The 1,066,255-nt window shown below is 40.9% G+C and overlaps 10 protein-coding genes, 1 long non-coding RNA gene, 11 other non-coding genes and 2 pseudogenes across 43 annotated transcripts in view; 7 read left to right on the top strand and 17 right to left on the bottom strand.

Annotated features, from left to right (window-relative positions):
* DARS2 (aspartyl-tRNA synthetase 2, mitochondrial) overlaps nt 1-20,923 on the top strand; it is a 41,853-nt gene extending 20,930 nt beyond the window's left edge. The window contains exons 11-17 of one of the 2 annotated variants that reach the window (XM_007531802.3): nt 1,185-1,292; nt 1,867-1,929; nt 4,242-4,394; nt 7,007-7,225; nt 7,610-7,720; nt 11,004-11,079; nt 18,426-20,923. In XM_007531802.3, coding sequence (XP_007531864.1) covers nt 1,185-1,292; nt 1,867-1,929; nt 4,242-4,394; nt 7,007-7,225; nt 7,610-7,720; nt 11,004-11,079; nt 18,426-18,640 — 945 coding nt within the window. In that variant the 3' untranslated portion in view covers nt 18,641-20,923. Of the gene's footprint in view, nt 1-1,184; nt 1,293-1,866; nt 1,930-4,241; nt 4,395-5,533; nt 5,638-7,006; nt 7,226-7,609; nt 7,721-11,003; nt 11,080-18,425 lie in introns of those variants that run through there. The other variant, XM_060197920.1, reaches the window with a different exon arrangement.
* Nucleotides 20,924-24,318: 3,395 nt separating this feature from the next.
* On the bottom strand, nt 24,319-27,778 carry LOC107522973 (uncharacterized). 2 transcript variants are annotated; one of them, XR_009551591.1, is made up of 10 exons: nt 27,731-27,778; nt 27,289-27,338; nt 27,068-27,101; nt 26,826-26,867; nt 26,548-26,622; nt 26,258-26,296; nt 25,985-26,015; nt 25,754-25,807; nt 24,612-24,862; nt 24,319-24,439 (listed from the first exon to the last, which is right to left on the bottom strand). It is a non-coding gene; the product is annotated as an uncharacterized LOC107522973 (long non-coding RNA). The 2 variants fall into 2 exon arrangements; XR_001601694.2 differs by lacking the exon at nt 24,319-24,439 and having other exon boundaries at nt 24,473-24,858; nt 27,731-27,752.
* Nucleotides 24,504-24,578, bottom strand: LOC107522974 (small nucleolar RNA SNORD81). The gene has a single exon (XR_001601695.2). It is a non-coding gene; the product is annotated as a small nucleolar RNA SNORD81 (small nucleolar RNA).
* On the bottom strand, nt 24,717-24,792 carry LOC132540616 (small nucleolar RNA SNORD47). The gene has a single exon (XR_009551806.1). It is a non-coding gene; the product is annotated as a small nucleolar RNA SNORD47 (small nucleolar RNA).
* On the bottom strand, nt 25,635-25,715 carry LOC132540620 (small nucleolar RNA snR60/Z15/Z230/Z193/J17). The gene has a single exon (XR_009551811.1). It is a non-coding gene; the product is annotated as a small nucleolar RNA snR60/Z15/Z230/Z193/J17 (small nucleolar RNA).
* On the bottom strand, nt 25,869-25,945 carry LOC132540595 (small nucleolar RNA SNORD79). The gene has a single exon (XR_009551787.1). It is a non-coding gene; the product is annotated as a small nucleolar RNA SNORD79 (small nucleolar RNA).
* On the bottom strand, nt 26,082-26,145 carry LOC132540652 (small nucleolar RNA SNORD78). Its single transcript, XR_009551839.1, has one exon. It is a non-coding gene; the product is annotated as a small nucleolar RNA SNORD78 (small nucleolar RNA).
* Nucleotides 26,370-26,429, bottom strand: LOC132540619 (small nucleolar RNA SNORD44). Its single transcript, XR_009551810.1, has one exon. It is a non-coding gene; the product is annotated as a small nucleolar RNA SNORD44 (small nucleolar RNA).
* Nucleotides 26,703-26,766, bottom strand: LOC132540651 (small nucleolar RNA SNORD77). The gene has a single exon (XR_009551838.1). It is a non-coding gene; the product is annotated as a small nucleolar RNA SNORD77 (small nucleolar RNA).
* On the bottom strand, nt 26,942-27,020 carry LOC132540588 (small nucleolar RNA SNORD24). The gene has a single exon (XR_009551782.1). It is a non-coding gene; the product is annotated as a small nucleolar RNA SNORD24 (small nucleolar RNA).
* LOC132540654 (small nucleolar RNA SNORD75) lies at nt 27,173-27,235 on the bottom strand. The gene has a single exon (XR_009551841.1). It is a non-coding gene; the product is annotated as a small nucleolar RNA SNORD75 (small nucleolar RNA).
* LOC132540617 (small nucleolar RNA SNORD74) lies at nt 27,491-27,569 on the bottom strand. Its single transcript, XR_009551807.1, has one exon. It is a non-coding gene; the product is annotated as a small nucleolar RNA SNORD74 (small nucleolar RNA).
* A 317-nt stretch (nt 27,779-28,095) lies between the features above and the next one.
* Nucleotides 28,096-58,925, top strand: ZBTB37 (zinc finger and BTB domain containing 37). Of its 3 annotated transcripts, none has more exons than XM_060197925.1 (4): nt 28,096-28,221; nt 33,188-34,144; nt 35,581-35,677; nt 58,154-58,925. In XM_060197925.1, exons 2-4 carry the CDS (start codon nt 33,222-33,224, stop codon nt 58,640-58,642), a joined length of 1,509 nt encoding a protein of 502 aa, XP_060053908.1. In that variant the 5' UTR covers nt 28,096-28,221; nt 33,188-33,221; the 3' UTR covers nt 58,643-58,925. The 3 variants fall into 3 exon arrangements, with proteins under 3 accessions (XP_060053908.1, XP_060053907.1, XP_007531840.1); XM_060197924.1 differs by lacking the exon at nt 28,096-28,221 and adding an exon at nt 28,504-28,631 and having other exon boundaries at nt 33,185-34,144; XM_007531778.3 differs by lacking the exon at nt 28,096-28,221 and adding an exon at nt 28,511-28,631.
* A 5,560-nt stretch (nt 58,926-64,485) lies between these two features.
* Nucleotides 64,486-64,594, bottom strand: LOC132540513 (5S ribosomal RNA; annotated as a pseudogene).
* Nucleotides 64,595-77,550: 12,956 nt separating this feature from the next.
* SERPINC1 (serpin family C member 1) lies at nt 77,551-115,764 on the bottom strand. Of its 2 annotated transcripts, none has more exons than XM_060197918.1 (7): nt 115,608-115,764; nt 109,469-109,838; nt 93,946-94,161; nt 88,562-88,699; nt 86,579-86,969; nt 79,336-79,400; nt 77,551-78,108 (listed from the first exon to the last, which is right to left on the bottom strand). In XM_060197918.1, the coding sequence occupies exons 1-7, from the start codon at nt 115,646-115,648 to the stop codon at nt 77,932-77,934; spliced, it is 1,398 nt and encodes a 465-aa protein (XP_060053901.1). In that variant the 5' UTR covers nt 115,649-115,764; the 3' UTR covers nt 77,551-77,931. The 2 variants fall into 2 exon arrangements, with proteins under 2 accessions (XP_060053901.1, XP_060053902.1); XM_060197919.1 differs by having other exon boundaries at nt 109,469-109,835.
* A 28,830-nt stretch (nt 115,765-144,594) lies between these two features.
* RC3H1 (ring finger and CCCH-type domains 1) lies at nt 144,595-217,393 on the bottom strand. 5 transcript variants are annotated; one of them, XM_060197912.1, is made up of 20 exons: nt 217,252-217,393; nt 193,614-194,020; nt 190,552-190,672; nt 188,575-188,814; nt 187,920-188,095; nt 187,080-187,280; nt 185,346-185,478; nt 184,362-184,480; nt 179,442-179,554; nt 176,563-176,844; nt 175,054-175,268; nt 170,071-170,429; nt 169,534-169,704; nt 164,985-165,137; nt 161,058-161,271; nt 158,723-158,813; nt 158,481-158,613; nt 155,122-155,292; nt 153,814-153,929; nt 144,595-151,842 (listed from the first exon to the last, which is right to left on the bottom strand). In XM_060197912.1, the coding sequence occupies exons 2-20, from the start codon at nt 193,842-193,844 to the stop codon at nt 151,692-151,694; spliced, it is 3,390 nt and encodes a 1,129-aa protein (XP_060053895.1). In that variant the 5' UTR covers nt 193,845-194,020; nt 217,252-217,393; the 3' UTR covers nt 144,595-151,691. The 5 variants fall into 5 exon arrangements, with proteins under 5 accessions (XP_060053895.1, XP_060053898.1, XP_060053899.1 ...); XM_060197915.1 differs by having other exon boundaries at nt 155,122-155,265; XM_060197916.1 differs by having other exon boundaries at nt 169,534-169,665.
* A 60,952-nt stretch (nt 217,394-278,345) lies between these two features.
* LOC132540547 (U6 spliceosomal RNA) lies at nt 278,346-278,454 on the top strand. Its single transcript, XR_009551746.1, has one exon. It is a non-coding gene; the product is annotated as a U6 spliceosomal RNA (small nuclear RNA).
* A 59,681-nt stretch (nt 278,455-338,135) lies between these two features.
* On the top strand, nt 338,136-865,289 carry RABGAP1L (RAB GTPase activating protein 1 like). Of its 8 annotated transcripts, XM_060197904.1 has the most exons (26): nt 338,136-338,248; nt 411,667-411,837; nt 415,156-415,348; nt 416,959-417,169; nt 418,293-418,467; nt 429,466-429,623; nt 432,136-432,246; nt 440,895-440,961; nt 450,835-450,937; nt 458,265-458,431; nt 473,171-473,312; nt 499,636-499,729; nt 503,599-503,749; nt 645,969-646,082; nt 660,596-660,670; nt 679,018-679,143; nt 680,650-680,793; nt 718,476-718,517; nt 760,394-760,522; nt 833,239-833,331; nt 845,022-845,132; nt 851,898-852,002; nt 854,896-854,979; nt 857,419-857,490; nt 858,510-858,707; nt 860,222-865,289. In XM_060197904.1, exons 2-26 carry the CDS (start codon nt 411,700-411,702, stop codon nt 860,372-860,374), a joined length of 3,156 nt encoding a protein of 1,051 aa, XP_060053887.1. In that variant the 5' UTR covers nt 338,136-338,248; nt 411,667-411,699; the 3' UTR covers nt 860,375-865,289. The 8 variants fall into 8 exon arrangements, with proteins under 8 accessions (XP_060053887.1, XP_060053888.1, XP_060053889.1 ...); XM_060197905.1 differs by lacking the exons at nt 858,510-858,707; nt 860,222-865,289 and adding an exon at nt 858,131-858,503; XM_060197906.1 differs by lacking the exons at nt 845,022-845,132; nt 851,898-852,002; nt 854,896-854,979; ... (1 more) ...; nt 858,510-858,707; nt 860,222-865,289 and adding an exon at nt 833,506-833,821.
* On the top strand, nt 537,243-541,518 carry GPR52 (G protein-coupled receptor 52). Its single transcript, XM_007537074.3, has one exon. The coding sequence runs from the start codon at nt 539,368-539,370 to the stop codon at nt 540,451-540,453; it is 1,086 nt and encodes a 361-aa protein (XP_007537136.1). The 5' UTR covers nt 537,243-539,367; the 3' UTR covers nt 540,454-541,518.
* A 9,706-nt stretch (nt 865,290-874,995) lies between the features above and the next one.
* CACYBP (calcyclin binding protein) lies at nt 874,996-881,712 on the top strand. 2 transcript variants are annotated; one of them, XM_007537076.3, is made up of 6 exons: nt 874,996-875,130; nt 877,132-877,348; nt 878,573-878,669; nt 878,857-878,956; nt 880,250-880,347; nt 880,996-881,712. In XM_007537076.3, the coding sequence occupies exons 1-6, from the start codon at nt 875,113-875,115 to the stop codon at nt 881,150-881,152; spliced, it is 687 nt and encodes a 228-aa protein (XP_007537138.2). In that variant the 5' UTR covers nt 874,996-875,112; the 3' UTR covers nt 881,153-881,712. The 2 variants fall into 2 exon arrangements, with proteins under 2 accessions (XP_007537138.2, XP_060053886.1); XM_060197903.1 differs by lacking the exon at nt 874,996-875,130 and adding an exon at nt 875,426-875,447.
* A 7,319-nt stretch (nt 881,713-889,031) lies between these two features.
* MRPS14 (mitochondrial ribosomal protein S14) lies at nt 889,032-896,582 on the bottom strand. The gene is made up of 3 exons (XM_016194297.2): nt 896,452-896,582; nt 893,343-893,501; nt 889,032-889,463 (listed from the first exon to the last, which is right to left on the bottom strand). Exons 1-3 carry the CDS (start codon nt 896,491-896,493, stop codon nt 889,281-889,283), a joined length of 384 nt encoding a protein of 127 aa, XP_016049783.1. The 5' UTR covers nt 896,494-896,582; the 3' UTR covers nt 889,032-889,280.
* Nucleotides 896,583-966,284: 69,702 nt separating this feature from the next.
* Nucleotides 966,285-1,012,353, top strand: TNN (tenascin N). 4 transcript variants are annotated; one of them, XM_060197899.1, is made up of 21 exons: nt 966,285-966,488; nt 972,788-973,227; nt 974,674-974,883; nt 976,565-976,828; nt 978,412-978,597; nt 979,776-979,865; nt 981,100-981,363; nt 987,728-987,991; nt 988,906-989,169; nt 989,797-990,060; nt 991,961-992,224; nt 992,852-993,115; nt 997,913-998,176; nt 998,812-999,075; nt 1,002,083-1,002,213; nt 1,005,002-1,005,134; nt 1,005,988-1,006,136; nt 1,006,521-1,006,617; nt 1,007,476-1,007,643; nt 1,009,396-1,009,559; nt 1,011,877-1,012,353. In XM_060197899.1, the coding sequence occupies exons 2-21, from the start codon at nt 972,828-972,830 to the stop codon at nt 1,011,982-1,011,984; spliced, it is 4,212 nt and encodes a 1,403-aa protein (XP_060053882.1). In that variant the 5' UTR covers nt 966,285-966,488; nt 972,788-972,827; the 3' UTR covers nt 1,011,985-1,012,353. The 4 variants fall into 4 exon arrangements, with proteins under 4 accessions (XP_060053882.1, XP_060053881.1, XP_060053884.1 ...); XM_060197898.1 differs by having other exon boundaries at nt 966,286-966,488; nt 1,005,985-1,006,136; XM_060197901.1 differs by lacking the exon at nt 988,906-989,169 and having other exon boundaries at nt 966,286-966,488; nt 1,005,985-1,006,136.
* On the bottom strand, nt 970,373-971,208 carry LOC103115451 (large ribosomal subunit protein eL13-like; annotated as a pseudogene).
* Nucleotides 1,012,354-1,022,481: 10,128 nt separating the features above from the next.
* KIAA0040 (KIAA0040 ortholog) lies at nt 1,022,482-1,047,409 on the bottom strand. 2 transcript variants are annotated; one of them, XM_016189145.2, is made up of 2 exons: nt 1,047,068-1,047,409; nt 1,022,482-1,025,682 (listed from the first exon to the last, which is right to left on the bottom strand). In XM_016189145.2, exon 2 carries the CDS (start codon nt 1,025,608-1,025,610, stop codon nt 1,025,257-1,025,259), a length of 354 nt encoding a protein of 117 aa, XP_016044631.1. In that variant the 5' UTR covers nt 1,025,611-1,025,682; nt 1,047,068-1,047,409; the 3' UTR covers nt 1,022,482-1,025,256. The 2 variants fall into 2 exon arrangements, with proteins under 2 accessions (XP_016044631.1, XP_060053880.1); XM_060197897.1 differs by lacking the exon at nt 1,047,068-1,047,409 and adding an exon at nt 1,031,627-1,031,699.
* Nucleotides 1,047,410-1,066,255: the final 18,846 nt, after the last annotated feature.

Here is a 1,066,255-nt window from a genome sequence, read left to right as displayed (position 1 = left end):
CGACTAGGCTCGCCACCACCTGGGTCCATAACTGAATAATTCTTTACCCAAAAAAAAAAAAAGTACCACAAATGGTCACTAGCGAGTGAGTGGTACATTAGAATATAACACTACCATAGTGCCCCATCCACAGAGATCAATCTTCATCTGTAAAATCTTGTTTATAAAGTGTTTTATGAGGTGGATGGGGTAGATAGAATAATGGTCATGCAAAGAGACTCTCATGCCTGAGGCTCCAAAGTCCCAGGTTCAATCCCTCGCACAACCATAAACCAGAACTGAGCAGTGCTCTGATTAAAATTCAAATAAGGGGGCCAGCGGGTTAAGGGCACGTTGCGCAAGGACCAGCGTAAGGATCCGGGTTCGAGCCTCCAGCTCCCCACCTGTGGGGGAGTCGCTTTACAAGCGGTGAAGCGGGTCTGCAGGTGTCCATCTTTCTCTCCCCCTCTCTGTCTTCACCTCCTCTCTCCATTTCTCTCTGTCCTAGCCAACAGCAATGACATCAATAGCAATAATCACCACCACAACAATACAAACAACCAGGGTAACAAAAGGGAAAAAATGGCCTCCAGGAGCAGTGGATTCATGGTGCAGGCACCGAGCCCCAGCAATAACCCTGGAGGCAATAAATAAATAAATAAATATAAAATTCAAATAAATAAACTTTTTAAAAATAAGTGTTTTTTTAACATTTTTTTAAATTTATTCCCTTTTGTTACCCTTGTTTTATTGTTGTAGTTACTATTGTTGTTATTGATGTTGTCGTTGTTGGATAGGACAGAGAGAAATGAAGAGAAAAGAGGAAGACAGAGATTGGGAGAGAAAGATAGACATCTAGAGACCTGCTTCACCACTTCTGAAGAGACTCCCCTGCAGGTGGGAGGCTGGGGGCTCAAACCAAGGTCCTTACGCCCACCCTTGCACTTTCCGCCACCTGTGCTTAACCCACTGTGCTACAGCCCAATTCCCAAAATAAGTGTTTTTGAGGTGGGGCTAGATAGCATAATGGTTATACAGAGACTGTCATGCCTGAGTATCCAAAGGTCTAGGTTCAATCCCCCACATCACCATAAGCTAGTTGAGCATTCCTCTGGTTAAAAATTAAATAAATAAATAAATAATGATACATTAAAGTGTTATGATAAAAGTTATATCATGTTTACTTTTTTTCTTCTTTTATGCAGATTGTAGATATCAGTGATGTCTTTAGAAACACAAAGATTGAATTTCTTCAGGAAGCACTCAGTAAACCCCAGGGAAGTGTCAAAGCCATAAACATCCCCAAAGGCATCGTAAGTGAAGTACAATGCTGTTTTCTTTCCATCTTTCTTCTTCTTTTCTTTCTCCTGCTACTACTTCTGCCTCTTCCTTTTTTTTAAACCAAAGCACTCCTCAACTCTGATTTATGTTGGTGCAGAAGATTGAACCTGGGGCTTTAGACCCTCAGACCTGAGTCTCTTTGCATAAACATTATGCTATCTCTCCTACCAATACTGTGTTTTCTCTATAATGTGTACTGTATACTGTGTTTTTTCTATAATGTGTAGTTTCAACATGGCATGCCTGAGTCATAGAAAAAAAGGTCTCATCAAAAATACACACTTTCATATCTAACAGTGTGCTTTAAACTTTAATAGAAGGCCAAGGAGACAGCATAGTGCTTATGCAAAAACACTTCCCTGTCTGAGGCTCCAAGTTTTATTCCCTGGCACCACCATAAATCTGAGTTGAGCAGTGCTTTAGTTTCAAACAAAAAGCAAAATAAATAAGTAAAAACAATAAAACCTTATTAATACAAGTTCACATTTAAGAAGTAAACTGTTTTCCTTTTAATAAATTTATGAGTATATATTTTTTTCTCATCAGAAATACTTAAAAAGGAAAGACATTGAATCCATTAGAAAATTTGCAACTGACCATTTTAATCAGGTAAGGAGGTAACAAAATTTTTAGGATTTTGAAGGGACTCAGGGAGGGTCTTGAGATTATTTTACATAGGTTCTCTTCTACTAGAAACAAATGTTAGGGCCAGGTGGTGTCACACCTGGTTGAGCACACATGTTACAGTGCTCAAGGATTCAGGTTTGAGCCCCCAGTCGCCTCCTACAGAGGAAAAGCTTTGCAAGTGGAAAAGCAGGGCTGCAGGCATCTCTCTTTGTCTCTCCCTATTTCCCCCTTTCCTCTAGATTTCTGTTTTTCTCTATCCAATAAAGGTAGTAATAAACTATAAATAAAATAAATTATATAGGGACTCAGGCGGTAGCACAGCGGGTTAAAGTGCAGGTGGCACAAAGCACAAGGACCGGCTTAAGCATCCCAGTTCGAGCCCCTGGCTCCCCACCTGCAGGGGAGTCGCTTCACAGGTGGTGAAGCAGGTCTGCAGGTGTCTGTCTTTTTCTCCCCCTCTCTGTCTTCCCCTCCCCTCTCCATTTCTCTCTGTCCTATCCAACAATGATGACCTCACTAACAGCAATAATATCTACAACAATAAAACTACAAGGGCAACAAAAGAGAGTAAATAAATAAAAAAATTTTTTAAATTATATATATGTAAAAAGAAACAAGTGTTCTTTATATTATCAGAAAAATAAGGGTCTGAGTGGTGGCGCACCTGGTTGAGCACACTTGTTTCAATGCGCAGGGGCCCAAGTTCAAGTCCCCAGTCCCCATCTGCAGGATTAAAGTTTTATGAGTGGTAAAGCAGTACTACAAGTATCTTTCTTTTTTTTTAATTTATTTATTCCTTTTTGTTACCCTTGTTGTTTTATTGTTGTCATTATTGTTGTTGCTGTCGATGTCGTCGTTGTTAGATAGGACAGAGAGAAATGGAGAGAGGAGGGGAAGACAGAGGGGGAGAGAAAGATAGACACCTACAGACCTGCTTCACCACTTGTGAAGCAACTCCCCTGCAGGTGGGAAGCCGGGAGCTCGAACCAGGATTCTTATGCCAGTCCTTGTGCTTCATACCACATGCACTTAACCTGCTGCGCTACCGCCCAACTCCCGTATCTTCCTTTTTATTTATGTATTTATTCCCTTTAGTTCCCCTTGTTTGCTGGACTTACGTCACAGGAGAGGGACTAGGAACTCATGGTGGCGTGTTAATACAATTCTTTATTCATGCGGGAGTCCCAGAGTGGGTCATGAGTACAGCAGGTTAAGCCACGGAGCACCAAACTACAATGGCCGGTGTCTGCCTCCCCCTGCATGCCTGCCCGCCTCTAGGTTGGAATGCGGAAGAGAAGAGAGAGAAACCAGAAACTGGAAGAGAAGAGAGAAAAACCAGAAACAGAAGTGACTTTATAGGATAAAACCGGAAGTGGCAAGTCAGAAATGGCTAGAAAAAGGGGGTGAAGAAAGGAAAATGGCACGCTGGGAACTTCCTTAGCAGATGTTTCCATGGTTTTGACTGGTGGGATTAATGTTATCCTGCAGGCAGGGCGGGTCTCTAGGTAGAAAGAAAATAGATCAATGGGTGGGGATCTTTCAGGTAAAACAATGATTATGTAAATAGGCCATGCTATCAGCAATGCAGCATGGAGCAGGGGGGCTGCCCGACACTTGTTTTTTTATTGTTGTAGCTATTATTATTGTAGTTATTGATGTCATCCATTGTTGGTTAGAACAGAGAGAAATGGAGAGGAGGGGAAGACAGGGGGAGAGAAAGATAGACACCTGCAGACCTGCTTCACTGCCTGTGAAGCGACTCCCCTGCAGGTGTGGAGCTGGGGCCTCCAACTGGGATCCTTATGCTGGCTCTTGTGTTTTGCTTCATCTGCACGTAACCTGCTGCGCTACTACCCAGCTCCCTGCAGGTGTCTTTCTATCTCCCCCTACCCTCTCAATTTCTGGCTGTCTCTATCCAATAAATAAAGATTAAAAAATTAAGGAGCCAGGTGGTAGCACAGCGGGTTAAGAACACGTGGCGCCAAGAGCCAAGTACCCATGCAAGGATATCGGTGCTAGTGCCCAGCTCCCCACCTGCAGGGGAAACTCTTCACAAGCAGTGAAGCAGGTCTTCAGGTGTCTTTCTCTCCCTCTCTCTGTCTTCCCCTCCTCTCTCTATTTCTCTCTGTCCTATCCAACAGTGACGACATCAATAACAACAATCATAACCACAACAATAAAACAAGGGCAACGAAAGGGAATAAATAAATATTTAAAGTTTTTTTTTAATATTAAAAAAAAGAAAGAAGTCAACTACTCATTTTGTTAAGTGTAAGTCTTTTTCTTTTTCATAGGAAGTCTTACCTGTGTTCTTGAAAGCCAACAGAAATTGGAATTCTCCAGTTGCTAAAATCATAGTGGAGGAGCAGAGCCAGGGATTAAGCAGACTCATGGAGACCCAGGAGGAGGATGTGGTCTTGCTGACTGCAGGAGAGCACAACACAGCAGTAAGAAAAGCACCCCCTACCCAGTCCTGCTGACAAGGCCCCCTTCTGTGAGCATAACATACATTTGAAAGTGACTGTTAATTTCACTCCTGAGTAGAAAAATCACATCCCAACCCAGTAAGACAGTATGTCTGAGGCCAAGCAGGCTGCTCAGTTCCCCATACTTTTTTTTTTTAATATTTTATTTTATTTATTTATTCCCTTTTGTTGCCTTTGTTGTTTTATTGTTGTAGTTATTATTGTTGTTGTCGTTGTTGTTGGATAGGACAGAGAGAAACGGAGAGAGGAGGGGAAGACAGGGGGAGAGAAAGATAGACACCTGCAGACCTGCTTCACCGCCTGTGAAGCGACTCCCCTGCAGGTGGGGAGCCGGGGTTCAAACCAGGATCCTTGTGCCGGTCCTTGTGCTTTGCGCCACCTGCGCTTACCCTGCTGCGCTACAGCCCGACTCCCCCCCCATACTTTTTAGAATTGTATTATAGGGCGGGGAAAATAGCATAAAGGTTATGCAAACAGACTCTTGCCTGAGGCTCCAAGGTCCCAGGTTCAGTCACTCTCACCAGTATAACCCATCACTTCACCACTCATGAAACTTACCTGCTACAGGTATTTCTCTCTCACCTCTATTACCCCCTTCCTCTCAATTCCTAGCTATCTCTATCCAGTATAAAAATAAAGATTAAAAAATAAAGCTTGGACTATCAATTTTTTATTTTATTATTATTTTCTTTATTTTTCTTTCTTTATTTTTTTGACACCTGCAGACCTGCTTCACCGCCTGTGAAGTGACTCCTCTGTAGGTGGGGAGCCGGGGGCTCGAACCGGGATCCTTATGCTGGTCCTTGCGCTTTGTGCCTCGTGCGTTTTTTTTTTTTTTTAGGATCCAGAAAATGAAAGAGACTACAGGACTGAATTTTCCTCCAGTATGGTGGTTGGGCTAAGACCTGGGTCACACAAGTGACCAAGTAGCATGCTATCCAACTAAGCTATTTTGTAAGCCGTTGACTATCAATTTTCTTGTCAGCAAAACCATGAAAATGAAAACATTTTTTCATGTTTACTCACAAATATCAATAGCCCTAAGTGACTTTTCTACTTTGGCTCCAACACCTGGGTGCCCTCTGCTTTTTTTTTTACAGGAGAGAGAACCAGAACATCACTCTAGCACGTTCAGTGCTAGGGGTCAAATTCAGAACTTCATGCTGGAGAGTCTAATACTCTAGTCACCACACCACCTCCCAAGGTACAACCCTCTGCCACTCTTTAATTAGCCTCTAATCTATACTGATCATAACCAATATTTATTGAACATGGACCATGTGCCAGGCAATTTTCAAATGTTCCCCACATTCCTTAGGAGGAGTCAAGAAATAATCATAATAGCTGCAGTTTTTTTTTTCCTGTAATTTTTAAATATTTATTTTACTGAGACAGATACAGACCTCTAGAGCACTGCTGAGCTCTGGCTTAACGTGGTGCTGGGGATTGCATCTGGGACTGCAGAGCCTTAGGCATGAGTCTTTGGCATAACCATTGTGCTGTCTTTCTAATCCTGCAGTGTTTTTCTCTTCGTTCCTTCCTTCCTTCTTTCCTTTCTTCTTCCCTCCCTTTTTTTATTTTATTTTATATAGGTGAGAGAGAACTAGAGCACCACTCTGACATGTGGTGCCAGGGATCAAATTCAGGACCTTATGCTTAAAAGTCCAGTGCTCAACAAGGGCAACAAAAGGGAATAAAAAAAAAAAAAAAGTCCAGTGCTTTACCCACTGTACCACTTCCTGGGCCACAATAGCTGCGGTTCTTAACCTTTCATATACCTGTCTTCCCAACAAACTTGGAAAACTTGAAGAAGGCTTTTTTTTTTTCCGAAAGATAGAATTTGAGAGTGAATGGCAGCATTACTTCACCAACCATGAAATTTCCCCCTGGCAGATGGGGACAGGGACTTGAATTTGAACCCTTGAGCAGGAAATAGATACACTCTATGGGGTGCATCACCACTCAGCCCCTTGAATAAGGCTTTTTTATCCTCACTTACTATGAAAATGTGCAGAGAAATAAGTAGCCAAATGGCCTGTCAATACCTGTTTTCTTAGCTGCTCAGCCAGTCTGCTGAGTGACCGACCACTCAACCCATTTTATACTCAGATCTTTGCCTCCTAAGAGATTCTGGTTGTGTTTATGGGCCGATCCTTTCTCTGAGTAGCCTGCTTTAGAGTCAGTGGTCTGGAAGGCAGGGCAGTAGTGCAGCAGGTTAAGCGCATGTGGCGCATAGCTCAAGGACTGGCGTAGGGATCCCGGTTTGAGCCCCTGGTTCCCCACCTGCAAGGGGGTCGCTTCACAGGTGGTGAAGCAGGTCTGCAGGTGTCTTATCTTTCTCTCCCCCTCTCTACCCCCTGCCCCATTTCTCTCCTATCCAACAACAACAACAATAGACAACAAGGGCAACAAAAGGAGAAAAATGGCCTCCAGGAGCAGTGGATTCATAATATAGGCACTGAGCCCCAGCAATAACCCTGGAGGTGCAAAAAAAAAAAAAAAAAAGGATCTGTGGTCTGCCACCTGCTGTGACTTTCATAGAACTACCTCAGCTCTGTTTCTTCTGTTTGCAGTGCTCCTTGCTGGGAAAGTTACGACTGGAATGTGCTGACCTTCTAGAAGCCAGAGGAGTAGTAATCCGAGACCCAGCTTTATTCTCTTTTCTGTGGGTGGTAGATTTCCCACTCTTTCTTCCTAAGGAGGAAGAGCCTGGGAAGCTAGAGGCAGCCCACCACCCTTTTACTGCTCCTCACCCAAGAGACCTTCACCTCCTGTACACTGAGCCTGAAAAGGTACTTTCCCTCTACTTTCATGAGAAGGAAATGAGAAAAGTCAAGGCAGAGAGCTTCAGATTTCAGTTTGACTCAGGTCTGGAAACTGTAGAAGAGGAGCTGTGTGGTGGCATATTTGGTTAAGCAGACGTATCTCTATATTCGAGGATCCTGGTTCAAGCCTCTGCTCCCCACCTGCAGAGAGGACACTTCATGAGTAGTGAAGCAGGTCTGCAGGTGTCTTTCTCCCTGTCTGTCTCCCCTGCTCTCTCAACTTCTCTATGTCCTGTCAAGTACCAATGAAATAGAATAAAAGAAACAAACAAATTGTAGAAGAGCACTGGGTTTGGGCCAGCACTTAAAATCAGATACTTTCCTCTAATACAAAGGCTGTGAATCTTGTAGGTCCGCAGCCAACACTATGACTTGGTTTTAAATGGCAGTGAGATAGGAGGTGGCTCGATCAGAATCCACAACGCAGAGCTGCAGCGCTACATCCTAGCAACATTATTAAAGGTAAAGTCTTTTTTTTTTTTATTTTACATTCATAGTCACATTGGTTTTATTTATCTTTATATATTTATTTCTGACTTATGGTGGAGCTGGGTATTGAACTTGTGACCTCTGAGCCTCAGGCATGAAAATCTTTTGCATAGCCATTATGTTATCTTCATAGCCCAGGTAAAGTCTTTTAACATGATTTGTTTAGTTTCAATATTATTATTAGTTTACCAGAGCACTACTCAACAATGGTTTATGGTGGTGCTGGTGATTGAGCCTTGACCTGGGAAGTTTCAGTGCTGTGGTGTTGTCTCTGTCTGGATATTGGCCCAGAGCAGTGAGGCCCCAGTGACGACATTTTTATTTATTTATTTATTTATTTATTTATTTATTGGTTTGGAGGGATAGAAGCAGGGAAAGTGAGAGGGAAATGGGAGATGGAGAAGGAGAACACTGTCTCACCGCTCATGAAACTTCTCCTCACAGGTAGGGACTGGGTGCTTGAACCTGTGTCCTTGCTCACTTAATATATGCACTAAACCAGGTATACCACATCCTGGTCTCTAAAAATTTAAAGCCTGTGGGAGTCCCGCGGTAGTGTAGTGGGTTAAGCGCACATGGCGCGAAGCGCAAGGGCCAACGTAAGGATCCTGGTTCGAGCCCCCGTGTCCCCACCTGCAGGGGTCACTTCACAGGGGTGAAGCAGGTCTGCAGGTATCTATCTTTCTCTCTGTCTTCCCCTCTCTGTCTTCCTCTCTGTCTTCCTCTCTGTCTTCCCCTCTCTGTCTTCCCCTCCTTTCTCCATTTCTCTCTAACAGTGACAACATTGATAACAACAACAGTAATAACTACAACAATAAAAAAAGCAACAAGGGCAACAAAAGGGAAAATAAATAAATTTTAAAAAATATTAAAGCTTATATAGATATATGCCTAAGAACTTACAAGGTTTTTGTTGTTGTTGTTTGTTTTTTGTGATTTGATCTAATGAGAAAGGGGGGAGAGTGGGAAGAAAAACAGACATCACTCTGGTACATTTGCTGCTGGAAATTGAACTCAGGACCTCATGCTTAAAAATCTTAACACTTTATCCACTGTGTCATCTCCCATACTGTTTAGTTTGTTGATGATCATCTAGAATGCTGTGCCAGGAGGTGGCACAGTAGCATGATTATTGGGCTTTGAAGCATGGGGTCCTGAGTTTTGGCCCCAGCACCACATGTGCCAGAGAGCTACTCTCATGCTCTCTTACTCGTCAGTGAATAATTAAGATCTTAAAGCATGAAAGGCTAGAATAGATTTCATAAAGAGAAACCAAGAGCATCTGATCTGAAAGATCATTTTGTGGGGGTTGGGTGGTAGCACACCTATGGGTTGAGCATATATGTTATGTGCAAGAACCTTGTTCAAGTCCCCAGTCCCCACCTGCAGGGGGGGAAGCTTTACAAGTGATGAAGTAGTGCTGCAGGTGTCACTCTCTGTCTACCCTACCCTCTCAATTTCTGGCTGTCTCTATACAATAAATAAAGATTTAAAAAATTAAGGAACAAAACAAAAAAAAAACTTTTAAAAAATAAAAAAAAATCATGTAATTAATTTACAGATGTAAGCTTTTTCACTATTGTTTATTTGGGCTTTAGGGGTGGGATCCAGGCCCTTAAAACAGAGCATGCAGCCTACCACTAAGCTATATTCCTAGAACTTTGTTATTTTAAGGTAAATATAGAGAAGCAGAGAGTAAAAGGCCGGGTAGCAGTAGATAGCTTAATGGTTATGCAAAGAGACTCACATGTCTGAGGCTCCAGGGTCCCAGGTTTAATCCCCTGCACCATCTTAAGCCAAAGCTGAGCAGTGCTCTGGTAAAAAAAAAAAAAAAAAAGAAAGAAAGAAAGAAAGAGAGAGAGAGAGAGTAAAAGACCGAAGCTTCCTTCAATTCTGTTGGGGCTGAACTACTCAAACCCACGCACATGGCAAAACAGCACACTCTCCAAGTGAGCTATTTCAATGGCCACCACCCAGCTACCCTTTTATTTATTTATTTATTTATTTTTAGATGTATTTGCAGGGGAAATAGCCTGAGAGAGCCCGGCTCTCTGCTCATTGGGCTGTGTGTGCCCTGGGACATAGCATAATGGTTATACAAAAAGACTTCCATGCCTAAGACACCAGAAGTCCCATTTTTTCAATCTGCAATACCACAATAAACCAGAGCTGAGTAGTCCTATAGTAATTTTTTTTTTTTAACTTATGAGAGAAAGAGGGCCACAACACACTGCTTACCTATAGGTAAAAGTTATGCCAAGGATTGAATCTGGCGTCTGTGGACTCAGACATACAAGTTGTTGATCTAACAGGCTGAACTATATACCCTCACAGTGTGTGTTGTTTTGTTTTGAAGCAGAGCACTGCTTAACTCTGGCTTATGATGGGGCAGGTTATTGAATCTGGAACATTGCAAAAGAGCAGAGTCTTTCTGCACAGCCATTATGCTATCTTCCCTGCCCTGCAATGTATGTTGTTGTTTTTTTTAAAGAAACACCATGGGAGCTGGGCAGTAGCATAGCGGGTTAAGCGCACATGGGCACATGGCACAAAGCACACCGACCAGCTTAAGGATCCCGATTCAAGCTCCCGACTCCCCACCTGTAGGGAGTTGCTTCACGGGCAGTATAGCAAGTCTGCAGGTGTCTTTCTCTCCCCTCTCTGTCTTCCCATCCTCTCTCTGTTTCTCTCTGTCCTATCCAACAATAATGACACCAATAATAACAAAGATAAACAACAAGGGCAACAAAAGGGACAAAATAGCCTCCAGGAGCAGTGGATTTGTAGTGCAGCACCGAGCCCCAACAATAACCCTGAAAGCAAAAAAAAAGAAAGAAAGAAAAGTAAAGAAATACCAGTGTTTCATATATATATATATATATATATATATATATATATGTGTGTATATTATTGGATATCCCTTTTGTTGTCCTTGTTGTTTTTTTTATTGTTGTTGTTGATGTCATCATTGTTGGATAGGACAGAGAGAAATGGAGAGAGGAGGAGGGGTAGAGAAAGAGAGACACCTGTAGACCTGCTTCACCGCCTATGAGGTGACTCCCCTGCAGGTGGGGAGCCGGGGGTCCTTACACCGGTCTTTGCGCTTTGTGCCATGTGCTGTTCACCCACTGCACTACCCACCCACCCACCCCTGCAATATTTTATTAACTCAATTATTTCTTTTCAGCATCTAAGTTCCATATATGAAAGTGTGGCTTCAGTGTGTATTTTAATCAAACAATCTTCTGAATTTCAGGAAGATGTGAAATTGCTCTCCCATCTGCTCCAGGCTTTAGACTATGGGGCACCACCACATGGAGGAATCGCTTTAGGTAAGCAGACTGTCCACACATAACCTAATGGCTCAAATTTCTGCTCTTAGCTCACTGGGGGAGAGGAGGCAAGCCCAAGCATTCTATAAGAATCCAGGGAGTTGGGCGGTAGCGCAGTGGATTGAGTGCACATGGCACAAAGTGCAAGCACCGGCTGAAGAATGCCAGTTCGAGCCCCCGGCTCCCCACCTGCAGGGGAGTTGCTTCACAGGTGGTGAGGCGGGTCTGCAGGTGTCTATCTTTCTCTCCCTCTGTTAGGAAGCTTGTAAACATTACCAGTATATAAACATTACCAGATTATGAACATTATTTCTGAACATTTTCCCAAAATGAAGAGAACAGAACCTCTCAGCAAAAGCTTTCTATAAGGGCAAGGAAGGAACTGTGCTTGGCTATAGCTTGTTATAAAGAATCTTAGGGGAGTTGGGCAGTAGCGCAGCAGGTTAAGCGCAAGTGGCGGGAAGCACAAGGACAGGAGTAAGGATCCCAGTTTGAGCCCCTGGCTCCCCACCTGTAGGGGAGTCACTTCATAGGCAGTGAAGCAGGTCTGCAAGTGTCTGTCTTTCTTTCCCCCTCTGTCTTCCCCTCCTCTCCATTTCTCTCTGTCCTATCTAACAATGATGACATCAATAACAACAATAATAACTACAACAATAAAAAACAAGGGCAACAAAAGTGAAAATAAATAAATTTTTAAAAGAATATTTAAAAAAAGAATCTTATTTAATTTATAAGTTCTCCAGAATGTTTTTCCCCTTGGTACCAGGGATAGAACCCAGGGCCTCGGGTGTTAAAGAGCGAAATCAAACCACCATCCACTGCAAGGAAGCAAAAGATGTTTATTCACGAATTGTTTATTCACGAGATGGTGACTGGTGTTAGTCTACCAAGCTCGACCCTGAACAAAGCTCAAACCATACAATTTATAGGAATTCAGACTACACTCAGGGAGGGGGAACACATCACCTTACCAGCCTATATCCAATCATTTCAAACTTAGCAAAAGCCTGATCTATTCAGAGCAAAGCATGGGCTAGTTTTAGACATTACACCAGACCAATAGGTCCCGGCCAAAGTGGGGGTCACCACATTTTTTTGTTCTTTATTGGGACCACCGACCATCTGTTTGCAATCTATCAGGTCATCATTTGTCAGGCCATTTTTAACTGTCTGGTAACAGTATTCTGTTGCAGAGGTCATGATGAGTCCTGCTCGCTGCAGGGTCTGTCAAAATAATTGATGGTCTCTTAGGTTCTGTCGTGGGGAGAAGGGCAAGGAATTTTCCACCTCACTGGGCAGGAGGGCAAAAAGCAACTATATTTAAACTATTCTTAAAACTCAAACTCAAAAAGCAACTATACTTATAACTATTCTAGAGTTACTGCCTCTCACATTCCCCACTCGTCTTAGCTGGGAATCAAATCCTTGATTCATCTTCATCTTCTCTTTCTGTTGAAGCCTCAGCATACCCGGTTCTAAGAACCATTATCTTAAGAATCTTCTGTGTCAGTGGGCTCCACAACTGTCCTGTTTAAACGAGTGTGATGAATCTAGTGGCACTTTCCAGCAACCTTTGCAGCAGTTGGTGTACTCAGGATCACGATATAAGGTCTTTCCCAAAGACTCGTAGCACAACATTCTACTTTGTCCTGCAATATAGGCTGGAGATCTGTAAGAACTTGGTAACAGTTGTGGAATGGATCAGAGACAAGAGAATTACAGATCATGACAGCAGCAGTCTGCAAAAAGCCATTTCAAAGGGAGATAGTTTGTTTACAAATGGGAAATAGTGCACTCTCAGAAGGGCCTGAGCCAGGAGCGATACCCATCCCCTGCCAGTTTCAAGGGTTAATTTAGTTAAAATCTCCTTTAGGATCTAATTTACCTCTCTACCTGCCCAGAAATATGGGGCTCATTAGCACAATGAAATTTCCAATTTGTTCCCATTTCTCGGGCCACTAACTGAGGCACAAAAACAGTGAAAGTCTGTTTACCAGAACCAATGGTGAGAGGGAACTCTCCACCTGGGCACTGTTTTATCTAAAATTTTCTTGCTCACCATCTATGCACCCTCGGACTTTATTGGGTAAACCTCTACCCAACCTGAAAATGTGTCTATAAATATCAGCAAGTACTTATACCCAAAAGTCTCTGATTTTACTTCTATAAAATCTATTTAGTCTCTAGTCCTAATCTCTCGCCCATTTTATCTTTCTCCTTACTGTATCCAGGGTCCTTTGGAAGCAGGGAGTCTAGTGGAATCCATGCCAAGGCTGGCCCCGCTTGCTGTGTAGCTGCACAAGCTGCTTCATCTGCCCTTCAGTTTCTTTTCTGATGTCCGGAACAATGGGTCACGGCTGCTTCTTGCATTTTTGTCCATCCAGTAGCCACTGGGCCCAATATTTGACAAATAGGCAACGGGTCTGTGCCATGGCCCACGTTTTTTTTTTTGGGTCAGCACTCCCTGGCTTATGCCTTTAAGTTCATCCACAAGCAGTCTAAATGGCTCGTTGGTAAAACAGCCTTTTTTTCTAGTGTCTTTTTTCAGTAGCATCACTGGTCTTTCTCTACCCCTAGACCCATCTTTTTGACTTTCTTTTTTTTTTTTTTTTTTTTTTTTTTTTTTTTTAAGTCTAATGTCAAAACATTTGCCAACTTTTTTTAAAAAACCTTCTAAGCAATCTCTCAGCTTTTTTTAAAAAAAATCTTTCTGTCTTCTGTAACTTTCTTTTAACACCTGGGGCAGATTTGAGCAACAAAAGGCCAAATTTAGTGCCATTTTATTTACCTTAGAGAGATTTGTGGGCCATTTTACTGCCCCTTGGAGACCCCCTAAGAGAGTCTGGCAGTATGATTGAAGAGGTATCACTGCTGTACTTGTACATTTGTAACCAGTAAGACATACACAAAACCAGATTAAGAGCTTACCAAAATTGACAATCTAATGACCAGAATTGGCCTATACATCTCTATATAATTTTAGAAGGCCTTTTTAACAAACAGATATACCAGTACAGTATATAAAGTCAATACCCAATGTGTTGACATAATAAAATGATTACCATTTCTTTAGCATTATTTAAAACTGCTTAAACAATTTAAGCACAATATTAAAACATTTTTTGTTAAGATCTTTACTCATCATAAAGCTATCATGAGTAGGCATAGATATAAAACTCTTAATAGATTTTACCCCTTAGAGCTCTAATATGGCAACTTAAAAGGCTAAAATAAACCTCATAACTTAAATATTCAAAACAATAATTTTGTTAAATCAGGATTTGCCAAAACAAGTCTTCTATCAGACCAAAAACAACATTTTCCAAGAATAAATCTCTGACAGCATCTTAAAACAAACCAGATAATTTTTAAAAGCAGAAAGATAATAAAGAGGAAAACCAGAGCAAAAGCCTTAGGCTAGAAAATCATTAGTATAACCACTGTGTTATTTTTCACTCACCTAAGCCAGTTCTACTACTTTAGTTGAGAAGGTATTTTAAAACTCTTACATGTCAATAACCTTTTCTGCCATTTTTTACACAGGAGATAGAGACACATCTTCAGTGTGTGATACCTAACTTGAGAAGCTCTGTTTGAATTTTAAAGAGCATACATTTAAAAGTTATCTTTTTAACCTCTTGTAGCAATTCCCATAACCAGGATCTCTAAACCAAATTCAGTTTAACTAATTTTTTTAAACTTTAAATGAGCTCTAATTACTTAGAGAGTTAACACATACTAGTGACTCCTCAAAACATCTCCAGTGTCAGACAAATGTCAAATTTGCTGTGGACCAATATCAGTTAAATACATAGATAATTTGCATATCAATTTGGAGAAGAAGAATTGTCACATTAAATACTTAATACTTTAAATCTTTAGCTGCCTTAGCAAATTAATTTTTACCCTTATATTACCACATAAGAACTGTACTGAAAACTCTTTTTTTAAAGAACTTTGATAAGAATATAGCTTTAAAGTCACTTACACTTTTAACCTTAATATTAATGTTTTTCAGACCACAAAAACAAACCTAAAACACGCATATAAACATGTAAGACATATCATAGTCACCTTTTTATCATTTATATATCTGAGCTGATTGTTTAAGGGAAAAGAGCAGCTTTTAACCAGTACAGACACATCTTAGCAACATACATGGTCAAACACAAATTTAGATCTGCACTCACACAGTTTTTCAAGATGAAACATCTCACATTTATACACTAAGATTTTTTTTTTTTTTTAACTAACAGCTCCTAGGACGACCTTAACTAGCCCTAGAAAAAACAAGGAGGAATAAACAAATTCTTTCTGCTTCTCTCCACGAGAAGCCCAAGAGGACCAAGGACAGTTTCCAGACTTCTCTATTCAGCTCATCTTCACAAAACTCTTGCTGTGCCCATCTTAAGAGTTACCCTGACCAAGTTTCTTCCAAAATGGGTCACACACCCAAGAAGTCAGTCATTTGAAACACTCACTCACAAAACATAGCTTGTCAGGCAGTGCTGAAGATCAGGTTAGGTCCAGACCAAAACAACAAAAGTCCAGGAATTAGGTACTCCAAAGAGAAAAACTAAAATTACCAGGAGCCTGTTCTCCCAGCTGGGGAGTATCAGAAACCAAACCCTAATGGAAGAGGAGAGCAATGAGAATATCTAGTTCAACAATCATTAGGATAACAGACAACAGGGAAATTCAGCTGCCATGAGTAGGCAGAAAGCTTTAAATGTTGGGGGGCTCACAAGCCGGCCAGGCATGCCCCTGCAGCTGGGATTTGAACAGCAGGCAGGGAGGGAGCACTCACGGGCTGTGCCTAGGCAGAGCGGGGGTGTTGTCCCTGCACTAGAGCTGCTGCCTGGCCCATTCCTGCAAAGTGAAAGTGAGTGAACACAAAACACAGACTGACAAACAGACAAGACACACACAGACAGACAAGCGCACTTAATCAATCTGATATTAACAAATGTCTAGACAATATCTAACACCCTGGATTCCACATTGAGAGTGGGAGAGAACAGACACAAAGAGTGGCCACAAGAGACAGAACTAATATTCTGGGCAGTCGGACCCTATTCCAGATCCTTAGGGTGCGGACCCTGTTTCAGATCCAGTTATCACCCAACCCTGGGCTGTCGGACCCTGTTTCAGATCCTTAGGATGCGGACCCTGTTTCAGATCCAGTTATCACCCAACCCAAGCAGCCTGGAAGTCGTCACTTCCCAGTGCTGCGGTCTGGGATTTCAATGCGGCGTCCCGCAATCCACAGACCCCCAAGCCCTGCAGGGACACACAGACGGTACCGTACTCAAAAAGAAAAATCAGGCCTGACTTACCGGCGCCGGGCAAAGCTTCCAAGGCCTCCTGGGGTCCGGACCCGGGATGGGGTGTCCTCGGGAATCTCTTGTCCGAGGAGATCTCGCTGGGGCCTCCAAATGTTAAAGAGCGAAATCAAACCACCATCCACTGCAAGGAAGCAAAAGATGTTTATTCACGAATTGCAATCCGGGCCGAGATGGTGACTGGTGTTAGTCTACCAAGCTCGACCCTGAACAAAGCTCAAACCATACAATTTATAGGAATTCAGACTACACTCAGGGAGGGGGAACACATCACCTTACCAGCCTATATCCAATCATTTCAAACTTAGCAAAAGCCTGATCTATTCAGAGCAAAGCATGGGCTAGTTTTAGACATTACACCAGACCAATAGGTCCCGGCCAAAGTGGGGGTCACCACATTTTTTTGTTCTTTATTGGGACCACCGACCATCTGTTTGCAATCTATCAGGTCATCATTTGTCAGGCCATTTTTAACTGTCTGGTAACAGTATTCTGTTGCAGAGGTCATGATGAGTCCTGCTCGCTGCAGGGTCTGTCAAAATAATTGATGGTCTCTTAGGTTCTGTCGTGGGGAGAAGGGCAAGGAATTTTCCACCTCACTGGGCAGGAGGGCAAAAAGCAACTATATTTAAACTATTCTTAAAACTCAAACTCAAAAAGCAACTATACTTATAACTATTCTAGAGTTACTGCCTCTCACATCGGGGAGTCGGGCAGTAGCACAGTGGGTTAAGCGCTCATGGCGCAAAGAGCAAGGACCAGCATAAGGATCCCGGTTTGAGCCCCTGGCTCCCCACCTACAGGGGAGTTGCTTCACAAGTGGTGAAGTAGGTCTGCAGGTGTCTAGCTTTCTCTCCCCCTCTCTGTCTTCCCCTCCTCTCTCAATATCTCTCTGTCCTATCCAACAATGATATCAATAACAATAATAATAACTGCAACAATAAAACAAGGGCAACAAAAGGGAATAAATGAAAAAATTTAAAAAAGAACCCAGGGCCTCATACATGTGAGGAATGTGTCCTATCACTCAGCTATTCTCCTAGTCCCAAGACTTCTCAAAATATGTACATAAAAATGAAGTCACTAAGGCCTGGGAAATAGCACAAGAGTAGGCCTTAAGTTAGTGAAGTCTCAAATTCTGTCTCTAGCTTTAACACATGCCTCAGCTGATTAGTGCTCTGAATTCTCTCAGGAAAAAAAAAAAGTAGAGGGACTGTGGAGTCAACATAATGGTTAAGTAAAAGGCTTTCATGCCTGGAATATCAAAGATCACAGGTTCAATTCCTAGCAGCACCATAAACCACTGTTGAGCAGTGCTCTGGTAAAGATAAAAATAAAGTAGATGAGGTGGGGATAGATAGCATAATGGTTATGCAAAGAGACTCTCATGCCTGAGGCTCTGAAGTCCCAGGCTCAGTCCCCTGCACCACCATAAGCCAGAGCTGAGCAGTGCTCTGGTATTTCTGTGTCTTTCTCTCTCTGCATCTCTCTCAAAAATAAAATAAATAAAATACTTAAAAAAAAAAAATAAAGTAGATGGAAAAGGGGGGGATGAATCTGGCCTTTAATGTAACTGGAGGAATCTCTGGTGTTATTTTTTTTTTCCCTCTCCCTACCTGCCTATCTGAAAAAGTCAACCTAGAGCGGTAAAACCCCAAAAGTAACCAAAAATAGTGGGTGGTCGTGGGGGAAACTGGGTGGTGAAACACCTGCCTAAGTGCACATATTATAGTGCACAAAGACCCAGGTTCAAGCTCCTGGTCCCCACTTATAAGTTGAAAGCTTCATGAGCAGGAAAGCAGTGCTAAAGGTATCTCTCTTTCCCTCTTCCTCACTATCATCCCTCTTCCCTGACTTCTCTATCTCTATCCAATAAATAAATTAATTAAAATGTATCTTTTTTTTAAAGAAATGTGTCTCTGCAAAACAAAAACACTGATTTTATATTAAAAAAAAATTCTACAAAACCAGAATAACATTAGATTGCTGTCTTATTATTCACAGGTTTAGACCGACTGATATGCCTTGTCACAGGAGCTTCAAGCATCAGAGATGTCATAGCTTTCCCCAAGTCCTTCCGGGGCCATGACCTCATGAGCAATGCTCCAGATTCTGTCCCTCCTGAGGAACTGAAGCCTTATTATATCCAGGTCTCCTGGCCAACAGATTCAGAAGCAGCAAAGATCTCACTAAACCATCCACACAATCCAGAAAAATGAGCTTTTGAGTTGTTTGCCCAGGCTAAAATCCTACTCAGTTCTGTCACAGATCAGTCAGGCTATTAGGTGAAGAATCATTTTCAGTAGGCACCAATCCACAGTGAAAACACAGAAGATGGCCAATTGTAACTTATAACCTATATTACTAGGATTTTGTTTGTTTGGGACTTTACTTTTGCTAAGAGTGTTTCTTTAGCATAGTGGTTATACGGGAAACTTTCTTGTCTGAGGTTCTAAGGTCCCAGCTTCAATTATGTATATACCACCATAAGCCAGAGCTGAGTAGTGCTTAGTGGTCTTTCTTTGTGCACCTCTTGTCTTTCTCCATCTCTATCTCTCTCTGTGTGTGTCTTTCTCTTAAAATAAATGATTTTTTTTTCTTTTTTTTACCAGAGCACTGCTCAACTATGGCTTATGGTGCTGTGGGAGATTGAACCTGGGGCTTTAGAGCCTCAGGCATGAGAGTCTTTTTGCATAACCATTATGCTGTCTACCCTGCCTTTCCCATGATTTATTTTATTTTTTTTATAATATCATCATAGTTGGATAGGACAGAAAGAAATGGAGAGAGGAGGGGAAGACAGGGGGAGAGACACCTGCAGACCTGCTACACCACTATACCCCCACCCTGAAATATTTTCAAAAAATAATTTTAATGCCACTTAAATCAGTATGCCTAGTTCATTTTCTCTCTCCCTGGGGGCACAGACTGCTTCAGTTTCTCTGCTTCTCTTTGCGATAACCAGGGTATACTAGTTTTTGCTGCACCAAGCTTTAAACTTTTCACATTATCCTTGGTTTTTGTTTTGTTTTGATTTAATCTTGCCAGATTTGGCATTCTTCTGCTGGGCCAAGAGGACAGAGTTCTTGATCTTCATTTTTCGGGGCATGATGAGGAGGTGTGCAGTACAGTGGTCACTGGCACTTACAGTCAGAGATATATCCACAGGAAGCATCTAGAAACAAGAAGGGTGAGTCACAATGATAGCAAAGGAGTTACCCCCCCACACACACAGATGAACTATCTCATTGATCATCTTTCCCTTTTTTTAAACCGGAGCACTGCTCAGCTCTGGCTTATGGTGGTTGGGGGATTAAATCTGGAACTTTAGAGCCTCAGGTATGAGAGTCTCTTTGCATAACCATTATGCTGTCTACCCTGCCCTTCCCATTATTTTATTTTTTTTATAATATCATCATCACTGGATAGGAAAGAAAGAAATGGAGAGAGGAGGGGAAGACAGAGGGGGAGAGAAAGACACCTGCAGACCTGCTTCACTGCTTGTGAAGTAGCCCCCCCCCCCAACGGAAGTAGGGAGCCAGGGGCTCGAACCGGGATCCTTACAGGGGTTCTTGCGCTTTGCGCCACCAGCACTTAACCTGCTGCACCCGACTCCCAGCTTTCCTATCCTTTAACCCTCTGGGAGTATGGACCCATACATTGTAGGATGCAGAAGGTAGAAAGTCTAGCTTCTGTAATTGCTTCCCCGCTGAACATGGGCATTGACAGGTCAATCCATACTCTCAGCCTACCTCTCTCTTTCCATAGTGGGATGGGGCTCTGGGGAAGTGGGGCTCCAAGGCACATTGGTGGTGTTGTCTGTCCAGGGAAGTCTGGTCAGCATCATGCTAGCATCTGGAACCTGGTGGCTGAAAAGAGAGTTAACATACAAAGCCAAACAAATTGTTGACCAATCATGAATCTAAAGGCTGGAATAGTATAGATGAAGAGTTGGGGTGTCCTCCATTTTGCGATAGCTAGTAGACATATTTTAGTTATATTCCAAAGGGCCTGTAGCTATACTAGTTTTTTTTTTTTCCCCTGAGCCTGAAGTCTGATATGCAGGTGGATTCAAGTTATTGTCTGCGGAGATGATGTCATGGCTGGAAAAAGGACCAGAAAGCTGGATATGGGAAGAGAGTAGCTCCCTAATATGGGGAAGGGGTATAAATATTGTTGACTGTATACCCAATTGATTTGATGTGATCTGGGGCCCATATTCAGCTTATGTGACCTCTGCATCCCTGTAGATCTGAGCTCACATTCTGTGGTCATGAGTAGGAACATTCCAAGTTACCCCAATATCAGGACCCATCTTCCTCAGGTGTAGCATAGAGTATGTTGTCCAGCCTCCCTTCGGAGGATAGAACATTCTTCTACCATTGTTGATCCAAGTTGAGGGCAAGGTCCTATGTGGGGGCCCACAAAGGAGTCTATTTTGTTCTTCTTCCCATGATTTCTATACTAAACTCTTCATAAAGGATAGATGTTACTAATCAAAATGTGGAGTTACATGTGCCTCTTTGGATAGGTCAGTCCCTATTTGTTTTTTTGGGAGGTGACTTTTTTTTATTGGGGGAACTAATGGTTTACACTAAATATAGTTGTTAATACAATGGTAAAATTTCTCAATTTCCTGCAAAACATTCATTTACAGCCTAGGTCCTCCTCCACCATCATGCATCAGGACCTGAAAGACCATCCCCTCCCCAGGCTTTTACTTTGGTGCAGTACACCATCCGCAGTTTAAGTTCTACTTTGTTTCCCCTTTCTGTTTTTAGATCTCACCTATCCATGAGTGAGATCATCCCATATTCATCCTTCTCTTTCTGATGTATCTCAAATTAACATGATTCCTTCAAGTTCCATCCAGGTTGAGGTGAAGGAGGGGAATCCATCTTTCTTAAAGCTGAGTAGTATTTTATTGTATATATATACTGCAACTTTTTCAGCCACTCATCTGTTGTTGCACAATTAAGATGCTTCCAGCTTTTGGCTATTAAGAATTGTGTTGCTGGGTGGGGGAGATAGCATAATGGTTATGCAAACAGATTCTCATGCCTGAGGCTCAAAGTCCCAGATTCAGTCCCCCATAAGCCAGAGCTGAGCAGTGCTCTAGTATTTTTCTCTCTCCCTTTGTATCTCTCTCAAAAATAAATTTTTTTTTTAAATTGTGCTGCTATGAACATAGCACAACCTAACACAGATCTCTTTGGATGAGTGTGTTTGATTCCTTGGGATATATCTCTAAGAAAGGAATTGTAGGGTCATAAGGAAGGTCCATTTCTAGCCTTCTGAGTTTTCCAGACTGCTGTCCCACAGGGGTTGGACCAGTTTACATTTCCACCAGCAGTTCAGGGTGAAGGTTCCTTTACCCCAACAACCTCTCCAACACTTTGTTTTCAATGGTTTACAGTTAACAGTAAAATACAAGTTTGTACATATCTATTTCTTAGTTTTCCACATTTCCATTCAACCCCACTAGGTCCTCCTCTGCCATCATGTTCCAGGACCTGAACTCTTTAATAGTCCCTATTATTATTATTTTTTTAAGATTTTATATATGAGGAAGATAGGAGAGAGAGAACCAGACATCACTTTGGCACACATGCTGCTGGCGATCGAACTCGGGACCTCATGCTTGAGAGTCCAAAGCTTTACCACTGTTCCACCTCCCGGACCAGATAGTCCTTATTTTATTACGAGTTCCAAGTGAGACAGACAAACCAGAGCACCACTCTGAGAAATGCATCAGAGATTGAACCAGGAAAGTCAGGCATGTAGTATGTTCACTGTTACGCCAACTGAACTATTTTCCCAGCTGCTAATGGTAACAAGTCACATTAATGAACCTGAATGGTGACATTTCAGCTAAGCTTGTAATGTGAGAAGCATGTCATCCCTTCAGTCAAATACTCTTTTTTTTCCTTTTTTGGACTAGTGGTTTACAGTCAACCCTAGTTTGACTGTAAGCTTGTCATCCCTTTGAATACATTTTTTTTCCTTTATTGGACTAGTGGTGTAAAATGCAGTAGTTTGTATGTGTAATATTTCTCATGTTTCCATATAATCTAAACCTCCCCAAGGCATATTTTAATGTTTCTACATTCTAGTTTAAACTGATCTAATTGATCTTAAATCCACTTAACCTGATTATGACTTTCTTGTAAAGTCTTGACATAAAGCTAATAAAATGGGAACAAGACACTGATTTTTAATTTATTTGGCCTTTATTTTTGACTTGGCATTTAAAAAAAATATTTTATTAATGAGAAAAATAGGAGAATCAGACATCACTCTAGCACATGTGCTGCCAGGGATCGAACTCGGGACCTCCAAAGCTTTTTATCACTGCACCACCTCCTAGACCACTGCCTTGGCATTTCTTTGATAACTTAGCAACTAGGAACTGATTTTATATCCCAGTTGAATCAATTCTTGTTGGTATGTATGTTCCCTTCCCCCCGACCTCTGAGAATTGGTTTGCCCCTTGCTAGTTTCGTGCCCAGCTCTCTCCCCGCCCCCTATGCTAAGGACGGGCAGAGTCCCAGCAGCAGCAGAGGTGGAGAGAGGATGATGGAGAAAAGCACATGGTGTGGTGATTTGCTCAGCTGTGTCTCTGGTCGTCTGTTACCCGCCCGTGAAGCCAGCTCGGTCAAAACAAATTCTCATCCTATTTTTGGAGTTTCACTTTCTAGTATCTGATTTTTAAGAAATTTTTCCTTTGCTATCATTGTTATGGTTATTATTGATGTTACCAGATCAGACAGATTGAAAGAGGGGAAGACAGGGGGAAGACACCTACAGACCTGCCTCACTGCTTGTGAGCCCCCTACAGGTAGAGCCAGAGGGCTGGAACCGGGATCACTGTGCACTAACCTCTGCACTACTGCCAAAGATAGTTTCTCTAGTAGAAAAATGCCACTTTTATTTTTGGCATAAGGTTATCCCTGGCACCACCACAACCAGAGCTGGCCAGTACTCTGGAAAAGAAAGTCACTTTAGCACATATCTACCCACCCTAATTTTTATTCCAAACAGCTCTCGAAATCAGAACAGGGATACAAATGATACGCCCAGTTAAGCACACACAATACTGCGTTCCCACCGGCAGCAGAGGTACATGTCTGCTGGCGCCCTTATCTTCCTCTGCCCTATTTGTATGTAGGGTGGGGGGAATAGCCCCTGGAAGCCATAGTCTGTGCTAAGCCTTATCCATAGATGAAAAGGAAAAAAAGGGTGCTTCACTCAAGATACTGCTTATCATGTACTTTTTTTTTAAAAGATACTTTTATTCTTTTAAACTCTGGTACATGTGCTGCCAGGGATTGAATTTAGGACCTCATGCTTTAAAGTCCAAAGCTTTAGCCACCTTCCAGACCACACTATCATGTACTTTCTATAGGAATTCTTAGGAATGTGTTCCCTAATGGCTACTGTGGGTGCCCTGTTCTCCCCCTAGGGCTTCACTGATTTCATAAACCTGAAATTTCTTTCATTTAAGATTATCTTGTGGTCTGGGAGATGGTGCAGTGGGTAAAGCACTGGACTCTCAAGCATGCGGTCCTGAGTTCAATTCCCAGCAGCACATGTACCAGAGTGATGTCTGGTTCTTTGTGAATAAAATCTTTAAAAAAAAAACCCCAGTGTTGCGCAGATGGCTCAAAGTACAAGGACCAGCGTAAGGATGCTTGTTTGAGCCCCTGGCTCCCCACCTACAGGGGGTATCCCTTCACAAGTGGTAAAGCAGGTCTGCAGGTTGTCTGTCTCTCCCCTCTATTTCTGTCCTAATAATGCTGACAATAACTGCAACCATGAAACAAGGGCAAAAAGAGAAAATAAAGTTCATGAGCATGCCCTTACCCCTTATGATTTGAAATAAGTACACTAGGATAGGTATCAGTCAATATTAGCTTTTATTTTACATGAAACAAGAGCAACAGATGCAGTGAGTCAGCACCTTGCTGCTCACCATCACTAATAATCTTGCTTTTTCCCATGATCATCCATTCAGTTACCTGCCAAGAAAAAGGGGAGTAATTAAAATATTTTACACATTTCTCCTTAAACATTTGTTGCACACAGAATATCAGATCTTATTTTCTAACATCAAGTGATCAGTGAGAGAGTTCAAGTTTGAGATCATCATGTATTCTGTGATGAGAAAGCATCAATATTTGTTTTACCCACCTTTCCAGCTGGTAAATTGTGTCACTTGTTTCTATTCCCTGAAAACAAGGGTCATATGTTAGTCTTGGGGGGGAGAAACATGTTCATATACAATGATACTTAAGTAACCTCAGAGAAAAATGGAACGGTTTAGTATGTGATATCATTTTACTCATTTGGCAGAATCAGTGCATCACTGGTTACATTCTAATAAATTTACATAAATATGTATAGGTTAAGACTTACCTCCAAATTTCCAGAAAATGATCTGCCTGTCATGAAAATAGAAAATATTACTTGCTTGGGACAACACATTCCTGAAGTAAACCTAACCCTCTGAATAGTTGGGATTTGTTTTTAAATTTTTTTTAAGTTTTAAATACTTTCCCTTTTTGCCTTATTTTCCTTATATCTTATTGGATAGATAGCCAGAAGGGGTGACAGACAGACACTTGCAGCCAGCCCTGCCTCACCACTTGTGAAGCTTTCCTCTTGCAGGTGGGAAGCAGGGGATTGAACCTGGAACCTTGGGCATTTTAATGTGTGCTCCACTACCACCCCCCCACATTCAGGATCTTTTATCATTTTTAGCCAAGTTTTTTTTTTTTACCAGAGTACTGCTCAGCTCTAGCTTATGGTGGTGTGTGGGGAATTGAACTTGGGACTTTGGAGCCTCAGGCATGACAGTCTCTTTACATAACCATTATGCTATCTATCCCCACCCTTTTAATCATTTCTTTTAAAGTATTTTTAAAAGATTAATGAGAAAGATATGAAAAAGAACCAGACATCACTCTGGTACTCATGCTTGAGAATCCAATGCTTTTATCCACTGCTCCACATCCTGGAACACTTTATGAGTAATGCTCATAGTTTGCAGTGGTACTGGGGATTGAGCCTGGAACCTTAGAGCCTCAGGTACGGCTATTAGCTGCCCAACCCGTATGCCTTCTACCCCTCTCCAGTTACATTTTCTAGCAAATGTTAAGCTATGGCTATCAAAACTGCTCAACACTGACAATCACATTTCTCTTTGGTTAGAGCCAGATACATCAGATAGGAGCGAAAGACATGTGTGCTCACCACCATTTTGTCTGCTGAACTATGTTATCATCATTGTATCGGCTTTTAACCATGTGGCAGAAAAACCAAACTTGGAATACCTTTGCTTATTAATCTCCATTGTCCAGTGTCTTGTAGTCAGCATGTTTCCGCATCTAAAAAAGCATGCATATTTAATACAAGGTAGTAACAGATAGATTTTTTACAGTTTTGATGCACTGTTTCAGAGTTTTGTAATCATCACTCTTCTTCAGAGAGATTCCCATCTATTTAAAAATTCATCATTAACAGCATATTCCTTATTAAAGAGATAATACTAATTATATACATACCTTTCTTTATGCAAGTTTCCCATGTCTGCACCTAGGAACACAATTTTTTGTTAATGTTTTATATTAACTATTAAATCTTAGCAGTCTCATGATAGGGTTCTTCAGTGTTAACTTGTCTACATACTTATTTCAGGTCAGACATTTGGTCAACATCATTACAAAAACCCCATTTGGCATTGAATAAAGCAGTTACCAAACTAGTAAACTTATTAGTTTGGTAGTTAAACTCATTACATTCTTATTAGCAATTGGAGACTGATTGTTAGTCCTTACCTAACATGGATAATGCAGTGATACCGGATTCAAGACCACCTAGGAGGAGAATTATTTTACAATCACACACACAAAAAAATCCCTTTTCTATTCCTCATATTAACAGTTGCCCGATCAGGTAGAGCTAATCAAACCTCATGGTTCAGTCAGTATTCGTCTATCATCATACAGGCTTGTTACGGTAAATTACAAACTGTAACAGGACAAGTGTTTTAAACCACATAATATACATCAAATATCGACTATGCGTACTGTTTCTTTTACATTTAGAAACTTTAATTCTAGCTTACACAGTTGGCTGCTCTCCTCACATTTGGCATAGATCAGACATTCTCCCAAAGTCAGCTGATGTCAATCCTGTCAACCTAAAAAAAAACAAACCGGAGAGATCTTGGATTAGTACAAGTTGACTTTTCGTATGACCGCCTGTGCTTTAATGAATCCCAGATACATCAGACAAAGTACATCTCTTCACGACTTTCTGCTGAACTATGCAACCATCATAGTATCTGTTCCAGCCGTTTTTATGTTTAAAAATTAAATTTGAAATTAAACGTAGTGCCCTTACCTTTTTATTCATGGCTATTTCTGCTTGCGCACTAGGTAGGATCTGGAAATAAAAGCAGAAGTTCCTGTTACTTCAGGTTAAGCAGCCACTCCACTTACACCATTACCCACCACACGTGCCTCAGTTATGATAATGGTGGTATTAACTCTCATCATCTTATGGTCAAGAGTAGCAAATAAATTGTCATCAGTGGCACTTGCTACAGTTGAGTCAAGCAACAGAACCAAGAAAATGTCACTTACTCTGAGAGCTGCTCTCTCTCCTTTTGGCACTGAACTAGAAGGAAACATAAAATTTTCTGAAACAAGCCATACCACAGAGTAGGACAATTAAGTTTGAAATCCGTAAGCCTCAGCTAAGATTTTTTTCAGAAATCCCTTCTGCCCACTACTCTTAAACCATCATGGGCTTACACAAAGAACACTTTGTGCTTTGGAGCGGACCCCAGCTTTCCCCTGAATACTTGCCCAGCAGTGTCACAAGACGTCATTGTTTCCATGTCAGAATCCGTCTCTGGAAAAAAATAAAAAATAGGGGAGTCCTTAACTACTTCGCTGTAAACTAAGCTTAGGTATCTATTAACAAGCAGATGAGGCACTGCGCACCCGCACAGCACGTGCGCGCCGCACTGCCCGGCGCGCGGCCGGCCGCTCAGCGTGCAGCATGTTCCGCCATCAGAGCCGTTGGCGTTCATCAGCGTCTCAGCTGTCCCTACCAACAATGACTTCATCAGAGGCGGAGGCCGCGGCGCGTCTCGGCACTCAGAACACGCAATCTCCCGCCATCCTCCTCCCCAGATTCCCAAAGAAGTCTGCAGGCAGCCTTCTAAACATCTGCAAACCTAAGATCAACCTAGCACTGCAACACGCTTCCTCTTAACTAACGCAGTAAAGGCACAAACTCACCAGGCGATTGTAGCTCCCAACTTCGAAAGAACGAAATGGCGTCCTGGAGCCGGTATATAAGCATACGTTTATGTGACGTCAGGACGTACGTTACAAGCCAGCATCCACCTTAGCCCAGCCATCTCTGCGCCTTGAGTCTCCGCCCCGATTGCCCGCCCCTTTCGGTCCAGTCTTCAGTTCCAAGGGGTGACAAGTGCCTCTGCCCCACTCACCACAAGCGGTGACAAGTGCCTCTGCCCCTCTCAGTCCTTTTGGTCTAGCCCACTAGGACGATAGGCGGGACTTGCTGTCCACGTGACCACGTGCCCCGCCCACCCCTCGCCGAAGCGGAAGCAAAGCCCTGGGGAGGGGGCGCGGAGGGCGGAGAGCGCCGGGGGCGTCGAGGGGTGACGGATTTCCTTCCGGCACGTAGCCCTCTCCCGGGGAGGGGGCGGGTGTTTCACTTCCGGGACGGGGTTCCGGCCCATTCCGGCCCATTTCCACCCCTAGAGGTAGGTGCTGCTCCTCGACCTGGCTGTGGCCCCAGGGCGCCCGCCGCCTTTTCTGTCCCATGCAGCCGGCCGTGGCTGCTCCACCTTCCCAGCTCACCCCGGACTCTTGAGCCCGCCTCCTCCTTCGCGACTCACCCTCGGGACCCCGGGCGGGGCGCCCCCTCCCCGGGACACACCCCCTTCGGATCGTGCCTGGTCCGCCCGGGTCCACCCGGCGGACCCGCCCCTGGCGGCCCGGCCCACGTCCAGCTTTCCCCCTGCAGCTCCCCTGGGCCGGAGTGGAGCGAGGCTGTCCTCTCTCTGCACACTGACCGCAAAGATCCCCCAAAGCCGGCTTCCAACACCCCCAATGCAGGATGGCATCGGCGGAGGCTCTGGCGGGAAACCACCCCAAAACGCTCTGGAAAAAGGTCAGGTGAAGGCAGCTTCTGCACCCCAAGTGCCATGAATGCCCGACCGGCAGGGGGTGCCGGGGCTGTGCTCCCAGGGGTGTCACCTCCCTGCAAGTCACAGGCTGGTGTTCCAGCTATGTAGAAAATGGCTTTTGTCAAAATATTATATCTACTTGGGAAATGCTCTGTTTTCTACCATCTTCGGAGTACTTACATTTCAGAATTAAAAATGTCATCACCCTCAAGTCCCCCGTTTTGAATTTAAACTGAAGCAGATTGACCCAGACTTTACAAATTCTGAGATTCAGCTTCATCCACTTTATGAGTCTTGAATATATCGTGAGCTGGCCGTGGCATTTATCTTACCTTAGAGTTCGCTTTGAGTCCTAATGCTGTAGAGGGGCAATGGTAATTTTTAAAATATTTTATCGATTTTATTTTAGTGAATGAGACTAGAACTCTGTTCATCTCTGGTTTATAGTAGTCCTGGGAATTGAAGTTGGGACCTTACTCAGGCATGAAAAGCCCTTTACATAACTTCCATACTATCTCCCCAGCCCAGGAATAGTAGTTCTTCAAAGAATTAAGATAAGAGGCTGGGGAGATAGCATAATGACTATGCAAATAGACTTTAATGTCTGAGGTACCTGGTTCAGTCCCCAGCACCACTACAAACCAGAGCTGAGCAGAGTCTGGGGAAAAAAAAAAAAAAAGAATAAAGAGGTAGGCAGTCTGGGAAGTTGTGCATCTAAGCTGGTAGAGCAATGGACCCAAAAGCATGAAGTCCTGAGTTTTATTCTTGCCACCGTATATGTGATAGTGATACTCTGTCTCTATTATCTCTTTTTTTTTTTTTTAATGAAAGAGAGCAAATGAATGAAAGACTCCTGCAACACTGCTCTTGAAGCTTCCATCCTGCTGCTAGGCACCAGAGCACTTGAACCTGAGCCAGTGCACGCAGTAATGTATGCTCTTTAGCTGATGCAGTGCCACAGTGCACTATGCCCTGATAAATACTCTTCAGAAAAAGAATAGGGCGGGGGAGATGACATAATGCTTATGCAGAGAGACTCTCCTGCCTGAGGCTTTGAAATCCGAGGTTCAGTCTTCTACCACCACCACCACACACCAGAACTGAGCAATGCTCTGGTAAAAAAACGAAATGACAGGGAGTCAGGAGGTAGTACAACGGGGTAAGTGCAAGAACCAGCATAAGGATGTGGGTTCGAGCCCTTGGCTCCCCACCTGCAGGGGAGTCACTTCATAAGCAGTGAAGCAGGTCTGCAGGAGTCTTATCTTTCTCTCCCCCTCTCTGTCTTCCCCTCCTCTTTAGATTTCTCTCTGTCCTATCCAACAACGACAACATCAGTAACAATAACTACAACAATTAAAAAAACAAGGGCAACAAAAGTGAATAAATAAATATTAAAAATTAACAAAAAAAGAATCCAGAAAAAAAAACAAAATGACAGGGCAAGAGAGACAGTATGCTATACAAAAGACCCTCGTGCCTGAGGCTCCAAGGTCCCAGGCTCAGTCCCCAACACAACCTTAAACCAGAGCTGAACAGCGCACTAGTCTTTATGTCGCTTATTAAAATAAAATAAATAAAATATTTTAAATAATTTCATTTATGTGCACTACTAATTTATAAAGTAGTAAACAATTCAGGTGGTCCGAGAGGTGGCGCAATGTTGGTAAAGCATTGGGTTCTCAACCATGAGGTCCCGAGTTCAATCCCTGGCAGCACGTGTACTAGAGTGAAATCTGGTTCTTTTTCTCCCATCTTTCTCATTAATAAATAAAAAAATCTTAAATAATAAAACAATTCAGGAAGCATGTAATGATATGGTAACAGTTTCTATGGGTAGCAAGTTAGGTCACCCAAAAGGGCACCTGCCTTGTCATCCATGTGGCCTGACTTTGAGCTCTATACATCACATCAGAGGTGCTATGACAACAAAGCTTTGGTGGTATATCTGTATTTGTCTCTCTCTCTCTGTCTGAAAAAGTTAACGAGAGTGGTGAAGCCCCAGTGATAACAAAAGGAAACAAGAAAAACCTAAAGGAAATCTAAGTTAACTCACCTGGGTCTAATTGCGTTTTTATTTCTTCAAAGAAAAGGTGTCAGGACTGAGTGGTGGCTTCCCCTGTGAGCTCATATTTTACATTGAGCAAGGGCCTGGTTTCAGACCTTGCTTCACATGTGGTGGGACAGTGCTGTGGGTGTGTCTTCTCATCTTTATCAGTTTCTCTATATAAAAAGGAAAGCATAGGGCTGGGTAGATAGTATAATGGTTATACAAAAGGCTCTTGGTTAGACTCCAAGATCCCAGGTTCAATTCCACCACAAGCACCACCACAAGCCAGAGCTGAGCAGTGCTCTGGTATGTTTGTGTGTGTCTCATTAAAATAGAGAGAAAGGGTGGGGGGTATAGCTTAATGGTTATGCAAAGTGACTTTCATGCCTGAGGCTGTCAAGTCCCAGGTTCAGTCCCCTACATTGCTATAAGCCAGAGCTGAGCATTGCTCTAGTAAATAAATAAATGCAGAGGGTAGATAGCATAATGGTTATGCAAACAGACTCTCATGCCTGAGACTCCAAAGTTCCAGGTTCAATCCCCCGCACCACCATAAGCCAGAGCTGAACAGTGTTCTGGTAAAAAAAAATAATGATAATAAATAAAGAGAAAGAAGGGAGGGCCAGTGAGATAACTCACTTAATGTTTTGCTTTGTCATGCTTGTGGCCCATGTTTGTGCCTAGTCCCCTCCACATTGAAGGGGGTTCCAATAGTGTGGTCTCACCCCTACCCCTTTCTGCCTCTAAGATTTTATTTGTTAATGAGAAAAATAGCAGGAGAGAGAAAGAACCAGGCATCACTCTGGTACATGTGCTACCAGGGATTGAACTTGGGACTTCATGCTTGAGCGTTCAGGGCTCTATCCACTCTGCTGCTCTTCCCTCTCTAAAGAAAGAATGAGAAGACGGGAGATAGCATGATGGTTATGCAAACAGATTATCATGCCTGAGGCCCTAAAGCCTTAGGTTCAGTCCCACCATAAGCCAGAGCTGAGCAGTGCCCTGGTTAAAAAATAAGTGTATTAATTCCCCAATAAAGAAATTAAAAAATAAAATAAATAAGAAAGAAAAGGGTTAAAGTAGCCACCAGGAACAATGGAGCTGTACAAGCACTGAGCCCAGTAATAACCCTGGTGGCAAAAAAAGATAAGAAAAAAAAAGTTGGTGCGGGAAGTGGATAAAGCTCTGAGCTCGCAAGCATGAGATCATGAGTTCAGTCCCCCACAGCACATGTACCAGAGTATAATGTCTGGTTCTTTCTCCTATCTTTCTCATTAACAAATAAATAAAATCTTTTTTATTTTAAAGTTGTCTTTGGGGGTCAGGTGGTGGCATACTTGATTGAGTGCACATATTATCTACCCATGTGCAAGGACCTAGGTTCAAGCCCCTAGTCCCTACCTCTAGGGAGAAAGCTTCATGAAAGGTAAAGCCGTGCTTGCTTCAGGTGTCTATCTCCCATTCTCTCAGTTGCTCATGTCTCTAGCCAATAAAATAAAAATAAATTGAAAAAAATTAAGTTGTCTTAGGATTTTATTTTTAATGTGAAAATACATTATAATTAATATTTACCTAAAGAACTTTTAGACTGGAGAACATAATTGTTATGCAAAAGACTTCTAATGCCTGAGTCTCTGAGGTCCCAGGTTCAATCCCCAGCACCACCATAAACCAGAGCTGAGCAATGCTGTGGTATCTCTGTCTCTTTCTATCTCATTTTGTGAATATTGGTTCCTTTTTATTTGCCTGCCTAGAGTTTTGCTTGTCACAAAGTCTTTATTTTATTTATTTTGAATAGAGAAATTGAAAGGAGGAGATTTTGAGAGAGATAGACACCTGCAGTGCTATGTCACTGCTTGTGAAGCTTCCCCCTTACAGGTGGGAGCTGGGGTCTTGAACCCAGGTCCTTGCACAACTTGATAATGTGTACGTTCAACCAGGTGCACCACCGCCTGGTCCCTCTCTTATTTGTTAAAAAATGAATTAAAACAAGAAACTGTTACAGCTGCTATTTCTCCCTTTCCATTTTGCTGAACTACTGCTTGATGTTTTTTTTTGTTTGTTTGGATTGGTTTGGTTTTTGTTTTACTAAGGCACTGTTCATTTCTGGCTTATGGTTGTGCAGGGAGAATTGAACCTGGGACTTTGGAGCCTCAGGCTTGAGCATCTGTATAACCATTGTGCTATCTACCCCTACCCTGTTTGATGTTTTCCATAGCACTTTAGTAAGGAAAGTGTAAGCAGAATCTGAAGTTTTAGAAAACTACTCCTTTTTGCTTTTAACAATATCTTAAGATAAACTTAGAAAATCGTAGGAAAGCTAGAGTGCAAAGTCTGTTGGTACTACTTTTACGTGGCTCAGCATAAAGAAGATGTCTATCAGGGAGCTACTGAAGTTTTACCAAATAGCGATGTTAAGCAGGTTTGAGTTGAAAAGCAGGCAGGAAGTAAGATACTAATTATTGATGGGAAGATGTTTTCCTTTTTCAGCAGGGCTGAATGCCTGCCTCCAACCTTGGGCACCACCATGGAGAAAGGTGGCAACATACAACTGGAGATCCCGGACTTCAGCAACTCTGTCCTGAGCCACCTCAACCAGCTGCGAATGCAGGGCCGTCTCTGTGACATCGTGGTCAATGTGCAAGGCCAAGCTTTTCGGGCCCACAAAGTGGTGCTAGCCGCAAGTTCCCCCTACTTCCGGGACCACATGTCCTTGAACGAGATGAGCACCGTCTCCATCTCTGTCATCAAGAATCCCACTGTTTTTGAACAGCTCCTTTCCTTCTGTTATACTGGGAGGATCTGCCTGCAGCTGGCCGACATTATCAGCTACCTAACAGCTGCCAGCTTCCTGCAGATGCAGCATATCATAGACAAGTGCACACAGATCCTGGAGGGCATTCATTTTAAAATCAGCGTGGCTGAGGTGGAAGCAGAATTAAGTCAGACTCGGACAAAACACCCCGAGAGACCCCCAGAGTCTCACAGAGTCACACCAAATCCAAACCGATCCCTGAGCCCAAGACATAATACCCCCAAGGGCAGCCGACGGGGTCATATGAGTGCAGTGCTAGATATCCGGGAACTCAGTCCTCCTGAGGAGTCCACCAGCCCTCAGATCATTGAACAGAGTTCTGATGTGGAGAGCCGGGAACCCATTCTCCGGATCAACCGAGCAGGACAGTGGTATGTGGAGACAGGAGTTGCTGACCGAGGAGCCCGTAGTGATGATGAAGTCAGGGTTCTTGGAGCTGTGCACATCAAAACAGAAAACCTGGAGGAGTGGCTGGGACCTGAGAATCAGCCTTCTGGAGAGGATGGGAGTAGTGCAGAGGAGGTCACAGCCATGGTGATTGATACCACAGGCCATGGTTCTGTAGGACAGGACAGTTACACTCTAGGATCTTCAGGAGCCAAGGTAGCTCGGCCAACAAGCAGTGAAATTGACAGGTAAGCTTGGTTTTGTTTGCTCTGCTGTAGATCTCACTGAAACACTTGGTCCAAAGAGCATCTTCCTTATGAGATGTTCTTAGGCCAAATAAGATGACATTGGGGGAATGTGAAGGAAGGCATGCCAAAAGACTTGCATTCTTGATTTTTCAAAGCAGGAGACTCCTAGTCCTGAAGTGTTATGAGAACTATGGTAAAGTTAGACACTTCTGTGAATCAGAATAGCACCTGCAGCCTCAGTAGGATCAGTAATTTCCAGGACTTCCTCAGGAGTCCAGGAGGAGAGCTAAGCACCAGCTGGGACCCTGGCAGCTTTACCATGCCTTGGTATGTTATCACACAGGTAGGTGATCTCAGGGAGTTTCGCTTTCTGGGTAGCACTATTTGCTTTTCTTTTTCCCCACCTACCAAATTAGAGGAAGTACAGTGCCAGCAGTGACTGTTCTGTTTAGTTAGGATAATCATAGTAATTCCAAAGAAAACTCCTTGTATGTTTTTCTTTGCATTTTTTCACTTGTCATTTAATGTGTTCTTTTTTTTTTTTTTTTTTCTTTCATCAGTTTCTGCTGCTGCTATAAGCTTGAGGGCTTCTGTTTATTCCTCACCAGGGTTGCTATGCCTTGTGCTTCAATTTTCTTTCTAGTGCAGTATAGTTGTCAGGACTTTTTTTTTTTTTTTTTTTTGGTGGAACTGTGATTAGTTTTAAAGCAAGTAAAAGAAAAAACTACAAAAAAGAAATATTAGCATAACAGCTTGGGTAGTACTTATTTTTTCATTCCAACAATGAATTAAAATTTCATGAACAGTGAAGATGAAAGAGCCTGGGAACATACTCAGCCTAGAAAAGAGCTCAGGATCATACTGATCTCGAAAGACAGGTGTCGCCGAAATTTAGAGCCTGCATCCTGTATCCATTTCAGGTGGTCTTGATTTGAGAATTTTCCTTCTTGTATTCTAAATAGTTAAAATACTCTTGAGCACAGTATTTATTGTCATCCTATTAACACTGGCTTAGTGGTAATAGTTTTATCTCCAGAGATTAGACTAACAGTCTGAAATAAAACATTGTTATGGAGCCTAGTGGTAATAAAGACCCAGTTTCAATTTATTTTGCCCCAACAATTGTAAAAGAATGGAAGCTTGTGCTTTGCCGTAGCTTCACCAAGTCATAGGGTCTATCTTGTATGTCATTTTGTATTTCTAAATTTACTAGGAGAGAACTTAGCTTATTTCAGATCAGATATCATACTGACCTTGTGAAAGTATTTCTACTAAGAAATACTTTTGTATTTGAAATACAAAATTTGAAATACTTTTGTGATGTCTATTTGTCTCCCCTTCCTGAACAACAGGATAGGAAGGGGTGTTGTCATGATTTTTTAAGACTTTTGACTCTTACTCTTCTATCAGTCCCCACTTTGCTCCTCTTTCAACAGATTTAGCCCCTCCGGCAGTGTTCCTTTGACGGAGAGACACAGAGCCAGAAGTGAGTCTCCTGGGAGAATGGATGAGCCTAAGCAACCAAGCTCCCAGGTATGTAGTTTTTGCTTTATGACCCTGCACTATCTGCACAGAATGTAGTAAGTAGAAAGAACCAGGGGTGGCTGGGAAAACAGCAGAGCTGGTAGAGCACAGGACTTACTTGCATGTCCAAAGCTCGCAATTTAAACCCCTGCTACCACATGCACCTAAGTGGTGCCCTGACTCCTTCCTCTCCTTCTCTTTCACATAAGAAATTAATAAAGTAAATCTATTAATAGAATCTGTTAATAGAATATAATCTATTGGTAGAGTCTGAAAAAGTGAGTCATTGATAGAATGACCTTTTTTTTTTATTTTTTAAGATCTATTTATTAATGAAAGAGAGAACCAAAATAGTACTCTGCTACATTTGATGTCAGACACTGAATTCAGGACTTCATGTTCATAAATCCAATGCTGCAACTGCTGTGCCATCTTCTAACCCTCCTTCCTTCCTTCCTTTCTTTTTTTTGTCCTACATTCTTTGAATTTACTTTCTTGGCAATTTTCCTTAGTAAGTAATGTAGTTGTAGTTGGCATTTTTGGTTTTTTCTCATAGATCTGTAGCATTCATTGAAGGTTGATTTTTAAAAAAGATAGTGAGTTGACGAAACAGTACAATTTTATCTTTTTTTATTTTTATTTATTTATTCCCTTTTATTGCCCTTGTTTTATTATTGTAGTTATTGATGTCGTCGTCATTGTTGGATAGGACAGAGAGAAATAGAGAAAGGAGGGGAAGGCAGAGAAGGAGAAAGACAGACACCTGCAGACCTGCTTCACCCTCTATGTCGACCCCCCTGCAGGTGGGGAGCCGGGGGCTCGAACCGGGATCCTTACGTTGGTCCTTGCGCTTTGCGCCATGTGCGCTTAACCGGCTGTGCTACCGCTTGACTCCCCAATTTTATCTTTTTTTTAATGTTTTTTTTTTTTTTTTTTGCTAATTTTAATTTTTTTTGAGAGAGAGGGATACAGAGACACACACACACACAGAGAAACACCAGAGCACTACTCAGCTCTGGTTTACAGTGGTGCGGGGGATTGAACCTGGGATTTAGGAGTCTCAGGCATGACAGTCTGTTTGCATAACCATTATGCTGTCTCCACCGCCGCCCAATTTTATCTTTTATTACTACTTTTAGCTTCTAATTATGCTGATATTGTTTCATTTTTATCTAAACTATTCTATACTATGGTCATAGTGGTAAGAGATTGTTATAAACTATATTTATTTGTATATTGACATGCCCATTTTTCAGTACCAGGAAAATAACTATGATTGCTACAAGAGAATCATTATTATTTATTTATTTTTAGTTTTACATAAACATTATGCTATACCCCCACCCTTTTTTTTAGTTTTAATAAGGCATTAGAGAAAGTGTTATGGGCTGGGGAAGATAGCATAATGGTTATGCAAAGAGACTCTTAGGCCTGAGGCTCTAAAGTCCCAGGTTCAGTCTCCCACATTCAATCTCCCATATATATATATATGTATATATATATATATATATATATATAGAGAGAGAGAGAGAGAGAGAGAGAGAGGAAGGCTCCCCACCTACAGAGGAGTCACTTCACAAGTGGTGAAGCAGGTCTATGGTGTCTTTCTCTCCCCCTCTCTGTCTTCCCCTCCTCTTTCCATTTCTCTCTGTCCTATCCAACAACGACGACAACAATAATAACTACAACAATAAAACAACAAGGGCAACAAAAGAGAATAAATAAATATTAAAAAAAAAAGAAATGACAAGTCAGGTCTTTTAATTTAATGGAGGACACTAACAGGACGGGGCAGTAGGGTTCCCAGTTTAGTGCACATGTTACAATATACAAGGACTCAGATTCAAGCCTCCATTCAGCCCCCACTTACAGAGGAGAAGCTTCACAAGTGATGAAGCAGGGCTTCAGGTGTCTCTTTCTTCCTTTTTATACTCCATTTACTTCTTGATTTATCTCTGTGTCAATACTATAAGATAAAATAATAAAAGGACACAACCTTAAGAAAAACAGACTAGGGCAGGGGAAAAAGCATCATGGTTATGTAAAGAGTTTCATTCCTGAGGCTTCAAGGTCCAAGATTCAGTGCTCCATTATCAACATAAGTCAGGGTTGTGCAGTGTCCTGACTTTAAAACAAACAAACAAAAAACCAGATTAACAGGAGGCCAAAGCACTGCTTTGCCATACACATGACCCAGGTTCAATGGAGACCAGCCCCACATCACTGAAAGAAGTTTGGGTGCTGTGTTAACTCACTCTCCCTCTCTCTGAAAAAGTAAACCTTTTCAGGCCATAAAACCATATATACTGTGGTATGGGAGGTGGCGCAATGGATAAAGCATCGGGCTCTCAAGCACGAGGTCCTGAGTTCAATTCCCGGCAACACATGTACCATAGTGATGTATGGCCATTTCTCTTTCCTCCTATGTTTCTCATTAATAAATAAATAAAATATTAAAAAAAACATATATACTAACAGGGCGAGGGTAGATAGCATAATGGTTATGCAAACAGACTCTCATGCCTGAGGCTCCAAAGCCCCAGGTTTAATCCCCCGAATTACCATAAGCCAGAGCTAAGCAGTGCTCTGGTTAAAAAAAAAAAAAAAAAAAAAATATATATATATATATATATATATATATATATATATACACACACACACACACACACACTAACACTAACATGCTCAAAACACTTAAAACTGTACAGACTCCATCCAGGACAGTGCTTTAGAATTGAAGTACTTGGGGAGTCCAGTGGTAGCACACGTGACACAAAGCACAGGACCAGTGTAAGGATCCCGGTTCAAGGGGGAGTAGCTTCTGCAGGTGTGTATCTTTCTCTCCCCCTCTCTGTCTTTCCCTCCTGTCTCCATTTCTCTCTGTCCTATCCAGCAACGATGACATCAGCAACAATAATAACCACAACAGTAAAACAACAAGGGTGACAAAAGGGAAGTATTAAAAAATTTTTAAAAAAATTTGAAGTACTTAACATGGAGGTACTGGAATCAATATCCACTTAAGGAAAGTGGTTTTTTTTTTTGCCTCCGGGGTTATCACTGGGTTTCCGTGCTGCTCCACTGCTCCTGGAGGCCATCTTTTTTCTATTATTGGATAGGACAGAAGGAAATTGGGAGGAGGGAAACAGAGAGGGAGAGAGAAAGAAAGACAACTGCAGACCTGCTTCACTGCTTACGAGGCAACCCTCTGCAGGTGGGGAGCCAGGGGCCAGGATTCTTTTTTAATTTAATTTATTTATTTATAAAATAATAAATAGAAAATATTGACAAAAACCGTAGGATAAGAGAGGTAAAATTCCCACCACCAGAGGTCCATATCCCATCTCCTCCATTGGAAGCTTTCATGTTCTTTATCCCTCTGGGAGTATGGACCCAGGATCATTATGGGGTGCAGAAGGTGGAAGGTCTGGCTTCTGTAATTGCTTCTCTGTTGAACATGGACATTGGCATGTCAATCTATACACTCAGCCTTTTTCTATCTTTCCCTAGTAGGTCAAGGCTCTGGAGAGCTGGGATTCCAGGACACATTGATGAGGTCGTTTGCCTGGGGGAATCAGGTTGGCTTCATGGTAGTGTCTGCAACTTGCTGTTTGAAAAAGCATTAAGATATAAAGTAGAGGGAGTCGGGAAGTAGCGCAATGGGTTGAGCACACGAACCGGCTCGGACCAGGATCCTTACCGGGTCCTTGCCCTTCGCTTCGGCCTCCTGCAACAATACCTAGAAGGAAGAGCACAGTAGGTTGTGAAGTGAGAAATAGTTGGCTTCAACCCACATAAAGAAATTCAATTTGGGGAGTCATGTGGTAGTGCAGTGGGTTAAGCACACGTGGCACAAAGCGCAAGAACTGGCAGAAGGATTCCGGTTCAAGCCCCCGGCTCCCCACCTGCGGAGGAGTCACTTCACCAAGTGGTGAAGAAGGTTTGCAGGTGTCTATCTTTCTCTCCCCCTCTTTGTATTCCCATCCTCTTTCCATTTCTCTCTGTCCTATCCAACAACAAGGACATCAATAATAACAATAATAACTACAATAAAACAGCAAGGACAACAAAAGGGAATAAGTAAATTAAATATTTTTTAAAAGATAGTTATTGATATATATATATATATATATATATATATATATATCTCAGAACAAATGGCTTAATAATCTGGAACCTAAAAGGCAAGAATATAGCAGGTGAGATTTGAGGTCTTCATTTTGGAAAAAGTTAATAGGTCTATTTAAGCTATGTCCCAAGGAGCCCATGACTTTACTAATTTTTGCCTGAGCCTAATAGCTAACATGCAGATGGGCCAAAGGTATTATCTGGGGAAATAGTGTCAGGGTTGGAAGTAGGACTAGAAAGCTGGATCAGGGGAGAGAGTAGCTCCCAAATTTGGGAAAGTATATAAATACCATTAAACCCCATCGATTTGATCGGGGGCCTATATTCAATGCAGAAACCTGTAACCTCTGAATCCCTGTAGGTCTGAGCTCGCATTTTGTGGTCGTAGCTAGGAACGTTGTAGGCTGCACCCATTGTCAGACACAGCTTCCTCAAGTGGTAGAGGATTTTGGTCCAACCTCCCTTCCAAGAATGGGGCAGTCCCTACCATTATTGATCCACATTGAGGGCAAGGTCCTGTAGGGGTCCACAAAGGGGTCCATTATGTTGTTCCTGATAGAGATGACCAGTGTTAGTGGAAAGAGATCTGTTAGAGGTGTATGCCTGTCATGTCTGTGTGGGAATCCCAGGATTCCTTGACTAGGGGGCCGGGGATTCTTGTGCCAGACCTGTGCTTTACACTATGTACACTAAACCTGGTGCACTACTGCCCGGCCCCCAGGAATGTGTTCTTTTTTTTTAAGAAAATTGTATCTCTATTTATTGGCTAGAGATGGCCAGAAATCGAGAGGTATATAGAGAGGGAGAGACAGCAACACCTGCAGTCCTGCTTCTCCATTTGCAAAGCTTCCCCCCTGCAGGTGGGGACTAGGGGATTGGAACTGGGTCCTTGTGCACTGTGACCTGTACTCAACCAGTGTGTCTCCACCCGGCCCCTGGAAAGTGTTCTTCAGGAGAGTTCCTGGCACACCACATGGGAGTACTTCAATACTGGAGGAAGTGTCTGTGTATCTGAAAAATTTGCCCCAAAGCAGTGATAAGATGAATTTATTCGTTTAGTGCATGTGGTGCAAAGTGCAAGGATCGGTTAGGACCCCGGTTCGAGCCCCCAGCTCCCTACCTGAAGGGGAGTCGCTTCATAGGCAGTGAAGCAGATCTGCAGGCATCTCTCTGTCTCTCTTCCTCTATCTCCCCCTTCTCTCTCAATTTCTCTCTGTCTCTAGCCAATAACAAATAAATAAATAAAAAGATAAATTTATTCCACATATTGATGAAATAGGGATAACATTTTAGACTTCTACAAGGGTGCTTATCCAACAGAAACTGAAGGTATAGACTAAAGAAATAGGGGCTCCAGAGTTGACTCACTGGGTAAGGTGCCTTTATGGATATGTGCAGAACCTAGATTTGGGCTTCAGCACAATAGTGGAGCTGCTATGGCAACAAAGGAAGTTTTGATGCTGTGGTGTCTATCCCTCTCTATGTCCCTCTCTAGATGAATTTGAAAAAACTGAAAGTGAGAGTGGGAGTAGATAGCATAATGGTTATGCAGAGACTCTCATGCCTGAGGCTCCAAAGTCCCAGGTTCAATTCCTGCACCACCATAAGCCAGAGCTGATCAGGTTTGAAAGGCATAGATGAGCATGCTGCCCCTGGGCTGGTTCTCCCTATGGACCCCTTTTGAGCTCCCCCCTTCCTCCATTCTCCCCACTCCTGTGGGAGGCATCAATGCTGGAGTGTCTGTTTTTTTTTTTTTTGCTTCCCTCTGTCTCTAAAAGTTGTCTGTCTGCCTAGGGAGAGGGAGATAGCAAGATGATTATGTAAAAGATTTTCTAATCTGAGTTTAAATAAATAAGAGGGAATAAATCAATAAGAAAAGGAAAGCACCTATTTTACAGTAACTTTAAAGGGGCTGTTATCTGATTAACGACAGCAAAAAAAATTTTTTTACCACTTTATTGTTTAATTCTGGTTTATAGTGGTACCAGGGATTAAATCTGGGATTTTGGAGCCTCAGGCATAAAAGTTTCTTTGCGTAACCATTATACTATCATCCCTGCCCCTAGTTAATGATGCTTTTTTACAGCAAATGCAAAAAATAGTCTTTGATAGTTTATTTCAGAAATAACATTTTGGGGCCAGGCGCTGGTGCACCTGGTTGAGTGCACACATTGGGAGTCAGGTGGCAGTGGGTTAAGCACACGTGGTGCAAAGCTGCAAGGGAGTTGCTTCACAGGCAGTGAAGCAGGTCTGCAGGTATCTTTGTCTCCCCTTCTCTATCTTCCCCTCCTCTCTCCATTTCTCTCTGTCCTATCTAACAATGATGACATGAATAACAGCAACAATAACTACAACAACAAAAAAAGGGCAACAAAAGGGAAAAGAAATAAGTAAATAAATAAACAAATGGGAGTCGTAGTGCAGTGGGTTAAGTGCAAGCAGCACAAAGCGCAAGGACCAGTGTGAGGATCCCAGTTCGAGCCCCTTGCTCCCCACCTCCAGGGGGTCTCTTCACAGTCAGTGAAGCAGGTCTGCAGGTGTCTATCTTTCTCTCCCCCTCTCTGTCTTTCCCTCCTCTCTCCATTTCTCTCCTATCTAACAACGACGACATCAATAACTACAACAATAAAACAACATGGGCAACAAAAGGGAATAAATAAATGTTTTTTTGAAGTTAAATAAATAGGGAGTCGGGCTGTAGCACTGCGGGTTAAGCGCAGGTGGCGCAAAGCACAAGGACCGGCATAAGGATCCTGGTTCGAACCCTGGCTCCCCACCTGCAGGGGAGTCGCTTCATAGGAGGTGAAGCAGGTCTGCAGGTGTCTATCTTTCTCTCCTCCTCTCTGTCTTCCCCTCCTCTCTCCATTTCTCTCTGTCCTATCCAACAACAACAATAATAACTACAACAATAAAACAACAAGGGCAACAAAAGGGGTTAAATAAACACATTGCAGTGCATAAGGTCCCAGGTTCAAGCCCCTGGTCCCCACCTGTAGGGGGAAAGCTTCACAAGTAGGGCTGCAGATGTCTGTCTCCCCAACTCCACTATCTCTATCCAATAATAAATTTTTTTAAAATTTAATTTTTTAAAATTATTTATTATTTATTCCCTTTTATTGCTCTTGTTTTATTGTTGTAGTTATGAATGATGTCGTTGTTATTGGATAGGACAGAGAGAAATGGAGAGAGGAGGGGAAGACAGAGAGGCGGAGAGAAAGACACCTGCAGACCTGCTTCACCGCTTGTGAAGCGACTCCCCTGCAGGTGGGGAGCCGGGGGCTTGAACTGGGATCCTTAGGCTGGTTCTTGCACTTTGCGCCACCTGCAGTTAACCCGCTGCGCTACCTCCCGACTCCCAATAAAATATTTTTTTAAAAAAAGAAATAAGACATTTTGTCTGGGGAGGGTAGGAGAGATATCTTAACTTTCATACTTGAGGCCCTGAAGCCTCAGGTTAAATCCCCTGCTCCACCATAAACTAGAATTGGGCACTACTCTTATTAAAAAATTAATTAAAATTAAAAAAATTATTTGAGGAGATATTTTATAAACTAAGAGGTTGGAGTGACACCATTTACATCGCAGATTAGGCCAGGTGGTGACACACCTGGTTAAGCGCACATTACAGTGTACAAAGACACAGGTTCAAACCCCTGGTCCCCACCTGCAGGGGGAAAGCTTCAGGAGTGATGAAGCAGTGCTGCAAGTGTCTCAGTCTCTCTCCCTCTCTGTCTTCCCCTCCACTCTCAGTTTATCTCTGTCTCCAATAATAAATAAGTTATTCTATTTAATTTTAAGTTAATTTATTTACCTGTAAGAGCATCTACTTAAGAGTTCGTCCAAGAGATAGTTTACCTGATAGAGTGCATTTTACCATGTAGGGAGCCCCAGCTTTGACTTAACATCCATGGGAGAACCATGCATGATGCCAAGAGAGTCATGAATGGTGGAACAATGTGCTGTGGTATCATTCGTTCTCTCCCTACCTCTTTGTCTCTGAAATTAGAGAGTAAAAAGAAAGAAACAAAAAAAAAAACTTCATCAGAAACAGTGGAATTGTGCATGTGGGATGTCCTAGCAGGTCAAAAATAAAAAGTTCATCAATTTAAAACCACTGCAAATGGAGGTACATAAAATTAGGTAATGTGTATATTGTATTTCAAGGACACTTATAGTGTAAACAGTTTAAAAGTCACTTTGTAACATTGGAAACATCTATTTTCTCTTTTTTAAATTTTATTATTAACTTTATTTTTGAGAGAGATGCAGAGAGAGAGACAGAGAGAGAAACACCAGAGCACTGCTCAGCTCTGGCTTATGGGGGAGGGGGTTGAACCTGGGACTTAGGAGCCTCAGGCGTGAGTCTGTTTGCATAACCATTATGCTGTGTCCCCCGCCCTTGTTTCTCTTTTTTAAATTTTTTTAATCTTTATTTATTTATTTATTTACTTACTATTGGATAGAGTTGGAAATTGAGAAGGAAGGGGGGATAGAGAGGGAGACAGAGAGATACCTACAGCCCTGTTTCACCACTTGTGAAGCTTTCTTCCTGCATGTGGAGACTGGGGGCTTGAACTCAGGTCCTTATGCATTATAACATGCATGTTCAATCAACTGTGCCACCATTTAGCCCCTTAGTTTATCTCTTTCTCTCTCTGTTTTAAATTTTTTTTTTAATATTTATTCATTTTCCCTTTGATTTTGCCATTGTTTTATTGTAGTTATTATTGTTGTTATTGATGTCTTCATTGTTGAATAGGACAGAGAGAAATGGAGAGAGGAGGGGGAGATAGAGGGGAGAGAAAGACAGACACCTGCAGACTTGTTTCACCGCTTGTGAAGCGACTCCCCGGCAGGTGGGGAGCCGGGGGCTTGAACTGGGATCCTTTCGCTGGTACTTGTGCTTATCTTATCTTTCTGTCCCCCCTCTGTCTACCTCTCCTCTCTCCATTTCTCTCTGTCTTGTCCAACAAAGACAACAACAATAACTATAACAATAAAACAACAAGGGCAACAAAAGGGAATAAATAAATATTTTTTTTTTAAATTTATTACTGATTTAATAGTGCTCTACAAAATTTATGAGGTATTAGGGATATAAAACATACACACAGGGCAGCCGGGCAGTGGTGTAGCGGGTTAAGTACATATGGCGTGAAACACAAGGACCAGCAGAAAGTTCATAAGGGTTCAAACCTCTGGCTTCCCACTTCACAGGTGGTAAGGCAGGTCTGCAGGTGTCTATCTTTCTCTCCCCGTCTCTGTCTTCCCTTCCTCTCAGTTTCTCTCTGTCCTATCCAACAACAACAATAATAACGACAATAAACAACAAGGCCAACAAAAGGGAAAACACACACACACACACTTTTTGGCCCATTTTTATTCACATTTACTGCCCTATCTTAACTTCCTTTCTAAGCTACACCTAAACCTATTACTACTTCCAAGTGTCCTTCCTTTGTCCTCTTCCCTCTCAGATAAGAGAAACAGCACCAGACTTCCTCTGGCATTTTCCAGATTCTTTTTTAAAAATTTTATTATTATTATTATTTATTTTCCCTTTTGTTGCATTTATTTTACTGTTGTAGTTATTATTGTTGTTGTTAATATCCTTGTTGGTTAGGACAGAGAGAAATGGAGAGAGGAGGGGGAGAGAAAGAGAGACACCTGTAGATCTGCTTAACCACTTGTGAAGCCACCCCCCTGTAGGTGGGGAGCCAGGGCTCGAACCGGGATCTTTATGCCAGAACTTGCGTTTTGTGCCACCTGTGCTTAACCCACTGCTACTGCTGAACTCCCCAGATTCTTTTTGTTTGTTTGTTTATTTGTTTATGGTTACCAGAGCACTGCTCAACTCTGGTTCTGGTTTATGGTGCTGTGGGAGATTGAACCTGGGTCTTTGGAGCCTCTAGCATGAGAGTCTCATTTGCATAACTATTATGCTGTCTACCTCACCCTTTTTTTTTTCCAAATTCTCTTTCCTCTCAGTGATGGTATAAAAACAAAGACTTGAGGGGAGTCTGGCGATAGCACAGTGGGTTAAGCGCACATGGCGCAAAATGTAAGGACTGGCGGAAGGATCCCAGTTTGAGCCCCTGGCTCCCCACCTGCAGGGGGAGTCGCTTCACAGGTGGTGAAGAGGGTCTGCAGGTGTCTGTCTCTCCCCCTCCCTGTCTTACCCTCTTCTCTCCATTTTTCTCTGTCCTATCCAACAACATCAACAATAACTACTGTTGTTATTGGGCTGGCTTCACGGGAGGAGACAGACAACCCGGGACTCATGGCTGGGTTGTGCGCAGTATCTCTTTATTCATGCAGGAGGCAGCGCAATCTATACCAAGCTAAGCTAAACTAAAAACTACAATCTTGTCTTTATAAATATACTAGCCCAGAAGGGTGGAACAGGATGCCACGCAGAGAGGGTGGAGAGAAAAGTGACTGGTGAAAATCAGGGTATGACAAGGAGAGGGGGCGGAGCAGGCAAGAATTCTACCACTGAACCACCAATCCCCTGGAGGGAGGGTGGTGCTTGTTAACATCGGTTATGTAAATAGAATGAAGTGGTTATGTAAATAGAATAGTGTTAAGCAGGGGGGATTAAACTAATGAAACAGAAGGGGTTTTTAGAAGCATACCAACAAACTACAACAATAAAACAACAAGGGCAAACAAAAGGGAATAAATATTTTTTAAAAAAAAAAGATTTGGGTGGAGGATAGGTAGCATAATGGTTATGCAAACAGACTCTCATACCTGAAACTCCAGAGTCCCAGGTTCAATCCCTCGCATCACCATAAATCAGAGCTGGTAAAAAAAAATAATAAATAAAATAAAATAAAATAAAAACAAAGATTCTTCTCCACCTACAAGGGAAAAACTTTGTGAGTGGAGAAGCAGTGTTCCAGGTGTGTCTTTGTCTCTCCCTATCACCCCCTTCCCTCTTGATTTCTGGCTATCTCTACCCAATAAAAGTAAATAAATGAATAAATATATAAAAGTGGTCCGGGAGGTGGTGTAGTGGATAAAACAGCGGACTCTCAAGCATGAGATCTTGAGTTCAGTCCCTGGCAGCACATGTACCAGAGTGATGTCTGGCTCTTTCTCCTCCTGTGTTTCTCATTAATAAACAAAATCTTTAAAAATAAATAAATGAAAAGGATTCTGGGTCACAAACATTCCAGGTCCTGGTAAAACTGCAGTTCAGAGCTCTCAGGTCATCTTCCCCTAACATTTCCCCCTCTGGGAATATGGACCAAAAAAAATTTTTTTTTAAAGATTTTATTTTATTTATGAGAAAGGGAGAGAAAGAACCAGACATCACTCTGGCACATGTGCTGCTGAAGATCGAACTCACAACCTCATGCTTGAAAGTCCAAAGCTTTACCACGGTGCCACCTCCCAGACCACCCAAAATTCTTTTTTTTAATTTTTTTTTATATTTATTCCCTTTTGTTGCCCTTGTTGTTTTTATTGTTGTAGTTATTGTTGTCATCGTTGTTGGATAGGACAGAGAGAAATGGAGAAGGGGAGGAAGACAGTGAGGGGGAAAGATGCCTGCAGACCTGCTGCACTGATTGTGAAGTGACTCCCCTGCAGGTGGGGAGCCTGGGGCTTGAACCGTAATCCTTACACCGGACCTTGTGCTTTGTGCCACGTGTGCTTAACCCACTGTGCTACCGCCTGACTCCCTTTTTTTTTTCTTAAAAAAAAAAGTGGTTTTAATCAATTATGTCGTGGTACGGGAAGTGGCACAATGGATAAAGTGTTGGACTCTTTAAGCATGAGGTCCTGAGTTTAATCCCTGGCAGCACATGTACCAGAGTAATGTCTGGTTCTTTCTCTCTCTCTCCACCTATCCCTCTCATTAATAAACAAATAAAATATATTTAAAAAAGAAGTCATCTTAACTGACACCTAGTTTCTTTTGGTCCAGGAGGTGGTGCAGTGATAGAGTTTGCCTAGAGAGGTCAGACTAGAATCAGAGTAACAACTTAGTGGCTGAAAGGCAGTAAGTAAAAGGAAAACAAAATGTTTAATAAGCAGAAAACAAAGAGTAGGAATACAACAAATGAAAAAAGGGGCCCTAGAGTGAAAAGAAACTAGGAAGTCTATTTTAGGTATGTTCATAGTTGCCTGGACTTTAGTAATCTTTGCTTGAGCTTGATAGCAAACATTGAAGGCTACTAGAAGTATTGTCTGGAATGATGGTGTCAGATTAGGGAATAGAACCTGAAAGCTGAGTTAGGGCTGGTTTGAAAACTTGGAAAAATATATACATATACATATATACAATTAACTGTTTACCACATCAGTCTGACCCAGGGCCCATGTATATTCATATTTACCACAGAAACCTGTATAACCTCTGAGTCCTTGTCATTTTGAGTTCACAGTCTGTTGTTACAGCTGGGGACATTCTAGGCTACACTCATTTCAGGACCAGTCTTCCTTGAGTAGCTGAGTAAGATGACCCATCCTCCCTTTGGAGCGTGGGTCAGTACTTACCATTGCTAGTTTATAGTGCAGGTAAAGTCCTGAAGAGACCCACAAAAGGGCTAATGCCATTCCTGATGCAACTGACCACCAATGATAAAGAGAGGGATCCAAGGGGTCAGGCGTTAGTGCAGCAGGTTAAGTGCACATGGCACAAAGTGCAAGGACCAGTGTAAGGATCCGGGTTCAAGCCCCTGGTTTCCTACCTACAAGGGCATCGCTTCACAAGTGGTGAAGCAGGTTTGTCTATCTTTCTCTCCCCCCTCTGTCTTCCCCATCTCTCTTGATTTCTCTGTCCTATCCAATAATAACGACATCAGTAACATCAATAATAATAACCACAACAATGATATATATGTAACAAAAGGGGGGAAAAGCCTCCAGGAGCCGTGGATTGGTGGTGCTGACGCTAAGCCCCAACAATAACCCTGTAGGCAAAAAAAAGAGAGAGAGAGAGTGAGGGATCCATTAGAGGTCCAAGCCTATTGTATCTATGGGGGAATTCAAGGATTCCCTGGTTAGGACTCTAGATAATGAGGTGGCCTGGTATTGGCCAAAATGGCCATCATTGAATAAGCTAGTCTCTTGCCCCTTTCCAGTTTTTATAGTCTCTTCTTTGTCTGATAAACTTAGACTTTCAGTTGTTGAGGCCTTGAATATCATGTGTTATATCCAAGCCAGTATTAGGTTTTTTTTTTTTTTTTTTTTTGCCTCCAGGCTTATGGCTGGGGCCCGGTACCTGTGCTACAAATCCACTGCTCCTGGAGGCTGTTTTTCCCCTTTGTTGTTCTTGTTGTTTATCATCCTCATTGTTATATTATTATTGCTGTTGTTGTTGCTATCATTGTTGGATAGGACAGAGAGAAATTGAGAGAGGAGAAAACAGAGAAGGGGAGAGAAAGACACCTGCAGACCTGCTTCACCACCTGTGAAGTGACCCCCCCCCGCAGATGGGGCCTGGGAGCTCGAACCCAGTTCCCTGTGCCAGTCCTTGCACTTTGCGCCATGTGCACTTAACCCACTTGCTACCACCCGACCTCCCGTCGGCATTAGGTTTATGGAATCTAGCCTTGAATTAGGGAGAAAATAGGCCTAAGTGTTGTTGTTTTTTTAATTTATTTATTTTCCCTTTTGTTGCCCTTTTTTTATTATTGCTATAGTTATTGATGTCATCATTGTTAGGACAGAGAGAAATAGAGAGAGGAGGGGAAGACGGGGAGAGAAAGATAGACACCTGCAGATCTGCTTCACTGCCTGTGAAGCGACTCCACTGCTGGTGGGGGGCTGGGGGCTTGAATTGGGATCCTTACACCTGTCCTTGAGCTTTGCTCCATGTGTACTTAACCCGCTACGCTACCACCTGACTCCCAGACTTAGGTTTTTAGTGGGGTCTAAGTTAACCTCAAGTTGTTTTTTTTCTTTTTTTTTTTTAAATTTATTTCTTTATTGGGGAATTAATGTTTTACATTCAACAGTAAATACAATAGTTTGTACATGCATAACATTCCCCAGTTTCCCATTTAACAATACAACCCCCACTATGTCATTTATCATCCTTCATGGACCTATATTCTCCACACCCACCCACCCCAGAGTCTTTTACTTTGGTGCAATACGCCAATTCCATTTCAGGTTCTACTTGTATTTTCTTTTCTGATCTTGTTTTTCAACTTCTGCCTGAGAGTGAGATCATCCCATATTCATCCTTCTTTCTGACTTATTTCACTCAACATGATTTTTTCAAGGTCCATCCAAGATCGGCTGAAAACGGTGAAGTCACCATTTTTTACAGCTGAGTAGTATTCTGTTGTGTATATATATCACAACTTGCTCAGCCACTCATCTGTTGTTGGACACCTGGGTTGCTTCCAGGTTTTGGCTATTACAAATTGTGCTGCCAAGAACATATGTGTACACAGATCTTTTTGGATGGATGTGTTGGGTTCCTTAGGATATATCCCCAGGAGAGGAATTGCAGGGTCATAGGGTAGGTCCATTTCTAGCCTTCTGAGAGTTCTCCAGACTGTTCTCCACAGAGGTTGGACCAATTGACATTCCCACCAGCAGTGCAGGAGGGTTCCTTTGACCCCACACCCTCTCCAGCATTTGCTGCTGTTACCTTTTCTAATGTATGACATTCTCACAGGAGTGAAGTGATAATCTCATTGTTGTCTTGATTTGCATTTCTCTGACAATCAGAGACTTGGAGCATTTTTTCATGTGTTTCTTGGCCTTTTGGATCTCTTCTGTGGTGAATATTCTGTCCAAGTCCTCCCCCCATTTTTGGATGGGGTTATTTGTTGTCTTGTTGTTGAGTCTGGCAAGCTCTTTATATATGTTGGTTATTAAACTCTTATCTGATGTATGGCATGTAAAGATCTTCTCCCATTCTGTGAGGGGTCTCTTGGTTTGGGTAGTGGTTTCTTTTGCTGTGAAGAAGCTTTTTAATTTGATGTAGTCCCATAGGTTTATACTTGCCTTAGTTTTCTTTGTAATTGGATTTGTTTCATTGAAAATGTCTTTAAAATTTATGTGGAAAAGAGTTCTGCCAATATTTTCCTCTAAGTATTTGATAGTTTGTGGTCTAACATCCCCATGTTCTTGATCCACTTGGAATTTACTTTTGTATTTGGTGAAATACAGTGATTCAGTTTCATTCTTCTGCATGTTTCAACCCATTATTTCCAACACCATTTGTTGAAGAGACTCTGCTTTCCCCATGTAATAGTCTGGGCCCCTTTGTCAAAGATTAGATGTCCATAGTAACCTCAAGTTTTTTTGCAATTACTCATTTGATGATTCTGGTAGAGGTTGTCATAGGGACGATTGTCCATTTATATATATATATTCTGCCAGTATATCTCTTGGCAAGGGTGACAATAATGGTAATACCTTGTCAGAAGAGATTAAAAGAAAAAGTAAATCTTTTTTTTTTTTGCCTCCAGGGTTATCATTGGGGCTCGGTGCCTGCACTATGAATTCACTGCTTCTGGAGGCCATTTTTTCCAATTTGTTGCCCTTGTTGTTGTGGAAAAGTAAATCTTGTTTACTATCTCTTATATATGTAGTTGAATAGCAAGAATGAATGAGAGAAGTAAAGTAAGGGGAGGAGAGGGAGCTGTCTAGGCCTAAGTAATAAATACTTGATTAAAGAATTTTTATGATGGTGGTCTGGGAGGTGGTATAGTAGGTAAAGTATTGGATTCTCAGCCATGAGTGCTCTGGTTAAAAAAAAAAAAAAAAAGAAAGAAAGAAAGAAAAAGAAGAAGGATTTATGATGCCTTCTTTAGGTCATTCTACTGGATTGCCAAGCTTACTAGGTCTAAGTCTAATCACAGAGGACTATTAATCATGTTTATTTTGAAGTATAGGGTTGCCCCTAACTTATGGAGATGCGAACATATGTACTCGGCACCATAGGCCCTATCATATATCTAGAATCTATAACTTTGTTGGAAAACACACAAGCTAAAATGGAATTGGGAAGTCCCATGTGTTAGGAAAGATCTCACCAGGCAAAAGGAGTTGAGAAGTTAGTGTCTCAGGTTTAGAATTTCTGTGGAGACATTTCACAGTAAAAAGGCAGCAGCAGCATGGCTCCATAGTGGTACAGATAACATCAATTTAGTTGAGACTAACAGAGGTAGTATAATGGGATAAAGGATAATGAACAGAGATAATCAAGGCATACAAGCAAAATCCCAGAGGTTTTAGGATAAGGAGTAATATGAATTTTAAAGAAAGTGAGAAAGGTTCCTTGCAGTCTTATAAGTTGATAACAGTTAATTACTGTAACTAAGGAGCTTTTCTTTTTCTTTTCTTTTTTTGAAGATCATTTATTTATTTATGAAGAAGAATAGGAGGAGAGAGAGATAAAGGACTAGACATCACTTTGGTACATATGCTGCCAGGGATTGAACTCAAGACCTTAAACTTGAGAATGCAATGCTTTATCCACTGTGCCACCTCCCAGACCACAGGAGCTTATTTTTCTTTGAAAACCCAATGGTTAGAACATAATATAGCAAGTCATACTTTTCTTTCTCCTTCAAGTCTTTTTTAAAAATTTTTAATTAAAAAATTAATTTAAAGAATTGAGAGGGAGGGGCAAGATAGAAAGAGAGATACCTACAGCCTTGCTTTATTACTTGCAAAGCTTTCCCCCTGCAGGTGGGAACTGGGGGCTCAAACCAGGGTCCTTGCACATTATAACATGCACTCAACCAAGTGTGCCACTACCCAGCCCCTCTCTTTGAAGAATTGTACTTGGTGGGCACATTTCATTCAATAAATACTTATTATTTTTTTTTTTTTGCCTTCAGGGTTATTGCTGGGGTTCGGTGCCTGATTACGAATCCACTGCTCCAGGAGGCTATTTTTTCCTTTTGTTGCACTTGTTGTTATTATTGTTGTTGTTGGATAGGACAGCGATAAATCAAGAGAGGGAAAGAGAAAGACACCTGTAAACTTGCTTTACCACTTGTGAAGTGATCCCCCTGCAAGTAGGGAGCCCAGGCTTGAACCAGGATCCTTGCGCCAGTCCTTGCGTTTTGTGCCGTGTGCTTAACTCGCTGCTCTACTACCCGTCCCCCCTTTTTTAATATTTATTTTTTATTTATTATTATTATTATTATTTAATATTTATTTATTTCCTTTTGTTGCCCTTGTTGTTTTATTGTTGTAGTTATTATTAATGCCGTTGTTTGAAAGGACAGAGAGAAATGGAGAGAGGAGGGGAAGACGGGGAAAGATACACACCTGCAGACTTGCTTCACCGCTTATGAAGCGACTCCCCTGCAGGTGGGGAGCTGGGGTCTCAAACCAGGATCCTTCTGCTGGTCCTTGCGCTTTGCGCCACATGTGCTTAACCCACTGCGCTACCACCCAACTCCCCTTTAATATTTATTTTATTTATTTATTTTATTTTTATTTTTATTTTTTTTGCAACTCAGGACTTTACACCTGAGAGTCCAAGGTCTTATCCGAGAGCTACCTCTTGAGCCCAAAATCTCTCTCTCTCTCTCTCTCCCTCCTGCTAGTTTTGGCTGATGGTGGTGCTGGGGATTGAACTGAGAGCCTCAGGTGTGAGAGCTCTTTTTTTTTTTTATTTTATTTTTTTTTTACTTAAGAAAGGTTTAATTAACAAAACCATAGGGTAGGAGGGGTACAACTCCACACAATTCCCACCGCCCAATCTCCATATCCCACCCCCTCCCACGATAGCTTTCTCATTCTCTATCCCTCTGAGAGCATGGACCCAGGGTCGTTGAGGGTTGCAGAAGGTAGAAGGTCTGGCTTCTGTAATTGCTTCCCCGCTGAACATGGGCGTTGACTGGTCGGTCCATACTCCCAGTCTGCCTCTCTCTTTCCCTAGTAGGGTGGGTCTCTGGGGAAGCTGAGCTCCAGGACATATTGGTGGGGTCTTCAGGGAAGTCTGGTCGGCATCCTGATGACACCTGGAACCTGGTGACTGAAAAGAGAGTTTACATACAAAGCCAAACAAATTGTTGAGCAATCATGGACCCAAAGCTTGGAAAAGTGGAGAGGAAGTATTAGGGAGGTACTCACTGCAAACTCTAGTGTACTTCTGCTTTCTTACTTTGGTGCCATACTCCAAACTCAGTCAATTTCTGCTTTGCATTTCTACTTCTTCTTTTTTTTTTTTTTTACATGCATAACATTCCCCAGATTCCCATTTAACAATACAACCCCCACTATTTCATTCATCATTTTTCATGGACCTGTATTCTCCCCACCCACCCACCCACCCCAGAGTCTTTTACTTTGGTGTAATACTCCAATTCCATTTCAGGTTCGACTTGTGTTTTCTTTTCTAATCTTGTTTTTCAACTTCGGCCTGAGAGTGAGATCATCCCGTATTCATCCTTCTGTTCCTGACTTATTTCACTCAACATGATTTTTTCAAGGTCCATCCAAGATCGGCTGAAAACGGTGAAGTCACCATTTTTTACAGCTGAGTAGTATTCCATTGTGTATATATACCACAACTTGCTCATTTGTTGTTGGACACCTGGGTTGCTTCCAGGTTTTGGCTATTATAAATTGTGCTGCCAAGAACATATGTGTACACAGATCTTTTTGGATGGATGTGTTGGGTTCCTTAGGATATATCCCCAGGAGAGGAATTGCAGGGTCATAGGGTAGGTCCATTTCTAGCCTTCTGAGAGTTCTCCAGACTGTTCTCCACAGAGGTTGGACCAATTGACATTCCCACCAGCAGTGCAGGAGGGTTCCTTTGACCCCACACCCTCTCCAGCATTTGCTGCTTTTCTGATGTGTGACATTCTCACAGGAGTGAAGTGATATCTCATTGTTGTCTTGATTTGCATTTCTCTGACAATCAGAGACTTGGAGTATTTTTTCATGTGTTTCTCGGCCTTTTGGATCTCTTCTGTGGTGAATATTCTGTCCAAGTCCTCCCCCCATTTTTGGATGGGGTTATTTGTTGTCTTGTTGTTGAGTCTGGCAAGCTCTTTATATATGTTGGTTATTAAACTCTTATCTGATGTATGGCATGTAAAGATCTTCTCCCATTCTGTGAGGGGTCTCTTGATTTGGGTAGTGGTTTCTTTTGCTGTGAAGAAGCTTTTTAATTTGATGTAGTCCCATAGGTTTATACTTGCCTTAGTCTTCCTTGTAATTGGATTCGTTTCACTGAAAATGTCTTTAAAATGTATGCGGAAAAAAGTTCTGCCAATATTTTCCTCTAAGTATCTGATAGTTTCTGGTCTAACATCCAAGTCCTTGATCCACTTGGAATTTACTTTTGTATTTGGTGAAATACAGTGATTCAGTTTCATTCTTCTGCATGTTTCAACCCATTGTTTCCAACACCATTTGTTGAAGAGACTCTGCTTCCCCCATATAATAGTCTGGGCCCCTTTGTCAAAGATTAGATGTCCATACGTGTGGGGCCTCATTTCTGGGCTCTCAATTCTATTCCACTGGTCAGTGTGTCTGTTCATGTTCCAGTACCAAGCAGTTTTGATGACAATGGCCCTATAATACAATTTGAGATCTGGGAGTGTGATGCCTCCGGTTCTGTTCTTTTTTCTCAAGATTGTTTTGGCAATTCTAGGTCTTTTCTGGTTCCAGATAAACATTTGTAGCATTTGTTCTATTCTCCTAAAAAATGTGCTTGGGATCTTGATGGGGATAGCATTAAATTTGTAGATGGCTCTGGGTAATATATTCATTTTGATGATGTTAATTCTTCCAACCCATGAACATGGAATATCTTTCCATTTCTTTGTATCTTTTTCAATTTCTTTGAGTAATGACTCATAATTTTCAGTATACAAGTCTTTCACTTCTCTGGTTAGGTTTACTCCTAGATATTTTATTGTTTTTGTTACTATAGAAAAAGGAACTGATTTCTGGATTTCAATTTCTTCTAACTTAGTGTTTGCATAGAGGAATGCCACTGACTTTTGAATGTTAATTTTATAGCCTGACACCTTACTGTATTGCCTGATGATTTCCAAAAGCTTCTTGCTGGATTCCTTAGGTTTTTCCATGTATACTATCATGTCATCTGCAAATAAGGAGAGTTTGACTTCTTCTCTTCCAATCTGTAAGCCTTTAATTCCTTGCTCCTGCCTGATTGCTATGGCAAGAACTTCCAACACTATGTTGAATAGTAATGGTGATAGTGGGCAGCCCTGTCTAGTACCTGATCTGAGGGGAAATGCTTCCAGTTTTTCACCATTGAGTATGATGTTGGCTGTTATTTATTTATTTATTCCCATTTGTTGCCCTTGTTGTTTTATTGTTGTAGTTTTTATTGTTGTCATCGTTGTTGGATAAGACAGAGAGAAATGGAGAGAGGAGGGAGAAGACAGAGGGGGGAGGGGAACAGACACCTGCAGGCCTGCTTCACCGCTTGTAAAGTGACTCCTCTGCACGTAGGGAGCCAGGGCTCAAACTGTCATCCTTATGCCACCTGCGCTTAACCCGCTGCACTACAGCCTGACTCCCTCCGCTTTTTTTTTTTTTTTTTTTTTTTTTTTTTTTCACCAGAGCACTTCTTGGCTCTGGTTTATGGTTTTGCTGTAGTCTGGGACCACTAGTGCCTCAGGAATGGAAGTCTGTTATGTAAATCACTATGATATTTTTGCCAACCCTAGAAAATGGTTAAAAAGATTATAAGAAATTGCCAAGGGGACCAGGTGGTAGAGCAGCAGGTTAAGCACACATGGCACAAAGCACAAGGACCGGCTTAAGGATCCCTGTTTGATCCCCCGGCTCCCCACCTGCAGGGGGGTCACTTCACAGTTGGTAAAGCAGGTCTGCAAGTGTCTGTGTTTCTCTTCCCCCCCTCTTCCCTTCCTCTCTCCATTTTTCTCTGTCCTATCCAGTAACAATGACAGCAATAACAACAATAATAACAACAACAATCACGGTAAACAACAAAGGAAACAAAGGGGAAAAAATACCCTCCAGGAGCAGTGGATTTGTAGTGCAGGCACTGAGCCCCAGCAATAAGCCTGGAGGCAAAAAAAAAGAAAGAAAGAAAGAAAGAAAGAAAGAAATTGCCAAGCGAGTAAATTCACATACAGATACGCTTACTATTTTAGATAGTGCAAATTTTCAGCAGCATCACAGAAAGTCAGAATCAGCACTGCTTAAGCACCTACGTGATTGTTTGGACTATAATTCCTGGAGTATACAGAGTCAGTGAAATAGCTCACTGGGTAGGGTGCATACTAGATTCAGTCTTAGCACCATATAAAAGTGCCATGGTGGGGGGTAGGCAGTAGCACACTGGGTTAAGTACACAGTGTGAAGCACAAGGACCTGCACAAGGATCTCAGTTCGAACCCCTGACTCCCCCACCTGCGGGGGCGGGGGTCACTTCACAAGTAGTGAAGCAGGTCTACAGATGTCTAGCTTTCTCTCCCCCTCTCTGTCTCCCCCTCCTCTCTCAAGTTCTGTCTGTACTATTCAACAACAATAACAGTGGGAAAAATATGACCTCCAGGAGCAGTGGGTTCTTAGTGCAGGCACTGAGCCCCAGCCTTAACCCTGGAGACAAAAAAAAAAAAAAAAAAAAAGAATGCCATAGCACTGGAGGCAGCTCTAGTGTCTCTGTGTGAATGAATGAGAAATGGGCATGGTGAAATCACACATGCCCAGAATTGTGTTAAAAGAAAAAAGTTCGAAGAGTATTGTGACACATCAGCTCAGATTCTCCTACCTCAATAACACAGGACATCTATTAGAGCTTAAGAAAATGCAGTCAACTGGAAAATGCTGTTATTGACTTGCTTTTTTATAACAGCAGAATAGAATAGCCTTAGCTCAAGTCTTCTTCTTCTAGCGTTTGCCCTTCTTCCGTAGCCAGTCAACAGTGTCAGGTTGAGCCTGATGTAAAGTTTCGAGACCTCCTTTGAATCTGGAGAGGTGGCAGTCGTTGACTATGTGGGTCATAGTCTGTCTGTAGCCGCAGGGGCAGTTTGGGTCGTCTCTGGCTCCCCAGCGATGGAACATAGCGGCGCACCGGCCATGGCCTGTTTGATAGCGATTGAGGAGGGCCCAGTCATAACGTGCTAGGTCAAAGCCGGGTTGACGCTTGCAGGGGTCTGTGATGAGGTGTTTGTTCTTTACCTCAGCTGACTGCCAACTCTGTTTACAAGAGTCTGGAACAGAGAAGTTCAGTGCTCAAGTAAAACACAATAACAAGAAGCATTTAACACCTTCTTGGGGGTAGTAGTTAATTTCCTATTTGGCTTGCTGCTAGAAGTAAGCATGTTGCTTGCTTCCTAACAGAGGTAATAGTAGATTTAACTTCTTCTGATCTATCTGCTTACTAGCATGCATCCTTTCTTGTTGTGCCCTGTATAGGTAGAAGAATCAGCGATGATGGGAGTGAGTGGCTATGTGGAGTATCTCCGGGAACAGGAGGTATCTGAACGATGGTTCCGGTACAACCCCCGGCTCACCTGCATCTACTGCGCCAAATCCTTCAACCAGAAGGGGAGCCTAGACCGCCACATGCGCCTGCACATGGGGATCACTCCGTTTGTCTGCCGCATGTGTGGCAAGAAGTATACTCGGAAAGACCAGTTGGAGTATCACATTCGTAAGCACACAGGCAACAAACCCTTTCACTGTCACGTTTGTGGCAAAAGCTTCCCCTTCCAGGCCATCTTGAATCAGCACTTTCGCAAGAACCACCCTGGCTGTATTCCTTTGGAGGGGCCTCATAGCATATCCCCTGAAACAACTGTCACATCTCGAGGACAGGCTGAGGAAGAGTCTCCTTCACAGGAAGAGACAATTGCTCCAGGGGACACTGCCCAGGGGTCTGTGTCTACCACTGGGCCAGATTGAAACGTGGAGGGGGAGGGGGTACACCCTCTTCCCCTTTGGACGGTAAGCTGCCAGCATCAGGGCCATAGGCTAGTATTAAGATTCTCGAAATGCCACATCCTTCAACCGGAAGATGCTCCCCAGCTGTTGTCTGACTAAAGGGTCAGCAACATCCACAAAGCACTGAAGGCTCTGCCTCACCTCCTGCCACCCCTCCTCACTTTGGAAAATCATAGAGCAAATCAATTTTCTAATTCAGGGATCAACAGCCTTGGTTTGTTAACTTTATAAGAGAAATTTTTTTTCTAACAAAACAGTGATAGATGGTCATTTATCTACCAGTCATGTTTCAACACTGTACTTTGGTCTGTAATCCTGGTGGCTATAATTTCCAGGTTGAAGAAATGCTGCCGTGGCCATCTGATGCAGCCAGCTCCAGGAAGGAATCACCTTGATGAGGAGGAAGAGGAAAAAGAACTGCTCTTCCTTCCTTCCCTGACACAACAGGCAAGGAAAGAAAGAAAGGAAAAAAAAAAAGAAGAATCCCAGTGATTCTGATTTTTTTTTTTTGAAAGATTAACCCTTAACCTTGATCCTGAGCAGGCACCTGATACTTTGCCTGCCTTTTCCTGTAAGCAGAACATCCCTGCCCCCTGCCCCACCTTCACCTCCGCCCCCAGCAGTGTTCAAGTGAAATGTGCAGCAGAATGTCCAGTAGATGCTTCTGCAGCTGGAAGCGGGATGCTGTGTGGAGGAATGGGAGCAGGAAGGAAGTTTTTTGCTTTGCAATCTCTAGCAGCAGCACAGAGCCATTCTGCAGTCTCCTAATTGGTGTTAGTAAACCGTAGTTTTACTACGGTTTACTAACTATAGTTCTGGGCGTTAGGAAATGGCTCTAGTCCAGCTGAATTAATGTGTTAGGCTGACTACCAAAGTTTCATCCAGCCTCTTCGGCTCCTAGTTTCACACAACAGCAATATTATACATCAAAAAATGTCACTTTCCAGTGAATTGAGCCTGGATTGTATTTTTAAATCCCCAGGTCTCCATGTTTGATAACTTTTATATATGAAGTTTTAAACACATTTTTTCTGCAGTATTGTGGTTGAGGAAATTCAGCATTCTGATTCACAACCACAGTTCCATTTTCCTTCTATATAGATGTAATAGGTTATATTTTGAGTCAAGTAGAAGAACCTCATTAAATCTATGTTTGGTGTCTGCAAACCTAGTAATTATAAACTAATCAGCAAGTTGCTGATGCCTCTTAAGAGCTTCACTTTTTACTAGTACAACTACAGGGCATTTAACAGGAAAAATCGTGCACAATCATGTCGCAATAAATGATCAAGGAAACAGTCTTGATCAGATTTGGTTAGTCATTCCTAAGATTTTTAAAACTTCAAGGGACCTTTTTTGGTAACTGGGTATTTCTGAGATTCTTAATCCAGCAGTGAGAGTCAGACATCTAACCAAACATACAAAGCTTTCAGTGCCCTGCCTCTCATGTAGACAGTGGGGAAGGAATATGCAGGGGTGCAAACAAGCCAATGCTTCCAAGTTACAGTTCAAATAGAAAAGGGAGGAATTGTATGAGGTTGAGGAGAGGCCTGACCATGCCTGCACTGGTGAGCAGTTCTGAGAATGTCTGTAATCTGCTGCCTCCAGAATGCTGTGTGCTATGTGGGAAGGTGGGTGGAAAAGGAATGGCCCTTTTTTGTTTGTTTGTTTTTGTTTTCTCTGTGATGGTAAGAGCTTAGAATGCAAGGAGTAGCCTGTAAACTATCAGAGAATTACAGGAATTCGTACATCTGTTCTGCATTACTAGAGAAGGTGATTTTGTCTTCTGGAAAGCATGAAATATATCTCAGTAGGAATTCAATGATGTGGCCATCTGATAAGAACCTACCCTGGGAAGTGGCATTAATACTGTCTTTAATAGACAGAGGCATTCATCACTAGTTGGGCAACAGCAGAGTAAAAACCACTGCCTGGAACTGTTTTAGGGACCAGCTGTGCTCTGTGGCATAGAAATAGTAGAGTTGGAAATAGGCTAAAGTCTTTCAGGAGGTGTTTCAGCTGGCAATCTAGGTTCTCAGTGGACAGATTTTGCCATTATGGGCAGAGAGGTAAGAAAACAGGATGTGTTATTTTTATGTAGTTTTGAAGCCTACCGAAAAAAAAAAAACATGTCTGTCTTTCTTTTGAGTGGTAGTATGCTGGAAAGTTTTTTTTTTTTTTTTTTTTTTTTACTTAGATTCTTAGGAGTTTGTGTGAAAAATAGAGCTTTAAAAAAAAAAAAAACTGTTACCAAATTGTAAAGGTGAACTACAGTAATTTCTGTAAAGCTTTCATCCCTCTAGGGTTAGCAACCAATATTTCAAATGAAGCCAGTACTAGATATGCAGATGCTGTGAGTGGTGGGTCCCCCTCCCTTTCAGTTGCTTTTTACTGTGTCGATACTGTGAATAGAGTGCTTCCAGGTAGGCTGGGACCACATTAGCACAATTATTTCTGCTGATTCTCTCCTCTTAATTGGCTTAGTGTAAAGCCATGAGATTTATAAAAATTCATGTTCAGCTATCAGTTAAGGAGAAACTAAAGTTTCTGAAAGCAATTTCTCCATTTTAGGTAGAAGATGCTACTTTCTAATATCCAAGATTTTCTCTAGATTCACTGTGAAATTACCCTAGTTCTAATTGAGCATCACTGTAGAATCATAGGAATTATTGGTGTTCTATCCACATTAATGAAAGCTGTGTTGGTGTGTGCACAGAGGATACCTCTTCAGGATGTACTAAGTAGACTTTAGCTAATACTGAGAATTAATTACCAAATCTTAATTTCCACTTACCATTTTGTGAAGGGAACTTAACATTAGCAGTAAGAGCTAAATCATTGATTACTTCAATGCCAAGAAAGAGCAAACACTGGGCCTGTTTCTGTGCACTGAGTGGCACTCAGTAGCCAAGGAGTTAGTTATCCCTGGTTCTCAGCAGCAGAAGAAAATCTGCTTTCCATTCTAAGAAGTACCTTTTCCTCCTTTTTAACTCTGATAACCATTATGAAGTGTAGGTTTGGCATAAATAATAACATTGTACTTCTAGCAGATAGGCTCTTGCTAAAGATTTGCCCTCTCTTTACTCAAAACCATATTTACCTCTGAATTAAGTTGAGTTTTATGTAAGTTGCAAACTTACATCCAAGCCATGTCATTATGCCAGAGAATTAAATCCTATCTTGAGTATGTAAAAGCAAACTATTCCAAAAGGATAAGAGATTAAAAAAGGTGGTCTGGAAGGTGGCGCAGCGGTAAAGCTTTGGACCCTCAAGCATGAGGTCCCAAGTTCAATCCCCAGCTGCACATGTGCCAGCGTGATATCTGGCTCTCTCTCTCTTCCTATCTTCTTTCTCATAAGTAAATAAAATCTTTAAAAGAGAGAGAGATTGAAAAAGAAGGAAAAGGGTAGGGAAGATAGCATAATGGTTATGCAGAGACTCTCATGCCTGAGGCTCCCGGGGCTTAGGTTCAATCCCCCCCCCACCACAAACCAAAACTGAGCAGTGCTCTGGCAAAAAATAATAATTAAGTAAACAAATAAGAAAGAAAATAGCAGATAGAAACGTTTTGTATTATTCTGCTTTCCGGTACCTTTTAGTGTTTCCTGATTCCTCTACATCAATAAAGCAGGGTTTTCCAAAGATGGGATGACAGTAGAACTGAACCATTCCCCCACTGATTTTACAGTTGAAGTCTGGCCTAGGATGGAAGTGGTCTGTCTAGTGGCAGCATAGGTCTTTAATAACAGAAGTCTTTGGTCAATAAGTAACTTTTTTTAAAAGTTTAGATGTTACTTCTATTATTTGTGCTTTTTTTTCCTCCAGGGTTATTGCTAGGGTTCTGTGCCTACACTAGGAATCCACTGCTCTTGGAGGCCAGTTTTTTTCCCCCCTTTTGTTGCCCTTGTTTACTGCTGTTGTTGTTATTGCTGTCGTTGTTGGACACGACAGAGAGAAACAGAGAGAGATGGGGAAGACAGAGGGGGAGAGAAAGACACCTGCAGACCAACTTCACTGCCTGTGAAACAACCCCCCCCCCCCCCCGCAGGTAGGGAGCCGGGGGCTCCAACCAGGATCCTTAAGCTGGTCCTTGCGCTTCCTACCACTTGCACTTAACCCGTTGCACTACCGCCCAGCCCTCTTGTGTTTCTCTTCAACAGCTAAAAACTCCATTTAGTTTGACTAGAAGATCTGTATGAAATTAAAGCCATGGGTAATGGTTTAATCATAGTGAAAATGTATTTAAATCAGAAGGCATTGGAACCCTGAAAGTTTTCTCTCTCTCTCTCTTTTTTTTTTTCTTCTTTTTACCAGAGTACTGCTCAGCTCTAGTTTATGATAGTGCAGAGGATTGAACCTGGGACTTGGAAGCCTCAGGCCTGAGAATCTGTTTTTTTTATATATATATATATTTTATTTATTTACTATTGGAAAGAGACAGAAATTGAGAGGTGGGGAGAGATAGAGAGGGAGAGAAGACACCTGCAGCCATACTTCACTACTTGTGAAGCTTTCCCTCTGTAGGTGGGAAGCAGGGGCTTGAACCTGGGCCCTTGCACTCTGTAATGTGTGTGTGTTTAACCAAGTGTGTCACCACCTGGTCCCCCTCCCTGAGAGTCTATTTGCATAGCCATTATGCTCTCTATCCCTGCCCTCAAATGTCTTTATCTGTGTTTTCAAAGACCTGTTATGCCATATGAGAAAATGTGCAAATTGATGCACTATTTTGGATACTAGAATTTAGAAAGGGTCAAACAAGCAATGAAATCAGTTAAGTCCCTCCATTGTAAAGGATAGCAAAGTGTAATATATTCTGTGACTTCCAAATTCTGCCTTGCCTGGCAAGCTAAACCCAGGCCAAATTTCTTCTCCCTACCCCTAGCCCCCCAAGAGTACTGCTTAACTGTAGTTTATGGTGGTTTGGGGATTGAACCTGGGAGCTTCAGGCATGAGAGTCTCTTTGTATACCCATTATGCTATCTACCCCCACCCCAGGCCAAATTTCTAAAGCCACCTGTGTGTGTCTAGAAAGTGATACTGGAATTTGGCCATATCTTTTACTTCAGGAATGACTTTTTTACTCTTGTCACAGAGTTAAGTACTTGTGACATAGACCATAAGATCTGCCTAGCCCAAGGATATTTATTATCTAGTAAGCCAGCTCCTGAATTAGACTTGAAAAAATGTTGTCTCTTCTGCCATTTCACTTTTATAACAGTTTGATGGAGGTTTTAAATTCATATTCCCATCTATGCATCCATTTCTTCTGTTTGCATATTTTGTAGATCTATTTCATATAAACTTATTGGTATTCCTGCTTAATGATTTCCCTTGCTTTAATAACAGAGAGCCCTTAGGATTTGTCCTTGTCTTTAAGATACAGTCTAAAGCAATAGTTAAAAAATAAATAATATGATTATTTTAAAACAAATTCAAGCATCATCAAATGGGGTTAAATGAGTACAATGTTTACATAAAATATTGTAAACAATATTTTTGTAAGTAGGTTTTGCCATTGCTCTGAGTTAACCTTGAAATGGTTTGCATATAGTGGCAGAAGTGAATTTATTCTGTCTTTCTTTACTTTTTTTACCAGAGCACTGCTCAACTCTGGTTTATGGTAGTGCAGAGGATTGAACCTGGGGCTTTGGAGCTTCAGGCTTTATGAAAGTCTCTGAGCATAACCATTGTGCTGTCTACCCCCACCCGTAAATTTATTCTCACTAGTATTCACAATTTCTCTCTTTCTTTCTTTCTTTCTTTCTTTCTTTCTTTCTTTCTTTCTTTCTCTCTTTCTTTCTTTACACCTACAGCACCCAGTATTCCCAGGCGGTCTCCCATCCAAGTACTAACCAGGCCCAACCCTGCTTAGCTTACGATATCAGGTGTGTTCAGGGTGGTATGGCCATAGACTCACAATTTCTATTATAAACAACTGGTTTGAGGGCAGGGGTAGACAGAATAATCCTCTGCACCACCATACCAGAGTTGAGCAGTGCTGTGGTTAAAAAAAAAAAAAAAAAAAAAAAACTGGTTTGATTCTTTTCCAAAGTACTGTTTTTCTTTCTTTTTTACTAGAACACTGCTCAACTCTGGTTTATGGTGGTGAAGGAATTTAACCTGGGACTTCAGAGCCACAGGCATGAGAATCTCTTTGCATAACCATTATGCTACATACCCTACCCCAAAGTACTGTTTTTCTAAATGAGAAACTTCTACATTCTCTTCTTTATACTATATATCTTTGTTTTAATTTCTCCAAGTAAGCTCACTCTCTTCCATGTGAAGTGATAAAAAGCCAAATGTAGTCCTTTGTTTTCTTTTTTCAATGACTGCTTTAAAACAGTGAGATTTCTGGGATTTCAAATTCTTTTTAGACCTGCTTTCTGTTTTCTTCTTTAAAATCTTTATTTTGGTTATACATATGAGAGAAGGTTTCACATGAGACAGAGAGTGGTTGAGAGAGAAGTCAGCACCCCTCTAGTACATGGGGTGCTGGGCATCAAACCAGGAACCTCAGGCATGGATGTCCGACACTACCAGTTGAACCACTTCTCCAGGCACAACTCTATCTTATGTTTTCTGTCACTGTTACTCTAAATATTTTTTTGTTTCATGAATAGTTAGATGTTAGGATGATAAACAGAACCTACCTGTACCAACTTTGTTTTTTGGTGGTTTCTCAAGGCTTCACTTCTCCAGGATGATTTCTTTCAGATAATAGAATGAGACGGAGGGGGGTGGGGGGTGTGGGGTGGGGTCAGCACCAAAGTTTACTACTGTGCAATGGAATCCAGGCCTGAAGCTGAGTCATGCACATAGCAAAGCATTGCACTATCCAGGTGAGCTGTTTTGTCCACTTGGAAACAACACATGAACGTCACAGTTACACTGATTTATCTGAGCAAAGTGTTGATACAATACAATGAACCTGATTCCACTTTGTTGTGATCTCTGCCAACATAAAGTCTGTGTGTGGACTAGCCTCCAGTAGTCTCCACATTGAGTAGGCATTTTATTCTTAAAGTTCTAAGTCAGATATTAGTATGTTTTATATGTTACTCCCTTTTTTGTTTTTGTTGCTCACCAGAATACTGCTCAGCTCTGGCTTATGGTGGTGCTGGGGATTGAACCTAGGACTTTTGGTCCCTCAGACATAAAAGGTTTTCATGTCCATTATGCTATCTCCCCAGCTTTGCTATGCTCTGTGAATAATTGATAGTCCTGACTTGTAATGTTCCAGAATATTTGCCTACGATAGGTCTGCCCTGTCTTAATTTATACCCATAAAAAATGGTGAGTTATGAAGACTTTGGAAGATTACTTTTCTGACTATTTGGGGGTTATATTAATTTGGGATATAAGACTTGTGAAAGAAATTGAATTCAGGAAGCCCAGTGAGTCATTGACATCCAACTCTGGGGTCTTGATAATAGATGGAATTGAAAATGGGAGTTTGCAAATATTTTGACTTCGTTGATAGTTACTTTTTGCCTTCAAGTCTCATTTCCCTGTTTTCAATTATATTATTCTTAAGTGTTGCTTTTCCAGAGATAGTTGTTTTGCTTTGAGTCAATAGCTTTTTATGCTCAAAACAAGCCAAAGTTGGATCTTATGATTATGGTTGATCCTTGAATATCTTGGGGACTAAGGGTACTGACCCTGCCTTCCTCCAACCCCACTGGTAATTCATGTGCAATGTACAGCCACCTTTTCAACCAACTTGTATCTGAAGTTGGTTGAATTCATGAAGGCCCAGGGAACTCAAGATGGTGGGGGTGGACCCCACATGCTAGTGAACTTGTGCAATTCAAACCCATATTGTCCAAGGGTCAGCAGTACTTTGAAATACCTAACTTGGTTATACTCCAAAGATGTAATTATTGATAAGAAGAGGGCTGGAAATGTTTCTAATACTACATTTCCCCTATTTCCCATATGACAAATACCTCTCATCTTAATATAGTTAAGAAAGGCCTACTTTTCAGATAGTGATTTCTTTAAACCACACAGCTTAATTTGTAAAGGCAGAGCAGTTATTGGAATGTTCTTTTTTTTTTTTTCTAAAGCTTGCTTCATTCTACTCTTGATTAAGTCCTGTTGAGGAGACTAGACTTTACCATCTAATTAAGAAGACATCTATCTGTACAGCATCTTGTATGGCTAACAGCACAAGCTAATATACTGTGAATCTCAGAATTTGAGTTAATCCTTAATACCAAAGGTCAGAGCATCTCATTTGTTTTAGTGATAGATGAGTAGCTTCCAGGAGGACCTGTTCTATTTGGAACCATACAGTGTGCTTGGGATTTGTTTAGCAAATCTTTGACCTAGTTTAACTGTGGCGTCTGTACTTTCTAACCCCACTTGATTTGAGTCTAGATGTATGCTTTAAAAAAAAAAAAAATTATTATCTTTATTTATTGGATAGAGACAGCCAGAAATTGAGAGGAGGAAGGGAGACAGAGACACCTGTAGCACTGTTTCACCACTCGCAAAGCTTTCCCCCTGCAGGTGGGGACCAGGGGCTCGAACCCGGGTCCTTGTGCACTGTAACATGTGCGCTCAACCAGGTGTGCCACCACCTGGCCCCTGGATGTATGCTTTCTTAAAGCCTGCACTTTTCACTACAAAGAGAAAAAAAATGAAAAAGAAGAGCAGAAGCAACTGAACTAAGTACTTTAGTGACATCATGTCAATCCCTTAGAATAATTTCATGAGGTGGTAACAGAACTAAAAGTATTATGTTTCATTTTATTTTATTTTTGCCCCCAGGTTTGGTGCCTACACAATTCTACCAGTCCTAGTGGATTTTTTTCCCCTCCCCTTTCAACCACCCTTTTATTCTTAATTTTTGATAGAGAGTGAGATACACAGAGGGAGAGAGACAGGAGAGATTGTAGCACCACTCCACTGCTCATGAAGCTTCCTCCTTGCAGATGTTCCTGTTTGGTGACCCAGGGCTCAAACCAGATCCTTGTACATGGTAACGTGTGCTCTACGGGCAAGCCACTGTCCAGCCCCAATGGTGGACTTTTTTGAGAACTGTATGTCAAGCATGGTTGTGTATGCATGCTCACATTGATTTACTTCTCTAACCCTTCTAAAAATCTCTAACCCTTCTAATAAACTGAAACAGGTTAACCCAGGTATCTAACACTAGAGACAACACTCTTAGTAGACTGCACTGCCTTTTTTTTTTCTTTTAAATAAATAAAAACAATTTCTTTTTCTTACCAGAGTACTGCTCAGCCAGACTGTACTGCCTTTAGTAGGTGATAATACCACATTTTTAAAAAATTTATTTTCCTTTTTATTGCCTTTTTTTATTTATTTATTGCTGTTATTGATGTCATCATTCTTGGATAGAACAGAGAGAAATGGAGGGAGAAGGGGAAGACAGAGGGGGAGAGAAAGATAGACACCTGCAGACCTGCTTCACCGCCTGTGAAGCGATTCCCTTGCAAGTTGGGAGCCAGGGGCTCAAACCAAGATCCTTACGCTGGTCCTTGCGCTTCATGCCATGTGTGCTTAACCTGCTGCCGGACTCCCATAATACCACATTTTATAGTTGAGGAGAGTGGTCTGGGAGGTGGCACAGTGGATAAAACATGGGATTCTCAACCATGAGGTCCTGAGTTCAATCCCCAGCAGCACATGTACCAGAGTGATGTCTGGTTCTTTCTCTCTGCCTGTCTTTCTCGTGAATGAATAAATTCTTTTTTTTTTTTTTTTTTGTTCCTCCAGGGTTATTGCTGGGCTCGGTGCCTGCATGAATCCACCGCTCCTGGAGGCTATTTTTCCCCCTTTTTGTTGCCCTAGTTGTTGCAGCCTCCTTGCGGTTATTATTGCCATTGTTGACGTTGCTTTGTTGTTGGATAGGACAGAGCGAAATGGAGAGAGGAGGGGAAGACAGAGAGAGGGGGAGAGAAAGATAGACACCTGCAGATCTGCTTCACCGCCTGTGAAGCGACTCTCCTGCAGGTGGGGAGCCGGGGGCTCCAACCGGGATCCTTACGCGGGTCCCTGCGCTTTGCGCCACGTGCGCTTGACCCACTGTGCCACCGCCCGACCCCCGAATAAATAAATTCTTTAAAATATATATATGTTGTTGAGGAGACTAATGAGCCCACCATTAGTAATATGATTCCGCAACTCGATCATCTCTATCACAGAAACAGTTGGGGAGAACTGGTGTGTATAATAGTAACAGTATTGCTTATTGCTTAAACTTGCAGTTCAAGAGTTAAGTAGTCAGATGACTTCTTTGAAAGATAATCAATTAGCCTGTAAGCAGACATTGACTGGTAAATATTTTCTGGAAACATTGCCCACTGAGTCTGAAGTTAATCTTTTTAATTTTTTTATTATCTTTGTTTATTGGATAGAGACAGCCAGAAATCAAGAGAGAGACACCTGCAGCACTGCTTCACCACTTGTGGAACTTTCCCCCTGCAGGTGGGATGCAGTTAATCTTTTTTAGGTCTAGTTGTGAATGAGGTTCTTTTTTTTTTTTTAGTATTTTTAAAAAATATTTTCCCTTTTTTTTGCCCTTGTTTTATTGTTATAGTTATTATTGTTGATATTGATGCCATCGTTGTTGGATAGGACAGAGAGAAGTGGAGAGAGGAGGGGAAGACAGAAAGGGGTAGGGAAAGATAGACACCTGCTGACCTGCTTCACCAGCTGTGAAGCGACTCCCCTGTAGGTGGGGAGCCGGGGGTTCTAAACGGGAACCTTACGCGGCCCTTGTGCTGCGTATTGCCGGACTCTCGTGAATAAATTTCTACCAAGGCAGAAATGAGAACATCTGGTTATCTATTGCTATGGAACAAACAACCCTACACCTTTGTGACTTAAAACAGCTATCTTGGGGGCTGGGTGATAGTGAAGCGGGTTAAGCACACATGGCACGAAGCACAAGGATTGGTGCAAGGATCCTGGTTCAAGCCCCCAGCCCCCCACCTGTAGGGGAGTTGTTTCTGAAGTGGTGAAGCAGGTCTGCAGGTGTCTTTCTCTCCCCCTCTCTTGTCTTCCCCTCCTCTCTCAATTTCTGTCTTATCTAACAACAGCAATAACAAGGAGAAAAATGGCCTCCAGGAGCAGTGGATTTGTAGTGCAGGCAAAAAAAAAAAAAAAAACACCAAAAAAACCCAAACAAATAAAAAAGCTATCTTAGGGATCTCAAAATGTGAATCAGAAATTCAGGAAGAACTAGCTCATCTAGGTATTACTCTTGTTGCCTATGGTGACATGTGTGGCAAAGCAGACATGCTATTCAGCTGAGCTGTTTTGCCAGCTTTTCTCATTGCTCAGTTTTATATGTTGTTAGTCTTTGATTAAGTAGTTGCTATCCACTTCTCTAGTATAACAGGTTATGGAATTACGATTTGAGGTTAAATGTGACAAAATTGGGCTGTTTTAGATTGGTCAACTAGTTCACCTGGATAGTGTGCTGCTTTGCCATGTGCACAGCCCAGATTGGAGCCCAGCCCCCATCACATTAAAAAAAAAAAAAAAAAGCTTCAGTGCTAAGCGGTCTCTCATTCTCTCTCTGCCTCTTTGAAGAAAAAAATATTGCTTTGTTTAAATTCCTGCTGGCTTCTAATAACTAGACTATTAACTGCCTTTGAAAAGAAATACAGAGAATAAATTCTGCTCTAAAGATGGCCACACCCAAATCAGTGCACTTTTTAAGAGAAGAAAGGTTTGGGTTTCTCTGTCAATTCTGTGTGCTGTGAGTTCTGGAGAACTAGCTCTCTCTTACTGGCCACTTTGAGGTATCAAAAGTGATCTCAAGAGTAAGGGGGTGAGGAGGGGGGCACAGACGATGCTGGAAAGGGAAAAAGGAAACTAATATTTGGGTATTTTAGTTGGATACCAGAGGTGGATTGTCTAGGCATCGAGATTAGTTAGGTTTTATCATGTAAAGATTGGGGGGGGGGTGAATTTTAATATTTTCTTTTTGATCCACATTTCCATTCTAGTATACCTCGAAGTCTGCCCTTTGTGACAGACAAAGCCTTTGAAAATGTATTTCAAGGGAATGAAAATCCTCTGATATTATATGGGTATATCTCTTGTTCTGTATTTTACAGTTCTCTGGGTCCTCATTTAGATATTCTGTGGCTCTTTGAAATGGTCTGATGGCTACTTAAAATTAACTGCTTTGGTCTTGAATTACAAATAAGGAGAGGAGTGGTCCGGGAGGTGGCGCAGTGGAAAAAGCATTGGACTCTCAAGCATGAGGTCCTGAGTTCGGTCCCTGCCAGCACATGTACCAGAGTGATGCCTGGTTCTTTCTCTCTCCTCCTATGTTTCTCATTAATAAATAAATAAAATCTTTAAAAAAAAATGAGGGGAAAGAACAAAGAGGAAAGGGAACAATATTTACTTTCTCAACAACCCAGGACTGTACCATTTCAGGCCAGTCACAACTACCTGAGTGAGCAGAAATTTCTTAAGGCTTAGACTTTACCTTTAACTACATCTTAGAGCTAGATGGAGTGCACCCAGTAGAGCAGCCCTGACACCAAGTACAAGGACCCGGGTTCAAGCCCCCACGCCCCACCTGTAGATGGGGAAGCTTCATGAATGGTGCAGCAGTGCTGCAAGTGTTTGTCTTCCCCCTCAGTTTCTTTCTGTTTCTATCAAAAAAAGAAAAATTTAAAAAATTCCCCAGAAGAGGTGGACTCATCATGCAGGCACCAAGCCCCAATGATAACTCTGGTGGAAAACAACACTACTACATCTTAAAGGAGATATGTGTGACATACTGGGAAATGATCTACTGACTCAACTATAAAGTAGTAGAAACATAGCCGTGGTTCTTTAAGAACTGTTTCAAAAATAGAATTATAGCACAGCTTAAAATGTATTTCCTCTGGAGGCTAAAATAGGTCACTAAGAGCATATTTAAAAACCACCTCTGGAATGACTATCAGATGGAAGAAATATTTAAAGTATTGCTAATATTTTGACAAAGATAATTTTAGACCATGTAACTTGAATTTAAAAAAGCAAAATGAGCCATATTTCTTTTTGGAGAGCTGGCCCCCTAAAAACAACACTACTATGATTCAATTGCTCATGCATGTGCACTGAACAGAGAGTGGTATATAAAGATAATTCACACAAGTAACTTGTGAAAAGTTTGACTATTTTCTTAATATCTTCTCATAAAGGTATGTTTATAAATACATTTACTTGTCAGCTATGACTTTAGTAGCATAGAAGCATTTTGTTAGTTTTATCAAATTCTTGGCATAGCAGGCTAGAAGAGCTTTCTGTTGCTTTGTATTTTGGCTAAAAACATTATTTCTTGCACTTTTTATTTATAAAGATGTTATGACACATTGCACCCACTTCATGCAGCTGTTCTTTAGAGACAACAGATATAGGTGTGAAGTGAAAGTACATTTGAAAACCTGGTGATGGGAGGGACCTCAAAATAAACTTGGCTTTCATCTACCTGAGCAGTGGGTAGGTGGAGGGTGGGGATATAATGTACAAATTACATTGGAAGCAGCTGTTGGGATAGGCATATCTTAATATGTTGCAATATGGCTGTTGAGTGGCCAGCTGTGTATGTGATTTTTTTTTTTTGCATGTATGTATGTATGTGTGTGAGAGAAGGGTGTTTGGTGAAGGCAGATAATGGAGACTCTTCTACCTCCCATTAAAGGCAGAGCATATTTCAAGCTACCTTGTAGTACTTAAAGGAGGAATCGTATTCCTAGGCTTCTGGCCACTCTATCCTCTTTTCATACTCGCTTCAGCTCCTCTACCTCTGAGCACTTGGCTGGAGAAAGAGTATAACTTTGTGTTGCACGCAAAGGAAAGCCAGACCCAAGAGATAGAGGCTGCAGTGTCTAATTCTCCTTGTCTTGTTCAGATGTTAATGTTTGGTTTTGTTGCACAAATCAAATGGTGTCAGAAACAACTTAGTGATTTTATCCACAACTATTCACTAATTCGTTGTTGGCAAGAGTAGTTAGAGGAAGTGAAGTTTTTGTTTTTAAAAATGTAACCAGTACCTTTTAATGTGAATTTTTTTTTTTTTTTTGAATCTTGACTTTCTTTTCTTTCAGTTGCCCTCTGTAGTTCATTTTTGGAAGACTGGAATATTAACCATATTTTTCTCATAAGTCATCTGCCAATATCTTGATATGGAGGTATGCATGATGTGGATTTCTGTATAATGGATTTTACTTTTAGTCATTCTAAAGGGAGAGATTCCTATTTTAATGTTTATACTGTTAACAGTAGCCCTGAAGGCCTCACTTCAGTGTAGTCGATGTGAAGAAATTCAGTTTCAATAGTAAAATGCCACTTTGCAGACCACCTAACCTTAAAGCCTAGTTGTAGCCTAATTTGTTTGGGATCCTAGTCCTCTTGAGCCAGACAGGTTGCCTATCTTTCGAGCATTTGTTACCTCTGAGGAAGAACCATTGACTCTTAGGAGATGTTCTGGAATGCTTTTCACCTTTTCATCCTAGTACATGAGCTAGTTGTGTTGTCCACATAGATTCTTTAATTAGGAATGAAAGAGAGAGTGATGCATTTCCAGAGGTTGGTATCTGTGCTTTAGGATCAGCTGATAAGAGTTTCCTCTCCTAGTGACTGGGTGGAGCATTTGACAGATAATGTGAAAATGACATTATTACTCAGGTGACAGCTGATTTAGTAACCTCTGCCCCAGTGCACTGGGAACCCAGTAGGAAGACGAGGCAGTAAAAACAGTCTCTAAGCCATGCTTATATCCTACACTAAGGAGCTAATTTCTGTTTGGGAAAATTCTTCCCCCAGATTATCTTTGGTTTCTGCCCAGCCCTATCCCAGGCCTGTCCCTAGCTGTTTTGCTATACAACATATTGAAGGTACTGTCTTAATAAATCAATAATTCATTGTTGGTTTGGAAGCCTAATGCAATCAAAGTGACTTATTTAAAATAAGAACAGAAAATAATGAGAAATGCCTAGATAATTTCAACTGAAGCATGTTAAAACTGTAAATCTGGAAGAGAGCCCTTACCTTTTTCCCCTCTGGCATCAGTGCACACTTAGCTTTAATGCTCCCTATTCTGGAATCCACTGGTCCAGGCTCGTGGTTCTTCATCTTGGCTGTATGTAAAGTTAATTGGGAAACCTCCAAACTTCGCCTTCAATTGGTGTGCTGGGAATTTGGTCTTTAAAAGGTCCTCAGCTAGGTGTCTCTCCATCTTTCTCCCTCTCTATCTTCCCCTCTCAATTTCTCTCTACAGTATTGTCTGTACAATAATAAATAAATAGGTCCTCAGCTGATTCAAATGGCAACCAACAGAGTAAGAAATACTTAATAGTCTTTGGTTAGCCTCACTATAATTCTCACTTCGCCATTCGATGTCTTTATTTGAATCCCTCAAACAGGTCTGAGTTTAAAGCTTACAGGGAGCAAAAGGTTTCGGGTGGTAAAATGAGTCATCTGTCCTCAGAAAAACTCTGGAGAGAGATGTTGCCACCCTTACAAAGTATTCACAACTAAGCAAAACTAATTTTCAAAGTCCAGTCTCTGTGATCTGAGTGGAGAAATTTCTCAGTTTTTGCTTGCTAAAATGGACCACTTATACCTAGTAGAAGAGCCAGCCCCGAGATGCCTAGGGTAATTTCTACTTGTAAAATGAAAAGGAAGGCTCCTTCTTGAATTGTGATACATTCAATTATGTACTCAGCCTGTCTTTTATATGGGATTTCTGTGTAAAGTGACTTTTGCTTTTTCTTGTTTCTTTATGAATGCAGTGCACTAGCTAAAGCTTAAGTATTCTTGAACCTTACATGAAATGTGAAGTGAATAATTTTAGCATCTTTGTTCCAGGATGTCAAAGAACCCAGTGATATCTAAATGTGATTTAATATCTTTTCATTCTTCTCACCCCCAGCAGTAAAGATATAACCGACAGCAACTCACATCTGTTATGGGGGAGAAAACTGATTCCCCATAAAAAAGTGAAAACCGCTGTTCAAAGTAACCAGCAGCCCTGTGATTCCTGTGAAGGAGATTTGTGTTGAAGGGCAAGATCAAATGTAATAGAGTTTCTTCTCAGACAGTTCTGGGTGTTGTAGAAATTTTCACCCTTATGTTACCAACTACAAAGAATTGACCATTTAAATTTCAAATAGTGTGTAAGGAGGTGGGAAATGAGGACTGAATTAGCATTAGGCTATGGGATTTTATAAAAATAACATCAAAGTCTTTGTATTCTTGCTACAATGCTAGTTACAGGAAAGACATTCATTATCTGCCTTAGAAAATGTAGGAAGGCCCCTTAGTTCCAGGTGGAATAGAAAAACAATAGCTTTGGGGACTTGTGGCATCCAAAAAGGAACTACCAAGGGTTTTCATCCTGAAAAACTTTTGGAGTACTGTGAAATATTGTTGAACTTTATGAAAATCATACCACACTGGATTTAAATGTTTGGAGGGGAGACTAGGCTATGAGGATGGGGATATGAACTTGTACTGTATGTTAGGCAAGGAAGGAAGGAAAACTCCCTACCAGGAGTCCTGGCAGGACTCAGAAGTTTTTCTGTCCAACTGGGCTCACTAGCTGATACCTCTTAACCCATTAAGAAACTCCTTCTGAAACAGCTACCTGCTAATCTGTTTTAGTTAATCTGAATTAACTACCTACTAGTATGACCAGCTCACCCATCCCTCTGCCCATGACAAAAGAGAAACAGCCTCAGCTGTGGCAAAGGAAAAGTTATTTTGTCTCAGCCCATCACTTTCTCTCCTACTGTGTGGTCTGTATCCGCAGTGTTAGTTCAGTTTGTTTTGTTCTGTTCTGTTTTGTTTTGTTTCGTACTACTATGGCAGAATCTAGGCAGGTGCTTCTATTAGGAGCCAATGGCTTTACCTTTAAAAAATCTTCAAATCAAAGCTCCATGTCTGGCAAATCAGCATATGTGACTTCAGATAGAAGTATGTTGGAACAGCGCTTAGATTTCTTGATTCCTCATCATTTCAGGGCCAACCTACTGGTGCTCTGCCTCTGAGAGGAGAAAAGGCAGAGGCTCAAAAATGGAAAAGTCAACGTAGCAGAAACCTGGTCTCCTTCAGACTCATTTAGTCTGAAAGGAATCTGTCCAGCTGTTCTCTGTGGTGCTTACTGGTGCGTGCACCTGCTCCTGGCAATGTGCCTTCCCACTGGTCACTGTGAAAAGCAGATCACACTGGACTCTGAGGCCAGAACCCAGGACAAGTTCCCCCTTCTCATCTTGAGCCCATCTCTTCTTCATATAGCTGATAATGTAGCATTCAACTCCCACTTCTCTTTGGTAAACCCTTGGTTTGTCCCACCCCCAGAAATGATAAAGCATTTAAAGAAAGTCAGAAGATGAGATTCTGATGGTAGCTATCTGATACAGAGATTATAGGAAAATTCCACTTTCCCTCTGCTGATACTGATAGAAGACAACCATGCCTCCTTTTCCTGAGTTTTGTTTTGTTTTGTTTTGCTTTTACCAGAGAACTGTTCAGTTCTGGCTTAACGGTAGTGTGGAGGATTGAACCTGGGACCTTGGAGCCTCATACATGAGAGGCTTTTTGCTATCTCCCCTACCCCTCTTCCTGAGTTTTTAAAGGCTACCATAGTATTTGTAAGCCAAGACCTTACCTAACACTGTTTTCACCACTTGGTAAGGGTTCATATTAAAACAGACAATCAATTTCTAAAACATTTTTATCCCTGAAAGGGAGCAAGATAAGTTTTTAGCTATAAAAACCTACCAGTCTGTTTTTTCCCTTTGAAAAAACTAACGTGTAAGGTTTGTGACTTTCATCTGAAGTGATTAATCCTTTAATAAAGATGCCTCAGCAAAGTCCCCAAGTCAGGATGACGCTTCTGGGGGTGCTAAACTGGTCTGTGCATCTTATTTCCTTAGAGAATACACTTTTATTATGACTTTAATTATAAATACTTATATGTAGAATAGGATTTTCTCTCTCCCTCCCTCTATGAATCATCATTTAAGTGTAACCCACACCTCCCCTCATCCCCTTTTACTGAAGAAAAAAAAATGCACTTTAATTCCTAAGGAGAGTGGCTATTCCAGGCCCTGAAGCCAGATTATTTCAGGAGGAGAGTTGAAGAGGGACAGCCCTTGCCAGATCCTGTGAAATGAACCAAATTCTTCAGTGTAACACAAATAGTAACATTAGTTTTTGAGCTGCCCCCACCCCCTTCCAAAGGGAAAAAGAAACAACCAAATTGAAAACATTCAAAATGCCTACCCTGATCTTAGAAGTATCATTGGGGAAAATACCCCATCCAGTGATTTTTTTTTTTTCCTTTTTTTCTCAAATTGTCAGAAGCTGCTGGGTTGTTTGTGGGAGGCTGAGGTTTTTTTTTTTTTTTTTTTTTTTTCTTAAACTACAAAGTCGAGAACATAAAGCCTCTAAGATGTAGTCATGATTTATGTCACTTTGGAGTATCTAATTGCTTTCTCCCTTAATCTGACTGGTCATCTCTATCTCTCCTCCTGTGGATCCTGTCTTTCCCCAGATGAAAAACCAGTAGTTATGGTGGGGCTGCATGTCTCTTAGAGCCCAGAAGCCCTGTGGTGTCAGGAGCTGGGCGGTAGGGCAGGAAGATGGTCAGATTTTGGGGAGGGAGGTCAGAGAGAATGAAGATAAGGGTTTATATAAACATATTTAAAACTGTTAAGCAAAAGCTTTCTCGTTGAACAGCTTTAAGAACAATGTGAATGAAATCTTAGCAATTTGGTTAGATACCTGAAAAGTCTATTAATGTATACTTGAAATCCTGTTTGTATAAAAATACATTTTCCTCTTTATTTTAACACTGTGTAAAAGAACATTATGCATGTGAGTGGTTTGAGAATTAAATGGTTTAATACTCAAGTCAGAATCTGTCTTTTCTGTATATGGAGAACAACTCATTGGAAATTTTCTTTCTTTCTTTTTTTTTTTTTTTGGGGGGGTTGCTGAGGTTTCATGCTCCCCTGCCCTGTAAGGATGCCTGCCAGCTTTCAAGATGACACCGTGACTCCCTCTCTCTTGACTTGAGTATTCCCCAGTACAGAAGAACTGGAAGCCTCTTTTTACCAAATACTTGACAGCATCTCGTCTCTTCCCTCCCTCATCTTCATTTCAGCTGGCAAAGTCCATTCATAATTGTGAGGTGGAGCATTTTATCTATTTTTACTCCTATGTACAGACCAAAATAGGAAGTGGTGCAGAGTAAGAACACTTTAATTAACACAGGGGTTGGCCACTCTGCCCATGAAGATAATAGTATTCAGAGCAACTTCTCTTATAAGAACCAGGAAGGGCCGGTTGGCCTTGAAGGTCACTCTGTTAGGGTTCAGTGAGCGCCCAGCTATTCCGATGACCGTACTTGCTGCAGCTTCACTGCCTTCCTCATTCACCTGTGGGCCAGACAAGAAACAAGACTGCAATGTGGGCCACTGCAGCTCACTTTACGTTATCACAAGGGAATCTCCCTCAGGTACAGCAGTTCCTGAGAATGTTCTTTGTTTTCCAGTAGAAAGTGCTAACAAAGCAGCTCACTTAGTGCAACACTTTGCCATGCGGGAAGTTCAACCCCAGCCCCTACCACATTGATGAAAGTTTTTTTTGTTTTGCCTCCAGGGTTATCGCTGGGGCACCACAAATCCACTGCTTCTGGAGGCCACTTTTTTGCCCTTGTTTTTTCATCATTGTTGTGGTTATTATTGTTTTTTGTCACTGTTGTTAGGACAGAGAAATTGAGATAGAAGGGGAAGACAGAGAGGGGGAGAGAAAGATAGATACCTGCAGACCTGCTTCACTGCCTGTGAAGTGACCCTCCTGCAGGTGGGGAGCCAAGTTTTGAAACAGGATCCCTATGCTGGTCCTTGCATCTTGAGCCATGTGCACTTAACCTGCTGTGCTACCATCCGACCCCCTGAAGAAAGTTTTAGTACTGTGCTTTCTTCCCCTCTTTCTATCTGAAAAAGCCAGCCTGGAGTTCATTACGTCTGGAGACTAGTCAAACGCCAAAGATGACCAAATAAACAAAGTTCACCCTACTTTTGTGGAGTAACCTACTCCCTGGGGGACCAGGGCATTTTAGCAGTCCTCATGCAGCAGAGGGGTACAGATCTGAGGGCTGAGGGACACTGGAAACCTGCCTTTTCCTACAACTGTCCTGCTGTTCATACATCTACCACCTACCTAAACTATACCTTCAGAATCATTGGAGCAAGAGCTCCCAAGTTACAAATCAAATTATATATCAAAATACTGGATAATAAAGCAACATGAGGGAGTCGGGCGGTAGCGCAGCAGGTTAAGTGCATGTGGCACAAAGTGCGAGGACCGGCAAGGACCCGGGTTCGAGCCCCCGCCTCCCCGCCTGCAGGGGAGTCGCTTCACAGGCGGTGAAGCAGGTCTGCAGGTGTCTTTCTCTCCCCCTCTCTGTCTTCCCCTCCTCTCTCCATTTCTCTCTGTCCTATCCAACAACAATGACATCGCCACCAACAACAATAATAACTACAACAATAAAACAACAAGGGCAACAAAAGGGAATAAATAAATATTTTAAAAAATAATAATAAAGCAACATGAGAATGAAAAGGAAGCACCAAGATAAATCCAAAGGGAGGTTTCCTTACCTCAAGAAATGCCTTATGGAACGCGTCTGAGACATACAGGTCACTTCGGCCTCCTGCAACAATACCTAGAAGGAAGAGTACAGGAGGTTGTGAAGTGAGAAATAGTTAGCTTCAACCCACATAAAGAAGTTCAATTAGAGGACAGGTGTAGATAGCATGATGGTTATGCAAAGGGACTCATGCCTGAGGCTCCAAAGTCCCAGGTTCAATCCACTGCATCACCATAATAAGCCAGAGCTGAACAGTGCTCTGGTAAAAAAAAAAAAAAAAAAAAAAAAAAAGTTCTATTTTAATTAAGAAGGCCTTTGGGCCCTTGAAAAATAGAAATTGGGAGTCAGGCGGTAGCGCAGGTGGTGCAAAGCGCAAGGATTGGTGTAAAGATCCCAGTTTGAGCCCCTGACTCCCCACCTGCCAAGAGAGTCACTTCACAGGTGGTGAAGCAGGTCTGTCCTCTCCAACAACGATGACATCAGTACAACAAGACATTAAGAAAAGAAAAAGAAAAAGAAAGGGGATTCAGGTGGTAGCAAAGTGGGTTAAGCGCACATGGCACAAAGCTCAAGGACCAGCATAAGGATCCTGGTTCAAGCCCCCGGCTCCCCACCTGTAGGGGAGCCGGTTCACAAGCAGTGACGCAGGTCTGCAGGTGTCTGTCTTTCTCTCCCCCTCTGTCTTCCCCTCCTTTCTCCATTTTTCTCTGTCCTATCTAACAACGACAACATCAACAACAATAATAACTACAACAATAGAAAACAAAACAAGGGCAACAAAAAGGGAAAAATAAATACAAATATTTTTTTAAAAAGGGCAACAAAAGGGAATAAATAAATAAAATTTTAAAGTACTATTAAAAAAAAAGAAAAATAGAAATCATTTCTCTCTCACCCCACTTGATACCCAAAGTAAATACATGTAAAAAATAGTAAAGGCAGCTTGGTGAAGTAGCTCACTTGGATAGTGTGTTGCTTTGCCATGTACATGACCCAGGTTCGAGCTCTGCCCTCACTGAAGGAAGCTGTGGTTTCTTTCACTGTGCCTCTCTCTAAAATTAAAATAAATAAATAGGGGGTTGAACGGCAGTGCAGCGGGTTAAGCGCACATGGCGCAAAGCGCAAGGACTTCCATAACAATCCCGGGTTTGAGCCCTGCTCCCCACCTGCAAGGGAATCGCTTCACAGGTGGTGAAGCAGATCTGCAGGTGTCTGTCTTTCTCTTTCCCTCTCTGTCTTCCCCTCCTCTCTCCATTTCTCTCTGTCCTATCAATGACATCAATAACAACAACAATAATAACTACAACAACAATAAAAACAAGGGCAACAAAAGGGGAAAATAAATATAAAAATTTTAATAAATATTTAAATATATATGAAAGAAAAATTTACTCCATGGAATAGGAATATTCTTTCCATTTTGGCAACATGTTTTCTGACCTACTTTAAAGAGGACCCATTAAAAAATAATAATAAAATAAAGAGGACCCATTAGAAGTAACTCCAGGGAGTCGGTAGCACAGCGGGTTAAGCGCATGTGGCACAAAGCGCAAGGACCGGAATAAGGATCCCGGTTCCAACCCCTGGCTCCCCACCTGCTGGGGAATCGCTTCACAGGCGGTGAAGCAGGTCTATAGATGTCTGTCTTTCTCTCCCCCTCTCTGTCTTCCCCTCCTCTCTCCATTTCTTTCTGTCCTATCCAACAATGATGACAACAATAATAGTAACAACAAAAATAACTACAATAATAAAAAACAACAAGGGCAACAAAAGGGAGTAAATAAATATATAAAAAAGAAGTAACTCCAGTGATGCAGTGGATAAAGTCTTGGACTCTCAAGCATGAAGTACCTAGTTCAACCCCCAACATTCCCTGTGCCAGAGTGATATTCTGCTGTATTCTCTCTCTCCCTCTCTCTGTTCTCCCTCCCTCCCTCTCTAAGAAATCTTAAAAAAAATAATTCAATTATTTAACCTCATAAATGTTGTTCAAAGAGAAATTGTTTTGGTCATTTCTGGGACTTCACTGCTCCAGGGTGACTTTTTATTTTATTTATTTATTTTTATTAAATAAAAGACATCAGAGACGGGGAGAGAAAGACACCTGCAGACCTGCTTCATCGCCTGTGAAGCGACTTTGCTGCAGGTGGGGAGCCAGGGGCTCCAACCCAGATCCTTACTCTAGTCCTTGTGCTTTGTGCCATCTGCGCTTAACCCACTGCGCTACTGCGCAATTCCCCATTTATTTATTTTCTTAAAGACTATTTATTAACCAGAAAGATAGGATGAGAGAGAGAGGAAGAACCAGACATCACTCAGGTACATGTGCTGTCGTGGATTGAACTCGAGACCTCATGCTTGAGGATTTAATGCTTTATCCACTGTGCAACCTACCTTACCACCCAGGGTGACTTTTTTAGATAAGAGACAAGGGCGAGGAAAAGACACCACAGCACTGAAGCTCCCCCCAATGGGGTAGGAACTGGGCTCAAACTTGGGTTCCACAAATGGCAAAGTAGGCACCCTGCCAAGTAACCTATCTCATTGGCTCCCCCCAAAAAAAACATATATATATTTTTTATTTTAGAGATAGAAGGAGAGAGAGTGACTCCAGAGGTGGTGCAATGGATAAAGCACTGAACTCTCAAGCATGAGATCCCGAGTTCAACCCCCGGCAGCACATGTACCGGTGTGATGTCTGCTTCTTTCCCTCTCTCCTCCTATCATTCTCATTAATAAATAAATGACATGTAAAAAAAGAAGAGGGGGTCAGGTGGTGGCGCACCTGGTTAAGCACACACATTACAGTTTGCAAGGACCTGGATTCAAGCCCCTAGTCCCCACCTGTAGGGGGAAAGCTTCATGAGTGGTGAAGCAGGGCTGCAGGTGTCTCTCTGTCTCTCTCCCTCTCTACCACCCTCTTCCCTCTTGATTTCTGGCTGTCTCTGTCCAATAAATAAAGACAATATAAAAATAATTTTAAAAAATGAGAGAGAGGGAGTTGAGCAGTAGCGTAGAGGGTTAAGCGCACATGGTGTGAAGCGCAAGGACCAGTGGAAGGATCTCTGTTCGAGCCCCCGGCTCCCAACCTGCAGGGGAGTGGCTTCACAGGGGGTGAAGCAGGTCTGCAGGTGTCTATCTTTCTCTCCCCCTCTCTGTCTTCCCCACCTCTCTCCATATCTCTCTGTCCTATCTAACAACAACAACAACATCAATTACAACAGCAGTAACTACAACAACAATAAAAAAGGGCAACAAAAGGGAAAATAAATAAAGTTTAAAATAAATAAAATAAATAAATAAGTTGAGTAAGAAGATCTGAAAGGGAAACTAAAAGTAGGACCTGACTAAATTGTAAGTAGGGCACCAAAGTAAAAACCCTGTGGTGAGGGGTAGCCATGCAGCTTCCTGGGCCAGTGGGGGGTGGGAGTGGGTGGGAGGGATGGGTCACAGTCTTTTGGTGGTGGGAATGGTGTTTATGTACACTCCTAGTAAAGTGTAGTCATATAAATCACTAGTTAATTAATATGAGGAGGAAAATTAATTGTATGTCTTGAAGTTTTTAAAACACAGACTGAAAAAAAATAAAAATAAAAAATAAAACACAGACTGACTCTTTTTAATATATAGGCTGTGTATTTGATATGTGGACTCTCTCAAAAGCCTAGACCAAGTAGATCAGAAGCAACCAATAGCACAGCTATATACAAGATACTGGGTACTGTACAGCAAACCCTAACAAAAGGACTTTTCAAAGTTAACCCAATTACCAAATAATGTGATGATAACATTAACTATCGATTGTCTTTTGAACCCTAAGACAGCAGGAACCTCACATCTCCACTATAGAGCCTCTACTCTCCCCAGTCCTGGAACCTTTGAATAGGGCCCACTTTTCCGTATGCCTTTCCCAATCCATATCGAATAATATTGCATCTGCCGATCGCAACCCAATCAACACGATTGCCACCTCAACATGCTTCAGCTCAGACTGTGTCCAGAGACTTCACGTGTGGAATGACAACCCTTCAGCTTCATTACTCGGTGAGACCGTTCCTTTCATAGTATTCTCTAATTCCATCCCAGGTGGTTCACTTTCTAACAAAGTCCCAAAACCTAGATATACACCAGTTTCTGTGAGAGAGAGCATATGTTCACATAAACTACTGCAAAATATATACCTGAAAGCAGAACTGGAGTTTGCAGTGAGTACCCCCCTAACACTTCCTCTCCACTATTCCAAGCTTGGGATCCGTGATTGCTCAACAATTTGTTTGGCTTTGTATGTTAAATCTCTTTTCAGTCACCAGGTTCCAGATGCCATCAGGATCCCGGCCAGGCTTCCCTGTACTGAAGACCCCACCAATGTGTCCTGGAGCTCAGCTTCCCCAGAGACACACCCTACTAGGGAAAGAGAGAGGCAGACTGGGAGTATGGACCGACCAGTCAACGCCCATGTTCAGCGGGGAAGCAATTACAGAAGCCAGACCTTCTACCTTCTGCAACCCTCAACGACCCTGGGTCCATGCTCCCAGAGGGCTAGAGAATGGGAAAGCTATCAGGGGAGGGGGTGGGATATGGAGATTGGGTGGTGGGAATTGTGTGGAGTTGTACCCCTCCTACCCTATGGTTTTGTTAATTTATCCTTTTTTTTTTTTTTTTTTTTTTTCCTCCTCCAGGGTTATTGCTGGGCTCGGTGCCTGCACCATGAATCCACCGCTCCTGGAGGCCATTTTTTCCCCCTTTTGTTGCCCTTGTTGTAGCTTCGTTGTGGTTATTATTATTGCCCTTGTTGACGCAATTCGTTGTTGGATAGGACAGAGAGAAATGGAGAGAGGAGGGGAAGACAGAGAAGGGGAGAGAAAGACAGACACCTGCAGACCTGCTTCACCGCCCGTGAAGCGACTCCCCTGCAGGTGGGGAGCCGGGTGTTTGAACCGGGATCCTTACGCTGGTCCCTGCGCTTTGCTCCACATGCGCTTAACCCACTGCGCCACCGCCCGACCCCCTAATTTATCCTTTCTTAAATAAAAAAAAAAGTTAAAAAAAAAAAAAAAGAAACCACAGCACTGGAGCTTCCTTCAGTGTGTGTAGGGGCTAGCTCAAAACTGTGTTGCACACATGACAAAATAGTACACTATCCATATGAGCTATTTTGCTGATATATATGACAGAAATTGAGAAGGAAAAGGGTGAGAGGGAGAGAAAGAGAGATACCCGGAGAACTACTTTACCACTCATGAAGGTAGGGACTTCATCACTTTGCAGGTAGGGCCTGGGGGCTTGATGCTGGCAGACTATAATGTGTGCACTTAACTAGGTGTACTACCATTGGGCCCCTCTTTAATATATTTTTTTAATTTTTTATTTAAGAAAGGATTAATGAACAAAAACATAAGGTAGGAGGGGTACAACTCCACACAATTCCCACCACCCAATCTCCATAACCCACCCCCTCCCATGATAGCTTTCCCATTCTCTAGCCCTCTGGGAGCATGGACCCAGGGTCGTTGAGGGTTGCAGAAGGTAGAAGGTCTGGCTTCTGTAATTGCTTCCCCGCTGAACATGGGCGTTGACTGGTCGGTCCATACTCCCAGTCTGCCTCTCTCTTTCCCTAGTAAGGTGTGTCTCTGGGGAAGCTGAGCTCCAGGACACATTGGTGGGGTCTTCAATCCAGGGAAGCCTGGCCAGCATCCTGGTGGCATCTGGAACCTGGTGATTGAAAAGAGAGTTAACATACGAAGCCAAACAATTTGTTGAGCAATCACGGATCCCAAGCTTGGAATAGTGGAGAGGAAGTGTTAGGGAGGTACTCACTGCAAACTCTAGTGTACTTCTGCTTTCAGGTATGTATTTTGCAGTAGTTTATGGATACGTGTGCACATAAGCTCTCTCTCACAGAAACTGGTGTATATCTAGGTTATGGGACTTTGTTAGAAAGTGAACTACCTGAGATGAAATTAGAGTGTACTATAAAAGGAAAGGTCTCACCCGAGTAATAAAGCTGAAGGGTTGTCATTCCACACATGAAGTCTCTGGACACAGTCTGAGGTGAAGCATGTTGAGGTGGCAATCGTTGCGTTGGTTAGGTTGTGATTGGTGGATGCAATATTATTTGGTTTGGATTGGGAGATGCATACAGGAAAGTGGGCCCTATCCAAGGGTTCCAGGACTGGGGGAAGTAGGGGCTCTATAGAGGAGATGTGAGGTTCCTGCTGTCTTAGGGTTCAAAAAGACAATCGATAGTTAATGTTATCATCACATTATTTGTTAATTGGGTTAACTTTGAAAAGTCCTTTTGTTATGGTTTGCTGTACAGTATCCAGTATCTTGTATATAGCTTTGCTACCTCTTTAATATTTTTAAGGGTGCTAGGGTTGTGGGAATATAGCATAATGGTTATGCAGAAGGCTTTCAATACCTGAGGCTCCAAGGTCTCAGGTTCAATCCCTGTAAGCCCGAGATGAGAAATGAATGCTCTACATAAATAAATAAATAGGTAACTATTTTTTTTAAAGATGCTGATTTGGAGGGGTCAAACTAACTGAACACCAGTACTAAAATATCACAATAGGGGAATTGGTCTTGGAATAAGGAAAGGCCAATTGTGCTCACTTTATGGCGCAAATGTCCCCATCTTGTAATCACATCTGCCTTTCAGTTCTGACACTGACACCTTTTCTTCTCCTTCAATATTTTCTTTATTTTAATGGACCATTATGCTACCTTCCCAGCCCCCAATGCCTTTTCAGTTTCTTCTTCATCTTGCCCCATTTCTCCATCAATGACAGACTCAAAGGGTGCCAGTGCCAGCTGGGTCTGTAGAACTACCCAAACAAACTTCCTCTTGTACAGAAGGGGAAGCTGAGTCCTCTGCTGACATTAGCAACAGAACTGAGATAAAACTAGTTGCCCAGATTCCTTCCCCCTCCCCAGGGTTATTGCTGGGGCTAGAATCCACTGCTCCTGGTGGCCATTCCCCTCCCCCACTTTTTTTCTTCCCATTTTATTCAATAGGACAGAGAGAAATTGAGAGAGGAGGGGGAGATAGAGAGGGAGAGAGAAAGACACCTGCAGACATGCTTCACTGCATTCCCCCCTGCAGGTGGGGAGCTAGGGGCTCGAACCCAGGTCCTTGCGCATACTACTATGTATGCCACCAGCTGGCCCCTCTCTTTCCAACTCTTCCTCCAATTCTTCCCAATTCTGGCCTCACCATCCTGGAGCTAGAAAGAAGTCCTTTTCACACAAACCTGGGAGCCTGGAATTTTCAGGGTTAAACAGGTCCACGAGGCCCATATCTTGCAGCCTCTCCTTCACGCTGAAGCTGTCTTCAATGCGGAAGCGGGGCATGTGCACAGCCAGCAGCACCTCATCCAGCTCATCCAACCACTCCTGCAGCACTTCTGGGGTAAGTTCCTGCTCCACTTTGGCTAGACTTTTCTCCAGCTTGGGCAGGATGAGCACCATGGTGATGTCATCCCCCTTGAAAGGAAGCTCCAGCACCTGAGTGCCCTCTGCCACCCGCCGGTAGCGGAATTTGCCTTCCTGGTACATCATGGGAGCTGAACATGACTCCCCACCAGCCTTGTGGAACTGCTCTGCCCTTGTGTTCTCAGGGCTGAACTTGGACTTCCAAAGGCCCTGCAAGAAAACCTCAAGTGAGAGAACCACACAGGAAAGAAACCCAAAAACATTCAGAGAAATGGAACATGGATAATAGCTATGCTGTTTTATTACGTGAAAATATAAGTATTAGGAAAAAAGACTCAGAGGTGTAAGTGGAGGCATCACTTGGTGTGATGGTACAGGGACTTTGGAGGAAGTAACTTTCACACAGATACTGTGCTCCTCAAATCTTGTAATAGTGTAAAACAATATTCTATCTTTAAAAAGAGTGGGGGGTAGATAGCAGCAATGGTTATGCAAAGAGACTCTCATGCCTGAGGTCCCAGGTTCAATCCCCCTGCACCACCATAAACCAGAGCCAAGCAGCACTCTGGTGTTTCTCCCTATGATTTTCTCTCTCTGCATCTCTCTCAAAAATAAAAATTAAAATTAAATAAAAAGAGTGAAGATGGGCTGGGGGACAGCATTATGGTTATGCAAAACAACTTTCATGCCTGAGGCCCCAAAGATCCCAGGTTCAATCCCCAGCACCATAAACCAGAGCTGAACAGTGCTCTGATCTTTCTGTCTGTATCTCTTTCATTAAAATAATATATAAAGAAATAAATATCCTGGGAGTCAGGCGGTAGCACAGCAGTTTTAGTGCATGTGGCAGGAAGCGCAAGGACCAGTGGAAGGATCCCGGTTTGAGGCCCCAGCTCCCCACCTGCAGGGGAGTCACTTCACAAGCAGCGAAGCAGGTCTGCAGGTGTCTATCTTTCTCTCCCGCTCTCTATCTTCTCCTCCTCTCTCCATTTCTCTCTGTCCTAGCCAACAACGATGACATCAACAATAATAATTACAACAAAAATGAAAAACAGCAAGGGCAACAAAAGGGAATAAATAATAATTTTTTAAATTTTCTTTTTTTAATATTTATTTATTCCCTTTTGTTGCCCTTGTTGTTTTATTGTTGTAGTCATTATTGTTGTTGTTATTGATGTCATCATTTTTGGATGACAGAAAGAAATGGAGAGAGGAGGGGAAGACAGAGAGGGGGAGAGAAAGACAGACACCTGCAGATCTGCTTCACCGCCTGTGAAGCGACTCCCCTGCAGGAGGCTCGAACCAGGATCCTTATAAATAATTATTTAAATTAAAAAAAAAAAAGAAATAAAAATCCTTTGCTACCTGGCAATTGAATCTAGGACTTCAGTATCTCAGGCACAAAAGTCTTTTTGCATAGACATTATCTCCCCCGTCCACCAGGGCCTTTCTTTCTTTTTTTTTTTTCTAAGCAGAGCACTGCTCAGCTCTGGTTTATGGTGGTTCAGGGGAACTGAACCTGGGACTTCAGAGCCTCAGGCATAAGAATCTCTTTGCATAGCCATTATGTGATCTACCCCGCCCTCTTTCTTTCTTTCTTCTTCTTCCATCTTTTTCTTCCTTCCTCCCTCCCGCCATTCCTCTTTTTCTTTCTCTCTTTCTTTCTTTTTCCACTGGGGTGGGGGCTTCACTACTCTAGGGTGACTTCTTCAGATAGAGAAATAGGGAGAGGGAAAGATACCACTGCACCTAAACTTTCTCCACTAGCTTCAGGTTCAAATCTCCAGGGCCTTTTTGAGTACCTTGAAGTAAATGGTATTAACCAGCACCAGGACAGTGAGCTCATCAATGGCTTCTGGGGGAACGACATCTTTGATGCGCCCTTCTGTCTTATTGGACACCCAGTTGTTGATGAATGTTCGGGACTCCTCTGCATTTTCCTGCAGAGAACAAGAGACACATCTACCCACCTGTGCTCTTTAAGTAGCTCCCTCCCCACCCTTGAGTCCCTTCCATATAGTTAATAGAAGAAAGAGAGAAAATAGAAAAAAATATATATATTACCCCCCAAAATAAAAAAAAACCCTCAACTGGTGGAACATAGGACTTGTATACATGCCTGAGGCTCCCAGTTCAATAACCGAAATACATGTGCCACAGTGGTACTCTCTCTTCCTTAAAAGAATATGAAATAAACTGTTTTAAAAGACTAAAAAAATCAGAAAGAAGCGCAGGTGGCAAAAGCGCAAGGACTGGAGCAAGGATCCCGGTTTGAGCCCCCGGCTCCCCACCTGCAGAGGAGTCGCTTCACGGGCGGTGAAGCCTGTGTCTTTCTCTCCCCCTCTCTGTCTTCCACTCCTCTCTTCATGTCTCTCTGTCCTAACAACGATGACATAAATAACAACAACAATAATAACAACAGCAATAAAAAAACAAGGGCAACAAAAGGGAAAATAAATAAATAAATATTTTTTAAAAATCAGAAAAGAGAATATTTAGGAATAAAGAAGATAGTGGTCCAGGAGGTGGCGCAGTGGATCAGCTTTGGAGTCTCAATTATAAGGTCCCGAGTTCAATCTCCAGCAGCACATGTACCAGAGTGATGTCTGATTCTTTCTCCTATCATTTCTCATGAATAAATAAAATCTTTTAAAAAAAAGAAGAAAAAGAAATAGAAAGAAAAAGAAGATAAAATACTTCTCTAGAGGCCCAGAAGATGGCGTAGCGGCTACAGTGTTGAACTTAAAAACATGAGGCCTCATGTTTGATTCCTAGTATCACATGTGCTGGAGTGATGCTCTGGTTCTCTCTCTCTCACTCTCCTTCTCATTTGTGTTCATATATAAATAAATCTTAAAAATAAGAAATTTCTCTGAGTGATAGAGGAGGGAGCAAGAACAATGCCCACATGGCCCTAAGCATTTGAGAAGTGCTGCTTGAATGGGACAATACACATCCTTGCTGCCCAGTTCACAGCTCCCTTAGCAAGCTCCGGTGTTTCATGAATCTTCCAAGAAGGAGGATATAACATGGACCATATACCAACTTTATTTGACCATAGAGCTTCTTATTTATTTATTTATTTATTTGGACCCAAGTTCTCAAGCATACATGATTTCACTGCTTCAGGTCCATTTTTCTTTCAGAGAGAGGGAAGAAACACCATAATGGTGAAGGTGATGTCACACCGGCTGTCTGACAAGGTCTGAGCATGGTGGGGGGCGAGAGGCCCCGGACTGAACTAAAACCACTCCACCTTTTTGTTCCATTACTCATATTGTTAGCATTGGGTATTATTGGCTATTTCATAAGATTTATTGGTTATTTCCAAATGACACCTGAGGGAAAAGATTGTTCCTAAGGGGAATGCTGTTTAACAAAAACAAATCAAACCCTTAAAGACCCCCAGACTAAAGAGGTCCAAAACATAACAATTGGTCAATTATCAGATAAGCTGACTGTGAAGGAATTGCTTGCTCCCACTTTTATCACCCCAGTACGTATACCCCAGGCAGAAAAGGGTAGGGGAAAATATACAGAGCGGTGGGTTCTTCCCAGAGCCTTGGGTAACTTATTGAATAAGGGGAGATATTAATTTGCTCCATAGAAACAATAGATACTCCAGGAAGCTTGCTTAGGGATAATCAATCACATTTAAAACTAGAACAAAAAATAGTCTTAAGAGCTTAGTGAGTGCCAGGTGACAGCATCAAAGCCATTTATATGGAAACAAGAAAGTTTCATTTACAAAATAAAAAAGGGGGAGATGCCATAGGCGCTGCCATGTGAGCTGCTTGACATGGTACCAGCTTTGCAGGAAGTTCAGCACGGCTGGACTCTCCAGGCCAAACTGAAACCATCTTGCCTTTTGCCATGTATAGGGCTTAGGATTAAGCTCTGTGAGGTCTTAATAATATTTAACTATGGCCAGGCTCAGAGCCTGACCAATGACAAAAATAATGACAAAACCTGCACTGCACTCTGTATAATTGATCATACTGGAACAAGCAATATCAGTAATGCAGAATTTTTCAAGAGGCTCCAATAGGGAAAAATGTTTCCCCCTTTATCTATACCACTTCCCTTAGTATTCCCCCTAAAATATAAAGAAAGATTTGTGGTTCCTGCAGTGGAGGGGCCACCTTACATAACATAATTAATAAATGGAAAGTTATGGTACCTGCCTAGATACATTGGACCTTTTAATCTACCACCAACCACTATGCTCCCACTTTCTTATGCAGGAATAGTACACAAGAACCTAGGTCACATAGTGAGCATACACAGAAGATGGATTCCAGCTAGAGAGCTTAACTTTATGGAGAGGCTGGCCAGGTCAGCACCACCTTGGTGCCTTCTCAGTAAGGAACAAAACAAAACTCCTTGATCAAACAATGGAACAGATTTTATGAAAAATGGGCTGCTCAATTTGTTTAAGGCCCCTAGAAACATAACAAGCTTGAACTTTCTATGAACCACTGGCTTCTAATGCATAGGGGCAAGAGGATGGCATAAACATACAGGTAGAATATTAATCTTAATCATTAGGACATCTGCCTAGCACACAGGTACAGGGATAACAAAAGACATAGAAACTGTGATGTGATCTCTAGGGAGGAAAGTGCCCCTGGAATGTGAATGTTCCACAAAGCAGGAGGTGTTCCCTACCTGTGCTGTTCTTACTTAGTGATTTTTATATTAATAATCAAAGCCTTGGTGATTTATGTATTAGTGACCAAAACCTTGGTGATTCTTGTTTTAGTAATTTATACCTTGGTGATTTTTGTCTTAATGATCTAAGCCTTATGAGACTATAAAAACAAAGTTCTGCTTAAGTATGACAGAGATGCCTGCTTGAGCTTGGTTCAGCATCAACTCACTAGTCTCTCATGCATTCTTTGCCGATGCCCCTCCTCCTCCAGGTTACCCTAATAACCTGCTGGGGCTGGCCCCTGGACCATAATATGTCATATGTGGAACCCTATCTGTTGAGATATTTCCCCAGTTCTGACCACGGCAACATTTTTTTAGTGACTGCATTTTTTTTTTCTTTTACTGGAGACAGAGAGAATGTGAAAAAAGACCACAACACTGAAGGCTAGGCAGTGGCATAGCTGGCTAAGCACACATAGTACCATGCACAAGGACCCAGGTTCAAGCCTCCACTCCCCAAATGCAATGGGGACACTTCATAAGCAGTGAAGCAGGTCTGCAAGTGTCTGTCTTTCTCCCTCTCTATCACTCTTACCCCTCTCAATTTATCTCTGTCCTATTGAATAAAAGAAAGAGAGAGAGAAAGAAAAAAAGTGACCACTGGGAGCAGTGAATGGGTAATGCAGGCATTGAGCCCCAGTGATAAATCTGGAGGCAAAAAAAAAAAAAAAAAAGAAGAAGAAGAAGAAAAGGAAAGGAAAGGAAAGGAAAAAGAAAAAGAAAAAGGCCACAGCACTGAAGCTTCCTTCAGTGTGTATAGGCCAGACTCAAACCTGGGTCACACGTGTGGCAAAACAGCACACTACTCCAAAGAGCTATTTCACTGGTCTTGACCATGATAACTTAAAAATTGAGTTAGAGGGGGTCCGGCAGTAGTGAGCGGGTTAAGCGCACGTGGCTCAAAGCGCAAGGACCAGCATAAGGATTCTGGTTAGAGCCCCTGGCTCCCCACCTGCGGGGGAGTCGCTTCACAAGCGGTGAAGCAGGTCTGCAGGTGTCTATCTTTCTCTCCCCCTCTCTGACTTCCCCTCCTCTCTCCATTTCTCTCTGTCCTATCCAACAATGACTACATCAATAACAACAATAATAGTAACTACAACAATAAAACAAGGGCAACAAAAGGGAATAAATAAATAAATAAACTGAGCCAGAGGGCACAGAAGTGGCCCATCCAATAGGGCACACACTTTACCATGTGTGAAGGCCTGGGTCCTAGCCCTCTGACACCAGCACTGGGGAAGCTTCACAAGCTGTGAAGCAGTGCTCTGATATCTCACCTCCTTTCTGTGTTTTTCTCCCTCTCTGCCTTTCACACTCTACCTGGAAAAAAAAAATTGTGAGGGTGGGGGTAGATAGCATAATGATTATGCAAAGACTCTGAGCAGTGCTCAGGTAAATTTAAAAAAATAAAATAAAGAAAGAAATGGTGAGAGCAGTGGAACTGTGCAGACATGAAGTCCTGATGTCTAGAAAGAAAAATCAGTTTAAAGTTTCTTTCTTTTTTTTAAAGATTTTGTTTATTTATTAATGAGAAATACAGGAGGAGAGAAAGAGAAAAAAAAAAAAACCAGACATTATTCTGGTACATGAGCTGCCAGGGATTGAACTTGAAACCTCATGCTTGAGAATCCAAAGTTTCATCCACTGTGCCAACTCCCAGGCCACTAAATTTTTTCTTTTTTCTTACCAGAGTACTGATAAACTCTGGTTATGGTAGTGCAAGAGATTGAACCTGGGACTTCGAAGCCTCAGGCATGACAGTCTCTTTGCATAAACATGCTGTCTACCTCCACCCAAATTAAATTTTTTTTACAGTTTGGGCATCTTTTTTTTTAACTTTTTAAAATTGATTAATTAATGGCTAGAGACAGAGAAAAATTAGAGGGGAAGATTAAGAGGGACAGAGACAGAGAGATACCTGCAGCCCTGCTTCATCACTCCTGAAGCTTTCCCCCTGCAGGTAGGCACTATGGGCTTGAACCCGGATCCTTGTGCACTGCAGTGTGTGTGCTTAACCAGGTGCACCACCACCTGGCCCCCTAGTTTTGACATCTCCAGAATACCTCTTGGTATTTATTTATTTATTATTTTTTAAAGATTTTGTTTATTTATTAATGAGAAAGATAGGAGGAGAGAGAGAGAGAGAGAAAGAACCAGACATCACTCTGGTACATGTGCTGCCAGGGATTGAAATCAGGACCTCATGCTTCAGAGTCCGATGCTTTATCCACTGCGCCACCTCCCGGACCACTCTTGGTATTTATTTTAACTTGGTAGATGAAAAATGTTTTACTTATACAAATTTTATGCAGCAGCCACTACCATCTAAACCATGGGCACCATTGGTTTCTTGGTTTGGACCTGACATACTCTACTCCACCTCCTTTAAACCATTAATCATTTGAATCCTGCTTCTCTGTCTCCCCAATCTCTGAATAGAGAAGAACTTGGGTCACAAACATATGCCACTTACCTTGAAGTCCAGGGGCTGGAGCTTGGCTCCATAAACGACTTCACTAATGTCCTGGTAGGTTTCATTGAAAGTAAGGGATTTGTCTCCAAAGAGGCGGTTAGCTGACACCAACTCAGAAGATTTATTGGCTTTTCGATAGAGTCGGCAGTTCAGTTTGGCAAAGAAGAAGTGAATCTGATCAGATGTTTTCTCAGAGATGGTATCAAACTTAAAAACCTACAGCCACCATATTAAAAAAAAGATAAAAAACACATGGTCATATGAATTGATACTAAAAAGGAATTTGACAAGATCTAATATCCATTTATGATACAGATCCTTCAGAAATTGAGACTAGAAGAGCAATACTTTAGCATAATAAAGACTACATATGGGGGCCAGGTGGCAGCACAGCGGGTTAAGAGCACATGGTGCAAAGTGCAAGGATTGGTTTAAGGAACCCGGTTCGAGTTCCTGGCTCCCCACCTGCAGGGGGGTCGCTTCGCAATCAGTGAAGCAGGCCTGCAGGTGTCTTTCTCGCCCCTTTGTCTTCCCTCTCAAGATTTCTATCTGTTCTAACAATGATAGTAATAACAAGGGCAACAAAATGGAAAAAATGGTCTCCAGGAGTAGTGGATTTGTCGTGCAGGCACCAAACCCCAACAATAACCCTGGAGGCAAACAAACAAACAAAAAACCAAAAAAAAAAAAAAAACGCTATATATAATGAGCCTACATTAATATCATCCTCAAGGGGGGAAAAACTGAAAACTTTTCCCCTAAAATCTAGAACTAGGGGAGTCGGTGATAGCGCAGTGGGTTAAGCACACGTGGCTCAAAGCGCAAAGACCAGAGTAAGGATCCTGGTTGGAGCCACTGTCTACCCACCTGCAGGGGAGTCGCTTCACAAGCAGTGAAGCAGGTCTGCAGGTGTCTATCTTTCTCTCCTCCTCTCTGTCTTCCCCTCCTCTATCCATTTCTCTTTGTTCTATCCAACAACAACAACATCAATAAAAACAACAATAATAACTACAACAATAAAACAAGGGCAATAAAAGGGAAATAAATATTTTTTAAAATCTGGAACTAGACAAAGATATCCACTATCACCATTATTATACAACGTAGTCCTGGAGCTCCTCACCACTGCAATCAGGCAAGAAAGAGGTAACAAAGGTGTACAATACTGAGGGGCAGCATATTAGACCAGAAACTATAAAATATATAGAAGACAGGGGGTCGGGTGGTAGCGCAGTGGGTTAAGCATGTAGCACAAAGCACAAGGACTGGCATAAGGATCCTGGTTCCAGGCCCCAACGCCCAACCTGCAGAGGGGTCGATTCACAAGCGGTGAAGCATGTCTGCAGGTGTCTATCTTTCTCTCTCCCTCTTCCTCTCTCCCTCCTTTCTCGACTTCTCTCTGTCCTATACAACAACAACAGCTATAACAACAATAACAGTAAATACTACAAGGGCAACAAAATAGGGGATTAAAAGGCCTCTAGGAGCAGTAGATTTGTAGTGTAGGCACTGAACCCCAGCAATAACCGTGGAGGCCCCCCCAGAAACATATATATATATATATGTATATGTGTATATATATATATATATATAATACATATATAAAGTTTCTGCACAGCAAATGAAACCAATACCCAAACAAAGAATGGGAGAAGATCTTTGCATGCCATACATCAGACAAGAGTTTAATAACCAAATATATAAAGAGCTTGCCAAACTCAACAACAAGACAACAAATAACCCCATCCAAAAATGGGGGGAGGATATGGACAGAATATTCACCACAGAAGAGATCCAAAAGGCTGAGAAACACATGAAAAAAAAATGCTCCAAGTCTTTGATTGTCAGAGAATTGCAAATAAAGACAACAATGAGATACCACTTGATGGTGACTTCACTTTTTTCAGCCCATTTTGGATGGAGCTTGAAGAAATCATGTTAAGTGAAATAAGTCAGAAATAGAAGGATGAAAATGGGATGATCTCACTCTCAGGCAGAAGTTGAAAACCAAGATCAGAAGAGAAAACACCCAGCCCCCTTAATCTTTATTTATTGGGTAGAGACAGCCAGCAATCAAGAGGGCAGTGGAGATAGAGAGGGAGAGAGAAAGAGAGACACCTCTAGCATTGCTTCACCATTCTCAAAGCTTTCCCCCTGCAGGTGGGGACTGGGGACTCAAACCCAGGTTCTTGAGCATTGTAACATATGCACTCAACCAGGTGCGTCACTGCCGGCCCTCTGAAACACATAAGCTTTAAAATAAAAAACAAACAAACAAGAACACTAAAAAACATAAGCAAACGCACTGTTTTAGGTCTTTGAAAGAACTCTGATGGTGGGCTGAGGAGATTACATAATGGTTAGGCAAAGAGCATTTCAAGGTCACAGTTTCAGTTCCATCATCAGAGCTGAGTAGTGCTCTGAGGAAGAACAAACAAGAAAAACACTATTGTGATTACGACTGAGATGGTGGCAGTACACAGTTTTGGCGGTGGGTGCAGTATAGAACTATACACTCTAAATTGGTAATCTTGTAACCTACTATTAATAACAATTTACAAATTAAAAAGAAGAGAAGAGGAGAGGAGAGGAGAGGAGAGGAGAGGAGAGAAGAGAAGAGAAGAGAAGAGAAGAGAAGAGAAGAGAAAAGAAAAGAAAAGAAAAGAAAAGAAAAGAAAAGAAAAGAAAAGAAAAGAAAAGAAAAAAGAAAAGAAAAGAAAAGAAAAGGAAAGAAAAAACAGGGAATCAGGTGGTGGCACAGCGGGTTAAGTGCTGGTGGCGCAATGCGCAAGGACCGGCGGAAGGATTCCGGTTGTCCGACACCCCACCTGCAGGGGAGTCACTGCACAATCAGTGAAGCAGGTCTACAGATGTCTTTTTCTCTCCCTCTCTGTCTTCCCCCCTCTCTCCATTTCTCTCTGTCCTATCCAACAACGATGACATCAATAACAACAACAATAATAACTACAGCAACCATAAAAACAACAAGGGCAACCAAAGGAAATAAATAAATAAATATTAAAAAAAAAAACAGGGTGGGGGGTATAGCGTAATGGTTATGCAAAGAAACTTTCATGCCTGAGGCTCTCAAGTCCCAGGTTCAATCCCCCACATTGCAATAAGCCAGAGCTGAGCAGCGCTCTGGTAAAAAAACCAAACCAAACAAACAAAAAAAAACCCCAAAGAACTCTGGGAAGGAGGACAGGGGAAAAGGTGGAGGCAGAGAGTGCTTTCAGATCCTGGTACACGATGATGAACTTAATGTGCCAACAACTGTATTGTAAACTATTAACCTCTCAATAAATAAATAAATAAAACCAGGCAGTGGTACACCTGGTTAAGTGCTCACATTACAATGCACAAGGACCCAAGTTGAAGCCCCTGGTCCCCCCACCTGCAGGGGGAAAGCTTCATGAGTGGTGAAGCAGGGTTCAGGTGTCTGTCTCCCTCTCTATCTCCTTCGCCCTTCTCAATTTCTCTCAGTCTCTATCCAATAATAAATAAATAAATAAAAATTTTAAGGTTTTATATATTTATTAATGAGAAAGATAGGAGAAGAGAGAAAGAACCAGACATCACTCTGGCACAAGTGCTGCTGGGGATCAAACTCAGGACCTCATGCTTGAGAGTCCAAAGCCTTATCACTGCGCCACCTCCCGGACCACATACATAAATAATTTTTTTATTTTATTTTTTTTATTTAAGAAAGGATTAATTACCAAAACCATAGGGTAGGAGGGGTACAACTCCACACAATTCCCACCACCCAATCTCCATACCCCACCCCCTCCCCCGATAGCTTTCCCATTCTCTATCCCTCTGGGAGCATGGACCCAGGGTCATTGAGGGTTGCAGAAGGTAGAAGGTCTGGCTTCTGTAATTGCTTCCTCGCTGAACATGGGCGTTGACTGGTCGGTCCATACTCCCAGTCTGCCTCTCTCTTTCCCTAGTAGGATGGGTCTCTGGGGAAGCTGAGCTCCAGGACACATTGGTGGTGTCTTCAATCCAGGGAAGTCTGGCCGGCATCCTGATGACACCTGGAACCTGGTGACTAAAAAGAGAGTTAACATACAAAGCCAAACAAATTGTTGAGCAATCATGGACCCAAAGCTTGGAAAAGTGGAGAGGAAGTATTAGGGAGGTACTCACTGCAAACTCTAGTATACTTCTGCTTTCTTACTTTGGTGCCATACTCCAAACTCAGTCAATTTCTGCTTTGCGTTTCTACTTCTTTTTTTTTTTTTACATGCATAACATTCCCCAGATTCCCATTTAGCAATACAACCCCCACTATTTCATTCATCATTTTTCATGGACCTGCATTCTCCCCACCCACCCACCCACCCCAGAGTCTTTTACTTTGGTGTAATACTCCAATTCCATTTCAGGTTCGACTTGTGTTTTCTTTTCTAATCTTGTTTTTCAACTTGGGCCTGAGAGTGAGATCATCCCATATTCATCCTTCTGTTTCTGACTTATTTCACTCAACATGATTTTTTCAAGGTTCATCCAAGATCGGCTGAAAACGGTGAAGTCACCATTTTTTACAGCTGAGTAGTATTCCATTGTGTATATATACCACAGCTTGCTCAGCCACTCATCTGTTGTTGGACACCTGGGTTGCTTCCAGGTTTTGGCTATTACAAATTGTGCTGCCAAGAACATATGTGTACACAGATCTTTTTGGATGGATGTGTTGGGTTCCTTAGGATATATCCCCAGGAGGGGAATTGCAGGGTCATAGGGTAGGTCCATTTCTAGCCTTCTGAGAGTTCTCCAGACTGTTCTCCACAGAGGTTGGACCAATTGACATTCCCACCAGCAGTGCAGGAGGGTTCCTTTGACCCCACACCCTCTCCAGCATTTGCTGCTGTTACCTTTTCTGATGTGTGACATTCTCACAGGAGTGAAGTGATATCTCATTGTTGTCTTGATTTGCATTTCTCTGACAATCAGAGACTTGGAGCATTTTTTCATGTGTTTCTCAGCCTTTTGGATCTCTTCTGTGGTGAATATTCTGTCCAATTCCTCCCCCCATTTTTGGATGGGGTTATTTGTTGTCTTGTTGTTGAGTCTGGTAAGCTCTTTATATATGTTGGTTATTAAACTCTTATCTGATGTATGGCATGTAAAGATCTTCTCCCATTCTGTGAGGGGTCTCTTGATTTGGGTAGTGGTTTCTTTTGCTGTGAAGAAGCTTTTTAATTTGATGTAGTCCCATAGGTTTATACTTGCCTTAGTCTTCCTTGTAATTGGATTCGTTTCATTGAAAATGTCTTTAAAATTTATGCGGAAAAAAGTTCTTCCAATATTTTCCTCTAAGTATCTGATAGTTTCTGGTCTAACATCCAAGTCCTTGATCCACTTGGAACTTACTTTTGCATTTGGTGAAATACAGTGATTCAGCTTCATTCTTCTGCATGTTTCAACCCATTGTTTCCAACACCATTTGTTGAAGAGACTCTGCTTTCCCCATGTAATAGTCTGGGCCCCTTTGTCAAAGATTAGATGTCCATACGTGTGGGGCCTCATTTCTGGGCTCTCAATTCTATTCCACTGGTCAGTGTGTCTGTTCATGTTCCAGTACCAAGCAGTTTTGATGACAATGGCCCTATAATATAGTTTGAGATCTGGCAGTGTGATGCCTCCGGTTCTGTTCTTTTTTCTCAAGATTGTTTTGGCAATTCTAGGTCTTTTCTGGTTCCAGATAAACATTTGTAGCATTTGTTCTATTCTCCTAAAAAATGTGCTTGGGATCTTGATGGGGATAGCATTAAATTTGTAGATGGCTCTGGGTAATATATTCATTTTGATGATGTTAATTCTTCCAACCCATGAGCATGGAATATCTTTCCATTTCTTTGTGTCTTTTTCAATTTCTTTGAGTAGTGACTCATAATTTTCAGTATACAAGTCTTTCACTTCTTTGGTTAGGTTTATTCCTAGATATTTTATTGTTTTTGTTGCTATAGAAAAAGGAACTGATTTCTGGATTTCAATTTCTTCTAACTTAGTGTTTGCATAGAGGAATGCCACTGACTTTTGAATGTTAATTTTATAACCTGACACATTACTGTATTGCCTGATGATTTCCAAAAGCTTCTTGCTAGATTCCTTAGGTTTTTCCATGTATACTATCATGTCATCTGCAAATAAGGAGAGTTTGACTTCTTCTCTTCCAATCTGTATCCCTTTAATTCTTTGTTCCTGCCTGATTGCTATGGCAAGAACTTCCAACACTATGTTGAATAGTAATGGTGATAGTGGGCAGCCCTGTCTAGTACCTGATCTGAGGGGAAATGCTTCCAGTTTTTCACCATTGAGTATGATGTTGGCTGTAGGTTTGCTATATATAGACTCCACTATCTTCAGGAATTTTCCATCTATTCCTATTTTTTGTAGTGTTTTGATCATAAAGGGATGTTGTATTTTGTCAAAGGCTTTCTCTGCATCTATTGATATGACCATGTGGTTTTTGGTCTTGCTTTTGTTGATGTGGTGGATCACATTGATTGATTTACGTATATTAAACCAACCTTGCATGCCTGGGATAAACCCCACTTGGTCATGATGGACAATCTTTTTGATATACTGCTGTATCCGGTTGGCTAGAATTTTGTTTAATATTTTCGCATCTATGTTCATCAGAGATATTGGTCTGTAGTTTTCTTTTTTGGTTGTGTCCCTGTCTGCTTTTGGTATCAGGGTGATGTTGGCTTCATAGAAGCTGGCAGGGAGTATTCCAGTGTCTTCAATCTTCTGGAAGACTTTTAAAAGTAGAGGTATTAGTTCTTCTTTGAAAGTTTTGTAGAATTCATTTGTAAAACCATCTGGTCCAGGACTTTTATTTTTGGGAAGATTTTTGATAACTGTTTCAATTTCATTAGCTGTGATGGGCCTGTTCATGTTATCCACTTCCTCTTTACTTAGTTTTGGAAGTTGGTAGGTATCTAGGAAATCATTCATTTCTTCCAGGTTCTCTAACTTGGTGGCATATAGTTGTTCATAGAAGCCTCGCATGATATGTTAAATTTCTGCAGTGTCTGTTGTGATATCTCCTCTTTCATTTACTATCCGATTTATTTGGGTCTTCTCCCTTTTTTGTTTTGTGAGTCTGGCTAAAGGTTTGTCGATTTTGTTTACTCTTTCGAAGAACCAACATTTACTTTCATTGATCTTTTGTATGGTTTTCCTATTCTCAATGTTATTTATTTCTGCCCTAACTTTAGTAATTTCTGTCCTTCTGGTTGCTTTAGGGTTCCTTTGTTGTTCTTCTTCTAGGTCTTTAAGATGTGCAATCAGGCTGTTTATTTGTGCCTTTTCTTGTTTCCTAATGTGTGCTTGTATAGCTATGAACTTCCCTCTTAGGACTGCTTTAGCTGTGTCCCAAATATTTTGATAGCTTGTGTCTTCATTTTCATTGAACTCTCGAAACATTTTGATTTCTTCCTTGATTTCCTCTTTGACCCAGAAGTTGTTAAGAAGTGTACTGTTGAGCTTCCACATTTTGGCACTGTTACTAATCTTTTGTTGATTGTTAAGTGTTAGTTTAATTCCACTGTGGTCTGAGAAGATGCTTGGGATGATTTCAGTGCTCTTGAATAGGCTGATGCTGTCTTTGTGGCCTAACATATGGTCTATCCTTGAGAATGATCCATGTGGATTTGAGTAAAATGTGTATTCCAGTTTCTTGGGATGAATGACTCTGAAAATGTCCAATAGTTCTAGTTTATCTATCTCTTCATTTAGCTCCCTTATGTCTTTACTGATTTTCTGCCTGGATGATCTGTCAAGTTGAGATAGTGGGGTGTTGAAGTCCCCTACTATGATTGTGTTACTGTTAATATATTGCTGTAGCTCTTTCAGTAGAAGTTTGATGTATTTAGATGGCTTCTCATTGGGTGCATAGATATTAATAATTGTTAAGTCCTCTTGATTGACTGATCCTCTGAGCATTAAGTAGTGTCCATTCCTATCTTTTTTAATCTTATCTATTTTAAAGTCTATCATGTCAGATATGAGAATAGCTGTTCCTGCCCTTTTTTGTGGGCCATTGGCTTGAATGATAGGTTTCCATCCTTTCACTTTAAGTCTGTGTTTGTCTTGTTGCGTTAGGTGAGTTTCCTGTAGACAACATATTGTTGGGTTGTGTTTTCTGATCCATCTTCCTACTCTGTGTCTTTTAGTAGGTGAATTCAGGCCATTCACATTTATTGATATCAAAGATTGAAGATATTTTAACGCCATTCTTGTAGAGTTTTAGAGTGTTTTGATATATGTTCTATTTGTGGTGGTCTGGTTGTTTATAGGAAACCTTTCAGAACTTCTTTCAAGGCAGGCTTGGTGATGGTTGCTTCCTTCAACTGTTGCTTGTCTGAGAAGGTTTTGATGCTTCCATCTAGTCTGAATGACAATCTAGCAGGATATAGTATTCTTGGCTGAAAGCCTTTCTCATTGAGCACTCGATAGATATCTTGCCATTCTCTTCTGGCCTGTAGTGTTTGTATGGAGAAGTCTGCTGCTAATCTTATGGGTTTTCCTTTGTAGGTGACTCTTTGTTTTTCTCTTGCAGCCTTGAGGATCCTTTCTTTATCCTTATTCCTTTCCAATCTAAGTATGACATGTCTTGGTGTCTTTAGGTCTGGGTTAATTCTGTTTGGGACCCTCTGGGCTTCTTGAATCTTTATGTCTTTGGTGTTGTCTAGACTAGAGAAATTTTCAGCTATTATGGCCTGGAGAACGCTTTCTTCCTCCCCTTCTCTTTCTTCCTCTGGTAAGCCAATAATGCGTATATTGTTTCTTTTGAAGTCATCCCATAGGACTCTGTTGTTGTTTTCAGCATCTCTTAATCTCTTTTTGAGATCTCTTACTTCTTTTTTAGTTGTCTCTAATTCATCCTCAATCTTGCTCATTCTGTCTTCAGCCTCATTGATTCTATTCTCTCTGCCCTCTACTGCTTTCTGGAGTTCATCTACTTTGTTGCCCTGCTCTGATACTGTTTTAGCTTGTTCAGCTAGTTGCCTTCTTAGCTCAGCCATTTCAGCTTTCAGCTCTCTAATAACCATGCGATTATTAGAATTTTCTTCCATATTCTCATTTGTTGTTCCTGCAGTTCTGATTACAATTTTTTCAAATTCTTTACTCACTCCTGTTATTATTTCCTTAGCTAATGTTTGGATGTTGAACTCGTTGTTTTGTGCTTCGCCCTCTGGAGGACTTTTAGCTGGACTCTTGTCCTGGTTCGAGTCTCCATTATTTTTTCTTGTTGTTTTAACCATTTTATATAAGTTAACAGTTTTTTCAATCCCTGAGTTGGAGTTCAGTGGTGTAAAAGCCTTTTTTTTTTTCCCCTGTAGGCTATGGTAGCCTGAGGGCTTTTAAACTATCAATAGGCTTCTTGGCTTAATCAATGACTCCTGACCAAGAGATAAAGCAGGGTGTGGCAGAGATAATCCAGTGGTTATGCAAAGAGACTTTCACAGCCCTTCAGCTATGCCACCGAGGTATAGGTCTTCTCCTGAGTTTCCCGGTTAGATCTCTGTGCCCTGGTGTCCCTCCCTGTTGCTGCTCCAGATTCTGAGGGTAGTAGCAATGGAGACTCAGAGTTGTACTTGGTGAGTCTCTGGGGAGTCCTTTCCTCCCTTCAGCTGTCCCCTTGTTGGTGGAGCAGACTGGAGGTGGTGTCTCCACTGACAAACTGTCGAACTGTTAGCAGTCACTTAATCTCTCCTTAAGCCCCTCTCTCCTCTCTGTCACCAGCCACACGTGTTTGTACTCATGGGTGATTTACTGGGTTTCTGTGGTCATTCTAGTCCTGTCTTGTTTCGGTCCGGGTGGTCTCCTTTGGTATTCCTAGTTGATCCGGGAGAGGAGAGGAGAGGAGAGAAAGCGATCTGCTGCTCGTAGCTCCGCCTCCGGAAGTCGAATCACCCATAAATAATTTTTTAAAAGCTTTAAAAAATAAAATAAGTGGTCCAGGAGATGGTGCAGTGGATAAACTCTTGGTCTCTCAAGAACAAGTCCTGAGTTCAATCCCTGGCAACACATATACCAGAATGATTCTTTCTCTCTCCTGCTATCTTTCTCATTAATAAATAAAAAATAAGTGGTCCAGGAAGTGGTGCAGTGGATAAAGCATTGGACTCTCAAACATGAGGTCCTGAGTTTAATTCCTGGCAGCACATGTACCAGAGTGATGTATGGCTCTTTCTCTCTCTCTCTCCTCCTATCTTTTTCATAAATAAATAAAATTTTTTTAAAAAAATAATAAAATAAATAAAGTAAAGGAAAAATAAAAGTAAAAAAAAAAAGCCGGAGAAGCAAAAAAAAAAAAAAAAAGTAGCAGTGGGGCTAGTGATACAGCCTGGCTAAGCCAGCAGCAAGGACTTTATCAACCCTTGACCAGCAGTTGCCTCAGTTAGAAGCTCCTTTAAGGGGAGCCAGGTTGTAGTACAGCGGGTTAAGTGCAGGTGGTGCAAAGCGCAAGGACCTGCATAAGGATCCTGGTTGGAGCCCTGGCTCCCTACCTGCAGGGGAGTCGCTTCACAGGCGGTGAAGCAGGTCTGCAGGTGTCTGTCTTTCTCTCCCCCTCTCTGTCTTCCTCCATTTCTCTCTGTCCTATCCAACAAGGACGACAACAATGAAACAACAAGGGCAACAAAAGGGAAGAAAGAAAGAAAGGAAGGAAGGAAGGAAGGAAGGAAGGAAGGAAGGAAGGAAGGAAGGAAGAGAGAAAGAGGATCCTTCAAATAGTATCTGCCCTGGCTCCTATGCTCAGCTCATGTATTCCAAATAAACAAATGGATAGAAGAGAAAAAGGGGTGAGGGGAGTGATAATGAAATACAATGAAACCAAGCTACCAAATTTAATGTCTCTTAAGGGTTCTAAATCAACACATAAGTGTTTTCTTAATGAAATGGGAAAAATCGTTGGTTATTCTGGGCAGGGATGAGAAACCAGGATCATGTTCCTGCTGTAACAAACACTTCATGCTGTCTACTTGAACCAACCATTCCTGGGATCTCTGAAGTGTTGTGGCAGGATGAGAGAAGAAAAAATCAGTTCCATAAGGAAGGGATTAAACAAGGCCAGAATCACAAAGTCTCGTTCTTGAAAAGGACTTAAATGTCTTCTCTCTCTTTTAATATTTATTTACTTATTCTCTTTCATTGACCTCGTTGTTTTATTATTGTTGTAGTTATTGTTGTTGTTGTTGCTGTCACTGTTGGATAGGACAGAGAGAAATGGAGAGAGGAGGGGAAGACAGAGAGGGGGAGAGAAAGGTAGACACCTGCAGACCTGCTTCACCGCCCGTGAAGCGACTCCCCTGCAGGTGGGGAGCCTTGAACCAGGATCCGTAAGCCAGTCCTTGTGATTTGCGCCACATGCACTTTACCCGCTGTGCTTCTGCCCGACCCCCTCTCTCTTCTTAAAATTATCTTTGTTTTATTTATTGGATACAAACAGCCAGAAATTGACAAGAAGGGGGGTGGTAGAAAGGGACAGACACAAAGAGATACCTGCAGCACTGCTTCACCACTTGTGAAGCTTGTCCCCTGCAGGTGGGAACCAGGGTCTTGAACCTGGGTCCTTGTATACTGTAACATGTGCACTCAACCAGATGTGCTACCACCTGGCCCCCTTAAATGCCTTTTCTGCGTTCCTGGTTATAGAAGTCATAACACCCAATTTCCCACAACTACCATCTCCAAAGCAAAATAGGTGAGTTTTCTCCTCCCCTTTACCACTATTCTCAGGTAACAAAAGACCGTTGATTTTACCAGCTCTCTGCCTTTCATTTTCCTGGCTTTGCTCCCAGTGAGTACATTTTTGGGGAGATGAGGCCATTGACCAAAATTTTGGTGTTGTATTTCTCTTTTCTTCAAAGAGACACACCCCATGCTCACCTCGCTTTTCCAACACATGCTTTCTTGTGTTGGAAGATTTGGTAGAAGGGAGAATCCAAAGAATAGTTGTTGTTTGGAAACAGTCATGCATTTCAGTCCCTCTTATAAGAAGGGGAACATTTGGTGTAGGGATCCCAGTTCGAGTTCCCGTCTCCCTACCTGCAGGGGGGTCGCTTCATGAGCGGTGAAGCAGATCTGCAGGTGTTTATCTTTCTCTCTCCCTCTCTGTCTTCCCCTCCTCTCTCGATTTCTCTGTCCTACTCAACAACAATGACATCAATAACAACAATAATAAGCACAACGATAAAAAAAAAAAAGGACAACAAAAAAAAAAAAAAGAAGAAAAATGGGCACCAGGAGCAGTGGATTCATGGTGCAGTCTCTGAGCCCCAGCAATAACTCCGGAGGCAAAAAAAAAAAGGGGGGGGAACACTTAGGTCTTGGGGACAGGTAGGCAATATGGAAGTGTTTTCAGATCAGTTCTTATGTAAATGTAGTTTACTATGAAGGCAGATAAAGATAACATTAGGTCTCTGCAGAGTTTCTTTTGCAGAATGAAGTTTCAGATTAGTCCAGAGGACTGATTAGAGGAGATGAAATTCAGTGGCACCCAAACAGACATGATGGGCATAGACCTCAAATAAATCCCTCTCTCCATTGTTACCAGTTATCTCTATCAGGAACAACAAAATAGACCCCTTGGATCAACAACGGTAGAGAATGTTCCATCCTCTAAAGGGAGGATGAACAACATACTCTATGCTACACCTGAGGAATATGGGTCGATATTGGGGCAGCTTAGAATGTTCCTACTCATGACCACAGAATGTGAGCTCCGACCTACAGGGATGCAGGGGGTCACATAGGCTCCTAAGCTGAATATGAGCCCCAGACCAAATCAAATTGATGGGGTCTACAGGCAACAATATTTATACCCCTTTCTCATATTTGGGAGCTACTCTCTTTCCTGATCCAGCTTTCTGTCCTTTTCCAGCCATGACATCATCTCCCCAGACAATAATTTAGATCCACCTGCATATCAGATTTTAGGCTCAGGGAAAAAAAAAAAAAAAAAGAAAAGAAAAACTAGTATACTAGTATAGCCACAGGCCCTTTGGAATTTAACTAAAATATGCCTACTAGCTATCTACAAAATGGAGGACTACCCCAACTCTTCATCTGCACTGTTCCAGCCTTTAGGTTCATGATTGTTCAACAATTTGTTTGGCTTTGTATGTTAACTCTTTTCAGCCACCAGGTTCCAGATGCTAGCATGATGCCAACCATACTTCCCTGGACAGACAATCCCACCAATGTGTCCTGGAGCCCCACTTCTCCAGAACCCCATCCCACTAGGGAAAGAAAGAGACAGGTTGGAAGTATGGATCAACCTGTCGACGCCCATGTTCAGCAGGGAAGCAATTCAGAAGCCAGACCTTCCACCTTCTGCATCCCACAATGATCTTGGTTCCATACTCCCAGAGGGATAAAGAATAGGAAAGTTGGGCGGAGGGTAGATAGCATAGTGGTTATGCAAACAGACTCTCATGCCTGAGGCTCTGAAGTCCCAGGTTCAATCCCCCGCACCACCATAATCCAGAGCTGAACAGTGCTCTGGTTAAGAAAAAAAAAATAGGAAAGCTATCAGGGGAGGGGATGGGATATGGAGTTCTGGTGGTGGGAATTGTGTGGAGTTGTAACCCTCTTATTCTATGGTTTTGTCAATGTTTCCTTTTTATAAATAAAAAAAAAAATAGAAAGAAAGAAATTCAGTGGCAGTTGGGCCAGTAGAATAGAGGTAAACTCTTCTAAGCTCCACAGACTTCAGTGTCTACTTTTCAGATAACACTTGCACTATGTTGAGGGGCCTTAAGCCTCTGTTTTGAGTATCTTTTCAGTGTGTGATTCAACTTGAAAAAAAGCCATCCAGGGGGCCAGGTGGTGGTGCACCTTATTAATTGCATACATTACAATACACAAGTACCCAAGTTCAATGCCCTAGTCCCCACCTGCAAGGGTGAAAGCTTCTGAATTGTGAAGCAAGGTTGGAGGTATCTCTTTGACTCTTTCCCTCTCCCCTCCCAATTTCTCTCTAAATTACATAGCTAGGCAGTCATGTACCAAACCAAGGACATTATGATCTGGGGTTTTTTTCAGTCATGACTCAGGACAGCAGTATCAATGTCTGTATAATCTATTTCCCTTCCACAAAAAAGAGAGAAATTAAATCACTGACATGATCAAAACTCCCCAGAATCAGAAATGGCTCTCATATCTTTGAGACTTCTCTTAACTTTCTTAAACCCTAAATCTCAACATCTAATCTTATAATTTTTATCATTTTTTATTATTTATTTATTTTTGCCTCCAAGGTTATTGCTGGGGCTCAGTGTCTGCATCATGAATCCACTGCTCCTGGGGGCCATTTTTTTCCCACTTTTGTCACCCTTGTTGTTATAGCCTTGTTGTGGTTATTATTGTTGTTGTTGACCTAGTTCATTGTTGGATAGAACAGAGAGAAATGGAGAGAGGAGGGGAAGACAGAGAGGGGGAGAGAAAGACAGACACCTGCAGACCGGCTTCACTGCCTGTGAAGCGACTCCCCTGCAGGTGGGGAGCCGGGTGCTTGAACCCGGGTCCTTACACCAGTCCTTGTGCTTTGCGCCACTTGTGCTTAACCCATTGCATGACCGCCCGACCCCCGACCCCCCTTTTTTAATTACTGGACCACTGCTCAGCTCTGGTTTATGGTGGTACGGGGGATTAAACTAGGGATTTTGGAGCCTCAGGCATGAGTCTCTTTGCATAACCTTTATACTATCTAGAATTTTTTTTTTGCATCCAGGGTTATTTCTGGGGATCAGTGCCTGTACCATGAATCCACTGCTCCTGGAGGCCATTCCCTCCACCCCCCTTTTGTTGCCCTTGTTATTGTAGCCTTGTTGTGGTTATTATTGTTGATGTCCTTCATTGTTGGATAGGACAGAGAGAAATCGCGAGAGGAGGGGAAAACAGAGAGGGGAGAGAAAGACCCCTGCAGCCCTGCTTCACCGTCTTTGAAGCGACTTCCCTGCAGGTGAGGAGCTGGGGTCTCGAACTGGGATTCTTATGCTGGTCCTTGCCCTTTGTGCCACGTGCACTTAATCCGTTGCGCTACCGCCCGACCCCCTATACTATCTGGAATTTTTATCAGTAAAATTATATGTAATCCCTCCTCACTGGGCAGAAACTGGAAAATGATGCTCCCCTTGCCCCCATCAGTAGTACATCTGAACTAGAAGAGGTGTTAAGTAAACATAAATTATCAGTTGAATAAATAAACATATAAATAAAAGAATGACAAGATAAGCTGGAAGAGAGTCATTATGTGAGACATTAAGTCTCTATCCTCATTTTAAGCAGCTTCCCAAAAGAAATTCAGATTTACAAAACAGACATATTCAAGTAGTAAGTCTACATCTAGTGGTGTGTGTGTGTTTGAAAGGATTCATAACCAATGGAATTGTGACTCAAAGGGGATCATAACCCATAGTAAGTTTGTCATCAAGGAACTGATGCCATTTTAGGAATCTTTGAACCTATAGAACCCACCCCCCAAAAAAAAAATGGATTGTACCTCCATCAGCTGCTTAAGGGTGTTGTCACAGGCACCCAGCTTAGTCATAGCAAAAGCTGTCGAGATACTTAGCGGTGACAGGAAAATATTCTCATTGTCATTCTTGGAGTCTGCCAGGTGCTGATAGAAAACAGTGGCAAAGTGGGAGTTGGCTTTGGACAGTTCCCACACACGCCGGTTAGTGGCCTCCGGGATCTTCTGCACTGAGCCTTCATCTTCAGTTGCCTTCTTCTCTGGAGCCCGGTAACTGCACATGGGATTCACAGGAATGTCCCGAGGCTTGGCAGTACAGATGTCTTCCACAGGGTTCCAGTGGCAGGTCACACAGCCCCAGAGGCCCAGGAGCAGAAAGGAAAGGAGAAACATCCTGCTGTAGGAGGATAGAAAGCCAAGCTAAAATAAGCTAGGAAAGCCCCAAACTCCAGTCTCTGCCACAGACTAGCCCCAGAAAAGTGGAAAATTCCAGTCCACTCAATGTGGCCAGGACAACAAAGGCCTTTGAGAAAGTACAAGGGCACAGGACATATCTAGTCCTGGGTCACTGAAAAGGCGTTGTCCCATTAGCCTGTGCTGAAATTAGTTTTTTTTAAAGGAATATCTCCCCTCATTTTCTTTTTCTATTTGTTTATTTATTTATTTATGAGAAAGATAGGAGGAGAGAGAGAAAGAGAATCAGACATTACTCTGGTACATGTGCTACCAGGGACTGAACTCAGGACCTTATGCTTGAGAGTCCAGTGCTTTATCTACTGCACTGCTTCCTGGACCACACAACTCTGCTGATTTAGAATCAGTAATTGAAGTAACTGGTGGCCATTAGATGGTCATTAGGCCAGATCCCATGAGGAGGGAAAAGACATAAAACTCCCAGATGGTAAAATGGCTAATGACATGTTACAATAAATATTTAGTGGGAGTCGGGCTGTAGTGCAGCAGTTAAGCCCAGGTGGCGCAAAGCACAAGGACCAGCGTAAGGATCCCGGTTCGAGCCCCCAGCTCCCCACCTGCAGGGGAGTCGCTTCACAGGTGGTGAAGCAGGTCTGTAGGTGTCTGTCTTTCTCTCCCCCTCTCTGTGTCTGTCTTCCCCTCCTCTCTCGATTTCTCTCTGTCCTATCCAACAACGACAACAACAATAATAACTGCAACAATAAAAACAAGGGCAACAAAAAGGGAAAATGAATAAATAAATATTTAAAAAAATATTTCAGTGCCCTAACTGAAGGGCGGTAGTAGGAATTGTTTACAGAAACTGCTTAGAGACCTCCTGAGAAATCAATGAAATTTATACTGGATGTTAAAGGAGTAGAAGACTTTTTACGCATCAGATGAATTTCAGCTGAAACTAGAAGAGAAGAAAGACTGAATAGAGCAGAGGCTGAAGACTCCCAAGTCTGAAGTTTCAGTCCTGAGCACCAGACCCATTATATGTGTGTTTATTAACTGGAGCTTTGCTTAGCTCTGGCATATGGTGGTGCCAAGAATTAAACCTGGAACCTCTTGAGCCTCAGGCATGAAAAGTCTGTTACATAACCATTAAGCTATCTCCCCAGGCCCAGACTCACTGTTTAGGGAACACTTCACCAGGATGTTCTACAGATTCTCCAGTGAAATGTGATTGAACTGAATGAACTCTCACCCACACATCAGATTCACCATCTGTGTCCTCCACCCAACAAAGGGAATAAACATACACCCTTATCTCTACACCAGAAACCTAGAAGTCATCTGGATTTCTCTTCTTATCCTTCTCATTTAACCTAACTCTGGATTCAGTTGATTCTATTTCCTTAATCTCTCACATCCTCTGTTTGGGCCCTCACCATTTACTATTGCCTGCAATTTTAGTAGCTTCTGCTATAGGTTCACCAAAGGTAAATGAAAGTGATCTCACTTTGTAAAATTATAGAATCATGATATTGGCAGATTAGGACTTAAATATTAGGGGGCCAGGTTGTGGCACACCTGTTAGAGTGCATGTGTCACAATGCACAAGAATAGGGTTCAAGTCTCCCCACCTCCCACCCCCCATCTGCAGGGGGAAAGATCCATAAGCAGTGCAGTTTTGCTGCAACTGTCTAACTTAAAAAAATTATTTATAAAATAGAGATATTAAGGGGAGTCAGGCGGTAGTGCAGTGGGTTAAGCGCACATGGTGCAAAGCGCAAGGACGGGTAGAAGGATCCCGGTTAGAGCCCCCAGCTCCCCACCTGCAGGGGATTCGCTTCACAGGCGGTGAAGTAGGTCTGCAGGTGTCTCTCTTTCTCTCCCCCTCTCTGTCTTCCTCTCCTCTCTCCATTTCCCTCTGTCCTATCCAACAATGATGACATCAACAACAATAATAACTAAAACAATAAGGGCAACAAAAGGGAAAATAAATAAATAAAATAAATAAATAAATAAATAGAGATATTGACAAGACCATAGGATAAGGATAAGAGGGGTACAATTCCACACAATTCCCACCACCAGAACTCCCTATCCCATCCCCCCCAAAGCTTTCCTATTCTTTATTTCTCTGGGAGTATGGACCCAGAATCATTATGGGATGCAGAAGGTGGAAGGTCTGGCTTCTGTAATTGCTTCCCTGCTTAACATGGGTGTTGGCAGGTCAGTCCATATTCCCAGCCTTTTTTTTTTTTTTAACTTCCTTCAGGGGGACAGGCTGCAGTTCCGGGGAATCATATTTATATCTATGAAAGACAAGGTCAAGTGTTTCTTTTTCTTTTAATTTTTTTATGTTTATTTATTTATTCTTTTGTTGCCCTTGTTGTTTTTATTGTTGTAGTTATTATTGTTGTTGATGTTATTGATGTCATTGTTATTAGATAGGACAGAGAGAAATGGAGAGAGGATGGGAAGACAGAGAGGGGGAGAGAAAGATAGACACCTGCAGACCTGCTTCACTGCTTGTGAAGTGACTCCCCTGCAGGTGGGGAGCTGGGGGCTCAAACCGGGATCCTTACGCTGGTCCCTGCACTTTGCGCCACATGCGCTTAACCCACCGCACCACCATCTGACTCCCCTCTTTTTCTTTTTTTAAAATATTTATTTATTTATTCCCTTTTGTTGCCCTTGTTTTATTGTTGTAGTTATTATTGTTACTGATGTTGTCATTGGTGGATAGGACAGAGAGAAATGGAGAGAGGAGGGGAAGACAGAGGGGGAGAGAAAGATAGACACCTGCAGACTTGCTTCACTGCCTGTGAAGCCTCTTTTTCTTTTATAATCAACTAGGAAAGGTTATGGGAAATAATTTCACAGTAGACCATAGGTCTTGCAAGACTGATGCAAGACAGGCCAGATTCAATCCCAGCACCATTATATTTCAGATCATTAAGCTTCTGTCATTAAAGTAAATAGATGACAGACAGACAGACAAAACTATATCTAGAAAATTTCTATCCAAGGAGGTTGGGCGGTGGTGCAGCCAGTTAAGTGCACATAGAACAAATCACAAGGACCAAGATCCAAGTTGGAGCCCTGCTCCCTACCTGCAGGGGGAAAGCTTCAGGAGCGGTGAAGCAGGTCTGTAGGTGTCTCTCTGTCTCTCTCCATTTCCTCTCACCTCTCAATTTCTCTCTGTCCTATCCAATAAAATAAAACACATGGCTACCAGGAGTGAGCCGAGGTCCAGTGATAACCCTGAGGCAAAAAAAAAAAAAAAAAGAGAGAGAGTCTAATAAAAAAAATTCCTATCCAAATTTTCTTCTCTCTCTTTTTTTTCACCACCAAACGTCTTTTTTCCTGTCACCAAACATCTGTCCCATTCTCATCCCCACAGATAACCACTATAGCTCTCCCACAGTCTTGAAAATAGGTTGACATTTAAGAAAAAAAATTTTTTAACATTTATTTATTTCCTTTTTTTACCCTTGTTTTATTGTTGTAGTTATCATTGATGTTGTTGTTGTTGGATAGGACAGAGAGATATGGAGAGAGGAAGGGAAGACAGAGAGGGAGAGAGAAAGATAGATACCTGCAGACCTGCTTCATTGCTTGTGAAGGACTCCCCTGCAGGTGGGGAGCAGGGGGCTTGAACTGGGATCCTTACGCCGGTCCTTGCACTTTGTGCCACGTGTGCTTAACCCGTTGTGCTACTGCCCGACTCCCTGGTTGACATTTTTTTTTTCACATTTGTATATTTAGTTGTCTATATTCCCTGCGGGTGTCTATCTATCTTTCTTCTTCTCTATCTTCCTCTTCTCTCTTAGTTCTCACTGTCTCTACCTTAAAATTAAATTAAATTTAAAAAAGAACTAAAACACTAAACTAAGAGATTAACCCACTTATACATGATATTATGCAGATAAAACAGGTGGATGCCTATATTTAGGAAATATATATTAGCACTGAGTTTTCTCAAGTAGCTGCTGCCAGAAAAAGCCTAGTATTGAAGGAGGGGTGGACTGCAGAATAGAGACCAGCTCTACAGAACAGAGGTACGGAGTGGGAGAGAAGTGGAGGCATTGAAGAAGGTGGTGAAGAGGCAGAGAGAACTGTGTTGTCCATGGTTCATATATCTTGCCTTTTGTTTCCAACTTTGTTCCTTGATTACTTTTGGAAAAGTGAATGGGGACTGAAGGTATTCAGATAATACAAAGGAAAACTAAGGAGGTGGAGTTACAGTCTCACTTCAAGCCTCATCAACACCCCACGTTAAGAAAGGAATAAAGACCAGGGAGAAATCTCAGCTTCAGAGCACAAAATATGCATACCTGAGGCCCCAGACACCCTCCACTGTATATATCAGAGTTAAGTGGTGATCTTTTTTTTTTTTTTAAGATTTTATTTATTTACTAATGAGAAACATAGGAGGAGATAGAAAGAGCCAGACATCACTCTGGTATATGTGCTGCCAGGGACTGAACTCAGGACCTTATGCTTGAGAGTCCAGTGATTTATCTATCCACTGTGCCACCTCCCGGACCACAAGTGATTATCTTATTTCTCTCTTTCCCCCATTTTCTCTCTCTTTTTAAAACAAATTTTTTAATTGTCTTCATCTATTTTATTGGCTAGAAACAGCCAGAAATTGAGAGGGAAAGGGAGGTAGAGAGGGAAAGAAGCAGAGAGACACCTGCAGCACTGTTTCATCGCTCGTAAAGCTTTCCCCCTGCAGGTGGGGACCGGGGGCTCGAACCCGGGTCCTTGTGCACCTTAACATGTGCGCTCATCCAGGTACACCACTAACTCCCCCATTCTCCATCTTTAGTAAAAATATATAAATCTTTTAAAGTTATTTAAATAAAAAGAGAGAGTGTGTGAGTTAAAAGGAGGAAGGAGTGTGAAGGTGGGAGCAGGTCCACAATCTTCAATCAAGGGCTCCTGAGAACTGGGAGGGGGGCAGAATAGTGGAAGCAAAGGCAAAAAAAAGTGAGTCTGAGGTCTTCACAGTAGGTGTAAGAACACCTGGATTATCTCCTAGGAGCTGGAACTGGAGCAGCATCTTGACATAGTGTGGCACTGCAAATCTGCTTCTGGGGGCTATTTTTCCATTTTATTTGACAGGACAGAGAGAAATTGAGAGGGGAGGAGGAAGTAGAGAGGGAGAGAGAAAGATACACGCCTGTAGATTTGCTTCACCGCTTGTGAAGCATCCCCTCTGCAGGTGAGGAATGGGGCTTGAACCCAGATCTTTGTGTGGGTCCTTGTGTTTAGTACTATGTGCACTTAATCTGGTATGCTGCCGCTCACACCACTGCCTTTTTTACTTCTTTTTTAAAAAAACTTTTTAAATTATCTGTATTTATTGGATAGAAACAGCCAGAAATTGAGAGGGAAAGGGGTGATAGAGAGGGAGAGAGACAGAGAGACACCTGCAACACTGCTTCACCACTTGTGAAGCTTTCCCCTTGCAGGTAGGGACTGGGGGCTTGAACCCTGGTCCTTGTTCACTGTTATGTGTGCGCTCAACCAGGTGCGCCACCGCCCAGCGGCCCCCCCCCATTTTACTTCTAAAGAAGAAAGAACCCCAGGTGTGACTTAGGGAAAGGCCATGACTGGGAGAGAGGGAGGGCTTTTTGAATGACATCTTCCAAACAAGTGTTTGATGGAAACTGCCAGGAAGAGCGTCAGGTCATCTCCAGCATGGCAAGGTCATACTGGGGGTTCCTCCTGAGGAAAGACCGAACCCTCTTACCTTTCTGAGGCAGCCACAGTTCTTGTCCCTCTGGAAAGCATAGTCACAATTTCTGACAGGGCTGGAAGAGTGGAGACAGTGTAGTCTGGGGTGATCCCTCCAAAAACTGTCTCTTTCCTATAAATCTGACAGTGGTTTCAGGGGTGGGGGTGGGGGAGGAAATGAGAAAGGAGGGAGGGAGGATCAAGGTCGAAGGCCGATGACCAGTTTCCAGGGTTAAGCAAAGTGTACAGCCCAGTGTTGTTTGGTTAGTAGAGAAGTTTTAAAGTTCAGTGAGGTGCAGGGAGAGCAGCTCCCCCTCCCTTCTTATTCTGATTTCCCGGCTTCCTTTATTTTTATAGAAAAGGAAAAGGAGAATATGTCCAAACATGGTCAGAAAATATCCAACTGAGAAGAACTTTGTCTGCAGGAATTGCTTTTTTTCTTGGTTAAGAAAACCAGGAGTCAAAAGTAAGTGGACATAAGTAGTCAAGAGGAATGTCCAGTGGTCTGGGAGGTGACACAGTGGATAAAGCACAAGATTCTGAACCATGAGGTCTGGAGTTCAATCCCCCAGCAGCACATATACCAGAGTGATGTCTGGTTCTTTCTCTCTCTGCCTATCTTTCTCATGAATAAATAAATAACTTATTTAAAAAAAAAAGAGGAATATCCAGAAACTTCTAGCCCTCTACCTGCTGTGTACAGCACTCTATCTTTCATGATTTCATTAGGGAAAGAGTCCATAATAGCTAACACAGATGTGGAATAGAGGAATATTCTGGAACAGGCTGTCTTCAGGCTTTTAGAAGCCAACATGTCCACTGCTCAGATGAGGGTGATGGTTATCTGTATACTCTAAGCACATAGTTGAGGCTCTAGGACGTGTGACAAGATGTCTATGTTGTTGGAGATACTAATGACAATTCTAATGAAAAGGAGTCAGGTGGTAGCGCAGCGGGTTAAGCGCATGTGGCGCAAAGCGCAAAGACCAGAGTAAGGATCCCGGTTTGAGCCTCCTGCTCCCCACCTGCAGGGGAGTCACTTCACAGGCGGTGAAACAGGTCTGTAGGTGTCTGTCTTTCTCTCTCCCTCTCTCCATTTCTCTCTGTCCTATCTAGCAATGGCGACATCAATAATAGCAACAATAATAGCTACAACAATTTAAAAAAATTAAAAAAAAAAAGAAAATTCTATCAGAGACAAAAGTGGGTCAGATAAAAACCACACATGCATGAAAATGTCTCTCTCTCTTCCCCCCTCCTTTTTTTTGGTCATCATTAAGACTTCATGACTCCAGACTAACTTTTTCAGATAAAAAGACGGTGACACAAAGTGAAATTTGGAGTGTACATGATGTACCAAAGCAAAGGACGCTGGGGGGAGAGGGGCAATAGGAAGAAAACCTTAGGGGGCTATTACATAATGAAATTATATGCATATGTCAGTGATTGCATTGTAAAGCATTAACCCCTTCAATAAAAAAAAAAAAGAAAAAGAAAGGGGAGTCGGCGGTAGCACAGCAGGTTAAGCGCAGGTGGCGCAAAGCTCAAGGACCAGCTTAACAATCCTGGTTCAAGCCCTGGTTCGAGCCCCAGGCTCTCCACCTGCAAGGAAGTCGCTTCACAAGCGGTGAAGCAGGTCTGCAGGTGTCTATCTTTCTCTTACCTTCTCTGTCTTCCCCTTCTCTCTCCATTTCTCTCTGTCCTATCCAACAACAACTACATCAATAACAACAACAATAATAACCACAAGGGCAACAAAAGGGAATAAATAAATAAATATTAAAAAAAAAAAAAAGGAGTGGTCCAGGAGGTGCAGTGATAAAGCTTTGGACTCTCAAGCATGAGGTCCCTAGTTCGATCCCCGGTAGCACATGTTCAAGAGTGATGTCTGGTTCTTTTTCTCTCCTATCTTTCTCATAAATAAATAAAATCTTAAAAAAAAAGAAAGAAAGAAAAGAAAGGGAGGAAGGGAGAAGGAAGGAAAGACTAGAGACAGAGAGAAAGGCACTGTACTACCAAAGCTTCTCTCAGTGCAGGGGGAGCCAGGCCTGAGCCAGAATCATGCCCAGGACAAAGAAAGTATACTGTTGAAGTGAGCTATTTTACTTGTTTATTACCAGGGCACTGCTCAGCTCTGGCTTATGGTGGTTTTGGGAACTGAACTTGGTACCTTTGCTGTCTCAGAGATGAAAGTCAAATGAACTATTTTGCCAGTCCCTGGACTCTTTTTTTTCTTTGCCTCCAGGGTTATTGCTGGTGTTCAGTGCCTGCACTATGAATCTATTACTCCTGCAGCCATTTTTTTGATTTTTAAAAAAAATTTTAAAAACTAATATATTTATTTATTAAAAATTTTATTTATTTATTTTATTTATTTTCCCCTTTGTTGCCCTTGTTGTTTAACATTGTTGTGGTTATTGATGTCATTGTTGTTGGATAGGACAGAGAGAAATGGATAGAGGAAGGAAGACAGAGAGGGGGAGAGAAAGATAGACACCTGCGGCAGACCTGCTTCACTGATTGTGAGGCAACCCCCCTGCAGGTGGGGAGCTGGGGGCTCAAACCAGGAACCTTATGCTGGTCCTTGGTGCTGTGCGCCACATGCATCGATTTTTAAAAAAATATTTATTTATTTCCTTTGGTTGCCCTTATGGTTTTATTGTTTTAGTTGTAGTTGTTGTAGTTGTTATTGTTGTTATTGATGTCCTTGTTGTTGGATAGGACAGAGAGAAATGGAGAGAGGAGGGAAAGATAGAGAAGTGGAGAGAAAGACACCTGTAGACCTGCTTCACCACTTGTGAAGCGACTCCCCTGAAGATGGGGAGCCGGGGGCTCAAACTAGGATCCTTATGCTGGTCCTTGTGCTTTGCGTCATGTGTATTTAACCCACTGCACTATGGCCAAACTTCCCTGATTTTTTTTTTTCCGATAGGACAGAGAGACATTGAGAGAGGAGGGAAAGATAGAGAAGGGGAAAGAAATACAACTGCAGACCTTCTTCGCTGCTTGTGAAGCCACTCCCCTGCAAGTGGGGAGCTGGGGACTCAAACCGGGATCTTTACGTGTGTCCTTGAGCTTTGTACTATGCACGCTTAACTTGGTATGCCACCACCCAGCCCCTGAAATATTAAAAAAGCAATCTGGTGGTGCCTCCAGGAGTAGTGGGTTGATAGTGGAGGCACCAAGCCCCAGTGATAACCCTGGAGGGCTAGAAAAAAAAAAAAAAGCAATCTGGTGCTTGGGAAAATAATTCAACTGGTAGAGTATCAAATTTTCACACTTTAAGTTCTGGTTAATCTCCACCGTAAGTCAGAGTTGCACAGTGCTCTGGTAAAAAAAAGAAGAAAGGAAGGGAGAAAGAAAGAGAAATGAGGAAAGGGAAGGAATAGAATAGAATAGAATAGAATAGAATAGAATAGAATAGAATAGAATAGAATAGAATAGAATAGAATAGAATAGTATAGAATAGAGGAAGGAATTTACTGGGGAGGGAATCTACTTGCCATGTTTGAGGCCCAGGTTTGAGTTCTGCCATACTACATGGGAGTGTAATGGCCACAAGAGAAGCTACAATACTGTAATGTATCTTCCTCTGTATATGAACTAAAAAAAAAAAAAAAAATCAGCTTCAGTTAGGGAAATAGTTCAACTGATAGAGCATCAGTTTGATATGTTTGAAGTTCCCTGTTTGAACCTCAGCACTACATCTACCAGAGTGGTGCTCTGTTTTTATCTCTCTCTCCCTCTCTCTCTTTTTAAACAGAGCACTGTTCAGCTCTGGCTTATGGTGATGCGGGGGATTGAACCTGGGACTCTGGAGCCTCAGGCATGAGAGCCTATTTGCATAACCATTATGCTATCTACCCGCCACCCTTGTCTGCCTTTCTGTCTCATTGGAAATTCTCTCTCACAAGTAATAAATAGATCTTTTTAAAATAATGACAAATTCCATACACCCCCTAGGCAAGGGAGAGAGCACAGACTATAAAGCATCAGTTTGCTTGCTTGAGGTGCCAAATTCTGGCAGCACCAGAAACCAGAATTGAGCAGTGCTGTTTTCTCTCTCATAAAAAAAAAAAAAAGTCAAACCAGTGGGGGGTCTCAATTTTATTTTATTTTTTAACTAGAGCACTGTTCAGCTCAGGTTTATGGTGGTGCAGGGGACTGACTCTGCGACTTTGGAACCTCAGGCATGAGAGTATAACCATTATGCTATCTACTCTCACTCCAGTCTCAATTTCTGTATGTTTCCCTCAGGATTAAATTCAAGTTATATTTTATGGGCAGGAAGTTGTAGAAGTAACAATTAAAAAAATAAAAGAGCTATGGAGGCCGGGCGGTGATAATCTGGTTGAGCACTCACATTACAGTGCACAAGGACCTGGGTTCAAGCCCAAGGTCCTCACCTGCAGGGGGAAAACTGCATGGTGAAACAGTGCTGCAGGTATCTTTCTGTTGTTAAAATTCGGCGGCTCCAGCTGGCCGGGCTAGCTTCACGGGCGGGTAACAGAGATGACCAGAGACATACGGCTGGGCAGGGAAGCTGTATTTCTTTATTCAGGAACAACGATTCATAAACTAAACCAAACTAATCACCAAACAGAACTCTGCTGCCTCTTTCCCCCACGGCAGCACCAAGAACTCTCTCTAACTCTGTAACTCTGGAACCCTTTTGAGGTTCCTTGGGGCAGGGCCAAGCGGGCTGCGAAATTAGCAGGACTGATCCAATTTTCTTGGCTGGGGAGATCTAGAACAACCCAATGTAAAGCATACAACATCTTTCTATCTCTGTCTCTCCCTCCCCCTCTCTTTTTCAATTTTAAAATTATCTTTTATTTATTGGATAGACACAGTCAGAAATTGAGAGGAAGGGGGAGCTAGAGAGGGAGAGAGACAGAGAGATACCTGCAGCACTACTTCACCACTTATGAAGCTTTCCCTCTGCAGGGGGCTTGAACCTGGGTCTTTGTGCATTATAATATATGTGCTTAACGAGGTGAGCCACCACTCGGCCCCTTCTCTCTCTCCCTCTCTACCACTCCCTTTCTTCATGATTTCTGACTGTCTCTATTCAATAAATAAATAAATAAATAAGTAAATAAATATAATTTTAAAAGGAGCTATTTCATGAGAAAAAGAGGAAATAAATAAGTAAATAAATATAATTTTAAAAGGAGCTATTTCATGAGAAAAAGAGGCCTGAGCACCATCCTGGTATATGTAGTGCTGAGGATCAAACTTAGGACTTCCTGTAGGCAAGTTCTATACTGAGCAACCTCCCTAGTTGCTAGAACTGTTAAACCATGCTCAGGGCTTCATTTCAGAAGGCAAATGACAACAACTATTTCCATCTCTGGTACTGATCACTTTGTTAAGATATTTGTCAAGTTACTCTCTATGCTATAAATTTATATATATATATATATTTTTTCCCCCTTTTGTTGAGTAGTACCATGTAGGATTTCTTTTTTTGTATTATACCTGCACATTGTTCAGCTCTACTTTATAGTGCTGTGGGGTAACTAAACCTGGGACCTTGTTGTCTCATGCATGAAAGTCTTTTTTGCATAAGCATTAAGCTGCCTCCTACCATCTTCCTATCATCTATTTATCATCCATCTATTATCTATCTATCTATCTATCTATCTACCTATCTATCGAACCAGAACATCACTCTAGCACACACAATGCTGGTGGTTGAACTCAGGAACTCATGCTCGAGGGTCCAACACTTTATCTACTGTGCCACCTCCCAGGTCTTAACAATTTTTTCGGGCTGGAGAGGTATCATAATGGTTATGCAAAAGACTTTGATGCTTGAGGCTCTGAGGATCCGAGATCAATCCCCAGCACCATCATAAATCAGAGCTGAGTAGCGCTCTAGTCTGTTTCCTTCTTTCTTTCTGTATCTCTATCATTAAAAAATAAATATTAAAAAAGTGGTGGGGGGACAGGTGGAGGTACACTCGGTTAAACACCAATAGCACCATGTGCAAGGATCTGTACAAGAACTTGGGTTTGAGCCCCTGCTCCCCACCTGCAGGGAGGACACTTTACAAGCTTGGAAGCAGATCTTCAGGTGTCTTTTTTTTTTAATTTTTCTTAAAGTAATTTATTTATTTATTTATTTATTTATTTATTTATTTATTTATTTATTTATTTAAATTTTTGAGAGAGATGCAGAGAGAGAAAGGCAAAGAGAGAAACACCAGAGCACTGCGTAGCTCTGGCTTCCGGTGGTGCGGGGGATTAAACCTGGGACTTCGGAGCTTCAGGCATGAGTCTCTTTGCATAACCATTATGCTATCTACCCCCACCCCTCTATCTTTCTTTCTCCCTCTCTACCTCTCCCTGATCTCTTAGTTTCCTTCTGTGCTAAAGGACAAAAAAGAAAAAAAATGGAAAAGAGAAAAAAAAAACAAAGACCCCTGAGAGCAGTGGTAGTGCCAGCACCTAGCCCCAGCTATAACCATGGAGGCAACAAACAAAGGCGGTGGTTCTCTTTCCAAAAGGAGTCTAGGTCAACCTACTTTCTCACTCAAGAAAGACTGGCCTTGTTAAGTGCACATGGCACAAAGCGCAAGGACCGGCATAAGGATCCCGGTTTGAGCCCCCGGCTCCCCACCTGCAGGGGAGTCACTTCACAGGCGGTGAAGCAGGTCTGCAGGTGTCTGTCTTTCTCTCCCCCTCTGCCTTCCCCTCCTTTCTCCATTTCTCTCTGTCTTCTCCAACGACAACAATAATAACTACAACGATAAAAAACAAGGGCAACAAAAAGGGAAAATAAGTAAATATATAAAAAAATTAAAAATAAATAAATAAATGAAATCTTTAAAAAAGGAGATTCTCCTAAAAAAAAAAAAAAAAAAAAAAAAAGAAAGACTGGCCTTGTAATGAGTGCAGCCTAGAATGTTCCCAGCTGTGACCATGGATTGTGAGGTCAGACTGACAGGAATTCAGAGGTTATACAGGCTCTTGTGCTAAATATGAATATACATAGACCCTGGGTCAGATTGATGAGGATAAAATATTTATATTTTTTCTTCAAGTTTGGGAACTACTTACTTTCTGTCCTAATCCAGCTTTCTAGTTTTATTCTCAACTCTGATACCATCTTCCTAGACAATATTTTTAGTCCATCTTCATGTTAGCTATCAAGCTCAAGCAAAAATTATTAAAGTCATGGGTCCCTAAAAACATACCTAAAGTAGGGGGTCAAGCGGTAGTGCAGCAGGTTAAGTGCACGTGGTGCAGAGCGCAAGGACCAGTGTAGGGATCCTGGTTTGAGGCCCCGGTTCCCCACTTGCGGGGGAGTCGCTTCACAGGTGGTGAAGCAGGTCTGCAGGTGTCTATCTTTCTCTCCCCCTCTGTCTTCCCCTCCTCTCTCCATTTCTCTCTGTCTTATCCAACAACAAATGACATCAACAACAATAATAACCACAACAAGGCTACAACAACAAGGGCAACAAAAGGGGGAAAAAGTGGCCTTCAGGAGCAGTGGATTCAAGGTGCAGGCACTGAGCCCCAGCAATAACCCTGGAAGAAAAAAAAAAACAACCTAACATAGACTTCCTAACTTCTTTCCACCCTAAAATCCCTATTCTCATCTGTTCTATTATTACCTTTTGGTTTCTGTTTATTACACATTTTGTCCTGCTTTATATATTACTGCTGGGGACCGGACAGTAGTGCACCTGGTTAAGCTCACATAGTATTAAGTGCAAGGACCTACACAAAGACTGGGGTTCAAGCCCCAGCTCCCCACTTACAGGGGGAACGTTTCATAAGTGGCGAAGCAGGTATCTGTCTTTCTCTCTCTCCTCCCATATCAATTTCTCTCTGTAATGTTTATAAAATAGAAAAAAAAGGCTGTCAGGAGCAGTGGATTCATAGTGCTAGCACCAAGCCCCAGCAAATAACCCTGGAGGCAAAAAAAAAAAAAAAAAAAAAAAACCCTTACTGTCTTTCAGTCACCAAGTTGCAAATGCTACTATGATTCCATCCTGACTTCCCAGGGCAGATGACCTCAACAGTGTTTCCTGAAACTTCACCTCTCCAGAGACCTATTCCACTAGAGAAAGATGGAAATAACCTGGGGGTATGGATCCACCTGCCAGCGCCCATGTCCAGGGAAGAAGAAATTACAGAAGCTCCAACTCCCACCTTTTGCACCTAAAAAAGAATTTGGTCCATACTTTCAGAGGGGGAGAAATGTTAAGGGAAGATGACCTGAATGTTAGGGGAAGAGAACTCTGAACCCCAATTCTTTTTTTTTTCTTACCTTTCTCTCTCTCTCATTCTGTCTTCCCCTCCTCTCTCTGTCCTATCCAGCAACAATGACATCAATAACAACAACAACAATAATAACAACGATAAACAACAAGGGGAAAAATAGCTTCCAGGAGCAGTGGATTCATTGTGCAGGCACCGAGCACCAGCAACCCAGCAATAACCCTGTAGGCAAAAAAAGAAAGAAAGAAAGTAATCAAACTGGAGCCAATGAACCATTGAACTCTGGCTAACTGAAATGATCAAGAAGCTATTGGTGGGAGCAAGGTGGTGGCATAGCAGGTTAAGTGCACATGGCGGAAAGCACACAGACTGGCATCAGGATCCCGATTCGAGCCCCATCCGAGCCCCCACTCCCCACCTGCGGGGGTTTGCTTCACAGGTGGTAAAGCAGGTCTTGCAGGTGTCTTTCTCTCCCTCTCTCTGTCTTCCCCATCTCTCTCGATTTCTCTCTGTCCTATCTAACAACTACGACAGCAATAACAACGACAATAATACTAACAACAATAACAATAAAATGGGTGGGGAAAAAACAATAACAATAAACAACAAGGGCAACAAAAGGGAAAAAAAAGAAAATATTAAAAGAAGAAGAAGCTATTGGAAGGAAATAAAACAAATATGATCTACCACTTCCTGAATGAAAGAACAACTCATCCAGGAAATAAGAAGGTAGGCAATTTTCCTTGACTACCTCACTTGCACAACAGACTATCCCGCCTTTCCTTTGTGGCTATAAGCTCTGCCCATCCCCAGCAACACTATTCAAGGGAATTTGTTTGTTTGTTTTTTACTATATGAGAGAGATTCAGAGAGAAATACCAGAGTACTGCTCAGCTCTGGTTTATGATGGTGTTGGGGACTGAACATGTGATCTTGGAGTCGCAGGCATGAAAGTCTTCTGCAAAACCATTCTGTCACTCTAGCCCTCAAGGGTTTCCTGAATCTCTTCCTGCTAAAACCCCCAAGTAAGCAGTGTTTTCTGTTCAATCCCTTCAGGGTTTCAGGTTTTGTTTTTTTTAATATTTATTTTATTTATTTATTCCCTTTTGTTGCCCTTGTTGTTTTATTGTTGTAGTTATTATTGTTGTTGTTGGATAGGACAGAGAGAAATGGAGAGAAGAGGGGAAGATAGAGAGGGGGAGAGAAAGATAGACACCAGCAGACCTGCTTCACTGCTTATGAAGCAACTCCCCTGTAGGTGGGGAGCCGGGGCTCCAACCAGGATCCTTATGCCGGTCCTTGTGCTTTGCACCTCCTGCGCTTAACCCACCGCGCTACAGCCCGACTCCCAGGGTTTCAGTTTTTTTGGTTGTCAAAGTAATATCTGATAAAGTTTAAGAAGCCTGTCTTTGGGTGGGGGTAGATAGCATAATGGTTATACAAAAAGACTCTCATGCCTGAGGCTCCAGAGTCCCAGGTTAAACACCCCCTCCCCCATCCCAGCACCACCATAATCTGCCTTCTACAACCCCTTCTCTGGCCTTCTGTTGTTGGTATGCTTCTAAATTCTCTCTGAACCCCAATTCTATCTGGACCCTGAGAAAGAGGAGGAAAAAAATGAAGGACATTTGGGAGTAGTAATAGGTGACTTAGAAAGGAAGAGAACTGTTCCCCACCTGCAGGGAGTCACTTCACAAGTGGTGAAGCACCTCTGCAGGTGTCTATCTTTCTCTCCCCCTCTCTGTCTTCCCCATCTCTCTCCATTTCTCTCTGTCCTATCTAACAATGACGACATCAGTAACTACAACAATAATAACTATAACAATAAAACAACAAGGGCAACAAAAGAGAATAAATAAATAAATAAACAAATATTTTTTAAAAAGGAAGAGAAGGCAGTACCATAGGAAAAAAAAGGCATATATATAAATACAGATAGTTACAGAAATAATAGTCAACCCATATCTGTGACCCTGGGAGAACTACTGCAGTTTCCAGTGGATGGGATGGGGACACAGAACTCTGGTGGTAGGAATGGTATGGAATTATACGCCTGATATCTTATGGTTTTGTAAATCAGTAATAAATCACTAGTAAAAAAGTGGTGGTTCTGAACATCAGAAAGACATGTATATCTGTCTCCTTTCTAAAAAAAATATTTTCATCAAACAGCTATTAATTGTAACTATCTTCACTGATTCTTCTGCAAGAACTTTTTTTTTTCTTTTAACCAGAGCACTGCTCAGCTCTGGCTTATGGCAGTGTGGGGGATTGAACCTGGGACTTGAGAGCCTCAGGCATGTCAGTCTCTTTGCATAACCATTATGCTATACCCCCACCCATGCAAGAACTTTTTTTTTTTTTAAGATTTTATTTATTTATGAGGATAGGAGGAAAGAGAAAGAACCAGACATCACTCTGGCACATGTGCTGCCAGGGATCGAACTCAGGACCTCATGCTTGAGAGTCCAAAGCTTTATCACTGTGCCACCTCCTGGACCACTGAAGGTACACAGAAAAACTAAGTACCATCAAGAATGAGGAAGAAAGAAAGAAGGAGGGCAGATGGTAGATAGCATAATGGTTATGCAAAGAGATTCCCATGCCCAGGTTCAATCCCCCGTACCACCATAAGCCAGAGCTGAGCAGTGCTCTGGTAGAAAGAAAGAAAGATGTTATCAATATATATTTTTAAATTTTAAAAATATTTATTTATCTATTCCCTTTTGTTGTCCTTGTTGTTTTGTATTGTTGTTGTCATTGTTGGATAGGACAGAGAGGAATGGAGAGAGGAGGGGAAGACGGGGAGAAAGACACCTGCAGACCTGCTTCACCACCTGTGAAGTGACTCCCCTGCCGGTGGGGAGCCTGGGGCTCAAACTGGGATCCTTACGCCAGTCCTTGCACTTTGCGCCACCTGCGCTTAACCCGCTGCGCTACCACCCGACTTCCTATCAATATTTTTTATTATTATCTTTATTTATTTATTGGATAGAGACAGGAATTGAGAGGGAAGGGGGAGAGAGGAAGAGAGACAGAGAACCCCTTCAGCACTGCTTCACCACTCACAGAGTTTTCCTCCTGCAGGTGGGCTTGAACCTGGGTCCTTGTGCATTGTAACGTGTGTGCTCAACCAAGTGTGCCACCACCTGGCTCCAAGATGTTATCGATATTAAAGTTCTGATATGTTATCATCTCCTGGATATTTAATTTTTAAAAAAAATATCACCTGAATAGTCTTAGTATTTATCATTTTAAATATTTATTTATTCTCTTTTGTTGCCCTTGTTTTTATTGTTGTAATTATTGTTGTTGTTATTGATGTTGTTGTTGGATAGGACAGAGAGAAATGGAGAGAGGAGGGGAAGACAGAGAGGAGAGAGAAAGAGACCTGCAGACCTGCTTCACCACTTATGAAATGACTCCCCTGCAGGTGGGGAGCCAGGGGCTCAAACCGGGATCCTTACACTGGTCCTTAAGCTTTTTTTTAAAAAAAATTTTTTATACTTATTTTTCATTTTGTTGCCCTTGTTTTTCTTTTTTAATTTTTATATATTTATTTATTTTCCCTTTTGTTGCCCTTGTTTTTTATTGTTGCTGTAGTTATTATTGTTGTTATTGATGTAGTCATTGTTAGATAGGACAGAGAAAAATGGAGAGAGGAGGGGAAGGCAGAGAGGGGGAGAGAAAGACACCTACAGTCCTGCTTCACTGCCTGTGAAGCGACTCCCCTGCAGATGGGGAGCCAGGGGCTGAACCGGTATTGTTACGCCAGTCCTTGTGCTTGTGCGCTTAACCTGCTGCGCTATCCCCCAACTCCCAATTGCCCTTGTTTTTCACTGTTGTTGTAGTTATTATTGTTACTGATGTCATCATTGCTAGGACAGAGAGAAATGGAGAGAGGAGGGGAAGACAGAGAGGGGGAGAGAAAGACACCTGCAGACCTGCTTCACCGCTTGTGAAGCGACCCCCCTGTAGGTGGGGAGCCTGGTCCTTGCGCTTTGTGCCATGTGTGCTTAAGCTGCTCCTACTGCCCAACTCCTATCTCCTGGATAATTAAGGAGAAAAGTGGATGCAGAGTAGGGTTTGTCATCTGCTACCATTTGTATTATAATTCAAGGATGATGGGAGGAGGCTGGACACGGACTTCTCAATACACACCTTACTTAGCTGCCTGTCTTGGTCTTATAAGTATCAAAATAGCACTGTCCAACATGTTCTTAATTTTATGAGCAGCAAAAGAATGTGTATGGTGCTCCATAGCATCCAGGGAGAGGACAAGAGTCTGAGAAGATGGTGGCAGCACCAGAAGGATGAGAAATAGGCTAAGTCCCTGCTGGTGACAATGAAGAAAAGGACCAGCCATGACATCATCTCCCCAGACAATAACTTGGATACACCTGCATATCAAATTTCAGGCTCTGGCAAAAAAAAAAAAACAAAACACTAGTATAGCCACAGGCCCTTTTAAATATAACTAAAACATGCCTACTAGCTAAAAAATGGAGGACCCCCCCCCACCACTTCATCTGCACTATTCCAGCCTTTAGGTCCATGATTGGTCAACAATTTGTTTGGCTTTGTATGTTAACTCTCTTTTCAGTCACCAGGTTCCAGATGCTAGCAGGATGCAACCAGACTTCCCTGGACAGACAACCCCACCAATATGTCCTGGAGCTCCACTTCTCCAGAGCCCTTCCCCACTAGGGAAAGAGAGAGACGAACTGGGAGTATGGATCGACCTGTCAATGTCCATATTCAGAGGGGATTAAATTACAGAAGCCAGACCTTCCACCTTCTGCATCCTACAATGACGTTGGTTCCATACTCCCAGAGGGTTAAAGAATAGGAAAGCTATCAGGGGAGGGGATGGGATATGGAGTTCTAGTGGTGGGAATTGTGTGAATGCTGGGAAATTGTGCCTATGCAGTCACATCTGCCATGTTGTCCCCTCAGGTTACTGCTAGTTCCCGCGAGAGTTGGGACATTCTCAGAGTTCCTGTTCAGCCATGTTGTGCCCTCAGGGCATTGTCTATATCCCCGCGATATTTGGAGTGCTTTGGTTACTCCTCCCCCCTCCCATTCTCACAAGAGTTATTATCCTATCCTGGAGTGCTATGGTTACTCCTCCCCCTTCCCATTCTCGTGAAAGCTGCTCCTATAAAAGCCTTTCTTCTTCCGTACCTCGCTCTCTTGCCAGCGCCTCACTCTGGTGTTCAGATGCAGGAAAGGTTACTGTGTGAGGCGGCCATTTTCGCTACCTCCACGTGGCCCAACCTGCCTCTCTAGCACCCAACTCTGAGGTGCCAGCACAAATAAAGATTTGTGTTTCCTCTTCACTCCGGACCCCCTCTCTCTCTTCTCTGCGGCCCACACACAACATCTGGCGCCCGACGTGTCCCGCACTCATGCCCAGCCTGAGGTCCAGAAAAGCCACCCAGACACAGGTAAGTGGCATCCACCCGCCTCTGTGGCCCCACGTTTCCCTCCACCATGGGATTTTTTCCGTTTTATGAGGAGGTGTCCCAGACATTCTATCCTTCTCTCCTGGGACAGGCTTTCAATCTCAGAGATGCTTTAATTTTTGCTACACCGTGGGTTCTCATGGCTATATTTACTATTTTCAGGATATGTACAAGGCCTCCTGCCAAAAGGTTAAGTGACTTTGAGGCTGAGATACGGGAGTTAAAGGATATTTGCTTAAGACTTAAATGCCCTAAGCGATCTGCAGTCAGCCCCAAAACCGATGCCTCCCGAGACACGTGTTCAGTTTCTCCTGCGGCAGCTTCCACTTCCACAACCTCTCCCCCCACTACCCCTGGAGACACGTGTCTGGTTTCTTCTGCAGTGGCTTCTGCTTCCTTGACCCCTCCCCCAGCTGTCCCCACAGACACGTGTTTGGCCGCTTCTCTGACTCCTCCTCCCACTGCCCCCATAGACATGGGTTCGGTTTCTCTTGCTGCGGCTTCCACTTCTTTGACTCCTCCCCCTGCTAATACCTCATCATTAAGAGACCCTGTGGCTTCCTCTCCTTCGACTCCTCCCCCTGCTGACACCTCATCATTAAGAGACCTTGTGGCTGAGATACGAGAGTTAAAGGATATTTTTTCAGCATTTAGGGACCTTAAACCATTTGCAGTCCACCCCAAGAGCTCCATCCCCGTAGATAAGTGTTCAGTTTCCCCTGCCACTACAGCACCTTCCACCTCTGTAGATCTCTCCCTAGTGTCATCGAACCAAATCCACACCTTCCCAGTAAATGTGGCCCCAACTAGACAAAATCCTCAGGTGTGGCATCCATACTCCTCCAAAGATCTCAGGGAACTCAGACAAGCTGTGAAGGAGGACAGAATTCATTCTCCATGGACCAAGTCCATTTTAAGGAGTTTTTACCAGCACCTTAACACCCCCCAGGACTGGAAAGACCTGGTTTGTGCTGCACTCCCAGACCCCCTCTACCTACAGTGGACAGCATACTTCCGTGATGAATGCTCTAGACAATCTCAGGAAAATAGTAACAAACAGATAGCATGGAATTTTGATGCATTGTTTGGAGCAGGAGAGTTTGAATCTGGAACTCAGCAGGCAGAAGCCAAGTTTCCAACTGGTTATTTTGAACAGGTACGCATCTGCACAACACAAGCATGGGAAAGATTAACCCCAACCACAGTAGAGGCCTCAGTCCCTATTAACTCTCTTTGCCAAAACACTGATGAAACCTTAGCAAATTTCATCTCAAGGGTGAGGCAAACCTTAGAGAGAAAGGTTTATAATCCTGAAATCCTCTCTTTCCTCCTGCATTCTGTTGTCTGGGATGGCATGATACCACAATTCCGTCAGGCATGCCTTAGTCTTAAACACCTACACCCAGATAATTGGATTTTAGCGACACAGGAACTTACATCAGGCAATTATGGGGCACCCGCTACGACACAGGTTTATGCAGTTACCCCACATAATCAAAATGGGGCCTGCTTTCAGAGCGGTCACCAAGGGCATTGGCGTAACCAATGTCCAGATAAGCTGCGACCACGCCTCCAGTTAGAGCTACCACACCTCCAGTCAGGGAAATCCCACCTCCAGTCAGGGCAATCCCACCTCCAGTCAGGGCAACCCCGCCTTCAGTCAGGGAGCCAGAAGCCACGTATGGTCTGTCCAAGATGTCGTAAAGGGTTTCACTGGAAGAGATATTGTTGGTCAAATTTTCACAAAGATGGCACGCCCCTGAATGGTACAAATTCGGGGCCTGAGATTTTGTGGACCACTCCTGTTTTAGAACGAGGTCACCCTTCTATGACAGTAAGGATTGGCAATATTCCTTTTAAATGTTTGATTGACATTGGAGCAGAAAAGACGATTTTAAGGCAAGCAGAGGTTCCCCAATATTGGGAACTCCTCCCTGGTCCCAGTATACATGGAATAGGAGTGGTGACCCCATCATTTCTGACATGAGATTTGCTCGTGTGGGAAGACCCGGAAGGTTCTACTGGACACTTCCGCCCTTTGGTAGCTAATATTAGCACCAACCTACTGGGCAGGGATCTTCTGGAATGTCTTGATGTTAGGATATCCACAGATGCCTCTGCAGAGCGTAACACCCGCTCCTGCGAGACCAGATCTAATCAGCACCCCCAATACTAACTGCCACAGTTCGTAGCCAAACTTCCCGCTTAGGCTGGCTTTCTAACGAGCCTGTCTGGGTGGAACAGTGGCCTTTACCTAGGGATAAGCTAGAAATTTTAAAGGAGCTCGTCCAAGAGCAGTTGTCCTTGGGACACATTCGTCATTCTCGAAGCCCATGGAATACTCCTGTCTTTGTAATTAAAAAGCGCTCAGGAAAATGGCGTCTCCTCCAAGATCTTCGTGTGGTTAATAAAACCATGCAGGTCTGGGGCTCCCCCAAAGGGGTTTGCCTCTTGCTTCTGCAATTCCCACAGGAATTCCAATCATAGCTATTGATATACAAGATTGTTTTTTCTCTATTCCCTTGCATCCGCAAGATTGTAAACGTTTTGCCTTCTCTGTTCCTTCTATTAATAACGCCAGCCCTGCTGACAGATTTGAATGGGTGGTGCTGCCCCATGGCATGGCCAATAGTCCTACAATTTGTCAAGAGGCTGTTAAATCCATATATCCATAAGGGCCTTAATGTTTTTCATATATCCATAAGGGCCTTAATGTTTTTCATTACATGGATGACGTATTAATATGGGGGAAATCAGATACAGATCTCTATGCCTTACGTGATTTCTCATTCCTGCATTAAAGAAAAGCGGCCTTAATGTGGCTCCTGAGAAGATACAGCTAATTACTTCAATATCTTCTTTAGGTTCAGAGATTTCTCTAATGCAAATTCGTCGCTTAAAACCTAGTGTTACTTTTCCTTCTAACCTCACTCTTGCTTCTTTACAAAGTTTTCTTGGAAATTTAAATTGGCTTAGGCAGTATCTTTATCTGCCTACAAGCTGCCTCCAACCACTGTTTGACCTGTTAAAAGGAAACAAACAGCCCTCCTCAAAACATATCTTAACTCCTGAGGCCTCCTCGGCACTGGAAAGAGTTAACCAGGCCCTCCAGGACATGCACCTTGTTTGATTCTCCCCCTCCTCTCCGGTAAACCTTCTAATCTTCAACTCCACCCCCACAGTAGTAGGGGCATTGTGGAAAGACCATGGGATTCTTGAGTGGCTTCACACGCCAGTAGGCAGAGCTCCAAGACTCCTCACTGAGATAGACGCGTTAGCATTCATGGTTCACCAAGGGAGAAATAGGTCTGTGCAGGTCTTAGGGAAAGAACCGGATTTAATCATTAGGCCCTTTTCTCTCACAGATACAGAGTGGCTCATACGCCATCATTCCCACTTTGCCATAAGCTTCATGGGGTTTCCAGGACAAATAGATAACCATTTTCCTTCTAATAAATTGATAGCTTCTTTACATCTTTTGCCTCTACTAGCACCTAAACTTTTCTCTCGAGATCCCATTCCTTCTGCTCCTACAGTCTTCACTGATGGTGGAAAAAAGGGAGCTACTGCCCTCATATATTACCCGGACAAACAACCCCCTAAACCTCTCTTTACTGGGCTTCCTGAGAATTCCCCTCAGTACAAAGAACTTTATGCTGTTTTCCTTGCGTTAAAGTTGTACCAGAATCTTTCAACCTTTTTTCTGACAGTGTGTATACTGTTAACTTTCTTCCATGTCTTGCTCATTCTTATGTGAAAATTGATGACAACCCACTTTCCCCTCTCTTGATTCAAATCACCTCTATGCTCTCTTCTCGAACCCAACCACTATATATTCAGCACCTTCGTTCCCATAGCCCTCTTCCTGGTTCCCTGTCCGAAGGGAATGCTGCAGCTGACTGCCTTGCCTCCACAGGAGCTCTCCTAGTCTCTGTCTCTGATCCTGCTGATTTCCATTCTCTAACCCATGTTAATCTTAAAGGCCTTCGAGCTCGATTTCCTGATGTTCCTTTACCACAGTTAAAACATATCCTAGCTACATGCTCTTCCTGTGCAAGTCTCATAAAAACACCTGCTATTCAGACTCTTGGTGTTAACCCCCGAGGCTTAAAAGCTAATGCTATTTGGCAAATTGATGTCACCCACATACCAAACTTTGGCAAACAAAAATATGTGTTTGTCTCAATTGATACCTTTTCTAAATTTATGTGGACAATAGCTCAGACAGGAGAAAGCTCTAAAAAGCTTATAAGCCATATGCTCTCCTGTTTTGCTGTGATGGGCTTACATGTTCAACTGAAAACTGACAATGGACCTGTGTTTACCAGCAGACAATTTAAAGATTTTTGTTCCCTCTGGAACATTACTCATAACACAGGCATTCCCTATAATCCACAGGGACAAGACATTGTCGAGAGGGCCCATCAAACCCTTAAGGATCAATTAAATAAAGATAAAGGAGGAATGTACCCCCCAATATCCAGCTAGCAAAAGCCTTAACTAAGTTAAATATCTTTAATATTTACAATAACTCGGACTTACCTCCTATTATTCTTCACTGGCAAACACCATCTACTCTCCCATCTATTAAGGTCAAATGCAAAGACCCACTTGATAAAATTTGGAAAGGGCCTGACCCTCTATTGACCATGGGAAGAGGTTTTGCATGCATTTTCCCACATAATTACTCTAAATCTGTCTGGGTTCCTGCCTGCCATGTCCGACAATACCCTCATGATGGCACTGCTATCCCTGAAGAACAAGAAATACAAGAGGACTAGCCACAGGATACATCCCAGGATCCATAATATGACATGGCAGAACCTACAAAAGTTGGCTCACAGAGCCCTCTCTCCTACCCCTTCCCTGAATGTCTTATGTTATGACTGGCCGGTTGTGTTTTGTGAGTGTGTTGAATGACCAAAAATTTTTGTATGACCCATCTGCTCAGAGTACTCTAAATGTTAAAACCATTGTCACTAACATGCGTTAACTCTAAGCAACCTGAGTCTGTTTATAGTCCAAAGTCAATTATAGTAAACCTCTAACTTGTTACAAGTTTTATTTTTTTTCACAAGTAAGTGATTACAGCTATCAAGCCTTCATATAAGGAATCATCTGTTTATATGGTAAGGTATTAAACTGTAAGAAGTTCCTCCATATCCAACCTATGTGAATTAACAACTTCACATACTCTTGTACACTTAACTGGTGTATCTTGTCTTGCCACCATAGGCCTGCCTTTGTCAGCCAACAATTTAAAGATGTTTCCCTTTATAATATCACCCATGCCACAGACATCCTTTACTACCCCCAAAGACAAATGGTTGTTCCCCTGGACATCACATCCACTGACTGCTTCCCTTAGACTTAAGATATGATCCCACCTCTTCATACCAATGGATACATTCCCCCTTCCTTACCTGTCTACCCTTAGTTGTGGGACCCTAGTTTTTTTTACTTCTTCTGCTCACAATAGGTCCTATAATTCTTTTTTTTCAACATTTTAATTTATTTATTAATGAGAAAGAGAGGAGGAAAGAGAAAGAACCAGATATCTTTCTGGTACATGTGCTGCCAGGGATCGAACTTGGGACCTCACGCTTGAGAGTCTAACGCCTTATCCACTGCAACACCTCCCAGACCACGGTCCTATAATTCTTAACAAGCTCATGGCCTTTTTGTGGCAACAGATTGATGCCATAAAGATGCAACCTATACAAACTCACTATCATAGGCTGGACATGGCAGAATATTGAGTTGCTGTGGAGGATTTGCCCCCCTCCATCAGAACGTCCACTATGTAGAGGACTGGCTAGCCAATGACGGGTAAGAGGAAACTAGTGCTATCCAGTCAACCTAAGACAGGGCACCTGGTACTACTGGGCAAAAATGACCAGGTGTTCCAATGATGGGTAAGACGGAAGGCTGATCCCCAACCTAAGACAGGCACAGTCCACCCTGCCACAAAACAAAGTCCGCCAAACATCAAAACATGATATAAGACAGGGGGACATGTGGGGAGCCAATAGGTTGCTATTGGCATGGCCAGAGTTTATGTTAAAAGATAGTTCCTGGGAATTGGGTGGTGGCACAGTGGGTTTAGCACAGGTGGCGCTAAGTGCAAGAACTGGCTTGAGGATCCCAGTTTGAGCCCCTGGCTCCTCACCTGCAGGGGAATCACTTCACGGGCAGTGAAGCAGGTCTACAGGTGTCTTTCTCTCCCCCTGTCTTCCCCTCCTCTCTCCATTTTTCTCTGCTCTATCCAACAACCACAATATCAGCAATAACAACAATATAATTACAACAATAAAACAACTAGGGCAACAAAAGGCAAGATACCAAAAAAAAAAAAAAAAAAGGGATAAGATAGTTCCTGCTTCCCTACACCTTAGAGTCTTTGTTAAAAGATAAGTTCTTTTTCCCCATGAATATATAATAATAAATGAATAGGAAAGATACATCCCCCAATACTCAGTTGGCTAAGGCACTAAACCTCTTTTCCTATAAAGCATTCAAATCAGATGCCCTGCTAACCACTAGAAGCAGATTGTTTGTGTTTCTTCCACAGGAATCCCGGAAAAAACCATCTGGACCCCTTCACACCCTGACATCACCCACTAGATGGCACGACTACAGTGGCACACCCCCCCCCGAAACCCTAGATGTCACCTGACACGATCTGAAGAACCTGATTCAGAGACTCCAGGGACAGAACTTTTTAACTGTCTGTCTGCCTTTCCTGCTTCTGCTTTGCCTGTCACATTTTGGTGGTTCCAGCTCACAATCTACAGATAAGCAGAATTCCAGAGGCTGACCTTCCTCATGCAGCATTTCATCCCCTGCCATTTCTCCCCCTAGTCGCCTGCTTTGGACTTGCTGGTAAACCCTTTATCGGACTTGCTGGTATACCCTTTGGACACTTTAGACAATTTTACAGCAGCTTCCTTCCCTTCACGTTGCTGGTTTTTCATAGACTGACCCTGAGTAGTTCATAGACTTTACACACTGTTGCCCTGGGCATTAGATAAAAGGAAAGGGGGAGATGCTGGGAAATTGTGCCTATGTAGTCACATCTGCCATGTTGTCCCCTCAGGCTACTGCTAGTTCCTGCAAGAGTTGGGACATTCTCGGAGTGCCTGTTCAGCCATGTTGTGCCCTCAGGACATTGTCTATATCCCCGTGATATTTGGAGTGCTTTGGTTACTTCTCCCCCCTCCCATTCTCACGAGAGTTATTATCCTATCCTGAAGTGCTATGGTTACTCCTCCCCCTTCCCATTCTCGCAAAAGCTGCTCCTATAAAAGCCTTTCTTCTTCCATACCTCGTTCTCTTGCCAGCGCTTCACTCTGGTGTTCAGATGCAGGAAAGGTTACTGTGTGAGGCGGCCATTTTCGCCACCTCCACGTGGCCCAACCTGCTTCTCTAGCACCCAACTGAGGTGCCAGCGCAAATAAAGATTTGTGTTTCCTCTTCGCTCCAGACCCCCTCTCTCTTCTCCGCGGCCTGTGCACAACATGTGAAGTTGTACCCCTCTTATCCTATGGTTTTGTCAATGTTTCTTTTTTATAAATAAAAAATAAAATAAATAAATAAATACAAACAAAGAAGAAAAGGAGACAGAAGCCCCACTGATCTGTGAATCAGAGCTCCCTGCCTGGCAAGAAGATTTCTAATCATTATAAAATGTTCTGTTATCTATAATCTAACACTCTACTAATTCACTTAGATGTTAGCCTTAGTAAAAATTTTCTTATATAATGTGATACACACACACACACACAATTTTGGGGCCTCACATATGCTAAGCAGGCACTGTACAACTAAGCTTAATGACCTAATTAGGGTTATTTAAAAATACTGTGGTAGCCCACGTGATGGTGTTGTGGATAAAGCACCGGACTTGCAAGCATGAGGTCTTGAGTTCGATTCCTGGCATCGAACATTCCAGAGTGATACTTGAATTCTATCTCCCTCTTAATTAGTAAATTAAGAAATCTTTCAGAATGGATCAACAACAGTAGAGATGTTGTCCATCCTCTGAAGGAGGATGTTGTCCTGTCCAATGGGAGGATGGACAACATACTCTATCTTCCACCTGAGGAAGATGGGTCCTGATATTGGGGTAGCTTGGAACGCTCCTACTCATGATCACAGAATGTGAGCTCAGACCTATAAGGATGCAGAGGTCACATAGGCTCCTAAGCTGAATATGGGCCCTGGATCAGATCAAATCAATGGGGTTTACAGTCAACAATATTTATACACCTTTCCCACATTTGGGAGCTAGTCTCTTCCCTGATCCAGCTTTCTGGTCCTTTTTCCAGCCATGACATCATCTTCCCAGATGACAACTTGGATCCACCTGCATATCAGATGTCAGGCTCAGGAAAAAAAAAAAACAAACTAGTGTAGTCACGAGGCCTTTGGAATATAACTAAAACAGGCCTACTAACTACAAAATGGACCCCCCCAAATCTTCATCTGCACTAATCCAGCCTTTAGGTCCATGATTGATCAACAATTTGTTTGGCTTTATACACTCTTTTTTTCAGCCACCAGGTTCCAGATGCTACTGTGATGCCAACTGGACTTCCCTGGGCAAATGACCACACCAATATGTCCTGGAGCCCTGCTTCCCCAGAGCCCTGCTCCACCAGGGAACAAGAGAGGCAGGCTGGGAGTATGGACCGACCTGTCAACACCCATGTTCAGCAGGGAAGCAATTACAGAAGCCAGACCTTCAACTTTCTGTACCTCATAATGTCCCTGGGTCCATGCTCCCAGAAGGATAAAGAATAGGAAAGCTATCATCAAGGACTTGGACGTTAGACCACAAACTATCAAATACTTAGAGGAAAATATTGGCAGAACTCTTTTCCGCATAAATTTTAAAGACATTTTCAATGAAACAGATCCAATTACAAAGAAGACTAAGGCAAGTATAAACCTATGGGACTACATCAAATTAAAAAGCTTCTTCACAGCAAAAGAAACCACTACCCAAACCAAGAGACCCCTCACAGAATGGGAGAAGATCTTTACATGCCATACATCAGATAAGAGTTTAATAACCAACATATATAAAGAGCTTGCCAACAAGACAACAAATAACCCCATCCAAAAATGGGGGGAGGACTTGGACAGAATATTCACCACAGAAGAGATCCAAAAGGCCAAGAAACACATGAAAAAATGCTCCAAGTCTCTGATTGTCAGAGAAATGCAAATCAAGACAACAATGAGATATCACTTCACTCCTGTGAGAATGTCATACATCAGAAAAGGTAACAGCAGCAAATGCTGGAGAGGGTGTGGGGTCAAAGGAACCCTCCTGCACTGCTGGTGGGAATGTCAATTGGTCCAACCTCTGTGGAGAACAGTCTGGAGAACTCTCAGAAGGCTAGAAATGGACCTACCCTATGACCCTGCAATTCCTCTCCTGGGTATATATCCTAAGGAACCCAACACATCCATCCAAAAAGATCTGTGTACACATATGTTCTTGGCAGCACAATTTGTAATAGCCAAAACCTGGAAGCAACCCAGGTGTCCAACAACAGATGAGTGGCTGAGCAAGTTGTGGTATATATACACAATAGAATACTACTCAGCTGTAAAAAAATGGTGACTTCACCGTTTTCAGCCGATCTTGGATGGACCTTGAAAAAATCATGTTGAGTGAAATAAGTCAGAAACAGAAGGATGAATATGGGATGATCTCACTCAGGCAGAAGTTGAAAAACAAGATCAGAAAAGAAAACACAAGTAGAACCTGAAATGGAATTGGCGTATTGCACCAAAGTAAAAGACTCTGGGGTGGGTGGGTGGGAGAATACAGGTCCATGAAGGATGATAAATGACATAGTGGGGGTTGTATTGTTAAATGGGAAACTGGGGAATGTTATGCATGTACAAACTATTGTATTTATTGTTGAATGTAAAACATTAATTCCCCAATAAAGAAATAAAAAAAAAAGAATAGGAAAGCTATCAGGGGAGGGGATGAGTTACAGAGTTCTGGTGGTGGGAATTGTGTGGAGCTGTACCCCTCTTATCCTATGGTTTTTGTCAGTGTTTCCTTTTTATAAATAATAATTATTGGCCAGGAAATAGCTCAGCTGGTAGAGTTCAAGACATGCATTCTTCAGACTCCGGGTTTAACCAGAGCTTTCTCTGACTCCTCTCTCTCATATGAAAATTTTCTCATGTCTGATATGAAATAAATTTTTTATTTTTAAAATATTTATTCATGAAGAAAGAAAAAGAACCAGCTGACATCAGCCTGGTAGATGTACTGCCAGGGATTGAACTTGGGACCTCATGCTTGAGAATCTAATACTTTATCCAGTGTGCCACCTCTTGGACTACTGAAATAAACTTTCTTTTTTCTTTTCTGCCACCAGGGTTATTGCTGGGGCTCCATGCTTGCACTAGGAATCTACTGCAACTGGAGGCTATTTTTTTTCCCCCTTTTGCTGCTCTGGTTGTTTATTGTTGTTCTTATTGTTATTTTTCTTATTGTTGTTGGACAGGATAGAGAGAGATTGAGAGAAGAGGGGAAGACAGGAGGAGAGAAAGATAGACACCTGCAGACCTACTTCACTGCCTGTGAAGCTACCCCCCTGCATGTGGGGAGCCTTGGGAGCTGGGGCCTCGAACTGGGATCCTTATGCCGGTCCTTGCACTTTGCGGTATGTGTGCTTAACCTGCTGCACTACCGACAGACCCCCTGAAATAAACTTTTAAAGGAACCCAGGACTTGCTGTCTCTGTCTTTAGTTCCTGTATTTTATCAGAATGCAACTCTCTTATTTAGCAGACCACTGATAAGCTCTGGCTTAAAGTGGTGTGGGGGATTGGAGCCAGGATGCATTTCTATAAAACACATTCCAGGAGAGGCTTTTTATTGGTCTTTGGAACACTAGCTTCATCTCTGATTCTCATTATATGCAATTTCCCTTGTGTTTCATTGCTTAGATTCTGATCACTACAAAACCCTGTTCATTCATCTTCTTAGACTAGTTTGATGAAGGAAGGGAAAAAGAACGTGTATGCTGGGCAAACTGATTTGTGGTAGTCATTATTCTATAGAGTGCTTTAATAATAGTGTGCATTTAAATATATACATATATTCTAAATCTATTTCTGGAACTGGAGAAAGACTTGAGAATTTTTATAAGGAGATTGGGGAGGTAGCATAATGGTTATGCAAAAGACTTTCATGCCTGAGAATTTGAAGCCCCATGTTCAATCTCTAGCAGCACCATAAACCAGAGCTGAGCAGTGCTCTGGACTCTGTTTTTTTCTCTGTATTTTTCTTTCATTAAAATAAATAAGGAGCCAGGTGGTGGCAAACCTGGTTGAGTGCACAGACTACATTGTGCAAACACCTGGGTTTAAGCCCCCAGGCCCCACCTGCAGGGGGAAGCTTTACTTGCAGTAACGCAGTGCTGCAAATGTCTTTCTCCCCATATCCCTTCTCTCTCTCTCAAATTCTCACTGTCCTATCAAACAAGTAATAGATATTTTATATTTGTAAATTAATGAAACGATCAGTTTTTGAAGAGAATTCCTTTTTTTTTTTTTTTTTTAAGATTTTTAAATTTGAGAAAGAACCAGACATCACTCTGGCACATGTGTTGCCGGGGATCAAACTCGGGACCTCATGCTTGAGAGTCCAAAGCTTTATCACTGTACCACCTCCCAGACCACCCTCACTTCTTATTTTTTTTACCAGAGCACTGATCAGCTCTGGTTTACTGTGGTACAGGGGATTGAACCTGGGACTTTGAAGCCTCAGGCATGAGTCTGTTTGCATAACCATTATGCTACCTACCCCTGCCCCCCTTCTTTTTTAAAGTATTTTATTTTATTTTTGCCTCCAGGGTTATTATCAGGGCTCAGTGCCTGTGCGGCAAACGCTAGTAGTAGTAGTAGTAGTGCCTGTACCACGAATCCACTGCTCCTGGTGACCATTTTTTTCCCCTTTTGTTGCCCTTGTTGTTTCATCATTGTTGTGGTTATTATTATTGTTGTTGTTGCTGTCGTTGGATAGGACAGAGAGAAATCAAGAGAGGGGAGACAGAGAGGGGGAGAGAAAGACATCTGCAGACCTGCTTCACCACCTGTGAAGCAACTCCCCTGCAGGGGGCTCGAACCGGGATAAAGTATTTTCTTTTTGAGAGAGATGCAGAGAAAGACACAGAAACACCAGAGCACTGCACAGCTCTGGCTTATAGTGGTGCAGGGGATTGAACCTGGGACTTTGGAGCCTCAGGCATAAGAGTCTCTTTGCATAACTATTATGCTATCTACCTCCACCTGAGAATTCCCCACTTCTTTGTGGCATTATTTCTCTTTGTTCTGAGTGGAAACCTGGCTGAAAGAAACTTTTGTGTTAGATTTGGGGTTGAGAAAAAAAGGGGGGAAAGTAGCATCTAATAGCTCTGTTTTGTTGTTAATTCCACTTTCTCTACTTTTGTCTATAATATCAGCAATTACTCCCATGAACAGACAATCTCACTGGTACTTATAATTGCCACATATCCTGGGCTGTTGTATTCTTTTCTTTGGACCCAAAAGTTAAGTCCTTCACAGGGAACAAACAGAGCTGGACTATTGCTATGGTTATTGAGTAACTCAGAGCTTAACTTTTCCTTGGAAATTTGGCAAATGATTTAGTACAAAAATTACAGTTCTCTCCAAGTCTCCTATGTCTCTACTAGTTGCTTAGGACATTTTAACTCAGATAAAATAAAATTTACTGGAATAAATTCTGTACTATCACTTGGTCACTTTCTGATGAGAATTTTGAAACATTTTACTGGAATTGATTCAAATTTTCACAACTGTTAGAAAGTTTACTTTTGATTTCAGGGAAGTTTAATCAAAACAAATATTGATTAAACACGTCCACTGCGTATAGCTCTGGATCTCGAGTGTACCAAGCACTCAATAAATATTTGTGTTTGAAGAGAACCTAGGTTCAGTGTAGCCTCGCTGACTTATTAACAGGAAAATATTCTATACTCCTCCCAAATGTAAAGTTAACAAATATGTATCAGAAGGATTGGTATTCTCAGGAGACTTAGCAAGAGAGAAGAGCAGACAGTCAATATTTACTGCTTCTGTTTAAATTTTTTTTTAAATTTTTTGTCCTAGGGTTATTGCTGGGGCTTGGTGCCTGCACTATTATGGCCACTTTTTACTTTTTTTGGATACAACAGAAAAATTGAGAGGGGAGGGGAAGATAGAGAGGGAGAAAGACAGAACCCTGCAGACCTACTTCACCTTGTGTGAAGTGACCCCCACCCCCAGGTGGGGAGCCAGAGGCTAGAACTGGGATCCTTGGCACAGGTCCTTTTGAACTATGAGTGCTTAACCTGGTGCGCCACCACCTGGTCCCCAAAATCTAGTTTCTACATTATTTTTATAAATTGTACATGGTGAAAGAGAGAAGGAAGACAGAGCACAAGCAGAGATAGTGGAAGAAAAGTTTGCTGGAAAAGGTAGGAGGGAGGATGAGTTGGGAAATAAAAACAATGAATAGTGAGGCTTAGGCCAATGCCAGTGTTGACAGCACTGGCCAGTTCGTAAGTGGTTTCTTTCCCACCTCTGCTCTAGCGTATTTGACCAAGTTCTCCTCACATGACTGATGAAACTAGTAGGTGTTGGTTGATCATAGTTTGCTGGTTTCTCACAGAAACAAACTTCAGGAATCCTATTTTGTGTAGCTGCAGGAATTCAGCTAACTAGGAAATGTGCTGCAGGCCAAATCCTTCAGCTTCTCAGTCTGTGGTAAATGTCAAATCCCAGGTCTAGGAGTACACCTGGTTTTCTTGTTTGATATCAGGAAATCACAAGGCCTACTCAGAAGATGGGGAGGGAAACAAGATCAAATAACCCCACTGAGACGACTGTAGGTTCTCCTTAAAATGGAATTATTTTTAAGGACTTAGTAAAGGGAAGCTGCTGACTTTGATGTCACTCATTTGGATGCTAAGTGTCTGTGCCATCTGCTCTCGATGCTCAGTTAAAGTCACCAAAATTCTTCCCCTCTTAATTTCTGAAGTTCTACTCCTATCATTATTTCTTGTACTACAACAGATTCTGTCCCAAGGTCCTATTTCACTCCTGCTCTGGCTTAATCTAGTGTTTTTAAACTGCCAAGGCATAATTTTTGGGGACTGGATGGTGGCACACCGGGTTGAACACACATAATATGAAGCTCAAGGACCTCTGTTCGAGTCACTAGCTCCCCACCCACGGGGTTGGAGGGGGTCGCTTCACAAGCGGTGAAGCAGGTCTGCCTTGCCGTGTTTATCTTTCTCTGTGTGTCTCCCCTTTCTCTCTGTCCTAACCAATTTTAAAAAGAAAGAAAAAAATGGCCACCAGGAACAGTGGATTTGTAGTCTCCACTGAGTCCCAGCGATAACCCTGGAGGCAAAAAAAAAAAAAAAAAAGCATAAATTTCCAGTTGTCTAGGATGGCACACAGCTTTCCAGACATGGCCTCAGCCTACATTTCCCCTTGTGCATTTTAACATGTGCGCTCAAACAGGTGCACCACCACCTGGCCCCAGTAGTCAGCCTCTCTTTGTGAGAGCTCTGGTGGTTATGGTTTGGGGTGGGGGTGAGGGTATAGAATTTCAGTGATGGCTGTGGTGTGGAACTATACCCCTATAATCTTATATCCACTAATACATTTATTTTTATTATCTATTTATTGGATAGAGGTAGCCAGAAATTGAGAGGGCAGGGGAGATAAGAGATACCTGCAGCCCGGCTTCACCACCCATGAAGCTTTCCTCCTGCAGGTGTGGACCAGGGGCCTAAGCCAGGGTCCTTACACAATGTAACATGTGCTCTCAACCAGGTGGCACCACCACCTGGCCCCAACTATTAACATTTTTTTTTTAATGAAACACTCAAACAAAACAGAAAAAACATACTTAGCTATTTTAAAGGAAACTCCAGTTACAACAGTTATACTTCTAGAGAAACCATAGAAACTAGACACTGTTAGCCATAAAATCTTGCTGACCGTTGGGTCTCAACTGACTGTGAAATCACCTGAGTTGGAATGGAGGAATCTGAACAGTAGTGCAGTAGTGTAAAGGTGGACTGATTCCTGATAAAAAAAATAAAATATATAAAAGTGCCTACTATGTGTTTGCTGGAACATTATTAGCCCTAATTTTTCAATTAAAAAAAGCACAAACTTCATTAAAAAGGAGTAAGAAAATAACCCCAAGATTAGAGTACGATGGCACAGACTCATTTACAAAATAGACTACAAGTGTCTCCTCATTAATTTATCATTTAATATAAATGCTGACAGAAAGCAGATAAAGACCTTGTAGACACTTTCATATATTTACAAGCCAAAAGGTGAATCACCTCCTCCTATCTGTTAAAATAATCTTTTTATCTGCAACTCTTGGGGGCTTTAAACACTAATTAGGAGCAACATGAGGCTTAGTCAGTTTCCAAGGTAATAAAGGCAATTAGCATTTTAATAAACTGTGGCATTTTGATAGAAACAACATGCACACAAATATCGAGAAAAGATGGCGTGATCATTTCAAAAACCTGTAACAAGTGAAATATTTACTTAATAGATCCAGACTTCTGCTGCCCTAAATATCTTGAATTTCTTTATATTCCACCTCACTTGTTTTAAAAATTAGAAATATAAACAGATTAACAAAGAGAGGAAATTGGTACATTTCAAACAGCGTTCTTTTTTCTACTCCAAGAGAACTTTCAGAAGGTAACACCTTTAAATAAACTTCCACAGTTTGCCACATATGGAATTCATTATTCACAGCTTGTGAAATTCTAACCCATTACCTATTTGACTTCACTTTTTAAGTTGGCAACAATCGAAAAAAAAAACCAAGTTGTCACTACAAGTTAACATTCCTATTTCTAAGTAGGTGGGAAAAGGGATACAAGAAAGAACAGGGAGTTAAGGGAAAAAGAAGTAGAGAGACAAGATATAACCTTTCTTAACAGTGGTTCTGTCTATCAGATATAAATTCTCACTACCTAAAACTATATAATTGTTCTCCAGGAAGTTATTTATAGCCTGACTCAAATCTCATGGGCTCCTATACTAAACTATATTATTTTTGTCTTGTTAAATATACCTCTGCAGGGCACAATCACATACAATCAATACGATTGGTAAATTACACAAGCTCTATCCCAAGCAAATAGACATCAGTGTTAAAAAGTTAAAACAAAATAAAATCCACCCAAAAGGATGATAATGACTACAGAATGTCTCGGGGAGACTGGTATGAGCCTTAAAGATCAAATTGACCATAGTCAGAAGGGGAGCAAGGACAAAAGATGTCACACACAAAGAGGAATCTTACAAACTGGAAAGTGTTTTAAGTGGTTACAAGATCTTGTTTGCCATTTTTATTCTGACCAAAGTTCTGGTTTATGGTGGTGATGGGGATTGAATCTGTTCAGTATCTTAGTCCACTGTCCTGTTTTATTCCACAAGTTATAATACATCATCCTAAAGTAAGGCAATGAGACCTATGAATCAATGAGTAAAACAAACCTTTTTATCAGAAGGTGTAAAACTGAGTTTATCGATAAAAGGGGAAATGGATGACAATGAAAATCTAGACAACTATAACCTGAAAAAAGCTCAGGATAGTGTCTCAGATAAGCAGAGGTTGTACAAATGATAAGCGAAAACTCAAAATGACCAAGTCAGAATAGTTGGCATGATGGTCCAGTTATTACTGAGAATGACAGTCATATGCCCTAGTGAAGAGATTGCATTGGCAATTGTTAATTCTTTTAAAAATTAGGCACCCCCCCAAAAAAAAGTCAATGGATTATCCAACCAATATGTGAATTTGCAAGCTAGTTTTGACTCTTTCATATACCAGCTGGGATGGGCCACCTAACAGTTTCCAGTTACAAGATGACTCTGGTTGTACAACCTAGAATGGATGCCAAAGACTTGTAAATACCTAAGAGCAAAAAAAAAGAAGAAAAAAAAGTGTCATCTTATCTAGTATGTAGTACACATTGTAACTCTACAGGGTTTTATTTTTCTAAACACATATATTTGGACTCAATATTGGCTTGAGGTTTAAGCTTCTCTCTTAGCTAATCATGACATACACTTTCTAACATAAAAGGTTTAACTCTAGGGATATTTTCCTCAGGAGTACAGTTTAGGGGAAATTCAATGTTTGGCTGAAAATTCACAGGTTCTGAAAACATGAGTTTAAGTGGTTCCTTATCACAATGGGATTTCAAAGTGTTAACTACTTTGTTCAATGCAGTATTGAAAATCCACCTATTGGATTTAATAGTAAGTATTCGATATATTTACTATTAAAAGGTGTTACTTCTTCCTGGTGATGGCATTTTCTGATTATTAGTTATGTTATAATCTAGCATATGTGAAAAAAAAAAAAAACCGTAACAACCAAACCATAAGTCATTATCTGCCACAACTGTACCTTTCGGACAAAAACAGTCCTGTGTCATCCCCCCCAGCCCCCTTGGCTCAAAGAATTGATGAAGTAATACCAAACAAAACAAACAACAACAACAACAAAACCCTTTAAAAGTGAATAGCAATCTCCCAACAACTCCTAATTACTCAGTAAAAAATTTGAAACAGCTGAGTTGAAACAACAAATATAGGAACCATAGCTGTGCAAGGTGGAAGTATGAACCAACCAATAGGTACTGAGGTCAGTGGTAACAGCAGTGAACTGCTTGTTCAATCACTAATGCTAGCAGTAAAATTTGTCATAGTTAGTAGTTTTGCCTAATAGTTATCTAAAAGGACAGGCAGATTTTTCAAAAAGGAGATTGATTCCTTTGTAATTATATTTATCACCAACTGAAAAAAAATTTTTGTTGGACTCTTTTAGGGCAAAAACCTATGTAATTAACACTGCAGTTAATTTCCAGATGGGTTATTGATTTCTCCTCAAACATATGGGCCTTGTATTTTCAACAAAATAAATTCTTCCAGGTGATTTCTACAGATAGATTTAATATATAAAACCTTTACTCAATTCTTTTAAAATATGCAAAAAATGGAAAAAGACATTAGACCATCATCCATTAGCATTTGTATATAAGTAATACCAAAGACTGTTTAGTGAAAGGAATATTTTTCCCAAATGTGAATATAACCTAACATGAACTGATTATACTTAATTATGTCTCAGCAGTCACATGTTCATGAATTCTTTACTTGACCATAGTAGATTGTCCTTTAGGCACAAGTTAAAAATAAAAACACACAAAGGGGGGATGGGGATGCAGTGGGGGGGGGGGGGATTGGGAGATGACTACTTTCACAAAATACTATAAAAGATGACACTCACTGGTTTAAAGACAATAATGAATTTTCATTAATTTACATTTTATAAGGCCAGCTAACATTAATAGTTAACTTTAGATATATCTACCAACACAGTACATCAACTTACAAATACTAAAAGGCTTCACAATTAAAATGGTTCCTATTTCTCCCCAAACCAAAAAAGAGTAAAGCACAAGTCTTTGGCTCTCTGAGAGAAAAAAAAAAAAAAAACAAAAACAGCAGGTTACCACTCTTAAACTAGACCCTTTCTTTGCTTGCCTACCAGTAGGGCAAATACCACATTTGTGCATCACTGAGTAATAACACCATTAGAAAAGGCAACTTCACAGAAGTTATTGGCTAAGCGAATTCATTTGAATGCTCTGTTTTGAGGCAGCAAACTGTCACTGTTGCAGATTGGGGAGAGCAGTGGGTAAGTCAAGGGAAATTTGAGAGAGAGAAAAGGATCAGAAAATAAAACAACTTAGAGCTCCAACCCTCAAGACCTATGGAAAACCTGATAGAGTTACATATTTAAGCAGAAAATGAGAATCACGCCAATTTATGTTTTCTAGTCAAAAGAATAAGTACATGGGAAAGATCAGAGGAGGAGAAAATAGAAGAAGCAAATTGTCCACATTAATGCTATATCAAAGAAATTTCTACATTCTGAGTAGCTGAGGAGTTGTTGCTGGCATTAGATTCAGTCTTATAATCTGAACATCTCTAGAAACACATACTATTAATGTGTGTTGTTAATCAGCAATGTAACAAGAATGGATCTTTGGTCACTTCAGCCTTTGTAAATTGCCCAAGACAAGCCAGGGATTGGACTTATTTTGTGACAATATCTATAAGTAAGGCAAAAAACTGCATATATGTAGGAAATTTAATCTATATTAAAGAGATTATATTCTTGGTCCTTCTACTCTTTTTTAGAGGAACTTGAAAAAGACTAAGTCAAAATACCTTTACATTCCCAGCTACAATAAAGTCCTGGTTTTGTTAGCTAAACAAAAGTGAATATTGCAAATCCTTTCAGAATCTTTATGTTCATCTGAGATGTCAAAGGCTTGCTTCTGATTTCAGTGAAAAGCAAAAAGTCATTTTCAGAAGGAATTATTATTTTAATAAATATAAAGCAAAAACATTGTCTTATTTCCTATCTGGTTTCTTTAAAGTAATAAAATCAAGATGCAAAGGAAATCAATGCTTTTCATAAGTCTTGAAAAGAAAATAGTTATAAACAAACTTGACCAAACAGGTCATTTACTCTTATAGGTACATCATACCAAAGCCTATCTCAGAGAAAAGGAAAAGGGGAAAAATATCCTCAAATTTTGGAGGTTTTACTGAATTTTAAAGCCTGCTGGTGATCAGTCAGTAGGAAAGTTGTAAGGATTTCAATGAGTTAAGGCAGAACGACCGATTTAAAACAGGTAAGTTATAGGCACAACGGGACAAGGTACTATTTTTCTGCCTTTCTCCCACTAGGTTTTTTCTGTAGTGTGAGGCCTTAGAGAGGTACAGCTAGAATTAAGGCTTAGATCTTGGATTTAAGAGTTCTTTCCCCCACCCCCATGAAAATTCCTTAAAAATTGAAAGAAGCTGTTATATTAATTCAAAACAAAGACTTATTTCTGGTTTTCCTTGGATTAGGGAGAGTATAGAAATTAATCCGTTTCAGCCTAGTTCACAGAATCAAACTGGTGAAAGCAAGAATGAGTGTATTTGAAAGAAATAAGAACAAGAATAACAGAAACTGTATAAGGGGTTCAACAAATACTCAAAATGGAATTTTACCTTTATTTGGAACTTCAACAAAATCATTACCCACAAATTCTCTTCCAGTCAGTAACTCAGTCATTTTGAGGTACATACTGAACCAAGTGCTTCTTAAATTTAGGAACTATCTGACATGTCCAAAGAAGATATAACATCTGCCCAGAATTGCCTGCAGAAGAATGTTGCTTCTTATGGTTATAAAGAGAAATTAAAAATCTGGGGACTCTGTCAGACATCTAAGTTTCTTTCCTTCTCCCAAAAAAACAATAAACACTTAAAGAATAAATGTAAGCAGGTTAAAAAAAAGTGTATAAAAAAGGCAAATGTGGACATCAACTGAAAACATGTCTCCATCTTCATTCAGTGCTTCTACCTCCCAATCAGTCACCTGTTGCAACAGCTGCACTCATGCGAAAAAATCCTTAAAACATACCAATATATATACAGATATAGCCATGTATATCTGTATATATATAATATATATATATAAATTTTTATTTAAATAAAAAAAGAAAGCTCGAATCCCAAGCCAATATGTGTATATCAAATCCTTGACCAGCCAGGTCTGTAGGGCTTAATCAAATTCAATGTGAAATAGTATATAAACACGGTGCCTTGACTGGGCAAATTAAATAATTGCTACTCAAATGAGTGTTCTGTTTGGTCTCTCCTACTGGTAGGCAATGGCAGGACTGTATTACCCCCCTTCCCTCCCCCCATTTATTTCAGTCAACAGTATGATGAACACAGAGAGCTTAGACTGAGGTGGTTACGACCTCAGCAGGAGTTACGGGTTAAGAAAATAAGAAACAAGAAAAATACAAACTCTTGCTTTTACCCAACCAAAGCAATGCAGTAACTTATTACATAACCAGTGCTTTCTGTCTTAGTAGTATAATCCAGAAAGGGAACAATTTTTTTTTTTTTTTAAATCACGCTTATAGCAGGTTGGGGAGGGTGAATCGATTTATCAAATAATCCCCACTTAACATTTTTAAATCAAGATCACAGTTCAGAATAGACATGTGCCATCAGAATATGTGCAGCATAACTAAAATAAAATGTCTTCTTTATTCTTTAACACCTCCTTGAATGTTTTCAGTACTGTAAAGCCAAATCTATGAAAACGGACTTCTCAGTATTTACTATTTAACTTGCTAATTCTCAACAGCAATAACTTCTCTGTTCATAAACTATTCTTAAGATCCAAGTAATCTATCTCTTTGAAAACCATCAGATCTCTCTGAATGTCAGGGGCTCAATTATATACAAAATTTCTTCGGGGTTTCAAGAGTAAAATAAAAATATTCACTGAATACTGTAGCTCTGTCCATTTTATGTTCAAGTCAAATGCTGCAGTTTTAAAACATGGTTGATTGTTATAGTTTGTGAGCATTTCTGCACATGTTCAGACCGGAAAAGCACAGCTTTAAACTTCCAACCATCAGAACTATATGGACAATATACCAACCATGGATTTTCAGCACAAACAAGTCACAGTTTGGTCTTAAGATAATCACTTAAATCTAATAAATCTGATTGCATTAATCGAAATAGGACCTGTAATAAGGAATTATGTTCCTGAAAAGTTGGAAATAAAAACAAAAAAAAAATTTTTTTTAGTGTCATGAAAAATGTACCTATATATGAAACTAGTGATCAAGAAAGCAGGAGGAAAAGGGTAACAGCTAACAGATAACAGCTCTCAGAATATTGGTTTGCTGCACATTTTCTAATAATTAGTCTATTACTGTCTCTCAAGCACCACAGAATTTTCAGAAAGGTTGGTGCTTTCTGTCTGTTTTAATTTATAGGGCTGTGAAAGTTGGAAAGGCTTGAGGATAAGAAATTATACACTGGGTATGTAATAATACCAAAATACAAGAAAAACCTACTTCATTAAGATCATACAATTAATCAAACAGAGTGTATATATAATATCTTCTTTTTTTTAAAGCCCTGGATCCAAGGCGTCCAAAGTTATTAAAATAAAGTTCATTCACAGAACAAAAACAAATTTAATCTGAATTGCTTGCAGATACTGCTAATTTTCTTTTTCTTTGTCTTTTTTTAAATTAAAAAATGCATTAATGTGAACTATGTGCAGGTTTTGTTCTTAGTAGTGGTGCTATGCACATTGCCTCTGCTGCCTTTCCTGGATTTCTCTGACCACTCTCAGAGAAGTTAGGAGTAGCTGTCCTCCTATCCCTGCACTCCACAAAATCATGAGGAGCAGAAAGCATAGGCAGGACTCCTCAGAAGTTATGGTGCAGAACTGGGTGTGTTGCTTGGTCTCTGGCAGTCGTTGTTATCCCCTCCGCCCTCAGGGTCCTCAGACAGTGTGAGAGAGCTCGTCTTGTTGGAGAGGAGGCTGATGTTCTCTTGTGTCAAGGCTGACCCATTAGGTACATCACTGTTAACATTAAAGAGAAAGTTGGAATTTTTATGAGCGGATAAAATGATCACTTAGTAGCATGAATGGCTTCTACACATTATACACAGTTCTATATCCATGTGTGAGGACAGAGACTAACAATGCTAGCCAGCTAGTTGTTTTTGAATCATTTTATTTATTATTTTTTAAATACCAGACCACTGCTCAGCTCTGGGTTACAGTGGTGAGGGGGAATGAACTTGGGACTTCGTAGCCTCAAGCATGAGAGTCTCTTTGCATAATCATATGCTATCCACGGTGCCACCTCCCAGACCACTTTAATCATTATGCTATCTACTCCCTCCCCAGCTGCCTGTTTTGTAAATAAAATTTCATTGGAGCATACCCATTTGCACACACTTCAACTTTGGCTACTTTCATAGTAATCAGTTCTGATGGAAATACTAGGCTGCATAATTTTAGGCTCTTTAAACAAAAAGTGCTTGGGGGGTGGCAGTGGCAAGTAGCTTATTCAGTAGAGTACACGCATTACCACATGTAAGAACCCAGGCTTAAGCACTAGACATCACATGGGAGTGCCTTTAGGGGACTCTCTCATGTCATCATCATCACCATCATTATTACTGGCTCCAGGGTTATCGCTGATGAGAATCCACTGTTCCTGGAGGCCAATCCCCAATCCCCCCATTTTATTGAACAGGACAGAGAGAAGGGGGAGATAAAGATAAGATACCTGCAGCCCTGCTTCACTGCTTGTGAAGCCTCCCTGCTGCAGGTGGGAGTGGGGGCTCAAACCGGGACCCTTACACTTTGTACTATGTGCACTTAACTTGGTGCACTACTGCCTGGCCCCCTAGGGATTCTCTCCTTTTTCTTTCTTTCTTTCTTTTTTTTAATATTTATTTATTTATTTATTTATTCCCTTTTGTTGCCCTTATTGTTTTATTGTTGTGGTTATTATTATTGTTGTTGTCATTGTTGGATAGGACAGAGAGAATTGGAGAAAGGAGGGGAAGACAGAGAGGGGGAGAGAAAGATAGACACCTGCAGACCTGCTTCACCACCTGTGAAGTGACTCCCCTGCAGGTGGGGAGCCAGGGCTCAAACCGGGATCCTTACTCCAGTCCTTGCGCTTTACACCACCTGTGTTTAACCACTGCGGAACAGCCTGACTCCCTCCTTTTTCTTTCATCTTCTATTAAGAACAAATAAAAGAAAAAAATGGCTGGGGGGAGCAGTGGAATTGTCAGGCATGGAGTCCCAGTGATAATCTTGGAGGGAATAAAAAAGGGGGGGGGGGAGAAGAAACTGTTTTTGATTGTCAAAGAAGCTTTACTGCTCTGGGCCTTTTTTTTTTTGCAGACAAGAAAAGTAGATACACACACAAACACACACACGGGGGGGGGGGGGGAGGCAGAGACAGAAAACGATACCAAAGATACCTCTAATTCAGTGAAGACTGGGCTTGAACCTGGGTTGCATGCATGGAAATGCAGATGCACTATCCAAGGGAGTTATTTTGCCAACCCTAGTATAAGACTTTAGCTGGGGCCTCCAGGTCTTTTTCATTCAGAGAAAGAGAGAGACAGAGATATTATAGCACCAGAGCTTCTTCTGGTGATTATAGTATCTCCCATGTGGTGCCAGGGCTTTCAACATGGGCTGTGGCAAGGCACATACCCAACTCAGTGAGCTAAAAGTTTCTTTATGCTTCCTAAATTTATGAAAAATATTTTTTGTATTATCTTTTATTTATTTACTGATTAGAGACAGTCAGAAATCAAAGGAAGGGAGGGGTAGAGAGGGAGAGAGACATACACAGAGAGAGAGAGACACCTGCAGCACAGTGTCACCACTTGCAAAGCTTTCCCTCTGCATTGGGGACCAAAGGCTCGAACCTGGGTCCTTGTGTATTGTAACATGTGCACTCTCAACCAGGTGTGATACCATCCAGCTCCTGAAAACTAGTTTTTAAAGGTATCTCTTTACCTGAATGTCAATGTAAGGTCTTCAGCTGGAACTTTGTTTTGAGGTTCTGGCTGTCCATTTTCTGCTTGCTTACTTGTATTTAGTTTGCTTTTAATGTCCAGAGAACACTGATTCTCCTTTGAAATGAAAGAAAACAAATACAATTATCTTTCATTTTAATGAAAATAGTATTAATGAAAGAGAGACAAAAGGTAGACAATATAAACTTATCTAGGAATCCGATTTAGTTTGGTAAAATAAGCACAATAGGTAGTCTGAGAGAAATACACACATAAAAACTAAAGTACAGCTGACTTGTTCACTATCTAAGTTGGGCAAGAAAGAATGCTCAAGTTAATATGGAAAAATTACAAAGAAAAACTGTTTTGAAAAAAAGTAAAAATGTAAGTTATCTAAAAAATATATCATTAAAAGCTGGAAAATTAAATACCCCATTTATCTGTTTAAAAAGAAGGTCAGGGAGTCGGGCTGTAGCGCAGCGGGTTAAGCGCAGGTGGCGCAAAGCACAAGGACCGGCATAAGGATCCCGGTTCGAACCCCGGCTCCCCACCTGCACAGGCGGTGAAGCAGGTCTGCAGGTGTCTATCTTTCTCTCCTCCTCTCTGTCTTCCCCATCTCTCCTGATTTCTCTCTGTCCTATCCAACAACAATAAAATAAACAACAACAAAATGGAAAAAATGGCCATCAAGAGCAGTGGATTCGTAGCGCAGGTAATGAGCACCAGTGATAACCCTGGAGGCAAAAAAAAAAAAAAAAATGTCCATGTGGTGGTTCTCACTGGGATGAGGGTGGAGGAGGGCACAGAACCTTAAGAACCTTAGTGGTGGGCACAATTAGAGCTATCTCTCTCTCTAATCTTACAATCTTACAAACCATCAATAAATAACAAAAATCATTTAAAATTTTTTTTAAATTGAGTGTTCGTGCAGAGTCACACCATACACATATCCATGGGTACAATTCCACCAGAGTGTATTGACGTATAGACTGATTTTGTCTACATAATGTAAGCTCTATGAAAATTATGTTATTTTCCCTAATCAGTATGTTTACGAAAACTTTAAGTTATCATTTTATTAACTACTAAGTAGAAGTTTTTCATTATGTAAAATTCTCAAGATTCTCAACATATTCAAACCAAAAGGGAATGAGGAATAATAGATGTTATTAGGTTGGCAGCTCATCATGAGATTTATTGGAATGCCCTAGAGTGATGATTCTAGAACTCTAGAGCCATGATTTTGGAGACATGGCTTACACAGAAGCTTTTCTTTCACCATTCCCTCCTTTCCCACCCTAACACTCACCATATTCAGTTCTCGGGTTCTTTTCCCTATTTCCCTTTCCACCTGGTGCAGTTCCAAGCTCAGCTGCTCACTTGAGATCATTCCAGGCCACTTTGGAGGTGGTGGTGGGGGCTGTGGTTGGCCTGCCAAGGTGTTGGTCTCCCTCTGCAACACCAGCTTGTTACTAACAGCCTAGCACATAAAGTCAAGCACATACACAACTCAACATATTTCAAACCATGCACAGTATGACCTGGCCCTATTCAGGGCCACAGTCTTAGGCAGCTTATCAGGTAGGCCTTTGGAGTAAAAAACATGCAACTTAAGGCACTGTCTCTTTGAGTACCATTCTAAGTCCTATGCTCTACTTTTTTTTTCTTAAAGATTTATGGGCTGGGGAGATAGCATACTGGTTATGAAAAAGATTCTCTTGTACCCCTCCTACCTTATGCTTTTGTCCACTAATCCTTTCTTAAATAAAAAATTAAAAAAGAAAAAAAAAGAAAAAAAAAAAAAAGAAAAAGATTCTCATACCTGAGGCACTGAGATATCAGGCTCAATCCCCAGCACCACCATAAATCAGAGTTGGGCAGTGTTTTCTGGTGCCTACCTATTTCTGACTAAAAGTAAATAAAAATTAAGAAAAAAGTTTTATTCATTTGTACTGTGGAGACAGTATAATGGTTATGAAGAGGATTTTCATGCCTGTGGTATCAAAGATCCCAGGTTCAGTCCCAAGCAACACCACAAGCTAGAATACAGCAGTGCTCTGGTAAAAACAAAAGATAAACAGCAAAACATTTAGTTATTGTTTCATTTTAATGAGAGAGACCAGAGGGTTGCTCAGCTCTGTTTTATGGTGGTATTAAAGACTGAACCTGGAACTTTGGAGACTCAGGCATGAAAATCTTTTTGTTTAACCAAGATATTATCTCTCCTGCTTTATTTATTTATGCTAGCAGGATATTGCTGCCTATATGACTCTACCACTCCCAGTGGGGCCTTTCTCTCCCCCACCCCTTCCATTTTAGATGAAGTGAGAGAGAAGAGGGACACTGAAGCACAATTCCACTACTCATAAAGCTTCTCTACTGCAGGTATTCCCATGATGGGCTAGGGCCTGAACTCAGTAATACTTGTACATCGTTAACATGTGTGGTCTACTGTGTGACATTTGCTTGTCCCGAGACAGATTTTTTTTTAAGAAGGTGGTCTGGGAGGTGAGCAGTAGATAAAATATTAGATGCTCAGGCCATGAGGTTCTGAGTTCAATTCTCAGCATATGCCAGAGTGATATTCTGGTTTTCTCCTTGTCATTTTTATTAACAAATAAATATTTTTGGTGTATTACACCAAAGTAACTGTCTTGGGTGGAGGTAAAAGAACCAATGCTGTATGTACTGTAAACTACCAATCCCAACTAAAAAAAAAAATCAGGAAGAAAGCAGGTAAGGAGGGGGAAATGAAGTCATGGCTGGAGACAGAATTCAACATTGTGTTTGTATGCCTGATTTTCTTGGTTTGATCCCCACTGCTGCATGTACCACAGAGGTGCTCTGGTTTGCCCTCTACCCACATCTGAGCTCCTCTCTTGTTTCTTGCCCATATAAATAATTTTTCTAAAAAAAAAAGACAATTATTTTACTAAAATCAGTTGTTCACAAAAGCTGCATACCTTAAACTTCAATGGATCATTAGGGAATATTAGCTCCCATTGGGAATTTAGGTATCTATTGTTAGGTAACAGATAAACTAAATTATCTTAAGAATGGCCAGCAAGGGAGTCGGATGGTAGTACAGCGGGTTAAGCGCACATGGTGCAAAGCACAAGTAAGGATGCTGATTCAAGCCCTGGGATCCCCACCTGCAGGGGGATCACTTCATAGGCAGTGAAGTAGGTCTGCAGGTGTCTATCTTTCTCTCCCCCTTCTGTCTTCCCTTCCTCTCTCCACTTCTCTGTTCTATCTAACAAGGACAACATCAATAACAACTACAACAACCATAAAAATCAACAAGATCAACAAAAGGGAAAATAAATAAAATGGCCACCAAGACCAACTCCTAAGAAATAGAACTTAAGGTCAACAATATTTATATACCTTTCCCATATTGGGAGCTACTCTCTTCCCTGATCCAGCTTTCTGGTCCTTCTGCTAGCCATGACATCACCTCCCCAGAAAAAAATTAGGATTTACCTGCTTATCAGATTTTAGGCTCAGGCAAACCCCCCCCCCAAAAAAAACAAAACAAAACAAAAAAACAACCACCACTAGTATAGCCACAGGCCCTTTGGAATATATAACTAAAATATGCCTACTAGCTATCTACAAAATGGAGCGCCCCCCCCCCCCCAACTCTTCATTTGCACTATTCCTTCCAGCTTTGTATTGCTTTGTTTGGCTTTGTATACTAACTCTCTTTTCAGCCACCAGGCTCCAGATGCTAGCAGGATGCGACCAGACTTCCCTGGACAGACAATCCCACCAATGTGTCCTGGAGCTCCACTTCTCCAGAGCCCTTCCCCACTAGGGAAAGAGAAAGATAGGCTGGGAGTATGGATCAACCTGTCAATGCCCATGTTCAGCGGGGAAGCAAATACAGAAGCCAGACCTTCCACCTTTTGCATCCCACAATGACCTTGGTTCCATACTCCCAGAGGGTTAAAGAATAGGAAAGCTGGGAGTCGGGCTGTAGCGCAGCGGGTTAAGCGCAGGTGGCGCAAAGCACAAGGACCAGCATAAGGATCCCGGTTCGAACCCCGGCTCCCCACCTGCAGGGGAGTCGCTTCACAGGCGGTGAAGCAGGTCTGCAGGTGTCTATCTTTCTCTCCTCCTCTCTGTCTTCCCCTCCTCTCTCCATTTCTCTCTGTCCTATCCAACAACGACAACAACAGTAATAACTACAACAATAAAACAACAAGGGCAAAAAAAGGGAATAAATAAAATAAAATAATAAAAAAAAAGAATAGGAAAGAATAGGGGAGAGGATGGGATACAGAGATCTGGTGGTGGAAATTGTGTGAAGTTGTACCCCTCTTATCCTATGGTTTAGTCAATGTTTCCTTTTTATAAGTAAAAAAAGAAAAAGAAATAGAACTTAAGTGGCCCAGGAGATGACATAGCCATAGATCTTTAAACTTCCAAGCACGAGGTTGAAAGTTTAATTCCCCCACATGCAACAGTGTTGCTCTAACGTCTCCCTTTCCTTTTCTCCCTTTCCCATGAAATAAATAAAATTTTAAAATATTGTAAGCACTTACTTAAAAAGAAGAAAACAGAACTTCATAATTTTGGTGATAGTACCTAAAATTCCCACCCTTAAAAATCTTTTTTGAGAAGCCTTCAAAAATTGAAATGAAGGCATTATCTATAGTTTCGTACCTCTAGTCCACGTAGCTGAGTCTGTTGGCTAATTTGATGGTTTAATTGCTGTAATTCTAATCGCAGCTGTTCCCTCTCCATAGATGGGAGGGGCTTTCCATGACTGGCCACTTCTGACATAGATAATCTATCCCTTTGGTGGGAGAGAAAGCATGGAATAAATAGAAATACATATAAAATAAAGCTGACCAGGAAAACAAAGTTAACTTAAGTGTCTAAAGGTAAAAAAGAATGACTCTTACCTCTCACTGAAATGTCCCTGAGAAGGTATGTTCGGATGAGGTGAATATGAAGACCCTCCCCAGCCACTATGGGGTCCATACGGACTGTAATCTGTAAGAGAATTGTTTATTGCAGCATGAAGTGATTCCCAGAGTTCACACTTCCTTTAAAGAACCCATCATCTAAATGGAACAGGCATGGCACCATAAAGAATTATTTGAAAAGATGCCAACCAGAATTACAATAAGGTATTGAGAATTTGATGCTTTATCTAGTACGCCATCTCCCAGACCACACAATAGGGTATGGATGTCTGCTTTTCAAAACCTCACTATAACACCAGCCTTTGGTTTTTGTTATTTTTTATTAACAGGGCAGTATTCAGCTCTGGTTTATGATAATACTAAGGACTGAATCTGGGAACCTGAGCCTCAGGCATGAAAGTCTTTTTCAATAACCACTATGCTATCTCCCCAACCCTATAGTTTTGTTCTTAATTTAAACAAGTGTGTTATTAGAATTTTTACTTTAGAGGGATCTGAACCCATTGCACATGTACAATTTTACCACTCCAGGGCCAACTTTTTCATTTAGAGAGACACCAAAGCACCACAACAGCATCCTAAGGTGACAAAGCACCCCCACGTAGTGCTGGAGCTTGAACTTGAACAAATGCCTTGATAAGCAATCTCATTTATTTTATTAGCAACTCAATATTTACAAAATTACATGTCAACAGGGGTATAATTCCATAGCATTCCCACCTCCTAAGTTCAGAACCTCAAGTACCTCCACTGTAAACCACAGTAGTTATCCCAAGGTTGCAGACATGGGTTAACTGCTGGATAAGCTCTCTCTATAGTGCCTTTAGTCCCAAAATGTATTATTTAAATACTGATAAAAACAACGAATCCATTATAAAGGAAATCATCATACAGACAATTTTCATTTGCACCTTTAGGACTCCTTTTCTTTTTTATTATATAATTCCCCCCCTTTTGTTGCCCTTGTTTATCGTTGTTGTTATTGTTGTTGGGTAGGACAGAGAGAAATGGAGAGAGGGGAAGACAGAGAGGGGGAGAGAAAGACAGACACCTGCAGGCCTGCTTCACCACCTGTGAAGAGACCCCCTGCAGGTGGGGAGCCAGGGGTTTGAACCGGGATCCTTATGCAGGTCTTTGCAGTTTGCGCCACCTGCGCCTAACCCACACCACCGCTCAGCTCCCTTAAGTTATTATCTTACTTATTGGATAGAGACAGCCAGAAATTGAGAGGGAAGGGGGTGACAGAGAAGGGAGGAGAGAGAGACATGCCACACTGCTTCACTGCTCCCAAAACTTTCCCCTTACAGGTGGGGACCAGGTGCTTGAGCCCAGTCCTTGTACAATGTAACATGTGCTCCCAACCAGGTTTGCCACCACCTGGACCCTCCTTCTTTTTTTTTTTTTTTTTTTGTCTCCAGGGTTATCACTGGGTCTTGGTGCCTGCACCATGAATCCACTGTTCCTGGAGGCTATTTTTTCCCTTTTTGTTGCCCTTGTTGTTTACTGTTTTGTTACTGTCTTTGTTGTTGGATAGGAGAGAAATCAAGAGAGGAGGGGAAGACAGAGATGGGGAGAGAAAGACACCTGAAGACCTGCTTTACTGCCTGTAAGGCGACACCCTGCAGGTGGGGAGCCAGCGGCTGGGACAGGAATCCTTACGCCGGTCCATATGCTTTGTGCCATGTGTGCTTAACCCGCTGCGCTACCGCCTGGCCCCCTTTCTTTCTTTTTTAAAAGTTATATTTATTTACTCATTTATTTATTTATTTTATATTTTATTTATTTATTCCCTTTTGTTGCCCTTGTTGTTTTATTGTTGTAGTTATTATTGTTGTTGTCGTTGTTGGATAGGACAGAGAGAAATGGAGAGAGGGAGGGGAAGACAGAGAAGAGGAGAGAAAGACAGACACCTGCAGACCTGCTTCACTGCCTGTGAAGCGACTCCCCTGCAGGTGGGGAGCCGGGGTTCGAACCGGAATCCTTATGCTGGTCCTTGTGTTTTGCGCCACCTGCGCTTAGCCCGCTGCACTACAGCCCTTACTCATTTATTGAATATAGACAGAGAGAAACTGAGATGGAAGGGGGAGATAGAGAGGGTGAGAGAAAGAGATACCTGTAGCACTGTTTCACCACTCGTGAAATTTCCCCCTGCAGGTAGGGACCAGGCCCTTACGTATGGTAATGTGTGTACTTAACCAAGTGTACTCCTGATTGCTTTTCTGCAAGGAAGCACAGATAGCCTATGGGCAGTTGGAATGCTGCTAAGGTGTCATGAGTATGACCCATTAATCAGTCAGCCTGAGATTCTTACCTGAAATGTTAACAGATTTTGTGGATGCTCCCTGAGGTGCCATAGCTTGCATCGGGCCAGCACCCTGATAGATTGTTTTGGATGTTCGAGAAATGGCACCAAACCGAGATACTGTAGGCCGGTCTCCAAATGGGATAAGGTCATCATCACTAGTTTCTGCTGCTCTTCTCTGAAGATCCAATCTCTGGTCTCTCATTCCTTTACTCTCTAGATTCTGAAAAGAAATAAAATGAGAAACCTATCCCCTGATTTATTGATCTCTACCACAGATGTCTTCTAACTTGGTAGTAATGTTGCTATGAGGTCCTGAGATCCCCAACATGGCATATCTCATGAGTGATGCTAAGGTTCTCTGGCCCCCTTATTAGTAAATCTCACTCTATGAAGAAAGTAATTATCTGACTGGTAAGACTAAATCATGAGTTGTATTTAGTTGTTATATAAAACAGCTTCAATGAAAATAGAGTTAGAAATCTGGTTGCTAGACTTTTGCTACCCAAAGTACAGTCTAATGATGAGAAGTATCAGAATCACCTATAAACTCAATAGAAATACAGGATTCTGGGGGCTTGGTGGTAGCGGAGCAGGTTAAGTGTACGTGGTGCAAAAGTGCAAGGACTGGTGTAAGGATCCCAGTTTGAGCCCCCGGGCCCCCACCTGCAGGGGGATCGATTCACAGTTGGTGAAGCAGGTCTGCAGGTATCTTTTGCTCCTCTCTCAATTTCTCTCTTTCCTATCCAACAATAGCTATAACAACTACAATAAGGGCAACAACAAGGGCAACAGGATGGGAAAAATGGCCTCCAGGAGCAGTGGATTTGTAGTGCAGGCACCGAGCCTCAGCAATAACCCTGGAGGAAAGAAAGAAAAAAAAAAAAAAAAAAAAAAGGAAGAAAGAAAGAAAGAAATACAGGATCCTGGATCACACCAAGTCTTAATAAACTATAATTTTAACAAATTCTTAAGTAGCTGTCCAGAAGGTGTAGTTGATAAAGCATTGGACTTGCAAGCACGAGATCTGGAGTTTGCTTCCTGACACATACGTGTGTCAGAATAATGCTGTTTTTCTCTTACTCTTCCTTCTTTCTCTCTCTCCCCTTTACCAGAGCACTGCTCATACCTGGCTTATGGTGGTGCAAAGGATTGATCCTGGGACGTTGGAGTCTCAGGCATGAAGAGTCTCTCTGCATAACCATTATGCTATCTACCCCCGCCACAGCAATTCTCTTAATAATCTAAAATATTCTATGAAGTTTTAAAAAATATTTTATTCATTTATTTTAATGAGAGATATACCAGAGCACTGCTGAGCTCTGGCTTATGGTGGTGTGAGGGATTGGACCTAGGACTTTGGAGCCTCAGGCATGACAGTCTTTGTGCAACTACTATGCTATCTATCCCCACCTTTAAATTTTATTTTTTACCAGAGCACTGCTCAGCCCTGGCTTATGGTAGTGCAGGGGATTGAACCTGGAAACTCTGGGGGCTCAGACATGAGTCTCTTTGCATAACCATTAAGTTATCTATCCCTACCTTCTTTCTCATAAGTAAATAAATCTTTAAAAATAATGCATTCCTAGTTAATTTAACTTTGCATTACCATTTGAGAAGTGATGGAATCAATTTCTTTCACCAGCTTGGGAGATTTTTAAAAAAATGTTATTTATTTAATTTAAAAAATATTTTATTTATTTTCCCTTTTTGTTGCCCTTGTTTTTACCATTGCTATTGTTATTATTATTGCTGTTATTGATGTCATTGTTGCCGGATAGGACAGAGAGAAATGGAGAGAAGAGGGGAAGACAGACAAGGGGAAAAAAAAGATGGACACCTGCATAGCTGCCTCACTGCTTTCATATGAAGTGACCCCCCCATGGGGTGGGCGGGGGCTCAAACTGGGATCCCTGCGCCGGTCCTTGAGTTTTGCGCCACCTGTGTTTACCCCACTGCATTATAGCCCAACCCCCGTATTTATTTAATTTTAATAGAGGCACGGGGAGAGAGGAAACAGTACTGCTTAGCTCTGGCTTATAGTGGTGCTGGGGATTGAATTTGGGTCCCTGGAACCTTAGGCATGAGAAACTTTTGCATGACCATTCTACTATTCCCCAGTCCAAGATTTTCATTTTTATCTAGACAAACTTGGCAAACACTTTTCTTCTTCTTCTTCTTCTTTTTTTTTTTGTCAGATAAAGACAGAGAGAAATCAAGAGGGAAGGGGAGACAGAGAGGGAGAAATACCTGCAGCACTACTTCACACTGCTCATGAAGCGTTTCCTCTGTAAGTGGGGACTAGGGGCTTGAACTTGGGTTCTTATGCATGGCAACATGTGTACTCAACCAGGTGCACCACCACTTGGCCCCAACATTTTTATTCTTTGATTTGAGGATGTGAGTTATATTGCTAATTTAATATAATACCACTTTAATTTTTTTTTTTTTATTGCCACCAGGGATATCATTAGGGCTTGGTGCCTACATGATGAATCCACCACTCCTAGTGACAGTTTTTCCTTTTTCCCCTTTGTTGAGAGGGAAATTGAGAGGGCAGGGGGAGAAAGAGAGGGAGACAGCTATTGCAGCAATGCTTTACTTCTCCTGCAGGTGGGGACCAGGGACTAGAACACTGGTTCTTCTTTATAGTAACTTGCATACTACTTGCCATACAGTAATGTCATTTTGAAAGCAAAAATTCTTATCTAGTGCCATCTTGCCATCTCATTCTTATTCTAGAGAAGGTGTTTTCTAGGACATAAAATAATGTTTAACACAAAACAGTAATTTTCATTATCTCCTCCTTTATATCTCTAACCCCTCATTTTTGCTGGCATATGATTATAATATGAATTCATTTATTCATATTGGTTATCAGCATCTAAGTCTTCTTTTTTCTGTTACCAATTACTGGTCTTCCTTGATTAGTTTGACAAGTACATGTCTATGAAAAACTAAATAATCTAGGTGATTTGTGTTAGAATGAATAAAGCTAGCATATCACTTCTATTCATAACTTTCACGCACGTGTGTAAGTAAGGAGACATGCACACAAGAATGGTCATTGTAACAATGGACAGAGCAATAGAAGATCAAAAGTGCCTGTCAACAGAAAACCAGGTAACGTATATATATAGTCACTGCGTGACAAGTTATTTTATCAGTATCTGATAAAAGCAGCTAAAATGTATGAATATGAACTATAGGTGTAAATATGGATATATTTCATAAATTTTATCGACTGAAAACACAAACTGAAATACACAATACATTTAAAGTTTATAAAGATGCAAAACAAAACTATTTAGTAAAATTATAAAATCCATGAAAATGATGCTCTCCCTCAATTGAGTATAGAGGTTACCTTCAGAGAAGGGAGAATAACAAAACTAGGAAGGTATGTTCAGGAAGATCTAAACACTTTCATAATTTTTTTTAAATTTCTTTAAAAAATAATGGAGAGGGAGTTGGGTAGTAGCGCAATGGGTTAAGCACAGGTGGTGCAAAGCGTAAAGACCAGCTGAAGGATCCCAGTTCAAGCGCCCGGCTCCCCACCTTCAGGGGAGTCGCTTCATAGGTGGTGAAGCAGGTCTGCAGGTGTCTATTTTTCTCTCCCCGTCTTCCCCATCTCTCTCAATTTCTCTCTGTCTTATCCAACAATGGCGACATCAATAACAACAACAATAATAACTACAACAATAAAACAAGGGCAACAAAAGGGAATAAAAAAATAATGGAGCAATTAAGATAAAAGTTATGTATTTTAAGATTGGGTATTAGGTAAATTACACTTTCTTTTTTTCCCCATGGATAAAATGACAGAGTTCAGAATATGTTCTGAAACTCTGCAACAAAACTGAATTTGTGCTTACATAATAATGAGGGGTAATTTATTTGGATTTATATTAATTATGGCTTAGTTATCACACATACCATCATTTCCACACTCCCTGATGCCACAACATCTTTGGGTTTTGCATCTTTGGTTCCAATGTAGGAGCCGATGGTGTCACATGACCAGGGAGAGTACTGGCTATAATCATTGCCTTTGTATTTCCCAGCTACCTTCAAGTCTTCATCCAAAAACTACAGATGGAGAAAAGGAAAGAAACAAAACAGAAAATGGATATATGAATAACAAGACAGTGAAAGCAGGAATTTCTTTCTTAAACATCATGCTTAAGCTATAGAGTGATACACATTAATTTATAAATGTCATGATCAGATTTCTATAGGCTATGAAAATATAAAGTGAAAAATGATATTTAGTCTTTGTACATATCAACACTTTTCAAGGAATCAAAATTTCTCTCTTTCTGATTTACTAATGAGAGAAGTATTAGAGCATCACTCTGGCACATGTGATACCAAGGATTTAACTTGAGACTTCATACTTGAGAGTCCATTGTTTAATCCACTTTTTTTTCCTTTTCTTTCCTTTTGAGGCAATGAATTTACTTATTCACTGCTCTATCAGTAGAAGTCAAGACTAAAGAAAATGTATACTAGACCAATTTTACTATATTCCTCTCAATGTTTCTTTCAATAATATTGAAGGCAAACAAAGCATTAAAAGCTATCTAAAGTGTTAAGATTTTTTTTTTTTAACCTCTAGGGTTATTACTGGGGTGTGGTGCCTGCCTACACTACAAATCCACTGCTCCTGTGGCTATTTTTTCCATTTTACTGGATAGAACAGAGAGAAATTGAGATAGGAGGGGGAGAAAATAAGGGGGAGAGAAAGACAGACACCTGCAGACTCAAACTGGAATCCTTATGTGGGTCTTTGGGCTTCATACTATGTGTGCTTAACCTGCACTACCACCCAGCCCCCAAATGTGAATTTTTTTTTAAATGTTCTATTACATTGCACAATAATGTAGTAACTTTTTTTTTTTTTTTACTTCAGTTTGTGAATTTTTGGATAGATAAGTGGGAGGAGAAACCTTGACACTGAAGCTTCCTTCCTTCATTTGGCTGTGTTCAAACCTGAGTCTCACACATAGCAAAGCAGTACACTATTCAAATGAGCTATTTTACAAGCATACTCAAATCTCTTTATCTGTAATAATTCTTATCTTCGATAAATTCTGACCCATAGGGTAATTCAATATAGAGAACAAGAAAAGATGTCTAAACTTTTTCATCTCCAGTTAAAGTTCTAAAACTATGTAATTACAGAACAGGTATTCTAATATATTTTGAACTAAAATTGCAAGTCTCATCTTTGTAGTGCCTTACAGTTTTCCAAGTGCTTTTTAAAATTTTTATTTATTTATTTATTCATTCCCTTTTGTTGCCCTTGCTGTTTACTTGTTGTAGTTATTGTTGTTACTGATGTCATCCTTGGACAGGACAGAGAGAAATTGAGAGAGGAGGGGAGGATTGAGAGGGGAAGAGAAAGATAAGACACCTGCAGACCTGCTTCACTGCCTGTGAAGCAACTCCCCTGCAGCTGGGGAGTCAGGGCTCAAACCAGGATCCTTATGCCAGTCCTTCAGCTTTGTGCCACAAGCGCTTAACCCGCTGCGCTAACGCATGACTCCCTCCAAGTGCTTTTATGAAGGTCAAACAGTGGTGCTGCTGGTAGAGTGCACTCATTACCATGCACAAGTACCTAGGCTAAAGCCCCCAGCTCCCCTACCTGACGGGGAAAGCTTCACAAGTAGTGGAACAGTGTTGCAGGTGTCTTTCTCTCCCTCTATCAGAAAAGAAAAAAGAAGGAAAAAATAGCAACCAGAAACAGTGGACTCCTTGTGTAGGTGCTGAGTCTGAAACAACCCTGGTGTCTGTCAAACAAACAACACAAACACACACTGTCAAGTGCTTTTACGTCCACTACTATATTCTATACAAAACAAATTCTAATACTGCCTTCACTTTATCACAGCTGAATACACTGATCTGCTAGAAGCTGCTGGTACAGTATATGATTCTTTGACTCTATCGGTACAGGGACCCAGGTTTAAGCCTCCGGTTCCCACCTACAAGAGGGAAGCTTCATGAGCAGTGAAGCAGTGCTACAGGTGTCTCTCTATTACTCTTTTCCTATCTACACTCTCTCAATTTTTCTCTATTCTACCAAATTATCAACAATTCCTGCTTATTGTTTATGCTATCTTGTCTTCTTTGTCCCACCTCTATTTTAAAACTACTACTTTAAAAAATTTCTTTTACTTAAGACTTTGTGTATAACTGTTAGCTTCTTAAATTAATTATGACCTACTAGCAAGAGTGCTTTTCATATATGTGTAATGCTTCATATATATTTAAAAGGATGAGATAGGGGGCTGGGTAATGGCATGTTGGTTAAGCACACATAGTACTAAGCATAGGACCAGAGTAAAGATCGGGGTCAAGCTGCCAGCCCCCCACTTGCAATAGGGGACTATTCACAAGTGCTAAAGCAGGTCTGCAGCCCACCCCCCTTCATGTATATCCCCTCCTCTCTCAATTTTTCTCTGTCCTGTCAAATAAAAATGGAAAAAATGGTCATCAGAAGCAGTGGATTCGTAGTGCTGGCACTGAGGCCCAGTGTTAACCCTGGAGGCAAAATAAATAACATGAAATGGATGAGATAGATTTAAAAAGCTTGCACAAATATTGGAATAAGTCACAGATACCTGTTGCTACTCCTTTTATTCAACATTATACTAAAGGACCTAGCAAACACAAAAGGAAAGACATAAAGATTGAAGAGACCAAAGTAAAAATGGTCACTATTCATAGAACACCATTGTATGTACAGAAAATAAAAAAAAAGATTCTGGTGACATTAGGATTAAAAAGAAAATCAGGGGGCTGGGCGGTAGCACAGTGGGTTAAGTGCATGTGGTACAAAGCGCAATGACAGCGCCAAGGATCCCGGTTCGAGCCCCCAGCTCCCCACCTGCAGGGGGGTCACTTCGCAAGCGGCAAATTAGGTCTGCAGGTGTCTTATCCTTCTCTCCTCCTCTCTATTTCTCTCTGTCCCATCCAACAACAGCAGCAGCTATAACAACAATAACAACCACAACAAGGGCAACAAAATGGGAAAAATAGCCTCCGGGGCAGTGGATTCGTAGTGCTGGCATCAAGCCCCAGCGATAACCAGAAAGAAAGGAAATTAAGCATAGCAGGTGAATATAAAAATATTTAACTTCTCAGTGCTCATAATAAAAGATGAAATCAAGAAATAATTAGCTTCAAAAACATCAGTTGTTAAGGAAGTTTATGTAGGACACCAGAAGCTTATGTCTTTTTGCTGCTTTTTCATTCAGAGACAGAGAAAGAGATACCATAGTACCAGAGCTTTCACTGATGTCATGGCACTTTCCATGTGGTACTGGGCCTCATGCACAGCAAGGCACAAAACCTATCTGGTGAGCTATCTTTGGTCCTTATATTCTTCAAGAAGACAAACAGGAAAATATACCCTACTATATAACACAAATTATAAAATTACACCAGGACAGTTCAGAATTGGTACAATGATAGAGAAATAGACCAATATGGTCTAGGAGGTAGCACAGTAGATAAAGCACTGGACTCTTAAGCATGAGGTCCCAAGTTCAATCCCCAGCAGCACATGCACCAGACTGATATCTGGTTCTTTCTCCCCTCCTATCTTCCTCATGAATAAATAAAAATCTCTATTTTTATTTTATTATTATTAATTTTTAACCAGAGCACTGCTCAACTCTGGCTTATGGTGGTGTGGGAGACTGAATCTGGGACTTTCGAGCCTCAGGCATGAGAGTCTGACTGCATACCATTATGCTATCTACCCCCGCTCAATAAATAAAACTCTTAAAAAAAAAAAAAAAAGAAAGAAAAGAAATAGATCAATGAAACAGAAGTCAGCAATCCAGTCACCTGATGATGATAAAAATTACCCATTATGATAAAGGTGACTACTAGGTGTGGGGAAGGGACAGTGTTTTCATTATATGGTGCTAGGCTTACATGGTATATTTTGGGAGTGGGGGGTGGCAGAAATGGACCAAAATATTATACATAAATCAATTCTAGACAAATTGTAGACCTAAATGTGAAGTAAAATAATACATTTTCATTTCATTTTAATTTATTTGCTTCCAGGGCTTTGTGCCTGCATGATTCCACCCCACCCCAGATAGTGGGGGAAAGACAGAGATGAAGAGACACCGCAGCACTGCTGCACCATTCTTGAAGTTTCTCCTTTTCATGGTGCTTTTATATGGTTGTTGGGGCTAAACCTAGGTCCTTGTACATAGTAAAGTGTGTGTTCTACTGGGTGAGCCATCTCCTGGGCCCAAAATAATAGTATTTAGGAAAATACTGTCTTGTCAGAAAAGTCAGGACACATTTTTACACAGAACAATATATATATATATATATATATATTAGGGCTTTCTCTACAACCCAAATATTTGTAACTCTGGGAACAGAGAACTTAAACAGGATACAACAAACCATTGATTAAAGAAAAATTGATCAATAAGGATAAAAATGATGTACTCACTTCCTCTGGATGGAAGGCAGGAGGCAATGTTGGTGAAGGTGCAAATGGAGGTGGAGAGATAACCTTTCTTTCCTCTAGTTGGGCCATTATTTCTTTTCGTCTTCGATGTAGCTCATCTAGACTAGGATGGGGCTGGGGAGGAGGGGGAGGAAAACGGCTATAAGGAGGCTCCTGAAAATGCAAACATTGATTATAAAAAAAAGGATTTCAGAACATATTCATTATCACATATTTTAAGCAAAAAGCAGTTTGTATATTCATTTTGATATTTGGAAACAGCAGAACTTAATAAAACAAAACAAAACCCAATTAACTTTTCTTCTCAGAGAGCTAAAGTATTCCACCCCACCCCAGCTAAAGACCATTATTTCCAAATAATCTAAATATGTAAATAAAACCAACTAAAGTTCAGAAACTAAGGACTAGTAGAGACGGACAACTTTTTTCCTTTTAGTATTAATAAAAAATAAAAAACTCCAACTAAATTATGAAAATAAAGAAAAGGAAAGAAAGTATCTTATAAAAAATAGTGCGTACTCTCACATAGGGTCTGATCTGAGCAGGATGAGGAACCACCGGGTAGTAACCGTCCACCTGTGGGTATCTCTCCCTGGACTCTGGCACATACGCTGCAGGTGGAATCTCAATTGGAATGGGACTGTCCCGGAACATCTCCTCTCTTGTGTAAGACTGAGCAGGGTAGAGCCGGCGGCCATCATAATGTGGTGGATACATGGGTGGGTACTGCTGTGACTGAGTGCCATACTGAGAATTCACTACTCGGTCTTGGAGGTATGGTGGGTAATGGTCCAAGTAGGGAGGAGCAGGTTCTGGAGCAGAAGGAGGAGGTCGCACAAAACGAGACACACACTGTGGTGGTGGAGTGTAGTACATACCTATACAGTGCAAGAAAGAACCCAGAGTTAACAGTGAGTTTACCTTCCTTTCTGCCACCCTTTCCCTTCCATCCTGCCCCCCCCCCCTTTAACTAGAGCACTACTCAGCTCTGGCTTATTATGGTGGTACTGGAGATAGAATCTGAGGCCTTTGGTGCCTTGGGTATAAGTCTTTCTGCATATCTATTATGCTATCTCCCAACTCCTTTTTCTTCTATTTATTTATTTTTGGAGTATTGAGAATACACACATACTTCTATTACTCCCAAGCTGACCTATTTCATTTTTTTAAAATTTCTTTTCTTTTCTTTTCTTTTCCTTTTTTTTTTTTTTTTTTTTTTTTTTACCTCCAGGGTTATCACTGGGGCTCGGGTGCCTGCACTATGAATCCACTGCTCCTAGAGACCATTTTTTCCCTTTTGGTTGCCTTTGTTCATCGTTGCTATTATTATTGTTATTGCTGTGTTGGATAGGACAGAGAGAAATGGAGAGAGGAGGTGAAGACAGAGAAGGGGAGAGGAAGATAAACACCTGCAAGACATGCTTCACCGCTTGTGAAGCGACCCTCCTACAGGTGGGGAGCCGGGGGCTTGAACTGGGATCCTTACGCTGGTCCTTGCACTTTGTCACTGTGTTATGTGTGCTTAACTGGCTGTGCAACCAACCCCCCTCCCCCCGCTTTTTAATTTCATAAGCAGAAGTGTCATGGTGCCAGAAAGTGACCCTGAGACTTCACAGATGTTAAGGTAAGTGCTTCAATGGAACAGCAATTTCCTAGTCTCTCATCTGTTTTTCTTTCTTTTTTATCAGAGCTCAGCTCAGCTCTAGCTTATGGTGCATGGGATTGAATTTGGGACTTTGGAGCCTCAGGCATAAGAGTCTCTGCATAACCATTATACTAATCCCCCCTACCCTTCTCACCTGCTTTTCTATATAACTTTTCCTTTTAAAGTATATCAACATTAGGGTTGGAGAGATAGCTCAGGAAGGGCACATGCCTTGCAATGCATGAAGTCCTGATACCACATGGGAGCACTGTGCTTCCAATAGTGCTGTGGTATCTGTCTCCCTGTTTGAATGAAAAAGTGACTCAGCGGGAGTCGGGCGGTAGCGCAGCGGGTTAAGTGCAGGTGGCACAAAGCGCAAAGACCAGCATAAGGATCCCGGTTCAAGGCCCCGGTTCCCCACCTGCAGGGGAGTCACTTCACAGGCAGTGAAGCAGGTCTGCAGGTGTCTTTCTCTCCCCCTCTGTCTTCCCCTCCTCTCTCCATTTCTCTCTGTCCTATCCAACATCAATAACACCAATAACTACAACAATAAAAAAAGGGCAACAAAAGGGAATAAATAAATAAATTAATTAAAAAAAAAATGACTCAGCTCTTCAAAAAATCAACACTAAAGAATGAACAACCTACTCACTCCATTAGATCTTTTCTCTTCTTACACAAATTTTATGTATACCACCAGTTTATTTTTATAGGAAATAACAAGCAGGTGGTCTGGGAGGTGGTGCAATGGATAAAACATTGTATTCTCAACCATGAGGCCCTGAGTTCAATCCCCAGCAGCACATGTACCAGAGTGATGCCTGGTTCTTTCTCTCCTCCTATCTTTCTCACAAATAAATAAATTCTTAAAAACAACAACTAACAAGCAGGACTTCTGGGAGGAGAGGGCCATGGAGTAACATGAGTTGGATCAGACCTCCCCCCCCAACAACAAATAACCACAACTATAGACCAAAACACAATCCATCAACTACAACTGAAATAGCCACAGCCTCAGCCACCAAGCTGCATGCAGATGCTACTATGACTCTATCCTGAACTCCCTGGGAAGAAGACCTCATCACTGTGCCCTGGAATCTTACCTCTCCAGAGCCCTATCCCACTAGGCAAAGAGAAACAGGCTAGGGGTAAGGATCGACCTGTCAACACCCATGTCCAGTGGAGAGGCAATTACAGAAGCCAGTCCTTCCACATTCTGCACCCCAAAAAGAATTTGGGTTCATTCTCCCATAGGGAAAGAAATGTTAGGGGAAGATGACCAGAGAGGAAGAAAAAAGGAAGGACATTTAGAAGTAGTAATAGGTGTAGATGTGACTTAGGAAGAGAAGGCAGCAACACAGGAAAACAAAACAAAACAAACAGGACAAATATATACCATTATAGAATAATAGTCAACCCCTATGTGTGACCTTGGGAGAACTACTGTAGTTTCCAGTGGAGGGAATGGGGATACAGAACTCTGGTGGGAGGAATGGTCTGGAATTGTACCAGTTATCTCATAATTCTGTAAACCAATACTAAATTACTAATAAAATAAAATTTTGAAGAAAAAAAATAACAAGCAAAAAATACCCATAAGTAGTCAGGGGTATTATGCAGCAGGTAGTGCGGATTTGCATGCGTGAGGTCCCAAGTCTGAACCCTTGCTTTCACATGCCAGAATAATATTCTGGCTTTCTCTTATTATTACATGTACTTTTGAAACATAATCCTTAAAAGCCACTAATGAAACTAATCTACCTATAATCTACAATAGCAGACTCAATTGTCTACCTATCTTTTTTTTTTTTTAAAGATATTTTCTGGTTTATAGTGGTCAAACTATTTATTCATTTATTTCACCAGAACACTGCTCAGTTCTGGCTTATGGTGGTTTGGGGGATGGAACCTGAGACCTTGGAGCACCAGGCATGAGAGTCTCTTTGCATAACCATTATGCTATCTAACCCCACCCTACCTATCTTTATGGTGTGTTATAGTGAAATGTTGAACACTTGAAAGCAATTGATGTGTTCTTGAAGCTCAGGTTTCACAAACTGCTCAAAATGAAAAGTCAGGGCTAAAAGATTGTTCAGTCAGTAGGGTATGTGACTTGCAATGTACACAACCCAAGTTTGAGCCCAAACGTCACATGGAACCACCAAACAAAAGTGAAAACCAAGGAGAAGGCATACACAACACCTATTCTACTAGTAAGTGTCCTCATCACTACTATATGGCTTTGATGCTCTTGAGACAATAGCTGTTGCTATAGTTTCTCCAGATTTGTACCTTAACTGATGGGATTCTAGCAGTTAGGACAAATATTTGTTTCTTCATTGTAACATGTTCATTCCTCAGCAGTTCTGGCATTCATCCCTGGGGGTCTAATTTAAGCCAGTTCCTCTAGTACTTGTACAAATTTTGTAGGTCTCTAAACTGAATCAAAAAAAATTTTTTTTTTAACTTTTAAATATTTATCCCTTTTGTTGCCGTTGTAGTTATTGATGTCATCGTCGTTGTTGGACAGGATGGAGAGAAATGGAGAGGAGGGGAAGACACAGAAGAAGAGAGAAAGACAGATACCTGCAGATCTGCTTCACTGCTTGTGAAGCGACTTCCCTGCAGGTGGGGAGCCGGGGGCTCGAACCGGGATCCTTATGCTGCTCTTGCGCTTTGTGCCATGTACGCTTAACCTGCTGCGCTACTGCCTGTCTCCCTCAAAAAAAATTTTTTTAAGATAATTAATTCCTAGTATCTACAAGTGAACCTTGACTGATAGATCCAACATATTTAAATATACTGATGAAGTATTATCTAACCTCAACAAAAATAGTTGGATTTTCCCAACAATGGAAGACCAAAAGGAAAACTAGAAATATGCCTCTTTTTTAAAAAAAGATTTTATTTATTTATTAACGAGAAACATAGGAGGAGAAAGAGCCACCAGACATCTCTCTGGCACATGTGCTGCCGGGACTAAACTCAGGACCTCATGCTTGAGAGTCCGATGCTTTATCCACTGCGCCACCTCCCGGACCACTTAGAAATACACTTCTATAGGGAACTGGATGGAGGCACAACAGGTTAAGCACACATAGTGCAAGGATCCAATTCAAGCCCTCCCTCCCCACCTGCAAGGGAGATGCTTCATGAATGGTGAAGCAGGTCTGCAGGTGTCTGTCTGTCTCTCTCTCATTTCCCCCTCCTCTCTCATTTTTCTCTGTTCTATCAAATAAGATAGAAAAAATGGTCCCCAGGAGCAGCTGATTCATAGTGCTGGCACCAAGCCCCAGAAATAATTCTGGAGGTAAACAAAGAAATATACTTCTATGGGATTTCTACTTATATGAATAATACCATATCAATTTAAAACTATTCATTTGAACTTTGAGAAGGTATTTATGGTTTGAAATAAAGACAATTTAGAAAAAGGAAAATACCTTTAGCCTATAGTACTAGAACAGCATCTTGCTCCTGATACAGATCTAGTATTTTAGTTTAACAACTAGTTCCTAGGTTATTGTAGTATTAAATACTTTTTAACATAAACAGATGTGGCTTATGAGAATACATTCTGCCTTACCCAAAACATTTCCATGGTCTACCTAAGTGATTTATTATTTCTACCATAAGTATATTTAATATATAGTGGATTTCAGTAGTTATGGCAATTTGTTTTTTATGCTTTTGCTACTTCATTTATTTCATACCATTTACCTGGTGATAAAAATCATATTTTTCCAAAGTTATTAAAAACTTGGATTTATCTTAAGGTGGTTACTGCAATTAAGGTAACTCTTACTTGGACAGTTCTCATAATACCAAAGTGACTGACATACATGGAAGATCATTACCCGGTTGATACGGTGCTGGTTCAAATGGTGGAGCAGCTCCTCTCGGATCCTGATAATAAACATCTGCCTGCTGTGCTGGATATAACTGAGAACCTCGTGATACCATCTGAGGAGGTTTGGTGATAGGCATAGGAGGCAGGTCAGTTGGCCCCCTTGGAGGTACAGGATGTGGATTCACAGGTATGGCAGAAATATTCTTAGGGACAGGTTCTAGCCTAGAGGAATAAGATTCTGAAAGTCAAATTTATGGTATTTAAAAATAGCTTTTTTTCCCAACAACAAAAAACCAAACAAACAAAAAGCAAGAAAAAATTAGAGTTAGGAGCCGATCTTGGATGGACCTTGAAAAAATCATGTTGAGTGAAATAAGTCAGGAACAGAAGGATGAATATGGGATGATCTCACTCTCAGGCAGAAGTTGAAAAACAAGATCAGAAAAGAAAACACAAGTAGAACCTGAAATGGGATTGGCGTATTGCACCAAAGTAAAAGACTCTGGGGTGGGTGGGTAGAGAGAATGCAGGTCCATGAAGGATGATAAATGACATAGTGGGGGTTGTATTGCTAAATGGGAAACTGGGGGATGTTATGCATGTACAAACTATTGTATTTACTGTTGAATGTAAAACATTAATTCCCCAATAAAGAAATAAATTAAATAAAAATAAAAATAAAAAAATAAATAGTTAGGGAGATAGTACACTGATTGTGTACCAGACCTGTATATCCAAGCTTAATTTTAATATGTGCCCAAACTCTGGCTTTCTTTCTTTTTTTAAATTTTTTTAAATCTTTATTTATTTGTTCAATAGAGACAGTCCGAAATTTAGAGGGAAGGGGTGATAGAGAGGGAGAGAGACAGAGAGACACCTGCAGCACTGCTTCACCACTTGTGAAACTTTCCCCCTGCAGGTGGAGACCGGGGGGCTCAAACCTGGGTCCCCACCTGCAGGGGGAAAGCAACTGCAACATGTGCGCTCAACCAGGTACACCACCACCTGGCCCCTTCCTTCCTTTCTTAAATATTTATTTATTTAGTTAGTTGTTGCCCTTGTTGTTTCTATTGTTGTTGTAGCTATTGTTGTTGAGAGTGATACAGACAAAAGATGAAAGAGAGAAAGGGGGTGGGGAGAGAGATGGAGAGAGAGAAGCTAGAGCACTGCACAGCTCTGGTTTATGTTGGGGATTGAACCTGAGACCTCAGATCCACAAGAATGAAAGTTGTTTTGCATAACCGTTATGCAATCTCCCAGCCCCTGGGCCCTTCTTTCTGATAAAAATACATTAAATTGCCACATTTCTGAAAACTAGTTTCTTTCAATAGTCTTTCATTCTATGAAGTTTACAATGATATTATCTTGCCTATGCTAATTGTTTCTTTGAAGAAATCACTAATACAGGAAAAATAAAGACCCAAAAGAGTAGGTAAAAAATAAGAAATTCTATCTCCCACATATTTTATATTTATAAAGGAGACATTTAAAACAAGAATTTGGAAAACTAACGTACAGATCAGGAGGGGATCCAGGGGCACTGCTGCTCAGGTGATCTATCTTTCCTGGTTTCAAACTAGAATCATAGCCAGTGTCTGTTCCTCGAGGAATCAGCTTGGTTACTGTATTTCCAGCTGACACAATTCCATTCGGCAGAGCAGGAGGTTTTCTGTTAGGCAGGTCTACTGCACCTTCGTCTGGAAGTATGGATGATGAAGGTAGGCCCACTTCATTAAGCTGACCCAAAGAAGCGCTCAGGGGTCTTCTGGGAACCAGGCGCTTGTTCATCTTACGGAATCTATGTAGGGGGGGGGGGGGTTTAAACGTATACCAAAACCCAAGATTATTGAAAGCAAAACCAGTAACTCAAATGTATTTATAAAACAGATACAAATGGTTCCAATTACATTATATATATTTTTAGGTATTTTCTTTGAAACATTGGTTCTAGGTATCAAGGAGTTGTGCCAAGTATGTGTGCATGTGTATCTATATATCATCTATCTAAGAATGTCAAGCAAACATACTGGTTAAGAATAAAATTTTACTAATCAGAAAGAAGCAGATCACATGACCCTGGTATATGTGATAACAGGGTTCAAACTAGAAAACCTTATGTCTGAGAGTCTAATATGTTATCCACTGCACCACCTTCCAAGACTTTGAGTAAGAAAACATTTCTTTAAATATTTTATTTATTCATGAAGATAGGTGGAGAGAAAGAACCAGATATTATTCTGGCACATACACTGCTGGGGACTGAACTGAGGACCTCAAGCAGTTGAAGCTTGAAAGTCCAATGCTTTATCCACTGCACTACTTCCCAGACCACCAAATAAATTTTTAAAAATAGATTTTATTCTGTGTGAGAGTATTTTGCCACCTATCAGATGGAGATGAGCAACTGTACTCATGTGTCAACACCTGTATTGTAAGCTATTAACCCCCAATAGGACTGAAAAAGCACGGGCTGAAAAAAAAAAAGATGCATTTTAAAAAATATTTATTTATTTATTCCCTTTTGTTGCCTTTGTTTTATTGTTGTAGTTATTATTGATGTTGTTTGATAGACAGAGAGAAGTGGAGAGAGGAGGGAAGAGAGAGGGGGAGAGGAAGATAAGACACCTGCAGACCTGCTTCACCGCCTGTGAAGTGACTCCCCTGCAGGTGGGGAGCCAGGGGCTTGAACCAGGATCCTTATGCCAGTCCTTGAGCTTTGCACCACATGCGCTTAACCAGCTGCGCTACCGCCCGACTCCAAAAGGATGTATTTTATTTACTACATATAAAAGAGAGTTTCGCATGAGACAGAGAGAAGGAAGCCAGAGTATCACTACAGTATACGTAGTACTGTGGATCAAACTGGGAAACTCAAGTTCTATCACTGCTCAACCAGTTAAGCCATCTTACCAACCTCAAGAATAAATTTTCTTTTATTGAGTCCTTGCAACATTATGAATCATAATATAAGGGCCAGGGTGGTGGTGCACTTGGTTGAGCGCACATATTACAATGCACTAAGATCCCAGTTGAAGTTCCCAGTCCCCACCTGTAGAAGGAAAGCTTAGCGAGTGGTGAAGCAGTGTTGCAGGTGTCTTTCTGTCTCTCTCCCTCTTCCTTTCAATTTCTGGCTGTCTTTATCAAGTAAAGATGATAATAAACAAGTTCTTCTTTTAAAATCATAATATCTATACCATAACTTACTTTTACGAAAGTTTCTAAATTTCAATTTCTAAACTGAAATTCCCAAAACGTGTCAAGAGGGGTAGAAGAGATTTGGTTTTTTTTTTTGTTTTGTTTTTTGTTCCCCAGATTTATGTGTGAGATAGTTCACCTAGCTTTAGAGAGCAGTGGAGTCATGCAGGCATAAAAGGCCATGGCAATGCGGTCTAGGAGGTGGTGCATTAGATAAAGTATTGGAATCTCAGGTCTGAGGTCCTGAGTTTGACACTTGAAATTCCATGTGCCAGTGATGCTCTAGTTTTTGATCCTTTATTTAAAAAATAAACAAAACGGGCTGGGGGGTAGTGCAGCGGGTTAAGTGCACATGGCGCAAAGTGCAAGGACCAGCACAAGGACTGGCGTAAGGAATCAGGTTCGAGCCCCCTACCTGTAGGGGGGTTGCCTCACAAGCAGTGAAGCAGGTCTGCAGGTCTATCTTTCTCTCCTCCTTCCATTTCTCACTGTCCTATCCAACAGCAACAATGGCTATAAAAACAGTAACAACCACAACAAGGGTGACATGGGCAACAAAATGGGAAAAATAGCCTCCAGGAGAATTCCAAGTGCTGGGAGTGAGCCCTAGTGATAACCCTGGAGGCAAAATAAACAAATCATTGAAAAAACTATTTATTAGCCAGAGCCAAAGAGAGGGAAAGAATCAGAGCACCACTCTGACATACATAATGCCAGGGATCAAACTTGGGGTTTTATGTTTGCAAGTCAGGCACTCTACCTGCTGTGTCACTTCTTAGGCTAGAGAAAAATCTTTAGAGTATAATATCTAAGGGGGTGAAAGATAGCTAATCCAGTAGGGCATACACCTTGCCATGAGCACAACATGTCAGCTCAGAGCAGAGAAGCACTGGCAATGGAGGAAAAAACAGGAGAGGGGAGCAAGATGACAAGCTGATAGATATGGTATGCTGACAACTATAAAACAGAGAGGTGAAATGCACACCTGTGACAATAGATTTATAACTTACTTCTAGATTTTGTCCATCAGTTTCCTATTTACAGGAGCCTCTTTTATACACTGTAAACTTTTTTCTAAAAAAAATTCCTATTCACAGAAGATAATGCAATCACTCTTTGTACTTCTCATATAATTCTAGTTAGTAGTTCTATTTCCTAATAGGCTACTGTAATGCTGAATGTAAGGCCGTTCACACTTACTTTTCCAGCTCCTCCTGTGAGTGTGCAAATGTACAGCTGGCTCCACGAGGGCATCCTCCTCTTTGCTTCATATCTCTACACATGTATGTTTTGTATTTGCTATGCTGTGGAGGCTACAACCAAAGTCAAAACATCAGACATATATATATATATATATATATAAAGTAATGTTATGGCTTTGTTTTAAGATCTTGATAATCTAAGTGAATAATTCAGACTAATTCAGACACTTATCTAGCTGGTCCAGAGCAAAAATACTGGAAAATCATTTTGTCTAGAGCCTCAGTGAATCCAGAAATAATTAAAATGAAGCCCCACTATGTTGTCATCACTATGCATGCTTAGAAAACAGGTCTTGTGGGGAGTCGGGCTGTAGCGCAGCGGGTTAAGCACAGGTGGCGCAAAGCACAAGGACCGGCATAAGGATCCCGGTTTGAACCCCGGCTCCCAACCTGCAGGGGAGTCGCTTCACAGGCGGTGAAGCAGGTCTGCAGGTGTCTATCTTTCTCTCCTCCTCTCTGTCTTCCCCTCCTCTCTCCATTTCTCTCTGTCCTATCCAACAACGACAACAACAACAATAAAACAACAAGGGCAACAAAAGGGAATAAATAAAATATTTAAAAAATAAAAATAAAAAAAGAAAACAGGTCTTGTATAATCTAAGGAGAAGCTCTTTCAGTTGTAGTCACATTGGCTCTCTCTGCCCTTGCACTGAAGCCTGTAAATAAGAACATAATATTATCTCCCTGTCAAAATGGGAGGGTGAGGACATAGAACTTTGGTGGTGGTGTGGAACTATAAACTGTAATCTTATTATTCATAAATTTAAAAAAAAATAGAGAAAAAATTATTTCTCTGCCAGCAACAGCTCTTCTGTAGGTATGCCTCAGAGACTGCTCATGGAGCTCTCAAATGGAGAGATACCCCACAACAGAATGGATCCATGGTGACAAGTGCTGCCAAGGGTGTAGAGCAAACTGATCTGTCACAAATGGCTGGCGGAAGCATAGCTAGTACAAGCATGAGGGAAGACTTCTACTTGTAATAGTATCTACTGAAGTACTGACTAAAGTCCTTTCACTCCTGGAAATACACCCAGTATAAAGAAAATTGGTCTCCACCAAAAGCTATATACAAAATATTCTTAGCAGTGCACTGGGAGATGGCATAGTGGATTGTGTTGCTGAGGACTTATTCTGATGCAGTCTCCGCCCCCAGGTTTTTCTATGCTCCGCTAAATCCTAGAGTGCCCCCTTTCAACCAATCCTGGCTCCGCCCCCAGGTTTTTCTATGCCCGGCTAAATCCTAGAGTGCCCCCTTTCAACCAATCCTGGCCCTACACGGCACCCCTGGTTGTCGCCCAATAAAAAGCCCCCTCACCCCTCCCTTCTCTCTCTCTGGGCTCTCGGCTCTCCCTCTCTGAGGTCTCGCTCCCTGCTCTCCCCCCTAGTCGGCCATTGCTGGCTGGCTCCACGTGGTCTGAACCAAACCTCCTCCCCCCCCCATCCTATAATAAAGATCTGTGTACCCCTTTGCTCTGGACGTCTGCTCTCTTCTCCGCGGTGCAGCCCGACACCAGACCAACTCAACAACAGGATTGGGCATTGGACTCCCAAGTAAAAGGTCCAGAGTTCAGTCCCTGGCAGCACATATACCAGAGTGATGTTTGGTTCTTCCTCTCTCCTCTCATCTTTCTCATTAATAAATAAGTGAAGTATTTAAAAAAAAAAAAGTTCTTAGCAGCTTCATTCATATTTGTTAGAAGACGGCTGTTGTGGTCCGGAAGGTGGTGCAGTGGTAAAGCTTTGGACTCTCAAGCATGAGGCCCCGAGTTCGATCCCCAGCAGCACATGTGCCAGAGTGATGTCTGGTTCTTTCTCTCTCCCCCCATCTTTCTCATAAATATTAAAAAAAAAAAAAGATGGCTGTTATGGAAATGGTTATGCAAAAAGACTTCCATGCCTGAGGTACCAGAGGTTAAATCCCTATCATCACCATAAGCTAGAGCTAGAACTGAATGGTACTTTAGGCGTTCTCCATCTTTTATAAATAAATCTTAAAAGAAAGAAGACTGTAGCCCTATTTTTTCTTTTATGTTCATATTAGCATTCAGATATGCAGCATCACAGAAATTCTTGATTGAATCTCAAAAGGACTATCATATTTCTAGGTTTTATAATGAAGTTTTAGACTTTCAAATATTTAAAGTCTTTTTTTTGCCTCCAGGGTTACAGCTGGGGCTCGGTGCCTGCACTATGAATCCACTGCTCTTGGAGACCATTCCCCCCCTTTTGTTGCCCTTGTTGATTATCCATTGTTAATATTATTGTTGTTGTTGTTGTTGGATAGGACAGAGAAATTGAGAGAGGAGAGGAAAACAGAGAGGGGGAGAGAAAGACAAGACACCTGCAGACCAGCTTCACCGTCTGTGAAGTGATTCCCTTGCAGGTGGGGAGTCAGGGGCTCGAACTGGGGTTCTTATGCTGGCCCTGGGGCTTTGCGCCACATGTGTTTAACCAGCGCTACCTCCAGGCCGCCTAAACTGTCTTCTAATGCTTCTTTTGGATAGTACTGCCACAGCAATCTAATATACCTATATGTATAATTAAGTTTCAGTCATATGTGGAATACAGAGAATTCAAACACCTTAATTTACAAAAAATAAGAAAGAAAGAAAAAGAGAAACAAGTTATCTTTAAGACTCTAAGAGGGGAGTCAGACAGTGCAGAGGGTTAAGCGCACGTGGTACGAAGCACAAGGACTGGTATAAGGATCCCGGTTCAAGCCCCTGGCTCCCCACCTGCAGGGGAGTTGCTTCACAGGCGGTGAAGCAGGTCTGCAGGTGTCTATCTTTCTCTCCCAACTTCCTCTCCTCCCTCCATTTCTCTCTGTCCTATCTAACAATGACAACATCAATTACAACAACAACAAAAAAAGGACAACAAAAGGGAAAATAAATAAATATAAAAATTTTTTTAAAAAGAATCAATAAAAAAAAGTCTAGGGAGTTGGGTGGTAGCGCAGCAGGTTAAGTGCACGTGGTGCGAAGCGCAAGGACCGGCATACGGATCCAGGTTCGAGCCCCCTGCTCCCCACCTGCAGGGGAGTCCCTTCACAGGCGGTGAAGCAGGTCTGCAGGTGTCTATGTTTCTCTTCTCCTCTGTCTTCCCCTCCTCTCTCCATTTCTCTCTGTCCTATCAAACAACGACGACATCAATAAAAACAACTACAGCAACAATAAAAAAAAACAAAAAAACAAGGGCAACAAAAGGGAAAAAATATATATATATATAGTTTAAAAAAAGACTAAGAGAAGTAGGGTGATTATTGGTGGGAGAGTGAGGGGTACAGAACTTTGGTTTGGGTGTGGACTATACCCTGTAATCTTATAAACCACTATTAATCACTATACATTTACTTATCACAAGTATTTATTATATTACATTATAATATAGGTCATGTTAGTATATATTACATATGATCTATTTACCACCACTATAATCCCTATAAAACTGTTAATAAAAAAGGCTTAAAGATAAAAAAAAAATCTATTATTCAGCTCAGCAGGACACTTTTGTAACTGTCATTTACGTGAGTCAGATCAATAATAACAAAATTCTAATTTCTTAAGCTTACTACGGCAAATAAAAAGATCTGGTAGGGGGTTGGGCGGTAGCACAGCAGGTTAAGCGCGTATGGCACAAAGTGCAAGGACTGGCGGAAGGATCCTGATTCAAGTCCTGGGCTCCCCATCTGCAGGGGAGTCTTCACAGACAGTGAAGCAGGTCTGCAGGTATCTGTCTTTCTCTCCCCGTCTTCCCCTCCTCTCTCCATTTTTCGCTGTCCTATCCGGCAACAGTGACATCAATAACAACAATAACCACAATTATAAAACAACAAGGACAACAAAAGGAAAATAAACAAAAATATTTAAAAAAGAGATCTTGTAAATCTAAACATACATTCTTCTAAAGGCAAAATGGAAATTTAGAAAACTTAAAAGTCTAGCCATAAACTGTAGTTTACTACCATATAGTTTTTAAAATTTAAGGAAAATCTGACCCACTGGCATTAACAAACATTACAAATGAAAAAAATTAGGGGCTGGGTGGTGGCACACCTGGTTGAGCACAGATGTTACAATGAACAAGGACCTGGATTTGATCCTCTGGTCCCTATCTACAGGAGGAAAGCTCCATGAATGGTGAAGCAGGTCTGCAGATGTCTGTCTCTCTTCCTCTTTATCTTCCCCACCCCTCTTGATATCTGGCTGTCTCTATCCAATAAATAAAGATAAAAACATCACAGATACTAGTTTACCCAAATTTACAAAAATGTGAGCAGTATATTAGAGTAGATTAATACACACATACAAACTATCAACAGAAATGTAACAACCAGAGAATATTATTCAAATTATTCTGATTTAAAAAAGAACAAAAACTTTTATTTATAAATAAAATTCTAGACTAAATACAATAAAGTGGCTGCTAGTCACGTTAAACTAATCTATAATTTAAAAAATTCATTTATTTATTTATTTATTTTCCCTTCTGTTGCACTTGTTGTTTAACATTGTTGTGGTTACTGATGTCGTTGTTGTTGGATAGGACAGAGAGAAATGGAGAGAAATGGGGAAGACAGAGAGGGGGAGAGAAAGATAGACACCTGCAGACCTGCTTCACCGCCTGTGAAGCGACTCCCCTGCAGGTGGGGAGCCAGGGCTCGAACCGGGATCCTTACGCCAGTCCTTGTGCTTTGCGCCACCTGCTTTTAACCTGCTGCGCTATTATCTGACTCCCTAATCTGTAATTTCTAAAGTTAGATTCTGAAAATATTCACCTTTTTTTGTACCTCTAAAAATACTCACAGAAACTTACTGCTTCTAAGCTTTAGGCTTAGAATTCAAATTTCCCGTACCTGTTGCTGATCTGCGCCTTTCTTGCTATGGTTTTGGATATAATCAACCAGTCCATGCACCACTGTCCGAACAGCAACAAGTCCATTTTCCAGCTGTTCCCAAGTAGGAGGAGGAGCATCTACACAATAAAGTTTTAAAACTGTGTCATTATTTTGCCCAACATTAAATCAACAGCTATTGCCACGTAGAATGTACTACGATATTAAAGGATGCTCTTACCTGTCTTTAAGTAAAAAGCAGTATGAAAATAGATCTAAAAGAACACAGCTGATGGGGTGAGAGTGTAGTAAAGGGAGAATAAAAAAAAGAGAGAAGAACAAACCAAGAAAATGTAACTGAAGTGGCCTAGAAAACAGCCCAGCAGGTATAATACTAGCATGCATGCATTAGGTCCTGAGTGTGATGGTGGGCACTGCACACAACACCCTGGTTTTCACTCTCCCTCCTCTCATTAATCAATAAACCTTATTTTAAAAAAGCAACTAGGTCCAGCAGGTGGCTCATCCAATAAGAGCATACACCTTGCTATGTATGAGGACCAAGGTTTGAGCTCTAGGACACCACATGGGAGCTTTTGCAGCGGGAAACTTCAGGAGTGATGGGGTGATGTGGTACCTTTCCTCTGCCCCACTCTATCTAGAGGAGGGTAAAAATAAAAATAAAAGCCACAAGTGCTGGAGCCCCAGAAATAATCCCAGTGGGGGAAAAAAAAAAACACAAAAAAAACCAAACTGCATAGGGGGTCTAAAGTAGAAAAAAAAGTATAGTAAAAAGCAATATATATATATGTATATGTATATGTATATGTATACACACACAGACACACTAGTAGTTCTCTGGTTCTTGTTTTCTCCATCTCTTTCTTTAACACCCCACCCCACTTCCCTTCCTTCCTCAACTAAATAAATCTTAAAGAAAAAAAGAACTTATTGGACAGTTCTAAGGCACAAATAGGATAGTCCATCAATTCCCATCAGGCTTACCTGGACTAGGGTCAATGTTTGCTAATAGCTCCAAATGAGGTCTTAGTCGGTTCAAGTTTGCTGGATCTCCAGTTCGTTGGAGAGCAATTGTTAGTTCCTGAACACTTTGTGCAAAAGATGCTGGGGTCTGCAACTTAAAGACATAAATTAACTTTTCACCACCAAAGAAAATAACAAAGATGGTAGAACAAAGTATTTGAATGCATGGCTGAGGCTCCTAGTTTGATCACTGGAGCCATATATACTAGAGAGGTACTCTGGCTTCTTGGTCTTTCTCATAAAATAAATAACTCTCAAAAAAAAAAAACTTTTGGAAATGTGGTCCAGGAGGTGGCGCAGTGGCTAAGGCACTAGACTCTCAAGCATGAGGTCCTGAGTTCAATCCCTGGCAGCACATATACCAGAGTGATGTCTGGTTCTTTCTCTCTCTCCCCTATCTTTCTCATAAATAAATAAATAAAATCTTTAAAAAAAAAAAAACTTTTGGAAAGAACAGATAATTTTTTTTAAAATAATGTTTATTATCTTTATTTACTTGTTGGATAGACAGTCAGAAATTGAGAAGAAAGGGGGAGGTAGAGAGGGAAAGAGGCAGAGAGATAACTGTAGCCCTGCTTTACCACTTGCAAAGCATTCCGCCTACAGGTAGGAACTGGGGACTTGAACCTGGGTCCTTGTGCACTGTTGTGTGTGGGGACTTAAACATAAGTCATGCACACAGCAAAGCAGTTACACTAACAGTTATTAGTGTGACAGGATACTGGTTATGCAGACAGACTCTCATGCCTGAAGCCAAGTTCAATACCTTGTACCACCCTAAGTCAGAGCTTAACACTACTCTGGTAAAACACACACACACATCCCTCCCTCCCCCCCCAAATATATCTTGCTGGTCCCAGGTGGTGCATGTGTGCATGCATGTATACACTTCACTGTAAGGCAGTTTGTTTTTTCCCCTTTTGCCTCCAGGGTTATTGCTGGGGCTTGGTGCCTGCACTACAAATCCACTACTTCTGGAAGCCATTTTTTCCATTTGTTGCCCTTGTTGCCAATAAATCTTTTAAAAAAATGCATTACTATGTAAAATTATTCTGGCTGAGAATCACAGCAAACCTCAAGGTACACATCTTCCAGACTACTAGGTGATTGCCACAAGATATTTTTTTAAAAGTGCTGATCAAAACTTAAAACAATTAAAAAGAGGCAATGGAAGAAAAAAAGATGGGGAGACTCTCAAAGGAAAGTGAGAGTGTACGAGATAAAATATTAGTACACTGGGAGTCGGGAGGTAGTGCAGCGGGCTAAGCACAGGTGGCTCAAAGCACAAGGACCAGTGTAAGGATCCCGGTTTGAGCCCCCAGCTCCCCACCTGCAGGGGAGTCACTTCACAAGTGGTGAAGCAGGTCTGCAGGTGTTTATCTTTCTCTCCCTGTCTTCTCCTCCTCTTTCCATTTCTCTCTGTTCTATCCAACAATGATGACATCAGTAACAACAAACAGTAACTACAACAATAAAAAACAAAGCAGTAAAAAGGAATAAATAAATATTTAAAAACTTAGTACTTACAAAAATCTACATGCAAACCACCTGGTATCATAGTTATGACACAATACTCAGTTACAGAGAGTACAATTTATAAGTATGACATTCAGCATTTACTTTAATATATTTGTTAAATATATGAATTAACAAAACTAAGATCAGTCCAAGTAGTAGTGAGCCAAGAGGACCTACTTTGTCAATAATGGACTGCATATGAGATTTGTGAGACTGGTCTCCATAGAGCAGAGAGGACCACTGGTCTGGTGCGATCCGTAAGCCTGCTTCCATAGCAATCTGTACTATTTGGGAATCATGTTCCCGCCGCAGAGCTTCATAGGTTCTAAATTCTTCTTTCAGTTGCATCAAAGAAGAGTCTTCATCACGTTTGGTGACCTAGTAAGACACATACAATCTCCTAGAGATCAGGCGTGTTCAGGGTGGTATGGCTGTAGATGCCTGACACAATCTCCTAGTGAGCCAGGAAAATTTTTCATACTTTTTTATTCTTTGATTTTTTTTTTAAAGATTTTATTTATTAATGAGAAAGGCAAGAGAAAGAGAAAGAACCAGACATCACTCCGGTACATGTGCTGCCAGGGACTGAACCCCGCACCTCATGCTTGAACGTTCAGTGCTTCATCCATTGCACCACTTCCTGGACTACCTTTTTTTATTCTTTTATAATGTATTTATTTGACAGAGACAGCCAGATATTGAGAGGGGATGGGGAGATAGAAAGGAAGACAGACAAAAAGATGCCTGTAGACCTGCTCCATCACTGGTGAAGCTTCTCCATTGTAGGTGGGGACTGGGGGCTTTGCTCATTGTAACATGTGCGCTCAGCAAGGTCACCACAAAGCCCCAGATTTTATACTTTCTTCATATGAATACTTTTACTGTAATCTTTCCTTCCTTTCTTTTCTATCAGGGTTTTCCTTCTGGAAAAATAAATACAACTCAGAAGTTTTATTACTTGAGCTTGGTGAAAGTGCAATGTTCCCTATGAAGTTAAAATGTAACAAAGGTTCATACCTTAAAGCAGGAAGCTCTGTAAAGGAGTTGGACCACATGTCCAATGCTAGTTTTAGAGGCTTGAGGAAACCGTGGCTCCAGCCTTTGCACCACAAAAAGAACCAATACTTTTCTTGATAAAGCAGAACCATCTTCTAAGGCCAGCAGAACCAACTTTAAGGCTTCTTCCTGCATTGCTAGGAAGTTGCGTAAAATAAAATTAATCATATGCAGAGGGTCAGAGAAATAGTGATTGGGTGAAGCACCTGCTTTGTCATGTGTATAGTCCAAGTTCAAGCTCCAGAATCACAGACACACTGGGGGGGTTGGGGGAGTTTTACACACACACACACACACACACACACACACACACACACACACACACACTCAATTACAATTTTTAAAACCATTTTGGGGCAATTTCATGTTATGCTCCAAATATTTTATTTAAAAATACAAATAAAATTAATGCACTTAAGAAAAGCTTATCAGAGTGAACAAATTTTTGGCAGGGGAAAGACTTGAAGTGTTCTGATAAACTGGCCATGAACAAGTAATGACTGGGATTATGAGATAGTAACAACAGGATGTGAAGAACTAGCCTTTGCCCATCCATTACAGTTCCCATGCCAGACTTTTTAGAATTACTAGCAAAGGCCAAAGTCTAATTACATACCTGGTCCAAGGAACTGGCAGCCTCTAGCCCTGACTGCTGCCCAAAGATTGGAAGAGAGCTGCTGAGGATTCTGGTGCTGGAGGATGAGCTCTGTTACTGTTCGTTCACCTAGAGATCGAGCAGCCCTCATGGCACGAATCCTGCCTTCTTCTTCTACTAGCTGACAGTGGACCAGTGTCACCAGCTTCCTCTGCATTGGGCGACTCAAAACACTCTGACTAGTGCTATTCAGACCAACTCCTTTAAAGAGAGTAAAAGGTTACTTCTACTGTTAATATTAGGAGCCTTTTTTTTTTATGATAGGCTGACTGGTTCCTATTTCTCATGAAATAAAATAAACCTTACAAAATAAAGCTAAGTAAAGACTTTTTTCCCTTTTTCTTGAAGTTTTTTTTTTTTTTTTTTTTTTTAATATTTATTGGATAGAGACACACAGAAATTGAGGGGGAAGGGGGAAATAAAGAGGGGTTGAGAGAGGCACCTGCAGAACTGCTTCACCACTTGGTCAAGCTTCCCTCCTGCAGGTGGGGACCCAGAGCTTGAACCTGAATCCTTGCACATTGGAACATGTGTGCTCAACTAGATGAGCCACTGCCTAGACCCCAAAAGTACACAAAAGTGGGGGGGGGGGGTCCGGGCAGTGATGTACCTGGTTAAGCACAAGTAGTATTAATGTGTAAGGACACAGGATCAAGCCCCCATCTCCCACCTACATCAAGGACACTTAGCAAGTGGTGAAGCAGGTTTTCAGGTATCTTTCTCTCTCCCTCTCTAGCCACCCCTCCCCCTCAATTTCTCTCTGTCCTATGAAATAAAAAGAAAAGGAAAACATGGCTGCCAGGAGCAATGGATTTGTAGTGCTTGACACCAAGCCCCAGAAATAATACAGAAAGTAAAATAAATAAATAAATATTATCTCATTTAAATTCAACACTTATGGTAACATACATTATTATCCTTTTAATCATGAAGGATTAAAAAAAAAGGGCCAACCAGAATTCATAATTAGGTTAAGATGCTAATCTTGAGGTCACAACACTTCTAGGCTATTTCATTGCCATTAATCTTACTTTCCTAGTGAAATAAGTTGAAATTACAACTTCCAATCTTACTACATCCTCATTAGCACACCATATACAACTGGACTGAAGAAAGACAAATGAGTTCTCAAATGAGGAAGCACCCTTCTGATTATGGTAACAGAAATAGCTTCAACAAACAATGGCTTAGGGGCTACGTGGTGTCACACCTGATTGAGTGCACATGTTATAATATGCAAAACCAGGGTTCAAGCCCCTGGTCCCTGCCTGCACAGGGAAAGATCTGCAAGTGGTGAAGCAGTATTGCAGGTGTCTCTGTCTCTCTCCCTTTCTATAAACCCCTTCCCTCTTGATTTCTGGCTGTCGCTAGCCAGTAAATAAATAAAGATATAAAAAACATTTTGGGAGTCAGGTGGTAGCACAGCGGGTTAAGCACACATGGTGCAAAGCGCAAGGACTGGCCTAAGGATCCCAGTTGGAGCCCCAACTCCCCACCAGGAAGTCGATTCACAGGCAGTGAAGCAAGTCTGCAGGTATCTATCTTTCTCTCCCTGTCTTCCCCTTCCCTCTCCATTTCTCTCTGTCCTAACAATGATGACATCAATAACAATAACTACAACAACAACAATAAGAAAAAAACAAGGGCAACAAAAGGGAAAATAAATAAATGTAAGAAAAAAAATTTTTTTTAATTGCTGGGGACAGGTGGTGGCGCACCTGGTTGAACTCACATGTGATGCGCAGGGACCCAGGTTCGAGCCCCTGGTCCCCACCTGCAAGGGGGGAAGTTTGCAAGTGGTGAAGCAGGTATGCAGGTTATCTCTCTGTAACCCTCCCTTCTTATCTTCCCCTTCCTCTCAATTTCTGACTGTCTTTATCCAATAAACAAATAAATATAACTTAAATTGCTTAGTGGGAATAACTGCACCAGATTTACCTCTAGCACTGCTGAGTGGTTTCAGGTACAATGCTAATTCTTCTACACATTTCTTGGCTTCCTCATAATGCTTTGTATCTTCAACCCCACTACACAAAGTAATGGGCTGCTGCTCAGGGACCTAAAAATCCAAAGAGAAATTGTTTGGAATGCTCACTGGTTACACAAATGATGAACATATACATACACACATATATCATTTTATTAAAACTTTAAAAAATACTTATTTATTCCCTTTTGTTGCCCTTGTTGTTTTATTGTTGTTGTAGTTATTACTATTCTTGTTATTGATGATGATGTTGTTGGATAGGACAGAGAGAAATGGAGAGAGGAGGGGAAGACAGAGAGTGGGAGAGAAAGATAGACACCTGCAGACCTGCTTCACCACTTTTGAAGTTACTCTCCTGCAGGTGGGTAGCCGGGGGTTGGAACCGGGATCCTTACACCAGTCCTTGCGCTTTGTGCCACCTGCGCTTAACCCACTGCATTACTGCCCGATGGGCCCCCCTTTTTTAATAAGTACAGGAGAGGAGAGTAGACAGAGAGAACTAGAGCATTACCCTAGCACATATAATACTGGGAGTCTAACTTGACTTTACTCCTTTAAACCCACTATCCACTGTGCTTCCTTTCAGTCCATTTATTCATGTATGTTATGTAATACTACTAACTTTCTCAAAACTCTCACTAAATTTACCTAGTTCTTCCCAAAGACCCTTTCTACATAAATGTAAGTCATTCCATATTTTGTTTCTAACAGTTTTATTGATATGATTTGCATCTGTATAAAGAACCCATTTTAAGATATGCAATTCAGTAGTTCATTGTATATTTAGTTTTGTAACTTTTGCCACAATTTTAAAACATAGTCATCATTTCCAAACTAGAATGTTCCCAGTTGTGACCATGGACTGTGAGCTCAGATTGATAGGAACTTGGAGGTTATATAGGCTCCTCCTGTGCTAAATATGAAAACCATTCTTTTTTTTTTTTTAATAATTTTAAAATTTTGTTATTAATATTATGTTACAAAATTATAAGATTACTATATATAGTTCCATACCATGCCCACCACCAAAGTTCTACCCTCTCACCTCCCAAAGATAGCCATAGTTCTCATAAGTCTTACAGTTTACTTGCTTCTGTTTTGTTTTGAGCTTTTTTTTTTTTTTTTATGGCAAGTTCATGTATATCATCTCTAGATTTCACATGAGTGAAAACCATCTGGTAGTTCTTTCATTTCTTATTTTGCTAAACATCTCCAGTTCCATCCATTTTTCCCCAAAATCACAGTATCATCTTTTTAAATTGCAGAATAATATTCCATGGAACATATATCCCATAACTTTTTTAGCTAGTCATCTGTTGATGGGTATTTAGGCTGCTTCCACTCTGGTTATTATGAATAATGCAGCTATGAAGACAGTGAAGAAGCCCATATCTCTCTTTTTTTTCTTTTCCGCTACCAGAGCACTGATCAGCTCTGGCTTATGGTGTTGTGGGGGAATGAACCTGGGACTTTGAAGCCTCAGGCATGAGAGTCCTTTGCATAACCATTCTGCTATGACACTGACACACACACACACACACACCCGCTCAAGCCCACATTCTTAACTGCTACATCTTTCATTTTCTTCTGAGCTCCTACCAGCCCGAAGATAATGCTAACCTATTTTCTGTTTCTATGTGTTTGTCATTTTGGATATTTCACATGAACAGAATCATACAATAGCTACAATAGCTTCCAAAATTGATCCTGTCCAAAATGTATTCCTTTCAACAATAAATGAGTTTATACTGCTCCACATCCTCACCAGCATTTGGTGTTTGTGCAGACTTTGGATTGTAACTAATTCTGTACTGATATTAATTTGCAATTCCTCAACGACAAATGATGCTGAGCAACTTTCTACTTGTTCACTGCCATCTATATATGTTCCTTGGTGAGGTATCTTTCAGATTTTTGCCATTTTACAATCATGTTCTCTTTATTATTGAGTTATGAGAGTTCTTTCTAGTCTAGATTCTCACTACATATATGACTACAAATTATTTTCTCTCATTCTGTTATATGCTTGCCTTCATTTTTTTTTTTCCTTATATGCAGAGCGAGGTCCTTGCACATATGTGACTTAACTGTTCCTTGGCTTGCTTTTTCACTAAGATTAAAGGAGAGATACTCCAGCAGTGGGGAGCTTTCCCTAGTACCATGGTATCAACCTTGAGGTGCCTAAACTCAAACCTGGGTTGCATACATGGTGCATACATAGTATACCTATTCACTACCTTTCTCCTCATCTCTCTCCTTTCCTCTCAATTTCTCTCTGTCTTTATCCAATAATAAATAAACACAATTTTAAAAAAAGGAGAGGAGAAAAAAAATAGACATCTGCATACCTACTTCACCACTCATGAAGTGTTCTGCTGCAGGTGGGGAGCCAGGGGCTTGAACCCTGGTCCTTGTGCATAGTACTATATGCTTTTAACCAGGTACACTACCATTCATCCACCCCCAAATTAACTTTTATACTACTGTCTACTAAGTAAAATTGCCTAAAGTAGTTACACTTTTCCTACCAAGTAAAAATACAATGGTTTTAATGAATATTTTCCTCAACATTAAGGTATCTTTAGTGAACTGAATAGCTAAGATTATTGAAAAACCTGATTGCCAGATTAAATTGGTATTACTATAATATAATCACTAAGAAATAGACACTGGAATAAATCTAAAATTCTGAAATAAAGGACTGGCTCAACACTGAACTTTTTTTTCCATCAATTTTTAAGATTTATTGATCTATTTAGCATGAGAGAGGATGAAGAGACTAGAATGATACTTAGTTCTAGTCATACAGTGGTGCCAGAGATTGAACCTTTTTGCCTGGTGGGGCTTCCAGCATACAAATTCTGTGCTCTAATAGGCTGAAAGAAATCTCCCTAACCCAATGTTATCTATTTAAATAGAAGATAGATATCACCTAATTCTAAGTATAATATAAGTAGTCTTCTCTAGAGATAAAAACATAGAGACACTAAATGGATAAGAAGTCAGCTCTCACCTGGGCCCCGACCAGCTGTAGCAGTGCTGAGTTCACAGGGAGGAGCTCAATGTCTGTGTTGATAGTGGTCTGGTCAAATGGGCAAGCCTTGCGGTGGAGTTTATTCAGGCACATCTTGCAGACAGTATGGCCACAACCTAAACTGATGGGCTTTCGGATTGTTTCGTCGAAAGTTTGAGTGCAAATTGGGCAGGAGAGGAAATCCGTCCATTGTGGAGCTTGTACAGGCATCGCTTCTGGAGTTACAATTTATTAACACACACACACACACACACACACACACACACACACACACACAATCTAAAGCAAAGATTCCACTGGAATCAAAATCTTTGAAAAAAGTTTATCTCTTTTTTTCCGTTAAATATCTTTTGTAGATACAGTCAGCACATAGTGTGAAATATAACCTGAAAAACAAAGAGAACAAAAAAATTAGCATCTTTCCATTAAGTTGTACAGTATCACTTGTAACTTACACCTTGTATCACCATACTTCCATCACCACACTTCATCTTTGTGTATTTTAACTGAATTAGAGCCACAGTAAATATATGTTTCCTCCCCACCAGAACACTACACAGCTCCGGCTTGTTGTGGTGCAGGGGATTGAACCTGGGACTTCGGAGCCTCAGGCATGAGCTATTAGTCTCTTTGTATAACCATTATGCTATCTACCCCAGCCTGAGCCATAGTAAAATTTTTCTTTTTTTTTTCAATCTTTATTATTATTATTTTATTTGTTTTAATATTTACTCTCTTTTGTTGCCCTTGTTGTTTTATTGTTGTAATTATTTGTGATTGATATCGTTGTTGGACAGGGCAGAGAGAAATGGAGAGAGGAGGGGAAAACAGAGAGGAGGATAAAAAGATAGATACCTACAGACCTACTTCACCGCTTGTGAATCGACTCCCCTGCAGGTGGGGAGTCGGGGGCTCAAACCAGGATCCTTATGCCAGTCCTTGCGCTTTGTGCCACGTGCGCTTAACCCGTTGCGTTACCAACCGACTCCCCATAGTAATATTTTTCATCTCACTCCATTTTAGAGATGAACAAAAAAATATAATTTGGCTATGATAACAGTTGATATTAATAAAAAAGTAGACCCAGAACATGTCTCAATTTTATTTAAGTCTATGACTGCATTATAATTAAAAAGTATACCTAACATACCGTCTTGCATCTGTTATAATTTAACAGAGTTTAAATACTGGCCTAAGGGGCCCAGGAGAAAGTCAAACAGATATTTTACTTTGAAGAATGAGGTCCCAATCTGATCTCTGGCATCACGTGTGCCAGAATGATGCTCTATTTCTCTTTCTCTCATAAATAAATAACAGAAAGTAGGGGGGAAATTTCTGATTCTTTTTTTAAACTGGAGCAGTGCTCAGCACTGGCTAATGGTGGTGCAGGGTTTGAACCTGAAACTTTGGAACCTCAGGCATGAGAGTTTCTTTGCATAACCATTATGCTATCTACCCTGCCCACCTGATTTTTTTCTTTATTGGAGATTAAATGGTTTTCAGTCAACAGTAAAATACAGTAGTTTGCATATGTGTAACATGTCTCAGTTTTCCATATAACAATTCAAACTCATCTAGGCCCTCCTTTGCCATCATGTTACAGGACCTGAACCCTCCCTCCTACTCCAGAGTTTACTTTGGTGTAATACACCAAATCCAGTCCAAGTTCTGTTTTGTTTTATTTTTTGACTTCTTTTTAAAAATATTTTTTATTAGTGATTTAATAATGCAGGTGTCTAATCTTTCTCTCCCCCTTTCTTCCCCTCCTCTCTCCATTTCTCTCTGTCCTATCCAACAACATCATCATCAATAACAAGAATAGTAATAACTACAACAACAATAAAACAACAAGGGCAACAAAAGGGAATAAATAAGTATTTTTTAAAGTTTTAATAAAATGATATATGTGTGTATGTATATGTTCATCATTTGTGTAACCAGTGAGCATTCCAAACAATTTCTCTTTGGATTTTTAGGTCCCTGAGCAGCAGCCCATTACTTTGTGTAGTGGGGTTGAAGATACAAAGCATTATGAGGAAGCCAAGAAATGTGTAGAAGAATTAGCATTGTACCTGAAACCACTCAGCAGTGCTAGAGGTAAATCTGGTGCAGTTATTCCCACTAAGCAATTTAAGTTATATTTATTTGTTTATTGGATAAAGACAGTCAGAAATTGAGAGGAAGGGGAAGATAAGAAGGGAGGGTTACAGAGAGATAACCTGCATACCTGCTTCACCACTTGCAAACTTCCCCCCTTGCAGGTGAAGCAGGTCTGCAGGTGTTTTTCTATCTCACCCTCCTCTCTCAATTTCGGTTAGCGTGGGGGTGCCTCTTCTGGGTTGGAGAGAACTCGACCAGACTCAGCCTGGATGCACTCAGCGACGCAGGAGATAGATGACTCAGTAACTCGTGGCAGCGTGGTAATGCAAGAGGATCTACTGATCAGAGAGCCAATGCTTTTATAGGATTAAACTGAAAGCGGCACGTCAGAAACGGAAATGGCTAGGAAAGGGGGTGGAGAAAGGCAAAAGCACACTGGAAAGGTAGAAGCTTCCTTAGCAACTGTTGCAAGGGTTTTAACAGGTGGGATTAATATTACCCTGCAGGCAGGGTGGGTCTTGAGGTAGAAAGAAGATAGATCAATGGGATGGGTGGGGATCTTTCAGGCAAAACAATGATTATGTAAATAGGCCATAGTATCAGCAATGCAGGATGGGGCAGGGGGAGCTGGCTTAATGCCCGACATCTCCCCCTTTCTTTTTATCTAATGGCCATATTATCAGGAATGCAGGGTGCTTTGTGAGGCAGGGAGTCTGATAAGACGAGGCACACCTTTGGGGTAACTACTGTCCCTCCTTGCTCTAACTCTCAAAAGAGAGAGACTAACAGGATAGACGCACCCCTCAGGTTCAAGCCCTGCCAAGCTCAACCACATCCTCACAATTTCCTGACAGGCCAGGAGGGAAGTGCCACTCTGGTATATACTGTGCCAGAGATTAAACCTGGAGCCTCAGGCATGCAAATCCCATGCTCTATGCCAGCTGAGTTATTTCCCAAGCCACCCAAAAGATTTTTTACATGCACAAATTTAAGAATGATTGAGACATAATTACAGTGAACCTACGTCCATTATAACAAATTTCATTTCTATCTCTGGTGGGGAAACAAAAGACAAACCACAAAACCAATTACCTGTGTCTAACAGAAATGTTCCTTATCAATAAATCTCAAGTGGTCTGGGAGGTGGCGCAGTGATAAAGCTTTGGACTCTTAAGCATGAGGTCCCAAGTTTGATCCCTCCCTGGCAGCACATGTGCCAGAGTGATGTCTGGTTCTTTCTATCTCCTCCTATCTTTCTCATTAATAAGTAAATAAAATCTTTAAATATAAATAAATAAATCTCAACCTGAGAGTTAGCAAGCTTGCTTCATCAGATAGGGTGCCTATCTTGCTATGTGAGGGGTCCAGGTTTGAGCCACAATTCCCTCATGGGAATACGAGGGCACTTGGCTGAAAGTGGTGAAATCATGCAGCACGACCCAGAACACTAAAATACATGTTGTCTTTCTTTTTCTTTTCTTGTCACCAGAGTTGTTGCTGGGGCTCAGTGCTAGCCTCTATGAATCTACCGCTCATGACAGCCTTTTTTGGTATTACATATTTTTAAAATTTATTTTTATTTATTTATTCCCTTTTGTTGCCCTTGTTGTTTTTTATTGTTGTAATTATTGTTGTCGTAGTTGTTGGATAGGACAGAGAGAAATGGAGAGAGGTGGGAAGACAGAGAGGGGGAGAGAAATATAGACACCTACAGACCTGCTTCACCGCCTGTGAAGCGACTCCCCTGCAGGTGGGAGGTATTACATTTTTTAATGAGACAGGGCAGAAAGAAAATGAGAGGGGAGAATTATGGAGAGAGAAGGAGGCACCTACTTCCCCTGAAGGTAGGGAACAGGGGCTCAAATCCAGGTCCTTGCACAAGGTGATGTATGCACTTAAACGTGTGTGCCTCTAACACACACATACTTTCAGGTGGGGACTAGAGTCTTGAACCAGGGTCCTTAAGCATGGTTAAATGAATGCTCTACTTTGTGGGCCATTCCCAGGTTCCCACAAGTATTGATGCCACATCCCAGACCACGTTGCACACATATTAAACCAAATCTTTAAAGTTAACAGTAGCTTCTGAAAACAAGAATTCATATGAAAAACAAAGCAACATTATAAGATACTAAAGATTTGGTTATGCTCCATAGAGACTATCTAGAAAAACAAAATCAAAGATAGTGAGCTTGCTTTGCCATGGTGCACTGGAGAAAGCTTCAGTGGTGCTCAGCCCTGCCACTCCCACCCATCAGGAAAAAAGTCAGCCCAGAGAAGTATAGCCCCAGTGATGACCAAAAAAACAAACAAAACCAAAACAATCTTCAATTAAGTTGTAACTAACTAAAAAAGTAAATTATCTACACATCTTATTCTTCAATAATTATATTTAACTCATGTTTCACAGAAATAAACTAACCTTAAATTCAATCCCATTGGGGGCCAAGCAATGGCACATGTGGTTGAGCACACAGATTACTATGCACAAGGACCTGGGTTCAATACCCCACTCCTCACCTCTGGAGAAAAGCTACACAACTGGTGAAGCAGGTTTCTCTCCTTCCCCTAATTTCATGTTTTGTATTTCACAGGAATGAGGTAATACAAAATTGAAACAAGTCAAATGGGTTGCATGAAGAAACACAAACCAGGGGCTGGGAGGTAGCACAGCGATTAGTGGTTAAGTGCATATGGCGCAAAGCACAAGAACTGATGTAAGGATCTCTATTTGAGCTCCCAGCTCCCCATCTGCAGTGGGGCCGCTTCACAGACGGTGAAGCAGGTCTGTAGGTCTGTGTCTTTATTTTTTGTTTGTTTTCTGTTTTCAGGGTTATTGCTGGGGCTAGGTGCCTGCACTATGAATCCACTGCTCCTGGAGGCCATTTTTTCCTTTTGCTGCCCTTGTTTTATTGTTGTAGTTATTATTGATGCTGTTGTTGTTGAGTAGGATAGAGAGAAATCGAGAGGACAGGAAGACAGAGAGGGGGAGAGAAAGTCACCTGCAGACCTACTTCACCACCCGTGAAGGGACTGCCCTGCAGGTAGAGAGCTGAGGGCTCAAATCCAGGGTCCTAGTGCTTTGCGCCATGTGCACTTAACCCACTGTGCTACAGCCTGGCCCTGGGTCTCTGTCTCTTTCTCTCCCCCTCTGCCTCCCCCCCTCTCTGTTTCTCTCTGTCCTATCCAACAGCAGCAATGGCAACAATAACAAGGGCAACAAAATAGGGAAAATAGCCTCCAAGGGCAGTGGAGTGCAGGCACTGAGCCCCAGAGATAACCCTGGAGGCAAAAAAAAAAAAAAAGACAAACCATGTGGTTAAAGAACTGAATTCTCAACCATGAGATCCTGAGTTCAATCCCTGGCAGCACATATACCAGAGTGATGTCTGGTTCTTTCTCTCTCTCTCCTTCTATCTTCATGAATGGATAAATAAAATCTTTTAAAAAAAAACACAGACCTAATATCAAATTATTTTTTTGGTTAAAAAATATGAGCAGTGTGGTCCTGGAGGTGGTGCAGTGATAAAAAATATGAGCAGTTTGTCCTATTCTCCCTTGTATATTTTCCCCAAATTCTTTCATAGGCATTGACATGTGGGCATTGACATATGTGGGCTCAACTCATAAAATTCCTCAACTTTAGTCACACTACCATCATACGCAGCAACATGGATGAATGCACAAAGAACAAAGTCAGATATAAAATATCACCTGCTGGGGGTTGGGCAGTGGCACACTTGGTTGAGTGCACATGTTGCAATGCGCAAGGACCCAGGTTCAAGCTCCCAGTGCCCACCTGCAGGAGAAGAGTTTCACAAGTGGTGAAGCAGGGCTACAGGTGTCTCTCTGTTTCTTCCTCACTACCTCCCCCTTCCCTCTCAAGTTTTGGCTGTCTATAAAATATATATGTATAGTATATGTGTAGGATTTAATTTATAGAGGGAGTAAAAGTATAATTTGTGATTTCATCTAACAAAAGACAAAACAGCATATGGTGCTAAAAGTAAGAATTATTTGAAAAGGTGGGAGATGACAGAGCCCTTTCATCTTGGAAAGACAGTGAAGAATTTGGAGGCCAGTTGGTGGCACTTCCAGTTAAGGGCACATTACCAATGTGCAAGGACCTAGGTTCAAACCTCCACTCCCTACCAGGAGTGGAGACCTTCAGAAGCTGTGGAGTCATCTAGTTCTCCTCTCTTTTTCTCTTCCTCTCATATCTTATCGACAAAAGGGGGGGGGGGGAGTCTACTGATCAAAGTGAAATCACCAGGTGCAAAGCAGTGAACTTGCACTCCCCTGCCCCACCAAAAAAGAATTTTTAGATGCTAGAAACATTCATTCTGTCTCAGATGAAATTCAAGTACAGTATTTAGATATCAGAGTATTAATATATAACATAATACCTCTATAAGATAGCATTTTTGAGTACCCTGTGATGTGGCACAGTGGATAAAGTATCAGATTCTCAAGCAAGGAGTTTCGAGTTCCTCATTTCACATATGGCAGAATACTCTGGTTCTGTCTGTCTCTCTCACTAATAAATGTATTTATTTATTTTTTACCAGAGCACTGCTCAACTCTGGTTTATGGTGGTGCAGGGGATTGAACCTGGGACTTGGGAGCCTCAGGCATGAGGATATCTTTGCATAACCATTATGCTATCTATCCTCACCCTATAAATCTATTTTTTTAATGTGCTTTTGGGGGGATAACTGGTGGCACAGTTTGTTAGCAGTGTTGCAAGGTGTTTAACTTCCTCTAGTCTCCTATTCTCTATTTCATGTGAAACACTCAATGTGATGATAATAATAATAAATCTTAAAGAGAGCTAGCCTATAATAGTTTATATCATTGCTCTTCAATAAAACTTCCTGAGATGACAGAAATGTTTTCTATCTGTGTTTTACAAATAACCACTAGTGGCCTAGGAGATGGTAGACACAGGGGGCAGTCAGACTAGGAAGCAACAGGCTGAGTTGGATTCTGAGCATCAACAGAGTGATAGTGCATTCTCTCTCTCTCTCTCTCTCAATAAATAAACAGGATGGGGGTAGATAGCATAATGGTTATGCAAAGAGACTCTCATTCTTGGGACTCCTAAGTCCCAGGTTCAATCCCCCGTACCACCATGAGCCAGAGCTGAGCAGTGCTCTGGTAAAATAAATAAACATAATATTATTTTTTTGTATTTACTTATTATTAGATAGAGAGAAATGGAGAGGAGTGGGGGAGATAGAGAGGGAAAAAGACAGACACCTGCAGCCCTGCTTTGCCACTCCTGAAGCTTTCCCCCTGCAGGTGAAGACCAGAGTCTTGGACTTGGGTCCTTACACACTGTAATGTGTGTACCTAACCACCACCTGTCCCCCTAATTATTTTAATAAAATAGTAGCTACTAGTCACATTTAGCTAGCCTTGAAGAGTAGCTGGAGAGGCCAGGAGGTAGGTACCACACCTAGATAAGCACACACATTACAGTGTGCAAGAACCCTGGTTCCTAATTGCAGGGGGGAAGCTTCATGAGTGGTGAAGCAGTACTGCAGGTATCTTTCTGTCTCTCTCCCTTTTTATCTCCTGTTTCCCTCTCCATTGCTCTGCCTCCCAAAATATATATATTTAGATGTCTATACAGGTACAACGGAGGAACAAATGCTCATTTAACTTCAATTAATGAAAAATTAAATTCACCCATACAAAGAAGTGTCATTCAGCATTAAAAAGAAATGAATTATCATGCCACAATGATATGAAAGAACTTAAAACATTCATTGCTGTGGTCCGGGAGGTGGTGCAGTGATAAAGCTTTGGACTCTCAAGCATGAGGTCCTGAGTTCGATCCCCGGCAGCACATGTGCCAGTGATGTCTGGTTCTTTCTTTCTCCTCCTATCTTTCTCATAAATAAATAAAATCTTTAAAAAAAATTATTGCTAAATTAATGAAGTCAATCTCAAAAGGCTACTTATGATACTTCCAATTACAGGACAAAATATAAAAAGCAAAGATAATAAAAAAGATTAGTAGTTTCCAGCAATGGTAACATCTGCATAGTCAAAAGTCCTAACTTTTGATCTCTCTCATACTTAACAGTTTGCTGTTGACAAAAAAAAAAAACAACAAAAAACCTTACTGATAATAAATAATGCATACTATATACTGTACTCTCACAATTAGAGAAAAAAATGTCAAAAAAAAATCTTAAGGGCATGGGGAAATAACATAATTGTTATGCAAACACTCTCATGTCTGAGGCTTCCAGGTCCCAGTTTCAATTAAATGCACCACCATAACCCAGAATTGAGTAGTGCTGTAAGGAAAGAGATGAGAGGGAAGATGAAAGAGAGGAAATCATGAGGGGCTGGTGTACCAACTTCCATGTCAGAGTACAGCAGTGCTCTGGTTGCTTCTTTTTCTCTCATAGTAAATAAATAATTTTATAGTGTTTATTATAGCATAAACATCTGTTGCCTGCTCACAGAAAAATTCACGTATCAGTTCAAACCCATGTTGTTCAAGGATCAAGTATAATATTTGAATGTATTTCCATTTTTAGAGATCAAGGATCATAAAACTTAAGCCATAAAAGATGAGATTCTAGATATATCTGACTCCAAAGTCTATGCTTAATATATTCTCTACATTTTGATTTCCAAAATTACCAACATAACTGAATTTCCCAACAGTTTATCATCAGGAGTACATTATAAATCACAATACAGTAACTAACTATATATTGCAATCAGAGACTGATGAGTCGTCTCTATATATTAAATTCTCCCTAAACTAATATATATTTCCTTCTTTTTGCCAGAGCAACTGCCCAGCTTTGGCTTATGGTGGTGCAGGGGATTGAACCTGGGACCTGGGAGCTTCCAGCAGGAAGAGTGTTTGCATAACCATTATGCTCTCCACTGCCCTCCCCCAAGCATGTTTTATTCCACCTCTCTTGTTATCCACCACCTATAGCACCTCTATTTCCACATTTAGCCTGCTGAATAAAATAGATAATCAAACCTTTTTTTAAGACTTACTAGCTATTTGTTAACACAAAACAGAAAGAACTACAGCACTACAATAGCATGTGCAACGCTGGGTATCAAACTCAAGATCTCATGCTTGAAAGGCTAGCACTGTTATCCACTGGCAAGCACCAGGGTCAAAGATAATCAGACTTCTGAAGATTATGTACAAAACAAGAGTTCATAAATTAACAGATGAGTACAGATGAATTAAGTCATTATTTTTGTGACAATTACATGGATTTTTGCCTACTTCTTGATGTAAACTGGGATTTAATGACCTTGTTTCATTCATTATTTTTCTAGTAAACAACACACACACACACACACTCACACAAATTCCTCCCCCCCTTTTGGCATTGGGGGCTTCATGTCTGCATGATTTGTTTCTATTTAAACTTCAGACATAAAGCAGGAGAGAGAGAAAGACACCACAGCAGCACTCCCCCATTCATTAAGGGAAGGCTGTGCTCCCATGTGATAATGGGGAACTGAATCCGGTTTCTTCTAAATTCCTCCATATTAATGGCAGATTCTACCCCAACTCACATACCCCAAAGCACTGCTCAATTCTAGTTTGTGGTGGTACCAGGGACTGAACTTGGAGCCTCTCGTGCCTCAGGCATGAAAAAATGTTGAATAACGACTGAGATATTCCTCTTGGCCTTCTAACCCTATAAACCAAATTTTAAAGTATAGATTTTTAAGACATCACTTTTTTTTTTTAATCAGAGCACTGCACAGCTCTGATTTATGGTGGTGCAAGGGATTAAACCTGGGGCTTCAGGCACAGAAATCTTTAGCACAATCACTGTGCTATTTTCCCCACCCTTTAAAACATGATCTCATTTAAAGGTAATTTTCTTTGTAGGGAGTCGGGAGGCAGGGGGCCAGGGAACTTAGCTGGTAGATAACAGGACTTGCATGGCTGAGGGTTCCTGGGAATGAATGTTCCAGAGCAGGGTTTTGGCTACACTCTCTTATAGGGCGAGGAAGATAGCATAGTATCTATGCAAAAAGACTCACTGCAGTAGCACTGCAGTAGCACAGCAGGTTAAGTACAGGTGGCTCAAAGCACAAGGACTAGCATGCAGGGGAGTCCCTTCAAAGGCAGTGAAGCAGGTCTGCAGGTGTCTATCTTTCTCTCCCCCTGTCTTCCTCTCCTCTATTTCGCTCTGTCCTAACCAATAACAACTACAATAATAAAAAAACAGCAAGGGCAACAAAAGTAAATAAATAATTAAATAAGTAAATAAATAAATAAATATATATAAGGGAAAAAAAAAAAGACTTACACCGGAGGCTCTGAGGTTCAGTCCCCCCATACCTCTCCACCTTAAGTCAGAGCTGTGCAGCGCTCTGGTTAAAAAAAAAAGTTAATTAAAGGGGGCTGGGCAATGCACATCTAGTTGAACACACACATTACCATGAGCAATGACCTGGGTTCAAGCCCCCAGTCCCCACCTACTCAGGGTATAGGTGTCTTTATCTTACCACCCCTTTTCAATTACTCTGTCCAGTCAAATAAATAAAAAATTAAAAACACCTAAAAAATAAGGATAACTTTCTGGTTCTTGTATTAAACATTTTGTCCTGCTTTGTATCTTACTGCCTTTCAGCCACCAAGTTCCAGATGCTACTATGATTCTATCCTGACCCCACCAATGTTTCCTGAAGCTTCCCCTTTGCAGAGTTCTAGCCCACTAGGGAAAGATAGAGACAGGTTTGGGGTATGGACTGACCTGCTGTTAATATTCAAGTCCAAAAACCAGAACTCCCATCTTCTGCACCCCAAAAAGAAATTTGGTCCATACTTCCAGAGGGGTTAATAATAGGAGAGAATAAACAGAGGGCTCTGAACCCCCATTCCACCATGATCCAAAATGTCTGTCACCAGGAACCTTGTTTTTATATTATCACTGAAAGGGAAGAGCGCCTGGAACACATCAGAGGAAACCAGACATTATTTCTTTTATATGAGACAGAAAAGGAAAAAAAGGACAAGAAGTAGTAATAGATGAAGGTATGACTTAGGAAGCAAAGGCAGGACTGTAGAAAAAATGGAAAAGAAATAGAAAAGGATACAGAGACACAAAGTCAACCCATATCTATGACCTACTGCAGTGTCCAAAGGAGGGGGATGAGGATATGGAACTCTAGTAGTGGGAACATTTGTGGAATCATACCCCTATTATCTTATAATTTTGTTAATTTTTCTTTTAGTTTTATAAATCATTACTAAATCACTAATTTAACAAAGTAAAGGTATCAGAGAGATAGGAGACCATTAACACGTAAGATTTTTTTTCTTTTTCTTAATTTTTATTTTATTTTATTGATTTACTGAATAGTAACAGAGAGAAATTGAGAGCAGAGGGGGAAACAGAGAGGGAGAGAGACAGAGAGACACACCTGCAGCACATGACGCAAAGCACAAGGACTGGCATAAGAATCCCAGTTCGAGTCCCAGGCTCCCCACCTGCAGGGGGTCACTTTACAGGCAGTGCTCAGTGTGCCACCGCCCGGCCCCACATGTTCTTTTTCTAGTCTCCATGCAATCAAACAAAAGTCTCCCAGTGGGAGTCGGGCGGTAGCACAGTGGGTTAAGCGCACGTGGCACAAAGCACAAGGACCAGCGTAAGGATCCCAGTTCAAGCCCCTGGCTCCCCACCTGCAGGGGAGTTGCTTCACAGGCTGTGAAGCAGGTCTGCAGGTGTCTATTTTTCTCTCCTCCCTGTCTTCCCGTCCTCTCTCAATTTCTCTTTGTCCTATCTGACAACAACGACAGCAGTAACAACAATAATAACAACAAATAAAAAGGGGGAAAAGCCTCCAGGAGCAGTGAATTCGTAGTGCAGGCACCAAGCTCCAGTAATAACCCTGGAGCCAAAAAGAAATATATATATATCTATATATATATATCAAAAGCAGGACATTTAGTGCACTGTATTCTAACTATTACATAATTTAAATATTATTTATTAACATGATAATGAGAGAGAACATCAAAGTAATCCTCTAGTACAGGTGATGGTGAGACTAAACTTTGGACCTCATGCTTTCAGGTCCAATGCTCTAGCCACAGTGCCACCTTCAGGGCCACTATTTATAAATTTTCCCATCACCTTTAAGTTGTTCTTATAACTAAACTTACTAAAAGAGGGACATTGGCACAAAAAAAGGTCAATTCTTCTAGGTATCCTGTCAACCATTAATATCTTTAATAATATGAAATCTGTATTTCACTTTGCATCATAAAATTTTATTCCAATTTAATTAGAGGAGCTGTCATTTAAATTTAAAATAAGGATTTAAAAATATCTGTCTGGGGCCAGAGAGATAGTCACTGGAGGGGGTACATTCCTTTCCATGCACTCACTCAGTCCCAGTGTCAGGCAGGAGTGCCATGACACTAAAGGAAGCTCTGGTGCTTTAGTCCCTCTCCCCTTGTCCACCTGAATGAAAAAAAGGCAGCTCACATCAGAGAAATCACTCATGAGAAAAGTCCCAGTTCTAAAACGTAAAAAGAAAGGAGGAAAAGTGCAACTTGTATTACTTTTCATTCCAGAAAAAAAGAAGGGGGGGAAGCATACAGCTTTCTTTTTTCTTTGCCTCCAGGGTTACCACTGGGGCTCAGTGCCTGTACTAAAAGTCCACTGCTCCTGCTGGCCATTTTTCCATTGTTGTTGTGTTTGTTGGATAGGACAGAGAGAAATTGGGAGGAGGGGTAAGTAAGAGAGGGGGAGAGAAAGATAGACACCTGGAGACCTGCTTTACCACTTGTGAAGCCAACCCCTGTAGGTACGGAGCCCCAGGCTCAAACGAGGATCCTTGTGCTGGTCCTTGTACTTCCCACTATGTGCATTTAACCCGGTGTGCCACCGTCTGGCCCCTAGCTCTCTCTCTTAATCAGTAACTGGACAACCAAATAATGTTGCAGGCCTTTGACAGCAGTCAGGTGTATATTCAACACCAAGGTTTCTAAGATTTATTCAAAAAGGGATTACAAATAGAGTTTCAGGCAAATCATAACTCTACAAGTTCTCGAAGATTAACTGAACACGGAGCAAGGTTATAGTTTACCCAGTAGAATGCATACTTCATCACACAGGAGGATTCAAGTCACCACCACCACATGGGAGCACTGTGCAAAGGGGAAGTTTCATGAGGAGTGGTTATCTCTCCCTGTCTCTCATATGAAATTATGGGGGGGTGGCGTGCACACCAAGCAGTAAGTAGCACACCCTGTTTAGCACATGTTACAATGTGCAAGGACTTGGGTTCAAGTCCCCAGTCCCCACCTGCAGGGGGAAAACTTCATGAGTAGTGAAACAGTGCTGCTCATCTCTTTCTTCCTATTTCCCCATCCTTCTTGATTTCTATCTCTTTCCAATAAGTAATAAATAATAATAATAATAATAATAATAAAAGAGTTCACCAGTAGTGGTAGAATCACACAGAGGTCAAGCCCCAGCTAAGCCCTTGAACAAAAAAAAAAAAAAAGCTGGAAAAAAAGCCATAAAATTAGATTTATAAATAAGAAAATTTCAATCTAATGATCATTTTCCAATGTAACCTCATGTAAAAGCTTTGTGCGGTTAATATTGCAAATTTCTTATATACATTAAGAAAAGCTGATAAACAAATAACCAAAAAAAGTCAACAAACAAGCTGGAGACAACAGACTAAGTATCTGTTGCTCACATTTATACAAGACATTAAAACTTAGTTCTTAAAATTAAATGAAGATATATAGTGAGTCTGAAAGTTTGAGTATAACTTCCTTGTAGTGTTCAAAACTAAAATTACATTTAGTTTGTGTTCTCTAACTTTTCTTATATAGGGGCTGGGCAGTAACACACCTGGTTAACCACACAGTGCCTAAGCACAAGGACCCATGCAAGGATACGGGTTCGAGCCCCTGGCTTTCCAACTTTAAGGGGGAACGCTTCATAAGCAGTGAAGCAGGTCTACAGATGTCTTTCTTTCTCCCTATCTCATCCTCACTCAATTTCTTCGTGTCCTATCCAATAAAATGGGGGAGGGGGATGGCCGCCAGGAACAAGGAACAGTAGATTCATAGTGCTGGCACCAAGCCCCAGCAATAACCCGGAAGGAGAAAATAATTATATCCATCCCATCCAGCAGCAAACCTACTGTACTTAGAGAAACATGCAAAGAATAAGGTGGTTTTTGGCTCCTAACAGTCATGTCCCAAAGCATTTTCTGCAACTTCAAATATATATATAGTACCCTTCTTCAAACATGGCTCAAAATTATTTTTTAATTTTTTTTTAAATTATTTATATTATTATTTTTTATTATCTTTATTTATTTATTGGATAGAGAGAGCCAGAAATTGAGAGGGAGGGGCGTGATAGAAAGGAAGAGATAGACCCCTGCAGATCTGCTTCACCACTTGCAAAGCTTTCCCCCTGCAGGTGGGGACTGAGGACCTGAACCTGGGTTCTTGCACATTGTAACATGTGCACTCAACCAGGTGCAACACTACCCAGGCCCTCAAAACTATTTTATGTTAAATCCAAAGAGAAAGAATGTAGAATGAGGCTGTGTACAGCAGGGTATGTATGAGCTACTAGCACAAGGAAAGTGCTATGGCACAGAAGGAAGCTCTGGTGCTGTGGTGTTTCTCCCTCTATCTGAATGAAAAAGTGGTCCAGAGCAGAGAAACTGTACGTGTGGGGTTCCACACTCAGAAAAACAAAGAAAATGATAGGATGGCGGTCAGTAGGAATTACAGAGAACTCAGAGGAACTGCTTAGTGGGTACAGAATTTCCTTGTTGAGAGAATAAAAATGTTTTAGAATTAGATACAGGAAGGAAGGTGGTGGTTACACAACGTAAACATACTACCATTAAACTGATTACTTTTAAAATGGTTAATATTATATTATCTGATTTTCATCTCAAAAAATTAGATTAAGGGAGTGGGGTGGTAGCGCAGTGGGTTAAGTGCACATGGTGCAAAGTTCAAGGATCCTGGTTTGAGCCCCCAGCTCCCCACCTGCAGGGGAGTCACTTCACAGGTGGTGAAGCAGGTCTGCAGGAGTCCGTCTTTCTCGCCCCCTTCTGTCTTCCCCTCCCCTCTCCATTTATCTCTGTCCTATCCAACAACGATGACATCAACAACAACAAAACAAGGGCAACAAAAGAGAATGAATAAATAAATATTTTTTGAAAAATTAGGTTAAGATGGCAGGATGGGGGGTAGGTAGCACAGCATTAAGCACACATGGCGCCAAGGTACCTGTGTAAGGATGCCGGTTTGAGCCCCAGGGACAACCCCACCTGCAGGGGGTCACTTTACAGGTGGTGAAGCAGGTCTGTAGGTGTCTATCTTTCTCTCTCCCTGTCTTCCCCTCCTCTATCAGTTTCTCTCTGTACTATCCAACAACAGAAGCAGTAACAATAACAACAAGGGCAACAAAATGGGGAAAATGGCCTCTAGGAGCAGTGGATTCACAGTATAGGCACTGAGCCCCAGCAATAACCCTAGAGGCAAAAAGATAGGACAGACAAAAATGATAACTTAGACCTCTTCTTCAAAAACAATACCATGCTTTCAAGTGGTACTTAAATTTTGGAGTACTTAAACACACACACACACACACACACACACACACATTTACTTATGAGAGAGAGAACCCCAAAGCATCATTCTAGCATATATAGTGCAGGGGTTCAAACTCAGGGCCTCACATATGCAAGTCCTGTGCTCTATTCACTACATAATCTCCCTGGTTATATAGTGAGTAGGTGTTAAGAGATTTTCTAGGTAAAATGCACTGTAAATTAAATAATGATGATGATGATGATGATGCCACTGCCCACCAGGGCTATTGCTGGGGCTCTGTACATGGAGAACAACTCTGCCATTCCCAGTAGCCACCCCCCAACTTTTCTTTCTTTTTCATAGAGGGTTAAAGACAGAAAAGTAGGGGGGTAGGCAAAAAAGAGTGCAAAGAGACACAGCACTACTCTACTGCTTATAAAGTTTTCCTCTGCAGGCAGGGACCAGGAGCTTGAATCTGGGTCCTTGTGCATGGTACTGTTTATACTCTGCTGGATGATCCACCACCCAGCCCCTAAATTATTACCATATAATACAGTGATAATCAGTGTTGTGAGTACTGCTATTAGTTTAAAACACTGTTACAGTGCTTGACAACATTTCCCTAACACCTGTCTGTAAATAATCTAAGAAAATACTAATAATCCTTGAAACATTTATTCCTCTATGACACAACACAATTTCAGTAAATTCAACTGTGAATTTAAGATGAGTTTCATTATTTTTACTAGAATTTCTTCCCTAAACCAAATAGTAGAATGTTGTGAACTGTTGAGAAATACCTAACCTAATATTGGGTTGTTGGAATAGTTGTAATGCATTTATGCATTTAAAAAACACAACATAGAAAGGGGACAGAGAAACAGCATAATGGTATAAAAAAAAAAAAAAACAACTCAAAAGGCTGAGGCCCTGAGCTCCCAGGCTCAGTCCCCAGCACCACCATAAACCAGAGCTGAGCAGTGCTCTGGTATTAAAAAAAAAAAGCATAGAAAATATATCACGGCAGGGCTGAGTGATGGTGCAGCTGGTTGAGCAGACATGTCACAATGTGCAAGAACCCCACACACACACCTGCAGGGGGAAAGTTTTGTGAGTGGTGAGGCAGTGCTGCAGATGTCTCTCTCTCTCTCTCTCTATTTCTCCCTACCCTCTTGATTTCTGGCTGTCTCTATCCAATAAATAAAGATAAATTAAAAAGAAAAGAAAAGAAAAATATGGGAGTCGGGCAGTAGCGCAGCAGGATAAGTACATGTGGAGCAAAGCTCAAGAACCAGCTTAAGGATCCCGGTTCGAGCCTCTGGCTCCCCACCTGCAGGGGAGTCCCTTCACAGGTGATGAAGCAGGTCTGCAGGTGTCTATCTTTATCTCCCCGTCTTCCCCTCCTCTCTCCATTTCTTTCTATCCTATCCAACAACGACAACATCAACAATAATAACTACAATAACAATAAAAAACGAGGGCAACAAAAAGGAAATAATTATTTTTTAAAATATTTTTAAAAAGGAGAAAAATATATCATGGCTTTTCTGACAACCCAATATATAAAAAGTAAACACGATTATATATGAAATAAACAGACAAAAGTCATAACAATAATATAAATATACATACTAAAGCCAACTGTCCTGGGGGCAATTTAACTTCAGACTAGTGAGCTTCACACTTGAAGATATAAAGAATTTACCTAATTAAACCTTGGAGTGAGAGACACTCCTTTGTATAAATGTCTGGCAAAATTAATCTTACGTTATAACCTACAAGGTAGTCCAAATTCAGTTTGGGCTCTAGAACTAAACAAAAGAGATTTTACAGAGGATCATTCAGAAGAGGCTGATATTGAAATCTATCGTGATTGCTTTGAGGCAAGCCAAACCGATAATCTAAATTCATCTGAATCCAACCCCAGAGAAGCATAGAACATACCTGAACTGAGCACTGACAAGGCCAAAACTAGATCAGTAACATCCTGCCAGGAAGCATCATTTATCAGTTTATTCACTTTGTTGGATACTAATCACTTCAAGAGTACAGTGATTAGACCCCTATATCTATTCTATTTCAAGCCCTAAGAATCTAAGAATTAAAGGGGTTTTTTTTGTTTTTTTTCAATAACTTTCTTTTTTTATATATATTTTTTATTTTATTTATTTATTCCCTTTTGTTGCCCTTGTTGTTTTATTGTTGTAGTTATTATTGTTGTTGTTGTTGTTGTTGGATAGGACAGAGAGAAATGGAGAGAGGAGGGGAAGACAGAGAGGGGAAGAGAAAGATAGACAGACACCTGCAGACCTGCTTCACTGCTTGTGAAGCGACTCCCCTGCAGGTGGGGAGCCGGGGTTCGAACCGGGATCCTTATGCCGGTCCTTGTGCTTTGCACCACCTACGCTTAACCCGCTGCACTACAGCCCGACTCCCTAAAGGGATTTTTTTGTTTGTTTGTTTGTTTTTGCCTCCAGGGTAGGACAGAAAGAAACTGAGAGGAGGGGAAGACACATGCAGACCTGCTTCACCTCTTGTGAAGTGTGTGTGTCCTCCCTACCCCCCACCCTCAAGGTGGGGAGTCCAGGGCTCGAACCTGGATCCTTGCTCCAGTCCTTGTGCTTCATTCCCGTTAATATGTGCTTAACCTGAGCTACCACATGGCACCAAGTTCTGTTTATTTTTTTAATCCTGCAGAATTCTAAATGGTCTATAGCAAACAAAGCAAAAAACTAGAAATGAAGAATTTCCAATGTAGCCAACCAAACTTTAACATCACTAAATGCTGTTACTAAAATCATTCCTAAATTTTCATAAAGTGGGCGGGTGTAGATAGCATAGTGGTTATGCAATGAGACTCTCATGCCTGAGGCTCCAAAGTTCCAGGTTCAATCCCATGCACCACTATAATAAGCCAGAGCTGAGCAGTGCTCTGGTTTAAAAAAAAAAAAAATCGGGAGCTGGGCGGTAGCGCAGTGGGTTAAGGGCACATGGCGCAAAGCACAAGGACTGGCATAAGGATCCCGGTTCAAGCCCCTGGCTCCCCACCTACAGGGGAGTCGCTTCATAGGCGGTGAAGCAGGTCTGCAGGTGTCTATCTTTCTCTCCCCCTGTCTTCCCCTCCTCTCTCCATTTCTCTCTATCCTATCTAACAACGACGACGTCAATAAAAACAAGGGCAACAAAAGGGAAAACAAATAAATAAATAATAAAAAAATAAATTAAGCATTTCAAAGGCACAATTTAGTAATTGCTTTCATATAGCAAACTAAAGTTATCAAAGCATTGTTGCAAATGAGTTCTATGGATGTAGTTCTACATGGCATCAAAATTAGCTAGAAGTGTGGTCCAGGAGGTGGCGCAGTGGCTAAGGCACTAGACTCTCAAGCATGAGTTCAATCCCTGGCAGCACACATGTACCAGAGTGATGTCTGGTTCTTTCTCTCTCTCCTAAATAAGTAAATATAAAAATAAATTAGCTAGAAGTAAAGTTTCTTTTGTAACTCACATGAATAAGTAAACACCTAGTAGGCCTTATATGTTAGCATGTGGTATGGTTAAATAATGACAACAGAAAGGACATTAGAGCTAAAGGCAAGTATAGTATTACAAAACATAGTTCGGAGTAAAAACAAGGAATCTATCAACATAGAAGTTTTCAAAGCTTAACCTTGAGACATATGGTGATAGTAGTTAAAGCATTTCAATTATGTCACAAGATTGAGTAAGCTCTTTTACCTACTAATTATGTGGCCCTTTTTGCTAGTTACTTGGCTTCTCTTAGCCTCAGACGCTTCAAAAACAAAGACTACCACCAATATTATAGCATTATTAAGAAGATTAAATTTTTACTCATTCAGCAAATAAACTTCAAAAACTGTAATTTTAAATATTTTTGTATAAAAAAATCCCTTTCAAATTTTATCAAATGACTCAAAAATATTAACTGTTATTACCAAGAAAATGCAAATCTAGTTCTTTTTAAAAATATTTCTCTTTTGTTGCCCTTGTTTTTTTTTTTTTTCTTTTCCCTCCAGGGCTATTGCTGGGCTCAGTGCCTGCACCATGAACCCACCACTCCTGGAGGCCATTTTCCCCCTTTTTTGTTGCCCTTGTTGTTGTAGCCTCGTGGTTATTATTATTGCCATTGTTGATGTTGTTCGTTGTTGGATAGGACAGAGAGAAATGGAGAGAGGAGGAAGACAGAGAGGGGGAGAGAAAAGACAGACACCTGCAGACCTGCTTCACCGCCCGTGAAGCGACTCCCCTGCAGGTGGGGAGCCGGGTGCTCGAACCGGGATCCTTACGCTGGTCCCTGCGCTTTGCGCCACATGCGCTTAACCCACTGCGCCACCGCCCGACCCTCGCCCTTTTTTTTTTTTTTTTTAATTGTTGTAGTTATTATTGTTGTCGTCGTTGGATAGGACAGATGAATGGAGAGAGATGGGGACGACAGAGGAGAAAAAGATAAGATACCTGCAGACCTGCTTCACGGCCTGTGAAACAATGCCCCTGCAGGTGGGGAATCCTTACGCGGGTCCTTGTACTCTGCACCACCTGCGCTTAACCTGCTGCGCTACCACCTGATTCCCTGCAAATCTAGTTCTTAAGTGTATGGTCCCAACACTTCTTAAAGAAGTACTCTGGGTGGTCCGGGAGGTGGCGTAGTGGATAAAGCATCGGACTCTCATGCTTGCAGTTCTGAGTTCAATCCCCGGCAGCACAAGCACCAGAGTGATGTCTGGCTCTTTCTCTCTCCTATATTTCTTATTAATAAAATCTTATAAAAAAAAAAAAAAGAAGTATTGTGGCAGGGGAGTTAGCATACAGGTTATGCAAAAGACTCTCAGGCCTCAGGTTCTGCAGTCCCAAGTTCAATTCTCTGAACCAGCATAAGAGCTGAGCAGTGCTCTGGTGTCTCTGTGTCTCTCTCTATTGCTCATTAAAAATTTAAAAATCTCTAGCATCACATATACCAGAGTAATGCTGTTCTCTCTCATAAATAAGTTTTTTAAAAAGAAAAGTACTGGGAGTCGGGCTGTAGTGTAGCGGGTTAAGCGCAGGTGGCGCAAAGCACAAGGACCGGCATAAGGATCCCGGTTCGAACCCCGGCTCCCCACCTGCAGGGGAACCCCGGCTCCCCACCTGCAGGGGAGTCGCTTCACAGGCGGTGAAGCAGGTCTGCAAGTGTCTATCTTTCTCTTCCCCTCTTTGTCTTCCCCTCCTCTCTCCGTTTCTCTCTGTCCTATCCAACAACGACGACAACAACAATAATAACTACAACAATAAAACAACAAGGGCAACAAAAGGGAATAAATAAAATAAATATTAAAAAAAAAAAAGAAAAGTACTGGGGGGTGGGCGGTAGCGCAGCGGGTTAAGTGCACGTGGTGCAAAGCGCAAGAACAGGCGCTAAGGATCCCAGTTCACCCCTGGCTCCCCAACTGCAGAGGAGTCACTTCACAGGCGGTGAAAACAGGTCTGTAGGTCTGCAGGTGTCTGTCTTTCTCTCCCCGTCTTCCCCTCCTCTCTCCATTTCTCTGTCCTATCCAACAACGACGACATCAATAACAACAATAATAATTACAACAATAAAACAACAAAGGCAACAAAAAGGGAAAATAAGTATATATAAAAAAACTTAAAAAAAAACACGATTTCAAATACAAAATCTTAATACTTAAAAAACCTTTGTTTTCAAGAAAATGTTATTAAGAGATATATTTGTCCCTGATACATAAGTGATTTTTTTTTCCACAATAAAGCACAGCAGCCACTTAAAACTTGTAAACTCACATAAGGTATAGGATTACAGGCAAATTTAAGTCATTATGATTTTAATGTAAACTACTCAAATTCTATACTGATCTATGAAAATTCAGCACTTAAAAAAATCAGACCTGAGGGAGTCAGGTCACAGCGCAGCTGGTTAAGCACAGGTGGCACAAAGTGCAAGGACAGGAATAAGGATCCCCACCTGCAAAGGAGTTGCTTTACAAGCGGTGAAGCAGGTCTGCAGGTGTGTCTTTCTTTCCCCTCTGTCTTCCCCTCCTCTCTCCATTTCTCTCTGTTCTATCCAACAACGAGATCAATTACTACAATAAAACAAGGGCAACAAAAGGGAATAAATAAATATTTTAAAAATTTTAAAAACCTTTAAAAAAAATCAGACTTGACCACTCAAATATGAAAGGTGTCCTTCCTAAAGTCTTATTCCTAGAAATTTAATCCTAGTAGAAGCAATATAAACATTGCTTTTTATCTACCTAAACACATCTGCAACATTATTTACACTAGACATCAAATAAAAGTCTTTCATATCCATCCACTGGACTTCCACCATAAATAGTAAGATAGTTCAACCTCCACATTCAATTGCTAATCTATTTTGTCAACAAATGTGGAAGAACGAGGGGCTAGTTGCTCATTACACTCCATATAACCTGGTGATACTTTGAATTATGACAGACATGGACAGTTCTAACTAGCAAATTACCCTAAAAGTGAATAAAAGAAATTAAATGGCTTCTTCTTGGCACAAGTTTAAGAACACAAACTATAAAAATGAAAGCTAAGTGGTGAAAAACAATCTTCGTGGCTGCACCCAGTTTAAGTTTCTGCATACCTAGACAGAAACTGGAATAGAACTAACTTGAATCAGAGCCCCCTCTGACTTGGAAATAGGCTTTGTAGACGTTGAGAAAAATTGCGATTGGAAGGAGCTGGGCGGCAGCGGCACGACCGATAGCGCACAGGTTACAATGGTCAAACACCTGGAGCCCGCAGTCCCACCTGCACAGGGAAGCCTCACCAGCGATGAAGCTGTGCTGCAGGTGCCTCCCCTTCTCTTTCCTCCCTCTCAATTTCTCTGTCTCTATCCAATAAATGAGATCAAAATATTAGAAAGAAAAGAGAATTATGATTGGAATATTAAAAACTATTGTAGGTTTCAACCACCACTAAGGTGGAGCAAATATAAGGAAGAGCAGTCTCTTGATAAACCCAAACATTCAAAGCAGTATAGTTGCTCCTGAAGTGAGGAAACCATTAAAAAAAAAAAAAAATGAAAACTTGTTCTTTAAATAATGCTTTAGGAAAAAAAAAAATGCTTTAAAAATCGAACTTCCAGAGCTGTTTCTGAATGATGTTCGGACTAATTGGAACATGAGACAGGACCCAAGTTCCAGCCTGGAAATTAAGCTCCTGTGTCTGAAAAGCAAGCTTGGTTCGGTCCATTTGACACTCATTATTGCAGTTTTTCGGCGGCCCATCATAATTCAAACCAGTCCGTTTGAGGAAAAGTTCTATTCAGACACGACAAGGGCTTGGCGCGGTGTGTAAGCGGCTTTTGTTTGCAGTTGCGTGCACTGCTCTGGGATGTCAGGAGTTGTGTGAGCAGGTCTCCGTGCAGAGCCCGGGCGCCGCGTCTGGCCTCCGCGGGACCGCGAGGACCTGCTGGTCGCGGCTCACCTACCGTCGCGGTCTGGGAAAGGCCACCTGCAGGCCCCTGCCACCGCGGAGTCTGCGGGGCCCGAGGGTGGAGCGGCCCGGAGATGCCGGTGCTGCCGCCCCACAAGCCACCGCCTGGGTCCGGGGAACCGGCCGGGGCGGAGAAACACATCGGTGTCGCCCCCTTCCTGCCGGCCGGATAGGTCCGGGCCCCGGCGCCCAAGTCCGAGAAGCAGGTCCTGACACCCCCTCCCCGGGTTCCGGCACCTCCAGCACCACCCGGACGGGTCCCAGAGGTGGGCCGGGGCCCCGCCGGCCGGCAAGACCCGCAGGCAGCCGCGGACCCGCTCGGCGCCCCCACAGGCCTCCCCGCCTCACGCGGAGCCCGAGGCCTGAGGCCCCGCCCGGAGGGGACCAGACGAGGCCCGCGGGGGAGCCCGCGGCCCATTGTTCCCGCCGCCGCGCCCCGCTCACCGCCGCCCCGCGCAGCTCCTCTCAGCTCCGAGGGCCCGCGGTAGACGCCACCGCGGCCGCCGCCGCCGTCGCCGCCGCCGCCGACTCGGACTCGGTCCCAGGCCGCCGGGCCCCGGCCGCCAACGCCGCCAGCGCGGCCTTTAGCCTCCCGCCTGCGGCTGCCGAGGCTGCTCCTGCAGCGGGGGCCATCTTGGTGCTCGGCCTCCTCTTCCTCCGCCGCCGCCCCGTCGCTCGTTGTCCTCGTCCCCTTCCTCTTCCTCAGGCTCCGGCCCGCCCGGAGACGGGGGCGGGGCGCGGCAGACTCCGCCTTTAAGGCGGGGCGGGGCGAGGCGGGGCGGAGGGCGAGGCGCGTGGGGACAACAGCTCTGAGTCACTAGCCTCGGAGGCCCGCTGGTGGCCGGCGCCGCAGGAGGCGCCCACCGCGGAGTCGGAGAACTGGTCTGTCCCCCCTCCCCCACCTCCTAGCGCCCCTGAGCCGCCGGGCACGTGGGCACCCGGGACTTGGAGGATGGATTCCGAGTCTTCGGGGAGCCTGTGCCCCCGCCCCTCCTGACCCTGCTTCCTCTTCTATGCCGGGTCTGCTCTTCCAGTCTGTTTTTGCACCCATCTCCCAAGCCCCTCCAGAGTTGAGCCTGTAGCCGGTCAGCAGCCCCGAGGTCAGATTCTGCTCAGATCTCCACGCCTGTGACTTGGTCAACCCCCCTCCGGGGCAGGGGCGGTGGCGGGGGGGGGGGGGGGGGGAGGGGGGAGGCTGAATCTCAAAGCTGAGCGAGTTGCTGCTGAGACTGCTTTTCTCCTCCCTTGTGGCAAAGATGCCACGTCGGTTTGGAGTAACGGGAGACCCCCCACAAGACAATGCATTTGAGCTAAACCATTGCTTTTAAGCTAGAGAAGCTCAGGCGGAGGGAGATAGCATATGTATATGCAAAGAGACTCGTACCTGAGGCTCCGAAATCCTGGGTTCAATCCCCCAGCACCACCGTAAGGCAGAGTTGAAAAGTGCTCTAATAAATAAATAAATAAATAAAATTTCAAAGGAAATGCAATACTTTCCCATATTCTATTTGAAAACAATCTATAATAAAATAGAACAAAGAAATGAATATCCGATCAAGGTGCTTCCCCCCTTTTATTAAATGTTAACTGAGAGAGCAGAGCTACTGCTTTTCTGTCCTTCACTGCATAAATCACCAATACCAAGAAACTGATTCTATTGAGAAAAACTGCCTTTAATTCTAATATTGCAATCACAATAACGGTGTTTGTTTTGTTTGGTTGGTTGATTATTTGTAAAATACAGCTTACACCTTACTTTAAGTAAAGTGTTCTTTTTAATTGGGACACACACTTGCTACTTTTTTTTTTCTTTTTTAGAACATCTCTTTAATGTCTTTCTGTGGATTGAAACTGACTCCCTTTGAAAGTGGCTACATAACGCCCATGTTCAGCGGGGAAGCAATTACAGAAGCCAGACCTTCAACCTTCTGCATCCCACAATGATCATGGGTCCATACTCCTGGAGGGTTAAAGCATAGGAAAGCTATGGGTGGGGGGGGATGGGATACGAAGGTCTGGTGGTTGGAATTGTGGGAATTTGTACCCCTCTTATCCTATGGTTTTGTCAGTGTTTCCTTTTTATAAATAAAAAAATTTAAAAAAAAGAAAAGAAAAGAAAGTGGACTATACCTATAACCCTCTCTTCAACTTGCTAAATAAATATATAGTAGCCCTGGCCCTACAAAGAATGTATCTTCCTACTACAAAGGGGTTAGGTTAGCCTGTGCTCATCTGGAACCTTATCATTTGGATAACCTTCCCAGTCTGGTACTGCCAGGCCTCATTCCCCAACTAAGAAAAACGGATTAATGTTTTCCTTCTGCTTTTTCTCCTCCCTTCTCACTCCTAGGGAACCTTCCACAACAGAAGGTTTTAGCAGTTGCTGCTAGGCAAACATGACAGTTTACCTGCTTAGGTAAAGCAAAAACCCAACTTTTATTACAAGCAATCTAGATACTATAATTCCTTTGAACTATTAATAGTTCCTCTACAAAAAAAAAGTTCCTCTACTGGTAAAACCCCTTCCAGGTCCTAAAATGATTAAGTTTTAAAAAGATGTTTAAAAAAAAAAGATATTTTTATTCCATGAACATTTGAGTTTAATTTCTTTTTTAAATAGAGAAACTTCTCCAAATTAATTTTTTTAATTTTTTTTTTTTTTTTTTTTTTTTTTTTTACCAGAGCACTGCTCAGCTCCGGCTTATGGTGGTGTGGGGGATTGAACCTGGGACTTGAGAGCCTCAGGCATGAAAGTCTCTTTGCATAACCATTATGCTATCTACCCCCACCCAATCCAAATTCATTTTAAAGATATAAGCAAAAACAGTTAACAGCGTTTGGGAGATAGAACAATGGTAAAGGGAGTGGGGTGATAGCGTAGCAGCAGGTTAAGTACACGTGGACCTGGGTTGGAGCCCCCCACTCCCTACCTGCAGGGGAGTCGCTTCACAGGTGGTGAAGCAGGTCTGCAGGTGTCTTTCTCTCCCCCTCTCTGTCTTCCCCTCCTCTCTCCATTTCTCTCTGTCCTATCCAACAACAACAACAATAACTACAACAACAATAAAAAACAAGGGCAATAAAAGGGAAAATAAATATTTTAAAAATTGAAAAAAAAGAAAAGAACAATGGTAACATGTGAGACACTCATGACTGAGGGTCTGAGGTTCTAGTCTCAGCCCTTGGCATCACCATAAGCCACATCTGAACAGTGTTCTCTCTTTCTTATTAAAATAAATACATTTTTGTTGTTGTTGTTGTTGTTGTTGTCATTGGAACTTTAGTGCTCCAGACTGACTTTCAGACAGACAGAAAGAAAAAGATATAGAGAAAGAAACCACAACATCAAAGCTTCACCCAGGTTGATGAAAGCAAAACCCGGGTCACATGCATGACAGAGCAGGCACTATCCCCAGGTGAATTATCTGGCAGCTCCTAAAATAAGTTATTCATGTATTCTATCAGAGTACTTCTCAACTGTGATTTATTATGGTGCTGGAGGATTAAACTTAGTACCCTTAGTGCTTCAGGCTCTAAAGTTTGCTGCATTACTGCTGGTGCTAAATTCCTGCCCCAATAAATTAAAAAATAATAATAATAAATAAAACAGGCAAGGCTGGGGAGGTAATATAATGGTTATGAAAATGACTTTTTCATACAAATTACTTTTAAAATGTTTTTATTTTATTTATTTTCAATAGAGACAGAGAAATTGAGGGGGAGGGGAGGGGAGGTAGAGAGAGAGAGACCTGTATCACTGCTTCACTGCTGTGAAGCTTCCACTCTGCAGGAGGGGACCAGGGTCTTGAACCTGGGTTTTGAACCTGGGTCTTTTGCACATTGTAGCTTGTGCTCTACCAAAGTGCCACCATGTGGACCCTTTGAAAACAACTTTGATCCCAAAGCCCTAAGTTCCCAGGTTCAATCCCCAGCCCCACCACTAAACCAGAGTCGAACAGTTCTCTGGTTTAAAAAAAGTCGGGGGAGGCTGGGCGGTGACGCATCTGGTTAAGTGCACATAGTACTAAGTGCAAGAACCCACACAAGTATCCAGGTTGGAGCCCCCAGCTCCCCACTGCAGGGAGGACATCTTACAAGAGGTGAAGCAGGTCCGCAGTTGTCTATTTTTCTCTCTCCCTGTCTCCCACTCCTCCCTCAATTTCTCTGTCCTATCCAATAAAATGGAAAAAAAAAAAATGGTTGAGGAGTAGTGGATTTGTACTACTGGCACCAAGCCCCAGCGATCACCCTGGAGGCAAAAAAAAAAAAAAGATTAGTTGGGAGGAAAAAAGAAAAGTTTTAAAGAGAACTGTTTACAATAAAAAAACTAATTTATACGGGAGTCAGGTGGTAGTGCAGCGGATTAAACACACATGAAGCGAAGCACAAGGACTGGAGTAAGGATCCGGTTTCGATCCCCTGGATCCCCACCTGCAGGGGAGTCACTTCACAGGTGGTAAAGAAGGTCTGCAGGTGTCTTTCTCTCTCCCTCTCTGTCTTCCCCTCCTCTCTCTGTTTCTCTTTATCCTATCCAACAATGACGACATCAATAACAACAACAATAATAACTACAACAACAATAATAACTACAACAACAATAAAACAACAAGGACAACAAAAGGGAAAAACAAAAACAAATTAAAAAACAGCTAATTTATGCCGAAACTCAAAGACCCGCACAAGGATCCCGGTTTGAGCCCTTGGCTCCCCACCTGCTGGAGATGCCTCACAAATGGTGAAGCAGGTCTATAGTTATCTTTCTCTCCCCCTCTCTATCTTTTCTCTTCTCTCAGTATCTATCTATCTATACAATTAAAAAAGTGGGGGGAAAAATGGCCTCCAAGAGCAGTGGATTCGTCGTGCTGGCACAGAGCCCCAATGATAACTCTGGAGGCAAAAATAAATACATGAATAAATACATAATAAAAATAAAAGGTAAAAACTAATTTATGGAGCAACCTGACACAGTAACGAAAGCACTGGATTTATAAGTACGGGCTTGATCTGCTGCATCATTTGTGCTAAAGTGATGCTCTGAGGGGTCAGGCCATGGCACACCCTGTTGAGCTCACAGGTTACTTTGGTTCAAATCCCTGCATCCATCTGCAGGGGGATGTTTGATGAGTTTTGAAGCAGCACTGTAGATGTCTCTTTCTTGCTCCCTGCTACCTATTTCTCCTTTGCTTTTTAATTTCTCTCTGCCCATGCAAATAAAATAAATAGATAAATATATTTTTTAATTTTTATTTATTTATTATTGTATAGAGACAGAGAGGAATTGAGAGGGAAGGGGAAGACAGGAAGGGAAAGAGACAGAGAGACACCTACAGCCCTAGTTCACCGCTTGTGAAGCTTTTCCCCCTGTAGATGAATTCCAGGGGCTTCAACTTGGGTTCTTGAGCACTTTAATGTGTTTGCTAAACCAGGTACACCACCACCCAGCCCCAGGTAAATATATATATTTTAAATAAAATAAAATGATGTTCTGTTTCTCTCTATTGTTTATAAATAAATACATCTTTTAAGCTATGACAAAAAGTCTTTCATGCCTGAAGCTCTAAGGTCAGGTTCAATTCCCAGCACCACCATAAGCCAGAGCTGATCAGTGCTCTGGTAAACAAACAAACACAAACCTAATCTGTGGGAAATAATTTGTATGCTTTTAACTTCTCACTTAAACTGGTTATATAAATAAAAATATTCATTTCTTCTTTTGAGGCTGAGTTTATTTAAAAGTAAGATAATATAGTTGGGTGGTCAGGTGGTGGTGTACCCAGCTGAACGCACATGTTACCTTGTGCAAGGACCCAGGATCGAGCCCAGCTCCCCACCAGTAGAGGGACATTTCACAAATGGTGAATTAGGTCTGTTTCTCTTTCACTTTCCCTAACTCCTCCTTGCCTCTCAACTTCTTTTATTTTTAAATAAAAAAATGTTTTAAATTTATTTTCTTTTGTTGCCCTTGTTGTCTTTTTACTGTTGTTGTAGTTATTATTGTTGTTGTCCTTGTTAGATAGGACAGAGAAATGGAAAGAGGAGGGGAAAACAGAGAGGGGGAGAGAAAGACACCTACAGATCTGCTTCACCGCCTGTGGAGCGACTCCCCTGAAGGTGGGGAGCTGGGGGCTTGAACCGGGATCCTTCTGCCGGTCCTAGCGCTTTGCACCATGTGCACTTAACCCACTGCGCTACCGCCAGACTCCCACCTCTCAATTTCTATTTATCCTATATAATAACTAATATTAAAAGGAAAAATGACTACCAGGAACTGGTGGATTCATCACACAGGTACCAAGCCCCAGCAACAAACATAATAAATAAATAGTTATTTGGAAGAAAAAACTGAGATTATGAATTTCATTACCAAATTAACAACTTTGTAAGAATTGCAACTGAGTAGCCCAGGAGGTAGACTTTCAAGCATGAGGTCTGAGTTCAATCCCTGGCACCACATGTATCAGTGATGCTCTTGTTATCTCTCTGTCCCTCTCATTAATAAGTAAATAAGCATTAAAATAATTGTAGTTGATGAGGGTTGGCAGATGGCTCACTCAGTACAGTACACACTTTACCATGTGAAAGGACCAGGATTTTAGCCTTGGGTCACCACATAGGAGCACTTGTGGGGGATGAAGGGAAGCTTCATAAGTGGCACAACAGTGCTTTAGTGTCTGTTCACACACTCTCTTTCCACCTCTCTCTCTCTCTCTGTGTCTTTCACTTTCTACCTAAAAGAAAGAAAGAAAAAAATGGCTGTGGGAACTGATGGAGTTGTGCCAGCACCAAGCATAAGAGATGACCCTGGTGTGGGGAAAAAAAGAATTTCATTCGACCAATTAAGCACTTCATTTGCTGTCTAAAATTTTTTTTAAGTATTTATTTATTTATTATATTTATTTTCCCTTTTGTTGTCTTTTTTTAAATTGTTGTTGTAGTTATTGTTGTTATTGATGCTGTTGTTATTAGATAAAACAGAGAGAAATGGAGAGAGGAGGGGAAGACAGAGAGGGGGAGGGAAAGATAGACACCTGCAGACCTGCTTTATGCCTGTGAAGTGACTCCCCTGCAGGTGGGGAGCCCGGGCTCCAACCAGGATCCTTTCCAAGGTCCTTGGGCTTTGCACCAAGTGCACTTAACCCGCTGCACTACTGCCCGACTCCCTGCTGTCTAAATTTTTAAAAAATATTTAACTTATTTATTAATGAGAATGATAGGAAGAGAGAGAGAAAGAAACAGACATCATGCCGGTACATGCGCTGCCAGGGGTTGAACTCAGGACCTCATGCTTGAGAGTTCAGTAATTGCACCACCTCCTGGATCACCTAATTTTTTTTTCTAATTAATTAATTAATTAATTAATTAATTATTTTCCTTTTGTTGCCCTTGTTGTTTTGTTTTTTACTGTTGTTGCAGTTATTACTGTGGTTGTTATTGATGTCATTGTTTACACACACACACACACACACACACACACACACAATCAATTTATGTCTTGTTCCCACAGAATTTGAGGAAGTTGCGACATGTACAAAGACTAGACTTAAAAAAAGGGGAGTAGCTCAACGGGTTAAGTGCAGATGGCGCATGAAGTGTAACGACTGGCGTAAGAACACTGGTTCGAGCCCCTGGCTCCCCATCTGCCAGGCAGTCGTTTCATAAGCGGTGAAGCAGGTCTGCAGGTGTCTATCTTTCTCCCCTCTCTGTTTTCCCCATCTCTCTTGATTTTTCTCTGTCCTATCCAACAACAACAACAACAATAAGCAAGGGCAACAAAAGGGAAAAAATAGCCTACAGGAGCAGTAGATTTGTAGTGTAGGCATCAAGCTCCAGTGATAACCCTGGAGGCAACAATAACAACAAAAAAGAAATTATGAGAGCCAGGTGATGACACACCCTGTTGAACACATGTGCAAGGAACTGGGTTCCAGTCCCAACTCCCCAACTGTAGGGGATGTGGTGAGAAAATGGCCACTGGGAATGATGGATTCATAGTGTTGGCACCAAGTTCCAGCAATAATCCTGGTAGCAATAAGAGAGAGAGAGAAAGAGGCGGGTGGGGGGGTGGGGTGGGGGGGTTAAGATGGATTGAGGAGCCAAAGCATTAATCTGGCATATGCAAGACCGGGGATTGAACTCAGGGTCCCATGCTTTTAAATCTAATGCTCCAACCATTGTGGCACTTCTTGGGATGCAGTAAACATACTTCCCCCCACAAGATATTGTATGTCAGTACAAATAAGATTTAAAAATATATTAAAACATGTTGATTTTTTTCCAGAACCAAAATCTTGTGCACATCTGAGTTCACCACTCCATAGGCTGATTTTTTTTCTTCATTCTTTTTGTTCTTATAAATTTATTTATTGGGTAGAGAGACACAGAGAAATCAAGAAATAAGAGGGGGAGAGGGAGTCGGGCGGTGGCAAAGCGGGTTAAGCGCACGTGGCGCAAAGCACAAGGACGGGCATAAGGATCCCTGTTCCAGCCCTTGGCTCCCCAACTGCCAGGCAGTCGCTTCACAGGTGGTGAGGCAGGTCTGCAGGTGTCTTTCTCTCTCCCTCTCTGTCTTCCCCTCCTCTCTCTATTTCTCTCTGTCCTATCCAACAACGATGACATCCGTAACAACAACAATAAGAACTACAACAATAAAACAAAAAGGGCAACAAAAGGAAATAAATATTTTTTTTTTAAAAATTTAAAAACGGGGAGAGAGAGAAACATGAGACATCTACAGCACTGCTTTACTGTTCTCGAAACTTCTTCCCTACTGGTGGGAACTTCGGGCTTGAGCCTAGGTCCTTATGCATTGTAACTGGTGCTCAACCTGGTGAACCACCTCTCAGGTCCTAGATTTTCCATTGTGAGAGAGATATCACAGATCCAGAGGTCACCTCACCCCCATGTAGCACCTCCCAAAGAGTGTTGCGGTTCATACTTGGGTCTAGCATAGCAACATAGGCACACTACCTACAGAATTATCTCTTCAGCCAAAAATATGTTAAAATTTAAATTACATCTGGAACCTGAAAACACCTAGAATTGCCAAAACCATCCTAAGGAAAAGAAACAGAAATGGAGGCATCACACTCCCAGACCTTAAACTATATTATAAAGCCATCATCATCAAAACAGCATGGTACTGGAACAAAAATAGGCACACAGACCAGTGGAACAGAATTGAAAGCCCAGAAGTAAATCCCAACACCTATGGGCATCTAATCTTTGATAAGGGGGCCCAAAGGATTAAATGGAAGAAGGAGGCTCTCTTCAATAAATGGTGCTGGGAAAACTGGGTTGAAACATGCAGAAGAATGAAATTGAACCACTTTATCTCACCAGAAACAAAAATCAACTCCAAATGGATCAAAGACCTAGATGTCAGACCAGAAACAATCAAATACTTAGAGGAAAACATTGGTAAAACACTTTCCCATCTACACCTCAAGGATATCTTTGATGAATCAAACCCAATTGCAAGGAAGACCAAAGCAGAAACAAACCAATGGGACTACATCAAATTGAAAAGCTTCTGCACATCCAAAGAAACTATTAAACAAACAGAGAGACCCCTCACAGAATGGGAGAAGATCTTCACATGCCAGACATCAGACAAGAAACTAATCACCAAAATATATAAAGAGCTCAGCAAACTCAGCCGCAAAAAAGCAAATGACCCCATCCAAAAATGGGCAGAGGAAATGAACAAAACATTCACCACAGAGGAGATCCAAAAGGCTAACAAACATATGAAAAACTGCTCTAGGTCACTGATTGTCAGAGAAATGCAAATTAAGACAACACTAAGATACCACCTCACTCCTGTAAGAATGGCATACATCAAAAAGGACAGCAGCAACAAATGCTGGAGAGGATGTGGGGACAGAGGAACTCTTTTACATTGCTGGTGGGAATGTAAATTGGTACAGCCTCTGTGGAGAGCAGTCTGGAAAACTCTCAGAAGGCTAGACATGGACCTTCCATATGACCCAATAATTCCTCTCCTGGGGTTATACCCCAAGGACTCCATAACACCCAACCAAAAAGAGGTGTGTACTCCTATGTTCATAGCAGCACAATTCATAATAGCTAAAACCTGGAAGCAACCCAGGTGCCCAACAACAGATGAATGGCTGAGAAAGCTGTGGTATATATACACAATGGAATACTATGCAGCTATCAAGAACAATGAACTCACCTTCTCTGACCCAGCTTGGACAGAGCTAGAAGGAATTATGTTAAGTGGACTAAGTCAGAAAGTTAAAGATGAGTATGGGATGATCCCACTCATCAACAGAAGCTGACTTAGAAGATCTGAAAGGGAAACTAAAAGCAGGACCTGATCAAATTGTAAGTAGGGCACCAAAGTAAAAACCCAGTGGTGAGGGGTAGACATGTAGCTTCCTGGGCCAGTGGGGGGTGGGAATGGGCGGGAGGGATGGGTCACGGTCCTTTGGTGATGGGAATGGTGTTTATGTACACTCCTAGCAAAATGTAGACATATAAATCAGTAGTTAATTAATATGAGAGGGGGAAATCAATTGTATGTCTCAAAGGTTCTCAAAAGACAAACTGAATCTTTTTAATAGATAGGCTACGTGTTTGATATGCGGACTCTCTCAAAAGCCTAGACCAAGTAGATTAGAAGCTTCCAATAGCACAGCTATATACAAGATACTGGGTACTGTACAGCAAACCATAACAAAGGGACTTTTCAAAGTTAACCCAATTAACAAATAATGTGATGATAATATTAACTATTGATTGTCTTTTTGAACCCTAAGACAGCAGGAACCTCACATCTTCACTATAGAGCCCCTACTTCCCCCAGTCCTGGCACCCTTGGATAGGGCTCACTTTCCCGTATGCTTCTCCCAATCCATACCAAATAATATTGCATCCGCCGATCACAACCTAACCAAAGCAACGATTGCCATCTCAACATGCTTCACCTCAGTGTGTATCCAGAGACGTCACGTGTGGAATGACAACCCTTCAGCTTCATTACTCGGGTGAGACCTTTCCTTTTATAGTACACTCTAATTTCATCTCAGGTAGTTCACTTTCTAACAAAGTCCCATAACCTAGACATACACCAGTTTCTGTGAGAGAGAGCGTATGTGCACACGTATCCATAAACTACTGCAAAATATATACCTGAAAGCAGGATTACACTAGAGTTTGCAGTGAGTACCTCCCTAACACTTCCTCTCCACTATTCCAATCTTGGGATCCATGATTGCTCAACAAATTGTTTGGCTTTGTATGTTAACTCTCTTTTCAATCACCAGGTTCCAGATGCCACCAGGATGCTGGCTAGGCTTCCCTGGATTGAAGACCCCACCAATGTGTCCTGGAGCTCAGCTTCCCCAGAGACACACCTTACTAGGGAAAGAGAGAGGCAGACTGGGAGTATGGACCGACCAGTCAACGCCCATGTTCAGCGGGGAAGCAATTACAGAAGCCAGACCCTCTACCTTCTGCAACCCTCAACGACCCTGGGTCCATGCTCCCAGAGGGCTAGAGAATGGGAAGGCTATCATGGGAGAGGGTGGGCTATGGGGATTGGGTGGTGGGAATTGTGTGGAGTTGTACCCCTCCTACCTTATGCTTCTGTTCACTAATCCTTTCTTAAATTAAAAATTTAAATAAAAAAAAAATTAAATTACATAAGGGGCTGGAGGTGACACACCCAGTTAAGCATAAAGACCAAGGTGCAAGAACCCACTCCCCAACTGCAGGGGGGCTACTTCACAAACAGTGAAGCTGGTCTGCAGATATCTCTCTTTCTCTCCTTCTCTCTATGTCCCCATCCTCTCTGAATTTCTTTTTTTTTTTTAATATATGCTTACTTTTTTTGAGACTAAGAGCGTTCTAAAAAGTTATTTTTATTTATTTTTTTGATAGAAACAGAGAACTTGAAAAGAGAGGGGGGCATAGAGAGGGAGAGAGACAGAGAGAGACCTGCAGCCCTGTTTCAACGATTGTGAAGCTTTCCCCTTACAGGTGGAGATCAGGGGCTTGAACCTGGAACTTAGCACACTATAATGTGTGCGATTAACCAGGTGTGCCACCGCCAGGCTCCCAACTAAGAGTTTTTTATTGGGCTGTTGGAAAAGCCATATATATATATTTTTTTTTTCACCACTCCCATCACCAAAGGTCTGTGTCTCCATTCCCACCCCCGTAGATACCACTATAGTTCTCCCACAGACTTGAAAATAGATTGACAGTTTGGTTTATTATTTTTTTTTACTTTCATATATTCAATTGTTGATATGTATATGGCTTTCTGTATATGAGTGAAACCATTCAGTAGTTGTCCTTCACCTCTTTACTTGCTTCACTAAGAATAATCTTTTCCAATTTCACCCACTTTATCCCAAAGGACACAGAATCATCCCTTTTTATTGTTCCATAATACTCTGAGTATATGTCCTGTAGCTTTTTTATCCAGTTATCTATCAAAGGGCATTTTGGTTGTTTTCAGGGTTTTGCTATTATGACTAAAGCTGCTATAAACATGAGGATGAATATGGCCCTTTGAATTAGTGTTATTATAGCTTGTGGCTATGCCTAGTGGTGAAATTGCTGGGTCATACAGCATTGCCATTTGTATTTGTTTAGGATTTTCCATACTGTTCTCCATAGTGATTGTACCAGTTTACATTCCCACCAGCAATCCTATCCAGCACTTATTTCTCTTGTTTTATTGATGGAGCCCATTCTCACAAGTGTGAGGTGGAATTTCATGGTTTTGATTTGCATTTCTCTAATGATGAATGAATTAAAGCATTTCCACATATGTCTTTGGGCCATGTGTAGCTCTTTAGAGAACCATCTAGTCATATCTTCTGCCCACTTTTTAAAAAAATATTTTATTTTTTAAATTTTTTTATTATTTTTATTTATTGGATAGAGACAGTCAGAAATTGAGAGGGTAGGGGGAGATAGAGAGGGAGAGAGAAACACACACACCTGCAGCCCTGCTTCACCACTCACAAAGCTTTCCCCCTGCAGGTGGGGACCAGGGCCTTGAACCTGGGACCTTGCACATTGTAACATGTGCACTCAACCAGGTGCGCCACCACCTGGCCCGGTCTGCCCACTTTTTAATTGGGTTGTCCCTTTTCTTTCTGTTTTGTTCTTTATAACTTTCACTGTCTCTATCTTATCGAGAGAAAAAAAAAAAAAAAAGGCCACCAGGAGTGGTGGAGTCATAGTGCCAGAACTGAAGCCCCAGTGATAACTCTAGTGGCAAATAAATAAATAAATAAATAAAATAAATATGTATATATAGTTTAGACTTCTTTTTTTAAATTTTATTTATTTATTTTCCCTTTTGTTGCCCTTGTTGTCTTGTTTTATTGTTGTTGTAGTTATTATTGTTGTTGTTATTGATGTGGTTGTTATTGGATAGGACAGAGAGAAATGGAGAGAGGAGGGGAAGACAGAGGGGGGAGAGAAAGATAGACACCTGCAGACCTGCTTCACCGCCTGTGAAGCGACTCCCCTGCAGGTGGGGAACCGGAGGCTGGAACCCGGATCCTTACGCCGGTCCTTGCGCTTTGCGCCACCTGCGCTTAACCCGCTGCGCTACCGCCTGACTCCCTAGTTTAGACTTCTAGTTCTTAAAATTGTATGATTTCTTTCAATCCAGTGGAAATTTTGTTAATATGAAGTATTTGAGTAGCTTAATAACTCAGTAAAAATGGATTACTAAAAACAAACAACTTAAATCTTTTCAAATCATTTGTACTCAGAATTCACTATGTTGGGGGGTCCCCGGGTGGTGGTGCACCTGGTTAAGGACCCTGAGTTTGAGCTTCTGATCCCCACCTGGGGACACTACTGGATTGGTAAAGATGGTCTGCAGGTATCTATCTTTCTATCTTCCCCATCTCTCTCTGTTATAAAATAAAATATAAAATAAATGAATAAATGGAAAAAATGGCTGCTAAGAGCAATGGATGGATTCATAGTGCAGGCAACAAGACCCAGCAATAAGCCTTGGAGGCAAAAGAAAAAAAATCATTGTTAATAGACTTAAGACAATTTTTTAAACAATGTAGTTTTATTTTGTATTTTATTACTTCAGATATCAAAAACCTAGAATTATAAACAATTATATTTATTTATTCCCTATTGTTGTCCTTGTTTTATTGTTGTTGTTGACCTAGTTCGTTGTTGGATAGAACAGAGAGAAATGGAGAGAGGAGGGGAAGACAGAGGGGGGAGAGAAAGATAGACACCTGCAGACCTGCTTCACCGCTTGTGAAGTGACTCCCCTGCAGGTGGGAAGCGGGGGGCTCGAACCTGGATCCTAGAGCTGGTCCTTGCGCTTTGCACCACCTGCGCTTAACCCACTGCTCTACTTGCCCGACTGCCGTCAAACACATTTTTATCCCTAGCATGAAGTTTAGAGGCTAAAGATATAGCTCAGCATGGAGGGCCTTTCCATCTATGTGATCCAACTTCGAATCCCAGCACCACATGGAAGGTATTTTGGCACCTATGAGACCTTTACAGGTGGGGGTAGATAGCATAATGGTTAAGCAGACTGTCATGCCTGAGACCTTCAGTACTATTGTGTGTCTGTCTGTCTGTCTGTCTATCTATTATGTATCTATTTATCTGAATGAAAAAGCAGCCAGAGTGGTGAATCTGTAAAATAATAATTATAATAATAATAAAAGCTCTCTAAAAATTATTTTAATTTTAATGAAAGATAGAAAAAAAAGGCCAGAGCACTGCTCATTTCTAGCTTATGGTGGTAGATGGGATTGAATCTGGAACTTTGGAGCCTCAGATTTGAAAGTTTGTTTTTTTTTTTCAAAATCATTATGCTATCTTCCTTGCCCAAATTAATGATATTTTTTTATGATCGCACACAAGTCAGCTAGAGTGATTCTTTGTGAATTCCCAATGCCCCATTTTATGTCTTTAATGCTCTTCTTTTGATTTTTAAACTATACTTTTTAGGTTATACTTAGTATTGATTTTTTCAGATAGTAACAGAGAGGGGAAAAAAATGGGAAAGAGACAGAGAAAGGAATGACACCACAGGATTTGTGCACCACTCTTGCAATTTCCTCTGTGCAAAGTTTTCCCATGTGGTTGCAAGTACTGGAACTCAGGTCCTCACAAATGGCAAAATGTGACGGCTTTACTGGTGAACTATTTTCTGATCCTACTAAGTTATTTTCTTAAGCTATCATGTGCTTAAAAATTGCTCTGGAGGGGAGTCGGGCTGTAGTGCAGCGGGTTAAGCGCAGGTGGCGCAAAGCACAAGGACCGGCATAAGGATCCCGGTTCGAACCCCGGCTCCCCACATGCAGGGGAGTCGCTTCACAGGCAGTGAAGCGGGTCTGCAGGTGTCTATCTTTCTCTCCTCCTCTCTGTCTTCCCCTCCTCTCTCCATTTCTCTCTGTCCTATCCAACAACGACAACAACAATAATAACTACAACAATAAAACAACAAGGGCAACAAAAGGGAATAAATAAATAAAATAAATTTAAAAAAATTAAAAAAATTGCTGTGGAACGTGTGTTTGTCACACATATAATGTGATAATAATAAAAGTATTATCATCACATTAAGGCTAGAAAAGGCCTTGGATAGGGCCCAGGTGGTAGTTCACATGGTGGAGCACACACATTACAATACACTAGGATCCAAGTTCAAGGCCCCAGCCGGGAGGAAACTTCACAAGTGGTGAAATAGTACTGCAGGTGGCTCTTTTTTTATTTCTTTCTCTCTCTTTTCCCCCACTCCTCTCAATTTCTCTTGTATCTATCCAAAATAAATTTTAAAAAATTAAAAAAGAAAGAAAAGACCTTGAATATAATCCATTTATTTGAACAACTGAACCAGAGACTAAGAAAAGTTGAATAGATAACATATCTATGGAATTCTTGTTTACAGATAAGCACCAAACACAATTATTGAGGAGGTGTTAGAAGGGCTGGAGGTGTTATGGCATCAGAGAAAAAAATATGTAGGTGAGTAAATCATGTGTCCCTGCCTTAAAGAAATGAAACAATCTCATAGGAGGAATACAATAAGTTATTCGTGTATTCACAGTTAATAACTGAAAAGCAGAAAAAAAGAAAACTTAGATTTTAGGTGAGTTATCAAGTTGAGGATTAGAATCCAGAAACAAGGCCCAGATTATTCTGAGAAAACTGGTCCAAAGATTATGTTCTGGTGTGGAGATTCTATACATTGTGTATGCATGATGGGAGGGTACAGTAAGTATTTTTAGGAATTCTACAAAATAAAATGAGTCAGACAATATGTCTCCTCCTATGCTAGCTATGTGTTGAGGCAATAAAGCATGATTATTATTATTTCAAATCTTACCTGTTAACCTGTTCTTCTGGGAGCAGGAGGATGGGCATCATGGATCAACTGTTCTCTGTGCATCCTTGATGACTGATGAAGATTATGTCTCAGGCCACTGTGCTCTTGGCTCTCTGAAGCAACATCAGCAGGTTTGGGGTAACTATTGCTTTAAATATTCTATGGAAATTAAATTGAAGGATTAAGGATCTCCAGTCTAATGTCACTGAACCCACTTTTGAAAGCTAGCAATACAATATTGGGTAGTGGATTGCACCTAGAAACAAAGAAGTGCAATCAGTTCTCAATTCAGTATGAGGATAGGAAGAGTAAGGAATGTGAAATTGGAGGTGGGTGGTGGTGGTGGCAGACAGTGGTACACCCAGTTAAGTGTACCTCAGCATGCATGAGGACCACCTGGGTTCGAGCCCCTGTTCCCCTCCTACAGAGGGGATGCTTCACGAACAATGAAGCAGGTCTGCAAATGTCTATATTTCTCTCTCCCTCTCTATCGCCCCTCCCCTCTCAATTTTTTTTCTGTCTTGTAGAAAGAAAAATAAACGGGAGGGAGGATGTGAAATTGGAGGATAAGAAAAGAGGGATGGTGGGGGTAGGGGGTGGGGGTTGCGCAGTAGCGCAGTGGGTTAAGCGCACGTGGCGCAAAGCGCAAGGACCGGCATAAGGATCCCGGCTGGTTCGAGACCTCGGCTCTCCACCTGCAGGGTAGTCGCTTCACAAGCAGTGAAGCAGGTCTACAGGTGTCTATCTTTCTCTCCCCCTCTATGCCTTCCCCTCCTCTCTCCATTTCTCTCTGTCCTATCCAACAATGAATGACATCAACAACAATAACAACCACAACAAGGCCACAACAACAAGGGCAACAAAAGGGGAAAACAAAATGGCCTCCAGGAGCAGTGGGTTCATGGTGCAGGCACAGAGCCCCAGCAGTAACCCTGGAGGCAAAAAAAAAAAAAAAAGAAAGAAAAGAAGGATTGGGGGATCTGGGGAGATAGCATAATGGTTATGCAAAATACTTTCATGTCAGAGGCTCTGAGGTCCCAGGTTCAAACCTTGGCACCACTATAAGCCAGAGCTGAGCAATGTTCTGGTCTCTTTCTATCTTTTTCTCTGTATCTTTCTTTCTCATTAAAACAAAATAAATAAGAATTGAGATTGGATTAACTAAAAACTTGGCTAAAGAAAAACTGGGATTTGAGACTTCTCCAGTGTAAAGCCTTCAGAGGGTGCAGGGAATAACATTATCTAACCTGAAGATTTAAAAAAAAGTAGAGAGTACTGGTAAAACCAAGACCAAGGATTGAATTTCTTAGGGAAGAGTTAGGAGCAGTAAGGTATTACCCAGTCTCCTTTGGTACCATCCATTTTTCTTTGGCAGGAGGTAGGAGGAAGATACAAGAAAACATAGCAAGAGAGGAGAAATCAAGGTATCCAGACTTCTAACTTCATTTCCCACCTGGGAGAATTTTGAAAAAGCCGTAAGCCAGAAAAAAAAAAAAATGAACAAACAAAAAAACCAACCAATTAACCAAGCAAAAAAAAAAAAATATATATATAAACTTTTTTCTTCCCAATCTATACTCATTATGTATGCTCATTAAGTTAAATTTCTAGAAATAAATAGGGTAGGGGTAGGATGGTGGTGCAACTAGTAAAGAGTATATATTATAATGTGTAAGAACACACCTGCACAGGAAAGAAGCTTTGCAGGTGATGAAGCAGTGCTGTAGATGTTTTCTTTTTCTCCTCTATCTCCTGCTTCCTTCTCAATTTCTGTCTCTAAGTAAATAAATATAAAAATAATATAAAGAATGGGAGAAGATATTCCAAGCAATAATACTAAAAAATATGAAGAGACCAATAGAGCCTGACCTAAATAAAAGTTTTAAAACCTAAAACAGGGAGTCCGGCAGTAACCCAGCAGGTTGAGCGCACGTGGCACAAAGCGCAAGGACCTGCAGAAGGATATCGGTTTGAGCCCTGACTCCCCGCCTACAGGGGAGTCCTTTCACAGGCAGTGAAGCAGGTCTGTAGGTGTCTAGCTTTCTCTCCCCTTCTCTGTATTCCCCTCCTCTCTCCATTTCTCTCTGTCCTATCTAACAACGACAACATCAATAATAACTACAACAACAACAAAAAAACCCTAAAACTGTGGTCCAGGAGGTGACCCAATGGCAACGGCACTAGACTCTCAAGCATGAGGTCCTGAGTTCAATCCCTAGTGGCACATGTACCAGAGTGATGGCTGGTTCTTTCTTCCTATCTTTCTCATGAATAAATAAATGGATTATTAAAAAAAAAAACCCTAAAACAAACAAAGAGAGAGAGAATCTGACCTCCTTTCATCTCCAGAATCTAAACCAGGCCCAACTTAGCACTTGCAAATTATGCCTAAAAGTTAGCCTTGGATTCAGCGTAAGTATCCAAAATAATCAGGGAAGTGGTAGCCCATGTCATTTGGGTATTTCTGAAACTAGGTCCCAGTAACTTGATTCCAAAAGAGCTAGGTCAAATGATGTTTCTGAGTTCTTCCTAAAATTGCTTCTAAACCACTTTGTCTTCCATAATGGCCCTCACTCCAACACAGAACCCATCTGAACTTTAGTTCACCTCCTGAGATTTATCTCAGGGTGATTGTAAACAGAATTCTTTTATGAAACAGATGTCAGGCGACTGACAGCAGAGAGGCCCCTCTAGTCCCTAACAGTAGCCAGCCTTGTAAGAGAAAGTAGTTCTACTTTGCATAGGGCAAAATTCTTCAGAATATTGTTGACTTTTGCTATTTTAATAGCTTGCTAAGACAGCAATAATAAACTAAGTGACTTAAGCAGCAAGAAATTTCCCTGGATGCTAGAAGTTAAGGTCTGGGCAGCTTTACTTTCTCAAGGGCTCTCTCTGTGCCTTGTCAATGACCTCTCCCCACCCTCACCCTTACATGGTTTTCACTCTGTTTCCTAACCTCTTCTTACAAGGTCAAGGTTTGTGGATTAAGGGCCCACTCTTATTAAATCATTTGACTTTAGGTATCTCTATTATTATTGTTGTTTATTTTTGTTATCACCAGAGCTTCACCACTCTGGCACAACTTTTTCAGACAGAGGCAGAGACGCAACAGAAGAGAGGAGAAAATATCATATCACAGCATCTCAATGAAGTGAAAGCCAGGTTCAAACCTATGTCTCACACATGGCAAAGCAGCACACTATGTAAGTGAGCTATTTTGCTGTTTTGTTTTGTTTTTTTTCTTAACCTCTTTCACAGATTTTTATAGGAGTTAAGGAAATCAGTTGGCAAATGCATGTCTTGATGTCTTGCTAGGATACACATATAGGGCAAAAGTCAGACCAGTTAATCTGCAACGAGACAAGACACTGGACCAGGCAGAGAGCATAATGATTATTCAAAAGACTTTCATGTCTGAGGCTCCAAGGCCCCAGGTTTAAACTTTTGTTGCACCACAAACCAGAGTTGAGCAGTGCTCTGGAAAAAGAGAAAGGGGGAAGGGTGCCCTGAAAACACAGATAAAGTATGGTCATTTAGTCCCTGAACCATCAAGGATGCATAAAGAACAATTCTCCATGATGTATGACCCCCCAATTCCCAGAAGAATTGGTTAACAGTAAAGAGAAAAAGCGGGTGGGGAAGTGGGGAAGATAGCACAATGGTTATGCAAAGAAACTCTCATGCTTGAGGCTCCAAAATCCTAGGTTTAATCCCTAGCACCACCATAAACCAGAGCTGAGCAGTGCTCTGGTGTCTCTCTCAAAAATAAAATAAATAAAATATAAAAAATAAATTTAAAAAAGATAAAAATCAAGGGGGGCAGGCGGTAGCACACCGGCTTAAGTGCATATGGTTAAGCGCATATGGCTCAAAGCACAAGGACACACATAAGAATCTCAGAGCCGCCGGCACCTCACCTTTAGGGGTCTCTTTGTCTCTCTCCCCCTCCTCTCTTGATTTCTCTCTGTCCTAACAACAACGACAGCAGTGTCAATAATAACAATAAGGGCAATAACAAGGGCAACAAAATGGAGGAAAAATGACCTCCAGGAGCAGTAACCCTGGAGGCAAAAATAAATAAATAAATAAATTAATTAATTAATTAATTAATTAATAAGAGAGAGAGAACAAATGAACTTGCTTGGTTGCCTCGTGCAGGTAGTACCAGGATAGAAGACATGGTGTCTGAATCACTTTGTTTTGTAGAATTCCTAAAAAAACACTTAAACTCCTGCTCACTATACACAATGTATAAAATCTCCACTTTGGGCCCCAAACTTCTGGCCAGTTCTCTCAGAGGAAGCTGGTGTCTCTTTCTGGGTTCCAGGTTCTCCTGGGCTCAAGTCGTCAGTTTTTTTAATAAGTTCACCTGAAATCTAAGTTTGTCTGTTTTTTAGTTAACCTGGGTGATCTATTTCTTTTCTTCTTCTTTTTTTTTTAATTATTTGATTATTGGATTGAGTTAACCAGAAATCGAGAGAAGGGAGTCGGGCGGTAGCACAGCAGGTTAAGCACACGTGGCGCAAAGCGCAGTGACTGGCTCAAGGATTCCGGTTCGAAACCCCCACCCCCCACCTGCAGGGGAGTCACTTCATAGGCAGTGAAGCAGGTCTGCAGGTGTCTTTCTCTCCCTCTCTCTGTCTTCCCCTCCTCTCTTCATTTCTCTCTGTCCTATCCAACGATAATGACATCAATAACAACAACAATAATAATAACTACAACAATAAAACAAGGGCAACAAAAAAGGGAATAAATAAATAAAAAGAAACCGAGTGAGAAGGGGGGAGGTAGAAATGGAGAGAGATCCCATAATGATCCTGGGTCCATACACCCAAAGGGATAAAGAATAGGAAAGTTTAAAAAAAAAAAAAGGAAAGCTTGGGGGGGCTTGGAATAGGGAGTTCTGGTGGTGGGAATTGTGTGGAACTGTATCCCTTATCCCTTATCCCTCTTATCCTATGGTATTGAAAATATCTCTATTTTATACGTGAAAAATAGTAAGTAATAAAAAAAAAAGAAAAGAAAAAGAAAGGGAGAGAGACAGAAAGACATCTGCAGCCCTGCTTCACCACTCACGAAGCTTTCCCCCTGCAGGTGGGGACCAGTGGCTTGAACTTCCGTCCTTGTGTGCTGTAATGTGTGTGCATCACCACCCAGCCCCCGGGTGATCTACTTCTATCATGAGGTGAGCACCACTGATAAAGTTCTCTAGTGAGAACTTTTACTTGATAATTAACCAGACTGTAGGTATTTTACTTGTTTGTTTTTATGTATTTATTTTACCAGAGCACTGCACATTTCTGGCATATGATAATGCAGGGGATTGAACCCAGAATTTCAGAGTCTAAGGCATGAAAGTCTTCTTGCATAGCCATTATGCTATTTCTTACCTGTATTTTTTTTTTTTATTGTTGCAGTCTCTTTGTTCTCTGTCTCAACTATTGAGTTCTGTCATTTTAGCAGGAGAGTATCTGTGGACAACATGCAAGCAAATAAGTAGGACTGTGTTCCAGTAAAATTTTATTTATTAAATAGACAAAAAAGGGAGTTGGGTGGTAGCGCCACAGGTTAAGCGCACGTGACACAAAGCAAGGACTGGCAGTGGTTCGAGCCCCTGGCTCCCCACCTGCAAGGTAGTTGCTTCACAAGCGGTGATGCAGGTCTGCATGCGTTTGTCTTTCTCTCCTTGTCTCTGTTTTCCCCTCCTCTCTCCATTTCTCTTTGTCCTATCCAACAACAACATCAATAATAACTACAACAATAAAACAAGGGCAACAGGGCGGAGGGTAGATAGCATAACAGACTTATGGTTATGCAAACAGACTCTCATGCCTGAGGCTCCAAAGTCCCAGGTTCAATCCCCCACACCACCATAAGCCAGAGTTGAACAGTGCTCTGGTTAAAAAAAAAAAAAAAACAAAAAAAGGAAAAAAAAACCAAAACAAACAAGGGCAACAAAAGGGAATAAATAAATAAATAGACAAAAAAAGATGGAGGGACTAAAATTACCTCACTTCCTTCACTCCTAAATGTTGGAATGTTATCTGCTAAAACTGTCCTAAATTAAGAGAGATTTTATTTTCATTAATTAATTAATTAATTTTGCCTCCAGGGTTATCACTGAGGCTTGGTGCCTGCACCAGGAATCCACTGCTTCTTGGCTATTTTTTCACTTTTGTTGCCCTTGTTGTTTATCTTTTTTATTATTATTGTTGTTGTCACTGTTGTTGGATAGGACAGAGAGAAATGGAGAGAGGAGTGGAAGACAGAGAGGGGGAGAGAAAGATAGACACCTGCAGACCTACTTCACCACTTGTGAAGTGACTACCCTGGCAGGTGAGGAGCTGAGGGCTGAAGCCAGGATCCTTGCACCAGTCCTTGCACTTTGCGCCTTGTGCACTTAACCCACTGTGCTACCTACCACCCAGCCCCCTATTTTATTTATTTATTTAAATTTTTAAATTTAATTTTATTTATTCCCTTTTGTTGCCCTTGTTGTTTTATTGTTGTAGTTATTATTGATGTCGTTGTTGTTGGATAGGACAGAGAGAAATGGAGAGAGGAGGGGAAGACAGAGAGGGGGAGAGAAAGACAGACACCTACAGACCTGCTTCACCGCCTGTGAAGGGACCTGCCTGCAGGTGGGGAGCCGGGGGCTCGAACAGGGATCCTGATGCCAGTCCTTGAGCTTAGTGCCACCTGTGCTTAACCCGCTGTGCTACAGCCCAACTCCCCCCCTATTTTATTTATTTTTAACCAGAGCACTCCTCAGGTCTGGCTTAGGGTGGTACGAGGGATTGAACCTGGGACATTGGAGCCTCAGGTGGGAGAATCTCTTTGCATAACCATTATCCTATCTATCCCCACTCGAGAGATTTTATTCATTATAACTAGTAGATAATGATGATGATGAAGAACAGCACTAAGGGCCCTGGGAGATAGCTCACATTTTACCATGAGTGAGGACCAGACTTCAATTCCATATTCTCTACTTAGGAGTATTTGCATAGAGGAAGCTTCATGACTGGTGCAACAGTTATCTCTGAGTCTTTTTCTTCCTCTCTTCCTCCCCCTTCCCCCTCCTCTTCTCTCCCTCCCCCTCTCTCTTTTTGTTATTGTTGTTTGGGTAGTGGAATCATGCAGGTGTGGAACCTCAGTGATAGCATTGGTAGCAGCGGGGAAAATAAAAGCAGTACTAAAGCCTTATGTGTAATGACTAATGTTTGGCATTAGATATTATTAACTACATTTTTGTTGTTGGGCTTTCACTACTCTGGCTCAGTTTTTTCAGATAGAGAGAGAAAGACACCACAACACCAAGGTTTCCCCCAAGGCTATAGTACTTCCAAATGATGCACTTGGAGTTCAAATGTGGGTCACTCACATGGCAAAGCAGGTGTCCTTACATGTGAGTTGTCTTGCCTGCTCTGAAACATAATTTATGAACCTGACAGGGCTCCTGCCTTCCAAGGAATTAGTAATCTAAAACAACAACAGCACAGACATAATATTTATATGTAACCCCAGATGAGTAATAGTTATCTAAGCAGATGACTATACAAGACAAAATGTGAAACTGAGTTCAAAGGTGGTCAGTTTGTTGTCATGTTCTCCATTTTCGGATTAGCAGATAAAATAAAAACACAAGGCAGACTGGGAGTATGGACCAACCAGTCAACGCCCATGTTCAGCGAGGAAGCAATTACAGAAGCCAGACCTTCTACCTTCTGCAACCCTCAATGACCCTGGGTCCATGCTCCCAGAGGGATAGAGAATGGGAAAGCTATCGGGGGAGGGGGTGGGATATGGAGATTGGGCGGTGGGAAAGAAAAAAAAAATAATAATAAAAACACAAGAGTTTTTTTTCAGGAGTCCATGAAAGAACTATGCACCAGAGCAGCTCTTCCTTTCAGCCAGAGGCTATGGGATCATCTTTTTATTTTATTTGGTTTTTGGTGCATGTAATTTAATCTAGGGCTTCATACATGTGAATTTCACTCTCTACCTGGTAAGTTATCTCGATGACCTGAAGGAACATCTTTAAAATGGATCCTTTTGGGAGCTGGGCGGTAGCACAGTGGATTAAACACATATAGTATGAAGTTCAAGGACCAGCATAAGGATCTTGGTTCAAGCCCCTGCCCCCCCACACCTGCAGGGGGGTTGCTTCGCAAGTGGCAAAGCAGGTCTGTAGGTGTCTTTCACCCTCTCTAGCTTCCTCTCTTCTCTCAGTCCTATACAATAACAACAAAAATGGGGGGGGGAGGGTGGCTGCCAGGAGCAGTGGATTTGGAGTGCAGGCACCAAGCCCATCAATAACCCTGGAGGCAACAACAACAAAAAAGGTGGGGGAAGTGTCCTTTCAATAGACCCTAATGCCTCTTCCTATGGCTGAATTAGCTTTTTCTCAATTGTAATTTCTTCATCACTATGCATTATTACTATTTTTTGCCCTTCTCATTCTTATAGGTTCACTGTTTCATTGTGGCTTTATTTACTCCATTACTGCAAGACCAACCTCTGCGGAATTCTCTACTTTGTTGACTCTAATGAGATGTACGGCACAATTTCTGTGTTTCTCACCGAAGAGGGTAAGTAGAAAATAGAACTTTTGGGAGTCAGGCGGTAGTGCAGCAGGTTAAGCGCACATGGTGCAAAGCACAAGGACCAGCATAAGGATCCCGGTTCGAGCCCCCGGCTCCTCACTTGCAGGGTGTCGCTTCACAGGTGGTGAAGCAGGTCTGCAGGTGTCTATCTTTCTCTACCCCCTCTATCCTCCCCTCCTCTCTCCATTTCTCTCTGTCCTATCCAACAACAACGACAACAATAATAACTACAACAATAAAACAACAAGGGCAACAAAAGGGAATAAATAAATATTAAACAAAAATAAAAAAAGAAAAGAAAACTTTTAAGACATCGTTGTCATTTTCTCAGATTCTGCAGGAAAAGAACATCTGTCTAGAATAATGACAATCACCATGCAGTATTATATTTGTGAGTGAATGATACTTGTTACCATTTCATTCCATCTGGAACAAAGACAAATGTTTCCCTCTCTCAGTAGGAAGAGTAACCTTGGCTGGGCAGACAGTATAATGGTTAAGCAAAAGACTTTCCTGCCTGAGGCTCTGAGGTCCCAGGTTCAATCCTCAGTACCACCATAAGCCAGAGCTTATCAGTGCTCTGGTTTTTCACTCTGTACCTTCCTCCTTCCTCTCTGGAGTCGCCTTCCTCATCAAAATAAATAAAATGGCTTTTAAAAAAAGAGTAACCTTAAAATAGGACAAGGGTGGTCCAGGAGGTGGTGCAGTGATAAAGCTTTGGACTCTCAAGCATGAGGTCCTGAGTTCGATCCCCGGCAGCACATGTATCAGAGTGATATCTGGTTCTTTTTCTCTCCTCCTATCTTTCTCATTAATAAATAAATAAAAATCTTTAAAAAAAATAGGACTAGGAAGAGATAGCTCAGTGTTAAAGCAGTGAACTTGCAGATGGAGACACCAGAGGCCCCAGGTTGGATCCTCAATACCACATGTACCAAACTGAGCAGTGCTCTCTCTTACTCTCTCCTTCTCTCTAAACAAGCAAACAAATGCATATGTTTAATTTTATGTTATTTATTTATCTGATAGAAACAAAAAAGAAATTGACAAGGGGAAACAGAGAGGGAGATAAATACCTTACACACTGCTTCACCACTTGTAAAGCTTCCACCCTGTAGGTGAGGAATTGAACCCAGGTCCTTGCATATTATAACATGTCCATTCAACCGGATGCATCACTGTTCAGTTCCCCAATTTTTTTTGCCTCCAGGGTTATTGCTGGGGCTTGGTGCATGCACCACGAATCCACTGCTCCTGGAGGCTATTTTTCCCATTTTGTTGCCCTTGCTGTTGTGCTTGTTGTAGTTGTTATTGTTGCCATAGCTGTTGTTGTTGTTAGATAGGACAAAGAGAAATGGAGATAGGAAGGGAAGACAGAGAGGAGGACAGAAAGATAGACACCTGCAGACCTGCTTCACTGCTTGCGAAGAGACCTCCTGCAGGTGGGGAGCTGGGAGCTCGAACCAGGATCCTGACGGTGGCCCCTGCGCTCTATGCCATGTGCACTTAACCCCTGCGCTACTGCCCGACTCCTCCAATTTTTTTCTTAAACAGAGCACTGCTCATCTCTGGTTTATGATAATGCAGGGGATTGAACCTGGGACTTCAGAACCTTAGGCATGACAGTTTGCTCTCTAACCATTATGCTATCTACCCCCACCCCAAATAATTTTTTTAAAGAAAAGTCAGTGTGTTAGTGTGTGTTTGTGTGTTTGTGTGTGGGGGTGTCTATTTAACAAGTAGTTAGTAATTTAGTGAGTCCCTACAATTGTAGAAATGAAGTCATACCTCACTCATAGATGGAATTTAAGAAACAAAGAAAGAAAGCAAAAACCCAAGGTGAAACATTAACTAGTTGTGGTCTGTTGCAGCAGTGCCAAGGACTCTAGGGGGAGGGGAGTAATGACAAGATGATGTGGGATACATGGGCCACGATGGTGGAGAAAGACTTCAGTTGGCAGTGCGAGTGACCACAAAGAGATAAGAAACTATACTCAGGTGACGGCAACTGTCTTGTAAATCTACATTTCCCCCAATAAAATGATTTGGAAAACAAAACAAAACAAAACAAAAAAGAAATAAGGTCATCGCAGCAGCTGGTAAGATTCCTTTTTTCAAAAAAAAAATATTTTTTAAATTTATTTTCCCTTTTGTTGCCCTTGTTTTTATTGTTGTTGTTGTTGTTATTGATGTCATCATTGTTGGATAGGACAGAAAGAAATGGAGAGAGGAGGGGAAGACAGAGAGGGGGAGAGAAAGATAGACACCTGCAGATCTGCTTCACCGCTTGTGAAGCGACTCCCCTGCAGGTGGGTAGCCAGGAGCTCGAATTGGGATCCTTATGAGGGTCCTTGGGCTTTGTGCCACATGCACTTAACCCACTATGCTACCACCCTACTCCCAGCAGCTGGTAAGATTCTTTTTTTTTTTAATAATTTATTTCTTTATTGGGGAATTAATGCTTTACATTCAACAGTAAATACAATAGTTTGTACATGCATAACATTCCCCAAGAGATTCTTTTTTTAAAAAAAAAATTTATATTTATTTATTCCCTTTTGTTGCCCTTGTTGTTTTTTATTGTTGTAGTTGTGGTTGGATAGGACAGAGAGAAATGGAGAGAGGAGGGGTGTTGTTAAAATTCGGGAGCTCCAGCTGGCCGGGCTAGCTTCACAGGCGGGTAACAGAGATGACCAGAGACATACGGCTGGGCAGGGAAGCTGTATTTCTTTATTCAGGAACAACGATTCATAAACTAAACCAAACTAATCACCAAACAGAACTCTGCTGCCTCTTTTCTCCACGGCGGCGCCGAGCACTCTCTTACTCTGCAACTCTCCAACTCTGGAACTCTGGAACTCTGGCACTTTTCTCAGGGTTCTTTGGGGCGGGGACAAGTGGGCCCCGCAAAACTAGCAGGACTGATCCAATTCTCTTGGCGGGGGAGAACTAGAACAACCCAATGTAAAGCATACAACAGAGGGGAAGAAAAAGGGGGAGAGAGAGACACCTGCGGACCTGCTTCACCGCCTGTGAAGAGACTCCCTTGTAGGTGGGGAGCCGGGGGCTCAAACTTGGATCCTTGTGCAGGTCCTTGCGCTTTGTACCACGTGTGCTTAACCCGCTGCGCTACTGCCGGACTCCCAAGATTATTTTCTATCTCTTCCTACTTGTGGAAGACAGAGATAGCAAACATTTATAATTTGAGGACTAACATTTTACCCTCCCCTCCTTATACTGTTAAGCAATTTTCCACTTAGGAGTTTCTGTGGGTGGTAGATCTTTTCTCTCCTGCAAGAGCCAGAAAATCCAGGTAATTTTCTCTGCCTTCTGCCACCACCCACCCATTAGTAGCCCTGCATGAGGGAGAAGGGAGAGTGATCTAAGTCTGGTAACTGGAACCTCTAACCTGGGACTTTGAACCTGGAGTGCATTACTCAGAAATAAGTAGAGTTTATCTCGCCTATGCCTGTGAGATCCAGCATCTGGTAGGACAATGTCAACCATCCTTGGAACTAAAGTATCTGCCATCCCCTGGCAAATGCTGGTGATCCCTTTACATTTCAGGAATGTCTAGAGCTGTGATTCTGGCTTACCTAGTATCCTTAAATTCTCTTCCTTCCTTTTTAAAAAATTTTATTTAATTTGTTTTCAGTAAAGACAAAAAGAGAAATTGACAGGGAAAGGGAGAGAGAGAGAAAGAGAAAGAAAGATATGGAGAGAGAAATACCTGCATTTCTGTGAAGCTTTCCCCCCTGCAGATGGGGACCAGAGGCTTGAACCCCACTCCTTGTGCATGGTAACAGCTACACTCTACCAGGTGTGCCACTGCTCGATTCCCATTCTCTTCCTTCCCATCAAATCTGTAAATCATGCGATGGTCTGTTCAATTCCATTTTTGTATAAGTTAGCTTCTGTAAAGAAAGATGCAGAAAGCAATCCTAGAATTCTCCACTTAGCCATTTTTCAGAGTTAAATTTTACTCAGCTAATGGAAGTTTCCTTGTCTTCCCTTCTCTTTGGACCCAGATTTTTATGACTGCAGTCTTTAGAATCTCAAAAATAAAGGATACATTTCTGTCCACTCCCATCAAACTGAATGAAGATGTCCTAAATTACTTATTTCTCTCTGTTGTTTCAACTCACTGGTAAATATTCCTCTCAAGCCTGTTTTTTTAAAAAAAATGTTTTATTTATTAATTAATGAGAAACAGGAGGAGAAAGAGCCAGACATCACTCTGGTACATGTGCTGCCGGAGATTGAATTCATGACCTCATGCTTGAGAGTCTGATGCCTTATCCATTGCACCACCTCCCGGACCACTCAAGCTTGTTTTTAAATGTTTTTTTTAAATTTATTTTTTAATGAAATAAAGATATGAAGAGAAAGAAACAAAGAAAGGAAGAAAGGAAGGAAGGAAGGAAGGAAGAGAGAAAGAAGGAAACCAGAGAATTGTTTAGCTTTAGCTTGTGATGATGTAGGGGATTGAACCTGGGACCCCAGAGCCGCAGATTTAAAAATCTGTTTGCTCCCAGTTTGAGCCCCTGGCTCCCCACCTGTTGTATGCTTTACATTGGGTTCTAGTTCTCCCCCACCGAGAGAATTAGATCAGTCCAGTTAAATTTCGCGGGCCTGCTTGGCCCCGCCACAGAGGAAACCCGCCAGAGTTCCAGAGTGACAGAGTTCCTGGGTTCCTGAGTTCGAGAGTGCCAGAGTTTCAGAGGGTTCCCGAGTACGAGAGTTCGAGAGGGCAGAGTTCCTGGGTTCCTGAGTTCCAGAATAAGAGAGAGAGTGCTTGTGCCGCCGCAAAGAGACAGCCGAGTTCTGTTTGGTGATTAGTTTGTCTTAGTTTATGAATCGTTGTTCCTGAATAAAGAAATACAGCTTCCCTGCCCAGCCGTTGTCTCCGTGTCTCTGTTACCCACCCGTGAAGCCAGCCCAGCCAGCAAGAGCCTTCCAAATTTTAACAACAAATGGCGCCCACGTGGACCTGACCTGCGCATCTCTCAGATAAGTAAAGACAATTTGGCTACCTATGCACTATGGCCTTCTCTTCTGCTTGTGAAGAGATCTCCAAAGGCCTCTGCTCTTTCTTCACGAGACTGTTTTGCTGTTTCTGGAACATTTATCTCTGGACCACTCTGTGGTTTCCACTCCCTCGGGCGAACTCAGAACAGCGGGAATAGCCAGCGGGCGGGAGGTGAGGCGCAGAGCTGCTGTTTCCACCTGGTTAAACAGCCAACCAGCCGGCTGCGCCCAGACAACCCCGCGCACTGCGCCCGCAGCCCCGCAGCCCCGCAGCCCCGCAGCCCCACAGCCTGCAGGAGGCCGACGCCAGCACACAAGAGCCCCTGGAGCCCGAGGCCAACACGCAAGAGCCCGAGGCCAGCCCACAGGAGCCGGCTCTCCACCGCATGGCGCAGGACACTGGACGTGTGATCCCTCCACGCTGCTCGGCCACTGCGAGCAAGCAGGGCAGCAACATGGCAGGGCCATGGGGCAGGGCCGTGGCGGCCTATCATGGCCGCCACCCCTGGGTACCTAGGCCCACGCCTTCTACAAAGATGGCCTGCCTGCCCTCTTTCTATGAATTCTGGAACCATCCTGGGCCTCCTGGACCCCCGGGCTCCCTGCCGAAACTGGGCACACGAGATCTCCAGCCGCCGGTCCGGTCTGAAGGCAGACAAGCTGGAGTACGCAGAGATTTGTGCAGAGATCGCAACCTGCAATTCCTAAAAGTGAAGCTGTGCGGGAAGCCACCTCCGGATGGTGAACCCCCCCCCCCCCCCAACAACTAAGACAGTACAGATTTAAATTCGTGTTTAAAATGACATGTCTTCGTAACTAAGGTTTCTCTCCTTGTGTATTAATGACCATGTTTATGTGTATGTTTAAAGTTTGGTAAACAGTAACTTTAAGGCTAAATTCTTACTAGTCAAAGTTAAATGAAAATGGTTTTCAACGTAATTCTCATAAAGATAAAATTAACTTAAATTTAAAGTCTAAGGTAAAAATTAGTTAACAAGCAATATATTTTAACTAAGTTGGTCTAAACAAAAGGTTAAATAGACTTGTTGATATGTAAAACTCTCCATTACCTTCTCTATTAGAAATGGTAGATCGCACAATGGCTATGCTAATTATTCTCATGCCTGAGGTTTCCTCTCCAGCCCACACCTAGGGTGTGTCTCCATCTTGAATGGGTGTAACAAAAGGTTAAAAGACATTGTTGATATGTAAAAGTCTCAAATTCCTTCTCTATTAGAAACGTTGGATCGTGCAGTAGATATGCTAATAACAAGTTTTGTTTCATAGTAAGTAAGTTGCAGCCAGCTGCCTTTGGGACTTTAGGCCGTTCCCCGCCCCCATGCAAATGCCCATCGAGGCAAGTAGCCCCCCAGAGACAAGAAATTTTTTTTTAAGCTGATAAAGTTTAGTTTGTGCCAGTTTCTTTTTTAAAAAATGCCTGTACAATATAGGTTTTTGTTCACCCCACACCCTTGATACTGTAGCCATTTAGTTAAAAGAAAAGGGAATTGTTGTATGCTTTACATTGGGTTCTAGTTCTCCCTCACCGAGAGAATTAGATCAGTCCAGTTAAATTTTGGGGCCCACTTGGCCCCGCCCCGGAGGAAACCCGCCAGAGTTCCAGAGTGACAAAGTTCCTGGGTTCCTGAGTTCGAGAGTGCCAGAGTTTCAGAGGGTTCCTGAGTTCCTGAGTTCGAGAGTAAGAGAAAGAGTGCTTGCGCCGCCGCAAAGAGACAGCCGAGTTCTGTTTGGTGATTAGTTTGTCTTAGTTTATGAATCGTTGTTCCTGAATAAAGAAATACAGCTTCCCTGCCCAGCCGTTGTCTCCGCGTCTCTGTTACCCGCCCGTGAAGCTAACCCGCACGGCAAGAGCCTACGAATTTTAACAACACCCACCTGCAGGGGAATCGCTTCACAAGCAGTGAAGTACGTCTGCAGGTGTCTATCTTTCTCTCCCCCTCTCTGTCTTCCCCTCCTCTCTCCATTTCTCTCTGTTCTATCCAACAACAATGGCATCAATAACAACAACAACAATACAACAACAAGGGAAAAAATGGAATAAACAAATAAAAATAAAATTTTAAAACTTTGCATTACCATTATGTGACTTTCCCCCATCCTCCTCTCAAGCTTTTAACTCATTCTGCCAATAATGTTTAATGTTTACATTAAAAACTAATCTTGGGGGGCCGGGTGGTGGTACACCTTATTAAGTGCACACATTGCAGTATGCAAAGGCCTGGGTTCAAGCCCCTGGTCCCCACCAACAAGGAAAAAGCTTCATGAGTGGTGAAGCGGGGCTGCAGGTATCTCTCTGTCTCTCTCCCTCTCTATTTCCCCCTCCCCTCTCAATTGCTCCCTGTCTCTATCCAATAATAATAATATCCAAAATAAAAAGATTTTAAAAGACTACTGTTGCAGGGGTCAAGCAGTGGTACATCCTGTTAATCACATACATTACAGTGTGAGATGGTTGGGTTTGAGCCTCCACCCCCCAACTGCAGGGTGACTGCTCCATAAAGCAGGTCCACAGGTTTTTCTCTATCTCATCCTCTCATCTAAATTTCTTTTTCTTTTTTTTTTCTTTTCTGATTTTTTTTTGGGGAATTAATGTTTTACATTCAACAGTAAGTACAATAGTTTGCACATGCATAACATTCTCCAGTTTCCCATATAACAATACATCCCCCACTAGGTCCTCTAAATCCTTCTTGGACCTGTATTCTCCCCACCCACCCCAGAGTCTTTTACTTTGGTGTGATACGCCAATTCCATTTCAGGTTCTACTTGTGTTTTCTTTTCTGATCTTGTTTTTCAACTTCGGCCTGAGAGTGAGATCATCCCATATTCATCCTTCTGTTTCTGACTTATTTCACTCAACATGATTTTTTCAAGGTCCATCCAAGATCGGCTGAAAACGGTGAGGTCACCATTTTTTACAGCTGAGTAGTATTCCATTGTGTATATATACCACAACTTGCTCAGCCATTCATCTGTTGTTGGACACCTGGGTTGCTTCCAGGTTTTGGCTATTACAAATTGTGCTGCCAAGAACATATGTGTACACAGATCTTTTTGGGTGGATGTGTTGTGTTCCTTAGGATATATCCCCAAGAGAGGAATTGCAGGGTCATAGGGTAGGTCCATTTCTAGCCTTCTGAGAGTTCTCCAGACTGTTCTCCACAGAGGTTGGACCAATTGACATTCCCACCAGCAGTGCAGGAGGGTTCCTTTGACCCCACACCCTCTCCAGCATTTGCTGCTATTACCTTTTCTGATGTATGACATTCTCACAGGAGTGAAGTGGTATCTCATTGTTGTCTTTATTTGCATTTCTCTGACAATCAAAGACTTGGAGCATTTTTTCATGTGTTTCTCAGCCTTTTGGATCTCTTCTGTGGTGAATATTCTGTGCATGTCCTCCCCCCATTTTTGGATGGGGTTTATTTGTTGTCTTGTTGTTGAGTCTGGCAAGCTCTTTATATATGTTGGTTATTAAACTCTTGTCTGATGTATGGCATGTAAAGATCTTCTCCCATTCTGTGAGGGGTCTCTTGGTTTGGGTAGTGGTTTCTTTTGCTGTGAAGAAGCTTTTTAATTTGATGTAGTCCCATAGGTTTATACCTGCCTTAGTCTTCTTTGTAATTGGATTCATTTCATTGAAGATATCTTTGAAATTTATGTGGAAAAGAGTTCTGCCAATATTTTCTTCTAAGTATCTGGTAATTTGTGGTCTAACATCCAAGTCCTTGATCCACTTGGAATTTACTTTTGTATTTGGTGAAATTCAGTGGTTCAGTTTCATTCTTCTGCATGTTTCAACCCATTTTTTTCCAACACCATTTGTTGAAGAGACTCTGGTTTCCCCATTTAATAGTCTGAGCCCCTTTGTCAAAGATTAGATGTGCATAGGTGTGGGGGCTCACTTATTTAAATTTCTTTAACTTTTAATTAATTAATTAATTAATTAATTGATAGCCTCCAAGGCTCCATGCCTGCACTAGAATCCACTGCTCCTGATGGCCATCTTTTTATATTTTTGTTGTTGCTGTTGTTGTTATTGAATAGGACAGAGAGAAATTGAGAGGGGAAGGGAAGATAGAGAGGGAGAGAGAAAGATAGACACCTGCAGACCTGCTTCACCTCTTAAGAAGTGACCCATCCCCTCTCCCCCACCCCACAAGAGGGAAGCTGGGGCTGGAACCTGCATCCTTAAACCGGTCTTTGCACCTAGCATAATGTGCACTTAACCTGGTGTGCTACCACTCCACCCTCTGTCTATTTATTTATTTATTTATTTATTTATTTATTTATTTATTTATTTTGATGGAAACAGAAATCTAATGGAAGGGGGAAATAAAGATGGAGAGAGAGAAAGGGAAAGAGAAGGAAAAGGTGGAGAAGGAGAAAGAGAGAAAAATAGAGAGATACCTGTATACTGCTTCACCACTCACTTAGTTTCCCTAATGCAGATGGGAACCAGGAGGTTTGAACCTGAATCCTTGAACACTGTAATACATAGCTACAAGGTATGCTATCACCCACCTACCCCCCTCAATTTCTATCTGTCCTATCAAATAAAAACAAATAAATATGGGAGTCAGGCGGTAGCATAGCTGGTTAAGCACATGTGGCGCAAAACTCAAGGACCAGCACAAGGATTACAGTTCGAGCCCCCGGCCTCCCAACTGCAGGGGAGTCGCCTCACAGGCAGTAAAGCAGGTCTGCAGGTGTCTGTCTATCTCTCCCCCTCTCTGTCTTCCCCTCCTCTCTCCATTTCTCTCTGTCCTATCGAACAACAATGACATCAATAACTACAACAATAAAACAAGGGCAACAAAAGGGAATAAATAAATATTTTTTTAAAAAGTAGCCTTGGGGCTGGGTGGTGGCACACCTGCTTGAGCATACACATTAAAGTGCACAAAGACCCAGGTTCAAGCCCCTGGTCTCCACCTGCAAGGGGAAAGCTTTGCTAGTGGCAAAGCAGGGCTGCAGGTGTCTCTCTCCCTCTCTCCCTCACCCTTCCCTCGATTTCTTTCTTTTCTTCTTTTTAGGGCAATTATTATCCTTTTAAAAAAGTTTTTATTTATAAAAAGGAAACATTGACAAAACCATAGGATAAGAAGGGTACAACTTATTACAATTCCCACCACCAGACCTCCATATCCCATCCCCTCCCCTGATAGCTTTCCTATTCTTTAACCCTCTGGGAGTATGGATTCAAGGTCATTATGGGATGCAGAAGGTGGAAGGTCTGGCTTCTGTAATTGCTGCCCTGCTGAACATGGGTATTGACAGGTAGATCCATACTCCCAGCCTGTCTCTCTCTTTCCCTAGTGGGGTGGGGCTCTGGGGAAGCAGAGCTCCAGGACACATTGGTGGGGTTGTCTGTCCATGGAAGTCTGGTCGGCATCATGCTAGCATCTGGAACCTGGTGACTGAAAAGAGAGTTAACATACAAAGCCAAACAAATTGTTGACCAGTCATGGACCTAACGGCTGGAATAGTGCAGATGAAGTGTTGGGTGGTGGTGCTTCATTTTGTAGATAGATAGTAGGCATATTTTAGTTATATTTCAAAGGGCCTAGTGGTTTTTGTTTGTTTGTGTTGCCTAAGCCTGAAATTTGATATGCAGGTGTATCCAAGTTATTGTCTGGGGAGATGATGTCATAGCTGGGGAAAGGACCAGAAAGCTGGATCAGGGAAGAGAGTAGCTCCCTAATATGGGGAAGGGGTATAAATACTGTTGACTGTAAACCCCATTGATTTGATGTGATCCGGGGCCCATAATTAGTTTAAGAGCTTAGTGTGACCTCTGCATCCCTATAGATCTGAGCTCACATTCTGTAGTCATGAGTAGGAACATTTCATGCTGCCCCAGTATCAATCCATCTTCCTCAGGTGTAACATAGAGTATGTTGTCCATCCTCCCTTCAGAGGTTGGAACTTTCTCTACCATTGTTGATCCAAGTTGAGGGCACAGTCCTATGGGGGCCCACCAAGGGGTCTATTTTGTTGTTCCTGATAGAAATGACTGGTAACAATGGAGAGAGGGGTTTATTCCAGGTCTAGGCCCATCAAGTCAGTTTGGGAATCTTAGGATTCCCCGATTAGAGCCCCAGCTGGTCCTTCCTTTGATTTCTTTTTTTTTTTTAAATTTATTTCTTTATTGGGGAATTAATGTTTTTTTAAATTTATTTCTTCATTGGGGAATTAATGTTTTACATTCAACAGTAAATACAATAGTTTGTACATGCATAACATTCCCCAGTTTCCCATTTAACAATACAACCCCCACTATGTCATTTATCATCCTTCATGGACCTGTATTCTCCCCACCCACCCACCCCAGAGTCTTCTACTTTGGTGCAATATGCCAATTCCATTTCAGGTTCTACTTGTGTTTTCTTTTCTGATCTTGTTTTTCAACTTCGGCCTGAGAGTGAGATCATCCCATATTCATCCTTCTGTTTCTGACTTATTTCACTCAACATGATTTTTTCAAGGTCCATCCAAGATCGGCTGAAAACGGTGAAGTCACCATTTTTTACAGCTGAGTAGTATTCCATTGTGTATACATACCACAACTTGCTCAGCCACTCATCTGTTGTTGGACACCTGGGTTGCTTCCAGGTTTTGGCTATTACAAATTGTGCTGCCAAGAACATATGTGTATACAGATCTTTTTGGGTGGATGTATTGGGTTCCTTAGGATATATCCCCAGGAGAGGAATTGCAGGGTTATAGGGCAGGTCCATTTCTAGCCTTCTGAGAGTTCTCCAGACTGTTCTCCACAGAGGTTGGACCAATTGACATTCCCACCAGCAGTGTAGGAGGGTTCCTTTCACCCCACACCCTCTCCAGCATTTGTTGCTGTTACCTTTTCTGATGTATGACATTCTCACAGAAGTGAAGTGATATCTCATTGTTGTCTTGATTTGCATTTCTCTGACAATCAAAGACTTGGAGCATTTTTTCATGTGTTTCTCAGCCTTTTGGATCTCTTCTGTGGTGAATATTCTGTCCAAGTCCTCCCCCCATTTTTGGATGGGGTTATTTGTTGTCTTGTTGTTGAGTCTGGCAAGCTCTTTATATATGTTGGTTATTAAACTCTTGTCTGATATATGGCATGTAAAGATCTTCTCCCATTCTGTGAGGGGTCTCTTGGTTTGGGTAGTGGTTTCTTTTGCTGTGAAGAAGCTTTTTAATTTGATGTAGTCCCATAGGTTTATACCTGCCTTAGTCTTCTTTGTAATTGGATTTGTTTCCTTGAAAATGTCTTTAAAATTTATGCGGAAAAGAGTTCTGCCAATATTTTCCTCTAAGTATCTGATAGTTTCTGATCTAACATCCAAGTCCTTGATCCACTTGGAATTTACTTTTGTATTTGGTGAAATACAGTGATTCAGTTTCATTCTTCTGCATGTTTCAACCCATTGTTTCCAACACCATTTGTTGAAGAGACTCTGCTTTCCCCATTAAATAGTCTGGGCCCCTTTGTCAAAGATTAGATGTCCATAGGTGTGGGGGCTCATTTCTGGGCTCTCAATTCTATTCCACTGGTCAGTGTGTCTATTCATGTTCCAGTACCAAGCAGTTTTGATGACAATGGCCCTATAATACAGTTTGAGATCTGGGAGTGTGATGCCTTCAGTTCTGTTCTTTTTTCTCAAGATTGTTTTGGCAATTCTAGGTCTTTTCTGGTTCCTGATAAACATTTGTAGCATTTGTTCTATTTTACTAAAAAATGTGTTTGGGATCTTGATGGGGATCACATTAAATTTGTATATGGCTCTGGGTAGTATATTCATTTTGATGATGTTAATTCTTCCAACCCATGAACATGGAATATCTTTCCAATTCTTTGTGTCTTTTTCAATTTCCTTGAGTAGTGACTCATAATTTTCAGTATAAAAGTCTTTCACTTCCTTGGTTAGATTTACTCCTAGATATTTTATTGTTTTTGTTGCTATAGTAAAAGGAACTGATTTCTGGATTTCAATTTCTTCTAACTTAGTGTTTGCATAGAGGAATGCCACTGACTTTTGAATGTTAACTTTATAGCCTGACACCTTACTGTATTGCCTGATGATTTCCAAAAGCTTCTTGCTGGATTCCGTAGGATTTTCCATGTATACTATCATGTCATCTGCAAATAAGGAGAGTTTGACTTCTTCTCTTCCAATCTGTATCCCTTTAATTCCTTGTTCCTGCCTGATTGCTATGGCAAGAACTTCCAACACTATGTTGAATAGTAATGGTGATAGTGGGCAGCCCTGTCTAGTACCTGATCTGAGGGGAAATGCTTCCAGTTGTTCACCATTGAGTATGATGTTGGCTGTAGGTTTGCTATAGATAGACTCCATTATCTTGAGGAATTTTCCATCTATTTCCCATTTTTTGTAGTGTTTTGATAATAAAGGAATGTTGTATTTTGTCAAAGGCTTTCTCTGCATCGATTGATATGACCATGTGGTTTTTGGTCTTGCTTTTGTTGATGTGGTGGATCACGTTGATTGATTTACGTATATTAAACCAACCTTGCATGCCTGGGATAAACCCCACTTGGTCATGATGGACAATCTTTTTGATATACTGCTGTATCCAGTTGGCTAGAATTTTGTTCAATATTTTCGCATCTATGTTCATCAGAGATATTGGTCTGTAGTTTTCTTTTTTGGTTGTGTCCCTGTCTGCTTTTGGTATCAGGGTGATGTTGGCTTCATAGAAGCTGGCAGGGAGTATTCCAGTGTCTTCAATCTTCTGGAAGACTTTTAAAAGTAGAGGTATTAGTTCTTCTTTGAAGGTTTTGTAGAATTCATTTGTAAAACCATCAGGTCCAGGACTTTTATTTTTGGGGAGATTTTTTGATAACTGTTTCAATTTCATTAGCTGTGATGGGCCTGTTCATGTTATCCACTTCCTCTTTACTTAGTTTTGGAAGTTGGTAGGTATCTAGGAAACCGTCCATTTCTTCCAGGTTCTCAGGCTTGGTGGCATATAGTTGTTCATAGAAGCCTCGCATGATATGTTGAATTTCTGCGGTGTCTGTTGTGATATCTCCTCTTTCATTTACTATCCGATTTATTTGGGTCTTCTCCCTTTTTTGTTTTGTGAGTCTGGCTAAAGGTTTGTCAATTTTGTTTACTCTTTCGAAGAACCAACATTTACTTTCGTTGATCTTTTGTATGGTTTTCCTATTCTCAATGTTATTTATTTCTGCCCTAACTTTAGTGATTTCTGTCCTTCTCGTTGCTTTAGGGTTCCTTTGTTGTTCTTCTTCTAGGTCTTTAAGATGTGCAATCAGGCTATTTATTTGTGCTTTTTATTGTTTCCTAATATGTGCTTGTATAGCTATGAACTTCCCTCTTAGGACTGCTTTAGCTGTGTCCCAATTATTTTGATAGCTTGTGTCTTCATTTTCATTGAAGTCTCAAAACATTTTGATTTCTTCCTTGATTTCCTCTTTGACCCAGAAGTTGTTAAGAAGTGTACTGTTGATCTTCCACATTTTGGGACTATTACTAATCTTTTGTTGATTGTTAAGTGTTAGTTTAATTCCACTGTGGTCTGAGAAGATGCTTGGGATGATTTCAATGCTCTTGAATTGGCTGATGCTGTCTTTGTGGCCTAACATACGGCCTATCCGTGAGAATGATCCATGTGGATTTGAGTAAAATGTGTATTCCAGTTTCTTGGGATGAATGACTCTGAAAATGTCCAATAGTTCTAGTTTATCTATCTCTTCATTTAGCTCCCTTATGTCTTTATTGATTTTCTGCCTGGATAATCTGTCAAGTTGAGAGAGTGGGGTGTTGAAGTCCCCTACTATGACTGTGTTGCTGTTAATATATTGCTGTAGCTCTTTCAGTAGAAGTTTGATGTATTTATATGGCTTCTCATTGGGTGCATAGATGTTAATAATTGTTAAGTCCTCTTGATTGACTGATCCTCTGAGCATTAAGTAGTGTCCATTCCTATCTTTTTTAATCTTATCTATTTTCAAGTCTATCATGTCAGATATGAGAATAGCTGTTCCTGCCCTTTTTTGTGGGCCATTGGCTTGTATGATAGTTTTCCATCCTTTCACTTTAAGTCTGTGTTTGTCTTGTTGAGTTAGGTGGGTTTCCTGTAGACAGCACATTGTTGGGTTGTGTTTTCTGATCCATCTTCCTACTCTGTGTCTTTTAATAGGTGAATTCAGGCCATTGACATTTATTGATATCAAAGATTGAAGATATTTTAACGCCATTCTTGTAGAGTTTTAGAGTGTTTTGATATATGTCCTATTTGTGGTGGTCTGGTTGTTTATAGGAGACCTTTCAGAACTTCTTTCAGGGCAGGCTTGGTGATAGTTGATTCCTTCAACTGTTGCTTGTCTGAGAAGGTTTTGATGCCTCCATCTAGTCTGAATGACAGTCTAGCAGGATATAGTATTCTTGGTTGAAAGCCTTTCTCATTGAGCACTCGATAGATATCTTGCCATCCTCTTCTGGCCTGTAGTGTTTGTATGGAGAAGTCTGCTGCTAATCTTATGGGTTTTCCTTTGTAGGTGACTTTGTTTTTCTCTTGCAGCCTTGAGGATCCTTTCTTTATCCTTATTCCTTTCCATTCTAAGTATGACATGTCTTGGTGTCTTTAGGTCTGGGTTAATTCTGTTTGCGACCCTCTGGGCTTCTTGAATCTTTATGTCTTTGATGTTGTCTAGACTATAGAAATTTTCAGCTATTATGGCCTGGAAAATGCTTTCTTCCTCTCCTTCTTTTTCTTCCTCTGGTATGCCAATAATGCGTATATTGTTTCTTTTGAAGTCATCCCATAGAACTCTGTTGTTGTTTTCAGCATCTATTAATCTCTTTTTGAGATCTCTTCTTTTTTTATTGTCTTTAATTCATCCTCAATCTTGCTAATTCTGTCTTCAGCCTCATAGATTCTATTCTCTCTGCCCTCTACTGCTTTCTGGAGTTCATCTATTTTGTTGCCCTGCTCTGATACTGTTTTAGCTTGTTCAGCTAGTTGCCTTCTTAGCTCAGCAATTTCAGCTTTCAGCTCTCTAATAACCATGAGATAATTAGTATTTTCTTCCATATTCTCATTTGTTGTTCCTGTATTTCTGATTATAATTTTTTCAAATTCTTTACTCACTCCTGTTACTATTTCCTTAGCTAATGTTTGCATGTTGAACTCATTATTTTGTGTTTCACCCTCTGGAGGACTTTTATTTTATTTTATTTTTTTTTAATTTTATTTATTTATTTTTTAATTAAAGAAAGGATTAATTAACAAAACCATAGGGTAGGAGGGGTACAACTCCACAGAATTCCCGCCACCCAATCTCCATAACCCACCCCCTCCCCTGATAGCTTTCCCATTCTCTATCTCTCTGGGAGCATGGACCCAGGTTCATTGAGGGTTGCAGAAGGTAGAAGGTCTGGCTTCTGTAATTGCTTCCTCGCTGAACATGGGCGTTGACTGGTCGGTCCATACTCCCAGTCTGCCTCTCTCTTTCCCTAGTAGGATGGGTCTCTGGGGAAGCTGAGCTCTCTGGAGGACTTTTAGCTGGACTCTTGTCCTGGTTCGAGTCTCCAATATATTTTCTTGTTGTTTTAACCATTTTATATATTTTGTTATGAGTTACCTTTATCAGTACTTTTCAAATTATTGATCACTATTGCCAGGATTGACTTGTGTCTAAGTAATTTAATTAAAGGGTTTACCATGGTGGGAGTTAACAGTTTTTTCAATCCCTGAGTTGGAGCTCAGTGGTTTAAAAGCCTCTTTTTTTTTTTCTTCCCTGTAGGCTATGGGAGCCTGAGGGCTTTTAAACTATCAATAGGCTTCAGCTTAATCACTGACTCCTGACCAAGAGATAAAGCAGGGTGTGACAGAGATAATCCAGTGGTTATGCAAAGAGACTTTCACAGCCCCTCAGCTATGCCACTGAGGTATAGGTCTTCTCCTGAGTTTCCCGGTTAGATCTCTGTCCCCTGGTGTCCCTTCCTGTCGCTGCTCCAGATTCTGAGGGTAGTAGCAATGGAGACTCAGAGTTGCACTTGGTGAGTCTGTGGGGAGTCCTCTCCTCCCTTAAGCTGTCCCCTTGTTGGTGGAGCAGACTGGAGGTGGTGTCTCAACTGATAAACTGCTGAACTGTTAGCAGTCACTTAATCTCTCCTTAGGCTCCTCTCTGTCACCAGCCACACGTGTTTGTACTCACTGGTGATTTACTGGGTTCCTGTGGTCATTCTAGTCCTGTCTTGTTTCAGTCCCGGGTGGTCTACTTTGGTATTCCTAGTTGATTCGAGAGAGGAGAGGAGAGGAGTGGAGAGCAGAGGAGAGGAGAGGAGAGAAAGCGATCTGCTGCTCATAGCTCTGCCTCCGGAAGTTGAATTGCTCCCTTCCTTCGATTTCTGACTGTCTCTATCACATAAATAAAGATAATAACAACAGCAAAAAATAATTTTAGAGAATCTATAAATAAACATGAATGAATAATTTTTTTTAAAAAAAAGGGAAAAAGGAAAAATAAATGGCTACTGGGAGCAGTAGATTCATCATCCAAGCACCAAGCCCCATTGATAACCCTGGTGGCAATAAAGAAAACAAATGAGTAAAAAATAAATAAATAAATAAACCTTAATATTGCAGAAATTTCTCTAAGAAGAAGCTCCATTTAAAGCTCTCCCTTTAATAAAATGTTTTTTTTCCTTTCTTTTTTTTTTTCTTCTCTAGGGTTATCGTGGGGCTTGGTGCTGGCATTGCCTCTGTGGCCGATTTTTTTCAATTTTTTGGATCAGATAGGGAGAAATTGAGAGGGGAGGTTAACATAAAGAGGGAGAAAGACACCTGCAAGACACCTGCAGACCTGCTTCACGGAGAAAGACTGACACCTGCAGACCTGCTTTACAGCTTATGAAGCGACCCACCTCTGCAGGTAGGGAGCCAGGGGCTCAGCCGGGATCCTTGTGTGGGCCCTAAAGCGCACTTAATCCTGTGTGCCACTGCCTGGCCCCCACTAAAAATGTTTTAAAATGCAAATATTTTTTCTTTCGCTCCTTCTTCCATTCTCTCTTTCTTTTTTTCCTTCCTTCCTTCCTTTCTTTCTTTCTTTTCTTCTTTTTTCTTTTTTTTTTTTTAATTTTTTTATTTTTTATTTAAGAAAGGATTAATTAACAAAACCATAGGGTAGGAGGGGTACAACTCCACACAATTCCCCCCGCCCAATCTCCATATCCCACCCCCTCCCCCAATAGCTTTCCCATTCTCTATCCCTCTGGGAGCATGGACCCAGGGTCATTGAGGGTTGCAGAAGGTAGAAGGTCTGGCTTCTGTAATTGCTTCCCCGCTGAATATGGGCTTTGACTGGTCGGTCCATACTCCCAGTCTGCCTCTCTCTTTCCCTAGTAGGATGGGTCTCTGGGGAAGCTGAGCTCCAGGACACATTGGTGGTGTCTTCAATCCAGGGAAGTCTGGCCGGCATCCTGATGATACCTGGAACCTGGTGACTGAAAAGAGAGTTAACATACAAAGAGTTAACATACAAAGCCAAACAAATTGTTGAGCAATCATGGACCCAAAGCTTGGAAAAGTGGAGAGGAAGTATTAGGGAGGTACTCACTGCAAACTCTAGTATACTTCTGCTTTCTTACTTTGGTGCCATACTCCAAACTCAGTCAATTTCTGCTTTGCGTTTCTACTTCTTTTTTTTTTTTTTACATGCATAACATTCCCCAGATTCCCATTTAGCAATACAACCCCCACTATTTCATTCATCATTTTTCATGGACCTGTATTCTCCCCACCCACCCACCCACCCCAGAGTCTTTTACTTTGGTGTAATACTCCAATTCCATTTCAGGTTCGATTTGTGTTTTCTTTTCTAATCTTGTTTTTCAACTTCGGCCTGAGAGTGAGATCATCCCATATTCATCCTTCTGTTTCTGACTTATTTCACTCAACATGATTTTTTCAAGGTCCATCCAAGATCGGCTGAAAACGGTGAAGTCACCATTTTTTACAGCTGAGTAGTATTCCATTGTGTATATATACCACAACTTGCTCAGCCACTCATCTGTTGTTGGACACCTGGGTTGCTTCCAGGTTTTGGCTATTACAAATTGTGCTGCCAAGAACATATGTGTACACAGATCTTTTTGGATGGATGTGTTGGGTTCCTTAGGATATATCCCCAGGAGGGAAATTGCAGGGTCATAGTGTAGGTCCATTTCTAGCCTTCTGAGAGTTCTCCAGACTGTTCTCCACAGAGGTTAGACCAATTGACATTCCCACCAGCAGTGCAGGAGGGTTCCTTTGACCCCACATCCTCTCCAGCATTTGCTGCTGTTACCTTTTCTGATGTGTGACATTCTCACAGGAGTGAAGTGATATCTCATTGTTGTCTTGATTTGCATTTCTCTGACAATCAGAGACTTGGAGCATTTTTTCATGTGTTTCTCGGCCTTTTGGATCTCTTCTGTGGTGAATATTCTGTCCAATTCCTCCCCCCATTTTTGGATGGGGTTATTTGTTGTCTTGTTGAGTCTGGTAAGCTCCTTATATATGTTGGTTATTAAACTCTTATCTGATGTATGGCATGTAAAGATCTTCTCCCATTCTGTGAGGGGTCTCTTGATTTGGGTAGTGGTTTCTTTTGCTGTGAAGAAGCTTTTTAATTTGATGTAGTCCCATAGGTTTATACTTGCCTTAGTTTTCCTTGTAATTGGATTCGTTTCATTGAAAATGTCTTTAAAATTTATGCGGAAAAAAGTTCTGCCAATATTTTCCTCTATGTATCTGATAGTTTCTGGTCTAACATCCAAGTCCTTGATCCACTTGGAATTTACTTTTGTATTTGGTGAAATACAGTGATTCAGTTTCATTCTTCTGCATGTTTCAACCCATTGTTTCCAACACCATTTGTTGAAGAGACTCTGCTTTCCCCATGTAATAGTCTGGGCCCCTTTGTCAAAGATTAGATGTCCATAGGTGTGGGGCCTCATTTCTGGGCTCTCAATTCTATTCCACTGGTCAGTGTGTCTGTTCATGTTCCAGTACCAAGCAGTTTTGATGACAATGGCCCTATAATACAGTTTGAGATCTGGCAGTGTGATGCCTCCGGTTCTGTTCTTTTTTCTCAAGATTGTTTTGGCAATTCTAGGTCTTTTCTGGTTCCAGATAAACATTTGTAGCATTTGTTCTATTCTCCTAAAAAATGTGCTTGGGATCTTGATGGGGATAGCATTAAATTTGTAGATGGCTCTGGGTTCTTTTCTTCTTTTTTCTAATTACTTTTGATAGTAAGAGTTTAGCATTTAATTTTTCGGGATCAAAAGCCTTCTGGCTGTTGGGGAGATAGTGTAGTGGCAGTGTGTCAGATTTTCATGCCTGAGGTCTCAGAGCTCTCAGGTTCAATTCCTGGCATCACCATATACCACCATCTACCAAAGCTGAACAGTTTTCTCTCTCTCTCTCTCTCTCTCTCTGTCTCTCTCTCCCTTCCTCTCCCCCTCCCTCTCTCTTTGTGTGTGTATAACTGGGTCCTCACACCTGTGCAGTTTTACCACTCCTTGACTGACTTTTTCATTCAGGTGGAAACAAAGACAAATCTCTCTTTCTCTCTCTCTAGCTCTATCTTAAATTTATAAGAAAAAGCATTTGCTGAAACCAGTGGAATCATGCAGGTAGGATGAAACTCCAGCATGTCTAAAAAATAAAAAGGAGAGGATGTGTGTGAGAGAGATGCTACAGCAATGCATCTTCCTTTAGTAATATAGCATCTCCTATGTGGTGCCAGGGCTTGAACCTGGGCTGCACACATGACCTGGAATGTACCTTACCCAATGAATTCTTTCCATCTCTCACAAGAATTAATAAGTAATTTAAATTTTTCTTAGCGATTTAATATTGATTTAAAAAATTGTAAGATAATAGAGGAGTAATTCAATAGGGTTCCCACCACCAGAGTTCTGTGTTCCTATGCCCTCCACTGAAAACTGCAGTAGTTCTCCCAAGGTCACTGATAGGGCTGACTCTAAATCTATCTATCTATATCTATGTATATATGTTTTCCTACCAATTTTTCAACAGTCCTGCCTTCACTTCCTTTCTAAGTCACCCTTACACCTATTACTACTTGTGGGTGTCTTTCCTTTTTTCCTCTTCTCTTTCAGATAAGAAAAACAGTGTCGGAGTCAGGCAGTAGCGCAGCAGGTTAACTGCCGGTGGCACAAAAAGTGCAAGGATCCTGGTTCGAGCCCCTGACTCCCCACCTGCAAAGGTGTTGCTTCACAAGTGGTGAGGTAGGTCTGCAGGTGTCTTTCTCTCCCCCTCTCTGTCTTTCCTTCCTCTCTCCATTTCTCTCTGTTCTAACAATGATGACATCAATAACAGCAACAATAATAACTGCAACAATAAAACAACAAGGACAACAAAAGGGAATAAGTAAATACTAAAACAACAACAACAACAAAACAGTGTCTGGTTTCATCTAGTAACTTACAGATTCAGTTTCCTTTTACTGATTGTATAAAAACAAAGATTCCAGGGGTCAGGGGTGGTATACCCAGTTAGGTGCACATAGTGACATAGTGTGATATTCAAAGATCACACAGGGATATGGGTTCGAGCCCCTGCTCCCCACCTGCAGGAGGATCACTTCACAAGTGATCACTTCACTTCTTTCTCTATTTCCCCTTTTTCTCTCAGTTTCTCTTTGTCTTATCCAATAAAACTAAAAAAAAAAAAAAAAACAACAAACAAACAAAAAAAACACACCAGGAGTAGTGGATTTGTTGCTGGCACTGAGCCCCAGTGATAACCCTGTAAATAGATATGATAAAATTAAGATTCCTGGTGACAAACTCTTTGGGTCATGGTGGAATTGGGGTAGAGAGCCCTCTGGTTTACTCCCCATATTATTTACCCCTCTGAGAGTATGGGCCAAAATTCTTTTGGGGGTGCAGAAGGAGGGACTTCTGGTTTCTGTAATTGCTTCTTCCATGGATATGGGTGGTGGCAGGTCAATCCATACCCATACTCCCAGTCTGTTTCTGTTTCTCTTTAGTAGGGTAGGGCTTGGGGAAGGTGAGATTCCAGGAAGCACTGGTATGTTCATCTGCCCAGGGAATTCAGGATGGAATCATAGCAGCATCTGGAACTTGGTGGCTGAAAGGCAGTAAAATGGAAAGCAGTACAAAATATTCAATAAACAGGAACCATGAAGTAGGAATAGAGCAGATGAAAGTAGGAACCTTAGGGTGGAAGAAATTAGAAAGTCCACTCTAGTTATGTTTCCAGGAGCCCACGTCTTAGTAATCTTTGCTTAAGTTTGATAACTAACATGGAGGTGAACTATAAATATTGTCTGGGAAGATAGTGTCAGAGTTGAGAATAGAACTAGTAAGCATGGTTAGGGCAGAGAGTTGCTCACTAACTTGAAGAAACTATATAAATGCAATTCACTGTTTACCACATTGATCTAACCAGGGGCCTGTATTTATTCATACTTGGCACAGGAGCCTGTATAATCTCTGAGTCCCTGTCAGTCTGAGCTCACAATCCATGGTCATAGCTGGGAACATTGTAGGCTATATTTACTTCAGAACCAGTTTTTCCTTGAGTGGCAGAGTAGGATGACCTATCCTTCCTTCGGAGAGTGGGGCAGTCCCCACCATTGATAGTTCATAGTGAGGGTATTGTTCTGAATAAAAAACAAAACAAACAAACAAACAAAAAACTTCCTGGTTGGGCGAGGGTAGATAGCATAGTGGCTATGCAAAGAGAGTGTCATGCCTGAGGCTCCAAAGTCCCAGGTCCAATCCCCTGCACCACCATAAGCCAGAGCTGAGCAGTGCTTTGGTGCTTCCCTGTGTCTTTTTCTCTCTGTATCCCTCTCAAAAATAAATAAAATACTTACCAAAAAAAAAAACAAAAAAAAACCAAAAAAACTTCCTGGCTAAAAATTTATGACATAAAAGGACTATCCCCACTCACTTGAATCTTGTGTATTCATGATTTCATCATTTCTGGGTTAACTTTTTCATTCTGTTCTACTTCAAATAGACAGAAAAAGAAGATGAGAGACCTTCCAATGGAGAGGAGGGGATATGGAAGTCTGGTGGTGGGAATTGTATGGACTTGTACCCCTCTCATCCCATAATTTTGTTGATCATTATTAAGTCACTAATAAAAATAGTAATAATAAAAGAGGATGAGAGACACTACCATACTGAAGTTTCTCCTAGCCCTGTGGAATTCTTATGTGGTGTTGGGGCTCCCAGGCACCTGTTATAGCAAAGCATATGTCCTATCAGGTAGGATATCTCTGGGTCCCTAAGGGAAAAAAAGATTCTTTTTTTTAAATCCTTGAAACAATATTTCAGTTACCACAATTAAAGTGTCCATTTATAATCTTTCCTGCAGTGATCTCTATCCTTGTTTCTGCAACATCTAATCAATTCTCAAATGTTCTCAACTGATTATATAAAAGCCATAAAATAAAAATAATTTAAATACTCTCTATTACAAGCAATTCCAACAAATATTTCATAACATCTGATGTGTCAGTTTCTCTACTGTGGTAAGACAGCAGAATCTCCTTGTGAGGATATGAGAAGGGTTATATTCTAACAGGAGAGATATAACACTTAAAAATAATTATATTTTCATAAGGTGGAAGACCAAAGTACATAGTATATTAAACAGTGAGAATGGACCTAGTCTGAGATGAACAAAAACATTTCCTCAAGAATATGATCTTTGGGGGGATGGGCAGTGTCGCATCGGGTTAAGCGCACATAGTGCGAAGTGCAGGGACTGGCCCAAGGATCTGGGTTCGATCCCCCGGATCCCTGCCTGCAGGGTGGGCGTCACTTCACAATCGGAGCAGGTCTGCAGGTGTCTTCCCCCCAACCCCGTTTTCCCCTCCTTTCTCAATTTTTCTCTGTGCTATCCAATAACAACAACAGTAACAGCAAACAACAAAAATGAAAAAAAAAAAAAGGCTATTAGGAGCAGTGAATTCGTAGTGTTGGCACCAAGCCCCAGTGATAACCCTGGAGGGAAAAAAAAAAAAGAACATGATCTTTAAACTAAAAGCTACTGTTTTAGTAGACATAATCTGGGAAACAAAGCAAACTGTTTTAAGCAGAAAGAACAGCCAGAGGCCAGGGGCCAGGTGGTAGCACACCTGGTTGAGCCTTCATATTACTGTGCATAAGGACCTGGGTTCAAGCTCCAGGCTCAAGCTCCAGCTCCCCACCTGCAGGGGGAAAGCTTCACAAGTGGTGAAGCAGGATGCAGGTGTCTCTCTGTCTCCTCGCTCTTCTCAAATTCTGGCTGTCTCTATAAAATAAATAAAGATACAAAAAAAATTTTTAAAAAGAAACAGGAAATTAAAAAAAAAAAAGCAGCCAATGCAAATGCACAGAACCAAGAAACATGATGTATTTAAGAAACTCTGAGGAAAAAAGAAACAAAGAAAGAAACTTTGAGAAACCTAGCTTGACTGGACAAAGTCTAGAGATTCAGGAGCTAGTGACAATTCAGCAGAGGCACATGTTGAAAACCAAACGGGGCGGTCCAGGAGGTGGCACAGTGATAAAGCTTTAGACTCTCAAACATGAGGTCCTGAGTTTGATCCCTGGCAGCACATGTGCTAGAGTGATGTATGGTTCTTTCGCTCTCCTCCTGTCTTTCTCATAAGTAAATAAAATCTTTTAAAAGAAAGAAAGAAGGAAAGAAAGAAAGAAAGAAAGAAAGAAAGAAAGAAAGAAAGAAAGAAAACCAAACAGGGAATTGTGAAGATTACTTTTAAGATAAATCTGCCAGATAAAATATAGGATATCATATTAAATTTGCGAGCTCAGACCTACAGGGATGCAGAGGTTACATAGGTTCCTGTGCTGAATATGGGCCCCAGATCAAATCAATAGGGTTTACAGTTAACAATATTTATACACTCTTCCCATATTTGGGAGCTGCTCTCTTCCCTGATCCAGCTTTCTAGTCCTTTTTACAACTATGACACCATCTCCCCAGACGATAATTTGGGTCCAAGTGCATATAAGATGTGAGGCAAAAACTAGTAAAGTCATGGGCCCTTTCTAACATACCTAAAATAGACCTACTAGCTTTTTCCAAAACAGAGACCCCCATTCTTCATCTGCCTTTAGGTTCATGATTAGTCAACAATTTGTTGGGCTTTATATATTAACTCTTTTTTAGCCACCAGGTTCCAGATGCTACTATGATGCCAACCTGACTTCCCTGGGCAGACAACCCTACCAATGTGTTCTGAATCCCCGCCTTCCCAGAGCCCCATCTCACCAGAGAAAGAGAGAAACAGGCTAGGAGTATGGATTAACCTGCCAATGCCCATGTTCAGCAGGAAAGCAATTACAGAAACCAGTCCTTCCACCTTCTGCACTCCAAAATGAGCCTGAATTCATACTCCCTGAGGGGTAAAGAATAGGAAAGCTATCAATGGAGGGGATTGGATATGGAATTCTGGTGGTGGGAATTGTGTGGAATTGTACCCCTCTTATCCTATGGTCTTGTCAAAATTTCAATTTTATAAATATAAATTATATAAATTAAAAAATTTCTATTTCAGATATATACCTGAAATCTATATCTATAAATAATATTTTGCTATAGATATATCTCAAGTATTCCATGGAAAATACTTATATTAAGAAAGTTATGTGGTCCGGGAGGTGGCGCAGTGGATAAAGCATTGGACTCTCAGGCATGAGGTCCTGAATTCAATCCCCGGCAGCACATGTACCAGAGTGATGTCTGGCTCTTTCTCTCTCCTCCTATGTTTATCATTAATAAATAAATAAATAAAATATTTAAAAAAAGAAAAAAAGAGAAAGTTATCTGTAATTTATATAAAGTTCAATTTAACTGGGTATTCTGTACTTTTACTTGCTAAATCTATTTTAAGAGCAATATGAGGTCTGAAAAGGTTTAAGAGAAACATAATAAAGTGTGCTTACTGAAAATTTCTTTCTAACTGTAGGGTTGAGAATATATCAAAGGCAGATGTATTAAAAGTACATGAGATATTAATCACTGCCTCTTTTCGAAGCCTTTTCCTGCATATATATACTCATGCATGCCTGGTGGCATGGCAGGTAGAGCATTTTATATGTGCATGCATGAAGACCCGAGTGTCATACCTGGTATCATATATGCCAGAGTGATGCTCTGGTTCTGTCCTCCTCATCCTTTTTCCTCTTAATCTTAAAAAAAAAAAAGAAAGAAAAAAGAAAAAGGAAGGAAGGAAGGAAGAAAGAGGGAATCAGGAAGTAGTGAAGCGGGTTAAGCCAGGTGGCGCAAAGCGCAAGGACTGGTGTAAGGATCCCAGTTTGAGTCCCCGGCTTCCCACCTTCAGGGGAGTCACTTCACAGGTGGTGAAGCAGATCTGCAGGTGTCTATCTTTCTCTCCCCCTCTCTGTCTTCCCCTCCTCTCTCTACTTCTCTCTGTCCTAGCCAACAATGACGACAATAATAACTACAATAATAGTAATAATAAAAACTACAACAATAATAACTACAATAATAAAAACTACAACAATAATAACTACAATAATAAAAACAACAATAAATACAATAATAAAAACAACAAGTTCAACAAAAGGGAATAAATAAATAAATATTAAAAAAAAAAAAAGAATTGAAAGGACCTTGGACTTTGCATTCCCCAGTTAACTGTAGTGATTTTCACCAGAGACTAGAGGAAAAACAACCCAAATGTCCACCTGCTAATGGTTAAACAGAGAAGATGTCCTACGAGCATACAGAAGAAATAATCTCAGGGGCAGTAGCACAGCAGGTTAATGCTCATGGCACAAAGTACAGGGACAACCTAAAGGATCCAGGCTAGAGCCCCTGCCTCCCCACCTGCAGGGGAGAGGGATGTCACTTGACAAGAGATGAAAATATCATAAGCCAGAGCTGAGCAGTACTCTGGTTTAAAAAAATAATAAAATAGGGGGGCTGAGGGGCAGCATAGCCTGTTTGTGCGGCACAAAGAGCAAGGACTGACATAAGGATCCCAGTTCAAGCCCTCCCTCTCTACTTGCGGGGGGAGAGGGAGTCAGTGGTCGCTTCAACAGCCCTGAAGCAGGTCTTCAGGTGTCTATCTTTTTCTCCCCCTCTATGTCTTTCCCTCCTCTCTTAACTTCTCCATCCTATCCAACAGCAGCATCAATAACAACAATAACAAGGGCAACATGATGGAAAAAATGGCCTCCAGGAGCAATGGATTAGTAGTGCAGACACCAAGCCCCAGCGATAACCCTGGAGGCAAAATAAATAAAAAATAAATAAATACCCCACCTGCAGGGGAGTCGTTTCACAGGCGGTGAAGCAAGTCTGCAGGTGTCTATCTTTCTCTCCCCCTCTCTGTCTTCTCTCCTGTCTCCATTTCTCTCTGTCCTATCCAACAATGACAACAAGAATGATAACTACACAATAAAACAACAAGGACAACAAAAGGGAATAAATAAATATTTTTTTAAAAACACAGATGGTGAAGCATTTCTGCAGGTGTTTATTTAAAGATAAATAAATAAATATCTAAGCCACAGTCACCCAAAAATGGAAGTTTATAGCACAAAGTTTAGGTGCCCAAATACTAAGTGTTCCAGAAAAGAGAGAGGCTATTGAGGGCTAGTATTGCTGGCGAAGACTTTAAAATTGCTAGAAACTATAAGAGTAAGTTAGCTTTAGGATGGGACATTCAAAAGTATAAAGATTATGAAAGAGGGAATAACTTTCAGTGAAACCATGAGAAGTAGAAGTTACTACAGAATCTGCAGGTCATCAAAGATAGGAAGAAAGTTACTTTGGTTAGGATTAAAAAAAAATTATTAATAAGAAAAAGAGTGCAAGAGAGATAACCACACTGTCACTTTAGTATATGTGCCATGGGGGCCAGAACTCAGGAGTTCATGCTTGAGTCCATCCTTTTATCTACTGCACTACCTCCCACAGCACTGTTTCATTTTAATTTATTTATTTGTTTAATGAAAGAGACTTAGACCAGAGCACTGTTTCTTCATTGTAGTTTTTTTAAATTAATTAATTTATTCCCTTTTTTTGCCCTTGTTGTTTATTGTTGTAGTTTTGTAGTTATTATTGTTGTTATTGATGTCAGCGTTCTTGGATACGACAGAGGGAAATGGAGGAGGGGAAGAGAAAGATAGACACAGCCTGTGAAGCGACTGCCCCGCAGGTGGGGAGCCAGGGGCTCAAACCGGGATACTTAGGCTGGTCCTTGCACTACCGCCCTACACCCTCTTTGTTGTAGTTCTAAGGATCAACCTGGGGCTTCATGAATGAGAGTCTGTGCTCTCTACCTGCTGGACTATCTCCCCAACCACAGGATTTTTTTTTTTCCAGAGTTAAGGCCTTGTGCCTGCACAATTTTACTATAATGATTATGTAGATAGGCCATAGCATCAGGAATGCAGGGTGGAGCTGGGAGAGCTGGCTTAATGTTTTAAGGAATGCCTCCTGGAGGCAGAAATATGCAGGGTGCTTTGTGAGGCACCTCACAATTTCCCAACACACCAGAGTTTCCTCTGGTATGATAGCATCTCCCATAACCTGGGTTATATGTATGCCATGGCACTGGTTTACCAAGTAAGTTATATGTCTAGTCCACAAGAAGTTTAGATGTGGTAAGTTTGAGTTTTGTATGCAGATGAGATGGTTTGGGGAGGCTGAACCAGTCAGGTAGCTACGATGGTAATCTAGACCTTAAATACCAAGGGGGTCCAAAGAGGGTAAGACAAAAGAGACTGAGAAGGAAGGAGAAGAAAGACAAGGAGAGAGAGAAACACTTGCAGCGCTGCTTCACCACTCATGAAGGTATACCAGCTGGTGGGGACAGAGGGCTTAAACCAGGGTCCTTGTACACAGAAATGTGTGCTTTGCACTCTAGTGGGTGTGCCACCATCCAATTCCTGATATACTTTTAAAAGAGAACCAGAGCATCAATCTGGCGTCTATGATGCTGGGAATCAACCTGGTACCTTGTGAAAGCCAGTCCTGCACTCTACTATAGGAGCTGCCTCCTAGGACACTAGGAGAAACCAATTTTTTTTTTAAAAGATTTTATTTATTTATGAGAAAGGTAGGAGGAGAGAGAAAGAACCAGCTATCACTCTGGCACATGTGCTGCTGGGGATCAAACTCAGGACCTCCTGCTTGAGAGTCCAAAGCTTTACCACTGCACCACCTCCCGGACTACAAGAAACCAAAATTTGAATGGAAATAGGTTCTCATTACCAGGAGGAGTGAAATAAAATAATGGATTCAAAATCTCTCTCAGGTTTCTCCTGGGCCCACAATGTTTATATTTACTTAGCCTTTTTTTTTTTTTTTTTACCGGAGCACTGCTCACCTCTGGCTTAAGGTCATTCAGGGGATTGAACCTGGGACTTGGAAGCCTCAGGCATGAGAGTCTCTTTGCATAACCATTATGCTATCTACCCCTGCCCTACTTAGCCTTTCTTTAATCTTATCCTCTTTCTTTGAACTAACTCCCCTCAACTTAAGATATATATATATATCTTTCTGGTAAATTGAAAATTGTTTATCTCAATGGGATAAGGGTCCCAAGAAGCAAAAATTCTCATTGTTTTGAGATTGTCTTCTTTGAACATTAAGTATGTATTTTAATTTAAATAACACCTAATGACATAAGGAAATGGTTTTTCAGTTTTCTTTTTGATATTTAGATATCCAAAAGGAAAAGGCTTTGCCTCCTTAGTTGACAGAAAAAATTACTGGTTTCTGTAACTTCTTTTGTCAGTTACCTATTCACTTGAAAAATCTCTTTTGAGTTTCATTATATTCCTCCAAATATTGTTTGTACTTCTGTAAGCACTAATAAAAGTAACTTGAAGTTAATACTCCCAACATTCTTCACAAGGTGTACCAATGTTATTTTATGTAGACACACTGCATTTCCTTAGTGTCTTTCATCTGAGGATCATACAGTGCACAACAAACATTAATTAATTCTTACAGACGCCTTGTGAACTATAATTTTTGTGTGTATATAGTAGATGAATCATTCAATGAACAAGCAAAACACAGGCTTTGTGGAGAAGACCAGGTATGGCGCAAGTTCATGTATGAACAACCCAGTCAAATAGTCTAGAGCAGGAAAAGCAGCATCTTTTTTTAAACATTAAAAATAATTCTTTAGTATCTTTATTGGATAGAGACAGTCAGAAATCAAGGGGGGTGGTAGAGAGGGAGAGAGACAGAGAGACACCTGAAGCCCTGCTTCACCACTTGCAAAACTTTCCCTCTGCAGGTGGGAACTGGGGCTCGAACTGTGGTCCTTGCACATTGTAACTTGTGTGCTCAGCCTGGTGTGCCACCACCCAACCCCCAGCAGCATCATTTCTAACTTAACCAAAACCATTCATGGTGTTCCAGTAAGAACAATTATCTAAATAATAACATATGTAGGCTACCATAATCAACACATGGACTTTTGTGATAATCACCATGAAAAAGAGAGTGTTGGACTCTATTAATAGGTACATCTTGGATCTTATTGTCTCCCCTAAGACAAGTGCCTTAGCAACAAAGCATTTTTGTCATTAACAGAAGCTTTTATTTACTGTCAATGCAAAGAAAACATGCCTTGGGGTGCTTCATCAAATCTTTGCTTCTTACCTAGACTCCCCACAGGTGGGTAGCTGGCCAATGCCTACTTAGCTAGAGAAAAGTCAGATCTTCATTATTGTCTTGTAGACTGCTTTCTATAATAATAAAACAAAACAAAACCTAATGAATTTGTAGTGGAATTCAAGAAAATATCTCTTTCCTATGATTCACCTAAGGACCAACAATGTATATCAATGAATACTTACGTAGATGACACATATGGATTTTTGGAATGATTGCCAGAAAAAAAAAGGGGGGGGTAGAGGAAGTATTGGAATCTCTTAGTACTTACCCCTGAGGGAAACTGATTTACCACCTCATTTTTTGGGAGCTCACCTTTAAAAAATTTTTTTCTGGGGGCTGGGTGATGATGTACCCAGTTAAATGCACTTATCACCATGTGCAAGGACCTGGGTTGGAGCCCTTGCACTGCACCTGCAGGGGAAACGCTTCATGATCAGTGAAGTGGGTCTTCAGGTGTCTATCTTTCTCTCTCCCTCTCTATCTTCCCTTTCCTCTCAATTTCTCTCTGCCATGTCAAAGAAAAATAGGAAGGTGGGGGGAGAAAGAAAAAGGAAAAGGACCATCAAGAGCAGTGGATTCCTAGTGCAGGCATTGAGCCCCAGTGATAACCCTGGTGGCAAAAAAAAAGTAAAAATAAATAAAATCTTTACTTATTTTGGATAGAGACAGATTGAGAAGGATGGGGGAATTAGAAAGACACTTTACAGCACTGTTTCACTGCTTGTGAAGCTTCCCCTCAGGTGGGGATTAGGGACTTGAACCTGGGTCCTTGTGGACTGTAATGTGCATATTTTACCAGGTGTGCCACCATCTGGCTCTTGGCAGCTCACCTTCATTCTAGGCTTTAGGATAAGAAGTTTTAAGCATACACCAATGTGAATAGAATGACATAATGAAGACTCCACTGTCACCTAATTCAAATAAAGGCCTTATCTATTCTCTGTAGAACTTTTAAATCTTGAAACAAGCGTTTTATTTATTTATTTACCAGAGTACTGCATAGCTCTGGCATTTGGTGGTGAACATGGGACATTGAAGCCTCAGGCATGAAAATCTCTTTGCATAACCCATTATGCTCTCTCTCTCTCTCTCTCTTTTTAGCAGAAATGTTTATTTTGGGGCTAGAAAGTGGCACACCTGGAAAAGCACACATACTAACAGAAATGGTTACTTTGGCATCAGAACTGCTATCTCAAAAGTCTCCTGAAAAAGCAAATTTTAATAGAGTTTGTAAAATAAATATACATATAGGCATCATCAGGTAAATTTATGAGATGAGATAAATGCATCATAAAATCAAGAAACAGATTCTTAGACACTAAGTAATAACAAGATAATCTGCTGAACACTTTGTAGGTATTTGCTCCATATGACAAGCTCTTATTGCACTTAACATGTCCTATTTTCAAGGTGTGGAAACTGGGGATTGGAAAATGAAATGAGGAACTCACAGATGTGAAGTTAATAAGCAACAGGATATGCAGTTGTCATGACCTGATTTGAAAGTCTGTGCACAGTTTTATTTATTTATTTTGCCTCCAGGGTTACTGCTGGGGCTCAGTTTTGTTGTTGTTGGATAGGACAGAGAAAAATTGAGACAGGAGGGGGAGATAGAGAGGGGAAGATAAAGATAGACACCTGCAGACCTGCTTCACCATTTGCTAAGTGAACCCCCTGCAAGTGGGGAGCCAGGGGCTGGAACTGGGAACCTAGTGCCAGTCCTTGTGCTAATTCAGTACACTACCACCATGCCCCTGTGCATTGTTTTACAAACAATAGTCAAAGGGCTTGCTACAAAATTCCATTCAAAAGATCTGTTTCTAATGTTAGGAGAAAGTAAATGATAATTATCCAATCAGAGTAGTAAGCAGAAGCCCATAAGAATTGTTTAAGTTTTGGGAGTCGGGCTGTAGCACAGCGGGTTAAGCACAGGTGGCGCTAAGCTCAAGGACCGGCGTCAGAATCCCGGTTCGATCCCCCGGCTCCCCACCTGCAGGCAGGTTCCTTCACAGGCGGTGAAGCAGGTCTGCAGGTGTCTGTCTTTCTCTCCCTCTCTCTGTCTTCCCCTCCTCTCTCCATTTCTCTCTGTCCTATCCAACAACAACGACATCAATAATAACTACAACAATAAAACAAGGGCAACAAAAGGGGATAAATAAATAAAATTAAATTTTAAAAAATTGTTTAAGTTTTTGGCATCAAAGTAAAGGCAAGGGAATTAGTCCAAGTCTGTCTAATGTCTAACACTTGCTTTTTTTTTTTTTTTTGATTCTACATTTCTTGGGCTGAGGAGATTGCATAATGGTTATGAAAAAAAAATCTCATGCCAGGCACCAAAGGTCCTGGTTTAATCCCCAGCACCACCATAAGCTAGAGGGTTGAGCTATTCTTTGCAGGGTGAGAGGGTAGTGTATTGCATTAAAGAAAAAGACTCTGGGGAAGGAGGGTGAAGGATGGTTTGAAATGAACAATAACCCTTGGGGCCCTAGTGCGTGATGATGTAAAAGGAGCTAGGTGTGGGTAAAAGTGTTCTACAGAGAACTTTCACAAGGAGATAGGGCACTGTGAATCATTAACCACTCCATTAAAAATGGTCAAAAAATAAAAGGAAGTTGGCCTAGTATTTAAAATAAAAGGATATTTTTCTTTTGTTTATTTTTGATAGGACAGAGAAATTGAGAGGGGAATGGGAGATACAGAGGGGAAGAGAAAGAGAGACACCTGCAGTGTTGCTTCACTACTCATGAAGCTTTTTTTTTTTTTTATATGGTAGGGACCAGGGCACTAGAACCTGGGTCCTTGCACACTTTAACTATGTGTACTACCACCTGACCCCCACATTTTTCTTAACAAGTACATTTGCAATAATTTTATGTTCAGCTTCTCTTGCTCTGTACTTTCTTCAAAAATATTAACATTTTTATCTTTACTTATTTATTTATTGGATATAGACAGCCATAAATAGAGAGAAAGGGAGGAAGGGGGGAGAGGGAGAGGAGACAGAGAGAAAGATTTGCAGCCCTGCTTCACCACTTGCAAAGCTTTCCCCCTGTAGGTGGGGACCAGGGGCTCAAACCTGTGTCCTTGTGCATTGTAACACATGCACTCAACCAGGTGTGCCACCACCCAGCCCCTTCAAAAACTTTCTAGCAAAATTGTCTTATTGTAAACTTTTTTCTATTTTGTTTCATTAAAAGTGTGTGTGTGTGTGTGTGTGTGTGTGTGTGTGTGTGTGTGTGTGTGTGAAAGTGGCTTAACAGTAAAGCACAAAACTTGGTAATATGTGAGTCCTACTGGTAATATGTGCTCAACTGCCTGGCCCCAGGAGAGTACATTTAGGTATGTGATGCCCAAGTAGTATCCCGGACACCATATATGTCAGACATCACTTTGATAGCCTTTATTCTCTCTCACTCATGAAATAAATTTTTATTATTTTCTAAATAAAAATATACATTTTTCATTTAAATCTAATCAAACTATTTACATCATTGCATTATTTAAAAACTCTGCACAAAGTGTGTTATAGAGACAACCACTAAGTAACTTCTTGTCCTTCAGACTTTCTCCTAACTACAGTCTTGGAAAAAAAATTTTTATCTTTTAAATCATTTTAGTTATCTTTTTATATATGTTTATGTCTTTTGTATATATAAACATATATATGAACATATATGCACATCTTTTTCTTTATTGGAAGACCATCTTTGTTCTAGCTTTTAGTATATGACCTTGGTATTCCCCCCCAAAAAAAAATCCTAAAAATAATAATAAATACCAAAATGGCTATATGTATGGTACAACCAAATGTGATCCCTTTGTGACCACAAAACCTTATTATATGGTTTACTCCCATCTCATTGAAGGAAGTTCTGGTACTGTGGTTTCTTACTCTCCGCTTCTCTTTCTCTCTGTCTTTATTTTTCTATCTGAATTCCATTTATTTATTTTATTATTTATTGGATGGAGACAGAGAGAATTGAGAGGGAAGGGGAAGATAAAGAAGGAATAAGAGAGATACCTGCAGCACTACTTCTTGAAGCTTTTCCTCTGTAAGTGGGGACTGGGGACTTGAACCCAGGTCCTTGTGCCCTGTAACATGTGTGCCCAACCAGATGTACCACTAGCTGCCCCATCCCCAACATTTTTCTATTTGAAAAAGTCGGTCTGGATCAGTAAAACTCCAATGGTGACCAGAAAAGAGAGGAAGAGAAGAGAAAAAGAGAGGAAAGAAGGATGAGGAAATAAAGAGGGAGGGGGGAGGGAGGAAGGAAGGAAGGAAGGAAGAGGTAAGAAGGAGGAAGGAAGGATGGGAAGGAAGGAGGGAAAGGAAGAGTCATCCAAGAGCAGTGAAGCCCTAGAAATGACCCAAAGTAAATACATACATACATAAATAAATAAAAATAGTAAATATATGCACCAGTGGTGACACAGTGTCTACAGAGTTTGACTTAAAAGCATGAAGGGGAGTCACGCGGTAGCTCAGCGGGTTAAGTGAATGTGGTGCAAAGCGCAAGGATTGGGAGTAAGGATCCTGATTTCTCTCCCTCTCTCTGTCTTCCTCTCCTCTCTCCATTTCTCTCTGTCCTATCCAACAACAACGACATCAGTAATAACAATATTAACTACAACAGTAAAACAACAAGGGCAACAAAAGGGAATAAATAAATAAATAAATATTTTTAAAAAATAGCATGAAGACCCAAGTTCAGTCTTTGGCACTGCATGTGCTAAAGTGATGATCTGATTCTCTCTCCTTTCTTGCCTCTCATTAATAAGTGAATAAATTTTTAAATAATAATTGTACAAGATGGGGGCGGGGTAGATAGCATAATGGTTATGCAAAGAGACTCTCATGCCTAAGTCTCTGGAAGTCTCAGGTTCGGTCCCCTACACCACCATAAACCAGAGCTGAGCAGTGCTCTGATAAAAAAAAAAAAAAAGATAAGTAATAGTAATACAAAATGGGGGAGGCAAGATAATTCACTTAGGAGGGTCCATGCTGTGTCATGCATGTGACCCAGGTTATATTCCAGCCCCCACTGCACTAAAGAATCTTTGGTACTGTGATGTCTTCCCTTCTCTCCCTCTGTCTCTATATGAGTTGACCTGGAGAGGTGAAATCCCAGCAAGGAGAGAGAGGGAAAAAAAACCAGCTCTTATTCACAGCCAGCCTTTTAACACTTAGCACATTTCCCCTACTCCGTAAGACTCACAAAGAATGATTCAAGGGGCCGAGTGGTGGCACACCTGGTTAAGCACATGTGTTACAATGCACAAGGACCCAGGTTTGAGTCCCCAGTGCCCACCTGCAGGGGGAAAGCTTTTCAAGTGATGAAGCAGTGTTGCAGGTGTCTCTCTGTCTCTCTGTCACCCCCTCCCCCATAATTTCAGGCTGTCTTTATCCAATAAAAAAAATAAATAAAGATAATTAAAAACATTTTTTAAAGAATGATTCAGTAATTTTATGATCCTTATATACTTTGGTTGGGTCCCAATAAGTTAGTCACAATATAGGAATGTTTCAATTTCATAAGGCCTGATCACAGAGTGCTTAAAGACACAGGCTCTGAACACAAAGACATTTGGGTTTGACAGATGGCCTAGATTTGGGCTGGAATAAGAAGTCTGCTGTGTGGGGGAGACAGCATAATGGTTATGTAAACAGATTCTCATGCCTGAGGCTCCTAAAATCCCAGGTTCAATCCGCCACACCACCATAAACTAGAGCTGAGCAGAGCTCTGGTGTTTCTCTGTGTGTGTGTGTCTCTCTGCATCTCTCTCAAAAATAAAAAAGTTAATAAAAAAATAACAAAAAAAAAGAAGTTGTGCTCGCTTCAGCAGCTCATATACTAGAATTGGAACGATACAGAGAAGATTAGCATATGGCCCTTGCGCAAGGATGACATGCAAATTTGTGAAGCGTTCCATATTTTTCAGTGCACCTTAAAATATTAAGGCAATTCCCCTCCTGGGGATATATCCTAACGAACCCAACACATCCATCCAAAAAGATCTGTGTACACATATGTTTTTGGCAGCACAATTTGTAATAGCCAAAACCTGGAAGCAACCCAGGTGTCCAACAACAGATGAGTGGCTGAGCAAGTTGTGGTATATATACACAATGGAATACTACTCAGCTGTAAAAAATGGTGACTTCACCGTTTTCAGCCGATCTTGGATGGACCTTGAAAAAATCATGTTGAGTGAAATAAGTCAGAAACAGAAGGATGAATATGGGATGATCTCACTCTCAGGCCGAAGTTGAAAAACAAGATCAGAAAAGAAAACACAAGTCAAACCTGAAATGGAATTGGAGTATTACACCAAAGTAAAAGACTCTGGGGTGGGTGGGTGGGGAGAATACAGGTCCATGAAGGATGATGAATGACATAGTGGGGGTTGTATTGTTAAATGGGAAACTGGGGAATGTTATGCATGTACAAACTATTGTATTTACTGTTGAATGTAAAACATTAATTTCCAATAAAGAAATAAATTATTTAAAAAAATTAAAAAAATATTAAGGCAAGGTTTTTATCTAAGACAAAATTAAACTGTTCAATAAAAAAAAAAAAAAAAGAAGTAGTCTGCTAACCCTTTGGGAACTTAGCTTCTTTATCAGCCAAACAGAGATAACAATAGTTGCTTTGAAAGTTGTGTTAGATTCTTCTTCTAGCATTTGCCTTTCTTCCGTAGCCAGTTAACAGCGTCAGGTTGAGCCTGATGTAAAGTTTCGAGACCTCCTTTGAATCTGGAGAGGTGGCAGTCGTTGACTATGTGGGTCATAGTCTGTCTGTAGCCGCAGGGACAGTTCGGGTCATCTCTGGCTCCCCAGCGATGGAACATAGCGGCGCACCGGCCATGGCCTGTTCGATAGCGATTGAGGAGTGCCCAATCATAATGTGCTAGTTCAAAGCCGGGTTGACGCTTGCAGGGGTCTGTGATGAGGTGTTTGTTCTTTACCTCAGCTGACTGCCAACTCTGTTTCCAAGAGTCTGGAACAGAGAAATTCAGTGTAGGCGTAGGGGAGCAGATTGGGTGACGAGACGTCAAGCGTTGGACAGGGTGGGCGAAGGTATCCGCGTATATTGGCAGGTCCGGTCGAGCGTAGACGTGGGAAATGAACTTAGATGATGCTGCATCATCTAAGATAAGATGGGTTAGATAAGATGGGTTAAATACTGAGCTTTCTCAGTGTCTGGCACCTACTTGGTGCTCAATAAGCACAATAGCTCACTTTGCAACTTCCACTGTCTTTAGTTGAATTTCCTCTTAACTTTTTTTTTCTACTTGTTTTTAGCCAAAGGTCATTTCTGACAAAAGGAGGACACAAGGTAAGGATTAATTTATTCAATAGCAATTATTATCAAGTAAATATGCAGTGCCAGGAATCAAACCCATTGCCTCAGCATATAAGCTCTGCACTCTGCCTGCTGAGCCATGTCCCCAGCTTCTCACCTGTGTCAATTTATTTATTTGTTTGTTTGTTTTACCAAAGCACTGATTAGCTCTGGCTTATGGTGGTGTAAGGGACTGAACCTGGAATCTTGGAGCCTCAGGAACGACAATCTCTTTGCATAACCATTATGCTATCTACCACCGCCCTCACCTGTGTCAATTTAATCAATTTGCCTTACAGAAAAATAAAGCGTGATTTTTTTTTTTTTTTTTTTTTTTTTTTTGTACTGTGGCCTTTCTTAGCAGAGACAGGCATCCAGTATGTTATAATGTAAGAGGAGGGTTTGGTGGAAGATGAGTTATGCTAACACTCATCTTATGTAGATGTGGAAATAGCAGTCCTATAAAACAACATTTCCTTAATAGAGTGATTTTAAAAATCATGAATTCTGTATGTGTTTGTGCAGATCTTTACTAAGGACAGACTCATTGTCAGCTGTGACTGTATAGTGAAGTTTCTAATCATGCTATTCTTTTTTTTTTTTTAAGAAAGGATTAATTAACAAAACCATAGGGTAGGAGGGGTACAATTCCATACAATTCCCACCACCCAATCTCCATTTCCCACCCCCTCCCCTGATAGCTTTCCCACTCTCTATCCCTCTGGGAGCATGGACCCAGGGTCATTGTGGGTTGCAGAAGGTAGAAGGTCTGGCTTCTGTAATTGCTTCCCCGCTGAACATGGGCGTTGACTGATCGGTCCATACTCCCAGTCTGCTTCTCTCTTTCCCTAGTAGGGTGTGTCTCTGGGGAAGCGGAGCTCCAGGACACCTTGGTGGGGTCTTCAGTCTAGGGAAGCCTGGCCGGCATCCTGATGACATCTGGAACCTGGTGACTGAAAAGAGAGTTAACATACGAAGCCAAACAAATTGTTGAGCAATCTAATCATGCTATTCTATCCTTGTGGGATTTTAATAAGTGCCCAGTGGAATGAGTGTCAGAATAGGTAATGGTAACAAAATTACAGTGTTGGTCTCCAAAATGCATTTCTGTTGATATATGTATATATTTGTCACTAGGGTGATCACTTGAATTTGATGCCAGCATGGTTCCACTGGGTAGCCATTTTCTTGCTTGCTTGCTTGCTTTTGGTTTTTTTTACTTTGATAAAACGAATAGAATTTGAGAGAGGAGCAGAAGATAGGAGAGAAAAAGAAAGAGAAACACCTATAACTCTGCTTCACGCTTCACCACTGATGAAGTTTCCCCCCTGTAGGTGGAGAGCAGGGGCTCAAATCCTAGGTCCTCTGGAATGGTAATTAGTATGCACTTAATTCGGTGCACCACCACCCAGCCTCCTGATGGACTCCCCTCCCCCAATTTTTTTTTTAGAGGGAGAGAGAGAACAGAATAGCACCATTCCACCACTCATGAGGCTTCCTCCATGCAGGTGCTCCCAAGCAGTGTAGGGAAGGCTCAACACATGATCATCGCAAATAGTAAAGTGTGTGATGTACTTACTACAGGGACCATTTCCAGGCACCCTCAAATCTCTTTTAAAAAGATATCTGGTGGTCCGGGAGGTGGCACAATGGATAAAGCATTAGACTCTCCAGCATGAGGTCCTGGGTTCAATCCCTGGCAGCACACGTACCAGAGTGATATCTTGTTCTTTCTTTCTCTCTCTTCCTTTCTCATAAATAAATACAATCTTTAAAAAAAAAAAAAAAAAAAAGATACCTGGGGTGGTCCAGGAGGTGGCGCAGTGGTGAAAGATAGGTTGGACTCTCAAGCATGAGGTCTCGAGTTCAGTCCCTGGCACCACATGTGCCAGAGTGATGTCTGGACTTTCCCCTCCTATCCCTCTTATTAATAAACATTTCTTTAAAAAATCTGGATATAATTGACCTACACCTCTAAAGATCCCTCTCTCCACCATCACTGGTCAGCTTCATCGGGAACAGTATCATAAAACCCTCTAGTGGGCCTTGCCCTCAATGTAGAACAACAGTGGTAGAAATTGCACCACTCTCTGAAGAGAGGCTGGGTCAACATATTCTGCCACTCAAGGAAGATGGGTCCTGAAATGAGTGCAGCCTACACTGTTCCTAGCTATGACCATGGAATGTGAACTCAGGCTGAGGACACACAAGCTCCTGTGCTAAGTACGAATAGACATGGGCCCTGGGACAAATCAATGGATTTTACAATTAACAGAATTACATACTTTTCCTATATTTGGGAGCTACTCTCTGCCTTGATTCAATTTCCTAGTTCTATTCCCAACTCTGACATAGTCCTTCCAGACAATACTTTTAGCCCACTTGCACATTACCTGTTCAGCCTAGGCAAAAAATTAGCAGTCATGAGCCCATCAGAATATATCTATAATAGTCTTCTGAGCTTCTTCCAACATGAACCAAATCTTTTTTTTTTTTTTTTTTTTTTTTTACCAGAGCACTGAGCAGTTCTGGCTTATGGGTGGTACAGGGGATTGAACCTGGGATTTTGGAGCCTCAGGCATGAAAGTGTCTTTGCATAACCCTTATGCTATCTACCCCTGCCCAAGACGACCCCAAATCTCATCTGCTATACTCTTACCTTTAGGTTCCTGATAATTAATTTTTTTTTTTTTTTTTACCTCCAGGGTTATCACTGGGGCTCTGTGCCTGTACTACAAATCCACTGCTCCTGGAGGCCTTTTTTTTTTTTTTTTTTTAAAGAATTTATTTATTTATTCATGAGAAAGATAGGAGGAGAGAAAGAACCAACCATCACTCTGGTACATGTGCTGCCGGGGATCGAACTCAGGACCTCATGCTTGAGAGTCTAGTGCCTTAGCCACTGCACCACCTCCCGGACCACGTCCTGGAGGCCATTTTATCCCCCATTTTTGTTGCCTTTGTTGCCCTTGTTGTATTCACTATTGTTGTTGTTATTGCTATTGTTATTGTTGTTGGATAGAACAGAGAGAAATCAAGAGACAGTGGAAGAGAAAGAGTGAGAGAGAAAGATAGGCACCTGCAGTCCTGCTTCATACTTGTAAAGTGACCTCTTGCAGGTGGGGAGCCAGGGGCTCAAACCAGGATCCTTATGCCAGTCAGTCCACTTTGTGCCATGTGCACTTAACCCTCTGCGCTACCGCCCAGCCCCCTAAACAATTTTTTTCTGCTTTATAGCTCAGTGCTTGTCAGCTACCAAGTTGCAGATGCTACCATGACGTCAAGCTGACTTGCCTGCGCAGATGACCTCACCAAATACCCTGAAACCTCACCTCCAAAGAGCCCTACCCCACTAGGGAAAGATAGAAACAGGTTGGGGGATGTGGTCTGGGAGGTGGTGCAGTGGGAAAGTCTTTGAACTCTTAAGCATGAGGTCCCGAGTTCAATCCCCAGCAGCACATGTACCAGAGTGATGTCTGGTTCTTTCTCTCCCTCCTATCATTTCTCATGAATAAATAAAATATTAAAAAAAAAAAAAAAAAAAAGAAAAGAAACAGGTTGGAGGTATGATCGACCTGTCAAGGCCCATGTCCAGTGGAGAAGCAATTACAGAACCAGATCTTCCATCTTCTGTTCCTCATAAAGATCTTTGGTCCATACCCCCAGAGGGATAAAGAATATGGAGGGGAACGAATACGGCACTTTGATGGTGGGAATTGTATAACATTGTATCTCTCTTATGCAACAAACTTGTCAATCATTATTAAATCTGGACTGGAAGACGCTTTGAAGAGGGTTAAACCGGGAATGGCTGCTGGCTATGATAACATCACCCCAGAACTCATTCTTAACTTGGGCCCCGCGGCAAAGAAGTGGCTCACTTCATTCCTGTCCCACATCTTGGAATCTGAATCTATGCCCAAAATTTGGCATCATGCGAAGATAATAGCAGTTCTGAAACCAAAGAAAGAGCCAACACTGGCCGCCAGCTATAGACCAATTTCTCTCCTCTCCATGTGTTACAAACTCCTTGAGAGGCTGCTTCTGTCACGTATTTCTCCTCTTACAGAGAAATTCCTATCACCCACCCAAGCTGGTTTCCGCCCAGGAAGATCTACCTGTGAACAAGCCCTGGCCCTCTCAACTTACATTGAAAATGGATTCCAGAAGAATTTAAAGACGGGTGCTGTCTTTGTTGATCTCACAGCAGCCTATGACACGGTCTGGCACCGTAGTCTCCTAGTCAAGATCTCAAGATGCCTGCCTCCATGGGTGGCCAACACTATATCTTCTCCAAAACAGAAGATTCCGGGTGCATCTGGGTGACAAGTCTAGCAGATGGAGACTTGTCTCAAGTGGCCTCCCCCAAGGCTCTGTTCTGGCTCCTACACTATTTAATATTTACATCAATGACCTCCTAGAAACTTCTTCAAGGAAGTTCATCTACGCCGATGACATCTGCTGTGCAACTCAGGCATCCAAGTTCGACATCCTCGAGGAAACACTCACGAAAGACATGTCTCTGATATCTGATTACTATAAAAAATGGCGACTAATCCCTAGCACTGCAAAAACGGTATCATCTGTTTTCCATCTACACCATGCCTCGGCCTCGCGTGAGCTTAATGTGCAGCTTGGCGATACGAGAATCCAGCATGAAGCCCAGCCAGTCTATCTTGGCGTTACTCTCGATCGCACTCTGTCATTTCACGAACATTTCATAAAAACTGCAGCAAAGGTGGGTGCGAGAAATAACATCATTGCAAGACTGGCCAGCTCCTCATGGGGCGCGAGCGCTTCCACACTACGATCATCATCTTTGGCATTATGCTATTCCACTGCAGAATACTGTGCCCCAGTGTGGTTCTGTAGCCCCCATGTCCACTTGGTTGATTCCAATTATATTCCTCCATGAGGATAATTTCTGGAACCATCCTTTCCACCCCGGTTCCATGGCTGCCAGTTCTTAGCAACATCGCCCCGCCAGATATTCGTCGGGATGCGGCATCATCTAAGTTCATTTCCCACGTCTACGCTCGACCGGACCTGCCAATATACGCGGATATCTTCGCCCACCCTGTCCAACGCTTGACGTCTCATCACCCAATCTGCTCCTATGCCTACACTGAACTTCTCTGTTCCAGTCTCTTGGAAACAGAGTTGGCAGTCAGCTGAGGTAAAGAACAAACACCTCATCACAGACCCCTGCAAGTGTCAACCCGGCTTTGACCTAGCACATTATGATTGGGCCCTCCTCAATCGCTATCGAACAGGCCATGGCCGGTGCGCCGCTATGTTCCATCGCTGGGGAGCCAGAGATGACCCGAACTGTCCCTGCGGCTACAGACAGACTATGACCCACATAGTCAACGACTGCCACCTCTCCAGATTCAAAGGAGGTCTCGAAACTTTACATCAGGCTCAACCTGACGCTGTTGAATGGCTACGGAAGAAGGGCAAACGCTAGAAGAAGAAGGAGCTAGAGCTGATTATCACTCTGGTTAAGAAAGTTAATTAATTTTATGATGATGATGATAATGAACATCTTGGAGGACCAGCAGGATACCTCACCTAAGAAGGTCCCTGCTTTTGTCATATGAGCTAATTGGGTTCAAGCCTGGCACTTACTGCACTGGGGGAAGCTTTGGTGCTGTGGTGTCTTTCCTTTTCTCTCTCTCTCTTTCTATCTGGGAAAAAATATCTGCTCAGAGTGCTGTTTCAATCCTACAACAAAAGACGCCACTTTTAGAAACTAAATGAGCCAGCATTCCTTCCTTCCTTCCTTCCTTCCTTCCTTCCTTCCTTCCTTCTTTCCTTCCTTCCTTTCATTCCTTCATTTTTCTTTCCTTTGTTTTTTCTCTCTTCCTTTCTCTTTCTTCCTTCTTCTTTCTTTCTCTGTGATCTACCCAAGGATTTATAGTAGCAAACTTAAAACCTCTTACTGTTCTGCTAATTCTTAGTTTCTCTTCATCCTTCAAGTCTCAGCACATACTTTACTGTCTTTGCCAAGTAGTCAGTCCACATAAATTTCTTTCTTCACATTTTATCTGTTTTCTTCTTAGATTATAAATTATGTGAATGTGTAGGGCTCAGTTTGGATTTTTCTCCCCTTCCCATTCTATCTCCAGCACCACTTACAGGGTTTGGAATATTATAACTGCTCAGATAGATTTGTCAATTTTATAAATAAATAAATAAGGAGGCCAGGAGATAGCTCACCTGAGAGAGAGCATACTTTACAATGCATGTGAACCTGAGTTCAAGCCCCTGGCTACCAGAGGAGAACTCCTGCACAGGGGATGCTTAACAAATAACAGAGTGGTGCTCTATGCCTCTCCTTTTCTCTTTGTTTCTCCCTCTGTTTTCCCCCCCTCTATGGGGGGGGAGAAAAAAGAGAGATAGAGAATCCACAAGAAGAAGTGGAATTGTGCAGCTGTGAACTCCCTGTGAAGTAAGAAGCCTCAGTGTTAATATGGCAATAAATAAGGACCCATGCAGATGGATCCCAGTTTGAGCCCCTGGCTCCCCACTTGTGGGGGTGGGGGGGAGGGTGTCACTTCCCAAGTGGTGAAACCGGTCTGCAGGTGTCTATCTCTCCTCCTGTCTCCCCTTCCTCTCTCATTTTCTCTCTGTCTTATCCAATAAAATGGAAAAAAAATGGCTGCTAGGAATAGTAGATTTGTAGTGCAGGCATGAAGCACCAGCGATAACCCCAGAGGCAAAAAAAAAAAAAAAGATAGACTAAAACTTAGAATGCCAATTTTATAGTAGTAGTTCTGCTTAGTTCCAGTCATTTTCATGTGTTTTTTTTAATCGCCACCAGAGTTATTGCAAGTGCTGTGTGCCAGCACTACAAATTCACTGCTCCCAGCGACCTTTTATTTATTTTTTATTGCCACCACCTGAGTTACAGCTAGGGCTTGGTGCTGGCACTACAAATCCACCACTGCCGGTGGAATATTTTTCTTCTTTCTAATTTATTTGACAGGACAGAGAGAAACTGAGAGGGGGAGGGGGAGATATATAGAGAGAAATATATACACCTTCAGATTTGCTTCACTGCTCATGTAAGTGGGGAGTGAGGGCTCGAACCTGGGTCCTTGTGCATGGTGTTATGTGCTTGGTTAACCAGGTGCCCCACCACCTGACCCCCAGTAGCCATTTTTTCTCTCCTCCCCTCTCCTCTCCTCTCCTCTCCTCTCCTCTCCTCTCCTCTCCTCTCCTCTCCTCTCCTCTCCTCTCCTCTCTTCCCCTCCCCTCCCCTCCCCTCTCCCCTCCCCTCCCTTCCCCTCCTCCCCTCCCTTTCTTTCTTAATTTCTTTCTTTTCTATTCTATTTGATAGGGCAGAAAGAAACTGAGAGGGGAGGGAGAGAAAGACATTTGCAGACTTGCTTCATCATTTGTGAAACATTCCCCCTGCAAGTGTGGAGGGGCGACTCCAACATGAGTCCTTACACATGGTAATGTGTGTACCACTGCCTGGCCCTAATATTCAATTAAAAAATTCTGTCATGACCTGGGTCCATGCTCCCAGAGGGATAGAGAATGGGAAAGCTACTGGGGAGGGGGTGGGATATGGAGATTGGGTGGTGGGAATTGTGTGGAGTTGTACCCCTCCTACCCTGTGGTTTTGTTAATTAATCCTTTCTTAAATAAAAAAAAATTTAAAAAAACTGAGTTTCCTTCCTTGCTTATATGAAAACTTAATAATTATTTACAATAAAATACCCTTTCTGAAACCTAAAAAAAAAAAAAAAATTCTGTCATGATTAGAATGTAGTCCCACACCCCAGGTTAAAGTTAGCTCAATTCTGGCCCCAATATTCAATTAAAAAATTCTATCATGATTAGAATGTAGTCCCACACCCCAGGCTAAAGTTAGCTCAATTCTGGTTTAGGGTGATGCTAGGAATTGAACCTGAAACATCTGGTGCCTAAGGCATGAAAGTCTGTGCATAACATTAGGCTGCCTTCCCAGCCACAAAGAGTCATTTCAAGGAAGTCATTTGACCTTTCTTTTCTCTAGTTTTTCATACATACATACAATATAATATCTGCTTCTGGAGTCATTACTTATCAACACAATTTGAAAGTAATCTGAGCGACTGTACTACTAACTGGGAATGCAAAATGTGTGTGTGTGTGTGTGTGTGTGTGTGTGTGTGTGTGTGTGTGTGTGTGTGTGTGTGTGTGTGTGTGTGTATAAGAAAGTGAAAAGTTGGGAGTCGGGCTGTAGCGCAGTGGGTTAAGCGCAGGTGGCGCAAAGCACAAGGACCGGCATAAGGATCCCGGTTCGAACCCCGGCTCCCAACCTGCAGGGGAGTCGCTTCACAGGCGGTGAAGCAGGTCTGCAGGTGTCTATCTTTCTCTCCTCCTCTCTGTCTTCCCCTCCTCTCTCCATTTCTCTCTGTCCTATCCAACAACGACAACAACAATAATAACTACAACAATAAAACAACAAGGGCAACAAAAGGGAATAAATAAATAAAATAAATATTAAAAAAAAAAAGAAAGTGAAGTGAAAAGTAGGGGGTCCGGTGATAGCGCAGTGGGTTAAGTGCACATGGCGTGAAGCGCAAGGACTGGCACAAGCATCCCGGTTCCAGCCCCCGGCTCTCCACCCGCAGGGGGGTGTGTTTCACAAGCGGTGAAGCAGGTCTGCGGGTGTCTTATCCAACAACAACAACAGCAATAACCACAATAATAATGATAACAAAAAAAAGGGCGACAAAATGGGGAAAATGGCCCCCAGGAGCAGTCACTTCGTAGTGCGGGCACTGAGCCCCAACGATAACCCTAGAAGCAAAAAAAAAAAAGTGAAAGTGAATGGAGAGATAGCTTGCCTGGTATAGTGCACACTGTACAATATGTGAAAACCTAGGTTCAAGCTCTTGGCATTAAATGGAAGCACCATGCAAGACAGGTGCTGTGGTATCTCTGGTGCTTCAGGCATATAAGTCTTTGCATAATCATTACACTATTTCCCCAGCCTGTTCTGATTACACATTTTAGAAATACACTTCTACCTATTCTGCCTCCTGAAATTCAAAATTATTATTTTTAAATATTTATTTATTTATTTTCCCTTTAGTTGCCTTTGTTGTTTTATTGTTGTGGTTATTATTGTTGTTGTTATTGATGTCATTGTTGTTGGATAAGACAGAAATGAAGACAGGATGGGAAGACAAAGAGGGGGAGAGACAGACACCTGCAGACCTGCTTCACCACCTGTGAAGCAACTTCCCTACAGGTGAGGAGCCGGGGGCTCAAACCAAGATACTTAAGCGGGTCCTTTTGCTTTGCACCACGTGCACTTAACCTGCTGCACCACTGCCTGGCTCCCTCAAAATTATTTTGATCCCCTGGTGCCCTCTACTGAAATAGCCTAGGCATAACAATTAGTATTCTTTTTTTTTTTAAATTTTTTATTTAAGAAAGGATTAATGAACAAAAACATAAGGTAGGAGGGGTACAACTCCACACAATTCCCACCACCCAATCCCCATAACCCACCCCCTCCCATGATAGTTTTCCCATTCTCTATCCCTCTGGGAGCATGGACCCAGGGTTGTTGAGGGTTGCAGAAGGTAGAAGGTCTGGCTTCTGTAATTGCTTCCCCGCTGAACATGGGCGTTGACTGGTCGGTCCATACTCCCAGTCTGCCTCTCTCTTTCCCTAGTAAGGTGTGTCTCTGGGGAAGCTGAGCTCCAGGACACATTGGTGGGGTCTTCAATCCAGGGAAGCCTGGCCAGCATCCTGGTGGCATCTGGAACCTGGTGATTGAAAAGAGAGTTAACATATGAAGCCAAACAATTTGTTTAAGAACCTGATTACTTAATGTTCTCTGCACAGCAAAGGGCCTCTGGTTTCATAGTGATTCTTCAGCAAATTCATCTTTTCTAAGTGTTTTACTACATACTATGAATGAAGAAATTATATTCCAATGCCCAGTTTAGTGGTCGCCTCAGAAGTCACCCAGTAAATGATAAATTAATTTACATGTATTTTGTTTTATTTTAGTCAGGCTTATGTGACAATCAACTATGTCACTCTTTTTGCACTTATAATATTTTTTATTATTAGTGATTTAACAGTGACTTACAGAGTTATAAGATTACAGGGGTGTAGCTTCATAAGCATATATATCTGTGTACCACTTACCACATCCAACAGTGAAGTTCTATGGGGCCGCTCCCTGTGATAATCACAGTTTTCACAAAATCTAAGAGATAGCCTTTTTTTTTTTTTTCCAGAGCATTGTTCAGCTCTGGCTTAAGGTGGTACAGGGGATTGAACCTGGGACCTCAGAGCCTTGGGTGTTAACGTCTTTTGAGTAACCACTGTGCTATCTCCTCTGCCCACAATATCATCTTTTGAAGTACAGAGTAGTATTCCATTGACCATCTATTCCACAGCTTCCTTATCTAGACATTAGTTGGAATTCAGTTACTTTCCTATTTTGGCTATTGTTCGGCTATGACGTGGGGGTGCATATACTCTTTAGGATCAGTATTTTCATGTCTTTTGGGTATATACTTAATGGCTGGATTATAATATATTTCCATTTTTATTTAAGGGTTCTCTGTACAGCCTTCCACAGGGTCTGCATTTGTTTGTATTCCCACTAACAGTGTATCAGGGTTCCTTTTTCTCCACATTGTCACCAGCTCTGGTTGTTCACAATCTTTTTGATGTAGGCCATTCTCATTGATATGACATGGTCTTTTACTGTGGTTTTAATTTTTTGCTCTATTTTATGTTTATTATATTTGTTAGGACAGAGCGAAATTAAGAGGGGTAGGGGAAGGTAGAGGAAGAGTGAAGGGGGGGCATCTGGTGGCACACCTGGTTGAGCACACATTACAATGTGCAAGGACAGCGTATCAGGATGGCTGGGTGGTCTAAGGCACCAGACTCAAGTAAACACTTCACAATGTGCAAGGACCCAGGTTTGAGGCCCCAGTCCCCACCTGCAGGGGGAAAGTTTTGCAAGTGGTAGGCTGCAGGTGTCTCTCTGTCTCTCTCCTTTTGTATCAACCCCTTTCCCCTTGATTTCTGGCTATCTGTATCCAATAAATAGATTAAAATAATTTTAAAAGTTAAAAAAAAAAAAGCTCCGGGTGGTGGCACATCTGGTTAAGTGCACATGTTCAAGTGTGCAAGGACCAGGGTTTGAGCCCCCAGTCCCACCTGCAGGGGGAAGCTTTGCAAGTGGTGAAACAGGGCTGCAGTTGTCTCTCTGTCTCTCTCCCTCTCTGTCTCCACCTATCCTCTCAATTTCTGGCTGTCCCTATCCAATAACTAAAGATAATTAAAAATAATGAAAATAATGAAAGAAGAGTGAAAGAGAGACATTTGCTGCCTTATTTCACCAGGCATGAAACTTCCCCTCTTCAGGTGGTGACCAGGTACTTGAACCTGGGTCCTTGTGCACGTTAATGTGTATGTTTATCCAAGCGCACCCTGCCTGGCCTCTGTGGTTTTAATTTTTATTTATTCAATGATAAGTGAAGTAGAGCACTTTTTCATATCTCTCTCTGTGTTCTTCTTTTTATAAAATAGTATTGTACTGTGGTCTGGGAGGTGGCACAGTGGATAAAGCAATGGATTCTCAATCATGAGGTCCTGAGTTCAATCCCTGGCAGCACATGTACCAGAGTGATGGCTGGTTCTTTCTCTCCTCTTATCTGTCTCATCAATAAATAAATAAATAAATTCTTTTAAAAAATAGTATTGTACTTTGGCTGTTCCATTTGGTCCTCAGTAATTTCCTACTACTATTTTGTAGATGTGCTCATTACTACAGTACTTGTCTCCTCTACTCCCTCTTAAGACTTAGGAGCCAGCAAAATAGAGAGGGAGAGAGACAGGGAGACAGAGAACAGAGAACCACTCTTCTCTGGTATATGATGGTACAGGGAACCTCAGGCATGCAGGTCCTGTAGATTAAGGCTGAGCTAGCTCCTTGGCTCTCCAGCATGAATTTTGTCTTTCTCCACTACATCCCCCTTTTGAATAATTTTTAGTTTTGCTTGAAACACACTAGGGCTTGGACTTCTTTTTTTTTTAAAATATATTTATTTATTTTTTTAACTTGTTTTTTAAATTTTTAAGTATTTATTTATTTATTTATTTATTGAAATAGATGCAGAGAGAAAGACACAGAGAGAAACACCAGAGCACTGCTCAGCTCTGGCTTACAGTAGTGAGGGTGATTGAACCTGGGACTTCGGAACCTCAGGCATGAGAGTCTGTTTGCATAACCATTATGCTGTCTACCCCTGCCCAAAAGATTAATTTTATTTAATACAGATGAGAGACAAAGTTTCACAATGAGACAGAGAGCTAGGCAAGTCAGAGCCCTACTTGATATATATAAACAGGGACTTCAGGCATATGAGTCTGATGTTCTACCAGCTGAAACATTTCCCCAGTCAGAGCCTGGACTTCAGAGTGAGAAGGATCTGAGTTTAAATCAATCCTGCTACTTCTTTGAACTTATGTTTTAAATGTTATTCCTAGGGAGCTAGGCAGTTACTCATGTGGTAATACACACTTTGTCATGCAGGGGACCCAGGTTCAAGCCCCTAGAATGAAGGTGTGGTACTGTGGCATCTTTCTCTTTCATTCTTTTTCTCTTTATCTGGAAAAAGGGGAAAAAAAATTGCCAAGAGTGGTGGAATCAAACTGTAAAAAAAAGGGGTGGGATATGGAACTCAGAGAAGAATACAGTGGTCCTAATGTCACCCTTGTAGGGAGAGAAATACCCAGTTCTCTGACAGCATCCCATGGAATTCATGACCTGAATCTGCTCAGTCAGCACAGAGGACTTGATTCACAGGGACAAATTTGCCAAGGCATAAAGGACCACCTCCTGCCTCTCTAACCTCACCCCAGCCATCCCTCTGAAGTCTGGAAGTCTCTAAATGCATCCAGAAAGATGACAGTCTCAAATGTAGATTTTGATTTTGGAGGCAAAATGGAGTATGTTGTTTGATATGTACCTCTGCATGGACTCTGTTTTTTTGTGGGTTTTTTTTTTTTGTTGTTGTTGTTTGTTTGATTGATTTTTTTTTTTTTTATGAGATAGAGGTTTCCACATAAAGAAAAAGAGAGATGTTCAAGCACCACTGTGGTACATGTAATACTGGGAATTGAGGCATGAGGCAGAGTCTGAGGAATGCAAGTCCACTGTTCTACCAGTTGAGCTATTTCCCAGGCTTTCAAAGCCATCTACCTGAAAGGGAGTAGGAGAGGGATGCTCAGATTTTCTGTTCTTTCTCGGGAAGCAGAGTATGGAAATTGTTTTTCTGAATCCAGCTTCACCAGTCCCATGAATGAGGAAAATTCCTCTCAGCAATGAACAATCATTCTTTATTCTCCTCACTGATGTGAATTGTCTCATTTTTCTTTGTTTTCTTATGTGTTTTAGGCAGCAGTTGGGAGGGGGAGTCAGGAACTGCTAGCCAAATACCAATTTAAATGCCTCATTGATTTGATCTTGATTTTTTTTTTTTTAGCCTGTTCTTGGTCCTCCCAGCTCCAGAGCTGGGGATTTCACAGCATGTAGTCAGTGGCTGCCTGCTCAATCTGAGCTCTCCTTCAGAGACTTTAAAAAAAATTTTTTTTTTTATTTAAGAAAGGATTAATTAACAAAACCATAGGGTAGGAGGGGTACAACTCCACACAATTCCCACCACCCAATCTCCATATCCCACCCCCTCCCCCGATAGCTTTCCCATTCTCTATCCCTCTGGGAGCTGGGAAAACTGGGTTGTAACATGCAGAAGAATGAAATTGAACCACTTTATCTCAAAAGAAACAAAAATCAACTCCAAATGGATCAAAGAACTAGATGTCAGACCAGAAACAATCAAATACTTAGAGGAAAACATTGGTAAAACACTGTCCCACCTACAACTCAAGGACATCTTTGATGAATCAAACCCAATCGCAAGGAAGACTAAAGCAGAAACAAACCAATGGGACTACATCAAATTGAAAAGCTTCTGCACATCCAAAGAAACTATTAAACAAACAGAGAGACCCCTCACAGAATGGGAGAAGATCTTCACATACCATACATCAGACAAGAAACTAATCACCAAAATATATAAAGAGCTCAGCAAACTTAGCACCAAAAAAGCAAATGACCCCATCCAAAAATGGGCAGAGGATATGAACAAAACATTCACTACAGAAGAGATCCAAAAGGCTAACAAACATATGAAAAACTGCTCTAGGTCAGAGACTTTTTTTTTAACCAGACACTGCTCATCTCTGGCTTTTAGTGGTGCTGGGGGTTAAACCTGGGACCTTTGGTGCCTCAGGCATGGAAGTCTTTCAGTATAACCATTGTCATATCTAGATGGTTATTATTGTTATTATTATTATTATTATTATTTTACTAGAGCACTGATCACCTCTGTTTTATGGTAGTGTGGGAGATTAGACTTGCATTGTTGCATGAGAGTCTCTTTGCATTAACCATTATGCTATCTACCCCTGCTATCTGGGTGATTCTGATAACAAGCTTTGGTACAATTCTTACCTGATGTCATCATTATTATGTAAATGTTTATTTTTTTATTATTATGGGAGACAGATAAAGAGAAAACTAGAGCACTGCTCAGCTCTTGCCTCAAGTGGTGCTGGGATTTAATCTACAACCTCTGGGGTCTCAGACTGGTGCTCTAAAAGGCTGAGCTATCTCCCTGATACCCCTTCCTTTTTTTTTTTTTTTTTTGGAGGGCAGGAAGTTAAGTTTATTTCATGTTAATGGGCTATAGGTCAATTCCTACCAACCAGGCCTGAACTACCTGGTACTTTAGCACCCAGACTTTATCTGTTTCCAAGCTGGGCACAACACAAGCTGATTGGTTACAAACAGACTCTATCAAGGTGCTGACAATAAAGTTGAGAGCAGGTTGGCTACAGAGTGTACCACTCAGGATACTGGAATGTGGAACTGAGAGTATGTCAGCAGAAGTTTTCTCTCATTCTTTTGCCTATGGACTTTTCATTTCCCTATCTTAGAAAAATTTTCCTCCCTCTTTTTTTTTTTCCCTGAGAGTACTAGTCAGCTCTGGTTTGTAGTGGCCTTTGAGATTGAAACTGGGATTTTATTTTATTATTTTTTAAAATTTCTTTATTGAGAGGTTAATGGTTTGCAGTCGACAATAAAATACAATAGTTTGTACATGTGTAACATTTCCCAGTTTTTCACATAACAATTCAACCCCCACTAGGTCCTCCTCTGCCATCATATTCCAGGACCTAAACCCTTCTCCCCCATCTCAGAGTCTTTTTCTCTGGGGCAATATACCAACTCTAAAGAGATATGTCAGAAACAAAAAGATGAATATGGGGTGATCTCACTCATAGACAGAAGTTGAAGGGAAAACACAAAGCAGAACTTGGACTGGAGTTGGTACATTGCACCTGATACCCTCTCTTAACATAATCAAACACACATTCAGCACCTCTGGTTCCAAACTACTTGCACTTCAGCCTGGATAAGTTGGGATAGTCCCTCTAAAATAAAGATCATGTTGCTGCTTTACTTACCAGTCAGAAAGAGACACAATGTCCCTGGGATTTGGGGCGTGATACACATCACTAGGCATGTGATTCTGATCCACTTTTAGCTGGTTGGAGACAAAGAAAATGTGAAATCAGTTGCAGAAAAGTAAAAATCATCAATGCTTCCTGCGGTCTTTTGACCTCCTAATCATATCTTTTCCTTACTCAAAATATTCAACTCAAAAAAAAAAAAAAAGAAAGAAAGAAAGATTCAACTCTGTAACTTCTGTGTTTACATTTCTAAACTGCTTAAAAGCTATCAGGTTATTTTGTACTTTCGTCATAGTATCTATATGTGTTCTATGTCCTTTTTCAGTAATATATATATAATTTGTTTTACTATATTGCTGATTTTGAATTGAATCTTTTAAAATGCTGAAAATTATAGCAAGTCATTAATAATCTCTATGATCTTTGAGATCAGAGATTATTTCTTTTCTATCTTTTTTTTGTTTTTGATAAAGTTTTTTATTTTTCAAAATGTACAGTAGGTGGAACTTGCTCATGCATCTTCACCAGCAGCTGGGGCTTCTCCACCCTTGGTGTTTCAGGTGTATATTACTTGAGCTCTGTGTTTTGATACCAGTTTAATAAGCCCTTTACTGAGGAGTTTCTAAAGGGCATCCCTGGACAGTGAGCCACAAATCTTCAGTCTCTCAGAGACAACAGCTGGAGTTATGTATGAGCTTATAGTTGGGAACTTCTTTACAGAGCTTGTCATATGTGGCTTTGTCAAACAAGATGAGGTTATTAAGCTTGTCCCAAACTTTGCCTTTGGACCACTTCTTTTTGGCCTTTCCCCCAGACTTGTTCATGGGATCTTTGTCTTTCTTGGCTAACTCCCCAGCATCTTTTATTTTTTAATTTTTTAAATTTTTATTTATTTATTTTCCTTTTCATTGCCCTTGTTCTTGTAGTTATTATTGTTGTTGTTACTGATGTTGTTGTTGTTGGATAGGACAGAGAGAAATGGAGAGAGGAGGGGAAGACAGAGAGGAGGAGAGAAAGATAGACACCTGCTGATCTGCTTCACCACTTGTGAAGCGACTCCCCTGCAGGTGGGGAGCAGGGGCTGGAACCCGGATCCTACTGCCCATCCTTGCGCTTTGCGCCACCTGCGCTTAACCCCCTGTGCTACCGCCTGACTCCCCCGGCATCTTTTTTCATCTTGTCGTCTTTGGGTGGCATTGCGAAGCTTGGAGAGTAACAAAATCTACCACTGTTGCATTAAGATGTCAGACAGAAAAGCTCTTTTCTATCTTTATAGTCCCTTTGGTACACAGTGTAACACAACTTAAATGTGTAGGATTTTGCAATCTAAGTTTAGTGAAGAACTACATTAATTTCCTCTTTTTCTTATTTCACATATAAACAGAGTTGAGTATATTTTTAAATTTTTTTTAAAAGATTTTATTTATTTATTAATGAGAAACGTAAGAGGAGAGAAAAAGAGCCAGACATCACCCTGGTACATGTGCTGCCAGGGATTGAACTCAAAACCTCATGCTTGAGAGTCCGATGCTTTATCCACTGTGCCACCTCCTGGACCACCAGAGTTGTGTATCTTTACTTTATTTTAGGAAAGTTTTTAAAAGATTTTTATTTATTTACTAATGATAAAGATAAGAAGGAGAAAGAAAGAACCAGATATCACTCTGGAACATGTGCTGCCTGGGATTGAACTCAAGACCTCATGCTTGAGAATCTAGTGTTTTATCCACTGCTCCACCTCCCGGACCACTAGGAATTTTCTTTAAAAAAATTATTTACTTCCTTTTGTTGCCCTTGTTGTTTTATTGTTGTAGTTATTATTGTTGTTAATTATGTCGTCGTTGTTGGATAGCGCAGAGAGAAATGGAGAGAGGAGGGGAAGAAAAAGAAGGAGAGAGAAAGATAGACACCTGCAGACCTGCTTCACCGCCAGTGAAGCGACTCCCCTGCAGGTGGGGAGCCGGGGGTTCGAACTGTAATCCTTCGGCTGGTCCTTGTGCTTTATGCCACTTGCGCTTAACCTGCTGCGCTACCTCCCGACTCCCTATTTTATTTTATTTACTTTTTTTATTAATTCGAGAAACAAAGAACCAGAGCATCACTCTGGCACATATGACACTGAGGATCAAACTAGGGACACATGTTTTCAAATCCAATGCTTTATCCACTGTGACACCTCCTCAACTAGCAGTTCTGTCTTCAGCTAATACAACTGAGTTAGCTTCCTTCCTTCTTTTTTTTTCTCTCTCTCTTTCTTCCTTTCTTTCTTCCTTCCTTCCATTTTTCCTTCCTTCCTTCCTTCCTCCCTCCCTCCCTTCCATCCTTCCTTTCTTCCTTTCTCTCTCTCTCTCTGTCTTTCTTACCAACGAACTGCTCATCTTTGCTTTACAGTTGTGAGGGGTTGCATTTAGGACTTTGGAGCAGGAAAACATTTTTGTATAATCGCTATGCTACCTTCCCAGTCAGAGTTGAGTATTTAACTTAATAAATACAATCCTCTGTTTTCAGTACTAATAGTCTAGACTGCTATTCTTTTTAATTTTTTTATATTTATTTATTTTCATTTTTTGTTGCCCTTGTTTTTTTTGTTTGTTTGTTTTGTTGTGGTTGTTGTAGTTATTGATCATCATCGTTGTTAGGACAGAGAGAAATGGAGAGAGGAGGGGAAGAGAGAGAATGGGAGAGAGACAGACACCTGTAGACCTGCTTCACCACTTGTGAAACCCATGCAAGTGGGGAGTCAAGGGCTGGAACTTGGATCCTTACACCGGTCCTAGCGCTTTGTGCCATGTGCGCTTAACCCGTTGCACTACCGCCCAACTCCCTAGACTCCTGTTCTAGAACCTGATTCCTTGCTCATGTTAAAACATGAGCTCTACCAGGTGAGCTATTTCCTGGGACTTAAGCTCTGACTCTCAATCAGGAAATGAACTAAAATAATTGTTTTGCTATGAACAACTATATGCCACCAAGCTAGAGAACCTGGAAGAAATGGAAGATTTCCTAGATACCTACCAACTTCCAAAACTAAGTAAAGAGGAAGTAGACAACATGAACAGGCCCATCACAGCTAATGAAATTGAAACAGTTATCAAAAATCTCCCCAAAAATAAAAGTCCTGGACCAGATGGTTTTACAAATGAATTCTACAAAACCTTCAAAGAAGAACTAATACCTCTACTTTTAAAAGTCTTCCAGAAGATTGAAGACACTGGAATACTCCCTGCCAGCTTCTATGAAGCCAACATCACTCTGATACCAAAAGCAAACAGGGACACAACCAAAAAAGAAAACTATAGACCAATATCTCTGATGAACATAAATGTGAAAATATTGAACAAAATTCTAACCAACCGGATACAGCAGTATATCAAAAAGATTGTCCATCATGACCAAGTGGGGTTTATCCCAGGCATGCAAGGTTGGTTTAATATACGTAAATCAATCAACGTGATCCACCACAACAACAAAAGCAAGACCAAAAACCACATGGTCCTATCAATAGATGCAGAGAAAACTTTTGACAAAATACAACATCCCTTTATGATCAAAACACTACAAAAAATTGGAGTAGATGGAAAATTCCTCAAGATAGTGAAGTCTATATATTGCAAACCTACAGCCAACATCATACTCAATGGTGAAAAACTGGAAGCATTTCCCCTCAGATCAGATACTAGACAGGGATGCCCACTATCACCATTACTATTCAACATAGTGTTGGAAGTTCTTGCCATAGCAATCAGGCAGGAGCAAGGAATTAAAGGCATACAGATTGGAAGAGAAGAAGTCAAATTCTCCTTATTTGCAGATAACATGATAGTATACATAGAAAAACCTAAGGAATCCAACAAGAAGCTTTTGGATATCGTCAGACAATACAGTAAGGTGTCAGGTTACAAAATCAACATTCAAAAGTCAGTGGCATTCCTCTATGCAAACACTAAGTTAGAAGAAATTGAAATCCAGAAATCAATTCCTTTTACTACAGCAACAAAAACAATAAAATATCTAGGAGTAAACCTAACCAAAGAAGTGAAAGACTTGTATACTGAAAATTATGAGTCACTACTCAAGGAAATTGAAAAAGACACAAAGAATTGGAAAGATATTCCATGTTCATGGGTTGGAAGAATTAACATCATCAAAATGAATACCCAGAGCCATCTACAAATTTAATGTGATCCCCATCAAGATCCCAAACACATTTTTTAGGAAAATAGAACAAATGCTACAAATGTTTATCTGGAACCAGAAAAGACCTAGAATTGCCAAAACTATCTTGAGAAAAAAGAACAGAACCGGAGGCATCAAACTCCCAGATCTCAAATTGTATTATACAGCCACTGTCATCAAAATTGCTTGGTACTGGAACATGAATAGACATACTGACCAGTGGAATAGAATTGAAAGCCCAGAAGTAAGCCCCCACACCTATGGACATCTAATCTTTGACAAAGGTGCCCAGACTATTCAGTGGTGAAAGCAGAGTCTCTTCAATAAATGGTGTTGGAAAAAGTGGGTTGAAACATGCAGAAGAATGAAACTGAAGCACTGTATTTCACCAAATACAAAAGTAAATTCCAAGTGGATCAAGTACTTGGATGTTAGACCAGAAACTATCAGATACTTAGAGGAAAATATTGACAAAACTCTTTTCCGCATAAATTTTAAAGACATCTTCAATGAAACCAATCCAATTACAAAGAAGACTAAGACAAACATAAACCTATGGGATTACATCAAATTAAAAAGCTTCTTCACAGCTAAAGAAATTACTACCCAAACCAAGAGACCCCTCACAGAATGGGAGAAGATCCTTACATGCCATACATCAGACAAGAGGCTAATAACCAGAATATATAAAGAACTTGCAAATATCAACAATAAGATAACAAATAATCCCATTCAAAAATGGGAGAGGACATGGACAAAATATTCACCACAGAAGAGATCCAAAAGGCCAGGAAACACATGAAAAAATGTTCCAAGTCTTTGATTGTCAGAGAAATGCAAATAAAGTCAACAATGAGATATCACTTCACTCCTAGGAGAATGTCATACATCAGAAAAGGTAACAGCAGCAAATGCTGGAGAGGGTGTGGGGTCAAAGGAACCCTCCTACACTGCTGGTGGGAATGTTAATTGGTCCAACCTCTGTGGAGAACAGTCTGCAGAACTCTCAGAAGGCTAGAAATGGATCTACCCTATGATCCTGCAATTCCTTTCCTGGGAATACATCCTAAGGAACCCAACACACCCATCTAAAAGATCTGTGTACACATATGTTTTTGGCAGCACAATTTGTAATAGCCAAAACCTGGAAACAACCCAGGTGTCCAACAACAGATGAGTGGCTGAGCAAGTTGTGGTCTACAATGGAATACTACTCAGCTATAAAAAATGGTGACTTCACCATTTTCAGCTGATCTTGGATAGACCTTGAAAAATTCATGTTAAGTTAAATAAGTCAGAAACAGAAGGATGAATATGGGATGATCTCACTCTCAGGCAGAAGTTGAAAAACAAGATCAGAAAAGAAAACACAAGTAGAACCTGAAATGGAATTGGCATATTGCATCAAAGTAAAAGACTCTGGGGTGGGTGGGTGGGGAGAATACAGGTCCATGAAGGATGATAAATGACATAGTGGGGGTTGTATTGTTATATGGAAAACTGGGAAATGTTATGCATGTACAAACTATTGTATTTACTGTTGAATGTAAAACCTTAATTCCCCAATAATGAAATAAATTTTAAAAAAAAAGTTGAAAAACAAGATCAGAAAAGAAAACACAAGTAGAACCTGAACTGGAATTGGCATATTACACCAAAGTAAAAGACTCCAGGGTGGGTAGGTGGGGAGAATACAGATCCAAGAAGGATGACAGAGGACCTAGTGAGGGTTGTATTGTTATATGGAAAAATGGGAAATGTTATGCATGTACAAACTATTGTATTTACTGTTGAATGTAAAACATTAATTCCTAATAAAGGAATTAAAAAAATAATTGTTTTGAGTACTTATTTTGAGAAAGACAGACCAAACATTTCTTTTTTAAAAAAATTTTAATATTTATTTATTCCCTGTTTTTTGCCCTTGTTATTTTATTATTGTAGTTATCATTGTTGTTACTGATGTTGTTGTTATTGGATAGGACAGAGAGAAATGGAGAAAGGAGGGGAAGACAGAGAGGGGAAGAGAAAGATATAGACACCTGCAGACCTGCTTCACCACTTGTGAAGCAACCTCCCTGCAGGTGGGGAGCGGGGGCTTGAACTGGGATCTTTGTACTGGTCCTTGCGCTTTGCACCACCTGCACTTAACCCGCTGTGCTACCACCCGACTCCCAGATCAAACATTTCTTTAGTTAACTATATTACATTCTCCAGCTAAAAGAATCCAAGTGATTGCCTTGAGTTGCCCAGAGGAACATTAAGAACAACCTATTCTAAGTCAGATCATTTGCTCTCAGCCAAATTCATGTGATAAACATACTCAGGGTGAGTGTGAGGAAAAAAGTCAGAGATTAACAAGCAGTATAATTTATCTCCAGTAGAAGTGTTGCTGGACCAAAGACAGAAACTGACGTGTAAATTCAGCTTCCACTTCAAGGGAGCAAAATTAAAAATAGAATGGAATTCTATTTGGTTTTAGAGAAGCAGAGATTTAAAAAGAAACTTTGTAAAGGAGTGGGCTTGAAATATGTTTCCTAATGAGGAGCTTGATTTATGAAGTTGCCAGAATAAGCATCTTGCCTATTTGCTTATATTTTTGGTGTCCTGATTAATTACATGATTGTCCTATATCAGCAGTTTTTAATCTATGAATTCACGGCTCCAGAGAGTTACTAGAGAGTACCCAGGCACTATTTAAAGAATCAGAAATCAGGAAAACAAAGGAGCCTCTTCATAAAGGGTATGTGATACTTTTCTAGTCCTTAGCACTAGGTAATTTCACAAAGTAGATATGGTATTTGTCAAATAAATCTCTTTCAGCAGATTCTCCTCTTCACTATTTGTTCCCTCTCATTTTAATTGGAGTATATATTCTATGCTTCCAATGAGGGCAATTATTTTAAGTAGAACAATTCTAATTCTCTCTTTCCTTCTCTCTTTCTCTCCCCCTGTATCTGTTTTGTTTTTTAAAAAAATTTATTTATTCCCTTTGTTGCCCTTGTTGTTTTATTGTTGTAGTTATTATTGTTGTTGTTATTGATATCCTTGTTGGATAGGACAGAGTGAAATGGAAAGAGGAGGTGAAGACACAGAGAGGGAGAGAGTCTACAACCATACCACCCTGAGCATGCTCGATCTTGTCTGATCTCAGAAGCTAAGCAGGGTCAGGCTTGGTTAGTACTTGGATGGGAGAGAGGAGGAGAGAAAGATAGACATCTTCAGACCTGCTTCACTGCTTGTGAAGTGGCTCCCCTGCAGCTGGGGAGCCGGGGCTTGAACAGAGATCCTTCCCCCGTTCTTGTGCTTTGCACCACCTGCACTTAACTCACTGCGCTACTGCCCGACTCCCCTTTGTTTATTTTTTATCATCTTTATTTATTTATTGGATAGAGATAGCCAGAAATCAAGAGGGAAGGGGGAGACAGAGAAGGAGAGAGATAGAGAGGCACCTGCAGTCCTGCTTCACCACTCTCAAAGCTTTCCCCCTGCAGGTGGGGACTGGGGACTCAAACCCAGGTCCTTGCTCATTGTAACATGTGTGCTCAACCAGGTGTGCCACCATCTGGCCAGTCCTTTTTTCTTTCTTTCTTTCTTTCTTTCTTTCTTTCTTTCTTTCTTTCTTTCTTTCTTTCTTTCTTTCTTTCTTTCTTTCTTTCTTTTGAGCCAGGGTCTCAAGCATGTGCAATGTTATGAGTCCCAGTCCAATTTTTTCATACAGATAGATAGAATCTACTACTTTCTGTTTGCTGCACTAATGATTATCTGCTACACGAAACAAAGTAAGAGAACAAGTGCAGTCAGATGAAGAGAAGCCTTTAGACTCCAACTGCAGACTGAGGTTATCGAAGGGGACTGAGGGTGGGTGGGCTGCCATGGTGGAGAGGGCCCTTTGGTAGCAGTCAATTGGTGAGGTGTAGGAACACATTTTAAAAAAAAATTTATTAGTGATTTAATTATTATTAACAAGCTTGTAAGATAACATTCATACAATTCCACAGTTTGCACCAGTAGTTTCCTATCCCATCCGTTGGAATCTTCTCTATTCCTTTTATCTTATTCCTTTAGGGTTATTGCCGGGCGTGGTGCCAGACTACAAATCCACTATTCCTGGATAGGAAAGAGAAATTGAGAGACAAGGGGGAGATAGGGAGAGAGAAAGATAGATGCCTGCAAACCTGCTTCACCACTTGTGAAGCATCCTCCCTACATCTGTGGAGCTGGAGGTTTGAACTGGGATCCTTGGACTTAGTGCTGTTTGCTTAATTGGGTAAGCCATTACCAGGCTCCTGAAGCTTCCCTATTCTTTATCCTTCTCTGGGAGTATGAGTCAAAATTCTTTTATTTCATTAGAGATCAGAGCACTGCTCAGCTCTGGCTTATGGTGGTGCTGGGTATGAACCTAGGACCTTGAGACCTCAGGCATGAGTCTTTTGCATAACCATTATGCTGTCTCCCCAACCTATGAACCAAAATTCCTTATGAGGTACAGAAGGTGAAAAGTCTGACTTCTCTAATTGCTTCTCCACTAGATATGAAAGTTGGCAGGTCAATCCATATGGCCAGCCTGTTTCTACCTTCCTCTAGTGAGGTAGAGCTCTGGAGAGGGGAGGTCCTGGGACATATTGGTGAGGTCTTCTGCCCAGGGAAGTCAGGATGTTGTCATGGTAGCATCTGCAACATGGTGGTTGAAAGGCAGAAAGATGTGATCCAGGAGGTGGCACAGTGGATAAAGCACTGGATTCTCAACCATGAGGTCCTGAGTTCAATCCCTAGCAGCACATATACCAGAATGATGGCTGGTTCCTTTTATCCTCCTATCTTTTTCATGAACAAATAAATAAATAAATTCTTTAGGAAAAAAGAAAGGCAGTAAGATGTAAAGCAGGACAAATTGCTCAATAAGCAGGAACCCAAAAGTATGAATAAAGCAAATGAAACTAGGGGTCTTCCCCCACCTGCAGGGGAGTCGCTTCACAAGCGGTGAAGCAGGTCTGCAGGTGTCTGCAGGTGTCTTATCTTTCTCTCCTCTTTTCTGTCTTCCCCTTCTTTCTCCGTTTCTCTCTGTCCTGTCCAACAACTACTACATCAATAACAACAATAAAACAACAAGGGCAACAAAAGGGAGTAAATAAATATTTTTAAAAAACAACAAAAAACTAGGGGTTTCCATGTAGGAATAAGCTAAGAAGTCTATTTTAGGTATGTTCCAAAGGACCTATTACTTTAGTAATTTTTGCCTGAACCCGATAGCTAACATGCCAGTGGACTAAAAGTACTGTCTAGGAAGATGATGTTAGATTTGAGAATGGGACTAGAAAACTGTATTAGGACAGAGAGTAGCTCTCAAATACGATGAAAGTATATAAATTATATTAACTGTAAACCCCATCAATCTGTCTTAGGGCCCATATCTATTCATACTTAGCACAGGAGGCTGTGTAACCTTAGACTCAATAAGTTCAGAAAGCAAGTAGAAAGGACCTAAAAGACACACCATGAATTACTTAGTCAAATATTTACTACTAAGGCCTAGATACCCTCCTCTCCTACCCCCTACTTCATTTCTCTCAGTCACTTTAAATTTTTTTCTTTCCTCCAGGGTTATTGCTGGAGCTCAGTGCCTACACTACGAATCCACTGCTCCTGAATGCCATTTCCCCCATTGTGTTGCCCTTGTTGTTACCCTTGTATTTAAAGAAATAATCATTTAAACACACATACACACACACACACACACACACAAATAAGATATTTATAGTTGGAGGGTCAGGCAGTAGTGCATTGGATTAAGTACATGTGGCACAAAGCGCAAGGACTGGCTTGAGGATTCTAGTTGGAGCCCCAGGCTCCCCACCTACAGGGAAGTCGATTCACAGGCAGTGAAGCAGGTCTGCATGTGTATGTCTTTCTCTTCCTCCTCTCTGTCTTCCCCTCCTCTCTCCATTTCTCTCTGTCCTATCCAACAATGACGACATCAGTAACAACAACAATAGTAACTACAACAAGGGCAACACAAGGGAAAATAAATAAATATTTAAGAAAAGAAAGAAAAAAATCTCTTTAAGAAAGATATTTATTTTATTTTATTTTCATCACTGTCAGGCCACCCCATCAGCTGGGGCCCTATTTGGGGAGTCCTGAGACTCCCAAACAGACATGACGTATCTAGACCTCAAATAAATCCCTCTCTCCATTGTTACCAGTCATCTCTATCAGGAACAACAGAATAGACTCCCTTGTGGGCCCCCCATAGGACCTTGCCCTCAACTTGGATCAACAATGGTAGAGAATGTTCCATCCTCCAAAGGGAGGATGCACAACATACTCTATGCTATACCTGAGGAAGATGGGTTGATATTGGGGCAACCTGGAATGTTCCTCCTCATGACCACAGAATGTGAGCTCAGATCTACAGGGATGCAGAGGTCACATAGGCTCCTAAGCTGAATATGGGCCCCAGATCACATCAAATCAATGGGGTTTACAGTCAACAATATTTATACCCCTTTCCCATATTGGGGAGCTACTCTCTTCCCTGATCCAGCTTTCTGGTCCTTTATGCAGCCATGACATCATCTCCCCAGACAATAACTTGGATCCACCTGCATATCAGATTTCAGGCTCAGGGGAAAAAAAAAAACCTAGTATAGCCACAGGCCCTTTGGAATATAACTAAAATATGCCTACTACCAATTTAAAAGTATTAATTGTGCTAGTTTTTATGCTTTTAAGTTGATTTTCAGAGACATATTTTCTTTCTTATTCACCTATTTATTAAATAATAACCCCACCAGGGTTATTACTGATGCTCGGTACCTACATGATGGATCCACTGCTACTGGTGGCCATTTTTTCCATATATATGTATATATATATATATATTGACAGGACAGAGAAATTGAGAGGGGTGGGAAGAGAGAGAAAGATAGATATCTATAGACCTACTTCACCGCTGTTGAAGTGTACCTCTTTCAGATGAGGAGTAGGGGCTTGAACCCAGGTCCTTGTGCTTAGTGATTTGTGGCCATCAGGAAAATTGCCTCCAGGAGCAGTGGATTTGTAGTGCAGGCACCGAGCCCAGACAATAACCCTGGAGGGAGGGAGGGAGAGAGGGAGGGAGGGAGAGAGAAAGAGAGAGAGAAAGAGAGAGAGAGAAAGAGAGAGAAAGAGAGAGAGAGAAAGAGAGAGAGGGAGAGGGAGAGGGAGAGGGAGAGGGAGAGGGAGAGGGAGGAGGAGGAGGAGGAAAGGAGGGGAAAAGGGAAGAAGAGGGAAAGAAGTGAAACAATGGCCACTGGGGGTCAGATGGTGGTACACCTGGTTAAGCACAGGGACCAGGTATAAGGATCACGGTTCTAGCCCCCAGTTCCCCACCTGCAGGGGACCACTTCTCAAGCGGTGAAGCAGGTCTGCAGATGTCTATCTTTCTCTCTCCCTCTCTGTCTTCCCCTCCTCTCTTAATTTCTCTCTGTCCTATCCAACAACAACTATGACAACAATAACAACTACAAGGGTAACAAAATGGGAAAAATGGCCTCCAGGAGCAGTAGATTCATAGTGCAGGCACTGAGCCCCAGCAATAACCCTAGAGGCAAAAAAAAAAAAAGTTATGCAAAGAGACTTTCATGCCTGAGGCTCCATAGTCCCAGGTTCAATCCCCTGCACCACCATAAGCCAGAGAGAGCTGAGCTGTGCTCTGGTAAAAAAAAAAAAACTAACTAACTAAGTAAGTAAATAAAACAAACAAACAAATAAACAAACAAACAAAGCACAAGAATCCTGGTTTGAGTCCCTGGTTCCCCACCTGCAGGGGGGTCACTTTGCAAGCAGTGAAGGAGGTCTGCAGATGTTTTTTTTCTTCCTAGCTATACCGAGCCCCAGCAATAACCTTGGAGGCAAAAAACAAAAACAAAACCAACCACTTTGTACTTTGGGAGAGGGGCAAGGTACCTGTACAGTTCCATTCCTCTTGGTGGTCTCTCTCATTTTAATTTCAGGTATAAGTAGAGAGGAAAGGGGCTGAGCATTGGTGCATCTGGTTGAATATATGTTACAATGGGCAAGAACACAGACTCAAGTTCCTGGTTCCCACCTGTAGGGGGAAAGCTCTGCAAGTGGTGAAACAGTGTTACAGGTATTTCTCTTTCTATTTCCCCATTCCCTCTTGATTTATCTTTGTTTCTGTCAAATAAATAAATAAATAAATAAATAATAACAATAAAAAAGAAATAGGGAGAGGGAGAAAGTGAGAAGCACTGCTTCACCATTCATGAAGCTTTCCCTTGTGCAGGTACTCCCATGTGTTGACCTGGCACTTGAACTTGGGTCCATGGTGACATGCATTTTACTGGGTAAGCTATCTCCTTCTTCTTCTTCTTTTTTTTTTTTTTAATTTTTTAATAGTTATTTGTATTTATTTTTCTCTTTTGTTGCCTTTGTTTTAGTTATTATTGTTGTTGTAGTTGATGTCGTCGTTGTTAGGACAGAGAGAAATGGAGAGCGGAGGGGAAGACAGAGAGGGGAAAAGAAATACAGACGCCTGCAGACCTACTTCACTGCCTGTGAAGCGATGCCCATGCAGGTGGGAAGACAGGGGCTCAAACCAGAATCCTTATGCTGGTCCTTGCTTCACACTATGTGAGCTTAACCAGCTGCGCTACCGCCTGACTCCCGCTATCTCCCTTCTTGGCCCTTACTGTTTTGTACTTTTAAAAATGCTTTGTAGGGGGAGTCGGTCGGTAGCGCAGAGGGTTAAGTGCAGGTGGCACAAAGCAAAGACAGGCATAAGGATCCCAGTTCAAAGCCCTGGCTCCCCACCAGCAGGGGAGTCGCTTTACAAGTGGTGAAGCAGGTCTGCAGGTGTCTATCTTTCTCTCCCCCTCTCTGTCTTCCCCTCCTCTCTCCATTTCTCTCTGTCCTATCCAACAACAACGACGACAACAAAAATAACTACAACAATAAAACAAGGGCAACAAAAGGGAAATAAATAAATATTAAAAAATATTTTTAAAAAATGCTTTGTAGGGAGATAGCACAGTTAGTTAAGCACAGAATTTGCATGCAGAAGCTCATGGCTTGAGCCCTAACACTACATGAACCAGAGTGATTCTCTGGTTTCTCTCTTTCTTAAATGGAATAAATAAAATAACTCTTTAAAAATGCCTCCCCAAGGGAGTCGGGCTGTAGCGCAGCGGGTTAAGCGCAGGTGGCGCAAAGCACAAGGACCGGCATAAGGATCCCGGTTCGAACCCCGGCTCCCCACCTGCAGGGGAGTCGCTTCACAGGCGGTGAAGCAGGTCTGCAGGTGTCTGTCTTTCTCTCCCCCTCTGTCTTCCCCTCCTCTCTCCATTTCTCTCTGTCCTATCCAACAACAACAACAACAATAATAACTACAACAATAAAAAAACAACAAGACAACAAAAGGGAATAAATAAATAAAATAAATATTAAAAAAAAAAAAAAAAAAAGCCTCCCCATATATAATTTGGAGTAGGGTTAGAGTTATTTTCATTTATTGGCTGAAGGCACTGAGACACAAGAATTTAACTGACAATAGTCTTGAGAAGGGCAGGCTTAGGAATCTCATCCCACTGTCTGTTCTTTCTCATCACATAACTTTACTTTTAATCCTAGGAATTCCCTTCTTGTAGTTCTATATGTGAAGACCCTGCCTTATCTCTTGGTTAGGAGTCAGTGATTAAGTTAGAAGCCCTCAGGCTCCCAGCCTACAGGGAAGAAAAAGAACAAAAGAGGCTTTAAAATCACTGAGCTCCAACTCAGGAATTAAAATACTATTGAAACAACTGTTAACTTCCACCACTGTGAACCCTTTAATTACCTTACTTAGACACAAGTCAATCCAGGAAATAGTGATCAGTAATTTGAAAAGTACTAAGAGAGGGAACTCATAACATAATATATAAAATGGGTAAACCAACAAGAAGAAATATTGGAGAAACTAAAGAAGACAACAGTCCAGCTAAAAGCCCCCCAAAGGGTGAAGCACAAAATAACGAGTTTAACATCCAAACATTAGCTAAGGAAATAATCACAGGAGTTAGTAAAGAGTTTGAAAGAATTGTTATCAGAAATACAGGAACAACAAATGAGACTCTGGAAGAAAACACTAACTATCTCAAGGTTATTACAGAGCTGAAAGCTGAAATAGCTGAGCTAAGAACACAACTACCTGAACAAGCTAAAACAATATCAGAACAGGGAAACAAAATAGATGAACTCCAGAAAACAGTAGAGGGCAGAGAGAATAGAATCAATGGGGCTGAAGACAGAATTAGCGAGATCGAGGACGAATTAGAGACAACTAAAAAAGAAGTAAGAGATCTCAAAAAGAGATTAAGAGATGCTGAAAACAACAACAGAGTCCTATGGGATGACTTCAAAAGAAACAATATATGCATTATTGGCTTGCCAGAGGAAGAAAGAGAAGGAGAGGAAGAAAGCATTCTTCAGGCCATAATAGCTGAAAATTTCTCTAGTCTAGACAACACCAAAGATATAAAGATTCAAGAAGCCCAGAGGGTCCCAAACAGAATTAACCCAGACTTAAAGACACCAAGACACATCATATTTAGAATGGAAAGGAATAAGGGTAAAGAAAGGATCCTGAAAGCTGCAAGAGAAAAACAAAGATTCACCTACAGAGGAAAACCCATAAGATTAGCAGCAGACTTCTCCATACAAACACTACAGGCCAGAAGAGAATGGCAAGATATCTATCAAGTGCTCAATGAGAAAGGCTTTCAACCAAGACTACTGTATCCTGCCAGACTGTCATTCAGACTAGATGGAGGCATCAAAACCTTCTCAGACAAACAACAGTTGAAGGAATCAATTATCACCAAGCCTGCCCTGAAAGAAGTTCTGAAAGGTCTTCTATAAATAGTCAGACCATCATAAATAGGCCATATATCAGAACACTCTAAAACTCTACAAGAATGGCGTTAAAATATCTTCAATCTTTGATATCAATAAATGTCAGTGGCCTGAATTCACCTATTAAAAGACACAGAGTAGGAAGATGGATCAGAAAACACAACCCAACAATGTGCTGTCTACAGGAAACCCACCTAACTCAACAAGACAAACACAGACTTAAAGTGAAAGGATGGAAAACTATCATACAAGCCAATGGCCCACAAAAAAAGGGCAGGAACAGCTATTCTCATATCTGACATGATAGACTTTAAAATAGGTAAGATTAAAAAAGATAGGAATGGACACTACTTAATGCTCAGAGGATCAGTCAATCAAGAGGACTTAACAATTATTAACATCTATGCACCCAATGAGAAGCCATATAAATACATCAAACTTCTACTGAAAGAGCTACAGCAATATATTAACAGCAACACAGTCATAGTAGGGGACTTCAACACCCCACTCTCTCAACTTGACAGATTATCCAGGCAGAAAATCAATAAAGACATAAGGGAGCTAAAAGAAGAGATAGATAAACTAGAACTATTGGACATTTTCAGAGTCATTCATCCCAAGAAACTGGAATACACATTTTACTCAAATCCACATGGGTCATTCTCAAGGATAGACCATATGTTAGGCCACAAAGACAGCATCAGCCAATTCAAGAGCATTGAAATCATCCCAAGCATCTTCTCAGACCACAGTGGAATTAAACTAACACTTAACAATCAACAAAAGATTAGTAATAGTCCCAAAATGTGGAAGCTCAACAGTATACTTCTTAACAACCTCTGGGTCAAAGAGGAAATCAAGGAAGAAATCAAAATGTATAGAGAGTTCAATGAAAATGAAGACACAAGCTATTAAAATATTTGGGACACAGCTAAGGCAGTACTGAGAGGGAAGTTCATAGCTATACAAGCACACATTAGAAAACAAGAAAAAGCCCAAATAAACAGCCTGATTGCACATCTTAAAGACCTATAAGAAGAACAACAAGGGCAGGGGTAGATAGCATAATGGCTATGCTAACAGACTTTCATGCCTGAGGCTCCCTCAAGTCCCAGGTTCAATCCCCTGCACCACCATAAGCCAGAGCTGAGCAGTGCTCTGGTTAAAATAAATAAATAAATAAAAGAAGAACAACAAAGGAACCCTAAAGCAACCAGAAGGACAGAAATCACTTAGGGCAGAAATAAATAACATTGAGAATAGGAAAACCATACAAAAGATCAATGAAAGTAAATGTTGGTTCTACGAAAGAGTGAACAAAATCGACAAACCTTTAGCCAGACTCACAAAACAAAAAAGGGAGAAGACCCAAATAAAAAAAGGGGGGGGGGAAACAAACAAACAAACAAATAAATATAAAAAAAGAAATTAAAAAAATCTTCAGAGTCTGGTGAGTTAGTTTACCTGCTAGGTAGGGTGCACGATTCAAGTTTGAGCCTCTGGCGGTATACATGGGAGTACTGTGGCACTGGGTGAGTCTTTGGTACTGTCTTTCATTCCGTCTAGTAAAAAAGAAAGAGGGGAGTCGGGCGGTATCGCAGCGGGTTAAGCACATGTGGCGCAAAGCGCAAGGACTGGTAAGGATCCCAATTTGAGCCCTCGGCTCCCCACCTGCAGGGGAGTCGCTTCACAGGCGGTGAATCAGTCTGCAGGTGTCTATCTTTCTCTCCCCCTCTCTGTCTTCCCCTTCTCTCTCCATTTCTCTCTGTCCTATCCAACAGTGACGACAACAATAATAACTACAACAATAAAAAACAACAAGGGCAACAAAAGGGAATAAATAAATAAATATTTAAAAAAATAAAGAAGGGGAGGGAGGAGGAAGAAAGAAAGAAAGAAAGAAAGAAAGAAAGAAAGAAAGAAAGAGGAAGGAAGGAAAGGAGGAAAGAAGGAAAGAAAGGAAGAAAGGAAGGAAGGGATGAGAAACAGTCTAACTAGAGCAATAAAACTGTACATGTAGAAAACCCTAACACTCAACAGTAAATACTGTATCACTCAATACAACACTGTGCTCCTACTGCTTTGCCACAGTAATGTCAGAGTAGGTACCAGAGTTAAGCAGAAACATTGTGCATTACTGTCTCTTTAAGGTTTGTTTTAGATAAAAGGTTTCCATTAAAACCCATTATTTTTTGGCAAACATTGTAGCCTTTGTATAACTTCTTACCTCTTCTAGAAATATGTTTAAAAAGAAGACAGAAAAACCTCTCTGGATGAGTAATGGAAATTGAACAAGCTTTCAAGATAAACAAAAGTCAGAAGGATTACATTAATTTTAAAAAATTTATTAATTGGATATATACAGAGAGAAATTAAGAGGGGATGGGAGATAGACAAGGAGAGAAGCACTGCTTCGCTGCTTATAAAAGTTTACTCCTGCAAGTAGGAGCATGGGTCTTTGCACAGTATAATGTGTGAGCGAAGTGGGTGTGCTACACTGCCCAGTCCCAGAAAGATTACATTTCATATTTTTATTTATTTATTTATTTTTATATTACATTTTTTAAAATGTTAAGTGCAGGATGAAGTTTATAATATAACTGCAAAGCTTAATATCATAGGCTATTTGAGGTCAAGTTATCATGGTGCAATGACATTAATGTGCTATGAATATTACCTTTTAAAAATTCAATTTTAAAGCAAGATTATTTATCTTTTTGTTGTGAGGGGCATGAGAGATTCTCAGCTCTGGCATATACAGTGTTGGGGACTGAACCTGAGACCTCATGCATAAAACACTTGTGCTCAACCTGCAGAAACACCTCTTTAGCTGCTAAGACATAATTCTATTTTATTTATTTATTGGTTTATTTATTTACTTATTTATTCATTTAAATTATGACACAATCAGAGAGAAATAGGGCAAGAAAGGGGAACAGAGTGGGGAGAAAGAAAGAAAGATGCCTGCAACACTGCTTCACTGCTTGTGAAGCTTCCCTCTGACAGGTGGTGGGGACCTGGAATTCAAACTCAAGTCCTTGCACATGGCTATTTGTGTGCTTTACCAGTTGTGCCATTACCAGCCCTTCTGTTTAGTTTTAAACAGTTTAATTAATTAATTAATTAATTAATTAATTTAAAAGAGACGGGACAGGGGTAGATAACATAATGGTTATTCAAAGAGTTCTCGTGCCCAAGGCTCCGAAGTCCCAGGTTCAATCCCCTGCACCACCATAAGACAGACTTGAACAGTGCTCTAGTAAAAAAAAAAAAAAAAAAAAGAGAGAGAGAGAGAGAATGAGAGAACACCAGAGTATCATTCTGACATATATTGTGCTAGGGATTGAACTCAGGTCCTCACAAGTCATACATTCTAGCCCTGTACCACTTCCTAGGCTGCTAAAACTTAATTTCTATTTTTAATTTTTCAGGTGGAAAGAGAGACTAAGAGAAGGGAACATACCATAGCAGCAAAGCTTCCTCCATCATGGTAAGAGACAGAATTGAAACTGGGTCTTTTTTTGTTTGTTTATTTTTAACAGAGCACTGCTCAGCTTTGGTTTATGGTGGTGTGGGGGATTAAACCTGGGACTTCAAAGCCTCAGGCATGAGAGTCTCTTTGTATAATCATTATGCTATCTACCCCTGCCCTCTGTTTGTTTTTTTTAAAGGCATCTATTTTCCATAAAGACTGCACCAATTATGTTCCAACCAATAAACTTTCTTTTTTCAGTTGTTCACCAACACTTGTGTCCAGTTTGGGATGTTTTGCTCATTCTTGTAGCTATGCAGTGATATCTCACTGTTATTTTGATTTGCATTTTCCCTGACAATAAGTGATGCTAAACATATGTCTACTGGCCATTTGCATTTCTTCTATTTTTCTTTTTCCTCTGCTGTACTCCCCATTTGCATATCTTTTTTGGAGAAGTGTCTACCCAGTTCTGCTCATGTTGATTAGGTTGCATGCTTTGTTGTTGAGTTGTGTGAGTTTAGAAGATAATTTAAAAAGGAATGTTGGAGAGCCAGGCGGTATTACACATGTTATCATGCACAAGGACCCAGGTTTGAATCCCCATTCCTCACTTGAGGGGAAACAAGTACCACAGGTGTTTCTCTGTCTCTCTCCCTCTGTATCTCTCTTCCCCCTTTCAATTTCTATCTGTTTTATCAAATAGAGAAAAAAAGAAGATGAACAAATGGCCACTAGGAGCAGTGGATTTGTTGTGCAGGCACTGAGCCCCTGTAATAGCCATGGTGGCAATAATAAAAAAAAATTTTTAAGTGTATTGGGCCAGCAAGTTATCTTACCTGGATAATGCACTTACCTGGACTCCACCACACTGGAGGAAATTTTGTTGCTATTGTTTCTTTCTGTCTCTCCATCTCTCTGTTTCTGTCTGAAAAAGTTAACCTCAAGCTGTGAAGCCAGGATGATAACAAACAAACAAAATCCAATCAAACAAAAATGGGGGAAAAGACTTATTTACTACACAAGAAAGAAAAATAGAAAGAGCCCAGAGTGCCAGTCTGGCATCTCTGGTGCTAGAACTCAACCAGGACCTCATGCATGGAAATCCTGTGCCCTACTGCTAAGCTGTCATCCAGCAGTCACCTTCTTTTGGCTCATTATTCTCACATTTTGGAGTCCTCTCCCAAGCAGCACCTTGTGCTATGAGTAACCATATGCTCCCTTTTTCTAGAGAATACCAGTGTCAAATATTCTTACCTGTTGTCAAATCAGATTTCAGACTATATGCTTCATATTCAGGGGAAATAAAGTTGCTTGTCTATGCTTCTGTTCCTTTAAAAAAAAATTATCTTGGGAGTCAGGCTGTAGCGCAGTGGGTTAAGCACAGGTGGCTCAAAGCGCAAGGACCAGTGGAAGGATCCTGGTTTGAGCCCCCGGCTCCCCACTTGCAGGGGAGTCGCTTCACAGGTGGTGAAGCAGGTCTGCAGGTGTCTATTTTTCTCTCTCTGTCTCTGCCTCCCCTCCTCTCTCCATTTCTCTCTGTCCTATCCAACAATGATGACAACAATAATAACTACAACAATAAAACAATAAGGGCAACAAAATGGAATAAATATTTATTTAAAAAAGAAAAATATCTTTATTTATTTATTGGATAGAGATAGTTAGAAATTAAGAGGAAAGGGGAGGTAGAGAGGGAGAGAGACAGAGAGATACCTGCAGCACAGCTTCACTTGTGAAGCTTTTCCCCTGCAGATGGGAACCAGGGGCTTGAACCTGGGTCCTTGAGCATTGTGACATGTGTATTCAACCAGGTGCACCACCACCTGCTCCCTGTGCTTCTGTTCCTTAAATTCTGTTCATCAAGACCTCTGTTGGTTTTGTTAGACAATTTATAAAATGTATTATTAATCCATACTATAGCTCAGCAGCCTTCTGCAAGGAGAAACATGCCTCCTTTTCTGAGTTGGTCTTGGGAGCTTCCAGAGAGTTTGGGGCATTCCACTGCAGAACTCAATCCTAGCCTTGGATTTCCTCCTCTTGCCCATCAGAATCCTCTTCTTTAGATATTTGGGAAAAGTGAAGGGGAAGGAGGCATCCCCTGCTATTATGTATCCCCTACACACCCTCAGAGGTGGGGGAAGTTTAGTTATAGGACAGTTTTCACTTTTCTTTTATCAGTCAGTGGTTTGAAGCACAGCTGGTGGTTTGCATTCTCCTTATCCCTCTTGGTGATCTATGAGCTGAGTATCTCCAGCAGCACATCTCCCCATCATGTGTGTCCATCGAGAAGAATATTCTGGAAGAGAGATAGATGGACTTTACACTCTAAACTACTCACATGGTTTAGAGTCAAAGGAAAATTTTGGGGTTCTGAGGATCTAGGAGACAACCACAGTTACACAGACATATCAGTATGTCTCCCCAGAAATGCCAATCTGAAGGAAAAGAAACACTCTACTAATTGTTCTATATAGCATTCCTTAGCGTGATGAAGTTAGAACTTTATAACAAAGGATAAAATTTGTTCATTTATTCGTCTTTCCCTCTCCTCCTTATAGAATTTACTCATGGGCCTGGCAGTGGTTAAGTGGTGCACACACTACAGTGCACCAGGACCCAGGTTCAAGCCCCTGGTTCCCACCTGCAAGGCTGGTGGTGAAGTAGAACTGCAAGTGTCTCTCTCTCTCTCTCTCTCTCTCTCCTTATCTCTCCCCTCCCCTCTCAATTTCTCTTTGTCTCTATCCAATAATAAACAAGTAAAAGTAAAAATAAAATAAAATTTATTCGTTTATAGACTGGGAGATGGCTTACCCAGTACAGTACTCACCTTACCATATGAGAACATTGGCATTCAAGTCCCCAGAGACCACATAGGAGGGGAAGCTGCTGTGTCACCTCGTAGGCTGCTAAAGTTTAGTTTGTGTAAATACCATATATCTCATCACGAACTGTTTCACAGAGCTATTTGTGTGCATGTATCATCTGATCTACCTTTGAGAACATTTCTTAAAGGTAAGAAAGCATAGCACATTGATTTGGAGGTCTCCCCACCAAGTCTACAGAAACAGTTGCTCATGGAATTTTAAGAAAATGAATGATTAGGGCAGGGGTAGAGAGCATAATGGTTATGCAATGAGACTCTCTTGCCTGAGGCACCGAAGTCCCAGGTTCAATCCCCTGCACCACCATAAGCCAGAGCTGAGCAGTGCTCTGGAAAAAAAAAAAAATATATATATATATATATATATATATATATATATATATATATCAAGGCCTAGGCCCACCACTTCCAGAAGGCACCATCTGGATAAGAAAAAGGAGGATCTGTGGCAGTCATCTGACCTTTCTCACATAGTACTGATGGCCCCACACTGCTGAGATAATTATCCAATCTTTGCAAAGAAGTAATAATAAACAGAACTAATATTGATTTGAATTGCCCTTACCACGGACAGAGCAGAGGTGGGGTGGGCTGACTAAGGTGGTGGGGATATGAGTAAGCAGTATTGCTCAGAACTCATTTGTTAGGTTCAAGTCCCATCTCCAGTACTGTATATACTAGAAGGGTGCTCTGGTCCTTGTCCTATTAAATCAATTAATAACTTTCTTTTTCTTCTCTCTCTCTTTTTTAAAAGATTTTATTTATTAATAAGAAACATAGGAGGAGAGAGAAAGAACCAGACATCACCCTGATACATGTGCTGCCGGGGATTGAACTCAGGACATCATGCTTGAGAGTCCGATGCTCTGCCCACTGCGCCACCTCCCGGACCACTCTTCTCTCTCTCTTTTTTTGCCATTTTTTTCCTTTTTGTTGCCCTAGTTTATCATTGTTGCTAGTATTGTTGTTGTTGTTGCTGTCATTGTTGTTGGATAGGACGGAGAGGAAGCCAGAGAGGGGGAGAGACAGACACCTGCAGACATGCTTCACTGCTTGTGAAGTGACCCCCTTGCAGGTGGGGAACTGGGGGCTTGAACTGGGATCCTTATGCCAGTCCTTGTGCTTTGTGCCATGTGTGCTTAACTCGCTGCGCTACTGCCCGGCCCCTAATAACTACTTTTTATAGATCATAATCTTCATTTTTTTTTTTTATACAAGTCTTTCACTTCTTTGGTTAGGTCTATTCCTAGATATTTTATTGTTTTTGTTGCTATAGAAAAAGGAACTGATTTCTGGATTTCAATTTCTTCTAACTTAGTGTTTGCATAGAGGAATGCCACTGACTTTTGAATGTTAATTTTATAGCCTGACACATTACTGTATTGCCTGATGATTTCCAAAAGCTTCTTGCTAGATTCCTTAGGTTTTTCCATGTATACTATCATGTCATCTGCAAATAAGGAGAGTTTGACTTCTTCTCTTCCAATCTGTATTCCTTTAATTCCTTGCTCCTGCCTGATTGCTATGGCAAGAACTTCCAACACTATGTTGAATAGTAATGGTGATAGTGGGCAGCCCTGTCTAGTACCTGATCTGAGGGGAAATGCTTCCAGTTTTTCACCATTGAGTATGATGTTGGCTGTAGGTTTGCTATATATAGACTCCACTATCTTCAGGAATTTTCCATCTATTCCTATTTTTTGTAGTGTTTTGATCATAAAGGGATGTTGTATTTTGTCAAAGGCTTTCTCTGCATCTATTGATATGACCATGTGGTTTTTGGTCTTGCTTTTGTTGATGTGGTGGATCACATTGATTGATTTACGTATATTAAACCAACCTTGCATGCCTGGGAGAAACCCCACTTGGTCATGATGAACAATCTTTTTGATATACTGCTGTATCCGGTTGGCTAGAATTTTGTTCAATATTTTCGCATCTATGTTCATCAGAGATATTGGTCTGTAGTTTTCTTTTTTGGTTGTGTCCCTGTCTGCTTTTGGTATCAGGGTGATGTTGGCTTCATAGAAGCTGGCAGGGAGTATTCCAGTGTCTTCAATCTTCTGGAAGACTTTTAAAAGTAGAGGTATTAGTTCTTCTTTGAAAGTTTTGTAGAATTCATTTGTAAAACCATCTGGTCCAGGACTTTTATTTTTGGGAAGATTTTTGATAACTGTTTCAATTTCATTAGCTTTGATGGGCCTGTTCATGTTATCCACTTCCTCTTTACTTAGTTTTGGAAGTTGGTAGGTATCTAGGAAATCATTCATTTCTTCCAGGTTCTCTAACTTGGTGGCATATAGTTGTTCATAGAAGCCTCGCATGATATGTTGAATTTCTGCAGTGTCTGTTGTGATATCTCCTCTTTCATTTACTATCCGATTTATTTGGGTCTTCTCCCTTTTTTGTTTTGTGAGTCTGGCTAAAGGTTTGTCGATTTTGTTTACTCTTTCGAAGAACCAACATTTACTTTCATTGATCTTTTGTATGGTTTTCCTATTCTCAATGCTATTTATTTCTGCCCTAACTTTAGTAATTTCTGTCCTTCTGGTTGCTTTACGGTTCCTTTGTTGTTCTTCTTCTAGGTCTTTAAGATGTGCAATCAGGCTGTTTATTTGTGCCTTTTCTTGTTTCCTAATGTGTGCTTGTATAGCTATGAACTTCCCTCTTAGGACTGCTTTAGCTGTGTCCCAAATATTTTGATAGCTTGTGTCTTCATTTTCATTGAACTCTCGAAACATTTTGATTTCTTCCTTGATTTCCTCTTTGACCCAGAAGTTGTTAAAAAGTGTACTGTTTAGCTTCCACATTTTGGGACTGTTACTAATCTTTTGTTGATTGTTAAGTGTTAGTTTAATTCCACTGTGGTCTGAGAAGATGCTTGGGATGATTTCAGTGCTCTTGAATAGGCTGATGCTGTCTTTGTGGCCTAACATATGGTCTATCCTTGAGAATGATCCATGTGGATTTGAGTAAAATGTGTATTCCAGTTTCTTGGGATGAATGACTCTGAAAATGTCCAATAGTTCTAGTTTATCTATCTCTTCATTTAGCTCCCTTATGTCTTTACTGATTTTCTTCCTGGATGATCTGTCAAGTTGAGATAGTGGGGTGTTGAAGTCCCCTACTATGATTGTGTTACTGTTAATATATTGCTGTAGCTCTTTCAGTAGAAGTTTGATGTATTTAGATGGCTTCTCATTGGGTGCATAGATATTAATAATTGTTAAGTCCTCTTGATTGACTGATCCTCTGAGCATTAAGTAGTGTCCATTCCTATCTTTTTTAATCTTATCTATTTTCAAGTCTATCATGTCAGATATGAGAATAGCTGTTCCTGCCCTTTTTTGTGGGCCATTGGCTTGTATGATAGTTTTCCATCCTTTCACTTTAAGTCTGTGTTTGTCTTGTTGCGTTAGGTGAGTTTCCTGTAGACAACATATTGTTGGGTTGTGTTTTCTGATCCATCTTCCTACTCTGTGTCTTTTAATAGGTGAATTCAGGCCATTCACATTTATTGATATCAAAGATTAAAGATATTTTAACGCCATTCTTGTAGAGTTTTAGAGTGTTTTGATATATGTTCTATTTGTGGTGGTCTGGTTGTTTATAGGAAACCTTTCAGAACTTCTTTCAAGGCAGGCTTGGTGATGGTTGCTTCCTTCAACTGTTGCTTGTCTGAGAAGGTTTTGATGCTTCCATCTAGTCTGAATGACAATCTAGCAGGATATAGTATTCTTGGCTGAAAGCCTTTCTCATTGAGCACTCGATAGATATCTTGCCATTCTCTTCTGGCCTGTAGTGTTTGTATGGAGAAGTCTGCTGCTAATCTTATGGGTTTTCCTTTGTAGGTGACTCTTTGTTTTTCTCTTGCAGCCTTGAGGATCCTTTCTTTATCCTTATTCCTTTCCAATCTAAGTATGGCATGTCTTGGTGTCTTTAGGTCTGGGTTAATTCTGTTTGGGACCCTCTGGGCTTCTTGAATCTTTATGTCTTTGGTGTTGTCTAGACTAGAGAAATTTTCAGCTATTATGGCCTGGAGAACGCTTTCTTCCTCCCCTTCTCTTTCTTCCTCTGGTAAGCCAATAATGCATATATTGTTTCTTTTGAAGTCATCCCATAGGACTCTGTTGTTGTTTTCAGCATCTCTTAATCTCTTTTTGAGGTCTCTTACTTCTTCTTTAGTTGTCTCTAATTCATCCTCAATCTTGCTAATTCTGTCTTCAGCCTCATAGATTCTATTCTCTCTGCCCTCTACTGCTTTCTGGAGTTCATCTATTTTGTTGCCCTGCTCTGATACTGTTTTAGCTTGTTCAGCTAGTTGCCTTCTTAGCTCAGCCATTTCAGCTTTCAGCTCTCTAATAACCATGAGATTATTAGAATTTTCTTCCATATTCTCATTTGTTGTTCCTGCAGTTCTGATTACAATTTTTTCAAATTCTTTACTCACTCCTGTTATTATTTCCTTAGCTAATGTTTGGATGTTGAACTCGTTGTTTTGTGCTTTGCCCTCTGGAGGACTTTTAGCTGGACTCTTGTCCTGGTTCGAGTCTCCATTATTTTTTCTTGTTGTTTTAACCATTTTATATAAGTTAACAGTTTTTTCAATCCCTGAGTTGGAGTTCAGTGGTGTAAAAGCCTTTTTTTTTTCCCCTGTAGGCTATGGTAGCCTGAGGGCTTTTAAACTATCAATAGGCTTCTTGGCTTAATCAATGACTCCTGACCAAGAGATAAAGCAGGGTGTGGCAGAGATAATCCAGTGGTTATGCAAAGAGACTTTCACAGCCCTTCAGCTATGCCACCGAGGTATAAGTCTTCTCCTGAGTTTCCCGGTTAGATCTCTGTGCCCTCCCTGTTGCTGCTCCAGATTCTGAGGGTAGTAGCAATGGAGACTCAGAGTTGTACTTGGTGAGTCTCTGGGGAGTCCTTTCCTCCCTTCAGCTGTCCCCTTGTTGGTGGAGCAGACTGGAGGTGGTGTCTCCACTGACAAATTGTCGAACTGTTAGCAGTCACTTAATCTCTCCTTAGGCCCCTCTCTCCTCTCTGTCACCAGCCACGCGTGTTTGTACTCACGGGTGATTTACTGGGTTTCTGTGGTCATTCTAGTCCTGTCTTGTTTCGGTCCGGGTGGTCTCCTTTGGTATTCCTAGTTGATCCGGGAGAGGAGAGGAGAGGAGAGGAGAGAAAGCGATCTGCTGCTCGTAGCTCCGCCTCCGGAAGTCGAATCACCAGATCATAATCTTCTATGAAGGCTGAGAGACTGCTCATTTTATATGGTACATGCCTTGCCATACATGAGGCCCAGATTTTAGTCCTAAACTGCATGGACACCATGGCACCTAGGGAAACTCTGGTGCTGTGTCTGCTCTCCCCTTTTCTCTTTCTCTCTATGTATCTGAAGTAAAAAAGAGTGAAAAGATTTGCCTGGAAGTGAACCAGCTCATGTATGAAGCTCCTGTAGCAGCACATACACTAAAATGTTAATAACTGGGTGGGGGAAATAGTATAATGGTTATGCAAAAAGGATCACAGCTGAGGCACCAGGGTCCCAGGTTCAATCCTCCATACCACCATAACCCAGAGCTGAGCAGTTCTCAGATAAAATAATAACAATAAGGGGGCCGAGTGGTGGCACACCAGGTTAAGAGTACATATTACTAAGTTCAAGGATCCGGTTCAAGCCCCTGCTTCCCATCTGCAGTATGGGATGCTTCATAAGCAGTGAAGCAGGTCTGCAGGTGTCTCCGTTTTTCTCTCTCTTTCTGTCTTCCTTCACTTCTCAATTTCTCTCTGCCTTATCCAAAAAATAAAAAAAAAATAAAAAAACAATCATAACAATATACAAGTAAATAAATAAAATAAAACATAAGTATATTTTTTAAAAAGTTAAGGGGGAGGGAGTCAGGCGGTAGCGCAATGGGTTAAGTGCAGGTGGCACAAAGCGCAAGGACCTGAGTAAGGATCCCAGTTCGAGCCCCAGGCTTCCCACCTGCAGGGGAATTGCTTCACAGGCGGTGAAGCAGGTCTGCAGGTGTCTATCTTTCTCTCCCCCTCTCTGTCTTCCCCTTCTCTCTCTGTTTCTCTCTGTCCTATCCAACAATGACGACATCAATAACAACAACAGTAATAACTATAACAATAAAGAACAACAAGGGCAACAAAAGGGAATAAATAAATATTAAAACAATTTAAAAAATGTTAAGGGGGGCAGAGGAGACAACATAATGGTTATGCAGAGACTCTCAGTTCCCAGGTTCAATTCCCCAACTCCCTGTACCACCATAAACTAGAGCTGAGCAGTGCTCTGGTAATTAAAAAAAAAAAAAAGTTGGGTGGGGGTAGATAGCATACTGGTGTACAAAGAGACTTTCATGCCTGAAGCTCCAAACTCCTAGGTTCAATACCCTGCACCACCATAAGCCAGAACTGAGCAGTACTCTGGTTATAAAAAAGTTAAGGGGGGGGGGTACCAGGTGGTGGTGTACCTGGTTAAGTGCACACAGTACAGCATGCAAGGATGCATGTTCAAGCCCCCAGTCCCCACCTGCAGGGGGAAAGCTTCATGAGTGGTGAAGAAGGGCTGTATAAGTCTCTGTCTCTTTCCCCCTCCCCTCTCAATTTTTCTTTGTCTCTATCCAATAATAAATAAATAAATAATATTTTTTAAAATGTTAAGGGGACTGGGCCATGGCATACCTGGTTAATTGTACATATTACTAAGCACAAGGACCCAGGTTTGAGCCCCCACTTCCCACCTGCAGGCGTCGTCTGCTTCATGAGCAGTGAAGCAGGTCTGTAGGTATCTTTCACTCCCTCTCTCTATCTCCCTGTCATCTCTCAATTTTTTAAAAATAATTTATTTATTTATGAGAAAGATAGGAGAAGAGAAAGAACCAGACATCACTCTGGTACATGTGCTGCCGGGGATCGAACTCAGGATCTCATGGTTGAGAATTCAGTGCTTTATCCACTGCGCCACCTCCCAGACCATGATCTCTCAATTTTTAAAAAATATTTTATTTACTTTAATTTTGAGAGAGATGCAGAGAGAGAGAAAGAGACACAGAGAGAAACACCATAGCACTGCTTATCTCTGGCTTGTGGTATGGGGCATAGAACCTGGGGCCTCAGATTTGAAAGTCTATTTGTTATCTCCTCCACCCCATCTCTCAATTTCCCTCTACACTATCTAATAAAAATTGGAAAGAAAAGGAAAAAAAGGAAAAAATGACCACTGGGAGTATATTCATAGTACTGGCATTAAGCCCCAGTGATAACCCTGGTGACAATAAAGGAATAAGTAAATAAATATTTTAAAAAAGGAAAGAAAAAGTTAATATTCTTCTAGATCAAAGTGATAGTTTACCCCAGTATTTCCTTTTTTTAAATTTTTTAAATTTTTTATTTAAGAAAGGATTAATTAACAAAACCATAGGGTAGGAGGGGTACAACTCCACACAATTCCCACCACCCAATCTCCATTTCCCACCCCCTCCCCTGATAGCTTTCCCATTCTCTATCCCTCTGGGAGCATGGACCCAGGGTCATTGTGGGTTGCAGAAGGTAGAAGGTCTGGCTTCTGTAATTGCTCCCCTGCTGAACATGGGCGTTGACTGGTCGGTCCATACTCCCAGTCTGCCTCTCTCTTTCCCTAGTAGGGTGGGTCTCTGGGGAAGCGGAGCTCCAGGACATATTGGTGGGGTCTTCAGTCTAGGGAAGCCTGGCCGGCATCCTGATGACATCTGGAACCTGGTGACTGAAAAGAGAGTTAACATACGAAGCCAAACAAATTGTTGAGCAATCATGGACCCAAAGCTTGGAATAGTGGAGAGGAAATGTTAGGGGGGTACTAGTGAACTCTAGTGCACTTCTGCTTTCAGGTATATATTTTGCAGTAGTTTACGGATACGAGTGAACATATGCTCTCTCTCTCACAGAAACTGGTGTATATCTAGGTTTTGGGACTTTGTTAGAAAGTGAACCACCTGGGATGGAATTAGAGAATACTATGAAAGGAAAGGTCTCACCGAGTAATGTAGCTGAAGGGTTGTCATTCCACACGTGAAGTCTCTGGACACAGTCTGAGCTGAAGCATGTTGAAGTGGCAATTGTGTTGGTTAGGTTGTGATCGGCAGATGCAATATTATTTGATATGGATTGGGAGAGGCATACGGGAAAGTGGGCCCTATCCAAGGGTTCCAGGACTGGGGGAAGTAGAGGCTCTATAGTGGAGATGTGAGGTTCCTGCTGTCTTAGGGTTCAAAAAGACAATCGATAGTTAATGTTATCATCACATTGTTTGGTAATTGGGTTAACTTTGAAAAGTCCTTTTGTTAGGGTTTGCTGTACAGTACCCAGTATTTTTTTTTTTTTAACCAGAGCACTGTTCAGCTCTGGCTTATGGTGGTGCAGGGAATTGAACCTGGGACTTTGGAGCCTCAGGCATGAGAGGCACCCAGTATTTCCTAATCTCCACTCAGTTCTATCAGAAAAGACAGTAAGTAGCCATTTATCATGGAGCCTACAGCTGTCAAGTGATGATACTTTTAGATTTATTTGTTTTGTTTTTTAAATAAAATAAAATAAAATAAATATTTATTTTAATTTTATTTCACTTATTTTTATTTGATAAGACAGGCTGAAGTTGAAAGAAGAAGGGGAAATAGGGAGAGAGAAAGAGAGACACCTGCAGACTTGCCACTGCCAACCTCTTAGATTTCTTTTTAAGTGAGAGAGAGTTACCAGAGCACTGCTCCACTCTGGTATATGGTAGTAAATTGAACCTGGGATCTCTGGGACCTTGGGAATGGAAGTCCTGTATGTCCTGTGCCCTCACACTGAATTATCTTCCAAGCCCCTAGAGTGACAATATTGAAAACAATTATCATTCCTTCTTTCTTTAATTCTTTCTCTTTTCCCTTTTTTTTTTTCTGTGTGTGTGTATATATAGATTCACCACTTTGGGCTATCTTTTTTAGTTACAGAGAAAGAAAGAATGAGACACCGCATCAAGCTTCTATAGGTACTATAGTGATCCCATGTGGTAAAGTGGGGTCTTGAACCTGGGGAATATGCACAGTATGCCACATGCACTACCAGATAAGCTCTCACCCTCGAACACTGCAGGACCTATATGCCCACAAGCTGCCTCTTTTCCCCCTGACTCAACTCTTTGGGGAGCCAGCATGGGGACCTGCTGCCCTAGTTGTATCTCTCTGACCTCAGGGCACATGCCCAGAAGGCCTTAACTCATAAACAACTACGTTTCCATGGTATCAAAACCTAAGAGCCCATTCGGAGAACATGTGATCCCCAAGAATGAGCATTAGGACACTGGTACCCTGGGCAGGCACCCACTCCTATACTTGGCTCCCTGCAGCCTGGGGCTAGGTGGAGCTACTGTACCCTATGCTATACACACTTATCTCTGTGGTAGAAACTACTGTATAATTGATTTAATATTTTAATTAAAACACATTTCTGATGTTGTGTGATTGATTTTTGCTAAACTCTCTTGAGATAGTTTGCAGTATGAGTTGTCAAAGCTGAGAACCTCAACACTCATGCCCTATTCTCCTTTTCTACTTGCTTGGCAAAATCCCCAGCCTAGTGAAATCCAACTTCCACCTACTCAGAGCCTGCTCCTAATCAGCTGGTAAAAAAAATTGTCACAATAACTAGACTTGCTTTAGAAGTATGACCTCAAGCTTCAAGTGGGCTCTTAAAGTCACCCAGCAGTACTTTACATCTCCTATCACCTGACTCTTCTCTCTTTCATAAGATTCCATTCCCCTGGAGCCACTTCCTCTCTTCTCCCTCTCAGCTGATGACCTTGCTTTTTCAGGGAACAAAAAGAAGTCAGAAGAGAAATGTCACCTGAATTTTATCCACCTACTTGCTTCTAGCCATCCTACCTATTATGAAGGCTGAGCTATTGCTATTTTTGTCAGGATCCAATCTATTGCTGTTTCTGTCAGGATCCATCCAAGCCTGCTCCTCTCAGGTTCTAGGTCCTACTTCCTTTTGTCCATTCAAGGAATATGCTCCTAAGATTATATACTCTCTTTCCTGCTTCAATGTTACTGTCCCTAAGGGATCATTCAAACGAATAGACAAGCATGTTTAATACCAAAACCAAACACCCAAGCTTAAATTTACTTATTTATTTGGGTTTTTGTTTGTTTGTTTTTTACCAGAGCACCGCTTACCTCTGTTTTATGGCAGTGCAGGGGATTTGTATTGAACCTGGGACTTTGAAGCCTCAGGCGTGAGTCTCTTTGCATAACCATGATGCTATCTACTCCTGGCCCCCAAGGTTAAATTTCTTAGGGAGAAAGTCCTTCCGTGGAAAGAATGGCATATGTGTATTCTTTTTTTTTTTTTTTTTGGGGGGGGTGGCTGGGATACATTCCATCTTCCCTGACAGAAAGATGGTGTAAGAAACATTGTGTGGTCCGTGAAGTGGCACAGTGGATAAAGCATTGGACTCTCAAGCATGAAGTCCTGAGTTCAATCCCCGGCAGCACATGTACCAGAGTGATGCCTGGTTCTCTCCGCTTATCTTTCTCATGAATAAATAAATAAATAAATAAATCTTTTTTTTTTCTGTTTTATCTCTTTTTAAATTATCTTTACTTGTAGTTTAAAATTTTTTTAATTATTTCTTTATTGGGGAATTAATATTTTACATTCAACAGTAAATACAATAATTTGTTCATGCATAACATTCCCCAGTTTCCCATTTAACAATACAACCCCCACTATGTCATTTATCATCCTTCATGGACCTATATTCTCCACACCCACCCACCCCAGAGTCTTTTACTTTGGTGCAATATGCCAATTACATTTCAGGTTCTACTGGTGTTTTCGTTTCTGATCTTGTTTTTCCACTTCTTCCTGAGAGTGAGATCATCCCATATTCATCTTTCTGTATCTGACTTATTTCACATAACATGAATTTTTCAAGGTCCATCCAAGATCGGCTGAAAACGGTGAAGTCACCATTTTTTATAGCTGAGTAGTATTCCATTGTGTATATAAACCACAACTTGCTCAGCCACTCATCTGTTGTTGGACACCTGGGTTGCTTCCAGGTTTTGGCTATTACAAATTGTGCTGCCAAGAACATATGTGTACACAGATCTTTTTGGATGGATGTGTTGGGTTCCTTAGGATATATCCCCAGGAGGGGAATTGCAGGGTCATAGGGTAGGTCCATTTCTAGCCTTCTGAGAGTTCTGCAGACTGTTCTCCACAGAGGTTAGACCAATTGACATTCCCACCAGCAGTGTAGGAGGGTTCCTTTGACCCCACACCCTCTCCACCATTTGCTGATAAATAAATCTTTTTTTTTTTTAAAAAAAGAAAGAAACATTGTGAGAGACAGATAATCTGGGTCTAAAATTTCTAAATATTTCCCCAATTCCCTGGAAGATAAAAAACAGTTGGAGAGTGGGTGCTAATTTGAGTAAGAAATACTCTGACTTTGGTTTTCCTTAGTGCAAAAATTGGTGTAGTGATTTTCCTGCTGCACTAGGCAAGAAAAGGACTGGTTTCTTAGGTATAACTTCAATATTATTTATTTAATAAAAGGAATCCATTCTTGATATTATACTAAGTGAAATAAGACAAGAAAGATAAATCCTATATGATTCTTTTCACATATGGAATGTGAGAAACAAAACTCAGGCAGGTGGTGGTGTGGTGCACCTGATTGAGTGCACATGTTACAATGTACAAGGACTGGGGTTTAAGACCCCAGTCTCCACCAACAAGGGGAAAGCTTCACTAGTGAAGCAGTGATATAGGTGCCTCTCTTTCTTTCTCCCTCTTTTGTCTCCCCTTGGCTCTCAATCAATCTCTCTGTCTTATCAAATAAATAAATACAATTAAAAAAAGCAGACCAGTGAAATAGTACAGCAACTTATTTATGGATGAGACTTTCATGGATGAGGCTGGGAGCTCCTAGATTCATCACCATAAGCCAGAGCTGAGCAGTGCTCTGGTAATAAATAAATAAATAAATAAGAAACAGAACTCATACAGAGAGTAAGTTGGTACTTACTATAGGAGAGAAATAGGCACCACTGAAAGCCAGAACTGAATAGTGCTATAGTAAAACAGGAATAGCAGCAGCAACAACAACTCAAATTCATATATAGAGCAGATTGGTACTTACCACAGGGGAAAGGTGGGGAGTCCGTGAATTGGGTGAAGGAAATCAAGAGGTTCACATTTCCATCTATAAAATAAACAAGTCTTTGGAAGAGCAAGGAGGAAAAAGTCATGGAGATGTGACGTGTTCAATAGGTAATAAAACAGATTCATTGGGGTGATTTTTCTTTGCTTTGTATACAAATGTCATTTTATCTCACAACTGAAACTAACAGAACAGCTGTATTTCAGTTATATTTCAATAAAAAGCAAACCCTCTATTGATCTCAACTTTCTCTTTAGCCACTGCCCCATTTCCTCACTCCTCTTCCCAGAAAAACTTGAAACAATGGTTTATCTGTACTGTTCTGTGTCATAACCTTTCTCTCTACCTTGGTTTTGCTTGAGTAAAACTTTTCTCTCACCATTTTACTGATACTACCCTCTACAGTATAACATTGCTTTCTATACCATCAAACCCAAAGATGAATTCCATCTTCATCATTCTTCTCCTTTTAGTAGCACCTGACACAGTTGACCTTCTTTGAACATATTCTATCTAGACTTCCAAGAAACCTCTCTCTGATGGTTTTCCCCTTTTCTCTTTGGCTGTCTCTCCACAGTCTGCTGTGTTGGTTTCTCATCATTATTTTGACAAGGAAATGTCAGAGTCGGAGTTCCCCAAGGCTCAATCCTCTTCTGTCTAACCACATTCCCAAGGCAATCTTAACCAATTTCATGACTTTCCAAACTCTGTATGTCTCCTCTGTCCCTTTCCTTCTTTTTGCTTCCTTTCTCTTCCCTGACTCTTTGGGTGTAATAAAGCAAGGTTGATATTGAATCTGAGTTAGGGAGTATCACAGAGGCTCAGAGAGAAGTTCTGGAGTCGAATCTGAGAGATGGGATGCCTACATAAGAGTAAAGCTTAGTTTGGGTGGTGATAATTTAAGCAAAATTTCCCATAGAGAGGGTCCTATACCAAGGAGACACATAGAAGACTGACCTTGCACAAGGAGTCAGAGTAATAGTGAAATGAGCAAGGCATTCATAGACATGGGTACATGGGTACATGGCTGTGGGTGTCAGAGCTCTGATGGCTAAGGAGATAAAGGAGTGATCGTTATTATGGAAGATCTGTTACAGAGAGGTTGAAGATATAAATAAATAATTGGAACTAGTTTTCCCACTGTCAGATGAAAAAGAATAAAACTAAAACAAATCTTTTATTTTTCCTCCAGGGTTATTGCTGGGGCTTGATGCCAGCACTATGAATCCACTGCTCCTGGAGGCCATTGTTTTACCATTTTATTGCTCTTGTTGTTACCCTTGTTGTTATCGTCATTATTATTATTGTTGTCATTGCTATTGTTGTTGTTGGATAGGACAGAGAGAAATCGAGAGAGGAGGGGAAGACAGAGGGGGAAAGAAAGATAGACACCTGCAGACCTGCTTCACTGCCCATGAAGTGATCCCCCCTGCAGGTGGGGAGCCGGGGGCTAGAACGGGTATCCTTACGCTGGCCCTTGCGCTTTGGGCCACATTTGCTTAATCCACTGCACTACCACCCGACCCCCTACAACAAATCTTATGGTATTAGTCCACAAGTATGGCACCTATACACCTATCTAGAAGGGGTTTTGATTGTTACAGAGGTATTTAAAGGGAACAATCAGATATATATTCTAAAAGAATTTTTACTCTGAGATGAATTACTGGAGTTTTTTTAGGTCTGTATATATATATATATATATATATGAAGTGGGCAAAGGATATAAGTATGCAAAGAAATTATTCCCTCTAGGACTTGGACAGAATATTCACCACAGAAGAGATCCAAAAGGCCGAGAAACACATGAAAAAATGTTCCAAGTCTCTGATTGTCAGAGAAATGCAAATAAAGACAACAATGAGATATCACTTCACTCCTGTGAGAATGTCACACATCAGAAAAGGTAACAGCAGCAAATGCTGGAGAGGGTGTGGGGTCAAAGGAACCCTCCTACACTGCTGGTGGGAATGTCAATTGGTCCAACCTCTGTGGAGAACAGTCTGGAGAACTCTCAGAAGGCTAGAAATGGACCTACCCTATGACCCTGCAATTCCCCTCCTGGGGATATATCCTAAGGAACTCAACACAGCCATCCAAAAAGATCTGTGTACACATATGTTCTTGGCAGCACAATTTGTAATAGCTAAAACCTGGAAGCAACCCAGGTGTCCAACAACAGATGAGTGGCTGAGCAAGTTGTGGTATATATACACAATGGAATACTACTCAGCTATAAAAAATGGTGACTTCACCGTTTTCAGCCGATCTTGGATGGACCTTGAAAAAATCATGTTGAGTGAAATAAGTCAGAAACAGAAGGATGAATTCGGGATGATCTCACTCTCAGGCCGAAGTTGAAAAACAAGATTAGAAAAGAAAACACAGTCGAACCTGAAATGGAATTGGAATATTACACCAAAGTAAAAGACTCTGCGGTGGGTGGGTGGGTGGGGAGAATACAGGTCCATGAAAAATGATGAATGAAATAGTGGGGGTTGTATTGTTAAATGGGAATCTGGGGAATGTTATGCATGTAAAAAAAAAAAAAAAAAAGAAGAAGAAGTAGAAACGCAAATCAGAAATTGACTGAGTTTGGAGTATGGCACCAAAGTAAGAAAGCAGAACTATACTAGAGTTTGCAGTGAGTACCTCCCTAACACTTCCTCTCCACTTTTTCAAGCTTTGGGTCCATGATTGATCAACAATTTGTTTGGCTTTGTATGTTAACTCTCTTTTCAGTCACCAGGTTCCAGGTGTCATCAGGATACCGGCCATACTTCCCTGGATTGAAGACCCCACCAATGTGTCCTGGAGCTCAGCTTCCCCAGAGACCCACCCTACTAGGGAAAGAGAGAGGCAGACTGGGAGTATGGACCGACCAGTCAAAGCCCATGTTCAGCGGGGAAGCAATTACAGAAGCCAGACCTTCTACCTTCTGCAACCCACAATGATCCTGCGTCCATGCTCCCAGAGGGATAGAGAATGGGAAAGCTACTGGGGAGGGGGTGGTATATGGAGATTGGGCGGGGGGAATTGTGTGGAGTTGTACCCCTCCTACCCTGTGGTTTTGTTAATTAATCCTTTCTTAAATAAAAAAATAAAAAAAAGAAATTATTCCCTCTATTTTAACTTTTTCACATCTATTTATTATATGAGAGCGAAGGAGAAGGAATGTACCAGGTACTATGAAGGCACAGGAGAGGTAGAGAGAAAGGGAGGGGGAGATGGAGAGATCAGTTCTATAAAGGAGATTGAAGGTTAGCTGGGAGATAACTTATCAGGTAGAGTGTGCTTCTTGCCTTGTGTGAAGCTGTGGGTTTGTTCCCTGGCACCATATGGGAGCACCACAGAAACCCCATGGAAATGGTGATATGGTATCTCTTTTCCTCCTCTTTTTCTTTTAATCTGAAATAAAAAGAATGAGAAAAGTTGACTCAGGGAGCCAGTAAAATTGCTTACCTGGGTAGCATGCATACCTGGGTTCATGACCTGGGTTCAAGCTTGGCCCCTACTGCATTGAAGGAAACTTTGGTACTGTGATGTCTGTTTGTCTGTCTCTTTCTCTCTGTCTGGAAAAAAAAAAAACTGGCCTAAGAGTAGTGGAATTGCCCAATGTGTAAGACCCCATCACTATAAAAATAATATTTGGGGGGGTTGCATTGTTATGTGGAAAACTGGGAAATATTATGCATGTACAACCCCCCAGCTCTCCACCTGTAGGGGAGTCACTTCACAAGAGATGAAGCAGGTCTGCAGGTGTCTATGTTTCTCTCCCCCTCTCTGTCTTCCCTTTCTCTCTCCATTTGACTCTGTCCTAGCCAACAACGATGACATCAATAACTACAACAATAAAACAACAAGGGCAACAAAAGGGAGTAAATAAATATTTTTTTAAAATTCCCAGTTATTGGGGCCTGGGCGGTGGCACCCTCAGCGAAGTGCACAGAGTATTATGCTCAAGGAACCAGGTTTGAGCCCCTGCTCCTCATCTGCAGGGAGGGCATGGTAGAAGGTGTCTATCTTTTTTTCTTTCTCTCTCTACCTCCCTCTGCTCTCTCAATTTCTCTTTGTCCTGTCAAATAACAATTTTTAAAAAAATAGAAAGAAAAAAAAAAGGAAAAATGGCTACCAGGAGCCATGGATTCATGGCTCCAAACTCCAGCAATAACCCTGGTGGCAATAAAAATAAATAAATAAATAAATATTTTAAAAATATAAAAAGATAAAAAAGTAATTCCCAGTTTTTTTTTTTGTTGTTGTTGCTTTTAACCAGAGCACTGTTCAGCTCTGGTTTATGGTGGTGCAGGGGATTAGGACTTTGGAGCCTCAGGCATGAGAGTCTGCTTGCACAACCATTATGCTATCTACCCTCTGCCCAATTCCCAGTTTTTTATGTTAAGTAGACTTCCATAGAACTTAGATATAAGGTCATTATATTATTTATTTATTTATTATTGACTAGAAACAGAAAAATTGAGGGAGGAGGGGGAGATACAGAGGGAGAGAGACAGAGAGACCTGCAGCCCTCCTTCACCACTTGTGAAGCTTTCCTCCTGCATTTGGGGACCAGGGGCTTGAACCTGGGTCCTTGCGCACTGTAATGTGAGTGCTTAACCAAGTGTGCCACCATCTGGCCCCTATAAGGTCATTTTAAATTTACAGCCTAGAGCTGGCAAAGTAGCTCGGTTGGGTAGTGCCCTGCTTTGCTATGTACACAACAAGGCTTGAGCCCAACCCCTACCATACTGAAGGAGACTTCAGTGTTGTGGTCTCTTTTGCTCTCTCTCTGCCTCTATGGTATAAAAAAAAATTGCAGCTTATATCTTTTTATGTGGTAAAGGGAAAAGGAACTAAAAATGTTTGTTGGGAGGGGTAGGAGGTGGTGAGCTATGGAAGGAACAGTCCTGACTCAGAAGAGGAAAATCATCATGTACCTCCCCTCACCATGAAAGTATATGTAATCTTTGAAACTGCTTTGCTGCAAATCATATGCATTTAGGGAATAGTTCTTATATATTCAAAATTCTAGATCTGGGGCAAGTATTTCAGAACTTGTGGTCATTGCCAAAGCTGTGTTTGAGTGTCTGGCTTGGGGAAAATCACCAAGAGCAAGAGCTCTGCTGATTGGCTGCCACCAATTCTAGGTGCAGCCCCCCTCTTTTGACTATAACTTCTTCATTTTATTTATCTATTTATAGAATTTTCTTGTTATGCAGGCTTTAAAAAATTTTCTTTATTTATCTATTGGGTAGAGACAGCCAAAAATCAAGAGGGAAGGGGTGATAGAGAGGGAGAGAGACAGAGAGACACCTGCAGCATTGCTTCACCACTTGTGAAGCTTTCCCCCCACAGACAGGACTGAGGGCTCAAACCTGGGTCCTTGTGCATTGTAACATGTGCATTCTACCAGGTGTGCCACCACCTGGGCCCAGATTATATAATTTCTTTTTTTTTATTTTTATTTATTCATTGGTTAGAGACAGCCAGAAATTGAGAGGGAAGAGACAGATAACTGCAGCACTGCTTCACCACTCGGGAAGCTTTCCCCTTGCAGGTGGGTACCAGGGGCTCCAACCCGCGTCCTTGCATGCTGTAACATGTGTGCTCAACCAGGTGCACCTCCACCAGGCCCTTTTAACTTCTTTACACTGCATTTTTTTTTTTGCCTCCAGGGTTATTACTGGGGCTCAGTGCCTGCACCATGAATCCACTGCTCCGGGAGGCCATCTTTTTCCCCTTTTGTTGCCCTTGTTGTAGCCTTGTTGTGGTTATTGTTGATATCGTTCGTTGTTGGATAGGATAGAGAGAAATGGAGAGAGGAAGGGAAGACAGAGAGGGGAGAAAAAGACATACACCTGCAGACCTGCTTTACTGGTGGGGAGCTGGAGGCTCCAACCGGATCCTTACAGGAGTCCTTGCGCTTTGCGTCAAGTGTGCTTAACCTGCTGTGCTACCGCCTGCCCCCTTTACATTGCAAACTTAGATATATATATTTTAAATATTTATTTTATTTATTCCCTTTTGTTGCCCTTTTTTTATTGTTGTAATTATTATTGTTGTTGTCGTTGTTGGATAGGACAGAGAGAAATGGAGAGAGGAGGGGAAGACAGAGAGGAGGAGAGAAAAATAGACACCTGCAGACCTGCTTCACCGCTTGTGAAGCGACTCCCCTGCAGGTGGGGAGCCGGGGTTCAAACCGGGATCCTTATGCCGGTCCTTGTGCTTTGCGCCACCTGTGCTTAACCCGCTGCGCTACAGCCCGACTCCCGCAAATTTAGATATTTTAAAAACATCTATTTATCAACGAGAAAGAGAGAGATAAGAGAAACAGAGCATCGTTCTAGCATATGTGGTGTAGAGGGTTGAATTTAGGACCTCATGCCTATAGGGTCAACATTACCCACTGCACCAACTCTGGGGCTGCAAAACAAACAAACAAACAAACAAAACAGTTCTTCTTTTTAAAAATAATTTCTTTACATTGTCCAAAAAATAATTCTTTTCTGGGCGGGGGAGACAACATAATGGTTATGCAAACAGACTCTCATGCCTGAGGCTCCTAAATCCCAGGTTCAATCCCCTGCAGGGCTCTGATGTTTCTCTCTGCATCTCTCTCAAAAAAATAAAAAAAATAAAATTTAAATAAATAATAATTCTTTTCCAACTATTATTTTGTATTCTTAAAAAATAGCAAACTTGTGGTGGGTGGCACAGGATATTGGTGGTGGGGACAGTGTGGAACTATATATATATATATATTGTTGTAGTTATTATTGTTGTTATTGATGTTGTCATTGTTGCATAGGACAGAGAGAAATGGAGAGAGATGGGGAAGACAGAGAGGGGAGAGAAAGATAGACACCTGCAGACCTGCTTCACCGCTTGTGAAGTGACTTCCCTGTAGGTGGGAAGCTGGGGGGCTTGAACAGGGATCCTTATTCAGGTCCTTGCACCATGAGCACTTAACTCGCTGCGCTACCGCCTGACTCCCTATTGTATATATTTTAAAAGATTTTCATACCTGAAGTTCTGAGATGCCAGGTCTAGTTCCTAGTACTACCATTAACCAGAGCTGAGGAGTGCTCTGAGGAAACACACAGACTTTTTTTTTTTACTTTTAATAATAATAATAAGAACAACTATTATTATTATTTTTAACCAAAACATTGCTCAGTTCTGCCTTTTGGGAGTATGGGGGATTGACCTTGGGGGCTTTGAAGCCTCAGGTACAAGAGTTCCTTTGCATAACTACTATGTTATCTCTTAGGTCCCAAAAGGAAGAATTTTAAACAAAGGACAGCTTTGTAGAACTTAAAAAAAAAAAAACTTCTGGCACACACTTAACTTGCTGCACTATAATTTTACTTATGCAATAAAATTTATAGAGTATTTTCTATAAATCAGGCATTCTGCTAGGTGTTGTGGAAGATATAAAAATGAATGAAGAAAAAACACTGCATAGATTTATCTTGATAATGGAAATGAGGAGCTGAGGGAATTCAGAAAATTTACAATTCATTTCTGGCTACATATTCTAGGAAAGACAGTATTCACAGTTCTAGGACCAGTACAATGCTCAGAGAGGAAAAATAGTTGGCTTACTGTAGTTTGTATCCCCAAATTTATTACCCTAAAGGATGATAAAGGATGTTGATCTGGTAGGTGGTACAGTGGATTCTCAACAATTAGGTCCTGAGTTCCATCCCTCCCTGGCAGCACATGTACTAATGATGTCTAGTTCTCTCCTCCTTTCTCATGAATAAATAAATAAATAAATAATTTTTAAAAAAGGATAACAAAGGATGCACATGAGGACATGTTTCTTTACCTAAATCATATAGTTGCTTAGTACTTTCTTGTCAAATCCCTACTAGTAATTTCTCCAGAGAAAGGGAAGAAAATCCCCACAAGGAAGTTTCCCAAGCACACAGGACACCTCCAAAGAGATACAGAAAGGAGACACTACACCTACTATTAGGGCTGTATTTTTTATTTTTAGGTTTTTAAAAAATATTTATTTATTCTCTTTTGTTGCCCTTCTTGTTTTATTGTTGTTGTTGGATAGGACAGAGAGAAATCAAGAGAGGAGGGGAAGACAGAGAGGGAGAGAGAAAGACACCTGCAGACCTGTTTCACCGCTTGTGAAGCGACTCCCCTGCAGGTGGGGAGCCGGGGGCTCGAACCAGGATTTTTACGCCGGTCCTTGCGCTTTGCGCCACGTATGCTTAACCCAGGACTCCCAGGACTGTATTATTTTAGTGGTCTCCATGAGAATGAACTTCTAGGCTTTAAAAGCAAAACTAGGGAGCAGCTCAGTGGAAGTGTATACCTTTCATGGAGGCGACCCTGCATTGGATACCTGCAGCAACAAAACAAAACAATTGTAAACCAGGCCAGTTCCAACCTAGATGCTCCATGTACTATAGTGGTGCTTTGGTTAGTCACTAGCTCTCAGGCAAAACTCTTTTTTCTCTTGTGAAGTGGGAAAAAAAAAAGAAAAAAAGAAAAATCTTTATAAAAGAAACAAAAGATGTAAAATAGTAGCTGGGGAGGTGGCTCAGTTAGGAAGAATGCACTTTCACATGTGAGTTCTGGGTTTGATAGCCAGTGATGCATATGCCAGATTTGAAAGGTGCTCTGCTCTTTTATAAAATAAATATTAAACCAATCTTAAAGTGACAGTAGTGAGTAGAGGTGGCTAAGTGGTAGAGCACAGGACTTGCAAGTATGAGATCTTGAGTTTTACCCCCGGCAGAAGATATGAGGAGTGATCCTCTGGGATGTTTCTTATTAACCAGTCAATAGACTTTAAAACATTTTTAAAAATCTTAAAGAGAAAAAAATTGTTAACCAGGTTTATGGGCAAAGAGCACCCAATCATCCCAAACTGAGAAAACCTGAGAACTCAGTAAACTGGAGATTGTCCGATGATCCCTTTTGGAAGCTGCGGGGACGCCAAGGCTGTCCTCAGTCTGTCAGGACAGGCGGGAACGCGCGCCTCCGTGGCCGGGAGGGCGGCCCGTCATCGGGAGCGCGCACGGCGCCCCTGGGTCTGACGTGCGCGCCCCCGTCCTCCCCGGGCTCTTCCTGCGCCGTGTCGCCTCCGCGCGCCCGCCGCCTCCCGCCTCCCGGGGCGCCGCGGACAGACGGGCGCCGAACTGGTTGAGGCTCCGGGGCCGGCGGTAAGGAGGGGAGCGCAGAGGAGGGGAGCGCAGAGGAGGGGAGCAGGGAGGCCACCGCAAGGCCGGACGGGCCGGAACTGCGGACGGGCCTAGAGGCGGGCCGGGCCGGACTGGGGGGCCTTGGGGAGGTGGCTCCCGCGTCTCGGAGACGGGGCGGCCTCACCTGGGCCGGCCGGGGGGCTCCCCTGACCTGGGCCGGACGCGGGGCTCTGGCGCCCTCACCCGGACCGCACGGAGACTGGGCGCCCCTCACTGGACTGACGGGGATCTCTGATCTCCCCACTTTTGGACGGGGCGGGTCGATTCCCCTCATAGGGGCTGGACGGGGTGGGCTTCCGTCGCCTAGATGGAGGCACTCGGTGAGGGGCGTGCGGGGGACTCGGGCGTCCTCGCCTCGGGGCTTGACGGGGCTGGACGGGCGGGCGACCCTTACCTGTGCGGGACTGGGGACTCGACTCGCTGAGGTGGGGGACCGGGCTCTCGGGACTCGGGTCACTTGAGCCGGTGGGGACTCCGTGGGGGCCCGGCGAGTGGCATCCTCTGGGGCGGGTAGCGGTGGCCGCCCTCAGCTGAGTCCCGACCGGGTCGGCGGGCCGGGGGGGCGTGCGACCCCAGGGGTGCTGACCCGCGGGCGAGTCAGGGTGGCGGCCGCATCCCGCCGGGAGCTTGGCCCCGCCCGTTGCCGGCAGCGCCGGGCGAGCCCCTGTCCAGGGTGCCGGGTCCCTGAGCTGACTGCCGGCCCCTGGGGCCCGCGGGCGCAGTGAGTCCCGACGACGAGCGAAACCGCACCGAGCTCCCGGCCGCCTGGGCGGTGCACTGGGGCCGCGGAGGTGACGGGGGTGCAGCCGGGCGAGGGCGGCGGTGGCGGCGGCGGCGGCGGGGGTGTAGACAGGCAGGGTTCAGTTAGGATCCCAGGGCGGTAGGGTGTGTGTTCTCCGAAGTCTCAGAAATTCCCAGGGAAATGTAGCAGAATAGGTATTTGCGGAATCGCGGGTTTCATTCAGTTGAAGGGAAACACCAAGCCCACTCCACTTTTGGAAGGAGAAGTTGGGCTGGCCTGATAGATTTCAGCGCTGCCTGTGAATGGACTGCAAGATCTGTGCTCTTGTACGTGATGGTAGGCGGGTAGCTAGCTGCTTATTAGATTGTTTTAAAATTAATCCACTAATTGAATTATATTTACTTGTTTATTTATTTATTTATTTTAGAGAGAAATAGAGGAGGGGAAGACAGAGAGGAGGAGAGAAAGACAGACACCTGCAGACCTGCTTCACCGCCTGTGAAGCGACTCTCCTGCAGGTGGGGAGATGGGTGCTTGAACCAGGAACCTTGTGCTGGTCCTTGCGCTTTTGTGCCACGTGCACTTAACCTGCTGTGCTGCTGCCCGACTCCCTATTTACTTGTTGTTCCCCTTCCCCAAGATTTTACTTATTTATTAATGAGAAAGATAGGAGGAGAGAGAAAGAACCAGACACCACTCTGGTACATGTGCTGCCGGGGGTTGAACTAGGGACCTCATGCTTGAGAGTCTGATGCCTTATCCACTGTGCCACCTCCCAGACCACATTTACTTGTTTTTTTATAATAAGACAGAGAAATTGAGGGGGAGAGGGACAGAGGTAGAGAGACACCTGTGGACTTGCTTTGCCGCTTCTGAAGCGCCACCCCCCTTGCAGCGGTGTGTGTGTGTGTGTGTGTGTGTGTGTGTGCGCGCGCGCGTGTGCGCGCGCGCGCGCGATGGGTGGAGGGGTTGAACCCAAGTCCTTGCATGAAAGTCATTTGAATAACCATTGGGCTGAAAGGCCATGAAAGTCATTTGAATAACCATCGGGCTGTCCCCAGTCCTGTTTTTTTAAAAAAAATAGTACAAAATGTATTCTGGTGTTATAAATTAATATGGCATATGGGAAAAAGTGGATCTGTTAGGATAATACTTACATGTGAACATTATATATAGCTTACATTATATTATACAAAGTTGGAAGCAGGGTGGTAATTTCCACTATTTCTGGGACATGCGATGAATATATCAACATCAGAAGATGTGCCTGTAAATAAAGGTTTCCCACCCCCATCTCAGTTATTTGATCTGAATTTCTGTGTATAGTAGTTAAGATAGTCTGAGAATTTTTTCATTTAGCATTTGTATCATTCAGATAATTTCCTTTCACTCTGCTGAATATGTTGTTTTTATTTTAATGGCAGAATTTTATTAGATGTGGAACCAGGTTTTATCATGTTTATCAGTTCACCAATTCTAAATTTATGACTTTGAATATCTGTACTTTGGGAGTCGAGTGGTAGTGCAGCAGGTTAAGTGCATGTGGCGCAAAGCAAGGACGGGCTTAAGGATCTCAGTTCGAGCCCCACCCACTTTCAGGGGAGTCTTTTTACAAGTGGTAAAGCAGGTCTGCAGGTGTCTTATCTTTCTCTCCCCCTCTCTGTCTTCCCCTCCCCTCTCCATTTCTCTCTGTCCTATCCAATAACGACAACAATTACAAAAAAAAAAACAACTTGAAAATCTGTACTTAAATTTTCTCCCATAGTGTAGGTGACTGCGTGTCAGCTCACCTGATAGAGCACACGTTACTATGCTTGAGGACCTGGGTTCAAGCCCTTAGTCCTCACCTGCCGGCAGGGAACTTTATGAGTGGTGGAGCAGTACTTCAGGTATCTCTGTATCTCTCATTGCTTCATACCTTCACACACACACACACACACACACACACACACACACACACACACACGAAAGAGAGAGAGGGAGAGAAAGGGAAAAATAGGTCCTGTAAAATGGCTCACTTAGTGTGCTGCTTTGCTATGTGCTCAACTCAGGGGTTAGCCCATTTACCTGTGAATTAGAGGAAGCTTTAGTGCTGTGGTCCTCCCACTTCCTATCTGAAAAAAATAAATGGTTATGGAACACAGACTCATGCAGGTACTGAACAGTGATAACCCTAGTGGCATATATATGTGTGTGTGTATCTTTGCCTTAATCCAAACTTAAACTTGTTCAATTACTGTATATTTATTCCAACTCAGATGATGCATCTCATTACAATTGAAAATCCCTTTTCCCTCCATTCTTTAAAAAAAAATTATTTATTCCCTTTTGTTGTCCTTGTTTTATTGTTGTAGTTATTATTGATGTTGTCATTGTTGGATAGGACAGAGAGAAATGGAGAGAGGAGGGGAAGACAAAGATAGAGGGAGAGAGAGAGATAGACACCTGCCGACCTGCTTCATTGCTTGTGAAGCGACTCCCCTGCAGGTGGGAGCTGGGGCTCGAACTGGGATCCTTACTCCGGTCCTTGAGCTTTGCGCTACTTGCACTTAACTCTCTGCGCTACCACCCGACTCCTCCCTCCATTCTTTTGTAGCAATGAAAAAAAAGTGAGAGACTTCTGGAAATTAACTTTAAGGAGAGTAGTAGCTAAGTAGCAAACATTTCTTATATTGAGGTTGTAGAACTGGAATGACTCTATTTTGGGGTGGGGATGATTATGATTGGATAGAGGATTTTTGGAGGATGAGGTCCATACTGTAGCCTATGGAATTCCTAGGCTCAGAAATTATTTTAATTTTGTTTCAGATAGGGAGAAAGACTGAGAGGAGAGAGCGAAAGAGAGGAGACACTTCTCCACCGTCTGTGGTGCTGTCTGTTGTACTCTTATCTGGGGCAGGGTTTAAACTTGGGGCCATCACTCAAGGTGAGGTACACTATAAAGGGTGAGTGAGCTTTTCCTAACCTCTCTACAAGTTTTAATAAGTTGTAATATCTATAGCTCTTTCCTTATATAAATAGGTCAGCCTGTCAGTCTAAGGGTGACTGGCTTCCCAACGCTCGTCCAACCTCCGTTAACTGCTAAGAGAGCTCAGGGATTTTTCTTTCTTTTTTTTAATTTTTAAAAATATTTATTTATTTATTATTCCATTTTTTGTTGCCCTTGTTTTTTATTGTTGTGGTAGTTCTTATTGTTGTTATTGATGTCATTGTTGGATAGGACAGAGAGAAATGGAGAGAGGAGGGGGAGACAGAAAGGGGGAGAGAAAGAGACACCTGCAGACCTGCTTCACTGCTTGTGAAGCGACTCCCTTGCAGGTGGGGAGCCCGGGGTTCTAACCGGGATCCTTAATGCTGGTCCTTGAGCTTTGTGTCACCTGCGCTTAACCCACTGCACTACCGCCTGACTCCCTGGGATTCCTTTTAAAGATAGTTTTTTTTAAAAAAAGATTTTATTTGTTTATTAATGAGAAAGATAGGAGGAGAGAGAAAGAACCAGACATCACTCTGGCACATGTGCTGCCAGGGATTGAACTCAGGACCTCATGCTTGAGAGTCCAAAGCCCTATTACTGCGCCACCTCCTGAACCACAGTCTTATTATTATTATTATTATTATCATGAGTTAAGATAAATAAAACATGCCAGGGTGGGGAAGAAAGCATAATGGTTATGCAAGAAGATTCTCATTCCTGAGACTCTTAGTCCCAGGTTCAATCTTCTATACCACTGTAAGCCAGAGTTGAGTAGTGCTCTGATAAAGAGAAGAAAAAAAAAAAAGATAAAACATGCCCAGTTCTTTTTCTTTTCTTCCTTCCTCTTTCTCTCTCTCTCTCTCTTTTTTTTTTTTTTTGCTTCCAGGGATGTTGCTGGGGCTCTGTGCCTGCACCATGAATCTACGGATAGTCCTGGAGACTATTTTTTTCCCATTTTTAAAGTTTTATTGGATAGGACAGAGACAGATTGAGAGAGGAGGGGGAGATAGAGAAGGGGAGAGAAAGATGGATACCTGCAGACCTGCTTTATAGCTTGTGAAGCCAACCTGGGGGCTTGAATTGGGATCCTGTGTGGGTCCTTGAGCTTCAAACTGTGTGTTTAACCCAGTGTGCTCCCCATCCCCCCCCTCCTCTTCCTCCTCCTCCTCCTCCTCCTCCTCCTCCTTCTTCTTCTTCTTTTTTTTTTTTACCATTGCACTGATCAGCTCTGGTTTACAGTGGTGCAGGGGATTGAACTTGGGACTTTGCCTTTCTTTCTTTCTTTTTTTTTTTTAAAAACATATCTATCGTTATTTTTTGCTACCAAGGTTACTGCTGGGCCTTGGTGCCTTCACAACTCTACTTCTTCTGGTGGCCATTTCTTTTTCTTCTTTCTGTTTTTGATAGTGAATGAGGGACAGATATAGAAAGGAGAAACACTTGCAGCACTGCTTCATCCTCCTGAAGCTTCTCTACTGTAGGTGGGGTCCAGTGGCTTGAACCTGGTAACTTACTTGTGTGCTCTACCAGATGTGCCATCACCCCGTCCCTCATAAGAAGAGGTTTATTGGGAGTCGGGCAGTAGGGTAGTAGGTTAAGTGCACATGGCGCGAAGCACAAGGATCCAGGTTCCAGCCCCTGGGCTCCCCACCTGCAGGGGAGTTGCTTCACAGGCGGTGAAGCAGGTCTGCATGTGTCTATCTTTCTCTCCTCCTGTCTTCCCCATCTCCCTCCATTTCTCTTTGTCCTATCTAACAATAACGACAGCCATAACAACAATAATAACTACAACAACAATAAAAAACAAGGGCAACAAAAGGGAAAATAAATATAAAGATATACATATATATATATGTATATGTATATATATATGTATATGTATATGTATATGAGGTTTAATATTGTGAACTCAGAGAAGGCCAATGCTTGACTTTACTCTTTTCAGGGTGAGGAATAATTTTTCATTACATGGCTTGCATTTAAAGATGAGAATTAAGGTGGTGTGGGAGATGGCACAGTGGATAAAGCGATGGATTCCCAACCATGAGGTCCCGAGTTCAATCCCTGGTAGCACATGTACCAGAGTGATGTCTGGTTCTTACTCTCTCTCCCCTGTCTTTCTTATGAATACATAAGTAAATTCTTAAAAAAAATTTAAAAATATGGGCAGAGGGTAGATAGCATAATGGTTATGCAAACAGACTCATGCCAAAGTCCCAGGTTCAATCTCCCGTACCACCATAAGCCAGACCTGACAGTGCTCTGGTTAAAAAATAATAAATAAATAAATAAAAATTAATAAAAATAAAGGTGAGAATTAAGTATGTGACCTTTGATGGGCCTAGTGGAATGGAATAAAGCAGAACTTGTATCTCAACATTCTCCTTTCATACTTCATTTACTTTCTGTATTAGACTCAACAGATTGGAGGTGATTGTTGACTATAACATTTATGTTTGTGCTGATCTCTTGTGAACTTTTTGTGTTTTTGGGTGTATTTCTGGGGATTTTCCTGGGAAACTTCTAGGCATATAGTCAGTCAGTGGCTTTGGAGTTGTATTGGGGCTAAGATTATTTTTATATTTGAAGTTTGAGTCTTCTTGTTTTCTAAATAGCCTTAAAAATAGAAAACACAATTTTTTATTAACACTCAGAGAAATCTGGCTACAGACTATGTTGTTGTGATAGACAGTACAGCCAAAAATATATTCAAGAAACTTCCTCTACCTTACCCACTGTAGCAAGCTTAAATAAGAAACAAAGAAGTTATGTAAGAAAGTTTTTTAAAAAAAAATAAGAGCCTGATTCCCCCCCAGAATATCAAATATAATGATTTTTTTGTGCTGGTTTTTCCTTTACCTCGGCTAAATTCAGACAGTACTACCTGCTTCTAATTCATTTCAAAAACTGAATTCTGGTAAAGAATTTAGTCAAATTTTTACTCCCTGTAATTTGCCTTCTCATGATATCAATAGTTATCAGTTACTTTCATTTTCTAATATCTTTATTTATTTGATAGAGACAGCCAGCAATTGAGAGGGAGAGAGACAAAGAGATACCTGCAACATTACTTCACCACTTGTAAAGCTTTCCCCCTGCAGGTGGGGGCTGGGGTTTGAACATGGGTCCTTGCGCTCAGCCAGATGTGCCACCACCTGGCCCCAGTTACTTTGTTTTTTTGCCCCCAGGGTTATTGCTGGGGGTTGGTGCCTACAGTAAGGAATCCACTGCTCCTGGAGGCCATTTTTTCTCTTTTGTGGCCCTGGTTGTTTATTGGTGTTGTGCTTACTATCATTGTTGTCGTCGTTGTTGCATAGGACAGAGAGAAATTGAGAGAGGAGGGGAAGAGAGGGGGAGAGAAAGATAGACACCTGCAGACCTGCTTCACCGCTTGTGAAGTGACTCCCCTGAAGGTGGGGAGCTGGGGGCTAGAACTGGGATCCTTAGGCCGGTCTTTGCGCTTTGGTCCTTGTGCTTTGTGCCAGGTGCGCTTAACCTGCTGTGCTACCACCCGACCGCCTACTTTCATTTTTAAAAAAATTTATTTCTTTATTGGGGAATTAATGTTTTACATTCAACACTACTTTCATTTTTTAAAGATAAAAAAAAAGTCTATTGGTAGAGGCTGTAGTACAAAAGGAAGAGGCAAGGACATTGTCTGATCTGCATTTGCTAATTTATTGTTTTGACTGTAATTCATATTAAAAACATTTTAGAGGGGGATGAGCGGTGATGCACCAGGTTAAACATACATGTAGTACTAAATACTGGGATCCACACAAGGATCCACGTTGGAGCCTCTGGCTCCTCACCTGCAGGGGGATGCGAAGCAGGTCTGCAGGTGTCTATCTTTCTCCCTTTCTGTCCCCTTCTCCCCTCTCAATTTCTCTCTGTCCTGTCCAATTAAAAAAGAAGAAGAGGAGTTGGAAGAAGGAAAAAATTACTGCCAGGAGCAGTGGCTTGGTAGTACAGGCACTGAGCCCTGAAGGCAAAAAAAGACAAAAGCAAAACGGACCAGAAAATTTATACACCTGTTTAGCGTGCATGCAGGAGCACTTGTGCACACAAAATTGAAATTAAAGTTTGGTGAAATAGTTCTAATTTTTTAGGACCTTACAGGAGCTGCCTCAAAATGACCACTGTGTCTGTCACTTCCCAACTAGTTCCATGCTCAGTGATAATATGTTGATAGCCTAAAATTGATCTTGGTAGTTTTTACATAAGATTAGTTAGTAAATGGCACTGTTAAGAGCACCCCATGCCCCTACTCCCAGACAGCTGTTAAACATTAGACAGCATTCCACTGCTTACAGTACACGTCAATATTTTCTCTTCTACTTTATTTACTTAGAAACAGTGATGGACGGCTGGGAGATAGCTCACTTTATAGACAGTTCACCTTACCAAGTATGGAGCTTTAGGTTCAAGTCCTGTCATAATCAACAGCACAGTCAACCAGGGGAAGCTTCATGGATGGGGGAGCAATGTTGTTTCTCTCTCCTTCTCTGAAATAAAAAAAGATGAACAAATCAGCCCAAGAGCAGTGGGATCATACATGCATGAAACCCTGGCATTGCAACAAGCAAAAATCAAAAGATTGGGTTTTAAGCCCATAAATTATTTTTATACCTAGCTAATGTTTTAATGATTTTTTTTAAAACAATTAGTTTTATATCTAGTCTGTAGTTAAGCAATAGCAAAAACATCTGGTTTTGTCAACTTTCTTCATCTTTTCAGGTTAAATAGTTATTAGCAAAACTAATTCTCTGGACTCCTAATCTGGAGTTGTTTATAGTGGATTTCTCTGATAACACATTCATATAGTGCAGTTGGGGTACTTAATATGTACTACTTGTGTTAAACAGTTTGACCAGAGATAAAGTTGGAACTTTGACCCTGAGGCCTTTATGCTTATGTGGGGGGTTAAATATGTAAACAAAGATAATACTGGGTAGAAAGTATTCTGTGGTAAAGGGAGAAAGATAAAGCCCTAGTAGAGTTAAGAGGGAGTTGGGAGAGCTTATTTCTAGTTGTAAGGATAAGGGTAGACGTTAAAAATTTTTGTTTTTAATTGCTGCCAAGGTTATTGCTGGGGCACCACATTCCTGCACCACAAATCCACCATTCCCAGTGGCCATTTTTTTTCCTTTTTTTTTTTATATAGGACAGAGAAATTGAAAGGGGAGGGGAAGGTAGAGAGGAAGAGAGAAAGACACCTGTAGTACTGTTTCACCACTCATGAAACTTCTCCCTGGCAAGACACTGGGTAGAGGTTTGAACCTAGGTCCTTGTGTATGGTAACATGTGCAATCAACTGAGTGCACCATTGCCTGGCTCCTAATTAAAAAAAAAAAAAAAAATAATGCTCCTCAGAGGAATGAACTAGGGTCTTAGGCTTGTGTAACATCTCTGAGCAACCTTCCAAGTTTAAAGATTTATTTTATGTATTACACAAGAGTTTCACATTAGACAGAGAACAGCCAGAGCATCACTGTGGTATGTGTAGCACCGAGGGTTGAACTGTCAACTTCAGACTTTCAAGTCTGATGCTCTACTAGTTGAGCTATTTCCCCCAGCTCAGGCCCAATTTTAAATTCTCTACCTTATGTACATAGAGAGGAGAGACAGCACAGTATTTCACTATGTATGGTGCTCCCCTGGTGCCATTTATGGTGCTGCTCACTATATTGGGTGAACTGTCTCCCTGCCCAAGAGGTGACTTTAAAACCATGCTTTGAACAACGCTTAGTACCAGATGGAAAACTTTGAATGCTGGTTTTCGCTTCTTCAGCTTATCTTTAACTTTTGTCTTTGGAGTCTTCTATTACTTCTTTTTTTTTTTTTTTTTAAAGATTTTATTTATTAATGAGAAAGATAGGAGGAGAGAGAGAGGGAGAAAGAACATGATACATGTGCTGCTGGGGATCGAACTCAGGACCTCATGCTTTAGAGTCCAGTGCTTTATCCACTGCACCACCTCTGGGACCACTTACTTCTTTACTTTAAATATGCATTAAATGCTGTGCTTCTGATTAGCATATGACTTAGAGAACACTTAGGTATCCTTAACATAAAAGCTGAAGGGAAAATTATTAACACTAGGGAAACAGAGTTCATCAATCCTAAAAACTTAGGAAAGGAAAAATGCTTTCTTTGTAAGGAGATACCAGTGCTTTTTGTTTTGTCAAATAACACCTTCTTCTTCTAGCGTTTGCCCTTCTTCCGTAGCCAGTCAACAGCGTCAGGTTGAGCCTGATGTAAAGTTTCGAGACCTCCTTTGACTCCAGATTCAAAAAATAACACCAATTGGCAGTAGCAGAATAATTTTTTTTAAAGCAGCTTCTAAAATGTGATTTTTTTTTTTTTTGCCTCCAGGTTTATTACTGGGGCTTAGTGTCTGCACCATGAATCCACTACTCCTGGAGACTATTTTTTTTCCCTTTTGTTGCCCTTATTTTATTGTTGTTATTATTATTGTTGTTATTGATGTCGCTGTTGTTGGATAGGACAGAGTGAAATCGAGAGAGGAGGGAAAGACAGAGGGGGAGAGAAAGCTAGGCACCTGCAGACCTGCTTCACCACCTGCAGGTAGGGATCGGGGGCTCGAACCGGTAAGTTTGTGCCGGTCCTTGCGTTTTGCCCCATGTCTGCTTAACCCGCTGCGCTACTGCCTGACCCCCCCTCCCCCAAAATGTGATTTTTAAGTGGCTGGATCTTAATTTTTTAAATATTTATTTATTTATTTTCCCTTTTGTTGCCCTAGTTTTTTTATTGTTGTTGTAGTTATTGTTGTTGTTATTGATGTCATTGTTAGATAGGACAGAGAGAGGAGGGGGAAGATAGAGAGGGGGAGAGAAAGATAGACACCTGCAGACATGCTTCACTGCTTGTGAAGCGACTCCCCTGCAGATGGGGAGCCAGGGGCTCAAACTGGGATCCATCTGTCGGTCCTTGCACTACGCGCCATGTGTGCTTCACCCACTGCGCTACTGCTCGACTCCCTGGATCTTAATTTTTGGAGATAGTTCTGGTTTATGTAGAAAAGCATTTTGTGACCACAGAATGTGAGCTAAGATCTACAGGGATGCAGAGGTCACATAAGCTCCTAAGCTGAGTATGGGCCTCAGATCAGATCGAATTGATGGGGTTTATAGTCAACAATATTTATATACCTTTCCCATATTTGGGAGGTACTCTCTTCCCCGATCCAGCTTTCTGGTCCTTTTTCCAGCCATGACATCATCTCCCTAGACAATAACTTGGATCCACCTGCATATCAGATTTCAGGCTCAGGGATAACAAAAACTAAACAAACAAAAACTATTATAGACACAGGCCTTTTGGAATATAACTAAAGTATGCCTACTAGCTATCTACAAAACGGAGACTCCCCCCAACTTCATCTGCGCTATTTCAGCCTTTAGGTTCATAATTAGTCAACAACTTGTTTGGCTTTATATGTTAACTCTCTTTTCAGCCACCACATTCCAGATGCTAGCATGATGCCAAACAGACTTCCCTGGATGGACAACCCCACCCATGTGTCCTGGAGCTCCACTTCCCCAGAGTCCCTCCCCACTAGGGAAAGAGAAGAAACAGACAGGGAGTATGGATTGACCTGTCAATACCCATGTTCAGTGGAGAAGCAAGTACAGAAGCCAGACCTCCCACCTTCTGCACCCCATAGTGACCGTGGGTCCATACTCCCAGAGGGTTAAAGAATAGGAAAGCTATCAGGGGATGGGATGGGATGGGATATGAAGTTTCTGGTGGTGGGAATTGTGTGGAGTTGTACTCATATCCTATGGTTTTGTCAATGTTTCTTTTTTGTAAATAAAAAAAAAAGCAATTTGTATATACTGATTCATACCTGAGTTGACTAGCTTTCAGATACCAGAAAACTGCTCAGACTTGGGGTGCTGGAATTGAATCTGGAACTTCATGCATGCAAGTTTTGTGCTCTACGGGGGCACCACCTCCCTGGCCAGTTTATAGAGTTTTTGTTGAAAGAAATTCCTTGACTTTCAGTTTCTTGTGTCTTTTTTTTTTTTTTTTTCCCTTTTGCTGCTCTTGTTTTTTATTGTTGTATTTATTATTGTTGTTGTTGGATAGGGCAGAGAGAAATGGAGAGAGGAGGGGCAGACAGAGGGGGAGAGAAAGACAGACACCTGCAGACCTGCTTCACCACCTGTGAAGTAACTCCCCTGCAGGTGGGGAGCTGGGGGCTCGAACCGGATCTTTATGCTGGTCCTGTGCTTCGCCACATGCACTTAACCCGCTGCGCTACACTGAACTCCCAGTTTCTTGTGTTTCATACCCTATATGACTGAGTGTTATTTACTCATTTTTAATTTTTTACCAGAGCACTGCTCAACTGATTTGTGGTGGTGCTGGGGATTGAACCTGGGATATTTGGTACCTCAGACATGAAAATCTTTGTGTAACTATTATGCTATCTCCCCAGTATTGGTGGAAGTTTTAAAGGCTTTCTGTTCTTCTTCTTCTTCTTCTAGCGTTTGCCCTTCTTCCGTAGCCAGTCAACAGCGTTAGGTTGAAAGCTGTCAGGAGCTGCTTGTTGCTGGCTTTGAAAGTGACTGGGATCCATGTGGATTCAGTCGGCTAGGAAGGATCATCAGTTTCCCCAATGAATGGGTACTCACGGGATGCACCACGAGAAGGTCGATCCAATGCATCCCAAGGCTTTCTGTCTGATGATTTCATATTTACTGCTTCTACTTACAATAACACTACAGCTTTACTTTTTTTTTGACCCACCAGTTCTGCAAAGGTAAAAGCCCTTTTCTAGTGTTGCCCAGGAAACCACACATACAGAGAGTATTCAACAGCTCATCGCTGAAGTGTGTGGAAAATTTTGGTAATCTTGGTATAAGAAGTTGCCATAGTAAATAACTGGTTGAAAAGCAGGGCCACTTTTGACTGGCTGCAAAATAATTTTTGGGGTGATGCTTGTTTTGAAAATAAATATGAACTCTGTGCTTTGCCATAGTTTTCTCATTTATTTAAGTGTATTTTTTTAAAAAAATATTTATTCCTTTTTGTTGCCCTTCTTTTATTGTTGTCATCGTTGTTGGATAGGGCAGAGAGAAATGGAGAGAGGAGGGGAAGGCAGAGAGGTTGAGAGAAAGATAGACACCTGCAGACCTGTTTCACCACTTGTGAAGCAATCCCCCCTGCAGGTGGGGAACCGGGGGCTTGAACCGGGATTCTTCCATCGGTTCTTGCGCTTTCTGCCATGTGTGCTTAACCCACTGTGCTACTGCCTGACTCCCTATTTAAGTGTATTAAACTAAGTGGTCCTGTTTTTTTTAGAAGTTTACTCACAAGATAGTAGATGCCAGGTAGCATGTTAAGAGTTGAGATACAGTATGTCACAGATACCTTAATGGCACTTGAACAAAGTACTAACCATTTTAGCAAAACCTGTTTTTTTTTTTTTTTTTTTTGGGAGGGGCATCAAAGGGGTTCTGAGGTGGTATGGAGCAGGAAAGATCTATTAATCTTAACAAACTGAGTTTATTACAATTCTTCCAAAGTTTCTGCTGTGTGTGTATATTATTATTCTTTTATTATTTTTTAATAATTTTTTTTAGAGATTTTATTTATTTATGAGAAAGATAGGAGGAGAGAGAAAGAACCAGACATCACTCTGGTACATGTGCTGCCGGGTATTGAACTCAGGACCTCATGCTTGAGAGTCCAAAGCTTTATCACTGAGCCACCTCTTGGACCACTATTATTCTTATTTTTAACTTTTTGGTTGTCTGCAAAACATCACCACTCCAGGCTGGTTTTCAGAGGAGGGGTGGGTAGAGGGAGAGCGCACACACGAGAGAAGGAAACCACTGCATGAAATGTCCTTCAATATGGTGGGGCTGGACTCAAACCCAGGACTCACTGCAAAAGCAGCTATACCTCAGCTATCTATTTTGCTGGCCCCTAACTTTTTTTTTTTTTTTTTGTGGTATAAAGTGTGATGTTGATGCCTGTAATTTAAGGAAAGCACATCTTTTTTCTTTCAATAGAGTTGTATGTGTAGTTCTTTGCTTTCTAGCCTTTTTTTTTTTTTTTTTCGATAGCAAGAGAAGAGAGTTTAGTGCTTCCATGTGATGTTGGGACTTGGTGCCCCATACATGGCAAGATAAACAACTGCTCGTCCACAATATGCAAACATTCTTTTAAGGACACACACACTTGTATGTATATATATACACATACACCCCACCTATTGGTTGGACATTTTGAAAGTACAATTTATCTTGCAAATGACTGAAGATAGTTTGGCTCTTTGAAGACTATTGTGACATATTCACAGTTATGAAGGTAATACAAACATAAAGTGATATTTGACATGTATTAGTGAATGATTTTTCATCTGCCCACCTGCTCACCTATATTTTGCTCTTACCTTCGGCATTAAGCAAAATTACAGGTTTTAAAGTCAGACTTCTACTGTAGAGGATGCAAATCACAAACATTATTTTTAGAAAGTATGCAGACCTGTGAATTTTAATTTTGAAGGTTTAAGAGGCATATAATAATAACTTAAAAAAAATAACCTGTGTAGTCTGTGCTTCAAGATGTATTGTCATTTTGAGACCTACTAAAAGTGTTATATAAATGCCTAGTGGTTAGCATGTATTTCCTTAAATAGTTGGTTTCTCTGTAGTAAGTTTATCTTGGTTAACATGTTGAGTAGATACACTGCTACTTTAGTGAAGTTTTAACTGTTGAAGGGCTGCATATATAGAAAGACTTGGTTTCTTAGGTTTTTTTTTTTTTTTGAGTCCCCAGCTCCTCATCTGCAGGGGGGTGAGGGGTCGCTTCACAAGTGGTGAAGCTGGTCTGCAGGTGTCGATCTTTCTCTCCCCCTCTCAGTCTTCCCCTCCTCTCTCAAGTTCTCTCTGTCCTATACAACAACAAGGGCAATAAAATGGTGGCGGGAGAGAATGGCCTCCAGGAGCAGTGGGTTCATAGTGCAGGCAAGAGCCCCAGCAAACAAAGGAAAATAAAGGAAAACAAAACAAAACAAAACAAACTGCAGTCCCCACCTGCAGGGGTAAGCCTCATGAGTGGTGAAGAAATGCTACAGGTGTCTTTCTTTCTCCCTATCTCCCCCATTCCTCTCTGATTTTCTTCCTCTATTAACACACACAAAAAAATTTAATTAAAAAATAGAGGGCAGGGGTAGATAGCATAATAGTTATGCAAAGAAACTCTCATGCCTGAGGCTCTGAAGTCCCAGGCTCAATCCCCTGAACCACCATAAGTCAGACCACCATAAGTGCTCTGGTAAAATAAATAAATAAATAATATATAAAAGAAAATCGTAATTGTTTGGCGCTATAACGTGGGGCATGACCTGCGCATCTCTCAGATAAGTGAAGACAATTTGGCTACCTATCTACAATGGCCTTCTTTTCTGCTTGTGAAGAGGTTTCCAAAGGCCTCTGCCCTTTTTTCATGAGACTGTTTCTCTGTTTCTGGAACATTTCGTTCTGTGCCACACTGTGGTTTCTGCCCAACGCTCGCCCGCCCGCAGGAGCCGGCTCGCTGCCGCGTGGCGTGGAACATTGGGCGTGGGCTCCAGCCGGGAGCAGGGCAGCAGACATGGTGGGCAGGGGTGCAGCCCATCCTGGCCACCACCCCCGGGGCACCTAGGCCTGTGCCTTCTGCACGGCCTGCCCACCCGCCCTCCTGCTATCGGATTTTTTTTTTTAAAGATGTGCTACTTCCTGTGGGTGACAGGAAGTTTTTTTTTTTTAAAGAGTTTATTTATTTATTCATGAGAAAGATAGGAGAGAAAGAACCAGCCATCACTCTGGTACATGTGCTGCCAGGGATCGAACTCAGGACCACATGCTTGAGAGTCTAGTGCCTTAGCTACTGTGCCACCTCCTGGACCACACAGGAAGGTATTTATTTATTTATTTATTTATTGGGTAGAGACAGCCAGAAATCGAGAGGCAAGGGGGGATAGAGAGGAAGAGAGACAGAGAGACATCTGTAGCACTGCTTTACCACTTGTGAAGCTTTCCCCGTGTAGACTGGGTACTCGAACCTGGGTTCTTGTGCACTGTAACGTGCACTCAACCAGGTGCGTTGAAGGTTTTTTTTGTTTTTTTTTTTAAGTACTTTATTTTATTTTTGAGAGAAATACAGAGAGAGAAAGACACACAGGGAGACACAAGAGTATTGCACAACTCTGGCTTATTATGGTGCAGGGGGATTGAACCTGGGATTTCGGAGTCTCAGCCATGAGAATCTCTTTGCATAACCATTATGATATCTACTCCCCTCCCCACAGGTTGTTTTATAGTGATATTGTTCTTTCAGTTCTGTTTGCCAACCTCCTTTTAAAAAACAACAACAACAACAAAAAAAAACCAGGACATGGCTCAGTTCTGTTTTATGGTAGTGTGGGGGATTGGACCTGGGACTTTGGAGCCTCAGGCGCAAGAGTCTCTGTGTAACCGTTATGCTATCTACCCCTCCCCCAATCCTCCTCTGTACCCCCTCCCTTTTGAACTAAACACTGCTCAGCTCTGGTTTATGGGGCCCAGGATTGAACCTGGGATCTTTGGTTTTCAGGCATAGAAATCTGCTGTGTAAACTGCTATGCTATCTTCCTGACTCAGACTTATTCACTTATTTTTGCAAAACTCTTCTTTCATGAGCTGTATCTTTAATTTTAAATCTTTGTCTCATATTTGCCCTGCTGTTAATGGTCATGCTTGGACTAGTTATTATTTTATTTATTTCTTTTTACTGCCTGTACTTCACTGGGGTTAAAAAATATTTTTTAAGAGGGTAAACAGTGGGGGCGGGGGTAGAGACAGAGAGATAGGAGATATACAACACTGCTCCACTGCTCATGAAGCTTCCCATTGTGTAGGTGCTTCCAGGAATCTGAACTTGGGTTCTTGAGCATGAAGAAGTGTGCACTCTACTGGTTGAACCATTTGCTGGTCCCTTGGGCTGATGTTGTCATTTGCCTTTTTCTCAGACTTCCTGTGCAGAAATGTATTATGTCTTTTCAAGTTGGTATTATACCTCATTTTGTCTTCTTCCATCTATCTTACTTGTTTTATCCTAGAAATTATAATAGTGGGAGTTGGGCGGTAGCACAGCGCATGTGGCACAAAGCACAAGAACCAGCGGAAGGATCCTGGTTGGATCCCCTGGCTTCCCACTTGCAAGGGTGTCGCTTCACAAGTACAGGTGTCTTTCTCTCTCCCTCTCTGTCTTCCTCTCCTCTGTCCATTTCTCTCTGTCCTAACAATGACGACATCAATAACTACAACAATAATAATAAAAAAAAGAAATTGTAATAGTAATTTTAGCTGCCTAGGTAATGGGAAAATGAAGTTAGATATTATTCAAATTCTAGAACCATCTATTTACCAAACTAATGAATCTATAATATTTTAATACATGAGTTATGTAGCTTAATTTTCCCCTAATTAGAGACTCTAGGGATCCAAATTAAAGAAAAAAGTTACATTTTACGTTTTTCTTGTGAACACTGTCAGTTTTGATAGATGAAAGCACATTTTTCCCATTACAGTTGGGTTCACAAACAATAGTAGTCTTTGCCATTTAAATTTTATTTTATTTTTATTATTTTTATTTTTTAAACAGAGCACTGTTCAGTTCGGTGGTGTGGGGGATTGAACCTGGGACTTTGGAGCTTCAGGCATGAAAGTCTGTTTGCATAACCATTATGCTATCTACCCTCCTCCCGTCTTTGCCATTTAAAGGTGTCTTTTTTTTTTTTTTTTTAAACCACACCACTGCTCGTCTCTGGTTCATGGTAGTGTGGGGGATTGAATGGGACTTTGGATCCTCAGTCATAAGAGTCGTTTTGCATAACCATTACACTTATTTCCTTACTCCCAGATTAAATTTTAAAAATACAATCTAACAATAGAGAAACCAAATTTGTTTAAGAATTAGTGTAATATTTTCCATTTAAATTTCATTGTGTTTGTATGATCCTCATAGTGGGATTTTCTGATGTTTCACCAAGAATTTTTTTTTTAAAGATTTATTTATTTGTTTATGAGAAAGATACGAGGAGAGAAAGAACCAGACATCTGGCACATGTGCTGCCAGGGGTTGAACTCAGGACCTCATGCTTGAGAATCCAGTGCTCCATCCACTGTGCCACTTCCTGGACCACAGAATTTACCTTTTTAAATTGAGAGATTTAATCAGTTTTGTACTTTTGAGAGCTTTAGAATTTTTTTTACTGGTTGGCAAAGTTGTCACTAAACTTCAAGTAACTGATAACATTTGTTAGTAAGTGGCAGGCAGTGTGTCTAGGAACAAACACAGTGCTTTAATTCCTGATCTAGTGTTGCTGTGAGGTAATATGTGATTTGCCAGTTTCTCTTTCTGCATCATCATCATGAACTATTAATAAAAGTTATTTATATACATTAATCTGGAGGAAGTACACACTATGCAATTAATCTTCATGACTGTGTGAAGTAGGAATTACTATCTTAATAACATTTCCAGCTTACAGATGAGGAAACAGGCTTAGAGAAGTTCATTAGCTTAAAATCACATCACAGTACTTATTAAGAGATGGGCGTCTCAAGAATTGAGTGGTGACATACCTGATAGAGTGCACACTACCTTGTGTGGCAATCTAGGTTCAAGTCCTTTGCCCCCACTTGTAGCAGGGAACCTGCATGAATGGTGGAATAGTGCTGCAGGTGTCTCTCTTTTTTTCTCTCTCACCCTTTATTAAAAAGGAAGAAGGGGACTGGGTGGTGCTGTATCTGGTTGAGCACACATGTTAAAATGCACAAGGACCTGGGTTTGAGCCCCCAGTCCCCACCTGTAGGGGGAAAGCTTTGCGAGTGGTAAAGCAGTGCTGCAGGTATCTCTCTCTCTCTCTCTCTCTCTATCATCCCCTCCCCTCAATTTCTGACTATTTCTATCCAATAAAGATAATAATAGTAATAAACAAAAGAAGGAAGGGAAAACAAAACAAACACAATGAAACAAAAACCAAACTTGAACAAAATGGAAACATGGCCACTGGGAACAGTGAAGATATGCTAGTATAGAGCCCCAGAAGTAACCATGGTGATAAAAACAGCAGCAACAATAACAAAACAGGTCTCTCTTACTCATAATTCTACCTCATACTGACTCTCAACTACTACTCTTGTTTAAAAGTTTTTAAACTTTATTTAAAAGATAGAGCACTGCTCAGTCTGGCATATGGTGGTGCTGGGGATTGAACCCGGGACATCTGGGGGTTTCAGGCATGAAAGTCTAATGTACAAACCACTGTATTATCTTCCTGGCCCTCTCAGGTATTTACTCATTGTTGGCAATTCTTTAAATTTACTTATTGGCGATTTTTTAAACAGAGATGGTGATGCTTGCATTCCTTGCTAATCAAGTAATTTTGAGAGTCAAAAAAGGTAAAGTTTACAGTAGAAAAACCTGTTTGGTGTTCTTGTTTTAATGTATAATTTTTAATAAAATATTTATTTATTGGATAGAGATAACTAGAAATCAAGAAGGAAGGGGGGAGATAGAGAGGAAGAGAGACAGAGAGACACCTGCAGCCCTGCTTCACCACTCACAAAGCTTTCCCCCTGCAGGTGGGGACTGGGGGCTTCAACCCAGGTCCTTGCACAGTGTAACATGTGCGCTTAACCAGGTGAGCCACCAGCCGGCCCCTATTTTTATGATTTTTGAGAGCACAAAATATCTTTGTAGTAGGCATATATATTACTTTGTAATCATTACTCAGTGGTGCCAAAAATAAGTTTGGCTTAGTACCTTTTCTACTCCTTTCCTCTAATTTAGATTTTCTGAGTGTATATTTTCAGAAGAATATGTTATAGATGTGAAAGGTTATTTTTGTTATATGGAATGCTATGCTTTGTTGTTGTTCTTTATACATTTGGTTTCATCCTCTGACGATACTTTATTCAGCAAGCATTTATGTGGCAAATTCTGGGTTCACTGCTGAAGGAAACAGATAAAGAGAAGCTGACAATCCCATTGGAGAAAAATAAACATAGTGGAGTCTAGTAGGGAGGGAACCATATAATGTTTCACAGGAAAGCTTCAGAGAGCTTTGTAACATGTCATTTGAGGTAAGATGTCTGGAATATCCCAGTTGAATAGAAAGGATACATGAAAGATATTTTAGATAGAGTCATGAAAAATTTAAATTGTGACTCTTACTCTGTGTGTGTGTGTGTGTGTGTGTGTGTGTTGTGTGTGTGTGTGTTGTGTAGAGACAAAGTGGGGTGAGGGGGAAGGAAACCATAGCACTGGAACCTGGTGTGGTGCAACTGATTGAGCACACACATTACCTTGAACACAGACTTGGTTCAAGTCCCTGGTTCCCACTTGCAGGGGTGAAGCTTCAAGGGGTGAAGCAGGGTGGCAGGTGTCTCTTTCTCGCTATGTCTACCATCCTCACCCCAATTTCAAGTAAAAGAAAATAAAGGAAAAAATGGTTACTGCTGGGAGCTGCGGATTCATAGCGCAGGCGTCAGGTCCTATCAATAACCTTGGTGGCAAGAAAGAGAGAAAGGAAGGAAAGAAGGAAGGGAAGGGAAGGAAAGAAAAGAGAAATGGGAGTCGGTCAGTAGCGCAGCAGGTTAAGTGCAGGTAGCGCAAAGCACAAGGACTGGTATAAGGATCCCGGTTCCAGTCCCCTCCCCACCTGCAGGGGAATCGCTTCACAGGCAGTGAAGCAGGTCTGCAGGTGTCTATCTTTCTTTCCCCCTCTGTCTTCCCCTCCTCTCTCTATTTCTCTCTGTCCTATCCAACGACGACAACATCAATAACAACAATAATAACTACAACAATAAAACAAGGGCAACAAAAGGGAATAAATAAATAATAAAAAAGAGAAAAGAAGAGAAACCATTACACTGAAGTTTCCTTCTGTGCAGTGGAGGCCTGGGCCCTGCACATGGCAAAGCAGCACCCTATTCAATCAACTATTTCATTTTCTCATCTGAAACATTGCAGATTCCCTCCCGCTCCCATAGATGTCATTTTCATAAGGACTTTTTTTTTTTTTGCCTCCGAGATTATTGATGGGGCTCAGTGCCTGCACTACGAATCCACTGCTCCTGGAGGCCATTTACCCTGCTTTGTTGCTCTTGTAGTTGTTGTTATATAGCTGTTGTTGTTCTTGTATAGGACAGAGAAATCGAGAGAGGAAAGACACTTGTAGACCTGCTTCACTGCTTGCGAAGCGACACCTCTGCAGGTGGGGTGCCGGGGCCTCAAGCGTGGATCCTTAGGCTGCCCTTGCCCTTTGCCCCATGTGCACTTAACCCACCGTGCTACTGCCCAGCCCCCATAAGGAATTTTTTATTAAGCTTTTAAGCTGTCACTAAGAATTTTTTTTTTTTTTTTTTTTTGCCTCCAGAGTTATGATGGGGCTCAGTGCCTGTTCAGAGCCCACTGCTCCCAGTGGCAGTATGGCAATATGTATCCAGAATTCTTCAACTATTCATAATCTTTTAATAAACATTTGGCCTAGTAATTTCACTTTAAGGAAAAAAAGGACGGCCGGGCGGTGGCGCAACGGGTTAAGTTCATGTGGCGCAAAGCACAAGGCCCAGCTTAAGGATCCCGGTTTGAGCCACTGGCTGCCCACCTGCAAGTGGGTTTCTTCACAGGTGGTGAAGCAGGTCTACAGGTATCTATCTATCTTTCTCTCCCCCTCTCTGTCTTTTCCTCCTCTCTCGATTTCTCATTGTCCTATCCAACAATGACAGTAATAATAACAACAATGATAAACAACAAAGGCAACAAAAGGGAAAAAATAGCCTTGCCTCCAGGAGCAGTGGATTGGTAGTGCAGCAAGGAGCCCCAGCGATAACCCTGGAGGCAAAAAAAAAAAAAAAAAAGGAAAAAAGGTGGAGATGAACGTGTGTATGCAGAGTACAAAGCAGTGGTGTTTATAGTAGCAGTATGTTACAAGCAATTTCCCACAATAGGAAACTTTTAAGTTATACATTTATTCTGAGGCCCATTATATAGCATCAAACTAGTAACTAAGGCTTATTAGCATAAGGAAATTTGATGTCTGTAAATTTAAGAAAGGATAAATATAGCCAGTGTAAAATATCTAAGAAAAAGAAGAGTACTGCTATTATGTTAAGGCGATGACTGGAATACTTTTATTTAAATTTTTGTAACCATTATGGTGAAAAAAGGACATAGAAAATAAAATTTATTAGCTATGATAATTTCATGTGTAGATTTATGTAGATTTCATGTCAGATTAGTACATTAGAGTACATGCAATATTGGGACATGATTTATACTAAAAGTTACTGTCTATTGACATTCAAATTTAAGTTGTATTTTACCTGACAACCCTAAATCTTATACATTTTGATTATTGTTGACTGTTACTGAGAAATGTAGGGATACTCTACTCCCCCAATAATTCTAACTATTGTTTTAAATTCTTTTCCTTCTCTCTCTCTCTCTGCCTCTCTTTCTCTCTCAAACCAGGATTATTTAGCTGTGAGAATGGCTCATTGGTGTAGTTATGTTTTAGAATTGATTTTTAATACACAGTGAAAAGTTCAAGGACTGGCAGAGGGATCTCTATTCCAGCCCCCTGCTTTCCACCTGCAAGGGGGGTTGCTTCACAAGCATTGAAGCAGGTCTGCAGGTGTCTATCTCGCCTCCTCTCTGTCTTTCCTTCCTCTCTCGATTTCTGTCTGTCCTATCCAACAGCAGCAGCAACAACAACAATAATAACAACAATGGAAAAAATGCAGTGGATTCATAGTTCAGTCATGGACCCCTCACAATAACCCTGGAGGCAAAAAAAAAAAGTTTGTTTAGGTGATGCGTTGAAGATGTATGCTTTTTTTTTGCCTCCAGGGTTATTGCTGGGGCTCAGCGCCTGGACTATGAATCCACTGCTCCTGGAGGCCATTTTTTCCCTTTTGTTACCCTGGTTGTTTTATCATTGTTGTGGTTATTATTATTGTTGTCATTGTTGTTGGATAGGACAGAGCAAAATGGAGAGAGAAGGGGAAGACAGAGAACGGGAGAGAAAAGACAGACACCTGCAGACCTGCTTCACCGCCTGTGAAGTGCCTCCTCTATAGTTGGGGAGCTGGGGGCTCGAACCGGGATCCTTTCGCCCGTCCTTGCGCTTTGCATCACGTGCGCTTAACCCACTGCACTACCGCCTGACCCCCAGATGTGTGCTTTACTGTTAACCAAAAGTAATTTAAAAATATTGCTAAATACTGGGTAATACTGAATGCTGCCTGTCCACTATAGTTTCAAGGATGATTTGTTAGTATACTAACTTTCCAGTCTTAAAAAATAATAGTATTACTGCAATGAAATACCTTTTTTTTTTAATTTTTAGAGGGGGAGGGAGTGATCACAGTACTGAAACTTCCTTTAGTGTGGTGGGGGCCAGGCTTGAACTTGGGTTGTCCACATGGCAAAGCAGCATGATGTCCAGTAGAGCCATTACTCAAGCCCTGCATTGAAATACCTGTATAAATGTATTAGGGAAGGTGCTTTCCCTAAAGCAAATTTACTTGGTTTGAGAGGTCAACAACATTGAAATAAGTAGGAAAGGGGAAATAGTACTACTCTGTTTTGAAGCCTGGAACTTTTTATAAGTTTCATATTTAAAGTGAAAATAAAATGACATTTGCAACAAATTCTAGCAATTTTCTAGGTATTCGCAGAGAAAGAGAAAAATCCTACAGAAAAGAGTACAAGGACAGAGCAGTGGTGCACCTAGTTGATCACACACATTACCCGTGCACATGGACCCAGGTTCAAGCTCCTGGTCCCCACCTGAAGTGGCAAAGCTTCACAAGTAGTGAAGCAGTGCTTACAACTTTCTCTTTCTCTCTCTCCCTCTCAATTTTCCTCTCTCCTTTCAATTTCTCTCTGTTCTGTCAAGATAGATAGGAAGAAAGAAAGAGAGAGTCATTATCAAGACTTCCATTTTGAATAATATAGTATAAAATATTGGGATACAACTGAATGAGTTGTATGAAGACAAAGATCATTTAGTATTATTGTTGATAATAGATTTAAGCAAGGCCTTTTCTGTTCTAGCCATCAAGTGAACAGAGAGACCCTGCCCTTGTGGAGTTTATATCAATAGTTTTTAGGGTAAGGGTAGTTTCAGTACTTTGGGAAGAGCTGTAATATGGCTACAGTGGTAGCTCAGGGAGGGACCCTGATCTAGGTGGGAAAAAAAAGCTCTAAGTCATTGAATATCAAAGAAATGCAAATAAAGCAACTGTGAGATATCACTTCACTCCTGTGAGAATGTCATACACCAGAAAAGATAGCAACAACAAATGCTGGAGAGCTTGTGGAGATAAAGGAATCCTCCCGCACTGCTGGTGGGAATGTCAATTGATCCAAGCCTTGTGGAGAGCAGTCTGGAGAACCCTCAAAAGGCTAGAAGTGGACCTACCTTATGACTCTGCAATACTTCTCCTGGGGATGTATCCTAAGGAGCCAAACATACCCATCTGAAAAGATTTGTCTATACCTATGTTCATAGCAGCACAGTTTTTTTCCTTTATTTTATGTATTCATTATTGGATAGAGAGAGAAATTGAGAGGGGAGTGAGAGGTAGAGAGGGAGAGAGATAGGACGGAGGGTAGATACCATATGGTTATGCAAACTGACTCTAATGCCTGAGGCTCCAAAGTCCCAGGTTCAATCCCCCACACCACCATAAGCCTGAACTGAACAGTGCTCTGGTTAAAAAAAAGAGAGGAAGAGAGATAGACACATGCAACTCTACTTCACTACTCATGAAGCTTTCCCCCTGTAGGTGGGGACCAGGTGCTTGAACCTGGGTCTTTGCAAACAGTAATGTGTGCACATAACCAGAAGCGCCACCACCCGGCCCTGCAGCACAGCTTATAATAGCCAAAATCTGGAAGCAACCCAGGTGTTCAACAACAGATGAGTGGGTGAGCAAGTTGTGGTATATATACACAATGGAGTACTACTCAGCTATTAAAAATGGTGAGTTCACCTTCTTCACCTCATCTTGGATGGAACTTGAAGGAATCATGTTAAGTGAGATAAGTCAGAAAGAGAAGAATGAATATGGTCTCACTCAATAGACGGAAGTTGAAAATATGAACAGAAGGAAAACACTAAGCAGAACTTGGAGTAGAGTTGGTGTTTTGCATCAAAGTAAAAGACTGGGGTGGGGGGTGGGGGCTCAGATCCTGGAACATGATGACAGAGGAGGATCTACTGGGGGTTGAATTGTTATATGGAGAACTGAGAAATATTACACATGTACAAACTACTGTATTTTACTGTGACTATAAACCATTAATACTCCAGTATACGGGAAAAAAACCCATCAGGTTGGATTAGGATCTACTGTAATTTCATTTTAATTTAATCACCTCTTTAAAGGCCCTACCTTCAACTGCAGTCACATTTTGAAGTATTGGGGTCCAGGGCTTCAGTGTATGAATTTTGGAAGGGTACAACACAGGCTGTAACATTGTCTTTTACTACTGCTTTGTTCAAATCAAGATGGAATTTTGGACTTTGCAGTTAGTTGTAAATATCTTACCTTTATTTAAATGTATGACACATCAACTTTCCCCCTTTTCTTTCCATGGCTGTCTAGATACCTAGTCAGTTGTCTTTTAAATGCTCCACATTTTTTATTTGTCTTTTGTGTATGTGTGTATTTATTTTTTTATTAGTGATTTAATAATGATAAGATTGGGTATTTTTTTGTTTTCTATTTGTTTCATTTCCTCTAAGCTAAAAGTTAGATTTAAAGATTTGCTCAAATGAAAATGATTTAGGCACCAGTGTTCATAGTTGAATTGTGTGTGTGTTAATATATGCTTTGTAACTCAGTGCATTACTGAGACATATATCTGGTTGTCCTATTGTTGGTGATGTTGAGATTGATCACTGCATCAAGTGCTGGCAAAATCTAATTCTTCTCTTATAAAGTTCATTTTTCTACTTTTCTGTTGTAATCAGCAAGTGATCTGTGGCACAATACTTTTGACTATAATTGCCATTTAACTTTGATAATGTTATTTGGTTTATTGTGGTTTCCTGAATGCTATCAGTGAGTATTATGACTAGTGAACATTTCTCATTTTTCCACTTTCTAGCATTTAACCCCTTTCTTATATTTGGGAATTCCCCCAACTTCTGAGTCATTGGACTTACCATTGGAGAAACTGAAAACTATTCTCAGTGCTATTTTCATAATGGGCCTGAGATACCTTGCTTATGCAACTTACACCTGCTTGCAGCTGTGGACTAGAAGCTAATGATAGATGCAGAATCTGTTCTAGTGGGTGTGCAGTGGTCACAGTTTCACTTAGTTTCCAAAGCAGCAGGAGCTGTGGTTCCAAGTGTTGCATCCACCCCCTGCCTAGATTATTGGTGTGTGGGCAGTGCCAACTCTGATACCTGCCCAATAGCAGCAGTAGAGCTAGGACCATGCCATTACCAGACAGGCAGAGGCATGTTTTGGGGGAATATTCCTGACTGTGATCATTGTAAATTTACTTTTTGGCTTTTTAATACATTCCTTTCCTGCACAGGTAGCTATATTTCATTTTTATTATTTAAAAAACTTTTTTTTAAAGTGAGGGGGCCTTGCAAATGCATACTTCAATCACTCTTGGGCCAACTTTTTCAGTTGCATAGAGGCAGAGAGAGGGAAAGACACCACAGTACAGGAGCTTTCCCTCTTGCTGTGACTCTCTCATGTAGTGCTGGGACTTGAACCTATGGCAAAGCAGATGCCCTACCCAGTAAAATGTTTTTCTCTCCCCTTGGTTTTTGTCTTTTTATTTATTTTATAACACGTAAAACACACACACACACACACACACACACACACACACACACACACACACACGGATTGCTGTTTAACTCTGGTTTATAGTGGTGTTAGGGATTGAATCTGGTGCTTCAGGGACCTCAGACATGCAAATCATGTGCTATAACATGTACTATCTTCCAGTCCCTAGTTTTGTTTAACAGATAGATATCTGATCATAATTAGGACTAGATACTCCTAGCTTTTTAAAATTCTGCAGTTATATTTGTCTACCTATTTTTGGCTTTTAAAAGCGTTTCCTGATGTTCATAATTTCATTTCTTATTCTACAAAAACAGTTATCAGTTGTTAAAATTTAGAAATATCCATTGGAAAGGGATTCACTTTTATCTTCTGAGCTGCAGAGATGAATAGCCTGCTCTTCAGGGAGAGAAATTATATAGTGATGTTTATCTTGAGAGTTCAGATAAAGTGCATTGACATTCAGTTGTGAGGAAATCACTTGCAGTTGTGTTGGGGTAGAAGATGATGGAGTTAGATACAGAACTGAATTCTGAAGGAGTGAAGAAGCACTGACATCTATATGTGTTAACATAAATCTATTTAAAATTTTTTTTATTATCTTTATTTATTGGGTAGATACAGCCATAAATAAAGAGGGAGATAGAGCGGGAGAGAGACAGAGAGACACCCGCAACACTCTTCACTCACAAAGCTTTTCCTCTGCAGATGGGGCCTGGGGACTCAAACCTGGGTCCTTGTGCATTGTAGCATGTGTGCTAAGCCAGGTACACCACTACAAAGCCCCAATAAATCTTTTTGCTATTGTTGTTGTTGGGGCTTCACCACACTAGACTGACTTTTTAGGTGGAAAGAGAGAGACAAGGAGGGAGGGAAAAAAATACCATAGCATTAAGGTTTCCCCAGTGTGGTGGGGCCTGCACTAGATTTGGCGTGTGCATAAAGCAGAGCAGGCATCTTCACAGGTTAATTATCTTGCCAACTCAGTAAATAACTCTTAATTTTATTTGTCACTCCTCTCACCAGCAGTGATCTACTTTGACATATGGTGGTGACAGGGATTGGATTTTTGACCTTTGGTGCCTCTGGCATGAAAGTCTGGGCTGCTACTTCTATTTACAGCTCTTAAATAGCATGTGTTTTTTTTCCTTCTGGCTTTTACTTTTGCTTTATAAATATTTTGTTACTAGTGATTCAATTTTTTGTTTTATTTTTAAATAATTTTTATTAGTGCTTTAATGATTAACAAGATTGTGAGATAACAGGAGTACAATTCTACACAATTCTCACCACCAGAGTTCCATGACCATCCCCTCCATTGAAAGCTTCCCTATTTTTTTTTTTTCCCTATTGTTTATCCTTATCTGGGAGTATGAGCCAAAATTCTTCTTTTTTTTTTTTTTTTTTTTTTTTGCCTCCAGGGTTATTGCTGGGGCTCAGTGCCTGCACTACAAATCCACTGCTCCTGGAGGCCATTTTCCCCCCTTTGTTGCCCTTGTTTTATCATTGTTGTGGTTATGGTTATTGTTGTCATTGATATCATTGTTATTGTTGATGTTATTGATGTCATAGTTGTTGGATAGGACAGAGAGAAATGGAGAGAGGAGGGGAAGACAGAGAGGGGGAGAGAAAGACAGACACCTGCAGACCTACTTCACCGCCTGTAAAGCAACCCCCTTGCAGGTGGGGAGCCAGGGCCTCAAACCGGGATCCTTATGCCAGTCCTTGCACTTTGTGCCATGCACTTAACCCACTGTGCTACTGCCTGACTCCCTGGACCAAAATTCTTTATGGGGTGCAGAAGGTGGAAGGTTTGGCTTCTGTAATTGGTTCTCTGCTGAACATGGACACTGGCAGGTTGATCTATACCCCCAATCTGTTTTTTTTTTTAAGTCTTTTTTTAAAAAAATATTTATTCACTTTTGTTGTCCTTGTTGTTTTATTGCTGTAGTTATTATTGTTGTTGTTACTGATGTTGTCGTTGTTGGATAGGACAGAGAGAAATGGAGAGAGGAGGGGAAGACAGAGGAGGAGGAAAGATAGACATCTGCAGACCTGCTTCACCACCTGTGAAGTGACTCCCCTGCAGGTTGGGAGCTGGGAGCTGGAACCGGGATCCTTACTCTGGTCTTTATGTTTTGCACCACCTGCACTTAACCCACTGCGTGACTGCCCTACTCCCCCCAACCTGTTTCTGTCTTTTCCTTGTTGGGATAGGACTTTTAGAGGTGAGGTTCTGGGACACATTGGTGAGGTCATCTGCCCAGAGAGGTCAGGATGGTGTCATGGTAGTGTCTGCAACTTGGTGACTGAAAGGCAGTGAGATATAAAGCAAATTGTTTAATAAATAGGAACCCAAAGGTAGGAATAGAATAGATGAAATTAGGGGTCTTTGTGTGGGAAGAAGCTAGGAAGTCTTTTTTAGGTATGTTCTATGTGACCCATTGCTGGGCTAGTGTGGGGGTGCCTCTTCCCGGGTGCGTACTCTCTGGGTTGGAGAGAATTCCACTGGAGCCAGCCTGGGCTGCTATTCACTCAGCGACTCGAGGGAGATTACTCAGGAACAGACTCATGGCGGTGAGGCAATGCAATATCTTTATTGATCAGAGAGCCAAGACTTTTAAAGGGCAGACCCGGAAGTGGCAAGTCAGAAATGGAAATGACTAGGAAAGGGGTGGAGAAAGGCAAAATGGAGATGGAAAGGTAGGAACTTCCTTAGCAACTGTTGCAAGGGTTTTAACTGGTAGGATTAATAATACCCTGTAGGCAGGGAGGATCTTGACGGTAGAAAGAAGATAGATCAAAGGAATGGAATGGGTGCGGATCTTTCAGGCAAAACAATGATTATGTAGATAGGCCATAGTATCAGGAATGCAGGGTGGAGCAGGGGGAGGACATGGTGTTCATGGCCTCTGGCTCCCTGACTGAAGGTGGGGTTGCCCTGACTGGAGGCATGGTCACAGCTTATCTGGACATTGGTTATGCCAATGCCCTTGGCGACCGCACTGAAAGCAGGCCCTGTTTTGATTATGTGGGGTAACTGCATAAGCCTGTGTTATAATGGGTGACTCATAAGAGCCTGATCTAAGTTCCTGTGTTGCTAAAATCCAGTTATCTGGGTGCTGGTGTTTAAGTCTAAGGCATGCCTGACAGAATTCTGGAGTCATGCCATCCCAGACAATAGAACGCAGGAGGAGAGAACGGACTTTGGGATTATAAATCTTTCTAAGGTTGACCGCACCCTGGAAATGAAGTCTGCTAAGGATTCATTGGTTTTTTGGCAAAGGGAGTTAATGGGGACTGAGGCCTCTCCTGTGGATGGGTTAACCTTTCCCATGCTTGTGTTACGCAGATGTGTACCTGTTCAAAATAGCCGGTTGGAAACTTGGCTTCTGCCTGCTGAATTCCAGTTTCAAACTCTCCCGCTCCAAACAATGCATCAAAATTCCATTCTAGCTGTTTGTGACTATTTTTCTGGGATTGTCTAGAGCATTCATCATGAAAGCATGCCTCCCATTGCAGGTAGAGGGGGTCTGGGAGCGCAGCACGAGTTAAGTCTTTCCAATCTTGGGGGGTATTAAGGTGCTGGAAAAAGCTTCGTAAAATAGACTTGGTCCATGGGGCATGAAAGCCGTCCTCCTTCACTGCCTGCCTGAGTTCTCTGAGTTCTTTGGAGGAGTATGGATGCCACACCTGAGGGTTTTGTCTATTGGGGGCCACATTTACCGGGAAGGTATGGACTTGGTTTGATGACGTGGGGGAAGGAGTCACGGAAGTGGAGGCTGCCGGAAGAGAACTCTTGGGGCAAACTGTAGAGGAATTAGGGTGGTTAAGAGCAGAGAACATCTCTTTTAACTTTTGTATCTCAGCCTCAAGGTCTCTTAATGATGCAGTATCAGCGGGGGGAGGAGTCACGGAAGTGGAAGCCACTGTAGTGGCCGCAGGAGAAACTGAACACGTCTGTTGAAGCAGAAGTCTCGGGGTAGACTGCAAAAGGCTTAGGGTGTTTCAGTGCCGAGAACATATCCTTTAACTCTTGTATCTCAGCCTCAAGGTTATTAACCTTTTGGCAGGACGCCTTGTACATATCCTGAAAGTTGCAAATATAGCTAAGAGAACCCTCGGTGTAGCTCCAATTAAAGCGTCTCTGAGATCGAGATCCTGTCCCATGAGAAAAGGATATGATGTTTGGGATGCCTCCTTGTAAAGCAAAATCCCATGGTGGGGGGAAACGCGAGGCCTCAGAGTCAGGCGGCTGCCACTTACCTGTGTCTGGACGACTTTTCTGGACCTCAGGCCGGGCCACCCAGTGGGGCGTGAGTGTGGGACACGTTGGGCGCCAGGTGTTGTGCTGTGCTGCGGAGAAGAGAGAGAGGAGATCCAGAGTGAAGAGGGAACACAAATCTTTATTTGCCCTGGCACCTCAGAGTTGGGTGAGAGAGAAGCAGGTTGGGCCATGTGGAGGTAGCAAAAATGGCCGCCTCACACAGTAACCTTTCCTGCGTCTAAACACCGAAGTAAAGAGCCGGCAAGAGAGCAAGGTGCAGAAGAAGAAGGGCTTTTATGGGAGTAGCTCTCGCAAGAATGGGAAGGGGGAGGAGTAACCACAGCACTCCAGGGTAGGATAATAACTCTCGTGAGAATGGGAAGGGGGAGGAGTAACCAGAGCACTACAACTATTGCAGGGGGAATAGACAATGCCCTGAGGGCACAACATGGAAGAATAGGCTTTCCAAGAATGTCCCAACTCTCACAGGAACTAGCAATAGCCTGAGGGGACAACATGGCAGATGTGACTACATCTGCACAATTTCCCAGCACGTCCCTGTGCTTTGCGCCACGTGCGCTTAACCCCCATTTCTTTCTTTTTTAACCAGAGCACTGCTTAAGTCTGGCTGTGGTGGTGTGGGGCATTGGACCAGGGACTTTGGAGCCTTAGGCAGGAGAGTCTTTTTGTATAGCCATTATGCTGTCTTCCCTGCCTGCCCTTTATTAGTGATGTAATGTTGGTTTCCATATAAATAACACTTTTAACAGAAGTATTTGTAAAACCAGTTTACTGAGAAGATATTGTCATCCATTCTCTTATATGCTGTTTGAATTGAAGTTATGGAGAGAAGTTGACTTTTAAATATCACTTTAACCTTTTTTTATTTTCTTTTTTATATTTATTTTTCCCTTTTGTTGCCCTTGTTTTTTATTGTTGTTGTAGTTATTGTTATTTCTGTTGTTGTTAAATAGGACAGAGAGAAACAGAGAGAGGAGGGGAAAACAGAAGGGGAGAGAAAGATAGACACCTATAGACTTGCTTCACTGCCTGTGAAGTGACTCCCCTACCAGTGGGGAGCCGGGGGCTTGAACCAGGATCCTTACGCAGGTCCTTGCGCTCTGCACCACATGTGCTTAACCTGCTGCGCTACTGCCTGACTCCCTACCTTTATCTTTTAATATCACTTATGGGCTGGTAAAATAGCTTACTTGGATAGGAACTGCTTTGCAATGCACATAACCTAAGTTTGAGCCCAGCCCCTACCACATTGAAGACAGTTTCCTTTTTTCTTTTTCCTTTTCTTTCTTTCCTTCTCTCCTCCAGCTCCTCCATCTTACTCTCTCTCTCTCTCTCTCTCTCTCTCTCTCTCTCTCACCAGAGCACTGCTCAGCTCTGGCTTATGATGGTGTTGAGGGATTGAACCTGGGACTTCAGAGCCTCAAGCAGGAGAGTGATAACCACTATGCTATCTACTTCCTTTTAAAAAAATTTTTTTTTAAGATTTTATTTATTTATGAGAAAGACAGGAGGAGAGAGAATCAGATATCACTCTGGCACATGTGCCACCGGGATCAAGCTCGCGACCTCATGCCTGAGAGTCCAAAGCTTTACCATGTGCCACCTCCTGGACCACATCTACCTCCTTTCTTTTTTAAAAAATATTTATTTATGTATTCCCTTTTGTTGCCCTTGTTGTATTATTGTTGTAGTTATTATTGTTGTCGTCATTGTTGGATAGGACAGAGAGAAATGGAGAGAGGAGGGAAGACAGAGAGGGGGAGAGAAAGATAGACACCTGCAGACCTGCTTCATCGCCTGTGAAGGGACTCCCCTACAGGTGGGGAGCTGGGGCTCGAACCGGGATCCTTATGCCAGGCCTTGCACTTTGTGCCCCTTGTGCTTAACCTGCTGTGCTACAGCCCGAATCCCATTTACCTCCTTTCTAAGGAAGCTTCTGTGCTGTAGTCCCTTGAACTCTGTCTGTATATATAAAAAAAATAGTAATAAGTAAATAAATACACGTCATGTTCTCTGCTTTCAAGCACCTTTGGGCTTTCCCCCTGCATAACTGCAAGGAGCTTCATGAGCAGTGCTGCAGGTGTCTCTTCTTTCTCCTTCCTCGTCTGCCCCCTGACCCCATCTTTCTCTGTCTCTATCAACAAGGAATATAAAGAGGAAAAACAGTGGTCCAGGAGGTGGCTCAGTGGATAAAGCGTTGGACTCTCAAGCATGAGGTCCTGCGTCCAACCCCTGGAGCACACGTACCAGAGTAGTGTTTGGTTCTTTCTCTCTTTCTATCTTTCTCATTAATTAATAAATAAAATAAAAAAGATGGCCCCCAAGAATGGTGGAGCTATAGTGCAGGCAAAATCTCAATAGCGGGGGCTCGGCAGTAGCGCAGTGGGTTAAGCACACATGGAGTGAAATGCACAGACAGTTTAAGGATTCCGGTACATCGGCTCCCCACCTGCAGGGGGCTTGCTTCACGGTGGTGAAGCAGGTCTGCAGGTGTCTGTCTTCTTCTCCTCTCCTGATTTCTCTCTGTCCTATTCAGCAGTGGCAACAAGGGCAACAAATTGGGGAAAATGGCCGACGCCAGGAGCAGTGAATTCTCAGGCACCGAATCCCAGTGATTACCCTGGAGGCAAAAAAAAAAAACCTCAGGGGCATAAATCACCCATATGAGGCTTATCTAATAGAGAAAAGAGATGTAACAAAATAAACATAATTGGATATAAATAAAAATAAATAGGAAGAAAATAATTAAATATGTACATTTTTAAAACAATGAAAGTTGTAAATGTATTTTAGATATATATTTTTTAGTTATTATTGCATTTTAAAAACCACATTTCTATCTCAGAAGTATATTCTCTTGGTAAAGAAATCAAGAAAGGTACAAATAGAGGCTGGGTGGTGGTACACCCACTTGAATGCACATGTAAACAAGCACAAGGACTCAGGTTCAAATCCCTGGTCCCCACATGCAGGGGAGAAGCTTCATAAGCAATAAAGTAGAACTGCAGGAGTCTTTTTGTTCTCTTTCCCCTCTTTCTCTTCCTATATACCCGTCTCTTCTCAATTTTTCTTGTCCTTTTTTCTTTGTCAAGGAACAAAGAAAAAAATGAAAAGGAAAAAATGGCTGCTGGGAGTAATAGATTTGTTGTGTGCCTACTGAGCCCCAGTCAGAATGTGGGTGGCAGTGGGGGGTGGAGGGGAGAGTTAGAGGAATGCACAAGTATATATAGTAAAAATGAAAGTTCCCCTGTATGTAGCACTCCTCCCCCACTTCCTCTTTATTTTTCTGATGTACTGTTACAAGCTAAAAGGTGGAGGCTGAGCAGATTGACCAGAGATATTACAATTAAACCTGAAGTCTTTTACAGGTTTTCTTGACTAATATTCTCTCTGGGAATATTAATAATTTTAGTTTATTTCGATTTTTAAAAAGTAAGATGCTTGGTGGTCCGGAGGTGGCGCAATGGATAAAGTGTTGGATTCTTAAGTATGAGGTCCTAAGTTCAATCCCTGGCAGCATGTGTACTGGAGTGATAACTGGTTCTTTCTCTCCCTCTTCCTATCTTTCTCATTAATAAATAAACAAAATCTTTGAAAAAAAAGTAAGATGTTTGTATTTATTTTATGAGAGAGACATACACATAGACCTGGGCATTGTTCCTGCATAAGATGCTTATGTTTTAAGAAGTAATTTTTTAGCTGAAGTATATATAACATGGGTATTAAAAAATGCACACATAATAAATGTACAAACCAATAAAATTTCTTGAAGTGAACACAACTCTAGCCAGCACCTGAGGAGTAAATAGAACATTATTAACACTCCAGATGCCTCCTTACATTGTCTTTCAGTTACATTTTATCCTGACTTTTAAAAAAATTATTTATTTTGCACTATGAATCCACTGCTCCTGGAGGCCATTTTTCCCCTTTTGTTGCCCTTGTTGTTTATCGTTGTTGTTCTTCTTATTATTTAAAAATTTCTTTATTGGGGAATTAATGTTTTACATTCAACAGTAAATACAATAGTTTGTGCATGCATAACATTTCCCAGTTTTCCATATAACAGTACAACCCCCACTAGGTCCTCTGTCATCCTTCTTGGATCTGTATTCTCCCCTGCCCCCCGAGTCTTCTACTTTGGTGCAGTACACCAATTCCAGTTCAGGTTCTACTTGTGTTTTCTAATCTTTTTTTTCAACTTCTGCCTGAGAGTGAGATCATCCCATATTCATCCTTCTGTTTCTGACTTATTTCACTTAACATGAATTTTTCAAGGTCCATTCAAGATCGGCTGAAAACAGTGAAGTCACCATTTTTTTTCCTTTCTTTATTAATGAGAAACATAGGAGAAAAGAGAAAGAACCAGACATCACTCTGGTACATGTGCTGCCAGGGAGTAACTCAGGACCTCATACTTGAGAGTCTGATGCTTTATCCACTGCGCCACCTCCAGAACCACACGAAGTCACCATTTTTTATAGCTGAGTAGTATTCCATTGTATATATATATACCACGACTTGCTCAGCCACTCATCTGTTGTTGGACACCTGAGTTGCTTCCAGGTTTTGGCTATTACAAATTGTGCTGCTAAGAACATATTTGTACACAGATCTTTTTGGATGGCTGTGTTGGGTTCCTTAGGATATATCCCCAGGAGAGGAATTGCAGGGTCATAGGGTATACCGGTCCATTTCTAGCCTTCTGAGAGTTCTCCAGACTGTTTTCCACAGAGGTTGGACCGGTTGACATTCCCACCAGCAGTGTAGGAGGGTTCCTTTGACCCCACACCCTCTCCAGCATTTGTTGCTGTTACCTTTTCTGATGTATAACATTCTCCCAGGAGTGAAGTGATATCTCATTGTTATCTTTATTTGCATTTCTCTGACAGAGACTTGTAACATTTTTTCATGTGTTTCTTGGCCTTTTGGATCTCTTCTGTGGTGAATATGCTGTGCATGTCCTCCCCCCACCTTTGGATGGGGTTATTTGTTGTCTTGTTGAGATTTGCAAGTTCTTTATATATTCTGGTTATTAGCCTCTTGTTTGTATGACATGTAAAGATCTTCTCCCATTCTGTGAGGGGTCTCTTGGTTTGGGGGGTTATTTCTTTTGTTATGCAGAAGCTTTTTAATTTGATGTAGTCCCATAGGTTTATGCTTGCCTTAGTCTTCTTTGTAATTCGATTTGTTTCATTAAAGATGTCTTTAAAATTTATGTGGAAAAGAGTTCTGCCAATATTTTCCCCTAAGTATTTGATAGTTTGTGGTCTAACATACAGGTCCTTGATCCACTTGGAATTTACTTTTGTATTTGGTGAAATACAGTGATTCAGTTTCATTCTTCTGCATGTTTCAACCCATTGTTTCCAACACCATTTGTTGAAGAGACTCTGCTTTCCCCATATAATAGTCTGGGCCCCTTTGTCAAAGATTAGATGTCTATAGGTGTGGGGCCTCATTTCTGGACTCTTCAATTCTATTCCACTGGTCAGTGTTTCTATTCATGTTCCAGTACCAAGCAGTTTTGATGACAATGGCCCTAAAATACAGTTTGAGATCTGGGAGTGTGATGCCTCCAGTTCTGTTCTTTTTTCTCAAGATAGTTTTGGCAATTCTAGGTCTTTTCTGCCTCCAGATAAACATTTGTAGCATTTTTTCTATTCTCTTAAAAAAAAATGTGGTTGGGATCTTGATGGGGATCACATTAAATTTGTAGATGGCTCTGGGTAGTATATTCATTTTGATGATGTTAATTCTTCCAGCCCATGAACATGGACTATCTTTCCACTTCTTTTTCAATTTCCTTGAGTAGTGACTCATAATTTTCAGTATACAAGTCTTTCACTTCTTTGGTTAGGCTTACTCCTAGATATTTTATTGTTTTTGTTGCTATAGTAAAAGGAATTGATTTCTGGATTTCAGTTTCTTCTAACTTAGTGTTTGCATAGAGGAATGCCACTGACTTTTGAATGTTGATTTTGTAGCCTGACACCTTACTGTATTGTCTGATGATATCCAAAAGCTTCTTGCTGGATTCCTTAGGTTTTTTATGTATACTATCATATTATTTGCAAATAGGGAGAGTTTGACTTCTTCTCTTTCAGTCTGTAAGCCTTAATTCCTTGCTCCTGCCTGATTGCTATGGCAAGAACTTCCAACACTATGTTGAATAGTAATGGTGATAGTGGGCAGCCCTGTCTGGTACCTGATCTGAGGGGAAATCCTTCCAGTTTTTCACCATTGAGTATGATGTTGGCTGTAGGTTTGCTATAGATAAACTCCACTGTCTTGAGGAATTTTCCATCTACTCCCATTTTTTGTAGTGTTTTGATCATAAAGGGATGTTGTATTTTGTCAAAGGCTTTCTCTGCATCTATTGATATGACCATGTGGTTTTTGGTCTTGCTTTTGTTGATGTGGTGGATCACATTGATTGATTTACGTGTATTAAACCAACCTTGCATGCCAGGGAGAAACCCCACTTGGTCATGATGAACAATCTTTTTAATATACTGTTGTATCCGGTTGGCTAGAATTTTGTTCAATATTTTTGCATCTATGTTCATCAGAGATACTGGTCTGTAGTTTTCTTTTTTGGTTGTGTCCCTGTCTGCTTTTGGCATAAGAGTGATGTTGGCCTCATAGAAGCTGGCAGGGAGTATTCCAGTGTCTTCAATCTTCTGGAAGACTTTTAAAAGTAGAGGTAATTGTGTGGAGTTGTACCTCTCCTATCCTTCACTTTTGTTAATGTTTCCTTTCTTAAGTAAAAAAAAAAAAAATAAAAGTAGGGGTATTAGTTCTTCTTTGAAGGTTTTGTAGAATTCATTTGTAAAACCATCTGGTCCAGGACTTTTATTTTTGGGGAGATTTTTATAACTGTTTCAATTTCATTAGCTGTGATGGGCCTGTTCATGTTATCTACTTCCTCTTTACTTAGTTTTGGAAGTTGGTAGGTATCTAGGAACTTGTCCATTTCTTCCAGGTTCTCTAGCTTGGTGGCATATAGTTGTTCATAGAAGCCTCGCATGATATGTTGAATTTCTGTGGTGTCTGTTTTGATATCTCCTCTTTCATTTAGTATCCAATTAATTGGGTCTTCTCCCTTTTTTGTTTTGTAAGTCTGGCTAAAGGTTTGTCGATTTTATTTACTCTTTCGAAGAACCAACATTTACTTACGTTGATCTTTTGTATGGTTTTATTATTTTCAATGTTATTGATTCCTGATCTAACTTTAGTGATTTCTGTCCTTCTGGTTGCTATAGGGTGTTGTTATTATTATTATTATTATTGCTGCCATTGTTGGATAAGACAGAGAAATCAAGATAGGAGGGGAAGACAGAGAGGGGAAGATAAAGATAGATACCTGCAGACCTCCTTCACCACCGGCAACCCCCCTGCAGATGGGGAGCCAAGGTTTGAACTGTGATTCTTGAGCTGGTCCTTAAACTTTGCTACGTATGTGCTTAACCCACTGCACTACCACTGGGACCCCAGTTTATTTTATTTTATTTTTTAATTTAATCAATTAACTTTTTACCAGAGCACTGCTCAGCTCTGGCTTATGGTGGTGTGGAGGATTGAACCTGTTGCTATAGAACCTCAGGTATAAGAGTCTGTTTGTATAACTATTATGCTGTCTACCCCTACCCTATCTTTATTTATTTGTTAAGGCAGCCACATATTGAGAGGGAAGGGGGATATAGAGAGGAAGAGAGACCTGAGAGATAACTGCAGACCTGCTTCACCACTTGTGAAGCTTTCCTTCTGCAGGTGGGGACTGGGGTTGAACCTGGGTCCTTCTTCTAGCGTTTGCCCTTCTTCTGTAGCCAGTCAACAGCGTCAGGTTGAGCCTGATGTAAAGTTTCGAGACCTCCTTTGAATCTGGAGAGGTGGCAGTCATTGACTATGTGGGTCATAGTCTGTCTGTAGCCGCAGGGTCCTTGCATTTTGTAACATGAGCACTTAACGAGATGCTCCAGCCAAAGCACTATTCAGCTCTGGCTTATAGTGGTGCGGGGGATTGAACCTGTGACTTTGGAGCCTCAAGCTTGAGAGCCTCTTTGCATAACCATTATGCTATTTACCCCCCCTCACCCTGTGACTTGTTTTTTAAAGTGATTTATTTATTAATGAGAAAATGAATCATTTCTTTGATTCATAAGATAGTGGAGATTGAACTTGGAACCTTATGCTATAAGCCTAGCACTCTTAACTATGGTGCCACCTCCTGGCCTGCTACCTGACTTTTAACACTTGACTTTGAACTTTATAAGAATAGATTTGAGGTGGTTGGGAGGTAGTGCAGCAGAATAACCGCACAAGGTGCGAAGCACAAGGACCTGTCCAAGGATCCCCATTCAAGCCCTGGCTCCCTATGTGCAGGGGGGTTGCTTCACAAGCGGTGAAGCAGGTCTGCAGGTGTCGGATATCTTTCTCTCCCCCCCTCTTGATTTCTCTGTCCTATCCAACAACAACAGCAATACAACCATAACAAGAACAGCAACAATGGCAACAAGAGCAACAAAATGGAAAAAATGGCCTCCAGGAGCAGTAGATTCATAGTGCAGGCACCTAGCCCCAGTGATAAATAACCCTGGAGGAAAAAAAAAAATAGAGTGGTTTGATATTAGCTTTTAAGCCTCACTTCTTTCATACAACATTGTGAAATTCATCAATATTGTTACATGTTGTTTTCGACGGGCTGGCTTCACGGGCACGTAACAGACGACCCGGGACTCATGGCTGGGTTGTACGCAGTATCTCTTTATTCATGCAGGATGCAGCGCAATCTATACCAAGCTAAGCTAAACTAAAAACTACAAACAATCTTGTCCTAATAAATATACTAGCCCAGTAGGGTGGGAACAGGATGTGACGCAGGGAGGGTGGAGAGAAAAGTGACTGGTGAAAATCAGGGTATGACAAGCTGAGGGGCTGGAGCAGGCAAGAATTCTACCACTCAACCACCAATGCCCTGGAGGGAGGGTGGTGCTTGTTAACAGAGGTTATGTAAATAGAATACAGTGTTATGTAAATAGAATGCAGGGGGGATTAAACCAAATGAAACAGAAGGGGTTTTTAAAAGCAGAATTAGAAGCATACCAACAGTTACATATACCAAAAAATAGTTTTTATTGCTGTATTGTACTATTCTATGTACACTCTATGAGCATACCAAATTTATTCTGTTTTTTAGAAGATCCCCTAGCCAACCCCACCAGATCACCACTCTGGCATATGTGATAGTTGGTACTTCACGCTTGAGAGTCCATTGTTTTATCTACTTCCAGGTTGCTTTTCTGTTCTTGATGGACAGAGTTACTTCTGGCAAATACTGTTAGTGATGCTATGATATTTTTTCCCTAAGATTTATTTATTTATTAGGGAGGGGGGTGGGGGAGAGAACCAGAGCACAGGTGATGCCAAGAATTGAACTTGGACCCAACACTTGAGTCCAAACCTCCTTCTACTTAGCCTCTTTCTGGGCTGCTATGAATATTATTTTATGTATCTTGCTGAATGCTTATGTTTATTTTTTTCTGTTGTTGTTGCAGAGGCAAAGCCTTGTGTGTAGGTGACTATCTTTCTCCAGGCTGATTTTTCACTCAGATAAGCAAGAGAGAGAGACAACATAAGCATCAGGGCTTCTCCTAGTACCATGTGATGCCAGAGCTCAAGCCTGAGCTATGTGTATGGCAAGACACACCCTCTCCAATGAGCTATGTCTCTAATCTGATTATATGTTTTTTGTTGACTGTATACTTAGGAACAGAACTACTAGGTCCTGGAGTATGTATCTCAGTTATTTATTGCTGCATAATAAATTATCTCTGGAAAACCAAGTGCCTTTAAATCATAGAACTGGAATTCAAGCATAGATAATTAAAATTAAACTAATATACTGCAGTTCTCACTTGCTATGTCTTAGGGTATGTTGCCCTTAGTAGGGTGTGCTTGGTTATTGGCTTTGGTGGTGGTGTAGTGCTTGAACACTACACTTGGAAACATAGGGTCTTGAATTTGATTGCCTGCACCATATCCCTCTGGGAGTATGGACCCAGGGTCATTATGGGGTGCAGAAGGTGGAAGGTCTGGCTTCTGTAATTGCTTCCCTGCTAAACATGGGTGTTGGCAGGTCTATCCATACTCCCAGCCTGTCTCTCTCTTTCCCTAGTGGGGCAGGGATCTGGGGAGGTGGGGCTCCCAGACACATAGTGGGGTCATCTGCCCAGGGAAGTCCAGTTGGCATCATGGTATCATCTGGAACTTGGTAGCTAAAAAAAGTTAACATATAAAGCAGAACAAATTGGGAGTCGGCGGTAGTGCAGGTTGCGCAAAGCACAAGGACCAGCGTAAGGATCCCGGTTCAAGCCCCGACTCCCCGCCTACAGGGGAGTTGCTTCACAGGCCACCAGTGAAGCAGGTCTGCAGGTGTCTATCTTTCTCTCCCCCTCTCTGTCTTCCCCATCTCTCTCAATTTCTCTCTGTCCTATTCAGCAACGATGACAACAATAGTAACTACAACAATAAAGCAAGGACAACAAAAGGGAACAAATAAATATTTAAAAAAATATTTAAAGCAGAACAAATTGTTGACTAATCATGAACCCAAAGGCTAGAATAGTGCAGATAAAAATTTGGGGTCTCCGGGAGTCGGGCAGTAGCGCAGTGGGTTAAGCGCAGGTGGCGCTAAGCACAAGGACCAGCGGAAGGATCCCAGTTCCAGCCCCCGGCTCCCCACCTGCAGGGGAGTCACTTCACAGGTGGTGAAGCAGGTCTGCAGGTGTCTGTCTTTCTCTCCCCCTCTCAGTCTTCCCCTCCTCTCTCCATTTCTCTCTGTCCTATCCAACAACAATGACATCAATAATAACTACAACAACAAAACAACAAGGGCAACAAAAGGAATAAATAAATTAATTTAAAAAATTGGGGTCTCCATTTTGGAGATAGCTAGTAGGCCTATTTTAGTTATATTCCAAAGGGCCCATGACTATACTAGTTTTTTCCTGAGTCTGACATCTGATATGCAGGTGGATCCAAGTTATTGTCTGGGGAGATGATGTCATGGCTGGAAAAGGGGCTAGAAAGTTGGATCAGGGAAGAGAGTAGCTCCCAAATATGGGAAAGGGGCATAAATATTGTTGACTGTAACCCCATCAATTTGATTTGATCTGGGGCTCATATTCAGCTTAGGAGTCTATGTAACCAATGCATCGCTATAGGTCTGAGCTCACATTCTGTGGTCATGAGTAGGAATGTTCCAAGCTGCCCCAGTATCAGGACCCATCTTCCTCAGGTGGAAGATAGAGTATGTTGTCCATCCTTTCTTCAGAGGATGGAACATTCTCTACTGTTCTTGAACCATCTGCTTCTTTTTTTTTTTTTTTTTTTTTTTTGCCTCCAGGGTTGTTGCTGGGCCTCGGTGCCTGCACCACAAATCCACTACTCCTGGCGGCTATTTTTTCCCTTTTGTTATCCTGGTTGTTTTTATCGTTGTTGTGGTTATTATTATCTTTGCTATTGATGTCGTTGCTGTTGGATAGGACAGAGAGAAATGGAGAGAGGAGGGGAAGACAGAGGGGGAGAGAAAGATAGACACCTGTAGACCTGCTTCACTGCCTATGAAGCGACTCCCCTGCAGGTGGGGATCTGGGGGTCTCGAACCGGGATCCTTATGCCGGTCTTTGGCTTTGCACCATGTGCGCTTAACCCGTGGTGCTATCACCTGACCCCCCCTTTTATCTTTAAGAAAATGCATAGCAAATACCAGTTAGCTATGCCTTAAAAGGCAAATGGGGAATTTGAGAAAAAGTTCTTTTACTCTTCTTCTTGTGCTTAAGAGTTAGTGTATAGTTTCAAATCCTCAAAAGGAGGACTGGCATGTATAAAGTAGTATTGTTTATGTCTGTACATATACTATCTGGCCACATCATATCCATTAAGGGCAGTTAATTAAAAATTATCTTTATTTATTTATTGGCTAGAGACGGCCAGAAGGGAAGGGAAGACAGACAGACAGAGAGACACCGTCAACACTCCTTCACCACTTGCAAAGCTCTCCCCCTTCTAGTGGGGACCCGGGGCTTGAACCTGGGTCCTTGTACATTGAAACATGTGCATTCAACCAGGTGCACCACCACCTGGTCACTAAGAATGGTTAATTTTTATTTTGTATTTATAACCACTGCTGCTTTTTGTGGTAGAAATACTTGTTTACTTCACTGTTGTTCCAGCTGTTACTTAGCTTGGAAGAAAATGCATTTGGTTATACTTACCTTTAAACCTGCTAGAAATATAGTTATATAAAAATACTCTGGGGATGGCGCAAAGCACAAGGACCGGAATGAGGATCCGGGTTCGAGCCCCCGGCTCCCCAGCTGCAGGGGAGTCGCTTCACAGGTGGTGAAGCAGATCTGCAGGTGTCTGTCTTTCTCTCCTCTCTGTCTTCTCCTCCTCTCTCCATTTCTCTCTGTCCTATCCAACAACGACAACTACAACAACAATAAAAAAAAAAGACAAGGGCAACAAAAGGCAAGATAAATAAAGAAAAATTACCAAAAAAAAATTTTGAACATCAGTATTTGCCTGAAGCTTTTAGACTGTTGGAATACATTTTTATGCATTTGACATTTTTACTGTAGTTAAGTTGGAATGATATAATCAGCTCTTTATAGATAATGTTAGCTTTAATCCAGTGTTTCATGTTTCAAAACTCATTTCAATGTTTCTTAAAGCAATAAGAGTTAGGTAGTGGTGCACCTCATTGAGTGCACATATTATAGTGCACAAGGACCTGTGTTCAAACTTCTGGTCCTCATTTGTAGAGGGAAAGCTTCATAAGTGGTAAAGCAGGGCTGCAGATGTTTCTTTCTCACTCTATTTCTCTCAATATTCCCCTTCTCAATTTCTCTTTCTGTCCAGTAAAATAAATAAATGTAATAATTAAAAAAAAAGATATTTCTGGGGAGTCGGGCTGTAGCGCAGCGGGATAAGCGCAGGTGGCGCAAAGCACAAGGACCGGCATAAGGAACCCGGTTCGAACCCCGGCTCCCCACTTGCAGGGGAGTTGCTTCACAGGCGGTGAAGCAGGCCTGCAGGTGTCTATCTTTCTCTCCCCCTCTCTGTCTTCCCCTCCTCGCTCTGTTTCTCTCTGTCCTATCCAACAACGATGACAATAATAACTACAACAATAAAAAACAACAAGGGCAACAAAAGGGAATAAATAAATAAAATAAAATAAAATATTTAAAAAAAATTTAAAAAAAAGATACTTCTTTATTTTATTTTATTTTTATTTTTATTTATTTATCAACATTAATGAAAGAGAGAAAGAGGACAGAGAACCAGAGCCTCCACTCCCTACCTGCAAGGGGGATGCTTCAGAAACAGTGAAGCAGGGCTGCAGGTATATATCTTTCTCTTTCCTTCTTTTTTTTTTTTCTTCCTTTTTTTTTTTTTAGTTTTTTTTTTTATTTAAGAAAGGATTAATTAACAAAACCATAGGGTAGGAGGGGTAAAACTCCACACAATTCCCACCAGCCAATCTCCATATACCACCCCCTCCCCCGATAGCTTTCCCATTCTCTATCCCTCTGGGAGCATGGACCCAGGGTCATTGTGGGTTGCAGAAGGTAGAAGGTCTGGCTTCTGTAATTGCTTCCCCGCTGAACATGGGCGTTGACTGATCGGTCCATACTCCCAGTCTGCCTCTCTCTTTCCCTAGTAGGGTGTGTCTCTGGGGAAGCTGAGCTCCAGGACATGTTGGTGGGGTCTTCAATCCAGGGAAGTCTGGCCGGCATCCTGATGACATCTGGAACCTGGTGACTGAAAAGAGAGTTAACATACAAAGCCAAACAAATTGTTGAGCAATCATGGACCCAAAGCTTGGAAAAGTGGAGAGGAAGTATTAGGGAGGTACTCACTGCAAACTCTAGTGTACTTCTGCTTTCTTACTTTGGTGCCATACTCCAAACTCAGTCAATTTCTGCTTTGCGTTTCTACTTCTTTTTTTTTTTTACATGCATAACATTCCCCAGATTCCCATTTAACAATACAACCCCCACTATTTCATTCATCATTTTTCATGGACCTTTATTCTCCCCACCCACCCACCCACCCACCCACCCCAGAGTCTTTTATTTTAGTGTAATACTCCAATTCCATTTCAGGTTCGACTTGTGTTTTCTTTTCTAATCTTGTTTTTCAACTTCGGCCTGAGAGTGAGATCATCCCGTATTCATCCTTCTGTTCCTGACTTATTTCACTCAACATGATTTTTTCAAGGTCCATCCAAGATCGGCTGAAAACGGTGAAGTCACCATTTTTTACAGCTGAGTAGTATTCCATTGTGTATATATACCACAACTTGCTCAGCCACTCATCTGTTGTTGGACACTTGGGTTGCTTCCAGGTTTTGGCTATTACAAATTGTGCTGCCAAGAACATATGTGTACACAGATCTTTTTGGATGGATGTGTTGGGTTCCTTAGGATATATCCCCAGGAGAGGAATTGCAGGGTCATAGGGTAGGTTCATTTCTAGCCTTCTGAGAGTTCTCCAGACTGTTCTCCACAGAGGTTGGACCAATTGACATTCCCACCAGCAGTGCAGGAGGGTTCCTTTGACCCCACACCCTCTCCAGCATTTGCTGCTGTTACTTTTTCTGATGTGTGACATTCTCACAGGAGTGAAGTGATGTCTCATTGTTGTCTTGATTTGCATTTCTCTGACAATCAGAGACTTGGAGCACTTTTTCATGTGTTTCTCGGCCTTTTGGATCTCTTCTGTGGTGAATATTCTGTCCAAGTCCTCCCCCCATTTTTGGATGGGGTTATTTGTTGTCTTGTTGTTGAGTCTGGCAAGCTCTTTATATATGTTGGTTATTAAACTCTTATCTGATGTATGGCATGTAAAGATCTTCTCCCATTCTGTGAGGGGTCTCTTGATTTGGGTAGTGGTTTCTTTTGCTGTGAAGAAGCTTTTTAATTTGATGTAGTCCCATAGGTTTATACTTGCCTTAGTCTTCCTTGTAATTGGATTTGTTTCATTGAAAATGTCTTTAAAATTTATGTGGAAAAAAGTTCTTCCAATATTTTCCTCTAAGTATCTGATAGTTTCTGGTCTAACATCCAAGTCCTTGATCCACTTGGAATTTACTTTTGTATTTGGTGAAATACAGTGATTCAGTTTCATTCTTCTGCATGCTTCAACCCATTGTTTCCAACACCATTTGTTGAAGAGACTCTGCTTCCCCCATATAATAGTCTGGGCCCCTTTGTCAAAGATTAGATGTCCATAGGTGTGGGGCCTCATTTCTGGGCTCTCAATTCTATTCCACTGGTCAGTGTGTCTGTTCATGTTCCAGTACCAAGCAGTTTTGATGACAATGGCCCTATAATATAGTTTGAGATCTGGCAGTGTGATGCCTCTGTTTCTGTTCTTTTTTCTCAAGATTGTTTTGGCAATTCTGGGTCTTTTCTGGTTCCAGATAAACATTTGTAGCATTTGTTCTATTCTCCTAAAAAATGTGCTTGGGATCTTGATGGGGATAGCATTAAATTTGTAGATGGCTCTGGGTAATATATTCATTTTGATGATGTTAATTCTTCCAACCCATGAACATGGAATATCTTTCCACTTCTTTGTGTCTTTTTCAATTTCTTTGAGTAGTGATTCATAATTTTCAGTATACAAGTCTTTCACTTCTTTGGTTAGGTTTATTCCTAGATATTTTATTGTTTTTGTTGCTATAGAAAAAGGAACTGATTTCTGGATTTCAATTTCTTCTAACTTAGTGTTTGCATAGAGGAATGCCACTGACTTTTGAATGTTAATTTTATAGCCTGACATATTACTGTATTGCCTGATGATTTCCAAAAGCTTCTTGCTGGATTCCTTTGGTTTTTCCATGTATACTATCATGTCATCTGCAAATAAGGAGAGTTTGACTTCTTCTCTTCCAATCTGTATGCCTTTAATTCCTTGCTCCTGCCTGATTGCTATGGCAAGAACTTCCAACACTATGTTGAATAGTAATGGTGATAGTGGGCAGCCCTGTCTAGTACCTGATCTGAGGGGAAATGCTTCCAGTTTTTCACCATTGAGTATGATGTTGGCTGTAGGTTTGCTATATATAGACTCCACTATCTTCAGGAATTTTCCATCTATTCCTATTTTTTGTAGTGTTTTGATCATAAAGGGATGTTGTATTTTGTCAAAGGCTTTCTCTGCATCTATTGATATGACCATGTGGTTTTTGGTCTTGCTTTTGTTGATGTGGTGGATCACATTGATTGATTTACGTATATTAAACCAACCTTGCATGCCTGGGAGAAACCCCACTTGGTCATGATGAACAATTTTTTTGATATACTGCTGTATCCGGTTGGCTAGAATTTTGTTCAATATTTTCGCATCTATGTTCATCAGAGATATTGGTCTGTAGTTTTCTTTTTTGGTTGTGTCCCTGTCTGCTTTTGGTATCAGGGTGATGTTGGCTTCATAGAAGCTGGCAGGGAGTATTCCAGTGTCTTCAATCTTCTGGAAGACTTTTAAAAGTAGAGGTATTAGTTCTTCTTTGAAGGTTTTGTAGAATTCATTTGTAAAACCATCTGGTCCAGGACTTTTATTTTTGGGAAGATTTTTGATAACTGTTTCAATTTCATTAGCTTGATGGGCCTGTTCATGTTATCTACTTCCTCTTTATTTAGTTTTGGAAGTTGGTAGGTATCTAGGAAATCATTCATTTCTTCCAGGTTCTCTAGCTTGGTGGCATATAGTTGTTCATAGAAGCCTCACATGATATGTTGAATTTCTGCAGTGTCTGTTGTGATTTTTCCTCTTTCATTTACTATCCGATTTATTTGGGTCTTCTCCCTTTTTTGTTTTGTGAGTCTGGCTAAAGGTTTGTCGATTTTGTTTACTCTTTCAAAGAACCAACATTTACTTTCATTGATCTTTTGTATGGTTTTCCTATTCTCAATATTATTTATTTCTGCCCTAACTTTAGTAATTTCTGTCCTTCTGGTTGCTTTAGGATTCCTTTGTTGTTCTTCTTCTAGGTCTTTAAGATGTGCAATCAGGCTGTTTATTTGTACCTTTTCTTGTTTCCTAATGTGTGCTTGTATAGCTATGAACTTCCCTCTTAGGACTGCTTTAGCTGTGTCCCAAATATTTTGATAGCTTGTGTCTTCATTTTCATTGAACTCTCGAAACATTTTGATTTCTTCCTTGATTTCCTCTTTGACCCAGAAGTTGTTAAGAAGTGTACTGTTGAGCTTCCACATTTTGGCACTGTTACTAATCTTTTGTTGATTGTTAAGTGTTAGTTTAATTCCACTGTGGTCTGAGAGGATGCTTGGGATGATTTCAGTGCTCTTGAATAGGCTGATGCTGTCTTTGTGGCCTAACATATGGTCTATCCTTGAGAATGATCCATGTGGATTTGAGTAAAATGTGTATTCCAGTTTCTTGGGATGAATGACTCTGAAAATGTCCAATAGTTCTAGTTTATCTATCTCTTCATTTAGCTCTCTTATGTCTTTATTGATTTTCTGCCTGGATGATCTGTCAAGTTGAGATAGTGGGGTGTTGAAGTCCCCTACTATGATTGTGTTACTGTTAATATATTGCTGTAGCTCTTTCAGTAGAAGTTTGATGTATTTAGATGGCTTCTCATTGGGTGCATAGATGTTAATAATTGTTAAGTCCTGTTGATTGACTGATCCTCTGAGCTTTAAGTAGTGTCCATTCCTATCTTTTTTAATCTTATCTATTTTCAAGTCTATCATGTCAGATATGAGAATAGCTGTTCCTGCCCTTTTTTGTGGGCCATTGGCTTGAATGATAGTTTTCCATCCTTTCACTTTAAGTCTGTGTTTGTCTTGTTGCATTAGGTGAGTTTCCTCTAGACAACATATTGTTGGGTTGTGTTTTCTGATCCATCTTCCTACTCTGTGTCTTTTAATAGGTGAATTCAGGCCTTTCACATTTATTGATATCAAAGATTGAAGATATTTTAACGCCATTCTTGTAGAGTTTTAGAGTGTTTTGATATATGTTCTATTTGTGGTGGTCTGGTTGTTTATAGGAAACCTTTCAGAACTTCTTTCAAGGCAGGCTTGGTGATGGTTGCTTCCTTCAACTGTTGCTTGTCTGAGAAGGTTTTGATGCTTCCATCTAGTCTGAATGACAATCTAGCAGGATATAGTATTCTTGGCTGAAAGCCTTTCTCATTGAGCACTCGATAGATATCTTGCCATTCTCTTCTGGCCTGTAGTGTTTGTATGGAGAAGTCTGCTGCTAATCTTATGGGTTTTCCTTTGTAGGTGACTCTTTGTTTTTCTCTTGCAGCCTTGAGGATCCTTTCTTTATCCTTATTCCTTTCCAATCTAAGTATGACATGTCTTGGTGTCTTTAGGTCTGGGTTAATTCTGTTTGGGACCCTCTGGGCTTCTTGAATCTTTATGTCTTTGGTGTTGTCTAGACTAGAGAAATTTTCAGCTATTATGGCCTGGAGAACGCTTTCTTCCTCCCCTTCTCTTTCTTCCTCTGGTAAGCCAATAATGCGTATATTGTTTCTTTTGAAGTCATCCCATAGGACTCTGTTGTTGTTTTCAGCATCTCTTAATCTCTTTTTGAGATCTCTTACTTCTTTTTTAGTTGTCTCTAATTCATCCTCAATCTTGCTAATTCTGTCTTCAGCCTCATAGATTCTATTCTCTCTGCCCTCTACTGCTTTCTGGAGTTCATCTATTTTGTTGCCCTGCTCTGATACTGTTTTAGCTTGTTCAGCTAGTTGCCTTCTTAGCTCAGCCATTTCAGCTTTCAGCTCTCTAATAACCATGAGATAATTAGAATTTTCTTCCATATTCTCATTTGTTGTTCCTGCATTTCTGATTACAATTTTTTCAAATTCTTTACTCACTCCTGTTATTATTTCCTTAGCTAATGTTTGGATGTTGAACTCGTTATTTTGTGCTTCACCCTCTGGAGGACTTTTAGCTGGACTCTTGTCCTGGTTCGATTCTCCAATATTTTTTCTTGTTGTTTTAACCATTTTATATAAGTTAACAGTTTTTTCAATCCCTAAATTGGAGTTCAGTGGTGTAAAAGCCTTTTTTTTTTTCCCCTGTAGGCTATGGGAGCCTGAGGGCTTTTAAACTATCAATAGGCTTCTTAGCTTAATCACTGACTCCTGACTACTGAGATAAAGCAGGGTGTGGCAGAGATAATCCAGTGGTTATGCAAAGAGACTTTCACAGCCCCTCAGCTATGCCACAGAGGTATAGGTCTCCTCCTGAGTTTCCTGGTTAGATCTCTGTCCCCTGGTGTCCCTCCCTGTTGCTGCTCCAGATTCTGAGGGTAGTAGCAATGGAGACTCAGAGTTGTACTTGGTGAGTCTCTGGGGAGTCCTTTCCTCCCTTCAGCTGTCCCCTTGTTGGTGGAGCAGACTGGAGGTGGTGTCTCCACTGACAAACTGTCGAACTGTTAGCAGTCACTTAATCTCTCCTTAGGCCCCTCTCTCCTCTCTGTCACCAGCCACGCGTGTTTGTACTCACGGGTGATTTACTGGGTTTCTGTGGTCATTCTAGTCCTGTCTTGTTTTGGTCCGGGTGGTCTCCTTTGGTATTCCTAGTTGATCCGGGAGAGGAGAGGAGAGGAGAGAAAGCGATCTGCTGCTCGTAGCTCCGCCTCCGGAAGTTGAATCCTCAAAAAAAAAAAGATATTTCTTAAAACAAAAGTTGGAGTGGCTGGCTTCTGCTTTCCAGGGTACCTTCTACTCCCACATGTAGGAGCTTTTCTTGGCCCCACTTCAGTCTAGATACACCTCCTAATAAATTCCCTAAATTTAAGGCATGACATCAATGAAGAATGATACTTGAAAATAGTCTCATTTCTACCCCTTATTGGTTGTGTTAATTTCTTTTTGGTCCTAGCTAGCACATAAGCTCATTAACAAATGTAAAGCTCTTGGCAGAGAAGTTGATAAATAGTAAAATGGTACATGTTCATATTAACTACCAGCTTCTGACTATACACTTATTAAAGGAAAAACAGAACAACTCATACAAATTTAGGATATGTTTGTACTTGAAGGTAAAGGAGTTATACAATTGATAAAGTTGTAGCAGCATAATGAATTTCTAACTTTAAGGTATTGAGGATACTTTTTTATTTATAATTTTTATTTATAAAAAGTAAACACTGACAAAAACCATAGGATAAGAGTACAACTCCACACAATTTCCACCACCAGAACTCTGTATCCCATCCCGTCCCCTGACACCTTTTCCATTGTTTATCCCTCTGGAAGCATGGACCAAGGGACATTATGGGGTGTAGAAGGTGGAAGGTCTGGCTTCTGAACTGCTTCCCCACTGTACATGGGTCTTGGCAGGTCAATCCATACTCCCAGCCTCTTTCTCTCTCTTTCCCTGGTCGAGGAGGGCTCTTAGAAGTGGGGCTCCAGGACACATTGATGGGATTGTCTGTCCAGGGAAGTATGGTTGGCATCACGGTAGCATCTGGAACCTGATGGCTGAAAGAAGAATTAATATATAAGCTAAACAAATTGTTGACTAATGATGAACCTAAAGACTGTTATAGTGCAGATGAAGATTTGGGGGTCTCTATTTGTAGATAGTAAACCCATTTTAGTTATATTCCAAAGGGCCCATGACTAAACTAGTGTTTTGCTTTTTTTCTTTTCTTTCTGAGCCTGACATCTGATATGTAGGTAGACCCAAGTTATTGTTTGGGGAGATGATGTCATGGCTGGAAAAAGGACCAGAATGCTGGGTCAGGGAAGAGAGTAGCTACCAAATGTGGGAAAGGTATATAAATGTTGTTGACTATAAACCCCATCAATTTGATGTAATCTGGGGCCTATATTCAGCTTAGGAGCCCATGTGACCTCTGCATCCCTATAGGTCTGAACTCACATTCTGTGGTCATAAGTAGCAATGTTCCAAGCTGCCCTAGTATCAGGACCCATCTTCCTCAGGTGGAAGATAGAGCATGATGTCCAGCTTCCCTTCTGAGAATGCAGCATTCTCTACCATTGTCGATCCATGTTGAGGGCAAGGTCCTATGGGGGCCCACACAGGGGTCTATTGTGTTGTTCCTGATAGAGATGACTAGTAACAATGGAGAGAGAGATTTATTTGAGGTCTAGGCCCATCATGTCTGTTTGGGAATCTCAGGACTCCCTGATTAGGGCCCCAGCTGGTGGGGTGACCTGATAGTGAATAAAGAGTCATCATTGGGAGTCGGGGGTAGTGCAGTGGGTTAAGCACAGGTGGCACAAAACGCAAGGACCGGCGTAAGGATCCCAGTTCAAGCCCCCTTCTCCCCACCTGCAGGGGAGTCACTTCACAAGTGGTGAAGTGGGTCTGCAAGTGTCTTTGTCTCCCCCTCTCTGCCTTCCCCTCCTTTCTACAATTTTCTCTGTCCTATCCAACAACGACGACGTCAATAACAACAACAATAATAACTACAACAATAAAACAAGGGCAACAAAAGAGAATAAATAAATAAATATTAGAAAAAATGAGTCATTGTTAAAGTATGCCAGCCTCTTGCCCTTACTCAGCTTTTGCAGTCCTTGCTTTGCTAAGGTTAGCTTTGGAGTGAGTGAGAGAACTGTAATAGGAAGTAGGTGAGGAGGATATCTAAGTCTAAGTAGACACTATTTCATTATGAACTTTATGGTGCCTTTTTAGGTCTTTCTGCTTGTTTACTGCATACACTGACTCACTGCAGACTATTGTGCACTTTTGCTTTCAGATATATATTTTGCCCTAATATATGGATACATGTGAACATATGCTCTGTCTCATGGGACCTGGTCTATCTCTAGGTTTTGGGACTTTGTTAGGAAGTGAACCACCTGAAATGGAATTAGAGAATCCTATGAAAGGAAAGGTCTTACCCGAGTAATGAGGCTGAAGGGTTTACATTCCATGCCTGACGTCTCTGGACACAATCTGAAGTGAAGCATGCTGAGGTGGTACTCATTGCATACTGTTGAGATCAGCAGATGCAGTGTCATTTGGTATGAATTGAGAGAAGTATGCAGGAAAGTGAGCTCCACCCTAGAGGTTCTTGGACTGAGGGAAAGTTAGGCTCTAAAGAGGAAGCGGGAGGTTCCTGCTGTCTTAGGATTTAAGAAGGCAATAGATAGGTATTGCTGTAATCAAATTATTTCACAATTGGGTTAACTTTGAAAATCTCTTTGTTAGGATTTGCTGTATCATACACAACATCACTGTAATTTATGTCCTTTTTTTAAAAAAATTTATTTCTTTATTGGGGAATTAATGTTTTACATTCAACAGTAAATACAATAGTTTGTACATGCATAACATTCCCCAGTTTCCCATTTAACAATACAACCCCCACTATGTCATTTATCATCCTTCATGGACCTGTATTCTCCCCACCCACCCACCCCAGAGTCTTTTACTTTGATGCAATATGCCAATTACATTTCAGGTTCTACTTGTGTTTTCATTTCTGATCTTGTTTTTCAACTTCTGCCTGAGAGTGAGATCATCCCGTATTCATCCTTCTGTTTCTGACTTATTTCACTCAACATGAATTTTTCAAGGTCCATCCAAGATCGGCTGAAAACGGTGAAGTCACCATTTTTTACAGCTGAGTAGTATTCCATTGTGTATATATACCACAACTTGCTCAGCCACTCATCTGTTGTTGGACACCTGGGTTGCTTCCAGGTTTTGGCTATTACAAATTGTGCTGCCAAGAACATATGTGTACACAGATCTTTTTGGATGGATGTGTTGAATTCCTTAGGATATATCCCCAGGAGAGGAATTGCAGGGTCATAGGGTAGGTCCATTTCTAGCCTTCTGAGAGTTCTCCAGACTGTTCTCCACAGAGGTTGGACCAATTGACATTCCCACCAGCAGTGCAGGAGGGTTCCTTTGACCCCACATCCTCTCCAGCATTTGCTGCTGTTACCTTTTCTGATGTATGACATTCTCACAGGAGTGAAGTGATATCTCATTGTTGTCTTGATTTGCATTTCTCTGACAATCAGAGACTTGTAGCATTTTTTCATGTGTTTCTTGGCCCAGAAGTTGTTAAGAAGTGTACTGTTGAGCTTCCACATTTTGGGACTATTACTAATCTTTTGTTGATTGTTAAGTGTTAGTTTAATTCCACTGTGGTCTGAGAAGATGCTTGGGATGATTTCAATGCTCTTAAATTGGCTGATGCTGTCTTTGTGGCCTAATATATGGTCTATCCTTGAGAATGACCCATGTGGATTTGAGTAAAATGTGTATTCCAGTTTCTTGGGATGAATGACTCTGAAAAAGTCCAATAGTTCTAGTTTATCTGTGTTTTCATTTAGCTCCCTTATGTCTTTATTGATTTTTTGCCTGGATGATCTGTCAAGTTGAGAGAGTGGGGTGTTGAAGTCCCCTACTATGATTGTGTTGCTGTTAATATATTGCTGTAGCTCTTTCAGTAGAAGTTTGATGTATTTAGATGGGCCATTGGCTTGTATGATAGTTTTCCATCCTTTCACTTTTAGGTCTGTATTTGTCTTGTTGAGTTAGGTGAGTTTCCTGTAGACAGCATATTGTTGGGTTGTGTTTTCTGATCCATCTTCCTACTCTGTGTCTTTTTTAAAATTTTTTATTTAAGAAAGGATTAATGAACAAAAACATAAGGTAGGAAGGGTACAACTCCACACAATTCCCACCACCCAATCTCCATAACCCACCCCCTCCCATGATAGCTTTCCCATTCTCTAGCCCTCTGGGAGCATGGACCCAGGGTCATTGAGGGTTGCAGAAGGTAGAAGGTCTGGCTTCTGTAATTGCTTTCCCGCTGAACATGGGCGTTGACTGGTCGGTCCATACTCCCAGTCTGCCTCTCTCTTTCCCTAGTAAGGTGTGTCTCTGGGGAAGCAGAGCTCCAGGACACATTGGTGGGGTCTTCAATCCAGGGAAGCCTGGCCAGCATCCTGGTGGCATCTGGAACCTGGTGATTGAAAAGAGAGTTAACATACGAAGCCAAACAATTTGTTGAGCATACTCTGTGTCTTTTAATAGGTGAATTCAGGCCATTGACATTTATTGATATCAGAGATTGAAGATATTTTAACGCCATTTTTGTAGAGTTTTAGAGTGTTTTGATATATGTCCTATTTGTGGTGGTCTGGTTGTTTATAGGAGACCTTTCAGAACTTCTTTCAGGGCAGGCTTGGTGATGGTTGATTCCTTCAACTGTTGCTTGTCTGAGAAGGTTTTGATGCCTCCATCTAGTCTGAATGACAGTCTAGCAGGATATAGTATTCTTGGTTGAAAGCCTTTCTCATTGAGCACTCGATAGATATCTTGCCATTATCTTCTGGCTTGTAGTGTTTGTATGGAGAAGTCTGCTGCTAATTTTATGGGTTTTCCTTTGTAGGTGACTCTTTGTTTTTTCTCTTGCAGCCTTGAGGATCCTTTCTTTATCCTTATTCCTTTCCATTCTAAGTATGATATGTCTTTTTTTTTTTTAGGTCTGGGTTAATTCTGTTTGGGACCCTCTGGGCTTCTTGAATCTTTATGTCTTTGATGTTGTCTAGACTAGAGAAGTTTTCAGCTACTATGGCCTGAAAAATGCTTTCTTCCTCTCCTTCTCTTTCAACAGTTCTTTTCCTGTTTTCACATCTAAATTAAGGATAATAACAGCCTTGTAGTTTTTGAAAATATTACACATAGATACTCAGTAAGTGGTAATTATAATTATAAGTGCTATGCCTGCAACTCAGGTTAATAGTGTCTTCTTGACTATGTTAGCCAGTTGGTTATATTTTCTCTGACAGTGAGAACTCACTGATTTAAGTAGTCTATACTCTGTCAGGGAAACAAAGGAGAGAGGAAAAGAGACACCAGAATCTCTGCATTACCACTTGTGAAACTTCCCTCTGTAGGTTGAGACTGGGTTGGGGGTTGAAGGCTTTTATCACTAGTATTACATATATATATATATATATATATATATATATATATATATATATATATTTACCAGAGCTCTTCTCAGCTATAGGTTATGGTGGGGTGGAGGATTGAACCTGGGCCTCTGTAACCTCAAGCATGAATCTTTTTGCATAACCATTGTGCTATCTAAACCATCCCTCATTGGTATTTTTAATTGAGAAATAGTTACCACAGTTTTCAAGAAGGAAAAGGTACCATGAGTAGTCATCAAAAGGGAGTTTTAAAAAATCTTATTTCTGGAGCTTTGAGAATCCTTGGGTAAGATCTATGGAAGCAGGAGGTGACTGTGGAAATTCGAAGACAGACTACAAGAGGTATATCATAGTCTGTTGTTGCCTTTTGGTTCTTGGTCTTGGTCATAACCACCATGTTTCTCTCATGACATGATATTTGAGAAAACCCCAAGAAAAGAAATATTACTCTTTTAGTATACTTTTACTTTAGCCTCTCTACTAGTTTTTCTTTAGTATCTTCTATTACCTCCAGGGTTGACTGCCACTCTACACTGGTATCCTCATCTGCATACTAGGGTCTTTCAGGGGCCATGTGCTTGTCTGTCACCTTCCAAGGTGCCTGAAAAGAAAACTTTTTTTTTTTAATAGCAAACAAAAACAAACAAACAAAACACCAGAAGCAGCACCACTTAGCTCTAAGGTGGTGCTAGGGGCTCAAACCTGGGTTGTGCATTACTGTTGCACTCTAACTCTGTGTTTTCATATTTAGTTTTTTTTAGAATAAAGATAGAACACCATGTGCTAGAACGTTATGTTAGACCATGTGGTTCCTGCTTGAGAACTGGAATAGTAGATGGGCGGATTATTAAGTAAACAAAAGGTTGTGGTAGTTTTTCACAGGAATGGCTCAGTCCTTGAAAACACAGAAAAATGATGATTGCTAAATGTTCTTAAATTATTTGTGTTCATTTTCTTGTGAATTGAGATTATTTCCTATTTCCATTTTTGTTCCGCGTCTCCGACAGTCATTCAAATTCTCATGTCTAATAGGCCTCTCAACCGAGATAATTTTCACACTAATATTTTCTGGTCTTGTTTGAGACCCTCCACCCCCCCCCCCCCCGCATGAAAATGAATAGATACAAGCACATTATCTGAAAGTAAGAAGCAGGGTAACCACATTTGGCATGGAGAGAAATTGGACCTGGTGGGCCACAGTTTTTACTCTGAATGTGCTTGAATGTTTTGGAAAGATGATAGTTTTCAGTTAGACTTTGCTGAATGTTGTGTTACTATTTCTGGTATATGTGAAAATTATAGTTTTAGCTTTCCAAGAGAGATGTTCATTTATGTACCATATTACTCATTTGAAAAAGTAATGTAGTGTTGAAATAAGAATTAAAAGCTGTTTCGTTGGGGGTTGTATTTTTTTAAAAATTATTTCTTTATTGGGGAATTAATGTTTTTACATTCAACAGTAAATACAATAGTTTGTTCATGCATAACATTCCCCAGTTTCCCATTTAACAATACAACCCCCACTATGTCATTTATCATCCTTCATGGACCTGTATTCTCCCCACCCACCCACCCCAGAGTTTTTTACTTTGATGCAATATGCCAATTACATTTCAGGTTCTACTTGTGTTTTCTTTTCTGATCTTGTTTTTCAACTTCTGCCTGAGAGTGAGATCATCCCATATTCATCCTTCTGTTTCTGACTTATTTCACTCAACATGAATTTTTCAAGGTCCATCCAAGATCGGCTGAAAACGGTGAAGTCACCATTTTTTTACAGCTGAGTAGTATTCCATTGTGTATACATACCACAACTTGCTCAGCCACTCATCTGTTGTTGGACACCTGGGTTGCTTCCAGGTTTTGGCTATTACAAATTGTGCTGCCAAGAACATATGTGTACACAGATCTTTTTGGATGGATGTGTTGAGTTCCTTAGGATATATCCCCAGGAGAGGAATTGCAGGGTCATAGTGTAGGTCCATTTCTAGCCTTCTGAGAGTTCTCCAGACTGTTCTCCACAGAGGTTAGACCAATTGACATTCCCACCAGCAGTGCAGGAGAGTTCCTTTGCCCCCACACCCTCTCCAGCATTTGCTGCTGTTACCTTTTCTGATGTATGACATTCTCACAGGAATGAAGTGATATCTCATTGTTGTCTTGATTTGCATTTCTCTGACAATCAGAGACTTGTAGCATTTTTTTTTTTGATTTTTTTTTCTTTTTTATTTAAGAAAGGATTAATTAACAACCCCACACAATTCCCACCGCCCAATCTCCATATCCCACCCCCTCCCCCGATAGCTTTCCCATTCTCTATCCCTCTGGGAGCATGGACCCAGGGTCATTGTGGGTTGCAGAAGGTAGAAGGTCTGGCTTCTGTAATTGCTTCCCCGCTGAACATGGGCGTTGACTGGTCGGTCCATACTCCCAGTCTGCCTCTCTCTTTCCCTAGTAGGGTGGGTCTCTGGGGAAGCTGAGCTCCAGGACACATTGGTGGGGTCTTCAATCCAGGGAAGTCTGGCCGGCATCCTGATGACATCTGGAACCTGGTGACTGAAAAGAGAGTTAACATACAAAGCCAAACAAATTGTTGAGCAGTCATGGACCCAAAGCTTGGAAAAGTGGAGAGGAAGTATTAGGGAGGTACTCACTGCAAACTATAGTGTACTTCTGCTTTCTTACTTTGGTGCCTTACTTTTTTACATGCATAACATTCCCCAGATTCCCATTTAACAATACAACCCCCACTATTTCATTCATCATTTTTCATGGACCTGTATTCTCCCCACCCACCCACCCACCCCAGAGTCTTTTACTTTGGTGTAATACTCCAATTCCATTTCAGGTTCGACTGTGTTTTCTTTTCTAATCTTGTTTTTCAACTTCGGCCTGAGAGTGAGATCATCCCATATTCATCCTTCTGTTTCTGACTTATTTCACTTAACATGATTTTTTCAAGGTCCATGCAAGATCGGCTGAAAACGGTGAAGTCACCATTTTTTACAGCTGAGTAGTATTCCATTGTGTATATATACCACAACTTGCTCTGCCACTCATCTGTTGTTGGAAACCTGGGTTGCTTCCAGGTTTTGGCTATTACAAATTGTGCTGCCAAGAACATATGTGTACACAGATCTTTTTGGATGGATATGCTGGGTTCCTTAGGATATATCCCCAGGAGAGGAATTGCAGGGTCATAGGGTAGGTCCATTTCTAGCCTTCTGAAAGTTCTCCAGACTGTTCTCCACAGAGGTTAGACCAATTGGCATTCCCACCAGCAGTGTAGGAGGGTTCCTTTGCCCCCACACCCTCTCCAGCATTTGCTGCTGTTACCTTTTCTGATGTATGACATTCTCACAGAAGTGAAGTGATATCTCATTGTTGACTTTATTTGCATTTCTCTGACAATCAGAGACTTGGAGCATTTTTTCATGTGTTTCTCGGCCTTTTGGATCTCTTCTGTGGTGAATATTCTGTCCAAGTCCTCCCCCCATTTTTGGATGGGGTTATTTGTTGTCTTGGTGTTGAGTCTGGCAAGCTCTTTATATATGTTGCTTATTAAACTCTTATCTGATGTATGGCATGTAAAGATCTTCTCCCATTCTGTGAGGGGTCTCTTGGTTTGGGTAGTGGTTTCTTTTGCTGTGAAGAAGCTTTTTAATTTGATGTAGTCCCATAGGTTTATACTTGCCTTAGTCTTCTTCTTTTTTTTTTTTTTTAATTTTTTTTTATTTAAGAAAGGATTAATTAACAAAACCATAGGGTAGGAGGGGTACAACTCCACACAATTCCCACCGCCCAATCTCCATAACCTTAGTCTTCTTTGTAATTGGATTCATTTCATTGAAAATTTCTTTAAAATTTATGCAGAAAGGAGTTCTGCCAATATTTTCCTCTAAGTATTTGGTAATTTGTGGTGTAACATCCAAGTCCTTGATCCACTTGGAATTTACTTTTGTATTTGGTGAAATACAGTGATTCAGTTTCATTCTTCTGCATGTTTCAACCCATTGTTTCCAACACCATTTGTTGAAGAGACTCTGCTTTCCCCATTGAATAGTCTGGGCCCCTTTGTCAAAGATAAGATGTCCATAGGTGTGGGGCCTCATTTCTGGACTCTTCAATTCTATTCCACTGGTCAGTGTGTCTATTCATGTTCCAGTACCAAGCAGTTTTGATGACAATGGCCCTATAATACAGTTTGAGATCTGGGAGTGTGATGCCTCCAGTTCTGTTCTTTTTTCTCAAGATAGTTTTGGCAATTCTAGGTCTTTTCTGGCTCCAGATAAACATTTGTGGCATTTTTTCTATTCTCCTAAAAATGTGCTTGGGATCTTGATGGGGATAGCATTAAATTTGTAGATGGCTCTGGGTAATATATTCATTTTGATGATGTTAATTCTTCCAACCCATGAACATGGAATATCTTTCCACTTCTTTGTGTCTTTTTCAATTTCCTTGAGTAGTGACTCATAATTTTCAGTATACAAGTCTTTCACTTCTTTGGTTAGGTTTACTCCTAGATATTTTATTGTTTTTGTTGCTATAGTAAAAGGAATTGATTTCTGGATTTCAGTTTCTTCTAACTTAGTGTTTGCATAGAGGAATGCCACTGACTTTTGAATGTTAATTTTATAGCCTGACACCTTACTGTATTGCCTGATGATTTCCAAAACTTCTTGCTGGATTCCTTAGGTTTTTCCATGTATACTATTATGTCATCTGCAAATAAGGAGAGTTTGACTTCTTCTCTTCCAATCTGTATGCCTTTAATTCCTTGCTCCTGCCTGATTGCTATGGCAAGAACTTCCAACACTATGTTGAATAGTAATGGTGATAGTGGGTAGCCCTGTCTAGTACCTGATCTGAGGGGAAATGCTTCCAGTTTTTCACCATTGAGTATGATGTTGGCTGTAGGTTTGCTATAGATAGACTCCATTCTCTTGAGTAATTTTCCATCGACTCCCATTTTTTTTGTAGTGTTTTGATTATAAAGGGATGTTCTATTTTGTCAAAGGCTTTCTCTGCATCTATTGATATGACCATGTGGTTTTTTTGGTCTTGCTTTTGTTGATGTGGTGGATCACATTGATTGATTTACGTATATTAAACCAACCTTGCATGCCTGGGAGAAACCCCACTTGGTCATGATGAATAATCTTTTTGATATACTGCTGTATCCGGTTGGCTAGAATTTTGTTCAATATTTTCACATCTATGTCCATTAGAGGTATTGGTCTGTAGTTTTCTTTTTTGGTTGTGTCCCTGTCTGCTTTTGGTATCAGGGTGATGTTGGCTTCATAGAAGCTGGCAGGGAGTATTCCAGTGTCTTCAATTTTCTGGAAGACTTTTAAAAGTAGAGGTATTAGTTCTTCTTTGAAGGTTTTGTAGAATTCATTTGTAAGACCATATGGTCCAGGACTTTTATTTTTGGGAAGATTTTTGATAACTGTTTCAATTTCATTAGCTGTGATGGGCCTGTTCATGTTATCTACTTCCTCTTTACTTAGTTTTGGAAGTTGGTAGGTATCTAGGAACTTGTCCATTTCTTCCAGGTTCTCTAGCTTGGTGGCATATAGTTGTTCATAGAAGCCTTGCATGATATGTTGAATTTCTGTGGTGTCTGTTTTGATATCTCCTCTTTCATTTAGTATCCAATTAATTGGGTCTTCTCTTTTTTTTGTTTTGTGAGTCTGGCTAAAGGTTTGTCTATTTTATTTACTCTTTCGAAGAACCAACATTTACTTTCGTTTATCTTTTGTATGGTTTTCCTATTCTCAATGTTATTTACTTCTTCCCTAACTTTAGTGATTTCTGTCCTTCTGATTGCTTTAGGGTTTCTTTGTTGTTCTTCTTTTAGGTCTTTAAGATGTGCAATCAGGCTGTTTATTTGTGCTTTTTCTTGTTTCCTAATGTGTGCTTATATAGCTATGAACTTCCCTCTTAGGACTGCTTTAGCTGTGTCCCAAATATTTTGATAGCTTGTGTCTTCATTTTCATTGAAGTCTCGAAACATTTTGATTTCTTCCTTGATTTCCTCTGACCCAGAAGTTGTTAAGAAGTGTACTGTTGAGCTTCCACATTTTGGGACTGTTACTAATCTTTTGTTGATTGTTAAGTGTTAGTTTAATTCCACTGTGGTCTGAGAAGATGCTTGGGATGATTTCAGTGCTCTTGAATAGGCTGATGCTGTCTTTGTGGCCTAACATATGGTCTATCCTTGAGAATGACCCATGTGGATTTGAGTAAAATGTGTATTCCAGTTTCTTGGGATGAATGACTCTGAAAATGTCCAATAGTTCTAGTTTATCTGTGTCTTCATTTAGCTCCCTTATGTCTTTATTGATTTTCTGCCTGGTTGATCTGTCAAGTTGAGAGAGTGGGGTGTTGAAAGCCCCTACTATGATTGTGTTACTGTTAATATATTGCTGTAGCTTTTTCAGTAGATCCCAGTTTGAGTCCCCGGTTCCCTACCTGTAGGGGAGTCGCTTCACATTCGGTGAAGCAGGTCTGCAGGTGTCTTTCTCTCCCCTTTTCTGTCTTCCCCTCTCTCTCCATTTCTCTCTGTCCTATCCAACAACAACAACATCAACATCAGTAACAACAACAATAATAACTACAACAATAAAAAAAGAAGGGCAACAATAAAAGGGAATAAATAAATATTTTAAAAATCTTTAAAATTTTTCTGAAAATAAAATGTTTTCACCTAGCTTACAATTCCCAGTATATATTTTGTTAACCTACAGAGTCATTAAATCTTTTGCTAGATTTTACTTTTTACTTTTTAAATCATAATAAGGCAGCCTTTCAACTGAATGCTTTTATAGCAGTTAGCTTCTCTTCCCTCTGCTCTGTTTTACATGCTGAGTTTAAGTGATAGTGTCATTCGTTCACAGGACAGTGTACTCGTTATTTAACATACCCCTGCAAATTTTCCAAGTGCTATTTCTTCTGAAGTAACAGCCCATTTCTGTATACCAAGAAAAAGTAACATTTTTGCTTGGCACACTGCTGCCTACTATATAGTAAATTTATATTTGGAGTTGAATTTTATAATGGAATTATGCTATATCATGGAGTAATAATTGTGTGAATAAATGATTTTAGAATTCACTCATTCCAACTTCATATCTGATGTAGAAGTGCATCTTGGTATATCCAAAATAATCAACTTCTTTATTAAACATGTATTTTGGTTCCATACTACATATTGGCATTGTGCAAAGGAAGTGACGAATAAACTTGAAATAGACATGGCCCTTTGTTGTCTACAGGTAGTTCAGTGGTGTAGCTTAAGATGAAAGCTCAGTCTGCCAGACATTCTCAGCGGGTTATTTTTTGAATCTAGGTTCTCAATTTGGCAAGAATGGATAGCTTAATATTGAATTCCTCCTCATCCCCCATAGGACCTTGCCCTCAACTTGGATCAACAATGGTAGAGAATATTCCATTCCCCGAAGGGAGGATGGACAATATACTCTATGCTATATCTGAGAAAGATGGGTTGATATTGGGGTAGCTTGGAATATTCCTACTCATGAGTGACTCAGGCCGTAGAGCCAGTGGGTTAAGCACATGTGGCGCAAAGCACAAGGACCAGTGTAAGGATCCCCGTTCCAGTCCCAGGCTCCCCACCTGTGGGGGGGTCGCTTCACAGGCGGTGAAGCAGGTCTGTAGGTGTCTCTTTTTCTCCCCCTCTCTATCTTCCCCTTCTCTCTCCATCTAACAATGACAACATCAATAACAACAACAACTTCAGCAACAATGAAAAAAAAAGGGCAATAAAAGGGAAAATAAATAAATACAAAAAAATTAAAGAATTTTAAAAAAGAATAGGAGAGCTAAGAATAGGGGATGGGATGGGATATGGATATCTGGTGGTGGGAATTGTGTTTAATTGTACCCCTCTTATCCTATGGTTTTGTCAATGTTTCCTTTTTATATATATAAAAAAACAATATTAAATTTTCCAATTCACAAACATTGAGTGTTTTCCTCTTTGTTTAGATTTTCTTTTCTTTCATTAGTATTTTGTAGATCTTTATTTTACAGATTTTTTGCATATTGTGTTAGGTTTATATCCAAATACTTTTGTGCTGTTGTTAATAGTATTTAAAAAAATTTTTTTTAATTTATCTACTTATTAGATAGAGAGAAACTGAGAAGGGAGGGATGTGTGGATACAGAGAGGGAAAGAGAGAAAAACCTGCAACTGTTTCACCACTCGAGAAGCTTTTCCCCTGCAGGTGGGGACCCGAGGCTTGAACCTGTGTCCTTGCACACTGTACTGTGTGCTTTTATTTATTTATTTATTTATTTATAAAAAAGGAAACATTGACAAAACCATAGGATAAGAGGGGTACAACTTCATACCACTCCCACCACCAGACCTCTGTATACTATCCCCTCCACTGATAGCTTTCGTATTCTTTAAAACTGTCGGGCATGGAGGAGAGAGAGGAGATCTGGAGTGGAGAGGGAACACAAATCTTTATTCTCGCCGGCACCTCAGGGTTGGGTGAGAGCACAGCGGTTTGGGCCATGTGGAGCTAGCAAAATGGCCACCTCCCACTACGTGCAACAATCCTTCCCTGTGTCTGGTCACCGGTCACCGAGGTGAAAAGAGGTCACGGAGGTGAAAAGCGGGCAAAAAGAGAGAGAGGGGCAGAAGCAGAAGGGCTTTTATGGGAGAAATTCCGGAAGTGACAGGTCGGGACAGGATTGGCTAGGAAACAAGGGGCTCCGGGAATAGGGTTTCTCTGGGAATTGACAATACCCTGAGGGGACAACATGGTGGAACACAAGGCACTCCGGGAATAGAATTTCAACTCTCTCGCAGGAATTGACAATACCCTGAGGGGACACATGGTGGATGTGACTGCATCTCCACAATTTCCCAACATGACCCTCTGGGAGTATGGACCCAAGATCATTGTGAGATGCAGAAGGTGGAAGGTCTGGCTTCTGTAATTGCTTCCCCACTGAACATGGGCATTGACAGGTTTATCCATACTCCCAGCCTGTCTCTCTCTTTCCCTAGTGGGGGAGGGCTCTGGGGAAGTAGAGCTCCAATGCATATTGGTGGGGTTGTCTGTCCAGGGAAGTCTGGTCGGCATCTGGAACCTGGTGGTTGAAAATAGAGTTAACATACAAAGCCAAACAAGTTGTTGAACATACTGTGTGCTTTTAACACAAGGGGCCACTCGCGTGGCCCCTTGTTAATAGTATTTTAAAACTTTCAAAAAAAAAAAAACTTTCAAATTCCATTTATTTTATATAGAGAAGAATTTTTGTTTCCTCCTCCATTCTCTGTAGTTTAAATATATACTCTCATATGAGTTTTTGTTACTTTATGCGTATCATTTTTTTTCCTTCCCCCTTTTTTGTCTCCAGGATTACCCCTGAGGCTTGGTGCCTGCACTATGAATCCACTGCTCTTGAAGGCCATTTTCTTCATTTTGTTGCCTTTGTTGTTGGATAGGACAGAGAGATTGAGAGAGATGGGGGAGAGAAAGACAGACACCTGCAGGCCACCTCCTTCACCGCCAGTCAAGTGACCCCCACCCTGCAGTTGGGGGGCCGGGGCCTCGAACTGGGATCCTTATGCTGACCCCCCCTGCAGGTGGAGAACCTTATGCAAGTCCTTTCCCATTGCCCCATTTGTGCTTAACCTGCTTGCTGTGCTGCTGACCGGCTCTAACATACTTAGTTTATTGATCTGTAGCTTACTCTCTCAATAATTTTGTTTAACTTCATGGTCATTAGTGTCTCAATGATCCCTTTTGCTTCTTTCACTCCTCTTAAATGTTGTTAAGACCTTTTGGTATTACTTCACAGATTGTCTTGTTTTTCTCTGTATTTCACTTGAGCTAGTTTCTTTCTTCAGATTGATTGGTTTTTCAGTGGTGTCTTGTCTACTGATGAGCTTATTGAAGGCATTCTTCTTTTTTGTTAAATATTTTTGATTTCTCTTATTATGCTTCTTAGCATTTCCATCACTCTACTTAGAGTGTATCTAACTATAATCTTGTACATTGTTTACTTTATTTTTCATTAGGGATTTTAGCACAGTACTCAGTATTGTTTTAATTATTTAAATTCTCATCTGATAACTGTAACAGTGTCATAATGACAGTCTGTTGCTAATTGCCTTTTCTTTTCACACTGCTGTTTTTGCTTGTCTTTTGTCATGCTTTATAATTTGTTGTGATAGCTGTATGTGTTGGGTAAAAACAAGTGGTAAATAGTCTCTTATTGCATGGGGATTATGCTAATCTGGTGAGAGCTGAGCTGAGCTTCATGTTTGCTGTAGTTTTAGATGTCAGAGGTTTCAAATTCCTCCAGTGCCCTGATTGTCTCCATTTGATTTTGAACTTTCTCCTTGTTGAGAGTCCTGTGTCTTGCAATTCTTTCAAGTGTGGTTAGCAATTATTCTGAAATCTCAAGTGTATGTGTGGAGTAGCATTTTATGATTTTTAAATTTAATGTAGGTCCTATAGTGAGTCTATATCTTGGGGCTGTGACCTTCTCAAGAATTCCTTCAGTGGGAAAGCTTTTTTCCTCCCATCCATTACGTTCTTTTCTGGTTGCAGTATTACTGATTATTTTCTTTTAATTCTGATACCTAATTCAGAGTTAACTTGTCAGTCTATCTATCACTTATCCAAGAAAAATACAGAAAGGAAACAGATAAGTTTTGATGGAGGAGTTAGAGGGGTGAGGAAAATTCTGTGTTTTAGTGATGTTCTGTTGAGGTAGCTACCAATTTTGGATCTTAAGAACCAGTAAGGAGACTTTAGAGACAAGATGATGTAGTGGATCAGAGCATGTGCTCTAAGCCAGACTTCCTGGTTTGAATCCCAGAACTTTAATCTAATTGCTGTTTTTTTTTTAATTTATTAAAAAAATTTTATTTATTTATTTATTCCCTTTTGTTGCCATTGTTGTTTTACTGTTGTCATCATTGTTGGATAGGACAGAGAGAAATGGAGAGAGGAGGGGAAAACAGAGGGGAGGAAAGATAGACACCTGCAGACCTGCTTCACTGCTTCACTGCTTCACCTGCTTCACTGCCTGTGAAGCGATTTCCCTACAGGTGGGGAGCTGGGGCTCGAACCAGGATCCTTACACCGGTCCTTGCGCTTTGCATCACGTGCGCTTAAGCCGCTGCGCTACTGCCCGACTCCCTCAATTGCTGTTTTTAACAAATACGTGACCCCTCTGCCCTCTACCAGTTGGGGCCTTCAGCTTTTTTATTTCTTTTCTTTTAATTTCAGGTAAATACAAAGAGGGAGAGTAAGAGGAGAGGTACCACGTTACTACCTCACTATTTATGAACCATTTCCTAGTACGTTCTAACTTTTGGCTTGTAATAGGGTAACCTTTCAACTGAATACTATCTCCTAGCATCTTAACAATTTGTTCAACCTATTTACTGAATATTTACAAGATAAAGCATATTAGTTATAGAATATTCCCAGTGAATAACAGTTCTGGTTGGGGAGGGTCTTATTTGCCTTGACATCATATGCTTCTTTGCCTTTCCACAGTTCATCTCATATGACAGTCACTCATAGTTATTACAGTCTAGCTATCTCGGGCTCTTTCTGACCCTCAGTGAGCCTTTCTCACATTTGGCATTTGTGTTTGCTTTTTCTTCTTAGAGTTCCTTTCTCTCTAGTGCTTTCCATGACTTACCAATGTCATTTATCCATATTGCCTCCTGCCTTCGAGGTTATCACTTTTTGTAGTTTTTACTCCAGTGTTTATAACTGAAACCCCTTAAACTCCCCATATTATCTGCCTTTTCCATGAGAATATTAGCTATATGAAGGCCAAGAGTACCTACCTCCAACTCATACTCTTTCTCCAGTTCCCATTATATTAATAGCTTCTAGTACACAGCAGGGACTCACTGCTAGTTGGATGGATGAATGGCAAGCAGGATTTACCCACAGGTAGAACTGAGAACCTCAAGTGGGGAAGACTTTATATGAAGGAGGAGCTGTAATGTGAAATGACAAAGGCAGGTATGCTGGGCTTTGTAACATGAAGGGGTTGGATTTTATTTGAATTTTAGTAAAAGGACTTTTTAAAATGAACTTTATTATTTTCTTTTTTTAATTTAATTTTTTATTTATAAAAAGGAAACATTGACTAAACCATAGGATAAGAGGGGTACAACTTCATACAACTCCCACCACCAGAACTCTATCCCATCCTCTCCCCTGATAGCTTTCCTATTCTTTAACCCTCTGGGAATATGGACCCAGGGTCATTGTGGGATGCAGAATGTTGAAGGTCTGGCTTCTGTAATTGTTTCCCCACTGAACATGGGCGTTGACAGGTTGATCCATACTCCCAGCCTGTTTATCTCTTTCCCTAGTCGGGGATGGCTCTGGGAAAGTAGAGCTCCAAGGCATATTGTTGGGGTTGTCTGTAAAGGGAAGTCTGGTTTGCATCATGCTAGCATCTGGAACCTGGTGGTTGAAAAGAGAGTTAACATACAAAGCCAAACAACTTGTTGACCAATCATGAACCTAAAGACTGGAATAGTGCAGATGAAGAGTTGGGAGGGGGGTCCTCCATTTTAAAGATAGCTAGTAGGCATATTTTAGTTATATTCCATAGGGCCTATGTATATACTAGTTTTTTTTGGTTTTTTTTTTTTTTGCCTGAGCCTGAAATCTGATATGCAGGTGGATCCTAATTATTGTCTGGGGAGGTGATGTCATGGCTGGCAGAAGGACCAAAAAGCTGGATCAGGGAAGAGAGTAGCTCCCAAATATGGGAAAGGTGTATAAATATTGTTGACTGTAAACCCCATCGACTTGATGTGATCTGGGGCCCATATTCAGTTTAGGAGCCCATGTGACCTCTGCATCCCTGTAGACCTGAGCTCACATTCTGTGGTCATAAGTAGGAACGTTCCAAGCTGTAGCATAGAGTTAGAGTATATTGTCCAGACTCCCTTCGGAGGATGGAACATTCTCTATCATTGTTTAGCCAAGTTGACTCATGGTCCTATGGTGACCCACAAAGGGGTCTATTGTGTTGTTCCTGAGAGAAATGACTAGTAACAATGGAGAGAGGGATTTATTTGAGGTCTAGGCCCATCAAGTCTGTTTGGGAATCTAAGGACTCCCCGATTGGGGCCCAGCTGATAGGGTGGCCTGATAGTGACTAAAGAGTCATCGTTAAAGTATGCAAGTCTCTTGCCCTTATTCAGCTTTTGCAGCCCTTGCTTTGCTAAGGTTAGCTTTGGAGTGAGTGAGAGAACTGTAATAGGAAGTAGGTGAGGAGGGTATCTAAGTCTAAGTAGACACTATTTCATTATGAACTTTATACTGACTCACTACAGACTATTGTGTATTTTTGCTTTCAGGTATATATTTTGCCCTAATTTATGGATACATGTGAACATATGTTCTATCTTACAGGACCTGTTCTGTATCTAGGTTTTGGGATTTTGTTAGGAAGTGAACCTCCTGGAATAGAATTAGAGAATACTATGAAAGGAAAGGTCTCACCCGAGTAATGAGGGTGAAGAGTTGACATTCCATGCCTGATGTCTCTGGACACAGTCTGAAGTGAAGCATGCTGAGGTGGTATTCCTTGTGTTGATTAGGTTGGGATTGGTGGATGGATTATCATTTGGTATGAATTGAGAGAAGCATGAAGAAAGTGTGCCCCACCCTAGAGGTTCCAGGAATGGGGGAAATATAGGTTCTAAAGATGAAGCGGGTAGATCCTGCTGTCTTAGGGTTTAAGAAGATAATAGATAGTTATAATTATAATCACATTATTTGGCAATTGGGTTAACTTTGAAATATGCCTTTGTTAGGATTTTCTGTATTATACACAACATCACCATAATATATGTCCTTTGACATTATTTGCATATAGCTGTGTATTATTTTCTTTTATTGCTACCAGGGTTATCACTGGTGCTTGGTACCAGCACTGTGAATCCACTGCTCCTGGTGCCCCCCCCCCTTCTTTGTTCCTTTCTATTTTATTGGATAGGACAGAGAAATTGAGAGGTGAAGGAGAAAGACAAACACTTGCAGACCTGCTTCACTGCTTGTGAAACATTCATTCTGCAGGTGGGGAGCAGGGACTTGAACCTGGGTCCTTGTGCATGGTAATATGTGTACTTAATCAGGTTTTAATGTCACCCAGTATATTTCCCACAACATTTCTTTGAAACTCTGAAAAGTTTAGATTAAGGAGGAAAAGATCAGAGGTACAAAGTTGGTTTGGAGTTTTCTGTAACAGATAAGCATTGCTTGGACTAGGTTAGTAAAAAAAATGGATAAGGGGAAAGATGGGGGTAGTTGGTAAGCTTATTTTGGAGTTGGGGCTGTTGTGACTACTGTATGAGATGTTAAGTGTAGAGGTGAATCAAGGATGACATCCATCTAGGTTTCTTTTCTTTTTTTAAAGCAAATTGGTAGAAGGTGGTGTTATTTATGGAAACAAGGAATCTGAATGAGAAACAAGTTAGGAGGGGACATTAGAAATTTGATTTTAAGGGCAAGGGTAGATAGCATTATGGTTATACAAAGACTGTCATGCCTGAGGCTCCAAAGTCCCAGGTTCAATCCCCTGCACTACCAGAAGCTAAAGCTGCATAGTGCTCTGATAAGCGAAACACACACACACACACACACACACACACACACACACACACACACACACACACACACGAGGAATTTCATTTTAAATACTGAATAGAACTCCACATGGAAACATCAAGAGGGGTTGGAGCTCAGATCGGGAATTAGAGTAAACATTGGGATGTACACATTTCAGCATATACTGTCAAGATATAGATAGTATTTACATTTATGATGTTAAGAGATGTTACTTGCAGAGATGTATGGCAAGGAATCATTAAGACTCATTTGAGGACTTTTCAGCATTTTAGATGGCAAGTAGAGGAGTGACATCTTAAAAGGACTTAATGCAAGGTCACAGAAAGAAACCTGAAGTTTATGGTGTCTTCATAATCAAGTGTTTACCTAGAAAGGTAAAGATGTTGCTTTTAACACACACTGGTGCATTTTCAGAAGCATATAATACATAAAATGAGAAAAACCTTAGTGAACACATGGCAGTCAGTGCTTGAAGGGTTGTAAAGGGTGAGAGTATTAACATACTAGTAAATCAGTGATAGGAAGCTAATCACACTAGTCTAGGTGTTCTTTATTTGGGCATTGTTGTAAATTTTGATTAAAAAAATAAAGTTGAGAATTAAAAAATTTTGAAATTAGAATTCATATTATGCCAAGAGTATGGTGTTAGTGACATCTAGTGGTAAAATGGGATGTTGCAACCATGTTTATAGGAAGCAGCCAACACAATATGGGGGAGGGGAGGAGAAGAACATGGGAGATTGGGATCTAGACGCCAACCAGAAGTTTCCAGTGTCATGTGTTCTTTAGCCCAGGTCTGCTTATACTACCACTACAAACTCTTTGTTGTCTTTGCAGATTACTATGTAGTTCTTGATTGCCATTTAGGTTTTAGCTCAGTTATTTTCTTTCCCTACCAACTTAATTTAACCTGTACCTTAATTTAACCTGTACCTAAACTCTTCAGCTACTTGTGACAGCAGTCTATTTTATTTTCTTCATAACCTTTACAGTGATTTATGGATGTTCATCCCAAGAGAGCAGGCACCTGTTAACTCACAGACCCTAGTGCCCATGCAGACCTGGTGTGTGTGTGTGTGTGTGTGTGTTGAGTGTCTAATTTTCTTTTACCAGTTATTTAGTAATTTTTTAAATTGTTGTAGTTATTATTGTTATTGATGTCGTTGTCGTTGTTGGATAGGACAGAGAGAAATGGAGAGAGGAAGGGAAGATAGAGGGAGAGATAGACACCTGCAGACCTGCTTTACCACCTGTGAAATGCCTCCCCTGTAGGTGGGGAGCTGGGGGCTTGAACAGGGATCCTTATAACTATGCCGGTCCTTGCACTTTGCGCCACATGCGCTTAATCTGCTGCGCTACCGCCGGACTCCCAATTTTTTTTTTTTAAACTACAGCACTGCTCAGCTAAGGCTTATGGTTTCGTGGGGATTGAAACTGGGACCTCAGAGCCTCAGATGTAAATATCTTTTGCGTAATCTTCATGCTATCTACTGCCCCTGTATGCAGAATCTGTTATGTATGGTACATAGTTAAAATTAATCGTGGGGTAGTCAGGCGGTAGCGCGGCAGGTTAAGCGCAGCTGGCGCAAAGTGCGGCGTAAGAATCCCGGTTTGAGCCGCCGGCACCCTATCTGCAGGGGAGTCGCTTCACAGGCGGTGAAGCAGGTCTGCAGGTGTCTCTTTCCCCCTCTCTGTCTTCCCCTCCTCTCTCCATTTCTCTCTGTCCTACCCAACAACAACAACATCAACAATAAAACAACAAGGGCAACAAAAGGGAAAAATGAATGAATAAATGAATGAATATAAAAATTAAAAAAAATTAATCGTGGGACTATTTGACCATTTGGAAGGACAGAGAATGTTGAGTTTCTGTGATGTAGATATGTATCATAAAATCATATTACACTTTTATTTTCCTTTCTCTCTGTGGCTCGCTTTCTCTCTCTTTCTCTCTCTCTCTCTCTCTCACCTGCCTACTTACCTACCAGAACACTGTTCAGCTCTGTCTGTTGATGGGGCAGAGACCATTTAGATGGAGGTCCTCTGGTCTATGTCTCTGGCTTTACTTTGTATCTGATTTTTGAAACATTATTTATTATGAGACTGTAGCCTGCAAGAATCCTGGTTTAGGGGGTTGAATTGTATATGGTCGGTCAGCTTGTGACACAGATAAAATATTTCAAGGTGAAATACCTGGGTTTGAATAAGTAAATTCTGGAAATATTTGAGAGTTAACTGGAAAGTAATTTTATTGAATATGTTTGTGAATTTATAGAGATTTCTCATACTATGTTTAATTATTTCCTATTTATAAAAAAAACAAACCCAGGAGAGTTGGGCGGTAGCGCAGTGGGTTAAGCGCACGTGGCGCAAAGCGCAAGGACAGGCATAAGGATCCGGTTCGAGCCCCCGGCTCCCCACCGGCGGCGGGGGGGGGCGGGGTCGCTTTACTGGCGGTGAAGCAGGTCTGCAGGTGTCTTTCTCTCCCCCTCTTTGTCTTCCCCTCCTCTCTCCATTTCTCTCTTAAAAAAAAACACCAGTATTTATTTAAGTAATACAGAGCCTAACAGTTGTAAAATGTTTACTTGAGAAATAGGTGGGTTTGTGGTGTTCTGCAGGGAACAATAGGCTTTTTTTAGTCTAGAAACTCAGGTGAAGAGAGTAGTACATTTCCATTATGTGGACCTGTCCAAGTAGGTAACTACCCCAGAATTCTGACCAGCAGAATTCTTTACATGAACCACTTTTAAGGGTGGAGAATTGACCAGGTACTTACTTATATTTTATTCATTACTTTTTTTTCCTTTTTTTTTAAATCTTAGTGGTCTTGATCAGGTGGATGTGGGAAGATAAGTTAGTGGAACTGAAATGGAGGTCAGAACTTCATTGCCGAAGGTTAGTGGGTCACTGGATTCTGTGGCTGCACTGAACAGTGAAGACTTTGTCTTGGTTCCTCAGCATGCAGAAGACACATCCACAAAAGAGGATGAAAAACCTCAACTGAAGGTATTGTTTCTCACAAATGATGCATTTTGAATAGTTTTTTCTTATGTGTTGACTTTGAAAATACAATTCATCCATAGACTAATTATTTGATTTGGTTTGTATATATATATATTTATATTTTTTAAATGTAATTTATTCTCTTTTGTTGCCCTTGTTGTTTTATTGTCGTAGTTATTACTGTTGTTGTTGATGTCGTTGTTGTTGGATAGGACAGAGAGAAATGGAGAGAGGAGGGGAAGACAGAGGGGGAGAGAAAGACAGACACCTGCAGACCTGCTTCACCACCTGTGAAGGGACTCCTCTGCAGGTGGGGAGCCTGGGGCTCGAACCGGGATCCTGACACCGGTCCTTGCGCTTTGCGCCACGTGCGCTTAACCCACTGTGCTACCGCCTGACTCCCTGGTTTGTATATTTTTAAAGTTAGTTTTTTTTTTTTTTTTTTGGGTGGGAGGGCTGTGTAGATATAATAGTTATGCAAACTTTAGCATAATGATTATGCAAACCCTATTGGCTTAGACTCTAGAGTCCTCGGTTTGATTCCTGCCACCACCATAAGCTGGAGTTGAACAGTGCTTTTAGTTATTTATCTTTTCCTTAGGAATTAAAAAAATATATAGAAGTAAGGAATGGGGGGGGGGAGGAAGAAGGAATAATTGGTGAATTAAGCTAAATGTTTTAATATTATACATGTTTACTATATCTGATATTTTGTCACATTTTGTTTTTTTAAATTAATTTTTCCCCTTTTCATTTCTTCTTCTTCTTCCCCTTCCCATTCCCTTTCTCCTTCTTTTAAAATCAGAGCATTGCTTAGCTCTTGCTTATGGTGGTGCTACAAATTGAACTTGGGACCTTGGATCCTCCGGCACAGAAACATTTTGCATATTCATTATTCTAACTTTCTGATCCAAGACTGCTTCATTTCTTAATGGGAGAGAGGAAGGAAGAGAAGGAAAGAGGAAGGGAAGAAGTGAGAGGAGGAGAAGGAGGAGGAGGAGGGAGGAGAAAAGAGCAGCAGAACATTATTTTGGCACATGTGATATCAGGGGTTAAACTCAGGACCTCATGTTAGGGTTGAACAGTATCTACTATATCACTTCCTAGACTACTACTGCTGGATTTTAAAATTACTTTTGTAAATAGTTATGTTTTACTTTTCTGTCATACTTTTCTTTGAATTAGCTAGTAGCAGTCTAGTATATGATTTAATAATTGGTTTGTGTGAATACTTTTAAGTATATGTTTTGTATTTTTAGCACTTAGTTTTGTTTGAGTATGATTCTTTTTTTATATTTTTTAATATTTATTTTCTTTTTTGTTGCCCTTGGTTTTTATTGTTGTAGTTATTATTGTAGTTGTTATTGATGTCGTCGTTGTTGGATAGGACAGAGAGAAATGGAGAGAGGAGGGGAGACAAAGGGGGAGAGAAAGATAGACACCTGCAGACCTGCTTCACTGCCTGTAAAGCGATTCCCCTGCAGGTGGGGAGCCGGGGGTTCTAACTGGGATCCATATGCCACCCTTGCACTTTGCACCATGTGCGCTTAACCCGCCTGACTCCCCGTATAATTCTTTTTTCACTTTCATTTTTATATTACCTTTTCTTGAGTGAATGAATCAGAAATAAGCAGTTCTAAAACCAGTTTTACACATTTTTATTCTGCTAAAGGTCAATTATAAATCTTTCACAAGCTTTGAAAAACTATTAACTTAAAAATTAGCACTTAATGTTGATATGGAAAAAGCTAGATTTATTGATTACTTTTATTATTTTATTTTATTTTATTTTATTTTATTTTTTGCCTCCAGGGTTATCGCAGGGGCTCAGTGCCCGTACAATGAGTCTACTCCTGGAGGCCATTTTTCTCCCCATTTTGTTGCCCTTGTTGTTATTGCTACTGTTGTTGGATAGGACAGAGAGAAATCCAGAGAGGAGGGGAAGACAGAAAGGGGGAGAGAAAGACACCTGTAGACCTGTTTCACAGCCCATGAAGTGACCCACCCCCTCCTCCCTGCAGGTGGAGAGCCAGGGGCTTGAGCCTGGATCCTTGAGCCAGTCCTTTGTGACATGTGCACTTAACCTGCTGCGCCACTGCCCGACCCCAATTTAGTGAATTTTGAGTCCCTCTTGTGGTTGCTTTGGCAGGGTCAGACCAAACGATTTCTCGGGCTGGACATTCCCCATCTCTAATTTATTGGGTTGTCAACATTTCATGACATATTTGTTCTATGTCTTTCTATGCAAAAATGCATCATGGCTTTTCCAATATCCCATTAGATAGATAGAGATAGAAGGGCCAGGTGGTGGCTCACCTGGTTGAGTGTACATGTTACAATGTGCAAGGACCAGCGTTTGAGCCCCCATCTGCAGGGGGAAAGCTTTGTGAGTGGTAAAGCAGGGCTGCAGGTGTCTCTCAGTCTCTTTCCTTCTCTCTCTCTTTTAAAAAATATTTTATTTATTTTATTTTTGAGAGAAATGCAGAGAGAGAAAGAGACAGGAACAATAGAGCACTGCTCAGCTCTGGCTTTTGGTGTGTGGGGGATTGAACCTAGGGCTTTGGAGGCTTAGGTATGAGAGTCTGTTTGCTTAACCATTATGCTGTTTTCTGCACCTGTCACCTTCTCTGTCATCTCCATGCCTCTTTATTTCTGTCTGTCTGTATTCCAATAGATAAAGATTAAAATAAAATAATAAAAGAAGTCGGGCGGTAGCACAGCGGGTTAAGTGCATGTGGCGCAAAGCACAAAGTCCTGCGTAAGGATCCCAGCTCCAGGCCAGCTTCCCACCCACAGGGGAGTCGCTTCACAGGCAGTGAAGCAGGTCTGCAGGTGTCTTTCTCTCCCCTTCTCTGTCTTCCCCATCTCTCTCCATTTCTCATAATAATAATAATAATAATAATAATAATAATAATAGATAGGGAGAGACAGCATCGGGGTCTCCTTGTTGCCAATAGCACTTACTATGTGGTATTAGAGTTTGACACTGGACCACATGCATGGTAACGTCTGTGCTCTATCTTGTGAATTATCTCTTTAGTTCTTCCAGTACTTATATTTAAATTTAAATGTTTAGATTGTTTAAATTTCTTCCATGTGACCAAGGAAGTAGCTCAGCTATATGGCACAGAACTTGCATGCCTGAGGTTATCAGCTTGATATCCATTATTACTTGTACCAGAATAGTGCCCTCTCTTTCACACATGAAACTCAGTCGTCTACCTTATGAAATAATACCTTCTAACTGTGAAATATTTTAATATTTTTAGATTAGGCTGTAGAACTAAACTCTGAAACAGAATTGTCTTGCTTTGTCTATAGATAGTTTCTAATGGTGGTGAACAATTGGAAAAAGCCATGGAGGAGATTTTGAGAGATTCCGAGAAAGAGCAAACCTGCGTTCTTGCTGATTGTCCAAGCTCCAGTGATGTTTCAGACTGTTACTTTGAAGATATTTCAGCCAACCAAGCAAATAAGCCATCTCTCCAGTTAATTTTGGATCCATCAAATACAGGTACTATATTGAATTCTTAGAAATCCTAAGAGAAATGAGATACATTCTTTTTTTTTTTAATATTTATTTTATTTATTTATTCCCTTTCGTTACCCTTGTTGTTTTACTGTTGTAGTTATTATTGTTGTCGTTGTTGTTGGATAGAACAGAGAGAAATGGAGAGAGGAGGGGGAAGACAGAGAGGAGGAGAGAAAAGACACCTGCAGACCTGCTTCACCGCCTGTGAAGTGACTCCCCTGCCGGTGGGGAGCCGGGCTCGAACCGGGATCCTTTCGCTGGTCCTTGTGCTTTGCGTGGCGCCACCTGCGCTTAACCCACTACGCTACAGCCTGACTCCCGAGATACATTCTTAAAGAGAAATTTTAGAAAATTCTCTTAGCTTAATTTTCTAAGATCAGGCTTACAAGATCTTTAGTTCAGATCTTTTTTTTTTTCAATGAGTTTTGCTGGAAGTTCTTCAGGTTGATTTCTTTCTGAAATTTGACTATTACTACTGCTCTTTTGTGGGACTACAGTCACACATTAAGTTAACCACTTACACTTAGTTTACCATGTGCTTCTATCACAGAAGCAAGGCCTTGCCACTGAACCCAACAAATAATTGTTGTATAGAACAGATTCAAGAGGAAAACACACTGTAGTAACTGGAAAAAGTAGATGAAACAATTCATTTTGAATTTATTACCTTTTAATAAAGTCATGTTTCATGTTTTTAGCATATATTTTGGAACTGAAATGAAAAGGTTAGGAATGATATTTGTGGATTACTAGTGTCTTGTAAATGAGATTCTGGTAGTAATTTGAGCATGTTGCAGGGATTGGGTTTTGGTGAGACAGATATGGTGTGAATATGGGTAGCAGGAGAAGAGTTGGAGACCAACTGATTGTGTGGTTTAGATTGGAATGGGGAGAGTAGCAAGAGAAGAGTGTTATGCTGCCTGATACAAATAGATAAGCCATCTAGACAGGAAAGAAATAACAAACCTGGCTACTGTTGGTGAGAGATGTAACATCTTTACTACATTGCTGGCTTATGCATAGTAAGGTAGGCTGATTAATGCATTTAATGCTACATAGATAGCATCTTTACAGCCAAGAGAAACTTAATTGATTTTAGTTTATTTAGTATTTATATTTTAGGCTGATTCACACTGTCTTTAGTATAAATCCCCCCCCCCCCTTATTGCTCTATATTGTTTGGACTACATTTCTTGGTTCTTTTAAATATTAAAGCTTAGAGATTATGTCTTGCAGTAAGATAATACTTTAAGAGATCCAAAAGTACAGATTGTCCAATTTCAGAACATGTTTACAAATCTTCGTGCATGTTATAATGCACAAAGACCAGGGTTCAAGCCCCTAGGCCCCACCTTTGGGAGGGAAGCTCTGCAAATGGTAAAGCAGTGCTATCTCTGTCCCCCCACTCCCTCTTGATTTCTCTATGTCTCTATTCAATAAGTAAAAAGTAAGATATATATGTATATATGAAAATAAACAGAAACCTAAATTTTATTTTATTTTATTTTATTTTTTTACCTTTTTTTGGGTACAAGGCAAGATAATACAGTACACTTTTAGACTAAAAAGAGTGTGTGTGTTTATCTTCTCAGAAATTTCTACACCTCGACCCTCTTCTCCAACTCCATTACCTGAAGAAGATAGTGTTTTATTTAATAAACTGACCTACTTGGGATGTATGAAAGTTTCTTCCCCACGTAATGAAGTAGAGGCATTACGGGCAATGGCAACTATGAAATATTCCAGTCAGTATCCCCTTCCTGTTACTCTGTATGTGCCAAATGTTCCAGAAGGTTCAGTAAGGTAATCTCTAATTCATTTCTTTTTAGATAAAGTGTTATTATTATTTTTTTTTGGCAGAGATGGGCACATGCAAAGTAGAATTTTAGGCTTAGACTATGTTCCTTATTTGCAAATTTATGCTTAGAATATTATAAATGGAAACGTAGCTAAACGTGTTAGTAACTTTTATGTAATTTGAAAGTGTATAAAATCCTGCCTTTATTTTGCCATTTAATGCTGGTTCAAAAAACTGGAATGAGCCCCAGACTTATTAAACAATTTATGTCACACTGGGAAAACTTTCTTTCTTGCACTTAACTAGGAATAATATCTAATACTATCTGAAACTTGAATTTCTTAAAATCTAAAAGAAATATTCTCCTATACTCAGCTCTCTGGTCATACTTGTGATTGCATTTGAAATCCTAACCATGTCTGACCACTGATAACTTATTGCTTGAACCTGATCCCCTAGTCCTTCCTTTCTTCTTTCTTTCTTTCTCCCTTCCTTCCTTCCTTCCTTCCTTCCTTCCTTCCTTCCTTCCTTCCTTCCTTCCTTCCTTTCTCTCTCTCTTTCTCTCTCTCTTTCTTTCTTTCTTATTTTTATTTATAAAATGGAAACACTGATAAGACCATAGGATAAGAGGGTTACAGTTCCACACAATTCCCACCACCAGAACTCCATATCCCATCCCTTCCTCTGATAACTTTCCTATTCTTTATCCCTCTGGGAGTATGGACCCAGGGTCATTATGGGGTGCAGAAGGTGGAACGTCTGGCTTCTGTAATTGCTTCTTTGCTGAACATGGGCGTTGGCAGGTCGATTCATACTCCCAGCCTGTCTCTCTCTTTCTCTAGTGGGCAGAGCTTTGGGGAAGCAGGGCTTCAAGACACATTGGTGGGGTCATCTGCTCAGGGAAGTCTTTTTGGCATCATGAACCTGGTGGCTAAAAAAGAGTTAACATATAAAGCCAAATAAATTGTTGACTCCTTTCCTGTTTCTTATTTTTTTCCTCCTTATATTATTGGTAGTGGCTTATTTTTGTAAATTGAAAGATAACTATGCTTGTCATATATTGGCATAGTTAAACTGCCCTTTTTGATGAGTTAATATTTTATCTCATTTTTCATCACTCTTTTACAGAATCATAGACCAATCCAGAAATAAGGAGATAGCATCTTTTCCAATCTACAAAGTGTTATTTTGTGCACGTGGACATGATGGGACAACAGAGAGCAATTGCTTTGCATTTACAGAAAGTTCCCATGGTTCAGAAGAATTTCAGATACATGTTTTTTCATGTGAAATTAAAGAGGCTGTAAGTATAAACATTGTAGCAATTTTCTATGACAAGGTTATTTTTGAACTTTACTCTCACTGTTTTATAGATTAGTATTATGTATGATCATATATCATTATATAAAATTGAAATCTAGAGGCTTGGTGGTGGCGTATCTGGTCAGATACACATATTACCATGCTCAGGGACTCAGGTTCAAGCCCCTGCTTCCCATCTCCAGAGGGAAAACTTCACAAGTGAAGTCTTTTTTTTACTACTTTACCAAATAGTGCTACAAGTGTTTCTGTCTCTTTCTCCCTCTTTATTGCCCTTCCCTCTCAGTCTCTCTGTTCTATCAAATTAAGGTTGAAAAATAATTTTAAAAAATCGAATTTTTTAGAATAAATCTTTAAATTTATTTATTTATTTAGATACAGAGAGAGAGGGAAAGAGAGAGAGACAGAGAAAGACCAAGACCAGAGCACTGTTTAACTCTGGTTGATGGTGGTACAAGGTATTCAACCTGGGACCTCAGAGCCTCAGGCATGAAAATTTCTGCATAACCAGTATGCAATTTCCCCAATGCTGAAATGTATTTTTTTTAAAAAAATTTTTATATTTATTTTCCCTTGTTTTTTTTTTTATTATCATAGTTATTATTGTTGTTATTGATGTCAACGTTGTTAGATAGGACAGAGAGAAATGGAGAGAGGAGGGGAAGACAGAGAGGGGGAGAGAAAGACAGACACCTGGAGACCTGCTTCACCACTTGTGAAGCGACTCCCCTACAGGTGGAGAGCCGGGGCCTCGAACTGGGATCCCTACGCCGGTCCTTGGGCTTTGTACCATGTGCACTTAATCCGCTGCGCTACCGCCTGACTCCCGAAATGTATTTTTTTTTAAATTTATTTCTTTATTGGGGAATTAATGTTTTACATTCAACAGTAAATACAAGAGTTTGTTCAGGCATAACATTCCCCAGTTTCCCATTTAACAATACAACCCCCACTATGTCATTTATCATCCTTCATGGACCTTAATTTTCCCCAACCACCCACCCCAGAGTCTTTTACTTTGGTGCGATATGCCAATTACACGAAATGTATTTTTTTAAATAAAATTTTATTTATTTATTTAGAGGTAGAGAGGCAGAGAAGCAGAAGGAGAGAGTAAGAATCTCAGTTCATTGGGGCTGGGCTTGAACCCAGGACATGTACATGGCAAAACAACACTCTATCCAAGTGAGCTTGTAAAGTCTATTTTTAAAGGAAAAGCAAATATTTGTAATGATAGTGGACTGAATCTAGAAAACTAAATCTGATAACTTAGTACATTCAAGTGGTATTGTAGGTAGCCAGGACATTCTTGATTTAGCAGCAAATATTAGGAAAATCCCACTTAATAAGCTGTACTCTTACTCTACCAAGATAGCAATTGCTTAGGCTCAGAAAAGTAGATAATTCATGTGATAAAAAAACAAAACAAAACTGTGACAACACCTGTTTGTTTTTTGTAGGGCCTAGTAGTTACATATTACTTTTACTTAGGTATTACATGTAGAATATTTCATGTATCTCTCATTTGATTACTTGATGTACTTACCGAGAGACTGATTTTTGCTCTGTAAATCTGCCTTAATTAAAAATCAAATGCTCACATGGAACCTGGGCATCTGCTTAAAGTCCTTAAGTTTCCATTAGCAGTTATTAACTTGTGGCTTATTCTTAGGCTGAAGAAGTATTTCAGAATCAAGCTGCTGTTAAATACATGGGGAAATTATCTCTTCTGTATCTGTTGACTCTTCACCAAAAAACAAGTTGTGTTATTAGAACTATAGTACTTGAAACTATTTCAGAGGCATTAATAAATGGCTTTGGATTTGGAAGGCCTCAGGTATATTTATTTCTGTAAACGTAAATTGCCAGTAGAAAATGCTGAAAGCAGTGGCCCTGTGAGGTGGTACAGTGACTTGAATGTTGCACTCTGAAGTATGAGGTCCCAAGTTCTGTTTCTGGCATTGCATATGCCAGAGGTATGTCCTGGTTTTCCCTCTCCCTCCCCCTCTCCCTTTCGCATATATATTAGTAAATCAGTCTTAAAAAGAAAAGTGCTGAAAGTAGCAGTTACTGTATTTTCTGTTTACCATGAAATAAACCATTATATTAATAGTCCTAAAACTTTTCCCCCCCCCTTCCTAACTACATTGTGGGAACTAACAGAATTATAGACTTCTTTGTGTTTGAAAGAAGCTTGAGGGATATATTATTTCTTATGCCCTGGTGGTTGATTTTATTTACACTAAAATGAACACTCACACACATACACAATTTAGATTGTAGGCATAGAGTTTTCTGCCTGGATCCTTGCCTTTGAAGACATTAAATTCTGGTGTTTTAATCATTTCTGATAGGTCTGAATCTATTTTATACCAACATTTATAAGCTTATATGTAAGCTGACTCTTGATGAAGAGGTGTGATAGCTAATAGAGTGAATATGTATCAGTGTGTTTGGCATATAGCAGGCAGTGAATATAAGTATGTTGAAAGAATATGTGTGTGTTTGTGAGTGAGGGGATCTATTTCTGATCCTTACAACTCCATTATCAACTTTGAAGAACTGGAGAGCCTGCTGCTTGGAGAAGCAAAAATACCGCTGTGGAAGAAAACAGAAAGACACCTGGATGTGAGTGTTTTTCACAGTTATGATGGTATGAAGTTCTTTAAATCATGGCATATACCTGTTTGTTTTTTAAAAATCTTTTATTTATTTATTTACTATTGGATAGAGACAGAGAGAATTGAGAGGGGAGGAGGAGGAGGTAGAGAGGGATAGACAGAGAGAGAGAGAGAGAGAGAGAGAGGCACCTGCAGACCTGCTTCACTTGTGAAGCTTTCTCCCCTGCAAGTGGGGACCAGGGGCTTGAACCTATATATATAAAACTATAATGTGTGCACTTAACCAAGTGTGCCACTGCCTGGCCCCCATATACCTGATTATTAGTGGGGAAAATCTCGTGTCATATTTAGGAGCTTTAATAATGAGTAAGCAGAAGAAAAAACTGGAAGAATATGAGGTCTGACCATTTTGGTTATGGTATTAAATAGTATGTTTGGTATTAAATAGTAGGATGTTTCTAGAGATGATATATATTTTATTTTTTATTTATAAAAAGGAAACATTGACTAAACTGTAGGATAAGAGGGGTACAACTCCACACAATTCCCACCACCAGAACTCTGTATCCCTTCCACTCCCCTGATAGCTTTCTTATTTTTTAACCCTCTGGGAGTATGGACCCAAGGTCATTGTGGGTTGCAGAAGGTGGAAGGTCTGGCTTCTGTAGTTGCTTCCCTGCTGAACATGGGCATTGACAGGTCGATCCATACTCCCAGCCTGTCTAGAGAGGATAATTGTTAGCATTGAAGGTTGTGAGAAACTTGTTCATTTATCATTTAGCTTTTATTTGAGTACATTTTTCTTTTTCTTATTTAAACCAGTGCACAGCCTAGCTCTGACTTAGAGTGGAACTGGGGAATGAACCTGGGACCTCAGAGCCCCAGACATGAAAGACTTTTTTTTGCATGATGCTTTTGCTATCTCCCCAGCTCTGAGTAGATTTTACAAAGTGCTTTATTCTTAGGCGTTGGTGGTAAATTTACTCTTTGGGGGAGGAATACATGATAATCATCATTAGATTTTATCATAAGGAGTCATATATAAATGAAAAATAACCCAGTATAAATATAATAGGACCAGATACTATGCTAACCATTTACTTGATATGACATAGATAGTATTTATTTAGACTAGTGATCTTATGCTCCTCTTTGTCAGGAATAATTTAATTTATGCCTAAGTCCAGTGCCCCGCCCCACTAGGGGAAAATAATACTCCTCTTTATTCTCATAAGTCTTCATGGCTGGTAAGTTGTGTGGTTATATTTGTTTATTTCACAACTTTGAATAGGTTTAGAGCTGGCTTTCAAATGCATGACTCTGAAGACCTATGGAATTTTCAGTATTAATGTTCTGTTAATCAAATGTTATAAAAAGCAAATGTGAATTTTTTTCTTTTCTTTTTTTTTTTTTCTCCTCCTCCCCTCTCCTAATTTTTTTTATTTTCAATTACTTAGTAAAGGGGACTTATTGGTGATGTAGCTTGTATTTGAGCTACCTTTGTCCTTTACTCATGTCTTTTATACTAGGTGTCCAACACATTCCTTTCTCCCCTCAAAAAAATCATTACTGTTTTAATTTAATCTGAAGTATTTTAGTTGTGCTTATTAGTTTCTTGGCCATTTTGTTCTCAGCATTTTCTTGTTCTGTGGTGAAGGGGTAGCTTTGCCCTTCCCCCCCATGCACACAAACAGCTGGCGCAGATAGTTCAGGAGTAGATGACAGATATTCTTATTGTTTCAGTATATACTCTGCAGCAGTTCTAATTTATATCTTGTCCATTGTTTGTAGAGTCCCTGGATGAGAACTGAAGATGTTTGTCTATTAAAGATGAGAAGACATCTCAAGTAGAAATAGCAGTACAGTTGCCACTACCAAATGTCACTGTAATACTCTTACTTACCATGAAGTTCCACAAAAAGCAAGCACCCATAATGGTAGAATGGATGCCCAGGGACGGCTACAATGCCTCTGTTGGACACTGACGCAAGGATCAGTGGTTTCCAAAGGATCAGGACACATTTTTGAGCCACCCTGAGTATTCTTCTCTGCAGGTCTGCTAGCAAATTCAGCCAGAGATATCTTGATATCAGTGATCTTTATACAGGAAGAATGATATGCTAGGTTTCAATTGATGAACTGAAGACAAGGGGCCAGGTGGTGGTGCACATTACAGTGTGGAAGGACCCAAGATCAAACCCCTGGTCCCTGGTCCCACATCCCTCTTGATTTTTGGCTATCTCTGCCCAATAAATACAGATAATAAATACTTTTAATTTATTTATTATTGGGTAGAGACAGAGAGAAATTGAGAAGGGAGGGGGAGATAGAGAGGGAAAGAGACAGACACCTGCAGCCCTGCTTCACCACTCGTGAAGCTTGCCTCCTGCAGGTGAATAAATAAATTTTTTAAAAGAGAACTGAAGACAAAGCAAAGTACCAGAAGGTGTGAGAAAATCCAGGGAGGCACCTTTTCTGGTTTTGTCTGTATGTATTTATTATACAAATCTGTTTTTAAAGATACTTTATATTTTCTAAGAATTTGTTTTGAGGAGTGTGGCGGTAGCACAGTGACTTAAGCACAGGTGGTGCAAAGCACAAGGACCCGCGTAAGGATCCCTGTTCGAGCCCCCGGCTCCCTACCTGCAGGGGAGTCACTTCACAAATGGTGAAGCAGGTCTGCAGGTGTCTATCTTTCTCTCCTCTGTCTTCCCCTCCTCTCTCCATTTCTCTCTGTCCTAACCAACAGCAATAACAACAATAAAACAAGAGCAACAAAAGGGAATAAATAAATAAAAATAATTTGTTATTTATTTTTCTTTATTTTCTTGCCTCCGGGGTTATCGCTAGGGCTCAGTATTGGCACTATGAATCCACTGCTCTTGGTGGCCATTTTTTTTTTCTTTATTTTGGGGTTTACAGTTAGCAGTAAAATACAGTAGTTTGTACATGTGTAACATTTCTCAGTTTTCTTTCTTTTTTTTAAACCAGAGTGCTGCTCTGTTCGAACAAAGTTTATGGTGGTGTAGGAGATTGAACCTGAGATTGGAGCCTCAGGCTTGAGTGTCTGTTTGCATAACCATTATGCGATCTACCCCTGCTCCATTTCTCAGTTTTCCACATAGCAATTCAGCCTCTTCTAGGAGCACTGCTATCATGTTCCACCTGGTAGCCATTTTATTATTATTTTTAAATTATTTGGATAGGACAGAGAAATTGAGAGGGGAGGGGGATATAGATAGGGAGAGAGAAAGTTAAACACCTGCAGACCTGTTTTGCCACTTGTGAAGTGTCCTTCTTCCAAGTGGGGATCCAGGGGCTCAAACCCGGATCCTTGCACAGATCCTTGTGTTTAGTTTTATGTGCATTGACTAGGTGTGCCATTGCCTACCCCCCTAAAATTAGTCTATAAGACCACTTCTAAATAGATTTTGTTGTTTGTGTACTCATACTTATAAAATTCTTTTAAAAATATTTATTACTTGGTCTGGAGAGATCACTTTGGTAAAAGCGTGCTTTGTCATATGCTTAGCTCAGATTTGAGCCCTGGTACCACACTGGACATCACAAGAAACTGGTGCTCTGGTATGTCTCCCTCTTTCTGTTTCTGTCTGAAAAAAATGTCCCAGGTTTGTGAAATCACACATGTGCAAGGTCCCTGTTTTATAATAGAAAGGTTTATTGAAAGATAGACAGACAGACAGACACACAGAAAAAAGTATTGCTAGGCATATGCAGTGTTAGGGATTGTCCCCGGAACTGTAGTTCTATACTTTTACTACTGAGTGTTCTGTGTGTGTGTGTGTGTGTGTATTTGTTGCTGGGGCTTTCTTACTCTTGCCTGACTGTTTTAGATAGAGAGTGACAGAGGTTGAAAAAGAGAGGGGAAGATACCACAGCATCAGACTTTCTTCTAGTGTGAGGGCTGGGCTTGAACCTGGATCTGTTAATGTTTTGTGTAACTACTATAGGTTTTTGTTTTGTGATTACCATGGGACTTCTATAAAGCATCTTATGTTTAGTAGCAGTCTGTTTAAGCTGATAACATTTTAAGTTTAAATGCATTCTAAAGCTCTGCATTTGTACTACCTCCACCCCTCCCCATTTTATATCTTTGATATCACAGTTTGTATCTTTTAAACTGTAATTCTGTTCAGTGAGTAAAGTGTGTGAGTGAGCTGTTTTAAACATTTTTTCAGGATGTCTTTCACAGAATGCTTTTTCTACACTTATTTCTTAGGTGAACCCTTGATACATGGTGCTTCTAAAAGAAGATTTTCTTTCACTAAAACTAGCAAAAAAGCTTTACCATAAAGTTACTGTTTTTATGTAAATACCTTTTAAAGTAGCATTATTTACATATTTAACATATAGTAGTATGTACTTAAGATCTTGGAATATACTGAAATAAAGAGGAAAATAAAATTTACTGAAAACTCTGTGTGTGAAGATGTGTATCTCCTCTCCACTTGTTATTTTTTCCCCCTCTTATGAAACAACCTAATAACAGCAACATATTCAAACAATACATAGTTCTTTTCTTTTTGTTAATGCTTACTGCTTTATTGGGGGTGTGGTGGGGGGAATTGTACTGTGTTAATTGTCAACAACCATTACCTTTTACAAAAAAATACCTATTCTAGATTGTGTGAAATATTTGCTATATTATATTTTATATTTTCTTTTCAAAAAATATATTTTTTCCTTTTCATGGTATAATTGGTTACCCAACTTGTCCCATTAAGTATAGAAACTTATAATCATGGCTTCTCTCTTAGCAATGCTCATGTTACCACTTCAGTTTATTCACATAATCAAGAATTCACAGATATTTTAATCTTTTTGTTGACAATAACTTTTAAGACATGATTAGCACTAAATGTAGTTTGATGACTATTAAGAAGTTACTGTATTAGGAGCCGGGCAGCGGCGCAATGGGTTAAGCACACATGGTGCAAAGCGCAAGGACCAGCATAAGGATCCTGGTTCAGCCCTGACTCCTCACCTGCAGGGAGGTTGCTTCACTCGGGGTGAAGCAGGTCTGTGGGTGTCTGTCATTCTCTCCCCCTCTCTGTCTTCCCCATCTCCATTTCTCTCTGTCCTATCCAACAACAACGACAGCAGTAACAATAACAACAACAACGATAAACAACAAGAGCAACAAAAGGGAAAAAATTTAAAAAAAAGGAAGTTACTGTACTGTTGTGTCCTTCCTTCAGAAAGAAATAAGATGTTTGACTTCTCTTTCCTTTTATCATTCTGGCTCAGCCTTATAATTCTTAAACTTTTTGAAAGAGTTCCTGTGTGTGTACATGTGCGTGTAGCCCAGTCCCTGAATATCATTTTGTTTTTTCTTTTATTTGATAGGATAGGACAGAAAGAAATTGAGAGGAGAGGTGGAGATAGGGAGAAAGATACCTGCAGCAGTGCTCCACCATTTTTGAAGGCCCCCCCCCCCCCGCAGGTGGGGTCCTGGGTCCTTGTACATGGTAATGTGTGTGCTCAACTGGGTGCACCACCACCTAGTGAGCCCCCTTATATACCGTGTAATCATTCCCAGATTTCTTTTTTATGCAAGTAGAGATAGCACAGTATCCTTGCTTCCACTGGTGCCATGTTATTCCCATCTGGTGTGAGGGCTTGAATCAGGAACTATTATGTGGCAAGGCATATACCCTTTTCAGCCATTTCTTTGATTCTTGAAATACTGACCCTGGCTATTTCTTTTAGAATTTTTCTGGGAGCTGGGAGATGAACATACTTTACCATGTGTGAGGACCCAGGTTTGAGCTTTTGGTCACCATAGGTGATGGAGCAGTACTCTGGTGTCTCTGATCTCTTTGCTTCCAATCCCGTCTTAAAAAAAAAAATTAGGAGTTGGGCGGTAGCACAGCCAGTTAAGCACACACGGTGCGAAGCCAAAGATCCAAGTAAGGATCCGGGTTCCAGCCCCCGGCTCCCCACCTGCAGGGAAGTCGCTTCACAGGCCGTGAAGCAGGTCTGCGGGTGTCTCTCTCTCCCCCTCTCTGTCTTCCCCCTCCTCTCTCCATTTCTCACTCTCTTATCCAACAACAACGACATCAACAACAATAGCTATAATAATAATAAAAACAAGGGCAACGAAAGGGAAAATAAATAAGTAAAATTGGAAAAAAAAAAAACCTACACTGGAAGAGGTGGAATCATGCAGTCGCATAACTCCAGTGATAGGTCTGGTGGCAAAATAAATATCTAAGTTTTGTGAATTTTTAAAATATATATATATAACCCGATGCACTGATGCAAAGAAAATTAAACATAAGTGATGGGAGATGAAACAATGAAGCGATATTTGGAGATTCTACTAGTGCATCAAAATTATATACAGGTTATTCCCCCCCCCCCTTTTTCATTTATTTTTTTTTAAAGCAGAATGTGGTTCAGCTCTTCCTTGGGGTGATGCTGGGGACTGAACCTGGGACCTCAGTGTCAAGTGTGAGAGTCTTTTTGCATAACCATTATGCTATTTCTCTCACAACCCCATTTACATATGATGATTTATTAAAAAGATACTGAGGTTGAATTTATGAACTTCATATTTTATTTTGGGTTACAAGTAGGCAGTACTTAACTGAAGTGCAAAATCCTTTCCACCATCGATCTTGTAGGGCTTATCTACATCATCATATTTCTTTCATGTTGCTTGATTCTGTTTTTCTCTAAATCACTTAATGAGCTAAATCAAATAAGTACACAGTTGAGGAAAAACATTTCTGCTTTAGTCTGACCTAATAATCCATCCTAATTTACACCATTCAGATTCTTTGATGTATACTGAAATGTAAAGGCTTTATTCTCATCTGTCTCTTCTGCCTGGAATAATAGTACTCAGACAGTGTTCAAAAATATTTGTTGTTTCAGTTGTAGAGATCCCAGGATTATAGTTATTACTAATGTCAATCATTCATTGCTTTCATCATTACTCATGTATATAAAATTAATACAGAGTAACATTAAAATACTAAACTTTTTTTTTTAATACTGAAATGAACATTATACTACTGCCAGAGTTGAATTTTAGCCTGACAAGTGGCATTCTCATTCTTTAAAAACATTGAATAAGTGAACTAATTTAAGAACACATTAATTTGTCATTGGAAATACATCTTAGGATAGTTATTGATTGTAAGTGTGACTATTGAAAATTTGAGAACTACTTTTTTGAATGTGATAGTGTTTCTAAAAGAAAAGACAAAATAAATATAAGAAAAATGAGAAGACCCTAAATTTTAAGAAATCTATTGCTTAAAGTTTTGTTTCAAGTGTAACAAAATACTATAGTCCTAGACTAATAAAGTTCAATGAATATTTCAAGTTAATTTTTTCTGAGGTTAAGGGTTTGCTAATATTTTGAGAAGTCCCTTTATTTGTATCTCCCATTGTGAGATAATAAAAACAGGAAGTTTTCCTATTTCAGCTTATTTTCATTGCTCAACTGGGTAGTTGGAGAATTTTGGGGTCTTTCGTGCATCAAACTTTAATAAGTTTAAGCTGATGTACTTCTTTTAGAAGCAAGGGAGAGAGTAACTTTTAGAAAAAGAAGTGCTTTATTTCTTTACTTTAGAGAAGAGAATAAGCCAGTGATGTGCTTTAAAATATTGACCTATGATTTAATACTAATGGAATAGATAAGATAGTTTAAGATTCATTTTGGGAATTTTGCAGTGTACCTCATCTCACCTTTGAGTCACAACACAGGAAGCTAAATCATGTTATCATGTTTGTTTTTGCTGAAACCAGTATTTGCTTTATTCTATACCTTGCATCTATTGTACAGAAGTGAAAAAGAAAATTGAGCACTTGGTCTAAATCCTTGTTTGTGTGTACTTTCTGGAAAGAATAAATGCTGGCATTATTCTAGTAATTATTTTAGGATTCATTTATTCCATGTATTCTGAGGCCTGGAGACATCTATAATTGAATATAATTTATAATCACCTTTTTGAAGTAGTTCACCACTTTTATCATCAGACTTAAATGCCATATTTGAAAGAAACAAACTATGTTATATAGTAATGTAACATATTATGAACTAATATGTTATGAACAGTCTTTGGACTGTTGCATTGTCAGAAAAATCATGATGTATTTTTCTGTTTTTCTATGCAAGAATGTGTCATGACGTTTTTGACAACCCAATATATATATATGTGTGTGTGTGTGTATATATGTATATATATATATGTATATATATATATATATATATATTTGCTAAGGAAAATCATGATCTTAGAAAGTTAACTGTTCAACAGTTAGTAAAATAAAGGTATCAGAATTCAGTTAAAACCTTTGCTTAATGTTATTTCCATTTTTATTTTCAGGTAAGCAGAATTTTATATAGTTTTTGTACAGCATTCAAACGTTCTTCCAGACAAGAGTCTGATGCTAAAGACTCAGTTATTCCTACTCCCGACAGTGATGTGTTTACCTTCAGTGTCTCTTTGGAGGTCAAAGAAGATGATGGAAAAGGAAACTTTAGGTGAGGTTATTTGCAAATAATAAAAATTAGTACTATGCATAAATATAATATTGACTGAAGGTTCTATAGAATATATATTTGTAAAAGACTTTAAGACAAATATTTGACTGGTATATGTTTAACTTTTTGTTCTTTCAGGAGTCTTCTGTAAATTATTTTTTCATTTTTAAAAACTTACTGAAAACTTAATAAAGTGATAAAAGTAGAATAAAAAATTATAGTCATACCAGCTACAACTGTTTTTTTTTTTTTTTTTTTTTGCTCATTCAACTGTATATCTTTTTTCCCCTTTATTGGGGGAGAGAAAGGTAGACACCAGCTTAACCGCTTGGGAAGTGCCTCCCTCTCCCAGAAGGTGGTGAGCTGGGGCCTCAACTGGGATCCTTGAAACCGGAACTATGTGTGCTTAACCGGGTGCACTACTGCCCAGCCCCCTAATTTGCACTTTTCTAAGTAGTATTGTTAAGCTATTTTTTTCCCCATATGTCTGTTAGGCCACTGGTGCGTCTTCTTTGGAGAAGTGACTATTGAAATCCTTTGTACTCTTTTTAAATTAGTGATTCAGTATTGATTTAGAAAAGTTTTGAGATAACAAGGGTATATCTGTGCTGTTCCCACCACCAGAGTTCTGTGTCCCCCTTCCCTCCATTGGAAAGGGTTGACAGTTATTTCTATAACTATCTATATTTGCCCATTTTCCCCCTTTCTCTCTCTCTCTCTCTGTGTGTAATTCATTGGATAGAGACAGCCAGAAATTGAGAGGGAAGTGGGTGATAAACACCTGCAACACTACTTGACCACTTGCAAAGCTTTCCCCCTGCAGGTAGGGATTTGCTCATTTTTTTCAATGGTCCTGCTTTCTCTTGCATTTTGAGTCACACCTACACCTCTGACTTTCCTTCCTTTTTTCTCTGCTCTCTCCAGATCTTCATGGAATTGGAGTTCAGAGCCCTCTGGTCCTTTAACATTTCTCTGCCTCTGGGGATGTGGACCAATATTATTATTATTATTTTAAGATTTTATTTTTATTTATTAATGAGAAAAATAGGAGTTGAGAGAGAAAGAACCAGGTATCACTGTAGTACATGTGCTGCTGGGGATTGAACTCCAGACCTCATGCTTGAGAGTCCAATGCTGTATCCACTGTGGCACCTCCTGGACCACCAGAATTCTTTTTTTTTTTTTTTTTTTTCCTCCAGGGTTATTGCTGGGTCTCAGTGCCTGCAATATGAATCCACTGTGCCTGTGGCTATTTTTTCAATTTTTTTTGTTTTTTGTTTTTTTGGATAGGACAGAGAGAAATTGAGAGATGAGGGGAAGATTGAAAGAGAGAGAGAGAGAGAAAGAGAGAGAAAGAGGAGAGAGACAGAGACAGACATCTGCAGATGTGCTTTACTGATTGTGAAGTGACCCCCCACAGGTGGGGATTCTGGGGCTCAAACCAGGATCATTGAGCAGGTCCTTGTGATTCCTACTGTGCATGCTTAACTCAGTATGCCACCATCTGGCCCCTGGACCAAAATTCTTTACTCATTTTTTATTGGCTTGCCTGTTTTTTGTTTGTTTTGTTATTGTTATGGAGCGTATAATTTCCTTATCAATTTCTAGTATCAATCCCTTCTCCTATGCTAGGCTTCCTTTTTTCGTGTTTCTTTTAGTGTGTGAAAACCAATTTGATATAGTCCTATTTGTTTATTCTTGCTTTTATTTCCCTTTATAATGGAGTTGTATCTCCAAATATCTCTCTGATCTTAATATCTTGAAGTAATTCAGCTATGCTTTCTTCTGTGCATTTTATATTTTCAGGTATAATATCCAAGCCACTAATCTATTTTGAGTTAATTTCAGTTTATGGTGTTATGATACTGATCTAGTTTCATATTTCTACACGTGACTAATTTTTTTCAACATTCACTGTTTAATAGGCTTTCTTTTCCCCATTTTATGATTTTGGTTCTTTTGTCATATGGTAGATGTCTGTCTATAAGTGTGTGGATTTATTTCTATGCTCTCTATTATATTCTTTTGATCTGAGTATTTATTATTGTTTCATCACCACCATAAACCAGAGATGAGCAGTGCTCTGGTAAAAAAAAAAAATAAATGAAGAGTGGGGGTAGATAGAATAATAGTTATGTAAATAGACTCATGCCTGAGGCTCCAAATTCCCAGGTCCAGTTCCCCTGCACCAAACATAAACCAGAGTTGAGCAGTGCTCTGGTAAAAATAAATAAATAAATAAATAAATAATAGATCAGTTTTAATTTTGGCTAAAGATAACCTAAATTTCCTATAAATCTTGTTTAAAATTAATTGTAATTCTTCTGCTGAATTTTGGTGTATACTATAAAGTTTTTTATTTGTTATATATAGCAAGGTGAGGGTTTAGTAGATCTTAAGAATAAGGGTTTTGTTGCTTAAGTACTTTGTTGTTCTAACCTTGGAATTGATTATTTTATCATTTTATTGTATTAGCTGTTGTATTGATAGTTCCTTTTCCCCCACATTTCAGTCCTGTGCCCAAGGATAGAGATAAGTTTTATTTCAAGTTAAAACAAGGAATAGAGAAGAAGGTTGTGATTACAGTGCAACAACTTTCCAACAAAGAACTAGCTATTGAAAGGTAAGCAGCTTGCTCCCCCAAACCCATATTGGTATGGTTAATGTGCTTCAGGAGACATACTATATGTCTTGTTGTTGTGTATTTACTCTGGCTTTTTACCATACTTTATTTTTCATTTAAGAAGGATATGACTAGTAATCCTTAATGGGGATATGAATTGGGTTGGTTTTTTTTCCGTAAAGCTATTTGTCACAATCCTTTTTCTTGATGTTTTTTATTTGTATATAGGACACATCTCTTTTTTTTTTTAATCATTTGATTTTCTTGTTCGTTAATATTTTTATTGGGGGAATTAATGACTTACAGTAAATACAGTTATTGGCACATGTATAAAATTTCTCATTTTTCTACAGAACACTTTCAACCCCCAGCCTAGGTCTTTTTCAGACATCATGCAGCAGGATCTGAAAGTTACCCCCCACCTTTTTATTTATTTTTATTTCCTTATTGGGGAATTAATGTTTAACATTCAACAGTAAATACAATAGTTTGTACATGTATAACATTCCCCAGTTTCCCATATAACAATACAACCCCCACTAGGTCCTCTGTCATCCTTCTTGGACCTATATTCTCCTCACCCACCCACCCCCACCCCAGAGTCTTTTACTTTGGTGCAATACGCCAATTCCATTTCAGGCTCTACTTGTTTTTTTTTTTTTTTTTCTTCTGATCTTGTTTCTCAACTTCTGCCTGAGAGTGACCTCTCCACCTTTTTCTTTACTTTGGTGCAATATACCAACTTGGTCCAAGTTCTGCTTTGTGTTCTTTTGTGTTCTTTGTGTTCTCCTTTCTGTTCTTATTTCTCAACTTCTACTCCACCTGTGATTATTAAAAATCTGTTTAGTTATTGGAATTTCAAAAACTGGAAAAGAAGATACCTGGGCCAGCAAAGCAGCTCTCTGGATAGTGATCTCTGTTATGCTATTCACATGTCCTAAGTTCAAACCCACCCCCTAATGCATGGAAGGAAGCTTTGTTGCTGTGGTATTCTCTCCTCTCCCCTCTCATCATAAAAAATCCACTGAGCCCCACCTGCAGGGGAGTCACTTCATAGGCAGTGAAACAGGTCTTCAGGTGTCTGTCTTTCTCTCCCCCTCTCTGTTTTCCCCTTCTCTCTCCATTTCTCTCTGTCCTATCCAACAATGATGACATCAATAACAACAGCAATAATAACTGCAACAACAATAAAAACAAGGGTAACAAAAGGGGAAATAAATAAATAAATAAATAAATAATTTTTAAAAAAAGTCCACTGAGAATGGTGGAGTCCTGACAGTGGCTGGGGGTTGGAGGAGGTGTGGATAGATATCTGTTAGGACTGAAGAGATAGCTCACCAGGTAGGGCATGTGCCTGTGCTACAGCACTGAGGGAAACTCTGATACTGTGTTTCTTTTTGTTTCTATATCTGAGTAGAACAAAACAAAAGTGGGTGGCCTGGAAAGTGGTACACTTGAGTAGGGTGATGGACATGGAAGCATGAGCTCCTCAGTTAGATTCCTTGCATCCTATGTGTCAGACTGATGCTCTGGTTCTTTCTCCCTCTCTTATATTAATTAAAACAAATAAATAAAACCCCAAACAAAACAAAACTGGCCCAGGAATGGTAAAATTGCCCATTTGTAATACCCTAACTCTGAAAAAAAAAAAAAGGTAGATATCTTTCAAATAAATAAATGTACACATTAAAAAAAAGACAAACAAGTAAACAAAAAACCTTGTAAGACAAAAGATACTATACAAACAAAGTTAATAATGAATGAGAGTTCTGGAAAATATAACAGATGAAAAGTTAATATCTGCAGTAAAAATTTAAAAAAATTCTTAACAAGAAAGAAAAGAGAAAAAGAAGAGAAAAACAGTGGGAGTATACAAAATACAAAGCTATTAACATGACTAGCAGACACTTGTAAAAATGTACCAATTCACAATTAGGTAGGAAAATTCCATTAAAGTGAGATAACAAATTGACAGAAGTTGGTGTTGGAAACAATGGGTTGAAACATGCAGAAGAATGAAACTGAATCACTGTAGTTCACCAAATACAAAAGTAAATTCCAAGTGGATCAAGGACTTGGATGTTAGACCACAAACTATCAAATACTTAGAGGAAAATATTGGCAGAACTCTTTTCCGCATAAATTTTAAAGACATTTTCAATGAAACGAATCCAATTACAAGGAAGACTAAGGCAAGTATAAACCTATGGGACTACATCAAATTAAAAAGCTTCTTCACAGCAAAAGAAACCACTACCCAAACCAAGAGACCCCTCACAGAATGGGAGAAGATCCTTACATGCCATACATCAGATAAGAGTTTAATAAGCAACATATATAAAGAGCTTGCCAGACTCAACACCAAGACAACAAATAACACCATCCAAAAATGGGGGGAGGACTTGGACAGAATATTCACCACAGAAGAGATCCAAAAGGCCGAGAAACACATGAAAAAATGCTCCAAGTCTCTGATTGTCAGAGAAATGCAAATAAAGTCAACAATGAGATATCACTTCACTTCTGTGAGAATGTCATACATCAGAAAAGGTAACAGCAGCAAATGCTGGAGAGGGTGTGGGGGCAAAGGAACCCTCCTACACTGCTGGTGGGAATGTCAATTGGTCCAACCTCTGTGGAGAACAGTCTGGAGAACTTTCAGAAGGCTAGAAATGGACCTACCCTATGACCCTGCAATTCCTCTCCTGGGGATATATCCTAAGGAACCCAACATATCCATCCAAAAAGATCTGTGTACACATATGTTCTTGGCAGCACAATTTGTAATAGCCAAAACCTGGAAGCAACCCAGGTTTCCAACAACAGATGAGTGGCTGAGCAAGTTGTGGTATATATACACAATGGAATACTACTCAGCTGTAAAAAATGGTGACTTCACCGTTTTCAGCCGATCTTGGATGGACCTTGAAAAAATCATGTTGAGTGAAATAAGTCAGAAACAGAAGGATGAATATGGGATGATCTCACTCTCAGGCCGAAGTTGAAAAACAAGATTAGAAAAGAAAACACAAGTAGAACCTGAAATGGAATTGGCGTATTGCACCAAAGTAAAAGACACTGGGGTGGGTGGGTGGGTGGGGAGAATACAGGTCCATGAAAGATGATGAATGACATAGTGGGGGTTGTATTGTTAAATGGGAAACTGGGGAATGTTATGCATGTACAAACTATTGTATTTACTGTTGAATGTAAAATATTAATTCCCCAATAAAGAAATAAATTATAAAAAAAAACAAATTGACAGAAGTAACACCTGGAGTTTTGGAGGTTGTAGAAAATAGGTAAAATGTATATATACTCCTTTTGAAAAGCAACTTGACAGCATCTATAAAGATTTTAAAAAGCCCTGTAATTGGGCATGCAATCTTATCCTATGGAATCAGTCTTTTTTTGGAAATAAAATGCAACTTTTTAAGGACATAATTTAGAGGATGTTTATCACATCATATGTCTATATCTATGTCTCTATATATCCTTATCTGTATCTAATCTGTCTACACACATATGTATATTTGTTTATTTATTTAAATCAGAGCACCAACATCACAACTCTGGCTTATGGTGGTGCAGGGAATTGAACCTGGAGCTTCAGAATCTCAGTCGTGAAAGTCTTTTGCATAACCACTATGCATGCTATCTCCCTTGCCCTGGCATAAATTGTTTTTATTCTTTCTCCTCCCAACCTCCTCCCCCTGCAATGGAGCTCATTCTTTCTCCTCCCAACCTCCTCCCCCTGCAATGGAGTGGGATACATGATGGTGATCACAGGAGAAAGAAAAAGCAAGGCTCTTCATTCAAACTTGGTGTACTGTAATAGTCAGTCCCACCCTCTCTACTTTGTATCCATCTCCCCCAATTTGCATGGAGTGAAGGGCAGTCTGTTGAAGTGCTAGCTAATGAATGACATCTAGACATTCAAACTAAAATTGCTTTAGCATAATGGGCTAAACAACACTTCCGTAAACACTTTGTTTAGTACAGCAGAACTCCATGTGATAACGAAAGGTTTTTTTAAAACATATTTTTACTATCTTTTTATTTATTTGATAGAGACAGCCAGAAATTGATAGGAAGGGAGAGATAGAGACAGAGAGACACTTGCAACACTGCTGCTTCACCACTTGCGAAGCTCTCCCCTTGCAGGTGGTGGCCAGTCACTTGAACCAGGGTCCTTCCACATTGTAACATATGCACTCAGCTAGGTGCACCACCACCCAGCCCTGATAACAGAAGTTTTGTAGATTTTCAAATATATCATTTCTGGGGAAAAAAAGCCCTTACCTGTTAACTGGGTTACATGTGGAATTTAATGTATTTTAAAGCTAAGTATGTAAATAGTAGAATTTAAGATAATCCAATAGGTGGCAGTCTTGTCAAGAGAACTCAATACTGCTAGATCCTTTCTTGGCTGCCCACAAAGTTGATTTGTAGGGTAAAGACATCAATGTGAGAGAAGATTCTTTAGAATCCATTCCTTTTGCCTTATTTTCTAAATGTTTTTAAAAATAACATTTATTTATATAACATTTCCAATACACATATGAATAGAAAGACTTATATTGAACCATAATGTATACATTATCCACCCTAAGTTCTGTTTCTTAATGTTTTCTTTTTAAATGCTAATTTTCTTTTTTTTCTTTTTTTTTTTTTCCTCCAGGGTTATTGCTGGGCTCGGTGCCTGCACCATGAATCCACTGCTCCTGGAGGCCATTTTTTCCCCCGTTTTGTTGCCCTTGTTGTTGTAGCATCGTTGTTATTATTATTGCCATTGTTGATGTTGTTCGTTGTTGGATAGGACAGAGAGAAATGGAGAGAGGAGGGGGAAGACAGACGAAGAGAGAGATAGACACCTGCAGACCTGCTTCACCGCCTGTGAAGCGACTCCAACCGGGATCCTTACGCCGGTCCTTGGCGTTTTGCGCCACATGCGCTTAACCCACTGCGCCACCGCCCGACCCCCTAAATGCTAATTTTCATTATGAAAAATACCATTTCTCTGTGTACTCAAGGATTTCAGTGTTTCTCATATAGACATTTGACAATATTGCTGTGATCTCTCTTGATCCTTTTGAAAGCAAATACTGTTTCAGTTATTCCAGAATCTTATTATCTAACACAATGCTTGGTACGCACAGCTTTATAGTAAGCTACCTAATTCTTAGCACTTTGTGCTGGGTGTTTCTGAGCACGTGTAGGTACTCTTTTTCATTTTAATTTGAGAAAAGTGAAGTAGAAAAAGGTAATGTATAAGGTCATACAGTAAACATTTGAATCAAGTCCTTCTGGTACCAGAATACATTAATATCTGGCTTACAGTTGGTATAATCAATAAACACTACATGCTGTAATTAACATGACACCTCATTCTTGGGAGACTTGATTTAAAATTTAGGGTTAGTTATCTGCTTACTATTAGTAATGTTGGTTGAAAAGAGAGAGCAGTGAACTGGAGGAAACTTAAGCAGCTAAGTTTCCCCTCTCTGCTTGGTTAATATTCTGCACTTACCGCTATCATAGAACTTGCCCTCTCAGGTTGCAGTTGCCTGTTTACTTTTCCTCTTTTACTAGACTTAGCTCCTTGAGAAAATAAATGTCATAGCAATTTGTTTTCTAATTTATTTATACAGTCAATAAAAGAAGATTGAATGTTTTCAACCCCCCAGTGAACAATATTCACATTAGGTGTTTATGGTGCTAATAATATCTAATAATACCTATTTAATTACTGACATGTTATTCCTAATAGGCCTTTCACGTCTCCATGGGAAGCCCAATGTTCTTTAATGAAGTATAATTTAGAAAATGACTAATATAACTTGATAGAAAAAAAATTAAGCAGTTTAGTGCTGGGAGAAACCTCAGAGTGCACATATCTAGAGTTTACATATAAACCTCTCATTTCCAGAAGAGGAAATAAAGATGAGAGGTTTTTTTTTTTCCCCCCTTCCAAGTTTGGTTTGTGGTAGGTTTTTAAATTTATGGCACAGGAAAGAGAAGGAAATATATGATCATCAAAATAAGGTGATATCTGTTGCCATTTAAGGAAAGTCCAAATTTTGAGGATCCTTTTGTAGTAGAGTTTAGTATAGCAATATTTATATTAAGAAAATAATATAAGGGGGCTGGATTGTAGCTTACCATGCGCAAGACCTGGCTTCAAACCCCCACTCCCTACCTGTAGGGAGGAAGCTTCACTGGCATTGAAGCAGGCCTGGAAGTGTCTCTATCTCCTCATCTCTCGGCTCCTTTCTGTCATATCTAATTAAAAGTAAATAAAAAGGCCACCGGAGTACTGGAGTGGTGAAGTACTCATGTAAACACTGAGCCCCAGTGATGACCCTTGTAGCAATTAAAAATAAAATAAAATTCTGCCTATCTTACCATCTGTCTGGAAGTCCTTAACAAAATAACATAACACTGAATATTTTCAAAGAGTGAAAATTTATCTAGCATTGGTTCTAAAGGACGCTGAGATTGGAGAGAAGTTATTTCATATACTTATACTTTGTTATTCATTAGTTTGTTAAAGTGAATATAGGTTGATTTTGTAGCTTAAAAATCCTAAAATACAGAAAATTATCCCCAAAATCCTGTAATAAAGCAAGCTGAAGTAAATTGTGTAGGAAATGTGGACAAGTTTTCTATCTTTACTAACCTGAAATTTTAGTTTTGGAGTCCAAATTTTAAACCTGTAGAGGAATTAAGTCTTTCATTCTTGCTTAGCAAGAATTCAGATCAGTAGTTTAAGTGATATATAGTGACTGCATGATATGTTAACCTTTGGAAAACAAGTGTCAGATCAAGTATCATCGATAGGTCAGCGAAGTATCTTAAAAAGAAAACAGCATACTTACATTCTCTACTTCTAATATAAAATACTCCATAAAATATTCTTAATTTTTTAAAAACTACAGCGAGGGGCCGGAAGGTAGTGCAGTGGGTTAAGCACACATGGCGCCAAGCCCAAGGACCAGTGTAAGGATCCCTGTTCGAGCCCCCAGCTCCCCACCTGCAGGGGGATCGCTTCATAAGCAGTGAAGCAGGTCTGCAGGTGTCTTTCTTTCCCCCTCTCTGTCTTCCCCTCCTCTCTTGATTTCTCTCTGTCCTATCCAACAACAACAATAACAACAAAAATATAGCCTCCAGGAGCAGTGGATTTGTAGTGCAGGCACTGAGTCCCAGTGATAACCTTGGAGGCAAAAAAAAAGAGAAGGAAAGAAAAAAATAAAGAGAAAGAAAGAAAGAAAGGAAGGAAGAAAGAAAAAAACAACAAAAACTATAGCAAAAACCTGTACTAAGTGTTGGTATGAGTTATTGGCAGAAGAACGCTGGATAGGTCATCTTTCCTCTCATGTTACAAGGTCTATATTTTAGCTATATGAATTTGAATACTGAATTAACTTCTGGGAACTTAACTTTTCTTACTTTGAAGTAGAAATAATAGTAATATTTTACGTGATCAAATTCTAGAGTTTATGAGATCATTTATAAACAAAGCGGCAGTATTGATAGAGTTTCTGACACTTCCCAGAAGCACAGGGTAAATAGCTAATTGGATAATTATTGGATAATGTCTTCACAAATATTAATACATTAGGAGTGAGTTTCTTTAAATTAAAGGTATAGTATTAATAAGCTACCCAGTAAGTGTAACTAGTAACAAGGGCCAGGATAATAGTTGTTTCTATTAATATGGCTTCATGCAAAGACAGGACATGATCTTATTCTTGTATTTAAAAAAGAGTCCTTTCTTCCATGGTGGAGGAGGATAATGATTTGGTAAGTGTGGGAGGGGGAGGTGTACTGACACCCATCATGGAGAGATGTGGAACTGTGATCCTGTGCCAACAACTCTGTGAGTCAGCATTTTCTTAATAAAGGAATTTTTAAAAGACCTCTAGTGATATTAGCCTATATATTTGGAATAATTGTGCAAAATCTCATGTTTACCTTGAAACTAACTCAAATGTCACTACTGTGTTTTGCCTCAATAAACAATTTGTGGTCATTTTTATGACAGTTTCTGAACATTGACATAATCAGAATTGACAGTGCAACAAGAAAAGAAGATCTATGAACTTATATAGCTTATTTCTATCTGATCTTGCTATGTGTCTTAATGAATTATTTGTGGTGGTTTTTTTTTTTTTTTTTCCTCCAGGGTTATTGCTGGGCTCGGTGCCTGCACCATGAATCCACCGCTCCTGGAGGCCATTTTTCCCCCTTTTTGTTGCCCTAGTTGTTGCAGCCTCGTTGCGGTTATTATTGCCATTGTTGACGTTGCTTTGTTGTTGGATAGGACAGAGAGAAATGGAGAGAGGAGGGGAAGACAGAGAGAGGGGAGAGAAAGATAGACACCTGCAGACCTGCCTCACTTCCCGTGAAGCGACTCCCCTGCAGGTGGGGAGCCGGGGGCTCGAACAGGGATCCTTAGCCGGTCCCTGCGCTTTGCGCCACATGCGCTTAACCCACGGCGCCACCGCCCGACTCGCGTGGTGATTTTTTAAAATTAAAATGTAAGTACAGAATTTAGATAATATAGTTATTATAAAAATAGTTTTGCTTGCTGGGATTATACATATTATCAAAACCTTACTTCTCCCTTTCCTCTTTAATATTTTCAGATGTTTTGGAATGTTATTAAGCCCAGGTCGAAATGTGAAGAACAGTGACATGCATTTACTGGATATGGTAATGATAATTTTAAGTACCTTAATCAAGTGTAGATGATAGTGACTTTATATTTTAAATATTATCTATTTGAAGTTTTTGTGTAAACTTTAATTTTGTCCTAAAACTTTGACCTGTAAGATAGTAATAATTATATTTCAAAACTCTAATTTAAAGTTGTGTATGAGAATGAAATTTAGCAACATTTCTATCAAGAATTATATGCAAATAATAAGTTAAAAGCAAATAATACATGTTATGACAGTAAATTCTATTAATCAGTTTGGCTTCTTGGGAAGATTTCTTTTCTCTTAGCCCAAAATTACAAGTACATGATATTAATAGACATCTCCAGAGTGCGTATGTGATGCCTTTTACTTATGTTAATGCACTACTACTAATTTGAGTACTGTGATGGATGGTTTTCTTTTCTCTACGGCATTTTCCTTCCTGAGTTTATTCTCCTTAATTACATGTCCTTACCAGTGTATACTTGTTTGTAGTAGGATAGGTATTTATCTAAGGAATGCCCTTAAATATTAGTATGTTTAAGACTTGTTATTTGATATAAAAATAGCACTCTATCTTCTTTTTTAAATTTCTTTATTGGGGAATTAATGTTTTACATTCAACAGTAAATACAATAGTTTGTACATGCATAACATTTCCCAGTTTTCCATATAATAATACAACCCCCACTAGGTCCTCTGTCATCCTTCTTGGGTCTGTATTCTCCCCTCCCACCCACCCCAGAGTCTTTTACTTTGGTGCATTACGCCAATTCCAGTTCAGGTTCTACTTGTGTTTTCTTTCCTGATCTTGTTTTTCAACTTCTGCCTGAGAGTGAGATCATCCCATATTCATCCTTCTCTTTCTGACTTATTTCACTTAATATGAATTTTTCAAGGTCCATCCAAGATCAGCTGAAAACAGTGGAGTCACCATTTTTTATAGCTGAGTAATATATATATATATATCACAACTTGCTCAGCCACTCATCTGTTGTTGGACACCTGGGTTGCTTCCAGGTTTTGGCTATTACAAATTGTGCTGCCAAGAACATATGTGTACACAGATCTTTTTGGATGCGTGTGTTGGGTTCCTTAGGATATATCCCCAGGAGAGGGATTGCAGGATCATAGGGTAGGTCCATTTCTAGCCTTCTGAGAGTTCTCCAGTTGTTCTCCACAGAGGTTGGACCAATTAAAATTCCCACCAGCAGTGTAGGAGGGTTCCTTTGACCCCACACCCTCTCCAGCATTTGCTGCTGTTTACTTTTCTGATGTATGACATTCTCACAGGAGTGAAGTGTTATCTCATTGTTGTCTTTATTTGCATTTCTCTGACAATCAGAGATTTGGAGCATTTTTTCATGTGTTTCTCAGCTTTTTGGATCTATCTCTTCTGTGGTGAATATTTTGTCCATGTCCTCCCCCCATTTTTGGATGGTGTTATTTGTTGTCTTGTTGTTGAGATTTGCAAGTTCTTTATATTTTCTTGTTATTAGCCTCTTGTCTGTATGACATGTAAAGATCTCCCATTCTGTAAGGGGTCTGTTGGTATGGGTAGTAGTTTCTTTGGCTGTGCAGAAGCTTTTTAATTTGATGTAGTCCCATAGGTTTATGCTTGTCTTAGTCTTCTTTGTAATTAGATTGGTTTCATTGAAGATGCCTTTAAAATTTATGCAGAAAAGAGTTCTACCAATATTTTCCTCTAAGTATCTGATAGTTTGTGGTCTAACATCCAAGTCCTTGATCTACTTGAAATTTACTTTTGTATTTGGTGAAATATAGTGGCTGTTTCATTCTTCTGCATGTTTCAACCCATTTTTTTCCAACACCATTTGTTGAAGAGACTCTGCTTTCCCCATTGAATAGTCTGGGCACCTTTGTCAAAGATTAGATGTCCATAGGTGTGGGGACTTACTTCTGGGCTCTCAATTCTATTCCACTGGTCAGTGTGTCTATTCATGTTCCAGTACCAAGCAGTTTTGATGACAATGGCCCTATAATACAATTTGAGATCTGGGAGTGTGATGCCTCCACTTCTGTTCTTTTTTCTCAAGATAGTTTTGGCAATTCTAGGTCTTTCCTGGTTCCAGATGAACATTTGTAGCATTTGTTCTATTTTCCTAAAAAACGTGGTTGGGATCTTGATGGGGATCACATTAAATTTGTAGATGGCTCTGGGTAGTATATTCATTTTGATGATGTTAATTCTTCCAACCCATGAACATGGAATATCTTTCCACTTCTTTGTGTCTTTTTTAATTTCCTTGAGTAGTGACTCATAATTTTCAGTATAAAAGTCTTTCACTTCTTTGGTTAGGTTTACTCCTAGATATTTTATTGTATTTGTTGCTATAGTAAAAAGGAATTGATTTCTGAATTTCATCTTCTTCTAACTTTGTGTTTTCATAGAGGAATGCCACTGACTTTTGAATGTTAATTTTGTAGCCTTACACCTTACTGTTGTGCCCAGAAGTTCGAGTCCCGATCTCACGCAAAGAAGACCAGAATCACATTCAATAGCAAGAGACTTTATTATGAAGCTTAAGCTTGGGCTGCCAACACCCTTCCAAACAAAGGGAGAGTCTGTGACCCTGATCACTTCTCATCCCACCTTTTTATAGTTATCACAGAGTGGGCACAGGTGGAAATATGCACACGAAACAAGGAACAATTGGCCTTGAGCCAACAGCTGCTCTCAATATTTGGGGCCCCACTCCAACTCCACACTTATTGTATTGCCTGATGATATCCAAAAGCTTCTTGTTGGATTCCTTAGGTTTTTCTATGTATACTATCATGTCATCTGCAAATAGGGAGAGTTTGACTTCTTCTCTTCCAATCTGTATGCCTTTAATTCCTTGGTCCTGCCTGATTGCTATGGCAAGAACTTCCAACACTATGTTGAATAGTAATGGTGATAGTGGGCATCCCTGTCTAGTACCTGATCTGAGGGGAAATGCTTCCAGTTTTTCACCATTGAGTATGATGTTGGCTGTAGGTTTGCTATATATAGACTCCACTATCTTCAGGAATTTTCCATCTATTCCCATTTTTTTTTTGGTGTGTTTTGATTTTAAAGGGATTTTGTATTTTGTCAAAGGCTTTCTCTGCATCTATTGATATGACCATGTGGTTTTAGGTCTTGCTTTTGCTGATGTGATGGATCACATTGATTGATTTACGTATATTAAACCAACCTTGCATGCCTGGGATAAACCCCACTTGGTCATGATGAACAATCTTTTTCATATACTGCTGTATCCGGTTGGCTAGAATTTTGTTCAATATTTTCGCATCTATGTTCACCAGAGATATTGGTCTGTAGTTTTCTTTTTTGGTTGTGTCCCTGTTTGCTTTTGGTATCAGAGTGATGTTGGCTTCATAGAAGCTGGCAGGGAGTATTTCAGTGTCTTCAGTCTTCTGGAAGACTTTTAAAAGTAGAGGTATTAGTTCTTCTTTGAAGGTTTTGTAGAATTAATTTGTAAAACCATCTGGTCCAGGACTTTCATTTGTGGGAACATTTTTGATAACTGTTTCAATTTCATTAGCTGTGATGGGCCTGTTCATGTTATCTACTTCCTACTTAGTTTTGGAAGTTGATAGGTATCTAGGAAATCGTCCATTTCTTCCAGGTTCTCTAGCTTGGTGGCATATAGTTGTTCATAGAAGCCTCGCATGATATGTTGAATTTCTGTGGTGTCTGTTGTGATATCTCCTCTTTCATTTAGTTTCCGATTTATTTGGGTCTTCTCCCTTTTTTGTTTTCTGAGTCTGGCTAAAGGTTTGTCGATTTTGTTCACTCTTTCGAAGAACCGACATTTACTTTCGTTGATCTTTTGTATGGTTTTCTTATTTTCAGTGTTATTGATTTCTGACCTAACTTTAGTGATTTCTGTCCTTCTGTTTACTTTAGGGTTCCTTTGTTCTTCTTCTTCTAGGTCTTTAAGATGTGCCATCAGGCTGTTTATTTGTGCTTTTTCTTGTTTCCTAATGTGTGCTTGTATGACTATGAACTTCCCTTTCATTACTGCCCTAGCTATGTCCCAAATATTTTGATAGCTTTTGTCTTCATTTTCATTGAACTCTTGAACCATTTTGATTTCTTCCTTGATTTCCTCTTTGACCCAGAAGTTGTTAAGAAGTGTACTGTTGAGCTTCCACATTTTGGGACTATTACTAATCTTTTGTTGATTGTTAAGTGTTAGTTTAATTCCACTGTGGTCTGAGAAGATGCTTGGGATGATTTCAATGCTCTTGAATTTGCTAATGCTGTCTTTGTGGTCTAACATATATATGGTCTATCCTTGAGAATGACCCATGTGGATTTGAGTAAAATGTGTATTCCAGTTTCTTGGGATGAATGACTCTGAAAATGTCCAATAGTTCTAGTTTATCTATCTCTTCATTTAGCTCCCTTATGTCTTTATTGATTTTTCTGCCTGGATGATCTGTCTAGTTGAGAGAGGAAGTCCCCTACTATGACTGTGTTGCTTTTAATATATTGCTGTAGCTCTTTCAGTAGATGTTTGATGTATTTATATGGCTTCTCATTGGGTGCATAGATGTTAAGAATTGTTAAGTCCTCTTGATTGACTGATCCTCTGAGCATTAAGTAGTGTCCATTCCTATCTTTTTAAATCTTATCTTGTTGTTCCTTTATTTATGATTACAATTCTTTCAAACTCTTTACTCACTCCTGTGATTATTTCCTTAGCTAGTGTTTGGATGTTGACCTCATTATTTTGTGCTTCACTCTTTGGGTGGCTTTTAGCTGGACTCTAGTCCTTGTTCATTTCTCCAATATTCCATTTTATATATTATGTTGTGAGTTCCCTCTCTCAGTACTTTTCAAATTACTGATCACTGCTGCCTGGATTGACTTGTGTCTATTAAGGTAATTCAAGGGTTCACAGTGGTAGAAGTTAACAATTGTTTCAATAGTATTTTAATCCCTGATTTGGAGCTCAGTGCCTTAAAAGCCTCTTTTGTGCTTTTTCTTCCCTGTAGGCTATGGGAGTCTGAGGGCTTTTAAACTCTAAATAGGCTTCTGAGCTTAATCACTGACTCCTGATCAAGAGATAAAGCAGGGTGTGGCAGAGATAATCCAGTGGTTATGCAAAGAGACTTTCAGAGACCTAGAGATATGCGTATAGGTCTTCTCCTGAGTTTCCTGGTTAGATCTCTGTTCCCTGGTGTCCCTCCCTGCAGCTACTCCAGATTCTGAGGGCATTAGCAATGGAGACTCAGAGTTGCACTTGATGAGTCTCAGGGGAGTCCTATCCTCCTTTCAGCTGTCCCCTTGTTGTGGTGGAACAGACTGGAGGTGGTGTCTCTGATAAACTGCCGGACTGTTACTAGCCACTTAATCTCTCCCTAGGCTCCTCTCTGTCCACCAGCCACCGGTGTTCGCACTCACAGGTGTTTTGGTGGGTTCCTGAAGTCGTTCTAGTCCTGTCTTGTTTCGGTCCCAGGTGGTCTCCTTTGGTATTCCTAGTTGATCCTGGAGAGAAGAGGAGAGACAGATCTGCTGCTGCTCATAGTCCTGCCTCTGGAAGTCTCCTCTATCTTAACTTCTAAGCAGATATGTCTTACAATATTATAAATGAAAATATTTTGTGAATTGGAAATGTTTTAGGAAATAGTCATCTCAGAGTTAGATATGTAATTCTTTTTATTATTTATTACTGGATAGAGACAGAGAAATTGAGAGGGGAGGGAAAGATAGAAAGGGAGAGAGACAGACACCTGCAGACCTGCTTCACCACTTGTGAAGCTTTTCGCCTGCAGGTGGGGACCAAGGGCTTGAACCCAGGTCCTTGCATACTGTAATGTGTGCGCTTAACCAGGTGTGCCATTGCCTGGCTCCAGATATGTAATTCTTAACTGAGATTTGTATATTAGTGAAATTTTCTGCCAGCTGCGTTTGGAAAATGTCAGTTAAATGCCACCAATTATGTCAAAATTTTCTTTGAGTTATTTCTTGGTGACATTACTTTGACTTTCTAGCTGTTCTAGAATGGTTTATTCAGTCTTTTAAAAATTTTTATTTATTTTCCCTTTTGTTGCCCTTGTTTTTCATTATTGTTGTTATTATTATTATTGATGTCATCATTGTTAGATAGGACAGAGAGAAACGGAGGGAGGAGTGGAAGACAGAGAGGCGGAGAGAAAGACACCTGCAGACCTGCTTCACCGCCTGTGAAGCGAATCCACTGCAGGTGGGGAGCCCGGGACTTGAACCAGGATCCTTATGCTGGTCCTAGGACTTTGCACATGTGTGCTGAACCTACTGCGCTACCGTCCGACTCTCTATTCAGTCTTTTTGAGCATCTGATTGTGCGAAATATTGTGTGAAGTGGTGAGGTTAGACATATAGTAAAACCTAAAACTGACTGGTTTTAGTTATCTCTCTTTTATTTTGGTGGATCTGAGGCCTCACATGTTTTTTCACTGCTCCGGGGGTAACCCGCCCCCCCCCCCCCCCCAATTAGATAGACACACAGAGATAGAGACGGCATAACACTACACTTTCCTACTGTTTTAGCACATGTGCTGCCAAGGTGTGTACCCTACTGGTGAATTATCTCTTTCCAGCCCTGCCTCACTGTCTTGCAAGGGAAGTAGACATTTTTATATATGTGTTTATTTATTTTCCCTTCTGTCGCCCTTGTTTTATTGTTGTAGTTATTGTTGTCGTCGTTGTTGGATAGGACAGAGAGAAATGGAGAGAGGAGGGGAAGACAGAGAGGGGGAGAGGATAGACACCTGCAGACCAGCTTCACCACCTGTGAAATGACTCCCCTGCAGGTGGGGAGCCAGGGGCTCGAACCAGGATTCTTACCGTCCTTGCGCTTGGCGCCATGTGCGCTTAACCCACTGCCCTACTGCCCGGCTCCTTGAAGTAGATATTTTTAAGTGTTTAAGTACAGTGATGGCTTAAGGCACCTCAGAGAGTTGGTCAAAGGAGCCAGGGAGATGTAGAGGAGGTTCTACACAGACAAAAAAGACAAACACAACTCTTGGGCTGTTGGAAAACTCATGACACATTTTCACACAGAAAACCATAGCAAAAAGTCATGACTTTTCCAACAATCCAATAGTTACATATAATGTAAAAGAAAACTACCTATTGCACATATGTGAGGCCTTAGGGGAAATATATATATGTATATATTTTACATTGCCTTGCTCCCATCCCTTCTTACAACATAATGGTAAGTAATACAAATGGTTTTATCTAAGGCACAGATGGCATTTTGTAGCCCTGAAAATGCCAAGGGTATTTAAACAACACTTGTCCTCATTCTGTTTGATCTTGCAGAGTTTAAAAAAGATGAATTCTGGCAGACTGTTTTCACAAATCTAGATTATAAAATTGCAGTTCTATTGTGAAACTTCTGAGCTCACTTTTATCATGTTTGTGCTGAATATGGTGCAGTCTTTTTTTACCTTTAAGATTCCCTGTTGAAATCAAAGGACTTGCCAGTATTATAACTCCTTGAAAGAGAAGAGCTGATTAAGTGGGAGTGTTTGTACTTAGACTTACTAACGGTTGTGACTTGTTACTACTCAGTGCTGTTGACTTTTATGCTAACTTATGTAAATTATCAATAACAACATGGCTATTGAGCTGAATCCAGAATGCATATAATAAACAAAATCATGGGGCCAGGTGGTGGTGCACATGATACAATGTGCAAGGACCTGGATTCAAGCCCCCAGTCCCCACCTGCAGGGGGAAAAATTTCATAAGTGATGAAGCAGGTCTGCAGGTGTTTCTCTGTCTCTTTATCTCCCCCTTCCCTCTCAATTTCTGACTCTATCCAATAAATAAAGATAATTAAAAATTAAAAAAATAAAATCATTATTTTATATTGAAAATGTGGAAAAGTGTGGTTACTATGGTTATTTCTTTGTAATACTTTAAGTTAATTACAATTCTTGTAATTATAACCAAGTAGTTTTTTTTCTCCCTTCTAGATTAGATGTTCATACCTGTGCTGCTTCTATGATGTACATGTTCAAATATATGTTCAAATATATGAATACTTGGAAAGCAAATTATATTGTCTTAAATTTTATTCTAATTCTAATAAAAACTGAAAAAGTGTGAGCTTATATTTAAGAATTTGTAAAACTTTTCTATGTATATTACTTTATGATATATGTGTATATAGTTTATGTTTTAAAATAATTTTGTTAAGTTTTTAAAAAAATGATAGGATTACAATGTACACTTTATTTTTTTATTTATTTTTTAATTTTTATTTATTTATTTTCCCTTTTGTTGCCCTTGTCTTTTTATTGTTGTTGTAGTTATTATTGTCGTTGTTGGTTAGGACAGAGAGAAATGGAGAGAGGAGGGAAGACAGAGAGAGGGAGAGAAAGATAGACACCTGCAGACCTGCTTCACCACCTTTGAAGGGACTCCCCTGCAGGTGGGGAACTGGGATCCTTCTGCCGGTTCTTGCGCTTTGCACCGCGTGTGCTTAACCGGCTGTGCTATCGCTCGACTCCCTATAATACACACACACACACACACACACACACACACACACACACACACATATTTTTTTTTTGCTAAGGCCTCACACATGTGCTATTTCTACATACACCAAATTAAAATGTATTTATTTGCTAACATGAGAGAGAACTAGAGTATCACTTTGGTCCACATGATGCCAGGGATTGAACTGAAGACCTTATTTTCCAGATTTATCCACTGTGACCCCTCTAGGATCATGAAACCCTCACACCAAATTTTTCTTTTCAAGTGTTTATTTACTTACTTATTTATTATTTGATAGGACACAGAGAGAAATTGAGAGGGGGAGGGGAGATAAAGAGACACTTGCATCACTGCTTTACCACATATGAAGCATCTACAGGGGTAGGGGTCAGAATCTTGAACCCAGGTCCTTGAGCATGGTAATATGTATGCTCAACCAGGGGTGCCAGTACGTGGCCCTCTCAGAATTTTCATTTTTAGTTCAATTCAAGAAAGCGGTGGACAGGGTGAGGAAAAATACCACTGCACTGTGCCACCACTGTGGAGTTTCTCTCAGCTGCTGCCAGTATGCCTCCATGTGGTGTTGGGGCTTGTTAGTTGTTTCTTGTGCATAAGGTGTGTACTTACTGGGTTAATAACCCCCTGCTGCAAACTAAGTATTTTCTAGCTGGAAGCGTCAATTTTTTTTATAGATTCTTCATACATTTTATTTTCTCTTTACATAAAGAGAAAATTCTATTTATAAGTGAAAAATATGTTTATTATTCAAATAGCCAGGAGACAGACACACACACACACACACACATAGTTTTTTTTTTGCAGGGTGGTGCCCATAACAGAGGCTCAGTTTTCTTAACGGTAGTGAGAATATTTCTGGTGAAGAATTGTGTAGTGTAGAAATAGGAAATAAAAGTTTTTGACCCATAGCTACTGAGACCTAGGAGAATCTAAACAGCAGGTACAAAGAATTGCTACAAACTCTAGAGCAGGGGTAGTGAACCCTTTTTTTTTTTCTTTCCAAGGGGCATTTGATTTTTTATAACATCATTTCCAGGCCATACAAAATTATCAACTTATACATTATGTTTCTATGTCTTGTTTATAATTGCTTTGGCAGAAGTAGACCACAAGCTGTAGAACTATCTGAATGGGAACACAATTTAAACTTCAAGTCATAGTTATACCTCAGAAAGTTCTTGGGGCTTTATAATTTACATTTATTGACAATCAAAAATAACACTTTATATTAAAACCTAATATACTTATAATCCCTCTGTATAAAAAATATGAAATAGAATTTTCATAAAATAGTATCAAGCTTTTATGCTATTAACCCTTACACATTTTCAGTGATTCCTGTTTGAACTTTTATAGGAGTCCATGGGAAAGAGCTATGATGGACGAGCTTATGTTATCACTGGGATGTGGAACCCCAATGCACCAATATTTCTGGCACTTAATGAAGAAACCCCAAAAGGTGAACTAACTTCCTTCCTTCCTCCCTTCCTTCCTTCCTTCCTTCCTTCTTTCCTTCCTTCCTTCTTTCCTTCCTTCCCTCTTTCCCTGCCTTCCCTCCCTCCTTTCTCTCTTTCTTTTTAATTTTAATTAGTGATTTAATGATTAAAAAGTTTGTAAGATAATAGAGATACAATTCCACAAAGTCTACATTTACAGAGTTCCTTATCCCATCCCCTCCATTGGAAGCTTCCCTATTCTTTATCTCTCTCTCTGGGAGTCTGGACCAAAATGTTATATGGGGAGCAGAAGATGGAAGGTCTGGCTTCTGTAATTGCCATCTCAGATGTACATGGATGCTTGCAGGTCAATCCATTCCCTCAGTCTGTTTCTATCTTTGCCTAGTAGGGTAGGGCTATGGAGATGTGAGTTTCAGGACACACTGGTAAGGGAGGTGAATTTTCTTAAAAGATGTCTTACTATTTGCTTTATTTTTTCTATTATCTTTATTTATTTATTGGATAGAGACAGCCAGAAATTGAGAGGGAAGGGGGAGATAGAAAGGAAGAGAGACTCCTGCAGCCCTGATCCACTGTTTGTGACATGCTTCCCCCTAAAGGTGGGGAATGGGGCCTGAACCCGGGTACTTGTGTACTGTAGTGTGTACACTTAACCAGGTGAGCCAACACCCGGTCCCTGTTTGCTTTACATTTTATATTACAGGCAATTTTGTTTTATTATTCTTTAAAAATTTTGTTGCTTAGGGTGTCCAGCAGTAGCGTAACAGGTGAAGTGCACATGACGGGAAGTGCAAGGATCAGCTTAAGGATCCTGCTTCGAGCCCCTAGCTCCCCACCTGCAGAGGGGTCGCTTCACAAGCGGTGAAGCAGGTCTGCAGGTGTCTATCCTTCTCTCCCCCTTTCTGTCTTCCCGTCTCCTCTCCATTTCTCTCTGTCCTATCCAACAACAACATCAATGGCAACAATAATAATAAAAGTAAGGGCAACAAAATGGGGGAAAAAATGGCCTCCAGGAGCAGTGAATTCATGGTGCAAGCCCCAGCAATAACCTCGGAGGGGAATTTTTTTTTTTTTTTGGTGTTTATTTAAAATGGAGCTATTAAGAATTTGAAATTACTTTTTATTTGTTATACATCTATGGGGAAACCCCGCTATTCAGAAGAACCTCTCCAAAGATAAATAAATTACTTCTGTTAGATGATGTAGAAAATATTTGGGCCTTGTGTTTCGTATGTTGTAATTGAATTGATTTGTTGGGGGGGGATTATATGAAAGAATTTTAGAATTATTTTCATTCTTGTTGACTTTATTAAATATTCTACAGATTACCTGTTTTTAAATTTATATATTTTTTAATTTTTAATTTCTTTATTGGGGGGTTAATGTTTTACATTCAACAGTAAATATAATAGTTCGTACATAAGTAACATTTCTCAGTTTTCCACATAACAAGACAAGCCCCCACTAGGTCCTCTGTCATCCTTTTTGGACCTGTACTCTCCCACACACACACCCACCCCAGAGTCTTTTACTTTGGTGTGATACGCCAATTCCATTTCAGGTTCTACGTGTGTGTGTGTGTGTGTGTGTGTGTGTGTGTTTCTGATCTTGTTTTTCAACTTCTGCCTGAGAGTGAGATCATCCCATATTCATCCTTCTCTTTCTGACTTATTTCACTTAACATGAATTTTTCAAGGTCCATCCAAGATCAGCTAAAAACGGTGAAGTCACCATTTTTTACAGCTGAGTAGTATTCCATTGTGTATATATACTACAACTTGCTCAGCCACTCATCTGTTGTTGGACACCTGAGTTGCTTCCAGGTTTTGGCTATTACAAATTGTGCTGCTAAGAACATATGTGTACACAGATCTTTTTGGATGGATGTGTTGGGTTCCTTAGGATATATCCCCAGGAGAGGGATTGCAAGATCATAGGGTAGGTCCATTTCTAGCCTTCTGAGAGTTCTCCAGACTGTTCTCCACAGAGGTTAGACCAATTTACATTCCCACCAGCAGTGTAGGAGGGTTCCTTTGCCCCCACACCCTCTCCAACATTTGCTGCTGTTACCTTTTCTGATGTATGACATTCTCACAGGAGTGAAGTGATATCTCATTGTTGTCTTTATTTGCATTTCTCTGATAATCAGAGACTTGGAGCCTTTTTTCATGTGTTTTTCGGCCTTTTGGATCTCTTCTGTGATGAATATTCTGTGCATGTCCTCCCCCCATTTTTGGATGGTGTAATTTGTTGTCTTGTTGAGTTTGGCAAGCTCTTTTTTTTTTTTTGACTCCAGGGTTATTGCTAGGGCTCAGTGCCTGCAGCATGAATCCACTGTTCCTGGAGGCCATTTTTTCCCCCTTTTGTTGCCCTTGTTGTTGTAGCCTTGTTGTGGTCATTATTGTTATTGTTGATGTCGTTCGTTGTTGGATAGGACAGAAAAATGGAGAGAGATGGGGAAGACAGAGAGGGGGAGAGAAAGACGGACACCTGCAGATCTGCTTCACCGCCTGTGAAGCGACTCACCTGCAGGTAGGGATCCTTATATGTGTCGTTGTGCTTTGCGCCACGTGCGCTTAACTCGCTGTGCTACCCTGGCAAGTTCTTTATATATTTTGGTTATTAGCTTCTTGTCTGATGTATGACATGTAAAGATCTTCTCCCATTCTGTGAGGTGTCTCTTGGTTTGGGTAGTAGTTTCTTTGGCTGTGCAGAAGCTTTTTAATTTGATGTAGTCCCATAGGTTTATATTTGCCTTAGTCTTCTTTGTAATTGGATTCGTTTCATAGAAGATGTCTTTAAAATTTATGCAGAAAAGAGTTCTGCCAATATTTTCCTCTGAGTATCTGATAGTTTCTGGTCTAACATCCAAGTCCTTGATCCACTTGGAATTTACTTTTGTGTTTGATGAAATATAGTGGTTCAGTTTCATACTTTTGCATGTTTCAACCCATTTTTTTCCAGCACCATTTGTTGAAGAGACTTCTCTTTACCCATTTGGTAGTCTAGGCCCCTTTGTCAAAGATTCTGTGTCCATATGTGTGGGGCTTATTTTTGGCTGTCAATTTTACTCCACTGGACAATGTGTGTATTCATGTTCCAGTACCAAGCGGTTTTGATTATAATGGCCCTATAATACGATTTGAGATCTGAGAGTGGTGCCTCCAGTTTTGTTCTTCTCAAGATTGTTTTGGCAGTTCTCTGTATTTTCTGATTACAGTGTTTCAATTTTTTTTTTTTTTTTTTTTGTCTGTGACTTTCCTGAGCATGTTTTCTAATTCCTCTTGGTTCAATTATGGAAGGTTATATGGTTCTAGGAACTTCTCCATTTTGTCCAGGTTCTCTAGCTTTGTGGCATATAGTTGTTCATAGAAGCCTCACATGATATTTTGTATTTCTGTGAGTATTTGTTGTGATAACTCCTTTTTCATTTACAATCCTATATTTGAATCTTTTTTTCCTCTTGTGAGTCTAGCCAAGGGTTTGTCAATTTAGTTTACTGTCTTGAAGAATAAACTCTTAGCTTTGTTGATTCTTTTTGTATTGTTCTTTTATTTTCATTGTTGTTTATTTCTGCCATATTTTTAATTATTTCACTCTTTCTGCTTCCTTTAGGGTTCCTTTGTTGTTGTTCTTCTAAATCCTTAAAGTGTGTAATAAGGTTCTTTATTTGAGCTTTTCTTGTTTCCTAATGTATGCCTGCATGGCTAAGAATTTCCCTTTTAGTTCTGCATTAGCTGTATCTCAAATATTTTATTAACTTTTGTCTTCATTTTAATTTGATTCTAGGAACATTTTAGTTTCTTCCTTGAGTTTCTTTTTGACCCAGTAGTTATTAAGCAGTGTTCTGTTGAGTTTTCCTATTTTGGGACTTATACTGATTTTCTGTTAGTAAGTCATTAAGTTTAATCCCACTGCAATCTGAGAAGATGCTTGCAATAATTTCAATGTTCTTGAATGTTGTAACACTGTCCTTGTAGCCTAACATATGGTCTATCCTTGAGAAATTCCCATGTAGATTAAAACAAATATGCATCCCAGTTTCTTGCAATGATGGCTCTGAAAATGTTCAGTAGGTCTAGTCTATTTATCTTTTCATTTAATTCTTTTGTTTCTTTATTAACTTTCTACCTAGATGATCTGTCAGTTTGAGGGAGTTGGGGTTTTGAGGTCTCCTACTATTCCTGTGTTGCTATCAACAAACTTCTCAGTATAAGTTTGACACATTTTTTTTTAATGAAAATACAATTTACTTTTTTTTTGATGTTTCAACCTTTTTTATTTTTTAAAAAATTTTTATTTATAAAAAGGAAACACTGACAAAAACCATAGGATAAGAGGGGTAAAACTCCACACAATTCCCACCACCAAAACTCTGTATCCCAGCCCCTCCCCTGATAGCTTTTCTATTTTTTATCCCACTGGGAGTATGGACCCAGGGTCATTATGGGGTACAGAAGGTAGAAGGTCTAACTTCTGTAGTTGCTTCCCCGCTGAACATGGGTGTTGACAGGTCGATCCATACTCCCAGTATGTCTCTCTTGTTCCCCAGTGGGGCAGGGTTCTGGGGATGTGGGGCTCCAGAATGGATTGGTGGGGTTGTCTGCTCAAGGAAGTCTGTTTGGCATCATATTAGCATCTAGAACATGGTGGCTGAAAAAAAATAGTTAACATACAGAGTCAAACAAATTGTTGACTAATCATGAACCTAAAGGCTGGAAAAGTTCATATGAAGAGCTGGGGGTCTCCGTTTTGTAGACAGTTAATAGGCCTATTTTAGTTATATTCCAAAGGGCCCATGACTATACTTGTTTTTTTTTTTTTTTTTCCTGAGCTTGACATCTGATATGCAGATGGGCCCAAGTTATTGTCTAGGGAGATGATGTCATGGCTGGAAAAAGGACCAAAAAGCTGGATCAGGGAAGAGAGTAGCTCCCAAATATGGGAAAAGTGTTTAAATATTGTTGACTGTAAACTCCATCGATTTGATCTGATCCAGGGCCCATATTCAGCTTAGGAGCCTATGTGACCTCTGCATCTCTATAGATCTGAGCTCACATTCTGTGGTCAGAATTTTTGACACATTTTAATGGCTCTTCATTGGATACATAAATACTAATAAACAATTTTTATTGTAATATATTTTATCCTTAAATAAGAGATAATGCTTTTCACTTTTAGTTGGTATATTCAAATAAACTTCGGATAGTATTATATTTGCAATAATATTGGTAAGAATAATGTATGTTAAGTTTCATGTTCTTTCATATACTACGCACAAACTCTTTCCTAATATTTACAAATAGTGTCCTTAAAATTATAAGTGACTCAGGGGATTCCTGAATCTAAGTTTAATTTCTTAGAAAGTTGACCCCATGAGAGATGAGATGTGTTAGATCTTTTCGCTGTATCATGCTTTGTATTATATTTTATCTTGTGTTATTCCTGCATGCCCTTGATTTCACGCCCATAAGACTCTACTCTCAAGTCCTGGCAGTCAAATAGCATAGCTAGAATGCTACTTTCTCTTGAATTGGCAGTTATAATGTTTGTGTTTAATAAGAATGTAATAACATTTTTGTTGGATTTGATATTAATAGATGTGTAGTTGATTAATTTAAATTGTATAGTGTCAGAAAAGCACTACTGAAGGTTTCTTCTCGTGGTAAATTTGTTTACTTGAACTTTAAGAATTAAAAATGGGGGAGTCTGGCAGTAGCGCAGCCGGTTGAATGCAGGTGGTGCCAAGCAAGGACTAGTGTAAGGATCCCGGTTGGAGCCCCCCCACCTGCAGTGGGGGTCGCTTCACCCGTGGTGAAGCAGGTCTGTAGGTGTCTGTTTTTCTCTCCCCCTCTGTCTTCCCCATCTCTCTCCATTTCTCTCTGTCCTATCCAACAACGATGACATCACTAACAACAACAATAATAACTGCAACAATAAAACAAGGGCAACAAAAAGGAATAAATGAATAAATATCAAAAAAACTCTAAAAAAAAGAATTAAAAATGGTGGGGGTTAGTGGGGGTAGATAGCATAAAGGTTATACAAACAGACTCTCATGCCTGAGACTCACCCCATAGTCTTTGGTTCAATATCCCAGATCACCATAAACCAGAACTGAGCAGTGTTCTGGTAAAACAAAACAAAACAAAACAAAATACCCCCCATACAAACAAACACTCAAAAGTAGTGGTGGCTGGGCGGTGACATGCTCTGTTAGGCACATATAGTACGATGCACACAAGAACCTGGTTTTGAGCTCCAGCACCCCACTTGTAGTGGGGACACTTTAACTAGTGGTGAAGCAGGTCTGCAAGTGTCTTTCTCTCTTTGCCTCGCCCTCCCCTCTCAATTTCTCTCTGTCTTATTGAATAAAAATGGGAGAAAAATAAAATTTTTTTTTTTAAAAAAAGGCTGCCAAGATTCATAGTGAAGGTACATAGCCCAAGCAATAACCCTGAAGGCAGAAAACATACAAAGAAAACATGACTATAGAATTACTTTTGAAAATATTGAATAGATTCAAGGATACCAATGAATCTCAAACAGGGTAAGTGAAATTCATATTTTAGTGTGTCACAGTGAAACTAAAGAAAACCAATAACTGCTGACCTAGAAGTGACAGATTCAAATGAAAGGGAGTCTGGCCTAATTAACATTCTAAATAGTAATTGAAAATTTGACTGAAAACCTTATACTGTTGCTGTCTAGAAGTACTTAGTACTCTGATATATTGACATGAAAACTGCACAGAACTATTTTATTAGAACTCTGATCAGTAATTTTTTCCCCCACCGTAGGTCAATATTATGAACAGTGAGGGTAGTGACACACTTCTAAAACTTCACTGAAAGAGTACAACCTTGAAGACTCTTTAAATAGCATTTTACCCTATAAATGTGACATGTTTTCTGTTGAGCATCTTTTCTGATTTGAGCATCCTTCTAACACTCATCAAACAAATCTAATACTTAAAAAAAAAAAGATGAAAGGGCAGATCTTTGTGATTTTCTGGGAAATTTGAACAATGGGTTTGGCAAAATATATCCTAAAAGCTTTCTTGTTAGTTTTTTAAATTAAGGGCCTGATTTTGAGAAGAAAAATTAAATCAGAAGAGAATTGGACACTTACCTGAGATAGACTCATGAGTGCTAAGAAATATTCTTGGAGTATTTCTTACCTATTTAATGAAAGTAACAAAAAAGCACTTAAAATTAAACTTAGAATGTGGTATGCTTATAAAGAACATTCTTAAGTGAGGGGAGTTTTTTCATTGAATAGTTGAGGCATTATAAAGATAGTTTAAAGCGCAGAGTGTTCTTCCTGCAGATAAACGGGTATACATGACTGTGGCAGTGGATATGGTTGTTACAGAGGTCGTGGAGCCTGTCCGCTTTCTCCTGGAGACAGTAGTTCGTGTTTATCCTGCAAACGAACGATTTTGGTACTTCAGCCGAAAGACTTTCACGGAGACTTTCTTCATGAGATTGAAACAGGTAGGACCTTGTTCTTATCTTCATGTGCTAACACATGCTTTTTTTTTTTTTTTTTAAATGCCGAGATAATACCTTTAGTAGTACTAAAAATGTGCAACTGGCTCTGTTCCCTAGGTTTAGTCCCCAGTACTACCATAAAGCAGAGCTGAACCATGCTCTGGTTAAAAAAAAAAAAACAGAAAAAAGCAATAAGAAATAATATAATAAGACTTCTCAAATGATAGTTGAAGTTAACTACTAGAGTATTTGAAAAATCCTTATCTTGATCATGTATGTTTAAAAAAACTCAGTGTAGGGGAGTCGGGCTGTAGCGCAGCGGGTTAAGCGCAGGTGGCGCAAAGCACAAGGACTGGCATAAGGATCCCGGTTTGAACCCCGGCTCCCCACCTGCAGGGGAGTCGCTTCACAGGCGGTGAAGCAGGTCTGCAGGTGTCTTATCTTTTTCTCCTCCTGTCTTCCCCTCCTCTCTCCATTTCTCTCTGTCCTATCCAATAGCGGCGACAACAACAACAATACCTACAACAATAAAAAAAAACAAAAACAAGGGCAACAAAAGGGAATAAATAAATAAAATAAAATATAAAAAAAACTCAGTGTAATAATTATGTGCCTTTTATTTCTAGAAATCAATAATGCACCTATAAAGTTGTCTGTATGTTTACTAAAACACTTTGGATCTAAAACAGTTTTTTCTTTTACCTCTAGTTATTTAAAATAAAACATTTGATACAAAAATGCCTGCTTATAAAGTTTTCTCTGAAACAGAGGAGGTAACAAATGGTTATAAAAACAGATTCTCATGCATGAACCCCCCAAAGTCCCCGGTTCAATCCCCTGCACCACCATAAGCCAGAGCTGAGCTGTGCTCTGGTAATAAATAAATAAAGTTTTCTTAATTTTTTTTATTTTAATAAGATGTAGAGAGAAAGACCAGAGCACTGCCCAGCTCTGGCTTATGGTGGTGCTGGGGTTTGAACCTAGGACCTCAGAACCTCAGGCATCAGAATCTTTTGTGTAACCATTACGCTGTCTCCTCAGCTCTCTGCTTATAAAGTTTTTTTTTTTCTGATTATAAAGTTTTAATGACAATTTTTTTTGTCTTTCCCCCCTTTTGTTGCCCTTGTTGTTTTTTATTGTTGTTGTAGTTATTATTGTTGTGGTTATTGATGTCGTTGTTGGATAGGACAGAGAGAAAAGGAGAGAGGAGGGGAAGACAGAGGGAGAGAGAAAGATAGACACCTGCAGACCTGCTTCACCGCTTGTGAAGCAACTCCCCTGCATGTGGGGGCGAGGGTCTTGAACCGGGATCCTTATGCTGGTCCTTGAGCTTTGCGCCATGTGCACTTAATCCAGGCACTACCGCCGACCCCCATGACATAATTTTTCAGTAACGCATGATCAATTGTCATAGTTATTTTTTTACTTATAGTAAAATGAATATATTTGACTTATTAGTAAGGTTGTAAGATTATTTTAATTTTAAATGAATAAAATAAAAAATAATGTTTTTGTGAAATTGATAAATTAGTTTGTGCTAATAGGTAAAACATAATTTTGTTTTGTAAAATTATTTCAAGTTGAATAGTGTCAGTTTGCATGATGAGGGTAAAATACTCTGTATCATGGAAAGCCTTTCAGACTGTTGAATACTACCACTCTTTCAAGTTTATAAAAAGTGCTTGCTGGGGCTTGGAGATAGCTCACCTGGTAGAGTGCATACTTTATCATGTGTGAGGACTCCTGTCCACCACTTGGGAACATCATGCAAAGGGGAAGCTTCACAAGTGGTAAAGCAGTGCTGTGGTTTCTTTCCTCCTTAAGTATTCTTCTATTTTACCTCTTAAAAAGAAAAAAGAATCTACTGGGAGTGTTGGAATTGCACAGGTGCAGAGCCCCAGTGAAGCCCAGCCTACATAAAAACAAAAACAAAAATAAAAGAAATCAAGATCATAGTGTTGCCAAAAACAAACAACAACAACAACAACAAATATATATGATAAAAAATGCTTGCTGCTTCATAAATTGTAGTATGTGAAATATCATCAGGTAAGGGCAAACCATCATAGTGAAAAAAATAAATACAAATATGTCACTTGTTTTCTTTTTAAGATTAATTTTTGGTATTTCAATTATGGAAGACTTAAAAATATGTATGAGAGTGAGAGAGGAAAGGGAGAGGGGGAAGGAGAGAAAAAGAAAGTGGGGGGGGACTGCCTTGCTGTGGCATAAGGTGGTACCATGGATTGAATTTGGGGACTTTACAGCCTCAGGCATGCAAGTAGGTGTTCCAACAGACTGAACTATCTTCCTGGTCCCACTTACTTATTCTTATATTAAAAGCTGTCTTTTGGCTCATTTTGGTGTCAAATACTAGATGCTTTGAAATTATTGTTGTTTTCATTTGTTGTGTAAGCCAGGAAGTTGGCTCACTGGTAGTGTGTCCTGTGTTTAATGCCTGGCACTGCATGAGAACCACAAAAACAAAATAAGTATAACCCCATGGATGGTAGACTGGTGCCTTGTGCACTGTTTCTCACTGTATCCCTTCACACACACACACACACACACACACACACACACACACACACACACAGACACGGACACAGGTAGTAGACTGATCCTTTGTGCTTTCTATTCATTCAAATATGTATGTGTGTTACTTTGTAGATTTTTAAAAATGTTTTATTTATTTATCAATGAGAGGGATAGGAAGAGAGAGAGGGAGGGAGAGAGAGAGAGAGAGAGAGAGAGAACCAGATATCACTCTGATACATGTGCTGCTGGGGATCGAACCCAGGACCTCATGCTTGAGAGTGCAATGCCTTATCCACTGCGTCACCTCCCGGACTACTAGATTACTATTTTTCAACATACTTTTTTTTTTTTAATTAAGTGAAGTGCCAAATACACTTTTTAAAAAAAATTTCTTCATTGGAGGATTAATGACTTACAGTCAATGGTAAAATACAATAGTTTGTACATACATAACATTTCCCAGTTTTCCACATAACAGTTCAACCCCCCATAAGTCCTCTTCTGCCATCATGTTGCAGGACCTGAACCCTCCCCCCAACCCCCAGAGTTTTTTACTTTGGTGTAATACCCAAGTTTTTCAACATATTCTAATGACAATTATATGAACAATATAAACAAATTTAGTCTCCTGAGCACCTTTAAATCTTTTATTATGAGATAGTGTTTCTCTTTTCCTTTTAGCAGCTTAATTTTTATGACTATCAAATAATTTATTTGCCATGAGTCAGAATTATTTAAAGTTTCATAAAAGTGAATAAAGAAACCTTATGAGAATGGTTATCATTATTCTAGTGACAACTAGAATTCTTTCTTCTTGAGATGAGATTTTTCTTAAATTCTGGTATGCTTTATTATTTTGCCAATATATTAGAATGAATTTTTACTATTGTCATTTGCATATATATTTTTAGAAAGATTTTATTTATTAATGAGAGGGGGGAAGAAAGAGAGGGAGGAATGGGGAGAGAGACAGAGAGAAAGAGAAAACACCAGAGCATTACCTGGCATATGTGCTACAAGGAACCAAACATGAGATCTCACACACAGGTCTGGTGCTTTTCCCACGGTGCCACCTCCCAGGCTACAATTTCTTTATCTTTAAAACTACTGCTATTGAGTTACTATGAGTGGTAAATACCATTTGGATAAGAATTTTCTTAGTAATAAACCACTAAAAGTACCACATGAGATCATTTCATGTGAATAAAAAATATGAAATAAGATTCATTTGTAAGGTGCCAGGCGGTGGTGCACCTGGTTAAGCATTCACGTTCCAGTGCCCAAGGATCCAGGTTCAAACTCCTGGTCCCCACCTATAGGGGGAGAGCTTCACAAGTGGTAAAGTAGGGCTGCAGGTGTCTCTCAGTCTCTTTCCCTATCTTCCCCTCCCCTCTCAATTTCTCTCTGTCTCTATCCAGTAATAAATAAAAAAATAAAAATATTTTTTAAAAGATTCATTTGTAATATTCAGTTCTACAAAATATGAGATTCAGTTAAGATAATTTAAATGAGCCTTTCTAATTTTGGTGGTATAATCTATATTCTGTAAATGTAAAAATTGAAAGAAAATAGAGTTACTGATTTTACAGATGAAGATATAAGATATACCTACTCTGGGGGGGGGAATCTTAAAATGTAAACTACTAACCACCCAATAAAATAAAAAAAATATTGAAATCTAGAGAAGTTAATGAACGAATACTGATATGGATATCTGCTACAAAAGCTTACATAAAAACTCCTTACCTTAAATCAGATAATGCTCAGTCACTGAAGATCAGCTCTGAGGATGGTGCTTGGATCATTGTTTGAAACGTCTGGTAGTCTGCTGCTTCTGATTTTGGCAGATGGTTTCTGGCAGGAAGCTTTAAATAAAAATAGCCAGGGGGCTGGGTGGTGCCACACATATAATAGTGTGCAAGAACTGGGGTTCAATCCCCTGGCCCCCACCTGTTGGGATGGAAATTTCATGAATAGTAAAGCAGTGCTGCAGGTGTCTCTCTTACTCTCTCCTTCTGTTTCCTCCTTCTCTCTCAATTTATTTTTATTTTTACGAAATAAATAAATAAATAAGATATGAAGAACATTAACGAATAGCTGGACAGACAAGTTAGTCTACCCCAAAGGACAGAGTTGTAGTAATTGACCCAAAGATTAATGGTAGCTGGTAGTAGCACCTGGTAAGAAAATCTGATTTGTTCTTAATTAGTGTCCATTCAGGGACTGAATGGCATTTTCCATTCACAGGGAGCTAGGAGAGCATTCAACCAGTGGTTATGATCTGAGGGGTCTGGGAAATTTCCTAGAGAAATCCATTTAACCTGGGACTGACAGAGGAGTAGAAAGAAATCAGTTAAGTTAAAGTAGGGGCCAGCTTGTGCAAATACCCAGGGACATCGATTGTGGAGTACAGAAAAGCAGGGGTCAGTCCGTCATGGTGACTATTGCAGGAATATACTGCAGTTGAGTGGTGTATTATATAAGTGCTGATGGTGTAAAGTTCTACAATAAGGTTTCCCTGCACATTATATATTAAGTGACATCTGCCCATTCTTGTTGCAAGGAGTACCAGCTTCTTTGACTTATTACTACAGATAATAGTAACGATCATTATTAGTTATAGAACATTCACTATATGTTGCATCCTGTTCTTAGCATTTTCTGTGTAGCCCTAAGTATACTATATAGGTGTATAATCATCCTCATTTTGCAGAAGAGAAGTTAGGCATGCGAAGGTCATTAGGTCAATGAACTGGAAATTGAGCAGTTTAACTCTAAGGCTTAGCCGTTGTGAAATGTTTATGGGAATAGAAGACAAGTTTGTTATAGTAATAAAAATTGAGACTTTCCCCCCTGAAAACTGTTCCATATGAGTACTAGTCATTACTATTGTACATCACTAATTATACTAGATTATCTTACATGATGTTTATAACAAAAAATCTAAAGACTTAGCTGTATTTGAAACATTGGCAGTGCATCATCTACTGTTAGTCTTCTGAAGTGATATGCTCAGTGACATATGATATTGATCTGGTAAGAACTCATAACTTATATGGGGATCATTTGAAGACTGCCAAAAAGATCCTAGTTCTATAAGCCTTTCTATTAGTAATGAATATCAGAGACTTTACTGTTAGATGCTGATTCCATTGTCTGGAACCATTGCTGCTTGTTAAAATGTCACCAGGAAATAGACCATAATAACTTCTATCAGTCAGATTGTCCTCATTGTTAGAATTTTATAAGACTCTTTTCATAGGTAAGGTTTTTTTAGGGGTCAGGGTAAAAAAAATTCAGAGGATATTCCTGCTTGTGAAGTGTTACTAAATTAAGTTGAGAGGGCCAAAGGTCAATGCCACTTATTTTATAATTTTTCTGAGAGTATTTTAGAAATGATTTTCAGTGCTTACTTTAGTTTATTAAACATTTCTTTAGTGTCTGTAGCATGACAGGCGTGATGATAAGTGCTGGGAAATACATGAGTCAGTAATATTCATAGCTTTAATAAGTCAGGAATACAGTACAAAATATAAAATACAAAAGAAATACAGTACAGAAGTATTACAGGAGATGGTACACCAGCAGAACTCATGCATATGGAATGTTGAGTAGTACTTACTCCTCACAGCCACCACATTCTAAGGCCAACTTCCTAGATGTTTGACAAGGTTTCCCTTTAGGCAAGACACTAATTTTATTTTTCCAGTTTTTTTTTTTTTTTTTTTTTTTTTTACCAGAGGACTACTCAGATTTGGCTTGTGATAGTACTAGGTTTTGAACCTGGGATCTCGGACCCTTAGACATGAAAGTCTTGTGGTAACCTGGTGGTGGTGCACCTGGTTAAGCATACACATTACTTTGCACAAGTCCCTGGTCCCTCTGTATCTCCCCTTTCCCTCTGATTTCCTTTCTGTCTCTGTCTAATAAAATAGTAAAAATCTTTTAAAAAGTCATTTGCGTGACAATTATGCAGTATCCCTCACCATACCCTTCATCTTTGAATGACAACTTTAATTATATTGCTTCATTGAATTGTTTAAAAGAAAAATAATTTCTTTGAATCCAACACTGGGTGGATGAGTCTTTCCCCATGTCAATCAGCTGCTCTTCTCCTTTTGTGGGCACTAACTGGATGTCCTATTATTCAGGTATGACACTAGTTGTCTGGGAAATAGTGTAAATCCTACAGGTTAAGGGCTCAGTCCCACAAAACAGTGTGTTTCCCCCCCCCCCCATTTTTGACACCAATAGCAACTCCAGACTGTCACTTGTGCTTTTCTGACTAACCATCTGTAAATTGGGAGGGAAAATTCATCCTCATGGTGTCTGTCTGTGTGACTTTATCTGAAAAGTCTTCTGGAATGGGGACATAATGTATGCATGAGACTCAGGTGCAGAACAAAAAACTCCAGGCATTTAAAAGATTAGGATTGAAGACCCCACCAATGTGTCCTGGAGCTCTGCTTCCCCAGAGACCCACCTTACTAGGGAAAGAGAGAGGCAGACTGGGAGTATGGACCGACCAGTCAACGCCCATGTTCAGCGGGGAAGCAATTACAGAAGCCAGACCTACTACCTGCTGCAACCCTCAATGACCCTGGGTCCATGCTCCCAGAGGGCTAGAGAATGGGAAAGCTATCATGGGAGGGGGTGGGTTATGGAGATTGGGTGGTGGGAATTGTGTGGAGTTGTACCCCTCCTACCTTATGTTTTTGTTCATTACTCCTTTCTTAAATAAAAAATTAAAAAAAAAAAAAGATTAGGAGAGGAAGGGGTTGAACCTATTGCTTGTAGTAGAAAAAGCATATGTCTAGAGTTAAACCCCCAGGGGCAAAAAAGGCAATGTAGGAAATAATTTCTGGCAAGTGTGAAACTAACAATTTCAATTACTTTAACTAAAACTGATCAGTAATGGGCAGATAGCATAATGGTTATGCAAAGAGACTCTGATACCTGAGGCCCCAAAGTCCCAGGTTCAATCCCCTTGCATCACCATGAGCTGAGCAGTGCTCTGGTAAAACAAAAAAAGAACAAACAAACCCAGTAAGAAGCATGGTCCTTCCAGAGAAATAATGGGGTAGAGAGACCAGGCTATATCTGATTGGGGATTGAATAGGAGACAAAAGGTCATAACTAGTTCTACCCCCTCACAGCTGTAGGTAAAAAGTGCTGGATTCAAATCCATAGCTTTGGATATATTTTACTTTATCTTAGATCATAATAGACTGTTAAGGAAATTCAGTCTTGTGGTTCTGGAGGTGGAGCAGTGGATAAAGCATTGGACTCTCAAGCATGAGGTCCTGAGTTCAATCCCCGGCAGCACATGTGTCAGAGTGATGTCTGGTTCTTTCTCTCTCTTCCTATAATTCTCATGAATAAATAAATAAATCCTTAAAAAAAGAGAAAATTCAGTCTCTTCCTCAATTTTTCCTGAATTTATAAGTTAAACCATTTTGCTGGTGATAATACTAAATGAGCACCAGCGAAATATGGAGTCATGTGCTGAAAACCTTTTGTTGCCAACTTCTAGAGAATAACATAGCAGATGTTTTAAAAGCAAACTAATTTGTTTTCTGCAGAAATGGTATAATTAAGAAACTTTGCACAAACTTGAATAGAAAAACAAGTTCTACAGATCTGATAGTGTACACTGCCTGCTTGGTTAGCAGCATTGTTATAACTTTCAAGTTGGTAAGAAAACTTTGTCTTAATTGTTCTCACACAAAGAAGAAATGATAATTATGTAATAACTATGTATATTGCAATATACAGATGTATCAAATGAACTCTTGTACACCTCAAACTTACATAATGTTAATTATATCTTTAAAAATCAATTATACATCACTTAGTATTGTCTTTTATTTATGGAAGGAGTTCTGAAAAAGCTGACAGTACAATGAGAATTTTGGGAAGTTCTGATGGTTCCATTTTTTTTTTTTGTCTGTATCATGTCTATTCAAATTGATTTTAATTTATTTTCTATTTTTAAATTATTTTTATTTATTTGATACAGAGAAAATGAGAAGGGAGGGAGAGAAAGAGAGGGGGAGAGAAGCTTCCCTGCTGCAGATGGGGACCAGGGGCTTGAACCTGGGACCTTGCACACTATAGTGCACCACCACCTGGCCCCTCAAATTGATTTTTAAATGACAGTTTTAAAGTATGCCAAAATAGAATTCATACCAGAGATATTCATAACTTGAAGCTGTAGTGATACCAGTTTTCCAAATTTCTTAAGAAATTATTTGATGAATTATTATTTCTTCCTTTACCTATTACTGAGAATAAATACTATTCATCTCATCACCCGTAAGGTGCTGGGATTAGTAATGGGATTTTTTTTTTTTTTTTTTTGCCTCCAGGATTGTCACTGGGGCTCAGTGCTTGTACTACGAATCTACTGCTCCTGGAGGCCATTTTTTTCCCATTGTTGTTGCCCTTGTTGTTGGACAGGACAGAGAGAAATCAAGAGAGGAGGGGAAGACAAAGAGGGGGAGAGAAAGATAGATACTTAATTTGCCTTTGCAATTTTTGAAGTCATATAATAATTCTGTATTTTGCTTGTAGTATTTAGCCTACAGAATTATAAGACACTGAGAATATTTAGGTACCACCACTTATTTTCACATTTGCTTTGTCTTTTATGAAAGTGCATCTTAATCATGAGACTACAATAAAGAAAATAAAACCTAGTAAAGCAGTATTTTCTTGGTGGGGGTGGTGGTGGTGATGAAACAATAATAGATGCTTTATATTAGGCTTTCATTGAGAATGAGGAATTAGCTTGGGTAATAAGGGCTGATTCTGAAAAATTAGCACTTAAAAATTTGAAATTGGCACCTGAGTAGCTGAGTAGGTGACTTAACTGGTAAATCATTAGACTTAAATGCTTGAAGTTTTTAATTCATCCCTAGCACCACATTTACTAGATTGGTACCCTGATACATACACATGCACATGTGCGCACGCACACACACACACACACACACACACACACACACACGTACAATGTCATAATTAAGGAGTCTTTAAATTTTTTGAAATTGGAGGAACTGGGTTGTGGCACACCTGTGTTGCAATCCTCAAGGACCCAGGTTCAGATCCCCTACCCCCACCTGTAGCAGGGAAGCTTCACAAGTGGTAGAGCAGTGCTGCAGCTATCTCTTGTCTTTCTCTTCTCTTTTGCTCCCTGCCCTCACAGTTTCTCTCTATGTCTATCCAGTAATTAAACAAAATGTTAAAAAGTTTGAAAGAAAGAATAAAACTGTTAAAAACAGAGTTGCAACCCAGGATAGAGAGAATCCTTACTTAAATTCAATATACTCAGTTGAATGCATATAAAAAGTAATACATTGGAGGCCTAGCGGTAGCACTGTAGGTTAAACGCGCATGGCACGAAGCACAAGGACTGGCATAAAAAATCTCCAGTCGAGCCCCCGGCTCCTCACCTGCAAGGGGGTCACTTCACAAGCGGTGAAGCAGGTATGCAAGTGTCTATCTTGCTCTCTCCCTCTCTTGTATTCCCTTCCTCTCTCGATTTCTCTCTGTTCTATCCAACAACACCAGTAATAACAATAATAATAAGGGCAACAAAAAGGGGAAAAGAGTGGCTGCCAGGAGCAGTGGATTTGGTAGTGCAGCCACTGAGCCCCAGCAATAACTCTGGAGGCAAAAAAAAAAAAAAAAAAGAAAAAAAAAGTAATATGTCATTTTTAAAAGCAAGATTGCAATCACAGTGATTTATAATCTTTTCAATAAATATAAACATTTTTCTCTCTTGCCTGTCTTGATGGAGATTAAGAAAGCACTACCGTCTGAGGGTACAAAGAAGGAAGCTTCCCTTTACTCCTCTGGGTTTTTCTTGAGCTGATTAAGACACTTAAACTGATCTCAGCAGATGTGCAGGAGAAAACAACAATTTTAATTTTGTGCATATGGAGAATCTGTGTAACTGTAAATGAAGAGTTTATTTCCTGAGTTAAGGAATTGGAATAGGAGTCTGCAGCTTCAAGGAGAGAGGAGGGAGACTTACACAACAAACTACAGATCCTCTGTAACTGGATGTTTGCCCTGCTTTGTCATAGGTGTTTCTCTGGTGGGAATGCTGTTTGTCGAGATAACCTCAAATCTGAGTAATTGTAATATTTATTCATGTTGGGAGTGATAACAGTTTCTCCCAGAGAGCTGCAGGATTTTGTTTGACAGTCCCTTCCCACCTCCCCCCACCCCACATACACATGCTAAAATGGTATGTCTTGGAAGGCCTGTTCTGAATATATTGGGAAGTCTTGTCCTTCAGGGCTATGAGTAAGGAATTATCCTTGTATCTAGAGACTTATACTTTTCCAGTGTGTTGAAAATTTGACTGAAAAAACATTCCCCAGGGGGTAATGTGACAAAGAGAGCTACTTGGATATGATGGAGAAGTAGTAACATAACTGATAGTAATTAAGTCATGAAAATGTACTTATTTCATAGTCTGGTAAACTTTCTTTAGGCCTAGATAATATTTTTTGTATTTAAGACTGTGACATTACTTTTCTTTTGGCAAACTGGGGCCTTTCATATACATGGCTCCCCAGCTCGTGGTAGATGTTTTTTTTTTTCTTTTTCTTCATTTTAAGTTTTAGACAGATATAAACGAGAAACACAATTCCATTCTACTGTACATAGAGCTCCCTTGGTGTTGTGTATGGACCTCCTATGTGGTGCTGGATACTGAAACTGGGTCCTTATGGAACTGTATAGTAAACTATTCGGTCTACTGGGTTCCTTGGCATTATTCTTACAGTATGACTTGTTCAACATTTTGAAATGAAATGATCTTCTTAATAATAATCTGGAATTTTTTTTTTATTTAAGAAAGGATTAATTAACAAAACCATAGGGTAGGAGGGGTACAACTCCACACAATTCCCACCACCCAATCTCCATATCCCACCCCCTCCCCTGATAGCTTTCCCATTCTCTATCCCTCTGGGAGCATGAACCCAGGGTCATTGTGGGTTGCAGAAGGTAGAAGGTCTAGCTTCTGTAATTGCTTCCCCACTGAACATGGGCGTTGACTGGTCATCCATACTCCCAGTCTGCCTCTCTCTTTCCCTAGTAGGGTGTGTCTCTGGGGAAGCTGAGCTCCAGGACACATTGGTGGGGTCTTCAATCCAGGGAAGCCTGGCCAGCATCCTGATGGCATCTGGAACCTGGTGACTGAAAAGAGAGTTAACATACGAAGCCAAACAAATAATCTGGAATTTTTAGCTCTATTCTTTTAAAAAAAATTTTATTAATTTATTTATTGGATAGAGACAGCCAGAAATTGGGAGACAAGGGGATGATAGGGAGAGAGACACCTGCAACACTGATTCACCATTTGCAAAGCTTTCTTCCTGCAGGTGGGAGCTGGGGGCTCAAACCTGGGTTCTTGCACACTATAATATGCGCTCAACTGACGCACCACCACCTGGCCCCCTTAGCTCTACTCTTTTTTTGGAGGGGGATTTAGTGGAAACACTGCTTTTATTATCCTACTGCTCATATTGGGGGTTCAATGGTATAGCACATACTTGATTATGTGTTAAGACCCAGGTTCAAGTCCCCAGAATCACATGGAGTACCACACACAGGGGAACATTTATAGGTAGTGTTGGAAAAAGTCCCAATGGGACAAAAAAAAAAACAAAAAATCAGCCCCCACCACATTGAAAGAAGCTTTTGTACTGTGACCTCTTTCACTCTCTCTCTCTACCTCTCTCTAAAATAAAGTTTCAAGAAAAAAATTTTTAATATTATCAGAGTGGAGAGGAGAGAGATTTCTCTCTGCTATACCATAAATATCTAACTTAGCCCCTGGAATTTGGTGATCAGCTCTACTCTTAATAAGCGTGCTTTATACTTTGTGCTGGCTATCATGGTGTGGTGAAGATTAATGTCAATAAAGTTATCTTGAGCATAAAAGAGTGAAAGTGTATGGAGATGGGAATTTAGAAATGCAACATTTCAGTGAACTCAAAGATCTTTCATTTTCTGAATAAGTATCTATGAGGAGAGAAGATTTCAGGAAAAATAAAGAGCAGATTTAGATGATTAGATGAAGTTATTATGAAATAGTGATTCTCAGGGGTCAACTGAGTCAGCAGCAATGAAAACATGTTGGGGGTGGTTCTTGAATTCTTGCTTATTTTGGGGATGTGTACTAAACTGTAAAGAACAATTTGGAGCAATTATAGGAAAACACAGTGTTAGGATGAATAAAGCTTATATAATATTATTTTAGAAGGTAATCTTAGTAAATGTTATTTGTATTAGATTTGCTTTTGGCATACAGAATACTCTGAGGCCAGAACAGTTTATTATTTATTTATTTATTTTATTGATTTAATAATGATCAACAAGATTGTAGGATAAGAGGGGTACAGTTCCACAAAATTCCCACCACCAGAGTTCTGTATCCCATCCCATCCCAATAGCTTTCCTATCATTTAACCCTCTGGAAGTATGGACCCAGGATCATAATGAGTACAGTAGGTGGAAGGTATGGCTTCTGTAACTGCTTCTCTGCTGAACATGGGCACTGACAGGTCGATTCATACTCCCAGCCTGTTTCTATCTTTCCCTAGTGGGATAGGGCTCTGGGGAGGTGGGGTTCCAGGACACATTGGTGAGATTGTGTATCAAGGGAGGTCAGGTTGGCATCATGGTAACAACTGCAACTTGGTGGTTGAAAAGCACTAAGATATAAAGCAGAACAAATTGTTTAATAATCAGGTAAGAACATAGCAAATGAGATTTGGGGTCTCCATTTTGGAAAAAGCTAGTAGGGCTATTTTAGGTATATTCCAAGGGGCCCATGACTTTTACTAATTTTTGCCTGAGCCTGACAGCTAACATGCAGGTGGACCAAAGGTGTTGTGTTGGGGAGATGGTGTCAGAGTTAAAAATTGGACTAGAAAGCTGGATCAGGGAAGAGAGTAGCATCCAAATCTGGGAAAAGTATATAAATATCGTTAACTGTAAGCCCCATTGATTTGATCTGGGTCCCATATTCTGTGCAGGATCCTGTGTAACCTGTGTATCTCTGTAAGTCTGAGCTCACATTCTGTGGTCATAGCTAGGAACATTCTAGGCGGCACTCATTGTAGGACCCATTTTCCTCGAGTGGCAGAGTATGTTGACTCGCCTTCCTTTGGAGAATGGGGTAGCCCCTACCATTGTTGATCCACATTGAGGGCAAGGTCCTGTAGGGGGCCCACAAGAGGGGCCACTATGCTGTTCCTGGTGGAGAAGACAAGTGACAATAGAAAGAAGGATCTTTATTTTAATGCAGACTGACATTTCTTAAGATGCAAAGCCTATTTTGTAAATTTTTTTTAATCTCATTGTCTTTATTTCATTTCTAAGACAATGACTTGGAGCATTTTTTCAATGTCTGTTGGCCTTTTGGATCACTTCTTTTTTCTATCTTTTTTTTTTTCTCCTTTTCTCTCTCTGGGCCCTGATGGAATTGGAGTTCAGAGCCTTTTGGTTATCTTTTGTTATGTCTACCCCTCCAGAAGTATAGACCAAAAATTTTTATGGGGTGTAGAGGGTGGAAGTTCTGGCTTCTGTAATTGCTTCTCTGCTGGACATGGGTGTTGGCAAGTGGATCCATACTCCCAGCCTGTTTCTGTCTTGCCCTAGTGGGATAAGGCTCTGTCTGGAGAGTTGAGGTTCAGGGACACACTGGTGAGGTCGTCTGCTCAGCATGAAATCATAGTAGCATCTGCAACTTGGTGGCTATGGCTTAGTGAGTTGCTGGAGATCCTGGTTGTATTTTGCCTACAGGATTAGTGCTAGGGCTCTGTGCAGTCACTACGAATTCACTGCTCCAGGCAGTCATTGTCTCTCTCTTTTTTCCCCCTATTTTATTCCATAGGCCAGAGAGAAATTGAGGGGGATGGGAGAAAAGGGGAGAGAAAGATAGACACTTGAAGACCTGCTTCACCTGCTTCCCCAGGGGCTTGAAGGCTTGAACCCAGGTCCTATGTATTATGTGCGCTTAATCGGGTGTGCCACATTTGATTGGAAAGGAATTGCCTTCTATCTGTGTCTGTAGGATATGTCATATATTTTGGATTAGTACATGGAATTAGTGTTTCAGATTTGTATATGAAATTAGTATGTCAGATTTCTAATACTGAAACATTTGTGTATGCCTTTCAGTCAGAGGGAAAAGCTCACACCAATGCTGGAGATGCAGTCTACGAAGTGGTGAGTCTCCAGAGAGAGTCTGAAAAGGAGGAGCCTGCCACTCCTACCAGTGGAGGAGGTCCAGTGTCACCCCAGGAGGACGAAGTGGAAGAAGGTAAGAAGTAATACAGATTTTATTTTCTGTGTATCTTTTATTTTCAAGGATGTGTATATGTGTGTGCACATGCACGTGCATATGATCATGTAAGAGCAGTGGAGGAGGAGAAGGAGTTACTGCATTTCTCTGGCATTCTTGGGCTATATTCTGCAGGATGCAGAAGATGATGTGGTTCACTCAGTCCCTGGTATCACTTATGCAACAATTCATATTTGACAACCTCTCTTGGATGTTTTGCTTTCTCTTTCATTTCAAGTCATTTTGAAGAGTTTAATGAGAAGTTTGAAATTTTCCCACGTGTTTGCAGAATTTCAGTGCTATGTCATATCCTTCTTCTCATTTGACATTACTTGGTTCTGACTTGTTTTTTGTTGTTGCTTTATCACTTAGCAGTTACTTTTTGAAATAGTGTAATGTTCACTCTGTTTGTGATCCAGATGCTAAGAGTTACAAACCAACCTAATGAGAGTCAAACTTTGATTCTCTTTTAAGTTTCCTATGTAAAAACTTGAGCTAAATGACAGCTCTTTATGCCCTTACACTATCTACTTTATCTACTTAATGGGTAGGCTTTATTAAAAGTAAATTTCTAAATTTATGTCATCTTTGAAAAATTATTGAGATTTCTCATTCTTTTTCTATATGAAGTCTTTTATTGCTGTAATGGTTATTTTTGGCTATTATTTACTGAGTGCTCAGTATATACTAGACATTATTTAAATGTTTCAAAATGTGCTAACTCATTTAATTCTTATAGTCCTATGGGTGCTCTTCTTTAGCTGCCAGGGTTCTTTCCCCCCATTCAATCATAGATAGAAATACACAGAGAAAGAGACAGGGAGACATGGGGAGATACCACATCATTCCTCCACCACTCATAAAATTACACCTTTCATTTGGTGCTAGAGGCTGAAACACAGGTTCTCCCATATGTTAAAGTACGTGCTTTGCAGATCAGCGCGCACACACACACACACACACACACACACACACACACACACACACACACACCCTCCCTACATGCTCATGATTAGCTTGGCTTTAGGAATGAGAAGCTGAGGCACTGAAGGTCACTGCTGAAGTGATAAAGTTCAGCTATGAACCTAGGTAGTCTGATTCTAATACTGGATTTGTATATGCCATATTATCCTGTCAAGTTAGCTAACCTGATTTCTGTGAGCAGTTCATTAAAAATTGTAAGTTAAGGGGTTGGAGTGAAAGGTTGTGCCCCAGGTTCTAGTCCTAGCACCACATGGGAGGTCTGTGGCATGGGGTATGATCTGATGTAGTGATGTTTCTAGCTCTCTCTACTTCTATCTGAATGAAAAAGTGGCATGGGAGAAGTGAAATTGTGCATATTGAAATTGTGTGTGGCCCCAACTTTGTCAAAAAAAGAGTGAAATTCAGGTAATATGTAACTATTTAAAAATGTACAGTTCTGTGGCATTGGGTACACTCACAGTGTTGGACCACGATTACGTTTCTCTAGTTCTTGGGCAGATACAACACTGAGCTTTTCTTAGTGCTGTAGTACTCATATGTTGTGTATTAGGGGCTCAAACCTGGGTTGCCCACATTAACATGTGGACTTCTTACCAGGTTAGTTGTCTTGTCAGCTCTCCAAATATTTTCATTATTGCACAAGGGAAGCCCATATGTATCAAACAGTGACTCCCTGTTTCTCACTCTTCACAGACTCTTATCAGCTGCTAATCTGCTTTTTGTTCCTAAAGATTTACTTATATTATACTGGTTAATTCATATGAATAAAATAAAAATGTGGTATTTTTTGTGTTGCTTCTTTTACTTGGCATGTTTTTGAGGCTCATCTACATTGATATGTTTGTGGTAAATGGAGTAGTGTTTTATTCCTTGTTATGATTCAGTAATAATATGTTGTATTTATATTTCTTTTTTTTGTCCATCAGGATTATTGCTGGGGCACAATGCCTGGATCACCCAATGAATCCCAGCTACCTTTTATTTTCTTTCCTTTAGATGGAGGGAGGGGGAAAGGGAGAAAGCTAGACATCTGAGATAGACGGGGAAGGTGAGGAAAAGAAAGCCCCACTTCACCTCGTATAGTTGCTCCTATATGATGGCCTGGGACTTGGGCCTTACCTTGCTTATTTATCTGATAATCAATTGTTGGACATTTCAATGCTCTCTACCACGTAGTTATTGTGAGTAGTAATGCTCCAAACATCTGTGTATAAGTGTTTGTTTGAATACCTATTTCAGTTCTTTTGGAATGGAGTTATTGAGTCATGTGGTAATTCTGGCCAAGAAACATTATTGTTAGGTTGTAAGAGGTTTGAATTTATCTGTATTTGGAAAGGAAAACCTGAAAATAGAAGTTACCCACCTAGTTTTTACCTATACAGTTCCCTGACATGCAAATGCTGTTTACTTTTAGAAACTTTTTCCACTTGAGTTCACTTGAGTAAGCTTTTTAATAAAGGCATGTTAGCTGTCATAAGAAAATAGTAATTTTAGTATAGTGACAGTTTCTGTGCTTAGAAATATTTCAACATCTTACCTAGGACATTAAAAACAACTTAACATTATTTAAGGCAGAACCTGGGAGATAGCTTATCAAGATTTGCATGCCTGAAGCTCCAGAGATCATAGGTTTGATTCTCACCACTACCATGAGCCAGAACTAAGTGGTATTCTGATCTCTGGTTTTTTTTTAAATGTTTTATTTATTTTCCCTTTTATTGCCCTTGTTTTTTTATTGTTGTTGTAGTTATTATTGTTGTTGTTATTGATGTCATCATTGTTAGATAGGACAGAGACAAATGGAGAGAGTAGGGGAAGACAGAGTCGGGGAGAGAAAAGATAGACACCTGCACATCTGCTTCACCATCTGTGAAGCGACTCCCCTGCAGGTGGGGATCCAGGGCTCGAACGGGGATCCTTACGGGCCCTTGCACTTTGTGCACTTGCTTAACCCACTGTGCTATTGCCCGGCTCCTTCTGATCTCTTATCTCTCTCTTTCTCATAAAAATTAATAAATCTCTCTCTAAATGAGAGCACTGCTCATCTCTGATTTATGCTGGTTCTGTTCACTAATCCTGGACCTTTGGTGTCTGAGGCATGGAAGTCTTTTTTTTTTTTTAAATTTATTTATTCATTTATTCACGAGAAGAATAGGAGAGAAAAAACCAGACATCATGACTCTGGTACATGTGCTGCGAAGATCGAACTCAGGACCTCATGCTTGAGAATTCAATGCTTTATCCACTGCACCACCTCCTGGACCATTCTGAAGTCTTTTTTTTTTTTTAATTTTTTAAAATATTTATTCACTTTTTGTTGCCTGTTATTTTTATTGTTGTAGTTATTATTGTTGTTGTTACTGATGTCATCGTTGTTGGATAGGACAGAGAGAAGTAGAGAGAGATGGGGAAGACAGAGAGGGGGAGAGAAAGACACCTGTAGACCTGCTTTACCGCTTGTGAAGTGACTCCTCTGCAGGTGAGGAGCTGGAGTCTCAAACCTGTATCTTTACGCTGGTTCTTGCACTTTGTGCCACATGTGCTTTACCTGCTGCGCTACCACGTGACCCCGAAGTCTTTTTAAATAACATTTATGCTATCTTCTCAGGCCCCCAAATAAATAAAACCATATTGTGTGCTGGCACATACATATGAGTGAATACACACACAAGCGCACATAAACACATGATGCAGAAATAGTAACAGGAATTAATTTTATAGTGTGTATAATACTAGAACTTGGGTGATGGGTTCCGTGAATTGTATCCACATACTGAGGTGCAAAACTGTACTCCTGAAACTTACTGTCTTGTAAGCAAATAATAAGTAAATAAAATTTCATTTTAAAATTTATGCAGTGTCTAAATGAGGAGCTTGGCAAACCCACTTATCAGAAATCAATAATAAATGTCAAATCGAGCTGTCTAAAACAGTTGGTTTGGGAGTCGGGCGGTAATCCACCGGGTTAAGCACATGTGGCGCAAAGCAGGAGGTCTGGCCTAAGGATACCGTTTCGAGGCCCCGGCTCCCCACCTGCAGGGGAGTCGCTTCACATGTGGTGAAGCAGGTCTGTAGGTGTCTATCTTTCTCTCCTGCTCTCTGTCTTCCCCTCTTCTCTCCATTTCTCTCTGTCCTATCCAACAGCGATAACATCAATATCAACAACAATAATAACTACAACAACAAAACAACAAGGGCAACAAAAGGAATAAATAAAAATAAAACAGCTGGTTCAAGATCTGAAAACATCATTAAAATTATACAAAAACCTGAGAAACACTTATTGAATAAAAGCTACTGAGCTGTGTTAAGAACAGTCTATAGGGAGTCCAGCAGTAGTGCAGCGGGTTAAGCACACATGGCCCAAAGCACATAGACCAGTGTGAGGATCCTGGTTCGAGCCCCCGGCTGCCCACCTGCAGGGGAGTTGCTTCACAGGCGGTGAAGCAGGTCTGCAGGTGTCTATCTTTCTCTCCCCCTCTCTGTCTTCCCCTCCTCTCTCCATTTCTATCCATCCTATCCAACAATGACAACAATAAGAATAACTACAACAATAAAACAAGGGCAACAAAAGGGAATAAATATTAAAAACAAAACAAAACAATCAGTAGTGTTTCCACATCTGAGACTGTTTCATTCAGCCTTTTCCCACCACTGCCATTTTCTCTCAGGGGTTTTATTTGGTTGGGGCATATTGAGGAAACAAGGAGCTGTGCTTTCACTGCTGGAAGAAGCTTTCTTTTCTCTTAAAATTTTTTTTTAATTTAATTAATTTATTTAAGAAAGGAGACATTAACAAAATCATAGGATGGGTGGGTACAACTCCACAGAATTCCTGCCACCCAATCTCCATTTTCCACCCCCTCCCCAATAGCTTTCCCATTCTCTATCCCTCTGGGAGCATGGACCCAGGGTCATCGTTGCAGAAGGTGGGAGGTCTGGCTTCTGTAATTGCTTCCCCGATGAACATGGACGTTGACTGGTCAATCCATACTCCCAGTCTGCCTCTCTCTTTCCCTAGAAGGGTGAGTCTCTGTGGAAGCGGAGCTCCAGGATGCATTGGTGGGGTCTTCAGTCCAGGGAAGCCTGGCCGGCATCCTGATGGCGTCTGGCACCTGGTGGCTGAAAAGAGAGTTAACATACAAAGCCAAACAAATTGTTGAAGAATCATGGACCCAAAGCTTGGAATAGTGGAGATGAAGTGTTGGGGGGTACTCACTGCAAACTCTAGTGTACTACTGCTTTCAGGTATATATTTGCCCTAGTTTATGGATACCTGTGAACATATGCTCTATCTCCTGGAACCTGGTCTATATATATAGGTTTTGGGACTTTGTTAGGAAGTGAACCACCTGGGATAGGATTAGAGAATACTATGAAAGGAAAGGTCTCACCTGAGTAATGAAGCTGAAGGGTTGTGGTTCCACACCTGAAGTCTCTGGACACAGTCTGAAGTGAAGCGTGCTGGGGTGGCAGTCATTGCATTGATTAGGTTGCAATCAGCGGATGCAATATTATTTGATAAGAATTGGGAGAAGCAAAGTGGGCCCTACCCTAGGGTCCCAGGACTGGGGGAAGTTTAGGCTCTATAGTGGAAATGTGAGGTTCCTGCTGTCTTAGGGTTCGAGAAGACAATGGGTAGTTACTGTTATCATCACATTATTTGGTAATTGGGTTAGCTTTGAAAAGTCCCTTTGTTAGACATACAATCAATTTTTCCCCCGCTCATATTAATTAAGTAGTGATTTATATTACTACAATTTAATAGGTGTAAACACCTATTAAATAAACACCATTCCCATCACCAAAAGATTGTGTCCCATCCCACCCATCCGCCGGCCCAGGAAGCCACATGTCCACCCTCCCACTTACCACAGGGTTTTTACTTTGATGCCCTACTTTCAATTTAGTCAGATCCTGCCTTTAGTTTCCCTTTCTGATCTTTCTCAACTTCTGTTGTTGAGTGGGATCATCCCATACTCATCTTTATCTTTCTGACTTAGCTCACTTAACATAATTCCTTCTAGCTCTGACCAAGATGGGTCAGAGAAGTTGAGTTCATTGTTCTTAGTAGCTGCATAGTATTCCATTGTGTATATATACCACAGCTTTCTCAGCCACTCATTTGTTATTGGGCACCTGGGTTGCTTCTAGGTTTTAGCTATTATGAATTGTGCTGCTATGAACATAGGAGTACACACATCTTCTTGGTTGGGTGTTATGGAGTCCTTGGGGTATATCCCCAGGAGAGGAATTACTGGGTCATATGGAAGGTCCATGTCTAGCCTTGTGAGAGGTCTTCTCTTTAAAAATTTTTAAATTAAAAAAAATAGACGGATGGGGGGACTGGGTGGTAGTGCAGCGGGTTAAGTGCACATGGCGCAAAGTGCGTGAACCGGCTCAAGGAGTTGGGTTCCAGCCAGGTCGCTTCGCAAGCGGTGAAGCAGGTCTGCAGGTGTCTGTCTTTCTCTCCTCCTCTTTGTCTTCCTTCCTCTCTTGATTTCTCTCTGTCTTATCCAACAACAATAACAGCCACAACAAGGGCAACAAAATGGGAATAATAGCCTACAAGAGCAGTAGATTTGTAGTGCTGGCACTGAGCCTCAGTGATAACCCTGGAGGCAAATAAATAAATAAATAAATAAATACAATAAAACCATAGGATAAAAGGAGTAAAATTCCACACATTTCTACCACCAGAATTCCATGTCTTCCACTGATAGCTTTCTTTTCCTTTTTTTTTTTTTTTTTTTTTTTTTTTTCCTATTCTTTATCTCTCTGGGAGCATGGACCCAGGATCATCATGGTGTATAGAAGGTGGTGGAAGGTCTGGCTTCTCCAGTGAACTTGGGTGTTGGCAGGTTGATCCATACTCCCAGCCTGTTTCTGTCTTTCCTTAGTGGGGCAGGGTTCTGGAGGGGTGGGGTTCCAGGGTATATTGGTGATGGCATCTTACTGGGGAAGTCAGGTTGGTGTCATGGTAGCAATTGCAACTTGGTGGAGATATAAAGCAGAAAAAAATGTTTAATAATCTGGAACCTAAATGCAAGATATAACACATGAGATTTTGGGGCTTCATTTTGAAAAAAGCTAGTAGGTCTATTTAGATATATTCCAAGGGGCCCATGACTTTTACTGAGTTTTGCCTGAGCCTGACAGCTAACATGCAGGTGGATCAAAGGTGTTGTGTTGGGGAGATAGTGTCAGAGTTAGAAATTAGACTAGAAAGCTGGATCAGGGAAGAGAGTAGCATCCAAATCTGGGAAAAATATATAAATGCCGTTAACTGTAAACCCCATTGATTTGATCTGGGGCCCATATTCAGTGCAGGATTCTGTGTAAGTTGTGTATCTCTGTAAGTCTGAGTTTACATTCGGTGGTCATAGCTAGGAACATTCTAGACTGCACCCACTGCCGAACCCGTCTTCCTGGAGTTGTAGAAGATTTTGGCTCAACCTTCTGGAAGGGGCTTTTTTGATCTGGAACATTATCAGAGACTATAGAAATTTTGACTACTGTTGGCCAGGGTAATTTGGGTAGTCGTAGCAGTGGTGCTGGGAGGGAACCGTATAGTGACTAGGATTTGAGATAGGTGATGTCAAGTACTGGAAGTTCCTAAGAGCCCAGGTAGGGCTGGTGGTATCAGAATTTTTCACTGGTGTGCACACAGCAGGGAGAGACCAGGAAGATTCTCCCTTCTCACAGTTCCAGGCTAGGTTGGAGGCCTTGCAAATGTTATGGAGACAGATTTTCATAATTCTGTCTCCTGAACAGTTTTGTTCTTCTTTTCTATGGAAAGTGTGTTCCAGGAGGAATCTGTGACTGATGCTGCTTCTCCCACAGACCAGCCTTCAGTCTCCCCTTGTTAGCAAGTGGCAACTTCTGGACTGGGTGGTGGTACACTTGGTAGAATACACTTACTTCTATGCACAGAGATTTAAGTTCAAGTCTTTGGTCCCCAACCGTAGGGTGGATGCTCAGGAACAATGCTGCAGGTGTCCCTCCATCTCTTAGTTTCTCTGTCTTATTCTCCCTCCCACTCCATATCTATCTCTATCTTTCACTCTCTATAAAAAATAATACTGGGATCAGGCGGTAGCACAGCAGGTTAAGCGCACATGACGCCAAGCACAAAGACCAGTATAAGGATCCCAGTTCGAGCTCCTGTCTCTCCACCTGCAGGGGGAAAGCTTCACAGGCGATGAAGTCTCAGTCTCTCTCCTCTCACCCCTCTCAATTTCTCTCTGTGATTTACAATAAATAAATCAGAATATTTTAAAAGAGAAAGGAGTAGAAAAACAGAGGTAGCATTTCTGGAATAATACTTGGGGGGGGGGGGGTTGGTCATTGCTGGTGCTTTACTGCTCCAGGATGATATAGCTAGGTAGGAAGAGAGATAAGACATACAGACAGACAGACAGACACACACACACAACACACACACCCCTACACCTTCCTTCAGTGAGCTGGGGGTCAGGGTTGAATCTGTGTCAAGCATAGTATCCAAGTGATCTATTTTGTTCATCCTGGAATTGCATTTGAAAATGAGGAAAAAAGAAAATTTTCAGTTTTTCATTCTTATATGTGACCTAAATAAGAGTAAGTCATATATATTTTTTCTATAATTTTCTTCACTAATGTTCCTAACAGTTTTTCACTATTTGAGATGTCACCTTGTCTTTTGAAAATCTATTAGCCGTCACATATTTAAAAAGCTACAAAAATGACAGAGTAGGAAGTAATAGTTTCTTTTATAGATAAGGCATTTCATACATTTTCAATACACTTTATTATTAGTTCTGTAATTGACATTTCTGTCATCGCAAACATCAAAAGTTAGAGCTGGAGGTGGCATAAAGATGGTTTCCTGCTGGGAGGAATTGGAGTATTCTTTTATTTAATTATTTTCAACAATTTGCCTGTCAAAGCAAAAGTGGAAGTTCAAGTCACTCTAAATTGTCTTGCCTTAGCCTGTAATTTAGCTAAAAAGGGATACAAATTTAAAAGAACTAAAATTGCTCTTAATTTTCTGGGAAAGATCTAAAGTAAAATGAATTAAAGTATCTGCATATTTTTCTAATGTTGTTCAAAAAATGAAGCGTGTTAAAGGGTATTTGAAATCTTAGGAGAAAGTTAAGTCTATCAGTACAACATTGTAGGGATTATTTTTAAGTTACTTTGTCACCGTCACATAATGCCACATATTCTGAATTACTGTGGAAACTTTAGCTGCACATGACATGGCTTCATTTGAAATTCAAACTGGTTTTCCGTTTGTTGATTTTGTCGTGTATTTAACTGCTTATAACATGGATAGTAATATATAAGAAGAAATTATTAATAGATACCAGATGGTAAATACAGTGAGATTTCCTTTAAAATAGGGGCTTGAGTGATTTAAAGATTCACAGTAATATTATGGAAACTTAACTCTTGGTTAAGTTTTTTTATTTAATATGGTCTGCAGGATTTGTTTGTTTTTATTTTTGATAGAGATAGAGAAACAGAGAGTGAAAGAGACCATAGCACTTCCTTCAGTGAGGAGTGGGGGCTGGGCTTGAACCTGGGTTGCACACATGGCAAAGTAGCACACTATAAATAAACTATTTCCTTCGCCCTATTTTTTTAATTGGATTGGTTAAAATTCTGTAGGAAAAAAATGCTTCTTTTATTTAAGAGACTATAAGCTGTCTAACACTACTTTAATAAGCAAGATAGTCTGAAATGCAGTTAATTGTATCTTCTTTTAGAGTCTGACTAGAGAAAAGACAACCAAAAAGAGCTTTTACTATAGAAAAAGTTTGTAAATGAAAAGTATTCATATTTAAATGAAAAGAAGGTAGAGGATGTAGAATAGAAAAAAAAGAAAATATAAAGGCCACTGAAATAACTCACTTGGATAATGTGCTGCTTTGGCAGGTATGTGACTTGTTTTGAAGCCTGGTCCCCAGTATGTATATAGGAAGCTTTGGTGCTATTGTCTCTCACTCTTCTTCTGTCTCACTTTAAAAAAAAAATTTTTATTATCTTTATTTTATTTTTGGAAAGAGACAGCCAGAAATCTAGAGGGGAGAGGGTGTCAGAGAGGGAGAGACAGAGAGACACCTGCAACATTACTTCACCACTTGCAAAGCTTTTCTCCTGCAGGTAGGGACTGGGGGCTTGAACCCAGGTCCTTGTGCATTGTCACATGTGTGCTCAACCAGGTGCACCACCACCTGGTCCTTGCTTTTCTGTCTCAATAACAAAAGAATGATAAAGAAAGAAAGGTGCCGGGATAGTCTGAGGGTGCTTCTTCCTGAGCAAGTGCTCTCTGGGTTGGAGAGAATTCGACTGGAGCCAACCTAGGCTGCTGTGTGGGAGAGGGATCAGGAATTCGTGCAGGGCTAGCATTGTAGGAGAGAGACTCTGGAACTCTCTGAGCCAGAAGGCAATCCCAAGTGTGTTTAATCAGAAGAGCAGCTATATTTATACTCTCCAAGTTGGGCGGAAACAGGATGTGACGTAGAGAGGGTGGAGCAAAAAGAGAGTGGTGGAAAACGGTGTGACTTGGAGAGGGGGCGGAGCAAAAAGACAGCGTGAACCAGTGGGGATTAAACCAATGCCCTGCAGGCAGGGCATTTCTAGGTAACTGGTTATGTAAATAGACTGCAGAGTTAAGCAGGGGGAAGCTGGCATACTGCCCAACAGAAAGGAAGAAAATATAGTTGTAGAGGACTAAGAAGGTAACTAGATAGTGAACCTTCTTTGTCCTGTGTGTGACTGAGTGTGGTCTCCACTGCACTAAAAGAAAATTCAGTGCTGTCTTATCTTTCCCTGTTTTTTCTCCATGTCTGAAAAAGTCAGCCTGGAGTGATGAGACCTCAAAGATAGCAAAAACAAAGAAACACCTAATCATGGTGTACTTATGTGTGGCACACACTGATTAAAACAGTTCTCAGACTTTAATTAATTAATTTTATTTGTTTATTTTTATCCCACAGCACTGCTCAGCTCTGATTTATGATAGTACTGGGGATAGAACCGAAGACCTTTGGTGCTTCCAGTGTGAAAGTCCTTTTGCATATCCACTGTGCGATCTCCCCAGCCCCTGCAAGCTTTAAATAAACATACATTAGCTGGAGATCTTGTTTAAATGAAATCTTATTTTTCCTGGTATGAGATAGATTCTGAACAAATACTATTACTTGGGATTACACTAAACTTTTAGCAGTAAGGATTTAAATTATCAATTTATGATCTTTCATTTCATAGTTACATCTACCATATATGGAGTATGTGTGTGTGTGAGAGATGTGGGGGGCCTCATGCATGCACAATTCTACTGTTTCTGGTCTGCTTTTTCCATTATTTTAAAAGTTTATATAGATAGAGAGGCAGAGATAGAGAGAAGTACCACAGCATGTGGTTTGAACTCAGGCTTCATGAATGGCGAGATGTGTGCCCTATTGGGTGAACTATTTCCTGGCCCCTAAACTCTATAAGATTCATAGTATTGTGACCATTTTACAGATGAAGTCATTGTTCCAATGAATAATACTGACATTAAGTAATGTATCTTTACCAGATACTTTCAGTATATCAGACAGGAAGAGGAAAAGAAGGAAGGGAGGAAAGGTCTTTAGAAATTGTTTCATTCTTACAGTTTAAAAAAATGTGTTAAAATTAGAATTATGATTAGTGGTTGTGAGAATTGGAGGGTGAGAGTATATTAATTTTCCACAAACTTATAAAAAAAATTTAGTACCTTGAACTAGTACACATTTATTGTGTCATTGTTCTTATAGGTTTAAGGTCTGGGCATGGTATATTTGGGTCTTGCTTTTAGAGTCATATGAGCCTGTAATCAAAGTTTTGGTTGCAGTTTTAGCCTTCTCTTTAACTTGGAGTTGTCTTTAAAACTCAAGTGTTGTTTGTCAAATTTATTTCCATGCAGCCTTATAACTCAGTCTTAAGAACGCATAACATAGGGTAAAGATTTACCTGATGAAGTTGTGCACAGCTAGTATAGTCATAATTTTGTTTAACTCAAAGTCAAACTGGTTAGGAACATTCAATCTGTAAAATGCCTTCACCTTTGACATAGAATAAGAGTAAGCAAACCAGAATCATGCTAATCAGTGATGCTGAGGGATAAGGATTATACAGGGTATATATGTACATCAGAAGGAAAACAAAATCTACCTCTCAGAGAATTTATACTAAAAATGAAAAAACTGTCAAGCATCTGCTGTATGTTACTTGGCATATGTTATTTCACTTTTGCATACTTGTCATCACAACTTTGCAACACAGATACTATTTGCTTCCCTTATTTTGCAAATTCCCATTGCTCCTGTTGGACTAGGATTTATCAAGCATATAAAAATATATAGTATAGTACTGGAAAAGTTACTTATATCAGCTGTTCAGAAAAGCACATGATAGGACGAGATGGCTAATGCAGTAGAGTGCACAATTTACCATGTGTGAGGACCAGGGTTGCATGGCACCAAAAATATGTTCTGTGATGAATTGAGTGGTGCTTTGGTACCTCTCTATATCTTTCCTTCTTCTTCTTTTTTTTTTTTAGAGTGGAAAGGGGAAAAGAAAGGCCATAGGGAGCAGTAGAATCAAACAGTTGTGAGACCTTGGGAGGCATTGAAAAATGATGTGTTCCCAAGCTGGGGGAGGGAAAGGTCACCTTCAGCACTGCATCATCACTTGTGAAGCTTTCTCTCTGCAGGTGGTGACCCGAGACTTGAACCCAGTCTTTGGGCACCGTAGTGTGTGCATTCAACCGTGTGCATCCAACCCAGTGTGCCACTGCCTAGACCCTCCTTTAGGACTTCTTGCCTGCAAAATTTCCAGTGAAATTATGTTTTTCTCTTGGTGTTTTTAGCACTCCCTCCTTGCCTTTAACATTTTATTGATATATTTTAGTTATAATGGGTGCTGGCGTGAGTCTCTTTAGGTTCATGAACTTGGGGAGATAAGTATCTGAAGAAAAGCCCTAGGGAAGGAAGGTGCTTTTATTGGATTACTTTTTATATTCTATTGCACTGAGTATTTTTAAATATATATATATATACACATACATACACACCATCAAATCATTTGTGCCTGGGAGATAGCTCACTTAGTATAGAACCTGCTTTATGTTGTGAAAAACCTTGGGTTTGATCTCCAGGTACTACATGGAAACATCATGGCACTAGGAGAAGCTCCAGGGTTGGTAAAACAGTGCCATAGTATCTCTCCTTCTCTATCTGTCTGAAACACTTTTAAATAAAGAATGAAAAAAGTGTCCTGCAAATAGTAGAAGTGTGCACCACCAAAAAAAAATTAATTTTGGAACCAAGCAGCCTTATTTTCTGCATATTTAAAGTTCTCAATAAGGGGCCAGACAGTGGCACAACTGGTAAAGCACATAAGTGCATCAGGACCTGGTTTCAAGCCCGTGGTCCCCACCTGCAGAGAGCAAGTTTCATGAGTTGTCATGCAGGCTGCAAGTGTCTTCCCTTCAGCCTGCACCCTCTCTTTCCATTTCTCTGCTTATTTCTCTCTACCTCTATCATAATTAAAAAATTTCAAAAGAAAGTAATCAATGCTGTCTGAATTTAACTATATTATATTCATTTGTAGTTCTAGAAACTGAGATTCTGAGGTTAAGAATGTCAGGACAAGAACCTAGACATGATTACTTAGTAGTTGCATTCTGTAAACAATTAGCTTCTTTAGTGGAAGCAAGACTGAGAAATTACTAATTAGCAAAATGATTATAGAAGTAATTCACATGGAATTTCCTTTACCAATGATAAATTATTATCTAGAAGGAAAGAACTTAATTTTTCAGTTGGAGAAATTATGGCTCTTGTCACACCAGGAAGTGATGTTCTAATGATTTGTATATGGCATTGGGAGTTGAGTGAGTCAGAGTTCTTCTAAAATACAGAAAGAAAATTGAGCTTCCTGAAAATGCAATGTTAAAAATATCACACTGGGTGTGCATATTATCATGTGCACCAGGTAAAGTGCACATAGTGCGAAGCATAGGGACCAGCTCAAGGATCCTGGTTTGAGCCCCCATCTCCCCACCTGCAGAGGGGTCGCTTCAGAAGTGGTGATTCAGGTCTACAGGTGTTTATCTTTCTCTCCCCCTCTCTGTCTTCCCCTCCTCTCTTGGTTTCTCTCTGCCCTATTTAACAAGAACAACAGTGGAAAAAAAAAAAGATTGTGGCCAGGACCAGTGGATTTGTAGTGCAGGCACTGAGCCCCAGCAATAACTCTGGAGGTATACATATACACATACACATACACATACACATACACATACATATACATGACACTGACTTTAACATTGGGTCTGGAGTAAATATTTTAAAATGTATGTAGCAGAAGGATTTACTGCACAATAGTGTATGTTAGTGTTTTCATTATATCTCCTCTTTAATGGTTTTGAAGGGTCTCCACTATACATTGTGAAAAATTGATATCCAAGCTGTCTTTCTTCAAGAAAATAATAGTGAAGTATTCTTCTGGGCTTTTCAAATGTGAATCCTGGATCAGTTCAGATCATTAGAAATCCATCTATAATTTAAGCTTGTTATTTACTAGGTTTTTATTCACTAGGTTTTATCAAAGTTATATATTTTTTTTCAAAGTTGTATAAATTTAACAAACTTTTTGAAGGCATCCACTACTCTTTTACATGCTGTGAACATAAAGATAATATGACATGATTCTTATCCTTGTGGAGCTTATAGACAAGTTGAAGTTAAAAACCCATAACTAATTTTCAGTAAAATGTAGTAAATATGGTAATAAGATGTCAACAGCATATACCATGAGCTGACTCAAAGGAACTTAGTTTGGGCTAGAAATTCAGTGAACACTTATTAGGAAGTATGCAATGCCTCTGAGCTCAGTCTTGATGAATGCATATTATTTATTTAGAAATTCTTGGTTTCAGCAATAAAGGAGATCTTCTAGACAGAGTAAAACTTTGGGTGATGGAAACTAGGGTGTCAAAAAATGATAGGAAATGAGTTTGGAAAGAGTACAGAGGCTGGATAATGACACCTTTTATGCTCTTCTGATGCTTATTTTCTGCTTTAATCAAAGATTGGTACAAAGGACATTGTTACAGATTTAGTAAGAACATCTTTGGGGTGGCCAGGTGGTGGTACACCTGAGAACTTGTACATATTACCATGTACAAGGACCCAGGTTCAAATCCTCAGCCCCCACCTAAAGCTTCATGAGTGGTAAAGCAGTTCTACAGATGTTTCTCTCCCTATTTGTCTTTCCCTTCCCTCTCAGTTTTTCACTGTCTCTATCCAAAAACTGAATAATAATTTAAAAAAAGAACATCTTTGAGAACATAGTTTTTTAATGTAGTTTAGTGTATCTTATATAAAGATGTAGGAGACAAATTACACAATTCAGGAAAAAATATCTCCCAGTAAAATTCTTTTTTAACCTTTACTAAGTGAGAGTTACATGTGTGATCTTCAATTTCCCCTTTCTTTTAAAAATATTTTTATTTATTTATTGGTTAGAGATAGGGAAGCTGAGAAGAAAAGAGGAGATAGAGAAGGAGAGAGAAAAACATCTATCACTGCTTCACCACTCCCGAAGCATCCCCCTCCCATAGGAGGACCAGGACTTGAACCTGGGTCCTTGCACACAGTAACAAGTGTGCTCAACTTGATGAACCACCTTCCAGCCCTGAAGTATTTTCTTTTACCTGTTGTATGCTGCTTTAGTTTAAGTGTTACTGCTCCAAGGCATCTTTTCTAACCCATTCCAACCTTTTATTTTTTGCTCTGGTGTTATATGTATATATCCATCTTCTTTTTTCTACTAGAACATGCATTCTTCAAAGGTAGGAAGCATGCCTTTTTCTACCTTTTTAAGCTTGGCTGCATATTGAGTTCTTAGTAAATAACTGAATGGATTAATACTTCGGTAATTTATGTTTGCTTCATGTTACTTGCACAAAACTTAATTTTGTTTTAGTTTTGTGAGCTCAGAGCCTTGCACATACACCTTTTCAGCACTCCTCAGCCAGTTTTTCTTTTTTTGTCTCCCTTAACTTTTATACATCTAAAGAGAGAGCAAAGGAGACTACACAGCATCAGAGCTTTCCTAATGCCTTGGCATTCCCAGGTGGTGCGAGGATTTGAACAGGCCTACATGTATGGCAAGGCCTATAGTCTATCAGATAAACTATATCCAACCCTTTATATCAGTTTTTAATCAATAATTTTCAAATCACACCTTTGCAGTTGGATTGAACAGATATCAAAATGTACAAATGTTCCACTGTGTGTTTCACATTTATTTATTTATTTTCCCATCCCACCCATCCCCGGTTTCATATTTCTAATTTTAAATTATATTAGTAGACGAGGTAGACATGATATTATAATAGTCATCATCTGATGCCTACTATATGTGGTGTGCTTTTAGAGCTATCCCTCAGAGCTTTCTCAAAGCTATTGCACATGTTCCCTATTTAGAAGACATTTTCACTGGCACTTTTATCAGTTAGTTCTCTGTTCAAGGCTCAAGTGCTACTTCCTTAAATAGACTTATATGACCATTTCAGCTAAAGTAGGCAATTTCCTCCTCTTGTTTTTTTGTTTAAAGGGTTATCTTTGAGGCTTCAGTGCTCTTAGGTTTTTCAGATGGGAGATAGAGAGGGGGAAGGGAAGGAAGAAGGGAGGAGAGAAAGAGAAAGATACCACAGTACTGAAGCTTCCTTTTGTGTGCTGTGCTAGGGGCTGGACTCAAACCTTCATAGTTCAAATGTGCATTGTTCACATGACAAAGCAGTACGTTACCCAAATGAAGTATTTTTCCGGCTTTCATTCATTTCTGAAAATCTTCTTCCTTCCTCGTTCCCTCCATCTCTCTCTCCCTCTCCCTCTCTCTCTCTCTCTCTCTCTCTATATATATATATATATATATATATATATATATATATATACACACACATATACATATATATATATTTCTCTCTCTGTCTCTCTCTTTCAGTTGCCACCAGGGTTATTGCTGGGGCTCAGTGCTAGCACTACAAATCCACTGCTTCCAGTGGCCATTTCTTCCCTTTTTATTTTTTCTTATTTTTTATTGACAGGACAGAGCTAAATTCAAAGGGGAGGGGGAGATAGAGAGGGAAAGAGAGACACCTGCAGACTTGCTTCACCACTCATGAAGTGTCCCTGCTGCAGGTGGGGAGCAGGGGCTTGAACCCAAGTCCTTGCACATAGTACTTTGTACACTTAACCCACTGTGTCACTGCCTGGCCCCCTGGAAGTCTTTACATGTGGAGGCAGTGTTATTCTTTTTACCATCTTTCTTTGAACACTCCACTATAATAATTCTTAAAATACTTTCCTATAAATATGATTTTTGTAAATTCATTTCTCTCACCTTCTAGAGTGTGGGTTCTCAAGGGGCAGATGGTATTTTATTCTCTTGAATTTCTATTGCCTAGTTGTGGAAAGTGTTAAGTAAATATTTGTTTAATTAATGGAAATCACTTTGAAGCATTAGAATGAGAGAAGAACAACATTTTTTGTTTGTTTTTAAAAAATGAATGGATGTTAGATTAGGTGATATAAGGATGAATATTACACAGGAAAAAACACAGACTTCATACTGCTATCCTTAGACTAGTCTGCTTGAACATTTAACCCTTGAGTAGTATCAGTAAACTTAGATTTCAGGAGGGTGTTCACTACTGTCTGTTTGTATTAACAATATTCTTTGTGACCTGGGAGGTAGCACAGTGGATTAAGTACTGGACATTCAAGTGTGAGGCTGAAAGTTCGATCCCTGGCATCACATATGCCAGGGTAATGCTCTGATTTTTTTATAAGTAAATCTTTTTTTTTAAAAGGTAAAGATGGGATTCGGCAGTGGTACACACCTGGCTAAATGCACATATTATCATGTGCATGGGCCCAGTTTTGAGTCCCCACTTGCCACCTGCAGGGGGGGATGCTTGACTAGTGGTAAAGCAGGTCTACAGGTATATATCTTTCTCTCTCCTCTATTTCTCCTTCCCCTCTCAATTTCTCTCTGTTCTATCCCATAAAATGGGGGTGGGGTGAGGTGGGGAATGGCCATAAGGAATGGTGAATTCCAAGCCCCAGTGATAAGCCTGGTGGCAATTTAAAAAAAAAAGGTAAACACACACATATATTATTCTATATAAGATTTATGCTAAGCTCTTATTTTTCTTTTGGAGTCTGGGATTTGATTTAAAAAAATTTTTTTATTATCTTTATTTATTGGTTAGAGACAGCCAGAAATTGAGAGGAGGGGAGAGAGAGAGACAGAGAGACAGAGAGACACCTGCAGCACTGCTTCACTACTTGCAACGCTTTCCCCCTGCAGGTTGGAGCTTGGGGCTCAAACCCGGGTCCTTGGGCACTGTAATATGTGTGCTCAACCATGTGTGCCACCACCCGGCCCTGAATTTGATGTTTAAGTAGAGGTATCCTGCATGTACTAGGAGCCCTGGGTTCATTTTTTGGCAATTCATTAAAAAAATAAAAAAGGAAAAAGGAAAATGTGAAGGGCTATGTGGTGGCATATCTGGTAGAACGTATACTTTACAGTGCACAAAGGCTGACTTCAAGCCTCCAGTTCCTACCTGTAGGGGGGTGAAACCTCAGGAGTGGGAAAACAGTGCTATAAGTATCTCTCTTTCCCCTTCTGTTCCCTCCTTTTCCTCTCAACTTGTCTCTCTAAAAAAATAAAAAAGATATATGCACACACCACATATATGAAAATGGGTAGAAAATTGAAATTCATTAAAAGAAAAAACATGAAATACGGGAGGGAGGGTTCTGGTTTTGGAACATGGTGGCAGAGGAGGACCTAGAGGGGTCATTGAATTGTTCTGGGGAAAACTGAGAAATGTTACACATGTACAAACTATTGTATTTTACTGTTGACTGTAAACCATTAATCCCCCAGTAAAGAAAAAACAAAACCCTGAAGAAAAATATAAATACTTTCCCTTCCCCTTCATTTTCTTAAGGAGTTACTGGCTTACAGTATAGCTATTGGCATATGGGCACATCAATACCCCAGGTCCTTTTCACACTGTCCCCAATTCCCTGCCTCCCCAGAATCTTTTGCTTTGGTGCAATACATGTAAATGCATTTCCAAATAAATAGTAAAAGCCATAAATATCCCAGAAAAGTAAAATGCAACATATACACGCAAGAGAACAGTAGCTTCATGGTTAAAAATTAGTTTGCTTGGTGCTGTTAATTGTCCTTCATCTAAGTTGTATTGCTTGCTCTAGCTCTCTTGAATATGGTTGACAGTTTTTAATGATTAATGATACATTTTTGCTAATCACTTATGCTTAGCAACTACAGGAATTATTAATTAGAAAACTGTAATTAGAATCAGAGTGACAGTGATGATGATTTAGTTGGAAGGAAATAATGTAATTTGACTTGAATTTTGTCTCAATAATAAATCACCTCTGATGGTGGGAAATGTTTCAGAAATTAAGGATGATGGTTTGCTTTACTTTGGTGATTTGCATATACATGTACACATGTATTTGAACTCTGTCATGGGAGAAATGAGAGATTATGTTATCTTCAAGATCATACAATTGTGGTTGTAGTTATTTTGTATCATTAAGTGAGATTATTTCCTACTAAGTAATCAAAATAAATCTCTTTTGTACTAGCTCAGATTGAGAGCTAACAGGCAAATAAATATATTGTGTCTTTATGCTTTTCATAGTTAATAAGGTTTTATTCTTCCATGGTGTATAGAAAAGAGTTTATGGCAACCCATATTATTCTTATCAAACGTGTTAATTATGTTAATATAATAAAATTAAGTGAAAAATCTTAAAGAGTCCTCAGTAGTCATATGCTTTTGGTATTTATTTCAATTTATTTTAATTAATCAGTACAGTTGAAGAGAGAAAATGAGTTTTCCTGTTTATTTGCCCTGATTTAATAACTTGTATTTAATATTTAATTTATGGGAGCTGGATGGTGGCACCCTGGGTTAAGCGCACGTGGTACAAAGTGCAATGATTCCACTTTGAGCCCTTGGCTTTCCACCTGCAGGGGGCTCACTTCACAAGCAGTGAATCAGATCCGCGGGTGTCTTTCTTTCTCTCTCCTTATCTTTCTCCTTTCAATTTCTGTCTGTCCTGTCCAATAAAAATGGAAAACTGGCTACCAGGAACAGTGGATTTGTAGTGCTAGCACTGAGCTCCCGAGATAACCTGGAGGCAAAAAAAAAAAAAATTAGAAATAAGAATTTTATGTGTGTTTCATTTTTTCTGATGTCACTTGAGACTACTTCTGAAAATTTCCCTTTTGTGATCAGGATAAAAACCATTGCTAATAGAAACACATGTTCCCCAAAAGGAATGAATGGCTAAAGTTAAAAGAGAAAGATCTTAAATTATTTTTATTGAATTGCTATGCATATTTATTTATTTCTAAAATTTTTTAATATTTATTTATTTTCCCTTTTGTTGCCTTTGTTGTTTCTTATTGTTGTAGTTATTATTGTTGTTGTCATTGATGTCATTGTTGTTAGATAGGACAGAGACAAACGGAGAGAGGAGGGGAAGGCAGAGAGGGGGAGAGAAAGATTGACACCTGCAGACCTGCTTCACCGCTTGTGAAGTGACCTCCCCTGCAGGTGGGGATCCGGGGACTTGAACTGGCATCCTTGAGCCAGTCCTTGTGCTTTGTGCCACGTGTGCTTAACCCGCTGTGCTACCACTGGACTGCATATTTATTTTTATTGATCTAAAATTTTATATCTACAGTATCATCTCTTATTCTTTTTTTAAAAATATATTTCTTTATTGGGGAATTAATGTTTTACATTCAACAGTAAATACAATAGTTTGTACATGCATAACCTTCCCCAGTTTCCCATTTAACAATACAACCCCCACTATGTCATTTATCATCCTTCATGGACCTGTATTCTCCCCACCCACCCACCCCAGAGTCTTACTTTGGTGTGATATGCCAGTTCCATTTCAGGTTCTACTTGTGTTTTCTTTTCTGATCTTGTTTTTCAACTTCTGCCTGAGAGTGAGATCATCCCATATTCATCCTTCTGTTTCTGACTTATTTCACATAACATGAACTTTTCAAGGTCCATCCAACATTAGCTGAAAACGGTGAAATCACCATTTTTTACAGCTGAGTAGTATTCCATTGTGTATATATACTACAACTTGCTCAGCCACTCATCTGTTGTTGGACACCTGGGTTGCTTCCAGGTTTTGGCTATTACAAATTGTGCTGCCAAGAACATATGTGTACACAGGTCTTTTTGGATGGATGTGTTGGGTTCCTTAGGATATATCCCCAGGAGAGGAATTGCAGGGTCATAGGGTAGGTCCATTTCTAGCCTTCTGAGAGTTCTCCAGACTGTTCTCCACAGAGGTTGGACCAATTGACATTCCCACCAGCAGTGTAGGAGGGTTCCTTTGACCCCACACCCTCTCCAGCATTTGCTGTTGTTACCTTTTCTGATGTATGACATTCTCACAGGAGTGAAGTGATATCTCATTGTTGTCTTTATTTGCATTTCTCTGACAATCAGAGACTTGTAGCATTTTTTCATGTGTTTCTCGGCCTTTTGGATCTCTTCTGTGGTGAATATTCTGTGCATGTCCTCCCCCCATTTTTGGATGATGTTGTTGTCTTGTTGTTGAGTCTGGCAAGCTCTTTATATATGTTGGTTATTAAACTCTTGTCTGATGTATGGCATGTAAAGATTTTTTCCCATTCTGTGAGGGGTCTCTTGGTTTGGGTAGTGGTTTCTTTTTAATTAAATTAAGCTTTTTAATTTGATGTAGTCCCATAGGTTTATACTTGCCTTAGTCTTCTTTGTAATTGGATTCCTTTCATTGAAAATGTCTTTAAAATTTATGCAGAAACTCTTATTGTTTTTATTTATTTATTTATTTATTCCTTTTTGTTGCCCTTGTTGTTTTATTGTTGTAGTTATTATTGTTGTTGTTATTGATGTCATCGTTGGATAGGACAGATAGAAATGGAGAGAGGAAGGGAAGACAGAGGAGGGAGAGAAAGACACCTAAGGACCTGCTTCACTGCTTGTGAAGCGACCCCTCCTGTAGGTGGGGAGCCACGGGCTCGAACTGGGATCGCTACGCTGGTCCTTGTGCCATGTGCGCTTAACCCGCTGCGGTACTGGCCGTCTCCCAGTCTCTTATGGTTTTACTATTGACTTCTATTCTCTGCATGTTAGAAATTAGTGGATAATAAGAAAAAACAAGCCTGAAATGCTTTTTTAGTTACTTTGAAGTGCTGGGCAGAAAACTAAAGACCCAGTAATAATAATATTAGTAAAAGTTATAGCCAGTGCTTGAGTACTGCCATGTGCCAGGCCCCATGCTTACTCATATATATGTTTTCATTTTTTTATAACTTTGTCTGATAGAATTTATACTTTCCATTTTATAGATGCTAGATTAAAGAAAGTAGCAATCCCACTGTATAAGTCTGATGACATTTTGAGTTAACTGTATGTTTCTCCTTTTTTTGGAAGACTGATAGCAGAAGAGAAACTGAAATCAACAGGAGAACAGTTATAAATGAAATTATAAAAGTTATAAAAAAAAAAGTTAGAAAAGAAATTGAAGACAGGCAGAGTTCTAAGACACCTTTTCCAAAGTTTCACTTTGTAGAGGAAGATAAAATTATTATCTATAAATCTCATCTATACCTTCTTATTTTCTTTCTTTCTTTTCCCTTTCCCCTTTCTTTTACTTTTTTTTTTCCATCACGATTATTTCTGGGGACTTGGTACTTGCAAGATGATTCTACCTCTCCTAGTGCCCATATTTTATTTTATTTTATTTCTCTTCTTATAAAAATACAGAGATAAAGGAGTGAGGGAAGGAGGGATGGAGGGAGGGAGGGAGAGAGAGAGAGAGACCCCGACTGAGAGAAAGAGATACCTCACTTCACCACCCCTCATGAAGCTTCCTTTTTGAAGTTGTGGAACTTGAACCCAAGTCCTCATGCATGGTTGGGGTGTATTTTAATATGTATACTACAGCCTGGCCCTTTTACCTTCTCTTAATATTTTCTAACTTTTCCAGAGTCCTATAACCAGTTAAAATACGAAATATGAAGTGCCATGGGTAGAATGTGCACATTACCTGTGCTAGGACCAGGTTTAAGCCCTTGGGGAAGCTTCATGACTGCTAGAGCAGAACTGGGGTGTATTTCTTCTCTACCTACTGGGAGCAGTGGAGTTGGTTGGTGTGCTTATCTGTTTTCTGAACTGAGCAATTTCTGTTTTTGTCAGGAACTTGTCTGATTATTCCTCAACTTTTTTCAGTACTTTTAAAAGAAGGTATATAAAGGGGCCAGGCAGTGGCACACTTGATTAAGCACACACATTACAGTGTGCAAGGATCCAGGTTCAAGTCCCTGGTCCCTACCTGCAGGAGGAAGCTTCACGAGTGGTGAAGTAAGGCTGCAGGTGTCTCTCTGTCTCTCTCCCTCTCTATCTTCCCCTCTCAATTTCTCTCTGTCTCTATATAGTAAATAAATAAAAGATTAAAAAACATTTTTAAAAAGGTGTATAAGTGTTTTAATCATGAAAGGATGTGGGATTTTTGTCAAAGGCTCTGTATTTGTTGAGATAATCATGTGGTTTTTGGTTTTTCTTTTATTCATGTGGTGGATCACATTTAGCAATTTATGTGTATTGAACCAGTCTTGTATCCCTGGGATAAATCCCACTCGGTCATGACGTGTGGTCTTTTTAATATACTGCTGTATCCAGTTGGCTAGAAGTTTGTTCAAAATCTTCATGTGGATGTTCATCAGAGTTAATGGTCTGTAGTTTCTCATTCACTATAGCAGCTAAAATAGTAGCATACTAGGAATAAACCTAGTAAAAGAAGTAAAAGACTTGTGTTTTGAAAACTGTGAGTCACTATTCAAGGAAACAGAGAAAGATACAAAAAAGTAGAAAGAAAGATATTCCATGTTCATAGACTGGAAGAATTATCATCATCAAAATGAGATTTCTACCCAGAGGCATATCCAAATATAATGCAATTCCCAACAAAGTCCCAACATTTTTTTTTTTTTTCAGAGAATAGAACAAAAGCTACAAATGCTTATCTGAAAACAGGTAATACCTAGAATCACCGAAACAGTCTTGAGGGGGAAAAAAAAAGATCTGGAAGCATCATATTCTCAGATCTCAAACTATATTATAAGGCCATTATAATAAAAACTACATGCCACTGAAACAAAAATAGACACAGTGATCAGTGGAATACAATTAAGAGCCCCAAAATTGTTATGTGGAAAGCTGAGAAATGTTATGCATGTACAAACAATTGTATTTACTGGCAACTATAAAACATTGATCCCCCAATAAAGGGGGGGTAAGAATTGAGAGCCCCAAAATAAACCCCCACACCCATGGTCATCTAATTCTTGACATTAGATGTAGAGTCTCCTAAAAAATGGTATTGAGAAAACTGGGCTGAAAAGTACAGAAGAATAAAACTGAACCACTACATTTCACCATACAAAAAAGTAAACTCCAAATGGATCAAGGACTTGGGTGTTAGACCAGAAAATATAAAATACCTAGAGGAAAATATTGGCAAGTACTCTTTTCCATCCAAAGTTTATAGGCATCTTCAATGATACAAATCCAGTTACAAGGAAGACTAAAAGAAAAATAAACCAATGGGGCTACATCAAATTGAAAAGCTTCTGCACAGTAAACGAAACCACCCAAAGAAAGAGACTCCTTATAGAATGGGAGAAGATCCTTACATACCATGCATCAGACAAACGGCTAATAGCCAAAATATATGAAGAGCTCACCAAACTCAACAACAACAACAAAAATGACCCCATCCAAAAATGGGGAGAAGATGTGAACAGAATATTCACTATGGAAGAGACACAAAAGGCCAACAGACATAGGAAAAAGTGCTCCAAGTCCTTGATTGTTAGAGAAATGCAAATAAAGACAATAAGATACCATTTCACTCCTGTGAGAATGTCATACATCAGAAATGATAACAAACAAGGGAAAGGCTGTGGGAGCAATGGGACCTTCCTGCACTGCTGGTGGGAATGTAAATTGGTCCAACTCCTGTGGAGAGTTGTCCTGGAGAATTTTCAGAAGGCTAGAAATGGACCTACCCTATAACCTGGCAATTCCTCTCCTGGGGATATATCCTAAGAAAGCAAACACACCTATTCAAATGATGTGTGTGTGTATACCTAGATTCATAGCAGCATAATTTGTTATAGCCAAAACCTGAAAGCAGCCTAGGTGTTCAACAACAGATAAGTGGCTGAGAAGGTTGTGGTATATATGCACAATGGAATACTACTCATCTATTAAAAATGGCGAATTTACATTCTTCACCTCATCTTGGATGGAGCTTAAAGGAATCATGCTAAGTGAGATCTAAGCCAGAAGAAGGATGACTATGGGATTATCTCATTCATGGATATAAGTTGAGAAATAAGAACAGAAAGGAAAATACATAGCAGAATTTATACTCAGATTGGTGTATTACACCAAAGTAAAGGACTCTGGGAGTGGGGGTGGGGGTAGAAGGGGCTCAGGTCCTGTGCACTGTGGTGGAGGAGTGTTTTGCAGAAAACTGAGCAATTTTATACATATGTACTAGCAACTGTATTTACTGTCGACAGTAAATTATGAATACCCCCAATAAAAATTTAAAAAATATATAAATGGGCCTGCAAAATAGCTCACTTGAATTGTGCACTGCTTTGCCTTGTGAACAAACCTGGTTTCAAGCCTGGCCTCTACCACATTGAACGGAGCTTTGGGTCTATGTTCCTTTTAACTCAATCTCTTTGCCCCTCTCCATCTGTCTATCTTGTATTAGATGAAGAGAATGATAGATAAGTTAGTTGCTAAAACTGGTAATGAATTTCTGATTGTTTTCAATTCCTTTAATTTGGAGTGATACAATGGATTTATTTTACATAAATCCCTTTAGAATATGTATTTCTGTGATACATACACATTCGTAGAAGTGGATTTACTATCTCCAATTTCATACTATGTAAACTACAGATGAGCATTCTCAAAAATTTGAGTCACTAAATATAAATCATATTTAATGATATTTTTACTCTTCTCTGAGAATGTATATAATAATTAGATAGAAATACTGTATGACTATTTTATTGGACACAGTCATATTTCTTGTTTTATGAATGAATACTGAGTATAATATATAACTTTGCTTTTGTTTTTTTGCTTCTTCAGAGAGCGATAATGAACTCTCAAGTGGAACAGGTGATGTGTCTAAGGACTGTCCTGAGAAGATCCTGTATTCTTGGGGAGAATTGCTAGGAAGATGGTAAAAAATTATGGAAAATTGTATATTTATAACTGATGTTAATTTGTTATATATTGAAGTCTATATTTTATATTTCTAACACTAATTATTTTGATATATGTAAATTTTTTAAGGGAGTGGGTGATAGCCTGTATACTTTATCTGTGAGAGGAACCAGGTTTTGAGCCTCAGGCCACTACATGGGAGCACTGTGCAAAGGGTAGCTTTATGAGTGGTAGAGTGGTAGTGTGGTGTGGTGTTCTCTCATTCTCTTTTTTCTCTGTTTCTCACTCTCTGTGGAAAAAAAAGAAAAAAATATGTAATTCATAGATACTTTGTGTGTGTGCCAGAGCTTCATGTCTGAGTGATTCCACTGCTTTTGTTGAACTACACTTTCTGTTTTTGAATTTAAGGGAGAGAAAGAGACACCATAGCCCCTGTCATATATGGTGTTCCCATGTGGTTACCTGGGGCTTCAACCCAAATACTCATGATAGGCAACATGTGTGTTCCACCTGGTGAGCTATCTTCTGGTCATATAGATACCTTCCTCCCCATGTGGTCTTACTTCTCTCCTTTTATTAGGCATTAATGGTTTAAGGTATAGTTATGAACACATGGGTAAAATTTCTCATTTCATTGGACCACCAAGTTAATCCCCAGGACTTGGTGTCTGTACAACTCTACTGTCCTGGTGGTCATTTTTTTCCTCAGATAGATAGATAGATAGATAGGTAGATAGGAAAGACACCACAATACTGCTCTACCATTCATGAAGCTCCCTCCACTGCAAGTGCTTCCATATGGTGGCCAGGGTCTCAAACTTGGGTCCTAAAGCATGATAACATGTAAGCTCTATCCAGTGAACCACTTACTGTCTCTCTCAACTCGCTTTTGGAAGATGTGTTTGATTTATTATTTAATTGAGACATAGCATTGCTCAGAGTAGTCAGTTTTATGCTATATTGTCAACACACATGTCTTTTGTTAAAGATTTGTGTTCCTTTCTCTACTAATTTTATTGCTATTAAGTAAAGAAAAAGCTTAGTTTTTTTCATTTTAAAGAGAATCTTTTACTATTTCATTATTAAGTATGAGCTTAGTATATATTTAAAATACATGGTTATTACTTTTTAAAAAATACTTTAAAATTTATTTTATTATCTTTATTTATTGGATAGAGACAGCCAGAAATCGAGAGGAAAGGGGAGAGAGACAGAGACACCTGTAGCCCTGCTTCAACACTCGTGAAGCTTTCCCCCTGCAGGTGGGGACCAGAGACTTGAACCTGGGTCCTTGTACACTGTAATAGGTGCACTCAACCAGGTGTGCCACTGCCCAGCCCCTCATGATTATAACTTTTAAAAAGAGTATCTTTCTATTATTGGTAGGCTAGATTTTTCCTTCAAATAAAAAATGAAAGAACTAGAGAGGTTTAGTAGTAGAATTTGTACCTTGCATGTATTAGGTCCACCTTCATTTTGAACCCTATACCCATATAAAATAGTGGAGTGGGTATTCTAGGTCTCTCTTCCTCTCTCTACTACACACACACACACACACACACACACACACACACACAGAGTCAAATTTGCCTATTTCTGTTTTTTATTTTCTGACTAATAAATACAGAATATGAACCCTTAAACCTGACTTCGTAGCAATTATATGAATTACTATTTTGGTGATTATGCATATAAAGTCTGAGTAAAGTGCCATAGAATATAGTTCTAAATTCAGGCTAAATACAAGGAAAAAGTTGAGAAAGGATGTTTATTTATTTATTATTATTATTTTTTAAGATTTATTCATTTTCCTTTCTGTTGCCCTTGTTTTATTGTTGTTGTTATTGACGTCATCATTGTTGGATAAGACAGAGAGGGGGAGAGAAGGAGAGACACCTACAGACCTGCTTCACCTGTGAAGCGACTCCCCTGCTGGTGGGGAGCTGGTGGCTCGAACCGGGATCCTTACTCTGGTCCTTGTGCTTTGCACCACATGCACTTAACCCGCTGCACTACTGCCTGACTCCCAAAGGGTATTTATTTTTTACAAGACTGGGGACTAAATACCCTAACCTTTTAAGTAATTATTGACTTCATGATGAGATGCTTCCTTTTTTCCAGTTCTAACCATCATTGAAAATGGGAAAGACTTGACTGTATAGTTGTTTGCCCCAATAAGGTGGAGTTGTGCAAGTTTCTTGGGAAATGTCTAGGTACTGCTTTTATAGATGTCACTTTGAGTCATGATGTAGAGGTATGGCTTTCCTTTTAGCATACTTTCCCTTTTCCTATAACATATATATATAGCTTTTACCAAATTACTATACATTTATCTCATGGGATTAAGATTGTTCTCTTGGGAGTCGGACGGTGGCGCAGTGGGTTAAGCACATGTGGCCCAAAGCGCAGGACCAGAGTAAGGATCCCGGTTTGAGCCCCTGGCTCCCCACCTGCTAGGGAGTCGATTCACAGGTGGTGAAGCAGGTCTGCAGGTGTCTATCTTTCTTTCCCCCTCTCTGTCTTCCCCTCCTCTTTACATTTCTCTGTCCTATCCAACAACGACAACATCAATAACAGCAACAATAAAAACAAGGGCAAAAAAAGGGAATAAGTAAATAAATAAATATTAATAAATATATATTTAAAAAAGATTGTTCTCTTTATGCCTTGAAATGCTGCCTAGACAACGACCCTGGGTCCATACTCCCAGAGGGATAGAGAATGGGAAAGCTGTCAGGGGAGGGAATGGGATATGGAGACCAGGTGGTGGGAATTGTGTGTAATTGTACCCCTCCTAGCCTATGGTTTTGTTAATGTCGCCTTTCTTAAATTAAAAAAAAGAAAAAGAAAAAAAGAAATTCTGCCTAGAAATATATAGTTAAACACTTTTTATTTATTTATTTATTTTTACCAGAGCATTGCTCAGCTCTGACTCATGGTAGTGCAGGGGATTGAACCTGGAACTTTGCAGCTTCAGGCATGAGAGTCTCTTTGCATAACCATTATTCTATTCACCCCTGCCCAACATGGTTTTTGTTATGAGTTAAATCCATAGGATAATGTATGAATAAATAAAGGAATGAAAAAAAATCACTTGATGATAGAATATGACTCACCATTGAAGGAAATGGGATCCAGAAAGAAAATTGAAGGCATCACTGATCTTAAATTCTACTGCTTATTTTCTCCCCCAAGATTGACTGAATGATGGATGAGAGAGGAGGAGAGAGGGAGAACCAGATCATATGGGCCAGGCGGTGGCACACCAGATTAAGCATGCACATTACAGTGTGCCTGTACGCAAGTTCAAGCCCGCAAGTCCCACATGCAGGGGAACAACTTGACAAGTGGTGATGCAGGGCTACAAGCATATCTCTGTCTCTTTCTCTATCTCTTCCACTTTTCTTAGTTTCTCTCTGTCTCTGTCCAAAAAAAGAAAAAAAAGACAACCAGATCATCACTCTAGCACATATGTTTCTAGGGGCTGACATTGGGACCTATGCTTGAGAGTCCAAGGCTTTATCCACTGTGTTACTTTCTGGACTCCATGCTACTGGACTCCATACTATTCTCTACTATCCATCCAACCCTTTTTTCATTCTTATACTTTTAACAGAAACTTAAATTTTTTTTTAATCTTAGTGAGAAAGGTGGAGAGAGATACTAGAGAGCTGCTTATCTCTGACTTATGGTGGTGCCTGGAATTAAACCTGGGTTGTCAGGACCTCTGGCATAAAAGTCTAGTGTACAACTGCTATGCTGTCTCACCAACCTGCCAGGCATATACTTTTTTTTATTTATAAGCTTGTTAGTATACCATCCATAAAATCAATAGATTGGCAGTGGTAGGGAGAGTATGAATTGCTTATTCTCTTGTTTTTTCAGGCACAGTAACCTTGGTGGACGACCAAAAGGGCTGTCCACTCTGGTGAAAAGTGGCGTTCCTGAGGCATTGAGGGCAGAGGTCTGGCAACTGTTAGCAGGCTGCCATGACAACCAGACAATGTTGGATAGATACCGACTTCTCATCACAAAGGTAGGAAACTCTTTTCACATTATTGTTAGATAACATTTCAAACACATCTTGTTTTCATGATTCCAGCAAGTCATAAATGCTGTGAACTTCTTTAAAGACTGTTGATATTATGCCTTTTGTTTTGAATACCTATTGGGTGGTGGAGAACAGTGCTGTCATCATCTGAACACAGTATGCTTTGTTTTCATATTTTTTCTTCCTCAGGTGAACTTTATAGTAGCAGTCTATAAGATTGGACCATTTATTTTTCAGATGTTTTCTTACCTCTTCAGTGAACCTTTCTTGTAGTAAACAGACTCTCAGGCCTCACTTTCCCTTTCTTTATCTTCTTCTTTTTTTAATGTTTTTACTAGCAATTCAGTACTGATTAACAAAATTACATGTCAACAGGGGTATAATTCCACACTGTTCCCACCACCAGAGTTCTGAAACCCAAGTTCTTCCATTGCAAACCATCATAGTTCTCCCAAGGCTGCAGACATGAGTTAACTGTTATCTCTACAACTATCTGTCTACATTTGTATGTAATTGTCCCCTTTTTCTTCCAGGTCCAATCCCCTCTCCCCGTCCAAGCCATGCATAACCCTATTATATCCAAATATCTCTCCCCTTTTTGTCTCCTCTCTCTGGGATCTGATGGAGTTGGAATTCAGAGCCCACTTATCCTCTTCCTCCTATCACTTCTCTCCCACAGAGAGTATGGATCAAAGTTGTTTTTTGGGTGCAGAAGGTAGGAGTTCTGGTTTCTGTAATTGCTTCTCCACTTGATTTTGGCATTGGCAGGTTGATCCATACCCTCAACTTGTTTCTGTCTTTCCCTAGTGGAGTAGAGCTCTGGAGAGGTGAGGCTCCAGAACACATTGAGGTCATATGCTCAGAGAAATCAGGATGGAATCATGGTAGCAACTTAGTGTCTGAAAGATGGCAGGACATAAATAAAGTGAGACATAAAATGGTTAATGAACTGGGTCCATAAAGTAGGAACAGAGATGAAATTAGGGATCTTAGGGTAGAAGAATGCTAGGAAGTTGCTGGACTAGTGTGGGGGTGCCTCTTCCCAGGCGTGTACTCTCTGGGTTAGAGAGAACACAACCAGAGTCAGCCTGGGCTGCTACTCACTCAGCTACGCAAGGGAGATGACTCATGAACAGAGCTTGTGGTGGCGAGGCAATTCGATTCTTTATTGATTTAGGGAGCCAAGGCTTTTAAATGTTGGACCCAGAAGTGGCAAGTTGGAAACGGAAATGCTAGGAAAGGTGTGGAGAAAGGCAAAAGGGACTGGAAAGGTAGGAACTTCCTTAGCAACTGTTGTGAGGGTTTTAACTGGTAGGATTAATAATACCCTGCAGGTAGAGAGGTTCTTGAAGGTAGAAAGAAGATAGATCAAAGGAATGGAATGGGTGGGGATCTTTCAGGCAAAACAATGATTATGTAGATAATAAGGGAGCAGGCCATAGTATGAGAAAGCAGGGTGCTTTGTGAGGCAGGGAGTCTGATAAAATGAGAGGATGGATGTCCCCTCAAGTCAAGCCCTGTCAAGCTCAACCACATCCTCACAATTTCCTGTCTAAAATAGACAGGAAGTCTATTTTAGGTATGTTTCTAGGGGTCCAAGGACTATGGTAGTTTTTGCTTAGTTTTATAGCTAGCATGAAGTTGGATAAAAACATTGTCGGAGAAAATGGTTTCAGAGTAGAGAAAAGGGCTAGGAAGTTGGATTAGGACAGAGAATGGCTCCCATTCTTGAAAATATTATGGATGGAATTAACTATTTACCTCTATCCAACCAATCCAGGGCATATATATATATATATATATATATATATATATATATATATATATATATATATATATATATATGTATATATATATATATGTATATATATATATTTATATTTATATTTAGCACCAGAGCCTGTGTAACCTCTAAGTCCCTCTTGGTCTCTTGGTCTGAGTTCACAGCTCATAGTCACAGCTGGGAACATTGCAGGCTGCACTCATTTCAGGACCAGTCTTTCTCGAGTGACAGTGCTGGATAGCCAAGCCTTCCTTCGAAGACTGGGATAGTCCCTGCCATAGCTGCTTTATGGTGAGGGCAAGGTCCTGGGAAGGCCCACAAGAGGGCTTGTGATGATGTTCCTTATAGACGTGACCAATGGTGGTTCAGAGAGGGATCCATTAGAGGTCTATGCCCATCATATTTGTGTAGGAATCCAAGGATTCCCTGACCCAGATGGTGAGGTGGTATTGACCAAAAAGGCCATTATTAAGTGAGCCTGTCTCTTGCCCTTGTCCTGTTTTTGTAGTCCTCTCTTTGTCTGATGACTTTAGACTTTGTCCCAGTTGTTTAAGCATTGGGTGTCATTTGTTCAGTTTTCAACCTCTAGAGAGCTTGTGCTCAAACCTTTACCAGAGAGCAAAAAAGGGAAGAGTTGCAAATATTGTTATGGTAGCTGTTTCCAAAATTAGTTTTGAGGAATACAAATTAAAAACAACTGTATGATTAATTTGTTTTAAGGTTTTTGCAGGTTCTCTGTGTTCTTAAGCATTACTCAGATAAAAACTTTACTGTACTCCTGTCAGGTAATTGTTACTACTCAGGGCAAAATTTGTCTCCCCTCTATTTTCTAGTGGGTTATTGTAGTAGATGGTTTTTAATAAACCATATTGTTTCAGAAAAGTTTTACTTCATTTTTTGTGGAATGTATTACAGTTACAATTACTGGACAGTCTTAAGATGAAGTGCTTAAATTGGTAACTTTGAATAATTTTATATTATTATATAAATATAATTGAAAAGTCAAATTATATTAATTATGTGTTTCTTCAGTAAGTTTTTCTCAACTAAGTTAAATTGTACATCACTTAGCCAGGCAGATACTTGCTTTTCATTTACAAGTTAAAATTTCAATCAAGTATGTTAGTTTAAAAATGCATAATGCCAGGTCTCATTGAGAGGTAGTACATGACTTAATTACACAGCTTTTCTTTTTCTCTTTTGTTACCTTGTCTAATTGTAGAAAATAAATTTTATATTAATAGATATTAATAGTTATTTCAGTTGGATTGTACCATTACTATTTATAAAAACCACCAATTCTTATACTTATTTGTCATTGATGTAGCTATGAAATTTATTTGTTTATTTATTTATTTTCTTATTGCCACTAGGGTTATTGCTGCGGCTTGGTGCCGGCACTATAAATTCACTGCTTCTAGTAGCTATTTTTCCTTTTACCTCCTCCCCTAATTTTTTTTAAATTAAAAAGGACAGAGAGAAATTGAGAGAGGAGAGGGAGATAGAGGGAAATAAAGATAGACACTTACTTAATTGCTTGTGAAGTGGACCCCCTGCAGGTGAGGAGTGCAGGCTCGAACAGAGGTCATTGAGCTTGTAATATGTGCCCTTAACCACTGTTCAGCCCCCTAGCTATAAAATTTATAAAAGTATCTTTAGGAAATGTATAATTCCTTAAAATTTGATGGGCACAGAGAATAAATAGTTCTCATTGTGTTATAGTGTAAATGCCATCACCACATTCATATTGGAATGTCTTTACTGAAGGATGCTAAGACTTACTGAAAGAAATTTTTTATAAGACAGTTTACTTGTGGCCTGGTGATGGTGCACCTGGTTGAGTGCACATGTTACAATGTGCAAGGACTAAGATTCAGGCTCATAGTCCCCACCTGCAGAGGGAAAGCTTCACAAGCTGTGGAGCAGTGCTACAGATGTCTATTTCCTGCTTTCCTCTTGATTTCTCTGTCTCTATTAAAAAAAAAAAGTTATAGGATGTCTCGCCTTAAAAAAAGAATTGTGTTTTGTTACATAAAGATGATGACTTCTTAGTATGTAAATATACCTGTGCATGTAATTAGTTTCTCATAGCATAATATTTTAATTATTTTTTATTTTATTGAGGGGTTTAATGCTTTAAATTGTAGTCATTGATACATGAATATACCAGGACCACACAGTTCTCTTCTGCCCTCTCTCCCCTTCTCCCAGAGTCCTTTGCTTTGATGCAATATACTAGAACGCGTTTGATTTCGTGTTCTCTCCCAATTTATTACGTTCCGCTTATAAGTAAGATCATTTAGTATTTAGTCTTCTCTTTTTGGCTTATCTCACTTAACATTGTATCTTCTAGTTCCATCCAAGATGATGCAAATGAGATGACTTAATCATTTTTAATAGCCAAGTGATATTCCATTGTGTCTATATACCACAACTTTCTTAGTGACTCATCTGTTGTTGGGTATCTGGGTTACTTCCAGGTTTTGGCCATTACAAACTGTGTTTCTATCTCTTCTGATAGGTGCTTTTGTTTCCTTTGGGTAAATTCAAAGGACAGAAATTGCTGGGTCATGGGGTAGGTCTATTTCTTGTGTTCTGAGAAATCTCCAAACTGTTTTCCACAAAGGTTGGACCAATGCACACTCCCACCAGCAGTACAGAAGGGTCCCTTTTTTCTCACTTCCTCTCCAACGTTTGTTGTTACTGACACTTTTTAAAAAATATATATTTATTTATTTCCTTTTGTTGCCCTTGTTTTATTGTTGTAGTTATTATTGTTGTTATTCTTGATGTCATTCGTTGTTGGATAGGACAGAGAGAAATGGAGAGAGGAGGGGAAGACAGAGAGAGGGAGAGAAAGACAGACACCTGCAGAACTGCTTCACCGCCTGTGAAGCGACTCTCTTGCAGGTGGGGAGCCAGGAGCTCGAACCAGGATCCTTACTCTGGTCCTTGCTCCTTGCGCCACTTGCGCTTTGCACCACATGCGCTTAACCTGCTGCACTACTGCCCAGCTCTTACAGGTGTATAGTGGTATCTCATTAGTATTAATTTTACTGAGCTCTTCATGTATTTTGGTTATTAGTCCTTTATCTGAGATCCTCTTCCACAATGTAGAGTATATTTCTGTTAGGGTGATAGTATCCTTTGCTATGCAGAAGCTTTTCAGTTTGATGCAGTCCCATTGACTTATTTTTGTTTTCTTTGTTTGAGTCTTTGAAGACTTCTTTGAAGTATAGAACATAAAGTGTTTTGCCAATGTTTTCTTCCATGTATTTGATAGTTTCTGGTCTAATATCCATGTCTTTGATTCACTTGGAGTTGATTCTTTCTTTTTTTCTTTAATTTATTTATAAAATGGAAGTATTGACAATGGAGTTGACTTTTATTATAATTTTTTGGCTCTTATTTCTTAAAGTCTTATATTTTTCTGTCATGCCTACATTGACATCTACATGTAGCAGCCCAGGAGTTGGCACAGTGGTAGGTAGAACTCTGGACTTAGACGCATGAGGTTCCTAGTTTGGACCCATATATATATTTTTTGTTAACCACATTGATCTGGCCTGGGGCTCATGTCTATTCATATTTAGCACAGGGTCCTGTAAAAGCTTTGAGTCTCTGTCAGTCTAAGCTCACAGTCAGTGGTCACAGCTGGGCACATTCAAGGCTGCACTTATTACAGGACCAGTCTTCCTTGAGTGGCAGAATAGCATGGCCCAGCCCACCCTAACTTTGGAAAGTGGGGCATTCCTTACCATTGCTACATGATGAGTGTAAGGTCTTGGAGAAGCCCACAAAAGGGCTTATGGTGACATTTCTGATGGAAGTAACTATTGGTAGTGAAGAGAGGGATCTGTTAAAGGTCTACGTCCATAGTATCTATGGGGGTATACAAGGATTCCCTGATTAGGACCCCAAGTGAGGAGATGGCTTGGTATTAACCAAAATGGGCATCATTATGTGAGTCAGTCTCTTCCCCTTTCCAGTTTTTGGAGTCCCTTTGTGTGACTAGCTTAGATTTTCTCCCAGTTGTTGAAGCATTGAATGTCATTTGTTGTGTCCAAGCTGGTATTAGGTTTACAGAATCTGGCCTTGACTTAGGGAGGTAATAGACCTAGGATTTTAGTGAGGTCTAAGTTAACCTCTAGTCTTATTTTTCATTTACTTGTTTGATGATTCTAAAAAAGGTTAACATAGGGACAACAATTGTCCTTTACTATATATATATTTTACCAGTACATTTCTTGGTCAATTGTGTATAGTGCTTCTTCTAAAGATTAGCAAGGGGTGGCAATAATGTTAATGACCTGTCAGAAGAGATTAAAAGAAGAGTGGGACCCGGGCGGTGGCACACTGGGTTAAGTGCACATAGTGCCAAGTGCAAGAACTGGAGCAAGGATCCCATTTTGAGCCCCCAGCTCACTACCTGCAACAAGGTCGCTTCTCAAGTGGTGAAGCAGGTCTTCAGGTGTCTCTCTCTCTTTCCCCCTTACTATCTCCCCCTCCTCTCTCAATTTCTCTCTGTCCTATCCAACAATAACAGCAGCAGCAACAGCAACAACAACAACAACAGAAAAAAGATGACCATCAGGAGCACTGGATTCCTAGCATAGGCATCAAGCCCCAGTGATAACCCTGGAGGCAAAAAAAAAAAAATGGAAGAGCAAATCTGACTTTCTTTTGTATAGTTAGTTGAGTTGCTAGGGTGAATGAGAGAAGTGAAGTAGGGGATAGGAGAGGAAGATATCTAGGCATAAGTAATAAATATTTGATTATAGAGTTTATGCTACCTTCTTTAGGCCATTCTACTAGATTTCTGAGCTTATTAGGTCTAAGTCTAATCACAGAGGACTAGTAAACATTTTTACTTTGGGGTATATAATTGCCCCTAATGGAGACAGGATCACATGTACACAATACTATAGGCCCTAGCCTATATTTAAGATCTGTAACTGTTAGAAAATGTGCCATCTGAAATGGACTAGGTATTCCCACCGGGAAAAATCTCACTAGGTTAAAGGAGTTGGGTGGTTGGCATCTCAAGTTTGGCATCTCTGGAAACAGTCTACAGAACAAAGACAGTAAGCAGCCTGAGTTGGCATGGTGGCACTGGTAGCATTTACTTAGCTGAGACCATTTACTTAGCTGAGGAAGTTCTTCTTCTTCTTCTAGTGTTTGCCCTTCTTCCGTAGCCAGTCAACAGCGTCAGGTTGAGCCTGATGTAAAGTTTCGAGACCTCCTTTGAATCTGGAGAGGTGGCAGTTGTTGACTATGTGGGTCATAGTCTGTAGCCACAGGGGCAGTTTGTATAACAGGATGTCTCTACCTCTGTAACCACAGGGGCAGTTTGTATAACAGGATGTCTCTACCTCTCTCCCCATTTCTATCTCACGAAGTAAATAAATTTATCTAAAAAAAAAAAAAAAAAGACAGCAGGGCTGGTGAAATAGCTCACTTGCATAGTGCATTGCTTTGCCATGTGCACAATGCAGGTTCAGTCCTGGCCCCCATTGCACTGAAGGAAGCTTTGGTGTTGTGATCTCTCTCTCCTTTGTACCCGAAAAGTAAATAAATTAATGAATTAATTAAAAATAATAAATATGTTAAAAAAGACTGCATTTAATGAGGATCAAGCTTTCCCTACCCAGTACTGACATGTTTCTATAAAAAATTTTTAAATATCTTAATTATTTTCATAATTAAAAATCACTATAGGAAGAAACGGCAATGTATAAGACAATCATTGTCACATGAGTGCATTTTTGTATTTCCCTGTGATAGTTGTTTGCATATCATATCTGTCACCAACTGAGGGCTTTCTTTGTCTTTGGACACTGAGTCCCCCAATGCCTTCTCAATCCCCTCCCAACTCTCCCCTGTATAGAGTCCTTGACTCTGCTGCAATAGACCACAGCTGGTCTAAGTTTCACTCTATATATTGCCTTTATTTCTTCTTAACTTCCACTTCAGAGTGAAATGATCTATCATTTATCCATGATTCTATTAAGGTCAATCCAAAATGGATTAAAAGAGATTTCAGCATTTCTTACAGTTACGTAGTACTTCATTGTGCATATATGCCACAACTTTCTTAGTTTCTCACCTGTTGCTGGACATTTGAGCTATTTCCAAATTTGTGCTATTAAAAATGGTGCTACTGTTTGCATAGCCATGTACATTTTCATAATTTCAAGTGATAATTTTCTGTTACTAGTAATAGTTTTTGTTTTCTTTTATATATAATAAATAATTCTGAAGCAAGATAAGGAGAGATACTTGTTTAATACTGCTTTCATTTTTTTATCATGGAGTTAGTGTAGGAGTATACTTTGAGGGAAGACTTTTGAGGCTACATAATTCAGTGAAGATCATGCAGTGGTATAATAAATTAGGTATGACTTTATAACTTAATTGGTAGAATTAAGTGTAAGAGAAAAACCCATGATGTTTTTCCTAAATCTCATAGGTTGCAACTTCATAGTTGTTTTATTGACCTTATATGTACATTTTTTCTAAAGGATATTTGCATTTTATTGACTTGTATAATGTGATGAGTTTTCTAAAAGTAGATTATTTTTTTTTGCCTTTGATTTAGTTTACCAGCCAAATTTTTGTTTAGATACATTTACCACTAATATCAAGGTTAAAATAAAACACCCCAGTTTATAGGTCATAGGACAGAACTGTGTTTGTTTTTTAGACCAAAACTGTTGAGTTGAAATCTCATATCTTTTTATTGCATCTAAGGAGTACATTTTAAGAGTTAGATACAACACTAGTCATTGAAACATTGTCCTTTGAATTTACCTAATTTAAAAAAAAAAAATTCATTCCCTTTTGTTGCCCTTGTTTTATTGTTGTAGTTATTGTTGTTGTTGGATAGGATAGAGAGAAATGGAGAGAGGACGAGAAGACAGAGGGGGAGAGAAAGATAGACACCTGCAGACCTGCTTCACCACTTGTGAATCAACTCCCCTGCAGGTGGGGACTTGGGGGCTCCAACTGGGATCCTTACTCTGGTCCTTGCAATTTGAGCCACCTGCGCTTTACCTGCTGCGCTACTGCCCAACTCCCTCTAATTTACTTAATTTTTTAATAAAATAATATAAGCTAAATAATCACTTCTTTTTTAAAAAAACTATCTTTTAAAAATATTTTATTTATTTAAAATATTTATAAATATTTTGTTTTATTGTTGTCATCATTGTTGGATAGGACAGAGAGAAGTGGAGAGGACAGGGGGAAAGAGAGACATATACCTACAGACAGCTTCACCACTTGTGAAGCGACTCCCCTGCAGGTGTGGAGCTGGGGGCTTGAACCCAGATCCTTATGCTGGTCCTTGCTTTGCGCCACCTGTGCTTAACCTGCTGTGCTACTGCCCAGCTCCCTAATCACTTCTTTTGAACTATGGAGAAGTTATATGCCCACACGAATTATTCACACAAACACACACACACACACACACACACACACACACTCACTCACTCACAAATATAACCTAGAGTATACCTATCTTATTACAAAGTAATTTTCTAGTACCTATTTTCTTTTTCCATTAAATAGGGAAAAAATGAAATAAACACCTATCAATGTGAAAAAGCAAAAAAAATCTCTGTGTAAGTGTAGGGCTGTTATAGGCTTTAGAAAATTTTGTTTCTTTGTAACATTTCACAAGCTTCTTCAAGAGGGTATTATGTCATATTGTGTTGGGGATAATAATGATGCTACAACATTTTTTTTCTTTCAGATTTTAAACTTTTGTTCCACAGACTGGCTTTTGGTTTAATTAATGGATTCATTCACTAGAGTGCCTCAAACTAGGTTTTTTTTTTTTTAATTTTATTGTCTTTATTTATTTATTGCATAGAGACAGAGAGTGAGAGGGAAGGGGGAGATAGAGAAGAAGAGAGACAGAGAGACACCTGCAGTATTGCTTTATCACTTGCAAAGCTTTCCTCCTGCAGGTGGGGACAGGGGGCTTGAACCTGGGTCCTTGTGCATTATAACATATGTGTTCCTCAAGGCCCCTCAAGCTAAGTTTTGTAATGAGTTATGTTGAAATTCTAAAAGACTAGTTAGGCCATGACTTATGATTTTCATTTTCTTTCTTTTCTATATTAAATTTTTATTTTTCTGAGTGGTGGCACACCTGGTTAAATATGCATGTTACCATGTACCTGGGCTCAAATCCCCAGTCCCAATCTGTAGAGGGAAAAGTTTCACAAGTAGTAAAGCACTGCTGCAGATATCTTTCTTTTTCTCCTTCTGTCTATCTTCCCACCTCAATTTCTCTATACATAATAATAAATCATATTATATTAATGTATAATAATAATTTGAAAAATCTTGATTTTTTCCCCCTAGATTGTCAGTAAATTCCCTATCAAGCACAGAGTAAACTTTATTTTTTACTTACATGTTTTTTCTAATGGATAGAATGAATTTCTAATGAATAGAATGGGTAAAAGTTGTTCAAAATTTTCACTTCTGAATTGGATTATGTATATACATATTTGATTCTGTGAGAGAACTTAACTTGCTAATGTGAGACTAATTCCATCACTTCTACCCTTTAAGAGGCTGATCTCTGACACGTTTGTAAAAACTCCTTAATCTTTTAATAGATGACTAATTTTTTGAAGACAGTCTTGAAACTTTCACCTTAAAACCTGCATAAATGATATGAAAGAAGAAATTCTATTTGAATTTAAAATGTTAGTTCTTGTTTAAATATGTATAGCAACAAGCTGTAGTTTTTTTTTTTTTTTTTTACCCATCTATCTAGTTGATATTTAGGTATTCTCCATAAGGTTCCATCTCTTTTATTTGTTTTTTAAATATTTAACTAATTTATTTATTTGGTAGGAACAGCCAGAAATTAAGAAGAAAGGGGGTTGATAGAGAGACAGAGACACCTGCTTCATAACTGGGAAAAATTTCCCCCTGCAAGTGGGGAGCAGGGGCACGAACCAGGTCCTTGCGCATTATAATGTGTGCAGTCAACCAGGTGCACCACCACCTGGCCCCAGAATCCACCTCTTCAAACAGATTATTTAATGGAAGTCTCAATACACCCTCTTACCTTATTCTTGAAGAATCTCATTATTTCTACTTTTTAAAATATTCTTTTAAAAAATTTTTTAGATGTTTTTAATATTTATTCCTTTTTATTGTTGTAGCTATTAATGTCGTCATTGTTGGATAGGACAGAGAGAAATGGAGAGAAGAGGGGAAGACAGAGAGGGGGAGAGAAAAACAGACACCTGCAAACCTGCTTCACCGCTTGTGAAGCGACTTCCTACAGGTGGGGAGCCGGGGGAGCTCGAACCAGTATCCTTAACGCCCGTCCTTGCGCTTTGCTCCACCTGCGCTTAACTCGCTTAACTCGCTGTGCTACCACCCGACTCCCATATTCTTTTTTTTTTTTTTTAATTTTTCCCTTTTGTTGCCCTTGTTGTTTAACATTGTTGATGTTATTGATGTCATTGTTGTTGGATAGGGCAGAGAGAAATGGAGAGAGGAGGGGAAGACAGAGAGGGGGAGAGAAAGATAAGACACCCGGCAGACCTGCTTCACCGCCTGTTAAACGACTCCCCTACAGGTGGGGAGCCCAGCTCGAACCCAGATTCTTAACGCCGGTCCTTGAGCTTCGCGCACTTAACCCACTTCACTACCGCCCGACTCCTCATTATTTGTACTTTTAAGGACTTCTAAGTTTAAGCATGTGTAGGGCTACTAATGAGCTTGTTTATAGATATTTTGTCTCCTTCAGTTCTACAGAACTGATCTTGGGGGCAAAAGGGAAATTGATTTTTATTAGATACAATGTAAAAATCAAGATTTTCTAAGTAATTGTACTATACCAGAGTCTTATATTAAAAACTGAAAATTTTCCACTAGATAACTTGTGAATTCCTTTTTGTGGCAAATGGCCTATCAATATTGAGTTACAACTTTTCCAACTCAAGTGTGAAAAAAGCCTTTCCCATTTGAACAGAAAATGGGTTGAGCTTGATCAGAGGGAAAGGATACTACTGAGCAGGTTCCCTGAGGGAGGATTGCTGTCAGTCCCAGTGGCACAGTGTAGCCTTGCATTAAGTGCTCTGGGACTAATTAATTAGGAGATGATTGTAAATTAAAAAGGAAGCTGCTTACCAGCTGCCTGTTCAGGCAATTTTATAGAAACTGTAGACTTAGCTACTTGTATTCTAGTTTCTGCCAACATTCTTTAACTGTCATGGTTCAAATGAAAGAGGCAGTTTGTAAATTTCTAGCAGACTTTGTTTCCTAGTGATAAATTTTACTATTTGATGAACTTCTTTTCACGTGAATTTACATAAAAGCAATAATTTTGACATTATAATATGTTGACTGATCTGCAAGACTTCTACTACTACCGGGTTCTTAAAAATCTTGGAGTAAATTATAGTATTTAGAATTTTTTTTTTCTTTTTAACCAGAGCACTGTTCAGCTATAGTTTATGGTGGTGTGGGGGATTGAACCTGGGACTTTGGAGCCTCAGGCATGAGAGTCTCTTTGCATAACCATTATACTATCTATTCCCCCCCAAATAATTTTAAATAAGAAAATAAACTTAATGTACTTTTGAGCATATGTACATATATCAATGTAAGCATGTCATAAAATAAACATGAAAATCTTACAACTATTTGTGACTTCATTTACTTAAATCATAGTAACACTTTGCATAGCGTAACTACCTTCAAGAAAGATTGGAATTGTAACATTCTCCCTGGTAGGCTTTCTATTATTTAACTCTACCTATGGGTACATAGTAGAGTATGAACAATTTTTTACAATTCTTATTTGAATTGTGGTCTTTTGAGGATCAGTTTATTTTGTGTTATTATGTCAAATTCAAAATGATAAATCTTGTTTAAATGGTTGTATATACAACTCAACTTAGTATTTAGTGTGTAAGCTTTATAATGTTCTTAGCCAGGCAAACATAGACTTATGAATGATCACGTACTTGATTTTAATAGTTACATATATTTATAGTAGACCTGTTTATTTTTAATTAAGAATTTTTTAACTATTTTATTTTATTTTTGAGAGAGATGCAGAGAGAGAAAGACACAGAGATAAACACCAGAGCACTGCACAGCTCTGGCTTATTGTAGTACAGGGGATTGAACCTGGGACTTCAGAGCCCCAGACACGAGAGTCTCTTTGCACAACCATTATGCTATCTATCCCCGCCCTTTAATTAAAATTTTTCATGACTTAATAATTGTTTAAGGGATTAAGTTTATAGAGCTGTAGTTCTATACAGCACTCACTACAGCTAATCTGTGCCCTCCCCCTTAAGCAGGTGGAGCTGGGGGGCTTGCATCAGGTTCCTTGTACACTGTAATATGAGCACTCAACCAGGTGTGCCGTCACCAGGCCCCCTATATAACCTTTTTGAAAGTGAAGGTTTCTTTACTTCGCTCTCAGTTTTCTACTCTAGCTGCCTTTCCTTCTTCTGTAATATAGAGCATTATTCTATAAAAACTAGTATACCTTCTGCCAAGTCCTTGATTCCAATTTTTGAAATAACTTCTTTAGGTAATCTAAGTACAGAAGGTAGACTGAGTGTTGGTTTTACTTTTTATTTATATATGCCTTCTGTTTTGAATTAAACTTTCATCTCAGAAACAGGAACCAAAAAAAAAAAAAAAAAACCCTTATTTTGGGATATGTAGGCTAAAGGCAAATGATAGAAGTAAGCACCTTTGCTCTTAATAGGAATTTAATTTCAGTGTATAAGAAAAGATATGTTGGGGCTGGGTGGTGGCACACCTGGTTGAGTGCACATGTTACAATGTGCAAGGACCCAGGTTCGAGCCCCTGGTCCCCACCTGCAGGGGAAAAACTTTGCAAGTGATGAAGCAGTGCTGCAGGTGTCTCTCTCCCCCTCTATCAACCCCTTCCCTTTCAATTTCTGGCTGTCTCTGTCCAATAAATAAATAAAGATAATTAATTTTTTTTAATCTTTAAAAAAAGAAACCTTAAAAAGAAAAGAATATGTTTAGTTAAGACCAAAGGAGGTCAAAAAGAAAGAGTATACAGTAGGCTTTCAAGAAAAGTTGATGAATGATGGAGGGAAAATGTATGTATCTAAAATATGATACATCTTCTTTCCTGACCCACTGCCAAAAAGAGATTGTAAAATTGATATCTTCACTTTTGGTGGACCAGTACAAGGTGTACTGATAATATGAGGTGTAACCTTGTTCTCATACTTTATACCTTTAGAATAATTACAAAATACCAGCTCATAGCTTAATTTCTGCTACTTTCCCATTCTCAACTGGCATTTAAAATGAGGAGACTTGGATTTAGCCTGCATTTTTTCCTTCAAGTCTATGTCATTTATAGATTTCTTTGTTAATACTTTCTGATAGTTATAAAACTACACATTGTACTGAAATCAAGTGGTTTTCTCCCAGTCACCCAATGAATAAGTGAATGAGAATTTTCTTCTTTTGTCTCTATTATCATTTGGCTTGTGACATGAAGAATATTTGCAACAGTTACACTTCAAATTTTCACAAAGCTGGACTCTTAGGAAAATCTCCCAAATTATAAGGCAAAAATTAGATAAAATCTAGGATTCTTTTTTTTTTTTTTGTCTAATCACTCTATCTAAAACAACACTGAAGGGTGAAACACTGACAATGACAAAGTAAATCAATACTGAATAAGTAAAACAAAATGTAAACAGTCTTAAGTACTGCCTTTTAAAAAAATCTTTTAAATCTTTACTTATTGGATACAGATAGCTAGAAATCAAGAGGGAAGGGAGTGATAGAGAAGGAGAAAGAAAGAGAGATACCTGCAGCACTGCTTCACCACTCACAAAGCTTTCCCCCCGCAGGTGGAGACTGGGGGCTTGAACCTGGGTCCTTGCATATTGTAATACGTGCACTCAACCAGGTGCATCACCACGCAGCCCCTGCCTTTTGTTAATGTAGGAGTTTAAAGTGATGCTTTCCACAAATATAATACATATTCCTGTTAGTGAGTGACAGACATATCCACTTGAATATCTACTAATGGAAATTAAATCCACTTTACATAAAGTTTTAAAAAATTGCAAATGTAAAGACATTCCCAGAAATTGGGTCAATGGTTTGTCTGAAACTTCCCCAAAAACTTACAGTTGTGTGTAAAAACTTAATTTTAATCATGCTAGTATTAAAATATTTGTAGATTATTAGGAAACTAAGGACTAGATTTAGGTTTATAATTAAGCTATATCTACTTAGAAGTGGGGTGGAAACCTTTTTTTCTGCCAAGGATCATTTGGATATTTATTTATTCTCCCCCTCCCCTTTATTGGGGATTAATGTTTTACATTTGACAGTAAATATAATGGTTTGTACATGTTTGTACATGTACTTGCATAACATTTCTCAGTTTTCCACATAATAATACAACACCCATTAGGTCCTCTGCATTTGGATATTTATGTTGTTGTGCGCGGCTGTGGAGAAGAGAGAGAGGGGGTCCGGAGCAAAGAGGAAACACAAATCTTTATTTGCACTGGCACCTCAGAGTTGGGTGCTAGAGAGGCAGGTTGCGCCACGTGGAGGTAGTGAAAATGGCCGCCTCACACAGTAACCTTTCCTGTGTCTGAACACTGGAGTGAAGCGCTGGCAAGAGAGAGAGGTGCAGAAGAAGAAGGGCTTTTATAGGAGTAGCTTTCGCGAGAATGGGAAGGGGGAGGAGTAACCATAGCACTCCAGGATAGGATAATAACTCTCATGAGAATGGGAGGGGGGAGGAATAACCAAAGCACTCCAAATATCGTGGAATATGGCAGAACAGGCACTCCGAGAATGTCCCAACTCTCGTGAGAACTAGCAGTAGCCTGAGGGGACAACATGGCAGATGTGACTGCATCGGCACAATTTCCCAGCATATTTATGATGTTACTCATGGGCCATACAAAATTATCAGTTAAAATTTAGCACTTACGTTGTTCTGAAGAAAAGCTCTGATAGAGTAGGCAGGGCCAGACCATATGATTTTGTGGGTTGTCACTCATGGGTCAGACATTCTCCACTTTTGATTTGGAAGAAGCTTTTTTGTTAGAGTATTATAATTGTAATTATTTGAGAGACTTAATTCTATGATATATTACAATAAGCTGGCCATTGCTGTCCTCATGAAGTTACAAGGAGGAAAAGGAGAAGGAGAAATACTTTACATTTAATGCCTTAGAACAACCCTAATCATTTCATTCCCCCTTGGGGCATGCAGCTGTTTCCAGCCTACTCAATGCCATGTCAGGACACAAAATCATCTTGACAGAAAGTTCTAAATTATAAATAGTTCCATAATGTCATTCAGCTTGGGCGGTACATTTCTAAAGGGAGTTATTAAAGAAAATGACATTCCAACCCATTACTATAACCAGAATCCCATGTTTTTGTTTTTGTTTTTCCCCCAGCCATCTTTTGGTTCCCATGTAATATTGCTTTAGTAAACATTCAAGCTATTAAGGCCATCAAATTTACAAGTAGTAATATATAGTAGAGATATTACATAGGAGGTTCCCTAAAATTTTTTTGTTGGAAATACATCTAATCTTTTAAAAATTATTTTTATTGGGGAATTAATGGTTTACAGTAAAATATGTTGTTGATACGTGTGTGAAATTTCTCAGTTATCTACAAAACACTCTCACCTCCAGCCTAGGTCTTCCTCCATCATCATGCACCAGGACCTGAAAACTATCCTCTTCCTCCAGAGTTATTGCTGGTGCTCCGTGCCTGCACTATGAATTCACTGCTCCCTGAGGCTTTTAATGTTCTTGTTGTTTATCATTGTTGTTGTTATTTTTGTTATGTTATTGCTGTCATTGTTGTTGGATAGGACAGAGAAAATCAAGAGAGATGGGGAAGACAGAGGGAGGAGAGATAGACACCTGCAGACCTGCTTCACCACGAGTGAAACGACGCCACTGCAGGTGGGGAGCCAGGGGCTTTAACCAAGATCCTTACACTGGTCCTTGAGCTTGGCGCCATGCGTGCTTAAACCGCTGTGCTACAGCCTTATCCACCACCCCCCACCCCCCACTTCTCATTTCTCAACTTCTGTCCATGAGTGAGATTATCCCATGTCATCCTTCTCTTTCTGGCTTATCTTATATAACATGATTCCTTCCAGCTCCATCCAATATGAAATAAAGGTGAATTCATCATTCTTTTGTGCGTGTGCGTGTCTCCAGGGTTATTGCTGGGGCTCGGTGCCTGCACTTCAAATCCACTGCTCCTGAAGGCTGTTTTTCCTTTTTGTTGCCCTTGTTTATCGTTGTTGTTATTGCTGTCATTGTTGTTGGATAGGACAGAGAGAAATCGAGAGGGGGGAGAGAAAAAACACCTGCAGACCTGTTTCACCGCTTGTGAAGCGACCTCTCTGCAGGTGTGGAGCCAGTGGCTCCAACTGGGATTCTTATGCTGGTCCTTGGGCTTTGCACCATGTCGCTTAATCCGCTGCGCTACCACCTGGCCCCCATATTCATCATTCTTAATACCCAGCTAGTTTTCCATTATGTATATATACTATACCTTTCTCAGCTACTCATCTGTTACTGAACACCTAAGTTGTTTCCAGGTTTAGGCTATTACAAATTGTACTGCTGTGAACATTGGTATACAGAGATTTTGGATAGGTGTGTTTGCTTCCTTAAGATAAATTCCCAGGAGAGGAATTTCAGGGTCCTAGGTAGGGTAGGTCCACTTCTAGCCTTCTGAGAGTTCTCCAGGCTGCTCTACACAGGGGTTGGACTAATTTATATTCCCACCAGCAGTGCAGGAGGTTTCCCTTGTCCCCACAACCTCTCCAGCATTTGTTGCTGTTACCTTTTCTGATGTAGTGACATTCTCTTAGGAATGAAGTGGTATCTCATTGTTGTCTTTATTTGCATTTCTTTGACAATCAATGAATGACCTGGACCATTCTGGATCTCTTCTTTGATGAATTTTCTTTTCACATCCACTTTTGGATTTTTTCTTCTTTTTTTCTGAGTTTGATTTTCTGAGTTTCAAATGCATCTTAATATATGTCTTTTCCTTGTAAAGACTCCAAGGTTTTGGTATGATAAATATTGGGATACTTAAATCCTATGAGAATCTACTATTAGCCCAACTCATATTTTTCTTTGAACATTTTTGTCTAAAAATTTTCCACTTCTAAGTTAACTATATGTCTATAAATTGACCTTTTACTTTGTACTGTTTGTGTGCTCTGTTATTTAAGCACCTGTGAATAAGGATAGTTGAGAGAGTGAGTGGGAAGACTGGAGGATGGTAACATTTAGATTGAGTTCATGTTGAAGAACTGCATGGCTCAGGCTCCTGTCCCATGTTACTACATCACTTAAAACATCCTGAGCTTTGCTAGATCAAAGCTATATTGTATAAATGTTAATATTTGTTTAGCAGGGACATCAAACTTTTGTGAATTTGTTCATATGCAGTTTTTAAAAAAATGTTTTGTTAGGAAAATAATGATGTATAAGACTTGTTATCATATGAGTAGAATTTTTTTTACAATTGTCTCTAAGACTTTAAATTTTTGTTTTTAAATTTTTTATTGAGGGATTACTATTTTACAGTCAACAGTAAATACAATAATTTGTACATGCATGTCATTTCCCAGTTTTCCACATAACAATACAACCCCTTTTTAAAATATTTTAAGTAATTTTTATTTATTTATTAGAGCCAGAAATTGAGAATAAAGGGGTTGATAGAGAAGGAGAGAGACAGAGAGATACCTGTAGCCCTGCTTCATCACTCATAAAGCTTTCCCCCTGTGCATGGGGACCAGGGGGTTCGAACCTGGGTCCTTCCTTGTGCACTGTAACGTACGCTCAGCCAGGTGTACCACCACCCAGCCCTGAGGACAATTTCTTAGCTCTGTATGTGTGTGCACACATTCATCTTATTTAAGGTCTAGCCCCTAACTCAATAATTGGTAAATATTGTTGCTTGGTATTGCTTGGTGGGCTTCCAAAAGACCTAAACATTGTTAATCTTCCAGTTCAGTTTTTCATTGCATTTTCTTTTCTGATCACAGGTTCTTAATAGAACCTTACCTGGACCCTGGCAGTTTAGCAACATTCATTCTACTTTTAGGCATGGCTTGAAAACAGTGTAAGAGGTTTATTCTTTTCTTTTCCAATTTCTGTCTCATAGAAATGATTTCTGTCAAAGATCAATGTTCTGAGTTGTCCTTTTGTGTCCTAACTACTTTAGCCACTTAGCTTTGAAACTGCCTATTGGAAAATAAGGTATACTGGCAGATGTAGGTCAGTTTGTTTGGCTTCTCATTGTACTTATTTGCCCATAGCCTGACCCAATGGATATTGAGAAAGTTTAATATTTTAAATTTTCTTTTTAAAAAGCTTATACTCTTAAGTTTAAACCTTTCTAGTTTCTGGTATTTTAAGGCAGTTGTGCTATTTATTCTAGATCAAGCTTTATAAAATCTTCTGTGTAGATACTTACTTAGTAGGAAAAGAACACAAATCAGTTATCTTGACATATTTAATTAATATCATATATTGTTATGTCTCCGGCACTGTGCCTATCTCTGAAGGGGAGGAGAGAGCCCAGAGTAGCCCTCTGACATGTGTGTGTGTGTGTGTGTGTGTGTGTGTGTGTGTGTGTGTGTAGAGAGAGAGGAGGGGTAGGCAAGTGAAGAGCTTGGTCATAATAGTCAACCCATATCTGCAACTTTGGGAGAATTACTGTAGTTCCAATGGAGGGAATGGGGATACAGAACTCTGGTGGTAGGAATGGTGCAGAATTATACTCCTCTTACCTTGTTATTTTGTAAATCAATAATAAAATTTTAAAAAAATAAGATAAAATTTTAAAAAATGAACTTGGGGCCTCATGCTTACAAGTCCATATCACCTTAAAAGAAAGATATTTGTAGAGGAACTTATAGCCGAGTGATGAAAATGATCCAGTATTACTTAAGCCTTTGTTGGTTGACAAATTTAATGTTGCTAAGTAAATTTTTTTAGGTCACTGCAGCAAATCCAAGTATCAGGAGTTTTTTACTTCATTCCTTTTTGTTGGCATTTTTTCCCTTCTATATCTAACCTATTTTTTTTTCCTTAGATACAGGCAGAGAGATAAAGAATGAAAGAGACCATAGCACCAAAATTCCCTTCAGTGTGGTGGGCTGAGAGCTTGAACCTGGGTTGCACGTGTAGCAAAGCACACTATTAAGCGAGCTGTCTCACCAGCCCTCTCACCTGATGTTGAATAAAGTGCATGGCTATACTAGTTTATTTTATTTTTTTTTTTTCCTGAGCCTGACATCTGATATGCAGGTGGATCTAAGTTATTGTCTAGGGAGATGATGTCATGGCTAGAAAAAGGACCAGAAAGCTGAATCAGGGAAGAGACTAGTTTCCAAATATGAGAAAGGTGTATAAATATTGTTGACTATAAATAAAGAGTTTTTATACATAAGAGTTGTTGAAGAAGTTTCTGATCTCAGATTTCCTGATATTTGTTATTGGTAATCCTACTGATTGTTACCTTTGTATCTGTGTTTGCCAAATTTATGTTGTTTGTCTGCCAAGTACATTCCTTTGACTAATATACCAAGAGGTTTTTAGTCTTCCTTGCTCTCTCGATGTAATGCATACTTTTACAAATGTATACTTCTGGAAGCTTGGGATGGATGGGCACACATATGACACTGTCCCAGCTTGGGATATGCTATGTGTTCCATCTGACCTCTTCCAATCAACTGTATAGTGACTGGCCATGGTTATTCTCTCTCCACCCTGGGATACATCTAATCTCTACCCACAGCATCCCTATAAGAGTGAAAGCAGAACATCACTCTGCTGATACATTGGACTCCAGTCACCAAGCCAGGAACCTCAGCATCCAAGTTCTGTTGCTCTATCATGTGATCTAGTTCCTCATGAGTTGTGGTTTTGAAAGTATATTCTTCCCTTCCCTTCCGCCCCACCCCGCCCTGCCCCGCCCCCTCCCCTCCCCCTTCCCCCATCCCCCCGCCCCCTCCCCTCCCCCTTCCCCCATCCCCCGCCCCGCCCCCTCCCCTCCCCCTTCCCCATCCCCCTCCCCTTCCCTTCCCCTCCCCTCCCCATCCCCTCCACTTCCCCTCCCCCTCCCCTTCCCTCCCTTCCCCTCCAAATCCCCTCCCCTTTCCCTTCCCTTCCCCTCCCCTTCCCTTCCTCCCCTCCCCCCTTCCCTTCCCTCCCTTCCCCTCCTCCCTCCCCTCCCCTTCCCTTCCCCTCCCCTTCCCTCCCTCCCTTTCCCTCCCTTCCCCTCCCCCCTCCCCTTCCCTCCCCTTCCCCTCCAAATCCCCTCCCCTTTCCCTTCCCTTCCCCTCCCCATCCCCTCCCCTTTCCCTTCCCCTCCCCATCCCCTCCCCATCCCCTCCCCTTTCCCTTCCCCTCCCCTCCCCCTCCCCTCCCCATCCCCTCCCCTTTCCCCTCCCCTCCCCTTTCCCTTCCCTCCCTTCCCCTCCCCTCCCTCCCCTCCCCATCCCCTCCCCTTCCCTCCCTTCCCCTCCCCTTTCCCTTCCCTCCCTTCCCCTCCCCTCCCTCCCCTCCCCCTCCCCTTCCCTCCCTTCCCTCCCTTCCCCTCCCCTTCCCTCCCCTCCCTTCCCCTCCCTTCCCCTCCCTCCCCTCCCCCTCCCCTCCCCTTCCCTACCTTCCCCCTCCCCTTCCCTCCCTTCCCCTCCCCTCCCCTTCATTTCCCTTTCCCTCCTCCTCCTCCCCTCCCCTCCCTTCCACTCCCCTCCCCTTCCCTTCATTTCCCTTTCCCTTTCCCTTCTCCTCCTCCTCCTCCTCCTCCTTCTTTTTTATCTCCAGGGTTATCACTGGGGCTAAGAATCCATTGCTCCTGGAGGCTATTTTTTCCCTTTTGTTGCCCTTGTTATTATTAATGTTGTTATTATTAATGTTATTTTCATTGCTGTCGTTGTTTTTGGAAGGACAGAGAGAAATGGAGAGAGGAGGGGGAAACAGGGAGAGAAAGATAGACACCTGCAGAACTGCTTCACTGCTTGTGAAGTGACTCCCCTACAGATGGGGAGCTGGGGGCTTGAACAGGGATCCTTACACTGGTCATTGTGTTTTCCGTCACCTGCGATTAACCTGCTGCACTACCGCCCAACTTCCCCAAGTATCTTTTTTCTACAAAGTGCTAAGCTCTCCAGTATAGGAGACTCTATTAATAAGTTTGGTAGACTCTATTAATAAGTTTCTTTTTAATTTTATTATAGCAGTTAATTTATTTGTTTATTTTACCAGAGCACTGATCAGCTCTGGTTTATGGTGGTGCAGGGGAGTGAACTTATAACTTTGGAGCCTCAGGCATAAGAGTCTCTTTGCATAACCATTATGTTATCTACCCCTGCCCAATAAGTAAGTTTCTGTGTCTAAAGGAAATCAAGGCTCTTTTGCCTAAGCACAGAGTTTCTGAAGTACTTTTTACAAGCTCAGTAGATTAATTATTGCTAGTTTTAATGAAAGCCAGTAATTTGGGGGGGGATGCTAAAAATCAATACTAAAAAACAGAAAACTTTGTTCCCTTACTCAAAGAGAACAAAAAAAGGTGAAGATACAGAGAACAAAAAGAAGGTGGCGTGTATAGAGGCTGCGTGTATAGGGTTGTCTTCCCTGCCAGTTCTCTTCAGTAAGTAATAACCAGAGGATTGCACTGTGTTAGCACCATGCCATCATATTGGTCACCAAGATCTTGGTCTTCATTTATTAGAAAAGAACAAGTAAAACTATGAAGCTGAATGTTTACCTTGATTTTCTTTTCTTTACCTTTTTATCTTTTTTTTAATTTATTGTATAGTGACAGCCAGAAATTGAGAGGGAAGAGGGTGATAGAGAGACAGACACCTGCAGTACTGTTTCGCCACTCACAAAGCTTTCCCTTCTGTAGGTGGAGACTAGGAGCTTGAACCTGGCTCCTTGCACATTGTAACATGTGTACTCAACCAAGTGCACCACCACCTGGCCCCTTACTTACCTTGATTTTCTAATGGAAAGCATGCAAATTAAAAATGTGATTTATTTAAGAAATTTATGTAAGAAATAATTTTAAGGGGCAGAGTTTGCAAGGGCCCCACCTGCAGTGGGGAGGGGAATACGTCACAAGTAGTAAAATAAGTGTTGCAGGTGTCTTTCTCCCCCTCCCCTCTCAATTTATAAATCTTTATCCTAAATAAATATAAAAATATTTATTTGTCGACTTGGTTTATATATTTGTGTGTGTATTTGTTTTTGGAGCCTCCTCCCTCCCTTCCTCATCCATTCTCCCTACTGTCCCCTCCTCCCTCATCTACTCTCCTTCTTTCTCCCTTCCTTTTCTCCTTTCCCTCCTCTCCCCTTTGGAGCCTGGGCATCTACCATTTCACCATTCCCAGGCTAGTTTCCCATTTGGATAGACAGAGAGACACTACCGCAACCAAAGTATCCCCATTGCCATGACATTTCCTATGTGGCTGTATACATGGAAGACATATGCCCTACCATCTAGTCCAGGTTGTTCCCCCCCCCCCCCCCGTGTGCCTTCCAGAAACAACTTGTAAAGTCAGCAGCATTAGTAGTTCAACTTTTTTCTTTTGAAAACTGAGTCATAGATGTTGCATTTTAAGCCAAGTAGAGGTTGGTTATTTTACACTTCATGGCTTTTTAAAATTCCAGTTGCTATAACAACTTTGATATTTCTTTATTATTTTTAGCACATCAGTTGCCATAACAATAAGATATCTTAAAAAATAGCAATTTTTTCTTTTATAAGAGAAAAGTCTCTTTCAATTAAAAATGAATCTGAATCTACATTTCTTTCCCATAATGTGAACCTGTTATTTAAAATATAATTGTACTATTCTGTTTTCACATTTTTTTTATTTTAAGAACTTTTTTTTTCTTTATTGGGGGATTGGTGGTTTACAGTTGACAGTAAACTACAGTAGGTGATACATGTGTAACATTTCTCAATTTTTCACATAAAACTCTTAACTCTCCACCTAGGTCCTCCTCTACCACCACGTTCCAGGATCTGAACATTCCTCACTGCCCCAAAGTCCTTTACTTTGGCTCAATACACCAAATCCATTCATACATTTAAAAAAAAATTTGTTTCCCTTTTTGTTGTCCTTATTTGATTATTGTAGTTATTATTGTTGTTGTTATTGATGTTGTCATTGTTTAATAGGACAGAGAGAAATGGAGAGATAAGGGGACACAGAGAGGGGGAGAGAAAGATAGACACCTGCAGACCTGCTTCGCTGCTTGTGAAGTGACTCTATGCCACCTGCTCTTAACCCGTTGCACTACCGTCCTACTCCCCATTCACACACATTTTTAATAAACTTTTAATAAATTTACTTAAATAATTTATATCTCTAATTTGATGCCTTTACACATAAATGGAACACTTGAAACATGCAAATAACACCATAGATTTATGGTTCTCTTCACTATAACTTATATGTAGTTCCAGAGGTCAGCTTTTATTATGTACTTATTCAGTAATTTATTTTCTAAAAGCACTGTTCTGCTCTGCCTCACGGTGGTGCTGTAGATAAAACATGAGACCTCTCAATTTCAGTCATGAAAGTCTTTTGCATCACCATTATACTTTCTCTTCACCTCAAATGAGCAGATTTTAAATGTTACCCTTTGAAATGTTTACATAATGCAACCCCCATATGCTAGGCTACAGAATGTTTTCATGATCTCAAAAAAGTTTCCTTATACCTCTTGTCAATCAAAACACACACACACACACACACACACACACACACAACCTTTAGTTTTCCTTTCCCCTCCCCTCCCCTCCCCTCCCCTCTTTTTTTTTTCCTTCCAGAATTACCACTGGGTCTAGGTGCCTGCACTTTGAATCTACTGCTTCTGGAGGCCATTTGTTGCCCTTGTTATTGTTGGATAGGACAGAGAGTGGGAGAGAAAGAGAGTCACCTGCAGACCTGTTTTACTGCTTGTGAAGCGAACACCCCCGCAGGTGGGGAGCTGGGAGCTTAAATGGGATCCTTACACCCATCCTTGCACCATGTGCGCTTAACCCACTGTGCCCCCCAAACCACTAGTTTTTCCTGTCTTAGAATTTCATTGTATGGGTATATTACAACATGTGTATCTATTCCCTACTGTATGTGTTGTTTCTTCTTGGGTTTTAAAAATAAAGCTGCTATGAGCATAGTCGTGTGTGTGTGTGTGTGTGTGTGTGTGTGTTGCTTTTGTTTCTACTGGTTGGAATTGATGGATCATATGGTAGATTTGCTTAATGGTATAAGAAACTGCTGGGGCTGGGCTGTGGCACACCTGCTTAAGCGCACATGTTACCATACACAAAGACTGGGTTCAAACCCCGGGTCCCCAAATGCAAGGGGAAAGCTTGAAGTTAAACACTTGCAGACTAGTCAGTGTCCCCTTTCCCTCTTTATGTCTCTATCTCTATCCAGTAAAAAGAAAATGCTAAAAAAGAAAAGAAACTCCAAAATGTGTGAAAGCTTTTAGAGTTGAACCATTCTATATTATCACCAGCAATTCATCAGAGTTTCATTTCTGTATCTTTACCAACATTGAATAGTGCGAATGTTTTAATTTTAGTGGGTCTATAGTGGCACCTCATTGTGATTTTACTTAGCCCTTTCTTTTTTTTTAAAATTATATTTATTTATTTATTTTCCCTTTTGTTGCCCTTGTTGTTTTTCATTGTTGTAGTTATTGATGTCGTCGTTGTTGGATAGGACAGAGAGAAATGGAGAGGAGGGGAAGACAGAGGGGGAGAGAAAGACAGACACCTGCAGACCTGCTTCACCACTTGTGAAGCGACTCCTCTGCAGGTGGGGAGCCGGAGGCGTGAACCGGGATCCTTAGACCAGTCCTTGAGCTTTGCGCCACCTGCGCTTAACCTGCTGTGCTACCGCCCGACTCCCTTAGCCCTTTCTTGATCACTCTTGATGCTAGACTTATTTATTTATTTATACCAGAGGACTGTTCAGTTCTGGTTTATGTTGGTGCTAGGGATTGAACCTGGGACTTTTGGTGCCTCAGAAATGAAAGACACTCTGCATAATCATTGTGCTATATCTCCAGCCCAGGACACTCATTTTCTTGATGACCATTTGTATCTTTCTTTATGAAGTGTCTAGTCCACTGTTGTTTTTTTACTTTCAGAATTGGGTCATTTGTATTTTTGTTAACAAATCATTGGGGTAAGTTATACATTTTGGATTTAAGCCCCTTTGCTAGATATTTTGGTGATGTTTTTCCCCAATCTTTTGGCTTGCCTACTGATTCCCTTCCTTCCTTCCTCCCTTCCTTTTTTTTTTTTTACCTGAGTACTGCTCATTTCTGCTGTGGGGAATTGAACCTGGGAGCTTGAAGCCTCAACAATGAGAGGTTTTTTTTAAAAAAAAATATTTATTTATTCATTCCCTTTTGTTGCCCTTGTTGTTTTATTGTTGTAGTTATTGCTGTTGTTATTGTTGGATAAAACAGAGAGAAGTGGAGAGAGGAGGGGGAGATAGAGAAGGGGAGAGAAAGACAGACACCTGCAGACCTGCTTCACCACCTGTGAAGCGACTTCCCTGCAGGTGGGGAGCCAGAGGCTCCAACTGAAATCCCTACGCCTATCCTTGCACTTTGCGCCACTGTGAGCTTAACCCGCTGCACTACCGCCAGATTCCCAGGAATTAGAGGTTTTTTTTTGTATGACAATTATGCTATCTCCCCTGCCTTCATTCTTTCTCTTTCTTTCATTCTTTTTTTTTTTTTTTTTTTTTTGCCTCCAGGGTAATTGCTGGGACTACACATCCACTGCTCCTGGCAGACATTTTCCCATTTTTGTTGTTGAATAGAACAGAGAAATTGAGAGAGGAGTGGAAAATAGAGGAAGAGAAAGATAGACATCTGCAGACCTGTGAAGTACCCTCCTGTAAGTAGGGAGCCAGAGACTCAAACCTGGATGCTTGTGGTGGTCCTTGCACTTCGTACTATGTACACTTCATGCAATGAGCTACTGCCCAGGCTCCCCTGCCCCTTTTCTCCCCCCCCCCATCATCATCATCATCATCATCATCATCATCATCATCATCATCATCATCATCATCACCATCACCTATTGCCACTAGGATTATCACTGGGCTCCACAGTGGTACATGAATCCACCGTTCCTGGCAGTCATTTTTCCCTTTTTCCTATTTTTTTATTTATTTGAAATTGAGAGAGGGAGAAAGACATCTGCAGACCTGTTTCAATGCTCGTGAAGCCAGCCCCCCCCCCACACACACACAGGTGGGTAGCTGAGGCTTGAACCTGGGTCGCTGAGCATGTCCTTCTAAAGTATTTTCTTCTAGAAGCATCTATATATAGTTCTAATTTTAAGATATTTTATTTAAGTTCAGTGCATAGCCTCTCCTCTGTGGCACTAGGGCTTGATCCTGGGCTGTGTGTATGGCAAGGCAAGTGCCCTTCCTAGTGCTCTCCAGACTCTGAAAAAAATTAATTATATGACAGCATAATGGTTATGTAAAAGATTGTCATGCCTGAGCCTCTGAACTCCCAGGTTTAATCCCCAACACTACCATAGAATAAGCCAGAGCTGAGCAGTGTTCTGATCTTTCTCTCTATATATCTCTCTCTCATTAAAATAAAATAAAATATTTAAAATATGTATATATTTTTATTTTCATGAGAAAAACAGAGAGACCAGAGCACTACTCGAATGTGCCATCTAGCATTGCCAGGGGTTGCTCCTGGGGTATCTGGAGCCTCATCCATGGAGCCTGCTGTGTCGCCACTGTGCTTCCTTTCTGAGCCTTGAAAAAACTGATCTATTTGTTTTAATGAACTTTGTATTTTTAAACTTTTTTCTTCCTGTTTTCCTGTTTTGTTTTTGTCACGAGGGCCTTTTTTTTTTTTAGTGCTTCCTATGTATACGTTTTTACTTTTGTATATCATTTATTTTATAGTTTACTTGTTGGTTGAGACCTCTGGTACAACATATGTAGAGGTGGTAAGATCAGATACCTTGACAGGAGAGATAGTATAATTGTTATGCAAAAAGACTCCCATGCCTGAGGTTTTGAAGTCCCAGATTCAGTATGCCATCCCACCATAAGCCAGAGGTGAGCAGTGCTCTGGTTAAAAAAAAAAAGAGAGAGAGAGAGAGATACCTTGTTTTTTCCAACTCTGTTTTTAAGTATTTTTATTTTAAACTATGGTAAAGATAGAAATGCAGAGAGAGAGAGAGAAGGGGGGGGACCTAGATCACTTGTAAAGCCTCCCTCCTGCAGGTAGGGACTTAGTCCTGGGTCCTTATTCATAGTAACGTGTGTACTTTACCAACTATGCCACCTCCTGGCCCCTGTCTTTTCCCACAGGAAAAAGCACTTGTCATTCCATCACTAAGTATGTAAGTTGTAGGCTTTTCATTGTGTGTTCATTAGAATGAGGAAACCACTAATTTAACATTAATTAAATATGACTAATTGTTAATAAATTATGTCAGTGAAATTAGCAATATAAACTCATTCTCTGTACTGGTGAGGTCCCTAAATCAGTGAATTATATGAAGTGCTGCTTTGAAGGGTTTATTTTGAAGGGTTTATTTTCTCCACCACTTAGAACAAGTTACTGTAATATTGTGTTTGATAGTACATTTAAAATGCATTGACACTGCATTTTGCAAAAGTTGTCATTCTTAAAGTGATAAGTAAATAATCATTATTTCTTGGTAGATATGATCTTTTTTCAAAACCCCAGTAAAATATTCATATTGTACTGAATTTAAGATAGAAGTATAGAGGAATATTATTGCTGTTGATTTGAATAATAGGAAGCTAATTATTCCTTCCTGCAATTTGATCATATATTTTTTAGCCTTATTGTGTAACTTTGTATGTCACACAAGGTACTGCAAGGAACATTGTATATTCTGAGCTTTACAAAAATTGGCTGTTGGTGGTTTTTTTTTTCCAGTTCTCTTATAAGCTGCTCATTATTTTATATTAAAATGATACCAAATGCTTACTTGCCAAGTATCCTATGCCCAACATTAATCAGTTGAGATATGATGAATAGAAAAGCAGATGTTCCTCCCTTTTTAGGGCTTTCAGTCTGTAGTCAGAGATACAAAACTGAATGAAACTGTGATAGTGTGGATTGATTCTAGTCTAGTCTGGGAATTCAAAGAAGGTTTTCCTAAGGAAGTGGTATGTGAACCCTGAAACCTGAAGGTTGCATTTGAATCAATCAGCAGGTATGATGATAAAGGAAACAGCAAGTCCAGGCACCCTGAGATAGAAGGGAACATGGGACTTATGTGTGGGACCAGGAGTGCAAAGAACATTGTCAGTTTTTTTAATATAGTTGATTATTTATATAGTTGACGAGGGGGGACCTCAGGCAGCATAGGAAGATCAGATTGGAAGCCAAAGCAGTGGTCCACACACTGATGATACTTGCTTATTAGCATAATAACAATGGAAACTGAGGTTTAATGTATATACACTTTGAAATATATATTTTATTTATTTTTCAATATTTATTCCCTTTTGTTGCCTTGGTTTTATTGTTATAGTTATTATTAATGTTGTTGTTGTTGGATAGTACAGAGAGAAATGGAGAGAGGAGGGGAAGACAGAGGGAGAGAAAGACACCTTTCTCTCAGACCTGCTTCACCGCCTGTGAAGTGACTCCCCAGCAGGTTGGGAGCTGGGGGCTTGAACTGGGATCCTTATGCTGATCCTTGCGCTTTGCGCCACGTGTGCTCAACCTGCTGTGCTACTGCCTGACTCCCCTATTTTATTTATTTATTTTAGGCAGAGACAGAGAGAAATTGAGAGGGATGGCAACAATAGAGAAGGAGAGAGACAGATACTTTGCACAACTGCTTCGCTGTCAAGCTTTCCCTCCTGCAGGTGGGATTCTATGGACTTGAACTGAGGTTCTGTACATGGTAACATGAGAACTGTCTCTGGTGCACGACTACCTGTGGCCCCCAAATTATATATATATATATATATATTTAAAGCCAATTACTCTTTATTTGTTTAATTTTTTACAACGTAATATCGGTTATGTAGTTCTCTTTGATAATCAATGACTTAAAGTTAATCGTCTTTATCATTGATAACTGATGTCCTCTTGCTTTGCTGTCTAGCCATTACTTAGCTGTTTAATAGTGAAATATTGAGGGATATTAAAGGATATATATATATATATATACATATATCGCACATTTAAGGTACAAATGAAAAATTAAATATCTGAGACATATATTCTCACAAAGTCTAACACAAACACACACATTAGAATTAGTCCTGCAGTAATTTCAAATCATGATTCCTCTTAGCTATTTTCTGATTAGCATTCATTTATTTAGAGAGGGAAGTGGCTGATAATGATGTAATAAGGATGATAGTAATAAAACACCTTGTCCTGCAGAGTAGCAATTATAGAAACCAGACCTTCCACTTTTTGCTCCCCATAAAGACTCCCAGAGAGATAAAGAATATGGAAACTTCTAAGGGGAGAGAAGGGATATGGAACTCTGGTGGTGGGAATTGAATTGTATGGAATACCCCTCTTATCCCACAATCTTGTCAATCATCATTAGATCACTCATAAAAAAAAAAGATACAAGAAAATGAATGACTTGAGGAATGGCTTAACTGGTAGAGTGCTGGACTTGCCTGCCTGAGGTTCTTGGTTCAATCCCCAGTACTTCATGTACTGGAGTCTGCTCTGAGTTGCTTTTTCCCTCTCTGTCTCATGTGAATCTTATGTAATCAATAAAATAAATATTTATTTATTTATTTTATTTATTTATTTATGAGAAACATAGGAAGAGAGAGAAAGAGCTAGACATCACTCCGGTATATGTGCTGCCGGGGATTGAACTCAGGACCTCATGCTTGAGAGTCCAATGCTTTATCCATTGCGCCACCTCCCAGACCACTAAGTAAATATTTTTTAAAAGAAGAAATTAATGTTCATTATAAAATATTTTATGTAATCAGCTCTGTAAATATGTGATATTAATGTCCTTTTTGCTAGTAGTTTCACATTAAAATTAGTTCATCTTATAATAAGATATAAATTGGATGTAAAATAAGGGGCTAGTAGAGATATTTAGTGTCTAAAAATAATATCTTATTAGTACTATTGAATTTTTAAAAATATTTTATTTATTCCCTTTAGCCTTTGTTTTATTATTATAGTTATTGTTGTTGTTATTGATGTTGTTGTTGGCTAGGACAGAGAGAAATGGAGAGAGGAGGGGAAGACAGGGGGGAAAGACACCTGCAGACCTGCTTTACCACCTGTGAAGGTACTCCCTGAAGGTGGGGAGCTGGGGGTTTGAACCGGGGTCCTTACACCGGTCTTTGTGCTTAACCGGCTGCACTATCGCCCAACTCTCAAGTTTTTTTCTTCAAGTTTATGGAAGGAAAGAATGATGCTTAATGGGTCCAGGTCATACTTATTACCATATACCTTCAGAAGCATGTGCAATTATGGATTATTTACAGTATTCTTAGACTTAACCTCTGCCAGTTTGTTTTTTTTTAACTAAATATGTCAGACTAAAGTGATTTAGTTTTTGAGTTTGCCAGCATGAAAAGTTTTGTCATTTTCTTGATTTTAGAAATATGGCAACTTAAAACCTTTTTAAAATGTTTATAGGCTTGAGGTAATTTTGTTTATTGAAGCCATTTTATTTTTTCAGTAGTATTATAGTGGAGCTTATAAGGAATTTGCTACCTGTTTACACTCATATGATTGGTATAACTTTATAAAAATGTAATTTTTATTTTGACTTTATTGTTATTATTGTAAAAGTATGTTAGTTAAATCCAATAACCTTGTTTGATTTTGTTTTGATGCTTTTAGGTATGTCTAAAGTTAAAATGCTTTCTTATAAAACAGAATTTTCTAGCATTTCTTGTGTTAAATTTAAATATTTACTTTTTATTTTATTTTATTATTTTTTGCCTCCAGGGTTATCACTGGGGCTCGGTGCCTGTGCTATGAATCCACTGCATCTGGTGGCGATTTTTTCTGTTTTATTGACTAGGATGGAGAGAAATTGGTAGGAGAGGGGGAGAGAAAGATACCAGCAAACCTGCTTTACCATTTCCTGCAAGTGGGGAGCCGAGGGCTCAAACTGGGGTCCTTGTGTGGATCCTTGTGCTTTGTACTATGTGCACTTAACCGAGTGCACCACCGCCCAACTGCCTACATATTTACTTTTTGAAAATATTTATTTTCAGGGATTAATGGTTTAAAGTCAACAGTAAATACAGCTGGCATATGTGCAGAATTCCTGTTTTCTGAAAACACTCTAACCCTCTGAAATATTTACTTTTATGCTTCAACATATTCAAAGATGATTGACTCCCTTTAGAAATTTTCTGGTAATGAGAAATGTGCTTCAACTCTTCATTTTACTTAGTTCCACAAAGAATTCAGCAATGATACAGTCCTCCTGAAAAGTAGTTGAACATGGAGGAAAGAAGAGGACTTTCTGTTTAGAAATCATTTCTTTTTAAATGGTCCATTTCTAGCCTTCTTAGAGTTCTCCAGACTGCTCTCCATAGGAGTTGGACCAATTTATATTCCTGCCAGCAGTTCAGGAGGGTTCCTGTGCCCTCACAACCTCACCAGCATTTGTTGTTACTGTTCTTTCTGATGTATGGCATTCTCACAGGAGTGAAATAGTATCTCCTTGTTATCTTTGTCATTCTTTGACAATCAGTGATTAGAGCATTTTTCATATGTTTGTTGGCCTTTTGAATCTCTTCTTTGGTGAATACTCTATTTATATTCTTTCCCCATTCTTGGATGGGGCCATTTTTTTTTATTGCTGAGTTTGGTGAGCTCTTTATATATTTAGTTCTAATTCCTTGTAAGAAAAGTATGAACCATATAAAAATATGTTTCAAATAGTGAATGTCTGTAGCACATCAAGCTAAACTGGAAATGATTTTAATCTCTATCAGTAAAGGATCTTACTTTGCTTTCTTCTAACTTGGGAATATGTAGCTCAAGCACCAGGACTCTTTGACTCCTTTTCATATTAAGATTTAAAAAATGTACAAGGCAATTTTTCTCTTTGTTTCTATCTCTACTATTCTGAGCTATATTTAACTTCAACTATTTCCCCAATCAGACTTTAGTATAAAGGTATTCGTTTTAGTGTTTTGTTTGTATAGTTACAATGCACAAATACAAGCAGTTTACTGTGGGCCTGGCAAGGACTAAGGAGACTAGTAATGACTTAACTTCTATTAATCCAACCATAATTATATTTCAGAGGGTGAAAATAGTAACTACAACTTTTGAGTTCATGAAGACTCAGCTGATTTTTAATAATTAACAAGTTTTTTTTTCCCCTGCCAGTGAGCATTAGATTACTGCTGACTTTTAGTGTCATAGTACCTTGTGGTAGTTTCTCTACAGGGTTTAAAGGTGCATCCCAGCCCACCCCTCCACTTCTGTCTTGTATACTACAGATGTTCTAAGGAAAATACTTCTAGAGATTCATGTATGCCATTAATACATTGTAAAGATTGGTCAGTTCCATTGTCTTCCTTTGTCAGTCTTGATCTGAGCTTGCCGAGTAAGTCTATAAGCCTGCATGTGCCTGGCAACTGTTACCTAGTGACAGTTTCAGCTGCAGTAGCCATTGGCTGTGCTGTGGATTGGGGCAGGAGGACCGAGTCACCTTTCTGATGGTGAGTTCTTCTGCATTAGCTCCTGATGAGGAGGAGGAGCAGGGCTCAGACTCAGGTGGAGGCAGCGGTACAGAAAGCTTGTGGAGAATACACTGACAGCATCTTGGGATCTGCATGCATACATCACAGTAAATCAGACTTCAGAATCAAGCAGCCCAGCCTTGAAGCTGATAGAGTGGATATAGGTGAGAAGCACTGCCTTATTCCTATAGCAAGAGAACTATTTTGTGATAAGTGAAACTGGAAATGCACAAGGAAGAATATCCTGTGATTATTATAGAAGAAAAAGGACTTCTCTGAATGACTTGGTGTGGTGCACGAGAAAATAACTTTCAGAAGAATGCTTTCTGTTAAGCTGCTGCATTGTTCCTAAAGGAAATGCTTTTATTTCTAATGCATGCTATTTCTTCAAAAGGTATGACAACAAAGACTGGCAAGAGACTCTTTGATGAAATGCCTATGCTCTATAAAAGACTTTTGATTAATGTTAACCTCGTATCAAAATGACCTTGGAAGTCTTTTGGTTGGATTCTATCCTGCTAGCATTTCAGTATTTCAAACTCTAGGATTAAAACTCATGTGGTTTCTTTAGAAGTATTTTAAGACAAGACCATCATATAATGTATCTAATAGCCCCTGTATTCATTGAGCACTTGCTCAAAATAGAATGCAGAAATAGAAGAGGTATTTTTTTAACATATGGCTGCTATATAAATGCAAATATAACAACCAAGGTGATTTTATACTTTCAGAAGATTTATTAAAATAATTATTTAATATGTTAATCATCTACTGAAAACAAAAAAGAAACAAGCTGTGAAGCCTATAAGAAATACCAAAGTAATGAATAAAGGCAGGATTTCTAGTCAAATAAATTGTTTAAAGTGAATAGGAGAATTTCTATTATTGTTTTTATTTTATATCTATTTACATGCATATGTGAGATACAGGTGTGGTTGTAAAAGTGGGAAATTTTAGAGCTATATATTTTATAATCATACTGTATTTATAAAGAAGTAGCATACCATATAAAGTTATTTTCAGTTATTGGTGCTGAATTGATAGTAGTGGGGACTCATTTTCCTTTGGAAAAGAAAGAAATATAAATTTTATTATTCATCATCATGTCAGTAACTGTAATGGACTACAGTTCTTTTCAACTTTTTCTGAAATCTTTTAAAAAATGCATGTAGAATAAAAACTTTAGAAGTTAGTGTTTTGTTTTTTGTCAGGTGTTAACCCTTTACATTTGATTTTTCTTCCTGGAAATATACTTTTTTCTCATGAACGTTATAGGACAGTTTGGAGTTTATTTTTTTCCTCTGTCCTTCTCCTTTGTGCCCAAATAAAGATGACTCTTTTGGAATTATTAACCTTGATAAGAGAGTGAAGGAGTGTTACTTAGCTTTATAAATAAGTAAAAGAGTATCCCAACAGCATCTAACCCTGAATTGAGCCCCAAAGACACTATGCCACAGAAAAATTTTTTTCTTAGCTTTCCAGCCATATTTATAGTCTTAAATTCTCAAGTAAGGATCCATTTATCATAAAAAGTGAAACAAAACTAGAAGCAATTTAAGACTTTTTCCTCTTTTTTTCCCATAGTTAATCCCTAAGAAACTACCTTTCGAGGTGAACAGCCCCACAGAAGCTTTTCTTTCCATTGCAATAGATTTTCCTTTTACAGATTTAATTTTTTATAGTACAAAGTAATAAGAAATCAGTTTTCTCTAGAAGTGCCTTGTGTCTGCAAAAATTTGTCTGGGAATACTAGAGGAAGATACAGTGACCTTTTTTCACCTCCTTTCTAGCTTTTCCCCTCATTTCCCACCAAGCTAAGGTGTGTCATTGGCGCCCTGTGGTTGATGAAAAGACTTGAGTCCTTCCTCCTCGGGGTTCTCAGACAGTCTTGACACTGTCTCCTGCAACTCATTGGGAGACGCTAGTATGCAGCATCTGACAGATGCCTGGTAGGGCAACTGCTGGCTGTAGCCACACTGAAGGTCCCTTGACCCCCAAGCCATGAATGCCTCCAGGTGGGCAGGAGGGAAGACCCTAAACTCCAGCAGTGGCATCCTGAATATGTCTGAGCGGCATGCCTGCCCTCTTGGGTTTGGCTACTACAGCACAGTAGATGTCTGCATCTTTGAGACAGTTGTCATCGTCCTGCTGACATTTCTCATCATCGCGGGAAATTTAACTGTCATCTTTGTTTTCCACTGTGCTCCTCTCTTGCACCATTACACTACCAGCTACTTCATCCAGACCATGGCCTATGCTGACCTCTTTGTTGGAGTGAGCTGTCTGGTCCCCACTCTGTCCCTTCTTCACTACTCCACAGGTGTGCACGAGTCACTGACCTGCCAGGTGTTTGGATATATCATCTCCGTGCTAAAAAGCGTCTCGATGGCCTGTCTCGCTTGCATAAGTGTGGATCGCTATCTTGCAATAACCAAGCCTCTCTCCTACAATCAACTGGTCACTCCTTGTCGCCTGAGGATTTGTATCACCCTAATCTGGATCTACTCCTGTCTAATTTTCTTGCCTTCCTTCTTCGGCTGGGGGAAACCTGGTTACCATGGTGACATTTTTGAATGGTGTGCCACATCTTGGCTAACCAGTGCCTATTTCACTGGCTTTATTGTCTGTTTACTTTATGCTCCTGCTGCCTTGGTTGTTTGCTTCACCTACTTCCACATTTTCAAAATTTGCCGGCAGCACACCAAAGAGATTAATGACCGCAGGGCCCGGTTCCCAAGCCATGAGGTGAATGCCTCTGGAGAGACAGGACATAGCCCAGACCGACGCTACGCCATGGTTTTGTTCCGGATCACCAGCGTCTTTTACATGCTGTGGCTCCCCTATATCATATATTTTCTTCTTGAAAGCTCCCGAGTCTTGGACAGCCCAACATTGTCCTTCCTAACTACCTGGCTGGCTATTAGTAATAGTTTCTGTAATTGTGTGATATACAGTCTTTCCAACAGTGTTTTCCGGCTAGGCCTCCGTAGGCTGTCCAAAACAATGTGCACATCTTGCATGTGTGAGAGGGACCAGGAAGCACGAGACCACAAGCCTCAGAAGCGGGCTAATTCCTGCTCCATTTGAAGAGAACTTCACAATAAATCAAATATAGCCTGACAGTGATTCTGGGTCATTTTCTTGATTCATTTAGGTTCTTGTCGCTAGAGAAATATTACTTGAATGACCATGAAGTGAAGTAACTAAAGGTCCTTCGCCCCTTCAAGGAAAATAAAACTAAATAAATGAATGTATGAGAGAGTAACTTTATGAAATAATTATATGGTGTGATTGTAAAGGTATAGAAGTAGAAAACATTAAGTACTGAAGATGAAAAGTATCTCAGATCTTCATAGAACCTGAACTAAGCTCCTCTGTGTCTGTCTTTCCATCTAATTGAAATGTTTCCTCTGCCCTTCTCTGTCTTGTTTACTCTTTGTGTGTTTATACAAGTTATTACTTAAATTGCCCTTTCTAGAAAAATGCTACATATCATATATGTGGCAGAGTATAATCTTTTGCATCAAAGTGTACTTTAAACAAGCTAACCTGCAATTCATGTTATCTCTCTGTGGAGAGTGTATAGTGATACTTATATTTTATTACCTGCCCCACAACCCTTTTGCTTAGGATTTATAATCTCCACAGTATACTTTTTCTGCACTGAACAAAAGGAAACAGTGTTTTCTGATTTTCTTCCTCCTCTCTTCCCGAAAACTTACTGTTTTCCCCACTTCTTTATTGTTATTAATCTCTTTCCTTTGGTACCCTAATCCAGAAGTGTCTTAGCTAATTAAAGAATCTACTTTAGAAAGCAATCATAAAGTTAGATAGTTGACTTCACCCAAGAGCAACCTAATCTGTTTGGGAGATTGTTAAATATTTTAATTGCTTTTAGAAACATTTTATCTGGTTCCTTTTAAATTGGTTCATGTGTCCAAAGTGATGTCTGTTTTCTTGTTTTGTTTATTTTTTGTCTTTCTTTAAACATAGCTACAAATAATTCTTATGTAGTTGCAGAGTACTTGCCCAGAAGTGAAGCATTGCACTTAAAAGTATTTGTGTGTAATTTTTGTTTTTAAGTAAAAAGTCTACTGTTGTGCCCAGTAATCATTTGTGTGAAATACATTTATACACACTTTATTTCTTATAGCAAAACAAATGTAAATTATATTATATGATTTGTGCCTAATGTATTTTTAAACCATATATATATACATATATATATATATATATACACACACACACAAATTATTGTTTTTAAGTTATCAGTATGTGGCAAAAACATACAAAACTTCTTTTCAGAGAAAAATACTTCTGTGTAGGTGTTATTGAGGTATTTGTACTAGACTAAGTTGCATTCTTAGTGTTGTTGAGAAAGTATATTTAATTATAATTATTAAATTCAGATTAGGATTGACAGTATTTTCTTTTGTAATAATCAGTTTTCAGATTCAGAGACTATATTATTTTTAGTGTGCTATAAGAAATTGTTTAATGAATTGTCAGGGGTTTAGATGTAGTGAAGTACATTGGGGAATTCACAGTGAAGCAAGTGTGAATGGTAAAACCATAAATTTCCTGCCTGACAGATGCTTTCACATTTACATCACATTCCTGAATATTATCCTTCTCAGCATTTTTGATTTATTTTGTTTATGAGATGCATTTAATGATATGTGCCTATGACCTCACAGTTCCTTTAATAGACATGTTTCCATTTTATTGAAGTGTTCTGAACCTTTATATAGTTTTTAAACATATAAGATAGGTTTAAAAAAGAATGAGTAGTGTTCTATATATCAAAATTGGAGTTAGCTTCAGTTTAATAAAATGTTTACTTAGATAATAATTTACTTGTTTTGAAATCAAATTTTCATTGTTTCATCTTTTTGTGGTTTGGGTTATTTTTGTTTTTTCTTGTTTCCTATTTGGCATGGACCTCTTGGTTAAGATAAAATGCACCTTTTAGACTGATTTGAGGAAAAAAAATTTCAAGGAAATTCACTGTTAATTTTTCAGTTGATATCTGTAGATCATTCAACATTACACACACAAATGTATTATTTGCAAATCAGATTTTGAGGTATTTTGTTTGGAGTATAAATATGGTTAGAAAAGACCTAGTCAGTCTTCTGTACAGAAAACTGGAGGCTCTGTGTAGTCTATTTTTCTCATTTGCCATCTGCCTTTTCTCTGAATAAATAATAATAATGTGCCATTCACTGTTAAGCTTTACATATATTGTGTCATTTAATCTTCATTATAAACTTTTGAGATGGTTACTTTTGAGATGGTTATCATTCCTATGAGGACATTAAGGAAAAGTGATTTTTCCAAGGTCATGCAATTATTCATTCCCAGGGGCTCATTCATACACAGTTGGCCTGGAGCCAAAGTCAGTCTAGTAACCACCTTGCCTGGTACTTTTTTTTTTTTTTAAACCCACAATGTCTTTCAAAACTTAGTAAACTGGTTTATCTACTCCCTGAGTGTTTCTTTTCTCTTAGCTAAACCTTCTGTCTCCATTTACATCTTGCAATATATTTTTTTCCTGTTATCTTACATTGTTTTAAATGGAAGCAGTGATCTGAAACAGCCAAACGTTCCTGTTCCTGTTTATTCTATAATCAAGTAGAAATCCTAGGACATATTATTTATTTGACATTAGATTTGTCCATTTGTTTAATTTTCCTTGAATTCCTTTTTCAAACTGTAAATTTCCTATGAAAAAATTTTTTTAAGAACAAGAATAAAGAAAAGTCTTTACGGTGAGCTAAAATGAAAGCCTCTGTAAAGCAAGTTTTGTTTTAGTCTCTTTCTTAAGATGCTTCTTGTGCAATTGTAGGGCATGCTACTTCTTTTGACTTATTTTTACATTTGCTTATATAAAAATAATACTTTGAAACTGCTCTGTCTTCTTTAGATTAATGTGTTTCATGAATAGAAAACATAACTATTATTCTTGTGCTTATATTGCATTGTGTGTTTATTATCCAGTTTGGGTAGAAATGACAGCCAAACAATATCATAGTTGGCTACTAAAATTTCTGTTATCTTTGAGGCTCTCTCTAAAATTGTATGGGGTTGGCAGGGTAGGTAGCTGATGAGGGTATGAAACATGGGCTGAAATCCTGACCCTCGTAAACTAGCCTTCAGTAAAAATGTTCCAAATCCTGAGCTTATCCATCAGTAAAATACAGACATGTGTACTCATTCGGCTGAGTTGGAGCGCTGTGCTCAGCCTGGCTCCTGATATACAGTACGTGGTGGTAGATTTATTGTCTTTGTAACTGCCATATCTATTGTCATCACAATTTAAAGATTACTAATTTGAATTTAAAATCCTATTATTTAACAGGATCAATTCATTGATCACTAGTTTTCTAAAAATGGCGCTTTTTAAAATTAATCAGTTTTTTTATAGGATAGAGAGAAATTGACAGAGAAAGAGAAAGGGGGAAATGAGAAAGAACAATACCTGTAGTACTGCTTTACCACTTGTGAAGCTCTCCACCCCCCCCCCCCACACACACACACACACAGATAAGGATGAAGGACTTGAACTCAAGTCCTTGCTCATGGTAACAAGTGCCCTCAACCAGGTGTGCCACTACCCCACCCCAATTGTATTAGTTTAGAAAGAAGTTAAGCTGTTTTCATCTTAGAGGATTTTCTTCTCTCTCTCCCCACCCTGGAAGTAATCATTAGATACAAAGCAGATACAGATCTGTGAGCAGCAGATCCAGAAGATTAAAATGTGTGGGCATCTTGGTGTATATCCTAAGACGAGAGCATCCTCTATGTTCTGTGGGACCATCACAGTGCACAGGAGCAGATGTCATTGAGCTAATGTTACATTCCCATGTGGAGGTTCTAATATTTGCTCTTTTTCCTGGGCCAAACTTTAGGATTAAGAAGAATATGTCGATATCAGCATATTCTGTAGCCAAATGTATAGACATTGAAAGAAAAATGACTATGAAAGAAAAGCATAGATTATCTTTTCATTGTTTTAGTAAATGGAAATTTTAGCTAATACTATTTTTGCTTTATAATTTTAAATATTCACAACTTTGTAACATAATAAAAGTAGTTGCCTTTTAAGTGGCACTTATGCTAGACAGAGATATTACTGACCATGCGTGTTGTGTAGCAGTAACTTTGTCTGTGGTAATGTTCTTTTTTTCTTTTTTTTCCTGGGATTTATCTTTTTTTTAAAAATTTTTTATTTAAGAAAGTCTAAGGATAAATTAACTAAACCATAGGGCAGAAGAGGTACAACTCCACACAATTCCCACCACCCAATCTCCATATCCCATCCCCTCACCTGATAGCTTTCCCATTCTCTATCCCTCTGGGAGCATGGACCCAGGGTCATTGAGGGTTGCAGAAGGTAGAAGGTCTGGCTTCTGTAATTGCTTCCCCGCTGAACATGGACGTTGACTGGTCGGTCCATACTCCCAGTCTACCTCTTTTTCCCTAGTAGGCTGGGTCTCTGGGGAAGCACAGCTCCAGGACACATTGGTGGGGTCTTCAGTCCAGGGAAGCCTGGATGGCATCTGGAACCTGGTGGCTGAAAAGAGAGTTAACATACAAAGCCAAACAAATTGTTGAGCAATCATGGACCCAAAAGTTGGAATAGTATACCTGCTTTCAGGTATATATTTTGCACTTGTTTATGGATATGTGTGAACATATGCTCTCTCTCACAGAACCTGGTGTATATCTAGGTTTTGGGACTTTGTTAGAAAGTGATCCACCTGGGATGGAATTAGAGTATGCTATGAAAGAAAAGGGTCTCACCCGAGTAATGAAGCTGAAGGGTTGTCATTCCACACCTGAAGTCTCTGGACACAGTCTGAGCTGAAGCATGTTGGGGTGGCAATCATTGCATTGATTAGGTTGCGATCGGCTGATGCAATATTATTTGATATGGATTGGGAAAGTGGGCCATATCTTAAGATTCCAGGACTGGAAGAAATATAGGCTCTGTAGTGGAGATGTGAGGTTCCTGCTGTCTTAGGGTTCAAAAAGACAATGAATAGTTAATGTTATCATCACATTATTTGGTAATTGGGTTAACTTTGAAAAGTCCTTTTGTTAGGGTTTGCTGTATAGTACCCAGTATCTTGTAAATAGCTGTGCCACTGGTTGCCTCTGATCTACTTGGTCTAGGCTTTTGAGAGAGTCCGCATATCAAATACACCTATATATTAAGAAGACTCAGTCTTTGTTTTAAAAACTTTGAGACATACAATTAATTTGTGTGGTAATGTTCTTAAATGATATATTTGTGGGAACTGGGAGACAGCTTACATGGTAGCACTCACACCTTTCTGTGCTCAGGTACTGGGTTTGAGTCCCTGACTACCATATGGGAATAGTATGCCAAAGGGAAGCCTCACAAGTAGTGACATGATGCTGTAGTGTGTCTTTTCTCTGTGTCTCTCCTCTCTGTGTCTCATTTGGAAAGAAGAGTCCACTGGGAGTGGTAGAATCACGCAGGTGTAAGGCCCCAGTGAAGCCCTGGTGAACATATACATATATATTGACTGGTGGTAAAATGATCTAACATTTTTTCTTTAAGTATAAAATGAAGAGTTTCTTAGTTAATATAAGAAAAATTCCAACTGCAATTTTAAAAAAATATTATTCCATTTTTTTGCCCTTGTTTTTATTTTTGTTGTTGTTGTTGTAGTTATTATTATTGTTGTTATTGATGTCGCTGTTGCCGGATAAGACAGAGAGAAATGGAGAGAGGAGGGGAAGACAGAAAGGGGGAAAGAAAGACAGACACCTGCAGATCTGCTTTACTGCTTGTGAAGCGATTCCCCTGTAGGTGGGGAGCTGGGGGCTCGAACCAGGATCTTTGCACTTTGTGCCATGTGCACTTAACCTGCTGTGCTACCGCCCGACTCCCCCAACTGCAATTTTATCTCTTATGTGTGTGGAGGTAGGACTTGTGCATGTATTATTCCATTACTCTGGGCTTCTTTTTCTTTCAAGACAGGGAAAGATATAGCACCAGAGCTTTCCCTGCTGCCATAGCACCTCCCATGTGGTAATGGAGTTCAAACCTGGGCTGAACGTGTAGTAAAGCATCTGCCTTACCTAATGAGCTGTTTTTTTTCTGTGTCAGTTTTATTTCATTTTTCCAAAAATATTTATTATTTGAGAAAGACAGGCAGACAGCCAGACACACACACACACGCACACGCACAGAGAGAGAGAGAGAGAGAGATACTCTAGATCACTGCTCAATTCTGGCAAATGATGATTCTGATTCTGGGGATTGAACTTGAAATTTCTAGGCCTTCAGGCATATAAGTTTAGTATGCTACACTTTAATATCTCCCTGGCCTGCAATTCTGTCTTTTAATTTGCAAAATAGAAAAGATCATTTTAAATTAACTATATATTGAAGGTGATATTTTGAGATCATAGAGAATTTTAATTTTGTCAATCCTGTTAATTTTTTTGTGTGTTTGTTTCTTAAAAACATTTTCTTAGGGAGTTGGGCAGTTAAGTGCAGTTGGTGCAAAGCGCAAGGACTGGAGTAAGGATCCCAGTTTGAACACCTGCTCCCCACTTGCAAGGGAGTAGCTTCACAAGTGGTGAAGCAGGTCTGCAGGTGTCTGCCTTTCTCTCTCCCTCTCTGTCTTCCCCTCCTCTCTCCATTTTTCTCTGTCCTATCCAGCAGCAATGACACCAATAATAACTACAACAATAAAACAACAAGGGCAACAAAAAAAGGAAATAAATAAATATAAAAAATTAAAAAATGAAATTTATAAAAACATTTTCTTCTCTAAAGAGGGCAATGAATCAGCCTAATCTTTTAAAAAACACTGTAGTCATCTGATCTGTTTTATAAGACATGCAGATTAAATTAGTGTTAGCTATGCATTTTTTAAAAAATATAATAAACGGGAGTCTGGCGTTAGCACAGTGGGTTAAGCACATGTGGCACAAAGCGCCAGGACTGGCTTCAGGATCACAGTTTGAGTACCAGGCTCCCCACCTGTAGGGGAGTCTCCTCACAAGTGGTGAAGCAGGTCTGTAGGTGTCTATTTTTCTCTCCCCCTCCCTGTTTTCCCCTCTTCTCTCCATTTCTCTCTGTCCTATCCAACAACAATAATAACTACAACAATAAATAAATAAATTTAAAAAATGTATTGAACATATTCTTATCTACTTTATCCCTCTCTCTGTCATACATACACCAGAGTGCAATTTTGCTTGAATATATGTCATGCCTGGGGGTAAACCCTAAGCCTCATGTATGCATGAACCACCTTTCTGACCATCATATATATTATTTTAAAAATTATGTTTATATACATTTATTAATTTTTACCACAGCAGATCTGACCAGATCTGGTTTACTGTGGTGCAGGGGACTGAATCTGGGCTTTTGGAACCTCAGGCAAAAGAGTCCCTTTGCATAACCATTATGCTGTCTACTCCTACTTAAAATTTAATATGATTTTTATTAGTTATTTAATGATTTGCAACATTATAAGATTATAGGATATTCTTTCCCTCCACTGCTTCTCCTTTATTTACATTATCTATATTCCACATAAGAACAAAACCATCCAGTAGTTGTCATTTACCATTACAAATGTTTGTAAGTAAAACCTTTTTTTATTTTCTAGTTTATGCATCAGCTGAATGTTGTAAATAAAAAGAAAAGGGCTTTGACTGTGGCGCATAATGGATTCAGGTGAGGGACAGCTGGGAGTAGGTTTAAACAAATCAAGGTGTTATTAGGGTGGTACAGAGGCATGGGACATATATTTTAGGTACTGAAATATAAGCAGTTATCAGCAGGGATTAATAATACATTAAGCCCATAAAGTCCATGAGTTAGTTATCAAAAGTTCAGTCCCATGAGATAACAATTATCAGCCGAGGTGTAGGCTACTTATGGCTGTAGAGGAATCTTAGAGTTTACTGGCTAGCAGAGTCACATGTGTTCAGTTCCCAGGAGAAGTAGCCATGTCAGGTGAGATGGGTCTGACAGGAGAAGAAGCAACACTTAAAGAGAGATGAGCTGACTTCTGGCTAGCTGTGCTTTTTTTTTTTTCCCTCCCTCCTCCTCCAGGATTATTGCTGGGGTTGGGTGCCTGCACTACAAATCCACTGCTCCTGAAAGCTATTTTTTCCCTTTTGTTGCCCTTGTTTATCATTATTGTTATTATTATTGTTATTGCTGTCGTTGAAGAAGGGGGAAAGAAAGATAGACACCTGCAGACCTGCTTCACCACTTGTGAAGTGACCCTTCTGCAGGGAGGGAGCCAGGGGCTTCAACTGGGATCCTTGCACCAGTCCTTGCTCTTAACCCACTGCGCTACCACCTGGCCAGTGCTTTTGGGTCCAACCATAATGCTTTGTGCATTTGCACAGTCCAGATCCACCCACAGCCCATTATGCATTTGCGCAGATCACTGTATACTCTATCACCAGGGCTGACATGAGCTGAGTGCTATGGTCAGTTGGTATATGGCATCACCACAGCTGAATATAAATTAATTTTACTGAGTCATCTGAAACATTTATTCTCTTAAATATTAAGATTTCTATTGCTGGGCTAGCATGGGGGTGCCTCTTTCCAGGTGCATACTCTCTGGGTTGGCGAGAACTCGACTGGAGCCAACATGGGCTGCTACTCACTCAGTGACACAGGGGAGATGGCTTGGGAACCAAACACGTGGTGGTGAGGCAATGCAATTCTTTATTGATCAGAGAGCGAACGCTTTTAAAGGACAGACCCAGAAGTGGCAACTTGGAAATGGAAATTGCTAGGAAAGGGTGGAAAAAGGGGGCTGGGAAGGTAGAAACTTCCTTAGCAACTGTTGCAAGGGTTTTTAACTGGTAGGATTAATACTACCTGGCAGGCAGGGAGGGTCTTGAGGGTAGAAATAAGATAGATCAAAGGAATGGAATGGGTGGGGATCTTTCAGGCAAAACAATGATTATGTAGATAGGCCATAGTATCAGGAATGCAGGGTGGTTTGTGAGCCCTGCCGAGCTCAACCACATCCTCACAATTTCCCGACATCTATGATAAATTAGGACTTATTAAAAAGGTTTGCAAGTTGAATCTCTGTAAAGAATTAAATATATATATATATATATATATATATATATATATGTTTATATTTCACAGTGACAAATCAGGACAGTAACTACTGGTTGCATTTTATGTACAGAGCATAAATTGTGGTTTTGTAATACTTCTGGGCCTTTTTTTAGTCTAGAGAGTTAAGTTTTTGAATTGTAGAAAGCTAACAAGAGGTATTCTCCTTTCCTCCTCCTTCTCTTCTCCCCTCCTTTGTCCTTTTCTCTTCCTTTTTCCTCTTTTTGTTTCTAGGGCTTCATTGTTCCAGCCAACTTTTTCAGATAGATAGGAAGAGATGGAAAAAGGAAGAGACACCATAGCATCAAAACTTTCCCCAGTGGTATGGGAGCTATGACTCAAACTGGCATACATGGCAAAACAGATGCCTTTCAGATGAGCTATCACCCCAGGCAGATTAATTTCCAGAATTTGAGGGAGAGATTGCAGAAATTTTAGGAACAGTACAAAAGACTGAAGATGATACCCTTTAAAGATGGACTGGCCTAAATGTTTAGCCAGGTGTTTGGAGGCTACAGTCTCAGAGGATGCCTTGGGATATTTGAGAAGTAACTAAAGTGAAAAAAGAGGAAATGTTTTGTTGTTGTTAGGATTTTTTTTTTCTTATTGGGAGAATTAATGATTTATTGTTGACAGTAAAATACAGTAGTTTATACATATGCAAAGTTTCTCAGTTTTCCACATAACAACCTAACCCCTCCCCCGCATCCTCCTCTGCCATCACGTTCCAGGACCTGAACATTCTCCCCACCCCGGAGTCCTTTACTTTGGCACAATACACCAACTCCAGTCCAAGTTCTGCTTTGCGTTTTCCTAAGAAGAGGAAATGTTTGATGTTCATCATAGTGCAAAAGCATTGTGTGGAGAAATGCTCAAGAACTTTGAGATACAGCCTATTAAAAATAAAATATTTTTTGGTATGAATCAGATCTGATGATGTTGAAATCATTAGTTTAACTGTGAAGTATAAGCTTTGAGAATAGACAAGAATATTGGCATGAGCAGTTGTAATTAGAAGGACAGTGCACAGGACATGTTCTTTCAATATAGGCATCGTTGTAGACTACTTTTTAGACTGTCTAAAATACCTGTCGCCTGGCTATTAGTACGTCTCTATGTATTGAGGCTTTTTTCATCTGTTTTTATTTTTAAAAGATTTATCTGTGTGTGGGGGTGGGGCAGGCCAGAACACTTAGCAACTCTGGCATATAGTGGTGCCAGAGATTGCATCTGGGGATGGGGACCCTGAGTCCCCTCAGTTGAATCAGGATCTTAAGTCATGAAAGGTCTGGTGTGCTATCTCCCTAGCCCTATTAAGGCTTTTTAAAAGACAGATTGCATTTTAATTTGTCTGTCTCTCAAGTCAGTAAAACCAATATTTTTATTAATATAATTATTTATTCATTTGTGGGGGGGTAGTGCACCTGATTAAACACACATTATCATGTGCAGGGACCTGGGTTCAAGCCCCTGCTCCTCACCTGCACAATGGAAGCTTCACAAGAGGTGAAGCAGGCCTGCAGTTGTCTCTTTCTCTCTCTCCCTCTCTCTCTCTCTCTCTCCACTCCCCTCTCAATTTTTGTCTGTCTTATAAAATATAATAGAAAGGAAAAATAAAAAAATAAACTAAAAAATTACTTATTCATTTGTTCTTAAAGTATTAGGCTATTACTGTGCTTTAAGGACTACATATATTAATTTTATGCAAGATGTTTCTTCTAAGGAGAGGCATTCTAAGTCCTGCTATATTGATTTGTTTTTTTAGACATGTTGACATTTTTAGTATGCTTTATATTATCAGAACACAATTTCCTATTAAAAAAGACAGAAAAGTCATTTGTTTTTATGTTCATAGAAAGAATAAATGAGTGAAGGCCTTTTTGATGAGATTAGACTCAATCTTTTTTTTTTTTTTACAGCAGTAAATCTTCATTACAAATGAATATACCTCAACTTGCCACTTGTGTTGATTTTTTTTCAATCAATTTTAGTTGTACAATTTTGGTAATGACACCTAACATTTGCCTCTCACTTTTCCTTATTATTACCTCATTGAAAGTCACAGATTGATTTTCTGGGTTCCATTTTCAAATGGTTAACTTATAAAGATGCTATATAGTTTCTTAGAATATAACTACTTCTCTTCCTCCTCCTCCTCCTCTTCCCCCTTTTCCCCCTCCTGTTCCTTCTCCTCCCCCTTCCCCTCTTCCTCTTCCTCCCCTTTTCTGTCTTCCTCATCCTTCTCTGTCTCTTAGTTGAGCTTGGGCCTGCATATGTACTATTTCACTGTTCCTGGTCCACTTGTTTCATTTAGATAACTTAATGTAACTTTCCTCAATGCCATAGTATATTTCATGTGGTGCTGGTGCTCAGACACAACCTCTAACATGGCAAGGTACACCCTCTACCTGATGAGCTATCTCTCCTGTTTTTCATTTGTTTATCTTAAAGATTTTGTTAATTTTCATGAGACCTACAGAGACTAGAGAACTGTACAGCTCTTGCATATGACAGTGCTGGGGAGTGAACCTGGGACCAATGGACCTTCTGGAACTCTGGGGCCTTAAGCCTGCAAGTATACTGTGCTACTGATGAGCTTCTACATTTTAGTATTATTGTAACCTTATGACCTTGTTGAGAACACAGTTATCAACTGTTTCAATACTCAGAGCTATACTTTGGAGAAAAAGCTCAATTAAATTTTATCCAGATTGGAAGACTGACCTCTGCCACATTGAGGGAAGCTTCCATGCTGTAGTGTCTCTGCCTCTGTCTCTTTCTCTCTCGCTGCCTTTCTGTCTCTATCTTTTTTAACAAATGAACTTTTGGGACTGTTGTTGGAATTGGGCCTAGTGTTCTCTGACCCAGGATGCTCTTATGGAGCCCAATGAGACCAGCTGTTACTGTGCTTAGCCAGAATGCCAGGTGCAGCTCAAGATACACATAACTGTCTCCACAGTAGGGTCTCACTATCTTTACAGTGAACTTTACGACTTTCATTTATGAACTATTATTTAGCAGACCTTTCCTTGATTGGAAAGTCAATTTATTAAAATTAGTGGTAAGACCTTATAGTCATCCCTGTAAATTTTAACTTATTAGCCCTCACTTCTAATAAACTGATCTTTTTTGAATCTTATTATAGATTTGAAAAGCTTACCTTTTCTGCTATTTTTCAAAGTAGTAATAATATAAGCAGAAGAGTACCAAGAAAAAAACTTAGCAAAAAGTTTTTAAAGTTGATTTTGTTTGATTAGTTCATTTAATATGACCATATATCTACCTTTAACCATAATGTATTATATCTAGTTTCTGTTTTCCCTTCTTTTTCAAAATTTATTTATTTATTTTCCCTTTTGTTGCCCTTGTTGTTTTTATTGTTATAGTTGTTATTGATGTTGTCATAGTTGGATAGGGCAGAAAGAAATGGAGAGAGAAGGGGAAGACAGAGAGGGGGAGAAAAAGACAGACACCTGCAGACCTGCTTCACCACCTGTGAAGTATAACTTTCTTCATTCAAAACGAGCCGTGAGCTAGCCTTTAAGATGATTTTGAAAAACTCAACACCAAACAATACTATCCAGGTCTATTTCTAGAATAATATTTATTTGAGATTTTAAAATGAAGATGGTAATTCTTGAGTCCTATGACATGAATTTGTTTTAGATGTTCAAAACCTTGCTCCTTTTTTTATGTTAAATCAGGAAAGCACAAAGAACATTTCACCTGAGTGATGAAAATATTACAAATATAATGAATTATGATGGGGAAAGAAAAACATTAATTACATTTAAATATATATGGCTTAGTCTCTGATTTTTGTCATACAGTCAGGACATTTACATTGTTTCACTCTATGGAATATTTTCAAATAATTGAAGACAGATCATTTTTTCAGGTCTCCAAAATACTACTAAATCTAAATCCCCTGCAATCAAAATGATAGTACTAGACAATTTACTTTCTCTAAAAATCAAGATCAATAGATAAAGCTAGCCAGTAATGTCTCCTTTTATTTTCCAACAACATGACATCCCCTTGATAACCTGCGACACCTCACTCAGTGTTTCCAACTCATACAGGCAAAACTATAGTAAAAGAATATTTAGTGGTTTTGGGCATTTCTGCACTGTCATAATTCTCCCCAGTCCCTGTATGCCAAGATTCCATATAGTTTTCTACACTGTTCTTCTATCCTATCCTAACTTTCTGACTTTCATGGTTTACTGAAAGTTACAGGTTGCTAACTTAACTCCCTTGGTTGATGAGCTCAACAAATGGGGTAGGGTGGAGGGGTGGGGTAGATAGTATAATGTTTATGCAATGGGACTTTCTTGCCTGAGGTTCCAAAGTCCCAGGTTCAATCCACCATAAACTAGAGTTGAGCAGTGCTCTGGTAAGAAGGAAAGGAAAGGAAAGGAAAGGAAAGGAAAGGAAAGGAAAGGAAAGGAAAGGAAAGGAAAGGAAAGGAAAGGAAAGGAAAGGAAAGGAAATCCCTGCAATCAATCTTGTTATCTATCCTCAGTTCTTTAATGGTCTTTTTCTTTTCTTTTTTTTCCCTACCTCTTACTTGAATAAACTCACTTTCTTTTTGTGATGCATGGTGGAGTAACCCATGATGTTGTATGTAAATATGTCTTGTAATTCTCATCATTTTATTTTATACATGAACACTTTTGCTGTCTCCTTGAGAATTCCTAACTCAGAGGTTTTTAAAAAAAATTAATTTTAGATTCCCCTAGTGCCTATTCACACATTAGGTAGTTAATGATGCTCCATTAAAATGAATGAATTCATTAAGTATTTTCTTGAAAATGGTGTATTCACTTTGTAAAGTGTCACTTTGCTGTTTTAATTTCTAATGGTTAGTTTGTGCAAACCACATTTCATCTTCAGCTAGATTGTCACTCTTTTAAAACATTCTTTGTCTACTTCCCTCCCAACATAATAGAAGCACTTTAATTGACTAAAGAAAATCTCACTGGGAAATGTTAGGTATGTAGGAACTATTGTATTTTACTGTCAACTGTAAATGTTAATCCCCCAGTAAAGAAGTAAAAAAAAAAAACAAACCACCCAATATCAGAAAAAAAGAAAGAAAACCCATAAAAATGTCATACTGATTACTTTTCTCCTTATTTCTCTTAAAAATGTTCCAATGATGTGAGAGTCAAGCAGTAGTACAGCAGGTTAAGCGCACATGGTGCAAAGCCCAAGGACTGAGTAAGGACCCCAGTTCAAATCCCTGGCTCCCTACCTGCAGGGGAGTCTCCTTCACAGGTGGTGAAGCAGGTCTGCAGGTGTCTATCTTTCTCTCTCCCTCTGCCTTCCCCTCTTCTCTCCATTTCTCTCTGTCCTATCCTACAATGACAACTACAACAATAAATAAATATTTTAAGAAAAAAGGAATTGCTTAAAAAAATTTTTCCCCAATGTTGACAACTAACAATTAAGAGTACTTGTCTAGGGAGTCGGGCCGTAGCACAAGGACCGGCATAAGGATCCCGGTTCGAACCCCAGCTCCCTACCTGCAGGGGAGTTGCTTCACAGGCGGTGAAGCAGGTCTGCAGGTGTCTATCTTTCTCTCCTCCTCTCTGTCTTCCCCTCCTCTCTCCATTTCTCTCTGTCCTATCCAACAACGACAACAACAACAATAATAACTACAACAATAAAACAACAAGGGCGATTCGACTTCCGGAGGCGGAGCTACGAGCAGCAGATCGCTTTCTCTCCTCTCCTCTCCTCTCCCGGATCAACTAGGAATACCAAAGGAGACCACCCGGACCAAAACAAGACAGGACTAGAATGACCACAGAAACCCAGTAAATCACCCGTGAGTACAAACATGCGTGGCTGGTGACAGAGAGGAGAGAGGGGCCTAAGGAGAGATTAAGTGACTGCTAACAGTTCGACAGTTTGTCAGTGGAGACACCACCTCCAGTCTGCTCCACCAACAAGGGGACAGCTGAAGGGAGGAAAGGACTCCCCAGAGACTCACCAAGTACAACTCTGAGTCTCCATTGCTACTACCCTCAGAATCTGGAGCAGCAACAGGGAGGGACACCAGGGCACAGAGATCTAACGGGGAAACTCAGGAGAAGACCTATACCTCGGTGGCATAGCTGAAGGGCTGTGAAAGTCTCTTTGCATAACCACTGGATTATCTCTGCCACACCCTGCTTTATCTCTTGGTCAGGAGTCATTGATTAAGCCAAGAAGCCTATTGATAGTTTAAAAGCCCTCAGGCTACCATAGCCTACAGGGGAAAAAAAAAGGCTTTTACACCACTGAACTCCAACTTAGGGATTGAAAAAACTGTTAACTTATATAAAATGGTTAAAACAACAAGAAAAAATATTGGAGACTCGAACCAGGACAAGAGTCCAGCTAAAAGTCCTCCAGAGGGCGAAGCACAAAACAACGAGTTCAACATCCAAACATTAGCTAAGGAAATAATAACAGGAGTGAGTAAAGAATTTGAAAAAATTGTAATCAGAAATGTAGGAACAACAAATGAGAATATGGAAGAAAATTCTAATTATCTCATGGTTATTAGAGAGCTGAAAGCTGAAATTGCTGAGCTAAAAAGGCAACTAGCTGAACAAGTTATCAGAGCTGAAACAGTATCAGAGCAGGGCAACAAAATAGATGAACTCCAGAAAGCAGTAGAGGGCAGAGAGAATAGAATCAATGAGGCTGAAGACAGAATTAGCAAGATTGAGGATGAATTAGAGACAACTAAAGAAGAAGTAAGAGATCTCAAAAAGAGATTAAGAAATGCTGAAAACAACAACAGAGTCCTATGGGATGACTTCAAAAGAAACAATATACGCATTATTGGCTTACCAGAGGAAGAAAGAGAAGGGGAGGAAGAAAGCGTTCTCCAGGCCATAATAGCTGAAAATTTCTCTAGTCTAGACAACACCAAAGACATAAAGATTCAAGAAGCCCAGAGGGTCCCAAACAGAATTAACCCAGACCTAAAGACACCAAGACATGTCATACTTAGATTGGAAAGGAATAAGGATAAAGAAAGGATCCTCAAGGCTGCAAGAGAAAAACAAAGAGTCACCTACAAAGGAAAACCCATAAGATTAGCAGCAGACTTCTCCATACAAACACTACAGGCCAGAAGAGAATGGCAAGATATCTATCGAGTGCTCAATGAGAAAGGCTTTCAGCCAAGAATACTATATCCTGCTAGATTGTCATTCAGACTAGATGGAAGCATCAAAACCTTCTCAGACAAGCAACAGTTGAAGGAAGCAACCATCACCAAGCCTGCCCTGAAAGAAGTTCTGAAAGGTTTCCTATAAACAACCAGACCACCACAAATAGGACATATATCAAAACACTCTAAAACTCTACAAGAATGGCGTTAAAATATCTTCAATCTTTGATATCAATAAATGTGAATGGCCCGAATTCACCTATTAAAAGACACAGAGTAGGAAGATGGATCAGAAAACACAACCCAACAATATGTTGTCTACAGGAAACTCACCTAACGCAACAAGACAAACACAGACTTAAAGTGAAAGGATGGAAAACTATCATTCAAGCCAATGGCCCACAAAAAAGGGCAGGAACAGCTATTCTCATATCTGACATGATAGACTTTAAAATACATAAGATTAAAAAAGATAGGAATGGACACTACTTAATGCTCAGAGGATCAGTCAATCAAGAGGACTTAACAATTATTAATATCTATGCACCCAATGAGAAGCCATCTAAATACATCAAACTTCTACTGAAAGAGCTACAGCAATATATTAACAGTAACACAATCATATTAGGGGACTTCAACACCCCACTATCTCAACTTGACAGATCATCCAGGAAGAAAATCAGTAAAGACATAAGGGAGCTAAATGAAGAGATAGATAAACTAGAACTATTGGACATTTTCAGAGTCATTCATCCCAAGAAACTGGAATACACATTTTACTCAAATCCACATAGATCATTCTCAAGGATAGACCATATGTTAGGCCACAAAGACAGCATCAGCCTATTCAAGAGCACTGAAATCATCCCAAGCATCTTCTCAGACTACAGTGGAATTAAACTAACACTTAACAATCAACAAAAGATTAGTAACAGTGCCAAAATGTGGAAACTCAACAGTACACTTCTTAACAACTTCTGGGTCAAAGAGGAAATCAAGGAAGAAATCAAAATGTTTCGAGAGTTCAATGAAAATGAAGACACAAGCTATCAAAATATTTGGGACACAGCTAAAGCAGTCCTAAGAGGGAAGTTCATAGCTATACAAGCACACATTAGGAAACAAGAAAAGGCACAAATAAACAGCCTGATTGCACATCTTAAAGACCTAGAAGAAGAACAACAAAGGAACCCTAAAGCAACCAGAAGGACAGAAATTACTAAAGTTAGGACAGAAATAAATAACATTGAGAATAGGAAAACCATACAAAAGATCAATGAAAGTAAATGTTGGTTCTTCGAAAGAATAAACAAAATCGACAAACCTTTAGCCAGACTCACAAAACAAAAAAGGGAGAAGACCCAAATAAATCGGATAGTTAATGAAAGAGGAGATATCACAACAGACACTGCAGAAATTCAACATATCATGCGAGGCTTCTATGAACAACTATATGCCACCAAGCTAGAGAACTTGGAAGAAATGAATGATTTCCTAGATACCTACCAACTTCCAAAACTAAGTAAAGAGGAAGTGGATAACATGAACAGGCCCATCAAAGCTAATGAAATTGAAACAGTTATCAAAAATCTTCCCAAAAATAAAAGTCCTGGACCAGATGGTTTTACAAATGAATTCTACAAAACTTTCAAAGAAGAACTAATACCTCTACTTTTAAAAGTCTTCCAGAAGATTGAAGACACTGGAATACTCCCTGCCAGCTTCTATGAAGCCAACATCACCCTGATACCAAAAGCAGACAGGGACACAACCAAAAAAGAAAACTACAGACCAATATCTCTGATGAACATAGATGCGAAAATATTGAACAAAATTCTAGCCAACCGGATACAGCAGTATATCAAAAAGATTGTTCATCATGACCAAGTGGGGTTTCTCCCAGGCATGCAAGGTTGGTTTAATATACGTAAATCAATCAATGTGATCCACCACATCAACAAAAGCAAGACCAAAAACCACATGGTCATATCAATAGATGCAGAGAAAGCCTTTGACAAAATACAACATCCCTTTATGATCAAAACACTACAAAAAATAGGAATAGATGGAAAATTCCTGAAGATAGTGGAGTCTATATATAGCAGACCTACAGCCAACATCATACTCAATGGTGAAAAACTGGAAGCATTTCCCCTCAGATCAGGTACTAGACAGGGCTGCCCACTATCACCATTACTATTCAACATAGTGTTGGAAGTTCTTGCCATAGCAATCAGGCAGGAGCAAGGAATTAAAGGAATACAGATTGGAAGAGAAGAAGTCAAACTCTCCTTATTTGCAGATGACATGATAGTATACATGGAAAAACCTAAGGAATCTAGCAAGAAGCTTTTGGAAATCATCAGGCAATACAGTAATGTGTCAGGCTATAAAATTAACATTCAAAAGTCAGTGGCATTCCTCTATGCAAACACTAAGTTAGAAGAAATTGAAATCCAGAAATCAGTTCCTTTTTCTATAGCAACAAAAACAATAAAATATCTAGGAATAGACCTAACCAAAGAAGTGAAAGACTTGTATACTGAAAATTATGAGTCACTACTCAAAGAAATTGAAAAAGACACAAAGAAGTGGAAAGATATTCCATGCTCATGGGTTGGAAGAATTAACATCATCAAAATGAATATATTACCCAGAGCCATCTACAAATTTAATGCTATCCCCATCAAGATCCCAAGCACATTTTTTAGGAGAATAGAACAAATGCTACAAATGTTTATCTGGAACCAGAAAAGACCTAGAATTGCCAAAACAATCTTGAGAAAAAAGAACAGAACCGGAGGCATCACACTGCCAGATCTCAAACTATATTATAGGGCCATTGTCATCAAAACTGCTTGGTACTGGAACATGAACAGACACACTGACCAGTGGAATAGAATTGAGAGCCCAGAAATGAGGCCCCACACCTATGGACATCTAATCTTTGACAAAGGGGCCCAGAATATTATATGGGGGAAGCAGAGTCTCTTCAACAAATGGTGTTGGAAACAATGGGTTGAAACATGCAGAAGAATGAAACTGAACCACTGTATTTCACCAAACACAAAAGTAAATTCCAAGTGGATCAAGGACTTGGATGTTAGACCAGAAACTATCAGATACTTAGAGGAAAATATTGGCAGAACTCTCTTCAGCATACATTTTAACGACATCTTCAATGAAACAAATCCAATTACAAAGAAGACTAAGGCAAGTATAAACCTATGGGACTACATCAAATTAAAAAGCTTCTTCACAGCAAAAGAAACCACTACCCAAACCAAGAGACCCCTCACAGATTGGGAGAAGATCTTTACATGCCATACATGAGACAAGAGTTTAATAACCAACATATATAAAGAGCTTGCCAAACTCAACAACAAGACAACAAATAACCCCATCCAAAAATGGGGGGAGGAATTGGACAGAATATTCACCACAGAAGAGATCCAAAAGGCCGAGAAACACATGAAAAAATGCTCCAAGTCTCTGATTGTCAGAGAAATGCAAATCAAGACAACAATGGGATATCACTTCACTCCTGTGAGAATGTCACACATCAGAAAAGGTAACAGCAGCAAATGCTGGAGAGGATGTGGGGTCAAAGGAACCCTCCTGCACTGCTGGTGGGAATGTCAATTGGTCCAACCTCTGTGGAGAACAGTCTGGAGAACTCTCAGAAGGCTAGAAATGGACCTACCCTATGACCCTGCAATTCCCCTCCTGGGGATATATCCTAAGGAACCCAACACATCCATCCAAAAAGATCTGTGTACACATATGTTCTTGGCAGCACAATTTGTAATAGCCAAAACCTGGAATCAACCCAGGTGTCCAACAGCAGATGAGTGGCTGAGCAAGTTGTGGTATATATACACAATGGAATACTACTCAGCTGTAAAAAATGGTGACTTCACCGTTTTCAGCCGATCTTGGATGGACCTTGAAAAAATCATGTTGAGTGAAATAAGTCAGAAACAGAAGGATGAATATGGGATGATCTCACTCTCAGGCCGAAGTTGAAAAACAAGATCAGAAAAGAAAACACAAGTCGAACCTGAAATGGAATTGGAGTATTACACCAAAGTAAAAGACTCTGGGGTGGGTGGGTGGGTGGGGAGAATACAGGTCCATGAAAAATGATGAATGAAATAGTGGGGTGGTATTGCTAAATGGGAATCTGGGGAATGTTATGCATGTAAAAAAAAAAAAAAAAAGAAGTAGAAACGCAAAGCAGAAATTGACTGAGTTTGGAGTATGGCACCAAAGTAAGAAAGCAGAAGTATACTAGAGTTTGCAGTGAGTACCTCCCTAATACTTCCTCTCCACTTTTCCAAGCTTTGGGTCCATGATTGCTCAACAATTTGTTTGGCTTTGTATGTTAACTCTCTTTTCAGTCACCAGGTTCCAGGTGTCATCAGGATGCCGGCCAGACTTCCCTGGATTGAAGACACCACCAATGTGTCCTGGAGCTCAGCTTCCCCAGAGACCCATCCTACTAGGGAAAGAGAGAGGCAGACTGGGAGTATGGACGGACAAGTCAACGCCCATGTTCAGCGAGGAAGCAATTACAGAAGCCAGACCTTCTACCTTCTGCAACCCTCAATGACCCTGGGTCCATGCTCCCAGAGGGATAGAGAATGGGAAAGCTATCGGGGGAGGGGGTGGGATATGGAGATTGGGCGGTGGGAATTGTGTGGAGTTGTACCCCTCCTACCCTATGGTTTTGTTAATTAATCCTTTCTTAAAATAAATAAATAAATAAATAAAAAATAAAACAACAAGGGCAACAAAAGGGAACAAATAAATAAAATAAATATTTTTAAAAAAGAGTACTTGTTTAAAGAATTGAAATTGAATTTTAAAGAATTGTAATTGAAATAAAAGGTTTGTAACCAGCATCTACCACTTAATAATTTTGAATATTCCCATTTTGTTTGTTTGTTTAATCAGAGCACTGCTCATCTCTGGCTTGTGCTTATCTTTTGTCAATCCCAGGGGATTGACCCTGGGACCTTTGGTGCCTCAGACATGAAAGCCTTTTTGCATAACCATTATACTATCTGCCCAGCCCATTTTACTTTTCCTCTCAGATACCTTATTTAGTGAATCACTGAAACAGGGAAAATAATGTGTGATAATTAAGTGAAATAATGCATGAAGAATATATCAACACAGTGTGTTATAGTTAATATGTATTTAAATAATAGCTGCATATATATGCATATGTAATTACCCTACTAGTTCAGTGGTATTTAAACTTTAATGTGGGTTCCATTCTTTCAGTGATCTTGCTAAATTTCAAGTTTATCTTTAGTAGATTTGAGGAAATGCCTGAAATTCTTCATTTCTGATAAACTCCAGGTCATGCTGATATTCTTACTTAGAGACCACACTTGAAACAGCAAGGTTTATAGATTATTTAAGGTTTCCACCATGATTTTTCTTTTTCTTTTCACATACTTTGAAGGATTGATTGTGTTGTCTTTTGCAAACATCGTTCAACATTGTGGCTGTATTTTCAAGACACTTAGTATGCTGGATTTGTACAATGCTTTGCTGTGAACAACTCCTTTAAAAAATTTTTTTATTTTATTATTTTTTGTATTTATTTAAGAAAGGAGACATTAACAAAATCATAGGATGGAGGGAGGTACAACTCCACACAATTCCCACCACCCAATCTCCATATCCCATCCCCTCCCCAATAGCTTTCCCATTCTCTATCCCTCTGGGACCATAGACCCAGGGTCATTGTGGGTTGCAGAAGGTGGGAGGTCTGGCTTCTGTAATTGCTTCCCCGCTGAATGTGGGTGTTGGCTGGTCGATCCATACTCCCAGTCTGCCTCTCTCTTTCCTTAGAAGGGAGTCTCTGGGGAAGCGGAGCTCCAGGACGCATTGGTGGGGTCTTCAGTCCAGGGAAGCCTGGCTGGCATCCTGATGGCATCTGGAACCTGGTGGCTAACAACTCCTTTTGTTGTTGTTGTTGTTAATATGCCAAGAACATTTCTTAAAAGTTTGCAGAGCTGAGTATCAGTTAAAAATCTACTTTGGGGGTAGGGGTGACAGCATAATGGTTATGCAAACAGACTCTCATGCCTGAGGCTCCTAAGTCCCAGGTTCAATCCCCCACACCACCATAAGCCAGAGCTGAGCAGTGCTCTGGTGTTTCTCTGTGTGTGTCTCTCTCTCTGCATCTCTCTCAAAAATAAAAAAATTAATAAAAAAATAATAATTAAAAAAAAAAGAAACTATTAAAAAAAAAAAATCTACTTTGGGAAGTTTGAATTTGAAAGGATACCAAGCAAAATTGTGGTACTTCAAACTGATCAAGTCTTTATTTTCTTCTTGAATTATGTTCAGGTCAAGAAATGACAAATCTAAGTCTACATATCCCATGTAAATTGAAGTTTATGAAAGAGCACTAGACTGGAAGTCCAGAAGCAGGAGTTCTTGTTTGAGCCCTGACAGGCATTATCAGGGTGACCTAAGAAAAGTCAGTTCAGAGTTCTACATACACTCATGATACTTTCTAAAGAGAACTTGTAAACACAGATGCCGTTCTTTTATGTAAGGGAAAAAATAAAAACTCACCTGTAACAATGTTCTAATCTTTAGTGTTCCGATATTCTGAGAGTGAAAAAAATATTTCCATAGAGTATTGCTCAGCTCTGGCTTATGGTAGTGCACGGAATTAAACCTGAGACTTCAGAGTCTCAGGCGTGAAAGTCTCTTTCTGTAACCATTGTGCTATCTTCCCCAACCTGAGAGCAAATAAAAAATTATTAGATACTCTAAAAATTAATTATACATATAATATTTTAATTTTATTTTTTAAACTTTCTAAAATTTTATTGTCTTTATTTGTTGGATAGAGACAGCGAGAAATCAAGAGGATAGGGACAGAGAGAGAGATACCTGCAGCTCTGCTTCACTACTCACAAAGCTTTCCTCCTGCAGGTGGGGACTGGGGGCTCAAACTCAGGTCTTTGCACAGTGTAACATTGCACTCAACCAGGTGCACCATCACCCAGCCCTTAATATTTTAAATTACATTCATTGTTAATAAGGTTTTAATAGTAAGCTTTGGAGCAGGCAAATTTCATCAATATTTGAATGTGTTTTTATAAAGATAAAGATTAAAGCAAATGTAAACAATTTTAAACTGAAATTATTTTCTGGTTATTTCTCTTCTAATAGTGCAAGATTATTTACTGATGTAGACGACAGACAAAAGAGATTTTGAGTGCCATAGAGCATTATAAAATAATCTTCACTCACTTAGTGCAACTCTTATAAATGATATGTTAGCCTGTGTGAATACCTACAGAACCACAAATTAAAACATTAAGCAAGAAAATATACCTTGACACAATTAGGAATGATACTTAATCAAGGATTTCTTGCCTTCATGATATCTGTGAAGAAAGATTTGACAAGTTAATTTGTCTTTTCTCTTACCTAAGAGCTTTCATTGTTCAAATCCTTCTAAAGCTACCAGACAGTCTTTTTTAAAAAAATTTTTATATTTATTTTCCTCTTTTGTTGCCCTTGTTGTTTTTCATTGTTGTTGTAATTATTGTTGTTGTTATTGATGCTGTCGTTGTTAGATAGGACAGAGAAATGGAAGAGGAGGGGGAAACAGAGAGGGGGAGAGAAAGATAGACACCTGCAGACCTGCTTCACCTTTTGTGAAACGACTTCCCTGCAGGTGGGGAGCCAGGGGCTCGAACCGGGATCCTTACGCTGGTCCTAGTGCTTTGTGCGCTTAACCTGCTGCGCTATAGCCCGACTCCCTCAGGCAGTCTTTCTATCTTTAGCAGCAGCCTAGCACACAAACCCTCTAGACATCTGGATCATCATCACCTTTATTTTGAGGGAGCTCAGGTTTGAGAGGCAGGAAGTGTCACATATTCTAATTGAAGGGATTGAACAGATCTAATTGAAGGGATTTGTTATAAGTGTAGTAATATGAAACACAGGGTCTTTGACAATGCTTCCTCTTCCCTGGATCTAAGGGTGGTGGTGCTGGAGTTCCATTTGTTTCAGTAGCAGTAAGCTGGTAGTGCTGAGTATCAAAGTCATTCATACCCTTTTCTAGGTTATTACCATCAAAATATAATTTGGTACCAGATAAAATGCAAAAGTCATTACTGGGCAGGTTGCTTTCACAAATTTCTGCAGCTAAAAAAAAAAAAGAAAAAAAAAAAAACAAATTTCTGCAGCTAATCTCTGTGTCTGAATTATAGCCAGACTAATGAAATATATGAGCAAACAACATTGCAACCTGAAATTAATCCATTCAGAATCAAATATCCTCTCCTATGCTTCAGAGCTTCTTGGAGTTAATCTTTATGTAAACATTGCAGCAATATTTACATAAAATAATCATCTTTGTGTCATAACTAGTAGTTCTGAGCAATGAACTAAGCATTATGTCATTTTTGTTATTTAATTATTCATTCATTTATTGGATAGAGACAGAGAAATTGAGAAGGTAGGGAGAGATAGAGTGGGAGAAAGACACCTGTAGCATTGTTTCACCACTTGTGAGGCTTTCCCACTGCAGGTGGGGACAGAGGGCTTGAACCTGGATCCTTGTGCATTGTAGGTGCACTCAACTAGGTATACCAACACCCACCCCTTCATTGTATCATTTAAAATCTCGGGCGGTGGGTAGATAGCGTAATGGTTATGCAAACAAACTCTCATGCCTGAGGCTCCAAAGTCCCAGGTTCAATCCCCGCACCACCATAAGCCAGAGCTGAGCAGAACTCTGGTTAAAAAATTAAAAAAAAAAAAAAATTAAAATCTCACTTATAGTATGAGTAGTAAGGAAGGAAGTAGTATTTAAAATTTTAGTTTAATGTTAAATCAAAGTCAACAAATAAGTGATAACTACTTCACATGATTCTTTAGTATTTGCTTCCTGAGCATTCTTTTCAAATTTAGTTCTCAAGGTTATAAGATGAAGGTGATACCTGGACATACTTTTTTTTCCTTTGCTATTGTTGTTATAAGAATAGAAATATCACCCTTCAAACTATAATATAGTCCCATAATAATCAAAACAACATGGAATAGAATTGAAGGCCCTGAAGTAAACACTTACACATATAGTTAATTTATAACAAGGGACCCAGACTATTAAATATGGAAAGGAGAGTCTTGGAGTGGCTAAATAAGCAATAACTCAGATAGTGCTCTGCTTTTAAACCATATATATGCAGTCCACGTTCAAGTCCTACCCCCACTGTATTGAAGAAAACTTTAGTGTTGTGGTCTCTTTATCTCTCTCTCTCTCTCTCTCTCCTTCCCTGTCTCTCTCTCTCTTTTAAGATTTTATTTATTTATTAATGAGAAACATAGGAGGAAAGAGAAAGAGCCAGATATCACTCTGGTACATGTGCTGCCAGGGATTGAACTCAGGACCTCATGCTTGAGAGTCTGATGCTTTATTCACTACACCACCTCCCGGACCACCCCATCTCTTTATTAGAGAGGGGGAGGGAGAAGGAGAGAGGGAAGGGAAGGGAAGGAAACTTTTTAATAAATAATGTTGGGAAAATTGCATTATAACATGCAAAAGTATGAAATAAGACTACCACATCTCACTGTGCACAAAAGTCAACTCAAAGATTTAGATGTTAGACCAGAAACCGTAAAATTTATACAAGGAAACATTAGCAGAACACCATAATGTCTGCTTTGGAAATATTTTGAGAGTCCAACAGTGAGGAAAACAAAATCAAATGTAATCCATTGAAACACAGAATGGAAAAAAAAAAAACCTTCTGCACAACAAAAGGAACCATCACTAAAACGAATAAGACACCTGAATGAGAGAAAAGTTTTACATGATGTATATCAGACAGAGAGAGATAGAGAGACACCTGCAACCCTGCATCACCACTCATGAAGCTTTCCCCCTACAGGTGGGGACCGGGAACTCAAACCCAGGTCTTTGCGCACTATGACGTGCGCTCAACCAGGTGAGCTACTGCCCGGCCCATATATATAAAACACCAGCAGCAGTAAAGAAAAAGAATCTAAACAAACTCTTTACCAAAGAATATATTCAGGTGATCAACAGGCATATGAAAAATGCTCAAGGTCACTGATTATTAGAGAACTATAAATCAAGACAAAATGAGTTACCAACTCACACCTGTAAGAATGTCCTATATCAGGGCCAGGTGGTGATGCACCTGGTTGAGCTCACATGTTACAATGCGTAAGGACCCAGGTTCGAGCCCCTGGTCCCCATCCCCACCTGCAGGGGAAAAGCTTTGCAAGTGGTGAAGCAGTGCTGCAGGTGTCTCTCTCTCATTATCACCTCTTTCCCTCTTGATTTCTGGCTATCTCTATCTAATAAATAAAGATTTAAAAAAAGTGTCATATATTCACAAGGACAGAAACAACAATCAGAAAGTGTTGGTATGTCATGGAAATGGAATCCTTCTACTCAGTTGGTGGGAATATAAATTAGTCCAGCTTCTGTGAAAAATAGGCTGGAGATTCTTCAGAATATTAAAAATGAACCTACCACATGATCTGGAAATTCCTCTTTTAGGTATCTGTCCAAATAAAGCACACATACATGTACATATACATACAGAGGACCTATGCATGCTGTTGACATACTATAGTCATTATGCTACCCTGAACATGCCCATCTCTGATTTTGGAAGCTAAGCAGGATCAGGCCTGGTTAGTGCATGGATGGGAGACACACTATGCACAGTCTATTCTGACTATTACTAATTAAACAATACAGTGTTATTAGTAATAGAATTTGGAAACCAAATGTCCAACAACAGATGAGTATAAAGGAAGTTGTGGTATATATGATGGAATGTTAATCAGCTGTAAGAAAGGGTGAAAATTTCTCTTTTGTTATAACTTGGCTAGAACTTGAAAGAAGTTTCATGCTAAGTGAAATTAAGAAGGAAGAATACTGGATGACCTCACTCATATGTAGAATGAATGGAAGAAAAGGAAGGAAGGAGGGAAGGGGAGGGAGGGAGAGAGAGAGGAGAGAGAGATACAGGAGCTGGGGAATTGCAAAAAAGACTTTCTTCCCTAAGATAGCAAAGGCCCCAGATTCAACCCCACACCTCCAACACAAGCCAGAGTTGAACAGCACTCTGGTAAAAGAAGAATAAAGAGAGACAAACAGAAATAAGATAGTAAACAAAACTTTAATTATGGTCTCTTGCAGCAGATCCAGAGGACTCTGAAGTGCTCTGGGGAGGTAGGAGGTGTGGAAGGGGTTAGAACCCAATGCACTGTGGTGGAAAAGATAAGGGTGTGGTGTGCTGACAGTTATCATGGAAAATAATACCTATTTTATACACGTGGGAACAATGTCACTATACCCAACAACTGTCTTGTGAAATGCCATTTCATCCAATAAAATGAGTTTTTAAAAGTCTGTACAAAGTATAATTGTTTAAACATCTACCCGAAGAAAGCTGGCATAGAGTTAGCAAAATAGCTCACTAATCTATGGCATTACTTTGTCGTGTGTGATCTAGGTTTAAGCTCTCAACCTGAAAAAGTTATCCTACTACTGTGAAGCCCCAGTGATGAGGGGAAAAATGTGTGATGTATATTTTATTGTTAACGCCGATACAGTAGTCACTATTGTATAAAACACTGACCCTTACATAATGCATGAAAATAGCAAAATTGTATTTTTTTAATTTTTAAAATATTTATTTTCTCTTTTGTTGCTCTTGTTGTTTTTCATTGTTGTTATAGTTATTGTTGTTATTGATGTCACCATTGTTAGATAGGACAGAGAGAAATGGAGAGAGAAGGGGAAGACAGAAAGGGGGAGAGAAAGACACCTAACAGACCTGCTTCACTGCCTGTGAAGTGACTGCCCTGTAGGTGGGGAGCCAGGGGCTCCAACCGGGATTCTTATGCCTGTCCTTTCGTTTTGGGCCATGTGCACTTAACCCACTGCGCTACCGCCTGACTACCTAGCAAAATTGTATTTGTGTAAGAAGACATTAGCATTGATTTTGTGAGTGGATCTGTGTAAAACTTACTATACCTAAATTAAGATTCTCTCTCTCTCTCTCTCTCTCTCACACACACACACACACACACACACACACACACACACACATTTCTCACTAAGTACTTTGAAATCAGTTAGTGCTTAATGAATGATTCGAGATCAGCTCCTCAGTATTTTTAAAAAGTATATCAAGGGCCAGGTGGTGGCGCACTTGGTTGAGCACATGTAGTACAATGTGCAAGGACCCAGGTTCGAGCCCCCAGTCCCCATCTGCAGGGAGAAAGGTTTATGAGTAGTGAATCAGGGCTGCAGGTGTCTCTCAGTCTCTCTCCCTCTCTACCACCCCCATCCTCTTGATTTCTGTCTATCCAATAAATAAAGATCAAAAAAAAGTATAAAATCTAAAAAAATTTTTTTAAGTATATCAAACCTGTGTAGCTTTTCCATAATTGAGTTGTTCCCCGTAAATGGTATAACTGCCTAGTAATAAATGTCACAACTAATTGAATATGTTCTGTGATTAAGAAAATGTAAACTGTCATTTCTGTGTAAAGTGTTATTTTAAAAAGCAGCATAATATTTTGTCAGCTAGAATATGATTATCTGGAATATGCATGATTTCTCTTATTTTGCCTGTCTAGTTCTCAAGTGTAACTTTATGAAATTTAGTCTCTTATTTGTTTCTTACCCTGTTTAAATGAAACAAACAAAAAGATCCCCATCTTTTGTTTTTTGCTCTTTTTAGCAAGTCTTTCTTTTTTTAAAAATTTTTTATTTATAGAAAGGAAATATTGACTAAACCATAGGATAAGAGGGGTACAACTCCACATAATTCCCACCACCAGAACTCTGTATCCCATCCCCTCCCCTCCCCTGATAGCTTTCCTATTCTTTTTTTTAAATTTTTTAAAAATACTTATTTGTTCTCTCTTTTTGTCCTTGCTGTTTTATTGTTGTTATTATTGATGTTGTTGTTGTTGTTGTTGGATAGGACAGAGAGAAATGGAGAGAGGAGGGGAAGACAGAGAGGGCGAGAGAAAGACACCTGCAGACCTGCTTCACTACTTGTGAAGCGACTCTCCTGCACGTGGGGAGCTGGGGGCTCGAACTGGGATCTTTAGGTCAGTCCTTGCCCTTTGTGCCATATGCACTTAACCCGCTGAGTACCGCTCAACTCCCAGATTTCCTATTCTTTAGCCTTCTAGAAGTATGGACCCAAGGTCATTATGAGATGCAGAAGGTGGAAGGTCTGGCTTCTGTAATTGCTTCCCCACTGAACATGGGCATTAACAAGTTGATCCATACTCCCAGCCTGTCTCTCTCTTGCTCTGGGGAATTGGAGCTCCAGGACACATTGGTGGGGTTGTCTGTCCAGGGAAGTCTGGTTGGCATCATGCTAGCATCTGGAACCTGGTGGTTGAAAAGAGAGTTAGCATATAAAGCCAAACAAATTGTTGACCAACCATGGACCTAAAGGCTGGAATAGTGCAGATGAGGAGTGTGTGTGTGGGGGTCCTCCATTTTGTAGATAGCTAGTAGGCATATTTTAGTTATATTCCAAAGGGCCTGTGACTGTACTAGTTGGTTTTTTTTTTTCCCTGAACCTGAAATCTGATATGCAGGTGGACCCAAGTTATTGTCTGGGGAGATGATGTCATGGCTGGAAAAAGGACCAGAAAGCTGGATCAGGGAAGAGAGTAGCTCCCCAATATGGGAAAGGGATATAAATATTGTTGATTATAAACCCCATCGACTTGATGTGATCTGGGCCCCATATTCAGCTTAGGAGCCTATGTGACCTCTGCATCCTTATAAATCTGAGCTCACATTCTGTGATCATGAGTAGGAACATTCCAAGATGGCCCAATATCAGGACCCATCTTTCTCAGGTGTAGCATAGAGTATGTTGTCCATCCTCCCTTCAGAGGATGGAACATTCTCTACTATTGTTGATTCAAGTTGAGGGCAAGGTCCTATGGGGGCCCACAAAAGGGTCTACTGTGTTGTTTCTGCTAGGAATGACGGGTAACAATGGAGAGAGGGATTTATTTGAGGTCTAGGCCCATCATGTCTGTTTGGGAATCTCAGTACTCCCCAACTAGGGCCCCAGCTGATGGGGTGGCCTGACAGTGACTAAAGAGTCATCATTAAAGTATGCCAGTCTCTTGCCCTTAGTCAGCTTTTGCAGTCCTTGCTTTGATAAGGTTATAGCTTTGGAGTGAGTGAGAGAACTGTAATAGGAAGTAGGTGAGGAAGGTATCTAAGTCTAAGTAGACACTATTTCATTATGAATTTTATACTGACTCACTACAGACTATTGTGCATTTTTGATTTTGGGTATATATTTTGCCCTAATTTATGGATAAATGTGAACATATGCTCTATCTAATGGGACCTGGTCTATATCTAGTTTTTTGGATTTTGTTAGGAAGTGAACCTCCTGGAATGCAATTAGAGAATACTATGAAAGGAAAGGTCTCACTGGAGTAATGAGGGTGAAGGGTTGACATTCCATGCCTGACATCTCTGGACACAGTCTGAAGTGAAGCATGCTGAGGTGGTACTCATTGCGTTGATTAGGTTGGGATCGGCGGGTGCAATATCATTTGGTATGAATTGAGAGAAGCATGCAGGAAAGTGAGCCCCACCCTAGGGGTTCCAGGACTGGGGGAAATATAGACTCTATAGAGGAAATGGGAGGTTCCTGTTGTCTTAGGGTTTAAGAAGACAATAGATAGTTATTGCTATAAACACATTATTTGGCAATTGGGTTAACTTTGAAAAATCCCTTTGTTAGGATTTTCTGTATCATACACGGCATCAGCATAATGTATGTCCTTTGACATTATTTGTATATAGCTGTGCCACTGGTTGCTTCTGTTCTCCCTGGTCTAAACTTTTAAGAGAGTCAACATATAAAAAACTCAGCCTAAGTATTAAAAAGACTCAGTCTGTGCTTTAAAATGTTTGAGACATACAATCAATTTTCCCCCTCATATTAATTAAGTAGTGATTTATATGACTACAGATTAATAGGAGTGTACATAAACACCATTCCCACTACCTAAAGACTGTGTCCCCCCCCCCCCCCCCTTAAAGCTGAACATCCACACTCACCCTCAACCCAGGGTTTTTACTTTGGTGCCCTACTCCAATTAGCAAGTCTTTCTATTAAATAATAAACTCTTATCCCAGCCTCTACTGTGTTCTGTGTTCAGGGGAGATCTACTTCTAGAATGAGCTGAATTGAATTAAATTGTATTTTGCTAATTTTTTGTATTTTAAATTGGCGACCAAGCAACTCATAAATCAGTACTTTTTCTTGTACAGCTTTTGTCTCACCTTAGCTGTATTTTGAATGGCTTCTGTCTTTTATGATTAATACAGTGCCTGATAGAATAGAATTGTAATAGCATCTTGAGTAATTTAATACTTGCAAAAGATATTTTGTCTGAATTTCAACGGAGCCTTGGCCTTGCTGGCCTATTTTGCTATAGATTTATTTCAAACCTGATTTATTTTGGTGTTTGCCCCAGGTAAGGTGTATCCAAAATAACTGCTTTAGACTAGTACAATTCAGACCTCATGTAAATGTAAATCACCTGGGAGTCTTATTAAGATGCAAATTTTGTCTCAGTGGGCAGGAAGGGGCTTGAGATTCTGCATTTCTTACTAGCTTCCCAGTGCCATTTTGTAGGATCTGGAGACTACACTTTAAAGTATAGAATACTTGAAAAATATTCAGTGCTTTTTATGCATATGTTAAGTGTCACTGCTTCTCAGACTCTAGTATGCAATAGATCTTGTGTGTGAATGTTTGCTAAAAATGTACATTCCTCATTCTCATTTTAGTGGGACTTTGGAGCCCACAAATTTGTATTTTCCAAAACTGCCCTGATTTTAATGTAAGTGGACTATGGCCTCACTTTGAGAAATAATACTTTAACATTTGGAATTGCTATGGAATTTCATGACCCTTTCATGAACAATAGCTTTTTAAAATGAAAGGTACAATGCATAGATAGTCCTTTTAAAAGGTGACTGCTTTGAATACCAATGTGATTTTTTTGTTGTTGTTAATAGAGAAGCAGTGCTATATAATTTTCCATGTTTTTCTATCCCATTACCCTAGTTAGAAGGCACACAATTTCTTATACTATATCACTGGTGAAGACCTAACTTTCATTTATATCCTTTTTAGTTGTGAAGGGGTCTTAATCAGATAATTTGCAAAGTGATTTTTTAATGAAATCTTGCATAACTTTTAAAATGTATTTCTTAGTTGCACCTGTGTCTTTCTTTTTTTTTTTTTCCACAGCACTGTTCATCTCTAGTTTATGGTGGTGTAGGGGATTGAACCTGAGACTTTGGAGCCTCAGGCATGAGAGAATCTTTACATAACCATTATGCTATCTACCTCTGCCCGCCCTTGTGTCTTTTGTAAGGATTTGGGTGGTACTTATAATTGTATATCTGTATATATAACTGACACTATACAAGTTAATTAAAATAAAAAGATTGTACAGAAGTTTCACTTTTTAGATAACTGAGACAAATTCCATTCCATTCTTTAGCAAAATGTAATGCTAACTAAAGTGATTTAAAGCTTGATTTATGATTAATCCATCATTTGCCAAAATTTGCTGTCTTTACTAATTTGCATATGATTTTGCAATTCAAATATTAAGTAAACAACTCAGTACTCTAAAATGAACTACAGGATGAATCGAATTAAAGTAGATTACAATCAAGACCTGCTCTCTGACAGAAATATGAGATTAGTTCTTGCTTCTCTGACTTGGAGAGCAAATTCTACTACTATGTTCCCCTCTGAATAGCTCTTGTCCTTGAAGATTTCAAGGTCTACAACAGAAATGGTTGTGAAAACCATCGTGATAGTATAGTAAATGCTTTTTGAGAAGGATTTCTGTCAGAAAGAATACTGTTGTCTATGAGAGACAAATTCTGCCTGAAGGGAAGGGAGAGAAAATAGAAAGTCAAGGGGCATTTATTCATAGCAGTATTCTCTCTAGTATAAAGGTATGATTGGAGTCACTTTTGAGGTTCTTTCTGTTGGGATTTTTCTAGCTCATTAGTAACCTAAGAGTTGTGCTTATATCCATAATCTTCATAAGGAAAGGTGGTTGACCTGGGGAGGAAAAGTGTGCTTTTTAAGCAGACTAGTAAAATTTTTTAGCAGACTAAAGCAGACCAGTAAAATTTTTATTACATATTGGGAATGCATTTTATTGAAATTTGAGTAAGAATTTTTATCAGATATTGTCCATCATCATATTAGATAAACTGTTGAGAAATACAAAAAGCATTAGTGCTTTCTAGATATTCTTCTGTATATTTTAGCTGCATTGAATTAAGAGAACATGAATGGAAAAGAAATGTAAAAAACACTTGATCAGTGAATTTTCAAGTAAGAAGAAAATAATGATAGTTTTTACCCTTCCCTCCACCCTCCCTCCTTATCAACAGAGAGGTAGAGAAGCAGAGAGAGAGCATGAGTGAAAGAGACCACAGCACTGAAGCTTCCTTCTGTGAATTGGGGGGCTGACTTGAACCTGGGTCTTGCACATGGTAAAACAGCACACTGTCCAAGTGAGCTATTTTGCTGGGCCAGGATAGCCTTTTCTTTTTCCAACACTACGGTCATGTATATATGCAGTCTCGGTGCTACTGAATCAATCTCTACATTCATTTTACTTGAGATGCATAGGGAGAACCATCACAACAGCGCCTCCCCTAGTGCAATGACACTCCCAAGAGGTACTAGGGCTCATACTTTGGCTGTCTCCTTGGGTGCCTACTTGGTGAGCTATCCTTCAGCTCCAGGGCAACTTTTTATATGACAGCAAAAAGGCATGTTATGTACCCACTGTCAAGTTGTCTTTCTCTTTACAGTTAACATTTGTCAAGTTTCCACAAGTATGGTTCAAGGTAGGCATAACAAAATTGCTCTAGCAAAATGTAACTACAGGCATTTCTTAAAACAATGAAAATACTTTTTTAAAGTTTACTATATTTTAATTTTAAAACTTAATGTCATCCTAAATCAATTCAATGACTTATTTTGATGCTCCTTGAAGCCTGGGACTGTGATGCCTAGTACAAGAGCCACTTGCCACATGTAGCTATTCAAAGTTAAAAATTCTTTTTTAATGTTTACAGAAACAGTTCAGGTGCTTAATACCACATGTAACTAGCGACTCCTGAATTGTTCAGCAAATATACAGCACATTGTTTTATCATCACAGCTCATGAAAACTCTGCTGTTCAGCGCTGGTCTAGACTGTGGAGGATATGCCAGGTGCGCCCATTGTATAAATTAGGATTAGGCTTATTTACTTAAAACAAAATACCATATATCCGTGGCTTAAAGAAGATAGAAGTTAACTTTTCTATCGTGAAAATAGAGCCCGGAAGTAGACAGTCTATAACTAGTGCAGTAGCTGTGGGGAATAAAGAACCTAAACTCATTCTTATTTGTGGATGCCTGACCTTCATGTAGCTTCTCATTGTGGTATATATAGAAAGCTTGTTTAAGCTCTAGTCATCAAGTCTGCATTCTAGCTAGAGGAAAGACAAAAAGAAATTTTCTTTTTTAAAAAGATGGCTTCCCACCTGTCTTAGAACACTCTGGCATCTATTTTATTACCTAGGGCTTTACATTTCATGTGACTAGGCAAGGTCCTATGGGAGCCGTTTTTTGTTTGTTTGTTTGTTTTTTAACCAGAGCACCGCTTAGCTCTGGATTATGGTGGTGCTGGGGATTGAACCTGGGAACTTTGGTTCCTCAGGTATGAAAGTGTTTTCACATAACCATCATGCTGTCTCCTTCAGCCCTTGAACCTCCTTTTGCACTGTAATGTGTGCACTTAACCAGGTGCGCCACCCACCCCCACCTCCCCACATTCAGCTTTTCTGCCCTTTTTTTTTCCCCCCCAGTGCCCTGAGTTTGCATGGTAAAGCAAGTTCTTGTGGCTCATTTGGTGTCAGCCTTTTTTCATATCCTATTAAAGATGTCACAACAGAGCAGAATGGTCTTAGAACTTGTAGTAGACTTGTGTCTAAGTTAAATGTAGTTTCCCAGTACTACTTAACTCTGTTCCTAGTGATTATATAACAGCACCAAAAAAAAAAAAAACTACATGATTGGAAGGGAGAAAAAAGATGGATGGACATAGAATATTACTTGGTTACTTGTTCTTTAATAAGAACACTCTGAGAAATCTTATTTTAGTACACATTAAAAAATAAAAATTATGTAGATGCCTAGAAACTGTGTTTCCTGTTTGCCTATTTTTATTTCTAAGTTATTTAGTTGTTTCAGTGGTTTTAAAGCATATGTTTTTATTGTATTAAATTTAGGAGAGGCTCTGAAAGTCTGTATTTTCAGAACTTAAAGTCATATAATTTTCTTCTTCCAATGGAAACTAAGGAAAATTGAGTTTTTCATTTTCTTACATGCTGGGTGGGAACCATTACTATTGTCAGCTTGCTTTTGAGTTTTAATTCTTACAACCAAATTCCTATCTGAACTACTGAGGATGAAGATGCAGTATTTTCATTAGTAGGCCAGTTATCCATCTGTAAAAATGAGGTTACCTTGCCAAATTACCATAATATTAAAATTTTAGAACATATTTTCTTATATGGTATTGTCTACAGTCCCTCCCCATATCTCTCTCTCTCTCTCTCTCTCTGTTATTACTAGAACCTCATACACATGCTACTTCGTTCTCTTAATCTGTGTTTTCATTCAGATAGAGATAGATTAGATTAGACTAATAGACAGACAGGCAGGCAGGCAGGCAGGCAGAAACTATTAAGACTAGAATTTCCTTTGCTGCCATAACACCTCACATTTGCCAGGGCTCTAGTGGGGTCACACACTTGGTAATGCAGTTGTCCTACCCAGTGAGCTATCTCACTAACTTTGTCAAAAATTCACAAAGTTCTTTACCTGTAAGTACTGACTTAAGCTGACACCTGAGTTTTTGACATGATTTTTAATAATCTTTTCTTTATTTTTTATTTTATTTTCCTTTCTTTTTTTCTGGCATCACTAATGCCTAACACATGCATGATTTCAGCACCACAGGCTGAATTTTTCAGAAAGACAAGACAGGAGAGGCACCACAGCACTAGAATTTCCTCCTGGGTCATGTCATTCCCATGTGGCTTGTCCTGACTTGTATCTGGACCACATTGCAGATGCCCTACCAACTGAGCTATCTCTCTGGCTCTTCTTTTAAAAGGTTTTTAAAAAAAATATTTATTTCATATTGATTTTCAAATTATGATAGATATATAGGGAAGGAGAAGGTGAGACATAACTGCAGCCTGCTCCACTGCTCATTAAGCCCCCACAGCTGGCAAAGTACACATGTTACCATGCACCAGGAATCAGGTTTAAGTCCACACACTTCAGCTGGGGAGTGGGGACTTAAACCTGATTCCTGGTGCATGGTAACATGTGTACTTTGCCAGTTGTGCCACCATCTAGCCCTTCACTGCTCTAGTTGAGCAAGAGCCTCAGGCATGTAAGCCCTGTGTTCTACCAGTTGAGGTCTCTTCCTGATCACTGATCCATTTTTTTGCTCTTATGCTATATTTGTTCAGCTTCATTGACTTCTGTCCCTTTGGCATACTGTGTGCTACCTTCAATTTCTTTTGAAAATATTTTCTTTTGGGGGGCTAGTGGTGCACCTGGTTGAGCACACATCTTACAGTGTACAAGGACCCAGGTTTGAGCCCCTGGTCTCCACCTGCAGGAGGAAAGCTTCATGAGTGGCGAAGCAGGGCTGCGAGTGTCTCTCTGTCACTCTCCCTCTCTGTTTCCTCCTTCTCTCTCGATTTCTGGTGCCTCTATCTAATAAATAAAGATAAAAAATATTTTAGTCTACAGATTTATCCCCCCACCCCAAATAAAGTCATTTGCATGGTACTTGGCAGTGAATGCTTACTTAAAAATCACCAGTAGTAGAGTCAGGAGTGTGTGAGACCCTGCTTCACAATAGTACAAAACTCACAAACAAAACAAAGACTCACCTGTGACCTCTTACCTTTGTGTTCCTTCATATCTGTTATCATGAAATGTTTGACCACTTCTTGAAATTCTCAGTTCCCACTGCTTCCACTTGAGTGCTTTCTACCAGCCTGATTGAGTTATCTTCTTTTCAAAAATCTTTCATTTAATCCATCCCTTATATCCATATCTGAAATATATCTGTGTTTGTATACATACATACATATATATGTATGTATATCTCTGTTACATATCCTGTCAGTGGTTAAGACCTACTTAATATGTCATCTTCATTCTTTTTTAAATGAAGCCTTTGAGATAAAAATGTTCTTTTCACTTCTCAAATATCATATTCCTACTGAAGTACTTTTAGAATGCCTTTTTTCTTTCCTTTTTAATTTTTTTAAATATTTATTTATTCCCCTTTGTTGCCCTTGTTGTTTTATTGTTGTAGTTATTAGTGATGTCGTCATTGTTGGATAGGACAGAGAGAAATGGAGAGAGGAGGTGAAGACAGAGAGGGGGAGAGAAAGATAGCTACTTGCAGACCTGCTTCACCACCTGTGAAGGTCTCCCCTGCAGGTGGGGAGCTGGGGGCTTGAACTGGCATCCTTACGCCGGTCCTCGCACTTTGTGCCACTTGTGCTTAACCCACTGCACTACCGCCCGACTCCCTGTTTTTTTATTTATTATCACTAGAGTTGTTACTGGGGCTCAGTGCTAGCACTATGAATGCCTTTTTCTCTTGGCAGTGGTAATTTTGTGTACATTTGTTATATAGAATAGTAGATAGAAACTATAGGATGTTGTATATAGTCAGTGGCCTTGATATTTGCTATCATGTGTGGGAGACAGAATGACGAATCCCTAAATATTCATGCTCTAGTCCTAGAACCTCTGAGTATATTAGATTACATGGCAAAGGGAATTAGGGCTGCTGATCAGGTTAACTACAGAGATTATGCTGGATTTTGGGCCCAGTGTAACTACAAGAGGAATTAAAAACAAAAGAGGGACTTAGAAGAGCATCAGATGCTACAGCATGAGGAAGGCCTGAAAAGCTGGAGAAAATCCAGAAAAGAGATTCTCCCCTCAAGCCTCCAAAAAGATGCATTCTTTTTTTATTTTTTAAGTTATTATTATTATTTTTTAAATCTTTATTTGCTGGATAGAGACAGTCAGAAATTGAGAGGGAAGGGGGTGATAGAGAGGGAGAGAGACACCTGCAGCACTGCTTCACCACTTGTGAAGCTTTCTCCCTGCAGGTGGGGGCCAGGGGCCGGAACCTGGGTCCTTGTGCACTGTAACAACCAGGTGCATCACCACTTGCCCCCTAGGATGCATTCTTGTTGATACTTTGACCTCCATCCAGGAAGCCCTATTAATGTGGTATGCTCTGAAAATTCAGAGGCAATGGAACAATAAAGACAGAAATTTAAATAAGCCAACTATTTTCAGGAGTTAATTTCTCATAGGGAATTTAATAGATTTTACAAACATTTTTATTCGGGTTGTTTTTTGAAGGAATTCTGTGCAATATAGGTATCCCAATGAGAAAGGAGTCTGATAGAATGTATTGACTTCATACTATTTGAATTTTATTATTTGAGAATAATATCTCTATAATTGAACAGGTCTGTTAACTAGTCTAGTATATTGGAACTGTCAAGTGGCCAATCTTTAAAAAGGTAATGATGTCTTGACTCATACCATTTGATACTGCATCTACTGATATCAACCAAATCAATGCAGCCAGTGCCACCTTCACAGGTTTCACTTTGGACTGTGTCCAGAGACACCAGGCCTGGGATGTCAACCCTCCAATTCCAGTACTCTGCCACCAAGTTGCAAATGCTACCATGACACCAACCTGACTTCCCTGGGCAGATAAACTCACCAGTGTGTTCTGGAGCCCCACCTCCCCAAAGCCCTACCCCACTAGGGAAACATAGAAACAGGGTGGGGGTATGGATTAACCTGTCAAAGCCCACGTCCAGCAGAGAAGCAATTACAGAAACCAGATCTTCCACCTTCTGCTCCTTATAAAGAATTTTGGTTCATACTCCCAGAGGGATAAAGATTAGAGAACCGTCCAATGGAGGGAGTGGGATATAGAACTCTGGTGGTGGAAATTACATGAAATTGTACCCCTGTTGTCCCACAATCTTGTCAATCATTATTAAATCACTAATATAAAAAGTAATAATGATTAGATGTCCTTTCATGAGAGGAGAGCAGTCCTTTCATGACTGAGGAGGTACAGAGCTTCATGAGTTATGACTCCAGAGATTTGGGACAAGAGCCAGTTGTACTGAGCTTAGAAGACAAAATGCAGAAACAGTATAGTTGTCTAGGTGGTTGGGATTTCTTTATAATGATAGTAAGTCCTATTTTTCTAGAGCAAGGTAAGCTAGCTAAAGTTGGGGGGGTGGCTGTGATTGGTGTTGGATTTCCTTGCCAGTAAGTCCTTTTTTTCTTAGGTTAAGATTTGTGATGTACCATGCACAACTACTCAGGTTTAAGCTTCTGTACCCCCACCTGTAGTGTGGAAGCTTCATGAGTAGTGGAGAAGTGCTACAATTGTCTCACCTTCTAAAGAAAGAAAAAGGAAAAAATAATTGCTGGGAACAGTGGGGTTTGCAGACTCAGTACCACAGAGGTAACCCAGGTGGGGCGGGGGGGGGGAGTTGTGCTGTAGGCCCATTTACCTCCGTTTCATGAATTCTGTTATATAGCTTAGCTTTATCAGAGATTAGTTTATATTTATTCTCCTAAGAAAATGGATGGCTGAATTTCTTATATTCCATGTGTTCTTCTCCTTGCTTATCCTGCTCGCCTCACCTTTTTTTTTTTCTTTTATATTTTTATTTATTTTATTTTTGAGAGAGACGCAGAGAGAGAGACAGAAACACCAGAGTACTGCTCAGCTCTGGTTTATGGTGGTGCGAGGGATTGAACCTGGGATTTAGGAGCCTCAGGCATGAGAGTCTGTTTGCATAACCATTATGCTATGTATTATGCTATACAAATACTTGACACATCCCTCCTTTTTATTTTGAATAGGTCTTAGCGATTTTGAAAGCCTTAGTTTAAGTGTTAACCCTTTTGGGAAGGATTTCTTAATTGTCTTCCTCATTTTCCACTCTTCTCTCAAGCCCCCACACTGGTCAGGAATACCTAGTTTGCATTCTTGTAGCACCTTGCACTTCTCTTAGACTCACACACTATACTCTTACTGCATATCTCATCTTCATATGGGTGTAATGTGTTTTTGATGACTTCTTATTGAGTGATAATCATGAAATAGTCAAGATAGACAGAGTTGGAGAACATTGTGTGTGTGTGTGTGTGTGTGTGTGTGTGTGTGTGTGTGTAGACAGAGAGAAAAGGACACAAATTTGTGAAAAACTAATATTTGATTTAAGTAGATAAAAATGTTGTTTTCAGGTTTTTGCTTACATATGGAAGTTTATAGCCCTACCCAATATGACATTTAATCTATAGGCAAACTTTTTTTTTTCAGTCAGATTTTATTTTATTAACTTTTATACTGGGGGCTGAATGATTACAGTACAGTCCCCAGTTAGTGGTACAATTTCTCATCTGGCTGTGAAAGTTCTCTGCAGTATACTCTTACCTACAACTTAGGTCCTATTACATCATCACACACCAGGACCCCAAGACCCTCTTCAGCACCCCTTCTTCCTTCCCCAGAGTTGCTTTCTTTCTTTGCCTATGCCAGTTTCCTTGCTGTAAATTGCATATATGCAAATTGATAACAATTTTTCAGAGGGTCAGAGAGATAGATCACCTGATATAACTCATACTTCACCATGCTCAAGGACTGAGGTTTAAGCTCACATTAGCACCTGGAAGCAACTGCTAATCACAAGTGGTGGGGCAGTACATGGTCTTATCTTTCACTTTCTCCCCTTCTTCCTCTCCACCTCTCACCCTCTATCTAAATTTTAAAAAATACCAAAGGGAGTGTTGGAATCATACAGGTGCAAAGTGTCAGCAAGAACCCAGGAAGAAAAATAAATAATGGTAATTTTTTTTATAGCCATCCTAACAAGTGTAAGTTGATTTTTTATTGTGGTTTTGATTTGTAGTTAGTTCCCTGTTGCGGAAAAGACAAATCCTTAATAATTTTAACTTTTATATAAATATAAATACTTACTGGAAGTTGCTATTTTATATTATGATGACTATATGCTATGACTGTGGATATTATTTTTGAAGAAACAGTTTCACTTTTCTATGACTCTTCATTAGAGACTAGTAGTTTTGAGAGCATATATTTAAAATGATTGTGTGTGTGTGTGTGTCTAGAAAGAGAGGGAGAGAATGGCATTGATCTGTTTCTTGTCTTTTGAAAATGTTGTATTCTGTTGGAAACTTGGCAAGGTTTCTATAGAACTAAGTGGCTTGTGTCTGTTGATGGACTCTTGCAGATAAAACCATAACCACCTTTAGCTGCTCTGCTTTTGTGTTGATGCACAGTTTTTCCCTTGGGCCAATAGGTGCTGGTTTTTGTAAGATAAGAACATGGCAAGGAAGGTAATTTGTTCTGTTTTGTTGCTATTTAAAGCACTGCAAAACTGGTTGGTAGACTTTAGTGTGCTGTTCATTTCTTCCTAAGGTGAATTATTATTGTTTTATTGGGAGGAAGGTTCCTCTAAGATAATTTCTACAAAACAATTATAATTTATAAGAGCTTTTTTGCTTTTCCATGTGAAATGAAATGATTCTCTGGATATTTGTACTTATTTATATTTGCTCCTATTTACATTTGATTATTTTGCTTCCAGTTTTGATAATTAAAGTTAATAAGGATATTTACTTATTTGCTTTTTATTGTTAAAGTGAAATGCTAATTTGATCAGTAGAGAGGATCCTAGCAGCCACAATCTTTGGTTGTTTAGAATGTCATTTTAAAGCCAAACCTAAAACACACTACTTAATACTTTCTTGGTTTTCTCAGTTTAGATTTACAATTACATAATTTTAAAGTTTTAGCATTAAAGAGGATTTCAGGATGTTTAATCCAGATCTCTTGTTTCACAAGTTGAGAAAATGATGCCCATTGATGTTAAGTGATTTACCCAATGTGGCTTGCTTTTGGCAGGTTTGCTGATAAGCAGAACAGTATTCACTGGCAGGGAGTGGAGGGGGAGGGTGGCACACTGGGTTACACGCACATAGTACAATATTCACTTTATTATTACATCCTGCTGCTTATGTACCATTCAATTTGTCAAATGCTAAAGATGCAGAAATGCTTAGTGACCATTCATAGTGCTTAGAACTGGCTGGTATCACAGCAGGGTGGTGGTTGTTTTGAAAGGGGGTATCATAAGTACAATTCAGGGGAAAGATGAAGACTAAGACTTTTAAGTGATTATGGGACTGGTAACTTATATGCGCACTGTGATTTAAGACTTGTTGGAAGCTTCCTAAGTGGCTATTATCTTCATATTGTTTCTTGGGAAATCTCAGCCCCTGATGGAAAAGAAGAGCAATAGCCTCAAGTTCCAGTGAAATGCTCAGTTTAGGACTTGGGGTTTGAGAGGATAGTCCATTTGGACGATAATGGTTGATGGTTAAATGGGGGGAGGGGGATGACTCACTAAAACTCCATGCTTTTCACCTGCAGCTAAAATGAAAGACCAAGTTGCTTTTCTGGTAATTTGTTTTCTGTAAGTCCTTCATTAAACAAAGACACTGAAAATTACCTGATTTCTTGGAAGAGCAGCCTGAGTTATCTAAGCTCAGAAACAAATATCTCCAGTTGCAAATGTACTTTCTCTTGGTTTTCTGAGTCAAAATCTAGGACAGGGACTAAAGCTTGGGAGAGCGCAAAAGCGTCCATATTTGTGGAGACTTTGCTTTTTATAAATTACTTCTGCTTTATTTATTTATTTATTTATTTATTTAGAGAGAGAGAGAGGGAGAGAGAAAGGAGGAATGTGTGTGGTGGGAGAGAACTGGAACATTGCTCAACACTGGCATAAGGTGGTACTGGAGAATTCTACCTATTTACTTTTATCACTTGGGTTTTCTTCCCTATATGTTCATAAGATTGTTTCAGTTGCTTCTTGGATAACACTGTGAGAAGACTAAGTTGTTCCATGACAACTTCAGACTGTTGTTGGTTATTTAAAAAATAAAAATAGGGGGCCGGGCTGTAGCACAGCTGGTTAAGCGTAGATGGCACAAAGCACAAGCACTGGTGTAAAGATCCTGGTTTGAGCCAGCAGGTCTGCAGGTGTCTATCTTTCTCTCTTCTCTGTCTTCCCCTCCTCTCTCGATTTCTCTGTCCTATCCAACAACAATGACAGCAATAATAACAACAACAATGATAAACAACAAGGGCAACAAAATGGGGAAAATGGCCTCCAGGAGCAGGCACCAAGCCCCAGCGATAACCCTAAAGGCAAAAAAAAAATAAAAATAAAATTTATGTGGTCTTGCAAGTGGTATGGTGGGTAAGGTGTCGGACACTGAAGTGTTAAGTCCCAAGTTTGACCTATTGCATGTATCAGAATGATGCTCTAGTTCTCTCTCTATCTCTTATTAATAAATAAGCCTTTTTTTTTGAAAGTTTTGGGGAGAGCAAGTATTTAGTGGCAACTAGGATTCTCTCTCAGAATGTCTCTATTGCATAACAATTTTTGTAGGTGCTTCTAAAATGCTTGGTTGCTGTGACTTCCAGAAATGTTTTTAGTGGGGGAAAAATAAACCCACTTACAACCATTTCATATATTTTGTGTACATTTTCTAAGGAAAATTACCATCCTGATATTCTTAGAGTATTTTTCAGTTTTTAATAATGTTGAAACCAGTCTAGAAGATAGTCAAGGTTTCTTTTATAATTATCTTTGAAAGATATTAATTGAAGTAAAGATATATAAAATATTGTACAAAAATTGAAACTAGACTGAGGTTTCAACTCACACCTGTGAGAATGGCTTCCATCAACAAAACAGGAAATGACATATGTTGATGAGGTTGTAGAGAAAATGGGACTCTGTTACACTGCTGGTGGGAATGCAAACTGGTGCAGCCCCTTTGGAAGAACTATGTGGAGAGTCCTTAAACATATTAAAATGGAATTACCTTATGATCCATCAATACCACGTTTAGGCATTTATCCAAAGGACATGCAAGCACTAATTCATCCCTATGTTCATAGCTGCATTATTCACAGTAGCCAAAGACTAGAAGCATCCTAAATGTCCATTGACAGATGACTGGTTAAAAAAGTTATGGGATATATATATATGGATACTGCTCTGCCATCAAAAAGATGATATTGTGTCCTTTGGGATGAAAAGGGTAGAACTGGATGTGATTATGCTTAGTGAAATAAAGTGATGAAAGACAACTACAGGATTGTTTCATATGTGGAATCTAGAGAACCGATAACACATGAACTGGGGTGTGGGGGAACAGAAGCAAGCAAATAGTTTCTAAGACTTGTGAGAACTATGGTGGCTCTCTTTGGGAGTGGGAGAGTGGGGAAACAGAACTTTGGTGGTGGGTGTAGTATGTAACTAAACCCTGTAATCTTATAACCCACTATTAATCACAAATGAAAAATGAAAATTTGTGCAGAAACTATATAAATTATAAAGAAAATCACATGAATAAATAAAATGCACACCACATATTGCTGCTCTTCATAACTATTGAACTATTTAATAAAAAAAGAGTTTCCTCATGCTGAACTTTTAAAGCAAAAGGTGTACAAAGACCTCACATGATTAATATAAGTACCAGGCAAAATATTAGCAGCCAGATTTTACTATATAGTCAATAAATTGAAGGATATCTATCTGGGGAAATCCACTATTTCAGAAGAATAGACTTCCAAAAAACTGACCCGATATATATGGGACTGGTGAGATAACTTGGGTAGTGTACTGCTTTGTCATATATGAGATCCAAATTCAAGTCCAGTTCTCAGTAGCTTGAAGGAAGCTTTAGTACTTGGCCTTTTTCCCTCTCTCTCTTCCTCTACAAAAGAATTGGTAAACCTAAAAGTTGTATTAAAAACTTTTGTCAGGGGGGTCGGGCGGTAGCACAGCAGGTTAAGCGCAGGTGGCGCAAAGCCCAAGGACCAGTGTAAGGATCCTTGCTCAAGCCCCTGGCTCCCTACCTGCAGGGGAGTCACTTCACAAGCGGTGAAGCAGGTCTCCAGGTGTCTGTCTTTCTCTCCCCCTCTGTCTTCCCCTCCTCTCTCCATTTCTCCCTGTCCTATCCAACAATGAATAACATCAACAACAACAATAATAAAAATAACCACAACAATGATAAAAAAAATATTAACAATAAGGGTAACACAAAAAGGGGGAAAAATGACCTCCAGGAGTAGTGGATTTGTGGTGCAGGCACTGAGCCCCAGCAATAACACTGGAGGCCAAAAAAAAAAAAAAACCTTTTGTCAGAATTATATTTATCTTTAGCCCATGTTTTGCTGACACTTTCATAGTATCACTGAAGATATGCAGAATTCAGTAATTCTCTTTTTAAAGATGTCAGCTACCATGGAAAAGACACATGTTAAGTATGAGTGCCTTTTAACATCTTATTCCTTGCAGTCTGTTTCTAGAGCACTGTTATATCTGGTAATTAATACTCATAGATAGCTTCCATTTCCTACACAAATGATATTGGTGATTTTAAAACTATAATGTGGAGACTTCTTTTTACTGTAACTGCTAACAAGAAGTCAGAAAAAAAAAAAAGGAAAAGGCTAAAAGAAAACTGCTGCACTACCATGGTACACCCTTGTGGAGGTGATAATAGGCAGAAGGCCAATGGGAAAAAATAAATGAGAGTTGCAATGGCCTTGAAAACTCACAGGCAAGTTGAATTGTAAATTCAGAGTGAGTCAGCCAGCTGAGTGCCCCAGGATCAATCAGTCCTGTAACTAAATGGTAGAAGACAAAATGTCACTAAATTTTGATTTACTATTAAACATTATCTTTTGTTTGCTTTTTTTTGCCTTTTTTTCCTTTTGTTGCCCTTGTTTTATCATTGTTGTAGTTATTATTATTGATGCCGTCATTGTTGGATAGGATAGAGAGAAATAGAGAGAGGAGGGGAAGACAGAGAAGGGGAGAGAAAGATAGACACCTGCAGAACTGCTTCACCGCCTGTGAAGAGACTCCCTTACAGGTGGAGAGCCGGGGCTTGAACCAAGATCCTTACTCCAGTTCTTGCACTTTGTGCCACTTGCGCTTAACCCACTGTGCTACTGCCCGACTCCCTGTTTGTTTGTTTCTTATTACCACCAGAGTTGTTACTGGGATTCAGTGCTAGCACTATGAATCCACAGCTCCCAGAGGCCATTTTTCTGTTTCTTTTTTTTTTTTCTATTTTATTTGATAGGACAGAGAGAAATTAAGAGAGGAGTGAGAGAGAGAATATATATATATGTGTGTGTATATATATATATTAGAGAGAGACTTGAAGATCTACTTCACAGCATGTGAAGTGTCTCCCCTACAAGAAAGCAGGAGCTTGAACCATGATCTTTGTGATTAGTAGTTACGTGCTCAACCAAGTGTACCACTGCCCAGCCCAGTCTTTAAACATCATTTATGTGTTTTTTCCTCTTTTTTTAATCAATGATTTAAGATATTTATAAAATTATTAGAATTCAGGATTATAATTTCACAACCATACATGATCAGTTTAAGTCCTCACACCCTTTACCAAGGTTCTGTGCCCCTCATAGCCGTCATTGTTCTAATGAAGCTTATGAGACAATTTGAGGGGCCAGGCGCACTTGGTTAAACATACGCACTGCACTGTGCAAGGACCTGGGTTCAAACCCCTGGCCCCCAGCTTCACAAGTAGTGAAGCAGGGCTGTAGGTGTCTCTCTGTCTCTATTCAGATAAATAAATAAATAAATAAATAAATGAGACAATTTGATTACCCTTGTTATTAACATTGTATTTTATATTCACCAAGTAGAGCCAGTTTTTTAAAATTTTTTATTAGTTATCACTGATGCCTGCCTCCTTCCTAAAGATTGCTTTGGGTGTTTGGAATTATACTTATATTATATTATATTACATTACATTATATTATATAATTTTTATATAATATATTATATATATTAATTTGATGTAGACAAAAGAAACTGAGAGGTAGATATGGAGAGAGAAAAGAAAGACACCTGCATGCCTGCTTCACTACTCATGATACTTTTTCCACTGCGAACAAGGGGTTGGGGGAGGAGGGGCTTGGAGGGCGATAAAGTCCAGGTCCTTGTACATGGTAGTGTGTTAAGATCAATTGGGTGTGCCACTGCCCCTTCCCCTCCCCTTTTCGTTTTTTCTTTTTTTTAGAGGCAGAAACACGTTTATTTAGAGTTGAGTTCTCTTATGGGACCCAGGCTGTTACTCAGGGCTTATCATGAGTGGCTTTCCATCACTTATAAAAGAATGCATTATAGCTATGTTACAACAAAGCCTTAAATTTATAAATGCTTAAACCAACAGTGTATGACTATTATTATATCTTGAATAAAGGGAAATATTTGTTTACTTGATCTCACATGTATGTGGTTAATATAAATGACAATGAAGCCTGCCATTTCCCACCCTATTGGAAGGAGAGTCTCTGTCTTCCCTGTATAGCATTAGTAGCATGTTCTGAAATACAGAGCCCAAGACAGGGCCCCTCCCTCCCTTTTTCACTCCCTCCCTATTTATTTATTTCTAATTTTTGATGCCATAGCAGAGAACATCTTTTTTAAAAAATTTCTTTATTGGGGGATTAATGCGTTACAGTAAATAGTTTGTACATGCATAACATTACTCAGTTTTCCACATAATAATACAGCCCCCACTAGGTCCTCTTTCATCTTTTTTGGACCTGCATTCTTCCGCCCCCCCAGAGTCTTTTACTTTGGTGCAGTACACCAGAGAACAACTTTTTTTTTTTTTTTCTCCTTTCTCCAGGGTTATTGCTGGGCTCGGTGCCTGCACCATGAATCCACCGCTCCTGGAGGCCATTTTCCCCCACCCCCTTTTGTTGCCCTTGTTGTAGCTTCGTTGTGGTTATTATTATTGCCCTTGTTGACGCAATTCGTTGTTGGATAGGACAGAGAGAAATGGAGAGAGGAGGGGAAGACAGAGAAGGGGAGAGAAAGACAGACACCTGCAGACCTGCTTCACCGCCTGTGAAGCGACTCCCCTGCAGGTGGGGAGCGGGGGGTTCGAACCGGGAGTCTTACGCCTGTCCCTGCGCTTTGCGCCACATGCGCCTAATCCACTGCGCGACCCCCGAGAACATCTTTTTAATGAAGTTTTCTACTAGGGGATTATATATACAGTCATTTTCTTAAGGACTTTCATTTCAAAGTCCTTTACTTTTTTTCCTAAACTAATTTAGTGCTATATGATCTCAGTGTTAAATTTCTTGCTTCTTTATATAGTTTTCATAATTTCTAGGATATTCTCTTTGCAAAAGTAATGCATGACTGCTTTTTAGCTAATTGGTGCCAGAGCCAAAGACAAAAGTGATTAAGATCTGGAGTGGTATATGATGATGAATTGGCATGTCATTTGTTAGTGTGTATTCTACCCAGTTTTCTACTTGAGGGAGATATTTTCTCCTGGGAATACTAGAGAAATTGTTACAGCATTGTTCCTCAGAAAAGCTATTCATAGTAATGTATCTGTGAGACACATCTAAACTGAGGTTACCTCAAGAAACAGTTGCTCTTTCTTAATAAATACCATATATTTTCATTTGGAGACATAGTTACTTCTCACTGAGGAAATAATGATATTAAGTACATTCTATGACTCTATAAAGAACTGTGACTCTGATATACACTGTCTCATTATTTCTATAATAACATCTAAGTCTTGCTATATTCCTTTTGCTAGGAATGAAAGAAGAACATATTTGTGCTTGATTTGGAGTGATATAATAGTATACCTTCTCTTTTAAAACTACAGACCAAACTCAAATGTTCAGAACATTATATAAATAGGGATGAACATAATCTATCCAGGGCAAGGTAATTAGAGCATCTTTGGCTAGAAAAATATCTGTAAAAATAGCTAGCTTCACATAGTGTTGAAGAAAGGTAATTAGGACTTGAAGAAAAATGATGAAAACCTTTTGCTCAGATAACTTCCCTTAGGTTTAATGACTTACATTGCAAATACTTAACCTTAGCCTAGAAACCTCTATGTAATCAAAAGTAGCCCAGTGGATATTATCGTGGAACAAACATACAGTGTAATACCCTATCTTCATCCCTACTGAAAAGTGGAAAAGCATGTGACCTAGTAACGTAACAGCTTATAAATTAAAAACATTCATCTTCTCTTTTATCTTATTTCAACTTTTTGTATATATATTTCCTGAACCCTACCTCTTCCTTCCTCAGGTAACATACAAGAATGCATTAGGGTGGCCTGTCCTTGGCACATCCAGTTGAGCTCACATGTTACCATGCACAAGAACCCCTACTCCCCACTTGCAGGGGAGAGGGAAACACTTGACAAGCAGTGAAAACAAGTCTGCAAGTGTTGGTCTTTCTCTTTCCCTCTCTACCTCCCCCTCCCCTCTCAAATTCTCTCTGTCCCATCAAATAAAACAGAAAGGTAAAAAAGAAAATATGTATTTGTGAGACACATATAAACTATTATCAAAGAAAAATAAAGGCTGCTGGGAGCACTGGATTCATAGTGCCAGCACAGAGCCCCAGAGATAACCCTGGTGGCAATAAAATAATAATAATAGCAGCAGCAGCAACAAAAATGACCCCATCCAAAAATGGGGAGATGATATGAATAGAATATTCACCAAGAGATCCAAAAGTCCAACAGACATGAAAAAATGCTCCAAGTCATTGATAGTCAGAGAAATGCAAATAAAGACAACCATGAGATACCACTTAACTCCTGTGAGAATGTCATACATCAGAAATAATAACAGCAACAAATGCTGGAGAGTTGGTGGGGACAAAGGAACCCTCCTGTACTACTGGTGGGAATGTAAATTGGTCCAACCCTGTGGAGAGCAGTCTGGAGGGCAGAAAGTAACTCCTAAATATGGAAAAAGTATATGAATATGTTGTTTTGGCCGGGCTGGCTTCATGGGCGAGTAACAGACGACCAAGGGACTCATGGTTGAGCTGTACGCAGTATCTCTTTATTCATGCAGGACGCAGCACAATCTATACCAAGCTAGACTAAACTAACAACTACAAACAATCTTGTCCTTATAAATATGCTATCCCAGTAGGGTGGGAACAGGATGTGATGCAGAGAGGGTGGAGAGAAAAGTGACTGGTGAAAATCAGGGTATGACAAGGAGAGGGGGCGGAGCAGGCGAGAATTCTATCACTGAACCACCAATGCCCTGGAGGGAGGGTGGTGCTTGTTAACAGCGGTTATGTAAATAGAATGAAGTGTTTATGTAAATAGAATAGTGTTAAGCAGGGGGGATTTAAACCAAATGAAACAGAAGGGGTTTTTAAAAGCATACCAACATGAATACTATTAACTGTAAACCCCATAGACCTGACCTAGGGCCAGTGTCTACTCATATTTAGCACAGGAGCCTGTATAACCTCTGCATCCTTGTCAGTCTGAACTCTAATTCCATGGTCATAGCTAGGAACATTCTAGGCTGCACTAATTTCAGAACCAGTCTTCCTCAAGTGGCAGAGTATGTACCCAGCCTCCCTTTGGAGAGTGGGGCAGTCTCCATTGTTGTTCTACATTAAGGACAAGATTCTGTAGAGGCCCACAAGAGGGTTTATGATGTTGTTTCAGTTGGAGATGACCAATAATGTTGAGAGATGCGTCTGTTAGAGGTCAAGGCCCATCATATCTACTTGGGAATCCCAGGATTCTTTGACTAGGGCTCTGGATGATGGGGTGGCCCGACAGTGACCAAAAAGGCCATTATTAAAGCGTGCTGGTCTCTTGCCCTTATCCAGCTTTTGTAGTCCCCACCTTATTTGACAGGGTTAGCCTTAGAGTGATTGAGGGAAGTGAAATGGAAAGTAGATGATGAGAACTTGTAGGTCTAAGTAGCAAATATTTGATTGAGCACTTTATGGTGTCTTTTTTAGGTCTTTCTACCTGCTTGTTGCACCTGTTGAGTCCCTGTAGACTATTGTACACTTTTACTTTAAGGTATATATTTCCTCCTGATGTAAGGATACATGTGCCCTATCCCATGGGCCCTGATCTATATATCTAGGGTCTGTCACTTTGTTAGGAGGTGTGCCACCTGAAATGGAACTAAGGAGTCCTATGAGTTAGTAAAGGTCTCACCAGTATATTGGAGCTGGAGGGTTGACATCCCAGGCCTGGCATCTCTGAATGCAGGGTGTACACTTTCAATAGATCCTGATATGTAGATTGATTACTTGGTTCTGAAAGACTCTAAGAGGCCCACGTGTGATATCTAGATATTTACAGGTAAGTAAACTTGCACTTAAAAAAACACAAAATCATAATACTGGCACTCAAATAAACCAAGCCTGATTTCTACCTAAGAGAAATTAAAGCTTCATGCTTTTATTTTAATGGAGTAATTTTAGGCATGCTGAAGATGCTCCTTTTGATTAAATTTTTTATCAGGTCTTCTGGCTAATTTCTCTCCTGGTGAACTTTCCAAAAGCTTATTTTTCTGTTACACAACTAATGTTGTGAAGCACTTTAGGTTTTTTTTAATGAACAAGAAACCAATTTAAATTGTAATTAGTGATAATAATAAAGGATTTCTCTGTATATTTATTTACAGGACAAGTATACTCACGAAAAGCTAGGATTTAGCTTTGGGTATACAATGTATCTATCCTTGCACTGTTAGTGGTAGTACACTAACATAATAATAATAATAATGGGTATTATTATTATTATTATTTATAATTATGACCCACCAAGTGATTCTTTTATTTATATATTTATTCCTTTTTGTTGCCCCTGTTGTCTTATTGTTGTAGTTATTATTGTTGTTGTTTATAATGTTGTTGTTGGATAGGGCAGAGAGAAATGGAGAGAGGGGGAGAGAAAGATAGATACCTGCAGACCTGCTTCACCACTTGTGAAAAGCTTTCCCTCTGCAGGTGGGGACCAGGAGCTTAAACCTGGCTCCTTGCATGCTATAATGTGAGCTCTTAACCAGGCATGCCTGGTCCCTGTGCATTTTTTAGATGCTACAGCTAGACAAGAGCAAGTTTTAGATAAAAAATTTAAATCATTTTTTCTTGAAAAAAGTTTTTGTATCAGATGTTATCATCAACACCAGTGATTTTCAACCATGCTCATCTACAAAAATCATTGAGGAACATGAAAAATAAATAAAACAGACACAGTCAAAATAAAATTAAAATAAACCAAAACCAAACAGTAGCCCTAATCTGGGTGTAGATCCAGGCAAGAGTTTGCTTAAATAACTCTCCAGGTGTTTCTGCTTTGAAGCCAGGTTGGGAAACCACCACACTGACCATTGCTCTCAGCTCAGGCATTCAATATCCATTTACAACTACCATGTAGCACGGCTCTAGGGAATACCATTCACATTTTTACAAATGGATGGCATTTCATCCAGGTGGTACTGGTGCCTCCAGGTGTTGGTTGCTGTTTATGTAAATATGCTAATGATTTTAGTAATTACCTATCAGGAATAAAAGGACTACCATTACTGGAGATTGCAGTTGTCCTGTATACTCCTCTCCATTTCTAATGTATAAAAGAGACAGGCACTCTCTATATAAAGTAGGTCAGATGTAGCCAGTTTGAGAGGTTTTCATCTGAAGATTTAGAATGGCCCAAGAGAAATAATGAAAGTTGTATCTGAAATGAACATTTGCATGAGGTTTCAGAACCCAGAGAGTAGGGAATTGTTAGGCTTTTTCATCATTATAGAGCTTATATCTTTAAAACAGAGCAGGAGAGCAGGGCAGTAGCGCAGTGGGTTAGGTGCAGGTGGCACAAAGTGCAAGGACCAGCGTAAAGATCCCAGTTCGAGCTCCCGCTCCCCACCTGTAGGGGAGTCGCTTCACAGGTGGTGATGCAGGTCTGCAGGTGTCTATCTTTCTCTACCCCTCTGTCTTCCCCTCCTCTCTCCATTTCTCTCTGTGCTATCCAACAACAACAATAATAATTACAACAATAAAACAACAAGGGCAACAAAAGTGAATAAATACATAAATATTTTTTAAAAAGTTTAAAAACAGAACAGGGGAGTGTCAGTGATGAGAGGAAAGTCTCATATAAACCATTAGAACAAAAAAACATACACGGTGCAGCCATGGAGCCTATTGCTAACATAACAAATCCATATTGCTAGCTATGCTGAGGTTCTTCACATTTTAATTAATCTTCAGTGATATAAAAATTATTGGGCTCTCATAGTATGATTTCAAACCCATTTATGAGGCTAAGGTGAAATGTGGCTTTAGGCTCCCTCACCACCATTGTGTATGCTTTATTGTGGTGGATATCAAAACAGAAGTTAATTATAGTAGTACCTTTCTGCTCTCCAGCTCATTATCTCTGTCTTGCACTATTATTTTCTGTTGCTGCTGGCTATACAGCATCAGGCCTGGCACCAGTGGAGTGTGAACACAATGCCTGCGCTGCATTCAGCACAGGAATAGAAAGCAGATGGCAGATCTTACTATTTATAGCTGGAGCCAATTTACTGGAGGTGAGCCTTGTCTGCTGCAGTGGCTCTTATCAAGAATGTTTTCATTTGTTAAAGGGATAAGGAAATGAAAGCCAAATAAAAAGTCTTGGTCCATGAGACTCTACAGTTCCAACTATTGATTAGACTTGAATGAATGGGAAAGTCATATCTCTTTCTTCCTGGTCTTAAAAGAATAAGCTCAAATCAGTAGCATCCTTCATGGTAGAACTTGAGGAATTTCTTGTTGAGTGAATTTGTGCTGTCATAGCAACTGATGCAGAGTGAATTTTAATTATTAAGGATAAAATTGGTTTATGATAACTAATTACTTAGCACCATCAAATATATTGCTAAACCGGAACTAGGATTTTCTTTTTCACCAATCATTTCTTGATTGTCATGGGGAAAAAATACACACACACACACACACACACACACACACACACAGAAAGAGAGAAAGAGAGAGAATACTCTACATTTGATTATTTGTATACTTTTTTAAAAAATCAGTGTTCTAAACTATTTTTTTATGAGTTAGTATGTTTAAATATAGTGTATATTCAAAATTATAATAGCATATGAGTTATTTGGGGCTTTTTTGCCTCCAGGGTTATCGCTAGGGCTCGATGCCTGCATTAGGAATCCACTGCTCCTGGAGGCCATTTATCCCATTTTGTTACTGTTGTTGTTATTGATGTTGTTCTTGTTGGATAGGACAAAGAGAAATCAAGAGAGGAGGGGAAGACAGAAAAGGGGAAAGATAGACACCTGTAGACCTGCCCCATTGCCTATGAAGTGACTCCCCTGCAGGTGGGGAGCCAGGGGCTTTTTTTGTGCCATGTGTGTTTAACCCACTGTGTTACTGCCCTCCCCCCACCCCCCCATTTTTTTTTCCAGCACTGCTCACTTCTGGCTAATTGTAGTGCTAGGATTGAGCCTGGGACCTCTGGTGTCTTTTTTTTTAAATATTTATTTTATTTCTTTATTCCCTTTTGTTGCCCTTATTGTTTTATTGTTGTAGTTATTATTGTTGTTGTCATTGTTGGCTAGGACAGAGAGAAATGGAGAGAGGAGGGGAAGACAGAGAGGAGGAGAGAAAGATAGACACCTGCAGACCTGCTTCACCGCCTGTGAAGCGACTCCCCTGCAGGTGGGGAGCTGGGGTTCGAACTGGGATCCTTATGCCGGTCCTTGTGCTTTGCGCCTCTTGCACTTAACCCGCTGCGCTACAGCCCGACTCCCCTCTGGTGTCTTAGACATGGAAGTCTGTTACATAACTATTATGCTATCTTCCCCACCCTGTGGCTTGTGTTTTGTTAGATAAAAGGAGCTTATAGAAAAGTAGATTTGGAATGGGACAGCTAGAATCAAATTTATTTGTAAACTTTCCATTTGAATACACACACACAACAATAAAAAAGGCTTCTAATTAGATATAACAAATTAAACACAATCTGATAGTTCAGGTAGGTTCTTCCCTTAAGAAATTAAAAAAATTTTCCCCAAAACTATAGTTACATTATCTTTACTGCCATATATATATATTTATATATTCAGCCTAGTTTTCTACCAAAACCTCAAAAGACTATTATTGATATTTGAGAAGCTAATTTGCAAGTTCTTGTTCTTATCCTTCTTCCTCCTCCTTCTCCCTCCACCTCCTCCACCTCCTTTTGTAAGTTCTTCTTAAAGAGAAACTTAAAGTGATTTTGAAAAGCCCTCCAATACCTTGGCAATTAATATGTGAAATCCAGAGACAGATTCTCCTCTATGTCTGTCTTCTATGATAGTGGTTGTACTTCAAACAAGAGCTATGAGGAAGGATGCACAAAAAATGCTTTGGAGGAAACTCTGTTTCTGACACCAATAATATTAGATTCTTCCTCACATCATTTGCAAGAATAAGTTTCAGGTGTACAAAAGAGCTAACCATAAAAGTTCTGTAAAGTTTTGTTTTAACAAGGTGTGGGGGATTGAACCCAGGGTTTTACATATGTACACCTCTGTGACCCAGCTTTTTTCTCCTTTTTTAGTGAATTTCTTTAAAAAAAATTTTTTTTTAATGTTCATTTATTTGCTGGATAGAGTCAGTCAGAAATTGAGACGGAAGTGGGTGATAGAGAGGGAGAGAGACAGAGAGACACCTGCAGCACTACTTCACCACTTGTGAAGCTTTCCCCCAGCAGGTGAGGGCCAGGGGCTCGAAACTGGGTCCTAGCGCACTGTAGCATGTGTGCTCAGCCAAGTGTGCCACCACCTGGCCCCGTGAATTTCTTTTAATTCTTTAAAATTTTATTTATTTATTTATTCCCTTTTGTTGCCCTTGTTTTATTATTGTAGTTATTATTGTTGTTGTTATTGATGTTGTCGTTGTTGGATAGGACAGAGAGAAATGGAGAGAGGAAGGGAATACAGAGAGGAGGAGAGAAAGACACCTGCAGACCTCTTTCACTGCTTGTGAAGCGACTTCCCTGGAGATGGGGAGCTGGGAACTCGATCCGGGATCCTTATGCTGGTCCTTGTGCTTCACGCCACCTGTGCTTAACCCACTGTGCTACTGCCCGACTCCCATGACCCAGCTTTTTTTCTATATTTAGAATGAGAGACAATCAGACAGACATACATGTAGACACTGAGTAGCTCTATCATCCCTAATGCTGTGCTTGCTACTCATGTGGTGCTGAAATTGAGCCCAGAGCCTAACATATGAGCAGATGACACTCTGCTGCTGAACCATGTTCCTGCCCCTCTGAAAGTTTTAAAGCCAGACATTGGAGGAGAGTATTTTTTAAATTATGTAGTGAAGAATGCTTTGCTAAGAGAAAGCATGAAACCTGGAAACAGAAAGTAAATGACTAACAAATTTGAATATGCAATAATCAGTGAACAGTATCTGTAACACATGAAGGATGAATTTCAGAGAATTTATTTATGATAAGTGTAATGTGCAAATGGTTTATAACTATGCTGCACAAACATCTACAAATTCATAAGAAAAGGGTCATTATGAAATGTGGAACTAGGGAGTTGGGCGGTAGTGTAGCGGATTAAGCACATGTGGCGCAAAGGGCAAGGACCAGCGTAAGGATCCCGGTTCAAGCCCCTGGCTCCCCACCTGCAGGGGAGTCGCTTCACAGGCAGTGAAGCAGGTCTGCAGGTGTCTATCTTTCTCTCGCCATCTCTGTCTTCCCCTCTTCTCTCCATTTCTCTCTGTCCTATCCAACAACAACAGTAATAACTACAACAACAATAAAGAACAAGGGCAACAAAAGGGAAAATAAATATGAATATAAAAAAAGTGAAACTTAAAAAAAAAGCTCTTTCTCCCTTTCTATCTCCCCTTTCCTTCTTGATTTCCAGCTCTCTATATACAGTAAATAAAGATTTAAAAAAAAAGGAAATGTGGAACAAATACATAATGTGGCTTGAGAAAAGCAAGTTGAGGAATATGTGCCAGTTGATGCCATTTATATCAAGGGTGGCTGTATTATGAGATGTTTCAAACCCCCCACCCAAATCTGTAGAGAACTGGGGACTCACATGCTTCCCTGACACCACAGGTACTTGATCTGAGAGGCACTATTGTATCTCTCACTCATAAATACAATGAAATACTTTTTAAAAAAATATTTATTCCCTTTTGTTGCCCTTATTGTTTTATTGTAGTTACTATTGTTGTTGTTGTTGATGTCATTGGTGTTGAATAGGACAGACAGAAATAGAAAGAGGAGGGGAAGACAGAGGAGGGGAGAGAAAGATAGACGCCTGCAGACCTGCTTCATTGCCTGTGAAGCTCCCCTGCAGGTGGGGAGCTGGGGGCTTGAAATGGGATCCTTACACGGGTCCTTTGGCCTTGTGCCACCTGCGCTTAAACCGCTGCGCTACTGCTCAAATGAAATACTTTTAAAAAGCTATAGAGAATGTGATACACATATATATGTCCATTAATAACTGATAGTTTTCAGTAACTGAGCTTAGTACAAACTAAATAGAACAGTTCTCCTCTTAGCTATCTCCCCTCTTGTTTGCCTGAAGATAAACACAAGTTTGAGTTCTTAATTACTATGTCTATGTATATATCTTCATGCTACATATCCACAATTGTACTATACTATGACCTGATTTTCTCTATAGATATATCTATAACCCAAGAAGTATTTAATAGATTGAATTTTCATTTTTCTTTTTTTAACCAGAACACTGCTCAGCTCTGGTTTATGGTGGTGCAGGGATTGAACCTGGGACTTTGGAGCCTCAGGCATGAGAGTCTGTTTGCATAACCATTATGCTATCTACCCCCACCATAAATTGAATATTTTAACCTAATGTAAATTATCGCTGGGGAGCCAGAGATGATCCGAACTGCCCCTGCGGCTACAGACAGACTATGACCCACATAGTCAATGACTGCCACCTCTCCAGATTCAAAGGAGGTCTCGAAACTTTACATTAGGCTCAACCTGACGCTGTTGACTGGCTACGGAAGAAGGGCAAACGCTAGAAGAAGAAGAATAGACTGTGTGTATGTATTTTGCAGTTGTCTTTTCAAAGAACACTATTAATAAACTAGTGTGATACATCCTTTTAATGGTAGCTATATCAATAAAATAAACTAGAATAAATACAATAGACAAGTACCAAAGATTATATGACATCTCTTTATGAGTCTTTATGCTAATTTGTTATATTACATTTGATACAAATGTCCCTTTTCTTTTTAAAATACTTATTCCCTTTTGTTGTCCTTGTTTTATTGTTGTAGTAATTATTGTTGTTATTGATGTTGTTGTTGGATAGGACAGAGAGAAATGGAGAGAGGAGGGGAAGACATAGAGGGGGAGAGAAAGACACCTGCAGACCTGCTTCACCGCCTGTGAAGTGACTCCCCTGCAGGTGGGTAGCCGGGGGCTCCAACGGGATCCTTACGCCGGTGCTTAACTTGCTGCGCTACCACTCGACTCCCCGAAATGTCCCTTTTCTAAAACCTCATTTGGATATTTATTTATTTATTTATTTATTTATTTATTTATTTATTTATTTATTTATTATAGGGAGAGAGCCAGAGCATCACTCTGGTATGTGCAATACCAGGAATCGAATTTAACCTAGTGCTTGCACAACCTCTTCTACCACTCTAAATCTAAATGAAGCGACTCCCCTAAAGGTGGGGAGCCGAGGGCTCAACCGGTATCCTTACACCCGTCCTTGCGCTTTGCACCACATGCGCCGAACCGCTGCGCTACCATCCAACTCTGCTCAACTCCGGTTTGTAGTGGTATGGGGGATTGAACCTGAGAATTTGAAGCCTCAGTATGAGTCTCTTTGCATAATCATTATGCTATCCCCCCCTCTTAAACCTTTATTTTTTAAATATTTATTCCCTTTGTTGCCATTGTTTTATTGTTGTCGTTTTTTACTGTCGTCGTTGTTGGATAGGACAGAGAGAAATAGAGGAGGGGAAGACAGAGTGAGAAAGATAGACACCTGCAGACTTGCTTCACTGCTTGTGAATGGATGGGAAGATAGGGAGCCAGGGGCTCGAACCAGGATCTTTACTCCCATCCTTGTGCTTTGCGCTACCTGCGCTTTACCCGCTGTGCTACCGCCGGACTCCCTAAACATTTATTTTTGATGATGGATTTAAGAAAAATGAATTGCATTAAACACCACCACCACTGTGTGAAGATATAGTAATTGGCCATTTGTAAACCAGGAACAGATCCTTATAGAACCTGACCATGCTGGTACCTAATTTTTTGTTCTCAACTCCAGAGCTGTAATAAATGTTATGTAAGCCACCCAGTCTAGAGTACTTTGTTACAGCAGCTGAGCTAAGATAGTAAGGTTAAGTGTTGTTTGGTATTGTCCCTAGGAGGGGTGGGGGGAGGCGGTAGCGCAGCCAGTTAAATGCATGTGGCTGAGCGCAAGGACCTGCATAAGGATCCCTCCTGTAGGAGAATTGCTTCACAAGCGGTGAAGCAGGTCTGCAGGTGTCTTTCTCTCCCCCTCTCTGCCTTCCCCTCCTCTCTCCATTTCTCTCTGCTCTGTCTAACAATGATGACATAAATAACAACAGCAATAACTACAACAGCAATAAGAAACAAGGGCAACAAAAGGGAAAATAAATATTAAAATAATAATAATAATAAAGTGTTTGGTATTCATCTCGTGTATAAGACAATTTGCAGGGGTCGGGTGTTGGTGCACCTGGTAAAGTGCACACATTACAGTGCACAAGGACCCTGGTTTAAAACAAACTTTGTAGAAGGATGACTGATAAAAGGAACAAAACCTTTTCTTATGGAGGTTTCTGAGTATTTCCTTGGTCATTTTTACAAATGCTCTCAGGAAATACCCTCCTTGCCAATCACTGTGATCATTCAGGGGGAAGGGTTGTTCTAAAGCAGTTCTAGGATCTCTTGGAACGCCCAGGTCTCTTACTCAGTCCAATGTGCAGGTCCTGAGATTTTGTATATTTTGCAAAGTTCCCAGCTAATGCTTGTCTGGAATTCAGTTGAGCTAGAAAGGTTCCATGAATTGCCAGCTGTTGGTTTAATAAGCCCCATGTGAAAACCCTTGATTCCTTGGCACAGGTGCCACCATGTGAGCCGCTTGACACGATACCAACTTCATAGGGAGTTCAACAGGGCTGGACACTCCAGGCCAAACTGAAACCATCTTGCCTTTTGCCATGTATAGGGCTTGGAATTAAGCTCTGTGTGGTCTTAATAATATTTACCTATGGCCAGGCTTAGAACCTGACCAATAACAAAAGTAATGACAAAACCTACACTGTACTCTGTCAGATTGATCATAATGGAGCAAGCAATACCAATAATGCAGAATTTTTTAGGAGACTCCAAGAGTACGAAATGTTTTCCCCTTTATTTACACCACTCCCTTTAGTATTCCCACTAAAATATAGGGAAAGATAGGTGCTTCCCACAGTGGAGGGGCCACTTTACATATCATAATTAATAAATGGAAAGTTATGGTACCTGCCTAGATACAATGGACCTTTTAATCTACCACTATGCTCCCACTTCCTTATTCAGGAATAGTACACAAGAATCTAGGTCATATAATGAGCATACACAGAAGATGGATTTTAGTTAGAGAGTGTAACTCTTTATGGAGAGGCTGGCCTGGTCAGCACTACCTTGGTGCCTTCTCAGTAAGGAACAAAACAAAACTCCTTGATCAAACAATGGAACAGATTTTATGAAAAATGGGCTGTTCTATTTGCTTAAGGCCCCTAGAAACATAACAAGCTTGAGCTTTCTATGAACCACCACTTCTGATGCATAGGGGCAAGTGAATGGCATAAACATACAGGTAGAATATTAATCTTAATCAATAGGACATCTGTCTAGCACACAGGTACAGGAATAACAAAAAACATAGAAACTGTGATGTGATCTCTAGGGAGAAAAGTGCTGGAATGTGAATGTTCCACAAAGCAGGAAGTGTGCCTTACCTGTACTGTTCTTACTTGGTGATTTTTGTTTTAATAATCAAAGCCTTGGTGATTTATGTATTAGTGACCAAAGCCTTGGTGATTTTTGTATTAATAATGAAAGCCTTGGTGATTTTTCTTTTAATGATCTAAGCCTTATGAGACAATAGAAATAAAGTTGCGCATAAGTATGACAGAGATGCCTGCTTGAACTTGATTCAGCATCAACTCACTCGTCTCTCATTCTTCCTCATACCGTGCCGATGTCCCTTCTCTTTTAGGTTACCCTAATAACCTTCTGGGGCTGGCCCGGGCAATTCCTGTTGTTATTTAAGCAGGATCCTAGGAATGAAAGATGGTGTAGCCTTTGTTTTCCCAAGGACTGAAACAGTTGCTGTAGATCAGATGGAATCTCCTATGTGGAGTGAACTTACTTTGTAGGGATCCCTGAGAAACAGTCTCTAGGCTGGGCATAGTGGATACAGAGAAGGTCTGGAAGTGGGAAACTAGTGATTTCTCCTTGACCGGCATTAAAAGTTCATGGCTATAGGGGTCAGGCAGTGGTGCAGTGGATTAAGCGCATGTGGCGCAAAGCACAGGGACAGGCGTAAGGATCCTGGTTCGAGCCCCCTGCTCCCCACCTGCAGGGGAGTTGCTTCACAGGCGGTGAAGCAGGTTTGCAGGTGTCTATCTTTCTCTCCCCCTCTCTGTCTTCCCCTCCTCTCTCCATTTCTCTCTGTCCTGTCCAACAACAAACAACATCAACAATGGCAATAATAACCACAACGAGGCTACAACAACAAGGGCAACAAAAAGGGGGGGAAATGGCCTCCAGGAGCGGTAGATTCAGGGTGCAGGCACCGAGCCCAGCAATAACCCTGGAGGAAAAAAAAAAAGTTCATGGCTAGAGGCCTGGGCAGTAGTGCAGCAGGTTAAGCACACCTGGTGCAAAGTGCAAGGACTGGCTCAGTTTGAGCCCCCAGCTCCCCAACTGTAAGAGGTTGCTTCACAAGCGGTGAAGCAGATCTGCAGGTGTCTCTCTTTCTTCCCCTCCTTTCTCGATATCTCTCTGTCCTATCCAATAACAACAAGGACAGCAAAATGGGAAAATGGCTTCCAGGAGCAGTGGCTTCCCTGACAATAACCCTGGAGGAAAAAGAAAAAAGTTGACAGGTGGGAGTCAGGGTGTAGTGCAGCAGTTTAAGCGCACGTGGCGCGAAACGCAAGGACGGGTATAGGATCCTGGTTCGAGCCCCCGGCTGCCCACCTGCAGGGGAGTCGCTTCACAGGTGGTGAAGCAGGTCTGCAGGTGTCCATCTTTCTCTCCCCCTCTCTGTCTTCCCCTCCTCTCTCCATTTCTCTCTGTGCTGTCCAACAATGATGGCATCAATAACAACAACACTAAAACAAGGGCAACAAAAGGAAATAAATATTTTTTAAAGACTTAAAAAAAAAGTTGACAGGTAAATGTTGTAGAAGACCTGTGTACAAGGCCCTGAGTGAAGACACCTGTTCTGGGCATGAAATAGAAGAGCATGATTGGCCAGGGCCTGAGTCTCTAACCTTGGCTCCTCCGAGAGACAGATTTTAGTCTGTAAGAGTTTGATGTAGTGGAAATATGACCTGTCAAAGCCCATGTTCAGCGGGGAAGCAATTACAGAAGCCAGACCTTCAACCTTCTGCATCCCACAATAACCTTTGGTCCATACTCCCACAGGGTTAAAGAACAGGAAAGGTATCAGGGAAGGGGATGGGATACGGAGTTCTGGTGGTGGGAATTGTGCAAAGCTGTACCCCTCTTATTCTATGGTTCAGTCAATGTTTCCTTTTCAATGATTAAAAATATTTAAAAAAATGAAAATTGAGCTGGGCAGACAGTATAATGATTATGCAAAAAGATTTTCATGCCTGAAGCTCTGAGGTACCAGGTTTAATCCCCAGCACCACTGTAAAATAGAATTGAGCAGTGTTCTGATCTCCCTCCCTGTATCTCTCTAGTTAAATAAAAATAAAAATATTTAAAGAAAAGAAAATTAGAGTGTTTGGGATTATACTTTATTAAACTCTTTTCCTCTGCCTTAAATGTGGCTTTCTCCTTTGTCCTTCTGCCACTCATCCCTCCTTCCCTCCTTCCTTCCTTCCCTTCTTCCCTTCCTTCCTTCCCTCCTCCTTTCTTTCTTTCCTTCCTTGTTTCCTTCCTTCCTCCCTCCCTCCCTCTTCCTCCTTTCCTTCCTTCCTTCCTTCCTTCCTTCCTTCCTCCCTCCCTCCCTCCCTCCCTCCCTCCCTCCTTTCCTTCCTTCTCCCTCCCTCCCTCCCTCCCTCCTTTCCTTCCTTGCTTCCTTCCTCCCTCCCTCCCTCCCTCCCTTCCTTCCTTCCTTTCTTCCTTCCTTCCTTCCTTTTTGTACCGTTACAAATAGAATAACTACAAGGAATTCTGGTTCTGAGGTCAAGTTCCTGAGCTCTGGCTTCTGGTGGCACTGAGGTTTGAACCTGGAACCTTTGATGCCTCAGACAAATCTCCCAGTCTCTTTCTCAGTGTTTATATCACTGTCCTTAAAAGGGGCAGTTTGAGGATGAAGCAAAAGTTATTTTAACTTTCTCCAAATGTGCTTGTATAAAGACTGAGGTGGAGAGAGAGATATAGAAAGGAAGGGCTAGGAGACTAAGAGGAAAAGACTGAATTTGTGTCTTCCATGAAGTTGACTTCTAGGATAACAGAGAATGTTAGATTAAGAAAGTGCTTTATCTGGAAAGAATTACATTTTTCCTTCCAAAGACCTTAATGTGACAAGTGGTAACCTTTATGTAATTAGCATTTGCTATTTGATAATGGCTTACTGATCAACTAGAAAGAGGAAATGACTCAAAAAGAATGTGTATTATATTAAAATAAAACATTCTATGATCACTGAAAGGAAATTTTCTAAGATTTAGCAAGAATATTTATTTTGAGTAGGTGGTTGCGTTTTGAATTATCTTCTAATATGGTTTCATCCTTTTAAAGATATAGTTTTTCTTTTAATAAAGGAAAGGGAAAAATTTAGATGCTGTATGTTTATTTTCTGTTTTAAAACAATTTTGTTTTATAATGTAAGGTGAAAATAAGCCTGGTTTTTAAGTTAGGAAAAAATGTATCTTAAAATTTGAAATCTTGTTGCTTCTGAACTTGGTTCTTAAACCAACTTAAAAGGTCAACTCTGTCATTTATTGATTCCTTTGAAATAGCATGCTGCCTTTATCCTCTTCCTCAACAAACCATAAAGATAATTTCAGAAATGCCATTCCAGCTGAGCTTTGTACTTTGCCAGTTTTTCTATGACTTAGATGAAGTTTCAATTAAAAATAGACTATAAAGTTCTATGTGGGAGGCAGTTGAATGAGTTGCTATGACAGTTCATATTATGAGGTTGAACCAAGTGCAGAATAGCTTAATAAGATTTGAGAAACATAGACCTATGTCAGTAATAATGATTACCCTTCTTTAACCTGAGGTAGAAGAGGCACATATCTTAGAAAGTACAAAAGGCTTGTCTCCCTGAAGTCACTGCTCCTAAGACCTCATGTTCCTAGGAACATGTCTCCTGCTCACTTGTGGATATGGGTAAAAGATTTTGGTTTGAGCTAACAGTCATATCTGTATACTTTATTTTTCTAGTCCACTTAATGAAATGAGTCCTAGATAGAAGTGCTTCATAAATGCTGCATTCAATTTCAGATTTCACACTTCAAAAAAATTCTATTGGTGGGTTACTGGTTTACAGTATAGTCTTTAACACATAAGCATAACCTCTCATCTCCCCTTGATTGGCATCTGGGAGACACAACAGTATCCCAGTGTCCCTTTATCCTGCCCCTTACTCTCCTTCCCTGGAGTCCTTTGCTTTGATGCAGTACGTTACTTGGACTGGGTGTCCACATTTCATTGTTAAAAAAGATGAAGTCTTCTCCTTTGCAATATCTTGTTCAGAATGCAAAGGCATCCAGGGCTGAGTGGTAGCACAGTTGATTGGGCACACATGGCAAAAAGGACCATCATAAGGATCCTGGTTTGAGCCCCCAGCTCCCCACCTGCGGGAGGGTCGCTTCACAGGTGGAGAAGCAGGTCTGCAGGTGTCTATTTTTCTCTCCCTCTCTTTGTCTTCCCCTCCTCTCTTGATTCTCTGTCCTATCCAACAACAACAGCAGCAATAACAACAATAAACAACAAGGACAACAAAAGGAAAAAAATAGCCTCTAGGAGCAGTGGAGACACTGAGCCCCAGCAGTAACCCCAGAGACAAAAAACAAACAAACAAACAAACCTTAAAGGCATCATGTTGAGTGAGACAAGCCAGAAAGAGGAAGACCAATAGCAATTGACCTTACAGGTCAATTTAAGAATAAAGAATAGTAAGGGTTTTACACTTTTTCTTTTTTTCTTTTTTTTTTTTTTTCCCCAGATTCCCATTTAACAATACAACCCCCACTATTTCATTCATCACTTTTCATGGATCTGTATTCTTCCCACTCACCCACCCACCCCAGAGTCTTTTACTTTGGTGTAATACTCCAATTCCATTTCAGGTTCGACTTGTGTTTTCTTTTCTAAACTTGTTTTTCAACTTCGGCCTGAGAGTGAGATCATCCCGTATTCATCTTTCTGTTTCTGACTTATTTCACTCAACATGATTTTTTCAAGGTCCATCCAAGATCGGCTGAAAACGGTGAAGTCACCATTTTTTACAGCTGAGTAGTATTCCATTGTGTATATATACCACAACTTGCTCAGCCACTCATCTGTTGTTGGACACCTGGGTTGCTTCCAGGTTTTGGCTATTACAAATTGTGCTGCCAAGAACATATGTGTACACAGATCTTTTTGGATGGATGTGTTGGGTTCCTTAGGATATATCCCCAGGAGGGGAATTGCAGGGTCATAGGGTAGGTCCATTTCTAGCCTTCTGAGAGTTCTCCAGACTGTTCTCCACAGAGGTTGGACCAATTGACATTCCCACCAGCAGTGCAGGAGGGTTCCTTTGACCCCACATCCTCTCCAGCATTTGCTGCTGTTACCTTTTCTGATGTGTGACATTCTCACAGGAGTGAAGTGATATCTCATTGTTGTCTTGATTTGCATTTCTCTGACAATCAGAGACTTGGAGCATTTTTTCATGTGTTTCTCGGCCTTTTGGATCTCTTCTGTGGTGAATATTCTGTCCAAGTCCTCCCCCCATTTTTGGATGGGGTTATTTGTTGTCTTGTTGTTGAGTCTGGCAAGCTCTTTATATATGTTGGTTATTAAACTCTTATCTGATGTATGGCATGTAAAGATCTTCTCCCATTCTTTGAGGGGTCTCTTGATTTGGGTAGTGGTTTCTTTTGCTGTGAAGAAGCTTTTTAATTTGATGTAGTCCCATAGGTTTATACTTGCCTTAGTCTTCCTTGTAATTGGATTCGTTTCATTGAAAATGTCTTTAAAATTTATGCGGAAAAGAGTTCTGCCAATATTTTCCTCTAAGTATCTGATAGTTTCTGGTCTAACATCCAAGTCCTTGATCCACTTGGAATTTACTTTTGTATTTGGTGAAATACAGTGATTCAGTTTCATTCTTCTGCATGTTTCAACCCATTGTTTCCAACACCATTTGTTGAAGAGACTCTGCTTCCCCCATATAATATTCTGGGCCCCTTTGTCAAAGATTAGATGTCCATAGGTGTGGGGCCTCATTTCTGGGCTCTCAATTCTATTCCACTGGTCAGTGTGTCTGTTCATGTTCCAGTACCAAGCAGTTTTGATGACAATGGCCCTATAATACAGTTTGAGATCTGGCAGTGTGATGCCTCCGGTTCTGTTCTTTTTTCTCAAGATTGTTTTGGCAATTCTAGGTCTTTTCTGGTTCCAGATAAACATTTGTAGCATTTGTTCTATTCTCCTAAAAAATGTGCTTGGGATCTTGATGGGGATAGCATTAAATTTGTAGATGGCTCTGAGTAATATATTCATTTTGATGATGTTAATTCTTCCAACCCATGAACATGGAATATCTTTCCACTTCTTTGTGTCTTTTTCAATTTCTTTGAGTAGTGACTCATAATTTTCAGTATACAAGTCTTTCACTTCTTTGGTTAGGTTTATTCCTAGATATTTTATTGTTTTTGTTGCTATAGAAAAAGGAACTGATTTCTGGATTTCAATTTCTTCTAACTTAGTGTTTGCATAGAGGAATGCCACTGACTTTTGAATGTTAATTTTATAGCCTGACACCTTACTGTATTGCCTGATGATTTCCAAAAGCTTCTTGCTGGATTCCTTAGGTTTTTCCATGTATACTATCATGTCATCTGCAAATAAGGAGAGTTTGACTTCTTCTCTTCCAATCTGTATGCCTTTAATTCCTTGCTCCTGCCTGATTGCTATGGCAAGAACTTCCAACACTATGTTGAATAGTAATGGTGATAGTGGGCAGCCCTGTCTAGTACCTGATCTGAGGGGAAATGCTTCCAGTTTTTCACCATTGAGTATGATGTTGGCTGTAGGTTTGCTATATATAGACTCCACTATCTTCAGGAATTTTCCATCTATTCCTATTTTTTGTAGTGTTTTGATCATAAAGGGATGTTGTATTTTGTCAAAGGCTTTCTCTGCATCTATTGATATGACCATGTGGTTTTTGGTCTTGCTTTTGTTGATGTGGTGGATCACATTGATTGATTTACGTATATTAAACCAACCTTGCATGCCTGGGAGAAACCCCACTTGGTCATGATGGACAATCTTTTTGATATACTGCTGTATCCGGTTGGCTGGAATTTTGTTCAATATTTTCGCATCTATGTTCATCAGAGATATTGGTCTGTAGTTTTCTTTTTTGGTTGTGTCCCTGTCTGCTTTTGGTATCAGGGTGATGTTGGCTTCATAGAAGCTGGCAGGGAGTATTCCAGTGTCTTCAGTCTTCTGGAAGACTTTTAAAAGTAGAGGTATTAGTTCTTCTTTGAAAGTTTTGTAGAATTCATTTGTAAAACCATCTGGTCCAGGACTTTTATTTTTGGGAAGATTTTTGATAACTGTTTCAATTTCATTAGCTGTGATGGGCCTGTTCATGTTATCCACTTCCTCTTTACTTAGTTTTGGAAGTTGGTAGGTATCTAGGAAATCATTCATTTCTTCCAGATTCTCTAGCTTGGTGGCATATAGTTGTTCATAGAAGCCTCGCATGATATGTTGAATTTCTGCAGTGTCTGTTGTGATTTCTCCTCTTTCATTTACTATCCGATTTATTTGGGTCTTCTCCCTTTTTTGTTTTGTGAGTCTGGCTAAAGGTTTGTCGATTTTGTTTATTCTTTCGAAGAACCAACATTTACTTTCATTGATCTTTTGTATGGTTTTCCTATTCTCAATGTTATTTATTTCTGCCCTAAGTTTAGTAATTTCTGTCCTTCTGGTTGCTTTAGGATTCCTTTGTTGTTCTTCTTCTAGGTCTTTAAGATGTGCAGTCAGGCTGTTTATTTGTGCCTTTTCTTGTTTCCTAATGTGTGCTTGTATAGCTATGAACTTCCCTCTTAGGACTGCTTTAGCTGTGTCCCAAATATTTTGATAGCTTGTGTCTTCATTTTCATTGAACTCTCGAAACATTTTGATTTCTTCCTTGATTTCCTCTTTGACCCAGAAGTTGTTAAGAAGTGTACTGTTGAGCTTCCACATTTTGGCACTGTTACTAATCTTTTGTTGATTGTTAAGTGTTAGTTTAATTCCACTGTGGTCTGAGAAGATGCTTGGGATGATTTCAGTGCTCTTGAATAGGCTGATGCTGTCTTTGTGGCCTAACATATGGTCTATCCTTGAGAATGATCCATGTGGATTTGAGTAAAATGTGTATTCCAGTTTCTTGGGATGAATGACTCTGAAAATGTCCAATAGTTCTAGTTTATCTATCTCTTCATTTAGCTCCCTTATGTCTTTACTGATTTTCTGCCTGGATGATCTGTCAAGTTGAGAGAGTGGGGTGTTGAAGTCTCCTACTATGATTGTGTTACTGTTAATATATTGCTTTAGCTCTTTCAATAGAAGTTTGATGTATTTAGATGGCTTCTCATTGGGTGCATAGATATTAATAATTGTTAAGTCCTCTTGATTGACTGATCCTCTGAGCATTAAGTAGTGTCCATTCCTATCTTTTTTAATCTTATGTATTTTAAAGTCTATCATGTCAGATATGAGAATAGCTGTTCCTGCCCTTTTTTGTGGGCCATTGGCTTGAATGATAGTTTTCCATCCTTTCACTTTAAGTCTGTGTTTGTCTTGTTGTGTTAGGTGAGTTTCCTGTAGACAACATACTGTTGGGTTGTGTTTTCTGATCCATCTTCCTACTCTGTGTCTTTTAATAGGTGAATTCAGGCCATTGACATTTATTGATATCAAAGATTGAAGATATTTTAACGCCATTCTTGTAGAGTTTTAGAGTGTTTTGATATATGTCCTATTTGTGGTGGTCTGGTTGTTCATAGGAGACCTTTCAGAACTTCTTTCAGGGCAGGCTTGGTGATGGTTGCTTCCTTCAACTGTTGCTTGTCTGAGAAGGTTTTGATGCTTCCATCTAGTCTGAATGACAATCTAGCAGGATATAGTATTCTTGGCTGAAAGCCTTTCTCATTGAGCACTCGATAGATATCTTGCCATTCTCTTCTGGCCTGTAGTGTTTGTATGGAGAAGTCTGCTGCTAATCTTATGGGTTTTCCTTTGTAGGTGACTCTTTGTTTTTCTCTTGCAGCCTTGAGGATCCTTTCTTTATCCTTATTCCTTTCCAATCTAAGTATGACATGTCTTGGTGTCTTTAGGTCTGGGTTAATTCTGTTTGGGACCCTCTGGACTTCTTGAATCTTTATGTCTTTGGTGTTGTCTAGACTAGAGAAATTTTCAGCTATTATGGCCTGGAGAATGCTTTCTTCCTCCCCTTCTCTTTCTTCTTCTGGTAAGCCAATAATGCGTATATTGTTTCTTTTGAAGTCATCCCATAGGACTCTGTTGTTGTTTTCAGCATCTCTTAATCTCTTTTTGAGATCTCTTACTTCTTTTTTAGTTGTCTCTAATTCATCCTCAATCTTGCTAATTCTGTCTTCAGCCTCATTGATTCTATTCTCTCTGCCCTCTACTGCTTTCTGGAGTTCATCTATTTTGTTGCCCTGCTCTGATACTGTTTTAGCTTGTTCAGCTAGTTGCCTTCTTAGCTCAGTGATTTCAGCTTTCAGCTCTCTAATAACCATGAGATAATTAGAATTTTCTTCCATATTCTCATTTGTTGTTCCTGCATTTCTGGTTACAATTTTTTCAAATTCTTTACTCACTCCTGTTATTATTTCCTTAGCTAATGTTTGGATGTTGAACTCGTTGTTTTGTGCTTCACCCTCTGGAGGACTTTTAGCTGGATTCTTGTCCTGGTTCGAGTCTCCAATATTTTTTCTTGTTGTTGTAACCATTTTATATAAGTTAACAGTTTTTTCAATCCCTGAGTTGGAGTTCAGTGATGTAAAAGCCTTTTTTTTTTCCCCTGTAGGCTATGGGAGCCTGAGGGCTTTTAAACTATCAATAGGCTTCTTAGCTTAATCACTGATTCCTGACCAAGAGATAAAGCAGGGTGTGGCAGAGATAATCCAGTGGTTATGCAAAGAGACTTTCACAGCCCCTCAGCTATGCCACCGAGGTATAGGTCTTCTGAGTTTCCCAGTTAGATCTCTGTACCCTGGTGTCCCTCCCTGTTGCTGCTCCAGATTCTGAGGGTAGTAGCACTGGAGACTCAGAGTTGCACTTGGTGAGTCTTTGGGGAGTCCTTTCCACCCTTCAGCTATCCCCTTGTTGGTGGAGCAGACTGGAGGTGGTGTCTCCACTGACAAACTGTCGAACTGTTAGCAGTCACTTAATCTCTCCCTAGGCCCCTCTCTCCTCTCTGTCACCAGCCACGCGTGTTTGTACTCACGGGTGATTTACTGGGTTTCCGTGGTCATTCCAGTTCTGTCTTGTTTCGGTCAGGGTGGTCTCCTTTAGTATTCCTAGTTGATCGGGAGAGGAGAGGAGAGGAGAGAAAGCGATCTGCTGCTCGTAGCTCCGCCTCCGGAAGTCCCATCCAGGGTTTTACACTTTTTCATTCTGAAAGGAAAGCTAAAATTTTCCTTTTTAAGATGGGATTTTTTAAATCACTCTGATTTTTCTTTTTTATTTTTTTAATTAGCCTGTGACTTTTTTCTTTTCTTTTTTTCTTTTATTTATAAAAAGGAAACACTGACAAAACCATAGGATAAGAGGTTTACAACTCCACACAATTCCCACTACCAGAACTCAATATCCTATCCCCTCCACTGATAGCTTTCCCATTCTTTTTTTTCTATTTATTTATTTTCCTTTTTGTTGCCCTTGTTTTTTTTAATTGTTGTTGTATTATTGTTGTTGTTATTGATGTTGTTGTTGTTAGATAGGACAGAGAGAATTGGAGAGAGGAGAGGAAGACAGAGATGGGGAGAGAAAGATAGACACCTGCAGACCTGCTTCACCTCTTGTGAAGCCACTCCCCTGCAGGTGTGGAGCTGCGGGCTCGAACCAGGGCTCGAACCAGGATCCTTATGCCTGTCTTTGTGCTTTATGCCACTTGTGCTTAACCCGCTGCACTACCACCCAACTCCCAGCTTTCCCATTCTTTAACCCTCTGGGAGTATGGACCCAAGGTCATTGTGGGATGCAGAAGGTGGAAGGTCTGGCTTCTGTAATTGCTTCCCCGATGAACATGGGCATTGACAGGTCGATCCATAATCCCAGCCTGCCTCTCTCTTTGCCTAGTGGGACTTTGTTATGTCTTTGGGGAAGTGGAGGTTCAGGACACATTGGTGGGGCTGTCTGTCCAGGGAAGTCTGGTTGGCATCATGCTAGCATCTGGAATCTGGTGGCTGAAAAGAGAGTTAACATATAAAGCCAAACAAATTGTTGACTAATCATGAACCTAAAGGCTGGAATAGTGCTGATGAAGAGTTGTGGGGGGGGGGTGGTAATCTCCGTTTTGTAGATAGCTAGTAGGCATATTTTAGTTATATTCCAAAGGGCCTGTGGCTATACTAGTTTTTTGTTTGTTTGTTTGTTTGTTTGTTTTTATTCTGAGCCTGAAATCTGATATGCAGGTGGATTCAAGTTATTGTCTGGGGAGATGATGTCATGACTGGAAAAAGGACCAGAAAGCTGGATCAGAGAAGAGAGTAGCTCCCAAATATGGGAAAGGTGTATAAATATTGTTGACTGTAAACCCCATCAATTTGATCTGATCTGGGGCCAGATTCAGCTTAGGAGCCTATGTGACCTCTGCATCCCTGCAGATCTGAGCCCACATTCTGTGGTCATGAGTAGGAACATTCCAAGCTGCCCCAATATCAGGACCCATCTTCCATAGATGTAGCATAGAGTATGTTGTCCAGCCTCCCTTTAGAGGATGGAACATTCTCTGCCGTTGTTGATCCAAGTTGAGGACCTTTGGGGACCCACAAAGGGATCTGTTTGATTGTTCCTGATAAAGATGACTGGTAACAATGGAGAGAGGGATTAAAAAAAATTTTTTTTAACTTATTAATGAGAGGGATAGGAGAGAGTGAAAGAACCAGACATCACTCTGGTGCATGTGCTGCTGGGGATTGAACTCAGGACCTCATGCCTGAGAGACCAACTTTTTATCCACTGTGCCACCTCCCGGACCACGGAGAGAGGGATTTATTTGAGGTCTAGGCCCATCATGTCTGTTTGGGAATCTCAGGACTCCCCGAATCGGGCCCCAGCTGATGGGGTGGCCTGATAGTGATCAAAGAGTCATCCTTAAAGTATGCCAGGCTCTTGTCCTTATTCAGCTTTTGCAGTCCTTGCTTTGATAAGGTTAGCTTTGAAGTAAGTGAGAGAACTGTAACAGGAAGTAGGTGAGAAGAGTATCTAAGTCTAAGTAGACACTATTTCATTATGAACTTTATACTGACTTACTACAGACTATTGTGTATTTTTTGTTTTCAGGTATATATTTTACCCTAATTTATCAATACATGTGAACATATGCTCTATTTAACTGCACCTAGTCTATATCTAGGTTTTGGGACTTTGTTAGGAAGTGAACCTCCTGGAATGGAATTAGAAAATCCTATGAAAGGGAAGGTCTCGCCCGAGTAATGAGGGTGAAGAGCTGATATTCACATCTGATGTCTCTGAACACAGTCTGAAGTGAAGCATGCTGAAGTGGTATTTGTTGTGTTGATTAGGTTGGGATCGGCAGATGCAATATCATTTGGTATGAATTGAGAGAAGCATGCAGGAAAGTGAGCCCCACCCTAGAGGTTCCAGAACTGGGGGAAATATAGGCTCTAAAGAGGAAGCGGGAGGTTCCTGCTGTCTTAGGGTTTAAGAAGACAACAGATAGTTATTGCTATAAACACATTATTTGGCAATTGGGTTAACTTTGAAAAATCCCTTTGTTGGGATTTTCTGTATCATACACAACATCAGCATAATTTATGTCCTTTGACATTATTTGTATATAGCTGTGCCACTGGTTGCTTCTGTTCTCCCTGGTCTAAACTTTTAAGAGAGTCATCATATAAAAAACTCAGCCTATGGTCTGTGGATTATAAATTTTGAGACATTCAATCAATTTTTCCCCTCTCATATTAATTAAATAGTGATTTATATGACTACAAATTAATGGGAGTGTTCATAAACACCATTCCCATCACCAGAAGACTGTGTTCCATGCCATCCTCCACCCCCACCCCCGTGAAGCTGAACATCCACCCTCACCCTCACCCCAGGGTTTTTACTTTGGTGCCCTTCTCCAAATTAAGTCAAATCCTGCTTTGAGTTTCCCTTTCTGTTATTCTTTCTCAACTTCTGTTTATGAATGGGATTATCCCATACTCATCTTTATTTTTCTGACTTAGCTCACTTAACATAATTCCTTCTACCTTTGTCCAAGATGGGTCAGAGAAGGTGGGTTCATTGTATTTAATAGCTGCATAATATTCCATTGTGTGTATATACCACATCTTTCTCAGCCACTCATCTGTTGCTGAGCACCTGGGTTGCTTCCAGGTTTTAGCTATTACAAATTGTGCTTCTATGAACATAGGTGTACACATATCTTTTTTGTTGGGTGTTATAGAGTCCTTGGGGTATATCCCTAGGAGAGGAATTATTGGTTCATATCAGAGGTCCATGTCTAGTCTTGTGAGAGTTCTCCAGACTGCTCTCCACAGAGGTTGGACCAATGTACATTCCCACCAGCAGTGCGGAAGGGTTCCTTTGTCCCCACAGCCTCTCCAGCATTTGTTGCTGCTAGTCTTTGACTTTCTATAGTCTTATTGCTCAGTGGAATTTTGAAGTATGAGAATGTCTATGTGCGCCAACCAAGACATATTCATATTCTGTGATTTACATACCACTGGACATTAAACTTACATATTGGACAGTGAAAAAATAGTATTTTTTATAGAGCACTGACAACTAAAAATGAGAAGAGCTAAAGGGATGAAAGTTGGTAGTTAATTTTTTATAAGGAGATAGCTAATACAATTCAGAAATATGTATGAAATGAATTTATGTTCACATTTTTAGGAGGAGGTGTGAGTAAATGAAATGGAAAGATTTTATGTTCCTGCTGAAGTGTTTGTTGTTTGAAATGGAAAACGAAAGTTGGAAAGTCACAATTTTCACATAGAAAATTAAAATTTTCTTTTTTTCTCCTGAATTCCAACAAAAACATTTCTTTTTCCTCCTTCCTTCCTTCCTTCCTTCCTTTCTCTTTCCTTTTTTTTCTTTCTTCTTTTCTTTCTCTTTCTTTCTTTTTTTCCTTTCAAGTTTATCTTGGGGCTTGGTGCCAACACTATGAATCTTCTGCTGCTGGTGCCCATCTCCCCTCTCCCCATTTTATTGGATAGGAAAGAGAGAAATGAGAGGAGGAGGAGATAGTAACAGGGAGAGATAGACACCACTTGTGAAGCGAACCCCCCACCCCACCCCCCGCTGGTGGAGAGCCAGGAGCTAGACCCAGGATCCTTATGCAGTTCCTTGTGCTTAGTACTATGTGTGCTTAATCCGGTGTGCCACTGCCTGACCTCCCAACACGGAGCATTGGATTCTTAAAAAAAAAAAATTTTATTTAATTAATTAATTAATTTGGATACAAATACCCAGAAATTGAGAGGAAGGGGGAGATAGAGAGGGAGAGAGATACCTGCAATATTGCTACATCACTTGTGAAACTTTTCCCCTGCAGGTGGGGACCAGGGTCTTGAACCTGGGTTCTTGTGCATTTTAACATGTGTGCTCAACCAGGTGCGCCACCACTCAGCCCCAACATTTGATTCTTCATGGGAAGTAGTTTTGCCATTCAGTATCACCAATCAGATGTATTTTGTATACAAAATTCTGTGCTTTGTTTATGTCACTTAAATCACTGAATGTTTTCCCATGCCACTAGATCTTTTTTTTTTTTTATGGTATAGTGTTTAATGGCTGCATACAATTTTATTGTAAAATTTAATCACATGGGGAGTCGGGCTGTAGTGCAGCGGGTTAAGCGCAGGTGACACAAAACGCAAGGACCAGCCTAAGGATCCCGGTTCGAACCCCGGCTCCCCACCTGCAGGGGAGTCGCTTCACAGGCGGTGAAGCAGGTCTGCAGGTGTCTATCTTTCTCTCTTCCTCTCTGTCTTCTCCTCCTCTCTCCATTTCTTTCTGTCCTATCCAACAACGACAACAACAATAATAACTACAACAATAAAACAACAAGGGCAACAAAAGGGAATAAATAAGTAAAATAAATATTTAAAAAATAAAAAACAAAAACCAAAAAAACAAAAAAAAATTTAATCACATATACTTATATCACTTTTCTATTAGTGATTGCTTATTGTCAGAATTTTTTAAAGATTTGTTTCACAAGCTAGATATAGAAAGACAGACCAGACAATCACAGGCATGTGGAGATGCCAATGATTGAACTTGAGACCTCATGGGTGTAAGTATAGCACATTACTTCTTGAGCCACTTGATCGAATTTTTAATTTTCTTTCTTCTTTTCTTTTCTTTTATTTTCTTTATTCCTCCCACCAGGGTTATTGCTGGGTTCAATACCAGTACCACAGATCCATACCTCCCAGTGGCATCCATCCTTCCTTCCTTCCTTCCTTCCTTCCTTCCTTCCTTCCTTCCTTCCTTCCTCCCTCCCCCCTTTCCTTCCTTCCTTTTCTTTCTTTTTCTTGTCTCCCTATCTTCCTGCCTTCCTTTCTTTCCTTTTTTTTTCTTTAGTGATTTAATGATGACTGACAAGATTGTGAGATAAGAGGGGTACAATTCCATACAGTTCCCACCACCAGAGTTCCATATCCCACTTCCCCACCCCCACCTTAGATGTTTCCCTATTCTTACTCCCTCTGGGAGTATGTACCAAAAATCTTAGGAGAACAGAAGGTGGAAGGTCTGCTTCTGTAATTGCTTCTCTGCTGGATATGGGTGTTAACAGTTCCATCCATACCCCCAGCCTATTTCTGTCTTTCCCTAGTTGGCTAGGGCTCTGGGGAGGTGACGTTCCAGGACATATTAGTGAGGTCATCTACTCAGGGAAGTCAGGTTGACTTCATGGTATCATCTGTAACTTGATGGCTGAAAAGCATTTAGATGTAAAGCAGAACAAATTGCTTAATAATCAGGAACCTAAAGGTAAAAGTATAGCAGATGAAATTTGGGGTCTTCATGTTGGAAGTAGCTAGGAATTCTGTTTTAGGTATATTCCAAGGGGCCCATGACTTTATTAACTTTTGACTGAGCCCAACAGCTAAAATGCAAGATGGTGTCAGAGTTGGTAATAGGGTTAGAAAGCTGAATCAGGGCAGACAGTAGCTCCCAAATATGGAAAAAGTATATAAATACTATTAACTGTCAATCCTATAGACCTGATCTAGTTTCCATATCTGTCCATATTTAGCAAAGTAGCTTGTGTAACCTCTGTATCCTTGTCAGTCTAAACTCTAATTCCATGGTCACAGGTAGGACCGTTGTAGGCTGCACTCATTTCAGGACCAGTCTTTCTCAAATGACAGAGTGTGTTGACCCAGCGTCCCTTCAGAGAATGGGGAAATTTCTACCACTATTATTTTACATTGAAGGCAAGGTCTGTAGAGGCCCACTAGAGGGTTTATGATGCTGTTCCTGGTAGAGATGACCAATGATGGTAGAGAGAGGGATCTTTTAGAGATTTAGACCCATTATATCTATGTGGAAATCTCAGGATTCCTTAACTAGGGCCCTAGATGATGGGGTGGCCTGGTATGACCAAAAGAGCCATCATTAAAGTGTGCTGGTCTGTTGCCCTTATCCAGCTTTTATAGTTTCCACTTTATCTGACAGGGTTAGCCTTAGAGTGATTGAGGGAAGTGAAATAGAAAGTAGGTGAGGAAGGTGTCTAGGTCTAAGTAGCAAATATTTGATTGAGTACTTTATGGTATCTTTTTGTAGGTCTTTCTACCTGCTTGTCGTACCTGTTGAGTCCCTGTAGACTATTGGGCACTTATTTTAAGGCATATGTTTTCCCCCAGCTTATGGATACATGAGCACATGTGCCGTATCTAATGGGCCCTAATCTATATCTAAGTTCTATAACTTTGTTAGGAATTGCAGTACCTGAAATGAGACTAAGGAGTCCTATGAGTTGGGAAAGGTCGCACCAGAGTATTGGAACTCAGGGTTGACATCGCAGGCCTGGCGTCTCTAGACACAGTCTATAGTGAAACATGTAAAGGTGTTACTGGTTGCATTAATTTGGTTAAGATCAGTAGATGCAGTATCAAATGGTATGGATTAAGAGAAACAGGAAGGAAAATGAGCAAAGCCCCAGCAGCTCCAGAACTGGGAGAACTAATGGGTTTTATAGAGAATGAGCAAGGTTATTTACTGTCTTAGAGTTTAAGAAAACAATAGATAATTATATTATAGCCAAGTTATTTGGGACCTGGGTTTTCTTTGAAAATCCCATGGTTAGGATTTATGCAATGCAAGACCTTACCATGATTTATGTCATTTAATGCAATTTACAAATAACTATATATTATATACTGACAACATTTATTGCTTCTGGTCTCCTTGGTCTAAGATATAGGTGATTTAATATTTTAAAAAAGTTATTATTAGGAATGCATTAACAGTTTAAGCCCAATGTTAAAATTCAGCCAGTTTACTCATTTGAAATCTTAAGTGCTTAGATTGAATGAATATGTACTCAGAACTGGTCTATGTATTAAAGAGTTTGAGACATCTCTCCTTGTCAACTAAGAATAACAAAGAAGATCACCTGAGAAGACAACAAGACAAGACTTTAGGAACCTACCAAGTCATGGTTGAGTGCAAACACATGTGGCTCATGGACAGATAGGTGCTAAGGAGATATTCTTGGGGCTGAAAGCCCATCCCTACTCAGGAATGACTGGTAACAGTCCTGTAGTTTGCCAGTTAAGGCACCACTTCTGGTCTCAGTTTTATTAACAAATAAACTACTGACAGGAGGGGAGGATCCCATAAGCCTCATGAAATGCAACTGTGAGTCTCCATTGCTACTGTCCTTTGGAGGCTGGACATTGAGGTCAGAGACCTGATTGGGCAACTCAGGAAAAGACATACACTTTCAGTGGTCTGGAAGTGGGGCTGTATAGTGATAGCCTTTCCACATTATTCTAAGGAATTCAGATGACCCGAACTGCCCCTGCAGCTACAGACAGACTATGACCCACATAGTCAACGACTGCCACCTCTCCAGATTCAAAGGAGGTCTCGAAACTTTACATCAGGCTCAACCTGACGCTGTTAACTGGCTACAGAAGAAGGGCAAACGCTAGAAGAAGAAGGAGAAGGAGAAGGAGAAGAAGTAGAGAGACACGTTGAATAATTGCCTCAGAACCCATGCAGTACAAATGAATTTGTTTAGATACTCACAAGGCCAAGGACTGCTGCCCTTCTTGACTCTGACTGCTGTCAGAGAAGCTAAATTGGGCCTTGGGCTTTGGAACCCTTGTGGTGTGACAGTCTCTTTGCATAACCACTGTGCTATCTCTACCCCACCCTGTTTTATCTCTAGGTTAGGAGTAATTAAGCTAAAAAATCAACTTATAGTTAAAAAGCCCATAGGCTCCCATAGCCTACAGGGAAGATAAAGAACAAAAGAGGATTTAACAAGTGAAGACAACACTGAAATTTACATTGACTGTTAATTTCCATAACTGTGAACTCTTTAAGACACAAGTCAATTCAGGCAGGTTTGATTAGTGGATTTAATAGTACTGAGGATTTAATAGTACTGATAGCACACCATATACAATGGTTAAACCAAGAAGAAACATTGGAGAAATGAACCAGGACAGAAGCCCAGATAAAAATCCCCTAAAGGTAGAAGCACATAAGAATGAGGACAATAGCCAAACACTAACTGAGGTATTAGTCACAGGAGTGAGGAAAGAGTTTGAAAGTAATATCATAAATGGGGAAACAGCAAATGAGACTTGAAAGAAAACACTAACTTTCTTGAGGTAGTTAGAGAGCTGAAAGCTGAAATAGCGGAGCTAAGAGCACAATGAGCTGAACAAGCTAATACAGTATTGGAACAGGGTAACAAAATAGCTGAGCTACAGAAAACGATAGGAGAGAAAATAAAATAAGTCAAGCAGAAAAGAGAATTGTCAAGATTGAGGATGAATTAGAGACAACTAAGAAAGAAATAAGAGATCTCAAAAAAAGATTAAAAGATACTTAAAACAATAACAGAGACATGTGGGATGGCTTCAAAAGAAGTAATATGCATATTATTGGCTTGCCAGAGGAAGAAAGAGAGGGAGGAGAAGAAAACATTCTACAGGACATAATAGCTGAGAACTTCCCTGATCTAGACAAGATAAAAGACATAAAGGTTCCTGAAGCTCAGAGGGTCCCAAACATAATTAATCCAGATTTAAAGACACATCATATTTAGAATGAAAAAGAATAAGGATGAAAAAAGGATCTTGAATGTTTCAAGAGAAAAACAGAGTCACCTACAAAGGAAAACCCATAAGATTAGCAGCACATTTTTCCACACAAACACTACAGGCCAGAAGAGAATGGCAAGATATCTATTGAGTGCTCAATAAGAAAGACTTTCAGCCAAGATTACTGTATCCTGCTAGACTGTCATTCAGACTAGATGGAGGCATAAAATCCTTCTCAGACAAGCAACAGTTGAAGGATCCAACTATCACCAAGCCTGCCCTACAAGAAGTTCTGAAAGGTCTACTGTAAACAATCTGTTCACCATGTACATGCCATGTATCAGAGTACTCTAAAAATCTATAATAATGGCATTAAAATATCTTCATTCTATAATATCAATAAATGCCAATGGCCTGAATTCACCTATTAAAAAGCACAGAGTAGGAAGATGGGTAAGAAAACACAACCCAACCATATGTTGTCAGTAGGAATCCCGCCTAACTCAGCAAGACAAACACAGACTCAAAGTGAAAGGATGAAAAACTACCATACAAGTCAATGGACCACAAAAAAAGGGCAGGAACAGCTTTTCTCAATTTGACACGATAGACCTTAAATAAAAATTTAAAAGATAGAGATGGACATAATGCTCAGAGGATCTGTCAATCAAGAGGACTTAGTGATTTTTAACATCTATACACCCAATGAAAGGCCATCTAAATACATCAAACATCTACTGAAAGAGCTACAGCAATATATTAACAGCAACACAGTAATAGTAGGGGATTCCAACACCCCTTGGATGTTAGACCAGAAACTATCAAATACTTAGATGAAAATATTGTCAGATCTTTTTCCCATCTGAATTTTAAAGACATCTTTAATGAAATGAATCCAATTTAAAAAAAATAGTTGAATAATAAACACAAAGAAGTTTGACTGGGTCTGGTGTATTGTACCAAAGTAAAGGAGGACTATGGAGTAGGGTGGGCACATTCAGGTCCTGGAACATGATGGCAGAGGAGGACCTAGAGGCAGAGGGTGCTTGAATTGCTATGTGGAAAACTGAGAAATGTGACCAGGGGTAGTTCGCATAATGGTTATGCAAAGAGACTTATTCCTGAGGCTCCAAAGTCTCAGGTTCATGATGAAATCACCTTCTTTACCCCATCTTGGATGGAGCTTGAAGACATCATGTTAAATGAAATGAATCAGAAACAAAAAGATGAATATGGGATGATCTTACTCATAGACAGAAGCTGAAAAACAAGATCAGAAGGGAAAACGCTAAGCAAAACTTGGACTGAAGTTGGTGTATTGCACCAAAGTAATAGACTCTGGGGTGGAGTGGTAGGAGAGGGTTTGGATCCTGAAACATGATGGCTGTGGAGGATTTAGGGTTGTATTGTAATGTGGAAATGTTATGTAAATACAAACTATTGTATTTTACTGTTGAATGTAAATCATTAATCCCCCAATAAAGAAATTTTTTTTAAAAGTTTGAGACATTAAATCCATTTTTCCATTTTCATATTGACTAAATAATGATTTATAAGACTATAAGTTAGTAGGGGTATATATTTAATACCATTTCCATCACTGTAGGTCCCTGTCCCTACCCAAACCCCCTACAATGTAGCTGAAAATCTACCTTTCCCCCTACCTCCAGAGTTTTTTTTACTTTGGTGCAATACTCCAAACTCAGTCAAATTCTGTTTTGCATTTCCCTTTCTGTTCTTCTTCCTCAATGTCTGTTAATGAGTGGGATCATCCCATATTCCTCTTTCTTCTTCTGGCTTATCTCACTTAACATAATTCCTTCTAGCTTCCTTCTAGGTTTGGTGATTAGGAGCTTAACATGAGTGGCAAGGGAGGTGGCTCAGTAGGTCAAGTGCAGGAGTAGATATGTATGTGGTCCTGAGTTTAATCCCCAGCCAGGGTGATGCACTGCTGTCCTCTTCTCTTCCTCTCTCTCCTTCTATTGCTCCCTTTCTATCCCTCATAAATCTTTAGGAAAAAGACCTTAGCATAGATAAATAAGAATGTTAGTTCTTGCTCCTTCTGTGCTACATGTATACTTTGTAGATGCTTTGTGATTGCTTCCAAACCCCAATTGGGTTTTTTGAAAGTTGAATGACATGATGCAAGTAAATGTTTAACTGTGCTGGCTCAAGATAATGTTTAACAGATATTAATGATTATTTTTTACTAGGGATGCTCTGCCTTGGCTTTTACACTACTTCATTTCTTTAAAGTATTTTAGCATTAAAGTGGAAAGATTTAAATAAGAAGGAACTCTGTCCTAATAAAAAAAAAAAACACATAGTTAAAGAATGGATCAAAGTGTAAATTAAATTTGACACTAGTGCTTATACCGGACTATTAAATGTAAATATGTTGAGTAATTTAATTTATGAATTTACTATAGACAACTGTTCTGAGAATGACTATATAGAGTAGAAGTCCTAGTGTAAATAAAATGGAGATAATTACTGTTGATGTGATTTGGGTACTACTCAATTCTCTAAATTCACTTGATCTTTCCTGTAATGTGTGATATATAATAGGTGAATAGAACCTTTGCTGTGAATCCTTTTCTATAGGATACTTTCACTGTTGTAGTGAGATTGGGGGACTTAGGATCATTTTAATTGCTATATAAAAAAGGGGGGGAGACAGGCAGTGGTGTACCAGGTAAGTGCACATAGTACTAAGCACAAGGATTCCCCACCAGCAGGGAAGTCACTTCAAAATAGTGAAGCAGGTCTGTAAGTGCCTGTCTTTGTCTCTCCCTCTCTACCTTCCCCCTTCTCTCTCAATTTCTCTGTCCTGTCCAATATAAATAAATAAATAAATAAAGGCTGTAGGAGCAGTGGATTTGTAGTGCAGGCACCGAGCCCCAGCAGTAACCCTAGATGTAATAATAATAATAACACTAGATGCAATAATAATAATAACAACAGCAATAGGAAGTATCATAGAACTGATATATTTGACTGATTGTTGAGTCCTCTGGCTTAAGAAAGTTAAAGTACCACTTCACCATCTGTGGAGTTTCTCCTAGTTCTCCCATGTTGTATCTGGAATCCAGGTCCTAGTATATGGTAAGATGCTTACTCTACCAGGTAAGCTATCTCTTTGCCCTAAATTCACCTCTTATGATTCAGTGTTGGTCCAGAAAGATAATATACTGGGTAGGGCATGTGTCTTGTAATACATGGCTAGATTCCAGTCCTTGCATCAGAGATATATATCTGGTGCTGAGATGTCCTGGTTTATTTCTCTTCCTTTTCTTTCCTTCTCTCTGAAAGATTAAGTAACCAGCTGTGGTGAAATTATGCATACATGAGACCTTAGCTCTACAAAGAAAAAGATAAAATTAAGCTTCACCTTAATGCTTTACAATTAGTCAGACAAGGATGAAATTCTCGTTCTTGATTGTACTAGCTGTATTGTTTCCTTGTGCATGAAGAGCGAGAGTCATCATAACTGACTTTTAGATTACCTTGCCAATTCCCTGTCCAGTGTCTGGAGTATAGCATACGAGTCCTCAGATGCTTAGTGTTAAAATATTATTCCAGTGTCAGGGATGGTATATACTATTGAGGTTTACTAACTCTTTTAAGAACAGAACTTGAGAGTAAACCTAAACTCTTTTAGAGAAGGGAAAATTTAATTAATTAATTTTTTTCCTCCAGGGTTATTTCTGGGGCTCGGTGCCGACACTATGAATCCACTGCTCTTGGAGGCCATCTTCCCCATTTTGTTGCCCTTGTTATTGCTGTTGTTATTGTTGTATAGGACAGAGAAAAATTGAGAGAGGAGGGAAATACAGAGAGGGACAGAGAAAGAGAAATACCTGCAGGCCTGCTTCACCTCTTGTGAAGCAACCCCCCTGCAGGTGGGGAACCATGAGCTTGAACCAGGATCCTTGTGCTGGTGCTGGTGCTTTGCACACCGTGTGCACTTAACCTGCCACGCTACTGCTCAGCCCTCCCAGGGAAAATTATTTTATACAGTCATAGTAGAATATTTAAACACACCCACATGCATTGTTTTATTACCCATTCCAATACATCTGAAAAGGATCATGTTTGTTCTTTCAGTAAGGTTAAACTTATTAGTTTCACACTGCACCAGACTGCATATCTAGTGAAAGGTGACTTTAAAGTGTGAAGTAGGTTTTGTAAAGGTCTCTGCAGCATGCTCACACCAGCTACAATTTAGTACTAGATATCCTCATTTGTTACTTTTTTTGTTTTGGCTCTTTTTACAACCCTTAACTGTACAAGCATGCACTAAAACATCAAATTGTCAGACTTCCCCAGCCTGCTCAGTTCAGTGAACAGCTCTGTGCATGAGAAGTTAAGAGTTCAGAAGCATGGGCCATTTGCCTGACTGCTATCACATTTATTGCCTGTAGGAATAATCTCTCAGGCTGAGGATAATTCATAGAAAGCATGTTATAGGAACCCAAACAATCTAAGATTTCTAAATTCTTTACTCTCTAATATTAAATTGTTTGTCTTCGGACTTGGGTGATAGCACAGCTTCAACTCCCAGGACCATCATAAGTCAGAGCTGAGCAGTGCTATGGTACAAAAAAAGTTGTCTTCTTAATTTTTTTGTAAAATAATACTTTTTCTATATAGCTCTGACTTAAGAAGTCTTCTACACTAGGACTTGAGCTGAATTAATGAAGAAGCTCCAAAAATTCTTTATTATTTATTTATTTGTTTATTTATTTATTTATTTATTTTATAGCCACCAGGGCTATGGCTGGAGCTCAGTGCCAGCACTACAAATCTAGTGCTCCTAGGGGCCATTTTTCCTTTTTTCTTTCTATTATACTTGATAGGACAGAGAGAAATTGAGAAGGAAGGTAAGATAGACATTTGTAGTATGTGCTTAACTACTTGTGAAGCTTCCCCACTGTGGGTGGAGAGCGTGTGTTCAAACCTGGATTCTTACACATGGTAATATGTGCACTTAACAAGTTGTACCCCTGCCTGCCCCCCGCCCCCCAGCTTTTATGGTTATATAATAAACCTTGTATTAGAGATCAATAAAATGAGAATAACCTGTTTTTTTTCACACTAGTTTGCAAATGGAACAAATTTGCAGAGGTCTTCTCTATGACCCCATTTTGCAACAGTCGAACACTTGGCCTCATTTTATTTAAGTCCAATTCATTTTCGGTGGAAAGCTTAATTGACAATGAAACTTTAGATCCTTTCTTGTATCACTTATTTGATTTTTAAGTTTGGCATTCAGTAATGATTTGCATGTATATGTATATATACATACACATATATAATATATGACTATGTTCTCCAAGTGATATTTTAGAAGATTAGTTAAAAGGGCCAATAAGGTTTTTAAAAATAATCCAATGATGGGAAGGATAGCATGATTTTTAAACTAAAACAAAACAAAAATTCCAGGTTTATTTCCTAGCACCACCATAAACCAGAGCTTGGAGTATGGATCGGCCTGTCAATGCCCATGTTCAGCAGGGAAGCAATTACAGAAGCCAGACCTTCCGCTTTCCGTACCCCATAATGTCCCTGGGTCCATGCTTCCAGATGGCTAAAGAATAGGAAAGCTATCAGGGGAGGGAATGGGATATGGAGTTCTGTTGGCAGGAATTGTGTGGAATTGTACTCCTCTTATGCTATGGTTTTGTCAGTGTTTCCATTTTATAAATAAAAACTTTTTTAAAAAAAGGGAGTCAGGCGATAGGGCAGCAGGTTAAGAGCACAAGGCGCAAAGCACAAGGACAGGCATAAGGATCCGGGTTAGAGCCCCCGGGTCCCTACCTGCAGGGGAGTTGCTTCACAAGCAGTGAAGCAGGTCTGCAGGTGTCTATCTTTCTCTCCCCCTCTGTCTTCCCCTCTTCTCTCCATTTCTGTCTGTCCTATCCAACAACGACATCAATAACAACAATAATAACTACAACAATAAAACAACAAGGGCAATAAAAGGGAATAAATAAACAAACTAAAATATTGACCTAGATTGCAAAGAGAGGAAAGAAAGAAATTACAAGATTAGAAAAACAAGACAAGACAAGGGGGCCAGATGGTAGCACAGCAGGTTAAGTGCACATGGCGTGAAGCGCAAGGACCGGCTTAAGGATTCCGGTTCAAGCCCCCATCTCCCCACCTGCAGGGACATCGCTTCACAAACAGTGAAGCAAGTCCGCAGGTGCCTATCTTTCTCTGCCCCTCTCTGTCTTCCCCTCCTCTCTCTCCTATCTGGCAACAACAACAGCAGTAACAACAACGACAACAAGGGCAACAAAATGAAAAATGGCCTCTAGAAGCAGTGGATTCCTAGTGCAGACACCAAGCCCCAGTAATAACCCTGGAGGCAATAAATAAATAAATAAGTAAATGAAGACAAAACAAAATTATAAGATTCCAGGGGTATAGTTTCACACTCTTACATGTATGCATACAACTCACCTCACCCACCACCACCAATCCTCTGCCCTCCTCCATTAACCACTATAGTTTTCACAATCTAGAGACAATCTGCTTACTATTTTTTTTCTGTTTCTTTTTTTGCAAGTTCATTTACTTTATTTATATTCCACATCTGATTGAAACCATCTGGAAATGTCTCTTTCACCTTTTATTTTTTTTGCCTCCAGGGTTATTGCTGGGGCTCGGTGCCTGCATTACCAATCCACTGCTCCTGGAGGCTTTTAAAAAAAAATTTTTTTTTTACTTCTGTTGCCCTGGTTGTTTATTGTTGTTGTGGTTATTATTACTGTTATTGATGTCGTTGTTGAATGGGACAGAGAGAAATGGAGAGAGATGGGGAAGACAGAGAGGGGAGAGAAAGATAGACACCTGCAGACCTGCTTTACCACTTGTGAAGCAACCGCCCCGCAGATGGGAAGCTAGGGGCTTGAACCAGGATCCTTATGCCAGTCCTTGCGCTTCATGCCATGTGCGCTTAACCCACTGTGCTACCACCTGGCCCCTCTTTCACTTTTTATTTCACTTAGCCCTATCACCTCCAGTTCCATTTATTTTGTCCTGAATAATATATCTTTTATTAGAGTAGTACTCCATTGAATAAAACATATACTTTCTCTGACATACTAGAAATTCTCAAAATGATGAGAAGAGATAGCTTGATTTCCATAGGTTTGTTATTTTAACTATTTTCTTCATAATATAACTACAGTAAGTTAAGTGCAACATTTTTTTGACTTGTGGAGCATAGGAAAGGTGGTTGCTGATGATATGCCAGTGAAAGTATTAAAGAGGAGACTGGGTTTTGCATATTGCAGTGCAACCCTTTACAGATTTTTCAGACCTAGAGTACCAATGGAGAGAGGCAGGAAAAAAGCCTCTTTAATTTTATACAGAGCAGGCCACTTTACCTGGCTGAATTTTAGAATTATACAGAGATAAAGTTAGAGCCTCAGAATTTTTATAATAGTTCTGAAGGTCTCAAGAAGTGGAAAAACCTGAAGAAGTAAAACTATTGAAAAGCCTAGTCTACTTGTTCCGGAGTCTCTAAAATTTAGAGTACTTCCAGAAGCTTATGCTTTTCACTATAAATGGTGTAGAGGAATTAGCTTTGCCACTTGATTGTACTTGAACACTGTACCAGTTCTGAGGCTGTGAGACTAAAACTAGACAGAAACCAAGTTCTCTTTTAGTTTATATTTTCTTCTTTGTTTCTTATCCCTCATAGTTTTAGAAAGTACCCTCATAGTAATTGAGGGGTCTTATTTTTAATATTTTTTCATGGCTTATATCCACATTTAAACTAATCTCTTTCCTTTATTCTTTACTTCTCTGTTACATTATTCTACTCTTATCTAAAACATTAATCATGTCATTTACCTAGTTCAAAACTATTAATGGTTCTTGTTATTTTTCTCAAAATATATTCCTTCACAAATCAGGGGAGGGTTAGGCCTCAATTTAGTAATTTTGTTGTGTGTCCTATATTGACTTATATTAGAATGCACTAAATAACTCTCACATTTTCAGTACAATGTAAAAATCTAGTATTTAGAGCTATTATTCTATCATAGTAATTGGCACTTAAATCATTGAATGTCCATATAGATTTTTCCTTTTTTATAGCCTCTCCAGGATATTCTGAAAGGAGTTGTGAATTAAAAATACTTCATTAAAATATATATATATATATGTATATGCCAGGTGGTAGCACACCTGGTAGAGTGCACATGTTACAATGCACAAGGACCCAGGTTCGAGCCTCTGGTCCTCACCTGCAGGGGGAAAACTCTGCATGTTGTGAAGCAGTATTGCAGCTGTCCCTCTCCCTCTCTTTTTAAATATTATTTATTTTATTTTATTGGATAGAGACAGAGAGAAATTGAGAGGGGAAGGGGACCTAGAGAGAGGGAGAGAGCCACCTGCAGCCCTGCTTCACCATTCGTGAAGCTTCCCTCCTGCAGGTGGAGGTCAGGGGCTCGAACCCGGTTCCTTGCACACTCTGTGTGCGCTCAACCAGGTGTGCCACTGCCTGGCCTGTCTCTCTCCCTCTTTATCATCCCCCTCTCAATTTCTGACGGTCTCTATCCAATAAATAAAGATAATAAAAAAATAAAATAAGTATATATGAGAGAGATACAGACAGACACACATATCGCAGAACACTACACAGTTATAGTTTATGGTGGTGCTGGGATTGAACCTGAGACCTCAGAGTCTCAAGTACAGTTTTTTGCATAACCATTATGCTGTCTCCCCAGATCAAAAGTACTTAATTTTTATGTTCAAGAGAATAAAAATGATCTCTGCCCAAAGTCCCAAGTCATGAGTATATAACCACTATTAATTAACTTTGGATCAGTGCACACTCTGGGTAAAACAGCCAGCTTATGGCAGCTTCATGTGAGTGACCCTGACTCTGAAAAGCCACCCAGTGACAACCTCCCTCTAGTGGCTATACTTCTGAAAGCTAGCAAGTCTGTGACTGCTACTTTGCCTTCTCAACATGCACTCTGCATTCATTAACTTGTTCGCTATAGGTGTGCCACTCCCCAGCCCCATCTGTATTTAGTAGTAAGTTCTCAGTGCACAAACTGCCACCATAGTTATGTAGAAGACTTTTATGTCCAAGGCACCAAATGTCCCAGGTTCATTCACTAGCACTACCAGAAGTGAGCTCTGAGCAATGCTCTGGTAAAACAAATAAGCAAACAATTGTTGGTATGTTTCTAGTTCTGCTTCCGGGATCCCTTCTGTTACATTGCTTGACGTTGTGGTCTATTTACATGATCATTCTGTTACGTTGGTTTGGTCTCACTCCCCCTACCTCCCCGGCTCCCCACCTGCAGGGGAGTCGCTTCACAAGCGGTGAAGCAGGTCTGCAGGTGTTTATCTTTCTCTCCCCCTCTCTGTCTTCCCCTCCTCTCTCCATTTCTCTCTGTCCTATCCAACAATGACAACAATAATAACTACAACAACAACAAAAAAAAAAAACAACAAGGACAACAAAAAGGGAATAAAAAAAATAAGAATGGAGCTTAGGAAATTAATAGCAGTAGAAGAGAGTAATGTCAATGATTGGTGGAATGGTAGATCCCAATAATCATCCCTTCCCCCCAAAAAATTCCCCAGATAATGAATAAACAACTGTATGCCTATAAAAATAACTCAGGGAGAGCACCAGAGAGCACACGGAAAAGCTGCAAAAACTTAGGGCATTGTATTATATGAAACAAACAAGATGCAAAAGATAAGCAAGGCATGACCTCATTTACATGAGAAACCTCAAATAGTCAAACTATTTTGTAGAAATAGAAATAGAAGTAGAAGTATAGAAGAATAGAAGTAGTGTAGAAAGATAGTGCCAGGGGCTGGAGAAGTAGGGAGATGGCCGGTACTCTTGAACAAGAAGTATGACGTTTTTTAAAAAGAGTTTCTTTAAAAAAATTTATTACCTTTATTTATTTATTGGATAGAAACAGCCAGAAATTGAGAGGGAAGGGGAAGATTGATAGGGAGAGACACAGAGAGAAACCTGCTGCACTGCTTTACCACTCACAGAGCTTTCCCTCTGCTCATGGGGACTGGGGGCTTGAAGCCAGGTCCTTGCATATTTTAATATGTGTTCAGCCAGATGCACCAGTTGCACCCCCCAAAAAAACTTCAGTTATGTAAGAGGAAAAGGTGCTTAGAGGACTAATAAACTGCAATGTAACTATAGTTAATACTTTATCTTATATTTGAAGTTTGCTAAGAGGGTAGAATTTAAATGTTCTCAACACACACACACACATACACACACACACACAGAGTCTGAAAGGATGAATATTCCTAATTTGCCTGAATTTAGTGATAACTCACAATGTTTGTGTATATCAAATTGTATTCATACACATGTATAATTGGCAAATCTAGTTCAGTTATCAAAAGACAACAAGTAAAAAATGACTTAAAATAATTAGTAATTTTGATAAACCTCTGACAAGATTAAAAAGAGACCCAAATTACCAATATCAGTAATGAAATAGGAAACATCAGTACAGATTTCTTACAGATATTACAAAGATAACAAGGAATTTTCTCTTTTCATGAGAAATCTCTATACTGTATACTACTTTCTATAACTACCAAGCCAATTCATTTCCCCATCAACAGTGTGTAAGGGTTTCCTTATTTCTGTTTCCACTTCAACACGATTGTCTTTTGGAAAATAGCCATCCTTCCAGGGCTGATACCTCTTTGTTTTGACTTGCATTTCCCCAACAATAAGTGGTGATGAACTTCTTTTCATATACCCGTTAGCCATCGGTATGTCTTATTTTTATTTTTTTTCAGTGCAATTATCCTTAATATACAGGCTGACTTAGAAAAAGCTACCACATTCAGCTTCTCAGATACTCTTATTTAATTCGTCTGATGGACAAGTGCTACAAGTGCCACACGTAGAATCCTATGTAAATTATCTTGTTACCAACAAGCTAAGCATTGAACTCCTTTCTGCTGCCCAGTAAATGCATGTTTTATTTTTTTGCCTCTGGGGTATGGCTGGGGCTCGGTGCATGCATTATGAATCCACTGCTTGGGGCGGCCATTTTTCCCATTTTGTTGCTCTTGTTGTAGTTGTTATTGTTGTCATAGCTGTTGTTGTTGGATAGGACAGAGAGAAATCTAGAGAGGATGGGAAGACAGAAAGGGGGAGAGAAAGAGAGACATCTGCAGATCTGTTTCACCACCTGTGAAGTGACTCCCCTGCAGGTGGGGAGCTGGGGGCTCGAACTGGGATCCTTTCGCTGGTCCTTGCGCTTTACTGCCATGTGCGCTTAACCCGCTGCACTGCCACCCAGCCCCCTCTGTATGTCTTTTTTGGAGAAGTTTCTATTCAGTTTGCCTGCCTATTTGAACTTTTCTTTCTTTCTTTTTAATTTTTATTGTTGAGGTTTATGAGTTCTTTGTACGTTTTAGATATTAGCCACTTACAGCTCTTGCTGATTTTCAGTGATGTACTCTTGAAACCTAGATAATGTTGTAATACAGTGGTACCTCAATTAAGATGAAGGGAAGGAGATTACAAAGAGTTACAATAAAGAGATTTATGTTCATTGATAGGTAATTTAGTATAGCCAGTTTCTTGTAAAGAACCAACAGCCAAGAATCAAACAATGTTAAATAATCTCAATTGCTCTTTAACCATTAGGAAATTGAATTCATAATTTAAAAACTCTTGTAAAGGAAATCTCCAGGCTCAGATGTTTCACTAGAGAATTCTACCAAACATTTAAAGGATTAACACTAGTTTAAATCATCTCTTCTAGAAAAGTAGAACACCACCTGGCTCATTTAATGAAGTTAGTGTTACCTGGAGACCCCCAAACAGAAAGAACAGAAAAAATAAATGGCCTGATGGTGGCTCACCTGGTTGCGAGCACATGTTACAATGTGCAAGGACCTGGGTTCAAACCCCCAGTTCCCACCTGCAGGGGGAAAACTTAGTGAATGGTGAAACAGTGTCTTTCTGTCTTTGTCCTCCTCTGCCACCCCCTTCCCTCTCGATTTCTGGCTGTCTCTAGCCAATTAATAAATGAAGACAACAAAAATTTTATAAAAAGTAAGCATTTTTTATTTAAATTTTATTTTAAAATTCTGTCAGTAATTCTTTTTATTTGTGGTTTAATAGTGATTTGCAATACTATAAAATAATAGAGGTATAATTTCACACCACTTCCATCACCAAAGTTCTGTGCCCCTAGCCACTCCAGTGGTAACTTAGTTCTCCCAAGATCATAGATATGGGTTGACTGTATATATATATTTCTCTATAACCCCCTCATGAGTGAAATCATTCCATAGTTGTCCTTTAATTCATTACTTCCCTAATCATAATCACTGCTGGTCCCATCCATTTATTCTTAAAGGACACATTATAGTCTTTTTTTTTTTTTAAACTGCAGATTAGTACTCCATGGAGTAAATGCCCAATGAATTTTATTTCATTGTCAAAGGCTTTTTGCCCCCTAACTCTTAGTATTCTTCAGACTCCCCCCCCCCAGTATTTTAATCTTTTAATCAGGAAAATGAAAAAGTATGCACCAGAGAAGCATGTGGGCCATTGAGCAAAGATGGTTGACCCCATGTAGAAGCTGATGTCCATTTTTATTCACTTCTAAGACCCTGCCTTCACTTGCTTTCTAAGCCACACCTATACCTATTACAACTTCTGAGTTTCCTTCCTTTTTCCTCTCCCCTTTCAGATAAGAGAAATAGTACCTGACTTCCTTAGGTGTTCTCCAGATTCTGTTCCTTTGCAGTGATGGTATAAAAACTAAGGTTGTCAACAAGGGCAACTAAAGGGAAAACAAACAAACACATAAATAATAGAAATTGAAAAAAAGGTTCCTGGTTATAAAAGTTCCAGGTCTCAGTGGAATTGGAATTGAAGAGGCCTCTGATCATCTTCTCCTAACATTTACTCCACTGGGACTATAAAACAAACTTCCTTTTTGGGGTGCAGAAGGAAGTAGTTCTGACTTCTCTAATTGTGTCTCCACTGGATAAGGATATATAACCCCAGTCTGTCTCTGTCTTTCCATAGTAGGATAGGGCTCTGGAGAGTTGAGGTTCTGAGACACGTTAATTAGACCATTCTTTTTAATGTACTTAAATGCCAAATTTCCCAACAGGATTCTTTGTATAGAAACATAGCCTCACTTTAGTGGAACTCTCAGGTCACTGTTTTTTTAGTTACTCCTACTAGTGCCTCAAAAATTAATTTATTAACTTAAAAGTCAGTTCAGCAGGGATTTGTTACTTCATTTGTATCACCAGTGTTTTTCAAATATAATTACTTTTTTAATTGGACAGTATAATATCCTTGATATTTTTGAAAATGAGCTTTATATCCCTCTACTGAGAAAAGCTGTATACCTTTTCTTTAATTTTACTATCTTTTCACCCTCCCCTTTCATTACTGAACCTGCTTAGTCTGAAGTTTTTCCTTGTAGAGAAGGTATGTAAATCTGTTTCATGCAATGTGCCCATCGCTGGGCTAAATATTTCTCTTTCTAATCTGGATAACTGTAAAACTGAAATCCACTAAGAGTTATAGTAATTGTATCCCCTTGGCATTGAGTCCTTGAGAATTTGTAAATATTCAAAAAGAAATGCTTTTACTTTGAAGTAAAATATGCCATCGTATGTGTATGTGACTAGTGTATGGTTTGATTTAGACACTGTAATTTCCTTCTTTATTTTTTTAAAGTTTATTTATTTATTTATTCCCTTTTTGTTGCCCTTGTTGTTTTATTGTTGTAGTTATTGTTGTTGTTGATGTTGCTGGATAGGACAGAAATGGAGAGAGGTTGGGAAGACAGGGGGAGAGAAAGACACCTGCATACTGATTTCACCACTTGTGAAGTGACTCCCCTGCAGGTGGAGAGCCAGGGGCTGGAACTGGAATTCTTATTGCGGTCCTTGTGCTTTGCGCCACCTGCTCTTAACCTGCTGTGCTACTGCCCGACTCCCTGTAATTCCCTTCTTTAAAGATACATCTTGTATTTATTTGAAATGATTTTTTCATTTAAACATAAACTACATTTCTAGAAGTTTAAAATGAACATTTCCTCTAAATCAGTGTGAAGATTTCCTGAAAATAAAATGTTTTCAAGGGGGTCTGGTGGGGGTGAGCTAGCAAAATAGTGTACTTGAGTACTGTGCTGCTTTGCCATGTGCACGACCCAGGTTCTAGCCTGGCCCCCACCACATGAAAGGAAGTTTCAGTGCTGTTGTCTGTATTTCTGTCTACCTGCCTACCTACCTACCTACCTACTTACCTAAAAAATGTTTTAGGGGGAAGGACCCCATATCTTACACCATAGATACTATCTGTTTTTAAGGAAGAGAATAGGGCTGGCTAGAGCACATGCCTTGCCAAACAGGTAGCCTAGGTTTGAGCCCTGGCACCATATGGTAGGCTTGCTATAACATTGGAAGGATCTCTGGTGCTGTGGTTCCTCTCCCTATCTCTGTCTCTATCTTTATCTAAATAAAAAACATCCCAGAGAAGTGAAATTACACATATGTGAGGCCCCAGTGCTTAGACAAACACACAAAAAAGAAAAAAAAAAACAAAAACCTGGTGGTGAGGAGGGGTAAAAACTTATTATTAAACTTATTTAGACTTCTATGAAATTTTGTTGATGGCATAACTTTTCTTGTTAGTCTTTAATAATTTCTGAGGTAATAATAAATGTTAATTGTTGGATAACTTTATGTTGTTGCATTTTTATTTATACTTGAAGTTCCAACACCAGCATTGTTTATTTCTCCAAAATTAGGTTCCTGACAAAATAAGCAATAGGATGCCTGTTTCTGACTTTGTAGGGCATCCTGATAAACTTCTCTTGGTCATAATTATAGAAGTAGCAAGAATTCTTTCACAATTATATTTTCTCTATAGATAACAACTCTTAATTTAAACTAGTACATGTATATTTAATACATGAAATATGTATTAGAGCCTTTTAAAAAGGATAGCAAGTATTCCATTTTATCATTCATATTCATTTAAATTTTTCATTACTGCCTAGCCCACCCTTATGTAGTACTATCTTTCTTTAATCTTTCAGGTACTTCATAATGCCTTTATAATCTGAATAGGATTCCTTTTAATATCCTTATTACAGGTGCCCTTATAGTCATTTCCTTTAATCATGTGAGCTACCAATTATTCATTGAACACCTAGCTTAATGACCTGTGAAATATTGTATGTTGAAGGTTCATTCAACATATATTTGTTGACTGCTGTTATGTGTCAAGCAGAAAAATAAGTTCCTTTGCCATTATCTTTTAGTTATTTTGAGCAACCAGGTGGCATGTAAGTGCAATTTACCACTCCCTAACTATGTTTTTAAAATGTATTTATGGAGGGTTGGGCAGTAGTGCAGTGAAGCAGGTCTGCAGGTGTTTATCTTTCTTTCCCCCTCTCTGTCTTCCATCATTTGTGCAGCTAATACTTAGGTTCTCTTTGCTAGGTCATAGGGATGTGAACAAAGACACAGTTCTGCTTTCAAAGAGATTATGGTGTAAGGAAGCAAATAGACAGTCAATACTTTAATATTTTCATGCTGCTATTCATGCAAGTTATGCTCTCTGGACCTTCCTACCCCTATTTATACTCTTTATTAAATATTTTGAGGATTTAATGTACAGCTCAGGTATTAGATGAATATCATAATCTTGTGTTCTAATTTTGCTCTGCTGTTTTTATGGCATGTGACTTCTCTTTTAAAGTGGCATAGTAATTACCTGTGCATTTTACCAGATTGCTGTGAGCATTAGGTGAGCTAGAACTGTGGCACATGATAGTGCTTGATAAAATAGAGAACCTTACAACAAGGTACAGTGGATTAGTTTCCTTCAGTTTAATTCCTCCTTCCTCCCTTTCTGACTTTTCCCTCTTTAAAGCACCTTACAATAAGTTGTTTTTATCCTATAAATAGTATGTCTTCCTACAGTTACTCAAGGGAAAATAACCAATTGTCTAATCAGAAAATACAAAGTTTCCTAGTGGCTATAAACTATTTTGAAATTCTGAAACCGACCATTATGACCTGAGTGTAATCTGTTTAACATATAAAGAAAGCTGTTTCATAAGACCCTGAAACAGATTTATGCTAAATAGTCTTATAAAATGAAAATACTGTAGCTTTAAATATTAATACTTTGCTAGCAGCAGGCAGCCCAAATGCTAATGTCTGGTATATATTTGAAGGCCTAATTTAACTGTGAATTTTATTAGGACCATTTCTCAGAGCTTGGGTTATAAATGGGCTTATAAATGAGAAATTAGCTTCCCCTCTAGGGAGCAGCAGGTTCATTGAAACCTTAATTAACCAATCACATTGAACTTCTTTCCATTTCCAACACTTAGTTAAATGTTGGTGAAAACATCACCTAGTTTGAAACATTTTAAATAAGGGGAACACCACTCTTTCATATGTCAAAATAAGTGTAACAGTAAGATGAAAAATAAAATTTAAAACACGGTTCGTGTTTGCCTTTAAATATTTTGGTTCATTGTACTATACAAAAATGTTGTGGGGGCTGGGTGGTGGCGCACCTGGTTGAGCCCCAGTCCCCACCTGCAGAGGGAAAGCTTTGCAAGTGGTAAAGCAGTGCTGCAAGTGTCTCTCTGTCTCTCTTTCTATCACCCCCTTCCCTCTCAATTTCTGGCTATCTCTATCCAATAAATAAATAAAGATAATTTTTTAAAAATTATGTTGTAAAGTGCAGGAATTTTTAAAAAGTATAAAGTTCAAGGAACAGATTTCTTTGTCTCTAAGTAATAATTAGCATTATAGATTTTGAAATAACAGTTATTTTCTCCACACAGAAGGTCAATTTAAGTAAGAAAATGAATTTTTGGGAGTCAGGTGGTGACACAGCGGGTTAAGTGCACATGGAGCAAAGCGCAAGGACCTACATAAAGATCCCGGTTGGAGCCCCCGCCTCCCCACCTGCAGGGGAGTCGCTTCACAGGTGGTAAAGCAGGTCTGCAGGTATCTTTCTTTCCCTCTCTCTGTCTTCCCTTCCTGTTTCCATTTCTCTCTGTCCTATCTAACAACAATGACATCAATAACAACAACAATAACTACATTAACAATAAAAAACAAGGACAACAAAAGGGAAAATAAATAAATATAATAATAAAAATTCTAAAATAGAAAGTGAATTTTTTTGCTGTGAATAATAAATGGGTTTATTATACTCATGATTTCTATAGTAAGTGCTTTAATAACAAAGTTTATGAAACATACTTTGCATTTTATTTATATACTTTTTACAATTTTATTGGGGGAGGGGTTAATGATTAACAGTATAGTTGTTTACACATGGTTACGGTTTCTCATTTCACCACGATAGGTGTCTTTGAAACACTGTCTTCCCCAACTTAAATCCTTTTCCACCATCATGCACCAGGATCCACCCCCGCCCCTCCCCTTACCCCCAACACCCTCATCCAGCACCTCTCTACCCTCCAGAGTACTTTGTTTTGGTGCAATATATCAAATCTAGTCCAAGTTTTGTTTGTTTGTTTGTTTTTCCCACTCTCTGAAGGGAGGTTAAGTCGGCATACTCTGCCACTGGAGGAAGACAGGTCCTGCAATGAGTACAGCCTAGAATGTTCCTAGCTATGATCACAGAATGTGAGCTCTACAGTGATGTACATGTTGCACAGGCTCCTGTGCTGAATATGGGCCCCAGATCAAATCGATGGGGATTACAATTAACAATATTTGTATACTTTTCCCATAATTGGGTGCTATTCTCTTTTCTGATCCAGCTTTCTATTCCTATTTCCAACTATGACACTATCTCCCCAGACAGCACCTTTGGCCCACCTGCATGTTAGCTGTCAGGCCCTGGCAAAAATTAGTAAAGTTATGGGCCCCTTGGAATATTCCAATCCAAGTTTTACTTTGTATTTCTGCTTTCTCTTATTGTTTCTTAAGTTCTGCCCATGGGTGTGATCATCCCATATTCTTTTTTTTTATATATTCTTTTTAAAAATATTTATTTATTTATTCCCTTTTGTTGCCCTTGTTTTATTGTTGTAGTTATTGTTGTTATTGATGTCATCATTGTTGGATAGGACAGAGAGAAATGGAGAGAGGAGGGGAAGACAGAGAGGGGGAAAGAAAGACACCTGCAGACCTGCTTTACCGCTTGTGAAGCAACTCCCTTGCAAGTGGGTTGCCTGGGGCTGGAACCGGAATCCCTATGACATCCTTGTGCTTTGCGCCATCTGCGCTTAACCTGCTGCGCAACCTCCCGACTCCCATATTCTTTTTTTTTTTATTATTGTTTTTTTCTTTATTGGGGGGAATTAATGGTTTATAGTCTACAGTCAAATACAGTAGTTTGTACACGCGTAACATTTTTCAGTTTTCCTCATAACAATCTAACTCCTCACCTAGGTCACGTTCCAGGACCTGTACACTTCACACACGCTGGAGTTTTTTGTTTTTTTTTCCTCCAGGGTTATCACTGGGGCTCGGTGCCTGCACTATGACTCCACTGCTCCTGGAGGCCATTTTTCCCATTTTGTTGCCCATGTTATTGTTGCCATTGCTGTTGTTGTATAGGATAGAGAGAAATCAAGAGAGGAGGGGAAGACAGAGGCGGCAGAGAAAGATAGACACCTGCAGACCTGCTTCACTGCCCAGGAGGCGGTGGTTCCTTGTACTGGTCCTCGCTTCACGCCATGTGCACTTAACCTACTGAGCTACCACCCAACCCCTATAGATACATTTTCTCCTATGTCCCCCAGCCCCACCTCTACTCCCACTTCTCATTGTCGTTATTGATCTTCCAAAGAGATTTTTTGGTTTGTTTGTTTTAGTTGAAGCTAAAATATAGTTTTTACCATTGACTTTTGTATCAGGCTTTGATTATGAGATATTTGGCAGCAAATGTATGTTAATACTTGAAAAACAGCTTGCTCACAATATAATCCAGTTGGCATTTATTTCTTTGCTTCCATATTATCCTTTGAGCGCTGAGATCTCATCCCACATTCAGGGAATAAAGACTGGCAATGATCTGACCTCTTTGTGTTACTCTTTCTAGCTCATGATTTTAATAGCACTTTTGAAACTAGTATGTACTTTTATGTTTTCTCCTTTCATCTCTGTCTCTTTGGACTTTTGGCAAACATCAAGGCACATAAGTCAGACCCACCACTGCAAACCCATCTGCTTTCAGGGATATGTAAGCCAACTAGTTTGTGATGTTTTACCATAGATCTAGCTCCAACATAGAACTAAAGGAGGATCCTGTGGAGGAAGAATAGAAAGCACATTATGAGGTCAAAAATTGTTTTAAAGCTCTGAATCATTTATCTGTTAAATGATTGTGATTATGCATGGCCTGCATTGACATTTTTAGAGTCAGTAACAAGTTGATAGTTATAAAATTGAAATGCTTTTGTAGTAGATAAAAAATAAAATAAGTTATAATTTAGATTTGACAATAGGAATTAATAGGAAAAATGCTGTTGGGCAGAAGAGATAGCATAATGGTTATGAAAACAAACTCATGTTTGAGGTTCTCATGTCCTAGGTTCAATTCCATATATCATCATAAACCAAAGGTGAGCAGTGCTCTGGTGGAAAAAAAAAAAAGAAAGAAAAGTGCTATCATAGTTGTAAAGAAGTATTGTAAAGCAAAGTTAAGATGTCCATTTACCAGGATTTTACCTTTTTTCTTTTTCTTTTCTTTTTTTTTAAATTTTTTTAGGACTTTACTTTTATGCTTCATTTGGTGCTAGGGTCACATGTGAAAGTCATTCTCACAAAAATCTCTTACCAGTTGTTGACAGCTGAGAAATTGTTTCATAAACAATTTCTTATCCAAACCTATCTCTCCCTGATTCTTGTTGACACTTGAATACTGTGTTCATTTTTTCATTTTTTAAAATTTTTTATTATCTTTATATATGTATTGGATAGAGACAGGGTAGGAAGAGGTAGAAGGAGAGAGACACCTGCAGCACTACTTCACCACTTGCAAAGCTTTCCCACTGCAGGTGAGGACTAAGGGCTCAAACCTGGTTCCTTTGTGTACTCAATCAGGTGCACCATCACCTGGAACCTTTATTATTTTTTTTTCTCATAACACTCAAGTAAATGGTGATTCTCTTTGAATAGGAATTAAGAGGATTATAAACATGTCAGAGCATAATGCTATATAACACTCTTAATAAAAGCTATAAATCAAATCTATTTAAAAACGGTCAAAAGTTGATTCAGTTACTTATATACCTTAGAGTTGATTTTTGGACTGATCTTCAACAAGATAAATTTTATCAGCTACTGGACTATGGATTTTAGAGACTGGTGTTAGGTTCTTTTTTTTGTTTATAGCTTTATTTATTTGGTATAAGAAGTGGAATGAGAAGGAAGGGAGAGAGAATCAGAGACACTACTCAATTCTAGCATAAAGTGTTACCAGCGCTTGAGTTTATGGATTCTAATAGTTCAGGCATGCTAGTTAACACTTTGATATATCCCTCAGCCAAATCAGTAAAATTACTCATTTATTTCACATGAGATCATTTCACATGGGAGAGAAACAGAGAAGCCTGAGCACCACTTTGGCATATGCAGCACCTTGGCTGTAATCCTGGAACATCAGACTTGCAAGACCTGTTCTGTGCCAGCTGAGCTATTTCATTTCCCAAAGCAGAATATGTTTCTTTGAAGATAAGTTGTCTTATGACTACATAGTTTGGAATTTAAATAAAAAATAGGACTATAGTGTATGTTGTTGGATAGGAGAAGGATAAAGGTCAACTTTTCCAAACCTCTCATTTAAAAAAAAATTTTTTTTAACAGAACACTGGTCAACCATGGTTTATGGTAGTGCTGGGGACTGAACCTAGCACCTTTGATACCTCAGGCACGAAAGTCTTTTTGTAATACCACTATTCTATCTCCCCAGCCCCAGTCCTCTCATTGTTAATCCTTGTTTTTTCTCGAGTCTGTTTGGCCCAACCTGACCCTGAAAGAAGATTATAGCTTCAGTAGAATTCTAGGTGAAGTTGGTCCTAAAGGGGGTATGCAGTAGTGACAGTGATGTTGGTGCTCTCTATAACCATGACTGTGACCGCAACCCATTTCTGATGCTCTTCTCAATTCTACTTTAAAATTTTTTTTAATTTTTATTTTTTATTTTATTTTATTTTATTTTCCTCCAGGGTTATTGCTGGGCTCGGTGCCTGCACCATGAATCCACCGCTCCTGGAGGCCATTTTTCCCCCTTTTTGTTGCCCTAGTTGTTGCAGCCTCGTTGCGGTTATTATTGCCATTGTTGACGTTGCTTTGTTGTTGGATAGGACAGAGAGAAATGGAGAGAGGAGGGGAAGACAGAGAGAGAGGGGAGAGAAAGATAGACACCTGTAGACCTGCTTCACCGCCCGTGAAGCGACTCCCCTGCAGGTGGGGAGCCGGGGGCTCGAACTGGGATCCTTACGCCGGTCCCTGCGCTTTGCGCCACGTGCGCTTAACCCACTGCGCCACCGCCCGACTCCCCCCCAATTTTTTTTATTTATAAAATGGAAATATTGACAATATCATAGGATAAGAGGGATATAATTCCACACAATTCCCACCACTGGAACTCCATATCCCATCCCCTCCCCTGATTGCTTTCCTATTCATTAACCCTCTGGGAGTATGGATCCAAGGTCCTTGTGAGATGCAGAAGGTGGAAGGTCTGGCTTCTGTAATTGCTTCCCCGCTGAACATGGGTGTTGACAGGTCGATCCATACTCCCAGCCTGTCTCTCCCCCTAGTAGGGTGGGGTTCCAGAGCACTGCTCAGCTCTAGCTTATTCTGTTTCCATAACCATCATTGCTATATTACCCCCACATTTTTCAATTTTAAAGTAATAATGGAAATGGTAACTTTGGTTTTTTGGTTTGTTTGAGTTTTTTTTTGTTGTTGTTAACTTTCTCTTCCATCGTATTCTGTATATTTTTATATATTCTGTATATATGTATATATATTCTGTATCTAGTATATTTTTTGACCTTCACCTGATGAAGGAGATCAATTAACAATGTAGAATAATAACTCATTTAATCTACAAAGTGAAATTACAGTAATTATTTCTTTAGCTAAGAGTAAGTAGGGAGAAAACTCCAGAGATAACATTTATTTAAACACACACACACACACACACACACACACACACACACACACACACACACACACACATCTTAATCATATGGTGATAGGTGGAAATAGGGTTTTTGGAAGAGATCATAATATATTTTATAAAGGCATAAAAGTATAGTGATGTACACATTTGTAGCTTATATAATATTACTGACAATTGCTACTTCAGTAATTTTTTTTTTCTTTTCCTCCTCCAGGGTTATTGCTGGGCTCGGTGCCTGCACCATGAATCCTCCGCTCCTGGAGGCCATTTTTCCCCCCCTTTTGTTGCCCTTGTTGTAGCTTCGTTGTGGTTATTATTATTGCCCTTGTTGACGCAATTCGTTGTTGGATAGGACAGAGAGAAATGGAGAGAGGAGGGGAAGACAGAGAAGGGGAGAGAAAGATAGACACCTGCAGACCTGCTTCACCGCCTGTGAAGCGTCTCCCCTGCAGGTGGGGAGCCGGGGGCTCGAACCGGGATCCTTACGCTGGTCCCTGCGCTTTGCACCACATGCGCTTAACCCACTGCGCCACCGCCCGACCCCCTTCAGTAATTTTTTAACTGATGAAATAAAATATGGTCTTGTCAATATTTTCATTTTATAAATAAATTTTAATAATAGGTCAGTCAATAAAAATCCTAAGGGACATTTTGTGATTTTGTTGTTGTTGTTGTTTGTGTATGTCTTCTGGACCTCCACCTCCCCAGATCCTTACCCCACTAGGGAAAGAGAGAGACAGGCTGAGAGTATGGATCGACCTGTCAATGCCCATGTTTAGCAGGGAAGCCAGACCTTCCACCTTCTGCATCCCACAATGACCTTGAATCCATACTCCCAGAAGGTTAAAGAATAGGAAAGCTATCAGGGGATGGGATGGGATATGGAGTTCCGGTGGTGAGAATTGTGTGGAATTGTACCCCTCTTATGCTATGATATTGTCAGTATTTCCATTTTATAAATAAAAAATTTTAAAGTGATTTCACTACTAAGGGCTGACTTTTTCAGTCAGACAGACAGAAACCACAGCACCAGTGTTTCTACCAATGTCTTGGTAACCCTCCAACTGTAGTGCTAGGGCTCAGATCAAATCTGGACTGAGGGCATGATATGGCACATACCTTGTTGAGCTATATTTCCCCTGTGACTTTTCAGTATTATGCAAAGTTACTTTCTAGGAATTTTTGAGCCATTTCCTTTCTGTGAATCAGAATATGGTACCATTTAAACACAAAATGATGCCAAATGAGTAGAGTTTCTAGGAAATTTAATCCAGTGATTTCTGTCCCTTAAGATTTTAAAAAGTACAAAAAGAGCCAACCACTTGGCACATGTTTGTCCCTGAAATAGTTCAACTGTGGTAGTAATGCTATTTTTACTGGTTATCTTTTCAAATAATTTATAAATAGAAATCCTTCTATTGGAAAAAAATCTGGGTAATAAAAACTTTCTTTTACTGGCTATCAGATTCCCCAATTTGTCAGATTAGATAAGGCATATATTTCTCTTCATATTTGCCTTTACATTGACCTTGTTCTGTACTCTCACTTCACTCTCAAATTTTGTTCTTCAAAAATATTCATTTATCTTAATAAATATAAACTTCATATATTTTCAACTTATGTTAATTTTTAATCCTATTTTCAGTTTTAGCATTTCATTTCTGCAGGCCACAGAAAATCTCCTCTGACTGATTTATAATGTGTTTTGTGTCTGTTAGTAAATGTAGAACTGTGGATTGTGTCCTTTCTCCACATGATATGGGATCTAATTACCACCCAGCGTGAAATAGCAGTTGAAGTGGAAAAAGACATCAAGAATAGGCACTGACTGACTTAGAATTAATCAGCTCCTTTTTTCATATGTTCTTATCAGCTAGACAGAAGGAGAAAGAGCCTTTGTTGAAATAAATTATAAATATTTATTTTCCTTACTTGATTTTAACTGAGACAAGCTTTGCTCAAATACAAAAGGACATTACACAACACTTTTCATTTGAAATAGTAGTCTTTAATGCTTCCTTAAATTGTGAAAAACATTTGCATCATCAAACTTGCTGGAAATAAATTGAACCTATTTGAAAGTATTTATCATCATAAAGATTAAGACATTGCAGTTTGGGAACTTCTTATTTGATAGAGTAAAATAAGTAGCTAATATAGCAGGGAAAACTATTAATACTTATTTTTCAAGTTATGGTGATTTAAAATTTCATCAGATTGTCAGAAAATTAAGGTTAAATAACATGTGTTATAGACATGGTGTGGAAAAACACCTACTCTACCATTATACCAATCTGCAAGGAAGTACCTTTATCAAACAAGAAAGTGCAAATACCATTATGACCTAGCAATTCTACCTCTTGGACCCTTTCTTTGAATATGTGTGTACAAAATATTCCTAGTGACATTTGTAACGTAAGTTGAATAAATGAAAAACATTGATCATTAAGTAGAATGTAAATTATGATATATTTGTATTCAAATTAGCTCATCCTTTTTAAGAGCTGTTCTTAAAAAGAATAAGATACATTTGTATGTGTTGATAAGAAACATTTAATATGTTGTTCTGTTAAGGGAGTAGAGCAGATATTTTGCTTCTGTTTGTGCTTCAAAAAGCAGGAGATAGAAGTGTATATATAGAACTTCTCTTCTGTCCTGTTTACATGCATTCATAACTGTGTCAATAAATTGTGAAAGGATAAAAGGAAAACCTTTGGTAGTTTTGGTCTCTGGTGAGTCAGCCTACTGATCTGGATTAGAAGAAGGCACGTTGGGGAAGCATTAACGTTTTGTTTTTCAAGTCTTTTCTCACTATGTATGCATTTTTTCATAATTAACAATTTAAAATTAATGACCAGGCCTATTTTTTTTTTCTTAGGACTCAGCCCAGGAGAGTGTTATTACTCGGGACATTCATCGTACATTTCCTGCACATGACTACTTTAAAGACACTGGAGGGGATGGCCAGGAGTCTCTTTACAAAATCTGTAAGGTAGGTGCCATCTTATCTTCTAACTTACTTCATGCAACTTTTTTTTTTTTTTTTTTTTTTGGAGTCCAGTTTTGTTGTTAAAATTCGGAGGCTCCAGCTGGCTGGGCTAGCTTCACTGGCGGGTAACAGAGACTGGAGGACACACGGCTGGGCAGGGAAGCTGTATTTCTTTATTCAGGAACCACGATTCATAAACTAACCCAAACTAATCACCAAACAGAACTCAGCTGCATCCTTCCCCCGCAGAGGCGCCAAGCACTCTCGAATCTGGAACTCTCTCGGGGTTCCTTGGGGCGGGGACAAGCGGGCCCGTGAAAACTAGCAGGACTGAACCAATTTTCTTGGCAGGGGGAGAGCATACAACACAGTTTGAGGTCCTCAGGCTTGTTTTCTGTCTTTATTTTTCTTTTGCACTGTAATGGACACCCCAGTTCTGAATCTGGAAGGTGACTGAAGCTGCATGTACATGCTTCTTCATGGGAGAATGTACAGTGCTGCCTCTACGGCCAGCAGGAAAATAGAATGTCCTCAGAGACAAATTTCCGTAATGGCTCCAATGAATGTCAGTGCCTCCTTCTGATGAGATGGTGTAAGGAGGACTCAAAACTTTACATCAGGCTCAACCTGACGCTGTTGACTGGCTACGGAAGAAGGGCAAACGCTAGAAGAAGAAGAAGTCAGCTACAGTTCTTAAGAGTGGATAGGAGTGAGCAGTGTGTCACTTGCTGTTGATGACTGGCAAGTTTACTGATGTCCATATTCTCTGACTTTTGTCACCTCATTTCTTTTAAGTCTCATGCTCCACTCTGAAAATTCTACCACATTGGAAAGCTGGAAGAAAATTATCTTTTATTTAAAATTATTTTACTGGGAGGTTAAATAATTACAGCACATTTGTCTATACATGTGTATGGTTTTCCATTTCTGTGTAATAGGTGCTTGCTACATACTCTTAGCCCCCCTCATCAAGGACTCCAAACTCCTTCTCCCTACAGACCCACTGTTCCATTCCTTCCCTAGAGTCCCTTGTTTTGGTTCAGTACACCACCCTCAGTCCAAGTTTCATCCTGTGTTGCCCCTTTCTAACTGTTTCCCAAGTTCCACTTGCATGTGGAGTAATCCCATATTTATCCCTCTTTTTCTGACCTATCCCTCCAAAATTTTTCCTTCTGTTTCCAGTGAAGGTGATGCAAAGATTAAAATGTTACAGTTTCTGTTCTGATGTCTAGGTTTTTGATATTTGGCCTTGATTCACCAACATTCGTTATATAATGCTGTCCTTTCTGCTTTCCCTTTTCCTATATGTTTGCTCAGATTGTTGCTGTTATTTCAGTTCCCATTTCTATTTCACCATTTCTGTTATCTCATTTGGAGTTAGAGTTCCTTTAGTTCTTTTCCTGTAGGACTCTTTTCAGTAATCTTGCAAGACAGGGTTGGTGGTGGTGAATTCCTTTAGTTTTTGTATGTTTGGGAAGCTTTTGATTTCTCTTTCATATTCGAATGAAAGTTTGGCAGGATAGAGTACACATGGCTTATAATTCTTATCTTTTAATACTGTAAAAATGCCTTTCCACTCCTTTCTTGCTTCTTAGGTTTTGAGTTGAAAAATCTGGTAAGAGCCTGATGGTTCTCCCTCTGTCTGTCAGCTTCTTTTTTTCCCGTGCAGTCTGCAATATTTCTTCCTTGTCCTTACTTTTGGAAAGTGTTACTATTATGTGGTCTTGGCTTTGGCTTCTTGGGATTCAGTAGTTTTCATCTTCCTCTATGTCTATATTTTGACCATTGCCTAGATATGGAAAGTTTTCTGCAATAATTTCTTTAAATATACTCTCTACTGCTCTCTTCCTCTTCATCCTCAGGCACACCAATAACTTTCAATTTTTTTTCTCATGGAGTCAGCTATTTCACAGAGAATTACTTTGTTTGTTGTAAACCTTTCTTTCTTCAGCAGCTCTATACTCCGAGAGTGTGGTGATTTTATCTTGTAACTCTGCTATTCTATTCTCAAGCTGATATATTCTGATACAACTCCTCTTAGGTAGGTCTTTATGTGGTCCAATGTTTTTTATACTTCTCTGTGAATTTCTTAGCTCTTTGGTGAAGATCTCTTTGGACTCTATAATTTGCCTTTGTATGCTATGGTTGGTGTCTTGGATTGTCCTCATAATTTTCTTTCTTTCTTTCTTTCTTTCTTTCTTTCTTTCTTTCTTTCTGTCTGTCTGTCTGTCTGTCTTTCTTTATTTCTTTCTCTCTTTCTTTTGCCTCCAGGGTTACTGTTGGGGCTCGGTGCCTGCATTACCAATCACTAATTCACTGTTCCTGGTGGCCATTTTTTCCGTTGTTGTTGTTCAATAGGACAGAGAGAAGTTGAGAGCGGAGGGAAGATAAGAGAGAGGAAGAGGAAGATAGACACCTGCGGATCTGCTTCACTGCCCGTGGAGCAACCCCCCTCTAGGTGGGGGGAACCAGAGGCTCAAACCAGGGTCTTTGCTCTGGTCCTTGCACTTTGCACTGTGTACACTTATCCTGGTGTGGTACTGCCTTTTTTTTCTTTTTTTAAAAAAAACATTTTTTCACCTCCAGGGGTTACTGCTGGGGCTCGGTGCCTGCATTGTGAATGCACTGCTCCTGGAGGCTATTTTTTCCCTTTTGTTGCCCTTGTTGTTTATCATTGTTGTTATTATTATTGTTATTGCTGTTGTTGTTGTTGGATAGGACAGAGAAATCGAGAGAGGAGGGGAAGACAGAGGGGGAGAGAAAGATAGACACCTGCAGACCTGCTTCATTGCCCATGAAGTGACCCTCCTGTAGGCTGGAACCAGGATCCTTACTCGGTCCTTGTGCTTCGCCTGGCCCCTATATTTACATTTTTAAAAAGTATTTATTTATTTATTCCCTTTTGTTGCCCTTGTTGTTTTATTGTTGTAGTTATTATTATTGTCATTGTTGGATAGGGCAGAGAAAAATGGAGAGAGGAGGGAAAGACAAAGATAGACACCTGCAGACCTGCTTCACCTCTTATGAAGCGACTCCCCTGCAGGTGGGAATCGGGGGCTTGAACCAGGATCCTTACGCCGGTCCTTGTGCTTTGTGCCACATGCGCTTAACCCGCTGCACTACCACCTGACTCCCTATATTTACATTTTTAATAGCAGTTGTAAAAAAACTGGCCTGTGTATGCTAAATAGCACTAATATGTAATTATACAAAAGGCACAGCTTTCACTGAAGTCCTTCTTGCATGTTGGTGGTACTCTACTCGTCTCTTTTCCTTTCATCCAGCCATTTTTGAGGATTGCAAATATATTTTATTCTAATAATAGACTGATCACAAATCTGTCTTCATTTGTGCATATAATTGTTGGTTAGAACTGTATAAATAGTTTAGAATAAGAGAGTATATTGCTTTCTGGAAGGTGATACACATCGTGTAGTTTTTAAACTGTCAAAAATTGAACTACACAAAGATTTATAATATATTCATTATGTGCTTTTAGAAAACAAAAATGATTATTTAAAAATTTCTACTGGTTTTGAAATTCTGCAGACTAATTAGCTTCTGTCTTATGTAATGAATATAACAAAATTTATATAGTTTCTCAGTTTATTTAGAAGTCTTCTTGCTTATGATATATGTTGCAATATTTTCCTCCTTGGAATTTAGTATATTTTCAGCCAATCAGTGACTTTTTCCTATGTTTTTCTCTTATTGAATCTAGTTACATTTTTTCCCCACATAACTCAAAACAGATGGTTGTGTATACTTGTAGCCTTTGACTTACAATTCCGTTCTAAAAGCAGTATTTACCACATTACATAATATTTAGAGGGGGAATAACTGCAACATTACTAAACATGAAGATAATCATTCTAGATAATATATTGAAAAGATATTATTCTGGTGGCCAGGCGGTGCACACCCAGACACTTCACAAGTGGTGAAGCAGGTCTGCAGGTCTCTCCCTCTCTCTCTCTCTCCCTGTTCTCATTTTCTCTCTGTCCTAGCCAATAAAATAGAAAGAAAGAGAAAAAAAATAACAGAAGAAAAGCAAATAGCTGCTGGGAGCGGTGGATTTATAGTGCTGGTATGGAGCTCCACCCTAGTGGTAATAAAAAAAAAGTTATTATATCCCTTGCTTTGGTGTTACAGATGATAATCCAACTATGAACTTATTAAAAATATTTATTAGTACAGTCACATAGCTTGTATAGCCATTTTATAGTATCCATGTATATTATGTAACATGAGTAGACAGTTCTAAAATTCTTTCTGAGTGAAGAATATCATTAAAAAAATGTAGTTCTAGGGGATCAGGCGGTAGCACAGCAAGTTAAGCGCACATGGTGCAAAGCACAAAGACTAAGGATTCAGTTTGAGTCCCCGGCTCCCCACCTGCAGATGGGTCACTTCACAAGTGGTGAAGCAGGTCTGCAGATATCTATCTTTCTCTCCTCCTCTTTGCCTTCTCTCCTGTCTCCATTCGCAGTGCCAGCACCAAGCCCCAACAATAAACCTGGAGGCAAAAATAAAATAAAATAAAATAGCAGAGTAGCTTAAGTTGGACTGACTTGTGAACAGGTATAGAGCAAAATGTCATATAAAAACATTTAAAAATTCAAGATAGCGAAAAAACATTTTAAGTGTGGTAATATGATACTAAGATACATACAAACCATAAACATAATTTCACAACAGTCTTTGGTATTAGAGGATTGGAGGTGAGATGAAAATGTAAGGGTAAGATGACCAGAGGACCCTGAACTTTCAATTCCATCTGGAGAGAGAAGAGGGTGGGGGGGTTGGTGGTGGTGACAGGGGTGAAGGACTCTCAGAAGTAGTAGGTGCGACTTAGAAAGGAAGAGAAGGGGGTGGGGTATTGCATAATGGTTAGACTTTCATGCCAGAGGCTCTCAAGTCCTATGTTCAGTCCCCCACACTGCCATAAGCCAGAGCTGAGCTGAGCAGTACTCTGGTAAAAAAAAAAGAAAAAGAAAGAGAAAAAGAAAGAAAGAAAGAAAGAAAGAAAGAAAGAAAGAAAGAAAGAAAGAAAGAAAGAAAGAAAGAAAGGAAGGGAGAAAGGAAGGAAGGGCAGGACCATAGAGAAATGGAGAAATATATGTAAATATAGATAGATAGTTATAGAAATAATAGTCAACTTACATCGGTGATCTTGGGAGAACTAATGTAATTTCCAATGGAAGGAATGGGGACACAGAACTCTGTTGGTAGGAAAGGTTTGGAATTATACCCGTTATCTTATAATTTTATAGATCATTATTAAATCACTAATAAAAAAAGTGTAAGAGACTCCAAACTTACTGATGTCCTACAATGTAGGCCAATTGGTTTGTAAACAATACATTTCTTTTCACTTACTAATATATAATTATTTAGTATATCAGTGAATATCTAGCTTCATTATGTAGTGCGTTGCATGGTGATTAACTTGTAAATAATAGAATATACTTATGTGGAATTTAGAATTGACTATTCTCATGTTTGTGCCTCTGTTTCTCTTTTCATTCTTTATCAAATTTGATCCAGTTTTTCATTTTTTAAGTAAAAACTACCGTGTGTGGCTTTTAAGGCCTCTGACTATGGCCTGCCTAATCTATGGTTTTTTTTTCTAGATTAATATGTAGCATCACACCTTTCACTATTGCCAATGTACCTTTGAGTTTCCACGTAGATACTTGTACAAAAATATTTTTTCTTCTTGTGACTGATGAAAATAGCTAAGCTGTTAGAACATCTGTGTTTCATGCTTCAATTTCCCCATTGAATCCCCAGCAGTGATTGTATTGGAATGGAACATTGGCTTGTTTTTTTCTCTCTTTTCTCTATGTCATGTGAAGTTCTCATCCTTTCCTTGCTTCTGATTGTAATAACTTCAAGGCATAAAGTTATTAAGTATTATTGGTTTCTGTATGTAGTATGTTGGGCAATATGCCAGCTTCCCCCTGCTTAACTCTGTGGTCTGTTTATATAACCACTGTTACCTGGGAACAACCCTGCCTACAGGACATTGGTTTAATCCCCACTGGTTCATACTCTCTTTTTGCTCTGCCCCCTCTCCTAGACACACCCTGATTTCCACCACTCTATTTTTGCTCCACCCTTTCTACATCACATCCTGTTTCCACCCTACTTGGTAAGTATATATACAGCTGCTATTCTGATTGAACACACTTGGGATTGCCTTCCAGCTTCAAGAGTCCCAGAGTCTCTCTCCTGCGATGCTAGCCTGGCACGGGTTCCTGATCCCTCTCCCATGCAGCATCCTAGGTTGGCTCCAGTTGAGTTCTCTCCAACCTAGAGAGCACTTGCTTGGGAAGAAGCACCCTCAGGCTTTCCTGGGATCTGGCGCCCAAACAGGGACCGGCAGTAGTACATACAGAAACCCTATGAGTTGCAGTCTGGGAAGTTGTGCAGTGGATAAAGTGTTGGACTTTCAAATATGAAGTCCTGGGTGAGATCCCTGGCATTGCAGATGCTGGAGTGATGCTCAGGTCCTCCCCCTGCTCCTCTACTCTCTAGCTTATAAATAAGTAAGCCTTTAAAAAGTAAAGAAGAAACCAAATGAGCTACTTTACCATGTATATGATACAGGTTTGAGTCTTGCCTCACCACATTGAAGTACACTTTGGTGCGTGGTTTCTTTCCCTCTTTCTATTTTCCTCTTTCTCACTCTTTCTATTTGAAGAAAAGTCAGCCCAGCACATCAGAGCCATAGGAGGTGTGGGGTGGGGTGTGAAGGGGAGAAGACATCAACTCTAGTTTCAACGATATGCAAGTATAACTTTGTAGTTGAAAGTTTTCTGTGACTCGGGTGAAATGAGAAATTATCTGAACTGTCAGATAGGAAGGAAAGCTTTTAAAAACTTGCTGTTGTATTTTAATGGCTCTGCCAATTTCAGTTTTTGACTCTTAGTACCTTTTTTTCAGAATGGGAGGACATCAAGTTGGCTCAAAGCTTATTTTGTTGTCATAAATTTAGGTGTGGAAGTAGAACTGTGAAGTGTAATAAGAGAAAAAAGAAAAGGTCAGCAAAACATCTCACTTGGATAGTACACTTGCTGTGCCGTGCATATGACCCAGTTTCCAGCCCAGCCACTGGATTGAAGGAAACTTTGGTGCTATGGTGTCTTTCCCTTTCAATCTTTTGTCTCTTTCCTCCTAATGAGGTCAACTCAGCGTGGGACACACACACCCCCCAAATATTATTAGTACTTTTACACACACACACACACACACACAGGCACACACACACCCCAAATATTACTAGTACTTTTCCAGCTTACATATGATATAAAAATCTGTGTTCTGTTTCAAGACAAATTGGCATAGTTTAATGACTGAACATTAGGAAATGTGGTTCTAGTTTAGATTACTCCTCTAAGCACATCTAAAACTTCAGGAAAATCAGTTTGTTAATTTCCTACTTGGTAAAAGTGGAGGATCTAATAAGATTATTCTAATTTGCTCTGATCTGTCTGGTAGTTTTTTGTTTTTTTTCCTGGACAGAGGAGTTGGTATAATGGTTATTCAAATAGAAATAGACTCTTTTTAAGAAATATATTTATTTATTCCCTTTTGTTGTTCTTGTTTTATTGTGGTTATTATTGTTTTTGTAGTTATTGTTATTGTTGGATAGGACAGAGAGAAATGGAGAGAGGAAGGAGGGGAAAACAGAGAAGGGGAGAGAAAGACACCTGCAGACCTGCTTCACCGCTTGTGAATCGACTCCCATGCAGGTGGGGAGCTGGGAGCTCGAACCGGGATCCTTGTGCTAGTCACTACACTTTGTGCCATGTGTATTTAACCCACTGTGCTACTGCCCAACTCCCTCAAATAGATTCTTATGCCTGAGGCCCTAAAGTCCCAGGTTCAATCCCCTGCACCACCATAAACCAAATTTGAGCAATGCTTTGTTAAGAAAAAAAGGAGGGGTGATATACATATATACTTTTCTCCTAAATATAACGGGGAATTTAACAGGTAATTCCTATGTATTATCTCTGACTCTCAATACCAAAGTCATTAAATGAGTGAATTTGGAGACTTTACCTAGTTTTATGTTTGTACTCTTGGTGTGCAGTTTAATTTAGGGCATGCTGTTTCTTCATACTTTCTGATTAAAGCAACTGCATTCTGAAAAAGAGGCTACTTCTGTGAATTAAGTGGGAGGAATTAACTATATTACAGAGATCAGTACCTTTGTTCATCAGAGCTAATACTTTGATAATATAACAACTTGGAGAAGGACAAAAATAAACTTAAATTCTGCTTTATTCAATGTTTTTCTCAAAATAAAATTGAATTTACTATAAAGCATTTCAGGTTCTTGGAATCTGACTAGCCTCAGAGTGAGAACTCTGATATAGAGTGCACATCATTTGGGTCAGAATACATTCAAAAGGATTTAATTTAGAGCAGTCCCTTGGGGAGACCAGACAAGCCTTGGAGAATCCAGCAGGCCTTTCTATATTCTGTGCACTTTCTCTCTCTCCCTGGAGTTTCTAGTATGTCATTTTGAATTACAGTTTCATTCTAAGATGGATCTAAATAGGAGAATGCTGAGAAATCCAATGCATCTTTGGTAGTGGGACCAGGTGCAGTGACTTAAGTGGTTTTAGAAGACCTTGAGAGATAGTGGAGTAGTCTCATACAGATTAGTTCCCTTACAGAAAATTCTTTCAGGTCATACAAGGTGTAAAGAACATCCCTAATGTTCCACTGTTGACCTATACAATCACCCAATGGTGGGGACATGTAGACACTGGTTCAGAAAACACATCTGTACATGTTCTTATCTCATCCCATAGCTACTTGTCTAGGCGATGGAATTCCCTACATTTGTATAGGCAAGGTCCAGAGAAATTGAATTATTCACCTAAAATTTCATAACTACTAAATGGCAGAGACCAACTTGAGTCCAGATCTGTGTATTAAAGTTTTGTAACCTTTATGGTATTGTAGACTGTATAACATACTAGTAACATAATATTTGGGACTTTTAGATTTGGTATTTATTTATTTATCTTTTTATTTATTTTAAAAAGACATTAACAAAACCATAGGATACGAGGGTTACAACTCCACACAATTCCCACCACCAGATCTCTATATCCCACCCCCTCCCCTGATAGTTTTCCTATTCTTTATCCCTCTGGGACTATGGATCCAAGGTCATTGTGGGTTGCAGAAGGTGGAAGGTCTGGCTTCTGTAATTGCTTCCCCGCTGAACATGGGCATTGACAGGTCGATCCATACTCCCAGTCTGCCTCTCTCCCTAGTAGGGTGGGGCTCCAGGACACATTCATGGGATCTTCTGTCCAGGGAAGTCTGGTCGGCATCATGCTGGCATCTGGAACCTGGTGTTTGAAAACAGAATTAACATACAAAGCCAAACAAATTGTTGTACCATTATGGACCTGAAGGCTGAAATAGTACAGATGAATTGTTGGGGGGGTACTCACTGCAGACTATTGTGTACTTCTGCTTTCAAGTATGTATTTTGCCCTAGTTTATGGATATGTGTGAACAAATGCTCTATCTCAGGGGACGTGGTCTATATTTAGGTTTTGGGACTTTGTTAGGAAGTGAGCCACCTGGAATGGAATTAGAGAATACTATGAAAGGAAAGGTCTCACCGAGTAATGAAGCTGAAGGGTTGTCATTCCACACCTGAAGTCTCAGGACACAGTCTGAGCTGAAGCATGTTGAGTTAGGTTGCAATCGGTGGATGTAATATTATTTGATATGAATTGAGAGAAGCATGTAGGACCCTAAGCACCCTAAGGTTCTAGGACTAGGGGAAATATAGGCTCTAGGAAATGTGAGGTTCCTGCTGTCTTAGGGTTCAAGAAGACAATGGATAGTTATTGTTATTGTCACATTATTTGGCAATTGGGTTAACTTTGAAAGGTCCCTTTGTTAGGGTTTGCTGTATAATACCCAGCATCTTGTATATAGCTGTGCCATAAGTTGCTTCTGTTCTACCTGGTCTAGGCTTTTGAGTCAACATATCAAAGACTCAGCCTATATATTAAAAAGACTCAGTCTGTGTTTTAAAAAGTTTGAGACATACAATCAATTTTCCCCCTCTCATATTAATTGAATAGTGATTTATATGACTACAGTTTAATAGAAGTGTACATAAACACCATTCCCACCACAAAAAGACTGTGTCCCATCTCCCCCCCCTCCCCAGGAAGCCAAATGTCCACCCTCCCCCTCACCACAGGGTTTTTACTTTGGTGCCCTACTCTCAATTTAGTCAGATCCTGCTTTTAGTTTCCCTTTCTCAACTTCTGTTGATGAGTGGGATCATCCCATACTCATCTTTATCTAGTAACATAATATTTGGGACTTTTAGATTTTTTTTTTTTTCCCAGAGCACTGCTTAGCTCTGCTTATGCTGGTGCAGGGGACTGAACCTGGGACTTTGGAGCCTCAGGCATAAGTCTGTTTGCATAACCATTATGCTATCTACCCTTGCCCTAGATTTGGTCCTCTTTAATATACATCCTAGCAGGATAAGCTTTCTATGAAACAGAACTCAACTGAGAAGATATTAATTTTATTTTACATGTGGATTTTTTTTTCTTTTGAAACTCACAGGGAAAAGGTCAGGTTTGTGAAACTGGAGTCCTGGAAGGAGACAGAGTGATTTGCAGCACTTCTGAAAGTATCTAAAATGATGTTTAAAATTTCTGTATGTGTTTGGTACTGTCAGACCTTCTCTTGAATTAGCTTTGTAGATTCCACGATGCCAGTCTTTTCAACTGAAAGGCTACTTGACGCCATCACAGCTTTTCTAAAATAAAGTCGAAGGGCTGGATTATGAGGATGATAAAAATATGTGAAATTACAGTACAGGCATTAGCGTGTATCCTTAGGATGTGATCATAGTCCCTCTTTTTAGTAAATAATATTCTTTTTTTTGGAAGAAGAGAATGGCAATATTACTTTGTATGATTGAAAGGAAAAATGAACCAAAGACACAAAACACTAGGAACCTTTGAATAAGATGTTTCTTGCAGAGTCTCCTAAATATCTCTGTAACACCCTCTTAACAAGTCTTCTTCCTGCATTTTTTAAAGATTTAGGGAGAGTGTGAATCTAAACTACTTTCCTTTTTCCCATCTGCTCAATTTTATTTGTCCAACTTCCCTGTGAAACCAGTCCTACCCACTTCTGTCCATGGTGATTTATAGATTAAAGTCATGTGTAAAATTTAGATTATTATAGTATTTTAAACATTATCTGATTAGTTTCATTTACATCTTTTCTGAAGTCTGTGAAGTTTTGAGAGAAGAGACTATCTCTTTGTATGGATATACCAAAGATTTGTTTGTTTGTTTGTTTATACACTCTTCTGGTTAGGGCTGCCTCAACTATTTCCAGTTTGGGATTTTATTCTAAACAGAATGGCTAAGAATATATCCATGTCCCTTTACCAGTCTTTTCCTGTGTACATTTGCATTAATTTTCTCCTAGGTAAATACATAAATGTGAAATTGCTGTGTCATAAGGTGAGGTATATTGAGTTTTCTAGGAAACTACCTAACCATCTTAACAAACTAGTTTAACTTTATCACATTTCTTTTTTTTTAATTAATTAATTTATTTATTTCCCTTTTGTTGCCCTTTTTTTATTGTTGTAGCTATTGTTGTTGTTACTGATGTCGTCATTGTTGTTGGATAGGACAAAGAGAAATGGGGAGAGGAGGGGGAAGACAGAGAGGGGGAGTAAGACACCTGCAGACCTGCTTTACCGCTTGTGAAGCGACTCCCCTGCAGGTGGGGAGCTGGGGGCTCAAACCTGGATCCTTTTGCCGTCCTTGCACTTTGCACCACGTGCGCTTAACACACTGTACTCCCACCCGACTCCCAACTTTATCACATTTCTACCAACAATGCTTGAGAATCCTGAGGATACCAACATTTGATGTTAACTATTTTTTTGTTTGTTTTTAAGTTTTTGGTGGATATGTAGTATCTCATTGTGAATTTAATTTCATTTTAATATAATAACTGATGCTGCTGAACACCTAGTTAGGTTTTTATTGACCATTCAATGATCCTTTTTTTGTATTTTTTTTTTTTTTTGCCTTCATGGTTATTGCTGGGACGCTGTGCCTGCACTATGAACCCACTGTTCCTGTCGGCCATTTTTTCCATTTTTGTTGGATAGGACAGAGAGAAATTGAGAGGGGAGGGGGAGATGGGGGAGAGGAAAATAGACAACTGAAGACTTGTTTCACGCTTGTGAAGTGTCCCCGTCCACGCCCCTTAGGTTGGGAGACAGGGACTCACACTGGGATCCTTGGGCAGGACCTTTCACTTTGTACTATGTGTGCTTCACCCAGTGTGCCACCATCCGGCTCCCTTTTTGTAAATTTTTTTTCTAGTCTGTCCATTTTAAAGCTGGGTTTTGTAACATTGAATTGTAGGAACTTTTTAAATATTCTGATTCCTGGAGATATTTGCAACTATCTTCCCAGTCTGTGGTTTACTTATATAAAGATAGATAAAATATTTGCCAAAATGTGATTGATTTCTGGAGATTTGAAGTTTTTTCCCTTTATTATTATTTTTTATTGGGAGGTTAATAGCTTACATTACAGTTATTGACACATGGGTACAATTTCTCATCTCACCAAGATAGGCGTCTGCAAAGCACTCCCATCCTCATTAGGTCCCTCATCATTTACCAGGACCTGAAAGCCTCCCTCTTCCTCTTGCTGTCCTCTTTCCCCAGGATCCTTTGCTTTGGTGCAGTACACCAAACCAGTCCAAATTTTGCTTCATGCTTCCTCTTTCTGTTCTTGTGTCTTAAGTTCTGCTCATGAGTGATATCATTCCATATTCATCCTTCTGTTTCTGTCTTATCTCATTTAACACAATTCCTTCAAGTTCCATTCAAGAAAAGGTGAAGAAAGTGACTTAATAGTTGAGTATTGTTTCATTGTGTATACATAGTACAACTTTCTTAGGCACTCATCTGTTGTTGGACACTTAGGTTTTTGTTAGGTTTTGGTTATTACAAATTGTTATGCAGTGGATATAGGTATACACAGAACTCTTTGTATGGTTATGAGATTTGCAGTTTTACAGAATTCTCAACTTAGACCTCTTTTTGGGGTGGGGAGAATCTTTAGAATCTATTTATTGCTCATGTAAATGCTCTTATTAGCAAATCCAAGAGTTCTTTGTTCATAGAAAAGGCATTTTGGTACACCACCAGGAATGCTCTGAGTAGGGTGGGAATTGGACCTTTTCCTCCTTTCGCCCCCTTTTGTCCCGTCTCTATTTTTTCCAATTTAAGGTTTTCTTTTTAACCTAGCCCCTCTCCCCCCAACACACACAGATGAACTCTAGATAGAAGCACAAAAGAAATGTAACTTTATAAATCACAGAAAATTAAATTAGTAGAGCTCTGGAAACTGATAATGAAGAAAAACTCCCTTCAAATTCATTAACTAATGACTCAATAATCTAATTTTTCTCTCATTGGAAGAGAGTGTGATAATATCAACATTAGGAGAAGATTAAAAGAGGACAATAGTACTTCAAAAGATGCCATTAAGAAAATGAAATCAAGCTGCAGACTGGGAGAAAATCTTAGCAAAATTTACTTCTGACAGTGGATTTGTAAACAGAGTGTATAGAGAACTACCATGAATTAGCATTAAAGAGCAATCCAATTAAAGGAATAACCAAGAACCTCAAGGAAATACACACCAATTACCTGAAAACATATGGTAATATAGTCTGCATCACTAACCAGCCAGGAAATGTAAGTCTCAGAATGTCTGTGATGAAAATAAATAAATAAATAAATAAATAAAATGCCTGTGATGGTGTACACTGATGGTACGAGACATACTCAGCCTTTCTTCAGATGGTGCTGAGCAATGTGCAGGGTTTCTGGTTTGCTCTGGTGGTTTGGATTGGCTGTGTAGTTTTTATCCTTTACCCTTCTTTCTGTTAAGTGACACACTAGTTTAGAACAACTTTAAGATCTACTAGAGGTTGTAGAGGGTTACTTTTTAATCTGCTAACTCGGGGGATCTGTACTACACTGTCACAGATTTAAGATTTTCCTTTACCATAATTAGAACTCCTACTCCACTCTAAAACCTTCCACCCAGTTCCACCCTCTGCTCCTGCTTCCCCTCATCTCTTTAATGTACTTGGTCACAAACTTAAATGGATCTTTTAAGATGAACTAATATTCTCACAGCATCTCCATACATCCAGATTCTAAAAATGAGCCTGGAGAGAATAGGACATATAGAATTGCTCTAGGGAAAAAAATGCAGCATCTTGGAGGTCTCCCCCTGTGCTTAATGATGCACACTCTAGTTAAAGGACCAATGAATGTGTGGTGACAGCCGGGGACTAAGACGAGCTGCAACCTAATGTGAGCTAGCACCTAAGCCGTCTGTGAATGATATATTTTGGCATAAATTGATGACATGTCTTTCTCTTCACTGTTTCTCTAGGCCTACTCTGTCTACGATGAGGACATTGGGTACTGTCAAGGACAGTCTTTTCTTGCTGCTGTATTGCTACTTCATGTAAGTAATTTTCTGACCAGTAAATGCCATGGAGCTGCTAAAGTGTGTGTTCTCCTTGGTTTTACTCTTTCATCATCTTATCTATTTTTGTGATGGAAATACACATAGCATAATACATACATACATGCATACATACATACATACACACACATATTTATTTTTGTCTTATTTTTTTTACCAAGGCATTGTCAGTTCTGCTTATAGAGGTGCTAGAGATTGAACCTGGGACCTTGGGAACCTCAGACTTGAAAGTCTTCTTACATAACCATTATGTTATTTCACCAGCTTATTGGCATAATCTTTTTAAAAATTTTATTTTGGGGACTGCCCAAAAAACTCATTTGGATAGTATACTGCTCTGCTATATTTGTGACTCAGGTTCAGTCTAGTCCCCCTCCCCCACCACATGAAAGAAACTTCTGTGCTGTGCCTTCTTTCTCTCTGCCTCTCTGCCTTCACTATCTCTCTCTCTCTTTTTTTTTTAATTTTTTTTTATATTTTATTTTATTTATTCCCTTTTGTTGCCCTTGTTGTTTTATTGTTGTAGTTATTATTATTGTTGTTGTCGTCGTTGTTGGATAGGACAGAGAGAAATGGAGAGAGGAGGGGAAGACAGAGAGGAGGAGAGAAAGACACCTGCAGACCTGCTTCACCGCCTGTGAAGTGACTCCCCTGCAGGTGGGGAGCCGGGGCTCGAACCGGGATCCTTATGCCGGTCCTTGTGCTTTGCGCCACCTGCGCTTAACCCGCTGCGCTACAGCCCGACTCCCTCTCTCTCTTTTTTTTAATCAGCTCTGGTTTATGGTGGTGTGGGGAATTGAACCTGGAACTTAAGAGCCTCAGTCATGAGAGTCTCTTTGCATAACCATTATGCTATCTGCCCCCCATCCTCACTGTCTCTATCTTAAAAAGATATATTTTTAATTGTAATTTTGGCCATAAAATAAGAGATCTGGAGGTTGTATGATAACTTACCTGGTAGAGCTGACATCTTTTTTATTTATAAAATGGAAACACTGACAAGACCATAGGATTAGAGTTCACATCATAACAATACACAAGGACCAATGTTCAAGCACCATGAGTAGCACCAGGAGAATATTTTCAAATGGTGAAGCAGTGCTCTGGTGTCTTATCTTCTTTCTGTGTCTTTCTCCCTCCCTTTCTTTTTCTCTAAAATCTGAAAAATGAAAAAGTTAGCCTGGAAGCAGTAGAATTATACATGCATGAAGCCCAGGCACCATATTGAGTTATAAACAACTCCAAGTAAGCAATTTATTTCCTCCTTGCAGCTAAATTAATTCTACTGAGAGGCTGCCCTATTGTTGACATCAGGCCTTTTTTATTTCAGATAGAGACAGAGACAGAGAGGGAGAGACACCACAGTACCTGAATTTACAGTGAGCCGGGTAACCCAGGCTGCAAGCATGGCAAGGCACACACCCTATTGGGTGAGCTATCTTCTGGCCCCAACCTTATCCAACTTTGAGGTCAATTTATTCTGTTACATCATGATCTATTTGTTATCTTTTTATTTTATGTCTGTCTTTACTATACCTACAGTCCATCTTTCTGGTAATAACCAAATACTTCATAACCATAAAAATTTCAGGATCCCTTGGACCTGAGTTTAATGTGCAGTGGTAGCACAATGGACTTTTATGCCTGAGGCCAGAGAAGTTACAGGTTCAATCCCCTGCACTATACACCAGAACTAAACAGTGCTGTGATATTTTTATTTATCTCGCTCTCTCTCATGATTAAATTAATCTTTTTTAAATTTTATTTATTATTGGATAGAGACAGAGAGAAATTGAGAGTGGAGGAGGAGATAGACAGAGAGACACACACACACACACACACATATAGCTCTACTTCATCACTTGTGAAGCTTTCCCCCTACAGGTGGGGACCGGGGGCTTGAACCCTGGGCTCTTGCACACTGTAGTGTGTGCGCTTAACCAGGTGCACCACTGCCTGGACCCTAATTAAACTGATCTTTAAAAAGTTCAGTGACGGGGGTCAGGCGGTGGCGCAGTGGCTTAAGCGCATGTGGTGCAAAGCGCAAGGACCGGCTTAAGGATCCCGGTTCAAGCCCCTGGCTCCCCACCTGCAGGGGAGTCCCTTCACAGGCGGTGAAGCAGGTCTGCAGGTGTCTATCTTTCTCTCCCCATCTCTGTCTTCCCCTCCTCTCTCCATTTCTCTCTGTCCTATCCAACAATGAAGACAGACAACAATAATTATTACAGCAATAAAGCAACAAGGGCAACAAAAGGGAATAAATAAATAAATTTAAAAAAAAAACTTAAAAAAAAAAAGTTCAGTGACCAGGGGATTTACTAGCTTTAATAAAAGAAGTCCTGGTGCTGGGTGGTAGAAGTCCTGGTGCTGGGTGGTAACACACATTGTTGAGCACACCAGCTGTGCTCAGTGACCCAGGTTCAAGCCCCTGGTCCCCATGTGTAGTGAGGGAAGTTTCAAGAGAAGTGAAATAGTTCTGCAGAGGCCTTTCTCCCCTCTCCCTTTTTAAAGGAAAACAAAAATAAAACTTATGAGAAAGAGAGAGAGAGAGAGAAAATCATTGGTAATTAATGGGTGAAAGAGGAATGTCTTGCAAATTAATCCCTACTCCACCAATGCGTTTGTTTTTTAAACCACTTCTAAATCTTTTTTTCCCCCTTTATTGGGGATTGGGGAGAAGTAATGCTTTATAGTCCACAGTAAAATACAGTAGTTTGGGGAGTCGGGCAGTAGCTCAGCGTGTTAAGCACAGATGGTGCAAAGCACAAGGACTCACGTAAGGATCCCGGTTTGAGCCCCTGTCTCCCCACCTATAGGGGAGTCGCTTCATAAGTGGTGAAGCAGGTCTGCAGGTGTCTATCTTTCTCTCCCCCTCTCTGTCTTCCCCATCTCTCTCCACTTCTCTCTATCCTGTCTAACAACAACGACGACATCAGTAGCAACAACTATAACAACAATAAAATCAACAAGGGCAACAAAAGGGAAAATAAATAAATAAATATAAAAAATTTAAAAAAATACAGTAGTTTGTATATGCATAACATTTCCCAGCTTTCCACATAACAGTTTAACCCTTACTAGGTCCTCCTCTGCCATCATGTTCCAGGACCTGAACCTGTCCCCCACAACACCAGAGTCTTTTACTTTGGAGCAATACACCAACTTTCTCTCCCTTTCTATCTCCATTCTCCTTGATTTCTCTTATCTCTTAAGTTTTTTTTTTTTTTTTTTTTAAACACCAGAGCAGCACTGCTCAGCTCTGGTTTATGGTAGTGTGGGGGATTGAATTTGGGACTCTGGAGCCTCAGGCATGAGCGTCTCTTTGCATAACCATTATGTTATCTACCCCTGAACAATTTATCTCTGTCCTAAATAAATAAAATTAGAATTTTTTTAAATTAATGACACACAAAGAAAGAAAGAAAAAAGGAAGGAAGGAAGGAAGAAGAAATCTCAGGGGCTCTTGTTCCAGTAAACCCACCTGGTACCTAGTACAGGGAGCTGGTGATTATGAGCAGTGAAATGATGTGTTCATCAAGCTCAGGACTAGTTTTCTTTTTTATTTCTTTCTTTTTAAAATTTCTTTATTGGGGGATTAATGGTTTACAGTTACATGTATGACATTTCCCAGTTTCCCACATAACAATACAGGTTCCAGCGAGATAAGTCAGTAAAATCTTCCTAATTTTTTAATCAGTTACATAAGCTGTTGCTTCTTTTTGCTGCCAGACACCCACTGAAACTCTGTACTAGTTGTCAGAACCTGTTTCTTACGGGATACTGTCTTTGCCTTATTCATCATCTATATTTCACATTCATTGCCTAAGAATAAAGATGACCACAAAGGAAAGCATGCTCAAAAACAGAAGTTTTAGACTTTCAAGTTTCCCTATGTCAAAATTGTTCTAAGAAATAATTACTTTCTCATGGTATTTGGTTTGTTCCAGATGCTTTGATAGCATATAATAATAGTTTAAGCAATGAAATAGTTGTATTTATCACAGTTGATGCTTTTATCTATAGGTGAAATTACAATAAATTTATCATTTGGAGAACAATATTATGGTCCAGATTACTTACAGTGATTAAATGTTCAATTGCCTTTGATGTTAAATACACAGTAATAATCACTAATGTCATCTATAAAGTATTAGTTTCTGCTTAATTGGAAGCATAGAAGTGTTCTTTTACATATTTCATTTACTTTAAAATCATAAAAAATATTTAACTAATATTTAACTCAATACATATTTATGGTCAAGTAATTTAAAACATTTTTAAATTGACCACATATTTTGGGGGCCTGCAGAAAATCTTTTGTTGTGTTTGTCATAATAGGAGCTTCACTGATCTGGCCTGACTTTTTTAGATAGATAATAGGTAGGTAGCTAGATAGATATAATATCAAAACTTCTCTTAGCGTGGTGGAAGCTGGGCTCAAAACCGGATCATGTGCATGTCAAAGCAGGAATCCTCTCAGATAAGCTATATTGTGAGCCCTCAGAAAATAACTTTTAAAAAAATTATTTTTTATTTAAGAAAGGAGACATTAAGAAAACCATAGGATAGGAGGGGTATAACTCCACACAATTCCTGCCACCAAATCTCCATATCCCATCCCCTCCCCTGATAGCTTTCCCATTCTCTATCCCTCTGGGAGCATGGACCCAGGGTCATTGTGGGTTGCAGAAGGTAGAAGGTCTGGCTTCTGTAATTGCTTCCCCACTGAACATGGACATTGACTGGTCAGTCCATACTCCAGTCTGCCTTTCTCTTTCCCTAGTTGGGTGGGTCTCTGGGGAAGCGGAGCTCCAGGACACATTGGTGGGGTCTTCAGTCCAGGGAAGCCTGGCCGGCATCCTGATGACATCTGGAACCTGGTGGCTGAAAAGAGAGTTAACATACAAAGCAAACAAAATAACTTTAAAATAACTTTTAAAGATAATATTACTGCATGAATAGTGATATTTGCATATATAAAGGCTTTTCAACTTGGAAACTTATTCTGTTTAGATAATTCATAATATTTAAAACTTCATAGTTTTAAAAATCTATGACTAGGTAGGCACAACTCCTTTAGAATTTTGATAAATGTGGGAGTCAGGCGGTATAGTAGCAGGTTAAACACAGGTGGTGCCAAGAACAAGGACTTGTGTAAGGATCCTTGTTCAAGCCCTCAGCTCCCCCCTTGCAGGGGACTCGCTTCATAGACAGTGAAGCAGGTCTGCAGGTGTCTATCTTTCTCTCCCCCCCTCTGTCTTCCATTTCTCTGTGTCCTATCCAACAATGATGACATCAATAACAGCAACAATAATAACTACAACAATAAAACAAGGGCAACAAAAGGGAATAAATAAATATTTTTTTAAAAAATAATTTTGATAAATGTATGCATACACAACAATTCTCTTCCTTGACATATACCCCAGTCAAATTTGTGCACATGTACAGTGAAATCATTTATTACAATTGTCCTAGGAGCAGTGTTTATAATAGTCAGTCAACTTAGATACCCACTATTAGAAATCCAATGTTAGAAATGTAACTATAAGAGCCAGGCAGTGATGCATATGGTTAAGCACACATATTACAGTGTGCAAGGATGCGGGTTCAAGTGCCTGGTCCCCACCTGCAGGGGAAAGTTTCATGAGTGGCAAAGCAGGACTGCAGGTATCTCTCTGTCTCTTTCCCTCTCTACCTCTCCTCCTTCCCTCTCAGTTTCTCTGTTTTTTAAATATTATGACAAACTTGTGAAAGAAATGTGAAATAGAGGCATTTCTTAGTTTTCTTTTTTTATTATTTATTTATAAAAAGGAAGCACCAACAAAACCATAGGATAAGAGGGGTACAACTCCACGCAATTCCCACCACCAGAACTCTGTATCCCATCCCCTCCCTTCTTGAAAATAAAGATTCCATAATCCCCTTGTGAAAAGACAGACTACCTACTGTCTTATGTGTATGAACAAATAGAAATATTTTTTTGAAGTTTAATCAATATTTTCCCTTTTCTCTTAAAAATTTCATTTATTTTGGGGTCGGGTGGTAGCACAGCGGGTTAAGCGCACGTGGCACAAAGTGCAAGGACCAGAGTAGGGATCCCAGTTCGAGCCCACCTGCAGGGGAGTCGCTTCATGGGCAATGAAGCAGGTCTGCAGGCGTCTATCTTTCTCTCTCCCTCTCTGTCTTCCTCTCCTCTCTCCATTTCTCTCTGTCCTATCCAACAACGAACTGTATCAACAACAACAATGATAACCGCAGTGAGGCTACAGCAACAAGGGCAACAAAAGGGGGAGAAAATGACCTCTCGGAGCAGTGGATTCATAGTGCAGGCACCGAGCCCCAGCAATAACCCTGGAGGCAAAAAAAAAAAATTCATTTGATTTGATAGGGCAGAGAGAAACTGAGAAGGGAAAGGGAAATACAGAGGGAGACAAAGAGTCATCTGCAGCATTGCTTTACTGCTTGTGAAGCTTCCCCCTGCAGATGGGACCAGAGGCTTGAACCCTTGTCCTTGTACATGGTAACATGTGCACTGAATGAGGTGAGTCACCTCTCAGCCCCCTTTTTTTCTTTGTCCCTTCCCTCCCCTCATCACTTGGGCTTTACTGTTCTGAACAAACCTTTTTTAGATAGGAAGAAAGAGACACAGAGAGACCAGGAGAGAAGGAAAGATTACACAGCACCAAAGCTTCCTAAACTGCAGCAGAAGCCAGGCTCAAACCTGGGTTTGTGTGCATGGAAAAGCAACTGTGCTTATTTGCAACATATGCCCTTTCACTCAAAGTGGCTTAAAAAAAAAAAAGGAATTTTTTTTGCTGAAACTCAGGTCTCCCATATGTATATTTTTACTATTCTGGGCTACTTTTCTTTTTCATTCAGATAGAAGGATAGAGAAAGGGGGGGAAAGGCAAGGGGAGACACCATAGCACATAAGCTGCCTCCATTGCCAAAGTACTTCCCAGGTGGTGCTGAAACTTGAACCTGTGTTGATGGCATGAATGCAGCCTCAAACCACTTTAAAGTCCAGGGCAGAGATACTTTTAATTCTGTTGAATTTTAGAGTTCATGTTCTGCTTCCAGAAATCTGTTCCTGTACTTTTCCTGTTTGAATTTGCTTATGAGGACTTCAAGTGACAACATGATTGTCAGCTCCCTAGCTTCCTAGGCTTTCACTTTTATAATTTTACTTAAAAGGATCACCTTTTGCTGTAACTCCTGCATTGGGCCGGGGGTAAGGGTGGGAAGGAATCCAAAACTGGCCTTGGGAAACTTCCATCCCTGAACTCGTTCAAGGGCTAGGAAGGGAAAGTGTTCTTATGGAACCAGTCCTGAACTTGCTGCAGGCTGGTATGAGCTAGAGCTTCTGAACAAAGGAATAACTGTCCTACAGGGAAAGAAATTTCAGTACCCAGTAATAGGGTTATAGCACACTGGACAGTGATCCCTTACAGTGATCCCTTGGCCACCAGAATTTTTGTGTTTTAAATTAAGTCCCGTACTCCCAAACCACTTTTTTTTTTCCTTGTTTAAGGAATTTTCCTCTTCTGAGTAAATTCTTGCATCAGTGCTTTTGAAGTACTTACCAGCATTATCTTCAAGTGTTGTGTAAATACACTCAATACATTTTATCTTAAAATAATCCAGCCGTGATCCTTCCATTTAGACTCTAGCTTATGTTTTAATCTCCTTTCAAAGCTGAACTCCTTCAAAGGATAGTGAAAAGCACAGCTATTAATTTGAATTGTAGTTTAGTATCTCTCAAGTTATATGACCTTGGGCCCATCTCTTAAATTCTCCAGTTCCAGTTTCTTCACTTACAAAGTGGAAGTAATATCCTTCTAGAGTTCTGTGGGTATTGACCACCTTAGGTATAAAGAGCCTTCTTTTGTATCTGGCTCAAAAAGAGTGAAGCCATGAGACTTAATAGATCTGCAGTTGGGAGCCAGGCAGTAGCGCAGCGGTGACACAAAGTGCAAGGACTGGCGTAAGGATCCCGGTTTGAGCCCCCAGTTCCCCACCTGCAGGGGAGTCGCTTCACAGGTGGTGAAGCAGGTCTGCAGGTGTCTGCCTTTCTCTCCCCCCTCTGTCTTCCCCTCCTCTCTCCTTTTCTCTCTGTCCTATCTAACAACAACAACAACAGTAATAACAACAACAATAAAAAACAAGGGCAACAAAAAGGGAAAATAAATAAATATTTTAAAAAATAGATCTTCAGCTACTGTCAAATAGCTTAACTGTACTTTTCTAGCCTAATATGTAAACTGTAAGATTAATATTCACATTACATAATTTTTGAGGCTTAAATGAATTAATAAATAAATATCTCTAACAATGATAGATACTGCAGTTTTTTCCAGTTGAAAATTGCTTGCTAAGCCAGTTTCCTTTTGGATTCTGGGCTCACTATCTTAAGTTGATCTCACAAAGTAGATATTAATTTAAATGCGTTTTGCCATACATTTGATTCAAAGGAAAGTAAGCAAATGCATTTTAATTTTACTTGCTTAATGTGTCAACATAACATCAAATCTCCTAAGTTTATGATTTTCAGAGTCTTCACTAACATCCACCTCTATTAAGGAAGACTCAATAGAAATGTAGTGCCTTTCTGAAAATAGGTAGACTGATTACAAAAATATACAAAACAATGTGCCGAGAAATAAAAATTCAATTTTTGTGTCTGAAGAGGAAGCCAGCCAGGAATGAGGAACTCACGCATGTGCAAGTCCCCAGCTCTACAAACTAAACAAAACCCTGATTCACTATCAGAGACCCACTATGCTTTTTTTTTTTTTTTTTTGATAAATTTGAGATAGGCAGGTTTCTTTTTAAAAATATTTTATTTCTTTTATTTTTGAGAGAGATGCAGAGAGACACACACAGAGAGAAACACCAGAGCACTGCTCGGCTCTGGCTTATGGTGGTGAGGAGGATTGAACCTGGGACTTTGGAGCCTCGTGCATGAGAGTCTGTTTGCATAACCATTATGCTATCTCCCCTGCCCGAGATCCACTATGCTTTATTGTCTTAATATTTTACTTAAAATACATTTTCAATAATTTTGTACTTTACAATGCCTATCAATGATAAATTGAATGGTCTAGTTCAGTAAAGTAATATTTTAATAAAATAGTTAATTTAATTTTTTAGGTGGGCAAATGCTGCAGTACTAGGTAGGAAGAGAAGGAATCCATTTGTATAGTAAAATGATCATTGATGGTACAGCTAGGTATTAATGTAAATATCTTGGTTGATGATTTTATGCAAGATGAGAAACAAACTTAATAGTTGATACAAAATGCAGGTAACTATAGATTGTTATTCAAGTTTCATGGTAACTCCAGAGCAAAAACTGTTGGTAGAGTTACAAAAGAGAAGAGGATTGAAACATACTACCACAGAGTCATCAGATCACCAGGGAAAAGGCAGAAGAGGAAGAGAGAATGTATTCACAAAGAAAGTAAGAAGGCAGTGAACACAGTGGCAATAGTGAGTCCTAACCAACAATAATTGCTCATTGCAATGAAGTTTTGTAATTACCATCGCTATAAGTGTAAATCAAAAAAAAAAAATCTTCCAATCAAGCGACAGGTGAAACAAGATGCTAAAGTACCTTGTGTAAAAAAAGAGATTTATTTTAGTTTTAAGGACATCCAATAGAGTGAGATAAACGAAAAATGGGAAAAGATACTTTAAACAAATAGTAATCAAAAGAAAGCAGATAGTCCAGATGGCTTTACAAATGAATTCTGCAAAACCTGCAAGGGGCGTTAATAAATCTACTTTTTAAGCTTTCCAAAATATTGAAGACACAGGAATTCTCCCTACCACCTTCTATGAAGCTAATAGCACCCTGATACTAAAAGTGCATGTGTGCATGTGTATGTGCGTGTGCGCGTGTGCACACACACAAAACAAACCAATATCTCTGATGAACATAGATGCTAAGATACTGAGCAAAATTCTAGCCAGCTGATACAGCAGTATATTAAAAAGATTGTACATCATGACCAAATAGGATTTATTCCAGGGATACAAGGCTGGTTCAATATATGTAAATCAATGAGCATCTACGACATCAATAAAAGAAAAACCTGTAATTATCTCAATAGATGCAGAGAAAACCTTTGACAAAATCCAGCATCTCTTCATGGTCAAAATGCTACCAATATATATATATATATATGGGACTAGATGGAAAATTCCATAATTTAGTGGAGTCTGTATACAGCAGATCTGCAGCCAAAATCATACTCAATCGTGATCAACTGGAAGCATTCCCACTCAGATCAAGTACTAGACAGGGCTGCCCACTATCACCATTACTACTCAACATAGTGTTAAAAGTTCTTGCCAGGGCAATTAGGCATCAGAAAGGAGTTGAAGGGATACAGACTGGAAGAGAAGAAGTTAAGCTGTCACTATTTGCAGATGATATGATAATATACATAGAAAAACCTAAAAAATTCATCAGGAAACCCCAGAAATTATCAAACAATATAATAAAGTGTCAAGCTGCAAAGTTAATATTCAGAAGTCAGTAGCATTGCTACACTGAGTCAGAAGAAGAAGCCCAAAAATCAGTCCCATTCAGTATAGCAACAAAAGTAATAAAATTAAGGGTGGGGCAGTGGTACACCTGGTTGAGTGCACACATTACTGTGTGCAAGGACCCAGGTTTGAACCCCCAGTCCCTGCCTGTAGGGGGAAAGCTTTGTGAGTGGTAAAGCAGGGCTTTAGCTATCTCTCTGTCTCTCCCTCTCTACCATCCCCTTCCCTCTCCATTTCTGGCTGTCTCTATGCAATAAATAAAGATAATAAATTTTTTTTCAAAGTAATAAAATGTCTAAGAATAAACCTAAAAAGGAAATGACTTACCTACTGAAAATTATGAGTCACTACTCAAGGTAATAGAAAAATATACAAAGAAGTGGAAACATATTCCATGTTTGTGGATTGGAAGAATTAGCATCACTAAAGTGACTATACTGCCTAGAACTATATGCAAATTAAATGCAGTCCCCATCAAGGTCACACCAATTTTTTTTTTTAAGAGAATAGAACAAAAGCTACAAATGTTTATCTGGAACTAGAAAGTACCTAGAATCACCAAAGCAGTCTTGAGAAAAACAAAACAAAACAACAAAAACTGAAAAACCAGAAGAGGCATCACACTCCCAGATCTCAATCTATATTATAGGGCCATTGTAATAAAAACTGCCTGATTTGGCTTCCTCATCTGTGCCCTGCTCTTCACTCTAGTGGTGCTGCCTTGGCTCTAGAAGTAATTGGAGGAGGCTGAGAAAGACAGCAGAATGGTTATATAAAGGGTTTTCATGCCTGAGACACCAAAGGTCCTAGGTGTAATACCCACTATCACCATATGCCAGAGTTGAGCAGTGCTCTGGTTTTAAAGAAATAATAATTTAACAACTAGAGCTCGTTGGAAGAAACCACTGTGGGATGAAGGCCCTGCTCTGCTCCTGTCTGGATGGTGATCTGGGTTCCAGCTCCCCTGGAGGGGTGACTGAGTTTGTACCAAGAGACCAAGTCAGCCTGTGTTTCTAAGTGAAATTCCAAGCCACTGGGTGCATTTGACTTTCCCCCTGTAGATTATTTTGGAGCTGACCCTGGACACTGCAGAGGGAACAGAGTGAAGAGTAGTGTTGCCACACAGTGCATTGTCAGATCGTCTTCTTCCTGTTGCCTCAGTGCAGCATGGAACAGTTTCTTCCCTCAACATGAGTACAGAAAAGGTACTCTAGGGACTTGGGGTACAAAGTTGGAAACACTTCAACTGACTCTTCCCTCCCCAGAAGTGCCACAGAACATCCTGATGAGGAAATGTGGCTTCTTCCACGGGGCTGGGTCAGCAGTGGCCTCTGACTACCCCTGGGGCAACCTTTTTAGGAGTAAGACCTCATGTTACAATTACCTGTACCACATCAGTGTCTTCACCCACCCAATAAATCCTGAAGTTGCCCTGAAAAAAAATAATAACTGCCTGGAATTGGAACAAAAATACACTTACTAGTAGAATAGAATTGAGGCCCATAAATAAGCCCCCACAGCTCTGGGCATCTAATTTTTGACAAGGGAACCCAAACTACTAAATGAAAATGGGAGATTCTCTTCAACAAATGGTGTTGGGAAAAATTGGTTTGAAATATGCAGAAAAATGAAACTGTACCATTGCATTTCACCACACAGAAGTAAACTCCAAATGGATCAAGGACTTGAATATTAGCCCAGAAATTAACAAGTACTTAGAGGAAAATATTGGCAGAACTCTTTTCCATCTAAGTTTTAGAGGCATCTTCATTGACTCAAGTCCAGTTGAAAATGTTCTGCACAGCAAAAGAAACCACAACCCAAACAAAGAGACAGACTCCTTATAGACTGGGAGATCTTTACATGTCATACATCAGACAAAAGGCTAATAATCAAAACATATAAAGACCTCACCAAACTCAGCAAAAAAAGAAAAAAGAGAATAAAGAAATAAATGTAAAAAAAGAAAAAAGAGAAAAGAAAATAATAAATAAATGACCCCATCCAGAAGTGGAGGAGAGGATATGGACACAATATTCACCAAAGAGATCCAAAAGACCAACAAACATGAAAAAAAAAAAAAAGCTTTAAGTCTTTGAATGTCAGAGAAATGCAAATAAAGACAACAACACTGCACTCCTATGAGATTGTCATATATCAGAAAAGATAGTAACAAATGCTGCAGAAGTTGAGGTGGTAAGGAAATCCTTCTGATGGGAATGTAAATTGATCCAACCTCTGTGGAGAGCAGTCTGGAGAATTTTCCAAAGGCTAGAAATGGACCTGCTCTGTGACCCACCAATTCCTTTCTTGGGGATATATCCTAAGGAGTCAAACACATACATACATCCAAAGAGATCTGTGTATAACTATATTCATAGCAGCACAATCTGTAATAGCCAAAACCTGGAAGCAATCAAAGTGTCCAACAACAGATGAGTGGTTAAGAAAGTTGTGGTATGTATACACAATGGAATACAACCCACCTAGTAAGAGTGATAAATGTACCTTCTTTGCCTCACCTAGATGGAGCTTGAAGGAATCATGTTAAGTGAAATAAGCCAGGAAAAAAAATATGACTATGGGATGATCTCATTCATGGACAGACGTTGAGAATCAGAACAGAAAGGGAAAACACAAAGTACAACTTGGACTGGGTTTGGTGTATTACACCAAAGTAAAGGATGGGGGCTGCAGGAAGAGTAGGGGTGGCAATTCAGGTCTTGATGCGTGATGATGGAGGAGACAGATTGGGGTGGGGTGGGGGCTGAGAGTATATTGTTTAAAACTGGGAAATTTTATGCATGTGTCAATAGCTGTATTTACTACAAACTATTAATCATAATAAAATATATATTTTTAAATATTTTCATTTATTTTAATGAGAAAGAGTAGATACTGAGAGAAAGAGACCATAACTCTGCTCAGTTCTGGCTTATGGTGGTGCTGGGGATTGAACCTGAGATCTCAGAGCCTCAGGCTTTTAAGGCATATGCATAACCATTATGCTATCTCCCCAGCCCCATAAAAAAATATATATATATTTTTTTATTATTTAAGAAAGGATTAATTAACAAAACCATAGGGTAGGAGGGGTACAACTCCACACAATTCCCACCGCCCAATCTCCATATCCCACCCCCTCCCCCGATAGCTTTTTTAAAGAAAGCAGTTAAGGGAGTCCAGTGGTAGTGCAGCGGGTTAAGCACACATGGCACAAAGTGCAAGGACAGGCATAAGAATCCCGGTTCGAGCCTCCGGCTCCCCACCTGCAGGGGAGTCGCTTCACAAGTGGTGAAGCAGGTCTGCAGGTGTCTATCTTTCTCTCCCCCTCTCTGTCTTCCCCTCCTCTCTCCATTTCTCTCTGTCCTATCCAACAACGACATCAACAACAATATCAGTAACAGCAACAATAGTAAATACAACAAGGGCAACAAAAAGGAATAAATAAATAAATATTTAAAAAACTATACTTGTATGACACAGAAGTAGACTAAGCTAAATGTGGTCAAAAGAGACCAAGAAGTCCATTTTATGATAGAGTTTAAATCAGTGGTTTCCTGAAAGGGAAAGGGGGTGGGTAAATAGTATGGTAAAAGATAGAACTGAACTTTTCTGTTTTGAAATTTTACTTGGAAGATGATGACTGAGAATCACAACATGGCTTACATTTGTTTTGTTTTACTCATTTGAGAACTGGAGTTAATTCTCTCTGGTTCTTTTCCATATATGCAATTATCTAATTATAATATTTTTCTAAACACAAATTTTTTTTTTCCTGTTTATGGGCCAGAGAGAAAGAGGCCTTAAACCCGGTCCTTGTACGTTGTATCATGTGTACTCTACCAGATGTACAACCACCCAGTTCCATCTCTTTGTAATCTTTAAAATGTTTTAAATATATTTAACCACTGTATGGATAGACAGGCCAACATCCATGTCCGCTAAAAAGTGATTACAGAAGCCAGAACTCTATCCTTCTCTACCCCCCAAAAGAATTTTGGTCCATACTCTTAGAAGGGGGAAATGTTATAGGAAGATGACCAGATGTCTCTGAGCCCCAAGAACTGTATGGTGACCTAAATGTTGTATAGTCAGATGTTGATTATATACAGATGGAGCAAGGGTGGGTAGAAAGGATCTAAGTGGATGGAATTTTTAAAATTTGTATTCATCCACAAAAGTGGTCATTGTCTTATCTTGCAATAGTGAAATGCTATTGCAAGTCCATTTGTGTATTTTCTTTTTTCTTGCTAGTATAAATACCAATGAGTGTTTGCTACTTTATTTTACATGCTTTTAGTTATCTTCATATTTTAAATTTATAACATGGTACACTAAATTTTATATGCTTACCTTGGTTGGTGCTACTGATGATACATTAATTGGAGAAAGAAAAATGCCATGAAAACTTAATTGACAATGTTATCTAGAGCCCATGTAGTCTTTAAACTAAAAGGGTTGCTTTCCACTTTCCAAAGCATTATATATTTTCCTTCTACTTTCTAATTCTTTTTTGTTAGCAGCCTTTTTCTGTCTTTATAGGAGTTCATTTAAGACAGTTATATGATGAGATAGTCTCTGGGATCCCATAAGAGCTTATTATTTCTAACCTTGGTCTTCACAAATAGTATTGATTCTTACCAGCTAGACTGATTTTTTTTTTTTTTTAGGTTTAGTCTACTATTTTTATGTGTTGAATTATCTAACTGGAAATAAGAGCTTGGCTGTATTACTGGAGCTAAAATAACGGATATTAACTCTTAAGACTCTCCCTCCCCCAAATATAGACATACTTTTAAAAAATAATATTATGAATTGGGATTGCTTTATTTTTTAACAATCAAAGTCAAACATTCAAACACTTGTTTTTGAACAACATGATGTCTTGTTCATATCCTCTGCCCATTTTTGAATGGGGTCATTTGCTTTTTTGGTGCTAAGTTTGCTGAGTTCTCTGTATATTTTGGTGATTAGTCTCTTGTCTGATGTTTGGCATGTGAAGATCTTCTCCCATTCTGTGAGGGGTCTCTTTGTTTGTGTGATAGTTTCTTTGGCTGTACAGAAGCTTTTCAATTTGATGTAGTCCCATTGGTTTGTTTCTGCTTTAGTCTTCCTTGCAATTGGGTTTGTTTCATCAAAGATGTCCTTGAGGTTTAGGTGGGAAAGTGTTTAACCAATGTTTTCCCAATTAGCTGAATTTTTTTGCCAGCTGGTACCTTTTTTTTTTCCTTCCCATTTTGGGGGGTCACTAGTTTACAGTGCAGTTGTTGATATATGGGTACACTTTCTTATCTCACTATGAAAAACAAACAAAAAACCAACAAGAGCAACAAATAGAATAAATAAATAAGCAGTAAAATATAAATGAGGGCTTTCTCCCTCTCTTCCTCTCTGTAGCTCCCAGTAAAAATAAAATATTAAAATAAACGAGAAAGTAGAGAATTGCATGAAAATAGCTAAGGAGATTTTAATTGATTTACATATTGCATGGTTTATAAGTAGAAAATGAAAGTGTTTATATAGTAAATTTATACAGCTAAATTCGCCAGTGGGTAAGTAGCACTGTATTTGATACAGTTATTCAGGCAGAAAGTTAATCCATAAAGGTTACAAATAGCATAGCCAGACAAGGTCAGACTTTTAAAATGATGGCATCCAAAGTTAGTATTTACACAATAGTTACATCTTAGGACAACTTTTTCTGTCTCCTTGTTATAGCTTCTATAATATTGTATATATATCCCTCTCTAAATCCTTTCAGCTTACTGATTGATACCACATCTTAGAAGTGCATTCCTTTGACTTTAGAGTTCATTGTCTGTTCAGATAAAAATATTTTTGGCAGTGTATTTTAGATTTTATTGGCCATTTAATTTTTAAAATTTTTTTATATTTATTTATTTAATCTCCCTTTTGTTGCCCTTGATGTTTTTTATTGTTGTTGTAGTTATTGTTGTTGTTATTGATGTCATCATTGTTAGATTGGACAGAGAGAAATGGAGAGAAGAGGGGAAGACAGAGAGGGGGAGAGAAAGATAGACACCTGCAGACCTGCTTCACCGCCTGTGAAGCAACTCCCCTGCAGGTGGGGAGCCAGGGGCTTGAACTGGGATCCTTATGTTGGTCCCTGCGCCTGCATCATGTGTGCTTATAACGCGTTCCACTACCACCCAACTCCCCAAGTTTTTTTTTTAACCAGACCACTGCTCAGCCCTGGCTTATTGAACCTGAGATCTTGGATTGTCAGGTATGAGAGTCTGTTTTATTTATTTATTGTTTTTAAGATTTTTTTTTCCATTTATGAGAAAGATAGGAGGAAAGAACCAGGCCTCCCTTTGGTACATGTGCTCCCAGGGATTGAATGCAGGACCTCCTGCTTGAGAATCTAATGCTCCCGTATCACTTGTGAGAGTCCTTTTGAATCACCATTGTTCTATCTTCCCTGCTTGATCATTTAAATGTTAATGGTAGAAGCTTATAAATTCTTTTCTGAAATTTTTTCTATAGAAAGAAAAACAATAGCATTAAGAAGACTCTGGGAAGACAGTACTTCTCTGTCAAAATTAAAAAACACATTTATGCTTTAATCCAAAAATCTTTCTTCAGGGAATATGATGGGAAGGGAGCAGAATGCATAGCAGTATATATAAAATGCTATGTTTATGTGGGAAAATGACAGATAAATTAATGCAATTTTTTATTTTAAAGAGTTTACTTTCCTTGAGGTGAATAACTAAAGGGGGAATATTAGGGCACTGCTCAGCTAAGTTGATAATGTTGGTGCTGAGGGTTTAAACTGAAGCCTTGGACCTCAAGAGAGAAATACAATTCTTTTTTTTTAATAAAAGTTTTTTTAATATTTACTTATTTATTCCCTTTGTTGCCCTTGTTGTTGCTTTATTGTTGTAGTTATTATTGTGCTTAACCCGCTGCGCTACCACCTGACTCCCAAAAAATACAATTCTTTCCCATTCTTTTACAATCTTTCACTATCTAACTTTTCATTATATAATCATTTAAAAAATTGCTGGGTCTCAGAGACGCTCATGCCTGTAGCTCCAAAGTCCCCGGTTCAATCCCCTGCACCACCATAAACTAAAGCTGAGCAGTGCTCTGGTAAAAATAAAGAAAGAAAAGAAAATGAAGAAATGGCAAGTATTTTATTATTAATATAAATAAATATTTGCAGGATGCCAGAGAAATAACCAAAGGGAGGTGGGAGGTTATCCAGAAGAGGTGGAGGGCTGGCACAGAGATAGATGAGTGATTTGTTTTTACATTGTTTTGTTTTATAATTACATGGCTATTTTTTCCTCTTGATGACTGAATGAATGCATAATAGCATAATTAAAATTAACAAAAAAGCAGATCATTTCAAGTAAGGAAGCTGAAGTTAAAAGTCTTAGTGGGCTTTAAACCTGTGCCATTTCCCTACTCCAAGGGGACCTTCCCCCTTCTTTCATAGGTAGAAACAGGGAGACAGAGATTGAGAGAAAGACAAAGTGAGAAGAGACACCAAAGCACTGCTCTTCCTCTCATGAAACTTCCCCTTATATATGATACTCCAGTGTGGTACCTGGGACTCAATCATGGGTCCCTGAGCCTTGAAAAGTATGTATTCTACTGGGTGAGGTAACTCCTGGCCTTAAAGTTAAGGCAGACTTTTCTCTGTCTTCATAAAGAAGACTGGTCCTGAAGAAAGTCACATAGTAGATGCCTATGTTTGACCTAGTGCCCTGACTCATGTTGTATGTGTGTCTTTTCTGTAGATGCCAGAGGAACAAGCATTCTGTGTTTTGGTGAAAATCATGTATGACTATGGTTTACGAGACCTTTACAAAAACAACTTTGAAGATCTTCACTGCAAATTCTATCAGTTGGAGAGACTAATGCAGGTAAATAAAAAGAACTTTATCATGCAAGTATTTGCTGAGTCATAGAAAGTGACTAGATAAAAAGTCTAGTAATGTGTCAGTAAGCAGTGATGGTTTATGAAAATATAATAGATTACCTGGTGAGCTATTTATGAGTACCTATAGAGGTCTTAATGCTATAAAATATTGACTTAGGCATTTGACCATTTTATTTATTGTTTCTTCTTTTTTAAAATATTTATTCCCTTTTATTGCCCTTGTTGTTTTATTGTTGTAGTTACTATTGTTGTTGTTATTGATGTCGTTGTTGTAGGATAGGACAGAGAAATGGAGAGAGGAGGGGAAGACGGGGAGAGAAAGATAGACACCTGCAGTCCTGCTTCACCGCCTGTGAAGTGACTCCCCTGCAGGTGGGGAGCCGGGGGCTCGAACCGGGATCCTTATGCCCGTCCTTGCACTTTACAGCATGTTTGCTTAACCCGCTACGCTACCACCCGACTCCCAGCATTTGACCACTTTACACATACTCTTTCAATTTTAAATATTCATCGTTAGTAAACTCTGAATATGTTGACTAAAATCATTGTCTAGAATGATGGTATTTTTTAGAACTCATCCCTTTCTAGACAGTATTGATGCACAATGTCTACACTTTGACATTTCTCATATGTTCAAGATAGGTTTTGAGAATTTTGACTGGTTATCCACTCAAGAACATTCTCCTCAACTAGGTTACTATTGGGATATATAGCAGTAATGTAGAGTTTTTTTTGACAAACAGCATTTAAAGAAATTACTAACACTAAGCCAGCCATTCTAAATGGAACTTGTATTAAGAACACATGCTGAATGTTCTCTCTCATATGGAGTAAATAAAGAAACAAAGCAAGGAAGCACATAGTCAAATGAAGATAAGCCTTTGGTCTTAGACCACAGAGTTGAGGCTATGGATTGAGAAGGGTGATTTGCCAGGGTGGAGAGAGTCCATTGGGTTGTGTTGAAGATATACTAGTATATTGGTGGGGGGTGAGGGTATGGTAACATGTTTGAAGAGGCAAGAAGTTATACTTCTAGAACATCTATAGTCTTATAAACCAAGAAGCAGAGCTATTACATTAAAGGTCTAGATGTTTTGGACTTACCTGAAGTATAAAACCCAGATAATGTTGATAATAATCAGTATTTAAAGTGAAGGTACATTTTCCTCTCAGGTAGTTAGGAGCTCAACCCTCAGTGAAGGTTCTTTGATGTGGCCCTGGAAGCATAGCATTCATTAGATAGCAGGTTTTCTGTTTTATTGAGAAATTTTGAATAAGTAAGAATGGTTAAGTGAGCAAGAGTTAAATCTTAGTTTTTATTCCTAACAAGTCTTTGTTCCCTTGATTTTCTGTCATGTCCCCAGTGCTTGCCTCCTGTCACAACTCTTTTTTTAGTTACGTGAAATGCAAATGTGTCAGAAGTTCAGTTGTGGCAGGAAGTAAAACTTCTGCAGTGTACCCTCCCTCAACTTTCTTCTTTGACTTATAGGAGCAGTTACCGGACTTGCATAGTCACTTCTGTGACCTGAATCTGGAAGCTCACATGTACGCATCCCAGTGGTTCCTCACCCTCTTCACAGCCAAGTTTCCCCTCTGCATGGTCTTCCACATCATCGACCTGCTGCTCTGTGAGGTAGAGTTCTCCTCTTCTTCTTGAAATGTTGACAAACTGCTCTTGTGCTCTGTCCCTCTTTTCCTCTGATATTAAGCTATAAACACTAATCACCAAGTTCTACTTACACTTTTAACAGATTTACTTATGAAAGACAAAAAGGAAGAGGAGAGAGAGAGAGAGAAAGAGAGAGAGAGAGAGAACCTGAACATCACTATGGCACATGGGATGCTGGGGATTGAACTAGGGATTCTCATACTTAAGGGTTCAGCTCTTTATCCACTATGCTACCTCTTGGATTGTCTCCCTTTTTTTCTCCCACTCTATTTCTCCCTCTTTTTTTCAATTTCTCTTTGTCTATCAAGTAAAAGGAGAAAAAACAAGGAGAAAAAAAAAAAAGGTTCCCAGGAGCAGTGAATTCATTTTGCAGGCACCAAACCCCAGCAATAAAATCCTGGTGAGTTATAAATGAATTTATAATCAGTTTTTTTTGTTTTGTTTCGTTTTGTTTTGTTTTGTTTTTTACCAGAGCACTACTCAGCTCTGGTTTATGGTGGTGCAGGGGATAAAACCAGGGACTTCAGAACCTCAGGCATGAAAGTGTGTTTGCATAACCATTTTTCTATCTACCCATGCCCCCAATCAGGTGGTTTTTAAATAATTATTTTATTACAGTTGAGAGAAGGTAATGTAAGGCAGAAAGAAGGAAAAGGAGAGGACAAGCAAGAGCAGCACTTTGGTGCTTATAGTGCTGAGGATTGATTGGGACTCTCAGGCATCAAAGTCTGATGGCTGTGCCATTTGAGCTATTCCCCCAGCTGCAGAATCAGGCATTTTTAAACAGTAATGCAATTTTACTTCAAAGGAGAAAAAAAATAAATGGATTTTAAAGTAGTACTTAAAGCTTCAGTCCATACCTTTTTATATATGAGGGAAATGAAGCACCACAGCATCTGTATCCCATATTATTTATTTACAAAAGGAGAACTAGAACCTGGCATATGTGATACTGGGACAAACTTGAAACCTCATGTTTGCAAGTCTGGCACATTACCCACTTCCAGGGCCCTGTATTATATTTTTAGACACTAGAATATGTTCAAAACTAACTTGTAAAATTACTAAGATATCAATATTTTTAAATTATTGCTTTTGCTTTCTTAAATAGCTTCATTTATTTGCTGTACTTTTTTGTAGTAACAGAGCAACATAGATATGCTGCATACCCATCAAAATGTTTGACAGTCATAGTATGATAGGAAAATTACTATAAGAATGTTTTTAAGAGAGGATATAAATGGCCCTATCCCTCAAGGGAAAAAAAGAAACAGGCTGGGGTTATGGATCAACCTGTCAATGCCCAACTCCAGCAGAGAAGCAACTACAGAAGCCGGAACTCCCACCTTCTGCACCTCATAAAGAATTTTAGTTTGGGAGTCAGGCAGTATAGTGCAGCAGGTTAAGCGCACGTGGCATGAAGAGTAAGGACTGGCCTAAGGATCCCAGTTCAAGCCTCTGGCTCCCCACCTGCAGAGGAGTTGCTTCACAGGCGGTGAGGCAGGTCTGCAGGTGTCTAACTTTCTCTCCCCCTCTCTGTCTTCCCCTCCTCTCTCCATTTCTCTCTGTCCTATCCAATAACAACAACATCAATAACAACAATAATAACTCCAACAATAAAACTACAAGGGCAACAAAAGGGAATGAATATTTTTAAAAAATTAAAAAAAAGGATTTTAGTTCATACTTCCAGAGAGAGAGAAATGATAGGGGATGGTGACCAGAGGGTTCTGAATCCTAATCAGGACCTGGAGAGAAAAGAGGAAAAAAGGGAGGACATTTGAAGAAGTAATAGATGTAGGTTTGACTTGGAAAGGAAGAGAAGTCAGGACCATAGAAACAAATGGGCAAATATATAAATATAGTTATAGAAATAATAGTCAACCCATATTTGCAACCTTGAGATACAGAACTCTAGTAGTGGAAACAGTACAGAATTATATCCCTGTTATCTTGTAATTTTGTAAATCAATATTAAGTCAGTAATGAAATTGTTTTAAAAAGGAGTATAAATGTTTATAAAATATATCTGAATTGAAACGCATGAAATCCCCCCAGACGTTCCCTCCCCCACCTAAAGTGAAGCAGCTACAGTCTCTAAAACTTTGTGGGAGCTTTAGTAGTTATTGGGGCCAGAGGGCAGGGGTGCTGGAGGTGGCAAGCACCTAACTTTTGTGGTGGGTACTACAGTCTTATAATCTTGTAAAACATTATTAAAATCACTAATAAAATACTAATAAATTAAAGATAATCTGGATGAATATTTCACTGGGTAGAATACCTGCCTTTTTATGTGTCTCACCAAGTTCAAGTCCTAGTGCCACATGGGGCTGCTTTGTTACTGTGGTGTCTCTTCATCTCTCTTTCTGAGTGAAAAAAGTGGTCCAGGAGCAATAAAATTGCCCATGAGCAAAGCCCTGACTTCTCAACAATCAAATTATACCTGTCTTCAAAGGTAAAACAATAATAAATATATACAAATATAATGTATTAATACAGTTTTATACTACTTTAACAATTTTTTTTTTTAGTGAAATAGTAGAGAAGATGGAGGACCGGGTGGTAGCACATCTAGTTGAGTGCACATGTTACAATGTGCAAGGACCCAGGTTCCAGTCCCCGGTCCCCACCTGCAGGAGGAAAGCTTCACGAGTGGTGAAGCAGTGCTGCAGGTGTCTCTCTGTCTCTCTTCCTCTCTATTCCCCCCTTCCTTCTCAATTTCTGGCTATCTCTATCCAATAAATAAATAAAGATAATAAAAAAATAAAATAAAGAATAGAGAAGCTTCCAGTGGAGGGGATGACACTGGAACTCTGGGGAGGTGAAATGAATGGAATTGTACCTCTGTTATCTTACAATCTTGTTAACATCATTATTAAATCACTAATAAAAAATTATTTATTAGTGTATAGAGCCAGGTAGTGTCACACTCATTAGAGAACACAGATTAACATGTGTGAGGTTCAGGGTTTAAGCCTTTGGTCCCCACCTGCAGGGGAGGAGAAGCAGGCCTCTCTTTCTTTCTTCCTAATCTTTTCTCTACTTCTTTCTTTCTATTTCTGAAAAGGAGGGTGGGAGGGAATAAGGGAGATGAAGAGGAGAGGAGGGAAGGGAAGAAAAGAAGAAAAAGGAAAAGAAAGAAAGGTGGGGGAGAGGAAAACAGCCACAGGGTATAGTGGAGTCATACATGCACTGAGCCCCAGTGATATCCTTGGTGGTCAAAAAAAATTTTTTTTAATTTTTTATTAGTGGTTTAATAATGATTAACAAGATTGTAAGATAACAGGGATACAATTCCATATAGTTCCTACAACCAGAGTTACATCCCCTACATTGACAGCTTCCCAATTCTTTATCTCTCTCAGGGAGTATAGGAGTTCTGGCTTCTGTAAGCTTCTCCACTGGAAATGGATGTTAACAGGTTGATCTATGCCCCCAACCTGTTTCTATCTTTCTCTAGTTGGGTAGGGCTCTGGAGAGGTTAGACTTCAGGATACATTGGTGTGGTCATCTGCCCAGGAAGTCAGGATAACATCATAGTAGTGTCTGCAACTTGGTGGTGTTCAACTCTCCTTTGTCCTTTTCAGCGCCCTTATGCCAATTCATAGATGGGTTATAATTTTCCACCATGGTTTCTCTTTGTCCCCTCCTCTGTAGTTTCTCTCTTACTGGCCTGGAAATCCTTCTTCCACTTATAATTGCCAATATTTGAAGCCATTATTTACTTATCTATTCCCTTTTGTTGCCCTTGTTTTATTGTTGTGATTATTATTGTTTTTGATGAATAGGACAGAGAGAAATGGAGAGGAGAGGGGAGAGAAAGATAGACACCTGCAGACCTGCTTCACCGCTTGTGAAACGACTCCCCTGCAGGTGGGGAGCTGGGGGCTCAAACCGGGATCCTTACTCCAGTCTTTGTGCTTTGTACCACCTGCGTTTAACCCGCTGTGCTACCACCTGACTCCCTGAAGCCATTTTTTGAGGGAAGTCAACCTAGGTGCTGTCTTCATGCAGCCATCTTGACTACACCCCTAACCCCTGTCAAAAAAAATTTTTGTTTGTTTTGTTTAATTTATTTCTTAGGAGGGAGTGGGGTTACATGAAAGCATCACTCTAGTACATTTGGTGTTGAGACCATACTGGAAACTTTAGGCATACAAGTCCCAAGTTCTATCAATTGAGCTTTCCCCCTCAACTCTCCACCCCTGCCAATATTGATATTTTTAGCTAAAGTTCACTGTCTTTCAAGTCAACTTTTTAAATCACTCTAGTATCTAGACATTAAATATAATAGTAAGATTAAAATATAGGACTGGGCAGTGGCACACCTGGTTGAGCATACATGTTACCATGCACAAGGACCTGGGTTCAAATTCCCAGTCCCCACTGTAGGGGGCAGCTTCATGATTAGTGACGCAGTGGTGCAGGTGTCTCTCCCCTTCTCTACCTCCCCCTTCCTTCTCAATTTCTATAATTTTTATAAAATATATAAGCCATTTGACGCACAGTACTATATTTCAGTGTACTCCAGCAGTGCTCATTTACAGGCCAGCATAGGTAAGGCTTACTTATCAACAATGCTCACTGGTAGAGGGTTTATAAGGAAGAGGATAAGTGGACTCTGAACTCCAGCTCCATCAGGACCCACAGAGAGAGGAGGAAAAGGGGAGGGACATTTGGATGTAGTAATAGGGTTATGTGTAGCTTGAAGGTGGAGAGAGGATTGGACCTGTAAGAAAAAGGGGACAAATATATACAAATGTAGATATGTAGTTAACCCATGTCTGCAACCTTAGGAGAACTTCTGTGGCTTGCAGTGGAGGGATTGGGGATTCAGAACTCTGGTGGTTGGAACAGTATGGAATTATACCCCTGTTGACATGTAATTTTGTAAATCAGTATTAAATCACTAATAAAATTTAAAAAGAAAGTTGCTGGGTAGTTTTAAGCATGTAGGATTTTTAAAGTTTTGTGACTTTTTTTTTTTGTAACATTGTGATAAAGTGACTTGCCAAGGGTTACAAACTAAGTTCTAAAATATTTGAATGTGTAATAGCTGGAGTACCTTATGGATCATCCGCACATTGTCTCCTACTGTTTTATTTACAAATTTGTTTCTGAAATGCCTATCTAAATTTAACTTAAATGAAGAATGCAGAATGAGAAATTAAATCCTATTCAAAGTCGGAATAGTGTGATCACAACATATACAAAGAAAATTTAGGTGCTTGTTCTGAAAATTCTGCCAAATGACAGATTTCAGATCAGAGCAGTGAATAGTGCTGATGCCTCCTATTTAGTAGTGCACTTTTTTTTTTTTTTGCCTCCAGGGCCACCACTCCCATCAGCCATTGTTTCCTTTTTTTTTTTTTTTCCTTTTATTTTTCCCATTTTATTTGATGGGACAGAGAGAAATTAAGAGGGGAATGGGAAATGGAGGGGGAGAGAGAAAGACACCTGTAGACCTGCTTCACAGCTTGTGAAACATCCCTGTTTCAGGTGGGGAGCGGGTGCTTGAACCTGGTTCCATATGTGGGTCCTTGCACATAGTAGTTAGCCAGGTGCGCCACCTCCCTGCCCCCAGTACACTGCTCTCTGAAAGGAAAAACCCGGGAGTCAGCGGTAGCGCAGAGCATTAAGCTCACATGGTACAAAGTGCAAGGACCGGCATAAGTATCCTGGTTCCAGCCCCCAGCTCCCCACCTGTAGAGGAGTCCCTTCACAGGCGATGAAACAGGTCTGCAGGTGTCTATCTTTCTCTCCCCTTCTCTGTCTTCCCCTCCTCTCTCCATTTCTCTCTGTCCTATCCAACAATGACGACATCATTAACAACAGTAATAACTACAACAACAATATAAAAACAAGGGCAACAAAAAGGAAATAAATAAATATAAAAAAGGGAAAATCTATGAGTCCTGTAGTCTTAAGGTAATACTAATAATTCATTCTTATAAATACTCATAAGCTATACTGTTGGGGGCCAGGTTGAATACAAATGTTACTGTGTGCATGGAGCCAGGTTTAAGCCCTTGGTCCCTAAATGCAAGGGGAAAGTTTTACAAGTGGTGAAACAGTGCTGCACGAGTTACTTTCTCCCACTCTATCTTCTTCTTTTTTTATTTTATTTTTATTTTTATTTATTTTATTTATTTTCCCTTTTGTTGCCCTTGTTGTCTTTTTATTGTTGTTGTAGTTATTATTGCTGTTGTTATTGATGTCATTGTTGTTGGATAGGACAGAGAAAAATGGAGAGAGGAGGGGAAGACAGAGAGGGCAAAGACAGACACCTGCAGACCTGCTTCACCGCCTGTGAAGGGACTCCCTTGCAGGTGGGGAGCTGGGGCTCGAACCAGGATCCTTATGCCGGTCCTTGCACTTTGTGTCACATGCGCTTAACCCGCTGAGCTACCACCCGACTCTATCTTCTTTTCCTCTCCTATCAAATTTTCTTTTGTCCTATCAAATAAAATTAATAATTACATATATTAAAAAAGAGACATTGATAGGTACCCCATGGATTGTGGAGCAGTAACTTGTGCTCTATTTCTCTCATTAAAAGCAAAAACAGACAAGCCAAACCGAAGGGGAGGGGGAGAAAGGATGAGAGAGAGAGAGAGGGAGGAGAGGGGACAGGCAGTGGCACACCTGGTTAAGCATACATACCGTCATATCCAAGGATCTGGTTCAAGCCCTGTTCCCTACCTGCAGGGGGAATGTTTCATGAGGGGTGTTTCATTTCAAAAATGTTTTGTTTTTTCCTGCAGGTGTCTGTCTTTCTTTCCCCCTCTATCTCGTCTCCCCTCTCAATTTCTCTCTGTCCTGCCAAATAAAAGTAGAAATGAAAATTTTTTTTAAAAGGGAAAATAATGGCCACCAGGAGCCATGGATTCGTGGTGCTGGCATTGAACTTCAGCGATAAGTCTAGTGGCAAAAAAAAAGGGGGGGGGGAAGGATTAAGACTTCTAGGTTTGTTTTTGACATAAGGTAGGATCTTGTAACTATTTCTAGGTTTGTTTTTGACATATGGTGGGATCTTGTAACTACTCATTACAAGCTTTATATTTACTTTTAAAAAAGTTTTGTTCATGCGCAAGGACTGGTGTAAGGATCCTGGTTGAAGCCCCTGGCTTGAGAGTCGCTTCACAGACAGTGAAGCAGGTCTACAGGTGTCTATCTTTCTCTCCCCCTCTCTGTCTTCCCCTCCTCTCTCCATTTCTCTCTGTCCTATCTAACAACGACGACATCAATAACAACAACAATAATAACTACAACAACAATAAAAAAAAAACCAAGGGAAAATAAATAAATATTGAAAAAAAATTTAAATGTATTTGTTTATTTATTATGAGAGGAGAGAAGAAAGACCTGATCACTGATCAGCTCTGGCATAAACTGATAGCAGTGATTGAACTTGAAGCCTCTGGCATCTCAGTCATTAAGCTGGTACTATAAGAGGTTGAGCTATTCATGCCTTTCTGACCCTTTTTTCTGAAAGGTGACTTAATTTATACTGTCCTGACTCTATATACTAGCTGTAGAAAAAAAGACACTAGTAGCCATACCAGTTAAGTTAGATTTCTCAAGGATTGGGGGGTGGGGAAGGGGAAATGTAGACCTTTGATGGTAAATGTGGTGTGAAACTATACCCCTGTAATCTTACAATCTTGGTATACCATTATTAAAATGCTAATAAAGATAGTATTAAGAATTAATAACCAGTAGCTTTCTTACTTGTATTTGGCAGAGTAGTATACTGTCCTTTAGTTCACTGGAGTGACCATGTTCTAAAGTTGTCTCTGCTGGAGTATTGTTGATATGAGATAGTTAACGAGTCTTCTAGAACCCAGATTCATAATTTCTCTGGAAATATCTTGAAGATAATTATATTTTTCATGTCAGTTTCTAAAGAAATTAGTAAAACTTATCATAGGAAGAGAAGTAAATTTATAGGTTTTCTCATCACTTGTCAACTATGATTCATAATCACAATGTTGAAAAGATCTTATTGCTCACTCATATGGTAAGAACATCATAGAGGCTGACTTTTCCTTCTCTCAGATATGTACTCTGGAGCTATTTAAGGTAGATCTTTCAAAACATGGAGTAGGTTGTAATCACAGTAACTTGGGATCCAAGGCAATTAATGGTAACATCATTTATCAGAGAAAAACGGTTCTTCAAAATAAATTTTAGTGGGAAAATATTGTAGCTTACTTCAAGATATTTCTTTTGAGGATTATTTTGCAAAGGAAATTTTAGGTAAATTTTTATTTCCTGCCTGTCTGTGTTTTCTCTTTGCCCCTTCTTGTAGTTATTAAAGTATTTATATCAAAGCTATCCTTGTGCATGTGATAGTATCCTAAAATAAGAAATGATTACATAATCTTTAGTAGAATCATTCATCCATAGTTTTTTTTTTTTTAATTATCTTTTTAACAGAACAATTCAAATCTTGATGACTATGGATTGATGTTTCACTGTAAATGGAAAGCTAGGAAGTCCTCACAGGGAAGAGTTTACTTTTCAAAGTTTATAATTCTGACAAAATATATACTGGTCTGCATATTTTTCACACAGATGCTGTTACACAGGGAAGAAAAAAAGGCAAGGAGCTTACAATTTAGCTCTTCATTTCCTATTTTCCTAAACTATATGCTTTTAAGATTTTTTTTTTTCATTCATCCAAAGGTTAAGAATATGAAGTCACTTTGGAAGCATTCTCTTGCTTAGGGGATTCAGTCGTTCCTCTCCCCTGCCAACCCCCACCCCACCCCCCGTTAGGGATGTTATGAATAGTGTTGCTGTAAATATTCTTGAACTTGTCTTTAGATTTATACATGTGTGAGTACATCTCTAGAAGTGAAATTGCTGTATTAGGGCTTGCCTATACTGTTTTAGTAGATACCATCAAGCAGATTTCCGAGGTATTTTGAGTATTATTTTTCAATTGTTTTTATTCAGTAAAGAATCCTTTAGTAAAGGACAAGTTACTGCTTTTTTTTTTTTTTTTTGGTTTTAGAGGGCAATTTGGATGTAAAGAATCCATGTGGTAAGGGACAAGTTTTTGCTATTTTGTTTTTAAAAGACAATTTGGATCAGATTAGAGTTCATGAATATGGAGAAGAATGAAATTCATTTGGTGGTTGGAGTCATTCATTTGATCCCTGAACCTGGATACAGATAGGGACCAAGCATTGGATCACTTTTTTGTCTACATCAGAGAAGTTGCTCTGATGGGGAAAATCCAGCAAGTTTTTCAGTTTAGAAGCAAAATTATGATAGTTTAACAGTTGAGATAATTCTCCTTTGTTTACTTGCTTACTTCTTTATCTATAGAATGAAGCTAATAGTAAATATACCCAAGATTTATTTGTAGAATTTAAATTATGTATATAAAGTACTTAACACTATGCCTGTTACATAATCAGTTATTCCTGGCATTTTATTCTAGCCACCTAAATAGCCCCTTCAAAGATTCTTTGGGAGAATTAAATAGCTGTTGGTTCTGTATTACCTTTGCTATAACCTTTGTTTTCCCCCAGTTGAGATTTTGCTTCACTAAAAACAACATTTTGACCTTAATGATAGTTTTGCTTCATTTCATTCCTTTTAAACTAGTGATTCAAGCAGTCCTCCAAGAATTTTTTTCTTCCATCTTCTTTCAAAATACATTTTTTAAAAAGTATTTAATTTTGTCTTGACAAGATAACTGACAGCTGGTATTTTATGTTTCTTATTTCCAGAGTTCAGCTTTTAGAGAATTAACTATTCTCAGCTTTATATAGTAACTTGGTATTTCTTGAAATTTTAGGAAATCATTGATACTTCATATTGGAATATATTTCCTTTCTTCTTAGGATGATAAAAAGACAGTACTGCAATATCTGGTTAAATACTCTCTGTTAGGCAATTTTCAGAAATCAAAAGCTTTTGTGTTTCAAAAGACATTATGTAGAAAGTTGAAAACTAGGAGAAAGTATTTGCCAAGCACATATCTGATAAGAATTTTGCACAAAAACTAAATAAGGATCTCTTAAACAATAAAAAGATAATTCAGTTAGAAAATGATGGGGGAGGGAGTTGGGCGGTACCGCAGCTGGTTAAGCTCATGTAGTGCGAAGCACAAGGACCGGTGTATGGATCCTGGTTCAGGATCCCGGTTCGAGCCCCCGGCTCCCCACCTGCAGGGGAGTCGCTTCACAGAAGGTGAAGCGACTTTCTCTCCCCTTCTGTCTCCCCTCGTCTCTCTATTTCTCTCTGTCCTATCCAGCAACAATAACCACAACAATGATAAAACAGCAGGGGCAACAGAAGGGGAAAAAGAAAATGGGGGGGGGGAGGCAGCGGCAGGAGGCAGTGCATCTGGTGAAGAGCACACATTACAGTGTGCAAGGACCCAGGTTCAAGCTCTGATCCCCACCTGCAGGGGGAAATCTTCATGAGTGGTGAAGCTGGGCTGCAGGTATCTCTCTGTTTCTTTCCCTATCTCTCCCTCCTTCCTCAATTTTCTCACTATCTCTTTCCAATAATAAATAAATAAAACCATTTTTTAAATGACAGAATAATCTGAATAGACATTTTTCCAGAGAAGACATGCAAATGGACAAAAATATGAAAAGATGTTTAATTTCATGAGTCATTAGGGAAACTCACATTAAAACCCCAATGTTCTAGGATAACTATAATAAAAATAGAGACTAAAACTAGAGTTGGTTAGGATGTCAAGAAAGTAGAAACCTTATATATAACTTATAGTACATTTATATTTATATGTAAGTATTATATTGTTATATACATATAAAATAAATATTGATATATTATACTTGTATACTATGATAATATCTGTGCATTACATTAATGAGTTACTGGTGAGTGAGAATGTAAAGTGATGCAGCCATTTTGAAGAAGTGGTTTGGAAGTTGTTCCAGAAGTTAAAAATTGAGTTACTATATGATCCAGTAGTTTAACTCCAAGAGAAGTAGAAACAAATTAAAAAATAAAAACACCTTATATGTAAAGTAATACCAACAAAATTCATAGTAACTAAAAATTGAAAACAACTCAAATTTCCACTAACTGGTAAATGAATAAATAAAATGATTCTTGTTATATAGTATATAACAAGAATATATGGGTATACATTTACAATGGATATTACACAGCTGTGAAAAGATACTTTTCACAACACTGACATATGTTGCAATACAGATGAATACTGAAAACATGCTAGGCTAACAAAGTCAGGTAAAAGGTAACAAATTCCTTTTTAATGAAGCATACAATTAAGCTCATAGAGACAGAAAGTAGATTTGTAGTTGAAAGGAGCTAGGGGGAAGGGAGGTTAGGAATTCTTTTCAGAGTGATGAAAGTTTGAAATTAGATAATGGAGATCACTGTACAACCTTGTGAACATGCTAAAAGCAGCTGAATTGAATATTTTTAAAGGATCAATTTTATGGTATTTGAATTACATCTCAAATTTAAAATAATTTGAGGGTAGTGCTTGTTAAACATACCCGATATCATAGACTTGTCTTAACCCAAGATCTTAGAGGTTATGTCCCTAGAAATATGACACATGCCCCCACATTTAAAAAATATCTAAAATCTTAAGGAATGTTGATTCAATAGTTCCATGTTCTTACATACTAAAGTGTGTTTGGATTAAAGGGGATTAACAAATCATTTAGATTATCAGAAACAGCAGTAGCAAGGAATTATCTTTCCTGAATGGGAGTTATCAAATTTTCTAAGCATGATCTTTTCCCTTGAGGACTGAGATAAGAGTGTGCATTTTTAATTTCTTATAATTCATTACTTTCTCAAATTCCCATAAGTAATATAATAGTCTAAGGTAATGGATTCAGAGAAGCACAAAACTTAAAGGCAAATACCCAGCAATGTTTTCTGGAGTTGTGCTGTACTTAGTGTTTATTCTGGGGGTACAGACTTTGAACTGTTAATGTTTTCAAGGCTATTTTGGCAGATGTTGCCACAAGCTTCTCAAAACCAAGTTGACAGAAAGCAGATGAGTGTTTTAACAGCTACATTTCCTTAGCACTCATATCTGGACTAGACTTGTCTCACAGCAGTGTTGCAGAAGAAATTGTGACTAGAAATAGGAGGATATTTTATTTCATGGAAATTTAAGCAAAGAACAAGATTAAATAAATAGTTTATAGTTTGTGTTTTGTCCAAATATGGAGTAAAGATTAATCTGCTTTTCTCATAGACGATGTATGTGCATTCTCATATTTTCACTTCCACTAACTCAAAATATTATACATAATCATTACTAGTATTTTAGACATATTAAGAGTAAGAAAATTGGTTATGTAAATCTAAAACCTCTTTCCTGGAAGTATCAAGACATCTGGTATGAAGGTATGAAGTATCAAAATCTGGTATGAAGGAGTCGGGAGGTAGCGCAGCGGGTTAAGCACACGTAGTGCAAAGTGCAAGGACCGGTTTAAGGATCCCATTCGAGCCCCCGGCTCCCCACCTGCAGGGGAGTTGCTTCACAAGCAGTGAAGAGGTCTGCAGGTGTCTATCTTTCTTTCCCCCTCTCTGTCTTCCCACCTCTCTCCATTTCTCTCTGTCCTATCCAACAACGACATCAACAACAATAAGAACTACAACAGTGAAACAACAACAAAAAAAGGAAATAAATAAATATTAAAAAAATCTTCTGTGAGGGGTCTGGGTAGTAGCACACTGGGTTGAGCATACATAATAAGAAATGCAAGGACCTGCACAAGGATCCTGGTTCAAGCCTCCAGCTGCCCACCTGCGGGGGGGGGGGGGGGTCACTTCACAAATGATGAAGCAATTCTACAGGTGTCTGTCTTTCTCTACCCCTCTCTACCTTCCCCTTCTCAATTTCTTTTTGTTCTATCCAACAACAACAACAGTGGAAAATAGATGCCTCCAGGAGCTGTGGATCTGTAGTGCCGGCATGAGCCCCAGTGATAACCCTGGCGGGGGGGGGGGGGGTCAGGTGTGGTTTGGTGTGATTAATACCAACTACTCTTACTTTGACTAGTTTTGTTTCTTCCTTTGGCAATACAAATAGATGAAAAATCTTAAAAATTCTATACTTATATGATTCTTCAAAGATTCTGTACTTATACACTTTAATGGTTTTGTTTTTTGTAATACTGACAGTATGCTGTAGTGTAAGTAGTTTGTTCATTTAGGGTGTGGGCATGAAGCTGATTAACTTCCCCTACTTCTTCTTATTTCATGCATTGCCAGTACTGATAATGGCTAACAGGAGTCTCCTATTGTCCCTCAGCTTGAAGGACAATGATCCTTCTTTCTTCCAAAATATGAAGCTTCAGAATCTTGCTTGTATGCATTAGTACAAACTGACCCAGGCTGGGCTGTACACCAACATTCACTGTGTCTGTTGTAGACCAGCCACTAAACTTAATAGCAGAGATGAAGAACTAGCATACTTCATGATGAGGTAGGTTGGAGCAATCCAATACAAATAAGAAATATTCTTATTGTATTGAAAAATAGGAATTCACCATTTTTATTAATCAAAATCATTTAATATTGGTGATTTACTATAATTCAAACTATTAGTCAAAACAGTGATATATTAGAGATGAAGTCCAAAGAGATAGGAACATCTGATGCAAACTGGGGTGGGGAAGTGGTGATAAATGGCAGCCTGTGGGGAGTCGGGCAGTAACGCAACGGATTAAGTGCATGTGACGCAAAGCACAAGGACCTGAGCAAGGATCCTGGTTCGAGCCCTGGCTCCCCACCTGCAGGGGCGTCACTACACAGGCGGTGAAGTAGGTCTGCAGGTGTCTATCTTTCTCTCCCCCCTCTCTGTCTTCCCCTCCTCTCTACATTTCTCTGTGTCCTATCCAACAATGACAACATCAATAACAACAACAATAACTACAACAACAATGAAAAACAACAAGGGCAACAAAAGGGAAAATAAATAAATAAATAAATATAAAAAGGGCAGCCTATGGTTTAGTCATAATCACTGTTTAAGCAATGGATGACGTGTTCTGTGCTTTCTTCTTGGCACATTTGCCTTTTATGTGTCTGTTAGTCTTCCAAATTCAAAGCTTCTTTTAAAGTTGACTATCCAAGATTAAAACTTCATTTTTTAGTTTTGTATTTTGCTCCACATAAGAGCAAATGAAATACTAATTTGGTAGAAATACTTCCTTCAAATGTTTAAGCAAATTCTTTTGTCTAATGAGATGTAACACATGTGCCTTGGGTCTTTTCTGCCCCTCACACACAGCTCTCCTTAGGACTTGGCAGGCCATAGTTTGGGAAGTACAGTTAAAAACAAAGGGGAAACTACTGACAGTTTAAATCAGGATAATGGCACAATGAAATATAATGGATATTTTAGAAAGATGTTTCTGGGAGAGTTCCACTAGCTCGGTTGTAATAGTGATATACACATTCAGTATTTAGTGTGTGAATACTGATATAGATTGTTAATAGTGTTTACTAGTCTGTCCTCTACTGCTTATCTCTTTTATCTCATTTGTGTGGGTGAGAGTACACGAAGGCCTTCTGCAGGTATAATTTCACCACTCCTACACCATATTTTTTCCATGAGTTTTGCGAGAGGAAGAGGGAGAGAAACCGACCATAGCACTGGAACTTACCCTGGTGACATGGCCCTCCCATGTGATCAGCCCACACTGATTCATGGCAAGGCATGCATCCTAATGGATGAGCTATCCCTGGTTTCCACATGGCCTTTTATCTCTTGCAAATAGTATCATGAACTTGTGGTATAGCACCAAATTGTCTAACAGTATAACATTTGTGGAGAATCATTGGGAGAAGAGGTATACCATTTAGTGTGTGTGTTTTGATTAGATTTGCTTTCATAATAAAGAACCAATCCTATTTATAATTGAAGTAAAAAAAGATAAATCTAACAAAGGAGGTTAAGGACCTTCTCAATGAAAACTATGACATTGTTAAAAGAAATAGAGGATGATGGAAGTCAGGCAGTAGCTTAGAGGGTTAAGTGCAGGTGTTGTAAAACACAAGGACTGGCCTAAGGATTCCGGTTCGAGCCCCCAGCTCCCCACCTGCAGGGGAGTCATTTCACAGGTGGTGAAGCAGTTCTGCAGGTGTCTGTCTTCCTCTCCCCCTATCTGTCTTCCCTTCCTCTCTCTATTTTCTCTGTCCTATTTAACAGTGATGACATAAATAACAACAACAATAAAAAAGGGGCGCAACAAAAGGGAAAAAAAATAGAGGATGACACAATGAAATGGAATAATATCCCCTGTTCATTTATTGGAAGAATAAATACCATTACAATGGTAATCTTGCCAGAAGCAATCTAGATTCATTGCAATCCCTATTAAAATCCCAATGACATATTTCAAGGAAATTGAACAACACAAACACACACACATATATAATGGGAGCACTCCTGAGGAAAAAGAAGACAAATGGAGGCATCACAGTTCCTGACTTCAGTATATTACAAAGCAGTAGTAGTTAAAACAGTGTGGTATTGGAACAAAAGTGGACATATGGACCAATGGGACAGGATAGAGAGTCCAGAACTAAACCCACAGATGTATAGGCAAATAATATATGGTAAAGGGGCCAAAACTGCCCCGTGGGGAAAAGAAAGTCTCTTTAACAAATGGTCTTGGGTGAATTGGACAAGCATATGTAGAAAAAGGAAACTAGACCAACACCTAACACCATGGACTAAAGATCTGGTTATTGGTCCTAATGGTCAGAAACTGTAAAACACATAGCAGAATACACTGTTGAAACATTTTAGGATCTTAACATTAAAGGTATGTTTGGAGACTGTACCCCTTGGGCAAGGGAAACAAACAAAAAATGAATAAAGAAGACTATATCAAATTGAAAAGCTTCTACACATCAAAAGAAAATTCTATAAGGATGAACAGGAAACTGAGAAAATGGGAAAAAAATACTTGTACACTATATTTTAGACAAGTAGTTGATATCAATCATCTATAAAGAACTCATACAGCTCAACAAAAAGAAAAAGAGCAGCCTAATAAAAACAAAACTGGTAGGAGATAAGAACAGATGGTTCTTTAAAGAAGAGATACACAACAGAAAAACAAGATCAGAAGAGAAAACAATTAGAACCTGAACTGGAGTTGGTGTACTGCACCAAAGTAAAAGACTCTGGGGTGGGGGTCGGGGGAGAGTACAGGTCCAAAAGGGATGACAGAGTACCTAGTGGGGGTTGTATTGTTATATGGAAAACTGAGAAATGTTATGCATGTACAAACTATTGTATTTACTGTTGAATGTAAAACATTAATCCCCCAATAAAGAAATTAAAGAAAAAAAGAAGAGATACCCAGGGGGGCCGGGCAGTAGCTCACCAGGTTGAGCGCACATAGTGCGATGAGCAAGGATCCTGGCCCAAGCCCCTGGCTCCCCACCTGCAGGAGGGTTGCTTCACAAGCAGTGAAGCAGGTCTGCAGGTGTCTTTCTCACCCCCCTCTCTGTCTTCCCCTCCTCTCTCGATTTCTCTGTCCTATCCAGCAACAGTAGCAACAACAATAGCTGCTAGGAGCAGTGGATTTGTAGTGTAGGCACAGAGCCCCAGCAATAACCCTGGAGGCAAAGGAAAAAAAAAAGAAAGAAAGAAAGGAAAGAAGGAAGGAAGAAAAGGAAAGATACACATTACCCACAAAGGTATGCAAAAATGCTCCAATTCACTCATCATTAGAGAAATGCAAATTAAAACCACATTGAAATTCCACTCCATACTTGTGAGAATGGTCTTCATCAATAAAACAAGTTAAGTATTGGAAAAGATTTGGAGAGAGGGGAACTCTACTACACTGCTCACGGGAGTGCAAATTTGTGTGACAATTATGGAGAATCCTTAAACAAATACAAATCGAAATACCCTATGATCCAGCAGTTCCACTCCTAGGCATTTACCCAAAAGTAATAACACTGATGCAAAGGGATATATGCACCCCTGAGTTCACAGTGGCTTTATTCACAATAGCAAAAACTTGGAAACAACCAAAATGCTTTTCAAAAGATTATTGGATTAAAAATTTATGGGCCATAAACTCAGTGAAATATTATTCAGCAATAAAAAAAAAATTTTTTTTTGTCCTTTGGGATAAAGTGGATGGAATTGGAGAAGATTATGCTTAGTGAAGCAAGTAAGGAGGTGAAGGATGACTACAGAATGGTTTCACTCATGCAGAATATAAAGAATTGAACATATGAATGTGAAAAAAAAAGTCAACCTATATCTAAAACAGTGGGAGAACTACTCTGGGGGTGGAGATGCAAACACGGACCTTTGGTGATGACGGTGGTGAGACAAAAAAAGGAAATACAGTGGTGATATTATCTACAGTATTCTTCAGTATTAACTGAATTTTAGCAGTGATTTTTGAAACATGAAAACTACAGGTAAAAGATATACTTGAGATAATGCAAAAAAATTGCTTGTATAAAGCCTTTTTGTTGGTAATAGATATTTGTACTCATTAATGTCTAACATACTATTAACTCAGCACTGTAATATAATTAAGTTACTTTTACAGGAATAAGGCAGTATTTCATAATTTTTTTATTTCTTTTTATTTTTTATTATTGTAATTATTATTATTGTCATCATTGTTGGATAGGACAGAGAGAAATGAAGAGAGGAGGGGAAGAAATAGAGGAGGAGAGAAAGATAGACACCTGCAGACCTGCTTCACCGCCTGTGAAGCAACACCCCTGCAGGTGGAGAGCCTGGGGCTCAAACCAGTATCCTTATGCCGGTCCTTGGCATTTGTGCTATGTGCGCTTAACCCGCTGCACTACCGCCCAACTCCCTCATAATTTCTTAAATATGATATATATTGCTCTTCTCTAATAAGGTAATTGGTTTTTACAAATATAAACAATAAAATAAAAATATTTTCTTTCATAAGATATAGTTTGCTGTATGTGGGAGATGTAGGGAGTCAGAGAATATATTAATGTATTTATGTCAGCAGGATAATAATTTGTTTTCCTGTTAAGGTTTTTACTAGGGCTTCATATCTATGCTATTATACTTCTGGCAGTTTTTTAGAGGATGAGAAACAGGGAGAGAGAGTCAGAGAGGAGAAAAAGAGACATCACAGTATTGTCCCACTGTTCATGAAGCTTCCCCTGCTAAAGGATGCACTCGACCAGGCGAGCTGTTTCATAGCTTTCATGATAACTAGGTTTTTTAAAGGTATATTTATTAAAGGTGTATATGGGAGTATAAAAAGACTAATGAGTGATTTATTTCAAAATCATTGAAAGGGAATGAAAATTGGATATTGGTCTAATTATAGAATGAACATGAGACAGATTGTGCTTAGAGCAGGTACAGAATGCCAAAAAATTTCCAAATTATTTGAAAGTTAGACTTTGTCTTTTGTTTCTAAAAAATAATTAATAACTCATCCCCAACATCTAGGATACTAGATATACTCACTAGAAGAAATGTCTTTTCTTACTTACCCAGTCATTAATTTGTTTTAATAAATATAGGACACCTAGGGGGCCAGTCAGTGGTGCACCTAGTTAAGTGCACACATTACAGTTTATAGGGACCTGGGTTCAAGTCCCTAGTCCCCATCTGTGAGAGGGAAGCTTCATGAGTGGTGAAGTAAGGCTGTAGGTGTCTCTCTGTCTCTTTCCTTCTCTATTTCCCCCTCTCTTTTCAATATCTATCTCTTTCCAATAATAAATAGATAAAAATTAAAAAGAACAAATTAAAAAATAAATAAAAATACTAATAACTAAAATATATAAAGACCTCGCTAAACTCAACAACAAGAAAACAAATGACCCCATCCAAAATAGGGAGAGGATATGAAAAGAATATTCTCCATGGAAGAGATCCAAAAGGCTGGCAAACATATGAAAATGCTCCAAGTCACTGATTGTCAGAGAAATGCAAACAAAGATAACAATGAAATACCACTTCACTCCTGTGAGAATGTCACACATCAGAAATAGTAGCAGCAACAAATTCTGGAGAGGTAGTGGGGAACCCTTCTGCACTGCTGGTGGCAATGTGAATTGGTCTAGCTCTATGGAGAGCAGTCTGGAGAACTCTCAGAAGGTTAAAAATGGACCTACCCTATGACCCTGCAATTCCTTTCCTGGGGATATATATTAAGGAAACAAACATATCCATCCAAAAAGATTTGTGTATACCTATTTTCATAGTAGCACAATTTGTAATAGCCCAAACCTGGAAGCAACCCAGGCGTCCAACAACAGATGAGTGGCTGAGCAAGTTGTGGTATATATACACAATGGAATACTACTCAGCTATTAAAAATGGTGAATTCACCTTCTTCAGCCGATCATGGATGGAGCTTGAAGGAATCATGTTAAGTGAGATGAGTCAGAAACAAAAGGATGAATATGGAATGATCTCACTCACAGGCAGAAGTTGAAAAACAAGATCAAAAGAGAAAACACTAAGCAGAACTTGGACTGGAGTCGGTGTATTCCACCAAGTAAAAGACTCGGGAGTCGGCAGGGGGAGGGTTCAGGTCCTGGAACATAATGGCAGAGGACCTAGTGGGGGTTGTTATGTGGGAAACTGGGAAATGTTATGCATATACAAACTATTGTATTTACTGCCGACTATAAAACATTAATCCCCCAATAGAGAAATTCTAAAAAAAAAAAGTCACTTTGTGGCCAAGATTAAATAAATAAATAAGTAAATAAATATAGGACACCTCTTATATCTTGATTCTGAACCAAATGTAACAGATTCTGTGGTTAATAGAACAGACATGGTCTTTGAATTCATGGAACTAACAGTGAAGTGGGCAGATAGATAACAAGTAAATACATACAAAGCCATATATGTTTGGCCATAGTAATAAATTGTATATGGGTAAAGTATAAGATGCCCTTTGTAATAAGTGAAAATTGTATGTAGGGAAAGTATAGGTGCCTTTTGTTGTTGTTAGAATTCGGAGGCTCTTGCCGGGCGGGTCTAGCTTCACAGGCGGGTAACAGAGACACGGAGACAACGGCTGGGCAGGGAAGCTGTATTTCTTTATTCAGGAACAACGATTCATAAACTAAGACAAACTAATCACCAAACAGAACTCTGCTGTCTCTTTGCGGCGGCGCAAGCACTCTTTCTTTTACTCTGGAACTCAGGAACCCAGGAACTCTGGAACTCTGGAACTCTCGTACTGGGGAACCCTCTGAAACTCTGACACACTGGCACTCTCTCTTACTCTGTAACCCTGAAACTCTCGAACTCAGGAACTCTCTCTTACTCTGGAACTCTGAAACTCTCACACTCTCGAACTCAGGAACCCTCTCCCCGGGTTTTCTCTGGGGCGGGCCAAGCGGCCCGCGAAATTAGCAGGCCTGATCCAATTCTCTTGGCGGGGGGGGGGGGGGGGGGGGGGGGGGAGGGCTAGGACAAACCAATGTAAAGCATTCGACATTTTGTAATCAGCGAGCCTATTTTAGACTAGGGTTTCAAGCATGAACTGTTTGAGTAAGTGACATTTAGAGCTGAGATCTGAAAGATGAGTAGGATGATTCCGGGTGTTTGGGGGATAAGGGTGCATGTGTGAGGCTTTTGGGTGGGAGGAATGAGAAGAAAATCAGAACTTCTAGAGCCAAGAGAGCAGTTAGCTAAGAGGTAAGTAGACCCAAATTAAAACAGAGCTTGATGACCATGTGGAGGCACCCATGGGAAACAGGATTTCATCCTCAGTGCAAGAAATGTTGTTGGAGATCACTAAGCATAAAATGGCATTGTCTAATATATGTGCTTCAGAGATGACTGTACTGTTGGGAGATAGGGAGACTAGTCAGCAACCACTGCCCACATAGGAGCTGATGATGGTGAGTTGAAAGCTTCAGCAGAGGGACTAAAGCATGGAGGCTGAATTCATCTTTCAGAAATAGAGGTCATAGTTGTTCAGGTTGTGATTAAGGATTGAAGGCCTCTTTGATAGATTCTGACAACTCAATGAGAACAGATGAGGTGAGACTGAACTGAATCAGTGAAGAATGACCACCTAGAGCCAAGTGCGTTTTGTTAAATAGATTTTCCTTTATTTATTATTTGGACTGAAAATGGACTTGTGCAAGTGAAGGTCAAAGTTAACTTTAAGTTAAACTCTTAGAAGTATCATTTACCCAGAAAAAGTATCATTTTGGGAAACTGGGAAATAGTTCTTTCTTCCCAAAGCTCCACATATATAGTTTACAATTGAAAAAGAATATTATGCAGAAAAAAGGTTTTTTTGAGAGGTGTTTTTTTTCTTTTCTCTGCATCTGAAATTTTCTATTTGGAAAAATGCTTAATGCAAATTAGAACTACCAATAATATGTAATCATTTACATCACTTTACTTTTTATCTTTTGACCTTTCATTTTTCCTTTTAATCAGTTTTATAGAAACTGTCTATTGAAATCTCTTTTCTGTCAAGAACAAAAGATGGGATAGCTGCTTTATGTTTCCAAGAGTGAAATTAAGGTAACTGTTTGCTTTCTGAGTCAGAGAAAAAGTGCTCACTCATACTGCAACCAAATTTTAATACAGCAGCTTCCTAGATTTTGTTGTGTCCTAGAGCAGTGTATGGGAGTGTTTGGAATAAAGCAAAAGAATTAAAGGACTGGAAAGGTGGTTTAGTGATAGAGTATAAGTGTCTCACAAGTACTTTGAATCATTATTCTTCCAGAATTCTTTGGTGGGTTGAAACCTTCATGTTAGGATTTATATTGGGACTAATAGAGGCTAGTACCTCCACTAATAAGTTCTATTTAGAAATCGATTTGTAGCAGGTTTCTTTATAAATTGGAGTTTTATGCTCCCCCCTTTCCCTTCCTTCCTCCCTTTCCTCCTTTCTTTCCCCTTCACCTCCTCCTTTTTTTTTTTTTTTTTTTTCTGGCATAGCACTACTCAGCTCTGATTTGTAGTAGTGCGGTAGGATTGAACCTGGGACCACTGATGCCTCCGGCACTGACACTGATGCTTTCTCCTAGACCCTCCCCACACACTTATGAGAAGAAAGACTGCATGAAAAATAATTTCGTCTAAATTTTCAAAATTGAGGATTTTAAATCATCTATCACTGTTATAAAGATAATTACACCATTTGAATTATTTCCAAAAGGTAATAATTGTGACAGCTTGATCTTTATGGCTTCTTGATACTCCTTCACTAATGCATGCTGCCACCTGCTGTTTGTGTGAAGTAGATCATTTCAAATCACGACATAATATTCAAAAGAAAATGCAAAAAACAGATGAAGAAAAAAAAGAAACAGAAGGGAGTTGGGTGGTAGTGAAGCGGGTTAAGCGCAGGTGGCGCAAAGCGCAAGGACCGGCGTAAGGATCCCGGTTCGAGCCCCCAGCTCTCCACCTGCAGGCAAGTCGCTTCACAGGTGGTGAAGCAGGTCTGCAGGTGTCTATCTTTCTCTTCCCCTATATCTTTCCTTCCTCTCTCCATTTCTCTCTGTCCTATCCAACAACAACAATAATAACTACAACAATAAAACAACCAGGGCAACAAAAGGAAATAAATATTTTTTTAAAAAATTAAAATAAAAAAAGAAACAATACCTGTTTGAAACTTTGTGGTCAGTGATTGATCTGCTTATTTTTGCATTTTAAATTATTTTTTAAAACCTAATTTCAGGGAGAGCTGGGTGGTAGCACAGCAGGTTAAGCACAAATGATGCAAAGCGCACGGACCAGTGGAAGGATCCTGGTTCGAGCCCCCACTCCCCACCTGCAGGGGAGGTCGCTTCCCAAGCAGTGAAGCAGGTCTTCAGGTGTCTATCTTTCCTTCTCTCTGTGTTCCCCACCTCTCTCGATTTTTCTCTGTCCTGTGACTACGATAACAACTAAAACAAGGGAAACAAAAATGGGAAAAATGGCCTCCAGGAGTAGTGGATTCATAGTGCAGGCACAGAGCCCAGAAATAACCCTGGAGGCAAAAAAAAAAACAAAACAAAACTGATTTCAGGTTTTACTTGAGCCACAAAATTTTATACCATATATATTCTGTTAGTTGGTCTCCTTTCTCATACAGTTTACCTTCTCAGATTAAGACAGTTCTCAGCCTAGAGTAAGCCACTGATGCACATTATGTTTATTGATTGAATAAGTCTCACTTACTCTGTCTTTTGTGACTACACAAGGCACCTTTTCTAAAATTCAGACTTATAAAAACAGTTCAATATTTGGGCTTAGAGGCCAGGGAAATACTTCTGCTGATAGAGTGCAGATCTTACATGCCCAAGGCTCTTGTTTTAACTCTTGTCTTCTCTTCATATATGAAACTTTCTCTGTCTCATAGGTAACAAGTATATACTTTTAAAAAGAGCATTTATGCTATTTAGGGCTTAACTTGACTTCTGCAGTATAGTGGGTAATTCTTCCAGAGTAGTCTCCATTATTTGGGTCTGTTGTAGATTACTATCTAGTTTTGTTACAAGGCTATTTATGAAGGTATTGAAGAAAGTTTACTAGTGAACAACCAAAGAATTCACAGCACATGCGAGGGTAGATTAAAGGAACTAAGAATCTTTAACCTAGAAAAGGTTACCTTCAAAAGTATCTAGCATAGCACAATTACAAACAGGTGTTCTCTGTTTCCTCTGAGGACAGAACAAAGGGAAATGAATTTATACTATTGCAAAAGCAATGACAAGTTAAACGAGACAGATCCACTTAGTGTGGCCAGTAAACTTGGGACAGGAAGGATGCTTGACTTCCTGCTTGTCTGCCTCAAGTTCCCTGGTTAGTATCAGAATCATTCTCTTGTGCCTGAATAAATGCATTCCTACATCTCTGGTATGCACAGTCTGTCTGACGTGACTGTGGGAGGCAGTTCATGGTCTCTCCTGGCAAACTTCCTGAATTGTTACTGCCAACAAGCTCTGTGTTACCTAAATAATTTCTTGAAATTTCAACTGGCAGTTAACGAATAAAGACAAAGTTAATCTCTGTCATTTCCTAGAAACAAAGAAAAAAAAAACTATCAAAGCACCTCTTGTCTAAATTATTTTTCAAAGTTTATTAATCCTTTTATCTATTACTCTTAGGTTACTAACTATTTCTTTTTTTAATTTTTATTTATTTTTTATTTTTTACCAGAACACTGCTCAGCTCTGGCTTATAGTGGTGTGGATTGAACCTGGGGCTAGGAGCCTCAGGCGTGACAGTCTGTTTGCATAACCATCATGCCATCTACCCCTACCTGGTTACTAGCTATTTCTATTTCCCAGTGACCTAAACTTTTTTCCCCTCTGACTCAGTCTTTCCAGTCTTTGATATAATCAGATTGATAAGGAGAAACGGGAAATTTTTTTCAGGAAGTTATGAAAAATGGATACAGATCAGGTTTTATCAAAATGTGGAAAATTCTTTAAGATCTTGAATAACTGGAATTTCTTGTAAAAAATGCTGGCAATCACAGTTTTAAAGGCCTTTACAACTGTGTCTAGTCAAATAGTGCTTTCCTGTGTCAGGTGTGTTGTAAGTACTTTACCAGTCTTTTGTAACTCATTAACTAGCACAGCCAAGCTAGGTAAAAGCAATTGATGAGGAAATAGAGGAAGAGAGGGAGGTCAAAGACTTGACCACCTAGTATTGCAGTTAGGAAGAGGCAAAAGTCGATTAGGACCTAGGAAGTCTGGGGAAGGTAGGAAGGGGGTCTAATTTAAAGTAAATGAAGTCTTTTTTTGCTGCCTGATTATCTCTATAACAGTTGGTAATATAGATATGGGTCTGAATAGCAGTGGAGTGGAGGTGAGTCACAGGCAGTTGGTACTTGTCTTGCTCCATCCGTGTCTTTCTCTTGATACACTTTACTCCTGACCACAGGAAGGCCCTGAAAGCATCAATTTCTTCATTTATCTCTGCCATCTCAAAAGCTATGCTGTTGGTTTATTTTCCTCTGAACATTCTAACCTAACTCATCAGAGTTTATTTCTAAAAATCTATTCAAGTATCCACTGCTTATGAAGCCTCGGGGTGCTAGCCTTCCTCTCTTTGGATTCCATGGGCCCAGTACACACTTCTTGTGCTATACTTCCCTTCATACATTACACAGCTATTTATTTAGCACTTTAATATATTGAGCACTATTCTAGTCACTGGGGAACCAGCCAGTGCAGGTGTCTGATCCAGTGAGCTCTTGAATGTTTATTTTTACTAGTGATTGGCAAGATTGTAATATAACAGGGGTACAATTACATACAGTTCCCACCACCAGTTCTGTGTCCCATCTCTTCTATTGGAAATGTCCCTATTGTTTATCCCTCTGGGAGTATGGACCAAAATTCTTTCTGGGGTACAGAAGGTGGGAGTCTTGGCTTCTGTAATTACTTCTTTGCTGGACATGGACATTGGAAGGTTGATTCATACCCTCAGCCTGTTTTTATCTTTCCTTCTATCTTTCCCTAGTAGGGTAGGGCTCTGGAAGGCGAGATTTCAGATCACACTGGTGAGATCATCTGCCCAGGGCAGTCAGAATGGAATCATAGTAGCATTTGCAACTTGGTGGCTGCAAGATGGTAAGATATAAAGTAGGACAAATTGTCTAATATACGGGAACCCAGGAAGAAAGAGAGGGAGGGGGAAGAAAGCATTCTATAGGAGGTAACAGAAGGAAAATTCCCTGATCTAAACATCAGGAAGGACATAAAGATTCAAGAAGCCCACCCCACTAGGGAAAGAGAGAGACAGGCTGGGAGTATTGGATCTACCTGTCAACGCCTGTGTTCAGTGTGGAAGCAATTACAGAAGCCAGACCTTCCACTTTCTGCATCGCATAATGGCCCTGGGCCCATGCTCCCAGAGGGATAAAGGATAGGAAAGCTATCAGGGAAGGGGATGGGATACGGAGTCTGGTGGTGGGAATTGTACCCCTCTTATCTTATGGTCTTGTCAGTGTTTCGATTTTATAAATAAATTAATTAAAAAAAAAAAAAAGAAGCCCAGAATTCCAAACAGAATTGACCCACTTAACAACAAACAGAAAATTAGTGAAAGTTCCAAAATATGGAAATTCAATGGCACACTACTTAATAACTATTGGATCAAAGAGAGAAATCAAGGAAGAAATTAAAATGTTCTTAGAATCCAATGAAAATAAAGACAAAGGTATTAAAATATTTGGGACACAGCTAAAGCAGTACTAAGAAGGAAATTTTTATCCACCCATGCACATATTAGGGAACAAGAAAAAGCTCAATTAAACAACCTGACTGCACAACTCAAGACTTAGAAGAGAAACAAAGCAACCCAAAGGACTGAAATAACTAAAATTAGAGAAGAAATAAGCAACATTAAAAAGAAGAGAACCATACAAAAGATCAGCAAAGCTAAATGTTGGTTCTTTGAAAGGGTAAACAAAATTGAAAGACCCTTAGCCAGATTCACTAAAACAAACAAACAAAAAACAGAAGACTCAAATATATCATTGTAAATGAAAGGGGAGATAACTCAACAGACACCACAGAAATCCAAAGTATCATGTGAAGCTTCTATGAACAACTATATGCCACTAAGCTATAGAACGTGGAAAAATTCTTAGAAACACATAACTTTCCTAAACTGAACCAGTAGGAATTACAAAACAAACAGACCAATCACAGCTAAATTTTATAATAAAGGTTCATGGCTGCCCTGGTCAGACTGAATCAGAATTTTACAGGGTGAGAGTCAGGGAGGGAGATTTTTTTTTAAGGCAGTAAATTTTATAATTTTTCTATTTGCTGTTGTTATCATTATACCAGGGGACTGGTCATCTTTGGCTTGTGGTGGTGCTTGAGGATTGAATTTAAGATGCCTGGTGCCTCAGGAATGAAAAATTACTACATAAATCACTGTGCAACTTAACTGTCCTTAGTTCATTTATTTATTATTGGTTTAATGTTGGCTTATAATAGTATGAAATTTCAGGAGTGTAATTTTATATTTCTCATTATGCTATTTTTTCAGCCCTAAAATGGTCAGGTATATTTTTGCTACAGTTTGGGAACACATTTGTAATTGATGGCCAAGCTTTATTTTCAGTAGAGTTTTAAAAGAAAGTGATATTACTTGCTCTGAAATCTCTCTCTCTCTCTTTTTAAAATTTCTTTGTTGGGGGGTTAATATTTTACATTTGACAGTAAATACAATAGTTTGTACATGCATAACATTTCTCAGTTTTCCATATAACAATACAAACCCCGCTAGGTACTCTGTCATCCTTTTTTGGACCTGTACTCCCCCCACCCCCATCCCAGAGTATTTTCTTTGGTGCAATACAACAACTCCAGTTCAGGTTCTACTTGTGTTTTCTCTTCTAATCTTGTTTTTCAACTTCTGCCTGAGAGTGAGATCATCCCATATTCATCCTTCTGTTTCTGACTTATTTCACCTAACATGTGAAATAACATCTTTTTTATGTCCAATTGCATAAAATTAATGTTAACTTGAAATTTTGCTTAACTCATTATTTGCTAGTCTTTCCTCACTATTAATCAGTGTCAACATTTTTTTCACTCTCAAATCTTTTTTTTCTTTCTTTTTTTTTTTTAATCCAGGGTTATCACTGGGGCTTGGTGCCGGCACTAGGAATCCACTGCCCTGACAGCTATCTCCCCCCAATAAAATGGAAATTGAGAGAGGAGGGGGAGAAAGACACCTGCAGACCTGCTTCACTGCTTGTGAAGTGACCCCCCCCCCCCCCGTAGGTGGGGAACGGGAGGCTCGACCCGGATTCTTGCTCCTTGCACTTGGTACTATGCATGTTTAACCCAGTGCATCACCGTCCAGTCCCCACTCTCAAATCTTTTCTTTTGCATTTTTATTAGCCTAAATTTATTTCACTGAGTTTTCTATATATTTTTAAATTGTCAGGTATATAACTTCCTATTAAAATAAATTACATGCAGAAATAATTACAGAAACATTTGTGAAATTTGGCACAAATAACCTAGTTCCACCAATTTTCAAAGTGTTCTCTTTGGGTCAAGAAGATGGTACAGCAGGTGAAGCATCAGATTAAACAAGCATGATTTCGCAAGTTTCACCTCTGGCACTACATATGCCAAAGTAATGCTTTAGTAAGTGTTCTCCCCCCTCCCCCACTCTCTCCCCTCATAAATAAGTGTTTAAAATCCAGAAATACTCATATTTTTCTTCTAGAGTTTGTCTAATGGAGTATGTAGATCAGCCTGTAGAGTTTCCCAGTGTTGTTTTCTTTTCCATTTGATCAGATATACTTCATATGTTATTAATTTTAAGTACAAAATGTAAATTACTTGATATTTCAAGTTCTTGGAATTTTGTTATAATCAAATACAATATGTATGGATATATTTCTCATTGTTCAAAGTAGCAGCTTCTTTTCTTGGACTATTACCTACATGAATATTATGAAAAAGGTTATTCATTAGAGAAATATATGTTCTTTTTTAATATAATTTTTTATTTATAAAAAGGAAACATTGACTAAACCATACGATAAGAGGGGTACAACTTCACACAACTCCCAGAACTCTGTATCCCCTCCCCTCCCCTGGTAGCTTTCCTATTCTTTAACCCTCTGGGAGTATGGACCCAAGGTCATTGTGAGATGCAGAAGGTGGAAGGCCTGGCTTCTGTAATTGCTTCCCCGTGAACATGGGCATTGACAGGTCAATCCATACTCCCAGCCTGCCTCTCTCTTTCCCTAGTGGGGCAGGTCTTTGGGGAAGTGGAGCTTTAGGACATACTGGTGGGGTTGTCTGTCCAGGGAAGTCTGGTTGGCATCATGGTAGCATCTGGAACCTGGTGGTTGAAAGGAGAGTTAACATACAAAGCCAAACAAATTGTTCACCAATCATGGCTGGCAGAAGGACCAGAAAGCTGGATCAGGGAAGAGAGTGGCTCCCTAATATGGGAAACGGATATAAATATTGTTGACCTCGATGTGATGTGACCTAGAGCCCATATTCAGCTTAGGAGCCTATGTGACCTCTGCATCCCTGCAGATCTGAGCTCACATTCTGTGGTCATGAGTAGGAACATTCCAAGCTGCCCCAGTATCAGGACCCATCTTCCTCAGGTGTAGCATAGAGTATGTTGTCCAGCCTCCCTTCAGAGAATGGAACATTCTCTACCATTATTGATCCAAGTTGAGGGTAAGGTCCTATGGGGGCCCACAAAGGGTTTTGTCTTGTTGTTCCTGCTAGGAATGACCGGTAACAATGGAGAGAAGGATTTATTTGAGGTCTAGGCCCACCATGTCTGTTTGGGAATCTCAGGACTCCCTGACTAGGGCCCCAGTTGATGGGGTGGCCTGATAGTGACTAAAGAGTCATCATTAAAGTATGCCAGTTTCTTGCCTATATTCAGCTTTTGCAGTCCTTGCTTTGATGAGGTTATCTTTGAAGTGAGTGATAGAACTGTAATAGGAAGTAAGTGAGGAGGGTATCTAAGTCTAAGTAGACACTATTTCATTATGAACTTTTATACTGTCTCATTACAGACTATTGTGTACTTTTGCTTTTAGGTATATATTTTGCCCTAATTTATGGATACATGTGAACATATGCTCTATCTTATGGGACCTGGTCTATATCTAGGTTTTGGGACTTTGTTAGGAAGTGAACCTCCTGGAATGGAATTAGAGAAAACTATGAAAGGAAAGGAAGGTCTCATCCGAGTAATGAGGGTGAAGGGTTGACATTCCTCGCCTGACATTTAATAATATTTCAAAGTCTATCAAAGACTCAGCCTATGTATTAAAAGACTCAGTCTGTGCTTTTAAAAGTTTGAGACATTCAATTAATTTTCCCCTCTCATATTAATAGTGATTTATATGACTACAAATTAATAGGAGTTTACATAAACACCATTCCCACTACCAAAAGACTGTCCCGTCCCATTCCCCCCCTCCCAAGCCAAACATCCATCCTCACCCTCAACCCAGGGTTTTTACTTTGGTGCCCTACTCCAAATTTAGTCAAATCCTGCTTTTAGTTTCCCTTTCTCAACTTCTGTTTATGAGTGGGATCATCCCATACTCATCTTTATTTTTCTGACTTAGCTCACTTAACATAATTCCTTCTATCCATCCAAGATGGGTCAGAGAAGGTGGGTTCTTCGTTCTTAATAGCTGCGTAGGAATTATATGATCTTATAGCCTTGTGTGACCAGCATAAATAGGTTCCAGAGATATTATTTAACATCTTCATTTAATCACAGTCTCTTGTATAGCCCACACTGAATTATAACACCAATTTCATTTTAAAGATATATCAAGTTTCCATTATTGTGACCATTGCTTTTAGCCTCCAGTACAATTCACATTATTTTAAATGATAATTAATTTTGATGTCTGACTTTAAGAAGTTTGCACAAGTTACCTTTAGAGACATTTAAAATGTTAAATAACTATAAATGAGCCTTAAATAATTTTAACATGTTTGTTAGAAGCGTTGTACCTTGATTTTCACACTTGGCTATATTTTATTATCACTTTCTCCACCCAGACTGATTAGACTTTGAAATATTATTAAACCTTCTTGGTTGATTCTAATGGCTTGAAAACATTAGGTAATGCTCTGCTCAGTTCTCAATCTGAATTCATGTTAGAGACTCTTTAAACTTCTTAAAATACTAGTGACCAGGTTCTATCCCTGAGAAAATTTGCATTTATTTGATTTGAGGTGGAATGCCCGTAGAAGAAGAGGAAAAATGGATGCCGAGCAGTGGTGCAGCAGGTTAAGCACACATGGCATGAAACGCAAGGACGGGCCTAAGGATCCCGGTTCAAGCCCCCCTGGCTCCCCACCTTGAGGGGGTCACTTCACAGGTGGTGAAGCAGGTCTGCAGATGTCTATCTTTCTTTCCCCCTCTCTGTCTTCCCCTTCTCTCTCACTTTCTCTGTCCTATCTAACAACAATAACAACAGCAATGATAAACAAGAAGGGCAACAAAAGGGGGAAAAATAGCCTCCAGGAGCAGTGGATTAGTAGTAGTGGATTAGCAGTGGAGTAGTACAGGCACTGAGCCCCAGCGATAACCCTGGAGGCAAAAAAAAAAAAAAAAGAGGAAAAATAGCATGTCAGAATTTCAGTATTACAGTCCAGGAACTGATTTTTCATATTGAAGAAGGAATTGAAAGTAATATGTTTATCTTCCCAATTAGCTTCAAGCAGCTCAACAATTCTCCTCCCCATAATAAAAGTTTTTGGTTGGGAGTTGGGCTATATATAGCGCAGTGGGTTAAGCGCAGGTGGCGCAAAGCACAAGGATCGGCATAAAGATCCTGGTTCGAACCCCAGCTCCCCACCTGCAGGGGAGTCGCTTCACAGGCGGTGAAGCAGGTCTGCAGGTGTCTTTCTCTCCTCCTCTCTGTCTTCCCCTCCTCTCTCCATTTCTCTCTGTCCTGTCCAACAACAACAACAACAATAATAACTACAATAATAAAACAACAAGGGCAACAAAAGGGAATAAATAAATAAAATAAATATTTAAAAAAAAAGTTTTTGGTTAACAAGAAAACAGGAAGAATTAGTTTGTGGAGAATTTCCAGATTTTTCCTTAATCCTAACAACCTTGTTCATTCCATTCCTTCATTCTGTTCTAGGTAGTCCTAAGAGATGGAATAGCCAGTGCTACAATTCTGACCTCTAGTGGGTACCTAGAAAAATGTTTTTTCTATTGATCAAGGCAATAGCATACATAGGTATAGCTTGGTCAGATTCAATAGAAAATAGAGACCCCACCACCACCACCACCTCTTAGTAGAAACATCAGACAATTGTAAGCATCTTTAACTCTTCATAGATATTAAACAGACTCTCCCTGGATTTTTGCAAAAGCTAATTAGTGAAAAAGCATGGGTTTGCGTGGTTTGGGTCTGACAGTTATAGTCCTGGTATTTATTTCCATTTATTCACAGTCTCTAAGCCTACATCTCCTTGTCGCTAATTAGTGGTAGTAATGCCATAGAATTGTTGAGAGGATCAAGTAAAAATTATGTTTAAAATATCAGGCATGATGGGCAGTCATTAGATAAACTTGATAATAATCACTAACACTTACAGAATACTTAGCAGGTGTTGAGTTCACTTGGTGTCCTAGCTATCTCATTTAGTCAGCACCTAGTGGGATGGCTTATGTTGTAGGATCTGAAAGGACTACATCTACCTCCCCTGATTCAGCTGTGTGTCATGGGCTTGCTCCTTTCACCGTGGCTTCTTGTGGTGGGAGCATGTCTCTGTAGTTGGGACTCCCAGCCCCCACTTACCTTTTACTTCCCTTCAAGGCCCCAGTTGCTGTGCATACTTGGCACTTTTTGACACTACTTTCTCTTTTTATTCTCAGTGTCTTTCTTGACAGCTCTTCATGCAATCTGTCAGCTCCCTCTGAGCCCACGGTTGCTGCTCATCAGAGCCAGAATGTTCTGTGCCTTTGTTTCAATGACTGCTCTGCTGTCAGCCTTCCTTTATGCAGCTTTGTGGGAGCTGAATTGTTGGCCTATTCAGGAACACAACAATTTGCTCTTTGGAGCAATTATTTAATTTGAGGACAATTAGTTGTAGGTGTTCTTTCGTGTGGAGATTGGTGTCAGGTGATGACTGAGTTCTGAAACAGCAGTATCCCAAAATGTTCAAGAAATACCTTTTCACCTCAGAATGACTCTCCTATACCTAGAGGGAGGAACTAACTTACATTTCACAGCAAAATGAATTTCTAGCTGCCTCACAGCTACCTCTTGTGAATGTATTTAGTATGGATACAAATAATAAACTTTGGTTTTGGTTGAAGTCACCTATTCTTTTTCTACTCACAACTCTTAAAATATACTTCATTTAATCATCTAGGAATTAGAGGACACATTAAATACCCAGAAAGGGATTTTTCTCATTCATTCACTTCTGCATTGAACTGTCATCTCAAACTTAGTGGCTAAGGAAGGCTCTGACTTCTTGAGTTACACTATTTAGGTTAAAACCTACTTATTAGCTGTCTGACCTTGGGAAACTTACTTTAACTTCTGTAAATCTTAATGTCTATGTTTAAAATGGGATTGAGGTTACTGTGAGATTAAATAAGGACGTTATCATTGGAATTAATTCAGGTCTTAGCACAAAGGAAACATTCAGTGAATGTTGACTCTTGTGCTTGGAGTTAGACTTTGTATTATAAATGATAAGTTGCCATAACAATATATTTTCTTGTTATTTTTACTTTTTCTTTTGTCTCCAGTATTATTGCTGAGGCTTCAGTGCAACTATAAATCCATTACTCCTAGCAGCCACCACCCCCTTTTATTTAATAGGACATAGAGAAATTGAGAGGGAGAAAGACACCTGTAGACCTGCTTCAGCATTTATGGAGTGTCCCCACTGTAGGTGGGGAGCAGGGGCTCAAACCCAGGTCCCTGTGCATAGTGCTATGTGCACTTAAGTGGGCACCACCAGCCCCCATTTTTCCTTTTTTTTTTTTTTTCCTCCAGGATTATTGCTAGGGCTCGGTGCCTGCACTATGAATCCACTGCTCCTGGAGGCCATTTTTCCCATTTTGTTGACCTTGTTGTTGTTATTATTTATATAGCTGTTATTGTTGGATAGGGCAGAGAGAAATTGAGAGAGAAGCTAAATCTTGTCAAAGGCTTTCTCTGCATCTTGAAATAATCATGTTGTTTTTAGTTTTCCTTTTATTGATGTGGTGAATCACATTTATTGATTTAGATATATTGAACTAGCCTTACATCCCTGGGATAAAGCCTACTTGGTCAGGGTGCACAGTCTTCTGGATATACTGCTATATCTTGTTGACTAGAATTTTGTTGAATCTGTCAGATACATAGTATCTATGTTCAGCAGGGATATCAGTCTGTAGTTTTCTTTTTAAGTTACAGAGTAACTGTAGTCAAAATTGCCTGGTACTGAGACCACAAATAGACACACAGACCAGTGGGATAGAATCAAAAGACCCTGGGTCCATACTCCCAGGGGGTTAAAGAATAGGAAAGCTTTCAGGGGAGGGAAGGGGATACGGAGTTCTGGTGGTGGGAATTGTGTGGAGTTGTACCCCTCTTATTCTATGGTTTTGTCAGTGTTTCCTTTTTATAAATAAAATTTTAAAAAATAGGGATACAATAATAAAAAAAAAGAATCAAAAATCCAGAAATAGCCTCCACACCAATGGCCCAAAACATTAAATAGCCTTTAAAGGAGAGTCTCTTCAACAAATGGTATTGGGAAAATTGGATGAATGAATGAAATTGGACCACCATATATCACTATGCGCAAAAGTGAACTCCAAGTGGATCAAAGATATGAACATTAGTCCAGAAACAACTAAATACATAGAAGAAAACATTGACAGAACATTTCATAACCCATGATTTGAATGATAATGAATCTTCAAAGATGCAAATTCAACAGCAAAGAAAACAAAAGTAAATCAATGGGACAACATCAAACCAAAAAGCTTCTGCACTGCAAAGGATATCACCACCCTAACAGAAGTGGAAAAATATCTTTTTAAAAAATTTTTTTTAATATTTATTTATTCCATTTTTGTTGCCCTTATTGTTTTATTGTAGTTATTATTGTCGTTATTGATCTCATTGTTGCTGGATAAGACAGAAAGAATACAAGAGAGGAGGGGAAGACAGAGAGGGGGAGAGAAAGACAGACACCTGCAGACCTGCTTCACCACCTGTGAAGCGACTCCCCTGCAGGTGGGGAGCCGGGGACTCTAACTGGGATCCTTCCTCTGGTCCTTGCGCTTTGTGCCATGTGAGATCTTTATACAGCATACTTCAGTTAAAGGACTCGTAACCAAAATACATAAAGAACTCAGAAAATTCAGCATCAAAAAAACAATCCCATTTAAATATGGGATGAGGACATGGATAGAAACTTCACCAAGGGTGCTGGGTGGTGTCATACCTGGTGAGCACACATGTTAAAATGTTCAAGGATTCCCCAGTCCAAACCTCCAGTCCCCATTTGTCAGGGTAAAGTTTCACAAGCAGTGAAATAGTGCTGCTGGTGTGTTTCTGTCTGTCTACCCATCTCTCTCAATTTTTCTATATCTCTACCCAATAAATAAGTGAGTAAATAATGACAGCCACATCAACAAAAAAAAACTTCATTTACTTTGTGTTCATGAGGGGGGGAAAAAATCTTTGCTGAGGAAGAAATCCAAAGGACAAACAGACACATGAGAAAGTTCAGTCACTGATCATAGATAAATGCAGATAAAGACAACAATAAGATGCCATTTTACACCTGTAAGAATGCCATACATTAGAAAAGATCATAACAAAAATGTTGGAGAAGATGAGGGGAGAAAGGGACCGTTTTTCACTGCTATTGGTAATATAAAGTGGTCTGATTCACTAGCAGTGGGCCTTCCCTATTGCCCAGAAATTTCTGGGAATTTACCCAAAGGAATAAAAAACACCTACCAGAAGATATCTGTGTATACCTGTGTTCATAGAAGCACAGTTTGTAATAGCCAAAACCTGGAGGAAACCTAGATATCCAACAACAGATGAATGACTTAAAAAAAATTGTGGGAGTTGGGCAGTAGTGCAGCAGGTTAAGCACAGGTGGCACAAAGCGTAAGGATCCTGGTTCAAGCCCCCAGTTCCCCACCTGCAGGGTAGTTGCTTCACAGGCGGTGAAGCAGGTCTGCAGGTGTCTGTCTTTCTCTCCCTGTCTCTGTCTTCCCCCCTCTCTTCATTTTTCTCTGTCCTAGCCAACAACAATGACATCAATAACTACAACAATAAAACAAGGGCAACAAAAGGGAATAAATAAATAAATAAATAAATAAAACTGTGGTATATATACACTATGTAATATTACTTAGCTGTTAAAAATGATGAAGTCACCTCCTTTGCATCATTTTGAGTGGAACTTGAAGACATCATGTTAAGTGAAATAAGTCAAAAAGAGAAAGACAACTACCAAATGATCTCACATCAAGTGGGACTTTTCTTCTTCTAGCGTTTAATAAATAGGGACAAGGAGGGAGAAAACAAAGTGAAACGTGGACTGGATATGGTGTATTGCATCAAAACAAAGGACTCAGGGGCCAGGTGCACACCTGGTTGAGTGCTCATGCTGCAATGCACAAAGACCCAGGTTCGAGTCCCCAGTCCCCTCTTGCAGGGGGAAAGTTTTGTGAGCAGTAAAGCAGTGTTGCAGGTGTCTGTCTGTCTCTCTACCTCTCTATTTCTCCCATCCCTCTTGATTTTCTGACTGTCTCTATTCAATAAAGATAATAAAATTTAAATTTAAAAAAAAGCAAAACAAAAACTCTAGGGAAGGAGGGAGGCAGAGGAAAATTTGGGGGCCCTAGAGCATAATGAAATTATACCTGTGTGTCACTGCTGCACTGTAAATCATTACCCAACCCCCCACCACCGATAAAAATGAGGGGGGAAAAAGACTTGTTCAGTTCTACTCTACAATTCCACTCTTGTGGGCAGAGCTCTGCTTCCCTGTAGATCCTTTCAGCACTGAAAGGGAGCTCCGTTCTTAGAAAATGTCAGATTATAGGGGAAGCTTCATGTTCATTCAGTTGGATTTTGCTGTGCATATTTAATATCTACTTAATTTTTCTTTAAATAAAATAAAAGTACTCAATATCCTGCAAGAAAAAACTATGTATCATAAATAATGATAAAGGGGGGTCAGGCGGTTGCACAGCGGGTCAAGTGCACATGGCACAAAGTGCAAGGAGTGGGGTAAGGATCCTGGTTCAAGCCTCCAGCTCCTCACCTGCAGGGGTGTTGCTTCACAAGTGGTGAAGTATGTCTGCAGGTTCTGTCTCCCCTCCTCTCTCGATTTCTCTCTGTCCTATCTAACAAAAATAACATGAGTGGCAAAAATAACAATAAGGACAACAACAAGGGCAACAAAATGGGGAAAAATAGCCTCCAGGAGCAATGGATTTATAGTGCAGGCACCGAGCCCTAGCAATAACCCTGGAAGAAAAAAGATGGATGAGAGAAAAGAAAGAAAGAAAGAAAGAAAGAAAGAAAGAAAGAAAGAAAGAAAGAAAGAAAGAAAGAGAAAGAAAGAAATACTGATAATGATAAAAGCAATTAGGGACCTTACTAAAGTTGTAAAAAAGTTCTGGGAAATTTTATTTTTCTTTCTTTTTTTTTTTTAAATATTTATTCCCTTTTGTTGCTCTTATTGTTTTATTGTTGTAGTTATTATTGTTGTTGTAATTGGATAGGACAAAGAGAAATGGAGAGACGAGGAGGAGAGAGAGACTTGCAGACCTGCTTCACCACCTGTGAAGCAACTCCCCTGCAGGTGGGGAGCTGGGGCTCGAACCATCCTTGTGCTTTGCACCACCTGCACTTAACCCGATGCGCTACCGCCTGACTCCCTATTTTTCTTTTTAAAAAGATTTTATTTACTTATTTTAATGAGGTGGGGCATGGGGGAACCAGAGCACCATTCAACCCTGGTTTATGTTAGTGCTGGGGATTGAAACTGGGACCTCAGAGCCTTAGACATGAGTCTTTTTTGCATAACCATTATACTGTCTCCCCAGATCTCTGGAAAAATTCTTAACACTGTAATTAATGATAGCTGCAGTACTGATTTTGATTACCTTCTTTTTGTTTTAGGGTTTGAACATAATCTTTCATGTAGCCTTGGCTCTCCTGAAGGTAAGTCTGTTTTTAATTTTTAATTGACCAAACTTTTTTTTTCAAGCCTCTGCCCTTTCAACTATCAGAATGCAATTGAAAATCTTTGACTGATTCTAGTTTCTTGAACATGCAAATATATTTCTGTGACACTCCATTCCTTACACTGTTGTTGTTTTTTATATAAATATCCTTTTGCTGTTGTTTGCTTATAGTTTATTTTTCTTGTAATTCTTTAATCTTGTTACCATAGCAGACCTTCTAGAAACACATGAAGATCTTTTTATTCCTATGAGTTAGATGATGTTAAGAGAAAACATTAGTACCTATTTTCTGTCAAAATGATGGCAGTCTTTTTCTTAAAACACTTTTTACCTTAATAACATCCCTGGAGGTACTTAAACATATAATTGAATTATTAGAAAGCTTCTGTAATATACTGACTAAAAAAGAAACAGCTACATTTCAGTTTGCAGTGCTTTCTCTAATAGCTAGAAATTTATAAGACGCTTTAGAATTCAATTATAATTACCCTGTTGGATTTTATATCAACACATAATTGCGGCTTTAACAATGTACTAACAGCAAAACATTTGCTGCAGAGTTGGTGAAAATAACCCTGTTACTTCAGTCAAAGATGATGACATTTTGTTATTGAAGGTGCTAATTGCCTTGTTTGTAACAGATGCTGATAACCCGTTCTTTGTAAAATATAGTGGCTACATTTGCAGGCACTGTAGTGGCGGTGAGCTATGCTGACACATATTTGGAGAAATGTGAATTTGTACCCCGAGACAGCAACTGTCTTATAATACATTTCCCTAGTTATAAATATATATATATATATATATATATATATATATATATATATATATATATATTTACTGGACTCTTGCATATTTGGCTCTAATCTCAGCTAGGGCCTTGGGAAACTGAATGCTCAGACCCTGGCTTTAGAGATAATACAACCTAGTTTATGGAATTGTTGTTGTACATAAATGTGTTTAATATGTCTAGACAATTTTATTGCTTAAACAGTATTTACTGCCATTGTTGTGATCACTACTGTACTTGCAGGGTAACTCAGAATTTGTATCTAAGTTATTCATCATTCTCCTGAATTTCCCCAAAGATGGTGATTTGGTATTATTAGAAAACTTACATATCTAGCCATTAACTCTTTTATCTGTAAATAAAGGCATCTAATAAGGCCCTTCAGTGCCCTGCATCTCTTATTCTGTTAAACACGTGTAGAACTTAAGAAACAACTGAAAGGGGAAGCACAAAGTAAAATTTGAACTGGTGGTGTATTGCACCAAAGCAAAGAACCCTGGGGAAAGAGGGCAGAAGGGGTTGAGATTCAGGTTCTGGTACACAGTGATGGACCTAATTTGGGGTTGAGAGCGTTCTTGCAGACACCTATTGTGGTGAGATGAGAAACTGTACCCATGTGCCAACAACTGCACTGTAAACCATTAACCTCCCAATAAAAAAGGAAAGGAAAAAACATGGTTTCTGTGAAGTTCATAAAATGTACTTTGAACTATTCTTTAAACCATTTTGAGTTTAGATACAGCTAATTCTTGTGCCATAGCTGTTTTAGAAGTTGGCAAACTTTCGATATTAATGTATTTGCACATATCTTCTAATGAAGTCAGGGGTTTCTGCATCTAATTTTTTTCTTATTAGTAAGAGATCAAAACCCCAAATGTTATAAATGCTATCTGTATAGAGCCCAAATAAAACTTTCAGAATGCCCATAAGTGCACATAGTGCAAAGTGTAAGGACCGGCACAAGGATCCCCATTGAAGCCCCCAACTCCCCACCTGCAGGGGGGTTGCTTCACAAGTAGTGAAGCAGGTCTGCAGGTGTCTTTCTCTCTCCCTCTCTCTCTCTTCTTCCTCTTTCAGTTTCTCTCTGTCCTATCCAACAACAACAGCAGCAGCAGTAATAGCAACAGCAATAACAACAACAACGGGAAAAAGATGGCCTCCAGGAGCAGTGGATTTGTAGTGGAGGCACTGAGCCCCCAATGATAACTCTTGTGGCAAAAAAAAAAAAAAAAAAAAGACTTTCAGAATACCTAAGCAGTGAAAGTATTATGTAATGCAGACTAAAACCAATATTAAATCATAAAGTAAGTTAAGGAAGTGGAACACAGCTCTGATTTTTTTTTTCTGTCATGCCTATTTTTTCTCTTTTTAATTCTCAGCTATTACATCTTTCCCAAAATGTCAGTCTTTGGAATTTTAGAAAGGCAAGGTGTATGCAGACAGGTCCCAGATTTCATCCATGACCCCGCCACCATATACCAGAGCTGAGTGGTCCTCTGATAAAAACAGCACCTAGGAAGGAAGGGAAAGGGAGGAAGACCAAAACACCATTCCTTGTTTTACTGTTGACCTTTCATTATTGGTGTTCTCAGGACATGCTTGGCATGGCTTTTGAGTGCTACCCAGAACTACCCTGTGAGTATCAGACAGTACTCTGTATCAACCAAACACTTTACCTGGTTATCTTCTGACCGACAGGGGCTTGAGGGGTAGGGTGGAATATCATTTCCTTTTACTTCAGGACATGTTAATCCAGACATGACTCATACAGAGGACATTCTGTACCAACCCACCAACCATTCTCTAAGTATATCTCCCAGAACCTGTGAAGTGCATTGTATGCTACTAACATTTTGTTGTTGTTGTTGCTCAGGAAATGGCTTTTGAGCATCAGTTTTGAATCAGGCACAGTAAATAATGATAAGAAGACACTTTAAAGGCACAGTCCCTTTCCTTATTTTATTTAAATCTTCTTAACACTTTCTCTCACTTATCCCCTTCCTCAAAAAGAAAGAAAAAAAAATCTGTCCACTGATCCACAAAAGGAGACTATGCCAATTTATTTTATTATGTCATGGTATAGAACTCACAGTGATTCTTTACTGTTAATGTACTTTAGAATTATCTAAGTCCTGGGGGCTGTGGGCAGTGGTGCACCTAGTTAAGCACACATATTACCAAGCATAAGGACCCAGGTTCAAGCCCCCACTCCCTGTATGCAGGGTGTCTGCTTCACAAGTAGTGAAGCAGGTCTGCAGGTGTCTATCTTTTTCTCCCTCTCTCAATTTCTCTGTCCTAATAAAAATTAGAATAATAAAAAGGAAAAAAAATGACTCCCAGGAGCAATGGATTCATAGTTCTGGCACCAAACCCCAGAAATAACCCCAGTGGCAAAAAACAAAACAAAACAAAAAAAAAACCATCTAAGTCCCAAGATGTTTATTAAAAGTGAACATTCTTGAATTCTTTGTCCCACACATACCCTCTCCCAAGCTGGTAAAGGCAGTTTTCCAGAATCAAAGAAGTGAATAGGAAGACCTAAATGTTGCTTAAAGCAGAGGTTCTTAGCCCTGAGTGTCATAACCACCTCTGTATTATAATTGACTTAGTTTTCTTTGTTTTGCATTTTATTTATGATAGAGACAGAAATTGAGAGGGGAAGGGCAGAGAGAAGGAGAGAGACTTGGAACTCAGTTGCCCCCTGCAGGTGGGAACTGGCTTTAAACCTGGGTCCTTATGTACTATGTGTTCACCCTACCAGGTGCACCACTGCCCAGTCTCGTAGATTTGACTTAGTTTTCTTTATTTTTTTTAAATTTTAAATTTTTTAAATTGTCTTTATGTATTAGATAGAGATAGTTAGAAATGAGATGGGAGATAGAGAGGGAGAGAGACAGAGAGACACCTGCAGCCCTGCTTCACCACTTGCAAAGATTTCCCCTTGCAGGTGGGGACCAGGGACTCGAACCTAGATCCTTGAACATTGCAGCATGTGCACTCAACCAGATGTGCCACCACCCGGCCCTGACTTGACCTAGTTTTCTGACTCTGAGTTGTATAATTTCATTTGAATATCTGGGTGAGACCAAATCATCAGTATTAAAAACAAACTAAGAAAAACTCCTCAGTGATTCCAGTGTATACCTGAGCACCTATTACAGTGTGATAGAACACTGAAAAATATATTATACAGTGTACAGAAAGAATAAGGAAAAGAGAAGACACAGCTGTTATGAGAATAGGCATTTGCAGTCACAGTTAGGAACAGTTATTTCACATTTTTTTTGCAACTGCTGAGTCATCTGTTTTGTTTCCATGTTGTTCCATCTCTATGCTCAATTAATCAGATTGTAGCAACTGCTCGGGTGGGATTGTGAACATCTCCTCTAGGTTGTTGAGAACTATTAGGGATATTTCCTTGAAGAGAAAAGGTAAAAGAGGTACCTGGTTTGGAGTGTTGAACTACCTAGGGTTGTTTGAACCATGCAAGTCAATTTATAAAGCATGATTCATGCACCATTGGCACTTTAGAAAGAAGTATCAATCCATACTTCAGAAACCTGGGGATGACATATGAATATTATACAGGGTTAAAAACCAGAAGTGGGGAGTCGGGCGGTAGCACAGCAGGTTAAGCACAGGTGGTGCAAAGCGCAACAACCGGCATAAAGATCCTGGTTCAGGCCCCCAGCTCCCCACCCGCAGGGGAGTCAATTCACAGGCAGTGAAGTAGGTCTACAGGTGTCTTTCTCTTCCCCTCCTCTCTCCATTTCTCTCTGTCCTGTCTAACAACAACAACAACAAAGAAAAACAAGGGCAACAAAAGGGAAAATAAGTAAGTAAATAATTAAAAAAAAAAAACCAGAAGTGAACAGAAAAAATGCCTTGATTAGGGTGTGTGGGGGCAGTTGGGGAGGAGTTGTAATTTCCACTCTTCCTGATCTTTGATTCACCAACTAGGGTTTTTAAGTTCTTATTTCTGTACTTAGAGATGGTGACATAAGGAAGAATGAAATTAGCACTGTAGTTACTGTTCACTTTACAGAATTAGAAGTCTACAGATGTGGGGAAAATAAAAGTGAAGCAACCTACCATAAGTATTCATTTGGACATGCAATGGGATTTTTTTTTTTTTTTTTTGCACATTAATTTTACAGTATAACAGTCTTGAAGGAATGCTCTTCATCCTGTTGGTGGCAGCAAAGCACTGCTCTTTCAAAACAGCATTCATGTGGCACTCCTTTCCTATGGCACTGATCTGGGACATCCATGTTTCCTATATGGCTCTTCATTTTGATGAAATTCTCTCCATCTCTGTCCTTCCCTACTGTGGTCCTGTCTTTAATGAAAGCAGGAAAGCTTTTCCACAGGTAGACAAGGACCTTTCTTGTTCATAGACAAGGGCCTTCCAGGCTGAATGAACAACATACAGAGGAAACAAGAAAGATGGTTTCTCTTTCCTGCCTCCGGACTTCCCACCTACATCCTTAGTCCCATCTTTTATTATTTTTTTATTTTTTATTTTTATTTATTTATTTTATTTTATTTTTTAACCAGAGCACTGTTCAGCTCTGGCTTATGGTGGTGCAAGGGATTGAATCTGGGACTTTGGAGCCTCAGGCATGAGAGTCTGTTTGCATAACCATTATGCTATCTACCCTCCGTAGTCCCATCTTTTCTATCTCCTCTGCAAAAGCTGTGATGGTTGGTTGAATGATATCCAATAGATACAGAGTGAGAACCTGTAGCCAACAGACTCTTAATTCAGGGTGATTGTGACCAGGGCTTTTACAGAGAGATTGGGAGCCCAGGCACAGTGCCAGACTCCTGAGGGAACCAAGAAAGCTGTTCCACAGGTAGAGACTGAACATAGACAAGGATCTTCCAGGCTGAATGAACAACATGCAGAGGAAGCAAGAGAAATGGTTTCACCTCTACCCCCCCTCCTCTTCTTCCTCTTCTTCTCCCTCCTCTTCTTTTGTTGTCTCCTCCTCCTCCTCCTCCTCTTCTTTTTTATTGCCACGAGGATTATCACAGGGGTTCAGTGTCAGCACTATGAATCTACTGCTCTAGCAACCATTTTTTCCTTCCCCCCCTTTTCTATTTTATTGGATAGGACAGAGAAATTGAAAGAGGAAGGGAGGAATAGAGAGGAAGAGAGAAAGACATCTACAGACCTGCTTCACTGTTTATAAAGCACCCCTTCCTTCAGGTGGGGAGCTTGAACCCAGGTCCTTGTACGTGGCATTATGTGCTCTTAACTGGGCATGACACTGCCTGCCTCCCCCACCTCCTTTCTTTTTAATGCCACTAGGGTTATGACTTGAACTCAGTGCCTGCATGACAAACCCACTGCTCTCAATGGCCTTTTCTTTTTTCCTTTTTTTTTAACCTCTGTTTTTGAGTACAGACAAGGTTTTTTATTTTTATTTATAAAATGGAAATATTGACAAGACTAAAGGATAATAGTGGTACATTTCCACACAGTACCCACCCCTGGAGCTCCATATCTAATCCCCTCCCTTGATGGCTTCCCTATTCTTTATCCCTCTAGGAATATGGACCCAGGATCATTTTAGGGTGCAGATGGTGCAAGGTCTGGCTTCTGTAATTGCTTCTCTGCTGAACATGGGCATTGGCAGGTTGATCCATGCTCCCAGTCTGTCTCTCTCTTTCCCTAGTGGGACAGGGATCTGAAGAGGCAGGGCTTCAAGACACATGGTGGGGTTGTCTGCCTAGAGAAGTCAGGTTGGCATCATGGTATCATCTGGAACCTGGTGGCTGAAAAAGAGTTAACATATAAAGCAAAACAAATTGTTGACTAATGAACCTAAAGGCAATAATATTGCAGATGAAGATTTGGGGTCTCAGTTTTTGGAAAAAGCTAGTAGGTCTATTTTAGATATATTCCAAGGGGCCCCTGACTTAACTAGTTTTTGCCTGTCACTGACAGCTAATATGCAGATAGACCCAGGTTATTGTCTGGGAAGATGGTGTCATAGTGGAAAAAGAACTAGAAGGCTGGATCAGGGAAGAGAGTAGCTCCCAAATATGGGGAAAATATATAGATATTATTAATTGTAAACTCCATCAGTTTGATCTGGGGCCTATACTCAGCACAGGAGGCTATGTAACCTCTGCATCCCTGTAGGTCTGAGCTCACTTTCTGTGGTCACAGCTAGGAACATTCCAGGCTGCACTGATTTCAGGACCCATCTTCCTTTAGTAGGTAGAGTATGTTGTCCAGCCTCCCTTCAGAGAATGGAGCATTCCCTACCATTGTTGATCAACATAGAGGGCACAGTCCTATTGGGGCCCAGAAAGGGGTCCATTATGTTCTTCCTGATGGAGATGACCAGTGACAGTGGTGAGAGGGATCTGTTAGAAGAGAAAGATACTGGCAGTACTGTTTCATAGCTCATGAAACTTCATGAGTATGGGGCTTGAACCAGGGCCTTGCATGTAGTAATATGTGCACTCTACCAGGTGTGCCAGTGGCTGGCCCCGAAGATGATTTCTAAGACTGAATTCTGTTTTATTATGTGAGTCATTACTCTGTATGTGTGATACATGCATGCACATTCAAACATACATAATCACACTTTGTATCTACATAAGTCTATCTCGGTCAGACCTTTCATGAACAGATAAGAATCATATCAGTAATTAGCACGTGTTGTTTAAATGCTGGCCTGAAATTTATCCTTGACTATATTATATAAAAGAGTTTATAAAGCAGTATCACTTTTTGGAGCAAAATAATACATGGTTTACTATACTTATAAAGGATTATAAGCAAACAATTTCCCAACCCCTTGAAAAACCCTTTAGTATGAACAACTCACTGACACATTAGTGAAATGTTACTCTGTGTGTGTGTGTGTGTGTGTGTGTGTGTGTGTACCAGTTGGTGTATACAGCACACACATCTGAACTACCATCTTTCTAGATACCCAAGAAATACTTTGAAGCTGCACTTTAGAAGGCTGAGAGCTAGAGATCAAGTGGTGGCTCACCTGGTGAGGACACACATTATTGTGTACGATCACCCAGGTTCAGTCCCTCATCTCTACCTGCAATGGGGATACCTCATGAATGGTGGTTCAGTGCTACAGATGTCTTTCCTTTTCTCTCTCTCTTTCTAGCTCTGTTTCTCACCTATCAAAAAGAAACAAATGATCACTGGGAATGGTGGAATAGTACAGGCACTGAGCCCCAATGATAACCCTAGTGGCAAAAAACAAAGAAAGAAAACTGTAATGATTAGGCAATTGTTTAGCATTGACCATTTGTGCTGAACTCGCATGGTTACAAAAAACTACATAAAATGAATGCTAAGATACTTTTGATTTTCCCAAGCACTTAACAGTATGCTAGTTAATTTGCTAAGCACTTTTAAACTAGTCTTCAAGATCTGTAATCGATTAATTAATTAATTAAATAATTATTGCCACCAGGGTGCTCTGTGCCTTTTTCCCCTCCCTTTTCTTTCTCTCCCCTTTCTTCCACTCTTTTTTTCCCCTCTTTCTTTCTATTTTTTATTTGATAAATCAGAGAGAAGTTGAGAGGGGGAGTGGAGATAGTCTGGGAAAGAGGAAGATAGCCACCTGCAGACCTGCTTCACCACTCATGAAGTGTCCCTCTGCAGTTGGGGAGTGGGGACTTAAACTTGGGTTCTTGCATATGATAACAAGTATGATCAATTGAGTGTACCACCACTCATCCTCAAGATAATTAAATTTTTTAATTGTAATGAAATAACAAGAGATATAATTTATCTCGTTATTTATATCATTTTTTTCACCTCCAGTGTTATCACTGAGGCTCTGTGCCTATACCATGAATCCACTGCTCCGGCTATTTTCTTCCATTTTTGTTGTTGTTGTTGTTGTTGTTGTTGCTGCTGCTGTTGTTGTTATTGGATGGGACAGAGAGAAATAGAAAGGGGGGGAGAGAAAGATAGATACCTGCTGACCTGCTTCACCACTTGTGAAGCAACCCCCCTGCATGTGGGAGCTCAGGGCCCGAATTGGGATCCTTGCACTATTCCCTGCACTTTGCACTTTGAGCATTTAACCTGGTGTACCATTGCTCCATCCCCATACTTTACTCTTTTAACAGTTTCTGAGTAAAGTTTGGTGACTTGAAGCATTCACATTATTGTGTATTCATCACTACCATCCATGTCCAGAACTTTCTCAACTCTCCGGAAAGTAAGTCTGAGGCCTTAATTAAGCAATAACTTTTCATTTCTCCTATCTCCAGACCCTGCCTACCTTTCTACATTCTGTTGATAAATTTGTCTCCTTTAGGTACCTAATATAAGCAGAATCATACAACATATATCTTTTTTATTTTTAAAAAATTTATTATTGGATAGAGAGAAATTGAGAGGGATGGGGAAGTTAGAGAGGGAGAAAGACAGAAAGGCACCTGCAGCCTGTTTCACCACTTGTGAAGTTTTCCCCCCGCAGGTGCTTGAACCTGGGTCCCTGTGCACTGTAATGTGTGTGCTTAACCAGGTGCATCACCACCTGGTCCCACATTTGTCCTTTTGTAACTGACTTATTTCAGTAAACATAGTATATAACCTTTATTTTTAATAACTGCTATCAAGGTCGGCAGAATCAACATCTCCATTTTATGGCTGAGGAGTCAAAGACTGAAATGTTCGAGAGCTTGGCTAAAGTTATTCAGTTAGGTGACTATCACAGGTTAAATACTGAACTGTTTTATCTTCCTTGGTCACATAAACTTACAATAAGTAATTAAATATAATATTCAGATTCAGAATGAGGCCTATCTTTACTACAGAACAAGTGTTTTTTAGCTCTAAGCTGTGGGTTGTGTGTTTTAGGTCTCCTACTCACCCTGTGGAGCAGAGATTTTGATTTCCCAGAAGTTATCTCCCAAAGTGCCATGCATTTACAGACGTATACATACCAGGAGATCCGTAAACTGTGGTGAAATAAATACATTTACGTTTCACCAGTCTAGGTTGCCATTAGACTAGGAATGAAAGGAAGTTTTGTTTGTTTGTTTAGTTTTTTAAATATTTATTTATTTATTCTCTTTTGTTGCCCTTGTTTTATTGTTGTAATTATTATAGTTGTTGTTATTGATGTCATTGTTGTTGGATAGGACAGAGAAAAATGGAGAGAGGACGGGAAGACAGAGAGGGAGAGAGAAAGATAGACACCTGTAGACCCGCTTCACCGCTTGTGAAGCAACTTCCCTGCAGGTGGGGAGCCGGGGGCTTGAACTGGTATCCTTACGCCAGTCCTTGAGCTTTGCACCATATATGCTTAACCTGCTGCGCTACCACCCGACTCCCTGTTTGTTTGTTTTTATCCCAGTTATTTGAACTGTCATGGAAGGAAAAGTTTTCCTTCACTCAGAGTCTCTGGCAAGATCTGACAAGTAAGGTGGGAGGGGGGGCTGTTCGGTGGTGCACCTGGTTAAGTGTATGTAGTACTAAGTGCAAGTACCTACACAAATATCTGGGTTTTAAGCCCTCAGTTCCCTACCTGTAGGGGGAACATTTCATGAATGGAAAAGCAGGTCTGCAGGTGTTATATTTTCTTTCTCCCTCCCTCTCTGTCTCCCCCTTCTCTCAATTTCTTTCTGTCCTATCCAATAAAGTGAAAAAAATGACTGCCAGGAGCAGTGGGTTCATAGTACAAGCACTGAACCCCAGTGATAACCCTGGAGGCAAAAAAAAAAAAGTAAGCTAGTAGACATTAACAGATGATGATCATATCTGTAAATGTTATATTTATTTACTTACCATGAATTTATGTAACCAGAGAAGATAAAAGTTTTATAAAAGTACAGTTCAGTATTTAACCTGAGGGTTTTAATGCTATGTTTGATGAAGACTGTGTAGTCATAGAAAGATTATAAGATAAAGGGTTAGTAACTGTATGTCATAAATGGGGAGGTGGGGCACACAAGGCTTGTTTATTTGCATTCTTCTCAGTGTCCCTCTGTCGTAGGTAAAGATCTTTGGAGAGGGACAGGAAATAGCTCACCCAGTAGAATGTACACTTTACCATGTGTAAGAGCCCAGGAGAGTCCCTGTCCACTAATAGGAGTATCTGCACAGGGATAATACCACAAGCAGTAGAGCAATGCTGTGGTATCTCCCTCTGTTTTTTTTTTCTTTCCCACCAGGATAACTGCAGGGGCTTGGTGCCTGCACATAGACTCCACTACTACCAGTGACCTTTCTTTTTCTCTTTTCTTTTTCTTACACAGAGAGAAATAAAGACAGAGAAAGAGAGACACCTGCAGCACTGCTCTACCACCATTGGAGTTTCCTCCCTATGGGGTGGGAGGTGGTAGGGGCTTGAACCTGGGTCTTGATGCATGGTAACATGGGTAATCTACCAGGTGTGCCACCACCTGCCACCTCTCATCCTCTTTGAGAGAGATAAAGAGATTCTCCCCAGAATAGCAGAATCATGTAGGTGCCAAGCCTTACTGATAACCCTAGAAGGGAGGGGGAAAGTGATTCTTCTAATGTAGATACACCATCTTCACATGAGGATCTAGAGCCACATTAGGATAGGATGTCAAGGGACAGTTGGAGAGAACGTCCAGCATCTGCTGTTTTCTCAGAAATGGCTTCAGCTTGAAATACTCATTATGTGAGGTTCCATAATTGGGGGTAACTTGTATTGAATCCTGCATGGTCAATGAGTGTTGTCCCAATTTAAAATGTCACACTGGTGGTGTTATGGGAGGTGGCGCCGTGGATAAAGCACTGGACTCTCAAGCATGAGGTCCTGAGTTCAGTCCCTGGCAGCACATTACCAGAGTGATATCTGGTTCTTTCTCTCTCCTATCTTACTCATGAATAAATAAATTAATTCTTTTTTAAAAAAAATGTCACTGGTAGAATATGATGGAAGCTGAGAGAGAGAAAGCAACTGAGAAGCATAGTTAGTTCAACAAATAATACAATCTTGTTTAAGAAAAAACAAATTCACTGTGAAGAATGAATACAAGGGGCCAGCAAAATAGCTTGTTTGCATAGTATGCTGCATGTGCATGACCCAGGTTCAAGCTGGGCCCCCACCACATTAAAGGAAGCTTTGATGCTGTGCTTTCCCTCCCTTCCTCTTTCCACCTCCCTCCCTCCCTCCCTTCCTTTTTTTCTCCTCTCCCCATCTCTTCCCCCCTCACTCTTCTCTCTCCCTCTCCTTCTTCCTCTCTCCCTCTCCTCCAACCTCTCTCTCTCCTCCATCCTCTCCCTCTCACCCCTTCCTGTCTCTATATCTGAATAAAGTCATCCTAGAGTGGTAAGGCCCTGAATGACACCCCCCCAAAAAAAAAATGTTGTCTGGGGAAATAGCTTGATTGGTAGTGTACAGGCCTTACATGCCTGAGACTCTTAGTTCAGTGCCTGACATTGCAAATTCTTGAGTGGTTCTCTGACTTTTCTCCCTTTCTCTCTTCCTATATCTACTGTGAAGCTCTCTATCTTATATGAAATAAATAAAAGAAATTTTATTTAAAAATACCATGACACTAAGATGTTCTCTCTCTCTTGACAAGCTAGAGTTAATATTTGATTCCTGAGTTCTGCCTAAATCCTCTTTAATGCCCTATTCAAACCTTTTTCACTCTGCCAATCACTGGGTGGAACCGATCACAGGGAAATATTAGCAGGAGACTTTTGTCTGAGGAAGTTACTGCTCAGTAAGTTTTTATGACCCTTTTTTTTTTTAGCCTGCCAGAGTGTCTGGTATTGCTTTTCAGCATGAAATGGGCTAATTTTGTTTGTTAAAGTGCTGACAGGTTTGATGACTCACTGTAGGAATCAATAGATATTGTAACCACAATAGTATAATCAGTCAGAGGAAATTCACCTGAAGCCCACAAAATTTTATTTTATATTTGGACTATGTGGGTTGAGAAAATATTGAAATAATATAGAGAAATACAATTACATTTTTTTCTCCTTTGTTGTTTCCCTTTGACTGTGGTGATTTGGCTTTTGCAAAGCTAAATGAATGCAGAACATAATAATTTATTTGTGGTATGTGTGCTGTTGATTAGTGAAGACATAGGCTAATTTATTTAAGAAAGAGAAAGAACTAATGAGTGGGAAACCATAAAAAGTATAGTAGTTTAATTAAGGTTGTTATTTCTTTCACACATACTAGTCCAGAAAGAAGAATTGGCTCCAAAAGCAGACCTATCAGCTCCCTGAGATCACTCAGGGGCTTAAGGTCTACTTCTATATTTTGCCCCACCATCTCCTAGGATATTTTCCTCAAATATGTGATTAAAGCAGGATCAGTGCTGCATCAATTACCATGAATGAAAAGGAAACTAGAATGTGAGGAGACTGGTAACTGCTGTTCAAGACAAGTTAGGAGATTGTTCTAATAGTCTGGGGAGAAATAACCAACTTTCTTTAACCAGGAAGGGAGGGACTCACCAGGCAGTATAATTCCGTGTCAGAGGCATAGAAGCATGTGGGTGGGGCAGAAGATGAACATGAAAACCCTCAATTTTTTTTTCCACCTTCATTCTCACTCTTGTCCTCTTTCTTAAAAATTTTTATATCTGGAGTCATGCGATAGTGCAGCGGGTTAAGCACAGGTGATGCAAAGCGCAAGGACCGGCCTAAGGATCCCGGTTCGAGCCCCCGGGATCAAGCCCATCTGCAAGGGAGTCGCTTCACAGGCAGTGAAGCAGGTCTACAGGTGTCTATCTTTCTCTCCCCCTCTATCTTCCCCTCCTCTCTCCATTTCTCTCTGTCTTATTCAACAACAATGACATCAATAGCAACAACAATAAAACAACAAGGGCAACAAAAGGGAATAAATAAATATATTTTTTAAAAGTTTTATATCCTGTTATCTCTTCAACATTAGGGAAAAGCATTGTACTTAAGTTGTTTTTGCAGAGAACACAGACTACTGGACCTTCCATTATCTCATATATCACTCACTTAATGATAACTAGGGTGTGCCTGGATAATTAATCAGCCCTTGCTGTATTCCACTGAGTGTATTATGGTTTGAATTCCACTAATAGACTTTAAGAGAAAGTGACCATACCAGCTGGTCTTTTTACTAGACTTCATGCCTCAGGGTTAACAACTTTGAGAGGGCATTATGCCCTTCTGTGAGTGCATTCCCATTTCCTCCATGCTGTGCCTCCCAGACCAGGCTAAGGACACTGTGTCTAGCAGTTTTGTATCAACGATTTACACAAAGAACATGTAGATGGGAAGTTACACAAAGATAACCAAGAGCTGTTTTGCTTTCCTGATGCTTTTCAAATTCACGCATGGTTCTGTTTCCATGGCAACTGTGGGACCAGGCTCTCCTTTTCTCACATATGGCTGACTGTAGAAGCTTAAGACTTGTGTGCCTTCACTCTCTTCCTCTCCCAAACTCTCTTGCCCTCTGCTACCAGATCAATCTTTTTAAATAACTGTCTTTCTTGTGTTATTCCTCTGTCTATTGTCCCACTTAAGTCCTTCCTCTGGTATTCCATCACCAGACTATGCCTCAGATGTGCCTACAGACACATTGATACACATTTCTGTGGACCCTTAACGTACACTATGGTAGTTCTTGTCCACCCTGTATAGTCTCTAATACTACTGAGGGAGACAACATTATGGGCTGGATTTGTATCCAGTGACACCTGGCTCCAGGGTAATGGTATATGCATAAATATTTTAATATTTCTTCATTTGCCTTTTGCCCTGGTTTCCTCTTTTATCTGTTTTTTTAAATCTGGTTTCCTCTTCATCCCTGCTGAGTCTAAGGACTGTTTCTTGTGGTTTCATGACAGTTACATTGTATGTATTATCCAAGATTTGCAGAACATTTTCAAAACCAATATTATATCTTTACTTTTAAATATAGAAGCCTCTCTCTTCTTTAGCAGAACCACAGTGACTCAGCAATTACTTGCATGTCTAAGATGGTCTTTGCATTTTTCTGTGGCTGATGTTTGTGAGGGTTGAGGATTAATAGTAGGTTTTTGGACATGAATCATTTGGCATAACTAATGGCTGTTAATCAATTAGCCAGGTATACTGATTTATTTGAAGTTTGCCCTATTTCTATTATATTCATATATGTTGGATCATGGGAAGAAACAACCTGACATTCATAATATATATGTATTTTTTACACCAGAACACTACACAGCTCTGGTTTATGGTGGTGTGGGGGTTGAACCTGTCATCTGGGAGCTTCAGGTATGAAGCTGTTTAGTCTGTTTAGTCTATGTAACCATTATGCTGTCTCCCCGCCTAGCATATATATATATATATATATATCCTAAGATACTTATTTATTTATTTATTAACTTATTTATTTATTTTCATTACTGGGGCCTTGAGCATGTGAAATTTCACTGCTCCCATATTGCCAGCTAACATTTATTTATTTATCATTCTTTTTACTTTGTACAGAGAGATAGGGAGAGACATCACAGTACTGGCACTTCCTCCAATGCTATGATTTTTTTTTTAGATTTTTAAATATTTATTTATTTATTTCCTTTTTGTTGCCCTTGCTTTTATTGTTGTTGTAATTATTATTGTTGTTGATGTCGTCATTGTTGGATAGGACAGAGAGAAATGGAGAGAGGAGGGGGAAGATAGAGAGGGAAAGAGAAAGACACCTGCAGACCCGCTTCACAGCCTGTGAAGTGAACCCCCTACAGTTGGGGAGCCGGGGGCTGGAACTGGGATCCTTATGCCGGTCCTTGCGCTTTGTGCCACAGGTCCTTAACCAGCTGCGCTACCGCCCAACTCCCCAATGCTATTATTTTTTGTTTGTTTGTTACTGGGGCTTCACCTATCTGGGATGACTTTTACAGATAGAGAGAGACCAAGACAAAGAAGGGAAAGAAATCACATAATGCTGAAGCTTCCTCCAATATGGTGGGTCTGAGGCTCAAGCCTGTGTTATGCATGTGGCAGAGCAGGCAGATTAACCAGATGACCTATTTTGCTGCCCTACCGTGGCACTCTCATGTGGTGCCAGGGCTCAAATCCAGGTTGTACATATGGCAAGATACGTGGCCTACTTGATCTTCTTTAACCAGAGTGCTTCACAGCTCTTACTATTAGTGGTGCTAGGGATTGAACCTGGTATACTTAACTCTTGCTTGCAAGTCCCATTGTGTACAACCACTATGCTAATTCCCTGCCCTCTGCCTTTAAAATTTTTCTTTTCTTTATTATTATTATTTTTTAATATTTATTTATTAATTCCCTTTTGTTGCCCTTGTTGTTTTATTGTTGTTATTGATGTTGTTGTTGGATAGGACAGAGAGAAATGGAAAACAGAGAGGTGGAGAGAAAGATAGAGACCTGCAGACCTGCTTCACCACCTGTAAAGCGACTTCCCCTGCAGGTGGGGAGCCAGGGGCTCGAACCTGGATCCTTATGCCAGTGCTTGCACTATGCGCCACGTGCGCTTAACTGGCTACGCTACCACCCAACTCCCTAAAATTTTTATTTTCAATAGAGACCAAAGCAGTGTTTTATACTTAACTCTGGTAATTGGTGGTACCAAGTACTGCATTTGGAACTTCTGGAACCTCAGGCATAAATGACTGGTGTGCTACCTTCTCTGTACTAGTTTTCTTCCTTCCTTCCTTTCTTCCTTTCTCTCTTTTTAATTTCCATTTTATTTGATAGAACAGAGAGAAATTGAGAGGGGGGAGATAGGGAAAGAGAAAGATAAATACTTGCAGACCTGCTTCACTGCGCATAAAGCATTTCCCTTGCAGGTGTGGAGTGGGGACTTAAACCTGGGTCCTTGCACATGGTAGAGTGTGCTCAACCAGGTGTGCCACCACCCAGACTCCTGCACTACTTCTTTTAACCCTTTAAATTTCTTAAATTTTGATTACCACTATGATAGTTTCGTTTGGTTTCCTCCTCCTTTTTTTGTTTCTCCTACCCCCCCCCCCCTTTTTTCCAGATCCAGGGCCTCACTCATAACTAATTTCACTACTCCATTTCTGGGCCATGCTTTTACACATATAGATAGACAGACAGATGGAAGAACAGACAGACAGCAAGTGAGCAATAAAGACCAATGACCAGTGACATAGTAACTCCCACATGCTGCTGGGCCTCCGACCTGGACACTGTATGTGTCAAAACACATACCCTACCTGGTAAGCTATCTTTTTGGCCTCTCCTCAGTTTCTTTATTTGAATTGTTTTTTAATATTTATTTACTTATTTGTTTCTTCCCTTTTGTTGTCCTTATTGTTTTATTGTTATAGTTATTATTGTTGTTGTTATTCATGTCATCATTGTTGGACAGGACAGAGAGAAATGGAGAGAGGAGGGGAAGACAGAGAGGTTGAGAGAAAGATAGACACCTGCAGACCTGTTTCACCGCCTGTGAAGCGACTCCTCTGCAGATGGGGAACTGGGGGCTTGAACCCAGATCCTTACACCCATCCTTGTGCTTTGTGCCACCTGTACTTAACCCACTGCGCTACCCTCTTTATTTGAAATTTTTAGATAAAGTAGTTGCTTTGTGTCATAAACTGTTTACTTTCTGTAATCATCATACAAGATATACCAATTTAACATGTCTCCATGTTCATAAGGAATGGAGAGGAAGAGGACTAGCTTCAGTGAAAATAGAGAGAGAAAAAAAATCACAATCAAATGATAATAGGCTTATCATTTTGCTACTTCTGAAATTTTTCTAAAGCCATTTGATGTCTTCAGTGTGTTGTATGTGTGTGGTGGTGGTGGTGGAGGAAATAGTCTAGCTGTAACATCTGTTGCCATATGGGTTTCAGAACATGGACTATTTAAAAACATGAATTTTCCCCATATGGACATACTCCTTTTATAAATTTTTAAATTTATTAAATCCAGATGCACTTGCTAGTGTATGGGATGACCCACATAAAAATGCCTTCACTGACTTCTGGAGGTGGGTCTATGGAGCAGCAGCAGCTGTGTTTCTCTCCTCTCCTCTCTCGGGTCAACTAGGAATACCAATGGAGACCACCTGGGACCTCAACAAAACAGGACTAAAATGACTTCAGGAACCCACCAAATCACTCAAATCACCGGTGATTGCAAACACATGTGGCTCATGGACAGAGAGGAGCCTAGGGAGAGACTAAGTGGCTGATAACAGTCCAGTAGTTTACCAGTTGAGGCATCACCTCCAGACTGTTTCACCAACAAAAAGACTGTTGAAGGGAAGAGAGGACTCCCCTAAGACTCACCTAATGCAACTGTGAGTCTCCATTGCTACTGCTCTCAGAATCTAGAGCAGCAGAGGGGGAGGCCCTGTGCTGACACCAGGGGACAGAGAATTAACCAGGAAACTCAAGAGGAGATCTATACCTTGGTGGCCTAGTGGTGGGGCTATGAAAGTCTCTTTGCATAACCATTGGATTATCTCTGCCCCACCCTGCTTTATCTCTTGGTCAGGAGTCAGTGATTAAGCTAAGAAACCTACTTATAGTTTAAAAGCCTACAGGGAAGAAAAAAGGTTTTTAAGCCACTGAGCTCCAACTCAGGGATTAAAATACTGTTGAAACAACTGTCAGTTTCCATAACTGTGAACCCTTTAATTACCTTACTTAGACACAAGTCAATCCAGGCATGAGTGATCAGTAATTTGAAAAGTACTGAGAGAAGGACCTCAAAACATACTATATAAAATGGTTAAACCAACAAGAAGAAATATTGGAGAAATGAACCAGGACAAGAGTCCAGCTAAAAGCCCCCCAAAGGGTGAAGCACAAAATAATGAGGTGAATATCCAAACACTAGCTAAGGAAATAATCACAGGAGTGAGTAAATTGTTTGAAAGAATTGTCATCAGAAATGCAGAAACAACAAATGAGACTCTGGAAGAAAACACTAATTATTTCAAGGTTATTAGAGAGCTGAAAGCTGAAATAGCTGAGCTAAAGAACATAACTAGCTGAACAAGCTAAAACAGTATCAGAACAGGGTAACAAAATAGATGAACTCCAGAAAGCAGTAGAGGGGAGAGAGAATAGAATAAATGAGGCTGAAGACAGAATTAGCAAGATTGAGGATGAATTAGAGACAACTGAAAAAGAAGAGATCTCAAAAAGAGATTAAGAGATACTGAAAACAACAATGGAGACCTATTGGATGACTTCAAAAGAAATAATATACACATTATTGGCTTACCAGAGGAAAAAAGGGAGGGGAAGAAAGGATTCTTCAAGACATAATAGCTGAGAATTTCTCTATTCTAGACAACATAAAAGACATATAGGTTCAAGAAGCCCAGAGGGTCCCAAACAGAATTAACCCAGACTTAAAGACACCAAGACACATCTTACTTAGAATGGAAAGGAATAAGGATAAAGAAAGGATCCTGAAGGCTACAAGAGAAAAACAAAGAGTCACCTACAGAGGAAAACACATAAGATTAGCAGCAGACTTCTCCACACAAACACTACAGGCCAGAAGAGAATGGCAAGATATCTACTGAGTGCTCAATAAGAAAGGCTTTCAACCAAGAAAAAAATCTTCTCAGACAAGCAACAGTTGAAAGAATCAACAATCACCAAGCCTGCCCTGAAAGAAGTTCTGAAAGGTCTCCTATAAACAGTCAGACCACCATAAATATGCCATATATGAACACTAAAAATCTGTAAGAATGGCGTTAAAATATCTTCAGTCTTTGATATTAGTAAATGTTAATGGCCTGAATTCACCTATTAAAAGGCACAGAGTAGTAAGATGGATCAGAAAACACAACCCAACAATATGCTGTCTATAGGAAACCCACCTAACTCAACAAGACAAACACAGACTCATAGTGAAAGGATTGAAAACTATCATACCAGCCAGTGGCCCACAAAATAGAGCAGGAACAGCTATTCTCATATCTGACACGATAGACTTTAAAATAAATAAAATTTAAAAAGATAGAGATGGACACTACTTAATGCTCAGTGGATCAGTCAATCAAGAGGACTAACAGTAATTAACGTCTATGCACCTAAAGACAAGGCATGTAAATACTGATAGAGCTACCGCAATATATTAACAGCAACACAGTCATCGTAGGGGAATTAACATTTTCAAGATGAATTTACTACCCAGAGCCATATACAGATTTAATGCTATCCCCATCAAGATCCCAACCACATTTTTTAGGAGAAAAGAAAAAATGCTACAAATGTTTATCTGGAACCAGAAAACACCTAGAACTGTCAAAACAATCTTGAGAAGAAAGAACAGAATTGGAGGCATCACACTCCCAGATCTCAAATCATATTATAGGGCCCTGTAATAAAAACTGCTTGGTACTGGAACATGAGTAGACACACAGACCAATGGAATAGAATTGAGAGCCTAGAAGTAAGCCCCCACAGCCTATGGGCATCTAGGACATCTAATCGTTGACAAAGGTGCCCAGACTATTAAATGGGAAAAGCAGAGTCACTTCAACAAATGGTGTTGGAAAAAATGGGTTAAAACATGCAGAAGAATGAAACTGAACCACTCTATCTCACCAAATACAAAGGTAAATTCCAAGTGGATCAAGGATTTGGATGATAGACCAGAAACTATCAGATGCTTAGAGGAAAATATTAGCAGAACTCTTTACCGCATAAGTTTTAAAGACATCTTCAGGGAAACCAATCCAAAGAAGACTAAGGCAAGAAGACTAAGGCAAGCATAAACCTATGGGACTACATCAAATTAAAAAGCTTCTGCACAACAAAAGAAACCAATACCCAAACCAAGAGATCCCCTCACAGAATGGGAGAAGATCTTTGCATGCCTTACATCAGACAATAATTTAATAACCAAAATATTTAAAGAGCTTGCCAAACTCAACAAGACAACAAATAACCCCATCCAGAAATGGGGAGAGGACATGGACAGAATATTCACCACAGAAGAGATCCAAAAGGCTGAGAAACACATGAAAAAATGCTCCGAGTCTTTGATTGTCAGAGAAATGCAAATCAAGACAACAATGAGATACCATTTCACTCCTGTGAGAATGTCATACATCAGAAAAGGTAGTAGCAGCAAATGCTGGAGAGGTTGTGTGGTCAAAGGAACCCTCCTGCACTCTGGTGGGAATGTAAATTGGTCTAACTTCTGTGGAAAACAGTCTGGAGAACTCTCAGAATGCTAGAAATGGACCTACCCTATGATCCTGCAATTCCTTTCCTGGGAATATATCCTAAGGAACCAAGCACACCCATCCAAAATGATCTGTGTACACATATGTTCTTAGCAGCACAATTTGTAATAGCCAAAACCTGGAAGCAACCCAGGTGTCCAACAACAGATGAGTGGCTGAGCAAGTTGTGGTATATATACACAGTGGAATACTACTCAGATATAAAAAACGGTGAATTCACCATTTTTAGCTGATCTTGGATGGACCTTGAAAAATTCCTGTTAAGTGAAATATGTCGGAAAGAGAAGGATGAATATGGGATGATCTCACTCTCAGGAAGAAGTTGAAAAACAAGATCAGAAGAGAAAACACAAGTAGAACCTGAACTGGAATTGGCATGTTGCACCAAAGTAAAAGACTCTGGGGTTGGTAGCGGGGAGAATACAGGTCTAAAAAGGATGACATACAACCTATTGGGGTTTGTATTGTTATATGGAAAAGTGAGAAAATATTATTCATGTGCAAACTATTTACTGTCTAATGTAAAACATTAATTTCCCAATAAAGAAATTTTTAAAAATGCCTTCACTGAAAATTCCATTTTTCACAGTGATAATTGTTAAACTGCATCAGGTGTTCAGTGTAACTTGAAGATTCCAAGATAGCATGTTCAGTAGAAAACTGGAGGTAGGCTCTAGGAAGAAGGTGGAGGCAATTTACAACTTAACCAAGATGAATACAGCACCTCATAACTTTAACAACAGAGATAAACTGCATACACACACACACACACACACACACACACACACACACACACACACCACACGCAAATAAATAAATAAACCTTTGCAAAAGTATAATAGAAATCTAGTTTGAACAATCTGGAATGTGGGTACAGTGGCTAAATCATTGGACTGAAAGAGCATGAGATCCCAAGTTCAGTTCCCAGCATCACATGTATTAGAGTGATACTCTGGCTCTCTCTCTAGTAAGCCTTTTTTTTTTTTTTTTTTTGGTAAATCTAGCTTGAGGAAATCAAGGCATTGTGTAGATTCTATGAGTTAGAACAGAGGCCTTGCCCATGTGCCATTTCACCATTTCCAGGGTGACATTTTCATTGAGATTAAGAGATAGAAAGAGACACCCCAGCACTGGAGCTTCTCCCAGTGTCATGGTACTCTCATGTGATACTAGGGCTCAGGCCTGTGCCACACACACACACACACACACACACACACACACACACAGAGCAAGGCATGCCCCCTACCCAGCGAGCTATTGCTTATTGTTACATCATCATTTTAATCTAATTTAAAATGAAACAATAGGCCTCTGCTAACATACATATATATATATACATATATATATATATGTATAAATATACATATATATCTTCTGCTTAAAGTCCAAAAGAAATCTGGACTTCAACCAAGCTGCCCAGATGAGGGTGAATGAGCATGATGACATCCATTTCACACCCCATTATTTATGCAGCTCAGGAAAGCTGCACATATGCAGACACCATGGCTGAGCTGCCAAGCATGTAGCATCTTAATCTGATTGAAGAAGAGTGTTTCTAAGTTAGAGTTAGAAAATGTGCTTTGCTATCACCAGTGTGTGTTTTGAAATAACCATTCTATTCTCTTGGCATCCTGGGGGACGGTACAGTGGATAAAGTTTTGCATTTGCCAGAGTGATTTTCTGGTTCTCTCTTTCTCTACCTCCTTTCTCTCATTAATAAATATATCTTTAAAAAATAGAAGTTATGGGAGTAAGGTGGTAGCGCAGAGGGTTAAGCTCACATGGCGCAAGGACCGCCATGAGGATCCCAGTTCGAGTCCCCGTTTCCCCACCTACAGGGGAGTCGCTTCACAGGAGAGGAAGCAGGTCTGCAGGTGTCTATCTTTCTCTTCCCTTCTCTGTCTTCCCTTCCTCTCTTCATTTCTCTCCGTTCTATCCAACAAGGACCATATCAATAACAACAACAATTAAACAGCAAGGGCAACAAAAGGGAAAATAAATAAATAAGTAAATAAATAAACATAAAAAAAAAGCCAAACATCATTTTGAGAAAACAAGAAAAGGAAAGAAAAGAAAAGAAAAGAAAAGAAAAGTGATCATTCTCACTCAGACTTTTGGAAACTTCTTTTAAACTCAAGTCTAAGAATCTCAGATTCCTTCATTCCAGACGGCAGGCACAGGTTCCAGACCAATTCCTTTTGGAATAAGAAAGTAAAGTACACTCTTCCTAATACAGTTATTTTGTTTTATTTAATGGGATACATTAATTGCAGGATAGCAAAGTACAATGCAGGAGATTTGAGATTCCCTAGTGTGCAACTGAGCCCCAGGATCTTGGGCTGACAAGTATATGGGCGTGACCAGATCATGTGCCTACTGCCTCAGCTTTTTTACCAGTATGATAAACATGTTAGACTTTAGTGTTTCTATGGTCTGACAGCATCACATTATTTTATAATTTTATTATCATATCCAGAGTATGTATCCCTTTTCAGTGTGTGTAGAGAACTTCATCCATGGAAACTGTCTGAAATTTCATGTCCTCAGGGCAGTAGGGAGCAGTCTAGAACAGCCCGGAAATAGGTTTCCTTGTACATGGTAATGTGTGTGCTTAACCAGGTATACCACTGCCTGGCCCCTGTCTTCAAATATTTCAATGTCACATGAAAAAAAGTTCACAAGAGGCCCAGTGAATGATAGTAATTTTTTGACTGGAGTAAAGGAAGTCGGGGCTGTCTTCAAGTGTATGTATGTGTGTATATACATGTATACACAAACACACATACACACATATATTATATTTCCACCAGGGTTATTGCTGGGACTCTCAGCACCAGCACTACAAATCCATTGCTCCCGGCATCCATTTTTTTTCTTTTCTTTTTTTCTTTCTTTCTATTTTGTTTTGATAGGGACAGAGAGAAATTGAGAGGGAAGGAGAGGGGAGATAGGGAGAGAGACAGAAAGATACATGCAGAACTACTTCGCCACTCATGAAGCTTACCTCCTGCAGGTGGGTAGTGGAGACTTGAACCTGGGTTTGTGTGCATGGTAATGTGTGTGCTTAACCAGATGTACCACTGCCTGGCCCCTGTCTTCAAATATTCTAATTAATGTCACATGAAAAGATAGTAAACTTATTCTGTGTTGTTATAAAATATACAACTGAACTCTGAGTAGAGGTTTTCATTTTTGACTTGCCATGAGTATTGTTTTTTTATTTAAAAACAAAGAACTTGCTTATTTATTTTATGGGTAGGAGAGACACCTGAGCACCACTTATCTCTGACTTATGGTACTGGGGATTGACCCTGCAACTTTTGGGACCTAAGGCATGTAAATCATGTGCTTTAACACATTGAGCTATCTCTCTAGTCCTAAGTACTTCCTAAATAAATATAAATACACAGTGATAAAAATAGAAAGTCTTGGGAGTCGGGCAGTACCACAGCGGGTTAAGTGCATGTGGCGCAAAACGCAAGGACCAGCCTAAGGATCCCAGTTCGACCCCCCGGCTCCCCACTTGCAGGGGAGTCACTTCACAGGTGGTGAAGCAGGTTTGCAGGTGTCTTTCTCTCCCTCTCTCTGTCTTCTCTTCCTTTCTCCATTTATCTCTGTCCTGTCTAATAATGATGACATCAATAACAATAAACTACAACAATAATAAAAAGACAACAAGGGCAACAAGAGGGAAAATAAATTTTAAAAAAATAGAAAGTCTTCTGAACTGTCAGTGGAGAGATGAAACTGAAGGGGCCAGGTGGTGGCACACCTGGTTAAGTGCACACATTACAGTGCACAAAGACCCAGGTTCAAGCCCCTGATCTGCACCTGCAGGGGGAATGCTTCAAAAGTGATGAGGCAGGGCTGCAGGTATTTCTCTATCTCTCTCCCTCTCTATTTTCTCCTCCTCTCTCAATTTCTCTCTGTCTCTATACAATAATAAATAAATAAATAAAAATATTTTAAAAAGAGACATGAAACTAAGATAAAACAAACAGCTTTTCCTGGTTAAGTGCATACATTGCAGTGCGCAAGGTTGCAGGTTCAAATCCCCAGTCCTCACCTGCAGGGGTAAAGCTTCACGAGCAGTGGAGTAGGGCTGTAGGTGTCTCTCTGTCTCCCCTCTCAATTCCTCTCTGTCTCTATCCAATAATAAATAAGTAAAAACATTAAAAAAAACCCAGTTCTCACAGATTGTGAAAGTTTTTTTGCATAAATAATGGCATCACTTTGGAATCTGATCATTAGGACTAATAATGTGTTACTAGTGCTATAATGACTATTTGTAATGTTATTACATTAATTTTGTGTGGTAAGTTTCTCTTAATCCATTAAAAAATGGGTTCCTTTAAAATAGTTATGTGTTAGTCTCATAAGAAATCAGAATATAAGTGCCAGGCAGTAGTGCACTCACTTGAATGCACATATTACAATGCACAAAGACCCAGGTTCAACCCATGGTCTCCACCTTTGGGGGGAAGCTTAATGAGTGATAAAGTAATGCTGCAGGTCTCTTTCTTTTTCTTCCTCTCTGTTTCTCCTTCCATCTCAGTTTCTCTCTGTCTTTATTCAGATAAATGAATAAATAAATGAATAAATAAAATCTATTAAAAAAAAGAAATCAGAGTATTAATGTGCCCATATGTCAACAACCATACTGTAAACCATTAGCCCCCCCCAGTAAAATGAGAAAAAAAAAGACTATTTAAAAAAGCTAGACAACTAGATATTTTACAGGAATCCTCCTCTCCAGAAATTCTATGTATCTGTTCACCACAGTATTAAGTTAATTACATTTTTGTACTTGAATTCTTTATTGTGTGCTTTCCAATAACAAAATAATGAAACTCTTTCCCCCTGTGATATAATTTGTCTACTCAGTTTAATTACATTTAATTTCAGCTTTTTCTTCAAATAGTCTGAATTACCTGTCAGGTTAGAAGCATAATTTTAAGTCTCTTTATACTTTCATAGCCTGTAGTATGGTGCTGAGCAGAATCTACACTAGAATAGCAGACATGTGTGTGCAAGACTTTAGAGACCCAAGATGCTAGTGTTACTCCATTCCATAGAAGAAGAGTATAGATTTTTTTAAAAAAAATTTGGGTGGTAGCGCAGCAGGGTAAGCACATGTGATACAATGTGCAAGTACTGGCATATGGATCTCGTTTCCAGCCCAGGCTCCCTACCTTCAGGGGAGTGGCTTCACAGGCGCTGAAGCAGGACTGCAGATGTCTGTCTTTCTCTCCCCCTCTCTTTCTTCCCCTCCTCTCTCCATTTCTCTCTGTCCTATCTAACAATGATGACATCAGTAACAACAACAATAATAATTACTACAACAATGAAAAATAGCAACGGCAACAAAAGGGAAATAAATAAATAAAATTTTTTAAAAGTTTAATTTTTAACTCTTATCTAGATGAGCACAGTTTTATGTTCCTTCTCCTCTTTTGTATGACATTCTCAGAAGAATGGAGGAAATGTTAATGATCTAGTACCCACCTGTGCTAGGTGGGTGATTCCATGACTCTGGTTAGGGTTGATGTGCTATCCAGCTGCTTCTACACTTAAGATAGGAGTCTCTACAGGAAGCTACAGCTTTGGGACCATTGGCGCTCTTGACTTTGTTTTCACTCTGCTTCACTGGCTCTTCATTCAAATTTTCCATGTTATCTGCAGTTTGTCATTGAACTTCTTTTGTAGAATTAAAAAGCAAAACCTCCTGCAATAATGTAAAGAAAAATGAGAGGGATCAGGTGGTGGTGCACCTGGTTGAGTGCACATATTATAATGCACAAGGACTCAGGTTCAAGCCCCCCCCATCCCCGCCTGCAGGGGGGAAACTTCATGAGTGTTGAAGCAGTGTTGCAGGTGTCTCTCTGTCTTCTATCTTCCCCTTCCCTCTATTTCTCTCTCCCTTTCGGTCTTCCCCTTCCCTTTCAATTTCTGACTATCTCTATCCAATAAATAAATAAAGGTAACATAAAAAAATTAAAAAAGAAAGAAAAATGAGAAATTGTGAAATGCTATGCAATTAATTTAGAATAATTCCTTTTCTGTTTATTTTTGGGCTATTTTGTAGCTCAATAATTTCTTAAGAGTGTACTGTATTTATTGCTAAACGTGATCATCAGTAAATAAAATGGGGACTGGGAGGGAGAGGATAAATGCTCACTAAGGTGAGTGCCTTAGGGGGGGTGCTTCAACCCCCCCTAGAATTCAACTTTCCATTTCATTGATGCTATTCTCTAACAGTTATTTTTACCTGATAGTGATCAAGAGCCTATTCTCAAAGGATGACCTGAAAATAGGACCCTTGTTGAAAAGCCCAAAGAATTTTGGAAGCAGTTGATGTGGTGGTCTGGGTGCAAGCAGTGCTTTGTTCTCAGTGGAGCCTCATGCTTGGTTGTTGGCCAGTGCTTGTATGTATAGAATTAAATAAAGTAGATCTCTGAGAATTCTAGATTGCTGTGGTATGGAAAGGGAGATCAGGAGGATGGAAATGAACTTTCCAATCTGGGATGTGTTTATTCCTATCTAGTTCCCACCTGGAAAGTAGAAAGGGAAGGTGGGTGTCTCTTCTGCAGCCTGAAGGAAATTAAAATAAAAATTTCTTAAAGTATTACATTTAAGCAGCCTAGGAGGTAGTACAGTGGATAAGGTGTTGGACTTGGCAACATGAGGTACTGAGTTCTATTCTCACCACCACATGTATTAGATTGAGGTTCTTTTCTGGTTCTCTCTCTTCCTTTTGTTAATAAATTAAATCTTTGTAAAATATAAAAACAAATAAATTACTACTTTTAATATTTTGTACATAGAATTTTAACTTTTCTTTTATTGTTGCTGGGTGTCACTACTCTAGGCCAACTTCTTCAACTAGTGATAAAGAGACACCATAGCACCAGAGCTTCCCCCAGTGCCAGTGTACTTTTCTTGTGTGTGACAAGGATTTGAACCTGTGTTTTGTGCATGTCAAAGCCAGCCCTGAATTTCTCTTCTTTTCTTTCTTTCTCTCTTTCTTTCTTTCTTTCTTTCTTTCTTTTTTTTTTTTTTTTTTTTTTTTGCCTCCAGGGTTAACGCTGCGTCTCGGTGCCTGCACTATGAATCCACTGCTCCTAGAAGCCATTTTTTCCCTTTTGTTGCCCTTGTTGTTTATCGTTGTTGTGGCTATTGTTATTGTTGTTACTGATGTAGTTATTGTTGGATAGGACAGAGAGAAATGGACAGAGGAGGGGAAGACAGAGAATGGGAAAGATAGACACCTGCAGACCTGCTTCACTGCTTATGAAGAGATCCCCCTGCAGATGAGGAGCTGGGGGCTCGAACCAGGACCCTTATGCTAGTCCTTGCATTTTGCACCGGTCCTTACGCTTTGCGCCATGTGCTCTTAACCTGCTGTGCTACCACCCGACCCCTACCAGCCCTGAATTTTACTTTCTTGTGTGAACTTCATAACTAAACCATGCAGCTTCAGAGGCTAGGTTAGCTTTATTATTTTTTTTCTCTAACATCATTTTGGTCAAGAAAGTTCTTTTTTGTATGGTTTGTGTAAGAAAACTGCTTCTGCCAGGTTATTTGAGACTAAGTCAGTTAAATGAAAGCATCCCATCCTTAAAAAAAAAAAAAATCAAAAAAGAAAATCTCCTGTGCAAAGAAGTCACTATGTTCTTCTTTGCTTTACAAGTCAATATTCCCCTTTTTCTTAAATGTGAAGCTTCTTTGACAGTGCTTTTCACACTTAGTATGGAAGTAGCATGAGATTTCAAACAAAATTGCCTGCAGAACTCCAGTATGTAAACAAGATAAAAATGGAGACATTCCCTGTAGGGCAAAGGGGGGTGTGGTGAAGTGGGAGGTGGGTGGGGGGATGGCTCAAAGGAGAGAATGTGTGTGTGTGTGTGTGTGTGTTTAGAGGTGGGGTGTGAAAGGTTTAGAATCTCTTCTCTATTAATAGGATGAAAGTTTTTTCCAAAATCTTAACGATATGAAGTTGTATTGTGGTATTCTTATGCTTTTTATTGTTTTACATTAAAATCTTTGTATAAATTTTGAAGAAATTATTTTCATAATAAAAGAGTTTATTACAATATATAAATCTTATTAAAGATACTTTATTAAATAATAATACTTTACATTTGGTTAAAGAAACCAAGCAATATTTGGTTAAGGAAGATAGCATTTTCTTTTAACCCTAACTCTATACTTAATCTATTAAACCCAGATTATGGAAATGTTTCCATTTTGTAACGCTTATTTGTCAGAGGAGAAAAGGAAAACTTGAAAGGAATTGACTATGCCTTAGCCTTAGACTGTGAGATGGCAGACCAACTAGGACCTGTGACTTACTATATACCATAAATCTTGGGCCCAAGCCCCAGCAAAACTGTAGAGCACCATGGTACTAGAGGAAATCCCACAAATGGTATTATCATAGGGGAGGGATTAATTTGGCCAAACAGTATCAGCACAGTGTTTTGAATTAATAACAAGAGTTTACCAGAGTTATGACTAAGGAGTGTTATTTTGGCTTTGAGAATCCCAACTTTAGTAGTTCCTTAAGTGAATAATCACAATTATGTTGGAGGTTTTTGTTTTATCATGTTGTATATTTGTGAAATTTTTTTCTTTTAATTATGGCTGATTTTTCCCAGAATGCTCAAATACTTAAGTACATCCCAGCACTGCCAAAAGTCCTCATTATTGCATAGTTTCACCTAAGGGTATGCCATTGCTTGGATGTTTTGTCACTGCTTGAATGTTTTGTCTTTGCTCTCTTGTCCATCCTTTTATCATTTTATTCTAAAGTTCTCTTTGATAGAGAGATTTTAGTGATCTGAGAATTGGAGCCTCCCACTTCAGACTGACAGTATCAAATTAGACTTTCATCAGTTCTTATTATTAGAAAGCAAAAGGGAATAAAGGTCAGCCTTTAGCTGCCAGGATGGCTGATTTTCTGTGAGCATCACGTTAGGAGACACTGGTTCATCTGTCTGTGGGCTTAGGATTCAACAGCAAAAGCTGTCAGGCTCACACTGATGGAAGGCAGCCTGGGCGGGGAAACACATCTCTTCATGGCTCACCATTGGCTTCTCATTACAACATTCTCCCTGGAGACACACTCCACAGGCTCATTCACCTACCACTTCTTCCCTCCCTTCCTCCCTTTCCCTCCCTACCCCCCTCATTACTGATTCACAGCAAGAGGCAGCAACACCAGCTTCTTTTCACGAATCAGGGATTGCAATGAGCTCATCCTTTTCTCTTTGCAGCTTCCCAACTGCTTTGGCTGCTACACGCGCGCGCACGCACACACACACACACACACACACACACACACACACACGCTAGAATCTTCTAAGCAGTTTGTCCATTTCTGCACATGTATCTGAACGCATCAGCATCAGTCTTGGCCATTTGCCAGCATCTGATTGCATTTGCTGTTTTGTCTTTAATTCTGACTTTGATTCCATCTTCCAGTCCACTCGGAGGCTCTTGCCCAGTGGTTAATTGAGCTAAAATGTTCTTTCCTTGGCGACATTAGCTGACCATTCCTTACAACAGACTGGCTCGTGAGTACCTGGCTCCCCTCCCTCTGCAGCTCTCAGAATTGAGGATAAGGAATCCCGTTTTCTCACTCTGGAGACCTCCTTACTGCTCATGGAAGAAGGGGTGCCCTGCCCAGCCCCAGCTGCCAAGCTCGTGCCTCCTGTCAGAAAGTCCCAGGACATGCACGACGAGAGGAGTAAGCTGGTGAATGAGTATGCCTGTCGCGTGCTGGAACTTCTGGGGATGGGGCATCGGCTGTTTGTGCCTCGGCTACTGGCGGTGAGACTGTTTTCCATTGCGCATCTTTTGCAGGGAAAATTGTGTGTGTGTGTGTGTGTGTGTCTCCCCAAAAGAGGCTTCAGGCTCCTCTTTTTCTCTCCTTCTCCCCATGCCACGCAGAAGGAAGTGCTGAGTGGTCAACTGCAGCCCTGGGCTTCTTCCAAGCCAGCTCCACGCCACTCCTTAATTGGCTAGATGAGATAGGGCTCCTTTCTCCAACTCTGGGTTACACTGGGGCATTATCTTTGTGGCAGCTTAAAAAAATGATTTTCTGTCTGAGGTTCAGAACTAAAACAGATAGAATACTCAGCATCTGATGTAGCTCTCTGTCTTTTCTCCTAAGGGTCAAATTTGGCAGCACACACCATTCTATATGTCTAGACTGCCCTGTGATTTGTATTTTTTTCACCTCTCCATTTGACTTTCATTTTGATTTTTTTTTAATGGGGAACTTCACACCCCAAAATTACTTGGGTAGGAAATTTTATATGTCTCTCCTGGGATGCTAGAATGTGCATTTATGCTTAATGCTTTTTGGGTCTGTGCTATGAATCTGGAGACTGGCTGTGGCTTGTTTTTCTTATTTCCTGAACAAGAGAAAAATCACCCTTGCTTACTTCCTACAAAGGGTTAAAATGAAATACCCATAATCACTGGTGCAGGGTTTCTTGTTAGTGGTTTGAGAACTATACCTAGCAACTGTTCCTTCATGTAATTGGTCTACAGTAGTCCTATACCATGATTTGGTAATTGAGCAAGAGAAACTTGACTTGTCATCTTTCTACAGTGGAGTTTAATGTCATTTTATAAGTTCCATCTCATGGTTTCTCCTAAGTCTTTCCAGGAAAATAATATTCACTTGAGTGATGATTTTAATGCCTTTTTCTCCCTTTAATATAGTTCATTAAACTTATCTGTTTAAACTTACCTTTATAGACACTAAGTCAGGCTTCACTTATGCATTTGTATGAAAATAGTTTTTCTTATAGAATGACTACATGTATTAGTTAGCCATATAAGGGATTTCTTACTTTGAAGAAAGTCTTTTTATCACTGCAAGATATAGTTAGATGCAGCAACAAGTATACAGTAATGGGAGTGAGGAGAAGTAATTTTGGGAAATGGAACTCCTTTGTATTTTAAGGAAGATAGAGTGCTCTACAAATATATTTTAGTGCCCAGGCGATGTCATCAGTGCTCACTTCACTCATTTTTTTTTCTTAATGAAAGGGAAAACAGAGGATTCATTATTCATTATTCTTTTTTAAAAAATATTTAATTTATTTATTAATGAGAAAGATAGGAGGAGAGAGAGAAAGAACCAGACATCACTCTGGTACATGTGCTGCTGGGGATTGAACTCAGGACCTCACACTTGAGAGTCCAATGCTTTATCCACTGTACTACCTCCCAGACCACAAAGATTCATATTCTATTGGAACATTTTACAAAATGAAATAAGTGTTTTATTTCAGAAGCTTTGACAGTAAGAAATAAGCTTTGACAATAAGATTTTATACATCTCCTTGGGGAATCATCTTTATCTAATATATAGTTAACATATTCTTAAAGATAACTTTTTGTCTTAAGCACTTCCACTGGTAACGTCCAGTAATTTCATGCATTTCCATTCTCAATATTGAAGGAAACCATAATAACTTTTCTAATCAAATCTGTGTTAAGAATGAATTTATGTCCTCAATTTTTTAATCAGCATTAAAATCCATAGGAAGTTGGGCACACAACTTATGACCTTGCCTACCTGCACATTCTGTTGTACAGTCTATTGGCTATGCACTTAGTCTCTTAGGTGGTAAATCTCTCATGCTGTTTAGGGTCCTGACATTCTGAGTCTAGATGATATATGCTGAACTTTCTTGTTATCCTTTAGGAATGTCTGACTTTGTTAGGCAGTGCTATTGTACACGATAGAATGGAGATCTACATTTGGGGGAATTCCATGCCCTCTAATTAACAATCTGGCTGTGAATTGGGATTAGCTACCAAATGAGTTTCTATCTGTTTCTCTATCTTCCTTCCTTCCTTCCTTTCTCTCTCTCTCTCTCTCTCTCTCTCTCTCTCTCTTTCTTTCTTTCTTTTTCCCCAGAGCACTGTTCAGCTCTGGTTTATGGTAGTACAGGAAATTGAACTTAGGACTTTGGAGCCTCAGGCACAAGAGTCTCTTTGTGTAACCATTGTGCTATCTACCCTTACCCTCCAATGAGTTTCTAATGCAGTTGAGCATGTGTACCTGGGAAAATTATTATTGGAGTGACTACTGGTATGGGATTGATGGCTGATATCTGCATTCTCAGGTGTTTCTGAGAGGGGCTCTCCCACATGTAATGCCAAACCCTTTCTATTACCAGTCAGGCAGGTAAGCCTGATTTTTAAGATGCATATGTGTCTTTTTGTGGTCATACTCAAACATGAAAGCCTGTGGGATAGACACATACACATATTTTATTTTTTTCTTTTCATGTACATCAAGTAAAACTTAAATATATTTTATGGGGGAGCCAGGTGGTAGCTCAGTGGGTTAAGTGCACATAATGTGAAGCACAAGGACCAGCGCAAGGATCCCGATTCAAAACTCCTGCTCCTCACCTTCAGAGAGATCGCTTCACAAGTGATGAAGCAGGTCTGCAGGTCTCTCTATCTTTATCTCCCCCTCTCTTTCTTCCCCTCCTCTCTCCATTTCTCTCTGTCCTATCCATCAACAACGACAGCAATAATAACAACAATGATAAACAACAAGGGCAACAAAAATGGGGGGGGGAATACAGGAGTAGTGGATTCATAGTGTAAGTACCGAGCCCCAGAAATAACCCTGAAGGCAAGAAAAAAAGAAAAGAACATATATATATATATATATATATATATATATATATATATATATATATAATTTATTTTAACAAAAGAGATATAGAGAGCAAAAGATACACAGAATGACCAGATCACTGCTCAGCTCTGGCTTGTGGTGCTACTAGGGATTGAACCAGGGACTTCAAAGCCTCAGGCTTCTGCATAACCACTACGCTATCTCCCTAGCACTCAAGTACTCTTTTTAAATTAGCTGATAAATAAATGAAATTTTACCAAGACTTGGTTGTGGATTTGAATAGAGAACATTAAAAGCCTTGAAATCTAATCAAGCTTATGTGAAATTTTGTTTATTGTCCATCAAAGGTATACCTACTACAGAACGAGCTCACTTTGATAAGTTAGGTATAGGTATTTCATTTCAAATACAACCCCAAGATCTAACTCCTATATGCAGATCTACCAATTGAGCTTTGCTCATTTGGTGAAATTAAAATGTCAAAGCAAGAAATATCCTTGCCACCAGTTAAGTCATATTTTCCCTTTCTAAATTCTCTGCTTGCAAATGTTTCTCTGAATTCCAAAAATATTTCTCAATCCTCCTAGACACTATAATCAAAGGAATAAAAAATTTATTACCTCCCAGAGAATCTTAAAGAAAACTAGAAGCTTCCAGAGCTAACATTCAAATGTTTCAATTGTTCATTTATACCCACCTTGCTTCCTTTACAAAATCACCTTACAGTGTGATACTCTATCACTGAATTTTTCAGTGGGAATAACACTAAAAGTGACATAATCATCAGTAGCAACTAATCAGAGTTCATCCTTTGCAGCAAGTGTGTGAAATTTGGAAAAAGAGGAAAAACTTATACTCATGTTCAGAATTTCCCTCCCCTCCACACACACCCTTTAGATGGTTTCTTTTTGCTGCTACATGACACATGAAGTGATTGGATCGATAACATCAGTGTTGTTTTCATGTTTACACTTGATCAAATTTCTGGTTCTGCCAAGTTACATCCTTGTTTAAATTTGTGGACTTCCTTATGCTTTAAAGTTAGGCATTTATATGACTACACTTTACTAGGAGTGTACATAAACACCATTCCCACCACCAAAAGACTGTGTCCCATCCCACACACCTACCCCCAACCCCCACCGGCCAAGGAAGCTGCATGTCTCCCCTCACCACAGGGTTTTCACTTTGGTGCCCTACTTACAATTTAGTCAGGTCCTGCTTTTATTTTCCCTTTCAGATCTTCTTAGTTAACTTCTGTTGATGAGTGGGATCATCCCATACTCATCTTTATCTTTCTGACTTAGCTCACTTAACATAATTCCTTCTAGCTCTGTGCAAGATGGGTCAGAGAAGGTGGGTTCATTGTTCTTGATAGCTGTATAGTGTTCCATTGTATATATATACCACAGCTTTCTCAGCCACTCATCTGTTGTTGGGCACCTGGGTTGCTTCCAGGTTTTAGCTATTATGAATTGTGCTGCTATGAACATAGGAGTACACACCTCTTTTTGGTTGGGTGTTATGGAGTCCTTGGGGTATAACCCCAGGAGAGGAATTACTAGATCATATAGAAGGTCCATATCTAGACTTGTGAGAGTTTTCCAGACAGCTCTCCACAGAGGCTGGACCGAAAGGGTTCCTCTGTCCCCACATCCTCTCCAGCATTTGTTGCTGCTGTCCTTTTTGATGTATGCCATTCTTATAGGAGTGAGGTGGTATCTTAATGTTGTCTTAATTTGCATTTCTCTGACAATCAGTGACCTAGAGCAGTTTTTCATATGTTTGTTAGCCTTTTGGATCTCCTCTGAGGTGAATGTTTTGCTCATATCCTCTGCCCATTTTTGGATGGGGTCATTTGCTTTTTTGGTGCTAAGTTTGCTGAGCTCTTTATATATTTTGGTGATTAGTTTCTTGTCTGATGTATGGCATGTGAAGATCTTCTCCCATTCTGTGAGGGGTCTCTCTGTTTGTTTAATAGTTTCTTTGGATGTGCAGAAGCTTTTCAATTTGATATAGTCCCATTGGTTTGTTTCTGCTTTAGTCTTCCTTGCAATTGGGTTGATTTCATCAAAGATGTCCTTGATGTGTAGGTGGGAAAGTGTTTTACCAATGTTTTCCTCTAAGTATTTGATTGTTTGTGGTTTAACATCCAGGTCTTTGATCCATTTGGAGTTGATTTTTGTTTCTGGTGAGATAAAGTGGTTCAATTTCATTATTCTGCATGTTACAACCCAGTTTTCCCAGCACCATTTATTGAAGAAAGCCTCCTTCTTCCATTTAATCCTTTGGGCCCCCTTATCAAAGATTAGATGTCCATAGGTGTGGGGATTTATTTCTGGGCTTTCAATTCTGTTCCACTGGTCTGTGTGCCTATTTTTGTTCCAGTACCATGCTGTCTTGATGATGATGGCTTTATAATATAGTTTGAGATCTGGGAGTGTAATGCCTCCATTTCTGTTTCTTTTCCTCAAGATGGTTTTGGCAATTCTAGGTGTTTTCAGGTTCCAGATAAATGATTGTAGTGTTTGTTCTATTCTCTTAAAGAAGCTTGGTGGAACTTTGATGGGTATTGCATTAAATTTGTATATGGCTCTGGGGAGAATATTCATTTTGATGATATTTATTCTTCCAATCCATGAGCATGGGATATCTTACCATTTCTTGGTATCAGTTTCTATTTCCTTGAGTAGCGACTCATAGTTTTCAGTATACAAGTCTTTCACTTCTTTGGTCAACTTTATTCCTAGGTATTTGATTGATTTTGCTGAAACAGTAAATGGGAGTGATTTCTGGATGTCTTCTTCAGATTTAGTGTTTTCATAAAGAAATGCCACTGATTTTTGTACATTGATTTTGTAGCCTGATACCTTGCTATATTGCCTAATAACTTCCAGTAGTTTTCTGCTTGTGAAAGGACCCCTCTGCAGGTGGAAAGCCAGGGACTTGAACCAGGATCCTTGCATGGTCCTTGTGCTTCATACAATGTGTGTTTAATCCAGTGCACCACCTCCTGACCCCCCCCAACATAGTCATCTGTAACACATTTAAATAGGGACTTAAAATTCTTTCTTTTATTTAAAAAGGGGTCATTAGTAGACATTTTTAAGGCACCTAGCACGTTTTTTACTTAGCATGTTCATTACTCTGGAATTCCAGGATTACAATTCCTCAAGATAGTGGAATCTATATATAGCAAACCTACAGCCAACATCATACTCAATGGACAGAAGCTGAAAGCAATAGATATTTTTAAAACAGTGAGTTTACAATAAAAATGTATGATCTGAGAAATAAAAATCACTGTGATTTCTCTTATATGAGTGGTTCCTGCAGTTATTAATTGAGGTAAAGAAGAGAGATTTATTCCCTGCTCAGCTCTTGAATTCCCTGCCTAACAGTTCTGTTTCTTCCAGTGCTGGAGCCTTAAACATAAGCAATTCCATTGTTTCCAGGCTGACTTAAAAAAAATGTTTTCATTTCAGATAGAGGGCAAGAGAGACATAGAAAAAGAGATATGGGAGACCGAGTGGTGGCACATCTGGTTGAGCTGGCATATTACAGTGCGCAAGGACACAGGTTGGAGCCCCTAGTCCCTACCTGCAGGGGGAAAGCTTTGCAAGTGGCAAAGCAGTGTTACAGGTGTCTCTCTGTCTCTCTCCCTCTCTATTACCCCCTTTCTTTTTGATTTCTGGCTGCCTCTACCCAGTAAATAGATATAATACAGAAAGAGAGAGAGAGATGTTTGAAAAAAAAAGAGAGATGGTAATGGGTTTCCATCTGTGTCGATTTTCTTGGTGCCATGTATAGTGCTCTCATGTTCTGGAGCTCAAATTGGACCCTTGTACATGGTAGAGTGTGCACTCTGCCAGGTGAGCTATCTTTCAATAACTGGTTTTAAGTTTTATAATATGTCAAATATAAATAACCTGAAATTGTAATAATACAAAAAGAAAACCTTTTTTTCCACTAGAGGTATTGTTGGGGTTTGGTGCCTACATGACCACTCCAGCACTCCAAATCATCATATTCCCCCCTTTTTCTTTGCTAGAGGGTAAGAGACAATGAAAGAGAGACACATGCAGCACTGCTTCACCACACATGAAGTTTCCCCTTTATAGGTGGGAATGGGGCCAAAGGGGAAAAGAATCCAAGTCTTTGGAGCATATAATGTGTGCCTTCTGCCAAGGGCACCACCATCCAGCCTCAAGATTAAGAAAAGTTAAAGACCCAAATGTAAAAATCTAAGTCACATATACTTCTACTGTTCACCAATATATAAAAATCAATTTTGATAGCAAAATATGTTCTAAATCTGCTTTATAATTTGCATCATATAATTTTGACTTTCTAATATGAGAAATCTTTTTAAATGTTTATTTTATTTTTATTTTATATATTTGATTTGAATAGAGACAGAAATTGAGAGGGAAGGGGGAACACTTCCTTCCTGCAGGTGAGGATTGCAGACTTGAACCCAGGTTCTTTTGCACTGTAATATTAATATGAGAAGTCTCAAAGTGGAAATTTATGGATTCATGGAATAAACTTATGGTGATATCTACTGGAAGTTAGATATACTGCCTGCTTAACTCATTTTACTGTGGTTAATGAGAAGGACATTTGTATTAATATCCTACTTACTGACTCTGGATTTTTATTTCTACCTACTTGAAAGGAAATAGAAGTTGTACTTGCTTGAATGTCTTTTAAGGTAATCTTTTAATATAATTCTATTGAAATGAAGAAGGGAATAATGTTATTTTTGGAGAAATTATTGGTAGACAGGTTTCATACCACCCCTTGGAAGGATTTGACAGAAAATTTGGATGGTGAAAGATAGAAGGCAAGGAAGATAGTAGAGAGGTTATGCAAAAAATTTTTCATGCCTGAGGTTTCAAGGTCCCAGGTTTAACTCCCACCATCACCATAAGCCAGAGCTCTGGTAATAACAACAACAATAGTAATATGTATTATAGTATAGAAATTATTATTATATATCTAAAAGATAGTAGTAGAATTACTGATTTTCTCAAGCTACTCTTTGTTTTATTTAAAAGCTGATAGTTTCTTTAAAGAAGACATGACCTATTTAAATTTCCTTAGTTCTTGCCTGTTTTGTCTTATCTTCTAATATCATTTAATAAACGATGATGGGGAAGCAAAAGATAAGACCATTTATTTTCTCTTCTCTTACTGCTTTTCTGGAGGTAATGTATAAAATCTCTTAAGACTTTCCCAATGGAAAAGAAACCTTTTCCAGTGTAACCCAATCCTTCTAAAGTGACAGACTTCCTCTATAGTGAGCAGAGATGGAAAATATAATCCAAAAGTCAGAACAACCTCTTTTGGGTATTGGCTTCTTTCTTAACATGCTAATGTGATGGTTTTCGGAAAGATAGGTAGACAGATAGATAGATAGAGGGGCCAAGTGGTGGCGATAGATAGGGGGGCCTAGTGGTGACGCACCTGGTTAAGTACATACATTACAGTGGACAAGGACCAGGGTTCAAGCCCCTGGTCTTCACCTGTACGGGGAAAGCTTGGAGATGAGTACCCATTCATTGGGGAAACTGACAATCCTTCCTAGCCGACTGAATCCACATGGATCCCAGTCACTTTCAAAGCCATTAACTGGCTACGGAAGAAGGGCAAACGCTAGAAGAAGAAGTGACAGTGTTACAGGTTGTGTTTCTTTCTCTGTCCCTCTCTGTAATCTTCCCCTCCCTTCTCAGTTTCTGTCTCTAGCCAATAAATAAAATTAAATTTAAAAAAGATTTATTGTTGTGGTGTGGGAGGTGGCGCAGTGATAAGGCTTTGGACTCTCAAGCATGAGGTCCTGAGTTCAGTCCCCAGCAGCACATGTGCCAGAGTGATGTCTGTTTTTTTTTCCTCCTGTCTTATTAATAAATAGATAAAATCTTTTAAAAAATTCTTTGCTTTAAAAAAAAGAGTAAGTAATTTAGCAAACTATCATGTGGGTGGTGAGAGTTGTCAGACTTTAAAAACATTTTTTTTGAGGTAAAATTTTTTGAGGTAATTTAATATAATCTGTAAAAATGCCTGTGACTCATGTCATGTACGTACAGACTATATGCCATCATAACATACATGTAACAAGATGATCGTCACATTATTCTAAAATATACTATATCACTTTTAGATAAATTCCTAGGTGTCTAGATCCTTGCAGAACAGGAGATCTCTGTTCCTCAAATGTAGGGAAGTCATATCTGATACAGTTGTCAGAGTATTAGAAGTCAGAAGTGTCTGAAGTATTATAGTTATCAGGAGAGCCCCCATAAGCTTACAATCTGCTTAAAACCTAAAAAGACATTTGAGTCCATTATGATATGGACTTTTATTTTATTTTTTGGACATTTCTTAAAGATAGAAAACTGGAGGAAAAAAAGACCATCAGAATCAAAGTATAACCACAGCCTGTATTATTTCATTTTTTTAAATCTTAAAAAAATCTTAAATAGTGCAAAGCACGAGGACTGGTGTAAGGATCCCAGTTCGAGCCACCTGCAGGGGGGTCGCTTCACAGGCGGTGAAGCAGGTCTGCAAGTGTTTTTCTCTCCCTCTCTGTCTCCCCTCTCCTCTCAGTTTCTCTTTGTCTTTCTTCTTCTAGCGTTTGCCCTTCTTCAGTAACCAGTCAACAGCGTCAGGTTGAAAGCTATCAGGAGCTGTTTGTTGCTGGCTTTGAAAGTGACTGATCCATGTGGATTCAGTCGGCTAGGAAGGATCGTCAGTTTCCCCAATGAATGGGTACTCACGGGATGTACCACGAGAAGGTCGATCCAATGCAATCCAACAATAATGACAGAAATAACAACAATGATAATAATAACAACAACAATGATAAACAACAAGGGTAACAAAAGGGAAAAAAAAGCCTCCAAGAGCAGTGGATTTGTACTACAGGCACCGAGCCCCAATGATAACCGTGGAGGCAAATAATAATAATAATAAAATCTTAAATTAAAAAATTTTATTTTAAAAAGATTTAATTTATTTATTAATGAGAAAGATAGGAGGAGAGAGGGAAAGGGAGAAGAAGAAAGACATCACTGTAGTACATGTGCTGCCGGGATTGAACTTGGGACCTCATGCCTGAGAGTCCAGTGCTTTATTCATTGCACAATCTCCTGGACCACTAAATCTTTTTAAATTTTAATTTACTCATGTATTGGATAGAGACAGAGAGAAACTAAAATGGAAGAAGGAGATAGAGAGGGAGGGAGAAAGAGAGATACCTGCAGACCTGCTTCATACTTAAAAAACTCACCCTTTACCAGGTGGTGACTGGGGGCTTGAACCTGGGTTCTTGCAAACTATAACATGTGTGCTCAACTGAATGCACTACCCTGCCCCAGGTTGTCTTCTAGAATAATGACAATGTTCTTATTAATGTGTCCTTTGCTTACTGCCACGTGTTTTTTCCTTTATGATGAAATTAGTATTATTTCAGTCTGAGAAGAATATGTGTTCTATTATCTGGATGCTTTATAGAATTAAAGATGTTTGTGGGGCCAGGTGGTGGAGCACTTGGTTGAGCACACCTGTTACTATGCACAAGGACCTGGGTTCGAGACTCTGATCCCCACCTGCAGGGGAGTAGCTTCACAGGCCGTGAAGCAGGTTTGCAGGTGTCTATCTTTCTCTCCCCCTCTGTTTTCCCCTTCTCTCTCCATTTCTCTCTGTCCTATCTAACAATGACATAAATAACAACAACAATAACTACAACAACAATAAAAAACAACAAGGGCAACAAAAGAGAAAATAAATAAATAAATAAACTTTTTTAAAAAAAGAGATACACTCATTGTCTTTTGAGAGTGAGAAAGCTACTAAACCTATTTCCTATAAACTCTCTGTGCAGTCTGTCTTCAACTCTAGAGTTAATTTTTTTCCAGTTTCTGGAGTTTCTCTTTGCTCAGAGATATTAACTTGGTTAGCTCTGCCAGGACCCAGCATTCTAATCTCCAGGTAATAAAAAATTGAATATGCCAACCTATTCTGAGATTGCTTTAAAGATGTATGGTAATTTATTTCAGCTTATGTAAAAAGGTTAGAAGTATCTTTCTGAGTACTTTTGGGGACTAACTGATATCCTAGATATAAATGTGAATTCAGGAATAAACATTATTTTTGCAGCCTATTTGTCTGAATGCAGGCTAAAGAATTCTGATGACGCTTGGGTTATTATTTTGTAGACCTCAAAGGAAGATCTTCTGCAGGCTGATTTTGAAGGTGCTTTGAAGTTCTTCAGAGTTCAGCTTCCAAAGAGATACCGGGCAGAGGAAAATGCGAGAAGACTGATGGAACAGGCTTGCAATATTAAGGTAAAATATATGATTTTTTATGTAATCAAGGTGGAACTTGGATGCAAATGCCAAATCCTTCCTCTGTGTGTGACTTTTGATTCTGGTTAAGGTAATATGTATAATGACTTGAGGTCTCCAGATGAGTCAGAGAAGAGGTCACAACAGACATAAAATGTTTGTCTTTGTAAGGACTGGCTTTTCTGTGAGTGACATGAGGAGCCTTTGTAGGGTGTGGATGGTCTAATGTTTCAGGGGACCCCAAGGTTATTGTATGGAGAAAAGGCAAGAGGCAGGTAAGAGAAGCAGAGGAGAAGCAGGTAAGAGGAAGAGCAGTGTGAACAGACAATCGTCTGTAATTCTGTTGAGAAATGATGGTAAGTTAAACCAGGATACCACAGCAGGATAGACCCCTTAACCCCCATTGGTGCTGCATCAGCATGGCATAGGGTCAGAAAGTAGACATAGGAGCAGGAGAGTGGTTGATGGGATAGGCAACGGAGTCTAGATCAAGGGAGAGTAAAGATGACTAAGCCCTGAGAGACTATCTGAAAGGGATCTAGAAGATAGTCAAGGTACCACTGACTCCCTGCCAGAGGGTGTGATCACCCAAGGGGGAAAACAAAGCACATATATTCTAAGAGTGTGTGACATGAGTCAGTACTGATATGTGCTCAGAACTTTTCAGTTTTCATTGTTAGCTCAGGTGAGTTAGTGTAGCAAAGCCAGGCTACTTACTCTCTCATCATCCATGGCCAGCAGCTATGGTTTGCTCATCTTGGTCCTTTGTCCAGTGTCCCCATCTATGCTCAGACCACGGAAGGGTGATGCATCATGGGAGGCAGAAGCACAGATTGGTAATGCACATTTAGAGAAGGGGTGGAGGGGGTGATTGCTAGCAGAGCCCTGACCTCTTCCTCTCACCCCAAATGTCTCATCTCCTTCCCCCCTCTCCAGAGCAACCACCAATGCTATGGGATAACCACGGTAACTGCTGGCTTCAGAACTTTCCAAGCTCTGTTCCAGTCCAGCTTCTTACAGACTATTAAGGGACATACTCTTCCAAAGTAGCTGACTGCTATTCTGCTTTGCCTCTCACAAATCATCTTTTTTTTAAAATTTAATTTATTTATAAAAAGGAAACATTGACTAAACCATAGGATAAGAGGTGTACAGCTCCACACAATTCCCACCACCAGAACTCTGTATCCCATCCCTTCCCCTGATAGCTTTCCTATTCTTTAACCCTCTGGGAGTATGGACCCAAGGTCATTGTGGGAAGCAGAAGGTGGAAGGTCTGGCTTCTGTAACTGCTTCCACGCTGAACATGGGCATTGACAGATAGATTTATACTCCCAGCCTGTCTTTCTCTTTCCCTAGTGGGGAAGGGCTCTGAGGAAGCAGAGCTCCAGGACACATTGGTGGGGTTGTCTGTCCAGGGAAATCTAGTCGGCATCCTGCTAGCATCTGGAACCTGGTGGCTGAAAAGAGAGTTAACATACAAAGCCAAACAAATTGTTGCCAATCATGGACTTAAAGGCTGGAATAATGAAGATGAAGTGTGTGTGTGTGTGGGGAGGGGGGCCTACATTTTGTAGATAGCTAGTAGGCATATTTTAGTTATATTCCAAAGGACCTATGGCTATATACTAGTGTTTTTGTTTTGTTTTGTTTTGTTTTTGTTTTTGTTTTTTGCCTGAGGTTGAAATCTGATATGCAGGTGGATCCTAATTATTGTCTGGGGAGGTAGTGTCATGGCTGGCAGAAGGACCAGAAAGCTGGATCAGAGAAGAGAATAGCTCCCAAATATGGGAAAGGTATATAAATATTATTGACTGTAAACCCCATCAATTTGATGTGACCTGGCATGCGTATTCAGCTTAGGAGCCTATGTGACCTCTGCATCCCTGTAGATCAGAGCTTACATTCTGTGGTCATGAGTAGGAACATTCCAAGCTGCCCCAATATCAGGACCCATATTCCTCAGGTGCAGCATAGAGTATGTTGTCCAGCCTCCCTTCGGAGGATGGAACATTTTCTACCATTGTTGATCCAAGTTGAGGGCAAGGTCCTTTGTGGGCCCACAAAGGGGTCTATTGTGTTGTTTCTGCTAGGAATGACCAGTAACAATGGAGAGAGGGATTTATTTGAGGTCTAGGCCCACCATGTCTGTTTGGGAATCTCAGGGCTCCCCGAATGGGGCCCCATCTGATAGGGTGGCCTGATAGTGACTAAAGAGTCATCGTTAAAGTATGCCAGTCTCTTGCCCTTATTCACCTTTTTTTTTAAATATTTATTTTATTTATTTATTCCCTTTTGTTGCCCTTTTTGTTTTATTGTTGTAGTTATTATTGTTGTTGTCGTTGTTGGATAGGACAGAGAGAAATGGAGAGAGGAGGGGAAGACAGAGAGGAGGAGAGAAAGATAGACACCTGCAGACCTGCTTCACCGCCTGTGAAGCGACTCCTCTGCAGGTGGGGAGCCGGGGTTCGAACCGGGATTCTTACGCGGGTCCTTGTGCTTTGCGCCACCTGCGCTTAACCCGCTGCACTACAGCCCGACTCCCCCTTTTTTTTTAACATTTATTTATTTATTCCCTTTTGGTGCCCTTGTTTTATTGCTGTAGTTATTATTGATGTTGTCATTGTTGGACAGGACAGAGAGAAATGGAGAGAGGAGGGGAAGACAGAGGGGGGGAAAAAGATAGACACCTGCAGACCTGCTTCTCTGCCTGTGAAGCGACTCCCCTGCAGGTGGGGAGCTGGGAGCTCGAACTGGGATCCTTACCCAGTCCTTGCACTTTGCACCACCTGCGCTTAACCCACTGCGCTACCGCCTGACTCACCCTCTTATTCAGCTTTTGCAGTCCTTGCTTTGATGAAGTTAGCTTTGGAGTGAGTGAGAGAACTATAATAGGAAGTAGGTGAGGAGGGTATCTAAGTCTAAGTAGACACTATTTCATTATGAATTTTATACTGACTCACTACAGACTATTGTGTATTTTTGCTTTCAGGTATATATTTTGCCTTAATTTATGAATACATGTGAACATATGCTGTATTTTACGGGACCTGGGTTTTGGGACTTTGTTAGGAAGTTAACCTCCTGGAATGGAATTTGAGAATACTATGAAAGGAAAGGTCTTACCTGTGTAATGAGGGTGAAGGGTTGACATTCCATGCCTGACATCTCTGGACACAGTCTGAAGTGAAGCATGCTGAGGTGGTACTCCTTGCATTGATTAGGCTGGGATTGGCAGATGCAATATAATTTGGTATGAATTGGGAGAAGCATGCAGGAAAGTGAGCCCCACCCTAGAGGTTCCAGTACTGGGTGAAATACAGACTCTAAAGAGGAAGTGGGAGGTTCCTGCTGTCTTAGGGTTTATGAAGACAGTAGATAGTTATTGCTATAATCATATTATTTGGCAATTGGGTTAACTTTGAAATAGCCCTTTGTTAGGATTTGCTGAATCATATACAATATCATCATAATTTATGTCTTTTGACATTATTTGTATATAGCTGTGCCACTGGTTGCTTCTGTTCTCCTAGGTCTAAGCTTTTAAGAGAGTCAGCATATCAAAGACTCAGCCACAAATCATCTTTTGATGGAACACTAGTAAATTTGTTTATATAAAATTTAAAAATATTTTTCCCCCTAAGACCTTGTATTTGTATCCATTGACTTCAATGTAGCTGTCTGAAAATAACTTTTGGGTTGAGGAGGTAGCATAATAGTTATGCAAAATACTCTGATGCCTGAGATGCCAGGTTTCCCAGGTTCAGCCCCCAGCACCACCAAAAGCCAGAGATGATCTGTTTTCTGGTGAAAGAAAGAAAGGGGGGAAAAAAAGAAAGAAGAATTTACATACTAGGACAAAGCTAGCAACAGTGTTTATTTCTTTATTTTTAATGAAAGAACAATAGACCAGAGTGTGGTGCTGGAAATTGGGGTCTTGTCTGGTATGCAAGTTCAGTTCTCTAACAGGTTGAGTTATCTCCCCAGCCTCATGACCATTTTATATTAAAATCAATTTACCTCAACATCCTTCACACAGTTTACCTTTCATTTCTTCCCATTATTGTCTGCAACAAGGATGCAATCTTGCAAATAAGGGATTTCTTTGAATTAGCAATGAAGCCATACAGAGGTTTTTGTTGGCTCCATGAATCTAATGCATGTGTCTTCAGGTAGGCAGGGAAAAGAATCACTTCTGGGGGTCGGGCGGTGGCGCAGTGGGTTAAGCGCATGTGGCGCAAAGCGCAGGAACCGGCGTAAGGATCCCGGTTCGAGCCCCCGGGGGAGTCGCTTCACAGGCGGTGAAGCAGGTCTGCAGGTGTCTTATCTTTCTCTCTGCCTCTCTGTCTTCCCCTCCTCTCTCCATTTCTCTCTGTCCTATCCAACAACGAATTGCATCAACAAGGGCAATAATAATAACCACAATGAAGCTACAACAAGGGCAACAAAAGGGGGGAAAAATGGCCTCCAGGAGCGGTGGATTCATGGTGCAGGCACCGAGCCCAGCAATAACCCTAGGGAAAAAAAAAAAAGAATCACTTCTAAGGGAGCTACACCTCAGTTTTATTTCCCATGAAGACCTCTATGCTGCCCTCCTTGAGGTATGTTTGGTTTGAAGTGTCATAATCTAATGTAGTCCCATTTGTTTGTTTCTGCTTTAGTCTTCCTTGCAATTGGGTTGATTTCATCAAAGATGTCCTTGAGGTGTAGGTGGGAAAGTGTTTTACCAATGTTTTCCTCTAAGTATTTGATTGTTTCTGGTCTAACATCCTGGTCTTTAATCCATTTGGAGTTGATTTTTGTTTCTGGTGAGATAAAGTGGTTCAGTTTCATTCTTCTGCATGTTTCAACCCAGTTTTCCCAGCACCATTTATTGAAGAGTGTCTCCTTCTTCCATTTAATACTTTGGGCCCCCTTATCAAAGATTAGATGTCAATAGGTATGGGGGTTCTTCTGTGGGGGAAGTGATGATGTTAAAGGTTATACAGATGTGTTAATTAATGAATGGACAGTGAGGTAGTTTCTATATTTAAAAAAAAAAAAGTGTTTCTTGTTCCTTTGAGGCATCTATTAAGATTTGTAGTACACAATACATTTCAGATTTGGGGTCTGATTTTGTTTTCCCCCAATATTAAATTGATCTTTCCTCTCATGGATTGTGTATAACAGGGATGAGCAGGCATGCTTTGAGTGTCAGATGTGCTCTGAAACGACTATTTGCAGGGAGTGCTCATGCCAGAGTTACAGGTGCCTGGGGCACAGGCTGTTCTTCCTCTAGAAAACAGCTTTTCTGGTGACTCTTGATCAGCTGGGGTACAGTCATCTCTTTTCTTTATTTCTGCCTTGTGTCCCGCCTTTATACTTACTTTTCCATTCGTTTCTTTCAGTTTATTAAGGAGGAAGTCATTGACATTTTACAATGAACTCGATGTCTGAGCCTGAGCAATGTGTAAGGAATACATATCTATGAGTGACTAAACTCTCAGCCCCAAAGAGAAGTCAGAAAAATTGATATGAAACTTGATTTTACATAGACCTCTCACTTTTCAGAAATAGGAAATATTAATAGCCAGTGGTGGAGTGCAGGGCTTGTAAGAATAAGGTCTCAGAAAGAGAGAGGCAGGCTGGGAGTGTGGATTGACCTGTCAACACCCATGTTCAGCGGGGAAGCAATTACAGAAGCCAGACCTTCCACCTTCTGCATCCCACAATGACCTTGGGTCCATATTCCCAGAGGGTTAAAGAATAGGAAAGCTATCAGGGAAGGGGATGGGATACAGAGTTCTGGTGGTGGGAACTGTGTGGAGTTATACCCCTCTTATCCTATGGTTTTGTCAGTGTTTCCTTTTTATAAATTAAAAAAAAATTCAAAAAAAAAAAAGAATAAGGTCTCAAGTTTGATCTCTAGCTTCACATGTATTAAAATGATACTCTGGTTCATTTATTCTCTTGCTTACACAAATAGATAAACATACCTTTTATTGTAAGAAATACTGTAATGGACATTCTTTTTTAAAAATATCTTTGTTTTAGTTTAATGATACAGAGAGAAAGATACAAAGAGACCAGAATACTACTTACCTCTGGTTTATGATGGTGCAGGGGTTAAACCTGGAGCTTTGGAGCCTCAGGCATGAAAATTTTTTTAATTAATTAATTTATTTACTTATTTCCTTTTGTTGCCCTTGTTTTATTGTTATAGTTATTGTTGTTGTCGTTGTTGGATAGGACGGAGAGAGGAGAGGAGACAGAGAGGAGGAGAGAAAAATAGACATCTGCAGACCTGCTTCACTGCCTGTGAAAAGACTCCCCTGCAGGTGGGGAGGCGGGGTCTCAAACTGGGATCCTTACAGGGGTCCTTGTGCTTTGCACTACCTGCGCTTAATCTGCTGCACTACTGCCTGACTCCCATGAAAATATTATTATTATTTTTTTCCTCCAGGGTTATTGCTGGGCTCGGTGCCTGCACCATGAATCCACCGCTCCTGGAGGCCATTTTTCCCCCTTTTTGTTGCCCTAGTTGTTGCAGCCTCGTTGTGGTTATCATTGCCATTGTTGACGTTGCTTTGTTGTTGGATAGGACAGAGAGAAATGGAGAGAGGAGGGGAAGACAGAGAGAGAGGGGGAGAGAAAGATAGACACCTGCAGACCTGCTTCACCGCCCGTGAAGCGACTCCCCTGCTGGTGGGAAGCCGGGGGCTTGAACCGGGATCCTTACGCCGGTCCCTGCGCTTTGTGCCACGTGCGCTTAACCCACTGCGCCACCGCCCGACCCCCCCCCCCCCCCATGAAAATATTTTTTGCTTAACCATTATGTTATCTCTTCTAGCCACCTGTTTTTTTTTTTTTAGAAATAAGAAATAATAGGAGTAAAACATTCATTTCCCCAATCACTATAATATGCAGAGCATATGGTTTCTTTCAAATGTTTGTTATTTTTTAATTATTATAATGTGAGGGGATCTTGAGTGCAGAACACAAGAAGAAGTGGTAAACCAGTGTCCTATTACCTAGAACAGGCTAAGGAATTTCAGATACTCACTTTGGCAGAGTCTTAGTGCATGAATCAGGGTGCTGTACGGGTGATCCATGCATTCTTTTGTCCAGGCCATGTTTTATCTTCAAACATCTTTACCCTGTTCTAGCTCCTTGAACTTACTAGTTCCTAAATAGACAGCACTTTCTTTTGGCCTTAGACCACTCCCAGATTCATATGTGTGTTAGTTTGCTTGGGTTGCCATAACAAAAGACCATATGTTGTGTGATTCAACAGCAAAAATTAATTTTCTTACGTTCTCAAGACTGGAAGTCCAGGATCAATGTGTGAACAAGGTTAGTTTCTTCTGTGTTCTCTTTCCTGTGGCCTACTGACAGCCACCTTCTTTTTATTTTTCTTTCTTTTTTAAATTTTTTAAATTTATTTCCTTTTGTTGCCCTTGTTTTATTGTTGTAGTAATTATTGTTGTTGCTATTGATGTTGGTGTTGTTGGATAGGACAGAGAAAAATGGAGAGAGGAGGGGGAGACGGGGGGGGGGGGGGGGGGGGAGATAGACACAGGCAGACCTGCTTCACGGCTTGTGAAGTGACTCCCCTGCAAGTGGGGAACCAGGGCCTCCAACCGGGATCCTTACTTGGGTCCTTGGCGCTTTGCGCCACGTGCGCTTAACCCACTGCACTACTGCCCAACTGCCCTTTATTTTTTTTAAGTTTTTTTATTATTATTTATTTTCCCTTTTGTTGCCCTTGTTGTATTGTTGTTGTAGTTATTATTGTTGTTGTTGATGATGTCATTGTTGTTGGATAGGACAGAGAGAAATGGAGAGAGGAGGGGAAGACAGGGGGAGAGAAAGAGAGACACCTTGCAGACCTGCTTCACCACCTGTGAATTGACTCCCTTACAGGTGGGGAGCCGGGCGCTTGAACCGGGATCCTTACGCCGGTCCTTGTGCTTTGCACCACCTGTACTTAACCTGCTGCACTACGGCAGGACCCCTGACAGCCACCTTCTTACACTGTCCTAGGTCTGTTTTCACATCCCTGTCTGTGTCTGTTTTCTGGTCTCCTCTCCAAACAAGAGTACCTGGACTGAGAATGCCTATAATAGTTAGCTTTATAAAGGCTCCATTTCTGAGGCCTCCACATCTTAGGAATCAGGATCTCCATGTAAGAAGAAGGATGGTAATGGTCCAGGAGGTGGCACACTGGATGGAGCATCTGACTCACAAGTATGAGTTCCCGAGTTCAACCACTGGCAGCACATGTATCAGAGTGATATCTGGTTCTTTCTCTTCTCCTCCTGTCTTTATCATGAATAAATAAAATCTTTAAAAAGAGGGGGGAGTTGGGCGGTAGCACAGCAGGTTAAGCGCACGTGGTGCAAAGTGTAAGGGCCTGCATAAGGATCCCGGTTCCAGCCTCCAGCTCCCCACCTGCAGGGGAGTCACTTCACAAGCGGTGAAGCTGGTTTGCAGGTGTCTTTCTCTCCCCCTCTCTCTCTTCCCCTCCTCTCTCCATTTCTCTCTGTCCTATCCAACAACAATGACATCAATAACAACAATAGTAACTACAACAATAAAACAAGGGCAACAAAAGGGAATAAATAAAAATAAAAAAAAGAGGGATGGTAAGTGACACAATTCTTCCTGTAATAGTATCTTTCTCAAAGTTAAGAGGAATATCATTTTTCTTCAGTTTCCCTGCAAACACTCTCCAGTATATGAATCTCACTTGGTAACCTTGGCTTCTCTGTGTGCTTGATGTAGAAAGGAGACTTCCTTTTCATATTTATTTTCATTTGTTAATATTTTTAATTTAATATAATTTGATACAGCTCTTTTACTATGAGCTGGCATTGTTTTTTCCACTTAAAAGAAAAAAAAACTACTTTCACAAAACAAATGAATGAGGAAACTTGGCATCAGGTTAGGTTTCCTACAGCAGAAGCCATTGTTGCTTATGAATTATTAATAAAACTGGTGTAAAGCTACTCTGATTACAAAGAAAATACAGCCTGCCTGTTGCACTCACCTAGCATTAGCAAGGCGAGTTTCCAAAGTTCAGAGTACCTTAAAGCTCTAGTTTTCTGGATCATAATTATTAGTGATTTGGAATGTTCCAATTGAATGTTCACTTAATTCTATTTTATTTTTGCAAGATGGGTAGCCTTGTATGATGTTATATCTATGTTATTTATTAAGCAGCATTAACTCTACAAATAATCGATTAAATGGCATAAATCATTGGGGATAAGATAGTAAAATATGGGGAGTCAGGTGGTAGTGCAGTGGAATAAGCACAGGTGGCACAAAGTGCAAGGACTGGTGTAAGGATCCCAGTTCCAGCCCCTGGCTCCCCACCTTCAGGGGAGTAGCGTCACAGGTGGTGAAGCAGGTTTGCGGGTGTCTCTCTCTCCCCCTCTCTGTCTTCCCCTCCTCTCTCCATTTCTCTCTGCCCCATCCAACAATGAAGACAGCAATAACAACAATAACTACAACAATAAAAAGGGCAACAAAAGGGAATAAATAAATAAATATTAAGATATATATATATATATATGCTTAAAAAAAGATAGTAAAATATGCGGAGCCAAGTGGTGGCACAACAGGTTGAGCACACATGGTGCGAAGCACAAGGACCGGCATAAGTATACCTGTTCAAGCCCCTGGCTTCCCCACCTGCAGGGTGTTCACTTAACAGGTGGTGAAGCAGGTCTGCAGGTGTCTTTCTTTCTCTACCTTCTCTATCTTCCCCTGCTCTCTCGATTTCTCTCTGTCCTATCCAACACAAAGACAGCAATAACAACAACAATAATGATAAACAAGGGCAACAAAGGGGGGGGAATATAGTAAAATATTTGCTGAAATGAATGGAAATACCACCTTAAAATAGTAGCATACAAGAATATTCTAGCAAAAATTCTAGAGACTAATCGGAGTCTCCTAAAATATCCATTTTCTTGGCCAAAGTATAGCAGCAGCTGACCTTCAGATTCACCTGTTCTAGTTTCAGTAGGAAGTTAACATTGAATACTACAATTTTTTTTTTGCCATTTAAAAAAATCATTTTATGGGGGGGAATAGAGGTTTATAGTACAGTTATTAACACATTGGTACAGTTTATTGGTACAATTTCTCATCTCTCTGTGATAAGTGTCTGCAAAAAATATCTAGCCCCCAACTTTAGGTCCTTTTATACGATCATGGATTTTCTAAAAAGATTTCATTTATTTATCTTTAAAGGAAAACAAAAAGTAAAAGAGTATTAAAATGAAGAAAAAAAAACATTGCCAATGCAAAGAAAAAGGAGTATCTGTCAAATCAAGCCACCCCCTATTAGGGCATGGAGAAAGGGTTAATTACTCAAATCATTTTTAAAATCAGTCCCGCCATTAGTATTGTCTTATTTTTAATATAGTTTCATCTTTTCTGCTTACATACTGGACTCTAGGTCTTCAGAATCAGTCATGTTTGTTTATTTATTCTTATTAGTGAGGGAGATATCAGGAGAGAGAGAGAGAACCAGAGCATCACTTTGGTACATGTACTGCCAGGGATTAAACTCGGTACCACATGCTTGAGAGTCCAGTGCCTTACCCATTGCACCACCTCTCGGGCCACATTATAATTGGTTTTTTAAGATGGATGTTCTGTTTTATCCCCAAAGGAAAAAAACACTGTTAGGAACCTTAAGGAAAAGACACTGTGATACTCTTTCTCTGACTCTAAGCATTTAAAATATGGAGGCGTTGCACCAAAGTAAAAGACTCTGGGGTGGCGTGGGGGAGAATACAGGTCCAAAAAGGATGACAGAGGACCTAGTGGGGGTTGTATTGTTTTATGGAAAACTGAGAAATGTTATGCACGTACATACTATTATATTTACTGTTGAATGTAAAACTAATTCCCCAATAAAGAAATTTTAAAATAAATAATAAATAAATAGATATAATACATAAATGAAAAGTGCAAACATATATAAAGAGACCTACTCCAGTGAGCTAGCAGAGCCAACGTACTGTGTGCTTGGCTAGGTAACCATATAAGTAACCCTAAAGCCTTCTTCATTTAACACCAAATGAAAAATGCTTTCATTCCTTTTGTGCAATGTAAATATTTAAAAGATTTAAAATAAAATATGGACCAAATAAAATAAAATAAAAAAATTTAAAATAAAATATGGACCAAATGCAAGCATGCTACATTTACCTACTGAGCTAGCAAAACTTTGCTATAGACAGAATCTTGTTGCCCTCCCCTGTAGTAAGGTCTGCATGGCCACAGGTACCCACTCAGCCAACCCTTTTCTTCCTTCTGGTTGTCTCTGTACTCCTATCTCTCTGGGGTGTATCTGTAGCCCAAGTTCCTTTCCACAACTTGTTGCTCCTATGTATTTTCCCTTCAGATTCTCTACAGTTGCCATTTTTGCTTGAAGGCATGCCTGGTTGGCATTAACGCTTCAATGATAACAGTAAGGTTAGTAAGTAAGGTTATATCTTACTTCCTTAGGTGTCTGACTTTGTTGTCATTTAGCCAGCACCTTCACATTATGAAGTATTCTTACCTGATTTATAGATTAGGACTTAAGTACAAAATATTTAAGTCTTGAACAAAAATCAGCTGTCTGGGGGGCCAGGCAGTGGCACACCTGGTTAAATGCTCATATTACAATGTGCAAGGACACAGGTTTAATGTTGGATAGTATGCCAGCTCCCCCTGGCTTCTGCTTAACCATATGCCTATATAGGGATAGATTTAATCCCATTCAAAGCTTTGGTCTATTTACATAAATCATTTTTACATTTACATAAAGCACTCCCTCCAGGGCATTGGTGGTGATAGGATTCTCGCCTAATCTGCCCCCTCTTTGTCACACTCTGATTTTCGCCAGTCACTTTTCTCTCCACCCTCTCTATGTCACATCCTGTTTCCACCCTACTTGGCAAGTATATATAAAGACAGCATTGTGAGTTTTACAGTACTTGAGTTTAGCTTAGTTCGTCTTAGATTGTGCTGCGTCCTTCATGAATAAAGAGATACTGCCTACAGCTCAACCATGAGTCTCTGGTCGTCTGTTACCCACTTGTGAAGCCAGCCCGGCGAAAACAACCTAGCCCGGCGAAAACAACAGTTTAAGCCCCTGCAGGAGGAAAGCTTTACGAGTGGTGAAGCAGGGCTGCAGGTATCTCTCTGTCTCTCCTTCTCTCTCTCTCTCTGCTCTCAGTTTCTCTCTGTCTTTACCCAATAATAAATAAAATAAAACACCAGCTGTCTGATAAGTGACAGCCAAAGTTTGACTCTAGTCAGTCTCATTCCAGACTCCTGTGCTTTACTCCCTTTTTTACTCATCATATTTTAAAAATATTTATTTATTTATTTATTCCCTTTTGTTGCCCTTGTTATTTTATTGTTTTAGTTATTATTGTTATTGTTATTGATGTCATTGTTGTTGAATAGGACAGAGAGAAATGGAGAGAGGAGGGGAAAACAGAGAGGGGGAGAGAAAGATAGACACCTGCAGACCTGCTTCACTACTTGTGAAGTGACTCCCCTGCAGGTGGGGAGCCGGGGGCTCGAACTGGGATCCTTACGCTGGTCCTTGCGCTTTGCGCCACATGTGCTTAACCCACTGCACTACCGCCCGCCTCCCTCATCATTTTTAAGTTATTTTTTCTCAGTATCTTTATTAATTTATTATTGGATAGAAACAGAAATTGAAAGGAGAGGGAAGATAGAGTAGGGGAGAGACAGAGACACCTGCAGCCTTGCTTCACTCAAGAAGCTTTCCCCCTGTGGGTGGGGACCAGGAGCTTGTACCTGGGTCCTTATGCACTATAATGTGACTGCTCAACTAGGTGCATCACCACCTGGCCCCTTGTCATTTTTTATATTTATCTTATACTGCAAGTTTTTGAAGGCAACTGATATTTTAGAGACCTGTAATAAATATTATCAGTATTTATGTCATTTGCAAGATTTAAAATGCTCTGATTTTGTAGATTACATTACATTGCATCTATTTATTCTCTTTGTAAGTATTTGAGATTTCATGTGCATCTACTGTGACCTAACATAAAATGAGATAGTCTACCCAGTACAGCTCATAAGAGACAAGATTCTAGTTATGCAATTCACATGATAATCAGGAGGACAGATTAACAAAAGTAAAGGATAATCAAGTGCTGTGATAAAGGCTGTAGAGGGAATGAGATATTGTTTAGAGAGAGAAAATAGTAAGAAGATAATATAGATTGGGAAATGAAGACCAAAGAACACTTTCTGGGGGAAGTGGTATTTGTGACTGAGAGCCTAAGAGGTTTTAATAGGAGCCAGTCACCTGAAGAGGAGTGGTGAAATATGTATAGACAATCTTTAATTTCTGACAAAATAAGGACTAGATATCAGTCCTATTACAGAAAATCTAATCATTCTGGAAGAAAATAAATTATGTTTTAAAGATATGTCTGAGTTCTTGGGAAAACAAGGAAAATCTTTAGAAGGCAGAAATTATGTGAAAGCCTGAATCCTGAGAGATAAGTGAATTCTCAACCTAAATTTTGTTGTTTAGACACTTACTTACCCCTGGTCTTAAGGATTCACAGACTTTATGCAGGAGACTGAGACAAAGTCAAGGGTCAAGGGTTCTGCCCAGAGGGAAGCTAATGAAATCCATCCCCCCTCCTCCATCCATCCACCTCCTTTTCCCAGAGAGGAGAATTGGATAATTGCCAGTGCTTGAGTCAGTGGGAGTCTATTGCATCAATTTATTCTTTCACATGAAAACATACTTCTTGATAAAATGAAAAACATAAAAACCCTCTCTCTGGATAAGGGAACATGTGAGAAAGGCCCTGGGCAGAAAGAGGTTTTACCTTTTTACGGAACCAAAAGGCTGGTACAACTTGATTGGCAAATGAGGTTGAAGAAGAAGCCAGAAGCCTAAAAGGGCTTGATGAGGATCTTGGATATTATCCTAGGTACAGCACATGTCTTCTGAAGAGTTTTCAAAAGATTAGCTAACTTATGTAAGAAATAATAGATCAAGGAAAGGTAAAAGTAAGCACCACCCTTTAAGTAGAAAGAGATAAAAGCTGCAATGGTAATCTAGGTGAAAGGTGAACTTGACTTCGGGGAAATTGGAAAAAAAAATGTATTCAGGATGTATTTTGAAAGTAAAATATATCTAACCTGTTGATAAATTGCATAGGAGTTTTGAGAATGGATAAGACATAATGGGTTATTCATAACCAACTGCCTTAAATAACTGTTTGTCCAGAGGTCTTTTTCTTTTTTAATTTTTTAAATCTTTATTTATTTATTGGATGGAGATAGTCAGAAATTGAGAAGATACGGAGGGAGAGAGGGAGAGAGACACCTGCAACACTGCTTCACTAATTGAAAAGCTTCCCCCCGCTGGTGGAGACAAGGGGCTCGAACCTGGGTCCTTGTGCACTGTAACTTGTGTACTTAACTAGGTGCACCACTGCACCAGCCCCCCAAAGGCCTTTTTATGAGCTGAAGAAATCAGAGGAAGATCAAGAGTTCACTTTGAGAAATGTTGAGTTTCTGAAATAATATATTTGAAGGTGAGGGGAACAGCATGCCTAAGGCTTTGAAGTTCCATATTCAATCCCCCACACTGATATATGCCAGAGCCCTGGTAACAGAAGAAAAAAAATTACATTTGATGAGTAAAAAATGCAAGTGGAGGCAATGCCACGATTCTATACTGCTGTTTATTTATTTATTTATTTGTTTGTTTGTTTATTTATTACCAAACCACTGTTCATCTTTGGTTTATGGCGGTGCTGAAGAGTATGGGGTGCTGGAGCCTCAGGGATGGGTCTTTTTGCATAAGCATTTGCATGCTGTCTGCCACACCCCAGAATTTTTGTTTTATTTCTGTTTTTGTGAAACCTGAGCCTCACACATGCAGAATTTCACTATTTCCAAGCCATCATCTTCATTCAGAGAAACAGAGAGGTACCGTAGCACCAGAGCTTCTTTCACTACTGTGGTACTGGGACTCAGACCGAGGCCACATACATATGGTATGCACCTTGCCCAGTGAACTATTTTAGGTGTTTTTATTTTACTTTATTTTATTTATTTATTTGTTTATTTATTGTTGGATAGAGACAGAGAGAAATTGAGAGGGGAGGTCAGATAGAGTGAGAAAGAGTCAGAGAGATGCCTGCAGCCCTGCTTCACCACTTTACCACTTCACCATGAAGCTTTCTCCCTGCAAGTGGGGACTAGGGATTTGAACTCATGTTCTTGTGCACTATAATATGTGCATTTAACCAGATGTGCCACCACCTGGCCCCTTCTATTTTAGTGTGTGTGTGTGTGTGTGTGTGTGTGTGTGTGTAGTTGAACTCACAGTTGAATGGGTAATGATAATGAAAATTTTACCCTTTATAGGCAACCTGCTTTTAGTAAGTTTCATTGACTTAAGCCTTAAGGAAGCTTTCTTAAGGAAGAATTTGTAAGTTTTTAAGAATCAGGCAAGTTGCATACACAGGGACAATGAGGCACATGCACACAGAAACTTTCAAGGAACATCTTCTGGTCCTTTGGATAATTATCTCCTCTTCACTCCCAGAGGTATGGCCAGGTTTGTGCTAACAGATGTCTGCACTACATCAGGTATTTATTATCTCAGTTCAGGTGCCAGGCTCACTTGTGTTTCCATAAATTGAGTTGAAAGTCAAAGCTATAAGCAGGCTTGTCTCTGAACTCAGTGGATTTATAATCTAGAATATGATATTGTTACTGTCTGGATTATTTACTTTTCTTTCTTCATTTTTTTTTGTTTTTCCCTTTTGTTGCCCTTGTTGTTTTTATTATTGTTGTAGTTATTGTTGTTATTGATGTCGTCATTGTTGGATAGGACAGAGAAATGGAGAGAGGAGGGAAGACAGAGAGGAGGAGAGAAAAACAGACACCTGCAGACCAGCTTCACCACCTGTGAAATGACTCCCCTGCAGGTGGGGAGCCGGGGGTTCCAACCGGGATCCTTACCACATGCACTTAACCCCCTGTGCTACCGCCCGAACCCCTGGATTATTTTCTTTCCCACTTTATATGATTCTTTTTCTCATAGGGGTTATGATAAGCCAAGTGAATTTAGGCTTTAAATGCTCTTCTTATGTGAAATAATAAAAGCTTTTGTCTATGTGACTTTAGGGGATAAAAATGTAACTATAAGTGAGATCCAGTTTCTTTTAGGCACACAAGCGATGGATTGTAGTGAACGGATGGTACCTTTAGGGAAGTAGTCATATTAATTACTTTGACCATATGTAAAAACTAGCAGTAGGTGCTATTTAATATAAATTTTTCAAAGAAATTTTTAGTTAGCTAAATTAATTCTCATACCTTTGGTGATGTTAGATTGGACTTTTACCTTGGTAGCAATCATGTTTGCATAGAAGAGAAAAAACAGAAATGAAGTATTAGAAACCTATTTATTTCTACAAGTAATATTTCTTTTTGAAATTTTTTTCTTTTTTTATTTATTTTCCCTTTTGTTGCCCTTGTTTGTTATTGTTGTTGTAGTTATTATTGCTGTTGTTATTGATGTCATTGTTGTTAGGACAGAGAGAAACGGAGAGAGGAGGGGAAGAGAAAGATAGACACTTGCAGACCTGCTTCACCGCTTGTGAAGCAACTCTCCTGCAGAGCAGGGGGCTTGAACCAGGATCCTTACTCCAGTCCTTGCTCTTTTCGCCACATGCGCTTATCCTGTTGCACTACTGCCCGACTACCTACAACTAATATTTCTTAGAAGTCATAGGTAAAAATGCACAAGGTGGTAATCAGAACTAAGAAATCAGAATTTAGGCCAAATTAAGGAATATCTGTATATATCATAGTTCTAAGAGGAACTACCTGTAACCCTTCTGATAAAAGGAACTCTAGGTAGATGCATATAATGGCCATGTTCTGTATCACTCAACTTTTCCATCTCTATTTGACCTAGAGCCATCACTAGATGGTCTAACATAATAATGACACAGAGAATCACCATTCTCAACAGGCACTAGGTGAAGCTTCTTTTCACCTAACTTAGTCCTAGGGGGTTAAGTGAGCTCTGCTGAGAACTGAGAAACCCCACATTCTGTGCACAGGAGATTAAACAGACCTTTACTCCTACGAGGCCCTGCTGAAGAGGTGAGATTTGCATCCCCTTTTAACATGGCTGCTTAAACATTCAACTCCCTCTGGGGCCTATGACATACACAGAGAGAGGATCCCCGAGGGCACAGGGAGCTATTGTATCTTGTGAGTTGAAATTCTACCTGAAATAAACATACCACACCCTTCCTATGTTAAACAAAGACACAGGTTCCAGATAAAGAGGGCCTTATAAAATCAGTGGGGAAAAAAGGCTTAATTAAAAAGACTAAATTAAAATATATGTTTCTTTGTGTAGGGAGTGAGGATTTAATAAATCAATTTTCATTTTGTGTTGAAATTGCTTTCGCTTTCTTCATACAGCCTATTGATAAGAATCTGAGTTCTTTAAGTCTTTCTAGTACCCAGATGTTCCTGTGCATAGAAACAATTGGGAACCATGCTTTCTCCTGAATTTCTCTGAAGTACATTTTAAAAAGTGAAGTTATTAAAAAAAAAAAAAAAAAAAGAATCAAGTTATATAAACTAACTTTCAGTGTTTGAATTGTTTTAAAGTCTTTTTAATGGTGGATTGATATACATGCAGCATACACTTTTATTTGTGTTCATAGAGTTTAGCTTTCAGTGAGTGGTCAGTTCGAATGGCAAGATAATTTATTTTTAATGTTTTAAATCTGCTATATTCTATTCCCATCCAAAATCTCTCTCATTTCAAACTGACTTATTGCATATTGGAATGCTTGGATAGATTTCTTTGTTGATGTTTGTATTTTTACATGAGTGGTCACCAAACAGAAAAGAAGTGAAAACACAGAGGCCCTTATACCTGAGAATTTATACCATTTTAGCACAAAGGGCAATAAATTTGCAGAGGTGGCTATACAGAGGAAAAAGGAGTTTGGGTTTCTAGGACTATAAATTGCTGAAAAAGAAGGGTTATGGCGGTAGCGCAGTGGTTTAAGCGCATGTGGCGCAAAGTGTAAGGACCAGCAGAAGGCTCCCGGTTCAAGCCCCCGGCTCCCTACCTGTAGGGGAGTCGCTTCACAAGTGGTGAAGTAGGTCTGCAGGTGTCTTTCTCTCCTCCTCTGTCTTCCCCATCTCTCTCCATTTCTGTCTGTCCTATCCAACAACAAGGACCTCAATAACAACAATAACTACAACAAGGGCACCTAAAGGGAATAAATAAAAAAAATATTTTAAAAAATACTAAAAAAAAAAAAAAAGGGTTATAGAGAAGGCCACCTTTGTAAATGGAAATTTCCTTTATAAAAGAGAAATGTATGTTGCTCTTTCAGATAGAGGGGGGAGAACAACTCTTCCTGTGTCTATTTTCTCAGTTTCCTTCAGCTCAAAATAATCCTTAGTAACAGGGGTATGTTTTACGATGGCATTTTTCTATCTAATCACCTTCAGAAACGTAATCTGAAAAACCTTAATAATTCTGTATCTCTAAAATTCATGGATACTGATTTGTAAAACTGATAAAGTTGAATAATGCATAGTCCAATATGTAAGTAATTAATACTGATGTATATACAACGCTTACACCAATGAGACACAGGTGATTTAGTAACTGATATGTGATTTTCTAATTTTAAGAATATTTAGGGCTGGAGAGACAGCATAGTAATTATATAAACGACTTTCATGCCTGAGGCTCTGAGCTACCAGGTTTAATTTTCAGCACCACCATAAGTGAGAGTTGAGCAGTATTTTGTAAATAAACAAATCAAAATCAAAATTAAAAAGAACATTAGTATTAGTAGCTGGGATATGACTCAATGAGGGGAAAGTACATGTTTCCCATGATTGAGGCCCTCAGTTTATATATTATAACTCTGGTACCATTTGGGAATATCATGGACAGTATCAAGAATTCTACAGGTGGTAGAGTAGTGTTTTGGTCTCCTCTCTCCCTCTCCCTTCCACTCCCTCCACAACCCTGTTTTAGTTATTTTTCCTTTTTTTTTCTTGAGAAATTTCCATTACTATATTTCACAAATTAAACAGTATTCCTCTTTGTTCAATGTGTTGATCTGTAAGATCTGTAAAAAGTTATCATTCCAAAATACTAACGTAAATGAACAAACTTTTCAGGGACCTAGAATAGTTAAAATAGCACCATGCACTGTAACTGTCATTATGTCATGTTGTAATGTGAAAATTTAAACTATTAATCTAAAACTGGGAATTTAAGAGAAAAGCTTTTAAAAAAAAAGACTTTGGGGAGTCAGGTGGTAGTGCAGTGGGTTAAGCGCAGGTAGCTCAAAGTGCAAGGACCAGTGTAAGGATCCCAGTTCAAGCTCCTGGCTTCCCTCCTGCAGGGGAGTCCCTTCACAGGTGGTGAAGCAGGTCTACAGGTGTCTATCTTTCTCTCTCCCTCTGTCTTCCCCTCCTCTCTCTATTTCTCTCTGTCCTATCTAACAACAACAACATCAATAACAACAATAACTCAACAACAATAAAAAAAAAATAAGAGCAACAAAAGGGAAAATAAGTAAATATAAAAATTTTTAAAAGGCTTTGTAGAAATTACGGTTGGTAGTAGTTGGAATATTCTGATTAGATTTCATTTTTGATATTTAGAACTGTGAAGCTGTTGTATGCAGAGGTGAGTGTAATGGTCACTAAATAGAATTATAAGCTAATGTGCTGAAGGACCATCTCATTTGATGCTAGTAGAAAACAAAATGTTTTTCCCCATCAAGATCCCAAGCACATTTTTTAGGAGAATAGAACAAATGCTGCAAATGTTTATCTGGAACCAGAAAAGACCTAGAATTGCCAAAACAATCTTGAAAAAAAAGAACAGAACCGGAGGCATCACACTCCCAGATCTCAAACTGTATTATAGAGCCATTGTCATCAAAACTGCTTGGTACTGGAACATGAATAGACACACTGATTAGTGGAATAGAATTGAGAGCCCAGAAGTGAGGCCCCACACCTATGGACATCTAATCTTTGACAAAGGTACCCAGATTACTAAATGGGGAAAGCAGAGTCTCTTCAACAAATGGTGTTGGAAACAATGGGTTGAAACATGCAGAAGAATGAAACTGAACCACTGTATTTCACCAAACACAAAAGTAAATTCCAAGTGGATCAAGGACTTGGATGTTAGACCAGAAACTATCAGATACTTAGAGGAAAATATTGGCAGAACTCTCTTCAGCATACATTTTAAAGACATCTTCAATGAAACAAATCCAATTACAAAGAAGACTAAGGCAAGTATAAACCTATGGGACTACATCAAATTAAAAAGCTTCTTCACAGCAAAAGAAACCACTACCCAAACCAAGAGACCCCTCACAGATTGGGAGAAGATCTTTACATGCCATACATGAGACAAGAGTTTAATAACCAACATATATAAAGAGCTTGCCAAACTCAACAACAAGACAACAAATAACCCCATCCAAAAATGGGGGAGGACATGGACAGAATATTCACCACAGAAGAGATCCAAAAGGCTGAGAAACACATGAAAAAATGCTCCAAGTCTCTGATTGTCAGAGAAATGCAAATCAAGACAACAATGAGATACCATTTCACTCCTGTGAGACTGTCATACATCAGAAAAGGTAACAGCAGCAAATGCTGGAGAGGGTGTGGGGTCAAAGGAACCCTCCTACACTGCTGGTGGGAATGTAAATTGGTCTAACCTCTGTGGAGAACAGTCTGGAGAACTCTCAGAAGGCTAGAAATGGACTTACCCTATGATCCCACAGTTCCTCTCCTGGGGATATGTCCTAAGGAACCCAACACATCCATACAAAAAGATTTGTGTACACATATGTTCTTGGCAGCACAATTTGTAATAGCCAAAACCTGGAAGCAACCCAGGTGTCCAACAACAGATGAGTGGGTGAGCAAGTTGTGAGATATATATATATATATATATATATATAATGGAATACTACTCAGCTATAAGAAATGGTGACTTCACTGCTTTCAGCCCATCTTGGATGGACCTTGAAAAATTCATGTTAAGTGAAATAAGTGAAATAAGTCAGAAAGAGAAGGATGAATATGGGATGATCTCACTCGCAAGCAGAAGTTGAAACAAAAGGGAAAAAAATTTTTTTAAGTCACTTCTATAAATATAGTAAGAAGAGACAGTTTGCATAAAGAGTGCTAAGACAGTTCACGTACTTCCAAAGAATGCTTCTGTCTGTATAAGAAAGTCTTTTTGGGAAAGATAGAAAGAAGCCAGGGGTATGGATTGACCTATCGATGTCTAAACTCAGTGGAGAAGCAATTACAGAAGCCAGACCTCCCACCTTCTATATCCCATAAAGATCTTCGGTCCATACTCCCAGAGGGATAAAGAATAGGGAACCTTCAAATTGAAGGGGATGGGATATGGAACTCTGGTGGTGGGAATTGAATGTAATTGTACCCCTCTTATCCCACAATCTTGTCAATCATTATTAAATCACCAATTAAATAAAAAGTCTTTTTAAAAATGGTTTTGGGCAAATTTATTGTTTTTCACAGAAAAGAACTCCTAAGATAACATCTTGTGTAGTGGTCTCATAATACTAACAATAGAAGGTGTGTGTGTGTGTGTGTGTGTGTGTGTGTGTGTGTGTGTGTGTGTGTGTGTGTATTTTTTGACCACCAGGGCTTCACTGGGGTCTCATGTGTGCAGGATTCTACCACTCCCAGTGGATGTTTTGTTTGTTTGTTTGGTTTTTGTTTGTTATAGAGAGGGAGAGACATAAAAAGAGTGCTATCACAGCCCCATTCCACTGCTTATGAAATTTCCACGTGTGTATGGTGCTCCCCTATGATCACTGGAGGTTCAGATGCAAGTCTGTGCACATGGTAAAGTGTGTGTGCTTGACCAGGTAAGCTAGCTTCTGGCCCCTTTATTGAATTGTCTGTAGCAAGATATCACCCTAACCCTAGCATAATATGGAGCACTTTTTTTTTGTCTCCAGGGTTATCGATGGAGCTTCGTTGTCAGTACTACAAATCCACTGCTCCTAGGGCCATTTTTTTCTTCTTCTTGGATAGGACAGAGAGAGATGAGAGGAGAGGGAGAGAGAAAGATAGATACCTGCAGACCTGCTTTGCCACTTGTGAAGTGTCCCCCCACCCCCGCAGGTGGGGAGCCAGGGACTTGAACCTGCATCTGTGAGTGGGTATTTGCACTTAGTACTACATGCACTTAACTGAGTGCACCACCATCTGGCCTCCATATGCAGTACTTTTTTAAAGCAGCATTGATTTACTGGTAGTTGCAGTAACTATAAATAGAACAATTGATCTATAGTTATATATGATCTGTAAGGCCATATATATAGTCATCATATCTCATTCACATTGTCAGCCCTTATATAAAGAGAGCAGTATAGGAACTAGAGAAATTATTCACCAGATAGGGTGCTTGCCTTGCCATGCATGAAGCACAGGTTTAAGTTCTAGCACTGCATAGGAAGTGCTATGGTATCAGAGGAGGCACAGTGCCATGGTGTCTCTCCCTCTTTTCTGCCTCTCTGTCTCTGAATGAAAAAGCAGCCCAGACACTGGGTCTGGGAAAGAGAAAGACCAGTATGCAATAACTGCTGTTGACAGAGAGCTACTGTTCTTGCCTCTGATTCTTTATAGATCTTTATATATCTTTGCCAGTTAGCTGGCAAACAGGTCAATTTTTACCTATGTATATGAAGGTTTTTAAGACTCCCAAATGAATATTTTAAGTACAAAAGATGTAGTATTACAGAATATGTCCTTAGAGCTACAGCTAGTCACTACATTAGAGTTTATCACTGAAAGTAAATCTCTTGAACACTACAGAGCACCAAGGTTATACCTTCTTGATTTGGAGAGTAAGTAAGGCATAAAGATTGTAGGTGTTTTTGTGATCTTCCTGATAACTGGAGCACTTTCCTCTACAGTTATGGCATTCTTATGCCGGAAATGTTTTTTGGGAAATGTTTTCAATTGAACATGAAATGAACTCGTGGAAATGAAATTACAATCTTCTTGACCTTGTCTCTCTATGATCACTGTCCAAAATTTTCAAGTCTTTGTTTTTATGTATTTTTTTACTGTTATCCAACTAGATAATTTACTATTTCTCTCAAAACAAAACAAAAAATCCAGCTTTTAGCACCATGAATGCCACCATGGATTGACCCTGTAATAAAGGTTGCCACAATCCACATATTTTTTATTATATTACATTTGTCAGTAGTTTACTTACAGTTATTTCTTTGTATTTACAAATATCTTAAAAGTATGACTGTTAGGGAGTCGGGTGGTAGTACAGCAGGTTAAGCGCATGTGGCGCAAAGCACATGGACCAGCATAAGGATCCCGGTTCGAGCCCCCGACTCCCCATCTGCAAGGGAGTCGCTTCACAAGCGGTGAAGCAAGTCTGCAGGTGTCTATCTTTCTCTTCCCCTCTCTGTCTTCCCCTTCTCTCTCCATTTCTCTCTGTCCTATCCAACAACAACGACAACAATAACTACAACAATAAAACAACAAAAGGGAATAAATACAAATATTAAAAAATAATAATAAAATAAAAAATATTTTTAAAAAAGTATGACTGTTAGAAGCAATAAATTTTTAGTTCCTTTATCTAGTAAGCAGTAATGTAGCACTTAAAGCAAAATACTAAGAGGAGTGAAACACAAGGTTCAATTCTGGACATTTAAAAGCTTGTATTTAAGGATCTTCTGATACTATCTACCTTCTTCTCTCTTATAGTTTTCCTAAAGTGAACCCATTGTTGGTGGGAGAGTCTTTGTAATCATGTGCTTCAGTTTTAACTAAGACACTTATTAGTGATGTGACCTTAAATTACTTAAAGCTCTTTTTTTTAATAGCTTTCTTTGATTTTTTTCTTTCTTCCTTTCTTTCTTTTTTCTTTTCTTTTTTGTTTTTTTTAAAGATTTTATTTGTTAATGAAAAAAGTAGGGGAGAGAGAGAACCAGACATCACTCTGCTATGGAGATTGAACTCTGAACCTCAGGCTTGAGAGTCAGTCCTGTTCTTTATCCACTGTCCCACCTCCCAGACCACAAATTACATAAACTGTTATAGAGAGATTTTCTCTTTTATAAAATGGAAATCATTAAACCAACTTCAGGGGAGTGGGGCTGTGGTGCACTCAGTTAAGTGCACTTAACATCATGCATAAGGACCCCACTCCCCATCTGTAGGAGAACACTTATGAGTGGTGAAGCAGGTCTGTAGGTGTCTTTCTCTTCTCCTCCTGTCTTCCCTCCCCTCTCAATTTCTCTCTGTCCTGTCAAAAATAGAAAGAAAAAAAGAAAGGAAGGAAGGAAGGAAGGAAGGAAGGAAGGAAGGAAGGAAGGAAGGAAGGAAAGAAGGGGCCACTGGGAGTTTTGGATTTGTAGTGCAGGCACTGAACCTCAGTGATAACCCTTGTGGCAAAAATAAAATAACTAACTTCCAACTTCAGGATATAATGGTTATGCAAAAGACTCCTGTTTGAGGCTCAGAGGTCTGGGCCCAGGTTCAATCCCCAGCACCACCATAAGCCAGATCTGAGTAGTATTCTGGTTAAATATAAATAAATGAAGGAAGGAAGGAAGCTAGAAATCAAACCAATTTCATAGTACTTTTGTAAAAACTAAAACAGATAATGTTAAAGCTCCAAGCCACTATAGCTGATATCAAAGACTCACTGTTCTCTTAACCCATCATGCTAATCAAACTCAGTTAATATTTTTTAAAAAATGGATTCCAGATATGTTAGTCAATTGTGAGCTTCAGGATAAACAACTACTCTAAATCCTTTTAAGTGTTATTTCCTTTTTTCTATAAAATACAAATGAATAGTGGAAAAATCTTACTATAATACAACTACAAAGGGAGGACTATGTATTTCTACATGAGAACCCATAGTAACAGTGTCTTGTTCATCAGGTTACATCTGATGAATATCATTGTGCAACAGGTGCTGTCTTTGTTCCCTGTTCTTGTCACAGTTGCTTCTTTAATAAGAGGTAATTGATTAAACTCTGTGCATTGTAGCCTAGAAACTGGAGAGGGCAACTACACTACAGGAGGTCTTGCCTGCTGCTGGATATCATCAATATTTTACCTTTTCTAACCCATCTAAATTATTTCTGATGGAAGATATATGTAAATGATCAAATTACTCCCAATTAAAGCAATATTTAGAGATTTAATTTTATTATATTGAGTCTTCTCCTATTAACCTATCAAATGTGCATATGTTTGCTTGGCCAGCTCTAGAGAGATGGGAAAATGTTGCCCTAGACCAGACAGAATCTAGTAGATGGAAAGAAGCTCCTAGTGCTAGGGAGATAGCATAATGGTTACGCAAAAATGATCAATAGGTAAATAAATAACTTTCATGCCTGAGCCACCATATTGATCATAGCTTCCAACCTTGCTTTCCTTCGGAGTGGCAGGGATCTTTTTAGCTAGACTACTTAGCTGTAGCTAATGAAATGGTTGATTCTTGATTTGTTTCTATTTTCAGGAGAGTTGACATTGTAATTAAATCTTATTTTGGTGATTTGGGATTTAGCAACTCCATCCTGGATTTGTCTGTGTCTATTTACTTATTTATTTTGGGTAGAGACAGAGAAATTGAGGAAGGGAGAGGTAGAGAGGGGAAGAGAGAGACACCTGCCAAATTGCTTCATCAGTTGTGAAGTTTGCCTCCTACATGTGGGGACTTGGGTCTTGAACCCTGGCCCTTGCAAACTGTAATGTGTGCACTAAACAAAGGTGTGTTAGCCACTTAGCCCCACTTGTCTCATTTTTTACCTGTTGGTTGTAAGTTTTAGAGTTACAAATAAGGTAAGCCAAACTGTTTAAAAGTTGCAGCTACTCTTTCAGAATCTGGAATCTGCCTCACTTTCATTCTTTGTAGTCAGATGCAAATATGCTATAAGACACCAGTACTAATATTAAGTAGGTATTTCTCCCACAAGCATTTTTTTACTTAGTTTAGTTGTAAGGCTGAAAAAAAAAAGAATTTCTATTCTGAGGTTTTGAATTTGCTCAGCAGTTGCTAGGAAAGATAGAAGAGATAAAGAACTAAGAGCCTGGAATTTGACACAAGAGTAATGGTTCTCTATTTACTTTTGTGCGATTTTAAAGAGAACTAAGAAAAAAATAGAGAGAACTAAGGTTTTACTTATCTTTTACTTTGGGTCCTTTACCTTTATAGGAAACAAAAAAACTGACTCTGTATATATTACTGGACTATTATAAAATCCAAAATATTCTGAAAAGCTTTCTTTGTTGAATACTTCCATGGGTTCTTCTCATTTTATCCCTTGATAAAAATCTCATTTGATCCTTTAATGAGATCAAGAGAAGCTTTTGAAAGTTTTATTTATTTTTTGTCACTTTGGCCTCAGAAAGACTTAAATAATAGCCAGTATAACACCTGCCGTTGAATCCTCTTACAGGGCAAAAGTTGGTATTAGAAAACCCACCCCACCCCCACCCCCACGGAAGTAGACTGCATTTGTCTTTACACCGTGTAGCAACACAGGTGGGAAGGGCTTCCTTAATATCTGAGATTAGTGATACCCTTAGTTCTTTAATCTGATGGAGATTTTAAGGTTTTGCCACCTGCAAATCCCCAATAAGCCTGTTTAGTGAAAGGAAACAGGACACATTGTCTTTGACTCTGCCTGAACACACGTGAGAACCTCTGATCTAGCTCTCCCTCTCCATTTACATGACCATGAGGAAATTGAAACCTGGGGAGGTTAAGTGATTCACCCAGTCTGACAGCTCGCCAGTTCCTGTTTAGCTGGGGACCATCCATTGGTTCCCTCTTGTTTTCTGCTGCCGGTATTATAAATCTTCTCCTGGTAAATTTTTAGCAGTGAATATTGTTGTCGGCCCTGCATCCTGCATTTTGGTCTAAAGGTAATTTCCGGCCCTGTTACCTGTAGTGGGGTTCTCTGGTGTGAAGAGGGTGATTACAGATACCCAGATGGAAACAATTCAGGGTGGGTTGGGTTGGGGGATGGGACATGGGATCAGTGAGACTCAATAGATTAGGCAAAAGAGAAAGAAAGCCTTCCTGCATGGAGTGAAGGACCATATGGAGACTGGGTGCAGGGCTCCTGGGGTTTAGAGGACAGTATTGTAGCTATTTATTCTGAGGCTGGAGAAAATGTCAGTAAAACACACACACACACACACACACACACACATTTTCTAATAGAACCTTCCTTTAAAAAAAAATATATATATATACATACATATATATTGGAACCACAAGTTTACATTGAAATTGTTTGGGAAGTGAAACATTTGGTTTTCCTTTTCAGACTCTGAAAGTGAATGTGGAGAGGAGCACTTTAAGGGTAACAAAAATTAAGGGTGAAAATTGAACTGAGGAACTGCTTGCTCTAGAAAGTCTGTGAACCATACCTGGTCTCTTAGATTAATAATGAAATTTTATTAGCAATGCTCATCACTGAACAAATAGAACAATCTTTGGTTGGTAATAAGTCAGAAATGTTTTAAAATACTTATTGTTTACCTAAGAACTTATTCAGAGTTCTAAAAGTACTGAATTATTTATTTGAAGTTGTTAGTCTTTTTATTATTATTACAGGAATAAAAGTTATCTTTACTGCCTTTGATTATATTTCTAACACAGTTAATTGAGCTCATGTAGCTATGATGCTTTAAATGTTTTATGAGTTTAATACACAGCAACTCGATTATTTGGCTGTGTTTTCCCAGACCTTTCTTTTCTTTTTCTTTTTTTTCCCCCAGACCTTTCTTAATCTGTAGTTTATATGAATGTTCTTAATTTACAAGATTACCTATTGTTGCTGAACCTACTTCCCCCAGTGCATACAGGCAACTGCTCAAATGAGGTTATAATTCCCATTTGCCCCTGGGCATGGGCCAGCAGGGAGTAATGCATTCTGGGAGGTTCTTTCTTACCTTCCACAACAGGTGGCTTTGTCACTGCACCTTATTCAGATAGCAGTGTGGAAGCACTGAGTCACTATATCCAAGAAAACAATGAAAGTGAGAGGAATTGCTTTCACATCTAGAAAATGGTGCTACAGGAGAAATGTGAAATCTTCTGGTGCCAGGGACTACAGAAAAACATCCACAGTATCTTTCAAAAGAGTACATCTGAAACGATAAAAAGGAGATCAAAAGGTATGACCTGCCCAGAGCCTTATGATACCTGCCTCCTGATTATCACCTAATTTTTGCTGGTTAGTCAGCATGAAGATAAATGTGCTGGAAATTTTCCTTAGTGAAAATAATGGTTAAATGACAAAGTTGCTTGGAGAGGAGGGGCAGAGGGTGGGGGTGGGGTAGGGAGGAAAAGAAAGAAAAGGTGCTTTACTGGTTCAAACAAGGATAAAACACAGTAGCTGTTTTAATCTTGAGGATTTATTTAGCATAATGCATTTTCCGGGGTTTTTTTAATAAGCCTATTAGACCTACTTCTGTTTCCTAGCAATAGGACATTTTTACCCCGTGTGTGTGTGTGTGTGTGTGTGTGTGTGTGTGTGTGTGTGTATTATTTAGGTGAAGATACCTTAATATATAAAGGGAAAACAGACACTAGAGATTGCATACTAAATTTGGTTTGTTTTCTGATAGGTCAAAAACAAACAAATAAGAACTACTAAATAATATCATACTGCTACTGGTTATTAGGACTAAAAATCCCAACCAGTATCTATTTTTTAAAAAATTTTCTGTCTAAATAATATTTCTCACATAGTGTCATAATCTACATAAAGAGAGGATTACTTAATTAGCACTAACTTCAACAGAATTTTTGAAAAAAATGGCTTCTGTAGCAGCCTTCATGTGTCTTCCTCTTCATCCTTTTAATTTTTTTTAAAGCACTATGTGTCATGCTTATGTAGGCCCCCTTGCAGTTGTGGATCACTTTCAGAGTTTTCATCTGGGCATACTGAGGCTCCTTTTCTCTCTCTAGCTGTATATAAAAGTATTAGTGACTCAGCACCAACAGTTCATGGCGATCTGCAGAGTTGGGTAATTAAGATACCTCAGACTTAAAAATAAAAGATGAAGACTTTTATCTATGATAAGAAGTTAGCCAGTTTAGAAATAAGACCCTTGTGTTACTTTCAGAGTAACAACAGAAAACTAAATTGTCATAATCAAGAAATACTTAAAATATTTTTGTGTGTGTGTGTGTGTGTGTGTGTGAGTGTGTGTGTGTGTGTGTGTGTGTGTGTGTGTGTGTGTGTGTGTGTGTGTGTGTGAGTGTTTCCCAGTGGGAAAAGGGAAAATGCTATTGCTGTCCCTGTTCCATTTTGTATATTGTGGTACTTTTTTTTTTTTTAACAGAAATGCTCTGAGGGGAAAATCTTTTTTTTTTTCTTCCATACTTCAGGAGATAATTGTTAACCACACCAAGAATTCTGTAATTCTGAAAAACTAAAGGTTGTCATCAATTTATTTTCTATGAATGTGAAAGAAAAAAAAAAGCAGAAAGAAAATCTACTTCTCTTCCAAGAAGAATCTTGATATAAATAAAACTGAAGAAGAAAAACTGTTTTAAAAATTTCTGATTACCAAGGACATAAAGCAATTTTTTTTTTTTTTGCTTTGTTGTTTTTTCCTCTAGTATGTTTTTAGTTAGGAAACTTTCTTTCAAGTTTAAAGAAGATTTCAAAAACTGAAATTTGTGGCTGCTGTGTTAAGAATGCAGGTATTTATAGAGTATACTTCCTTCATAGATAAGAGAACCACTCTTCTATTGGAGGTAAATTGTTAGACAAGCCTATGAGAGCTGCTTTTTTTTTTTTTTCTTGTTCCTTGTGGATTTTTAACACTCCACCCCTTGCACTCAGGTGGGTGTATATATTGGCTGTGAGCTGCAGTAGTTTTCTTTGGATAATCAAGTGTGGAACGGGGCAGCTGCTGCTGCTGTGGAAAGGTCTGCTGGCAAGATGATGGAAGAGATCTCCATTATGGTGGCCTATGACGCCCACGTTTTCAGCCAGCTGCAAGATGAAGACTTCCTCAGTAGTCTGGTGGCCATCAGCAAGCCCAGGTCTCTGGTAGGTGGTGCCTTGCCCACTGCTCCAGGGCTGTTTCTCTTCTGATGTGATAGTTACACTCCTGTAGCAACAGACTCAGTTTCCTGGGGATTATAATGGAAGTATTTCTGTGAGCTGTGTGCTAGAGGTTACTAGGAAGTCTACACGTTTACAATGATTTGTTTACTTACCTAGCTCTGTATACCTTAGTATTTGAAGTATATTGTGAATAAAATTTAGGATAATGAATGCATTTGTATGAGTGAGGTTGAAAGTCTTATAGAGCCAAACGTTCCCCCCTTGTTCCACAAAATTGCCTTGTATATCTGTATATGATTGCTAGATGAGGACTAACTAGTTTACACACATATCATTCAGTCTTTTGGAGAGAAATATCTTTTTCCATCAGACCGTGACATCCATATTGAGGACAATCTGAAGTCAAATAACTTTCAGTCTTTACATTCTTACTAAGAATAGCTGTTATAAAAGCAAGTTCTACTATCATTTTAGTTTTAAAATTTACAAATGTTAAATCTAGAGATTTTAAATTTTATTTTGGGATAGAGAGACAGCATAATAGTTCAACAAAAAACTTTCATGCCTGAGGCTCTGAGTTCCGAGGTCCAATCGCTGAGGTCCAAGGCAGAGTTGAGCAGTACTCTGCCTTTCTCTTTCTATCATTCATTAAAATATACAATATTGAAAAAAATCTATTTTATGAGAGACAAAGCGACCAGAGCACCACTCGGCTCAGGAATTTGGTAGTGTCAGGGTTAAAACCTAAGGTCTTGGGTATGCAGGTCCCTTGCTCTAATGCGTAGTCACCTCTTTAGCCCAATACTAATAATTAAAAAAAAATTTTCTTTTAAGATTTTTTTCTTATTAATTTTGGATAGAAATTGAGAGGAGAGGAAGAGGAGATAGAAGGGAAGGGGGGAGTCGGCGGTAGCGCAGCGGGTTAAGCGCAGGTGGCACAAAGCTCAAGGAGCGGCGTAAGGATCCTGGTTCAAGCCCCCGGCTTAAGTCCCGGCTCACCACCTGCAGGGGAGTCGCTTCACAGGCGGTGAAGCAGGTCTGCAGGTGTCTATTTTTCTCTCCCCCTCTCTGTCTTCCCCTCCTCTCTCCATTTCTCTCTGTCCTATCCAACAACAACAGCATTAATAACAATAATAATAGCAACAAGAGCAACAAGGGCAACAAAAATGAGGGGAAAAAATAACCACAACAAGGCTACAACAATAAGGGCAACAAAAGGGGGAAAAAATGGCCTCCAGGAGCAGTGGATTCATGGTACAGGCACTGAGCCCCAGCAATAATCCTGGAGGCAAAAAAAAAAAAAAAAAAAGGGAAGAGGGAAAGATCTGCAGCAGAGGCTTCACAGCACATAAAGGTTCCCCCCTGCAGGTGGGGACTGGGAACTTGAACCCTGGTCCTTGCTTATGGTAAAGTGTGCACTCAACTGGATATGCCATTGCCTGGCCCCAATACTTGTAAATTTTTAAAAACCATTCTCCAGGGGCATACTGTGTATATCTAGGCATAAATGAAAAATCAAATCATTGCAAATACTTGTTTTCTTCTTATTTTTAAACATTCTTATAATGACTTTTGACTTTTTAATTTAATTTTTGATACAAGAGAGAAATTGAGAAGGAAAGTGGAATAAATAGGGAGAGAGATAGTGAGACACCTGCAGCATTGCTTCATCACTCATAGAGCCTCCCCCCGAAGGTTAGCACTGGGGGCTTCTACCTGAGTCCTTGCACATGGTAGCGTGTGTGCTTTATCTAGTACACCACTGCATGGCCCCACAGCTGTTGAATTTAACATCTCATGATTCTTATATTTTAAACAAACATTTTCCAACCATCCTGAAGTACCCTCTTGTCATTACAAGCAACAAAAAGAGGTTATCATATTACTTACTTTATGTGTACAAAACCCTTCTTTATCTCAAGTCATAGGAACCTTCAAAATAAGACAATGATATTTTCAAATGGTAAATTACTATACAAAAATAAAGGGGAAACTTGGGGTTGATTTTAAAAGACTTAAGGGATCTAGCAACTCTTGTGCTCATCTTGTTTTGATACTGATTTGAATACATTTTTAAGGTGATCAGAGAAAGTTGACAACTAATTACATATGTAATAATGGGAAATTATTTCATTGTTATATGTTGGAAACTAAAAAATGTATAGAAACATAGTTGAGATAATTATATTTGAAGTATCTGCAAAAATTGAAAATGATCCACGGGGGGTGCTAGTCATATGGGTGAAACTAAATGGGTGTGTTGATAGCTGTTGATACTGGGTGTGGATAGGGAATTCATTATTAATAGAGAGTTTATAAGGGTTCATTATATTGTACTTCTGTAAATATTTTATAAATACAGTGTAAAATAATCAGCTAAAAGTGTAGCAAAAGCAAAATACAAAACAAAAATACTAAACATCTAGCCTACTGCATTCCTTTTTGATATATGTTCACAGTTATGCACATTATCTGGAGATCATTGTCAACTCTAAATGCATATATAACAACTCAGGATAGGATACTCTGGTTATAGATAAGCCTTAAACTGCATTTTATCCACTAATTTTTTCAATAGTCCACTATGGAAACTTACTGAAAGAATGAAAATTTCTGTTTATATCGGATCTTCTTATTGAAGATCTTATTAAGGAACCTGGGCTGTCTTTTTTTTTTTTAATATTTATTTATTTATTTATTCTCTTTTGTTGTTTTATTGTTGTAGTTATTATTGTTGTCAACATTGTTGGATAGGACAGAGAGAAATGGAGAGAGAAGGGGAAGACAGAGAGGGGGGAGAGAAAGATAGACACCTGCAGACCTGCTTCACCGCCTGTGAAGCGATTTCCCTGCAGGTGGGGAGCCAGAGGCTCGAACCAGGATCCTTATGCCGCTCCTTGTGCTTTGCACCACCTACGCTTAACCTGCTGCGCTACTGCCTGACTCCCTGGGATGTCTTTTAAAGCTTTTCTAGGCCAAAGGGGAGGAGAAATAAAAACAGAAGTAAAGTGGCACAGTGTAAAGGGCAGAAGAGACTGAAGAGGTGGGCTGTGAATAAATTGCAGGGAGCTCAGGGAGCTTCCTGCTCTTAAAAGGGCAGGATATCATAGTGTGTGCTTGCCAGTAGGACATAGGAGTATAGGACATTAGGCAGTGTACTTGTGTGTGTGTTTGCAGGAGACAGGGAAAATGAGTGAAAAAAGAGTGTGCTTACCAAGAAATATTTCACTTTTATGTTACAGGAATGCCATTTATACTGATAGGGATTGGAGAGCTAGCTCACTGTGTAGGGCATCTGCCTTGCCATATGTGAGACCCAGGTTTGAACCTTGGCACCATATGAAAGTTGATATGGCATTGGAGGAAGCTCTTGTACTTGAATCATTTTCTCTCTATCTGAATGAAAAAGTGGTCCTGAAGGAAGTCATACTTGTATAAGGCCCTGGCTTGAAACTGGGTAGTGCATGTGGCAAAGGAGCATACTATCCAAGTGAAATGTTTTACTGACCTGTGTATCAAACTTAAAAACAAAGAAAGAGTACAGTGGTTGGGGTGTTGACTTTAGTGCCATCTTTACTGGAGATATTTAAATTTCTTTATCATATTTGAAATTTGGAAGACTTAACAAGTAAAGTCTTTTGAAGGTGCTACTTGGTTTTAGTTTTCTGAAAACTGCATACTAACACTGTGCTAAGACAAAATCTGTCATTTGCTCTATATTGTATAAAAGAAATACAGTCATTGGGGACAAGGTGGTGGCATACTGTATTAAGCACACATAGTATGAAATATAAGGACCCACATAAGGATTCTGGTTCGAGCCCCTGACTCCCCGCCTGCAGAGGGGTCACTTCACAAGCTGTGAAGCAGGTCTTTAGGTGTCTTTCTCTCTCCCTCTCTATCTTCCCCTCTCCTCTCAATTTCTCTCTGTACTATCCAAAAAAAAAAAAAAAGGCCACAGGAGCAGTGGATTCATAGTGCAGGCATGAAACCCCAGTAATAACCCTGGAGCAAAAAAGAAAAGAAATATAGTTGACACTTATATAACTCAGATTATATACAAGGTATTATAAGCTATTTCTCAGTCAGATTTACTGCTTTTCTCTGATGAGATTTGGCATGTTCAGGGGTGTTATGGCCATAGACCTGCTTTTCTCTGAAGTGAATTATATTCTTTTAAAAAACATTTATTTATTTATTCCCTGTTGTTGCCCTTGTTGTTTTATTGTTGTAGTTATTGTTGTTGTTGTTATTGATGTCACTGTTGGATAGGACAGAGAGAGGAGGAGAAGACATAGGGGGAGAGAAAAAGATAGACACCTGCAGACCTGTTTCACCATTTGTGAAGCGACTCCCCTGCAGGTGGGGAGCCAGGGGCTCGAACTAGGATCCTCACACCAGTCCTTGGGCTTTGTGCCACGTGTGCTTAACTGGCTGTGTTACTGCCCGACTCCCGTGAATTACATTATTGCTTACACAAAATTCTCTTCGGAACAGTTACAGAAAGCATTTAAAAATTTTCTTAGTTTAGGATTAAATATTTCTCTTACTTAACTTTCAGAATGGACAATATTTTCCTCATGTGAATGGCTAATATTTCATAAGTACAATGGTTTTAGTGTGAATACTGAGTTTTTTTTCCTTTATTGGGGAATTAATGTTTTACATTTGACAGTAAATACAATAGTTTGTACATGCATAACATTTCTCAGTTTTCCACATAACAACACAACCACCACTAGGTACTCTGTCATCCTTTTCTAGGACCTGTACTCTCCCTCCCAACCCACTCCAGAGTCTTTTATTTTGGTGCAATACACCAACTCCAGTTTGAGTCTTTTCTTGTTCATAAATGACCCCATGACTTTCTGACATTGTTGATGGAGGGTCATAGAAAACACACACACACACACACACACACACACACACACACACACACACTGAAAACCATGCTACAAACAAGACTAAAAGGAAATTATACTCTGTGATACTATTGCTACATATGCTGTGAATATTCAGTTTTTCTTTGTTCTGTTTAATTGTTTTAAAGGCTAGCTATGAACTACTTAATTTATTTCATTAATGTCTCCATCTATATTTTTCAAAATGTGACTAGATCATGCTAATCCCTTAAAAATGAATGATAATGCAAGGAGATCAAATTGCTATATAGCTTTCTTTAAGCACATCACTAATAATAAAAAGGAATAGTAACTCTAAACCTGGCTTTTTCCTTTCAAACCATCCAAAAATTAAGAAATACCTAGAGCTATTAAGATTAAAAAGAGCCTAGTTATCAGTAACAGAAAGAAAGAACTTCTATGTTACCATGTGATTAAGTTGATATTAAAGTGAAAGTCTAGTAAAATATAAATGATTCCAGAGTTTTTAGAAAGGTGTCCCAGTGATAATAGTACTCTTGCTTCCCTCTAAATTCAACCTATTACTTCTTTTCTTTTCTTTTTTTTTTTTTTTGCCTCCAGGATTATTGCTGGGGCTCAGTGCCTACACTACAAATCCACTGGTCCTGGAGGCCATTTTTTCCCATTTTGTTGCCCTTGCTATTGTCATTATTGTTGCCACTGATGTTGTTGTTGCATAGGACAGAGAAAAGTCGAGAAAGGAGGGGAAGACAGAGGGGGAGAGAAAGATAGACACCTGCAGACCTGTTTCACCGCTTGTGAAGCGACCCCCCCTGCAGGTGGGGAGCCAGGGGTTCAAACCAGGATTCTTGAGCTGGTCCTTGCGCTTCGCACCATGTGCGCTTAACCCGCTGCGCTACCGCCTGACCCCCTACTTTTTTCTTTTATTACTCACTGGCTGAAATTAACTAAATCGCATTTTGAGACAAAATTATTCTTTCCCTTGAGCCTGGGCAAGTGCACAAGTCTTTTTAAAAAGAAACATGGTTTACTTGCACAAAACTGATCAGTTTTGAGAGATCGTTAACACCCTTGAAGTGGTTTTTGTGGGTGTGAAACAAATGGTGAGAATTTGAATTGGTCCCTCTTATTATAGTATTGAAATTAAGTCTACTTAATTTATCAAGTCATTTTCATGCCCTGATTTTATATACTTGTATCTATCAATAAACATTGTGATACTTGAAAAAAAAATTATTCTTTCCCCCATCACAGACATCTAAGAGTCTGCTGGTAGTGCTCTCAGAAGGAATGTAAAGTTTCATCAAGGTCTCTCTCTCTCTCTCTGTCAGCATTCCTATCACCACTCCCTTTCCCAGTATTTATTACTTCTTTTTGTTTGTCTTCACCCTCAGGGCCAGCTATTTCAGATGCCTTGAGGGAGAGAGGCAAAGACACTATAGCACCTAAGTTTCCCTCAGTGTGGTGGGAGTGGGGCTCAAGCCTGGGTTGTGTGCATGGAAAGCAGGCATCCTCCCAGGGAGACTATTTTGCCAGCCTCATTCTCCTTTATTTTTATATCAACCTAGGATAAATAGTGGGGGAAAGAGCACACCTGTTACACTTATTATGCATGCTGAAGAATGCTTTGAATATGTATTTACATTCAAATGCACAATTTAAAGTTCAAATAGGAACTATTGATAGCTTACTAACCAATGCATGCCCTGGCAGGCTTGGCTGATTCAGATTAAAATTTAATTTATTTTCTGTTGAATTATTTCAGTTTTTTAATCTATAAAGTGGCCATGAAGAGAACATTGCTTTCTGATAAGTGTTAGAAGAGACCAGGATATATTACAGACATTTGGGATTACTACGATATGCTGCTACAAATACAGTCTCTCTCCCTCTCCCTCTCTCTGTTCTCCTAAAAATTAAATGAGAACACTGGTGAGGCAGTTAGTTCAGTGAATGCTCTCACAAATTGTCTCATCTCATGAGCAAAGGACTATTAAGGCTGGAATAGGTCTAAAGGAAACAGTGGGATAATTATATAAAGCAGCATAGGGACTTGGAAAAGAAGGAGGGACGAATAAAAGGAGAAAATGGGCTAGCCAGTTACTCTGATGCCCTGCTGGAGTACTTTGGATGCTAGCTCCCACAGGAGACTTGAAGCCTCTTTTTCTAAAGATGATGCCAGGGATTTCCAGTTTGTCACTTGTGGAAAGGTAGCCTAGAATTTATTGGAGGAAATTCTGTGCACCAAGCCATCTACCGAGTAGCTGCATTGGTTACTGCAACAAGAATCTGCAGCAGTGTGTTGACAGGGATCCCATCACCTGTGCAAAATATTAAAGGGATTTACCACATTACCAATGAGAAGAGTTAACAAGTGTTTAGATTTAAACATATGACGGTGGTGTGAATAAACAGATTTGTTCAGTTAATAAACAGTTAATCTGGGAGTTGGGCCGTAGTGCAGCGTGTTAAGTGTAGGTGGCGCAAAGCGCAAAGACTGGCGTAAGGATCCAGGTTGGAGCCCTGGCTCCCCACCTGCAGGGGTGTCGCTTCACAAGTGGTGAAGCAGGTCTGCAGGTGTCTCCCCCTCTCTGTCTTCCCCTCCTCTTTCCATTTCTCTGCCCTGTCCAACAACAATGACATCAATAACAACAACAATAATAACTACAACAATAAAACAAAGGCAACAACAGGGAATAAATAAATAAATATATTTTTAAAATAAACAGTTAATCTTGCAATAATAGGTACACTGCTGTGACTTAGGAAGCAGTAGATCCTTTGAATCATAGATAAGTTGAATAATGATCGAGACAGCTTGATGGTTATTATAAGCATCCCATTGCATAATATTGGAACAACTATTGTGGTGCCAACTTGAATGGGTATCAGGAATGTCATTGAGAAAAGGTGGCCATTCTCACTTTGCATCTAGAAATTTGAGATCCCAGTAAGAGACACTTGTGGGGATTGGGCAGTAGTGCAGCGGGTTAAGCACATATGGCGCAAAGCGCAGGGATCTCGGTTCAAGCCCTGGCTCCCCACCTGCAGGGGGAGGGTCGCTTCACAGGCGGTGAAGCAGGTCTACAGGTGTCTATTTTTCTTTCCCCCCTCCCCCGTCTTCCCCTCCTCTGTCTACTTATCTCTGTCCTATCCAACAACAATGACATCAATAACCACAACAATAAAACAACAAAAGGGGGGAAAAAAGAGAGAGACACTTGTTTAATGGTTAGAACACTGTCATTAACAAAAGCTATTTACCCACCATACTGATACATACCTATACTGAGTTTGTGCTGGATATGTTCTAAACTGATAGATACTGAAATAGCAGCATTATGTTCAAGGGAAGGGGCCCTTTTGATGATCTGCAATTTCTTTGTTCTGTAAATGGGAGACAGGCCAAGCATTCTGAAACTACTTCCTCCTCATTGGGTTGGCACATAGATTTTATCTAGCAAGCCAAATTGGGTGGTGGTGGTGGGGTAGTCAGAACAATTCCATGTGCCAGAGATGGAAAAACAATGAGGTGAATATTGTTTTTATGTAAATATTCACTTTTAATAATACATTCAAATAGTGGTTAGAATAAAAAAACTATGAAAATGCATCTACACATTCAAAATCTGAGCATTTTTTATTCTCATTGTTATTTAGCATGCATGTGTGTTTTGGCAGTATTTCATCAATTCCAGTTTAGTGCAAGAAGCCAAATCTTCCCTCATTTGGTTTATCAGTTCTGATATGAGCTGGTATGAGTTCATATGGTTGCAAATAATAAACTTCCAAACTATCATAAACAAGAAAGGAATTTATTATACACACATTACACATGCCAGGTGTGTTCCAATAATCTGAGGGCAGGAATTCAGCTAGGAGTGTTCTCCCTGTCTCTTGCCATTTAATAACTCCTCACTTTGCATCAGCATTATTTTTCTCTTTCTCTAGTTCATCATCTGCTTCATTCCTCTGGTAGAACATGCTGCCCTGTAGCAGCCAGGCTCCCAGTCCCTTAGGGACATAGGGAGTTAGGTTAAGATTCTTCAGAGGAGATAGGAGTATGGACAATAAGGTGACATAGTACAGTACAGAGCCACTGGGCATAGGCTGATCTAGAAGCCAGGCCTTAAGGCTCCATCATCTCCCTAGAACACTGACCTTAGCCTGGTGGTCTGACCTCCCTGAACTTTGGGTTTGCCTTCTGTAAAACCAGAATCGGCTTAGAAGTACTTTTAGAATTAAATTAGTGAGGCCAGGCAGTAGTGCAGCGGGTCAAGTACACATGGCATGAAGCATACAAACCGGTGCAAGGATCTTGGTTCAATCCCCCAGCTCCCCACTGTTGTTAAAATTCGGAGGCTCTTGCCAGGCTGGCTTGCTTCACGGCTGGTAGCTGAGGACTTATTCTGATGCAGTCTCCGCCCCCAGGTTTTTCTATGCCTCGCTAAATCCTAGAGTGCCCCCTTTCAACCAATCCTGGCTCCGCCCCCAGGTTTTCCTATGCCTCGCTAAATCCTAGAGTGCCCCCTTTCAACCAATCCTGGCCCTACACGTCACCCCTGGTTGTCGCCCAATAAAAAGCCCCCTCACCCCTCCCCTCGCTCTCTGGGCTCTCGGCTCTCCCTCTCTGAGGTCTCGCTCCCTGCTCTCCCCCCGTGGTCGGCCATTGCTGGCTGGCTCCACGTGGTCTGAACCAAACCTCCCCCCCATCCTATAATAAAGATCTGTGTACCCCTTTGCTCTGGACGTCCGCTCTCTTCTCCGCGGTGCAGCCCGACACCAGACCACCTCAACAACATCTGGCGCCCATCGTGTTCCGTACCCACACCACGCCCGGCCTGAGGTCTCCGAAACCGCCCAGACACAGGTAAGTGGCATCCGCCCACTTCTGTGGCCCCGCGTTTCCCTCCACTATGGGAAATTTCTCGTTTTATGAGGAGGTGTCCCAGTCATTATTTCTTGACCTGGGACAGATTCCCGCTGTCATAAAAGGTTTAATTTTCGCTACCCCTTGGATTTTTTTAACTGTGGTCGCCACTTTCAAGATATGTAAAACGTGGTATGCCATAAGGATAAGTGACCTTGAGGCTGAGGTACGAGAGTTAAATCACATGTGCTTAAGACTTAGACATCCTAAGCGATCAGCGGCTAAACCCAAGAATTCTGTTCCCACAGACACGCACACGTGTTCGGACGCTCCTCCTCTGACCCCACCCCCTTCCGCCGTTCAGGTTTCAGCTACGCCTGCGTTCCTGAACCCTGCCCCTTCCGTCCCGGTTTCAGCTTCCGTTTCAGCTCCGCCTGAGGCGCCTGCGTTCCTGAACCCCGCCCCTTCCATCCCGGTTTCAGCTCCACCTGCGTTCCTGAACCCTGCCCCTTCCGTCCCGGTTTCAGCTTCCATTTCAGCTCCGCCTGAGGCGCCTGCGTTCCTGAACCCCGCCCCTTCCATCCCGGTTTCAGCTCCACCTGCGTTCCTGAACCCTGCCCCTTCCGTCCCGGTTTCAGCTTCGCCCACGGCCCCTGCCTCCGCGGTTTCAACTCTGCCTGCAGCTTCTGCGTTCCTGAACCCCGCCCCTGCCCCTGCTGTCCCAGTTTCAGCTCCGCCTGCAGCTTCCATTTTCCTGACCCCGCCCCCGGCCCCTGCTGCCGCGGTTTCAGCTCCGCCTGAGGCTTCCTCGTCCCTGACCCCGCCCCCTGCTGATACATCACCATTAAGAGATCTAGTGGCAGAGATACGAGAGCTAAAGGATATTTTTTCAGCATTTAAGGATTTTAAACCATGTGCAGTCCACCCCGGGAGCTCCGTCCCCGTAGATATGCGTTTAGTCTCCCCTGCAGCCACTACAGCAGTTTCTACTGAACTTTCCACTTCTGTAGCTCCCTCTCCCGCGCCACCGGACCAAATCCACACATTCCCGGTAAACTTGGCCCCTTCTAAACAAAACCCTCAGCCGTGGCAGCCATATTCCTCGAAAGAACTTGGAACGCTCAGGCAAGCAGTCAGGGAGGACGGTATGCACTCTCCATGGACCAAGTCCGTTTTGAGAAGCTTTTACCAGCATTTAAATACACCACAAGACTGGAAAGAACTGGCTCGTGCTGCACTCCCAGACCCTCTCTATCTTCAGTGGCAGGCATGTTTCCGCGATGAGTGCTCTAGGCAATCGCAGGAAAATAGTAACAAACAGATAGAATGGAATTCTGATGCTTTGTTTGGAGCAGGAGCTTATGAATCTGGAGCTCAGCAGGCAGAAGCCAGGTTTCCAACTGGTTATTTTGAACAGGTACGCATCTGTGCAACACAAGCATGGGAAAGGGTGACCACACCTGATGTAGATCCATCAGCTCCCATTAACTCTTTTCACCAAGGCTCTGATGAGTCATTGGCGAGCTTCATCTCAAGGGTGAAGAGAAGCTTAGAGAGAAAGGTTTATAATCCTGACGTCCGCACACTACTCCTGCGCTCTATTGTCTGGGAAGGCATGACACCACAATTCCGTCAGGTATGCCTTAATCTTAAACACCTACACCCAGATAATTGGATTCTAGCGACACAGGAGCTTACATCAGGCAATTATGGGACACCCGCTACGACGCAGGTCTATGCAGTTGCCCCACGTAAGCAAAACGGGGCCTGCTTTCAGTGCGGTCGCCAAGGACATTGGCGTAACCAATGTCCTGATAAGTTGCGACCACGCCTCCAGTCAGGGAAACCACGCCTCCAGCCAGAGCAACCCCGCTTTCAGTCAGGGAGCCAGAGACCACGTACTGTTTGTCCAAGATGTCGTAAGGGGTTTCATTGGAAGAGAGATTGTTGGTCCCAATTTCATAAAGATGGTTCGCCCCTGAATGGTACAAATTCGGGGCCTGAGATTTTGTGGACCACTCCTGTTTTAGAACAAGGTCACCCTTCTATGACAGTAAAGATTGGCAATATTCCTTTTAAATTTTTGATTGACACGGGGGCAGCAAAGACAATTTTAAGGCAAGAAGAGGTTCCCCAAGATTGGGAACTCATCCCTGGACCCAGTTTACATGGAATAGGAGGGATGACAAGAGCATTTTGCACACGAGACTCGCTTATGTGGGAAGACCCAGAAGGTTCTACTGGACACTTCCGCCCTTTGGTAGCTAATATTAGCACCAACTTACTGGGCAGGGATCTTCTGGAGTGTCTTAATGTTAGGATATCCACAGACGCCTCTGCAGAGCGTAAAACTCATTCCCGCGATACCAGGTCTATTCAGCACCCCCAATACTAAATGCCACTGTTCGTAGCCAAACACCCCGCTTAAGCTGGCTTTCTAATGAGCCTGTCTGGGTGGAACAGTGGCCTTTACCTAGGGATAAGCTAAAAATTTTAAAAGAGCTCGTCCGAGAGCAGTTGTCCTTGGGACACATTCGTCATTCTCGAAGCCCATGGAATACTCCTGTCTTTGTGATTAAAAAGCGCTCGGGAAAATGGCGCCTCCTTCAAGATCTCCGTGCAGTAAATAAAACCATGCAGGTCTGGGGCTCCCCCCAAAGGGGTTTGCCTCTTGCTTCTGCAATTCCCACGGGAATTCCAATCATAGCTATTGATATACAAGATTGTTTTTTCTCTATCCCCTTGCATCCGCGAGATTGTAAACGTTTTGCCTTCTCTGTTCCGTCTATTAATAATGCCAGCCCCGCTGACAGATTTGAATGGGTGGTGCTGCCCCAGGGTATGGCCAATAGTCCTACAATTTGTCAGGAGGCTGTTAAATCTGCCCTTGTCCCATATATTCATAAGGGCCTTAATATTTTTCATTATACAGATGATATTTTAATATGGGGAAAATCAGATACAGATCTCTATGCCTTACGTGATTTTCTCATTCCTGCATTAAAGAAAAGCGGCCTTAATGTAGCCCCTGAGAAGATACAGCTAATCCCTCCAATATCCTTCCTAGGTTCAGAGATTTCTCTAACGCAAATTCGTCCCTTAAAACCTAATGTTACCTTCCCTTCTAACCTTACTCTTGCTTCTTTACAAAGTTTTCTAGGAAATTTAAATTGGCTTAGGCAGTATCTCTATCTGCCCACAAGCTGCCTCCAACCACTGTTTGACCTGTTGAAAGGAAACAAACAGCCCTCTTCAAAACGTAAGTTAACTCCCGAGGCCTCCTTGGCACTGGAAAGGGTTAACCAGGCCCTCCAGGACATGCACCTTGTTCGATTCTCCCCCTCCTCTCCAGTAAACCTTCTAATCTTCAACTCCACCCCCACAGTAGTAGGGGCACTGTGGCAAGACCATGGGGTTCTCGAATGGCTTCACACGCCAGTAGGAGGAGCTCCAAGACTCCTCACTGAGATAGATGCGTTAGCATTCATGGTTCGCCAAGGGAGAAATAGGTCTGTGCAGGTCTTAGGGAAAGAACCGGATTTAATCATTCTGCCCTTTTCTCTCACAGATACAGAGTGGCTTATACGCCATCATTCCCGCTTTGCCATAAGCTTCGTGGGGTTTCCAGGACAAATAGATAACCATTTTCCTTCTAATAAATTGATAGCTTCTTTACCTCTTCTGCCTCTACTAGCACCTAAACTTTTCTCTCGGGATCCCATTCCCTCTGCTCCTACAATCTTTACTGATGGCGGAAAAAGGGGAGCTGCTGCCCTTATATATTACCCAGACAAACAATCTCCTAAACCTCTCTTTACTGAGCTTCCTGATAATTCCCCTCAGTACAAAGAACTTTATGCTGTTTTTCTTGCACTAAAAGCTGTACCAGAATCCTTCAACCTTTTTTCTGACAGTGTGTATACTGTTAACTTACTTCCATGGCTTGCTCGTTCGTATGTGAAAATTGATGACAACCCACTTTCCCCTCTCTTGATTCAAATCGCCTCTATGCTCTGTTCTCGAACCCAACCACTGTATATTCAACACCTTCGTTCCCACAGCCCTCTTCCTGGTTCCCTGTCCGAAGGGAATGCCGCAGTTGACCGCCTTGCCTCCACAGGAACTTTCCCAGTCTCTGTCTCTGATCCTGCTAATTTTCACTCTCTAACCCATGTTAATCTTAAAGGCCTTCAAGCTCGATTCCCTGATGTTCCTGTACCACAGTTAAAACATATCCTTGCTACATGCTCTTCTTGTGCAAATCTCATAAAGACACCTGCTATCCAGACCCTTGGGGTTAACCCCCGAGGTTTAAAAGCTAATGCTATTTGGCAAATTGATGTCACCCACATACCAAACTTTGGCAAACAAAAATATGTGTTTGTCTCAATTGATACCTTTTCTAAATTTATGTGGGCTACAGCTCAGACAGGAGAAAGTGCTAAAAAGCTTGTAAGCCATATGCTCTCTTGTTTTGCCGTTATGGGGGTCCCATTACTTTTGAAAACAGACAATGCACCTATGTTTTCAAGCAAACAATTTAAAGATTTTTGTTCCCTCTGGAATATTACTCATACCACGGGCATTCCCTACAATCCACAGGGACAAGGCATTGTCGAAAGGGCCCATCAAACACTGAAGGCTCAACTAAATAAAGATAAAGGAGGAACATATCCCCCCAATATCCAGCTAGCAAAAGCCTTAACTACGTTAAATCTCTTTAATATTTACAATAACTCAGCCTTACCCCCTATTATTCTTCACTGGCAAACACCATCTACCCTCCCATCTATTAAGGTGAAATGGAGAGACCCACTCGATAAAGTTTGGAAAGGGCCTGACCCATTATTGACCATGGGAAGGGGTTTCGCATGCATTTTCCCTCAAAATTTCTCTAAACCTGTCTGGGTTCCTGCCCGCCATGTCCGACAATACCCGCAGGATGGCGCTGTTATTCCTGAAGAACAAGAAATACTACAAGAGGACCAGATGCAGGATACATCCCAGGACCCGTAATACGACATGGCAGAACCTGCAAATCTGGCTCACAGAGACCTCTCTCCTACCCTTTCCCTGTATGTCTTATTTTATAACTGGCCAGTTGTTTTTGTGAATGAGTGTGTTAAATGACAAAATTTTTTTTCTTTTTTTTTGCATGACCCATCTGCTTGGAGTACTCTAAAAGGTTATTGGCCTTATATAAAAATGCTGGACGCAGCCAAAGTTTCTGGAGACGTCCAGAAACATTCCAAAAAATTTTTTTTCTTTCTCCCTCTTTTGAATTTTATATATAGTATTGGTATATATGTAAGTGTTTAGTCTTAAACTGTGTGACTAATGACAGATTTTAAATTGTTTTTAAATAATGTGTTTTTATAACAAAAGTTCTTTTTCCTCCAGTTTGTTATAACTAAATGTTTATGGGTATGTCTCAAGTTTGGTAACACTAACTTAACGGTCAGAAGTGTAACCCTACAGCTACACTTTTACCAGACAAGGTAAATATTAATTGTTAAGGTAACTTACTATTTAGGTAAAAGTCTAAATGTTCAACGTGACTATTCATTCCCAAAACTAAACTATATAAATTTTATATACAGGACACCTTTGAAGGGCCCCCAAAGGTGCCCTGTAAACTATCTTGTGGAAATTAATCCACAACAGATCTGGCATCAATCTGGCACTGTAAACGTTAAAATCATTGTCACGAATATGCGTTAACTCTCTAAGCAATTTGAGTCTGTTTAAAATACATATTTTAGCTAAAATTGGTCTCAAGATCCTGCGGTAGAGGCTGCTACAGGAGGTCACATTAGATGACCTTTTAATAAATCATAAAGAGATTCTAAACCAATTATAATCATCGAGGTACCAACTATAACAAACCTATAACTTGTTACCAGTTCAAATTAACCACGAGAAGCAGATTGTTTGTGTTTCTTTCACAGGAATCCCGGAAAAACCATCTGAACCCCTGCACACCCTGACGTCACTCACTAGATGGCACGACTACCGTGGCACACCCCCCGAAACCCTAGATGTCACTCAACGTGATCTGAAGAACCTGATACACGAATTCCAAGGACAGAACTTTCTTCATGCCTGGTTACCGTTCCTGCTTCTGACCTGCTTGTTACGTGCTGGCAGTTCCAGCTAGCTATCTACAAAAGAGCAACATTCCAACAGCTGACCTCCCTCATGCAGCGTTGCATCCCCTGCCAATTCCTCCCCTAGCCATCTACTTCGGACTGAGACTTGTATCGGACTTTCTGACATACCCTATATACATTTTACACAATTTTAAAGCAGCTTATTTCCCTTCACGCTGCTGGTTTTTCATAGACTAATCCTGAGTAATTCATAGACTTTACAGACTGTTGCCTTGAGGACTATACAATGCCAAATAGCCCCTCTGTTTGGTGGGTCATGCCTCCTGCCGCCCCCTCATTATGTACCCTTGCCCTTTTCCCCACTCAAGCAGGGAATGTTCCTTTACACACCAATCCTTCCCTTCACACCCCACTGACTTTTACTTCTCCCCTTCGTGTCCCTTCCTATTTTGTTATGTCATTTAGGCTTATGTCCAAAAGGTTTCTGCCCCATGATAGTCTTTTATAGACTTTGTACATCTTATGCAATTACTAGATAGAAAGATAGAAAAGATGTAGAGATACTGTGAAGAGATGGTTGAGCAGGCTGCGCTTAAACCTATGAGATGAGTCTCTCCAGGTAAGTCTCTCTCTCTGAAGAGGGGTTGAGCACAGGAGGACATTTAAATCTCACAAGGTTGGCAGCCATTTAAGCCTTCCCTCCTCCACAGAAAGTCCTACATCTTCCCACCTGAGCATGGCATTCCTCTAAAACATTTAAGCATGCTCCATTTTTCTTTACTGTGTCCATTTAGATATAAAGGGATAGGAGGAGATGTTGCTGAGGACTTATTCTGATGCAGTCTCCGCCCCCAGGTTTTTCTATGCCTCGCTAAATCCTAGAGTGCCCCCTTTCAACCAATCCTGGCTCCGCCCCCAGGTTTTCCTATGCCTCGCTAAATCCTAGAGTGCCCCCTTTCAACCAATCCTGGCCCTACACGTCACCCCTGGTTGTCGCCCAATAAAAAGCCCCCTCACCCCTCCCCTCGCTCTCTGGGCTCTCGGCTCTCCCTCTCTGAGGTCTCGCTCCCTGCTCTCCCCCCGTGGTCGGCCATTGCTGGCTGGCTCCACGTGGTCTGAACCAAACCTCCCCCCCATCCTATAATAAAGATCTGTGTACCCCTTTGCTCTGGACGTCCGCTCTCTTCTCCGCGGTGCAGCCCGACACCAGACCACCTCAACAACACCCCACCTCACCGGCAGGGGGATCACTTCACAGGTGGTGAAGCAGGTCTGCAGGTGTCTATCTTTCTCTCCCCCTCTCTGTCTTCCCTCCTCTCTCGACTTCTCTCTGTCCTATCCAACAACAACAGCAATAACAACAAGGGCAACAAAAATGGGAAAAAGTGGCCTCCCAGAGCAGTGGATTCATAACACAGACGCTTCTTCTTCTAGCGTTTGCCCTTCTTCCGTAGCCAGTCAACAGCGTCAGGTTGAGCCTGATGTAAAGTTTTGAGACCTCCTTTGAATCTGGAGAGGTGGCAGTCGTTGACTATGTGGGTCATAGTCTGTCTGGAGCCGCAGGGGCAGTTCGGGTCGTCTCTGGCTCCCCAGAGATGGAACATAGCGGCGCACCGGCCATGGCCTGTTCGATAGCGATTGAGGAGGGCCCAATCATAACGTGCTAGGTCAAAGCCGGGTTGACGCTTGTAGGGGTCTGTGATGAGGTGTTTTGTTCTTTACCTCAGCTGACTGCCAACTCTGTTTCCAAGAGTCTGGAACAGAGAAGTTCAGTGTAGGCGTAGGGGACCAGATTGGGTGATGAGACGTCAAGCTGAGCCCCAGCAATAACCCTGGAGGCAAAAAAAAAAAAAAAGAATTTAATTAGTTTGTGTTTGTAGAACATCTATAAAATTACCAGCACACAGTAAGAGGCATATATGTGTATGCTAGTTGATATTCCAGACTAATTCTTCCTTTTAATATTATTGAAACAAAAGATTAGCAAGAGTTTATAAATACACCACCCAAAACTTATTTAGGTAATTTTGCTAATAAATATGAAATTATTAAGACAGCATCTATGATAATAATTACAACTTTCCTGTATTTAATTCTGCTTAAATGTTGACAAATAGGGCTGAGGAAACAACTTAATGGTTATGCAGAAGTCTTTCATGCCTGAGGCTCTGAGGTTCTAGGCTCAACTGGGATCCTTATGCTGGTCCTTGCGCTTTGCGCCACCTTTTCTTAACCCGCTGCGCTACTGCTGAACTCCCTCAATTGTGAATCTTAACACTATTTGGGGAGAGGTCAAACACAAATATTAACCAGTAATGCCACTCATCAGTGAGGAATGTCACGTGAAGACATGAAATAATGTAGTCAAAGTGATTAATGGGAGATTTTGTGTTGGGTAGTCAGTGAAGACCTCACTACTGTCATCTGAAAGCTGAATTACATCATGGGGACACTGGGGAAACCACTTCAGGGAGAGAATATTTCTGGGGGGAATGCTAGATCTAGTCACAAAATAGCAGGGTCAGTGTGGCTGGTACCTGAGCAGACAGAAGAAAGAAGTGAGACTGGGGCAGAAATTAGGGAGCAGAGAGTTGGGCGGTAGCACAGCAGGTTAAGTGCACATGTTGTGAAGCGCAAGGACCAGGTAAGGATCTTGGTTCAATCCCCCGGCTCCCCACCTCACCGGCAGGGGGATCACTTCATAGGCGGTGAAGCAGGTCTGCAGGTGTCTATCTTTCTCTCCACCTCTCTGTCTCCCCCCCCCTCCATTTCTCTCTGTCCTGTCCAACAACAACAATGACATCAATAACAATAGCAGTAATAACTACAATAACAAGGGCAACAAAAGGGAAAATAAATAAATATTTAAAAAAAAGAAATTAGGGAGCAGATTATGTTAGGTCTTTGTCAGAAGTATAGGTGTTATTCCTTATTAGGTGTTCCTGTATTTAAAAAAATTAAATAATCAATATTTTTTCCTGGTTAACAGACGTTTAAAATGATGACTAAGTATTATAGAAGTCACTATTGCATCAACACTCACCACCCTGTTTACTGCTTGCTCTCTCTCTTTACATGTATATTATTTATTTATTTAGTGTAAGAAAGATGTAGAACAAAAGGTTAGATGTGGTGGAGGGAGAGAGATTGCACCAATCAGCTCTGGCTTGAGGTGCTAGGGGATGAACTGGAGACCTTAGAGCCTCAGGCATGAAAGTCTTTTTGCATAATCATTATGCTATCTTCCCCAGCCTCTTATTCTCTTATATGGTATAGTAAGGACCTAGTTGGTTACTTAATAGAAAAAAAGGTTTCAGGAAAAGTGTTACAATTTAAGATTTTTTAAATTACTTATGTTAACATAAAACAACCGAAGTTTGCATTCCAGGTACCACATGGGAGTAATACAGAATTGGGGAAAGCTTTGGTGCTGTGGTGTGTCTCTCTCATTTTATCTGAAAAAGTTGATCAGGAATAGTGAAGCCCTGAGAACAGCAACAATCATTCAAAATATTGGTGATTCTATATCCCTTTGATGATCAGAGTCTCTGAGTTTTTGTGCACGTAAGCAGGTTCTAAGGAAGGTAATAAGTTAGACATTAAATCTGTACTTAGTTTCTTTAATTACTGAAATCAAAATGTTGAAGGTAAATGAGTATTTTTTTTCAACATTTGAAATAAATCTTTTTCTCAATTTCATTTATTTATTTATTTATAAAAAGGAAACATTGAAAAAACCATAGGATAAGAGGGGAACAACTTCACACAATTCCCTCCACCAGAACTCGGTATCTCATCCCCTCCTGATAGCTTTCCTATTCTTTAGCCCTCTGGGACTATGGACCCAAGGTCATTGTGGGATGCAGAAAGTGGAAGGTCTGGCTTCTGCAATTGCTTCCCCGCTGAACATGGGCGTTGACAGGTCGATCCATACTCCCAGCCTGTCTTTCTCTTTTTCTAGTAGGGTGGGGCTCTGGGGAAGCAGAGCTCCAGGACACATGGATGGGGTTGTCTGTCCAAGGAAGTCTGGTCACATCCTGCTAGTATCTGGAACCTGGTGGCTGAAAAGAGAGTTAACATACAAAGCCAAACAAACTGTTCATCAGTCATGAACTTAAAGGCTGGAGTAGTACAGATGAAGACTTGGGGGTGCCTCCATTTTGTAGATAGCTAGTAGGCATATTTTAGTTATATTTCAAAGGGCCTGTGGCTATACTAGTTGTTTTTTTTTTTCCCCTGAGCCTGAAATCTGATATAGAGGTGGATCCAAGTTATTGTCTGGGGAGAGGATGTCATGGCTGGAAAAGGAACAGAAAGCTAGATCAGGGAAAAGAGTAGCTTCCTAATATGGGGAAGGAGTATATATTGTTGACTGTAAACCCCATCTATTTGATGTGGTCTGGGGTCCATATTCAGCTTAGGAGCCTATGTGACCTCTGCGTCCCTATAAATCTGAGCTCACATTCTGTGGTCATGAGTAGAAACATTCCAAGCTGCCCCAATATCAGGACCCATCTTCCTCAGGTGTAGCATAGAGTATGTTGTCCAGCCTCCCTTCGGAGGATGGAACATTCTCTACCGTTGATCCAAGTTGAGGGCAAGGTCCTATGGGGGGCCTACAAAGGGTTCTATTTTGTTGTTCCTGATAGAAATGACCAGTAACAAGGCAAGAGGGATTTATTTGAGGTCTAGGCCCATCACGTCTGTTCAGGAATCTCAGGACTCTCCGAATAGGGCCCCAGCTGATGGGGTGGCCTGATAGTGACTAAAGAGTCATCATTAAAGTATGCCAGTCTCTTGGCCTTATTCAGCTTTTGCAGTCCTTGCTTTGATGAGGTTAGCCTTGGAGTGAGTGAGAGAACTGTAATAGGAAGTAGGTGAGGAAGGTATCTAAGTCTAACTAAATACTATTTCATTAGGAACTTTATACTGACTCACTACAGACTATTGTGTACTTTTGCTTTCAGGTATATAGTTTGCCCTAATTTATGGATACATGTGGACATATGCTCTATCTCATGGGACCTGGTCTATATCTAGTTTTGGGGACTTTGTTAGGAAATTAACCTCCTGGAATGGGATTTGAGAATACTATGAAAGGAAAGGTCTTACCTGGGTAATGAGGGTGAAGGGTTGACATTCCATGCCTAACATCTCTGGACACAGTCTGAAGTGAGACATGCTGAGATGGTACTCATTGCGTTGATTAGGTTGGGATCGGCGGATGGAATATCATTTGGTATGAATTGAGAGAAGCATGCAGGAAAGTGAGCCCCACCCTAGAGGTTCCTGGAATGGCGGAAATATAGGGTCTATTGAGGAAGTGGGAGGTTCCTGCTGTCTTAGGGTTAAGAAGACAATAGATAGTTATTGCTATAATCACATTATTTGGCAATTGGGTTAACTTTGAAAAATTGATTGTATGTCTCAAACTTTTTAAAGCACATACTGAATCTTTTTTAATACATAGGCTGAGTCTTTGATATGTTGACTCTCTCAAAAACCTAGACCAGGGAGAACAGAAACAACCGGTGGCACAGCTATATACAAATAATGTCAAAGGACATAAATTATGGTGATGTTGTGTATGATACAGCAAATCCTAACAAAGGGATTTTTCAAAGTAAATGAATATTTTAACAGTAAATGGCATTGTTAATATCTGATTTCTATTCACTTTCTTTCAAGTTATTCACATATTCAGGTAAACTTGCTTATCTAAATTCCAAATGTTCCATGTTTGCCTTTGTGCTGTATGCATGGAAAGAGAGCCTTGTTCTATAGTGAGCATAATCAACACTGAATAAATAAACTAGTTTGCAGTTCTGTCTACTTTGAATTTCCCTGGCTATGGAAGAGGCATATGGTAATGAGAAAGTTATTATTTGACTATAGAGCTGCTGTCATCTGACTTGAATCTCATTTCTTCAGTCTGTTATTCAAATAAGTCTGTATGCAAAGCTAAGAGCAATGTGAAGGAAAAATAGGGCTAACAATCCAGAAGTGGCAGTTTAGAAAATCAGACACAGATATAAAAGTAGCTTTTATTAAAAAATGATCTTTGCACAGTCCCTTAAAGATCCTTAATTGCATAAAAACTTTTTTTTTTTTTTTGGCAGTGTGCTTATCAATAGTAGATTGCTGGCATGTAGGTTTACAGAATTAGTAACCGGAAAGATCTGTTGGAAGAGTGTATCCATGAGATATAATAGGGCTAAGGATAACATGAGATTCAAACCCTAAAGAATTCAGTGTAATACAGATACTAACAACATCTTAAACTTTTTAATTTTTATTTTTAGCAGTTACAGGTTAGTTTAAGCCGATATAAAATGGAATTTTATCTTGTTTGTTTATTTTTGCCACCAGGGTTATCACTCAGACTTAGTGGACATTTTTTCTTTTTCTTTCTGTTTTCGAAGAGAGTAAGAGGCAGAGGGAGGGAGGGAGAGGTAGAGATAGATAAATAGAGAGAAAGATACCCATAGTATTCATCCAGTGCTCATGAGACTTAAACTTTATTTATTTCATTTGATAGAACAGAGAGAAACTGAGAGGGGGAAGGAGATGGGAGGGAGACAGAGACACCTGTAGCACTGCTTCACAAGTTGTGAAGTTTCCCCCTACAGGTGGAGACCGGGGGCTTGAACCTGGCTCCTTGTACATGATAATACATGCACTTAATCAGGTGTGTCACCACCTGGTCCCCCCTGAAATATTTATTAAGTGCACTCTGTACCATATGTTAATGCTGACTAAAACCACAGAAGAGAGTGAGGAAAATGTGACTTCTACCTTCATAGGGTGTGCAGTCTAGCAGACAAGCTTGTTATTTAATAACTACCAGAAAAAAGAAAGTAAAGAAAAAGGTTATGAGTTTCGTGAAGGGAAATTATTCTGATGTCTGTAGGGACATGTAAGGAGATCTTATCTAAATATCTTTTTTTTATCTTTTAATTATTTTATTTACTTTTATTATTGGATAAGGACAGAAATTGAAAGAGGAGAGGGAGATAGGAGGGGAGAGAGACAGAGAGACATCTGCAGCCCTGTTTCACCATTTGTGAAGCTTTTCCCATGCAGGTAGGAACCAGGGGCTTGAACCTGAGTCCCTGCGGACTATAATGTGTGCACTTAACCAGGTGCACCACTGCCTGGCCCCTCTAAATATCTTATCTATCCTAGGTTCCACATGGATGTATAGGGAGGATCAATTCTAAACCAGGGATTTGAGCAAACCTGAAAGATGACTAGGATGTAGTTATCTGAAGTGAATCAGGATAAAGTAAATGTGTCTGAGGGAGAGGAGAAAGTGCACTTGAGTCTCAGAGGTGAGCTTAATTAAGAAGACCTTAAAAAATTAAGTAGACCTAAGTGTAGGGTGAGGGTACAGGAAAGTTCATAAAGTTTACCCATATAAGTAAAAGTTTCTCCATGTTAAGGGATGTGGGCTTTGTCTAAAGGGTGACTTAAAGCAGTTCACAGGGCTTTGAAGCAGAGGAGACACTAGCTTTGTGGTACTATCTAAACCATTAGACTCATGATTTCAGCTTAGTGATTCCTTGACCTTTATGGTTCTAAATGTTCTTTATTTTTGATACCAGGGATTCCCTCTAATATTTTACTACTCCTTAAAGGTTCTCTCCCCCACCCACCTAAGATAGGAAGAGAGAAAAAGACATGGAGAGACATCACAGCACTGCCACACCATTCATGAAGCTGCTGTTCATGGTGTTTCTGTGTGTTACTGGAGTCTTGAACCCAGGTCTCAGGTCCTTGCTCATAGAGAAGTGTATGTCTTCCAGGTGAACTTCCTCTGGCCCTTAAATGTTCTCATCTTTATTTAGAATGAGAGACTCGGGGACTGAATGGTGGCACACTCAGTAGAGCACACATTACAGTGTGCAAGGACCCAGATTTAAGCCCTCAATTCCCACCTGCAGGGGGGCTTCATGATTGATAAAGCAGTACTGCGCATGTTTCTCTTTTTTCTTTTTTAAAAAATATTTATTTATTCCCTTTTGTTGCTCTTGTTGTTTTATTGTTGTAGTTATTGCTGTTGTTGTTGTTGGATAGGACAGAGAAATGGAGGGGAAGACAGAGACGGGGAGAGAAAGACAGACACCTGCAGACCTGCTTCACCACTTGTGAAGTAACTCCCCTGCAGGTGGGGAGCTGAGGGCTGGAACCGGGATCCATCCACCAATCCTTGCTCTTTGGGCCAAGTGCGCTTAACCCACTGCGCTACTGCCTGACTCCCTATGTTTCTCTTTTTCTTTCTCTATCTTCCATTCCCCCAATTTCTGTCTTTATAAAGCACACGCACACGCACACACACACAGTGTTAGTTAGTTTGAGACATGGATTGGTTGTTTCAGACCCAAAATCTCTAATGTGACACAGTTGATAAAGTGCTGGACTCTCAAGCATGAGGTCCCTCAAAGGGCATGTATCAGTGATGTCAGGTTCTCTTTTTTTTCTTTTCTGTTCTGTTCTTTTCTTATTTCTACTTTTCTTTCTTTTTTTTTTCTTTCCCTCCAGGGTTATTGCTGGGGCTTGATGCCAGCACTATGAATCCACTGCTCTTGGTGTCCATTTTTTCCATTTTTAAAAAATTGAATAGGACAAAGAGAAATTGAGAGAGGAAGAAAGATAGACACCTGTAGACCTGCTTCACCGCTTGTGAAGCAACCCTCCTGCAGGTAGAGAGCCAGGGGCACGAACTGGGGGTCCTTGCACTTTGTACTATGTGCGCTTAACCTGGAGGTTCCCTCTGGTTCTCTTTCTCCTCTACTATCACTTTCATTGATAAATTTATTGATAAATAAATACATTGATAAAGTAACGTGTCTAGAAAAAAATGACAGTATTTGTCAATTACTCTGTTCTTATTCCATTCTATTTTTCTTTAAGACTGAAATAAGTTTTACTATGAAATGTATTTTAGTTAGCATTTTAGAGAAGGCACTGTAATGGCTTCCATCATGTGGTAGTATATATATATATATATATATATATTTTTTTTTTTTTTAAATAATTATTTATTCCCTTTTGTTGCCCTTTTAAAAAATATTTATTTATTTATTTATTCTCTTTTGTTGCCCTTGTTATTTTATTGTTGTAGTCATTGATGTCATCGCTGTTGGATAGGACAGAGAGAAATGGAGAGAGGAAGGGAAGACAGAGGGGGAGAGAGAGACACCTGCAGACCTGCTTCACCACTTGTGAAGTGACTCCCCTGCAGGTGGGGAGCCAGGTACTCGAACCGGGATCCTTATGCCTGTACTTGTGCTTTGGGCCACCTGCACTTAACCTGTGCTACTAGCCGACTCCCGTCCATGTTGTTTTATTGTTGTAGTTATTGATGTCATTGTTATTGGATAGGACAGAGAGAAATGGAGAGAGGAGGGGGAGACAGAGAGGGGGAGAGAAAGATAGACACCTGCAGACCTGCTTCACCGCTTATGAAGCGACCCCCCCTGCAGTTGGGGAGCCGGGGGCTCCAACCAGGATCCTTACGTTGGTCCTTGGGCTTTGCGCCATGTGTGCTTAACCCGCTGCGCTACCGCCTGACTTCCAAGAGAAATTTACTTTTTTTTTTTTTTTTAACAGAGCACTGATCAGCTCTGGCTTATGGAGATACAAGGGGTTGAACCCAGGACTTCAAAGCCTCAGGCATGAGAGTCTTAAAAATCATTTTGTCAGGAGTTGGGTTAAGCCCATGTGGCGCGAAGCGCAAGAACCAATGTAAGGATCCTGGTTCAAGTCCCTGGCTCCCCACCTGCAGGGGAGTCGCTTCACAGGCAGTGAAACAGGTCTGCAGGTGTCTGTCTTTCTCTTCCCCTCTCTGTATTCCCCTCCTCTCTCTATTTCACTCTGTCCTATATAGCGACATCAATAACAGCAACAATAACTACAACAATAGAAAACAAAAAGGGCAACAAAAGGGAAAGTAAATAAATATAAAAAAGTAAAAAATATCATTTTGTCATCATAAGGGTGGTGTGTGTTACAGAGATTATATGTGTATGTGTATGTGTATGTATATGTGTTTAGAGAGGGTGGAAGAGACCACAGCCAGCACTACAGGTTCCTTCAGTAAGTTGGGAGCTGAGCTTGAACCTGGGTCTTGCTCACAGTAAAGCAGCAACTATCCAAGTGAGTTATTTCTCTAGCCCCAAAGGTGTTTTTTGTTTGTTTGCTTATGAGAGAGAGAGACAACACTGCTCAGGTATAGCACGTGCTGCTGGGGATCAAACCTGATATGCAAGTCTTCATGGCATTTCGCTGCACAGTTCTCCAGCCTGTACCTTGCCTATATATGGAATTTATTTGTGGAAGCACATATGCCAGAACTAAGTAGTGCTCTTATGTTTAATAAATCTATTTACTAAAACTAGATGTAAAATACATGCAAATATATAGGACACAAATAATCGGTTTGGGTCAATGCTAGCTGATCAGGTCAATTTATTTCAAATGGACAATGTCTTAGAAATGAGGCATGCCAATTGGTTGAAATAAATTGTGAATTCTGTTCTCTTTCAGATTTTCAGGAAAGGATTTGTTCAGCCACAAAATTTGTTTTAGAGCTCTGTAGTCGGCATGTTTTCAGATTTTAAGCTAGAAAATAGTGGAAATAATTGAAATATGTGTGACTATAATGAGATCAACTTCTTAACACTCTTGTTTCTTTTGCCACCTCTCTACCCACCAAGTAATACCATTATTTAGGACTTAATGGTTGGTGGGTGATGTAGAGTCATAGCTCTTTAATAGATCATAGACCTCCCTCTGTGCTGGTTTACAAGAGAGATGGGAAAGACCATCCAAGTCTAAGAACTTGTAGCTGTGATAACACTTGTGTTTCTTGAGATAAAAAGGCTTGTCCCTGTGGACCATCTGTTAGGACATTCTGTCGGGCTGCGCTGCGGAGAAGAGAGAGAGGAGATCCAGAGCGAAGAGGGAACACAAATCTTTATTTGCGCTGGCACCTCAGAGTTGGGTGAGAGAGAAGCAGTTTGGGCCACGTGGAGGTAGCAAAAATGGCCGCCTCACTCAGTAAACGTTCCTGCGTCTAAACACCAAAGTGAAGAAGCAGGCAAGAAGAAGGGCTTTAATGGGAAGCAGGCAAGAGAGAGATGTGCGGAAGAAGAAGGGCTTTTATGGGAGTAGCTCTCCCGAGAATGGGAAGGGGGAGGAGTAACCATAGCACTCCAGGGTAGGATAATAACTCTCATGCCAATGGGAAGGGCAAGTAACCAGACCACTGCAACCATGGGGGGTGGGGGGATAGACAATGCTCTGAGGGCACAACCTGGCAGAGGAACAGGCACTCCACTCCGAGAATGTCCCAACTCTCGTGGGAACTAGCAATAGCCTGAGGGGACAACATGGCAGATGTGACTGCATCTGCACAATTTCTCAGCAACATTCAATCTTTTTTTTTTTTAATATTTGTTTATTCCTTTTTGTTGCTCTTTTTATTGTTGGAGTTGTTGTTGGATAGGACAGAGAGAAATGGAGAGAGGGGGAGAGGAAGATAGACACCTGCAGACCTGCTTCACCGCCTGTGAAGTGACTCCCCTGCAGGTGGGGAGCTAGAGGCTCAAACCAGGATCCTTATGCCGTCCTTGCACTTTGCACCACTTGTGCTTAACCCGATGCGCTACCGCCTGACTCCCGTCAATCATTCTTATTTTGTCTGAAGAATAACATACTTGGCTTTGGGAGACAGTCTTCCACATACAGTAAATGTTTGCCAGAAACCTGGCTGTAGTTTCTAAAATTAATATCTTCATCAATATACAAAGAATATGATTTCAGTATACAAAGAAATTAATATCTTCATCTTCTGCTTCTGCTTCTCCTACTCCTTCTTTCCCAAAGGAACTGTCTGTGAAGGTCTTTGTGTACTATTGTCTATCTTATAGTTTAGTTGGAGTAACTATAAGAAAAGAAAAAAGAGCAGGTTTTTGACTTAGTATTTGTTTTACTGACAGTACTTATATGAAATGAAGAATGACAATTGTTCTAGAAATCTTGACACTTAAAAGATAGAAGCAACTTATGAAGCTTTAACTTTCTGGAACATTCTTTCAAAATACACATACAGTTTAGATATGTACTTGTGTCCAGGATAGATTTTCCAGTATATTTATATACAACAGATCTTAAATATTGAAAACTAACAGAAGTTGTTGCATACATTTTTCTGTAATTAGATGAGAACATTCTTAGTGCTGGTCTGCACATAGTTCATAAAGATAGTTGCTGCCTAAGATACCTCACAGTTAACAAGTGTAGAGCACCGAGTTCTACTTTTCATTTTCTTTTCTTTATTTTTATTTTTATATTAATGAATGAGAAAGGTAGGAGGAGAGAAAGAATCAGACATCATTCTAGTACATGTCCTGCCGGGGTTCGAATTCAGGACCTCATGCTTAAGAGTCCAGTGTTTTGTTTTTTTTTTTAATACTGATTTATTTATTCCCTTTTATTGCCCTTGTTTTTTTATTGTTGTAGTTATTGTTGTTGTTGGATAGGACAGAGAAATGGAGAGAGGAGGGGAAGACGGGGAGAGAAAAAGAGACACCTGCAGACCTGCTTCATCACTTGTGAAGCAACTGCCCTGCAGATGGGGATCCACGGGATCGAACTGGGATCCTTCTCCTTGTGCTTTGTGCCACCTGCGCTTAACCCACGGCGCTACCTCCCGACTCCTGAGTCCAATGTTTAGTCCACTGCACCACCTCCTGGACCACTATTTTTCACTTTCTATAATATTATTACATTATTTTTAGATTCAGTGACTTCATAATGGCAGTCAGGGCTTGAAAAATCCATGACTAGTAGGAACACACACAGTCTATGGGTACAGGAAGTTGTTAGAGCTCTGGCCATTTCATCACCAAAAGGAGAAAGGAAAAGATGACACATCATCCCTTTTTTTTGAGGAGTCATGGTACAAAATGCCGGGTATCACCAGACCTAATCATCTAGCTTCACCAAATTGGAAGGAAAGCTGGAGAGACTGTCTTAAAGTGGAAATACACCATCCCAGTTGGAACTCAGAAATGAGAATTTTTTGTGAAGCATCCAATACTACACTCAACTTTAAAACACTTTTGTCACATACAAAAGCTCCCTCACTCTCATTTGCAGTCTGTCTGTATCCCCACCCCCATGCCCACCAACAATTTTATTTTCTGTTTGTATAGATTTGTGTTCTCCGGAAAAATCATGGGCACAAAATCCCAGCTACATTGGTTTTTCATCCCTGGCTGCTTTCACTGACAAACATGATGGTTTGAGACTCCACTGCTGTCATGGATGTCAGTAGTTTGTTCCTTTTGATTGTGTAGTAGTGTTGCTTTGTCTGGATGTTTCACGTTTTGTTTATCCATTCACCAGTTGGTAGACCTTTAGTTTGCTTCTTATTCTTGTGATCATTCTTATACAAGCTTTGTTTAATCATATGTTCCCATTTCTCTTGGGTGGGTGCCTAGGAATAGAATTACTGACAAATAATGTGTTTATATTTGATTTTGAATGGACTCACCAAATTGTTTTCCAAAGTGGCTCTAATATTTTGTTTCCTCCAGCAGTCAATGAGGATTTCAAGTTCCCTGTATTCTCAACATTTGATGTGGCTAGTCTTTCCCTTTATAGCCATTCTGGTGGTTGTGCTGTGTTATCTCCTTACCAGTGAGCTTCTTCCCTGGCCCTAATCTCTTCTTCAAAATGAGGGAGTAATTGGGTAGGGGAGATAGATAGTAGTTAGGCAAAAGACTTTCTTGCTTAAGACTCCAAAGTCCCAGGGTCAAGCCCTCACACTACCATAAGCCTGAACTGTATAGTGCCCTGGAAAAAAAGGGGAAAAAATGAAATTAAATTAAAAATTAAGAGTGGTTATTACTTTCTGTAGTACCATTTGCTATAGCTCTCAGAATATATATATTTTCTTGTATTTTGCATTATATGTTATCTAATATGTCTTCATAGTTCCAGCTTTCTATAACCTGTATTTCTACCACATCTCATGCAAGCCATTCCAGAACATAAGATCTAATATAAGTGCTCACAGACTGTATGTACCAAGAATTCGGATAGACTGAAGCAAGCATGATTTTATATTTGCTCCTGAATATCTTGGTTTTATCTGGAGAGACTCAGAGCCAGAACTGAGAGATAAGGGAGCAGGTTCTTCATTCTTGAGTGAGAGCCTAGGGTGGGAATTCTCAGAACCAAGGCTCAGCTGCATGACTGACTGAAACACTGGTGCTTTATGATTTGGCATCCCCACGGCATGGGGAAGAGCTTGTGTTTCCCATAATCAGGTGATTTTTAATTTTTTTCTCAAGACAATTATAAGATTTTAATGGACTACAAAATGTATAAATTATTTTTAAGCCAAATATATGAAGCATATTTAGTGTAAATATCAATAATTAGAGCTATAAAAGTTTATCTGAGGCTGCAGAATACTGAAACTAGCAATTCCCAAGTGCATGCTGTTTACTAGGCACATACATACCTACGATATTCATTAGGTGCACTTGTGGATTAGCTCATTTATTTTCCATATCTATTTTAGATAGAATCCAAGGCTCACAGAGACAAAATAATCTGTCCAGGCCATTATGCTAGCCCATGACTGAGCTGGGACTCTAATTCCAAAGGTGTCAGTTATCAGTCATTATGGGCTGCTCCTGGCCCTCCCTACACTGCCCCAAACTCATGTTTTGAATTATTTACCATTAGTACCGGACTATGACTGTATTTGGGCATAGAGTCTTTGCAGAGTAATTAAATAGGCTACCTGACATCATTGGTGTGACCCCTAATCTAGTAAACTTGAGAGATCAGGGTGCAGGGCAGAGGGAAGATGGGAGAATTCAGGGAGGAGACAGTCATCTCAAGTCCAGGAGAGAGGAATCAGGAGGAACTACACTGCCCACAGTTTGGCCTTGAAATGAAATATCTGCTATTGAAGGTACTCAGTGCTGTTTTGCTGGCAACTCTAGTAGTTGCAGGAAATAGAATGATGGCTTCTAGTTTGTATCTGATAAATTCATTAATATTTAACTTAAAAATCATTTAAATGTACTGCTACTTGGAACTTCCTGGTTGACTCTACAATTAAATGGAAAATTTGTACATGAGGGCCTACTGTTGAAAACATTCCATTTTGTGTCAAGGGGCCATGCACATGTGAGATTCTACCACTCCTGGGCTGCTTTTTCACTCAGAGAGAGAGAGAGAGAAGAGAGAAAGGAGATAACTTAGTTGGGAAGGTGAATGCAACCCAGATTCAAGCCATGGGAAAACTATGTATATGACCCTTGGGGGGAAGCTTTGGTGCTGTGCTCTTTATCTGAAAACATCAGCTGAGAACTGTGATGACTCAACAATAGTAAGGAGAGAGAGAGAAGGAGAGAGAGAGAGAGAGAGAAGAGGAGTAGGGGTAGGGGAGCAACACCACACCACTGGAGCTTCTCCTGATGCCATGACCTGTCATCTACTGTTGGAACTTGACCTGGGCACATGCCCTACCTAGCGAGCTACCTCTGCTCCCAAGACAGTAAATACAATTATTGGTACATGTGTATCATTTTTCAGTTTTCTACAAAACACTCTAGCCTCCTGCCTAGGTCCTCCACCACTATTTTGCACCAGGACCTAAAAATCCCCCCTCCTCCTAGACTCATTTACTTTGTGATACGCCAAACCCAGTCCAAGTTCTGCAGAACACAAAAAAATATTTATCTGAGGAGATCTTTGCACACCTGTGTTCATGGCAGCTCTATTTTGGGAACCTAAGTCTAACAACAGCAGAGTAGTCAAAGAAGTTGCTGCCTGTATACACAGTGTAATATGACACAGGCCATTTGCATGGCAAGGAATGCACTCTGCTGGATGAGTTAGCCCCCAACTCCTAGTATTCTTTTTCAGTGCTTGATCTCACCAAGTCCACTAGGTTCAGAGTTCTAAATCTAAGTGTAGCTGGTAGTCTTCACATGGTTTCTTGTAATAAAACGATTCGTTTTAAAATGTCAAATTAGATCACTCTGCCCAATTTCCTGCTCTCTCCTCCCTCAGTTTAATTAATTCCTTTAGACTTTCCACATCCTGCTTTGAAGGAAGCTTGTGACATCAGTGTGATGAGCTAGCTTACTGTTCATTACAAACTCTTTCCTGTCGTGCTCCTCCTCTTAGCAATGACATCTTATCTTAGAATTATGAAAGACAGCAACAGACTAAGTTCCAAAGATGCTGTTACGTGCTCTTCCTCATGCTAGATAGTTTCCTCCTTGTAAATTATTACAGTGGGGAATTTATCAGGGAAAACATCATTTAAAAATTTTAACAGCTGCTGTAAACTGTCATTTGCTGCTCTCAGCTGACATTCAAAAGCTGTCATCTGTGAGTGAGCTTTCACTTTCAGCTGCTGGAGGTCTTTCAACTCCTGTTCCCATGGAAATGTGGGCTGGCTGGGTGGGTGGAAGGGAAATGTCCCTTGACATGCACTTTCCCCATGCCTGATTTTTTTCTTTTTTTTCCATACAGTTCCCATGGAAATGGGAATGTAAATACCACTCCATTCTCAGACTTTGGAGAACAGTCATTCACAAGTAAACAACAGTAGACATACTGTCAACAAGCACCAGAGAAGCTAATCTTCTAGCCTTTCCTTTACCCGTGTGGGGCCAGGTTTCATCCCAAATAAATTCTCATTTCATCTACTATACAGAAAATAATGATACAATTTAAAAAATATATTAGAAAGTTGCCTTTTTCAAAATGAGAATTCTAGACTTATTCTTACTTACTGTCAGGTTTATATCTTTTTTGTGTTAAGCATTTAGGTTGCATGATATTTTTGTCTCCCCTCCACCCATAATTTAAGAATTTCATTTTAGAATCTGTATCAACTGTGTAACATAACCGTCTCCTCACACTGCCTCATTCTTATGCACCATTTTAGAAATTGCCCCACAGAGCAGAGGTAATTGTTGGCTCTGTCAAATATATCAAGGAAAAACTGCCATTTTTAATTGGTTATCACAATTTTTTCATTTAGGTAACAGAAATATCCTATGTTAAGCAGATTCTATGCCTTCCCACTTATCAGCTCTATGTCATCACATATCTTCTTCAACACTAGACTTGGGGAAATATATGGGCATAGTCTTAATCTGTCTCTTCTTTATTCCAATAGATCAATTAGTTAAGAGAATCCATTTTGAGTCTAGAGACCTCAAAAATACATTTAGTTGGAACAAATCACCCTTAGGCCTCCTAAATATTTGGTGAAAGCCTGAGATACCAAGTTAAAAGCAAAATAGGATTGTTTTTCCCCTGAGGGTATCCTTGCCAGGTTAGGAAAAGTCATATCCCAGGAAATGCTGGTTATAGCCCTAAGTGTTTTTTTTTTTTTTTGCCTCCAGGGTATTGCTGGGGCTCCATGCCTACACTAAGAAGCCACTGCTCCTGTTGCCCTTGTTGTTACCCTTGTTGTTGTCGTTATTGTTATTGACATTGCTGTTGGATAGGACAGAGAGAAATCGAGAGAAGGGGAGAGAAAGACAGACACTTGCAGACCCACTTCACCACTTGTGAACCGACTCCCCTGCAGGTAGGGAGCCAGGGGCTCAAACCGGGATCCTGACCCCGTCCTTGTGCTTCACACCATGTGCTCTTAAGCCGCTGCGCTACTGCCCAACCCCCCACCCTAAGTGGTTTTTTAATGAGTTGGAATCACTCTATCAAGCTGCAATGACTTCTCTTTCACTGCTCCTTCCTTTTCTGTTTTTGCTGTTCTTTAGAGAACTTTTCTCCCTTACTATTTTTATAACTGTTTAATCTAAGCTACCTTTACTTCTTTTTTTAGTTGAGCATTTATGCCATTCCTGGATTCTTTTTTTTTTTTTTAAATTGTCACCAGAGTTATCGCTGGGGCTTGGTGCTGGCACTACATATCCACCAGCAGCCATTTTTTTCCTTTCTATTTTATTTGCTAGGACAGAGAGAAATTGACAGGGGAGAGATAGGGAAGGAGAGAGAAAGATAAACACCTGGAAACCTGCTTTACTACTAGTGAAGTGTCCTCACTGCAGGTGAGGAACAGGGGCTCAAACCCTTGTCCTTGTGCACAGTGTGGGTAGGTATCCTACTGCCTGGCCCCCAGGTTAACATTCTAACTAGCCCAGTTTGAATTGTTTTATTGCCCTATTTTAAAACCTGCCAGTTCTTTACTGGGACAAGGTTTTTATTTATTTATATATTTTTATTAAATATAATTTTATTAGTGGTTTAACAGTGTGATTTAACAATGGTTTACAAGATTATAAGGATATAGTTCCATACTGCACTCACCACTGAAGCTCTGAGTCTCCCTTCTTCTGTGAAACCACTATAATTTTTACAAAGTCTTAGAGACAGTTTAACTATTCCTTAAGATTGTGTGTTTCACTTATCTATTAGGCTGTTAGAAAAGACTTGACACATTTTTGCATAGAGAAACAGAAAAATGGGGCCGGGTGGTGGCGCACCTGGTTAAGTGCACACATTACAGTGCTCAAGGACCCGGTTTGAGCCCCCAGTCCCCACCAGCAGGGGGAAAGCTTTGCAAGTGGTGAAGCAGGGCTGCATGTATGTATCTGTCTGTCTGTCTCTCTCCCTCTCTATAGCCCCCTTCCCGCTGATTTCTGACTTTTCCTATGCAATAAAGATAATAATAATTAAAAAATTGGGCGGTAGCACAGCTGGTTAAGCGCATGTGGTGCAATCACTAGGACTAGCGTAAGGTTCGAGGTTCCAGCCCCTGGCACCCCACCTGCAGGGGAATCACTTCACAAGCAGTGAAGCAGGTCTGCAGATGTCTTTCTCTCCCCCTCTCTGTTTTCCCCTCCTCTCTCCATTTCTCTCTGTCCTATCCAACAATGACGACAACAATAATAACTACAACAATAAAACAACAAGGGCAACAAAAGGGAATAAATAAGTAAATATTTAAAAAGAAAGAAAGAAAAGAAAAATATGTCATGACTTTTCTAACAACCCAATATTTTCTACATATGAATGAGACCGTCCAGTAGTTGTCTTTCACCTTCTCTAAGCATAATCACCACTAGTTCCATTCATTTTGTAAGACAAGATGCTCTAAAAAGGGGATGGTACAGAACTTTGGTAGTGAGTACATGTAGAACTATATTCCTTTAATGCTATAACCTGGTAAACCACTATTAAATCATTAATATAACTTATATTAAATGTTCTAATAAGATGGCTCTCCTGTCCATAGTCTCTCATCATCCTTGTAAACTACCAAAGCAATCAAAGATTTTCTTTTTAGTGTTTTAGGTTCTTTCATATTCAAATTGCTTTTCATGTCCAGAATGATAAACCTATGTGTCTAATTTTTATTTCAGAAGATAGTCACTGAACCTAAACCTCTAAGGGGTTCACATTCTCATCAACTAGTCTAAATCTCCTGTGGCTTTGGCATTTTTGTTTATTTGTTTGTTTGTTTGTTTTCTGGCCTGTCTTGAAAGTGCCTTCCTGGGGCTTTGAGTACTCTTAGCCAGAAAGTATAGCTGTGTAACATAATTCTGGATTGTGTTTTTAGCTCCATGCTTTAGCCTATAGCTATTTCTTTCAGCTTTTATGGACTGAGAAAATTAAAAAACAATAACGAATATTCCTTCCATAGCTCTTTTATCTCTTGAACTTCTAAATCTTAAATTTCCTTTATACTTTGTAATTTCCCAAGAGGTTGACCGTATCATCCAGCAAAAAGTAGAAATTTACAAAAAGAAAAGCCACCTTCACTCTCTACTTTGTGGTCAAGTTAGAAGGAAGAGAAGGTCGAACAGGCCCTGGGGTGGTAAAACCAGGAATTTGACTCTGGGAGAAGTCTGCTTAAAATTCCATAAAGTTTTTTTTTTTTTTTTTTTTTTTTGCCTCCAGGGTTATGACTGGGCATGGTGACTCCACATAAAATCTACCTCTCCTGGTGACATTTTTTCTTTTTCTTTCTTTTTGATAGAGATAGAAAATGAAAGAACAGGAGGGGTGAGAGAGAAAGAGACATATTTGCAGTATTGCTTCACTTCTTGTGAAGCTTCCCCCCTGCAGGTGGGGGTAGGGGGAAGAGAAGGCCTTGAACCTAGGTGCTTGCACATGGTAATATGTTTGCTCTCTCAGCTGCCACCACCTGACCCCCTTCCATAAAGTCTTAAGAAGGGGTATTCTGGGGGTCAGGTGTAGCACAGCGGGTTGAGCGCAGGTGGCACAAAGCTCAAGGACTGGCATAGGGATCTCAGTTCGAGCCCCTGGCTCCCTACCTATAGGGGAGTTGCTTCACAGGCAGTGAAGCAGGTCTGCAGATGTCTCTCTTTCTCTCCTCTCTCTCTGCCTTCCCCTCTTCTCTCCATTTCTCTGTCTTATCCAACAACGAAGGACATCAACAATAACAATAATAACCACAACAAGGCTACAACAACAAAGGCAATAAAAGAGGGAAAAATGGCCTCCAGGAGCAGTGGATTCATGGTGCAAGCACTGAGCCCCAGCAATGACCCTAGAGGGGGATATTTTAAAGAGACCATTTTCTTCCTTTTCTAACCTGGAGGGGGGTGGGGAGAGTAAAAACCCCAAAGATTTACAATTTAGTGCAAATGACCTTAAGATGTTGGACCCACTGAAAGAGACTCTCTTTATTTGGAGACCTGGAACTCCATGGAGAATGCCCTTCTCTGAGATACTTCCACATTTCTTCACTCCTTTTTTCTCTTACTGCTGCTTCTCTTTAACTAAAAGCAACAGCTAACTTACTCCCAACGCCGCTGTTGGCCTTAATCGGCCTTTCTTCCACTTGTCTATTTAAACAAACAAACAATAAACATAGATACCTGCAGACCTGCTTCACTGCTTGTGAAGTGACTCCCCTGCAGGTGGGGAGCTGGGGGCTCAATCCAGGATCCTTACACCAGTCCTTGCGCTTTGCGCCATGTGTGCTTAACCTGCTGCACTACCGCCTAGCTCCCTAGTCCCCTTCTTCTTCTAGCGTTTGCCCTCTTCCGTAGCCAGTCGACAGCGTCAGGTTGAGCCTGATGTAAAGTTTCGAGACCTCCTTTGAATCTGGAGAGGTGGCAGTCGTTGACTATGTGGGTCATAGTCTGTCTGTAGCCGCAGGGGCAGTTCGGGTTGTCTCTGGCTCCCCAGCGATGGAACATAGCGGCGCACCGGCCATGGCCTGTTCGGTAGCATTTATAGAACAAACATGGTAAATCTAGCTTAACACTGCAAGGCTAAGATAATACAGAATTGAAGTACTGGCCCAGTGCCTTCCAAGGCTGTGCAGCTCATCAATGTTGTCTTTCCCTCATTTACAAAGCTAAATAAAATAATCGAAGCACTAAGATGTATAAGTCATTTGATTATTAGTAGCATAGTATTTGACAGAAGCAAACCTGTTTAACCCTGCAACCACCTTCATAATTTTAAGAGAACTCTTGCTTACATAATTGTTAAAGCATATAGTTTTCCTTTGCATAAGGCTGTCCTGTCTAAACTGTTTACATAATAGGTTCTAGAAAGATTTTAAGAACACTGGAAAGTACTCAGAATCCACTGGAAATAGTCCTTCCTGATCTTACTGCTTTTTTCTCTTCTAACATTTATTAATTGGTCCCTTGGAACGCAGGCGGGCTTCCCTTAGACACATACCTGTGCACAGGCCAGATTAAGAACCTCCCTAGCCTGTTTTGCTCCTTCCTTTCCAGCATTTGCTACTTCACTTAGTAGTGGGTTTCAGATGGACAACATATCAAGATTTGGTTTGCCTAGCCATACCTCCCATCTTGTGAACTGGAACCTAGAAGTGAAAGTGGTGATTTTGCCAGGATTGGCATCCAATTTTCTCTCTGGCCATTTGTTTTTAGTAATGTCATGTGGAAGTCGTGTGTGTTTATTATCAGTTGCACTTAAACATTTGTGAATTTTCTGAAGATGTTTCCTATACTTAGCCTACTAGGAGGTGTTGAATAGGCAAAGAGAGGATGGATGGTTGGAGAAATAGTAGAAATGTAAAAGGATGGGTGGCCTTAGTCCTTAAGTGCACCACTTACATGAAATTTTTTAATGTTGAGAGAAGAAATACCTCTACTGCTTTTGAGATAATAGGTTCTTTCTATTCCAGTAATTCTTGATGCTGATCTCTTCTTTTAATTCAAACTACATATTAATTAGGTTTTATTTGTTTCTCTGATAAAAATTTCAAGCCCAGCATTTTATCCCCTAAAATAAATTCTGTCTTGAAATATAGTGTTAGAAACTGGAACAATATGTTTCCTTTGACTGTCAAAGACATTAGTGTTATAGCTCTCTTGCCTTTTCCCCCTTTTGCTGTGCCAGTCACATGTGGGCACTCAATGTCACCCACTGCACAGGATTAACATACTTGGAAGGTTTCTTAGCAACATATTGTTCTGGGAACCTGCTCTACATGAAATCAAGCATCCTACAGTCTCAGTCAGATGAGGAAGGATTAGTGTATTGAGAATATTTAAGGCATTTTTTGAAAAATTCACACTAAAATAAGTCTCTTAAGTAGCATGACTCGCTTTTAAAAGGGCTCTCCTATGTGTAAAAAAAAAGCTTTATAATAGTTTGAATAAAAATATATATGGTTTTATAAGAAATTCTGCAGAAGTATGTCCACAATGTGTAACTCAGTCTTTTAAAATATATAATAAAAAGGTTTATTTACTAATGAGAAGGATAGAGGAAGGGAATAAGGGCTCACTCTGACACAGCAATGTCAGGGGTCAAACTCAGGACCTCATGCTTGAGAGTTCAGTTTTTGTTCATTGTGTCCTCTCCCAGGTTGCATATAACTCAGTTTTTGGCAAATGGATCCTTTTAGAGCCACATAGGAAATTCAGGTTTGGTGTTGGCTGGTACCCACTGGTACCACAATTCAGTTGGAAAAGCATTGAAATACTTTTAATCTTGTGGATGAATAGTACTAGCTTGTACCAGGGCTTCTCACTGTCCCCTGGATCTCTGCAGTGGGGGTGGGGATGGGCAAGGGAACATGTGTCATCACTTGTAGCTTTCGGCCTTCCTTTCCCCCTAGTTCCATAGCCAATGCAGTGCAGTGTTTGCATTTTGTCTTGAGAGGCTGGTTTTGATTTCCCAAGTGTATTACCATTATGTGCAAAGAAAGCTAGAGGAAATGGAGGCTCCTAATAGAGTTAATAAGAAGAATGCTGCTGTGGTCCGGGAGGTGGCGCAGTGGATAAAGTGCTGGACTCTCAAGCGTGAGGTCCTGAGTTCAAGCCCCGGCAGCACATGTACCAGAGTGATGTCTGGTTCTTTCTCTCCTCCTATCTTTCTCATCAATAAATAAATAATATATATATATAAAAAGAAGAATGCTGCTGTTTTGTCAGCACAGGATCATGCTAATTTCCCTACTTCTATGACTGATCTTAAGGTCATGCAGCTAGTTCCTGTGGAGCCCCAGTTGGTCAGTGTCCCCTTGAGAAACCTAGGATGAGAGTTTTTCATGACAATACTCAGCAGTGTTTTTATAATTCAGTTCCATCCTAGACAATGTACACAATGTACTTACGTATTGTTTGAGTGAGGGGACATCCACTGACTATTAGACTGTCTGTCAAGTACAGTCAATGATTGAGACTTAAGTCATGGTGCAAGGCAGGCAACCCTGGAATGGTAGGAAGCTCCCTGTGTTGTTAAAATTCGTAGGCTCTTGCCGGCTGGGATAGCTTCACAGTGGGTAACAGAGACGCGGAGACAACGGCTGGGCAGGGAAGCTGTATTTCTTTATTCAGGAACAACGATTCATAAACTAAGACAAACTAATCACCAAACAGAACTCAGCTGTCTCTTTGCGGCGGCGCAAGCACTCTTTCTTTTTCTCTGGAACTCAGGAACCCTCTCACTCTTTCTTTTTCTCTGGAACTCAGGAACCCTCTCCCTTACTCTCGAACTCAGGAACTCAGGAACTCTCGTACTCGGGAACCCTCTGCAACTCTAGCACTCTCGAACTCAGGAACCCTCTCCCGGGGTTCTTTGGGGCGGGGCCAAGCAGGCCCGCGAAATTAACAGGACTCATCCAATTCTCTTGACAGGGGAGGGCTAGAACAAACCAATGTAAAGCATACGACATCCCTGGAAGGGACAGAGCTGCTCAAATAAGATGGGGCTAAGCCTAAGAGTTTGTGCTTCTCTTTTTTTTTTTTAATTATTTTTTATTTATAAAATGGAAACATTGACATTGGTACATTTCCACACATTGCCCACCCTCAGAGCTCCATATCCAATCACCTCCCTTGATAGTTTCCCTATTCTTTATCCCTCTGGGAATGAACTCAGGATCATTTTGGGGTGCAGAAGGTGGAAGGTCTGGCATATGTAACTGCTTCGTGCTTTTACTAATGAAATCTCCAGCCATATTCTAGATCATAGAAACTGTCCTCCCAGAAGCTGTAAAATAATTTTACATTTATTCTGGTGCTTTCTGTTCTCTCATTCTCTCTCACACACACACATATTTTCCAAAAGCCATATTTTAAACTTTTATAGGAAATACTGTTGCAGGCTCATCTTACATAGGTAATGTGAAGGACACCCATATGCTATTCTCAACTTGAGAATTCAACAAAAGATATATCTTCAATCTCTTAAAAAAAACTAAATAAATAAAATCTGAAAAAAAGAGAGAGGGGAGTCGGGCGGTGGCGCAGTGGGTTAAGCGCATGTGGCGCAAAGCGCAGGGACCCGCGTAAGGATCCCGGTTCGAGCCCCCGGCTCCCCACCTGCAGGGGAGTCACTTCACAGGTGGTGAAGCAGGTCTGCAGGTGTCTATCTTTCTCTCCCCTTCTCTGTCTTCCCCTCCTCTCTCCATTTCTCTCTGTCCTATCCAACAATGAATTGCATCAACAAGGGCAATAATAATAACCACAACGAAGCTACAACAAGGGCAACAAAAGGGGGGGAAAAATGGCCTCCAGGAGCGGTGGATTCATGGTGCAGGCACCGAGCCCTGCAATAACCCTGGAGGAGGAAAAAAAAAAAAAAGAAAGAAAGAAAACTCATGAGCTCTTTAAGGTCCAGGAGGTGGCACAATGGATTAAGCACCGTTCTCAAGCATGAACTCCCAAGTTCAATCCCCAGCAACACAAGTACCAGAGTGACATCTGGTTCTTTCTCCTCCTATCTTTCTCATTAATAAATAAATAAAATCTTAAAAAAAAAAAAAAAGAAGAAGAAGGAAATCCCAGGGGCTGGGTGGTGGCACACCTGGTTGAGTGCACATAACTGTTACAATGTGTGAAGATCTGAGTTTGAGCCCCTGGTCCCCACCTGCAGGGGGAAAGCTTCACGAGTGGTGAAACAGTTCTGCAGGTGTCTCTCTGTCTCTCCCCCTCTCTGTCTCTCCCTACCCTCTCAATTTCTGGCTGTCTATTCAATAAATAAAGATACTTAAAAAAAAAGAAAATCCCTCATTTCAATTCACTTTGGAATTTAAGCATTAAGAAAAGATTTTGATAGCTGAAGGAATAACATAATTTTGGTTGTCCTAGGAAAGTCTAAATGCAGACTTAGTCTGCTATGTGGAGCATATTAGATTGTAACTTGTTAATTTTGATTGGGCAGTTAGATAAATTTTCCATGATGTAGGTATTACTTTAGATACTTTATGTTGTGTCATTTCATTCTCCCAACAACCATTATGAATAAATTGTCTGACACTTGACAGATGAAGAAACTCAGATTAAGAAAAGTTAAATATCTGTTTGCCTAGGGGTTACAAAGTTAGTAAATAAATAGTACATACTCACATGCTAGTCTATCTAGTTAATCCTGTGACTACAATACTATAGTATACTACATTACATTTTACTGTACATATTTGTTTGATTTCAGAATCTAGATTCTAATCTTTTTTTTCTTCAGAAAATAGACTGTTGCCTTTTTATGATTACATCATTTTAGTGAGAAGTAGCTGAGTTGTTCAGAGGATTTTCTGTTACTGCAATATTAGCTTATAAAGCACAGTAATTATATAATTGAATTTTTAGTGACAAATTTTAGAATCTTATTTCTTTCTGATTTATTGACTTAATTATAAATATTTTTGTTGCTCAGTTTTTATTTTGTAAAATTATTTTCATTTTCAAGATTACAGAAGACTGAATGAATTTTACTTAAATGTAATTAGCAGCATTAGTATCACCGTTAAATATGCTAATGAGAAAACTGTGACATCAGGAGTATTGCAGTAGAAAGATGGGCAAACTATGACCTGTTTTTGCAAAATCAGTTTTATTGGGAAATAGTCATTTGCTTATGACTCACCTGTGGGGACTTCTTTGTAGTAATAGTTGAGTGGTTGTCAACAGACTAAGCAACCCCCAAAGCCTAGGAAATGTACTGTCTTAACATGTGCAAAAAACATTTGCAGACCTCTGCTCTGAGATCTAGAGTTCCCTCTAACTTTAGTTGGGTCTTCTCCTTTAGATTACTGGCAATCTCACTGTGCAATATATGAGACAGAATGTTTTTCCACACAATGTCTTTGCCTTACATGCTTTTCCCCTAACTCCTACAGGTGCCAACCAAGAAGCTGAAGAAATATGAAAAAGAATATCAGACCATGCGAGAAAGTCAGCTGCAGCAAGAAGACCCTATGGATAGATACAAGGTACGGAAGGCCTGGATCAGGGCACAGCCATCTTTACCCTAATGCAGAAGCTGTGGCAAGTATAGCAGTTCCTGACTGCTTAGCTACCCTTTGCCCCTGTGAAATGTCGAAATGTGTTTTTATTGCAGGAGACTCTCAACTCACCATCCATACATAATATTTCTCTTCTTTCAGTTTGTATATTTGTAGGTAACTCCTCCACCTGTTGCATTTGTACTGGGAATCTTCATAAGAAGCTGAGAGAAAGAGAGGGACAGAGAAAGAGAAAGTGGCTCTCGACTACTTTCAAAAATGAGGAAAAAAAAAAAAGGAAAAATGGCAAAGTACTGTTTTAGCTGTGCTTGATCACATCCACAAAGACTTTTAGACGGTGACCTGTTCCAAGACTGGCACAAGAGCATTTCAGACTTACCTGTTTGGGGCAAGTGTTGACAATACAAACTCAATCAGAAGGAAAAATAAAACCACAATGGTATATCGAGCACAGTGATGGTGTTTGTTGCAACATTTATTTCCACAACCTAATTTATGAGTAACTGACATTTGACTATAGATGCAGTTTTAGAATCAAAATGACTTCTGTTTAACATCCTAGCTAATTGTATTTTTTAAAATGGGTCATTGATAAAGATAGATCTCATCTGTGGTAATTAGCAACATTAAACAGTGTTGGGGAAATGCTGATTTCAAACTTATTTTTGCCTACTGAATTCTGACTCGTCAACATATTTAAACGCTTCACATTCCTACAGATGCATAAAAGTTGGTATACTAGATAAGAACATCTTGTTTTCATGTTGAATATCACCAATACTGGAGTGTCTGGCCAGGGAAGGTACTGAGAAAATCACCCTGAAATAACCCACAGTGTTCCAGATGCCAAGTCTGCCCCCTAGTTTGCTTATGGAAAGGAAGTTACAAAGATGTGGCAATATTTTATTATTATTATTTTTTAAATTTTTGTCAGAGCACTGATCAGCTCTAGCTTATGATGGTGAGGTGGGTTTGGACCTAGGACTTCAGAGCCTCAGGCTTGACAGTCTGTTTGCATAACCATTATGCTATCTACCCCTGCCCTATTTTTTTCTTTTTTTGTACCAGAGCTCTGCTCAACTCTGATTTATGGTGGGGTGTGTGTGTTGCGGGGGGATGGGGGGGAGGTTTCAACCTGGAGCCTCAAGCATGAGTTTCTTTGCATCACCATTATGCTCTCTCCCCTGCCTTGGAAATTATTGTTTTTCAAAGACAGACCTAGAAATGTCATATGATAAGGTATTCTTTTTTTTTTTTAAATATTTATTTATTTATTTTGTTGCCCTTGTTTTTGTTGTTGTAGTTATTATTGATGTCATTGTTGTTGGATAGGACAGAGAGAAATGGAGAGAGGAGGGGAAGACAGAGGGGGGAGAGAAAGACAGATACCTGCAGACCTGCTTCACCTGTAAAGTGACTCCCTTGCAGGTGGGGAGCCGGGGGCTCGAACCGGGATCCTTCCGCTGGTCCTTGTACTTAGCGCCACCTGCGCTTAACCCGCTGCGCTACCGCCCGACTCCCCATGATTAGGTATTCTAAGAGATTTTCCATATATTATTATTTCACTTGGACATGATAGTGCACAAACTGGACTATTAGAAGGAAGCTAGAGGTAGAATTAAAAGGAAGCCAGAGGTGGAATTAAAGACCCAACAATGTAGCTCACTATAGAATAAAGTGGTTCTACCTATATATCTGTCTAAATAAGTGTCTTGAGTTTATGTCACAGTACATCGTTACCGAACACTTAAATATCAACCACACATATACACATAAAAGAGATAAAATTGTGTTCATTTAGATTACATTTTAAAGTCCTGCTCTTGGTGAAAATGTTCTAGAATTAGTGGTGATATTTGCAAACCCTGTGAATATACTAAAGCCACCAAATTATATTTTTTAAGATGATAATTTTATGTGAATTATTTTTCAAAAAAAAAAAAATACCCTACAGACCCAAACAAAAGGTTCCATGAAGATTGCCAGCAAGCCTTTTCTGAACCCCCCCAGACACAACAGATTTACCTGTAGGAGAGAGAACTCTCTGTCAGACCTGGAGTTAATGATTGACTGTAGATCCTATGTAGAGTCCTAACTAAGGGGAAAAGGCCCAGATAGGTAGATAGGATGTTCCTTTTTGATGCCTATTTCTTTTTTTTTTAATTTGTTATTATCTTTATTTATTGGATAGAGACAGTCAGAAATTGAGCAGAAGGGACAGAGAGGGAAAGAGACAGAGAGACACCTGCAACCCTGTTTTACCCCTCGCAAAGCTTTTCCCCCTACAGGTGGGGACCAGGGGCTCGAACCTGGGTCCTTGCACATTGCAACATGTGCGCTCAACCAGGTGCGCCACCACCCAGTCCCTTGATGCCTATTTCATTTGTGCACACACAGACGTGCATACACATAGCCAGACATAAACGGGTAACATGTATCTGCTTCCTGGCTTTAGAATCAGTTTGTATTTGAATTTCAGTGAGCCCTAAAATGACTGCATGCAGCTTTTGTTGTATACTTTCTGTTCTTCCTGACTAGATAACAAGAGAGAGAAAATTTATTGGAAGAGAAAAATAGGACATTCTAAGCCTCTGATTTTCTTTCTTAACTTAGATTTGACAAGGTATGTATGATAATCTTTATCTGTTCTGTTTTGCTTTGTAAATGTATTAATGTCAAAGTCAAGGAAATGAAGGACAAAAGGTTGGCTAAAGCAATATAGTATGTACATTTTCACTTTTGTACAGACCCTAGGAAACACACATTCATGATTATGCAGCTCTTTCAGTGCATTTTAAAAATGTTTTTAGATATTTTATTTTAATGAGCGAGAGAGAGACAGAGAAAGGTCCTCAGAGCACTGCTCCACTCTGACTTATGGTGGTGTTGGGGATTGAACTGGAGACCTCAGAGCCTCAAGCATGAGATTCTTTTGCGTAAACATTATACTGTCTCACCAGCCCTCTTTCAGTACATAATAATAATAATAATAATCATAGCCAAGCCTTTAATCAACAGCTACCAATTTTAGAAAATGCTGTTTTCAGGAAGTAAATTGTATTCATTTGGAAAAAAATTTCCATTGATACTATAATATGTTGTACTTTTTCTGTAACCTCTACAAGTTGTTATACTTCTTGCTTAATTAAACACCTGCTTGTACAAATGTGGGTTAAGTCTTATAAGGCACAGCTAATTAATTAAGTTCACTGAATCTCCCAATACATAATGTTTATGTTATTACCTATTCTAGAGGGAGATCCTACAAAGTATCAGGAATACTGAAATTCTCTTGAGTTTGGGACACAGACTTGAGGTATCACATTTAGTATAATTAAATTTGGAATGTTCAGCTTTATTCTTGAGGTTAGATATAGCAAGTTTTTTTTTTAATTAAAATGTAGCTCGAATAGAAAATGATTCTTCCAAGTTGCAGTTTTTCTTAATGAATAATAATTTTAAAAGTAATTGTCTTTTTGTATAACTTACATTAATCTACTTAACTATACATAGTAAAACAATGCAAAAAATATTTGAGATGAAGTTTAATGGTACTTGTAGTATTTGCTATCCTTACATATTTAATAAGGTACTTTCAAGCAGTTGTCACATTTTGCTTTTCATTTGACAAGAAGTTAAAAAATTAAATCTTATTATAATTTGTTTGATAGACAAAAAATTGATAGGGGAGAGCCATAGACACCTGCAGCCAGCACCTATTCACTTGTGAACCTTCCCCTTATAGGTGAGAACTAGGGGCTTGAACCCAGTTACTTGCACACTATAATGTGTGCACACTATAACAGGGCGCACCACTACCAGCCCCTCAAGAAGTTTAAATTGGGTGGGGAAAAGGGAAATAACATAATAGTTACGCAAAAAAAAAAAAAAAAAATCATGCCTGAGACTTCAGAGTTCCAGATGCAGTCCCCTGCCCCACTGTAAGCCTGAGCTAAGTAGTATCTGTGTAGGAGAAAGGGGACTGAATTATGCTAAACTTTTTGACTGGTAAAAAGTCCTTTTTTCTTTCTGTATTGAATCATTACTTATTCAGATAAAGCAAGATAAGTGAATCCATCTTTGCAAATGTTTTTCTGCCATGAAAATAAACAGACCCTTCACAGTTTTTCCATACCACATAGACTGTTGTTGGCTTTGGAAATATTTTTGTTATGAAATAATGTGCCTGTAATGAACAGTAATAGTCAAAAGGATAGCTTCTTTGTTCAGATCATAACTTAATGACAAGCTCTGTTTTTGAGCTGATTAATAAAGTAAGCCTGTTTTTTTTTTTTTTAATCACTTCGTTGGGGAAAATGACTGTTGACATGATAGGTAACAGCAACCACATCCTCCCCCAACTCCTCTTCCTCCTCATTAGGACATTGATTCCCTGTCCCCTTCCCCTTCCCTCCCCCCTCCCCCTTCAGTGTCCTTGAATCTGCTGATGTAGACCTTATCTAAGTGAGGTTTTACCCTGTATTTTTCCTTTCTTTGTTTCTTAAGTTCCACTTTATTCTAGGGAGCCCATATTTTGTAGGTGGCAGAGAAAGCAATCAAAAACTCTCTTGAAGCTTCTTAAGCAACTCAATGAAGAAGGAACTAGGGGTTCCTGTTGACACTTGTTTACTGATTAAGTTATATACTTAACACTCTGGGAAGGTACAAATGTTACGCACACTAATACTTTCTAAGTATGTTTCTTAGTGATCTTCAGAATTCTTCCAAGTGTTTTATTTAATTCTTAGGAAGAAGCTTTGTTTCCTGTTAAAGTAGAATTACTGAGAAAATTGTCATACTCCTAAGTTTCTGCATCATCTGTAGATTTTAAAAAGTCTATTTGCTTTATTAAAGATTTGATTTATAGGGGCTTTGAGATAGCTTACCTGGTAAAGTACACATTTTACCATATGCAGGGACCCAGGAACCACATGGGAACAACATGCAAATGGAAATCACAGATAGAGCTGTTAATGCAGTATCTCTTCTCTCCCTTTCTGGCTCTGATGCTGATAGGAAACAAACAACTACAACAAAGAGTGTACTGGGAATAGTAGAAGTGCACAGGTCTGATAAGCCATGGTGGCAAAACAAAAGAAAAAAAAAAGTAAGAGATAAAGAAAGAGAAGTTCAGGGAGTTGGCAGTAGCGCAGTGGATTAAGCGCAGGTGGTGCAAAGCACAAGGACCAGCATAAGGATTGCAGTTCGAGCCCCGGCTCCCCACCTGCAGGGGAGTCGCTTCACAGGCGGTGAAGCAGGTCTGCAGGTGTCTATCTTTCTCTCCCCCTCTACCTCCCCCTCCTTTCTCCATTTCTCTCTGTCCTATCCAACAACGACGACATCTACAACAATAGAAAACAACAAAAGCAACAAGAAGGGAAACATAAATTTAAGAAAAAAAATTAAAAAAAGAAAAGTTTTTTTTTTTTAAAGAATTTATTTATTCATGAGAGAGTTAGGAGAAGAGAAAGAACCAGATATCACTCTGGTACATGTGCTGCCGGGGATCGAATTTAGGACCTCATGGTTGAGAATCCAGTGTTTTATCCACTGCACCACCTCCTGGACCACAAGAAAGAGAAGTTCATTAACAACTTGAGTTGTAGACAGTAGAAGCTATAGACTGGCCTGGGCACCAGATGTGGCCCGCTGCCAGTATTTATAGATATATATATATATATTTTTACCTCCAGCCTGCACCATGAATCCACTGCTCCTGGAGACCATTTTTACCCTTTTGTTGCCCTTGTTTTTTTTTTTTATCATTGTTGTGGTTATTATTGTTGTTGTTGTTGTGGTTGGATAGGACAGAGAAAAACCGAGAGAGGAGGGGAGACAGAGAGGGGGAGAGAAAGATAAACACCTGCAGACCTGCTTCACTGCCTGTGAAGTGATTCCCCTGCAGGTGGGGAGCTGGGGGCTGGAACAGGGATCCTTACCTCAGTCCTTGCACTTCACACCACGTGCGCTTAACCTGCTGTGCTAACGCCTGACTCCCTATAGATAAAATTTTGTTGAAACCCAGCCAACTCTTGTCTTGTTTAGGTCACTCCCCTTTGCTTAGGTATTGTTTGATTGCTTTTGCTGGATAATAGAGTTGAATGGTTTCAACAAATATCTTATGTCCTGAGCCCAAAATATTTATTATTTGATGTTCTAGTGTGTTGAAGCCTTACCTAAGGTCAAGTGAGCTATTTTGCTATCCTTTGATAAAATTTTGTTTTGGGCTTGACATTATGATTTAAAAAAAAATTCACTAGAAAGACCAAATCAGATGTATCAGCATAAAACTATTTCAAATAAAGATTGGGAAATATCACAGTGGTTTATGCAACAGGCTTTCATGTCTGAGACACTAGAGGCTCCAGGGTTAGTCCTTGGCACCATCAGAAACCAGAGCTGAGCATTGAGCTGGCTTAGAAAACAAACAAACAAACAGGGCAGAAGCACAGCGGGTTAAGCGCAGGTGGCACAAAGCACAAGGACAAGCATAGGGATCCCGGTTTAAGCCCCTGGCTCCCCACTTGCAGGGGAGTCGCTTCACAGGCGGTGAAGCAGGTCTGCAGATGTTTATCTTTCTCCCCTCCATGTCTTCTCCTCCTCTCTCCATGTCTCTTTGTCCTATCCAACAACAATGACAACAGTAATAACTACAACAATAAAACAACAAGGGCAACAAAAGGGAATAAATAAATAAATAATTTTTAAATATAAAAAAAGAATTAAAAATACTATTGTAAATATCCAGATTCTTTTTTCAAATATTCATTTACATTGTAAACATGCAAACATTCCATCTACAAATATTTGACTTTGTATGTAAAAAAAAAAAGTTTGCTGATATTTGAACACGATTGATCAACTCTTTCCTAAGAGATATTTAAAAGAAGACAAGTGGAATGTACAGTTGCTCATCAAAAGTGCTTTAGTATTTTAGAAAAAACTTTTCTCTCTTGCTCCCTAATCATCTTTGTGCCAAAAATCCACACAACACCAGACAACACTCTAAGGCACTGAGGTGAAGTTTCTAAAGCTGCCTTGTTCCCCATCATATTTTCCTTTAAGGCAGGGGTAGAGCACTTCTAACCCGGGGGCTGAGCCTGTGAAATCATTTGGTGTGGCCCTGCCAAGGCAACCACAGGCAGGACTCAAAATTCAGTAATAACAACCTTTTTTTTCATAGCAACATTGTGTTAGTTTTTTAGTTGATCATTTGGTATGGGCTGCAAATGTTGTTATAAATATCCAAATGGTCCTTGGCAGAAAAAAAGGCTCCCCACCCCTGGTAAAATTTAAGGCTTAGTTGATTTTCTTTGGACTGCCAGTTCATATTTCTTTGGTTTCTCATCTTGGGATTAATGACATTCCCTGTGCCCTTTCTGACTCCACCCAAACTTCAACTGCTAGAAATCCAGGAGATATGGAATCCAGTTTCTTTTCACATGCTCCTGCCCCACAATTTCATTGTTTACCAAAAGACGAACTGCTTTGCAAGGTTTCTGACTTTGTCATATAAGGAAGTTCCTTCCACCCGACTTTTAACAACACAGCATAAACAACTCACAAGAGTGGCTTAATTGCTTAGTAGACAGCATTTTTCATCAGCCAGCAAACTACAACCAGCAGTGAGGGGAGGGAGGAGTGCACTGTCTTCCTGAATTGAGACTTGCCAACTGGTTGCCTGAAATATCTATTTTTTCATTGAACATTCACAGTCCTAGGGAGAACTTAGAGCATTTGACCTTCTAAGGAAAACAGATCACAAATCAGCATTAACGAATGTGTTTTTGTTCTTGCCATTTCCTTGATGTGTTAGGTGTGTGATTTCACTGGATTTTTTTTTTATTTTCAATTTTCTTTGTACCTATGGTTGAAAACGGTAGTTGGTCTATGACTTTTGAGGAGGTAAGTTCTTCTTCTTTTTTTTTTATGTGTCTGTCTGTATGATTAGTGTCTGTCTGAAAAATGCAGTATCCTCCTCCCCACAGTCCCTAACCCAACTTTTCCATCTGCACATTTGTGCCACATGGAGGGAGTAGCTAGAAAGTTGTGTATTTGTTCAGATATTGTCTGCTGTGTGAGTTGGAGGACATTGCACAGTGTGATGTAGTCTGAAGGCTTTGTAAGCAGCCTCTCCTTTAGTCCCTTTAAATAGAGATGGCTATTGTTTGTTTTGGGCACAGACTCAGTCCATGTGCTGGTGCTCAAGGTCTCAGAATGCCCCTGTACTGGTGGAGGTATTAAGTGCTACCTTCAGCCCCTCTCAGGTCAGCAACCCTTGCCAGCACCTTAAAATGAATCCAGCTTGGTTCCTGCCTCCTCCAGGCCCATCAAAACCAAACCTGCTCCATTCTGATTCCAAGGTAAATGTTTTCTTGAACCAACTTGAAAAGACTGCCAAGTAAGTGTTCACTTTCTAGCAGTGTGAGCAAGTTCCTCCCAGAACATTTCCTTCTGCTATAGTTCTAGGGGACATGGGGCACTAGAGTTTCCAGGGATCCCCTCACACTTTGGAGGACGATACTGCATTTTGGCCCATGGCTTGCTTTCCCACCTGTCTGAGTGCAGAGCAGAAGTGTGGCATTTCCCACTGAGCTGCTTGCTTTGCGGACTCTGAACTGAAGCTTCTTCATAGAGCCAAGCCAGCAGGCTATTTTGCTTTCTAGGGACCCTTAGACACTGAGAATTTCACCCAAACCTCTTCCATCCCACTTTGTGTGTCTGTATGGAGACTCTCAGGCTTTGAATTATAATAGCTGTGGAAATGGGAAATCCCAAGATTCCTTCTCTTTCATAGAATACATAGTATAGACACTTTCTTTCCATGGACAACCAAGTATTGACTGGGTGTGTGTTTCAAACTGGTGTGTATTTTTAAATATTTTGAGTCAAGTGCTTTTCCACGAACATTGCATGACTTTACCTGGAGGTCATTTTAACCCAGTTTGAGCACATATTAAACTGGTAGCTGCAGCATTTTCCCTGACACCAAACTAATGTGATGTAAAGAAAGGCCGTGAGAACTTTTAGGACTCTGGAGTCTTATAATCTCAGTTTCAGTAAAAATAGTACACTTAATTCAGGAGTAGGTATTAGGGGAGTCTTAGGTCTCTTCTGTTTACCAAGAAATGAGAAAAATCTTTTCTATGACTAAGCATTCTGCCTCATGAAATATGTCCTGATGAAATTGTGCTATGTATTGCTACTTCCTGGCAAGGAGGAAATCTACTGGAAAAGTTTCCGAATCATCTTAAAAAATATTTATTTAGCTGTTTCTGGGACTTCACTGCTACAAGCTTTGTTAGATAAAGACAGAGGGAAAGGAATAGAAGGAAAGGTCACAACGAACAAGTGTTCCCCAGTGTGGCGATGACTGGGCTCAGCCTGGGTTGTCTGCATGGCAAAGCAGTCACCCTCCCAGATAAACTATCTTGCTGATCCCGAATAATTTTTAAAATGTAAGTTTTTAAACAAATATATGAATTATTCCCACAAAGCATTCTGATTCAGTATACCAGAATGAAAGACTAATTCTCCAGCCCCTACTAGTTTTTGTTTTTTTTCCCGGTAAAGATTGACAGATTCTACTTATAGATGTCTTGTGTGTTTTTTAAAAATATTTAAAAATTTTTTATGTATTTATTTTTGATAGAGACACCTGCAGTACTCCTTTACCACTCATGAAGTTTCCCCCCTGCTAGTGGGGGCTAGGGTCTTGAACCTGGGTCCTTACACACTGTGTGCACTCAGCTGAGTTCACCACAGCCTGGCCCCAGTGCCCTGTTTTTATAAAAGATATTTTAGTCCCAACTTGTATTGCCCTTTTGTAGATAGAAAAGACAGATGGAATTTGAAGGATACAGTTTGTCCCCACCATCTTGGGGAGGGAAGTGGGTTCCTTGCTGACAAGGCAGTGCTTTTGAGAGATTGCATTATGCTTGAGTCACAGAGGAAGATCTTGTATGGTTTCTGATAGCACAGGACTTACAAGAATAGAATTAAATTCCTAAATTCTCATGTTGTCATTTCATTTTCTCCAGTAGAATTGGAATTCTGAATTGCCTTTTTATTTGGGTGTGGGGGGGTGACAGATGTGTTAAACATTCACTGTAGAAAACCTGGCAACATTTTAAAAGCACAAAGACAATAAAAATATCCACACTTAATATTTTTCTATATTGTTGTGAAAATGGGTTTTCCATTTACTTAGCTTTTGTTTCTATAAGGGAGTATAAGCATCTTCTGTTATTAGGCATTTTTTCACTTATATTTTAATATTGCATGGAATTTGAGATCATTTCTTATCTTTTTAGTAGATATCCTTTCTAAAAGTGTTTTGATATTCCAGTGGATTTTCCAACAGAAGAAACAGAAATAGACCTTGTTGATTGCCTGTAAAGACTCACAGAGGGTTCATTTTCTAGCTTCTAACTTACCATCTTTGGACCCTCTACTTCAAGAGTGTCTCATCTCTGACTTAGTCATTATTAATGAGTTTCTGAGCCATTCTTTAAAAACAAAAAGAGAAGAAGAAAGTTCTTTTCCATATAGCAGACCATAGAGGGCATGTAAAGGATAGTATTCGTTCCCTCTACTCTTTGCTCTCTTTAGGACAGAGGTTGGACCTCTGGTTGTATGACCCTGCTTTGTCTGTGGTTTTGCCATCCTTGCAGAAGCACTATTGGGAGTGTCACCCCAAACACCCCAAACAGGAAGGTCTCATCATATTGCAGTCTTTCCTGTCAGCTTATTTTAAAATCTTTAACTGTTACTAGGGGGAAAGAAAGTACTTTAGAATGGAATTCTGAAAACAGAGGTGCATGTACCCACTTCATAATGGCTTGCTAAGGGATGACCTTACTTAAGAATTAGTCATTTGATCCATACTACCTTTCTGTCATTTTACTTCACATTTTTCTTAGATGCTGTAGGGATGGGGTGGGGGTAGGAGGACAAAAATTCAGTAATTCATTTTTTTTCCAGAATCTTGTAATCTGACACTTAAGAAAAACATTTAGAGACTTTATCACAAAGACTATTGCCATTCCTAACACATGAACTGATGTCCAGAAAAATAAATAGGTTCTTACCCAGAGAATGAAAATTTAGTTTCAAGCAAAGTCATGAACCCGTGCATCCAGATTCTGATTCCATGCTGTCACATATACTCTGTTTATCTGAACCGGATATGGGGACCATTTGAAGAGTTATCTAGAGGCACCTCCATTTTTTCCCTACTGATCTGGCAGTTTCCTCGGAGGTGAAGGGTGGGGAAATTGTGCATGTTTCATATAAAGAGTTGCTTATCTCTGTGTTCAGAGTTAGATCTTGTAGGATTTGCGTTACCTTTGGGTATTTTGCTTTTGTGGCACAGTTTTTTTTTTTTTTGTTTGTTTTTTTAATAACAAATGCTGTCTGGAGAGTGTGAGGGACGACAGCTATTCTCACTGGGTAGAGACCTGCATCTGCACAGCCACCTGAACTCACTGTTGTTTCCCCAACAGCAATCCTGCTTCCTGTGCTGCCACTTGCACCTTCTCCTTTTACACCTTCTAAGTTCACTTTGTTGCTGCTTGTGTTTCTCACCAACTCTGCTTGTTCCTGGTGGGATTGTTGGTGCTAATGCCCCATGTCTGGTTTTTACTCTTTCTTTGCAGAGGGAGAACCGGAGATTGCAGGAAGCCAGCATGAGGCTGGAGCAGGAGAATGATGACCTTGCCCATGAGCTAGTGACCAGCAAGATAGCTCTGAGGAACGACTTGGATCAGGTGAGCTTACCTGGATCAGATGAGCTTAAGGAGGTCTCGAAACTTTACATCAGGCTCAACCTGACACTGTTGACTGGCTACGGAAGAAGGGCAAACCCTAGAAGAAGAAGATTGTTGTTTCCTCTTAAAAATTGGGCTGACCACCTCCTCAAGGTCATATACTGAGCTGTTCTCTTGGGAAGCCCTCCTGGCGCTTGTCCTGCACTTTTTACTTAGTGAACCTGGGTGGTGGGTCAGTAGTGGGTATGACGGGTGGGAGGGGACCCCTCCTGGAGATTGGAGAGGATGGTCAATACCAGCCTGTCTTTGAGAATGGTGTGAGCGATTGCAAATGGTATGTGCCACGCACTTTTAAATAACTCTCCAACTTCTCAATGTCTCTTGTGTTTATCTACTTCCTTTAAACTGAGGGCTTGCTGGCATAGTTAGCTGAGAATATCAGCCAATGAGCACCTACTAATACCCTCTAACAGTGGAATCACTTTACTTTGTCCTTGGAAGACTTAGCTGCAGTGACCATGAAGATGTTACATGTTACAGGAACAGCTGGGGATTATGAAACTGGCATGTACCCCATTGCTAAGAGCCAGGGCATCCTGGCGTAGACCTTCATAGCCCCACTGAGCAGCCACGTGAGTCAGCTCTCACATGCAATGGATGTGAAAAAGTATCTACTTGCCAGGGTGCAATAGCAGCCCCACAGCAGTATGTGTTTATTCACCTTAGCATGGCTGGGAAGACAGTAGATCATCTAATTCCTCTTTCTTGATGACAGTTCTGACAACTGAAGAACTTTTTGTACTCAGCCACTTTCTTCTTTATCTTTCAGTTTTCTGTTAGGACTTCTTTCATACTTTCTCTGACTGTTGAAAATTTCTTTCAGTGAGCTTCTCATTTTGTAGCATGTATGCTCAACCAGGTGTGCCACCACCCAGCCCCAAGCTTCTCATTTTGGTGAGCATCTTTAGGATCATAACTTTGGATTTTTCTTTAGGGAATTTACATAACTTTTCAATTTGGGACTGTCTTCAAACTATACTTGTCTTGACCCATCACTGTGGGTAATTTCCTCCATTTTTTCTTTTTGCTTATTAGGTAGAGAGAGAGAGGAAAGGGCACCACAGCATGAATGTTTCCTTCAGTGTGGTAGGGGCCAGGCTGAAACCCGGGTTGTGCCCATGATAAAGTACTGTGCTATGCAAGTGAGCTGTTTCACCAATCCCCCATTATGTTTGATGACCTGTGAGGACCTGAGCCTGGGTATTGACCAAAGGTTTATAATTATAAGTGCCTGGTTGGAGAGACTAAGGTCAAGTCAGCCTGGTTAGTGACCAGAAGTTTAAGGCTGCTTTTCAGACTGATGTAAGTATAGACTGTTGCAGGCTGTGAGTCATAAACATAGTGCTTCTTTCTCCCTGACTCCTTCCCAAAAGGTCTGGTACTATGGAGGCTAAATTTCAACATGGCCATTTATTTTTTAGGGTTGATCTTGGCAAACTTCTGGGTTTTTTTGGAAGGGCTACTGTGGCAACTCACACATGGTTAATAGCTTTTTTTATATGTTTATTTATTTTCTCTTTTGTTGCCCTTGTTTTATTGTTGTTAATGATGTTGCCGTTGTTGGATCATTGTTGGATAGGACAGAGAGAAATGGAGAGAGGAGGGGAAGACAGAGAGGGGGAGAGAAAGATAGACACCTGTAGACCTGCTTCACTACTTATGAAGTGACTCCCCTGCAGGTGGGGAGCCAGGGGCTCGAACCGGGATTCTTGACACTAGTCCTTGTGCTTCGTGCCATGTGCTTAACCTGCTGCGCTACCGCCTGACTCCCGATTAATAGCTTTTATGCCCCATTAACCATTGTGAACTAGTAGGCATAAAATTGTAGTAGGATTGAGGTGTTGGGATTCTGGTTCAGCCTGTCGTCTGCTTGCTTGGTTAAAGGTGGGTACTGTAGTGAGCTTTTCTTCATTGATTGTTGGGAGTAGGAGAGATTTTCTCACTGGGGAAACTATTCTTTTGTCCTCACCACCTTGATCTGAGACTTTGTCACTTTTGTGGAGGCCTGCTTAAGAGTCAGACCTGTTTCTACACAGGAATTCCCATATTTTATTATGGTTTTGCTGTGTTGCAGGAGGAGGAAAGCACAGAGTATCTCATTTCACCACCTTGACCCTGCCTCTCAATAGTTTTCTTAAGGTAGTTAACTAAATGTATATGATGTAAGCACTTGAACTCAGTGTAGACACAATAAAACAGACTAGAGAGAACTATTAATTGAGTGTTGTATGGGAAATGTATTTGGTTAACATCAAGCTTTTTAAAAGACTTAAAATAGGGGGTCAGGCAGTAGCACAGTGGGTTAAGTGCACATTGCCTAAGGATCCCAGTTCCAGCCCTTGGCTCCCCACCTGCGGGGAGGGGGGGGCACTTCACAAGCGGTGAAGCAGTTATCTGTCTTTCTCTCCCCCTCTCTGTCTTCCTCTCCTCTCTAGATTTCCTTCTGTCCTATTCAACAACAACGACAGCAGTGACAAAAGTAATAATAATCACAACAGTAATAAAACAAGGGCAACAAAAAGGGGAAAAAATAGCCTCCAGGAGCAGTGGATTCATGGTACAAGCACTGAGCCCCAGCGATAACCTTGGAGGCAAAAAAAAAAAAAAAAAAAAAGAGGACTTAAAAGATAATTAAGTTAGATATATATGGAGTAACTGCTGTGCACCAAACACTGTGGTTAACAATTTCAAAAGCTTATCTCATTTGATCCTTCTAATGGTTCCATGAAACAGGTCTTATTTAGTCTTTCATTTTAGAAATGAGGCAAATGACACAATTACAACTTGGGAAGCTGTCCTAAAAATAGAGATTTGGTTTAAAAAAAAAGTATAAGGTTGTTTAGTACAGTGTTTCATAAGCATATGAGATAGAAATAATATATAATAATAATAATACAGCTGCCTTGTAGACATGTTTAAACAATGAGAAGATAATGCTACAGAATTCATAAGGTGGGCTGGGAAGATAGCATGATTATTCAAAAAGTCTTTTATGCCTGAGGCACCAAAGGTCCCAAATTCTATCCCCAGCACCACTATAAGCCAGAGCTGAATGGTGCTCTGGTAAAAACAAACAAACAAACAAAAAGGCCAGAATTCACAAGGTAAATTTATCAACATTTATACACATCCCCCCCACACCCCCCCCCAAATTCCAGCCTAAGACAGTTGAAAACTGAGGCCTCAGGCTTGGTATGGGTCAGTCACTGAAGGAAAGATCCCTCTGGGGCTGGGCAGATAGCATAATGGTTATGCATATTTTGTATTAGAGCCATTATATAGGGTTTGACAGGAATATGCCTTTATACCTTGACAGGAAAACAAAGAACTTTTAAGGAAATACACCAGAATGTTAGATTTCTCTGGGTTATAAAAGTAAATCTGATTTTTCTGTTCATCTTTATACTTTTCTACCCAATTACTGTCTTTTTATAGGAAGACCATGACTTATTTAATACCCTGTTAAGTATATTAAGTATAGAAATTGAGATTTCATGCATCCTTCCTTCTAAGGTCTGATTGTATTTCTCTGCCAGGTTAGGCTGAGTGCCCAGCAGAAGGGTTAGATAACAATAATTTCATAATAGTCAAAATAAATGTATTATTAAAAAATCATTTTATCACCAAGAACACCAGTCTGTGCTCATTCTTCCTTGACTTCCATGGAGGGCACTTGAGACACTTGATGACTGAGGCCTCAGGCTTGGTATGGGTCAGTCACTGAAGGAAAGATCCCTTTGGGGCTGGGCAGATAGCATAATGGTTATGCAAAAAGACTTTCATTCCTGAGGCGTGAGTGGTCCCCGGTTTAATTCCCAGCACCACCATAAGTCAGAGGTGAGCAGTGCTCTGATGAGGAAAAAAAAATCCTTCATTTATTCCTCTTCATTCCCTCCCTAGTTTTTTTTTTTAATTTTTTAATTTTTTTTATTTATTACATATGAGAGAAAATTACACATGAGGCAGAGAGAAGGAGAGAAACAATTCAGAGCAATACTCTATATATGTGGTGCTGGAGATTTGAACTGGGAACCTTAGGCATGAAAGTTACATATTTACCAGTTGAGCCATTTTCCTAGCTGCTCTGCCTTGTTTTGGTTTTGGTTTTGTTTAGGGGAAATAAGACCCAATCCCTGCTTTTTGAAGCCTTCCCACTCCACCCCCCCCCAGCCCCCCCCCAGGGTTGGGGCCTTGTGTATATGCTATTCCCTTCTACCAGAGAATGATGACTTTTTTTTGTTCTTGTTGATTTTTTGAAAGTATTTATTCCCTTTTGTTGCCCTCGTTGTTTTATTGTTGTAGTTATTATTGTTGTCGTCATTGTTGGATAGGACAGAGAGAAATAGAGAGAGGAGGAAAAGATGGCGGGGTGGGGGGAGAGAAAGACACTTATAGGCCTGCTTCACTGCTTGTAAAGCGACTCCCCTGAAGGAAGGAGCCAGGGGCTTGAACCAGGTTCCTTATGCTGGTCCTTGCACTTTGTGCCACCTGCCCTTAATCTGCTGCACTACCACCCAATTCCCTTGTTCTTGTTTAAGTGAGGAGGGAGGGAAGAGACAGAGCTAGGAGACACACCACATGGCCACCTATGAGCTTTCCCTGGTGCCATCCAAGGAGCTCCCATGTAGTGCCGAGTATTGAGCCTGGGTCCTTTCATATAATCAAGTCTTCATTTTACCAGGAGAGCTATCTCCTGGGCCCTGGAGCTTCTCACTTGTGTGAAAATACAGAAATTGGTATTTCATGCATCCCTCCTTCTAAGGTCACTGCTAGGTGGGGTTAAATGCTCTTTAGAAAGGTCAAGTATCTGACATTTTCAGGGAAGCACATTGACCTGAAAAGAGGGCTCGGCCACCTTCACTCAGTCACCCTGTGCTTTTCTATTATCAGTTATTAAATTCAGATCTCTTAATTAAGTTAATCTTGGCAAGATTGAATTGTGCTGAAAGCAGGCTATATGTGAGACAATATGAAACATATCCACACTTATACATAGGCACACACAGTCCCTTCCTCTCCTGCTCCCCCTCTGTCAATAACTCAATCCTTCCAAAAAGTAGATGATCCCATGCCCTGTTCAGGGGATATGGGTTCAGATTTCTGGTCTCTGAAGGCTCCTGATGCTTCTCTCGGTGAAGGCCTTTTGTGACCGTCTACCTACCCTCCTCCAGACTCCTCAGTAAGTACCTCTTGGCTTCAGAAATGAAAAAGAAATAGAATCCCCATGTTCATTTTAATTTTTTAAAATTATTATTATTATTACCAGAGTACTGATCAGCTCTGGCTTATGGTGGTGCAGGGGATTGAACCTGGGACTTCAGAGCCTCAGGCATGAGAATCTGTTTGCATAACCATTATGCTGTCTATCCCCACCATTCATTTCTGTTCTCAACTGACTGGGCTTTCCCTAACCTCTTGTGGACAGGGAACAAAAGGAAGAAGAGCTACTACACTAACCCATTCTCACTGAAGACCAAGCCTTGGCCTCTTGTAACCACATTAGACCAGCAGCTACATGTAATAAGTGGCAGACTTACTGGCTTTAAATTAGACAGTGTGAGGGGAGGTTGAGGTGCAGTCTCTATCAGTTAAGATGTTTTCTGAACATTCTAGCCTAGGACTTGAGCCCGAAGATGCAGGGAGACAGAGTTGGTGGGGTTTCAGATCACTGAGCAATGAACACAGCCTCTTCCACCAGAGGCTTCTAGGAGTATCTTCTCTGTAATGTCACCTACCTTACTTCTCTCATATCTGCAGATTTGTTTCCATACAGTTAATGGGCCTTAAAATTGATGAAAACTGGCAACAGAGATAAATTTTTTGAGATCTACCTCTGATTTTTAAAAAGATTTTATTTATTTATTCATGAGAAAGATAAGAGGAGAGAGAAAAAGAATCAGATATCCTTCTGGTACATGTGCAGCCAGGGATTGAACTCAGAACCTCATTCCTGAGAGTCCAATGCTTTTGCTCTGTGACTTCCTTGCTGAAACTGAATAATGAGAGATACTTTTTATCATTAATGTCTAGCAGTTTCACATGATCTGAAAGCAAAGCTGGGTCCTCTGGGGTCTATGGGCAGAGAAGCGTGGACTCCAGGCCAGTATGGGAACACACCCTGGCTGCCCCATCTGCACAAACAGGGAGGAGGGCTACATGCACAGAGACCAGCTGGTCAGATCACATGATTCCTGAGATACTTTTCTGCTGCTTTCAGGCCAGGGATGGTGTCTTCAAATAGCTGCTCTCCTCCAGGTCTTTGGTTGCCTGCTGAGTCTGAGTTGTGGTCCTATGCCACTGCTTGACACTCAGAGTTCTATCATTCACCAAATACCCGTGGATGTCTGCTCATCATGCTTGGTGCTGGGAACACAGTGATGGCAAGATAGATATGGCTTCTGCCTCCCAGAGCTTAGAGTCTTGTGGGTAAAACATAGGACTCATATCATTTGTCCTCACAGCTGGTGCTGAATGTTGTCCAGAAAGATATGAGGACTTTAAGTAGGGCAACTGTTCTCTAGCACTCTGCTTTCTCCAAGCTTCACTGCCATCATCTGAATAAGGAGGATTCGAGGTCATGGTGCTTAGTGCTGGGAAGCCAGTTGGCATGCAATGAAAGGCTGGGGAGCTGGGCTGAAAGAGAATGTTGGTAGTAACACACTGCCTTCACCTCCTTTAATGATTGCCACATGCTCTGATTTGCAGGCAGAAGACAAGGCAGATGTATTGAATAAGGAGCTTCTCCTGACAAAACAAAGGCTGGTGGAGACTGAAGAGGAGAAGCGGAAGCAGGAGGAGGAGACTGCCCAGGTGAGGGCCCTTGGACTCTCCTTTCCTAGGTGTCTTGTGCAGAGAGTTGGAACACTACCACCAGGAGGGAAAGTTGAGTTTGCATTGAGTCAGGTTGATATTGAAGTATTACATGTGGGTAGTAGGGAGTCTCACTCTTACTTTGAAGGGTGTTAGAAGAGGAGGCAGCATTTCTGTCTTGGAAGCTTTGAGGAATTTGCCTTTAATGGGGTATTTAGAAAGAGTGTTTTAAGTTTAGTGACTTGAAATTATGATTTAAGAGCTCTGACAGATATGCAAGTTTATGTCATCTCTTCAAGCTGGTTGGCCTCTGGAGTGGTTACTGAGGCTAGTTAAACTGAAAGCCTGCAGATAGTGCCTTGCAGTCTTCCTGGATTGGAAGCTAAGCATCTGGGAGCTACCATGTTGCCAAAGGGAGAAAGGAAGGGGTGACTCTCTACCCCTGGAACTGCAGATTGTATCATCCCTACCTAGGGAAGAGCAGACCATTTCTCGAGTGTTCTCCACATCTCAGGGCTGGCCAACCATGCTTGACTCATTTATTTAAACGAGTTTCATTCTGAGACATCAGTGTACTAAACATAAACTACCACACAAAACATTGCAAAGGCCTATACACACCCACAGAAAGTCCCAGTAAAGTCACTAGTGAAGGAGTATATCATTTAGCACCTTCCAGAGTTTATAAAATACTTTTATGGCTTTTTATATTGGAAAATGATGGAATGACTCTTGGCATTTACTATGGACCAGCTCCCTTACCCCTCTGGCTTATGGTATGGTGGTGCTAGAGATTAGACCTGGAACCTCAGATCTATATCTTTTGGTGATTTCTTTTCTTTTATCTTTCTTTTTAATTGCCACCATGGTTATCACTGTGGCTTGGTGCTGGCACTATGAATCCACTGCTCCCAGTAGCCATTTTTTTTATTTTTTTCTTTCTATTTTATTTGATAGGACAGAGAGAAATTGAGAGAGGAGGGAAAGCCAGAGAGGGGGAAAGAAAGACACCTGCGGACCTGCTCCAATGCCCATGAAGTGAGCCCCGCCCCCGCCCCCCCACAGGTGTGGAGCCAGGGGGCCTCAAACTGAGATCCTTACTATGGTCCTCACACTTCACACTATGTGCACTTAACCCGGTGCGCTACCACCCGGCCTCCTTGTTTATAAATATTAAAGTATCCCTGTGAGGGAAAAATTCTTCTCCCCAGTTGTCAAAGGAGGGAGCTGTGGATTAGAGAAACTGATACTTGCTCTAAGCGTCTTTGCTCTCTAAATCAGTTCTGAAATTAGAAGGGGGTGAAGGGGGTTGCTTATGTCCTTTTAATAAGTTAAGAAACTAGAGACTGATATAAATACCCAAATTTAAGTCAGTATAGCCTACAACTTCCTTGTTGAATTTTGGAATGTAACAAATATGAGTAAGTTCAAAAATCTTCTGATAAGGAACCCAATTATAAATTGTAATAATTGTTACTTAGCTAAGTACAGAGCATAGATATCCCTTTTATCACTTGGGGTGCTGCAGTGCAGAATCAGTCTGTTCATTTTTTTAAAAATTTTTTAAAAATATTTATTTCCTCTTTTGTTGCTCCAGTCTGTTCATTCTTATTCTTTATTTTTTTTAATTTTATTTTTATTTTATTTATTTATTCCCTTTTGTTGCCCTTGTTGTTTTATTGTTGTAGTTATTATTGATGTCGTTGTTGTGGGATAGGACAGAGAGAAATGGAGAGAGGAGGGGAAGAAAGAGAGGGGGAGAGAAAGACAGACACCTGCAGACCTGCTTCACCACCTGTGAAGGGACCTGCCTGCAGGTGGGGAGCCGGGGGCTCGAACCGGGATCCTGACGCCGGTCCTTGAGCTTAGCGCCACCTGCGCTTAATCCACTACACTACAGCCCAGCTCCCCATTCATATTATTTCTATAAAGTTTAATCAGATTGATGTTTGGTTGGCAACTTGAAAGAGTGAAGTTCTTTCCTTTTCATCTTTTGGCACACAAGCTTTTTCATTACCGTGGTCTTCCCATTATCTAGAATTCCAGAGCTACTGGGCAACAGAAATAAATTTGCTTCTAATGTTAGCATTCATCATTGGGGGGCTGGGAAATGACTCACTGGAAGAGCACACACTTTACCATGCATCAGGACCAGGCTTGAGCTCCCAGTCAACTCATCGGGACACCTACATGAGGAAACTTCATAAGCAGTGGAGTAGTCTTTGGGTATCTGTCCTTCTTTTACTGTCTCTCTCCTTCTTGTTTCTCACCCTCTATCTAAAAAAATGAGTCCACTCAGAGTGGTGGAATTGTGCAGGTGTGGAGCCCCGTGATAATCTTAGTAGCAAAAAAAAAAAAAAACTCATTTTTTTTTCTCATATATTTAGCATCTTGTGATTGTAACAAATGGCTGCCTTGTGTAGCTCCTTCTAAAGGAACTATTTTTCTGGTCCTTGAATCTTCTGACTTGATGGATTCCTGTTTCCTTCCTGTCTCTAAAGAAGCGATGAGTGATGGCAGGGCACTGTGAGTCGGAAAGCCCCGAGTGTTTTTTTTCACTGAATTATCTTACTCAGCATCAGTGGTACATACAACAGAGCTTTGATATTTTGTTTTACATTCTTGTGCTGACAGAAATCACTTCTGATTTGCCCTTTATTTACATAGGAAGTTGGTGCAGCAGGGTTGCTCATATGCTTATACCTGATAGGAGTGAAAGTACAGTTTTGTTATCTCAGGAGATGGTGGGGTTTCTCTAATCAGATGTTGCTTCAGTGAGAAAATGCTCACATTGTCACCAGCTGTGAATTAGGCAGACTTGAATGTAGATAATTGTAGAAATGTGTTACAGTTTTGACCGACTCTTGATATTTCTCATTCTCATCGTTTCTAGCTAAAAGAAGTCTTCAGGAAACAGTTAGAGAAGGCAGAATATGAAATAAAGAAGACCACAGCTATCATTGCTGAATATAAACAGGTATGTGCCAATGTGATTTTAGTTGGGGGAAACATTTTTATCTTGGGAATTTCCTAATAGAGATTGCGCCGTAGTCATTAAATTTGGTGGCTTGCCTTCTCCTCTGAAGTAGATTTGTTGATAGAAGGTTAACTAGAGCTGACTGTTAACATGTCTGGTGACCTTAAAGTGACACAAAACTGTTGGATTACATTGGGCTCCTGTATCTGCACTACTGAGAAGCTAGCATCCTATGACTTAGCCCGTCACTTTTGCCTCACTGCTTTAGAATGAAGTTCAGCAATTGCATTAAGTAACAGTAACTGCTGTGTCCTTTGCTGTCAAGTGGAAGCTCTTTGCCATGTGACTGTGTCATCTCTCCCTATAGGTATTCACCCAGCAGGAAGCTCTGTCTTGGATAGTAAGATGATCTCTTAAGGGAGACTTTCTCTCATCATCCCCAGGCTGGTCCCCAAAAGCTTTTCTTCTAACTCCAGTGGTACATTCCTTCCTGCTGGTCCTGCTTGGACATGGCAGGGCCTCCTGTCACTGCTCAAGTTCCAGTTTTCCAGAGTCAGCTTAGGCACTAAATGCTCCCTGTTTGCCCATGACTTTCCCTGGAATTTCCTGCCTCACAGAGGAATCTGATTTTTTACTTCTTATAAATTGATTTTTCCATTTGTAAAAGAAATGTATGTTCCTTATGAAGAATTAGGAAATTACAGAAAAACACAATGAAACAAGCCTCCCTGAATCTAGCCAAGTAGGAATAGTCTCTGTAATGTGCCGAGTATGAGGGGTTGCTACGAAGATTTAAGTCTCAGTTCTTTAGTTCAGGTCAGCTTTTGGAACAAGTTTTCCAAAAGAAAGTATGGGAGAGAGAGTCGGGCGGTAGCACAGTGGGTTAAGCGCAGGTGGCGTAAAGTGCAAGGACCGGTGTAAGGATCCCGGTCCGAGCCCCTGGCTCCCTGTTGTTAAAGTTTGGAGGCTCCAGCAGGCCGGGCTAGCTTTGTGGCGGTAGACAGAGACTCGAGGACACACGGCTGGGCTGAGAAGCTGCAGTTAAATCTTTATTCACGAACGGGCAAATCACCACACCATATGCTTCCCTGTCATTCTCCCTCCACAGCTGCTGGGACTCTGGAAGTCCTTAGCATAGGGGGTGGGGAGAAAGCGGGGTCCCGAAACTAGCAAGGGCCAAACCAATTCTCTCAGAGGTAGGGGGAAGGGGACCAAACCAACACGAAGAATACCAACAGCTCCCCACCTGCAGGGGAGTCGCTTCACAAGCGGTAAAGCAGGTCAGCAGGTGTCTGTCTTTCTCTCCCCCTCTCTATCTTCCCCTCCTCTCTCCATTTCTCTATCCTATCCAACAATGACATCAATAACAAAAAATAATAACTACAACAATAAAACAACAAAGATAACAAAAGGGAATAAATAAATGTAAAAAAAAATTAAAAAAGAACGTATGGGAGAAGTATGGCTAAATATTAGAGATCCTGCCTTCACTGTGAATGTACTTTATTTTATTTTATCTTTTATTCTTTATTTATTTATTTTTTTGTGAATGTACTTTTATTGCCACTATATTAGAGCACAAAGTGGCTGCCTGCGTGAGCACTCTTCAAACAGGAGTGCTTGGGATTATTCTGGAATATTCTCTGGCAAGGGAAAAAAAATCTGGTTGATCAGGCAACAGGCCCTTCTTTTTGAAGATAATTAGGATATAAAACATAATCTAAATGTAATCTATAGTTGAATTGACTTTATCTCAGAAGGATTTATTTAAAAGGATGTATGTCTTGCCAAAATTAGGGAGATGACTTCTTTTTAACAGCAACTAGTTTACTCTTGTCATTTCCAGGCTTGATCTGGAAAACTGGGGGGTGAAACTGGCAAGCAAAAAAACACTGTGGGGCTGAGTTTGCCAGGTGTTTTTTTTCATTGTAGGCTATTCTCAAATCATTTGGTAACTTAGCAGTTAGTATTTTCTGATCTTGTCAAAAATTTTGTTTATTTTGCCACTTAAGGAAATTTGCATTTGAAAACAGAGACTCTCTCTTGCTAGAAGGTAGTGTTTCCTTTGAGAGTTTTTTTTCCCCCAACAGATCGCCAGAACTGGTTTTTTTTTTTTTTCTGTTTTTTGTTTTGTTTTTTGCACAAAGTGGATAGTCAGCAAAGATTCTGTAGATGGATTCCAAAGAGAGGGGACAGGAACTCCTAAGAACTAGTCACACAGGCTGGCGACGGAGAGAAAGTAGATCTACTCCACATTCCTGTTTCACAGAGCCTCTTGGGCTCTGCTTCAATACAAAGTGGACTGATGATGTCCCTTGGTTGCAAAATCCCTCTTTGCATCAGAGAAACTTACCTGACAAGTAAGTTGATGAATACTTGTGTGCAGGTGCTGAAAGGGTTGTTCTGTTTTCTCTAAAAGAACTCTCTTCTTTCCCTTAGATCTGTTCCCAGTTAAGTACCAGACTGGAGAAACAGCAGGCAGCAAGCAAGGAGGAGCTGGAAGTGGTGAAGGTGAGGAGAGTGGGCTACTCTGTTGTGCCATTTTTTCCACATCACAGTCCTACGTGAATAGCTGGTGGAAAGACCCCAGTACATGATGAAACCTCACAGGAAGGACAGACAGACATCCTGCCTATAGACAAAACAAGACAAGATACACATACATACACATTTTGTTTTAAAAGATTAGAGGTTTGGAGATTGTCTCTTCTGCTGGGAATTTGATCCAACTAGAAAACTGTGCTCCCTTGAATCTTACAGACTATGTGAGGCAGGCTGGAGGGTTTCAGCATTATTATGAGTGGTCCCTGCACTTTCTTGTGAGGGAGAAATCAGGAACTCTTAGAAACCTGCCCCAACCTGTGTTGCTGTGTTTCATTTTTCAACCAGTGGTCAGCCATCACTCTTCTGAGTTAAATACTTGTAAATAAATGCATCCTAGATACCTTAGTATAGAATTTAGCAACTTGGATAAGCAAACTTTTATAAGCCTTATCTTTTATTCTATAATATAGAGAGGTAACGCTACTTTCCTTGTAAGGTTACTGAATACTCAGTAAGATGATGCATAGGAAGTGGAGCACTTGGCACACGAGTACTTTTGCTCTCACTGTTGCAGAACTCACTCCCTGGCTTGAATTTCTCCTCTTAGGATACAAAGGTGAGACCATTATCTACTCCTTCAGCAGCTGGAGAGTCAGTGAGTCACTGTGTGGACAGCATGTGGCATCCAGGAAGGGAAATGGCAACACAAAACTCCTAGAGCAGACTTCAGCAAAATGCTGGCATGCTTTTATTTCCCAGGGTCTCTAGAGAAACTTGAAGACAAAGGAGTACTGCTCTTTAAGAGTTGGGATTTAAACGTCCTGGAACCTTGTTTGGTTGCAACATAAGAAAAGCTGCTCCCTTCTGAAATGAGCCCACATTTGATAAGTAGCAATATTAGATAAAAATACCATCATGTTGTGATAGGAAGCAACACTGACTTTGAAATTCAGTTTGATGTCATTTTTCTCTTTGGGATATTTCAGGGTAAAATGATGGCATGCAAACACTGCAGTGACATTTTCAGCAAAGAGGGCTCTTTGAAATCAATGGCCACAAGCAAAGAGGACCAGGGGATTGAATCTGATGACGAGAAGGACTCACTTAAGAAGCAGCTGAGGGAGATGGAACTGGAATTGGCACAGACCAAACTGCAGCTGGTGGAGGCCAAGTGTAAAATCCAGGTTGGTAAACCGATAAAAGGTCAGCCAGAGAATAAGAATGGTTACTGGCCAAGGGTATTCTACTACTTTAGAATGTGCCTGTCTAGCTCAGAATCATGTTCTTTGTTAGATTTATTTTTTTACTTATGTCATAAGGTGTGTGTGTATGTGTGTGTGTGTGTGCACATGTGTGCGTGTGTGTTGAGAGAGAAAAAAAGAAAAAAGTCAGAGCACTACTTCAGTACATGCAGTGTTGACCATCAAATTGGGAGCGTAAAGCATGCAAGTCCTGCGTTCTTCAAGGTGTTTTTATATGTGATTTTTACAAGATTATACACAGAAACACACACTGCCACTGAGCTATCTCTTTGGCCTATATTTTTATTTGTTTTTTTTAGTTGAACTGGGGCCTCATGCATGTAGTTTCACTGCTCCAGGCCTCTTCTACCCTCAGATCAAGAGAGAGAGATAGAGAGAGAGAGCCCACAGCAACTGTGATGCCATGGGGCCTCCTGGGGCTTAAAACCTAGGCTGCACACATTATCTGGTGAGCTATTTTTCTATGCCTTTCCTTTTCTTTCCTTTTTTTCTTTTTTCTTTTTTTCCCAGAGTACGGCTCAGCTCTGACTTACGGTGATATGAAAAATTGAACCTGGGACCTTGAAGCCTCAGGCATGAGATTCTCTTTGCAAAACCATTATGCTGTCTGCCTCTACCCTTGAGCTATTTTTCTAGCTCATCATTGGTTTTAAGTATTGATATGAATATATAGTATTAAGTGAAACATTGGTAATTAAAAGTATGTCTTATGAGAACTTAAGCACCAAGATGCTTAGAGGTCCTTTCTAACTTAACTCAGTTTCTGTGGTGACAACCCTGAGAGTGGAAGGCTGTCCCCTGCCCCCCCCCAACCCCGACCTGCACCCTGACATCTGAGCAGTAGCAGATACCCATTCTTTCTTTTGGAGTGCCTTTTCATTTTGACTTTGCCCCATCACTTCTTCCCCTTTCCCCATCATTTCTCTTCATACTGAAGAACAACCTCATAAAGAAGCAGCATCTTGGCTTCTGTGGAGCTGGTCCCCATTTCCCTTTTGCCAGTGGGACTTACCCACTGCTATAGCCTGCGCTGCAGTAGTGACCCTTAGCTGTTACTTTGGTCCTTATGGTCTTTGGCATAAGAACATGCTCAGACTAGCTATAAACATTCAGCGTATCTATGTTTATATTCATCTATGGCTTTAAAACACATTATCCCAGGGTGAAACCTAAACTCTGAGCCAAAAATGGAGGTTGGAGGTAAGATAGAATGAGCTTTTATTCCCTGTTTAGATTGAGTACAGATTCTGGTTTTGGGGGTGTAACCTGTTGAGCATTACACTTTTTTTCTTTAAGAAGCTAAATGAAATCTCATCCAGGTTTTGTGGGAGGCAGACTGTGGCCCCACAGACCTGGGGGTTCCAAACACCTCACCTCTGATTTTTCTTCAGCACAGAGAAAAGATGTCTATAACTCAGATGGTTTTCTCTAATTAGGAACTTGAACATCAGAGAGGAGCACTTATGAATGAAATCCAAGCTGCAAAAAATTCTTGGTTTAGCAAAACCCTGAACTCAATCAAAACGGCCACAGGCACACAACCACTGCAGCCATCACCGGCCACACAGCCGCCGAAGGAGAGCACATAGTGTTTGCCGGACCTGCACAAGAGCACGATGATCAAAGGCTGGAGCCCGAGGTTTCCCCCTGCCGTCCCTTTGAAAGAGAGTGAAGGAGGTCAGAAGGCAAGCCTGAACCTTTCAGCAGCTCACTTGTTCTCTGTGATACTTCTCAAAGGAACGGGATCTCAGCTGCCCTGTTTATGTTGAGTATCATGGAGGGTCATGTCCAGCCCATCATAGTGTTGCACATTATTTTATATGCCTGACAGTTGAGTTGGAAATAAGTAATTCAGAGCTAAGTGCTTTTTTTAATTTAGAGCTAATAATTATTCATAATGATTTTTATCTTACATAAGAATGGAGATGTCTTTTATTCTAAGGCTGAAGCGATTGATAGGAAGGTAATTGTCACAGGAAAAAAAAAATTGAGACCTAAATCTATGACTATTTCAAGATTTATTTAGAAATAGCTCTCTGAGCAGCCAGCCCTCCACCCAGAGTGTCACACCTGGAGAGCAAGACTCCCACTCACCCCTCCCCCCAAATTACTTTTACAGTAAAGTGATCCTCAAGAAATTTCATTTACTTCCCTATTCTGTTGTTTGTGTCTGGAAATAAAGTGCCAAGAGTGATGGAATAAGATGAATACACACTAGAAAGAAGGAACTCAGGCTCTGTTACAGGCAAGACAGAGCACATCCTTCTGGGCCTAGCATTCTAACTAGTACTTTCAAGAACTTCATGCAGGAATACCTGAATGTGCCTAAGTACAAACATAGTTGTAACTTCTGGCAAAGAGGAGATTGGGAGTTGTAGCCATAAAGAGGCTTTAACCTAGCCTAATATTCTCTGTTGTGCTTATAGTTGAAAACAGCTGGGGCTGGAGTATTTCACTTTACCTGACATCTACTTGCTAAGGAAACACTACTGTGCTATCATTTTGTTAAAATTGTGAAATGGGAAATAAAGGTCAGCTTCACATCCTCTTAGTTTAATGTTGGGCAGCTTTACCTGATTTCCATAGCTCCCTAGAAATGTGCCCTTGGCTTCCCTAGATAAAGAGATGAAAATGCATATTTGACATTTTTTAAATCACATATATATATCCTCTATAGAAATACTTATCTCATGGAAAGGTAAAACTATTGTTTAAAAGCCTATTTTAAAAGCCTATTGGTATGTTTTTTTTTCCCAATTATGTTTAACATGTCTATATAAATAGCCCTTGCAGGAAGTCATCTGGTGAGAGAAAAAAATTTTCTTTTCTTTCTTTTTGTTTTTTTTCCTAAATTTTTATTGGGGAAATGCCGTTTTTATTGGGAAATGTCTCAGGGGTACAGTTTCACATCTCTCAAAATATGTGCCGGCACCAATTTTCCCACTTTTTAAAACTGTTTTGGAGGCCTCTGGTCCTATTACACTAAACTACTGTCAGCTATGTACAAAAACCTTTACCGATACTCCTTGTTATCATTGTTGAACATATTCTTTGCAGAGAATCTTAAACTTTAGTGCCAGAGTGATCCTCATCTGTGCCATATGTTGCAAAGAAAGACTCACACAGGAGCCATCTCAGCCCTGGGAACTTGTGTTCCAAGGGAATTGTGGGGGCGCCTCTCCTCTCATGATCACTACACTCTTGACAGGGTCCTTCTTTATGACGCTGGGTGTTTACCATCTGTGCCCATAAAACTATGTGTTTTGTTTTATTGACCGTTTGCCACACTATTTAAATAATCCTTTAGTTCCAGATTTTCTTTGTCCTTGTATCTTCCATCCAAATATTAATTTTCTTTTACCAAAAAGGAAAGTAACCCAGCATTCCAGTTGTCTAGCTTGACTCAAATATTCTCTACATAATGGTTTTAAGCTAATCTTCTTCCCTTTCTTTCTTTCTCTCTCTCTCTCTCTCCTTTTTTGCTGAAATGCCTGTAAAACTGCACCTTGGTACTTGTTTCTGTAAATCACTTAGTGTAATGTGTTAGCTCTACTAGTACATTATGCTTTGATTCTAAGAAGCCTTGTACAAGTTGCCTTATCACAGCCAGCTCAATGAATGATGTCCTTTTCTGTTTTATAAATTTCAACTTCTACTGTATAGAACTTTTTTTTTTTTTAACTTCCAGCACATTCCACAGGATACTTAAATTGCAGAATTTTCTTTACGTGACAGATAAATGAAATAGATTGGGCTTAGTCTACCTGTGAGCCTTGTTCAATATCATAGTCCTTGCCTTTTAAGTCTTTCAAACGATTATAATAGCAATCTATAGATTTTTAAAATACCTAACATCAAGCATGGTATTGGTAACCTAAGTCTAAAGTTAAGTCACTGTAAGTTAAACTGTCTATCACAGCAGTGCCTTTGGGCCGAGGGCAGTAGTGATAGTAGAAAGAAAATTCAGAATCTGGTACATGATGTGGATATCCAGACAAACAAACCACATGTCCTTCACCATGTATTGTGTGAAAACCTATGCAGCCGAGCACTAAGAAACTACTGACTTTAATTATAGCACTGACTTTGTAATGTATTTGAGAATTGCTTTTCTCTTCTTAAATTCCTTACAGAGATCATAAATATCCAGGAACTATCCAGCCTAAATATTCAGAAAATCAAATATTCTAGGGCATTTCTCATTTTTTCCTACGATGTATAAAACATTCCTCTCTCCAAAACAACAACAAAAACACATTCCCTCCCAAATCCAACATGTGCAACATTCTGAAAGTGATTTCTCTTTTCATTCAATTCTGAAGAATAATTTAAGGAATGAAATTTTACTTGATAATTTATTACCTATGTATCTTAAAAACCATGATAATACTTTCTTTAAAACTGGAGGAACAAAAAAACAAGCTGAGCTTTGAAGCACATATGTTTGCTAGCTTCCCACATCTGGAGGTGCCTGACACAATTTGATTATATTTAGTTACATATAATTTAATGCAAAGAAATTGTGAGTTACCTAATCTTATCTGACTTCCTATTAGAAACACTTAGCAGGAATGCTATCCAGGCCTATGGTCTTTCTGTCCATACAACCAACCTCCCCTCTCCCTCCTCAGCTACTTAATTAGCCATTTGTCTCCATGCAGTTTCTTAAATTTCTGTAATACAGAATTAATCTTTTACTGTTCACATAATTACTTTGTTTCATTGCTTGACAAATTTTTACTTTTATACTATGTATTATTTATTTTCTCTATGTCTTACTCTATTTTCTTTAAATACTTTCTGGTTAATAACTAGCAACTTTGTTTCCATTCTAGAGTGATAAAAAAAAACCAAGAAAATGCACAGTTTAGGGCATTTAGAGATAAATGAAAGGTCATTAAAGAACTGAACAGTCACTTAAAAGTCCCTTATATGGGATTGTGCTTCCTTGTGCTATAGCCAAAATAAGTCTACTAATTTGTATAGAGGTGGATGGCTGATTTCAGGACCCTCACTTTTGGGGGGAGGGATTTTTTTTTTTTAATTAAATAACTAGTTTTATTTGCCTGCAGAAGAGCACTTTTAACTACTCAGCAAGGTCACTTTTGTATAGTTATCCTTGGGGGGAGGAGGGGAACAGCCACATTAATAGTTCGGATTTTCATGCTTCAATTACTAGTAAAAGGGGAAATGGATGCACTCCGTGCTTGATGTGAATACTTTTAGGTGGTGTCTGTGTGTGTTTGGTAGAATCATACAGTGTCTCTGCCAAGGTGCAGTCAACTGAATTTGCACAGGGTGACCTAAAATCAAAGGGTAGGACCTGAGCTCCCTTCTACCAGACAGAAAAACCTTTCCCACTTGTCACCATTCCTTTTGATCGATGACCACACTGAACCAGAGCTGATCTAAAACACCTTCTTTTACTTAATATCATAGGGGCAGTCCTTGACCATGAGAATTAATTTACCTCTTAGGAGCACCCCACATGGACACATCTGGATGGCTTTAAGCACCAGAAGATGATTTTTAAGAAGCAGATGTTTACAACCAGAGTAGTCAGGCCTTCCTTTCTGCTTGCATCTATATAAGAGCATATATCAAGCTTATCTCCAGATGAATTGCTACCAGCTACAAAAATGTCTCCCCTAAAATGTATGCAATTCTCCCCCAGCCCATGAAGGTTTCTTATTAATGGTATTCTGAAAAGGCTCAAGGAAAGAAAAAGTATTAAACAGAAAATGACCATTTTAAGTTTCTTCCTTTTCATTGGCAGCAAGTTACCATGTAAAATCTTTTCCATTTAATACCCTATATGTTATATATGGAATAAAAAGAGACTGAGTTGTGAGTGTACATATGCATCAAGACTCTGATATCATGGAAGTATCAGAGTAAAGCTGGAGAGAGTCCCAGAATCTAAGATGTCGCAGTAGCCTTTTGCATCACTCTCTATTTTCAGTATTTTGCATAATGTATGGATCCTCTGCTCAAGGGAGGGAAGACAGTCAGCTCTTCCTTTCTTGCAGCTCCTACTTTTCCTTTGCTGAGGAGGTAGCAGAAGAGTCTGTACCATCTATATTTTAAGAATTTGATGATTTTGTCCACACCTTCTCTAAGGAAAAAAGGGGTTGATTAGCTCAAACAGTGCTGACTACAAAAGAAAGGACAGTGAGCTGCCTCTCCCTCTGCAAACACTGACCAGCTAGGCATTGTCAGAATTCATCCAAGATGCATAGTGCACCCCTGAAATGTAAATGTGATGCTTGTTTAAAAAAAAAGTGCGATTTATTGCACGTTGTCCCAACAAATGTTTACTTTTATAATTGTTATGAACTTGAACTGGATTCATATCTTGTTTTCATGTGTAAATGAAGCCTTGTGAAATAAACAAAATCAACTAAGAAGGTGACAAGTGACTGTTTTGTGAGTCAGTGGTGTTTTCAAAATATTGTGTTGCCCTTTCACACCATAGACAGTAATAAACATTTGCTTTAAAGTCCATATATGCCTTTTTGATTTTTTTTCCTAGTTGGCTTTATTCTAGACCATCTAACATTAGACTCCAGTCAACTTGGTAAGAGAAAGCACACACGTTTGTGCCAGCTGTACCCTCAAAGACATACTCTAAACGATACCCCTTGGTGCTGGTGCCAGGCTGAGTTCCTCTCTATAAAGAGCCCTTGGTTGCAAGTGACAAAAATGCTCTGAAACTAGTCACTACTAATAAAGAGCAGATAATTAAACAGGGGTAGGTAGTCATCTGATACCCAAATGACAAACATCTGGGCCTGAAAAGGCAGCAGGACGAGGCCTGGATGGTGCCAGGAACCTAACAACTAACCACTTTTCTTGTCTTGCCAGGTGATGCTTGTCTGCTAAGGGCACAACCACCACACCTACACACCCTCTCATCCTGTGGCCAGTAAAGGTGGACCAGTACCTCTGTGTCCAGTTCCAAATCTTAATTAATCAGATTGGATCACACTGTTGCTGTTAGTTTCAAGGTACACATGGTGGGTGGCATCACATCCTCATAGACCCTCCTAGAAGAGAAGGCAGGGTGCAGAGAACCCCCATTTGCATGCCCTCTCATTTGTGTTTTGTCTGGGAGTCCATGGGACCCAAGTGAGAGTTAAAAAGTCAGTCGTTCTCCTTAGAACTCATAGTATATGAAAATGATCAGATTGTAAAGTCACAATTTGTGGCCCGTCCAGACCCCTGATACTTTTATTCATTGTTGTCTCACTTGATATTTTTAAAGAAAAAATATTTTTTTGGATAGAAACAGAAATAGAGGATTTGAGAGAGACACCTGCAGCACTGCTTCACCACCTGTGAAGTTTCTTCTTTGCAGGTGGGGGCTGGGAAGCTTAAACCTAGGTGCTTGAGCATGGTAATATGTGCTTTACTGAGTATGCCTGGCTCCCCGTTTGAGGTTTTAAAAAAGTTCTTTGTGTGTTGGGGGGGTGGCGGTAGTGGTGGTGCTTCTGGTTAAGCATAAAATATTACAATGCAGGGGTCAGGCAGTAGCACAGCGGGTTAAATGCACATAGTGCAAAACCCAAGGACTGGCATCAGAATCCCAGTTCAAGCCCCCAGCTTCCTAGCTGCAGGGGGCATTGCTTCACAAGTGGTGAAGCAGGTCTGCAGGTGTCTTTCTTTCCCCTTTTCTGTCTTCCCCTCCTCCCTCTGTTTCTTTCTGTCCTATCCAACAATGACATCAGTAACAACAACAATAATAACCGCAACAATGATAAAAACAACCAGGGCAACAAAAGGGGAAAAAATAGTGTCCAGGAGCAGTGAATTTGTGGTGCAGACACCAAGCCACAATGATAACCCTGGAGACAAAAACAAACAAACAAACAAAAAAAACCATGCACAAAGATCCAGGTTCGAGCCTGTTTCCCACCTGCAGGGGTGGAGAGCTTCTCAAATGGTGAATGAGGCAAGTGCTACAGATACCTCTCTCCCTCTCTTTCTCTCCATACCTTCTTCTCTTTATTCTATCAAATAAAGAAGAAGAAAAAAGAAAAGGCCACAAGGAGAGGTGGATTCATCATGTAGGAGGCAACAAACCCCAGCAATAACCCGGCTGCAGAACAAAACAAAAAATAAGTTATTTTCTGTCAGATAGGGGAAGGCATGAGAGGAGGACACCACAGCACCACTCCACTGCTGGTAGAGCTTACTCAGGTGCCATCCATGAGACGTCCATGTAATGGTTTTTTTTTTTTTTTTTTTTAATATTTTTGATATTTATTTCCTTTTGTTGCCCTTGTTTTTTTTTGTTGTTGTTGTAATTATTATTGTTGTTGATGTCATTGTTGGATAGGACAGAGAAAAATGGAAAGAGGAGGGGAAGACAGAGAAGGGGAGAGAAAGATAGACACCTGCAGACCTGCTTCACCGCCTGTGAAGCGATTCCCCTGCAGGTAAGGAGCCAGGGGCTCGAACCGGGATCCTTATGCCGGTCCTTGCGCTTTGTGCCATGTGCGCTTAACCCACTGCGCTATCGCCTGACTCCCTTAATGTTGGTCCTTTAAGCGGAGCCCTTCTTTAATGGCTGAGTTCTCTCCCACTCCCATGTGACATTATATTTAGCTAATTTTTAAATATTTTAATTTAATTTTATATTTATTTTCCCTTTTGTTGTCCTTATTTTTTTATTGTTGTTGGATAGGACAGAGAGAAATGGAGAGAGGAGGGGAAGACAGAGAGGGGGAGAGAAAGACACCTGTAGACCTGTTTCACCGCCTGTGAAGCGACTCCCCTGCAGGTGGGGAGCTGGGGGCTTGAACTGGAATCCTTATGCCAGTCCTTGCACTTTGTACCACATGCCCTTAACCCTCTGTGCTATCAACCAACTCCCAGCTAATTATTTTTTATTTTATTTTGCAGAACTGGAGCCTCATCCATATAGTTTTACTGTTCCAGAAACCCCCCTTCCCCCCCCCCCCCGGCCCCTTTTAGATAGAGGTACAGTGAGAGGGTGAGGGTGGGTGTGAACACTGCAGAGACACAACAGCACCAGAGCTTCCTCATGGCAAGACAGGTGCCCTACTAAACTATCATTCTAAGCAAGTAATCATAAAATATCATGAGTTTGGTGCTTCAGGAGGTCACAAGTGGTCCTGACACAACTGTTAAAAGAGAATACTCACTATTGAGCAGAGGTCCTAACAGTTTGGTTATGTGTTAACTGGTAGAAATTTTGTACAGTAGGGAAGCAAGTCCTGCTTTGTCTCCAGTGAGACAGAAAATAGGAGGGTTATCATTTATGACCTCTAGGAAGTTAATCAATTTGTACTCAACTCTAGCCTCACAGATAATTCCATTATTGCTTGTAAGAAGTACCTAGATCAACTAACAGATTTAGTAACAGTTTCAATGTTTTTTTTGTTCACCCCAATAACTTAAAAAGTTGAAGAAAATTGTATTTGTATGAGAGACTTGATGTCTCCTCTTTGAAATTACACTTTTTAGTTAATAGCTCAACAGAATAGTGTGCTGCTATGCCAGGTGCTTAACCCAGGTTTGAACCTGGCCCCCATAGCACTGACAGAAGCTACAGTGCTGTGGTCTCTTTCACTCTCTCCACCTATTTGCTTCTCTGTCTCTATCTTTTAGAAAAATGAAATTATACTTTTTTTTTTTGCCTGCAGGGTATTGCTAAGGCTCAGTGCCTGCACTATAAATCCACTCCTACTGGAGGCTGTTTTTTTCCATTTTGTTGCCCTTGTTTTTGTTGTTATTGCTGTTGTTGGGCAGGACAGAAATCTAGAGAGGAGGGGAAGAGTGGGAGAGAAAGACACTTGCAGACCTGCTTCACTGCTTGGGGAGTTGTAACTGGGATCCTTATTCCCATCCTTGTGCTTTGCGCCATGTACGCTTAACCCAGGGCACTACCACCTGACCTCCAAAATTATACTTTTTAACAAGACCATAGATTTTTGTCAAAGAGACTTGGAACAAAAATCTTTTAAATGTTTCTAATTTATCAATAGGAAAGAGGGAAACTGGAGGGGAAGGGGGATAGAGAGACATAGAAAAACTGTCAGCTGTGGCACTGCTTCACAGCTCATGAAGCTTCCCCCCTGCAGGTGGGTACCAGGGACTTGAACCCAGGTCCTCACACATGGTGACTTATGTGCTCAACTGGGTGTGCCACCACCCAGTCCTCTTTAAGAGCTTAACAGGGGTGTAGGGTAGATAGCTTAATGCTTGTGCAAACAGATTTTCATGCCTGAGGCTCCAAGGTCCCCTACACTACAGTAAGCCAGAGCTGAACAGTACTCTGGTAAAAATAAATAAATAAATAAAGGTTTAATAAAGTTTGGCAAGAAATTCAGGAACAGACTTGAGTAGAAATTACTTAATGGGGAACTTCTGGGAGGTGTGGTCATGGAATAACTGGGATTGAATCATCTTTCCTCCCTAAAAAACAAATAACTACAAGAGACCCAACTGAAGTCATAATCTACAGCTGAAAGGTAGCTACTGCCTTAGATGGGTGAATACTCCAAAAAGGAGTATGGGTTTTAAGAACAACAAAGTCAAATTAGAGCTCCAGAGCCATTTTGAGGCACTGAGCTGTGCCATTTTGGCGATTTTGCTTTAAGTTTAGCAAGTTGTGAAGGTGTGCCGGAAGTAAAGAGAAAGGGTCTTAAAACCTGTCAATCTTTGACTCGGGGTATTTAGGCTTCTGATTTTAAGGCAAGGACACAACATAAAACAGCACTTGTGACCAGAAGACAACCCCCCCCCCACATACCCCATCCCACCAGCCCCAGATCATACAAATAAGAGAAACCTAGAGATCACAATAGCACCTGCTGGCCATCAATAACCAGCACAGAGTAGCACCAGCTGCATCTCTCTACTCAACCCTTTTAGACATGAGTCAATCCAGGCAAGTGTGTTTAGTGGATTGAGTGGTACTGAGAGAGGGACCTCATAACACACCATGTCTTCTTGGTTAAACCAAGAAGAAACATTACAGAAAAAAAAACAGGACAAAAACCCAGAGGAAACCTCCACCACCCACCCCCCCAAAAGGTTTTGAGGACAAGATCCAAAGACTAATTGAGTTATTAGTCACAGGAGTGAGGAAAGAGTTTGAAAATAATTATCATCAGAAATGGAGAAACAGCAAATGAGACTCCAAAAGAAAACACTATCTGGATGTAATTAGAGAACTGAATGCTGAAGTAGCTGAGCTAAGTGCACAACTAGCTGAATGAGCTTATACAGTATCAGAACAAGGTAATAAAATAGCTGAGCTACAGAAAACAACAGAGAGGAGAGAGAATAGAATGAGGCAGAACACAGAATTAGGCGAGATTGAGGATGAATCAGAGAAAACTAAAAGAAGTAAGAGATCTCAAAAAAAGATTGAGATACTGAAAACAGAGACATATGAGATGACTTCATTTCTTTTTTTAACCAGAGCACTGTTCAGCTCTGCTTTATGGTGGTGCAGGGGATTGAACCTGGGACTTTGGAGCCTCAGACATGAGAGTCTATTTGCATAACCATTATGCTATCTACCCTCCGCCAGAGATGACTTCAAAAAGTAATATATGCATTATTGGCTTGCCAGAGAAAGAAAGAGAGGGAGGGGGAAGAAAGCATTCTACAGGTCATAGTAGCTGAGAACTTCTCTACCAAGACAAGATAAAAGACATAAAGGTTCCTGAAGCTCAGAGGGTCCCAAACAGAATTAATCTAGACTTAGAGACACCAAGACACATTGTATTTAGAAAGAAAAGGAATAAGAATAAAAAAGGTCTTGAATACTGCAAGAGAAAAACAAAGAGTCATCTACAGAGGAAAACCCATAAGATTAGCAGATTTCTCCACACAAACATTACAGGCCTGAAAAGAATGGCTAGATATCTCAATGAGAAAGGCTTTCAACAAGGACTACTGTCTCCTGCTAGACTGTCATTCAAACTAGATGGAGGCATAAAAACCTCTGACAAGCAACAGCTGAAGGAATCAACTATCACCATGCCTTCCCTGCAAGAAGTTCTGAAAGGTCTCTTATAAACATTCACAGTATGGGGACCGGGTGGTGGCGCACCTGGTTGAGCGCACAAATGACAATGCAGAAGGACCCAAGTTCGAGCCCCCAATCCCCACCTGCAGGAGGAAAGCTTTGTGAATGGTGAAGGAATGTTGCAGGCGTCTATCTCTCCCTATCACCCCCTCCCCTCTAGATTTCTGGCTGTCTCTATCCAATAAATAAAATATAATTAAAAAGATTAAAAAATCACAGCATTATAAACATACCATATATCAGAACACTCTAAAATTTTAGAATGACATTAAAATATCTTCAATCTATAATATCAATAAATTTCAATGGCCTGAATTAACCTATTAAAAGACACAAGTTGGAAGATGGATCAGAAAACACAACCCAACAATATTTTGTCAGGAATCCCACCCAACTCAACAAGACAAACACAGACTCAAAGTGAAAGGATGAAAAACTACCATATTAAGCCAATGGGCCACAAAAAGGGGCAGGTACAGCTATTCTCTATCTGACACGATAGACCTTAAAATAAATAAAATGTAAAAAGATATTAAATAAAATGTAAAAAGATAGGGATGGACAGTACTTAATGTTCAGAAGATCAAGCAAGAGGTCTTAATGATTATTAACATGTGTGCACCCAATGAGAGGCATCTAAATACATTAAACATCTACTGAAAAGGCTACAGCAATATATTAACAGCAACACAGTAATAGTAGGGGATTTCAACACCATTTGGATGTTAGACCAGAAATTATCAAATACTTAGAGGAAAATATTGGCAGAACTCTTTCCATCTAAATTTCAAAGGCACCCTCAATGAAACTAATCCAATTATAAGAAAAGAAGAAAAAAAAGTTGAACAATAAACACAAAACAGAACTTGGACTGGGTCTGGTGTATTGCACCGAAGTATAGAACTCTGGGTTCAGGTCCTGGAACATGATGGCAGAGGAGGACCTAAAGGGGCATTGAATTGTTATGTGGAAAACTGAGAAATGTGAACAGGGGTAGATGGCATAATGTTATGCAAAGAGACTCTTATTCTTGAGGCTCCAAAGTCTCAGGTTCATGGTGAATTCACCTGTTTTTAATGTTTATCTATTTATTGGATAGAAACAGCCAGAAGTCGAGGGAAGGGCGTGACAGAGACACCTGAAGACCTCCTTCACCACTCGTGAAGCTTTCCCTGCAGGTGAGGACCAGGGACTGGAACCAGGGTACTGTAACGTGTGCTCTACCAGGTGCACCACCACCCGGCCCTGAATCCACCTTCTTTATCCCATCTTGGATGAAGCTCGAAGATACATGTCAAGTGAGATAAGTCAGAAACAAAAGGGAATATGGGATGATCTCACTCATAGACAGAAGGTGAAAAACAAGATTAGAAGGGAAAACACAAAGCAGAAGTTGGACTGGAGTTGGTGTACTGCACCAAAGTAAAAGACTGGGGTAGGGGGAAGGGTTCAGGTCCTAAAGCATGATGGCAGAGGAGGACCTAGTGGGGGTTGTATTGTTATGTGTGAATGTTATACATGCACAAACTATGTATTTTACTATTGACTGTAAAGCATTAATCCCCTATTAAAGAAATAAAAAAATTACTTACTGGAAATAACTACATAATATCTAATTGCCTTAAGTTAGTAAGTAGTTTGTTCATGGTGAGAAAACCGCCTTTTTCACATTATGTTATTGCATCTTTTTAGACACTAGGATTGCAGAAGTCAGAGGTATATGCTTGTTTGATCTGAAGGGAGCCAGTTATACTGGAGTCTCAAGGCTTCATTTATTTGGGGGATATAAGAACCTTCATATCATTCTTTTGCTTTTTGTTTATCCAGGATTCAGACTCACATCTTTTTTTTTCCCCCCTGACCTTGGGAGTTAGTGCACCCAAACACCATGGCAGCAGGACAGGGTCTGTATTGCTTCTACATGGGACAATACAGGAGACAGGTAGAGCAAAGCAGGGCTCCAGTACAGGTAATGTAGATGCTGGCAGAGAGGTTACGAAGACATAGAAGAGGGTATAAACACCAGTCTCACTAACTCTGGGGGAAGAGAAGCTGAGTAGTGAGTGTCCTGCTAAACCGATTTTATTGAAAGACTAGGAGAGGGTAGGGAGTCTAGCGGCAGCGCAGCAGGTTAAGCTTAGCATGTGGCATGAAGCACCTGCAGGGGAGTCGCTTCACAGGCGGTGAAACAGGTCTGTCCTATCCCACAACGATGAAATCAATAACAAGGCATAAAAAAAAAAAAGGGGGAGTTGGCAGTAGCGCAGCGGGTTCAGGGCACGTGGCGCAAAGCGCAAGGACCGGTATAAGGATCCTGCTTCGTGCCCCGGGCTCCCCACCTGCAGGGGAGTCGCTTCACAAGCGGTGAAGCAGGTCTGCAGGTGTCTTTCTCTCCCCCTCTCTGTCTTCCCCTCCTCTCTCCATTTCTCTCTGTCCTATCTAACAACGACAACATCAATAACAACAATAACTACAACTACAATAAAAAGACAACAAGGGCAACAAAGGGGAAAAGAAATAAAAGACTAGGAGGAGGTGGCACACCTGTTACCTAGGGATCACAGTTCAAGTCCCTGGTCCCCACTTGCAGCACAGAAACTTCACAAGTTATGAAGCAGTGCTGCAGGTGTCTCTCTTTACCTCACCCCGTCTTTCCCTTTTCTTATTTAAATAAAAAGTTGAAAAAAAGAAAAGCTAGGAGGTGGCTGAGAGGTAAGGAGAACAGACAAGCTCGAGAATCATAAATGTAGCAGCAAGCAGAAAGAATATGGAGGTGCAGGACTACTGCACTGATGAGACCGAGACAAGTGCTGGGACTCAGGTAAAAGAGGCCAGGTCAGAAAAAGCTGCATTCATAATGTGCACATTTCAGAGCTTAAGATTTCCCAGATGTGAGTGTCTGAAGAATGTATCTTAGATTCGATTTATATGTATTTATTTTTTTTAACCAGAACACTGACCAGCTCTGGCTTGTGGTTCTGTAGATTGAATTTGGGACTTTCGGTGCTGCGGGCATGAAAATCTTTTCACATAATCACTGCTATCTCCACAGCTCCTACGCTAAGTGCTCCTGCGCAGGTAACTCAAATTTATTCCCAAAACAGTATTAGTGTGCAAGTGCACAAGAAAACCAAAGCTGAGAGTTTCGAGAACGAGTGAGTCCCAAGTCGCAGCTAACTAGGTATAAACTGTGAAGTCAGGAAGCTCAGAACTTCAACTTCCAGGACCGGTTTCCAGTTTTTGCTGATGATCATTAGGTTCACTATCACAGGCCATCTCCCTCCTCTCAATGGGGGCAGATCTCGCGGCTGCAGCGGCTGGAGGAAAAAGTCCCCGCGCGGCTCTACACGAGCGGAGGGGGAGGGGAGAGGGGCGGCGTCACAGGCACTGGAGGGGGCGGCGCCTCTCCGGTGACCCGCCCGCCCGCCCGCATCCGCTCCCCGCGCTGAGCCTCCACCTGCTTCACGGCCCCAGGCCCCGACAGCAGCCGCGGAGCCAGTGAACGTCGGCCCCGAGAAGTTGCAGCCCGCGGCCACGGAGCCGGGCCCGGATGGAGGCGGATGGGCCGCGCCCCGCTCGCTGGGTCCGAGGCTACTTGGCGTCCGTCTCCGCGCCTGCGCGCTGAGTGGGGCCGCAGACAGAGCCGACTTGCGCGCCACCTGGTGTCGCGGTCCCGTCTCTGCGTGTTTGTGAGTCCGGGAACCACTGGCACCGGCTTCGAGTTGACACCGGGAGTTGGGTCCTGCGCTGAGAGCGGCAGTCACTGCTGCAGACGCTCCTCCCACACTGGCCGTGGGCGATGGGCAGGAAGAGGCACTGGCGTGGTCCCGGAAGCGCCTGCGAGTCAACGAGCTCTAACTGGGGGAACCAAAGGCTCCCGGAACGATATGGGTGGGGGCGGGGCCCCTGGAGAAGGACTTCCTTAGCGCATGCAGCGGACTGTAACTACAAGCACACACACAGGCATCTCTTGAGTATGCCCGGATTTCCTGCTCCGTGCTATCATATGACCAACATAACCTATCCCTACAGCGAACAAGATGACGCCATCACAGCACTACTAGTAGAGTGTGATGACGTACGGAGGTCAAAGTTTACCGCCAGTAATTCTGGACTCGCGAGACTTGAGCGTTACTAGGCGACGTGGGGCGGGGCTGGCGCCCTGGGCTACGACTGGAGTGACTGCAAGGAAGGTTCCAGACTCGGCGCGGAGCGCGGGCGGCGTTTTCATTGCTCGGTGCTGCGGCGGCTCGACCCGCGAACATGGCGGCGAGCGAGGAGGTGAGACGTGTGAGCGGCGCCCTGCGAAGTCCAGTCCAGGCCCCTGAGGGCTGCGGGGCCAGGACCGACCCGCGTGACCGAAGTCCCTGTTCCGCTGAACCGGCGCGGGGTGGGCGGTGCGGTGATGGCCGCCTTCACCGAGAGCGCAGCTTGTTCTGAGGAGCCTACCGGCCCGGGCTGTGCTCTGAGGACCCGGGGCCCGAGGCACCGGCCCCCGGCCCGGCCGCGTCCTCACCCGGGGGCCGGTGCCTCGGGCGTGTGCGGATTCTCAGCGCGGCTCTCGGGGCGCCTCTACCGGCTCGGTGCCGCCGTGTGCGGTGAGGTTTTCTGGATTTGCAGGGTGACTCGAGGGTCCGGTTTGCTTGTTCGTGGGTCGGGCGGGTTCTGGTTGAGTGGAAGGAAAACGTGCGCGACGAGTCATGAAGGAAAAGCCGCGGGCGGGCGGCGGGGCTCCGGGCGCCTCTGTCGCGTTTAGAGTCAAAACAGGCCGGAAACGAGGCTGGAGATCGGGGCGGGGGGCACCGTGTTAGTCGCTCTTCTGTCGGTCTGTTAGAGAAAGGTTTTCCTCTGGAGTGAAGAGGAAGGTCTCTGCTACGTTTTTCTGTCATTTGAACACGTTTTGGTTTTGGAATCAGAGCACCTCGGGCCCATGTTCAAAAGATGAGTTTGCAATTTCTGTTCTGCTGATAGGAGTTTGAGGACCAGGAAAGTGCAGGTGGACACGATGCAGTTAGTAGGCAAAACAGAATGACAAGAGGCACTTCTGTTGCTGAGGCTGTTAGAACAGGTTTTGGGGCCGGGGACAGAGTCTAAACTCGGTTGTGCAAAAATACTTCCTTGCCTGAGGCGACAAGATCCTGGTTCAATCCTCAGCATCACTGCTCTGCTTAAAAGCAAAAACCAGATATTCAGAATCTTGTATCATTTTTGCGTATAGTATAAGGTTTTTCTTGTTAGACTGCTAGCTTCTAGCTAGAATGGAATTTTAAGAGACCAGCTTTTGAAGACTGCATTGTCAGGACAACTGGCTATTTTTTTTTAAGTCGGTAAGTTTTTATTTTTATAAGTCCATAAGTTTTTTTTTTAACTTGAATTTTAAAAAAGTAAAAAGTAGAAATATAAAAACTCTAAAAAGTAGAAATATAACCTGCAGCAATTGGCACTGTGCTGGCAAGAGCAGAACAGGGTAACTTGTACAGTATATCCCCCCCCCCCAATATCTTGCAATTCAGGCAGTTTTTCGAGTTCTTATCCTGCTTGTGCAGCCAGGTCCCCCCAGTCGATATTGGATTGATCTGAAGTATCAGAAGCCACCTTTTCCTTAAAAACATATCTTTATTGTGTTTTCAGAGAGCTTGTGTCTTGTGTGTGGTTGGAGGTAGAAAGACCAGTGGGGCCCACTTGCAGAAGATACTCAAATTGCTGTATATTCTAAGAATTTGTGGGGCTGGGTTACAAGGGTGAGAGGAGGAGGGGGGGGTTTGAGTCCCCTCATTTTCACCACCACACAGGAAACTTCACAAATGGTGGGTGGCTATGTCCCCCCTCCCCCCTTTAATTATTTAGAGTACAGTGGAAGCAGAGTAATCATGCAGGCAGGGAACCCCACTGATAATCTTGGAGGTGTGTATATTTGATGATAAGAAAATCCACAGACCACTATCCCCCCATTGCCCCATAAAATGGGAAAAATCCATGAACGCTTGACAAACACGTCTACAAAACTGGAAAATTTAGGCTTGATTATCTAGTTTTGTTTGTTTGTTTGTTTATAAAAGGGAAGTTTGGAGGGCTGGGGAGACAGTATAATGGTTAAACAAAGATCTTCATGCCTGAGGTTACAAGGTGCCAGGTTCAATCCCTAGCACCACCATAAGTCAGAGCTGAAATTCAAATGGCTGTCCAACCCATGACTAGGTGGGCCTTTGAAATGAGCCAGGATGCAATGTCAGACCGTTGTGTGGGATATGACAGTTAACTCAGCTTTTGATTCTAACACAGCTACAGAAGGATCTAGAGGAGGTGAAGACACTGCTTGAAAAGGCCACTAGGAAAAGAGTACGTGATGCCCTTACAGCAGAGAAATCCAAGATTGAAACAGAAATTAAGAATAAGATGCAACAGAAACCACAGAAGAAAGATCATCTTGACAGTGACAAGCCAGCTGCCGTGGTGGCTCCCATGACAACAGGATACACTGTGAAGATCAGCAACTATGGTAAGATCACCTGCCGGCAAACTGTTCCTCAGTAGTGGCCGACCAAGTCCATTTCTAAACTAGTTCTTAATGTTTGGCTTTAGTTGGTCTGAGAAAGAGGACCTGTCATTTCTTTTTTCTTTTTATATTTATTTACTTATTTTCCTTTTTGTTGCCCTTGTTTTTTATTGTTATTGTAGGTAGTTGTTGTTATTGATGTCGTTGTTAGGACAGAGAAATGGAGTGAGGAGGGGAAGACGGGGAGAGAAAGACACCTACTGACCTGCTTCACCACCTGTGAAGCGACTCCCCTGCAGGTGGGGAGTGAGGACCTGTCATTTCTTAGATTGTTTTCTAAGAGACGAAAAAGGAATGTAGAACTTACTACCCAATGGGGAAAAGTGGCTTAGTACATTGAGTAGCAACAGGGAAGGAACCTGTTCTGAAACATATTCAGTATATGTGAAATACAGGAAGGACAGCCTGAAAATTCCAAGAAACAAATCTTGGGTGCTTAATTTGTTCCTCTATTGAGCTTTGACTTGAGTGCATTCAGTGATAGGCCCAGTCTGGGCTCCTATTCTCCCTCAGTAGACAGTGAGCTTGCTTGTTTTGAATGCAGTGCAACTTGAATCTGAATGATGAGTTCTCTCTGGGACTTTTCTTTGTGCTCATCGTGTCTAGTGTGTAGTAAGTATTTGTGAAACACAAACACTTGATGAGAACTAGAGACATCAGTGTTTGAAGGGCTAAGTTCAGCAGACGAGTGGGGGCCACGGAGCAAGGACAGAGAGGTTTTTCTGGAGATGATCAGAGTGGCATATGGTGTGGTGTAAGAGAGCTAGGTGGTAGGATGTGCTGTGTATAGAAAACTGGCCTACTAAGTGTGTGTGGGGGGGTGCATGTTGACAGCGCATGTACAGGTTATACATAATGAATTAGAAAATTTGGAAAAAAATTAAACTTTAAATTGTTCTTGTCACAGGAGAATAGTGAGAAACCTAGGATTTGACACATTCCATGCTTAATAAATACTACAAAGAACATGAGCATTATGTTCAGTAAACCTGAATTAGAATCAAAAGATCCACTAGCTGACCGACTTTGGGGGATAATTGCTTTAAGGTTAAGTTAGCCCATCCAAGAGATTCTTTTTTTAAAATTACTATTGAAGAAAATTTAATGTATTTGCTGATGGATTATAAGAGATGTTAGTCACTTTTTTTTTTCTTTTGCTGTTATTAGGATGGGATCAGTCAGATAAGTTTGTGAAAATCTACATTACCTTAACTGGGGTTCATCAAGTACCCCATGAGAATGTGCAGGTGCATTTTACAGAGAGGTAAGTGGCAAGGAAAAGGACAGAATTCTTGTCTCTGCAGTTTCCACATTTCTGCTTGTTTGGAATTCACTCTCCTTTCCACAATCTATAAGGGTGTGTCTTACCCTGTGGGAAGACCAGAGCAATGGATGATAAGATGCCTTTTTCTGCCGGACTGTAAAGATAACACATCATGGTTGTGTTGTAGGTCATTTGATCTTTTGGTGAAAAGTCTTAATGGGAAGAATTATTCCATGATTGTGAACAATCTCCTGAAGCCCATCTCTGTGGAAGGTAGTTCAAAAAAAGTAAGTTTGTTTAATGTAAAGCTCCTGATTTCAGCCTGTCTGGGAATGGAAGCGGAGGGAGCTATGCGGTGGCATATTGGGTTTAGCACAAACAGTATGTAAGCATCAGAACCCGTGCAAGGATCCCGGCTACCCACCTGTGGCAGGGGGTGTCCACTTCGTAAGTGGTGAAGCAAGTCTGCAAGTGTCTATTTCTCTCTCTTCTCTCCCCTCTCAGTTTCTCTGTCCTATCCTAAAAAAATCAAAAACAATGGCTACAAGAACAGTGTATTTGTAGTGCAGGAACTGAGCCCCAGTGATAACCCTGGAGGCAAAAAAGAAAATCAAAAGAGAGAAAATGGAAATGGACATAGCCCAGCTCACTTTGTTGTGTGTTTTCTTTTCCACCACAGTGGCAGGGCTAAGTAGGAGCAGCAGATCACAAGGCCTACAGTGTCTAAAACATTACAAGCTCCTATTTCTGGACAAATAGAGTAATCTAAGAATATTGTGGGGTTTGTTATCTTTATGTATTGGATAGAGATAGCCAGAAATTGAGAGGAAGGGAGAGGTAAAGAGGGGGAGAGACCTGCAGACTTGCTTCATCACTTGAACTCAGGTCCTTGCACATTCTAACGTATGCCACCACCTGGCCCCAGAATATTGTATTAATGTCAGCGGGGAGTCTACTTTTGAAATGGTTATGGGTGACAATGGAGTAGTAATGCCACTTAATAGTTGTGACCTGACAGCTCAATCTTCCTGCTTCCATTTCCTTATCTGTACAACAGAAATAGAAATTTACATATATAGTTTTCATTTAAACTTTGTACTATAAAGTGCTCCTTTGAATAGTAGTTATTATTAGAAGCTGATGCAGGAAAGATATAATTTTAGCATTTAGCTTGCATAGTTGACTTAGGAAGCTATATCAGTAAATTTTTATTCATGCTTTTCACCAGTTGAAATAATCTCTTTTGCCCAATTGAAATGACAGACTAAGATAATCCATTCATGTGTTTACATAGAGGACATGGCAGCTAGACATGATTGATTTGTATCTTATACCTTACACCTTACTCTCACTTCAGAATATATCACTGTCCTTGCTATTATCTTCATCATAGATTATTGGGCCCCAACTTAGATGTAGCCTGAGCTGTCTTCCTAATGAATTCTTAACTCTGTTAGGACAAGCATGCTCCTTGTCATTTTAGGTTCAGATGCTGGACTAGTGTTTCAGTACCTAGAGACAGATCTTAAATAGCTATTCTCATGTCTACTTGTCAAAGTTGCTTTCTGCTTTGCTTCCAGGTCAAGACTGACACAGTTCTTATCTTATGTAAAAAGAAGGTAGAAAACACTCGGTGGGACTACCTGACTCAGGTGGAAAAAGAATGCAAAGAGAAAGAGTGAGTCCACTTTTCTTTCTCATTAATAAATAAAATCTTTAAAAAATTGGGGGCTGGGTGGTGGCACATATGTTACAATGTATAAGGACCCAGGTTCAAGACCCCCTTATATGAGGAAAGCTTTGCAAGTGGTGAAGCAATGTTGCAAGTGTTTGTCTATCCAATAAATTAAAAATTCTATTATCTAAGTACAAGACCATGTTTTCTTTAGTACAGAACTAGCACTTAGAAATAAGGTGAAAGAACAGCCTAGCTTGGACAGTGAGCAAGAAGTTTTGACTGCAGTACAGGTTGTAAAAAGATTTAGAAAAGTAAATATTTTTTCCTGCTTAAACCTGAAGTTTGATGGCTTTTTTTTTGTGCATTGAGTTTATTTTTTAAATGTTTAAGGTGCTATGTATGTGCCTGCTTTGCTACATACACAACCCAGGGTTTAGAGCCCAAGACCTGATGGCATTGGGGAAAAGCTTCAGTATTGTTTTTCCCTCTAAAAAAAGTTGGTGAAGCTCCAGGGATAGCAAAAGCATGCTATTATAAGTACTTTGACACTTTACCTCTTTACAAACCAGGTTATTACTATTTACAGCAAATGAAAGATCACATCTACTGACTGAACTATCATTGACTTTTTTTTTTTTTTTTTGTCAGAAAGCCCTCCTATGACACAGAGACAGATCCTAGCGAAGGGCTGATGAATGTGCTGAAGAAAATCTATGAAGATGGAGATGATGATATGAAGCGGACCATTAATAAAGCCTGGGTGGAATCAAGAGAGAAGCAAGCCAAAGGAGACACAGAATTTTAAGATTTTAAAGTCGTTTTGGGGGACTGAAATACTGGTATTTCCAGTAAGGAAATGTTGGCGAGCTATACTAACAACTCTTCCGAGAGTCCTGAGGAAAGGTAACTTAGAACTGGAGGAGTGACTCGTTTATGCAAAATAGGCCCGTTAAGCACTGCAAAGTGGTTTCCTTCAAGGATAATATTGCATTCTCATGTGAAAGTGCCACATTGTTTTTGTTCAGCTAAGAGGTAGGAAATACATTTTTTGCTTACCTTTAAGTTCCTGATATTGACTCCCACCAATGTAAGAAAAAGTAAAAAAATAAAAATCCAAACTTTTGCATAAATTGTAATTTAGCATCTGCTTGAAGCCTGCTGTAATAGAAGTATATCTCTTCTGCCAGCAGCTAAAGTGATGTGCACAGTAGTTGCTCTAATCCAGTCAGAACTGTTTCCCCAACTAATGTTTCTGAATATCACAATAATAGACAAACATCTTTGTGCAGTACAAACTTTTGATAATAAGTGGATGGATGACTTTCAAGAACTACCATAAAGCAAAAAATAAATGTGGAAAATACATCTGTCCAAGAGTGTGTAAAAAGTCAGAAGAGCAAGAGGCGAGGAGGGCTGTTCTTAGACTGAACCAGAGAAAGTGGGTTCCTCTATGTGGAAGCTTCCTAAAGGAGACACCCTTTGAAAACCTCTCTATTCCTATGCCATCTGCCTGCAACTCCATCATGAGTCCACAGGTTAAGGGTTCAGTCCTCTAGAACTGCCCCCCCACTGGCTCCTTGATTAGCACTCAGTAGATCACTATCTGCATTGAGGGAACCACAGGCGGTTCCCATGCCTTGCAGGTACTACTGTAGAGCACCTCCGCAATTTCACCAGCCCTGTGCTTAAACAAGGGTACCGATGCAACTTCCAGGTCCTCACTCCAGAGGTGGGAGATCTAAAAGCAAACTAATCACAAATCTTAGCACTCAGCCTGTGTCCAGAACACTTAAGAGTTACTGAAGTCCTGATGTCAGCACACAAGTGAACAGAATAAAAAGATCCAGAGCTTATACAGAATATATAATCACTTCATAACATGAGGTAGAGAGATAGGCCTACATCGTATACCCCGAAGGATATAAATGAATCCCGTATGTCAGGAGACTCCACAGAATTCTACTATAAGCTAAGACTAGGAAGGAAGAAAAAACAAAAAAACTACTGACTTGAATAAAGATAACTACTGATTGTGTAGTATGATTAAAAACATTGAGGATTCCAAAGTCCTATCTATAATCTTAGCAGAGAATATCAATTTTTTTTGGCCTCCAGGGTTATTGCTGGGGCTTGGTGCCTGCACTATGAATCCACTGCTCCTGGAAGCCATTTTTTCTCATTTTGTTTCCCTTGTCGTTATTGTTGCTATTGCTACTGTTATTGGATAAGACAGATCAAGAGAGGAGGAGAGAAAGATAGATACCTACAGACCTGCTTCACTGCCTGTGAAGTGACCCCTCTGCAGGTGGGGATCCGGGGGCTCAAACCAGGATCCTTATATTGGTCCTTATGCTCCATGACATGTCTGCTTAACCTGCTATGATACCACCCGACCCCCTTGCACTTTTTTTTTTCTTTAAATGAAAGTTGACTCACTGCATTCTCTTCTCACCTAAATTAATCCCACTGAGTGCTTTCTGCCTTCTTTCTAGATATGGTCAGGACTGTCAGTCTTGTCCTGGAAGAAAAGCAGAAAGCAACTTAGATAAGTGGAGATGAGAATGGCTGTTGAGGACCTAAGACCTGTTCCTAGGTACCAGTAACATTGTGATGACAGTTCAGAGTCTGAAAATGTACAGAGACTTCATGCTTTGTAATAGGAGCATATTAATGGGATAAGGGGTCAAAAATTGACTAGGGCTATCTGGGAGATGGTGCAGTGACTAGACATTAGATTCTGGGTCTGGGTCTCTCTCCCATTACTAAGTAAGGAAAAACTTACTTAGGAAGGCAACTGAGTTGGGGCTTAAGATCAAGGAGCAGAGGCCCCCAGAAGAGAGAATGTGAGTGGTTGAAAGAGGTTGGGAGTCACAGGTGAGAAGGGGTAGACTTGATACAATTAGGGTGTTGGGTTGGGGCAAGGCGAGAAAGCAAGAGCAAGAATATAACTTTCAAGAATGAGTCATGTTACTCCTATAATTAAAACATTTTTTTATTACCTTTATTCATTGGATAGAGACAGCCAGAAGTTAAGAGAGAAAGGGTTTATAGCGAGGGAGACTAAAGACACCTGTTAATTCTGCTTCACCACTTGCAAAGCTTTCCCCCTGCAGGGGGGGGACCTTGTTCACTGTATTATATGCACTTAACCAGATGTGCCACCACCTGGCTCCTCCTATAAATCTTCTTTCAGTGCAATAGAGGGCCAGTGAAATAGCTCACTGGGCTAGAGTGTTACTTTGCCATGTGCACCACCCAGGATTGAGACCAGCCTCTGCTGCACTGAAAGAAGATTCATTGTTATGGTCTTTTTCACACACTATTTAAAAACAACCAACCAGCCAAAAGTGTCTTAAGCTTCATTCAAATTAGGTAGAAGAGGAGCTATCTTAATTAATGAACACCATGAAGTTTTTGTTTTTAAAGTTCATTTATAAAGTTTCCAACTAGGCAGAGTACCTAAACTTACGCATCAAAATCAGAATTTATAAGGGAAAACTACATACTTTCCATTTCAGTGTTGTGCCATGCATTACTATTCCCACTGCACAAATGTGGAAGCAGGCAGGGAGGGAGATGTCATTAAGACTCCAGTGTCCCCCATAAGCATTTCAAACTTGATAACTCTGATTTTTTAGTACAATGTTTTTGTCTTAAAGATTTATCTATTTTGCAGTCTGGAAGGTTCTCAGTTCAATTCCTATCATACATACAGCTGGAATGATGCTCTGGTTCTCTCATTTAAAAAAAAGTTCATCTGACATAGGCAGGGCTGGGACTTGAACCCCGGGCCTTTATATTTTCTCAAGTCCAGAGCTGCCCTGTTCCACTACCTTCTAAACTACGGCAGGCATTTTTCCCTATAGAGCAGCCCAGTTCTTGCAAATGCACAACCTCACCACTGTGGATGTCACTTTCATTCAGATACATGGGATAAGACCACACCAGAGCTTCCTCTAGTACTGCAGCCAGCACCTTCACATGGTGCTGAGGCTCAAACTTGGGCAGTGCATGTGGCAAGGTAGGTACCCCTATGTCTGGCACACATAATAGTTGTCTTCTTTTTGTTGGGACTTCACCGCTCTAGTCTTTCTCAGCTAGATTTTTTTTTTAAATTCTTTTTATTATCTTTATTTACTGGATAAACTGTCAGAAATCAAGAAGATAGGGGGAGATAGAGTGGGAGAAAGAAGAGACACCTGCAGCCCTGCTTCACCATTTGCAAAGATTTCCCCATGCAGGTGGGGACTAGGGGCCTGAACCTGGGTCCTTGCGCATTGTAGTATGTGCACTCAATGAGGTATACCATCACCTGGCCCCAGCTAGAAATAACTGTGAGGTGAAGGGACACTAAAGCTTTCTTCAGTTCCACAGTACTCCCATGGGGTATACCTAGGTTGCTTGCATTGTAAAGCAGGCATCCCCCAAACAAGCTATCTCACCAGCCCCATATAATCTATTCCTCTAGAACAGTTTATAATTAAAACAAACAAAAAAAACACTATGAAAGAGTTTCATATGAGACACATGTGGCTTCACTGATGGAACCTGGAGCCTCTCAACCAGTTAAGCAATCTCTCTAGTCAGTTTTGTAAAGTTCTGGGCTCCGTGAATCTCATAGTCTGTTACAGTAGCTTATCTCTGCCACTGTGGTACAAAAGCAGACACAGAATGTGGCTATGTCCAATTCAGACAGGCTGGAGCTTGCTGATTCCTGTTAAAAGAAAAAAGAGGAAAAAAAAAATTCCACCCAGAACATGGCAGCAGACAGCTGACAAAATAACTCAGTGTACTGATTTGCCATGTGCACAACACAGCTTTGGACCTGGCCCCCACTACACTGAAGGAAGCCTTGGTGTACTGCTCATTCTTGACCCTCAATGTGAAAAAGCCTAGAGCAGTGAAGCCCTGGAGATGGAAAAAACAAAATCCACAAGCAAAAGCACCTGAGGTAGTTTTTTTCAGTGCCAGTCATGAGACTGTCAGATCCTACAGCTGTTGGGCCTCATTTCAAATACCTCAATCTCTAGGCTGTATGTTTCTGAACATTGGGTATAAATCAGATGTCCCCAGGATTCCTTCCTCAGATTTTATTACTTTGGTGAAATAGCTCAGAAACTCAGAAAACCCATCTACTCACCAGAGCCCCCATTTATTTATTACAAAGGCAATTAGAACTCATTGTGAAGAGGTGGGAAGGAGCCTCCATTCCCTCTTCCATGATGTCCAACTCAGAAGCTTTTTAAGACCTCATTAAATAGGCATCATAGATTAAGTAATCATTACGGGCTATTTAACTCAACCTCCAGTCCCTTTATCAGGACATCAAGATGATGGGATTGGGTGTACCAACCCACTAATCAGGTTGGTTCCCCTGGCAGTCCGCCCCCATCTTTAGGTATTCCTCCAAAAGCCACTGCATTGACATAGCAAGAGTACCTTTACCATTCTGTGTACTTTGGGAAGTTCAAGACTGGGGATTTGTGAGCTAGTAACTGGATGAAGATCAAATATATATGATCACATACACATGGATGTATTTTTTAAATATGAGCTTTTTTTAAAATGTTCCCTTTTGTTGTCCTTTTTTTTTTTTTTTAATTGTTGTAGTTATTGTCGTTGGATAGGACAGAGAAATCAAGAGAGGAGGGGAGACGGGAAAGTTAGACACCTGCAGACCTGCTTCACTGCTTGTGAAGCGACACCCTCCTGCAGGTGGGGAGCTGGAGGCTTGAACCGGGATCCTTACGCCAGTCCTTGCACTTTGTGCACCTGAGCTTAACCTTCTGTGCTACAGCCTGACTCCCACATGGATGTATTCCTTTTAAATTTTTTAAGTATATATATATTTTTTTGATAGGATGGGTAGAGAAATTGAGAGGGCAAGGGGTGACAAGACAGACATCTTCAGTACTGTTTCACTGCTTGTGAAGCTTCCCCCCTGCAGGTGGGAACTGGGGGCTTGAACCCAAGGCCTTGTGCTATGTAATGTGTATATTCAACCAAGAGTGCTATGGCTTGCCTGGCCTCTCTTTAATTTTTATTTTCAAGAGGCAGAGTAAAACACCATAGTACTGAAGCTTCCTTTAGTGCAGTGTAACTGGGCTTGAATTTGAGCCCCAGGCATGGCAAAGCAGCACACTGTCCCAAGTGAGCTACTTCATAAGCCCCACATGCGTGTATTTTCATGAAGGGTAGAGACACCAGAGCACAGGTCTGTCCATCACCTGTAGAGTTGTTTTTTCCTTTGATATCCTATAGGGTGTCAAGGATTGACCCCACAAGTTCATGCATGGCTGTGGCATGCATAAGGTTTACCTGCTGAACCACTTGCCTGGGCCCCAAAGATTTGTCTAAGATAAATCCCAGTATCATAGCTTCCAACCTGTAAAAATCCTTCTGGGTACCCAGACCTACCCTAATGCATACCTTAAACTCAGAGATGTTTCCATGTGGCCATGCTCCCTGGACATCCCTTAACAGGACAGACTTCTAGTGACCTGCCTGACCACAGTCCATGAGTCAGTAACACCCCCTCCACCCTCCCACCCCCACCGAGGAGACTTGACCATTGCTCAGTTTTCCCACCACCAAGTGGATATGTCTTTACCTCCTTCCATCAGCTTAGGGCCTTCGTGCACCTGAGTTAGCCATCCATAGCCAAGCATCTTTGTTGCTCAGCCAAGGTCTGTTTATCAGGTGTCATCCAGGTGATGAAGGGAACCAGCAACTCCTCCATTCCAAAGTTGGCCCTGTAGAAACATCTCAACATTATCAAGCCTCCCAACAAGGTCCCACCAGTACTCCAGCTTCTAGTCAAACTGTGTGTATGAATGACTGGGGCCTTGAACACACATGACTTTACCACTCCAGGCTAACTTTTAGACAAGGAGATGAGAAAGATCAGAAAGCAGTAACACTCCCATTTTATGCTGGGGTTTTGAACCTGGGCTAAAAGCATGGTAAGACAGGCACACTACCAAGTGAGCTACCTCTCAGGCCCAGGGCCCAGGCAATCTGAGGGATGCCCACTTGTGCAGTAAATCTTGAGGCAAACCAACATGCCTTTGTTTTGTAACAGAGGGTATGAAAGTCAAGTTTCACCAAATACCATTGGGAATCTGAATTTCCAATCAGTTCTCTTGCCTATAATGCAAGCAGGTAAGTGACACAACTTCTTTACATGAATGTTCCAACTTTCCTGCTATTAAGCCTTACCCTCTACAGCACAATCTAACTACAGCCCCAGTCAGGGCTTCACCACTGGGCTTTGGAACAGCAGCTTGTCATCAGTATTGAGGTGCTCCACATACTTCTCCAGCCCTGTCCATTTGGCCCTCTGTAGAGAAGGCTTTAGGTCTCAGTGAGGTGAGGGGTGGAGCTGAGGGACCTTAGCCCTTTGGTTATGAACTGCTGCCCCAACAGGTTACACATTTCTTCTAGTCATAACCATGCTTCCCAGCTTTTTAAATTTCTCCTAACTGGAGCAAACAGAATAGAGAAACTTGGGGCCCTATAATGGGGGAGCCAAAGGGGCCCCTTTAGTAGGAGAAACTTTGGTACTGCATCGCTAGAATTTGCTTTTAATCCCATCAATACCTACTTGTCCACCTCACACCCCTTTTTCTTTTTGTTATTGCTGGGGCTTCACTACTCCAAGCTGTTTCAGATATACAGAGAGTGAAAAACAGAAGGAAAGACAAAATTGAAATAGTCCTCACCACACCTTTTGGTTTTTCAGTTATAGTTTTGAAGTAATCTTGGTTCACAAAGATGACAAATATTTTAGAAGTCCAATTTTTCTAACTCCTCAATTTCTCTTCTACATCTCAACCCCCACCAAAAGCATGTTGGAACCCCTTTCATCCTTGCTCACGCTCCCCCTGCAACCCTCCTTGATAACAATAGTTCTGCAGACCAAACTAAAGGCTTGTCTTTTCCTTTGTTTTTCCTTATTCATTCTATGTAAGAGAACATTTAGTATTTTTTTTAAATGTTACTAAGCCCTTTAGTTAATTTTTTATATGGCTAACTGATAAGTCAGCTGGAGAGAGTATTCTGGGGAAGCAGTCAAATCCAACACTGTCTATCCTAGGAGAGCATCAGGTCCTACAGGTTAGGGGCTCAGTCTCTCAACATTGTCCTCCATTTAGACACTGAGAATAAGCTCTGAGCTTGGTTCCCCTCACCAAAATGGTCTCTTCAATACAACAAGAGATATCTTTCTAAGACTTTGGGAACTGGGAGCCAGGTACTGTGAATGAAGACCAAATGTGTACCAGAAAAATTTCCTATAAATCACAATATTGCAAAACTACTCCAACAAAAGTTTTCCTCTTAGGTCGAACTCTAGGGGCTGGCTGAGCCATTCTTTTCATAAACCCTTTGAAAATGAAAGGAAACTTGTTATCTGCCTCTTTCAGCCATCACGAAAAGAGGCTGAGCATCAGTAGGTAGAACAGCAGCTTTATATCCAATGTGCTGCTTCTCTGACAACAAACTTAACAGCAAGGTGAGTGCTGCACTCAAGCAAGTCAATCCAAGATTAAAAATATCCACAGATAACACAATTAGCCGGACTAAGTCTAAAATACTGCTTCATAAGACATATGAAAAAAAAATAGTATAGGAACCCTTCCTTGCATGTTGCTAAGAAACAAAACTGGAAAGAAAAGGTGAGACAGCACACTCAGAAAAGGCTTTTTATTATTCTCTTTGTGCCACATATGGGAACAGTATGTCTAAAGTATTAAATCCAAGAAAAAAGATAATTCCTGTCAGAGTTTACAGGCAGAATGAAACATTTAGGATTTCATTTAAAAATTATAATTTAATTATACACAGCATCAGGTGATCTGATTCCTACAAAAACTTAGAAAGTCTCTTCTCACCAGAACCAGCTCTTCTGAAAGCTCAGTAGGTTCTGGAGAGGATCACCATATTGCCCGCTGGACTCCAGAAAGCTGTCCGTGGTCAGCCAGGTGACGGAAGACGATACGACTGAGCCGCCAGCGCCGTTTTACTCCACGTGGACGGGATGTCATAACACAACGGTTTCTGATCCTGACTGGACAGCTGTCTGGAGGAAGGGCAGCAATCTCCTGATCAGCCACATCCTAAGGGAAGTCACAAATTCATTAAGCACACAGATGACATGCACTTCTTCACAGATGTTTCAATCAGTGTTTAGGGGAAAGATAAAAAAGGGTTAAATTCACTAATGTGGCCAGTCCAACCAGAGAACCTTGGGCACAGCAGTGCATACCCATCTCTGAATAGAACACTCAAAGCAGAAAAATAAGGCATGAAATAGTTCAGTACTTACGTACTGACAGATCGTAAGTGTACAAGCTCAGCAAAGTTGCAGACAACACACATGTATAACTGGCAATGGATGGTTGAAGATGAACAGTAGCTCCCAGGCTCTACAGAGTGTCCTTATATTTGACCTTCAGGACTAACATCAAGCCAGATTACTACATGCCACAGAGCAGTTTTTCTTGCTTTGAATTTTATTTTACTATACCCAAAGAGAATGTATTTTGTGTGTGTGTGGTCTGAGAGGTGACATAGTAAAGCATTGGACTCAAGCATGAGGTCCCAAGTTTAATCCCCAGCAGCACATCTATTAAAGTGATACCTGGTTTTTTCTCTCTGCATGTCTTCTTCATGAATATAATCTTTAAAAAAAAAAAAAAGTGCTTTTTAAAATCCATGTGTTTGGCACTTTTACTCAAATGTGTTCATGAAATATCCATATAGTTATATGTGTGATGAGTTACTTATTATTACTGATGTTGAATTTCACAATGTGAGTAATCCACAGTTCATTTATTCTGCAGTTAGTAGTCAGCTGGGCAGTTTCTTGTTTGGAGATCTTATGAAAAGTGATCACTTGCACAATGTGCTGCTATGCCATGTACATGACCAGGTTCCAGCCTGGCCCCCACATCAAAGGAAATTTTGGTACTGTGGTCTCTTACTATAAGAGAAGTAAAGGTGCTACGTAGATTCTTGTTGAAATCATTGGAAAATAACTGAATGCATTTCTGTTGTGTCCCAATTACATAGAATTGATATATAACAGATTAAGTTGTACAAGGTGGTGATTTGACACTTGTACAGACAGCAAGAGAATGAATATAAAATGCTTCTGTCATCGCACACAATTACCTTCTGTGCTTATTTGTGCTGTAAAAACATCTAAGATCTGCTCTCTTTGTAACACTAAGCACATAATGAAGTAAGGTGAACCTACCGTCACCATGTTATAGAGCCCAAGGACTTAGTAATTTTTGTGAACTGGAAGTTCATACCTTTTGATCAATCATTAATAATTTTCTCTAATTCTTCAGTTCCTGGTAACTTCCATCCTCCTGTTTTAGTTAAGTTCAGCTTTTTTAGATTCCACGCATGAGAACATGCAGCTTCTGTATTTTTCTGCCCTACTACACTCAGCACAATACCTTCAAGATACATCTATGTTGATGCAATGACAAGCTTTCCTTTTTCTTTTATAACTAAATAGTAGTATACTTTGTGTGTGTACACATCTTTGTCTGTGGGGGATTGTCACTTTCTCTTAATGAACATCAGTCAACCACTAATGGAAATGTAGGGTAACCCCCGCACCCCTTTTTTGACTCCATACAGACCATGAACACAGAAAGGACAATAAAGATGATGTTCTGGACTGCACTATTTCCAACCATCAGGATCTGTTCAGGTGCCACCAAGTGCACCGACAGTGGACAGAGATGAGTTTCAGAGAAGAGGGCTAACAGTAAACCCAGGCCTCCCCTGGCTCAGCCACTACAGTGCCGGTCCTTTTTTTTTTTTTTCCCCCAACTTCCACAAACTTGCTGGCAGTACAGGAGCCCTTCTATTTGAGGCATCAGTAATAACCAAAAATAAAGCTAAAGAGAAAGGACCACCTGCTGGAAAAGAAAAAAAGCAGCTAGTTCTAAGTTGCTCAAACAGCTTCCCAATGGGGACTTGAGACCACAAGGCAGTATGACATCACAAGGAGAGAATACTTTGGAAACCAAATTCAATATGTGACTATTAAAATCATGTAAACTGCCTTTTCTGACCACCATGATACAAGATGGTGGTACACCATTTTATACAGTTAAGCAGTGTAAAAACAAAAAAACAAAAAAAAGAAGAAGGGGTCAGGTGGTAGTGCAGTGGGTTAAGTGCATGTGGTGCAAAGCGCAAGGACGAGCATTAAGGATCCCAGAACTTAGGGCCTCAAGTCTTTACAATAACGGCACTTTTGACAATTTCAGTTAACAAGACTGGTTACCCTTAAAATTCTTTCATTTATTTTTGTCACTAAAACTGTACTATTCTACTACTCTCTGAAGACTTAATTTTTTTTTATATTCCCTTTTGTTGCTCTTGTTTTTTTTTTACTGCTGTTGTTATTGATGTTTTTGGACAGGACAGAGAGAAATGGAGAGAGGAGGGGAAGATGGGGAGAGAAAGATGACACTTTCAGATCTGCTTCACTACTTGTGAAGCGACTCCTCTGCAGGTCGGGAGCCGGGGGCTCGAACAGGGATCTGTACGTTGGTCCTTGCGCTTTGCGCCACCTGCGCTTAACCTGCTGCGCTACCGCCCGACTCCCGCAGACTTATTTTTTATCCCCCCGCCCCAGGGTGAGAGGGAGATACAGAGAAGAGAAACCACAACACCATTCCAATGTTCATGACTTTTTTTTTTTCTTTCTTCCTTTTAACCAGAGCACTGCTCAGTTTTGGCTTAATGAAGCTGCTGGGGATTGAACCTGGGACCTCAGCATCTCAGTCTTTTGCATAACCATCATGCTATCTCCCCAGCCCTTTACACTATTTTCTGACTTAAAATTTGAAAGTTCTGGTAGAATCCCACTAAATTAATGTTATACCCAACTAAGTAGTTTGAAAAAGGAAAATTATTATCTAGCAACACTAGCTAATGAGACGATAGGATTACAAACGAAGAGAAAGAGCATACAGTTAAACAACCCAATTATTTTGGAAGATCTCAAAGTCCGTTTAGCTTGTGCAATAAAGGTCAACAGAAAAGTAAAGGAACGGGGCCAGGCGGTGGCGCACCTGGTTAAACGCACACATTACAGTCCATAAGGACCTGGGTTCAAGCCCCTGGTCCCCAACTGCAGGGGCAAAGCTTTACAAGTGGTGAAGCAGGGCTGCAGGTGTCACCCAGTTTATCTCTGTCTCCATCCAATAATAAATAAAAATATTAAAAAAAAAGAAAGAAAAGTAAAGGAACAAGTGAAAAAAGTAAGAAAATCTTGCAGCCAAGGGAAACAGCTCAAGCTGGCTTGCTTGGTGTTCCCAGTTTGATCCCTGGCACCACATGTATTAGAGCCATGATCTAGGATTTTACTCATAAAATACCAAAAAAAAAAAAAAATCTGAAGAGATATATATTCCTCTATTGTTTATTAGAGCATTATTCATAATAGCCAAGAACTAGAAAAGAGCTAGAATCTACTCGAGTTCCCATGGATACATGACTGGGTAAAGACTTGTTCTACATACACAATGGAACACTACTCTGCTATAAAAATGACAGTGCAATTTGTATGGACTGGTTTACACTAAAATAAGTCAGGAGAAAGAGTAATTGTGATTTCACTCATGATATATAGAGAAAGCAAACAATGAACTTAATAGTAATAAACTTTTGGATTACAAACCAAATTAGTGGCTATGAAAGTAAAGGGAAGAGGGACTTAAAATCAGTGAACTTTAGCATAGTAAATACACACTTATAAAATTCTACTACTGTAAAACAAGACTAAGTCAGTGAATGGTAGCTAATAAAAGAGGAGGAACCAAGGAGAAGGCTATAACATTAAATGCCTTCATGGAGGAGTCTTTATCTCATTTCAAGCTATATTAATACTAAGTTACAACAAATAGTACCAAGAGATTTGGGTTCAGGACCTTGTAGAAGATAGGTACACATCTCAATTGGCTAACCTGAAGTTCTTTGGGCAAAATGGCATTCTTTCGGAGTGAGTTGATCCGTAGCCTCTCATCAGCATACTCACAGGCCATTTTTCTTCTTTTCACATCTCGTAGCATTTTCCAGTTCACATAGTAGCCTCGAACTTGTCCTGAAGCTGATGCAGGAACCATCTAAATGACAGACAAGGAGCAGGGAATGACAGTCTGACCCTGCTCTCCCAATATCCCCCAATCCTATGATACTCTGTCAACATTATAACCTACTGGTCTTCTGCTTTCCTTTTAAGTAATTTTGGTATGGTGGAGGGAGATGGTGATTTGGTGTATATAAACTTTGGGGAGATGTGAAACTGTACACCTTTAACAAAAGCCTTGTAAAAAATTTCCTCAATTTAAAAATAAAAGAAAAAAGGGTCTGGCAAAATAGCTCAACAGGGAGGATGTCTGCTTTGCTATGCACTTGACCCACAGGGAAGCTGGGGGAAGCTTCAGTGTTGTGGTGTTTCTCCCTATATCTACAAAAGCTGGTGTGGGGCAATAAAGACCTGACTATGAGGAAAAATAAAATAACAAAAAAAAAATTTCTTACCCTGTAAATTGACATTTTCTCAAAGTAATGAAAACAATTTTGGAATAGCTTTAATAATTTGAAGAAACATAAAGCCAGAGATAAGCAGTGCTCTGGTAAAAACAACAACAAAAAACAACTTACAGATATACATCAAGCTAAAATGATAATTATGTCAAGAAACCATTGTTGGGAATTTTTCAATGACTTTAATTCTTTTTGACTTTTTACTTAGCTATGTAACTTAAAAATACAGTGCAGGGCCACTGGGTTGAGCATATGCCTTGCTATGCATGCAGCCCAGGGTCAAGCCCCAGCACAACATGGACATATGCCAAGGTACCAGAAGTGCTAGTGCTCTGGCATCAGTAAAAGTTCTTGGCAGTAGAACTGCTGTACCAGAGTACTTAGAAATCATCACTGACCTCACATTTCTAGAATTACTTAACAGGGGTCAGGTGGTGGTGCACCTGGTTGCACACATATTACCATGCACAAGGACCTGGGTTCAAGCCCCCAGTCCCTACCTGCAGGGTGGAAAGTTTCCTGAGCTGTGAAGCAGAGCTGCAGGTGTCTCTCTAGCTCTCCTCCCCTACTCCATTATTCTCTAACCAATCTAAAAGGGTGTAGGGAGGAAGGGGGGGAAGGAGGAGGAGGAGGAGGAGGCCACCACTGGGTAAAGCACATAGTACATAGTAGGAAGTTAGGAAGTGCAAGGATTCTGGTTTGAAACCCCCCACCCTTTCCCCACACACACACACAAGTGAGGCAGGTCTGCAGGTGTCTTTCTCTATCCCTATCTTCCCTTTCCTCTCGATTTATCTGTCCTAGCTAATAAAAAATAGCCTTCAGGAGCAGCGATAATCCTGGAGGCAAAAAAAAAAAAGTAAACACTGTATATTTGCATTAATGCTAAAATAACAATACTTTATCGAATTAAGATTTTTTTAGGTGGTATTTATTTTTAGTTAGAGGCAGAAGGTGAAGAGCATAGCACTGAATCTTCCTTTAATGTGATGGGAGCTGGTCTCTGAACCTGGGTCGCCTGCACACATGGCCAAGTGAGCTATTTTGCCGGCCTGCCTTTTTCTTTACTGGGAGATTAATGTTTTACAGTCGACAGTAATACAAGTTTGTACATGCATGACATTTCTCAGTTTTCCACACAACAATACAACCCCCACTAGGTCCTCTGTCATCCTGTTCCAGGGCCTGTGCTCTCCCCCACCCCACCCCAGAGTCTTTTCCTTTGGTGCAATACACCAACTCCAGTCCAGGTTCTGCTTAGTGTTTTCTCTTCTGATCTTGTTTTTCAACTTCTGCCTGTGAAAGGCCCTGGCCCTGCCTTTCAGTTTATTTTTCTGCGAGACTAGAGCCGAGCTTTCTTTCCAGTGGCTCTGTCGTGTGGTCCGCCCTGAGGGGATTAAATCAGAAATCTCAGGTCCATCCTGTGCTCAACCGCGGAGCTAGCCTAGCCCAAGACTATTTCATCCAAATTAATTTCACGTTTCTTTTTAAAAAATGTTACTTATTTTTAATTTTTTTTCCTTTTGTTGTCCTTGTTGTCTATCGTCATTGTTGTGATTGCTGTCATCACTGTTGGATAGGACAGAGAAAGAAATGGAGAGAGGAGGGGAAGACAGAGAGGGGGAGAGAAAGACAGACACCTGCAGACCTGCTTCACCGCCTGTGAAGCGACTCCCCTGCAGGTGGGGAGCCGGGGGCTTGAACCGGGATCCTTACGCCGGTCCTTGTGCTTTGCGCCACCTGCGCTTAACCCGCTGTGCTACCGCCCGGCTCCCTCATGTTTCTTTCTATTGTTATTATTTTCAGTAGCGTTACTAGAAAACCTGGTGGGCGTTTTGTTTCACTTGAACGCGAGACACAACTGTGGCGGCTGCCAGGAGCCAACTTGAAGGAGGCCCCCACCCAGCACCATTGTGCCGCTTCCGGCGCCCCCCTTTCCCGGGGGCTTCATTCCTCCAACACAGAAATACGCTGTTGAAACAAAGCTCCTCACCCACCCCTGCTCCAGCGACCGGCCCGCTTCTGCGCTCGCCTTTGCAGGAGACCTCTGGAGAGGCTGGTCTCCACTCGCAACCGCCCCGGGCCGCCCGTCCACAGCCCCCAAAGGCGACCGGACGGGGAGGAGCGCCCCCACTTTTCAGCCGGGCGCCCGGCAAACACGAAACACGCCGGCACCGCGGCAGAACAGGCACCCGTGACACGTCTGTCTATCCCCATCCGTGTCCGTCCCCACAAGCCAGCAGCTCCCCACTAACGGTTCGGCTCCGGCAACCCCAACCCACTCGAGCAACACCCCGCCCCGTCCCCCTTTCCACAGAATGTCCCCGGGAGGCAAAAACGGACGCAAACCAGCCTGCTTTAAAAACAAGAGTCACTTCACCCCTGTAACTATAGACCCGCTTTTCCGCTCCCCTCAACAACCCCGGGGCCGCATGGTGTGCTCTAGAGCCTCGGGGAGCCCTCAGGTTTGGGGTTCGGAACGGAGTGAGGCGACAGGAGGGCTTGACAGACGGACGCGCGCCTGACCTGTCGAACAGTCCGGAGAAGCGGGCCAAGCAACGACGCCATGCTACCCGTGCGCGCCCACGAACACGGCGACTTTCTAGACGCGGCCGGAAACCGGAAGGACGCGAGGGCGAGGACGTAGGCGTGACGCGCGGCGTGCCATAGGTCGTGGGGGCGGGGCCTGGGTCTAGGGGCGGGGCTGAGGGCGGGGCTGCGGGCGGGACTCAGGTCCACCTACAGGAGGGCGGAACCCTGCTGTTTGTGCTCTTGATCACATGACCCCTGCTTGGGGCGACTTGGGCTCCTCGCTCCTGTATGCACCGCTTGGGTTACCTCTTCTTCCACCTTATCACCTACTGCTGTCACGAGTTTCTTTCCCGGCAAGTTCCTTTCCTCGCTCATTTTGCACCTCCTGCACCACCCACTCGGCTTAAGGGTTACCTGTCAGAAACCGGGGAATTACTGTCATCTGCCTTCTTATATCCCCCCACCCCCTATCTATCCTTCACCTACACTCTCTTCTCTGTCACTGTTTACTGTCCTTATGTTATCCCCTTCTTTGCCACCCTTCTGCAAAATTTGAAAATCCCTCCTTTCTAGACTCTGATAGTTCTCAATGAAGATGATGGTGGTGGGCATGACAAGAATAGTTCTCAAGGTTGTGTCTGGGATCCTCATAAACGGGGCATCCTAAATATTTCTTATTTTTGTATTGGAATTTTAGGTGAAAAGCAATTAAGGCGTTTTGTGTGAGGAAGGATGCCCATGCTTTTAGTCCCCACACTATACTGTCACCCTCACGAAGTGCCCACTCCAGGACAAAGCTTGACTACTGTCATACCAATACTTAAATAACCAATCACTTGATTTATGTATAGATTTCATGCCAGTTCAACTAATATCCCATGAAATTTTACTTTTCTTCTTTTTTTAACCAGAGCACTGTTACAAAACGTGCTGGGGAATGAACTTTGGTCCTTAGAGCTTCAGGAATGAGATTCTTTTTGCATAACCATTATGCTATCTCCCTTGCTCAGAATTTTTCTTAATAATTCAACTGTATATGTAAACATATATGAAAAAAAAATATATATATATACACACATACATGAGTAAGTAAAGTGAGGGGTAGGTAGAATAATATAAAGGTTTTGGAAAAGAAGTTAAAACTCATTACTGAAACATATTGTTAGGTTGTTGGAAAAGTCATGAGGTGTTTTTCTATGCAAAAATGTGTCATGACTTTTAAAAATTATTTTATTATTTATTTATTTATTTTTGCCTCCAGGGTTATTGCTGGAGCTCAGTGCCTGCACTACGAATCCACTGCCCCTGGTGGCTATTTTTATTTATTTATTTATTCCCTTTTGTTGCCCTTGTTGTTTGTCGTTTTTGTTATTATTATTGTTGTTATTGCTGTCATCGTTGTTGGATACGACAGAGAGAAATGGAAAGAGGAGGGGGAGACAGAGATGGCAAGAGAAAGATAGACACCTGCAGACCTGCTTCACCACGTGTGAAGCGACCTCTGCTGCAGGTGGGGAGCGGGGCGCTGGAACCGGGATCCTTATGCTGGTAGTTGGGCCTTGCGCCATGCGCACTCGACCCACTGAGCTGCCGCCTGGCCCCCTCTTTTATATATTTTTTACTGTTTACCAGAGCACCGCTCAGCTCTGGCTTATGGTGCAAGGGATTGAACCTAGGACTATGGAGCCTCAGGTATGAGTGTATCTTTGCATAACCATTATGCTATTTACCCCCACCCTGTCATGACTTTTTTGACAACCCAATATTACACGTCAAATATTATAAAGCCCCGGTGATTGAATTACTGTGGTGTCAAATCAAAAGACAGGTACATGAACTAGAATAGAAAGGCCAGAAAGAGCCCCAGTGTAGTTATGATTTAATTATGTATTAAATGATTCATAAAATTATTGAAAAGTGACACTGGAATAATTGTCTATAAGCTAGGGGGAAATGCTTTAATTATATCATTAATTCTCATTTATCAAAAGTAAATTTAGATTAAATAAAGGGCTAAACACTAACAGAATATTAGAAACCAAAGAAAATATGGACAAATATGTTTTTGCTTTTTTAAACTTTAAGCTCAGTAGACAATTCTCAGAATATCTAATAATATTAAAAACATTCAATCTCACTAGCTTACAAGGAAAAACAAATTTCAACAATGACATAATTTAATCTAGCAAATTATCTAAAGGTAAAGAAATTTGATATTGCTATTAATTTGAGGAAATGGGTCATATCTTAGTGATTAAAATGTAAGTTGGTATAACTTGTCCTCAAAACAGTTTTTCTTTTTCTTTTTTAAAAGTATTTATTTCCTTTTTGTTGTCCTTGTTGTTTTTATAGTTATTATAGTTGTTGATGTCGTCGTTGTTGGATAGGACAGAGAGAAATGGAGAGAGGAGGGGAAGAGAAAGATATATACCTGCAGATCTGCTTCACTTTCTGTGAAGCGACTGCCCTGCAGGTGGGGAGGCTGGGGCTTGAACCGGGATCCTTAAGCTGGCCCTTGCACTTTGTGCCACGTGCACTTAACCCACTGCACTACCACCCGACTCCCTCAGTTTTTCTTTTTAAAGCTTTTGTTTATTGGCCCAATTATACCACTTTTAGGCATACATTCCAAGGAAATACTGAGAAACTCTAAAATTTGTCTATAAGAACAGCATGTGGTTTCTTATAAGAAAAAAATAGAAAAAGAAAAAATAGATACCTTAAAATTTAACAATAGGGGCTGGGTGGTGGTGTACTTGGATAAGCATATACATTACAATGTGCAAAGACCCAGGTTCAAGCCCCCAGTCCCTACCTACAGGGGGGCAGCTTCACAAGTGGTGAAGCAGGGCTGCAGGTGTCTCTCTGTCTCTCTCCCCCTCTCTGTCTCCCTTCCTCTCAATTTCTGGCTGTCTCTATCTGGTAAGTAAAGATAATAAAAATTTTTCTTGAAAAAAGTTTAACAATAGAGGTGGAATTAAATAAATAAAACCTGTTAAAATTCTAGGTTTAAAAGTCTAATGGGGGTGGGGGGTCGGGCGGTGGCACAGTGGGTTAAGCGCATGCGGCGCAAAGCGCAGGGACCGGCGTAAGGATCCCGGTTTGAGCCCCCGGCTCCCCACCTGCAGGGGAGTCGCTTCACAGGCGGTGAAGCAGGTCTGCAGGTGTCTGTCTTTCTCTCCCCCTCTCTGTCTTCCCCTCCTCTCTCCATTTCTCTCTGTCCTGTCCAACAAAGAATTGCGTCAACAAGGGCAATAATAATAACCACAACGAAGCTACAACAAGGGCAACAAAAGGGGGCAAAAATGGCCTCCAGAAGCGGTGAATTCATGGTGCAGGCACCGAGCCCAGCAATAACCCTGGAGGAGGAAGAAAAATAAAAAATAAAAAAAATAAAAGTCTAATGGGTTCTAAATTTAGATATATGCAAGTATATTCATAGGTTAAATAGAGAAATAGATAAAATATTAAGAGGAAGTATACTCAGTAATTATAGAAGGTAAAACACCAAATTACTGGTTATTTTTATGTTTTTGATTTTTCTGAATTTCCTTATAATAACAATTGTTATTATGTTATTATTGTTATACATATACATATATATATATATATATATATATATTTATCAGAGCACTGTACAACTCTGGCTTATGGTCATGCAAGGGATTGAGCCTGGGGGGTGGGCTTCAGAGTCTCCCACATGAAGGTCTTTTGCATAATCATTAAACTATCTCCCCTGGCCTCCCTTAAATTTAAATGTTTTGGTTTTGGATTCACAAAGATGTTGATTTACAAGTATAAATTTGGGTGTCAGGCTGTGGTACACCCAGTAGAACTCACATGTTACCATTCATGAGAAATGGGGAACCTTCAGTGAAAAAGTTCACAAGTGGTGGAGCAACATTGCAGTTGTCTCTCTTTCTCTCTTCCTCTTTATCTCTGCCCTCCCTCTCTATTTCTCTCTATCAAAAAAGAAGGAAAAAATAAAAATAAAAGGCTACCAGGAGCAGTGGAGTCATGCAGACACCAAGCCTCAGTGATAACCCTGGTGTAAAAGAAATGAAAAGAAACAACACACACAGAGACACACACCACACCTGTCTTTGTGTTTTTGTGCCCCTATTATTTTGCCCCACAGAATCTGAATGCTGTGCTTCTTGAGGGGGATAAAGTCAGGGGTGTGCTGATATGTACTGCTTGTTCTTTGGGGGACAGGAAATGAAGGCCAGATGCTGGGATAGCCTGAGGGTGCTTCTTCCTGAGCAAGTGCTCTCTGGGTTAGAGAGAACTTGACTGGAGCCAACCTAGGCTGCGGTGTGGGAGAGAGATCAGGAACTCTAGCTTCCCAGGAGAGAGACTCTGGGACTCTTGGAGAGGAAAGGCAACCCCAAGTGTGTTCAAATAGAAGAGCAGCTCTCTCTATATATATACTCACCAAGTAGGGTGGAAACAGGATGTGTCGTAGAGAGGGTGGAAATCAGGGTGTGTCTAGGAGAGGGGGCGGTACAAAAAGGGAGTATAAACCAGTGGGGATTAAACCAATGCCCTGCAGGCAGGGTGGTTCTAGTGGTTATGTAAACAGACCGCAGAGTTAAGCAGGGGTAAGCTGGTGTACTGCCCAACAAGAGATGTTGACCTGACTTCTGTTCAGGATTTACTCCTCCACCTTCCCTGTGGGCTGTCTTTCTCCTCCTCTATGTCTACCTTCAAAGAATCTCCCTTTGACTTTTGTACTGTAGACAAGATTGATCAGTGACTTAAACTCTGTTTGTCATAAGATTACTTATGGATTATTTTTTCTGGTTTTGTAACTGGTATGTAATAGGGCCAACTTGGCGTCAGCCCTCAGAATCAGCTGCATAGTCATAACTGAACTGGGCCCAGCCTGTCTCTAGATGCCTAGTCTGACTCTGGGCCCCTTACTACTTCCAGGGACTGGTCCTCCCTGCTTAATCTTGCAGCCCTTTGTGTGGCAGGGCTCTCTAGGAGGGATTTTGAGGACCAGGTTTCCCACATGGAGAGAACCAGTATGATTTGACTGCATAGAACCAGATCTCTGGGGCTTTCTTTGAGCTGCATGAGGGACTGTCATGAGAAGAGAATGAGGAACAGGGTCAGAGAAAGAGACAGCTCTCTGTGTCCCCTCCCCCCCACAAGAATGTTCTACCCTGGCTCTGCAATGGCATTTGAAGACAGTCTGCTTTTGTTTTTGTCACTGTGGCTTCACTGCTCCAAGCCTATATTTTCAGATAGAAAAAGTGAGGAAGAGACAGAGGCAAAGGAGGAAATGGAAGACAACATGGCACTGAAGCTTTCCCCAGTGAGGTGGGTGCTGGACTAGAATCTGGGTCATAAATATGACAAAATAAGCAGCCTTGCAGGTGAGATATCTTTCCAGCCTTGAGCTGTTTGCTTTCTTTAACCAGCAGATAAGTAGCAGACCCATTGGATTTTTACTGGAGTGCCAGGCTGGCTTCGCAGGCAGAGACAGACGACCCAGGACTCATGGTTGAGCTGTACGCAGTATCTCTTTATTCATGTAGAACGCAGCACAATCTAAACCAAGCTAAACTAAAACTAAACTTAACTGAAAACTCACAAACCTGTCCTTAAATATACTGCCAAGTAGGGTGTAAACAGGATGTGACATAGAGAGGGTGGAGAGAAAAGTGACTGGTGAAAATCAGGGTGTGACAAGGAGAGGGGGCGGAGCAGGCGAGAATTCTACCACTGAACCACCAATGCCCTGGAGGGAGGGTGGTGCTTAGTTAGTGATTTATGTAAATAGACCGCAGCTTAGAGTGGGATCAAACCAATGCCATGCAGGCATGCTGGTTCTTAGTTAGGCAGGATTAGAGACAGAAGCCAGGGGAGCTGGCATACTACCCAACACTGGAGTGTGTGTGTATGGGAGGGTTGAGGTATGTGTGGGGGTGACATTGACTTCTGGAAGTTTCTGAGTTGAACAGGAGAGGGCAGTAACACCCCAGCTAAGCTCCAAGGCATAGGACTTGATGCAGACTGGAAACACAGAGAAAGAGAGAGAGAGAGAAAGAGAGAGAGGGGAAGGGAATGGGGAGGGGGGACAAATAAGCTTATCAAGAGGTAGGGTCTTTGTAGTAGTCATAGACAGGACAAGACAGGCTATAGGATTTGTAGAGTCATATGACAAATGAAGATATAGGGCCTTTCATGCAAAAGGTGACGTCAAATGGGACATCTATGTGGCTACCATCTGCCAGGGGTACATGACTGTGGGTGTGCCATACACTGAGTGAGTGGAGTCCACACCTTCACGGCCACTTCACGGGACTCCTCCAAGGTCTCAGACCTGAGCTCCAGGCATGAAAGAACCCTCTCTGTCTTACCTTTTCCTCCTCTTTTGTTCTACTACCCTGATCCCTTTCCCCATGCCCTGGAGTTGCTGCCTAGGCTTACTTCTTATACATAAACCTCTGTCTTGGATTCTGCTTCTGGGGGTGGCAGGGCGGGAGGAGTAGAGGAAACTCAGACTAAGACAAAACATCTTACCTAACAGATCATCCAAACCCTATTGACCTGACTTTTTTATTTTTATTTTTGAGGGTTTGGTGGTGGTAGTGATTGAACCTAGAATTATGTACTTGCAATGCAAGTATTCACTGAGCTTCACACCCCCACCCCCTTTCTAACTGTCATTTAAAACTTTTTCCTGTCTCCTGCTTCTGGGCCAGGCCCTTCTTGTCTCTTGCCTGAATTAGTATGACTGAATTCCTAACTACTTCTTTGACTTCCCAGTTTAAACATTTTTAAAAGCAAAATCTATCACTTCCCCCTCAAAAATCATTCACCTTTTTCTGTTGCCAGAACAGAAATTTGAAAACACTAGAGCAAATCACAGTTGGTGGTTTCCTGCTGTCTACACAATGAAGCTCAAATGCCTCCCCTTGGTGTCCTTGAAAGCACCTGACTTCGGGGCCGGTGGTAGTGCAGTGAGTTAAGTACACATGGTGAGAAGCACAGGACCAGCAGCACAACGATCTTGGTTTGAGCCCCCAGCTCCCCACCTGCAGGGGAGTTGCTTCACAAGCAGGTATCTATCTTTCTCTCTCCCTCTCTATATTCCCCTCCTCTCTCGATTTCTCTCTGTTCTATCCAACAACAACGATAAATAACAAGAGCAACAAAAGGGAAAAAATGGCCTCCAGGAGCAGTGGATTCACAGGCACAGCCCCAGCCCCAGCGATAACCCTGGAGGCCAAAAAAAAAAAAAAGAAAAGAAAAGAAAGCACCTGACTTTTACTGCCCATGTCCTTCCCCCAAACAGCTCTGACTTCACAGGATAGTTCCTCCTCTGAGGGGGCCCTGGAGCAGTGCTTCCATGAAACCTTTGGTTCAGGTAGCCTTTCTGTCTAGTTCTGTGCACTCCATGGCATGTTTAATAGGACACTGGGAATTATCACATCTGTGGGCACAATGCCTGACATCTCAGAGGGTGAATGGAGGTGCTGTCACAAGTCACTGGGGTTCTTGGTGTAATAGGTCTTGCATGCCAACACAGTCCCATGTGAAAGTCTTCAGGTCCTCTGCTCACTGGAGGGACTTGGAACCACTCATTCACATATCAGAACCACCACTGGAGTTGTCAGAAAGACAGGAAAATCTACATTTGAAGAACTTGAAGCCTTGTGGAATAATCTGGTTCTGAGTGGGGGCAAGTGTGTGAGGAAATTTTCTATCTTTACGTGAACTACAAAGTTCACTATCAAAATAAGCTCAATGTGTTGACATTTTGCACATTTTACATTGTAGTAGGGAACATGATCCTCTGATGTAGTGTGGTGGCAGATGGCACAGGATCCCAAAGATTAACTCAGAGAGACTTAAGTTACAGTGCTCTAAGAGAGCCTGAGGGTGTTTCCATTGTGAACGCCTAGGGGAGGGGAAAAAAAAACAGTGAAGCATCCCCTTAAGCGCCAGAACTTTTTATAGTAAGTTTTACAATACATCAAGAATTCTAGGTTACAAAGGAGTTGATTCAGTAGAAAGTAGGACAAATGATGGGGTACAGTGGGTAAACAGCTTCAGGATACAGGAAGCACTAATTGGCTCTATATCTCAGCATCTAAATTGCCACAGTGTCAGTATTTACTGATTCTCTTCATCATATTCAGAATCACCTAATCCAGGGACCTTTGTATTCTGAATGCCTTCGCACAACAACCCTTTTATGTTTGAGGAGGCTACAGATAAATTTACTGGTTACACAGTCTACCAAATTCTGGGCTAGGTATTAAGTATACATTAAGTCTGAAGTCATTCAATATCTAGTTGAAATTAGCTGCTACAGTTCTCAATTTCCACTCTCCCAGTGTTACATTTTTTCCTACCAGTTTCAAAGAATTGCTTGCCTATTATTTTTTTTTAATGTTTTTCAGAGAATACGCATGCAAAGAGGGTTTTCTTTTCTGAGTCTCATTTTCCATCCCTGGAGACAATGCCTTCCTGGAATTGTTGATTTTCCACCTCCTCAGCTCATTGTGGCCACTGGTGATATGGGGTAACCTAGATATTTTTGTCTTTCAGAGGAGAGGAGCCCGAGTTACTACAAGAGGATGAGGGAGAGTGAAGGCTTTTTGTGAGCCTCTAAATTACAGTTGTAGAGCATGTGTTTATCCTCAAGTAAGAGGAGGGGTTGTGAGAACAGACATGAGACTTGGCCTCTGTGTTCTTAGTACCAAGCATGCTGTTCTGTGCAGAGCCAGAACCAACAAACTGCAGATGATGACAAGAGTAAAAATGCATCTTAACCAGATGGCTCTAAGCCAAGCAGACGTGGTATTTTTGCAATCTCTCAGGATGTCCAGGAGCCTTGTTTGCTACCTTATGAAAAACAAAGACAAAGGTCTTGGCTTTGTGAACTGCAGACCTCCTGCCTCTCAGGAGTTCCAGGAGAGCTATCCAACTTTTTGTCATTTATTTATTTATTTATTTATTTGCCTCCAGGGTTATCGCTGGGGCTTGGTGCCTGTACCACGAATCCACTGCTCTTGGAGGCCATTTTTTTCCCCTTTTGTTGCCCTTGTTGTTTACCGGTATTGTTGCTACTATTGTTGTTGTCATTCTTGTTGGATAGGACAGAGAGAAATAGAGAGGGGAGGGGAAGACAGAGGGGGAGAGAAAGATAGACACATGCAGATCTGCTTCACTGCCTGTGAAGCGACATGCAGATCTGCTTCACTGCCTGTGAAGCGACTCCCCTGCAGGTGGGGAGCCGGGGGCTGGAACCGGGATCCTTACCCAGGTCCTTAGGCTTTGCGCCACGTGAGGAGGTTAACCTGCTGCGCTACCGCCCGCCCCCCCCCCCCCAACTTTCTTTTTAAAAAACACTTCATTTATTATCTATAGAGATAGAGAGAAATTGAGAGGGAAGAGAGAGACATTTGTAGTACACTTCCACTATTTTCCCACTTGTAAAGCTTCTCCCTCTCCCATCCCCATAGATGGGAATTGGGATGGGGCTTCAACCTAGGTCCTTCACATTGTAATATGAGTGCTCTACTGGGCGTGTCTCCGCCTGGACCCTGAACTTTCCAACTTTCTTCTTTCTTTCCCTGTTGCCTTGGAGTCCAAGGACCTCTCAGTGGTCAAGCTGATTCTCTTTTATTTTCTGCCTCCCCGTCATTATGGGCCTCTCTCTTCTTAAGATACTTATTCTGAGGTTTTGGTTTCCATCCAGTGTCCTTCAAGGCACTCTCCTCCATCTGCTTGAGGCCCAGGCTGAAACAAAATGTTTCGTGTGGTTTTGGGGAAGGAGGTCTTACCTATTAGCTTTTGCAATGTCTTTGTTGGATGTTCATTTTGAGATAATAAACAATTGGTAAGGAAGCAGTTTTCTCTTTCGCATCATTTCCTCTTTTTTTCTTTCTTCTCTTCCTAGTTTCTCCTAAATTCTTAAATCCATCTGATTAAAAAATAACAATGCCAGGAATTTAGCTCGGATGTATTGTTGCTTTTGGTAACCACAGGGGTAAAAAAAAATGTATCAAAGGGTTGAAATGAATAGGATTCAGTTGTAGAATACCTCTGCCAAGCCACAGAGAAAAGTTCTGAGATGCCGCAAGGTGAAGAGACCCTCAGGCCACTCAGTGGCATAGCAGAGAAGTGTAGCCATGTCATCACATCTGTGGACCAGAAGGTGCAAGGGTAGATTTATTATTATTTTACCAGAACACTACTCATCTCTGGCTTATGGTGGTGCAGGGAATTGAACCTGGGACTTTGGAGCCTCAGGCATGAGAGTCTCTTTGCATAACCATTATGCTATCTACCCTTGCCCTGTTTTCTTATGTTGTCTCTGATGTAGGATTTGTATCATAGCACTTTCTTGGATTTCTCATGATGTCCACTTCAATCCTCAGTATCTAGTAGGAATTCAGCATTGAACAAATGCCTTCTCAGCAAGGAATTAAGTTATAAAGTTGAATTCTACCTACTAGAGAGGATTTTGTTGTTTCCTCCTTGGAACCTGTACTTTCAACTTCTTTGCTAAACAAAGAAAAGAAAGATAATGAAGTGTAATGGTAATGACTTAAATCACTATGGGGATGCAAAATATGGAGGCATGTCTGGACAACACCAAGAAATCTAGGGTACAGCCACTAAAATATACAGGAAGACTATAAACTTTCAGTAATTCATTTATTTAATAAAAATAAAACTACAGGGTGACTCAGGCAATCTGAAGTCTTTAAAAAAGGTAAATTATGGGGGTCGGGCAGTAGTGCAGCAGGTTAAGCGCAAGGATCCCGGTTCGAGCCCCTGGCTCCCCACCTGCAGGGGAGTCACTTCACAAGCAGTGAAGCAGATCTGCAGGTGTCTGTCTTTCTCTCCCCCTCTCTGTCTTCCCCTCCTCTCCATTTCTCTCTGTCCTATCCAACAACAATGACATCAATAACAACAACAACAATAACTATAACAATAAAACAAGGGTAACAGGAAATAAATATTTTTTTAAAAAAAGGTAAACTATACCAGGGTGATGATGAAGATGATTTCTATTTCATTGAATTCTATATTTCTATCTCATAGACTATTGTCCCTAGCACATAACATAATTCAGCAAATATTTGAATGAGTGGAGTTTAGGTTCTATAATCAGAGGGATTATGCTGGTCAGCAAAGTAAAGATTGATTCATCCTCTTAAGGATTTCAAGTCTGTCCTTGAGGTTTGATGTTAGGCTGTGTCTCTCTCTCTCCCCCTCCCTCTTTGATTCAATCTGGGGTTCTGGGAAAAACAAAACAAAACACACACAACCCTCAGCTTCATGCTTTTGGTAACCACAAGGGTCTGTCTGCTCTGGAAGAAGAGGAGCCTCTGTAGTAATGAAGGAGTATGGCAAACTAGTCGGAAAAGCTGATGTAACAAAGAGGAGGGAACAGGCCCACACATGCTGGCAAGTCGCTGTAAATACATTTGTTTGTGTCGTATGAGCATAGTTACCTAGAGCCTTTTATAGTAGTCTCTTTCTCTTTTTGATTTTACCTAGTTCTATTCAACCCCCCCATTTTTTAGACTAGGCTGGGTTCTGATTGATGTTAATTTTTTTAAATGTTTTTTTGTTGCCCATGTTTTATTGTTGTAGTTATTATTGTTGTTGTTGGATAGGACAGAGAGAAATGGAGGGAGGAGGGGAAGACAGAGAGGGGGAGAGAGACAGATACCTGCAGACCTGCTTCACTGCTTGTGAAGTGACTCCCCTGCAGGTGTGGAGAAGTGGGCTCGAACCCGGATCCTTATGCCGGACCTTGTGCTTTGAGCCACGTACGCTTAACCCACTGTGCTACCGCCCGACTCCTTGATGTTAATTTTATACTCGGGAAGAAGTGAAGAGGATGGGCATCTTGGAAAATACATCTTGGAAATTAATTGGAATTTAATTGAAATTTAATTTAATTGAATTTTTAATTGAAATTGAAAAATTTAATTGAAAATTAAATTGAAAATTTAATTGAATTTTTTAATTGAAATTGAAATTAATTGGAATTTAATTGAAATTAATTGGAAATTAATTGAAATTAATTGGAAATTAATACATCTTGGAAACCAATGTTTTCTATGAGTACATTCACACTTCCTGATACAGACATGAATTTGTTAATCTTATAATACTCTAATGAGATGAAAAAATTCCACTATCTCCAGTTTTCAGAGGGTGAGACTAAAGTATAAATAACATTGACCTGAGGCAAGGAAAACCAGCCCTGTTACCAGTTCTTTTCTTTCCTTTTTTTATATTTATTTATTTTTTATTATTTTTAAACATTCATTGTTATAGTTGTTGTTATTGATGTCGTCGTTGTTGGATAGGACATAGAGAAATAGAGAGGGGAGGGGAAGACAGAGAGGGAGAGAGGAGAGAAAGATAGACATCTGCAGACTTGCTTCACTGCCTGTGAAGCGACTCCCCTGCAGGTGGGGAGCCAGGGGTACCAACCTGGATCCTTTCGCAGGCCCTTGCGCTCTGTGCCACATGCACTTAACCCTCTGCACTACTGCTTGACTCCCACTAGTTTTTTCTTTCATAGTCACTAGACCTCCTTGAACTTTGAGTGCTACCAAGTGTAGGACTTGGTAAATTTGTCCTTGATTTTACTTACTTAATGAAGAAAATGAGTTGCTCCATGATTCTAAAATATGGCATCTTTTATAATACATGTTTCTCACTACCGGGTTAGTAATCCAGGCAAAAGAGTTTGTCTGTAGAACTCTTTCACCTTAGGGTTTGCCAGTCCTTATAGGGAAATAGGAAATCAGAAGAAATGAATCAGTGAGATCATGTAGTTTAAAAAGGCTTAAGGACCCCAAAGATTCCATAATGCCCAACCAAAAGGATACGTGTACACCTATGTTCATAGCAGCACAAGTCATAATAGCTAAAAGCTGGAATCAACCCAGGTGCCCAACAACAAATGAGTGGCTGAGAAAGCTGTGGAATACACAATGGAATACTACGCAGCTATTAAGAACAATGAACACACCTTCTCTGACCCATCTTGGATGGAGCTAGAAGGAATTATGTTAAGTGAGCTAAGTCAGAAAGATAAAGATGAGTATGGGATGATCCCACTCATCAACAGAAGTTGAGAAAGTAGAACAGAAAGGGAAACTAAAAGCAGGATTTGACTAAGTCTAGAGTAGGGCACCAAAGTAAAAACCCTGTGGTGAGGGGGAGGGTGGACATTTGGCTTCCCTGGGCGGCAGGAGGTGTGTGGGGGTGGGTGGGTGGGATGGGACACAGTCTTTTGGTGGTGGGAATGGTGTTTATGTACACTCCTATCAAATTTTAGTCATATAAATCACTATATAATTAATATGAGAGGGGAAAAATTGATTGTATGTCTCGAACTTTTTAAAGCACAGACTGAGTCTTTTTAATACATAGGCTGGGTCTTTGATATGTTGACTCTCTCAAAAGCCTAGACCAGGGAGAACAGAAGCAACCGGTGGCACAGCTATATACAAGACGCTGGGTATTATACAGCAAATCCTAATAAAGGGACTTTCAAAGTTAACCCAATTACCAAATAATGTGATGATAACAATAACTATCCATTGTCTTCTTGAACCCTAAGACAGCAGGAACCTCACATTTCCACTATAGAACCACCTGGAATGGATTTAGAGAATACTATGAAAGGAAAGGTCTCACCCGAGTAATGAAGCTGAAGGATTGTCATTCCACACCTGCAGTCTCTGGACACAGTTTGAAGTGAAGCATGCTGAGGTGGCACTCGTTACGTTAATTAGGTTGTGATCAGCAGATGTAATATTATTTGATATGAATTGAGAGAAGCATGCAGGAAAGTGTGCCCCACCATAAGTTTCCAAGACTGGGGGAAATATAGGCTCTATAGTGGAAATATGAGGTTCCTGCTGTCTTAGAGTTCAAGAAAACAATGGATAGTTATTGTTATCATCACATTATTTGGTAATTGGATTAACTTTGGGCTCTCAATTCAATTCCACTGGTCAGTGTATCTATTCATATTCCAGTACCAAGCAGTTTTGATGACAGTGGCCCTATAATACGATTTGAGATCTGGGAGTGTGATGCCTCCAGTTCTGTTCTTCCTTCTGAAGACTGTTTTGGCAATTCCAGGTCTTTTCTGGTTTAGATAAACATTTGTAGCATTTGTTCTATTCTCCTAAAAAATGTGCTTGGGATCTTGATGGGGATAGCACTAAATTTGTATATGGCTCTGGATAGTATTTTCATTCTGATGATGTTAATTCTTCTAACCCATGAACATGGACTATCTTTCCACTTCTTTGTATCTTTTTATTTTTCCTGGAGTAGTGATTCATAATTTTCAGTATACATGTCTTTCACTTCTTTGGTTAGGTTTATTCCTAGATATTTTATTGTTTTTGTTGCTATAGTAAAAGGAATTGATTTCTGGATTTCAACTTCTTCTAACTTAGTGTTTGCATAGAGGAATGTCACAGACTTTTGAATGTTAATTTTGTAGCCTGTCACCTTACTGTATTGCCTGATGATTTCCAAAAGCTTCTTGCTGGATTCTTTAGGCTTTTCTATGTATACTATCATGTCATCTGAAAATAGGGAGAGTTTGACTTCTTCTCTTTCAATCTGTATCCCTTTAATTCCTTGCTCCTGCCTGACTGCTATGGCAAGAACACTATGTTGAATAGTAATGGTGATAGTGGGCATCCCTGTCTAGTACCTGATCTGAGTGGAAATGCTTCCAGTTTTTCCCCATTGAGTATGATGTTGGCTGTAGGTTTGCTATATATAGACTCCACTATCTTGAGGAATTTTCCATCTATTCCCATTTTTTGTAGTGTTTTGATCATAAAGGGATGTTGTATTTTTTCAAAGGCTTTCTCTGCATCTATTGATATGACCATGTAGTTTTCAGTCCTGTTTGTTGGTATGCATGAGACCCCTTATGTTTCATTTGGTTTAAATCCCCCCTGCTTAACACTATTCTATTTACATAACCACTGCATTCTATTTACATAACCACTGTTAACAAGCACCACCCCCCCTCCAGGGCATTGGTGGTTCAGTGATAGGATTCTCGCCTGCTCCGCCCCCTCCTTGTCACACTCTGATTTTCACCAGTCACTTTTCTCTCCAACCTCTCTATGTCACATCCTGTTTCCATCCTACTTGTCAAGTATATATAAAGACAGCATTGTGAGTTTTAGGGTACTTTACCTTTAGTTTAGCTTAGCTCATCTTAGATTGTGCTGCGTCCTGCATGAATAAAGAGATACTGCCTACAGCTCAACCATGAGTCCCTGGTCATCTGTTACCCACCCGTGAAGCCAGCCCAGTGAAAACAACATAGCCCGTCAAAAACAACACCTGTTTTTATTGATGTGGTGGGTCATGTGGATTGATTTACGTATATTAAACCAACCTTGCATGCCTGGGATAAGCCCCACTTGGTCATGATAAACAATCTTTTTAATATACTGCTGTATCTGGTTGGCTAGAATTGTGTTCAATATTTTCGCATCTATGTTCATCAGAGATATTGGTCTGTAGTTTTCTTTTTTGGTTGTGTCCCTGTCTGCTTTTGGTATCAGGGTGATGTTGGCTTCATAGAAGCTGGCAGGGAGTATTCCAGTGTCTTCAGTCTTCTGGAAGACTTTTAAAAGTAGAGGTATTAGTTCTTCTTTGAAGGTTTTGTAGAATTCATTTGTAAAACCATCTGGTCCAGGACTTTTATTCTGGGGAAGGTTTTTGATAACTGTTTCAATTTCGTTAGCTGTGATGGGCCTGTTCATGTTATCCACTTCCTCTTTACTTAGTTTTGGAAGTTGGTAGGTATCTAGGAAATTGTCCATTTCTTCCAGGTTCTCTAGCTTGGTGGCATATAGTTGGTCATAGAAGCCTTGTACAATATGTTGAATTTCTGCGGTGTCTGTTGTGATATCTCCTCTTTCATTTAGTATCCAATTAATTGGGTCTTCTCCCTTTTTTGTTTTGTGAGTCTGGCTAAATGTTTGTCGATTTTGTTTACTCTTTTGAAGAACCAACATTTACTTTCATTGATCTTTTGTATGGTTTTCCTATTCTCAATATTATTTATTTCTGCCCTAACTTAAGTGATTTCTGTCCGTCTGGTTGCTTTAGGATTCCTTTGTTGTTATTCTTCTAGGTGTTTAAGATGTGCAATCAGGCTGTTTATTTGTGCTTTTTCTTGTTTCCTAATGTGTGCTTGTATAGCTATGAACTTCCCTCTTAGGACTGCTTTAGCTGTGTCCCAAATATTTTGATAGCTTGTGTCTTCATTTTCATTGAAGTCTCAAAACATTTTGATTTCTTCCTTGATTCCCTCTTTGACCCAGTAGTTGTTAAGAAGTGTACTGTAGAGTTTCCACTTTTTGGGACTATTACTAATCTTTTGTTGATTGTTAAGTGTTAGTTTAATTCCACTGTGGTCTGAGAAGATGCTTGGGATGATTTCAATGCTCTTGAATTGGCTGATGCTGTCTGGTGGCCTAATATATGGTCTATCCTTGAGAATGACCCATGTGGATTTGAGTAAAATGTATATTCCAGTTTCTTGGAATGAATAATTCTGAAAATGTCCAATAGCTCTAGTTTATCTGTCTCTTCATTTGGCTCCGTTATATCTTTATTGATTTTCTGCCTGGATGATCTGTCAAGTTGAGAGGGTGGGGTGTTGAAGTCCCCTACTATGCTTGTGTTGCTGTTAATATATTGCTGTAGCTCTTTCAGTAGAAGTTTGATGTATTTAGATGGTTCTCATTGGGTGCATAGATGTTAATAATTGTTAAGTCCTCTTGATTGACTGATCCTCTGAGCATTAAGTAGTGTCCATTCCTATCTTTTTAAATCTTATCTATTTTAAAGTCTATCATGTCAGATATGAGAAAGGGCTGTTCCTGCCATTTTTTGTGGGTCATTGGCTTGTATGATAGTTTTCCATCCTTTCACTTTAAGTCTGTGTTTGTCTTGTTGAGTTAGGTGGGTTTCCTGTAGACAGCACATTGTTGGGTTGTGTTTTCTGATCCATCTTCCTACTCTGTGTCTTTTAATAGGTGAATTCAGGCAATTGACATTTATTGATATCAAAGATTGAAGATATTTTAATGCCATTCTTGTAGAGTTTTAGAGTGTTTTGATATATGTCCTATTTGTGGTGGTCTGGTTGTTTATAGGAGACCTTTCAGAACTTCTTTCAAGGCAGGCTTGGTGATGGTTGATTCCTTCAACTGTTGCTTGTCTGAGAAGGTTTTGATGCTTCCATCTAGTTTGAATGACAGTCTAGCAGGATATAGTATTCTTGGCTGAAAGCCTTTCTCATTGAGCACTTGATAGATATCTTGCCATTCTCTTCTGGCCTGTAGTGTTTGTATGGAGAAGTCTGCTGCTGATCTTATGGGTTTTCCTTTGTAGGTGACTCTTTGTTTTTCTTTTGCAGCCTTGAGGATCCTTTCTTTATCCTTATTCCTTTCCATTCTAAGTATGATATGTCTTTGTGTTTTTAGGTCTGGGTTAATTCTGTTTGGGACCCTCTGGGCTTCTTGAATTTTTATGTCTTTGATGTTGTCTAGACTAGAGAAGTTTTCAGCTACTATGGCCTGAAAAATGCTTTTTTCCTCTTCTTCTCTTTCTTCCTCTGGTATGCCAATAATGCGTATATTGTTTCTTTTGAAGTCATCCCATAGGACTCTGTTGTTGTTTTCAGCATCTCTTAATCCCTTTTTGAGATCTCTTACTTCTTTTATGGTTGTCTCTAATTCATACTCAATCTTGCTAGTTCTGTCTTCAGCCTCATAGATTCTATTCTCTCTGCCCTCTATTGTTTTCTGGAGTTCATCTATTTTGTTGCCCTGCTCTGATACTGTTTTAGCTTGTTCAGCTAGTTGCATTCTTAGCTCAGCGATTTCAGCTTTCAGCTCTCTAATAACCATGAGATAATTAGTATTTTCTTCCATATTCTCATTTGTTGTTCCTGTATTTCTGATTACAATTTTTTCACTTTCATTGAACTCTCAAAACATTTTGGTTTCTTCCTTGATTTCCTCTTTGACCCAATAGTTGTTAAGTAGTGTACTGTAGAGTTTCCACATTTTGGGACTATTACTAATCTTTTGTTGATTGTGAAGTGTTAGTTTAATTCCACTGTGGTATGAGAAGATGCTTGGGATGATTTCAATGCTCTTGTATTTGCTGATGCTGTCTTTGTGGCATAACATATGGTCTATCCTTGAGAATGACCCATGTGTACTTGAGTAGAATGTGTATTCCAGTTTCTTGGGATGAATGACTTTGAAAATGTCCAATAGTTCTAGTTTGTCTATCTCCTCATATAGCTTCCTTATTTCTTTATTGATTTTCTGCCTGGATGATCTGTCAAGTTGAGAGAGTGGGGTGTTGAAGTCTCCTACTATTACTGTTTTGCTGTTAATATGTTGCTGTGGCTCTTTCAGTAGATGTTTGATGTATTTAGATGGATTCTCATTGGGTTTATAGATGTTAATAATTGTTAAGTCCTATTGATTGACAGATCCACTGAGCATCAAGTAGTGTCCATCCCTATCTGTTTAAATTTTATTGATGGTAAAGTCTATCATGTCTGACATGAGAATAGCTGTTCCTGCCCTTCTTGTGGGCCATTGACTTGTATGATAGTTTTCCATCCTTTTACTATGAGTCTGTGTTTGTCTTGTTGAGTTAGGTGGGTTTCCTGTAGACAGCATATTGTTGGGTTGTGTCTTCTGATCCATCTTCCTACTCTGTGCCTTTTAATAGGTGAATTAAGGCCATTGAGATTTATTGATATCATAGATTGAAGAAGTTTTAACACCATTATTGTAGAATTTTAGAGTGTTCTGATAGATGGCATTTTTTATGGTGGTCTCATTTATGGAAGACTGAACTTCTTTCATGGCTGGCTTGGTGATAGTTGATTTTTCAACTGTTGCTTGTCTGGGAAGGTTTTATGCCTCCATCTAGTCTGAATGACAGTCCAGCTGGATACAGTAGTCTTGGTTGAAAGCCTTTCTCATTGAGCACTTGATAGATATCTTGCTATTCCCTTCTGGCCTGTAGTGTTTGTGTGGAGAAGTCTGCTGCTAATCTTATATGTTTTCTTCTGTATGTGACTCTTTGTTTTTCTCTTGCAGCCTTCAGGATCCTTTTTTAATTCTTATTCCTTTCCATTCTAAATATGATTGTGCGTGTTGGTGTCTTTAAGTCAGGTTTAATTCTGTTTGGGACTCTCTGGGTTTCTTGAACCTTTATGTCTTTTATGTTGTCTAGACTAGAGAGGTTCTCAGTTATTATGTCCTGAAGGATGCTTTCTTCCCCCCTCTCTCTTTCTTCTTCTGGTAAGCCAATAATGCACATATTACTTCTTTTGAAGTCATCCATTAGGTCTCTGTTTTTGTTTTCAGTATCTCTTAATCTCTTTTTGAGATCTCTTAATTCTTTTTTAGTTGTCTCTAATTCATCCTTGATCTTGCTAATTTTGTATTCAGCCTAATTTATTCTATTATCTCTCCCTTCTACTGTTTTCTGGAGTTTATATGTTTTGGTACTCTGTTCTGATACTGTTTTAGCTTGTTCAACTAGTTGTTTTCTTAGCTCAGCTATTTCAGCTTTCAGCTCTCTAATAACCTTGAGATGGTGTTTTTTTTTTTTTTTTTTTTTTTTTTTTTTTTTTTTTTTACAAAGTCTCATTTGTTGTTTCTGCATTTCTGATGACAATTCTTTCAAACTCTTTACTCACTCCTTTGACTATTTCCTTAACTAGTGTTTGGATGTTGACCTCATTATTTGTGTTTCAACCTTTGGGGGGCTTTTAGCTCGACTCTTGTCTTGGTTCATTTCTCCAGTATTTCTTCTTTTTGGTTTTACCATTCTATATAGTATGTTATGAGGTCCTTCTGTAAGTACTTCTCAAATTACTGATCACTCTTGCCTAGATTGACTTGTGTCTAAGTAAGGTAATTAAAGGGTTCACAGTTGTGGAAATTAACAGTTGTTTATATATATATATATATGTTTGCCTACAGGGTTATTGCTGGGTCTCAGTGCCTTCACCATGAATCCACTGCTCCTGCAGGCCATTTTTCCCCCTTTTGTTGCCCTTGTTGTTGTAGCCTTGTCGTGGATATTATTGTTGTTGTTGATGTCATTCATTGTTTAATAGGACAGAGAGAAATGGAGAGAGGAGGGGAACACAGAGAGGGGGAGAGAAAAACAGACACCTGCAGACCTGCTTCACCACTTGTGAAGTGACTCCCCTGCAGGTGGGGAGCCAGGGGCTTGAACCGGGATCCTTACTCCTTTCCTTCTGCTTTGCACCATGTGTGCTTAACCTGCTGCGCTACCACCTGACTGACCCCCATTGTTTAAATATTTCAATCTCTGAGTTGGAGCACAGAGGCTGTTAAAAGCCTCTTTTGTTCTTTTTCTTCCCTATAGGCTATGGGAGCCTGAGGGTTTTTAAACTTTAAATAGACTTCTTAGCTTAATCACTCACTCCTGAGCCAGAGATAAATCAGGATGGAGGAGAGATAGCATAGTGATTATACAAAGAGACTCTCACAGCCCAAGGATCCAAAGCTTCAGGCTCAATTCAGCTTCTCTGCCAAGCTGGGCAGCACTGCTGGACCCTGTGAATTTCTAAACAGGTCCAGTTTATAGTCTTTAGGTTCAGAGGCAATTATTTACCATGTTCTCATCAGGAGAACAATATGGAAATGCTCCCACTATACAGCCCCACTGCTAGGCCACTGAGGTATAGCTCTTCTCCTGAGTTTCCTGGTCAGTTTTCTGTTCTCAGATGCCAGCGCAGAGTCTCCCCTCCTAGTGCTCCAGTCTCAGAGGCCAGTAGCAATGGAGACTCACAGTTGCATTTGGTGAATCTTAGGGGAGTCCTTCAACAGTCTTTTTGTTGGTAAAACAGACAGGAGGTAGTGCCTCAACTGGTAAACTGCTAGACTGTTATCAGCTACTCAATCTCTCCTTAGGCTCCTCCTTGTCCATGAGCCACATGTTTTTGCACTCACTGGTGGTTTGGTGGGTTCCTGATGTCATTCTAGTTCTGATTGTTGTGGTCCCATGTGGTCTCCTTTGGTATTCCTAGTTGACCAGACAGAGGAGAGGAGAGAAACACAGCTGCTGCTGCTCTGTAGCCCCGCCTCCAAAAGTTCCTTTATGATTTTTTTCAGTGATGAATTTTAACCACTTAAAAACATTTTCCCCCATCAGCTAGGGTCCTACTCGGGGAGTCTTGAGATTCCCAAACAGACACGATGGGCCTAGACCTCAAATCCCTCTCTTCATTGTTACCAGTCATCTCTATCAGGAACAACACAATAGACCCCTTTGTGGCCCCCCATAGTACCTTGCCCTCAACATGGATCAACAATGGTAGAGAATATTCTATCCTCCAAAGGGAAGCTGGACAATATACTCTATGCTACACCTGAGGAAGATGGGTCCTGATATTGGGGCAGCTTGGAATGTTCCTACTCATGACCACAGAATGTGAGCTCATTATCTACAGGGATGCAGAGATCACATAGGATTCTAAGCTGAATATGGGCCCCAGATCACATCAAATCAGTGGGGTTTGCAGTCAACAATATTTATACCCCTTTCCCATATTTGGGAGCTACTCTCTTCCCTAATGCAGCTTTCTGGTCCTTTTTCCAGCCATGACATCATCTCCCCAGACAATAACTTGGATCCACCTGCATATCAGATTTCAGGCTCAGCAGGAAAAAAAAACTAGTATAGCCACAGACCCTTTGGAATATAACTAAAATATGCCTACTAGCTATCTACAGAATGGAAACCCCCCTCCACCAACTCTTCATCTGCACTAATCCAGCCTTTAGGTTCATGATTAGTTAATAATTTGTTTGGCTTTATATATTAACTCTCTTTTTAGCCATCAGATTCCTTGTGGTACCATGATGCCAACCAGACTTCCCTAGACAGACAACCCCACCAATGTGTCCTGGAGCTCTGATTCCCCAGAACCCCATCCCACTAGGGAAAGAGAGAGGATGACTGGGAGTATGGATTGACCTGTCAACTCCCATGTTCTGTGGGGAAGCAATTACAGAAGCCAGACTTTCCACCTTCTGCATCCCACAATGACCTTGGGTCCATACTCCCAGAGGGTAAAGAATAGGAAAGCTATCAGTGGAGGGGATGGAATACAGAGTTCTGGTGGTAGGAATTTTGTGAAGTTTTACCCCTCTTATCCTATGGATTTGTCAGTGTTTCCTTTTTATAAAACAAAACAAAACAAGACAAAACAAAAACATTTCCCTGGTGTATTTCATCAAAATAAAAGTCTCTGGGGTGGGGGTGGGGCAGGGCTTAGGTCCTGGAACATGATTGCAGAGGAGGACCTAGTGGGGGTTGAATTGTTATCTGGAAAACTGGGAAATGTTATGCATGTACAAACTATTGTATTTACTGTCAACTGTAAACCATTAATCCCCAATAAAGAAAAGCAAAAACAACAAACAAACAAACAAATGAAAACCATTTCCCAAGCCTTTAAGTGGCAAGAGGAGGTGAGAGAATGAAAAGCCTGAGATCAAGCAGGGGATGGATATGGAACACTAGAGATGGAAGGAGTTGGGAAAGAAAGGGTCAGAGGGATGCCATCTGCAGAGATGCCCTAGGGGAACCCTGTCCCCCAGTGACTCAGAGAAACATGTGACCATAGCAGTTCCACAATCAGACCTTGTCATTACCCGTGGCTCTGGCCTTGTGTGCAGTAGAATTGCTACCACACAGCAGCCTTGTTGTAATCCTATACTCTGCGACTACAACAATAAAAGAAGGCCCAAAACCAAAATTTTGGCAGTTAGGCTATTAGGGAGCATCAAAGCTGAGGTTTTTTTTTTTTTTTTTAAATGTTGAACAGCCTAGTCTTCAGGAAAAAAAATTGAGATGGAAGCTAATGACTCAGTTTGTGATGAAAATAGCTGGATTTTCCTATAATTCTCTTAGCTGTGAGTCATCTTTGGAGAGAGAAAGTGGGGTCTTCCTTCTTTTTGATTTACAGTCACAAACTTGAGAGATGTTATAATACTTTAGTAGCATCAAATACGCTTGAATCTTCAGAACGAATGAGAAGAATGGGGCCAGGCATCGGTACATCTTGAACAGAGCACATATTACAATACACAGAGACCCAGGTTTAAACCCCTGTGCCCCACCTGCATTGAGGGAAGCTTTATGATCAGTGAAGCCATGCTGCAGCTCTCTCTCTCCTTCCCAAACCCCTCCATCTTCATTTCTCTCTGAATCTATAAGTAAATAAATTATTTTATATTTTTATTTTTGCCTCCAGGATTATTTCTGGGGCTTGGTGCCTGCACTACGAATCTACTGCTCCTGGAGGCTATTTTTTTCCCATTTTGTTGCTCTTGTTGTTACCCTTGTTGTTTTTGTTGTTAATGTTATTATTGCCATTGCTGCTGTTGTTGTTGTATAGGATAGAGAGAAATTGAGAGGGGGGAAGATGGGGTGGGGGAGAGGAAGATAGACACCTGCAGACCTGCTTCACTGCCTGTGAGGTGACCTCCCTGCAGGTGGGGAGCGCCACGGGCTCGAACTGGGATCTTTTTGCAGTCTTTGCGATTTGCACCATGTACACTTAACCTGCTGAGCTACCGCCCGGCCCAAATAAATGATTTTTTAAAAAAAAGTTACAGTTGAGAAGGGATTTTCCAGTGGTGTGCTGATAACACTTAATAACTGGCTGTCCAGAGGAAAGAAGCTCTATGCTGATTTCCATGACTCAAATTTTATTTATTTATTTAATTTTTTAACCAGAGCACTGTTCAGCTCTGGCTTATGGTGGTGCGGGGGACTGAACCTGGGACTTTGGAGACTCAGAAATGAGAGTCTGTTTGCATAACCATTATGCTATCTACCCTCTACCCCATGACTCAACTTTTGAGCTACCAGAGAGACATCCTTGTGTGGCAATGGAAAGGATGAGGAGAAATTCTTAAAACCCTCTACAAATGCTGATTGAAAATTCCCTTCATCAGGGATGTGGGATCCTTGGCTGGACATCTCAGCCATAGGGAGGATGACCACTGCCAGGAGGAGAACCCTCTGTCCATGGACTTCCCTGGCTTCATCTCAATATAAAGATGGTAAGATTTCTTCATCTCACCAACAAGATTAAAACACTCTATTTATACTCAAGCATTTTTAAAGGATAGGAACATAAAACACATCAATACCACCACTCTAGTCCCTTTCTAAGAATACAGAATTGTCTTCTCAGAGGAAGCCACAGGCTTAGAGTTGGGGATGGAGGTCAACTTAAGTACAATAATTTTCCTGTTGCCCTCAGCCTTGAAGACAAATTGTAACCATTTCAGGGCACTATCATCGAGGGTGGAATTTGGAACCCCCCAAAATAACAAGAGAAAGCAAATAAATTTGACTTAATTTTCATAAAACATTGTCCTTCAAAATAAATAAATATTTTTTAAAAGGGCAACAAAAGGGAATAAATAAATATTAAAAAAACAACAAAAAAGTTGTCCTTCAAAAGGCACTACTGAGAAAGTGAAACTACAATCCAAAGAATAGGAGGAAATTGCCATGCCCCACTCAACTCCAGAATGACGGGTCTGACAGGGTCAGCACCCCAGAAAACTCTCTTCAAGGAAGAAGAATTCTGGGAGTGGGTCTTGGCATCCTGAGCAGATATAAATTGGAAACTCTGATTATTGTTTTCATTATGTACATGGTAATGATGCTGTGTAATTGGGGATGAACAGCCCCTGTTCCCAGATTAGATACAGATGAACAGTAAATGAGGAGGACAAAGTTATGGGTCATCAAATACATAAAGTTTTAGGAAAGTTCTTAATAATACTTACGTCCTCTTATGAAATGTGTTAAAACTCTACATAAAATACTATCTGCTAAGCCTATTACTCAGAAATGCATCACCCCATGAAGTATGACATTTTTGTAAAACCGCAAGGCCATCTAATCAAGAAATGAGCTTTACTTTCTGTTTCAGATATTGTTTATGTAAGACTGAAAGATATATAAACTCTCACTTGCTGAGTAAAACTTGAGCTCAGATTCACCCTCCCACAGAGTGTGGTGTATTCTGTTCTCCCTTGCGCCGACTGACCCACCGGGTGGTTCCCTTCGGAGTTCCCTGATCCTTCCTGCTGCTCCTCTGCTCGAGCGGTCCATCACAGGAAATGTTTGCAAATCATATATTTATTAAAAGTCTACTATCCAAAATATTAAAGGGCTCTTACAACTTGACAGTAAAAAGACAACAATTTTAAAATGGGCAAAGCATTTGGTTAGACATTTCTTCAAAGAAGGCATACAAGTGACCAATAAATAAAAACTTGAAAAGATGCTCAACATCATTAATAATTAATAAAATGCAATCAAAGCCTCAAGATACTATTTCACACCCACTAGTATGACTACAATAAAAATAGACCATGACAGGTTTTGGAGAGGACACAGATGAACTGGAATCCATAGACATCACTGGTGAGAATACAAAATGGTATAATCACTTTGGAAAATTACTTGATAGTACTTCAAAAAGTCAAATATAGTTACCCTATGATCCAGCAATCAGTTTCACTCCTAGGTAAATAACAACAGTAACATAAACACAAATGCTCTTAACAGAAATATTCATAGTAACCAAGAATGTGAGGATGATCTGGCTGTGATGTCTGTCACCCCATTAACGTCTAGGGTTGATTGGACTTATCTAACTGACCAGATGGGTTTCTTCTTTCCTTACCACTCCATTTGTGTGCTTGGTAAAAAAGGCTGACATTTACCTAATAGAAACAGACTGGCCTTTGGCTGGGAAATTGTGCAGATGCAGTCACATCTGCCATGTTGACCCCTCAGTCTATTGCTAGTTCCCGTGAGAGCTGGGACATTCTCGGAGTGCCTGTTCCACCATGTTGTGCCCTCAGGGCATTGTCTATTCCCCTGCAATGGTTGCAGTGCTCCTCCTTCCCATTCTCATGAGAGTTGTTATCCTACCCTGGAGTGCTGTGGTTACTCCTCCCCCTTCCCATTCTCTCGAGAGCTACTCCCATAAAAGCCCTTCTTTTCCCGCACCTCTCTCTCTTGCCAGCTTCTTCACTTCGGTGTTTAGATGCAGGAAAGGTTACTGCGTGAGGCGGCCATTTTTGCTACTTCCACGTGGCCCAACCTGCTTCTCTCTCATCCAACTCTGAGGTGCCAGTGCAAATAAAGATTTGTGTTCCCTCTTCACTCCGGATCTCTTTTCTCCGTGGCGCAGCATGACACCTGGCGCCCAACGTGTCCTGCACTCATGCCCCGCTGGGTGGCCCGGCCTGAGGTCCAGAAAAGTTTCCCAGACACAGGTAAGTGGCAGCTGCCTGACTCTGCAGCCCCGCATTTCCCCCCACCATGTGATTTTTTCCGCTTTATGAGGAGATGTCCCAGACATTATATCCTTCTCTCATGGGACAGGCTCTCGATCTCAGAGATGCTTTAATTGGAGCTACACCATGGGTTCTCTTGGCTATATTTGCAACTTTCAGGATATGTACAAGGAGTCCTGCCAAAAGGTTAATAGACAATGAGGCTGAGATACAAGAGTTAAAGGATATGTTCTCGGCGCTTAATCCCTCTAAGCCTTCTGCAGCTTCCACTTCCGTGACTCCTCCCCCCTCTGATACCTCATCATTAAGAGACCTTGAGGCTGAGATACAAGAGTTAAAAAATATGTTCTCAGTGCTTAAACACCCTAAGCCTTCTGCAGTCTGCCCTGAGAGTTCTGCTCCTGCAGACATGTGTTCGGTTTTTCCTGCAGCTTCCGCTTCCATGACTCCTCCCTCTGCTGATACCTCATCATTAAGAGACCTTGAGGCTGAGATACAAAAGTTAAAAGAGATGTTCTCGGCACTTAACCACCCTAATTTCTCTACAGTTTGCCCCAAGAGTTCTCTTTTGGCAGCTCCGAGAGCCACTACCCTAGCAGCTCCCACTTCCATGACTCCTTCCCCCACGTCATCAAACCAAGTACACACCTTCCCAGTAAATGTGGCCCCCAATAGACAAAACCCTCAGGTGTGGCATCCATACTCCTCCAAAGAACTCAGAGAAGTCAGGCAGGCAGTGAAGGAGGACGGATTTCATGCCCAATGGACCAAGTCCATTTTACGAAGCTTTTTCCAGCACCTTAATACCCCCCAAGACTGGAAAGACTTAACTAGTGCCACGCTCCCAGACCCCCTCTACCTGCAATGGGAGGCATGCTTTCATGATGAATGCTCTAGACAATCCCAGAAAAATCGTCACAAACAGCTAGAATGGAATTTTGATGCATTGTTTGGAGCAGGAGGGTTTGAAACTGGAACTCAGCAGGCAGAAGCCAAGTTTCCAACTGGTTATTTTGAAAAGGTACGCATCTGCACAACACAAGCATGGGAAAGGTTAACCCCATCCACAGGAGAGGCCTCAGTCCCTATTAACTCCCTTTGCCAAAAAACCGGTGAATCCTTAGCAGACTTCATTTCCAGGGTGCGGTCAACCTTAGAGAGAAAGATTTATAATAGTGAAGTCTGTTCTCTCCTCCTGCATTCCATTGTCTGGGATGGCATGATTCCAGAATTCCGTTAGACGTGCCTTAGTCTTAAACACCAACACCCAGATAATTGGATTTTAGTGACACAGGAACTTAGATCAGGCTCTTATGAGGCACCCATTATGACACAGGCTTATGCAGTTAACCCACGTAATCAAAAAACGGGGCCTGCTTTCAGTGTGGTCGCCAAGGGCATTGGCGTAACCAATGTCCAAATAAGCTGTGATCACACCACCAGTCAGGGCAGCCACGCCTCCAGTCAGGGCAACCACGCCTCCAGTTAGGGCAACCACGCCTCCAGTCAGGGCAACCCCACCTTCAGTCAAGGAGCCAGAGGCCATGAACACCTTGTCCTAGATGTCAGAAAGGTTTTCATTGGAAGAGAGATTGTTGGTCAAAATTTCATAAAGATGGTATGCCCCTGAATGGTACAAATTCAGGGCCTGAGATTTTGTGGACCACTCCTGTTTTAGAACGAGGTCACCCTACTATGACAGTAAGGATTGGCAATATTCCTTTTAAATTTTTGATTGACATGGGGGCAGAAAAGATGATTTTAAGGCAAGCAGAGGTTCCCCAAAATTCGGAACTCCTCTCAGGACTCTGTATACATGGAGTTGGAGGGATGACCCAAGCCTTTCTCACAAGAGATTTGCTCATGTGGGAAGACCCTGAAGGGACTACCGGACACTTGGGCCCTTTGGTAGCTGATATTAGCACCAACCTACTGGGCAGGGATCTTCTGGAATGTCTTGATGTTAGGATATCCACAGATGCCTCTGCAGAGTGTAACACCCACTCCTGCGAGACTAGATCTAATCAACATCCCCAATACTAACTTCCACTGTTCGTAACCAAACTCCCTGCTTAGACTGGCTTTCTTTCTTTCAAGGTCCATCCAAGATCAGCTGAAAACGGTGAAGTCACCATTTTTTACAGCTGAGTAGTATTCCATTGTGTATATATACCACAACTTGCTCAGCCACTCATCAGTTGTTGGACACCTGAGTTGCTTCCAGGTTTTGGCTATTACAAATTGTGCTGCCAAGAACATATGTGTACACAGATCTTTTTGGATGGATGTGTTGAGTTCCTTAGGATATATTCCCAGGAGAGGAATTGCAGGGTCATAGGGTAGGTCCATTTCTAGCCTTCTGAGAGTTCTCCAGACTTTTCTCCACAGAGGTTGGACCAATTGACTTTCCCACCAGTAGTGTAGGAGGATACTTTGACCCAATACCCTCTCAAGCACTTGCTGCTGTTACCTTTTCTGATGTATGACATTCTCACAGGAGTGAAGTGATATCTCATTGTTGTCTTTATTTGCATTTCTCTGACAATCAGAGACTTGGAGCATTAATTAATGTGTTTCTCAGCCTTTTGGATCTCTTCTGTGGTGAATATTCTGTCCAAGTCCTCCCCCCATTTTTGGATGGGGTTATTTGTTGTCTTGTTGTTGAGTCTGGCAAGCTCTTTATATATGTTGGTTATTAAACTCTTGTCTCATGTATGGCATGTAAAAAACTTCTCCCAGTCTGTGAGGGGTCTCTTGGTTTGGGTAGTGGTTTCTTTTGCTGTGAAGAGGCTATTTAATTTGATGTAGTCCCATAGGTTTATACTTGTCTTAGTCTTCTTTGTAATTGGATTTGTTTCATTGAAAATGTCTTTAAAATGTATGCAGGAAAGAGTTCTGCCAATATTTTCCTCTAAGTATCTGATAGTTTGTGGTCTAACATCCAAGTCCTTGATCCACTTGGAATTTACTTTTGTATTTGGTGAAATACAGTGATTCAGTTTCATTCTTCTGCATGTTTCAACCCATTGTTTCCAACACCATTTGTTGAAGAGACTCTGCTTTCACCATTTAGTAGTCTGGGCCCCGTTGTCAAAGATTCGATGTCCATAGGTGTGGGGCCTCATTTCTGGACTCTCAATTACATTCCACTGGTCAGTATGTCTATTCATGTTCCAGTACCAAGCAGTTTTGATGACAATGGCCCTATAATACAGTTTGAAATCTGGGAGTGTGATGCCTCCAGTTCTGTTCTTTTTTCTCAAGATTGTTTTAGCAATTCTAGGTCTTTTCTGGTTCCAGATAAACATTTGTAGCATTTTTTCTATTCTCCTAAAAATGTGCTTGGGATCTTGATGGAGATAGCATTAAATTTGTAGATGGCTCTGGGTAATATATTAATGTTGATGATGTTAATTCTTCCAACCCATGAACATGGAATATCTTTCCACTTCTTTGTGTCTTTTTCAATTTCTTTGAGTAGTGACTCATAATTTTCAGTATACAAGTCTTTCACTTCTTTGGTTAGATTTACTCCTAGATATTTTATTGTTTTTGTTGCTATAGTAAAAGGAATTGATTTCTGGATTTCAACTTCTTCTAACTTAGTGTTTGCATAGAGGAATGCCACTGACTTTTGAATGTTAATTTTGTAGCCTGACACCTTACTGTATTGCCTGATGATTTCCAAAAGCTTCTTGCTGGATTCCTTAGGTTTTTCCATGTATACTATCATGTCATCTGCAAATAAGGAGAGTTTGACTTCTTCTCTTCCAATCTGTATCCCTTTACTTCCTTGGTCCTGATTGCTATGGCAAGAACTTCCAACACTATGTTGAATAGTAATGGTGATAGTGGGCATCCCTGTCTAGTACCTGATCTGAGTGGAAATGCTTCCAGTTTTTCCCCATTGAGTATGATGTTGGCTGTAGGTTTGTTATATATAGACTCCACTATCTTGAGGAATTTTCCATCTATTCCCATTTTTTTGTAGTGCTTTGATCATAAAGGGATGTTGTATTTTGTCAAAGGCTTTCTCTGCATCTATTGATATGACCCTGTGGTTTTTGGTCTTGCTTTTGTTGATGTGGTGGATCACATTGATTGATTTACGTATATTAAACCAACCTTGCATGCCTGGGATAAACCCCACTTGGTCATGATGGACAATCTTTTTGATATACTGCTGTATCCGGATAGCTAGAATTTTGTTCAATATTTTCGTATCTATGTTCATCAGAGATATTGGTCTGTAGTTTTCTGTTTTGATTGTGTCCCTGTCTGCTTTTGGTATCAGGGTGATGTTGGCTTCATAGAAGCTGGCAGGGAGTATTCCAGTGTCTTCAGTCTTCTGGAAGACTTTTAAAAGTAGAGGTATTAGTTCTTCTTTGAAGGTTTCGTAGAATTCATTTGTAAAACCATCTGGTCGAGGACTTTTATTTTTGGGGAGATTTTTGATAACTGTTTTAATTTCATTAGCTGTGATGGGCCTGTTCATGTTATCCACTTCCTCTTTACTTAGTTTTGTAAGTTGGTAGGTATCTAGGAAATCGTCCATTTCTTCCAGGTTCTCTAGCTTGGTGGCATATAGTTGTTCATAGAAGCCTCGCATGATATGTTGAATTTCTGTGGTGTCTGTTGTGATATCTCCTCTTTCATTTAGTATCCAATTAATTGGGTCTTCTCCCTTTTTTGTTTTGTGAGTCTGGCTAAAGGTTTGTCAATTTTGTTTACTCTTTTGAAGAACCAACATTTACTTTCATTGATCTTTTGTATGGTTTTCCTATTCTCAATGTTATTTATTTCTGCCCTAACTTAAGTGATTTATGTCCTTCTGGTTGCTTTAGGGTTCCTTTGTTGTTCTTCTTCTAGGTCTTTAAGATGTGCAATCAGGCTGTTTATTTGTGCTTTTTCTTGTTTCCTAATGTGTTGGGTAGTATGCTGCCTCCCCCTGGCTTCTGCTTACCCATATGCCTATATAGGGATTTACTGATCCAAAGCTTTGTTATATTTACATAAATCACTTTTACATTTACATAAAGCACTCCCTCCAGGGCATTGGTTGTTCAGTGATAGGATTCTCGCCTGTTCCGCCCCCTCCTTGTCACACTCTGATTTTCACCAGTCACTTTTCTCTCCACCCTCTCTATATCACATCCTGTTTCCACCCTACTTGGAGAGTATAAAAACAGCTGCTCTTCTGATTAAAGACACTTGGAAATTGCTTTCCAGCTCCGAGAGTTCCAGAGTGTATCTCCTGTGGAAGTTAGTGCGGCACGAGTTCCTGATCCCTCTCCCACGTAGCAGCCTATATTGGCTCCAGTTGAGTTTTCTCCAAGCCAGAGAGCACTAGCTCGGGAAGAAGTACCCTCAGGCTATCCCGGCATCTGGCGCCCAGAACAGGGACACGTAAGCAGCAGATTCACAAGAAGACATCTTAGATAAGTACACACCTTTTGGGTATCTGCAATATTGTGTTAAGGCACTGTGATTTTTTTCTTTCTTACTGTTTTCCTGAGATCTCTCCACCATGGAAAATCTTTTCCAAATTCTGCATTCTTTTTCCAGTATACAATTTTTATTTATCTGGGACATTTTTCTCGGGGCTTCACCTTATATCCTGTTGATCATCATAGCAGCTTTTAAGGGATATATAGGGCAACCTCTCAAAAGGCTTAAGGACCTAGAGGCTGAGGTCCGAGAGACAAAGGAAGTGATCATAGAACTTAACCAGCACCTTAAAAACAAGAAGAAGCAAAGGCGTGTCGTGATCTTGACCCACCCTAATTCCTCTGCATCTTGCCCTGAGGCCCCTATTTTGACATCTTGCCCTGAGGCCCCTATTTTGGCAGACACGTGTCCGAATTCTCCTTTGGACTCCACAGCCACTTCTTCGGCCACCCCCATTTTGGCAGACACATGTCTGGAACCTCCTGCTGCCTCCACGGTTGCTTCTTCGCCCACCCCTGTTTTGACAGACACATGTCCGAATTCTCCTGTAGCCTCCAAAACCACTTCTTCGGCCACTTGTCCAGAAGCTTCCACTTCGGTGACTCCTCCTACCGCTACACACTTATCAGAGCAAGTCCACACATTTCCGGTCAATGTTGCCCCCAATAGACAAAAACCTCATGCCTGGTATCCATATTCCGCCACAGACCTGAAGGAACTACGCCAGGCTATCAAGGATGACGGTGTTCATTCCCCATGGACCAGGTCCATTTTACAAGGCCTGTTTCAGAACCTTAATACCCCCCAAGATTGGAGGGATGTGACTCGTGCTATGCTCCCAGGCCCCCTCTTCCTGCAATGGGAGGCATTCTTTCGCGACGAATGTTTACAACAATCGCGGAAAAATTTTCAAAATCAGCCAGAGGGTAATTTTGATGCATTGTTTGGAACAGGCCAATTAGAAACAGGGATTCAACAGGCAGAAGCCAAGTTTCCACTGGGGTATTTTGATCAAGTACGCCTGTGTGCATTAAAAGCATGGGAGCGATTAACACCACCCATGGGAGCAGCCTCAGCCCCCATTCTCTCCCTGCAACAAGAACCTGATGAATCCCTCGCTAAATTCATTGCCAGGGTCCAGTCGAATTTGGAAAGGAAGATTTATAATCCTGACGCTCGTTTTCTCCTCCTGCGATCCATAGTCTGGGATGGAATGCTTCCGCATTTTCGACAGGCCTGTATCACTCTTAAAAACGAACACCCAGATACTTGGATTCTAGCTACACAGGATCTCAGATCAAGCTCTTTTCAAGGACCTATGTTACAGGCCTATGCAGCTACCTTGCATAAGCAAAAAGGGGCTTGCTTTCAGTGCGGTCGCCAAGGGCATTGGCGTAACCAATGTCCAGAAAATAGACCGCGACCCCGCCTCCAGTCAGGGCGACCCCACCTCCAGTCAGGGCAACCCCGCCTCCAGACAGGGAACCAGAGACCACGAATGCCTTGTCCCAGATGCCAGAAAGGATTTCACTGGAGGAGAGATTGTTGGTCAAGGTTCCATAGGAACGGCACGCCTCTGCCAAATGTAAACAGGGATTTAAACTAGGTGTGGGGCTTCCCTTAGCCCCGCCCCCAAGAGGGAATGAAGCAGGTCGCCCGCTTGGTGCTGTGCCCTTCTTCCACAAACAGAAGCCCAGCTTGGGACCCAATCCATCGCTACACCCACCACGCCAAGTAACAATAACAGAGGGTGAGCAGAAGGAGGAACCTGCAGTATCTGGGAACTTCCAGCATAGAAATAACCGGCTGGAGCAAGAGAACAGCTCGAATTCGGAGCCTGAGATTTTATGGACCGCCCCTGTTTTAGAAAGGCGTCACCCAACTATGACAGTAAAGATTGGTAATATTCCTTTTAAGTGTTTGATTGACACGGGAGCAGATAAGACAATATTATGACAAGCAAAGGTTCCCCAGAGTTGGGAACTCCTCCCAGGACCACGCTTACATGGTGTTGGAGGATTGACTCAGGCATTCCGCATACGAGATTCCCTTGTGTGGGAAGATCCAGAAGGGACTACCAGACGCTTTCAACCTTTAATAGCTGATATAAGCACCAATTTATTGGGAAGAGACTTGCTGGAATCTTTAGATGTAGTGATATCCTCAGACACCTCTGCAGGACACCACACTCACTCCTGTGAGACTGCTAGACCCAACCAGCACCCCCAATACTAACTGCCACTGTTCGTAACAGAACTCCCCGCTTAGATTGGCTTTCTAATGAGCCTGTCTGGGTGGAACAGTGGCCTTTGCCTAGGGAGAAGCTAGAAATTTTAAAAGAACTCGTCCAAGAGCAGTTATCTTTGGGACACATTCATCATTCTCGGAGCCCATGGAATACTCCAGTCTTTGTGATTAAAAAGCGCTCAGGAAAATGGCGCCTCCTCCAAGATCTTCGTGCAGTTAATAAAACCATGCAGGTTTGGGGCTCCTCCCAAAGGGGTTTGCCTCTTGCTTCCGCAATTCCCACAGGAATTCCAATCATAGCTATTGATATACAGGATTGTTTTTTCTCTATTCCCTTACACCCACAAGATTGTAAACGTTTTGCTTTCTCTGTTCCTTCTATTAATAATGCCAGCCCTGCCGATAGATTTGAATGGGTGGTACTGCCCCAGGGCATGGCTAATAGTCCTACTATTTGTCAAGAGGTTGTTAAATCTGCCCTTTTCCCATATATTCATAAAGGCCTTAAGGTTTTTCATTATATGGATGACGTGTTAATATGGGGAGAATTAGATACAGATCTCTCCGCCCTATGTGATTTTCTAATCCCTGCTTTAAAGAGAAGTGGACTTAATGTAGCTCCTGAGAAGATACAGCTAATCCCTCCAATATCTTTCTTAGGATCAAAGATTTCCCTAACTCAGATTCGTCCTTTAAAGCCTTGTGTTACTTTTCCTTCTAATCTCACTCTTGCTTCTTTACAAAGTTTTCTTGGAAATTTGAATTGGCTTAGGCAGTATCTTTATCTGCCTATGAGCTGCCTGCAACCACTGTTCGATCTGTTAAAAGGAAACAAACAGCCCTCCTCAAAGCGTATGTTAACCCCCGAAGCCTCCTTGGCTCTGGAAAAAGTTAACCAGGCTCTCCAGGACATGCACCTCATTCGGTTCTCCCCCTCCTCTCCAGTAAATCTTCTAATCTTTAACTCCACCCCCACGGTAGTGGGGGCATTGTGGCAGAAACATGGCGTTCTCGAATGGCTTCATACGCCAGTAGGCGGAGCTCCAAGACTCCTTACCGAGATTGATGCCTTAGCATTTATGGCTCGCCAAGGAAGAAACAGATCGGTTCAGGTCTTAGGAAGGGAACCAGATTCAATCATTCTTCCCTTTTCTCTCACTGATACAGAATGGCTCATACGCCACCATTCTCGTTTTGCCATAAGTTTAATGGGTTTTCCAGGACAATTAGATAATCATTTTCCCTCTAATAATTTGATAGCTTCTTTACCTCTGTTGCCTCTACTAGTACCTAAACTTTTCTCTCGATATCCCATCCCCTCTGCTCCTACAGTGATCACTGATGGTGGAAAAAAGGGAGCTGCTGCCCTTATATATTATCCAGACCAGCAATACCCCAAACCTTTCTTTACTGAACTTCCTGATAATTCCCCTCAGTACAAAGAACTTTATGCTGTTTTCCTTGCATTAAAAGCTATACCAGAATCCTTCAACCTTTTTTCTGACAGTGTGTATACTGTTAGCTTACTTCCATGGCTTGCTCGATCTTATGTAAGAATTGATGACAACCCACTTTCTCCTCTTTTAATTGAAATTGCCTCTATGTTCTGTTCTTGAACCCATCCACTGTATGTTCAGCACCTACGTTCCCACAGCCCTCTTCCTGGTCCCCTGTCCGAAGGGAATGCTGCAGCTGACCGCCATGCCTCCACAGGAATTCTCCTAGCCTCTGTCTCTAATCCTGCTGACTTTCATTCCCTAACCCATGGTAATCTTAAAGGTCTTCGAGCTCGATTTCCTGATATTCCTCTGCCACAGTTAAAACGTATTCTTGCTACATGTTCCTCCTGTGCAGGTCTAATCAACACACCTGCTATTCAGACTCTGGGGGTTAATCCTCGAGGTTTAAAAGCCAACACTCTTTGGCAAATTGATGTTACCCACATACCTAACTTTGGCAAACAAAAATATGTGTTCGTCTCAATTGATACCTTCTCTAAGTTTATGTGGGCTACAGCTCAGACTGGAGAAAACTCAAAAAAGCTTATAAGCCATATGCTCTCCTCTTTTGTTGTAATGGGCTTACATCTTCAACTTAAAACGGATAATGGACCTGCTTTTACCAGCAAACAATTTAAAGATTTTTGTTCCCTCTGGAACATTACTCATACTACAGACATTCCGTATAATCCACAGGGACAAGGCATTGTTGAGAGGGCCCATCAAACTCTTAAGGCTCAATTAAATAAAGAAAAAGGGGAAATGTACCCCCCTAATATCCAGCTGGCAAAAGCCTTAACTACATCAAATCTCTTTAATATTTACAAAAACTCAGACCAACCTCCTATAATTCTTCATTGGCAAACACCACCCACCCTCCCAGCTATTAAGGTCAAATGGAAAGACCCACTTGATAAAATTTGGAAAGGATCTGACCCCCTGTTGACTATGGGGAGGGGTTTCGCATGTATTTTTCCACAAAATTACTCCAAGCCTGTTTGGGTTCCTGCCCGCCATGTCCGGCAATACCCACATGATGGCGCTGATATCCCTGAAGAACAAGAAGCACTGCAAGAATACTGGCTGCAAGAGGACTGGCTACAGGATGCACCCCTGGATCCATAATACAGCATGGCAGAATCAAAAAAAAAAATCTGATTCACAGAACTCTTCTCCCCCCCCCCCCCGAATGAATGTCTTATGCTATGACTGGCCAGTTGTGTTTTGTGAGTGTGTGAGTGAAAAAAAAAATTGAGTTGAGTGACCAAAATTTTTGTATGACCCATTGTGCTCAGAGTACTCTGAAAGTTAACTGACTTTATATAAAACGGCTGGACGCAGCCATGGTTTCTGGAGACGTCCAGAAACAGTCCAAAAATTGTTCATTTCCCCTTTTGATTTCTTTTTTAAGTCTTGATATCAGTATGAAATGTTTAGTCTTAAACTGTGTGAGTAAAGATGGTTCAACTATGACAGTAGATCTAAATTCACATTTGAAATGATATGTCTTATTTACAAGTCTTTCTTCTCCTGTGTGTTATAAACTATATGTTTAATATGCGTGTTTCAAGTTTGGTAAACATTAACTTAACAGTTAAATTGTAACTTCGAAGCTACATTTTTACAAGAAGAGGTAAAATCAATTCATTTAAGTAACTGAGTGTTTAAGGTAAAACTCTAAATATTCAATGTGACAATTCATCATCTCCTAATTTAAAATACAAATCCTCTATACAGGACATTTTTGGAGGGCCCCCAAAAATGTCCTGTAAGCTATCTTGTGGAAATTAATCCACAACAAATTTGGCATCAATCCGATATTGTAAATGTACCAAAAAAAAAAAATTGTCACTAAAATTTGTTAACTCTAGTAACCTGAGTTTGCTTAAAAACCCAATGTAAAAATAGGTAAGAATCAATATATGTGACTTAAATTCGATATGAAAATTTTGCTATATAAAGACTGCTACATGAGGTCACATAAGATGACCTTTACACGAAATTATAAAGATACCTAAACCAATTATAATCATTGAGTTATCAATTGTAGTAAACTTCTAATTTGTTACAAATTTTTTTCATAAGTAATTGACTACAGCTATGACAAGCCTTCGCATAAAGAAGCATCTGCTCATATAGAATCCCCAGAAATCCATCTTGGACCCCTGACCTCTGACATCACCCACAATTACAGCCATCCCCCGAAACCCGTGATGTGACCTGACACGATCTGGAGAACCTAATTCACAGACTCCAAAGGACAAGACTTTCCTACTGCCTTTCTCTCAACCATCGGTGTCTGCTCTTCCTGCTTCTGTTTCGCCCACCATGTTTTGGCGGTTCCAGGTCACTCTCTACAGAGAAGAAAAGTTCCAGTGGCCGTCCTCCTCCATCAAGATAGACGTGTGGCATTTATTTCCTGGCCGTTGACATTGGACTGATGCTTCTATAGAACTTGCTGGACACTCCTTTTATACTGCTGGACTTCTTGAAGAATGACTGTAGCAGTTCATAGAACTTTCTGCCAGCTGACTCGGGATTTTGCAATGCCAGATCACCCCTCTAGCCCCTCGGCTTATCAGGCCCCCACTCATCCACCCATCAGGCTCACTCTGTCTCTTGCTACTCTTACTTATCCCTCCCTGTCTTGTGCTAGTTCTTTTTGAAGATACTTACACACTATCATTCTGCTTTCTTCCCAACAGGTTTCTGTTCACCCCTACACTGCTATTCCCCTGACAGAGATGAAGCCTATTACAGACATTGACCCAGTTATATATGGCCATTAAGTAAGAGGAAGATGTTGGGGGAATTGTGAGGATATGGTTGAGCTTGGAAGGGCTTGAGCCTGAGGGGTGTTTCAATCCTGTTAGTCTCTCTCTCCACGGAGAGGTTGAGCAAGGAGGGACAGTAGAACCCCAAAAAAGGTGTGCCTCTTATCAGGGAGCTGCCTCACGAAGTGCCCTGCACTCCTGATACTATGGCAAATAGTTAAAAAGGAAGGGGGAGATGTTGGGTAGTATGCCACCTCTCCCTGGCTTCTGCTTAACCATATGCCTATATAGGGATTTACTGATCCAAAGCTTTGGCCTATTTACATAAATCACTTTTACATTTACATAAAGCACTCCCTCCAGGGCATTGGTTGTTCAGTGATAGGATTCTCGCCTGTTCCGCCCCCTCCTTGTCACACTCTGATTTTCACCAGTCACTTTTCTCTCCACCCTCTCTATATCACATCCTGTTTCCACCCTACTTGGAGAGTATAAAAACAGCTGCTCTTCTGATTAAAGACACTTGGAAATTGCTTTCCAGCTCCGAGAGTTCCAGAGTGTATCTCCTGTGGAAGTTAGTGCGGCATGAGTTCCTGATCCCTCTCCCACGCAGCAGCCTAGATCAGCTCCAGTTGAGTTCTCTCCAAGCCAGAGAGCAATAGCTCGGGAAGAAGTACCCTCAGGCTATCCCGGCACTAATGTGTGCTTGTATAGCTATGAACTTCCCTCTTAGGACTGCTTTAGCTGTGTCCCAAATATTTTGATAGCTTGTGTCTTCATTTTTATTGAACTCTCGAAACATTTTGATTTCTTCCTTGATTTCCTCTTTGACCCAGTAGTTGTTAAGAAGTGTACTGTAGTTTCCACATTTTGGGACTATTACTAATCTTTTGTTGATTGTTAAGTGTTAGTTTAATTCCACTGTGGTCTGAGAAGATGCTTGGGATGATTTCAATGCTCTTGAATTGGCTGATGCTGTCTTTGTGGCCTAATATATGGTCTATCCTTGAGAATGACCCATGTGGATTTGAGTAAAATGTGTATTCCAGTTTCTTGGGATGAATGACGCTGAAAATGTCCAATAGTTCTAGTTTATCTATCTCTTCATTTAGCTCCCTTATTTCTTTGTTGATTTTCTGCCTGGATGATCTGTCAAGTTGAGAGAGTGGGGTGTTGAAGTCCCCTACTATGATTGTGTTACTGTTAATATATTGCTGTAGCTCTTTCAGTAGAAGTTTGATGTATTTAGATGGCTTCTCATTGGGTGCATAGATCTTAATAATTGTTAAGTCCTCTTGTTTGACTGATCCTCTGAGCATTAAGTAATATCCATTCCTATCTTTTTTAATCTATATATTTTAAAGTCTATCGTGTCAGATATGAGAATAGCTGTTCCTGCCATTTTTTGTGGGTCATTGGCTTGTATGATAGTTTTCCATCCTTTCACTTTAAGTCTGTGTTTGTCTTGTTGAGTTAGGTGGGTTTCCTGTAGACAGCATATTATTGGGTTGTGTTTTCTGATCCATCTTCCTACTCTGTATCTTTTAAGATGTGAATTCAGGCCATTGATATTTATTGATATCAAAGATTGAAGATATTTTAACGCCATTCTTGTAGAGTTTTAGAGTGTTTTGATATATGTCCTATTTGTCGTGGTCTGGTTGTTTATAGGACACCTATCAGAACTTCTTTCAGGGCAGACTTGGTGATAGTTGATTCCTTCAACTGTTGCTTGTCTGAGAAGGTTTTGATGCCTCCCTCTAGTCTGAATGACAGTCTAGCAGGATATAGTATTCTTGGTTGAAAGCCTTTCTCATTGAGCACTCGATAGATATCTTGCCATTCTCTTCTGGCCTGTAGTTTTTGTATGGAGAAGTCTGGTGCTAATCTCACAGGTTTTCCTTTGTAGGTGACTCTTTGTTTTTCTCTTGCAGCCTTGAGGATCCTTTCTTTATCCTTATTCCTTTCCGTTCTAAGTATGATATGTCTTGGTGTCTTTAGGTCTGAGTTAATTCTGTTTGGGACCCTCTGGGCTTCTTGAATCTTTATGTCTTTGATGTTGTCTAGACTAGAGAAATTTTCAGCTATTATGGCCTGGAAAATGCTTTCTTCCTCTCCTTCTGTTTCTTCCTCTGGTATTCCAATAATGCGTATATTATTTCTTTTGAAGTCATCCCATAGGAGTCTGTTGTTGTTTTCAGCATCTATTAATCTCTTTTTGAGATCTCTTACTTCTTTTTTAGTTGTCTCTAATTCATCCTCAATCTTGCTAGTTCTGTATTTGGCTTCATTGATTCTATTCTCTCTGCCCTCTACTGTTTTCTGGAGTTCATCTATTTTGTTGCTCCGTTCTGATACTGTTTTTGCTTGTTCAGCTAGTTGCATTCTTAGCTCAGCGATTTCAGCTTTCAGCTCTCTAATAACCATGAGATAATTAGTATTTTCTTCCATATTCTCATTTGTTGTTCCTGCATTTCTGCTTACAATTTTTTCAAATTCTTTACTCACTCCTGTGATTATTTCCTTAGCTAATGTTTGGATGTTGAATTCTTTATTTTGTGCTTCACCCTCTGGAAGACTTTTAGCTGGACTCTTGTCCTGGTTCGATTCTCCAATATTTTTTCTTGTTGTTTTAACCATTTTATATATTATGTTATGAGTTCCCTTTATCAGTACTTTTCAAATTACTGATCACTATTGCCTGGATTGACTGTGTCTTAGTAAGTTAATTAAAGAATTCACATTGCTGGAAGTTAACAGTTGTTTCAATAGTATTTTAATCCCTGAGTTGGAGCTCAGTGGTTTAAAAGTCTCTCTTTTTTTTCTTCCCTGTAGGCTATGGGAGTCTGAGGGCTTCTAAACTATAAGAAGGCTTCTTAGTTTAATCACTGACTGCTGACCAAGAGATAAAGCAGGGTGTGGCAGAGATAATCCAGTGGTTATGCAAAGAGACTTTCACAGCCCCTCAGCTATGCCACTGAAATATAGGTCTTCTCCTGAATTTCCTGGTTAGATCTCTGTTCCCTGGTGTCCCTCCCTGACGCTGCTCCAGATTCTGAGGGCAGTAGCAATGGAGACTCAGAGTTTCACTTGGTAAGTGTCTGGGGAGTCCTCTCCTCCCTTCAGCTGTCCCTTGTTGGTGGAGCAGACTGGAGGTGGTGTCTCAACTGATAAACTGCTGGACTGTTAGCAGTCACTTAATCTCTCCTTAGGCTCCTCTCTCCTCTCTGTCACTAGCCACACGTGTTTGTACTCATCGGTGATTTTCTGGGTTCTTGTGCTCATTCTAGTCCTGTCTTGTTGTGGTCCTGGGTGGTCTTCTTTGGTGTTCCTAAATGGTCCGGGAGAGGAGAGGAAAGGAGAGAAAGAGATCTGCTGCTATTCATAGCTCCGCCTCCAGAAGTCGTCCTAGACTGGCTTTCTAATGAGTTGTCTGGGTGTAACAGTGGCCTTTGCCTAGGGATAAGCTAGAAGTCTTAAAATAGCTTGTCCAAGAGCAGTTGTCCTTGGGACACATTCATCATTCCAGAAGCCCATGTTTAAAAAGCCCTCAGGAAAATGGTGCCTCCTCCAAGATTTCCGTGCAGTAAATAAAACCATGCAGGTCTGAGGATCCCCCCAAAGGGGTTTGCCTCTTGCTTCTGCAATTCCCTCGGGAATTCCAATCATAGCTATTGATATACAAGATTGTTTTTTCTCTATTCTCTTGCATCCGCAAGATTGTAAACGTTTTGCCTTCTCTGTTCCTTCTATTAATAAAGCCAGCCCTGCCGTTAGATTTGAATGGGTGGTGCTGCCCCAGGGCATGGCCAATAGTCCTAAAATTTGTCAAGAGGCTGTTAAATCTGCCCTTTTCCCATATATTCATAAGGGCCTTAATGTTTTTCACTACATGGATGACGTCTTAATATGGGGAGAATTAGATACAGATCTCTGTGCCCTACATGATTTTCTCATTCCTGCCTTAAAGAAAAGTGGCCTTAATGTAGCTCCTGAGAAGGTACAGCTAATTCTTCCAATATCCTTCTTAGGTTCAGAGATATCTCTAACGTAAATTCATCCCTTAAAACCTAGTGTTACTTTTCCTTCTAACCGCACTCTTGCTTCTTTACAAAGTTTTCTTGGAAATTTAAATTGCCTTAGGCAGTATCTTTATCTGCCTACTAGCTTCCTCCAACCACTGTTTGACCTGTTAAAAGAAAACAAAGAGCCCTCCTCAAAATGTATGTTAACTCCCAAGGCCTCCTTGGCACTGGAAAGGGTTAACCAGGCCCTCCAGGACATGCACCTTGTTAGATTCTCCCCGTCCTCTTCGGTAAACCTTCTAATCTTTAACTCCACCCCCACAGTAGTGGGGGCATTGTGGCAAAACCATGGGGTTCTTGAGTGGCTTCACATGCCAGTAGGCAGAGCTCCAAGACTCCTCACTGAGATAGACGCATTAGCATTCATGGTTCGCCAAGGAAGAAATAGGTCTGTGCAGGTCTTAGGGAAAGAACCAGATTTTATTATTCTTCCCTTTTCTCTTACAGATACAGAGTGGCTCATACACCATCATTCCCGCTTTGCCATAAGCTTCATGAGGTTTCCAGGACAAATAGATAACCATTTTCCTTCTAATAAATTGATAGCTTCTTTACCTCTTTTGCCCCTACTAGCACCTAAACTTTTCTCTTGAGATCCCATCCCTTCTGCTCCTACAGTCTTCTTTGATGATGGAAACAAGGGAGCTGCTGCCTTTATATATTATCCAGACAAACAATCCCCTAAACCTCTCTTTACTGAGCTTCCTGATAATTCCCCTCAGTACAAAGAACTTTATGCTGTTTTCCTTGCATTAAAAGCTGTACCAGAATCCTTCAACCTTTTTTCTGACAGTGTGTATACTGTTAACTTACTTCTATGGCTTGCTCGTTCTTATATGAAAACTGATGACAACCCACTTTCCCCTCTCTTGATTCAAATCGCCTCTACGCTCTGTTCTCGAACCCAACCACTGTATATTCAACACCTTCGTTCCCAAAGCCCTCTTCCTGGTTCCCTGTCCGAAGGAAATGCTGCAGATGACTGCCTTGCCTCCACAGGAACTCTCCTAGTCTCTGTCTCTGATCCTGCTGACTTTCATTCCCTAACCCATGGTAATCTTAAAGGCCTTCGAGCTCGATTTCCTGATGTTCCTTTACCACAGTTGAAACATATCCTTGCTACATGTTCTTCCTGTGCAAGTCTTATAGAAACACCTGCTATTCAAACTCTTGGGGTTAACCCCTGAGGCTTAAAAGCCAATGCTCTTTGCCGAATCGATGCCACCCACATACCAAACTTTGGCAAACAAAAATGTGTGTTTGTCTCAATTGATACCTTTTCTAAATTTATGTGGCAACAGCTCAGACGAGATAAAGCTCTAAAAAGCTTATAAGCCATATGCTCTCCTGTTTTGCTGTGATAGGCTTAACTCTTCAACTGAAAACTGACAATGGTAATGCGTTTACCAGCAAACAATTTAATGTCCCTCTGGAACATTACTCATACCACAGGCATTCCCTGTAATCCACAGGGACAAGGTATTGTCAAGAGGGCCCATCAAACCCTTAAGGCTCAATTAAATAAAGATAAAGGAGGAATGTACCGCCCCCAATATCCAGCTGGCAAAAGCCTTAACTACATTAAATTTCTTTAATATTTACAATAACTCGGACTTACCTCCTATTATTCTTCACTGGAAAACACCATCTACTCTTCCAGCTATTAAGCTCAAGTGGAAAGACCCACTCGATAAAATTTGGAAAGGGCCTGACCCTCTATTGACCCTCTATTGGGGAGGGGTTTCACATGTGTTTTCCCACAGAATTACTCTAAACCTGTCAGGGTTCCTGCCCGCCATGTCCGACAATACCCACACGATGGCACTGCTATCCCTGAAGAACAAGAAATACTACAAGAGGACTAGTTGCAGGATACGTCCCAGGATCCATAATATGACATGGCAGAATCTGGAAAATCTGGCTCACAGAGCCCTCTCTCCTACCCCTTCCCTGAATGTCTTATGTTATGATCGGCCAGTTGTGATTTGTGAGTGAGTGTGTTGAATGGCCAAAAACTTTTGTATGACCCATCTGTTCAGAGAACTCTAAAAGGTAAATGACTTTATATAAAAATGCTGGATGCAGTCAAAGTTTTTGGAGACGTCCAGAAACATTCCAAAAAATTTTTTTTTCTCTCTTTTGATTTTTATATATAGTCTTGGTATATATGTAAAGTGCTTAGTCTTAAACTGTGTGAGTGAAGACGGATATAAATTTGTTTTTTAAAATGATATGTTTTTATAACAAAAGTTTTTTTCCTCCTGTGTGTTATAACTAAATGCTTATAGGTATGTTTCAAGTTTGGTAAACATTAACTTAATGGTTAAAAGTGTAACCTTGAGGCTACATTATTAACAGACAAGGTAAAATTAATTTGCTAAAGGTAACTAACTATTTAAGGTAAAGTCTAAATATTTAATGTGACAATATAGCCTCAAAACTAAAACGCAAACTTTCTATACAGGGCGCTTTTGGAGGGCCCCCACAAGTGCCCTGTAAACTATCTTGTGGAAATTAATCCACAACAAATCAGGCATCAGTCTGGCACTGTAAACGTTAAAACCATTGTCACTAGCATGCGTTAACTCTCTAAGTAACCTAAGTCTATTTATCGTCCAAAGTAAAAATAGTTAAAAAATCAAAATATAGTATTCCATTGTGTATATATACCACAGCTTTCTCAGCCATTCATCTGTTGTTGGACACCTGGGTTGCTTCCAGGTTTTAGCTATTATGAATTGTGCTGCTATGAACATAGGAGTACACACCTCTTTTTGGTTTGGTGTTATGGAGGCCTTGGGGTATAACCCCAGGAGAGGAATTACTGGATCATATGGAAGGTCCATGTCTAGCCTTCTGAGAGTTTTCCAGACTGCTCTCCACAGAGGCTGGACCAATTTACATTCCCACAAGCAATGTAAAAGGGTTCCTCTGTCCCCACAACCTCTCCAGCATTTGTTGCTGCTATCCTTTTTGATGTATGCCATTCTTACAGGAATGAGGTGGTATCTTAGTGTTGTCTTAATTTGCATTTCTCTGACAATCAGTGACCCAGAGCAGTTTTCATATGTTTGTTAGCCTTTTGGATCTCCTCTGAGGTGAATGTTTTGTTCATATCCTCTGCCCATTTTTGAATGGGGTCATTTGCTTTTTTGGTGCTAAGTTTGCTGAGCTCTTTATATATTTTGGTGATTAGTTTCTTGTCTGATATGGCATCTGAAGATCTTCTCCCATTCTGTGAGAGGTCTCTCTGTTTGTTTAATAGTTTCTTTGGATGTGCAGAAGCTTTTCAATTTGATGTAGTCCCATTGGTTTGTTTCTGCCTAGTCTTCCTTGCAATTGGGTTTGATTCATCAAAGATGTCCTTGAGGTGTAGGTGGGAAAGTGTTTTACCAATATTTTCCTCTAAGTATTTGATTGTTTCTGGTCTGACATCTAGGTCTTTGATCCATTTGGAGTTGATTTTTGTTTCTGGAGCTCAGCTTCCCCAGAGACACACCCTACTAGGGAAAGAGAGAGGCAGACTGGGAGTATGGACTGACCAGTCAACGCCCATGCTCAGTGGGGAAGCAATTACAGAAGCCAGACCTTCTACTTTCTGCAACCCTCAATGACCCTGGGTCCATGCTCCCAGAGGGATAGAGAATGGGAAAGCTATCAGAGGAGGGGGTGGGATATGGAGATTGGGTGGTGGGAATTGTGTGGAGTTGTACCCCTCCTACCCTATGGTTTTGTTAATTAACCCTTTATTAAATAAAAAAAATTAAAAAATATATATTTTAACCAAAATTGGTTGAAGATCCTGCTGTAGAGACTGCTACGAGAGGTAACATTAGATGACCTTCAAACAAAATCATAAAGATATTTAAACCAATTATAATCATCGAGGTATCATTTATAGTAAACCTCTAACTTGTTACAAGTTTTATTTTTTTCACAAGTAAGTGATTACAGCTATCAAGCCTTCATATGAAGAATCATCTGTTCATATGGTAAGGTATTAAACTATAAGAAGTTCCTCCATATACAACCTATGTGAATTAACAACATTCACATATTCTTGTACACTTAACTGGTTTATCTTGTCTTGCCACCATAGGCCTGCCTTTGTCAGCCAACAATTTAAAGATGTTTCCCTTTATAATATCACCCATGCCACAGACATCCTTTACTACCCCCAAAGACAAATGGCTGTTCCCCTGGACATCACATCCACTGACTGCTTCCCTTAGACTTGAGATATGATCCCACCTCTTCATACCAATGGATAAATTCCCCCTTCCTTACCTGGCTACCCTCAGTTGTGGGACCCTTGCTTGTTTTACTTCTTCTGCTCACAGTAGGTCCTATAATTCTTAACAAGCTCATGGCCTTTTTGCAGCAATAGATTGATGCCATAAAGATGCAACCTATACAAGCTCACTATCATAGGCTGGACATGGCAGAACATGGAATTGCTGTGGAGGAATTGCCCCCCTCCATCAGAATGTCCACCATGTAGAGGGCTAGCTAGCCAATGATGGGTAAGGGGAAACTAGTGCTATCCAGTCAACCTAAGACAGGGCACCTGGTACTACTGGGTAAAAATTAACCAGGTGTTCCAATGACGGGTAAGACGGAAGGCTGATCCCTGACCTAAGACAGGCAGAGTCCACCCTGCCACAAAATAAAGTCTGCCAAACATCAAAACATGCACCCTTATATATATATAAGAAAGGGGGCATGTGGGGAGCCACATGTGCCCTCAAAGTTGCTATTGGCATGGCCATAGAGTCTTTGTTAAAGATAAGTTCCTGCTTCCCTACACCTTAGAGTCTTTGTTAAAAGATAAGTTCTTTTTCCCTGTGAATCACCCAGGACCTTCCAGATAATGGCTGATTACCATGACAAATAATATATAATATAATAATAAATAAATAGGGAAGATACATCCCCCAATACTCAATTGGCTAAGGCACCAAACCTCTTTTTCTATAAAAAAATTCAAATCAGATGCCCTTCTAACCACGAGAAGCAGATTGTTTGTGTTTCTTTCACAGGAACTCCGGAAAAAAGAAAAAAAAAACATCTGGACCCCTGCACACTCTGACATCACTAACTAGTTGGCACGACTACAATGGCACACTCCCTGAAACCCTAGATGTCACCTGACGTGATCTGAAGAACCTGATTCACAGACTCCAAGGACAGAACTTTTTTATTGCCTGTCTTCCGTTTCTACTTCTGCTTTGCCTGTCATGTTTTGGTGGTTCCAGCTCACTGTCTACAGAGAAGCAGAATCCCAGTGGCTGACGTTCCTCATGCAGCGTTTCACCCCCTGCCATTTCTCCCCCTAGTCGCCTACTTTGGACTGAGACTTCTATTGGACTTGCTGGTATACCCTTTGTACACATTAGATATTTTACAGCAGCTTCCTTCCCTTCACGTTGCTAGTTTTTCATAGACTGACCCTGAGTAGTTCATAGACTTTACAGACTGTTGCCTTGGCCATTAGATAAAAGGAAAGGGGGAGATTCTGGGAAATTGTGCAGATGCAGTCACATCTGCCATGTTGACCCCTCAGTCTATTGCTAGTTCCCGTGAGAGCTGGGACATTCTCGGAGCGCCTGTTCCACCATGTTGTGCCCTTGGGGCATTGTCTATTCCCCCACAATGGTTGCAGTGCTCCCCCTTCCCATTCTCATGAGAGTTGTTATCCTACCCTGGAGTGCTGTGGTTACTCCTCCCCCTTCCCATTCTCTTGAGAGCTACTCCCATAAAAGCCCTTCTTTTCCCGCACCTCTCTCTCTTGCCAGCTTCTTCACTTCGGTGTTTAGACGCAGGAATGGTTACTGCGTGAGGCAGCCATTTTTGCTACCTCCACATGGCCCGACCTGCTTCTCTTTCACCCAACTTTGAGGTGCCAGTGAAAATAAAGATTTGTGTTCCCTCTTCACTCCAGATCTCCTCTCTCTCTTCTCTGTGGCGCAGCATGACAGTTGAGGGTATAGGAGTAGCTGCATTCCACTGCTAGAATCTCCAAACAAGCTCTTGAGGTCTATAGTTGCCAAACAATAGAAATAACCCAAATTTCTGTCAATTGATGAATGGGTTAAAAAAACAAAGCTCTCCTACCCCCACTAGGGAGAGGTAAAAACAGGCTGGGGCTGTGGATTGACCTGTCAATGTCCATGTCCAGTGGAAAAGCAATTACAGAAGCCAGACCTTTCACCTTCTGCACCCCTTAAAGAATTTTGGTCCATACTCCCAAGGAGGGATAAAGACTAGGGAACCTTCCAATGGAGGGGATGAGACATGGGACTCTGGTGGTGGGAACTGTGTGGAACTGTACCCCTGTTATCTTACAATCTTGTTAATTATTGTTAAATCACTAATAATTTTTTTAAAAATGAGCTCTATCCAAATTTTCAGATGATATGCTATTTATCTAATTTCATTTGACCCTGAAAAATAATGAAGTATTGATACATGCTCTGACATGTATGAGTCTTAAAAATGCTTGCTGAGTGAAAGAAATCAGATGCAAAAGTTCATGCATGAACTCTATGTTTCCATTTATGTGAAATGTGTGGAATAGGCAAATTCATAGAGATAGCAAGCAGATTAGCAGTTGTTAACAGTTAGGGATGAGGAAAAGGGAAGTGACAATTAATGGGTGTGGAAGTTGTTCTTGGATTGGAGAAAATATTCTTTTTCTTTTTTTTTGTGCCTCCAGGGTTATTGCTGGGGCTTGGTACCTGCACTATGAATCCACTGTTCCTGGAGGCCATTTTCTCCTTTTTTTGCTCTTGTTGTGTATCGTTGTTGTAGTTACTATTGTTGTTGTTATTGTTGTCATTGTTGGATAAGACAGAGAGGAATGGAGAGAGGAGGGGAAGACAGAGAAGGGGAGAGAAAGACACCTGCAGACTTGCTTCACCGCTTGTGAAGCGACCCTGCTTCAGGTGGGGAGCCAGGGGATAGAACTGGGATCCCTAGACCAGTCCTTGTGCTTTGTGCCATGAGCGCTTAGCCCACTGTGCTACTGCCGATCCCCCAGAGAAAATATTCTTAATTTAACAGAAGGCATGCACAACTTTTGAATATACTAAGAACCACTGAATAAATATCCTTTCAGAGGATGAGTTTTATGACAGGTGAATTATATCACAACAAAAAATATTTATATAACTCTTTTAGGTCTTTGGGCATGGGGAGAAGACAAAAATTTCAGTGGACTAAAAGTGTTTAGCTTGAAATTCCAAAAGCCCTTTTTATGAGCCTGAAATTTACACATCTCATTTTATCCACTGCCTCCTTGGTCCGAATGACTTATTATTTTTTAAGGTGATTTTTCTTTTTTTTATTTCTTTATTGGGGAATTAATATTTTACATTCAACAGTCAATACAATAGTTTGTACATGCATAACAATTCTCAGTTTTCCATATAACAACACAACCCCCACTAGGTCCTCTGCCATCTTTCTTAGACCTGTATTCTCCCCTCCCCCCACCCCCCAGAGTCCTTTACTTTGGTGCAATACACCAATTCCAGTTGAGGTTCTATTTGTGTTTTCTCTTCTGATCTTGTTTTTCAACTTCTGCCCAAGAGTGAGATTATCCCATATTCATCCTTCTGTTTTTGACTTATTTCACTTAACATAAATATTTCAAGGTCCATCCAAGATCGGCTGAAAATGGTGAAGTCACCATTTTTTATAGCTGAGTAGTATTCCATTATGTATATCACAACATGCTCTGCCACCCATCTGTTGTTGGACATCTGGGTTGCTTCCAGGATTTGGCTATTACAAATTGTGCTTCTAAGAACATATGTGTACACAGATCTTTTTGGATGGGTGTGTTGGGTTCCTTAGGATATATTCCTAGGAGAGGAATTGCAGGGGCATAGGGTAGGTCCATTTCCAGCCTTCTGAGAGTTCTCAGGACTGTTCTCCACAGAAGTTGGACCAATTTACATTCCCACCAGCAGTGTAGGAGGGTTCCTTTGACCCCATACCCTCTCAGGCACTTGCTGCTGTTATCTTTTCTGATGTATGACATTCTCACAGGAGTGAAGTGCTATCTAATTGTTGTCTTTATTTCCATTTCTCTGACAATCAAAGACTTGGAGCATTTTTCATGTGTTTCTCAACCTATTGGATCTATTCTGTGGTGAATATTTTGTCCATGTCCTCTCCCCATTTTTGGATAGGGTTATTTGTTTTCTTGTTGTTGAGCTTGGAGAGCTCTTTATTTATTCTGGCTATTAGCCTCTTGTCTGATGTATAGCATGTAAAGATCTTCTTCCATTCTGTGAGGGGTCTCTTTGTTTGGGTATTGGTTTCTATTGCTATGCAGAAGCTTTTTAATTTGATGTAGTCACATAGGTTTATGCTTGTCTTAGTCTTCTTTGTAATTAGATTGGTTTCATTGAAGATATCTTTAAAATTTATGCAGAAAAGAGTTCTGCCAATATTTTCCTCTAAGTATCTGATAGTTTCTGGTCTAACATCCAGGTCCTTGATCCACTTGGAATTTACTTTTGTGTTTGGTGAAATTTAGTGGTTCAGTTTCATTCTTCTGCATGTTTCAACCCTTTTTATCCAACACCATTTGTTGAAGAGACTCTGCTTTCCCCGTTTAGTAGTCTGGGCCCCTTTGTCAAAGATTAGATGGCCATAGATGTGGGGGCTCACATCTGGGCTCTTAATTCTATTCCACTGATCAGTGTGTCTATTCATGTTCCAGTACCAAGCAGTTTTGATGACAATGGCCCCATAATAGGATTTGAGATGTGGAAGTGGGATATCTCCAGTTCTGTTCTTTCTTCTCAAGATTTTTTTTGGCAATTATAGGTCTTTTCTGGTTCCAGATAAACACTTGTAGCATTTGTTCTATTCTCCTAAAAAATGTGGTTGGGATCTTGATGGGGATAGCATTAAATTTGTAGATGGCTCTGGATAGTATATTCATTCTGATAATGTTAATTCTTCCAACCCATGAACATGGAATATCTTTCCACTTCTTTGTATCTTTTTCAATTTCCTGGAGTAGTGACTCATAATTTTCAGTATACATGTCTTTCACTTCTTTGGTTAGGTTTATTCCTAGATATTTTATTGATTTTGTTGCTATAGTAAAAGGAATTGATTTCTGGATTTCAACTTCTTCTAACTTAGTGTTTGCATAGAGGAATGTCATTGACTTTTGAATGTTAATTGGGTAGCCTGTCACCTTACTGTATTGCCTGATGATTTCCAAAAGCTTCTTGCTGGATTCTTTAGGCTTTTCTATGTATACTATCATATCATCTGAAAATAGGGAGAGTTTGACTTCTTCTCTTCCAATCTGTATCCCTTTAATTCCTTACTCCTGCCTAACTGCTATGGCAAGAACACTATGTTGAATAGTAATAGTGGGCATCCCTGTCTAGTACCTGATCTGAGGGGAAATGCTTCCAGTTTTTCCCCATTGAGTATGATGTTGGCTGTAGGTTTGCTATATATAGACTCCACTATCTTGAGGAATTTTCCATCTATTCCCATTTTTTGTAGTGTTTTGATCATAAAGGGATGTTGTATTTTGTGAAAGGCTTTCTCTGCATCTATTGATATGACCACATGGTTTTCAGTCCTGTTTTTATTGATGTGGTGGGTCATGTGGATTGATTTATGTATATTAAACCAAACTTGCATGCCTGGGATAAGCCCCACTTGGTCATGATGAACAATCTTTTTAATGTACTGTTGTATCTGGTTGGCTAGAATTTTGTTCAATATTTTTGCATCTATGTTCATCAGAGATATTGGTCTGTAGTTTTCTTTTTTGGTTGTGTCCCTCTCTGTTTTTGGTATTAGAGTGATGTTGGCTTCATAGAAGCTGGCAGGGAGTATTCCAGTGTTTTCAATCTTCTGGAAGACTTTTAAAAGTAGAGGTACTAACTCTTCCTTGAACGTTTTGTAGAACCATCTGGTCCAGGACTTTTATTCTGGGAAAGGTTTCAATTTAATTTGCTGTGATGGGCCTGTTCATGTTATCTAGTTCCTCTTTACTTAATTTTGGAAGTTGGTAGGTATCTAGGAAATTGTCTATTTCTTCCAGGTTCTCTAGCTCGTTGGCATATAGTTGTTCATAGAAGCTTCATATGATGTATTGAATTTTTTTTTGTAAATTTTTTTTATTTAAGAAAGGATTAATTAACAAAACCATAGGGTAGGAGGGGTACAACTTCACACAATTCCCACCACCCAATCTCCATATCCCACCCCCTCCCCTGATAGCTTTCCCATTCTCTATCCCTCTGGGAGCATGGACCCAGGGTCATTGAGGGTTGCAGAAGGTAGAAGGTCTGGCTTCTGTAATTGCTTCCCCGCTGAACATGGGCGTTGACTGGTCAGTCCATGCTTCCAGTCTGCCTCTCTCTTTCCCTAGTAGGGTGTGTCTCTGGGGAAGCTGAGCTCCAGGACACATTGGTGGGGTCTTCAATCCTGGGAAGCCAGGCTAGCATCCTGATGGCATCTAGAACCTGGTGATTGAAAAGAGAGTTAACATACAAAGCCAAACAAATTGTTGAGCAGATGTATTGAATTTCTATGGTGTCTGTTGTGATATCTCCTCTTTTGTTTACAATCTGATTTATTTGGGTCTTCTCCCTTCTTTCTTTTGTGAATCTGGCTAAAGGTTTGTCAATTTTGTTTACTCTCTCGAAGAACCAACATTTACTTTTGTTGATCTTTTGTATGGTTTTTTTTTTTTTTTTTTTTTGGTTTTCTTGTTTTCAATGTTATTGATTTCTGCCCTAACTTTAGTGATTTCTGCCCTTCTGGTTGCTTTAGGGTTCCTTTGTTCTTCTTCTTCTAGGTCCTTAAGTGTCCCGTCCCATGAGACCTTCAACGTGGGTTAACCTAGGAGAGGGAGTGAGGACAAGGACAAGAGGGGAGAGGGAAGCAGACCAGACACGCGAGAGAAATGAGACAAGTCAAGATTCTGATCAAGTCTGTTTATTAGCACCAAAGGTGCTGCTTTTAAGGCCAGGGCAAGGGGAGAGTTAGCAGTCGGGGACCATTGATTGAAGTGGTGTATTGCCATGGTGATCAGCATTATCTGGAAGGTCCTTAGTGATTCATGGGGAAGTGGAGTTGGGAGACAGGAACCTATCTTTTGAGCTAGGCCAGTTGTTAACAAAGACTCTAAGGAGTATAAAAGCAGGAACTTATCTTTTAAGCAAGGCCTTCTGTGAACAGAGACTCTGTGGCCATGCCAATAGCAACCTTGAGGGCACATGTGGCTCCCCACATGCCCCCTTTCTTATATATATATATAAGGGTGCATGTTTTGATGTTTGGCAGACTTTATTTTGTGGCAGGGTGGACTCTGCCTGTCTTAGGTCAGGGATCAGCCTTCCGTCTTACCCGTCATTGGAACACCTGGTTAATTTTTACCCAGTAGTACCAGGTGCCCTGTCTTAGGTTGACTGGATAGCACTAGTTTCCCCTTACCCATCATTGGCTAGCTAGCCCTCTACATGGTGGACATTCTGATGGAGGGGGGCAAATCCTCCACAGCAATTCCATGTTCTGCCATGTCCAGCCTATGATAGTGAGCTTGTATAGGTTGCATCTTTATGGCATCAATCTATTGCTGCAAAAAGGCCATGAGCTTGTTAAGAATTATAGGACCTACTGTGAGCAGAAGAAGTAAAACAAGCAAGGGTCCCACAACTGAGGGTAGCCAGGTAAGGAAGGGGGAATTTATCCATTGGTATGAAGAGGCGGGATCGTATCTATTTCGTAGTTCTCGACTGAATGTAGGTTTTTAACATTTTCTTCTATGATCCCTGATTCATTAATGTAAAAGCAATATTCTTTTTGTAGGGATAAGAAGGTTCCCCGCCCCCCCCCCCCCCGCAGTAAGCAGGTGAAGGGCTCTTCTGTTTTGTAAGGTAACTTTTGTTGGGGATGTAATCTGTCTCTGTAGTGACTCAAGACTGTGGTGGAGTCTACAACCTGTTGTAATTTGTCAGAAAATTCATGGGAGGAATATATAGAGTGTCCTAGCACACCACCAGCAAGTTTAAGGGAAGCAGTCAGTGGATGTGATGTCCAGGGGAAGAAACACAGAATGTCTGGTCCTCTGGTGGTCGTCAGCGCCAACTGATGAAATTTTTCTTCTTCATAGAGGGTCAGCTGTGGAACAAGTGAAACTAGGAGGCAAGGACCAGGTAGAGAAGAGTTGACATGAAAATATAGGGTGGTGTTGCACCAAAACACAGAGGAGGTACATACACATTAGAAGTCAAGGTGAGGTTCTTTGAACATGAGGAATATTGGGAGAAAAGTGAGAGGTCAATAAACATGTAAGGATGAAGTCAGGGACAATGGCTTCTGTATAAAGAGGAAATGAAGTCAGCAGTGGTAGGTCAGCAGAAAGAGAAAACTTGGATAGGCTGGTGAGGTTAGCTGGAGTATATACTGCCATGGCGTCCTTTGTGGTAAGGACTTGCCAACAGGGACTGTGGATTTTGCAAGAGCAATAATGTCATCCACCATAATAAAAGGAAAACAAACATGGACATCCAGTGTTGAAAAAAGTAAAAGAATATGTCTCTATGACTGGAAGAGTGGGTGGCTTTGCCAATGAGATATAATAAATGGACAATTCGAATTTTTGTAAATATTAAGAAGGCTTAGTATAGTTACTTCATTGACACTTCAGCCAACTGAATATTGGGGTGGTGCATTCCCCTTCTTTTTTATTAATTGCGCTTAAGGGTTATAGTATAGGGAATATTGTAATATTACTCTGTTTTAAAGGGAACAAAATATATGGAATGGATATATCTATTGAAGCAAAACAGGAGAGCATATGGCTCATAAGGATTTTGAGCTTTTTCTTGTTTGAGCTGTAGCCCACATAAATTTGGAAAAAGTACCAATTGAGAAAAAAAATGTTTTTGTTTACTAAACATGGCCAGGTGAGTTACATCAATCTGCCAGAGGGCATTGGCTTTTATCAATCGGGATTAATCTTAAAAGTCTGAGTAGCAGGATCTTAATTAAACAATGTAGGAGCCAGTAAAGTGCTCTCACTATGGCAAATCAAGCGTTAAAATTTAAGGGGCTTGTAAAAAAATGAGAAAAATTTTAGGATATGAGTGGCTTTAGGAGTCATCACACACCCATAAATAAAAAAAGAAAAATGTTTAGTTTTAAATCTTATCATATGAGCAGTCGGTCATTTAATTAGGAAGAAAACTTGTACCAAGTTAGAAGTTTATTATAATTGATGATCTAATGGTTAGACTTGGCTTGAGTTCTTTTATATGATTTTAGAAGGCTCTTTATTAAAATATACCAGTATGTTATAGAAAGTCAATACCTAATGTGTTGACATGATAAAATGTTTATTTTTTTGAATCACTTAAACAATTTTAAGTAAAATGTTAAACTTAGTTTGTTAGGATCTTAGATTATCAAAGCTTATCACACCCTTAGGGCAGCTATGAACAAGGGTGGGTACACAATTTAATTGATCTTTCACTTTGATTTGGATGGGTAACTTAAAAGGCTAAGATAAACTTCATAGCTGAAATGCTCAAAATAAATTTTTACTGTTACATTTCTTTTAGATGACAATTTTACACTAAATAATTTTGTTGAATCACATCTTCCGAATAAAAATTTTTTTATCAGCCCAGGAATCTTTTTTGATAATGGGTACATCAGTGCCCGTGTCTATGAGTCCTTCAAATTCTTTTCCATCTAGCCAAAGTTTTAACATGGGTTTATTGTTAGAGACAGTTTGTACCCAATATGTATCAGAGGAGCCAAGGCTTTTATCTCCCTGAGTTGTCTTGCAGCTGGGGTTGTCTGTGGATGTCAATGGTAAGTGGAGTAGCTGAGCCACCCGTTGATGTTTAGTAATGGCAGCGACTCCATATGGGGAGGAGATCATGAGCTTAATTTCTCCTGTATAATCATTATCAACAACACCTGGGGTGATGAACAGGCCTTTAAGGGTTGTGCTGCTCCTTCCTAATAATAATCCAAACGTGTTAGGGGGGTGAGGGCCGTAAACGCCGGTGGGCAAGGGCTGAATACCCATGTCTGGAGTTAAAACTGTTTCGGCAGTGGCACAGAGGTCCAGTCCTGCACTCCCTGAGGTTGCTCTAAAGAGATCTGAGATGAATTGTTGGTGGAAGGGACAAACCATACTGCCCCAAGGGCTTGTCTCAGGTAGGGGGCCTGGGGCTGGCCCCATTCCTGTTTCCCTAGTGGGGAGGTAGGGGATTTCCCTGAATGTCTGTTTTAGTGTTTTATTAGCATGTTTAACAATGGCCTGTCTTTGAGGAGGACCCATCAGTATAGACTACTAAGGATGATCTGGTCCTAGCTGGACTAACAAATGTCTAGATAATCTTTCACCCCAGATTACACAGGGGAAGACATCAGAGAGAAACTTAAAAAACCTAATTAAATCTTTCTTTTTAACTTTTGTCCCTCGTGTCTTTAAAGTGTTTTTAAGCCTGTCAACAAATTTTTCATGTTGACTCAGACCTTGTCCCATATTAGAGTTAGTGGGGGAGGAGGGAAAGACAGACGAGAAAGGATGTTGAAAAAGAACTGGCACCACAAAGGGTGACAGACAGTCAACTGCGCTCACCTGGCCGGGCCCCTCACGGGACCTTAAGGAGTCTTAGCTTAGGAGTAGCCGTATAAATCCTGACCTCAGTCTCAACAGGGTTGAGAATCTCCACTGAGCTGAGACGACTCCACGGACAAACAGGTTGGGAGCCCAATCACGCCCTGTAGTCTAGTGACTGTGAGGCACACAACACTCACATAGGCATTCATAACGAGGCATTCATTCAGTTAAGAGGGGGAAATTGCCTGTCCTGTCACCGCTACTAAAATGTCACAAGTCAGGCCTTCAGGAATCACCGGAGAGTAGCTCCGGCCAGAATCCATCAGTTGCACTGACAAGGTCAATTTTTTCGCGAATCACCAAAGTGGAGAGAGAAAGAAAGTGTCTGTTAGTCTTAATACTCACCGCCTGAGTCCTGGACTGAAATCAGCCGTCTCATTATATTCTTGACGCACCTTTGTGCCATGCTAGCTAGCAATTTCCGCAGTTCTCTAATGAAGTCCTTCATGGGGGTCCCTCGTTCCTTGCCCCACGTTGGGCACCATCTGTCCCGTCCCGTGTAACCTTCAACGTGGGTTAACCTTGGAGAGGGAGTGAGGACAAGGACAAGAGGGGAGAGGGAAGCAGACCAGACACGCGAGAGAAATGAGACAAGTCAAGATTCTGATCAAGTCTGTTTATTAGCACCAAAGGTGCTGCTTTTAAGGCCAGGGCAAGGGGGGAGTTAGCAGTTGGGGACCATTGATTGAAGTGGTGTGTTGTCATGGTGATCAGCATTATCTGGAAGGTCCTGGGTGATTCATGGGGAAGTGAGTTGGGAGACAGGAACCTATCTTTTGAGCGAGGCTGTTAACAAAGACTCTAAGGAGTAGAAAAGCAGGGACTTATCTTTTAAGCAAGGCCTTCTGTGAACAGAGACTCTGTGGCCATGCCAATAGCAACCCTGAGGGCACATGTGGCTCCCCACACTTAAGGTGTGCAATCAGGCTGTTTATTTGTGCTTTTTCTTGTTTCCCAATGCGTGCTTGTATGGCTATGAACTTCCTTCTCAGTACTGCTTTTGCTGTGTCCCAAATATTTTGATAGCTTGTATCTTCACTTTCATTGAACTCTCAAAACATTTTGGTTTCTTCCTTGATTTCCTCTTTGACCCAGTAGTTGTTAAGTAGTGTACTGTAGAGTTTCCACATTTTGGGACTATTACTAATCTTTTGTTGATTGTTAAGTGTTAGTTTAATTCCACTGTGGTCTGAGAAGATGCTTGGGATGATTTCAATGCTCTTGAATTGGCTGATGCTGTCTTTGTGGCCTAATATATGGTCTATCCTTGAGAATGACCCATGTGGATTTGAGTAAAATGTGTATTCCAGTTTCTTGGGATGAATGACTTTGAAAATGTCCAATAGTTCTAGCTTGTCTATCTCCTCATTTAGCTCCCTTATGTCTTTATTGATTTTCTGCCTGGATGATCTGTCAAGTTGAGAGAGTGGGGTGTTGAAGTCCCCTACTATGATTGTGTTACTGTTAATATATTGCTGTAGCTCTTTCAGTAGAAGTTTGATGTATTTAGATGGCTTCTCATTGGGTGCATAGATCTTAATAATTGTTAAGTCCTCTTGTTTGACTGATCCTCTGAGCATTAAGTAGTGTCCATCCCTATCTGTTTAAATTTTATTGATGTTAAAGTCTATTGTGTCTGACATGAGAATAGTTGTTCCTGCCCTTTTTGTGGGCCATTGACTTGTATGACAGTTTTCCATCCTTTTACTATGAGTCTGTTTGTCTTGTTGAGTTAGCTGGGTTTCCTGTAGACAGCATATTGTTGGGTTATGTTTTATAATCCATCTTCCTACTCTGTGCTTTTTTAATAGGCCATTCACATTTATTAATATCAAAGACTAAATAAATTTTAACGCCATTATTGTAGAGTTTTAGAGTGTTCTGATAGATGGCATATTTATGGTGGTCTGTTTATAGGAGACCTTTCAGAACTTCTTTCATGGCTGGCTTGGTGATAGTTGATTTTTCAACTGTTGCTTGTCTGGGAAGGTTTTTATGCCTCCATCTAGTCTGAATGACAGTCTAGTAGGATACAGTAGTCTTGGTCGAAAGCCTTTCTCATTGAGCACTCAGTAGATATCTTGCCATTCTCTTCTGGCCTGTAGTGTTTGTGTGGAGAAGTCTGCTGCTAATCTTATGTGTTTTCTTCTGTATGTGACTCTTCGTTTTTCTCTTGCAGCCTTCAGTATCCTTTTTTTATTCTTATTCCTTTCCATTCTAAATATGATGTGTGTTGGTGTCTTTAAGTCTGGTTTAATTCTGTTTGGGACTCTCTGGGATTCTTGAACCTATATGTCTTTTTTGTTGTCTAGACTAGAGAAGTTCTCACCTAGGCCACTGAGGTATAGATCTTCTCCTGAGTTTCCTTGTTAGTTCTCTGTCACCTGGTGTAGCACAGGGGCTCCCCTCTGCTGCTCCAGATTCGGAGGGCAGTAGCAATGGATACTCACAGTTGCATTTGGTGAGTCTTAGGGGAGTCCTCTCCTCCCTTCAGCCATCTTTTCATAGGTTAAACAGATTGAAGGTTGTGTCTCAACTAGTAAACTGCTGGACTGTTACCAACCACTTAATTTCTCCCTAGGCTCCTCTCTGTCCAGGAGCCACACATGTTTGTACTCACCAGTGATTGGTGGCTTCCTAAAGTCATTCCAGTCCCATCCTGTTGCGGTCCCAGGTGTTATCCTTTGGTATTCCTAGTTGACTTAGGAGAGGAGAGGAGAGAAACACAGCTGCTGCTGCTCTGTAGCTGCACCTCTGGAAGTCCCAAATGACTTATTGTATGAATCAGTGCTTCTCTTTCTTGGCTGCACACTTTAGAATCACTATGGGAGCTCTCAGAATATATGATGCTTTGCCAGACCCATGGCCAGTTAAGCAAGAGTCTTAGGTTTCCCTGCCCTCCAATACTGGCATTTTAGTTTCTTAAAAATTTCTTGTGATTCCCTTGTGCTGCCCACACTGAGAAAAAGAACACACCATGTTCTGGGTGACACTGGTTCAGATTATAAATTAAGTCCCTCCCCCAAGCTCCCTTAAGCCAGGTTTGTAATTTATATACCCTCTAAAAATATACTGTTTGGAGAAATATGACAAACATGTCCTGTCCCATGACAGACACTACAGATAATATACAAAATATTCCCGATTCTGGAGGCAGAGCTACGAGCAGCAGATTGCTTTCTCTCCTCTCCTCTCCCGGATCAACTAGGAATACCAAAAGAGACCACCCTGGACCGAAACAAGACAGGACTAGAATGACCACAGGAACCCAGTAAATCACCGGTGAGTACAAACACATGTGGCTGGTGACAGAGAGAAGAGAGGAGCCTAAGGAGAGATTAAGTGACTGCTAACAGTTCAGCAGTTTATCAGTGGAGACACCACCTCCAGTCTGCTCCACTAACAAGGGGACAGCTTAAGGGAGGAGAGGACTCCCCAGAGACTCACCAAGTGCAACTCTGAGTCTCCATTGCTACTACCCTCAGAATCTGGAGCAGCGACAGGAAGGGACACCAGGGGACAGAGATCTAACCAGGAAATTCAGGAGAATACCTATACCTCGGTGGCATAGCTGAGGGGCTGTGAAAGTCTCTTTGCATAACCACTGGATTATCTCTGCCACACCCTGCTTTATCTCTTGGTCAGGAGTCAGTGATTAAGCTAAGAAGACTATTGATAGTTTAAAAACCCTCAGGTTCCCATAGCCTACAGGGAAGAAGATAAAAAAAGAAAGAGGCTTTTAAACCACTGAGCTCCAACTCAGGGATTGAAAAATCTGTTAACTTCCACCACTGTGAACCCTTTAATTAACTTACTTAGACACAAGTCAATCCAGGCAATAGTGATCAATAATTTGAAAAGTACTGATAAAGGGAACTCACAACATAATATATAAAATGGTTAAAACAACAAGAAAAAATATTGGAGAATCAAACCAGGACAAGAGTCCAGCTAAAAGTCCTCCAGAGGGTGAAGCACAAAATAACTAGTTCAACATCCAAACATTAGCTAAGGAAATAATCACAGGAGTGAGTAAAGAATTTGAAAAAATTGTAATCAGAAATACAGGAACAACAAATGAGAATATGGAAGAAAATACTAATTATCTCATGGTTATTAGAGAGCTGAAAGCTTAAATTGCTGAGCTAAGAATGCAACTAGCTAAACAAGGTAAAACAGTATCAGAACAGAGCAACAAAATAGATGAACTCCAGAAAACAGTAGAGGGCAGAGAGAATAGAATCAATGAGGCCAAATACAGAACTAGCAAGATTGAGGATGAATTAGAGACAACTAAAAAAGAAGTAAGAGATCTCAAAAAGAGATTAAGAGATGCTGAAAACAACAACAGAGTCTTATGGGATGACTTCAAAAGAAACAATATACGCATTATTGGCATACCAGAGGAAGAAACAGAAGGAGAGGAAGAAAGCATTTTCCAGGCCATAATAGCTGAAAATTTCTCTAGTCTAGACAACATCAAAGACATAAAGATTCAAGAAGCCCAGAGGGTCCCAAACAGAATTAACCCAGACCTAAAGACACCAAGACATGTCATATTAGAATGGAAAGGAATAAGGATAAAGAAAGGATCCTCAAGGCTGCAAGAGAAAAGCAAAGAGTCACCTACAAAGGAAAACCCATAAGATTAGCAGCAGACTTCTCCATACAAACACTACAGGCCAGAAGAGAATGGCAAGATATCTATCGAGTGCTCAATGAGAAAGGCTTTCAGCCAAGAATACTATATCCTGCTAGACTGTCATTCAGACTAGAGGGAGGCATCAAAACCTTCTCAGACAAGCAACAGTTGAAGGAATCAACTATCACCAAGTCTGCCCTGAAAGAAGTTCTGAAAGGTCTCCTATAAACAACCAGACCACCACAAATAGGAAATATATCAAAACACTCTAAAACTCTACAAGAATGGCATTAAAATATCTTCAATCTTTGATATCAATAAATGTCAATGGCTTGAATTCACATCTTAAAAGATACAGAGTAGCAAGATGGATCAGAAAACACAACCCAACAATATGCTGTTTACAGGAAACCCACCTAACTCAACAAGACAAACACAGACTTAAAGTGAAAGGATGGAAAACTATCACACAAGCCAATGGCCCACAAAAAAGGGCAGGAACAGCCCTTTCTCATATCTGATATGATAGACTTTAAAATTCTTCTTCTTCTTCTTCTTCTAGCGTTTGCCTTCTTCCGTAGCTAGTCAACAGCATCAGTTTGAGCCTGATGTAAAGTTTTGAGACCTCCTTTGAATCTGGAGAGGTGGCAGTCGTTGACTATGTGGGTCATAGTCTGTATGGAGCCGCAGGGGCAGTTCGGGTCGTCTCTGGCTCCCCAGCGATGGAACATAGCGGTGCACCGGCCATGGCCTGTTCGATAGTGATTGAGGAGAGCCCAATCATAATGTGCTAGGTCAAAGCCGGGTTGACGCTTGCAGGGGTCTGTGATGAGGTGTTTGTTCTTTACCTCAGCTGACTGCCAACTCTGTTTCCAAGAGACTAGAACAGAGAAGTTCAGTGTAGGCGTAGGGGACCAGATTGGGTGACGAGACGTCAAGATGCATTGGATCGACCTTCCCGTGGTGCATCTCGTGAGTACCCATTCATTGGGGAAACTGACGATCCTTCCTAGCCGACTGAATCCATATGGATCCCAGTCACTTTCAAAGCCAGCAACAAGCAGCTTCTGCCAGCTTTCAAGCTGTTGGTCCTGCTCTTCGAGTCCTCCAACTTAATGTTGAGGGGCTGTCCTTTGCCAAACACGTTCTTATTGGTCAATTGGTGATTCAGCATCAGGCAGATGTTATCTGCCTACAAGAAACACATATAGCAGTCGATGAAGCTGCTCGATTCACCATCAGTGGATTCGATTTATATGCTATAATCTCCATCCTAAACATGGCCGAGCCATCTACGCCAAATCGTGTCTTGTGGACGTTTACCATACGGCCTCTTCGACCTTCTATGACTTTAAAATAGATAAGATTAAAAAAGATAGGAATGGACACTACTTAATGCTCAGAGGATCAGTCAATCAAGAGGACTTAACAATTATTAAGATCTATGCACCCAATGAGAAGCCATCTAAATACATCAAACTTCTACTGAAAGAGCTACAGCAATATATTAACAGTAACACAATCATAGTAGGGGACTTCAACACCCCACTCTCTCAACTTGACAGATCATCCAGGCAGAAAATCAATAAAGACATAAGGGAGCCAAATGAAGAGATAGATAAACTAGAACTATTGGACATTTTCAGAGTCATTCATCCCAAGAAACTGGAATACACATTTTACTCAAATCCACATGGGTCATTCTCAAGGATAGACCATATATTAGGCCACCAGACAGCATCAGCCAATTTAAGAGCATTGAAATTATCCCAAGCATCTTCTCAGACCACAGTGGAATTAAACTAACACTCAACAATCAAGAAAAGATTAGTAACAGTGCCAAAATGTGGAAGCTCAACAGTACACTTCTTAACAACTACTGGGTCAAAGAGGAAATCAAGGAAGAAATCAAAATGTTTCGAGAGTTCAATGAAAATGAGGACACAAGCTATCAAAATATTTGGGACACAGGTAAAGCAGTCCTAAGAGGGAAGTTCATAGCTATACAAGCACACATTAGGAAACAAGAAAAAGCACAAATAAACAGCCTGATTGCACACCTTAAAGACCTAGAAGAAGAACAATAAAGGAACCCTAAAGCAACGAGAAGGTCAGAAATTACTAAAGTTATGGCAGAAATAAATAACATTGAGAATAGGAAAACCATACAAAAGATCAACGAAAGTAAATGTTGGTTCTTCAAGAGAGTAAACAAAATTAACAAACCTTTAGCCAGACTCACAAAATAAAAAAGGGAGAAGACCCAAATAAATCGGATAGTAAATGAAAGAGGAGATATCACAACAGAAACCGCAGAAATTCAACATATCATGCGAGGCTTCTATGAACAACTATATGCCACCAAGCTAGAGAACCTGGAAGAAATGGACGATTTCCTAGATACCTACCAACTTACAAAACTAAGTAAAGAGGAAGTGGATAACATGAACAGGCCCATCACAGCTAATGAAATTAAAACAGTTATCAAAAATCTCCCCAAAAATAAAAGTCCTCGACCAGATGGTTTTACAAATGAATTCTACAAAACCTTCAAAGAAGAACTAATACCTCTACTTTTAAAAGTCTTCCAGAAGACTGAAGACACTGGAATACTCCCTGCCAGCTTCTATGAAGCCAACATCACCCTGATACCAAAAGCAGACAGGGACACAACCAAAAAAGAAAACTACAGACCAATATCTCTGATGAACATAGATGCGAAAATATTAAACACAATTCTAGCTATCCGGATACAGCAGTATATCAAAAAGATTGTTCATCATGACCAAGTGGGGTTTATCCCAGGCATGCAAGGTTGGTTTAATATACGTAAATCAATCAATGTGATCCACCACATCAACAAAAGCAAGACCAAAAACCATATGGTCATATCAATAGATGCAGAGAAAGCCTTTGACAAAATACAACATCCCTTTATGATCAAAACACTACAAAAAATGGGAATAGATGGAAAATTCCTCAAGATAGTGGAGTCTATATATAGCAAACCTACAGCCAACATCATACTCAATGGTGAAAAACTGGAAGCATTTCCACTCAGATCAGGTACTAGACAGGGATGCCCACTATCACCATTACTATTCAACATAGTGTTGGAAGTTCTTGCCATAGCAATCAGGCAGGAGCAAGGAATAAAAGGGATACAGATTGGAAGAGAAGAAGTCAAACTCTCCTTATTTGCAGATGACATGATAGTATACACAGAAAAACCTAAGGAATCCAGCAAGAAGCTTTTGGAAATCATCAGGCAATACAGTAAGGTGTCAGGCTACAAAATTAACATTCAAAAGTCAGTGGCATTCCTCTATGCAAACACTAAGTTAGAAGAAATTGAAATCCAGAAATCAAATCCTTTTACTATAGCAACAAAAACAATAAAATATCTAGGAGTAAATCTAACCAAAGAAGTGAAAGACTTGTATACTGAAAATTATGAGTCACTTCTCAAAGAAATTGAAAAAGACACAAAGAAGTGGAAAGATATTCCATGTTCATGGGTTGGAAGAATTAACATCATCAACATTAATATATTACCCAGAGCCATCTACAAATTTAATGCTATCCCCATCAAGATTCCAAGCACATTTTTTAGGAGAATAGAAAAAATGCTACAAATACTTATCTGGAACCAGAAAAGACCTAGAATTGCCAAAACAATCTTGAGAAAAAAGAACAGAACCAGAGGCACCACACCCCCAGATCTCAAACTGTATTATAGGGCCATTGTCATCAAAACTGCTTGTTACTGGAACATGAATAGACACACTGACCAGTGGAATAGAATTTAGAGTCCAGAAATGAGCCCCCACACCTATGGACATCTAATCTTTGACAAAGGGTCCCAGACTATTCAATGGGGAAAGCAGAGTCTCTTCAACAAATGGTGTTGGAAACAATGGGTTGAAACATGCAGAAGAATTAAACTGAACCACTGTATTTCACCAAATACAAAAGTAAATTCCAAGCGGATCAGGGACTTGGATGTTAGACCACAAACTATCAAATACTTAGAGGAAAATATTGGCAGAACTCTTTTCTGCATACATTTTAAAGACATCTTCAATGAAACGAATCCAATTACAAAGAAGACTAAAGCAAGTATAAACCTATGGGACTACATCAAATTAAATAGCTTCTTCACAGCAAAAGAAACCACTACCCAAACCAAGAGACGCCTCACAGAATGGGAGAAGATATTTACATGCCATACATGAGACAAGAGTTTAATAACCAACATATATAAAGAGCTTGCCAGACTCAACAAGACAATAAATAACCCCATCCAAAAATGGGGGGAGGTCTTGGACAGAATATTCACCACAGAAGAGATCCAAAAGGCTGAGAAACACATGAAAAAATGCTCCAAGTCTCTGATTGTCAGAGAAATGCAAATAAAGACAACAATGAGATATCACTTCACTCCTGTGAAAATGTCATACATCAGAAAAGGTAACAGCAGCAAATGCTGGAGAGGGTGTGGGGTCAAAGGAACCCTCCTGCACTGCTGGTGGTAATGTCAATTGGTCCAACCTCTGTGGAGAGTCTGGAGAACTCTCAGAAGGCTGGAAATGAACCTACCCTATGACCCTGCAATTCCTCTCCTGGGGATATATCCTATGGAACCCAACACATCCATCCAAAAAGATCTGTGTACACATATGTTCTTGGCAGCACAATTTGTAATAGCCAAAATCTGGAAGCAACCCAGGTGTCCAACAACAGATGAGTGGCTGAGCAAGTTGTGGTATATATACACAATGGAATACTACTCAGCTGTAAAAAATGGTGACTTCACCGTTTTCAGCCGATCTTGGATGGACCTTGAAAAAATCATGTTGAGTGAAATAAGTCAGAAACAGAAATATGAATATGGGATGATCTCACTCTCAGGCCGAAGTTGAAAAACAAGATTAGAAAAGAAAACACAAGTCGAACCTGAAATGGAATTGGAGTATTACACCAAAGTAAAAGACTCTGGGGTGGGTGGGTGGGTGGGAAGAATACAGATCCATGAAAAATGATGAATGAAATAGTGGGGGTTGTATTGTTAAATGGGAATCTGGGGAATGTTAGGCATGTAAAAAAATAAAAAAAAGAAGTAGAAACGCAAAGCAGAAATTGACTGAGTTTGGAGTATGGCACCAAAGTAAGAAAGCAGAAGTACACTAGAGTTTGCAGTGAGTACCTCCCTAATACTTCCTCTCCACTTTTCCAAGCTTTGGGTCCATGATTGCTCAACAATTTGTTTGGCTTTGTATGTTAACTCTCTTTTCAGTCACCAGGTTCCAGGTGTCATCAGGATGCCGGCCAGACTTCCCTGGATTGAAGACCCCACCAATGTGTCCTGGAGCTCAGCTTCCCCAGAGACCCACCCTACTAGGGAGAGAGAGAGACAGGCTGGGAGTATGGACTGACCAGTCAACGCCCATGTTCAGCGGGGAAGCAATTACAGAAGCCAGACCTTCTACCTTCTGCAACCCACAATGACCCTGGGTCCATGCTCCCAGAGGGATAGAGAGTGGGAAAGCTATCAGGGGAGGGGGTGGGATATGGAGATTGGGTGGTGGGAATTGTGTGGAGTTGTACCCCTCCTACCCTATGGTTTTGTTAATTAATCCTTTCTTAAATAAAAAAAAAATTAAAAAAAAAACAAAACTATTGACTAAAGAGAAGGATGAATCAGCAGAAAAAGAATCAAAGTATTTCATTGCCTTGAAGTGGGTATTCAGCTTTCTCCTTTATTGAAAGTTGTATGCTGTTGTCTGCTTTTGAAAACACTTGCTCTTACAGAAACGCCACGTCTCTGCAAGCACTGTTAGAAGCATGCATGCACAATCTATTGCAAAAGGAAATTGTTGTGGGGCTGGGTGGTAGTGCACCTGGTTGAACACACGTCACAATGTGCAAGGACCCAGGTTCAAGCCCCTGGTCCCCACCTTCAGGGGAGAAAGCTTTACGAATGGTGAAGTGTTGCAGGTATCTCTCTATCTCTCTCCCTCTCTTTCACCCCTACCATCTCAATTTCTGGCTATCTCTAGCCAATAAATAAATAAAGATAATAAAAACAATTTTAAAAGAGGAAATGACTTTCTGGGTATGGAATAATTAGAATTTGCAGCAGGGAAAGAGAGAGAAAGGAGAGACCAAGGGTTGAGAAAAGATCTTGACAGCAATGGCTGTCCTGACTTGATTTCAGTTCCTTTGGGTTCAGCAGAATCCTAATGAAGACATGCCTTCTAATTGGCCTAAACAAACTAACAGCAACCCAAAACAAGTCTGTATCTCCAAACTGGACGCAACTCAGAGTCATCCTAGAGACATGAGACTATTGGGTTTTGGGTGATTTCTTAGAATAGATTAAATTGGAGATGACCACAGTTAGAATACTTTTTCCTATATGTTTCACAAATAAAAGATGACATAATAACACATTGGTTAAAGCATCATTCAAACCAGCAACTCATTTTTTTCCCGGGTTGTTCTGGAATAGGTTATACTGCTTGGATGAAATAATTGGCTGAACTATGTTGCAAGTTAAGTTATTCCCTTAGTCTGGGTAAGGGTGCTGTGTCTTATTTGCATTGTTGCACAGCAAACCTCTCCAAACTAACAATGACTTCAAGCAATGAGGGACTTGCTTGTCATTCTGTGGGTTGGCAGTCTGGGCTAGAGGGGGTTAGGCTCATTCATATATCTGGATTCCAGCAAGAATGGGCGGGCCTCTTTATCATCATCTTTCGTCTTTCAGAAAAGTCTAAGTGTCCCAAGAGGGTGAGGACAGAAACTGCTACCTTAGAATCATGCCACTAGATCACATTCTATTGATTCTTTTGGGCACAGGAAATCTCAGATGTAGGTTCCATTTAAGCACTGGGAAAATAGACACACCCTTTTGTAGGGAGGCCTCCAAAAACATGTAGCCACTTTCAGCCTGCCACAGACCACCCCCCCCCCCCCCAATCCCCAACCTAAATATTATATAGAAGGATAAAAAGCTATGGCGTATGATGTCCTGTCTCCAGACCCTGGCTTCTCACTGACTGTGATTCTGTTTATTTCTGGGTTCCCTTCAGTTTTCAAAGTTCTCAACAGAATGCCAGTAGCTCATTTCACGGCTCAGAGATGAACTGAGAAAAGTTGAATCCCACAGAATGCTTTCAGCTCTAAGTAATGAAATCAAACTCTCAACTCCAGAAAGTTCTGAATCTTGAGGGCTCAGTGGTTCAGCAGTTTATCAATGTCAGCAGAAGCCCAGTGCCCTTCCACCTTTCTTCTCTACCATCCCCAGTGTAGCCTTTGTGTCTTCCACCCTCCTCCTTTCTCTGCAACATCATTTAATGTCTATAAAGGGGAACTGGAAGCTGAGGGGCTCCCTCCACTAGGTCTGCACCCCAGAATCAACTTCTGGCAAGAAGATCAGGAGCAAGAGAGAAGGTAAGAAGAGCAGCAAATGTTAATTGGTGGCCTTTTGGAATAGCTCAGGTTCACAGAAAGGGTAAAGATGTGTCCTTTTGAGGATGAAAGATGAACCATGGCCTTTAGATAACAGGCTTCACGAAGGATGGGGTTTTCTGGGGACTGAGGTGTGGGAGGTCTCAGGGACTGTGGGATTGAGTGGCCTGGGTTCTGTTATTATTGCTCCACTGTTCATAGAGCTGTGAGCTGCTGGAGGGGAAGCTCTCTCTATGGGTCTTTGTTCATTTCTTCATGTGCCAAAGCTCTTTTCCTGTTTGAAAAAGGATGTTTCCTGTTTGAAGAAGGTCTGCAAATGGGGTGAAAAAAAGAGACTTTATAAGCAAACTTCCAAATCCCAGATCCCTGTGCTTGGTCAGGAGACCTGCAAATTCTCTTAATAACCTAATTCTGGCGCCACTTGAATGGAAACAGCCTCTGGTATTTTTAGCTGCTATGTAATTTAAGTAAAATAGAATGGGGAAATGTGCATATTTTTTTTTTCTTTGCTGGTTCAAATAAGAAGGAATTCCTCATCATCTGGAGACAAAGTCCCTGTTGGGAAGAGAGGGAAACACCCCTGAGCTGCTGACTCCTCCTCTGACCTAGACAGGATTTAAATCCAGGGAGGGAAGCTCAGAGAGCAGGGACCAGTAGGAGGTCTGCAGCCAAGGATCTCAACTGCAGCTGGGGTGACAGAAAAGTGGGAAGAGGTGGCAGCAGCCTCCAGGTAAGTACTCCTGTGATTACCTGTGAGAGGGAAGAGCCTGGTCAGTGGTGCACCAGTGCAAGCTACCTGTCTGCTCTTGGAGGAGGGAGGGAAAACCCAAGGAGGACCTAGCCCCAGGAGATTTCTACCTGGAGTGGCAGACTTTTATATAGATCGTTTTCTGTAAGGCTAACATGTCCTATTCATCTTTATCACTGTACTGTCTTCTTAAAATGTCAAAGGTTTTGATTTTTTAGTAATATATCTGTTCTATCTCATTGCTTTTTTTTTTACTCCTAAAATGGAATTCTAGTTTTTTTTATGATCAAGAAATTATTAGAACTTTCCCCTTTCTTGAATTTTGTATACAATCATGAAGAAAATGTTAGCAAATGCACTCAAAGACTTTTGGGTTTTAATCAAACTCTTTGATTTTGAAACATTTCCTTAGTTAGAAGGCGGCAGCTTCTTTCTCAATTTGCATGCTAAATTGGCCTCAAACAGGCCTGGGGAAAAAAATATTCATTTTCAAACCTTTGAAGACATGATGGGTTGGTTTTCGGAGGTTTCTTTGTTTACTTTTGTTATCAGAAGAGAGCTTGGGGATAGAAGAGAAATAATGATTGAGAATATGAGACTAAAAGTAGCATAGAAAAACAACAACAACAGCAGCAAAAAAAAAAAAAAAAATCAAGTCCTAACTTGCCAGTCCCTGTTCGGGGTGCCAGTTGCCGGTCTAGCTTCTCTAGCGGGAGAGAGACGACCAGGGACTCATGGCTGAGCTGGGAAGCAGTATCTCGTTTATTAATCAGATACATCGCCTTTTATGCAGCTTTTCACTGGAAGTAACAAGGGAAAAGAAATGATTAGGAGAGGGTGTGGAGCAAAAAAAAAAGAGCCCGAATAGAACATAGAAAGCTTCCATCTAACCAGTGGGGATTAAACCAATACCCTGCAGGCAGGGCGGGACCCAGGTAAAACAGTGATTATGTAAATAGACCACATCGTAAGTAATACAAGTGAACCTAATGTGATGATCAAAACAGAAGGTCTTATAAGCAGAATTTAGAAGCATACCAACACTAACTTTAAGCATCTGAACATAGACAAGCATAAATGTCCACAATGATTAATTCCCCAATAAAGAAATAAATTATAAAAAAAATAAAAAATAAATGTCCACAATGGGTTTTTGGAGAAGTCAGTGCCACCAAGCTGAGGGTGCACCTGCTCAGCTGGGACTGACTGTAGGCTGGTGCTGCTGGGGAAGAATCAGTGTGAGGTCTTTGTTAGAGACCCAGGTCAGGTGACTGTGCCAACAGAGGGGGCACAGCAGGGAACTGAAGAAGCCACTTGGCTGGTTGGCTGGCTTGCTGCTTCCTCCTCAGTTTCCTCCTCCTCCTTCCCCTTTTTCTCCCCCATCTCCTTTGTTTAATAACATTATTATTGATTTAAAATTTGTTTATAAAATTATAAGGCTTCAGGAGTTCAGTTTCACACATACATATATGTGTGTAAAACTCACTGCACCAGTCACCAAGTTCCCTGCACCCTCTCCACGCTGCCCTCTGGTAACCACCATAGTTCTCACAAAGTCTAAATGACATTTTGTTTACTATTCTTTTCATTTTTGCTAGTTGATTTGCTTTAGTTATCTATATCCCACATATGAATGTAATTACTGAGTTGTTTTTACCATTCTTTCATGCAACTATAAGTTCTGTGTGTCCCCAAGTTTGTGGGCTACAGTTGGCTCTGGAAGGAGGGAAAACGGGACAGGATGACTTCAAACCTTCTTGTGGCTTCTGCTTGACATTCCAGCCTTTTCTGTGGTTTGAAATGGAGGGGCATCAGAGGTCTGTTCCTGAGAAGAGGCCCAAGGGAACTATTCCCAAACCCAGTGGAAACTCTTGGCCAGCACTTCTCCTTCCAGAGCCTCGGCATTTGTGGGGTCTGGACACAGACATGAGATCATCGCTTAGCTGCCATAGTGACATCTGGAGCCCCTGGTATATAAGCTGATGATGCTAAGATCCCAGCCCCAGGATGGGTGGGGGGCCTTTCTGGGTCCTCCACAGTGGACTTGTGGCTTTAGCCAACCAGCCCCATCTTCGAATATGCTGGAAGTTGCAGAGAATGTGGCAGAGCAGGAGAATCCTTAGGAATGAGCAGGGAAACTCTCTCTTTCTAATAGCAGACTGGAACCTTTCAGTGATTTCAATATCCTATGATTTAAATTACAATAGGGAGCTATAGCTTTTCATTATGTACTTCTCTTCTGGCCATTCTCCGGGAGCAGATCTTGAAAGCAGATGCTCCTGCTGCCTTGGGCAACAAGGCCAGTTGTATAAAACGTGATACTTGGTGAATTTAGTGGTGGCAGACTGCACTGGATGCTGGGGAGAAGGATCCCTGAATTTAGGTCCTTGTCTTGTTTCCTGTGGATTTTTATGGTGGTGATGGTGGTGGGGTATTTTATCTTGGGAGGGTGGTGACAAAAAACATCTCTTCCTAGGGTTCAGCACAGAACCTGGTACATCTAAGTGCTCAGACGATTCTAACACATGCTCTCAACTAGGTGCACCACCACCCAGTCACTTAGACAATTGTAACTGCTGTGATCACCATTCACCTGAGTCTCTGTGAGGACAGGTCAGAACCAAATAACCTCATGTGCCTGTAATCAAGTAACCTCATGTGCCTGTGAACAAGGGCTGGAAGGCTGAGGCTGGACTGGGGACCCCTCTTTGTTCTCCTCTAATCTCTAGTGTGTGGGAGACATATAAGAAAGAGTTATTCAGGGAAAAAGGTGTCTCATAGTGGTCTGGAGTCACTAGCAAGGGTTTCTTGAGTTCTCATCAAGCTAGAAGGTGAAGTGGAGGTGCATTACAGAATGATATTTGCAAGATGATTAATTAACTCATAAAACTGGGTTTCCTTTTCCACATACCCATCCAAATGTCTCATGTCCTCTGAAATGCCTGTGTGAAGTTTCATGGGGACTAGAAATTCATGTACTTGGTTACATGCACTTCATGTACTTGGTTGGGTGGAGTTTGACCTGACAAGAAGGAGCAGGGTTGCCCTGCGCATCACATTTCCTTGTGTTCTAAAGTATTGATAGAAAGAGCTAAGATCTATCATCTCTAGTTCCTAATGAGTTTGCCAATGGTAGACACTCATTCGGTTGAGACTTTGCTCTACTGAGTCAAGTCTTTGGGTCTGAAGACCCTCAGGGCCCTTCAGTGCCCTCCAGCCCCCCCCCCCCCCCATGAAGTTCAGTGGTAGAAAATGTCCTAGAGGATTTGGGGGAGCAGTGACAAGTTTGCCAGTTGATTTCTGTGACATCAATGCTGGTCACTCATCTCCCTTGTTTTTCTTCATAACTCAGTGACATCCACCCTATCATTTGAGCAGAGAGCATCTTTTAAGTGACTCCACTGAGAGTGCAGGATAGTACAATTTTAAAACCCTAAGCATTTCTCTCATTGTGGTTAGCTGGGAAGCAGGATGAAGTAATTAGGGAAAAGAAGAAAGCCCTGACTCTAAGTAGAAAGGTCTGTAGTGGGACTAGAAATTGGCTACCACTCTCATTGGTCTAAGGGGCATTTAAAAATGGATGTGTGTACTCTTTGGAGGAAAAGAGGTGAATGGCGGAGACCATCCACCCTGGATTGGAGAGGACCATGTGGAACCGATTCCCTCTTCTAGAAAAGGCAAGGCTGGGGGTGGTGGTGGTATCTGAACAGCACTGTGTGTTCCCAGGAAGAGTTTTCCAGCCTTTTCTGTGATGATGGAACCGGGGTCTTAACTCCATGCTGGAGAACCCTCATGGGTCTGTCCAGGGAAACTGTTCTGCCCAGAGGAAGTGCAGGTACAGGGTTTAGTTATTGTGTAGCTTATGTCTAACTGAGCACCCAGGGTGCCAGGAGCAGTGGATTCTGGCCACTCTCCGGGAGCAGATCTTGAAAGCAGATGCTCCTACTGCCTTGGGCAACAAGGCCAGTTGTATAAGACGTGATACTTGGTGACTCTGGTGGTGGCAGACTGAACTGGATGCTGAGGAGGCATAATGCAGCACTTTTATTTTTTTTCTTTTCAACATCCTTCTCAGGATCTTTGACTCAGCCCTGATGATGAAAAATCTGGCTCTATCCTTGGCCATTTGGAGGCTGGCAAAGGCCTTGAAGTTCTTCTCCTCCTCTGTGATGACCCTGGCTTTCTCTTTCTTGTAGTTGTTCCGAATAGGCATAACTGGTCCCGTCAGTTGAGTGGCCAGTTTCAGCTCTTCAGCAGAGCTGTCTCCCTTCTTGGGAGCAGAGGGCTTCCTGGGGAAGAGAATAAGTTTGGAGTAGTACTCCTTCAGCTGCTGCACCTGCACGTGGACCTGCAGGGACTCTGTAGACTTATTCTGCCTCTGAGGGTCCATGGACATGCCAATAGTCCAGGCCACCTTCTTGTGGATGCCAGCCACCTGCAGATCCTCCAGGCTGAAGCCCCCATTGACATGCACCTTGGTGTGCTAGCACACAGTGGGGCAGTGTGTGATGGGCCACACTAGGCCTGATGTGGTGGTGGAGGTGGAGGTGGTGTTGGTGAGGGAGATGAGTCTCGCCTTAGCCTGCTGGACCTTGCACCTGTGGATCTTCCACACCAGTTGGTTGAACCACATGGCCACCCACCACTGCCAATCCTTGTGGGAATGTGGCATTAGGATCATGTCATTCCTTCTGGGCACCATGGCTGATACCTGCTCCTCGGGGGAGAACAGCCAGCGGAAAGGAGAGAATGCTACAAGGCACCCTGGGATGGTTATTATTATTATTATTATTTATTAATGGGAGAGAGAGATGGGGGGCGGTGGACACCAGAGCATTGCACAGCTCTGGCTTATGATGGTGCTGGGGATTGAACCTGGGACCTCAGAGCCTCAGGCATAAAAGTCTTTTGGATAACCATTATACTATTTCCCCAGCCCTGATAAGGGTTTTTGGGGATCCGGTCTTCTGAAACAAACTCTATGAGTCATTCTGTGTAGCCTTGCTGTGGTGTATGGTCCTGAATTTCTGCACTCCCCCAGAAGCATGTAGAAAACCATCTGCTTTCTGTCATTGTCTGGAAGGAGAACCAGCTATTAGCTGGGGTGGTGGTAATGTTAGTAATAGTAGATAGAGAAAGTCGAAATTGGCCTTGTCAGCTCTGTTGCTATCTGGGAGGATAGTTTTGAGGGTAGAAATTTAGTGTTTCTCTGGTCAGAACAGGAGCCTCAGAGGTCACAGTGTGACTTTAGGGACAACAGAGATGCATGAGGTTAAGGGCCGGGTGATGGACACTGCATTCCTGAGCTGTCTCACATGTGAGAGAAACCACTGGCAGTTGTCTTTCACTCCCTCCTTTAGTTCACTCAACATAATCACCCTGAGTCTTAAACCTTTTATCCTGAAAGGCATGCTGCCATCTCTTAAAAGAGCAGAGTAGTGTTTCATTGAACATTTGTCACATAGCTTCTTCCTCCAGTCATCTGTGAAAGGGCATTTAGGTGCTTCCCCTGCTGGCTGTTGGAAGCAGTACTGCAGTGAACTAATGGGTGTACATGCTCTTTGGAGAAAGTCTGATCTTTTTCTGGCCTGTCAGCAAGGAGATGAGCAGAACCTGGCCCTTGGTCCAAGTGCAGACTCTGCCCTCCTCTCCCATGCCCAAGATGAGGTACACTGTCCTGTGTCATCTGTGCAAAGCATCATGGTGACCAGCAGGGACTCTGGAGCCAGGCTACCTAGGGCCAGGTCTGCCATGCTTGGCTGTGTGACTGTGGATGGGTCACAGAAAGGAGCTGAGCCTCAGTTTTCCCATCTGTGAAATGGGAATAACCTAAAGTCTTCCAGGAGAAGGTGTCTTGAGGACTGAATGAGGTGGTAAAAGCAGACATGCAGCTATTCCTGTAGGTCTTGCAATAGGGGTGGATAATTCCTCATAAAGATTAAGGTTGGAAAACTGGGAAAAGTTATGCATGTACAAACTATTGTATTTACTGTCAAATGTTAATTTCCCAATGCGAAATTAAAAAAAAGACTAAGGTTTACAGGTATGAGTAGCTCTTTCTGTCCCTGTTACAGCACAAAGGGTTTACATTTATCGTGAGTACAGAATCAGAAGAGCAAGGTTGTGTTAACACTCAAAACAGATGGGAAGCAGGTGCAGAACATAGCAGAATTGGGATCCTTGGACACCCAGGTTCACATCTTCCTGTCAGTTTCTCAGCTTCCTGAAAACTCTCATAAGCCCCCAAATGATTTTATTTTTTCTTTCTCATTTGTTTCTAGATCCAGACCTTCCCGAGAGTCTGTCTCTGTCTCTCAAAGAATGGGTCTCCTGGAGATGTGGGGTATCCCCTTGGGGCTTGTGCTCAGCTCTGTGCTCTTAGTGGCGGCAGCCCCAGCCATCTCTGAGTCTCTGGACTGCAGTGACAAGGAGCATCAGGTCACCGTCAGCCACACCTACAAGATTGATGTGCCCAAGTCTGCATTGGTGCAAGTAGAGGCTGACTCTCCACCCCTCAGTGACAATGCAGACTCAGCTGTGGTCTCAGGAGAGGCTGGTGAGGAACAGAACATCATCTTCAGGCACAACATCCGCCTACAGACGCCACAGAAGGGCTGCGAGCTGGCCGGCCTGGTCCGGGACCTCCTGGCTAGGGTGGAGAAGCTGGAGGAGGAGATGGCAGGGGTGAAGGAGCAGTGCAGCCCCCAGCGCTGCTGCCAGGGTGAGCTTCTTGCTGGTTGGTCTTCTAGTCTCCTGGCAGCCCTGAGAGCCTGGTGTGTGCCCACCACTCAGCTGGGTCTTCTTTGACCCTATTCTTTATTCATTAGCAGTATCTCCAAAGAGACATCTGTGACAGGGCCAGGAGGGACCAGAAACTCCTGGAGTGCAGACCCCAGGACTGATGATGCTGGGTGACAAGGCCTTTGGCACCTGTCACCTGGGGACTCAATCCCAACTAAAAGGGGAGCAAAGGAAATGAGGAGAGACCAGAGTGTTGGAGCTGGGCAGAGCTGGTGACAATTCCTAGTGCCACTTTTCAGTGGTATGCCTAGAGCCAAATCCTGTGTCTCAACAGTCCACCAAGGATCATTATAGCAACAAGTCTATCTCAGGCCTTCATCCAATTGTAAGCTTTTCCAGTAGCAGAGGATAGCTTGACATCTCCATGTGTGTGTCTGACTTCCACAATGTGGTTTCATTTGTTGTCATCATCCTCTCTAGTTCTATCCATTGGAACAGAAAAGGCACACTGTTACATTTATTTATTTACTTTTAATAAAGTATTTTTTTATGAGAGAGATAGGAGGAGAGAGAAAGAACCAGACACCACTCTGGCACATGTGCTGCCAGGGATCAAACTCGCGACCTCATGCTTGAGAATCCAGAGTTTTACCACTGTGCCACCTCCCAGACCACTATTTATTTATTTTATAGCTGAATAGTATTCTATTGACTAGCTAACATTACACAGCTTCTTTATCAGGCTGGAGCACCTAATAGCCTTTCTTCAAAAGATAGTAAGTGGGGCTGGGTGATAGTGTAGTTGGTTAAGTGCATATGACACAAAGCGCAAGGACCATCACAAGGATCCCAGTTCAAACCCCCGGCTCCCCCACATGCGGGGTGAGGGGTCATTTCACAAGCGGTGAAGCAAGTCTGCAGGTGTCTGTATTTCTATCTCCCTCTCAGTCTTCCCCTCCGCTCTCAATTTCTCTCTGTCGTATCCAACAACAGCTATAACAACAATAACAATAACAATAACAAGTACGGCAACAAAATGGGAAAATAGCCTCTAGGAGCAGTGGAATCGTAGTGTAGACACCGAGCCCCAGCAATAATCCTGGAGGCAAAAACAAACAAACAAAGACACTAAATAATTATCAGCACTAAGTACTTACCAGCATATAGAGTGCATAAACCAGGAGAGTCCATGTGAAGTCATTCCAGTGACCAGAAGGGAGGGCTGGTAGGCAGCTCTGTGGCAAAGGAAGAGCAGAGGCAGGAGATTCAGCACTAAGTCTGGTCAAGGTTGGCAAGGGAAGACTCTTTTTCCTTCTGGGTGCTACCCTCCATCTAGAGTGAGCTTATGAGCCCAGCATTCATAATCCTGTCCTCGGGGGTTCAGAGCCGGGGCTCCCCACTCACAGTCTTCCTTCTGTCCCTCCAGACTTGAGCTCTGGCTGCGAGCAACCCACCTGCCCTGGGGACTGCAGTGGGCATGGCCAGTGTGTGGGTGGCGTGTGCCATTGCCACCCTGACTTCATCGCCGAGGACTGCAGTGAACGCCGCTGTCCCCAAGACTGCAGTGGCCATGGCTTCTGTGACACGGGCGAGTGCTACTGTGAGGATGGCTTCAGTGGCCCCGACTGCTCCAAGGGTGAGGGATGCGGCTGGGTATCAGATTCCTCATCACTGCTTACACTGTCGTGTGTGCGTGTGTATGTGTGTGTGTGTGTGTGTTTTCCCATAAACCTTCAGCATTGAGAATCCCCCAGGTGCCTTCTTAAGATACAGATTGCTGGCCTTAACCTGAGTTTCTTATTTTTAAAATACATTTTATTGATTTTCCATGGTCAACAATTGTTGGGGAATTATGCAGATGCAGTCTTAGCCCTCAGGTTTTGCCACTTCCCGCGATATTCTCAGGTGCTTTCCCCAACCAATCCTGTCCCAACAGGTCACTCCCGGGTGTTGACCTAAAAAACCCACCTACTCTCTCTCCCTCCTCTCTCTCGTTCTCTTGCTCCGCGGTGCGGTAGGAGGGGTACGGCCATTCTTGGCTGGCTCCACGTGGCCTGAACTGCCCCGTTCCCACCCCAACCCGAGGTTCCTGCGCGAATAAAAGATTGTGTTCCCTTTCTGCTCCAAACCTCCTTTTTCTGCAGCTTGCTGCCGCCCCGTCAAGCAACAAACAATACTAAAGATTTTCTTTTGTTGTTATTGCTGGAGCTTCATAGCTCCTGACTGAATTTTTCTGAAAGAAAGAGAGAGAGAGAGAGGGAGGGAGGGAGGTAGGGAGAGAGAGCGAAAAAGAGAGAGAAAGACACACACACAAGAGCACTAACAGTTCGTTCAATATGGTGGACCCTGTCTTGAACCTGTGTTGTATACATGGCAAAGCAGCACACTATCCATGAACTATTTTGTCCTTGCCATACTATAAAATTTATATCTCAGAACATGTGTAAGCTTCACCACACCCACCACCAGTGCTGTCTCATGATATAAATGACCCCTCAAACCCTTCTACCTATCCCTTGCCCCTTTCCTCTCATAATCCCCATATTTTTCACTGAGTTGTTTTTGCTAGTTTATTTGCTTTGGATACTTATATTCCGTATGTGAGTAATCCAGTAGCTGTTTTTCTCTTCCTGACTTATGTCATTTAACGCCATCACCTGAGTCCCATCTACTTTGTTGCAAAAGGTACAATTTCACCTTTTTAGTGGCAGACTAGTACCCCACAAGTTCTTTATTCAGTCATCTACCAAGGGACATTTGATTTGACTCCATGTTTGGACCATCACTGAATAAATGCTGCAGTGAACTTATGTCACCCCAACTTTCTGGATCACCAGTTCTGCAGCTGAGAATCTGCATTTCTAGCAAGTTCTGAGGAGATGTAGATGCTGCTGGTCTGTAGATCGTTGGCCTTATGTGACTGAATGATGTACATACACGTGTCTGTGTATACATCTGTGTGCTCAGGTGCACGGGTGGGGGGTCAGTAATCACTCCTCCACAGGTGACTTTGGGGCATTTGTGAATCCTGAGTGATGCTTCCCAGGCTCTGTACCCCTGTGTGTCCCCTCAGGGCGCATGATACCCAGCAGGGTTTCCATGTGTGTACCTTCACTCCTCCTCATCATTTGAAGATCTTATTTCTTTACTGAGGGCAACAAGCGAGAAAGAGAGAGAGAGAGAGAGAGAGAGAGAGCCTAGAGCATAGCTCTGGCCTATGTGGTGCCAGGGACTGAACCCAGATCCTCAACACATCCAGTCCTCTGCTGTACCCACTAACCACATCCCTTGCCTTGCCTGTCCCACTCTGCCCACAGTGGTGGCCCCTCAGGGTCTGCAGCTGCTCCGGAGCACAGAGGATTCCCTGCTGGTGAGCTGGGAGCCATCCAGCCAGGTAGACCACTACCTGCTCAGCTACCACCCACTGGGCCAGGAGCTGTTGGGAAAGCAGGTCCAAGTGCCCAAGGAGCAGCACAGCTACGAGATCCCAGGCCTGCTGCCGGGCACCAAGTATGTCGTCACCCTGAACAATGTGAAGAAGGGGCTGTCCAGCAGCCCACAGCACCTACTTGCCTCCACCGGTGAGCAGGCCTTGCCTAGGATTGGCCCTGGCCTTTTAAACTTTAATTTATCTAAGAGGGAGTGAGGCAGAGGGAAAGCTGGGTTGTCATCTTGTAAGCTGGATGGTGTGCACACTTTTGCTGGTGCACAGACCTGATCAAGGAAGGGCTTGTTTTGTGTTGACCAATCAGACTGGCTTGTATGATGGTGCTCTGGGAAACGGTTTCTGTTCAAGGGGAGAATACAGGGCCTGCTTGGGAATCTAGCCATCTCCAGACTCCTGGCTTCCTTCCTCACCCTCCCCTTTCTGTCTTTGGCTGCCTATGTCTTCAGACAGGACAGAAAGGGGCAGTGCTCTCAGCCAAGGAGAAATGCTTGTTAACAGAGTCTTAGCCATCTCTCTGGGCTCTGGCTTGAGGGACTCATGCAATTCTGCACCTGAGAAATTTGTCTTTCTATCTAAACAGATCCCAGTGAAATCTGTATTTTTGCTCCTCTGGGGAGCCTCAGTCTGGGAGACACTTATCCCCACAAAAAATCTTGCACGTTTTCCTTGCGGCTTTTTATCTGCCAGCTTGGAGGGCCACGTCCATCACCCTGGGCCACATTCATTTGCTGCCTCTGGGCTGTCCCTTGAGGAGCTCCTGTGTCTGGAAGGAGAGCCCAGACACTAGAAGGTGGAAGGCTGGGTGGGTGGGGGTTGCTTTGGAGAACAGGCTCTTGAGCTTTTTCTTTTGGTTCTAAACAAAGGGAATAAAAAATACCAGGAGTCTGGAGACCTTGAGATCTCATGTCTCCCCTGTTCTGCCTGGGTATCTGCCCACATTCACGACAGTCAGGCTGGGCAGGCTTCTTTGAGGCAATGATGGGGGTGATTGAGAAGGGCCATAGGTGCATACACTGATGTACATGGGAACAACTGCCTTGCTCCTCCACAGCATGTCTTCAGGCAGCTGAAGTACCCAGAAGACACCTCTACCATCATTTGGTAGAATGTGCTGGAAGGAGGGTTAGTATTGGAAGGTTTGCTTGGCCTGACAGGTGGCTGGAGTCCTGGGTGGAAGAACAACTTCTCTGCTTTGATGAGGGCATGGGGGAGAGTATTTGGCTCACATCCTTTTTTTTCTTTTCTCTTTTTCTCTTTTATTTTCTTTCCTTTTATTTTCTCTTCCTTTCTTTTTTTATGTTTATTTATATTTGGAATAGAGGTAGCCAGAAATCAAGAAGGGAGGAAGAGTTAGAGAGGGAGGTGTCTACAGAGAGACACCTGCAGCCCTGCTTTACCACTCGTGAAGCTTCCCCCCTACAGGTGGAGACCAGGAACTCGAACCTAGGTCCTCGTGGACTGGGATGTGTGCACTTAACCAGGTGCACCACCGCCTGGCTCTGGGGTGGGGGAGAGTATTTGGAAGTTTTCCAGGAAGATGATCTGCTCTCCTTGGTCAAGATGAAAACCCACGGTTTACTTGTAGCTTTGATAGTTTCAAGATTCCTGCCACAGGTTCTGCTCTCACTATGTCAACAGAGGGAGAGGACCCAACAGCCAGTGGGTGAGACAGGCCCACAAGACTCTGCTCTCTAACCTCTCACCCTCCTCCCCTAGATCTGGCTGTGCTCGGCACTGCTTGGGTGACTGATGAGACAGAGTACTCTCTAGACGTGGAGTGGGAGAACCCCCCCACACCGGTGGACTACTACAAGCTCCAGTATGGCCCCTTGACGGGGCAAGAGGTGGCTGAGGTCACTGTGCCCAAGAGCAGTGACCCTAAGAGCCGCTATGACATCACTGGTGAGCAAATGCTGAGGATCCCTATTTGCTGCTAATATGGAGGTGGAGACACTATACAGAGGAAACCAACATCTGTACCCCCTAACTGTACTCAAAGGGTCTTGGTGCCTTGGGATGCACTGAGCCCTGATCTTGCTGCCCCTAACTGTTAGCCTACTCTGGAGGTCTAAGGACTCTGCTCTAGTGTCCTGGAGTGGCTCTAGAACCCTAGAGAGCTTGCTTAACAGGGGCACATATAGAATGTTCTCTCAGGATCCTCTGGAAGACCCTACATGTCTTAGGGTAGGGTTGAAGACACAGAGATATTCCACAGGGAAGGTGTGTGTGTGTGTGTGTGTGTGTGTGTGTGTGTGTGTGTGAGAGAGAGAGAGAGAGAGAGAGAGAGAGGTGAGTAAGGAATGAAATTATTTTGTTCTACATGGTGCTAGTAAGAGGAAAGAGGTTTGGTGGGGGTCCTCTTGTTCTGAACGACAGAGTTGATCCTGCCAAGAAATCAAAGGGCTGCTAAGGAAACAGAGCTAGAGTACTGGGTCTTATGGAAGCAGGTGGAATTCCCAGGACCCTCTTTAATAGCAGAAACACATACTCATGAACTCCCCAGTTGACTGGGAGGGCCATGGAAATGAGGGGGTCACAGGGTTCATGTGCTACCACCCACTCCCAGGTCTTGTTTGAGAAGCTGTCTTGGGGTGTTCAGGGCCTGTGGGGTGGGAAGAGTGGGTGCTTCACACCAGCTGTATGCAATTTGCCTGCATTTTGCAAAGTCTGCCAAAAACAGGAGGATTATTCCTTCCTACTAGAGAGAATAGCAATAGCTATACAAGGTAGAAGAAAGGAAAACAACTAGACTAATTATGACAAAGGAAAGAGACTTTAGGGGGAAAAGTGTGGTTGGGAGCAGGAAAATACATGAGCCATTAAGTGAAATTGGGACATTAGTGTTTGGTGACCTGAACTTGGGTGGGGGCTGAACCTCTCTGGACATCACCTCATCATGGATGGTCCTTACACACTGACCTGAACCCATGTTTCACTCCTCTGTTGCTGCCTGTGAGCCTTATATGTTTATCTCCAGGTGGGATGAATAGTCCCTCATCCTCTCACAGAGAAGGGGCAGAAGGACAGAGTTGCTGGCTGGGGGCCAGAGCCTGACACTAACCAGGTGGCTTTGTGTTCAGGTCTACAGCCTGGGACAGAGTACAAGATCACTGTGGTTCCTATGAAAGGCGAGCAGGAGGGTAAGCCGATCCTGCTGAATGGCCGGACAGGTGAGTGCTGCTGAATGCACACCTCCTGCTTGTGTTTCTAGAGTGTGGAAAGATTTTTCTCTCTGTTGATGTCTATGGGGACTGTTGGGGTATGGACAGGTGAAGGGAAGCAAATGTTTCCCAGTTCACAGTTTTCTTGCCATGAAACTCCTCTCCAGTGTCTTAGAGTTCAGAGAAAAGCCCATTTCTCACTCCTCTCTGCTGCATTTTTCTGACCTTAAATCATTATCTTGGAATTAGATCCTAGCTCTTCTTCACCATATCTCAATGGGAATCCTTCCTGCAGCTCTTTGTTCATGGAGCTCCCTGACACCGAAGGCTTCTCTCTGCCTCAGGGACATGTCCATGTTGTCACACAGCCTAGAAAACCCCTCACTGTGATTGTCAGTTACCAAATCACTGTCATCTCCAGTTACTAATTATTTCAGTTTGACCCATGCTCATTGTCAGGTGCAGTGGGGCATGAGGGCATGGTCTTCTAGATACTTCTAAAGATGCTATAAGTCCTGGTCCCTGCCCTTTGGGGGATGGTCTCAGCAACAGAATCACTCATCCTTCTCGGATCAACTCTAACCTTGGCCTTTCCACCAAGGACCTTGGATGAATATATTAAACAGCTTAGACTTTCTTCTGTACTCCTGGAGCATTTAATCACATGTGACCTGGAATTGCGAGTTAGGTTTTCAAGTATATCAACCACCTAGAATGGTGCTTCTATGGAGTGTTTTATTGTTGGTTATATTCTAAACACAGCATGGGATATTTTATTGGGTTGAACAGAAATCTTTAACCTGTATATTATCAGTATGAGAAAAGAGATGACAATACTGTTTGTAACCTACACATTTTTGAGCTGGAGAAGGGGAGCTGTTTGAATTAGAGAACTGGGAAGGAAAATGAGAACTGTTTTTGTATACATACTGGGTGATCTGGAGAAGAAACTGGGTACATTCTGTTTACCTGCAAAGAGAAGGGGCTACATCTCAGATGGATATTCTAGAGGGCACTTTCTCCAACATGCTCAGTGGCCTGAACATAGAAGGGTCCTCTGACCCACTAAGGAGCCCTTTCTTAGCTGAAGTGTCAAGTGTTGACCAGTGTCCACCTAACTGGAGGACCCTGTGTCTTGGGGAGCTAGGGAGGTGGACCACTAGGTAATCAAAACTGGAAGCATCTGTGATCTTGATAAGCCAAATAACTTCTTGATTCTTTCTTTCACATACCTCTTATGAAGAAATCGACAGTCCCACAAATGTGGTGACAGACAGAGTGACTGAGGACACAGCAGTGGTGTCTTGGGAGCCAGTCCAGGCTGTCATCGATAAGTACATAGTGCGCTACACTTCTGCTGACGGTGACACTAAGGACACAGCGGTGCCCAGAGACCAGCACAGCACAGTCTTGACAGGCCTGAATCCAGGAGAGGCATACAAAGTCCATGTGTGGGCTGAGAGGGGCAGTCAGGAGAGCAAGAAGGCTGACACCAATGCCCTGACAGGTGAGGAAAGTGGTTAGCAAAATTGGTCTCCATACCAGGGAGAAAGGGGACTCCTCAATCTGGGGGCCATCAGTCAGGAGCAGGTCTTTGTTTATGGGGTGAGGGGAAAAAGGATGCCAAAAAACAATGCTAGATTTTATAATAGCAAATATTTTTTTCTTCTTTGTAACATCTGGTTAAAGAATCTCACCTTTTTATTCAACACAGACGGCTATAGTTATTTGGGTTGGGTTTCCATCTACAACTCTCTCATTGTGAAGTTGCACTTTCATTTTTTTGCATGTGAAAATGATACCCCTTGGGTTGATAGTGGATTTGAATGCTTATCTCAGTTTTCAGCAGCTGTGCAGGCACTCTGTATAACATTTGGTGCTCCCTTCCAGCTCTGAAAAGATTGCACATTCAGTTAACCTGTGCCAAACATACAGGTCCTCCCTCTGAGCTTGTGGGAATGATAAGAGCCCTCATGCTTCATCCTGGTATTCCCAGACACATGGGGTTGGGGAGACCTCCTGCAGCTAGCCGCTTTCTGCTTAAGCCTTCCTCTGGTGCCATCTCAGACCCCAAGGAGCCTGATTCTGGAGCCCCTCAGATTCCAAGCACTAGATGGGAAATAGGAAATGACTCACTTAGGAGCCTGGCTCTGCTCTGTACACTCAGTCTGTATCAAAATACCAGAGAAAGTTAATTCATGTGGGGCAAGGCTTCAGAAACTTGACCATTCAGGTTTAAGTTCCAGACCTTTCACTTACTAGCTGAATGGCTTTGGGCTACTTCACCTCTATCCCTCAAGTTCTACTCTATAAAATGGAACATGTGAGCATCTTTCTGCCTTTGGATAATTATGAGATCTAATGTATTAACTTATCTAAGTGCCTGAGTCAGAAGGCCAGTGCCACCTGAGTGAGGCCAGTGAATGTTCCTTAGACTACGTCACTGTTTGGGCAGATTAATTGGCTTAAGCAGCAGCATTTGAGTCCTCTCATTCTGGAAGCTGGGAAGTTCCATGATCTTGGTTCCAGCTGACACCTGTAAGAGCATCCCCCCTTAGTTTGTTGACAACTCTCTCCTGCCGTACTTCCATGGAGGGGAGAGGAAGATGTGGTCTCCTCTTCTGGAGGCCATCATGGGGGATGTCCCCCTGTAGCCTCCCCTAAACCCAATCTCCTCCTAGATGCCCTAATCCAGATATTATCCAACTGTTAGTACCTCCACTTGTGAATGGAGGGGGGAACAGAAGTATTCAATCCATATCAAAAGTTAATAAGCATTTGGCCTTTTGAGGGTCAGTTGTGTTGTACCACCTACTGGGTCTAGCTGGGTCTTATTATTGGAAGGGAAGAAGTTGGCAGCAGGGATGACTAAATCATCATAGATGTGTTTTGAGTCAAGGCTAGCCAACTATCTGCAAATAGCCAGAGAATAAATATTTTTTGGCTTTCGGGGGGTCATGCTGTCTCTGCCACTAAAATGAGGAAACAGGGTATTTACTTTAGTTATTTATATTCAACACATGAGTGGTATCATCTGATAGCTGTTACTTCCGGAATTAATTCACTAAGTATAGTTCCTTTGAGCTTCATTCATGTTGTCCCTAAAAGTTATGGAGTAATTTTGTTTCAGTGGTCAGTTAGTAACCCATGAGTATCTACCCCATGTGTTCTCTCTCTCTCTCACTCTCGCTCTCGCTCTCTCCCTTTCCATCACCAGAGCACTGCCCAGCTCTGACTTAGGGTAATGTGGAAGATTGAACCCAGGACTTCGGAACCTCAGGAATGAAAGTTCTTTTGCATAACCATTTTACTCTCTTCCCCATCCTAGTCCCTTATTATTATTATTATTATTTTCCTAGAGGACTGATCAGCTCTGGTTTATGGTGGTACCAGGGATTGAACTTGGGATTTTGGAAACTCAAGCTTGAGAATATCTTTGCATAATCATTATACTATTTACCCAAGCCAGACCATAGTATCAGTGTTTTGTAGATGGACTCTTGAGCTAAGCCCAGGTTTTGGTTTTTGTGGTAATGGTTTCATGCCGGACTGAGCTTCACTGATGGGAGACAGACGACCAGGGACTCATGGCTGAGCTGTAGACAGTATCTCTTTATTCATACAGAATGCAGACAATCTAAGCCAAGCTAAACTAACTAAACTAAACTAAAACTAAATATAATCACAATTCTGTCCTTATATATACTGGCCAAATAGGGTGGAAACAGTATGTGACGTAGAGTGGGTGGAGCGAAAAGTGACTGGTGCAAATCAGGGTGTGACAAGGAGAGGGGGCAGAGTAGGCGAGAATTCTACCACTGAACCACCAATGCCCTGGAGGGAGGGTGGTGCTTAGTTAACAGTGGTTTATGTAAATAGACCGCAGCTTTAAGTGGGATCAAACCAATGCCATGTAGGCATGCTGGTGCTTAGTTAACAGTGATTATGTAAATAGGATACAGTGCTAAGCAGGGGGATTAAACCAAATGAAACAGAAGGGGTTTTTAGAAGCAGAATTAGAAGCATACCAACAATTCCCCCTTTCTTTTTAACTAATGGCCATAGTATCAGGAGTGTGAGGTGAACAGAAACCTATATCGTACAGGCATTTTCAAAAGAACTGGCACAAGACATGGAGAAACGAAATAGGAGAGCAGCAAGAACCAGTGTGATGCCAAGGGAAGGCCTGAGGGGGGTGTTTCCTGCCTCAAAGGGCAAGGCCTAGCAGGCAAAAGGGTATATCCTGCCTCTCCGGTGGCATCTCTTGCCTCAAAGGGTGTTTCCTGCCTCTGTGGGCATCTCTTGCCTCTGGGGGCATTTTCCTGCCTCAAAAGGGCGTTTCCTGCCTCTGGGGGCAGGACCTACTAAGGAGGGGGGTTTCCTGACTCTGGGGGCAGGGCCTGTAGGCGAGGGTGTGTGTGTGGCCTATAGAGTCCCAAGGTTCTGGCTGCAAAGTCCATGCATTGCAGTGGTCAGTCTTTGAGAAACCCAGCAGCATAAAAGGAAACTGCTGTCAAGTTGTATAAAGTGTCCAAGAGGTGTACCAGTAAGTCTGATGGAAGTGTAAGTTGAAAGCAGATGACCATGGAAGAAATGCCAGGGGATGAAACGCTGCATGCCTCGATGGGGAATGTCAGCCACCAGAATTCCACTTTTCTGTAGAGATTGAGCTTTGGAGACTGTGAATCTGTTTCTTCAGGTTGTGTCAGGTCACATCATGGGTTTTGGGGGGATGGCTGTAATTGTGGGTGATGTCAGAGGTCAGGGGTCCAAGATGAATTTCCAGGGTTTTCATTTGAGCAGATGCTTTTTAATGTGAAGACTTGACAACTGTAATTCACTTACTTGTCAGACAAAACTTGTAGCAGATTAGAAGTTTACTATAATTGATAACTCCATTATAATTGGAAGTCCTTTCTAGTATGATTTTAAGGTTATTTAAACAGTTTAAACTCTATAAAATGTGGAAAGGTAAACAGAAGAACCATGGTTAAAGCCTTAGGCATGAGAATCATTTACATAATCATTGCACTATCTGCCCCGCCCATAACTCATTCAGTTTTCAGGATTAAACATTTCAGATTTATGCCAAGATGTAAAAAAAAATCAAATGAGGAAAAAACAATTTTTTGGATTGTTTCTGGATGTCTCTAGAAATCATGGCTGCATCCAGCATTTTTTTAAGTCAATTTCATACAAAAATTCAGTCATTCAAATCACTCTCTTATGAAATGCAACTGAAAGCAGACAACAAACTTAAGATATTCAGAGAGAATAGAGAGAAAAGCAGTAGGCAGTTTTTGCTTCTTTCACCTTTAACCAGATTATCCAGATATCACCATGTAGCATCATGAGTCCCCGGAGGGCATCCTAGTCTAAAAAGTTCCTTGAAATTCCATTTAGGGTGCTTCTGACTGTTCCTGCTGAATTGCTTCAGGCACCCACTTTTAAAAGCGTCTTCCCATTGAAGAAAGAATTGAATCAGGAGAGTAGAACTAACCACGTGTCTCCATTCTTGGGGACTGCCAAGGTACTGGAGAATGTTTCTCAAATTAAAGTAGCATGTTTCTCCACGGGAAACATGCGAGAGGAAGTCCAGAAAGTCCAAGGAGAAATTTTTGTGCGTCTTCCAAGCTCTATGATCACAGTCATAAGGAACCAAATTGTGGCCCAGAGCAAAATGTAGTCCTTTTACTCAGGAAACATGGGAGGGGTAATCCAGAAAGTCCAAGGAGAAATCTCTGTGCATCTTCCAAGCTCTATGATCATGGTCATAAGAAACCAAAGTTCCCAGTCAGGGAACCAAAGTGTGGCCCAGAGCAAAATGTTCCAGAGACAGAGAAACTGTCTCATGATGAAACAGTAGAGGCTTTGGCAAACCTCTTCATAAGTAGAAAGGAAACCCATGGCAGATGGGTAGCCAAGTTTACTTATCTGGGGGATGGGCGGGTTAGGCCCCACGTCGGTGCAGGTCCCTGTTTCAGGGCGCCATTATGCTGGTCTAGCTTCACGAGCAGGAGACAGATGACCAGGAACTCATGTCTGAGCTGTACGTAGTATCTATTCATGTGGAATGCAGCACAATATAAGCCATCTAAACTAACTAAAACTAAACTAAAACTAAATATAATCGCAATCCTGTCCTTATATATACTGGCCAAGTAGGGTGGAAACAGTATGTGACGTAGAGTGGGTGGAGTGAAAAGTGACTGGTGCAAATCAGGGTGTGACAAGGAGAGTGGGTGGAGTAGGCAAGAATTCTACCACTGAACCACCAATGCCCTGGAGGGAGGGTGGAAATGCCCCTCTTGGGCCTCCCCTTGACATCACACTGGTTCTTGCTGCTCTCCTATTTCATTCCTCCATGTCTTGTGCCAGTTCTTTTGAAAATGCCTGTACGATATAGGTTTCTGTTCACCTCACACTCCTGATACTATGGCCATTAGTTAAAAAGAGGGAATTGTTGGTATGCTTCTAAAAACCCCTTCTGTTTCATTTGGTTTAATCCCCCTGCTTAACACTGTATTCTATTTACATAATCACTGTTAACTAAGCACTGGCATGCCTACATGGCATTGGTTTGATCCCACTTAAAGCTGCGGTCTATTTACATAAACCACTGTTAACTAAGCACCACCCTCCCTCCAGGGCATTGGTGGTTCAGTGGTAGAATTCTCGCCTACTCTGCCCCCTCTCCTTGTCACACCCTGATTTTCACCAATCTCTTTTTTCATGCCACCCTCTCTATGTCACACCCTGTTTACACCCTACTTGGCTAGTATATATATAAGCTGCTTTTCTGAGTAAAAACACTTGGAATTGCTTTCCGGCTCTGAGAGTTCCGGAGTGTATCTCCTACGATGTTAGCTAGCTCGGCACGAGTTCCTGATCCCTCTCCCACACAGCAGCCTAGATTGGCTCCAGTTGAGTTCTGTCCAACCCAGAGAGCACTTGCACGGGAAGAAGCACCCTTAGGCTATCCCGGCAGTTTCATATGGGGAATATGGTTTCTGAGACAGGATTGTAAAAGCATGCTAATTATATACCCAGTTACATGGAATTCTGATGCTCATTGTTCATTGTTGACAGGAAAGTGACATTTCCTAACTTATGTAGAATTAATAATAGTAAAAAGTTCACAGTTAAGCAGTTATCACAAAATACCTCATTTTCTATTCACTATAATTTTGGAAGTTAGTACTAATACTTTATTATTCATAGAGATAAGGAACCAAAACTTAAATTATTCAGTGTGTCTAAAGTTAGCAACTCAGAAATGATGGGGCCAAGAACCTACCTCAGTTTAACTACATAGAAACCCAGACATTTTATACAAATAGGATTACTTTTATTGGCCTGGACCTCAAAAACAGTCAGTAAAAAAGTCTTCTGGTCCTCTGCCATAGGTATAATATTTTCTTTGAAAGGAACTTACAGCTCCTACTTCCAGGTAGGATCTTCTTCTTCTGATAGAACAAATCAGTGACAATGCAGAGACTTCAGTGAACTGTGATTGTTATTAGGTATGAGGAATCAGGAGTTGAAACAGTGTATTAAATCCAAGGCAAAGTAGAATTTTGAGTCTGAAATTCTTTTTACCCAAAGGCAACTTTTGGGAAATGTTTATAGAACTGAGACTTTGAGTTTTGTGTGAAAGCTCTACTTCTCATAAAGTGCTACTGGCTCATTCTTGGAATTTCAGATCACAAGTTAATTAAGCCCATATGTTATCCCATTCATAGGCTCTAAACTGACTCTGGAAATTGTGAGGTCATCATTTAGGGTGTGTGTGTGTATGTGTGTGTGTGTGTGTGCTGGCATTCTTGAAAGTGGAGGCTGGTAAATGCTTCACTCTCTCATCTTTCTTGAAGACCTTGACAGCCCCAAGAAGCTGGTGGCTGAAAGAGTGACAGAGAGCTCGGCCACTGTGTCCTGGGAGCCTGTGCAGGCCACCATCGACAGGTACATGGTGCACTACACATCTCCTGATGGGATATCCAAGGAGGTCTCTGTGGACAAGGAGCAGACCAGCACTGTGCTGACGGGCCTGAGGCCGGGTGTGGAGTACACAGTGTACGTGTGGGCTGAGAAGGGGTCCAGGAGCAGCAAGAAGGCTGACACCAAGGCCCCCACAGGTAATGGGATGAGAGGTGGGCACCTGCAAATGATATATAAGTTCATTTGAGTTTTTATTATTATTAATTATTTTCCCTATTGTTGCCCTTGTTGTAGTTATTATTATTATGTCATCATTGTTGGATAGGACAGAGAGAAATGGAGAGAGGTGGGGAAGACAGAGAGGGGTGAGAAAGAGAGACACCTGCAGATCTGCTTCACTGCCTGTGAAGCGACTCGCCTGCAGGTGGGGAGTTGGGGCCTCGAAACAGGAACCTTATGTGGGTCCTTGTGCTTCACGCCACGTGCTCTTAACCCTCTGTGCTACCGCCTGACCACATGGGTGCATTTGAGTGCTTGATACTAAAGAATGTGGCCTGAGCCCAGGATTAGTAATTCCAAGTCTCAGAGTTCAGAGAAAGACTTTGAGCTCCTCTAACTCAATGAGCTGGTCTTCTGATGGTGGAGACTGCCCCAGAAATCTCTGAGCCCCTTGGCAGGGAGAAGTGAAGTTATTCAGATAACTTATTTTGGCAGACTCAGCCAAGACAATCATGGGCTCTTGACATTGCAGTGCTTGTGAGAACACCTTTAGAAGAATCACCCATGAAGTAGCCCAGGATGCAGTGGTTACTTAGGTGCTCTGGATGTCATGGCACATGTTGAGCTGATTGTTTGATGTGCCCGGGAGTTACTAGGAAGATCTCACTCTCCCACATTCAGAGAATGGAAGCCAAGAAAGTGTCAACTGATGATGAGTTGTCCTTTGAGAACCAGGGTTCCCTTGTCCCTTTGCTCCCTCCAGAGACTCCAGTTGGGAAGACCCTGGCCAGGAGCTGAGAGCTCCAGAGGGACAAACATGGGAAACTGTGGGACTGTGGGTATGCCTTCCATGACTCCAAAGCTCATGTTGCTCTGAATATTTTCCTTTCAGATATTGACAGTCCCAAGAACCTGGTGACTGACAGGGTGACAGAGAGCTCGGCCACTGTGTCCTGGGAGCCTGTGCAGGCCACCATCGACAGGTACATGGTGCGCTACACATCTCCTGATGGGATATCCAAGGAGGTCTCTGTGGACAAGGAGCAGACCAGCACTGTGCTGACAGGCCTGAGGCCGGGTGTGGAGTACACGGTGTACGTGTGGGCTGAGAAGGGGTCCAGGAGCAGCCAGAAGGTTGACACCAAAGCCCCCACAGGTAATGGGATGATAGATGGGTACCTGCAAATGAGGTATGAGTGTATTTGAGTGCTTGATTTGAAAGGATGTGATCTGAGTCCAGGCTTTGCAATTCCAAGTCTTAAGAGTTCAGAGAAAGATTTTGAGCTCCTCTATCTTTCTGATGGTGGAGACTGCCCCAGAAGTCTCTGAGCCCCCTGGCTGGGACAAGTAAAGTTATTCAGATAACTTATTTTGGCAGACTCAGCCAAGACAATCATGGGCTCTAGACATTGCAGCGCTTGTGAGAACACCTTTAGAAGAATCACCCATGAAGTAGCCCAGGATGCAGTGGTTACTTAGGTGCTCTGGATGTCATGGCAGGTGTTGAGCTGATTGTTTGATGTGCCCTGGAGTTTTACTAGGAAGATCTCATTCTCCTACATTTAGAGAATGGAAGCCAAGAAAGTGTCAGCTGATGATGAGTTGTCCTTTGAGTCTGAGAACCAGGGTTCCCTTGTCCCTTTGCTCCCTCCAGAGACTCCAGTTGGGAAGACCCTGGCCAGGAGCTGAGCGCTCCACAGGGACAAATATGGGAAGCTGTGAGACTGTGGGTGTGCTTTCGATGACTCCAAAGCTCATGTTGCTCTGAATATTTTCCTTTCAGATATTGACAGTCCCAAGAACCTGGTGACTGACAGGGTGACAGAGAGCTCAGCCACTGTGTCCTGGGAGCCTGTGCAGGCCACCATTGACAGGTACATGGTGCGCTACACATCTCCTGATGGGATATCTAAGGAGGTCTCTGTGGACAAGGAGCAGACCAGCACTGTGCTGATGGGCCTGAGGCCGGGTGTGGAGTACACAGTGTACGTGTGGGCTGAGAAGGGGTCCAAGAGCAGCAAGATGGCTGACACCAAAGCCCCCACAGGTAAGGGAGTTTAGTCCTCTGGGGATGTAATAGCCTGTTATGCTGAGATTAAGTCTCATTTCTATTCTCTGCTTTGACAATGGCAGAATTGCTGCTTTTTGTAAGATCAAGATAGTTTTCCTTCTTCCTTTGTGAACCCCCTTCCCATTGCTGGTTTCCATGCATAGCACAATGGTGGAATGTACCAAGACTGAATGACCATGCACAGCCACATCTCCTGAAGTGCGTGAGTCTTTCTTTGTGCATAGTCTGAGACCTTCTTGTTGAGTTTGTGAGTGTGACCTAAACCTATATGTCAAACACTGTGCTAATAATAATAATATGTTGAATTTTTAACTTTTAAAGTAGTCTTTACATCTCCTTGAGAAAGTAGACATCTGCAGTTTGCTTTATTATGAGTGAGTCCTACTGTAATTATGGTTGTGAAGACAAGAATAATGTCAATGCTATATTCTTATTGTGAAAGATATGTTGACCACACATTTGTACAGTGGCTTATCAGCAAGACTGCATCACAAATGAGCATGTGATATTCTGAGGGATGTGGAGGCTGGGTTTTATTATTAGTAGTAGTATTTTCTATTTTATTTAATAGTACTATTTAGTCTCAGTTACCTTGTAGTCTACTTGGTGGTGGGAACCTAGAGTGGGTCAGAACTTAATTCCTTTCCTTTTATGGGCTGACTTTGGCCTCTGGCTGTTGGACCTCCTTGTATTAATTGAGAGGTCTTCAGTCGCATGATACGAGAAACTTTAACTGTCGTGACCAGAACTCATGTCTCTTTCTAGGGAATTCTGCAGACTTTTAGTGGAATCCCTTATGCATGGTAGGAATTGGAGACACACTTATTAAATATGTAGAAAATTGTTTCATTCAACCATTGCTAGAGGATATAGTATACAATTCCAGATTCTGGCCAATCATGTGTTCTCTTTTTCATTTTACAAAAGTTCCTTTAATGCTCCTTGCAAGACTGGTTTGGTATGGTGGATTGCTTTTGTTTTGTTTATCTGTTGCATTCTTTAACTTTCCTTTTGTGCTTTTATTTTTAAAAAATATTTATTGCCACCAGGGTTATTGTTGGGGCTCCGTGCCAGCACTACAAATCCACCACTCCTGGTAGCCATTTTTTATAAAAATTTTCTCTTTTCCTTCCTATTATACTTGATAGGACAGAGAGAAGTTGAGAAAGGAAAGATAGAGAGGGAGAGAAAAAGACAGACACTCGCAGATCTGCTTTATCACTTGTGAAGTCTCTTCCCTGCAAGTGGGGAGCAGGGGCTCAAACCAATGTCCTTGCACATGATAATATGCCCAGCACCCTCCTTCTATGTTAAACAATGATCTGGAAGGGTAGAGTAGTCCCACTTGAAAAGTTTTCTTTCACAACTCTGAATGTCTCATGCAACTCCCTTGTGTGAGTGTGGCATCTGTGGGAAACCCTAGTATATTAAGGCTCCTTTGTGTGGCTTTTGGTTTTCTCTAAATACTTGCAGGATATAGTGCCTGTCTTTCCTTTTTAACACTAATCACAATATGTTTTGGGGGTGTGTATGTTTGGGTTTATTTTGTTTAGGACTCATTGAGCTTTTTATTTGATTGCTCAGTTCTTTCCCTAAAGTTAGGGAGGTTCTAAGCTGTTATTACTCCCAGCAGGACTTTTCCTTTTTCACTTCCATCTCCTTCTGGGCCATTTTACAATGCAGATGTTGATCCTCTAGAGGTTCTTTCTCCTTGAAGAACCACATCTATTGAGGAGAGATGTGTCCATGGAACAGTTAGAGCAACCAGGGTAGAAAAATCTCAACACATGAAAGGGTCATCCCTAAGCATAATAGCAGGAGTTTCTGCTCACAGGGGCCCAGTAACAGTGCATATTCATCAGCATTTTCCTTTCAGACATTGACAGTCCCAAGAACCTGGTGACTGACAGGGTGACAGAGAGCTCGGCCATTGTGTCCTGGGAGCCTGTGCAGGCCACCATTGACAGGTACATGGTGCGCTACACATCTCCTGATGGGATATCCAAGGAGGTCTCTGTGGACAAGGAACAGACCAGCACTGTGCTGACAGGCCTGAGGCCGGGTGTGGAGTACACGGTGTATGTGTGGGCTGAGAAGGGGTCCAGGAGCAGCAAGAAGGCTGACACCAAAGCCCCCACAGGTAATAGGATGATAGATGGGCACCTGCAAATGAGGTATGAGTGTATTTGAGTGCTTGATTCGAAAGGATGTGATCTGAGTCCAGGCTTTGCAATTCCAAGTCTTAAGAGTTCAGAGAAAGATTTTGAGCTCCTCTATCTTTCTGATGGTGAAGACTGCCCCAGAAATCTCTGAGTCCCTTGGCAGGGAGAAGTGAAGTTATTCAGATAACTTATTTTGGCAGACTCAGCCAAGACAATCATGGGCTCTTGACATTGCAGTGCTTGTGAGAACACCTTTAGAAGAATCACCCATGAAGTAGCCCAGGATGCAGTGGTTACTTAGGTGCTCTAGATGTCATGGCACATGTTGAGCTGATTGTTTGATGTGCCCTGGAGTTTTACTAGGAAGATCTCATTCTCCTACATTCAGAGAATGGAAGCCAAGAAAGTGTCAACTGATGATGAGTTGTCCTTTGAGTCTGAGAACCAGGGTTCCCTTGTCCCTTTGCTCCCTCCAGAGACTCCAGTTGGGAAGACCCCAGCCAGGAGCTGAGAGCTCCACAGGGACAAATATGGGAAACTGTGAGACTGTGGGTGTGCTTTCGATGACTCCAAAGCTCATGTTGCTCTGAATATTTTCCTTTCAGATATTGACAGTCCCAAGAACCTGGTGACTGACAGAGTGACAGAGAGCTCGGCCACTGTGTCCTGGGAGCCTGTGCAGGCCACCATTGACAGGTACATGGTGCACTACACATCTCCTGATGGGATATCCAAGGAGGTCTCTGTGGACAAGGAACAGACCAGCACTGTGCTGACAGGCCTGAGGCCAGGTGTGGAGTACACGGTGTACGTGTGGGCTGAGAAGGGGTCCAGGATCAGCCGGAAGGTTGACGCCAAGGCCCTCACAGGTAATGAGAGGGGCAAAAATATGACCGGGGGTCCTCACTGTGAATTGAGCTATTGCTGAATTGCAACTGTTACTTTGGGGTGACCTTAGGTGTGGAGGCTGTAAAAATGAAGTATTCCATTTCCTTAAAGAAAGAAGAAAGCATAACAATACAATAAGGACTAATCAGGACCACAAATATCTCAGAACTTTCAAGGCATATGCTTTTAAAAAATTTCTTTATTGGGGGTTAATTGTTTATAGTCAACAGTAAAATACAATAGTTTGCACATGTATAACATTTTCACATAACAATACAACCCCCACTAGGTCTTCCTCTGTCAAGGCCTGTGCTTTTAGCCACTGTGCTTCGCACACAGAAAATTAAAGGGACCAAGTTATAAGCGACATAAAATTCCTAAAACCACTGCATGAAAGAGCTATTTTGTGCCAAGCTTATATAGTTTTGACCCAATAGGTTATGTGGAGTTTAAAGGCACAAGTGTTCCCCTTGTAGCTGGAGCTCTTTGTTCATTGCAACAGGCAGCTTAATGAGTTTTGTCTAAGTATCAGGCCTGGGCGATAGTGGTGAGCAGAACAAATGTGTCTCCTACTCTCTAGGTGTCCAGCAGAAAAGAGGGACAATTCACAAGCAGATATATTTCTAGCTTTAACTTAGGGTTAATTCTTTGAAGGAAATGAATACAGAAACACAGGGTAGAGATCTTTCTTGGATGAAAATGATGTGAGCTGTATCTAAGACACCTATTGGCAGAAACACCCAAATAATAGTTGTTCAAACAAGGAAGGAGTTGATTCCTTTCTTTTGGAATCGCCAGAAGGTGAGTGAGACAAGGTCATGTGGTAGCCTTCTGATATAGGAAAGTTAGATCCCCCCTTCCTTCCTTTTGTCCTTCCTTCCTTCCACCCTCCCTCCCCCTTTGTTCTCTTCCTCCATCCCTTTCTTCCTTTCTCTTTCTCTTTAATGGCTCAGAAGAATGAAACCAGGATCTCATGCATTCGCAACAGAGATAGCAACCTTTGCAGTCTAATTCTTTCATCCTTTTAATTCTGAGGGGTGGTGAGGAGAAACAGAGGGAGACAGAGAAAGGAGACAGCACCAATCTAACATTCATAGAGCGGCCCCATCCATGCCATAAGTGGTGCTCTTACGTAGTGCCTCATACACAGCAAAGCATGTACTCTGGGGGCTTGGTGGTAGTGCACCAGGTTAAGTGCACATAGTTTGAAGCTCAAAGACCTGTGCAAGAATCCTGGTTTGAGTCCCTGGTCCCCCACCTGCAGGGGGATTGTTTCACAAGTGGTGAAGCAGGACTGCAGGTGTCTATGTTTCTCTTCCCATCTCTGTCTTCCCCTTCTCTCTCAATTTCTCTATGTTCTATCCAGCAATAACAGCAACAAATGGAAAAAGATGGCCACCGGGAGCAGTGAATTCCTGGTGCAGGCATGAAGCTCCAGTAATAAAACCCTGGAGAAAAAAAAAAGAAAAAAGAAAAGAAAGAAATGTGTTCTGTCCACCAAGATATCTCATTACTCCAGGCTCTTTCTCCATTGTGGCTCTGTCCTCTTGGGGGAGTTGTCTTCATATATATGGTCCCTTGTCCGTTCTTATTCCAGGATGAGGGGCCTTGGTGCTCAATGCTGTTCAGAGTCAACTATAAATGGAAGTTATGATAAGAGTGAAATCAGGGAGATCAGGTTACTATAATGTCTGGGTAGGGGAGGATGAGAATCTGGATAAGCATAGTGGCAGGAAAAATAAGGAAAGGAATGCTTGGGCACATAATTTAGAGATACAAATGCCACCTTTCTTCCAGCTGGTGATGAGGAACACAGGGAAGGGGAGAGATGCCTCGAAACTTGTACATGATGTTCCCTCTCACCCTGCACTGGCCATACCTGAGACCTCCACAAACAGAAACCAGAAAATGAATTCTCAGCTGGCCAGGCATGAGTCAAGTTAACTTCCACTATGGTGTCTTGTCTAGCACTATAGCTACCACCTCCAATGACTGCTTACATGTCAGTGATAGAAAGCAATAAATGATGTATTATCTTGTACAGGAGATTTTTAAAAAAATGCCACCAGGGTTATTGCTGGGGCTTGGAGCCAGCATGACAAATTCATCACTCCTGGCAGCCATTTTCCCTCCTCCTCCCTTATTTGATAGGCTAGATATAAATTTAGAGGTGAGGGGGAATAGAAAGGGAGAAAGAGGGGGTTGGCCGGTAGCGCAGCAGGCTAAGCGCAGGTAGTGCTAAGCGCAGGTAGTGCGAAGCGCAAGGACCGGCATAAGGTTCCCAGCTCGAATCCCTGGCCCCCCATCTGCAGGGGAGTCGATTCACAGGTGGAAAAGCAGGTCTGCAAGTATCCCTCTTCCTCTCCCCCTCTCTGTCTTCCCCTCCTTTCTCCATTTCTCTCTGTCCTATCCAACAATGATGATACCAACAACAATGATAATAATAACTACAGCAACAATAAAAAACAAGGGCAACAAATGCGAAAATAAATAATGAAAAAAATTAAAAAATTTTAAAAAGGGAGAAAAAAAATTAAAAGAAAGAAAGATAAATACCTGCAGAACTGCTTCACAGCTCCTGAAGTGGACTCCTTGCATGTGGGGATGGGGGTTGAACCCGGTCATCATGCATGGTAATGTGTTTGTTCAGCTGGGTGCTCTATGGCTTGCCCCCCTAGGCGATCTTTTAGGTTAATTTATTCATGAGCACGAGAGGGAGACAGAGAGAGAGAGAGAGAGAGAGAGAATGGGTAAACCAGAGGTTTACTCCGGCATTTGGCACATGCGATGCTAGGGATTGAACTCAGAACCTTATGTTTTTAAAATTCAGTTCTTTAGTCACTATGTCACCTCCTGGATTAGATCTCATCTTCTTCTTCTAGCGTTTGCCATTAGATCTCATGATAAAACAAAGATTGTTATTTATTTTTAATTTCATTCTGTTAGTGGTTTACAAAATTATAAGATAATAGGAGTATAATTACACATCATTTCCACCACCAAAGTTCTGTTTCCCCACCCCACTCTAATGAAAACTGCAGTAGTTCTCCCAAGGTCACAGATGTGTATTGACTTTATATTGACTATATATCTGTATGTATATAATTTTTTATGGTTCTGCTGTCACTTTACAATTCTTTTTTTTTTAATTCCCTTTTGTTGTTTTATTGTTGTATTTATTGTTGTTGTCGTTGTTGGATAGGACAGAGAGAAATGGAGAGAGGAGGGGAAGACAGAGAGGGGGACAGAAAGAGAGACACCTGCAGACCTGCTTCACCACCTGTGAAATGACTCCCCTGCAGGTGGGGAGCCAGGGGCTCCTACCAGGATCCTTATGCGGGTCCTTGCGCTTTGCACCAAGTGCACTTAGCCTGCTGTGCTACCGCCTGACTCCCTGTCACTTTACATTTCTAAGTCACACTAACACCTATTACTACTTTCAAGTGTCCTTCCTTTTTTCCTCTTCTGTTTCAGATAAGAGAAACAATGCCAGACTTCCTCTGGTGTTTTCCAGATTCACTTCCATTTCAGTGATGGTCAAAAACAAGATTCCTAGTGACAGGTGCTTCAGGCCATGATGAAATTAGGGCTCTGAGCCTTCTGGTCATCTTTCCCCATCATTTAACCCTCTGGGATATGGACCAAAAATCTTTTTGGGGTGCAGAAGGTGGGAGTTCTGATTTCTGTAATTGTTCTCTGCTGGATATGGACATTGGCCAGTCAATCCATACCCCAAGCCTGTTTCTATTTTTCCCTAGTGGGGTAGAGCTCTGGAGTGGTGAGGTGTGCAGACACATTGGTGAGGTTGTCTTCCCAGGGAAGTCAGGATGAAATCATAGTAGGATCTGCAACTTGGTGGCTGAAAGGCAGTATGACAGAAAGCAGGAAAGAATGTTTAATAAATAGGAACAAAAAAGTAGGAATAGAGCAAATGAGAATAAAAATCTTAGGGTGGAAAGAGGCTAGGAAGTCCACTTTAGGTATGTCCTTAGTGCCCATGATTTCAGTAATCTTTGCTTGAACTTGATAGTTAACATGGAGGTGGACTAGATATATTATCTGGGAAGATGCTGTCAGAGTTGAGCTCATGAAAATTTTATTATTTTCCTTGTGGAACTAGATGGACAGAAAATTTCCTCATGGAAACACTTCAAGAACTAATTCCTTCCAGCTTCAATATACAGTAATTATTTTGTTGGAAAATGAAAACCGAGAATCTTTCCCTTCTGTTTTAGATGGAATCATGTTGTTCTGAAAGAAAGCCAGAAAGGAGAGCTGGTAGTCGGGTAGTGACATGCTATTCTCTTAGCTCCAAAGTTCAGTCTTTCTCCTCCTCCTCTTCCTTTTCCCTCTCTCTTAAACATGTTTATATTATTTTTTAAATTAAAAAATCTTTATTTATTTATTGGATAGAAACAGTCAGAAGTCAAGAGGGAAGGAGAAGATAGAGAAGGAGAGAGACAGAGAGACAGCTGCAGCCCTGCTTTACCACTCATGGAGATTCCCCCTCCCCCACAGGTGGGGACCAGGGACTTGAATCTGGGTCCTTGTGCACTGTAACATGTGCACTCAACCAGGTGCATCACCACCCAGTCCCAACATGTTTATTTTATTTTAATGGAGACATATGGAGATATAGTTCAGTTATTGCTCAGTTCTGGTTTATCATAGTGTTAAAGATTGAATCTGGGACCTTGGTTCCTCAAACATGAGTCCTTTGCATAACCACTATACTGTATCCTTGCCCAGTATAATCTTTTCTTATTATTTTTAAAAAGATCTTGACAGTCCCAAGAACCTGGTGACTGACAGGGTGACAGAGAGCTCGGCCACTGTGTCCTGGGAGCCTGTGCAGGCCACCATCGACAGGTACATGGTGCGCTACACATCTCCTGATGGGATTTCCAAGGATATCTCTGTGGACAAGGAGCAGACCAGCACTGTGCTGATGGGCCTGGTGCCGGGTGTGGAGTACACGGTGTACGTGTGGGCTGAGAAGGGGTCCAGGAGCAGCAAGAAGGCTGACACCAAGGCCCCCACAGGTAATGGAATGAGAGATGGGCACCTGCAAATGAGGTATGAGTACATTTAAGTGCTTGATACCAAAGTATGTGGTCTGAGCTCAGGCTTTTCAATTCCAAGTCTTTCAGAGAAAGATTTTGAGCTTCTCCAATTCAATGAGCTGGTCTTCCTGATGGTGGAGACTGCTCCAGAAATCTCTGAGCCCCCTGGCAGGGAGAAGTGAAGTTATTCAGATAACTTATTTTGGCAGACTCAGCCAAGACAATCATGGGCTCTAGACATTGCAGTGCTTGTGAGAACACCTTTAGAAGAATCACCCATGAAGTAGCCCAGGATGCAGTGGTTACTTAGGTGCTCTGGATGTCATGGCACATGTTGAGCTGATTGTTTGATGTGCCCTGGAGTTTTACTAGGAAGATCTCATTCTCCTACATTCAGAGAATGGAAGCCAAGAAAGTGTCAACTGATGATGAGTTGTCCTTTGAGTCTGAGAACCAGGGTTCCCTTGTCCCTTTGCTCCCTCCAGAGACTCCAGTTGGGAAGACCCCAGCCAGGAGCTGAGAGCTCCACAGGAACAAATATGGGAAGCTGTGAGACTGTGGGTGTGCTTTCGATGACTCCAAAGCTCATGTTGCTCTGAATATTTTCCTTTCAGATATTGACAGTCCCAAGAACCTGGTGACTGACAGAGTGACAGAGAGCTCGGCCACTGTGTCCTGGGAGCCTGTGCAGGCCACCATTGACAGGTACATGGTGCGCTACACATCTCCTGATGGGATATCTAAGGAGGTCTCTGTGGACAAGGAGCAGACCAGCACTGTGCTGACAGGCCTGAGGCCGGGTGTGGAGTACACGGTGTACGTGTGGGCTGAGAAGGGGTCCAGGATCAGCCGGAAGGTTGACACCAAGGCCCTCACAGGTAATAAGAGGACTGGAACAGAGGCCTATCAGGATGATATCTCTCCAGATTAGAGTGGGAGGAATTTGAGGGATTGTCACCGGAGGCTGAAAAATGTACCTCCCCTTCCCCACCCTGGCAAGTTCAAAAGTGAATATGAGAGTTAGTTTGAGGTGAAAACCTTGCAAGGCAGCATGACTGAACTGGTAACAACTGCTGTGAGGCTGTACGTATACTGCAGAAGGCTGCACCACTACCTCTTCCTGATAAAGCCACCTTGATGGCCAGGCCTTAGCTACAGGTCAGAGAAGGGAGAGCCTAATGGCTTCTCCACCATCATGCCCAGTTGGTGGCTATAGTAGAGGTCTCTCCCTCTCATTGTCCTCTGTAGTGAGTGGTCAGAGGGTTTGGGCTGCCGGGACATCAGCACATGAGCACCGGGGCATCTGGGTTGCAGAAGCACCTGAGGGCTGTTGTGCCCATGTCGGTTTGGGTCTCTCTGGACAGTCTGGTCCAAGCCTGGTGTCTGTTTGAGTCTGACTCTACCTGTGTGGATACCACAGTTACATGTGCCTTGACTTTCTTTGTTATTTTTTTAGTGACAGCAGGGGTTTCTAGTCACAGAAGGAATGAATGCTGAATAGTAACAAGTTTCAACAAAGGTCTATAGAGAGAGAAGCTTCTTTCCCCGGAATACCTAGGGATACTCTCCAGAAAAAAAACCAATATTCCCTTCCTTCTTCTTCTCTCTGCTTTCTCTCTCCCTTCTCCCTCTCTTCTTCTCTTTCTTCTTTATTTTTCTTTCCCTGTTTTGGAAGATGTCCATGACCAGGGTGGGTGTGCAGGTGTGCAGTCAAAGAGCTGGCAGAGGACAACTGAATACAAAGAGTTATCGTTTTGCAAGTAGGAAGTTCAGTTTTTCCACAGGATGGACAGAAGAAATCTTAGAACAGATGTTATGCTTTAGAAAGTCAAACCAAGCAGAGGTTATAGAATTTGTGAAAAACATCCCAAATGACAGCAACAGTAGTCTGCTTTCTCTGAAAATACTGCAATTCACTTCTCAGCTGAAAAGCTCTGGGTAGAAAATTGCCTGGAGTCATCTTTCTTTTCTTTGTTCCTTTCTTTCTTTTTTGCCATGAGGGTTTTTGCTGGGGCTTGGTGCCAAATATATCACTCATTTCCCCCTTCTTCTTCTATTTTCATTTGATAGGACAGATGGAAATTGAGAGGGGAGAAAGGGATAGAGAGGCCGAGAGGAAGATAGACACCTGTAGACATACTTCACTACTCATGAAGGTGTTTCTGCTGCAGGTGGAGAGCAGGGACCTGAACCTGGATCCTTGCGTGGGTCTTTGCACATAGTATGATATGTGCTTACTGAGGGTGCCACCATCTGGCCCCTGGAGTCATCTTTCTTTATGGGGAAACTTTAGATTAAAAACCAGTCTCTGTGATTCTTTTTTTCCAATATGGAAATTTCCATTCATGTGTCATTTACTTAAAAAAATAGCTGTCTGACCAGTTATTATGATGCTGGCAGCATGTTTGCTGACTTTAGCTTTCCTGCCCCCACTCCGCCACACACATGCCTGAGCTTTCCTGCTAGTGCACCAGTGGGAAAGTACATGGGAATCAGGACAAAAAAAAAAGCTCTCTGCTTCCCCTTCAGCTCTTCTCCTCTCCCTCCCTCCCATCTTTCCTTCTCTTCCTTTATGCAATCACCCACTTTCTCTCCATTCTTGCTGTGTCAGGCTTGCACCTAAGGTTTGAGCACAAGTCTACTTAGATATATAAGAAACAGAATTTTAGTAGCCTGGGAGGTTGCACAATGGTTAGAGAGCCAGACTTCAAACGATGAAGTTAGATCCCTGACAATGCATGTGCCAGAGTGGTGCTCTGGCTCTTTCTTTCCTTCTTTATCTCATGGTTATAAATAAATATATCTTTAAAATATTTTATTTATTTATTCTAGTGAGATACAATGCAGGAGAGAGAGAGAGAGAGAGAGAGAGAGAGAGAGAGAGAGAGAGAGAGGGAGAGAAAGAGAGACCAGAGCACTGCTCAACTCTGGTTTATGGTGATGCTAGGGATTGAACCTGAGACCTCAGAGTCTCAAACATGAAACGTCTTTTTGTGTGTAAGGATCCTGGTTTGAGACCCCAGTTCCCCACCTGCATGGGGGTCGCTTCATAAGTGGTGAAGCAGATCTGCAGGTATCTTTCTCTCCCCTTCTCTGTCTTCCCCTCCTCTCTTGATTTTTCTCTGTCCTATCCAACAACAAAAGCATCAATAACAACAACAACAACAATAATGATAAACAACAAGGGCAACAAAAATGGGAAAAATGGCCTCCAGGAGCAGTGGATTCATAGTGCAGGCACCAATCTCCAGCGATAACTCTGGAGGCAAAAAATAATCTTTTTGCATAATCATCATGCTATCTCCTCAGCCCATAAATAAATCTTTAATAAAAAAGAGAGGTTTATTATTTATGGACCACAAGTAACTTCCATCACAACCAGCACTCTGGTTGGTGGTCCAAAATATAAGTAAATTGGGATTACTCTCCTGCCCTAGGGCCATGTGGACATTCTTGGGGGATTCCCAGTGCCTGGCTTGAGGGGAGGGGTCAATCTGGGGTTGTGGTCATCTCTCCAGGTAGGTTTGTTGAGGTAGCCCCATCTGTGCAGGGCTCTCTTTCCATTCTGGATACCCTGCTGCTGGGAACCTGTGTATTTGTCTCCAGCACTCATATCCTCCACCCTCCTTGGGGCAGAGAGCTCAGAGCCACTTCTTTGAGAGGTCTCCATCTCAATCCTGCATCTTCATCTTCTGTTCTTCAATAGGTCTGTGCTGTTAGAAACTAAGGTCCCAAAGACCTAGTGACAAGGAGAGCTAGAGATTTGATTCATTTGGAGGAAAGAAGTGGAAGGGGAGGAGGAACCAGGAGAAAATGGAAAGTCACATTTCACAAACCAAGTCAGAGTACCCCAGTACTAATACTTATCTGACTTTGAATTTGCAGAAATTGATCCCCCCAAGAATCTACGCGCAACTGCCATGACCCAGTCTGGTGGGGTGCTGACCTGGGTACCCCCATCTGCTCAGATTGATGGCTACATTCTGACCTACAAGCTCCCAGATGGCACTACCAAGGTACTGGTTGCCCCTGGCTCTTCCTCCTGGGGCCAAAATGTAGGTCTCAGGCAACTTGTGACCAACCCATGATCCTTGGGGATCACCTGCTGTGTGTGAGGGCCTGAAGTGCACTCAGTCTTTCCTGAGCTTTGCACACGTAGTCTTGTGTTCTAGAATTTTCCTCTGAGCCTACCCTCTGACCATGTACTATTTATTGGTGACTATACATTTGCCCATGTTACCTGGATATCCCTTGCCTACCCCCCCACCCCTCCACATGAGGGAGGCCCGTTCTGTCAGTATTGTTTACCATTACATCTAAAATGCTCAAACTTAGCTAGAGGCAGCTGCTCCAAAACAGGTGTGGAGTGAATTGATAAACATTTCCTTCCAGGGTTTAGAGTCTGAAGGCCAGCAATTTCTTTCTTTCTTTTTTTTTAATACTTCATTAGTTTTTAAAAATATTTATTTATTTATTTTCCCTTTTGTTGCCCTTGTTTTTTTATTGTTGTTGTAGTTATTATTATTGATGTCATTGTCGTCATCATTGTTGGGTAGGACAGAGAGAAATGGAGAGAGGAGAGGAAGACAGAGACAGGGAGAGAAAGATAGATACCTGCAGACCTGCTTCACCACCTGTGAAGCGACTCCCCTGCAGGCGGGGAGACGGGGGCTCCAACCAGGATCCTTATGCGGGTCCTTGCGCTTTGCGCCATGTGCGCTTAACCCACTGCACTACTGCCCAACTCCCACTTCATTAGTTTTAACTGTTTTATGAACATAACACATGCAGATTTGTCATGTAATATATGCTAAGTAACTATAACCAAGGATAAAGGTTTCACTTGCTGAAGCCTACTATGTAAACTTGTAAGAACATATAAGTAAAATAATTCTTGACCCTTAGTCTTTGCCCTTGATTTAATCTAAATTCACTGATTGGGTCTGAAAGTTAAAACACACCACAACAAGTCATAAATATTTGCTATTATGATCACAAGCAAGTATCTACATATGTACATACGTGCACATTTATATGACATCATGGCTTGTATTGCCAACCTTTGCTCATAGTTAAGCTTTCAAGATAGAATCTGGATCTAGTCTCTCCTTAACATTCATAGATGATACATTTTTTAAAATTATTATTAGTGATTTATAATGATTGACAAGATTGTGGGGTAAGAGGGGTACAATTACACAAAATTGCCACCACCAGAATTTCACATTCTGTCTCCTCTATTGGAAGTTTCCTATTCTTTATCCTTCTGGGAGTATGGACCAAAGATCTTTATAGGGTGCAAAAGGTGGGAGGTCTGCCTTCTGTAATCGCTTCTCTGCTGGACATGGGTATTGACAGGTCAATACACACCCCCAGCCTGTTTCTATATTTCCCTAGTGGGGTGAGGCTCTGGGGAGGTGGTGTCCAGGACACGTTAGTGTGGTCATCTGCCCATGGAAGTCAGGTTGGCATCATGGTAACATCTGCAACTTGGTGGCTGAAAAGCATTAAGATATAAAGCAGAATAACTTGTTCAATAATCAGGAACTTAAACGTAAAAATATAGCAGATGAAATTTGGGGTCTTTATGTTGGAAAAAGTAGGTCTATTTTAGGTATGTTCTAAGGGGCCCATGACTTTGCTAATTTTTGCCTGAGCCTGGTAGCTAGCATGCAGGTTGGCTGAAAGTATTGTAAGGGAAGATGATGTAAAGGTTGGAAATAGGACTAGAGAGCTAGATCAAGGTAGAGAGTAGCTCCCAAATATGGGAAGAGTATATAGATACCATTAACTGTAAACCCCATCAATCTGACCGAAGGCCCATGTCTGTCCATACTTATCACAGGAGCCTGTAAAATCTCTGCCTCCCTGTTGGTCTGAGCTCCCATTCTGTGGTCATGGCTAGGAACATTCTAGTCTGTACTCATTTAAAGACCAGTCTTCCTTGAGTGGCAGAGTATGTTGACCTGGGCTCTCTTTGGAGAGTGAGGCAGTTTCTACCATTGTTGAAGCAATTTCTTTCTTTCTTCTTTTTTTTTCTTTTCATAATTTCCCTACTTTCTTTCTCTCTTCCTTTATTTCTCTCTTCCTCCCTTCCTTCCTTTCTTTCTTTCTTTCTTTCTTTCTTTCTTTCTTTCTTTCTTTCTTTCTTTCTTTCTTTCTTATTATCTTATTTTTCCAGAGCACTGCTCAGCTCTACCTCATGATGGTGTGGGGGATTGAACCTGGGACTTTGGAGCCTCAGGCATGAGAGTCTCTTTGCATAACCATTATGCTGTCTACTTCTGCCCCAGCAATTTCTTGAAACTTGTCCCAAAGGAAAATCACTAATCTGTCCCTAGAACGGAAACCCTTCCTCCCCCCTGAAAAAAGTCCCCCCCCCCCCCCCGCCATTAGCTTTTTTTTTTTTTTTTGCAAGAAGGGTCCATAGGAGCTTACCAGCTTTCCTAGTTACACAAAGAACAACAGTTTTTACTTGCTATTCCTTAGTTGGCCGTGTGTGTGTGTGTGTGTGTGGGGGGGGGGGGGGATGAGGGGTGTAGAGGTGCGGGGGAACACATCTATCCAGTATGTAGACAGTTGGTAGGCTCCCCAAAGTGCAAAACCTCTGGAGAACTCTGGAGAGTGGTCTAGCACCCAGGGAAGTGGTAGGGACCCACTAGGATTCTGGGGTTCCTCTGAGTCTCTGAGAAAATGAGTCATTGAGCTCCCAGGGAAGCCCTGTTAATTAGCATCGGGAGTGCTGACATGGGGTGCTGGGGTATCAGCTGCTTGAAGTGCAGGCTGTCTCTCACCCTGGTGCAGGAAGTACAGCTTGGACATGGGGATCGGAGGTATGAACTTCAAGGCCTGGAGCAGGGTGTCCCCTACCCTGTGTCTTTGGTGGCCTTCAGAGGAGATCACCAGAGCAGAAGTGTCTCCACCACACTTTCCACAGGTAAGGCAGATGCAGGTGGCATCTACAGCAGGTGGCAGTAGAAAGGGGCCTCGGAGTGGCAGGACAGGCACTTGGGTCAGTATGGGTTGGACTATCTGTTTGGAGTGAAAGCCCATAAAGCTCATCTCTCCCAGGCAAGGAGATGCTTGCTCACAGGGAGAACTTTGCAAGAGGCCTGCCAGTCTGTCTGCCCGGGGACACCAGGTGTCAGTTCACAAATATTGAGTAATTCTGGAGTGATAGACTCCTCTAGGAAAGTTCTGGGAAGCGGAAATGGGCTATGGGTTTAAAAGAGATGCATCCACAGCAATGACTAAAGAGGGGAGATGATGGGGGATCAGGTAGTGACTGAGTGCACACTTTACTGTGCTCAAGGACCTGGGTTCAAGTCCTGTTTCCCACCTGTAGGGAAGAAGCTTCATGGGTGGTGAAGCAGGTCTGCTGTTGTCTATCTTTCTCTCTCCCTCCTCCCCCCATTTCTCTCTTTCCTATTCAATAAAAAATAGAAAGAAAGAAAAAAAAAGAAAAAGGAAAAAATGGCCACTAGGAGGGGTGGATTTGTGGTGCTGGCATCAAATCCCAGAGATAACCCTGGTGGCAATTAAAAAATAAAAGTGGTGGGGGTAGGGGATGGAGTGTTGTTTAGGGTATGGAAGAGTCATGCAGGGTGGCATGAACTTGAACTCCTTTCCTGGACATTTGAAGTGTTTGACAAGTGGGAAGAGTTGGAGGAGGCGATATGGTAGGAGTTTATGAGAGAATTTCCACAGGAAAGGTAATCTAGGCCAAGGGGAGTTCATTCCCTTTCCTCAGGCCCTCTCTGATGCTGGTGCTCCCCATGTGACCCCAGTAGGTGCACGTTTCCCGCACCCCTCAGACTGCAGTCAAGTCCAGCAGAACGGTCTCAGTGCCAGTGGGCTGTACACCATCTACCTGCACGGTGACCCCGGCCAGCCCCTGCAGGTGTACTGCGACATGGACACAGATGGAGGCGGCTGGATCGTGAGTCTCAGGAGCTGGCAGCTCTGTTCTCCTCATCCATGGGACTGGGGTATTGGTGGTTTGCAGCTGCTTTAAGGCAGATGACACCCGCTCTCAGAAGGGAACCTTAAGAACTGAGCAGTAGGCTGGAACAGGCTTGGTTACGGGCAGGTTGTTGGCTGGAAATGTTCAAGGAGGCTTCAGTGATAAGTGTCAGTAGCCCCTGCATGTGGCTTGATCTCCATTCCATGGTGCAGGAATGAGCCAGGACTTCAGTGCATGAATGTGCTTGTGGAACCCCTCTTGTCTCCTGGTGATATCTTGGGGGAGACCAGATACTACTCCCTTCCCACCTGGTGATGTCTGTTCACACTGCCAGAGTGAAACCTCCACACCCCTCCCCAGGTCTTCCAGAGGAGGAACACGGGCCAGCTGGATTTCTTCAAGCGTTGGCGGACTTATGTGGAAGGCTTTGGGGATCCCACACAGGAGTTCTGGCTTGGTATGACATCCCAAATCTATGAGGGGTGGGTGGTGGAGGGGAGAGTCCCCTGAGAAAACTGCTCAGGACCTGCAGCACGACCAGCAAAGGTCTGAGTGACAGGGAATCTGGGGGGCCTGCTGACCGGGGCCTGCTGATCAGTGTCTGGTGTCCTGTCTCTGGGAAGGCTCCCATGTGCTCAGGGCTTGTGAGAGGCTGGGACTATCCCAGGGAGAGCCCACCTATCCACTTGGAGCCCTGACTCCCAAGAAACCACACGGGGGGATGAATTTATGGCTGCATCTTGGACATTCACTAGGAGGTCATGCCAGTGGGTTCCTGAAACTTTTCTTGCAACGCTGATCATTTTGGCATCACTCTCCCTCCCCTTTCCTTCCACTCTGTTCAGGAGTAGATGTTCACAGAGTGTGAAGTAGCTAAAAGCATCAAGTGGAAAAATTAAGAATTAAAAACTCATGACCCAGATATGCTGTGTCTGAGAGACTGGATGATGTTTGTTGCTTGCTGAGGTACAGAAGAACTGAGACCTTACAGAATCAGAGGCCTGGGGATGAGGATCCGAGCTCCTCTCCCACACAGGGTGTTAAGAGGTTGATGAATAGATCTGCTTCTCTCTAGGAAGGAGTCAATGTAACTCCCATGGCTAGCTTGCACTTCATTCCTGCAGGGTGTGGCTTCCATACTTACCAGCATGAGTGTGCCAAACAAACAGTAGGATGAGAAGGCTGATCGATCCCCTGGGAGGAAGAGTGGGCCTCCTGGAGCAGTGGACAGGCTAAGGGAATTTGTGGTGTTGGAAGTCTCTGATGCATGTTGGGTGCTCTCAAAGGTTGTTGGAATTTTGTTTCTTTTGCTCAGGACTGGACAAGCTGCACGACCTCACCACAGGCACTCCTACCCGGTATGAGGTGAGGGTGGACCTGCAGACAGCCAATGAGTCTGCCTATGCTGTGTATGATTTCTTCCAAGTGGCCTCCAGCAAGGAGCGGTACAAGCTGTCGGTGGGGAAGTACAGAGGCACTGCTGGTGAGAATATACCTTTTCATACACCATCTGCTTGGTTCTCCTGCCAGAGTCACAGTCTTTTTTTTTTAAAAAAAATTATTTATAAAAAGGAAACATTGACAAAACCATAGGATAAGAGAGGTACAGCTTTGCACAATTCCCACCACCAGACCTCCGTATACCAACCCCTCCCCTGATAGCATTCCAACTCTTTAGCCCTCTGGGAGTATGGACCCAAAATCATTGTGGGATGCAGAAGGTTGAAGGTCTGGCTTCTGTAATTGCTTCCTCGATGAAAATAGGCATTGACAGGTCGATCCATACACCCATCCTCTCTTTCTCTTTCCCTAGTGGGAAAGGGCTCTGGGGAAGCAGAGCTCCAAGGCACATTGGTGGGTTTGTCTGTCCAGGGAAATCTGGTCACATCCTGCTAGCATCTGGAATCTGGTGACTGAAAAGAGAGTTAATGCACAAAGCCAAACAAATTGTTGGACAATTATGGACTTAAAGGCTTGAATAGTGAAGGTGAAGTGTTGGAGGTGTAGATAGCTAGTAGGCATATTTTAGTTATATTTCAAGGGCCTGTAGCTATACTAGTGTTTTTTTTTTTTTTTTGCCTGAGCCTGAAATCTGATATGCAGGTTAATCCTAATTATTGCCTGGGGAGATGATGTCATGGCTGGGAAAAGGACCAGAAAGCTGGATCAGGGCAGAGAGTAGCTCCCTAATATGGGAAAGTGGTATAAATATTATTGTCAGACCCATCAATTTGATGTGATCTGGAGCCCATAATTATCTTAGAAGCCTGTGTGACATCCCTCTACATCCCTCTAGATCTGAGCTCACATTCTGTGGTCATGAGTAGGAACATTCCATGCTGCCTCAGTATCAACCCATCTTCCTCAGGTGTATTATAGAGTATGTTGTCCATCCTCCCTTCAGAGGTTGGAACTTTCTCTACCATTGTTGATCCAGGTTGAGGGCAAGGTCCTATGGGGGCCCACGAAGGGGTCTATTTTGTTGTTCCTGATAGAGATGACCGGAAACAATGGAGAGAGGGATTTATTTGAGGTCTAGGCCCATCAAGTCTGTTTGGGAGACTCGGGACTTCCTGATTAGGGCCCCAGCTGGCAGAGTCAGTCTTCAGAGATGCCACTTATGGGGCTTTCCTCAGACAAGAGCTGGGTGAAGTGTTTCTCTTTGGCACCTGCACCCCACATCTCTCCCTTAAACCCTCTGTCCCCACTGCCTCCAGCCTGGGGACTGCTCTCAGATTTGTTCCTCTCCCACTGTCTTCTCCTTTCTCCCACTCAAAACTCACCTTTTTTTAAAGACTGGAGTTAAAATAATCTAGTAAATGAGCTGATTCTAATCATTCTAAAGTGAGAGAGCTGGAGTCAACATGTTTGGGAAGTAATGGAATTCTCTTCCCAGGTATTCAATTTGCATTTTTACTGTGATGAGCAGACAGTTCTCATCTTGAGGTCATTCAGTCTGTAATGCTGGCCAGTGGAGGATGTATTTTTAGTGAGAAGCCTTGGGAGACTTTCAGATAGGTGGTAATTTCCCCAGACCCCTCACTGCTCATGGACAATCTTAAATTCCTAATGGCAGTGAGAATTAGTGGAGTTTTCGCTTTCCTTCTATTTTGTGATTGATTCCCAGGTAGGTTTTGAAGGAGGGGCAGTTTTCTGGCTGCTCCTGTCCTAAGTGATGAGAGGACAGGCTCAGCAGTCAACCTCCTTGGACTCTCACCCTCTTTCTTTCCTACAGGGGATGCACTCACGTACCACAATGGATGGAAGTTCACTACTTTTGACAGAGACAATGACATTGCTCTCAGCAACTGTGCCCTGACTCATCATGGAGGCTGGTGGTATAAGAACTGCCACTTGGCCAACCCCAATGGCAGATATGGGGAGACTAAGCACAGTGAGGTAGGTGACAGGAGGGCAGAGGTTTGGCCTTTGACTTTGCCTATGTTTCTTTCCCAGTGGGTTGTCTTTCCGGCTGGCCTGACCATGCCTCTCCTGCTGCTAGTCAGGATTTCTTCAGGCTTCATGCAGTGGGCATCAGGGTCCTCCCTGCCCATTGGCTTTGCTGCATGAACCCTGGACTGCAGACTCATTTAGCTCAGATTGCCCACTGCTGAACAGAGACAGAAAACATGGATTGCATACCTTCTCATTTGCTGGTTCACATGTGGGCACTGTCTTAGTCAATTTGGGCTGCTCTAAAGAAGTACTATAGACTGAGTGCCTTATACTATAGATATTTATCTCTCACGGTTCTGGAGAACGGAAAGTCCAAACTGAAGTTGCTGGCAGATTATGTTCCTGGTATTCTTGGTGAGCATTCTATTTCTGGTTGATAGAGACCTATAATCTTGATATAATAAGATAAAGCCTCTGTTCTCCTCTCTTGTAGGGCACTAATGTAAACAATCATGACCCCCCATCTTCATGGCCATATCTAAACCTAATCAACTCTTCAAATCAAATCGCCTACAGTGGGTGTTGGAGATTCAATTTGTGAATTTTTATTTTATTTATTTATTTGTTTGTGTGGAAAGGAAGGAATATAAACATTCAGTCTGTAGCAGTCACACATACTTTCCCCCCAATTGTTTTAGTCACATGGTGTCTCGCAAGCCCTTTGATCACCAGGAAAGCAGTAGTTTCTGCCTTGAGTCTGACCTGGCCTTGAGCTCACTTTACCCTAGTCTACTGTCTGTCTGCCCAGAACATTGAGCTCTTTGGTCTCTCCATTTCACAGGGACGCTCTCAGGACAAGGGTTCTCTCACTTCTATTGCTCTGAAGCTTCCCTCCCTGTATTTTTAACAACCTCCCTGACCCAAGGGCCTTATCTTGACTCCTCAGTCTCTATAGGGACAAATCCATGCTCTTTTAAGAACCTGCAAGCACTCTGGCCTGGGTTTTGAATTCCCCACTCCAGGGCCCAATCCCAGCCTATAGGAAGTCAGCAGCAGGGAGACTTTTCAGAGGGAGGGAGAATTCTCTGTGAAATCAGGAGAGGGAGTCCAAGAGTCTCAGGGCTCAGGAGAGCTGACTCAGGGCAGCTTGCGGTCAGAGATCAAAGATCTGAACTGAGCAGTTAATATTTCCTAAGCTATCCTCAGATTTGCTAATAAAAGACATTCATCTAGTTAATGTGTTTCTGCAGCCTGCAAGGCACTTAGCTTCTTGTTTATTATTTACCTCACAAATTAAAATATGTAAAATTGGTCACTTGGAGTCTTGGCCGGCCAGGTTGCAAGTTTATTAAGTGAATTAAATATTATTATGCTCACCAGTCACAAGACAGAAAAGGAAATTTAGTTTCCAGCCAGCTATTTGTTACCCTAGAGCTAATATCTAAACAGTTTAAATTGAAAATGATTTCACACAATTGTCCAATTAATATGCTTATTTTTGCCTTTGATTTGTTGGAAGGGCAATGAATGAGGAAAGGACGATATAGTCCTTGCTGGCCAGGGTGACTCTGCATTTTTGCTGCTGCCCTGACCTCTGTGGCCTCCTAGCTGGAATTCCCATCCCCCCACCTTGACAGCCTGCACTGCTCCATGTGCTCAGATCAGTTCCCCTTTGCTTCCCCTTTTCTTCCTCAGCAGAGAGGGAGTGGTATCCCCACCCTTAAGGGAGCTTTTTTGTTCCCCCTCCTTCCTCTCAAGTGTTTCTTCACATCTTCCTTTCTTTACTGCTTTCTCCCTTCTTCCCCCTCTCTCTGTCTTCTCTTTCTTCCTTCTTATTTTGAAAAATATATTTTATTTATTTTATTTATTTTTATTTTATTGTTGTTATTTTTTATTTATTCGCTTTTGTTGCCCTTGTTGTTTTATTGTTGTAGTTATTATTGTTGTCATTGTTGTTGGATAGGACAGAGAGAAATAGAGAGAGGAGGGGAAGACAGAGACAGGGAGAGACCTGCCTCACCACTTGTATAGCGACCCTCCTGCAGGTGGGGAGCCAGGGGCTCGAACTGGGATCCTTCCACCGGTCCTTGAGTTTTGCGCCACCTGTGCTTAACCTGCTGCACTACTGCATGACTCCCTATTTGTTCTATTTTAATGAGAGAGAGATATCAAGAGAGAGATCAGAGCACTGTTCAGCTCTGGATTATGGTGGTAGGAGAGAGTATTGAGCCTGGGAGTTGGAGCCTCAGGCATGAAAGTCTTTTTGCATAACCACTTTGTTACCCCTCTCTCCCCCTCACACACACCTTTCTTTCTATAGGGAGTGAACTGGGAGCCCTGGAAAGGACATGAATTCTCCATTCCATATGTGGAGCTGAAAATTCGCCCCCATGACTCTAGCAGAGACAGAAAGAAGCGGACACTATGAGAAACGACAAGAACATTCTGATGTCCTGCTGGAGAAGTAGATGCAGGAGCCAAGACCAGCCTGGTGATGGGACTGTGTGACATGGGAAGGGTGACTGGCTAGTGAGTGTTTGAGGAGCCTTCCAGCCCTTGGTTTCTGAGGTGGTTGGAAAAGCAGCAGGTCAGAGCATGTCACATTTCAAACTACAGACTCCCTCCTTATCACCTGCATTTTGTGAGTCCATTTTGGGGATTCTGAAATTCTGCACAGTGGTAGTTACAAAGTGTGTGGGAGAAACACCAATGAAGCTGCAGGGCCTTTCAGTCCCTTACCAGCAACAAATAAGTGGGATGGATCTGGGGGAAAAATAAAGAGCCATTTTGCACTTCATCAATCAGAAATCTCTGGAAATTGGAAGGTTTTTTTTGATAGTTTGCTGATGCAAATATCACTAGAAAGAAACACCAAAAAAAGAGTTCTGATGACTGTGAGGCCAGGTTGCCCTCAGGGCATGGCAGCAAAGGTATAAACTGCCCCTTTTAAACATTTCTGGTGTTGTAAGAAAAAGTAATGGAACCTGAAGCTATGTCCCATTTGCCAACTTTAACCCCATTCATAGATCTGCATCACTCATGAATATAATTCTCATTTGTTTCAACCCTGAAATATCTGACTTGGCATAAATGGTTCCTCCAAAAGGCTCTACAATTACTACTATTCTCACCATCCTGACATATTTTCTCTCTCTCTCTCTTTCCAGTCCTTATTTGTATCTTTATTTTCTTTTTTTAATTAGTGATTTAATATTGATTTACAAAGTTACATGTCAACACCATTCCCACCACCAGAGTTCTGAATCTCTAGTCCCTCCATTGCAAAACACCATGGTTTTCCCAAGGTTGCAGACATGGGTTAACTATCGTCTCTACAATTATCTGTCTAGATTTGTACATAATTGCTGGCACTTACATGAAGGGAGGCAAATGACTGGTTCTCCCTCGCTTGTTCAAGAGACGACACCATACAGACAAGAGACACCGGGGAGAATTGGGACACTCTCATTTAATGGCAGATGGATGGATATGGGTTTAAATAGGAATTCAGACAAAGAACATATTTCAAACATGTCAGAAATTACAGGTTTCTTAAAGGTCAGCTTGCCCTTATGGTAGGGGGTTGGTATGACAGGAATTGATGAGATACATAAAAGTCAAGACAATTATTCTCCATGTTGCAAGCAACTTAATTATCCAAAGGTATTTGAGAGAAACATAGGGGTTAAACCAGCAGGGTGAGATAGAGAGAAGATAAATAGAGCATGGTAGTTATCAAAGCTATAAGGAAATAAAGTTTGGAATTTCACTGACTGATTTCAGAGAGGTGTTTGATGGAGTATGCTTTCTCTAGTGATCAAAAGTGAGGTGACTGTGTGAACTCTGGGTGACTATGTAAACTTTGAATGAACCTAAGGCAGGCAGCCATGTGGCCTGCAGTTAGTGGGGAGAGGCAATGAGGTCTCTGTGGGCTTGAGAGTCTGAAAGGGAAGAACTAAGTCTGACTTTTTCCCCTTTGCTCATCTTGGTGAGAGAGACTAACAAGGGGGTGTCTTTCCCAGACCTCCATCCAAGGATGGGGGGAGTTTTCCCTAAGCTCTATCAAGCTTACACATAGCCCCACACATAATTGCCCTCTTTTTCTTCCAGGTCCAATCCTTTGTTCCTCTGTAAGTCACTCATGACCCTATTACCACATCCAAATATTCCTCCCTTTTTCCTCCTCTCTGTGAGTCCTGATGGATTTGGAGTTCAGAGCTCTTTTATCCTTTTCCTCCTATCACTTCTCCCCTACTGGGAGTATGGATCCAAATTGTTTCTGGGGAGCAGAAGGTGGGAGGTCTGACTTCTGTAATTGCTTCTCCTCTGGACCTGGGCGTTGGCAGGTTGATCCATACCCCCAGCCTGTTTCTATCTTTCCCTAGTAGGATAGAATTCTGGAGAGGTTCCAGGAAATGTTAGTGAGATAATCTGCCCAGAGAAGTCAGAATGGAATCATGGTAGCATCTGCAACTTGGTGTCTGAAAGGTGGCAGTACTAAAATGAGACAAAATGGTTAATGAACAGGAACCAAAAAATAGGAGCAGAGCAGATGAGATTAGAGATCTTAGGGTGGAAGAAATCTAGAAAGTCCATTTTAGGCATGTTTCATAGAGGTCCATAACTATGGTAGTTTTTGCTTGAGTTTGATAGCTAGGATGAAGTTGGATACAAATATTGTCTGAGAAAATGGTATCAGAATAGAGAAAAGGGCTAGAAAGTTGGATTAGGGCAGAGAGTAGCTTCCACTCTTGACCCAGGCTATATATATATATTTGGCACCAGAGCCCATGAAAACTCTGAGTCCCTATTGGTCTGTGCTCGCAGCTCATGGTCACAGCTGGAAACAAGGAAGGCTACACTCATTTCAGGATCAGTCTTCCTCAAGTGGCAGGGCAGGATACTCCAGCCTTCCTTCAGAGAGTGGGGCAGTCCCTACCATTGCTGCTTTATGGTGAGAGCAAGTTGACCTGTCTTCTTTTTCACCTCACTCCACCCCACCCCACCCCACCCCACCCCACATGCTGGGTGTTCCTTATTCCTCCTCCTCCTCCTCTTTCTCCTTCTCTTTAAGTCATTGTTGTGGGGGGGGGGGGGCTTCACCACTCCAAGCCAGCTTTTCCAGATAGAGAGAAGCAGGTAGACAGAGTGTGAAGGGAAGAGAGTACAGCACTGAAATTTGGGGTCAGGCTTTCTAGCTTGTTGGCCTAGACCCTGGATTTTCTATGTATGTTGTTTGATTGGCAAATGGAAAGTCACTTTGTGAGTATTTCCTACAGCTGCTGTAAGATTTTTTTTCATAATTTTTATTAGTGATTTAATAATGATTGACAAGATTATGGTGTAAAAGGGGTACAGTTCCATACAATTCCCACCACCAGAGTTATATATCTCCTCCTCTCTATTGGAAGTTTCCCCCCCCCTTTTTTTTTTGCCTCCAGGGTTATAGCTAGGGCTAGGTGCCTGCACTATAAATCCACTGCTCCTGGAGGCCATCTTTTTCTCATTGTTGTTGGATAGGACAGAGAGAAATTGAGAGGACAGGAAGACAGAGAGGAGGAAAGAAGATAGATACCAGCAGACCTGCTTCACCACTTGTGAAGTGGAGAGCTGGGCGCTCAAACCAGGACCCTTGTGCTGATCCTTGAGCATTGTATGATGTGCGCTTAACCCAGTGCATTATTGCTGGCCCCCAGAAATTTCCCTATTCTTTATCCATCTGGGAGTATGGACCAAAGATTTTTTTTTAAAGATTTTATTTATTTATGAGATAGACAGGAGGAGAGAGAAAGAACCAGACATCACTCTGGCACATGTTCTGCCGGAGATTGAACTTTGGACCTCATGCTTGAAAGTCCAATGCTTTACCACTAGCACCACCTCCCAGACCACGGACCAAAAATCTTTATGGAGTACAGAAAGTGGAAAGTATGACTTCTGGAATTGCTTCTCTGCTGGACATGAGTGCTGACAATCCATACCCCCAGCCTGTTTCCACCTTTCCCTAGTGGGGTAGGGCTCTCCGTAGGTGGGGTTCCAGGATTTAATGGTAAAGTCATCTGCCCAGGGAAGTCAGGTTGGCATCAGGGTAGCATCTGTAACTTGGTGGCTGAAAAGCATTAAGATATAAAGCAGAAAAAATTGTTTAATAATCAGTAACTTAAAGGTGAAAGTATAACAGATGAAATTTGGGGTCTTTATGTTGGAAGAAGCTATTTTAGGTATATTACAGGGGGCTCATGACTTTACTAATTTTTAAAAAAATATTTATTTATTTATTCCCTTTGTTGCCCTTGTTGTTTTATTGTTGTGGTTATTATTGTTGTTATTGATGTTGTTGTTGTTGGATAGGACAGAAAGAAGTGGAGAGAGGAGGGGAAGACAGAGGGGGGAGAGAAAGATAGACAATTGCAGACCTGCTTCACCATTTGTGAAACGACCTCCCTGCAAGTGGGGATCCAGGGGCTCGAACAGGGATCCTTACGCTGGTCCTCGCGCTTTGCGCCACCTGCACTTAACCCACTGTGCTACCACCTGACTCCTGACCTCACTAATTTTTGACTCACCCCAACAGCTAAAATGCAGGTGGGCTAGGAGTATTGTCTAAGAGTTGAGGATAAGACTTGAAAGCTGGATAAGGGCAGAGAGTAGCTCTCAAATATGGGAAAAGTATATACATTCCATTATCTGCAAACCCCAACGATCTGATCTCAGTCCTATGTCATATTTAGCACAGGAGCCTGTATAACCTCTGCATCCCTGTCAGTCTGAGCTCACATTTCATGATCATAGCTAGGAACATTCTAGGTTGAACTCATTTCAGGACCAGTTTTCCTCTAGTGGTAAAGTATGTTGACCCAGCCGCCCTTCAGAGAGTGGGGCAGTTTCTACCATTGTTGTTCTAAATTGAGAGCAATATCCTGTAGAGGCCCACTAGAGGGTTTATGACATTGTTCCTGATAGATATGAGCTGTGATGGTGGAGAGAGGGATCTGTTAAAGGTCTAGGCCCATCATATCTATATTGGAATCCCAGGGTTCCCTGACTAGAACCTCTCATGATGGGATGGCTTGGTAGTGATCAAAAGGGTCATCACCAAAAGATCTCTTGCTTTTATCCAGCTTTTGCCCTTATCCCCACCTTATCTGACAGGGTTAGCCTTGTGATTGATGGAAGTGAAATAGGAACTAGGTGATGAGGGCATCTAGGTATAAGTAGAAAATACTTGATTGAGCACTTTATGGTGTCTTTTTTAGGTCTTTCTACCTGCTTGTTGCACCTCTTGAGTCACTGTAGACTATTGCACACTTTTACTCTAAGGTATATATTTCCCCCTAATGTAAGGATATGTGTGCATATGTGCCCTATCTCATGGGCCCTGGCCTATATTTATGTTCTGTAACTTTGTTAGGAATTGTGCCACAGGAAATGGAACTAAGGAGTCCTATGTGCTAAGAAAGTTCTCAACTGAGTATTGGAGCTGGAGGGTTGACATCCCATGCCTGGCATCTCTGGATACAGTCTGAAGTGGAACAGGTAGAGGTGGCACTGGTTGCATTGATTTGGTTGAGTTGTGAAGTCAGTGCCCATTGAAATAACTGAAATTCCCATTCTAGGAAAAACAAAATTAAGCCACTTTATTAAGAAGTGCTTTTACTATTTTCCCACACCAGTGCACTTGGGTTCTGAATGGAGCATCAGGTGTGATTTTGACTTGCCTACTACAGATTAGAGAAAGGAGAATTGAGGGAGGCCAGGAGATGGCAATGTTGTGCTATGGGAACCTCTCACTTCCTGGCCATTCTCTTCCAGCAGGGGGTGTTTAAGGGACTCCCATTCACCTTCCTTCTTGGGTAACAGAGTCTGAAGTGTTTGACCACCAGGTGGGCTCAGCGTGCTGTCTGCGCAGGCAGGGCTGCTGCTGGATGAACCTGGACTGATCACTGGCAAATAGTAAGAGAGAGCCCCTGGAGAAGAGGATTTTAGGCAGTTCCCAATATGCCAAGGAATCCCTTTTCCAAAACCCTGCTAGTAGACACCCATTTCTGGGGGGGAAATGGGACCTCCATTTTTGATGTTTATAATTTCTGATGTTTATAATGAAGTGAGGTACCCAGATTAGACTGCTGAAGTCTGCTAATGTGAATTAATGCCAGTATGCTTATAGTGATGGGAATCAGAGACCATGGTATGACAGTGGTTGTAATTTGAACAAGAATGAAAGCAGTTCTTTGTTTTGATAAGTGTTAAAAATGTGGTTTAATTAGAGGTTTGCAGTGGAACACTAAGGGGGACATGTGGGCCCTTCAGAGGCACAGGCAGAGAGCCCTTGCTGTGGCTGCTGACTTTCTGCCTCAGCTGCACTCCTGCAAATCCATGGTCTTCAAGGAGGTCTGATTAGCAAGTTGACTTGGAACCTGATGCTCCAAGTGTTGAATGGTGTCTCAGAAGGTGTCTGGACACCTGGCTCCACTCTCCTGTCTGTGGGTGTCTCTTCCTGTGTAAAATGGAATTCTGTAGCTGTAGAGTACAGGCCTTACAGGAATGAAGTTCTGAGTTCAGTCCCCCCCCCCCCCGCATTGCACGTGCCAGCGTAATGCTCTTTCTTTCTCTTTCCTTCCCATGACATAAATAAGGTTTAAAAAAACAGAATGCCATCCATCCCACATCTACTTGCTTTGGTTGCATTAGAATCCGAGGAGATAATGAAGTGTTTGTGTGTCACAGAGATCTTTGGAATGGCCAAACTAGCAGACTGGGACCTCCAGTCTCTTGAACTTTTTTTTTTTTTCAGAACTTTTGGATGTTCTGTTCTGTTTTTCTAAATAGAAGTATCTCTCTAGGCAGATCTCAGAAAAACAGGAATGCAGGTTCACAAGTGCAAGGCCAAGAAAGAGTTGAGTGAGAAAGGTAAGTAGTGGCAAATGAGAATTTATTTCAATTCCAGGAAGAGTTTCTTTGATGAATTGAGCTGTAGGCAATGAGAAATAGGAACAGGAAGAAGTACAGGTTATGTTCAAACCCTCCATAGCAGCATTTTCTGAGTGTTGTTCCTTGGAACCCTTGCTCTTTCAGATGTGCTGAAAGAGAGAGATCTTATGGCCAAATAAGCAAGTTACATTGGAATTTACTATAGAACATGTGAAACTTGCATTGTGATGCGTCTCAGGGTGTAGTGGGAAAGACAGTACTTAACTTTGCAAATTTACTAAACCATAGAATCCTTTTATTTTCTGTATTAGAAGAGTGCCTCGGGAGCTGGGCGGTGGTGCAGCGGGTTAAACGCAGGTGGCGTGAAGTGCAAGGACCTGTGGAAGAATCCCGGTTCGAGCCCCTGGCTCCCCACCTGCAGGGGATTCACTTCACAGGTGGTGAAGCAGGTCAACAGGTGTCTGTCTTTCTCTTCTCCCTCTGTCTTTCCCTCCTCTCTCAATTTCTCTCTGTCCTATCTAACAACAATTATAGTAATAACAACAACTTCTTCTTCTTCTAGCATTTGCCCTTCTTCCGTAGCCAGTCAACAGCATCAGGTTGAGCCTGATGTAAAGTTTTGAAACCTCCTTTGAATCTGGAGAGGTGGCAGTCGCTGACTATGTGGGTCATAGTCTGTCTGTAGCCGCAGGGGCAGTTCGGGTCGTCTCTGGCTCCCCAGCGATGGAACATAGCGGCGCACCGGCCATGGCCTGTTCGATAGCGATTGAGGAGAGCCCAATCATAACGTGCTAGGTCAAAGCCGGGTTGACGCTTGCAGGGGTCTGTGATGAGGTGTTTGTTCTTTACCTCAGCTGACTGCCAACTATGTTTCCAAGAGACTGGAACAGAGAAGTTCAGTGTAGGCGTAGGGGACCAGATTGGGTGACGAGACGTCAAGCGTTGAACAGGGTGGGCGAAGATAATCCGCATATATTGGCAGGTCCGGTCAAACGTAGACGTGGGAAATGAACTTAGATGATGCCGCATCCCGAAAAATATCTGGCGGGGCGATGTTGCTAAGAACTGGCAGCCATGGAACCGGGGTGGAACGGATGGTTCCAGAAATTATCCTCATGGAGGAATATAATTTGGAATCGACCAGGTGGACATGGGGGCTACGGAACCATACTGGGGCACAGTATTCTCCAGTGGAATAGCATAATGCCAGAGATGATGATCGTAGTGTGGAAGCGCTCGCGCCCCATGAGGAGCTGGCCAGTCTTGCAATGATGTTATTCCTCGCGCCCACCTTTGCTGCAGTTTTTATGAGATGTTTGTGAAAAGACAGAGTGCGATCGAGAGTAACACCAAGATAGACTGGCTGGGCTTCATGCCGGATTCTCGTTATCGCCAAGCTGCACATTAAGCTCATGCGAGGCCGAGGCATGGTGTAGATGGAAAACAGATGATACCGTTTTTGCAGTGCTAGGGATTAGTCGCCATTTTTTACAGTAATCAGATATCAGAGACATGTCTTTCGTGAGTGTTTCCTCTAGGATGTCGAACTTTGATGCCTGAGTTGCACAGCAGATGTCATTGGATCGACCTTCCCGTGGTGCATCTCGTGAATACCCATTCTTTGGGGAAACTGAGGATCCTTCCTAGCCGACTGAATCCACATGGATCCCAGTCACTTTCAAAGCCAGCAACAAGCAGCTCCTGCCAGCTTTCAAGCTGTTGGTCCTGCTCTTCGAGTCCTCCAACTTAATGTTGAGGGGCTGTCCTTTGCCAAACGCGTTCTTATTGGTCAATTGGCGATAACAACAACGATGATAAACAACAAGGGCAACAAAAGGGAGAAAAATAAAAAATAAAATTTCTTTGAAAAAAAGGAGTGGGGAGCCTCTATGTTAGACTTAAACTCATCTGAAGAGAAGAGGCTGGGGATCTGTACTTGTAAGAAACATTCCAATAATTTCTTCTTTTCCTTCTCACCAACGCTTGTTTAACATGTAGTATACACTAAGCTTTATGTTTGGTATTTTAGTGTGAGTGCTTAGTTAGTTACATATCTGGCCTCAGGAAGGATTGTTTCATTTTTCTAACCAGAGCACTGCTCAGCTCTGGCTTATGGTGGTGCTTGGTGCTGGGGATTGAATTTGAGACCTTGTAACCTCAGGCATGAAGTCTTTTTACATAAATATTATCCTATCACCACTGGCCATGAAAACTTGGTTAATGTGGATGAGAATTAGGTGGAGGTGGGGAAACACGGATATATATACATACCGGGTTCAGGAAATGGCACAGTGGGTAGAACACCTGCCTTACCATGCCTGAGGCTCTGGGTTTGACTCACAGTACAGTGTGGGAACACTGGGGGCACCATGGGGGATGGGGAAATCCACGGATGATGGAACAGTACTATGGTCTCTCACTTTTTAGAAAATATAGAATTAAAAAAATTGCATCAGGGATGCAGCTCGGCAGTATTGCACATATGTGAGGCCCTGGGTTCATTCTTGGGCATTGCATTAAAAAAATACACACTGATAATGTAGTCTGATCTTACTGTGATGGTAAGGTCTCTTCTGGTGAGGGAAGTGTTCCTGGAGGCAGTGATGTCAAATATGGAGCTCAGAGCCAAAACTAGGTTTGCAGTGAAGACCTAGGATTGTGAAAACCCCTCGTGTTAGATGAGCATGGAACGCTTGGCACTGACAGATCTGTGAATGTCACACATACATTATACACACACACACACACACACACACACACACACACACACACACACACACACACACTTCAATGTGTGAATCAGTGGTCCAGCAGGATGGTTGTTCTCAGGGAAACACTGTTACCAGGAAGAGATGATGCTGGTACCAACTCCCTCCGGCTCCACCTACCAAAGTTGCTGTCACCCGGGGATGAATTGGTATGGGCAGAAGGGACATAGGAAGGTAAGATGAACCTGGTTGGTCACATAATGTAAATTGGGGGTATTGGGAACACTGCAGATAGGGCAAAGTGTGGTGAAATTTGGTAATATCACACCAAGGGCACAGAGAAAGACATTATGTTTCATCTTTATCTTTCTGCCACACCATTTAACTGGAAGAGGGACTCCTGTTTCTTCTTGAAAACTTCTTCCCCTTTGCCTTCTATGATGCAGCCCTCTCACACTCTCCTTTCTAGTAAAAATAAGGGATTTTACGGAGTATATGTGGTCTAGACCAGGCCCTATGCTAAATGTGTGCTCTCACAGAATCTTGTCACCCTGGGGTTAGTGTCATGAACTCTTCAGACAGGTCTTTCCAGAGAGTAAGTCAGGGGTCTGTAGATACATACATTTGCATAATTTATACTTCCATCCAATAGCATAGCTTTTGGTGGAGTCTATTGTCATGTTCAGTTTCGCATCACTGAGGGAGGACTATATCATTCTAGTTCATCACTAATGCAAAGCTGAGGATGCCATGAAGAAATTCTCTTATATATATACATATATACACCAGAACGCATATATAATCTATTGTTGGCTTTCATTTATCTTCTTCATCATCTATCTACATCTATCAATCTACCTATTATCTACTAAATACCAACTATCTAATCTATCAGCAATCTTCATCATCATATATATTTTGTCCTCTTCAATAACTGTTATAGGTTTTTGATTTCTTCCTATTTTCCTTGTTATTATCTTTTTGGTGACTTTCCCTTTTCCTTTAAGAAGACATTGATTGACCTTATTGCAGGGAATACTGTGTTGCCAAGAAACATCTGTGCATTTCTGCAGCTGGCACCTCTGAGAAAACCTGGTCTCTGAGGTGTCTTCTCAGCATGGTGAAACATCTGGTCATCTGAGCTCTGACACTGCAGGGGACAGTCCCCAGGGCCAGGAGCCAGCATCCCAGAGTTCCAGCGAAGTCCCTGCACTCACCACTTATGAGTGTGGTCTGGGGAAGGTTGAACATCTGATTCTAGCTGGTAAGGAGGACAGACATGGCTGTTACTTTCAAAGCATTTATTTAAATAGGTGTTTGAATTTTACAGGAAAAAAATACTGACAAATACTATACAACTCTTGACTTTTTATCTTCTTAAAAAGGTGATTTCTCTTTCCATAAATCTCTTTTCCCCCCCTATGGAATAAGAAAGTCAATCCATTGAACAGTAGAACTCCTGACTGTGGTGTCTGTTCACACACACAGGTCTCTCCCAAGCCAGTGCTCCTTTAAAAACCTCTCTTTACAATTATTTTGGCCTCTTTTAGCTTAGGCTCCTCAGGATGGGCCCAGCAGGCTCCAGTCCCAAGGTTTCTACTTGCCAGTGGCAGTTTTAGAGTGTCAGAAGGATGGGGACAGGGAGAAAAGTCTGGAGAGAAAGAGAATGGGGTGGAAATTCAAGGCAGGGCTTCCAAATTGCCTCAGGTGCTGGTGCACAGGAACTAGCCCTGAGGGGCTACTTCCCATCTGGGGTCCTTGCCTAAGTCCTTGGAGGAAGCTTGTTAGGGGAGGCAGGGGTGTTGAGAGTGATCCTACTCAGGGTTGGGTCCCAGGCCATGCAACAACTCAGTATTTCTGGGTATTCTATGCCTGGAGGTAGAGTGAGTCTTTTGGAACAGCAGCCAGTTGGGCACTGCCCCAAAGCCCGAGGTCTGGTCATAGCTATGACAGTTGGCTGCTGTCTTCATATGGGTTAGCAGCCAGTTGCCACAGCAACCATGTCACTGGTGCTTTCCCCCATCCTAGTGATCGGCTCTTTCAGATCATATCTGACACTCTTATTTCAGCCGTCAGTCCCCACTTCTCCCTCTAAGTCATTTATAAGTATAGGAGGTGAGGTTGGGGGAGGGGTGACTGTTGGGCAGTAGTGAGGGTTGTGCATTTGGTGTGAGGAATACTTGCCCTCCTGCTATGTGAGCCCGGCGCTCTCTGTGGGAACAGAGAATCAAAGGCATGTCTTTCTCTGCCTGAAGGAGTTTGTGAGCAGGGCACATTAGTCTTCAGGGAATGTAGAGGTTCTAAATCTCTGCAGGCCTGAAGATGACTCAGAATCTTCTGTCAGAAGCCCCTGAAGCAGCAGTTACCCTCTCTCTGGACCTGCAGTCTTCCTGGTGGACAAACTTAGCACTGTCCTCAGAACAGAGTCATAGAGAACTTTAGTCATGCTACTCTATCGTAGTTAAGCTGCATTCCTGAGTAAGTCACCGTCTCACCACCATTGAGAGCAGCTTCCAGGGAGAATTGCTTCAGGAGAGGTAACCAACTGACTCACAAAAGAACATACGGAGAACAACCTGCTCCTGAGTTGGGAATGACTCACCTTTGTGACATTGTCACAAGTACAATCAGAATACCAATACATGCAGCATGAAAGCGGGTTAACTCTGCCTTCCAATCTCATCCCAGTGGGGAGATCTCTCCTCTACTCACTGCGGGCTCATGGACATCATGGAATATACACCAACCAACCCTGGCATTGCCTACACTTTCCAGGGAATCAACACCTGGCCCTCACCCCTGGGAGGACCCTTGGGAGAGAAGGTCTCTGGGGGTGGTGGTGAGGTATTTCAAGGCTACCCTTACAGCCTCACATGACAAGAGCTTTCTGGGTAGTTCTGAGTGTCAACTGCATGCAAAGCACCTGCCTGAACTTCAAGATAGTAATAAATTTGTGTACAGTTTGGTCTAACTTTCATTTAGACTCAGTAACTTCTGCATCCTTGATATAACAGACCATGTATCTGCTGTTAAATCTTTCCAGTGTACCTTCGGAAGACTGTACTGGTAGTTAAGTCCTTTCTCACCGAAAACTTGCTTTCACAAAAATTCACTGTTTTGGAGTGATATTGTAACATGTACATTCCACAGGTCTACACAGTTGTGGTGCACTGTGTGGGAAGGGAGCAGCCCTGGCTCCTAGTTTTCCTGTAATCTCTAAAAGTTATTCTTCCTTGATGAAGGGCTCTAGCCCAGCGGCTCTGGGTGTATTGTATCAGAGACAGTACTCTTGGACCACATGAGGTTTCTGTCTAATAGGGACCAGGTCATGAGCTATAAGACAATAGCTTTTGATGACTTTTGCTTCATCATAGTTTCCACTTTTCCTTCTGGGCCAGAGGTCAGAAGTGTAGGAATGCACTGTGTCTGTACCGACATTGAGAGATGAGGAAGACGAGGACAGTACCAGGCTTCTGTGATCTCCCAAGAGGAGGATTTCCAGAAAAGGTTAGGTGGGGACGGGCACAGGAAGACACAGACAGCTCTAACCTGAGTGGTATAAAACATAGCATGGAGGAACACTGCCTAGTGACACTAGTTCACCATTGTGCAAATGTTCCTGAATCTGCCTGAGCCTTCCCCTGAGACATCTTTAATAGATAATGCACTTCTCCACACAAGGCTGACACAAAGCAGACAGACACAGATTCAGCTCAAATGATGAACAGAATATAAACTTGTACAGGCCCCAAGTGCCTATATGGATGTGTGTGCACATCTGGAAGAGAGAACATGATGTTGGTGATTTTGCAGAGAGAGGTGGAAGGGAACCTTGAGTCTAGGAAAGGGCACTGCTTTGAAACACAGAGATGCCCAGAGTGCACCCTGGAAATGCCTCTGTGCTCCTGGAGAGCCTTTCATGAGGGCCCCAGTCTGAGGCTTGTTCCTTGGCTGAGCAGCTGCTCTGCAGACATGAGTGTCTCACTTCCAGGTCTCTGTTCCCTGCCCTGGATGCCACTGGAAGGTGGCCTTGTCCTTCCAGGGGCTACCCCTCTGATTAACTAGACAGGCAGGGAGGACATCTTCTCCATCTGGAGAAGCTTGGGCTGAGCAGAGATCCAGAGGTCATCTTCAGCCTTTTTCTTTTTCTTCATGCGCTGATTTCTTTCTGGCTGATGGCTGCCTTTCCCTGGCCGGTGCCAGCAGCAGTGGCAGCAAATGAAGATGAGTGTAATGGTCACCAAGAGGGGCAGTGTCAAGATGACACCCAGGCAGATGGTGTTGTAGAGGCCCTCTTGGTGTTTGGTCATAATGACATCCCATATGAAGCTGAAGAAGGTGCTGGCCTTCTCCATGTTGGCAGCCAGGTTATGGCTAGAGGATGATCTCAGCTCATTTGCAAGTCCTGGGCTCATGAGGACACAGCCTTGTTGGCTTGTCACTTATTCCTCTTCAAATTGTGGGTTTGGATATGCCACAGGGAGCACCTGGAGGGAACAAAGCAGAAGATAAGTGAGAATGGTGAGCGTCACAGGATAGGGGAGGATGGAAGATTTCAGAGTTCGTGAACACTGTGGAGACTCAGTCAATAAGACACAAATACCTTGGGTAAGTGATATATAATGCCTGCCATATGGACACTTGGCTGGGCTTAGGAAATGGAAATTAATAGTCCCTCAGTTCTGGCTTGTAGTTAGAAGTTGACTAAATCAATATATGCATTCAATGTTCTGGTGGGTGGTGGCTCCTGGGACCACAGAAAACAGTGCTTAATCTCTGTGAAGTGTCACCTGAGAGGTAGGACACTCTTGCCGCACAGGATAGTTCCATGTCTGACCTTCCTTGAACACAACTTTCCACTTTCTTTTTTTTTTTTTTAAATTTTTTATTAAAGAAAGGATTAATTAACAAAACCATAGGGTAGGAGGGGTACAACTCCACACAATTCCCACCGCCCAATCTCCATATCCCACCCCCTCCCCCGATAGCTTTCCCATTCTCTATCCCTCTGGGAGCATGGACCCAGGGTCATTGAGGATTGCAGAAGGTAGAAGGTCTGGCTTCTGTAATTGCTCCTCGCTGAACATGGGTGTTGACTGGTCGGTCCATACTCCCAGTCTGCCTCTCTCTTTCCCTAGTAGGATGGGTCTCTGGGGAAGCTGAGCTCCAGGACACATTGGTGGTGTCTTCAATCCAGGGAAGTCTGGCCGGCATCCTGATGACACCTGGAACCTGGTGACTGAAAAGAGAGTTAACATACAAAGCCAAACAAATTGTTGAGCAATCCTGGTCCCAAAGCTTGGAAAAGTGGAGAGGAAGTGTTAGGGAGGTACTCACTGCAAACTCTAGTGTACTTCTGCTTTCTTACTTTGGTGCCATACTCCAAACTCAGTCAATTTCTGCTTTGCGTTTCTACTTCTTTTTTTTTTTTTTTTTTTTACATGCATAACATTCCCCAGATTCCCATTCAACAATACAACCCCCACTATTTCATTCATCATTTTTCATGGACCTATATTCTCCCCACCCACCCACCCACCCACCCCAGAGTCTTTTACTTTGGTGTAATACTCCAATTCCATTTCAGGTTCGACTTGTGTTTTCTTTTCTAATCTTGTTTTTCAACTTTGGCCTGAGAGTGAGATCATCCCATATTCATCCTTCTGTTTCTGACTTATTTCACTCAACATGATTTTTTCAAGGTCCATCCAAGATTGGCTGAAAACGGTGAAGAGTCCTATGGGATGACTTCAAAAGAAACAATATACGCATTATTGGCTTACCAGAGGAAGAAAGAGAAGGGGAGGAAGAAAGCGTTCTCCAGGCCATAATAGCTGAAAATTTCTCTAGTCTAGACAACACCAAAGACATAAAGATTCAAGAAGCCCAGAGGGTCCCAAACAGAATTAACCCAGACCTAAAGACACCAAGACATGTCATACTTAGATTGGAAAGGAATAAGGATAAAGAAAGGATCCTCAAGGCTGCAAGAGAAAAACAAAGAGTCACCTACAAAGGAAAACCCATAAGATTAGCAGCAGACTTCTCCATACAAACACTACAGGCCAGAAGAGAATGGCAAGATATCTATCGAGTGCTCAATGAGAAAGGCTTTCAGCCAAGAATACTATATCCTGCTAGATTGTCATTCAGACTAGATGGAAGCATCAAAACCTTCTCAGACAAGCAACAGTTGAAGGAAGCAACCATCACCAAGCCTGCCTTGAAAGAAGTTCTGAAAGGTTTCCTATAAACAACCAGACCACCACAAATAGAACACATATCAAAACACTCTAAAACTCTACAAGAATGGCGTTAAAATATCTTCAATCTTTGATATCAATAAATGTCAATGGCCTGAATTCACCTATTAAAAGACACAGAGTAGGAAGATGGATCAGAAAACACAACCCAACAATATGTTGTCTACAGAAAACTCACCTAACGCAACAAGACAAACACAGACTTAAAGTGAAAGGATGGAAAACTATCATTCAAGCCAATGGCCCACAAAAAAGGGCAGGAACAGCTATTCTCATATCTGACATGATAGACTACCCTATGATCCTGCAATTCCTCTCCTGGGGATATATCCTAAGGAACACAACATATCTATCCAAAAAAAATCTGTGTACACATATGTTCTTGGCAGCACAATTTGTAATAGTCAAAACCTGGAAGCAACCCAGGTGTCCAACAACAGATGAGTGGCTGAGCAAGTTGTGGTATATATACACAATGGAATACTACTCAGCTGTAAAAAATGGTGACTTCACCGTTTTCAGCCAATCTTGGATGGACCTTGAAACAACTTTCCACTTTCAACACTTGTCAAAGTTAGAGTGGGAATTGAGTGCTTGAGAGCCTGAGCTACAGATCTACCCTCTCGACCTTGAACCTCAGCCTCCATAGAAATGAAACCCACTGAAGTCCCCCTGCCTTGCATGGTATGGCCACTGCCACACCACTCTTCTCCAGACCTCTTCCCTTTGTTATGGCCTTTGTTTGGCCTACTGTTTCTCCTTCTCCTCCTCCTCCTCCTCCTTCTTCTTCTATTTCCTCTTCTTCTTCTTCTTCTTCTTCTTCTTTTCTTCTTCTCCCCCTCCCCCTCCTCCTCCTCCTCCTCCTTCTATTTCTTCTTCTTCTTCTTCTCCTCCTCCTCCTTCTCCTTCTTCTTCTTCTCCTCCTCCTTCTATTTCTCCTTCTTCTCCTCCTCCTTCTTCTTTTAATTAGTCAGTTTTAGAGAGACAGAGAATGAGAGAGAGAGAGAGAGAGAGAGAGAGAGAGAGAGAGCACATAACAGAGAGGGAAAGAGACCAGCCATTTTGGCATGTGATGGTGCTAGGGACTGAACCTCTGAGAGATGTGGAGTGTGTTTTTAGTCTGTTGTGGGAAAAATTTGGCTGCTTTTGTCTACTTTGATCATACACACAAACTTTCTGGGAATCACATGCTCCTTGCACTGTGGTTCAGTTGAGAAGACAGTACTCTCACATTGCAGACAGGAATCTGTGAGCCTCTGTACATCAGGAGACTGTGCTTGGGTTCTGGCAGGAAGGCAGAAGAAGAATATTAGGGCTGTTTTCATGAAAGTAGAGCTACTTGTGGAGGACCTTGAAAGATGAGTAGGATCTTGACAGGGAAACACGGGTGAAAAAGGCATTCAGATATTCCACACAGACAAAGTTCCAGAACATAGGTAGAATAGGGGAACTTCAGGTGAGCCTGGGGCTCAGGCTGGGTGAGAGAAGGAGTGTTGGATGGCGTCTGGGTAGAGACAGTAGATGCTGACTTGGGGCTTTACAATAGGAGAGGAACACAATCAGAGCTTCCCTTGTGGAAAAGATAACAAGATTTAGAAAAAAAAAGCTCTCGCCTATATTTTAAGAGAGCTCTCCATTTAGTTCACAAGCATTTATTGAGCACTAACACGAGCCACACCCTGTTATTGAATACTGAAGATTTAGGAATGGAGAACAAAGATACAGTTTCTGATATGATGGAACTTCATATATTCCAGAAGTTTCAAGTCACAAAAGAAAACTATAATAAGCAAATTATTAAAAAAAAGGTAGGTTGTCTAGTTGGTTGGAGCAGAAACATGCATTTGAATTATGTATTTATCTGGGTATCTCAAGCACTCAAACATCTCCTAAACCTTGTCTCAAATTCACTCAGCCCCTGGAACCTCAAATAGTCTTTGAATCAATAGTTATTAAATATTTATTTATTTTTATGAGAGAGAGACAGATATCGACAGGAGCACTGCTCAACTCTGTCATGTATGGTGTCATGGATTAAACTTGAAACCCCTGGAGCCTTAGGCATGACAGTTTGGTATGCTAGCTTCTGTGCTAGCTCTTAGGCCCTAAATATATTTCTTTTCAAGTTATAGCTAAGTCAATAATTCACTTCTGAATCCATAAAGTTACTTGAGTCTGCTCTCTATAGAGCCAGAGTATTCATTAACATTTGGGAACCCAGGCTGGGGAAAATTTGATAAAAGGTATCTTTTATTATTTTTTCATCTAAGAATTATCACCTGAACTCATCTAATCTATAGTGTTTCATTAGTATTTATGAGTCTGGAGTGATTAGCATTTCTAGGAAACAATTAAATGTCTTCTTGGTGGCAGGAATTAAAAGTGAATGCTTCCATGTAATGTTTTGCAAAAAAAGCCATGCTTTGGGTCTCAGAAACATACTCTAGACACTCTGTCCTATATTTTGGCTCTCAAGTGTCACTGACATTCTGAAAATAATTGTCAGCCAACACTAGGAGCTGACCAACCTTGACTGAGTGTGGTTGTAGGGGCAGAGGTGAGGCGAGAGAGGAAAGTTATATTCAGTTTCCTTGAAACTAAGTACTGTTCATCTCTACATCTGTTGTAATCAGAGGAGAAAGTCATTCATTCATTCATTCATTCATTCAATCATTAATTAATTAATTAATTAATTCATTCAACAAGCTTCACTATGTGTGGTGTTGATGGATAATAGCCCTGGGTCAATCTGGCACCTTGGCCAGTTATAGAAACTTAGCTACAAGATATAACTAGTAAGGCTCATCCTAATAATGTTGTGAGGGACAATTTATTCAATGAATTTTTTAGAAGGCTATATAACACGTTCAATAAAATAGTGGATTATCTCCAGATAACAATGAACTTATTCTCTGGCCTTGAACTTTCCTTCACCATCCTAATCCCCAGTTCAAATTTCACTGTTAAGGAAGCATGACCCCATCTTTCAGATAAATGGGCTCTGTGATCATAACTGGTCTGGAGCTCCATGGCTTTCATTCCAGGTCCTGGCCTTCAGCAGCAAGGGTGGAGCAGGATAGTTTGGGAACAAACCTCTGCAGGTTTGGGAGGGCTATTGTGTTTCTAAATGACTCCTGAGATGAGAGCCTCGTTGTTGTGGGCCCCAGTCTCCCACCCAGGTTTCAGAACATCTGAATTACAGGGCTAGGTCCTTCCCCAGGGAGGTCTGACCATCCCTGAGCCTTGAGAGACGCACCAGACACACACACTTCAGATGTCTGAAAAAGCTCAAGATGTAGAATGTGCTTGCTTCAAGCATTTTCATGTCATAGGATTGATAGGTTTATTTTTTAGGTCTCAGACATATTTTCAGGTGCAGGGTCTCTAAATTCAAAGCACATGCTTGGGGGCTGGCGGTGTAACACCTGGTTGAGTGCATCTATTACCATGTGCAAGGACCTGGGTTCAAGCCCCTGCTCCATACCTGGGGTTGGGTGGGATGTGTGTGTGTATGGGGGAGGCGGGCATTTCATGAGTGATGAAGCAGGTCTGTAGGTGTCTTTCTTTTTTTCTCACTCTTTGTTTCCTCCTCCCCTCAGAATTTCTCTCTGTCCTGCCAAATAAAAAAAAAAAAGAAAGAGAAAGAAATAAAGAAAGAAAGAACGAAAAGAAAGAAAGAAAGGAAGAGAGAAAAAGTGGCAACTGGGAGTGGTGGATTCACAGTGCAGGCACTGAGCTCCAGTGATAACCCTGGTGGCAAAAACAAACAAACAAACAAACAAACAAACAAACAAACAACTCACCATGCTTGATTGGGAACAAGCCCTCAAGCTGGTCCCTTTGGCTCTATCACTAAACTAGAGATCTATCACCCCTTACTCCTCCGTGGGTGGGTCACCACCATCTCCCATCTGGATTAGGGCTACAGCTTCCTCTCCTGCTTCTCTCTTCTCCTCTTACATCCCTGCAGACTCTCCGCCCCATACAGGACAGGCTCTAGGGGTCCCAGCCCCCTGCCCTCCTTTTTTAACCTACACAGTTGTGCTCCTGTCACTCTCCTCCATCTATAGACTGAAATCCAGTCTCCTATCCACACCCCACCCATGCCTTCACCTCTAGCTCGAGTTCCTCCTCACACTTCATCTGCACGCCCTCCTTTTTCACTCACCAGGCCATGGACACACTTGGGAAGGACAGTGCACCCCACCCCTAGTTGGCTCCCTCAGCACATAGGCTTGCACCAACTACTCAAGTGACCAGGATTCCGCTCAAAGGCACCTCCACTTCATTGTGACCTCAAAGGTGACCTCACCCTTAGGCTTTCCTAACCAAGTCATCATGAGACCAGAGCCCAGTCCACTTCTAGCAAACCTTTCTGCCCTCCTGCCTTTGTGTGCATCCAACTCTGAAATCTCTCTTCCTTATACGTAATGCTCCTGTGCTAGAATTGGGGTTCAGTCGGGATAGGTCCCATGTCTGACTATGCCTGGGTATCCAGATATTAGCATGATTACTAGCTGCCAGGTATTCCTATAGTTCTGGAAGTGAAAGAGATCTTGAACAAATGTCAGTCAACCTCAGGCCATCAGGGATAGAGCCGAGACTATGGATGGCATTGAACAGTGACCATCAGCTATGCTTGTGGCCAGACTCTGGTGACAATCTCCAGCTTTCAGCCCACTTTCCAGCCAGCTCCTCCTGTTGAGTAGCTGACTGGGGAAGAATAATGATCAAGAAAGTCCACAGAAGGCAGCCAGGAGTGAGGGGTGTGCTCTATTAGTGCCTACACAATCATTCACCTTCCTTTCCTGTCACAAAGAGCTCATTGTAGCTGGGATTTTTGGATAACAAGGGATCCTTTCCTAATTACTATGTGCTCTATTTCAGGTTCATCCAAAAGGAAAATTAAAAAGCTCCATTTCACTCCAGGTTCAAATGAGTCAATCTTTCAATCAATCAAGTATTAATTAAGCCACACTAGGAAATACCAGGGAGGCAAAAGACTCTCTACCCAAAGATGCTACCAGGGAAAGAATTAGAAAATAATTTTTGAACCAAGAAGAGCTTAACAGGGATTTCATTTGGATTTACTCTGATTTTTATTTGGTTTTGTTATGGAAAACCTAGAATCCCTAGTCACTTTCTTCTCTTTCCCTCTTTTCCTTCCTTTTTCTCTTTTCTCATCTCTAATTGCATTGTCTCCATGGGGTTCAGCCTACAGACTCTGAGAGTAATTAGTTTTTTTCCAGTCACCCTTTGGAGTTAGTCATCAGAAGCCCTGTTCCTCTGGTTCCCTGAAAATTCCAACTGAGACGCGCGTGATTGAGCAACAGCCCGGCACCAGGTCAACAGTTTCCTCATATTTGCCTCCCTGGAGCGCATCAGGGAAATTTCCTGACTGTTCCTCTCCTAAACCAGACAACTTTTTGTCAATAATTTCATCCTCTCCCCTGACATGCTGTAGCATATGGGCACCCTGAATTTAGTTTTCTCTCCTAAAAGGAGAGATCTCTGCAAAAACTCAGAGGGCCAGGTGTCTTACCCACTGTGCTACATCACTGGGTCCTCAGTACTGAGCACAGAGCCTGGTGGCACAGGCAGGATGTCTGGATGGATAAATAAATGTGTGAATAGATGCACTGCTAAGAGGAACAAAGAGATAATGCAGTCAAAGCCTAAATACACTTCAAACAGCTGGTGCCTTAAAACTGCCTTAAGAATGATACAGCAGCATTTATTTTTTACTATTCATAGATTGGAAAAGGTGAAAACATGCATCTGTAAAGAATAATTTTGTTCCAATGAGAGACTGATCAGCTAGCTCTTCAGTGAGCTGGTTAAGGAATGAGTTAGCCAACAGACTTTAGCCACGAGTGGGCTCACCCCCTGCTTCTCTGCTCACTGGCTTCCTATTCTTTGTAGCTGTGTCTCCTCCTTTGCCCTCCTGGCCTCCAGCACTGAGTTTCTTAGGATGCCTGTGTCTGCCACAATCAACTTTCTCTTTGTCATTTCAGCTGGAAAGCTCACTTGTTTTCCTTTGGCCTTTTTTGACATAGAAACTTCAGGAGGCTGAAATCTCAAGACAGGGCTCATGAAATATCTTACTGCCTTCCACAGGCATGGTGGAATAAAAGACCACAGTTGTCTGGGTCCTTAAGCACATAGCTCTGCATAGGTAGTCAGGGCTTTCCAGATTGGGGTCAGGGGGAGTGGCAGGGGTTTCAACAGCATAGGAATGGGTGTCCTTATCTGCAGAGAGGAAAGAAAAGTGAGGCTGTTGGGGTGAAAGCATTTGTTTCAGGCAATGGCTCAAGGCTGGGGGAGGAAAAAGAGTTTAAGTTGTTGCCAGAGGATCTAGTTCTAGCTCAGGTTTTTATTTTTATTTTTTTATTTTTTTTTTATACTTCCAGCCCTTGACCTTGCGCAAATCGCTCTGCTTCTGGGGCCCCTGCCTGGTATGGGAAACCAGACTGCTCACACGTGCCAGGTTTCTCCAGGATTCTTGTGAAGAAAGGACAAGATGGGAAAGAACACAGAAAGGAAAATTGCAGTGTAACTTCCAGGTGGTGGTGTGTTAGGGATTATACTGAAAAGCTGAATTGAAGCTAAAACTAAAGCTCCAAACTTCTCTTCGTGATGGGGCGCTCCACCCTCGAGTTGCCCCCTGTCTTTTGTGAATCAAGGTCATCAGTAACTCTGGCTCCAAACTTGAGAGTCAGTGGGCACACAGTGGCACCATTCACACTCCTGCTTGCCTTCTGAATACACCCTTTTGACAACATCCAGGCAACTGTACAGAGAAAAGCTGTAGCCATGGTTACAACAGAGTACCTCAGTGAGTTTCACTCTTCTAAACTGTTTGGTGAAGGTTTCTGGAGTCAACTTTACTGGGTGTGGTTAGGACCTAGGTAAAGCTTTATTTTTGGAAAGTGTGAACAGAAGCTCTGAGGTCATCTTGGAGCTTTCGAAGTGGTGGGGATGGGTTGTGGTTTCTCAGTTGCACAAATAAAAGACACCTTTCCTGGCTGGCTGTAACTACTGCCATTTAAATCTTCCAGCGTCATAGCCACTTGGAGGAAAAGAGTGTTTGTTGAAAAAGCAATAAGACAAGCCAGCTCCTGTGTGATTCAGAGTCTCCCACATGGATGGAAATGGCAAAAAAGTAGACCTCTGATGGAAAGCTGAATAATTCTCTTTAACAGTAGAAAAGAAGACTTAGAGTTCTGTAAACTTTGCAGCAATAACCGAGTGACTAGCTTATCTATTTATTTATTTTTCTGAGTGCTAATGGGAAAGAGGTTTATAGGCTGGAAGAGAGGGAAACTAATGGAGTGGCAAAAATATACAATTATGCAACTAAAAAGCAATACAGATAGGGCTTTATTTTCTTCCCCACTGCCTCTCTTCATTTACTGCTAACAAAAGTTCAGGGCAATTAAAAGCTAAAAGTTACCTTGCTGTAATATTCAGGCCAGTCACAGAAGGAGTGAGTAGAAATATTCTCATTCCAATCATAACTCACAGCTGAGGAATGCACGGTGTGGAATAATTCAGATTCACCAGGCTCAGGGCCTTGGGTTCTGTCCCAGAAGGTGGGGGTGCAGGGGCCCTGATGCAGTTGAAGGTGAATCTTCACTGTCTGTCTGTTCTGTGTCTGTCTGTCTTAGGGTTTAAATCCCTCAAGACCACAGAGAGAAACATTTTGGTTTGTTTCCTATAGTTTGGATAAGTAATTGTTGGTGAAAGCAAAGCATATATATAAACGTGCTAGAGTATCTACGTACATCACCCCTTTAACCAGTGGCATCCTGTCTCTGATAATGGTGACACTTCCTTCATCTCACCACATGCATCTTTGGTTAACTTAAGTTCCTGCTACAGAGAAATTCTGGGCCTGCTACTGGTTTCATCCCTTGATTCCCTCTCACCCTAAACATCATCCTCTTCATGTCCTCACCTCCAAACATCCTCACCACTAAACATCTTCCTCTTCACAGCTGAAACCCTTTTCCAAAAGAGGCAGCTTTTTTGGCAAATATATTATCTGGGACACACAGGTGAAAGAAACTGCTGAAGTTGGGGACTTCAGGGGTGCAGCGCCCAATAGATATTAACATGCACACAGATACCCTTCCTTTCTCCCTCACCTCTCATCCCCTCTTCCTCTTGGTTCTGGTCTTTCAGGAGATCTTACAGCTTTTAGGAGAACTTTCTGGAAAGTACATGGGGTCACTAGTGGAGAAATATGAACGAGGTCAGGATGTTCAGACCTGACTCCCAAACTCTGCAGGGGGCCTATAGGTTTATCTTCTGGACCAGCCCTGAAAGCATGCTATCACCAGACCTACTCTCCAAGTACCAGGGTCTAAAAGAACAAGGACATCAGTAGAGGCACTCTGATAAGGCAGATATCTCGATGTGGCCGCCCTGGCAGGCTGGAGGGTGTGGGAGGGTGATGGGTGGGCATGGGGCTGACTTGGAGCAGCCAGAGAAGAAGAGGGTGGTGTCCTGGTTGTGTCTCATAGGAAGGAGAGCCAGGGGGCTCCAATCCTCCAGCCCTGGTTCTGACTTTCCTGGTTTGATTTGTTCCTGGGTTTCATGGGGATGGAAATCTTAGAGAAGATGGTCTGAGAGCCATGCAGTAGAGAAAATACACAGGCTGGTCTGAGGCTGTGGGTCAGATAATCACTAAAGACATGCTCAGTGGGCCTCCTTATGATGGTCACTCAGCTTCAGTGAGCATCTGTTCCTTCATATTCCAAATGGAACAAAATTTGCAAAAACGCATAGGCCAGTGACAGCCTGCACTGTCTCCCTGGGAGGGCATTGGAGGCAGGGTGGCTGTGAGGCTGGCCTTCTTCTCAGTCCTTGATGTTGTTCTGAAGGTCTGGGCACAGACATGTGGCCCCAAAAGTAAACAGCTGGAAGTAACAGTCTAAGCAGACAAGACACTGGATGTGCTTCTGGACTGTTAGGAACTGTACAGATATTTAGCATTACCACTGCTGTTGATCTGGGCAGATCTGAGTCCTGGCAGAGAACACCACTCTACATTCTGCTGGGAAGTTGAAGAGACCGGAAGGAAACTGGCTCCTAGCATGGGAGACATGCTAGTGTCCAACCCAGAGCTTGGTAGACACCCCCTTGCCACCCACCCCTTTTTCTCTATGTGGAGGCACTGTGTAAGATGGAGCCCCCACATGCCCAGGGGACCTCAGGGATGTGAAGGCTAGTTGTACATACCCACCCTGCTGGGCAGGTTGGGGAGGGACATGTACTCTGAAGAGGGAGGTTTGCATAGGAAGTGTCTCTGAGGTTGTTTACTGAGTTGACTAATAAAAATAATACAGCAAGCCTATTCCTGACACAGGAAGAGGCTGATAGAATTAATATCATTTTCTTGCATCCGATGTGCCATCTGAGTTATTTTTCCTGAAGCTGACCTTGGATTTCATTTCAGGAAGTGTTAGTTAAGTGTCTAGGCTAAGATCAGTCCAGTGCCGAAGCAGAAGACTGAACTGGCTCTATCTAAGGGGTATTTCTATCCTGCTCCTCCTCCTCCTTCTCCTTTTCCTTATTGCCTTACCTCCCCCCCTTTTTTCCTTCCCATCCCTTCCCTTCCCTTCCCTTCCCTTCCCTTCCCTTCCCTTCCCTTCCCTTCCCTTCCCTTCCCTTCCCTTCCCTTCCTTTCCCTTCCCTTCCCTATTATTTTTACCACCAGGATCATCACTGGGGCTCAGTGCTGGTACTATGAATTCACTCTTGGTGGCCATTTCTCCTCATTTTTTTTCTATTTTATTTGACAGGACAGAAAGAAATTGAGAGAGGAGCAGGGTAGAGAGGGACAAAGACAGAGAGACACCTGCAGACCTGCTTCACCACTTGTGACACATCCCCTTGCAGGTGGGGAACGGGGGCTTGAACCTGGGTTCTTGTGCTTGGTGATATTTGCGCTTAATTGGGTGTGACATTGCCTGGTGTTTCTTAATGAGACTGAGGATGCAGTAGGCCTGCTTTGCTGGGCTTAGCTGACTAAGAGAGCAAGGCACTGAACCCCCAGTCTTAGGTACCTGGTGGGTAAGGTGGGAAGACGATCACCCACCTGACCTCATCTAACATTGCTGTAAAATTCAAATTCACACATGGCATTTTGGTCAGTGGTGAACCAACCACACAGACAGTAGCGGTCCCTTGACTGTAGCACATGGCCTCAGTGTGCAGCAGGCTGTGACATGAAGGTGTCTGTAATTGCAGCCTGGGACATTCCCAGAGTGACAGAGCCATCTAATGACATGTTTCTCAGAAAGTATCCCCACAATTATCCAGTGGGGGACTATAACACAAGCAAGAGTTCTTTATAAACTAAAATGCAGCATGGTTTCATTTTCAAAAATTATCCTGACGGCCATGACTTCAGAAAGGGTCCAAAATGTGTTCACCACTGGGAGGGAGAGAGATCAAGGTTGGCTTCATTTTTAAGGGCAACCATGTGGAGGAGATGGGGAGTGCTGCTGTGTTTTGTCACACAGAAGGCTGCACATCTCAGCAGGGGTGGGGAGCTAGGGTGAGAAGTCAAGAGAGAGGCTCAGGAGCACATGCAGCTAGAGCTGGTATGGCAGCAGAGAAATGCTTAAAGAGGAGTTGGGGAACATGTGGCCCAGGAGAGGGGCTGAGGACACAAGCTTTGAAGGCCTAAAGAAGTCGAGTGTCAGGCACCCTGGGAGGAACTGAAAACTTAATTGTGAAGGAGACACAGCAGTAGGACAGCGTCAGAGTCTGCTTTCTCTGATCCCTCTTCTCATTCCAAGTATGCCTTGGCCAGATTGAGGATTAAGCTGGAAGAAGAAGCTCTCATTTCTGGGCTTGTGCTCTATCTAGACTCACCAGTCAGGCTCAACAATCACAAGTACATTCCCCTTGACAAAATATGACAATGAAACAAAACAAAGCATGTCCAAACCAATCAGAAAGAAATAGCCATTTATATCCAGATTCCTTGGAAAAGGGGTGGAGGTGGAGTGGGGCATGGAAGAGATAAAAACAGATTCACTCACTTCCATAGTCTTTTACCCATTGGTTCATGGCAAGTTGTCCTTGGTAATTTCAGGCAGAGCCAGCAGAGATCACCAAAGATGACCCATGCACAGGACCCACCAGAGATAAGGGGTGGATGTAGAGAATCTGGTCTGCTTTTTAAATTTTTTTTTCCTTTGAATTTTCTGGAGTCACAGGTCACATAGAGAACCTCTGGGTTCCTTCACTATTTACAACTGGGTGCTTGCAGGCACAGAAACAGTAGCCCCTGAGCTGGGCTCTATGCCCATTGCTGGTTTTTGTTTACTGATCCCCTCTCCCCCAGCCTCCAGCACAGTGTAAGCACACACAGAGATGTCTAAGGAATGTGTGTGGCTAGAGCACAGCCAGGGCCAGGCTGGGACAGCTTCTGCCTTCCAAAGCAAGGCTGCCAGACCTCCTGAGAGAGTTTATGATTCTCCTCTAGCAGACAGAAGTTGGAGGCACCTGTGCCAAGGTATGTGACAGCCCCCAGATCCCCCTGAGGAGGCTGGGGCACAGGAACAGCAAAGAATCAGCAGGTGGGGGGAGGGCCTGAGCCTCTAGCCCAAACAGTGTCACCTCCTGAAAGCTACAACAGTCTCCTCACATCCTCCTTGGTGGCAGCTGCAGCTTCTTTGTAGGAGAAACCCATAAACAATACTGCAAGCAGGGGAAGAGGTGTAGCCCTGGTGGAAACCCTTTGCCTGGAAAGCCGGGGTCAGAGCTGTGTCTTCAGGAGGTTGCCCACACATACAGGCATTACAAATGCTGTCAGACTCAGCTACACCGAATATTTCCTGTCTCAAATGACTGTGCATCTCTAAGACAATGAGGGGCAGGGTTTATTATTGTTCACTGAGGCATGAGATCAAAGTGGAGAATGGGAAAGTCCCGTGATATGCATATCACCCTCGAGAGAGAAGAGAATTTGTAGGAGTGTTGAGAAAGATATGGGAGAAGGGAAAATAGTTTGGTGGCTCCTCAAAAAAATTAAACACAGAATTTCCACAGTTCCTCTCCCAGGTAATACACCAAACAATTCAAAATGACTACTCAAAGAAGTCTCATACGAGCCTGTTGACAGCAACACTATTCACAAGAGTGGAAACAAGCCAATTATCCACCTACAGACGAATAAACAAATGATGGCATATAGCAGGCAGGATAGTATTCAATCATAAAAAGAAGGAAGCACCAACACAGTTATTTCTCACTTAAAGATGTTTAGGTCAGTGACAGACCATGTATCTGATGGCTGTATGGTCTGGCCTAGGTGCATGGTGGACTATGCCGTCTAGGTTTATGTAATAGTTCCTTGGTATTTGCACAACCACATTGCTCAAGGATGCATTCTTCAGAATGTGGCCTCATCATTAAGTGATGCATAACTCTTTGTACTAAACCATCAATGCACCTTGACATTTCGCTGAGTGAAAGAAGTCAGACACAAAATGCTGCTTCTTGTAGGATTCCATTTACATGAACTATCTGGAGTAGATAAATCTTTACTGAAAGAACATGCACTGGTTTGGCAGGGCTGGAAAGATGGAGCAACAGTTGCATGGGCATAGAGAATTATTTTGGAATAGTGAAAATATTTTTAGAACAGCAAGGTCATACAACATCATGAATGCCTGAACACTACTGAATTGTCACTCTCACCCACACCCAAACCAGAGCACTGTTCAGCACTGGCTACTAGTAGTGCCAGGAACCGAACCTGAGACCTCTTACACACAAGTGTTGCGCACTATGACTGAGCATTTCCCCAGTCCTCGAACTGTTCAGTTTAATGTGGCTAACTTTACAGAATGTGGATTTCATTATGTTAATGATGTTTTAATTTATTTATTTTTTTTTTACCAGAGCACTGCTCAGCTCTTGTTTACGGTGATGTAGGGGATTGAATCTGGGACTTCAGTGCCTCAGGCATGAGAGTCTCTTTGAATAACCATTATGATATCTATCCCTGCCCCTGATTTAAATTTCTTGAAAGGCAGTAGGTAGTAAATGTATAAGTAGAACATAGTTCTCATTATCTATTGTCTAAGAGGTATAAGACTTCATTGATAGATTCTTTCAGGGCGTAATTATTCCATCCTCAGTGACTTCTGCATTTCTTGTTGAAGGCAGTTTTCCTAAGCCACTGGAAGCTCATTCCTGGAAAATGTCACTCAGAAGCATGAGAGACTCTACTTCATGAGGCACATGCTCTGTGACTGTGCCCTGTCCCACATCCCAGACAGGGTGGAGAAGGCACTGTCTCCATCTGGAAATGAGATACTTTCCCCAGCTGGCTCTGCAAATTGGGGCTGTGCAGCCATGGAAAACACAGCACTGTTCAGCAGTTCCCTGCAGGGTCAGTGGTGTCCTTTGTGCCACGATGAAGGGTACTGTGACTAGAAACCTTCATGTCTGTCAAGCTCCAAGGCTGCTTTCTTCTGCAGCAGAGTGGCCCTGGGGTCAGCATCCTGCAGGGCAGGCTCTGGTTTCTAATTTGAGACACAGAGGGCTTGGAGCAGGTTGTACCTGGGTGGTATGTTTGCTGATGTGCTGCTCCCTGCCCAATGGAGGTTTCCATTATGGGATGGCATGGGTCGCCCACCTCATGAGAGAGGAGATTTTAATCTTGGCCGCCTTCATGCTGTGCTGGCAATTGCTGCTCAGCAGACTGTGGGCCTTGGGCAGGAGGAGAGGTTGCAGGTCAGGAGCAGAAGCTGGAGAGAGACAGCAGGGAGGAAGCCAACTTGTCAGCAAGAAAGGGGCTTGAGAGAGGGTAGAAGGGCTACAGGGCTGCTCTCTCTTAGCCGGGTCCCCACTCCTTGGCACCCTGTTGGTAAAGTGACCTGGCAGGGAGTGCAGTGAAGGATGTCCTTTTTGGGCATCACAAGTCCTCACCACCATGGCTCCTGAGTGTGAGTATGCACATTTGAAAATCTGGGGAGTTCGGGAAGATTGAATTGACTGTATTTACTGCTGCTGTCTTCTCACTGGGAGGCCACTTGGAGCCCAGTTTGAGTTTGTGGGATATTGCAGGTCTGTGCACCTGAGTGGCTTTCTGGAACTGCAGGGCTTTGAAAGGAGGGGAACTCTTGAAAGACTGGCTGTAGAAGGATGCAGAAACCTGGAGTGGAAGGATATGGATTCCCAATCCTAGTGGGTCCAGAGAGATAACAGGCTCTTTTCTCACCTTAACTTTTTCTTTTGTTTACTGCAGTTTAAGACACACAATCACTGATGCTAAGACACAGCATGTCCCCAGTGTACCCTTCTATTCCCAGAATGCTAAAGGGCACAGGCCTCCCAGTGTGCACTGCTGCTCTGTTTTCCTCAATGCTGCTTCTACATCATCTCTGAACTATTCCTTCTCAGAACAATCTGAAGACTACAAGTCTTCACATGCAACCCTCTTTATTGCTGTTCTATTTTCTCCTGTTTGATGGCCTGCCTGGAGAGTCAGAGGAACTGTTGTGAGATTTTTTTTTTTTAAGCTTCTCAGATTTGAAAAGTAAAATCTTACTGGGGGAGGACAAGTCAACTGAAAAACATCCAAGGGCAGAAGGGTGAAGGGGTAATTCACCTAGTAGAGTGCACACTATCACTTGTGAGGACCTGGATTTGAGGTCTCAGCCATTAAAATGAAAGCACCACATGCACACACTGAAAAAGCTATCATGATCTCTCGCCCCCTATAATCGGTCATCTCCATCAGGAACAACATAATGGACCCCTTTGTGGGCCCCTGTAGGACCTTGCCCTCAGTGTGATCAACAATGGTAGGCAATGCTCCATTCTCTGAAGGGTGGGTGGGCAACATACTCTACTCCCCAAAGAAGAGGGGTCCTGAAATTAGTGCAGCCTGGAATGTTCCTACTTGTAACCACAGAATGAAAGCTCAGACCTACAGGGATGCAGAGGCTACATGGGCCCCTGTGCTGAATATGGGCCCCAGATCAAATCGATGGGGTTTACAGTTAACAATATCTATATACTTTTTCCATATTTGGGAGCTACTCTCTACCCTGATCCAGCTTTCTAATCCTTTTTCCAACTATGACACCATCTCCCCAGATAATAGCCTGGGTTCACCTGCATATTAGATGTCAGGCACAGGCAAAAACTAGTAAAGTCATTGGGTCCCTTGGAATATACCTAAAATAGACCTACTACCTTTTTCCAAAATGGAGACCCCAAAATATTCGTCTGCAATATTCTTGCCTTTAGGTTCATGATTAGTCAACAATTTGTTCTGCTTTATATCTTAACTCTTTTTCAGTCAATAGGTTCCAGATGTTACCATGATGCCATCCTGACTTCCCTGGGCAGATGACTCCACCATGTGTCTTGGAGCCCACCTCCCCAGAGACCTGCCCTTCTAGGAAAAGAGAGAGACAGTCTGGGAGTATGGATCAACCTGCCAATGCCCATGTTCAGCAGAGAAGCAATTATAGAAGCCAGACCTTCTGCACCCCACAGTGATCCTGGGTCCATACTCTCAGAGGGATAAAGAATAGGGGAGCTATCAAATGAGGGGTTTGGGTTGCTCAGGAGGTGACACAGTGAATAAGTGGCTCATTAGAGTCAAGCTGGAGGTCCTGAGTTCAATCCCTGGCAGCACAAGTACTAGAGTGATGTCTGGTTCTTTCTCTCTCTCCTCCTAGTTTTCTCATTAATAAATAAATAAAATCTTTTTAAAAGGGGGAGGAATTTGGATATGGAGCTCTGGGGGTGGGTGTTGTGTGGAAATGTACCCCTCTTAACCTATAGTCTTGTCAATATTTCCATTTTATAAATAAAAAAATTAAAAAAGCTACCAAAATGAAGTGGTGTCTCTCTACTATTTTTTTTTCTTTTCCTTTCTATCTCTTGCCTTCTAGCTGAAGGACAAAAAAAGAAAAAAAAAAAAGAGTCCAAGAGTAGAGAAAACTCTAGTTACAAAACTCTAGTGTTTTCGTTTGTTTGCCTTGGTGGTAAAAAAAAAAAAGACAAAAATCTCAATGGGGGGAGTCAGGCGTAGCACAGCGGGTTAAGCATATATGACACAAAGTGCAAGGACCAGCTTAAGGATCCCGGTTCGAGTCCCCAGCTCCCCACCTGTAGGGGAGTGGCTTTACAAGCGGTAAAGCAGGTCTGCAGGTGTCTATCTTTCTCTCCCCCTCTCTGTCTTCCTCTCCTCTCTCGATTCTCTCTGTCCTATCCAACAATGACAACAACAATAAAAAAACAACAAGGGCAACAAAAGGGAAAATAAATAAATATAAAAAAATTTATAAAAAAAATCTCAATGGGAAGTTTCAGACAGCTAAGAGTCAGAACGAGTCTGCAGAGGTTACAGACACAATCTGTAATCGTGACCAATGTGTGTGGCTGTGATTAGGATGTCTTTCATTTCTTAGCAGTTGGATCATAGAACAGCTCACTGGTCATGGGAGCCAGTCTTTCCACAGCAGCCACGTTTTGTTTGGACACTACATGGCCTCTTGGGAGTTGCCCCAAGGAAGGATTCTGGTGCTTGTGTAAAGTGGATTTGGAAGCCCAGCTGCTCTGCTTGTTCTTCAGGAAATGTCTGTTACCATCCATAGGTGTCCCAGAGATAGGCACATAGGGCAACCCCTGAGGGCTGCATTTCCAGAAGCTTTGGTGGTCTATCTCTATCTCTCTCTCATCTGTGATGGGTCTCCTGAGCCTTGCTTATATAGTGTTGGGTTGTGTATCTCTACCAGATGTGAAAACCCAATTACTCCATTGGTCTCAACACAGAATTCACACACAGGCTGCAAAGCACAAATAAGACTTTTGTCCATTGAGGTGCTCAGAGCTGTCTGTTTTCTGAAGGGGCTATGACGATTCTTGAGCAAAGTTTGGGGACTGAAGTTCAGGACAGAGGACAGGTATGATAGAAAGTGGCCTTACAGAATGATATCTGCCTGCACCTCTATTTTCCCCCTTTTGTACATTAAGTTTTTTTTTTGTCTTATCAAGGAGATAATGATTTACAAGGCAGTAGTTGTGACACAAATAAAATTCCTTATCTTCCATTGATAGGTGTCTATACAGCATTTCCACCACCAATCTAAGCCCTCCTCCACCATTATGCACTGGAGTATCCCTAATGTTTTCTCAATCCCTCCCTCTCCCCTCCACTACCCAGAGTCCTTGGCATTGTTGCAGGAGACCACACCTGGTCCAAGTATCATCCTGTGTTCTTCATTTCCTTCCTTATTTCTTAAGCTCCACCAGTAAGTGAAATCATCCAGCATTTGTTCTTTGCCCACATCTCTAACAGATCTGCTTCAGTTGTCCTGCAAATCCCTTGGAAAGAGCAGGCCTTTTCTTTTGACCTTTTCACCAATATTTGTGCGATGTCTCTTTTTATGAGCTATGAAATCCCAGGTGACAGAGATACTAGAGAGTGACTGCTCTTCCTCTGGTCTCTTGTCTCTCCCTCCCCAGGGGTTGGCCCGAGTGTGGTGTTCCTCACCTCCCTGGACTTCGGTTTGTACATCTGTGCAGGGAGGGCGTAGACTGACTTAGTTCTGAAATGTTTTTCCATCTGAGGTCTCAGATCTGTGGTTACTTCCTCTTCTTCATCAACAGCCACCCTCCTCAGAAGCCTGTTTACTTGAAAATTGTGACATTGGCTTGTGCTCAGAGCTGCCTTGACTTTAACTATGTCAAGTGTATCCACTTGGAATAGGAAAACCATATATATTCAAGTCCACCACAGATGCTGAGATCAGGCTCTGTGACTGAACCAGCATCCAGGTTAACGTTAGAAAAAGAGTCACTCCAAGTGTTTGGCTGCAGCTAGGGTGGGTCATGGCCTGGCAAGTGGAATACTGCTGTTCTCAGTCCTGCAGGCTCTCAGGAACCCTTGTTCAGTGCACAACCTAGCTCTCCACAGGAGAACAAACTACACAAGCATAGGTGCAACACTTACATCTGTGGGCTCTGACTACACCAATGAAGGAGTAAAAAACGAAGAGCCAGAATAGACACTTTCCATTGAGAAGGTGGAGGTATACTTTTATAACTACTACCTTAAAATATCTCATACAATCAAAAAGCTGCTAGTCTGGTTTTTTTATTTCTTCTCCTGCCTAGAAACTCTATCTACACTTGGGTAGCTTCAAGATGAATAATAATAAGAAAACCTCTTTCATGTAGTTTCTATAGAACTTGCCCATTTACACAGCACATTACCTGGTTTTCATTTTAATGATTACCCTGTTGAGTAATAATTATCCTCACTGGAAATGAAATAAAGCTGAGAGGGTCAAATCTTTGTTCAAGGTCACCCAATAAGTGGTCAAGACAAGAGTAAAGTCCTTGTCAGTAAGTGTCAGGGGATGGATGGGGTGTTGGTTCCTTCCTCCCTCCCATGTAACTCAGCCTGTTAAGAGTTCATTATTCCCTTGGGTTAGTCTTGAGGGAAGGAGGGCTGAGTGGTCTTTCTTTCTAGTCTACAGGTCAAGTTTCAAAGAAGTATAGAGGCTGGACAAACATTGGCTGCTCCTTTCTAAAAATTGTATTTGAAGTAGAGGGAGTGGGGTGGGGTGCAGAGTTACAGGGGAGGTGATGGCAAGAGACTGACTGCTTTCAGTAAGATTTGAGAACCATCTCTGCAAATGTTGTGGACAAAATCCCTCTGTGTTACCTTTAAGCCCTGCTCCTTAGAACTCAAGACTTTCTCATTAGCCTCTAGGACTTGAAAATGAGCCCCAACTTCTCAAAGTTGAGACCCTTTGAACTTTAGCCCAGTGAAGGAAGGACAACGACTCTGAGGAGCTGCTTCCTCTTCCTCATTCAGCAGACTCAGGTGCACAGCCCGGTGGCAGGCAGTAGGCATGTGGGCAGCCTGGTCCTCTGAGCACTTTCCCTTTCACTTAAGCAGACCCAGTTCCCATTGCCTCTAGTCTAATTCCTTTATTACATAATGTGCTCCTCTGGAGCCTGCAAAGTTCTGGGAGACAGGTCTTTCTGGGACCTCCAATCTAGCTTCCCAGGAGGTGTGAAAGCAGTTAGGAAGCTATCTGTGTGCAGGTCAGTCTCCTGGAGGCTCAGGCCAGGGTCATCAGGCTTCCATTCCAGCCCTGGCTCCTCGTCCTATTTCCCTTTCAGCAGGTTTCTTAGCTCTATTGAAAGTTTGACTTCTCCTGGGATAATTCAGAAAGTTCAGCCAGTGAAGACTAAGCTCTAAGAGCTTTTGGAGAGTCTTCAAACAGGGGTCCCTTTCAAGTTCCCATGGGCACCTGGTGCCCACCAGGACGTGTGTGTGTGTGTGTGTGTGTGTGTGTGTGTGTGTGTGTGTGTGTGTGTGTGTTGGGGTGGGGGGGAGGTAAGAAGGCTCCACCCTAAGCGCCCTGAGGATCCCAGACAGATGGTCCCAGCAGCAGATGTCACCAGGCTGAGCAGCCTCGCCAGGAAGGGAGACACCAGAACTGAAGCTGCGCGGGGCAGAAGTCTGTTCAGAAACAACCTCATCTCTGGTTCCCTCGCGAACTGCCCGCAGCTGAAAACACACTGACCACACACATGCAAGTAGGAAACTCACCTCTCAGAGTACGGGAGGGCTTCCTGCAGGAGGCGTGGTGTCTCCGGGAGCTGCCATGAGACCGCGGTCGGGTTCTGGGGTCCCGAGCCACCTTCCCCGGGGGAGCCTGGCAGCGTGGGGGAATGGTCAGTGGCTGAGCCCAGCCTACCTGCCGCCTGCGCCCCCTGGGTGCCCTGCGCCCCGCCTGCCGGGCTCTTTCCCCTAGGGCTGCCCCCACCCGATGTCAGACGCGACTTCCTGAGCCGGCCCCTCGCTCTCGGGCGGGGCTCAAGGCGGGGAGCGCGCCCTTGGACAGGGGAGTCCCAGCCACAGACACGCCCGGCCTTCCCGCCTTCCCGCCCCCGCCATTGCGAGTGCTCATGGCCCCTCCGGCCTCGGACCCGCCTCCCCTAGGAATCTGGAGCTTGTACTTGCCCTGTCCACAGGCGCAAGAGCTTCCAGGAACGGTGCGCAGCCCAGTGTGCCTCTCCCTGCCCCCAGCAGCCTTCTTGGGACAGAGTAGGAGACTGTAAGGAGGGGAGCTCTGGGTTGGATAGAATGAAGGCTCCCGGGAGGCCTCATCTGGGCTCCCGTAGGACTGGGGTGCGCACAGCCTCTCTGGGCTGGATATTCTTAGGGAGTATTGGCCCAGACGGAAGGGACAACAGTCTTCAGAGATCCTAGGCATATGTTCCCCTCTCTCCCTACTTCTTTCTCTCTATTTCTTACTCGTGGGTCTGTCTTCCTGTACTGAGAATCCTAGAAAAGGCTTGTGGCCACGCTGGGTAAGGGAGTACGGGTAACTGATAGTCCAGGCCTGTAAGCTAGCTGTGGGTGAGGTCTCCTGGCTGGACCCTGGAAGGGTCTCCTCAGCCTTCTGGGGCAGCCTTTTCAGAAGGGTCATCTTTCCTAATGGGATCTTACAGGTGCTAGGTACCTGGTCAGATTTACTTCTCGTCTGCAGCGTTCAAGTGACCTTTGGGCATTGAGATGACCAGTATGGTTACAGCTTTGGGAGAAGATCAAGAGATCTGGCTTGGTCATTGCAGAAGAAACCAAACTGTCCTGTGTTTAAATGCTGGAGAGAAAAACCCTGAACGCCAAGGACAGTTAAGAAAAGGGAAAGATAGTTTGTTCTGAAATGGAAGATTATACAAGGAAAATCCTCTACCTAGAAGTTCAGGTGGGGGTGAACTTGGTAGCAGGTGCAATGTTGGGCTATCAGGAAGGGCCTGTGGGGACTTGGAGGACCAGAGGGCACCCCTCAGTAGATAGGCTCCTCATGTTGGGAGAAGCAAGCTCAGTCTGTGATCACTCTTGGAGTCTGCAATCATCTGTTTTATATTGAAAAAGTGGCTCCCAAACTAGTGGAACTTTTTTTTTTTTTTTTTTTTTTAAGTAGAAGATCAAACAGTGAGAGTACAAGAGATCACAGCACCAAGGCTTCTTTCAGTGAAGAAGGGACTAAGCTCAAACCTGGGTCTTGCATGTGGCAAAGCAGCACACTATCCAAGTGAGCTATTTTTGCCAGCCCCTATCCGCTGGAACTTAAAGTCAGAGTCTAGACACAGTGGAACATTATGGACAATGGCATGGGGAAAAGCAGCATTTCAGATCAGCTCTGACCTATGTGGCCATTTTCAGAGCTGAATTTAAAAGGAAGCAGAAAGAACCAAAAGGAATGAAAGTGAGGTGGTAGGAACTCGGTTTCACAGAGAGGCTGTGGCTCCTCCAGGAGGTGTAGCTGGGATGCTCAGTCAGTAAGGAGAGTCAGTGGCTTGTGTAGCAGTGACTCAGTGGATGGCTTGTGAGTAGGTGGGGATGATGGCTCTGTACACCCTGAAGTACCAAGGCCACAGTGTCTGTGTAGAATAGGGCTCCAGGAGGAAAATGCTGTCATGGAGGAAGAAAGGGAGTGGGCGTGTGGCTGAATGTTCTCACTCAGGGCAGATGACACATCCCTCCTGAAAAAGCAGGTGAAAGCATCCAACTCCTGTTTTGTGATCTTGGCAGTGAAATCCCAGCTCCAAGGATCTCGTATGAACAGCCCCAGGCAGCCACAGTACAGATGCATTTAATTTCAGGTACTTTTTTTTTTTTTTTCATGTTTTCAGTAAAGAGAGTTGAAGGAGGTCAAGAGCTTAGTCAATTCAAAATGGAGAAGGAAAAAACAAACAAACAAACAAACAGATCAATAACAACTGTATACATGTTGGCCATGATAAGCAGACTCATGAACAGAAGTAGAAAATTTGGGTGACCATACTCTGCTAACTTTAGCATCCACTGTAGCATCTGATTTCACATCAGTATGTTGGAGAACAAAGGTCTTGCTTCCTCTCGGAAGTGTGAAAATCATTGGGGGTTTGGTTGAGAAGCAGAACCAGGGCTGAGACTTGCTTTCCTTTCCTGCCAGTGCCCTAATGCAGGCAGCTTGCCCTGTGCTGTTGGCGGCCTTGGTGCATCTCGAGCTCCTGCAGACAATGTCCCATCACTTTGCCAGCTCCCTGAGTCAGGGGGCAGTGTTGAATCTACTGTGTTTGACCCAGGACAGTAGAGCCCCCAAATCTTTCAGGGATGGCAAAAACTGAATGGAAAATATTACTTTCCTCTCATCTTAAACTGCTGTATATTTTTGCCTGAAAGCCTGGATAAGCAAAGATCCAGAAGCATCTATTGTGGGTGAAGAGAGGGCTCAGGAGGCAACCCAGAGGCTCCTAGAATCCAGCTGGGAGTCCTGAGGCCTGCTCATAAAGCAAGTTAAGAGGAGATGTTGGGTCCATACATGGGGTGCTGTGCACAGGCTTGCACCCCATATCCTGAAATATATCAGCACCTTGGAACCACAGAGGAGGCAAGTTCAGGACAAGCCAGTGGAAATAGAATCCACACAGCAAGCAATGAATTTTATGGGGTGGATTACCTCCCAAACACTGCATGACGTGGTAGCCAGGTGGGTTTGGACAGGAAGCTGAGATGTGTATCTATGCATATACTCTGTGTGGCCCAGTAGACCTTTACATAGTGCTTCCCGGGGGAACTTTATGGTCAAGATGAGATTACCATTGAACTTGGTTTCGAGTCAGTGGGCAGTGCCAAACTACCCCTCTAACTCTCCAGGTTCTGTGGCTTTTTCCTTGGGAAGATCCTGCTCTTTTTACTTTAGTTAAGTCTTTCCTATACATGCAGTCCTTTCTTTTTTAGTTTAGTACATGATCTGTTTTAGCAGGTTATCAAAAAAGAAAAAAAAAAAAAAAGACCAAGTTTCCCAGCTTAATTATAGCCATTCTAAGAAAGCATTTTCTCCACACCCTCCCTCCCTCCCTCGTAGCGTTTTAAACATGCATTGCATTTTCATTTTGGCTTTGGACATCTAAATAGATTTTGAGAGCTTGTTTTCATACCAGTTATAATATATTTATTTCTTGCAATTAGATTTTTGTTGAGACTTTCTCTCCTAAACTGTCTAATTCTGACATAATATATTCTAATTATGAAAGCTTCTCAAAAAAGAGCAGCGACAATAGACTTTTCTTGGGAGTGCTTTTCAATGAGACATCAAAAATGTGTTCAATGTTGCATCTAGGATGCCAGAAAAAATGTTCATTTCATGGCTGTAGCACCCAGTCCTGGCATTTAGAAAGTCTAGGAAGCTCTTGATTCTAATAACCTATGTGTATACATACATACCCCTCCCCCACAGACACCTGCACACACCATGCCTTCAGAAACATGCACCAAACATAGCCAGAAACCTCACATACATCTTTTATTTCACATTCTCTGCTCTCTTTAGTGACCCTGGAGGTCCTCGGGTCAAAGCATCTCATCCCTACTTCTCACGCTGTGAAGGTGGGGGTCAAGTTGTCTGCAAGACCCTTTGCTTGGACTTCTGGGGCACAAAGGGGTTCAACTTTCATCTTTGGTTTCTGTGCACACTCCCCAGAGCTGCATGCTTAAAGCCATTTTTACAGTTCAATTGTTCCCCACTGTAAACATCCTCCAGCCCTGTCCAGTGCTTTTTCGATAGCTCAGCCTTAATTATGTTCACATGCATCTAATGGGTCTCCAGTTTCCGTTTTCCTGGTGGAGGCCTGAGCATAGGAGGGCAGCCCTGCAGAGCCCCGCTCTGCCTCTCTTTGTGGGTCCTCTGGTCTTCTGTTCTTTTTTGTACTAGGCTCCCCTGGACTAACTGGCAGATCCCTGGATGGGAGACTTCACTGAGTGCACCTATGTTAGACTAGGTACAGCCCTGCCTGCCACTTTGTCAGAGATTCCTGGGAACTCCTGCTTGCCCTGCCCCGCACAGTCATCTTGGCACAAGTTGTGTGCAGGTTCAAACTGTTCTTTGCTCTTGCCTGGAGGGCCTGCAGAGTAACTATGTCTTTGAAATCAACTTTCTTTACTAGTGGAGTGACTCAGAATATCAGTGTTGCCACAAACTTCCACCCCCTAGGCTGGCTCTTTCACAATAGGTAAGGGAAGGGCTGACAAAAGTACACTAGTGGGAGAGTCAGCCTTCTTTCACTCAGCTGCAGAAGCATGCTTCCCTCCTGTCTCTATTTTAACTGCCACTGCCACTGTGTTCTGGGTATCAGGCACTGAACTAAGCAGACAAGATTGTTGGATACAAGTGAGCTGTTTTGCTCAGCCTGCTTCATATATACTTGTCAGACTTTCCCATATACTTCCAGGGGTGTGGACACCATGGTTTGAGAAACATAGAATCACTGGTTCCCACCTGCAGGAGAAAAGCTTCACAAGTGGAGAAGCAGGGCTGCAGGTGTCTCTCTGTCTCTTTCTCTCTTTATCTCCCTCTTCCCCCTCAATTTCTTTCTGTCTCTATCTAATAATAAATAAGTAAAGATAACATAAAGAAGGGAAGCTGTAAAAATAATAATTATAAAAAAAAGAGAGACATAGAGTCAGATAACCTATGAAACCATGTTAGAAGTGTGCCCCACCAGCTATGCTAATATATTTACCCAAATGGAATTCCATCTATCTACCTACCCACCCATCTGTTCATCCACTCACCCACCCATCCATCTACAAGCAATTATGTGTGGAGAATCTCTAATATCTTCACTGTATACCATGCATTATGATACCCCTTAAGGAATTTACAATTGCTTCCCATGAAGCTGTGATTAGCAGAAAATTGCCTGTAATGAAGTGCTACATTTTAAAATTTGCATTTAGGGCAGTAAAAACTGGAACACCCATGAAAACATTTCTGATAGACATGGGGTTGACCAGAAGATAGGATGTGAAGAAGAATTTGAGACTACAGAAGCAAAGTGAAATGTTTCTAGATGGGAAACAACATGATCAGAGTTTTAAAGAAGGAATAAATATGGTAGGAATTTTTGTAAATGATTATTTGATGATATAAAATAATGATGCAATTAATAATTCTCTGTATTTCTCTCAGAAAACAAGAAGAAGACATTGTAAGTATGAAAGAGAAAGCAAAATGCCATCCATTAACTTCTGGTGACCAAAGGCAGTCCATATCCCATTTTGGTGTGGGCCCTTTAGTAGGAAAATCAAATTTGCATGCTAATAATTAGGTTCACTAAAGACTTTAAACTATGAGCCAACCAATTCTAAAGGAAGTCAACTGGAGACCTTTTTACCAGTACAAGACTTTGTAGAACTTATTAGAATCTGGAGAGACTAGGAGATAGGAATCAGAAAATAGTTTGGTAGAAGATAACTATACATTGCAGCTTCTGCTTTTAAGTAACTAAAACAAAACAAAGCAAGCAAACAAACAAATAAAACTAAGCAACTAGTTTTCTTGGTCAACTAAAATAAAATTGTCTGCTACAATTATATACTTTATGTTGTCTTTGGATTTGAAGGCACTTTGCCAGCATTTGATAATGTAGTGCATGTTATTGGAGATTGAAACCAACTCTCTTTGGGGGTGTTGGGATGATGTTTTTGTATATTTCAGGTCTGCTAGCTTCTCTTGCTAGGTTACTGTCTGAGAGGCACTCTCCCCTGCGCAGCATTTGAAGAGAAACTCACCATTTCATTTCCAGTCTCCTCCCTCCTGGTACCAGCACTGATGATGGTCCTGCAGTCACAGAATGTCTTTTGTCTCTGTCCCCCTGCAAGCTCTGAGTGAGCAGGGGCATAAGAGAAACTTCTCAGAGTATTTTCCATGGATGATGAGTTCATCTGTGAAGCTTCAGGGCTTTCTCTAAACATTTCCTTCTATACATACCTATGTCTGGAGCTTGAAGGTTTGTCTTCTTTTGTGCTAGTTTGGGGTCTGGAAATAGAGTTGGATCATGAATGAGAGGGACACAAGTGGGAGAGGAATATGATCAAAGATGACATGGGGTCAGGGGCTTGGATAAGTGGCACGCCTGTAATCAGATCAGGTGCACATGTTTCCTGACGCTACTGTGGTATTGCTAAGGACTCTTCTGTGGCTGGGGAGGTGGCACAGAGATAGATCATATGACATACCTGTGTAAGGTCCTGACAGTAACCTCTAGCACCACATGCCAGAGTGGTGCTCTGGTTCATTTATTCTATCTCTTTCTCATTAATAAATAAATGTCTCTATTGTCCTTCCTCTGTGACTGCCTTGAAACTCCTTCTCAAACATCTAATTCTATTCCAGCAAATAGAAAAGGTCCTCTGCTTCTTATACTCCCTCTCCTCCAGCATCAGGCTGGTCTCTTCTCAAGCTCCTCATGTGGTCAATTTTCAGGAGGACTGGGTGGAAGAAAATATTGTAGGCCTATAGAGAATTCTGGAAGGGAATTCATGGCAGCCAAAGGAGCAAGCCTGATTTGACTTCCTGCCTGATTCTCCACGATTCCAAGCAGGGCCTGACTGAAGAGGAATAAGGGCCCCGCCCCTTCGTGCTTCCCCGCTTTTTTTCTACTCCTCGAGCAGTCACCAGGCAACAGTGTTGATGACTCCAAGCCTATGTGGGTGAGAAATGACTGATTTCTATATTTGGGGCTGTAGAGAGCTCAGTTATGGCTGTTTCCTGTTCTACACTCTCTGGGTTTTCCAGACCTGCAGACTCCAGAGACTTCCAGGCTGGGCATCAGACAGAGCCAGTGTCTTGAGTGCAGTTACGTTCAGCAAAGGGAAATGGGGTTCCTGGGGCAAGTACTCCCACTTCAGCCCCTCCTTTGTCCTATACAGTCCCCCAAAAAGCAAAGAATGAAGCTTTTGCAGCTGCAGCTATGCTAAAATTAGAAAGTTTGTTTATTTTTATGTCCATGCAGCCGTTTTCCTGCTCTTGCTGTTGTTCCGCACATAACTCCCAGGCAGGAATGGGAGGCCTCTTTGGCGTGTCACCAGCCAGGGAATTCTGTTCTAGGTTGAGGACTCAATTCTAGGCTTGTGGGGGTCAGAGGATTTGATGATCTGATTTCAGTTTTGAGCCTCTCCTCTTGGGGTGAACACCTGTTCCCCAGAATGTAGGATGTGGGTATTTGGTTTTGCATGACTATACTTCTCTTTTGGTGACAGCCTCCCTCGTTCCTGTTATTTTGATCTGATCTGCTGATGGGAGAGAAGGAGGCAGGGGTTGAGGGGATTACATGGGGCAAGATGCCCTGGGAGTTCTACCTTGCTTGGCGACTTTGAATAAGTCCTTACCTCTCTGAACCTTAGTTTCCTCATCTGTAAAATGGGGGCAGTGATATGCCCAGAACCTCTGTGTAAGAATGCGTATGAAATACCTCTGTGTAAGAATGCGAATGAAACACTTTCAACAAATTCAAACTCTCTAAATGAACTATGACTAAACTGGCCATCTGGAGTCCCAAAGACATGTCTTTCCTTTGCCTCAAGGACTTTGGTACATCCCTCCAGAAATGAGGAGTGGAAGGCAGCAGAAAAGAGAATAGTAGTGGAGTTGGGCGGTAGCGCAGCAGGTTAAGTGTACATGGTGTGAAGTGCAAGGACCGGCATAAGGATCTCTGTTCAAGCCCCGGCTCCCCACCCGTAGGGGAGTCACTTCACAGGCGGTGAAGCAGGTCTGCAGGGCTCTTTCTTTCTCTCCCCCCTCTGTCTTCCCCTCTTCTCCATTTCTCTCTGTCCTTTCTAACAATGACAACATCAATAACAACAATAATGACTACAACAGCAATAAAAAACAATAAGGGCAACAAAAGGGAAAATAAATAAATTAAAAAATTAAAAAAGGGAATATAGTATCTTTAGAGGCACAGTTTGATCACATCTCCTTTGAGATCTGTGAAAAATATTCTTTCTGAAATATTGGATCTGTACAATATGAAAAATGGACAAAGACAAATCTTGAACATTCTGTTAGCTTGCAGTGGACTTACAGCTAAGTTGCAAGATAAATACCTTTCTCTAGTGTTAACAGCTATCATGACCATGACATTTTTGCTGAAAGTAAGAAATGGGACTTTTCCATTGACAGATGACTGGATAAAGAAGTTATGGGATAAATACTCCACTGAATATTACTCTGCAATCAAAAATATGGTACTGTGTCCTTTGAGACAAATGGATAGAACTGAAAGTGCTTATGTTTAGTGAAATAAGAGATGGAAGGCAACTATTGGGCTGGTTCCACTCATATATAGAATCTAGAGAACTGGTACACATGAACATGAAAACAAAACAAAACAAAACAAAACAAACAAAACAAAAAACCCAAACAAGTCAGAAGCAAGCAAACTGTTTCTAAGGTTTTGGGAGAACTACAATTATTATCTTTGGGAGTTGGGAGAGTAGGGACACAGAATATTAGTGATGGGTGCAGAGTACAGCTATAGGCTTACAATCTTGTAACCCATTATTAATCACAATTAAAAAATGAAAAAAAAGGGATGATCCCACTCATAGACAGAAGTTGGCAAGGAAGAACAGACAGGGAAAAGCAAAGTAGAATTTGACTGAGGTTGAAGTATTTCACCAAAGTAAAGAACTCTGGGTGGAGGGTGAGTGTAGATTTTCAGCTTCACTATAGGGGTAGGGACACAGACCTTTTGGTGGTGGGAATGGTGTTAATATATGCTCCTATTAACTTATAATATTATGAATCACTATTTAGTCAGTATGAGAGGGGAAAATAGGTTGAAAGTCTCAAACTTTTTAATGCATAGACCCCAGTTCTGAGTATATATTCCTTCAATCTAAGCACATAAAAAAGATTTCAAATTGGTAACCTGATTGAAATTTAACAGTGGGCTTAAATTGTTTATACATTTCTAAAAATGACCATTTTATCTGAAATATTAAATAACCTATAGTCTTAGACCCGAGAGATCAGAAGCAACTGGTTGTGCTACTATATAAGGTACAGCTATATGTAAATAGCTTTAAATGGTGTAACTCATGGTAAATTCTTGTATGATACAGCGAATCCTAAACATGGGATTTTCAAAGTAAGCCAAGTTCCCAAATAACTGATTACAATAGTAACTATCTATTGCCTTCTCAAAAAAAAAAAAAAAAGAAAGAAGAAAGAAAGAGAAAAGGAAAAAGGCTTGGTTGTATAATATTAACTTTGGACTCTAGTTTTTCAGTGTCATATATAGAAAAGTCATTTATATGTTTATGTGTTTATTTATTTATTATTGGATAGAGACAGAGAGAAATTGAGAGGGAAGAGGAAGATAGAGACGGAGAGAGAGAGAGAAAGAGAGAGAGAGAGAGAGAGGAATGCTACACTGCTTTCCTCTGCAGGTGCAGACCAGGGGCTTGAACCTGGGTCCTTTAGCACTCTAATATGTCTACTCTAACAAGTGTGTCATCACCTGGCATTAATTTGTTTGTTTGTCTGTTGTAGATTCTAATTTAAACACTACATTGCTTTGGGGGAACCTTGAATTTTAAGAGAACAGTGCATTTCAGTGCAGGGATTTTTTTCCCAGTATGAAAAATAGTTTTATTTGTATTTCTCCCCATGTTTATTACCAAAATTCTTTGAATGTTAACTGCTCTCTAAAGTTTTCTGTTCTTGACTCATTCTTAGCTGTTCCTCTGAGGTGCTCATAGGCTGACATAGTCTGAAGATTTGAGAGTAAAGATATTGCAAAAATGCCGGCTGTTATAGACTTGGGACATTTGGAATATCCAAGTTAGTGTCTTCGTCCCAAGTTCTAAGTCCTAAACAAACAAACACACACACACACACACAAACAACAACAACAAAAACAAAAACAATAACAACAACACCCCAGGATACTTTTCACTTCTACCTCATGTGTTCTTATGGTGTCTTGCCAGTATGGACTAGGCATGTGTCTTTATGCTGGGGCTGGAGAGAACGGAAGCAGGTGAGGTCTTGTCAGGGCTCCTGCAGCAGCTCCCTGGGTGACTCTCCAGCCACAGCCAGTTTGGTGCTGGCAGCATTGCCACCCACTGAATGTCTGATTCTATTTTTCCATATATCCATCAGGCACCCTTGCTAGTAGTTCGCTCTCTCTTGAAGTGGAACTCAAAATGAAATTATAGTTAGCTATTTCAGAGTCTATGACAGATTCTTTTTATCATCTACTGGCCTGGGCTTTGGATGCTTTAGGGAATCTAAGGTCTCATGAGATAGGCAGCTGATGGGGGTGTCATCATCACAGTTAGAGGACACTGAGACCCCACAGATGGATTGGGTATTGGAGTTATTTATGAGACTTATTATGAGGGTGGGTCTTCATAATTGACTTATTATGGGTGACTATAGGGGTTGGTCTAGCATAGTTCCAAATGCTTGGTTGAAAATATAGTTTTGTCCACCATAATATAAAAATGTGGATATCTTATATAACTGTACACAGACCCAATCCGTCTGCTCTGGGATCTATCTGACTCATTCTTAGGGTTGATTTTGGAGTCATGAGAATTACTAACATTTGGTGATAGGCAGTTGATTGGTGCCATTATCATGTTCACGTTTTGGTTGAAGACAATGAAGAAACTTAATTCCATACAAGTTTGGAGAGCTAGAAAAAGTGAAGCTAGAAGTTGACTCAGAGCCTGCTACCTCCAATTCCAGTGCTCACTTCCTCCTCTGGCTGCACTGAGCCAGGAAATAAGGGAAGTTTGTAAATACACATGCCCTTATTCAGACCCTGGCTCCCTATCTCTCAGCCCCCTTAAGCAAATGAGGAAATTCCAGAAATCAACAATCTGTTTTATTTTTTTAATGTATTAAGTTGCTCATTCATTCAGAAGTCAGTGCTTGAAACTGAAGGGGATGAAGAGTTGAGAGAAAATGGGCCGCCGTGGAAAGAGGATAGTGGAAGCAAATTCTTGTCTCAGCACAAGCTATGGTTGGTTTGGATCCATCCAGAAACCTCCTTGGGCCTCTGAATATTTGCTTGTAACTCAAAAAGGTGAGGTTAGAAGAACTCAGAGATCCCTTCCAGGTCTCTCAGCCCTGTGCCAGACACAGCAAGGATAAATGCCAGGTGTCATCCTTGCCCTTGAGGACCACAAAAGGAAAACCTTCCAACACAGGTAATAATTAAAGCTGTCTTCATGGGCAGCATATTTGTTCAGTTAATTGAAAAGGGGGGGGGAGATGGAATTTGAACCTGGGGTCTCTAATTTTATAATCCATATGCTTAAACAGCTTTTAAGTCCTTAGAATGTACAATCAAGTCTTTGGGCCCCAGAAGGCTGGGCCTCATGTTACAGAGTTGGGAGTGGGCTCTGATCAGGGTAACTCTATGTACCCCTCCAGGGGTTCTCAGTGCACCGTCCCTCTCACACCTGATGCCTGTGGGGTAGAACCCCCAGGTGGAGCTCTTCTTTCCTACTCTGTGGCTTCATGAATCTAAAAGTCATGGCTATAGATTTCACCCAACAACTGCACTGCCATTCACTCCATTGAGAAATGGGCAACCTCAGGCCAAATCCACCTGGCTGCGTTCTCCCTCTAATGCTCTGAAAATCAGTAGCTTGATAATGCTCAGCAGTATCTCTAAGCTGGGGAAGTCTTGGGAGGCAGTGCTTGTCTCAGTAGCCTGTTATCTTAAGCCCTCATGTATCATGAGCTCCGTTGTGGGGGCAGGAAGTGAAACCCAGAGAGGAAGAGAAATCTTGACTTTCAAGTTGCCTTCTTGTATTCATACCAACAGCACACCTTTGCCCACATTGGAGGTGGGGATGGGGGAGACACCGAATAGACGGCTCCTGGGGTACCTCTGCAGGACTCAGGAACTCATCAGATGCTTTTGGTGAGCAGAGGCTAGGACAGCGAGCTCTTAGTAGAGAGAGAGGCCTAGATGTGGGGTGAGGACATCAGAACTCTTAGGATTTGGATAATCTTTGGCCACTGTTTTGTCCAGTTTTTGTTTTATAGGACTTAGAAGACCAGACAGGTCATGTGTCTTGAGGAAAGACATTTTGGAGTGGTTATTTCCGTGATGCACAAAAAGCACAATTTAAAAAGTGAGTTATTTATTTATTTTTTATTTATTTTTTTAAAAAATATTTATTTAATTTATTTATCCCCTTTTGTTGCCCTTTTTTTTTTATTGTTGTAGTTATTATTATTGTTGTCATTGTTGGATAGGACAGAGAGAAATGGAGAGAGGAGGGGAAGACAGAGAGGAGGAGAGAAAGATAGACACCTGCAGACCTGCTTCACCGCCTGTGAAGCGACTCCTCTGCAGGTGGGGAGCCGGGGTTCGAACCGGGATCCTTATGCCGGTCCTTGCGCTTTGCGCCACCTGCGCTTAACCCACTGCGCTACAGCCCGACTCCCGTGAGTTATTTATTTTATAAAAAAATTTTATAATGAAAGATAATGTGTGGAAGAGGAGGGTTAACCTCTTAGTTCTGGCAAACAGCAGTGCCAGGGATGAAAGCTTGACCTTAGGCATGCAAGTCTTGTATTTTACCATTAGCTGTCTTCCCACCCCTCTAAAAAAAGTACTGTCTTTAACAGTGCAATGGATGTATTCATTGTCTTCCCTGATCTCCCCTCCCCTATATCTTAGGTCCTGTGAGAACACATGCTGACATCACCTAAACACCAGTGTGTTTGCAGTGAGCACCCATGAGCAGCATGTAGTCCATTTCCTATAACATAAGAAGGTACCACACCCCTGGGTACTTTCCCTGCACCCTGACACTCACTGGTCCAGGCAACCTCAACACATGCACCTGATGATGCCTAGAACTCATTTGCTTCCATGTTAGTAATTTTTCTAGTAAGATGCCAGCTGTCTGGGTACCATACACCTAAACTGTTCTTATAAATTTGTGGCTGTAAAAGAAAAGCTGATGTTTTCTTTTCAAATGACTTCCAGTTTCCTTTACGGCTGCTTTTCAAAAGAAAGTACTTACTGAAGAATAATCATTATCCTGTGCTGACTCTAAATTACCTTTTTATGCAGTTATCTCTTCCCATCTCTGTGATTTTCTGCTCTGACAATACATTTATCAGTCAACAAGTATTTATGGAGACCCCTGCGGGAGCTCTAACATCTCAATTTTAGCACATATTGTACTTTTCTTAAGTGTTCTGGTGTTATGACTTTGGCTTCTAATACAGTTAAAATGGAAAAATAGTTTACTCAAAGGTGTTTTGAAGCTCATAATCTAGAGACTGGTGCCTTTGGTGGGGAGAGGAACCGTCTATGTGCAAGGCACTGTATTCCACAATTTGTATACATTACGTTATCGAATTCTCACCTAAGTAGTTGAGAAGTTTATGGTGAAGGAAGCAGGTTCAGCCATGGCTGGCAGATGGTCCAGCCAGGCTTGGCAGCCAGGCTTTCTGTGTTGAAGGCCACACTCTTTCTCTCAAATTGTTTTCTCCTTCTGGTGAACTACACAATGTTTAGAATGGATGTGATAGGAAGGAGATTGTAGATTCCTTGAGGCTGAAATTGCATGAAGCTGAAATGTGCATTTGATGATCTTGATACTTCTCAGTGTCTCTTTTATTTTCCTCAACAGGTGAAAAACAGGACTCACTGGGATTCCTCTCTAAGCTGCAGGCAATGTAGATTTCTTGTTCTTCTTCCTTCCTTCTATCAGTTCCAAGGAGTGATGTGAAGGACCTAACCCCAAACTCAAAAGTACCATGGTGTTTGGAATTCTAGTCACGTACTCCATTTTTCTGTTTATTCTGTATGCTACATAAAGCTGACTCTTCTTTGTGAATGATTTGATTTTTGTGTGTCTTTCAGCTCTTATTTCTCTCTCTCTCTCAAAGGTCCTGGAGCAAAGCAAAATAATAATCCACTCTGGGAAATTTACAAGACTTTGGAAGGCCATTTCTTTTTTCTTTTTTAAAAATATATTTTACTTGATTTATTTTATTTTTTATTATTTTAATTTTTATTTATTTTTATTATTGGATAGAGACAGAAAGAAATTGAGAGAGGAGGGGGAGGTAGAGAGACACCTGCAGTCCCACTTTACCACTCTGTAGGTATCTCTGAAGCTTTCCCTCTGCAGGTGGGGACCACAGGCTTGAACCCAGATCCTTGTGCACTGTAATTTGTGTGCTTAGCCAAGTGCACCTCTGTCTGGCCCCATACCTGTTTTATTTTAATAAGAGAAAGAGAGAAAGACAGAGACAGACTCCAGACCACTATTCAGCTTTGCTTCATGGTGGTATGGGAGACTGAACCTGGAACTTTGGAACCTCAGGTGTGAAAATCTTTTTTTAAAAAAATGTTCAGCGGGGAAGCAATTACAGAAGACAGAGCTTCCACCTTCTACAACCCACAATGACCCTGGGTCCATGCTCCCAGAGGGATAGAGAGTGGGAAAGCTATCAGGGGAGGGGGTGGGATATGGAGATTGGGTGGTGGGAATTGTGTGGAGTTGTACCCCTCCTACCCTATGGTTTTGTTAATTAATCCTTTCTTAAATAAAAGAAAAAAAATAGAAATATAAAAAAATGTATATACGTCACAGTTATCAGTAGGACCAGACTTAAAAATAAGTAAAGACATAAAAAAAACCACCAAAAAATTTATTTTTATTTATCTAAAAAAGGAGACATTAACAAAACCGTAGGATAGGAGGGGTACAGCTCCACACATTTCCCACCACCAGATCTCCATATACCATCCCCTCCCCTGATAGCTTTCCTATTCTTTATCCCTCTGGGAGTATGGACCCAAGGTCATTGTGGGATGTAGAAGGTGGAAGGTCTGGCTTATGTAATTGCTTCCCTGCTGAACATGGGTGTTGACTGGTCCATCCATACTCCCAGTCTGCCTTTCTCTTTCCCTAGTATGTTGGGGCTCTGGGGAAGCAGAGCTCCAGGACACATTGGTAGGGTCATCTTTCCAGGGAAGTCTGGTTGGCATCATGCTAACATCTGGAACCTCGTGGCTGAAAAGAGAGTTAGCATACAAAACCAAACAAATTGTTGAGCAATCATGAACCTAAAGGCTGGAATAGTGCAGATGAAGTGTTGAGGGGTACTCACTGCAGAGTATTGTGTACTTTTGCTTTCAGGAATATATGCTCTATCTCACGGGACCTGCTCTATATATAGGTTTTGGGACTTTGTTAGGAAGTGAACTGCCTGGAATGGAATCAGAGAATACTATGAAAGGAAAGGTCTCACCTGAGTAATGAAGCTGAAGGGTTGTCATTCCACACCTGAAGTTTCTGGACAGAGTCTGAAGTGAATCATTCTGGGGTGGCACTCGTTACGTTGATTAGGTTGTGATCCGCGGATGCAATATTATTTGATATGAATTGAGAGAAGCATGCAGAAAAGTGTGCCCTACCCTAAGGTTCCAGGACTGGGGGAAATATAGGCTCTATAGTGTAAATGTGAGGTTCCTGCTGTCTTAGGGTTCAAGAAGACAATGGATAGTTATTGTTATAATCACATTATTTGGTAATTGGGTTAACTTTGAAAAATCCCTTTGTTAGCATTTGCTATATAATATCCAACATCACCATAATTTATGTATTTAACATTATTGGTATATAGCTGTGCCACCGGTTGCTTCTGTTCTCCCTGGTCTAGGCTTTTGAAAGAATCAAAATATCAAAGACTCAGCCTACGTATTAAAAAGACTCAGTTTGTGCTTTAAAAAGTTTGAGACAGGGGGAGTCAGGCTGTAGCGCAGCGGGTTAAGCGCAGGTGGCGCACAGCACAAGGACCGGCATAAGGATCCCGTTTCGAACCCCGGCTCCCCACCTGCAGGGGAGTCGCTTCACAGGCGGTGAAGCAGGTCTGCAGGTGTCTATCTTTCTCTCCTCCTCTCTGTCTTCCCCTCCTCTCTCCATTTCTCTCTGTCCTATCCAACAATGACAACAACAATAATAACTACAATAAAACAACAAGGGCAACAAAAGGGAATAAATAAAATAAATATTAAAAAAAAGTTTGAGACATACAATAAAATTTTCTTCTCTTATATTAATTAAATAGTGATTTATATAAATTTTTTTGGCATAACCTCTATGCCCCCACCCCACCCTCCTTTATTTGTTCAGCTGAGCACAGTGCCCATCTTTGAATGACTCTCAGACCAGGGTACACACAGAGGACTGTGCCTACCAGCTTTGGGGACAAAGTTGGAACTTTAGGATAGAGGAAAGGAATTATATCTGGGGTGGAGGGAGAACAAGGAACCCCCGTAGGATCATGTATTCACCTGCATACTTTCACTGAGCAGCTCCTGGGAGTAAGGCACTATAGGAGTTGACAAGGGTAACATTCCACAGCCCCCACCCTCAGGACACTCCCAGGCTAGAGAGACAATTTGTCAACCAAGCATTAGATTCCAAGAGAGGTGCTCCAGTGGGAAGGTGAGCTCTTTCTGCCCTGAGCTACAAGGAAGGAACAAACAAGGACTTCCAGAGAAGGTGGGATTAGCTGAGTCCCCAAAGACAAGAAGAGGCTTAGACGCCATGCAAAGTGTGTGGGGCAGAGTGGAAATAGCAGGTGCTGTCTTCTGCTGACAGGTGACCCCAAGGGACTGTTCTATGTCACTCCAGGTGGTTCCCGCAGGCCCTTAGCCCACCTACAGTCCCTATGACCTTGACATTTCTGGGTGGAGGAAGCCTAGGCTCTCCATGTGACCTCGCTAAGAGTGAGGAGCTTATGTCCCATCAATGAAGATGAGAGTGGGGTCCCACTTTTTCAGTGCCTTCTCCAGTACCCCCTGCTTGGGAGACCTTTGACAATTTCAGGAGGGGAGTCCAGGCTCCTGCTGAGTTTTCTCACATGGGGGTTGGGGTAGGGTCCAGATGCTTCCTCTGGGGTTTGCCTAGAGTGGTGGTTGTCTAAAAAGTGTCCTGTCTGCTCAGCTGACCCTTTCCTGTCCTTGACTAGAAAGAGGGCTTCTGCTGGCTTTTGTTTTGTCTGCTTGTCAGTGTTTCTTAGTTGTTGGGTGTCTGGGTCTATGTCTGAGATATATGGGCTCTTTAGGGAACTAGGCTACTTCATCATTCCTTAGATTCTGTCTCTAGTCAACTTGTCTTTCTTCTCTCTATCTTTCAGAGTCTGCTTACCATAAGTTTACGTACAATATCCAGGGTTTTTAGTTGTAGTTAAAGGGAGGAACAGGTTTGTTTAAATATATATGTGGTAACTTCCCTGAAAAAGTGTGGACTGCAAGTATTTTAAAGATTTATTTAATGATACAAAGAACCAGACTAGAGCACTGCTCCATCATATATAATTCTGGAATCAAACCCAGGGCCTCACACATGTAAGTCCTACACACTATCCATTGATCCACCTCCCTGACCCCTGAGTGCAAACACTTCATTAATTTTTTTGCCATGAAGACTGCATTGGGGAATCATACCTGTGTGATTCCACTGCTCACAGTTGACTTAATTTTCTTTTCTTTTTTCTTCTCTCAGAGGGTGAAAGATAGGGAGAGAGAGACACAGAGAGGAGAGATACTATAGCACTGCTTCACTGATTATGAACCTTTCCCTTTACATAGTGCTCCTATGTGGTGGGTGGGCTCAGCCCCTATTCTTTTTCAGTAAATTGTGTACTCAACCAGCTAAATACTTAGCCCTTGAATACAAAGTTTTAATTTAATTTTTTTTCTGGAAATGTGGTGCTCAAGGCCTTGTGTATATGCAATTTTCCTGCTCCTAGGAAGATTTTTCCTATTCCTTTTACTTCAGATGAAGAGAGAGGAATAATTATTACAGCTTTTCTTAGTGTTGTAGTATTCCCAGTGGTGCTAGGTTCCAAACACAGGGACTCGCACATGGTGGGACACATGTGAGCTATCTCCCATTTCCTATATAATAATTTTGTATGTAGCTGAATTTTCTGAAAATTTAATGATTTTAAAACACTTTAAAAGTCAAGGTATATGGAGTTTTAGCACTCTGTATTCTTCTGGTAGTCAGTAAGATTGCTTGTATCTTGCTGCACTCAACCCAGAAGTTAGAGGGAAATATGACTTAATATTACAAAAGTCTCAGCTGCTCCTTGCATCTGTGACAGAAACATCTGTGAATGCTTCTGGAACCCTCAATCAGAAGACAAAGAGAAAGAACAGGCACCTGGCACTCATGGGAAGCAGTAAGTGTCCTCAGGGTATGACAAGCTGATTTGTCTCTTAACACCAAAGTGCTTCTTTGTTCAAGTCTTCCCCTTTTCAAAGTCTCCTGGGCAATGCCCACCAAGCTTCACAGCATTTAAATGCACCTGCCTTCTGACTCAACATACCCAAGATGAGGGAAGCATTTCCTTGGGGTGTGGAGGGCTCTGGAAACTCAGATGGGCCTTTGGGGCTGTGTGTGGCTTGGTCCTGGCACTGGGCATCAGGCTCAGGTGGCAGAGGCATCCCTTAGCCTTTCGTTGTGTGTGCACAGGGGTGTAAGCCAGAGGCGCTTTCCTGCCATGAGCCCAGTTCACTAAGACTTTAAGCTCCTGGCTTCATGGAGACGCCTCCTCTCTCATCTGTTTTCTCCTAATCTAGCGTAAGACTATTAACAATGTAAATGAGGCAAAACTAAACATTTCCACATTCGATTGAGGATTTATGTGAGGTAAACACGGATCAGGAGATGGTGTGCGCTTGCTCTATAATTTATGAGACGGCTTTAATGTCTGTGTGGGGACACTGTACAGGCGGGAGGGATGCTTCTCTCTGAATTATGGGGGAAAGAGCTCAAGTGTTTTTTATGGTCAATTTCATTTTTTTCTTCTAACAAGAGTCAATGGCTGATGCAATAATTAAAAATACATCAAGTCAGCCAGAACCAAAGCTGCGGTGAGTTTGGCCAGAATGGGGG

Source organism: Erinaceus europaeus, chromosome 9, assembly GCF_950295315.1.
Source record: "Erinaceus europaeus chromosome 9, mEriEur2.1, whole genome shotgun sequence".
In the NCBI taxonomy this organism is placed as follows: domain Eukaryota; kingdom Metazoa; phylum Chordata; class Mammalia; order Eulipotyphla; family Erinaceidae; genus Erinaceus; species Erinaceus europaeus.
This window is presented reverse-complemented; position numbering and strand designations above follow the sequence as displayed.

Coding starts and splice junctions, on each gene's coding strand:
- MRPS14 (XM_016194297.2), bottom strand. CDS start 896,493: ATGGCGTCGTTGCTTGGCCCGCTTCTCCGGACTGTTCGACAG. Junction 893,502..896,451: donor TTCTCCGGACTGTTCGACAG/GTCAGGCGCGCG, acceptor TCTGTCATTTAG/ATGGTTCCTGCATCAGCTTC. Junction 889,464..893,342: donor TTTTGCCCAAAGAACTTCAG/GTTAGCCAATTG, acceptor GACTTCCCTTAG/GATGTGGCTGATCAGGAGAT.
- GPR52 (XM_007537074.3), top strand. CDS start 539,368: ATGAATGCCTCCAGGTGGGCAGGAGGGAAGACCCTAAACTCCAGCAGT.
- ZBTB37 (XM_060197925.1), top strand. CDS start 33,222: ATGGAGAAAGGTGGCAACATACAACTGGAGATCCCGGACTTCAGCAAC. Junction 34,145..35,580: donor ACAAGCAGTGAAATTGACAG/GTAAGCTTGGTT, acceptor CTCTTTCAACAG/ATTTAGCCCCTCCGGCAGTG. Junction 35,678..58,153: donor CTAAGCAACCAAGCTCCCAG/GTATGTAGTTTT, acceptor TGCCCTGTATAG/GTAGAAGAATCAGCGATGAT.
- KIAA0040 (XM_016189145.2), bottom strand. CDS start 1,025,610: ATGAGCCCAGGACTTGCAAATGAGCTGAGATCATCCTCTAGCCATAAC.
- CACYBP (XM_007537076.3), top strand. Junction 878,670..878,856: donor CAGGTGCATTTTACAGAGAG/GTAAGTGGCAAG, acceptor GTTGTGTTGTAG/GTCATTTGATCTTTTGGTGA. Junction 878,957..880,249: donor TGGAAGGTAGTTCAAAAAAA/GTAAGTTTGTTT, acceptor CTTTGCTTCCAG/GTCAAGACTGACACAGTTCT.
- TNN (XM_060197898.1), top strand. CDS start 972,828: ATGGGTCTCCTGGAGATGTGGGGTATCCCCTTGGGGCTTGTGCTCAGC. Junction 979,866..981,099: donor CCTGCTGAATGGCCGGACAG/GTGAGTGCTGCT, acceptor CCTCTTATGAAG/AAATCGACAGTCCCACAAAT. Junction 981,364..987,727: donor TGACACCAATGCCCTGACAG/GTGAGGAAAGTG, acceptor TCTTTCTTGAAG/ACCTTGACAGCCCCAAGAAG.
- RABGAP1L (XM_060197904.1), top strand. CDS start 411,700: ATGGAGGTCAGAACTTCATTGCCGAAGGTTAGTGGGTCACTGGATTCT. Junction 473,313..499,635: donor GGAGGACGAAGTGGAAGAAG/GTAAGAAGTAAT, acceptor TTGCTTCTTCAG/AGAGCGATAATGAACTCTCA. Junction 499,730..503,598: donor GGAGAATTGCTAGGAAGATG/GTAAAAAATTAT, acceptor TTGTTTTTTCAG/GCACAGTAACCTTGGTGGAC.
- SERPINC1 (XM_060197918.1), bottom strand. CDS start 115,648: ATGCTTTCCAGAGGGACAAGAACTGTGGCTGCCTCAGAAAG. Junction 88,700..93,945: donor TCCAGCCCCTGGACTTCAAG/GTAAGTGGCATA, acceptor TGTTCTCTGCAG/GAAAATGCAGAGGAGTCCCG. Junction 86,970..88,561: donor TTAATACCATTTACTTCAAG/GTACTCAAAAAG, acceptor GTTTTCTTGCAG/GGCCTTTGGAAGTCCAAGTT.
- RC3H1 (XM_060197912.1), bottom strand. CDS start 193,844: ATGCCTGTACAAGCTCCACAATGGACGGATTTCCTCTCCTGCCCAATT. Junction 190,673..193,613: donor TACAGCTGGTCGGGGCCCAG/GTGAGAGCTGAC, acceptor TTGGATTTTTAG/GTCCCTGAGCAGCAGCCCAT. Junction 169,705..170,070: donor AGATCAGACCCTATGTGAGA/GTACGCACTATT, acceptor TTGCATTTTCAG/GAGCCTCCTTATAGCCGTTT.